This window comes from Homo sapiens, chromosome 7, assembly GCF_000001405.40.
Source record: "Homo sapiens chromosome 7, GRCh38.p14 Primary Assembly".
NCBI classification, from domain to species: domain Eukaryota; kingdom Metazoa; phylum Chordata; class Mammalia; order Primates; family Hominidae; genus Homo; species Homo sapiens.
The window spans coordinates 36,487,362-37,640,794 of NC_000007.14; the positions used below are offsets into that span (position 1 = coordinate 36,487,362).

The window sequence follows — 1,153,433 nt, forward strand, 5'->3', positions numbered from 1 at the left end:
GGGAAAACATAAAAAGAGATTGCCCATACAGCTCAAATATTCCTTTTTATTTATCACATGTATCATAAGAATAGGGCTTTTCTTTGAGCAGGAGTCTGTAGAATGAATTGTATTAGGTTGGTGCAAATGTAATTGTAGTTTTTGCCATTACTTTTAATAGTGGTTTTTGCAATTAAAAGTAATGGCAAAAACTGCAATTACGTTTGCACCAACCTAAATATACAACCTCTTCCTTATGTAAACAACCAATGTGCACTGTCCAGGTCTCAAAGAGAACTAAATTTAAACACACCTGTGAAAAAAAGATATGTATATTTGTGTATGTCTTTTATTTTAATTCTTATAAAAGAGTTCTTTAAAAAATATTTACATTTATGTTTTCTTTTAACAACTTGATTAATATCTCAGTCTACTAGTGTGACTATCAGTCTGTTAGTGTGAATTTGCCGGATTTATGATGAAAATTTTGGAAGGAGATCAGCACTTGAGGAAATAACACTGGCTTGTCAAAGTTTATAACTTCAGCTTTAAGTGGTACATGTACACTTGCAGTTTCCAATCTCACCCATCAGATGGTGCCAATACTTCACTAGTAGTTTTGCCACAATGCTTTGATATCCTCCGATGTGGCATTTGAAAAGCATTGAAAGATTGATTACTTATGCTCTTGATAAAGTTAAGGATTTTATTATTAATTCAGCTTTAGATGTAGTTAAAAATGAGTACAAGTGTATGACACCCTTCAGATAAACGTATGCTAAAGAATTAAGCAGCCTGAAATGAATGGAGAGCTATTTATTTTTTATAGTTGTATCTTACTGTATATTTAATTTATGCAATTCCCCAAAACCAGTGCTTCTTCTTCTTCCTTTTTTTTTTTTAAATTATACTTTAAGTTCTGGGATACATGTGCAGAATGAGCAGGTTTGTTACATAGGTATACACGTGCCATGGTGGTGTGCTGCACCCATCAACCCCTCATCTACATTAGGTATTTCTCCTAATGCTATCCTTCCACTAGCCCCCCACCCCCTGACAGGCCCCAGTTTGTGATGTTCCCCTCCCTGTGTCCGCATGTTCTCATTGTTCAACTCTCACTTATGAGTGAGAACGTGCAGTGTTTGGTTTTCTGTTCCTGTGTTAGTTTGCTGAGATTGATGGTTTCCAGCTTTATCCAGGTCTCTGCAAAGGACATGAACCCATCCTTTTTTATGGCTGCATAGTATTCCATGGTGTATATGTGCCACATTTTCTTTATTCAGTCTGTCATTGATGGGCATTTGGATTGGTTCCAAGTCTTTGCTATTGTGAATAGTGCTGCAATAAACATACGTGTTCATGTGTCTTTATAGTAGAATGATTTATAATCCTTTGGGTATATACCAGAGATTGCTGGGTCAAATGGTATTTCTGGTTCTAGATCCTTGAGGAATCGCCACACTGTCTTCTACAATGGCTGAACTAATTTACACTCCCACCAACAGTGTAAAAGCGCTCCTATTGCCCCACATCCTCTCCAGCACCTGTTGTTTCCCGACTTTTTAATGATCACCATTCTAACTGGCATGAGATGGTATCTCATTGTGGTTTTGATTTGCATTTCTCTAATGACCAATGATGATGAGCTTTTCTTTCATATGTTTTTTGGCCGCATAAATGTCTTCTTTTGAGAAGTGTCTGTTCATATCCTTTGCCCACTTTTGGATGGGGTTGTTTGTTTTTTTCTTGTAAATTTGTTTAAGTTTGTTTAAGTTCCTTGTAGATTCTGGATATTAGCCCTTTGTCACATGGATAGATTGCAAACATTTTCTCCCTATTCACTCTGATGATAGTTTCTTTTGCTGTGCAGAAACTCTTTAGTTTAATTAGATCCCATTTGTCAATTTTGGCTTTTGTTGCCATTGCTTTTGGTGTTTTAGTCATGAAGTCTTTGCCCAAAACCAGTTCCTACAAGTTAGATCTTTCCAAATTTCCATGTGCTTGCCATCTGCTGCATTGCAGACCAGCCATGTAGTATGAAAACTTGCTCTGAAGCTGCACTCCTAACTGCACTAATTGTTAAATCACAATTACTTTTGCACCAACTGAATAGCTCCTAGAGTGCTTCCTGGAGTCGGCAGTTTGCACCTACCCTGGGAGGGAGAAGGCAAATCACTCAGTGCTCCTCAGTGTCTTTTCCAGGCTCCTGATGGAGTTCAGCAGGCTTCTACGGTATGGCCATTCCTTGTTTCCTTTAACTTGACTCCATTCATTTGTTCAATGGTGTTTCCTGAACAAGAGAGGTTATAACTTTTCCTCCTTAAGCTTTGTGCCTTGAGACTCAAGTGCTGTCTAGAAGTAGCGGAATGCTTTGCCCAGAAACTCTGCTTCTCTTTTGGAAGATGACCCTGAACTCACTGATATCATAGAATTTACTCAAAACAGCCATAAACGCTCACATAAGCTCTTTTATCATAAATTGAAAGCATACATAGGAGGTCTTGGTACTCAATGAACTGGGCATAGGGGATTTATAAATTAATAATCAAATGAGGATGTCCTCTGGTTCACAGTTCCTTATCTGAAATTCTTTGGGCCAGATGTACTTTGGAATTCAGAACGTTTTGAATATGTAGAGCTAATATTATGCATATGCTATATATTACATAATGCTCTGGAAGGGTCTAGGACAACTCCCTATAATCAACCCATTAATTTTTCTGCAGGGAAACATAAATGTTCATATTAAGTGGGATAAATAAAGCCTAAATGTCCTCATGTCATGGCAGGTCAGGGTGTGCCTCCAAAGTGAGCTATGAAACAAATCTTTGGTTGTCAGAGCTTTTTGGATTTGGAGAATGTGAATAAGATAATGTGGACTTGTGTTAGGTGCTTTATGTGTTGTTTCATCTAGTCCTCATAGAAGTCCTGTGTTAAATATAAGGATATACGAATATGAGGAGCCTGAGGGTCAGAGTGGTTAAGTAGCTTTCCTAATGTTCCACGGCAGAGCCAACACTCAAACTGGCCTGGCTCTAAACAGGCTTAATGTTGCATCGGTTTCCACTTTATAAATTAGTAAAATGCTAAAACTTCAAGTTCCTTGCCTATGTTTGGCTTTTTGCCAATATTCTGCATTATTTTTTATTTTCTTTGGCATCCATGAGAAAGAATATGGTTGCATAGTGAACAATTTGCTCTCTGATGGATGGAGGGAAAGGCTCTTGCTGGCACCTTTGCAGAGCACCGTACTGGCTTGGGGAGGGAGCAGGGTTGCAGTGCTGGAGAACAAAACAGTCAGCTCTGCAAATGTCAGATTTTCCAGTGGTTGGAGACTCCTGCAGTGCACTTGGTCCACACAGCTAGTCAACCTTGATGTTGTCTGCAAAATGATCCAACATCTCATTAACGTCTCTCACTTCCTTTTGCGCATTGTGCACTAGCTTGGATTTCTGCTCCTTTGAATGGGGACATCAGAAGTCACTTGGCTTAATCAAGTTGTCAGCAGGCCAGGGAGGAACTGTTGGCTTTATTCTGTGCATTGTCTCAGGATGGGAATGAATTAAAGTAGTTATATTTTAAAATTATGCTTTCAAGGCAATTCATAAACCATGTTCCTTTTTTGCATCCTAATTATCCTTTTTCTCCTTTCCCTTATTTCTTTCCCTGTGCCAAACTATAACCCATTTATAGTCTAAAGTTTAGGGGTATACAATAGTTATATTTTAAAATTGTGCTTTCAAGGTAATTCATAAACCATGTTCCTTTTTTGCATCCTAATTATCCTTTTTCTCCTTTCCCTTATTTCTTTCCCTGTGCCAAATTATAACCCTATTTATAGTCTACAGTTTAGGGGTATACAATCTTTTTCTTCCCTGTTGTTTCTTTCTTGTAATGAAATTAGTAACTTAGCAAAAGCATGGACGAGAGCTCTTTTTATATACCTGTAAAAATATTGCAGGAAACAATAAACTTTGTAACATTTTAATGGACTAAATCTTTTATAGACTTTGAAGATTTGTTAGAAAAATTATTCATCTATAGGACTACATATACCAATATGTCATTCTTAAGGTGCTTTTAAAAGTCCTCCTTGGCTAATTTTTATGAAGGTAGATAGTAGATACACATATTCATGCGTTCACACACCCAGCCTTCCATCTGTCCATAATATTTATATGCAATGATATGCACAAACCATATGTGTTTCATTCCATGAGTTTCGGTAAGTGCATCTATTTATGTAACTGAAACCTTTATCAAAATAGATTATTCCAGAAAATTATTTCATATTGTTTCCCAGTCAATCTCCAGCTCTCCTATCCCCAAAACACTTTTCTGATTTTTTGCATCGTAGATTAGTTTTACCTCTTCCAGAATTTCATATATATATGCATATATATAGTCAACATATATATATTCAGCATAATTTTGAGACTCATTTATGTTGTGCATATCAGTAGTTGATTTTATATTGCTGAGTGGTATGTCATGTGTTTATATTGATGGACAACTGGACAGTTTCTAGGTTTTAGCTTTTATGAATGAAGCTGCTATGGGCATTGTTTTACAAGTCTTTCTGTAGACATGCGATAGTTGATATTTAGGGGAGAGCTTGCTGGGTCATAGGGTAGTGCATAATTAGTTTTATAAGAAGCTTTTCAAAAGTGCTTCTATATGAGAGCTTCAGTTGTTCTACATCCTTGCCAACACTTGCTGCTCTCAATCTTTTCATTTTTGGCCATACTGGTGGGTACGTAGGGGATCTCTGTGATTTTACATTGCATTTACCTGATGATCAAGAATGTTAAACACTGTTTTATGTGTTTTTTGGCCACTCCTGTATCTACCTTTGTAATGTGTATGTTCAAAACTTTACTCATTAAAAACATAGGTTGCCTCTTTATTATTGAGTTGTAGGAGTTCTTTAAATATTCTGGAGTCATTGTCAGACCTATGTTTTGTGAATATTTTCTCCCAGTCTGTGGTGTCTTTGAAGGAGCGAAAGTTTGAAATTTTGTCTAATTTGACAGAGTAATATTAATTCTTTCTAAAAATGAATTTATCAAGTTCTTTTTCATTTTTGGTTATTGTTTTTGTGTCTTGTCTAGGAAACTCCTGCCTACCCCTAAACTGGGAATATGTTTTCTTCTAGCAGCTTTTTAGTTTTGGCTTTTACATTTGATTCTATTATCTATCTTAGATTAATTTTTACATAGATATGATATAGAGGTAAATATTCATTAAAAACATCTGGTTGTTCCAATAGCATTTATTGAAAACACTTTTCTTTTCCCTTGCTTTCTTTGGCACCTTTGTAAAAGAATCAAAGAACCATATAAATGAGGTGTTTCTGGGCACCCTATTCTGCTTCCATTGAGTTAGTTGTGTGTCTCGATGTCAGTAACACTGTCTTGACTATTATAATTATATTACACATTTTAAGTCAGGTACTGAAACATCTCTACATTTTCTTTCTTTCTTTCCCCCAAAATTGCTTTGGCTAACTTAGGTTCTTTGTATTTCTCTGTATATTTTAGAATCAGCTTCAATTTAAAAAAAGCCTCTGGGATTATATTTAGGATTATATTTAATCTATAGATCAATTTTAGTAGAACTGACAACATTGAGCATTTAAATTTAGGAATACGGTATTAATGTAGATACATCCATTTATTTAGGTCTCTTAAACTTTCTTTCAGCAACATATGTTTTCTTTGTCTTTTTTTTTTTTTTTTTTTTTTTTTTGAGACAGAGTCTCCCTCTGTCATTCAGGCTGGAGTGGAGTGGCGCAACCTTAGCTCACTGCAACCTCTGCCTCCCTGGTTCAAGCAATTCTCTTGCCTCAGCCTCCCGAGTAGCTGGGATTACAAGTGCCCGCCACCATGCCCAGCTAATTTTTGTATTTTTAGTAGAGATGGGGTTTCACTATGTTGGCCAGGCTGGTCTCAAACTCCTGAACTCAGGTGATCCACTTGCCTTGGCCACCCAAAGTGCTGGGATTACAGGCGTAAGCCAGAGCACCTAGCCAGTTTTCAATATAGAGGTTTTACATGTCTTTTGTCAGTTTACTCCAAAGTATTTAGTGCCTTATGATATCATTTTAAGTGAAATTTTTAAGAAAATACACTTTCCAATTGTCTGGGCTGCAGTATGTAAAAATTACAGCTTTTAGCAGAATATAATTTTATTTTTATTAGAGAACTTCTTTTTTAGAAGCATAGACATTGCAGATTGTATAGGCAGCCATGGATAAAATTTAGTCCTTCAAATAAAATTCTAGCCTGAAGGTTAACAAGAATTGGATGACAGCTGCACATAGCCTGAATTCACATGGCTGGGCTTTTTTTTTTCTGCCTCTAATGCAGTGCACCATTGCAGCCTTTTTTTTTTCCCCCAGTGGACTCCTCCACTATCAACTTTCTTCCCCAGAGGAGTGGTACATTATTTGCTACAATCAATGAACCTACATTGACACATCATTATCACCCAAAGCCCAAATATTTTCTTTATGTTTCGTTTTCTTCAGTTTGAGTATGATATGCCTAAGTGTAGATTTTTTGACACGTTTATCCCTCCTTGGTGTTCTCTGAACTTCTTGGATCTGTGGTTTGGTGTCTGACATTAATTTGGGAATATTTGTCATTTTTGCATCAAATATTTCTTCTGTTCCTTACTCTTTTTCTTCTCTTTGTATTCCCACTGTAACTTATGTACAGTTCTTGGATATTCTGTTCCAGTTTCCACCCCCCACTTTCTCTTTTCAGTTTGGGAAGCTTCTGTTGACATATCCTCAAGCTCAGACGTTCTTTCCTCAGCTGTGTCTAGTCTACTAATGAGTCCATCAAAGGCATTCTTCCTGTTACATGTTTTTTATTTCTAGCATGTCTTTTTGATTCTTTCTTAGAATTTGTATCTCCTTGATTACATTGCCCATGTTTTTTTATTTAATTTTTAATTTTTAATGGGTATATAGTAGGTATATATATTTTTATATATATGCTTTCTATTACATGTTTTTTAATTCTAGCTTGTCTTTCTGATTCTTTCTTAGAATTTCTATCTCCTTAATTACATTGCCCATCTGTTTTTTTTTAAATTTTTAGTTTTTAGTGGGTACATGGTAGGTATATATATTTATGGGGCATATGAGAAATTTCGATACAGGCATACAAGGCATAATAATCACATCAAGGTAAATGGGTATCCATCGTCTCAAGCATTTATTATTTCTTTGCATTATAAACATTCCAATTATACTCTTCTAGTTATTTAAAAATATATAATAAATTATTATTGACTGTAGACACTCTGTTGTGCTACCAAATACTAGATTTTTTTTTTTTTTGAAATAGAGTCTTGCTCTGTCGCCCAGGCTGGAGTGCAGTGGTGTGATCTTGGCTCACTGCAACTTCTGCCTCACGGGTTCAAGTGATTCTCCTGCCTCAGCCTCCTGAGTAGCTGGGATTACAGGCATGCATCAACATGCTCAGGTAATTTTTGTATTTTTAGTAGAGATGGGGTTTTGCCATGTTGTCCAGGCTGGTCTCGAACTTCCAACCTCAAGGTATCCACCCACCTTGGCCTCTCAAACTGCTGGAATTATAGGTGTGAGCCACCACGCCTAGCCCCAAATACTAGATCTTATTTCTTCTATCTAACTTTTTTTTTGTACGCATTAGTCATCCCCACTTTCTTCCCCTCCACTGTGCCTAGGCTCTGGTAACCATCATTCTACTCTCTGTCTTCATGAGTTCAATTGTTTTAATTTTTAGCTTCTACAAATGAATGAGAACATGTGACATTTGTCTTTCTGTGCCTGGCTTATTTCACTTAACATAAAGACCTCCAGTTCCATCCATGTTGTGGCAAGTGGCAGCATCTTGTTCCTTTTTATGGCTGAATAGTGCTCCATTGTGTATATGTAACCACATTTTCTTTATCCATTCATCTGTTGATAGACACTTATGTTGCTTCCAAATCTTGGCTGTTATGAATAGTGCTGCAAAACATGGGAGTGCAGATATTGCTTTGATATATTGATTTCCTTTTTTGGGGTATATACTTAGCAGTGAATTGCTGGATTATATGATAGCCCTATTTTTAGCTTTATGAGGAACCTCCAAACTGTTCTCCATAGTGGTTGTACTAATTTACATTCCCCCAAACAGTGTACAAGGATTCCCTTTTTTCCACATCCTCGCCAACATTTGTTATTGCTTTTGGATATAAGCCATTTTAACTGAGGTGAGATGATACCTCTTTGTAGTTTTGATTTGCATTTCTTTGATGATCTGTGATGTTAAGCACCTTTTCAGATGCCTGTTTGCCATCTGTATGTCTTCTTTGGAGAAATGTCTGTTCAGATCCTTTGCCCATATTTAAGTTGGAGTATTAGAATATTTTCCTGTAGAATTGTTTGAGCTCCTTATATATTCTGGTTATTAATCTCTTGTCAGATGGATAATTTGCAAATATTTTCTCCCATACTGTGGGTTGTCTCTTTTCTTTGTTGATTGTTTCTTCTTCTTCTTCTTCTTTTTTTTTTTTTTTTTTTTTTGAGACAGAATCTTACTCCATTACCCAGGCTGGAGGGTAGTGGCATAATCTTGGCTTACTGCCACCTCCGCCTCCCGGATTCAAGCGATTCTCGGGCCTCAGCCACCTGAATAGCTGGAATTACAGGTGCACACCACCACACCTGGCTAATTTTTGTATTTTTAATAGAGACAGGGTTTCACCATATTGGCCAGGCTGGTCTTGAACTCCTGACCTCAGGTGATCTGCCCATTTCAGCCTCCTAAAGTGCTGGGATTACAGTTGCGAGGCACCATGCCTAGTCTGTTGTTTCCTTTGCTATGCAGAAACTTTTTAACTTGATGTGATCCCATTTGTCTGTTTTTGCTTTGGTCGCCTGTGCTTGTGGGGTATACTCAAGAAATCTTTGCCCAGATCAATGTCCTGGAGAGTTTCCTCATTGTTTTCTTTTAGTAGTTTCATAGATTGAGGTCTTCTGCATATGGATATCCACTTACCCATCTGTTCTTACATGTTGTCCATTAGAGCCCTTAGCATACTCTTCATAATTATTTTAAATTCCTAGTGTAATAGCTCCAACACCCCTGTCATATCTGAATGTGCTCTGATGCTTGCTCTGTCTTTTCAAACTGTTTTTGCCTGTTAGTGTGCCTTGCACTTTTCTGTTGAAAGCCAGTCATGACATATCTAGTACTACTTCCATTGGGCCAGGCATGGTGGCTCACACCTGTCATCCCAGCACGCCTGACATCCCAGCTGAGGAGGGAGGATCGCTTGAGGCTAGGAGTTCAAGACCAGCCTGGGCAACAGAGTGCGGCCCCGTCTCTACAAAAACAAAACAAAACGAAACACCCCCACCCCCCACTTACACTGGATGTTTCTGCTTCTGGGATTCCACTTCAGTGAGTTGGAATTCTCTGTACCTTCCTCTCTCTCCAGTGCTTGGGAAATGGTTTGCCCCGTGACTTCAAATCTCTGGCAGATCTAAGAAGGGTTGTTGATTTTTCAGCCTGTCCAGGCTTTTTCTTGTTAGGATGGAGTGACAACTTTCAAACTCACTACATGCTGGATCAGAAAACAGAAACCTCTCAGTGTAATTTCAAATTACATTTATCTAATTATAAGTGAAGTTAAACAGATTTTTATATTTTTTATGTGTAAGGTGCCTTTGATTCTATTTTCTCTTAACTTTAGCCATTCATATCTTCTGCCAATTTAAAAACTGAATTGTTAGCTTTTTCCTTCTTGCTTTTTAAGAACTCTTCATGTCCTGGGGAGATTAGCTCTTCGTCTGTGAAATGGGGTGTGTGTCCCCCCATTTTGCCACTTGTCTTTTGACTCTGCTTACAGTATGTTTTCAACGTACAAAAACTTTTACTTTTAAGAAGTCAATTTATCAACATTTACATGGTTTCTGGGCTGGGTGCAGTGACTCATGCTTATAATCCCAGCACTTTGGGAGGCTGAGGCGGGTGGATCACTTTTAGCTTAGGAATTTGAGACAAGCCTGGGCAACATGGTGAAACCCCATCTCTACAAAAAATACAAAAATTAGGTGGGCGTTGGTGGTTTGCACCTGTAGTCCCAGCTACTCAGGAGGCTGAGGCTGGAGAATCACTTGAGCCTGGGAAGCGGAAGTTGGAGCGAGCCAAGATCTCACCACTGCACTCCAGCCTGGGCGAAAGAGTGGGAACCCATCTTGAAACAAACAAACAAACAACAAACAAAAAATGGTTTCTGGGTCCTGAGTCAGGCATGAATTCTAAAAGAGTTTGGAAATGCATAATGATAAAGAGGAATTATTTTATTATTATTATTTAAAACACCGTTTGCCATAATTGCTCTGTCTCCCAAGGGAGTGGCATACTTTCCCTCCAGAGCAGAGTTTTTGGCAACCCCTCCTTGCCCCTACTAATGAATCATTTAATGTGAAAAGAGAGCCCTCAGAGGAACAACATAATGAGAAAAGACACAATTTACTCTGCACAATGATAAAGAATGTGTAAGTTTCAAGGAGTACCTCCCTTAGGGCTTCAAGGGAGGAGTGGAGGGAGAGGAGGAGCAATGAGCAGTGTCGTGGGGCCAGCTGCAGAGGAGGGGCCCCGTGGAAAATCCCGGGGTGGGGCACTAAAAGGCAGGGACGTGTGACTGACTTCCAGTTTTAGGTCATGTGCTACTCTGTGCTACAGGATAACTTTCTGCATTATTCCCAAACCATCATTAAATATGCACTGGCACAGCAAACAAGAAGAAAATGGGATGAGGTATGGTCAAGAAAGCAGAAGAGGACAAATGTGGTGGCTCACCCTGTATTCCCAGCATTTTGGGAGGCCGAGGCTGGAAGATCAATTGAACCCAGGAGTCAGACACCAGCCTGGGCAACATAAAGAGAACCGGTCTCTACAAAGCTATAAAGAAAAGTTAGCTGGAGGTGGTAGTGTATGACTGTAGTCCCCGTTACTCGGGAGGCTGAGGCAGGAGGATTCCTTGAGCCAGGGGATGGGGGATGGGGTTCGAGGCAGCAGTGTGCTGTGATTGTGCCACTTCACTCCAGAAAGAAATAAAGCAGAAGAAAGCTAAAGTGGATTTCTAGCAAGGAAGATAAGAAAGTGCAGTTTGGGTCTGACTCAGGAGTAATTGTGAGACAATTCCTTTCCCCCAAATAGCCCAGAGCAGTGGTTTGCCACCTTAGCTGCACAAGAGAATCACCCAGGGGAGCACTTTGGAACCACAGAAGCCTAGGATTTCACCAGGCCAATTAAATTCAATGCTCTTTGGGTGTGGCCCAGGCATCAGGAGAGTTTTGAAAGTTCCCGGGTTATTCCAATGTACAGCCACAATTGAAAACCACTGTCTAGATCAGTGCTTCTCCAACTTTAACGTGCAAACAAATCACTGAAGGATACTGTTTAAATGCAAATTATGATTTAGTAGTAGGCAGGCCCGATATTTTGCATTTTTAACAAACTTCCAGGTGATGCTGGTCTGATGACCACATTTTGAGTAGCAAGGGATAGAGGTAGCTGACATGTGGGTTCCACATATTGTCAAATTGGCGTCCAGAAGGTTCTAATTTACACTTGTAGAGATTGCTACTTGTCCTTCTGTATCTATCCTCCCTTCTCTCCTGGTAATAGAACTGCCTATTTTCAGTTACCCGCTTGGCTAGACAAACATTTTTAGCTTTCTTTAAAGCTGCATGGCCACGGGACTGAGCTGGGCCTCCTGGGGTGCAAGCGGAAGTTGCATCCTCAAGGAAGAAAGAGTGGCCTTTCCTCTCCCCTTCCCTCTTCCTGCTGGCTCAAATGCAGTCCTGGTGGTGTTGCTTGGGAGGCTGTCTTGAATCACAAAATAGAAGTTATATGCTGAAGGTGGCGGCAGCAGAGAGAAGTGTGTTCGGAATTGGTTCCTTCTGGTGGGTTCTTGGTCTCGTTGACTTCAGGAGTGAAGCCGCAGACCTCTGCGGTGAGTGTTACAGCTCATAAAGGTAGTGTGGACCCAAAGAGTGAGCAGCAGCAAGATTTATTGTGAAGAGCAAAAGAACAAAGCTTCCATAGCATGGAAGGGGACCCAAGTGGGTTGCTGCTGCTGGCTCGGGTGGCCAGCTTTTATTCCCTTATTTGGCCCCGCCCACATCCTGCTGATTGATCTATTTTACAGAGTGATTATTGATGCATTTACAGTGCTTTAGCTAGACACAGAATGCTGATTGGTGCGTTTTTACAGAGTGCTGATTGGTGTGTTTACAAACCTTTAGCTAGACAGAAAAGTTCTCCAAGTCCCCTGACCCAGAAGCCCTGCTGGCTTCACCTCTCAATCCCCCCTCTAAGCAGGACACCCCAACTGCTGTTGGGAATTGGGCAATGACCGTTCTAGCTACTTCCTGCTGGATAGGGGCAAAGAAGGGGCCCTGCAGCTGTAGTACCCTCCAGAGGGGAACTCTTTAGGCCAGTGAAAGGGCCAGTGGGTTGGTCCAGGGGTGCTTGGTAGAAGTTATTAGTTGAGCTCATTTGGGGTTCCATTTGTAAGACCATCTGTAGCTTGATGGCCTCAATCCTAGAGGAAATAAATTTGACAAGGAGGTTAAAAATACAGTGCCCAAAGGCAAGTAATAGCAGGATGGCTGTCACAGGACCTAGAAAGGGGAGAAGCCATGTTGCCCAACTCCAGAGGTTGGTATAAGAGTTTGAAAGGCATTGTCTGATTTCAGAAGCCTTTTCCTGTAAATGCCGGTTGGCATCTCATACTATCCCTGACTGGTTAGTGTAAAAACAACACTCTTCCCCTAAGAAGGTGCAGAGTCCTCCTTTCTCAGCAGTGAGGAGGTCTAGGCCTTGGCGGTTTTGGAGAGTCACTGCTGCCAAAGAGTCTATTTGGGATTGTGGAGTAAGGATAGACTTCGTTATTTCTTGCAAACTGTCTGAGAAATCCTTTAAGAGTGTTTGTTAGTAGGATAATACATGTTACACTGTTAACTTTTAGCAAACTTTACTTTAGTTGAAAACCTTGTAAGTTTGGGATTTTAATTTTTCTTTGCTATTAATAAAACCTCTTTCAGTCCATATTAACTTAGAATTGGTATAGATGGCTCCTTCCTGATTCTGTAAGTACTTTAAGGTTTGGCTGAGTGCAAACAACTCACACATTTGAGCAGACCAATTATTAGGCAATTTTCCTAACTCTGCTTTTATAAGTTTCTTTATCATTTACTGAATACCCATTGTGTCTTTTTTCCTCAATCACTTGGGAGGAACCATCTATTGTCCTGTCCTGAAGGGAGTTCCTCCTAGGTCTGGTCAGACCTTTGTATGGTTATTAGTTAAGATTTAGATCCCCTGTTAGGAAAGCTGCTGGGTTAAGGATTTTTGATAGGAAGGCTATGGGTTGTCAGTGGCCTCAGTGCTTTTGGGCTACACCCTTGTTTACACTGACAACAAGGTGGTATTGGAGTGTTATAGTGTCATGAAGAAGACCTTCAATGATCAATTAAAGGTTTTAAATTTACCCTGGCTTTTAAAGGAATAGGGTACACTGTTTTTTCCTTACTACTTCCATCTCTCTTTCTTTCTCTTTGACTTCTTGTCTGTCTCTTTCTCTCTTTCTCTCTGACTCCCTCTTTGTATCTTCCTCTCTTTCTTTGACTTTCTGTCTCTCTCTCTCTTTCTCTCTTTCTGACTTCCTCTTTGTCTCTGTCTCTTCCTCTCTCTCTCTTTCTGACTTTCTGTCTCTTTCTCTCTTTCCTTTCTGCTGGTCTTTCCCTGCCTCTGCCAGCCACTTATGCTGCTGTTCTTCCCTCTCCATCCCCTTTTGATGGCTTTGGCAGTGTAAGACTGCCACCTCTTTGAGTTTTGCACTGCATGCAATAACTCCATCGTTTCCTTGTGATATTTAATGGGGGTTCCCCCAGAAGTTAGGAACTCCCCTTTTTTCCATATTGCAGCATGGGCATGTAGGATTAGATAAGCATACTTATGATCTGTAGCAAAGTCTCCCAATTACAACTGAGGAGGTGGGAGAAATACCTGGTTACAGGCCATCCCAGGACTCCTCAGATGGTAACGGACCTTGAGGACAGCTGTCCAGGACAGGGGATTAACACTAAGAAAGCCACTCCAGTGTCCAGGAGGAAGTTAATTTTCTGGCCCTCAATGGTTAAATGTACCCGGGGCTCAGTGAGGGTGATGATATGAGCTGGTACTTGCCCCGGGCACCCTCAGTCCTATTGTTGGATCATCTGGTTGGGGGCTTCTGGCCCAGAGAACCATTGCACTCTGGGGCAGTGTGCCTTCCAGTGATTGCCTCGGCATAGTGGACATGGACGAGGGGGCAGCTTGTTTCTTGTTGGACAATCTTTTTTAAAGTGTCCTTGTAAACCACACTGATAACAAGCCCTACAGGGTGATTGGCCTGCTCCATTTTCTGTCCTCTGTGAACCACCAAGGTTTGTTTTTCTGAGGGCCATGACTACGGCTGCAGCCTTTCTCTGATCTCACTTTTCTTTTTGGGCATGTTCCTCTTGGACCCTATTATAGAACACCGAGGTTTCCAGGTTTAATAATGCCTCCAGATTTTGTTCAGGGCCCAGGGCTCGCTTTTGGAGCTTTCTCCTGATATCTGTGGCTAATTGGGTAATAAACTTATCTTTTAGAATCAACTGAGCCTTGAGTGAGTCAGGTGATAGGGGAGTATATTTTCTTAAGACCTCTCATAGCCTCTCGAGGAAGGCAGAAGGATTTTCTTCCTTTCCCTGAGTTATGGTAGACATCATTGAATAATTCATGGGCTTTTTCCTAATTCTCCTTAGTCCTTCTAGAACGCAGGTCAACAGATGTTTACAACTCCAGTCCCCATGATCTGAGTCGAGGTCCCAGTGGGGATCCATACTGGGGATGGCTTGCTGACTGGTAGGGAGTTTGTCCTTTTCTCTGGCTGTCATTCTATCATTTACTTGACTAAGATACTAGGTATCTCCAAACTCTCGGCTGCAGCTAAAGCCGCATTCTTTTCATTAAAGGCCAGGGTTTGATCTAACAATAGCATGACATCTCTCCAAGTGAGATAGAAAGTTTGCCCTAGACCCTGTAGGACATCTATGTACCTATCAGGATCATCTGAAAACTTCCCCAGGTCTGCCTTGATCTGCTTTAAATCAGAGAGGGAGAAGGGGACATGTACCTGGGTTGGGCCAAATTCCCCTCCCCCTATAGCTTGAAGGGGACATAACTGATAGCATGGGAGTTTTTGTGGCCCTTTGGAGATTTCTTTGCTTGTTTCCTTCTGGGTGGGGGAGATTAGAGTAGGCTTATCATTAATAGGAAGGAGAGATATAGGGAAGCTAGGATATGGGGGTAAGCTGAGAGGTCCTGTGGGATGTAAATTGCAAGCTTTGTATAGTTGTGTATTCTCCTTCAATGAAAAGAAAGCTTGGACATAAGGTATTTCATTCCATTTACCTTCTCTCTTACAGAAAAGGTCAAGCTGCAGGATAGTACTGTAATTTATACTTCCCTCAGGTAGCCATTTTTCCCCATCAGAGAGAGAATATTGGGGCCAAGCCATAGTGCAGAAAAAAAATGAGCCACCTCTTTTTCAGGGTTTGTGGGTCAAATTGGTCCCAGTGGCTTAGGATGCATTTCAAGGGTGAGCCTGTTGATGCCTGAGTGTTTCCCATCTGAAAGACAAAACCACCTGCCATTTTGGTTTGTTTCTCCCCCTGCCCAAGAACCCACAACAGTCCCTGGACCCTGCTGATCGGAATAGTTGTGCTCACTGACGCAGCAGCAGAAACACCCCTTGCCCAAGAACCCGCAGTGGTCCCTGGACCCTGCTGATGGGAATAGTTGTGCTTACCGATGCAGCAACAGAAACACTAGTTTTCCTCCTAGACCACAAGGAGGACCGAGGAAGGTTGGATTTAGTGGCCCTTACTGATGCATTCTTGAAAACCTGTTAGAGTCCTAAGCATTCTCCTGTTAGTACTGGGACCTTACCCCATCTTATAAAGATGTTACACCCCAAAAATGAAGTGGAGGGCCATACCCTGAGGAAGGGAAGGGATCTCCAGAGTTGGAAGAGTGATGCCTTTTGTCCTCACTTATATGAGTAGGAAGGATACCATTTCTGAAGCTCCCCATATCCTAGCTTCAGGAATCACTTTTTTTAGGCCTGCTAGTCTGAGGAAGGATTCTAAAATTCCAGACAATTCCACGCCCTGATGGGGCTTTGGGCAAAAATTCTATCTTTCTGATTGGTGAGTCTGGGTGCCTAAAGACGGTAATAGAATCCTGAAGTTTATACTAGAAATCATTCTTATAGAAGAAACTAGAAAAGCACCAGAGACAGGGAGTGGTTTTTAGAAGTGGGACTAACCTCGGAGAAGAGAGGCGAGAGGAAGTTTGTCTGACAGGCATTAGGACTCAGGAGGCAAGGGTCAGGATAGATAGGATAGATGGGTGAGTTTTGCTTGGGCGACATGACTTTGAGAGTTCCACTCATGGTTGCAGGGTCAACCAACTTGTTGTCAGGACCCTGGAGCTGAATGGCTTTCCTCTCTGTCGACCCTCAGCTCAGCCCAGAAGTACAGGAAAAGCAGAAGCTGGTTCCAGGCAAACCAAAGCTCCCAAATCTGAAGGGTTGGGGGTTGTTAGCCCTTTCCCAGAAAGCCTGACACCTGTGTCTTTAGTCGGCAGTCGTGCTAGTCACTTTTAACTGGCCAACAGGTGCCTGGTATTTAGCCCCCAAATTCTAAGGAAAAATAAGACAGAATAGCAAGTGAAAGGGGTCTGATGGTACACACTGCTTGGTGATAGTCCCATCTGGGTCACCAAAATATGTCTGGAATTGGTTCCTTCTGGTGGGTTCTTGGTCTCACTGAATTCAAGAATGAAGCCGCGGACCCTCGAGGTGTTACAGTTCTTAAAGATGGTATATCCGGACTTTGTTCCTTCAGATGTTCAGACGTGTCCAGAGTTTCTTCCTTCTGATGGGTTCGTCATCTCGCTGACTTCAGGAGTAAAGCCGCAGACCTTCGCAGTGAACATTACAGCTCTTAAAAGTGGCGTGTCCAGAGTTATTTGTTCCTCCTGGTGGGTTCGTGGTCTCGCTGACTTCAGGAGTGAAGCCACAGACCTCCGCGGTGAGTGTTACAGCTCATAAAGGTAGTGCGGACCCAAAGAGTGAGCAGCAGCAAGATTTAATGTGAAGAGCGAAAGAACAAAACTTCCACAGCGTGGAAGGGGACCCAAGTAGGTTGCTGCTGCTGGCTCGGTGGCCAGCTTTTATTACCTTATTTGGCCCTGCCCACATCCTGCTGATTGGTCCATTTTACAGAGTGCTGATTGGTCCATTTTACAGAGTGATTATTGGTGCGTTTACAATCCTTTAGCTAGACACAGAGTGCTGATTGGTGCATTTTTAGAGTGCTGATTGGTGTATTTACAATGCTTTAGCTAGACACAGAGTGCTGATTGGTGTGCTTTTACAGAGTGCTGATTGGTGCGCTTTTACAGAGTGCTGATTGGTGCATTTACAAACCTTTAGCTAGACACAGAGCATTGATTGGTGCGTTTTTACAGAGTGCTTATTGGTGCGTTTACAAACCTTTAGCTAGACAGAAAAGTTCTCCAAGGCCCCACCTGACTCAGAAGCCCAGCTGGCTTCACCTCTCAGAAGGAGTCCGTGGCAACATGGAGTCCTGTCTGAGCCCTGCACCACCCACCACTGGGTGTCCTTTATGTGAGAAAAATAGCCTTTCTTTTTTTTAAAGAAAAACCCATCATTACTCTGGATTGTACCCATAAGCAGTAGAACCTAACCCTAAAGACACTTATGTCCTCCAGTAGACTAGGAGTGTGTCGGTATGTTTCCCTCTATGACAACCATGCGGGAGCTGGATCTTGAAGAAGGAGTGTTCCAGTTTCCTGGAGGAAACAGCCTATGGAAAAGCATGGAGCTGTGAGAGGGAGGGCCTTTTATTCAGTTCACTGTTGCTGCATAAAACCCCCCTCGGAAACTTAGAGGCTTGAAACAGGAAGAGTGCATTATATCCCATGGTTCTGTGGGTTGGCTGGGCTCGAGCTGGACTGGAAGTCCAAATGCTCATTCATACTTTTGAGGCCTCAATGTGGGCAGAGGTACCTCAGTTTTTTTCCATGCAGCCTTTCTCCTTCACGTGGTGTGTCATCCCCCAGGGTTTCTCTTGCAGGAGTGCAGCCTGGACTTCCCCACATTGATAAAGGAATTAAGAAAAAAATCACTTAGGCAGATAGTAAGGGTATGGGAGTCCTCGGTAAGTCTTTTCTCTCTAATGAAAAGCAGCGCCAACTCATTTTATAACAGAGCAGCCTGTAAAGTCTAGCTGCAGACATAGACAAGCAAGCTGGGAGCTTGCATGGGTGAATGCTGGCAGGAACTGGGGACTAGACATGTTCAAGATGGCAGCTCCATCTTCCCTTCTTCGTCAGCCATGTGTACAGTAAAGAGCAGACAAGATGGCGCTGATCAACTAAAAAGTCCATCTGAATAATACGATTAGGGTGGGGTGACCAGCCTTCCACACTATGTAAGCATCATACCTGATAGAACCAATCTGTGAGCCCTAAGTAAATCAGACACAGCCTTCCCCAGCCTGCTTATAAAATCTGCTGCAGTCTGCTGCCTCCCTGCTTTTCAGATGCCTTTCTCTCTCTCTCTCTCTTTCTCACAGGGAGCTGCTTTCCTGTCTCCTTTCTTCTATTAAACTTTCCACTCCTTAACCCACCCACATGTGTTCATGTCCTGAATTCTTTCTCAGGGAGAAACAATGAATGCCAGGTATATACCCCAGACAATGTAGCCGTTTCAACATGGTGGCTGTGAGATCTAAAAGGGTGCAGAGGGCAGCTTCACCTCCTAAGGGCAAGGCCTGGGTGTGGCAGTCTCACTTGCATTTCCTTCTCTGGGCCAGCCCAGCTTCAAGGGGTGGGAAAGATGCCGCCTCTTGTTGGAGGAGAAGCAGGCACACGCAGGAGGGTGGCCATTTTTGGCAGCCAGCTTTGGAGACTTACCTACTGCCCATGTTTTGTAATGACAAGCTTCCTGTGACTGGGATGCAGGATCAAAGAAGAAATGGGCGGGAGAGAGAGCCTGGAGAGACATGGACTCTGCAGGTGACGAGTTTGGAGTTTACGCTACAGACAAAGCTGACTCTAGCACATGTGGTGGTCAGATCACATCCTGGTTATAATGATGCTAAGAGCCACTGTTGATTCACCACTCAGCATGTTTTACATACGTCATCTTCTTAATAAATGCAGGATAGCCTAGCAGCTAGGGGCAAGGACCCTGGAGCCAAATGGCTTGCCTTCAACATCATAACTCATCACATTATTGTTATTGAGACAGGGTCTCACCCTGTTGCCCAGGCTGGATTGCAGTGGTGCAATCATTGAAATGGGCTCAAGCGATCCTCCTGCCTCAGCCTCAGCCTCAGCCTCCTGGGTAGCTGAGAATATAGGTGTGCACAACCATGCCTGCCTGACTTTTTATTTTTGTGCAGGGCCCTCACCATGTTTTCCAGGCTGGTCTCAAACTCTTGGGCTCAAGCGATCCTCCTGCCTTGCCCTCCCAAATTGCTGGGATTGCAGGCATGAGTCACCATGCATGGCACCTGACTCATCACGTATTAGCTGTGCAGTCTCAGGCAAGTTACTTAATTGTTCTCGGCCTCCTATCTGTAAAAGTAGGGAATCATAGCAGACCTGCCACATGTGGTTGCTGTAAGGGTTAAGTGAGATCATATATGCACTCTACTTGTCACTTACCCCTCTGTAAGCATTAGCTCTTGTTAATGCTCACAACAGTGCTGGAAAATGGTACTATTGCTCCCTTTTTAAGGAGAAGGTAACTGAGGCACCAGGAGCTTAAGGCTTCCAAGGCCTGTTGCTTCATGAATTCCCACTGATTGTGTTTCCATGTGTCCCCAGCTCCAGGAGGCAGCTGAGCAGAATTGCATTCTTTCCATGAGACTTACACGAGCCTGGAGTCTCTACCTGTCCCTGAAGAGTCCTTTGCTCCCCTACAGCCTCACTCAACCTCCTGGCTCCAACTGATATTTGCAGAAAATCACTGTAATAATATTAACAGCTGGGGGCTTTTCTGAGCCTGTACAAAGTGTGCATCTTGGAGGGCAGAGTCCTTAGGTGAAACTGAAAGTCTTTGGGGTCTGAAGCTGCCTTGAGCCTGGACAGGTCATGGAAGCCCTTGGTGCATCCTCTCAGCCGTCTTTCTGCTGAGGTTTATTGACTGGAGCTTTGTGAACCTGTGAGTTACATTAGCGCTCTGAGGCTGGAAGTCTTCCTGTAAATGCTCCATGTAATTAATTATAAACAAAGCAGCAAGCCAGGAGCACAATACCCAAATAAATCCTTAGCGAGCCTCAACATGTGCTCTTTATTTCTCCTCTGCCTTTCCATCCATCCAAGAGCTTCAAAGTGTAATCCTCCTTAACGACAGGTTCATGATGATGAGGCCATTATTTTTGATACTGCAGTTTTAAGAAGTGACCCAGAAAACAGGCTTTACAAGCAACCTCTCCCCATTCCCCTTTACCCTAAGCAAAGGCCCAGATTAAAAGAGCCTTAGCTTGTACGAATATTTATGCTAGAGCCTCTGCCAAATCAGATTAGGGGAGTTCATCCCGCCAGGCAAACACGGGTTCTGTACTCAGATTTAATGAGAAACTGACATGTTAATAGCATATTGATGCATCCATCCATCAGGAAATCCATATAGCACAGTGAATGTGCGCCATGCATCTTGGGGCCCAGGAGAGATGCTGTCTTTGTCACTTTTGGTTCCACCAGGAAAGCTGTTGTTGCAATGAAAGGGATTCCAAAGACATTCTGCCTCACACCAAAGATGAGAGGTCGGGAATTCTGGTCTTAAAATACCTGGGAAATCCCTTTCTTGACACTGCCAGGGAGTGTGTGAGACAGAGGCTAATTCCTCTAAACAACATCTTCCAAGGTGCTTCTGAAAAAGCAGATGCCACAGAGTGTTAATAGGCATCATGAGAACAAAAAGCTTAGGTCAAAATCTTGGGTAAATGATGAGCGGAGCAGAGTTTTTTGGTTTTTTTTTTTTTTTTGAGACGGAGTCTCACTCTGTCACCCAGGCTGGAGTGTATTGGCGCGATCTCGGCTCACTGCAGCCTCCGCCACCCGGGTTCAAGCGATTCTCCTCCCTCAGCCTCCGGAGTAGCTGGGATTACAGGTGCGCACCACCACACCCAGCTAAATTTTGTATTTTGTATTTCACCATGTTGGCTAGGATGGTCTCAATCTCCTGACCTCGTGATCCGCCTGCCTTGGCCTCCCAAATGCTGAGACTACAGGGGTGAGCCACTGCACCCGGCCCAGACTTTTTTACTGTAGAATTTTCACCCTGTGACTTTCCAGGAAGCAAATAAATTATGCTGTGCATCCAAACTTTTCAGACTTTGGAGTTCTTCCTTCTCAAAGCACCCCCACCCCACCCACAGCGCATACATCCTTTTTGTGCCATGCAGCCCCTTGGCAGTTTGGGGAAGCCTGAGGATCCCTTCTCAGAATAACATTTTCATTTTATTTTATTTTAGACACGGTCTTGCTCTGTCAACAGGCTGCAGTGCAGTGGCAAGATCATGGCTCACTGCAGCCTTGAACTTCCAGGCTCAAGCCATCCTCCCGCCTTAGCCTCCTAAGTAGCTGAGACCACAGGCATGTGCCACTATGCCCAACTAATCATTTTGACTTTTGGTAAAGACGGGATCTCACTGTGATATTCAGGCTGGTCTGGAACTCCTGAGCTAAAGCAGTTTTTCCACCTTAGCCTCCCAAAGTGCTGGGATTATAGGCGTGAGCCACTATGCCCAGCCAGAATAACATTTTTAAATGCAAAAAAACAAAACATGTAGGATTACGAAGAAAACCAATTCTATTGAAATAGAATATCAAAGAATATTTTGAGATATTCACAAATGAGCATATATAAATATATGGGCTTCTTTTTGAACGTGTTAATAACCAGATCCAGAGTTGGTTCTAATAACTACAGTTGTTTTAAGGTATTGATGTTTTAAAGTATAAGATATAGTTGATCGGCATCGTTCACTGATCACATATTTGTGAATTCACCTCCTTGCTAAAATTTATTTGTAACATTAATGTATACTTGTGGCGCCTTTGCAGTCATCTGTGCCCATGCACAGACCAATGACAAATTTGAGTTGCCCAACTGGCATGTTCCCCAGATGAGATTGGTTGGCAAAGTGAAGTTTTGCCTTTTTTTTTTTTTTTGAGACAGAGTTTTGCTCTTGTTGCCCAGGCTGGCATGCAATGGCATGACCTCGGCTCGCTGCAACCTCTGCCTCCCAGGTTCAAGTGATTCTCCTGCCTCAGTCTCCAGAGTAGCTGGGATGCCAGGCACACACCACCACGCTCAGCTAATTTTTGTATTTTTAGTAGAGACGGTGTTTCCCCATGTTGGCCAGGCTGGTTTCGAACTCCTGACCTCCAGGTGATCCACCTGCCTCGGCCTCCCAAAGTGCTGGGATGACAGGTATGAGCCACTGCGACCGGTCAAGTTTTGCCTTCTTGTTTCAGCTCTCATACTGCAAACCTGTGTCCTCTTCGCAGTATACTTAGTGCCACATTTTTGGCATTTCATGCTTTTTCCCGGTGATGTTGCTGTTTAAAATGGCCATGAAGGGCAGTGCTGAAGTGCTAGCTAGTGCTGCTAAGTGATGTGCCACAGAAGACTGCAACGTGCCGCACCAAGAAAATCACCCCAGTGGTAGATGAGCTCTTTGCAGGCAGGAGTTACAGTGCTGTTGCCTGTGCGGTCAATGTTAATGAATCCACTGTATATTAAATACGGTGTCTTTTGAACAAAAGCCACACGGAAAACAGTTATATATTGATTGGTTGGTGAAAATGTTGAGACTGCAGGCTCACAGGAACCTAGCCTTGTACTTCCCCTAAGGACAATGGTTCAGCATGTGCTAATTCAGTGTTCATGGCAACTTTATAGAACATAACTGCTACAAAAAATAAGCAACAGTAACTGCAACAACTGCAATGTGATGTGAAAATATTTGTGACAAGGACTAATTCAGCTGTGTTTTGTTACCTACATTCATTATGAAAGGAAATGCTAAATTTTAGCATTAGCATTTAGAAGACAGTGAAGACTTATTTTTTTTCCCATTCAAGTTTACAGGCACTATTAATTCTGGGGATCCCTAAGGACCCTAGTTAAGAAAATTTTCTCAGTTGGATTAAATCAGTGACAGAGCAGGGAGGGATTGGGAAGCTGGTGCGGATTCTGGGGAGATTCAGGTCCGGTCACATTGTGTATCAATACAAGTCCCATATAGAGATTTTTAGCTGATCTGCTTTTTCTGGGGGGCTGACTTTATTTTTGTCACCAGGGCCTGAACCCAAAAGGCTCAGCATGAAATGAAAAATGCTCATGGTGGGTGGAAATAGAAATTTTGGTAATTACTCATGTGGCAAATAGTGAGCTCTATTTCAATAGTGTAGGGCAAGCCAGGTCTCTCCTCTGATAACAGGAGAGAGTATCTGTTTCTTTTTTTTTTTTTTTTTTTTTGAGACAAGGTCTCATTCTATCCCCCAGGCTGGAGTGCAGCGGTGCAGTCTGGGCTCACTCCCTCGACCTCCTGCTGGGCTCAAGTGATCTTCCCAAGCAGCTAGGACTGCAGGTGTGTGCCACCACACCCAGCTAATTTTTGTTTTTTTTTTTGTTTTTTTTTTTTTGTAGAGACAGGGTTTCACCATGTTGCCCAGGCTGGTCTTGAACTCCTGAGCTCAAGTGACCCTCCCACCTCCGTCTCCCAAAGTGCTGGAATTATAGGTGTGAGCCACAGTGCTCGGCTGGGAGACAGAAATTATAATAGAGTTTTGGGGTATTTAGATGAAGATCACATAAGAGCCCCAAGTCCCCTCACCAAGTGTGCCCAGGGAAGAAGGCGCCTCTGATGGCTTTTCTTTCTCACTCTTCTCACCGTGATGAGCGAGGAGCGTGATTCAATGGGTCTAATTCAAATGTGTCAAAAAAGAGGCTGCTGATTTTACTTTTAAATAGCAAGAAATAACAGTGTGACCTGGAGAGCAACACTAACTTCTCATTCACTCATTCATTCAGTGCTATTTCTTGTGCGTCTGCAGTGGTCAGGCATTGTGTTGGGGGTTGGACACAGGAGTACACATGACCGGCCAGGTACCCATCTCATGGAGCCTGCAGTTCAGGTTCCGGTGCTTTTTTCCACAGCCCCTCCAGGAATGGGGAGATGGGGAGGGCAGCATGCCAACCCAGGAAAGCCCTTCAGGTGCCTGTCAGTGGACAATCCTCAGACACCATCATTCTGGAAAACTCAAGGCTGAAGACAGTAGCTCAAGGGGCACCTGTGCAGCAATACGGGATAGGTGCTGTTATAAGAAGTACGCAAAGCACAGGGACGGCATTCTCAAGCCAGAGAGAAAGACTTGGTCAAATCTCAAAGAAGGAACGTGTCTGGAGCATAGAAAATGCAGGCAGAAGTGAATGAGCCTTGCCCGGGCACCTGATCCAGGGCAGAGGGCCTGACCTCAGACTCCAGTTTTGCAGGCAATAGTGGTATTTAGTAATGATTTCCATGTGGTATTTATTTGCAGTATTTGTGTTTTCTGAAAAAGTGAGATGGGGTCAACGTCCTCTTCCACCCCTCAGTTCCTTGGTGCTGTGCCTCAGAGTAAGGTCAAAGCTCAGGATTTGGGTACCTTTGTTTTCCCACCTGAGCCCATTCAAAAGATGGAACTGGTTAGATGTTAGGTGATTCCCCAAGGTTGTGAGTGGTCAGGCCTAAGAGAATTTAAACAGTCTTTTTTAGAGGGGTGGGAAGTGACAGGTTCAGAGAAGACATATAGGGTGGGAGAAGGGAGGTAGTCAGGCCGGGAGACCCTCCCTTTACTCTGGAGTCTTCCTGTACAGATTAAATAAGTGTACTTTGGGTATCTATCACCTTAAATATTTGTCTTTTCTGTATGCTAGAAACATTCAAATTATTTTCTTCTAGCGATTTGAAATGAAATGTACAATAGCATTTAGTAAACTATAGTCACCCTACTGATCTGTCAGACACTAGGCCTTATTTCTTTTATCTAACTGTACATTTATACCCACTAATCAACTAATAAAATACTTTAAAGGAAAAAAATTGTATTGTCATTTTTCTGGACTTTGTGAGGTTATATGGCACTTTGTCAACTTTTAAACATTTGTAATTTGTGGTGATTTCTTTCCTCATTCTAAATGTGTATTCAAGTTCATGTCTAATTTTGTATTTATAGTTTTGTGTTATGTTTTTCAAGGGGGCCTCATGAAGCCTGCTCTGCCCCCTTGTGTGAGTCCTTGGCAGCTGGCCAGCCGCCTGCATAGGAGGAAGCTCAGCTCGCCCGGCCATTTTAAAGAAGTCAGCAACACAGGGGGGATCAGTCCCCTGGCATGCCAAGACCCTGGGTAAATTGCTGAACATCGCTGGACTTAAGTGTTTTTAGAAACTCCTTTTAGAACAATTAGCTGTAAAGGGCACAGATACTCTCTTGTTTGGAATGGCACCCAAAGCACTTTATGAAAGGTTATTTCAGGAACAGCGGAAGGGTTACTGATCCCGGGAGCACACAGCATTGCACAGTCGTCCAGATATGCTCTTCATTGAGAGAAAGACATTTTGCAAAGATGCTGCTGAAGAAGAGTCCTTTGGGCCTGTGACGTGGCAGCCCCCATAGGGTTTGTGGAATGAGTTTACCCAAGCCTCTGCCTCCCTGTGCTCCCCAGGGGTGCATGCTCCTGAGAGGCTCAGTGCCCGCCTTGGTCTCCAAACACCTGTTTAATCTGGGGGTTGAACGGATTCTCCTTTCCCAGGATTTGGGGCCACTGGAGCTGCACCTTTTTCCAGAAATGATCCGCCAACAACAGCAAAGCCACCTGTGAGAGAGAACCCAAAGGACGAGGAAAAGGGAAATTAGGACAAATCACTTACCAACAAGATTTCCCACGTGCTTTCTGCCAGAGACAGCCTCTAGGATGGCCCCATGACTCCCACCCCCATGTCTCTGTATAACCTCCTTCCCTTGCTGGCGGTGGGACCTATCACTTGCTTCTAACAGAGGAAGTGTGGCCGTGGTGAGGAGACGCTGCTTCAGCGATGGTGTCACATTGCGTGAGGCTTGGCCTTGCTAGTGACTGGCTTCGGAGGCTCTCCTTTCTGGGCTGGAGCTGAGGGTGACCCGGTTGCCATCCAGCCTGAAGCTGGCTCCTCAGTCCTGCAGTCTCAACGGGAATGAATCTGCCAACAGCCTGAGTGAGTTTGAAAGCAGTTCTTCCCCAGATGAGTCCCCGGATGAGAACATGGCCTGGATGCCATGCCTTGATTTTGGTTTGTGAGACCCTAAGCAGAGGACCCAGTTAAGCTGTGACCCACAGAAACTGTGAGATCATAAGTGTGTATTGTGTTAAGCTGCTAAGTGTATGGAATTTGTTTTTTCAGTAATAGATTAAAAATTCACTTTCTCAGAAATCCACTTATTCATTTATCTGTGGACAGCTAGCATTTACTGCAGGCCTAAGGCTTGGGTTTTAGAGATGAACGTGGTGTGTTCTTCCTTCCAGAAAGTCTCAGCCTAGTAAGGTAACCAGACATGCCAAATGACACCACCAAGCCCACAGGGACTGGAAAGGGAAGAGGTGTCACTTCTGTCTGGTGGGGGAAGGGGTGGGATCTCTCTGAAGAAGGTGGCGGCTGAGATGAATTTTCTAGGAGTTCCCTAGATGGATGATGTGGGGAAACTGCAATGGTAGAGGACACGGCGTGTGCAAAGGCTCAGAGCTGTGGGAGAGAATGGCATGTTTGGGGAACTACAGGTGCCTGGGAGTGGAGGCTGGCTGGGTCCCTGACTGGGTGGGGGGTGGGATCCTGGCAGGCTGTGAGGGCAGGGAGTCTGGCTGAAGTGCCAGAGAGGAATCCTTAGCTTAATACACAGCAGGCTCGACTCTGGCTTTCCCAGCCTGAGGCTTACTCTCTGGTTCTGCTGTCGCATGTCAGGTTTCCCTTTATCCATGATGTTAGCTGGGTCCATTCTTGGTTGTCCAGTGTCTGGCTTGTCATTAATATGCCTTTGAGGAGGATGCTCTTTCTCTGCAAACAATGCCCTCATTTAGCAAATGGGACCTGGCCAGGCCTGCAGACTCCAGATGGCTCCATCTCAACAGTGGTTTTCAATGCTGAGCAATGAGAAATGTGATTGCTGAAGGCCTGCCAGAGGGGAATACATTGTTCGGGAAGGATGCTCAGGGATATCCCTGACTTTTCCCCACAGGGCAGCTCACAGTCCCCTTCCTAATAGGCAGCGTAGCCAACTCCCTCTCTGGGCCCAGCCCTCTCATCTGGACATTGAGTGGGCGACAGAAAGTGATCCAAAGTCCTTTCTGTGTCTGACTGTTTGTGAGATTTTAGTAGTTAGAGAAAACTAGGACTGATCCAGTCACTGCATAAAGTCCCCAGCATTTTAATGTGTTCTGAGCCTTCTAAGGTGGACACGAACTTCACTCATCCCGCTGCGTAATCTCGGTCATGTCCATGCAGTGTCTCCCCCACCGCATAACACACAGAGACCACACACACATACACCACACCCCTCACAATCCCACACCACACACACATAATCACACACCCCCACACACACACCACACCCCTCACAACCCCACACCACACACACAAACATCACACATACCCCCCACACACCACACACAAACACCACACACACACCACACACCACACCCCTTACAACCCCACACCACACACACATACATCACACACACCCCCACACTACACACACACCACACACACACTATACCCCACACCCCTCACAACCCCACACCACACACACATAATCACACACCCCCACACACACACCACACACACCACACCCCTCACAACCCCACACCACACACACAAACATCACACACACCCCCCACACACCACACACAAACACCACACACACCACACACCACACCCCTCACAACCCCACACCACACACATACATCACAAACACACCCCCAAACACCACACACACCACACCCTTCACAACCCCACGCCACACACACATAATCACACCCCCCCCACACACCACACACATACCACACCCCTCATAACCCCACACCACACACATAATCACACACACACTACACACCAACACCACACACACACCACACCCCTCACAACCCCACACCACACACACATAATCACACACCCCCCCACACACCACACACCAACACCACACACACACCACACACCACACCCTTCACAACCCCGCACCTCACACACATACATCACACACACACCCCCACACACCACACCCCTTACAACCCCACACCACACACACATACGTCACACACCCCCCACATACAGAAACACCACACACACCACACACCATGCACACCACACCCCTCACAACCCCACACCACACACATACATCACACACACCCCCACATCCCACACACAGCACACACAGAAACACTACACACACCACACATCACGCATACATACACCACACCCCTCACAACCCCACACAACACATAAATACGTCACACACACACACACCACACACTACACACACCACACGCCACATACACACCATACACACACCACACAGATACATCACACACACACCACACACAGATACACCACACACATCTCACACACACACACCACACACCCCATACCACACATACATACATCTCTCTTATATACACACACACATCCTACACACACCCCACACACACCTCACACAGATACCACCACATGCACACTCACCACATACACATATAACATACACACACCCCCCCACACAGATACCACACACACACACACAGAAAGCACACAGATACCACACACACCCCCACAGAAAGCACACAGATACCACACACACCCCCACAGAAAGCACACAGATACCACACACACCCCCACAGAAAGCACGCAGATACCCCCCCCACACACACAGAAAGTGCACGGATACCACACACACACACACACAGAAAGCGCACACAGCATTCACACCCCACATATACTTCTTTGCACTTAAAAGCAGGAGCATGTCAAAGGCTGCCTGCGAAGCTGGCCAGTGCTCCAGGGAGGGCCGGATCATCTCTCACACAAAGTGATCAGGACCTTTGAAGACAGAGGCCCGGGCTTGTGGCTGTTTTCCTGCCATTTCTCAACAAAGGAGGCTGCTGCCAGGTCTGTGGAAAATTACTGGTTCTTCTTTTTTGTGTTATTGGCTTTCAACTTGATACACCTAAGCTCTTTCTAACAATTATGTGGTACCAAGGCATTTATTTCCCTATCTATGTTAATAAGGGAGGAGACAGGGTGAGGGCAAGAAGAGGGAAACGAAAATGAAAGAGCTCAGATATGAGCATTTGGTAACTGGTTTGAACGCAATTAGTTGGTTGTCACTCTAATAAGGAATAAAATATTTATGAGCAGGCATTGAGAAAATATTGGGTCTGAAATGAGACTGGCATGCTTATCACCAAACTAGAGACTTGTGATAAAATGATCCACTGTAATCATTCATTCATTTGACAAATATTTACTGAGCATCTACTATGGGTTTCTCATACCGCAATTTCCTGTTTTAACTTCCACGAGGCGCTGCACAGGGCAGGGCACAGCTACCCTTTCCTCTCTTTATCCATGTTAGTCTTTCTTTCTTTCTTTCTTTCTTTCTTTCTTTCTTTCTTTCTTTCTTTCTTTCTTTCTCTTTCTTTCTGTCTCTCTCTCTCTCTCTCTTTCTTTCTGTGTCTCTCTCTTTCTTTCTTTCTTTCTTTCTTTCTTTCTTTCCTTTCTTCTTTTGAGACAGGATTTTGCTCTGCCACTCAGGCTGGAGTGCAGTGGCCAGATCTCGGCTCACCGGAAGCTCCGCCTCCCAGGTTCAAGCAATTCTCTTGCTTCAGCCTCTCCAACAGATATTCTTTTATGCTTCTCTATTCATAGTCTAAAATATTAAAGGAAAACCTGTTCATTCTAGAAGAACTGAAAACCCACTTAAGCAAAAAGAGAAAAACACAATTAAAGTCATCTGTAATTAAAATAGAGGCAGCCTCTGTTAACATGGGGTGTAGAGCCTTTCTGACTTTATATCTTTTTTTTTTTTTTTTTTTTTGAGATGGAATCTCAGTCTATTACCTAGGCTGGAGTGTAGTGGCGTGATCTCGGCTCACTGTAACCTCCACCTCCCAGGTTCAAGTGATTCTCCTGCCTCAGCCTCCTGAGTAGCTGGGATTACAGGCACATGCCACCATGCCTGGCTAATTTTTGTATTTTTAGTAGAGATGGGGTTTCACCATTATGGCCAGGCTGGTCTCGAACTCCTAGCCTCAGGTGATCTGCCTGCCTCGACCACCCAAAGTGCTAGGATTACAGATGTGATCCACTACGCCTGGCCCTGATTTTATATCTGAACACACACACACACCCACACACACACACCCACACACACACACACACACACACACGCACACACACACACTGGATTCCTCTTGAATATCATTTTGTAATCTGCTCTTATTGAAGTCGAATTTAGACACAGTAAAATGAACTCTCTTTGGTAAACAGTGCCATGAGTTTGACAAATGCATACAGTTGAATCATTGCTCCTATGGTCTGTAGTCTTATCCTATATACTTTGCTGTACATTATAAACATATTTCTGTGTCACTAAAGGTAGATCTCTTTTTTTTGTTTTGTTTTGTTTGTTGTTATTGTTGTTTTTGAGATGAAGTCTCGCTCTGTTGCCCAAGCTGGAATGCAGTGACGCAATCTTGGCTCACTGCAACCTCTGCCTCCCAAGTTCAAGCAATTCTCCTGTCAGCCTCCTGAGTAGCTGGGACTACAGGCATGCACCACCACGCCTGGCTAATTTTTGTATTTTTAGTAGATGGGGTAATTCAGTGCATGGTATGCCATCAGATGGATGCAAGCTAATTCATTTTACCAGCGGAAACTTTTATCATATACCCTCCACCCCAATATTTGTCCTCAGTACGGGAGGATGGAGACACCCTCCTCCTGCCAGTTCACACAACCTTGGCAGCTCAGGAGGTCATCGGCTGCCCTACTAAGCATGTGTGTGGAATAAAATCTATTCTAGATGAATGCTAGGGAATGGGTGCTCTGATTAAGTGGGATCTTCTGGTTAATAGAGGTTCTTTTCCAGGTATTTTCCTTTGTAGTTGAACATCTTTCAGAGCCCACTTTCTTGTTAAGTTGCATATAAATACATCCAATGTATTAAGACAGTAAAGCCAGAAGCGGTTTCAGAGTTCATCAAGTTAGCTTCTTGTAATACAGCATGATGCTTTATTCAATCACCCGATGATCTGGAATCATGCTGGGCCATCCTTACACTGGCCTGGGACCGCTGTGGAGAATGTGGGAAGAGAGTGGGCAGGATCTATACTGACTCCAGGATGCACTTGACTTTGATTCCTTGAATAAAATCTCTGATAAGAACTTGCCTTGCTGTCCTGTAACTCTGTGTTTGGTCATTTAAAAAATCTTTTTAAAATACAACTTTTCCTTTTGTTTTTCTCCGTCTCTCTGGACTGGTTCCCTACCAAATTACCCTCCACGCCGCTACTACAGGCATCTTTTTAGGACACACGTTGGGCTATTTCTTTCTTGCTTGAGAACATCCAGTGGCTCCCCATGTCCCTCAGGATCAAGGTCAAGCCCCAGACAGATGTTCCATGATCTGGTTCCTTAATACGCGGTAGATTTCTCCGTCTGTCAACTCCACGGTCATACTCTCTGGCCACACTGAGCGCTTTTATTTCCTCCAACATGCCACGCTTTCTTTCATATTCAGGTCTTTGCCCATGCAGTTGCCTCTGCTCAGAATACTTCCTGAAACCCCTCTTCGCTTCCCTTCACTCTACTAGCTCATGGTCTTTGTTCTGACATCACCTCCTCTGAAAACATTTTTGTTTTTTTGAGATGGAGTTTCGCTCTTGTTGCCCAGGCTGGAGTACAATGGCATGATCTCAGCTCATTGCAACCTCTGCTTCCTGGGTTCAAGCGATTCTCCTGCCTCAGCCTCCCAAGTAGCTGGGATTACAGGCATGTGCCACCACGCCCAGCTAATTTTGTATTTTTAGTAGAGACGGGGTTTCTGCATGTTGGTCAGGCTGGTCTAGAACTCCCGACCTCAGGTGATCCACTCACCTTGGCCTCCCAAAGTGCTGGGATTATAGGCGTGAGCCACCACACCTGGCCTGAAAACATTTTTGAACACCCCTCTCTCTCATCCCACCCCATAATGCTCTGTGGTGTTCTGTACTTGCACAGTTGGAGGCATTTACTGCTTTATATTTAATTGTCTGTTTACTCATCATTTTCCTACTCTATACTATAATTTTAAATGGCAGGGCATTTTCTTGTTCACTCTTGAATTCTCACTGCACTTGACACTGGGTAGTCACTCAATAAATAGTTTTGGATGGCACTTTGCCAATCTGGACTTTTCAGCTCAATATACATGATAAATAGGCAGGCTTTAGGCCTGGCTATCCATTTTTGGCCACTTTATCACTGGCTACCAGCATGTGAACAAGTCTTGCAGGAATAGCATAAGATTATGGCACACATTGATTTTCAGCTTTTGACTGTGTTTTCAATAATCAGATATAGGTGAAACTGTTTAAGTACAAGATAGAGGCCCAATTTGACAGACTTTGAACCCCAAGATCATTTTAAGAGTCAGGGACGGAATGGTCATTTGATAGATGGGATAAATATATCCTGGGGGATAAAACAAAGCTGTCTTTGATCCTCCTCTTTTTAGTTTGTTCCTGATACTTTACATGGCCATCTTTTCATATACCCATTGTTTACAGAATCAGAAGGGTAAGATGCTATTCTGTGCAGAGAATGATAAGAACTAGTACCTAATAACTGCTAGAAAGAAGGGGGCCGGGCGCAGTGGCTCACGCCTGTAATCCCAGCACTTTGGGAGGCTGAGGCGGGCAGCTCACCTGAGGGTGAGAGTTCGAGACCAGCCTGACCAACATGGAGAAGCCCCGTCTCTACTAAAAATACAAAATTAGCCAGGTGTGGTGGCGCATGCCTGTAATCCCAGCTACTCAGGAAGCTGAGGCAGGAGAATCACTTGAAACCAGGAAGCGGAGGTTGCGGTGAGCGGAGATCACACCATTGCACTCCAGCCGGGGCAACAAGAGTGAAACTCTGTCTCGAGAAAAAAAAAAAAAAAAAATAGAAAGTAGGGATATACACAAACTCTTCTAAAACCAAAGACATCATTTTTGGGGGATCAGACCCTGATATTTAACCAGAATCTAGCCAATAATTTTCTTTGATCAACTCATCCAACTGATACACAGGAAGGTTAGAAATTCTGAGGGCATTATTCTGATTTTTTGTGTGTGGCTATTTAAATCCGTGAGGTGGGCATTTAATACTTACTTTAAAATTTGCTCAGCATTTGTGGGACGCCACTTTTACTCATTTGTTGGGGAGTGAGCATCCTTCTATTCTTGTTCCTTTTGAGGTGATTCTTAGCCCTGCCTGTGAGCACTGGCTGAGCCTAGAGTTGGAGGAAGGTGGGCTGTGTTTACCGTCATTCAGGCTCTTGAGGGGACAATCAGCCCTCCTGTGGCCTAGGTCTTGGTGGCCAGCAAGCGAGCATCCCCCAGGCATGCTCCTCAGGTTTGTACCCTTTGGTAGCCACACCATGCTTCCCCCACGGCTGGAGCAGAAAGGCTCTAGTGATGTGGTATTGCCTGAGAGTAAATGGCCCATCCCTCCCCATAGAGGAGCAGCTTTCAACATTTTACAAGTGGCAGAACAACTCCCCCACTTCTTTTTCTTCTTCTTCTTAATAAAGAAATGTCGTGAGCAAGTCCAGGACATACAACAGATAAAAGTGGAGCTTCTCTGGTTGAAGCCAGGATAATGGGATGGGAGTGGAGCCGGGAGGGGACAGAGTCCCACCCTCTGGCTCCCCTTGCTTTGTGAAGAGACCAGAGGAGAGCTACTTTACAGAACTGTACTTTGGATCCTTGATGAGAAACAGCTCTTACTGCAGGATACTGCTAAGGACATTGTTCTCCTCCTATACAGCACCCTTTCTAGAAAGACCATAGAATAAATTTCTCATGGGTCTCACTTCCAAAAAATCCTCGTCATTTTCCTCCTTTTCTTTCTTCCTTTTTTTTTTTTTGGAGTGCTTGATTTATTTTTCTTGTATTATGGAAGCCATGGCTTACTGCCCCTTTTAGCATCGCACAGAGCTGCCCTTCTGGCAGTTTCTCAGGAATGCCCTGCACATATTTTATGAATTATAGAAATTAAATCAGGAATCCAGGTATAATTTCTACTTTATTTCCCTATTGTCCCAAATTTCACTTTGTTTTTATTAAATCTTCTATCCTATACATGTATGTACACTACCTCAAATCCTTTCTGGAACAAAACAGGATAAAAATAAACACATGAATGTGTAACCATAATTAAAAACCAACAAACCATCAAATAGCCTTCTGCAGCCACCATGTGACTGTGCTTACCTCGTTGGGGTGGAATCCATCCACGGGCTCGATGAGCTGCCAGGGCTGTCCGCCTCTCTTCTGCCACTCCTGTATGACTGCAGGGCACATAACGAGAGGGTTACAGACACACTTGCACAAGCAACGGCCAATATCCAAGGACAAGGACGTGAGAACTGCCCATGCCCTCCCGGGCCCATGTTGACCAAGCCACGGCTGCCTCTGAGCTGCTCTCTTGCACTGGGGGATTTCTGAACAGAAATGATCTTCCCGCTGTGTGTGTGCTTTTTCTAACTCAGGAAGGGAATACGTGAGAGCATTGGATGAATGTGGTTTGTGTAGCAGGGAGGGCAGTAGGAAAAGGTGAGCTCTAAAATAGTCAACATCTATTTCAGTACATGTCATTTTTTGGTGGTGCAGTAGGATGGTATTACAGTAGGGAAAAATCCAACATTTTGTTAACATCCCCTTTCATGGGTTGCCATTTGCAGACTCTGCCTGCATGTGTCAAGCACTTGCCTTTAAAAATCATACAGTATGTCAGGAATATAATTACATAAAATTATCTCATCGCCACATTTGGAGGGAGTATGGCTGCAGAAAAAATATTACGAGCCCCAGAATGATGAAAAGCAATGAAACTGTCCTTCAACAGGGATGAGAGACCAAGAATGTCAGTTGCTCCAAGGCAACAGCACAATTAACTCTACGTCATTCCATCATACAGTCAGTAAGAACTCCTCAAGGAAACTTCAAATCCCTAGGAAGCCTCCGGAGAGCAGCATCTGAGCCAGCTGCTCCCGGCAAAGCTACGCCCTCACTTGCCCAGCGTCCAGTGAGGGGGGCAGGCACAACTAAGATTCCTCCCGTTCTTTACTCTTCATTCCCCAGAAAACTCAAGAACATAGGTCTGTGACCTGTTTCTCCCCTTCTCATCCCAAAGGAAGGACGGAAATTCTGTCAGGGGCTTTGATTGGACAAGACGGGCTGGACTTCCCAGGGCTGGGTCAATACAAGGCTGCTTTTACAATTAGTCCTAATATCCCAGCATGGCATCCCCACTTACTACTCAACCTCCATTCCCCAGGGGCTGAGGATAATGCTGCCCTTCTCAAAGCTCAGGAAAAAAATTCATACTGATGGTTTGGAGTCCTACACACTGAATCGCCAGCCCCTGTTAGCTTATTCTCTGGCAGAAAGACTGCCCCTGAGACACAGCATCATATTATGCTTCTGGGTTTTACTAGAGGCTGTTGGAAGAAATAGCTATTGGTAAGTGGCCTCTGCATTTCTTGAAAACTCAAATTGAGGACACTGTTCACTGTGTTATATGGTGTCCGCCACACAGAGTCTCCAGGGAGAAGTTGTGGCGTGCTGGTAAATAGCACTTCTATCTGAAGGAATGGTAGGTACCTGCTCTTCTAATAGGAAGCTCAGAGCTGCATCGATGCTTAAACAGCACTCACTCTCATGAAAGTTTATTTGTTCTGCCAAGCCAGCATGCAGCTTTCAACAATTTCTTTCTTGCCCTTGGCCATAGTGTCTTGTAAAGGCACAGTTTTGGGGAAGCTTGCCTGGCTCAGTCTTCAGTTTGCCTGGCCTGTTTTGCCTGTTTTTTTTTTTTTTTTTTTTGGCATGTCCTTGGAATGCAACCTTCTTCTTGAGGTTCAATTCTAGCTGCCTCACATTTCCCTCTGGACTTGACACTCTGAAGCTCCTGTGGGTTCCAGACTGCCCTGCTGGCTGCGATGCTGGCCCTGCCTGCTCATGAATGCTATCCAGCCCATCCCCTGCCATTCCCAATCTGAACATCCAACAAATTGCCATCAATGGAGAACCAGCCATCTGGAAAGATTTCTTCAAATGCAGAGAGCCAGGATCACCACCACTGAGCCCTCTCAGTTCTCTTTGTCCTTTTATGGTCTTTGTCCCATCTCTCCTTGCAGTCCCACAGGAGTCTCTCAAACAAAAATCAGCAACGATGCAGAAAGGCCCGGGCCAGGTGAAATGTCAGCCTCCCCATCCCCTCCGTGACTTCAGAGATGACATCATCTCCATTCTACTTGTGCTCCTTTTTGCTTCACCAAAGTTCTTGATTAACGTTTTGTCCCTTTTCCCACTTTTCCCTTTATTTTTATTTGGGTTTCACCTTATGTTGTACAGATGCTAACAGAAGAAAGAAAAGAAAGAATGAAAGACAATCGCAACAGGGTGTTGCACGGACTGAATGTTTGTGTCCCTTTCAAATTCCTGTGTTGAAACCCTAATCCGCAGTATGATGGCATAGGTAATTATTCCGTGAAGATGGAGCCCCCATCATGGAATTCATGCCCATGAATTCACACCCAGCCAGGTGCGGTGGCTCACACCTGTAATCCCAGCACTTTGGGAGGCCTAGGAGGGTTGATCACAAGGTCAGGCATTCGAGACCAGCCTGGCCAACATAGTGAAACCCCGTCTCTACTAAAAATACAAAAGAAAACCTAAAAAAAAAAAAAACAAAAAAAAATTAGCCAGGTGTGGTGGTGGGCACCTGTAATCCCAGCTACTCGAGAGGCTGAGGCAGGAGAATCGCCTGAACATGGGAGGCAGAGATTGTAGTGAGCCAAGATTGCGCCACTGCACTTCAGCCCGGGAGACAGTGTGAGACTCTGTCTCGACAATAAGTAAATTAAAAGATAAATAAATCAAATAAAATGCACCCCAGAGGGCTCGCTCACTCTTTTTTTTTTTTAAACCATGTGAGGATATGATGAGAAGTTGGCAGTCGGCAACACGGAAGGGGACCCTCACCAGAACCTGACCATGCTGGCATCCTGATTTTAAACTTTTAGCCTCCGGAACTGTGAGAAATAAATTTTTGTTGTTTATAAGCCACCCAGTTCATGGTATTTTATTACAGCATTCTGAGATAAGACAGTTATTAAAAAATTCCCAGGTATGCTAATAACAGCAGGCCAATGGGAATTGAGCCTCATCAAGACTTCAGACAGAGCCTACTAAAAAGTTGTGAAGAGTTGGATGAATAAGACATGAGGCAGAGTCCTCTTGTAATAAATAGATGCACAGCAAACCATGGACCTGACCTGGACTCTCCTGGGGTCATCTGATGCAGTGGTGGTAGGAAGCCTCTTAAATACTTTCTGACTCTCCATGTTTGCAAAGAGAGTTGAATGACATGTTGAATCAAAGCCCATGCCTGAGATGGCTAATAAAAAGTCTAGAAAAGGATTATGGTGATCAGGAGCTCTGGAAAATCCACAGTAGAAAGCAAATTTGAACCTGTTAGGGAAACACAGTTTAAACAATATCATGTTCCTTGAGAAGAATGTTTACTAGGAGCCTGATATTACAAAGGTGAGATTTGCTTATACATGAGTTTCTTAGACTGTGATTCAATTTTGGCATCTAGGCTTAAAGTAATTCTAGGCTATTTTCATTTTGATTTGCATTTTTTGTGTGTTACTAATTACCAAACTGAAAACTATGGCCCTTAGAGAAAGAAAGAGAGGTGTTGATAGATGTCTTCATGGAACAAGATAATTCAGATATCAGAGTTAGTGATGCAGGTTGAGCATCCCACATCCAAAAAGCCAAAATCCAAAATGCTCTAAAATTCAAAACTTTTTGAGTGCCAACATGATGCTGAAAGGAAATGCTTACTGGAAAATTTTGGATTTTGTGTGTAGGATGATCAACTGGTAAGTATACATAATGCATATATTCCAAAATCCAAAAACATCCCCCAAAATCCAAAATCTGAAACACTTCTGGTCCCAAGCATTCAGGATAAGGATATTCAACCTATACTGTGTTTTCAAAATGAGAAGAGATGACCATTCCCTTCTCCTTCCCTTGGAGACTTGAGCAATCCCATAATTGTGGGGATCATAAAAGGAAAACTCAGGAGAAAAAGCACAAAGAAAGAGGAGGGATATTTACTTGCCAAGCTTTGCGGGGGAATAGGAGCGTACCCTAGGGTTGGGGGCAGTGGGAGAGGTCCACCTTTTGTCATCACCATAGTCCAGCAATTCTAAATAATGTCGATGATAACACATTCCTGCCTGCTAGGAAATTATTCCTGTCTCTCAACCCCCATCCCTTCTCTACATTAGGCAGCAACTACAAGGGAGTCCAGCCTTTGGAAGAACTTGCTTGCCATATAAAATAATACAATAGGTGTTAAAAGAAAATGCTCCAAGTTTATTAAGACTACAACCTGTTTATTTACAGAGGTAAACATCATTTTTTTCCCCCATATGATTATTATGTCTGTGAGGGATATGGGTCATCACATACATGTAGCCATCAGGACAGTAAAACTTAAGGGAGCTTCAGTAACTCACAGGCAAGTGTTTATTTAGGATTTTATCTGTATCGTGACCAATGTCAAAGGGAAGATCCTTTTTTTGTTTATCTCAGGATGAAATTCTGCTTTCTTGGGAGAAATGCAATACCAGACACTGGTCTTTACTTTTTCCTTGATTGATTTTAGAGTGGGAGGTCCATTCAAAGATAACATGGTAAGTTGGTCAGCTTCCTTTCTACTTTGGACCATAACTTAAAATAGACCAATGAATTCCTATTTGTTCTTCAGAATATCTGGATTAAGTTTCTTGAATGATCATGGATGATCTGTGGAGATTTGGAGCATAATGTATTTTGTTTTGTTTTCTTCTTCTTTAATGTAGTTTATTTGTAAAGTCAAAGAAGCTGCTAATGACCAGCTTTTCAAAGATGTAATAGAAACAAGGGAGGAAGACTCATAAAACACTTGTTCATCAAACACTGTTTGATGAACAGCAACACTAGCAGATATTTTAAAGAAAAGGCTGCTTTCTGGCCAGCCCCATAAAGTCATTGGCTGATTTTACAAATGTATTCATGGTGCGGGGAACCAAGAGCCAGGTTTATGCCAATTGAGCTGTCTGGGAAGTTGAGGGCAGCTGGAGGTATATTTAAACTGTCAGTGTAAAAATGGCTTTGTCAGCCAAGTGGCATTTTCTTTCCTCTGTTGGGGAGGTGTGGTGCAGACAAAGAAAAAGAATATCACCTGCTCAAGTTGGCATTTCCTGAAGGGAGGAAAAGTTGCTGCCTCTGTTTAGTTCATAACCAGTTGGAGAATGAGTCAGCAAGAGACAGAAAGTCTTTGGAGATGAGTAATCATCTTTCAGTGCTGGACTGAGGCTGTCAGGGTGGAAAATGAATGGGTCTTGTGCCTACCCTCAAGTGACAGGGACCCTTAACTGCAATTTGCTCTGTCACAAGGATGTGAAATTGTGAATTTTAGTATCATGAAAAATGAGAATATTTTTGACACAATTGTCAGATCACATACAGTACCAAAATGAGAGGAGAGATTTTCATGGGACTATCAGGACTGCAGACTTAATAAGTGACTCTGTAGGATTTTAATTTCTGATAAAAGATTACTTTTCTTCTTGGTAATGGATGCATTTCTACCATACCTTCCTCGAAGGAACTCAAAGTACTTCACAGGCGTGAATGGAGCTGGGGGGTGGGTTGGACATCAGGAGTGAAGGAGTTGCTTCATACACACGGATGATGGTGGTGGCGGGGGACGGCCACTAACAGTTACTGAGTCTTTGCAACTTTACAAGTTTTGTTTTACTTAATCTTTACGTGGGTTAGTTATTTCTATCCTACATACAAGGAAACAAAGGCTGGGTGGTTATTTAATTCACTTGAGGTCACCCAGCTATTCTGTGTCTGAGCTGGAATAGGAAGACAGTTGTAAATTCTGGGCTCTTTCTATAACCACACATCGTACCCACATGGGGTGGGTTTCTGGGAAGATGAGCTGCCCAGGCACGGGTGGTTACCCACAGAGATGGATCTGGGAGGGGATTATCCCTCCCACTGCTTTGGAAAATGCTAAAATTTCAAGTTAAAAATGTCTTTTGCAGTACCTGACTCTGAGCTTAAGTCAGGACACTACCACGGTTCCTGAAAACCAGATAGAAATGCTAGCTCTTTCAGAGGTGGACATGGCGGCACCTAGACATCAAATGCAGGTGCTGTATCAGATGTTCATGGAGGCAGGTCCCACAGTGGTCTCACTGTGCCCACATGCCTTCCCTAGTGGGGTGCCCACTAACTTCCTGAGGAGAAGATGAAGAAGGCCCTGCACCAAAACTAGATCTTCACATTTATTTTAAACAAATAGCAGGAGATTACAAAACAGGAAGTTCCTTGAACTGTTGATGGGAATCGCCAAGCATGGAGAAATGCCTAGGAGCTTTCTCCCACGTTGATGTAGAATGTTCAGTTCAGCTTAATTCAACTTTTTGCTTTTTCACTGTGTTTATTATTGCTGTGAGGACAAGAAAGGGCTGATGAGGCCCTGCTTCCAAGCATATCAGTTCACCAGTGGAATTCTGGACAGACAAGAATAAAGCTCTTCTCTCTATATCCTCCACAGAGATAAGGACTCTTCTGCTTTGTTGACGATTATGTTCCCAGCACCTTCATAGCTCCTGGCACATAGCAGGACTTATAAATCTGATGACTGACCCAGCTCTTAATCTTGAGGCATTATAGAGCTCCATTTATTAAACTTTATTTTTATTTTTATAGAGATGAGGTCTCTCTCTGTCAACCAGGCTGGAGTTGAGTGACGTGATCACAACTCACTGCAGCCTCAACCACCCAGGCTCAAGTGATCCCCCCATCTCAACCTCCAGAGTAGCTGGGACTACAAGCATGCACCACCATGCCTGGCTAATAAAAAAAGATGTTTTGTTTTTAGAGATGGGGTCTTGCAATGTTGCCCAGGCTGGTCTTGACCTCCTGGACTTGAGCGATCCTCCCATCTCAGCTTCACAAACCATTTACAAAATTTTAATGGGCATAGAGATGACCTGTGGGTTGTGTTTGAATGCAGGTTCTGATTAGGTAGGTCTGGAGTAGGGCCTGGAATTCTGCATTTATAACCAGCTCCTGGGTGGTGTTGATTTTGCTTATCCAAAAGCATACATTGAGTAGCAAGGGTGTAAGGAAATGGTACCTTTTCTGTGTACCAGGCATAACATTTAGGAGGATGACACATTATTTCATAGAATCATCACAGAGATTTGTTAGGAAGATATGGTATCCCCATTTCCAGGGCTGGAAAGGGAGTTTAAAAATATTCAGAGAATTGCCTGCAGTCCCAGAGATAATAAATGACAGAGCTAGTGATCACTCTGGAAAGTAAAAAAAAAAAGTCCCATGTGAGTGTTAGACATTATTATATTTTTAATAACTTTATCTATATTCAAGGTTGATGATGATCAAAGATCACTTGGTGGTGCATTTGTTTACACCAGGAATTCATTAATGGGTCTTTAACTCTGCATTTTAATGAGAAGTTATTTATCAAAATGTCTCTCCCCACGAGAGAAATGTGTATCACCTAGGCAGGAAATCTAGTTAAGGGAGACCAGTCTTGTTGAAAGGATGTTCAGAATTGAACTACTAGAGTCTGCAATGCAAAACATGTCAGTGAATGTAATATTTGATAATTCATGATGGCCATCTGCTCCAACCCAGATGCTGCGGATGGGGGCACTGGGGGTGGGGGACAGAGATGATAAACTCTGGATGAGGAATCTTCCATCTTTCGCCTACACTGTGAAACCCTTCATTAGCATTATCTCATCTGGCAGTCAACAGGGGGCTTTGCTCTTGTATAAAAATTGCTTAGCAATGAAAATGAATCAGGAAAGATTACAGTCAATAAGCAATAATTTTTCAGACTCAAGATGTAAAGAGTAAATCAGTAGCTATAGTAATCATGCCTGTTTTTGTGTGGCCACTCAGCAGTGACTCCGGTGTTTGGACAGAATGCTAAAAAAGCAACTTAGTAATATTCCTTCCAGAAAGTTGGGACATGGGTTGATCACTTTGCCATGGGCAAGTTCTTTGGTCCCTCCCTTAGAGGTTCTGATTAAGTTCATCCTGTATGGGGTGTGGGAATCTGCACTGCTCCTGAGTCCCTGGGTATTTCAGGGCCCACTGTGAGAGGTGCCACCATATCCCTCATTTCTGTCACATCCATCAGGTAACCAGGGCTTTTAACCCGACAAGAACAGGTTAGTGAGTGCATTAACCTGTAGGTTGCCAGCTCAAAGCTCTTTCTAACCAGTCACTGGCTCTATTGCATCAGGGATTCTAAAATGATGGTGAAGTACAGAGGTAATGCTGAACCCAACTTTTTCAGAAAAAGTCCCACATTTTATCTTTTTTTCAATACTGAGAGCTATTAGTGTGTCAGAATAGGCAGGAGTAACCCTGCCGAATCTGCTGCCTGGTGGCTTATAAAAGTATAAAACCAGTTGCCCAGGCCCTAAACTAGCTGCTGCTTTCATCTTCTGTCAATACCCAAACAAAGCTACTTACTTTCATGGAAGGCAAAATCCATGTAGAAAAGATTGAAGTTTGTAAATTTCTCACTGGCTGCAATTTTTTTCAGTGTGTTGGAGAGTTGCTCTGCTCTCTGAAGAGAGAGGAAACAGGGAGAATTTCATGAAATCTAGACTTTGGCTTTAGTGAGACAATTCAGGCAGAACAAAGAAATCGATCTTCCCCATCCTACTCTACTTTCATTTCTCCAAGCCATCAGCAGACAGCAGCTCTGCACATTAAATTCTAGTCACGTACAAATGGCCAGTGAACATGAGACAAATGTTAATGTTCATTAGGAATCAAATCAGTGTAAATTAGTGATACTAGTTTTAACACCCTTGGGACTGGCAAAGGTAAGATAACCATGATATTGAATGTTGTCATGGGTAGGTGAATGAGAATGTCATTAGCTTAACCTTTCTAGAGAGCAATTTGGCAATATGGATCAAATCCTTAAACATGGACATACCCTTTGGCCCAGTAATTCTTCTAGGAATTTGTCTCAAGGAAATTGAGATGTACACAGAGACTTACACCTTTAGATATACGATGGCTCATCACAATGCTATTTATCATAGTGTAAATTTGGAAACAATCTAAATGTCCAACAACAAAAGATGAAATAAATCATAATATAGTCACGTATAAACTTTAGAATGGTTACAACATTATGGTGTGGAGAAACAATCTATGAACATTGGAAAGCATAAAAGAGTATGTGCATTCTCATACTATGTAGGCAAAAACCAAATATATTGATCTCTAGAAGTGGTAATGGGAAGACATACACATATACTAACTTTGGGTGGTGGAATTTTGCGTGATATTTGTTATTGTTCTTTATGCTTTTTTGTGTTCTCCAAGTTCTAAAAAATTGAAATATGCTTTTTATGTAAAAAATGTTCAATAAGTCTTTTGTCTGTTTGTTCATTTTTGTTTTTGAGACAGGGTCTTGCTCTGTTGCCCAGGCTGGAATGCAATGGCGCGATCTTGGCTCACGGCAACCTCCGCCTCCTGGGTTCAAGTGATTCTCATGCCTCAGCCTCCTGAGCAGCTGGGACTACAGGTGCCCACCATGACACCTGGCTAATTTTTGTATTTTTTAGTAGAGATGGGGTTTCATCATGTTGATCAGGCTGGTCTCAAACTCCTGACCTCAAGTGATCCTCCCACCTCAGCCTCCCAAAGTGCTGAGATTACAGGTGTGAGCCACCGCGCCCAGCCTCAATAAGTCTTTTACAAAGAGATTATTCGCCATCTGTGAAAGAAGTGTAAACCATGTTCTTTGAGCAATGGATTCCCTGAGAGAAGGGAGGAAGGTTCTTATTTACCTTGGGAGAACTTCTGTCATGCATAGGGGCCAACCTCAATCAGCTCTCTCCAACTCCACAACTATGCTTAGGACCAGCTTTAAGAGGTTGTGTGTGTGTGTGTGTGTGTATGTGTGCGTGTGCACAGGGGAGGGTGTGTACACACATGTGTACACACGAGAGAGACAGTGGCTGAGAAACACAGTCAGCAGAGGACAGACCCAGAGCAAGACAGAGGGAGACAGGGTGCACCAGGTTCTCTCGGCTCCTCAAGCACCTGGAAGGTTTGATTTTGTTATTCACCAGCTTGGAGACCATCTGCCTGCCAGGATCCCATCCCCAGTGAAAACTCTGCAGCAAACACAGGGAAAGAATGATCAAAGATGGTATCAAAAGGCCTGTGACAGTCATACCTCTGAAGTGAGAGTCCGCAACGTCTTGTTGGAAGACATCCAGCCGTGGCAGGGGCTGACCTGAGAGCGGGAAAACACTTTTGATTACAGAGGATCAGGGTAGGTAAGCGGGCCTTGAAGCAAGCCAGTGAGTGCTCACCTGGAGGCAGTTCAGGAAGGAGTACAACTGCGCATAGGTCATGTCTTTATTTAGCTGGCCTGGAAAACAGAGAGGTCTGGTAGATTGCATCCACTCGGCAATAGCAGCATTTAGAGGCACCTGGGGGCTTCCCTGCCTCCCTTGCAGAAAGTCACTATTTCCAGGGTGTTCCCCTGATTTTTCATGCAGCATTGCTCTTGAAGAATGCCTGTGCTTTCCTCCTTTCTGAGCCTCTAGAAATTCAGACCCAGAGTTGAGGAGGAGCCCTGAGGAACTCACTGCCATATAGAGCTGTGGGCATGGGCCTGGATGGGGCTGGGGGAAGTGGCCTCATCTGGACTCAGGAAAAAGAAATGCAAGTATCCTACAGCTCAATGTGAACCAGGATGCCTTGGATAAAGCCCTTTAAGAGCAGTACTTTCTCCTGGCCCTGGTATGAAATGCTCCCTGCATGGGGCACAGGGAACATTCGAGGTGGCGGTTGACCTAATCCCCTTTTCTAGGTTTATGAAACGCTCAGGTCTGACCGAATTATCCCACACTGAGGGCCTGGCAGGACATTCTGAGTATCTGAAGCTCTGACCACGTAGTTCCCTGCAGTTGGTGAACTGAAAGCCATACGAAATACTTGGTTGGCCCATGGGATGGGGAGGCAGTACCTCATGTCTCTGTGGCACTGGATTATGGGCTGTCCAGTGGATATCTTATTTGACCCTAATTAGTAGACACCCTTATTTTTTAGTGCAAGTTACAGAGGTACATAATAAAGTGAAAAGTACCAGATGAGCGTTCATCCAGTTTTTCTGAACATCAGCTATAGTCCCAGAATCTGTGGGGGTGATTTCTTCTCTCTTCCAACACCGCTCCACCCCGCTTCCAGCATATCCACCCCGCTGAAGCAATTTGACTTTCATGCTGTGGCTGACACACAAAATCCAGGTCTCCCCAAATCTCGGGGGTGAATGACTGACACTGTATCCATTAACACTCCTCACACTCTTGAAAACATAAAGGAAGATAATAGGACCTATCTCAGAATGAAGAGAAAGATTGAAGGTGATAGAACACAGTCTTATTTTTCACTTATACCTCTGATTAGTTAGACTGGAAGATAGATTCAATTTTCTTGTCAGAGAGAAAAAATTTATTATCTCTCTGTGTAGGTGAGTGAGTCCCAAGACAGGAAAGCCACAGGCTCATTATGGCCACTAAAGTCACAGTGACCCGCCAGGTCTGTCTTCTGTACAGGCTTCTGTATCTTCACATTTTAAATGACTCCCAAATCCTTGGCTTTCGTCCTTGCTTTTATTTTATGGGTCCAACACTGAGCTTCCATTTTCCCCCAAGTTCCTACTTCTACCCACTGAGGATTTGTTCCCTCTATTTTGTGTGCGTGTGTGTGTGTGTGTGTGTGTTTGTGTGTGTGTACTTTTTGTCATTTGCTCCCTTTCTGAATGTGTCTCAGCTGCAGTGACTGACATCTTCCTTCTCCACTCCCCACCCTGGGTCCTCCACGTGCTCTCCTGGCTTCGCTCTTTCCCTCTGGGGGCTACCACTGAGTTGCGGCCTTCCGTCTCCCCACCTTCTGTGAGGGCCCAGTGTCTGGCTGCTTTTGCCTTGGTGCCTGGTGCCATCTTGTCGCTATGTTGGAACTGGGGCCTCATAGTGAAACTTAGGTAGCCTGGCTGGGGCCCTGCCGCCCCTCTGGGCCCTGGTGTGTCCCCTCCCCCTGAGGGGCGGCATCTCTCTGCAGCCTGACAGGAGGTGGCACCTCATGCCTGACCTTGCACTCTCCCCTCCCCACCTTCAGGCCTGGATTTCTTTGATATCCAGAGGGGCCGGAGTTTGTCCTGCTCCTGTGACACTGGGAACTTCATTGTTGGCTCCTCCTTGGGGATGAAGGCCCACCCTGGCCTTGCTCCACGCTGCCTGATGCCCTCTCCTGCTGTCCTTCTGCTGATGGCCAGCACAGCTCCCAATGAGACCCTGAGGGGCACCTCCCTTCTGCACCTCCTCAGTCCCTCTCCCTTTCCCTCTGTCGCCTGGCTCCACCTCCAGCTGGACCTGATTGAGAATGGGAACATCCTTAGTGTGGGTGGCTAGGTCTGCTGAACAGGATGAGGGCACATTAGGTGCATTTAGAAGAACCTGGGAAAGTTGCAATGAATCAGTGTCCCTCCTGTCTGGTGTTTCTGCCTGTTAGAGGGTAGGGACTCTGGGGCTGGTCATGTGGAAGATTGGCTAGGGGTGCTTGCGATGGGCTTATGGTTTCGAGGAAGGGAAGAGGGAAATGGTTCTTACACTTTCTGCTTTATTGGCAATATCAGTTGGTCCCCCACTCTTTCTTTTTAAGCATTACCTTTTATCTTTGTTTCTTTAATGTAATTTTGGCCTATTGATCCTACTTCTATGGGGTGCATGAAGAGAGGTTGTGTCTGTGACTCCCTGGTTAGAAAGTCCATCTGGATAGGAAAGCTGATCAAGAAAGCCCAGGGGCAGGCCAGGAGGACTGTCCCACAGTGGCCAGGAATCACCAGGGGCTGAGGAGCTCTGTCTATGTGTATCTGTGTGTCTTCATGTGTGTCTGTGTGTCTGTGTCTCTGTGTGTCTTCGTGTGTGTCTGTGTCTCTGTCTGTCTGTGTTTTTGTGTGTTTCTGTGTCTGTGTGTGTATCTGTGTCTGTGTCTCTGTGTGTGTGTTTGTGTGTGTCTGCTTGTGTGTATCTGTGTGTGTCTGTGTCTGTGTGTGTGTCTGTGTGTGTGTATGTGTCTGTGTGTGTGTATCCGTGTGTGTCTGTGTCTCTGTGTGTGTGTTTGTGTGTGTCTGTGTCTGTGTGTGTATGTGTCTGCTTGTGTGTACCTGTGTCCGTGTCTGTGTGTGTGTGTTTGTGTGTGTCTGTGTGCCTGTGTGTGTTGTGGGGAGCCAGCGGGCTGTCCCAGTGTTTGCCATAAGCTCCTCTGAAGATCAAAGGTGTGTTCTTCCCTAGCTGGCTTAGTGACGGTTTGCGTCTTCATAATCTGTAACTTCTTTAGGGCAGGGTCTCTGGTATCTATTTAATTCTGGAAACATAATTGAAATCTTAGGTACCGTAGAAACTTAGTACCAACAAAGATCAGGCACATCTCCATGAAATGCCATGTAAATGTGTTAAAATCACATTCATTCAGACGGAGGGAAAGTGCGTGATAAAATAGAAACACCAAGGTATTTTAAAAAGACATTTGGTTTCAAGTTTAAGAGTAATTGGGGCAAGATGAAGTTGCTGTTTTGTGGCAGAAGCCCTTCAAGCCTGGCCCACTAGCAGACGAATTTGCAGCCAGGAGTCCCTGGCTTCCTCTCCATAGTCTAACCCTTGGGATGGCCCCTGAATGCCTGTGACTTGCCCATCCTCATGGGCACTCGGCACGTTCGCTGTCAGGGTCCATGTGCTGAGTTCGCTAGCGGAGTTTTTTCCCTCTCATTTGAGGACACAGATGCATCTTATGTCATCTTTTCTCAAAAGCACAGAGTAGGAATCTCAGAGATATTTCTGGAATGATCCCCTTCCTCACAGATCATGGCTGAGAGGACTTGTGACTGGCCAAGCTTGACTTTTCTCAAAGGACCCACATCAGTAGAATCCCAATGTATGAGGCTTGCTGTCTGGTAATTCCTCACAAAGACAATAAACTCTCACCAGGAATTTTAGCTACTAGTAGAGGCTGTGGGGTGCCCCAGCCCTTGGCAGCCAGCGACGGACTGGGTAGTGAGTCACAAACCTGGCTGAGGAGGGATGCGAGGAGAGATTCGTCACCCCCTTGTCCCTGGCAGGAGTGAGACACCCACCTGCTCTTGTTCTGGGCCTCTGAGTGTCCTGCTGCGTGGGTGCTGTGGCATCTAACCCTGCCTTCACTGGTTGCTCAGGCTGAGTTCCTGCCTGTCCTTCTGAGGGAAAAGGAGGCAGCAGAGACTGTGTCACTGACCAGGGGGTCTCCTACCATGCCTCTGTTTCCTGAACGCTTTCTTAATTTTTAAGAAGTGGCCAAAGTCAAGTCTAAACACTATGATCACCACATTTCTAGGCCCAAATAAATGGACCTCACCCTCTTCCCCCTACTTTTTTTTTCTTTGCACAGCACTGTTAGCACAACCCTTAACACGGTGCCCAGGAATCAGACTTGAGTGTCCAGCTGCTGACTAAGATGAGATCTACAGTGGCCTGGGCAGAGCAACCAAACCCTGAGGCCGGCCCAGCATGAACCCTGCTTCACTGCTGGCTCAAGATCCAAAGATGGGGTTTGGAGTGAGAGCAGAAGAGAGACAGCATGAGAGCAATAAATGAAATTACTGTGCTTAATGAAAGCATCTATCTCCCAGGGTTGTTTTAAGAATCACGCCTTCTCAGCTGGGAACGGTGGCTCATGCCTGTAATCCCAGCACTTTGGGAGGCCGAGGCAGGTGGATCACCTGAGATCAGGAGATCGAGACCAGCCTGGCCAACATGGTGAAACCCCATTTCTACTAAAAATACAAAAATTAGCCCAGTGTGTTAGCAGGCGCCTGTAATCCCAGCTACTCGGGGGAGCTGAGGCAGGAGCATTGCTTGAAGCTGGGAGGCAGAGGTTGCAGTGAGCTATGATCGCACCACTGCATTCCAGCCTGGGTGACATAGTGAGACTTCATCTCAAAAAAAAAAAAAAAAAAAAAAAAAAAGAATCACACCTTCCTAATGCAGCCCCCTCTTGAAGTCTGTCATCTTGTGTGAGTGATGAGTCCTGTCAAAGGAGGCCTGGGGATGCCGGATAAATCCCACCTACTTCTCCAGCCTTTCTAGGAAAGACCCTGATGCTTCGTTGAGAAATGTATAATTTATTTCCCATGGCAACCAGGCAGCAGAGATAATTTAGGATGTGAATAGTTACTTATAAGCATCAAACAAATTTTAGATGGTTTCAGCTTTCTCCTTGATTGGATTTTTTTTTTTTTTTCCAAAACTACTGATGTTTCTGTAGAACAAACTTGTTCTATCTTTTTCTTCCTTCCATTTTGTGCTGTACATGCTAGGGTGTGATTAGCAGCCAGAGAGAGTCCACTTGAGAAGGACAAGGCAAAGGCAAAATCTAGAGCAGTCTCTCAACCTTGCATGACTGACAGTCTTGATTTTGGGGTGCCGTCTCGTGCATTGTAGATGTTTAGCAAACCCCCTGGCCTCTACTCACTAGATGCTAGTTGCACCCCTCTTGTTTTTTTTTTTTTTTTGTTTGTTTGTTTTGAGACTGAGTTTCACTCTTGTTGCCCAGGGTGGAGGGCAATGGTGTGATCTCAGCTCATTACAACCTCCGCCTCCCGGGTTCAAGCGATTCTCTTGCCTCAGCCTCCCAAGTAGCTACGATTACAGGCACCTGCCACCACGCCCAGCTAATTTTTTTTTGTATTTTTAGCAGAGGCAGGGTTTCACCATGTTGGCCAGGCTGGCCTTGAACTCCTGACCTCAGGTGATCCGCCCACCTTGGCCTCCCAAAGTGCTGAGATTACAGGCGTGAGCCACTGCACCCAGCCTAGTTGCACCCCTCTTCTATCTCCAGATGTGATAAAAGCAGGGTGGGGGTGAGTGGGTTGCCCCCAGTTGAGAACCACTGGCCTAGAGAATCCACAGAAGTGGACAAATCCCCCAATCATCCTTTTTTCTTCCCTCAGTCCTTTCCAAATTGCGTGGAGTCATGCTTACATACCATTCGTACATTCTTTTTTTTTTTTTTTTTGGACAGAGTTTTTGTTTGTTTGTTTGTTTTTCACTCTTGTCACCCAGGCTGGAGTGCAATGGTGCGATCTCGGCTCACTGCAACCTCTGCCTCCTGGGTTCAAGCGATTCTCCTGCTTCAGTCTCCTGAGTAGTTGGGATCACAGGTGTGTGCCACCACACCCTGCTAATTTTTGTATTTTTAGAAGAGACGAGGTTTCACTATGTTGGCCAGGCTTGACTTGAACTCTCGCCACAGTTGATCCACCCACCTCGGCCTCCCAAATTGCTAAGATTACAGGCATGAGCCACCGTGCCTGGCCTCATTCTTACATTCTTACATACATTTTTCCTTCCCCTAGTCCTTTCCAAATTGCATGGAGTCATTCTTACCTTTGGTCTCATATTTATGAAACCAAACATGTCTCATAAATCAAGTGAATTGCATGGCATATCGGAAAGAATTTATGGAGGTGGCGTAACCAGAGTTCATGGAAAGAAAATGGGATTAGAAATCAGAAAAATGGAAGTCAAGTCGCTATTACTGTGATGGAGTAAATTGGGAACAAACTTCCCTGCCCTCAGCTTCTCTTTCCAAAGCATTTCTTAGTGTAGGAGACACATTTGGAAATCTGAAAGAATCAGTTGAGGGCAGATGTACAATTTTCATATCCCGTGGTTCAAAGAGACATTCTTAGCCCAGGTTGGTGTCCTTTCTGCATGCAAAGCAGCCCAGAATGGAGTGAAGTTCCATGTGTGATCATGTTATTTCTAAGGCGGCGTGGTCAAAGTTGCATGAACAGGAAGAATATGCTCTACTTAGGTGAGGCTGTACAGTGTTTTGCTTGGATGATAATATTTGTGATACATGAGTAACTCAAGAGGAAAATGGTTTCATCCTTATTGGTGGAGAATAGGGAATGTGGGTGTCCACCATTGTCCCTCCAACTAAGAGACCAGAGCCTTTGAGAGCTAGCTAAAGGACCCTTACTCTTTTCCCAGGTGGGGAGAGGCGGAATTTCCTGAGGGAGAAGTGGGGTGTTTGTCTTAGACAGGGACTGCAGGAAGAGGACAAGAGAAGACTGGAAAGATTCACACAAAGTAGTATATGCAAGAAAAGGCTCTTGATGGCCTGAAATGGGAAATCTTGCTCCCCACCCACTCCCTCTAAGGAGGGCGTGAAAGAATGAGTTTCAGGTCTTCTTTGAATTTCTCGCCTGACTCCTAAGAAGGTGCTTGGACTGCCAGCACCTTTTAGTGGGTTGGGCTCAGGAGGTGAGTGGGGTAACACCAGGGAAGGGATAGTCCCTTCTTCATGATAGATTGGTGCAGGTGCTGTCAATATGGGGCTGAGAGGAAGGTACCCAGGCCTCTTCTTATAGATGCTCATCAGGGAAGACTGAGGCCAGCTCCCTGTTCCTCTTCCTTGCTCAGTTTTCTTCCTGTGGCACTTATCACCTTCTGATATACTTTTGGGTCATTTTCCCATTGTAATATAAGCTTTCTGTGGGCAGGAACTTAGGACTATTGTGTTTTCTGCTGGTTACCCTGTGCCTAGAATAGTGCCTGGCACATAGTTGGCACTTAATAAATACATTCTCCTCTGAAATACAGAAAGCAGAGCCCTGCTACAACATATTCAGTGAGCTCTGTGGCATTTGGCAAGCTATCTAACCTCTCTGAGCCTTGGTTTTTTTCATCTATAAAATGAAATTATTGTGGTTGATAAAAACATCTATCTCACAGGGTTAAGGATCACACCTTCCTAATGCAAATTACTAGCACTTTTATGTTATTTGTACAGTATCGAGAATATTTGAGTTGCCATTAGAAGGTTCCAGGGACATTTTAAAGCCTTTCGGAGCTAAGGACCCCAAGAGAGTGTAGAAGCAGGAAATGAGCAGGCTGGAGGACTGTGCTCTAGAGAATTCTAACAGGCCACCAGGAAGCACTTACCATTGAGGTTCAGAGAAATCCCTGTCTTTGACTCACGGGTCTGTCTCCTGTTTGGGCTTCCTCAGCTCATTTTACATTTCACCTTCTGTTAGAGGAATTTCCTGGTTTGAGCACTTACCTTTCAATGTGTCCCAATTCTTCATGAATTACTTCTGCCCTTTCTGCCTTTGGATCTGATTCGGCTCACCTCTGGATAATGACCTTTAGATACTGCACCTAGGGGCTCTTGCCTTTATCAACCCTGACCCATGTTCCATGATGGCATTTTAGGCACATTTCTATATGGTTTGAACCATATATACATTGAACTGTATATACATTGATGTTATTAAAGAGTAAAAGAATCTTCAAACTGATACCGAGAGGATGATATCTGTTGTGCAAATTATCCCAGAGAAAGGTTCCATCTGGTAAGCCATACAAAATAACATGGCTGCCATTGGGCAGGTGGGAATTTAGATGCTTCAGAGTCTGCATGACGTTGGAGTAGAGTTTCTCAGGAGTGGTCATGGCTGGGACTGGGTCACTCTTCCTGTTGGTGGAATAAACAGAAAATATCTTGGTTGATTGTAAGGATAGATGCATGCAAGTTGCACGCAAATACAAGATACATCACACACACATACGCACACACACACACACAGTGTGGTGGTCATTGGAGCTATTTGCAAAATATTCCTGGATTTCCACCTTTCTGACACATAGGCTGTACTTACTGACTCCCTTGCGGTTGAGTGGACTATGTGACTAGTTCTAACCAATGAGTGGTGAGCTGAAGTGACATGTGTCATATTTGGTGATGTGACACCTTCTAGAATGCTCCTTTTCTTTGCATGGGTATAGGCAATGTTCTAGATAGCTGCTTCACCAATCTGAGTCCTGGAACAGAGTCCCATGGTGATCTCTGATGGACAAGTAGTGTGAGAGAGACGTAAACATTTGTTGCTTTATGCTACTAAGATTTTAGGGGCTGTTTGTTCCTTTGTTCCTGTAGCATAAACTCGCTGGCCTGACTTACACACAGTTTTTGAAATGAAAGGGGTCTGGTATTACTTATGATTTATTTGACACTTCGAGGTCTATAACTTGGTCTTTAAAACTTTTCACATGTATAACAGTTAGAAAACAGAATCTTACTGATTAAGTTATATTATACGTCCACACTGTATCTTGCTCTTTATCCTTCCATTTCTACACTGGATTTGGACTTGCATGCATTTCCTGATGGATTTCTATTCCAGGCTATACCCTGCAACAGCATTTCACAACAATTCCAGCCCGCATTATTGTCTTTATATAGTAGTGCTTGTGCTCTATAGAGGGTATTTGAATTTTTAAATTATATTTTCTCTTCTTATTTCATAAAAGTTAGTAAAATAAAAAAAGAAAGTACTGAAAGTAGTTATGAGAGACACAGGCCTAAAATCAAAGCATGTCAGACAAAGGTGAAGCTCCTAAGTGAGCTGAAAGTGACGAATCTTTACCCTCAATCAGACATTTATTGAATTTAAGCTGATTGACTTATATTCATTTGGTTTGGAAAAGAAGTAAGGAATGTACAAAATACTACAAGACATCATTTGAAGTTATGTTAAAATTGCACTCATTGGTTGATTTAAAGTTATGTTTGGGTGCTATGCTCACCACCTGGGTGATGAGGTAATTTGTACTCCAAACCTCAGCGTCGTACAATAATATATCCATGCAATGAACTGGCACATGTACCCCCATATCTAAAATACAAGTTGAAATTATTTTAAAAAGCTATGTTTAAAAGGCAAGGGGTGCTAAAGTATTTTTGGCATTAATATAAGTTTATTATTGTTCATTTCTTTGTACAATTGACTTTTGCACACACCTTCAGGAACACAACAAATTTGGATTCGGATCCTAACCTGCATTAACTTGGGAGTAGAATACAGAATTTTCTAGAGTTTTCATCTACTCTTTACACTCTAACTGCCTGTCTTTACCCTAAATGGAATAATGCTACAGTGTTACTTTCTCTTTTGTGTACTTAAAATTCCAGTTTCCCTAATGATAGTGGGTTAAATAGTGTCCCTAAAAATGTGACATTACTTGAAAATAGGGTCTTCATGGTTGTCATTAGTTAAGATGAGGTCATGTTGGATTAGTGTGGGCCTTAAATTCAATGACTGAATCCTTATAAGAAGAGGAGAGGACACACAGACATACACCAGGAGGAAGGCCATGTGAAGACAGAAGCAGACACTGGGGTTATGGCTGCCACAAGCCAAAGAGTGCTGAGGATCGCTGGAAGCCACCAGAAGTGGGAAGACAAAAGGAAGGATTTTTCCCTGGAGCTTTCAGAGGGAGCATGGCCCCACGGACACCTTGATCTTGGACTTTAAGCATCCAGAACTGAGATGGAATACATGTCTGCGTTTTGAGTCATCCAGTTTTGGTACTTTGTTATGGCAGCTCCAGGGAACTTAATACAGATTGTGAACCAGATAAAATAAGTCCATCACTCAGAGGCTGGACCCAGGGCATAAGTGATATGGGAAGAGGGGGCAGAAAGGGGCCCCCAGGGATCCATAATTCTCATTTTTAAGGGAGCTCATAAATGAATATTGGCACTGCCTTTTCGGAGGGCAATTTTTCAAAATGTATCCAAATTTGAAGCTGGCTTAACTTTTGACCTTGGAATTTCACTTTCAAGAAGTTATCCTATAGTAACATTTCCACCAATGTGCAAAAATGTACATACGAATATTGTAATGTTGCTTGGTATAGTGTACCACTGGAAAAAGATAAAAGCCTAAATACATAAATTATGGTACACCCATGCAATAGAACTCTATATAGCCATTAGGAATATAATAACTAGATATCGTTGGTTGCACAACATTGTGAACTGGAAATGCCACTGAATTTTTGCTTTAGAATGGTTAGTCTTACATTATGTGAATTTCACCTGAATAAAAAAAAAGAAGTAATTTGTATGTATTAATATAGAAAGATGGCTAAAAAGTATTAAAGTATTGTTGACTACAACAATACTTTTGGTGCCATGGGGGTAGCCAGTAGGGTGGCAGTTATGGTTGGTGTATGTGCTTCTAAACTATGTCATGGATCGCTAGAGTCTCTTAAGGGGGGAGAGAAAAAGATGTCTAATTTTACAAACCCTCAGGGTATAGAACTGCATGCTAATTTCATGTTTTCCATTGTCATGAAAAAATTACACTATTTTAAAAATAAAAATCTTCCTACCTGATAAAAACCAGCTATGACGATTTGCGACTAGGTTGCCTACCTACTAGAGCAGAAGCGTGGGGAGGGGCTTTGACTTGATTCCCATATGCACAGAAGCAGCACTGAAGAACCTGCCCCAAGTATCTAGGTTCTATATTCACTGTGTGTTTGAAGTGTAACAGCAAGGGTGAAATGAAAGGCAAGTTGGGTGTCTATATCCTTTCTTCTGGCACTGGTAAAGCTGGCAAATACTGCCTATTCACTTTTGCCTTGCCACACTTTTTTTTTTCCTGCTGATACAGCCACGCTTTGGCACAAAGCAATTATGCTGAGCTAATGTTCTCCAACCACATAAGGGCAAGATGAGTTAAGATGGACAAAGTCTCCCCAAATCCACACTGAATAATTTTTTTTTTCGGTTAGAGGCACAGCCCTGATGCTAAACGAAGAATCTGAGCTAATTTGTATTTATGAAAGGGCACCCACAAATTAAGCAAGCATAATCAACATGGCTAATTGCTAAGTGAAATCAAAATATAAGCCTTGGTGTTGCTAATGGAACATTCTCCAGTTATCTTTGTTCCACCTTGTACAACTACATAATTTACTTTTAATTTGCATAGCAAAATCAACCAACTCTTAGCTCAGGTAAGGGCAAGGGAGTCTATGTGATTCATGGGACGATCACCCCTCCCAGATGCCATAGAAGGTGGCTTTTGACTTCTGTCCCTGAAAAGTTTTCTTTTCTTTTTCTTTTTTCTTTCTTTCTTTCTTTTTTTTTTTTTTTTTTGAGATGGAGTCTCACTCTGTTGCCCAGGCTGGAGTGCAGTGGTGCGATCTCGCTCACTGCAACCTCTGCCTCCCGGGTTCAAGTGATTCTCCTGCCCCAGCCTCCCAAGTAGCTAGGACTACAGATGAGCACCACCACACCCAGCTAATTTTTCTATTTTTGGTAGAGACAGGGTTTTACCATGTTGGCCAGGATGGTCTCAATCTCTTGACCTCGTGATCTGCCTGCCTCAGCCTCCCAAAATGCTGGGATTACAGGCATAAGCCACTGCGCCCGGCCCCCTGAAAATTTTTCAATGCCATTTTGATCTGTGTACTTTTTCCCCTCTGGTGATGTTTGGGGGAGACTTTGTGTTAGTATTCTGGAGACCAAAGAACCCTAGTGGTTGAGAACTATCTCCTAGGTCTCTCTGGTGTCTGCCAAAGGACGAATGGGCTGAGCTGAAGGTGTCTAACCCTTTTCAACCCAGGTGTCCCAGGCACCTGCCACCCCGGATTTGTCTGCCGACTCCAGGGTCCCAGCACCCCTTCTCACACACCAGCGAGCTCACCCCAGACACTCAGATGCATAGGTGAGAGATCGAGAGTGCTCAGCTAACAGAGAAGATGTGAAAACCAGCCTGTGGCACAGGGGCCACACTGGGGAAAATAATGAGAGAGAAACTGGTGCTCACTGACATGCTCTCACACATGTCAGAAACAAATGGCCGGGCTGGGAACAGATGAAGAGCCTCACTCCTGAAGGTGGCTCTGAAGCCTGTCCCGCCCTAATGAATTGTGTCTGATCAGGCAAAATAAGCCTGATCATTTCATTACCCTGGCAGGTAAGCCAGCCAGATTTCACCTGGCTGGTGCTAGAGAGAGGTGTCCCTTCCAAGGAAGAAACTGATCAGCCTGTGCAGAAAACCAGCTTCCTGGAACCATAGCTAAAGCCCAGATCACTGTAGTGATCAAGTGCTCACACCTCACTCACAGCTAGCATTTGTGTTTTTGAAACACCCAGGTAAGAGGGTTAGCCCTTTTCTTCATGCCAGCCAGTTGCAATCACATTGTTGGGCTCCCATCCAATCCCCTTGAAGAGAAATCTTTTTTTTTTTTTTAAATAGAGACAGGGTCTCGCTCTATCACCCAGGCTGGAGGGCAGTGGTATGATCACAGCTCACTGCAGGGTTGAACTCCTGGGCTCAAGCTATCCTCCCACTTTAGCCTCCTGAGTAGCTGGGGAGAAGAGGCATCTTGATACAGACTGGGAATGGGATGAGGACTTCCATATTACCCCATGCATAGAGATACATTAAACATCCCTTAAAAGTGGGTGTGGCCTGGAACATGCTGGCTGGTTGGAACTTCCTTATCATTCCCTTTGCTACCCATGTCTCTCACTGAAGAGTCTGGGAGAGAGAATTCCTCTGAGCAGCAGGAGCTCTTTCCATTCCCTTCCCTGCTGGCTTTTCTATCATCTGAATAAATAGCATGGATTGTTTCTCACTAGTCCAGGCTCATTGGGGCCTGCAACCTGTCAGTGCCTCGGCTGGCTTCCTCTTAATTCAGTGCTGGTCAACTGCCCAGGGTGTAACCTGAAGCGTTGGCATTGAAGAAAAACAATGGTTGGGGGCAGATGGGCACAGACACCCTGTGTGGGTGGTTCTGGCTCTCTCCATAAGATGAAAATGTATAATTTATACTTTCTGTGTATACTCCTAAGAATATGATGCTTGTATGAATGCCATCTGTCCCATAATTGTCCACTGTAACAAATGAAACCATATCCATTTATGGGGCTAGTGCTAGATGCTTGTATAATTCTATGGAATTTCCAGCAATTACCATGTTCGTTTCAGGGATGCTGCGCTGGGATGTTGGCAAAGGATTGTCACTGGCCTTTATGATTGGACGTTCTGAGGCCATTCCCATTTCCCACCACTGCCTCCGCCACCCCAAGGTTCTGCTGCTGTAGCTTCCCAACATTTGCCTTGTTTTCAGGAATGTTTCTCCTTCCATATCATTCACATTACATAGCCCTCAAGGGCAGTGATAGGAAAAGCGCAAAGGAAGCTGAGTTAGCCTAAATCAAATTGAGCAGGGTTACAATGAGAAAGCCAGGTTCTCTATGTGATCTTTCTTTTTGACTTCCTGATGCTAAAAGCTATCTTCCAATCGTGACCCTCACTCATTTAACCAGTATTTGTTGAGTAACTGGATGAGTTTAGAGAATTGAGAAGAAAGCACATAAATGTGTTACTTCAGTAAGAGCTAGCATTGTCATAGAAAAAGAAAAGAAAAACGTCAAGCAAATATCCTAAAACTTGTTCCAGGACAAACTTAATTATGTAACTCCTTGCTGCTTGAGCTTTTTATAAAATCCATTTGCTCATTTTGGGAAATCTACTCCACCTTGACGTTCTGGCAGATGGGGAGATATAGTTGCCATCTGTCTTTATTTTTTTAACCCCTCCACAGGACATCACAAAGTGGGCACCACAGGGACATCCCATACTGCCAACTCTGTTCTTTCACCCAAATGCTTGCTGCTTCTCTACCCAGATCTCCAGCAGGGGAGAGGCTGGCACAGGTCTCTGGCTGATGTCTGCCTGCCCTTTAGCTCTTTGGGAAAGGAAAAGTAGGACTGGGCTGGAGGGATCTGGGTAAGCAGGTTTTGCTGGAAAAGTACAGTTTCAGGGATTTTGGCTTTTGGAGCCAGAGTCTCTTTCTGCACATGTTCTTTATTCAGTATAGTCAGTTTGCTCTCTGTTCCTCTCTGGAGGACATGCTCTGGGGGCTGGGGGAGCAATGGCTGGTCTGACCATAGCTTTGTTCTGTTTCGTGATGGCAGCTAGAGCCTGAAGCATGGTGTTTCCTCTTCCATTAGCTCCTTGATGTCAGGGACTGTGGCTTCTTTGTCATTGTATCCATATCCTAGAGCCTGGCACAGTGCTTGGCACATCGTGGTGCTCACTGTATATTTTAAAAAGTGAATGAGTCAAAGAAAGGAAATAAGACAGTGTGGACTATAGACAGGGAATGGAATTTGGTTAGATAACCTGGTTTGGCTCCCAGCTTTGATGCTCAATACCAGAACAGGCAAGTTCCTTATCCTTGCCAAATCAGTTTTCCCATCTGTAAAATGGGACCATCATCCTTGCCTCTTAGGGCTGCTGGGAGGATGGAATGACATAGAGTGATGTACCTCTTGGTTCATGGCAGTCCTTAAAGGGTGTTTGCCATTTACTGGAAAGTCCCCGGTGTCTCTTCACAGACCTTGGTGCCCAGAATGTAGCCTTGGCCAACTTGGGGTTCTGGGGACAGCAGTAAACCAGCCTAAGGGCACCAAGGTGACATCTGGCGTATCAGAGTCTCTGGATCATTGTGGTATCTCCTGCCCTGAACACACTTCACTGATTATGTCTGCATCTCCTTTGCCATCTGAATTTTATCTGTGCGGGCAAACACACTTTAATACTATTGAGTTTTGTTTTCAGCACAGGCTTGGAAAGCATGGCGTATGAAATACAGGAAAGCAAACAGGCGGAGTGAGCAGGATGGCCCACTTCTAGCACAGTTGGGGTGGAGTCCAGCTCTGCCATTAATCAACCCTGTTGCCTCGGGCAAATCGTGAACCTCGTTTGGCCTTACTTTCCTGTTTCCTAAAATAGTGAGTGGGTGGCTATTGCTACTGGGGAGTTGCTCTAAATCCTGTCTCACCATTTTTTTTTTGGCCACAATCACAGGACAGATGGCATTCATACATGCATCATATTCTTAGGGGTGTACACAGATTTTGAGAAACCTCCCCAAATGTTATATAGGAACTAAGGAATTCACCATTTTGAAGTTACTACCAATACCAGCAGTTTAGCAAAATCACCTTCTTGCTATGGGCCATGGGCATAGATAGGATTGCCCATGAGTTATCCGCAGTTTCTTTGCAAATGCTGTAGGTCTGTGCGTCTAAGCTGTCTCTTCCACATGAGGAAGTAAAGTAGATCAGAATATGAGTGAGATCGATGTTCTTATGGGGTAACTGTGCTTCTGCCTTATTTTATTAAAAAAAATCACAATTCCCAATCTTGGGTTCTCAGTGAATAGTAGCACATTTCTTGTGATATAACTGATCAGGACACACCCATTTGTTGTTACATCAGAGTTGATCATTAATGGAGCAGATATTTTCAAAAGAGGCTTTCAGCGTGACAGATTGGTACTGTTGATTTCACACGTGTCTAGGACTTGCTTTTTTTTGAGATAGAGTCTTGCTCCGTCGCTCAGGCTGGAGTGCAGTGGCACGATCTCAGCTCATGGCAACCTCTGTCTCCTGGGTTCAAGTGATTCTGCTGCCTCAGCCTCTCATGTAGCTGAGATTACAGGCACACGCCACCATGCCCAGCTAATTGTTGTATTTTTAGTAGAGACGGGGTTTCACCATGTTGGCCAGGCTGGTCTCCAACTCCTGACCTCAGGTGATCTGCCCACCTCGGCCTCCCAAAGTGCTGGGATTATAGGTGTGAGCCCCTGTGCCCGGCCGTGCTTCTAAGATAGAGAAATTCAGCTGAACAGCAGGCTGCTATAATGGAGTGGAGTTGGTGAGGAGAGGGTGGGGAAGAGCCCAGAGCCAAAGAATCTTGAAAATACTTTTTCTCAATAACTCACCCACTGCAGACATCATTTCCAATCATGGCATATATAACGATGGCGGGATAGTCCAACACCTTGTTTCTAGACAAGCTGAGAAGGCATAGATGGAATCTGAATGTCAGATACTTGGAAACCTAGCTTTGTAGCCAGTGACACAGGCTGGGCCTTTGAAAACAATCTTGGTATGACCACCCTCTTGGCAACTTTTTGCTATTTTTCTTTCATTCTAGTACAGCCAACCACCATTCCCATCTCCCATTTATTCTCTATAATCATTATCCCACTTGCCTATTAGAGAAAGGCCACATAAATGCATAAAATTGAAAAGAATGGATTGAGGTCCTGGGTAAATAGACACAATGCTATCTTCTTGGCATCTTTCACAGCAATTGCATCAATAAGCACAGGCGAGTTATTGGGTTCCTTATGTCCATGTTCTTAGGATAACCTGGCAGCCGTGGACCCATAGTCAACTTTGAAAAGGCAAAGGCTTCTTGAGGCTTCCAGTCAGGACACCTCGAGCCTTGCTTCTGAATTTCAAGCCCCAAATAAGCATAAAAAATGTTTTCTCATTCATAAAGCAGGGATATGACATCATCCTTTTGTCTGTCAGAGCTAAGTTTTACCAACTCTCTATGCATTTTTATCACCCTTCTTTGAGGACATATGCAAATTAATCACTTTCTATGCTCACTGGCCCAAGGAGTGATATCCTTGAGTTTGGATAGTGACTAACAAGCTATTTATGCTCAGTAAAAATGATTATGGGGTAATAACAGAGTTTTCATTCCTTATTCAAAATGAGAAACCAAATTAAAAACAACTTCTTATCTTCTGCTTACCTTTCTATAAATTTCTTCAGGTTTCGGGAAGATGCACCTGAATAATTAAAATTAAGAAAACAATTAAAGTTAGTGAGTTCAATTTCACACTATCAATATGGGAGTCTGATTGACTGAACTCATGAAAGCGGCATTACTGTTCGGGCAAAGGTTGTTCTGACCAACACATTGATGGAAATAATTTTCTTCCAATCAGTTTCTGTAGTGTTTAATCCTGGAACTCTCCTTAAGGGCTTTTCTGTTTATTTAGCAGTATATTAACAAAACCAAAATTTATTTGGATTCATGGGTCTTCAGACATTTCCTAAGCATAAATGAGTAAATCTTCTAGTAGATGTGAGAAAAAAAGTATGTATCTACTACCAAAGAGACAAACTACCGAAAATATTCAAGAATGAGTTGAAGAATTAGAGGAAAACGAAAAGAATGTTACGAGAATTACCCACCTCCTTGGAGAGCCCCATTTAATCTCCTCCTATTATTCTTGCACACTCCCAAGGCTCCCGCAGGCTGTCTGGTCAACACAAGGTTCAGATTGTAGAGTTGATATATTTCAACTCTTGTAATGATATGCATGACCATCCTGCCCCAATCCCCGTTACCACCTGTAACATATCTCTTATATGAAAACCCAGACCGGGCGTGGTGGCTCACACCTGTAATCCCAGCACTTTGGGAAGCTGAGGCGGGCGGATCACTTGAGGTCAGGAGTTCGAGACCAGCCTGGCCAACATGGCGAAACCTTGTCTCTACTAAAAATACAAAAAAATTAGCCAGGCGTGGTGGCGTGCGCCTGTAATCCCAGCTACTCGGGAGGCTGACGCAGGAGAATTGCTTGAACCTGGGAGGCAGAGGTTGCAGTGAGCTGAGATCATGCTGCTGCACTCCAGCCTGGGTGACCAGAGAGAGACTTGTCTCAAAAAAAAAAAAAAGAAAATCATATTTGTTGAATACTTATTTTATTCTAGGTGCTGTTAAACTTTTACAGCTCATTTAAGCTGTGGTACAATTGTGTGAGGTAGCTACTGTTGTATTCCCACTTTTAAATTAGGAAACTGAGGCCCACCTAAGTGGCTTGCCCAAAGCCACACAGGTACTCATTCGAAGAACTGCAGTTCATACCAGTCCCTTCCGTCTGCCATCCTGAGCTCTGGCTTCCTGTGGACAGTGCTCCTCTAGGCTGTAGTTGAGAAAGAGTTAACCCAAACCAGTGTACTGTCTTTTTGTCCCCAAGAGACAGATCTGCTAGAAATAAGCAAGTGATTGTCAGGTGGGTGGTGCAACTCGGTGGACCGAGTTGGAGAAATACCATCCAGTTGCCCCTTTCCATAGGAAGATTCTTCTATAACTTCCAGCCTTGGAAGCTTGGGGATAAGTGCATTTTACCGGAGACCCAGGTATGTTCTTCCAGTTCCACGTGGGAAAAAGGGCAGCGTGTAGCCATGAAGGGTATGCTGGCCTGTGTCTCACTGAAGCTGTGTAGCTATGCAATGATTGCCTCTTTGTCACATGCAGCTAGTGGCAAGCTGTACAGGCAGCACTGATGTTCTCTTGGTTGATTCAGGAAATGTTAGCACATTAAATAAATATTGCTTTATTTCCATTTTATTATGGTAAAATGTACATCTCATTTCTTTCTTTTTTTTTTTTTTTTAGACAGAGTCTTGCTCTGTTGCCCAGGCTGGAGTGCAGTGGTGCGATCTTGGCTTACTGCAATCTCTGCCTCCTGGGTTCAAGTGATTCTCCTGCCTCAGCCTCCTGAGTAGCTGCGATTACAGGCATGTGCCACCATGCTTGGCTAGTTTTTGTATTTTTAGTAGAGATGGGGTTTCACCATGTTGGTCAGGCTGGTGTCGAACTCCTGACCTCATGATCTGCCTGCCTTGGCCTCCCAAAGTGCTGGGATTACAGGTGTGAGCCACCGCATCTGGCCTCATTTCATCTTTCCATCCCTTTTGAGTGTACAATTCAGTGGCATTCAGTTCATTTACATTGTTGTGCAACCATCATCACCACCCATCTCCAGAACTTTTCCATCATTCCAAACCGAAACTCAAAATGCATTAAAGAATAACTTTCCACTAACTCCTCCCTCCAGTCCCTGATAGCCACCCTCCTACTTTCTGCCCTTACGCATTTAACTATTCTAGGCACCTCATGTAGATGGCTCATGTCATACTTGTCCTTTTGGGTCTGGTTTATTTTACTCAGTATAATGTCCTCAAGCTTCATTCATAACACATTTTGTTTATCCATTCATTCTTTGATGGCCATTTGGGTTGTTTCCACCTTTTGGTTGTTGTGAATAACGCTGCTATGGATAGTCCCTGCTTTCAAGTGTTTTGGACGTATGGTATATCTAACTGAAAGTGCTGGGCTGTATTGTAATACTATGTTTAATTTTTTTTAGAAATGACTATATCATCTTCTTTCTTTTTTGTAGTGAGGCAAGGAATCATTATTATTATTTTAATTTCAACTTTTACTTTTGATTCAGGGGATACAGGTGCACTTCTGTTACCTGGGTATATTGTGTAATGCTGAGGTTTGGGGGACAATTGATCCCATCACCCAGGTACTGAGCATAGCAGACCCAATAGGTAATTTTCTTTATTTTTTATTTTAAGTTCCAGGATACATGTGTAGGTTTGTTACATAGGTAAATATGTGCCATGGTGGTTTGCTGCACCTATCAAGCCATCACCTAGGTATTAAGCCCAGCACTCCCACAACAGGCCTCAGCATGTGTTGTTCCCCTTCATGTGTCCAAGTGTTCTCATTGTTCAGCTACCAATCATAAGTGAGAACATATGATGTTTGGTTTTCTGTTCCTGTGTTAGTTTGCTGAGGATAAAGGTTTCCAGCTCCACCCATGTCCCTGCAAAGAACATGATCTCATTCCTTTTTATGGTTGCATAGTGTTCTGTGGTGTATGTGTACCACATTTTCTTTATCCAGTCTATCATCAATGGGTATTTGGGTTGATTTCATCTCTTTGCTATCATGAATAGTGCTGCAATGAACATACACATGCATGTATCTTTATAACAGAATGATTTATATCCCATTGGGTATATAACCATAATGGGATTGCTGGGTCAAATGGTATTTCTGGTTCTAAATCTTTGAGGAAGTGCCACACTGTCCTCCACAATGGTTGAACTAATTTACATTCCCACCAACAGCGTAAAAGCATTCCTATTTCTCCACAACCTCGCCAGCATCTGTTTCTTGACTTTTTAATAATCGCTGCTCTGACTGTCATTTTCAACCCTTGCTCCCCTCCATGCCTCCCCACCTCTAGTAGTCTTGTGCCTATTCTTGCCATCTTTATGTCCATGAGTATCCATTGTTTAGCTCCTACTTGTAAGTGAGAACATATGGTATTTGGTTTTCTGTTTCTACATTAATTCGCTTAGGATAATGGCCTTCAGCTGCCTCCATGTTACTAGCAACGACATGATTTAGTTCTTTTTATGGCTGCATAGAATTCCATGGTGTATATGCACCACATTTTCTTTTTTTTTTTCTTTTTTTATTATTATTATACTTTAAGTTTTAGGGTACATGTGCACAATGTGCAGGTTACTTACATATGTATACATCTGCCATGCTGGTGCGCTGCACCCACTAACTCGTTATCTAGCATTAGGTATATCTCCCAATGCTATCCCTCCCCCCTCCCCCCACCCCACAACTGTCCCCAGAGTGTGATGTTTCCCTTCCTGTGTCCATGTGTTCTCATTGTTCAATTTCCATCTATGAGTGAGAACATGCGGTGTTTGGTTTTTTGTCCTTGCAATAGTTTACTGAGAATGATGATTTCCAATTTCATCCATGTTCCTACAAAGGACATGAATGAATGTCCCTACAAAGGTCATCATTTTTTAGGGCTGCATAGTATTCCATGGTGTATATGTGCCACATTTTCTTAATCCAGTCTATCATTGTTGGACATTTGGGTTGGTTCCAAGTCTTTGCTATTGTGAATAGTGCCGCAATAAACATACGTGTGCATGTGTCTTTATAGCAGCATGATATATAATCCTTTGGATGTATACCCAGTAATGGGATGGCTGGGTCAAATGGTATTTCTAGTTCTAGATCCCTGAGGAATCGCCACGCTGATTTCCACAATGGTTAAACTAGTTTACAGTCCCACCAACAGTGTAAAAGTGTTCCTATTTCTCCACATCTTCTCCAGCACCTGTTGTTTCCTGACTTTTTAATGATCGCCATTCTAACTGGTGTGAGATGGTATCTCATTGTGGTTTTGATTTGCATTTCTCTGATGGTCAGTGATGAGCATTTTTTCATCTGTCTTTTGGCTGCATAAGTGTCTTCTTTTGAGAAGTGTCTGTTCATATCCTTTGCCCACTTTTTCATGGGGTTGTTTGTTTTTTCTTGTAAATTTGTTTGAGTTCATTGTAGATTCTGGATATTAGCCCTTTGTCAGATGAGTAGGTTGGGAAAATTTTCTCCCATTTTGTAGGTTGCCTGTTCACTCTGATGGTAGTTTCTTTTGCTGTGCAGAAGCTCTTTAGTTTAATTAGATCCCATTTGTCAATTTTGGCTTTTGTTGCCATTGCTTTTGGTGTTTTAGACATGAAGTCCTTGCCCATGCCTATGTCATGAATGGTAATGCCTAGGTTTTCATTTAGGGTTTTTATGGTTTTAGGTCTAATGTTTAAGTCTTTAATCCATCTTGAATTAATTTTTGTATAAGGTGTAAGGAAGGGATCCAGTTTCAGCTTTCTGCATATGGCTAGCCAGTTTTCCCAGCACCATTTATTAAATAGGGAGTCCTTTCCCCATTGCTTGTTTTTCTCAGGTTTGTCAAAGATCAGATAGTTGTAGATATGCGGTGTTATTTCTGAAGGCTCTGTTCTGTTCCATTGATCTATATCTCTGTTTTGGTACCAGTACCATGCTGTTTTGGTTACTGTAGCCTTGTAGTATAGTTTGAAGTCAGGTAGCATGATGCCTCCAGCTTTGTTCTTTTGGCTTAGGTTTGACTTGGTGATGTGGGCTCTTTTTTGGTTCCATATGAACTTTAAAGTAGTTTTTTCCAATTCTGTGAAGAAAGTCATTGGTAGCTTGATGGCGATGGCATTGAATCTACAAATTGCCTTGGGCAGTATGGCCATTTTCACAATATTGATTCTTCCTACCCATGAGCATGGAATGTTCTTCCATTTGTTTGTATCCTCTTTTATTTCATTGAGCAGTGGTTTGTAGTTCTCCTTGAAGAGGTCCTTCACGTCCCTTGTAAGTTGGATTCCTAAGTATTTTATTCTCTTTGAAGCAATTGTGAATGGGAGTTCACTCATGATTTGGCTCTCTGTTTGTCTGTTATTGGTGTATAAGAATGCTTGTGATTTTTGTACATTGATTTTGTATGCTGAAACTTTGCTGAAGTTGCTTATCAGCTTAAGGAGATTTTGGGCTGAGACAATGGGGTTTTCTAGATATACAATCATGTCGTCTGCAAACAGGGACAATTTGACTTCCTCTTTTCCTAATTGAATACCCTTTATTTCCTTCTCCTGCCTAATTGCCCTGGCCAGAACTTCCAACACTATGTTGAATAGGAGTGGTGAGAGAGGGCATCCCTGTCTTGTGCCAGTTTTCAAAGGGAATGCTTCCAGTTTTTGCCCATTCAGTATGATATTGGCTGTGGGTTTGTCATAGATAGCTCTTATTATTTTGAGATACATCCCATCAATACCTAATTTATTGAGAGTTTTTAGCATGAAGGGTTGTTGAATTTTGTCAAAGGCCTTTTCTGCATCTATTGAGATAATCATGTGGTTTTTGTCTTTGGTTCTGTTTATATGCTGGATTACATTTATTGACTTGCGCATACTGAACCAGCCTTGCATCCCAGGGATGAAGCCCACTTGATCATGGTGGATAAGCTTTTTGATGTGCTGCTGGATTCGGTCTGCCAGTATTTTATTGAGGATTTTTGCATCAATGTTCATCAAGGATATTGGTCTAAAATTCTCTTTTTTGGTTGTGTTTCTGCCTGGCTTTGGTAGCAGGATGATGCTGGCCTCATAAAATGAGTTAGGGAGGATTCCCTCTTTTTCTATTGATTGGAATAGTTTCAGAAGGAATGGTACCAGTTCCTCCTTGTACCTCTGGTAGAATTCGGCTGTGAATCCATCTGGTCCTGGACTCTTTTTGGTTGGTAAGCTATTGATTATTGCCACAATTTCAGCTCCTGTTATTGGTCTATTCAGAGATTCAACTTCTTCCTGGTTTAGTCTTGGGAGAGCGTATGTGTCAAGGAATTTATCCATTTCTTCTAGATTTTCTAGTTTATTTGCGTAGAGGTGTTTGTAGTAATCTCTGATGGTAGTTTGTATTTCTGTGGGATCGGTGGTGATATCCCCTTTATCGTTTTTTATTGCGTCTATTTGATTCTTCTCTCTTTTTTCCTTATTAGTCTTGCTAGCGGTCTATCAATTTTGTTGATCCTTTCAAAAACCAGCTCCTGGATTCATTGATTTTTTGAAGGGTTTTTTGTGTCTCTATTTCCTTCAGTTCTGCTCTGATTTTAGTTATTTCTTGCCTTCTGCTAGCTTTTGAATGTGTTTGCTCTTGTTTTTCTAGTTCTTTTAATTGTGATGTTAGGGTGTCAATTTTGGATCTTTCCTGCTTTCTCTTGTGGACATTTAGTGCTATAAATTTCCCTCTACACACTGCTTTTAATGTGTCCCAGAGATTCTGGTATGTTGTGTCTTTGTTCTCGTTGGTTTCAAAGAACATCTTTATTTCTGCCTTCATTTCGTTATGTACCCAGTAGTCATTCAGAAGCAGGTTGTTCAGTTTCCATGTAGTTGAGCGGTTTTGAGTGAGTTTCTTAATCCTGAGTTCTGGTTTGTTTGCACTGTGGTCTGAGAGACAGTTTGTTATAATTTCTGTTCTTTTCCATTTGCTGAGGAGAGCTTTACTTCCAACTATGTGGTCAATTTTGGAATAGGTGTGGTGTGGTGATGAAAAAAATGTATATTCTGCTGATTTGGGGTGGAGAGTTCTGTAGATGTTTATTAGGTCCACTTGGTGCAGAGCTGAGTTCAATTCCTGGGTATCCTTGTTAACTTTCTGTCTCATTGATCTGTCTAATGTTGACAGTGGGGTGTTAAAGTCTCCCATTATTATTGTGTGGGAGTCTAAGTCTCTTTGTAGGTCACTCAGGACTTGCTTTATGAATCTGGGTGCTCCTGTATTGGGTGCATATATATTTAGGATAGTTAGCTCTTCTTGTTGAATTGATCCCTTTACCATTATGTAATGGCCTTCTTTGTCTCTTTTGATCTTTGTTGGTTTAAAGTCTGTTTTATCAGAGACTAGGATTGCAACCCCTGCCTTTTTTTGTTTTCCATTTGCTTGGTAGATCTTCCTCCATCCTTTTATTTTGAGCCTATGTGTGTCTCTGCACGTGAGATGGGTTTCCTGAATACAGCACACTGATGGCTCTTGACTCTTTATCCAATTTGCCAGTCTGTGTCTTTTAATTGGAGCATTTAGTCCATTTACATTTAAAGTTAATATTGTTATGTGTGAATTTGATCCTGTCATTATGATATTAGCTGGTTATTTTGCTCGTTAGTTGATGCAGTTTCTTCCTAGTCTCAATGGTCTTTACATTTTGGCATGATTTTGCAGCAGCTGGTACCAGTTGTGCCTTTCCATGTTTAGTGCTTCTTTCAGGAGCTCTTTTAGGGCAGGCCTGGTGGTGACAAAATCTCTCAGCATTTGCTTATCTGTAAAGGATTTTATTTCTCCTTCACTTATGAAGCTTAGTTTGGCTGGATATGAAATTCTGGGTTGAAAATTCTTTTCTTTAAGAATGTTGAATATTGGCCCCCACTCTCCTCTGGCTTGTAGAGTTTCTGCTGAGAGATCAGCTGTTAGTCTGATGTGCTTCTCTTTGTGGGTAACCCGACCTTTCTCTCTGGCTGCCCTTAACATTTTTTCCTTCATTTCAACTTTGGTGAATCTGACAATTATGTGTCTTGGAGTTGCTCTTCTCGAGGAGTATCTTTGTGGTGTTCTCTGTATTTCCTGAATCTGAATGTTGGCCTGCCTTGCTAGATTGGGGAAGTTCTCCTGGATAATATCCTGTAGAGTGTTTTCCAACTTGGTTCCATTCTCCCTGTCACTTTCAGGTACACCAATCAGACGTAGATTTGGTCTTTTCACATAGTCCCATATTTCTTGGAGGCTTTGTTCGTTTCTTTTTATTCTTTTTTCTCTAAACTTCCCTTCTTGCTTCATTTCATTCATTTCATCTTCCATCGCTGATACCCTTTCTTCCAGTTGATTGCATCGGCTCCTGAGGCTTCTGCATTCTTCACGTAGTTCTCGAGCCTTGGCTTTCAGCTCCATCAGCTCCTTTAAGCACTTCTCTGTATTGGTTATTCTAGTTATACATTCGTCTAAATTTTTTTCAAAGTTTTCAACTTCTTTGCCTTTGGTTTGAATTTCCTCCTGTAGCTCGGAGTAGTTTGATCGTCTGAAGCCTTCTTCTCTCAACTCGTCAAAGTCATTCTCCGTCCAGCTTTGTTCCATTGCTGGTGAGGAGCTGTGTTCCTTTGGAGGAGGAGAGGCGCTCTGCTTTTTAGAGTTTCCAGTATTTCTGCTCTGTTTTTTCCCCATCTTTGTGGTTTTATCTACTTTTGGTCTTTGATGATGGTGATGTACAGATGGGTTTTTGGTGTGGATGTCCTTTCTGTTTGTTAGTTTTCCTTCTAACAGACAGGACCCTCAGCTGCAGGTCTGTTGGAGTTTGCTAGAAGTCCACTCCAGACCCTGTTTGCCTGGGTATCAGCAGCAGTGTCTGCAGAACAGTGGATTTTCGTGAATGGTGGATGCTGCTGTCTGATCGTTCCTCTGGAAGTTTTGTCTCAGAGGAGTACCCGGCCGTGTGAGGTGTCAGTTTGCCCCTACTGGGGGGTGCCTCCCAGTTAGGCTGCTCGGGGGTCAGGGGTCAGGGACCTACTTGAGGAGGCAGTCTGCCTGTTCTCAGATCTCCAGCTGTGTGCTGGGAGAACCACTGCTCTCTTCAAAGACATTTAAGTCTGCAGAGGTTACTGCTGTCTTTTTGTTTGTCTGTGCCCTGCCCCCAGAGGTGGAGCCTACAGAGGCCAGCAGGCCTCCTTGAGCTGTGGTGGGCTCCACCCAGTTCGAGCTTCCCAGCTGCTTTGTTTACCTAAGCAAGCCTGGGCAATGGCGGGAGCCCCTCCCCCAGCCTCGCTGCTGCCTTGCAGTTTGATCTCAGACTGCTGTGCTAGCAATCAGCGAGACTCCGTGGGCATAGGACCCTCTGAGCCATGTGCAGGATATAATCTCCTGGTGCGCTGTTTCCTAAGCCCGTTGGAAAAGCACAGTATTGGGGTGGGAGTGACCCGATTTTCCAGGTGCCGTCTGTCACCCACTTCCTTGACCAGGAAAGGGAACTCCTTGACCCCTTGCACTTCCCGAGTGAGGCAATGCCTCGCCCTGTTTTGGCTCGCACATGGTGCGCTGCACCCACTGTCCTGCACCCACTGTCTGGCACTCCCTAGTGAGATGAACCCGGTACCTCAGATGGAAATGCAGAAATCACCCATCTTCTGTGTCACTCACGCTGGCAGCTGTAGACCAGAGCTGTTCCTATTCAGCCATCTTGGCTCCTCCCACATTTTCTTTATTCAATCCACTGTTATGGGCATCTAGGTTGATTCCATGTCTTTGCTATTGTGAATAGTGTTGTGATGAATATATGGGTACATATGCCCTTTTGGTAGAATAATTGATTTTCTTTTGGGTATATACCCAGTAACAGGATTGCTGGGTCAAATGGTAGTTCTCAAAGTTCTTTGAGAAATCTCCAAACTGCTTTCCACAGTGGCTGAACTAATTTACATTCCCACCAGTAGCGTATAACCATTCCTTTTTCTCTGCAGCCATGTCAGCATCTGTTGTTTTCTGACTTTGTAATAATAGCCATTCTGACTGGTGTGAGATGGTATTTCATTGTGGTTTTGATTTGCATTTCTCTGATGATTAGTGATGTTGTGTCTTTTTTCATATGCTTGTTGGCTGCTTATATGTCTTCTTTTGAGAAGTATCTGTTCATGTCTTTTGCCCATTTTTTTAATGGGGTTATTTGGTTTTTGCTTGTTCAATTGTTTAAATTCCTTACAGATTCTGGATATTCGACCTTGATTGGATGCATCATTTGTGAATATTTTGTAGGTTGTCTGTTTACTCTGTTGATGGTTTCTTTTGCTGTCCAGAAGCTCTTTAATTAGGTCCCACTTGTCAATTTTTGTTTTTGTTGCAATTGCTTTTGAAGACTTAGTCATAATTTTTTTCCCAAGACCAATGTCTAGAATGGTGTTTCCTAGGTTTTCTTCTAGGATTCTTATACTTAAGGTCTTACATTTAATTCTTTAATCCATTTGAGTCAATTTTTGTATATGGTGAAAGATAGGGGTCCAATTTTATTCTTCTGCCTATGGCTTGTCAGCTATCCCCACATCATTTATTGAACAGGGAGTCCTTTCCCTATTGCCAATTTTTGTTGACTTTGTTGATGGTCAGATGGCTGTAGGTGTGCTATCTTATTTCTGGACTCTCTGTTCTGTACCATTGGTCTGTGTGTCTGTTTTTGAACCAGTACCATGCGTTTTGGTCACTGTAGCCTTATAGTATAGTTTGAAGTTGGGTAATGTGATGCCTCTAGCTTTATTCTTTTTGCTTAGGATTGCTTTGTCTATTCAGGCTTTTTTTTGGTTCCATATGAATTTTAGAATAGTTTTTTTATAATTCTGTGAAAAATGATATTGGTAGCTTGATAAAAATAGCACTGGATCTATAGATTGCTTTGGGCAGTATGGCCATTTTAACAATATTGATTCTTCCAATTCAGGAACATGGAATATTTTTCCATTTGTTTTGTGTCATCCATGATTTCTTCCAGCAACGTTTTTTAGTTCTCCTTGTAGAGGTCTTTGACCTCCTTGGTTAGATGTATTCCTAGGTATTTTATTTTCTTGGGATATTGTAAATGGGATTATGTTCCTGATTTGGCTCTCAGCTTGAATGTTATAGATATATAGACATTTTACTGATTTTTGTACATTGATTTTGTACCCTGAAACTTTGCTAAAGTTGTTTATCAGTTCCAGGAGCCTTTTAGTGTAGTCTTTAGGGTTTTCTAGGTGTAAGAATCATATTGTAGTGAAGAGAGACGGTTTGACTTCTTCTTTTCTTATTTGGATGCTTTTTATATCTTTCTTTTGCCTGATTGCTCTGGCAAGGACTTCCAGTACTATGCTGAACAGGAGTGATGAGAGTGGGCATCCTCTTCTTGCTTTACTTCTCAAGGGAAATGCTGCCTAGGAATTATTAAAATGCACATAGCCATATAAATTAGGAGTAATCAGTCCATTTCTGTGTGCATTTTGTTCCTTTACCTACTCCATCCATTTCTTGAGCACTGGCATGTGCCTGCCATAAAGCAGGGATTAACAGATGAGGTGGACACAGCCTCAATACTTTCTGAATAGTATCTATGGGGGTAGACACATAATTGAGCACTGGGAACTTTTTTTTTTTTTTTTTTTTGAGACGGAGTCTCACTCTATCCCCCAGGCTGGAGTGCAGTGGCGGATCTTGGCTCACTGCAACCTCCACCTCCCAGGTTCAAGGGATTCTCCTGCCTCAGCCTCCCATGTAGCTGGGATTACCAGCACCCACCAGCATGCCCAGCTAATTTTTGTATTTTTAGTAGAGATGGGGTTTCATCATGTTTCCCAGGCTGGTCTTGAGCTCCTAACCTCAGGTAATCCACCTGCCTTCGCCTCCCAAAGTGCTGGGATTACAGGCATGAGCCACCATGCCCAGATGACAATTTTAAGAGATTAGTGAAAATCCAACCCCAATGCTCGAAAACAGGAAAAGCCAATTGATTTGAGGCCTATTATCTCTATTCAGGGAAGGTGCCAGATTTCATAACACTGAGTCCTCAGTACAAGGGCTCCAGTCTTTCTGGGAGTGAGTGCTCCCTGTTGTCCTCCAGAGGACAGAAGAGAAGGAGCACAGCCCCCATGCGCTGTGTTGATCTTGCGGTGGCACACGCATCGGCTGGGCCCTTCATTCAGTTCCAGTCCGGTGACTCCTGGCTTCTTATTTTCAGTGAGATAATAGATCAGGAGATGTTTAATTCTCATTCTTTTATTTTTCTCTTAATGAGAAATGAAAACTAATGAAAGCTCAAGCCATAAGTGGGGAAAAAATAATTAAAGGACCAGGTCAGAGCAACACTTGTCTTCATTATCTAGGGTACAGCTGGGAATCTGAGGTGCAGAACACCCACAGAGCTTGAGGAAAATGAAAATGAAAGCCTGTTGTGACATGCCACATGAGCATCCCTTCCTGCGCTCACACCCCTGGGTCCCTTTGCCACTCAGGACAAGGATGCGAGACCAACGGCAATTGGCTGTGAAAAATTTTTGAAAAGCAATCACAAACAGCTACCCAAGGAGTGAGGACTTGTCTGTTCTTCTTTACCCAAATGTCTATTTTTTATAGTAGGTGTCCATACTATGAGCCTAGAATTCTCTTTGCTCCAAAGTTCTTGCGCCTTCCACTATTTCTATTTCCCTTCAGAAACCTGTTTTTTGAGATTATGTAATTAGTTTATGCAATTCTCATGTCACTGTTTCTTGTTAATTTCCTTTTGCTGTTGTTTTGTTATCCTTTTGCCAGACTCATCAACATTTTGTGTCTCTCTCCTTCCCCATCTCTATTGTCTTTCTTCCCCTGTACATAGACTTCTCCCCAGCTGCTTGCTGTTGCTGCTGCTGTTATCATTAGAGAAAATACGGACTGCAGCAAGAAAAGATAGATAGCTCCTAGCCTGTGGGATGTGGCAAAGTAAGGCAAACATTTCAAGAACTGGCACTTTACCCTTAAGAAGTCTATATTCTGATCCCTGCGATCATAGTTTGGAGAAATGAAAGAGGTTTGACCTTGGAATAGGAACATTTTATTTATTTGTCAAGATGGTCCAAATGGAGAGCCCACCTGTCTCCAATGACGAGAAGAAAAGGGTCCACACAGGCCTTTAAGTCTGATTCATCCAGTTTCTTTTAAATAAGGTGCAGGGCATTGAAAGAAGAGAAAGGTTTCACATAATCCCAGCATTGGTTATCCCTCCATAAATGCATATTCAGAAACACCTTTACGGAGTTGGTTTCCAAAGATCCTCCCTTCCCATGATCTCTCTAGTACTTTTTGGTTCCCTGGACTCCGCAATTTGGTCCTGTAGCCAGAAAGTCGGGGCTTTAGTGCTCCACTCTGCTGTGCTCTTCCTAAAAATTCACTCATGGTAACCCCAAGTGATGGGAGAACAGAATAAGAAAAAAGGCAGGCCAGACGCGGTGGCTCACACCTGTAATCCCAGCACTTTGGGAGGCCAAGGCAGGCAGATCATGAAGTCAGGAGTTCGAGACCAACCTGGCCAACATGGTGAAACCCCATCTCTACTAAAAATACAAAAATTAGCCAGGCGTGGTGGCAGGCGCCTGTAATCCCAGCTACTCAGGAGGCTGAGGCAGGAGAATCACTTGAAACCAGAAGGCGGAGGTTGCAGTGAGCCGAGATCGTGCCACTGCACTCCAGCCTGTGCAACAAGAATGAAACTCCGTCTCAAAAAAAAAAAAAAAAAAAAAAAAAAAAAAAAAAAAAGGCAATGGGAGTTTGCCCCACCTTCCTGGGACCACAACTATTCCAGTGAAGAGGCAGTCTCCCTCAAACCTCTTTGGAATTCTAGGCACCTGTATGTCCCCACTATTTCTGCTGTCACTGCCAGGAGACCACTTTCCCAGATCTAGAGTGAGAACTAGAGGGTTTCTTCTTGAAGTGACCTGTCTGTGCTGCTTCTGGGTTTTGGGCTGCCTTGAGTCCAGGTTGGAAGATACCAGAGGATAGCATAATGCTAACCTCACTGCTCATTTGGTGGTGGCCCTAATTCTGATTTTCTTCTTCACTTGGCCTGCTATTTAATTTCCAGAGTGCTCCAGCTATTCCATACACTCTGTCCAGGTTTTACAGCTATTTTCAGTGGGAGAGACAGGGTGGGGTATGTTTACTCCATTGTACTTGAAACCAGAAACTGGAATCTGTTAAAAAGAGTATGAAAAGTTCTTGGAAAATACTGTATCATACACTGTCCTAAAATACATCTATTAACATTTTTGAACACGAGTTAGAATTTTAAATATTGCAGATTTTGCTTTTATTTTTATGATTTAGAGGTAGTTTCAGGAGAATGATTTGTACAATCCATTAAAAAAATCCATCATGAGAAATTTAAATTCTTTTTCTTCTCTAAAAATATTTGCTTGCAATAGGCAGAAACATTGAGACTACTCTATTGACCTTGAGCTCAAAATAGTAGGCACTTAACAATTGTTTGTTGTGGCAGTTTCTACTACTGTAAATGCTTTCAGATTCACAAGTGTGGCTCTGAATTTCAGCTAAATGATTCTCTAAAACATAGATTTTTAAAAGGATGCATAATAATAGCCTTCCCACAGTAGCTGTGATCTGCCTCCAGTTTCAAAGCCTGACATAGCCCCACAAATATCTTTCAGCCATGTCCAACTTCTCTCTCCCTCTTCCTCAAAGATGTTTACCCCTCAGAGCCTCCCAGCTCTGAGTCACCATCTCCCTGTCCTTTTTGAATTCCTATTTATTTCTTCAGGGCTCTCAGCTCAAATTTTAACTCGTATGTAAAGTCTTCCCCTACTTCTACAGACAGAGTTAAGTGCTTCTTATGTCCAGAGGCCTCAACTTGCCTTTATTTCACTGCCCTTTCACCAGAAACACAATGATTCCCTTTTTGTCTTTGTTTCCCATTTGATGATGATCTCCTTGAAGGTGGGGGCTTTGTCTTTCTCATCTTTCTATTTCTAGCACCTATTGCAATATTGGAGAGAAAGGAGAGGAGGGGAGTGGTGGGGCAAAGTCAAGTGGAAAATGAGCAGAAGGAAAGTGAAAGAGAAGACCAGAGGTAAAAGCCTCATCCCAGGATGCTTTGGAACTGATAGAAATGACAGCTCACTCAAGCTATCAGTACAAGCAGCAGATAACTTTCCCTGATGTCCTTTATCTCAAGCCCTAAACAAAAGACATCTGTTTAAAGGACATCCCGCTAGGACTTCAGGAGCCCTGGCCATTGCCAATGACATTAAAAACATGTAAGGCATTTGCTTCTGAATTTTCCCTCTGTAGTTGTGCTGTTTCAAGCAGTGCAGGATAAAAATCTTGACAAAACAGATGCATCAAAAGCGCACACTCTTCACATTACAATCACTGTCATGCCTTGCTCCTATCTAGATGGTTTGCATGAAACAGTAAGCCAGGAAGAGTTGCATGAGTAAGTCCTAAGAAATAGTCCCATTTGAATCAGAATGTCTCCATTATTTAACGAACCTTTAAATTTCAAAACCTTGAAAGTATTAAAAATGGGAATAATAAATAATAAATACATGAGTAATAACAGAGTGATTTCTAAATGAGATATGTCATATTGAATTCTTTCTCTTTTAAAAGTTTCTAGTGATTAAACACTGTATCTTGGAGATGCATTTTGTCCTTAGGAGAAACAGCAGGTTTTGATGCTCTAGGCATTGAGTATATCTATAAGCATTTGCCTTTTTATATGAAGCATCTCAAAAATTGGTACCAGAATCTGTCTCTGTCACCTCTGTCATCTGTTGCTGTCACCACTCTGTATCAAGGCTCTGCAAACAGAAATGTCCTCATTGTTTGTTATACATAATTTTTGTCATTATCCTCTCAAGGTTTGGGTTGAAACCAAATACTCAACCCAGTAGTTGGGCTCACCAGATATTTACTGAGTGCCTGCTTGAGCTTGACAAAGGTGACTTCTTTGCTTCTTTCCAATACTCTTTTCTGCGGCTTTTAAAAAATTACTTCAAAATTTTCATTTTGAAATGATTTCCAAAAAGTTGCAAAAGTAGAACAAAGGATTTATACATGCCTTCACCCAGATTATCTATATGTAAACATCTCTTTTTTTTTTTTTTGAGACAGGGTCTCACTTTGTGGCTCAGGTTGGGGTGCAGTGGCGCAAACACGGCTCACTGTAGGCTCTACCTCTGGGGCTCAAGTGATCCTTCCACCTTAGCCTCCTGAGTAGCTGGGACTATAGGTGTGTGCCACCACAACTGGCTGATTTTTTTTTTTTATTTAAATTTTTAGTAGAGAGGGATCTCGCTATGCGCAGACTTGTCTTGAACTCCTGAGAACATGCAATCCTACCTGCTTCGGCTTCCCAATGTGTTGAGATTACAGGCATGAGACACCGTGCCTGGCCAAATGTGAACATCTTCAATAATTATAGAACAATGAGGACAATCATGAAATCCACAATAACACTATTGCCTGATCTATAGACCTTATTTAAATTTCACTAACTGTTCCACTAATGACCGTGTTCTGGGCTAGGATCTAATTTAGGATCACAAACTGTATTCAGCTATCACATCTCCTTAGTATCCTTTTAATCTAAACTGATTGCTTAGTCTTTCTTTGTCTTTCATGACCTTGACGCTTTTAAGTAATACTGGCTTTTTTTTTTTTTTTTGGTAAAATGTTCCTCAATTTTTGTTTGTATTATGTTTCCTCATGATTACATTCAGGTTATGCAATTTTTGGCAAGAATACAATAGCAGAAGCTCAGTTAGCTAGTTAAAGGTACAAAACCTATTTTGTTCCATAATAGAGATCATGGTGGGGTGGGGACTGTGTTATAAAAATAAGTCCTTCTACGTGTAACTGAATTCAGCTAAGCCTGGATTAATACTCATTTATAGTTTGTCTCTTCATCCTTAACTTTTTTTTTTTTTTTTTTGCCTCTATCTCTTTTCAAGAAGGCCACTTTTGATAATGAGGACTGGCAGAGGGCTGGATTCCGTGGGTTCAGGTATTTAATTCTGACATTCATCATACTCCAGAACAGGTGTTTGCTGTCTTGTCAGAGTAGGTAGCTAGTCAGACATGAGTGGGGCAGGTGAGGCCTCCTGCCCCCAGGAATGTCAGGTGACCATCTCTCTAAAATAATAATTGGTCACAGCCAGCACCAGGGAAAAGCCAGCTCCCAATAGATAGAAAACACCTGAAGCTGGTGATTAGCAGCTTCCCCACAGGATCTCAGGAGTCGGGTGAGTGGACTCAAGCATGCACACTGAGAGGCAACATGGTGGCATGTAACTGATATATGACCTTCCTCCAGGACCACTTGACTAGTAAGGGAAAAATGCCTCACGTAAGCATGCGTGTAACTTCAGTGAACACACTGCGCAGAGCCCCCTCTCAAGGGCTGGCAGACCACTGTGCATACGTGCAGTGATCTCGGCTCACTGCAACTTCTGCCTCCCGGGTTCCAGCGATTCTCCTGCTAAGTCTCTGAATAGCTGGGATTACAGGCAAGCACCACCAAGCCTGTCTAATTTTTTGTATTTTTTTAGTACAGACGGGGCTTCACCATGTTGGCCAGGGTGGTCTTGAACTCCTGATCTCAAGTGATGCACCCACCTCGGCCTCTCAAAGTGCTGGAATTACAGGCGTGAGCCACCGTGCCTGGCCACTGCTCTAAAACTTAAATAAATTTTCACTCCTGCTCTAAAACGTGTCTCTTTCTCTCCATCTGCCCAATGCCCCCAATCGAATTCTTTCTTCTGAGGAGGCAAGAATTGAGGTTGCTGCAGGCTCATATGGATTCCCTGCTGCTAACAGTCTGAGGCAGCAGAATAGTGATTTTAGAAGCCAGAACCCAAATAGCGGACAGTATGGCATGGGTGAGAGCAAGGCCTTTAGTATGAGACAGACAGGGCTTAAGGTATACCCCTGACAAGCTAAAGGACCTTGGGCAAGTTACTTAACCTTTGTGAGCCTCAGTTTCCTCAACTGTAAAATGGAGTTGCTCTGTGAATTAAATGAAGATGGAGTATATAAAGTACTTAACGGAGTGTCTGGCTTAGAGAAGATACTTAGTATTAGCTAAAAATCTATAAAAGTAATAATAGCAACCTGAAACAACTCTCCAGCTAAATTCACACATTCTGCTAACGGATAGCCCTGGAGAATTGGGCCCTTAACAATGGTTCCTGGCAATACTGGTGGGTAAAACATATGATTAACCGTCTAGGGCCTGTGAGGACATCAACCTGTTCTCTCTGGCTTGGAGTAAGGCCCGAATAGTGGTGTTTTTGTGCCCAGGGCAAGTTCCTTTGACAATTCTCTTGCCTACTGAGGAAGCAATTTTTTTCCGTCAGGTTTCTTTAGGTCAGCAGCAGGATGGACTGCTCCCTCACGTCTACTCTTGTTAGGATATCTCCCAGAGGCGGCATCTCTCCTTCTGCTAGACACTGTAGGGGAGGAAAAAGAATCCTTTCCTTTACCCAGCTTAGGCTTTGCAGCTGGGGCCCTGTACATTAGAGTGGCTAAAGGCAGATTCACAAGAGAAAAGAAATAGAAGTTTATTAATATGTGCATTGCACGTGTACACATGAGACCATCCTACGATGTGTAACCCAAAGGGGCAGTTAGAACTTGGGTTTATATAAATCATCTTAGGCTAAAGAAAAAGGGATTTGGGCTTCTGAGTGGGGGAGGCAAGTTATGGGAAGGTAAGGAGGAAAAATATGGTAAATAGGGGTTGTTTAATGAGGTTTGTTATGCAGATTTAAGTTTAAGAGTAAGGTGCCTTCCCCACTGATAACAGGTGTTAAGAGTCCTTCTCTTCCTGGTACAGGGAGCGGGAGATACCTTTTACAAATGTAAATTTCCTTTATAAAAGAAGAACTGTCCTTGCCTCTGCTGGTTCTCAATGGCCTTTAGCTCAAAATAATCCTTATGCCAAAAAGGCACATTTTGCAGGGAAATATTTTGGTGCCTCTCAACAGCCAGGGCCTGGTCAACTCTCTGGAGCTGTTCCTCACTCTTGCAAGCCTTTCTGACCCATTGGGCACCTAAGTCATTGTCCTGCTTTCTCCTGTGGTTCATTCTCAGAGCAGTGCTGTGTTGAGAAAACACAGTCCAACAATCATCCAGAGGGAGTACTGAGCTGTGCTCATAGCATAACTGCCATGCACACCCAGTTCCCCTCTCTTCTGGGGTTTCCCTTCACTCTGATTCTGCTCCAGGGCCTCCCTCCTCAATCCCCTTCAGAAACTCTTTCTTCACCCCTTCTCTGCCCACGTTTCTCTTCTCCCCTCCCCTTCTCTTTCTTCTCTCCTTAGCCTTCCTGACCTGAATATGAAATTGCATATGCTGGCCTGAATTGTGCCCCTTTTCTAATTTCTCTAGGTCTGCCAGATTCTCTCCCATTTTGCAGATGGTTTAACCAAAGTCCAAAGAAGAGAACAAGCAAGATGAGGTTTTTTCAGAGTGTGGGTTGGGGATGGGGGGCAGCCTATGAGGTTCCAGACCAAAGGTGGTCTGCACAAGGGGATGGGAGGAGGGGCAGGTGAGGCTGTAAACACAGACACTTCCATGAAGTGTTAAAATTCTCAATTATTTTTTTTCATATCCAGACACTTCATGTGAGTCCTCTGCTCTCTGCCCTCCCTGTAAGTGGGCGAACAGAGAGGGGAGGCCCCTCACTGTATGAACAGAAGACTGGTCCCAGGAAAACATGCCGTTAGGCACTTTTGAATTTCTGAAAACAAAACAACCCCAAAGAGGTGTGTATATAAAGGTTTTGCTAAGCTTGCTAAAACAAAATGAGGAAGGCTGCCAGTGAAAAAGACATTATATTCCAAGTGAGGAAAGTCTTGTCTGGAAACTGTAAAGAGGGCCTGTGTGCATCTCAGTGACTTCTCCTCTGCAGGCCATGGGTGGCCGCAATGCAAATTCAGACCTGGGATTGGTTTCTGTTCAAAAGCAGATGAGTCTTGTTTACTTTAGAGGTATGTGCCTTACAGATTTTTATTTACTTAAAAAAATCTATCTATCTATCTATCTATCTATCTATCTATCTATCTATCTGTCTATCTTTCTACCAGATTTACATATATATATATAAAACTACCAGATTTACATATCTATCTATCTATCTATCTATCTATCTATCTATCTATCTATCTATCTATCTATTTTTTAGATGGAGTTTCCACTCTTGCTGCCCAGGCCAGAGTGCAATGGCATAATCTCAGCTCACTGCAACCTCCGCCTCCCGGGTTTAAGTGATTCTCCTGCCTCAGCCTCCTGAGTAGCTGGGATTACAGGCACCTGCCACCATGCCTGGCTAATTTTTTTTATTTTTTAGTAGAGATGAGGTTTCACCATGCTGGCCAGGCTGGTCTCAAACTCCTGACCTCAAGTAATCCACCCACCTTGGCCTCCCAAAGTGCTGGGATTATAGGCGTGAACCACCGCGCCCAGCCCCTACTTAAAAATATATTTTATACCACTTTAATATTTGTTTTTCTTCTACTCTTGATTTTATTTTTTGTCTTTTATCTATTTTTTTGTTTTATTGTGGTAAGAACACTTAACATGGTAACTGTTCTCTTAATAGATTTTTAAGCGCACAATACAGTACTATCATCTCTAGGCACAACGTTACACAACAGATCCCTAGGATTTATTCATCTTGCATAATTTAAATTTTAAACCAGTTGAACATCAGCTCCCTATTTCCCTCCCCTTCTCCCAGTTACTGGCAACCACCATTCTACTCTCTGCTTCTGTGAGTTTGACTACTTAGATGGCTCATGTAAGTGGAATCCGGCAGTATTCGTCCTTCTGTGACTGGCTTATTTCACTTAGCATAATGTCCTCAAGATCCATCCATGTCATTGCATGTTCAGAGTGCCCTTTGTTTTAAAGGCTGAATAGTATTCCACTGTGTATGCAGAGACCACATTTTCTTGATCCATTAATCTGTTGATGAACGTTTCCACCTCTTGGCTGTTGCGAAGAATGCCTCCATGAACACAGGAGTGCACATATCTCTTTGAGATCCTCAATTCTTTTGGATAAATACCCAGAAGTGGGATTGCTGGATCATCTGGTAGTTTAATTTTTCATTTTTGGAGGAACCTCCATACTGTTTTCCGTAGCAGCTATACCACTTTGCCTTTCCACCAACAGTGCACAAAGGTTCCAGTTTCTCCACATCCTGTTTGTTGTCTTCTGCTTTTTCGATAGTGAGCATTCTAACTGGTGTGAGGTGATATCTCGTCGTGGTTCTTACACTTTATTTTAAATGAAACATAATCTTGCCAATTGTGGTTTTTGCCCACCACGGTGGTTTTTCAGTTGGCAAGCTGGATTCAGTTGGATTACAATTTGTGCTTTAGTTCTTCTCAAAGGTTTAATGGGACTCCTAACTTATTTAGGTTAAAAAAAAGTGTTTTAGATGTACAAGTCCCTGCTATGCGAAGCAGAGGCTGAGCTAATATCGGCCCCATGTGGCTTCTGTTCCCCATGGGACTGGACATCAGTCTTAAAGCAAATAACGAACCATACACCAAGGAAAGTGCAATAACAGAGGCGTGAGCAAAGGGCTCGCCTGCTGAGTCAGGTGGAGTGGCTAATCCATTCTGCTGGGCATAGGGGCATGAGATCACACAGGACAGGGAGGGATGAATAAAGTCTAGTATTTACTGAGTCCTCGCTGAGAATGAGGCCCCCAGGATTAATGCCCAGGTCTCAAAGAGTGAAATATACAGCACAGGGGTAGGAGACAGTTCAGGGTCCACTTTTGCCCCCCTGGGTCTCCCCAGCTGGGTGGGTGCTGCCAGAGCCGTTTGCTGATGGTCTATCCCCCAAAGGGAGGGCATTTTTTGCTAGAGAGAGGCTGAAACCCCTCATCTGCTTCTCCTCTACCTTAAGCCTCCACCCCCAGCACATCCAAGAGCTCCCAGCTCAATCAGCCAAGGCTGCTCTCCAGCCCCTTCCAATCCTTAGCCCCACCATCCTCAGGGCTTCTTTGGCTGCCTGGCCCTCAGCACTGTCTCCTCTCCTGGTTAATTCCTATCCTTATCCCCTGGTTCCTCCCCAAGTGGAGTCCTGAGCCCACTCCCCAGGCTACAGCCATCTCCTGCCTCTCAGGAGTCTGTCTGCTGCTGCTCACTTATGTCAATCTTAGCTTCCATCACTTCTCACTCCTGTCCCTAGCCCAGCTTTTTCCTTGCAGAGGGAGTCCCTTCTTTCTGCCTGATACTCCAGGCCAATTCAGCTGCCCCCAGCTACCCTCCTGCCTGCTGCTGTCTCTTAGGATCTGGGTATCCAACCCTAGAGCCCTTCTGCTGCCCTCTAAATCTAGGAGCCACAGGCCTTATTATTATTAACATATAGCTTTTGAATTTATTTTTATTTTTTTCAAATCGACTTCTTTCTCTTAAAAATTTTTGAAGTTGATTAATGGTACAAATATACAGATAGATAGAAGAAATATGACCTGGTGTTCTATAGACCAGTAGGGCAACTGTAGTTAACATTAATCTATTGCACATTTTAAAATAGCTACAAGAGAATAATCAGAATGTTCCTAGCATACAGAAAAGATAAATATTTAAGGTGATGGATATCCCAATTACCCTGATTTGATTATAAGAATGTATTAAATGATCACATGTACCCTGAAGATCTGTACATCTATTATGCAGCAATAAAAAATAAATAAAAAATGAAATTATTGCTAACAATAACAAAAAATCTTTTGACATTGAAAAAAATGATTGGGCCAGGCACAGTGGCTCATGCCTGTAATCCCAGCTTTTAGGGAGGCTGAGTCAAGAGGATTGCTTGAGCCCAAGAATTCAAGACCAGCTTTGACAACATAGCAAGGTCCCTGTTTCTACCAAAATAAATAAATAAATGAATAAAATAAAAAATAAAAATAGTCAGGTGTGGTGGTACATGCATGTGGTCCCAGGACTTGGGAGGCTAAGGTGGGAGGATCACTTGAGCCCAGTTGTTTGAGGTTATGGTGAGCTATGACCACGCCACTGTGCTCCAGCCTGAGTGACAGAGTGAGACCCTGTCACAAAAAGAAAAAAAAAAAGGAAAGAAAAGAAAGAAAAAACAAATGGTTTTCAAAACCACTGAGTAAATAATAATACAGTTGGTAGGTGGAATTAGCGACACTGTGTCAGTGGTACCCTGATGCTGGACATTTATGAAGCCCTGTGTTTCTCATTCAGTCTTCAGCAGCCCCATGAAGCTCAGGTATGTACCGTTCCCATCCCTGTGTGCAAGGTATGACATATCTGGTCAGTCACACACCAGGTTTTGTGATGAATTCCAAAATGTCACATGGCATAATTTAAATAACTGGCTTTAATGGAGAAAAGCTGGGTTTGCAAAAGATGAGAAGGTAGCTATCTCCAGCACTGCCTTATCCCACTGAGTTTGGGTGCAGCCTCTCCCCCAGGAGGATGGGGAAGATGGCCCATTCAAGGTGGTTTGTTGTCTGGGCAACCCTGAATGAGATCCAGGGTCACCTTTGGCAACTGTGCTCAATGAACCATGATCCCCATTTTACAGATGCAGAAACAGGCAAGAGACATTCAATGATTGGCCCAAGCCACACACTAATTCCAGGACCCAAATTCAAAACCAGTCTACTTTATACCCCAAGGAAAAGAGACAATTATATGAGGCAATCAGGAGAGGAAGGGCTCTGCTCTCTGTTTTCAGGGCCCTATTTTCCATCTTAGAGAAGGACCAGAGGAGCCAGCCAGCTCTGCAGTTCTTGGGTCCTTCCCTCTTCCATGTGCTGGCTGCCTCCCAACTCAGGCCATTTTGGTATCGAGGAAGTTCTGAGAGCCACTGCAAGCCCCTCCTCTGTTGATTGCAAAAAAGATTTGGCAGCACTCTTGCCATTCCTAACCCCTGCACCAGAGAATCATTCCCTGGATTAAAGATGACTTCTCCATTCTCCATTTTAAAATGCGTTATAGGGTCAGGCACAGTCACACGCCTGTAACCCCAGCGTTTTGGGAGGCCGAGGCTGGTGGATCACCAGAGGTCAGGAGTTTGAGACCAGTCTGGCCAACATGGTGAAACCCTGTCTCTACTAAAAATACAAAAAATAGCTGAGCGTGGTGGCATGTGCCTGTAATCCCAGCTACTTGGGAGGCTGAGGTAGGGGGATTGCTTGAACCCAGGAGGTGGAGGTTGCAGTGAGCTGAGATCGCACCACTGCACTCCAGCCTGGGCGACAGAGCGAGACTCTGTCTCAAAAAAATAAAAAAATGCGTTATAATCACTGACTGGGGTTCATGACAGAGTTATGTATAGACGTTTTTGAGATCTCTTACATAAGGATCAGGATGAAAATAGGAGCTGTTTCTTTAATTCTTACTACCCAATTTTTAAGAAACACTTTACTATTCTATTCAACTCTTCCCTTTTTCCCCTTTCTCTCTTGCTGGTTCTGAAAAATCAGTGTAGCCCCATAAATATGCAGAAAGTGAAAAGCTGACTTTTCCTATATCTAATAAAAACCTTGGAGAGTAATTGAAGTAATTTAGCATGGGTAGTCAGGTTACATTGCTGCGTAATATCAAAAGAAAGTCCATAGCAAGGAAATACAAGAGAAAATAGGAAGAGGGGCTGGAGAGTAAAACCAGAACATTAAATAATGAGTAACTGAGAAACTAAAAAAATATCTTTTTACTATTACAGTCTTAGAAAAATAGTCGAGGATAGTAATACTAGACAAAGTATACATTTTATGCATTTCTAAGGACTGCAAATTCAAAGAAAAGGAAGAAAATATCCCCTATTCCCCGGCATCTATTCATTAGACAAAAGTCTGACAAAAGCCACGGCCTTCGAGCACATTTTGACACGATTAGGCTCTCTTCCTGTCTCCTGTCTCCCCTTTTATCTTTGCAATCTGAATTTTAAAGGAGTGTTGTCAAGACAGGAGATCGCAAAAGGACAACCATTTACTATCAGGTGTCCTAGTTATACTTTTTGGATTATCTTACTCTGGTCTTTATGATTTTATGAAAGATCACTACATTTATTGTGGGTAGAAAAGTGATGTCGACTTTGCACACCTGGGTGTTGTGAAAGAGAAATGCTGGGTTAGAGTCACAAGTAACAAAGAGCAGCCTGCAGCCTGCATTTCTGGCAGAATCCTATCACTCAGTGTCTTACCCTAACCTCATACCTTTGGCTATGGAACCTTGGACAAGCCCTGTTCTACTCCTAGACTCAGTTTCTGTCGAGTTTTTTAAAGGTTATTTCTGTATACAAATAAAATCATCAGGAAACAGAAAAGCGGAAAAAAATGAAAGCGATCACTCGTAATTTATCAAACATAATGATTTTCTATATTTTCTACCAATCTTTCCTACGTATACCTTTTTTTTCCCTTTCTTTGAAAAATGTGGTAGAAACTAAACTGTATGATTGAATTTTATATCCTGATTTTTCTTTCGGCAGTGTTTTGTCTTTCCAAATAAAAATATATTTGACTTTTAGCCATCATTTTCTAGGGCTGCATGATATTCCTCACAGATGATTTTTTTTTTGTGCTTTGTTTTTTATAATCTTCATTGACAGAGGGTATTTGACAGTGTTGGGGGGCTGTTTCAGTATGTCACTAAAGGAAAAAGAAAGTGCAGCCACACACCTGATGTTCACTTTGTATCTGTGATGAGTCACATGGCCAGATTTGACTGTAACTGTCCATTAACTATTGATAGTGTTCAACTTGCAGAGGGATGAGGCCGATCTCTTTCTGCAGATCATCTGGGATCATAGCCCAATGACTGTATTATCTTTGTTGGTATCTGAGTGGAGTGAGACAACGTGGGTAGAAGTGTCTCCTCTGTAACTTACTATCTGTGTGGCTGAGGAAGAGAGTCTTGGTTTCTCCATGCCTCCATTTCCCCAGCTGCTACGGTGTGAATATTATTTTAATGCCCAATTCTGAGAAGTATATTTTAACGCATTTGGTATTGAGTTGAATGCTGCAATCAATGGGAACATTGTAATTTTTCCTTCCTTTTCCCTCCCTCAACACTCCCTAGAGCTATTACAATCAATAGTATTAGTACTGAAGAAATTTAATAATACTTGCCTTACAATGTCTGTTGTTGAAAGGATTAACAGAAATAAACATAAAGTGTTCTTAGCACTTGGTAAGAGCTCAGTTAATGGCAGCAATTATTTTATTAGTAAAAAAAATCTATATTGTTCTTAGAAGAGGAGAGCATTTATTCTGTATAGAATATTTATTATAAGAAATACATTATTTGTAGGTCACATACTTAGTTTAAACGCTTGTTGCTTGGAAAATTCCTCAACATCTTTTGTTAATTAGAGATAGCACAGGGATGGCAAATAGGTTTAACTTCATGTGCCAAGCCTAATTTGTTGATGATGATTGTCAGACGTGCTGTGTTTCGAGAACTGCTGAGGCAGAATCTGAGCATAGCAGACAAGAGTGCCAAGGCTGATTAGCAATATCTTTCCCAGGCTTAGGAAGACAGAGTGGCAACACATACACTGTTTACCATCTCTGCATTATGGTGTTACAAAACATTCCTTGGCAATTCATTAGGCATTAGCCAGGCCATGGCTTATCAATCAGAAGTTTCATCAGAATCTTGTGGCAATAGACCGCCTCCAGGTCCAAGGTGGAAGATTGAAACCCACACAGGTGAAACTGAAAACTCCAACCCCAGCAGAAACGTGGGAGACTTTGCACCATCAGAGAGGGCAGAGCTTTTGCGATGACCTTAATTTTTCTCAGCTCTTGTTCTGCTAATGCTCATTTAGGTCTTGCCTCCTGAGCCTCAAACATCCTGTGCCTTGGCCTTGCTAGAACTTTGCTGTTGGGTGAATGATCTGCTCTCTTGGTCAACCCCTTGACTGCAGCTTGTTTTTGTTCTCCTTTGCTGTGGGTAAATGGCTTTAAGCACAGGGCCCTTCTTTCAGAAAGGGCAATGGCATTGGAAGGGAGACCGTTCATTTTATTCTGTGATCCTTGTTATCTGAATCTCAGCTTTTGAGGTACTTATGAAATAAACTCAATCATTACAGGAACATTGATGAAGGCTTAAATGGAAAGTTACGTACCATTTCTTGAAATATTCTGGTAGTCCCTGTGATTACAGTGGTTTCTTTTCCATAAGCGAAGGTAAATAGATTTTTCTTTAATTCTGAAACAAATATATATGTATATATTTAAGGTCAGGATACTCACATAAAGAAGTTTAAACAAACCATGTTTACATCACGCTTTTAAAAAAATATGGTTAAAATGAACTCAAAAAATCAAATCTCTGCTGACAAGTTTTCTCTGAACTGTGAATGTAATATTGGCAGTTGTTATGAGAAGCAGTTCTATGAAATTGAGTTGTATGGGTGTCGTAAGAATACTGTTGAAGACATAAAACTTTTTCTTTTGTACAAAGACCTCCAGAGTCATCCCTTTCAAATGCTTTTTACCAAGAGCTGCTGTACATTTCTTGAGCAATTGCTCACCTTTACCGACTCTGTTATTTTGAACCTGATCATGTTGCCTTTCTTTTTTTTTTTTTTTTTGGTTGCTATGAAGCTGTGGTTGACACTATTATTGTCCTTCAGCTTTATTCTCCCTTCATGCACTACAATAGAATTTTTGCTACAATAGAATTTATAGAATTTTTAGCAAGACCCATGTCTGTCCAGAATGAGGATTGCGTTTTCCAGCTTCTCTTGCAGCTAGGAGTGGCACATCACTAAGTTCTGGGTGAGATGAGATGGGATCAGAACTATCCAGTGGCAATTTCTGGTAACGCTTCTTAGGAAATGATTGAATGGTGATTCTGGTTCCTTCTTTGTACCCTTTCTCCAGTCTCCTGCCCAGAATAGGAAAGCTGCCATCTTAAACTATGGGAATAAGGTTGACGTTGAGAAGGCAGAGGGGTGAGCTGGAAGGAGCCTGGATCCCTGAGAACTGGGTGGAGTTGAGCTCCCATATCAATTCCAGACTGCACATTTTCTAAACCTTTCTGTGTGAGAGAAATAAACTCATATATGTTGAATCTCTGTTCCTTGAATCTAATACTAATAAACACAGAGCTTACGGAAAAATTTGACACCAGTATCAGGCTATAATTATATATATTTTAACTCATTTTCTTGGCTCCTTTTTGTCTCATCTTTGATTTTTCATTTTCTTTCGCTTAATATAGATGTAAGTAGTTTAATTAATGCAACAAAATTTAGTTTAAATGTAATTAAATGTTATGTTCTCTAAACTTTCATAGGCTTCCTAAAATCTTTGAAATAAGACCAGATGTAAACTAAAAAATAATAACTTAGCTCAAAATATTTGAGTAATCTTCAAATGTATTGTATCTTCTTTTCATTATAATAAGTTCACATCTCACAACCTTACATACAATCACCAATTATTAAGTGTTATATGAAAGCTTACTAATTGTATTACAGTGCTTGGCAACTGTCTCAGTGCTTCAGAAAGGTAAGCATATATTATGTTTGGGCATTCAGGATGCATAGAAAATAGTATCCCTTTTTTGAAGTCTGAGAAAACCAATGATAGTGTTTTTTAATACAAGACCAAGATGCCTGAGCAATATTTTAAGTGTGAGATTTTTGCTTTGTAGTAGAATTTTGAGATGAATAATGTATTTATTTTTTAAAATCAAAGCTACCCATGCACATAGTTTAAAAAGTAATTTACTTAATAGATGCTTATTGAGCACCTGCTACATTCCAAGTATTATTCTAGGCACTGAGTTATATTGGAAAATTAAAATACATGATCCCTGCTTCTGTGTTGTTGATATTTCAACAGGAAAAGGCCAATAAAAGAACTAAACATTATAAAAAAGCAAATGATAGAGTATGCTAGAAAGTTCTAAATTCTATGAAGAAAGGAAATGAGAATTAGAGTAGCCAAAGGAAGTCTAATTGAGAAGCTAAAATCAACAAAGACTTGAGGTGGTGAGTCTCACAGAACCAAATAACTTACCTATGTGTGTATATAAGACTTGTGATGATAAATAGCAACCCCACACCTCCCTCCACTCTCCATTTTTCCATTTCCATAGGCAACTAATTCCAGCCTTAATTGACTAGGTCTTTTGATGTTTTTCTCCTCATCTCTAAGTAACATACTTTTAAGGCTACTTCTTGATTGTTAGTCTTTGACATTATCTGTTCACTTCCTACTCTAGAAGAGGATTTAGCTATTGACAACTAATCAATGATTGCTTTCTAATTTCTTTCTAACTTTTTTATTTCTGTAGAGTTAATAACTGCCTTTTGTTTCTTTCCTTAATTTTCTAAGTATTTATCATTGTATTAGTCTATTCTCATATTGCTATAAAGGAATACCTGAGACTGGGTAATTTATAAGAAAAGGGGTTTAATTGGCTTATGGTTCTGCAGGGTGTAAAGGAAGCATAGCAGCATCTGTTTCTGGGGAGGTCTCAGGAAGCTTCTAATCATGGCAGAAGGCAAAAGGGGAACAGGCATGTCACATGGAAAAAGCAGAGCAGGAGAACAAGCAAATGTGCTACACACATTTAAATGACAAGATTTCATGAGAACTCACTCCCTATCCTGAGGACAGTACCAACAGGGATGGTGCTTAACCATGTGTGAGAAATCCGCCTCCATGTTTCAATCACCTCAAATTTTTCATAAGCCTAAAACTGCTTAAAAAAAAAATGGCCCTATGTAGCTGAACTGAACTCAGCCTTGCCAGCTGTCCCTTCCCAGGCACATCATGTGAGTGAAGCCATCTTGGATTCTCCAGCCCAGCCCAGCCCAGCCCAGCCATTAGGTGATGTCACTGAGTAACCATAATTTCATATAGAGAGGAATAATTGGCCAGCCAAGCTCTGCTTGAATTCCTGAACCCCGCCCCCCCCAAATTGTGAGATATAATAAAACGACTATTGTTTTAAGCCATGAAAGTTTGGGGCAGTTTGTTATACAACAATAACATAAATCTGTATTAGGTATTAGTCAGGGTTCTCTAGAGGGACAGAACTAATGGAATGAATATATATATATATGGGGGGGTTTTTAGTATTAACTCACACTCTCACAAGGTCCCATAATAGGCTGTAGGCAGGCTGAGGAGCAAGGAGAACCAGTTCAAGTTCCAAAACTGAAGAACTTGGAGTCTGATATTCAAGGGCAGGAAGCATCCAGCATGGGAGAAAGATGTAGCCTGGGAGGCCAGGCCAGTCTCTCTTTGCACATTTTTTCTGCCTGGTTATATTCTAGCCATGCTGGCAGCTGATTAGATTGTGCCCACCCAGATTAAGGTTGGGTCTGCCTTTCCCAGACCACTGACTCAAATGTTAATCTCCTTTGGCAACACCCTCACAGACACACCCAGGATCGATACCTTGTATACTTCAATCCAATCAAGTTGACACTCAGTATTAACCATCACAGTTATGATATTTTTCCCTCACAAGTCTGAAGGAATTGATTGATTTTGGCTTTTAGCCTCCCCAGCATTGTTAAGTATGAAGCAACTCTGTGTCTTGATCTTTTGAAAGCCTATGGTAGCACCTCATTCCAAGTGTTCTGAAATGTTATGATGGCAGTCTTGGTGTGTGTCTGATTTTACTCATAGTGTTAGACCTTTGATAAACCCTTTCAACTTGGAAATTCATGATGTTCAGTTTTGAGAGATGTCCTTAAATTATTTCACTGATGATTTCTTCCTTTCTCTTTTTTCCCTACAACTATTGGGTCATCTGAACCGGTCTTGTAATTTTCCCTGTTTCTCTGTCCTATTTTCATGTCATGGACCTTTTTCTCCATTTTCTGGATAATATCCTCAACTTTATTTTTTAATCTTTCTATGAATGTCGTCTGCTATTACCAGAATAATTTCCAAATGACCTTATTGGTTCTCTGAATATCTTTTTAATTTTAATGTTCTTGTTTTATGAATGTAACATCTTCTTTTATCCTTTTTTGAAGCACTTGTCTGCTATAGAATTCTTTTATCTTTTTGAAGATATTAATTTCAGTTATTTTAATATGTAGGCTATTAAACTTTCTAAAAAGTTTTATCCCCCTTAGTACATAGTCTGTGTTTCTCTAAGTTGCTTTTTTTCCCCTTTGTTTCTGTATTTTCTTTCATGTTTGAGGTTTCCTTCAGATGTGTGATGATCCTGGGTTATAGGCTTATTTTTAAATGTTGAAACTAGTTGCCAGCTAAAAAGCTAATTGATTTTGATTGGAAGCTGGGCCCCTGGCTGTGCTTGTTGACTACAGCCCTCACTGCAAGATGAGCTGTCTGGGCCTTTCTTGGGGAACCCTGCTGTCAGCATCTGTGGGACTCTCCTCTTGGGCTGTTCAGATTCCCCAGGGAAGGATCTTCTAGTCTGCAGCCAGGAGAGTACAGGCTGGGTTGGCAACACTCTGGGGCATGTAGGGAAGGGTCCTCAACATTTAGCATTCATGTGTTTCCGTAGGATACTCCTCTCCTCATTTATGTTTGGTGTCTTCCAGTCCAGAGGCCCTTGACTTTAGTGTTTCCAGAGAATAAAGCTCTAGTCTTATTCCAGAGTATGGGAGGGGCAGTTGACCACCTGTGGAGAGTTGGAAGGGGTCTGAGGAGCTAACTGCTCTTCAGCAATCTTCCAACCAATACTTCTGGTTTAGCCTCACCTGCATTTCTACAGCTCCCACATGTAACCAATCCCCAAGTCTTCTGGGGCTTCTGCAGTGTGAACTGGGTTGCTTCTTGGCATTCCCTCCAACCAGCTTAGGATGCAGCTCTCCTGAATCTACTAAGTCAGTTACCATTCATCTGTCTGATTTCTAGCTTCCAACGTTTTGTGGCTGTTGGCTCTTCTTGTTCTCTTCGTCCTCTTGGACAAATTCATTTACTGTCGTTAGAGTAGGGCTTTTCAAGGGAGAGATGTAAGTGCTTGTGTTCAATCTGCTATCTTACTCAAAAGCCTGAAATGGATACCTTATACACTGCGTCACTTATGCCCTCTGCCTTGAGTATTTTATTATATTTTGGAAAAACAGATGGGAAATGGACACTGGATCTGAGTTTGATACTAAAATAATTTTATGGTCAATAAAGAGGGGTTATTTTTCTTTGGGAAAGTAATTCTTACCTATTTAGTCACAAATGTATTTTTGATCATTCTGAGAATGGAATTTATATACCAAAATATTGTTTTGCTCATGTCCTGCTCATGAAGAGTAAATAGTGTAGGTATTAATATTATAGATACAGTTAGTTGCACCTTTCATTATAAGAATATAGAAATCTTTACCAATAGGAGATAGTTCTAATAACATTTCTGACTAGAAATAGCATCTAGAATTTTGGGATGAAAGCCTTGTACCAAGCACTAGAAAGTATTTCACATAGTAAAAGATACTGCTTTCTTTCATCCCCATCCCGAATCTATAATCTCTCTTATATATTTTAGGAACTGCATTTCTCAAGGAGTGCTCAGAAATCCTGAGTATATAGTGGGATCAATATAATATTTTGATATGCCTGCAAATTGAGAAGATAGCTTAATAGAAAATTATATATATGCAGGGTCTTGAGCTTGTAGTCATAGGACAAGCTGAGGCTACTAGGATGCTATGCATAATGAGGCTAAACTATCATGATGATTCTGGCCTCAAATCCTCTTCCTCTTGCTCTCCTTTCTCCACAAAAATCCAGTGTTCCAGTGTGATCTTTTATTTTTCTCTTTCTGCTCTGTTGTATATATCAAAATCCGGTCCAATGTGCTAGGAGGAGGTGACTGCTTTTGGGCTTGTAAGTTGAGGGATGCACAAGACGGGTACTTAAAAGTTCTTTTCTCCACACTTTGCCCAATGCCTACAGAACTGAATCCTCAACTCCAGGCATAGGCATGGAAGTGAGTCACGTTAACTTTCCAGTTTCACCAGCTCCTTCTACTGGAGGGCCTGGCAGTACAGGCATTTCATGTGAAAACACACTGATTGGGTTTTGATTTCTAGCACCGTAATTCAAAATGAGTAAAACTCAAACAGAATGGCTGTTACTCTTCCCAACATTGGCTCAGGGAACACAAAAAAATCACTTTTTCTGAGAGCTTCCTAATGCCTTCCCCCACTGCATTTCGGTAGAACAAAACAGAGTAATATCAAGAATGGGCCTCAAGAGTAATGTAGACAAATTAAACAGGTTGATTTAAAATGAAATAAAAGATGGCCTCCCATGTTGACTCAAGGCAGAACCTATTTGGAGAGAGGCAAAAATGGAGTTCTTCCAAAGGCTTTGTAGCCTGCCAGAGATCTCTGAGGTAAACCAGATGTGATATGATTCAAGCAAGAGTGATGTAGCATATTCTGATGAAATTTCTTAGTCAGTGTCTTTTTTTTTTTTGAGACAGAGTCTCACTCTGTCACCCAGGCTGGAGTGCAGTGGCATGATCTCGGCTCACTGCAACCTCCACCTCCTGGGTTCAAGCAATTCTCCTGTCCCAGCCTCCTGAGTAGCTGGGATTATAAGCGCATGCCACCATGCCCAGCTAATTTTTGTAATTTTAGTAGAGACAGGGTTTCACCATGTTGGTCAGGCTGGTTTTGAACTCCTGACCTCAGGTGATCCTCTTGTTAGGCAATTTCTGACTCTGTCCAGAGGCACAGCTTGCTTGGGTATAAATTATGAGTCTCCATTAAGTTGAATCTTAGGGAATAAGTTACAAAAAACAGGCTCCAGCAGTAGGGTTGGTGAGAAATACCTGGGGATATTTGATGTGAAGAGTTAGGGAGGGGAGTAAATTAGGATAAACTTGGGTAACTTAGAGACTAGACAGGCTTTAAGGCTTTATCCAGGGACCTTTTCTGCTAGGAAAATTTAAGAAAAGGGTGGATAACTTTCTTTCTAATGTGGATGGAGGTCAGGCCAGCATAGGGCCAGGGAGATAGATTAAAGACCTTTTAAGATTCCTTTCAGTCCTTTGATATTAGCCACATCCCAGAGTTCTGTGTAACCCCTAACTCACTACATCATAGAACAACTAAGATGTAGCCTCAGAGAGTGATAAACATACAGAATATGACTCACCGTGGACTCAGAGAGACTGGCAATAAGCTAATTATGCAGAGGTGAGGATGGCTACAGAGGAGGTCCTAGGAGTTCACATACAAAAAGATTAGCAGGACAGCATGATAAATTTTGAATTTGGACCAGAAAAATAGTACAGGGAAAAAGACTTCATAGGCATTGTGTTCAATAATTCATGAGCTGCTGGGCTCAGACAAGGCTTCCTACCTGTTAGGTTAACCTCTCACTAAGATTTCCTCCCCTCCTGTTCTCTGAGCTTGAAGCAGGTGTAGCTCTCTCCATCCTGGCCTTTCCCAGCCCCAGATTTGATTCTAGGCCACTGTATTAGGGTGAACATTAAACTGTGATAAAGTGGAGACATTTAAGGCTGTGGAGGCTTATACATCTGAAAAGATTACTTGTGACATAGCAGATGGTTTTAATGACCTAAACGGCATTTCTCAAAGGATGTTCTGTGAAACACCAGTTTCTTTGAATTTTTCTCATAAAACACACACACAAATTCTACATAGTTCTGTGGTCAAATAAGTTTAGGAAATGTTTTATATATTTTTGAATGTTTTATATTTTTTGAGGATATACAATGCTTTTTCGCATAGTGAAGGCTATAATAAGCCTTATACCAAATAAGCTTGTTTCCCTTTATTTAAATTAACATTTCCAAAACTTATTTGACTTAACACGTCTTTTAAGAAATGTGTGTTAGTACCCTTTAACATTTTGTGGAACTCATATTTCGCAGAAGAGTTTATGAAGAATATTGATGAATTATCTCTGTGATCTGTATTTAAGCATTGAGGTGGCCTAAAATCTCAAGTTCAGTTGGTTACAACGATTCTACTAGAGAAATCTGTAGAGTGTTCATTTACTTTGATTAATCTGGGTTGCAAAATTACATCATTCTGGGCAAAAATTCACATCAAGGTTTGACTTATCATTAGCCAAATTCACTTCTTAGCAAATCTCTTTATTTCATTTTTTCCACTTGGCTACTGAATTGATGTTTCTTTTAAATTCATTTTCTCCTATTTGTTGATTACATATGGCTAATATTTTAATGTTAATTGTGTGATTTAATATTTTAATTAATTTTGCTAATTTCTTGCAGAATACTTATTATAGGACACACTTAGAATTCCAAGGGTTTAACTTACGCTGATTTATTTTTACATATTTTTACATATCACATCATGCAGTTGCTAATTCAGCTATACTCCTTTGCCTATTTCCCCCAAAATGTTAATCCCAACAAATCTTATTTGATTTAGATAATCTGACAAAATGCACATGAAGGAGGTTTGCAGATTGTAAAGCACTCTACATGGGCAAACTGATATCCTTATGAGCTGGTTCAGCAATTCTTTTATTGAGCACCTGCCATGTGTCATGTACTGTGCCAGGTAAGAGGGCTACAAAATGAAGTCACCTGATTCCCATACTCAGGATGCTCAGAGTCTGGGCATGGGAAGGTGGAGCATGAGACAAGTAGTAAACAGGTATTATAAGTGAGGTGACATTGGTATTGAAGGACATGATAGGATCTCAGAAAATAATCATCCAGTTAGATGGGGGGTCAGTATGAAGGGGCTGTCTGGAGGGGTATAAAAAAGAAATGTAGCTGAAGACAGAGAGGCTGGGGGATGATCCCTGAGGGGTAGGTGCTGCAGCATGGGCAGAGGGCGACTAGATAGGACAAAGACAACGGGCGATGCCTGTGAAAAGATGCTCAAACTCACTAGTAGTCAGGAGGTTACAAGTGAGAACAACAATACAATGTTGTTGTTATAGTGGAAAAAATTAAGAAGATGAACAATATCCAGTATTGGCAAGGGTGTGGGAAAACAAATATTCTCATATACTAATTGTGGGAATATAAATTGGTATAGCCCATTTGGAGGCCTTATTAAAATTAAAAATGTAAACATTTGGGTCCAATAATTTTTTCTTAAGAAATCCTCACACATATTCCAAAGAGTCAGTACAAAATGCTCATTGCAGCATTACGAAGAATAATGATACTCTGGATATAAGTTGGATGTCCACCTGTAGGAGAAAAAAATAACTATGCTATGAAACACTATGCAGTATTGGACAAGAAGGAAAAGAGCTCCAAGAAGTATGGCTAAGGTGAAGCACTGATTTACAGTAGGTTAAACACAATATGATAGCCTTTATGGGAAAATCCCAACAAAGTGTTCATTTCTTCATGTACAAATGAAAATACACAGAAAGGGCCTGGATGGAATCACACTAAACTGATCACAGGGCTTTCTTCTAAGAAAGGGAGTAAAACTGGGGACAAAAAGTGAGGACTTCAGCTTTTTACTTTATACACATTAATTTTTTTGTACAATGAAAATATATTCATATTTTGAGTAATTAAAAATGAAAAATTAAAAATAAATAGGGACAAGGGGAAGTCATTGCAGGTGAAGGGCTTTGTCAATATATGGCAGGGAGAGTCCCTCCACCAGGATCCATGGTGTCTACAGATGGTCCGTCTTGCCCAAGGATGGTGCCTCCTTATGCCTGGGTCCCATCCCTTCTTGCCTTCTCTAGGCTTCATTCTTTCCTTCATTCCCTTTCTCTGCCTTTTAGATCATCCTATCAATACAAGTATGCTGCAGGATTTTCCATTTTAACAAGTCTTCCTGATCTATTATTCCCTTGCTGCTATTGCCCCATTTCTCTGAAGCAAAACCCATTAAAAGTTGTACATGCTCACCCAAGCTGATGTCATCACCTCCTGAACCCATTCTTTCCAATCAGGCTTCCAGCTTCGCCCCACTGAAATGTTTCTGCTCCAGGTCTCTCCAGGTCCCTGTCTTGCACACCCAGTTGTCACTCTCAGCTCTCATCTTCCTCTGCCTCCCCCATCATTTGGCTGATGCTCTCTTCTTATTTGGAAACACTTTATTTCCTTGCCCTCCAGGACTGTAAGCCCTTCCAGTTTTCTTTCTACTTTCAGGGTTGTTCCTTTTCAATCTTCTCTGCCCAGATCTCTAAATGTCAGCATCTCCTAGCCTCTCTGTCTTCAGCTATGTTTCCTTTTTATACTTACTCCTTAGAACAAAAGTTCTCAAACTTTTGCTCTCAGGACCACTTCACACTCTTAAAATTATTGAAGAACTCAGAGAGCTTTTGCTTATGTGAGTTAAAGCTGTCAAAATTTATCACATTAGGTATTAAAATTGGGAAATTTAAATGTACATTTAATTATCAATTCATTTTAGATTATTATAATAAATCCATTACATGTTAACTTGTCACTTTTTTTCTAAAAACAAATATATGTTTTCCAAAACCCTCCAAGAATGGCATTGTTTTACATTTTTGCAAAGATCTTTAATGTCTGGCTTAATAGAAGACAGGTAGATTCATGTGCTTCTGCATTCAGTCTGTTACGATGTTTTGGTGAGGGTATATTAAGAAAATCTAGTTTTGGCTGGGGGCAGTGGTTCATTCCTATAATCCCAGCACGTTGGGAGGCTGAGGTGGGTGGATTGCCTGAGCTCAGGAGTTCGCGACCAGCCTGGGCAATATGGTGAAACCCTGTCTCTACTAAAATACAAAAAATTAGATGGGTGTGGCAGCGTGTGCCTGTAGTCCCAGCTACTCGGGAGGCTGAGACAGGAGAATCGCTTGAACCCAGGAGGCAGAGGTTGCAGTGAGCCAAGATCACGCCACTGCACTCCAGCCTGGGCAATAGAGAGAGACTCCGTCTCAAAAAAAAAAAAAAAAAAAAAGAAAGAAAGAAAAGAAAATCTGGTTTTATATACACATGTAGTTGGAAAAGGGAGGAGCACTTCAGTATCCTTTTTAGATAACTATGGATAGCTGTCTTTGATTCTACACAAGAATTCAACAAGTAGTAGTTTCTTAAAGATTGATTAGTTGCAAGGTGGAAGCTGAAATTATATCAATTATCTTTAATACCTTGTTACGTTAAAATGCATTGGCCTGTCTTGCACTTTTAATGAATCTTTTACCCATGCATCATCTTAATCATACACTAATATTTAGAAAATATTGGTTCCTGAGTTATGAAGATATTCCAAATGTTGATACATTTAATGCTATAATATAAAAAAATCATTTTTGTTAATATTGCTACATATCACATTAGAAGAGTCTTAGACTCTTAGGAAACTGTCAGGTTCATACTAGCAGATGCAAAGTTTTCAAAATTCAAATATTTTCTTTGAAAGCTCAAATTTTATGATTTTCAAACAATACTGTCAAACAATGTTTGAAACAAAACATTGAAAATATGATTTTCAAACAATTATTTTCCTTGAAACTACAAGCTCATTTCATTCATTTTAGATAAAGTATCTGCCATATATCCAAGTCTGAAAAACCATGATTTGTTATCAAGTAATTTTTCAATAAAAATGGTGTTCCATGAAAAGTTAACTCAGCTCTCATCTCGCCTACACAAGTGCTTTTCCCTAAGACAGCCATCATCCTTTGTTAATTTATTATGCAGTACAAATGCTTTATGCATATTTCACATTTCATCAGATTAAATTATTTAAAAATCAATTTAATAAAATTAATAATGTTTTTTCTGCTTTGTACTATGTGACATTTTTAAGGGAGGATGTCCCCCTCTTGTTTTAAACTGGGAGGTGAAGAACACAGTGACTACTAATAGAGTTTGGTGCCAGCACTTGATTCACGCTAACGTGTCAACAGTTCTACCCACCATTGCTTTTGTACCATCTGTACCAATGGCTACATAGTGGAAAGCCTTAGTATTGTTGTGAAAGTAGTTTTTCACTTGTGGACCCCCTGAGAGGGTCTTAGAGACCCCACAGGGGTTCATGGACCACACTTGGAGAACTGCTGCTATGGACACTATCCCACTCCAATCAGCCTCACCCAACTTCAGAGGACCACCTCTCTGGTTAATTATTTGTTTTGCAAAGTATAATTATAACAGGGCTAATCATTTGCAATTATATCACATGTAATTTGCGAATAATGGATTTAATAAGGTTATTAGGCCCATTAGTGTTTAGTACTTACATGTCCTTTTTTGAAACATGAAATTAGGTTAGCAAATTTTAGCTGCAATTCCCTACTCTCCAATTTTCTGGCTTTACTGCCCCAAGTGACTTGGTTCAGTGTTATACACTGATTTTCAAAATTATTCTCTCATATAACATCTATTGGGTAGGAGAGAATAGATAACCTTTAACGCTTCTATTCTAGGACACCTCTCACTAAAGGTGTGTTTAAATGCCCCTGAAGAGCATTATTGTACCACTTATAACAATGGCTTTGTCTGAGTATTTGCTACATCTTTGGTTCAATATGCCAAATTTAAGCTGGAGGCAGAGGGAGCAACATTTAATCTAGAAAATGTCATCTGGTTTGCACTCATTTATGCTGACTACAGATCTCAGTTTTATTTCTCCAGCTTGGTGTGACAATTTTGGTAGCTGCTTTTGGTTCTTTTGGCCTTCATTGCTTTTTATGATGAATTTTAGCTTTTTACTTTTTTTGAAAAAGCTCTGATTGCTGCCCTGTTTTTCATCCTTATCACTTATCCTTGTCTGCAGAACCCTACTGACTGGACTGACTCCTGGCCCCACCTTCAGAATAAGGGGATACGAACGGCCAGAAATGCTCAGTTTAGATGTGTTGGGTTCAGGTGGCTATTTTTGTTAAGGACTTAGATGCCTGTTTTCCTCTTTTGGGTTTGCTGGAGAGATATAGTAAACATAAAGGACAATAATGGAGTCCCATGTTTATTTAACAGCCTGTCAAGCACTCAATATCACACAACACAGGGCTTACTGTGCATGAGACTGCACTATACCATAGGCTCTATACCCTGGCCAAACACTGTTTCAAGAACTTCAGGCTCTGACCCATAAAGTTAGCCATGTCTTGTCTTGAGGTACAGGCTAGTTAAGGAGTAGGGGAAGACATAGTGGGTAGCAGAAGCAGGAGCATCTCTCTTGAACAATTTCCCTCAGTACTTCTAAACCAAGTAGCGTCATAAAGTAGGATCATGTTGCCCAATAACCATGCCCAATGAGCGTGGGAGAGAACGTCAGAGATCATCTAGTCCAACTTAACTTGAGCACATAAATGAGGTTGAGGAATGCTAAATGTTCCACCTGGAATAACACAGAATGAGCACCCTTATAACTGAAAATACAGACTTCCTTTCACTCTATCATGCCTACTCTGGGATTTTAAATGATGCTTTCAAATGAGAAGTCCTTCCTTCTTGTAAAAGTTTTGGTATTGTTTCCCATCTTTCTACATGTGGTATTAGATCTTTGGTTTCTTTAATGTAAGTAGGATTTTCCTGTTATATGAATTGCTTTGGAAAGTGATCTGAACATGAAGTACAATTTTTAATCTTAATTTTTTTTACTTTTTTATTTTTACTTTTTTAAAGACAGGGTCTTGTTCTGTTGCCCAGGCTGGAGTACAGTGGCGTGATCATAGCTCACAGCAATCTCAGCAATCTCAAACTCCTGGGCTCAAGCAATCTTCCCGTCTCAGCCTCCTGAGTAGCTAAGGACTACAAGTACATGCCACCATGCCAGGCTAATTAAAAAAAAATATTTTTTTAGAGATGAGGTCTTGCTATGTTGCTCAAGCTGATCTCAAACTCCTGGCCTCCAGTAATCTTTTCACCTCAGATGCCCAGTAGCTATTTTTAATCTTTTAAAAATACTTTTTTCTTCCTATTTACAGTTATACTGCTCTATTGCCAAGCTCTTAACCCCCACAGAGATTTTTTTTTTCTGCTTTTGACCTACTCAATCTCTTCCTGAATCACACTGAAGAAAAATCCCAGTATATTTTTTAAGGGATATCACTTATTGAATTTTCTGAAGCCCAAGAGTCAAGAAAACAGTTTTTGTTAACATCAACTCAACTAAAAGAACTAAAGGTTTGTAAAACTAAGGGGTTATGTTTGTCATTTAATGCATGCACATAATTTCAATTAAAGTTATCTATGAAGGGGATAATAAATTTTGAGAGGACAAAGAGCATAAACAAAGAATGAAAGGGAAGGAGCCATTTCCTCTCCTGATGCTTTCACAAGGCACATTTTCCAAAGGACGCTGTTGACACCCATAGCAGAAGGCTGATCATGATGGTAGGAAGCGCATTCTGGAGATCCAGTTGAATAGAGAAATCCGCCAATTCTGTGGATAAGCATTTGGATTCAAAGGGCATGTGCCCAAAATGCCCATGGGAGCTGTATACACCTCTCAGAAGTGCTGCTTCTGGGTCAACATTCTTTTCATTTTCCTGATTCCACAAATGAGGACCTCCATCATATGCTAATCTCTTTGATATTTTTATATACTTTATAACTTTCTATTCCTTTAATAAGGAGATTGGCCTAGCACAAATTATCTGTGAATATAATTTATACAATGGTATATGGATACTTTAGCTGTAACTACTGCTGGGAGGGACATAGCAAATTATGATCCCACAGATGCAGTGTCATGCTGCCTCTGTTTCTGCTTAATGGGGGAATCCATTGCAACTCAGATTCCAAACAGAGAATTTCCTTTTCCATTAAAAGGAGTTGGTATATTCTTCTCCACTCCAGCTGAGTGGCAGCAAACACAGGCACAGTACACAGAAACAGCTGGCAAAAAGAGCATTCTGAGAGGAACAGCTAGGGAGCTTGGGGTCCCACAAACACATAGAAAGAAAAGTTCCTGCAGGGGAGGTGAACAACCAGCTGTGGTGTGTGCCTCGTTAGAAATACAACAGGTAAGGACAGGACTTAGAGTCAACACTAAGGAAGTTGCTTAAGCAGACTATGCGTTTTTTGTAAGCAGTAATAGAGAACCGAATATAAAAAGGTACTAGGTCAATAAAGACTAGCTCAGGATAGAGATGGTTTTCATATAAGCCACACCTAGATGGTCACTTACTTTGTGAGATGGTGTCAGAATTTCTCTGCATAATGCTTATAAGAGTTAGAAACCATTCATGTCTGAAGGCTCTCAACTTTTCCTCTTCCCCTTACCCCATTGCCATGCTTTGATGGAAGATCCTGTCTGCCTGCTGGGCACTGATCAGGATGATGGGTAAAAACTGCTGCAGGATTGAAGAGCTAGTGGGATTTTACATTGATAAGGGAGTAAACCCCTGGTGGGAGGACAGAACAGATGCAGAAAGGAAAAGGGAGCTTTCCCTCTCATCCCCCAATAGAAACTCAAAATGACTGAACAGAGTCTGTTTGGGAGAAGGAGCTAAGTGTGGGTCAAGTTTTGGGGAAGTTTAGATTTAGGAAATACAGAGCAACTACTGGTGTGTGCGAGCTGTAAGCAGAAAGAGATGAGGAAACATGTTTTTATCTGTTTGCTGGGCATGGTGAATGGATTCCTCTTTCATTCCTTGAGTGACTCCAGTAAAGATTTAAACTACTTGGAAATTAATTTTAAATATCGGATCGGTATTTCTTTTATGGCAACTTCATGGGGCCAAAAGGTAGTTGGGATTTATAGAGTCAATATGTAAAAATTTAAGCTTTCATTAAAGGTACAGTAAACTGTGTTCATTGTTCATACCTAATTAATTCTTTTTGTTATTGTCATAAAAGCCTTGATTGAGAGAAAATTCCAGATACTTTTATTGAGAAATGACTAGACTGGGTGGAGGGCATTTAAACATATATATTTTTTTATTTTCTGATGTTGAAATTGGGGGGATGACCAAGGTTCTCTCTTCTATAAACCTGCTTTGGCTGGGTTATCTCTGGATGTGTTCCAGGTAAAGACAACAGAGGCTGTAGCAGAGGGAAGATGGGACTGAGGCTAGGACTCAGAAAGTCCCAGATGTCTGTGCTTATTGGGACCCTAAGGAGGCATATGATGGGTCACTGAAATAGTGCAGGCCACACCTCTACATGGGGAGGACTTCTCTTGGTTCTTAGTCATTTCTCCATCCCATAGCTATGCTCTCACACAGAGGGACAATGGTTAGAGTGAGCCATATTCCCACACAAAGAATAAAAACAACACAAAGTTTGAGAGGCAAGAACATATCTTTGTTATGATATGACACAAGGTTCCATGAAAACAGACCCTACCACTCTTGGCTGGGCAACCTTGGTCAAGATTCTTATTCTGTCTATTTGCCCTTGGATCTCTCAACTGCAAATGCAGAGAACAATACCCACTACCTCACAAGGAGGTTAAATGAGAGAATATCTATACAACACTCAGTAAATGCTTGGCATATAGTTACTTGTTACTTCTCAAAGGTTACTTCTTACTATCCCTATTAGTAAGTATTTTAGTATTTTTACACTAATGACAAGGACTAGCCTTTTTTAAAATAACATGATTAAGTTTGAAAAGGTATAACTACACTGGAAAACACATCTCCTTGGCTTTCCCTATATTGGCAGATTATTTCTATGTAAATATGAGTACGCTTCCCTGAAGGTTAGTTCCCTTCCTAGTTTCTTCTATGCCCCTTTTATGACCCCAGTCTCCCATGTGTTACCCACCCAAAGGAAGTGACTGTTGATCACTTCCATGAACTCTTTTTCCTCGGAGCCCCGTGGCTCTGTAGGAGACCTGTCATTAGTATATCTTCCTTGCATTACCATTATTTGTTCACTTGTCTCATCTGCCTTAATTGCAATTGACTACAAAGATGGGACAAGCCCTATCTACCTTTAAATGGACACCTGTAACATCTGTGCCTGATTAGGTGGTTAAGTATTTAAGAAATATTTTTAAAGCAGATGAATAAAAATCATCAAATAAATTATTCATGGCACACAATGTTCTTTGTTCATCAGAATAATTGCTTGTTAAAATGATTAATGTCTGTCCTTTGGGGGCATTCCTGTTCCTTACAGATTTGGGTAAATCACACCCCATGCACACTTGCCCTCCTCACAGTTCTCATGGCTTATCTCATGGTGCTTTCCAGCCTTCTGCCATTTTTGCCTGAGTCAGAGAGGGGCTTCCTAGCTGGTTCTGTCCTGTCTTTAGACCTAAAAGCAAAGCTCTACCCTTTCTTCTTTTTTACACATGGAAGCCATTCATTTGCCATCTTCCTTGTGCCTATTAACTGTCATAAATGTTTAGGAGATGTTGGGAGAGAAATTGCCTCTCATATCTGTGACATTCTCCCATCCAAGTACTAACCAGGCCCTGCTTACCTTCCAGAGATCAGACAAGATCTGGTGTGTTCAGGGTGGGATGGCCATAGACTCATATCTGTGGTTTACTACCATGTTAGGGACACTTGCCAAGTTTCACCAGCATCACAGGTGTCCCTGCCAAGTGTGGGCCCTGGGAAGCAGACCCCAGGCCTTAACACCCAGGCATATGTAGTGAATTGGGTTTGTGTGTCATTCAAACTCACCAGGCCTGGTCTCTACCTACAAATCTGGGGCATTAAAGCCAGGATGATTCTAGGACTTTGAGAAGTGCCAATCAGCTTTGGCCATTATCTTTACAAATTTATTTCTGAGAACAAATAAGTAAACTTTGTTTTTCCTTGAATCAGAAAATTTCAGTGATGTGTTTAGTATTTTCCATCAGAGGTAAACTATGGAACTCCACCCCCACCCTGCCCATAGCAGGAATATGCTTTTCTTGCCAGTGCTGCTAAAATACAATTTGCATTACATCCTACTGTATGGTGGATGAACTCAAATTCATGTTCTAGAAGCAGTTCCTAATAATTCGCATTTCAACATCTTGGTAGCAACCCCCATCTCTTGTTCTTTCCTTACACAGAGGTATTGAAATGTCTGAGGGTGCACAAAGACACTTACCCAACAGTGGAGTCCAGAAATCCTGTAGCACCAGAGAGTTGGGGCCAGTCAAGCTCGTTGGTAAGGGCTGTTGGTAGATTGATGAAAGAGTTCTAAGGAAAACAATAAAGTAGCAATTATCAAAATGGTCATTTATTTTCTAAAGGTAGTAAGAAAATTCATGGCCTGAGTGTTGCTCTCTGTGTGTCTGTTTCCCACTCTCAATCTCTCGCTTTAAGGGCTTTTGGTATTCAAGGCAGATGTCTCTAACCTTCAACTTCATCAGGGAAGTCACAATGATCAGCACCACCCTTGACCTGGCTTCCGCTCAGCTCTTGTGAAACATGCAGAACATTTGGCATCTCAAACACTTGGGAGGGATGCTTCAGCAGACTAAACTTCCCATTCTTACATTTTCTGAGATTTTCTCCATTTTGCAGTTTAGGCCATCAGAAAGTCAATCATCTGAAAAGTAATTAATCTGAAAAATAATGCCTAATCCCTCAGAAAAAAATGCCTTCCCTGGGTTCAAAGCTATGGCCTTAAGGCATTAAGGTGGTGCCCTCTGACCTTCTTGGGGGTCTCAGACATTTTTGAGAATCTAATTGTGGTTCCTTTCCCCACAAAAATGCACGTGTATTTAACCTGGCCTGTGATTTCAGGAGGCTCACGGACCCCCTGCAACTCCTGCACAATTTGTCAAGAACTCCTGATACAAAGTGTTGACAAAAATAGGATTCATTTGAACCACATTTCCATGGCTTGTGCAAAATCAGCAAAGAAAAATGTGATGAGTTACAACCTCATTTTACTCCTTTTATGAGTGACTTCTGGGACTAATCTCTCCTGTGGTCTAAATTTTAGAAAAAGCTTATCTAAATTGGTATGTTTGGAATAGGGCTGCCAGATTTAGCAAATAAAAATAAAGGGTACCAGCCAGGTGCTGTGGCTTGTGCCAGTAATCCCAGCACTTTGGGAGGCTGAAGCAGGAGGACTGCTTGAGCCTAGGAGTTTGAGACCAGCCTGGGCAACATAGTTAAAATTGGTTTCTACAAAAAATAACAAATTTGCTAGGTATGATGGCATGTGCCTGTGGTCCCAGCTACATGGGAGGCTGAGACAGGAGGATTGCTTGAGCCCAGGACGTCAAGGCTGCAGTGAGCCATGATCACACCCCACTGTACTCCATCCTGGGCAACAGAGCAAGACTCTGTCTCAAAAATAAATAAATACATACATAAATAATAAAGGATGCCTAGTTAGGTTTGAATTTCAGGCAAACAAGGAATAATTTTTTGGATTAGTATGTCTCATGCATGCAATGGTTGGAACATACTTATACTTGAAAAATTTGTTATTTATCCTAAGCTCAAATTTGACTGAGTATCTTGTATTTTATCTGGGCATCTTTCTTTGGATGAAAGCTTTAAAAGCCAATATTCCCTTTTTGCCTTCGCTGACTGGAAGCCTCCATGAGTGGCTGCAAGAAGCCTTTGTATTTCTCAATATTGAAAATCCGTGCTCCCTTCGGGTAAATGTGAAAACCTTGAGTCCTCCTTTAATGCTATTTTAAAATTTAAAATAAAGTAATGTCTAAAGACAAGCATGTCAAAACAATTGTAGCTTTAGCATAATTTTCCAAATGGCACATGCCCCTGGCCTCCTGCTTTTTTCCTCATCCATGAAGATCCCTCTCCTAAGGAGACTCTGATGCTAGAGGCTGCGAGGGAAAGAAAAGCCATTAACTCCTTGAAAGTATGTCATTGTTCTTTCTTATTGCAAGGTAGTACATGGGTTTGTTTTAGAAATGCAAACATTATAGTCATTTACAATGCAGAAATGAAAGCCCCCCCACCCCCCGTCACCTTCCCCTAAGAGATAACTCTTGTGAGATAACCACGGTTAACAGTTTGTGTCATATATAAAACAGTTTATACGTGAAATCTACCATAAATCTTTAAACTGGGAAAAACTCAATCCTCCTATTTTCAGAGAGATAGAGAATGAGCACTCAAAATAAATAAAATGCAAATTTATATTTCTTAATTGTGGACTGTTATGGGTTGAATTATGTTTCTCGAAAAGATGTGTTGAAGTCTTAACCCCACCTCAGAATGTGACCTTGTTTGGAAATAGAGTCGTTGCAGATGTAACTAGTTAAGAAGAGGTCATACTGGAATAAGATGGGCCCCCAGTCCAGTATGACTGGTCCTTATAAGAAGAGGAGGAGGAAGAGACAGAAATGAAGACACAGGGGGAAGGCCGTGCAATGGTGGAGGCAGAGATTTGAATGATGCTTCTGCAATCCAGTTAATGGCAAAGATTGCCAGCTGTCTCCAGAAGCTGGAAGAGAGGCATGGAATAAATGTTTTCACAGACCCCCAAGAAGGAACTAACCCTGCTGACATCTTGATCTCAGACTTCCAGCCTCCAGAATTCTGGGGCAATCAATTTACGTTGTTTTCAGCCACCCAGCTTGTGGTACTTTGATATGGCAGCCAAGGAAACTAATACATGGCTTGAATCGGACAATATGCTTGTTGCTTTTATTATTCAAAGGGCTAAGACATGAACCCCTTTACTATGTTTACTTTCAAAATAATTCCTAGAACAAACAAATGTGTTCAAACGCAGCAGCAGTCATCCCATGATATCCTGTATATTTTCTGTGGGTCTCTGAGCTTCCTCTGCTCCTCCTTCTTCAATTGCCTCCTCCTTCCACACATGCCACGAAACCTCCATCCTTATTCTTATCCTAAGTGTGATTTCCAGCACGGTAGGGGCTGGAAGAGGGAGGAGTTGGTCAGGAAGTATGGCGTCCTGGGATGCACCTGTATTAATGATGATTTATCCTCTTTAAAAACCAGAAACAACCCCATAGAAAGAAAGCTCCCAGTAAATCTCAGAGGACCATGCAGTCTCAGTGACAGGTACTTTGTCACCCCTTAGCATTCAGCACCCACCACTTTCTGCTCGAGACTCCACCATTACTGTGACTCAGCTATTATCTGTTTGAGTTTCTATTTCTCCTGCCACTACAAAGCAAAACTTTTCTCTGTGTTTTATCTTATTTTTCCCTACATCTTTCTGCTTACAATGTGTGTTTACTGTAGGATGAGAATATTCATTCTGCCAGACAAGACAAGAAAAACAAATAGAATGGATGAAACTCACAAGATATGTTTAGCAGAGATAGTGAGTAAGCAAGTGGCTTGCGAGATGCAGGCAGAATTTATGAGCTGTGTTGAGTCAGTAACCTGCAAAACACGTTGAAACTTACAAGAATGATATGGTTCTTTTCCACCCCACTCCCTCACCTTTTTCTCTGTCATCCGTGCAATGGCAACTCCAGACTTGGGAAACTGGATGAGGAACTAGGTTTCTGATTCTGTCTGGGACTGCTCTCCCTTTCACAGGAAGGAGTTAGACAAGAACTACGCAGGCATAGGCATACCCTCTGTAGCCTGGCACACTAAGGGAGGGGTAAATAATTCTGAAGTGTGCCAGCAAAGTAGAGAAAGGGCTTTGCTCTAGAAATCGGATGATCTGTCTTCTGCGTCTGGCTCTACAAATACAAAGAAGAAACACAAATCAAGAAAACTCCATGATTGGATCTGACACCACTGGAAATAAGTTCCATACCCCCGGCAACCCTCATTCTCGGTCAGGGGTGGGTGATGAACTTCTTGTCTTCAGTGGCGGAAGAGGGGATGTCGAGAGGAGGGGTAGGGTAGGTGGGAAAACGGCAGGCAATCCTGTCTTGGGAAGTGGGATCTCCATGTTGCTAACACTCTCCAAGCTCAGTTCTCTGTGGATTAATCTGAAGAAATGGGACTCAGCTACCTGGGAGATTCCTGGAATCCTTGCTGATATCTCAGAAACTAGTTAGTCTTGGAATCATCCCCATTAGGATTTCAGCTGGAGTGGACAGTGGCTGGTGCTGAATCACAACTGGGGCCAGGGTGAGTTTGTATTCCTCAGCGGGAGCCCTGGAAGGCCCAGGCAGACCAGGTCACTCGATGAACTTCAAAATATAGCAAACCTGTGCTTTCCTGGTTGAATGTTTTAGACTTCACTTCTGGTGTTAAGCCAAGGCTTTACTGTTATTAGTGTGCAAACTTGGGGAAGATGTATTTCAGTTTCAGTATCTCCAATGACTATAGAAATATCACCTTATTTACTTCAGCAAAACTGTGAGGAAGACCAAAAGACACAGTCAGAAGCAGGTTGACAAGTCAGAGCCCTACTATGTGAAGCATCATGTTTAGGGCAGACCACCTAGTGTCCCTTTCCAAGTGAACTGTCCCAGGTTTAAGAGGAGTGACATTTATTTGCCAGATAATAGAAAAGGTTTGAGCACACTAATAGAAGCCTTGGCATATTTTTTTTCCTTAGTAAATTTGGTAGATAAAAATGAAAAGTAGTGGCTATTAATAGCAAATGTTTTATAGACCCTAGCAAAAAGAGAATGTTTAAGTCCTATCACATTAAACACTAAAAGCCTTATTCACGCAACATTATATCCAAGATACTTCAGGCATTTGAGGCAGGAGGAATGCAAATTAAGATTTTCCTCATCAACTCCTGCTTATTCCTCTTGAGCATTTATGTTCTTAGGAAACTCGTTTTAAATGTACCTTAAATGTACATATGTGAAAAAGACTGAATATTTACCAAGAAAAATTTTCCAAACTTAAAGAGCGTGAGCAACCTAGTGAGTGTTAGATCACTACCGCATTGCTTCAAAATTTCTTCTGACCTTTATCAATGATAGATATTTATTTTTACAGCATAGTTGGCACATGTTTACTATTTTGTGTAATAGTTTCATTTAACGTTTCCCTGTGTGTGGGTATGTGTGTGTGTATTTCCATGCATCGAGAAAGCCCACTGGTTCCCATTTTTGATGGATATTTAGTAAATACAATAATTCGAATTTGGTAATATTTTAAGCCCTAATGTCAGCAAGCAATTGATGTTCTTAAAGCTTTGTTGTGTGGGAGAAAGAGAGTAATGACACCAATCCCTCATTCATCTGATTCTGCCAGTCTTCCAGCAAAGCAGGGAGTATCCTCAGTGCCTTTCCTTCACTGTTTACATTTGGGCTCTCTCCATCCTGCACTGCTGTGGACAATCTACACAGTATATTCCCTTTTCTATTACATGTACCTGCATTAGACCTGAATGGATTATTTTCAAACAGTACAAAGTCACTTGGAGGAATCTAAGTAACTGCTGTTGGAAAAAGATAAAAAATGTCATCACCAGTTAAATAAGCATTGTTTTATCCATTCCCCAGAATTAAAGTCTCAAAGCAGATGGGGGATTGTTACTTTACCAAAAAAAGAAAATAGCTCTTGGGTTGGTATTTTTAATAACGCTGGAGAGTTTCAAGGCCCGGGAATCAAAGACAAGGGCTACCTGCTTAGCGTTGGAACCATGGGTCTCCCAGTTCCGCTAGTTGGCTCCTCCTCCGTCTGTCCTGCAGTGGCGCTTGCAGAAGGTAAGCAGGGTTCCTCCTGCTTTCTGCCTCTCAGTCCCACCGTGCCACCACACTGCCTCCCATCTGCTCAGGTCCCCACCGCTCCCATTACCTTAGTGCCTTTCTTGTGGGAGCACCACATTATGCAACTTTCAGAGCCTTCCTTGGCTTTCACACACACTTTCCTGCCAGACTCCCATTTCTGTAGCCTCTGCTGCATGAATCTGTCCTACAAATAAATGTCTAACCTACTCATGATGCTTGGATGTGCTGTTTCCCAGATAACTTGCATTAAGCGAGAGTGGGGAAGAGAACTAATGCGGGGTTCCCCTTATGTGCCAGGCACTGAGACAGGAAAAACTTGCACAAATTGTTCAATTCAATTACACAACTCTGTGAGGCAGCCTTCCTCCCTCCTCTCCTCCCTCTCTCCCTTCTACAAACACTTTAGAGCAACTACCATGTATCAGATTGGATATTCCCTCTAATAAAGAACAAGTATTCACACCTCAGACAAACAGCAGCAAATTAAATGACCAACCCTTAACCCAGTGAGAGGCTCTGGGAGGGCCCCTCTTATGATGAGCACCTTCCCTTGTTGATTCAGGCCCCTGGAGGACTTCTGTGTTTTCTGTTGTTGAAAGAATCCCTTATGCAAGGCAGCGCAGGGCCCAGGACTGCTCTGGTCTGAACTCAGATATGTCTGGCCTGACATATCCCGGGGAAAGGCCCCCGGGAGACGGCGCACACCACTGCTTGGGATGACTTGCCAAGGTCATAGATCTGGTAAATAGTAGGGCTGGGATTTGAGCCCAGGTTCTGGTGGAACAAGAAAGGGAGAGGTGTAGAGCAGGCCGGGTCAGCACCATCCTCAGCTTCCCATAGCCCACTTGTATCTGGTCCTTGCTTTGCCCCCAAGCTGCCAAATCCCATAAAATCACAAAATGGGCCAAGCTGGGCTAGATAGTCCTTGAACGTGAGGCTTCCTGGTTGCCTGTTTAGGGGGCAGTCTCCCAGATACTGCTTTGGGTGAAAAGTTCTGAAGTCCACAGATGATTTGAGAGCTGCCGCCATCTTTTCCTTCTCTCTTTCTCTTGTATGGAGACCGTGTCTAATTTATGAAGAGTGCAGAATGAATATTTTGGGGAAAAATACTGAAACCATATGTGACCCTACACAGAAACCCCCACACACCCTACTCTTCTGCACCCAGGGCCTGTCTGGCCTGACATACCCAGGGGAAAGGCCCCCGGGAGATGGCGCACACCACTGCTCTGGAGGTCTGCCTTCCAGTGGGGTCTGGCAGAGGAAGTTCTGGGAGAATAGAGAGAGGATATATCATCTGGTTTCTGCCTCTGTCATCTCAGGCTTAACTAGATTAGGTAGCACAGTTCTCATAAACTAAGGCTTTAATATAGACAACTTCAAGAAAGTAATTTAACTCTGTGCATTTGATTTGTAAACCTTATAATCTCCCGTGTGTGAGATGAGTCTCATATTGAGGGAAAGTCCCTGTGGCCCTATGATTCATTATACACACAGAGGCACACAGAGGAAAAGAGGGAGGGAGAGGGGGGAAGGGGAGGGAGAGAGAGAGAAACATCAGGCACCAGACTGTGCTGGGCACTCTGTTGGACTCCATACCAGGCAGCTGTGGGCTCCTTCTTCATGGGACTCACCGTCTAGAGGAGCACAGACAATAAACACTTCCCATCTGGGTAACCTGGAAGTCTTTCCTTAATCCTTCTGTGCTTCAGTTTCATTACCAATAAAAATAGCTTAATAATAGTACCTATCTCATTGGGTGGTTGAGAGAATTAAAAAAGATAATCTATGCATGACGTTTAGACTTGTAAGAGCTCAATAAATGTTAGTAGCATTAAGGGCAGTCCAGAGTACTGTGTCAGCACATAGAAGGGACATCTGCCCCACATGTGGGGCTTTCAAGAAAGGAGTCTTGAAGGAAGTCTTATCTAACGTGTGAGTCCTGGAAGGCTAGGAAGAGAGAACCAAGCACAGAGGGGCCAGGGGGAAATAGTTCCAGTATTGCTAACACCGCATGCAAAACCTCAGGGCTAAATTCATCATATCATATCCAAAGGAGACCAACAAACACCAAGTATTACAGTTACACATTTTCATGTAACAGGTAATCCCCAAATTTAGTGACTTAAAATGTACTACACACCAGCAGATCAGTAGCAATAACTACTCAGCACCTGGTACGATGCTTATTCGATGCACATTCAACTTCAGCGAAATAAGTCACTTTCAGGGAAAAAGTAGAGCCTTTCCTCTTTGACCCTCTGCCAGTACAAAAGCTTATGGGGGCAGTGAATAAACAATCAAATAAAAAATTCTAGCAAAATATGACAAGTAAATACAAAGAGGACAAAATGGCAAATAACACTCCATGTTTCATCATTTTGCTTGAATGCAGCTCTTTTTATTTATTTATTTTTACCTTGTCAGCTCCTCTTAGTTTCTTTCTTTTCCTTTTCTATTATTTATTACTTAAGCTCTAACCCTATGATTTATTTATTCAATGAATGAGTCGAGGGATGCATTTCTCTCACTGCCGCATACCAAATGAGAACGCATTGTACAGTTAAACTCTTTCTACTGAATTCCCTTCCTTCCATTGTTTTTTTTTTTTTTCATCCCCTAGGGTGATTGAACTTTTTTTTAGATACATAAAAGCAAGAAAACAAGAGTATAAAATATCCTCCTCATATGCAGAGATAACCACAAATCAATTCTTTTCTAAGGCCATTGAAACAAATTCTTCCACAAACAGAAAAAAAAAAATTCCTCCAAGGGCCTGAAATGAGCACGAAGAGGTACACGTCCTCAAAGCTGACTCTTCTGATACCTTTGATTCTGTAAAAGTTTAGTCATTTCTACAACAGCCAGACTGCAATTTGTCTGGGATGTGGGTAGTTTTTCTTTTTTGGGGGTAATAACTGGAATTTGATACCAGAAGAAGTCCAAGGTCAAGTTACAGAGGGGAAAGTGGAGAAGACCTCACTGGGGCCACCTGCTCACCAGGACTGACCTGGGCTCTTGTTCCCCATGACCGTGATCATAAATGATGATCTCATTTTCTTTCTCTCCGCTCTTTCACTTTATACCAAGAGGCTGTCCCAAAACCTTGCCATTCCACCCCTCTGGGCATACACATCTGCTGGCCCTGGGTGACTGCAGCAACCTCTGGCCAGGGGCCCTGCTTCCTCACTCTCTTCCTACATCTTCAGTAGTGTTTCCCAGAATCTCACAGGGAGCTTCTTTAAAGTACAGATCCTGATTGGGTAGGTTTGTGGTGGGGCCCTAGTATCTCATTTTGAATAAGTGCCCTACCTGACTGCAATGACTGGCCATGTAGGGAAACCCTAATCTGCAGGCTACTGTAGCTATTCAATGTCATCCTCCACCACAAGGAACCTCCATGTCCCCAACCTCTCCTGACAGCCCTCCTCTCCCACCCCCGTCAACAATCTGGGTCCCCTGAACCTACCCCTATCCCCGCAGACCTCCAGGTCTCACCACAAGCTCTTCCTCCAGCTCCACTGTCTTGACTGCTCAGTTGCTAATCAACAGACAAGGGTTGGTTACATCTGGACTTCCTCTCAGAGCCTTCCTCGCCTGCCCCGGCCTTTCTCTCTTAGGTGTCCTCTTCTAGGTCTCATGGTAGCTTGTGCATGCCTAGCTGACTGCACCTAACCCTCTAGCACTAGGGCAGAGGCTGGCAAACTTTTTCTGTAAAGGAATAGACAGTAAATATTTCAGGTTTGCAGGCCGTTTGGTCTCTGTTGTGACTGCTCAGTTCTGCTGTTGTCATAGACAATATGTAAGTGAACGGGCATCGCTGTGTTCCAATGAAACTTAGTTTACAAAAGCAGGGAGGGCAGTGTCTGACCCAAGGGCCATAGTTTTCTGACCTCTACTCTAGGATCCAACAGACTTAGTTTGTATCTGGGCTCCATGTTTAACCTTTTGTCAGTTAGCTAAACTTGCTAAGTCTCAGTTTCTTTATCTATAAAATACATATAATAGCAGAGTCATTTCAGTATTGTCTTAGTCCATTTCCTGCTATAGTCCATATTCTGCTATATTTTCTCTGTCTATATTCTGCTATAGCAAGATACCTTATAGTGTAATTTATAAACAACAGAAATTTATTGTTCACTGTTCATGGAGACTGGGAAGTTCAAGATCAAGGTGCTGGCAAATTTGGGTCTGGTGAAGGCCTCTGCTTCGTAAATGGTGCCTTGTTGCTGGATTCTCACATGGGGGCAAGGGAGCTCTTTTATAAGAGTACCAATCCCAGCCATGAGGATGGAGCCCTGATGACTTAATCCCTTCTCATCGGCCCCACCTCTTCATATTAACAGTGGGTATTAGTTCCAACATATGAATTTTGGGGGGACACCAACATTCAGACCATTGCAAGTATTAAATAAGATAATGTTAAATAGGATACTTGGTGTTTGGTAAGCACATGGTAATATTTGCTTTCTATTATTATTATTAATTATCGTGAGCTTATTTGTTTATCTTCCCAGCTAGACTTTACATTTTTTGAGGCTGAGCCGGTGCTTTTCACCTCCAGAGCCCCAGTTATCCACCTTTATCTATTTCTCTGTCTTTAATAATAGAACAGTGATAGTTGGGCATAGGGCTGCCCAGCCAGGGACTGCACTTCTTAGTCTCTGTTGCAGCCTGGTATGGCCATATGACTAAGCTCTGGACAATGGGGTGTGAGAAAGAAGTGATATTTGCCACCATCGTGCCAACTTCTCCCAAGGGATATGTGTGCCTTCACTTGGTCTTTTTTCTTCCCTCCAGGTGACAGGTGGCAGGATTACGGGCAGCTACCTCAGACCCCAGGATGGAAGCTGCATGTTGAGAATGACCTAACTTTCCCCCAGCCCTGGACTGCTTCCCTCTGGATTACTACATAAAAGGGAAACACTTCCATCTTAAGTCACCAAATTTGGGACTCTGTGACCACAGCTGAGCCCATATCCTGCTCTGTTAAGAAGAGCTGATGCATCCACTCATTCTTGTTGGCTCTGAAATATATGTTACCAACATGAGACCATGACCTCTTTGCTGCTTTCTGCTCCGCTTTCCTTTGAGCTCTTTAGCGGTCAGGCTTAGTGATGCTATCCTCAATTTCTGCCTCTGGAATCTTTGGACTTTGTACTTCATGCATGCTCTTCCTTATATTCCTGCAGGAATTAGGTCATCACTAATGACCTAATTTAGTGGTTTAGCTCATCACTGTGCCCTAACTCCCAACCATTTCCTTGAGTGGAAATTCTGTATGATTTCCCTAGGAAATCATATAGAAGCCAGTCTTGCCTCCTAGACGTTTGACTAGAGCTGGGCTGGATAATCTCTGCCTACTCCCACTCCTCCTAAGGAATTGCATGGAAGGAATTAGTTGAAAAAACAATGAATGAACAGTGTATGACAATTAATTCCAACCACCTAACATTATTTTTAAATGATGGAATTTTCTCTTTCCACATGCCAATGAACTTGAGATTCTAGGCGTTTCCCCTGTGATGAGTAATTTCATGAGCTCCATTTGATGGCTAAGGAATGTGGGGGAGAGTGAAGCAGGTGACAGACATAATTAACCAGGGGACAAGAGATTGTCCTCTAGTTGCAGCAGCAGGCTGGATAGCACAGGCATTGACTGACTCACACTGCCTCCTGATACAGAAGTCTTTATTTCATGTTCTGGCAGAGCAGGTATGTGGGCTGAGTAATTATAAATGCTTTTCAGAAGTATGGAGTTTAAAATAATTTCCTCTTGTAGTTTTCATAACAACTGGTGTTTGGCTTTTTACTTCTCTCAGTAGGCAGCAGGGCCAAGATGATGGATGTTCCCATGAGCCTGGGAGTGCACCCTACATGGCTGGCAGGTGAGAGACGCAGATTCTCACCTTGAGTAGGGAGAGAAGGGCATCGAGTTGATCAGAATTCAAGAACGGCCTGTCTGGCCTGTTCATGAACAGGGAAAGGAAACGGAAGAACATTCTGTCTCTTGTGGCCTCACTGCTGCTGGAGAGCAGAATTCACCACGGTGAACACAACTCTCTTTTTCTGACAGAATCAGTGAGAAGTAACTAGGATTGAGGTTTCTCTCCTCATCACCTAGCATCTTTAATCCGCTAGCCTGCAAGATGGCTGAGGAGCAGAAGATGTGATTTTGTCCAGTTTTACTAAACAATAGCTTTTCTTCATCTTAAAATATAATAAGAAAGCACTATAATGCTTAGATATTTCTGGAGTCGACATGAAGGTAACTCAGATAGAATTCCCATATTTTGTATGCATCATGAAAATCTTCCTCTGTGCTTAAGGGAGGCTTTATGTGCAGTGATAAATCCAGACAGCGGGAAGCAGGGCGGGTGAGTGAGCGTAGGGTGACAGCTTCGATACTGCCTGTGCTGTTTGTGGGTTAATAAAGAGTAGCCAAATCTGATATACAAAATCATCTCAAAGGGAGAAATGAAGTGCATATAAGCTTGAGAGATGGGAGCCGCTTTGCTCTCTAGTGAATATGCATTTTCAGCAGCTAGATTAAGGATTCATTTTGTCCTTGACACAGCACGAAATTCAATCTGCGCCTACTTACCCTACAGACAACAGCCTGCCAGGGGTCGTGCAAAGATTTTATAATGGGATAGGCAACAGCCTTAGCTAGCAAAATAAACATTTGGGAAATTGTATTTCAGAATTGCTTCTCTCTCCTCACCCCCTCCCCCAACCTGTCATGCAATTCTGATTCAGTGAAATGCAGCATTTAATATGTTGGAAATAATTTTTGAACAGATGGGGGAAGAAGCAGGAGGGCAGCATCCCTTGCTGGCCTCAATGATCTTTCCACCTCCTCTTCTTTTTCAACAAACAACTCAAGCAGAGATTGTTTTTTCCCTTGAAAGAAAAGAAGAAAAAAAACAAAACCAGCATGAAAGTGTTTTTGGATTTGCTCTTCATCTTCCTTTGACATCTTTCTAAGTTGAGGTCTTTCTTGTGGCGTGAGAAGGTCGATTTGAACCTAACTACTGAGGTTTAGATATTTCGGAGAGAAGCTCAGGTTGTTTAAGAAGAAAGGGAGCAGACAGGTCGGAATGAGACTCAGAACCCTTTGTGTCTCTGGAACCATGAGAGAGAGTCTTCATACTCTCTTTATTGAACTACAAATATCTTTCCAGATGAATACACTCCTAATCTAATTAGCTGTAAACAGGACTCCCGGGTGCCCCACTACTTAAGCAGAGGATGGCAAGAGCAGGAGAGGAGAGGGGCTGCTGCAGGGAGAATGCCTGACAGTGGATTCCTTTTCAGCGAATACAGCTGGGATGGGGTCATGTACGCACAGATGTGTTTTCTGCCTTATAGGGAGACAAAGGCAAAGAAGTATCAACTAGCCTCATAGAAGGCAGAAGGGCCCATTATGAAACAATGCCCACTTGTTTTTCTACAGCATTTACTGTGCTTGCCAGACAATACGATCAGGTCCTTGGTGCAGCAAAGGAATGGAACGAAACATGTCTGGGCTTCCTGAAGGGTCTTGATTTGTAAATGCATTCCTACCATCAGACCCCAAGGGAGACTCCTGCTGGTGTTTGAGGTCTTTAACTGGCACATGAGGCAGGCAGTACTCATAGGGTGCAATGAGACAACTCCTTCCTTTTTCCCACTGCACACTCATCTGTGGTGCTAATTCATCCCTTGCCCTGGAAGAAAATCCAGACCAGCCCAATTATGCACATGCTCATTCTCAGAAACATACACTCTTCCGGTTATATTCAATTCCATTTCAGAAAAGAAAAATGTTCAGTCTTCACAATTTTAAGTAAAACTTCTTGCTCCCTGTCCATCCTGGGCTTGAGGCTGATTATCTGCACCCAGGGATGGGAATGTGGTCCACTTTCTTTGTCTACTTGGCCAGCTTTTCCTTCCTCTTGCTGGCTGAGACTTGCGGTGGAGGGAGAAGAGGTACAGTCGGGTGTGATTGCCTCTAGCCGGGCAGATATCCAAAGCTGACTTTCTATAATGAGGGCTGTTGTGGGGCTCTTGAGAGGCACTGTGGGGAACAGGTGACTGAACTTGCCATGGTGGAGTGTGTGCATTCTCTGCACTCCACTAGTCACTTAAGTTTGCTGCTTCAGCCCTGCTCAGCTGGAGGTTAAGCCCTGTGAAGTCACCTTGCCCCTGCAGGCCATCCTCTGCAGGATGTCCAGTGGCCCAGGCTGGCTCTCCCTTCCTGGGGCTCATGTCCTTGTCCAGGGCCCACGCTCTTTCTGTCCTGCTGCCTCGGTCACTGCTCTTACATTCCCCATGGGGGTGTCCAACACCAGTCCTCTTGGGCTCAGTCTCTGCAGACCCCTATCCAGTTATCTTAGTGGCGTCTTTACAGTGAGGGGGAAGCACACTTACCTTCCCCGACAGGGAAAGCTGAGCCCCACTGTCCCTCTGACACTGGCCATTCCCAGCCTCAACTCTTCTGGACCTTTGATTCTGGAGATAAGTGACAGGTTGCAGAATTGGCTTCACTCCCTTCCTTTGCAGGCTCTGTGGACATGGTCTCATCTTTCACTTGGAAGAAATATTGGTGGTGGGAAGGTGGGAATAATTTGTCCACATTGTCTCAGGCCTTAGCTAAAATGTAGATAGAAATAAATAGTCCAATTTTTAACATTTATAAAAATGATTCCCGATTTCTGACAAGGTAGCCATCATTATTTATACTTTTTAGATGAGGAAACTAAAGCTCAGAGTAAAGAAGTGAGTGTAGGTGGCTCAGCCAGGATTTGAACACTGGTCTGTTTGAGTCAATGTCCGAGACTATTCTACATGTAAGTTAGGGGCTTGAGATTCTCCACTGGGCACTGTCATGACTGTGGAGTGAGCTTGGCATGTGGCTATCAGTAGGGTGGCCAGACATCCAGACTTGTCTGAGCCAGTCCAGGTTAATGCCTGTTGTCATGGCATAATTATGGGAGCAATCCCTCTTCTCTCAAAGTGTCCAGTTTGGACAATAAATTATATGCTCACCATAACTATTAATATTAGGAGCTGTTGCGGCGGGGAGGGGGGGGGGTCTGGTACAAAGAGACAAAAAGCACCAGAAGTTTCCTAACAGGGATGGCTCTTTAGTAGTCTCCAAAGGCTGGCTGAGACCCTGTGGGAAGACCTGCAATTGGCAATGAGCTCTAGGCAGTCTCCCCCAGAGGAAGGATGCTGGGGGACAGCCCAAGGTCAACCCCAACCCGGTGAGTCATCTGGCTGGGGTAGGGTGGCATCTTGAGGAACCCTCATAAAGTATACGGGATGGGAAGGGTGCATCGTCCACTCTTGATTCCAGACTTCTGAGTTTGTTCATCTTGTTTCTTCCCCACTGTACTTTTCTAGCTTAGCACACTTTTACTGGAATTACAACTAGAATTTTCCTAGCTGGTCTTGCTGCCTGATCCCCGCTCTCCCCCTAAACCAAATAAATTCATCCTGCCCACTGAAATCAGAGTAAATGTTCTAGAATTCAAATCTGCCCCTTTCTCAGTTTAAAACCCTTCAATGGCTCCTGCTTGCCTTCAGGATAAACTCCAGCCCTTTGAGATCTGCCTCCCATGCACCTCTCTAGGCTCTTGTCTCACTGTCCCACCTGGTGCTGGATGAGCTTTAGTTCAGCTGCACTGAGCTCCTCCTCAGAAGGCTGGACCCTCTTGCTTTCAAGCCTTTGCACGTACTCTTTCCTCTGCTAGGGCACGCCTTCCTAGGTTGACTGGGACCTGACTACCTCCAGCTCTGTTCCCCTGCTTTGAACACAGTGTCTCTCCCTTCAGGCAGCCTTTCCTCCAGTTTGCGGGGGAGCGTGTGCACATTACAGCACTAATGGCTCTAGAACTGCTACTTCTTCGTCCGCATTGCCCCATGGGGTTTTAAGCTCTATGGGCACCAGGGATCTTTCCATCCTTTTCCCCATTGTCATCCGATCACAGGGCTTGGCACATAGTAGACCTGGCTAGCATTTGTTGAATTAATTGTTGCATGAACAGTGCTGTGCTGCTGGGCCTGCAGAGATGTGACTCTAGAATTTTTGCCTAAGTTAGAACTGACATTTTGTTTACACTTGCCACAAGCACGAAAAACCAGACAATGGAAACACGAGGTGTCTGAGCTCAACACACCTCATGGCTATTGGCTAAGCCTGGTATTCTTACCTAGGCTGACTCCTTGCACAAATGAAGAGATTCTGTAGATAATAGTTTTTAAAAATTGGAAGGTTTTTTTCTTTTTTTCTTTTTTCTTTTTTTTTTTAAGGAGAATGCTCCATAATAGCAAAAAAAAAAAAAAAAAAAAAGAATCGGTTTAACATCCTGCTGTAGGTGGGTGGTTTAGTAGATTATTGCATGGCCCCTGAAAAGGTCATTACAGAGCAGCAATAAATATAATGAGTATAAAAACAAAGTCGTAATGAGGAAAATACTTATGAATTGAATAAAAGAACTGCCAATTGCAAACTTGCTCTTCTTGTAACAGCATGACGTGTGTATATATAATATACATATATGCATACAAGGGGGAGTGCTGGAAAGAGTGCAAAAATACTGTGAAAAATTTAAGATGGTGGGGTTATTTTTTACTTCTTAAAATTAGCTCTATCATTGGCTTTATAACTTTTTTTTTTTTTTAAAAAAAAAGAATATTAAAGAATATTTCAAAACAAGCCTGATACTCCAAAATGTTAAGGTGACTCTCTCTGGGTGGTAGTATTAAGGAGGAATTTTAATAATTTCCAAATAATTTCTTTATTTTCACATTTTCTCAATCATATATTTAACATATATAATTAGATAAAAACAATAAAGCGTATGCACTCTCTTCCTTCTCCCACTCTGGGCAGTCATGCCTCCTTCCCCAATATCTTGATTGTGGTCACATGACTGGCTTTGGCTGTTGGGTTGATGGTGGACAGGGCACAGATTGCCTTGTTGCGCTTTGACATCACCATGACAAGAAGACGCTCTGGATAGATTGCCCAGCCAAGAAAAATGAGAGACACATGGCACACACCTGGGCCCAGCCTGAAGCTTGGCGCCAAGACCAACATAGCTCAATTGAAAACAGCTGATCCCAGACCACCCCGGACGCACGGGTGAGAAGAAATGATGGTTGTTTTAAGTCACTGGAGATTTGGAGTGGTTGGTGGTTATTATTTTGACAATAACTTGGTGATAAAGCTTCATTTTCAGTATCAACATCCTGAGCAAAATGGATCTCTTATTCTTGTCCCGTCTCCTATTCTTACCAAGTGGCCAGGCTGAGAGTGGCTGGGCCAATTTTTAGCTTGGAGAGGAATGTTAATCTAGAGAGATTTTAATAACCCCGGAACACTAGAGGCTTAAAACAGGTGACAAAATGATGCTGAAACTGTAGTGTTGTTCCTCCTACCCGTAGTGTTATTACCATCTTGATAAGACTCGTGAATTCCAATGAACTGTTATGCCTGATTTGGGTTTCTCATCAGCCCATTCTCACAGGCATTTCTCAAAACAATTTACTGCCAAAACGTAGGAGTGGGGAGTAACCCAAACCAATACCAACAAATGCTGTTCGACAGCACTTGAATCAATTCATTGCTGCAAACAGCAGATGAAAACGATTACAATCTAAATTTTACTTGTTAAGTCTCTAGGATGGGGCCGGCTGCTGGGCTTGCTGGAGTGATTTTCTTAAAATGTCTACTGGGTGGGCCCCTCTTTTTCCTGGAGAATTAGCACACTGCAGAGTGAGCCACTGTCCTCCTGGAGAAAGTGTGGGCCCCAGGTTACGAAGACACTCCTTTCCTCAGCCTCTGAGGCCAGAAGCAGGAACAGGGAGGACAAGTACAAGGATTTCAGGCAACCTCATTAACGATCACCACTGCACTGCCAGAGCCGTGTGTCAGTCTACTTTGTCTGGTTGGAATTCAACATACTGGTCCGCAACATTTTCATAGACCTTAGCTCATTGAAGCACACGGCCCTTCCTGACACTGTTACTATCATCATTTACAGAGTCTCTGGTTAAGCGGCTTGTTCAGGATTACGCTGACAGGCAGTCATTCCACCACCTGTTAGTTGTATGACCTTGGGCAGTCCACACAACCTCTCTGAGAATCTGTAAAGTGAGGCAGTGTTGTAATAACACTTACCTTAGAGGGCTTTTGCAAAGATTGAATTAAAAAATGCATTGGTTTTCCTTAACTGGTTTCCTTAGCTATTTGCTTAAAACAAATAGAACAAACAAATCTCCAAGATCTTGAGCCACAATATTTGGTACACACATAATACAAATTCAGTGAAGAAAAGTGAGAAAAAAAAAGTTACCTATAATTCTACCATCCAAAGATAGCCAGTGGTAGGTAACATGCTGACCTACAACTTTCCAATTATTTTTTTGTTTGCACACAGACACACATATATTCACAAAATTGGCTCATACATACTATTTTGTAACCTGCTTTTGTTGCTTAACCGATTATCATAAACATATTTCTTGCCCATAAATATGTCTATTAATATGTGTATTAACTGGTTGCACAAAATTTCATTGTACAAATATAGTATATTTTTACATCCCCTATTTTTTGATTTTTAGTTTCTTTCCTCATTTTTGCTCTTATAAATAAATACCTCTGTGATGAATATTCCTGTACATATATTCTTGAGCAGATAATTGATCATTTTAAAAGGCAAATTTGCAGATGTGAAATTACAGATGTGAAATTTGCAGATGTGAAATTTTTAGTTAAAAATCACAAATATTTTAATGTTGCCTTATACATGTTGCCAGATTGCCTTTCAGAGAAGTTCTAGTAACTTCATCTCTTGTTGGTGAATTAACATGCCTATTTCACCATATTTTTGCTAAAACTGGGTCTTTATCACTTTTAACCTTTGTTTGTTTGACAACGATAAATGAATTGCATTGTTATCTTAATTTGTTTCTTACTGCTGAAAATGAAACTTTTATATTTACTGGTTATGTTCTTCATCATTAAAAATTAGATTTTTTTCTTATTGCTACGTAGAAACTCTGTTAATTAGAGGATTTAAATCTTGCCTTATATTTTGTAAGTATTGTTCTACTTTTACATTTCTCTTTTAATTTTGTGAATTTTTTTGACATTGTACACATTTGAAAATTGTATGTAATTATATCTAGTTTTTTTTGTGTGCTTCCTTTTACAATATTATGCTTAGAGAGACTGGAGTATTTCTTAAAATAATTTTTTTTCTGGGAAGGCATATGTCTGGTATATTTTCTGACTCTTTGAATGACTGAGAATAAGCTTCTGTAGTCCTCATGTGAGAACAATAGCTTGCCATACAGCACTTTCAACACAATTTTTCCTTCTTAAAATTCTGTAGAGAGGCTGTTCCGCTTTTTCCTGAAATTTAGTGTTTAGTGATAAGTCTGATGCCAGATGGATTTTCCCTCCTAGTATCTTCCCTCGTTGTTGGTTTGTTGGGCAGGATGATTCCAAGATTTTTCTTTATCCTTGGAATAAATAAGGAAAAGCAGGAAACACAGAGAGTCTATTTTATACCCTGGCCTGGCACGTAGTGGGGGTTGTGGGCTGAAGACGGATTTCCCCAACTCAAGAAAATTATCTTGTATTACTTATTTAGCCACAGCTTCCTCTCTGCCTGATGTCTTTTCTTTTTCTGCAGTTTCTATTCAATTGCCAGGACCTTTCCTGCATGCCTCTCTCCTCTCTTCCCTCTTGATTTTCACAACTAGCCTTTCTCCTGAGTTCCAGAATTTCCCCAGCTGCCTGACCACTTTGCTCTCCTGTTTTCTGCACCATCCAACTTGCAAGTCAGTATTGCCACTGTATTTTTAGATCAGGTAGTTGTTTCACCTTAAGGCAGTCTTCCCTGATTTCTGAGTTCTTCTTTTTCATGTGTGCAATTTCCTCTCAATTATTGTTGAGAACCTGAAGTTAACATTTTGCAAAATGTCACTCTCTTTCTTCCCATAAGCGTTTTTCAAAACAGCGCTCTTCATTTGTATTCTTGAGCAGTTTTCATATGTATCCGGATGTGTTTCCCCACTTGCTCATCTTTACAGAGGGAGAGCTATGCTTGCCCAGTGTGGGGGCTTGGGAGAGGTTCAACCAGAGACTGTTTGAGTTCATGTTCAATTTATTTAATCTAGGAAGAGGAGGTCAAGGAAAAAATGATAATTTCTGCGGGTTAATTTCTCTGGATCAGTTTCAGTTTTCTGGGAGAGGGAAGAGGGAAGCACATCCATAGGTGGCTGTATGACAGGGCTTCCCCACCGTGCCCATGTCCCTTTCTCGAGGGCAGGGGCACCACCCCCTTCTCTAATGGACACGGTGGCTCTTGGGACGAGTCTGTTGTGGCACTGCCCCACATTTTTTATTGTGTTGTTTGATAGGTCCATCCAGAAGTAATGGCTGTGAGCTGCTATTCCCTGTGCAGTGCATCAGACCCGGGCAGGGCTTTATGTGTGTGCAACCAGTGGGTCCCATGAGGTCCTTCGCTTAGAAAGGGCCCTGCACTGGGTTTAATGCTCTGCTGCCCCACCTTGAACTTCTTAACAATCTTATTTTTGAATTTGTGTTTGTTATGTGAGTGAAGTCCAGTGGGCCAACTGAGCATGTGTGAGCGAGGGGACTGGAAACGGGGTCGACTCTGGATCCTGTCTCCTGCCACCTCTCAAGATGGGTTCCTGGCCACTCACTCCCCAGCCTGTCTTCTCCTTCTTGCCCTGCGACTGCTGCACCCTCCAACAAAGTGGCAATTAAATGGTGTCAATGGGGGAGGCCTGTGTTCCAATGTTAACCTTTGGTCCTTTTGGGAATCTGGGCACAGGCAAGAGGAAGATTGGGGTTGGGCATGGTGGCAGCTGTCACCTGCCCCAGCCGGCAGTGCTGGCATCTGGTGGGCAGAGGAGACAAACTCATTACCCATCCAAATAATTAGCATGTTCCAGCACAGAGGTTTGAAGACTTTTGGGGGTCACCTGACTGCTGTGGACTGGGGAGACAGGCCCTGGGAAGGAGAGATTCCTGGCTTACCTGGGGACCCATGGAACACTGGCAGGAGGAGGAACCCAGCAGCTCTCAGGCCTGAGTGTTTCAGGTTGGGAGCCTCAGTGCCTGGGAGGGTCTGTAATTGCCCTAAGCATCTCCTGGCCTGAGGAAGTGTTCAGTCTGGTGGACTTGTGCTCCTGGGAAGCCTCTATTCCTCCTTCCAAACTTCCCGAGTCTGGCTTGCCTTTTCTGTCTTCTGGGCAGCTGAAAGCACCCTCCAGGGACAAGCTACTACATAAGAATTGTGTAATTTCAGTGATTCCATCTGCATAGGAGTTCAGTGCTGTTACAGTGGCATGTAAAACTGGCATTGCATAATGTGACGATGAACATAACATTTGTGTCAATAATTTAAAAATTTATTTTTTTAGAATGACATTAAATAGCAAATAAGAAAATACCATGACATATTGAGGGAGACTGCCAAAGAAAAGTGCTTTATATTTTAGCACCTTTAACGGAACTTTCGAACAAGGTTTGCTGAGGGCACCTGTACTTTTATTTTGCACTGAGCCCTGCCAAGTATGTAGCTATCCCTAGGCACAGGTTTTGTTACATTTCCTCACGATAACTTATGGCCACAGGAAGCCCCAACTGCAGGTGACCCATCTGATACCACTGAACCCCCTGCTTGTGTGTGTGGCATTCAGACTGCCCTTCCCTGCACCCTCCAGCTCCCACCCTTTGCCACACAATCTCCCCAGGTGTTTGCACAATTTGAGAGGAAGATAATGGCCCTCCTGATAATGCAGCAGGTGTGTGCTCAGGTGATGAACTGGTAATATACAGGGTTGCCATTATATGTCTACCCCATATTTAGGTGTCATTCATCTGAGTAATGCATACAAATCTCTCTTATAGTGCCTGACACCTGATATAGAGTCAATAAATGTTGGTTTCCCTCCCCTTTCTTTGCCTTCTCTGTCATTGTTTGCAATTTTGCCTTGTGGCCCTCTTCTTTTTTTTTTTTATTAAAAAACCCTCCCAGACAGTCTCATCACTCTTTGGGAATGGATGGCGGGCTTGTCTGTCCCCTGATGCCTTCCGTGGAGCACAGCAGAGGCCATCAGGAGCCGAGCAGCCTGCTCTGCCCAGAGCTTCTTGCTTGCTCAGACGAAAAACAAGCTGGACAGGCCCCGGAGTGCCTCATCCTGACCTCCACGGGGAAGCCGGCCCGGTGGGCTTTGTCCTTTCTGTGCATTCTCCACCTTCTTGACTCCCCACTGCTGCCTTCAGGGTTCCTGGCAGCAGCTGGGCTGAGGCTGGGGAGGTGAGTAGAAGGAACCTTTTGCCATTTGTCTAGGACTGAAATGACTGTGGATATGCCTTTCATGGCAGATTTTGCTAAAGAGGGAAATTTGCACCTGTGTGGAGTTGGCATCCCATTTAGAGAGAGCAAGAGGAAACAAAAACAAAGGCCAGCACATCTGGAATGATTACTGCCAAAATTACTTACCAAAGACATCTGCGACGCTGTGATCCATTCAGGAGAGATGTGAAAATGAGCCCCAGCTGAGTCTCCCAGCAAAATGATTCCCCTGGGCTGTGAACCTAGGCAGCACAATTTATTCACATTATTTATGCACTCAAGTAGTTTGGAACCTCCAGACTGGGTAGATATAAGAGCGGATACCCTAGTGTGTATTCCAGGCACCGAGCATTTTCACAGTAATGCATTACCACTTTTCGCATGTTTGAGAGTGAGGGGCATAGCATTTCGGAGCTGAATGAGATTTCCAGGCCATTGGAGCTGCTAGCTAAGATGTAGAGATGCAGGTGTGTTTCCCAGCTCAGCATAAAACATCTTGAGTGAATGATGGATGAATAAGTGAATCAAAGCTTTATCTGAAATCCGAAATATACCCAAATTTTGGTTCTGGAAATTGCTTTCTTGAAAACACACCAACGTCCATTACAATTCACTTTAAGGGTTAATGATCTTATGGAGCAATTTTGATTTTTCAAGGATGTTATGGTCTTTTAAAGCCTTTAATCCATACAGGCAAAAACACTGGATAGATGATTCTGACTGATGGAGACACGGAGATAGAAAGGTCTGTATGCAGCCCTGTTTGTTTGGAGGTTCACAATCACTTCATCTGACTCTGAGGCCCATCCACACGAATCAGTCACCTGTGAACTCATTCTTCCAAATTCCTTAAGATCCTGAAAGACTGAATTGATGCCTCCCAGAGGCAGAGAGAGGCACCTCCTTTTTCCACTTCCAAACTCCTCAAGTCATGCAAGAGGGTGGCCTAGTCTCACTGCAGTGGCTCCCCAGGCTGGGCTTCATGGAAACCACTATTTGGCCACAGAAATGGGGACTGAGAAGGCCCAGGACATCCTGGAGGGCACAGGGAGAGTGGGATGTGGGGAATCTAAGAGGCTTTGCACCAGGGTTTCACCTAGATCTGCATATATTTCATTCATTGGTTTAGTTGTTCATTCATTCTTTATTCATCCAACAAATATTCCTAAACTGCATAAATATGTAATGAGCCTTTACATTTTCTATTCCTCTTCCTGCCCTCTGAGGGCTTAAAGACAATTAGGCTTTAAGTTGATACACAGCAAAGACTATATACTTTTTGTCCAAGAAAACTCAGAGCCAAGTATAACCGTTGGTTAGAATTGGACTTGTTGTTCAGAAAATACCTGTTGAATGAGTGAATGAATGAATGAATGAATGAGGTGATTGTGGAAGTGGGGAGAGAAGCATTGCCTAAATATAAAACAGTGATGTTACCATCAAGTGTTGGCATCACCAGGAGCATATTTTCAGTAATGTGTGGGGTGGTGAGGTTTCCCCAATGGAACTGGTGGCCCAGATGTTTGTGCCATCTGGGCACTTAGAGCACAGAGCTTTTGCCCAGCTATTTTTGGGAAGCCCTCACAAGTTATAGTCTGGCAGTCTCTCTGAAGTCATTCAGACATTCAGATATGCATCTTTAGCCTAGTGGACACAGAGACTCATCCCACCAGTAGAAGTCCGGGTGTCTGACCTTGTAGTGTAATTAGAGGAAAATGCAAAAGATTAAAAACTTCAGTTATGATTGCTGCCTATTTTCTTATTTGGAAAAGTGCTGGATTCCCATTGCTCTTTTATCCATTTTGCAACCTAATCGTCAAGTAAAAGAGTCAATTAAACAAATTGTTTTGCTTTTTTAAGATTCTGCCCTCTTTCCTCCTTTTCTGAACCTTTTAGATACTTTATTTTTTCTGATCTGTCATGAAAATAAATGTAAGTTGGTCAGCATAGAGTAAATCCTAGCATCAAGCACGTTCTGACTTAGGTGGTCTGCTCACTTCAATTTGACTCAAACTAGAAAAGAATATCTATCATTATAACCACAATGACATCCACAATTCATACCTTCACAGAATTTCTTCTCATATGGAACTCCATCTTTTGGATCGACACCCTTTAAAAAAGAAACGATGTGATTAGCAGTTTGGTTTTAAATTTATGAGATACATATACTAAAGCTCTCCTAAATGGCTTTAAAAGCACAAAGGCAAATGAGTAGATAAAACCCTTTAAAGTTTCTTAAGCCCCTAATTCAACATAGCAACGCCCTGTGCGAGCGAGTCGGGTTTGGGAGGAACTGAGGGTGGGAGTAAAGAGAGCCAGACACTGAACCATTTCATTCAGGGAGATGCTGGGTAGGGTTCTGGGAGAGGTGCCTGGACCAGGGGTCTCACCCCTCAGAGCATGGAGGGTCCACTGAGTGACTGGACACAGGGTCTGGGCGGATTCTGCAGTCTCTGAGCTGGAGGTCTAAGTGTCCTGACATCTTCAGTACCTAAGATTGATGCTTCTAAAGAAGCAATTCTCAAGGGGTCCATTTTGCACATTCCTTTAGCCCCTGAGGACATTGGCAATGTCTGGAGACATTTTTTGCTGGGGGAGCTACTGGCATCTAGTGGATAGAGGTCAGGGATACTGCTAAATATCCTCCAGTTTGCAAGACAGCTCCAACAACAAAGAATTATCCAACCCAAACATCAATAGTGCCCAGATTAAGAAACCTGGAAGTAACATTGGGCCTGTGAATGGGACTGAATTGGCACAGCTGGGACATCCTAAAACCTAAACTTAAAGCTACCCCTTAGTGGAGCTGCTAGTCCTTGGAAGGATTATTCATAGTATTCCAAGATGAAAGCACTTGCTGATCAGAGATGTGTTAACAAGAGTGTGCTCACTCTCCAGTCTTGAGAGCTCCCCATGCCCATTAAAACATGAAAGAACCTATTAACATCACACTCAACCCTGGGGTCCCTGGGACACAGTATGGGCAAGATTGGACTTCATGGTAAGACTCCCTCTGAGTTTATGATGTTGTGGTTCTGTGAGTGGTGTTTCCTCTGTGGAAGGGGATAGGTATGAAAGTGATATGTCCTTCTCCCATCACTGATGATGAGCTCTGCATCTTGCCTCCCTGAGCTCATGGTGGATTTCCATTGATCTAGTACAGTCTCTCACTTGGCCTTCCTCCTTATATGGGTGACACACCATATCTGAGGCCTGGGTGGGACCATGGAACGAAGACAGGGCATCACACATTGATTAGTCTCCTTTGTCCTCCAACATGACAACTAAACCTGGGTTTTTCAGAACAAGAGCTGACTTGGGGATCTTGTCACCTTAAGCTCTAGGGGAGATGTCTTCTTGTTCTCCATGAAAAGTCAGAGTGACTAGCGGATAGGGTAGGTGGTGTGGGCTGGGGCACAGCTGTCTCTCATGCTTTCCATATCCTAGAGGCCATGGGACTGGAAAGCATGCAGTAGGTGACTGTTGGTGCAAGCCTGGACTATGAGTGTCCTGAAGAGAGGAAAATATTTACAGAAACTTTTTCTTCTTCATTGAAGCAGATAAATTAAGCAACTCTTTAGAGGCAATTTAGACAATTTATTTAGGTAGGTGTGAAAATAATTGCAGTTTTTGCCGTTAATTACAAAAACTGCAATTACTTTTGCACCAACATAATATCTTGAAGTTAGGGAATCTTAAGCTTCAGGGCCCATCACAGCCCCTGCCCATGTGAGTACTGGGAGTGACTGGGAGCAATAGAGTATTCTAGGTGGAGAGGGGAGGCCAGAACATGTTTCCATGTAAACAGTTCTGGTAAACCAGAAATGAGATCTCAAAAGAAAGGGAACTGAATTTCTGAGACTCCAGGAATTTGTTAAGATTTCTGTGATTGTTTTAAAAATTATTCATTTTCCTATTTGATTTTGTATTTTTAAGTAGATATTCTTTTTTTCATGAGGAACCCTCAAATCTTGTAAGCTTAACACCCCACAAACTTAAGCCTGTTGCTGTGTTAGTTTGGCTTTCCTCTTTTCTTCCCTTTTCTTTCCCCGGGAGCTGCAAATCCATTATTCATAGGAAACTAGGACACCAGCATTAAACGCCTCAAGGTGTGAGTGGTCGGGTAAATACTGAGTAATTTCTGCTCTGCCCGGCTAGGCTTATGAAACAGAAAAAAAAAAATGGCTGCAACAAAATAAGGACAGCATGTGGTTTGCTCCAACAGCTGTGTGGGTTGCTGTAAAACTTTGTTAACACCACTCTTCATTTAATTTCACACTGTTCAAAACAGTATAAAGGGATTAGATGTGGGTGACCTTAAGCAAGGCTTAAAGGGGCCATGACTGAGAAAGCCTCAACTCTCATGACATCATTGACACTCTTCATGCATCATCAGGATTCTATACCCCTCTTCTAAGCAGCAGGAAAAGAGTTGCTTTAGGCTGTCATAGTCTTCCCTGGATCTAACTAAAGCAAATATGTGATGAGCTTTAGGGGAGGGAGGAACAAAGGAGAATGGGGTTCAAGCTGAATTTAGTTGCTTACCCAAATGCCATTACAGTTTGAATCCTGATGGACATCCCAGTTGTTCGGCCTAAGAAAAAAACATTAACATTGGTCTTTGACATATGCTTGTCTCTCAGTGGATGTCAGTTTCATGCATGAATGAATGAATGAATGAATGAATGCTACACGAAGTGCCATGGAGAGACAACAGCATTCTTCATGGAATAGCATCACATCCCATTGTGTGTTGTGACATCAGAAGCCTCCATTCAGCTTCCTTGCTTTAACCTTGGTTTGGGATATTTGCCGGAAGCTCCGGACCAAATCCTGTCTTTTTCATCATTGACTATATTCATGGACCGCATTGTTGTGGAATGGTGCCGATGAACATAATGAACAAATCTGCATCCCATTGTGCCCCTAAATGCCCAAATAACTGGTTTATTTAATGCTTTGACACTATAGTCACAACAAAGGCGAGGGCTAGCATATCTGTTTTTTGATACCAGAGATGCAATTGAACCTCAGCCCAGGGCTAATATATGACATGTTTTCCATTCATTAGAGGCTTCTCCTTACTCCCGGAGGGAGAGGCCACTATTTCTGGGCCCAATTCTGCACGGAGAACTGATACAGAAGGCTGGATAAGTGTCTACAATAAGATAATCTGTTCACTTGATTGTTTTTCCCACTTGACTGTAAGCTCCAGAAGAGGAGGCATATTTCTGTTTTGTTTACCACCCAGCACGATGCAAAGTACTTGGCAAATTGTAGGTCCCTGATAAGCATTTCTCGGACAAACGAACGAATGAATGCCGTTCTTTTTTCACTGAGCTTTACTTCAATCGGAACATGAAAATCTCTTCTCTCTGTAAGTGGGAATCCCCTAGGCTGGGGGAAGGAAATGTGCCTCCTGCTTCCTTTTCTGAAGATAATTTTAAAAATCAGCAACCAGCAGAAATAGTTACCTTCTACCTGGGTACACTGACTCGTCGCTGTCATTACAGTCTCTCCCCCGCCAGTGATAGCCCCGCAGTGTCTGAAATTGAAGAGCACACACAGGAGGGGTTCAGCCTGCTTTGATGTTATCCACGAGGAAGGCTAATCAGAGTTGTCTGAATGGCATTGACATCCACAGTTTTTAATTCAGATTCAATCTAGGATCACTAAAGAGCACTAAGAAAATTAAGATTAATATGATAAGACATGCTGCGTGAGTGACATGTAATATAACACTAGGGCCAATATCAGGTGGTAGGGTGTGTGCATGTGTGTGCATATGTGAATGTATGTGTGTGTGTGTGACATTAAGTGCGTGCTTGTATGTGCATGTGTGGGGGTGCATTGTGTGAATGTGAATGTGTATGTATGGGGGCACGTGTATATGCATGTGTGTGTTTATGTGTATTCATATTGTAGATGTGTGTGCATGTACACACGTGTGTTTGTGTGAATATGTGTTTGCTCATGTATGTGTGTCTACAAGCACCTCCAGAAACAGCAGACCCATCCAACTTCCCAAAAACCCTCTACTAACCATCAGTCCTCTCTGGCTGTAAAACAATTGGCTTATTTGGCCAAATGATTAATTTCATTGGATAATTTAAAAGTCTCTAGCCAAATGGTTAATTATGCAGGTTTAAATATTTGACCTGAATGATGTGAATCAAGAGTTATAATAATGCCAGATAATATTTTTATTTCCTCCATCCCCAAGTAGAATATCTGAGATTTCCCAAACTTTTGGGACTTTGTGACATGTTACTTGCTTGTTGGTTTTCACAGGGAATACCCTGACATTTTAACTGTTCTGAATCAAACGCACACACACACACACGTTAAAAAGTAAGTTAACGTAGATTTAAGAAGTTCCAAAATAATTCACAAAACCTTTCAAGGCAACCATAGCCCCCATGGAGACTTCCAGCTGGGAATGGCAACAAAACCAGTCTGGGCCTAAGATTTACTTCAATGCCTTGTGTATCATCACAATGCTACAAAATCCTTAAAAAATATGAAATGGGCTGGCTGTGGTGGCTCATGCCTGTAATCCCAGCACTTTGGGAGGCCGAGGTGGACAGATCACTTGAAGTCAGGAGTTTGAGACCAGCCTGGCCAACATGGTGAAATTCTGACTTTACTAAAAATACAAACACTACCAAGGTGTGGTGGTGCATGCCTGTAATCCCAGCTACTTGGGAGGCACGAGAAGTACTTGAAACCAGGAGGCAGAGGTTGCAGTGAGTGGAGACCATGCCACTGCACTCCAGTCTGGGGGAACAGAGTGAGACTTGGTCTCAAAAAAGAAAAGAAATTGTGAAATGATGTGTTGTTCATCAAATTAATAATGCATTCAAATGAAATTCAGTCTTGTCTTATTAAAGGAAAGAAATGTGTAGGAAGCAATGTGATGTTAGTGAACATCTGGTTATTCCTAACAATACTTACTGGGAAAACGCTGTATTTGTCTGAATCCACATCTTTGAATGGCACAGACTGTTCCATAGCTCTAGGAAAAAGAAAACAAAACAATCGGTGAGCTAACAAAAAAAGTAACAGTGTTGGTGAAAACAAATAGAGAGACATTTTCTGATACAGCTCTGTTGAGTTTATGCCACAGAGGGCCATTCTAAACAGAAAATTAAGATCCTGTGTGGTGTCAGACAGAGCCAGCAAAACTTTGCCAATCTCTGCTCTTTACCCAACAGAACTGTTTTCTGTCTGATATTAACTTGGCCTGTATGAGGAAGTGAAATAATTGAAGTGAAATTTTAAAGGGCAAGGGGTATTGATGTTGAGATTCCCAGGAAATATGAGACTGCACTTTGAGTTCAGTCAATGAACTCAGCACTACAAATTGAATTTTTGCCATTTTGCACATTGTTATAGAAATCTTTTCTTAAAATTTTACTCTTTTCAATCACTTATCCTGAGAATCTTGACCATTTAGCTGATATTAGCTGGCAACTTTCACTCCCATTCATGAGTCTTGGAAGCCAAGGACCCTGATGTGATGACGAAATAAATTGATGCCAAAGCCATGGACATCCCATGAGGGAGGATTTCCCCTGTGGAATCCTCACCACCAGACTTTTCCCAGCTTCTCAATGTCAAAGACTGCCTTGGGTTTAGAAAATCACTTACACAGTAGCAGAATAATGCAGTCATATGGCAATGAGGCAGGAAAATAGGGTCTGGAGGCAGGAAACATAAGGCCGATTCACACTTCAGCTATAACAGGAAATATCCTCTCCATAGGGCATACGCTGTAAATGACTTTGTAACTTTACTTCATCTTCATCCTCTTCATTTACATAGGGCATACCCCAAGTAGAGGATATTTAAACTCACAAAAACTCTGTAATAGGGCCTTTGAGCCCCTATTCTCAGGCCTGCTTCTACACTGTAGAGTGCACTTTCATTTTCTATAAATCCCTTCATTCCTTCCTTGCTTTGTGCATTTCATCCAATTCTTTGTTCAAGATGCCAAGAACCTGGACACCCTCCACCATTAATGGCAAGATGAGGCTTTCTTTGGAGCCGAGAATTTACAGTGAGTAACACAACCTTTTATAGGAATCACTAAATGGTCTTTTGAATAAAGAGCATCTCAACAGTTCTGAGAACCTCAAGGCAAATAAATGCAACCCAAGACCATGCAGAGCCTAAATGGCAGCCTGGAGCCTGTCTTATGAACTCTGGGATGGGACAGAAGTTCAGCTTACAGGCCTCTTTGGTCAAACACTGGAGGGCACTGTGCTGGTTATATTAGCTTCTATGGCTCTACAGCCTGTATTCTACTCTATACTTTTGGGGCTGGGAATTTTGCAAAATATACTTACCAGGTTCCCTTGGGAACTGGAGCTGGCACTGGTGGCAAGAGAGAGCAGGAGGAGGAGCGGAGAAGTTGGTTTCCCGCTCTGTCTTTCTCTCTCTGGATGTTCCCTTCAGTGACTCTACCTCTAGCCACAGTGGGCCCTCCTGAGGGTCCCAGCACCCGTGGGTGACCCCTTATCCATGGCTCCAGGACTGGCCAACATGGCCTCTTGTTTTGCCCCCAGCAACCCCGCAGCAAGTGGCCTCCCAAGCCTGAGAACACCAACTCCTCCCTTTTGCTTCTTCTGTCCCCCTAGGGATGCTGGTTGCCTCCTGCAGTCCTCATAACCGGGGGGCCTTGCCTTCCTCTTTTTACTGTTTCAGCCTTTTTAGCACTTTTTAAACTGGTACCTTATATTAAATCCTCCTTGCACAGCTCTGTTTCCTGACTGGACCACTGAGAGGAGGACCCTGGGATGAGTGAGTGCTGGTTAGGGTAGGGAAAAGTAGGGAGTGTGGGGAGTCAATAGCCACTTAGTGGACCTAATGAAGAGGGAGCTGCAAGCTGATGTCTCATCACTAGTCCTTCCTACATTCCTGCCCTGGGGGACAGGGGAGGCTGGATCCCTGAAAGGACAAGGCAGCAGGCTCCCTCTTAGTGTCTCCAAGAAGAATTATCCTTTTGAATTCAAGTGCTCTTGCCAGATACTGAGTTGAGCATGGTGGTTCAGTAAAGACTCTGGAGTCAGTTGGAGTCACTGCTCCATCCACCGCTTCCTCACCAGCTCGGCAATTCTCAGAAGTTTATTTAACCTCCCTGAGCCTCATTTTTAAATCTGTAAAATGTGATTCCTGCCAGCTCCCTCACAGGGTTTATTGGGAGGATTAAGGGAAACCACATGAAAAGCCCCCAGTATTGGTCCTCACAAAGTGCTTGCAGCTGTGATTATGAGTGCCTGCTGTCCGAAAGAGGAAATTCACCTCCCCCTTCCATTTGGGGTGGGGTGGGTTGAACAAGGCCAGAGAGAGAGCCACCAGCAGGAAATTAGAAACGTTCTACTTGCTGACTCCACACATCCACACTTACAGGAAAAGTGAGAACCAGCCTTGGGGAAGGTGGAAGATTGTCCAGGAACAGTTCAGGTGTGGGCTGTAGCCAAATTCCACCCCCATGATCACCCACACCTTGATTTTCCCATGGTGGGAGCGGAGGGGAATGAAGCTTCCCGAGTGGGCTCAGAGGCTGTGACGCTGCTCTCCCTTATGCAGGAGAGAAGCTAGGGCAAGATCATCCTTGGGATCCTTCCTGCTCTGATGCTCCAGGGTTTCTAGATCCACCCCATCCCTTGTCTACTCTGAACTACAAATGGTTTTCTCTCACTTTAATCATCTGTCAAGAAATGCGGAAAAAGCTTGGACCAAATGACTTGCAGTCATCCAACATCAGCTGTGACTCTTAAGAAAAGTTTTGGAAAAGGCTTTGAAGGTCACATTTTCTGTGAGACTAGGCAGTTTTCCCCATGTATGTATTTGGCCTCTTGGACAGCGTGTATTTTTCTAGTTGAGAAAAGGAAGATAAAGAAAGAGAGCAAGAGCAAGAGACAAAGACAGACAGATCAACAGAGAGAGAGAGAGAGAAAGAGACAGAAATGACGTAGACCCAAACAGCCATATTTTCAGCCTGAGAAAGAAAAAGGAGCTGCAGGAAAGGTCCCGTTTGGGCATGTGCCAAAGCTATCCCCTCCCACCTTTGTTATCTTGGGGGTGAGAGTTTGTCCTTGAAAGAAGGAACAAAGAGTGGTCTTTAAGATTGGAAAGCTGATTTATTAACCTTTGTCTGCTTACTTTAAAGGCCCCAAGTGACTGGCCAAAGCCATGCATTCTAGACATGAGTGGGTAGACTGGGTACTCAGAGTAGCATAAATTGCAACTTGTGTAATCTCCACAATCCCTTCTTCACAGCCCACTAATCAAAATTTTTTTCAACTTAGCAACAACTTCATTTGGTAGCAAAACTTGACCTGAACTGATATAGGGCAATTCGTAAGCTTTATCATACTTAGTGTGAAAATTCATATATTTCACTCTGAAATATAAATGTGATTGATCAAGAGGTGCCAGGGATAGCAGGTGGGTTATGGTATATGCATTATTGATTATTTTACTAGAATATAAAAAACCTGAATTTCAAATCATATCTGGCTCCAAGGCTTCTTGTTTGTTTGTTTTTGTGTTTGTTTTTATAGAGACGGGGTCTTGCTCTGTTGCCCAGGCTGGTCTTTAGCTCCTGACCTTAAGTGGTTGTTCCACTCTGGTCTCCCAAAATGGTGAGATTACAGGCATGAGGCAATGTGCCCGGCAACTCCAAGGTTTTGAATAAGACATTGTTGACTTTACTAAAAATTATTTCTGCAGAATTGCATCTGAACTTGATACCTTATGTATCCTTAGAAATATCTAGCTGTATGTTGAAATGTTCATTCATTCATTCCTTCATTCCACAGGCATTTTGGGAGTCCCTGCTGTGTGCTGGGAATCATATTAGATACCAGAGATGAGTACAAGATACAGTTCCTACAGTTCCTGCAATTTAGGAGCTTGACATGGGTAAGGAAATTAATGCATCAAAAGATAACTATAGTCCTGGGTGAAAAATGCTGTAAGCGGGTTGTGCATGTAGAGAGGAAAAAAACGTTTCTAACTCTGTATAGCAGAAGAAGTGATCTTAAGGTGAAAGCTAAAGGATGAGACAGCATTTTCAAGGCAAGCAATTGGACTGAGGACAGCGTAGTGGGAAGGAAAAGCCACGGGAATTCTTTCAACGTAGCTCCGGGTTCTGAAATTAGATTCTCTGGGTTTGAATCCCAGTTCTGCTGTCTCCTTGTCAGGTGACCTTATGCAAATTATTTAATCTTTTTGTGCCTCAGTTTTCTCATTGGTAAAGTAGAATCAATATCATTAACTATTTCTTAGACATGGAAAGCACTCAAAAAAAAAACAAAACAAAACACATGAGCTCTTACTTCATGTGCAATGGGAACCCTGATTGCAAGGATGGCTCCTCGGGAGGGGCAGCAGGAGTCAGGTGTCTGCTCTCATCATGATTTGGTTTCTAGAGACATCCCCATCCCAATCCATGGCCCCTCTTCAGATGTTCAGATTTCTGGCCACACGACATTCTATTCAATGACCATGCAGCCTGGTGTCACTCGCTGCCCCTGCTCTGCACCCGCCTGCCACCAGATATCAGGTGAGTCGGCTTGATCCAGGGAGCAATTGTAACTGTGGCTGATTGTTATTAATGACACAGTATTGAGCTATTCAAGTTCAAACTCCCTAAAATTATTTCATGAAACTGGGGCATTATGACAAAAGAAAAATGGTGAGAATGAATCTCCATGTGTGCCTGCCTCACATGTGAGACTCAGGTAGCTCTCGAGGGCCGGGCGTGGGTTGGTTGCGTATGTGGGTGGATGTGTTATCCAATGAAATGAGAACAGAGAAGCCATGGAAGGGCACACCTGCCTATAGACGTGGCTCAGCTTGGAGGTGGGGGCAGGACCGATGTGGGTGGAAGTAGCAGGGTATGGGGAAGGAGGAGGCTAAAAAGGAAAAAACATAGCATTGAATTAACACAATCAACAAGAGATAGGATGGTTTGCACATATTTATGTGAAATAATATGGGGGTTTCTGCATATAGACATTAAATAAAAAGAATAGATTTTTAAAAAGAGGGGATCCTCCTGACTTACCACTGTTGAAGTAAAATACAGACAGTGTGTAGGCACTAGGTATCCTGATTAAAACAGAACACCAAAAAACTTGATCACTCCATGGTCATAGCCTGATAGCTACACATTTGTTTTCCTGGTAAAGTGGTGCTTTTCCTTCATGTGTTCCCTCATTTATTCATTGAGCTCCTCCTGCTAAGAAATGGGATCCCTGCTCTCCAGGAGCTTATGGGTGATGTGGGAGACCAGCAAGGAAGCAGGGATTGAAGAATGGGATAAGGCGGAGCAGGCACTAGGGAGCTGGGGGCACTGAAGAGGAGCCAGGAGCACCCAGGAGGGCTGTGCAAGCGACTGAAAGTAACCTGGGAGCTGGAACGCGTCCCTGGGGTGGAGACACCTCAAATGAATTTTGAAAGCATTAGACCGAATGGGACGGAGGGCAGGGAGAGGCACTGGGCAGGTAAGGCATTCCTCCTGGGGGAATTTTATCGAAGGAATATGCCACAGAAGACACGCAGGTCTTGTCTCTACCACGTGAGGACTCCGTGCTAGTGGGTCAGGCATTTAAAACCTACTTGTTCCTCTAAAGCGTAGGGCTAAGAGTTGAGGGGTCAATGGAAAGCAAACTGTTGGATTCAAAGGTCAGATTCATCCATTACCGGATCTGTGACCTTGCACAAATGATTTTACCTCTTTAGAAAGGAGAAAATAATGGTGCTGACCTTAAATGGTTGGATTTACAACAGTTTTTGGTGCATAGACAGCACCAGATAACTTTTACTTATCAATATTTTTACTGAACCACAGATGGCTTTGAAGAATACATGAGACTGCATTTATATGTATACGTGCTTTTTAAGTTGTAAAGCACTGAACCAGTTGTGACCTGCTGCATATGACACTTGAAACACAGTGATTTTTTAGAAAGAAGGAAAACACAGTTTTTGCTTTTTCATAAAAGAATAATTTTCCCTTTCAAATTGGACCAAGAAAATCCCTGGCCACTGATGCTCTTGAATTCAATTTTTCAAAGGTGGTTCAATTGAAGAGTTGTCACTTTGACCCTGTTGTGTCCTGCTGGCCCACATCTAACACAGAAAATACAATAATGCATTCAACAGGGAGGGGGCAGGGGGCTCGATTTAATGGGAGCTAGGCATGATGACATGATTGGGGGCCTGGGGAGCTGGCTGCATCTCAGTCTTCCAGCATCTTCTTTCATGTCTGATATCTGCCCCCTACTCCCCATGTCCTGATGCTCTCTGGATTCATCCCCAGTCATGAAAAGGGGTGTTGCTAGCACTTCTGGGACCTGCAATGGCACTTTACATAGCTGGCTTGCAGGGGCTTATGCCAGAAGATTGGCTAGGAAGAGTTTTTAACTGTTTAACTCTTGGATCTCTCTAAGAGGCTCCAAATGTGGGTCTGAATCATAGCCTCCTCCTGTCCCTGGATATTATTACAACAGATGAGAGATGTTCAGTGGACTTAGTACTCATGAAGCTCGTGAGATGAAGGATGGCAGAACAAGGAAAAGTGTCTTTGTTAGGGGTTGAATTGTGTTCATGAAAAAAATATGATGAAGTCCTAACCCCTGGTATCTGCGAATGTGACCTTATTTGGAAACAGGGTCTTTACAAGTGTAATCAAATCAAGTTAAGATGAGGGCATTAGGGCAGACCCTCATCCAATATGAGTGGTGTCCTTGTAAAAGGAAATGACAGGCACCCAGGGAAGATGGCCAAATATGAAGATGAAGCAGAGACTGGAGCGATGCAGCTGCAAGGCAAGGTATGCCAACGCCTCACGGCCACCATTGGAAGCTAGGGAGAGACAGAAGGGATCCAACTAGAATCTTAGAAGGAGCGTGGCCCTGCTGCCATTTTGGCTCTGGACTTCTGACCTCCAGAACTGAGAGAGAATTAATTTCTGTTGTTCTAAGCCACCCAGTTTGTGGTGTTTTGTAACCGCAGACATAGGAAGCTATAGCTTCTCAGTCCAGGTGTGCAGCCTAACTCTCACCTCTGTGTGTTCTCAGCCATCCACAAGGCTGAGCTAGCACAGGCTAAAGTAATAGGAGCTCCTGCGGGAGAGGAAGAGTAAAAGAAGCAGGGGCTGGGGCAGATGGTGTGGTTAAATAAATATCTCACGGCTAAAGAACATTATTCTGAGTCATTAAAGCATCACTTGTATGTGTAGCATTCGCAGTCTTGCACCTGTACTAGAAGGCGAGCAATGGGGTGGACATGGACACCCAGGAGTCTAAGTGTGGGGTCTAAGGGCCTAAGAATTCCCTGGAAAATTTCCAGGAAAACACAGCACTCCCCCACCAGGTTTGGGGCCAAGGAATCTGGATTTTAAAACGTTTCAAGATGATTCTGAGACATAGGCATAATTTAGTTTATACTTAAATTTTAGATATGGGGAAGCTGAGGCTCAGAGGCTCAGAGACATTAAGTGGCCCAAGTTCTCAAAGTCAGCTCAAGAAGCAGCATTGCAAAGAAGTCAAGAATATGTATATTCCCAAAGAACACATGAGATCAAATGCACCTGGGGGTGTATCTTGGGTCCTCAGTGGCCCAGCAGAAGTTACTTCTTTAAGGCTCAGTTGCTTTCTCTGTGAAATGGGAATAATAATAACCCTTACCTCATTTTATTGTTGTGAGAACTAAGTGAGGAAACATATCGAAAGTTCAGCATCTGGCACCTGGAACAGCGCCCATAAACCTGATAGCAGCAAAGCAGCAGTGGTCATATTAGAAGTAGCTTAATGGGATGGGCTTGGTGGCTCACGCCTGTAATCCCAGCACTTTGGGAGGCTGAGGTGGGTGGATCACTTGAGGTCAGGAGTTCAAGACCAGCCTGGCCAAAGTGGTGAAACCCCGTCTCTACTAAAAATACAAAAAATTAGCTGGGTGTGGTGGTGTGCGCCTGTAATCCCAGCTACTAGGGTGGCTGAGGCAGGAGAATTGCTTGACCACGGGAGGCAGAGGTTGCAGTGAGCCATGATCACGCCATTGCACTCCAGCCTGGGCAACAAGAGCGACACTCCATCATCTCAAAAAAAAAAAAAAAGAAGTAGCTTAGTGGAGGGTAGACCCCATGCTATTTTGCCTCTGAGTCCTGTGCCCTCTCAAGACATGGCTTCACCCTTTAATGTTTTGAACAGCAGTTACCACGATGTCTAGCATAACCCCAGACTCAAAGTGGAGCTGGAATATGGACAGGAGGGTGTGGGAATTCTGGACAGTGTCTCTGCATTCACAACCCTATTCCTATGTATCTGAGCCAGATTTTTCATGTAATAGTTTGGGCGCTGTGAAAACACAGTCCCTGTCCAACCTTGTGAGTGTCTTGCACTAAAGATGCTCAGAGTCTTCTCCATGCCCAGTTGCCCACCCTGGTCCATAGTTCACATGCAGAGAGGGGCTGTTTCCAGGTGTAGTGCAGTGGGCACCTCGCTGGCAGGCACTTGCCGGCAGTGAGCCTCACTGCGGGCTGCATTCTAGCCTGGGGAACAGATCAGCTTTGAGATGCAAAGATGCTGGCATTCAGTATATTTCCCAAACGATTTTCTTCAGAGCTCATTTGTCTTTTGGTTTCTGTGCAATGTTTTGAGAAAGAAACACTCTCACCTTCAGGGATGCCTTTTAAGTGTGAAGATCATTTTGGTCATTAGAAAAGGGGGACAAGCAAAGACGTTATTACATGCTAGTGCTCAGGAAGGTAGAAATTGTATACATACAATTTAATTTTCTGGCAGATCTTGGCCAAAACCGGGAGTGAACAAATGTCAGAACCACTTCTAGAATATTTCTGGGGAGAAAAAAAAAAACAAAAAGAGAGTTGTTTAGTTTAAGGAGTGGTTCCCCACCTTCTAAAGGCCCCTCTGAACTTGAGGTTTCTGGATCCTCCTTCCTCTAGAATCCAGCCCATTTCACCTCTCTAAATTTACCTCTTGTTCCTGTCCCCACCATCCATATCCATGCCACTGCCTGTGCCTTTGCCCATCGGGCTCCTCAGCCCGAAGCCTTCCCTCCTTCTCTTCCAGCCAGCTCTTCCCAGCTTCCCAGCCACCCTCACTCTCCACCTTGTTCCAGGAGGGTCCGGCAACAGCATTCCTCTACCCAAGTGCTTTAAAAATAAAGAAGATTTTCAAACAAAATAATTCCATCTCATTATGGAAATAAAAACTAAAGGGAGAGACCAATCTGGGGTCTGGGAGGAAGGAAGGTCCCTTCCCCCACAGAGGAGAGAGGTGCACAGACCAAGCCCCTTGTGCTTCTTGAGCTGTGGGTTTCTAGACAGCGATTTCTATGAGGCTCCAGATGTGGGCTACACTAAAAGCCCTGACGTTTTACCAAGCAGTGCTTTTAGAAACATTGCAGTTTCCACAATGCTTTCCTCAACTTAAAGAAAGAGAAGAAGACAATAGGGTAGAAAAGTGAGGCACCAGCATTTATCAATGAAGGGAGAGAGACACTGGATTCCTGCCAGCCCTGAGTCCTTCGAATGGCTATGAGGAGTGTTATGGGCATTGGCGATATTTGACCCTGGCAAGAGAGAATCAGCAACCGTTTCAGAATATAAATGAGGTACTTAAGGATTTTTGAGATGCCTGCCCAGCTTTCTAGGAGGAGAAATAATCCTGACTGGTGGCCCAGCTCCATGTAAGATGTGGAGACAAAGAGGCTGTCCTTGTCCTCAGCTCTCCGTGGAGTGGAGGGCAAGGGTGGAGGCCCCAGCTCCGGGCACACCCTGTGGGGTCTGCAGAGGCCAAGGCACTAGCACGTGTCTCTAGGAACCTGGAGGAGAATGCAGATGACCCTGCAGTGAGGTGGGATAGAGGCAGGTGGGGAGGAAGAGAGACGGCCTGAGGCTTTGTGACTCAGTGCGGGCCACAGCCTTGCTAGAGATGCACATCCTTGCCTTCCACATCCCCACCTCAGGGCTGCTGAATTGAAAACCCTGGGGTGGGTCGTGGCAGCCTATGTCTTCGTAGCCCTCCAAGTCATTCTGGTGCCCACTAAGGCTTGACAACCACTGCTCTAGGTCTGTGTCACTCAACGTGTGATCACAGATGAGGAGTATTGATGCCACCTGGGAGCTTTCAGAGATGCAGAGTCTTGGGCCCTGCTGCAGACCTACAAAATCAGAATCTGCATTTTAACAACGTCCCCAGGATGCACACTAAAGCTGAAGTAGCCTGGCTCCCGGAAGAGGGAGTGCCCGAGCAGTGCTGTGGAGGTATGAGAAAGCTTGGTGTCTTAGAGGAATGCCAAACATTCCCACCTGGAGGGAGAATCGGAATGGCAGAATGCAGTGAACCATGGAAGGAAGGAGACAGGACGGGGAGCAGGGGCCTGGAGTGCAGCACTACATGTTACCCTGAGGACTGTGGGGAAGCCGTGGAGGTGTCAGGCAGAGGAATCACATTTGCGTTTCGGAAAGATGTCTCTAGGCGTGGGAAGATGGCCTGGAGAAGGATCATTTGAGATAAGAGACCCCAAGGCCCTATCTCAGGGTTTCAAACCTCGGTGCTATTGCCATGTTGAGCCGATAATAATTCAGTCTTTGCTGTGCGGGCTGCCCTGTGCACTGTGAGATGCTGGGCAGCATCTCTGGCCTGTGACCCCCAGATGCCCGCCGCACAAATCTGCCTCCAGACATTGCCAAATCTGCCTCCAGACACTGCCAAATGTCCCCAGGGTGGGAGCAAGGGGCAATATTGCCACGAGTTGGGAAGCACTGATGGGAAACAGGGCGGAGGAGGGTGATGGTGTGAAGAAGGGGTGGTTAGAAGGGTGACTCCAGAGACTTAGTAGCTGACTAAGATCAGGATTGTGGACACACTGCAAAACAAGCATCAGCATAAGCTTCTACTAAGGTAGGAGACCACTCCTCATATTGTCTTATGTCCAATTTCTGCCTCCAAAGAAAGAAACAGTAAAACCTCGAAGGCAGAAATGAAATCCACAAGCAGACAGCTCGGCGCCACACCCTGGGCCTGGTAGTTAAAGATTGACCCCTGACCTAATCGGTTATGTTATCTATAGATTACAGACATTATATAGAAAAACACTGTGAAAATCCCTATCCTGTTTTGTTCCAATCTAATTACCGGTGCATGCAGCCCCCAGTCACGTACCCCCTGCTTGCTCAATCAATCACGACCCTCTCACGCGCATCACTTTAGAGTTGTGAGCCCTTAAAAGGGACAGGAATTGCTCACTCGGGGAGCTCGGCTCTTGAGACAGGAGTCTTGCCGATGCCCCTGGCCGAATAAATCCCTTCCTTCTTTAACTCGGTGTCTGAGGAGTTTTGTTTGCGGCTTGTCCTGCTACACTACAACATTGACAGCACTTCGGAAATACAGACACTATCTGAGATCCAGAGTCCAAAGTCAGGTTGCATTTGAATGTTTGAGGTACTTTTAATATTCAGTTTAGTCTGAAGGCCTTGGTCTAATTCTCCTAACAACAGTCTAGATTTTAACACTGGTAATAGCAAACTATTAAAAATTGATATGAACAGTTTTATAATTACTAGACAAAAGGTGCAATAGAATACTATTATATAATTGCACAGCTGTTTGCTGTCAAAATTCAGCCTGATGGCTGCAGCTGTCTTTGCCATTCATTGTGTAGAAATTGGGGTTAAGTGGGTGGCAGATGATATAGGGGCCCCTAGAATTCCTCCTGGTTAGACTGAGGTTTTGATTATCTGGTCTTTTCATTACATAGTATGGGAAAGACCACCCTTCTCTTACAAAGAGAACTGAGATGGGCCCCGAGCAACATTGTATGAGTCTTGCTTGCCTATTTGCCAGCCTCCTCCTTTCAATTTGAACTTTGCTAGATAGAGACAAAATGTGGGCTGTTATTAACTCAGCAATACATTTAAAATATTGCAACTGGCTGCATCTAATCCCATCTAAAATGAGAGTCTCAAATCAGGGCTGTCCCTGGGGACAGGAGTCATGCAGCATCTTTGCTTTGCAATCTATTTAACCGGCTTCCTGAGCTTCCCCATGCACCAGGATGTCAAATGAATGCAGAACAACAAACGGGTTGAATAAAGAAAAATGGGCTGAATGGGGTAAATGGAAGGTCAAAGTGGGACAGTCATCACTCTTCTGTACACAGCCAGGCTGAAACTGAATTTCTGTGTGGCAAAGTGCTTTTCAACCCTTGTCGTGTATTATATTACCTGGGTTTAATTGGTCTAGGGTGGGGTTTGGATCTCGGCAATTTTTATAGGCTTCCCAGATGATTCTATTGAGCGGGTGGGTTTGTGATCAGGGCTGTCATTTGTAACTGCACAGGTTGTCCACTGTACGATCCCAATATCCGCATAGCCTGTGACGTAAATGGTGCTCCCCAAAGTTTAGTACTAAGGAGGCCTTGTTGAAAGCTACTGGCCTAGTAGAAAGGGTACTGAACGTGGAGATAGCTAGCTCTGGATTTAAACGTGGGGTTTCTCACCTACTAGCTATGTGGGGTGAGCACATAACTTAACCTACCCGAGACTCAGTCCTCTCATCTATAAAATGGGGCTGATGACAAAAATACTCTATCTATTTGAGAATGAAATGATTCCATAACTCAGGTGCTCTTAGATGCTCGATGCTCTGCCAAATCCATGAAATGTTCCCTCTAGGATCCTCTCATGGCCTCATTGAGATCCAGGCTTTATCTGGAATGTTTGATCTCCTTCAATAATGCATAACTGTTTTCAAGTCTGAATTCTCACCAACCGATAGGCTGTGCTGAAATGATATGGAACCTACTGAGTGCAGCTTTCTGTACCCTGGCCAGGTCTGAAGTTATATCAGCCATCACAGTGGAATTATTAATTACTCTCCGAGCAGTTTTTTCAGACACACTTATTTGCATTTTCTGTTTATTTTTGCCTTGATAGCTGTAATCTGGAGAGCAAATAAATTGGTGGAGGTTTCAGAAGAGTATTTTTATTGTTGAATTGTTCAGTAGAATTTTTTTTTTCACTTCTCGCGAGTAATTGTTGGAATCCTGCCCCGTGAATTATGCTTGCAATTCTGGTGACAGAAGTAAAAAATTGTAAAATCCTAATTAGGAGTTAATGCCAAGGCAGTTTTTGCTACTGAAGTAAACAATGCCTGGAGAATACGTTTTTAGGGGTGTGTGGAGAAGAATAAAATACCAATTGTATTGTTCTCCATTTCTGCTCAGAGTTCTGAAGGGGGTGGTCAAGAGTTTCCTGTGGTCTTTTAATATCTTATTCAACAACTTAAGCAAATTAGCTCAACGGGCTACTGTTGGCCCTTAATTATTCACTGAATTAAATAATGATTGTCAATGCAGACATTGTGATTGATTAATCAGTTATGTAGAAATGCCTACATATTGCCTGTCACTTAACATGTATTTATTGGCCTTGTTCATAAAAACCCATAGGCCCTCCATGAGCAGAGTTGCCAGATAAAATATTACACTAGATATACTAAAACACTATTCGTTGTTTATCTGAAATTCAAATTTAACTGGGCATCCCATATTTTTACTTGCGAAATCTGGCAAGCCTAGCCATGAGGGATTTTCCTCCCTTTTATTTCTATGTTGCCAAATGAATAATACCTCAAATGTAGTGTATCAAGGTGAATGATGAGCTAGCCAGCAGGGAGAAGCCAAGGACGAGGTCTTTGCCCTCCCATTGCCCATTGCTGATGGATGCTTCCTTACTGCCAGTATCTTTGGCATTGAGGATAATGTCGTGCTTTAAAGATCTACTTTTCTGCTTCCTTTTCAAATGGGCTGATTTGCAACCAGGGCCTAAGTCAAATACGTAAGCCTGCGAGAACTGATCTGAAATAAATATTCTATCTGTTGAACGAGAGTGTTATTACACAGAGGACAAATTAAGGAAACATGAATAAAAATTATGATAACTAACTCACATTTATCGAGGACTTGGTAAGTCCTAGCCAAGATCCCAGATGCTCTCTGCACTCTCAACTCTATCAGTACTGACACTGGAGGACGCTATTATCATCCTTGTCTTACAGACAAGAAAACTGGGGCTCAGTGAAGTTGAGCACCGTGCTTAAGGTCACATTTTTAGAAAGTGGAGAAGCAGGAGGATACAGCCTCCTCCAAGACGGTCTACTGGAAAGCAGCAGTTCTCAACTGGGGGTGATTTTGCCTTCCAGGGGACATTTGGCAATGCTGGGAGGCATTGTTGGTTGTTGTGACTGGGGAGGGGTGGATGGTGGTGCTGCTGGCATCTAGTAGGTAGAAGCCAGGGTTGCTGCTGAACACCCTACAAAGCCCAGGACAGCCTGCACAACAAAGGATTATTCTGCCCCAGGTGTCAGCAGTGCTGAGGCTGAAAAACCACACTGTAGTGAGAAGGCAGGAAACACAAGTGGAAGCAGTTCACATTCCTACTTCCATCCCCACGTAGCTATGGCATGTTGCAGGCTTATATCCGGAGTAGTCCTTGCCTTTGGGATGTGAAAGCCGGGGCCAGTGAGAGAGGACATGCCAAGGAAAAGGCTGGCGTTCTACGTGCTTAGTGCTTACCAGAATCGGGGACTTCTTGACAATTTGTCTTGCCTTCTGTAGTGTAAATTTCCATGTCTCCTATAAAAACAAAGTTAGAGAACATTACAACTCATGTTTTATCTTTTCTTCCTACATCTTTTCTAAAATTAGGATATTTAAAGTCCATAAGTTTTCAATAAATGAACCACTCCATAAATTTGTAATAAAATAATTCACAAGAAGGCAATTTCACATTAATAGCTCTTTTTATTTTGGGCTTTGCTTTGTGTCAGATGCAGTGCTAAGCACTTTGGAAACATTATCTTATTTACTCTTCAAACAGCCCTGTGAGATACGACCATTTCATAGACGAGGAAACCGAGATGCAGAAAAGCTAAGAGATCTCATAGGGTCTGGCAGAGAGGCAATCTGAACCTCTGCTTCCTGACCCTTCTGCTACGCTGATCTCCATAAGCAACTTATCCTGGTGTCTAAAACCCCCCAGCAGGAGGCTGTCAACAGCCTACTTGAGTGCCTTGTGCTTTGGCAGTGAAGAATGGCTGATTGTTGCTGTGCAAGCTAACACCTCATCTCTCAGTCACCTCCTCTTCCCCTGGTTGGAGATCTCCTGTCCTCTTTCAACCATTTTGAGAGCATCTAAGTGCATCTTCCAAGGGTACACACATTGCGAATATAAAGAGTTAGCTCATTACTACCAGTAATGATTGCTGTGAAACTCCAAAGAACACTGTGTTTGTCTATTTGTGGAGGGGTGGGAGAAGAGTAACCCTGGGCTGGGTGGGGAGGAGGAGGGTTTTCTCTCATCACTACTTCCCAGAGCTTTCAAACCCAACTGAATGTGCATGTCCTGGCCCTGCCAAATCCCTCCTGGGCCTGCTACCTGTACAGCCCTGAAGTAATCTGCTCAACAATTGGAAAGCTCTGTCTGCTGGCTGCTAAGAGTGCGTGTTGATGACTCAAGAGGAAAAGATGCTCTTCAGGTGGGTTTGGTTGCCAGGATGCCCTGCTACGGTGTATGTTTCTTAAAATATTGAAAGACTACTGTGCCAGTTGGTGAACAGCTGTGTCCCTAAGCCCCTGAGAGTCCTCCACTCTTGCTCTGACCACCCAGCCTCTTCCTTGGACTCTCCCAGGCCTCCTTGTGATCCGTCAACTATGGGGCCACTGTGATAGTCCCACCCAGTGGGCATCTGCAGGCTGTGCTCCAACTGCACCCAGTATCCATTCTGATTAGTTGGCAGTAGGCCAAAAGAGCTGATCCCAATCTTCACTTTTAAAACATGACATCTTTAATACAAAAGCTGCTTAGAGAATGACCCCATTCAAAAACTGACCTCATTAAATGCACTTTTGGCCTTTTCTGGAAATTCTAGCAAACCCTAAAATTCTCCTATTGTATAAATTAAGATTCTCTGGCATAGTCAGTGTAACAGACACCAGATTTTCATGCAAACTATTCTTATGGTGACTTTGTGGCTACTTTTATCAGCAAAGAGCTCATTCCCCACATTTTAAAATGTGAAGGTGGTAGTCCTCTGCCTCAATCATGTGCCCCTGCTTCTCTGTCTCAGAAATAGTCCTTTGCATTCTCAGGCCCAGTTTAAAATCTTCAGAGCCTCGCACAGTCCTTGAGGCATAGTAGGTGCTCAGTAAACATGGAAATAAAAGCAAAAGAAAATAGTTACGATATTATGTTAAACGAGGAAAATAGGCTACCAGATTTTATGCACATAGGAAAAAACCTTGCAAAGGAATATGTTATAATAATGATGGGTGATAACTTTTTCCTTTTTGCCTTTTTCTGGTTTTCTAAATTTTAAACAATGAATACCAATTCAGTAATAAATGCTTTCAAAAAAGAGCTCAATCCATGTTGTCTTGTTTCTTGTTGAAGAAAATGATGTGCTCCGTGCACTGATATGCAAGTGAAGGCCCTGGGGATCTGGTGGTGAACCCCACGGTGAATGACATAGACATCCCTTCCCTCCCAGAGCTTTCTCCCTGGCAAGGGGACTGACCTCGAGCAAGTACAGTAAACAGAAATAAGATGAAGCAGAGAGAGGGCTGAATCCCTTTGAGAGAACCAATCTCATTTTAACCAAGCTCGGTTCTCTGGGGCTCAATGTTTGTTGGGAGGTAATGACAAGCTATGAAAACAGGATGTGGCAAGTGCTGCAGCAGAGGCTGTGCTGAGGCGGGATGGGTGGCTTGTGTGTCCTCCCGGGAGGTCTAGGGTGGGTTCATCTGGATGTGGCTGGGTTTCCGATATTGGTGCACATGGGGGTGGCAGCAGGAAGCCAGGGCCGGGGCTGCAGGGAAATGCACCAGCTTTTGCCAAGGAGGGGGAGTCGAAGCGTCCAAGAGTGGGAACAGAGTCCTGATCCCAGATGGACATCCAGACTCACCCATTTACTCAGCACCCACTTCCAAATTCCAGTCACAATAACTGCTAGGAAAATCTGGGTTTCTGCTGGAAATTGGGGATGGGTAGGACCCACAAACTAGAAAATTAGAAGCATTTCTGCAAGATGCAGTTTGGGTAACATCAAATTGAAGCAAAGAGGGAGCAGTCAGGCCTTTAGCACTCTCAAAGGTGAAGGCTACATGGGGAGTGAGGGAAGGGACCCTAGGGTAGAATCCCACCAGCACCCTTGAGGCCGGGGCAACAGGGGCTTAGCCAGCACAGACAGAGTGGCTGTGTGTAGGGTGCAAGTTTAGGTGTAACAAAGATGTGGAGGCGTGCCCTTGGACCCAGGGTTGTCTGCAGCCTTTGTCTCGGCGGCACTCACCACTGCCCCTTGGCAGAGGCTGTCCCCATGTTTAGGGATGGCAATCTGGTGGTGATGGTGACAGAGTTGTCCTGCAGCTGCCTTTGCAGGTACTCTACCTAAGATTCAGAAAATGGCAATTGACTCTACCCAACAATAAAGTGAATAGTGGAGGGAAGCTCCAGAAGCCACCACTGGCTCCAACCCTGGGCATCACCCAAGGCTAGAGAAGGACCCCAGCCTGGCCGACTTGAAGCCGCTGCAATGAGGTAGAAAAGAGCCTGCAGGAAGCTCATGGCCTTGAGTAGGTGGGGAAAGGTGAGTAAGTCAGAGATTCCAGGCTCGGAATAGCTGTGCACAGGAGCCGAGGGGGCACAGGTGCAAAGGACAATGGTTTACATCACCCTCAGGGGTTGAGAAAGCTTCTTAGGGGACCTGCAGCTTGAGCTAAGCTCCTACTCAAATCCCTCTTCACCCCTAGAAAGTATACATCCTCCCTACTTTACAGCGCAGTCCACCCAGAGGTCAAGCACCTCACGTGATCACAAAGGTAGGGGCAGACTAGAGGGAGGTCTGCTCAGGAATCAGGCCCAGAGCTTTCAGTCTTCAAGACTCATGCATGGCTTTCTTGTTTACAGTGTGCCAGATCATAATAAAAATGGAGTTTCTGGCCTTCAAAACTGGCATCACAGGGATTCACCCGGGAACTGCCATTCTAGAAGCCCCCCCTCCTCAGCCCCCTTTGGATAATTTTCCAGTTGCAGCGCTGAAGTCTTGTTCCCCCAATGACTCTCAGAGCTCCTGGGCAGGGGCTTCGGGCTCTGGGCTGTAATTTTTGATTTCCCTTAACATCTTCAATAACATTGAGCCCAGGGCATGTAGGCAACAAGTGCCTGTTGACTTAAATTCACAAAATTATGAAAATGAGAAAGACTAAATAGAGACTAAGAAAGGGCTGTAATTTTCAGATATTTCCTTTGAAAGCTCGCTACAAGGGTTGCTTCCTCCTGAAGCCTTCTCAGCTTTCCTAGCTTTCGGGCCGAGCTTTCCTTTTCTGTTTCCTTTGCATTCTACATTATAACACACTCCCATGCATACATTTCGCATTCCCCCACTAAACCTCAAGCTCTAGGTAGGTGAGGACGGTAACAGTTGCCTTTATGCAACTCCCTGACCCCCTTCACTCCCTACGTTTGCACCTGCCATGCTACCTTAGAAGAAATAACATTGACTGAACAGAGGAATGAGAAAATGTCTGAAAAATACAGCCCTTTCCCAGTCTCTGTTTAGTCCTTGATCATCAGAGCACACAGTAGTATATAGCCACGGTGGCTCACTAAAACACTTCTGTCTAGAATGATTTAAGCGTCTACCCAAATCAAAGCCAGCCCAAAGTCTTCAGACAAGAGGAGAGGCTTGGGGACTACTGACTGCTATTATGGGTTGAATTTTGAATTGTCTCACCTAAATTCATATCTGAGATCATAACCCTGCAGAAGCTCAGAATGTGACCTTATTTGGAAAAAGAGTCATTGCAGGTGTAATTATTAGGTTGATGCAAAAGTAATTGCGGTTTTGCCATTAAAAGCAATAGCAAAAACCGCAATTACTTTTGCACCAACCTAATAGTTAAGCTGAGATAAGGTCATATTGGAGTAGGGTGGGCTGCTAATCCAGTATTATTAGTATCCTTATAAACAGAACACTGTGCAAAGGAAGAGAAAAAGACACATAGAGGGAAGATGATGTGAAGATACAGGGAGAATGCTATCTACGAGAAATGTCAAAAATTCCCAGCAAACCACCAGAGCTAAGAGAAAAAGGCATAGAACAGATTTTCTCTCACAGCCATCAGAAGCTAACCCTACTGATTTCTTGACCTTGAACTTCAGCCTCCATAACTGTCAGACAATTGCTTTCTGTTGCTTAAGCAACCCAGTTGGTGGTCACAGCCCCCACAGACTCATACAACTCTCGCTCTCCAGGGTGATTTTTGTTCTCGACCTTGAGCTAAGAGTAATTTGGATGATGAAAGAGCAAGGGCCAAGTGCTCATCACCATCAGTATTTTGGGCAAAGTGGTACTGTTAGTATCTGTACTCTGCCAGGCGTAAGCCACATGGGAGCCCAAGGAAAAGAAAGAAAGTACTGTGGTCAGATTAAACCATTTGGATGTGAGCAAAACATCCGTCTTCAATAGAAACTCTTTAAATATTGGTCTCTATTGCTATTTCCTATTTAAAATGATTTTGGACCATAGAGTGTTTGTGGTTTCAAACCCTGGCTTCATTAGTTACTAGTTGTAGGACCTTGGGCAAGTTACTTAAGCACTCTGAGCCTAGTTTCTTCATCTGTAAAGTGGAGATAATAGCGTTGTGAGGATTGACAAAGATTGTACTTAAAATAGTGTCTTGCATATTAGTAAGCATGACATTAGTATTAACAATAATTGGTGTTTTTATTTTGGTTTGTAATGTCACCAGTAAACAACTGGAAAGAGTATAATAATTGCAACATCAGCCTACAGAAATGTATGCTTTTTTTGAGGATCCTGAAAATCACCCTGAGAAGAAAGTATTACTGTTCCTGTTTTACAGATGAGAAAACTGAGGCTCAGAGAGATGACACAATTTAACCCAGGCCAGTCTGCAAGCACAGCTGAGATTAGCACTCTAGTTTCTAGACTCTAGTGCCTTTCCCACCACTGAAACACTGTTTTCCAAGAATGAAGTAAGCCTGAAATTTTAACATAAGCAAGAAAATATGATTGATGAGGTTTCACCAGGCCTTGGGGAATGGCAAGTGTGGCTCCCATGGAGCGAGGATGGTTTAATGCAAAAGGTCAGATACCAAGGGGAGAGGACTGGCTCTAGGTGTCAAAAAGCCACGCACCTGGGTGGAAATTCATGCAACCCAGGCACAAGCATGGTGGCAGCTATATGAGTGGTAAGAAAGGAGAAAGAAGTATTCTTCCATTCAATCATTTTTTTGTGCAGTTGTTCATTCTATTCATTTATTTTACAAATACTTACTTAGTGTTTATGTTTGATATGGTTTGGGTTTGTGTCTCTGCCCGAATCTCATGTCGAATTGTAACCCACAATATTGGAGGACTGGCCTGGTGGGAGGTGATTGGATCATGGGGGTGGATTTCCCCCTTGCCCTTCTCATGATAGTGGGTGAGTTCTCATGAGATCTGGTTGTTTAAAAGGGTGTAGGACTCCCTTTGCTCTCTCTTCCTCCTGCTCTTGCCATATAAGAGGTTCCTGCCTCCCCTTTGCCTTCTGCCATGATTGTAAGTTTCCTGAGGCCTCCCCAGCCATGCTTCCTGGTACCGGCCTGCAGAATTATGAGCCAATTAAACTTCTTTTCTCTATAAATTACCTATTTCAAGTATCTCTTTATAGCAGTGCAAGAATGGACTAATACAATGTTGTGCCATGAATTACATGCTGGGGAAATAGTAGGGAATGAGACATCAAGGCTGTTACAATGTAGGAGAGAAGATTGACAGTAAACACTGTAATTAGAAAACAGTTTAGAAAGTGTTAAGTAGTAGTTGCTATTCTCCCTCTTTTACAGATGTGGTAAACTGAGGCTTAGAGTAGGTAAATAACTCCCCCAAAGTCACAGAGCCAATGAGTGGCACAGTCCAGATCCAATTCAGACCCACTTGGCACAAAGTCCATGATTTTTCACTCTGCGCTGGGAGATAGATGTTAAACGGTGTGCTTTTTTTTTTTAAGTTTAAAAAAGTTTGGGAAAACTGAGAATGAATTCCTACCTTAAGAAAGCCACACCATGCATTCGTGTATTCAAGGCTTTGGGCCGCTTTGTGGGAATAAATATTATTTAGATTGTGCATTTCCTAAACATTCAATGGTTTCAGCCTAAGTCCATTCAGCTATATTGACTACAGTGGTAAACATACGAAGACCGTAGCGAACAGAGGATCCTCAGGGACACAACAGAATGTCCTGAGACATTTTTAAGGTATGGTGAATTGCACAGGACACATTCAGTAACTGGGCTTTCTAAGGTTCTGTGATGTTAAAGAATTGAATTCTGGTACACTTAGAAAGGAAAGAAAAATAGTGCTTTTAGGCATGAGTTTCTACAGTGAACAATTTTGAGTGATCAAGTTCTCTGTTATCAATTATAGCATCAGTAGATTTGAAAAGTACAAAATGTGCCTTTGTTCACTTCACACATTTGACAGCAGTGACAGATTCTCACAAAGGAGAAAGCCCCTGGGAAGTAAAATGATGATTCCAAATGGGCGTTTTTTATTGTCAAAGAGCATGCATGAATGAGGGGGGAGGTGGGGGTGGGGGAGACTGCTCATCTACCCCAGATCTTTTCTAAAAGTTTATTAGGACAGGTTGTTCCTCACACCCAAATTCACTGGTATAAACTGATTTTTAAAATGGAGCAAGATTTGAAAGATGAGATCCTCCAGGGATTTTATTGCCCACTGGAGGAGGGAAGTGCATAAATAACTACAGCATGAGGCAGTGTCTGTGCCCCCCACCCCAACCAAATTCTTGGATTGAAACCTGAATCTCCCTATGATGGTTTTCAGAGGTGGGGCCTTTGGGTAGTGATTAGGTCATGAGGCTGGAGCCCTCACAATGGGAGGAGTGCCCTTATGAGAAGAGGCTAGAGAGAGCCAGCTCTCTTTTCTCCACATGAGAACAAAGCGGTCTGCAGCCAAGAAGAGGTCCCTCGCCAGAACCTGACCCTGTTGGCACCGTGATATTGGACTTCCAACCTCCAGAACTGTGAAAATACATTTCTGTGGTTTGTAAGGCACACAGTCTAGGGTACTTTGTTAGAGCAGCCCTAACTAAGACAGGCAGATCAGAAAGAGCCAACAGAGAGGTACAGAAAAGGGCTTCAAGGCAATTTCTATTCAGTAGGAAGACAAAGGCAAGAAGTTTTACTGCTTACGGGTTTTTATCAAATAGTGGCATGTCTAGCCTTTGAGTGAAATTTGCAGGTCTGTTATTAAATCTGCATTCTGCTGTATCCTACAGTGGCAATTTTCCAATACTCAAGATGTAGCTCTATCAAAGCCTAATTTGGTTTTTAGGTTCTGACACTTTCCAGCTCCAATGGGCATTTATGACTTTAAATTATATGCAAAAAATGAAGTCTGTTCACTTCATTTTCTTCTTCCAGGGATGAAAAAAAAAAGGGTAAAAGTAAAAGAAAAAAGCCATTACTTTTAAATGCATCCCCTTTTATCACTGAATGCCTCTTCTTCATACATATTTTACCCTTAGCTAAATTTTCTTCTTTCCTGCTTCTAGGCTAATTTTGCATTGTATAGCTATTAGTATCATCAGAGTATTTAATCACACTCTTGCTATCGCTTCCTATTCTCCAGGCAATACCTTTCTTAAAAAAAGCGTTATTTTAAACAGCATTATTCCCACCAACTCCTTTTCCTGACATTATTATTCATTGATTTTACCACCACCATCACATACCACTCTGCTATAGAGTTCTTAAAGTTCACACCATAGAGGTTCTTCTATGCTTCAAGTTCTATACCAAACATCGTATAGAGTTTATCTCTAAATTTTGTACTAACTTTGCAAAATAGGAAATAACAGTTCTTAACTCTACTTTGTAAATGAGAAATCCAAGACCCGGTGCTGAGTGAATTTTTCTAGGCTTCACAACTAATACCATTGTTCCATTTTGACTGTTTCTTCCCTAGTATCTGGGCTCATAAACAAGCTCTCCAGTACTAGGCTCTGTGGTCTATTCTTATTTATAGTATGTTGTCTTATTCTTTACACAAATAATTTCTGGCAAATTTTGGGTTAATCAGATGGTGGGTATGGTTCAGTCATAAGGGTCTTTTGTTACATAGTCTTTTACTTTTTTTCTATTTGCTTTCAGGTTGTGTGATCAGTCTTACTCTATGTTACACAACAAATCAATTATTTGTATTAGTTTCCTATTGCTGCTGTAACTAATGACCGTAAACGTAGTGGCTGAAAACAACACGAATATTCTTTCACAGTTCTGGAAGTCAGAAATTCAGGGCTAAAATCAAGGTGTCTGCAGGGTTGGTTCCTTTTGTAGGTTCCCAGGGAGAACCCATTCCTTGCCTCTTCTAGTTTTTAGTGGTGATGGCCTCATGGCTCTGAACACTGCCTCTGTTGTCACATTTTTTTTCTCTCGCTCTGATCCTAATGCTTGCCTCTTGTAAGGATTCTTGTGATCACATCAGGCTTACCCAGATAATCCAGGACAATCTCCCCATCTAAAATCCTTAACTACATTACACCCTCAAAATTCCTTTTGCTGTCCAAGGTAACAGACACAGTTACGAGGGACTTGGATATGAACTTGGAGGGTGGAGGGAGATTATTCTGTCTATCATATTTCTCATTCAACAAATAGTTGTTGAGTAATTAATGCATGTAGTGAACTATGTTCAGCTCTGAGGAAATTTCAGGGACTAGCACTATGTTTGAGGAATAAAACAGCCAGACTGTCTCTGCTTTCATGGAGGTTACACCCTAACAGAAGATGCAGACATTAAATATTAATTTTACAATTATCGAATTACAATTGTAATAAGTGCTGGAAAAATGGAGTGTGAAGAACGGAGATGAATCATGGAAGAACTGGCTTAACTTGGGGCATCAGGGAAAACTTCTTAGAGGGAATGACTTTGAGCTGAGCTCTAATGGGGGTGATTAATTAAGTGAAGATGAGGGCCAAGAGTGGATGCTGGGAGAGCAGTGATTAAAGCCTTAAAACTCAAAGGATCTTTTAGAACCATTCCCAGTCATTAGCGTCATTAGCGATTCTTGAGCTGAGGGAATTAATAAGCATGTTCTCAAGAGAGATAGTTGTTGTTTTCTGAATTTCTCAAAAGCAGACAAGAAAAATGTTCATATCTCAAATATCATAGAAATACCTTCCTTGGAATAATTTGATTTCTTCCACTTATCGGAAGTCAATAGTAACTTAACATTTGCATTATTTTTGCTGTTCTTTGAAGAGTTTTAACACCTCTATGAGTTTAATAGCCCCCAAATCAGTCTTAATACAAGTTTAAGTAGACAAATTATACAAGATTCCAAATATGGGTGTTAACAAAAATACAGCTTTGAATCTCTGGCAAGATCATGTGAAATGCTTGGAGAAAAGATGGAACAATAGAGCATAAATCCAGACATAGCATTCCAATGCCATCTTCAGTTCCCTTAGAGTTCTTTTTTTTTTTTTGGTGGAGTATCGCTCTGTCACCCAGGCTGGAGTGCAGTGGCGTTATCTTGGCTCACAGCAACCTCCGCCTCCTGGGTTCAAACTATTCTCCTGTCTCAGCCTCCCGAGCAGCTGGGACTACAGGTTCACGCCATCATGCCGGGCTAATTTTTGTACTTTTAGTAGAGATGGGGGTTTCACCATGTTGGCCAGGCTGGTCTCGAACTCCTGACCTCAGGTGATCCTCCCGCCTCGACCTCCCAAAGTGCTGGGATTACAGGTGATCCTCCTGCCTCAACCTCCCAAGTGCTGGGATTACGCCCGGCCCTCTTAGAGTTTTAAGCCTTCAAATATGCAGAGAGCAACTTAATTTTGTAGTCTCTGATACTGAAAGCCTTTTCTGTTTCTGTGATAATTTCTTGCCTAATCACCATCAGAACTTTGTGAAGTCCAAATACATAGGAGGTGGATAAAATCTCATTTTAATTTTTCACTTTTTAAATTATAAGAAAGGATGAGCATTTTCTCCTAAATTTTCAGTCCTTTGATATTTTTCCCTAAACCATTTGTTTGTGGCCTTTGCTGACTTTTTTTTTCTTTTTGATTTTTTTAGGAGCTCTTTGATTCAAACAGAAAATAATTCATTGTGTGGCATATTACAAAACATTTACCCAGTATGCCATTTGTCTTTTGACTTTGTGAAGGGGGCAAGTTTTTACTAGTCAGATGTATTAGTATTTCCCTTTGTGACTTTTCAATCACAAATTACAAATACAATTGCTCAGGTTTTTTATGGTTCCTTTTTTTTTTTTTTAAGTGATTCAGTCTTTAATCATTTGGGATTTATTTTGCTATAAGGTATAGATAAACATCTAGCTTAAATTTTTTTCAAATGTCTAGTCTTTAGTCCACTGTATTTATTGAGTAATCCAGTGTTTTACCACTGATTTGAAATGCTATTTTAATCAAAAACAAGAATCTCAAATGCATTGGGATATATTTTGCTCCATTTTAAGCTGACTTTCTGTGTCTAGAAGGCCTTGTCATTTATCTCATTGTTCATAATTTCCTCAGATGTTTAAAGGGGAACTTTTAAAAACATTGTCAATTATACAACGTTACAACCAACAATTTGAATTTTGATTTTTTCTCTGTAAAGTTAAGATAATGGAATAACTTTATAATTGTGTGGGAGGATTTTAGATGCTGTGTATATGCTAAGCACTTAGTCCAATTTCAAATCAGTTGTCGTTGCCTTTTATTCTATAGCCCCTAATGTGTACGTATACAATAGAAGCTTAGTAAAGCTTTGAGCTTCAAGTTCAGGTGGGCTGGCACCAGGATCTGTGCTCTTCGACATCGTGTTGAATTGCCTCTCACAGGTAGGACAGAAATTTGATTGCTCTGGAAAGCTGGAGGGGAATGAGTGTTCTGTGAGGTTTGTTTCTATATTTATTTTATTAGAATGGGAGAGACTTGAGCGGGTTACTAGGCCTTCTCATTTTCTTCTTTGGGTGTAGATAACTTCATTGCACCTTTGTAATTAGTCAGCATGAGAGACAGGACTAGCTGGATTTCCTAGGCCAACTAAGAATCCCTAAGCCTAGCTGGGAAGGTGACTGCATCCGCTTTTAAACATGGCGCTTGCAACTTAGCTCACACCCGACCAATCAGGTAGGAAAGAGAGCTTACTAAAATGCTAACTAGGCAAAAACAGGAGGTAAAGAAATAGCCAATCATCTATCGCCTGAGAGCACAGCAGGAGGGATAATGATCGGGATGTAAACCCAGGCATTCTAGCCGGCAATGGATACCCTCTTTGGGTCCCCTCCCATTGTTTGGGAGCTCTGTTTTCACTCTATTAAATCTTGCAATTGCACTCTCTTCTGGTCTGTGTTTGTTACGACTTGAGCTGAGCTTTCACTTGCTGTCCACCACTGCTGTTTGCCGCCGTGGCAGACCTACCGCTAACTTCCATCTCTTCAGATCTGGCAGGGTGTCCGCTGTGCTCCTGATCCAGTGAGGCGCCCATTGCCGCTCTCCATTGGGCTAAAGACTCACCATTGTTCCTGCATGGCTAAATGCCTGGATTCATCCTAATCGAGCTGAACACTAGTCACTGGGTTCCACGGTTCTCTTCTGTGACCCATGGTTTCTAATAGAGCTATAACACTCACTGCATGGCCCAAGATTCCATTCCTTGGAATCCGTGAGGCCAAGAACCCCAGGTCAGAGAACATGAGGCTTGCCACCATCTTGGAAGTGGCTTCTGCCATCTTGGAAGCGGCCCACCACCGTCTTGGAAGCGGCCCACCACCGTCTTGGAAGTGGCCCACCACCGTCTTGGGAGCTCTGGGAGCAAGGACCCCTTGGTAACAAGAACACTGTTTTGAGAAAATCCGTAGAAAAAGAATGAATTCCAAATAGTTTGGGTCTAAAACTTCTAGTTCTCTCTGTCTTTCTAAGAGGCCTTATTCCTAGGGGGCTGGGGACTGGAAACCCAATAGCTGAGGTTAAGTTGATAAATCAATCAGAAAAGGGGTAGAAATCAAGGAATGGTTGGGGAAAAGGATGCAGTTAGAGGGCAAGTGGGGATGCATGGTTTTGGATGTGTGGGAGGTGAGAAGCAAGAGAAGGGACAGTGCTTTCAGACTTGTCAATGACAGCTTTCAGGCTTAGGCCAGCCTCCAGCACAACAGTTCTCACCCTTCAGTGCTCGTCAAAAGCGTTATGCAAATGCAGATGCTCAAACCCTACCCAGGAATACCAGAGCAGGCGCCCTGGGATGAACCCTATGTTTATTTCTGAAAACTGCTTCACATTCTCAAAGAAGCCGAATGCTTTGAACTCTCATATAGTCCACTGAGACCAGATACATCCTCACAAGGGAGAAGGTAAGGTATGTTCAGGACTGCCGTTCTCATCCTATTTTTTACTAAACAAATCTTACAGAGCACCTACTATGTGCCAGGTACTATGCCAGTCCAGGAATAAGATGGTGAGCAAGAAAGACACGGTCCTTGTGTTCAGACGGTATCAAAGAAATAAAGTGGTGTGAGAGAGCAGGAAAGGGGACCTTCTTCAGAGAGGTTGGTCAGGGAGGGTCTTCCTGGAGAGGGGGTACTTAAACCAGCAGGGGAACAAGGCGCTGGCCATGCAGGGAACTGGGAGTTCTAGGGAAAGGGCCCAGCACAAGGGGCTGACGCAGGCGAGGTGGAGTGTGCTGGGTGAACTCTACTCTACCCTGAAGGAGTCACCTCCACTCCTGTTCCCTCCAGGACCAGCTCAGCCCTCGTCTGCTGGGGTTTCTGTTCCTCCTTGCACCCTGTGTGACAGCACTTCTCTCTTCCTCACTGTTTGTCTATAGCCTCCTGCTAGAATATCCATTTACATTGCTATCGCATGCCATATGTGCTGGAATACTGTTCTACTTAATTTATTCTACATAAATATTTGTTGGCTGATAAAAAGAAAAACAATTATTCTGTAGAAAGTATGGGACTTCAGGAAAGTCTCTCAGTTCTCTAGGTATCAGTAGACTTATTTATAAAATGACAGAATCATATTTGTCCTACAGACTTGGGATAGTTAAAAAAAGATAACTTATTAGGGTACCCGGCTGTGGGGATGGTACATGGTAAGTGTTCAAGAAATGTTTGTTGAGGTATGACTAAGTAAGCGAACATGTCAGTGGTTTCATTGTTACTGAGAAAGTTGGGATATTGTGCAAGATTCTTGAAAATTAAGCTGTTTATGATATTTTATGAAAACTAAAACTAAAGCTGCCTTTAATTCCCTCTGGCTCTGAGAAGTGACTATTCTGAATGTGCTCCAGAATCTATGCTAAACACAGGCAGTGCTGATGTGAAGAGCTGGAGGTCTAAAGTCCAGGGCCCTGGGTTGAGTTCAGATTCCACTCACTACTTATGAGCTTTGAGTAAAGGCTTTAAGCCTCAACTGCAAAATATGTTTGATAATTTTACCTATAAAATAGAGTTTGACCTGTGATACTGGGTTAAAATTAGAGATATCAGTATGAGCTCACATCCACATACACACACACAGAGACACACATACAGACACAGTAACAATTGTAGGTATTTGTGTATACATGGGTTGTATACACATATACTTTACTTAGCACTCCACAAAGAAGACCAGGACCTAAGAAGGCCAATAAGCAATGACATCCCAGTAGCAATGGGCATACCTAGCACCCAGATCTTGGTTTCCAAATACCATTTTCCAGTAAAAGGAACCAGGTCTCCTTCGGGACATGCTGATTCAAGGACAGGGGCAGAAGAATATAAGATAACAAGATGAGCCTGGATCATCTGGTAGTACCAGAACATAAAGTAGTATGGAACAAAAAAAAAATAGGACAGAGGCATGTCAAAAGGACACAGGAGCCACCCTAAGCTTCCAATGGTAGCAAAACTGGAAAACTGGAAAAATTTGTGCAATAAAATAGTGTATATTTGAATTATAACTCAAAGTATAAAATACGTATACATGAATCTGTGCTAATATAAATAAATGATTGGCTAATTCAATAAATTAGGGAGGAGAGAGATGTTTTTTACATAGAAGAATTTCAAAAGATATGTGTAGATATTCCATGTTCTGGGAGCAGGGGCTTGGTCCTCCCTGGCCTCACTGAGTGCAGGCTGGACTTAAAGACTCACTTCTAAAGAACTGAGTAAAGGAAAAGGGGGAAAATAGTGACTTTGCAGTTGGGAAACCTGGCAAATGACCCTTTCACCGAGTGATGAAGGGTGATCTCACCAGCAATGCCATGTGGCATCATTTAACCCTGATAGGATGTGATGAAAAGGGTGCTTCACCTCTGTGGTGTTCTTTCCAAAAACCCCTAACACTGTCGAACCAAGATGAAGACATCAAACAAATCCCAATTCGAGGAACATTTTACCGACGTACTTAACCTGTATCCTTGAAAACTGCCAAGGTCATGAAAAACAAGGAAAGATGAAGACTCTGTCACAGACCAGAGGACACTAAAGAGACATGAAAAAGAAATGCAATGCGTGTCCTCGACTAGATCCTGGAACAGAAGAGGACATTAGAGGAGAAGCATGTGTAATCCAAATAAAGTCTGGACTTGATTTGCTACTAAGGTATATACAGTAGTAATACTGACTTCTTTAGTTTTGACTAAGTAATAGTAATGTGTTCACATTGTGGGGAATTAAACTTGGGTGAACAGTATACTCTCTTGCAGTATCCTCACAACTTTTTATAAATCTGAAATTATTACCAAAAAACGTTTATTTGAAATAACAGAGTTTGGGGGAGACTAGACAATAACACATGTGACAGTGTGCTGTGAGCTCATAGGGCTAAAAACAGCATTATGAGCATCAGGTTCTTTGGATTGTGCAGAATGAAATTTAGTGATTACAGAATCTCAGGAAGTGTCCAATTTCCTGTCTATCTGTGATTCTTTTTCTAAACACTACCACCTGAGACAGTCTACTAAAAGAGATGCCAGGTATTTTATTTGACACCTAGTGTTTAAAAAATAAAAGTGAATTCCTGAGGTCAGCTTGTTTATTGCTTAGGCGAAACATAATTTGTCATGCGTCACTTTCTCATATAAAGAGTGAAAATTTACTTCTTGCCAAACCCATTTATGTCACTTTCCTGGTAGTTTGGATTCCAGGGAAATATGATTCCCTGTGCATACACACCCTCCCCCACACTCAGCATCAGAGAGCTTTTGGTTCTTGTAGAAATGCAACTCACTGTGGGAAAAGCTGTTTCAAAGTCTGGGTTGCTTTCCTAAGGCAGCAGGTCTCCCTGCCACCCAGCAGTTCAGGAGGCCCCAGGGAAATAAGGAGAACCTCTCTCCACACAGGGCTTACATTCTGAATATGATTCTCTTTTAATGTAGATCAAAGTGGCTGAAGTAAGTCTTGAGTGTGCCTTGGAGATGTTGGTAAATGCAGCATGTTCCTCCAGCACTGCTGTGGTTAGGAAAGGAGTCAGTTCAAAGCTACGAGGTCTGCCTGGAGATCTCAAGTTCAGGGACCCAAACGGGAGTGGCTTAAAGCTAAGGAGGCTCCAGGATGCTTCTGGCTCAAGCAGGGGCTCATGCAATGTAACATTCTGATCCAAAAAATAGAGCTTTAAAGAACCACTGGATACACACGAATAAGTTGCATTCGGTTTTCAATTTGTGAGCTGTGGTGTTAGAATCATGGTTTTGGACATGGTGGGAGGGTTGGGGAGGGCTCAAGGGAGAGCCAGTCACGTGCATGCATCCCTGTGCGTGTGTGCGTACACACACACACACACAGCAGCAGCAATCAATGCGCTGTTTCATGTGCAAATGAGAGGAGCGGTAAAAATAAACTCCCAAGATACGTAACACAAAACCACCTGGGTGGTCTTTGCAGTGAGGCCTGCAGCTATTTTTCCTTCCCTTTCCTTCCTGTCCCTCTTCTCTTCCTCCTTTTCTCCTCTCTCCTTTTTCTTCTTCTTCTTGTACCAGTGGGACATCGTAGATTTTTCTTGCTTTAATTAGTTATGGATGAAGTTTGTCCTTTTTGAGCACACAGTAGATAGTGGTAGGGAGACACGTCCACAGGACCGGCAAGAAGTGGGCCTGGAATTTCAGGTGGGCTGTAGATGATGAATAGGGGTTCACTGTGAGCCCCAAATGCAGTTCCACCTTTAACTTTTGGCCTCACTGAAGCCAGATCTCTGTTGCTCTGCTCTGCTTGCTTCTGCGCTATGAGCTCCCTGCTACAGAGGGGCCCATCCATCCTCTCCATCCCTGCAGCATGTATATCACAGGGGAGACTGCTTGCGTCACATTATTTATATTGTACTAGAGTCTGAAATGTGTGAAAAGCCAGACATAGAGCGTGCAGAGTCCTGCTTATGAGGAATTAGCTGGCCCAGGAGCAGTGGTTCCATTCAATGTGACAACACCTACGGAGTCTCAGTGAGGCAGAGAGCACGGTGAATGAGAATTTGGACTTTTAAGAAAAACAGACCCTAGATAAATCCTCTTGTATTCCTCACTAGCTGTATAGCCTGGGAAAATCCCTTAACTTCTCCAAGTCTCAAAATTCCTCAACTGTAAAATAAATATGGACCTAACAGCACAGTTAAATGAGATCACGCACGTTAAGTGCAGCGGCTGGCAGGCCATCAATAAATACCAACTTCTGCTATTTTCATTTTTATCCATATACCAAGTAAGTATGTGCCTGGCATGGTGGAGAGAACAAAGACAGACAGGCAAGGTACAGGCCTGCCCACCCCCATGTGCTTGCATCTTAGTGAGGAAATCTACGAAACTAGAAACTAGTATCTTGATGTCTCTCTGCCACACCTTCGTCATCTATAAAGGGTGGACAACAATACCTATTCCATAAGATTAAATGCATGAATACACATAAAGCATTTAGAACAATGTTAGCACATTATAAGTGCTCAAACAGTTATTTTACAATGATTATTCAAAGGAGAGTTAACATTTTGTTGGGATAGTTAGGAATTACTTTACAGAGAAGGTGACCATTGACATGAGCTTGAGGGATGGCATGGAGTTGATAAAGGTGATCTGGGTAGAGGGAATGATGAAGATCCAAGGTGTAGGGTGGGAGGGTTGGGGATGGCTCAAGGCAGAGCCAGTCACTTGCTGCTCTCTGCAGCACAGGATTCACAAACCTAAGAGGGAAAGGCAAGTCTGGAAAGGCTTTTGGAAGGTCCTGAAAAGCTAAGTGAAAATTTGTACTTAGTTGTGTAGGCAACGTGGAGATCCCAAACTATGTTCAGGATCATAAGTATGCCCTGGGAAAATCAGTGAGGCCTTCACATGAGGAAAGTCAGAATTTCCATCAGGGATGCAAATGAGAAGCTAGTGGCACTTTACCCGTTCATTGCGTCAATACACATTTCCTTGGTATGTGTGAGGCACCGTCCTAGACACTGGGTATAGAGTGGTGAACAAGACAGAATTTGCCTTCCTGGAGTTCAGAGGATAGTGGTAGAGACAGGCAGGCAGTCACACAGGAATATATCTTGTAAAGTGGCAAGTTCAAGAAAGGAATATACAGGAGCTATGATAAGAGGGCTATCTAATAGGGCCCGCCTCCCTGAAGAAGTGACATGTAAGCTGAGCCATGAACGATGGGGAGGAATAATCCACCAAGTGGAAGGACAGAGTGAGAAATTGCTTTCCAGGCAAAGGGTTGGGCTGGGGTGGAAGGTCATATTTTTCCTACAGCAAGGCATCTGTGGCATCAATGTGGAAAAAAATGTATTAGAAAGAAGGAAAGAGCAGATTTGGTTGGACTCACTGGGACAGTAGTGCAGGAGCTACATCAAAAGATGATTGGGGGAATTCTACATGAAATGATGCTGTTCACCCAACACGGGATGAAACTCACAGGTGGAAGAAGCCAGACACAAAGGAGCATATACCGCGCGAGGCCTTTGATACGACATTCAAGGATAGAGTTTCCTAAAAATGAACTAGCCGGTGGCGATAGACTTCAGAATAGTGGCTACTCTGGGGACTATTGACTAGGAGAGTCATGAGAATTCCTTCTGGAGGGCTGAACATTATCTACGTCTGCATTTGTGTCTTCACCCGCCCTTAGTAGGTAATGTTAGGTCAGCTGAGAGAAAGGACGAGAGAGAGAGACCCAAGTTTAGGCAAGCCTTTATTTAACTTGCCGGCTGCTCTACTACAGACAGAGGAGGCAGTCTTGAGCTTACAAAATGAGGGGTTTATATGGGGGAGAGAGACCCTGGGGTTGTATGTTGGTTAACTCTGCCACATATCACCTTGTGACGTTTATGTACCGAAGGATGTAAGTAAAGTTTGTTTACGTTTTTTATGACTTTTTTTTGTGCGACCTTCCCCTGTGCCATCTGGATGGTTTGTAATTGGGGTTTGCTTTATTGCTGCAAGGCCTGATAGGTAAAGTCTGCTGACTTCACCACGGCACCTAGATAAGGGCTTCGAAATGTAAAAAGGCTTGGGGGAAGGGGAGGGGTGGCACAAAGAGGTTTGGTGGGGGGTGTTGGCAGTACCAAGAAGCTTTTTTGGGGCAGTTTGTCCCTAACAGGTAGGTAATTCCACCTGAGCATTCATACGTGCTACGTAGGAGTGATTTGCAGAATGATAAAAAGGTCTGCTATATACCACTGAAAACTAGATGCTCAAAATGTAATGTTAAGGGAACAAAGTAGGGTATAAAATTGTATATGCATTATCATAACTCTCAAATAAATTCTCAATACAATATAATTTATTTGAAAAGTTAAAAGGAAACACACATTTCGACATCAGTTGTTTCTGGTGGTAGGATTTCAGCTGACTGTTGTAAGAAGACACCCCAGGGGAGTTTCTGAAACATTGACACCACGTTAGAGCTCAACCAATCTCTGAGTAGAACAACCGGGGTGTGAACCCAGTTCTGTTCTTTCCTCGGGAAGTGACTTTCAGGAAGTCACATAACTTCTCTAACCCTCAGTTTCCTCCACTGTAAAAAGGAGTCGAAATGACACCTCCAACCTAGGCCTGCTTGGGAACAAAACAAGATCAAGTGTGAGCCTCTACACCAGCACTGGGCCCAAAGTGAGTGCCCAGTCAATGTCAGTTACTACTATTCAGGGGAAGCTCAGAGGCAGAGGAGGGTGAAGCTGTCCATGTGTATACCCATTGTCCCTCTTTTCTGGGTCATCTGCAGAGATAGAGGCTGGAGAGGGGGACCCGAGGCAGAGGGTGAAGGCCTAGAACAGCCGTCAGAGGAAAGTGAAGGGGGCTGTCCAGGGAATCGTCACAGGCTGCCCAGCAGCACTGAATGCTAGCTGGGGTAGAAGGTGGCGGTTCCCACATGAAATCCTCCAATTCCCTTGCAGCCAGAGGCAGTCGAAATTTTACAGAGTTAGGAATTGAGAAGGGGGTCAGGGTAGGAAGACAAGGACATGAAATTTCAGAAGTAAACTCTAGAGAGTATAAAAATAAAGAATGCCATTTTAAATGGGACAATTTAAAGTTGAACTTTTTGCGACTATGTGTAGCTGTGGGTGTAATGTATACATGACATTATTATTTAAGGAAATCACAAAACCTGTGTCACTTGCATTTCTACACAGAGACCCATTTCTTCCTTGCAATATCAAACAGAAAATATTATGATATTATGATACAATAGTCACACGCTATTTGAACACATGAAAAGTTTTTTTTTTAATTAAAGTTAACTAACTCTTCTAGGTACCAGTGGAGCCTGCAGCTTCTCAGGTGGAATTAGGGGAAATTTAATTCGCACTTAGTCAGTGACAGAGGAAGCTTGAAATATACACGTTCCTCAGGTAGTTGCATCTCTTACTTCCTGCTCAAGGAGACAGGCTGATGTATTTAATACTGTCCATCAGCAAAATCATGGTCATTGGTTAGGCCACAAAGCACTAAAATGAACTTCATTTTAACATGAATAAAAAGGAAATTACAATTAAAATAGAAACCTATTGTGTTATATCCAGAAAAACTACAATTCAAGAAAGAAGGCAAAGAATTTTTTTTCACGGGCAGCTCCTGAAAATTAATATTCTGTGGCCTAACTGGATTCAATATTATCCTCTCATCCAGAGTGTGCGGAGGGAATTGTGTCAACATTTGCAGCCTCCTCTCCGCAATCTAATTAAAAGCTACACAAAATGATATAATGCACACAGGGTCCTCTGAACAGCTATCACTGAATAATAATGTTATCAATAATGATCATTTAGCAGTCATTTCTCTTAACACTTTAAAAACTGTATCAGTTATTGTGCTAAGCATTTTTTACATATTAGCTCACCGACTTCCCACAATAAACCACTGTGGGAGGTAGTTTATCATAACCCATTTTATGAGTAAGAGCAATAAGGCTCAGCGTAGGGTGACCAACTGCCCAGGATTTCCCAAGATGTGGGGCTTTCAGTGCTCATGGCAGGAAAGTCCTGGGCAAACTGGCATGAGTTGCTCACTCTGTGAGAGTGACTTGCTTGATTTTTAAGTGATAGGGATTTAAACCTCTGCGTCTCTTTGATCAGATTTCCTACCTACTGGCAGGCCAGCTCAAAATTACAGTCCACAATGGCTGAACAGCAAAGACATTCTTTCTAGCATGGTAGTATGGATCTAGGCCAAAATGCAGGAATATTATTTCTTGCGGGGTAATTGAAAATGTCATCTTGCCTCTCCCTGTCCCCAAAACACTGAGCGAGTAAAAGCTAAGCCTCCCTTTCTAACATTTCCAAAAGCCTTGCATGTCCCTGGAAACAGATGTTCAGAGTGATTACACACTCACCTTGGGAAGAGGGTAGAGATGACACAATGGTTGGCCAGTGTTCTGTTTACAAAACTCCAGAGTGTGACATACCACATCAGCATTCATATCTGCGCTAAGCCTGGAGGGAAACGGTGCAAAACAAAGGCTATTCAGATCTCTTAGGCATTAGGAAACAGAAGCTACTGCAAAGAAAGGTAAATCCCCAGAATGGATTCTAATACCCTCAACTCCTTGCAGAGTGGCCTTTGACCCCAATCCCGGGGAGCTGCTGGATGGTAATGATTTCCTGCCACTGTTGCTCTCTCCTGCATTTAGAATGAGGTCCTAAAGGCGAGGATGGGGCATGCACAGCACTGAGCTGCCAGTCAGCCTCTCACGCGAGTGCTGGGATTCTTTTCAGGCAAAGCCACACATAAAATTGGGAAAGAAAAAGTGGGCAGGGACGTAACTTGATGGAAACAATATTTTGAAGTTTGGGCCTTTGAAACATGGTAACCTTATAGTGAAAAATCATTTACGATATAGCCTTAAACACCTAACCTTACTTTCTTAGGCACAATCCAAACAATCTATTCTATTCCCTTATAAACATATTTCTTTTTTCTTTCTTTTTTTTTTTTTTTTTTCCTGCGAGAGGTCAGAGTTTTGTCAGGCCTCTGAGCCGAAGCTCGGCCATTATAACCCCTGTGACCTGCACATATCCGTCTAGATGGCCTGCAGGAGCCAAGAAGTCTGGAGCAGCCAAAGAAAAACTACAAAGAAGTAAAACAGCCAGTCCCTGCCTTAACTGAGTAAAATTACAATATTTTACTATCGTGACTTGTCCCTGCCCTATCTTAGTTGATCATTTGACTTTGTGACATTCTTCTTCTGGACAATAAGTCTTATGATCTCTCCACCATGTACCTTGCAACCCTCTCCTCTGCTAACAGTAAATAACTACCTTTTATTGTAATTTTCCATTACCTACCCAACTCCTATAAAGCAACCGCTTCCCCATCTCCCTTCGCTGACTGTCTTTTCGGACTCAGCCCACTTGCACCCAAGTGAATAAACAGCTTTATTGCTCACGCAAAGCCTGTTTGGTGGTCTCTTCACACGGACGTGCTTGACATTATTATTACTCAAATCAGTCTCCCCAATTATTTGGGAACAGAGTCTTTTGTTTGTTTGTTTTTGTTTTTTTGACGCAGAGTCTTGCTCTGTCGCCCAGGCTGGAGTGCAGTGGAATAATCTCTGCTAACTGCAACCTCCGCCCCCTGGGTTCAAGTGATTCTTCTGCCTCAGCCTCCCCAGCAGCTGGGATTATAGGCACCCACCACCATGCTTGGCTAAGTTTTATATTGTTTAGTAGAGATAGGGTTTCACTGTGTCGGTCAGGCTGGTCTCGAACTCTTGACCTCAGATGATACACCCACCTCGGCCTCCCAAAGTGCTGGGATTATAGGCATGAGCCACTGCACCAGGCTGGGCATATTTCTTATTCTTATGGAAGAAAGTACAATGTAACTGACTTGTTTGTTTCCCTGGGGATGGTATAAGGACAGTTCTTTTAAAACATTTAGTTTACATCTAGATTCAACGTATCTGATTCCATGTTCATTTTTTCTTTCCCACTCCCAAAACTCTTCTTACCAAGAAAAGTGAGTATAATTTTTCGAATGACATGAACAAGTATAAACTCTTATTACATTTTGAAGCAAATGTATAAACTCTTCTATAAGTAAAAACTCTACTTATATACTTCTTTAAGTATAAACTCTACTTATATACTTCTATAAGTATAAACTCTTATTACATTTTGAAGCAAATTATTGATTCAAACCACAAGTCAAACCAAGACAACAAAAACAAACAAATCCAGCAACACAGGTTGGTAATACCCAGAGACCAACCTTTGTATTCTGCGGAGGGACAGTGATGGAGTCTAGAAGAGACTTTCTTTGGGTTTCTTCCCAGCTCACATGACCACTTCACTGTTTTCCTTTGCCCGTTGGCGCAGGCTTCTGGTAACTGTGTTTATATGCCGTAGCTCCCAGCCAGTTGATTAGATCTCATTAAACTACTGTTTCAAGAAGGACCAATCTGATTCTTTCAAACATTTGGAATTGGTGTTAAAAATGTTCGGCTTCACCCTGGGCTACTCTCAGAATAAGAGAAGCTCGAGTGAGCTGGGATAGTGCTGTCGTAATTTCCTGCCAGGTGGACTGAGTATCTGGAAAGCCAGTCTGCAGGATGGGTTCTGAGGGCAGAACCCAGAGGACGTGCAGTGAGGAAGCTGGAAGAGAGCACACTCCCTGGGTTCCTTTGGTTTACTGTCCTATTTTCAGTCTCTTTCAGAGGCCTGGGTATTTTCCTGACCTTTAGTCCCCTGATCTGTGTGCCCTAGGTTCTTATAATAAATCCACTCCAACCTCTCCCCACCCAACTATTATAACAACTACCTCTACAATCACTGCAATGACTAACACCTCTCTTCTCTCCCTGAGCCTCCTCCACCTCCTCCTCTTTCCTTTTATCTTGTGATTGAAAGCAGTTAACAGCTCACACATGGGCCAACCCTTGAGCACTCCTGGGTTAGAATTGGAGTGCATGGCCCCTTTTAATCCCTGGCCTGAATGTGAGTCACTGAATTGGCTTGCTCCCTTCACTCTCCTCTCTGCTTTCTTTCCCTGATGCCCATTTCACAGACTCAATTGGGTTTGGTCTGCTCCACCAAAGGAATTTTACACCTGGGCATGCAGAATAACAAATGGAATTTAGAATGATAAAAAGCAAAGAAAACAAAACAGAAAAACACTCTTGATTTTCACTTTGTGAGTAAGCAGCAGTTGTAACGGTTGCTAAACATCAAAATATCCTTAAAAATCTCTAAAAATATTATCTTGTGACCGCTACACCTCCAAACACTGGGAGGAGCCTTGAGCATTTATTTCTACTGCGCACCTTCCAGTAGAAAGAACTACCCTGTGTTAATGAAAATGTATCTTAATGAAGCCCATCACAGAAAGGGGGGCCACCTTGGAAATCTCCAAATATTTTGAGGATAACCAATATGTGAAAACAGGCTGGAACCATGGCCACCCAAATTTAATTCCAGCTGAATGCAGCTAAAGGTGTGGCTGGCAAGATGGTTTATCACCCTTTTGTGAGCACCTGAGTTAAGAGGGAAATGCAGCGTTCATCGTGAAAGTCACCTGCTTAGCCCCAGGTCCCTTCAAGGGAAGTCAGGGGGTAAGACTGCAACTAAAAGTATCAAAGACGCCATCCCTTTTAAGCAGTGAAGCAGGCTGCTTGTTGCAGATAAAGTCCATTACCAAACTAATGTCTACCAGGGGTCAGTAAATCGAGAGGGTGGCTGTTTTCACACATCTGTTCTCAACTTAATTGTTCATTTATTTAGCTGATGACTGCTGTCTTTATGGGGGTCTGGTAGTTAGTGGACTCGAGAGTGATAAATAGGGCTCTGGTTAATCTTTGTTTTTAACCTAAGGCTAGTATCCCATCTGTGGCAATCCAGGACAAGCAGAGCCAACTCATCATGTGATATACAAGACCCATTCTCTTTTTCCTCCCTAATAGGGCACAACTTCAAGTAAGGCAACTTGAATGTGAGAGTGGAGATGTGGACCACTCAGAGAGTGAGGCTGGCCATCTCTGAGCTGGAGAGTAGAAGAGGGGAACTGGACATGTGGTGTCCCTCTAGGTCCTCTAAGATGATTTATCATCAAAAAGACATAAAGTGACAAGTAGTCCTTTGGATAAAGAGAGAAAATGCTGAACCCCATAAATCCACACAAATTTAAAACCACTAGAATGTGCAAGATGCATAAGAAGTGGCAGTATGGCATGTGTACTCTTGCTCAGCCTTGGGACAGAAGGCCTAAACTACGCCTCATTTGCTGAATCTTTAAGCAGTCTGCAAACTCATAGGAACAATTCCCACCTTTTCTCTTTCCTAGAGCAGCAAATAAAGCCAAGAGAGTCACATTTTTCATTTTTAAAAAGACTTTTTCTTTTGAGCAGTTTTAGGTTTACAGTGAAATTGAGAGGAAAATACAGAGATGTCCCATTGACCTCCTGCCCCGACACATGCACAGGCTCCCCTATTATCATTATCTGCCACCAGTAATTTCTTAAAATTGATAAACCCGCATTGACACATTATCATCGTCCAAAGTGTTTAGTTCACCTTAAGGTTCACTCTTGGTGTTGTATACTCTATGGGTTTGGACAAATGCATAATGACTTGTATTCACCATTACAGTATCATACAGATTAGATTACCACTGCCCTAAAAATGCTCTGTGTTATGCCTATTTGTCTCTCTCTCCATCCTAACCCCTGGTAACCACGGATATCTTTGTAGTCTCCATAGTTTTGCCTTTTCCAGGATGTCATATAGTTGGAATCATACTGCATGTAGCCTTTTCAGATTGTTTTTTCTCACTTAGTAACACGCATTTAAGTTTACTCCATGTCTTTTTATGACTTGAGAGCTCATTTCCTTTTATTGCTGAACAATATTTCATTGCGTGGCTGTACCACAATTTGTTTATATGATTGGACATTGTGGCTGCTTCCAGTCTTTGATGATTATGAATAATGCTACTATCCTTGTGCAAGTTTTTGTGGGGACATAAGTTTTCAGTTCAATTGGGTAAATACCCAGCGGTATGAATCCTGGCTTGTATGGTGAGACTATATTTTGTTTCATAAGAAACTATACTTTTTTTTCAGTTTTTTTAAATTTTAGCCATTCTATGAACAGTGGTATCTCATTGTTTTAATTTGCAGTCCTCTAACAACATATAATGTTGAGCTTCTTTTCATAAGTTTATTTGTTATCTGTATGTCTTTTTAAGTGAGGTGTCATTTAAGATCGTTAATTTTAGGTTCATTTTTTTTTTAAACTGGGTTGTTTGTCGTTGAGTTTTAAGAGTTTTTTTATGTGTCTATTTTGGATAACAGATCTTTATTAAATATATACTTTGCAAATAGTTTCTCTGAGTCTATTTATTTGTACTATGTAAAAAGTTATCACAAAACCCAAGGTCAACTAGATTTTCTCCTACACTTTTAGGAGTTCTGTAGTTTTGTTTTTTAAATTTATGTCTGTGATCCATTTTGAGTTCATTTTTGTGAAGGATGTAAGGTCTGTGTCTGGATTCATTTTTTTGCATGTAGATGTCCATTTGTTCCAACACCATCTGTTGAAATGACCATCTTTTTTTAAATCATATTACCTTTGCTCCTTTGTCAAAGGTCAGTTTACTGTATTTATGTGGGTCTATTTCTGGGCTCTCTATTCCATTCCATTGATTATTTGTCTGTCCTTTCACCAATACCCTGCTGTCTTGATTACTGTAGCTTTGTAGTAAGCCTGATTTCAAGTAGTATCAGTCCTCCAGCTTTGTTCTTCTCCTTCAATATTGTGTCGACCATTCTTGATCTTTTGCCTCTCCATATAAACTTTAGAATCAATGTGTCAATATCTATAAAATAATTTGCTGGGATTCAGATTGATATTGCATTGAATCTACATGTGTTAGGCTGTTTTGCATTGCCATAAAAAAATACTTGAGGCTGGGCAATTTATAAAGAAAAGAGGTTTACTTGGCTCACTGTTCTGCAGGCTGTACAAGCATGGCTCCAGCATCTCCTTTGAGTGAGGCCTCAGGAAGCTTTCAATCATGGTGGAAGGAAAAGGGTGAGTGGGAAGTATCACATGAAGAATGAAGAGAGCAGGAGTGAGAGAGTGAGGGGGAAAGTACCACACTCTTTTCAACAAACAAATCTCATGTGAACTCAGAGCACGAAGTCGCTCATTACCAAGGGGATGACACTAAACCCTTCATGAGGAATCTGCCCCCATTATCTAATACCTCCTACTAGGCCCTACCTCCAGCATGAGAAGTCACATTTCAACATGAGATATGGAGGGGACAAACATCCAAACAATATCACTACAGATCCAATTGGGAAGAAGTGACATCTTGACAGTATTGATTCCCTCTATTCATGAACATGGAACACCTTTTCATTTATCTAGTTATTTAATTTATTTCAATAAAGTGTTGTAGTTTTCCTCATATAGATCTTGCACATATTTTGTTAGATTTACACATAAGTATTTTATTTCTAGAGGTGATAATGTAAATGGTATCCTGTGTTTGATTTCAAATTCCACTTGTTCATTGTTGATATATAGGAAAGTGGTTCACTTTGTATATTAACTTTGTGTCCTGCAACCTTGCTATAATTGCTTATTAGTTCTAGAATTTTTTTTTTTTTTTGCCGATTCTTTTGGATTTTCCACATAGACAATCATGTCACCTGAGAACAAAGTTAGTTTTATTTCTTTCTTCTCAACCAGTAGACTTTTTATTTCCTCTCCCTCTTATTGCATTAGCTAGGACTTTCAGTACAATGTTGAAAAGAGTGGTGAGAGAAGCATCCTTGCCTTGTTCCTCATACTAGTGGGAAAGCTTCTAGTTCTCAGCATGAAGTATGATGTTCATTGTAGTCTTTTTGTAGATATTCTTTATCCAGTTGAGAAAGTTTCTCTCTAGTTATTTCTAGTTTACTGAGAGTTTTTTTTAAATCACAAATGAATATTGGATTTTGTTAAATGCTTTTTCTGTGTCTATTAATATAATCATGAGATTTTTCTTTTTGAGCCTGTTGATACGATGGATTACAATATTTGATTTTTGAATGTTGAACCAGTCTTGTATATTTAGGATAAATCTCACTAGTTGTAGCGTATAATTCTTTTTAAACATTTTTTATTTGATTTGCTAATATTTTGCCGAGGATTTTCCAATCTATATTCATGAGAGATATTGGTCTGTAGTTTTCTTTTCTTGTAATGTCTTTGTCTGGTTTTGGTATTAGGATGATGCTGACCTCATAGAATGAGTTAGGAAGTATTCTCTTAGCTTCTATCTTCTGAAATAGATTATAGAGACTTGGTATACCTTCTTTCCCAAATATTTGGTAGAATCTACCAGTGAATCTATCAGGGCTTCGTGTTTTTTGTTTTGGTAGATTATTAAATATTGATCCAATTTCTTTAATAGATATAGGCCTATTCAGATTGTCTATTTCTTCTTGTGTGTTTTGGCAGTTTGCGTCTTTCAAGGAATTGGCCCATTTCCTCTAGACTATCAAATTTGTGGGCATAGAATTATTCATAATATTTCTTGATTATCTTTTTAATATCTGTGGGATTTGTAGTGATGTCTTCTCTTTCAGTTCTGATATCAGTAGTTTGTGTTATCCCTCTTTTCCTTAGTTAGGCTGGCTAGAGGCTTATCAATTTTACTGATATTTTCAAAAAATCTAGCTTTTGGTTTAATTTTCTATTAATTTTCTATTTCTATATTAAATTTCTATTGATTTCCTATGGTCAATTTCCTTGTTTTCTGCTCAGATTTTTATTATTTATCTTGTGTTTACTTTGGATTTACTTTGCTCTTCATTTTCTAGTTTCTTAAGGTAGAAGCTTAGATGACTCATTTTAGGTTTTTATGTTTTTCTAATATAGTCATTCAATGCTACAAATTTCTGTTTAAGCACTGCTTTCACTTCATCACACGAATTTTGATAAGTTTTATTTTCAATTTTATTTAGTTCAAAATACCTTAAAATTTCTTTTGAGATTTCTTCTTAGGTTCATATGTTATTTAGAAGTGTTTAATCTCCATGTATTTTGTGATTTCTAGTTCTCTTTCTTTTACTGATTTCTAGTTTAATACCAATGTTATCTGACAGCAGACATTATATAATTTCTATTCTTTTAAATTAAAATGTGTTTTATGTCTCAGAATGTAATGTATCTTGGTGAATGTTTCATGTGAACTTGAGAAGAATGTGTATTCTGCTGTTGTTGGATAAAACAGTCCTTAAATGTCAATTATATCTGGTTGATTGATAGTGTTGTTGAGTTCAACTACAGTAGTCCCCCCTTATCTGAAGTTTTAATCTCCATGGTTTCAGTTATTTGTGGTCAACTGTAGTCCAAAAGTATTAAATAAAAAACTCCAGAAAGAAACAACTCATAAATTTTAAATTGCATGCTGTTTTCAGTAGTGTGATGAAATCTTGCACCATCCCACTCCATCTCACCTGGGATGTGAATTGTTCCTTTGTTCAGCATACCCATGCTGTATACACTATCTACTTGTCAGTCACTCAGTAGCCTTCTCAGTTACCGGATTGATTGTCACCATCTCACAGTGCTTATGTTCAAGTAACCCTTATTTTACTTGATAACAGCCCCAAGGCACAAGGGTACTGTGCCTAATTTATAAATTAAACTTTGTCATAGATATGGGTGTATAGGAAAAAACATAGTATATATAGGATTTGGTAACTTTTATCCATGGTTTCAGGCATCCACTGGTGGTCTTGGAACATATTTCTCACAGATAAGGGAAGATTACCATATGTCTTTACTGATTTTCTGTTGGCTGGATCTGTCCGTTTCTGATAGAGGGATGTTGAAGTCTCCAACTACAATAATAGATTCATCTATTTATCCTTGCAGTTCCATCAGTTTTTGCCTCCCATATTTTGATGCTCTGTTTTTGGTGCATACATATTAAGAATTTTTGTCTTATTGGAGAACTGACCACTTTATCATTATGTAACTCTTATCCCTTTATCCCTGATAACTTTCCTCACTTTGAAGTATGTTCTGTTTCAAATTAACATGGCTGCTCTTTCTTTTGATTAATGCTAGCATGGTATAGCTTTCTCTATCTCCTTTTAATCTATATTTATCTTTATATTTAAAGTGAGTTTCTTGCTAGACAGCATATAATTGAGTCTAATTTTTTGATCCACTCTGACAATTTCTGTTTCTTAGTTGGTGCATTTAAACCATTGACAGTCAAAATGATTATTGATATAGTTAATACCTACCATATTTGTTACTGTTTTTTATTTGTTACCGTTGTTCTTTGTTTTTATTTTTGTTTTCTACTCTTTTTCATTTCTCCCCTGCTCCCTCACTCCTACCATCAGAAACATGAGAGGTTTTTGTGTGTGTGTGTGTGTCTCTAATAACTACTATGAGAAATCAGTTGAACTCTTGGAGGTAAAACTCACAAAAGAGTGGGTGGGCACACCCCTATGACTTGGTTCCCCTGGAATTTTTAACACAGTCTTGTCTACGTCTAGCTCCAGCAATTTGTCTATTACAGTACAGATTATCTTTCTTTAATGCTGGCTCCTGTGGCAATTTTTGCCCTGGAAAGTTGTGATTCTCTGTATCCACCTGTTTCTCCCCACTTTCGGAGGCAGCTGCTTGCCCAATAATCTTACTTCTTTTGTTGTTTGTTTGATTTCTTGGAGGCAGAGTCTCCCCCTGTCACCCAGGCTGTAGTGCAATGGCGCTATCTCAGCTCACTGCAACCTTCGCCTCCTGGGTTCAAGTGATTCTAATGCCTCAGGTTCTAGAGTAGCTGGGATTAGAGAGGTGCACCGCCACCCCCGGCTAATTTTTGTATTTCTAGTAGAGACGGGGTTTCACTATGTTGGCCAAAGTGGTCTTAAACTCCTGGACTCAAGTGATCCACCTGCCTTGGCCTCCCAAAGTGTTGGGATTACAGGCGTGAGCCATCACACCCAGCCCTGATCTTACTTCTCTTAAAGATCTATGAAGTATTGTTGGTTTTTCAGTTTGTTCAGCTTTTTAACCTGCTGTTAGAACAGAGTGGTGACTTTCAAACTTCATAATGTTGAACCTATCACATTTTCATTTACTTCCTTTTACTACCTTTACAGCTATAGAAGTGTACAGAGTGCAGCATGCAGGAAGGGCAGGGCTTCAACACTTTGGCATAGCCAGCTAATTGATTGCTTGAATTAGAATCATGGTAGAATTACAGTCGATGATGATGACCATCGTTATCATCATAAATCTAAAGAGGAGCAAGGATGACCACATGGCAGAGTAACAGAGCCTGTGGCAGGGTTAGGGGAATAGAGCCTTTTTCACTTGAAAGTGCTCATATTTAGACCTGTGACATTACTTTCAAAGGAGGTTTTATATACAAATTGTAGTCACAGAGATCCCCCAGCAGAACTGGAAGATCTTCTTCATATAACTTAATACTTTTATCTTGTTTCTAGGTCACATCCTTTATAGTGTACTAGAATTTAATTATTTCTATAAATCTTGTAATTATCTTGGGAATAACAGAATTATATTCCCCCCCCACCTTTTTTTTTTTTTTTTTTTAATTTAAATGGAGTCTTTCTCTGTTGCCCAGGCTGGAGTGCAGTGGCATGATTTTGGCTCATTGCAACCTCCACCTCCTGGGTTCAAGTGATTCTTCTGCCTCAGCCTCCTGAGTAGCTGAGATTACAGGCACTCACCACCATGCCTGGCTAATTTTTATAGTTTTAGTAAAGATGGGGTTTCACCATGTTGGTTAGGTTGATCTCAAACTCCTGACCTCAAGTGATCCACCCGCCTCAGCCTCCCAAAGTGCTGGGATTACAGGCATGAGTCACAGAGTGCAGTGGCTCTGCCCTGTATTTTTAATGCCTCTCCCAAAGCCATTAATTACATCTAAGGTATACCATAATTGTTATCAATTCTGTTTTGCATTTTTTTCTTAAAACTGTTAGTAGTTTATGCCTGTCCTGATCTCAGAGAGCTCCTGGGCTTAGGACATAAGAATTTGTGATTTAGAGAGAAGCATAAATAGATACCAGAAAGCAACACAGCCAGACAGAGACCAGAGTCAGGCTTGCTACAGGAATGGAGAGAGCAATGGCGGTCTGAGACACACAGAGGGGACCCAGCTGTGTCACTGGCTGGGATTGAGCTGCCCCCTGAAGTAGCTCCTCCCTGCATGACTCAGGTTCTTAGGGGAACCCCTGAGTTCTCAGGTATCCTTTTTTTGTTTTTTTTTTTTAACATCTTGTGGCTCTGCCTGTAGGAAGGAAATGTAATTGCTGCACAATTAGTCCATGAATTATTGAGAACTGAGTGGTGTGAAATAATAAGGAAGGATGCCCTTTGGGTTAGAAAATACATTTAATATTGGAAGACTGATATTCAAGTAAAACTAAATCATGAGGTTGTCATTTTCAGGCTCTCCATCAATCTCGAGCTGTGTCTGATGGCTTAAAACAAGCTGTATGAAGAACATGCCCAATGAGGAAACATTTCTATCAGCTCACAACTAATACACATAGGAAATTATGGACAAACAAAACACATGGTGGACAGAACCACGAAGGTGGGATCAGACATCTGTTATTTATTCATTTATTACATCTGTGGTTCTTCAAAAGTGGCCCACCTCATGCTAGCGAGAATTAGTCTCTTTATTAGAAAGAAAAATGTGATTCGGGCTGGAGTGCAGTGGCGTCATCTCAGCTCACTGCAACCTCGGTCTCCAGGGCTCAAGCGATTCCCCTGCCTCAAGCTCCCGAGTAGCTGGGACTACAGGCGCGCGCCACCACACCCGGCTAATTTTTTTTGTATTTTAGTAGAGACAGGGTTTCACCATGTTGGCCAGGATGCTCTCGATCTCCTGACCTCGTGATCCGCCCGCCTTGGCCTCCCAAAGTGCTGAGATTACAGGCGTGAGCCACCGCGCCCGGCCCGCTGGTCCCATTCTTTCTCCATACCTATGCCCGCTTGTCTCTTGTACAGTTCACATGCTGTACAGTTTGCATCTGCAGTGATGAGTATTGTGTCTGTCCTTTCTCTGATCCTTGTGCTTCACTGGTTCTCACACTCACCACTCTATAGCCAGGTACAGAAGAGCAAGTTGTGTCTGAATTACCCAGGCCACTTCTCGGTAACTCCCAGCACACTGCTGTTGGGAGCTGCTCTCTGGCACCCCCTTTTGGACATTTGCATGTATTGCCCCCTTTGAGTTCTGGGACTTTTCAGCTTGCTGATCTGGTTCCCTGATCTAGGCTCCTACTAGGTGTATAAATAGATTCATCAAATAGACGAAAAGGGTTTCTTTTTTTTACTGTTTTCATACTTTTAAAAGGCTTTCTTCACAGCAATCTAGTCATGGCTCATCTGTAATCATACTTTTTTTAAAAAAATTTATTAATTCAACAAACACTTATTGAAGACTTTCCATGCTTAAGTATTACACCTGGGCCTGGAGATACAAAGCTCTCTCCTTTTCCCCCCAACTCTTCCTACCTCTTTTTCTTACTTTCTTTTTTACTTTCATAAACATATAGTCAGTATTTTGCTAAGTACCTGCAGATAGATGCAAAGATGAATAAAATGTAGTCCTAGCCCTCAAACTGTTTTCCATCTAGATAGCAGCTTAGAAAAGTAAATGGATAATTCAGTTACAAACAGCTGTGGTAAATGCCATGCTACGGGCTTGCACAGGGTATTAGGAAAATGCGTGCATGCTCATGAATGTACATGTCTGTATGAGTGTGCATGTGCTCATGCGTGTGTGTGTATGTGTGTGTGCGTGTGTGCATCTGTGTGTGTGCACGTGTTTGTGTGTGTGTGTGTGTGTGCCTGTTTGCCTGTGTGTATAGGAGTGGGTTCATAAGATTTGTTTGGGGTAGAGGTAGGGGGTAGAGGTTTTGGATGTGCCAAGCTGAGTGAACATCTCGTACAAAGATCCTGAGGCAGAAACCTCCTGGTGTGTGGGGAGACTACAAGTGGTTTGAAGTGTAGTGTGCTATGGAGTGGCAAGGGGTGAGTCTGGAAATGCCCTCAGAAACCAGTTCCTGATGAGCCTTGTGTATGGGGCTAGGAGTCCTCCAGAGGATGTGAAGACTTCGAATAATTTTACGTTAAGGGAGTACCATAGTTAGGTTTGCATTAAAACATACTAGTCTAGCTATAATGTAGATTATGAAATTGCAGGGCAATGGGCAAGTTTGTAGGCCTGGAGTCCTGTTAGGAGGCAGTGGCAATAATAGTGGCACTAGCTAAGAATAAAGGGTCCCTGCCTTCCAAACACAGCCCAGGGGTTATGAAAAATTGTTTGCCACAACAGAGCGAGATCGCTATTAAGAGAGGCAGATGCACAGTATGACAGATTACTGATGACCTCCCTGCCTGTATGATTTTAAGTTCCTTCTGTCTTTAAAATGTTGTAGACTCTAGGCTACCCTGTTGTAGAGGGGGGATGCTGTCTTGTGAACATCTCTGCTGTAAGGCTAATGGCCCCTTGAAGAGGAATCATGTAAGGATGTTCCTAGGAACCAACCCAAATGCCCATCAATGATAGACTGCATAAAGAAAATGTGGCACATATACACCATGGAATACTATGAAGCCATAAAAAGGATGAGTGCTCGTCCTTTGCAGGACACGGATGAAGCTGGAAACCATCATTCTCAGTAAACTATCACAAGATCAGAAAACCAAACACCACATGTTCTCACTCATAAGTGGGAGTTGAACAATGCGAACACATGGACACAGGGAGGGGAACATCACACACCAGAGCCTGTCAGAAGGTGGGGGAAAGGGGAGGGAGAGCATTAGGACAAATACCTAATGAATGTGGGGCTTAAAACCCAGATGACGGGTTGATAGGTGCAGCAAACCACCATGGCACATGTAAACCTATGTAACAAACCTGCATGTTCAGCACATGTATCCCAGAACTTAAAGTTAAAAAAAAATAGAATGTTCCTAGGAGTACTGTTCACAAGAGTTAAAACCAGAAAGCAATTAAACATATAATTTATGTGTAATAAATTATAAAATGTTTATAATAACATGTATTATATGATAATGAATGATTTATATTTGTATATTTTATACATAATAAAACTATAGAAAAACCTCCATAATTTTTTTTATAGAAAGCAGAAGAAGGATGAACACGGAATTTAGGATGATGCTCACTTGGGTGGGAAAAGCCTGAGAATAAAGGGGAGGGACCATAGGAGCAGAGAAAGTTATGGTCAAGGTCCTAGACTGTTTTGGGTGGTGGGTTCAGGAGCTTATTTCAGTATTCAAAGTAACTAAATAAGAATATAAAAAGTGTAAGACAGCCATGTATGGATCATTGATGAGAGACTGCCATGAACTGAGAAACAGGGCTTATTTGATTCAGTGCCCTGAGCTCAAAAAAAGAAAAATAGTAGCTGGGCCTGGTGGCTCATATCTGTAATTCCAGCACTTTGAGAGGCCAAGGTGGGTGGATCATGAGGTCAAGAGTTTGAGACTATCCTGGCCAACATGGTGAAACCCCATCTCTACTAAGAATACAAAAATTAGCCGGTGTGGTGGCACATGCCCGCCGTAATCCCAGCCTCTTAGGCTAAGGCAGGAGAATTGCTTGAACCTGGGAGGTGGAGGTTGCAGTGAGCCGAGATCACACCACTGCCCTCCAGCCTGGGCTACAGAGCAAGACTCTGTCTCAGGAAAAGAAAAAAGGAAAAAAAGAAAAACAGTAAAAGAAAAAGCAGACTGTGATAATGCGAGGAGCAAGGGCTGGGAGTAGGGAGGCGGAGAGAAGCCAGGAAACCAGCTAAGTGGGGAGAGAAGATGTGGCCTGGGAATCCAGGGAGGCGGAGAGGGCTCAGGAGAAAGGTTCAATCACCCAAGTACAGGTTACCACACTGTAATTCAAGGGGAGCCTTTGCGTAGAGTGACGAAGGATCCAAATTAGGTTCCAATTTTCCACTATTACTAAGAGCTGGAATAACACCTCGAGCCCTGTCCAGAAAGCGCATCATGCTGAACACAGAGCCTCCCACCTCCCAGTTTTCTTGTTCCTCCCATGTCCCAGCAATGGAATCAGAGTTATGTGTCATGGCATACTCACAGTTTTATGATGTCTGATCCAAACTTGTCAATGACTAAATAGCAGGTGGTTTTCAAGAACAGTTTTTCTAAAAAATATAAAGAGGGAAATTGAATATATTTTTATTGCGACGAATTTAACACACCTTAATAATGATTATCTTTGCTAGGAACTGAAGCTGAGTGATTAATTTATGATTAATTTAATTTTAAGGATTTGAAGGAAATGTTTCAGCTAATGTATGCATTAAATATCACTTCTATCTCAGGTTTATGTGAATGCCACCTAACCGTCCAGGTTAAAGATAACCAATTTATTCTAAAAACACAGTTTAATGCTGGGTTTTCCTTTTCGTTCATTCTTTCTTTCTTTTTTTTCTACAGGGAATACCTGAATGTTGGCTATGACCTCATTTGTTGAAGTTGAAAGAAATGAGACTTGCATTAGTCAATCATCTGAAATGTAGCTCTGTTAGAAATGGTCTTTTCTGGTGTTTATTCAAAGGAAAATACTTCACTTGGGGTCCTTAGTTTTTGCTGTTGTTATCCCAGAGGTAAAAGGAGATGACAGTTACAGGTGATCCTGCACTGCCACCTTCATCACAGGACATAGATACACTCCACACAAATACTCCTACTAACAACATAATCTCCCCTGACCTATGAGAGCACATGAATGTTTTGTGAGTTCCTCTATCCACCCAATGAAACTTGTTAGCTCTTTGGTCCTGTTTCTCCAGTTTGTGAGTCTATTGTGGAGCCCTGGTAATTCAACTCAGGATCTTAGCAGAGTTAGGGACAGATCAGCTGTCCTGGAAAGAGCTAGAAAACCCTGATTAAGGAGAATCTATCTTGTCATGATGTGTCTCACATAGGGGGGCCCGGGCCTTGCTGGATGATGGAGTGGTGAAACAAGATAAATATGGGAATGCTCCCTGGTACTTCAATTTTGCTTAATGTTAAATAATGTGAAATATTATTTTTGTATTAAAATAGATCTATTCTATGACTTTTTAGACAAAAAAGTACGAGACTTTAAATACACTGTGCTCGGCTGGGTGCAGCGGCTCACGCCTGTAATCCCAGCACTTTGGGAGGGCAAGGCGGGTAGATCGCCTGCGGTCAGGAGTTTGAGACCAGCCTGGCCAACATAGTGAAACCCCGTCTCTCCTAAAAACACAAAAAATTAGCTGGGTGTAGTGGCAGGTGCTTGTAATCCCAGTTACTAGGGAGGCTGGGGCAGGAGAATCGCTTGAACCCGGGAGGTGGAGGTTGCAGTGAGCCGAGATCGTGCCATTGCACTCCAGCCTGGGCAACAAGAGTGAAACTCCGTCTCAAATAAATAAATAAATAAATTGTGCCTTTGAAGTAGGCAATTAAAACTGTGTCCTCACATTATGAGTGACCTTAAAGAAATAAAAAGGATTATAATGGAATGTTATGAACAGGTGCATGGCAATAAATTAGGTAACTTAGATAAAATAAAAAATTCTTAGAAAGACACATAATGCCCAAATGGACTCAAGAATAGACAATTTTAAGAAACATATAACAAGTAAAGAGATTGAATTAGTAATTAAAAACTTCCCACAAAGGAAAGCCTAAGACCAGCTAGCTGCACCAGATAGGATTCATTGGCAAATCTACAAAAAAGTTAAAGAATTACTAACAATTTATCAAGAATTCTTCCAAAAAATGGAAGCAGAGTGACCATTTCTTAACTTATTTATGAGGTTAATATTACCCTGATACTAAAACCAGAAACCTTCCTCCGAAAGAATGTAGACCCAAATCTCTCATGAATATAACCACAAAGATCCTCAACAAAATACTAGCAAATAAGATCCAGCAATACAGAAATTATACACCATGATCAGGTGGGATTTATCCCAGGAATGCAAAATTGGGTTAACATCTGAAAATCAGTTAATGTATTACTCCCATATCAACAACATAAAAAAAACCATATGATTATCCAATATAGGCAGAAGATATTTGACAAAATATAACACTGCTTCATGATTTTATTAGGAATAAAAGGGAATGTCCTCAACCTAATAAAGGTTATCTACAAAAAACCTGACAACTTACATGATATTTAGTGGTGAAAAATTAAATACTGTCCCCTCACTATCAGGAAAATATAAGAATATCTGCAGTCACTACTTTTATTCAACGTTATAAGTTCTAGCCAGGAGAATGAGGCAAGAAAAAGAAATAAAAAGCATTCAGATTGGAAAGTAAAGATGTAAGACTATCTTGTGGCTGATATGATCTTCCATGTAGAAAATCCTAAGGAATCTATTAAAAACTATAAGAACAAATAAATAAGTTCAGTAAAGCTGCAGGATACAAGATCAATATGCAAAACCAATTGTATTTCTATGTAGCAGAAGTGAGCAAATAAAAACTGAAATTAAGGAAAACAATTCCATTTACAGTAGCATCAAAAAGAACTAAATTCTTAGGAACAAACTTAACCAAAAAAAGTGCAAAATATATACTCTGAAAACTACATTGTTAAAAGAAGTTAAAGTAGACCTAAATAAATGGAAAGACATTCCATATTCATGAATTGGCAGACTTAATATTGTTAAGAGGGCAATTCTTCCCAAACTGATCCACAGATTCAATGCCATCTCTACCAAAAACCTAGCTAACTTCTTTGCAGAAACTGAGCAGCAGATCCTAACATTCATACGAAAAGTCAAGCGACTCAGAACACCAAAACAATATTGAAAGAGAAGAACAAGTTGGAGGACTGACATTGGGAAACAATTTCAAAGCTAGACAGCTACTGTAATCAAGATAGCATGGTATTAACATAAAGACAGACATATGGATCAATGAAATAGAATCAATAGTTCAGAAACAAACCCTAACATTTAGTCAAAAGTGCAAAGACCATTTCATTGGAGGAATTTAACAAATGGTGCTGGGACAACTGGACAGCCACAGGCAAAAGAATGAATTTGGACACTTACTTCACACTATATACAAAAATTAACCCAAAACGGGTCAAAGACCTAAATGTAAGAGTGAAAACCGTAAAATTCATACAAGGAAACACTGGCATAAATCTTACTGACTTTGGGTTAGGCAACGTTTTCTTAGATATGACACCAAAAGCACAAGCAAAAGAAGAAAAAAAAAACAGAGAAACTTGACTTCATTAAAATAACAATAAGTTTTGCACTTCATAGAACACCAACAGAAAGTAAAAAGACAGCCCACAGAATGGGAGAAAATTTTTGCCAATCATATATCAAATGACCTATCACAGTGCTAGAATATATAAAGGACTATTACAACTCAATAATAAAAAGACAAATAGTCCAATTAAAATATGTACAAAGAATCTGAATAGACAGTTTTCCAAAGAAGATATACCAATGTCCAAAAGCCACATGAAAAGATACTCAACATCATTAGCTACCAAGGAAATGCAATTCAAAGCCAAAATGAGATACAACTTCATGTCCACTATAATGTGCTATAATAAAAGAGAGAATAATATGTGTTGGTGAGGATGTGGAGAAATCAAAAGCTTGTACAATGCTGATGGCAATGTAAACTCGTGCAGCCAGTTTGTAACCAGCCTACCAGCTCCTCAGACTGTTTAACATAGAGTTACTATGTGATCCAGCAATATGATCCAGTTTATATATGATCCAGCAATGTGATCCAGTTTATATATATATATAAACATATGTCCACACAGAAATGTGTACACAAATATTTATAGCAGCATTTTGCATAATAGCCAAGAAATGTAAACTCCTCAAATACCTATCAGCTAATAGATCAACAAACGTGGTATACCTATACGATGCAATATTATTCAGCCGTAAAAAGTAATAAAGTTATAATACATGCTACAACATAGTGAATCTCTAAAACACTATGCTAAGGGAAAGAAATCAGTCACACAAGACCAGATATTGTATGATTCCATTTATATGAAATGCCCAAAACAGGCAAAGTCATAGACACAGAAAGTAGATTAGTGGTTTCTTAGGGCTGGAAAGAGTGGGTGTTTGGGGGCGGATGCTAAAAGGCATGTAGTTTCTTTCTGGTGTAATGAAAATGTTCTAAAATTGATTGTGGTGACTGATGAACACGCAACTCTATGACTGTACTGAAAGTCACTAAATTGTACACTTTAAATGAGTGAACTGTACAGTATGTGAATTGTAGCTTAATAAAAGTGTTTAAATACAGATTCCCTCTCCCTTGGGATCCTTTTTAGGGGTGCTACTGTGGAGAGGGTCAAGAAGCTCTGATGTCACAGTATACTCAGAGACCTGCATTTCATTCAGTACCAGCCCACTGGCTTCTGGCCTTGGAGAAATTGCCTCCCCTTTCTGGACTTCCATTTCCTCATCTGAAAAATGTGGGTGTAGGATTTGGTCTCTATCACTATAATGTCTGCTAAGTTTGGGGACTTTTGTAAGAGATATTCCAAATTAAATGAAGGAGCTTTGGAAAAAAGTTAAAAGTACTGCTAATGCAGAACTGGCTTAGCCTAGAGCAGAGCAATTTAAAAATGGACATTAGGGTGTTCTTTGATAAAGTTCTAATACTGGCTGAAAGGCAGAGAAAATTCATCTTCTTTCTGGTAAGATAAGCAGTGTGTGTGTGTGTGTGTGTGTGTGTGTGTGTGTGTGTGTGTGTGTGTGTGCGCGCGCGCGCGCGTTAGAATTCTGTTTAGCTCAAGTCAAAGAGGATGGCTGCAGGTTCCTTCCTCCCTGAGCAGAACCATTTGAATAGTTTCCGGTAGTCTTCTGTGATTGTTAGCTTGAGAGGCCCCTGGAGCAATGGCTGATATGGGACAGGAAATGCTCTCTGAGAGCTAAATTCTGAGAGCAATCCGTAAGGGTACAAAGCAGAAATATGCAAAATCTCCAGAAAGAGCCAGCTATCCCCAGTCAGCCATGATCAGATGGTAACCTGATTGTTACTGATACACCTGAAGAAAAATTTGGCATTTACATATTGACAGTAGCTTAGCTAAAGTAAAAATTATACTGTTAAACTCTGCCTGTGACAAGGATCATACAAGAGTATTTAATTTCTACAGATTAAAAGAGACTTGGAACAGCATAGGAAAAAAGAAAATGTGGCTATTCCAAAGGACAAAATAAAGTTAAAATAAGACCAATTAAGTAGTTATCATACATTGGGTGTATACAGATGTATGTGTAAATAAAACATAGGACATTCCAATTTGTAAGTTACCTTCATGTTTACCATCACTTCCTTTCTCATAAGAATCTTTTCTAGTTCTAGATCCCTGAGGAATCACCACACTGTCTTCCACAATGGTTGAACTAGTTTACATGTACCTTAGAACTTAAAGTACAATAAATATATATATAAAAAATAAAAATAAAAAAAAGTATTGAGGCCTCAAAAAAAAAAGAATCTTTTGAGGGGGTAATTATTTTTATCCTCATTCTATAGACAAGAACATTAAGACTTAGAGAGCTTAAGATCACAACATAGCAAGTGGTTCAGCTGAGATTAAAATACTCCAAAAGGTCTTGTTATTTGTAGTATACATTTCAATGTGCTTAGGACATTTTATTTGATGCCTTATCTACCTCAAGTATAGCAGATATTGTTATACATTATTATATGTATAATATGTATACATTATTATATGTATAATATGTATACATTATTACATATGTATAATTATTATATACAAACTTGAAGCACAGTGCCACCAAGGGACCACATAATTATTTTTTTTTGAGACGGAGTCTTGCTCTGTCCCTAGGCTGGAGTGCAGTGGTGCAATCTCAGCTCACTGCAACCTCCACCTCCAGTGTTCAAGCAATTCTTCTGCGTCAGCCTCCTGAGTAGCTAGGACTACAGGCACATGTTACCACGCCCAGTTAATTTTTGTATTTTTAGTAGAGATGGGGTTTCACCACGTTGGCCAGGATGGTCGTGATCTCTTGATCTTGTGATCCGCCCGCCTTGGCCTCCTAAAAGTGCTGGGATTACAGGCATGAGCCACCACAACCGGCCAACCACACAATTTTATAAGTACATATTCTGGGATGCATTCAGACTTTCAGAACCTCCAGAGTAGGCATGAAGTGCCTTCTTTCTTTTAAGACTACATGAGTTTTTAACAATTATATTCCACAGAGATAAAATTTCTGCATAGGTGACCCAGGAAAGTGAACTTGTAGCAAGACTCTCAGGGCATATGATTCTGTTGACCCCTGACTAGTGAGAATGATTCCATTAATCATTTTCCATTAACAATTCCGAGATTCTTCCAAGGTGCTTCCTAATGAGAGCCAGAGGCAAAAGCAGTGGATGAAACTGAGGGTCAGAAATGCTTTGCACGATTAGAAAAAAACTGTCTTATAGGGCACAGGGAAAGGCAACATGATTTACTAAGAGATTATTCTCAAGAATGGTGCTTACGCGATTTCCCTGCTAAAACTTTGTTTTTTGTACTTTTTTAGCTTTGGAGGTGAAAGTAATACTTCACTGAAAAATAATTTAAAAATAATTGTGTGTTTATGTGCTTAATTTCATATCCTTCTGTCCCCCATTCACCTGGCCTACCAGACAGAAGGCAATGCAATATTGGATCCCAGTAGGCACTGTGGGTCAGGCCTATTATGTCTTCCAGGAGAAATCCTTAGCTAGGAGAACGTCTATCTTTGCCACCCCATACAACTGACATAACCATTCTGTTTCTGTGTCTTGTTTTTCTCATCCATAAAATGGAAGCAATACTGCCCATGGTGTCCTTTAACCTGAACTGAGTGTTCTATTTTCAGCTGGAGGTAAAACAAGAATTGATAAAATGAAAATAACTCCCAATAACCTTCTTAATCCTTTAAAATTGCTCCAGTTGAAAAGGCAACCCATCACTGAAAACCAAAATATTTATCCTGTTTCCCTTGGTGAGATACCGGTTTCCACTTCACCAGAATCTGACTTTCAGCCTCTCACTTGATCTTACCAGGCTCTGACATTTCCTGTTCGAAGTCAGAAGAAGCTAAGATGGTACCTTGAACCAGCAATCTTGTTTTGGGTTGTTTTATATTTTGCTAGTATATTAAGAAGAGGGAATAATCTAGGAAATAGGATTTTTAGTCGGTCGTTCACCTTCGGACGACGCAACTTTGCCAAAAAAGAGAACATCTAACTTGAGGTTATACCTGCCAATGCTGTCTATCACACAGAAAGGCAACCAGTTAAAACAAAGCTTAATGATAACTGTGACTGTTCTTCACTGTTTTCCTTCTGTAAAATAGTAATAATATTTTTCTTCTTCTTCTGTAACTCGGAGATGTGAAAATACAAAGTAAAGCTTATAACAAATTGTGAATGTTCAATAGAGGAATAAACAAATAAAATATAGAACTTATATGGTAAAGAAGTATAGAGTAATTAAGAGACTTGACCTAGGCCTATATGCCTTAACATGTATAGATCTTAAAATCATGTTGCGTGAAAAAAAAACTTGCTGAGCAACGCATACAGTAGACCATTGATGTCAAATTAAAGCCTTCGCAAGGGAGGAGTATGGAAAGATGGTGGTGGAGGCAGCAGAATTTTGAAATCTCTTTGAATCTCTACAAAAGAAAAAGGAGTGTAATCCCAGCACTTTGGGAGGCCGAGGCGGGCAGATCACCTGAGGTCAGGAGTTAAAGACCAGCCTGACCAACATGGTGAAACCCCGTGTCTACTAAAAATGCAAAAATTAGCCAGGCATCCTGATGGGTATAATCCCAGCTACTCGGGAGGCTGAGGCAGGAGAATCGCTTGAACCCAGGAGGCAGAGGTTGCAGTGAGCCGAGATTGCGCCACTGCACCTCAGCCTGGGTGACAGAGCAAGACTCTGTCTCCAGAAATAAATAAATAAATAAATAAGAGTACCTGAATAGCAAGACCGAAAACCCTCAGAAAGCAGTTACCACAAAGCTAGGTATATCCATGAACCCCAATGTGCAATTAGGTGAGAATAAACCACTTCGCAACTGCAAGACCTATGGGCCATCAACTTCTGTGAGGGAGAAAGTAGAGGGAAGCAATGGATGACAGATAAAACTGAGAACAGGAGAATCCCCAGATAGCTGACAGGTGTTGAGCAGAAAGCATGGCAGGCCAATTAGAGAACAGCCACTGGACGGGGAGGGGTTTTGCCCAATCAATAGCTGGTGAATGCAAAGAGTTCAAGACTAGAAGGAATTAGTGGCTAGAGTCATCTGGCACCCACAAGGGACCCACTGGAGCTCCCTTCCAGGGCAAGGCCCACACTGAGGAGTAACTTTTGGGGATAGAGAAAGTCCAGATGAAAGTAAATAGGGAAACAGTCAGAAAAATCTCAGAAAGCAAGCTGCCACAATTTTTTTTTAACACTACCCCAAAACAACAGAAGAAGGAGCTCTGTGCATTTAGAAAAACTACCCCGAACCGCCTCTCTTTCTAAGAGTTTTTGAAAACTAATTTCACATAAAAATGAGCAACAGAAATGTATCTAGGTCAACTCCCATACAAAGTTATTATAAGAAGAAAAAGATTAAGGAACAGAATAACATCCCTACAGATAGTAAAAGCATGCCAGAAAGTCATGCCAAAAAAGGATTAAAACATAAGATATTATTTCTAAACATATTATTTTAAAATGAGCTAAGAGGCATTAATAAAATGATATAAGACATGAAAAAATAGCAAGAATAAGAATTAGAAAAACTCAGATATGGAATAAAAGAACTCAGGAAAAAATAAAACATGAAATAAAGAATAAAGAAGTGAAGTCTAAACTAGAATGAATACAAGAACAAGTGAAAACAGTAGATGAGGTCTTAAGTGAAATAGAAGGTAGAGAGGAGGAAAAATTTTAAGATAAAAATAAATAAAGAGATTAAAATAAATTCAAGAGATAGGCAAAATAGCAAAGACAGGCAATGAAGATTCAAAATGTGGATAATAGAAATCCCAGAAGAAAAAAACAAAATCAAGGAAACCGAACAAACACTAAAACATTCCTAAAATTAGAAAATATATATTTGAAATCACATTGAGAGAGCACACTGCATGCCTGAGAACATCAATACACAACAGCTGGCACCAAATTATCTTCTAGTTAGATGACTAAGTTTTATAGAAAAAAAATCTTCTGAACTTCAAAGTATAAACAGCAAATAACTTGTAAGGACAAGGTAAATTAGATTATCAATAGGCTTTTGAATACTATATTTAAGATGCTCAGGGAAAGACATCATGTGCCAAGGAGTTTTATATACAGAAAAGCATTGACTTTCAAGTATAAAGGGCGCAGACAGCCTGTTATCAACATGCAAGAATTCAAGGAATATTTGTAGCTATGAGCCCTTCTGGAGGAATGAACTTTAGACAACAATTCAACTAGAGAGAGAATTCATAGAAGGGCTGGTGGTGAACATTAATCATACAGTTGCTGATGCAGCTAAGACTAAATGAGGGTGAAAAGGGAATAGGTGTTATATGTAGTGGCTATATGCTCAGATAAGGTAGGACAATGATTCAAAAGGGTGGAGAAATGGGAAAGGCATATGCAAAAAAACAATTTTAACTGCTCATAAGAATTAGAAAATATATTAATGATGGTATCATTAGAATTGATATTCTGAGACTGTTTTATGTGCAAGGAAGGATAGGTAAATGAGTAATGATTGGAGATTTTAATTCTATCAATCCCTTTGTGCTTGACAATTGGGAGTTTGTGTGGAAAGGAGATACAGATATAATACAGAAGACATTAAGAAAAAAATATTGTGGTTCTGAACTTGAATTTGAAGTGTCAGTATGAACTCAGATATTTTATCTTAAAGCTGACATGTGTAAATGTATATACATGTTTCCTATTTCTGTCCACTGAAAAGGCCTAGAAAGAATGGGCAACTCAAATTAGCCGGGTGCGGTGGTGGGCTCCAGTAATCCCAGCTACTCAGGAGGCTGAGGCAGGAGAATCACTTGAACAAGGGTGGGAGAGGTTGCAGTGAGCCAAGATGGAGCCACTGCACTCCAGCCTGAGCAACAGAGCAAGACTCTGTCTCAAAAAGAAAAAAAAAAAGAGTGGCCAACTCAGTAACAATGAACATTCCTAAGCATCTGGTTTGTGGTGTTGAAACATTATTTCTCACTAAAAGAAACCAGGGCTTTTAAGAGAAATGACTGATTTCAAGCCTCAGGCTTGATATGTACCAGATAGGGCTGGAACACTTTGTCATACCAGTTAGTGAGGAAACTATCGAAGGTTACTGAGGCTCATGTGCAAAGGACTTGAGTCAGCTTGAAGGAGGTGCCACTGGTCAAAGCTCGATGGGATCATCTGAGCTTCAAAAGGATAATAATTGCACTTGACTGAAACCCATCAGGTGTGTTTAAGTTCATAAGTTTATCATGATATTTTAAGGAAAAACTAACTGCTTGCTGTGAGATGATAACAGAAAACCAATGCACTACCTTGAAAACTGATACAAGAAAAGAATCAAGCATTTATCCTGCCTTTCCTAGATGCCTTTCCACTAAGTACTGTGGGAAAAATGTTTCTAAAATATGATGTGAGAAGTGTCCATTATATGTCAATTAATAAATAAGAAATAATAGATAAGAATATCACAGTTTTAAAACCCAAATAAATTAATAGATCTCATCATTGAACATCGACAGCTGCGACCATCACCAAAAGAAAGTCCTGGCACAGTGGCTCACAACACACCTGTCATCTCAGCGCTTTGGGAGGCCAAGATGGACAGATTACTTGAGGCTAGGAGTTAGAGACCAGCCTTGGCAACACAGAGAGACCCTGTCTCAGCAAAAAAATTTAAAATTAGCTGGTGCTGGTGTGATGCTGTGAGCCTGTAGTCTTAGATCCTTGGGAGGCTGAAGCAGGAGGATCTCATGAGCCCGGGAGGTCAAGGCTGCAGTGAGCAGTTCACCCTGGGCGACAGACTGAGACCTTGTCTCAAAAAAAAAAAAAAAAAAAAAAAAAAAAAAAAAGAAGAAGAAGAAGAAGAAGAAGAAGAGAGAAAAGAAAACATGAAAGATAAAAGCACCTATGGCGGCCTCCTGATGAAGGAAAACAATATCATTTATAGGCTTGTCAAAGAAATCAGATTGGAATAGGATCAAACCTCTGATCAAGCTGCCAATTTTCAGGAAATACAGAGCACAGAGAAACATACTCAATTATACTAAAGGAATGCAATCAACACCATCCAGACTGTGGGAAACTCTACAGGTCAAATTCCACAACTAAGTGATAAGAAAAAGGAAGGGGTGGAAAGGAAACTTATAGATTAAAATAGACTCAAAAGACACATCAAACATTTAAATACCGGGCAAGGTTACGATATCTAGGGATGCTCACTGAGTGATAAAGCTATAAATAAAATAATTTTACCATAAAAATCAGCACATTGAGCTTTTTGCAGGGGGAGGATGGGATGGAGCATGTGGATGGGACTTCAGGGGAGGCCACTGATCTGTTCTTTCTTGACCCAGGCTATGTTTCCTAGGGCATTCATCTTTCAGTAACGGATGAAGCTATACATTTGCTTTGCGTGGTTTTCTACAGTTGTCTTGTTTTTACAAAGAAAAACCAAAAACATTACTGGCAAAACAATATTACACATTATTCATGAATCCATACAAGTGAATGTGTAAATATAAAATCTGATGAGAATGATACCCATTAAGTTCATGTGAAGGGTTCCTTCTAGGGAGGTGGGGCAGGGGAGAATGGAACTGGAAGAAGGGAAAGCTGAAGTTTAGCTGCCATGTTTTAACTTCACAAAAGAAAGATGTAATTATGATGTGAATATTTTAAAATCTTAATGGTCCATTTGGGACATTCTAAACACTTGTGTTTGTGTATTATCCTCTCCCAGTCTTTGTTTTTGAATTCTAAACATTTTAGCCTGTGAATGCATATTATGACTAAACGGAACAACTTCTCTGAAAAGACTTTGATGCTATTGGCACAGCATACTGTGTCAATCAAAGATACAATTGCCATTATTCCAACTACCTTACTTAACAGAAAAAATAATGTAGGCACCCTAGATGAATTAGTTCCCATTAAGTGAATAAAAATTTGACTGTCAAAGAAGTTTATTCATTACGACTGTTCAAGTAACAGTATTCTATAATGGAAATATGATTAATATTTTATTTCTACTAATATTGAAAAAGAAATATGCAACTTGCTTGAACCACCAATCAGTTTCTACCTTTGGTGGATGTATAAGGTATTTTATTGAGATCTAGTTTAAATTAATGAAATGTTCTAGATTATTTTCCCATTTGAAATTTTGAGATCAGTTGTCCTCTCAACCCAAAGTTCTGTGTTGGTAGGGCTAGGTGTACATCTTGGTATGTGAATGTTGGTCAAGTTAACACAAAATTATTGGAAGTTATTCATTATTTTGACTTCTTAGTACTTAAGGCAATGATCAGTAAGTAGGCAAATTATTATTAATGTAACACATCAAACAACAATTGGCCATTCAACATTTTATTCCCTAAGGGTCCACAGCAATTTCATTGTGCCATGATGGAAAATGAATGTCAGGGAGAAGTTGCCCAGAGCATTTTTTTTTGGTTTTAATTTCTATAAGCCCCACAAGAATATCAACCCACAGAAATAGCATAATCAGATTCTTCTCTGTAAGTGTGGGCAGGAAGTAAAGGCAGTCATCATGACTCATGAGTGAGAGGACAAGCAGACCCTCAGCAGTATGACTCGTCCCATATTTACCAGGCAGGTAGCTGCACAGTCTCTCCATCGAGGCCTGGACCGTCGAGTTGTGAACTTGAGCAAGCTGTTCTATTACAGACACCACCAGCACACACCCTGCCAGGGAGGAGAAGAACATGTAATCTGTGTCACACAGAAAACTGAACTGGAGGGACAGGAGAAAGAAAGGATGCGTGTGTGTGTGTGTGTGTGTGTGTGTCCTTAAGAAGGCCAACCTTTCCAAAACAGAGAAAGTGATGATGTTTAAATGAGATAGTGCAAGGAAAACAGCCCACATGGAGCAGAAGCTCAATAGATATTAGCTTCTCTCCTCCCCCACTTTCTCTCCTTTCTGCAGTAGATGGCTGCAGAATAGGATTGTTCCCATCCTACACATTCGCTTGGTAGAAGGAGAATCCAGGATAAAATTTTTAATTTTGGAAAAGCGGTGGAAATTGCCTGGCATTTGAAGTCGAAAGATCTAGGATTAACTCCTGACTTAGTAATCTTGAACTCACCATGTGGCCTTTCTGAACCTGGTTTCCTCCTTGAGAGGCAGGTAATATGTTTCCCATAGGGCTGCTGTGATGGTTAAATGAGATAAAAGTGAGACTGAGTGTGTCTTTGAAATCATAACACACTGTAAAATATTATTTTGCCTCACAGCTATAAAGCATACTACTTGAAAGCATGCAGGAACATGATAAGTGTCTAGGTGGACACTTGTATTAAGTTAGGAATATATTCCTTCTGTTACTTTGATATGTGGTAAGTGTGAATGCCTAGAGCTCCTAGGCTGACATTCCTAGAAGATTCTATCGCTTGCCTTAACTCACTGAGCAGCAGGGGAAAACCAAACCTTTTTTTTTTTTTCCAAAGAAAAGGGACTCTTTTTTTCGTATAAACAAGTGGTTGGTCAAAGATCAGTAAGTATGTGAGAAGAAATTTTTAGATCTCATTGCAGTAAGAAGAGTGGACACTTGCTGGCAGAGGTTCATTTCTAAGGGGGCAAAGGAAGGTTTATGTCCTACAAAATGTTCCAAGGAGCCTGGGCCAGCAGTAGGCTCTTGATTGTCCATCAATGCAAGGAGCTAGAGACCCACATTTACATACGTGGTGTCATTTAAACCAAATTCCCAGCAGGATTCCTTGAGGGAAGGTGGCTGATAACGGATATGAACAATAAAATTGGACATTCCTATACATAAAGATGTAAAATCTTCTATAAAATGAGAGATTGCCAGTGAAGAAACGAGAGTCTTCTACTTTCTAGATGCTGCAATATCTGATGGTGTTTTGGCCTCGATGTTCTGTCCCCTCTCTCTGGACAAAGAGAAAGGTTCACCACATCTCTGACAGTGAAATCTGGATTACCACGGTCTTCCTGGGCTCTGAGAGTACCTACTTAAGGATGCATTGATCACCATTAATTATCAAGGTTGATTGGCTGTGTTTCTAACCTAATGCATGGCACTCGAGGATTTCATTACATTGCAATTAATTTAGTAGCTGACGCTTATCAGCACTTTATGGTCTTGCATTTTCATATATATTTGTTTTATTTAAAAAATAACTTTTCAAAAAATATAAACACAATGCAACCTTATTTTTTAAATTTTACAAAATACAGAACAGTATAAGAAAAGATAATAAACATCACTCAACCCACCCAGACAGAGATAACCAATTTCACTTTTATTATGAATATATCCAATACATTTAATACAAGTAAATATTTTTGGCATTAATAATGTACTTTTACACCCTAGTTTATGTCTCTGATAATAAATAAATTATTAGAGAGCTAAATAAATTTTAATAACTACAACTAAAAAATAATGATAAGTAATTATATTGCTGTGATAAGAGGGTGCAGTATGGTGTAGTTGAAGAGAGAGAGGCTTTGACATAAACTTGAGTTCAAGTACTGGACCAGCCACTTACAAATGGTGTGACTTTGAACAAGGTACCTACCTTTCTGAAAATTTATTTCTAAGAGTTTAGAGTTAGACCATATGTTCCTTAAGGGCAGGAATGGGGTCTTACCATCTCTAACTCTGAATTCCTGGCACAGTGCCTGGGTTGGAGAATAAAGGCAAGAGACTTTGAGTATATATATATACACACACACACACATATATTTATGTGTATATATACATATATATATGTGTATATGTATATGTGTATCTATACACATGTATATGGGTATACTTGTGTGTATATACACATGTATATGTGTATGTACATATAGATGTATATATACATACACACACATATGTATGTGTATATAGATATATATGAGATGAGGTCTTGCTATGTTGGCCAGGTTGGTCTCGAACTCCTGGCCTCAAGTGAAGAGCCACATAAGTTGCACTGCAGTGGTTGGTTGCTGGGGGCTCCCTAGCAAAGGGCTAATGGATGCACCTTTAGTTGCTTCCCAGCTCAGTCATCTCACCCAAGTTGCTTCCTCTCTGTTCCAGTCTCCACTTGTGGACATGGCTCCACTCCTTATTCTGGCATGAAACAACCAGTGTCCTCTCTAGAGCCAAACAGCAGCTTCTATAGCAAGTGGTCATGATGTGCTGCTGCTCACAATCAAGGAAGAATATGGTGGAGACTGGGTTGTATGTTAGTCTGTTCATGCAGCTATAACAAAATACCTGAGACTGTGTAATTTCTAATAATAGAAATTCATTTCTCATAGTTTTGGAGGCTGGGAAATTTAAAATCAAGGCGCCAGCTGATTTGGTGTCTGGTGAGGGCTTGCTCTCTCCTTCATAGATGGCACCTTCTGCTGCATCCTCAAGTGGCTGAAGGGGCAGAAGTGCTGGAGCATTGTGTCCTCCCACGGCTTTGATGGGCCCCTGGTGAATAGAATATGATCTTTGTTCACAGGAAGCTCACAATGAACTTCCAAAAATCACATGAACTGGATGGTAAATACCAGTCAAAAGCTAGGGAAGATGTGATTTTGGAGAGACCATAACAGGCAGGAGAAGAGCTGGTGAGAGAAGAGGCACTCCCAAGAGAGAAAAAAGACTCGGTGGCCTGAAACAGCCTGGTATATTTCTCCATATGTTTCTCACTTTAATTAGCAGCAACTTTTCTCACTAATACCTAAAATAATATTCTTGCAATCAATGGCATAATAGACTTGATGAGATGCAAGAATTGAAAACCAACAATAGTTTGGTGCAGCAGGAATAGTGGGTGATCGTAGGGCATAAGGTGACCTTTCCTTGGAATTCGTCCTTGAGGAGTCTCCATTCCTATGACCCCAGTGATCATAAACCTTGGATGCTGTTTCCTTTCCCTGAAAATTCAACTCCATCATTAGCATTTGTTTTAATCCGTGGCTTAGAAGGATAAATGCAAAGCGAATGGGGCAGCTTGAAACCAGCCTGCTTCTTTGTACTTACACATATGGGCTTTTCTTCTGAATTTCACTCAGAGAAATCCCATCAAGGACTCTTATGACAGTTGTGGCTTCTCAGCACTGCTGGCTAAAATTGGAAAATCATTAGCTAGATAAAAAGAAGCAAAAAAAATTATCTGTCTCTGAACACTGGGTGAGTCTTACCGCTATCGTCACTTTGCCCAGTGAAGAGTTATGATGATCAAAAGGACCCTGCAGGAAAGGCCATAATGGGGTTTGAAATCATGAACACCCAGGTTGGGCTCAGCTCTGATCTGGAGTCCTGCTCATTCAGCCATCTCCGCCTGTCTCCAGTGGGCTCACCTCCCCTTCCAGTTGAATTGTTAATTTCAGGTGTGCAGTGAGATGTGTTCTGAATCCTTTAGCAGCAAAAATGGAGAAACTGACTTTTCTACAGTTTCTAATAAGAGGTTTCGCTTCCTTGACAGGCTAACGAATGTTTTTCCTGGGAGAGATGCACGGGCAGAGTAATTCCTCCCATTACAGACTATTCTCTGGCTGCTAATAAAAGACCTGGCTCTGTTAAAGTGAATTTGTCAGAGTTGCTGTTCATTTAGGAAGTGAGAAGAGGGGGCGAGAGCTATGCATTTTGCTCAGTGGTCACCATCTGAAATCTCACATATGGAAAATCTCTTCTCACCTGGTATCTGAAAATAATGAGTACAATAGAAACAGACACTCCTGGTAGCACAGGAAAAGAAGCAAATGGGCCCGAATAAAAACAGCTGCCAGAGGGATCACATCTGGCCACATACCTCAGGTAGACTGCAGACTGGGCCAAGGAATCCTTTTGATGTGAAACAGGCTCTTGAAACTCTAATTATAATCATATCTGTGCTGGCTGGAAATACAGCCAACTGCAGAGAGTGGTCTATTAGATTTCCCATTTGTCTGAAACCCACACTTTGCTGAAAAGCCTTGAAAGCACCTGGCAGTTGTCAGAGCCACAGTCAGCATGACTATACTTCCTTTTTGACCCTGAGTAGAAGCATGAATAATTCATCACATTGCTAGAGTGTACCTTACGGTTTTCAAAATGTTTTTTGCATATATTATTATCTCATTCAAACTTCACAACAACTCATAGATCTACGAATTATTACTCTCATTTTACAGATGAGCACATGGAGGCTGAGTGGATAAGTACCTTGCCAAGTATACAGCTAGTAACAGGGGAAATTGAGACTTGAACACAATATTTGGTGAAAAGAAAAGAAGAAAGAAAGGTGTAAAAATAATCACCTAAAATGTATCTTACTGCTGGCCTTGTTTCCCTAAGATGCTAGTTACTCAGAGAGCATGGCACACAACGCCGGTGTGAATCTCATTGCACCTTACCCTTTCTTTCTTCTGCTTCCTCATCTTAGAGTCTGGACATGGATAGAGAGAGACAAAGGAGGAGAAAGAGAATGGAAAGGAGGAAAAGGAAGGCTACCTAAGGTGCTCTGGTATAGTAGAGAGTAGAAGAATTGGGAGGTCAGAGAGACCTGGACTCAAATACCCCTTCTATTACTTATGAATTGGTGCATTTGGTAGGATTTTGGCACCCATGGAATGGAATAACAATGCCCCTTGTTTGGTATATTGGAAACAGCCACATAGTTTTTGCACTTCCTCCCATGAAGTGATGGTGTCTATATCCCAGCCCTTTGAATCTGGCCTTGTGACTTGCTTTGACCAGTATGTGAAGGAAGGGACAGTGTGTCAGATTGTAACTGAGTCCTCCAACAGCTTTTCAGCTTCCACTTTTGCCCTCTTTGACACTGCAGCTGTGAGCCTGAGCCAACCTGCTGGAAAGGCCCCATGACGGAAAACCGAGGTGCTTCAGCCAGCAGATCACCTAGATCATTCCAGATCACCCTGTCCCTGCCATTTCATCATCTACCAGCTGAGCGCAGCTGCAGGAGTGAGCCCCAGGAGACCAACTGAAGAATTATCCAACTGTGCCCAGCTCACAGAATATCTTGGGCTCATAAATGATGGTTGTGTAAGTGTGGGGTGGTTTGTAATACAGCAAAGGCTATCTGTACATCTGGCAAAAGTGTCATGAGGCTTACGTGATACCACACATAAAATGCACATGGTGCCTGGCATGGAGCAGGCATTTAGCAAACATTAGTTCCTCTCCCGTCTACTAAGGCCACCACAGGGAAGACACATCTTCTCCACGAACTCTTTGAAAAATAAAGGCACAGAAGCTCATCTTTGAAAAATATGTTGCATTATCAACAACATTTTTACTTTCATAGGGCTGAATCTTCTTTTATTGCAGACAACTAGTGTTTTCATTACATTTGAGTAGATTAGACTCTGTGGCCTAACCTAACTACTACTTGAAACATTTTTTTTTTATGAGAAAATGCTCAGTGGGTTCAAAATTGCCAACGTTGCCAAGAACATTGTCAACCAGAGAGGCACTGTTTTGGGCAATTAGTGGTGAAAACAAAGGCTTAGGGCATTGATAAGTGAGCAAAGCCCAAGCAAGGCGTGAGAAGAAATGAGCAGGCTGTGTTAAGAGACATAAGGTGACTGGTTTAGCTGATTTAGAAATATACTAAAAATGAAAGTGAAGATGTCAGGACACATTCATCCTGTCATTTATTCAACGTGTACTTTTCAGCACGTACTATGTGCCCAGAAGCTTGAAGAGACACATATGAATAAAAGAAGTCACAGACAGGTGGGGCAAACTGATATCTAAATAAACAATCCCAGAAACCCGTAAGTATTGTGATAGAGGAACCTGGTAGTGCTTTGGGGACACACTGGTGTAATCTCTCAGTGATAGCCTCTCAGAGGAGCTGAGTCTTAAGGGATAGGAGGAACTCATTCATCAGAAAAAGGAGAAAAAGCTTTCCTACTCTTAAAAAAGTGTAGGATTTTTTAAGAATTGGAGGTAAGAAATAGAAGAGTTGGCCAAGGCTAAAATTCAGAGTCAGTGGGAATGGAAGAGTGAGAGAGGTAGGAAGGGGCTAGATTGTGAAGCACCTTGAAGGCCATACTACAGACTATAGGCTTCAAGAAGTAGTCTAGAGTGCAGACTGTGAACTAATGGTTTTCAATGTTTTGCTCTGTATCTTCTAAAATAAATTTGAAAAACTACAAACTTACACATTTTAATGGATATCAAGAAATTATTAATGGATATCTATCTAGTTACAAAAGATATAAATTTGGACAGACTGTAAATATTACAGTGGAACTGTTACAGTAACCTTCTATGTGTATCCAAAGGTATCTAAATACTATAGTGACTTCTACCTAGTCTCATCCACTTAAAAATGAGACTTTAATCTTATTTCACACTGATTAATTTTGCATTGATAATTCCTCTTCTTGAATTGAAAAGCCCACCTCCTTGAATTCTTCTTCAACCACAGAATTTTATCCAAATTTAATGTATTTTTATAGTTGAAATTATTTTTTTGATCACACTATTGATCAATAAAGTATTAGTATTGATCTCAATACTAAAAACGTGTATAAAACTTAAAAATTTTAATTTCCTGTGATACTTCAAGTTTGGAGTCTGGATTGAGCTTTCTTTGTTAGTAAAATTAGCTTATCTAAGCAACAGATTGCCAATTTGATAAACTATTATTAGGCGATAAAGGTAAAATGTTATTGGAATTGCACCTCTTAATGACATTTTTGAGACTTTTTAATTGGTACCTATGTCTGTTGAGAAATACCACTTATTCATGTAAAGTGACAAAGTTCAGCATCACTTTTGTTCCTCTTTTTCATTGTTAAACACGTAAGTACTGAGAAACATGTTTACTTGAATAAATAGATCAGAATTGAAGGACCTTTGATATAGCAATGTCACAGAATTCTTTGAACTTCTTCTGAGGTAAATGCCAAACATGTTGGAGTGAACTATCATTGAACATTATTTTAAATGGTCTATAAACTGACAATTTCATTAAGTTCCCCTTCCATTTTACTGGAAGCAAAGAACTAGATACTACCTGACTTATAAAAATACGTTAAATCAATCATCTTTTACTTTCTCATTTTTTTGTGGGGGGAGTATGCAAAAAAATTTATCGCAGTTACTATTTTACTTAGCAAGACCCTGTGAAAGCCTAATGCACTCAGGGCCAGGTGTGGTGGCTCACGACTGTAATCCCAGTGCTTTGGGAGGCTGAGGCGGGCGGATCACCTGAGGTCAGGAGTCTGAGACCAGCCTGCCCAACATGGCAAAATCCTGTCCCTGTTAAAAATACAAAAAATTAGCCAGGTGTGGTGGCATGCACCTGTAATCCCAGCTACTTGGGAGGCTGAGGCAGAAGAATAGCTTGAACCTGGGAGGTGGAGGTTGCAGTGAGCCGAGATTGCACTCCAGTCTGGGTGACAAGAGCAAAACTCCATCTCAAAACAGAACAAAAAACCACTCAGAAATAACTGGATAATGAAAATATTGTCCTTTTCAATACACTTTTGTCTATACTATATTTTAAAAAAAATCCTTTATCTTAAGGTGTGCTTTATATACATTTTTGTCTAATGTTGGAGCTGAGATTTACTTCATTCAAGTTATAAAAAATGTCCTCTGTATAAACCAAAATGACAAATCCATATTTTATTATTAAAGAAATTAATCAATCGATTTTTTCTTTCAGAAGAATGTAACTTCATTTTTCAACTCACTTCAATATTTGCATTCTAAGGCCAATAGTTAGACATAAAAAGATATAGAGAATGGGATAGATGATAGAAAAATGAATGGATGAGTGGATGGATAGATTGATGGATGAATGGTTTCAAAGAGGATAGACAGATGATGGATGGAATGGATATATAGGTAAATAGATAGGGAGAGAGGGAGAGAAAGAGAGAGAGAAATAATTTTACACTCTGCCCAATATTATTCTGTCTTTATACACAAACCTACTTGCTAAGGTGGAAAGTTTTCAACTGACAACAAATGCTTACTACTGCCAAAATTTTCGCAATTGTTTCATTGACTGTCTATTTAACTGTTCAAATTTAGAAATATAACAAAAGAATAGAAGAAGATCCAAAGCCCACAAATGTATACCTAGACAATTTTGAAAGAAAATATACCAAAATACCAAAATATCAATAGTGATCATCAGGATTTGGGAATTGCAATTGATTATATTTTTTAAAAGTACTCTTCTATATCCAAATCTCTGTGAAAACCATGCATTCTTTTATAATTAGAAAAAAGCAAATTCTACTTTATCAAACATAACTTATTAAATATGTTTCTTAATAGCTGCCTTCTACCTTAATACTTTTTGGAACAACATGAAATATGAAAATTTCTAGAATACCATTTTGTGTTTCAGGATGTCTGCTAGGCGTTTTTTACAAATTCTATCTCATTTAATCTTCACAATGTTCTCATAAGATTGCTTCTTTCCACATTTCCTTAGAAATCTGAGGCCCAGAAAGGTTAAACAATGTACTTTAATCCTTTCAGATCAGCAGTGGCTAACCAGTGATTCAAATTCTGAACTATTTTACTTTAAAATTTATATTCTCCTAAGTGCCACACTACATATATTAAAACAGCATCCTTCCAAATTGAAAATTATCAATCATGTTAATTAAAACAATCATTGCTATACTAACATCTATGGGATTTGCAAGTATTGCTTCCAAATCTGTGGCTAATCTTTTGGTTTTGTAATGATGCTTTCCGGAGAGCAAAGTGGTTAAATTGGATAAAGTACAACTTATCAACATTTCCTTTTGGACAGTGCTAAGAATCTTTGCCTCATTCAATGTCACGGAGATTTCCTTTTAGAAGTTTTATAGTTTTAGCTCTTACCTTTAGGTCTATATTCTATTTTGAGTTCACAATTGTGTGAGGTTTGAAATAAGTATCTAAGTTCTCCCTCATCCTTTTTTTACATATAGAATCCCATTATTCCATAACCATTTGTTAAAAGACTACCCTCTTGCCATTGAATTATCTGGGAAACTTGGTTGAAAATCAGTTGCCTATAAATGTACCAGTTTATTTCTGGGCTTCCTATTTTGTATCACTTGTCTGTGTCTGTCCCCACACCAATACCACACTGTATCAGTTACTGTAGTACTTACAGTAAGTTTTGAAACCAGGTAGTGTAAATTCTCCAATACCGTTCTTCAAAATTGTGGCTGTTCTGGCTTCTTTTAATTTCTACATAAATTTTAGAATCAGTTTTCCAATTTCTACAAAAACTCCTATTAGGATTTTGATTAGAATTGTGTTTAATCTATAGATCAATTTGGAGAGTGCAGCCATCTTAACACTATTGAATCATGACACATTTCTTCATTTCCATAAAGCCTTCTTTAATTTCTCTTCGCAATATTTTGTAATTTTCAGTGTAGAGTAATAGCGTTTCTGCTGTTAAACTTATTCCTAAGTATTTTTATTAATTATGAGTAAGATTGTTTTCTTAATTTTAATTCTTAAACGTTTGGTGCTAATATAAATAAAAAATCAAGCCAGGCGCATTGGCTCACGCCTGCAATCCCAGCACTTTGGGAGGCTGAGGCGGGTGGATCATGAGGTCAGGAGTTCAAGACCAGCCTGGCTAACATGGTGAAACCCCGTCTCTACTAAAAAAACAAAAATTAACTGGGCATGGTGGTGCATGCCTGTAATCCCAGCTACTCGGGAGGCTGAGGCAGGAGAATTGCTTGAGCCGAGACCGGGAGGCGGAGGTTGCAGTGAGCCGAGATCATGCCACTGTACTCCAGCCTGGACTACAGAGCGAGGCTACGTCTCCAGAAACAAAAAAATCAATTTTTGTATATCAATTTTGAATCCTGCTAAACTCGCTTATCAGTTCTAGTAGTTTTTTTTGTAGATACCTTAGGATTTTTCTATATTTAGGATTATGTTGTCTGACAATACAGTTTTACTTACTCCTTTCCAATCTGCATGCCTTTATTATTTTTCTTTTTTTATTAAACTGAATAGAATCTTGAGTACAATGTTGACTAGAAGTGGTGAGAATGGACATTTCTACCTTCCTCCTGATCTTAGGAGGTAAGCATTCAGTCTGCTATCATTAAATACAAAAAGTCACAAGTAGGGTTTTCATAGATGTCCTTTATCAGGTTGAGGAAGTCACCTTTTCTTTCATAATTTGTTGAGAGACTTTAACATAAATGGGTGACAAATTTTTTCAAATAATTTTCCTACTTCTATTGGGCTGACAATGTAATTGTGGCCTCTATTATACTAATTTGGTGCATTCCATTAATTGCTTTTCAGATGTTAAATAAGCATGCATTTTTAGGATAGACTCTACTTGGTCATGGTATATTATTCATGTTACATGTTGCTGGATTCAGTTTGTCAATATTTTGTTAAGGGTTTTTGCATCTGTTTATAAAAGTCTGTTATTTTCTTTCCTTGTGATGTCTCTGTCTGGATTTACATGACAGAAAAACATAAAATAAAGTGAAATGTGTTTCTTCCTCCTCTATTTTATGAAAGAAATTGTGTTGGATTGGCATTATTTCTACTTTAAGTACCTTACAGAGTTTACTAGTGAAGCCATCTAGGCTTGGGATTTTCTGTACCTGGTTGAACAGTGCCCTAAAATTCATGCCCTTCCTGGGACTTCAGAATGTGCTTTATATAAAATAGGGTTCTTGTAGATGTATTAGTTAAGGTGAAGTAATACTAGGATAGAGTGGTCCTTAATCCAAAATGACCAGTGTTCTTCTAAGAAGAGAGAACCACACTCAGAGAAGAGAATGCCACGTGAAGACAAACACACAGAGGGAAAATGGCCAGGGGATGATGTGGGTAGGACTGGAGTTACACAGCTGTAAGACAAGGAATGTGAAGGATTGCTGGCAACCACCAGAGGCTAGGAGAAAGAGGTGGACACCTAAGTGCAGACTTCCAGCTTTCAGAATTGTAAGAGGATAAGGTCTTGTAATTTTCAGCCACCTAATTTATGGTAATGTTTTTATAGCATCCCTAGGAAACGAATACAATTTCTAATTATGAATTCCATTTCTTTACTTGGTATAGGTCTATTCACATTTTCTATTTTTTCTTAAATCATGTCTCCTTTCAGAATTTGTGTATTTTATCTAAACTCTCCCTCTACCTTCTTGGCACAAAATTGTTTACGATCTTTCCTTATGATCCTTTTAATTTCCTTTGGGTCTACAGTGATGTCCCGTCTTGTTTTATTCTTGATTTTGATGGTAGCTTTATGTCTTCTTTTTAAATGATCTAGCTAAAGGTTTATCAATTTTATTGATCATTTCAAAAGGACTATATTTTGGTTTCATCGATTCTCTCTATTGCATTCCTGTTTTTTATTTTACCATTTTCTGCTCTGATCTTTATTATTTCCTTTCTTCTACTCATTTTGGCTTTGGATTCTTCATTTTCTGGCTTCTTGAGGTGGAAACATATTATTAATTTTAGATTTTTCTTTTTAATATGTGTTTAAAGTTATAAATTTTTCCATAAGCACTGCTTTAGCTGCATTCAATAGATTTTAATATATTATGTTTTCATTTTCACTTAGACCAAACTATTTTCTAATTTTCAAATAATTTTACTATTTTTTATTGATACATAATAGATATACATATTTTCAGGGCACCTGTGATTATTAATACAATCATATAATGTTTAAAGATAAATCAGTGTAATTGGGATATCTATCATCTTAAAAATTTGTCATTTATTTGTGCTAGAAACATTTGAATCATTCTCTTCTAACTATTTTGAAATGCACAATAGGTTATTGTAAACTCTAGTCACTCTACTAATCTATTGAACAGTGGGTATTATTTCTTCTATCTAGGTATGCATTTGTACCCATTAATCAACCTCTCCTCATTCTCCCCTCCCCCTATTCTTCCTGGCCTCTGCTAACCACTACTACTCTATCTTTATGAGATCCATTTTTTTTTATCCCACATGTATGAGTGAGAATATGCAATAATTGTCTTTTTGTGCTTGGCTTATTTTACTTAATATAGGAACCTCCAGTTACATCCTTGTTGCTGCAAATGACAGGCTTTCATTCTTTATTGCGGTGGAATAATATTCCATTGTGTATCGTACCATATTTTCTTTATGTGTTCATCCATTGATGGGCACTGAGGTTGAGTTCATATTTTGGCTATTGTAAATGGTGCTGCAGTAAACATGGGAGTTCAGATACTGCTTCAATATATTGATTTTCTTTCTTTCCAATATAAATACAGCAGTGGAATTGATGGATCGTATGGTAGTTCTATTTTCAGTTTTTTGAGGAACTTCCCTACTGTTTTCCACAGTGGCTGAACTAATTTACATTCCCACCAACAAGGATTCCCCTTTCTCCACATCCTTGCTAGCATGCATTCCTCCCTGTCTTTTTAACTGGGGGTGAGATCATGTCTCATTGTAGTTTTGATTTGCATTTCTCTAATGATTAGTGATGTTGAGAATGTTTTTCATCTACTTGTTGTCCATGTATATGTCTTTTTTGAGAAATATCTAGTCAAACCATTTGCCCATTTTTAAATTGGATTATTTGTTTTTTTTTTTTTTTTGCTATTGAGCTATTTGAGCTTCTTATATATTCTTGTTATTAATCTCTTGTTAGATGGATAATTTGCAAATATTTTCTCCCATTCTGTGGGTTATGGCCTCACTTTGTTTATTGTTTCTTTGCTGTGCAGAAAGCTTTTAGCTTGATGTAATCTCATTTGTCTAATTTTCTTTTTGTTGCCTGTGCTTTTGAAGTCTTACACACAAAAATTCTTTGCTCAGACTAATGTCCTGGAGTTCTCCCCCAATGTTTTCTTCTAGTAGTTTTGTAGTTTCATGTCTTAGATTTAAGTTTTTAATCCATTTTGATTTGATTTTTGTGTATGGTAAGAGACAAGGGTCTAGTCTCATTCTTATGCACGTGGCTATCCAGTTTTCTCGTAACACATATTGAAGAGACTGTTCTTTCCCGGTTGTATGTTCCCGGTGTCTTTGTCAAAAAATGGAATTGGCTGTAAATGCATGGATTTATATTTATTTTGTAATTTTCCTTTGATTTCTTCTTTTTCTCATTTTTATCTTTCTTTTAAAAAACATTTGTATACATATAAGGGGTATAAGTGCAGTTTTATTACATGGATATATTGTGTAGTGGTAAAGTCTGGGCTTTTCGTGTAACCATCACCCAAATATTGTACATTGTACCCATTAAGTAATTTCTCTTTCCTCACTCCTTTCCCTTCCTTCACTTCATCAGTCATAATTATTCCACACTCTATGTTCATGTGTATACAGTATTTAGCTCCTGCTTATATGTGAGAATGTCTAATATCTGACTTTGTGTTTCTGAGTTGTTTCACTTAAGATAATGGCCTCCAGTTCCATCCATGTTGTTGCAAAAGACATGATTTCATTCTTTTTTATGGCTGAATAGTATTTTGTTGTATATTTATACACATATATACACACCATACTTTATCCAATGATCCATTGATGGACACTTAATTAATTCCATATATTTGCTATTGTGAATAGTGCTGCAATAAACAGAAACATATGAGCAGGTGTATTCTGATACAATGATTTCTTTTCCTTTGGGTAGATGCCCAGTAGTGGGATTGATGGTTTGAAAAGTAGTTCTATTTTTAGTTTTTTGAGAAATCTTCACTGTGTTTTCCACAGAGGTTGTACTAATTTGCATTCCCACCAACAGTGTATAAGCCTTCCCTTTTTTCTACATCCTTTCAACATCTGTTATGTTTTGACTTTTTAACAATAGCCATTCTAACTAGCATAAGATGATATCTCATTGTGGTTTTAATTTGCATTTCTCTGAAGATTAGTGATGTTGAACATTGTTTAATATGCTTGTTGGCCATTTGTATGTCTTATTTTGAAAAATGTCTATTCATGTCCTTTGCCCACTTTTTAATGGAGTTATTTAGGGCTATTTTGTTGAATTGTCAGAGTCTTTTTAAAAATTTTTTTAAGGAGGTGTGTTGTATTACTTCCACCTATTGTGGTATTTCCAAACTTTTTTCTATTGTTGATTTCTAATTTAATTTGAGAAATATTTATGTGATTTCAATTTTTAAAAATGAATTGATAATTACTTTATTGCATAACACATGGTCAATCCTGGAGAATGGTCCATGAATACTTTGTTGTCATTGAATGGAGTGTTCTGTAGATGTTAGGTGGTCAAGTTAGTTGGGTTATTCAGGTCTTCTGTATCTTTACATACTTTTTGTTTAATTCTATCGATTAAGAAGAGAGGAGTGTTGAAATTTTCAACTCTACTGTTGCATTGCCTGGTTTTCTTTTCAACTCTTTCAGTATTTGGGGGCTTTTAAATTAAGTTCATATACATAATTAATATTGACAATTATATTATATATAAATATAATAATTATTATTTCTTACCTGATATAATAGCCCCTTTTTCATTATGAAATATACCTTTTTGTTTTGGGGATTATTCTACATCTTAAAGTGTATTTTTCTGGTACTAATATATTTATCCCTATTCTCTTACAGTTACTATTTTTATGATATATGTTTTTCCATCCTTTTATTTTCAACCTATTGTGTGTTTGAGTCTAAAAGTTATCTCTAGCAGACAGAGTATACTTAGATGTTGCCTTTTAAAATCTAGTATAATCATGTTGTCGTTGATTGAAGTGTGCAGTTCATTCACATATAATGTCATTTTCATATGGCAGCTATTTTTGGACATCTTGGGTTGCTTTTTTGCTCTTCTTGTTTACTATCTGTTTTGTGGGAAACAAGTATTTTTTGCACTATTTTACTTCCTCTCATAACATTTTTTAGTAATTTCTTATTTAGATGTTCATATTTCCAGTGGTTACTGAGATTACAATGTGCATCTTTACCTTATCATAATGTATTTTAAGTTAGTACTGATTTAATTGTGGTAAGACTTCACAACTTTGCTCTAATATTGCTCCATCCTCACCTTGTATTTGGGCTATTTTTGTCATACATTTTATATCTATAAGTGTTATAAATACAACAATACAGTTTTATAATTATTGCTTTAAACAAATTTTTATTTTGAAGTAAAGTAAGAGAAGTGTTTGTGTGTATGTGCATATACATATATACTGTTATTTTATATTTATCTACATATTTACATTCCTAGTGCTTTTCATTCCTTCCTATGGATGCAAGTTACCATGTGGTGTTATTTTCCTTCTGTCTGAAGGACTTCTTTTTTACCATTTCTTGTGTGGCATGTCTGCCAGCACTGAGTCTTCTCAGTTTGGTTTATCTGGGAATGTGTTTATTTCACTTTCATTTCTGAATAATGTTTTAACTGATTCAGAACTCTTGGTTGATAACTTCTTCTTCCTCTGAGCATTTTAAGTATGGGTATATCTTGGAGATATTCAGTTCCAGACCACCACAATAAAGCAAATAACTCAATAGTCACATGAAATTTTGGTTTCCTAGTGCATATAAGAGTTTTATTTATACCATACTGGAGTCTTTTAAATGTGCACTGGCATTATGTTTAAAAACAATGTACATATCTTAATTTTAAAAAGACTTTACAAGTAAAACTTGCTAGAGATCATCTGAGCCTTCAGCAAGTCATAATCTTTTTGCAGATGGAGGGTCTTGCCTCGATGTTGTTGGTTGTTGACTGATCAGGGTGGTGGTTGCTGAAGGTAGGGGTGGCTGTGGCAATTTCTTAAAATAAGACAACGAAGTTTGCCACATTGACTCTCCCTTTCATGGAAGATTTCTCTGTAGGAGGCAATACTGTTTGATAGCATTTACCCACAGTAGAACTTTTCAAAATTGGAGTCAGTCCTCTAAAACCCTGCTGCTGCTTTATCAACTAAGTTTATGAAACATTCTAAATCCTTTGTCATCATTTCAGCAATGTTCACAGCTTCTTCAGAGTAGATTTCACTTCAAAAAACATCTTTATTTGCTTAGCCATAAGAAGCAATTCCTCATCCATTTAGATTTTATCATGAGATTGCAGCAATTCAGTCACATTTTCAGATTTCACTTCTAATTCAAGTTCTCTTGCCATTTATATCACATCTGCAGTTTCACCACTGAAGTCTTAAACCCCTCAAAATCATTCTTGAGGGCTGGAATCAACGTTTGCCAAACTCCTCTTAATGCTGATATTTTGACCTCCTCCCAGGAATGTTCTTCATGGCATCTAAAATGGTAAATCCTTTCCAGAAGGTTTTCAATTTACTTTTCCGAGATTCATCAGAGGAATAAGTGCCTATGGCAGCTATAACTTTATGTAATGTATTTTATTTCTCTTTTTAAATTATACTTTAAGTTCTGGGATACATGTGCAGAACGCTCAGGTTTGTTACATGGGTATACACGTGCCATGGTGATTTGCTGCACCCATCAACCCGTCATCTACATTCGGTATTTCTCCTAATGCTATCCCTCCCCTTGCCTCCCACCCACCTACAGGCCCTGGTGTGTGATGTTCCCCTCCCTGTGCCCATGTGTTCTCATTGTTCAACTCTCACTTATGAGTGAGAACATGTGGTGTTTGGTTTTCTGTTCCTGTGTTAGTTTGCTGAGAATGAGGGTTTCCAGCTTCATCCATGTCCCTGCAAAGGACACGAAGTCATTGGTTCCAAGTCTGCTATTGTGAACAGTGCTGCAATAAACGTATGTGTGCATGTATCTTTATAGTAGAATGACTTATAATCTTTTGGGTATATACCCACTAATGGGATTGCTGGGTTGAATGTTATTTATAGTTTTAGATCCTTGAGGAATCGCCACACTGTCTCCCACAATGGTTGTACTAATTTACACTCCCACCAACAGTGTAAAAGCGTTCCTATTTCTCCACATCTTCTCCAGCATCGGTTGTTTCCTGACTTTTTAATGATCACCATTCTAACTGGATGCAAGTTACCATGTGGTGTTATTTTCTTTCTGTCTGAAGGTGTGAGATGGTATCTCATTGTGGTTTTGATTTGCATTTCTCTAATGACCAGTGATGATGAGGTTTTTTTTTCATGTTTGTTGGCCGCATAAATGTCTTCTTTTGAAAAGTGTCTGTTCACATCCTTCGCCCACTTTTTGATGGGGTTGTTTGTTTTTTTCTTGTACATTTGTTTAAGTTCCTTGTAGATTCTGGATGTTAGCCTTTTGTCAGATGGATAGATTGCAAAAATTTTCTCCCATTCTGTAGGTTGCCTGTTCACTCTGATGACAGTTTCTCTTGCTGTGCAGAAGCTCTTTAGTTTATAAACACCTCTATGCAAATAAACTAGAAAATCTAGAAGAAATGGATAAATTCCTTGACACATACACCCTCCCAAAACTAAACCAGGAAGAAGTCAAATCCTTGAATAGACCAATAACAAGTTCTGAAACTGAGGCAGTAATTAATAGCCTAGCAACCCAAAAAAGCCCAGGACCAGATGGATTCATAGCAAATTCTACCAGAGGTACAAAGAGGAGGAGCTGGTACCATTCCTTCTGAAACTATTCCAAACAATAGAAAAAGAGGGACTCCTCCCTAACTCATTTTATGAGGCCAGCATCATCCTGATACCAAAACCTGGCAGTGACACAACAAAAAAAGAAAATTTCAGGCCAATATCCTTGATGAACATCAATGCAAAAATCCTCAATAAAATACTGGCACACTGAATCCAGTAGCACATTAAAAAGCTTATCCACTATGAGCAAGTCAGCTTCATCCCTGGGATGCAAGGCTGGTTCAACATATGCAAATCACTAAATGTAATCCATCACATAAACAGAACCAATGACAAAAACCACGTGATTATCTCAAAAGATACAGAAAAGGCCTTCAATAAAATTCAACACCCCTTCATGCTAAAAACACTCAATAAACTAGGTATTGATGGAGCATATATCAAAATAATAAGAGCTATTTATGACAAACCCACAGCCAATATCATACTGAATGGGCAAAAGCTAGAAGCATTCCCTTTGAAAACTGGCACAAGACAAGGATGTGCTCTCTCACCACTCCTATTCAACATAGTATTGGAAGTTCTGGCCAATGCAATCAGGCAAGAGAAATAGATACTCAAACAGAAAGAGAGAAAGTCAAATTATCTCTGTTTGCAGATGACATGATTGTATATTTAGAAAACCCCATCGTCTCAGCCCAAAAACTCCTTAAGCTGATAAGCAACTTCAGCAAAGTCTCAGGATACAAAATCAATGTGCAAAAATCACAAGCATTCCAATACATCAATAATAGACAAACAGCCAAATCATGAGCAAACTTCCATTCACAATTGCTACAAAGAGAATAAAATACCTAGGAATACAACTTACAAGGGATGTGAAGAGCCTCTTCAAGGAGAAATACAAACCATTGCTCAAGGAAATAAGAGAGGACACAAACAAATGGAAAAACATTCCATGCTCATGGATAGGAAGAGTCAATATCGTGAAAATGGCCATACTGCCCAAAGCAATTTACAGATTCAATGCTATTCCCCTCAAGCTACCATTGACTTTCTTCACAGAATTAGAAAAAAACTACTTTAAATTTCATACGGAACCAAAAAAGAGCCCGTATATCCAAGACAATCCTAAGCAAAAAGAACAAAGCTTGAGGCATCACGTTACCTGACTTCAAACTATACTACAAGGCTATAGGGCTACAGTAACCAAAAGGCTGCAGTAACCAAAACAGCATGGTACTGGTACCAAAACAGATATATAGACCAATGAACAGAACAGAGGCCTCAGAAATAACACCACACATCTACAACCATCTGATCTTCAACAAGCCTGACAAGAACAAGCAATGAGGAAAGGATTCCCTATTTAATAAATAGTGTTGGGAAAACTGGCTAGCCATATGTAGAAAACTGAAAATGAACCCCTTCCTTACACCTTATACAAAAATTAACTCAAGATGGATTAAACATAAGACCTAAAACCATAAAAACCCTAGAAGAAAACCTAGGCAAGACCATTCAAGACATAGGCATGTGCAAAGACTTCATTACTAAAACACCAAAAGCAATGGCAACAAAAGCCAAAACTGACACTTGGGAGCTAATTAAATAATGTATTTCTTACATAATAAGACTTTAAAGTCAAAATGACTTCTTGATTCATGAGCTACAGAATAGATGTTGTGTTAGAGACATGAAAATAAAATTAATCTCCCTGTACCTCTTCATCAGCGCTCTTGGATGACCAGGTGCATTGTCAATGAGCAGTAATATTTTGAAATAAATCTTTTTTCTGAGCAGTAGGTCTCCACAGTGAGCTCAAAATATACAGTAAACCATACACAAACAAATTTGCCGTTATCCAAGTTTTATTGTTCCATTTCTAGAGTACAAGCAGAGTAGATTTAGAAAAATTCCTAAGGGCCCTAGGATTTTCATTATGGTAAACAAGCATTTGCTTTGACTTAAAGTCACCAGCTGCATTAGTCCCTAACAAGAGTCAGCTTGTCCTTTGGAGTTTTGCAGCTGGGTATTGACTTCTCCTCTCTAGCTATGAAAGTCATATAGATGACATCTTCTAATAGAAGGCTATTTTGTCTACATCAACAATCATTTGCTTAGAACAGCCACCTTCATCAATGATCTTAGCTAGATTTTCTGGATAACTTGCTGTAGCTTCTACATCAGCATGTGTTCCTTCACCTTGCACTTTTATGTTATGGAGATAGCTTCTTTCCTTAAACCTCATAAACCAACCTCTGATAGTTTTATACTTTTTTTCCAGCTTCCTCACCTCTCCTAGCCTTCATAGAATTGAAGAGAGCTAGGATTAGGCTTTGGCTTAGGGGAATAGCATGGGTGGTTTGATATTCTATCTAGACCATGAAAAGTTTTCTCCACATCAATGATAAGGCTGTTTCACTTTCTTATTATTGGTGTGTTTAGTGGAATAGTGCTTTAATTTTTTTTCAATAACTTTCTCTTTTCTTTTTTTTTTTTGGCATTCACCACTTGGCTAACTGTTTGGCATATCTTGGCTTTAGACATGCCTCCTCACTAAGCATAATAATTTCTGGCTTTTGATTTAAAGTGAGTTTTGTGTGACTCTTTCTTTCACTTGGGCAGTTAGAGGCCATTGTAGGGTTGCTAATTGGCCTAATGTTAATATTGTTTTGTCTCAGGGAATAGGGAGGGCAATGGAGAGGGGGAGAGATGGGGAAATAGCTAGTTGGTGGAACAGTCAGAACACACACATTTATCAATTAAGGTTGCTGTCTTATATGGGTGTGGTTCATGGCACCCCGAAACAATTACAATAGTAACATCAAAGATCACTGAACACAGAGCCACACTACAGATATAATAATGAAAAAGTTTGAAATATCCTGAGAATTACCAAAATGTGACACAGAGACATGAAGTGAGCACATGCTGTTGGAAAAACGGTGCCAATAGACTTGTTTGGCATAGGGTTGCCATAAACCTCCAATTTGTAAAAAATGCAATATCTGCAAAGTGCAATAAAATGAAGCACAATAAAAAGAAGTGCTGCGTGTCATTTTACTACCTTCTGGCCTAAAAAGTTCTGATGAAAGTTCAGCGATTAGTCATATTACTGTTTTCCAGTAAGTGATAAGTCATTTTTCTGTTTGTGCTTTCAAGATTTTTATGTTGTATTTGGTTTTCAGAAGTTTGAGTTTGACTATAAGGTATCAAGATTTACTTCTCTTTGTTTATTTGGAGTTTCTTGAGATTCTTGGATCTGTAGGCTAATGTTTTTCTTTTCTTTTCTTTTCTTTTCTTTTTCTTTTAAACAGACAGGGTCTTTTTCTGTTTCCCAGGCTCAAGAGATCCTCCCACCTCAGCCTCTGGAGTAGCTGGTTACATATCACCACGCTGGGCTAATTTTTTATTTTTTGTAAAGATGGAGTCTTGTTACGTTGCCCAGGCTTGTCTTGAACTCTGGGACTCAAGTGATCCTTCCACCTTGGCCTCTCAAAATGTTGGGATTACAGGTGTGAGCCACTGCACCTGGCCTTTTCTTCATTTTTAAAAAGCTGTTAATCATTACATTTTCAAAGACTTTTTGCTCCTCCTCTCCCGGAACTCCCGTTTTATAAATGTTGAGATACTGGATAGTATACTACATGTTTCTGAGGCTCTGCTCATTTTTCTTCAAGCTTTATTTTCTCTATTCTTTGGTTGGGATAATATGTATTGATGTGTTTTTAGGTTCACTGATTCTTTCTTCTTTGAACTGAAATCTTCTGTTGAGCTCATCTATTACAATTTAAATTTCAATTATTGATTTTTAAGTCTAGTATTTCCATTTGGATCTTTATTATAATTTTATATCTCTATTGAAATTTTTTCTATTTGCTGAACATTGAACACTGTCACAATATTTTCCTTTAATTCTTTCGCTATGGTGGTCTTTAATTCTGTGGATATCCCCATAACAGCACTTTGAAGTCTTTAATTCACTCAGAGTCCCTTTCTATTGACTGCTTTTTTCATAAGTATGGATCTCGATTTTCTGTTTCTTTACATGTCTACTAATTTTTTTTGTTGTTGAAAACTGGAAGTTATAAATAATGCATTTAGCAACTTTGGATTTTGTCTTATTTTTCTAAGAGTTGTTGTCTCTTCTTTTCTAGTAACTTTCTGGGCTTCAACTGTGGATCTGTTTACCCCGGAATGTAGAGTTTTTTACATCTCTGCTCATTTATTAGCCTGGCTTTCTAAGGATCACTCCTGTGTCTACATAGCTTAGAGTCATCGAGCAACTTTTGCTGAAACACTTCAAGCTTGTAAGGTGTGGTAACCCTACAATGGCCTCTAACTGTTCAAGTGAAAGAGTCACCATCTGTTGATCGATCCACGTGTGAGCTAGGGAATATATTCTAAGTGGCAGCCAGTTCTCAAGTTCCCCTGGGCTTTCTTTCACTTTCTGCTGAGCTCTTTTAGGTCTCCCCCGACACATGCATGGTTTCCCAATCAACTAGGGATATGTAGAGAGCTTATCTCAGCCCTTCCATGATGCTCTTCTCCAGATTATTTCCAGGATCTCCCTGCTAAACTTATGGCTGATCACCGTTGCTTCATCAGGGATCAAACCTTGAGCTAGCAAAGCTGTAGGTTCTGCTTGTTAATTCCCAACGGCCTCCATCACTTTTGGCCAGGAGAGCCATGGATCTTTACACCTCGGTGAAATCATCTGTCCCAATAGCAGTAAACCAGCTGGTTTTTGCAGCCAGTTCCACAGTGATAAAACTACTGTTCTCACTAACCAAGCTGAGGGCAGTGTAGACAGAGCAGCCTCAGGCAAGGAGGCCACAGTATAGTTGCTTTTACTGAAGTTCATGCAGTTTTTCAAAAATAAATATTTCTCAATTCATTGTATGCCACTGATGATTTCCTGCGCCCTGAAATGCTTGTGATAATTTTTCCAGTTTTATACTTAGTCTTTTGCACAGAGGAATTTCTAACACCTTCATGCGATCATCATCAGAATTCTCTTTTGTACTTATTTTTATCTGAAGGAGCCTAGGGGTTTTAGGTTCCAAAGGGCAAGTTAGCCTTCTCTAATTACATCTGCATTTTGTTAAATTGCAAGGGTCATTTTAAAAGACAGATTTTTTTTTTCCAAAGCAACATTCAGGCAAGGATTTTCCTAACATTGAAAAACAACTGTTTTATATGCAAAAAGGTATGACATTGGAGTGATTATGTTTTCTTTCCAAATTTCCAGAGTGTGAAATCCATGAGAAAAAGCTTGCATATAAAAAACGAAAAACCATAAACAAACCCAAACCACCAAAAACCCCCAAAGCCCAAAAAACTTGTTCAGTCTGCAACTTAATCTTCATCTATTGATTTCTATTATGTATTCATGTCTATTTGGTGAATCACTTTGGAACTAAGTCACATAAATTCTCTCTTGTGATATTATCTGGGTGTTAAGTTTGAAGGCTCTTTTTGGTCTTTTAAAAGCATTTCTATGTGTGGTAGGTAGAATTATAATATTTCTGCCTCCTGATGAACACATCTTACTTAATTCCCTATTCTGAATAAGGGCAGAACCTGTGAAAATGACTGGATATCACTTCCACGGTTATATTCTGTTACATGGCAATGACAAAAGGATTCTGCATATGTAATTAAGGACTCCAATCAGTTTATTTTGGGGTAATCAAGATTTTCCTAGATGGGCCAGGCATATTCAGGGAACCCTTTAAATGTAGAGTTTTCTCTAGCTTGTTTTGAAAGAAAGAAATAGCTATGCTACTCACTCCCTAGGAAGAGGGGCAGACTCTAGTAATTGAGAGTGATCCCTAACTGATGGCTGGGAAGCAAATGGGAGTTCAGTCCGGCAACTGCAAGGAACCGTATTCTGCCAACAACCAGTGAACTTGCAAGAGGACCACAGTCTCAAATCAGACTGAAGCCCTGGCCAACATTTTGACTTCAGCCTTGTAAAACTCTGAGCAGGGAACTCAATTATGTTATGTCCAGGCTTCTGATGTGCAGAAACTGTGAGGTAATAAATTTGTGTTGATTTAAGCTGATAAGTGTGTGGCAATTTATCACGGAGCAATAGAAAGCTAATACACTGTGCAATCTTCCTTTATAAATTAATCTTCCTTTGAAACACCCAAGATTTGAGAATTTCTATTTACTTAAGATACAGGTTGCCATGAAATTATTCAGTTACTCAGGACTTTTTGCCTTACAATAGGTTTAATTTCACAACTTCTGGAGCACAGTTTCTATGCATTTCTTTCTTGATTTCCAAAAGAATAGATAATCACAACCCTTTTGTGTCCTTGCTATGTACCAAGCACAGTTCTAAGTGACAGGCTGTTCGCATCACCCTGTGTAATTCTCATTTTGCAGATGAGGGGAGTGAAGTGGTGCCGAGGGTGAAGCTATGCCCCCAAAGTCACATTTGTACAGAGTGGCAGAACCAGGATTCAAATCTGAGAGCCCCACACTCTGCAGGTCTTAACCCCATGCCTTACTATTGCTTCCACAAGCACATTATAGAAAGTGTGGAAAATTCAGAAAATTACTGAGAAGGAAATATAAATCACTAGTAATGTCTTCATTTAGAGACAGCCATGTAATCACTATGACTATTTTGGCATTCATTCTGTCTAGGAAAATAGCTCTGTCAATAGAGAGGTGGGCACATTATAACTTAATGGGGATTTTACTCTGCTTAATGCTTTACAACTTCTTCTTTTTTCCCTTTTCCATAACAAATTTTAAAATATTCTGTATTCTTACCTCCAGTATTAATATATTTACAAAAAAAAATTACTTCCTTTGTTCCTGAAGCACAGCATGCTGTCATCATGGATTCTTTCGGTATTGCTCACTGTGTGACCTTTCCCCAAAGTCACAGGCCCTTCTCAGAGTGTCCCTGTGGTCTTTCTCTTCAGGTTTCCACCTCAGAGCAATCCAGGAAAGAGAGAGGCAGACAGGTGGTGAAAAATTCAGATGATCAGAAACCTACCATTTGTGCTAAAGTTGGGGTTAAATGCAATGATAATTTAAAAATAAAGGTAGGAGATTATGGAGAAGAGAGAGTGTATGGGAACTGCCACGGTAAAGGGCACGTGCAGAGGGCAGTAGCTGTGTCCAGAGAATGAGGGTGGTCCAGCTAGACCGCGAAGATCTGCCTGGCCCATGAGGGTGGAATGTGTGGTGGGTCAGATGCAGGGCCAATGTCCAGACTGCATGGCTAAGCCAAGACCATGAACCCCACCAACCCTGAAACTTCACTTGCTGGCGCTCTTAGGGCTGAGGACAGAGACCACCTCCAAAGGCTGAGAACCATGAACATCAGAGTGACGGGTAAGTCCTCCTGGAGAACTAAGATCAACCCTCACAGAGGAGGGAAGGAAGAGGAAAAGCTAGTTACCAAAGGAGACTCAATTTAACCACATAAATGGCAAGATGAAATGTTTTCTGCTATCAGCAGAAACAGTGTCTTATGAACAAGCGTTTAGTTATAGAGAAATAGAAAGAGTGAAATTTCTGTGTGTCTAAGTCGTGATAATAAATTTTCAACCTTCTGTTGGCTCTGTCTAAATCCTTCCTATTCTTGTCAGTGACACTGTTATTTTATTGCTCACATTGGCTTGAAATTATGTGGCCACCTCTGTGTTCATCAATCAAACTATGAAGTCATCGTGAACCACTCTGTGTGTGGTATGCGGGTGTGGAGAGGGGATTATAACCTGACACTGAAGGCATTTTATATTTAACCAAATGTGAGTAAGGGAAAAATTCAGGTTTTTTCTTAACCTTTTAAAAAGCTTCCTGAGTACCAAATAGTGCTTTTAAAAAAACGAACATTCAGTGAATTAATTTAAATGTCAATGACTTAGAAACACAAGGATTATTTTCCCCCTAAATCACCCATGTAAAGAAATGTTTTGCAAAAATTAACATGTCTTATCATTTATTCTGCAACATTTGAAAAGTGGCAGAAAGAGGCACAGCCTGTTCAAGCATAGTCGACCCCTGGGTTACCCAAAAAGGGAAGCCCATCAGACTAACAGCGGATCTCTCAGCAGAAACTCTACAAGCCAGAAGAGAGTGGGGGCCAATATTCAACATTCTCAAAGAAAAGAATTTTCAGCCCAGAATTTCATATCCAGACAAACTAAGCTTCAGAAGTGAAGGAGAAATAAAATACTGTACAGATAAGCAAATGCTGACAGATTTCGTCACCACCAGGCCTGCCCTAAAAGAGCTCCTGAAGGAAGCACTAAACATGGAAAGGAACAACCGGTACCAGCCACTGCAAAAACATGACAAATTTTAAAGAGCATCGAGGCTAGGAAGAAACTGCATCAACTAATGAGCAAAATAACCAGCTAATATCATAATGACAGGATCAAATTCACACATAACAATATTAACCTTAAATGTAAATGGGCTAAATGATCCAATTAAAAGACACAGACTGGCAAATTGGATAAACAGTCAAGACCCATCAGTGTGCTGTATTCAGGAAACCCATCTCACATGCAGAAACACATAGGCTCAAAATAAAGGGATGGAGGAAGATCTACCAAGCAAATGGAAAACAAAAAAAGGCAGGGGTTGCAATCCTAGTCGCTGATAAAACAGACTTTAAACCAACATAGATTAAGAGACAAAGAAGGCCATTACTTAATGGTAAAGGGATCAATTCAACAAGAAGAGCTAACTATCCTAAATATATATGCACCCAATACAGGAGCACCCAGATTCATAAAGCAAGTCCTTAGAGACCTACAAAGAGACTTAGACTCCCACACAATAATAATGGGAGACTTTAACACCCCACTGTCAACATTAGACAGATCAACGAGACAGAAAGTTAACAAGGATATCCAGGAATTGAACTCAGCTCTGCACCAAGCAGACCTAATTGACATCTACAGAACTCTCCACCCCAAATCAACAGAATATACTTTCTTTTCAGCACCACACCACACCTATTCCAAAATTGACCACATAGTTGGAAGTAAAGCTCTCCTCAGCAAATGGAAAAGAACAGAAATTATAACAAACTGTCTCTCAGACCACAGTGCAATCAAACTAGAACTCAGGATTAAGAAACTCACTCAAAACTGCTCAAACATGGAAACTGAACAACCTGCTCCTGAATGACTACTGGGTACATAACATAATGAAGGCAGAAATAAAGATGTTCTTTGAAACCAATGAGAACAAAGACACAACATACCAGAATCTCTGGGACACATTCAAAGCAGCGTGTAGAGGGAAATTTATAGCACTAAATGCCCACAAGAGAAAGCAGGAAAGATCTAAAATTGACACCCTAACATCACAATTAAAAGAACTAGAGAAGCAAGAGCAAACACATTCAAAAGCTAGCAGAAGGCAAGAACTAACTAAGATCGGAGCAGAACTGAAGGAAATAGAGACACAAAAAACCCTTCAAAAAATCAATGAATCCTGGAGCTGGTTTTTTGAAAAGATCAACAAAATTGATAGACCGCTAGCAAGACTAATAAAGAGGAAAAGAGAGAAGAATCTAATAGATGCAATAAAAAATGATAAAGGGGATATCACCACCGATCCCACAGAAATACAAACTACCATCAGAGAATGCTATAAACACCTCTACGCAAATAAACTAGAAAAGCTAGAAGAAATGGATAAATTCCTCAACACATACACTCTCCCAAGACTAAACCAGGAAGAAGTTGAATCTCTTAATAGACCAATAACAGGAGCTGAAATTGAGGCAATAATTAATAGCTTACCAACCAAAAAAAGTCCAGGACCAGATGGATTCACAGCCGAATTCTACCAGAGGTACGAGGAGGAACTAGTACCATTCCTTCTGAAACTATTCCAATCAATAGAAAAAGAGGGAATCCTCCCTAACTCATTTTATGAGGCCAGCATCATCCTGATACCAAAGCCTGGCAGAGACACAACCAAAAAAGAGAATTTTAGACCAATATCCCTGATGAACATCGATGCAAAAATCCTCAATAAAATACTGGCAAACCAAATCCAGCCTCACATCAAAAAGCTTATCCACCATGATCAAGTGGGCTTCATCCCTGGGATGCAAGGCTGGTTCAACATATGTAAATCAATAAATGTAATCCAGCATATAAACAGAACTAATGACAAAAACCACATGATTATCTCAATAGATGCAGAAAAGGCCTTTGACAAAATTCAACAACGCTTCATGCTAAAATCTCTCAATAAATTAGGTATTGATGGGACGTATCTCAAAATAATAAGAGCTATCTATGACAAACCCACAGCCAATATCATACTGAATGGGCAAAAACTGGAAGCATTCCCTTTGAAAACGGGCATAAGACAGGGATGCCCTCTCTCACCACACCTATTCAACATAGTGTTGGAAGTTCTGGCCAGCGCAATCAGGCAGGAGAAGGAAATAAAGGGCATTCAATTAGGAAAAGAGGAAGTCAAATTGTCCCTGTTTGCAGATGACATGATTGTATATCTAGAAAACCCCATCATCTCTGCCCAAAATCTCCTTAAGCTGATAGGCAACTTCAGCAAAGTCTCAGGATACAAAATCAATGTGCAAAAATCACAAGCATTCTTATACACCAATAACAGACAGAGAGCCAAATCATGAGTGAACTCCCATTCACAATTGCTTCAAAGAGCATAAAATACCTAGGAATACAACTTACAAGGGACATGAAGGACCTCTTCAGGGAGAACTACAAACCACTGCTCAATGAAATAAAAGAGGATACAAACAAATGGAAGAACATTCCATGCTCATGGGTAGGAAGAATCAGTATCATGAAAATGACCATACTGCCCAAGGTAATTTATAGATTCAATGTCATCCCCATCAAGCTACCAATGACTTTCTTCACAGAATTGGAAAAAACTACTTTAAAGTTCATATGGAACCAAAAAAGAGCCTGCATTGCCAAGTCAATCCTAAGCCAAAAGAACAAAGCTGGAGGCATCACGCTGCCTGACTTCAAACTATACTACAAGGCTACAGTAACCAAAACAGCATGGTACTGGTACCAAAACAGAGATATAGACCAACGGAACGGAACAGAGCCCTCAGAAATAATGCCACATATCTACAACTATCTGATCTTTGACAAACCTGAGAAAAACAGGCAATGGGGAAAGGATTCCCTATTTAATAAATGGTGCTGGGAAAACTGGCTAGCCATATGTAGAAAGCTGAAACTAGATCCCTTCCTTACACCTTATACAAAAATTAATTCAAGATGGATTAAAGACTTAAATGTTAGACCTAAAACCATAAAAACCCTAGAAGAAAACCTAGGCAATACCATTCAGGACATAGGTGTGGGCAAGGACTTCATGTCTAAAACACCAAAAGCAATGGCAACAAAAGCCAGAATTGACAAATGGGATCTAATTAAACTAAAGAGCTTCTGCACAGCAAAAGAAACTACCATCAGAGTGAACAGGCAACCTACAGAATGGGAGAAAATTTTTGCAACCTACTCATCTGACAAAGGGCTAATATCCAGAATCTACAATGCACTCAAAACAAATTTACAAGAAAAAACAAACAACCCCATCAAAAAGTGGGCAAAGGATATGAACAGACACTTCTCAAAAGAAGACATTTATGCAGCCAAAAGACAGATGAAAAAATGCTCATCACTGACCATCAGAGAAATGCAAATCAAAACCACAATGAGATACCATCTCACACCAGTTAGAATGGCGATCATTAAAAAGTCAGGAAACAACAGGTGCTGGAGAGGATGTGGAGAAATAGGAACACTTTTACACTGTTGGTGGGACTGTAAACTAGTTTAACCATTGTGGAAATCAGCGTGGCGATTCCTCAGGGATCTAGAACTAGAAATACCATTTGACCCAGCCATCCCATTACTGGGTATACATCCAAAGGATTATATATCATGCTGCTATAAAGACACATGCACACGTATGTTTATTGCGGCACTATTCACAATAGCAAAGACTTGGAACCAACCCAAATGTCCAACAATGATAGACTGGATTAAGAAAATGTGGCACATACACACCATGGAATACTATGCAGCCATAAACAATGATGAGTTCATGTGCTTTGCAGGGACATGGATGAAGCTGGAAACCATCATCCTCAGCAAACTATCAGAAGGACAACAAACAAAACACGGCATGTTCTCAATCATAGGTGGGAATTGAACAATGAGAACACATGGACACAGGAAGGGGAACATCACACACCGGGGCCTGTTGTGGGGTGGAGGGAGCGGGGAGGGATAGCATTAGGAGATATACCTAATGTTAAATGATGAGTTAATGGGTGCGGCACACCAACATGGCACATGTATACATATGTAACAAACCTGCACGTTGTGCACATGTACCCTAAAACTTAAAGTATAATAAATAAATAAATAAATAAATAAATAAATAAATAAATAAATAAATAAAAAAGCATAGTCGACCCTGCATTTGCTTAGTGTTCAAATGGGACATACTGTTCAGTGCTAACAAATATGGTAAACTGGGGAAGGGGATCTTGGGGCTTTCCACAGCTTCAATCTGCTTTGGGAATACATTTATGGCCACGTCCTCAGGTCTTCTGGTTAGTTCCCCACTGCGGGGTTACGCTTTGGGATTGGAGCTGGGGTTGTTTGTGATGGGTCTGTAGGCTCAATAGCTCAGTAACTTCAGTGAGGGCTCCTTTTAGAGTATCCCTCCAGTCACAACAATACCCTGCTTCAGTGAGAGCTATCCCCTCACGCCATGAGCCTGGCAGCCATCTCTGTATTTTGAGCTCTCCCCACTCCCACCCACCCCTTAGTCAGTGAACTAAAGACTTAGCCCAAATTCTCTCTGCTGGGAAGCTGGAATTGGTAACCAGAAGGTGAACACACTTCTGCGGGCTGAACTACCACATATGAACTCAGAGCTTTTGGGAGCCAGTAGTCAACCAAAGGGTGGAGGGCATTAAACCAGCTGGTCTGTAGGGATAGAGATGGAGGCAGTGGCGAGGCACCGGGAGAGAGAACTCTCTGGGTTCCTGGCGGCCAACATTTTTTGTTTCCTAGCTTGATTTGTAGGCCTGTTTTCTCCTTTTGATTCTAAAATTCACTCTTGTAATTCTCACAAGCAAATTTCCTCTTTTTCTCTTCTTATTTTTTTTTTTTTTTGCTTAGCCTAGTTTAAGTTAATTCCTGTTACTTGCAACCCCAGGAGTTTCGCTCCTGGTTGCTATATTTGTGGTGAGGAACTTGGTGTCTGGGAAATAAGACAAAGGAACAGGCACATGACAAAAGAAAACTAATAACTACAACAACAATTTTAAAATATAGGTCTTAGATATGACACCAAAAATACAAGAGACAAAAGAAAAAAATAGATACACTGGACTCCATCAAAATTACTAAATTTTGTTCGTGAAAGGACACCATTATGAAAGTGGGGGAAGGAAACACAGAATGGGAGAAAATATTTGTGAATCATATATTTGAAAAAAGACGTCTATCTAGAATATATGGAGAATTTTTGCAATTCAACAATAAAAAGACAAACCCAATTTAAAGAGGGGCAAAATATTTGAATAGAAATTTTTTTTCAAAGAAGATATACAAATGGCCAATAAGCACATGAAAAGATGCTAACATCATTATCATTTGGGAAATACAAATTAAAACCAAAAATGAGATCTCACTCCACAGCTACTATGATGGCGATAGCAAAATGATGAATAACTAAGTGTTGGCAAGAAGGTGGAGAAGTTACAACTTTCATACACCGCTGGTAGAAATGTAAAATGGTGCAGCTGCTTGGAAAATAGTTTGGCAGTTCCTCAAAATGTTAAAGATGGTATTACCGCATGCCCTAGAAATTCCACTCCTAGGTATATACCCAAAAGAAATAAAAACACATGTCTACACAAAATCTTGTACATGAATATTCATAGCAGAATTATTCATAATTACCAAGAAGTGAAAACAACTCAAATGTTCATCAACAATGAATAAATAACAAAACCAAGTATGTCCATACAATGGAATATTATTCAGCTGTAAGAAGAAACAGGGTTGATACATGCCACAACATGAATGAACCTTGAAAACATTATGCTAAGTCAAAGAGGCCTGTAGCAAAAGGCCATGTTTTATATTATCGTATTTATGTGAAATGCCCATAGAGACAGGAAGTAGAGTGGTGATTTCCAAGGGCTATAGAGAGAAGGAAATGGGGAGTAAATGCTAAGAGAATTGGATTTTTGGGGGGAGCAGTGAAATGTTCTGGAATTAGATATTGGTGATCAATGCACAACTCATGAATATACTAAATGCCACTTTTACACTTTAAAAGAGTGAAGTTTATGATACATGAATTATATTTCTCAATAAAGCTGTTATTTAAAACAATATGGGAAAAATATTTTACCCTGATTTAATCACATCAACAATAACATAATCATAATTAAAGCGAGGAATAAGCCAAGTTTTAACTAACTATGTAACCTTGAACAAGTTACTTATTTCTGTCTTTATTTTTTCGCCTACCAAACAAGGATAATGATAATACAGACTTCATAAGGTCATTGTAATGATTAAATGGGTTAGTACACATAAATCTTTTGGAAGATGGCTTATCATACAGTCAGTGTCCAATAAATGTTGGCAATTATTATAATTATTAACTCGCAAATGTAATTTGTGTGGCTGAAGAGCACTTGGCTGTAGTGACTTTCTCCAGGCATCACTCCAATTAGTCCACATTCAAGTCAGAGAAAAGATGGAAGGTACAACCCCCACGGAGAAGTGTTGGGGAGACCAGTAGCAAAACAAACTTTATGAGTAAGAAGCAAATTTGATTACTCAACAATAATCTTCATAAAAATGGATGAAACCCAACTAGTTCAGTTGATCTTGAAGAAAAATAGGAAGGAAGAACTTCTTCCATGTGTTGGGAAGGTGATATAAATATTTTAGGTTATTATGATCTTACAAATCAAGGCAAGGATATCCTTTTATGATCAAGGTAAGAATTTATGTTGGAATGGCAATTAAAAGACAGCTGACAACTAACAAAAATGAAGAGGGCTGGACACGGTGGCTCATGCTTATAATCCCAGCACTTTGGGAGGCTGAGGCAGACAGATTGCTTGGGCCCAGAAGTTTGAGACCAGCCTGGACAACATAATGAGACCCTGTCTCCACGAAAATAAAAATAAAACAATTAGGCAGGCATGGTGGTGTGCACCTGTAGTCCCAGTTACACAGGAGGCTGAGGTGGGAGGATCACTAGAGCCTGGGCTGTTGAGGCTTCAGTGTGCTATAATTGTACCACTGCACTGTAGCCTGGGTGATAGAGTAGGACTTTGTCTTTATTAAAAAAAAAAAAAAGATGAATCATTCTTGCTCAGATGGGATGATCAGAAATCCAGCTGCCTAATCACCTTTTGCTCAGAAAAGTTTCTGTGGCCTGGGTTCTTTCAGCAAGCAGGTGAATGCAACAGAATCTTTGAGATAACTGAAGCTTCCTTCTTTGACTAGCAATATTCAGGTAGAAATGTTTCTAGAATTCTAAAGTTTTTTTTTTTGTTTTGTTTTGTTTTTTGAGATGGAGTCTCGCTCTGTCGCCCAGGCTGGAGCGTGGTGATGTGATCTCGGCTCACTGCAACCTCTGCCTCCTGGGTTCAAGCGATTCTTCTGCCTCAGCTCCCTGAGTAGCTGGGACTACAGGCATGCCCCACCGTGTCCTGCTAATTTTTGTATATCTATATTTACATTTTTTTTTTTTTTAGTAGAGACAGGGTTTCACCATATTGACCAGGCAGGTCTCAATCTGCTGACCTCGTGATCTGCCCACCTCAGCATCCCAAAGTGCTGGGATTACAGGCGTAAGCCACCACACACGACCTAAAATCTTAAAGTTTTAAACACTCTTTTTGAGGCTATTACTTCACCTTCCCCAGGTGGCTTTATGAGCGGAGTCTGCAGTGCCTGCTTCCAAGCTATGAGCCTCTGCCCTGCACTTCATGGTGCTCTGCTGGCTCTGGCATTGGCAGTTTAAAGAGTTTTAGAGAAAGGGTATTATCAAGGGCACTAAGGGCCCAGTTCAACATTCATTTTAAAGGACTGTAATCTTTACAAGGCTCCAGGTTTTCGTTTTCCTCTAAACTGGACAGTGAATTTCCTGAAGACAGACATTCTAAAAATCCTTCCTCTCCTTCATCTGTGTATCCCTGCTCTCGCATATTCAGTGGCCATGTGAGAACTGAGTGCGCGGAAATGTTTGGGGACCACCTTTCTGCTGGAGGGTTTGAAGTCATGTAACCCTGCTTTTTGTCAGAAAGTTGTTAGGGTGTTGGCAACAAATGTAGAGTTAGAAGAACTCCAATCAACAATTCCTTCTCTTTTCTCCTCTCTTCCACACACTTCTTCCTCTTCCCACCAGCTGCGAGAGAGCGGACCTCACTGCTTCCTGAGATGCTTCCCACATACAACCCTTCCAGCAGGTACACCCCAGGATCCCGTATCAGGAGACACTCGCTCCCCAGCTTCTGGAGCCATTGGTCTGAAGGATTATGCCAGCATCAGAGTCCCTTGCCAGAACTGTCTCCACCAACGGGAGATGTCTCAAAATTACAGCCCTCCCCTGTGGTCAGGTCACATCGAGGGACTGTTTGATGTGGGAATTCCAAGACCTGCACCTACTTCAGGACAACTCTGAAGAGCTATTTTAGTCCCAGAGCTCTCAGTGGGACTTCTTTTATGGCTGCAGCACAGCCCGGCTTCTCTCTGCCAACCCCACTGCCTTCCTCTCTTGCTCGTCTTTTTGCCAAGAGCACTTCTCAATAAACTCCCCTGCACACACATTTCTAATCCTGTCTCCCCCAAAAGCCAACTTCAATCAGTGAAGCACCAAGTTGGACCACCTTCAGCCCCTGTCTCAGCACATAGGCAGTGCTCAGTAAGTGTTCATCACAAGACTGGACTCCTCTTGCACCCACCTTTCTTGCTATTATGACAACAGGTGAATAAGTCACCCAGGCAGAGTTAACCAGAAGAAGTTGGGAGTTGCTGGGAAAATGGATGCTAAATCATCCTCAAACCTAATCAGCAACAGAGTCTCCAAGCCCTTGGGGCCATGAGAATTTGTATGGGCAACCAAAGTGAACCTCTGTGAATGATAGAGATGACCACACATTTCTTGACCCTCTCCATCAAAATGAAGGGTCTCTGCCCCCTCCCTTTGAGTCTGGGTGGAGGAACTTGTGAATGCTTTGAGCAATGGAAGATGGCAAGTAATGCTGTGCCTGTTTCCAGACCCAAAACTTGAAAGATTGGCAGCTTCTAATTCCTGTCTTTTGGAATTCTCTCTGGGATTCCTAAGCTGCCAGGTAAGAAAGCCTACTACCCAAGATAGCCATGTGTGGGCACTCTGATGGCACTCCCAGATGAGCCAACCCTCTAGCCATTCCCTCACCCCTAAGGTGCCAAATATGTGAGTGAAGCTGTTTTTGTCAGTCCCAGATCCATCAATCCACCATCCGAATACCACCTCCTAACCTCGGTCACTCCTACATGGAGAAGAAGAATCACCAGCCAGTGTTCGAACAAATTTTTCACCCATAAAATCATAATACAACAAATGGTTATTATTGTAATTTTTGATGCAGCAATAATAGAAAAACCAGAGCAACCCCATCCTGAAATCTCCCCAACACCTCCTTCTTACCCTCTATGACCTCACTGGGAACAGGGCAGAGAAAGGAATGTGTACCTCCTGTCCATTTTACTGAAGTGAAGGTCCAAGGATCTCAGCCCTGACAACTTGCCCAAACTCAAACATTTAGTTTGCAATGAGCCCAGAAGTAAAACTGATTTCATCTGAGCTTTTCTCAAGTGTATTTCCATTTGATGGGCAGTAGGGTTTTGTTTTGAGAAAAATGAAAAGGTGGCAAATAGTTATTTAAGGAAACCAAATACTGGGGGAGGATGATCTCCCAGGCATGGTTCAAAGGACCACACACCTCTGCCTTCAGGTCTCTGGAAAATAGTCTTGGGGAATCTGGGTCTTAATTAAAACAAGACTTTGGAGGCTGGGCGCGGTGGCTCATGCCTGTAATCCCAGCACTTTGGGAGCCAAGGGGGGCGGATCACGAGGTCAGGAGTTCGAGACCAGTGTGGCCAACATAGGGAAACCCCATCTCTACTAAAAATACAAAAAATTAGCTGGGTGTGGTGGTGTGCATCTGTAATCCCAGCTACTCCGAAGGCTGAGGCAGGAGAATTGTGTGAACCAGGGAGGCAGAGGTTGCAGTGAGCTGAGACTGCACCATTGTACTCCAGCCCAGGTGACAGTGCGATAATCCATCTCAGAAAAAAAAAAAAAAAAAAAAAAAAAAGGACTTTGGAAGTAGAGATGCATCTCCTAACATGTACAATGACCTGAGGCCATGATTTTGAGGAAGTAGGACAAATTCAGATATATTTCCATATTGTCTCCAGAAACAATTCCTAAGTGTCAGAATCTGTGTCCAGATTTTCCATTTGCAGCATGTAGCCATCAGACTTATCCTAGAGTTATTTTCCTGGCTTCTCAAGCTAGGATTGTATTTTGAGGTCTGCTCATTGAACAATTACTTACTACTCAGAGTTCTGAGTCTATGTGGCTCCATGGACTGTACCATCTAAATGCCACCACTATTATGAGAATTCCCATGTTATGAGAGCTACAATGTGAATATCAAAGATCTTACCTTACTTCCTGCTCTCATCCAAAAAAAACAAACAAAAAAAACCTCTTGGAAATAAAACACTTCATTAACAGATGAGCCAAGAAGCCATATCAACGCTCAGCGTCTCCAGGTGATCGCCAAATCTGGATTCTCTGAGAGACGGAAGGAAGCTAAGATGGTTGAGTCCTTACTGTGTGCACATGCCACAGATTTACATGCATGGTCACAATTTCCATGGTATCCCTATGAGATGGGTCTCACTCACTTCAGTTCACCAATAAGGACACAGAAGCATGGAGAGGGTTAAGTACATTGCTCCAGGTTTCCACAGCCAGTAGGAAATGGGAGAGAAGGGTAGGAGGAGGGCAGTGATTCAAACTCAGATGTGTTTATATGAGGTCAAAGCCCATGAAAAGCAGTAAAAATTTCAGACTAAAATAGCCTGAAATAATAGTTACCTATACAAGAAGAAAAAATTCCAATCGCCAATGAGGTGGAAGAGTTTTATGCCCAATTTAAACTAGTATGCTTTTTATTCACATAGATGTATGTAGTGTCAATGTCTACTCTTAGACTCCACATTTCTCTGTGTCAGTGAGGTTACTGGTGCCTTACCTGGAATCTTACAATTCTTGATTTAATAAAATATGTGATTTATTACGCAAGCAAAGTACTGGATCCCATTGTTATGTCTACATAGAAAATACAAAAATATTTATTTGCATACCTACACAGGTGTGCCCATTCGAGAGGCTGGGCCTGGACTGGTCATCGTTGGCTGGAGAGGCCGAGGACTGAAGAGACAGGAGCAAGAATAGAGGCGCCACCGTAAGGATTTTCCAGGGGGACTGCATCTCCGAGCTATGCACCCCAAGTGATCACCCGGCTTTGGAAGCTCCCAACTGAGGGATGCTGGAGCTGAGGCTGCAGAATCAATTGATCTCTCTCTCCTTCTCTTCCTCACTCTCTTTGACACACACACCCCACCCTCTCACATACACACTTTTCAATAAGTGTGAAGTGAATAAAAGCACACATAAACACTCACAGACCCACAGCTTGCTCTTGTTGGACCCTGAGAGAGCCACACACAAAGAGCTGGAGGGAGTCTGTGGTGTGCGGTTCTGCTGAGGTAAAGACTGCAGGATAAAGAAAACCCAAGTTGCACAGTGGCACAACTTCCGTGCTCCCTGGCTCAGTGAAGTTAGTGTGCATAAACCCCGTGAGCCTCGAGGCTTGCCGGAACTGATCTGTTGGGTTGGTTAGGAGGCCCTTCCCCTTTCATTCTTGCAAAACAAAACAAAACGATACTAAAGCCAAAACTGAGAAGAAAAAAGAAAAAAAAAACTAATCCACAAGCACACAACCCTTTAACAATTTGATCAGCAGCACCCACATATTGTAGAAATTCTAATTGGTTACATTCAGAACTTACTTAGTCTTGTTTTCAACAGCTTTATATGGTAAGGTTGTGATCCTTATTTTGTTGTAAAAGGATATTCTGGTCAAATAATATCTTTCCTCTGGAGAAATTGGGTTATTCCTTGAAGGGTCAAGGCCTTTTATTTGGTGTGCAGAAAATAAACAGTACAGAAAATAATGGGCAGTTAGCATGGTGGGATTTTAGACCTAATGAGAAAAAACATGGGTTAGAATTAATCAATTCACAGTTGCTAGGCTGTGCACAATGCATCTTTTTTTTCTCCAGAATTTCGAAGTGCATTTTGTGGATGATTTGTTAAGAGACTGATTTTCTGCTCTGAAGAATAGAACTGAACACTGTCTTTCTGAGGGAAAAAAAAAATCGGAACCAGATCATAGATAAAAGACATATAATCTAAATGTTTCTCTCTAAAATAAGATAAAACAAAATCATATGCCATTCTCAGTCAAGATAAGAGGACAGGGCCAAAGTACCACAGTCTAGGTAAGTGTAGGAGGTCATGAGATTCTGTTTCTCTCTGCTTAGGCTCTGAGGGAGCTTATTACAAATTTTGAAATATTATAGAAGCTATCTAAATTGTTAGCAATTAAAAAAAATAGCATTTGGAGTAGCAGGCAAAGTTTTAGAGTAGCATCCTTTCCAGGATGTAGGAAATACCAGTTTTTATGGTTGGAAGATTTCTTGTGCAGTCATTAGTCTTACAAGCACCGATGGGGCTACAATTCCCAAACCTGCTGCAGAGATAGCACAAGTCAGAGTGTTTCCCTAATTACACTTCCAGCCCAATACTGAGGATATCGTTAGGCGTCCATGGGCCTGTGACTTCCTCTGACTCTAAGGTGCTGCTGCTTCAGTTCTTCACTCTGTGACTAAGGGGAGCTCTGGGGTCACTAGGACCACCACAGGGGTGAGGCCTAGAGAAGTTCCAGAGACTTCCAAGGGAGGCTAAATAAAGGACTGATTGATTAGGAACTCAGATTGTGAAGACAGAAAGGCTCATGCTTACGTCTCATGTCTACTGTTTATTCTGAGTAATATATTAGACCAGTGATGTAACTTTCCCCCCTTCAGTGTCTTGTTTTTGTTGTTGTTGTTGTTGTTTGTTTGTTTTTTGAGACAGGGCCTTGCTTTTTCATCCAGGCTGGAGTGCAGTGGTGTGATCACAGCTCACTGCAGTGTTGACCTCCTGGGTTCAAGTGATCTTCCCACCTCAGCCTCCCAAGTAGCTCATTTCTATTGGGATAATGGTAATATCCGCTCCAATGCGCTGCTGGAAGCACTCGAATACATGATGTATCCAAACAACAAAGCAGCATGGCTGGCAAGAAGTAAGTGCTTAGTGCATCTGTCTATGACTCTAGCAGGAGTGTGATGAAACCTGCACCCCAGACCAGCTTCAAGAGAATTCCAAGACGCCCATGGTAGTTGTAGGCCATCATGTCATACATGGGAAATGGTGAGGACAGGAAAAGGGAGGATTTATTGAATACCTTCCAGCTGTGCTACAGCACTCCAGGAGTGTGTGGTCTAGTTTGTCTAATCCATAAATGGGTGAGGACTCTCCTGAGGGCTTCTGGAAGAGCATTTGACACAGGCTTTGGGCCTCTTGAGGCTCTCCTGGTCTCAATGTATAGCTGCGAGCAGGTCTGGAAACTCTTAGAGTGAGAGGGATTTCTTGGTATGCCGGAAATGCAAGTTTTGTGCCCTTCATCGCATGTATGTGGGCCAGGCAGTGCCATTCACAACCATCCCAGGGATGGTCGGCTCTGAAACTCTCTAGTGTGCTCAGGCTTCGGGGCTGGTCACAGTGGGAGTCGCTGACTTAGCTGTGCAGTATTGAGCAAGCCCCTTCCTGTTTCCAGAGGTGACAGTCCTCAGCTAGAAAAGGGAGGTGAGACTATCTACTTCGTAGGAATATATCATGGTAAAACCTGACACATAGGTTTTCAGTAATGGAAGGATTTTTCATGCTTGGAGGGTGAGTTCTTACTGGGCATGATCAAAGGAAGAATGCAGAAATCAGAAAGTGATTTCGCCAGCAGAAGCTGGAACAAAGTGCACGTGTGCACAGACCACTGAACAAAACATCCCTCTCCGTCACCAGGATGGAGTGGACCCTCCCATTTGCACAGTTGTCCTTCACACTGGCTGGTATCATTGCCCCTGACAGGGCTGCCTTTGCTCATCAAGTACTGAGTGCAAATGACTTGGGATCTTTGCACAGCTTGCCAAAAGGCCCTGGACCTACCTGTGGTTTAGAACAACTAGTCAGGCCCTGGAGAATGTTCCTGCAGGACCCCACTGTCAGATGTTCCAATTTTGAATCATCTCGAAATCTGCTCTTGAAAATGAGATTTCTTCCCTGAAGCACTTTGTTACTGATTTCACTCAAACAGCTCTGATTCAAACCACTGCTTTCCCCTGTGCCATGGAAGGCTAAGGCTTTGTGATCCCCAAGTGTTGCACCTGTGGTCTGCTTGTTCAGTATGAATATGCTTCCTGAATATTTTTTGACCACATTGGCCTCAACCACCTCATCCACAGCAAGTTCCTTAATCAGAAAAAAAAAAAAAAAAAAAAGAGGTGGGTGATGGGAGATCCTGTAAAAGCTGGCACTGTCACCAACACGTGTCTCGTCTTAGACTTTCTCCTCTCTCTAAGGCCCAGGTCCATGCTGCCCTGTTACTCCTGGCTGCCCAGGACTGTGTACAGCAGTCCTCAGTTCCCATCTACCAAAACCAGGCCCTCTGCTGCTCCCCTCCTCCTCAGTCAGAGCTTATTAACGCTAGCCTCATTCTATTCTGTTCTGCTGTCTGCTAAGGACAGGGTAAATTAACCCATGCTGAGGATGCATGGGGGCTCATTAAAAGAGCTCTGGGCTAGGATGGGGGGCCTGTGTCATGGGCTCCCCTCCTAGTAGCTGTGTGCCCTGGGTAAGCTGCTCCACCTTTCAGAATACCAGTTTATTTTACTATAGAATAGGGCATATAATGTCAATATTTAAGAAAATTGTGAGAATTAGAGAGACAACATGAATTTAAAAACATAATATTAACTGTTAGATGAATGTGAAGCTGACAATGAATTCACATTATTCTTCTCAAGTAGCATTGAAATTTTGGGGGAAGTTTTTTAAATCAAGATTTTAAAAATTGCTACATAATAACTGTACATATTTCTGGTGTACATGTGACATTTCAATACGTGCATGCAATGTGTAATGATCAAATTAGGGTAATTAGGATATCCGTCATCTCAAATATGTATCATTTCTTTGTCTTGGAAACATTTAAAATTCTCTTTTCCAGCTATTTTGAAATATACAATGAATTGTTGTTAACCAAAGTCACCCTACTGTGCTATTCAACACCAGGACTTATTCCATCTAACTGTATTTCTGTAGCCATTAATCAATCTCTCTTTATTCACCCTTTCCCACCCTTCCAAGTCTCTGGTATCTATCGTTCTATTCTCTACCTCCTTGAGATCACCTTCTTTAGTTTCCACAAGTGAGTGAGAACATGCAGTATTTGTCTTGCTGTGCCTGGCTTATTTCACTTAACATAATAACCTCCAGTTTCATCCATGTCGATGCAAATGACAGGATTTCATTCTTCTTAATGGCCAGATGGTATTCCATTGTGTACATGTACCACATTTTCTTTATCCATTTATCTGTTGATGGACACTTAAGTTGATTTCATACCTTGACTGCTGTGGCTAGTGCTGCAATAAACATGGGTTTATACTACAAAGTATGTCAGTATACCTTTCCAACATACTGATTTTCTTTTGAATACATAACCAGCAGTGGGATTGATAGATTATATATTAGATCTATTTTTAGTTGTTTGAGGAAGCTCCATACTGTTTTCTATAGTGGGCTGTACCATTTATAATCCCACCAACAGTGTGCTAGTAGTGCCCTTTCAAAGCATCCTTACCAGCATCAGTTATTTTTGTCTTTTTGATGATAGCCATTTTAATTGGGGTGAGATGATATTTCAGGGTGACTTTGATTTGCATTTCCCTCATGATTCATGATGCTGAGCATTTTTAAATATACCTGTTGGCCATTTGAATGTCTTCTTTTGAGAAATATCTATTCAGATCCTTTGCCCATTTTCTAATCAGGTTTTTTGCTGTTGTTTGAGCTCCTTGTATATTCTGGCTATTAATTCCTTGTCAGGTAGGTAGTTTACAAATATTTTCTCCCATTCTGCAGATTGTCTCTTCACTCTGTTGATTGTTTCCTTTGCTATGCAAAAAGTTTTTAGCTTGATGTAGTCTCATTTGTCTATTTTTGCTTTTATTGCCTATGCTTTTGAGTTCTTACCCAAAGAGTCTTTGCCCAAACCAATGTCCTGAAGCATTTTCCCACCTTTTCCTTCTACTAGTTTTATAGTTTTTCAGGTCTTGCACTTAAGTCTTTCATCTGTTTTGAGTTGATTTTTGTATATGGTGAGACATTGGGGTCTAGTTCTACTTTTGAGCATATGGATATCCAGTTTTCCCAGCACTGTTTATAGATGACATTATCCTTTAGCCAATGCATGTTCTCTGAGCCTTTGTCAAAAATGAGTTGGTTGCAAATATGTATATTTATTTCTGGGTTCTCTATTCTGTTCCACTGGTCTATTTGTCTGTTTTTATACCAGTACCATGCTGCTTTGGTTACTATAGCTTTGTAGTATATTTTGAAGTCAGGTAGTGTGATGCCTCCAGCTTTGTTCTTCTTCTTTTTTTTTTTTTTTTTTTTTGAGATGGAATTTGACTCTTGTTGCCCAGGCTGGAGTGCAATGGCATGATCTCAGCTCACTGCAGCCTCCACCTCCTGGTTGAATGTCTCCTGCCTCAGCCTCCCAAGTAGCTTGGATTAGAGGTGTGCACCATCATGACCAGCAAATTTTGTATTTTTAGTAGAGATGGGGTTTCACCATGTTGGCCGTGCTGGTCTCAAACTCCTGACCTCAAGTGATCCACCTGCCCTGGCCTCCCAAAGTGCTGGGATTACAGGCATGAGCCACCATGCCCAGCTGCTCTGTTGCTTTTTCTTTGGTTATTTAGGCTATTTTTAGGTTCCACACAAATTTTACAGTTGTTTTTTCTATTTCTGTGAAGAATGCCATTGGTACTTTGATAGAGATTGCATTGAATCTGTAGATCACATTGGGTGATGAACATCTTAACAATATGAATTCTTTTAATCCATGAACATGAGATATCTTTTCATTTTTGTTGTTTCCTCTTCAATGTCTTTCACCAGTGTTTTATAGTTTTTATTGCAGAGATCTTTTTAAATCTTTAGTTAAATTTATTCCTAGGTATTTTATTTCTTTGTAGTTATTATACATGGGATTGTTTTGCTGATTTCTTTTCAAGACTGTTCAGTTTCGGTGTATAGAAGTGCTACTGATTTTTATGTATTGATTTTGTATCCTGCAACTTTTACTGAATTCATTTATTGGTTCTAATAGTTTTTTGATGGGGTCTTTGGATTTTTCTAAATATGAGATTACGTCATCTGTGAACAAAGCTAATTTGACTTTTTCCTTTCCAGTCTGGATGCCTTTTATTTCTTTCTCCTACCTAATTGTTCTATGTAATTTCTTCATTGACCCATTTGTTGTTCAGGACTTCCAGTACTATGTTGAATAAAAGTGGTAAAAGTTGCAACTTTGTCTTGTTCCAAATTTTAGAGGAAAGGCTTTCAGTCTTTGCCCATTCAGTGTGACATTAGCTGTGGGTCTGTCATATATGCCCTTTACTATTTTGAGGTATGTCCTCAAAGCACTTTGTTGAGAGTTTTTAATCATGAAGGGATGTTAAATTTTATCACATGCTTTTTTTTTTAGCATCAGTTGAAATGGTCAAATAATTTTTGTTCTTGATTTTGTTAATGTGATAGAGATCATGTTTGTTGTTTTGCATATGTTAACCATCCTTGCATCCATGTGATGAATCCCACTTGATTATGGTGAATGATCTTTTTAATGTGTTGTTGAATTTGGTTTGCTTGTATTTTGTTGAGGATTGTTGCATTTATTCTCATATGAGATATTGGCCTATAGTTTTCTTTTTTTGGTTATGTCCTTGGCTGATTTTAGAATTAGTATAATGCTGGTCTCACAGAATGAGTTTGGAAGTGTGTCTTCCTCTTCAACTTTTTGTAATAGTTTGAGTGGGGTTGGTATTATTTCTTTTTTAAATGATTGGTAGAATTCAGCATAAAAGCCAGGTTCTGGGCTGCTCTTTGATGGGAGACTTTTCATTACTGCTTTAATCTTGTTACCCATTATAGGTCTGTTCAGATTTTCTATTTTTTTCATGATTCAATTTGGGAGGTTGTAAGTGCCCAAGAATATATCCATTTCTTCTAGGTTTTCCAATTGATTTGCATATAGTTGTTCAAAATAGTCTGTAATAATCCTTTGTATTTCTGTGATATCAGTTGTAGTGTCTCATTTTTCATCTTTAATTTTATTTATCTGGGTCTTTTTTTTTCTTAGTCTAGCTAAAGGTTTGTCAATTCTGCTTATTTTTTTAAAAAACTAACTTTCTGTTTTATTGATCTTTTGTATTTTTTCGTTTCAGTTTTGTTTATTTCTGCTCTAATCTTTATTATTATTTTTTCTAAAAATTCGGGGTTTGGTTTGCTCTTGCTTTTCTAGTTCCTTGAGATCTATTGTTAGGTTTTTAATTCGAAATCTTTATGCTTTTTTGATGTAGGCATTGCTGTAACTTCTGTCTTAGAACTGATTTTGCTGTGTCCCATAGGTTTTGGTATGGTGTGTTTTTATTTTGTCTCAAGGAATTTTTTAATGTTTATTTTAATTTCTTCATTGACCCAATTGTTGTTTAGGAACATGTTGGTTACTTTCCATGGATTTGTACACTTTCCAATGCTCTTTGGTTATTGATTTTTAGAAAACTAAAAATTCCATTGTGGTCAGAAAAGATACGGTGTTCTTTGTTGGCAGGTGGTTTCTTTCAGCACTTTGAATATAGCATCCCATTTTCTCCTGGCCTGCATGGTTTCTGCTGAGAAATCTGCTGAAAGCCATATTGGAGCTCTGTTGAATGTGATATGTTTCTTTTATCTTGCTACTTTGAGTATTCTTTCTATGTCTTTGATTTTTGTTAATTTGATTATAATGTGCCTTTGTGAATTCCTCTTTGGAATGAATTTAATTGGTGACCTCTGAGCTTCCTGAAATGCTGTCATTTCTCTCCACATTTGGGAAAATTTCAGCCTTATTTCTTTAAATATGCATTCCATGCCTTTCTGTCTCTCATCTGCCTCAGGAATAACTTAAATCTACTTAAAGAAATTACTTCACATGATTACTTCACATGATGGTGACACATAATTATCGTCGGCTTCTTCACTCTTCTTTCTTTTTTCCTTCTCTGATTGGGTTATTTCGTAGGTTGTCTTCAAGCTTTCTAATTTCTTTCCTCTGTTTGATCAAGCCTACTGTTGAAGCTTTCTAATGAGTTTTTTTGGTTCAGTTTTTTTTAATTAGAATTTCTATTTAGTTTTTTAAACTTGTTTCTATTTCTTTGTCAAATGTCTCACTTTGTTCCTGAATTGTTTTCCAAATTTTATTTAGTTTCTACCTGTTTCTTTTTATGATTGTCTGAACTTCTTTAAGAGCATTATTCTGACCTATCTGTCAGACTTTTTCTAGGTCTTCAATGCTTCTCGGTTCATTGCTGGAGTTTTCTTGGTTACTTTTATCGGTGTCCTATTTCCCTGAGTTTTCACAATCCGTGCATCTTTGCATTGACGCCAGCACATTTGAGGATACAGTCATATCTTTCCATTTTTGCAGGTATTCTTTGGTGGGGTTGACCTTCACTTCTTAGTATTGGTACTTAAACACAGGTCTGTTGTTGCTTCCTGCTCTGGGGAGGACTTATAATGAGCTCTGAAACTAAAACACTGCACTAGAACTAACTAATTGCTTCGTCATTGTTTTTTGGTTTGGGGAAGACTTACAACAAATGCAAAAACTTAAATGCTGCTCCAGAAGTAAACTGTTGCCGTGTTGTTGTTTCCAAGTCTGGTGAAAACTTCTAGTGGGTACTGGATATTAAATGCTGCCCTGGAACTATATTACTGTTTTGCTGTTGTTTCCTAGTCTGGGGAAGACTTAAGTGAGCACCAGAACTTAATCCTGACCTTTCAGTTGTTCCTAGGCCAGGGAGGCTCCAGTAAGCACTGGAACTTTGTGGAAAATCCTGCCAGGGATTCAGGCCTTCCTGTGAATCATGCCCCCTGTGGTGCCATGGTGTTGGCCAGTCTCTTCAACATGGTGTCACTGATCAGGGTGCTGATTAGCTGCCATGATTCCTGTGCCAGTCGCTGTGATCAGCCCTTCACTCTTTGTCCTCAATTCACCCCAGGTGGCTCAGCTCTCCTGGACTCCTAGTGTTTCCCATAGGAGAGGACCAGAATGGGCTTCCCGTGAAGATTCCCACACTGCTGGGGAGCTCATACATTCATCTTCAATTCCCTCCTCTCGTCTTCGAAACTGTGAGTCTAGGGAACTTCTCCGTGAGTGCATTGTGCCAGCTTGGGGAAGGGGTTTGCAGTTTGAAATGACAATTTATTTCACCAGTTTCAGCTACTCATGATTCTGTGGGTCCAAAAGATTTCTCTGCTTCTCCCGCTGAATCCTTGTATATTCAGAATGATGTTCTTGTCTTCAAATCATTTCTGGTAATATTTTTGTAGGAGGAGTGATGCTGGGGGATCTTCTGTTATGTCATCTTCCTGATGTCACAACCTGGGGATCTTCTGTTATGTCATCTTCCTGATGTCACAACCTAAATCGGTATTGGAATTTTAATATGGTTTCCTTTGTATGTTATCTCAGAAGACTTAAATGAATTTGTTTTAGCAACACATGCACAAAGGTACAAAGTAGGACTTCAGAAAAGCCCGGAGGATTGACCAACCATGGATACTCTCACTGGTGGGAGGAACATCTGATGTAATCACATAGTGGGAGAGAACCTATCTCCTAAGAGGTACATTGATAGCAACCAGCAGGAAGAGCTGCAGGAAATACATCAGTAATCTTTGAGGCATTCATAATGTAGTGATGGTTGTCCCAGTACTGCAAACTGGCCCAGCCAACAATAGGATCTGTTCTTCAACACTCCTTTCCTACCCTCTCCTCATTCATTCCCCATCCATTCATTCATATGCTTTGAGATTCTTGAGATTTTTAGAGATATATACATACCCACTAAGAATGGGGGTTTTGAGATACTTTTATTCAATTTCCAGAAATATTACATACATTGGAAAAAGTATGCCATTTATAATCACAATTTTCTTCTAAAGATGATGAATTACATTAAATAGTTCTTTTGTCTGCTGGGCACGTGGTAGAAAGTTTGGGGCTTGGGGAAAGGAATCATGGCAAGTGAATTGCTTTTTATATGTAAGGTGGAAGAATTTGGACGCATGGAAGGGGATAAGAATGGAGAACAGATAGAGAGAAGGGAGAAGCAGGGACAGATGAGACACCAGATTCTTCTTGGCTAAAGAGAATGAGAAATGTTGAGAGAAGTGTTGGGAGGTGGGGTGGCAACAAGACCAGAGCTAATAGGAAGATCTTATATGAATTTGTAAGTTTGTTGTGCTATGCATGGGAGAAATGATACTTTGCCCAGATTGTGAATGGCATTTTTGTGGAAACCAATGAGGAAACTTGAGATGTTTGGATTGGAGAATGACAGGGCTAAGGAGACACAAGTAAAACAAGTGCATAAGTGCAGTGGCCATGCAAATATGTACCTCAGGGATTAGCAAGTATAATATCTTGGGGAGGGCTTTAGACATACATATGCTATAAATTGGGGGCAGGGTGGGATTAAACTACTTTTACCTAGACCTCCAAAATGTAGAGTTAATTTTGAATGCACATAACAGAATAAAACAAAATAAATATAGCATAAACAAGCTTGAAGTTTATTTATTCATTCATTTTTAGATTTAAAAAGTCCAGAGCTGGACACTTCAGAGCTGGTATGGCAGTCCCATGATGTCTTCAGGGACCTAAACTCCTAATTTCTTGTCCCACTCTTAGAGCTGACTTGCATCCTTAAGATGAGCTAAAGGTCTAAAATGACTGCTAGAGCTTGAGTCATCATGTCTATGTTCCAGGAACTCACACCTTCACATATAGGATCTTCCCCCAAAAGTCTCCCCTGACACTTTGCTTACATTTCATTGGCCATGCCTAGTTGCAAGGGACGCTGACAAATAGCACCATATGACCACTCTTAATTACAAGGGAAGATGTCGGCAAAGTGTTTAGCAAAAAATCAGGGTTATAAAAAAGGGAAACGGGATACTGGGAATTAATTGTTCACCATATATATCATGTATAAAGTATGTAAATGTTTTGTCTAAATTAAATATATTTGATCACTGTGTATTATAAGTTTTTGGAAGGTGAAAAGAAGCACACAGTTCTGCCTGTTTTCCCCAGTGGGGTTTTCTTTGAGTGCTGAGCAGATAGATGTTCCCACTTTTGCCTCCAATCTGTCCTTGGGAGCTCATGAAAATAAGAGCTGACAAAAATCCTCATGAAAATAGCTGAGACTCAGATGAGTCATGCTAACCTGTGGTTGGAGGGCTATCGTGAATAATAGACAGGCTCCTGCCTTACCAGGGGTTTGCCACTACATTAAAAAAAAATTAGTTAAATCTCCTCTGGGGATACGTTCATAGATGAAGCCCAAGTAAAATCCAGTAAGCTTCAAATTAAACATGAACAAAGTGCCAAAAACAGCTTTATGTTTCAGTTGTAGGATGTAGAACACTGCAATTGTATGGGATTCTTAAATGATATGGCCAAACTAGGGTGGTCGTGGTTGAATGATCTGAGAGATGAAGTGGCTAAACACATGGCAACGCTGAGAACTGACCTGTACTGCAGAGGACAGTGACTATTTTCCTGCATGGGCAGGAGGGATCAAGCCCTCAGCTGCCCCAAATGCACAATGTAAGCTCAGATCAGTTTATTACTGGATTCTTTGAAGTTCCTGCATGAGGGCTAAAGGTCTCTCTTTCTGATATTCCATGTTATTGTACCAGGAGTTAGGGAACAAACAGAATAGGGGGACAAGGGAGAAGATCATAAAATTGCTTTACGTGGTGCTCAGCCCAGAGCAAGAGCTCAAAATGTTGAATCCAAATCCACATCCAAACAGCTGCCAAATGCTTTCCATGGAAGGGTTGGGTGATGGGAGGAAGTTGGAGTGGGGATGAATATCCTTTTATAGATTTGGGAAAATAGCCACCATAAATATATGCCTAAATGACCTTTTGTTAAGATAATATAGACTTTTAGAGAAAAAGAAAGGTCCAGGAGCACAATTAAAAAATAAAATTAAAGAAAAATACTAATCCGAATCTAAAACATGATAGGTCATATCATCCTATTGCTTATGACCTGTCAAAGCTCCCCCTTGCCCTCCAGATACAGAGCAAATTACTCAGAAGGATTCACAGAGCTGTTCAACATCTGGAACCTGCTCTTCTCTCTGGGCATGTTTCTAGTCATTCACATGTGCCCTATGTACGGTCACACTGAGTTACCTGGGATGCTCCCAGACAGGCCCAAATGTTCATGCCTCAGTGCCTTTGCATGAGTTTTCACCTGGATGGGACTTCCTTCTCCTTATCTTCCAGGACAATGCCTCCTTTTCCTTAAGGCTTCCTCTTCTTAGAAGCCTTCCCTGTCCCTTGCCAAGCACAAGTGTTTGCTCTGTCTGTACCACTCCCCAGGCACTTCATCATTAGGGTGGTCATCTGATTACTCTATTGGCTGTGGGTTCCTGGAAAGCAGGTTATCGAGCACCATCACTGTAGAATATGTAGCTGATTCATGGCAGATACTCAAATGTTCATGGGGGGATAAGTGAGCAAAACAGAGAAAAATGAGGCAATGTTAGATATTATGCCAGTACAGTTAAATAGATGGGGATTTTTTTAATGTTCTCAGGAGGATTATGTAAAGGAAGTGCATTAAAGACAGCAAATTTGGGTCTCAGAACTAAAACCTGATGCAAATGCCGAGGAATCAGGTCAGCAAAGGATGCACTGAGGGCAGAGCATCAAGTTAGGATTTGAGATGCAGTCCCGAAACTGGGCAGAGAGAAAACAGGAAATGAGAGTGTTATGTTGTCAGGCTGTAAAGTCTGAAGTCTTGCAATTTCCTCCTCTTCTGCTACAATTTTTATAATAAGATGACAAAGTTCATTTCCCTAAAGACTGCAGGCCTGACCCAGGCCAGAGGAGTGGAGAAGCGCAGCACTGCTGTCACCTAACTGAGCTCAGACCCTCAAGCCAGAGCTGCTCTGAAGAGCAGCGGGGAAGGGGGCAGCCAGACGGATGTTCGCCTGCCAGAGAGAGAAGACACAGAGGGTCCTTGGTCTCTGCGCCTGCAGCAGCAGGTCCTCCTTCAACAGCTCAGAGATGCCCAAACTGCTCTTAGCTGGAACGAATTACTTCTTGCCAGGCTTGAAATTCGTTTCAGGTGGGAGGAGAACATTGCCGTAAGTGGAGATTGCAGAGTTGGCAAAATGAAGTGAGGCTGTAGGACTGGGACCTGGTACCTGGTACGTTAAGGGACTGAAGCCTAGAGGGTCAGTCTGAATTGGCCTTCATTTTTATTTTCCACCCATGCCCCAAAGAGTGCTTTTAAAAGTGACTCTACCATGGCACACGTTTACCTATGTAACAAACCTTCATGTCCTGCACGTGTATCCCGGAACTTAAAATAAAATAAAATAAAATTTTAATTAAAAAATTAGGAAATATCATTATTTTAAAGAGATGTTACCGGTCCAAATAAATAGAAATGTAAATATGAAGTCAATTGCTAATTGTGCAGATACAATGTTGTTTTCTTTTCCTTTTTTTTTTTTTCTTTGAGACGGAGTTCTGCTTTTGTCGCCCAGGCTAGAGTGCAATGGCGCAATCTTGGCTCACTGCAACCTCTGCCTCTCGGGTTCAAGCAATTCTCCTGCCTCAGCCTCCCGAGTAGCTGGGATTACAGGCACCCGCCCCCATGCCTGGCTAATTTTTGTATTTTTAGTAGAGACGGGGTTTCACCACATTGGCCAAGGCTGGTCTCGAACTCCTGACCTCAGGTGATCCACCCACTTCGGCCTCCCAAAGTGCTGGGATTACAGATGTGAGCCACTGTGCCTGGCCCCAAACTTGTTTTCATTATTTGTCTGTAGTCTCTGGGAAAGGATTGAAGTAAGGCAGTTTTCCATGGAAGGTGTGTAAGTTGGTCACCAGTCAATATTTCTAAAATGTATAGTTTTTAAAAGTAACTACATTTGTGAATTTCATGGGACCAAAAGTTCTGTCTTGTTTGTAACATTCAAGACAAGAAATGAACTCAATATCTTTAATGGAAGCAAAAATAAATAAATCTCTGTTCCCTTAAAAAAAGAAAATAAAAGTGACTCTACCATTTTGCATTCCCTTTTATTATATAAAGTTTCGAGTACTTTTTTGTGTCCAGGTCTCCCAGTTGACACTACTTGAAGCAGAAGAATTGCTCAGTTGAGACAATCAACAAAAAAGAGAATAAAATGGTCATTGTTCTAAGCCTGTAACTGTTGGGGTCATTTGTATGTAACAGTAGATAATCAGAACAGGGTGTGAGATTGGAGGTTGGTGTATTGTCAGCCAGTTGAGTTGGCCTCATGCAGATTGTTAAGGGCTTTGGCAGACCTGCGTTATTTCTTCGGTGCTTGTGCTTTGGGGAGTACTAGGGTTCTTCAATTTGGATCACATCAGTCCAAAAGCAGTAGACTTTTCTAGTGATCAGAATAATTGCTGCATGTCACAAAAGAACATGAACCCAGACTCAGAAAAGAAACACAGGAAACCTTCAACAACAAGGATCTTCACATTGGGGCAAAGGTTACATTTTTTGGCTCGCACTTTCTAAGTCTCCTAATAATACTGATATCACTTGTTTTGGGGTGTGTGTTGTTACTGTGATGGGGCAGGGAAAGGAAAGTGAGGGCAGGTAGGTGAAGTTATCTATCTGGGGCTTCTTGAACATATCACAACTGGGGTGGGGACTGAGGTTGTAGAATCTTGTCAACATTTACTCTTTGGATCGGGGTTTGGGATAACCTATTAACTACCCTCAACCATGAGGCTGATAGAATCTTCCCAGAGCTGGCAAGTGAGACATCTATGTTGATTCCACCCGTACCGCCAGGAGTCAAGGAAGGGGCCAGGACTCCTGAATCAGGTTAGAAGCAGGTAACACAGTCAGAACAGTACAGAAAATGAGGACAAGGGGCTTGAAATGACTTGGCCAGGGTCAAAGCCCAGAATGAAAGCCCGGTTACTAATTTCAAAGCCAGAATCCTTTCTGTTGTTTCTTTCCACATTCCTTCAAATGCCCTGATTTCCCATATCCTGCTTTCAAGAGACCATTATGATGTTAGTCATTCACATTTTAATTGAATAAATGTTTTGCAGGAGGATGTAAATTTTTTTAAAAAGATTGTTGTTGAATAGGACACATAGGCCAAAATACAATCCAGATAAAATAACTTTGCTCTAATATATCTACATAATTATTTAATTCCATAATAAAAATCATTTATGTTATCTGTTTGGCTAAAACATGTCTCCTCTCTTCAACTTCCATATATGTAGGCAGCAATTCACAGGGCAAGGATGTTGCCACGGGGCAAAGATCCAGGTGAAGGTGGTTTCAGCTTCCACATTCCTTAGACAGGTCCGAATTTGGCTGAGACTTTGAGGCCAACTCAGACATTCCCAGGTGAGTTGCTCCAGGTTGATGGGAATGTGAGCTCCCTTTAAGTATATCAAATCTTGTATTCCAGGGCTTCTCCCAGAAAATGCGGTCCTCCCAGGTCCTCATCTAATTTATCCCAGAGAAAGAAAATATGTCAGCTATCCACAGCTAGAGAGGTCTGAAATTAGGGACTAATCCATCTCAGGCCTTTGTGCTTGGGGTAAGCCCTGGTGCCATGAGCCCTCTGCACTGCCTGCTGGCTCAGTGTCTAGGCCTGACCCTTCAGCCCCCTGCCAATCTCTCCTGGTCCTTGCCTGATCTGATTCCCACCCAGTACTCTTACACACCAGGTCCCTGCCTCCAATGACCTCTTGCCCCTTCCTAAGGAGCTAGAATGGCCTCAGTCCCCCATCCCACAGATGGCTGTGGAAATCTCACTGGGGAGGGGCACTAATCTCTCAAACCACATCCCACTGTGCACCTGACTTTGCATGTTACCCGTTGCCTGCATCTCAGGTATGCCCTACCAGCTGGACTGGGCCTTCGGGGTTATTGATATCTGCCTGAAATAAATTCTCACTCTGTGCCTTTAGACTCTGAACGCTAGACCAAATATCCTCCCCTGTAAGGGCCAATCTCAATAGCAGGGTTGAGTCCATCTCAACATCGTCCATCTTGGTTTTGCAATCATTTCCATCCTCACTGGTCTGCAAGGCTGGAGTCCAGTTGGCTTTGCAGCTGAGGCCATCTAAGTTAGAATGTACCCAGCTCGAAGTCACTCTAGGATAGAACCAGAGTTTTGAATCATTCCAATGCCTTTTCCTGTCTCCTGGAAAAAAATGCAAATGCTTGTGATGCCTGTATTAATACCTAAAAAATTAGCTGGTGCCTTGGGTATGACCTAGAGTCACTAGTACCTGTTCCACCTGCCCAGTTTGCTCTGACCCAGAGCGACTCTGCCTTCAGACCTCATCCCTGGGTCTTCTCCTGGAACCAGACTCTTGCAGGCCATTTGCTAGACCATCCGCTCCCCTGGCATTCACTGCTTTGCTGGAATACACTCAGAAGTGGTTTAGCTCCTCCAGAACGACCACCTTCTCACTGCCCTGTCCAGTGCCTCTGCTCTCGCAGAGTTCAAGCCAAAAGACAATGGGATCATCTAGCCAGGTGTTTCCTGTAACATGGCTCATATGAAGTTGTCTCTCCGCAAACCTAGCAGGTAAAGCAACCAGCCAGCACCTTGCTTCAAAAACCCTGATGAGCGTTCCCCCTTGGAGGGGTCAGAAAACCTCATGGCTACAGGTCATGATATAAAAAGTCTTAATTTCAGATTCAGAAGCTTTCCTTCCACTCTTTGATTGAGAAATTGCTCAGACTCTAAAACAGACCTATTTAAAGGCTATTGTTTGGTGGGCTGCCTCAAGGTGCGCATGTAGAACTGATTCAGGGGCTTACACAGGCCACACCAAGAACAAGACAGTAAGTGCATGGCACCCACGAATAATGTGCTTGAATTCCACCATGCAGGAAAATAGTTCATTCTCAATCAACAGAAACAGAAACCTTTCATCCTGTCACTGTCAGCTCTGAAACTTAGGTCTTTTATGTCCATGGAGTCATAGGTCTTAAATTATATGATATGGATGGAAATAATCTGGTAGTGGCCTTTCCTCTCCATTTTCTCTCATACGTGAATTTTTAACATAAATATAAGGAAATAGTGCATTGATAAAAGTAAAAATGTTTCAGTGACCTGTTACAACAATTATAAATGAAATTGTTAGAATTTTCTGTTCAATGCCAATATGTGGCTTTTACACAAAATCATACATATTTCTTTTTTTCTTTTTTCTTTTCTTTTTTTTTTTTTTTTTGAGACAGAGTCTTGCCCTGTCACCCAGGCTGGAGTACAGTGGCACGATCTTGGCTCACTGCAACCTCTGCCTCTTGGTTCAAGCAATTCTCCTGCCTCAGCCTCCCTAGTAGCTGGGATTACAGGCATGAGCCACCATGCCTGGCGAATTTTTATATTTTTAGTAGACATGAGGTTTCGCCATATTGGCCAGACTGGTCTCGAACTCCTGACCTCAGATGATCCACCAGCCTTAGCCTCCCAAAGTGCTGGAATTACAGGCATGGGCCACTGCGCTCAGCCATATTTCTTATTAATGGTAAAAGAAATTATAAAGTCAGCCTATATTAAGCGGATCCACAGTCTTCATAGGGTTCTAGAAAACTCTTCATTAATTAATTCATTCAATACTTGTCTATTAATCAGCTACTATTGATCACCTACAGTCAAGCACTGTTGTAGACATGGAGATTAAGAAAATTTGTAAAGATTTCTGCCCTCACTGTTGACTTGTGCCATATGGCAAATTAGTTTATTTCAATATGGTTAAATTGCTTTGCTTTTTGTTATTATTCACCCACACGATCAGAGCTGGCACCGATATGCAAAGCCCTTTGTTGGGAAACTCACAAACCTACTATTCCTGTAAAGTAGGAAGCTGCTTTTCTTTGTGTTACAGTGCCCTTTGAGGAGTAGCTGAGGCTGGGCTCTCACGCTTGTACATGTGCTGGTCCCTATACTGACTTTAAGCATATTCCATAGATAAAAGGAAACAACTTCTTGCATCAGGAAATTAATGACATGAGGCTTTTTTTATCTGTTCCTAATTGACCACCTTATGTAAAGAATCTTAGGCTGGTTGTAGTGGTTCACACCCGTAATCCCAGCACTTTGGGAGGCAGAGGTGGGAGGATCGCTTGAGCCCAGGAGTTTGAAACCAGTCTGAGCAGCACAGGGAGACCCTGTCTCTACAACAAATTTAAAAATTAGCCAGGTGTGGTGGCATGTGCCTGTAAGTCCCAGTTACTCAGGAGGCTGAGGTGGAAGGATGGCTTGAGCCTGGGAGGTCAAGGCTGCAAGGAGCCGTAATCACACCATTGCACTCCAGCGTGGGTGACAGTGGGACCCTGTCTCAAAATAATCCAAAAAAGAATCTTATATTTTATGGTGTCACAGACCCCTTTGAGAATCTGATGAAAGCTATGGATCCTCTTTCCAGAAAAAAAAGCAGCTAATGCAAGCACACTAACATTTACACATGAATTTACAAAAATCACAGACCCCTGAAACTAACTTGTTTATTTTCATGGATCCCAGGCCCAAGGACCCCTGGTCTGGAAGCTCTTACTTTTCTCAACTTCTTACTCTGAATTCCACATATGTGAAATTTCTGTGAAATGAAGTTTTCCTCTTTAATTTTAGCCCCTTAGATTGAGATATTGCGTGAAAACCTTGGGGACACCTGTTTTTTTATTATCATCATGATACAAGCTCTTCCCCTTGAGCAAGGTCATTGGAGTGAACATCAGTCCTTGCGCTGGGCTGCTGGCACAAGATGATGTGTGGGAAACCCCAGCCCAGGCCTGGTTTCCTCTCTTCAAGCCAGATACCATGTACTGGCTTTCATTTCTTCTTTCCAGTTGTGGGAATAAAGCCAAAGTTCCCTTGTACATTCACTTTACATGTTTGAATATGCCCTTTTGTATAAGTTTGTGTTCCTCTTTTTGCCTTTTGCAAAATCTGCTGACTACCACATCTTGGCCATTCAGAGAAGAACAGGTGGATGCTCACCAGTGTGGGCTGCCTCCATTTCCCCTGCTGAGGAGCAGTGATTCTAGACAGTAAAGTGGTGACATTAGTTATGAAATTCTTTGTTTGTGAAATTCACTTGCTAATGTGGTAGCCTGTATAATCACCCCCAAGAGAAGTTTATGTCCTAATCCTGGAATCTGTGAATATATTACTTTACATAACAAGAGATTGTGCAGCTGTTTAGAATAGTACGGATATTGAAATAAGGAGATTATCCTGTACTGTCTGGATAGGCCCTATATAATCATAAGGATCTACATAATCATAAGGCAGAAAGTTCAAAGTAAGAGTAGGCGACCTGATCATGAAAACAGGGGTTGGAGCAATAAGGGGAAGTGAGTATGTGCCGGGAACAAAGGCAGCCTCTGAAAGCTGGAAAGGCAAGGAGACGGATTCTCTCCCAGAGCCTGCAAAAGGAGTACAGCTCTGCCCACGCTTTGATTTTAGCCTGCAAGTCCCATTTTGTGTTTCTAACCTCCAGAACTATAAGATAGTAAGTTTGTATTTCTTGAAGTTACTAAGTTTGTTGTGATTTGTTACAGCAGCAATTGGAAACTGATACACTTATTAACCATTCCATTCAAAAAGAACAAAGGGTTAAAGTAGAAGCAAGATCAAATTTCCCAATCTACTTTTGCTCTGTCCTCTGCAATATCTGCAAGGAAGGATAGGCTGGAGATCATTTAGATGTAAGTGGTTGTTTCTCTTCACTCACTGGCTCTAGATTGTTATGCTTTCATAGTTCTTGTGTGTGCTTTTTATATTCTGCCTGTCTCCTCCCTCACTGTCCTCTTGTAGACAACATGCATGCCTCCCTGCTCCCATTTGCTATCTTTAATCTGCTAAAGGCTAAAAACCAAAGAAATTATAATTGACTTTTTAAAAAAGAGAAAATGGGCTTTGAATGAAAGCTCAAGGGACTCTCCTATTAAGGAACCCCATAACCTCTCGGGGTTTTACTGTGGCATCTATTTTGACCCTAAAGACGCTTTATTTATTTATTTCACCTACATTTCCTTTTTCATCTGTGTTCAGCATTGTTGGGCATTCTGGGTAAGCATTCCCCACATAAATGGGATTGTCACTGTGTTATTAGATCTAAATCTTACAAGTTTTTTTGTATCAATCAATAATTCAATAATGAGTAAAGTGCCATGTCATACGTAGGTGGAGAGAGAAGTAATTAGAAGATTGCTCCCCAGTCGTATTGCTGTGTGCATCTTGATGCATTCTGAACCTCAGTTTCTCCCATTGTAAAATGGGCTTTATAACATCTGCCCTCTCCTCTGCCTCACTTGATCCTTACAATGGCCAGATGAGATATTACACAAAAGTGCTTTGTTAGCGGCAAAGCATAATAGAATAACACTTATTGTAAAAAAAAAAACACAGTGAAATTTTTATTTATCTCTACCGTCCTTTGGATATACCAAGAAGTCTTTGGGTTTTTTGGTGGAAATTCCTTCACTCATTCTTTCCTCATCTGATTGTTCAGTTAACACCAGGAGAGCATGTTCCATATGGCAACTAGGGCTGGATGAGGGTACCAGATGCCCAGAAGATGGTGTGCTGTGATGAACAAAACTTGGGAATTATGCATATCTAGGTCTGAATCCTGCCTCCATGCACTTGCAGTTTAACCTGTCTGGTCTTAGTTTCCTTATCTACAAATGATGCTAATGATACCTGCTAGGTGGGCCAGCTATAAAATATAACATATAAAATATATAATATGATATAAAATATAATATTCATTAACTATAAAATATATAGAGCTCCAGAGACATACTAGGCATTCAATATATGTTTAATAGGTATAATATTCGGGGGCTGTTAAATCAATATATTTTCACTTTTGGTGGTCCCTACTCTTTTGTTTGTTTGTTTTTGTTTTTTTCGAGATGGAGTTTCGCTCTTGTTGCCCAGGCTGGAGTGCAATGGCACAATCTTGGCTCACTGCAACCTCTGCCTCCTGGGTTCAAGCAATTCTCCTGCCTCAGCCTCCTGAGTAGCTGGGATTACACACGCGCGCCACCATGCCTGGCTAATTTTTGTATTTTCAACAGAGACGGGGTTTCATCATATTGGCCAGGCTGGTCTCTAACTCCTGACCTCAGGTGATCCACCTGCCTTGGTCTCCCAAAGTGCTGGGATTACAGACATGAGCCATGGCACCTGGCCGGTCCCTACTCTTAATTGTTCTGCAGCTTTCACGTTGATTGAAACTGGATTCAGCACATAATTCCTTCCATAGAGGCTTTGCCTTGGGCACCTAGGCCTGAAGATGCACTGGCCTAGGTAAGGGGAAGGGAATGACCTAAGAGGGTTTCAGGTCAAACAAAATGGGAGAGGGAAGCTTGTCCATTTAGAGGCAGCAAAGTGGGGGAAGAGAAGAGGATCAGAGACAGGTGAACACACAGTCAGAAATATATGACTCCACCTTTCAGCCCCAAACCAAAGCTCCCAGGTGTTAGAAGGATTGAGAGGGTAGCCAGGAGCAGAGGGATTTCCTGTTTGGGATCCTGAGAGTGGTGCCTGCAGCAGAGTGAAAAGTGTGGTGTTTGGGACCCAGGGTGGGGTGCCCTAGGTGACAGAGCGAGACTCCATCTCAAAAAAAAAAAAAAAACTGTGGAGTTTGGGACCCTGGGAGGGGTGTCTGCAGCAGAGTAGACAGTGTGGTACAGCAGATGTAGCAGGGAGCCTGGGTTAGCATTCCCAAGCCTTATACGCAGCCTGTAGAAGAAGCAGAAGTTATTGAGGATGTGGCTGATGAGGTCTGCTATTCCAGGGGCAAAGAGATCCCATACCTATGGGGGGAGGGCACAGTACCCTGGTCAGGGCTGCAGCAAGGACCTGGTTGGGGCCAAAACTTTGGGGAGGGTTACGGGGCTGAGATGGAGCCCAGAGATCAACTGCAAATGCGCCAGCTACAGATTTCAGCTCCAGAGGTCAGCATGGTATAGGGGCCATCCACATGTAGTCCTTTCCAGGACACCAAAGGACTACGGAATCAAATACGTAGAGTTAGAGTCCATTCCTCCTCACTTCCCTGGACTCCCCGATTTCCCCACACCCAGAGGTCATCTTGAAAAGGAAGGGGTAGGGAGATCTGGAAGATCAAGCATTGATGCACAAGCAGCCTGGCCACCCCCAAAAGCAGACTCCAACCCACAGAAACAGAGGTATTACTAACTGGTGAGTTTGAAGTGTAACTGCCCTGCACATCATGCACAGGAAGAACAGAAAATTCCTAATAAGGAAGCAACCTCTTATGAAACTGAGCAAGCAAGCTGGCAGCGTGTGCAGCCCAGTACACGTGGCAACAATGATAAGGATGGAGCGGTCCGGAGTGGGGGTGACCCAGCCCTTGCCTGCCAGTGGGATCTCTTAGTCAGGCTTGTGAGTGACCTCAGGCTGAAGGGCTAAGGGCCATGGCAGAAGCCTGACAGGAGAGGCAGGGAGCACAGAGCCAAGAGAGGCTAGTTTAGGGAGTAGGGACGGCTTCCCAAGGGGGTTGGTGCAGTTAGTGGGACCAGGGAACACGCTCACCTTTTATAGGGAGTGAGGCTCTCCTGGGTCATGAAACTGAGCTACAGAAGCCTGGCGCCTTTCTCAGGCTCTTCTGGTTGTAAGTTACAGAAAGCCATGGGAGCCAACTTGAGCAAATGCAATGGATGGGGCACTGCAGAGGCTCATGGAATCAGAGAACAGAGACTGCAGGACCTAGGGAAGGCACAGGACTGGACCGGGGGACACAGTAAAGAGCCCAGGAAGGGTGTCATTTCTACTTTCCTCTGAGCCTCTACTTCATCCTCCCTTTGGCTTTGGACTGTCTTGCCTCGTTTTTTGTTGGGAAGGCCAACAGCTCCTGAGCTTACGTGTTGCAGGGCCAAGTTTCTCTCTGTCTCAGTTGAAATTTGCCATGAAGGGACTGGTTTGCCTCCTGTACACCCATCAATTCCACCAGGAGCAAGGGAGGACAAGGGAACAAAACAGCTTTCAAAACAACATTGTGGATGGGAGAGAAGCGGGGAGGTACGAATAAGGGGTCTAGGCTTCACCCTAGGCTGCCAGGAAGGATCAGTCACTCTCCCCAGTAAATTAAGGAAAGTCCAGAAAGAAGAGAGAGTGATTTCGGGAAGCAGTAGGGGTGGACAGAAGAGGTACCCTCCTCCCCCTTGGACTTGGAAAAACAGAGCCAGCACTCTCCTGGCCATGAGTCAGAAAGTGGAGCTGTAGGGGGTGGCTGCAGAACCACAGGGTACATTTTTTCACTCTTTCATTATGTCACCTTAAAGAAATTAAGTAAAACTGCCAGTAAGGAAAAAAGAAAGCTAATAGTGGGGATATTGCTCAAAGGCAGAAAATTAGTTAAACATTACATTGGGGTTTCACAACAGGTTGGTGTACTGATTTTCTCACAGCTCCTTAATGAGTCTTGGAAAAAAAGATATAATTTTAATGTGGTCTTGATTGCTTTATTCTCAGGTCAGCCTGAGAATTTTCTCATGACGTTAATTATTCATTTTTGTAAGAAGCCTGCATAAATAAAAGTACAAGTACCGGGTGTCCAGTGTGGCATTTCAGGAGCTTGGAGAAAGAGGATAGAGAAGGTGAGAGCTGGGGGAAAATTGAGAGGTGGCCAGAAAGAGAGGCTTTGGTCATTTCCAGAGTCATGGAGTTGCAGAGAACTAGCTTTAGGCATTGCATGTAATTTAATGTTCTTCAATGTCCTGTAGCCTAAGACCACCTGGAACACACCTGTAGTCAACAAAGTTAGGCTGATTAACGCCACAGCAAGGGAAACTGCACGCTGTGGGGAAGCTTGAGGCATCTCAAAAGGGTGGATTAAGACAAGGGCACCCAATAAAGCTTTGGGGGCTGGAGTTAGTCACAGGATGGTGTTGGCAGGATTTCATCAGATTCTGTAAACTGGGGAGTTTCTGGAAAAGTAAGTGGTCTTATCTTTGGGATTCACAAGTCTGTGTGGAGTTACTGACAGGTCAATTTCTCTATGGTCTTATCTGGGAACAAATGGGCCTGAAAGAGCTGGTGTTTCAAGGTTTGAACTTAGATCGTCTGTGATGCCCACCACGGTGTGGTCGGGAGAAATTGGCCTGCTTCGAAACTGAGGCTTATGTTTTGAAAATTGTGGTTTCTGTTTTCATTCTCGGTCCCTGTCATCTCTCTGCCAACATGAACCCCAGTCTGCCAGTCTACCTTTTTCATTTACTCACTATTTTTCTATCCCATCGTTATGGTTATTCTACTGACATGCTACATGTAACATAAAGAGCCCTACAGCTGCATAACCTCCTGAGAGAGGGCTTCTTTAGTTTGCAATGGAGAACTGGAGATGGTGCTCATTCACAGATATCTAACACTCGGTAAGTCATCTTGTTTGACCACTCCCTCCTCACAGGTCTGTGCCTTAACTGTGCATGTGAAATATTATATATCTTAGATTTAAGAAACAATTTGGCTCAACAAATGACAGTATCAGGGAGCTATTATGAGTTCTAAGAACTACTGTCCTCCTGCTATAGGTCCAGACAAGACTTTAGCATGGCAGGCTGCCTCCTAGGGCTGGGTAGTCAAGAAGGGCTGATAGTGGGTGAGCTAGTCAAGAAGCGCAGCAAAATGATGGTGAAATACCACTTCATACTTACTAGGATGGCTACTATTAAAAAAGAACACACACACAGAAAATAACAGATGTGGGCAAGCATGTGGAGAGATTGGAACCCTTGGACACTGTTGGTGGGAATGTAAAATGGTGCAGCTATAATGGAAAACAATACGGTGGAACTTCTAAAAAATAAAAATAGAATTACCATATGATCCAGTAATTCCACTCTGGGATATACCAGAATTGAAAGAATTGAAAGGAAGATCTTGAAGAGATATTTATATAACGATGTTCATTGCAGCATTATTTACCTTAGCCAAAAGGTACAAGCAAATCAAGTGTTCATTGATGCACGAATAAAAAAGCAAAATGTGGCATATCCATACAATGGAATATAATTCAGCTATAAGAAGGAATAAAATGCTGACATCTGTTATAACATGGCTGGACCTTGATGACATTATGCCAAGTGAAAGTAGCCAGACATAAAAGACTACATCGTGTATGATTCCACTAACATGAAGTACTTACAGCATTCAAATTCATAAGGACACAAAGTAGAATGGTGGTTTCCAGGGGCTTGGGGGCAAAGGGGAACAGAGAGTTATTGCTTAATGGTTATACAGAGTTTGGGGAAGATGAAAATGTTTTAGAGATATGTTGGTTATGGTTGCACAACAATGTGAGTGTACTTAATGCCACTAAACTCTACATTTAAAATGGCTGAAATGTTACATTTTCTGTTACATATATTTCATCATAATTGGAACAATGTTTTTAAAGCTAAAAAAAAAAAAAGTCTAGCAGGAGAAGAACCCACAGGTAGCACAAACCCAAGTCCTTGGAGGAGGCTAGACACTGTGACTAAGCAAATCACATTCATATACCAGATCAAGGGGCAGGGAATGGGGCCCAACACTGAGGTCAGGAGCTGGTTGGTGTTAGAACAGATGATTCAAGGGATTCGCTAAAGGATTCTCTTTGTTGCCTGACTTTAGTGCATTGCAGGGGTGAGTCAGACTCCAGGATGCAAAATCAGAGCAGATAAGGGTTTTCCTTCTTCTTTTTCTCCCTCTCTTCAAGAATATTCAGTGGAGATTTTAAACAGCCTAGAATTCTCTAGTAAAGTGGTTTGGGGAATAGAATTATAGACTTCATCCTCTAAGCCCATTGAATTCTTCCCCATCATAAGCAGAGCCAGATACAAGTGAGCACATAACTTCTCATGTTAGTGAGAAGCTATTGATTATGGCTGGGACATACGGCAAAACCAACATTTCTCTCTCTAATGCTAGTGTTGGGAGCTTTCAAATCTAGAAGGACCAGCTGTGGTATATAGACATCAGAAGAGGGGTGGTTAAGGTAGGGAGCCCCTAGAGCAAGTAAAAGTTATAAATCTAGGCAGGCAGTCAGAGTCAGGGGTGTTCCCAGGAGAGTTATTAGATCTCCAGCAAGGAAACACAGATCATGGGTCCAAGGAAGAGCCAGAGGGAGTGGAGTTTTAAAGAAGCCAGACTTTCGGTGCTGGTGTGTTTCATGCTCTGTATCTTTTCTCTCCTGTACCTCATCTTGGTTCTTTGAAGGCTTTCTGGGTTTAAGGGAATGTCTCCAGTTTGGGGAAATGCTGGGTCCACTTTCTGCACTCTTTCTTGGGAGAGAAGAAAGAAAAACAACCCAATAAAGAGAGAATGACCTAAGAGATATCTCAAAAGACCAGGGACCAAAAGCGGAGATTCCCAAAAAAACATTCTGAGAAAGCAGAAATAGTCAACGCTTTGCCCTTCCATGGGAAGTTCCACTCTCTGAACGTGTTGGTCACTGGTTTGCTTTCTTCTCAGGGGTGACACAAGGCATGCAGAAACCCTCGAGGTCCCCTGGAGGGCAGAGTAAACCATCAACAACAGGTAGTCAGAGCCCAGCCTTATGGTCTGGAATTAAGCATCTAGAAGGATAGGGATGACAGGGGGAGGGCAAGAACAGTTAGGACCTCGCTTCTGGAGTAGCTAGAAAAACATGGAGAGATGGAAACAAACCAAGGACTGGGACATGAGGGAAGACAAGCTAGAAGCCCACTTGCCGGGACCAATTTATCACATTAATATGGACTAGCCAAGAGGCTGACAATGCTGTGTCCTTTTGGAGCAATTAAAGAAATTCCTGACTGACTCTAACTCAGGAGCATCTGAAAATGACCTGGTAAGGACATTATTAACAACTGAAAAATATCTACTGTAGATTGAATGCCATTCATGAGTTAGGCAGTTTTCATTTACTCTCCCATTTACTCTGGATGGTAAGGAAGGTGTGACTAGTCCATCTTACAGATGAGGAGAGTGAGGCTCAGAGAAATAAAATTGCTCATTAGCAAACAGTGGAAGCAGAGTGTAAGGGAATTGCATCATGATTGTACATGCTTTCCCTTATGCTTGTGAATGTTTATGATCTGAACTTCATTGTCTCAAGTAAGGTTTCTTCTCTTCGTCAACACCAGCTATCCACGGGAAAAGTTAAAATCCTACATTGCACCTCTGCCTTGGGAGCCAAATAAATGGGTCCATGTTCTTATTGACAGCTGCCTTTCCCTCCTCTTCTCTGTGAGACTGTGGAGGTGTTTATGAATGATAGATCCCATGCTCTGCACTGTCAAGTTGACTCTGGATATCTTTTAATTCTCCTCTCTGGAAGAAAAAAAAGTTTTTTTCCTAATAGAGCAACCACTTAACACTTGGAGTCTTTGAGAAGCAAAATGGTGGTCTTCAGATGGATCCACAAATTCCATTCACCCCCAAAAGGACCTATAAACGTGGCCGTCCACAAGAGATTAGTCAAAAATGCATTTTTTTTTCCTGACAAAATGAGTGGCAACAGTCTTTTGTTAGAATGATATCATAAAAAATTGAGTTTAAAAGTCTGATTCTTGTGTCTTAATACTGGGTGTGAGAGGCATATACATTCCTAAATTTGTTGAGACAATATTTGACAAAGGTTTACAATAATATTCAAGGAGTGACCTCCATGGGCAGGGAAAGGGGCCTAGAAGTCCCCTCTCTGGAAACAGTCATGAGTGGGCTGGACAATCATTGGATGGAGACTGGGAGAGGTGGGCTGGACCTGGAGTCAACACCTACCTGCACACAACAATCACCTGTGGTAATTTACAAACTGAGACACTCAGAGTGAAGCTCAAGAACCTCTATTTTTTAACAAGCACCTCAAGTTATATTCATGTTGCTATGCAAGCTCCAGTTCTCTGAGAATCATTGCCCTAGATCACTGTACTCCAAACTTCCCTGAAAGTAAGAATCATCTGGCAGCACTTGTTAAATGTTCACTACACCAGGCCTCTCTCATGGACTTGGTGATGACTTGTGTAGAGTCCATGAATCAGTGGGGTTTGGGAATAACTGAACTAAAAGATTAACAGAATCCTTTATACCACTAAGATTTTGTAGCTTAGATGAAAGTTTCCATTTAATTTTAGTTCTGCTCACATACAGTGAGAGTAAAGACAGATAACTTTGAAACAACATGGGTGTCATAGTCTGTTTTCTGTTGCTATAGCAGAATACCTCAGACTGGGTAATGTATAAAGAAAAGAGATCTATTTGTCTCACTGTTCTGGAGGCTAGGAAGTCCAAAAGCACAGTGCTGGCAACCAGCGAGGATCTCTGTGTGTTATCCCATGGTGGAAGGGTGAAAGGGCAAGCAAGCACATGATACAGAGAAGAAAAAGGGGCCGAACTCCTGATAACTCACCCACTTCTACAATAATGACATTAGGCATTAATCCATTCACAAGGGAGGAGCCTCATGACCTAATCACCTCTTTTTTTTTTTTTTTTTTTTTTGAGACAGTCTTGTTCTGTCTCCCAGGCTGGAGTGCAGTGGCAAGATGACAGCTCACTGCAACCTCCGCCTCCCAGGTTCAAGCGATTCTCCTGCCTCAGCCTCCCGAGTAGCTGGGATTACACGCACACACCACCACACCTGGCTAATTTTTGTATTTTTAGTAGAGATGGGGTTTCATCATATTGGCCAGGCTGGTCTCTAACTCCTGACCTCAGGTGATCCGCCCGCCTCGGTCTCCCAAAGTGCTGGGATTACAGGCGTGAGCCACCACGCCCGGGCCCCTAATCACCTCTTAAAGGTCCCACCTCTTACTACTGTCACAATGGCAATTAAATTTCAACATGAGTTTTGGAGGGAACATTCAAACCATAACAATGAGGGATTCTATGAAGCAGGGTAATAATGCTATGCTTCTCCTTTGCATGTCCTCAACTCATTTATTTTTCTCTGTAGCACTTCACAAAATCAGAATTTCTACTTAGATTCTACCTTCTCAGCAGCTGCTTTCTTCTTTCTCTCTCATTATGTAGTCCCATGCCAGCACAACTTAGGGGCAGAAAATGCATTGAGAGACATTTGAACACAGAATGCCTGGCTCACCTTGATGTGTTTTTCTTTTTTACAGGATCTTCACTTTGTCTTTTGAAACTCCAGGCTCTTGGGGAAACTTAGCTTCCTTGGTATCTTGCTGATGCCTTCAAATGGTTGTACTTATTCTTGTTGTGTTTTTATACCCATCTTTTATAGTTATTTTCAGTGGAAGGTCTGTCTGAAACCAACGACTCCATCATGGTCAGAAGTGGAAGTCTGCCTGTTTTGGTTTTTAGTTGATTTAATATAGCAGCCTTAGAGATTCATTAAAAATTTAAGATTAAAAGTAAGATTTTTTAATGTTTTTGTCTGCCTTCACATTTTTGAGATATGATTACATACAGCAAAATGCACAGATCTTAAATGTGCAGTTAGATGAGTTTTGACAGATGGGTATACTCCTGTAAATGTGTCATTTTATTCTTAATTATATTTTATTTATATTACCTAACAACCAACACCAAAATAGCTTCGGCATAATAGTCAAAATTCATAGATCAAGCCACATTTTCATAAATTGAAATTTCACAAGATTTACTTAAGCAACCGTGTGAATTACCATTGAAGTACAGCTCACCTCAGCACACAACCATGCCTGGCTCTTAGAGAATGAATGAATATCTTCTGGACTAAATTGTTGACTTTATTTTAAAAATTAAATTGCTCAAGTCTTTGCATTGAATAATAGCTCTAAGTTTGGCAATCTTGTTTGAGTCATTTTTTAAACCAATTTTCATCAAAAACAGAAATCGTTTTATTGTTCAAAGGTAGAAAAATGTAGATAGGATTCCCCAAAATTTCCTCACCTGTAAGTTTATTCTAGATATAACCATTATATACAGTTTGACATTTTATGCACAAAAAAATTATTTAAATAAAATATTGTACATAAATTTGTATAAAGTGTTTTCTCTTAAAACTTACCAATAATCACTTGTCTCATGTCAACAATTATGCTTTCACACTTCCCTTTTAAATAGCTGCAGAGTTTATTGTATAGAATTTACTTAACAAACACTCTGTTGGAACTCTGGATTATTTCCATTAATTTACCATTAAAAACTACATTGTGTTATACATCTCCAAGTTGAAAATTTTTCCCAATTCACCCCTTATTTTCTTAGGATAAGTTTATATCAGTGGAACTACTTAGTCAATGATATGCAGATTTTCTAAAGACTTTTTTTTCATACAGCAGTTTCTCATGAGAAATTCTTTGCCAATTTGTACTTCATAGCTCATAGGAGAGATCTTAATTTCCCCCTTATTTCACTAACACCAGCAGAAAATGTCATGCCCTTGTTTTGATTTGTATTTCTTTTGTTACTATTGAGGTTGAGCCCTTTTTCTTCTATTTATTTCCCTCCCATGTCTTATATTTTTCTTTTTTAAATGCCTATTTATAGCTTTCATCCTTTTTGGACTGCTTATGTTTTTCTTATTGATCTGTAGTAGCTTGTTATATGTTAACTGTTGGAATTTCATATGTGTTAGAGATATTGTCCCCAGCTTGTCATTTGCCTCCTGGTTATGTTTGCTGATCCAGTGCAGAACCCCATGGGGTGCAGAGTAGGAGGACATGAGAGAGCCAAGGCTGGAGAGTTAGGCACAGGCTAGGTCACCTAAGGGCTAGCTGCTCATGCAAAGGAGCAAGGAGGTGCTATTGACGAGGGTAGGACTTTAAAATATCTAGGGAGTGAAGTCTTCAGGTTTTGCTGACTGGATAAGGGATGTGGGATCCAAGAAGGTGATGCAGGCAACACCAACTCTGGCGTTGGCCTTGAGGTGGACAGTAGTGTACTGAATTATTAATAAATGGTCATCAGGTAGAAGCATGTTTTGGAAGGAAAATGATAAGCATTAGAGTTACGGTCTTTGCTCCTGCAACAACCAGTATTTAGCTGTCAGAGCCTCATAGCTTAGTACAGCTCCTGGCACAGTGGATTGCTTAGTAAAATTGAAATGAATCCATTGTCGGCTTCCATCGAGAAAGATGATGATCTTCTCTTTGGTGCCTTTTTGATCTCTGTGCCTAGTACTGGCAGCCTCACAATTAATTTAATTTAATTTAATTTAATTTAATTTAATTTAATTTTTTGAGATGGAGTCTCACTCTGTCACCCAGGCCAGAGTGCAGTGGCGCGATCTCGGCTCACTGCAACCTCCGCCTCCCGAATTCAAGCGATTCTCCTGCCTCAGCCTCCCTGAGTAGATGGGACAACAGGCACCCACCACCATGCCCAGCTCATTTCTGTATTTTTAGTAGAGACGGGGTTTCGCCACATTGGCCTGGCTGGTCTTGAACTCCTGACCTCAGGTGATCCATCTGCCTTGGCCTCCCAAAGTGCCGGGATTATAGACGTGAGCCACCACACCCGGCCCACAATTAATTTTAATAATCTCACTTCTGCTTCCTAGGAACCGGAAGACAGTAAAGGTCATAAATGATGTACCTTTTACATCTGGCAGAGGGCCAGGACAGTTCTGGGGTTCATATTTCTCTCCTTCTCTACTCTGAGGTTTATACGGCCCCCCCACCGCCCCCAAGGTAAGTGTTTCTAAAGTTCTCATGGATTTCCTGTTAGAATCCAACAAGTTGCATTTACTGCTTTTCAATCTTCAGCATCTTCTTTGTGGCTGGGGTAAAGAAGCTCACTGTGGACTCTCATTCAGTCTTGGGTGCATTGGGCAACCTCTGGGAAAAGCACTGCTCTGATGAACAGGGGAATGAATGACCACTGCCACACAGGCAGGTTTGGGGAGCTGCAGGCCATCCTGTTCGGTGCTGGTGTGCTAGCTATGGGGGTAAACAAAGGCAAAGAGGTTCTCAGGTCGGGGTGGTGGGTGGATAGAGAGAGGAATGTGAAAGAGAGAGATCTAAACAGAAAAGCTTGCCAGAAATTCAGAAAAAAAAAACCCACCTTTTAATTCTGTAGTTCCCAATATTCACAGCTGTTATAAAGCTCACATTTGGGCTAATTCCACAAGTTATTAATCATCCACTGCTCGCTATATTGGACTTGTGGATCACATCAGAGCTCCACAAGCAATTAAAAGTCCTCCTTTGCTTGTGAAATGGCCTAACTATAAATCTCAGGAGGGTCAGCCCTGTTCTTCACCTGAGATACCTGGAAGTCATGCTGACCTCCACTCATCCATCCCATGAACAGGTCGAAGGATTTGGCAACATGCTGAACAAGCTTTGTCCTGGGTCCTTGGGAGGGGTTGGAGGTGGGGCGAGGCAGTACTATGGTCTCTTTCATAAGTAAACCTTTGCAGTCTCTAATATTTTATACTATCTCTTTCATTCACACTTAAAATAGTATGAGGAACCTACTTCGTGTCCTGCCATGCCAGGCATGGATGATTCTGAGATGAATAAAACACAGTCCTTGCCCTGGGGAAGCTAATGGTCGGGGTAAGAAACAGGCACGTCAAAGCTTACAATTTAGTGTCATCGTTGCTGTACAGATGGAGGCACTAAGTCCTGTGCGGTCATGACAAAGGATGCAAGTAACTCTACGTGTTGGGCCATAAGAAAAGGCTTTGTAGAGAGAAGGTCTATGCAACTCAGGCTTTTACCAGTACAAGGGATTTCAGCAGGAGAAAAGTCTGGAGGGAGAAGCTATGAAGCAGAGGGAACCACAGTGCACACAGAGGCATGGAAGATTCCCGAAGACAGTGGCTGCAGCAGAGGGTGTCTGGCAAGAGAGGATGGAGTTGAGGCTGGAAAGCTGCAGTGTAGGAAGAGGTTGTTGCCATGTGTGTATATTTTCTGCAGAAGAAAAGAAAAGCACTACTTCTAGGGTGATATTATGTTGTATGTAGAGAAAACTCTGGGACACCATGCAGAAGTGGGATGTGGGATAGAAAACTTAGGCTGGAGAACTGATGCTATTAACTGTAAATTCCATTTCATTATCAGCAACAAATATTTATGCAGCCTCTGGAGGGAAGGAAGTCCCACAGTCAGTGATGAGTGGAAGATACAGAGGCCAAACAAAAGGCACAGTCCTTGAGTCATTGTGTTTGCAATTTAAGATGCACACACTGGGATGAAACACAAGAGAATGAATAGTGAGACAGATGTAACGCTTTTGCTAAACAACTCTTATCTACAAAGCTTTGCTATGCTTTTGTATTTTGTTGGCATCTTAGCACATTGGCTTTCAAATGTTTTTGACCATAACCAAAAGTTAGAAATATATTTTCATGCCATGATCCAGAATCCATAAAAAAATTTCACCGAGTACTATTGAGATACACTCTGATATTTTACAGGCTATTACGTTTTAATTTTTTTTTAATGCTGGTTTCTGACCCTCTAAATTGATTCTGTGACCCACTGTTGGGTTATAACTGTTGGCTTGAAAATTCCGGCTTTCCCATGTCTTGGAGGGGGAAATGTTGGAGGAAATGGAACAGATGGGGGAGTGAAAGAGTGAGCGTGACTGCAGTGAGGGAAGGGACCGCATGAGCAATTGCCACATCAAATTCCCATGACCAAAGAGGGCACTAAATGAACAGGGCCCAGCCTGGGCCACATAGTGAGACTCTGCCTCTACAAAAAAAAAATATCTATCTATCTATCTATCTATCTATATATATATAGATAGATAGATATATAGATATCTATATATATATAGATATATAGATATATAGATATCTATATATATAGATATATAGATATCTATATATATAGATATATAGATATATATAGATATATAGATATCTATATATCTATCTATATATATATATATATATATATATATAGATATATAGATATCTATATATATATAGATATATAGATATCTATATATAGAGAGAGAGAGAGAGAGAGAGCTGGGTATGGTGGCACACACCTGTAGTCCCAGCTACTCGGGAGGCTGAGTCAGGAGGATCCCTCAACTCCAGGCTTTTGAGGCTGCAGTAAGCCATGATGGTGCCAATGCACTCCAACTTGGGCAATGGACTGAGCCAAGGGTGCTTCACTAAGAAGGAGGATTTATTTTTCCCCACATTAGGAGACAATTTCCTGATATCTGGTAAAACTCTAGAGTAGCATTTATAAAGCTCTGTTGCGGCCAGGTGTGGTCACTCACATCTGTAATCCTAGCACTTTGGGGGGTGCCAAAGTGGGTAGATCACGAGGTCAGGAGTTTGAGACCAGACTGGCCAACATGGTGAAACCCTGTCTCTTACTAAAAAAAATAATAATAATACAAAATTAGCCGGGCTGGTGGTGCGCACCTGTAATCCCAGCTACTTAGGAAGTTGAGGCAGGAGAATCACTTGAAATCAGGAGGTGGAGGTTGCAGTGAGCCGAGACTGCGCCATTCCACTCCAGCCTGGGCAAAAAGAGCAAAACTCCGTCAAAAAAACAAAAACAAAACAAAACAAAACAAAACAGTGTTGCATGGCAGATTTTGAGATAATAATAAATATTTCTTTAAAAATTTGTTGAGTGGTCAAATAAGTTTGGCAGATGCCAAAATATATATCCCCAATGTGGATGGTCACATTGCATAAAGAGCTGAAAATATCTGCAGTAATAAAATCATTTTATCCTTTAAAAAAAAACAACAGGACTTAATTTATTTACTATAGAGACTTTTCTGTTCTCTTTTCTAATCCCATGTGTTGGAGCACAGGTTGGGAAATGCAGGTGTAGATGGCACCATTGCAGAAGATAGGCTGAGGGTGAGGCTTACTGGCAGAGGGTTAGCATCCCTGGGGACCTCCCCGCTGTGCAGGGTTTAACCAGGCCAACTTTTTTCCACAAGGGGCCAGATAGTAAGTATTTTAGGCTTTTCTGTTGCAACTGCTCAACTCTGCCATTGTAGTGTGTAAGCAGCCACAGACAATACATAAAGGAGTGAGCAGGCTGTGTTCCAATTCAAGTTTACATAGGGACACTGGAATTTGAATTTCATATGATTTTCCTGTGACAAAAAATCTATTCTTCTTTTGATTTTTTTCAACCATATAAAAATGTAAAAACCATTCTTAGCTCCTAGGCTGTACAAAAACAGGCAGTGGGCTGGATTTGGCCCGTGGGCCATAGTTTGCCAACTGCTGGTCTAAATATTGAGATACTTGCCTCTTTGAAACGCAAAGGAGAGTGCAAGATAGGTAGAATGTCCCTTTTCCCTCCACAGCTACAAGACACTTTGGAAATAGCCCTGATCCTGGGGGAAAAATTTCACACAGGCCTGCTTTGTGCCCTAAGATTTCTGCTGTCCTTTTTTTTTTTTTTTTTTTGTTTTGTTGAGACGGAGTCTTGCTCTGTCGCCCAGGCTGGAGTGGAGTGCAGTGGTGCCATCTTGGCTCACTGCAAGCTCCGCCTCCTGGTTCATGCCGTTCTCCTGCCTCAGCCTCCCAAGTAGCTGGGACCACAGGTGCCTGCCACCAGGCCCGGCTAATTTTTTGTATTTTTAGTAGAGACAGCGTTTCACTGTGTTAGCCAGGATGGTCTCAATCTCTTGACCTCATGATCCGCATGCCTCGGCCTCCCAAAGTGCTGGGATTACAGGCGTGAGCCACCACGCCCGGTCTCTGCTGTCCATTTTAAACTTGCCACTCCTCATACTGGTAAGGGACCACTTGGCTTAGCCCAGGAACCCTTTGGAAGCCTTCCTTGACCCCACAGGTGGCTGAGAGCTCATGTGTCCCCCTTCCGTCCTATGTCTCTGGCTGCCCTTGCCCTGCACCCCATATATGACAGCTGTTCTGGCCAGCAGCTGCTCAGGGGTCTTCCTGCTCAAAAATTTCCACCACAGCCAGAGAGAAAATCATTTGAAGTCTCAAATTTTATCTTAGGAGAAATAAATTTTAATTCTGCATTCTACTCTATGATACTTACTCTAATATAAAAAATTAATATGTTTTCCTCAGAAAAGTATTCTAGTAAAATCCATGCTCCGTGAAGAGCTGTTCTTACTTGGTTCAAATATCAACCACTGGCACAATGCCACTTAGCCTATTTCTGGAAGCACAGGCCTATGTGATAAATTTGAAAATCCTGGCACTTAGCGCCCAGCAAATCCAGTCCCAGCCTCTCTTTCCAGACTCTCTTCCAACAATTTTTCTTCTGCCTATAGATACCAGGCCAGGTGGCCACCACTCCTGAAAGCCTCCATGATCTTTTAAGCTGATGTGATTTTTGTTGCCCATGGGATAATAATGTTTCTTTTCTTTCTTTTCTCTTTCTTTCTTTCTTTCTTTCTTTCTTTTTTTTTTTTTTTTTTTTTTTTTGGACAGGTTGTTACTCTGTAGCCCAGGCTGGAGTGCAGTGGCAGCAGCCTCAACCTCCTGGGCTTAGGTGATTCTCCCACCTCTGCTTCCTGAGTAGCTGGGACTACAGGTGCATGCCACCACACCCAGCTAATTTTTGTATTTTTTTTTTTTTTTGTAGCGATTGGGTTTTGCCATGTTGCCCAGTATTCTCCATGATATTTGACTCCTGTTGTATACTCCTTGGTGTAATCCCTTCACCTCAAGGGTGGACAGGACTTGGCACTTCCTTCTATCCCACAGAATATGGCAAAGGTGGCAGACGTCACTTTTAAGTTTAAGACTCCTTCACACTGTTAAACCCATCCTAGAGGTGCTTCTGGCTGGCTCAATGAAGTAAGCAGCCACACTGGGGGGTCCATGTGGGAAAGACTGTGAGTGGCCCCTAGTTGCTAAGGGCAGCCTGTGGCTGACAGCACAAAGCCCAGAACTCAGTCCCGCATCTCCTTGGCTATGAACTCTGTGGATAACCTGAGTGAACTTAGAAGGGGATCTCCCCCAGAGCCTCCAGGAAGAAACGTAGCCCAGCTGACACCTCCATCCCAGCCTTGTGAGACCTGAGGCAGGAAATCCTGCTAAGAGGTGCTTGGATTCCAGACTTGTGGAAACTGTGAGACAATAAATGTATGTTGTAAACTGCTACATTTCTGGTAATTTGTTATGCTGTAGTAGAAAACTAAGGCCCTCCCTTCCCCCAGTGGACTGTGCCCTGACAACTGTGCTCTGTGTGAAGGGCATGCTCGTTAAATACTCATCCCAGGAATTCTTAATGAATGAATGAAGCTTATAACACTCCACACCACATCACATACAATTCATGAAAACGTTGGAGGCAGAACTTCAGCATGAGCGAAGTATCTGTTTTTTAGTTTGTTTCTTTTCCCACTTCTCCATCCTCATCCCCATGTTAATATAAACAACAAGGTTACAGAAATAAAAATAGAAAACCAAAACAGTAGAAAAAAAATGGAACACCTATTTGCTAACCCCCATAGCTAGCCTAGTTGTTAATGATTAACCAAGTCACTTAAACCTGAGCTTCCTGGCAGCCTGGTGAGGAAGGAGAAAGTTTATGAATTCCATGGTTCTCGACTGTGGGATTAGGAAGTCCAGATCAGGTCTTTAGGGGGGCACAATATTTTGCACTGGATCCGTTTTTTTCTTCTTTTTTTTTTACTACTGCCCTTTGGAGCTTAGAACATGGTCTGTAAAAGTGAGCTTTCTCTAGGCAGGGCTGGCTTATGCTGTGGTATGAGAATCTCTGGAAGTTGATTGAAAAAGATTATGTATATGTTGAGAACTGCAGAACTCTGGGCACCTAATGACTCAGTACAAACCTCTGTACTAAGAGATGACCCAACTCTAGCCTGGCTTCTAGCGTCCCTGTCCATAGGATGCCCCAGCCCCTACTTAAATGCCTGCCTGAGGAAGCTAAAACCTGCCAGGAGAATTTACTATTTGTTCAAGCCAACACCTTATGTTAGGTTCCTGACTCTTTCCTTAGAGCATTTACAAGGAAGGGCTTAGACTTGCTCATTCTACATGTGCAATATGAAAAATATAGTTAATAACTGTGTATTGTATTCAGAATTTTTGCTGAATGAGTAGATTATAACTGCTCTGGGGTGGGGACTGATGAGCAACTGCGTGAGATGATCAAACGTTATTTTGTTTCACTGTAGTAACCATGTTACTATATAGTATCTCATAACATCATGTTGTGTACCTTAAATATACACAATAACATTTATTTAAAAATAAAAACAAAAAGGGCTTACATTTGTGAATATGCATCTCCTGTAACTCTGAAGTATCCTTCTCAAGGACCCGAAAGCCATTACTGTGAAAAGTCATCATCAGGAAGGCTAGGGCCCCTGTCCCCCATCTCAGTAGGTGGGTAGAATCCTAACTTGTCAACTCACAAACACAGCTGGCCCAAAGGCATTAATGCTGGCCAACCCTTCGCAGTTCTTTGCCTCTCTGAATCTGCTGAGCCCCTGCTTACCCCCTCCCTACTCCCTCACTCCCTTTGCAATCCCAGTCACCTCTATGCAAATCACAATGGAGTTCAGTTCTTTCTCCTCCCATCAGTAATTACTGAATAAAATCTGTTTTCACTGCTTTAACTAACATCTAGCTGGGTCTGTCTTTGACAATGTGTATATGTCTATGCATTTGTATGTGAGATACACATGTGATTTTAAAGGAGACCCAAGGAAGAGCTCCCAAACCCACCTGGGAGCCTGGAAAGGCTTTCTGAGGGTCCTAAGCCATGTCATGGAGGTTTGCTACCAGAGAATCCAGGAGAAAAAAACACATAAATGCTGGTAGTCAAATTCCGTAAGGAAATAAACCCAGCTTTTTGTTTGTGTATTTGTTTTGTTTTTGTTTTGTTAAGCAGATCACCTTGATGGGACAATTTGGCCTATCCAGGCAGGATCAACAAGAGGAATTCAAGGAGAAAGCAAATTGTTTTGCAAATAGAGTAAGATATGTTTTGCATTTCCAAAGGCAATGCAAGAAGGAAGGACAAACGGAGGTGGGAACAGGCTCAATCCAAGACGAGGTGAGAAGAGCTAGGGAAGACAGAGAATCCAAAGAGGGCAAGAGGCAGTGTGTATCCTGTACGCCAGTGCCCCAGCTTCTAGCTATATTTTTGTCCCCACCAGGCCTGAAGCATGACTCAGCACTTAATTACATTCCCAGAGGAAAATCCACCTCACAAGCATGACTGGTGATTTCAGTGGAAGAGTCAGAAGAAGCTTTTACATCTCGCACAGTCCTCATCAATTCCTTCCTGATCTGTCCTTTCATCTCAGTCCCCACTCAGAGGCTCTGCCTGCTGGAGAGAGGAGTGGGAGAAATGTCCTTCTTCAAAGCCAGCTTCACAGGCCCATAGCCGTTGAGGTTGCATAGGGCCCCAAGCTGAAAGAGCCCCATTTAAGATTTAATGCTGTGCTCATGCCCTCTTAAAATTATTGCTGAACTCTGCTCTGTAAGTGAAGTCCATGGGGCAGCAGCACATGCGCAGGAGCATGGAGGAGGCGTAATATGCATGTCAGCTGCTCTTTGCTGCCCATTCCCATAGAACATTTGCAATGCCCCAGCAGCAGAGGATGGATGCTGGCGGTGAGAGGTGAAGCCGGCTGGGCTTCTGGGTGGGGTGGGGACTTGGAGAACTTTTCTGTCTAGCTAAACGATTGTAAACGCACCAATCAGCACTCTGTGTCTAGCTAAAGGTTTGTTACAGACCAATCGGTCTGTAAAACAGACCAATCAGCTCTCTGTAAAATGGACCAATCAGCAGGATGTGGGTGGGTCCAGATAAGGGAATAAAAGCAGGCCACCCAAGCCAGCAGCGGCAACCCGCTTGGGTCCCCTTCCACGCCGTGGAAGCTTTGTTCTTTTGCTCTTTGCAATAAATCATGCTGCTGCTCACTCTTTGGGTCCACAACACCTTTATGAGCTGTAACACTCACCACAAAGGTCTGCAGCTTCACTCCTGAAGCCATAGAGACCATGAACCCACCGGGGAGGACCAGACAACTCCAGACGCACTGCCTTTAAGAGCTGTAACACTCACGGCGAAGGTCTGCAGCTTCACTCCTGAAGTCAGTGAGACCAGGAACCCACCCAGAGGAACGAACAACTCCAGACGCGCCGCCTTTATGAACTGTAACACTCACTGCGAAGGTCTGCAGCTTCACTCCTGAAGTCCGCAAGACCACGAACCCACCAAAAGGAAAAAACTCTGGACATGTTCGAACATCAGAAGGAACAAACTCCGGACACACCATCTTTAAGAACTGTAACACTCACCACCAGGGTCCGCGGCTTCATTCTTGAAGTCAGCAAGACCAAGAACCCACCAATTCCGGACCCAGTGGTTCCATGGAGTGTGGAGGTTCAGCAAGACTCAAAGTGAGAACGTCACCAACAAACTGAGTATGTCACCAACAAACTAAATTCTTTCCCAAGTTGATGTCGGTCTCAAAGAAAGAATATCCAATTGGAAAAGGCCGTCAGGTTTCATTCACTGGCCAGAGAATGAAGAACGTGATCTCTTGCTCTAAATGCACCTTCTCCCTAAACAATAGAAGGCGTGGGGTTGTGAAGGACTGGGTACAGGGAGGGAGAGGCATTGTTAGCATGTGGAGGGTGGGACTCCAGACACCCAAGCTCAAATTTATAAAAATTTCTTCATATATCACATGTACACAAAATGGTAGAGATTTTCTTTTAGGGGAGGGAATTTTAACATTATTATGATATGTTGATGACCCAAAGGCAACTAGGGGTCGTCTATTCCTGTTTGTGCCAGTTTGGGAGTGTTAGCTCCCTCTGGTATCTAGTCAGGGGTCAAGAAGCTCTGGCGCCATCTCAGGCCATTCGGTTTCTTTAAGCAGCTGCGCTTGTAAATTAAGGGACTAAGGAAAAACAGTAAGAAAAAAAAAAAAACTTTCCCAGTTATTTCATCAGAGCTGCCCTGGTAACAAGTACAAAGAGAATGCATTGGGTCTGCCAGTGAAGAAGCAAGCCACTGACAGCCCCAAGAAACCACACTTTCCCTTCAAACCAGTACTTGCTTGCAACACAGAAAAAAGGCAATGTTACTCTAAGAAACAACCAAGAACCCTATCATATCCTTTCTAACTCGTGTGATATCAGAGCAAGATAAGACTAGGAGAAATGTCTTTCAGAAACCCCAGGGGATATTAGTGGGGACGGAGGTGGGAGAGGGAGAGCTCTGAAACGTCCCCTGAGTATAAGGGAATTTCAGCCTTTAAAATTAAATATCAAGGAACAGGGAGCCTCCAGCTGGCTAGAGGACTCTCAGCAGTAAACACCTGGGTTACAATTGTGTCATGATCCCTAGAAAGAGGGGCAATATTATCAAAAGTCAGTTCTGCTAGTTATAGGAACACTGGCTGCTGAAACAGATAACTCCTACACATAATAAAAGTTTATTTTTCACTGGGGTAGAGTCCCAAATAGATGGTCCTGGTCATCAGCAGGTGTTGCTCTCCCAAGTGGTGATTAAAGAACCTGGACCGCTGCCTTCCTATGGCCCCACCACCCTTATTCCGTGGCTCTCCAAGTTGCTGTGGTCCTCTGCTGTAGTCTGTAGAAGGTGAAGAGCTTGGAAGATCTTGTGTAGGAGGTTCTTATAGGTCAGGCCTGGGAGTGGCCCGCATCACTTCTGCTCACATGCTATGGGCTAGAACTCAGTCACATGACTACACCAATAGCAAAGAAGGCTGGGAAATGTAGTCTTTCTGGTGTAGCCCAGAGGAAGAGGAAATGGGATCAATGAATACTAGCCAGTGAAGAAGTAGGGAAGGCATCCCAACAGAGGGAACGGCATCAATAAAGGCATGAAGGGAAGAATGCTATGGTGTCAGCAGGGAATTAAAAGCTACTTTAGGGTTGTCAGAGTGTTCCGAAAACAGAGAAGTTACCAATGGAATGCCTTTCGTCTAGCACTCGGGCCATCTCTCTTGTATACGACTAGCCATGGTTGGAGCATTTTAATGTGAAGAGTGTAATGAATATTTGTATACTGGCCAGGGGAGTGGTGTGGGGCAACTGCCTTTCCTCTTCTCTTCCCTGCCTTCAAAGTATTAAGATAAGCCATAGAGTGGGTGCAGGGAAGAAGAGGCGTGGAGTAGGGTGATCAGGCTGTAGCCTGGTTAAGTTCTTAAGCTACAATGCTTAAGAACATCATCTTGTGCTTCTGGATAGCTTGCCATCACTGTCAATCAGACAGAAACTTGGAGCTGACACTTCAGGTATCAAGAATTAGCATTTGGTTGGCAAGTTCTTTGTCTTCCTTTCCCCCAGGAGCTTCATGTGCACTATTGGTGACTGGACACAGAAAATGGAGGCAGGACTGGTTTTAACATGACTACCAGCAGCCATGTTACTAATCTAACTGTTCTCTCAGGTACACCCACCTCCTGCTAATGGCTTCCTCAGGCTCTTGCTGTGCTGTTTTATTTCTTCTTTCAAAATGCCTAGAGAAAGAGCCTAGAGCTTTCCAGGGAAATAGTGACATCCTCTGGGAACACGATCCATGGCCAGTGTGAGGTGTATTATAAGGTAAAGGAAGCAGCCATCTGCATTAACTAAGTCTAGCCAAGGAAATTGTTTCTGTCTGCCTGTGCTTGACAAATCAATTGATCTGTTACACTGTTCCCTGGATTTTCTGAGAGCAAGCTCTCAGCTTTTCTGCACAAATATATCCCAGTATTGAACTCAAGTAATAGACAGAAGGTTATCAGTGATTATAAGAGAAAAGAGCCTTTCTATGACATCACTTCTCAGCTCGAAATTGCTCTTATCTGAGCAGTTTCCTGCGTCTTTACACAAAGCATCCCTTGTTTAGGGATGCTGTCTCTCTTGTTCCTTACAGGTTGCACAAAGTGAGCTGCTAAAGAACACTAGCTACAGCCACCACCTTCCTTCCAGACTGTTTTTTATTGCCCTGTGGCTCACTTCATGATGTTCATACAAATCCTTCTCAATGTCCACTTCTGCCCCCGTCATACTGCAACCAAAATGTCCCAAAGCGACATGAACTGATGCTTCATGCACTTGTGGGAAGGGCTGGCTTCATAATTTGCAGGGCTCAGTGCCAGATGAAAATGTGGGAGCCCTTGTTCAAATAACAGGAAAAAGTCCCATCCAGGGTACTAACTAAAATACAGATCTCATTTCTCTTTCTTCTGCAGTTTCTCTCTGGCCTTGCCGTGATGTTTGTTATCTCTTTGTTTAATATTATTCTAAGGAAAGAAAAATTAAACCCTTAAATTATTAGCTTGAATTTTCTCATTCATATTAGTATTGTGCAATATAATTTAAAATGCAATTATGAGGTTTAAATGCAAATATAAGGGCACTTAACTCTTATATGGAATCACCAAAGCCACACAATTCCTATTTCCTATTTCATACATTCATATATGTTTATTCTCTCCAAAAGAGTGAAAACGCTGCACAAAAACAAAACCCTCATTCTTTTTGTTTCACTTCTTCATGTGCACACCTGCTACCAATACACTCTGCCTTTGGCTTACTGATGAGGAAGGAAGGACAGAAAGGAAAGATAGGAAATGGCCTGTCTTTCCCTTTCCTTCTATGCCATCATTTTCAGTACATGGTTGGCGACTACAGGGAGCTAACAAAAATAAGAGAGGCCATGGCAGGATTCCTTGGTCATTCATGTTTTTCAGGATACCACTGCCTCCTTTCTGCATGTGAAGAAAGCTCTGGCTGGAACAGAAAGCACAGCCTTCAGGACTCCTCAGGCCCCCCACTCACTCAATTGTACACATAACACACTGACCTTGAACTCCCTTTGAGTCCTGCTGAACTCCAATGCATATGGGCCAACCAGGATTCTATACTCATGGTGCATCTCAAAGGCACATGGGGTGGTGAGGACCAGGACCATGCACATGATAAAAAGTCTGTTCTGCTCATTGCCCATGCTCTATTGCCCCATTGGACTTCATTTACAAAACGCAAGCTCAAAGAAAAAAAAAAATTAGAAATTTCAGGATGGCTATGGCACAGCACTAGACAAAGTGTGGGGCCCTTCTGAGGCTGGCCCTGGGTGACTGCATAGGTCACTTGCCTGTGAAGCCAGTCCCGATGGTGGACCACTCCGAGACAGAAATAAACTACATTTGGATAGCTAATCCTGCGGGCCTGATTTTCTCCACCAGAATTTTGACAACGGTAGTCAGATAGGACACATATAGATCTTACATTATCTGGGAGGATTTTGAATTATTGGATCATAACCGGGAATGAAAATCATAACCAGTTATGATACTGCTAACTTAGGTGCCATTGTATTCAAAATTCCCTAAAGACCATCCATGGGGTGTTGATACTAAGTCTATCAAAGAACTGGTGAAAGCCTTAGTCTGTATTACGTGGAATATGGTCTGGTCTGTCCCAAACTATATTTTGGTCTCTAAAGCCCTACTCCTGTCTTGTTCCACAGCAGTTACTGGCAGCTTAACCAGAAGGTTAATTCAGATCGATGTGTTTCCCTTCTGTATTCCTTTTTGCATACTGGCTCATCTTCCAAGATCCATCACTCAAACTATGCTCTATCTATGGAAACTGAGTTTGAATGAAAGTATAAAATGGAATTAATTCCTAGAGAGAAGTTAGATTCTGGCAGGAATGCTTTTCCATTTTTAGGCTGCTTGAGAATCACGTGTAAATTATTATTGGTATTCTAAATGACTCTGAATCACTTAAACAAAAGAAAAAAGGAAGAAAGACAACATTACCACAGGAGTCAGGTAGCTCACTGAGTTGGAGAAAAAGCTACCAACCAGAATTTTTAAAGTGCAGGAGCAGAACAGCTCCTGTGGATTTAAGAGGAAGAACTTGAGGATGGTCAGTTTTGACAGTGCCATTGCAATACCTGCTACACCATCTCTCCTTCTGGAATTAAAATTCCCTGGACAGAGAGAGAAAGAGAATTGATCTAGCTGGGTAGAGTGGTGGGCTTGGCTTGCAGATGTCTCAGCTGGAGAGTGGCATATTTGATTTTCTCATGCTATGATTAATGGCGAAAGTTTAATCTCCCTGTTTTAGTCTGCTAGGACTGCTATCACAAAATGCACTGATAGCACATAGTCTACGTGGCCTAAACAACAGACATTTGTTTTATTAATGGGTATTTATTTTCTCAATAGGCATGTGTTTTCTCAACAGACATTTACTTTCTCACAGTTCTAGAGGCTGAAAGTCCAAGATCAAAGTGTTGGGAGGTTGGTTTTCTCGAGGTCTCTCTTTTTGATTTGCAGACAGCCACCTTCTTGCTGGCCTCACATGGTCTTTCCTTGCTCTGTGCACATCCTTAGGGTCTCTTCTTATTCGTACATGGACACTCATCATGTTGGATTAGGGGTCCAGCCTTATGACCTCATTTTACCCTAATTACTTCTTTAAAGGCTCTATCTCCAAATACAGCCCCGTTGAGGATTAGGGCTTCAGTATACACATTGTATGTACAATTCAGTGCAAAACACCTCCCAGATAAAATGTAATGTTGTCACCGAATGAAGGAGAAAGGCCTGCCAGGCAGGCAAGAGCAGCAGGTGCCCTCAACCTTGCTCCAAGATGCTTGCCCCACCTGGGCTATTTTTTTTTAACTGATGTTATTTTTCTTAATGGCATAAATGTATTAGGGAAGGGGGAGGAGATCTAGGAAACTAAAGGAGTGAAGGTTCTTTCCAGTTAACCTCAGATCCATTCATTTCCCCAAGCTTCTGCTGCAATACTATGAGCTAAATGAAGGGGAAGGAGGTACTGAGCAAAGTGGGTAGGGAAAGGATGTGGGGGTGAGAGTATTCAGGATAACTTGGCTAGACTGTGAGCCACTTCAAGTGTTGGTCAGATTTCCGTAGAGAATCCTCAGGTTAAATAATACAGCAATACTTTTTTGAGATTCACTAGACATAAAAACCAAACAAAGTCTTCACTGTCTCTCTCTCCTTTGCTGACATAAATGAAACCTCTCCTGATGCCTCCCTCTTCCTCTCCTCATTCTATACCTGGGCTTTTTCTAACTCTTAAGGCATCTAGAAAATTAGAGACTCATCACTAGCATATCAGCAATTAGGTTTTCATTATTCTGTATGTCTCTCCTATTATCCACAATTCATTATTTTCATCTATAAATGTATATTTATTGAACACCTCCTTTGTACCAGGCACTGTTCTAGGTAATTTGGATATGTCTGAGAATAAAACAAACAGGTGAAGATGCCTGTGCCAGGAGGGTTTACTCTCTAGCAGAAAGACATAGAATATATCACAACATAAATATAGGTAAATTACATATGGCCGGTGATGAGTGCCATGGTGGAAAAGTAGAACAGGATAAGGGGGATGGGGAGTGCTGGGGCCTGGCAATGTGTTGATTATATTAGAATGCTCAGGGTGGGTGGACCTCTTGGTGGGGATGATGTACTGGAGCACCTCCACTAGCCCTTCCAGGTCCATTCTCCTGGGATGATGGTCTATACCGGCTGCACCATGAGCCCTCTTGTTCTGGGCCTCTGGCTTCCCATTCGGTTGAGCCAATGGATGACACTGGTAGAACTCTGAGTAGCACACTGAGGTCAGAGTATTAATTCTAGCAAAAGAGAGCTTCTGCCCTCAAGCTCCTTTCTTCCTAGGCCACAGGTTAGCAGTGGTTATAATCCTCACTGAAGGTTACAGCTCTTTCTGGGTTACAATAGCTGTTCCCTCCCCCTGGGTTCAAATTAATGCTCCCCACTATTGCTAATACCATGTGATTCCCTACCTCTTCTTGGTTTCCATTAAGTCTTCCCATACCTTTGTAAAAAGTCCCTTTATTGCACTCTCCAATTACCTCATTTGAATGTACTATCTGTTTTCTGCTGGAATCTTGACTTACATAGTAATTAATATGGAGAGGAGTGGCCCCAGGGTACAGCCTCTCAAAATGAGATTCTGTGATTGGGTTGCCCATATTTGAGGAATGCACAGATAACCTTGGGAGGAGAGGGAAAGGGATAAGACACTGGTAATCCATTGCATGCAAAAGCATATCTTTTTACCTAGTTCTTATTCTTTTTTTTCTCCCCCAAACTATAGTGAGAATCAATATGCTCAAGTGGCAGACTCACATTAGCTCCCTACCCTGCAGAATGAGGATTATATCCATAAGAGGAACCAAGTGGAAACCCCAAAGTAATAAACCCAAAGCAAGATGGCATCTCTAGAGGAACTGCAAATATAAAGGTCACCATCAGAGTCTTGGGAGACGCGGATTATTCCTATCACACCTCCATTTAACTAGTCTCTTTGGCCAGTACAAAAGCCAGATGGGTCTTAGAGAATAATTACAGATTGTCCCAGACTTAATCAGGTGGGCATGGCAATCACAGCTGAGGTTTGGGATGTGGTTTCTTTATGGGAGCAAATTAATAACCGTTCTTGGCACCTGGTTCTCAGCTATTGATTGGCAAAAGTTCTCAATAAACAGGTGGGAAAGGTGGCTGTCAGCCAGCCTCCTTCCTTGGCCACACTGGTGCTTGTTCAATAAGCCAACATACAGAGTGGCCACAGGGACAAATCAGTGGACTGATTTGGCTACAGCCACTACTGACTGCCCAGGGTTCCAACAGCAGAGGCCAACTTTGAGTCCCTAACAAAGCCCCATTCCATGAAATGGGCAGCGATTCATCCTCACAGGAATAGATGCATATCCTAGATACACATTTGCCTTTCTTTCTCAGAATTCTTCTGCCAGCATTCTCATCTGTGGACCTACAAATACTTTGTCCATTTGATATTGTATCTCACAAAATGTTACCACCATCTAAGGTTCTTATTTGCTGGCAAAGATGTGGTAATGGGCTCTTGCCTTTGACATTTGCTACTCTCTCCAGTCACCCAGAAGCAGATGGCTTGGCAGATCAATGGAATGGCCTGATGACAATCCCTTACAAGAAAGTGTCTTAAACCAGCAGCCAATATCTGGTGCCATCTTCTCTGTAACCAGAATGCATGGGCCTAGGAGCCAAGGAAAATGAGAGTGGCTTCGGTAATGTTTGATCTTATCCCAAGAATCTCAAGATTTCTGCCATAGGAAGGAATGTTCTACCAGTAGACAAAGTCAGTGTTCAATTAAACTGGGAGCTGAGCCTACTTCCCTGCCACTATGGGGCTCTTCTTGGCATCAAACTAACAAAGAAGGGAGTGGTGGTTACTCTACTGGCTGGGGTAATTGATGCAGTGAACTTGTCAAACCAACTTTATAATAAGTTCATAACCAACTAAATAAATGTTTAAGCAAACTGAAGCCATCAATGTAACATAAAGGAGATGATTAAATGTAAATTTATCAACAAGAATTTCTTCAGGAAGCAGAGGACAAAAGTCTCAATAGTTAGCAGGTAATTACCCTATTCCTACTCTTCCAAGAGAAGAGTCAGCCAAGATGTTCTCCCATCATGGCACACTTCTTTTGGAATCACGGCTTTTATAGCCATATCTGTAATTTGTTCTTTATTTCTATATAATTTTTATTCACAGCCACATCAGGGTTTGATGATTGGCCCATAAAATAAACACCATGCCAAGAACCTACAGGCTTTAGCCAAGACAAAACAGTTGCCAAATTTCTTGTTTGGGAAGAAGGCAATTTTTTCCCCTCTATTTGTAACAATATTTTACTGCTCTCTATTGCAGGATGTTTTAAGCACCATGATTCTGCAATAACACTGCACTGACTTGACATTAGCAGAAACGATCACCAAATCCCCTGGCCTATTGGATGTGTCAGATATGGTGCCTACCAGACATAGAGTGATTGAGCTTCAATAGTGTCAAGGTCATGGGGTCAGGAGCGGTGAAACAGTGTCAGCAAAGCAACAGTATGATTTGGTAGCAGGGCTGTTGCTCATCATTGGAGGCAATCAGCTTAGCAAGGCAAAGACTGGCTGTCCTTTGTCTGAGGGTACAGAAAGGTATCCAGAAACTCTGCAAAGTTTCATTAGGAACCAAGGGCAAGGGAAACTTGTGATCATACCAGCTAGGATAGACCTATGGCTGCAGTGGTTTCAATAGTCACCTGAAGGCTACTGTTAACTTTTAAGCTGCAGCTACCTGTTCAGCTCTGCCTTGCTTGGTTAGATCCTGTGAATTTAAATGGTCTTCACTGATTGTGTTCTTACTGCTCATGTCTTTTGGCAAAAGCAGTATAGCCAGTTGGGTGGAGCTTGGGTTAAGCGTATACATCCTAACTTTGGCATCTACTACATGTGGGACCTAAGGCAAGTTAGATAGTCGTTCCACAATTCTCAGTTTTCTCATAAGAAAAACGGGAATCATACTGTCTACCTCATAAGGATGTTGTAAGGTTTAAAGGAGACAATGTTCATAAAACACCTTAAATAGTATGTAGTGCCTATCAAGGCTCAATTAATGGTGATGATGATGATAATGAAGGCAGTTTCGCCAGGGTACAGAGGAACATAAGATTCAAGCAGCCTTGGGCCTTGTATCCATTTTGAGGCATTTTTAATTAACTGGGCTGGGAAAAAACTACACTAAGAGACTCTAAGATGGTAAAAATGAGAAGTATGCACTAGGAGGATAACAAAGCATTCGTATGAGAGGAGAAAGACATATAATACATGGCAAGAATCCTCTTGGGGAAATAACCAAAATTAAAGAAACAGGCCGGGCGCGGTGGCTCATGCCTGTAATCCCAGCACTTCGGGAGCCTGAGGTGGGCAGATCATGAGGTCAGGAGATCGAGACCATCCTGGCCAACATGGTGAAACCCCTTCTCTACTAAAAATACAAAAATTAGCAGGGCGTGGTGGCACGCACCTGTAGCCCCAGCTACTCAGGAGGCTGAGGCAGGAGAATTGCTTGAACAAAAGAGATGGAGGCTGCAGTGAGCCAAGATCGTGCCACTGCACTCCAGCTTGGGCGACACAGTGAGACTCTGTCTCAAAAAAAAAAAAAAAATTAAAGAAATAGAAGAGGAAGCATAAAAGGAGAGAGAGACAGAGAGGGAGGGAGGAGTGGCTAGGAAGATAGTCTGAAGGGTACTTCCAGTTCCAAGGGAAAAGTGATTTAAAGAGAAGATGTTAATAGAGAGGTCATGCAGAATAAAGACTGAGAATATTGTTGGATTGGCAGGAAGGTCTCAGTCTCATCAAATGCACAGTTTCCATTAAGTCTCAGCATGAATTGGTCAGGATTCAGTCAGAGAAGCAAATCCAATAGGGTATGTATTTTGATTATACATGTTCATTATAAACATTAAATTGGCTTGCATGTTGTAGGAATGGGTTTGGCAAGCCCAGAGTCCATAGGGCAGGTAGACGGGAAGGATGAACCACCAGCAGGCTGGAATCCCATACGCACAGGGTGGAACTGCTATCCCCAGGCAGTCAGTCAAAAAGGAAGATCCAAGGGGAATGGAGGGCACCTGCAGGGTCAGCAACTGGGTGCAGCCTCTAGCCCAGGAAAGCCCTAAGCCCTTTTTTAAAGGGCTTCCAACTCACTGAGACAGGTCTGCTTTGAATAATCTCCCTTCTGATGAACTTAAAGTCAACTGATTAGGTACTTTCTATCCGTAAAATCCCTTCACAGTAGCATCTAGATTAGTGTTAGATTGCAGAACTGGGACAACATGGAAAAGCAACTGCTTCCTCCCTTCTGTCCTCCTACTCCATGAAAGAATATGCCCTGTAGCCTGCCCTGACTGCAAACATACTAGAAAGGGAATTCTGGGGCTGTAGTCCAGCCCAGCCAAGTTAATACATCACAAAGGTATCACGCTGGTGCTGAGGGGGAGGCATGAAGAAAGCGTTTCTAAGAACTTTGGGAATAAAGTGAGAGATATCTGAAAATATAAAGAGAAACAGCTATAAGAAATCTGTGCAAGGATGGTTCCAGTAGAGAGCGAAGGAATGAAATTGTAGTTGAAGAGGACAAGAAGGCATCAGGAGCTCAGTGTTGCCAAAGGAAGGACTCGGTGCTGGGAGAGGCAATCCACCATGGCCCCAAGCCTCCCTATGCACTCCTACTGGGCATGCCAACAATGCAAGGGCCTGACCACTCATTATCTGGGCCATTTCTCAGAGCTGTGTTTACAACAGGAAATCTTGAGAAATGAGACAGCATCTGCTATAGTTTGGATGTTTACCCCTTCAAACTTCATGTTGAAATTTGATCCCCAATACTGGAGGTGGGTCCTAGTGGGAGGTATTTGGGTCATGAGGGCAGATCTCTCATAAATGGCTTGGGGGCATTCTCATAGTAATGAGTGAGTTCTTGCTCTTGTTCCTGTGGAACTTCCCCCAAGAGCTGGTTGTTAAAAAGAGCACAGCACCCACCTCCCTACTTGCTTCCTCTCTGGCCATGTGATCTCTGTACATGCTGGCTCCCCTTCACCTTCCACCATGAATGGAAGCTTCCTGAGGCCTCCCCAAAAGCAGATGCTGGTGCCAGCCTTCTTGTACAGCCTGAAGAACTGTGAGCCAGATAAACCTATTTTTTTAAAATAAATTACCTAGCCTCAGGTATTTCTTTATAGTAACACAAATGGACTAAGACAACATCTTACCCCAGACAAAGAACAGGCTTGCTTCCACTCACAGTAAAAGCAATGAATCCTCTAATTTCAGTGTTTCCCTACTGTAATGCAACCCATGGCATATTCAGGCACCCCAAGGGGTTTCTCTGTCACTCTCACGGGACTTTGGAGAGTGGGTATGGGGAAGCAACAGATACAAACCAACATGAAATTGTGGTTCCCTTTTTGCCATGAGTAATAAGTCCTTTGTCTCTGGCTGAGGAGTCTTATGTCTTCTACTAACATTGATAAAATAGTAACAGGCTAGCTTATTAGCTTCTAAGTAGGGTAAATTCCCAGACCCTTCACAATTCTTGACACTGAGGTAAAGATAAACACATTTTTAGGGGCTAATAAAAGCACTAGACTTTCAATCCAGCAGAAAACCATTCACAACTAAATGTTTTTATTTAAGTAAACTCTAGCCTTCTTTAAAATATTGATTGATTGGTTCTTATAATCTGGAAAGCAAACTAAGCATATCTCCATCTAACCCCCAAACTCTAGTTTCAAATGTATTATCTGGGTATTGGTGTAGTCTAGTGATTCGGTTATAGAATCATAAGACCTGAGCTTGAATGTAAGCTCTGAGACTTATTTTCCTCAAATATATGATAAGGACAGTAATACCTGATTCTTGTAGTGTTGCTTCATGGATGAAGTGAGATAGTATATATGATACCTAGGGTTTCAGATATAGCAGACACCTTGCAAATGCTGGTTTCCCTCTCTTTTTCTCTCTTCCCATTCCTATCACATACACAGCCTTAGAATTGTTTTCTAGTTTTTCCATGTTTTATTTTGCATGTATTTTTACTCAAGCCACTGACATTCAGCAGAAAGTCTGCCCTTTAGATACTTTAAAGGAGATCTAATCATTAACTGATTTCCATATTCCTCTCTTAAGATTTCAGCTACTTAAATCCTACCTTTTCATTTCTAGTCTGTTTCCATCATAGTCTTTTAAAATGTGCTGCTTTCCGTGTAATAAGTGCCATCTGTAAGCATTTAACATTTTTAATGCAAAGAGTGCTCACATTTACTATCCCAGGTGAGCCTCCCACAGCTCTCCATGTTCTGTATGGCGGCAGAAGCCCAGTCTTCCCCTCTGAAGACCATCAAACTAAAATGCTGCAGCATCACTAATGGTCCTGCTGTTGGTAAGGGCAGAGCTGGAACATTAACCCTGGGGTCCTGACTCTGAGCCTCATTCTCCTCCCACTTTATCTTACTGCCTGCTCTGTCCACTCTTCCCTCTTCCTGTGCCTGTTTTCCTCACCTCTGGGCTTGTTTCTTCCAAGGTCTCCTTTTGACAATATTTTTGCAATGACTCTGTATTTGCCAGGGCTCTTTCCATTTTTCCATTTCAAGTGACAGAAATCCTACTCAAAAAAGATTTATCAGCTCGTGTGCGGAGCAGTATGAGGCAGTGAGTGACGCCAGGTGAAGCTGGGGTTGAGGGCTCAAAGGTGTCATTAGGGTTTTTTTTTCTCCTGTACATTTCTCAGCCCTACTTCCTTCTGGTTTTTGGCTTCCTTCACTTCCTGCAGATGCATTTCCTTTTTGTGGTAGCAAGCGTGGCAGGCAACAGGTTCTATGTACATCTGCACTACTTGCTATTCAAGAGGAGAGAAAGTCATGTTCTTCATCTGTCTGTAGGGAATTCGCGCCATTTGGATTGTGTGCCATTCATGGGACCAATCACTGGCCGAGCTCAGCATCACATACCTGTTTCTTTAATGGGAAGGTGGGGTTCTGATTTGAATGGAAAAAGCATGCCTCAGAGAAAAAGAGTTGAAGAAGGGGCCACCTGACCAGAGAAACGCAAAGCAAAGCAAAAACCCAGCATTGTGTCAATCAAACCTTGCATTCTAGACAGTAGCAAGTAATTCAAATTTAAATACTATAAAAACTGATATATATTTTTTTCTGAATTTTTGCATGAATTTTGTCTTCACATTAAAGCTTATTCACTGAATTTCATGTGATTTAATTTAATGTCTGTGACAGCCTTTTCAGACAAACAAATTAAAATGCAGGAGAAAAAATGTTTGTCAGACCACACATCCTCATTTGGAGCTCAGAAAATGTAATCCTCGTAGGTAAGGACAGCAGAGCCTACGGGCAGGTGTGCTGTCTGTCGTGTCTCACCTGCCCACCTCCAGTGCTCCATTTCTTGGCGAGGAAGCCAGCCTGCTTGAGCACTCATTGAATATATATTTAATGGTGCGACATTTATGCGATGCCAAGGAGACTTTGAAATGACTAAATTTAAAATAGATCTTTCTACCTCAACCAAGAGAGAGAAAGCAAAAGGAAATGAAAGACACTCTGTGAGTTGAGAAGACACATTGCAAAAGAGCTAAAACCAAATATGCCTGCAGGTTTCCAAAGCAGGCTTTTGTTATTTTACTTTCTATCTCTTTTTCTCTGTCTCTTTCTTCCTTTCTACCCCAGATGTACCAGGCAAATTAGTAAACAATAATAGTAATGATGATTCTAATGATGATATTACTAAGGATAACAACCCTTTATGGAACACTCATTACATGTCAAACACTTTGCCAACCTTTTTATATCAATGATCTAATTCAATACTCACCACCAGGGAGTGAATTTTATTTGTATATTATAGGAGGAGGCTGAGGTTTAGGGACGTTCACTAACTTATCCAAGTTTATTCAGTTGATAATACTTCTAGTGGCTTCCTATTGCTCCTGCACCACATTATCATGAATCTCATGGCTTAGAAAACACACATTTATTATCTTATGTTCAGAGGCCAGAAGTCCAAAATGGGTTTCACTGGGCTAACATTAAGAGGTTAGCTATGTCCGTTTCTGGAGGTGCTGGGAAGAATCCATTTCCTTACCTTTTCTAGCTTCAAGAAGATGCCCACATTCTTTGGCTTGTGACCTTGTCAGAGATAAAAGATAGCTCTTGCCATCAAGATGCTCACAAAGGGAAGACACATAGGTAAACCAGTGATCACAGGACTTTGTGAGGATGCTGTGGGAGCAAAGAGGAGTGTATGTGTACAGTGTTGGTGTAGGGGTATGTTAGAAAAGGATTCAAATGGAAGTTGATGCCTCAGCAGAGTCCTAAGGCATGAATAGGAGTTATTCAGGCAGAGAAAAATGGGAACACACTCTAGGCAGAGGGAACAGCATGTGCATAAACATGAAGGGCAAGAGGGTACACAGCATTTGGAGAATGCAACTTGTCTGGTATGGATGGGACATAGAATCCAACTGGAGAAGAGAAAAACAAAGACATAATGAAAAAGCAGGTTTACTATTTAGGGCAAAGACTGGAGCAGAGTATTAAAAGACCCCAAAATACAGTGGCCCAAATGAGATAGCTTTTTATTTCCCTCTCATGCAACCATCCAGCAGGCCAAGGTTGGCAGGTAGCTTTGCTGTATGATGATGTTTGGGAGCCATGTTGTTCCTCTACCTTTGCAGGTAGGGATGGGCCATGGCCATTTGTGTTCCAGCTTAAGGACATAGAAAGTGAAGAAGTCTGGGGCAAGCAATTTTCTTTTAAGCAAGTAAGGTGCAAACTTCATCACATAAGGCCACACTTTACCTTATGGGAAATGCAGCTGTTAGCTGGACAATGCCAAGAGAGAATCAAGAGTGGACTAGATATGGGGCCAACAAAGAGTCTGCCCCAGCATGAAAGGAAGGCAGGGCTGGATTAGGAGGACAATTAGTGGCCATGTAACAGAATCTAACTTTTTCCTGAATCTGTCTCTTAATGGGACAGCATCATTAATTGGTGACAGACTTAATTTCAAACATGCATATTCTAGCAAACAAGCAGGGACAGTATACGGGACAAAGGGCAAGACTAAGAAGCAGGCAATCCACCTAAGAAACATTTTGCAGTCATTCAGCCTCTGGAAAAAAAATGATAGAAAGGAGTAATAAGATTGAGAACTCTTTTGGGAATCTACAGGACTTGATGATTGGCTTACTGTGGGGATTAGGGCAGACAGAAGAAATGTGGGTGATTCTAAAATGTCTGAGGAAAAGAGTGAATGGAGGTGGCATTCACCAAGATATCAAATATAAGTGGAGAAATAAGTTTGGGCAGAGGAGAAACATAATGAGGCAATTAGATTTACTCTTCGGAGCTCAAGAGAATCTTCTGCCCTGAGGATACAGATGTGACAGTGCCCGGCATGTGAGTTATCATTGGAAAGCTAAGAGCGAATGAGATTTCCTAAAGAGAGAGGACCAAGTGATCAAAGGCCCAGAGACGGAACTCTGTGGAACAGACATATGGAAGGCAGCGATATGGAGGAAAAGCACTCCATGCAAAAAACTAAGAATGTGCCTTACAGCAATAGGAGGAAAACCAGGAGATGGCATTTTGTGGAAGCAAATGTAAGACAGAGTTTTAAAAATGAAGATGTGCTCAATTGTTAAATGCCAAATAAGTCAAGCAAAATAAGAACTGAAAACCCATCCACGATTTGGCAATAGGAGCTCATTGGTCAGCTTGGTGTGAGGAGTGTTGGGCAGAATGGGGAGAATTGAATATTAGAATGGGAGAAATGTGGAGGGAAGGGTTGGAGAAAAATGAGAGCAGGGAGTAATTACTGAAGTAAAGTACTTTGGAAGAGGGAGAGAATGAAAGTCTAAGCCCAAGGGAGGAAATCAATTCAATGACAGGACACAGATCCAGAGCCATAAACAGAGCAGCACTTCTGCCTTCAGTTGAGAGACTTAGAGAAAATGCCAAGAAGGGGTCAAACACCAGCATAAAGGTGGAAGACACTAAACCAAGGGCAGTGATGCCCATCAATTATCTAAGGGTTTACTTTGGTTGGAGAAGTCAGGACTAGATGCAGGACGTAAACCAACCTAAAGGGTTAGCACATTTCCTGGGATTAACAAATGTAAGCACAAGCAAAGATTACAATATGAGTTGAGTCGGAGTATTAATTAATGTAATGAATTCCCTGCAGGTACAACCAGAATTATCTTAATAGCCATAAAAAGATACATTGGAATGATGTCAGTTGGCTTCCTTTCATTCCTCCTTTTATCCCCCAAGTGTTTTCCCCAAAAGTGGATTCTGCACTAAATCATTTTAATGATGAGCCCTCTCTGACTTGCATTTGTTCCTCTACTGGTGGCCCTCTTATCTGATTTTTTAACTCACGGAGTTCCATGTAGTTGTTTACAGCATTTCCCTGGAGAGCTTGTAGGCATCTACATTCTAATTTCACCTTAGCAACTTCACTGTGTCTTTTTATTACATCAATAGTCTGTTCATTTCAGACTTTGTCTTTTGGTATCAAGTTGGTTAATATATGATTTTGAAAATGTAAATATGCATACCTGCAACAAAGTGCATCAGAGTTGAAAGAAGAAAGAAGCAGGTTGTGTTTGCCTAAAAGCTGCAAAACCAGGCAATATACCAAGCATTGAATCTCACTTGGTTCCTGCGCAAATCAGACTCATTTCCTGCACACCCAAATGACGTACAGTATGAGAATTTGCTGGTGCAGTGCTTGCTTCCTCACAGATACTCAAATGCTGGTTTTCTTTCTTCCTTCACACTCCCTCACAGAGTTCACTGTCAAGTAAGGGAGACAGGCATAATTAAATATGTATGCAAGAAAAGGAAGGGGACTTTAGAGATAATGGGACTTCATTTGTGGAGGAAGAGAGACACGAGAAAGCAAATAGCCTTGAGGAAGAATGGATAGAAACAAGTTCACACTACAATATTTGCCAGGATCTTAGTAATAACTACATTTAGATTTTGGTAAATCACTTTTACAAAAGTTGCTTTGTCTTGAGAGAGAACTGAGGCTGACAGATTTCACAACATGGGCTACATTCTTTTCTGCACACTTGCTCTAACCTTTGTACTCTTCATTTTGCTGTTAATTCATCCAGTGACGTTTTTATTTCAGACATCATATTTTTCAGTTCTAGAATTTTTATTTGATTCTTTTGACCGTTTCTATTCCTCTGCCTAGATTTTCTATCTTGTTATTCATTGTTAACATATTTTTTTCACTACTGAGCATAATTATAAATAGCTGCTTCATAACATTTGTCTGCTAATTACAATATATAAATAATTTCAGGGTTGGTCTCAGTTGATATTCCTTCTCTCCTGAAAATGTGTTCCATCTTTTTGTTTGCTTGTAACTTGGGTAATTTTGCATTGTATCCTGGACATTATGAATATAAAGTTATGAAGATTCTATGTTCCATTATTTAGCCTCAATGAGGAAAAAAATTAACTGCAAACTGTTTATTTTGGGTGGTTGCTTTTGACTCGACTAAAATATTTTGTTATCATTTCAGCTTTTAGTCTACACTCTGCATGTGTGGCTTAGGGGTCAGCCAGAGCTGAGAGCAGACAGAAGTTGGAAATCCTCCCTCGGACTCTTTCCCTTCCTGCATTCCCTTTCTCTTCCCAGCAGCCATGGTGGCCCTGGATTCAGCTTTCCCTTCCACAGGCCAGAGAGATTGTGATTTTTTTTCCACCAATGCCCTGCCACCCTGCAGGCTGCTCTCACTACACTTGGGTGTAAGTGAAAAGCTGTCCCTATAACTTCCCTCCTCTGAGCACGGACCACCCCACTCCTGGGTCTGCCTGCTCTTCTCACTCTCATATGTCTTCAAGAAGCTGCTTGTATTACGTCCAAAGCTTACAATTGGTATGTCCAGGAGGCTCAGTCTGGTAGGATCTTACTCTGTCCTTACCAGCAGCAGAAGTAATCTGTCTTTGCGGATCAAAGATGGATTTGAGCTCTGGATCTGAACCAACGAACACACAATGACCTATGAATTTTTTGGACAGGAACATTGAAGATGGCATGAGCTATCCAGTGGAGACACACATCCATATGCATGTGCATTTTTATATATTTTTATGAAATGCATGACATGTCTTAAAAAGCCATTTATGTAGTGTGTAGGTGTGAGTCTATGAAAGAATTGGAAATGAATGTATGCCTCCTTTCACTTTGTTGTTTAGTATTCCTTAGGAAGAAGCAATATTGAATAAAATTTTAACTAATTATCCAAGATTATGAGTCTGATATTGCAGTATGTGGGGAAAGGGTTTGGGTAGAAGGAGAACTTGGGCTCCAGCAGGGGCTCTGGATTGAATATGCAGGTCCTATCCCTTAAGACTCAGTAGATACTATGACCATTGTATTTTTCTATAATCACAGCCATACCCTCAGATGTAAGCAGAATGAGCAAAGCTCTTTGCCATTGCACTAAAAATATCTAGGTAATTACAATAACCCTGCCATTGAAAAAGCAAGCAATTATGAAGATATCTTTTACTGCAACATTTACATTGCAGAATATTGGACAGAATCTAAATTTCCAACAACACAACAATAGGGAATTGGGTAAATGAATGATAACAAAGTCATACAATAAAATATTTTTCAGTTATAAAAATGATGCTGTAGAAGGGCAGGCAATAACCCGGAGAGGGATTAAAGCATATTAAGTGAAACAGCAAGTTATAAAACATGTACACTTGATTAAGTTCTTGCTGGGAAATATCCACTTATCATCTCTTCCCCTAGTCTGCCATTAATCATTTGCCTGTTCAAGGAGAGACACCAAACTGCTAGAACTGGTTATCTCAATATAGAAAGATGATGGGTCGTTTTAAGTTTTATTTTTCTTTTGCTTATTTTTAACTCTGTAGTATTTTTCTATGTTGGATATCTCTTACTTTTAAAATAAGAAAGATGTTATGTACTATCATGAGAGAAAGCGAGGGTAAAAACTAGCATGTGCTGGCATGCTAGGGAGAGGGTGTCTGTGAGATGGCAGAGAGAGCATTCATTCAGCACCAGGCTAGTGGCTTAGGCCTCTGTCACCCAAACTCTGGTGAGAACTCTAGCTTTTTTTCTTTTTTTTTTTTTTAATGGAGTCTTGCACTGTCACCTGGGCTGGAGCGCAATGGCACTATCATGGCTCACTGCAACCTCCGACTCCCGGGTTCAAGTGATCCTCCTGCCTCGGCCTCTTGAGTAGCTGGGATTACAGGTGCCTGCCACCACGCCTGGGTAATTTTTTGTATTTTTAGTAGAGACAAGGTTTCACTATGTTGGCTAGGCTGGTCTCAAACTCCTGACCTCGTGATCCACCCACCTTGGCCTCCCAAAGTGCTGGGATTACAAGCGTGAGCCACCGTGCCCGGCTCGAACTCTAGTTTTCAACACTTCTAAACTCCAGTAATTCAAGTCTTGGTTCTGGATTGAGGACCGGTTCTTTTGATTATGAGGTGTCTGCAAATGGCTTCTACCTGTAACTTGAAAGCAGAACATACCTATGTTGACCCCCCACCTTGGGGCCCACCTTCCTAAAACCACGTAGTTATGGTGTAAAAAGGTTTTTGCTTTTTGTGAGAAGTTGGACCCCAGATGATATACCAGGCAACATCTATCACTTTTATGACTGATGAAGACTATTTTGCAAAATATATACATGTATGCGTGTAGCAAACTTCTACTCTAGAATGCATATACGAGCTAATTGCCAGACATCATTTATTAGTGTGCTTAGTAGTGGTTTTTTTCTTGACACTTAGTAGTGGCTTTTTTCTTAACACTTGGAAAAGTTTTCCCAATTACATTACCTGCCCCTGGCCCCTGGCATATGTAATATAAAAATAAATGTATACTTGAGCATACTATAACTTACATTTAGGTAAAACTAATAATTGAGATTTTATTATTTTGAGAAATAATTTTTTATGTTTATGGCTTTATTCCTTCATGTTAAAAACAATATATTCAAAATTACTTTAAAGTCGGTTTTCAAGTCTTTTCATTTATATATCTATTTCATTTATTCACTGTATCGGTCAGGATACTGGAAAAAACCAAAACTTAACTAATCTAGTTCAGTGAAAGAGTTTAATGAATGGATGATTTATTGAGATGCAGGTGGGGTTGAAGGAACCAAAAGGATGTGAAGACATCCAGGAACTAGCAATGTAGGAAGCTGTTAACAGGCTTAGACCCCGTAGGGGAGCCATATATGGCTTTCCTCTACCTTCCTAGGTTCTTTGGCTAGGCTATGAATTAAATTGATATAAGGCCAATTAACAGGAGAAAAAAACATTTTAATTATGTACATATGCCTGGAGTTTCACAAAATATGAGACTGAAAGATGGGTCAGATGATTGAAGCTTCTGTAGCATCCTAAGCTACAGAAGGAATAGGGACATGGGGCTTCTGGGGCTTGGCAGCACACAGGGCAGGGGAGGGTGGAGAAGGAAATGTGTGGTGCGTAGAGGGTGTCTTGTTCTGCAGACGAAACCTCTCTCGGGTAATAACAGCCGTCTCTGAGCAGCCCTCAGAGGAAGCGATGACAGTCTGTCTGGGCATGGTGTCAACCTCAAGTCTCTCCTGTGTTCCCCAGGGAGGGAGGTCATGACAACTGAACTCCTTCTGAAGGAAGTTCAGAGAAAGCCCTTCCCTGTACTTGCTGTTCCTCAAGTGCCCCCAGTGGGAACTAACCAGCATACCAAGCAGCACATTTCAGGGTGATATTTCCTGAACTCCTTCAACCTAAAGGGAAAAAAGGAGGAAATAATATTCCTGGAACTCAGTGAGAGGTGGGGCCATGGAGGCGGGGCCACCATAGAAGCTGTAGCTGTGGAGGGCACAGCCATGTCAGAGCAACATGGAGGAGAGGAAATGGGAAGAGAAACCTCATGTGTCTCTCCTTCCACCTTCCAACCTCCAATGGCCTGTAGACAGTGGAAAGCCACTCAGCAGTAGAGCTAAATAAGGAGCCCCGGGGGTCAGGACAGAGGTGGGCAAAGGAAGGTGGAGAGCAGAGAATGAATGGTGAGGGGAAAAATGAAAATAATCAGTTAATTCATTCAACAAATATTTTAAAAAGGATTGCTATGTTCCAGACACTGGGCTAAGTATACTTGACTCGACAGGCTTTGTTTGGGGTTTGTAAGTAGATCTATTGGGCACAGCCCTAGAGGCAAATTCTTTCTTCTTGAATATTATTTCTATTTACAGCATTTCAATAGCAATAGCTCTGTGCGGATTAGACTGCCAATGAAGTTCACTACCTTTTGCTTCTGCTTGCTGTTCTACATAATGGCACATTGTGAAAAGCCGCAAGTATAGAGCGGGCACGACTTCTTATAATTAAGTATACGGGTAAAAGCACAGCTGAATTTGGAATTTTGCATAAGGGAGTTTTCTAGGCTTTTTTTTGGCTTTAAAGAAAAAGCACAAATAAGGAGGCAGAATACAGGAGAGGAGACAGGAGTCCGGAACAAAAGCAAATAACCTAATGAGCTATTCAAAGGCAAATTCACAAACTGCGCTTCTCGAAGCCTTAATAAGAAGGATGGAGGCCATCAAATCAGGTGAGGAGTTCATATTATTACTGAGAATGTGCTGTCTGGAGAAAGGCAATGGAGTATCACCAAAGAAGCAGCATTCTGGTAAAAAAAAAAAAAAAATTCTAGATCAGAAATCATAGAACATGTTTCTTTGTTCAGAGCTTCATAACTCAGTCTGCGGAGTGGATAATGAGTGTGTAGTTCCCTATTCTACCCTCTGGCAACTTTGAAGGCTGTTCCTTTTCTTTTTAAGTACTGCCCCATCCTCTCCCATCATAGAAGGCAAGCAGAAGAACTTCAAACAGTACAAGTGTATCTTATAGCACACGCTAGATTAGTTCCTTTACTACTTTATATAAACTGATATTTCTTAATGAATGGATAAGGCTTGAGAATTGGAATATCCGCCTCTGCTTGAGGTCCTGCTGCTGTGTAAACTGTGGACAAGTCACTTAACTCCTCATTTCCCTTGATTCATTCAGTCATTCAATTACCTCATCTGTGAAGTGAGGGTAGTGTGTAGGGATCAACTGGAACACAGAGGGGGCTTTAGGAAGCCAAGAATCACATCAACTTGTATAGAAAATAGTCTGTGTAGTCCAGACGCAGTAGCTCAAGCCTGTAATCCTAGCACTCTGGGAGGCTGAGGTGGGTGGATCACCTGACGTCAGGAATTTGAGACCAGGCTGGCCAACATGGTGAAATCGCATCTCTACTAAAAATACAAAAATTAGCCAGGCGTGGTGGCAGGTGCCTATAATCCCAGCTACTGGGGAGGCTGAGGCAGGAGAATCGCTTGAACCCAGGAGGCGGTGGTTGCAGTGAGCTGAGATTGTGCCACTTTACTCCAGCCTGGGTGACAGAGTGAAATTCCGTCTCCTCTCAACAACAACAACAACAATAAAAAAAAAAAAAAAAAAAAAAAAAAGAAAAGAAAAGAAAATGGTCTCTGTGTGTATCTGCTTGTTGATGTGGATCAGCACATTTTACCAGATTCTCCAAGACTTTTGTGGCCCCTAAAAAGAATTATACAACTCAGAACCAAAATAGATTACTCAAATCCTATTTTAAACTAAAAAATTCTACAACTTTTGGTTTAGATTACAATTTTAGAACTGCCTCCCTCAAGTCCTTTTCTTGAACATCGATTGATAGTGCCTTTGCCAACTCTGGGTTTAGGTTCCTATCCTCTTCCCAGTTTTAATGATCTATAAACAAATAAAGCAGTGTCTTAACGAGGAGATGTCATCAACTATATTCAAAGCATTCTAATTTAGAAGGCCATTTTTTATGGTTTCATGAATATGCCCTATTTTATCTGTTTTAAAAATCATGGTTTAATATTTGTTTTTTTATAACGTGCAAGGAACTACATACAGCTTGAGATAGTTAATACGGTTTCAGACCAGGAGAAGATCTTGCAGTAGTATTGGCCAAAAGACCTTTCTGAGATGGTGGAAATGTTCCATGACTCTCTGCTGTCCAATATGGTGGCCATTAGCCACAGCTGGCCATTGTGCACTTAAAATGTGGCTAGTGCAACTAAGGAATTAAATTTCTAATTTTATTTACTATTAATTTATTTAAAATTAAATAGTCGCAGGTGGCAAATGACTATCACATTGGACAACACAGCCTTAGAGAATGTCCCACATGATCCATATTAGGCACAGGAAATCCCATAACACCTTCTAAAGCAGGCTTTCTCAACAATGATGCTATTGACATTTTAGGCCAGATAATTCTTTGTTGAGCGGGGAGGATAGTCCTGTGTATTGTAAGCTATTTAGGGGCATTCAAACCTTTACCTACTAGATTTCAGTAGCACCTTGGCCCCCTATGCCCGCCCCACCAGTTGTGACAATGTTTGCAGACATTTCCAAATGTCTCCTGCAGGGCATAGATGCCCCAAGTTGAGAGTAAGTTGTCCTTGAAATTACTCAGGGATTAGGCACCCTGCCAGATAGACCACTTTTATGCTAGGTTCTTGAAATTATTAGGAGGTTATTTCATACATCTTGCTGCTCATAATTTCTTCTCCTTGCTAGTCTTTATACTTGGTAATTGTGGTAAGCTGCTGAGGAGGAAGGTGAAAATAAACAAGCTAGTTGAAATGTGTCAGTGTCAACAGGAAACACATCAATAGTGGTTAAGAGTGTGAGCACTGAAACTACAGAGAATGGGTTCAGTTTCTGGCTCTGTCAAGAACTAGCTGTGTGATCATTTGCAAGTTAATTCAGTTCTCTGTTTCTCAGTTTTCCTGTTTGTAAAATAGAAATGGTATAACCAGAGTTGTTTTAGGATTAAATGCAATAATGCCTATAAAATGCTTGGCTATTATTATTAGCAAAAATAATAACAGCAGCACCCTACTTTCTTGTTGTCCTAATTGTTGTTAAATATAGTATCTCATGTGACCTTCCCAGTTATTTTTTTGTTTTTATTTTTTTGAGACAAGGTCTCACTCTGTTCCCAGGGCTGGAGTGCAGTGGCTTGATCACAACTCACAGTAGCCTTGACCTGCCGGGCTCAGGCGATTTTCCCACTTCAGCCTCCCGAGTAGTTGAGACTACCAGTGCATGTCTTCGTGCCCAGCTAATTTTTTGTATTCTTTTTTGTAGAGATGGGATTTCACCATGTTGCCCAGGCCGATCTCAAGCTCCTGGGCTTGAGCGATCTGCCTGCCTTGTTGTTCCAAAGTGCTGGGATTTACAGGAGTGAGCCACTGTGCCCGGCCCTCATAATTTTGTAGATATTGTTATTCGCATTTGATGAGTGAAAAATGTTGATGCTCATACCGCTTAAGTGATGTGGTCAAGGGCCAGCTTGGTTGGTAAGAATGTCAGTTCACCCAGTTCCAATTTGAATGTTCTTTCTGCCAGAGAGAAAGACCTCCGCACTATCACGTGATCTTACCTTCTGTGTCTGTGATGTTCAGTCTGAGTGGTCCAGGTAGGGGGAGCCTACGTATTATAGGAAGATCCGAGGGTGCAAAGGGCTGAGAAGCCACCTACCAAGATTTCAGCCTGAAACACTAAAGCCAGGGGTTCTCAGAAGCCTGTGGAAAGCTGCTGTGAAGCTCCCTCTGCACTGGGGGCTGGATAAAGCCACCAATGCAGGATAAAGGCCTCTGCTAGGTTCCTCACTGGGGTTGGCATGTGGGTCCTCCTGGGAATGGCATTCTGGGAAATGTAGTTCCTGCTTTGCTTCTGAGGTGCAGAGGAGACCTAGACAGGGCTGGTGGTGATGCTGAGTTGGCACCTGAAAACCCAGCACACGTCCAAGAGAGTCATTCCATCACCAGGAGATTAGAGGAGGCAGGGTGGTGTGTGGGAAAGGCCTTGGGTCCAAGTGCCTCCTGTGGCACCTACGCGCCAATTGGGCAAGTCACTCCACCCCTCAGGCACTTTGCCTATCAGGATCAAATAATATAAGACACTGGCTGATTCTCACATCGTCTGTAACACAGTGGGCACTCAGTTAAGGTTGTTCTTGCACCTCCAGCTACAAACAGACAAGTGTATTCTGAGGGCTATTTGTCCGGAGAGCTCTTGAATATTTTGACACCAATGCTCTTAGAGCAGAGATTGCCAGTTGCCCCCATCCCACTCTTCTTTCCGCCATAGCAATAGAGGCCCCATGGCAGTTCTGAGGAAGTCACATTCTGGCCTCTTTTGAAGCTTGGTGCAGCCACATCCTCACCTGTGTCTGTAGCCAGAAGTGATGCATGCAATGTCCAGGCTTGCCTTTGAAAGGAAATGGATTTGTGCTGCCTCCCTGCTCCCTCTTTCTGCTTGTTGTGATGGGCCGTACTGATGCGAGCAGGGCAGCCAAGCATCAAGCCAGGAGGAATTGGGCTCCTTGTCCCTCTGGGATTGCCGCACCAGCCAGGACAGCTTGAGCTCAGACTATCAGGTAAGTGAAAAACAAACTTATCTTGTCGCAGCCCCTGAGGTCTCTTTGTGATAACAGCTTGGCCTGTATTCTAACCATATATCATCAGATTCAAAAACTCCTACATAATTGCTCAATTATGATATTAAGGCAGCTTTCTGTAGGGGTGTGAAAGCTTGCTTGAGACAGATTTCAAGCCAGAATGGCCAATATCTCACTTAGCCAGCTAACTTTATTTTGAGAGACAGAGCCTGAAAATATTGGGTGAGCAAAACCAGTGTCGAAGTTAGGGAGAAGCATAAACGTCAGGCATGGACTCTGAAGGGAGCTGAGATGCCCCCCCAGGGGAAGCAGGCAGCCCTCTAACGCTGCAAGGTACACTGCTCACGGTGACAGGAAGGGTGATGAGAAATGCTTCAGATGTTTAAGTGACATCTGAATCCAGTGACATTTCCTGGCTTCCATGAGCACTGCTACTATTAAAAACAAACATATTTGACGGATGGAGCAATGCTTCCCGCAGCTGATGCCTGGGCGATCTGTGTTTATCAGAGCTGCATGCATGCTTCTACCAATAATCATAATTTAAAGATTCAAAGTGATAAAAGCATCACAATGAAATATCTGCCTGCCTTCACTGCAGGGCTGGCTTCACAGACACAAAGAAATGGAAGGTATCGCCACAGTTGTGGGGATCTCGGCATACATGTTTATGGTGCCATTTACTACGTCGTAACCTCCTCAGTAGTATTGATGTCCTTTCTCTAGACCGTGAGTCCTCTGTGAATTACTTGCCTTTGCACCTTCTGCTCCTAGAATGATCAATAAATATCTAAATGAATGAGTCTAGTTCAGCCTTCTCACTTGGCAGTGATTTGTTCAAAGTCAAAATTAATTAACTGCAGAAAAAAATCTGACTCCTTTTTCTCTGGTAAGCTGAGAATGACGGTTTTCTCCAGGCCTAGATGACTTGGGCAAATCTCTTATTAGGATTCCTATAACCCAGATCCACATAAGCACACAAACACAGAAAACCACACACCTATATACACAAACATGCACGTAGATACACACAAACACCCAAGCACATGAGCAAAAACAAAACCACACAGGCTTTTACACAAAACACGCACGCATAATCACATGGGTTATACATGTGAATTTCAGATACAAAATGAGCAATTTTTTAGTACAGATAAGCCCTAAATAGGCATGCGTAAATACACACGGACATACTTATACTAAAAGAATGATTTGCTGAAATAATTTACCTGCAATTCGAATTAAATTGTGCACCCTGTATTTTTATTTGCCAAATCTGGCAACTGTAACACAAACACACATTTAGATTCACATGCACAGACCCATGCAGAAACACACAAGCACAGACACCCAACGATACACACAAACACATACACACCCAAGACCTAGTTTCTTTTAACAGATCCTGCCAAGACCAAACTGGCCATTAGAATCGTAGTTCTAGCTTTCCCCTGGAGAGCTGGGGAGATGCCAAGGTGAGAGGGAGTGATGAAAGGACTGGTGTGGCTTGGGAAGGAGGCAGGAGGATGAATCTCTGCTCACAGTGGTCCTGTGTGGTGGGGCAAAGGGGAGCCCCCTTCTGCAGGCAGGGATGTGAGGAGTTGCTTTAGAGAAAGGATACCTCCCCCAAGACACACACAGACACATATACACACACATGCACAATCTTACTTCAGCATTTGGAATCACATCAGTCACCGTGAGCAATTTCTTCTGCATGATTTTGTAAACAGGTTCAAGCTCCAGAGAGAAGCTTTTCCCTCTAGAAATCTGTGATGCTGAGTTTACAAGTATCCTTGGCAATGAATGATGGGGTGGGCTTGGATGAAATTCTACCTCAGTTTAGGGAGCTACCGTGTAGCCCCGAGTTACAGAGCTGGTGGGGAATTCCTGACTCTACTTTCCTTGCTGCCCCTCACCCCATGACCCTTTTCCAAGACACAGCCACAAATATTGACTAAGTTCACCTCAGAACAGTCTCAATCTGCCTTTTGCTCTTCATTCCCATGGTCATGGCGCTCCTTAGACCCCTGTGATCTTTCACCTGGATGTTGACCTCAGCCTCTTCCCCCTCACTTCCAACCTGCCAACAAATTTATCTTCTGAGATGTTACCAGAATGAGGCGTCCAGTGTACAGGTTTGATCATGGTTCTCTCTCTCTTAAAATCCTTTGATGGAGGTCAGTTTTCTCCACAATGAACATGAGCATGGCCTCTAAGACCCTTCAATATCAGAACCCATTCCAACCTCAGTTCCCATCTTTTCACCTCAGACATTCTGTCTGGCCACAACAAAATGAATTCATTTTCCCACAAACATCCAGCCAATTACATGGCTTAGCCTCTCTCAGCATTCTCTAGGCATGGAGCATCCTTCACCGCCTCCCTTGCCTAGTGAATTAATTATCCTTCAGATCTACTTCAAATATCCTCTCCAACCCCATCCCACACTGCCTCCCAGTCCTGTGGAATTAGACACTCACTCCTCTGTGCACCCACAGCGTTTGCATACACTTCTTTCTCACTTACCATTATAGTTATTTATTGACATTTGCAAGTGCCTCTCCCCCACAAGCTTGTGAGCTCGTCTGGGGCTGTGGTTAATTCTTATTCATATATGAACCACCAGTGTCCAAGATCGTGCCTGCCACAGAAGACGGTCTTAGGAAGGGATGTTGTTGGTAGAATTTTACTGGTAGCAATGTGCATTGGAGTTCATGGAAGAGGATTTGGAATCAAAGAGACCAAGATTCAAATCCAGCAAACTCCATTTATTAGCTCCAAATTGCATAATATCTCTATAGCAAGGCAGAATAATGCCCCGTCCCATCAAAGATGTCCATGTTCTAATTCTTGGAACCTGTGAATATGTTGCATACATATCAGAGAGAAATTTTGATTGCAGATCAAATTAAGGTTGCTAATCGGCTGACCTTAAGGTAGGGGGCATATCCCAGGTTATCTAGGTGGGCCCAAAGTCATCTCAAATTTCCTTATAAGTGAGAGATGGAGACAGAATTGAGGATTAGAGTGATGCGATGTGAGGACTCAACCCACCATTTCTGGTTTGAAGATGGAACGGGTCACAGGCCAAGCAATGTGGGCCGCCTCTAGAAAGCTGGAAATGATACAGACACAGAGTCTCCCCAGAGAGCCTCCAGAAAGGGATGCAGCCCTGTCAACATCTTGATTTTAGTCTGGTAAATTCCATTGCAGACTTTTGACCTCCAGAATTATAAATGAATGAATTTGTGTCTTAAGACATTATGTCAGAGGTAATTTGTTACAACAGTGATAGGAAATGTATACCAGCACTAAACCTGTCCCTTCTTTGGCAAGGAAGCCAGTAATGGTCCCAGTTACCCAGGATGGTGGTGAGAACCATGTAAACTAAGCATGTGGTGCCTTGGCACAGTGCTTTGCACAGGATAAAGGCAGTGGTCAAAGCAGCAGCTACAGTAGTAGTAGTTCTAGGAATAATAATATTATTGCCATTTAAGGTAGTTGGGGAGGTCAGTTGGGAGTTCAAAGAAATACCCTATAAGAAGCAATCTGAGTCTCGCAGGAGAGGGCAGTGGGTCCCAGGGAAGACATGAAGGTGGCCATACTGACTAGGGGGATTCAGGAAAAGGAGGTGGGTGTCAACTGTTGAAGATACCCCCGCTCTGTCACAGAGAAGCTGCACAAGCCTAGGTGAGTTAGGGAGCTTGGTCCCATCCCTTCCCTCCCCTTTGAAACATCCTGGCCAATCCTATACTGTTTTTTGTGTGTTTGTTTTGTTTTATTTTTATTTTTTATTTTTATTTGAGATGGAATCTTGCTCTGTTGCCCTGGCTGGAGTACAATGGCATGATCTCAGCTCACTGCAACCTCTGCTTCCCGGATTCAAGTGATTCTCCTGCCTCAGCCTCCCAAGTGGCTGGTATTACAGATGCCCACCACCATGCCCAGCTAATTTTTGTATTTTTAGTAGAGACAGGGTTTCACCATGTTGGCCAGGCTGGTCTCGAACTCCCGACCTCAGGTGATCCACCAGCCTGGTCTCCCAATGTGCTGGGATTACAGACGTCAGCCACCAAGCCCGGCCTCCTGTACCCTGTACCACTTTATAATGTTGGCTGGGACAAGTGGCCAGGGACAGAGTGGGGACAGGTCAGCATTCTGAGAGTCCTGAGGACAAGGCCTCTAGGCCCTTTTCCTTCCATTCTGGATGTCTCCTGGAGACTCCAGAGAAGCCCATCTTCACCAGTGTAGCTGAGACCTTTGGCTAAGCAAGAACTGCTTTTGAGGCTGGGAACCTGGGTTTAGATCAGGTGAATCTGTTTACTAGCAGATGCCCCTGGACAAGGCAGCTTCTCAGAGCCTGGAAGACGATGGGACCAGATCTATGGTTTTCAGTCTATGTTTCTCAGGGGATTCCTCAGGGGCTGTCATTGTGGGGCCAGGTCCAAAGAGAGTCCTTGGGCTCCTGCTTGCCAATGTCACCCCAGCACCTCTGCGTTTGCCTTTTATGGAGATCAGAATTTCACACAGGCTTTGGTTTGGGCATTGGGGGAGTTGTGGGAAAACAAAAAACAAACAAACAAACAAACAAACAAACAGCTTTGAAAACCACCAGAGAGATCATCATTTCCAGCTTAAAGTTGAATGATATTTGGCCCAAGCACACAATGAACATAGGTTTTATGATGGGAGAGGCAGGAAGAATCTTTTGAGGGGTTGATTAACACTGCCTCATGTCAGAGAACAGAAGGTCTATTATTAGGAGAAAACAGACTTTCTTTTCAACTGGCTTCTGTCTGGAGGTCCCGCCATCTGGTGGAGAATCCTCCCTAGAATGTGGACAGCTGTGTGTAGACCCACCTGCCGTGGGAGTAACAATGGCTCAGGCCAGTCCTCCTTCCCCACCATGTGGGAGAGCTGGCAGGTTACCAATGCCTGGCCTCCCACATCCGGCAGCTCCAGGCCTGTGTCCTGCCCAGGTGTGTTTCCCATTTAGAAAGTGAGATCTGGAGCTCTGATTCTCAGCCCTGACTGTACATCTGATCACCCAGAGAGTTTAAAAAGTTTGATGCTCAGGTCTTCAAGTTTCAGACTTATAAAATCATTATCTCTGGGTATGGGACAGGAGGGTGGGCTATCCAGCAAGAGACTGCTGACTCCCCGAGGGGCCAAGCCTGCAGCCCCGGAGATGCCCTGGAACCCTCTCTGCAATGGCAAAACATGAACTATATCACCACTCCCCTTCTCACTCCAAATTCTAAAATGACTATGGCTGTGATTTTGCAGGGTGTCATCGGCTACGCAACTCATCATAGCAGCCTGTAGCTCAACAGGTGAAAAGTCTCCCTTCATTTCTCAATGATTTTTCTCCTATGATCATTTTACTGGAGAAGTTGTTCAGCTTGGTCTTTTGAGACAGCTCAGGATCTTACATATGATATGTTTCATGGTTGTCATAAAGATGAATGCCCTTGAAGCCTGCCTTTATTTGAGTGAGAGGTGCTGAGTACGTTGAATAACAATAAACCACATTACATATTGTTATTATTGCTCAGCAGGAAAAGAACTATCTGTACAGGGAAATAAGCCAAGTTTCATTAGTCAGCTCACCTATCATGCATTTGAAATAAACCTGGTGTGTATTCTTCTTAATATGACATCTGAGATTAGAAGTCGGTGTCAAAGTCAAACACCAGGAGAAAACAAAGACAAACACAGCTCTCTGGAAGGCTCCATTCTCATTAGAGTTTGCCCAAACATTTGGATGACTTGGTTATTTTTTAGCTCGTGGCTTTACAGATAAGCTAACTTTTAACCAGACAAAAACACATCATGTGTCAACCTTTGGACGTGACTTTACAGATGGGCAGGGGTGTTTAAGTCCAGGTAGACTCTGCAGATACTCCTTAGCTGAGTTTTTAGTAGACTGTTCAGCTCCCAGTGTCACAGTACTTTTGTCTTCTTAGCCATAGAAAGCTTTGTTAATTTGGTCTTGCTGTCTTTTCCCATCTTCTGTCTTGGCTCATTTGGAGGAGTTACTGAGCAATAGAGTGGATGAAAAGAGCAAGGAAAGGAGGCAATGAGGGAGGTGGAGGTGGAGGTTGAAGAGAAAGAACAATTGACAAGCCCCTGCTGTAGTTCACATTCATGCTTTGCAGAAGTTAATCCCATTTGAAATCTCATAATAGCCCTGCAAGGTATCCCCATTCTCACAAGCGGGATCTTGCTGAACCCTAAGCTCCAGGAGCAAATCTGGTTTTGCTCCTCAGTGTACAAGAGGTCCTCAAATAAAATTGTTTTGTTCAATGTTATTTTGTTATAACATTGATGAGAACAAAATCTGATTCTTGGCCAGGGCCACTGTATATGTGGAGTTGGCACATTCTCCCCATGCCTGCGTGGATTTTCTCCAGGGCCTCAGGTTTCCTCCCGCATCCCAAAGATGTGCACGTCAAGTACTTTGACGTGTCTCTTTTGTCCCAGTCTGATGGAGTGTGGATGCGTGTGAGTGCACCCTGCAATGGGGATGGCGCCCTGTCCGGGGCGGGTTCCTGTCTGGTGCCCTGAGCTGCCAGGAGAGGCTCCAGCCACCTGAGACCCGGAACTGGAATATGTGGGTAAATAATTATCTACTTGTTTTTATGAACCTTTCTTAGATGTACATTTCACTCACATTCATTTCAGTGTTTAATATTAGAAGTGTTATTAATATCCCTTAATAAGAAGTTTGGGGATATTTTTGTGACCAGAAATATGCCATAGGAACTTCACTCCTGTTTATCTAACTTAGGCTGTGCTAAAATTGATTTTGTTGTATGTTGTTTCACTTAAAATCACAGTTTCCAAGAACCTATTGATGACATTAAGTGAGGACCTAGCCCATCAGGGGAGGTTGAATGACTTGCTGAGGGCAGTAGAGCCAGCGATAGAGCCAGGCTTTGACCCCTGGCCTGTCTGATGCTCAAAGCACTTTGCACATTGGTCCACAGTGACTGTGATCCAAACATCTGTGCTTCCCAGCCAGGACTTTGCACTGGACAGTCATGGGCATCTGTTTTGAGCTGTGGAGAATTAGGCCACAGGTGCTCCTTCTGAGCTGCAAGGCTTTACTCAGCCGAGTGTGTCTGTGTGCATTTTCAAGAGCCTGTCTTACTGTGGATGAGAATGGAAACTATGGCAGTGGAATGCCCTCCTTCTGCTTGCCTGCCCCCTTCACCAAGCACACATCTGTACTATAGTGGTATTTCCGCCTCTGTAAGAGCATGTGACATCTCAGTACAAGTTGAACTGAGTCTTGACTCCCAGTGTTTTGAGGCATTCCCAGCTGCTACCAAGTGGTGCAAGATGAAGGTGGGGCAGGCTCAGCAGATGGGAAGATACTGCCAGAGAGGCTACCCTATTGCTTCGCATATGTTTGTGTGTTTTATTACCTTTATTATCTCACAAGTAACCAGTGCAGATTGAGAGAAAGTTAGGCAATATAACTGAATTCAGAAATCATGAACAAATAGACAATTATGCAATATGTAGCCAAAGAAAGATTAAAAATATAGAAAGGAAGTCAATGCCGGCTCTTTGCATGGAGCTCTAGGCTACATTGAGTTAATTTTTAATGAAAAGAGAAAATCTAGAATAACTCAATAATTCTCAGCTTTTTCCTCCATGATGTATGTATCTTTTTTTCATTAGTAAACTATGGTCCTGTCCTGAAACCCTAAAATAAAAATATAGTGAGTAATTTTTTAAATAAATAGATACATTGCCAACAATGCCACAATTTAGAGTAATCACACTAGAGATTTGGAGGAATATAATTTCAGGTGTGTGTGTGTATGTGTGTGTGCAGGTGCATGTGTGTGCATCTACTCTTACAAGTATGGCATAAAAGTATATACTGCATATTTTTAACTGAAATATTACTTTGTTGTAGAAATACAATTATGCAATCTTTACAAGTTTTTCTCTTTAAGAACATGACATGGGCAGCCTTGCCATTTATTTTTCTTCTTTTATGCCTCTCAGGAAAAAAATTTAGTTTCTTTAGAAAAGTCTAACACATTTCTGATTAAATTTAATCTTCAGAATTCTGTTTGTGTGGTTATTGTGTAGCTTTTCTGTTTTATTGTCTAACAGGTTAATGATGGTGTAGTTGATTTGTAGGGAGGCTATGTAACTTTTTTATTATTTATAACTATCTTACTGAACTCTCCTATGAATTCTAATATTTTTTTCAGGCAATTCTCATATGTTTATATTTTCTGAAAATAGTGGTAAATTGTCTCTAATAGTTATAGTTCTTATTAAATTTTCTATTCAATTGCATATCTTAGCACTCTCAGAACAAGATTGCCCGATAGATGCAGGTGATGGTGGGCACGTGTATTTCATGCTTGATTACGTGTCTCTACTGTTTTAGTGTTAAGCATAATGCCAAGTATTTGATCTAGAAATAAATCTTCATGATCTTTGACAAGATTTTTTTATTTTAAAACTCAAGAATGAAAACTGAATTTTATCAAATGTCTTTGGGCATCTAATAGGGTGATTTTATGTTTTTGCCCCCTCCTTTATTCTGTTAATGTGATAGTTACATTAATGATTTCTGACGAGAACATATTTTTCAGATAAATTCCAGAGTGGTATGGGGGATGAGTAGGTGAGAAGGAATCAGAGGGGAAGTGGGAGCTGGAATAAGGACTACATTTTTCCAGACGAAGGAAGGGTCATCTCCGGAGAGTACTGGCCTTAGAAGGTAATGAAGTTGGAGGAAGAATATCACCATGGTGTCAGAAACCCCTCAACGGGATTCCTCATGTGTGATATGTTTATATTTTTAGTAAAGTAACCAGGTAAAACAAATTTCAGAACATTCTAAAAATAAATAAGGAAAATGATTTTTTTGTGGAAAAACGAGAAGAGGAAAAGGCTTACAGTTTGTTGTGACCGGCCCTAGATGGCTGGTGAGAGGCAGTGAGGAGGCAGAAGCCCAAATAAATAAGGCCTGGGATTTACAAGAACTGCTTCGTGTTGCTCCATATTCAGGACTGGAGTCCAGATTCCTGAGAAACAGGGAAGCCCTAACTGATGTGTGGGTTACAGAGAGATTTTCTAATGTTAAGCCATCCTTGCATTTCACAGCTAATTTTGCTTGCTCATGGTATATTATTCTATTGTGACCCTGCTAGGTTCAGTTTGCTAATATTGTATTAACAGTATTTATGCCTATAATCCTAAGATTGATCTTAAGTTTTTATTTTTTGGTATTATTTTTTCCTCAGGTTTTGGTATAGAGATTATATTTTCCTTATAAAAAGAATTTAGAGCGTTTAATTCTTTCTACTTTTTGAAATGATTTAAATAAAACTAGACTATTTGTATTTGAAGATTTGATAGAAATTTCCTATAAAATTGCCGGGCACGGTGGCTCACGCCTGTAATCCCAGCACTTTGGGAGGCCGAGGCGGACAGATCACCTGAGGTCAAGACCAGCCTGGCCAACATAATGAAACCCCGTTTCTACTAAAAATACAAAAAAATTAGCTGGGCGTGGTGGCTCATGCCTGTAATTCCAGCTATTTGAGAGGCTGAGGCAGGAGAATTGCTTGAACCCAGGAGGCGGAAGTTGCAGTGAGCAGAGATCACACCACTGCACTCCAGTGTGGGCAACAAGAGCAAGACTCGGTCTCAAAAAAAAAAGAAAAAAAAATTCCTATAAAATAAAATTATCTGGACTTTGGGATAGACGTAGTTCAATTACCTTTTTGTTTGTTTTTTCAGTTTCTCTACTGGTTACTGTTCTATGCAAGTTTTCTGCCTTTTCTTGGAATCTATATTTTTCTAGAAAACAATTTAATTCATATTTTGAAATTCACTGGCATATCACTTTATCTAAATTCTTTTGCCGTGTTTTCAATCACATGCCGTGTCTGCAGTTAATGGTTTGTTTCTCATTCCTAATGTATTTGTTTATTTCTTTCTTTGAGGGAATGGAGATAGGAGGTAAAATTTCCAGATTTGTCCCCTTTAGAATCAGGGTATGGGAGTGGGAGGGATTAAGAGAAATGAGTAGTGGTTTTATCAATACAGTAGAAGCTCTCTTAATCCAATATCCACTGACTCACTGCATTTATCAAATTTTTTCACTCACTGTAAAATGTACCAACTGACCTGATGTATCTAAAATGTTCACAATCATGACGTAAGTTTTTCATAGGTACCTCTCCCTCTCTCCCCAGCTGAGTGGTAGGATTATAAAACGGTTTATGCCAGTTGTGGAGGTTATTGCAACTATATAATCTACTTACATATTATATTAACCAATGAATATGAATTTAGAAAAAGTTGTTTCCTAGAAAACTAGGTTGAATATTTTGGAAAGTCTTCATATTTTTTTAAATTGCTTAAATATTGCTGTTAAGTTAGATGTGGAAGAGACAACTGTCAAAATCAGGAAAGCAGCCAGATGCATACCTGTAATCCCAGCTACTCAGGATGCTAAGGATGGAAGATCACTTGAACTCAGGAGCTTGAGACCATACTGGGCAATACAGTGAGACCCCATCTCAAAATAAATGAGTGAATGAATGAATAAAATCTGGGGAAAAGCTTCAAGACACTAGGATTTAGTTTTCATATTACTTCTCAAGGGGTTGTTTATTTCTCTTCTCATTTTAAAGAAATTGAAAATAACAGTTATAGAAGATGCACTATGGGAATGGTTTATGTGAAAAAGATGATGGCACATTCCAATCGGTGGGCCCCATGCAAAGAAGAGACTGCCACAAAAAGTGAAGAATGACTGCACGTTTATGTTTTTGGTTTAAATAAAGTACATGTTAATTTGTATGATTCCTGGCTTTCTTTGAATTTTTCAGTTAACTTCTCCTAACTGTGGTAGAAAGAGTTTCTACTGGACATTAACTACTTTTGTTTGTTAATTCTTTGTGTTTACCGTCCTATGGTTTAATTTGTCCTGTTTTTCTAGCGTCTGGAATTGAATGATTAGTGCCATGGACATTTCTCATTTTTTTTCTGTCCAGTGTCCTCTTCTTTAGAAAACTGTTCTTTCGGGGCATAGTGGCTCACAGCTATAATCCCAGCACTTTGGGAGGCCGAGGCGGGTAGATCACGAGGTCAGGAGATCGAGACCATCCTGGCTAACACGGTGAAAACACGTCTCTACTAAAAAATACAAAAAATTAGCCGGGCGTGTTGGTGGGTGCCTGTAGTCCCAGCTGCTCGGGAGGCTGAGGCAGGAGAGTGGTGTGAACCCGGGAGGCTGAGGTTGCAGTGAGCCAAGATCGTGCCACTGCACTCCAGCCTGGGCGACAGAGCGAGACTCCGTCTCAAAAAAAAAAAGGAAAACTGTTCTTTCCTCTTCCACCTGTGATTCCACTGGGCCCCCAGTAATGGGATCCTGGCTCACCTTGGATAGATCACCTAAGATAACTCATTCAGACATTCTCTCCTGGGAAGCTGAATCTGGTGTGGAGACATTCAGGGATGGATGGCAGTTGTAACTGCGTCATCCTAATTTCAGCATCTTAAAGGGAAGGTCCATGAGTTCCTAATATTTAGTTCTGACTTCCCTTTCTTTCCTCCTTTGATTCTGTGGCATATTCCAATGGAAAAATTGGAGTCTCCCAATGGACAGCTCATGGAGGGCTGGAGAATCCTTTGAATACATTCCAGGATCAGCTTTTTAGTTTTTGGGGTTTTTTTTTTTTTTTTTTTTGGCAGCTAAAGAAACTTAACAGAAGCACTACATTTATTTATTCTAAATCTTGCTTCTTTAATAATGTAAGTATTAAATGCTATGAATTTCCCCCAAGTACAATTTTCACTAGAATGTGGCATAATTATCATTAATATTGTCTAAGTAGCTTATAATTGCACTTTTGATTTATTCTTTGATTCCAGAGTTATTTAGGGAGAAATAGTTTTTGAGTTCCTTCCAAACTCAAAAACATGAGGGTTTTTTTCTGTTTACTATATTTTTTTTATTTTCCTATATTCTGACTCTATCACCAGCACCTAGCGTATTGCTTGGCAAATAATAGGTTCTCATTAAATATTGAATGAATGAATGAATGAATGAAGGAATGAAGGAATCAGAGAATGAGACTATAGAATTTCTACCCTTGAATTTGTTTATGTCTTTTTAGTCAATTTTGACAAAGTTTTGTAAATATCTCGGGGAAATTTTTAAAAATGTATTTTTTGTGGGGTAAACAGCTGTATATCTATTTGTTAAAACAAACATATGTTTCAGAGCCTCTAAATCTTTCTGTATTTTTGTTTCAATTCCTGGTTCATAAGAAAACTGCATAAGACCTTCCATCAGGTTTTAAACATTGCCAAAAGTAGAGATGATTATTTCTCTGAGCTAGACTTTGAATCTTCTAAAAGCCATGAGATGGAGGCTTGATGGCTTGAAAGACATAGCCCAACCAACACAAAACAAGGATAAACAACCTTTAGATGTTACCCAGATTGGTTTTGTTCCTCTGCTAAAGAAGAACAATAACATTTTTGTTTCTGTTCCTCCAATCTCAAACTCCCATGTCAGTCTAATTTCCTCCAATAAAAAGGGAAGCACAAGAAGTTTGCCTTGTCACAAAGGGTCAAGGTTGATGGGTTTTACTAGGTGGCTGGTCCCCAGTGGGTGGTGGTACCTCCTCTCTTATTACTTCTGCTGGAGTGTAATTAGGGTGCCCAAGGATTACATCAAGTCACAATGCTATTAGATTTGAAATGCTAAGGGACCATCTTTATTTGTTTGTTTTTCTTTTTCCCTAATAGAAACATTAAACAGCAAGCAAGCATCATTTCCAGACAGAGAGAGTGCTCAGAGAAATCTTGCAAACATTACATGGTCTCCCTGGGAAGGAATATGGAGCTTGGGAAAACTGCCAGTTTATTATATTAATTCCATTTGTTTCCAATAAGAATGATGGTGTTTCACATGGCAATACTAAAGAGCCCCAGCCCATTAAAAGAGGTTTTCCAGGGGTTTTTCTACCGCATATCACAGCTGTGGTCTTTGCTTTTCTTGTCTTTCTGTTTTTGTTTATTTCTGGGCTAAGGCTGGAAGATCACTTGAGCCCAGGGCTATGTTATTTGACATGTAAAGGTGTATGACTGCTATATTTTCACTGTGAATTATATTCCTATCCACTAAAAATAAGCCTCTTTGTTCTTTTTAATGCTCTTGCCTTAAATTCTACCTTGTCAGACAATTTTGCCACCCTAAACTTTTTGTGTATTTATGTTCACTTGGTAGACTTCTCCCTTCCTTTTTCTCTTAAAACTTTCTGATTGTTTGCTATTAGATGCATCTCTTGTTTAAAAAAATCTTCTTTTATTTGAGGATCTTTTACTTACAAGAATGTAGCTACTTATATTCATTTTTATCTCATTCATGTCCTCCCTAATAATGTAATATTTTTCTTTTTCTGCAGTAATATATGCTTTTCTACTCTTAACGTTGTATATTTGTGTTCTATCTCCTTTGTTTTATTAGTTAGCTTTGTCAAAATTGAATCTCCTTATTTTGGTTATTAACTGTTCTGTTTCTAATTTATGAATTTTAGTTTACTGTATACACATTCATTTTCTTGGGTCCATCAATATTGGTAAAATCATGGGTCATGTGTTTTTATTCTTTTTGAAATGTCTTTGATACAGTTTTGGGCATAGCCCATTAAAATGTGGATTCATTCTAGTCTTTATAATCACTTTCTGAATCATCCTTAATTGCAGTTTTAATTTCTTCTTTGATTTCAGTGTTACTTAGCTGCGTGTTTTTCAGTTTCTAAGTAGATTTAAAAAAAAAAAAGAATTGGCAATTAGTTTGCAGTTTTATTGCATTTTGGTGAAAAATCTGGTTAATATAATGTCTCTTTTGGAATTATTGAGATACGCTTTTTAGTTTAAGATAATGATTTTTTGTCAATATACAGTGGATGGTTGTAATAAATGTAATCAACAATAGCTAGCTACCTAGCTAGAGATACAATTATACCTAGCTAGAGATACAAATTAATTATGCTAATTTTTACATTCTTAGTGAATTTCTCTGCTACTCTTTTGGGACAAGTATACTAAAGTTGACTATTGGATACTTTTTTTTGTCAATGTCTCCTCCTATTTTGAATATATTTTTCAATATTTTGATGCTATGTGATTAGGTGAATAGACTCAATCATCATTCATGGCTGTTGTATCTTTACTGTAGAGATTGTTCAAAATTTAAAGCAGCCCTCTGTCCCATTTAGTGACTCTCTTTATTTCAACTTTATTTGATATTACTATTGCCATCCCTACATTCTTTTTTTTGCCCAGTGTGCCTGTATTCACCTCATTATTTTAAACCTTCTTACTTAATTTTAGTCAAGTCTCTGGAAAACCACATTTAATTAATTTTTTTATTCAACTAAAGCTGAATGTTTCTTGTTTCTAATTCTTCTACTTAATACATTCATATCCACTTTAATAACTTTTTTCACCCTGTTTTTATCATCTTATTTTGTACTTTTAAACTTTTTTCACCTTTTTCTTACATTTTATTACATTGACCAGATTTTCCTATTTTTTTCTATTTCTTTAGAAATTAAATTTTTGTCTACCAATGATAATCTTCAGCTGACAATATATTTCTTTTGAATACCTCCATAAACTATGGGAGAGTCAGCAGACTCATGCTTTCTCCTTTCTTCTTCTCTTCCTGCCTACCATCTCCCCTTGGGTTTTACCAATAGACACTGGACTTTCCATCCAGATTAATAATAGTAATGGCTATTTGGTTAATTTAATGTCATGAACATTAAAGGACTATTTTTGACATTCGCATTGTTTCACTCAATTATTTAGAGTAATCCAAACCTTTGAATTTTTGTTTTATTGTTCATCACCATCAATTTCCTATCCAATCTCCGGACTCAACTTCTTGGTTTGGAGCAACTGTCCATCAATACTTCCACAAGTAATTTCTACTAAGGATAAGTGTCCCAACACGCTGCTTTTTGTCCTAGCATGTACAAGACACCCTTCTGATGTTCTTGTGCATGTTAAATATGACTTTATTGGATACGGAAGCCCCAGGCCATGCTATTTCCCCATCAAGTGCCATGGTTCTTCTCTGTTGACTTTTCATATTTGGTATTTTTCAAGAAGTCTGGTGCCTACTAAATTGTTTCTATATTTGGAAGACTTGTTTTTAATCCCTGAATGCCTGTAAAATTTTTCTCCATGTCTCTTGAGTTTATTCCATCCACCACATAGGTTTGCATTTCTTTCTGGATATTTTGCCTGGTTCTGAAGATTGCTTGAAACAAAGCAATTTTTCATCTCTGATTTGTTTAATCATTGCTGCTTCTCCTTTGCTCTCTCCTGCTTCTGAAACTTCTCTTTCATGTGAAACACACACATATATAATTCTCTGGATCTACTTTTCATCTTTTTTTTTTTTTTTGAGACAGGTCTTGCTCTGTCACCTAGGCTGTAGTGCAGTGGCATAATCTTGGCTCACTGCAACCACCGCTTCCCAGGCTCAAGTGATCCTCCCACCTCGGCCTCCCAAGTAGCTGGGACTACAGGCATGTGCCACCACACCCGGCTAATTTTTTTTTTTCTGTGGAAATGGGCTTTGGCCATGTTGCCCAGTCTGGTCTCAAACTCCTGGACTCAAGCAATCCACCAGCTTCGGCCTCCCAGAGTGCTGGGATTACAGGCGTGAGTCTTTGCGCCCGGCCGTTACTTTTCATCTTTTTAAATGTATTCACATGTATTTCTTTCTTTAGCCTTTTCTGTCTGAGTTTTGGTAGACATAATATCATCTTCTTATCAACTCACATAAGTGTCTGCTGAATGTTGCTTTCATTGCATGTCTAAAAAGAAAAAAATTGACTTACTTTGAAAAATATAAATAACAGATTAATTCATGTTTTTGGTAAAAGTTGAAGCAATTAAAATACAACGAAAACTGCCCTTAACATCTTCCCAACTCATTTCCCTTTCTCAAAGTAAAAAGATGTATATCTCCATCTTTTTTCCTCCATCATTTTATACCCATATAGAAATGTATGCTTTTTTTTTCCATTATTTATGTGGAAACGTTCTATTCATACTGTTTTGCAACCTGCTTTTTTCATTCAACATTAGGTAGTGGAGGCCTTTCCACACTAGCTTAGGTTAGGGTTTCCTGGGAAACAGAAGCTGAGATAGAGATTTGTGTGTAGGATGTTTATTGGTCACTGCTGTAAAGAGTAACGCCCCTGGGGGAGTAATGGGAGCAGGCTTGATCAGAAAGACAAGTTCAATGGCAAAGCAACGACAACAAAGACCTCAGCCATCTTATGGGAGGATTTGGAGCCCTTCAGGGCTGTTCCATATTGAGGCAAGGGGGCCTTTATTCCTATACAGCTTTGAAAATGGATGTGAACTGCCCCTGGGGAGGGGCAGCTCCCCTTGGCCAAGGACGGTTCCTGGGAAGGGATTCAGCTTTGAGACATCAGTAGGCAACCCTCTGGGATGCTGGGGAAATAGTTTCTCCATCCTGAAGAGGGGATATAGACAGGGCATCCCGGCACCCACCACATGCTCCAATGCCTGTAGATCTGAAGGTGCAAAGTCCATGTGTGATGATTTTTAGACTGAGTGGAAGATTCCAAAAAAGAAAATTCTGTTCCAATAGCTGCCTGTTGTGAGCAATGAATCAGATAAACATGATGTCCATTTGACTGTAAGTTATGTAATTTTAAAAAATGAACATTTTAACAAAACATCAAAAGATAGAAGAGCACAATAAACCCCCTGAAGTGAATTCCCATAATTTTATGTTGCCTTAGCATCCATGTTTGAAAATAAGTTGGACTTTATCATACCAGAAGCAGGGCTTAGTCACCCTCAACACACTGTCCAGTTCTGCACCTCTTCCCAGTTTTTCAATCTGGTTGATCTAGATATCTGCCTTATACAACTGCCTCCTGGTGACCACTTCCCCGTGGGACATATAGATGCCTGCTTGACTCACCCAACTGACTCCCACACCCCACAGGGACTGCACAGATGTGCCACAGTGACACCTCTGTTACAGTGTGCCTCCACAGAGCTGGGGCCAGCTAGTTATAACCCCATCACCACTAACAATAGTAATCACTTCAATCTGAGCTCTGCCTTTACAAAGCACTGGGGTGCCTTTGACCATCGTCTGAATCAGCTCATGCATTTAATAATCCACAAACCACGTTTTTCATATTCAAGTCATCTTTTCTCTCATCATTTTGATTGCCTTTCAAAGGTATAATGTTCTCTCAAATTCTGTTATGTAGAAAACATATTTTTCAGAAATGTTGTTTGCATTTGGCTGTTGATGGTCTGTTGTGTAGGGAGATGTTTTCTTTGATTCCTTGTGTAAAGTTCTGTCTTTTGAAGTACTGAATCTTGTCAAATGTCTAGTGATTTTCCTTCATTTGCTTCCTCTTAGAGAGAGAAGCCTTTCTTTCTCAAGTATGAGTAGCAATGGTGATTTCAGTCCAACATAGGGGACATACATTCCAAAGACAGCAGGTGTTACCGAACTGAACTGGGGTCTGCTTGCCTGGCGCAGCAAAGCCAAATACTGACATCAGGATTGCAGCTTGAGAAAGTGAGGCGTTAATTGCAGGGCAGCTCATGCTTAAGACCCAACCTCTTCAATGGCTGACAAGGAAGGGTTTTTGAAGGTAGGGAGACAGAGGTTACAGGCAAAGCCATAAATCAATACACAAAGGCTATGTGTTGGTTTGAACTGAAAAAGCAGGACATCTTGAGGTGGGTAGGGGTACAGGTCACAGGTGGATTCAAAGAGTTTCTGATTTGGTTTAGGAGGTGAAGCTTTGTCTGAAAATTTGGGATCAGCAGAAAAGAATATTAGCTTTGGCTCGTGGGCTTGACCTCCTGCAGGCCCCTCAGGAAGAAATTTTGAAGGGCGAACAGCAGTCAGAGTTCAGTCCCAGTTCCCCCTTATCGGAGGTCTGTGTGCCAGCAGATTCATTTGGTGGGGGTCTGGGTTTCTGAAAAACAACCCAGGGACGTATGTTAAGATCCTATTCTTAGTTTTTATAGGGAGCAAAACATCTCCTGACTCTAACTTCCTTGGCTATTTTTGTTTGCTTTTTTGTTTGAGACAGAGTCCCACCCTGTCACCCAGGCTGGTGTGCAGTGGTGCAATCTCGGCTCACTGGAACACTGAACCAAGGTTCAGGTGATTCTCCTGCCTCAGCCTCCCAAGTAGCTGGGATTACAGGTGTGAGCCACATGCCTGGCTAATTTTTTATATTTTTAGTAGAGGCAGGGTTTCACCATGTTAGCCAGGCTACTCTCGAACTCCTGACCTCAAGATATCCACCCACCTCGGTCTCCCAAAATGCTGGGATTACAGGTGTGAGGCACTGTGCTATTGTTTAAAACTATTGTTACCTTCTTGCTTATCAAGTTGCTCATTTACATCTCAGGGTTAGGTAGGTGCCTAGAATTTCCCCTGAAGGAACTCAAGATTTTCCTTTATTTCCATACTTGGCAGTGCCCACAGGCCCCTAAGAAGGGTTCCTGCTCCAACTCACGGGGATGAGAGCTATAGTCAGGAGGTGAACAAACTGCATTCTTTATACTTCCAAGTGTTCATAGGCTGAGAGTTGCCTCTTTCTCTGTGCCCCCATGACTGCTCTCACTTTTGGCTCCTCTCGGCTAAGATAATGGGTGCAGGGAGCTAGGGAATGGGGCATAGACGGGCTTGTCCTGTCCACCTTCTGGACTGTTTCTTAATTGTTTTATATCTTTGTCTTGGAAATTAGAGAGGGAAAGGAGTTAAATACTGAACAATATTGCCTAGGATAGGCCATAGGAGGTCTCAACTATATATCTGCCCCAATTCCCACACCACAGTAGTTCTTAAACTTTCTCATATGCAAATCATGTGTTGGAGCCTGCCTTTCTACTGTGAAACTGATTTTTAAATATTATAACTGTGTTTGTGAGCATTTAATGTGTCAAATTCTGTTTTAAGCACTTCACCTGCTTCACTAACTACATCGTGACAACCCTGCGAGGTTGGTACTGTTATTATCCCTGTGGAAATAAACTAAGACAGTTCAAAGGAGAACAAACAGAGGCTTTTTGGGGCTTACTTACAGGAGGGAGTCAGCCCCCACCTCTTGTGTTTGGCAGTGACTCAAAGGCAGGCAAGGAAGTGGGAAAGCTTTAGAAAGGGAGGCTTCAGATATGCTCTGTTGGCATGGCAAAGCAGAGGTTGCTAACTAGAAGTGGGGCATCTTATGGGATTTGTTAAGGGAGCATATGTGGCTTTGGCTTTTTCTGGTTGGTTCTGGGTTGGAAGGAAGGGCAAAAAAGTAGGGAAGCTGGCAGTCATTGCCCACGTCCTGACTGTTCTGGGACTACTGCTGTAGAGATTGAGGATAGGAGCTCCACTGTCATATATGGTCTGGCCATTGTCCGTTTGTATAACATCCCTAAATTATAGCTAGGAAACTGAGGCACAAAGAGTTTAAGTAACTCGCCCAAGGCATTGTAGCCAGTAAGGGCGGAGCTGGCATTTAGACCCAGGCAAGTCATGCTCCAAACCACCAGGCAAAACACCATAGCTTCTCCTGTTTGATCTGGTCCACACCAAGTGACACCCTGGCCAGGTGTGGGACCTAGAGCAACTGGCTTCACTCTCTGTGTCTCTGTTTCTTCATCAAGAAGAATGTAATTAGAAAAAAAAAAAACCCAATTCCCTCACTGGGTTTTTATAAGAATTCAATGAGATTACAGTTGTAAAGTGTCTGGCATAGGCTAGACCTGCTGAATATGTGATCTTGCTTTTGAGAGAACAGGATTGCACTTTGTAAATATAGGTTGCTTTTGAAAGTCCAGTTGATAATGGTTTACATCCCTAAATCTTTTTTTTGTTTGATTGCTTTTGATAAGGAGACTGGGAAATTTTATTGGAAACATATTTTAGGCAGCTTTTCTCTGAAAAGAATAAGGTGTTTTGGCTATACACGCCTCCTACTAATTATAATAAGATGTTTAAAAACTTGCACATCATTTCTTCAAATCTTTTTCATTAAACTTGTTACAGATTGAAGCCATTTCTGCTATTTTTCTTATTTGGGCAGCCTCCATGGTGGCATCTGCTTTCTATTTACAGAGCCAAACCCACAGACTCTGCTCTGGTCTGATTAATTAGAAATCACCATAGCAGGATGGACTCTCTTCCTACCCTCCCCAAACAGTGAATCTTTTTTTTATTTAGCTCATCTTCCAAAATTAAAGCATTTGGCCCTTACAGTCAGCTTATTTCAGGCCCAATCAGAGGCTGATATTTCCCTGACATATTCCTGGTTACTAAAGGGGCTGCCTGAGCTACTTTGGGGAGTGAGGGACCCAAACAAAATATAGCAGAACCATGTGCCAGTGGGAGAGTTGAAGTGCAGGCAACCTTGATTGACATTTACAAGGGACTAGCATTGAGCTCATAGAGATAGAAAGCATAGGAGAATGAAGGTTGGATGTTTGCACTTAATTGTTGCTCTCCTAGGGAGTTATTTGAGCAGAGACCTAGTTCTGGCTCTGCACACACCTGCTGTGTAACCTATGGGTGGGTCACACCTCATAGAAACCAGTACACACCTTCCAGGTTGCTATGAGGTTTAAATGGAATATGAAGCACCTTGATAAGCTCCACCCATCCCAAGAATGGCACGCTATTTTCCCAACAACCATCTTAGCAAATGGTACAAAGATTCTACAATTGTAATTCACCAGTATAGAACACAGGCGAAGGCATAGATTTAGCTAAAGTTATTATCAAATGACTGATTTTATAAGAAAAAAAAGAAAAATGATATCAGGGTTGATGTTCAGCTGCTTTCCACCAAGCCTCATCATCTCCATCAGTGAGCTGGACAGACCAGATCCCAGCGGAGACAGGGAGTAGGATAAGATGAAGGGATCTTGAATTTGTGCCTGACTATATTCCTGACTTTAGACCACTTTCTGACACTGTCTCAGTGTCTCAGTTTTAAGTGAGCCCAATGAGTTTTAAAACCTTTACATTACAGAAGAACAAACAGAGGTTTGTAAGTGAATTGCATTAAGTTTCAACTTCAACTCACAGCTAATTCCTCAAGCCCATGGGCTGTGACACACTGGCTTAGAGGGAAATGATCTGACAGACTAGCCCAAGCATCAGGATTGATAAAAGCAATCTTTTTATGTTTTATCATCTGTGGTCCCAGGCTCTTCTATACCTTTTCTCTAATCCTCACCAAACCCTACAAGAAAAGTGGTTTTCATTCTGGTTTTACAGGAGCAAGAACTGCAGCCAAGAGGGGTTAATTGACTTTCCAAATGTCACGCAACAATTAAATGCAAGAAGCAGAATTAGGAGACAAGTCTTGCTTCCAAAGTAACTGCATCTTCTTTCTACATCACATGAAACAGGAATGTCTGGAAAGTGAGATTCACTCTGTTCGAAGCCAAAGGAATTGAACTATTGGCTATAGCAGCTCTTTGTCCCAAGGAGAGGTGTGGGCAAAGGAGAGGGGCTGGCAGAAAGTTTTGTCTATATACCTTCATTTGGCCCTTGGATATATTACCATGTGCTATTTCTGCTTTGTCATTCTCTCTTGTTACTAACTTTTCATGTATTATTGCCCCTGGTGAACCTGTGAACACTTGAGCCCAGGAATGTTCTTTTACTTCCCTATAAACCCTAAATTCATGACAAAGTGTCTGCACATAAAAAGTTCTCGGGATAGCAATTCAGACGGCGATGAAGAGGGCTACTCCTGGGGGCAGTCCAGAAGGCTGTCTCCCCACAGGGGGAATATCAGGGAGTAGGGGCTTTTTTCCAGCTCTCAGCATTAAGGACCCAGAAACTTGATCTAATCAACACAGACAGTGAGTGTGGCTTCATTTCTCAGAAGCTGAGTCACATTAACCATATTCATAAGGCTAAGGCATTGATCCAAAAACATCAATTTATGGACTTAAATGAGAACTCATTGTTAATGATATAAGAATACTTGATGCTTACTAAGACTTCTGTTCCCCACATAGAACTGACATTAACTGGAGAAGTCCTTTCTATACTTCCTTGTCAACTCATTCTCATCCTAGTAGACTCAGTCTTACCTTGGATCTCTTGATACTTTCTGACAAGTTATTTTCAAGCCTTGTTGACCAGGGAGTCATCTTTTTTTTTCTCACCTTAGCTCTGTATATCTCCCATGGATCAATTAGGTGTTGATTTTATAGCTTAAATCTAAGTGGCATCTTTTTCATTTACAAGTCATAGAAAGGAAGGGCATCAAACTGTAGGTTTTAGGTACTTGTAACACTAAGTACTTGTCATGTGAATAAATGAATCGAGTTCTGCATAGGTGTTCACCCCACCATTCCAATGCAACCCTTCTTGTCAAGACAGCCAGTGACCACCATACTGCTAAAACTATTGATTAGCTATGAGTCATAATCTTACTTAACAGCATTTGACAGGTGATTTCTCTTTCTTGTCCTTAACATGGTTTCTTTATTTGGTTTCTGTTTCCATTGTTAAGCCTCTTTGGCCTTTCTGCTGGTTCCTCCTCTTCTTTCCAACAACTTAACACTGATTACCCCATAGCTAAGTCTTTGGTTGTGTTCTCTTCTCCATCTAGTAGGATCTCATAGTCTTCATGGCTTTAAATCTATATGCTGATGCTTCCACATTTGTATCTCCAACCTCAGCCTTTCTCTATACAATAGGTGTATATTTCCGTCTAATTATTTGTTATTTCTACTTGGATGTCTGATGGACTGCTCAAACCTAGCATATTCACAACTAAACTCATTATCTTGCCTTGCTCCAACCTATTCCTTTCACATTTTTAATAATCTCAATTGATGACAACTCTCTTCTGCTTGTGTTGCCCACAAATTTTGGAGCCATCTTTGACTACTGTCTTCTCTCATACTTCTCATTCAGTGTATCAGAAATTTTCTTGACTATACCTGCAAAATATATCCAGATTCTACTGGTACCACTTTGATCTAAGCCATTATCATCTCTCACCTAGATTATTCCCAAAGCCTCCTAACTCTTCTCTTACTTCTGATCTTGCCATCTTCTCTTATTATTCTGTTTGTAACATTGCACAAATATCACTTAAAAGCAATAGCCAAATGGTGTCATCCCTCTGGTCAAGACCCCAATATATCTCCATCCCACTCAGAGTAAAAGCGAAAGTTCTAACAATGGTCCTGTATAACCTGCCCACAACCCCTATTCCCATTACCTTTTTGGAGTCATTTCCTACTACCCTCCTCTCACCCTGCTCCAAACACATTGATTTCCTTGCTTGACCCTGAACATGCCAGGGAATACTATCAAAGGGATTTTGCTGGCTCATTTCCTCAACCTGGAATACTCTTCCTCCACAGATCTGCATGGCTGTTTTACCTCCTTCAAGTTTTTGCTTAAAGGTCACCTTCTCAAAGAGGTCTCCCATGACCCCATTATTCTAAATTGCACCTCTTCTACTCTACACTCTTGATTGCTCATAGGTTGCTCTATTGTTTTCTACAGCTCATATCACCTTGTAATGTACAGAATAAGTACTTATTTATTATGTTTATAGTTCATTATATCTCTGTTCCATTAACTAGAAACCCAAAATGAGTACCTTGCCTATATGATTCCTCTCAAGTGATAACATCTCTATTCTAACATAACATATAGAGCAATAGATAGGAGACAATAGATAAGGAGAGATCATGTTCATGTACATATAGAGGGTGGGTAATTAAAAAATCTGAAAGGCAATGTTTGAATTTAGTTCAGTTTTTAAAATGCATCTTCTTATCTCAAAAAGCTTAGAAAATGTATCCTTGGGAGCCAGTATGAAATGACGGAAAGAATAAGACTTTGAATCAAACCTGGATTTGAGGTCCAGCGCTGCCATTTACTAGCTGCATGTTATGATGCCAGTTGCTAAACCTCAATCGTTCCATGTAAAACTGGCTGTCTCTATCTTGGCAGTTCCCAAACTATGTTCAATGAAAACTGCACTTTGATAGGCAGTCCTTGGAAAATAGAGTCCATAGATACCCATATTTAGGAAACGCTGGATTAAACAAAATTAAACAGGTTTCTTTTCTGCAGGATTTCTCAGAGCCTTTAATATGTTAATGTACATTATGAATATTAAATTTGGTAATAGTGTGCAGTATTCCCAGTACTTATATAACCATTAAATATTTCTTTTCGTGGAATACTTTTAACATTTCTTGGGGCACCAATTGAAAAACGCTTATCTCACAAGATAGTTATAAAAATTAAATGCGTTAATATATGTGTAGTTAAGCATTGACTTAGTTGACCTAGGTTGTTTACATCCTGCACATTCCAAAGCTCTTCAGGACTGGTGTTTGACCAGCTGTTGGGAGATAATTTCTCAGCCCTTGGAATATACTGCCTGATAAGCGTGTCTTTGTACATCTAGGGCCTTGGGCCATGTTGTATCAATTTGAGCTGTGGAAAGGCTGGAGACTGAGAAGTAAGTTAGGGTCAGCTACATGGGTACTGCTTGCCTATGTGACTGACTTCTAACTAAAAGCATTTGATATCAAGGCTCAGGTGAATTTTGATGGCAGGCCATACTTTATATTCAGCAAAATTATCCTTTAGAAATAGGAAAAACTCAGACATTTCTAGATAAACAAAAATTGAGAGAGTTTGTTGCCAGTAGACCTTCCTTACAAGAAATGCTAAATGTAGTCCTTCAGGTTGAAATGAAAGAACTCTAGATAGTAAGAGTAGACAATAACTTGAATCAGATGAAGAAATAATAAACACTGGTAAGATAGCTGCATAGGTAAATATATAAGTAAGTATTAATGAATTTTATATTTCTTAGCTCCTCTTTTTTCCTATCTCATTTAAAACACAATAATTATGGGTCTATATTTACTAGAGTACATGTTTTTCTTCCTCCAAAATTTTTATGTTAAAGTCCTAATCTCCAATATGATGGTGATTGAAAGTGGGGCCTTTAGGAGGTAATTGGGTTTTGATGATGTCAGGAGCGTGAGCCCTCAGGATGGCATTAGTGTTCTCATAAGAAGGTCTCTTTCTTTCTAACATGTGAGGATACGGGGAGAAGGCAGCTGTCTGCAAACCAGGAAGAGGCCCTCACCAGGAACCAAATCAGCTGGCAATTTAATCTGGGCCTCCCAAATTCCGGAATAGGATGAATTTTTGTTGTTTAAGGCACTTAGTCTATGCCATTCTATTATAGCAGCCTGAGTTGACTGAGACACTATTTATGGGCACTCAACAGATGAGGATATAATTTGTGACAATAAAAACACAAAGGGAGAGGAGCTATATAGAAGTAAACTTACCAAAATTAACAAAATAGATTGTTACAGTTTATAACAATATATAATGTTAATTATATAATTATATAATTAACATTATATATTGTTATTATACATAATTAATATTATATATTGTTAATTATATAATTATAATCACTAGGGCAACCATTAAGAAAATAACTAAAACATATATAGTAAAATAAATAACAAGAGAATTAAAACAGTACACTAATATAAAACTAAAACAGTACACTAATATAAACAGTACACTTAATATAAAACTAAAACAGTACACTAAAATATCTATTTGATACACAGTGGATGTAATGGAAGCAGTAATGGAGGAATGAAAGAATGGAAAGACAAGATATATAGAAAACAAATAGCAAAATGGCGGATGTAAGTCCTTTCTTATCAGAAACTACATTAAATATAAATGAGTTCAACTTTTCGATCAAAACACAGAGATTAGGAGAATTGATTTAAAAAAAAAACAACATGACCCAACTATATTAGGCCTATAAGAGACTCACTTTAGATTCAAAGATACAAATAGGTTGCAAGCAAAAAGATGAAAAAAGATATTTCATGCAAACAGTATCCCAAAATGAACTGAAGTGGCTAATCTACCACCAGACTCAACAGACATTAGGACAAATTGTTATGAAAGACAAATAAGGACATTATATGATAATGAAAGAACAACCCATCAAGAAAATATAACAATTATAAATGTGTATACACCTAACAACAGAGCTTCAAAATACATGAAACAAAACTAACAGAATTGAAGGAAGAAATAATTCAGAAATAATAGTTAGAAAACTTTATACCCCACTTTCAATAGTGTATAGAACAACTAGATAGAAGATCAGCAAGAAAATAGAAAACCTAAACAACACTGTAAACCAGCTAGGCCTAGCAGACATCATAGAAAACTTTACATAACAACAGCAAAATACACATTCTTCTCAAGTGCGTATGGAATATTTTTCCAGGATAGACCATATGTTAGGCCACAAAGCAAGATTCAATAAATTTTAAAAGATTGAAGTATGTTCTCTGACCACAATGGAGTGAAATTAAAAATCAGTAACAAAAGAAAATTTGGAAAACTCACAAAGATGTAGAAAATGTAAAAGCACACACTCAAATAAATAGTAGGTCAAATAAGAACTCAGAATTTAGGAAATACTCTGAGATAAAAAACAAAAATAAAACAAATCATAACTTACGAGATGCAGCAAAAGCAGTGCTCAGATGGAAATTCTATGAACAACTTTCTTAAGAAAGATCTCAAATCAATAACATAACTTTATCACTCCTTAAAGAAGAGAAAAAGAAAAGCAAGCAGAAGGAATAATAAAGATTTGAGTGCAAATTAATGAAATCAGAAATAGAAGAACAATAGATAAAAATCATTGAAATAAAAAAATTGCTTCTTTGGAAAGAGCAACAAAATTGACAAAATTTTATCTAGATTTACCAAGAAAAAAAGAGAGAAGACTGAAATTACTAAAATCAGGAGAGAAATTAGATACTTTCTAGATAGTACTACCAACCTTACAGTACTAAAAAAGATTTTAAGAGAATACTATGAAAAATTGCATGCCAACAAATTAGATAACATAGATGAAATGGACAAATTCTTAGAGGCACATAAACTACCAAAGCTGACTCAAGAAGAAATATAAAATCTGAACAGACTTATAATAAGCAAAGCAATTGAATCAGCAATTAGGAAAAAAAACTTTCAACAAAAAAAGTTCAAGATTAGATGACCTCATTGGTGAAATCTACCGAATATTTAAAGAATTAACACCAAAAATAGAAGAGAGGGGAACATTTCCTTGCTCATTCTATGGGGCCAGTATTACACTCATACCAAAAGACAAAGGCATTACAAGAAAAAGTAAAATTAGAGACCAATATTCTTTATGAATATAAGTGCAAAATCCCTAACAAAATACTAGAGACAAAATCTGGAATTGTATAAAAAGAATTATAAACCATGACCAAGTGGGAATTGTCCCAGAAATGCAAGGGTGGTTGAGCACAGGAAAATCAATCAATGTAGTACACCATATTAATAGAATGAAGGGGGGAAAAAACCGCCATGATCATTCTAATACATGCAGAAAAAGCATTTGAGAAAACCCAAAATTCTTGCATAATAAAAACACCCAACAAACCAAAAAATAGAAAACTACTCAACCTGATGAAGGTCATCTGTGAAGAACCCACAGATAACATTATTCAGCATGACGCAAAAGTGAAAACTTTCCTCTAAGATCAGAAACAAGACAAGGATGTCCACTTTAGCCACATTTATTCAATATTATGTTAGAAGTTCTAGTCAGGGCAATTAGCAAGTAAAAGAAATAAAAGGCATCTGGACTGGAAAGAAAGAAGTAAAATTATTTCTGTTCACAGATGACATGGTCTTATATATAAAAAACCCCAAAGAATCCATTTAAAAACCCCAAAACACTGGTGCTCATAAAGAGTTCATCAAGGCTACAGGATATGGCCAGGTGCAGTGGCTCACGCCTGTAACCTCAGCACTTTGGGAGGCTGAGGTGGGCGGATCACATGAGGTCAGGAGTTCAAGACCAGCCTCGCCAACATAATGAAACCCCATCTCTACTAAAAATACAAAAATTAGTTGGGCATGGTGGTGGGCGCCTATAATCCCAGCTACTCACTGGGCTAAGGCAGGAGAATCACTCGAACCTGGGAAGCGGAGGCTGGAGTAAGCTGAGATCGTGCCATTGCACTCCAGCCTGGGTGACAAGAGTAAGGCTCCGTCTCAAAAAAAAAAAAAAAAAAAAAAAGAAAGAAAGGAAATAGTTTACAGGATACAAAATCAATACATAAAAATCAATTATGCTTCTATTATACAGTAGCAATGAACAATCTAAAGATGACATTAAGAGAAGAATTCCATGTACAATAGCATCAGAAAGAATGCCTAGGAATAAATTTAACCAAAGAAGTACAAGACTTGTACACTAAAACTGCAAAACATTGTTGAAAGAAATGAAAAAAAAAAGGCCTAAATATATTGGAAAAACATCCATATTCATGGATTGGAAGACTTAATATTGTTAAGAGGGCAACCATCCCAAGCAATTTACAAATTCATGCATCCTGACTTCAAAACTTACTAGAAAGCAACAGTTATCTAAAGAGTGTGTTATTGGCATTATAGACATGTAGAGTAATTGTGTATAATTGAGAGTCTAGAAATCAACTCACAGATCTGAGGTCTATTGATTTCCAACTAGGTGCCAAGATCACTCCATGGAGAAGGAATAGTATTTTCAACAAATAGTGTGGGGACAATTGTATATCCACGTGCAAAAGAATGAAGTTGGACCCCTGCCTCACAAGACATTAAAAATTAACTTGAGCCCTGGTGTGATTCCGTCCTGCATGGCTGTTCTCTTGAGCAGTAGTTGTTTATCTCCGTCTGCCTTCTCTCCCACCTGAGTGCGTTCCACTACTCAATGGAAGACTCAATGGACATGGACATGAGTCCCCTGAGACCCCAGAACAATCTTTTCCGTTGTGAACTAAAGGCTGACAATCACTTTCAAGTGGATAATGATGAAAATGAGCATCAGTTATCTTCAAGAACGGTCAGCTCAGGGGCTGGTGCAAAGGATGAATTGCACATTGTTGAAGCAGAGGCAATGAATTACGAAGGCAGTCCAATTAAAGTCACACTGGCAACTTTGAAAATGTCTGTACAGCCAACGGTTTCCCTTGGGGGCTTTGAAATAACACCACCAGTAGTCTTACGGTTGAAGTGTGGTTCAGGGCCAGTGCATATTAGTGGACAGCACTTAGTCACTGTGGAGGAAGATTCAGAGGCAGAAGATGAAGAACAGGAGGATGTGAAACTCTTAAGTATATATGGAAAGTGATTTGCCCCTGGAGGTGGTAGCAAGGTGCCACAGAAAAAAGTAAAACTTGCTGCTGATGAAGAAGATGATGATGATGATTTTGATGATGAGGAAACTGAAGAAAAAGCACCCGTGAAGAAATCTATACAAGATACTCGAGCCAAAAATGCACAAAAGTCAAATCAGAATGGAAAAGACTCAAAACCATCAACACCAAGATCAAAAGGACAAGAATCCTTCAAAAAACAGGAAAAAATTCCTAAAACACCTAAAGGACCTAGTTCTGTAGAAGACATTAAAGCAAAAATGCAAGCAAGTATACAAAAAGCATATTGAACAGTCCAGGGGACTACTAGTAAATTAAGCCCAAAGGTGGGGAGAGAGAAAAAGGAGAGACAAATATAGTCCACACTGAGTGTCATCAACAATCCAGACTAAAGTTTTCTATTTTAATCTCAATTCCCTATTCTGATTTGCCACCCATGCCTCTTCAGGCTGGAAACCATGTCACTCTTGGTTCCCCAAAGCACTTTTCTTCTGACTGCTGTGATTCAATGAACCTTGCCCTTTGCTTTCTATTACTTGTGCATTTGCCTCACCTCTGACCATGTTTTAAATCACGTTTGTATCTCCTTAGCTGCTCAATAAATATTTGAATGAAAAAAATTAACTTGAAATTGAATAAAGACTTAATATAAAAGCTAAAACTATAAAACTCTTAGAAGGAAATGTAGATGTAATTCTTTGTGATCTTGGATAGGTAACTTTTTAAAATATAACATCAAAAGCACAAAAAAACAGGTAAATTGGACGTCGTCAAAATTTTAAAAATTGCATCACCAAAGAATACTATCAATAAAGTTAAAAGACAATTCACAGATTAGAAAAAATATTTGCAAGTCATATATTTGACAAAGGGTCTAATAATAGACTATTTAAATCAACTTTGCAACTCAAAAACAAAAGACAGCAACCCAATTAAAAGTGGGCAAAGAACTTGAACAGATGTTTCTCCAAAGAAGATATACAAATGGCAAATGAGCACATGAAAAGATGCCCAGCATCATTAATCATTAGGGAAATGAAAATCAAAATTACAATGAGTTACCACTTCACTTCCACTGGGATGGCTATAATAAAGAAAAAAAAGGAAAATAAATTTTTGTGAGGATGTATACATTTGAACCTTTGTGTATTGCTGGTAGGAATGCAAAATGCTGCAGCTGCTATGGAAGTCTGGCAGTTCCTCAAAAGGGTAAATGTAGAGTTACCATATGACCTAGCAATTCAATTCCACTCCTAGGTACTATCAAGAGAACTAAAAACAGATGTACACTAACACTACCTTTATAGTAGCATTACTCATCATAGCCAAAAGTAGAAACAACCCAATCCCCATCAACTGATGAATGGATAAAAAAAAAGTTAGTGCATTCATACAATGGAATATGAGTCAGTCATAAAAAGAATGAAGTAATGATAAATGCTACAACATGCATGAAGCTTGAAAATATTATGTTAAAAAAGCCAGTCATAAAGGACACATATTGTATGATTCCATTTGTATGAAATGTCCTAAATAGGCAAATCCATAGTAACAGAAATTAGATAGTGATTGCCCAAGGCTAGGGAAAGAGTGGAATGTGGAGTGATTGCTTAATTAGTAAGGAGTTTCTTTTTGGGAGTGATGAAACATTCTGGAATTAGATAGTGGTGGTATTGGTTGCACAACATTGTGAATATACTAAAAACCACTTGTACAGTTTACAATTGTTAAAGTGGTAAGTTTTATGTTTTGTGATCTTTATCTCAATTTAAAAAATCCAAAATGAGGGTAAAAACCAAGAAAGCAGAAGCCATGGGATCCAAGAAACAGGAGATACATTGGAAAGGGTTAGGATGATAGTGAAGGAAGTTCCTAGACGCCCACTGTGCATGGAAGATAGAGCACAACCAGTTCAGTGGCTTCTGGGAGAATATCTGTGAGAAGAGGATATTTTGCTCCTGATGTGTTCAAAAGTATTGAGAGGAGATATTGAAGATTGTGGAAGAATCTGAGCAAATATAAATGAAACTAAGTGTATTCATTTGGGTTTTCCAGAAAAACAGAACCAATAAGAGAGATGATGGATAGAAAGATACTCAAACAGACGATAGATAGATATAGATAGATGATTAGATAGATAGATAGATAGATAGATAGATAGATAGATAGATGGACGATAGATGAGAGAGAAGAAGGAAAGAAGGAAGGAGGGAGGAAGAAAAGGAAAAAAGAAAGGGAGAAAAGGAGAAAGATGAAAAGATAAAGAGATTTATTATAAGGAATTGACTCACACAGTTACAAAGGCTGAGAAGTCCCAAGATCTGTATTCAGCAAGAGACCCAGGAGAGCTGATGGTAGAGTTCCAGACTGAGTCCAAAGGCCTGAGAATCAGGAGAGCTGATGGTAGAGTTCCAGACTGAGTCCAAAGGCCTGAGAATCAGGAGAGCTGATGGTGTAAGTTCCAGTCCAAGTTCAAGTCTGAGGGCAAAAGAAGACCAGTGGTCCAGCTCCAAGATAGAGAGAGCAAATTTTCCCTTTCTCAGCCTCTTTATTTTATTCACTTCCTCAATGGATTGGATGAGGCCCACCCCATCAGCAAGGGCACTCTGCTTTACTCAGTCCACAGGTTCAAATGTTAATCTCATTCAGAAAACCCCTCACAGAAATGGCTAGAATAATGTTTAACCACATAACTGGGTACCCATGGCCTTGTCAACATGACACATAAAATCAACCATCAAACTAAGTCAGTTAAAAAAAAAATCCAGTTATTAATTTCGCAGAAAACAAATAGTTGTGCATATCCTATGTGGCTCAACTGAGAATAGCATTTATATTTGTACAGTTATAATATTAATATTAAATATTGAATTTATCAAAAACTTGACATAAGTATAACTGGAGTTTGAGGGGAAGAGAAATGTTTGTGTGTGTGTGTGTGAGAGAGAGAGAGAGAGAGAGAGAGAGAGGAGATGTGATAATGGTGGGGCAAAGAGTAAAAAAGAGCTAAATCCTTATCTTCCATAGTGGGAAGTCATTTTATGCTGCCTAATGCTGAAAATCACAAGTAGTGCTAAAAATCATATGTTATTTATTGATACGCAGGTGAAAAACAAGAGCAATAGTTTAAAAAGCTGCAAAGGTAGCCTTTTAGGAATGGAAACTTGAGGTTGTAGGTGGGGAGCAGGTTATTGTTTTGGTTCAGCTTGATTTTGGTAATAATTCTGGTAAAACAATTTGACTGTATAAGTATGCATGTATAACTTTGATTAAAAACTAAATTTTAAAAATGTATGGTATATGGAGTTGGAGAAGATCAAATAACAATAGCCTACTTTTCCCTGCTAATTTATTGTACTGTACGGACTCCAAGTTTGATTAGGGGAGACAAATTCTTTCTGCATGTGATCACATAAGTACGTCATGTGTGTCTGAGTACATGTGTCTGCACGCATGTGTATGTGTGTTCATGGGCATAATAAGATATGCTTATTCTTACATGTGCCAAAATGAAGAGAGAGATATTCATACATATTGATGTAGACTGGCTTGTAAGCAGCAAGAGAGTAAATAATGTGATGCTTACAAGAAAAGATAAGAGACAACCGAAAGTAATGGAATTCGTTAAGGAAACCATAAGCAGACATTAAGTTTTTAAAAATCTAACTAAACAGCTCTTCTTTGGAATGTGAAGGCATTGTTAGATGAAATAATTGAGGATATGGAAATGACTGCTTTTTTTTTCTTTGCACTCGCTTTCTATAAATAGAGAAATATAATTATCATTGTCAAAAACAATGTATTATTCATTATGAAACTCATAAACACAATTAACAACAAGTTCTTGTCAGTTTCTGAAACAAATCAATGAAAGAAACACTGAAGGAAATAAATATTTAAATGCCATCTGATATTTTTAAAAAGAAAATTTGTATTCAAAATATATAAATTTGGTTGATTAAAAATTAGCAACTGTTTTAGAAGGATTTGTGTGGTAGCATAGCATTGGAGTTGGTTGCATCCTCCTAGGAAGAAATGAGCTTTGTTGAGATAGAATTCTGGAAGGGAAAGTATACAGCTGATTTTAACCCTGGAATCTTAACTCTCCATGTCTGCTAAGAACCACCTGGCACAATTCTCAGAGGAATAGTTTGGCTCAGACTGGATAGAGATAACCAAAGGACTCATTGAGAAAATCTAGACCCAAACAATTAACGAAAACATACGCGGTGGCTCACGCCTGTAATCGTAGCACTTTGGGAGGCCGAGGCGGGCTGATCACCTGAGGTCGGGAGTTCGAGACCAGCCTGACCAACATGGAGAAACCCTTCTCTACTAAAAATACAGAATTAGCCGGGCATGGTGGCACACACCTGTAATCCCAGCTACTCGGGAGATTGAGGAAGGAGAATCACTTGAACCTGGAGGCAGAGTTTGCAGGGAGCTGAGATCGTGCCACTGCTCTCCAGCCTGGGCAACAATAGCAAAACTCTATCTCAAAAAAAAAAAAAGAAAACATATACGTATACAATAAATAAGAAACAAATAGATATAAACTCTGGTGTTAATCCCTGGCTTATTCTGTCTGAAATTGTGTTAAAGCAGCAGTCCCCGACCTTTTTGGCATGAGGGACCCGTTTCGTGGAAGACAACTTTTTTCCACGGATGTGGGTGAGGGCATGAAACTGTTCCACCTCAGATCATCAGGCATTAGTTAGATTCTCATAAAGAGCACACAACCTAGATCCTTGCATGCACAGTTCACAATAGGGTTCATGCTCTTAAGAGAATTTATCTAATGTCTCTGCTGATCTGACAGAAGGCGGAGCTCAGGCTCTAATGCTCGCTCCCGTCACTCACCTCCTGCTGTGTGGCCAGGGTCCTAACAGGCTGTGGGCCAGTACCAGTCCGCAGCCCAGGGACTGGGGACTCCTGTATCATACCCATCCTTGGCCTGTTCTTTTCCCAGGTGTTACAAATTTCTCTTGACTTATAAAGGAGATGACCAATTGTTCACCCTTGTTAAAACTTGGTTAAGGCTGGGCACGGTGGCTCATGTCTGTAATCCCAGCACTTTGGGAGGCTGAGGCAGGTAGATCACGAGGTCAGGAAATCGAGACCATCCTGGCTAACATGGTGAAACCCTGTCTCTACTAAAAATACAAAAAATTAGCCAGGCATGGTGGCGGGTGCTTGTAGTCCCAGCTACTCAGGAGGCTGAGGCAGGAGAATGGTGTGAACTCAGGAGGCAGAGCTTGCAGTGAGCAGAGATCGCACCACTGCACTCCAGCCTGGGTGACAGAGCAAGACTCCATCTCAAAAAAAAAACAAACAAAAAAAACCTTCATTAAAAAGTCTTAGTACTTGTTTGTGTTTTCTACAAATACCGTGTTATTCTGAGTGTTTATCACTGATTTCTAGAATAGGCATTGTTTGCCTCCACTGTACTTGGCCAGCACTGGCCGTGGGTGTAGGTTCTGTGAGTCTCTGTTCTGGCCGTTCTGCCCTGTACTCTAAGCTCTGATGACTGCGTGCTTAGCATACTGTAGGCAAGTTTAAAATTTTTTTGGAGGGAAAAATCATTTCTGACTTAAAGACAGAGCTGAAATCATTCCTCACTGTACTTAAACACAGGCACCAACATGTTTTCTCTGCAGCACCATTAGACATCCCTCCAGGAGCAGAAATTGTGTGTGATACTATTCAATATTTTCAAGTTTGGCATCATCTACCTCTCAGAAGAGGCTTGAAGAGGTAGTTTAACCTGTTGTCTTTTCCTCTTTCTAAGCTGGACTGCACTACTAAAAGCCACAAACTAAACAGGTGAATGAATATATAATGCCAGCAACTGGCAATTTCTCCACGGTGGCATGCTCAGGTGTCCATCTGCATTTGTTTATCCTGTTCTCTCTTCCCATTTCTTCTGGTAACCAAACTCCCTTTATAGTTGAAGAACCCATTCCGTGAGATTTGGAAGGGTCAGATTTTCCCATCTCCCTACCCACTGAGAAAGAGAAAACCTGTACATTAGGAGTTTGGGGGCTAAAAAAGTGGGGAAAGCCAGTATGGTCGGGGAATTCATTCTCAGGACTTTGCCCAAGCAAGTTACAGAAATAGACAGCATCTCATTTGCTTTCAGGACATGTGTTAGCACATATGAAATGTTGATATGTCTTCATTTTAATGCCTCTTTACTACTTCCTATGTTTATGTTAGCCTACCCCAAGTGTTTCCAAACTTCTCTGATCATCAAAATCTCCAAAGGAGCTTGAAAGTGAAGATTGACAAAATGAACCCAAATATTTTGTAATCATATCTAGGAAATGGACTTTTTTCAGAAGCTGCCCAGGGAGTTCTTCAGATGAACCAACTTTGGAATTTACTCTTCTGCATACGATGTGGTGTCCATCCGTGAAATCATTAGCTAAATGATTATATCTCTGGCTGCTGCAGAAAGGCAAACGCTTAACTGGCCACATATGATATTTCACAGCGCCACGTGTTTCTGCTGAGAGGTCTGCCACTTTCAGCCCAGACAAAAGAGAGTAGAAGGAGCTCCACTCCCTACTCCACAGAGCAGGCTGAACCCAGGACCAACACTGACGTTACAGCATAAAGAGGCTCCAATTAGAGCACAGAGGCAACATGCTGCCAAAAATAAATTTAAAAAATTAATTAATAAATTAATAAATAAAACCCACTTGAGGATAAAAGTAATCAGTGGCCAGTGTTCTGCAGGCTATATTTGAGGGAAGTAAAATCTCTGTATCACTGAAAATGTGTATAATTAAAGTGAATAGTGAGTTAATTCATAAGCTGAGAATGAGGGACTCTGCTTCAAAACAGACATCTCAACACAAATGAACCTGGAGCAAGAATAGAACAGGATGTACCCTAATGATCAGCAGATCTTAGACTAGCCAGAGAGATGAGGCAGCCAGCCTAGACCAGAATGGAGAGCCCTCTTGGCCACATGGGGTGGCCAGCCTCCCAGATGGTACCCAATGATCTTGCCACCTGTAATTTGCACCCTGGTATAGCCCCCTTCAATGTTGTGCCTGGTTGCTTTGTGTGACCAATAGCAGATGGCCTAAGTAATGACACATCGCTTCGGAGATTAGGTTGTAGAAGGGTGCAACCTCTGTCTGGGGGCACTCTCTCATTTGCCTGTGTTCTCTCTGTCTCGGATCACCTGGCTCAGGGGAAGCCATTCTGTGAACTGTCCTATGGAGAGGCCAGCTTGGGGAGGAATTGATGTCTTCTATCAGGAACCATGAGAGTGAGCTTAGAAGTGGATCCTGCCCCCTCAGTGAATCCTGCGGCTCCAAGTGACAGCTTGACTGCAACATCATCTGAGACCCTAAGCAGGAGCCACCTTGCTTGGCCAGTCCTGGATCCCTGAACCCTCGGAAACTGTGAGATAATAAATGATTATCATTTTCATCTGCTAAGTTTTACTGTCATTTACCACAAAGCAATAGATAACTAATACACCACACCAACTTCACCGTGAGAAAGTCTATACATTTATTATCAGAAATGACTATCTTCAGAACTTGTAATATATTGATGCTTTAGTCAATTGAAGTATGTCATTTATATTCTGGGATGTTGGTCGGTAATTCTTAACCCATTTTTTGTCATCGTCAATTTTTTATTCCGCAAACATTTGATCATCTGCAGTACCAGCTCCTGGTTTAGGCTTTATGAATACAGCAGTGAGCAACAGTGGCAAAGTCCCTATCGCATACAAGCTTCATACAAAGTAAATGAATACTTTAAAAGGCAATTGCATATTATGATAACACGCACAGAAAAAATAAACAGGTGACCTGAATGAGGGCAACTAGCTATAGGGCTGGAGTGAGAGGCGACTTCTCTTGATAGGGTGGTGGAGAATGTCTCTCTGCAGAGTGGCATTTGCTGAGATTGAAGGGTGAAAAGAGCAGGCCATGGGAAGGGGCTAGGAAGGGAAGCCAAGGCAGAAAAAGTCAAGAACAAGGCCCTAAGCTGGCAAAGGGGACCAGAGAGGACCTCCTTCCTTAAAAAGCCCATCCGAATCCCGTGGCTCCCACCTAAGGGGTTCCCAAGACGTTGGTGCCCAGGTAAGTGCCCTTCCCTTTAGCAGGTGGCTAATTCTAGTTTCCTCTTCCCCCCAACACCCCTGGCCCTTTCTGAAGAGCAATAGGAAACATTCTCATAGATTATTTTATTGAAATATTGTTTTATGAGCTAGAAGAGAAATATGATTACTACTGGATAGTATTTGGGAATCCTTGACTTTCACGCCTGGCAGTTTTTAACAAGTAACTCATACTTTTAGCTTTCTCTTTACGGGTTTCTCTCAAACTTTGAGAGAACTGGATATTTTGGAGACAAGATCAAATGTATTTTGTCATATTTCCTCAATCCACACTCTTGCCCAGCCTCTGAGGAAGCAATCCCACGGTTTTCAGTCCTAGTCAATATCCCACATCTGCTGTGTGAATGAATTAAAGAGTTCACCACGGTGGATACATGCCATTTTGGCTGTGTCTCTCATTCCCTCGCTGTCCTAATTCTCCCAGCAGCCCCATTTTGTGAGGCTTGTTATGCTTCTTAAGGCAGCTTGCTTAAACAGAGCCTCCCATCCCTACAAAATGCAGGTGCTGAGCTCTGAAGGGCACGAGACACCCTCTGATGCACTGGCTAGCTGTTCTGAGCACCCAGTGAATCATTCCTTCTTACACAATCTGATTGTGTGACTCTGCTTAAGTTTAGCATCAGTTAATTTGGAGGAACATAATATTTTGCATTTTGCAGTGTGACACTGTGTCAGAATCAGTCATCACTGTTAGCTTGATACCAATACTGTGCATATCGGGTGAGCTGGAGAAGGCATTGTGACCCTTGGAGAGAAGCTGGCCTGTGTACAGTTCTTCTGTTTCATGTGACAGTGCAATGTCACTGAAAATCTGGTTAATTTCTCTTCCCTGCCCCCTAGACTCTCTCCAACATAAATTATAATGATGCTCAAAGTGTCACCAGATTGGTAATTGAAGGAACACTTGGCATCTTCAAGAAGGGTTCAGATGGGGAGATAAATCTATCAGAACATTGCCGAGCAGCTCTTACCAGAAAGTTCCTTACTCCTGTCTGGACCAGTTACAAACTGACTTAATAGGTCATGATGTATGGTTTATACTCAGATGAAAAGACAGAGATTAATGAGTCAAACTAATTGCTGCCACAAATGAGGATGATATACAAGTTGGAAAGGCATTAGAGATACAGCAACGAACACCAGTTGAGATAACCCTGGATTGGATTCCTTTAAAGGCTAATAGAGGACTGCAGCTTTCTGCTAGGTGTTGATAAATTGTATGCTATGATTTTTTCCTTTGTTCTTATTTCCATTCAGAACATCTCTAATACATTGAGTATCCCTCTTGATGAGGCCATAAGAGAAATACATTTACCATTTAGTATGAATTTGAGAAGTAATAAGCATTTTAACGTCAAAACACAATCTCAAGACCTCGGGAAGAAAAAGGTTTCTTAAACACAATGTAATTTTTAAAATTAGCCAAGTATGGTGGCATGTGCCTGTAATCCCAGCACTTTGGGAGGCTGAGGCTGGAGGTTCAACAAGCCCAGGCCTTTAAATCCAGCCTGGGCAACACAGCAAGACTCTATCTCTTAAAAAAGTCACTAGCCATAAAGAAAACTGGACTGCATTAAAATTAATAACTATTTCATAAGACATCATTAAGAGTGGAAAAGGTAGGTCACAGCATAAAACATATTTATAAGACCTATATCAAACAAAATATTCACATTCAGAATATAAAGAATTTCTACAATTTAATTAGAAACGGGTAAATAATACAATAGAAATATGGGGGAACCACTGAATGGGCCCTCAAAAAACTGGTCTTCCAAATGGTCACTAGCTATATGAAAAGCTTCTGAAATTCAATAGTCAACAGAGAAATAATTTCAAACTACAATGGTGATACCAGTATACATTCACCAGAATGGCGAAAATGACGAAGACAGACAAGACTCTGTGTTGGCAAGGACAGGAAGCAATTGGAACACACATTGCTGGTGGGAGTGTAAGCTGACATAATTATTTTAGAAAACTATTCTGCAGTACCTGTTAACACTGAATATTGACACACACTAGGAGCCAGCAATTGCACTCCTAGATATATAGTGAACAAAAATGTGTACCCATATTCACCGAGAACGTGTGCAAGAATTCAGAGCAGCAGAATTAGCAATAACCAAAAATAAAAACCCAAATATCCATGAACAGTAGGATGGATGATTAAATTGTGGTATGTGTTCACACAATGGAAACCCACCCAGCACTGAGAAAGAATCAACTACAACTATATGCAGCAACATGAATAAGTCTCAAAAATAAAAAGTTGAGTGAAAGAAACCAAAGACAGAAGAATACATACTGCATGATTTCATTTGTAAAAATTTCAAAAATGCACAAAACTAACCTAAGGCGTTAGTTAGAACAGGCAAGGCTAATTTATAGAGTTAAAAGGTTATGCTTGGAGGGTGATTAGGGGCTGGAAAAGGACACCAGGGGCTCTTGGGGTGCTGGTAATGCTTTGTTTCTGGATCTGTGTACTGGTTACTCACTTGGTGAGAATTTCTCAAGTATACAATTATGATTAGCATTCTTTTCTTGGTGAATTTTATACCTAAAAGTTTACATGAAAAGCTCTCCACTGATGAATGAATGGCCAAAATGTGGCATACCTATACAATTAAATGTTACCCAGTGTTAAAAAGGAGTGAAATACTGATATCTACTGCCACGTGGATGAACCTTAAAAGCACTGTGCTAAGTGAAAAAAGCCAGTCACAAAAGGCCACATATTGTGTGGTTCCATTTATATGAAATGTCCAGAATAGGCAAAATAATTCAGAAAGCAGACGTGGTTGCCAGGGGCTGGAGGGAGGGAGAAATGGAAAGTGACCACTATGAATATAGGGTTTCTTTTTGGAGTGATGAAAATATTCTAGAATTAGACGGTGGTGTTGGTTGCATAACACGTGAATATGCTAAAAACCACTGAAATGCACTTTCAAAGGGTCAATCTTATGGTGTGGGAATTAAAGTTCAACAAAAAAAATAAAACCTTCCTTAGTGTTAGTATGTTGTATGCAGAGGCCTACACTTCTACAACCATCAAGATGCATGGACTTTTTCATTTGTTTATCAGCTGACAGGGGCTGGATCATCTGAACTATACATTCCACATTGGTTTGGGTACCCTGGATCAGGAATCCTCAAATTTTATATACAGCACGACATTCTCCTTGAAAGCCTTGGGGACTACCAGTGAGCAAACAGTTTTAAACATTTCAACCAATACCAGTGGATTGGAGGAAGTAAAATTTCATGTACATTAATGGGCTTAAAGCCCTGGTATTTCTAATAATTTGTTATTCATATGCCAATAAATACATGTCTGTTACAGAACACTTGCTTATAATTCAATTAGGAAAAACTAACACTTGCCTCATGAATGGGCATGAATCAAGGGTCTCAAAATTGTTCATACTCTTTGATTTAGTAATTCAACTTCTAGGACTCTATCCTAAAGAGATAATTAGCAATGCCATCTGGATTAATTTAAAAGAGTGTTAACCACAGGGTTGTCCTAGTGAAACAAAAGTGCCCAAATGATAAACACAAAGAGGGATGGAGGCAGAGACTCGCAGCACACAGAGTGATTCTGGGCACGGAGGCCCTGCCCCCACACTTTCTGAAGAACTGAGAAGTGTCTATAATGGATATTAGAATACCAAGCCAGATAGACCCAAGGCCCTAATCCAAGTGCCCCACCAGATATGTGAATTGCAAATTTCCTCTGTCTCATTCCTTTCCTCCTCTCCCCTCCATTCTTCTTTCTATACTTACCCCAGTTGCTCAGGGCCTGACCTTGGCTAAAATCCCTGGAGAGAAGACTGATTAGCTTTTAGTCTTGACCAATTAAAATCAGCTGGGGAGCTTTGCTCTGGAAACATCTCTAGAAGGGGCATGGGGCTGAGTAATAAATGTTAAAAGTAGGACAATGAAAACAGTTGGAGTGTTAAAACAAGGACATCCTCATTCACTCGCACCAATGAACTCTTTGCCAAAATGTTTATCTCTGCCAAAATGTTTGATCTCTATCCTGTAGACGTGTATAGAAGCTAAGTGAGAGGCAGGGAAAGGCAGAGAAACTGGGCCACCTTGGCTCTCCTTGATTAGCTTCCAATTTGTTGAAGAGGAACAGGGCAGGGCCAGAACAGGTGAGTTTCCTTTAGTGGTACTCCACGGAATTCTAACTTCTGTCTTAATGTAGGGGAAGATAGTCTCAGTATTTAGAGGCTATGTTCTTGTAACTTGTTCTACTTTCCAACTTAAAGTCAAAGAGACTCAGTCATCACGAGAAAATAATCCAAAGGGATTGTGTAATAACATTTTTAAAATCACTTAATTAAAACTCTTGTTATAAAAGTAGCACATACTTATTATTTTAAAAGTGACATTTACCCTGACACCCTAACTCAGTCTCCAAAACAAATAGTCATAACTTCAGTGTTTTTGTATGTATGTGAAAGTATATATGTAGATATATCTAAGTACAATAAAGCAATTTTTCTCATACTTTAGTGTAGATCATGCAGTTATTCAACAGCCTTGCTAAAAATGCTGATGGGGCCAGGAATTTATGTTTTTAACAAAGATAATGATGAAGGGGGTCTGCACCAAGATAAGCCCCAATAATCACCATCTCCTAGGATTCATTCCCTGTGCTTCTCTTCCTGTATCAAACACGGTTGACTTTAGTAACCAACAGAATACTGCAGACACAATTAAGTACCACTTCTGTGGCTAGATCATCAATGTCGTTGAAGCTTTCACCTTGGATTCTCTTGGGTTATCCCCTCTGGAGGAAGCCAGCTGCTGTGTCCTGAGGACACTCAAGGACTCCTACAGAGAGGTCATCATGACAAGGAACTGGGGTCTCCCACCAAGAACCAGTGTCAGCATGCCAGCCATGTGATGAGTCACATGGGAAGCAGGTCCTCCATCCCCAGTCCAGCCTTCAGATGACTGCAGCTGACACCTTGAACGAGATCTCATGAGGGATCCTCAGACTGAATTACCTAGCTCAGCCTCTCCTGATTTCCTGGTTCACAGAAACTGTGTGAAATGATAAATGTTTATTATTTTAGGCCACTAATTTTGTGGTAATTTGTGGCAGAACAATAGGTAACTAATGAGGAACAATGCTGTAAAGTATATTATTGATCCCATTAGCTGCCTTTAAAAATAGTTACATATTTTACATAATATGTTTTATGTCACAGGTGAGGTTTGGTGACAAGTTAATGCCTAACATAATCAAAGGCTAAAATTGCTATAGATGTAACTTACTTCAATTCCAAATGTTAACAGTACTAAACAGTAACATCTTAAGAAGGGACTCATTCCTGTTTTTATTTAACAATACTGTAGTCCTCTGGCTTAAATTAGATGTAAATCTCCTCATAACCCCTCAGAGGTTTTTCCTTTTTTTTTTAATATCAGTGATAGGGCCAGTACTATACATAAATAATTCAGTATTTATTGCCAACCACCATGCTACAAAATTTACTTATCCACAATCTTTACTGTTCCTTCACTAGGTAAGAATTATCACTCCCATCTTACAGATGAGAGGACTGAGGTTCAGGAAGAAGGATTAAACTTCTATACACCTTTCAGCTGGCAAGAGGAGGAGCCAGAGCTTATTATTTTCAAAATATCAGACCAAGTTTTAGTTATTGGCATTGGATTTGCTACTGTGGCGACAGGCCTGAGTGGGAGTTGGGGTAGGTTATCCTGCTTTGGAATGTTCCTTATACAAACACCAATCAGACGGTGAACAGCTAATTGTGAGTGCTCCTTGTGTGCCAGACACTATGCCATGTTCTAAGAAGATAGTGGTTAAAAAAAAAGAACATGGGTTCTACCTCTACCCAGTGTATAAATTGGTAGGCTGCTTACCCAGCATTTATTCTTATTTTTTGGTGGAGGTCACTGAGGTTAAGAAGCCATTTAATAGCAGATGCCCAATATTTCCAAATAATGAATGTGATAAAGTGATATAAAGTGTTTTTTAATAGCACCAATGATACTCAGATCACATCCAGTCCAACTGTTTCATTTTATAGAAGAATCTGAGGTTCAGAAAGGGTAAATGACTAATGAAAAGGGTGTTGAACCTAAACCTGTGTGTAAGACCAAGTCCAGAGCTCCTCACACTCTAATCCAATAGCTTCCTGAATTTAAGGGGCTATGAGATAAAACCACCCCAACTATCTGACTCACCATGAACTGGAGCCTGGCTGACTTCTCAACTCCACCAGCTTCCATGCAGTGCTTCTCAATCCTGGCTACACATTTGCATCACCTAAGAAGCTTTAGAAAACTCCAAAGCCTGGCTGCACTGCCACCAATTAAATTAGAATCTCTAGAGGTGGGCTCAGGCAGCAGGATTGGTTAAAGCAGTCCAGGCAATTCCATAGTGCAGCCAAGCTTGAGAACTCCAGGTTGAGTTTCTGGTGATAGAGTCTTTCAGGCTCTTCCAGGTTTTGCTACTTCACTTTTTACCATGCACTGGGTTGGCTAGTGCTCCCCAAAATTCATGTTCTTCCTGAAACTCAGAATGTGACTTTATTTGGAAATAAGGTTGTTGTCAATGTAATTCGTTAATTTAAGAGGAGATAATGGAGTAGGGTATGCCATTAATCCGACTGGTGTCCTTATAAGAAGAGGAGAAGAGACACAGAAAGACACAGCAGAGAGGTGGATGCCATGTGAAGTCACACACAGAGGGAGGGTGGCCACGTGACGATGGAGGCAGAGATGGAGTCATGCAGCTTGCAAGCTGCAGAACACCAAGGAATGCCTGTAATGACCAAGGGCTGGGAAGCAGATCATGGCCCTGCTGACACCTTGATTTTGGACTTCTCAGCTCCGCAACTGTCAGAGAATATTGAGTTGAGCCATACAGCTTGTGGTAGTTTGTTATGACAGCCCTAGGAAACTACACCCCTCTCCACCAGCCGGGGGCTCCCCTGTGCACTACTTCCAACTTGAATGGCATGAGTCCAGCAGATGAGGTTCAATACTCCTTCTAGTCCTACTGTGATCCCCTTCTCTCCTTTGTGTGCCTTATCTCTGGTCAATGGTGAGTGTCCTGGTCTTCTTCCTCCCATTCATCTCCAGATTTCCCAGGCAGCAAACACAGCTAGTAGAGCTCCTCTTTACCTCAGAGTTCCTAAATTCCCTGGTTATGTATTTGGAGAACATTTTCCACGTTCTGCTGTTTGCTTTCCAGTCTTTTCCTCTTTCATCTTGATCCAGGGAGGAAGGGGAGCATAGCATCTAGAGCACAGACTTTAGAACCAGAGAGCATTAGCTCATCCCCTGGTTCTAACAGTTAGTGCCTATGTGGTCATGAACAAATTTTTAACCTCTCTAAGCCTCAGTTTTCTAATCTGTAAAATGGGGGTAAAACCTTCCACACAGAGTTGTCATTATAACGATGAAAGGAAGCCATGTCTGTATTTAGGATGGTGCCTTCAGCACACGGTAGAGATCAAGAACTCTAACTCTCAAACTGCTCTTTCCTATGAAGCCTAACTTCACATTCAGATTAGCACTTTAAATGGTCTAATTTTCTATTCCATTGCTCCCATGACATCCATTTTTCCCTGGACAATACTGTAGCCCATTGGAATCTCTCGTCTATTGTTCTTTGACTTATTTGGAAGCAGAGATAAACCCATCCTTCCTTCTTTATAATGTCATGCAGTGATACATCATTATTCCAGCCCTCCAAATATGCCATTTGCAGAGGCAGAATTATTGACTAGGAAGAAATTTTGTTTCATGAGGTAAGAGGAGTGAATGTGTGTATGTGTGTATACTTTGTTTTAGAATTCATTTCTAAAAATCTATATGAAAAAAATCTATTAGGTCTATCCAGAGAGAAAATGTACAGCTAGAAGAGAAACTAAATCTAATCTCTGGTTAGCGTGGGAATTGGGGGAATTATATCCAGAACCTTCATGAAAAAGCCTAGCTTTTTATATAACATGAACAACAACAACAACAAATAAATGGGAAAAAATAACAGACTTAAAATGAGAATGAATTTATTAAAGAGAAATTAAAAAGAAAATTATTAAGACAATGATTGGGAGAGACAGGATAAAATTTTAAGGATAGAAATTTTTAAAACTTAGAATAAAATGTTCTTTTAACCCTAGAAGAAAACCTAGGCAATACTATTCGGGACATAGGCATGGGCAAAGACTTCATGACTAAAATACCAACAAAATTGACAAATGGGATCTAATCCAACTAAAGAGCTTCTGCACAGCAAAAGAAACTATCATCAGAGTGAACAGACAACCTAAAGAATGGGAGAAAATTTTTGCAATCTACCCATCTGACACAGGTGTAATATCCAGAATCTAAAAGGAACATAAACAAATTTACAAACAAACAAACAAACAATCCCATCAAAAAGTGGGTGAAGTACATTAACAGACACTTCTCAAAAGAAGACATTTATGTGGCCAACAAACATGAAAAAAAGCTCATCATCACTGGTCATTAGAAAAATGCAAATCAAAACCACCATGCCAAATACCATCTCACGCCAGTTAAAATGGCGATCATTAAAAAGTCAGGAAACAACAGATGCTGGAGAGCATGTGGAGAAATGGGAACGCTTTTACACTATTGATGGGAGTGTAAATTAGTTCAACCATTGTGGAAGACAGTGTAGCAATTCCTCAAGGATCTAGAACTGGAAATACCATTTGACCCAGCAATCCCATTACTGGGTGTATACCCAAAGGATTATAAATCATTCTCCTATAAAGACAGATGCACAAGTATGTTTATTGCAGCAGTATTTACAATAGCAAAGACTTGGAACTAACCCAAATGCCCATCCATGATAGACTGGATAAAGAAAATGTGGCACATATACACTATGGAATACTATGCAGCCATAAAAAAGAATGTGTTTGTGTCCTTTGCAGGGACATGGATGAAGCTGGAAGCCATCATTCTCAGCAAACACACACAGGAACAGAAAACCAAACACCGCATGTTCTCACTCATAAGTGAGAGATGAACAATGAGAACACATGGACACAGGGAGGGGAACATCACACACCAGGTCCTATCGGAGGATGGGGGGGCAAGAGGAGGGAGAGTATTAGGACAAATACCTAACGCATGTGGGGCTTAAAACCTAGATGAGGGTTGATGGGTGCAGCAAACCACCATGGCACGCACATACCTATATAACAAACCTATACATTCTATATATGTATCCCAGAACTTACAGTAAAAAAAAAAAAAAGTTATTTTGAATAATCAGTAAAATGATTAAAATAAAAATTCAAATAGATAAAAGGAAAGATTTAAATAAAAATTTAAACAATTAAAAATAAAACCTGAACCTCAAAAGCTAAAATGAAAACCAAAACAAACCTAAATTGATATACTGTGATGTAAGATAGAATGTTAAAGATGAAGGCATGAAAAAATAATTAAAAAGGAAGCTCTGGCTGTAAAACCCAGAAGGTTAATGATTGAATGAGCAAGCAGTTAAATAGTCTCTAAAGTTTCTAGACACTTTAGAAAGGCAAAAAAAGACTGCAAGAAACAAAAATCAAAAGGATAAGGGACACTAAAATGACCTAACAAAAAAGCATGTTAAAGTTGAGATGTTGTCTTAGTCTGTTTGTGATGCTATAACAAAATACCTTAGACTGAGTAATTTATAAAGACCAGAAATTTATTGCTTACAGTTTTGAAGACTGGTAAGTCCAAGGCAAGATCAAGGCACCAGCATTAGGTGTCTTATAAGCGCCTCTTGCTGCATTCTCACGTGGCCAAATGTTCCCTGAAGCCTGTTTTATAAAGGCCTTAATCCCACTCATGAAGGAGGAGTCTTTATGGCCTCATCACCTCCTAAAGACCCCACCTCTTAATAGTATTACATTGGAGATTAAGTTTCAACATGAATTTTGGAGGGACACAAACACTCAAACCATAACAGTTATTAAAAACAATAATGTCAAGAAAGAAAAGCACACGAAAATAAGTAAGTTGCTGTTTGTGGAGCAATGGACACTTCCATACTCAGGGGTCCTTCAGGGGCAAGAACTGAGGTCCTTGTCACTGAGCTTGGAGGTGAAAGCTGCAGCCTAGCTTCTTTTCCAGAATTTGAAGGGTTGGTCTCAAATGCAAAGAAACCAGGAGCTTCCTTCTTCTCCCTTCATTTCCCACCCCCCAAATATCTTCTTGTAAGACCCTGCCTTGCCATTTCCCTATAGGTCCCCCTTTCAATTAGAAGTCTGAGTAGATAAGGGAGCAGGGACCTGCTGGGTTCAAGTGAATGGGGAGAATGACATGTCAGTGTGGGGTTGTGGCAGAGAAAGCTCGCCTCCTCCCATGGCATATTTCCTGGAATGTCCCACAGGTGCTCACACTCCCATGTCCTACATAAATGCAACCATCTTCCTCCAGATCTGTTCCTTCCACCCCATCTCTGCCCACCCTGTGCTCATTTAGCCCTTTAATGTCTCCACCATCAACTTAATCAAGCAGGCAACCTCAGAGTCACTTGGGACTGTTGAGTCAGAAAAAGGATGGTTAGTAGTGGGTCCAGGTCGATGTCCAGAAGTAATTCTAGAATTAATTCCATACCACTGGTCCTGCCCCATGCTGCCTCACTTGGTATCACTCAGCAGACTTTTCTGGGCATGGTGTCATTTTAAGCAATGGAAATGGACTGGCTGGCTCCTCAGTTGGTTGAAGTAAGTCTGGAGAGATCAGCTTTTACAGTTCCTGTCTTGCTTAGCATATGTTTTATTTATTTATTTATTTTGAGATGGAGTCTCACTCTGTCACCCAGATTGGAATGCAGTGGCATGATCTCAGCTCACTGCAACCTCCACATCCCAGGTTCAAGTGATTCAGCCTCCCGAGTAGCTGGGACTACAGGCATGCACCACCAAGCCTGGCTAATTTTTTGTATTTTTAGTAGAGATGGGGCTTCACCACACTGGCCAGGCTGGTCCCGAACTCCTGGCCTCAAATGATCTGTCTGTCTTGGCCTCCCAAACTGCTGGGATTACAGGCATGAGCTACCGTGCCCGGTGCATATGTTTTATTCAAAGGAAGACCAGAAGAGATCTGAGCGACCATATGGAAGGCTTTGGGGCCAAGAGGCTTTTTAATAATCTCTGTCAATCTCTCTCTGCCTTTATCCCTCCACAATGAAGCAGGGACTGCAAAAGCCACCTATGGCTTCTATTAATACAGGAGAATTCAACTCAAGGGACTGCAGGCCATGGCCCAAGAGCCTTTCCTCTCACTAATCTGATTAGACACTCAATCTTCTGTAGCTATGTGATTCAGGCCAACACTTAGACACATGGCATGTCTGGGCTCTTCAGAGATGCACTGGGGTTTTCTCTGTGTGAAGGCACTTTGAGCTTAACATGCTGTGAACAGACAGTGTCTGGAGAGGATGACAGGAGTGGGAGAGGAAGATGCCGCTGCAGAGACTTCTAGCAACGAACTCCGACACTGACATCCCTGGGCAAATCACTGCCACTTGTTTGAAAAACAGCCTCAAGTGGATGTCATGCTGACGGTAATAAGATTTAAAATTAGTCTTAACGTGCCTTTATCAAAGGAGGCTTAATTGCAGGGTCTAATCAGTACATAAAATACTCTAACGACAGTTTTGCTGACAAAGTAATTCTAAACAAACCAGAGGATTTAGAAATGGGTAACATCTTTGTGGAATTACTCAGTTTTGGTGTCACTAAAGTCGGCCTCCATTCAAGCCCGTCTCCTCATGCTCTAGGTCTTCTGATTTAGAATTTATACATTTAGAATTTCTAAGATATCCTTGCCTGTGATCCAGGAATACTATCGTGTCTTAGTGTATCTTGTCTGGCCAGATACACTATTGCAGAGGAAGGAGCTCTGCTGTGTACCTGCTACGTGATCTTGGGCAAGTTACTTATCTTCTCTGAGACTCAGTTTTCTCACCTGTTAAATGAAGGAAATAATGCCTGCTTTGAAAGGTTGTTGAGGGGATTTAAATAAATGAGCTATGTGGATCCATTTTTATGTTGTTTCTCTCTCCAATCCCAGAAAGCTATGATGCTCTCAGCCCTAGTGACCCTAGGGATGCTGTTACTAAGTGTTTTTTGTGATTTGCAAATAGGATTATTTGTATTATTTGTATTTGTATTATTATATTTGTATTGTATTGTATTATATATATTTGTATTGATTATATTGTATTATTTGTATTTGTATTATTATATGTAGCTCAGTGGTTCTCAACTTGGGGTGATTTTGCCCCCAAGGGACATCTGGCAACGTCTAGAGCCATTTTTGGTTGTCACAACTAGGGGGAGAGGGGCAGGTTCTACTGGTGTCTAGTGGGGAGAGGTCAGGGATGCTCCTAAACATCTCACAACACACAGGACAGCCCCATGACAAAGACTTATCTGGCCCTAAATGTCAATAATGCCCTGGCCCTAGAGGATGATATATATTAGCATTCATGGGTTCCCCTAAGGAGTATGCCTTGTAGATCTCCCTTTTGTTTAAAGAGGCTTTAAAGAGGGCTGAGGGAAAGTACTCCAATGGAATCGCAGTGAGTTCCAATTACTGAGCATAAGGGAAGCAGATCTAAATCCAGCCTGACTTGGCCAGTATTTCTCTGTTCTTTGTTCTTCAAGTGGAGGTCTGTGAATGGTCTGCTAGCATCCTGCATCTTCTCATTTCCGTCTGACTCGAAGTATTTCCTGCAACTTTCCTCCATGTGATATATGGGATTGACTTAATTTTGCTGTCCTTCTCACCCATGAATGCTGAACATTGAGAAATATACAGAAATATCTTGTGTGTGAAGTCAAGAGCAGCTAGACCTGCCAGGAGGCTTTTCCAGAGGTCATGGGGAATGGTCACAGGAAACAAGATACTGAGCTTAGGAGAAGATGAATGGGATCACTGGAGGAGGCCCCAATGAAACCTGGCTACTTGGAGGGCAGGTGTATGATAGATTCATTCTCCCCAGCTGATTCCATCAATTGGTGATACAAGTACATATAAATATACAGTATATTATCAGTTTTATTTGCCTGGAAGGAAAATATATTAAATATTAATGATAGTTATTTTCTTGATAGATATAACTTTTTCCCCCGGGTAGCTGTTTTTGAACTTTCTAAATTTTCTCTGAGTATTTTACATATTAAAAAAATGGATTTTTTTAAAGAAGAATTAAAGAGTCGTTTCTGAAATGTCTGCCTGAACTTTATATTCTGAGGATTTCTTCTCCTCTGTAAATCGCAGGTTAGATGTTGGCAAGCTGCTGCTAAGAGATAAATTGCTCTCCCACCTCCCCAGCTGAGAGTCATGTCTGGGTAACAGCTGCTTCAATAATGACTTTATTTGGTGATGGATGTATTCTTGCTTTACAGATGCTGAGATGACTTGAGCCAAATGAAATTGCATGTATGACTGTTCATTTCTCCTCACTCCACTCACGGTAGGTGCCAGAGACAGAGGGCCTCAAGCCAGGGAAGGAGGATGTGACATTGCTTTCCTCTTCGTAGAGGCGATGTCACCCTTGGGCACTTGCTCCTAGAGAGCTGCATGCAGCTGGCAACTGCACCAGCACAGCAATATCGCCCACAGCAGGCTCCGCTGAGGCCAAGCCCCACCCCGCCCAGGTTCCTACTCTCCCTTCTGCTTTGCATTTTGTGATGATGGCAAATCACTCTTTTCCAAACGAAAAAAGAAAAATGCAAGATCCAGTCTTGAGAAGGAATGTTCTCACTTCTCAAAGAGCTACTGGTCTATAATGCGAGAAAGCTGGAAAGCTGTTTATTGGAAGAACTGTGGATGTTTCTTGTCACGAAGGCATGACCCTATGGCGCTGAAAGGCATATATTTCGGAATAACAACTTCTAGCATATATTTTGGAATGTAACCCTCTCAAAGAACTACCTTGCAGCTCTCAAGGACCACCGTGATCTCAAGGAGAAGTTATCTACGAGCAAATATAGAAGGGAGAGAAGGACCAGGAAGAGGCAAGTTGGCAGAACCCAGGATAAATCCACATTTGGGGGTTATACTGAGAACAGCGAGGAAGTTCTCTTACAACTTATGACCAGAATATCCACTAGCAAAATGTAGTGGCCTGTTTCCTCCATCCAAAAGAGAAATGGAAAGCCCCAAACTTGGGATCAAGAAAGTGAATAACATAATTATAAAAGGGTGAAAGTCTAACACAAACTGTCCTTTTGAGGACAGCAGAGCCCATGGGTCAGAAAAAGCCTAACAGCCCCTGACTTAACCCCTTTCTTACTGTGTGACCTTGGGAAGTGACCTAAGTGCTCTGAGCTTTTGACTTTTATAGGTAAAGTAGGTAATAATACCAACCTCCTGGGGGTATTCAGAGAGAGAAGTGATAAAATGCAAGGAAAGTATTTAGCACAATGCCTTGCACCAGGTTGTCAGTCAACAGTAGCTAACTCAGTATCGATGGCAGCCAAAACCACACAAGCACCACATGCCCGATGTCCGATAAAGGCACGTTGCAGGGATTTTGCCATTATTTCTGGTGCCATATAGAATACCCCTTAGCTCCTGACCCTGGTACCATTTTTTGCTGGTTCTGCCTGACTCCTGCATGTTGACTCAGTTTCCATTTTTAGCTCTATTCCTGCAGGTTGGACCACAGATGTTGGTTTTCTAGGTAATCTCTATCCGGAATTGGGCCTATTTGCTTAACACCTAGCACTACCACACAGGAAGGTGAGGATGAGATTTGGATAGTAGGATTTGAAAAATGAGACACTGTTAATTCATGAGAAAGAAGTATGAGGGTTTTAGTTAATTGTAAAATCCACACGGTCAGCAACAAATTTGGGAGGAGGGGTGAGTGTAATCTGATTCCAAAACTCAAGGGGGGGCCTCCAAGTGGGCATGTGCTTGATTTTGGGCAGTAGAAAGATCTAGCAATAAGTATTTAGTAGGCACTATTTATCAAGTATTCACTATATACTAGACACTATTCGTTGAAATTTATAAACATGATTTAATATAATCCTTCAACCACTGTTAGAAAAGATTGTACAAAGTTTTACCAACCAGGAAATAACTTACTTGAAGTCAAACAGCAAGCAAGTATTGAATCTGGAATTTGACACAGGCCTTCAAAGCTAATATATATTTTTTTAACAACTGAATAACTCTAACATTGGCCCCAAATTGGGCCTTTCCTCAACAATTAGTAATTATCACACACACATATTTTGTCTCTCCCTTCCTCTCAAACACTCAGAAGAGTTAGCTAGAAAAGCACTCATAGATTATTAATTTTTAGTGTCTCATTTTTTATGCCTCTCTTCTTAAAAACTATGTTTTGTATCAACAGATCTTGCTCAATCTCTTAGAGTTTTGGAGCAACATTGTTACCTGATTCCAAAGACAAAATGAAATGGCATAATAAAATGAAAATGGTTGTGTTCTTCAGCTTTAAATGTGCAAAACTACTCTGCAAGTTAAGTAAGGCCTTTTGTTTGCTGGACTGTCAAAACACATTTAGAAAACATGGTTTTCAAGTGATCTATTTTAACTGGAACATGATAGAACTAAAATTTATCTATTGAAGCTAAGCTGCAAACCATGTCACATAGGAAGGGTTGAAAAGAAATGGGAAAACAGAAAACTAAAAGGGACATAATAGTTGTTTTCAAATATTGAAAGGTTGTTGTGAAGAAGTCAAATTGAATGTATCCATGTGGTCTTAAGGAGTGCATAGGGGGCTGTTAGATGGAAGTCACTAAATGTAATGAATGTTCTTATGTTCTTGTGTATATTCAGATTATTCTGTGTTCAAAGGGGGCATTTTGGTGGCTAGTTGGGTTTTTGGCTCTATAGTTGTCCAGCAGAGGCTGGCTTGAGGATGGACTTCTTATACTTGGACAGTGGGTCAGATTAATGACTACTAAGAGTCTGTAATTTTACCCATCAAATTGCATCATCCAAATAGGCAGGTATACTCATTGCTGTCGGAGGCTTTTGCAAGAATCTGAGACAGACAGACTAGGAGTGAGGGTAGGGGTACCACTGCCCATGAGACTACAGGAAGGCCTGGTGAGAGAAGGAGTGAGATGAGAGAAGAAATGGGAGAGCTGAGGTCAGAGGTCAAGGGAAGCGAATTGAGTGTCAACCATAGGTGGTAGATAAATAGAAGCATGGTGCATTGGTAGAGGTTGGAATGAAGCAGGAAGTTAGAGTGCAGTGGGCAAGAAGGCAATGTAGGGGATCCAGTGGATAAAGTTAGTCCAGGTCCTTAATCTGCTGACACTGGATTTAAAAATGCAAAATAAATTTTTCTTATTTCAAATGCAAGACATGCTCATTACAAAAATCTGAAATATAGATTTTCATTACACAAACAAGAAAATATAAATTCCCAGAGTTCTAGTCAATCAGAGAAAACTATTAAAAACACGTTAGTAGAGCCGAGCGCGATGGCTCATGCCTGTAATCCCAGTACTTTGAGAGGCTGAGACAGGAGGATCACCTGAGGTCAGGAGTTGGAGACCAGCCTGGCCAACATGGTGAAACCCTGTCTCTACTAAAAATACAAAAATTAGCTGGACATGGTGGTGGGCGCCTGTAATCCCAGCTACTCAGGAGACTGAGGCAGGAGAATCACTTGAACCCTGGAGGCAGAGGTTGCGGTGAGCTGAGATCGCCCCACTGCACTCCAGCCTGCATGACAGAGTGAGACTCTGTTTCAAACAAAACAAAACAAAAACAAAAACTAAAACTAAAAAACACATTGGTGTATATCCTTCTGAATGCTTTTCTAGGCATATATACAACACACACACTGACATTCTAAAATAAAATCCATATACATTTTCATACAGTTTTATGAGCTATTTTTTTCAGTTAACATCTTATTAACATCTTTCCTTTCAACGGGCCACTTCACATGATTATGAATGTTAGTCATGTGTGTCAAGGTATAAATGGATGTCTCATAGTTTATTTTAGCCTGAGGTTTTACAATTTTATTTTAAACACTGGAATCCTTTCATGAAACAAAATCATACATGGGGCGTAGCAAATAAACAGATAAACAAAACAAACAGAGCAGCTCCATTTGATGAGTAAAATTGCAAAGTCAAGAGTCAGTCATATTTTGAAAACTTTGGCTGTATATTACCAAATTTTTTTCCAGAGAGATTGTGAGAGCCTGTTTTATTACCCTTTCACCATCATGGAATATTTTAAAAATGTTCTCAAATTTTGTCTTATGATGTTAATGTGCCTTTTAATATTATCTGTGATCTTAAACATTTCCTTTGTTTATTGATTTCTTTGCTTATTCATACAGAATTTACTTACTATTTTAAATCCACATTTATTTTGGATTATACTATGCTGAATTATTGTGTTTTTTGATTTTTAAATACCACTTATACATTAAGAGAAATAATCTTTAATCATACAAAAATTTGCCAAGTTGAAAGGCCAAAAACATGTATCATTTTAATGTGTATTTCTTCAAGTTTTTTTGATGGTATTTTTTTTCAATTATTCCCCTGGTCATTTATACTGATATTTTGTTAATTGCCTGTTTATTTCCTTTTCACATTTTTCACTAAAGCATTCATTTTTTCTTATTTATTTATTATTGAATTAATTTAATTTTCTTTATCTTTTTCCTCTTCTGTTGATAGAGAAGTCACACATTTTGTTTCTAATATTTTCAATAGTTATTCCCCAATTTTTAACATGTAGAGTTGATTTAAAGTCTAAAGATTATCAGTATCTCTAAGCTTCTGAAAAGTAAAAGGAGGTTAAAGTACTTTAGGTTACGTTATATGTTTTTGTTGTACGTTACATTCTTCTGTATTTTAATTCCACATAGTTTTAAGACACCTTAAATTAGTTATTATTAGTTATAAGGTGTGTTAAAACTTAACACACTTTAAATTAGTTATTATTATTGTGTCTTTTACACAGCTATTTCTGGTTTAGAATTACTTTCAAAATTATCCTTCTTTCCCTTACTCTTAGAGATCATCTGTGAGTGACAAATTCCCTTTAACCTTGTTGGAAATGTCTTTATTTTGTTTCCATTCTTGAGTGACAGTTTAACTGGGAATACAATTCTACTTAAAATTATCTTCTCTCAATGCTATGAAAACATATGATCAGACCTCCATTCCAGAGCCTCTCCACGGGTGCTGCGGTGCATACCTCTCTCCTCATTGCAGTGCACTGTGGACTGGTCACTGGTATGCAGAAGAATTGATGGCCTGGTTGTCAGGGTGTCAGGGCAGGGCTTGGGCTGTGGCCCTTCCTGGTGAGCAGCCTTATCTGCCTACCCTCGTGTGTTGTACAGGCATCATAACTTTCAACGTATGCTGTGACATAAAAATACTCAGACAAACATAGAGTCAAATGATGAGTGAACTCCCATTCACAATTGCTACAAAGAGAATAAAATACCTAGGAATACAACTTACAAGGGATATGAAGGACCTCTTCAAGGAGAACTACAAACCACTGCTCAAGGAAATACGAGAGGACACAAACAAATGGAAAAACATTCCATACTCATGGATAGGAAGAATCAATATCATGAAAATGGCCAAACTGCCCAAAGTAATTTATAGATTCAATGCCATCCCCATCAAGCTACCATTGACTTTCTTCACAGAATTAGAAAAAACTACTTTAAATTTCATATGAAACCAAAAAAGAGCCCAAATAACCAAGACAATCCTATGCGAAAAGAGCAAAACTGGAGGCATCATGCTACCTGACTTCAAACTATGCTACAAGGCTACAGTAACCAAAAGAGCATGGTACTGGTACCAAAACAGATATATAGACCAATGGAACAGAACAGAGGCCTCAGAAATAATGCCACACATCTACAACCATCTGATCTTTGACAAACATCACAAAAACGAGCAATGGAGAAAGGATTCCCTATTTAATAAATAATGTTGGGAAAACTGGCTAGCCATATAAAGAAAACCAAAACTGGACCCCTTCCTTACACCTTATATGAAAATTAACTCAAGATGGATTAAATAAGTGTAAGATCTAAAACCATAAAAACCCTAGAAAAAACCTAGGCAATACCATTCAGGACATAGGCATGGGCAAAGACTTCATGACTAAAACACCAAAAGCAATTGCAACAAAAGCCAAAATTGACAAATGGGATCTAATTAAACTAAAGAGCTTCTGCACAGCAAAAGAAACTATCATCAGAGTGAACAGGCAACCTACATAATGGGAGAAAATTTTTGCAGTCTATGCATGAGACAAAGGGCTAATATCCAGAATCTACAAAGAACTTAAACAAATTTACAAGAAAAAACAAACTACTCCATCAAAAAGTGGGAGAAGGATATGAACAGACACTTCTCAAAAGAAGACATTTATGTGGCCAACAAACATGAAAAAAAGCTCCTCATCACTGGTCATTAGAGAAATGCAAATCAAAACCACCATACCAAATACCATCTCACGCCAGTTAAAATGGCGATCATTAAAAAGTCAGGAAACAACAGATGCTGGAGAGCGTGTGGAGAAATGGGAATGCTTTTACACTGTTGGTGGGAGTGTAAATTAGTTCAACCATTGTGGAAGACAGTGTAGCAACTCCTCAAGGATCTAGAACCAGAAATACCATTTGACCCAGCAATCCCATTACTGGGTATATACCCAAAGGATTATAAATCATTCTACTATAAAGACAGATGCACACATATGTTTATTGCAGCACTATTCACAATAGCAAAGGCTTGGAATCAACCCAAATGCCCATCAGTGATAGACTCGATTAAAAAAATGTGGCACATATACACCATGGAATACTATGCAGCCATAAGAAAGAATGCGTTTGTGTCCTTTGCAGAGACGTGGATGAAGCTGGAAAGCATCATTCTCAGCAAACTAACACAGGAACAGAAAATCAAACACCACATATTCTCAATAATAAGTGGGAGTTGAACTATGAGAACGCATGGACACAGGGAGGGTAACATTACACACCAGGGCCTGTAGTGGGGGGTGGGGGACTAGGGGAGGGATAGCATTAGGAGAAATACCTAATGTATGTGATGGGTTGATGGGTGCAGCAAACCACCATGGCACGTGTATACCTATGTCACAAACCGCACGTTCTCCACATGTATCCCAGAACTTAAAGTATATTAAAAAAAAATTACTCAGCGTCCTCTTCCATTGTTGCTACTGAAGTAGCAACCTCTGTTAGTGTAACACTTCCTGTGAAGGTGATCGTCTTTCTCTCTAGGTATTTCACATTTTCTCTGTCTTTGGTGTTTTTCAGTGTCACTGTGATTTTTATCAATGCATATTTACTTATCTTGCTTGGGACTTTTTACATTTCCAAATCTAAGGATTTGTTTTACTGGAAAATCTTCAGCCATTATTCCTTGAAATACTGCATTTCCACCATTTGCTCTTCTTTCGTTTTGGAACTTCTATTAGAGTTCTCACCTTCAAGCTGCCTAACAGTCAATTTTTTTTCTCAATTCTTTGCATGGCCTTTTGGGTAATTTTTCTCAGATCAGTCTTTCAGCTCATTAATTCTCTCTTCAGTTGTGTCTAACCTATATTTAACGTGATACGGAGTTCATTTTTCCAATGACTGTATTTTTCATGTTTTACTGCTTTTGTCATCTCTTTATTGTTCTGGGGATTTCAATTCTATTTAAAATATGTTTACCTCAGGCCAGACGTGGTGGCTCACACCTGTAATCCCAGCACTCTGGGAGGCCAAGGCAGGCACTTTATTTTATTTTCATGTTTTTATTCCATTATGTCAAGTTTTGGGGTATCTAATCTTACTCTTACTCATTATAGATTGTGAGTCTTTTTTCTCCCACAGCCTAGTCAGAGAAGATTTCATGTTAGCTTCTTGTGACAATGGTTAGGTTTCTTTTTCCCCCCGCATCTAACTTGCAAATGAGGGTGTAGCCGTCTTAAGATCCTGGCTTTTATGGGAAGACATCAGTTCTCTTCCTAATTAATATGCAAATGAGGTCTGGTCTCTAAATTCCCCACCTGGACACTAGAACTTACACCTCTCTCAAGACAACTAACACCCTGGGGAGGCCACAGCCTCAGCCACAAGTTTAGTGCTTTGGATTTCAGTTCTTTCCTCATCACTGACACGTGTGGATTTCCCTTTTTGTAATAGAAGATCAGGGAAATCATTTAAAATGATTTTTATTGTTTTAAATTTTTAGCCACATTTGAAATAATTGTTTTGGGGAGGATGTTTTGGGTATTGCTATGAAACCAGAAGTTCTTTATACTTAAATTCTGTCTTATGGTGTAAAGATTTTCTTTGTGGCCATCTATATGAGGAACGTTTTCCAAAGATATATTATGTATATTTTTTGTAGACTATGTATATCCAAACATCTTTATTTTTTATTTCTCTCTCTCTCTTTTTTTTTTTTTTTTTTTTGGATACAGGGTCTCAATCTGTTGCCCAGGCTGGAGTGCAGTCACTCGGTCACGGTTCACTGCAGGCTTAAACTCCTAGGCTCGAGCAATCCTCCTGCCTCAGCTAAGTAGCTAAGAGTAGCTAAGACTACAGGCATGCACCACCATGTCTGGCTTTTTAAATTTTTTGTAGAGAAGGGATCCAAAACATCTTTCAAATTCAGTTAATCATATATATGCCATTATTTGAAGTCTCTACCTAAGGAATGGTGCTCATCACTTCTCTTCTATATATAATAGTTTTGGTTTATATATTTCAAGGTGATTTTATTTAGCATGTAGATATTATTGATGAATAAAATATTCTATTTTATTTAGCACACAGACAGAGACATGAAAAAAAGTATCAACGTGAAAGAGTACAGAGGGTCTGCAACTTACAATGGTTCACCTAGATTTTTTGACTTTGTGATGGTGTGAAACTGTTGCAATTTGAATGTACTTCAAATTTTGAATTTTGATCTTCTCCTGGGCTTGCAATATGCAGTATATGAGATATCCAACACTTTCTTATAAAACAGGTTTTGTGTTAGCTGATTTTGCCCAGTAGGCTAATGTGTTTTCAGCACATTTAAGGTAGGCTAGGCTAAGCTCAGATGTTCAGTAGGTAGGTATATTAAATGCATTTTTGACTGAAGATATTTTCAACTTACAAAAGGTTTATTGGGATGCAACTCTGTTGCGAGTTGAGGACCATCTGTATTATAAAATAACTTTCTTTTTCCTATCTTTGTATTTTCAATTTTATTTTGCCTGCTGTTTATTTGCTCCTTCCCCACCACCTCCTCTCTCCACTCATTGCAGTGGGACTTTGCATTTGCTGGTATTTCTTGCTCAACTCTGTATTTGCAATTATTGTGTGTCATTTTGTCTTAGGCACATATCTTGTAACCAGCATTTGTCCAGATTTTGCTTTTTCAGCCAGTCTGAGAAAGATTTGGTCTTACTTCTATTTTTGTATTTATATATTGAACTTTGAAAATACAGTTGACCCTTGATCAACACAGGTTTGAACTGTGCAAGTCCATTTTTATGTGGATTTCCTTCTGCCTCTATCACCCCGAGACAGCAAGACCAACCCCTCCTCTTCAGCCTACTCAATGTGAAGATGATGAGGATGAAGACCTTATTAGTGATCCACTTCAACTTAATATTAATAAATAGCAAATATATTTTCTCTTATGATTTTAATAGCATTCTTTTCTCTAGCTTTAAGAATACTGTATATGATACAAATAATATACAAAATATGTATTAATTGATTGTTTATATTATCAGTAAAGCTTCTGATCAAAGGTAGGCTATTAGTAGTTACGGTTTTGGGAAGTCAAAAGTTATACTTGGATTATTTGACTGTGCTGGCAGTTGATACCCCTAACTCCCATATTGTTCAAGGGCTAACTATATAGACTTCTATTTTGCTGTCTTTTGCAATGGTGATCAAGTTTCGTCTCTTCTACAGCACCCTGTATATAATCTCTGTTGGATTCCATTTGCTTCCAATAATTTGATTGACTGAATGATTGATATTCAGCCTTCTTTAAAAGTGAAGCATTTTTGACACATACTCAGCCTCCAGTCCCACCCTTCCACGACTCTTCTTTTGTGCTGCTGCCTGTGTGACAGTCGTGATCTTAAAATGCAAATCTGGTCATGCCATTTACCCAGGTAAAATATGTCAGTGGCTCTTGATCACATAAAGAATATATTTCCAACTTCTTGGCAAGACAGTCAAGATTCTTTACCTTTTTTCCCATCTTATCTTCTATTCTCTCTCCCATATTCCTCTCTGTTCTCCAGCCATGAAAGTTTCCTCTTTCTAATGCCTTAAGTGATTAGGGTATAATTATATTTTTATATGGGTTTATAGCATACACGCTACCTCCCCACTGGAATTTATCTTAAATTGTGGTTTTATTGCATTACCTCCAATCCTTAATTCAAGAAGTATATCAAAATTCTTAAATTTTCCACTCTTCCTTTCTCTTTCTCATTTTTCTTTACCGTAAAACAGACTGAATTGGTTGAAAAATGGTCCTTCATATCTACAGGTTCTGCATCCTCAGATTTAACCAACTGAGACTGAAAATATTTGGGGAAATAAACAATAAAAAACACAATACAAACTCTAAACTTTGAAAATGATAGAGTCTAAACCATTTGTATAGCACTGACATTGTATTAGGTATTATAAACAGTCTAGAGATGATATAAAATATACAGGAGGATGTGCATAGGTTATATGCAAATATGATGCCATTTTATATAAGGGACTTGAGCATCCTGGGTTTCGGTATCCAAAGGCTCCTGGAACCAATCCCCCATGGATCTGGAGGGATTGATCGCATATCTTCTAGTTTAAGCTATGCTAAAGATCCCACCCTCAAACCACCGTGGATGACAGAGGAAAGGAAGGAAAGGGAAGGGACGGGGAGGGCAGGGGATTTCCTTTTTGAGCACTGACAGTTTTCAGTCACCTCATGTATAATCCTCACAAGTAATAACATTTCCATTATATAAATGAGTAACAGGCACACAGTAAATGACTTGCCTCAAATTATCTTTCTGTTTGGAGAAGTCCACCAAATGCACACTATCTCATTATTTCATCTCATTATCATTTCCTAAACTCTTCTGTTCCTCCTCTCTTCCTGATTTTTGCTCACAGCCCTCTCTCTTACCTCTTCTAGGAGCTCAGGAGTCCTCTGCACTCTCTCTCTCTTACCCCCATGCTAATGAGGTCTCCGCTTCCAGCTCATTCTGCCTCTTTAATAACTTTACCCTCCTCCCCATTTCTATTACTACTACCAAAGTCTAAGCTCAAATAATGCTGGTTGGGATTATTTCAAAAATCTCCTTGCTAATATTTCTGCTTCCAGTTTTCTCCCACTTCAAGCTTGCCCCCACAAGGCTGTTTTGTATCTGTGATACTTCTGAATGGCAAATCTGACATCACACCTCTTAATGCACTCTCTTTTGCCCGCAAGTAAACGTCCTTGCCAACTCTGTCAGGATTTTCATGATCTGTGCTTTTCTTCCTCTGCAGTGTTATCACCCTTTGCTCTCTCATATGCATCCGGCACAGCAGCCACACTGAATGACCTACAGATTCCTGAGTCGTTCCAGATCAGCCGCCTCCATGCTTTGTTCACACTCTCTACTCTACTTAGGTTTCTCTCTTACATGGTGAACATCCCTTTTTCAAGATCTTACTCAAGTTTCTACTCCTCTCTTGCTTTCCCTTATACCATTTTGGAAAGTGTTGGTCACAACCTCCTTTCTACTATTCTACCTTGTACATATTTATATAATGCTATTTACCACACTGTGCTGCAACTTTTCGGTTTTATATTTGACTAAGTTGCTTGTCATTTCCCTGATTTGATGAATTTTGTTCTCATTTTTACAAATCTCAATTTTACAAATTTTGTTCTTGTTGAGTTCCTAGGGCCTATCTCTAAGCACACTTTTGATTATTGAATGGATATTTCATTTCCCCTTAAAATGAAAGGATTGTGTTAATTGTATTTTCATAACTAAAACAAAATGGATGACTGGTATGCATGTCATTGGGGACACCCATTGCTTTGTTCATTGTAAAAGCAGGTGGACAGGACATGCTGTAGGTGATAACTGAAGGATGGCTTAGAACGGACTTGCAAATAGACTCAAGAAACATTCAGCCTTGCACTTTTTCTTTTGCAATTACTATTAGCTTTCCCTGCCCTTAAATGTTGTCACAGAGGTTTCAGAGGCCAGTTAATTCTCCTTCCTCTTATGTGTTCTGAACAAGAATAAGAGAGGAATTTAAACATCAGCAGATTCAAATTAAGTAATCAGTTTTATTTTGAGTAATATGAATAGCAGAATGCAACTTGGACTTCACGACAACATCAGTCTTCCTACTTTACTTCTGCCTTGGATTTGGCTGAGTTGCCCAGGCTTAGGAAACTGCAGGCAACAGGAGATGAGTTGGAGGTGGTAGGCTCATTGCATGGGAAAAAAAGCCTTGGGCAGCCTGGAGAGAGAAGGTGAGGTGGCCAAATATGGGCAACAATCCTTCCCCACATGGTCACAAAATGAATGGAAACAGATGGCATACTCTTCAGATCTCACAGGTCCAAAGGAGGGTCTAGGGAGGAGCTGGAGAATGCTGCCTTTCATAGTCCTGAAAAGGTTTCTTTCTATTAAATGCACCAAAGCTGGAGTGCCAGAAGAGAGAGGGGCTGGATCTCCCCAACCAAGGTCACAGGACAGATACATTTCTTAAACCCAGTGTCTCAGGACCTCAGAGATCCTGGTCCAGAAAGTTCCCTTTTTCATGGATTGGATCTTGTAACCCATAAGAAAAAAATAATATGACTTTGTTTGCTGCCTTTGACCTAACACTTACTGTTTTATCATGATGATGGGTAGATTAATAACTGCTCCTGATAGCAAGTACATGTTAATAACATCGAAGCTTAATGATCAAGGAATTAACAGCTTGACACAGGTGTGAGTGCTCTGATGGGAAGAAGGAACCCCTGTGAATGCAAAGGACTTTTTTCCTGCAATGCATGCAGTGCTCTGGACCATATCATCTCAACCCAGGTCAATCTGTAATTGCACATCCTGATGACGGTAAAGAGAAATGACCTGGATGCTTCCACAGCTTGTGCTGTGAGGCCAGAGTGGCTGGTGCTGTGCCACGCTTAATACTGCATGCTTGGACCCTTCTGACATCCCTCCCAGTGCTGGGAGTTTACAATCCTGATAATGCCTCCAGTGCAAATGACTTAAGAAACATCCTTCGCTGGGCTCTGACCTATAATTTATTAACCCACGGTTAGATTTATTTAGTTCTGGCTTATTTCAGGTCTGTGGGTATGCATTCTTTTCATTGCTAAATGTGCTCCCTCAAAGTTGTGATGTCTTTAATTAGACCCATTCTATAAATTATATCATGGTAAGAAAGAAAAAAGAGAAAGTCATGGTCAAGAGACAGCAATGTAAAAGGAATAGATATTTTCATACAGTGGGTCTGATTTTCTCAGTGAGTCGAGATGGTCTTCTTAGAAGTAACATTCTCCACTGATGCTCAGAGCCTATGGTGACCTAGCAATGGTGGAGGGTTTCCCACAGCAGTGTTTTTCAAACCAATGTACATAAACATCACCCAATTCAGCAGGTCTAGGGTGGAGCTGAAGAGCTGGCATCTCCAACAAGCTCCCAGGTGATGCTGATGACTGAGTAGCAAGAACCTAAGTTACTAAATCAAAACACCAGCTCCCCAAATCATCACAATCCATTTTATTCCACAGCATGTTTAAGGGAATGTTATTTTCAGGAAGATGTTTGGGATTAAAATAATTAAAAAAAAACTGGAAATTCACACATTTATGTATCTCTTCTTTTCATTAAATATATATCTGTTTGGCAAAAAATGTTAGACTCTTTTGTACAAAAACAAAGCAAAAAAAAAAAAAAAAACTAACCCAAAACTCTTGCAAATTGTAAATACCAGTAATAATTACAATGATGTAAACTTGGATGTCTGACAGCTTGACCATCCTGTGGAACTTGAGTTGCAGCAGGACCTCCCAGGAGAAGGTAACACCAAACGCTTGGATAGCAACAGTCCGTCCTAGAGGCATTTAGGTTTAGTCTATTAGAGATGGAGCGAGACTACTGATTTCACCATTTGTGCTTTCAGCTAAGAGGCTGGGAGCGTGGGTGGAAATGAAGAAGGCAGTTCTGGCCTGGGGCAGGGAGAGGAAACCCCAGACTAGCTGGTGAGGAGGGAAGATTTGTCACGATCACAGTGCAGACGCAAAGTGGGCATGGGACCTGTGGACTGTTTGGGAAATTTATGCTAGGGAGGATCACGAGGAGGCTGCGGCTGCTGCTCTTGGGACCAAAGAGGAACAGAGCAAGGCAAAAGCAGGGAGAGAGGTGGGAGGAGATTTGAGCGCAGATCTTAATTCAAGTGTAACTGGTGGTGCGAGATGATTCTAGAGAGAGGGGAAAGGAGGATGTGGGGTTTGGTCTTCTCATCAAATAGCTAGGCCATTTCCTCCAGACAGGGGCCTTGGGGCACTGCCCTTGGTCTGGTGGGCAAGTTTTTGGGCAGTCTGGGGCTGCTGGCTTTCCTGCCCAAGGGAAGGAAGGGCATGCCTGCAGAGGGCTAGGATGGAAGGGCCCTTTGGCCTTCTTACTGGCAGTGGGCTTTGCTCTTGTCCCACCAGTGGACTGCAGCCATGGGAAGTGACCTGAAGCAGTGGAGCCGAGGAACAGAATCAGGGCGGTGAGCAAGATGCCAGCTAGGGGCTGAAAGTTGCCAGGGCTAGAGGTGATGCTGAAGGGAATGTGGACCCACAGCTTCCCTTTACCAAAGGACGGTTCCAAGGCGTGGGTGTGTTTTCATTCCTCTCTCCTGTTAGCTAGGTGTTCCAGTTTTGGAAGGGGCATGTCTGGGCCCGGCCACTTCAGTTACAGTCATAGACGAAGTCATAGTTGCTGGGCTCCTTGGGAATCGGCGGAGGTGCGTCAGGGATCTGGATGTTTTCCAGGTCCAGGAGGCGGAGCTTGATTTCCATGCTGAGCAGGGTGTCCAGGTCATTCCGCGTCAGGTCGCTCATCATGTCCTTCCCGAGTAGCGCATTCAGTCCATCCGTCCAGATACAGTACTGGCAGGAAGGGAGGCAACAGCGATCATTACTGGTGGCAATTACAGAAGTATTAATAGTAAAAATAGCTAACAGTGAATACTCATCCCTCAGTAGGCTGTGCGCTAAGGGCTCTGCCTACTTCGTCATTTCATATTTGGCGACATCTCAATATAAAGTCGATACTTCTGTTATCTCTGTTTTATAGGTGAAGGAACTGAGGTACAGAGAAGTGACTCAGTATTATGTAGACCGGGTGGGATTTGAACCCAGGCAATCTGACTCCAGTGCCTGTGCTCTTCTTTGCAAAGAATGCTTCTCTGTAACAGCTGAGGATTGGAGTTCTCCATGACTTGCAATGTAACACCTAGGTGGGAGTCTATGACTTTTAGGTACTGGTGGAATCTACCGAACAGCCCTGGACTCAACATCAGGTGAAGCAGGTTTCTTTGCTGACTCCAGTCATGGCTCCTAGTCTAGTAGCTCATCTCGGCCTGTCCTGTCTGATCCTAGCATTCACAATGACAGCCCTGTCCCACCCTGGAGCCAATGGCCAATGGCAGTCCCACCTTGGTGTTTCTCAGCTAAAGGGCTAGGAAATAGGCTTATGCTGCCCAGTGTCTGGCAGCCAAAATGGTTAAAATTATTGGGCAATCTTAATGGGAGGAGGGTTGGCTGCCTGTCTGGGGACCTCTTTAGCCTTTGTCTCTAGTTCCTAAGGTTTCTTTTCACCAGGTCTCTGGGGCCTCATACTTGGGGATATTATCTGTTTTGGAAAGCCCTTCACAGTACCCAACTAAGAGTCTGATTCTTCTCCTTTCATAGCCTTTTGTCTCTCCAGGAGACTATGATCTCTGTGAGGGAGAAGGAAGAACTGTGCCTTGTCTGAGGACCTGCTTTTCTCTTCTTAGCTTCCCCTCCCAGAGGCTGGAGTTCTGTACTGACATGGACAGAGAACCATGACACCTGGTGAAAGAGGCACCCCTGATGCCAGCATCTCAGAAAGCTGCTTGGCATTCTGGATGCTGGGCTCCACTCATGCACTGGAGTTTAGGTTTCTAGTAGTCCTATATAGGATTCTATAACAGCAATTGTTCTCCTCTTCTGTTGAAGTGGTCTTCCTTCTACCATGCACTCCAGATTCCCAACTTTTCTGCCTCACTAGTTCAAGCGGCAATTCCAGACCCTCTTTAACCTACTTTGGCACTGTGGTTATCTGGACTGTATTCCATGGTAGCAGATCTCAACGTAAAAGTAACCAAAGTATACTGCAAGCACTATATAAATCTCCAGTCACCATGATGTGATGGAAATCTTCCGTGATGCACATCAGCGGTCCTCCTTTTTAAGCTGAGGAGATGCACAATGGGTGTATTATGAGATCTGTGTTTCAGGAGGGCAGCATTGATTTGGAGGGCTTTGGTTCTACCTTGGCTATGTGATCTCAGCCAAAGCATTTAACCCATCGAAACATCAATTTAGTGTTAAGGGATTTCCGGAAGAATTAGTGTCCTCATGATCTGATTCTGAACATGTCTAACCATCAATTTCTTCATAAATAACCTTGACAGAAGTAGACACCTAGCTCCTACCTTGGAGATCCTGATCATGTAGATCTAGGGTGAGGAGACTTTGCTTCCTAGAAAACTCTAACGAACACGCAGGTACGGGTGCCACTGAACTCTACATTCTCAAAGGCCCCTTCCAGCTTTCATGCTGTTTCATGGTAAATCCCCAAGTCCTGGGGATTACTGTTCTTTTCACACAGCCTTCCCAGGCCTGGCTAGCTTCCTAGTATAGATTAGTTTAACCCACAGGAACACTTCTGCAGCACGTTTCTTTTTAGAAACAACAGGCACAGAAAATTTTATGTGAAAGTACATCGACCAATAAATAAAAACCCTGTAGTACTGATACTGAATTTGAGTTGGAACTATCAGTATCAATTCATTAGTTTATCTTAAAAGAAAACCACCTAGCTCTGTCCCCAAAAAGGGCTAAAAAATAATGACCAACCAAGAACCACTGCATCGTGGTGTGCAATGACCATAAACACAACTCATGCTTAGATTCTGGTCACTAAATATCATTTCCCACTACAAGTAATCAAGGCTTCACAGAGAAAAGGCAGGAAACATAAAGATAAACCTGGAACACTCCATCATACCAGAATGCCAGAAAGTTATCAAAGACGTAAGGGGTCCTCCCAATAGGACTCAGATGCCAACCCAATGGTGTTCCTACTTGTTCCAGACAGGATAACTTAGAAACTAATAACGACAGTAACTGCAACATATTGAGACACAATTCTGTTTAAAAGCATGATTTCCTACTCAACCCCTGCCCCCAAATGCCTCATTGTTCTTCTTTGAAAGATGCTTACTATTTTGAAAACTGGTAAAGAGAATCAAGTATTTATCCTGCCTACCATATGTAAATTGTATAACTTTAGGATAACCAAATAGTTGATGAGGCCAGTTTCTCTTTATATATCCCTTTAATAAAGAAGGAATAATAAAATTAGGATATCAACCTTTTGCAACCTCTAATGGTTCCAAGGATCCAGACAACGATCATTGTTGGCTGCTAATATCCAAGAAAGGGGAGCAAGAAGTCACCATGAAAGTACAAACACCACTGCTGCTGCTTAGAAAGGGAGCCTGAATTTGATTAATCCTTTAACTACAATTCACAAGACATACAGGGGACCGATGAATATATGAATTATATTGCAGATTGCGGTGGGAAAAATAATACCCGCCTTCCAAAGACACCCACATCCTACTCCCTGGATCCTGTGAATATGTCAGGTTCCATGGAAAAGGGACTTAAGGTTGCTATCCGCTGACCTTAAAACAGAGATTATCTTGGATTATCCAGGCAGGCCCAATGTAATCCCAAAGGTCCTTAAAAGTGAGAGAAGGAAACAGAAGAAGAGTCAGAGTCAGAGTCAGAGAAGTGAGAGGTAGAGGGAGATCTGAGTACGAAAGAGGAGGCTGAAGTGAGGTGATGAAAAGGTTCAACCAGCCATTGCAATGGATGGAGGCCAAGGAGTGCAGGTGGACTCTTGAGTGAAAAAGACAAGGGAAAATTCTTCCCTAGAGCCTCCAGAAAGGAACACAGCCCTGCTGATACCTTGATTTTAGCCCAGGATACTCACATTTGACTTCTGAAGTCCAGAATTCGAAGATAATAAATTTGTGTTCTTTAACACTAAGTTTGTGGCAGTTTGTTACAATAGCAACAGTAAGCTAATACATAAAGTTATAACCAGCACAGTCTAGACTATTAACATTACAGGTCTAATGACCTGTTTTTCCCAATAAATAAATTTCAAGGAAAAAAGGCACATGCTCATGATTGTGAGAGACAGAGAGAGAGAAAGAGAAACCTGTAGATTCAGAGAAACCTAGGAAACATGTCAACCAACTGCAATGCATGGATCTTATTTGCATTCTGACTTGAACAAAGTATGAAAGAAAAAAACACAAATGAGACAATTAGAGACATCTGAAAACTGACTGCACATGGTTTAATAAATAAATACCACATTATTAATTTATTTAAGTGTGATCAGGGTATTGCAGTTATGGTTTTAAATTGAGTCTTTATTGTTGGGAAATGCATACAGGAACATTTATACATAAAATGATATCCAGATTTGCTTCAAAATAATCAGGGGTGGCAGCTGGGTGATGGTGGAAGAGTGGATGGGAGCACAGGTGAACCAGATTGGCCATGAGTTGGTGATTGTAGAAACTGAGTGATGGGCCTGCCAGGAATGTGCGAGCTCAGTGTCTGCTCTTTCTCTTCCTAGCTCCACAGTGCAGGGGTTAAGTGTAGGGCTTCTGGAGCAAGACTGCCAGTGTTTAAATTCCAGCTCTGTCCTCTTACTACTTGTGTGACCCTGGACACGTTTCTTAAGCTCTCTTGCCTCATTTCCCTCTTTTAAATGGGGATTCTTTTAGAGTTATATGAGGGTTAACTGGGGTGAAATATACATATAAAGCATTAATGGTGCCTGGCAGAGAGTAAGCCAGGGTCGTTATACTTACAGTTGACCCTTGAACAACATGGGTTTTAACTGTGTGGGTCACTTATACATGGATTTTTTTCTTCAATAAAACTTATACCAAGTGTGCCTGTCTCTCCTGCTTCCCCTTCCACCTCTTCCACCTCTCTAGCCTCTGCCACCCCTGAGACCTCAAGACCAACCCGTCCTCTTCCTTCTCCCTCATCCTACTCAATGTGAAGACAATGAGGATGAAGACTTTTATGATGATCCTCTTCCACTTAATGAATAGTAAACATATTTTCTCTTCCTTATGACTTTCTTAACATTTTCTTTTCCCTAGCTTACCTTATTGGAAGAATACAGTATAAAATCCACATAACATACAAAATGTGTGTGAATCAACTGCTTATGCTATGGGGAAGGCTTCTTTCTGGTCAACAGTAGGCTACTGACAGTTAAGTTTTTGGGGAGTCAAAAGTTATGGGCAGATTTTCAACTGTGTGGGGGGTTTGGTGCCCATAACCCCCATGCTATTCAAGGGCCAACTGTGTTAACCTTTCTATTGTTGAGGTATTCAGTTCTGGGAGGTCTCTCCGTGCTCATTTGATAAATGAGAATGTCTGTAATAGAACTTTCTATTGTATGGAATAATTATGGAAATAAAATGAGGTAATAGAAGGAAAGTGGTCTGAAGTAATTAAAAGTGTTCACAAGCATATGGCATTTTTCTCTTCATTGTATCTATAAGAAGTGGCAGATATGAATAAAAATCTGGCAGTCCCAGAGCATTTATCCTGATCTGGAATTAATGTACACTGGGGAAAACAGCCTTGCAGAGATTTAAATAACATCCAAAGTTCTACTATTTTAAGTAGTTTTGTACACAGCTCTATACATCTTGAATATGGTGGCCTGTGTAGAACCACAATTTTATTTAAAAACAGAAACAGTAGAACACAGTATCTATTTTCAGAAAGATGAAGACAAAGTCTTACCCTTCAGCAAACTAAATGTCAAGTGACACAGAATTATATTTAAGCACCGTTCTAAATGCAGGATTTGTGTCTAATCTTTCCTCTCTCTTTGGGATATACAATTTTATTCAAAAGCTTCAAACCAGTGAAAACTAGATACTGAATAACTTCTAAATGAGCTAAATGTCCTAGGGGAAATGGGGAACAAAAGTCAGATTCTATTAAAATGTTCTCTTCCTTTCTAAAGCTGTTTATGCAACCACACGCAAAACAAAAATTTGAATGGTATCATCTAAAAATAAAAGTTTCAAGCATGATGTTGGGTTCCAGTTTATAAAAGAAAGTTAAATCAGCCATAACTGCTACTTTATCTTACAAATGCATTTTCCTAGATTTATGCTAAATATTTTAAATATAGCTGACAGCGTGCTACAAGAAGAGAAACAAATTATACATATAACAAGATGTCAGAAAGGAATAAAAGCATCTCGAAAATAAAATCCCAACAGCAGAGACAGCCCTAAACCTCTTAAAATAGCTTAAAGAAATTTGGTAGAAAACCTACTTCCTCAGATGTTTTAAAGAAGAGAGACCAGTTTATCTTGGGAAAATCCAGACCAAAAACGAAAAATTCAATGAAAACCAAAGCTGTAACCAGGGCCGCTTCTTTCTCTGGATTAACAAGTATACCTTTGCTGCATTTGAGGCCTTTTACATCCTTTTTCTTTACCATGAACTATCAATCAAGCTACTAAGAAGTTGAATCTGTTGCAACGGGCAGTTTGTCAAGAGGTTTCTATTCTCCTCCAAGTCAGCAAGATGCCCCTTGGTTCATCATTTTTTCAGGCAGGTCTATTTTTCTTAAGTAAAATTTCTTTCTATATTTTTCTTGAGAAAAGATAACATTATCTCATAAATTATCACCCCCGAGACCCTTACCTCATGCTTGTCAGGAGCGATGAAGTTCAGTTGGCAGTTTGAGTCATACAAGATGGAGAAAGCGAGTTCAAGCACCTCCTACAAGAGATGAGAGAAAACAGCACCTTAAGGAAAATCGGCACATTTCATTTTGCAGTTGCAAATGGCTGCACATTGACCATGGCATAGGGCCAGCTTGTCTAGCCAAGCGGAGCTGCAATGAGGCTGATGGAAGGAGGAACCATGCTCTTCAAGGTTCACGGCATGATTCCTTCTCTCCATTCACGGCGGTCTGTGAACTATCTCATTTAATTCGCATGCAGCCCATGTAGCAAGTGTTTTCATCTCCTTTATGAGGTGGGGCTTAGAGAGGCTCAATGAGTGTCCAAGGTGACAGCACCGCCTGCCTCCTCGCCCGCCACCAAAACTGTGTTATTCTCCTTTCTTCAGCATCTCCCTTCCAGAGAGGCCACAAAAACAAACAAACAAACAAACAAACAAAAACCCAGTAAACTCCCAATCAACAGGATTAAGGACTGCCCTTCCTTCTATCATCCTAAGAAAGACAGAGAGGCCCACAGAGGTATGAATTCCCTAAAATGTGGACGCTATGCCAGCTTTAAGGAGGCTGCTAGGTGAACCCATTATCTTTATATCTGTCCTTTGACCTTTAAGCTACTGTACAGCAAAGGCTACACAAAGCTTAGGTCTTACCCAGCAGAGACTGCAAGGTATAATCGAGAAGCACGGGCTTACTCATTGGTGAAAACCTACGGAGTGCACGCAATGAGCCAGGCCCAGAAGTCTAGGAACCAAGTGACATTTTTCATTTCATTGCAGGTGAATGACCAATGACCAAGGCACTCAGTGCCATGTCTAATATGTACATTAAGCCACACTTCTCAAACTGTACATGCTGTACCAATACTGGGTAAGACGATCATTCTAGTGGTCTGAGCGGTCAGCAGAAGATGAGAGTCATCAGCTCTTCTCAGCATCCTGAGGACTCCTAGTCTGGAAGAGAAGAGCCAAGTGTATCCAAACCAACGCTCTACACTGTTCCAGCATGGAGGTTCCAGTGTGCCTTCCTTCTCTGTGCTTCTATTAGGCACCAGTGATGACCATCCCTCTCCCCTCCTGTGATCTGTGAGCCACACTGCTCAGTAATTGCCCACAAAACATTCTTTCTTAGGGAGCCAATCTCTTCACATCATTCTCTACCTTAATATCTGTTAGAGGGTTTGTCTTTGGCCTGTGACTCACAGCAAAAATGCCCCAGAAAGATAAAAGGCAAAAAGATGAGGTCAGTGCCTACAGATTTCAGAATTTCAGACGGATTAAAGAATTATTCCAAAGTGGCTGCATCCCTGTCCTGACACAGTCCATCATCTAACTATTTCTGGCTCTCATGGAGTTCTCAGTGTCTGGTTCACCTCCAGCTGTCCCTCATTGAGAGGGGGCAGGTCTTGTTCTGAGGATAGATCTACCAGCGTCTCACACTCAAAAGGTCTCCTCACCTTGACAGAAATAGAAACAAGCGAAGGAAAGAATGCTGAGTCGTGGAATGGGAGCTATTCTGCAAAAATGCTCTCCTCATTTTCTATTCTTCTTTAGGCCCTGACTCAGGCCTACCCAGTAAAGACAATAATGTAAAAAGGAAGGGCGCCGAAACAAGCAAACAAACAAAAACAATTTGCCATTAAGTATAGCATCTGTTCCCATAACCATCTCTCTTGGGCCTTTTAATTTACAATTAAAATAGTCACAGACTTACTATTAGTACTATAAATTCATATCATTCTTTTTAAAAAAAAATCAATATGAAAATACATATCAAGAACCAGAGATGCTATGCCTGAGATAATTTCAAAAGAAAAATTCAAAAGAAAGCAAAAGCCAAATATTATTATCTGAAAGAACATTATGAGAAACTAACCTCTCCCTCTTTTGGGTAATAAAGAAATCATAAATTAGCCACCAAGGGAAATGTATTTGGCCATTCAGTAAGATAATTATAGGGAGCCAAAGTTAAGTGGAGAAAAGCACGAGACATGAACACCATGTACACACTGATCACAATTATGAACAATTCCTACTTGTGGACAGAGACTGGAAAGAAATATGGGAAATGAAAATAATTATGGTAAGGTGATAGGTCATAGGTCATTATCTCTTCTTACAACTTTTTTTTCAACAAAATGCTAAGCTATAATTTCAAAAATTCATACAAATTGTACTCAGATTTGGCATGTTCATTAAAATGATGATTTCTTTACTAATCTTAGAGTCATTTATTAGGAAAACTCTCTGACTCATGCTTGAGAGATTGAAGAAAGAAAAAGGAGGGAGTGAGCTTTGCTTCTGAACAACCAGTCAGGATATTACAGTGGCGTGAGGGGGCCCTTGGAGGTAAACAGGAAAAGGTAAAGTTCATCCAGGCCCCTTTGGGCTGACCCTGGGTGACAAGTGCCTGACTGCTCAGGGAAATCACGTGGCTGATCACCCCTTGCTGACAAGAGCCGGTGTGAACAGCACTGCAGCCCAGATGTGCTCCGGACAGGGTGCTGAAGTCACTTGAGACCACAGTGTCAGCGTGGTTATTGCTGTGATACTTTCTCTTCTGCAGGGGGATGGAGAAGGAAGGAAAAGGAGCAGGCAAACTTTCAGCTTTGCCCTTCTATGACATATACCACTCACGACATGAATGATCAGAACTGTCATGACCTAGATTCCTGATAAACACAGGCAGGAAATGGGAAATTCGTGAGAATGTCAATTCCCACTTTAATTTCACCAAAGCTGCCTGGGAGGGGGTGGGAGGAATTAATTCTCTGAGCTGCATGTCTGTGTTAAAGGGTGTTATCGCTTGTAATGGGTTTTATTGATGTCTCTGGCTTGCTGTTGTTGAGTCATTGGTGAAGGTCAGCTCTTCAGCACTTGGAGCGGGGAGGCTGCAGAGCCAGGAGCAATAGCACCTCTCAGGCTAATACTCCAGAAACTGCCACCTGTCCACACTGTCCATGAGGGAGAAGGCGCCAGGTGGTGGTGGAGTAGACTGTCACTGATCTGTGCCCCCCTCAGGGCCTACTTGCCTCCACACACCACAACACTCACTTAGACATCGAATGTTCAGGGGCTTTGTTGCTCATGACCGAAGCTCTTTTATTCCTCTGGATTTAGTGCAGTGAAAAATTACATCTAGAAGCAGCTTCTCTCCATTCTCTGCTGCACTGATGCCTGCTTGCCACCTTGTCATGTGGAGGAAGCCTGAGTCCTAGGGAGAGTGGAGGCAGAGGAAAGTGAACATCCTTCCATGCCCTGAGGCCCCTGACCTTTGTATTCAACACTCTGGCCCTGGGACAGAAGACAAGGCACGCTGTGTCAGCAGATGCTCAGGAAAATGGTTCCTGGGTTTGGGGACTGCCATCTTCCATGGGTCAAATGAGGAACCGACTGATAACAAGAGTAGAGTTGTATGCAACATATTTTCAGTGTGCAGTGTTGGCTGCCAATCCTTACATTGTTTGACGGTAACTCACCACATATGGCCATTTTGCTAGCATTCACTTAACTATGTTGGTTCTCTATCTATCCAGGTCATCATGAGGGTAAAACCTTTTGATAAAAGACACAGGATATAACTCGGCATGTGTGTGGGTGTTAAATTATGGTCACAGAAATAGCAGTAGATTTCAGAACTATAGCTTATTGCTGTCCAGATATCTAAGAATTTGAGTTTCTATTTTAGAAGGCAAAAAACACTCATTCATGTAGTACATAACAGAGATTACCTTCTTCAGGCAGTTACAACTCTCCAGCCCCAATCTATCTTAGCAGCGTAACCGGCCAATAGTTCTCCAATCCATATTCTTCTCCCCATCCCCATCCATCCTATACTCTGAATTCAACATTCCCAATTAGAGGATGCTTTTCACATGAGCAAAGGCCCTTGTGCCTTTTCAGACTTTTTCCTCCTTTTGGAAAGTCTTCTCCTCATTCTCTGCCTGGCCAATTCCTTTTCAAAAGCTAGATCAGATGCCATGTCCTGCATCACCTTTCTCAACTCTCCCAGGCTCCATGTTTAATTTTTTTTGGCATAGACATATTGAATTGTAATTGCATATTTAAATATAAATGTTATCTACTGGACACCTAGGGCCAGGGGCCAGGTCATATTTATCTTTGGATTCCTGGCACCTAGGACAAAGGAGATGCTCAATACATTGCTGAATGAATGAATGAATGGATGATGAATGAAGTAAATGTGAATAAAGGACTTTTTGGCTAAGACCAGGGTTTTCAAACTGATGCTAGAACATCAGCTTCAGTAGAATATGCTTCCTATTTCAGGTTTAAGCATCACACTGGAAAAACAAATGCTTAATTCTGGCAAATGGGAAGATGGAAGCTTCTCATACACCAAATATACTCCTATCTGAATCAATGGATCTTCACTCTGGTGATTTCATGTTGACTGTTGACCTAAAAGCCCCAAATTCAGTGAGACAAGCACCAAGAATGCCCACCTTAAAGCACACAGCCACAAATCAGCTTATTTTTATAAATTATAGAGTTTGAATTTAGAATCCTTAATCCTTGCAAATCAAAACCTTCCAACTGAATTTCCATCTACTCATGGCAATTCTTTTCAAGTCTCAATGAGAAACTTTCTGATCCCTGTGTGAAGAACCCACCATTTCTTGTCTCCGTAAAAATGTGCCTGCTGCACTGAACTCTGTTAAACATAACAGACTCTAAGCTCCAGAAAGACAGGACCCCAGCTACCCCATTTAGTCCTGTGCTATTTCAGGCACTCCCATGCTGACTGAGTGGATGACTGACTACATGAACAAATGCCTCTGCAATAGACACCTCAAGGGAAAGGACCAATTTTCTTCTTTCTGTTCTCAGGGCCCTGCTGGGAACATCAGCAGAGACCGAATGGGTGAGAGGATGATCAGTTATCAACACTCTGCCATTAACAAAGTATCTCTTTTACAGATGCCAATGTCTCAGTTTGCCTTGCTCGGTGATTAAGTTAACCATGGGTCTCATGGCACAAAATGTCAAAAGCTGTTCCACAGCTGGAAAAACTGTCCAAAGAGCCAGCAATTTGCCTTGGTTGTCATCCATCCACTGTGTACTGACAGACCTCTTATGAACACATTCTGGTCAATTCTCCTTTTAGGCTGCAGGTCCCCTTTTCCTACCCAGAAGTCCCAGAGGTAGACAGGAGGGCACCTCTGGAGTACGGGGAAAGGGGTGTGGGTTGGGGGGTTCAGCAGGTAAAATCGTGGCTTTCCTTCTGCCTTTTGATGTTTTGCTTGATGACATGGTATATATGAACACTAGTAACATTGCAAGACAAGTAAATTCCATGTATATGCTAATTAAAGGGCCAGGCTGCTTGAAATTCTGCTAGTCTTATCCCTCATGGCAGACTGGAAGAGCCCAGGGTAGCTAGAAATACGGGCCAGTGAGTCCCAGGAAGTAGCCTCTATTTGCAGTCTTATCTGTTTACAGTGGCGTACTCCATCCATCCATCATTCTCCAGCTGTCCATCCATCATCCATCTATCCATCATCATCCATCCTATGTTTTATGAGTGTCATGACAATATGTGAAAAATAAAGGTTGCAAAACATCATTTACTCGGTTTTACTTTTTTAGTCTCCTTTAAGGAGAGAGGAGTCTGATACAAGGCCAAATATACTACCTCACATGTTCAAATGAAATCATCTCCACATCTGTTATATGGGTGACTCTCATTTTTTTCTTGGTTAGCCAGGCTAGAAGTTTATCAATTTTATTCATCTTTTCAAAGTACCAGCTTTTGGTTTTGTTGATTTTCTCTACTGATTTCAGTTTCATTGATTTCTACTCTAAATTTTATATTTCTTTTCTTCTGCTTGCTTTAAGCTTAAATTGCTCTCCTTCCTTAGTGTCCTGAGGTGGAAGCTTTATTGATTTTCGTTCTTTCTTCTTTTCTAATGTAGTCATTCAATGCTATAAATTTCCCTCTAAGCACTGCCTTCACTGCATCCCACACATTTTGGTAAGCTGGATTTTCATTTTATTTAGTTTGAAACATTTTGTAATTTCTCTTGGGAATTCTTCCTGGAACTGTGGGTTATTTACAAGTGTGTTGTTAAATTTCCAAACATTTGGGGGATTTTCCAGCTGTCTTTCTGCTGCTGATTTCTAGTTTAATTCCATTGTGATTTGAGAACATACTTTGTCTAACTGCTATTCTTTAAATTTTTTAAGACATGCTTTACGGTCCAAAATGTGGTCTATCTTGGTGAATGTTTCCTTTGAGCTTGTGAAGGATGTGTATTCTGCCGTTGCTGAGTGGATTAGTCTATTAATGTCAATTAGATCAAGCTGATTTATGGTGCTGTTCAGGTCATCAATATTCTTGATCTTCTGCCTGCTTGGTCTACTGATTACTGACCAAGGGAAGTTGAAGTCTCCAATATATTAATAATAATGAATTTGTTTATTTCTCCTTTCTGTTCTATCAGTTTCATAACTCATGGATTTTGATATCTTCATGTTAAGTTCAGACATGTTAAGGATTATTATGTCTTCTTGGACATCTGACTTTCCACATTCCACGGTGATGGTTTGCCTGCAACCTCAGTTCTAGGATAGGTCCAAGAAAACTTGTTGATTTCCGCTTTGTTCTGCTTCTTCTTCTTCTTCTTCTTCTTTTTTTTTTTTTTGAGACAGAGTTTCACTCTTGTTGCTCAGGCTGGAGTGCAGTGACATGATCTCGGCTCATCGCAACCTCCACCTCCTGGGTTCAAGTGATTCTCCTGCCTCAGCCTCCCAAGCAGCTGGGACTACAGGTGCCTGCCACCAGGCCTGGCTAATTTTTTGTATTTTTAGTACAGACGAGGTTTCACTATGTTGGCCAGGCTGCTGGTCTCGAACTCCTGACCTTGTGATCCGCCCGCCTTGGCCTTCCAAAGTGCTGGGATTACAGGCGCGAGCCACCACACCCTGCCCGCTTCTCCTTATTCTGAGGATGGGAGCACAACTCTCAAGCTCTTTATATGTTGGGGCTGAAACAGGAAGTCCCTCCACACCTATTTTACATAATTCCCTCTATCTTTATTTAGCACACTTGAATTCTGGCAGGTTGCTATTTTTCCAGGTACACCCTTCCTGGTCTTCTCTGGGTTGCAGACTCCCAGACCCCTATTATTGCCAATTTCTCCACACTGTTTCCAGCTCAGCCCCAAGTGTTACGTAACTGTGGGGACCTCCTCGGCTGAAGCTGAGCAGAGCCCGTGCTCTCCGAGATTGTGGAGAGAATACCTGACATGTGCAGCATATGGTAATCCCGGCTAGTGTTGAAGAAAGTCTGCTCCACAGGAGGCAAACCATGAAAACTGGAGATTTGCTGCTATAGCTAAGGATGCTTCTCTAATCTGCTGAGCTATAGAATCTCTGTCTCCCCATAGCATGGAGAAGAGATAAACGGAAACCCCCGTTGGTGCTGTGTAACAGATAGACCACAGATCCTGGCCTCTTGGGCATGCCCTGCCATCAGTATGCTTGCCAATCAAATGCATTACATGACAATGCTGTGATGGGCTCAACAAAGGAGTTCCCATGGAGCTGAGGTGAGTTATAGAACTTAAGAAGGAAAGATCTTACAATCAGCCTCTTCAGCTGCATCCCCTGCCCTCTGCCTTCCTGAACAGTATTTTCATAGTACTTTTGTTTTTCCTTAACTATAGATAGGGCCATCCTGCAAAGAACTGGATTCCCTGTCTTATAACAATAGAAATTACACAGTGGAAACTATTTATTTTAACGCTGATTGGTAAATAGATTGTGTATCATTTTGGTGTCCCTCTTAGATACTGACACTGGAAATAAAGATGCAACCTATTGATCTATGTGACATTTTTGGTACCAGATTTTCTGGGTGCTCCAGATAATCTGGATACTTTTGTTCATGAATGGTATAGATCACAAGATTCTAAGAGGCATAAACAAAGCACTGGCTCCCTGACGGCCTCTCCAAGGGCAAATACTTCCAGCGGGCAAAAGAAATTCTTCTGTCTTTTCAAATAATATTCCCTCCTGTGCCCTCTGTAATGGAATGATAATGGAATGGTTGGTAAACTAGGAGGGGATGGTGAAAGGTATTGCAGGGCTTAAGTAATACACACTTCTGGGAAAATTTTCTCCTTTAGTCTGAGTTGGAGATATTTCACAGCCTACTTTCCACAATGCTGAAGGGTATCAGGCCTTTAAAGTTTTCTAAGATTCTTTGAGTCAGCTGCTCTCTGCCTGTCCCAGGCTTCGCTGAGATCCCGGGGAGGATATTAAGAGCATGATTACAGCAGAAGACAATGAAAGATATTGGGGTGGAAGTTGGAGAAGGGAGAAATAAACATAAATGGGGGAGGTTAGGAGAGGCCCAGGGAATGGACGGATGAGCAGAGCGGGCTCAAGAGAGGACAAAGTGACAATAGTGAGGGCAATTCTTAGGGTTGGAAGTAGGCAGGAAGTGAGAGAATGGAAAAGATGGTGAGCATCAGAAAAGGGGTCAGAAAGAGAAAGAATAAGGGTAAGAGACGTAAAAGGAATCGGGACAGGAAACAGGAGAGCTGAATAAGAGATGTGTGTCTGAACACACGCACACACACGAACACTGCTATAAAGGAGGGCTAGGCTGGCTGCAGTTGCCGACCGCACTGGGCAAATAGAGCTATTTGCAATAATTTGGAAATCATACCTTGTTTTGTTTAAGGGCACCTTTCTCTTTCATATGAGGGCAGTCCTTTCCCGTCACCACGGCTTTGATATCTGCCACCGGCACTGCAATTCATAAAAGAAAATGCAAGTAACTACACCATGTGAAAACTTTGATGTCAATAAAGAAACAGGACTAAGCACTGGGTCCGCTACTGTGGTTACCATTCCCAGAAACTACTGCAAAAAGAAGAGTGTTGAAAAGAGGAAGAGAAGCCAGGTAGTGTCCCAGGATTAGAAACTAAAATATATCTTATATTCTGGGAAAAAGCATCCCTGGAGAGAAAGAGCTTGCTTGTAAGCAGAATTTGGTTCAGTGAAACAAAGACCTAAAAAAACACCCATCATAGTACTGTTTGAAGTCATGGCATTAGAAGCAGCAGTAGAAATAACAGTGATTGTAATAACAACAGTGATACTCATACTGATATTACAGAGGGCTCCTGTGTGACAAGAGCAATGCCAAGTGCTTTACATATATCAGTGTCTCTTGTTACAGCATTTGCATCTATTTAGTTTCTGAGTTTTTGGATGAGAGAAAGCAGCCCTATCTCAAAAAATTTATCCAACTCTAAACAGTTCTGAACTCTCACTCTCCAAAATCTCTTTCTCTGCCATCTCATTAATTCTATAAAGCAGGTTTTATTATCCCTGTTTTACAGACAACAAAACTAAACTCAATTAAATAAAGGGAGAATTCCTTTCTGATACAGGATTCTGGAAATAATGCAGTTAGACAAAATGATGTTATCTCATGTCTTACTCTGGAGTTGGCGGAAGATAAGAAAAGATATGGAAGGGTTTGTGCACTTAAAACTTTTGATAAGATCAGGTGAAAGAGGCTGGGAACAGTGAGTGGCTCATGCCTGTAATTCTAGCACTTTGAGGGGCTGAGGCAGGAGGACTGCTTAAGGCCAGGCCTTTGAAACCAGCCTGGGCAACATAGGGAGACCCTGTCTCTACAAACAATGAAATGAAAATAAAAAATTAAAAACAAAAAGATCAACTGAAAGAAAGAAGGCAATAGGATGGTTTGGAACCTTAATTTAAAATAATGCAAAGTCATCTGCCCCTCTCCAATCCCTAACCCTCCAGCCCCATATGGGTTTATGAATCAAGGTATGCACGCTGGCTAGTGTGGCTTTACCAAGAATTTGGGATGTGTGAGAATGCCAAGTAATCAATTCCTTAGACTCTCTTAATGATGAAGATGATGAGAGATTTCACAGTTAAAGCTCACATCCTTTCATTGGGAAATTGGGTTGTGAAGGTGACAGATAAGGATAAAATTACAGAATACCTAGAATACTAAAACAATAGACAGGAAGGCCTCAAAAGCTAACATTTTCCAGGTACCCTAAAATTACTAAGAACTTGGTCCATATCTGTTGACACTCCTAGAATATTAAAACAATACACAAGAAGGCCTCAAATGCTAACATTTTCCAGGTACCCTAAAATTACTAACAACTTTGTCCATATCTGTTGACACTCTTAGGCCTCTCTGTAACCCTAAGAGTGGGGTTGTGATGAGTCTTCCAGGAATCTCTGTAGGTTCCCCTGCCATATCTCACCACATCTTGCAACCTGATTCTGGACCCTTCTGGTAGACATTACTTGTAGTTATGAATAGCTGTCTCTCCTTCCTTCTGGCCACAGAAAACTACACTTCCCAGCAACCTTTGCAGTCAGGTCATGTGATTAATTTTAGCCAATGAAATGTGAAAGAAAATGCTTCTTTTCTAGGTGGAGGCCCTCCATTCTGTCTTCCCCTGCTGCAGAAACTGAAGGAGTGACCTGTTCCATCCAGATGTCACAGGAGAGGCCCAGGGAATGGATGGATGGGCAGAGGAGGCTCAGGGAGGACAAGGTGACGATAGTCAGAGGGCAATTCCTAGGGTTGGAAATAAACAGAAAGTGAGAGGATGGAAGACATGGTGCACACTGGTCTGTGTTCCTGAATGACTATATGGAGCAGCCCTTTGCCAACCTGTGTATGTTGTATAACGTGAGTGAGAAATAACCTTTTGTTATGCAAGCCATGGAGATTTTGGGGTTGTTTATCCCTGCAGCACAAGGTAGCATTACAGCCCCTCCTGACTGATCTCAGACCCCTTTTCTGCCTCTTTGCCTGACCCCCTTGGGGTTGGCATCTTCCTGTGGGTGGTCCCTATGATTCCTGAACCTACCTTTGACCATGAACACTGACTTCAGTTCTCCTCAAATCCCTTTTCATAACCAAGAACTGGCCTCCTTTCCCTCAGTAGCTGATCTGGCTGCCTAATCCCTACCGTAGGAAGGGACATTTGGATACTCTGGGAAGTTGGCTGACTTTCCAATGGAAAACCCACCATTGAAGTGAATGTGATATAGTCAACAAACTCATTCTAAAAAACGTTCTCAAGATTCAAATAGAGTTTGAGTCACAAGTGTCTTGTAGAAAGTTTTTTTGTTATAATATATAGCATGGTCCATGAACTAGAGACAGTGTCCACAAGCTACAATTGGTAAGTTAGCCCTTAGCTTTGAAAACCCATTGTATGGAATGGGACAAGAGTAATACCATAGTCTGTCCTGGGGGGTGGTCTTCAGAATCTCTAATAGAAAGGCTTCCAAGGAGAAGCGTCACTTTTTCACTAGGTTTTGTGGAAGTACATATATATTTTTTTATATGCATTGTCCCTTGTCCTAGAGACCAGCTGCTACATCATTCATAGGATTATGACTAAAAGGAAAACACAAAGTTCTAAAAATACAGTGTAGCTTTTAAAGGTTGCTTTTTGCATAGTTTGTCTTCTAGATGCACCAGAAGATTAGGCATTAGAAAGGCTCAAATGATGGCCTCTCTATTCTCATGAGCAGAAACAGAGGGGTCAGACTCATATCTCCAGAATCTACACTCTAAGGAGGCTGCAGGGGGCTCTTGATGACTTCAAAGCCAGGCTAGCATTTTGATGAGGCCTTTTGTGTGGAAGCAAGATAAAGAAGTGGGCTCCAGATCTGTGAGAATCAGGGTCACCAGTGAAGAACGCACCCTCCCACCACATTTACCCCCTGGGGCATGGCCTCATTTCTTTCAATGCTTTTTACAGTTTGAGCTGGGTTGAGACCATCTTAATTCAACACTCCTATTTTACAGATGGGAAGACTGATCCTAAAGGGAGGAAATCAATTATGCAATGATACACAGCTAGGTTAGTAGGTGAAAAGAGCTGGGTTTAGTGCTTCTTCTTCCACTGCATGTTCCCCTGCTAGGCCATGATTTCTCCCTTTGTAAGGGGCCAGCCCCCCAAATCATGCTGAGCACAGCCCCAAATGTGGTTATCACTTCGGACATTCAGGAAACTCTTTGAATGCTAATACCTGTGGAAGGAAGTTTAATTGTGATTTAAAACAAAAATACTACTGAAAAAGCAAATGTGGCCACCCATGATTAAAATAGTTTCAGCTTTCATCAGTGAGATCCAAGTTCAGGCAGAAACCATTCAAAGGAAGTAGCTAGTAAGCCTTGAGCTCTTGCTGTGTGCACAGCTCCATAGTAGAAGCTCCTGTGGGCAGAAATATGAGGAGGTACAGGCTCATCCCAGGATAGCTGCATGAAGAACCTGGTCTCTGTGGCCTAGCAGATCAGCCACATGGCATGGAATGGTGGGGAAAAGATGCGCCTTTGGAATCAGAGTGCCAGGGTTTGAATTCTACATCCACCAACCGCCTCTACTACTTTGGGCTTAAGTTTTGAGAGCCTCAACTTCCTTGTCTGCAATTTGTAACTCTAACATTATCTATCCCATATGGTTGCTCTGAGAGTTAAATCCTGATGCTGGAGCTGAGATCATTGTTGGCTTTTAATCTAGGCAGTACACAGTAGTGGGTGAAAATCTAGGCCATGGAGTTAGACAGTTACATTCAGATCTTTCTCTACTATTTACTAATCTTATGACTTTGAATAAGTTACTTAATCTTTCTGTATCTCAGTTTCCTTTCTGTAAAATAAGGACAATATTATCTACCTCTTTAGGTTGTTGAGAATAATTTATGTAAAGCCCTTAGCACAGGGCCTAGCATATAGTAAGCACTCAATAAATGCCATTTGCAATTATTCCCATTATCAATAATCAGAGTTAATTCTGTAGATGGAGAGACCTGAATTATTCGCTGTGCTTTGGTGACCCAAATTGCCCACAGTGCCTCCCTGTGTCGCCGCTCTTCGCATCCACTGGAGCAGGCTTCATCTCCACATGGGCAGGGTGAGCCAGAACTTTCCTCCCTGCCCCCTCTGATGTGGGAGTGAGGAATGCTGGCCTAGATTCTTTCAAAGGGAGGCAGTGAGGAACCCAGGGCATGGCTGGAAAGCAGTGGGGTCCTATGTTTATTGGGGGCTATGACAACCTGTAAGTCAGCTTGGGAGGGATATGGGGAGAGGGGGGATGTAAGAAGATGTCGATTTTCAAAGGCCAAATTTCCTGACAAAGAAAAGGAATACAAAAAGAAAGATTTCCTAAAGCTTTGGAGAAGACAGCCAAGGAGGCACCCTCAATCCTCATGTGCACTATCTGTATTAAGAAAACTCCATTATACTATTTGATTTATCAATAGCTCAGTATTCAGCACGGATTAACTCAAGGGGCACAAGACACTCTCTGCCTTGGTCTCAAGAGAGGGCAATGTTATGTGGCAAGAGCAATGACACTGAACATTAATTAAAAGCACGTCTCATTTTTCCAGTGGAATGAGGTTTCTGACTTTTAAGAGTTCCAAAAGGTGGCTATTTTGCTCCAGGCAGAATGCAGAATTGGAATTAAATGCAAACCAAGGTGGCAGGCCTGCAGCAAGAAACTTCAGCTTATTAGGCCGGGCTTTTTTTTTGTCTCAGGCACAGTATTGCTTCATTTCAATTCATTACATGAGTATACCCATTTCTCTAGCACATATGTGCAGAAGGATACAGTCTTACTAGTACACACACACTCTCTTTCTCTCTCTCTCACACACACACTCTCCCACAAGGTGTGGATAAATACTTGTGCAGATAAATAGATCCACACAAGTATGCATTGTTAGTTCATCTTGCAATGGATATACTGTTTTTGGAGCAGCTCTTTGGAACTTCATTTCAGAGGAAAGCAGTTGCTAAGAGTTTTGGAGGCATGGTCAGGAGGGGCTGTCACAATCCCTTCAAGAACCAGCCTTGCTCAGTGGCCACTGCGAAAAGCTGTGTGGAGATTTGCAGCTCTGGCCTTGCTCTCCTGCACTCACCCTGGCAAGCTGGCTCTCCCTGGCATCAGCACCTCTAGTTCCAGGTTAGTTATTTTCACCCTGGAGTCTTGGGGGTGAGGGTCTTAGCAGAGCTGGGGGGCATTAGCTTGTGGGCAAGACCAGGAACTGCCCCTACACAAGGCTTTGTTGCTGTGGCTGCCAATATCCTAGGTAGCTGGCCAATTAGCATGGGGGTGCTGTGCTAACACCTGGCAAACCTGTCGGTCAAGTGCCTATCTTTGGGTTGAGAAGTGATTACATCCCTATAAACATGGGGCTAAACACTATGTCCTGTTAGTGGGAGAGCAGATTCACTGGACCATATGGGGAGTCAAGCTGTGTTTGTTCTGTCCTGACCACTTTTCCCCTTGTGACAGGTTAAGAATGGGGCTGTGGGGGACCTCCTAGGGAGCTGCTATTTGCTTCAACCAACAATAACCTCAACTCTTTCTGTTTAACCACTGCAGAGCAGTGATTCCACATCGCTGGGCTCTGGTCAGTTCCTAGTTCACAAGGGAGTTTACACCAGTGAGCTTTTCACCAGTTAATAGCAAATGCAGAAAAACGAGAATGCTGGTGTGAGTTTTTCAGAGGGCTAATTTAGTTTAGCAGAAGGGACTGTCTTTTATCTAAGATTAGGTCCTTCTTACTTTTTTTTTTCTTGTAATCGAGGGTCCTTTCTTTTATGAAAGGGTTGTGATATTAAACTTTAGATTTTATTTTTTAATATCCTTTTTTTTTTTTGGCCCAAGTTAAAAGTTAGCAACATGCTATTAATTTACTTAAACTTTTTGTTTTTTTAAAATTATTAGTGAAAGCCACATTTGGGGAATCACAGTTCTGAAACTTGTGCATGTCAGAACTGGCGGGAACATCTGTTAAAACAGAGATGGCTGGTCCCCACCCACTGAGTTTCTGATTTAGCAGGGCTGGGAATGGGGTCTGAGAATGTGCATTGCTAAGAAGTTCCTAGGTGATACTGCTGCTGATGTTCCAGGGACCACGTTTAGAGAACCGCTGGTCTAGCTTGGCCAAGGTGGGGTGGGGAAGGCTGGAACTGTGAAAGGAGGATCCTCATTTACAGGTAGAGGCCCAGGACACCCCTAACTCCTGCCCCAAAGCAGGGAGGCATAGACAATGTCCCAGGCTCTCTGCAGCAGTGGATTTCAGATTTCTTTCTATAACCCCTGACTTAGGGAGCCAATAATGTGGGCTGGGAAGAAAGTTTTCCTATGAAAGAAAACAAGATCGTTTTCTGAACTAAGTGACATCACAAAGACCAGACTGTCCCATTTTTAAGCTGGAGGAAGAGTGAATGTTCTAGGCTATCTGCCTGAGATGTCAGCGCAGAGTCTGAATGTGTCAGGAAATTTCCCACTCATGGGTTATTTTCACCTTCAATGGCCGTGAGCTGTGAGGAAGGTAATCCAGATTTGACTTCCATGGGCCCCAGGGTAACAGGACAGAAGGTGTGAGACTCTGGGTAAGGACACTGTCTGGGACACGCTTATCTGAACACTGCAAGGTCAAGGTGACTTTTAAAGGTTATTTAAAAGTGCTCTGAATGTTTTCTCCCTCTCGGATTTTTCTACTTGGGATATCCTCTGAGGCTACGTTCATTTTATCTCATTTCTCCTCCAAATTAATTTATCACCCTTGTGTATTTCAGTGTTTCTATAATACTTGTTTAATTTGTATTGTTAACACTGTCAACCTGGCACCTGGTTCCCTGTGGGGCTAAAAGAATCCTGCACATTACTGTCTCTTCAAAAGCATGTATGTTAAAACAGACAACATATAGAAAAAGCCAAAAAATATACAAGAGAAATATTTAGCAAACAGTAGAGGTAACGGATCATCATTTTCAAAGTGTCTTTGAGGTAAACTAGCTATATTTGGCTCTGCCATTAACTCTGTGTCATAACTATGGGATACACTAAATTGTAAGGAATAAATGTTGTAGGGGTCAGGCATATAAGTTACGAAAATAAGAAATTATTTTGGGTTTTCAGAAAAAGACAGCTGACAGAATCAGGTTTGTATTGTTTTTGCTCCTTGACACAGCACCTGGATAAATAATGTAAAAAGTGGACATTTGAACCCCCAGTTTACGTCTTTCAATTAAGATACCTTTGCATCCATTTTACATTCTCCCCTATTCAGTTCCAAACCCCAAGTCCATCCAGGTCTTGTACTTGATGAGATGGCTCAGGCGACGACTTACAACTAGATGAGATGTGTTCAAAGGGCTTACTTAGGCTGATAGTTCTGTTGCGTGATATATTGTGACTAGGAAACAACCAACCGACCACCACTCAGGCCTCTGCCAAGGAGAGCTACTTACGTTTGTCCTGCAAGGAATCGTGGGGCACTTCTCCCTGAGGACTCTCTTCTAAGTCTCCGTAATGCAGGACTTTGTGATTTGGCGAAAGCCGACAATACCAAAACTTGTCTGAGAGAAAAAACACAAGTTTACAAGGTAAGTGATTGTGGTTTATCAAAATACTAGCCTGGTTATTTCTTAATACTCTTGCCTGGAGGAAACAAGCAGTTCATTTGATTTTAAGTCTTGAGGAAGAATGAATTCTAGGGCCCTGGGCAATAAATTCCCTTTTGACTTTAATATTTAGTTATCACCTGTCCTGCTTGGTATACATTTGGTAACCATTAGTAAAGTCATTGAACTCTTCAAGCTCAATAGCAATAGATTTTATGAGGTGGTGGCTTCCAGAGGTTATGTTATCACTAATGATAACCACCATGGGAACTGCTCCTTATTCATTTACTGACAAAAGAGGGAGGGAGATATAGAAAAAAAAACAGATTTCTCAGAATGTTTCTGCTTCCACTTTCCTCTCTGAGAATTTCAGACTGTTGAGACAGTTGTGTCCAAGGCCAGATTTTAGCTGATACAACAAACCCCTACCCTAGGCTACCACACGCACATTAATCATGAACGAATTGTTAGGACACTGGTAATACACATGGTGGGTGGGATTCATGAGGAAATCATCTAAATAATTCACGGATTTAGCCAAAGAATGGGGACATGCACAATCATTCTCCTCTCCAATTCCCAGAATTTACTTCTCTGGATAGGTATGACCAGGAGATTAGGGTCATCCTTATAAACAACTTCCTCAACTTTACTGCCTCAGTCTCTCAAAAGTGAGAAGAAATTTTGAGTAAGTCTATGAGGCAGGAAGAAAGAGGCAAAGAGCACTTTTTATAGGTTAGGGACTTGAACTGTGACAGCAATGCTTGTGCAGCTGTCTCCTCCAGGAAGCCCTCTTTATCCCTGCAGCCGAAGGGCCTCTCCCCATCCTCTGAGATGTTCTACAGTCTTCTTTGCACCACCAGTTTGGCTTGGACTGGCAATATTGGAGCCTAATGTTAACACCTTAGTATTTCCCATTATCTGCTACAGACCCTAGGTAAGTAACTTGCCCTTGAGGGTGTATTGTGAACAATTAATATTGATAGGAGAAGAGGACTCCAGCCCTGACAGTGTGGAAGAGTCACAGTCTCTCCGATGACAGTCACTGTCTTCATAATTGCAACATCCCAATCTCTTGGCACAGTGTCTGACACATAAAAGTTGCACAGTTGGCGTTGGCTAAGCTGATAAATGAAGACCCAAAGCGACCTGATCAAAATGCCTAAGGCATGAGGTGTCAGTCACCTACAAGCCCCTTTGCACCACTGTGCGGTTGGTACCCTTTGAGGCCTTGGCCAAGTTACCTCATTATTGCACCTGAAATATAATTTGTTTTCAAGCCACTCTAACTAAAAAGCTCTTCATTATATTTTAAGAAAAGTGGTTTTCTCTCTAAAATTGCTGTCACTGCAAACCCATGGTTTAATTATGATTCTTTTAATAGAAATAGAAGTTTTAAGAATGGAAGTAAAAGCCACACAATGAACAAAGAAAATGCCCAAATTTGATCCACAAAAGGAGAGTGTCTCTGTGATTCTTATCTTCCTCATCTTTAAATAGAGTTTGAGAATTCTGAAGCATAGTCAGAGTACGGCAATCCATAGATTTAAAGGAATCTGAACTCTAGTGGAAAAAATTGAGTGGGAAAAGGGTCATTTAACAGCTAGGAAAATATTTGAAATTGCTAAATTTCAAAATTATGCTATGTATATACCAAACATGGGTCATTTTTCTGGGAGAGCATTTCAAAGGGAGAAAACAGTTATTCTCTGAGTAATTCACAGACATTTAAATTAGGCAAATGTGTACTTATGGGTTTTTCATGAGGAGAGCAACCTTGGGGATTTGACTTGTAACTTACAATAGGAACTGTGAATTCCAGAGCAGGAGGCAATGGCTTTCTGAACATCAACAGTGCTCTTGGGGGCCTGTGGGGGCTGCCTCTCCCCACGGATACTTTCCCCTGCCCTACGTGGCTGTGATGACCAGAAAGCCAACTGGAGAAATCTGCTATAAAGTTTTCCTTTCCTTGCTGCATCTAGGTGATACGTTTGGCTGTGTGAGCGACTAAAGGGTGATAGAGGCTGGGAAGGAAGACAGTGAGAAGTGGTACTTGGACATGCTGGGCTTATTGTGAGTTAGGTCTTGGCCTGTGCTTTATAGGAATCCCTTGCTTCTCAAGCTGGGGTAAGTAAACTCTAGGGGTCAGCAGTGGGACTTGAAGCCAAGCCAATGTGTCACAATCAAACAAGATCAATGACACTCAATTGATTTTGAGGGAATTAAGAAATTTAACTGGTGCACAGTATAATACAAACACATATTATTGTAGAGTAAATTGCACAACTTAATATTCATGTGTAAGATATATTGATTTGTAAGACTTCGAAAATTTTGCTGCTCTACTTTCAGGATAAATTTGTTTATCCAATGAATATTTGCTGAGTGGCTGTCTACAATGCACACAGCACTCTACTATGTGTAGCGAAACATCATTAGAACGGAAGGTAGACATGAAAGACAAGGCCAAGGAGTTCAAGGAAAAGGAGCTCCCTCAGTTCTTCAAGGCAGCTAAGAGAAAGATGTTGTTTCCCAGGTCTGGGAAGTAGGAACTGGGACAAATCAGCAACTCTGGCAATACTATGGAGAAAAATAGGAATGCAGAAATCTCTTGTGCAACATATTCTTACATACAGTAATGATCAGAGAACAGTGGCTATCTGTCAGAGTTTCAAGAGGCAAAACAGCCATCTTCCTTGCAAAGTTGGAGTTGATGTTTGTTTAAAGAAAACCCAAAGGGTCTGCAGCGGACAGATTTTCCTCCTTTCCAAAGCTGAAATTCCCTTGACTTGTATGACACCATCTTGCCTTGGTTTTCCTCCTACCTCTGGCTAATTCTCTTATCCTATACAAGTTTCTCTTCTTCTGTCTACTACTAAAACGATAAAAAGCAAAAAGATTGGTACATCACAGATATAAGTGATGTGTTCCACTCCTCATCAATTAGGAAGTCTTGGATGGATGGCAAAATATTGGAAAAAGGGGCTGAAAACGCTGAGAAACTTGTCTTGACTCATAATCAAATGGGAGGCTACTCAGCCAGTATCTTCCTCACAGTAAAACTGGAGTCCTTAGCTTTGGAAGGCTTAGACGTTGTGTATTTCTGTCTTGAAGGGAGAGCCACTACAAGGATAGCATCAGCACAGTGCGTCGACATGTTGGGTGAGACAGTTTCAGTGTCAGCCACCAGCAGCAGCTTGATTTGCAGTTTCTTTTACGGCAAGACAAATGTGTATTTTCCTTTCAAACCCCAGCATGATGTTACTTGTTCCTTTATCCCTCTGGGCGATGAAAGAGTGAATTGCGTCACTAAAAGCAATTAGCAGGAAGCAGTGAGAACATTATCAAAGATTGTTTACTAGCATTTTGGAGAAAACAATAGTTAATGTGGAGGTCTTCCAGTCAATTACTAATGAGAGTACGTTAATAGCCAGGCTTCATCTCCAAACCCAAAACAAAATACAGGGAGAATTTCGTGTTTCAATCTTTTTCTTGCGTGCGTGTGCGTGTGTGAAGGATAAGAGGGAAGAGCTGCTTTCAGAGTTCACAAGCCTGGTAAGAAGGGCTGATTAAAGCTATTCCCAATGTCACATAGATTGTTATGGAGCTAATAACCACTGTCAACTGTAATTTTTGCAGTGCCCTCCTACAGAACTTCCTACAATGATGGAAATTCTCTGTATCTGTTTTATCCAATACTAAGAAAACAAATTATAAATTTTCTTTCATTTTAAATAACTTAAACAGCCGTAGGTAGTTCTATCAGACAGTGTAGCCCACCGTCTGTCTTCAATCATCCAGGCCCAAGACAAGCTTGGGGCTGGTCCCTGGGTCTCCAGGAGAGCCCAGCAAGCTGAACAATGGCAACCACTGGTAGGTGTGAAATGCCAGCCAGTTCAGTGAGACACAGGGCACAGCAAGAACCAAACCCCGAGACTGCCATGGAATCAGGACACATCTTTGTTTTGAGTGCAGAGCCCGCTGTCAGCAGCTGGGGGCTGACCCCGGGGGCCCTAAGAGTCCTGTATTAGGGAGGAGAACAGGTTTTTCTAAAAGATGTCTTTAGAACACTTCCATTAGGATTCTGAATTTTCCCAAGGATAACCTAAAATGTGCCAAGTCTTCTGTGTGTTCAGAACAAGGTCGGCTTTCTGCCTAAGGTCCAAACTTTCCAAGTCACAAAACAAGAGGGACCCAGCAATGTGTTTAAAGGGAAATGTCATCTTTCAGGTGATGAGATCTAAGATTTTTTTGTTGGTACAAAAAAGGGAAACAACTATTGATACAGAGACGAAGGGCATCAAATCTTCCTCACTTCACTGAGCTTTCTTTAAAAGGACAGATTTGTGTTTTGATTCTGAATTCTGCCTCCCTGGACACAGCTGCTCAGAGCAAATGACACCGGAGTCCCTAGGTACTTTCCAAGATGATTTGGTCTAACAGGTGCCTTGAAGTCACACATAGCTGGATGACACACCTGGCCCTGATGCTTATTAGCTGCGGGGCCTTGGCCTAATTGTAAAAACTTCAGAAATCCCTGTTCTTCATATGTACAATGGTCATAATTATATGAGTAAAACACACATAAAGTATGGATCCTACATCTTCCAGAATTGGTTCTCAGAACATATTTGTAGTTTCCTGCTCTTCTAGTCAATGGCAGTCCCTCTCGTCCACACTACTGTCCCTCCATCTTTTGGAAACAATGATTATGTATTATTCTGACCTATTGGGAAGTGCCTTTTTTTCATGAAAATGAACTGGCTTTTCATAATTTGAAAATATGTATTTATTTATACCTGCCTTTTTGTAACAAAATATTAAAATAAAATTTCAACCAGGGATGGAGAAAGGAATGACCTGCTCCCCACAACAGGGCAATATGGTTACCATGCCTGAACGCACCACTTGGCTCTAGGTCTTCTGAGGGGGCCTCCAGAGCAACGTAAGATATACCAGCCTTGTTGGCAGGAGTGGTAGGTACGCATTTTGCCCAACATTGAGTTCCAACATAAGCCTGTCATGTCAGCACTTAGGGAATGCTGGTCAATGAAACAGACACTGTCCTCTGCAGGAGGTTTCATGTTATCACTTCTTGAAATGATTTCCAATGTTAGCCCTGGACTCTTACCAAGGCCATTCAATGCAAGTGATTCTGAAAGACCTTCATCTCTAAAATACAAGAGAAGTAGGGGGCAGTTCTTGAGCCTACAGATTCTCATGAAGCAAATAGTGGCTGGTATCATTTCGATCTGTGTCCTCACCAAATCTCATGTGGAATTGTAGTCCCCAGTGTTGGAGGTGGGTCCTGGTGGGAGGTGACTGGATCATGGGGGTGGAATGCTCATGAATGTTTTAGCGCCATCCTCCCCTTGGTACTGTATAGTGATAAAGTCCTCTTGAGATCTGGTTGTTTAAGTGTGTGGCACCTCCTCCTCCCTCTTTTCCTCCTGCTGTGGCCATGTGAAGCTCCTCGCTGACCCTGCCCCACCTTCTACCATGATTGGATCATGATTGGGAGTTTCCTGTGGCCTCCCCAGAAGCAGAAGCTGTGATGCTTCCTGTACAGCCTACAGAACCGTGAACCAATTAAACCTCTTTTCTTTATAAATTAGTCAGTCTTAGGCATTTCTTTATAGTAATGCGAGAATGGACTAATACAGTGTCCCTAACACAGACATCTTCTGGGGTTTCATCTGAAATCTCTCCTGCAGGAGTCCAGGGAACACAGAAGCCAGGCAATTTCCATGCCAAGGATTCTGCGACCAGAGCTTATACTTCGTGGTCAACATGTATAAGCTTGGGGAGAGAGTGGAGTGATGCAGGTGTGTGGGCTCCCATGCTACTCCACCTCCTGTGCTTAGAAATATACATTCTGGCCAAGTGCAGTGGCTCACGCCTGTAATCCCAGCACTTTGGGAGGCAAGGCAAGTGGATCATCTGAGGTCAGGAGTTCGAGACCAGCCTGGCCAACATGGTGAAATCCCATCTCTGCTAAAAATACAAAAAAATTACCCGGGCATGGTGGCGGGTGCCTGTAATCCCAGTGGAGGCTGACGCAGGAGAACTGCTTGAACCCAGGAGGCAGAGGTTGCACTGAGCCGAGATCATGCCATTGCACTCCAGCCTGGGTGACAGAGCGAGACTGTCTCAAAAAAAAAAAAAAAATCTATATTCTGAGGCGCTACGAGCTAAAATTAATAGCAAACATCATTAATGAATGTTTGATAATCTGCCAAGCATCAAAGTGCTATAGATGTATAATTTTACTTACCCCTTATGGCTATTTGATAGAGGAACTAACATTATCCCCATTTGAAAGACGAAGAAAGAGGAGCACAAAGACATTGAGCAGATTGCCCGAGGCTACCCAGCTAGTGAGTAGGAACAGGGACTTCAACCCAGCTTATTGTGTCTTTTGAGATATATTACCTCCCAGTCCTAATGTGGTTAGAATTCCCAGAAACCCAGATCTGTAAATGTCTGCATGTGACTATTCCAGTAGCAGAGCTGCACATGAGACAGGCAGAAGGATCAGCAAGTATCAACTCGGGGACCTGCTAGCCAAACGTGGCACAGTCGAGCACTCTCTATTTGTTCCTTCACTTTCCAGTTCTGTGGAGCTGTAAGTTCTTTCATATTTTCCCTTATAAAGTTAACTACTGAAATTCACTCATCTGTGTCCTACTCATTGTCAGACAAGTTTAGAGGGAGTATGGTGCTGGCTCCTGCACTGGGAGTGTCTGCTCTTTAACCTGTGGTGGCACCAGGCAGGCGGTTGTCCATCCCAGTCTGAGATCTCATGTAGAAGTGCGTCTTTCTCGAAGGGATTAAAAATGTCATGTTCTTATTAATCTGTGTAAATCTAAATGGAATGTTTTGATGGGGTGATAGGAAACCAATTTCAGCACAGTCTGCTTTGAATCCCTATTTTTAAGCACAGAGCCAGTCACCAGATTTCAAATCCATTTACCAAATACCAAAAAGCCTTCCTTTCTGCACTCGGAAGGATGATTTTGTATTAAACACAGATGGTCATGCTCCCTAGGGAGCTCAACTCATAAATTTATAATCTAGATGCTAATATTTTTTTGTTCAGGGGTAGTTCATTTTTAGAAAATTGGAAAAATTTATAGATACGGGACTAACATTTTTTAAACAACAACAACAACAACAACAACAACAACAACAACAACAAACCCTGTAGTTAATACATCTAGAAACAGGATTATTCTGATACAACCTACCCACTTCAACCTAGTCAGGGAAGTCTCATGACGCAGTAGACTAGAAGGTTAAATTGGTGCTAGGAGCTAGGTTGTGAGGGACTCTAGCTGGGCAGCAGCGGAGGCAATGGGTGTCTATTTGCCATTTCCCATCCCCAAAACTTCTGTGCCCTTTGCCCAATGTCAAGTAAGTAAAAATCTTATAAATCATCTTTATGGGGGCAATATATCCCAAACATTGATTTTTCCAAAGGCAATAAAGACATCAGGGCATACAACCGACTCTCTGACTAAATGAGCTCCTGGATCCCCTAATCCTGTCCTCCCACTTTACAGATGAGAACTTGGGGCCTTGAGAGGTCATGTGTCCTTCCTAAAGACACCTAGGTGGTTATTTAAAGAACTGAGAAGCCTGGCACCAAGTCCACTCACTCTGGCTCACTGCTTTTTTCCTACACAATCTTAAAGAACAGCAGTAGCTCCCTTGTTTTGCTGTTTCTTGTTGCTACATTCATAATCACCTCTCTTCCTCATGATAGCCTTGGGAGACAGGCATTGCTATCCCCATTTCGGATGGGGAAATTGCCCAAGGTCACACAGCTGGACAGGTGTAGAGGCAAGATCGCACCCACATTGCCTGGTTCCAGGGCTATGTCCTTGCCACTGAGCCCTGTGGTCTTCTTGGAACACCATTTACTCTGACATGATGCCCGATGCAAGGAACGCGATGAGAGGAGGGCATGAACTCATTCTTCAGTGGCTGAATGGGAGGGAGGAGTTCCCTCTTCCACTGGTCTCACTAATAGGAGGCTTTCTCTGTAACTCAGCCCTTATTACTCTGCCCATTGTCCTCTCCTGAGGCTCAGCTTGAAATTCACTCTAAGAGCTTCTCATTCTCTGTGAAGAAACTGCATTTTCATTCCTCCAGGAAGTTCTGCCTTTGGAAGTTCCTCAATGTGATGTTTAATGGTGACATGAGAAATACTTCCAATTTACTGAATATGCAGCACAGGACAGTTACAGTAAATGGCCGGGGGATGAGTTCAGCTGACAAACACAAAATGATTTTTGTCATTAGTGGGTGAGCTCTGTGGCTTAGCAGGGCATCCAGCAGGTTTCAAAATATCTGCCAAAGTTTCTCCTGGGCCATAACTGGTGTTCTTAGTATAGCTGCTAATGCCTGTGCTTGCTCCTGCCTCTTCTTCAATCTCTTTGCCTCTTCCCAAATCTTACTTTTCAGTTTTATGCTCTGGCTGTTTGCTTCTAGGAGAGTGTGGTATGAAGACTCTAGCTGTGCAATCAGCAGCATGTCAAGAGAGCAAGAAAACAGTCAAGGGTGCTTTACTTGTCCAGGAAAGAAACAGCTAGACATGTTTCCCACCTGTTGGGTCTACTCTTTTGACATCCATTTGAATTTGACATTTTGAGGTTAGAATTTATAGAGACAATTCAGAAATCTGCCTTGAGAAATTATGTAAGTGATGCTACCCTATCTTAGTTCACTGTTACTTATATCCACATATAAAATAACTCTGTCCTAGAAGAGAAGCAGTGTGGGAGATTTGACAATAAGGGCCATCCATGCTGGAAGCTCCAAGATCAAACCAAACAGTGAGTGCCAGCTCTCCTACAGCAAGGGGAGTCATTAAAAGGAAGGGTCCTGGAGCTGTGGAGTTTGAATCCTTGCTCTTCTGTGACTTTGGGCCAGTTTCTTAGCCCTTTAGTGCCTCTATTTCCTAATCTGTACACTGGGCACAATCCTAGTAGTTACTTCTTAGGGTTATGGTGAGGATAAAATGCTTTATAAAGTAATGCATTGTAACAGGTATTGGCCAGAACATAGATCCGGAAGTCAGAAGACTAGAGTTTCAGAAGCACCTGGCACATGGTAGGCTCATATACGTGTCAGCTATTGTTGACACCACCACTAGCAGTTTTTGTGGCACTAAATAGCAAAGAATGGCTCTTCATTTCTGTGGCTCTTCTGGTAATTGTGGACTTTGATTCTCTCTGGGTGTGCATGGGAACCAGAAACGACCTGGACTGCTATTCCTGTCCTGAGTACAATGCTGCATGGCCTACCCGTAAACCAACACCATGCCCTTGTGATTCTCCAGGGAGCGGGCCACTGTTTACCCTATCCAAGTTTGGAGTGTCCCCAGAAACAATACCTTGCCTCCGCCGGGCATTGAGTTTCCTAAAGCAGGTCCCTTCCACAAGGCGGTTCAGGCGTTGCTGTTTGATCAGCTCTAAGATTTCTGGCTGAATCTTCTCCTTTAGTTCCCTGTTAGAGGAAAAACACATATTCCACAGCATGCCTTGAGAAACAGAGTGTGGCTTGGTGGGCATCATGGGCATACGGGCAGGGGAGAACAAGTGCATCTTTTCATGAGCATCTAATACCTCCAACTTGGTGCTTTAGAGAAGTGTTTATTAAGAGTCAGTGGCCAGGGGCATAAGTACAACACCACAATAGATTCTGTGACATTTACAGAATTCCACAAAAGAACCAGCTACTTCAGTGATGTTTTTCCAGAGCAAAGTGTCCTGAAAATTTTCTTCTTTTATTTTACAAAGCCACGGATACAAAGTTATGCAAAAATCCATTCAGCACTGCTAAGACAATCAATCCTTGGTCAACTTTTTTCCCCTGTACCAGCTAAACTCTGGGACTGTGTTTGTGATCTGATTAAACAGGCATATTAGGCAACCACACGATTACTATTCCACAGCAAACACTGTGTAGTGAGCAAACCACAGGACCACTTTTGCTTCCAATTCCATCATTCACAAATGGGGACAACAACACTGTCCCAGATTCTAGCCCACAGAGACTGAGATAATGATGGGAAAAATGAAAGATTATTTGTATCTTGTCTCAGGCTAATGCAATATAATTTAGTTTGAGATCCATTATGCTGCAAAGATATCATGATAGAGTGAAATGGTTTTCAAATTTTTTTTTTTAGAGCAGAAATTTTTATCATAGGAAATTTTATGTAGTGCCCTAGCATTTGAGTCTAGTAAAGCCAAAACTATTCTAGTTGAAGCTGGACAGGGAGACCCAGAGCCCATTCCTCATAGCAGTGTAAGAAGTACTGGTTAGAACATAGATCTACAAGTCAGAAGACTAGAGTTTCAGTCTAGGCTCTGCTCACGACTAGCATTTCCTGTAACTCATCTAAGTCTCAGTTTCTTCATCTATAAAATGGGAATAAGAATCTTTCCTGCTGTGACTCCCAAATGAGACAGAATACAAGTCTTTATTAAGCACTGAGCAGGAATGTAAGGCACAACTGAATTTGCTTTGGTGACATTCTCTCCTTTCCTCAAGCCAAACAGTCCATAGGCCCATATTACCCTGTAGTCAAGGCTCACACATTCATCAGCTTCCACCTTAACTCTGGACTTGCCTTGACACTGAACTGCAGGCAACCTGTTCTCACACAGTGCTCCATTCTGAGGTGAGAAAGGTACTCATGCTTGTTGGGCACCTGCTATGAGCCAGGTAGTGCAATATGCAATTTTAGCTCATTTAACCTTCCTTCCTTCCTTCCTGAAAATAACAGCTTTTGGGGAAAGTATTAATGTCATCATTCCCATCATTCCCATCTTACAGAAGGGGAAACAACTCGTGGAGGTTACGTGTGGAATATGGGCACAGACTCAGGTTTTCCTTGTGCAAACTGCTTTGATTTACTCATGAGAAAAAAGAAAAAAGTTACATAAAAGGATAAGGCCATCTAACAGGGTATTCTAGTACTCCATTAATACATTTTTTGAGGCTTAAGTGCCCTCAAACATTCTCTCATTTGATACTGTTCCAACTGAACATCTATAAAGCATAATATGGAAATTCAGTCCTAATAATAGTTTGGGACATTTGTAAAGCCTTCCCTGTACAGGTCTCTTAGGGTCTCATTTCAGGCTTTCAGATCACTAAACTATTTATTATCAGCACTTAGCTCTACCTAAAATGGACTCAGTAAATTGCAGCTTTGAAGAACCCTGCACTGAGTGGAAAAGAAAGTGGGTAACTGCCAGGGAGCTGCACACAGCAATAAATCACTGCTCCCAACTTCCAAGTCCAGGTGACAGGGTGCAGACAAAGGCACGGTACCAGAGGATGGAGAAAATCTGGGAGAAAGAGTTTTGGAATTTCATCAATTCTTAGGTTATAGATATATGTATTTAAATAACAGTTTCACTAGGCCAGGGTTGAGTTATTAAAATGGAGTGGAGAATGCAGTGATGAAGACCAAGAGAAGGAAACAACTGAAGGAATTCTGAGTAATCTTAACTGATGCTTTATGACTTTTTTGTGTAAGACCCAGAGGTGCCTGTCACAACGCATTTCATCATGGAACCATATTCTGAGGATGCACTATCAGAATAAGAGAATCTGCTGCTACAAGAGTTACTCCCCGCTTTTTTTTTGTTATAAGCCTCAAAGGACTACAAAACATGACCAGGCAATGAAGGAAATGAGACAGCTCTTTCTTTCTTTCTATTGCACTACCCGGCTCATGGCAGGTGCCCACCAGCTCTTTCTTTTTCAAAGCAATTTCTTCTTTCCTGGCGAATGGACTCAGTAGCCGTAAAATTCATACACATTAAGAAAACATAAGTAAGCCCTACAGTATGTTTCTGTGGCCGATATCTGCCCTCTGGGGTAAGCCAGGTAATAACCCCATGGGCTATAACTGGGTTTTGAAATTCTGAGCTTGGGGTCAATCAGGCCAGGGTCATGGGTTTACTAGCTTTGCTTTGCTAAATATCTTTCTCATTCTATCCAAAGGTCTTGCCAATAAATAAAAGGAGGAAGATTAAAGGAGAGAAGATTTAAAGAGTGTGTGAAGAGCAATTCAAAGTCTAGCACTGTTTCTGGAAAACAATTTCAAGTTCAAGCCCAGTGAGGCCACTGCCATGCACAGAAGACAGACAGCACCATCAGACTGGTGAGATTCCTTCTTTGACTTGGGGTCTGCCCTACTGAGCAACTACCCACTGTCCATCTCTCTGCTGAACTCCAAGCTCATCTGTCTGACTGTCTAATTGGACGTCTCGTAGCTTCACATATCCAAAGCCGAACTTCTGATCCCCTGCTCCACTTGCTCTGTCCTTTAGTTGTTAAGGCCCCAAACCGTGAGTTCATCCTTGACTTCTCTCTTTCTCTTACACCCCTTAGGTATTTCCTAATCAATCAGGAAATACCTTTGTCCCTTCTCTTCAAAATGGATCTCATTTTCAGTACACTATAATCATTTCTCATCACCTCTTGCTTGGGTTATTAAAATAGCTTTCCCATTTGATTTCCCTGCTTCCAAAAACTTGCTTTCTTAGTGTCTATTTCCAATACAGCATCAGAGGGATTATTTAAACACCTAAGTCACATCACATCATTCCTTTGCTCAAAACCCTCCAATGGCTCCCCAACAAGGCCTTGTGTAATGGGGCTCCCTGCACTTTTCTGGCCTCACCTTCCGTTGCTCTCTCCCCCTCAGTTATTCTGCTCCAGCACACTGGCCTCCTCTTTATTCACTAAACACCCAGACCTGCTCCAACCTCAGGGCCTTTGCCCTGGTGGTTCTCCCTGTCTGGAGTACCCTTCTCCCAAATACCCACATGGCCTGCTCCCTTAGTCCCTTACAAGTCTGTACTCAATTGGCACCATCCTAATTAGAGACAGCTACTCTAACCAACCTATTTAAAACTGCACTCTATTTCCCTTATCTTGCTTTGTGTCTCCACTGCATGTATCTCCTCTTAACTTGCTGTCATCTTATTCACCATGTGTATTGTCTTTTTTCTCCCTACTAAAATATAATCACTGTAGGGGTAAGAAATATGTCTGTTCTCTTCACTGCTGAATTGCCAACACATAGAATAGTGTCTGGCACGTGGCAGGCACTCATTAGATATTTGTCAGCTGTCTGAACACTGAACATTGTCTAACTGACCAGACTGTCCCCCTTGCATTGGTTATGAGAAAGCTTTCAGTGAAGCATGCGGCTGATCTTTAGCGAGGATGCAGATTTGCAGGGTAGGTATCAGCTTTATTCCTGGCTTTGTTTTTGCTTTTCTTTCCCATGGATTTCTATTGTCCTTTCTAAGACAAGGGAGAGGCATATATTAATACAAATATATGCACAGTGTCAGTTTTATCATTTACATATCAACAGTATCACAACTTGTTAAATTCTGGTTACGGGCTAATAAGACAGAACATTTCTTCAAGTGGATATTAGGTCCCAGGCATATGAAAAGTGCTTTTCATGCATGACTCTGTCAAATCCTTATGACAATCCAATGATGTAGACATTTTTGATATCTTCATTTTTAGAGATGAGAAAAGCAGGCTTAGAACGGATTACATAACTTGCTTACAGAGCCACATTTGTAAATGACTCCAGGTCAGTCTGATAGCAAATTGGGTCCAAGTTTTACACATTTTGCTTCCCTGCTTTCACTGATGTTTGTCTTTACATCTCCCCTTCCTCTCCAGCATAGTGTTAAATGATCGATTTTTGGACTATTCAAGCTTTTTATATCCATTAACTCCAATTAATTGGATGGACTTATCTTCCTTGGTAAGTTGCACTAAATAGGACATAACAAATACCTCCTCTTTGAAACAATTAGTCAAGAGCTAAGAAATAAAACAGAGCTTCTTTGACCCACTGAATATATATTCCCCCAAAATATTTATTCACATGGAGTTTACATTTTTCTTCTCAGAAAACGACCATTTTATAACAACAGGGTGTATTGCTCAAGTGGTCTGCATGGAGCTGAGGTCTGCCACCATGCTGTGTGTGGCACACACAGAGGGAGGAGGGCAGCCTGATGGCTAGTGGGATTCCCCACTGGTGGTCAGGCCCCAGCCAAGTTGCTGTCCCTGTCTGCAAAATGAAAAGCTTGAACTGGATGGCCTTAAGGGTGATTTTCAGCTCGAAAATCCCAATATCCTAACCCTCAAGCTTGGGTTAGATCCAACTCCTCTGTGCTCTTCCTGTAACTAAGCAATGAGCCCAGTCTATGGTAAATCCCCCACCCCTAATCCTAGCCTGTGACAGAGGGAGACCAAGTGTCTCTGGGTCTCTGTCTGCCCCCAGCACCTTGAGCAGGGCCTGGCATGTAGGAGTTGTTCAGTAGATGTTTGTGAAATGAAAAAATGAATGAAAACAAGCATACATGGTCTACTCCTCTATTTCTTTCTCTTAGGTGACTTGGTTTATCGTGTGAGCCATTCTGGCAGAAGTTAGACTTCATGTAACCCCATAATGAATTCCTGTCTAGTAGATCACTCTAATAGGCAAAACATATCGCAGCTACCCTCTGCCGGCTTCAGAGACTGGGGTCACTATCAAACTGGTCCCTGGCCCACCTGCTTAAATGCTGTGGCTCCTAACCACTCTTTGTGACTTTGCTGCAGCTACAGATATCAAGAACTCCAGTGGGCCATGGTACTTCTTGGTCCATGGCCGAGGGATTATGCAAAAGCTACATCCATGCAGGAGATTTCCTTCATATTTGGATAGTTTCAAAGATAAGAGCATCTTATAATAAAGGGGAAAGAAACTTCAGAATGTCACAGGCAAAGTCTTAGGAAGTGAAGATATAAAGCCAAAATAGGAGTAAAATGTTCGTACTTGCCATGAAGTTAATTAACATTCTTACTTGGAAAAAGTCAAGGTCAAACATAATTCATCAAACATAATTCAGAGTTACTTGGCTTTAACGGAAGTGATTCCTCAAGTCTCCCTTCAGGTTTTAAGACTTATTATGGAAAGCATAATAAAGTGTCCTACGTTTATACATCTGCTGAACCATGTTATGAAATCCAGTACACTGTAGGCCCTGGGATGGGGCAAGGAGCCATTGTCCCTCTTTGCAGGTGAGAAACTGCATCTCTGAGGAGCCAGTCACTTATCCAAAGTGCATCCTGCTTGGTGTTTCTAGCTGTTACCGTCTTCTGGCTGAGGACCAATGCAAAACCCCAGTGGTGCCTCTTGTCAAGGCTAGCTGGTGCTCATGCAGGTATGACTTAGGTTTTGCAATGATGAAGCCAAAGCGCCTTGGAAGCATTTTCCCTGCCCCGCTAACTAACTTCATGCCAACTAGTCTGAAGGGTTCTACTCCACAGTTTCCAACAGTGCTTCTTAAGATTGGAAAACAAATGTACGGTAGATGTTACTGCTTAGCTATTGTCCTTTTAGACCTGTGCACTTTTTAAACCTCATTTCAGTCTCTCACATTGCAAAGAAGCTAGGGCAGGGCAAACACAATATTAGCTGAGGGGTCAGTAGACTCGAGGCTCAGTCCCGGCTCTTCCACTTGTTGGCATGGTCTTCACCCCTCCAGACTAGCCTTTGCATAGGAGTAAGACCTGCCTATCCTAGCCTTTGCATGGGAGTAAGGCCTGCCCATCTCACAGGGACGTAAAGAAATGAAATAGCAAGAAGGGTGCATTACAAATTGCCAAGCATTAGAAGTGTCAAATACTGGAGAGCAACAAACAAAAAGGGAAAGAATCAGAAACAGAAAGAGAGCAGGTGTGTGTGGTGGGGGAGCACTGCCTTCAGAATTAAAACTATGTTACAAGTTGGCTTCATGCAAAAGCTCAGAAGAAGCTGTGTCCAGTCTTCTGAGGACAAAATGAGAATAAATATCAAACACATATGCCTTTCCCTGTGTTTTTCCTCTTTAAAATATACGGGTAACAAAATTGACCCAGCTCTTAGAACAGGAGAAAGGAAGAGAAACAGAGCAGTTCTAAGAAAAGATGAAGCAAGCAAAATACCCCTCATGTGTGAGTTCAGAACACTTCAAAGATTGGAATACATGACATTTTGCAATGGTTGCAAGTGGCATTCCTTGCAAAGTCCTGTGAAGTGGGGCTTGCTGCCTCCCCACTGTAGGAATGTAGGTTCACAGTCATGAGGGCCATATAGCATGCTCCGATGCCAACCAGTGCCAACAGGGCAAAGAGGAGGTAGTTCACTCTCTTCCTCTCAAGCTCTCACTCCCACTCATTTAGATTCATGCTACTTTCATTTTCATAGTGCTTTAATGAATGGGCCTCACTCTGGCTGGCTCACAAGGTCTTGCTATTCAAAGGGCACCCACATGAAATATAGTTTTACTGGTCAAAGAGAAAAAAAATTGTTCCAAGTGTTGGAAAAGGTCCAAACTTTTAATCTACAAATCCCTGGAGGACTTGTCACTAACAGGGCCAGCTCCTGGTTTAGATCCATTCTTCCAGCAACTGGCCCACTCCACTCAGCCCAGCCCTTCCTCAAGGAGCTGCTGAGACTCCCCTAACTAAATGGAGATACTTGGAATGTCTTCTGCTGGCCTTCCCTGAGGAGCTCACAACACAGCCCAGCTTCATGACAGGCGGTCATTCTAGAAATAGTGGGTTAGAGTCTTTTGGGAGATAGAAGTCAATACTAGGTAACTTACAAAATCGGGCGGGACTGGAAATCTTCCTGGTTCATCCTCTCGGACTGGCGGATTTTCAGGATCTCAGTGTAGCTCAGGTTCTGCAGTTTGCTCTTGAACTGGTCCAGGGAGCTAGGCTTGGTTGTAAGTGCTCTCATAACCTGCTCCTTCACCACCTGCATTACCTGAAGATGAAAGGAAGACCATCATTTTCCTGGGGGCTGACCTTTCCCATTCAGAAAAGTCTTTCCGAGTTAAGGGCTCCCTGCTTCCCTGGTGCCCTCTGCACGCATGCTCAGCATTAACCTTGAGCATGCTTTTCCAAAACAGTCAACTTCCATTATGCCCATCTTCCATTTTCTCTTGCATTGCTGGAACACAAGGAAGGAAATGGATTGATAACAGGGAACTGGTGGGGTGGGGAAGCTCAGGGTGGGAGGTGTACTCCACTTGCTTGACACATTATGTGACTGCTGCTGACTCAACACTGTAAACAATGCTAACTCAAGAGTCAGGAATGAACGAAGGCCAAGCAGCAGCTAAAGCCCTGCATAGTAATTATTTTTTTCCAGGAGAAAATCGCTGAGATACAATTAACTGTGGAAGTTTGGCTGGAGCTGGTTCAAATGAATGTGAACAGATACTCACACTCCCCTCTCCCAGACTGCTTTCGCCATGTAGTTAGGGCTTGAGTGTTCATACTAATTACGCATTTGGAAATGTACATGTGATATTGCCTCTTTGAGCCTGGCACTAAAAAAAGAGGTTTATTAAATTAGAACAGACATATCCCACTGGAAGCTTCAAGAAAAAAGAAGAATACTGTAATTTTCTGCCTCAGGACAGTGCTAGCCCACAAGGAGGCAATTAACCACTGCCTCTATTAATGTGGGTTCATCTTCATCAGGACGCATACAGCACGAAAAGACCAGAAAAAACACAGAAGCATCTCAGAGCTTGCTGCTTCTTTTTTCACTCTCCATTACAGGTGATAGCAACAAGTGATACCATTTATAGGTATCTATGTGCCAGATGCTGTGGTAGGTGCTTTATCTATGTTTTCTTTCTTTATCCACTCAAACCTATGAGGTAGATATTACCATCAAGTCCACTTTACATATGAAGAAACTGAGGCTTTGAAACTTTAAGAAACTTCAAAATCATACCATTGGTCATTAAGTGGCTGAACTGGGACTGGATATCAGGATTGTAAACACCCGACTATGCTGCCACCCATGCCACCATTCTTCGTGTCATTTGGGAACTTAAAAATAAGACAAACCACAGATGCACCCTGCTATATGTTGAATTCTGTGCTAGGCAGTTTGCTGTTTATCACCTTATTTAATCCTCCCTCCAATACAGTGGAGGAGGTGCTAGTATCACTATGTAAAAGATAAGGAAACCGACTGAGAAAGGATTGATGACTTGCCCCAAGTCACATATATGTAGTTGAATCCTAGGATCCCAAGCAACCCACGAAGATGGATTTGGCATAGATTTGATGTTGAACGAATATGCATATGATATATTTCTTGCCTTCCGTGAACTAATGGTCTCATAAGAAAGGTGGACATGGCCAAGGATCATTATAATAGAAGTGCAGAAATGATAGAGATGACAGACTGATGGACTCTGTTGGCAGGTAGATAGGCTTTTCATTGAAGACATTTCATGGGAATGGAAATAGACAGATAATCTGGAACACCACTGTGTATTAGCTGCTTTGAACCTGGGTTGCATCTGAATTGGAACGAACTGCATAAGCATTGTTTCATGCCCCCAGCATAATGTCATACAGGCAAATTTCCAGTTGATCTTTCACCAGATCTGCTGGTTTTTTGTTTGTTTTTTTTTTTTAACTTAGGCAAAATGCCAAATTTGGGATGCTTGACAAATTTGGAAATTGTGATCATCTTACATCATGTGGCATAAATGATTAAATTTGGTCAAGGTTGAACTATAATGCTTTGCTGTATCATATGACGGGCACCATAGGGGTGCTGCTTTGCCCACTTAGAGAGACTTAGAATTGAGCCAAGGAGATCATTACTGTTTCCCAATGATATCTGGCTTTCTTGTGGGAGGCTGGACATGGTGAGAGACAAAGATATAGTGAAAAGAATACCAAAAATGAAGATATGATTTTTAAATAGAATCAGGTTAAAGCTAAGAGTTATAGAGTGACCTCCACTCCCCTCATTTTACAGATGAAGAAGATGATTCCCTCATGTCATGTGTTTCTTAAGGGGCTGTCACAGAGATGATGGTGTTTACACCACATCTGCCTAGACACAGCACTGGGCCTAAGTGGGCACGTGACCTGAACTGACCAATCAAAATCCTTCCCCAGACTTTTCTGCCACGTCTTGAGGCAGACCTGAAGCATGCTCTCTTTCCCTCAAATTGAGAGCTGTGAGACTATGTCCCTTCACATATAGGAAAGGGGAAGATAATGAGACCAATGTCAGTAGTAGGACAAAGAAAACAGACGTGTGTGTGTGTGTGTGTGTGTGTGAAAGAGTGTTAATGGTTAAGCCTTGTTCAACTGTAAAGGTGACTCAAGCCCTGCATTTCATTGTTTGGTTACAAGAGCCTTTTCTTTTTTTTTTGTAAGATGGCTTGGATGATAGTTTGTTCCTGTCACGTGCAACCAAAGAATCCCAACAAATACATATGGTGAAGTCCAAGAGGAGGACCAGCTGTGGGGCTGAGATTGTCCAGGGAAAGGGAGGAGTAGGAGAAGGAAGCTGGATGGAAATAGCAAAGTTAATTCAACAAGTGACTTTTAAAAATCGCCTGCATTTACAGGCTCATGGGTGCACCTCTGCAAGGAAATCATGATGATCCCTTATGGAATGTGGGGAACTCTTTAACTCCTATTTATAGATTAGGCTTAAAATCCACTCCTAGAGCCCCATTCCTCTAGCTTAAGACTTTGAACCTTGCTAGATGCAAGAATACATAAGTAGAGCAATCCTTTGAATTTTCCCCAAATCACTTATAGTTCAGTTTGAAGAAAGTATAGAACTTTTCCTAAGACTAGGTTGATAGGCAGAAGGAAAAAGCAGGCACCTGGCCCCAGAGGAAGGGATATAAGCAGTGGGTATAAAGCACAGGACAGAGGTTGGTGGAGTCAAAGACTAGCTTCACCTACTTCACTTCACAGTTTTGTTGCCAACAGCCCTGAGAAGTTCTATGGTCACTCTGCATGTCAAGGAAAATAACCTCTGTGAAAGGTATCATTAAATTTTTTAAGAAGACAAAAGAGTTACATAAGTCAAACATTCCTCTGTGCCTTTGCAATTTAGCTACAAGGTTTACAACTGATAGCTTTATGTCTCTGTTAATGTTTCACATGTGCAAGACATTCACAAATCAAGACATTCACAACCACCATCCTTAACTCTATCTTCTTTAGAAAACATCACACCCTTTACCATTTGTTTGAAAAACCCACAGACGGTGTTGCGGAGACATCAGAAAATCAATGGAATTAAACACAGACATCAAAGAAAGCACGCTCTTAGAATCTGCATTTGTTGTTGGTATTGCCCCATCATTCAATCGATGTCTGGACCATGTCAGTGGTGTGTTTCTGAAGTCTTCTTAGCCCATATTTTCTGTAATAATGTTACACATTACAAAAAAAGTGAGAGTCCCACAAGACATTTGTACTTCAAATGGAGAAATCCTTTTGGCTCCTTGGAAGACCGGGTTAAAGGTACAAGCACAGGAGGTTCCTAAATGGAATCAAGCATTCTGGCAAAGTCCACCTATGTCCCCTGCTCTCACTGTTGGTCATGTAAATGCGCTCCTGTGTTTTATTGCAAGACGTACTGAGGCTCCACGTGCTCCTTGTCTAATCACTTCTCCCATCCTGCCTTTAACCCACAACCTTCATCCAGCATCATTTATCCATTTCTTCAACAAATGTTTTGTGAGCACCTACTCAGTGCAAGGAATGACGCGACACTGGAGGCCCTGTGCCGGATGAGCTCTCAGCCTGGGACAGTGGAAAGACACATACTTGCCTCACCCAAGGGAAGACGCGATGTCACAGGGGAGCAAGGGGTCAGGTGTTCACTCCATGAACACTCATGGAGGCCCTCCCAAAGGGCTGAGGGCATAGCACCAGGGCTTTAGCTGGGGCTGGTGGAAAGGCCACATGCAGACAGGCTGAGGTGCAGGGGAGGGGCCATTCTTGGTGACAGCAGCAGCCTGAGTGAAGGCTTGGAGGGGGAAGGAGAACATAGCCATGGGTGGGGAAGTGTTCAGCGGTCTTGTTTAGTTGGAGAAATGAGGGAGCTGCAAGGTGTGGTTGAAAGGCAAGTTGAGTCAGATGGGGGATGGCTTTGATGGCTAAAATGAAAAATTTGGATTTTTTTGTTTCTGTAACCAAGGATATGTCACTAGAGGACTTTGGGGTCTGTGAAGGAATTTGATAATATAAAGTATGTTGGGACGCTTACAAAGTAGTCCTTATTCCTGCTCTAGTTGAGGCAAGGAGGGGATGTTACAGAAGTCTGCATGGCTGAGACAACATTTTGCTTGGAGGATGAATGGGAGTTACTCAGGTGAAGAAGAGGGAGAAGGGAATTCTAAGCAGAAGGAGCAGCATGAGCAAAGGCAAGGAGGTAGGAAGTACATGCTTCAAGCATGAAAGAAAACATGCTTTTGGAATCTACATTAGTAGCTTTTGGCAAACAGACAGGTACTAGCTGCAGTATGGCTTCTCAGCCTTTAGAACCCAACACGTGATTTTGAATCCAGCATGCATGTTTCCTGGGGCTTTGACCTTCCTTAAGATACTTAATCTCTCTCAGACTCATTTTTACTATCTTTACTCATCTTTTTTTTTTTTTTTTACCACTCCTAAACTAGGAGTACTAATCATTTAGAATTCAAAAAGTTTTAAATTGGATAATGCCCCACATCCTTTATGGTACATACTGGATATCTGGCAAATGTAAGTTCCTCCTTCTAAGCCTTAGTTTGCTCATTGTAGAGTGCTAGTAATAATACGAAATTCACAGGGTTGTAAAATCTAAAGAAAATATTATAGCCAAAGTACCTAATATACTGAATAGAACATATTAGACACTCAACAAATGTCAGTTCTGTTACAATCCCAGAAGGAAATTACATATGTAAGAAGCTTCTCCTATAAAAATATTTTGGACAGGGTATTCCTGGGCCACACTTGCATCAGCTGGCCACTTGGTAGGAATGCAACTTTGTGGGCCCACCCTAGATCTACTGAATCAGAAATGCTAAGAGTGGCACCCAGCAATCTGTGTTAACAGCTCTCTAGGTGATTTTAATGCATGCTCAAGTATGAGAACCACCGATTTCAGCAAATATCCAGCACCCCTTCTGAGTCTTCCATATGGCATCTACAACTTCCAGCAAGTCTTGTCATATCACCAGCAAGCAGTGAAGCTAGTTATTGGTGTACATTTCATGCTGTCTAGATTGTAAGTCCCTGGAGGGCAGGAACTATTTCTTACTTGTATGATGGCCCATAGTACTTAATACAATGTATCCCAGAGTGTAATATGGTTGGTATGAGCAATGTCAAAGGCTTTTAGGCTCCCACCTTTGATCTGTAGATTGACACAACAAATAAGTCCTTAGCAGAATTATGAGTCTGCCAACAAGGTTTATAAAGCACACTTTCACAAAGCCAAAGAACAAAGCCCGTGGCCGTGGGATGGCATCTTAGGGCTCCAGAGGTCATTTTGGGCTTGCTTCCAGGGCAGAGTTGGAAGGGGATAGATCTACAGCCAAGTGGAGGGTTTCTGGAGAAGGTACAATGGTGTATGCTGCTGGGCACTGCCACTAATGGGTGGTCAATACTTACAAAAAAAGTACAATCTACCCCCAACCAGTGGTGTCCATTAAATTGATTTATCTTCACAGTGACGAGAAAAGGCTGTCTTAGGAAAAACAGATGCCAACCCAGTCTAGCTAAAAATGACTCATGTGGGGGAGACTTTATTGCTGGACCATTTTTCTTCCCAGGAATGTTCCTTACGCACAACAAAAGGACTGAAGGCTCACAACAACCAAAGAATTGGAAAGATTCTGCCTGCAGAGGGGTCTGGGGGAAGAAGACCCTAAGTGCTCATGTGTGGGAAGGATAATTTCCCAGAGGCCAGGGATCGCTTTGGGGCTACACTCTAAGGGTACAATGTGGAGAAATGGCCTTGCCCAGAAAAAGTGTCAGAAGTGAGGGTACAAACTGATGGCTTACCTGGTAGGGACAATTATTGATCCCTCCCTGGCCTACCTCCATATAGAGGTCTTTAAAATTGGGTCAGCTTCCGGAAACTCAAAATAGTTTCACTTTATAGTTTTGCCAGATCAGGGAGTGGAGTACCTAGGCCAGGCCATGCATGCAGGACATTTTGCTGAGTGGTGTCGTGCATATTAAAATGAAGGAGAGAGAAAATAAAGGTGCTGTCTGGGCTGAAGGAGTAGCAGTTGAGGTTTCTGAATTTATTTTAGGACAATGAGGCTTAGACAGGGGTTAGCAAACTTCTGTTAAGGGCAGATAGCAGTATTTTAGTCTTTGTGAGCCATACAGTGTCTGCTGCAATTACTCAAGCCTACCATGGCAACTTATATAATGACAGACAATATATAAGTGAATGGGCATGGCTGTGTTCTAATAAAACTTTATTTACAAAACACAGGTGGTGGGCTGGATTTGGCCTGCAGCAGTAGCTTGCCAATGCCTAGTGTAAAATGAAAACAACACCTGGCTTTATAGTTAGGCAGAAGTCATTTCAAAGTCTGGTTCTGTCACTTACAAGCTGGGAAAATCACTCAACTTCTCTGAACCTTGGTTTTCTTATCTATAAAGTAGCGGTAATAATCTTTAATTAGGATTAAGAGATGTAGAGCATTGCACCCAATATGTTATAAGGTTCCCTCTGAATCACAGTCCTAGACATCTTATCCAAAAAAAAAATAATCCCCTCGCAGCTTGCAAACAACTTACGTATCTTCACAAGATGACTCTGGGTGTTTTATAATACATGCAGGGTGGTTCAAGATTATATTCAGGACAAATCGAACAGAATCGGTTCCGACAGATTAAAGAGAGGTGTTTTCATCAAATGGTATTCTCGACTCTGCCTGAATGGTTTCAGGGCTTGGAAGATGCTCTGGCCTGTCCTTGCTCTTTTCTGCCTCACCTCTCACTGTGGTTCCACCACTGCAGTCCCCTGGTGAAGGGCCTCCTTGTCTAGGGTCCTGTGGGGTCAGCCTTAATGTAAATGGAGAGAAACTGCTTTGAAATCACAGCTCAGCCAGTGTGCAACCTCTGGCTCCTCTCAATTTCATCATGTGTCCTCAATTATACCAGATGAATTTGAAACACTTTATTCATTAATAAAAGCAAAAAAGCTTCTCTGCATTTCACAAAGGATGTGTGGTCTAATCGTGGCATCCAGTAACAAGAGAACTCAGCAAGTCATTAACTTCTCCTGCCTCTGTTTCTTCAGTGTGTCCCTAATGGCCCTCTGAGCTCTAAGCTCCTGTGAGCATCTGTCTGAAGGGGTGATGAGACCTAATTTAGAGCCAAAGCCAGTGCTGTGCTTAATGTGGGCAGTGAGGTCCTTGTAAGTCCTCCTCTGTAGGATGGCATTTCACAACCCAACCAATGCGAAGCTTACGGGGCATCACATCAAAAACGAAGTTAAGTGCCATGAGAAAAATAATGGTCCACAGCAGACTGAAACTTTCTCTATTGGTTTTCTTCTTCCTGAGTTATTCTTGAATGCAAACCACTGACAACCCAAGTCTTGTTCTCTGGGTGCCATATACCTGGATTTGTGACCATCCGTAACTCTGAGGGTGTCTTTGGTAAGTGATGGCAAGTGATGTAGCAATGATCAAAATAATGAAACTTCTTGAGCTTGGGAACCTGCATGTTGACGAAAGTCAGGAATTCTGCTCTGAGGATCAGAGTTTTCAGGAGTGGTGGGATGTTGACTTTGCCTCTTGAATATCTGTTCCTTCTACTTCATGTCATTCTCATTGACCTCTCCCTGGACCCTTGCCCTATTGCCTTTCCTGGTTTACCCAACAACCTTCTGACTTCAACTGTGCCCCTTCCAGCTCCTCCTCACTCCAGCCAGCTTATTTCCAAAATGCAAAGCTGATCATATCATTCACCTGCTTAAACCCTGCAGGGGCCCAGCATTGCCTCTTGGGTGAAGGCCAGCCTCTCCAATGCATTGCCGTCTACCTGCCCATCTCACAGAGACGTCCTTACCTGGCCAAGCCCTTGCACCCCACAATCTTGTCTCACTAGGATTCTCTCAGTGCTTGAACTTCACTCCTGTGCCTTCATTCCTGCCCTTCCTCCTATCCATGACTATTACCTTCCTTCTAGCCCCTGCTCATTTGTCAAGCCTAGGCCTAGATGTTACCACCCTTTATCATTCTTCCTGACCTGCTGCACTTCAGCCAAAGTCAGGGTTCCTGTCCCCATTCTCCCATCACAGTCCCATCATAGCACTGACTGTACCATAATGTAATGACCTGTGCCCTCCTTTATTACTATCTCATCTCCAGAGCCTGCACAGTCCAGTCACAGAGTAATGATTGAGAAATTATCTGTTTAATTTATGAATAATGGGCTCATCAAATGACTACCAGAAAGAAATAGCCTCTAAAATCAGTAGTTCTCAACATTCACTGTATAATACAATTCACAGGATGTCTTTGCCTGGCCTCATCCCTTGAGATTCTGACCCTGGAATGGGTTCTGGACATGGGTCATGTTTTGCAAAGCTCTCCAGGGGAGGTGCATGCACAGCTAGGGTGGAGGAACACTGGTCCGAATTAGGCAGCACAAGAAGGTAGGAAGGAGGAATGACTGCAGTTCCAGCGAAAAGGGAGAAAGGGCCTGCACCCTTCCCTCTGTGCTGCCCAATGTGACTTACAGATGCCAACCAAAGAGCTGAGTCCTCCGCTTGTTACTGCCCACAGTTTTCCTAAAGCTTGATCTTCAACTGCTCCCGACAGCACGGATAGGATTGGTACTCTCACTGGGGACAGTCAGATTGGCGGACAGGGGACTGTGCCTGCTCTCAGCCTGCTTGGGCGGGTCCCTCAGACACCACCTGCTACTTGAGGCCAGACCACTCCCCCTGGGCTGCCTCAGTGAGAAGCATGTGGAGGGCATCAGGCTACCTGGATCAGGCACTGTGTAGGGACCTGCTTTAGCAAGGGCAGCCAACATCTTCCAAAGTAGCCCATACCTCCTTGGGCAGCAGTGATGGTCAGTGTTCCCAGAATCTCCATCAGAGCTGGGCAGCAATGAGTGCCCACCCTGAGCAGGCAGGCTTGTGGCTGGCAGTGTCCAGGCAGCGCCTGGAGAACCTAAGGACAGGCTGTGATGAAAGTATAAAAGGTGACTTTTCAAATGTGCCTCGAGAGCCAAACAGATGGCACTGAAGCAGTTGGGAAGGGAGCTGCTCCCAGTGCTGCCACTGCCTTGCTTGGATTTGCAGCTTCTAATGAAACAGGAATGGATGGCAGGGGATAGCGGTGCTCAGGCAGCTTCAAGCATCCTGAGAATCTGATCATAATCCAAAACAGGAGTGTTGAGGGCCTTGGTGTTAGCCCCCTAAATAACTAGTTATGCAATGTCTTACCCTGCAGTTCAGCACAGGTGCTCACTGGGTGTTGTCCCACTCCTAAGACTCAGACACAGGCCATGAATAACTGCCCTGCACCTCATGAGAAAGCACTTTAATTTAAGGCTCAAGGCATCTTTATAATGGGTAAAAATAAATAAGCAAAAACGTTAACCAGCAATTCATCTTAAACTCAATTAGTGCTCAGTTGAAGAACAATGTTTATGCAAGCAACATCCTTCTCACTTTCTTTAGCATCTGCAGGGAGCTGATCCAAAAGAGGAGACAGAAAAGGTGAGGTTTGGGGTCGTCGCTTTCTCTTTGCAGTCTGCTCTTGAGATGAGAGATCAAGAGGCAAACAGCCATGTGACAAAGCTGCTTTTCTCCATTTAAATAGAGAGTCAAATTGAAATACAGCAATTGGGCTAAATTTGCTGGTTAGCTAATCGAAGGACTTGGCTGGACAACAGGAAGCTATTTTCACCAGTGTCTAATGGAGCCTGCCTCAGGCAAAGCCCAAGCAAATCACATTAGTGGGTGGCATTTAATCCACAGCTTTAAATAAACATGTCAAGCAAGTCAGTTCCAAACATGTGACCTTGAGGAGACACGGTGGGGGAAAAGCAGAAAGAAATAGAGTTTCTTTTCTGGAAAACTCTTTCACCAACAGGATTGGGAGAAAATGGCTACAAATTTTTAATAATCATGCTACTGTTGGTTTTTCTAATGCCTGTTCAAATTTATCCATACTTTGCCAAACATGGGGTGAAAACAAAGCCTTTTACAAATCCTTCTGTAGTTACAAGGAATGACCCTCCCATATGGAAGGTCTCCTAAACTACATGGAGTAACTCCTGGGGTGCTGCTTTCTTGCACCTAAGTTCTGCCTGTCCTTGGTGGGGAGGGGATGGTGAATTCACTTCCCTAGGAGCTCCCCAAAATCAGGGGAGGAATTCCATTGAAGAAGTACCTGAGACTGGATGGATTTTTCTTTTCCAAGTTACACAATCATGATGCCAAAAAACAAGATGCTAGGAATGGTTAGCAAATCCTTATCGTCTTTGTTAATGAATAAATGATATCCACAGGCATCCCTTTCAACATTCAGGGTGTTTACCAACAGATCTGATACTCAATCACTGCCCCTTCTTCACTCAACTCATTGGTATGGCCTGAAAAGAAGGAGTCAGTGGTCACTGTGGTGATCTCTCCTCAATGGCTATGAATATTGGGTTTTACCCAATTCATCTCTATGTTTCTGGTATTTAATACCAGTTTTATAAGCATCTGTGGAGTGAATGAATGAATGAGCTAAACAGAAGATGGAGAAGAGGAATATCAGTGGATACAGATAAATTAGCCTTGAACTCCTCTAAGATTAGTTACTACAAAGAAATAAATGAAAAGTCCATTGTCTCATATCAAGGGTAGAACCCGAAGCCCCACAAACTTAGAACTGCCAGCCTGTTTTGCATAAGCTGTTAAATAGTGACAAATGAAATGGGAAAACCTGCCCCTCTGGAAAGGAGATTTGATAAACTTTTCCTAAGCAGACTGCTCAAGCAAGACCACAGGGGAAATGAGGTAGGAAAAGCAGGTCTGGTTCCCATAAACCAGCTCTGCCATCAGGCAAGGCTGCTGAACTCAGAGGAAATCGAAGACCACTCCAGCAAATCACCCTGGGAGGAGAGTACAATCAACCAAAATGAAACTGTTCATGAACTTGCCTCAACAGACAGACCAGGCAGTGGAAGTGGCCACAAAGTTGAACTTCAGAGCCTACTCGTCAAGATTCTGTGATATATACAAGAAAATATTATGTTTTCACCCTTTTAGCACAGATCAAACTGTGTCATATTTTAAGTGGCCCATTCTTTGTTGAGAAATTGAAAACACCATTTTAGTTTTCAAATACATTCAGCTGAATTATTAATGAAATATTGAAACAATACATATGTCTTGATTGTCTACATTTTTTCTAATAAGTTGTTGATGCCTGGTATTATGTTAGAAGCATTAGAAGTATACTCAGGCCTATATTCGCTCAGCTAACATTTACCAAGACTAATATGTGCTAATCACTGGGTGAGGAGGTGCTGGGAGCAGAGAGAATAACCAGACCAGTGTCCACCGCTGAGAAACTCAAGCACTTAGGTGAGGCCAGGTGCAGTGACTCATGTCTGTAATCCTTGCTACTCAGGAGGCTGGGGTGGGAGGATCGCTTGAGCCCAGGCTGCAAGTGAACTATGATGATACCACTGCACTCCAGCCTGGGTGACAGTGCAAGACCTCCCAAAAAAAAAAGGCGCTTAGAAAGTTGCTGTGTAAACAAATTATAAGAGTAGATCTCAGTAAGTGCTATTATCAATACAATTTAGGGGCAGGAAAACAAAGTGATTTATTATGCACACCGTTTCTTTGCTTTTAGAAATATATGTCCATTCTTACCCTATTGCTTTAACAACAATATATCTCAGAGTGCAGTGAAATTATTTATTCACTACTCGTCTCCCCAGCAGGACCTTGAGCCCTTTAAAGGAAGAGACCATGCTTCATTTGTCTTTTTATGACTACTGAATTTTAAAATCCCTCATACCTGGAAAATGTCCCCTTTGGTCCAGAAACTGAAGGTCAACTAGATTGTATTTCTAGAGTTATGTGCAAACAAAAAAAAAAATTCTGGCAAGTCTTCATGAAGGCCAGGGACGAATCCCTGTGATAGTTTTAAGCAGAGGGAAAGAGAGGGTTGAGAGAGGAGCAGTGATAGATTAACTCTTACTAACACACTGCTGTACCAATGTTCTGCTGTATTTCTCCCAAATGGTTGAAAATTGGGACACCCTCATAAATCCCTAGGCCTTTTCTCTTCTATGGCTGGTTATTACAGTGTCCCAGGGCAGAAGAGTGCTTTCCAAAGTAAAGTAATTGCAAGCCATTTATTATGTTTAAAGGGGAACCTGTCACCCACCACAGCTACAAAACTCAGACAATTAAAACAGCCCAGAGTGCCCTGACTCTGCAAAACCTGGACAGTTCCTCAGTCGTGTGAAGTCAGTGACCCCAAGCAAGATCTGAAAAGGTTCTTGTGTTTCTCCACTCCATCCCTCTTCCTTTCTGCTCCTCTGTTCTACCTCTCACAGCTGTGAAGCCAGTTATTGCAATGGTTTCCAGAAATCTGCTGGGTCTCCCATTCTCTCACCCGAATGCAGTCCCTTTCCTTACTGATGAGTCCTTTGGAGGACACAGAATAAACAACAATTATGTGGCACATATCCCACCACTCCTCTCTCCCATGCCAATGGCAGACATCACTAATCTATCACGGCACTTCTTTTTTCTGCTGAACCTGGACTCTGTCTGCAAGTAGCCACCACCAATCCGCTAAATTTGGCATTCACAATGGCACTATCCTCCATCTCCTATGTTGGTGGGCACTTAGTTAATCTTACCTAACACACAGGACGGGTCAATAACTTTGGATCAGGTTTTCTTAGAAGTCCCAATAAGCACTAACTAGACTTCCTTGAGGACTAATCCAAGTGTTTTTCCGGGCCTGAACTTGTGTTCAGTTTTATGTCCTTGTGAAAATTATTTGACCCAACAGCTAAACAGAATTTCTATATCACTTCCCATCTTGGCTGCTGAAGTCAATACTAACACCTCTGACAATGATGTGCTGGTTGTTGTAAGGACATAGTTATGGGTCCTAGAACAGTGCCAAGCACTCAGCTCAGAAGGAGCTTGTTGAATGTTTGTTGAATAAACTGAAATAGTGAACAAATTCTAGACCTACTGATGTTTAGCACAACCACCATTTTCCTTCTTTTCAAATTTCAATGATTTTGTAACTAGAAAAAAAATCTCTGACTATAATCAATGTCTAAGGAACTTTCTTAGAATTATAATTTGGGTGAAATTACTAAGGATTTTTTAGAAGTAATGTTTATTTATAAATCAAAAATGTTCTTGCTACTTGTTTATTAAAAACAAAATGATTTCCAAAAGGATATAATTTGTATTAGAGTTTTGTTATATAGCAAAGCCAATGCCATGTTAAGATTTGTTATTTTTTTTTTTAAGATAGTGTGAAAGAAGGGAAAAAACGGCATACATCTTGTAAAGTGACAATCAAAGCCGGCTTCAAAAATAAATAAATTTTAAACTACATAGTGTAATGGCAGTTCTCAACTTCTTATTTAAGAAGAGCGTACATCTTATGTTGGACCTTACCATGTATCTCATCTTGAATTAGAAAACGTATGTTTAAAAACTGAAAACAAATTCAATACCCACCCTTTTTCCCACCTAATTAGGTACAGTATCAAGTGAGTTGGGTGCATATAAAGCACCTCCTATCTGCTAGAGGCAACAGAATGCTGACTATTAGCATTTCCTGGGTGTTTACTAAGCATGGGCACAGTGCTCTAAGCTTGGAATCTTTAAACTCATTACATTGTCACAAGAATCCTACCAAATAGGGACTATCCTTTTTTTTCAGTTGCAGAAAACAAGTCTCAGGGCATTTATACTGGTAAATGACAGAAGAGAGACTTGAATCCAAGTTCTGTAATTAGAAAGCATATGCTTTAAACTATTACAATGGAAACATGGAGCTGAAGTTGACTTCAGAATGTGAGAGTTGAATGAAAGATGTTTTTAACTTTAACCTACGATTAATGAATGCTATTGCACTAAGTTGGTAAAAAGATTAGTGAGTAATGCATAGCTCCTATTGAGTAGTAAGTAAGCACTCAAGTAGTAAGTAAATAAGAAAGGTGTTTATTATAAATGAAATCCATCCACCAAGAGAATTTTACTTCTGTTATTATTGTGATAAAGGAGTCTTGGAATTAGCATGGACATCTGACAGGTGAAAACTGGGAGCCAGGGAATTTGCTGGGGGTAGAAGGGACAAAGATGGTTTCTGCTTTGCAAAATGGTGTCTGCTGATGGGGCAGGCAGAACTGCCATCTCCTACAATGAATGCCCAAGGAACTGTAGAAGCTAAAAAGCGATCAAAGATTTTAGGAGCAAAAGGGGACATGCGCCATTGAACATGGCATGAACTTGATCATTTAAATTAATTGGTTCTTTTTTCGTGTGTGTGGGTTGGTAACTATGGGCTTGTACGTACAGGTACACAAAGACTGATTAAATGCTGAAAAAACTGTAATGCTGAAAATGTTACAAAGTATTTTTGGTTTATTTGCCTAAGTTTTGTTTTCTGATATCTCACATTGTAAGAGTGACTTTTCCTTATTTGCTTTGGTTATATTTAAAAAATGGAAAGTCTTTTTCTTCAAGGATTTAATTCCAAACCTATGACCATATTGTCCCAAAGTACTGGTGAGGCCTCCAGAAGATCTCAGAAACAATCTTGGGAAGTAATAGAAAAATTCAATGCCAGCAATAAATAAATGAATGAATGACCAAATGAATAAACAGACAAATAAATGGGAGTGAGTTACAACTGAAGATCAAAAAGTGTCTCTTATCAATACTCCATTGCCCCTTCTTCTGCGTAAGGCATTGCATAGACAGCAGGAAACTAGGGGTGAGGTGGGCATAGATAACAGGAAAGTAGGGGTGAGGGAGGCACAGATTAGTATAGAACTCAACTCACACTCACAATATTATTAGCAATAATATAATAATAACTTTTGAATCCTGGAATTTTTGGCTAAGCTGGACTTTAGAGGTCCGGTTGATGGATCTGCCAAGATAGAATTAAGTGGCTTACTCAAAATCATACGCCATATAGTGGCAGAGCAGGGATTTGAACCTAGAGCTCCCTATTCCTACCTGCTCCAGGCTGTCTGCTTTGCAGGCACTGGTGCCAAATGAACAGGCTCTAGTGCCATGTGATTCAAAGGAGGAAAGACCACTTCCATTTCAAGGTGGCTGGGAAACACTAAATGAACAAAGCAGGCTCTGATGGGTCCTGCAGGATGGGTATAATCTCAATCTAAAAAGTGGAGTAAGGGGAGTGGTTAGAACTTTGCAGGTCAATGGAAAGACAACTGCTCAAGATCAGTTTGGCTCTAGTGAAAGATGGAAGGAAAACAACAGGCACTGGAATCAGGCAGAACTGATTCCAAATCCTTGGCTTGCTCACTTGCCATCTGTGTGTCCTTGGGCAAATTCCTAAACCTCTCTAGGTCTCAGATTCCCAATAAATGAGAGTGTACAGTGCAGACCTTGCACTGTAGGGGAAGGGTTAAAAGAGAGAATGTTGGTCAACGAGCTTTGATAGGACCAGATATAAACGATGGCTGGAAATGCAAGATCTTAGAGCAGACGAATGAAGCTATACAGTCAAAGATGAACAGTTAAGGAGGACACGTGGTGCCTCCCTGGCTTTGTGTCTGTCTTTTCCTACTGCTCCTGTGTAACCTTCAGCACATCCTTTCACCTCTCTGTATTTTTCCCCCAAAATGAGCTTGGACATCCTTATAACTTCTGACTTGAGTATTCTGAATAAGCTTGTGAGAAAATGCCTTCTAAACGAGGGGATATCTATCTTTAGGAAATCGATGTTGCTACTGTCCCTGGTCAGGAGTTGCCAACGGAACTTACAGTATGAGAGAGAAAGGTGTTCTCTGCCAGGAACAACCACCCACATGGTGCTGTGGAGAAAGGGATCTATTCTGGAAAGGACAATAAAAAATATTTTGTGCTTGGTTTTGCCATGCCACTAAAAGGATGGCACCCCAAGCAGGGTGCTGAGACATTATCTCTACAACTTCAAGATCAATGCGTCCTTTCCTCGCTGCCCCACCTAAAGAATAAAAAATACAAAAGATACAATTTTAGAAAAGAAGTGGATGCCAAACCAACATGACACAGTAGGTGAATGAAATAAGAAAGAAAAACGAGACATAGGAAGGACATAAGGCAAAATAAATACTATATGGGGCCATATTGAAACCTTTTCCAGTGTAAAATACACTTGGTAAATAAAAAGCAAGGCTGTAAATGCTTGCTCTTTTGGCATAACGGCTTCCAAACGAACATCTCATGATACTTTACTGGTATAAAGTGCATTTTGTCTCAAGGTATGATTAGGAAGAAGATAAGCTCTTTAAGCAGGTTTATAAATGGTGAAACTCAAAGCACAGAGAAATGATGCTGTTATGGGAATACATGGGTAACATACCTTAGACCTGATCCTGGGGTGTCTACCAAGAAGCCAGACCCAAAAGCATTGTCTACTGCAGAATCTGTCCCTTCCTCTAGTTAAGATCACCAAAAGTCATGCTGATATCTCTCAAAATGACTCTCCTTTCTCAAGAGCCCACCTCCCTTGCTCCCATCGGCCAACTCTCAGCTATTTGTCTTTAGCTAACTGGGTTTCTAAGGTGGCTCTGCAAACAGCCTGCTCCCCACATGTCATTAATCAGTCCCCACATATCATTAATCAGTGCCAAACTAAGCAGGCTCCAGGCCCAGCTGAGAATACAGCAGCTCGGCTCATCACCCCAACACCTCATGAGCAAACATGAGTGATGACTGTTGGGTAAACACCATGCAGAGAATGTACGTCAGCTAAATGAGTATTGCTTTAGATGTTACACCGAGGAAGGCTGCATGACAAATATTGATATCCAAGTTGTTCAGACATATAGTAATCTTCTAATGCGGTGAAGCTTGCTGGCATTTATTTAAAGTGTTAAATTGTGAGAAAGATGAAATCTGGGTCATTTAGTGAGTACATCCAGCAACTTCTGAGATACTGCATAGATGTACTGGAGCTGTAATAATTCCCACCCAAGAAAGGATACTATAGAGGGTTTGTCAGTGGTTATGTTAAAAAGGGTATGAGAGGCCCTGATTACAAGCAAAGGTGCTGCCACGCCCAACTCTCCTTAAGGAATGCCCATGCTTAGGATGGCACACCTATGGAAAGACACCTTAGAAAGGCAGCACAGTTAATTATCTCCAACATGAGTACTGACGGAGACTGTGTAAATCATAGGAGAAAGACAGGAGGGAGTTGCTGGGCCAAATCCAAACGGATTTATTTTTGAAATTACTAAAATATCCATAATAGTTAAAGCTCCTAAGGGCCAACCCCTTAGGATGTTTCAGGTATCTACTTACCTGTAGTAGAAAGGAGGAAAGAGATCAATGAAGTCGAGAGAAAACTGAAACTAAATGGGTCATATTCTTTCTCACTTTATTATTTTGATATCTTTTGTAAGGCATTTTAGTGATATAGAGTGGAAATAGCATGAGTATTGGAACAAAGATTTCTTCAGCAGGTTATTTATCACCTCTGAGCCTTAATTTCCTTCTCTGTAAACTGAAGATAATATCTGCCTCAAGCATAGTTACGAATATTAAATTAGATAACATAAGTGAAAGTGTTGAAAAGAATTTTTGGTGCACAGTATATGCTCAATAAATATTAGTTTCCTCTGTTTTTCTGTATATGTATGGCACGTATCACTTCTACCTCCCACTATAAAGCTTATTTTGTGTATCTTTGTGAAGCTGTGAAAGGATCTCAAAGTCAAGATTTATCTGAGGATCCATCTCCAAAGCACTTATTAGCACACTGCTCGGGAGGGGTACTGCTCTAAGTGAACGACTCACCCCATCAGACAAGGAACGGTGGAGCATGCACAACATGAAATTCTGGGTCTGCTGCTATGTTAATTACACTGTGTGTAATTTATAAATTCACATTGGCCACATTCATTAGACTGGGTTCCTCAAGGGAAACCTAGTATGTGGCAAGTACCCAGCAAATACTAAATAACAGAAAACTTTAATACATCTCTGTATCTGTTTGGGGACCCTGTTGATCTGAAAGGCTATTGTATTAGAGGAGAGGAATGTCAACAAGGTTAGATGGGGGAATAGAATGTATTTAATAAGTTTGTTTCACAGGAAATTACATAGAGCTTGTAAAAAGAGGCAAAATTTGGAGGTGAAAATTGCAGAATGTTTATATTTCTGTGATAGCAAAAGTGAGTTGAGTTCTGCACACAGAGTTTGACCAACTGAAGCCGAGGATACAGTGGAAGATCAAGTGTGTGTTCAACATTCTTACTGTCCTTACAGTAGAATCTTTGCCTTATGTAATGAATTGGGACAAGAAACGCCACATACGAGTCAACAAATAATAACAAAGCCTGAACATGTGTTCTACTAGCCCCACCTTGGAGGACAGTTTGGAGAGGAGTTTGTGAAACAGGCAAACCAGAAGGTCATGAGGAAAAGGTTTTGAGTGATGTATACAAGAGTTAAAATGAGTCCCTATGCTATAGTTTCTGGGTACTGCAGTTGTTTGCTGATCTACTGACTTGTGCTGATAACAAAGCATGTGGTCCTAGCTAGAATCCTCCAATCATACAGCAGTGGGGTAGGATCTTTGACAGTCTCTCAATATAGGACTTGGTAGTTCAGAGATTTGTTTGGAGTTTTAAAACTCCATGTCCCATTTAAAGCAAGGATTATTACCTGAAAGTTCTACAAACAAACTGAAATTGTGCCATATTTTGTGAACATGCACATGCACGTTTTTCTACCTTTGGAAAGTTGCTGGGGCTTTGACTGAAACTGGCCAGTGGCAGCTAGGTACAGGAAGCTATCTTGAAAGGAGAGCGTAAGGAAAGGGTAAGGAAAGCAGTTCACAAATAAGAGCCCTGGCTTCACACGGATGATATGAAACCCTGCTTACTTCCATGAATCCTGCCTCCTTGATACTGACCTGAGTGTCAGCTGAATGACAATTCTTATGAATCAGCTCTCCCAAAGTATAATATTATTTCTTCATCAACTTAGTATTGTTTGTAGCTAAAGAAATAAATTACTTGTATGTGTTAGGGCTAGGTGACTGCAAACTAAACGTCCTTTGCTTTTTAAACTAGTACTATATTAGAAAGTTTAAGGCTTTTCGCATCTTAATTTGCTTATATGAAATAGAGATGATAAAATTTACCCTATAGAGTAATTACGTAAAATAGATCATGCATATGAAAGCACTTTGTACAACGTAAGGTACTATATGAAATGAATGTACATTCTTTTTTTTTTTTTTTTGAGACGGAGTCTCACTCTGTCGCCAGGCTGGACTGCAGTGGCCTGATCTCGGCTCACTGCAACCTCCGCCTCCCGTGTTCAAGTGATTCTTCTGCCTCAGCCTCCTGAGCAGCTGGGACTACAGGTGTGGGCCACCACGCCTAGCTAATTTTTGTATTTTTAGTAGAGACGGGGTTTCACCATATTGGCCAGGATGGTCTCGATCTTTTGACCTCGTGATCTGCCCGCCTCGGCCTCCCAAAGTGCTGGGATTACAGGTATGAGCCACCGCACCCAGCCGAAATGAAATGTACATTCTTAACTCTCCATTGGTTTAGAATGATCAGACACATGAGTAAACTGCCTTCTGGTATAAAATGCAAGATTTCAGAAATTCAGAAATTCAAATTGTGAAATCCATACAGCTTTCATTTAGCAAAGCAGTTTTTTGTTTGTTTAAGAGATGGAGTCTTGCTCTGTTGCCCAGACTGGAGTGCAGTGGTACGATCATAGCTGACTGCAGCCTTGAATTCCTGGGTTGAAGCAATCCAGGTGTGCACCACCACATCCTGCTAATTAAAAAATATATATACTTTAAGAGATGGGGGTCTTGTTATGTTGCCCAGGCTGGTCTTGAACTCGTGGCTTCAAGTGAGCCAATCTTTCTGCCCAGCCCCCTGAGGAGCTGGGATTACAGGCTCAAGTCACTGTGCCTGGTGCTAACAAAGTGGTTTCTTAAACAATCAGCCCTACTAATAAAAGGCTAAGCTTACATGCATTTATTTTTGGTAATTTTTCTGTCTTGCTCAGAACACTACTCATAATATATGCATATTTGAAACAAAATTTCTCAGCCACATTTTTCAATATGTTTATTCTTTTATCTAAGATAGGAGGGGGAAAGAGTGATTTCATACTGTAAAGGATTCTAGTCAGAAGAGAGAAAGCAAAGATCTCCAAAGCTGTGATCACATTCAGCCCCCATTCAGGCCTTAGAGATGGATCCACCACAAAGGGCTTTCCAGCCACACACATCTTTTCGGCTTGAAGTACAGAAAGAATTCATGAATGAATGGAGAAAGCCAAGAAGAATCAACAACTTGGTAAACCAGAAGGCTGGACTGCTGTCTTCCAATCTTCCTTTCTGAGGCAAAGTAAAAATAGCATGGGTTTGTGTTGGCAATCCAAGATATCAAAGCAGGAGAGATGCTAACAGCTGAGTCACAGCGAGTGACCTGATCAATAAGGAGGATGAATGCAGCCAGAAACCAGAGATGATGTGGCTTGACCCCCAGGCAGGAGGTGAGCATTGGAAAAGATGTAAGCATCAACGTGATGCCCAGTGTGAGACAGAAGTACTTATAAAGAACTTCCTTCCCCAAACAGCCACTGCCTAGATAAGGTTCTGGGCGGCTAACTGATGTGGTGTTTATTTGGGGTCATCCTTGTGAGTGGAAAGAACAGACAGTGGTATGGGAGCTGGCGAGCTCAGGGAGGAAATCTAAGCTTTTCCCGTTAGTTTTATAAAGTTCAGTTTTGTCACCTTTAAAATGGATACAGCAATACCTCTCTCCTAGGGTTGCTGTAAGGATTCAGTGGAAGGCGGCACCTGGATGACCAGACCAGAACAGGTGTTCCATAAACATGGGAATTTCATCATCCCTACCTCCAATAGGCAGGAGGTTTAATTTAGGTAATTCTTTTGGTGTTAACTTTCCTCTCTCGTCATTTCCAGTCATAGCATCTTTGCACGAGCAGGGAGATTAGGGATCATCTAGGTCCAGCTTCTACCCAAGCCGGTGATAATCCCTGCCACACTCCTGAGATGCAGCCTTTCAGTCACCTGCTGGGACAGATTCTGTGATATGGAGCTTTAATTGTGAAAAATTGTGCCATAGTGGTTGAGATATGCCTACCTTATCAGGTTTTATAAACTCAAATAATGTAACAGTGTTTTCCAAAATGTAAAACACTATACAAATGTAACATGAGCAGAGAGATGAAAATAAATCAGTTTATATTAAGTAGTCTAGTTTTTTAAGACAGTGCTTCCAAGCTCCCCCATTCCTTTTAGCAGTAGAATCCCTTTTCCAATAGATTTTACTTACATAGTGCCTAAAGTACAAAACCAAGAAGGCAACACTTGTGTGGGCTAAATTGAGGAGGGGGCCTGTGCCCAGCCTTCCCTCTGGTTCCCCAGTTTCCACCCTCATTCCTCTTACACTGCCTATCAAACACTTGAGCTGCATCCCAGAGCTCCTTAGAGAAATAGCTGGAAACCTCCTGCTCTAAGGAGACAGAAAATTCTGACATCAGCCTCACATTTTCCTAGGCAAGGCAGAGACATCACAGAGGAAGGACTGGTTTACAGTGTTATTGGAGTGAAATGGCTCAATTTGGGTACAAGTGGTAATTAGCTTAATGAGGGCCAAAGCTGTAATTTCAACCAGCCTGGCTGTAATGTGATTTGAGATACTTTGCAAGAATTTAGGGGCAGAAAGGAAAATTCAGTGAAATCTGACTGATAGAAGCTGCAGGGTGCAATTTTTTGAGATCTCTGATTAAAACTCAGAAAATGTTTTAGTGCAAATAATACTTGGTTGCTTTTAAAATATGAATAACATGATTTAATTTATTAACAGGTAATTATTAATAGTTTCAAATCCTGCTGCTAGGTAGTAGTGTGACCTTGGGCAGTAGTACTGAATAAGAAATAACTACCTTATTCACAAAAACAGGAATAATATCCTTTTGAGTAGAAAATTATTTCATAAAAAAGATACTTAAATCACTAACCACAGATGAAAGTTGCTGGATTTATCTACATTAAATTGTAAGGATTTTTATTCAAAAAAGAAATTATTGATAAATAGTCAAATTATAAACGAAGTAAATTATTATAACCTCTGAAACTGACAAGGGCTTAACACCTAGAATATTAGAAAAATAGAGAATTGGATAAAGGATATAAAAATGCAATTTGCAGAAGGAAAAATCCAAATGGGTAAAAAGTATGTGAAAAGATGCTCAAACTGACTAGTAATCCAGGAGATAAGAATTGAAACAATTAAATGTCACTCTCAGACATCAGAATGATGAAAATTCAAAAGGTGGTTCATACCAAATGGGGATGTAAGGAGATGGGAACTCTGATTTGTTTCTATTAAGTAAAACAATCTGAAATTAAAGAGGCATACATCACATCTGGACCCCAGGATCCAACTCCTGGACACGTATCCCAGATATAACTCTCACAAAGGTCCCCAAGGGTCACAAATAAGGATGTTAGCTGCAGAATTCTCTGTGGTAGCAGGGAGCTGAGTGTCTATCAACTGGGGAAGATATAAACAAAATGGAATAAATGCAGACAATGAAATATTATGCAAATGTGGGAAGTTTATACAACATAGATATATCTGAAAACATAATACTGAGTGAAAAAATAAGCATTCTTACTTTCTATATAGTCTATATTACAGAGATTTATCATTTATGTAAATTAAAACAAACACACACAAAAATAATATATAATTTTGTAAAGACATTCATTTTAGTTCTAGCATATTAGGTGGTTCTCTGAGGAGGGAAGGAAATGGGTGTAGGGAATGGGGGGTGAAGAGGAACAATAACAAAATAAGAGGAGGGTCTTGCATGGCCTTAGGGTGACAATAAGCTATGAACTGAGCAGTATGCATAACTCAACTCCATATCTGAGGGCCAATTAATTCTTTAAACATTGTTGAGTTCTTGTACAGATTAAACCAGATCTATAAGTCAAACTTCTGGCAATGTAGGAGGTGCTCAACACCTATTTGCTCCCCCTGTGGCTCTCAGAAAATGTAAAAGGGATGGGGTTTTCTTTTGCTTCTCTAATAATTTTATAAGTGAAAATATGAGTCTCAAGAGAATGAGGTAAGAAGAGTAGCACTCAGATATGAGTGTAGAAGGCTAGTTCTCCACCCTGGGTGCATATCACAGTCACCCAGGGGATTCACAGAAAATTCAGATAATCAGGCCCAATCCACTCGTTCCCTCCCCCAGTGACAATGTGTATCATCATCTCTAAGGGCAGGAGGAATAGGGGCCAGGGCCAGGGTCCACAGTACATTTTGAAAAGCATTAGCCTTGTGCTGGAGGGTCTGTCTGTCCGCTGTGCTCTCAGCCACTCATGTTCTTTGGATTGTTGCTTTTGAAACTTTCAAGGGCTTTTGCTAAATAAAGCGTCACCAAACTGCTCAAAAAGAAATACATTTCAAAATATATGATTAGTGTATACAGTATGGTACCCCATCTGCTCTTCCAAAATACTTGAGTTTTAGAAAATAATGTGTAGACAGGTCTATAAATTGCTACCTCCCACAAAACAAAGTAGACTCACTTTAAGGGGTAAGGAAAAATATTTTTTTTCTTTTGGTTTACCCATAGCAAGAGAGTTAATCTATAAGAGCAAGCAAGCATGCCTTCATTCATTCATTCATTCATTCAGTCAGTCAGTCAGTCAGTTGGCACTTGGGCTAAAATAAAGTACTTTATTCTAGGGATGGTTCAGCTAACTTATAGGAATTTAGCATCCATAATAAATAGAACTTGCACAAACGTAGCAACTTTTCTTCTCACAGCTCAATATTCAAGCAAGTAAATATGCACCTTGGGTTGCAAGATCCTAGAAGGCAGAGAATGTAACTCTGTTGAATGTCACTATGTGCTCCATGTTATCCAGCATTTGGTTAATAGTGACTAGGATAATCGTTCATGTCTATTACATTTCCCACAGCATATAGCATCGTGTGAGTCTCAGCCTTTTCTAACACTGCTCAGATGCTGGCTGAAGACTTTGGGACTTCAGGCTATCCCTGACAAATTCCTGAACCAATCTCTCTGGCAAGTGATTGAGGCTCAGAATGGCTCAGGAGAAGTAGCATAGTAAACTAGGAAGAATGTGGGCTTTGGGGTCACAGAACTCTGGATTTGAAACCTGGTTCTCTCACTTATGGGCTAAGTCTCTTCATCTGTAAAATGGGATAATGGCATCAACCTTGCTGGGTTGCTATGATAATTAGATAATGTACACTCAGTGCCTAGAACAGAGTAGGCCTGGCAACTGTGGAAGGGAGGCTGCTGCCAATCAAAGTGTGTTGCTGCACACTCAGTATCAAGTATCCTAAAAGAAGCTCTGATTCCCCATTGCTCATGAAACTCTAGTTTGTATTTCCAAGCTCTGTGATCGATGCTGGGCTCACGGGGAAGAGTTTCTGCAATCCAAAGCTCCCATCAGAATGGGAGCCCTTCCTGAACCCTATTGCTAATGTGACTGCAAATAAAACAACCTGTCTAATCATTTCCATCTCCCTTCCTCTGATTCATTTAAGGAACGAATCAATGCCTTAATTATGTGAACCATTCAGAACTATAATGTGTCACGACTGGGAACGCCCTATGAGATGCCAAAAGCCCCACCCCTTTTGACATCAACAGTGGCCTGGATCAGGGATGCTTTGGTTCTTTCCTTTGGGCACTCTACTCTGGAATGATGTCCAATCACTTTCTTCTGCAAGGGCCAACCTCACACTTTATCCCTTCAGCCTGGCCACTAAGACCCAGCTCTTGCCTCTTCTACTCTGGCTAATATGCCCCTTGGCCAGGCCACCACACAGTCAACTACAGGGCTTATGAACTACCTGAAAAATATTTGCTGAATAGAAGTCAATGAGTATGTGAAAATGAATGAATGAGTGAATGAAATAAGTTGCTTCTCATCTCTGAATGAGATTTGGATTAATTGTTTCATTGGACTGTTGCCCCATGCAAGCAACTATCATCTGGCAGTGCCTCTGGAGGAAGAGGCTGACCTCATATAGCTCTAAATATGAAGTCCAAACATATAGTTTATGTTTCCTAATTCAGCTGATTTGTGGATATTAAAAACAACTGCCACAATGTCCAAAACTAGATGGTTCTTTAAAGTTAATCACAACATGGTTTTTGGTTTATATTCTAAAACATAATCTCTCACCCAATACATTAATTTACATATCCACATAATGAAATTCATGCATATATATGTGCACATATTTTAATGAATCTAAATAGATCACTATAGTTTTATGCATGAAAGGCTTTTAAAAAAATCTGGCATAAAACATAGCCATATTAAATCCCTCTCCAACATGGTAATTTAAGAACAGAATTTTCCATGTTGTTTTCTACTGCTGATTTCATTTTCTACTGTTAGACTGACCACCTTGTGTCTCCTGAAATGCCGTCTTGCTTGAAAAGTCCTTCTTAACTCTCCCACAAGTCACTCTCTTCTCTATGAACCCCAAATCCTTTTTATAGGTCTCCATGAGCAGTGTCAAGGTCTTCATCTATGGTCTGAATGTTTGTGTCTCCCCACCAAATTCATATGCTGAAATATAGTCCCCAGTGCAATAAAATATTAAGAGGTGGAGCCTTTGAAGGGAGAGGATTAGGTCATGAAGATTCTGCTGTAATGAATAGGGTTACTGAAGTTATAAAAGAGGTCCAAGGGAGCTTATTAGTCCCTTCCACCATGTGAGGACGCAAGAAGGCATCATCTATGGAGCAGGAAGTGAGCCTTTGCCAGGCACCACATTTGCTGGTGCCTTGATTTTGGACTTCCCAGCCTCCAGAACTGTGAGCAACAAATTTTTGTTATTTACAAATTACCCCGTCTAAGGTACGCTGTGACAGTAGCCTGAATGGACCAACACAATGTCTTTGAGAAGCAGTGTGGCCCTGTGATCAAGAGCGGGCAGGCCCACTGGACCAAATCTTCTGCCTTTGGAACCTGGCTCTGCCACTTACTAGCTAGCTGATACAGGCAAGTTATTAAACCTCTCTTGGCCTTAGTTGCTTCAACTGTAAGATGAGGACAAAAACAGTATCTAAAGTCTTGTGAAAATTATGACACCCATGAGCAGACATTTATGTCCTGGCACCAGAAACACAGCAGCAAACACAATGACAACTCTTATTATGTTGATGTTATTATTATTGCTATTATTATGACTACTACTCCTTTCTCACCTAGTTTGTGATTTCCTTGACAGGTGGAAGAGGTTCTCTTTCTTGCACCTGGCTCAAGAGTCAAGTAAAATTGTGGTTATACTTGTAGGCATTCAATAACTATAATGCATTCTCTAGAACTCCTCGTTTTCCGCACAGAAAAGCTCCCAAAATGCTCTTCAGTGAAGAAAGTGCTAGGATAGGATTCCTTGCACAAACCTCTCAATTATGGCAGTCTTTTATTTTTCAAGGCTGTATATCTCCTGTGAAAGTTCTCTGAGGAAGGATCTCACCTGGGGCATTTGCTGGGCTTTAGAGATTGGACAGGGCCCAGGTAAAGTCAAATAATACCTAAGAGTGGTAAGACCCCGCTGCGTATGCCTGTGTGGCATTGTCAGATCTCTTTTATTTTCTTGTGGAGTTTTCCCTATTCCCCATCAAACTCTTGAAATTCTAAATATTTGCTCCTTGCTAATTTTGTTTTTTTCTAGTCCCTTATGGAAATGAGGCAAATTTGGGGGAAACAAAGTATGGTATCTGTTTGCAGTAAACCAGTTTAAAGTTCTAATAAAATCAATAGGTGGTCAGGTGTCTAGTTGTGCAACTGAAGTAATTTAACATAAAGGAGAGGAAGCGGATTGAATGACGCTATTTTTGAAAGCAAACCCACAGATTCATTAGCTCTTTTACTAAGACTATATTTTCTCTCAACCTCAAAATTCACAAAAGCTCATGAACTTCTATTTTATTTTATACTCTTAAACACTTTATCACTTTTTTCCCTTTTAAAGGCAGATATCACAGACTTGCAAAAAAAAAAAAAAAAAAAAACCAACAGATAATTGAGTTCTTTTATCAGCCTCCTCCACCAGACACTTTAAAAGACATTTTATTTATTCTTGGCTTTTGGGAAAATTTCAGCCCACAGATTATTTGTCATTTTTTTATTTTGGCCAGTTTGTCATTATAATTAGTTTTATTCTTGGATTGCGGGATCTTTTCTTTCTGAAAATTAAGAAACCTTCCCAAAGATGACTTGACAGAGAAGGGAAAGGAAGGAAAACAAGTAAGACAAAGAAAAAAAATGAGAAGCTCCATCTTATAAATGAATATGACTTAACAATTAACTTGCTGCTGCCGGGAGGGCATCAAAGGGGCATGGTGGCTGAGTTCCAGGCAATAGTAAGTGTTCCCATGTGGATGCTACACTCAGCTGCCAGCATCGATCAAGGCCTAAGAACCCCCCTTTCATATTCGTCTTTCATGACAGCTTTTTAAATAATGGCTGAGTGTTAGCCTAAAACTTCATTCTAATGGCATGCTTCCTATGGAAAGTGTTCAGAGTCTCCCAATGCACCTCCTGTCTTTCTTAAAGGTGACGATGAGTAGAAATGACCACCAGCAAAGTGGTCATGGAGGATGGGCACACCACTGGTCTCTAGGGATCTCACTGTCACAGCCCAGTCCCTCGTCTGGAAGGCTGTGTCTAGACTTTCCCACAAGCTGTCACTCCCTCCAGTAGGCTCTCTCAAGTTCCAGTACCTGTCTCCATGGAAGCTCCTTCTGTGGGCAGTGGAACTATTAGATGGGTTAGCTATCTCACTGGACTGTGAGGTCCTCGGTATTTTTTCTTTTCTAGCATCCCTCAGATGCCAATTAATTAATTAAAGGAAAGGAGGAAAAAGACCAAATTCACAGGACAGAACACAACCTTATAGAACTAATGGGTTTGTTAGCATAACAATGAGTGAAATTTATCCTGAAATTGGACTCACATCTTGAAGCCAAACAGTGTGTGTCAATGTTATATCTCAGGTAGGAGAGTAAAGGTCAAGAGGAAATTCAATTTCAGTTTAAGAAAACAGTTCCAAGGAAGCTATGACCATTGAAAGCCTACAAGGAAGAAAATAATGATAAAAACCCTTGTATTGGTTGGATCCACAGGATCAGAGGGCTTAGTATGTGGGCTTAAGATTATCTAGGCCTTCCCCAGAGGAAGAGGCTGGGTGAAGACTATAGAATTTTCTAGGCACTTTCTGGAATTTAGAACTTAGTAACTGATTTTAAAAAATCTTCTCAAGAATGGCACATCCTGAATTACCTCTTTGGGATAAGGATCATGCCTTAATCCATTCAATTTCATTCAGGGAACTTCTACTTTGTACCATGTATTGGAAATTCAGAAAGGAACATAAATAATTCCAATAAATTATGAGAACTATAATATACTACAGGTATTGGGCAGAAAAGTAGCACCAAAGAGATGTTTGAGATAGGTCACGAATGATAAGTAGGAATTTTCCAGGCAGAAGGGAAGAAGAGAGGGACATTCCAGGCAAAGCTGTGGAATAGCCTGGCACATCTAGAAAACTGAAAGTGGTTCTATACGTGTGGAACACAAACAGTGAGGAAGCTTGGCTGGAGGAAAAGACGTGATGAGGCAATTATGGGCAATTACAGGAGCCTTGCACTCCAGGCCAAGGAGGCTGAACTCATTCTGCAGGAGCCACTAAAGGGTTGTGAACAAGGAGTGCTGAGGTCATGAGAACTGTGTATTAGAACAACTGCTCTTCTAAATACCACTTGTTTCAACCACACTCCACTTCCAAAGTCTAAATTTAGAACTTATAAAACATTTAGATTTTAGACTGTTGCCCAACTGCTTTGGCCTTGACTTTATGGTTTAGCTCATCTTTCCTAGGAGAAATGCCTCTTGTTCCTCTTTGGGGGTGCACTGAAACTGGGTGCGAGAGGTTTGCAAGTCCATGGGTGGGAGGCTGTGTCCACTCAGTATGCATCACCACCAGCCTACATGATATGTAGGTGCTTCCCAGCGAGGGCCCTCCTGCTGGCAGAGCATATCACCTTGCTCTCATTCTGGAACCCCAAATACTGAAACAGTGTAAAAGAAAACCAATGCTGTACAAAAAAATAGAATCCCAGAGACCTCAGGAGGAGTACGTCCTCTTAGCACTGCCTTTAAAAAACACACATAAACAAAGCTAAGTGGAAACACTGAGTAAAAATGTGTTTTCTCCTGCTGAAGCAGCACATTTGGCAAACTTTTACTTAAAGGAAATATATTTGGTAAATATAATGCAAATATTTCATGACAAGTACAGTGTGCACTAAACTTATTACGTTATAGGGGGGAGGAAGAGTGTAGAATCATTTCATCTGATGGAGGCCATCAGAGAACGGAGGGGAACAGCACCCCCATGGTGGGGGGTGGCACTGGCCAACTGGAAGGCAGGTGGGCACAAGAGAGCTTGGTGGTCTGGGGGAATAATTGAAAACTGAAGAAAAACTATGCAACAGCTTTGGGAAAGGTTGTGTTTTCTGCCCTCACTTTGCATTCTGTGGAGGAAAAAAAGCTGATGACTTTGAGGATACAGAAGTGATTTCAATTCAGAACAGTTTTACCCACTGTGGGAACACAGGGCAAAGTCTGATCATCTCCAGTGGTGGTGGGAGTGCTACTGGCATCTAGTGCGCAGAGGCCAGGGATGCTGCTACACGTTGTACAATGCACAGGACAGACCGCCAACCAGGAATTATCCAGCCCAGAATGCCCACAGTGCTGTGGCTGAGAAACCTTTGACTCCTTGTAAAGTTTCTGCCTGCATCCACCCTTGCATGCACCATTCCACTTCCCAAGGCTGCATCTGAAGACAACTGCCAGTAGATTTTTAAAAACACTATAATGTCTAAAAATAAAACCATTTTTATACTTCAAGGAACAAACAAAGCGATCATTTTTTCGTGACTCTCTGAGTGCTTGAACGCTTCCAGAGTCTGGGAAGAGCAGCCCTGCAATCTATACATAGCTCCCAGCCCCTCAGATCCTCCCTGTGCCGTGTCTGGCCTTGGCCTCTCTGGGCTGGCTGCTGCACAGAAGATAAGACCTTAATTTATGAAAGGATGCTATTCCTGGCAGGTAATGACCAGGTACTTCCAGGAAGGCCTCTCTTCCTTATGAGCAGAGTCTCTTCTGTCCCATTACTCCTTGGGTCCCTATATTGCCCCCAACCCGTTTCAATTTTCCTGGGGCCCCAGTGCAGGGCCTGAAAGCCCAGCAACTGTTTGGTCCTTTTCTTTTCACTTTGCCCCGACCCCTCCAATTCTAATTACAAAGACAGGCTGGAAAATGAATTTTTTAACAAGCAATTTTTAAAAAGGCAAAAGGTCCAAATGCCATTAAGGATCCAGAGCTCAGCCTGGCTATTACCTCTGACAAATCACCTACTCGTAATTTTCTTCCAACAAATGTCTGTGAGGGCTGCCAGGCTGCAGCAGAAATTTGTTTAATGACAATCTCTGGAAGTTTAAACACTCTGAGCAATGGTGATGGATGTTTCTATCCCCCAGCACCACCCCCTTGGCCTCTTTTTCAGTGCAGACCCAGCAGCGACACCCAGGACTGACTACAGATGACTGCCCAGGTCCAGAAGAATCAATCTCGATTTTACATGGGCTCTGTTCCTTCCCATTTCCCTCCAAGTCCCCTTCATCTTCATTCTTCCATCCCCAGAACCCAGCTTGGCTACAACTGCAGGGTAATATTTTTACCTTCCTGCCCTCCTTTTCCTGAACGTGTTACATAAGGAAGATCCCAGCTGCCCAAGGCAAAGAGGTGGAGGAAGGGAAGAACCCCAAATTCCAGACTGAGAGTCCATCCTCATCTCTACTCTGCTTCATAAGTCTCAGGACAATCGCAGATAGTCCCTTTGTTTTGCAGGTGAAGAACCAGGCTTGGGCCTGGAGTGACTCACTCAAGATCACACATATAGTTAGTGACAAGGGTAGGACCCAGGCCTCACTCAACTCCCATCCCTCTGAAGAATTTGGCTTTGAATTTTTAAACCTAGGTGGGCATTTTTTTCTTTGTTCTTCAGTATTGCAGCGTTAGGGCAAATTAGTTCTTTGTGCGACCCCCCTAGAGTCCCATGGGAGAAGTGACCCCCCCAACTGAGGTTGGAGTCTCAGGTTTTACCTTTTCCAGCTTTGGGATCCACTCAGAATTGTACTTAAACCCATATGACTGAAGTTTCCCCTCCCCTCCTTTTCCCCTTAGTGTGAGGAGGAAGAGGATAGAAAGAAAATCCAGCTACTTAGTGTCTTACACTAACCCTAAGGGACAATTCATTCACGTGTGCTCTTAATATACGGAGATGCAAATAACATAAGATCTGATACTCTGATGTTTCCATTTAGTAACTCATTGCTGAAGCTCAGAGGCCTCTTTCAATTCCTATATTGATACTCATGATTTATATTTTTCTATATTCCTAATGCAACAGAATCCCATAATTTAGTATGTGTTCTGCTTTTTGCATTAATTTTTTTCCTAATTCCATATGTGTTAGAGAAAAATTAAAATCCCCGTAACTTATTTTTAAAGCAAACAATAATTAGCCTGATAAGATTAGTTCCTATGGGAATTGTCTCTTGGTGATTAGCACCATTTAAAAAGATACCCAGCCTTTTAGTTTCAAAAAATATAACAAGACTAACACTTCTAGAGAAATTGCCATGCATTAGGAACATTTTAAAATGCTTTATATGGTTTCATTCATTGAATTGTCTCAACAACCCTAGGAGTAGATAACTATTATTCCCATTTTACAGACAAGAAAACCGAGGCAACTTGCCTGGGGCCACACCAAGAACCTAGATTATCTGGCTCCAGATTCCTTAATCACTATGCTATCCCTGCCTCAAGAGACACTCCTTAGCAAATGAGTTTAATGAACAAGGAAGAATGCAAAAGATATATAGTACTGGAGATTTAGAAACAACTAGCGAAATCAAGATTGTTTCTTTAACCTAATGCTTCTCGAACTTGTTGGGCGACAGAACACTTTTACGTGTTATGCCTGTTAACAATACCTTGAACACTTATTCCATGGAATATAATTTACAATCTGCTGCTCAACAGCAAAACCACATATAGAAATCCTTGTTTAAATTAGTGCTAGTACAGTTCTAGAGTTTACCTAGGCTGATTCTCACACTAACACCAAGAAGTAAGCTATAATTTTCCCTTGTGAAGAGTCAGAGTAGCAGAATTGAAAGCTTACAGTACACAAGGCAGCCCAGAACTGGGGACCACACAGTGGTTCCATACTCAGCCTTACTTTTGTGAGACAGTCCCAGACTATTTTGTTTTTGGTAAAACACATAGCCTTCCCTATACATTTAGCATCACTCTAGAGATCAAACTTGAAGGAACTAGTTCATACCAGAGTATGAATGAGTGACAGGGGCCCAAGGGCTATTTACATATTTAAATAAATTGGTTAATTCCAAGGACTGTCATTTTAACTACAGTAATGGGCTCAAGGGGAAGAGATTTGGGAGTTCAAATATCAGTAAATAGGTGATTGATCTCACAACAGTTCTGGGAAGCCAGCCTTGGATTTAATCTTAATAACTCATGCCAGTCAATCTCTGATTGTTCAGAAATCCAAAATTTATCGCTTTGTGCTTTAGCATTGTCTTTGGGTGATAGTAAATCTCTGAAAATCCTAAAAGGCAAATGAGAGAAAAAGAAGATTCAAAAGTTTTATTTATTTATTTATTTGCCACTTGTTAACCAAGAAGATAAACTCCTTTGATTCAAGTGAGGCTTCAGGATTAACGCCCGGATTCGTAAGTGCATCTTCCCTCTTCATGAGAAAACAGAAAGCTGGCTGTCTCCTGCCACCTGTACTTCTATCCAAGAATAGGATTATTTTAAAACATTCTAAATCTCCTTCTGCCTCCTTTCCCACCGACTCAACAGGGCCTTGACGGCAATGCTTACCCTTCCCCATCCAATCAATAAGACTTTAAGCAAATCATTTAGTGTAACCAGTCAAGAAGAACCAACTGTAAATCAGGTGCAGAAGGCAATTACAACAGCCTCAGTGACACACAAATGGCATTCTGTATTTGAAAAGTGAAGTCTCTGATAAGAACAGTATATTACACCATCGTTTTTTTTCCTTCTATCCAAGAAGCACTGACAAGAAATGCATCAGGGGCAGCGACACCCTGCAACAGAGAGATAACACCAACCCCTATTTCAGGCTCTGTTTGGTTCCCACTGCCTGGTTAACAATGCTCATCTTGAAGGAGCAGGCCGAGTAAACTCTCAGCCCCATTCCCAGGCCAGACTGTAACTATTACCTATGGTCTAAAGTGCAGTCAGTCATCCCACCCACCAGGGCTGTGGGAGAGGCCTCAGGGAATCAGACAGTCCTGCTGAGGAACTAGGGGTCTTCTTCCACTAGATTAAATGTGAAAGGGAGCTTTTCTGAAAGGTGAGAATGTACTAAAGTGTGGCATATGACACACAAAGAGCTGCACAGCACGTGCACCCACAACAAGGGACCAGAAAGACAGGAGGGACTGGTAGCAGCATGACCTCACTAGTCATGGGCAACCATCACCTATGGAAGTTTTATCTGGCCAGCCACTGAGCTACATGCTGCATCTGCCCTAATAGTGGAGATTACTAAGAAAGGGCAGTTGAGAGAGGTTAAGAGTTTTACTCGGGGCACCTGGCTAGCAAGTAGCAGACTCTGCTAGAACCAAAGCCCCATACTCTCTAGTACTGCCTCTAATGGGGTAAGCTTGGTCTAGGCAGCTACAGATTGGGGTATGGATTCCTGCCAGGCTTACTTCCTGATGTCCAGGGGCTGGCCGCACCACCAGCACTGCACTGACTCTTTCATCCACATAGAAGTGGGGTCAAGCTCCACATGAAAGTGCAAGTGCTGCCACCTCCTCTTAGTTCCCTAGGGTCACTCCCCCGTTAAGTCTCCTGCCTCTCAAATCTGAGTTTTCTGATGGAGTGCACACCAAAGCATTGGTAAATACACATCAAGGCATTAGATATGATGGAATGCACATCAAGACACAGGTAAATACACATCAAGGCATCAGATTGAAAATTTCTCTAAGCTGAGATTAAAATGATCACATAAATATTTCTTAATGGGGCAACATGCCACCCTCCAAACCTTTATTAAGCATGCTTTATGGTCTTCCAGCTCAGTGTTTAGTGTGGCCCAGCCCAGAATGGTCAGCACTCATATAATACTTGTTGAAAAAATAAACAATGAATGGGTCAAGCAGCTGATGACTTTTATAGAGAGTATGTCTTAGACTCACTGTAACACCACAATGTGAAAATAGCTGGCGATGTATACTGAAATATTATATATTCAAGTCTATGATGGTCAAATCTATTGTACTGGCTTTCAAATGCACTTGAAAACCATTACTCCCAAGTGAGTCCCCTGGAAACAAGCCAGAGCTTGTCCGGTCCATGAGTTACTCCCAAAGTATAAGTAAAGAGGTTCATCAGCTCTGCATATCCCTTCGGGAGCAATTGAGAAAATGAATAGTCTGCTGCTCCATGAGATCCAAGTGGCCTAATGAAATAGTGCATCTCCACAAGGCCCTAAATTATGTTGAGAGATTATGTTGGTCATTAGGTAGCACCCCTACTGTGAGGAGCACTGGTCAACGCAAATCAAAGAGAGTTGGGAAACACATCCAGTCACTGAGGAGTCATGAGCTCATTGCCTATATAAAATGCAACTGAACTGACTACCCTGGTGTACGGGTCTCCCCAGCCCATGGGCAAGCTACTATTTGCCAGGGAATACTTATGCCCTCTGGATGTGTCTAGAAATGGTTAGGTGGCTTTTTGGGCCCAATGTAGTTATGTTAACAAAATCAATAGCAAGCCAGTGTTAGGCTAATTCAAAAGCTGTATCTTGCTTTCAAATGGCAGATTCAGTGAATTTTAGTCCATGTTCATATACTGTAATATTTTTGGATGTGCCTTTTTAAGATAAAAAGAGTAGAAAGTCTAGCTCCATGCAATTCCCTCAAATGAAAACTACAATTTCCTAACCTTTGAAGGTTCATTTCTCTTAGGCTGTCATTAAAATTACATATGCTTTTAATTTGCTGAGTTGCATTTAGTGGGAAGCCTCCCAAGCCACATGCTGTGCTCTGTTACTCACTCCTGTATTCCAGGGGCATTGCTCCTCAAAAGAGTAGTCATAATTGAAATACCCTCTAAGATAGGATAAAATCATCTTCTACAGAACATGCTCAGGCACATCATTTTTTAATGCTGTGTTTTTAGAAACACCTCACTGATTTTTTAAAATAAGCTTGACTCTGCTTTCCTCCCTTAGTGAGAAAGTCTATCATTCCAAACATGTCATACTCACAATTTCAGCTGTTTTCCAATAAGGCAAGGGCAAAAACGGTCAAAGCATGTTTTCTAGGGTGAGAAAGACATGCTTCCTCTCTTTCTGCACAAAGGGGACACGCAGAAAAATTCAGTGAACCTTTTCAGACTCAACTTTGAGGTGAGAACATGCGCACCTTCAGTCTCCTATCTCTTCCTCCATCAGTCCTCAAAAGCGGTCAGAATGGATAAGAGTTTCTTTCTTTCCTATTACACTTCATTCATTTTTGTCAATTTGATAGTTAAGAAATGTAGTCTAAAATAATACAGAATTTAATAAGATGAAAGCTTTGGTCACTATCATGCTTATTGGGCACCATGCTAGAATGAAAAGGATGGATACAAATGTGGAATAAAATGTGCTTCCTTTAGAACATTTAAGGCAGCTTTTCGGGATTTATCCCAGAGAGTCAATCTCCCAGGACCAGTACTAGCTGCTTAAGACGTAATGGATGCTACTGGAATAGGGTCCTGTGGTGTAAGAACTTGTGGCCTTAAATAAAACTCTTCTTAAGACCTCAGTTTCAGGCCAGGCATGGTGGCTCACGCCTGTAATCCCAGCACTTTGGGAAGCTGAGGCGGGTGGATCACCTGAGGTCAAGAGTTCAAGACCAGCCTGGCCAACATGGTGAAACCCTGTCTCTACTAAAAGTACAAAAAATTAGCTGGGGGTGGTGGTGTGTGCCTGTAATCCCAGCTACTGGGGAGGTTGAGGCGTGAGAATCTCTTGAACCCGGGAGGCGGAGGTTGCAGTGAGCCGAGATTGCATCACTGCACTCCAGCTTGGCAACACAGCGAGACTCCGTCTCAAAAAAACAGACCTCAGTTTCATCATCTCCCCAATCACCACACTAATATAGACTCTGCAGAGTTGCTGTAGGATTAAATTATAAGCACGTGGCCAGCTCCCAGTGGCACACCCAGCACATGGTGGAGTGCATGTCCTGAATACATGCAACCTGAACACAAATCCAATGCTTGAGCTGCGTAACCTTGGGCACACGTGGAGGGAGATACATCCTCCACGAAAGGGAGAATGGTATTCCCTAGCTACAGACTTCTCTTAATAACCATCTGTGTGTGTTAAACACTAATTGAGCAAATTTTATGTTCTAGGAACTTTTGTGTATATCTTTCTCTCTTTAAGGATATGTAAGAAAATCAGAAAGCTCTGCATAATACATTGTTTCAGGTAACCAGATACTATACACAAGACTAAAGATTCAATATACTAAAACACATGCTGAGGTGTAAGATGATCTGCTCTTTGGAGAGTTAACTTCATTCATTCATTCATTCATTCATTCATGCACAGAACACTTAGTATAGCTGTGGAAAGAGGCAACCAAGGCACTACTAGACACCGTTCAATAAGACATGGATCCTGTCCACACATAGGGAAGGGTTCCCTCATGGTACATGGCTCAGTTTCCTTCATAAGAAGTATTAGTTTTCTGTGTTTTCTCTCTCTCAAGGAGTTCCCTGATTAACTGGGAGACAAATGAAAATCAATTCAGGACTGGGCGATACGTGATAAAAGAAAACAATGTGCTGAATACCCTTCTGTCACTTCCAGTTTCATGAATGGAGAAAAAAAGTGTGTTAGATTTAGGAGTCCATCTACTTCTAATTAAGAATCTTGAAATGCATGGATGAAAAAATCTCCTGAATTCAGACCCTGCTAAATGCAAGTCTTTGTACTTCAGAAAAGGATTGACTGTGGCTTACTCTTGTGGGGGCAAGGGCAACAGTGAGAATACAGTGCAAAGTAAGTGAAACAAACTAAGTGAACGAAGTGAAACAAAGCTGGAAGGTTCTATGGAGTCTTATGCTTCTGTAACTGAAGAAAAAGCAGGCTGAGAGGATCAGAGAGGAGACAGACACAGAGCAAAGATGAGATCTGATTTCATTCTTCTCTCTGTGCCTCTAATATCCATTAGACTCTTGGATGTTTCCAAGATGCGGGCTCCTTGTACCTCTTCAGCCTGCTCTGTCAGGCTGGCAATACCCTCTGTGTGCTCCATTCATCACTGAGTGTCCAAGCTCAGTGCCCGGGACAGCAAGAGCTCCCTAGATGTTTGTTCAGGCAACAGATGAGTGGGAAATGCTTGCTCTCCATGTCTGAGATCCTCTGGGGTGCTGCAGAGACAGTGGGCGGATGCCTTCCCAGGGCTGGTGCTGCAGCCAGGGCTCAGAGATCGTGTAGAGACTGACTCTGAAAAGTTGTGAAGCTATCACTTCTGTCCCATTCTCAATCACAATCCCGCACTGCCATGATAGAGGGACAACGAGGTGTCCTTTTGGCCCAGTTAACTTCTGCTCAAAGCAGCTCAGAGCACGTGGGGCTAGACAGTATCTTTATGTCACTCACCCGTGCTTTGAGAAGACTATGAGACTCCAGGCTGCAGGCGAGGAATCACTGTATCCCAAGCTTGCTTAGATAGGACTCTTCACAATGTAGCTAAAACAATACAGGAACAGAGTGTATAATGGCATTTTTAAGGATATTAATCCATTTGGTCCAAGGTGCCCCAGACAGGAAGAACTAGTCGCTTTATCTAAAAAGTCCAGGTCATTTTCTAGTTGAAGATCCTCAAGGGCTTACATCTGCACTCTTATCTTGGAACTTGGTATGGGAAGACGAATAGTAGTTCCTGCTAAGCCTCTAAGGTGAGAAGTGAGCTGTGAAATCACAATTGCATAAGAAGCACTTTAAATGCTCTGTGTGAAATACTCTCTGCACTTGGATGCCCTAGAGTGACAGGTGTGGGGTGCTGGGAGGACAGAAGTCTAGGACCAGGGCAATAGGATGTGTGCAACGCTTTCCTGCTAAGAGGCTCCGTCTCTGTGGGATGAAGGGCAACCCAGTGGGATTCTTCCAGACACATGACAACTCAGGGAGTTTTGGGGAATCTGGCAGAGCAGGCAGAAGTTGGAGAGGAGAATGCAGAGGCAGGTAGCACTGAGGCACCTGCCAGAAAGGCAGCGGGCCTGAGGCTTCATGGCTGCAGGCTTGTGACTTCAGGTCTGTGATCTTCAATGTTCAAAAGAGGCAGGGCTCACCTCGGAGTATCAAGGGGCAGGACTTCAAGTTGCCCGTCCCATCTGAATGACAACAGCTCTGCTGTACAGCAATTATTTACTGAGTTTCCGCTAAGCCTTTTTTGTTTTGTTTTGAAAAAGGGTTTGGTATGGAAAGGTCTGAAATGTGCTGATACAGGCTCTCCCAGCAGGATCCCAGCAGCTTTGGGTGGCTTCTGGGGTTGGAGAGACCCCTCTGGGAATGAAGCCAAGAGGGCTGGGTTGAGGGTAAGTCACAGGTTTGGAGGGAATTTGCAAGGGAGAGTAAGTTCTTGCAGAGATTGGGCCATGATAGCAAGAAACGGACTGTGGCGAACTAGGGCAACGCGGATGACAAGTCACATGCCTGGCCAATTTAACTCAGCCCTTCCCACAACCAAGACAATGAGAGAGGCTGCTGCAACGCTTTCTTAAAAGGCTCAGGCAAGACAGCAGCCTGGGTAGTGGATCTGGGAAAGTGAGGCAAGGGCTGACAACATCTGCCTTTGCTTTGGCAGCTCTGCACGGAGGGAAGAGCGCTGGGCTTCGCAGCATCCACACTCTAGTCCCCTCTCCCGGCACATAGCTCGGAGACCAAACCTGCTGAGAGTGCCTTCCCAGGGAAATGGGAACCCTCAGGCATGGCTAGGTAAGGGCTCACAGCTGTGTACTTTTGGGCATTATAAAAGTTAATAACATTGGGACTGTTTCTGCTTTGGATGCAAATAATTGAAATGGAAATGCAAACATGCGCTTTTGATGATTAGGAGATGAAAAAAGAAACAATTAGCATGAAGGTTAATAATGGGCAAAATAGTTTTTTTCTCCTTGACAAGAAGTCAGATGCTCACTAAACAAAATGTCCTTGAAAAACTCTTGGATTTTGTAATCCTCCTCTGGTGACACTAGAGAAAGCTTTAAATAGCTAAGGGCCAGAGAAATTCTAAAGAAAAATGCACAGAAGGAGTTCAACTCCAGGTTACAGCCAATGACCCAGGTTGTCCCCAAGGTCTAAGCCGAGGAAGCTTGTTCTTCATTTCTCATCACTTGAGTGAGATGCCAGGGACACAGGAAAATTTTTCTTCCATCTGGGAGATTTGCTATTACTGTGAACAATATTATCAGGACCACCGTGGTCTCCACCACTGCAAGTTTTTCCTGAGAGGCTGTTTGGGTATTGCCTTTGATATGGTTTGGCTGTGTCCTCACCCAAACCCCATCTCGAATTGTAGCTCCCATAATTCCCTCGTGCTGTGGAAGGGACCCAGTGGGAGATAATTGAATCATGGGGGCGGTTCCCCACATACTGTTCTCGCGCCAGTGAATAAGTCTCACGAGATCAGATGGTTTTATAAGGGGAAACCCCTTTTGCTTGGCTCTTACTCTTCTCATCTGCTGCTGTGTGAGATGTGCCTTTCACCTTCTGCCATGATGGTGAGGCCTCCCCAGCCATGTGGAACTGTGAGTCCATTAAACCTCTTTCTTTTGTAAATTGCCCAGTCTTGCATATATCTTTATCAGCCACACGTAAAGGACTAAAACAGCCTTGTCCCTTCTAAAAAAAAATACTAGTACTCTACTGGCCTAATTGCAAAGTTGAGGAGAGCAGCTCTGTTTTTTGTTGCCATCCTTATCTGATGATGCAACCTATCTGATATCTTGATCAAAGTGCATTAAGGCACAAAAGGAGGCAAACCATTTAGTGAGTGGTTCTACTGAGGCTGTCTATTCAGGTGGGGCATTCTCCCAGCACAGGCACCCCCAGAATTCTCTCTCAACACTCAATGACACCACAACAGCGTTTTTCATTCAAAGGGGCACACACATTTTGAGGCTCTTAATGCTCTTACTATAAGGTGCACAGCTGAGGGTTTTGAAGGCCATTTCTAATAAGCTAAGACTACACTACTACTCCAAAAAGCCTAGGAAAATGGCTGGCCCCTCCAGTAAGAGAATAGGTGGTGGTATGCTAGACAAGAAAAAGTCAAAGCCATTTGGTCTTGAATGTTCATCTAACACTTACAAGCTGTGTGATTTTGGAAAGAAGTGAGCGACTCCCTAAATCTGAGTGATTTCATCTGTACCCTGGGCCTGCTGCAGTGCATACTGTTGGTTGCTTACCTAAGATTGCCCCCTCCTCCTTCCTAAGAGGACCCTGTTTTATTCAGGTGTCCACTCACCCTCCAGGCAGCCCTAGCACCTGAGTGAATGCTGACCACCCCACCCACCTCCAGAGGTAGCCCTGATTGGTCTGAGTGCAACTCCTTTTACTGTGACAGTATTTGGTTCAGAAATAGAAGTGGGCACAAATTCAAGCCAAGGACCAAGCAGAGGGTGGATTCAGTGTTTCTGTAATTATTTTCCATCCTTCTGGGATCACATTCTGAAGAGACCCCTGTCTCTTCCATGGGATGATGTGGTGTGCAAATGTCCCTCACTACTGCCACCCCCTTACTAGCCACTGAGCAATAAAGCTGCCACACAGAGGAGGGAAGAGCCCAGGGAATCATGGGGAAATGGGCTACCACCCCTGGATTACGCTGGCCCTGAATTCTACCTTAGTCTGGCTTCTAGTTAAAGAGCCAACACATTTTCTTCTCTCGATTTTTTAGTTTTATTTTTTAGAGATGGGGGTCTCGCTCTGTTGCCCAGACTGGAGTGCCATGGTGCAATCATGGCTCACTGCAGCCTCCACCTCCCAGTCTGAAGTGATCCTCCTGCCTCAGTCTTCCAAGGAGCTGGGACTACAGGTGTGCACCATCATGCCTGGCTAATTTTTGTATTTTTTGTAGAGATGGGGTCTATGTTACCTGGGATGGTCTCAAACTCCTGGCCTCAAGCCATTTTTCCTTCTTGGCTTCCGAAAGTGTTGAGATTATAGGTGTAAGCCACCGAATCTGGCCCATTTTCTTCTTAAAGACCATTAATGTTTGGTTTTCTGTTGCTTACAAATGAAAGCATATGAAAAGCTAAAGATATCTGTTAGGATTTTGGGGAAGATACATTAAAAAAAGAATGTGCTTAACACAGGATTAAGTATAGAGTAAGCACTGAAAATATGGTATTTCCTTTTATTGTAGTTTCTTTTTTGGGCCACACTGCTTCACCTCAATTAGGGGGTTCTCCCAGGGATCTACTTCAGTTTTATTCGGGCACAGGGACATCACTGGCATTTTAAATGTTGGGAGGCTTTGTTTTATTTTTGGCAGTCTCTAGGGGCAGGGGAAAGAACTATATTCAACAAATCTTTAGCACCGGTTATGGTTTTAATTTTGCTCCCCCCAAAAGATATGCTGAAGTCCTCACACCAGTACCTCAGAATGTGACACTATTTGGAAACAGTGCCATTGCAGATGTAATTAGTTACGATGCAGTCATACTGGAGCAGAGTTGGCCCCTAGTCCAGTATAACTGGCGTCCTTATAAGAAGATGGCAATATGAAGACAGTCACACAGGGAGAACGCCACGTGACAACAAAGGCAGAGACTGAAGTGATGCAGCTGCAAGCGAGGAAATGCCAAGGATGGCCAGCAATTCAACAGAAACCTGTGAAAGGCAAGGAGAGATTCCCCTGCAGATTTCAGACAGAGCAAGGCCCTGTGAGCCATGCTCCAAAACTAGGAGACCATAACTTTCTCATAGCCTCCAAAACTATGAGACCATAATTTCCTGTTGTCTGAAGGCTCCTCATTGGTAGTACTTTGTTACAGCAGCCCTAAGCAATGAACACAGTGCTTATTCAGAAACATGTAATGGAAGAAAATCAAGTGTAAACCAGACATTTAAAATCCCTTGTCTCTTTAAAGGATTTCAGACTGTTATCAGATGTCCTCTATTGACAATAGTGTATGCTACTGCTAATAGTCTAAGATTTCCTCCCTAAAAGCACCACAATACCCGTTGTTTAAAAATAATAATGGTTTGCTCAGTCTTTTTATTTGAATAAAATTAAATGCAACAGTGAGAGGTATAAAACAAAAGTGGAGCTCCTACAGCTGAAGGAAGCTGGAGGGATTCAGACTTGCTGCTAACACTCTCTAGTGGCCCCTGAGGCCACTCATGGAACTGCCAGGTGCCACAGAACTCAGGCTGAGAAACACTATTCTAGAAGCTGCAAATAATGTCTGCTTATGGTCGCATCCAGGAGTACAGTAGGAGTCCTCTTAAAAGACGGCCACCATAACAGACTTGCCAGTTTATGAAACATCCTCCATCCTTTTTCTAAAATATACTGACTGCTGCCCAGGCTGACACTCCAAGCTCACAGTCAAGATGCTGGAATGCCCCTGGGTTTCTGCTCCCACCAGCTGAGATGTGAGATTTAGGGATCTTTGTCTCCAAATGTGTTTCTTCCAGTTATAGTTGTCATTGTAATTATGTAATTTGATTGCATATTATATACACTGATGAAATATGAGTAGAAAAAGCTCCAAGTTGAATGCTTTGAAAGACTGGATAAAAACAAGTTGCTGAAACCAAGCCAAACCTGCTGTTGAACCACATGTGGGTGGGTCAACCACAGAAAACTGGAAGAGATTGTACTTAGATAACTTCAAAAGTGTCTTCAGAGCTTGTTCCACTTTAAGAAAACTGAAACTGGAAATCACAGATGATGTCTTTTTGGCATGGTTTATCTAAGAATGGTAATTAGAAACTCCAATCTGCAAATTTAAGAAAAAGCTTGAGTCTCACATTAAAAAGTTGGTGATTTAACATGCATTTGTATGTTTTAAGTTAAAATAAAATATTTAAGGTATGCATATATCATATTATGATTAACCATAACCACTGTCATCAACTTTTTAATTAACTAATCAGCTGCCAACTCCTGATGCATGAGCTAAGAGGGCCTTTATTACAGTTTCTTCATTTTGGATACTGTGTTCTTGGATGGGAAAATCCTATTTCTCTATTTTAGTTGTCATCAATGGCTACCTAGAATGTAAGGTCCATGAGAGAGATTTTTTTGTCTATTTTGTTCAGTGACGTCAATTTTCAAAAAATTCAATTGATTTAAACATCAAAGATTAGCTGGGCATGGTGGTGCATGCCTGTAGTCCTAAGTACTCGGGAGGCTGAGGTGGGAGGATTGTTTGAGCCAGGGAGTTCCAGGCTGCAGTGAGCTATAATCGTACAACTGCACTCCAGCCTGGGTGACAGAGCAAGACCTTGTCTCTTAAAAACAAAGCTATAGACATTGCTAATTAAAAAAAAAATGAACATGTATTTACCTGCAAAATTGTTTAAGCTAATACAAATAGAGACTAACCCCTAAAGTACTATGGACATAACTGTATTTTAACACATTTAAGAAATGAGTTTTTTTTTTTTTATCTCCTAGCCACAGCATACAAAGGCCAAAGACTTGGCCACTTACCGAAGACAGAGTCTAAGATCTGCTCCAAGACTTAACCTAGTCAGGCTGGGGGCTCAAGTACTCATAGAAGACTTAACCTAGTCAGGCTGGGGGCTCAAGTACTCATAGAAGACTTAACCTAGTCAGGCTAGGGGTTCATGTACTCATAGAAGACTTAACCTAGTCAGGCTAGGGGTTCATGTACTCATAGAAGACTTAACCTAGTCAGGCTGGGGGCTCAAGTACTCATAGAACAACTCTTCCCGCAGGCTCTGTGTGTTTCACTTCCAGCAAGTCTACACAGAGTAGATCCTATTCCAACTTGGATATGTTTTGATTCAGCTCACTTAACCAAGAACTACATTTTTAAAATATTCTCAGAGATGAAGTGGTGAACAGAATACATGGGAAGCATTGCTGTGGCTCTGGACCATGCCACATATAGACAAGGGTTCCCATGTTCAAAGTGCAGATCAACCCTTTCCCTGGGATGGCGGGGGGTGCCCCACTCTCAGAAAGCCAGGCCGACAAGGAGAGAGCAGGAATTGCAAAAGCCCACCCTCCTGCTTTCACTGCTCAGGGATCTGGGAGGCAGAGGGGCCAAGTGGCTGGCCGGAGGCATGCGTGGAGTGGCATCTGACCCACAATAAGAAAACAAATTTCCTGTTTTATTCTTCACAACACTGTATGCTCCTGGCAAAAGCAAACCAGTATGAATGAATTCATAACACACACCTTATCCTTACATGTGACGTGTGCTCAATAAATACTGGTTGGTTTTATTGCCTGACTCCACAGGTGGCAATTGACAGGATTTTGGGTGTGGAAATGATCAAGACTTTGTAAACGGGAAGAATCTGGAGTGGCATATGTTGTTGCCATTCCCCTAACCCCATTAGCAGCTGGGTGAGTGAAGAGTAAATAGACAACCATCTCCTAGTTCTGAGGCTGCTTTCCCTGAAGGGACTTTCTAAATGAGAACCTTGCCTAAATTGGCAATTAACCCAAGCTTAACAAGGGCTTACAGTCACACTGGGGCAAATCTGGTGAAAGCAACCTTAGATAGAATAGGCCAAGGAGAGCCTTCTACACTCACACTGTATGTGAGAAAGCAAGTGAGTAGTAGTATTCAAGTCTTTCATTCCTAGGGGTGATTATTTCTACAGTGGGACTTAAGGAGAATAGGGAACTACCAAAGCTCCTCTGAGGCTGCCCTTTTGGGTTGCAGGTATTTGTATATTCTTTAGCCCTTAAGAGGGTAATTTAGTGATTTAAAGCACAGGCTTGGGCAAGATACAATTGTAGTTTAGAATATTAGTTCTGATACTGGGCAAGATACTTATAAATTCTTAAAGCCTCAGTTTCTTTTTGGAGGGGACATGTATCTACTTCAGAGTTCTGTTGTGAATATTGAGTATAGTAATCAATGCAAATTGCCTAGCACATAGATGTTCATGAAATATTAGTTAATTGACAACTATTAGTAACAATAATAATGACAAATTAACAATCTTAGGGAAATAAAAGAAACTCTCACCAAGTCAAACATTTGAGTGTCTAGCATGTGCAGGCTCTCTGCTAGGCACTGGGGGACTCTACAACAAGAGTTTCTTCATCAGCAGGGGAGACAAGCCATGCACACAATTAGCTCTTGCATTAACAGCGACAGTTATAAAGGAAGATTTATATAGTTAGGAAAGTTATAAATGCACAAGAGAGGCACAGATAGTGTGATAACTGGTCTGGAGAAGGAAAAGATAACTTATAGCTGGGAAATCTAGAGAAGGTTCATGAAGGAGATAGCATCGGCTCTCAGCTCTGCATTTTATGAAATATGCCTAAATAATGTAAATGAAATTCCAAGTTTGTTTCCAATTATGTATTACATTCTTTGGATAAATTCCATCACTTCTTATCCAGATTGGCTCTAAAAGAATAAATTGATTTCTGAAATTTCAGCTAAATAAAAAACATGTAGAATAAAAGCCTAGTGCTCGAATCAATCACCTTCACTTACTATAAGGTATATTCAGAAGTCACAGATTTGCTTTTTATATAGTGTTTGGTATTTGCATTATCTACGACAATGTGCCTTTCTGCTAGCACAGGTGTCAAGAGCTGAGAACACTAACTTTGGAATTCCTTAGATCAGTGTTTTTCAGAGTAAGCTCTGGGTTACACAGGTTCCACGATGTGTTGGGTGGGGCAGAAGAAAGAAAGGGAGTATGAGATAAAGGAAAGGATTCTATGATGTAATGTTTTGAGAAACTCCATCTCTTATCTACAAACATATTAACATCTACAAGTTAAATCTGTTCACCTTCTTAAACCTAGCATTTCACAAACATTTGGTCATGTGAGGCCTTTTATCTCCTAGCATAACACCTATGAATTTCTCAGTTCCCTTTAGAAATTGTCACTTTGAGCATTTGACATGGCATTGCTAAAGGGCCATTAGAATAGAATGCCAAACCTAATAATTTGGATCTCTAGGAAGAAGTTCCATGGCTTCAGTCTTGTGACCAGTCCTGGGCAAATGGCCAAACATGTACTTTCAAAGGATTGAACTCATCTTCTCCATTTGGAAGATACTGCATTCACTCTACAAAACATCCTGAGAGGGGGGCCTCATTCCTCTGGTTTCACAGATGAGCAAACTGATGCTCAGAGATGTAAATCAATTTGCCTCAGATCACACACCTGGGAAGTGGCAGGACTTGAATTCTGCTTCCTAAGCCTTTCTGCTTACTCCACCCCAGGTGCCTTGGATTTGAAATCGTGTTAGTAAGCTAGCATCACCTTAGCTTCGTGCTGAATGATTTCCAGGGAGCAAGAGTTTTAGAGGTAGAGGTTAACATTAATTTGTAATTTACATAAAACCAATGGACTATACAATCATCATTTCACCAATGGCTATACACAGACAATTTTTTTCAAGGTACAATAGTCCAAAGCACTCCCCTGTCAGTCCAGACCTCCAGGTAGCTGCTTCACAACCTGGCGGATGTGGATCAAAGAATAGTAAAGGCCACTGGGAGGCACCCAACCCTGACTCACTAAGGAGGCATCCCCCTCTCTGCCATATCTAGAACGTCTTTCCTCTTCTATCAGGAAGCGCAGCTGCACATTACTTACTTCTAAGATCCCTCAGCTATATCTAGAAAAACAAAATGATTTACCAGAGCATGTCAACAATGCTTAAAATAGAAATATAAAGTAATTACAAGTGACAACCCTCAAATTGTAGTGAGGCTTAAAAGCAACATTTTCTCTGTCTCAGGAGACAGGTGGGTGCTGCCACCCTCTGAGGAGGCTTATGACATGGATGGGGATTTCAGGAGGGAAATGAAGAGGACGTTTTCTTTGGCGTAGACAACAGATTATCTTTAGTCACATAAAAACCATAGATTTGCATGGAGAGGGAATAAATCTGGACAAATGGCATAGTTTACCTTTAAGAAAGCACTTGCTTTGATGGTGGGTTCACTGTGTTCTGGCTTGAAGGAATGATAACATGAGATCATACACAGCTTTGCATGCTAATTAGATTTAGTGCCCTAGCCAGGAAATTTTTTAGGCTCTGTAAAAAATCTACACTTATAATGAACACTTCCCAAGAAAATGAATACACAGTACAGAAAGGCCTTTCTCAGTAACTGATAAGATGCTCGCAGGAAAGAGAAGAAAAGATGTCCAAGGATCTGGAAGGAAAAAGGCAGTCCTGACAGCACGCCACTGACAGCTTCCAGAATTCTCATGCAGCAAAAATCACCATGACCAGCCACCTTCAGATCATGGTCACGGCAGGCTGGCATGTGGGACAGTTCAGTGTGACACAGACTACCTGCGGAACCTGGGTCCTACCTCAGAGGTGCTCATGGTGAGGGCTACTGCCTCATTCCCTTTGAGCTCCAGTTCCCACATCTGTACACTGGGGACAACGCTGGCCACTGCAGCGGGTCGAGGTGGGTGAACATGCAAATGAGCAGGCGACACATTCATTAAAGTCCTTCCACTGTGTACGTTCAGTATCCCTTATCTACTATGGTTATGCAGTTCTGTGACTGTCAACAATACCTTTTCTTTTATGCGTAAAAAATTCAGAGTAACACGGTGTTTATATAAATCCAGTCTTCCCTTTCCCCTACCTTTTGTAAGCTCTGCCTCAGCTAAGCTGCCACACTCATCCTAACAAAAGGGCCACTGGCCTCTCCTTGTCTCTGTGCTCTCTGTTGGCATTTTAGATCTTCAGTCATGAGAGGCTCTTTGTTCAACTGCTTGATCACCAATTTCATTCATAGACAATTTGATTGGAGTTTTGGGGGATAAGGACTGTCCTGTTCCTATTTCTATCCCCAGAATCTGGCATAGAACCATGTACAACTGCTACGTAAGAAAGTTTGAATGAATGAGTAACTGGAATATTTAATGCTTCGAATAAGTGAAGTGTATTATATGCCTCTAAATAGTTCATTCACTCCTTACTCAAGAAACATGTATATTACTTTTAGTTTTCAGAACGCTTTGCACTTTTGTTTTCAATTGCAGAACATATTTTCATAACAAAAAGGAAATGAAACCTTAACCCCAGTTCTGAATAACAACACTCATCTTTTTCCTCGAGAGCTCCCTTCCTGGCTTTCCATGAAAGTCATGCTAACTTCTGCTCTGAGGGTGGATATACACTAGACAGGGTCTGCACAATCCTTTAGGAAAATCACAACAATAGGGCTGGTTTCACATTTAAAAAATGATCAGGAAACATAAAAATGATCAAGAAAAGAACAGGGAGAGTAAGAGAGCAAGATGGAGGTGGGGAGTACCACAGGTGGGGCATCTCTGCTCAATGCCACCTGGTATTGCCACAAGAACACATGCAGCTCTTATGTGCTTCACAGTGATCTTAGAACGTTACATAGATTAACTATTCCTCATGGCAACTTTCCCTATTTTAAACATAAGGACATGAACATAGAAAGGCTAAGTAATTTGCTGCAGATGACTCAGCTAGTAAATGTCAGAGCAGGAATCTGAACTTGGCAATGTGGCTCCAGAATCCCTGCTTGCCACCTGACACTAGGCTGCTTCTTGGGCACGACAATCCTGAGAATCCAATTATCACCATCTGTATTTTTAAAATGGAGAAGTTGAGATTCAAAGAGACTCAAACTTGACCAAAGTCCACCAGCTCACACGAAGGAGTGCACGATTCAAACTAAAGTCTGCTTGATTTCAAAGCCCACATGATTTTCACTCTACTCCTGGGACCTCCCGTATAATATTTTCTATCCTTCTCACAGGCTTAGCAAAAGATGATTCATTATTTTCTCTGCTGAGCATCTTGCTAAGTTCTACTGGTGAATATCAAGCTGTAATTTTACTCATGAAGCATGTCACTGGTCTCTTCCCCAATGAGGAGATCAGTTTCTCTGATGACCGGAGCTCCTTGAAGTCAACGGGACTTCACAGACATTGATTTGTTGCCTGCTGGAAGCCAGTTGTATAGAAAGTAATTGGGAAGCACAATGGAGTGGATGTAGCCCAGCCTAGGAAGTGTTCCCAGCCCTTAGTGAAAACATAGGCCCTCATACATGGAGACAAGATTTGGGAGAAAAGGCCCAAAGCTCTAAAACACTAGTACACCTTCTTAATGTAGAATTAGAGCTAGAAGGGGCTGCCCCACCAGAAAAGCAAAGGAGCCTATGCTAGCAGTGACTGGTTGCCTTGAAGTGGGAATAAAGGGTCCTGAATTCACTCTGCGAACCCAGGGCAATAGCAAGTGTATTTGCTGTCCTTTCCAACGCCTGCTGACTCACGGCAGCTTTGCTCTACTCTCCGGGGATAAGGCTAAAGAAAACGCCACAAGTTTGCTCTGGGTGTGGTACCATCATTACTTCATTATTCACAGGTGATTTCCTATTCCAGTTCTCAACATTGTTTTCTTCCTAATTTTCAATTATGATTGTTTAATTGCACAAGGTCCATTATTGTCATACATTTTCTCAAAGCCTTTGTAGGATATAAAATAAGTTTTTAAGTTACTATTGCTATCTTAGGTACCTTCTAGAATCCTCTGACTCACTTTTATATGGTTTCTTCCTTTTCTACTTTCACAAGGGTTTTGAAAGGGCTTACAATACAAATGCACTAAGTCAATGAGCCTAAGGAAAGAAGTTGGAGCAGAAAATAAACATTAGGGAGGGAAGGAGGGAGGTACAGGCATACCCCAAACCGGAGCCCAGCCTCAGTGACGGGCATTTAACTTAGCACGAAGCTTTCCGGGAATCCCTAGAACGATCATTTAGAATGTCATTACCTCAATCAGCTTTATTAGAGTTATGGGCTCTTAGTTGCATAGTTGAAAAATAAGAATGCCTCTGTTTTTCCAATAGTGGCTCACTGTGTTTCCCTTAGCTCCCTGGATGGGGTTAAATCGGGCAAATTTCCCCAGTGAGATGACTTGCTGTGGCTCCATACCCCTCACATTCCCCTTAAGTCAGAGTCCATGCCTGCTAACATAATAGCCTGACATACTGCCCAGAGTCCTTGACGGTACTATTTTTAGCAACAGGGCCATGTGGCACACAGTCTAGAGTGACTGTATCTCACTCCATCCAATTTTCTTTTCAACTGGACCAACTTTAATTAAAAGGGGCGAACACATCCCCAGATCAGACAGATTCCCACTTTGGACTGTAGAACCCAAGGAAGTGACATTTTTAAGAAACTCCTTTGGAATCCTGGAATGAAAGGCATCGGAGGTAGGTTATTGAAATGACTGATCTCCACCTGTCCCTGCCTCTCCTGCCAAAGGAGGATGGGACGTGGACAGTCTGCAGGCACAGCAGAGGTAGCCTGAGCTGGGAACAGGAACAGCAAAGCTGACAGCTGTGCTTTTCTGCACCAAGCACCCTGGGAAAAATCAACACTTGGGCAGCCCTGCTGCCATCTGTGGCGTTTCTGCAGCAGACAGGTTATTTATAGAAACTTGTTTGTGCAAAGCCAATATTTACCTGTCGGGGCTGTCAAAATTTACATTTCATCTGTGCCATTAGCCTGCTGTTTCCCTGTCAATAAAGGAAATTTCCATCACTAGAAAGGGAGACTGGGGGCAGCTATGAGGACTACAGTCCCCTCCCAGTAAGTGAGAGAATGAGTGGTATTCATGGTTACAGGGTAAGTGCATCTGTTGCCCAAGTGGCCACTGGACCCTCATGCTATGCTATGAAGACAAAGAGTTGTCAAGACCCAAAACTGGAATTCTCCCAACTGCTTCTTTGTAATTTAATCTTCAAAGCCACCCTTAGTTAAAATGAGAATGGCATGTTCCGCAACCACCTCTGTGTTTGTGTTGCTCCGTGCCTTCCAAAGGACTATTGTTATCTGTGGTAAGGATGAGGGGTTGGGGGCTCTCCCTAAAAACCCACTTTCTTCTAAAACCATCAAGATCCTCCATTTTTCACTGAAAATAGTCATCTCTTCTACTTCTCTGATTATCCTCTTCAGTCTTTTGGGAGTTCATCTTCTCCTGCCTGTCTCTTAAATGCAGATGCACAGTCCTGGTCCCTTCTTCTCTTCTCACTCCCCACCTTCTTCCTCGGTGAGATCATCTATTCAAATGACTTAACAGTTTTATCTAATTCTTGTGACTCCAATTTCTCCAGCCCATCTCACTCACCTTTCCTCTATAGGCTCTTCAGCAAAATTTAAAAATAATCACAATGAATTAATTTATTTTTTAATTGTCAATTTATCTTTTTGTTATTTTTTAAAAATTATTTTAGATTTGGGGGTACACGTGCAGGTTTGCTACATGGATATACTGCACAATGCTGAGGTTTGGACTTCTATTGAACCCGTCACCCAAATAGTGAGCACAGTACCCAATAGGTAGTTTTTCCAACCTTGCCCTGCTCCCTCTCTGCTTTGGGAGTCCCCAGTGTCTACTGTTTCCACTCTTATGTCCCTGTGTACCCAATGTTTAGCTCTCACTTATAAGGGTGAACATGCGGTATTTGATTTTGTTTCTGTATTAATTCACTTTCTAGCTTTGAGCAGGACAGTATCTCCATTTGGATGTGCCCAAAGCACTTCACATCTAGTTCATCCACTGAGCTCATCTCTCCCATATTCCTGGTGTGCTCTTATTCTCACATTCTCTATCTCAATTGCAGGTACTATTGCCCACCAATAAATCATCCCCAGTTTCTCATTTTCCAACTCACTCTCCATCACAACCTATCAACCACCCAAACCTGTTGATCCCACATCTTAAACACGTACTGACCACATTCCCAATCTGGGCCATGACGTTGATCAGGTGTTTATCTCCTGCTTGGATCAGGCGTTGGCCTCCTAATCTTTTCAGTCCAAAGAGTTTTCTTTCCAAAGCACAGATCTGATCATGTCTTTCCTTAGCCTAAAATATTTCTGTGGTCTTCAATAACCTTGGGTCAAAGTCTGAACTCCACAGCAATTTATACGAGGCCCTTCCTAAGCTGACCTGGCTCACCTCACCTGCTGCATTTCTTGCTCCTTTCCTCCTCAAACTCTGACCAGTGACCTAGAAGCATCCTTCTCTCTTCTGGCCTCCACCCAAGAGGCCACTCCCTCTGCCTGGAATGTCCCATCACCTCCCCACAACCACCTAGGCCCTGAGGATTCTTTTCCTGGCTGACTCTCTTTCCTCCTTCAGGATGTAGCCCAGGTTTATTTAACTGAATAATATGGCAAAATTAATGAAGGTCGAGTTCAAGTGACATAAGCTAGGCAAACACTTGTCTATCATAGACACAGTCAAGTGAGTTATTGTGCGTTCTTTGACTTATTATCCCCAACTCCTATGTCGGTTCCTAGCATGCAGAAGATGCTCAATAAGTGTAGTTTGAATAGATAAGTGGTGAAAAACATAACTAGGATCAAGAGGTACTTGATTTTATATAAAATATTTATCTTAGAGAAGTTTATAAGTACTTAAGAGGACAAACACTTGGTTCTTAAAATCATTTAGAGGGGTAGACAATGGGCGGGGTGGGGAGGACCACTATGTCCTGCACTGGTGGGTTGGGTGAAGGACGCTAAGGCAATGTGAGGGACCCAAGTTGACATCATCATGTGCAAAAGACACCAGACTCCTTCAACCAAAGTCCGGAGTAAGGAGAAGATTTCACATTGAGTTAGAATGTCATCTATGCACCAGGCACTTGGCATACATTGTCCTTTTATCCTTACAAAGGTTCTACAGAGCACATCATTTCATCTCTCTTTTACAGATTAGGAAACTGAGGTTCAGAAAAATTAAATCAACTGTATAAAATCACACAGCTACTACCCCTCCACAGAGCAGTAACTTCCTCCATACCACAACAGTCTCTACCATTTATTGACCTCTTGACTGTGTGCCAGGTGCTATTTGAACCATTTTAGATTATCTCATTTTTTTCTTCACTATAACCCTACAACTATCTCCTTCCTATGAAGAAGGAAACTGAGGGCTAGGATACAAACCCAGTTCTCACTGTTCCTAAATCCATGCTCTTAACCACCTTCCTATATACATCAAGACGCAAAAGGGATTTGAACATTTTCCCACCATACGGCAGAGCCTCTAGGATATGCTCCCTATAGAAGGTACTGCTCACTCACTCTTTTTGTTTGTTTGTTTTTGAAATGGAGTCTCGCTCTGTCACTCAGGCTGGAGTGCAATGGTACGATCTTGGCTCACTGCAACCTCTGTCTCCCAGGTTCAAGCGATTCTCCTGCCTCAGCTTCCCGAGTAGCTGGGATTATAGGTGCCTGCCACTACGCCCAGCTAATTTTTGTATTTTTAGTAGAGAAGGGGTTTCACCATGTTGGTCAGGCTGGTCTTGAACTCCTGACCTCAGGTGATCCACCCGCCTTGGCCTCCCAAACTGCTGGCATTACAAGCGTGAGCCACCATGCCTGGCCTGCTCACTCACTCTTCAAAGATCTCATAACACTTTTTTACCCTATGGTAGAGGTACTTACTTCCATCTGCCTTGCATGATGAGAGACCCTATCACTGAACTGGAAACGGCACCACTTCTTATTCCACTGTGTTTCCCCCACATTCCCTTGCCTTGTGCCTTGGCCACAAATGGAGGATATAAATATCTGCTGATTTTCACGGAGACTCACACAAGAGCTGAAAAGACAGGTGGGACTTCACGGAATTTTCTCATCTGGTTCCTTTGATGACAGACCAGCTGAAGAGCCCCCTTCTCAATGTGCATGGCCACACCCTCTCTCGGTGGCAGACATCAGACCAGGTTCTCTTGCTCTGTCCTCTTCACTCGGTCTAGGCCAGGGTTCTTCAACCTTGGCACTACTGACATTTGGGCCAGATAATTCTATGTTGTGGAAGCCTGTCCTGTGCATTACAGAATGTTTAGCAGCATCTCTGGCCTCTATTCACTAGGTGTCAGTGGCCCCCCACCCCCAACCAAATGTGACAAAACTATCTCCAGACATTGCCAACTCCCCTCATCCCCATGGCAAATCCTTCCTGTTCACTGTAGAATGTTTAGCAGCATATCTCTGGCCTCTGCTCACTAGATACCAGTGCCCTCCTCCACCACCCCACCCAGATGTGACAAACAAAACTATCTCCAGACATTGCGAAATCCCTCCTCCCATTTGAGAACTACTGTGTGGCCTCATGCCAATGACACAGACAATGCAAACATCTTTCCAAAGCAAATCCCCAAAGTCCCGTGGCTAAGCTGGTTCTGCAAAATTAGCTTCTCAGATTTAGGTTATGGCTCTTTCGGTTGGAGTTCCCTCGTGCTGTGTTCGCCCCATGCTCCTATACATCTCATTTCCATTCTCCCCTTCTCACTCACCACTTTTTTTCAGCATTTAAATCTAGAAGATACAGCTCCCTGTATATCCTAAACAGACACAGAAAACAAGAAACAATGTACTATGCAAGACCCACCATCAACAAGGTGCCCGGGACAGCTGGAGATGAGCGACTCCTGACTGGGTGGATTGACTGGCATGCTCATTATTAACATCTGTGAGAGACAGAGGGAATGTTTCCTTCAGCCCTGTGAGCAAGACTCAGGAACTGAGCAGCCCACAGTAGCTTTTTATGTAACCAGCCCACCTTCTCTGCAGGAGATGAGCAGAGTCAAAAGATCTGTTTTCCTTCCCATTTCCTCCTGCAGTTCACTCTTCACAGTGGGTGACTGGGCAAAGGGTCACTCACCACCAAGCCACAGGTTTCTCCTATTTTCTCCTGGGCCCCTGGCCACTCCTATCTTCTGCTTCTGTCTTTGGTTCAACCCCTTGGGCTGTCTGTGTTTCATGGCGCCAGGCAATTTATCTCTTTTGTCCTTCCTAAGGTGAAGGTAACAATTATACATCTTTAATCAAGGCTGGGGACTGACTCAATATTTTTCTGACAGGAATACTGCTCTTCCAGCAGACCGAGTCATTTAGGTATTTCTCAAATGTTCACTGCACACAAGACATTGCGCTAGAGGGACAGAGCCCTTATGGAGATCGAAGCAATGGCTCCTTCATCTCCATGAGGGCTCAGGGGTCTGGGCTGAACTGAGGACTGGCCCATGAAGACAAGCTGAGGATGCACTCCATGAAGCTGTTTACAGTGGGATTTCAGACCCACCATGTTACGGAGTGTCTGAGAGGAAGGCCGAGAGGGCGTGTCTGCTTCTTGCCTCTCTGGAGCAGTAAATGACCCATCCATCTACCCAGTTACTGAAGCCAGACACCAGGAAGTCAATCATGATTCCCCCTCTCCACCACTACCCCTGTCCACACCTAATCAGTCCACAAGTCTTTTTGAGCTTATTTCTAAAACATATCTCACAAGTACCTTCTTACCTTATTCCTACTGTTGCCACCTTGGTCCAGGCCACCTCCATTTACTGCTTGGACCTGTGTATCAGCCTCCTTCCTGGTCTCCCACTTCCATTCTTAAGCCACTCCAATCTATTCTGGACTCAGCAATAGAGATCATCTTAAAAGGGAGTCCAGATCAGTGCAAGGCATTGCTTAAGATGCTTCAAGGGCTTCTTAACTAGGTTAAAATCCTATCCCTTCACTTTGGTCTGCAAGAGCCTATCTGATTTAATCCCTGCCCACATCACCAACACTTGGCTCCGGCCAAAATGGTCTTGGTTTCAGTTCCTCAAAAAAGCCAAGCTCTCTCCTGTTTTTGCTCATCTGGACCCTCAGCCTGGAAGGTGCTTTCCTCCACACTTCACATACCTACCTCCTTCCCATCACGTAGCCTTAATCAGTGGTTCTCAATCTAGGGTGGCCACTGGAACCACCTGGAGGGCTCATTAAACACAGACTGCTGGGGGAGTCTCTGATGAATCAGACTGAAGTGGGTCTGGGATAGGGTCTGAGAATCTGCATTTCTAGCAGGTTCTCAGGCAATGCTGTTGGTGTTGGTCCAAGGACCACAGTCTTCTCTGGCCACGCCATTCAAAATATGGTGCCCACTCCTAGTAGATTCTGTCTCTGTTTCTTTTTGTTGACTTCACAGCACTTCTTACGCTTGAGACCACGTTGCTTTGTTTACTCTTCTGTTTTGCTTTTACATGTCTTCTCTGCTAGAAACTTCCATGAGGTCAGAACCATGTTTCTCTGGCACAGAATTACGTCCCCAGTGACTGCTGCAGAGCCTGGCATACAGCAGGCACTCAATAGATGTTTACTGAAGAATGATTAAATGAAGGGGGGTTTAAAGGCCAAAGCAAGGGACTCTGAAGTCAAAGACCTCTATGTGGAAGTCAGGAAGTGGATTAGAGAAGGATCTGGCAAGGAAGCAGGAAGCAGGGAGGATGGTCTGGGCACCAGCAGGATGTCCCCAGACGGAGGGGGCATGACTGATGAACAGGTGCATCCCACGCAAACCCATGCCAGGGAGGTGTTCAGCATCTCTGAGGCCTGCATCTACTCCTGAGGGCAGCCACTGGGCTCAGTGTGGAACATGCATCCTGAGAAGAGGCTTCCAGAGGATCCAGGCAGATTTGAAAGGAATCAGTCAAAGAAGCCATCAGAGGCCCTTTAATGTTCTGTTTGGTAACCTCTTAGTGATCTTTCTCTGTACCCAGGGGCCAAACACAGCACGTGGCCACGGGAGGTGGGAGAGAGATGGAGCTGGTGATGGAAGCACTGGTGGCATTTTAGTAAATGCCTCCAAGAGCAAGCGGGGCGGGGAGACGAGCACAGTGAAAGAAGACACTAATGAATCTTATCCAGCTGTGCAGCTTTAAGTGATTAATGCCCAGCACAGAGCAAACGTTTGATTAATAAGGCAGCACCTCCATATCATCACTCTAACCTTCTGAGGCTCCCAGGTAAAAGTGGCTCTTATGAAAGGGACGGGATACATTCAAGTAAAGTTCAAAGAAAAAAGAAATCACTCTAGACTCAGTTATGAAAATGAATGGATGGGAAGCGGGAATTGTAATGATGCTTTTTCAAAAAAGGGGGAAAAAACTGAATACATTCTTTTCCATCACAGAGTCTCAAGAGAGGTCCACTTACATAAGAGAAATTCTACTGGTGTGTGAATAGCTGGGAAGGAAAAAAAAATACACAGAGAGCAGAGGAGGAAGAGAGCAGTATCATCTCCTGGAGGAGACAGACCTCTTTGTTATTCCCAAAGCATTTCTTAGGTGACCCACTGGAGAGTGAAAGACTCTCAAGACATTTCAATATAATGAGGTCAATGTGCCAAATAATGGAAGTCACTACTCTTTTTTTTTTTTTTTTTTTTTTTTTGAGATGGAGTCTCGCTCTGTCGCCCCAGCTAAAGTACAGTGGCGCGATCTCGGCTCAGGGCAAGCTCCCGGGTTCACGCCATTCTCCTGCCTCAGCCTCCCGAGTAGCTGGGACTACAGGCACCCGCCACCACGCCCGGCTAATTTTTTTGTATTTTCAGTAGAGATGGGGTTTCACCATGTTAGCCAGGATGATATCGATCTCCTGACATCGTGGATCCACCCACCTCAGTCTCCCAAAATGCTGGGATTACAGGTATGAGCCACCGTGCCTCTCTTGACATACTACTCTTGAACGTACTACTCTCTTGACATAAAGATGGACATCACACAAGAGCCCCTAATTAGCTATGCAAATATTTTAGGTCTGCAGCTGAAGTCTAAAAGCCCCAATTTTTACAACCTGTCAGACATATGTGTTTATTACGCAAGTATGTTAAATTCAAAGTAATTAAACTAGACAGAATAGATAAGCAATATTTTAAAAGGTGAACTATCCCTATCATTTACAGAAAATGACTGTCAAAAATTTTGGTGCATATCCTTTTAAAGGTTTTTCTAAGCATGGTTGTAATATAATATTGTATATATTGTTTTTTAATCTTCTTAGTGTAACAATACTTTTTATATGTAAATAATGATGCTTATACACCATCATCTTTAAGGACAACTCGGTTTTTTATTTATTTAGCTGTTCCCCTACTGTTGAACATGTAACAGTCTTAGCCATATAAAATGAATCCATTGAGAATCTGGCAACTTAAAGGTGTATGTGTTTTGCATGTTGCTGAATGAATGAGTAGATTTCACTCTTCCCTGCTCCAGTTCTGGTACAGTGTATGGGTATGTTTTGTGTGTGTGTGTGTGTGTGTGTGTGTGTGTGTGTGTGTGTGTGTGTGTGTGTGTGTATTAGTCATTTCAGTAGGAACTTTGGAAGAAGGGGAATTAAATGTTTCAATACAAAATTACTATCTTTATTCAGAAGCTAATTATCTTGTAGTAAAAATTAAAATGCTGGTTTTTACTTTCAACTCCATGCCTACAACTTGGACCCTTGCTCTGATTCCTAGGCAGGATTTCCAAATTCACTGTTGTTGCTCAGAAGAGCATCTACATACAAGTTCCTGAGGGGCAAGAGTTCTTCATGATCTGGACAGCAGACCCCACACAGCAGGATCTCACAGAGCCTCAAGCACTTGCTTCATCTTCACAGCAATGCTGCAGCCCAGGTGCACCTTCCTCATTCACAGGTGAGGAATTGGAGGTTTGGAAAGTAAGGGAATTAATGGGGGTCACAGAACCAGAAGTATCAGAATTAGGGTTCTGGCCAAATGTTTAGGTCACCTTCCAGTGCATCACAGATGTCCCTTGAGGCAGGGGTGTGGGGGAAGCAGGGACAGGAGGGGAGGTTTTGGAAGGCTGTCAGCCTGATTCCCACCCAGGGGCACTGCTGACAAATGAATGGTCAATGTGATGGGAGACTGCAGTGGGTTTGGGTTTCTGCTAGCAGCAAGCAGGGTAATCTGTTCTTGGATCCTCCCCCACAAGCACAACATAGGAGTTCAAAAATGCTAGCAACTCCTTTATTTGGTGCAGGAGAACAAGGCCAATCTCAGCTGGGGTGCCTGTCAAAGAGGACCTTCAGAAGCCTAGCAAAGGGTGCCTGCATTTTTTCTCAGAAGGTGAGTCCAAGGTTTTATTAATAGGCTGGGCAACTTCTGGCCTGATTTTACTGGATGCACATAACTTTTAAGATCTTTTAGGACAGTTTCTACAAGAAAATGGTCTCCTCGGTCCACTGTCTTCGCAACTCATGAGATGTCTGCTCAAAATGCAGATTCTTAAATTCTGTCCTAATCACATTAAATTAGGAATTCTGGAGATGGTTCCCAATATTTGATGTTTTTACAAGCGTACCAGGTGAGACATGTTCCTGTATCCCAAAAGCTTGAGAAGCATTCAGTGAGCCATTCATCCCACAACCCGTGACCCTGAAGTTGTAACAAAGCTAAATTCTCAAAGTATACCAAGATATCAGGACTATCAGCTCCCATTTCTACAGAGTTTTATGGCACACAAAAGGGGCTCTCTCATGCCTCACACGTTGTATCTTATGAGCCTCAGAATAGCTCATCACCTCCCTCTACATGGCGGAAGGCATCAGACTCCAGGAGGTCAAGGGACTTTAGTCTAAGGTCGAGTAGCTCCTAACTGGTCACACCAGGAAATAAACCCTCCTCTCAGCTCAAATCTTTTTTTCCTATACTATCTGCTTCTACACTACATTTTCTCTACAGCTGCTTCTTTTTCTACCCTATCTCATCTCCCTTCATACTCACCACTATAACCCTTGGCTCCCATTCGCCAAAAGATACAGAATCTATTTTCAAGCACAAATTCCGAAGTAAAGGTATTTGGATAAACCACACACTGAACAGGTGTAAAACCTTCCTTTATGAAAACATCCACCAGATAAATTATTTAGACTTGTCATAGAAAAATGGTCCAATTCTGCATTATTTCAGTACAATAATCTGATTTCTGAATATCTTGGAGTATGTAAGTATCAAATAAATATGAGTGTTCTCTGTAACATCTTGGAAACACATGTACATCTTTTTATTCATCCTAAATCTGTCAAAGGTAGGGTGCCAGGAAACTCAGAGTCTTTTCCATATGTAAGGATCCAAATCACTTCTTGCTGTCCCTTGCTACTTCCCCAGGGTCCCAAAGTCTACCCTATTCGTGACCTTAATCCTTTATTCAGGCTGTTGCCTCATCTTTAAATTCCTTCCCTGACACCCTCTAGCCCATTCCTATCCAAAATGGGTGGTAAATTCTTGATATCTTTCAAAGTCCAGTTCAGATATCTCCATTCTTGTTCTTTGTAGGATCCCAGCTCCCTACTCACCCAAGAGGATAAACTGTTCTCACTTCTCTTTTTCAGTATAATGCTAACTCAACAGGGCTACTGGATTCCATGTCTCTCTCCTCTGCTAGACCACTCGATGCTTTAGAAGATCCCTTTTTCATGTTTAGATCTCTAGGTCTTAACACAGTGTCGTGATGCAAAGTAGGTGTCCACCTCAAATTTATTTATCTCAATACCTGTTCCCTTTCTGAGAGCCTTTTCTTGTCTAGGGTGTCCTGAAGGCTACATATATTTCTTGGAGGCTGAATAGGTGTACTTCTTGCTTCTGCTTTCTGCTTCCAGACCACTATCCTTTCCACTTGCTAACCTCCTGCCCAGTTCCTTTGAGGTGCCTGCCATGGGACTACAGCCTTCCTTATGTTATTTATTCTGCTTTTGGTCATGCCACAATCCATTGATGATTTTCTTATCCTTCTCTTGGTCAGGGCAGAATCTATAATTCCCTTCAAATTCTGCATATGCCTTCTTGTCTTTTTTGAAATAAAATAATTAAGTCAGAAACTTTCAAAACAAGGCCTTGTTCTCTTCTACATCCAAGAAGTAATTTCAGACCCAAATGCCATCTGATCAATCATCATGTTATATGTTTGTAAAGGACAATTCCAAAATAGGCTAGACTGCATATAAAAAAAAGGTCACTTTATTCAACAAGTTTTATTTTATAGCTCAAAAATGCACCCAGGCGTACAAGAAAACTAATTAGACTTGAAGACTACCAAGTGATGCCATCTTGTGACAGCTTATAGTGACAAAGCTTCTTAGCAGTTGTGAAAAAGACTTTCATAAAAAATATGTTGTTCCTATATAAAAATCATCGATCGGGCAATTTTTTAAATGACTACTTTGAAATGGGAAGAGTGAGAAAGTGGAACTTAATGAGTAAATAATCAGTAGCCTACAGGTTTGATTACAACGCCGGAAAAAATGGCAAGAAATCATGAGCCAAGGAAAGCACGTGTTGATTGCCCTTTCCCAATAACTACTCTTCTGGTAGCCTGTTTCCCAAGTCCAAAATGCTCAGTGGCGAGCAAAGAAAAATATCATTTCCAAGTTATGTTCCATGGTAATGTTGTCGATTTCCCACAAACTGTGATCTCCCCAAGAGATAGCCAAAGCTATTTAAGGGCTGTCAGCCTTGTTTCTGTGGAGAGGATGGCACCAGCTCTTTTCCAATGTAAATATGAAGTGCTCTCCATGAAAACAGTATTTGTGGAAGCATTCAACCAACTTAGTAATTCTGAAATACATTCAGGCAAAGACCCCAGTCGCTGAGTGGTGATTTCCTAATCTAGAAAGTAATGAACAAATGAAGGAGTATGGCTCCTGGAAAGCTTGAAGTTGCCTTTGACAGGATTGAGGCAAAGCCTTGCAGCTCTGCAGCCCCTACTGGACCACTGCTCCTCCTTTCTGCTTCCAGACCACCGCCCTTTTTACTCCCTAACTCCCTGCCCAGTTCCTTTGAGGTGCCTGACATTATACTATCCACTATCCCTCTTTATGACACTTACTCTCCACCTGGTCATGCCACAATTCATTGACGATTTTCTTACCCTTCCCTCTCTTTATCATCATTCTTAGTAACTTCAATATCCTCACAGATGATCTACCCAATACCTAGCTTCTCAGTTCCACAACCCTCCTCAACCCAAAGGTCTTGTCCTTTATAATCTCCTAAAGCAGCTTTTGCTGTGACTGTAGCCTAAGCTTTGTCATTGAAAATACAGAACCATTGCTGAAGTCGTAAGTTTACAAGCACCATCTTGTGTCTTTCCAATTCACTCTCTCTAGTATGCCCATTCTGTGGAGTCCTGACAAGATAAGTAAACAACAAGGAAGATGCCCCAAGTGTGGAGAGAACAATTGTTCTGAGAGAAGGCTAACCACCAACAACCTGCTGACACAACATCCTGTTCCCAAATACCTCGCTTTGCATGTAGCCCCAGCAGCACAAGCTTATCTGTAGGTAGCCCCTCCGGCACCACCCTGTAAAACTTCCCTCCAGATCCTGTCTCTTTGCAGACAGCTCCTTCTCTGCTGTGCTGCCCATTGCTTTCTTTAACTTACTACTGTCTTTGTAAATTATTTTACCACCCACAATGCTGGCTCCAATCAGTTGCAACCTGCAACACATTCCAAAAGTTCTCTGATCCTGCTGTGACTCTTAACATTGCCACCTTTTCCTTGTCCATCACCCCATTCATGGCTTCACTTTCCTCATTACCTAACTTCTATTCCATTATAATTATAATCTCTCCTTTTGTATTCATGAATACATCCCCAGTACCTCTTCTCTCTATCATATTTGCTTAGCAAAACCAACCTAGCTTAAATCCTATTCTCTGCCTCCTCCACCCACCTGAACAGCCGAACAGGCTGGAGAAAAGCATACAATGGTGCTGTCTGGTCTCATTTAAATTTATGACCTTAACTAACAAGAGAGTTCTTAGTTCTGTTTGAAATCTGACTGTATTTTTCTAGCTGATTCACTCCTCAGACAACTATGTACAGCTTCTCCTCTATTCACAAACCTCCAGAGTCCTTCCCTCCCTCCTCATTTTTCATCAGATAACTTAGATCCTCATTTCACTAAGAAACTAAAAGCAATCATAAGATAACTTCTGTAATCAGACGGTGAATCATAGCTGAATCTGCTCTCACTGGGGACACCAGTGACCTCCATGAGGTCAAATCTGATCACTTGCCATCTTCATTTTACAATAGAACTTGAAACAGCTGATAATGGCCTCTTCCTAAGGAGCATTTCTTCTCGTGGCACTACAAAACGCCACACTTGTTGTTTGCATACTTCTTGCCTCCTAGCATCACCTCCTCAGTCTCCCTTGCTAGGTTTTTTTCATCTTCTTGACTAGATTGGAATGCCTTGAGTTTGGCCCTTGGACCCCTTCCCTGTCTCCACTCACTCCCTAGGTGATCTGATCTAGTATCAATTATGTGTGAACAACTACAAATTATGTCTCTAGTCCCAACCTCTGCCTTGAACTCAGATGCATCTATTCCACTGCTTTCTCTATATCTGCACTTGGGTGTCTATCCGGGCATCTCACAGCCAACAGTTCCAAGCTCAACTCTTTCTTCCACTTGCTTGCCTGAATCTACGTTCCCCATCTCTATGAGTGGTGCCATCAAAACCTAAAGTCATACTTGACTTCATCAGTCTCTCCCACCACACTGCCCATCTGTCATATCCAGTTAGTGCATCCTGTCAGCTCTACCTTTCAAATAAATTCAGAGCATGCCCACTCCTTGTCATCTCTAACCCCTCCACCTTAGTCTACGCCACATCTGCCCTTGCCAGATCTGCAGCAGGGGCCTCCTCATCTGCCTCATGTCCCCTCATTCCCCTACAGTCTCAGTGGTCTTTTAAAATCTGGCAGATCATGTCACTCCGGTGCTCAAAACTCTCCAGTGGTTCCCTGCCTCACTCAAAATAAAAGCCAAAGTCCTGACCACAGTTTTCAAGCCCCTGAAAAATCTGGCCCCTGGCTAATGTTGAGGCTCATAAAATAATACCCCAAAGTATGGCTCTTTGACATCTGCGTACTTTGAACTAAAGAAGCAGCCTCAGAAACCAGGTCTCTTTTGCCCTCTCCTGTCTCCATTTCTCACCCCTCTGCCTCTTCCTAAGTGAGGGGAGGGGCTTTCCCTGAAGTTCCCTTGTCTGACTGAGGGAATTTCCTCCAGAAGCAATGCAATTGTCTTGAGCTCCCTCTCTATAATCTCTTTTCAAAAAGTTTCTCTAATTTTTTATTTTTTGAGACGGAGTCTCACTCACTCTGTCACCCAGGCTGGAGTGCAGTGGCGTGATCTCGGCTCACTGCAACCTCTGCCTCCCAGGTTCAAGTGATTCTCCTGCCTCAGCCTCCCGAGTAGCTGGGATTACAGGCACGTGTGACCATGCCTGCCTAATTTTTGCATTTTCAGTAGAGATAGGGTTTCACCATTTTGGCCAGGCTGGTCTTGAACTCCTGACCTCAAATGATCTGTCCACCTTGGCCTCCCAAAGCATATAATCTCATCAAACAAGGAAGATTAACTCCCAGGAAAGACCAGAGTTGACATTCACACCCGGCCTACAGGAACTTTGTCTCAGTCTATTGTCTGTTCCTCCTGTCCATTGGTCTCCCCTAAAAACCATTTACTTTTCCTCTAAATGTGCCTACAGCCCCCAGTTCCCTCTTTCAAATGAAGAAGGGTACATGCATTTCTAAATCTCATTGAGTTATTGGGTACTCACTTTCCTGTGAGTACTGTGTGCCCCCACACAGGTAATAACTTTATTTGCCTTTTCTCCAGTTAATTGGTCTACTGTCAGTTGATGACAGCAGACTCAGTTATGGAAACTTCAGAGGGCGGAGAGGAAATTCCCTTTGCTCTAAGACTAGCTCTCTGAGACCACTCACAGGCCTCTCCTTGTTCACTGCCCTCCAGGCACAATGACCAACTGGCTTCTTAAAATTTTATTTTATTTTATTTTTTGCCTTGCTTTTTAAATAAACACACCAAGCTTGCTGTCCACCTCAAGCCCTTTAAAGCCTGTTCTCTGTTTCTGAAATGCTCTTCCCCCAGCTGTAGTTCTGTAGCTCTCTCTTCACAGCTCAAGGGTTACCTCCTTGGAGAAACAACCTTCAGCAAGCATGACTGAAGAAGCAGCCCCCCATCCCCCCCACTCACTCACCCCTTAAACCTTCTTTATTTTTTTTCTATGACACTTCTATGACCAGACAACATTATCCACCCATCTATCTATACTGTTAATACTTACATCTTATATTTTAAGAAATAACCATTCAACAAACTGAAAATAGTACTGTAAAAAGGCAGCTTGGAGATCCCTTGAATTAGATAAGACTTTGATGAAGATCAGTGTTACGTAAATGACACACCTAGTCAAACCAAACCAATCCACTGGGCCCTATGCAAACCAGACACCGCCTCCTCCAGCATCCCAACATAAGCAACCACTTTTCTGCCGCACTTGGGGTTTCTCTTTGTTCAAATCCCCCTTCCCTCTGTCTCTGTACGGGGGAGCTATTTTCTTCTTCCTTCTTTCTTGCCTAACAAACTCTCGGCTCCTTAAAACCATCCCACGTGTGTCTGTGTAGTTTTATCTAAACTGGCGCAAGACCAAGCACCCTGCAGTTCCTCCAGTCATTGATGCCATATCAATAGCACAATACTTTGAAAACTCAGACAGGCTAGGAAAAAGTATTTTCCACTACTATAAGCTTCCTCTAGGTCAAGGATCAAATTTCTCCTTCCCATATACCTTCTCAGAGAGGCCTGTTATACAAAATTCCATTCTTCATCATGCAGGCATTAGCTCAGAAGATGTGTACCCTGGGCCTGCCATCACCCACGCACGGGGACACAGTATGAATAAGACAGAGACAGTCTTTGTGGTAATTACAAACTAGAGGAAAAAAGAGAAAGAAAAGCAACCAAAGCTGTTTTAAAAGCTAATCTCTCTATTTTTCAGAAGTGATATTAACAATATTAGTAGCCATACTAGGAGCTCACATTACATGGTATGAAAATTACAGAGTTTTAATCCATCAAACTACTTTAAGATGAGTGAAAGATAAAATAGAAAATAAAATGCTATTATTGCAATATCCTTTTCAGTTTCACAAAAGTACTTTTTCTGAAAACCTCACCATTAATTGAATGGAAACATCTAACTGCTCAAAAATCTTTTTCTTTTTCTTAATGGTTTGATATTTATGAATACCTTGCCTATAAGAAACACAAATCATTAAATAGCTTTTAAGCATTTTTTCATAAAGAACCTAAAATTTAAACATTCTACTTGAAAAAAACAGTTTAACATAGTGCTCTAATAAGATTGAAACAAAATACCCTCTTGCCCCTCTGTCCCACAGAACAGTACTTTCTACCCTGACCTTTAATGTGGCCAGGCATGTAAATAGTATTGTCCCAGAGCAAATCTTCAGTTTCAACTACCTGCTTTGCATTAGCAGAGAAGCAAAAAATCCTGACTCAGCAAGAAAAGCCTTCATACCTCAAAAATTGTGTGACTTAATTAAATTAGGCTTCCTAAATGGAAATGATCTTTTAATCTATACTTGCAAAAATGCTGCTCTTTGGTGAAATGCTCTTTAAATTATTCCTAAAATAACCACACTGTACTAGAAAATTTTTGGCTGTAGCTTAGGGAAGTTTCCAGCTCTAACTGGCCTGGTGACCTAGTGTTGGTTCCAAGCAGACCAGTATTTCCACAGTGCCCATTTTGGGGGCCCCTGAAGAGCCAAGCTGCTTGAACTGAAATCACAGGGGAAGTTTAAAGAATACTGATTCTCAGGCCTCAGCCTAGGTGACTTGATCCAGAAACAAAGGCCAGTATGTCCAGCTGAGGAGTTTGAAGTGTATCTAGAAAACAATTTGGACCGATTAAAAACTTTGAGGCAGGGGAATGCATCATGAGATTGACATGAAAATGAAGTATGGAAGATGGGTTAGCGTGGGAGCCAAACCCAAGAAGCGGAGAGCACTGAAGAAGTTCCTGTAGTGACCCTGGGTCACTACAGAAAAATACCAGGGAAAGATGAATGATGTGGGAAGAAGGTAAGCATGAGAGTCAGGGCATTTTTCAGGAGGAAGAATGTAGAGTTTGGTGACTAATTGGATGTGGTAGGTGTTGAGTAAACAGAAGGAGGTGAAAGCTCCTTCCAAGCTCTGGCTTGAGTTATGCATCTAAGGGAATTAACGGGGGTGGGGTGGGGGTGGGAAGAAAAGCACAACAAAGGAAATCTAAAATTCATGAGCTCCTTAGGTGCTTTGAAGTCCTCCTTCCTTCTGCAAAAAGGAAAGCTTAGCATTGTCTGCAGTTAGCATCAATAAACAAAGATCTTAAATAAAAGCTTTGGGTATGTGTGTGACTCAGTGAGACATAGAATCACAAATCACTGTTCTCCCCACTATTAGAAAAGTATTAAAGAAAATTGGAAAAGTATTACGGAAAATTGGAAAAGTGAGAAAATTGGAAAAGTGAGAAAAGATGTATTTTAAAGAATGTTCACGCAGTATTATTTCTAATAGCGTACAACTGAGAACAACCTATGTGTCAACTCTAGAAGACTGGTTAAATAAATCCTGATAGAGTTACACTTGAGTGTCATGTAGTAATTAGTAATGGCATCTTTGAGCTGGGCGTGGTGGCTCACGCCTGTAATCCCAGCACTTTGGGAGGCCGAGGTGGGCAGATCACGAGGTCATCGAGACCATCCTGGCCAACACAGTGAAACCCTGTCTCTACTAAAAATACAAAAATTAGCTGGGCGTGGTGCCGTGCGCCTGTACTCCTAGCTATTCAGGAGACTGAGGCAGGAGAATCACTTGAACCTGGGAGGAAGAGGTTGCAGTGAGCCGAGATTGCGCCACTGCACTCCAGCCTGGTGACAGTGCAAGACTCCATCTCAAATAAATAAATAAATAAATAAATAAAAAAATAAATAAATAAAGGCATCTTTGAACTGCATGTCTTGATGTGAAAAGAAGTGAGGAAAAGGGACCACAGAAAAGTTGGGATAGTGTGATACTCCCCTCACACAAACACAGAAAAATGTCTAAGAGATAAATACCAAAATACCTGCAGTTTTTCTTCGGGTGGATGGATTAGAGGCATTTTTCCTTTTAGGATGCCTAGTTTCTCTGATTTTCACCTGTAAGATTGAATTAGTTCTATATAAAACATATGTCTTAATAGGAACAAAAAGCACCACTGAAATTTCGTAACAGTGTTGATTTGTCACCTATATGTCTATACCCAATGTGTCTTCAGTTAGTTATGCAGAACACCTGTGTCCCAGACTCCTGAGAGAGTCAACTTTGAAGGACATCTTAAATAACCTGCCCTTCTGCCCTGCCCCTGGGTACTGTGTGTTAAGTCCTTGATTACAGAAAAGCTATAAACCTGACTGGTTACTTTAACTCTTTCCCCTCACCTGGAACTGTCCCAGAGTCATGCTTTAATGTGATATCTGAAATTGACAGAAAGCAATTAGATAACCTACCTTTAGATCCCATGAAAACTAATATTTGTATCTGCTGTCTTGTAGTACAGTTATTTGTGTAGGTTCTTTATATATCCTATTAAATTGAAAGATCCAGGAAGGCAGAATTTATGTCTGATTAAGGCTTGCACTCCCTAGAGTGCCAATAGTTTTTGTATATTTGGCATTTAATATTCATAAAGAGAATTGTTGATGAATTATTGTATATGACTCAGTGAAATACAAATATTCCTTGACTTATAATGAGATTATGTCCCAATAATCCCATCGTAAGTGGAAAATATTTTAAGTTGAAAATTCACGTAATGCTGAACATCATAGCTTAGCATAGCCTACCTTAAACATGCTCAGAACACCTACATTAGCCTACAGGTAAGCAAAATCATCTAACGTAAAGTATATTTTATAATAAAGGGTTAAGTATTTCATGTAATTTATTAAATACTATACTGAAAGTAAAAACCAGAATGGTTGTATGAGTACTCAAAGTATGGTTTCCACTGAATGTGTGTCGCTCTCACATCATCATAAAGTTGAAAATCTTAAGTGGAACCATTGTAATTTGGAAACTTAAGTCTGTACATTAGGTTTAGAATTTAGTAGTAGATGTTTCTTTCCTTAAGAATGAAGGGCCTTCCTTTTTTTAACTAATTAGAATTATGTAAGGCATTCTTTTCTTTTTTTGTTTTTTCTACTCTGGCTTTTAAAATTCTCAATCCCACTACAATACCCTACAGTTAACCTACTTCCTTCCTCCTCCACATGGTCTAGAGCTTTTATGAACCAAATGAACCTGCGCATACACAACGCATACGTGAGTTACCACAAAGCCATTTTGGAAGTCGAAGGAATACAAATATAAACAGCTTAGTCATAAGATGTTTAATAATAAACAATTAAACCAAGGTTAAAAGCAAACTTAAAATGAAAAATACTGAGTTTCCATCACAGCCTAGTACAAGTTCTCCAACTGGCCTTGCTTCCCTCTGACCTCTTGGCCACTATCACCCCCCGCATCCCCCATCCAGGATGGGCTCTGGCCATCTTCCCATTCCTTGAATACCTCTGTCTCTGGGATTTCAGGAGCTTTCCTGGCCTGAAACACTTTTTCCCAAGCACTTGATGTGGCCACTCTTCCTCAGCATCCTGGTTTCTTCCACAGGCCTTACCCAACCATCCTTTCCCCATGAGTTCTCTCCCTAAGATCCGTTTCTCCCCATTCTTAATGTATTCATGGCATCATGGCTGGGGTGGCCTGGCTGCCTCCCCCGCTGCCTCCCTGAGGACAGTCCCCTTGTCTTTCCTCCTCACTACTGCAGCCCAGTGTCTAGAAGAGGGAGGGCCTGGCTTATCATAGGCACCGAATAAATATTTGTTCCAGCAGAGAATGAATGAATAATTAAAGGCACTTTTCCCCTAGGTTATACAGAAGAAACCTTATCCTTTCTCCCAGAAGATTGTTTTCGGACTCAGCTATGGGAGAAGAGAGGGAGGCACTGGAGAAAATGGCTCAGTAAGGGGAATTGCCGAGATGCTCAACCTGGTTTCCCTCAGAGTTGCCCTTTTGTGGGTTTTATATGTAGGGTTCTACTCTGTTTATAATAAGGATTTGGCAGCTACAATAAAATGTGAAAAGCAATGATCAACATAACTGATATGCCTGCAAAAGAATCCTGTCTCTAATCAGTACTGAAAATTGAAATCAAGTTTCTATAAAAAACCTAATCCCAATCATTACATGTTGCAGTCCATAAAGAAGTGGAAAGGTACAAATGGGAAAAAAAAACCCATTCCAAACACATCATTTCCTCTGCATTACCTAGCAGATCATTAACACTGCTTGGAAGCATCACATCCGCCTGTATGATGTCATCTTAATTGGAAGCAAGCATACCTCCTCACATAAGGATATATATGTTGGATATAATGCTAACATTTTGATGTCTTGATCCCCCATCCTGCCTGTGTTCATATTTCATTTTGTCCCCTTACCAAATGCCTTCAAAGAAAAACTCTGAAGGAAAAATGAATATACTTCATTTATTTTTAAACTCTGCCAAATCATCTCAGACAGGCAATGGAAAGGAAAAGAGGAAAATGCTTGGTGTAATAGAGCCATATTTTTACTGCAGGTCCTCCATTTAATTCTGAGGACCTCTGGCTGCCTTCCTTTCAGAATGCAACCCCATTCAAGTCTTACATTATCTTGCCTACTTTCAGCCATTCATTATTGCAGAAGTCACACCACAATGGAATTCTGCCAATATGAGTTTAATGTCACTTTTATATGACCTAACTGTATACCTTGGCCGTATTCCCATTTGTGAAATGGGAATCAGACCTGAATCTATGGGTCAGCGTGAAGGTTATTTATATTTGGAATCCTTTGTGTAACACTGAATATTAAGACCACGGGTTTTTAACTGAGACTCCTAAAAACTTGGCCTGTATCTACTGCTCCCCAAATAATGCTGTTTCACGTGACAAGGTTATACTCCTTCTCGAAGCAGAAGCAGCAATGAAGAGAAAACACCAATCTACGGTTCCACAACAAAGGGCTCTTTCCTTTCTCAATCAATAATTCTGACAAATCTGTTCTCTACAACTTTACGTGTAAGTGATAAATGATTTGAGGAATGTGTTGATATTAATATGAACTGTCTTCTTTTTCCTCCATGTATGATTAGCATCAATGAATTGAATGAATGTGCCACTTGGCAGTTTTAAACAAAGAAGTGGTAAAAAGACATCACCAGAGCCTACAGAGAAATAATGAAAAAGAAACTTTGACCATAAGACAAATTGTTCTTCAGAAAGGACCAGAATAGAAACACCAGTTCAAATTAGGGCCAGTTTTATTTAAGAGATGCATTAACCATCTGGAAAACATGATAAGCAGCATGTTGATTAAATCAGCAGGCTGCTCCAAAGAGGCTGGCTCGCTGGCCACTGGAGAACAAATTTCACGTATAGGGGATGTTTAGAAATAGACATGGAGAATAAGAAAGCAACAGTGCCAAGGTATAACGTGCTTGGTTGTAATTTATACACTGACATAGCTGCAGGTAGAATAAAGTAGCAGCTAGTCTTTTCACAAGTGTTCACTGGAGGACATTATAACAAACGCCTCTGGTCTCTATTCTTTTTAGAAATGTATATTTAGTTTACAAGAGCTTCTCTCTTATCCTATTGCCTCTTCTCTAAAATATAAGAAATACATGCTCTAGGCCAATCGATTTGAAGCTTGAATGTTTTTTTTCACATTCAGTACTAAAAATTGGAATCAAGTTTCTATAAAAAACTGAATCCCAATCACTATGTATTCCATAAAAATGACAAAGGAAGGGTACAAATGGGACAAAAACCCATGCTTGAGATGCTTGTTAAAAAAGAATACCTATTTCTGGGCCACACTCCTGAGGTAGGGCCCAGTGATATGTCTTTAATTAACAAGTGCCCCAGCTAACCCAGCGTGGCATCAGTGCTCGTCCTTGGCTTTTGGGTTGGTCAGTTCAGGAGTCTGTTAAATTGCCACTAGGGGGAGTGTTGGCCAAACTTTGCACTTCTGGCAAAGGGAGGGTGCTGCTGACCACTTCCAGAAAGCAGCTCAGATTCAGGGAGAGAAAGGACAGAGAAAGGAAAGAGCAAGAGAAATCCGTGTCCCTGGATAGGTAACACCAATAGGAGTTTCTGGTAGGGATTCAGGCACCTGGTGATGAACAGCTGACATCTTAGAGATTAATGATAAAAGACCCAGTGATGGAAACACGAAATAAAAAAGAATTCAGGCTTTGGAAAGAGAATGCAACCTAGCTAATATCTTCTCCCTCCACCTCTCATTCATGCCCCTTTCAGGGAAATGGAAAGTAAACAAACTAACCAGGGAACATCAGGATTTGGTGGCATCCTCAGTCTCAATATATTATGCAGGCATGATTTTTGTATGTGCTTTGCCTGTTATTATAACCCTTCCATTATGTTTATATTAAATTTTTGTTTTAGTAAGTTTATTATCTAATTATAGAAATATTACCTTCCAATTGAGTAATATTAGAAAGAAATATAAAAATAAAAGGAAGAAGTTAAAAATCACTTGTAATCCTTACACTGCAATAATGAGTGTTAACATTGTGGTGCAGAGTCTTCCAGAATTATTTTTAAGTTTATAATTCCATGCTTTTTTTTCTAGATGAAATCATTCTATTGGTTTTATTTCTCCCCACAACCATTAATATCATCAGCTCACTCCAATGACATGAGTCTTCCTAAAGTCTCTCTTAAAATATCAAAGAATATTTATTCTGCACTTCTGATTTTCTTAGGATAAAGTCTTTGACTTGGAATAGAAGGATAAATATCACAGAAAATTTTAAGTTCTTAATATATATTGCCATTTTCAGAAAGACTGTACTAATCTATACTTCAACTGGCAAAGTATGACACTTTGCTTTATGAGCAATGTATATATTTTATCCCAAATATATTATTCACAGATAGCCCATAGTTATTTTGTTTGTGCAGGCATGCGTGTCTGGGTGTACTAATTGAGCTTTGTAAAGCACACTGGCATATTGCCACCCATTAAATTCATTAATAATATTTTAATCAGCTCTATGTCTCTATGTCATTTTCAATTAAATTTTGTTAATTCTTACATTTTCTCTACATTTTATTTGATAGATTGTCAATGTCAATTGTCAATTATTTCTATTAAATAATTGCCTTAACAGAAATAGTTCTTAGATTCATTTATTGATTCTATTATTTCTTTTATTTTCTAGTTTATTGCCTTGCATTATCTTTCCTTTTGTATTCTTTGGGTGCTTTTGTTGTTATTTTCTAAAATGAGTTATATCCTGAGTTCACTTGTTTTCATTCTTTCTATATAAATAATTAAAAAAAATAATTTTGGGGCTACAAATATACTATTTGAGGGCAGCTTTGGCTATATCCCATAAGTTTTGGCATGTGATGTTCTCACTGTCATCATTTTTGTAATCTTTAGTAGTAGTTTAGATTTCCTCTTTGGTTCAGTGGTTATTTAAAAGCCTTTGAGAATTTATTGAGGATCTTTAGCCATGTAAGTGATGCATTTTTGAAAAAGTTGCATGGATACTGAAAAATAAGGCATACTCTCAGTGGAGGGTATCAATTCAGTATGTACCTACCTAGTAGTTGACATGTTAATTATATTATTAAAGTATTCTATATATTATATTTTAACATAATACAGTTACCATGTAAAGACATGCCATCACAGCTATATTTAAAGGTATCAATTCAATATGTACCTATTAGTTGACACATTAATTATATTATTGAAGTATTCTATAGATTATATTTTAACATACTAGAGTAATAGTGTAATGAATGTCAGTCCAGCTATATTTTTATTCATTTCTTCTTGCATTTCTAGCTTTTTCTCATATTTGGGTGATAATGATATGTGGTGAATTCAATATTCATGATATTGTATATTGTTTTTCAACCCAATTTAAGATCTGTGTCATTTCACAGGAAGTTTAACTCAGTATGTTTACAGCCACAATTGCTTCCCCCCACTTGCATCACTTCCCTAGTTTTATGCCTTAAGTTGGTGCACATCAGAATTGATTGAGGAAGCTGCTGGTGGTGGTATATGTGTGTAGTATGTGGTGGGGGTGTGGGGTAGGAGGTGTGTGTGCTGTTTAAAAACACACTTGCTTAAGCCTCACTTGAAATTCTGGCTTAGAAAGTCTGGGATGATCCTGGGGCTGGGTCTTAATTTTTAAAAGACTCAAAAGGTGGCTACATCTAGTAAAGGATGAAAATCACTGCTTTAAATATTTCCAAAACAAACTCTAAATAAATCATATTTCTTTAATAATTAAAGTCAAGAGTAAAACATTCCCTTTATGAACCCCTTTAGTCGCTTCCCTGTTGTTCATATTATTGTAAGGGGTTTTATTTTTATTAATATTTTAACAAGATTTCTATTTTTCAAGAATTTACTTTGATGGTTAAATAAAATTATTATAAAAGTCAAACTATACCGATAGTAAAAATATGTACTAAAGAATACTATACTAAAAATAAAACTCTTCTTCTGGATTCTCCAGTCTCATTCTCCATCATTATCCACTCTTGATAGCATTGTATTCATTTTTCAGGCTCTCCTTATATATGTAAACACACACACAAACACACACACAAATACATTCATACACTTAACACACACACACACACACACACACACACACACACACACACGCACACCAAGGATCATATGCTGAATGCTGTCCTAATACCTTCTTTGTTCCATGAATTATTTCTTGGTAATCTTCCTCTGTCCAATACACACACATGCACGGCATTCTATACAATAAAATCATATTACACAATTTATCCAGATGCAGCTGAGCAGCAGACATGATAACCTGGTTGGGAAAACCATGCCAGTGTGGAGTGTGCTTTTTCTAAATGTGGTAGCCACAAAACAGTGGACTGCAACTTAGTCCACTGGAGGCTTCCCACTCTGTGGTTAACTAGCTAATGTTGCTTACAATCTTATAAGCTTTTCACTGTTTTCTAAGATCCCTGAGAGCAAAAGCTGGATTGTATTCTTTTTGAATTCCTTCCATGTCCCTGGCACATTACTAGGCATGTAGTATACACTTGATAAAGGTTTTGTTGAATCACTGAATACTGGTGACAAGTGACAAAATGACCACACTTTTACCACTCTTCTGAAATAAGAGCACAATAGCTTCCTGTCTTCTCTTTTCCTCAATGCAAGAACAAAACACAAAACCTGAGTTACTTAGGTATGTGGTTGTGCAATGTCAGAGCTGGCCACTCAGTCTGAAACTCCTGATTCTCCAGAGTGGGATTAGGAAAAAACATGGCATTCAGAAGAACATCGACGCACAGGATAAGGCTGCTCACATGAGGGAGACATGAGGGGAGAGGCCAGGAGCCTTGCCATTCCAGCTACCTGGTACCTGACAGAGCTGGACATCAGAATGACACACCATCCTCACTGCCATTGCCAAGGAGATGGGCCCACCCTTGGGAGATGTTCTCCCTGCAACTGTGGAAACCCAGGTATGGAGGCCTCACTGGTGAAGTTGTGTGTATGAATCATTACAACTTGAAGGGAGCTTGGAAAGGACTACCTGGAGAAGTCTTCTTTAGCAAAGAACGAAAGGTCTAGAAACACTGAGTTTCACCAAACATTAAGAGGATAATTATCTACAAGTACTTAACAGGCCTTACCACCAAGGTGAGGCATGAACTGTTCAAGGTGCTTTGTGGAGGCGAGAGAAAGTTTTGGCAGGTGGTGATAATTAAATTAAATTGAGAAAAATTATGTTTCAGCTGGGCATACAGGGAAGCCTCCCTTTGAAAGAGGTCTATTAAACAACCATCCCAAAGGATACACTTAAGTCATTTAAAGTCAAACTGAGCTTGTTATTTGAAGACATAAGAAAAGAAATCATTTTAAATGGGGGAACAGGAGGAGTCAAGGGAGGAAGTAGCTGACTTAATTCGTTACATTTTTTTCTGTTGGTTTGAAGGGTTGTAAACATTACACTTCCATCTCTCCCTGGGAAGGAAAGATCATCCAGATTCCACTGATTCAGAAAAGCAGTATTACCAAGAGATCTAAGCCTGGCGTTATTTACTCACTAAATTTACTCTTTGAAATGTGTTTGGTCAGCTGTGCTTGGCCTCTGTGACTAGCGGTATTTGTCCAGAGGCTAATTAGCTCAAAGGGTAAAAAGATCAGTGAGTTAATCCATAATCTCGAGTGACTGATGAAACCTAACTGCCAACTGGTGTCGGAGCGGGTCCTTTTCTAAAAAAGGGATTAATAGGACATGCTAGCTATTCTCAAATATTAACTTTTCCAAGAATAAGACAGGATAAAACAAGAGAAAAGACAAGCAGAGATTTTTTTTAAACCTCTCTAACATTTGTAAGGTAATTTCACAAATAAAACTTCTAGAATTCCAGGGGACCATGCGGGCTTTCTTTCTTGCTGTGTGATTCATGGGTCTGGGGTGCTCTCAGGCAGTGGTTGCTTTCTGGCCCCCCAACAATGGCAATGAACGTTTCATTGTCGAGCACTTATTATGTGCCGAGCACCAAGAGTTTTACATGTTATTAATTCACTTGGTCCTCCAAGTAATCTAAGAAGCAGGTATTATTATTCTATTTTACAAGAGACACCATTAGGGCCAGAGGTCACACAGCTAATGGGACTTAAACCCAAGAGCTCTGGCTTCAGTCTTTGACCTTAATTGCTCTTACGGGAAGGAGATAACAACTCGTATCCTGATGACCCATGCCATGTCGCAATTTCAAAACACAGCTAGAAGAAACAGAAGTCCCTGGGCTTTGGAAAGTCCATGAAAAGAATCTGTGCTTTTGAGTGCACTCTATCAGTTTGCTAGGACTGCCATGACGAAGTATGGCACACTGGGTGGTTTAAACAACAGAAATTCATTGTCTCACAGTTCTGGAGGCTGGAAGTCTGCATCAGCAGGGTCGGTTCCTCTTGAAGGCTGTAAGGGGCTCTGTTCCAGGCCTTTCTCCTTGGCCTGTAGATGACTGTCTCCTCCCTGTGTCTCTTTACATCATCTTCCTTCTATGCATGTCTGTCTCTGCATCCAGTGTTCCCTTTTTATAAGGACACTAGTCACACTGGATTAGGGTCCATCTGATGTCCTCATTTTAACTTGATTACCTCTGTAAGACCCTATCTCCAAATAAGGGAACTTTCGGAGGTTAGGACTTCAATCTATATATCTATATAACTATATCTATATCTATAGTTTTTTGAAACAGAGTTTCATTCTTGTTGCCTAGGCTGGATGGAGTACAATGGCGCGATCTCGGCTCACTGCAACTTCTACCTCCCAGTTTCAAGCGATTCTCCTGCCTCAGCCTCCTGAGCAGCTGGGATTACAGGCGCCCACCACCACACCCAGCTAATTTTTGTATTTTTAGTGGAGACGAGGTTTTGCCATGTTGACCAGGCTGGTCTCGAACTACTGACCTCAGGTGATCTACCTACCTCGGCCTCCCAAAGTGCTGGGATTACAGGCGTAAGCCACCCATGCCAGGCCAGGACTCTGGTATATATTTTTGAGGAGGACATATTTCAAACTATAACATGCATCAAGGTTTCTAAGCAGGCTTAAATGTCCACTTGAGTGGTACAACCCAATCCGTGAAGCCAGAGCATGGTGCAGGCTCCCATCCATCCTACAGGTACATCAGGATAAAGGCCAGCCTTCTGCCTCCTGGAGCGAGACTGCTGTTCTTTTTCTCCCCTAGCTGGCTAATCAGTAGTGCCAGTACAGGGAAAATTTTTCTGATCTATATAACTGAGGCCTGACATTTAGGAGACTGTGTTTTAACAATGTCCCATTAGGGCCCTATGTCTCTATCAGCTACCATCTAAGTTGCAGAGCAATAGACTGAGTGAGGGCTGAGATGCCCACATAGGCCTCAATTTGCTCCATGAGAAGGAAACAAGTTCCAGTCCATCATTAGGATGGTCTTGAACTATGGAAGCCACATTCATGATCCTGTCTTCTAAGGCAGTGAGAGGTGACAGCGTGCTGGCAGTCCTCACAGCCCTCGCTCGCTCTCGGTGACTCCTCTGCCTGGGCTCCCACTTTGGCGGCACTTGAGAAGCCCTTCAGCCCACCGCTGCAGTGTGGGAGCCCGTTTCTGGGCTGGCCAAGGCCGGAGACAGCTCCCTCGGCTTGCAGGGAGGTGTGGAGGGAGAGGCGCGAGCGGGAACCGGGGCTGCGCGCGGCGCTTGCGAGCCAGCTGGAGTTCCAGATGGGCGTGGTCTTGGCGGCCCGCACTCGGAGCAGCCGGCCCTGCCGTTGCCGAGCAATGAGGGGCTTAGCACCCGGGCCAGCGGCTGCAGAGGGTGTACTGGGTCCCCCAGCAGTGCCAGCCCACCGGCGCTGAGCTCAATTTCTCACTGGGCCTTAGCTGCCTTCCCGCGGGGCAGGGCTCGGGACCTGCAGCCCGCCATGCCTGAGCCTCCCCCCCACTCCGTGGGCTCCTGTGCGTCTGGAGCCTCCCTGATGAGCGCCGCCCCCTGTTCCACTGCGCCCAGTCCCATCGACCACCCAAGGGCTGAGGAGTGTGGGCGCACAGCGCAGGACTGGCAGGCAGCTCCACCTGCAGCCCCGGTGTGGTATCCACTGGGTGAAGCCAGCTGGGCTCCTGAGTCTGGTGGGGATGTGGAGAACCTTTATGTCTAGCTCAGGGATGGTAAATACACCAATCAGCACCCTGTGTTTAGCTCAAGGTTTGTGAGTGCACCAATCGACACTCTGTATCTAGCTGCTGTGGTGGGGATGTGGAGAACCTTTATGTCTAGCTCAGGGATTGTAAATACACCAATCGGCACTCTGTATCTAGCTCAAGGTTTGTAAGCACACCAATCAGCACCCTGTGTCTAGCTCAGGGTTTGTGAATGCACCAATCGACACTCTGTATCTAGCTACTCTGGTGGGGCCTTGGAGAACCTTTGTGTCCACACTCTGTATCTAGCTAATCTGGTGGGGAGGTGGAGGACCTTTGTATCTAGCTCAGGGATTGTAAACGCACCAATCAGCGCCCTGTCAAAACAGACCACTCGGCTCTACCAATCAGCAGGACATGGGTGGGGCCAGATAAGAGAATAAAAGCAGGCTGCCCGAGCCAGCAGTGGCAACCCGCTCGGGTCCCCTTCCACACTGGGGAAGCTTTGTTCTTTCGCTCTTTGCAATAAGTCTTGCTACTGCTCACTCTTTAGGTCCACACTGCTTTTATGAGCTGTAACACTCACCGCGAAGGTCTGCAGCTTCACTCCTGAAGCCAGCGAGACCATGAGCCCACCGGGAAGAATGAACAACTCCAGAAGCGCCACCTTAAGAGCTGTAACACTCACTGCGAACGTCTGCAACTTCACTCCTGAGCCAGCGAGACCATGAACCCACCAGAAGGAAGAAACTCTGAACACATCTGAACATCAGAAGGAACAAACTCCAGACGCGCCACCTTAAGAGATGTGACACTCACTGCGAAGGTCCACGGCTTCATTCTTGAAGTCAGTAAGACCAAGAACCCACCAATTCCGGACACAGCAGTGATTTCCCCACTCCCTATTTTAAAAACTATATGTATCGCTCAGACATTTTTAAGTCAACAGATGAAATTTTTCATCAGGCCAGGCATGGTGGCTAACACCTGTAATCCCAGCACTTTGGGAGGCCAAGGTAGGCAGATCACTTGACGTCAGGAGTTCGAGGCCAGCCTGGGCAACATGGTGAAACCCTGTCTCTATTAAAAAAATACAAATATTAGCCAGGCATGGTGACACATGCCTGTAATCCCAGCTACTTGGGTGGTTGAGACAGGAGAATTGCTTGAACCTGGGAGGCGGAGGTTGCAGTGAGCTGAGATCGCACCACTGCACTGCAGCCTGGGTGACAGAGCAAGTCTCAAAAATAAAACAAAACAGAAAATTTTCATCAAAGTTGAAATAGTTTCAAAGAATATAATTTTCAGTGTACTACAATATTGACATTTAAAAGATAAAACTGGCTGGGAGCCATGGCTCATGTCTATAATCCCAGCACTTTGGGAGGCCGAGGCGGGTGGATCACCTGAGGTTAGGAGTTCAAGAGCAACCTGACCAACATGGTGAAACCGCGTCTCTACTAAAAATAGAAAAATTAGCCGGGCGTGGTGGTGCATGCCTGTAATCCCAGCTACTTGGGAGGCTAAGGCAGGAGAATTGCTTGAACCCAGGAGGCAGAGGTTGCAGTGAGCCGAGATCGTACCCCTGCACTCCAGCCTGGGCAACAGAGTGACACTTGCCTGAAAAAAAAAAAAAAAAAAGATAAAATTGTATGTCATCTTTTCAATATATAGTTGAATGTACATACAATAGTGATTTGAGATCCATATGACTCAAAAATACACGAATAATCTCTTCTCGAATAGTTGGAAATTGTTATCAATATTTTCCTCCTTGAATAGGGGTCAATAGGATTTATGTAAAAGCCGAAATACTAAATATTTTAGGCTTTCTAGGTAGTCTCTGTCACAGCTACTTAACTGTGCCACTGTAGTATGAAGGAAGCCACAGACACTACACAGAAAAATGGGCACAGATGTGTCCCAATAAAATGTATTTACAAGTCCAGGGAGTGGGCCATATTTGGCCCACAGGCCATCATCCACTAATGCCTGACCTAGAACCAAAACTCCCATTTTACTTCCCATTTTCCCCACTCTACCTCAATTCTACTCATACAGAATTTTATCATAATGGAATTTTATGCTTAAAAGTCTTTTATTATCATCCTATCATACTTCTCTGAAACAAAAACACGTACATACACACTGAAATCTAACTTAAAAAATACTTCCTGTGAACAGAAGGTGCTAATAAAACTTTTCTTCTCGATTGAGCTTAACAGCATAATTATTATTAGTATAAACTAATTAAAACGAGACTTTATTACAAATTTTGATACATAATTTCCAAACCCAAGAGAAGTATCCCATTGGGAACGCATCTCTTAACGTGACAGGGACCCACTTATGGTTCCTTATTTAAAAGATAAGTCACAAGTCCTTTTGTTTGGCTCTCAGAGAAGGTTTATATACTTTGAGCAACACATCATAGTAAGACCTGATGGAGGTGAGCAGGGGCCTTTCTTTTATCAAGAGGGAGAACAGTGGTTGGGAAAAGTTGGTGTGAAAGCCACAGGTGCAGTTGCAAGATGATCAGTTTTAATGTACGTGTGGAAGCTGAGAATCTGAAAATGGATTATTGTAAGGCTAATTATCCATGCCTTCCTTTCCCTTGAAAAGTCTTCACACCATTCAGGAGAATGAGCACCCAGGTTGAAGATTACTTTTCCAGTGTATTAGCTATAGATCTACCTACAGTTGGTGTTGAAATGGAGGCACCTGACCTCAGTAAAAACGTGGGCTTGGGAATCAAGACACACTTGGATTTGAACTTCACTCTGCCACTTACTAACCGGATAATAAGCTAACTCTCTTTGTGTCTGTTTCCTTATCTATAAAAGGGGATAAAATGCCTTTTAACACTGCTTTTAGCACGCTACTGAAACTGTTAGGAAAAGGACAGAGACTGAGAATTGGAGTCTCCCTGAGTCTGGCCCTCTATCCTTTGAGCATAGGAGGATGTACTCTTCCATAAAACTTGTTGCTTGACAGAGCATGCCATGTGGTAATTTTAAAATGATCACTACACTGAAAATTTTTAAAAAGGTTTAAGAAATCCCATTAAAGGAATATGCAAAATGCCTGGCACACAGAGAGTACAGCTCTTAAAACCATCAGTGCAAGTGTTTCTGACATTGGTCTGGCCTTGAAGCAAGTAATGGGGAGTCAGAGTTGTAGACAGAGACAGATCACCACACACAGTGGATAGGATTATTGTATATTTACCTACAGTGTTCAAATTTGGGGATAAGAGACTTTCATATCCATTGCCATTTATACTTCTACCCAAGTCACATGGAATTGCAACAGTTCTAGATCACTTTAGTTGCAAATTCTTTCTCCTTAACGGTTCTAACAGTTCAGAAACTTTTGATAAAGTAGAAAAAATTTGGTCCGCCCAGGTTTCTCCTTGGAGGTTGCTTTGTGAAACTAGGATAGCTACACCTCTTGAATTTGTTTTTACAGTTCAGTTTCTCTTAGGTGTTTAGAGGGGAAGGAGGGCGGAAGGCAAAGATAGCTGTTGGACAATTTGTTTTCACCGATTACTTTCAAGTAGTTTTCAAACAACTCTTACAAGGGCCCAGTTTTTGAAAGTGGATAAATTTTCGTCAGGTAAACAGGCATGGAAATGAATGCATAGGTGAATACACAGATGACTTAGTGAATACATAAATAAATGTGGTTTGTTGAATTTTTTTCTTATTGTAGCTTCCATATTCTGGGGAATTCCAACTCTGAGGCTAATGATTGCCTGAAAAATAAATCTCCATGCAGGTTAATCCATATATACTCACAGCTGGGAATCCCAAGGCCTAGAACAGTACCTGATACAGGGTTGGCATTCAGCAAACATTGATTGTTGAATAAATTGAGCAAGAAAATGTGAACTTTGTCTCTTGTTAACAGTGGATATTAGCAAGTCAATGAATGTTTCTGAACCTCACTTTCTTTACCTGTAATAAGGTAACTGCATGCTACTACCCTCCCCTCACTCCCTGTTGGCTCATGGAGCCCAGAGGTAGAGCCCCAGGAAGCCACACCAGGGGACCTAAGTTGTCACCAGATGAAATCTATCTGACATCCTAGGACTCAGGTTACTTCAAGATCTAGGATGCTATAAGTTCACAGTAAATAGATGTCCAGATGTGACAGAGAAAGAAATCACCCCTTCTCCTCTCTTGACAGAATACATCATGGGTATGAAGTGCATGGCCGGCGGGAGTGCAGGGGGTGTGGAGAAGAAAGTCATCAAGAAGTGGCTGGGAACCTGCATGTGAAAGAACCAAAAATGTACATGTTTCTCAAAGCTTTCATTATGCCTTCAAGAAGAAGAAAGAGTTGGGGTAGGATGGCTAAAGCTCAGCTATCCAGAAAGATTTATGGGCCATCTGCTGAGACCAAGAACATCTTGACTTACAAATGTAAAAGCCACCGATTATTTATGGCAGGTCACAGCCTTCTTGAATGCCGCCAGGCATCTCCCTAGAAGCACAATATCATTTGATGTTGACTGGCTTCCAAAACCAGGAAACTACATACACATCACTGTAGCTCCACATTCTGGAGCTTTTGCTACCCTAGAAATAGGTTTCCAATTATTCCTCCTCAATAAACAAGGATGAGTTGTTAGGAGATATTAGATTTGAAGCATAATAGTAAGCCCTTATTTTACAATCCACAGAGTACATGGGATATATTAATAAATGTGCTCTCTAAACATTTCTATGTACCAGGTAGAGTCAATAAGATCTATATTTTTATCCAGGAGAAAAAATACTAAAGATTGAAGGGGCAACATGGCGAAACCTAAATCTTACTTGGTGGCTATGCTGAAACTTGACCCAGGCCCTGGCTTGTAAGTGTAGTGCCTTTCTCTCTGGGTGGCCTTTAATGCTAGAGGGTTGGGGTAGTGCCTGAGGATTATTTAGGAGAATAATCTGAAAGTAGAGAGAAACTTCCATGGCAAAAGAGCAGAACTAGACATTCTGTGAGACATGAAAAATAAATGGCTTCTACCCAAGGGATGGAATCAGACTATTTTCCCCTCCCATACATATTATAATTTACTAATCACTCACACATACATCATTTATATTTTCATTTGTTAACAGCCTCATGGGAAATGTACCTTCTTCCCTTTCTACAGATGAGGAAGCTAAGGTTCACAGAGATTAAGGAGTCCCTCTACCCAGTTCTCAGAAAATTTTAGAGGGGACAGAAGCATGGCTCATAAGGTGGTCTTTGCAAAGCTTCTTACGCCTACTTTGCCCAGATATTTGACGCTGGCTCAGGGAATCTAGGACGCGGCTGTCATCCCTTGTCCCCCATCAATCTCTAAAGCTAAAAGGTGTGGCTCTGCTACTACCCTCATGGTACTAGAAAGAGTGCCCTGGAACCTTTAGCATTAAGTAGTCTAGGTCTAGGGACAGTGCCAATGTTGGTGGTTTTCAAACCAGCTCCTGCTTTGATATCCCTCTTTGTATATGACAAAGTTTCTGAAATGCGGACTTCAAATTGCTGGCTCATTAGGCAAGGAGGGGGCTCCATCTCACCTGCTGGGACCTGTGGCCTAGATGACTCTAGTTAGAACTGAGTTGCCCAGAGCAGCCCTGACTTGGGCTACCAGTGTGAAGGCCTGAGTTCCATTAGCTCATGGGTGTTTCTTTCCAACCAGGCAAGTGGACGTCAGAACTGCCCCAGATGCTATCTTAAATATTCAGCTGCAAGAATTCCAACCAAGTTGGAAAGAAACTTTATTTCATTATACTTCCAGGTCTGGGAATGATGCCAGTGAACAGCTCTCCTTGACAGGTCTCTCATCACTTACAGCTCAAAGGAAAAGAGAAGTTAGCTCCCAAAGCGCAAGGCTGCAGCCCTCCTTGTCAGATGGCAACACCTCCACGGAACAGCTGAGCAAGAGGATGAGTAAAGAGCTGTCTGCCTTATCACCAAAACCCTGCATACTGATGATAATTCCCTGTATGCTTCTTTTCAAAGTCTTGCACAAGGCACTGAGCTGAGGCAAGGACATAAGAGAGGGATGAAAAATCAGTTTCAGCTGTAAGACAATTCTGATATCTCACTAGCGGTTGACTTAGTGCTGTGTTAAGAAGGATTCTGAAGCTCGATCTGGATACACCTGGAAAGACCGTTATTTTCAATGGAACATGGGCGCCAGAAGACAGACGGATAGATAGTTCAGAAGTTTGACGCATATATGACATAGGAAGTCACCAAGTCTAAACTTCAGTTTACCCATGTAAAGTTGCTGAGAAGCACAAAGGTTAAATAACTTGCAAAACTTAGATGCTAAGCTAGAAACCACACTTTAAAGCATTGGATTCTAGATTACTGCTCATCATCATATGAATAATTTTCTAGTCCTGTATTTCTAGAATATCATAGATTGCTTGAAATGAGCTAGCAAATTAGTAGACTTCCAAATCCTGTGGTAATCCAAAGATACTTATTGTAATGATAATTTTACGTATGTGATGTTCAGCTATTTCCCAGCATCTCTGCACTCACTGAAATCCCAAATCACTAATTTCCATTCATGACTGAGAGTATTAGGCCTTGGCTTGGCTGAAAATCAGCAGATACACAAAGCAATTCATCTTGCTCTGAGATCCAACCCTGCCTATGGTTTAATCTATTTGTTCCACCAGTGTTGCTTCACTACAAAATGTTAAGTAATATTATCAAAAGAAAGAAGTTGTAAAGGACCCACACAATTTACTCCAACCAACATTCACAAGGCATTCTTGGGAATTCTGTCCAAAATGCAGGAAATGGGGACCACTGGGTCAGAAGGCATTCCTGATAGGAAAGATGGTATTTAATCACATGGATTTTTTTTTTCTTACTGTTTTGCAGAATTCTTAATAGAGCTAAGGGAAAGTTTAAGAGGACTGAGCTTAGAGTGAGCTTTGGCAAATGGAGGCCAAAGCTCACTCTAAGCTCAGTCCTCTTAAACTTTTCCAAAGCTCACTCATTTCACCCGTTTGATTTGGGTGAAATCATCAACTGGGGACATCATTAGGAGACTAAGACTAGATGCCTCTAGGAAGGCTTTGCAGGATGGTTTTGATCTAGTTATTGAAGAGACTGATTACTTTTTCATGGTGAGTTTTACATTAAAATAAATCTTTTGGGGAGTGAAGATATAGGATAATATCTGGTATTGAAGGCACGGATTTGAAGACCAAATTAACTGAAAGAACTATTTAGTCAATATTTTCTCGCTAAACAAAATTTGTAGAATTGAATAAGATGATAGCAATTAAATCACTCCTTAGCCTGAATTTATACTTGTCTTCATGAAGAATTATCTGCTTGTAACAGAGTTACCTTCTCAGTTATGGTTTGTTTATAATTAAAATTAAACCCACGTTCCATACTGAGTTGAGAGAGGGGCCAGAGAGCACAGTAAATAGCAGGGCCAAGATAAGTAAGGATGAAGAAAGAAATGCCACAGATGGATGAGTGCCGACTTTCTGCAAGAGGAAACAGCATACTGTTTTAATTCCCCCTTGCCAAACAGTGTAATGGAGAAACTAAGATTTAGCTGTCCATCTTGAGTTCACCATGAGCAACGGTGAAAGTAAAAGTTAACATGTTTGTGAATACTAACATTCTGTTTCTCTGTTACCAGAGCAGGTGGTCCAGGTACCTTGTGGAGGTAAAAGAGATAAAGGTGCTGTGGTATGATGATGGAGTGAGAGAAGTTACTGGCCTAGTGTGCAAGGAATGTTCTGAGATCCTAGTGCCACACCATCCAGTAGAGTAGCCACTAAACACGGTGGCTAGGGAAGCCTTGGTGAGTGAGTGTGGTGAGTGTGACTGTGCAGCTGAATTGTAAATTTTATTTAATTTTAGCTCATTTAAATTTAAAAACCAATACTCAATTCAGTTATTTATTGGAAAACTTTGATGTATGTTTGGAACAACTTGTGCACATGAATCTACTTTTTTAACTATGAATTTTATGAGATCTAAATACAGATTTCCTGTGAAAATCCAGTATCCAAATTGAGTTGTGTTGTAAATGTAAAACACATGTCATATTTCAAAGACTTAACATGAAAAATTCAATGTAAATATTTTGTTAATAGTTTTGTAGATACATGTTGAAATAATAACTTAGACATAGCAGGTAAAATAATACATATCATTAAAATTAACTGGCCTGTTTCTTTTTACTTTTTTCAGGTGAACTACTAGAAAAATTAAAATCACATACTTAACTTGCATCATATTTCCATTGGACAGCATCAATGTAAAATGAGATCTGCTATATTGTCCCTGTAGTACATTTTTTGTAGTCTTGTTAAAATGTCTTCTACACATTTACATACCTCGTATAATACTAGAAAGTGCATAATACTAGGCAAGCATAGCCAAGAACCCATGTTTAAAAACCTGTTACCATGACCCCTACAGATTCCTTTCCACTTAGCATTGCAATCTTGCTTATTTTTTTATGTCAGATAAGACATCTAGATAAGATGAATAGCTTTTATTCTTCCTTCTAGCAGCCTAACCCCTTCTTTCTCTTTTTTATTGTTACATCTTCATTGTGAATCCATTTATAAAACAGATAGAAGGGGAGATGCAGTGGCTGAACCAGGAGTGGAGGATTCACACACCCATCCAGCTCCACATTGCCCTAGCAGCCATCAATCCTCCCTCAAACTCTGACGAACACAGTTTCTATTTCTGAGCTGGGCCCGCCTCCCCTGCTCACAAGGTCTTGAGAAAGCATGGTAGTCCTGGTGATTCCTACAGCCATTGCAGTTCATGGGAACCCCCAAACTGGCTGCCTGGTTGTTCCTAGTTGTTCATCACCCTCGCCATTGCTTTGGCCACTGCAAATCATTCCTGGCAAATGTAAGCAAAGGGCAGCCATGGGACACTGGTGACCTGTCACCTCTCCCAGATGGCCCAGAAGGAACTGGTCTCCTAGGTAAATTGACCCAAATCATACCAGGCAAATAAATGCTACAGGAATGAGATGGTGCATCACACAGTAACATAAAGGGGCAACCAATGGGGCATTTTGTGATGGGCTTTTTACTTAGCTCAAACTTCCCAAATGGCGTTATTAATAATTCACCCAACCACCCCAAAATGCCTTTTCAATTTGACTTTAATTATTGTGGTGATTGTTTAATTCAACTACCTGTGGTCTGACTCCACTTGACAGACTGACAGGCTGATGAAACCATCTTCCCCTATATACTCACTCTCCTTCCACATATGAATGCAGCAACAAGTACATCGACATGCATGAAACACCAAACACTTGTCAGTTCCTAGCTGGATAAACACCGGCAAGGTCCTTAATATTTTGGCGACTAAATTTCCTCATCTAAAACAGGCAAAAAAACTTAGTCCCATTAGGGCTGCTGGAAGATTCAATGAATTATTATATCTACATATAAAATGTATTGAGCAGTGCCTGGCACACAGTAAATGCTCAGGACAGATTGAGATGGGGCTGCAGCATTTAGCGGACCCATCTGAAAAGAAGGAGACAATGAACTTCAGGGTATGATACGTTCTTGGCTATTCCCCCAGGACAGGGATCTTGCTTTACCCTAAAATGCCTGATTATCAAAGTGTTATGTGTTTGTGCATGAATGCGTTTTTAGGTGGGGGGAGCAGAGAGGAGGTTCATAGCTTTCACATTCTTAAAGAGTTCCATGATCCAATAATAGCTTAAGAACTACTGTTTTAGATTTTTTTTTTTTTTTTGTAAACATTTTTTACTGCTTCCATAAAAAGCTGGTTTCTTCTCTCATTCTTACCAACAGGTGCCAGCACTTCGCTCATGTAAAGTGACACTAGTGGGGGAGAGAAGAGGCCAAGGCGAAATGGACATTGACTCTAACGAGCTGACTGTCACTTAATGCACATCCTCTAGAAACCAGACTTCCTCAAAATCGAGCATCGAGGTGTACTGAGGAGTGTGGTGCAGCAGGCAGAGTTAACATGCACACAAGCTCTTCCAGTCAGGCAGAATTCTCAATGTATCCAGCCATCTGGAGCCTCATGGGATCAGAGAGCAGCCTACATCTCCAGAAAGGCATTCAGCTAACAAACAGGTCACTGACCTTGTCAAGTGACCAGGTGTCCCTGATGCATTGTCACCCGCAGTTAGGAAATTCTCCCTCTCCTGCAACGTCAGCCCTACTTCTTTAATAGACAGAGTAGAAGGTCTCTCCCAGACACCCAGTCGCCCTCACCCTGCCTTGAGTCTTCTATAGGCGAAAGCTTTCTAGCTCTTCTGTTTCTGTAACCATTCATCACAGGTCCCATTTAGGATAAAGTAAATTCTATTCTAGAGCCACGTGAAGACCCACAGCATTCTCCTGTGCAAAAGGACATTTTTTAAAAAGGACAACCAATAAGATTTCTCTTGTTTGACTATTTCATGTGCATTTCTTCATAAACCAGATGCTTCATTCTCTTTTCCTCTCTCCATTATTTGAAGTCAAGTGGACTGTAAATAGAAGACATCAAGTGTGCTATGACACTTTCAGGCACATAAGACAGGAAATCACATTTTAAAAAAAGTAACATGATGAATCCTCAAAATCAGGAGACAATCAGGGGAAAAGATCTTAGGCAGAGATAGAAGCCCCAACTTCAGCCCCCACTCTCTGCAACCCAAGCCAATGGCATTACCTTTCCTCTCCCCGTTCAGAATGATTATAACTCGTCTGGAATCCTGCTCGGTGCTTGGGTTGCATCTTGCCACATACATTTTTAAGTTTGCAGCTAGAAGGGTCCCTACAGGCAAAGAGTTTCTCGTTCCCCACGCTGCCCCTCCATTGCCTGTTTATAGTACTGCTTTCTTGTTCTTCCTGTTTCTACCCAACGAAATTGAAAATTTCATCACCAGTGTCAGAAAATTAAACCCCAGGGAGCAGAGCAATAGCTCAGAGCATCCCTTTCCTGGCAGAGAGCCAATCCTTGAATATAACTTTGCAAACCCTCTCTGGTTTTTCAGGGGTTTGAAAGGATGCAAAATAGAGTCATTTTGAAGCATGCTTTTTGACTGCTAAAATCTTTCCAATTGCACTTCACTTTATCTTTGCAATTAATTAAAAAACATATTTCAATTTGGAGACAGGTTTCATAAAAGGAAAGGACATGACCTAGCTCAGTTACACATTTTCCAAGCAGAGAACAGTGGCACACGGAGAAGAGATGCTTCATTCCGTGGCTGGGGGTCTGAAGAAGTGTTTGACAGACCATTGTAATAACATCTCTCTTCACAATGCAAACACCAGCAACACAATCAAGCGGCTCCGGGCTCCGTGCCTGCACCTTTTTCTCTCTTCCTAGCAATACACAGGGTTGACTCTTATTATTAATGTAGCTTTAAAAGCATTTTCTCTTGAAATGCATCAACACCCAGGGAAATAAAGCAGAACTCTGCTCCTTACACTAATCCTAACAAGACAACCAATGTCCAAGTATAATGTACAGTCAGCTACAAATCGGATCAGACCCAAGCAAAGCATGCAGTCTTTTGAATTCAGAGTCTCCTACATCATGGGAACCCTTGAATGCCCGCTCCTCCATGTGCTTGTTCCAATTCAGTTTTCTCGGCAGACAATAGGACAAAGCTACATTTAGCTCAGGCTGATAATACCGGTGGACACATGTGTGAGACGGAGGTTTACTCACCAAGCTCCCGTAAGTCCATCTTTCCCAACCACAAATACTGATTCTAAGCTGCTGCCACCACAAAGCGACTTAGAGTCGTCCCCCTGAAGAACAATGTGCTGGAATACCACCAGATGGTTCCTGAGTAAGCTTGTTCATGAAACAGGTTTCCAGTTGAGCCATGTGAACAGAGACCCGCCGCACACCTTTAAATGGTATACACTCCAAGTCCAGAAGAATAAGCATGTAGCTTTGCTTATGTTTATGGAGCTGGAGCCCAGGGATGCTCCGATTGGCAGGAGTCGGGGAAAGATCAGCCAATCAAAGGGCGCCTCCATTTCAGGGAAACTCCTGCTCATTTATTTAGCATCTTCAGAGATCATCGGCTTTTCCAGGAAGAGCTTTTCTCTTAGAGTATCACAAGAGAAAAATAATAACTTCGTTTCTATTTTAGTGTCCTATGCTCTTTTGTCAATAAACCCATAGCTCCCCGTCTTGGTACTTCTCAATATATCCCCCACTTTTTCTTATAAAGAACTAAAAAACAAATAAGGACAAGAAGAAAAAGAAAAAGCTGGTGATGGGCTGGAGATAGTTCATATTCATCAGCCTCCACCTTGTTGGGAGAAGTGGGGGAGTGCCTGGGCTCAATAATTACCGATTCTGTTGCCATAGAAACAGACTGGCTGCAGCGAGTTGGATTCGTGCAGAACATCTGCTGCCAGACCCATAATCAACTGCAATCTCATCTCTTCCCCTCTCTCTACTTTTATTTGATTGTGAGTTTGCTTTCTCCTACCTTCTCTTCACACACAGTTTTTGTCCAGAAATGTCATAGAACCACCTCGCGATACCTTGCCATGTACACACAAGGCATGCACACCAGGGGTGCTCACATACTCAGGAATGCAAGCATTCCAGAGCATCCCAGCAGGGGTCCCACTGGGAGGATTTATACTCTAATTCCTACCCAGGATGTAAACAAACATAAACAGCCTCTACCCCTAATTAAAATTACTGCAACTTTTAACCTAGAGAATTAGAGGGGTATCTTTAAAAATATTTGTTGCCTAACAGCCCTGAGAGCTCCGCAAATAAAAGTTAAAGTTTGCAATGGTATTCCTCAGAGGGCACTGCGGTGGTTCCTAGCCAACCTTTGGAATGAAGCGATTACACTGGCGGCTTGTGGAAGATTTTGTAAGTACGGAGTGTTCAGGCCCAGCTCTTTTCTGCATTAGCACCTCATCAAGGCGCCCTGAACACTAGGGATCTCCCTGGATTTCCTCAGCCCATTTTCATCCCCTCAGACTCCTCCCCTGCTTGCTCCAAATTCCCCGGGTTGCATGACTAGAATTAATGTCACCAACTCTGAATGTGCTGCCATCTCTCTCCTTAGCAGCAGGGGTCGCCACTGAGCAGTGAATGGCTGCACATCCTGGTCAGACTCGAGGGGGCTCATAAGGTGGCAATCTCACTCAGGGGTCTGCGGAAGCCCTCAGTTCCACAGAGATTGATGGAAAATGGTAAGTGTCACAGAAGGCACCGATTTGGGCTTATGTTAGAGAGAAAAGAATTACTCTCTGCCCTATCGTCATCTGCCTTGGCATCATAACAACCTCAAGGAGAACCTTCTCTTCCTTAAAGGTCTCTGCAAGCCTGGGACCCTCAGCCCGTAATGACCCAGATGAGGCTTCTGAGGAGACTGGGACCTGCTCTTTGTGTGTTTCTGATTCTTGAAGCCAAGCTGAACTATCCATCTACAACACATCCACTGTCTAAACAGCAACAGTCGCCCTCAGCCTCCTTTCTTCCTAAATGAAGCTCAGTATAAACCCCATATCCATCCAACTCCAAATGCTCAGCTATAGCCCACTGGTGTTTTGTTTTGTTTTGACAGTCTTGCTGGAGTGCAATGGTGTGATCTCGGCTCACTGCAACCTCTTCCTCCCAGGTTCAAGCGATTCTCCTGCCTCAGCCTCCTGAGTAGCTGAGATTACAGGCATGTGCCATCATGCCTGGCTAATTTTTGTATATTTATTAAAGATGGGGTTTCACCATGTTGGACAGGCTGGTCTCAAACTCCTGACCTCAGGTGATCCATCCACCTTGGCCTCCCAAAGTGCTGGGATTACAGGCGGGAGCCACGACGCCTGGCCGCCCATTGGTCTTGATGTTGGATTTGTACCTTCAAGAATATGAATCCTGGCTTTCCATTTTGTCTCTTTATGCCACTAAGTGTAGGAAGAAAGTCTCACCCAGGTACAGCACCCAAAGCCAACACTGTCAATCTTTCTCAGCTCTGCCCAGACAACATTCACCCTCAGGGTGGTGGATGGCTCAGGTTTTCTCTACCATCTTTCTGGAACATCTCCTCTTAACTGTCCTGCCTAGTCTCCTCTGCCATGGGGACACCCACCCTTTGCCTTCCCATCCTCTTGAAGGCTGTCCAAATCCTCAGTTTATGCCAAAACCATCATTCCATCCAAGTCTTCCTCAATCAAAATTTAATAATTTTCTCAACAAATATTTAGCAAGTATCTATGCCAGGCACTTGTGCTAGTGATACAACAAACTGACAAGGTTTCTGCCTTACAACCTGCAGACTCTAATAGAGGAGGCAAAAATATTAAGCATAACTGTGATATGGAGTATAAAAACAGAGCTATGAACTCTGTGTTCTCTTAGCACAAATAATCACTTAGTGAGATCAGGAAAAGCATTTCAGAGAAAGTGACATCAAGCCATGATCTAAAGGAAGAGTAAAAGTTAATAAATTGAGAGTGAGGGGAAGAGTGACCCAAACAAAACACATGTGTGCTAGGAGGCAACATGGCATCTTTGAAAATCTGAAAGAAGCCAAATGTGAATGGATCACAGTGAGAATGACTGGGAGGATGGTGTAAGACCAGACCAGCAGATGCTTAGAGACCAAGTTAAGGAGTCTGGTTCTTATCCTACAAGCAATGACAATGCATTGCAGTGCTCCAGTTAAATGACTCCTTGCCCATCCTAACACACCAACATAACCCAAGATATATATTCCTCAGCTGATATGAATGACAGATTAACAGAATACAAACCTGATTGAAACAATCTATTTCAAGACATCTGTGATTTGTTGGGTTGATCTAGCTAACATTTATTGAGCAATTAATAATCCAGGAATTAATCCAGCAATTAAGAATTAATTCAGCAATTAATAATTCAGGAATTAACCTAGCAGTTCATAATCCAGTGCATTCTAAGCACTTTGTCTAGATTAACCAATTTAATTCTCCCAAAAGCTCTGTGAGATGTTATTACACTATTTACACAAATGAGGAAATTGAGGCATAAGGAGGTTAAGCAACTTGACTGAAATAACAACAACAACAAAAAAGTAGCAGAGCCAGGATTTGAATCAAGGGATTCAAGCTCTAGATTCTTTAAGTGTGATCCACAAGGATCACCTACATTAGAAATTCTCATTAAATGCAGATTCCTGGGGTCCAAGTGCATCTCTCCCCAATCAGAATTTCAGGGGGCAGAATCACGAATATTTTCCCAAGCACTCCAGGAATTCTTACGCACACCACAGTTTAGGAACCACTGCTAAGAGATGTTTTTGTAAAGGAGGAGAAGACTACCTCAAAATTAATCTCCCACATATAAAATGGAAAAAGGCAGTTTTTGGAGAATGGGACAGAGGGTCTCACTATTTCAAGCCATTACAAAAGACCATCTATATGAGAGTAAGATCATCTTTCTTTTGAATGACTGCAAATCCTGGTTGTATCATATAATCCAAAGTTAAAGTGGAGGGTGGGTAGACAGCACAGTCTGGTGCTTGGTAGTTATCCTACTAGGGAGGTTTATGAAGAGAGAGCATGCAAGTTCACAAAGAACACATTCACTAGGGTAATACAGATGTTATTAGAACCATCAGCAATAAGGTAGGAAGACTATGTATTATTATTGTTGACACTATGTGAAACGTCATAAGTTTTTTAAGGTAATTTTTATCCTGAAAAACTCATTTTTAAGACAAAATTGCAAGGTAAACAGATAATTTTATATTAGCCTTCAATCCTTCTCCCCTTCATCTATTTGAAAGCTAGCAAATAAGCTCTTTCGTCCACCTAGCTAGTCATGGTTTTAGTTCTAGAAAATAAGTGACTTGATCGATATTTTCAGAGGGTCCACTTCAAGAAAAAAATAGCTATAGCATCTTCGAGGAAACTTCCAAAGAATTTTTGCATGGGATCTTGTCCAGCGGTTTTGTTATGGAGATCCCAGACTGGGTGCTCTATTTAGTTAACCTGGACTTTCTGGCGATTTTTTCGCCTTCTAGACTGTGATGAAAAAAGTACATAAAGCTTACAGAGCTGCTGGTGAGCCTCAAAAAGAGGGAAACCTAGATTTTGTTAGCATCATATTTGGATGACTGCTTGTCAAGTTCCCAAGAACTGGCATGAAGTTGTTCTGCATACACCTAATGGACTTGTACTCCACAGGCTCCACATGGATGATAGGTAGCCTATCATCCAGCTTCTGAACACATTCAGATTTACTATGTGCTGTCCACAAAAGGAGAAGGGAATCACAGTATCAAATACTCAGAAAATTCAGGGGGTGGGGTGGGAATCACTGCTGGGCATCTGAATAAAGGTCATAAGAAATCCCTTTCTATTTCGCTCACACGTTCAACCTGTACTCTTTGTTCTGCTTGGAGCAGGCACTGTCAGTACCATTTATCCCATATTGTCTTGGGGCAGATTCAATCTCATGAAATTTTATTCCTTTCCATAAGCATGATTTATTAAATGTATTATTACTAAATCTGATGTAATTCTTATACCTTTGTAATACTTTTTAAATAAATCCACAAATCAAAAAAGAATGTTAGGCGGTATACATGTATTTTTGAATAAAAAATATGGTGACTATTATAGAATAATTTCTAAACTGGCTGTCCAAATTCTCCTTAGTTCACCTATAGGTCTTAACTGAAATGAGCACCATTTATATTGAGCCTTTAAAAGGCAGATGAAGGGATTCCATTTACCGGGCACTAAGAGAGGTGGCACTTATACCCATTCCTTTCATTTTCCAGCTCCTGGTCCCAAACTGGATGCTTCCACTGAGTATCCATTTCATTAGGATTCATGTTCTTTGCTGGCAATGAAGGTGATGGTAATGGTCTCTACAGTTTACGACATGGCTACGCTGCAACCAGTTTTGTTTGATTAATTCATTCTTATGAGGGAGGTCATCAGGGTACTTAGCCTCATGAAAATTCCAAACAGTTAGGGTGTATATGCAGTAGGCTCTTCTCCACCTACATCTCAGCCCTCTTATGGAATGCCCTCATACACACACGTGCACATGCATGAGCCCACACACATAAAACACACTGATATCGTTTCCATAACAGCAACAGGCCCAGTGCAGACTGAATCAGACCATATCTCCCAAGGATGTGAGATCAGAAGTGGGGACTCTTCCCCAATGGGTCAGAGGTGTAGCCACTACTGGCTCAGTGAAACTACTTTATTTCATTCAAGAGACTTTGGAGAGATATTTCTCTAGTATTTGGGCTGACCAGTATACAGTTATCTCTAATCATTTTACATGGTGCATTTTTAAGACCAAAACATATGCAAAACCTGAACTGAACATAGTCAGAAGACCTTTTTACAGCTCTTTTTATCCTCAAAGGGAGATATCAATAATATTCCATGGAAACATTCCCATACGTAGGCACCTGCATCTCTTTTCCTCATTTTCATGGAGAGATGATCCTGAGCAGAATGTGCAAACCCTGTCACACTGTCACTTTATCTTTTGATCCCAGGATGCTGAGCTCTCTGTGATAAGCCTGGACATCTGTGGAAGCTTAGGAGAGTAACAAAAAATGCAGATGCAGTGCTTACCATGGGCCTATGCTATAAAAGGCCCCATTTCCAAATGGAGAAACGAAGGCTCAAGACATTCAGATAACATGTCTCCAGTTGCCATCTAGTAAAGTGGGACACTCAGGATTCAAACTCAGGTGTCCATCTGTGGAGCACCCTGAGCAGCACGCCCCACTGTGGCCTCACAGCTCCCCAAGCAAGCAGCTGGAGCAGGTGGGATTATTCCCAAGCATCCTAAGGCTGAGTTATAAAATATGAGTCATTAATATGAATTTTATTTCCCTGGGCTTTGCTATTTTTTATTACCCACAAAATGCCTAACATGTAAGTGATACCTACGAACAGTAAGAAATAACACCAGGATCCACAAAATGCATACCCATCTATAAACAGATCCCCAACCCATGCATTTCTTCCTGCCTCTTCCAGAGCACCAGGCTTGGAGAAGTGACCATGATTTGCATTCACAGGACTGGAGAGTCAAGGTCTGGAAGTTCTTGGGGCATCACAGACCTAATAAGTGAATGGGCTGACCCAGAAGAGCATGGGCCTGAAGAACAAGGGCCAACATGATGCATCTCTGATCATGCTGAAAGCCTTCAAAGGGATAGTTGGTGAAATTCTGTGTTTATCACTTGCCAATTTGAATTTTCCAAATATACCATGGAAATGAACTCCAGAATTGCAGGCTGATGAAAAATCAAGCCAGAAGGAAAAATGAAAATGCCAAAATTCTCAGCTGAGTCTTGCCAAGCGCATCCACTGGCAATATGGTGACAAAAAGCGACTGGGCCAATGGTAGGATATCCTTTAGATGGTGCAAAATGAGAAACAGCTTCTTCACCATCGGAAAAGGAAAGCTTCATCACATCCTCCTTGGTTTTCAGATCTAATGAATAAGTAAACCTCTTCCAATTCCAAAACACACCCATTTCACATGCAAATAATTCTACCTTTTGAGAAAAAAACTAGTTTCTGATATTCTCATTAGAGGACAAATTTCATTGCAGTGTGTAGAGATTAAACCCACGGCTCACCATGTTTTTTCAAATGGTTAGACATTTCATGCCCTTACTTTTTCTGCTTTTTCTTCTCACACATTCACAGGTATTTTATCAAATGAAAAGGCTCACAGATAACCTATGCATTCCGGTCTCCTGTGACAACAGGGATTACACTACATCAGAAAAGAGTGCATCAGGGATGCGGGGAAGAATATAGGGTCTGATGAGCAAGACAGAAACCAACAAGGTCAAGAACACAAGCAGACTCAGCTTACCCTGGCAAGCAAGGAAGAAGAAGAAGAAACTAGAGATGAAGGCAGTCAATTCCAGGGAGGTCATGTTCTGAAGGGGGTGGACAAAGCAGAGAAGCTTAAAGGGGGATCCAAGAGGTCTGTACAGAGCCAGATATGGAACCACAGGGGGAGGGTACCCATAGGCCCAATGAGTCACCATATGAAATTCTAGGGTGAGTCCTGTTTAAACCCAGTTGTTTTAACTTTGGATCTTGGTAGTAAGTTGGCTTTATCAGAAACCAGTCACACAATGAATATCAGCAACAACACATAACCTCTCTAAACAAACCAACTAAGTGTGTGCCTAGTCTTAGTGAACCAGCACTGCCATCACAAAAACAGGATTGCTGTTCTTAAACCCATCTTTCAATAGCAACAGCATGTAAGAGCCAGATCGCTTCAAACTGTTCTCTATCTATGAATACTTCCAATCAAAGGAAGCTTTGAAATGTGAACCATGACCCCTAAGCAAATGATATTTGACAGGCTATTCTCAATCTTCATCAAGAATAAGCTCTATAACATAATTTGTGGAGAAATTAAATTTAGAAAAAAATATAATTTTATTTTATTGTCCAGTACTTGCCTGCAACTTGAAGCTACTAATTGCAGAAAAGAGTTAATTTGATATTAAAAATAAAAATTGGCCCTGAAGGGCAATAACCAATCCATGTATATACAATGGAAAAATGTATCCCTACCCCCACCAAGTCATCTCAAGCTAAATTTAGAACATGGTTTCCAAAATGCATTGCCTACAATTCTCTCCACACAATGAAAAGCATGAGAACGACGAAGCAAATCTTTGAAACAATCACATACACTGAACCTTGAATAAGTGCTCTTGCTTATGTTTTGTGAGAGTCTATTGTGTTGGACCTCTCAGCTATTCTGAACATACACTGAGAAAACATATTTCACACACAAAAAAATCCCAGTGGGAAGTGAGGAGTTGGTGCATTTATTCAAGTAATATTTAGGAAGTGCCTGAGATAATGCAATTTAACATGTCGCCCTGTGTTTCCTTCAAGTCTTGGGAACCCAAGAATACAGCCTTAATGTCTTGAAAACAATAAAGTTCCATTTATTACATTTTCTGTTCATGAATTTCATTATATTTAATATCTTTTCCAAGCAGACTCTATTCTGCTCACCTGGAGAGCTTCTATTCATATGATGCTCCCTTAAATAAAGTTCTTCCTCTATGTAATTTTTCCTTTGCATTCTTTCCATACAATATATGTGCTATGGCTATTGCACACTTAGCTCTTTTCACAGCTCTCACCAATACTGGGAACCCTCTAGGGCTGGTTTTACTAATACAACACCAGGAATACCATCTCTAGATGTATCTGTTAACTTAGCCAAGAAGACAAAATCCTACTGCAAACCTTAAACTTAGAGAGGTTATACAAGCCTTCTTCTGAGTACTTCTGTCATTCTATCCAGCATCGTAGGTACAGCCATGGGGATGAGGATATCTGAAAACATCTCAATGACTCATCCCCTGTTGTCTCCCATTCCTTCCTCCTCCCACTCCTGCAATCTCAGTCTGAGAGGGACTAGGGTGCTCTGTGTAGAAGCACTCCTGAACACTACCCCTTTCAGAAATCCATTTTACAAGCATTCTAGGTGCTGGGTCCAGCTCTGTCTGCAATGTGGCTTACTTTCTTAAGTGTATCACATCTGCTTAGAACTTCCTTCCAGTTAATGAGTCTTTCTTGAATCAAGCCTGAAGGGCTTTTGATCTCAGTACCAATCAACTTCAGGCTAAGATGCTGGGCACTAGCTGGGCTGGCAAAGCTGGCCCAAACCCAGGCTCTATTTCAAGGAAGAATAAACAAACTTAGCCTGAAGTTATAACATGGAATGTCAAGATAAAGAAATTCCTCCTAGACTGACACCACTGCTCAGACCACACCTGGAGCTTGGTGCCAGTTCCACACCCACAAAATTTAAAGTGTTTCTTTAAAAAAATGATTGTAAGATAATACATGTTAGGTAGCAAAGATGGGGAACATTAAAGACATAGTAAAAAAGAAAAATATAATTAATCACACTATGCAGAAGAAACCATTTTTCTTTCAAACCCACAACCCAACATCATAGAAGCCATTGTTAAAATCATTCAACCTGGCTGGGTGCCGTGGCTCACGCTTGCAATCCCAGCACTTTGGGAGACCGCAGTGAGCAGATCATGAGGTCAGGAGATCAAGACCATCCTGGCCAACATTGTGAAACCCCGTTTCTACTAGAAGTACAAAAATTAGCTGGGCATGGTGGTGCACACCTTTAGTCCCAGCTACTTGGGAGGCTGAGGCAGGAGAATCGCTTGAACCCAGGATGTGGAGGTTGCAGTGAGCCAAGATCACGCCACTGCACTCTACCCTGGTGACAGAGTGAGACTCTGTCTCAAAAAAAAAAAAAATCATTCAATCCTTTTTAGTTTGTAGTTTTATTTAGTTGAGATATAATTTTGCAGGCTGCTCTACTCACATTTAATATACTACAAAACATGTTTCTGATATTTAGATACTATTCATGAATATCATTCTGAATGAGTAAAAAAAATTTTAACAGATAAATAAATGTATCCATAAATTAATTTATCAATCCCCACTGTTGAATAGTTGGGCTATTTTCAATTTCTCACTCGTAAGTAACAATGAAATGAACATCTATATGCACATCTTTGTTTTCCCCCCTTGAATGACTATGATTCTAAATGGCTGTATTATACAAATGAGATAATCTACAAATGAGATAATCAATGTTGGTGAATTTCCAACATTGAGCCAAAGGATGATGAGCCAAAGGAACCTTGTCTCCTCCCCATGCAGAGGGGTGTAATTGACCTCACAAACAGCTGGAAGCCAGGGATCTCCAGACTCAGCCCAGCGTGGTTTGGGAAGGGAAGTCTTTGCCATCATCTCAGCCCTGTCTGTGTGGGAGCACATTCCAGCATGAAAAATCAATTGGCTTTTGTCAGACAATAAATATCACCAAAAGAAAATCCAAAGACGTTTTTAAGACAGAAAAAAATATTCCCTTTCCTTTTCTTTTGGAAATAGCTTAATTTTTTTCATCTTGGTCTTAAAAGAAATCGCCACTAGAAGAATCACTCTTTTTCCTGTCATAGCCACACAATGCCCTTCAATGCCAAACTGAGTCCATAAGACTGTTTGTTCTGTAGATTGCAAAGTTTGTCCTAGAGTGTGCTTTTTCCTTTTAAGACCTTATCAGCTGATTTAAAAATAAACATTATTAGCTATTTTTTTCAACAATAGGATAAAAATTCAATTTAAGTAACATTTGTTAAGCTCATATATATTTCTTTCTTTTTGGTAGGCACTCTGGGGTAGAAAGGTGAGTGAGAATCAGTCCTGGTTCTTAGGGGTAGAGTCAAGAAACAGAGAGAGTAGATATGATTTTCAAGCCTTTGGAATTCTGCAGCATTGCCTCAAGGTAGCCATGAGGTGGGACAGAGAATGAATGGGAACCCATTTAAATCAAAGATAATTGGCTAAAATAAGTTTCCGAACTTAGCATATAGCTGAGTAAGTTAAGTGCTACAAGAGAGGGGAAGAAAAGTGAACATAAGAGGGAAAATTCCTCCTGTCCCCATGGAGGGACTTTGCAGGGCCCATGAGTTGGGCCTTGAAGGACAGGCAGATTTTTCACCGGAAAGAGTGAAGGTTCCTCCTTGCTGAGGGAACACAATCAGGGACAGATACTGGGAAGTGCAAGGCATGCTGGGCACTCAGTATGACTAACGATAGGTTAGTAGGAGGTGTGCTGCTAGACGTAATAGACATGTTGTTTGGAAGAGTGGTTTAGGACAGAATGTGGAGTTTTTCTATCCTGCTGGAAGAAGAGAGAGCCAGAGGTTTTTGAAGACAGATGTCTCATGAGAAGAGCTGTGTCCTAGAAAGGTGTTTCTGGCAGCTAGGGGAGAGAGAACTTAGGCTTGGGTCAAGTCCAGATTTAGGAAGACCAATTAAAAAACAAACACATCGTCTACACAAGAGATGATGGTGGCGGGAAGGCAGGATACAGAACAAACTGAGTCCATAAGTGAAAGGCACAGGGTGGCTAAGCTATGACAGGAGAAAGTGATTCTTGAGAGGAATGATTTCTTTTAAGACCAGAAAAAAAATTTAAGCTATTTCCAGGAGAGAAGGAAAATGATTTTGTTTTTTTCTGTCTTAACAACACCTTTAGATTTTCTTTTGGTGGTATTTATGGCCTGACAAAAGCCAATTGATTTTTCATGCTGGCATGTGTTCCTGCACAGAGACTGGGGCTGAGATAATGGTGCAGGAAAGTGGAGTCACAGCATTAAAAGGCAGGTGGCCCTTCTCATAGAGTGGTGAATCAGTAGGACTTGGGGACCTACTAGAGAGAAAAGGTAGGGAAGCCAGAGATCTCTCCTGGATTTCAAGTCCAAGATATGGGGTGATTGTGGTGTCACTCCTGGAGTTAGAGCCCACAGAAGCAGCAGCAGGAACGGAGCCATGAGAATGGAGAGTTTAGCTTTGGACATCCCGAGTTTGAGGAGTCTGCAGACCATCCACAGGGGTGGAGCTCAGAAGACGATGAGGGTGGAATTCTGTCTGCCTCAGGTGCTGGTTGAAGGTGGGGAGGAGGCAGTGGTAGGAGAGGAAAAGAGGAGGGCCTCAGGGAATGCCTGTGCTAAAGGGGTCAGTGCCATGGGAATGAGGAATGGAGAGGATCCCAGGAAGCACAGGAGGCAACACAAGTCAATGCCTCAGAGCCAGGGAACAGGATGAACAAGAACAATCAGAAGATGACCTTGAGCTAAATGAAGCAATTGCAGCAGGTGGGTGTGGGTGAACATCAGACCACGTCGAGGTGAGGAGGTGGGAAAGTGGAGATGTCATTCTCTCCCGGAAAATTTGGCAGTGCAGAGACGGACAGAGATTGGATAAGAACTTGAAAGAGGAACAGGGTTGGAAAATATTGTTTAAGGAAAGGAATGATTTTGGTATATTTTTAGGCTGAAGAGAAGAGATGGGGGTGGGGGAGGATGCGAATAGCATGAAGGTGTAAGGGATAAAAGATGTATTTTTATAAATTTTTTGATGTCTCTCTTCTTCATCAGAGCAGGGATTCAGAACAATGTGACTTCTTTCCAGTCTTAAATTTAGAACAACTCAACGACTCCTCTCAATTCCCACTTGCCTCTTAGAAATCATGTCTTTTGTGGCTACAGAGGTTTTCAAGTATTCAAAATATATATTAATGCACTTTGGAGTCGTATTTCTTCTCTTGAGCTCAGTTATATTTTTAGTTATCCTTTAATTTTTTTTCTAAAAATGTTGCTAGTAACTGGAACAATAATAGTTATTTTATTTCTTCCACGTATATTCAATGTGCCATTTGTACATATATCTTAGGTGCATTGTATACATATATAAATATATATATGTCTGTATCTATATCTGTATATCTATATCTATCTTGCATGTATGTTCATTTCCAAAGTCACAGTAAAAAAAATTTTTAAGGAGAGAGTGGTTCACAGGGTCAAGGGCTACAAAGGTGGCAAACAAGATTGAGATTTAAAACTGTCCACCGGAGGCCATTCTTTGTCAAAATCAGTGACTTTTGTGGCTAAAGAGGTTTTCAAGGACTGACACTATATTTTAGTGCTTTTTAGAGTCCTATTTCTCTTCTTTTGCTCAGTTATATTCTCGGTGTGGGCAGAAGGCAGGCTGCAGTGGATTAATACATGAAAAGGCGAGCTGGGAAACTGAGGCAATGACTTCAGAAACCGAGCTGCAGGGGCACAGGTGAATAGGGGGTTGAGAAAATCATTTATTTATTATTAAGAATGTGGGAGATTTGTGTGTGTTTATATTCTGGTGAGAAGACAGCATGTGAGAGGAAGAGACTAATGATGCAAAGATTAGAAATGATAACGGACAGAGCCCCAGAGCAGGTGAGAGGGGATGAAATTCAAAGCACAGAAGGAGGCCATCCCCGGGGCCACAGCATTGTCTAGGAGGGAGGGTGGTGAGTGCAGGATAGGAGAAAAGCCCCGGGTCACGCAGGAGGTCACAGGCAGAGCTGGACTAGAATCCATGCCTCTCCATGCCTCATCTGGAGCGCCATGTGTGCTGTGTGATCTTCGTGTCATTTCCCTCATGGGAATGGCCCCAAATGCTTTTCATTGATTAAGATGAGCAGAACAGAACTACAAATTTTGCCATTCAGACGTGGTCCAATATTGGCCATTTCATGTGGTTCCACCTAATCTTGGTTCATTTCATCCTCAAAACAACTCCATGACGATCAGTCTCTAGACGAAGAGACCGGGATACAGGGCAGGGCAATTAACCTGCTCAAGCTCACCCAGCAAGGAAACGAAGGAGCTAGGGTGTGAATCCCACTCCTTGGGTCCAGGGCCAATGCTCCTGACTTAGACTTTACTACAACTTATTATGGTGAGTTAAATGATCACAGAATAAAGAAAGAGAAATAGGTACTGTGAATAATAGAAGAAGACTGTGTCAGAAACCAACAGTAAATGCTTATGGGTAAATACAACTGATTCCACGAATGTACAATAATTTTTGGTTGAGCCATTTGAAATTGCTGTATTTGTCAGACAAAAACAGTCCAATACTGGCAGTTGCATATGGCTCCATGTCATCTTTGTGTGTGTGTGTGTGTTTGAATCTGCAAATCTCTCTCTTGATTTCTCAGCCATGCAGGGGAGCAAAGGCTGAGGCTGCATCTGTGGCAGCTTCAGGTCTCCATTATCAGCCTAAAAGCTTTTATAACTTGAAAATTTAATGAATAAAAAATTCTGGTAAACTGCATCCAAAAAACATTGATTATCTTTTACTCACAGCCTTTTTTTTCTGGTACATGCACAAGCAAATTTTTATTCATCTGATTCCCTGACCGACCAGCATCTGCTCAGCTGAGGCTTGGAAGCAAATGTCCAGGCTTGCCCAGTGCCAAAACCACAATAAAACAAGCCAAGAACCTTTTTCAAACACACGTTGGGGCAAAAGTATGTCCATTTTATATATACTTGTTGTGGCAATAAATACATTTTAATAGGAAAAGCATCTCTGTGTGATGCGTGGGTCTTTTCCTTTTCTACTTCTGCTTTAAGAACACATAGTGGCCAGGGAGCTTTCGGACAGAATCCCGTGCTCTGTGATTCACAAAATGGAAATCTGGCATTATATGCCAATGACATTTACTTCTGTGGCAGCTCAAGCGGCAAAAAGCCATATGCCATACACCTCGGATCCAGCCAAGCCACGCAAACAAATATGTGAAAGAGAAAGAAGGAAAATAGGACCAGAAGAGTTCTGGGGAGCTGATTGCCTCCAGCACTTAAAACTCTCACTGTGGCAAGAACTGGGTCTTCCCACTCTTATGACATTCTAAGGGGGATGCATTTTTTCCCCCCAATTTAAGATAACTTCGGGAGGTAAAGGTAAAATACAAAAGATAATTTTTGTGAACGGCATGATGTGTTCACACATGTGATTCAACATTCCTGCTGCACAAGCACGTATTTCCTAGGCATGCTTGGCTAAGTACCAGTCCCCTACATGGGATGGAAGGTTGACAGTCACATTTGTCCTTTGCACTGGAAGGTCTCTCGGCAGCCATCCTGGGAAAGAACAAGCGCCATTACTGATGTTATTTTTCCCACTGGCCTGGAAACAAGGCTAGTGGGAAAAACAGTGCTCCTGGAATGGCCAGGGTATGTGGGTTAAGCAGGCTTAAGGGCAATATAATAAATGAGTGAAGGTGAAAATGAAACAGAGGGATATATACATATATATATGTATATGTGTATACACACACACACACACACACACACACGTTTTTTAACAAGGAGTTCCAACCAATCTTCTTGGAAAAAGAACAATTCAGTTTCTTTTGCAAAAGTTCAATGTCTTTGAAGCTTTCTATTCACCTTATATAAAGCTACATAGGCAGAAAAATAATGACAACTGCCATTTTTATTAAGAAACAGATGGCAAAATCATTTCATAACTTCCTCAGAGTATTAGCATCTGAAGAGATTCTGATGGAGGGGTCTAGAAGTGTTTCTCAATAAGGCCTGTTGGCATTTGGGGCAAGAAAATTCTTTATTGTGTGGAATTTCAAAATACCCATGGCCTTCAGGAATTGAACAACGGTGGCCACCCCATATTAAGACGGTGTATATGAATTCAGCTTACTGGTCAGGTGGACCATTTTTAATGATCATTGAATTAAACATTTCTGGCCATTAATTAATTCAACACTCAACACAAAGTATTTGAGCAGATACTACTTAAAAGCACCTGGAGGATATTAAGACATAAAATCTAGCTCTTGCTTCCAATGATATATTGAAATATATGATTTATTTGGGAAGACAGACTTAAAAATAAACAACTGCTATAGAACTAGAAGATATTTTCCAAAAAATTTTGAATTCCATGCTGTGGGAGTAGACATACAAAATTTCATTCTGAATAAATAAAAGGGAGATGGTAACTATCTTGCTAAGGTGGCACTTGTGCAAAATCCTAAAGGATAAGTGAAATTTCAACAGGTAAATGGGGGAAGACGTTTCTGGTAGAGGGAATGAGACATGAAAATGCAATTGCACGTACAAGAGCAGTTCAGGTAGAGCCTAGGGTAGGTGCAGGGTGAAGATATGGAGATAAAGCAGAAAAATTACTTTAGGTGAATTAAAGATAAATCTGAACATCTTGCTGAGGCCACAAAATTTAATGAGTCAGGCAATGAACAGCCACAGAAGTTTTAAAAGCAAGAATGATATGGTCAGATCTGTGTTGGAGGAGATTCGGAAAATGGAAAGGTTTCCAAGCTGGGAGATAAGTTGGTGTAACAGTTGCTGTCTTAGTCAGCTATTGTCATGTTAATGCTGTGTAACAAACAACTCCAACAGGTAAGAAGTTATTCTCACATTCACAGATCTACAGGTCAGCTGAGGTGGCTCTTTCAAGCTCTGTGGGCTGACTGGAAAAACTGCGCTCCATATATCTCATTTTGGGACCTACACTGAAGGAGCAGTGGCTACCAAGGTATGTAGTTCTCATGATGATGGTAAAAGTGCAAAAGCCCAGCTCAATCACTTGAGCAACAGTCAAGCTTCTGCTCGTTTCACATCCATGCACATCTCAACTGGCCCAAGCAAGTTCACTTGGCCAAGACAAAAGTCAAAGGGTGAAGGAAATTCACTTCACCCATCATGAGGTCATGGCAAGGATTTGGAAGTATGCTACTACCACGAAGCAGTGCAGAACTGTGACCAGCCATTCAATCTATCACATTGGGGTGAGAGAAGAGGAAGACAGAAACTGAGGCAATGATGAAAAGGTAAAGGACCATGTGGTGATTGTACCGACTTTGGCCACTAATCAGTTTCACAAAGAGGGACTAGCCCATAAATTTCTAAGTAGAAACTTACTAGACTGCCAGCTCTATGACAGCAGGAACCATCCTGTCTTGCTCACCTCTGTACTCCCAGTGTCTACCACAAGCACTGTGTTGTAGACACAAATAAATATCTGTTGAAAGAATGAATAGCATTTGAAGAGTAAGTTGGATATTGACCCTATTAACCAAGATGTGGAATGCTGATGTGGCTGTGCTGTATGTATGATGGTGGTGAGATAGTAACTTTGAGTACCTTCTAGATCCTAGGCATGGTGCTAGATACTTAGAATACAGAAAGAGCAAGGCTCTGCTCTTAGGAAGCCAGATAGGCAATTGCAGTTCACTGACATAAGTTCTAGGGTATAGGTATTCCTAGGGACAAAGCAAGAGGGACAACTCAGGGGCATCTGAGTGAGTTGTTGCCAAAAGTGATAGCTGCAGGCTTGAGCACTTTCCTGAGGAAGGTGGTGGTCCGATTGATATCTGAGCTGATTACCTGCCTAAATGACTTCCTCCTACACAGTTGGCCTGATCATCTATTATTTTAACTTTACTAGAATAGGAAGAAAACACATAGAAACCAGAAAATAAAGGGAAGAAGGAGGCGGGCAGAAGAAGAAATTCGGTTTGGAATTATCATCTCTCAAATTCAAGTTCTAATGTTCATTTTTCTCCCTGTAATAATTGCCAAAAAGGGGCTGGAATGCTGGGAGTGGTAGCTCACACCTTTAATCCCGGGTACTCGGGAGGCTGGGGTGGGAGGATTGTGTGAGGCCAGGAGTTTGAGATGAGCATGGGCAACATAATGAGACAACGTCTCAAATACAAGAAAGAAAAGAAAAGAAAAGAGAAAAGAAGGAGGGAACCACTGCCAAATGTAGCCTTACTTTGATATCTTCTTCTGGCCTCTCAACCTCTGTCCTTGCTTCGGACCTGTCTGACTTAATGACTTGGCTCTATGCTGGTGACAGAGCAGGAGGGTCAGTGTGTGGGTTGAACAAGGAAGATCAGTGTTCAGCTCCTACTTGGAAAAATGAAGGCAGATAATCTTGACCCATAAGTCACTGTTGCTCAGATAAAAGAGCACAGTTCTGAAAAATTTGCAGACATACAACCAATGTAAATTAGAGGTTGAATATGCATATGAAGTTGAATATGCATGTTTTATGATTTAGTCATTAAATATATATTTTAACTACCAAGCACCTGGATCTGGTATTCCGCAGAAAACATTTGGAAATCTCACTTAGGATCTCCTAACTTCTTCTAGCTCTTGTTTTGGCGTCTTTGCAAATAGCTTCTGATCCCACTCTCTCACTCTGACTGCTTGGTTTATCTTGTCTAGGGCCCCTTGTTGCCCTCAACCCTCCATTCATCACAACATCTGGTACCCTCAGTTGGCAATAGGGGGCACCTATATGACAGCACCTATGTGCTCTTCTGTTCTGCCTTAGGAGACTCATCTCTTTTTGGAAATGTGTTCTTAACCTCCCATGTAACATCATTTACTTTGCAATTACAAGATAAATATTTTTTTTAAATCAATGAGGCCTTGTATTTCATGAGAGATTCCCACCTAATGGTACCCTTCTTAGCTATCCAACTCTGGTTCCTATCTGCCCTTTAATTTAAAATGCCTAAATCTCATCATGCCTTACTTAAAATGTAGGTAATTTCCTTTTAATGGGACATATACTAATAAAATGGTTTCTGTGACATTATCAAACCTTTCATATAATCCACAACGGAATCTGGAATTCAGGTCATAGAAACCAGTTAACAACTGGTTTCTACACAGCCCCAATGTATAGTTAATAAAATGAAAGAAGTTTCAGAAGTTACTGAACAGAGTTATGGAAAGCAGTTAACCTAAAGTCATCATTATTCTCATGCTCAGGGATGGTCAGAAATTGAACCAAGGGACTGATATATCTCACTGCTGTCCAGCAGAAGAACAAATCAATTATTTTCTCCTCCTAATTGGCAAATCTCAAGTTAGCACGTGCTACACATGCAAAGAAACATAGACACTGGCTCTAGAAAGACTTCAGAAATGAGAAGCACCTCATGCAAAATCTTGAACACAAAGGAATACCCAAGAAGTATATTTACTACTGTCAGGCTTATTCAAAATGGTAAGATTCACTCTTGGTCAAGACCATTTTTATAAATGCTCCTGTTATAGAAAATGTCCAGAAAGCAAAACATATTAAAAATGCCTTCAGCTAAAGATAGCAGTCAACCTTTAAACAGGTTTTTAAATAGTTTAACCATTTTTATGAAAATTACATGGGCCGGGCGCGGTGGCTCATGCCTATAATCCCAGCACTTTGGGAGGCTGAGACGGGTGGATCATGAGGTCAGGATAGCGAGACCATTCTGGCCAACAAGGTGAAACCTCGTCTCTACTAAAAATACAAAAATTAGCTGGGCATGGTGGTGCGTGCCTGTAATCCCAGCTACTCAGGAGACCAAGGCAGGAGAATCGCTTGAACCAGCGAGTTGGAGGTTGCGGTGAGCCGAGATCACGCCACCGCACTCCAGCCTGGCAACAGAGCAAGGCTCTGTCTCAAAAAAAAAAAAAAAAAAAAAAAAAGAAAAAAAGAAAATTACATGAACAGGGTCAACAAAATCCAACTCTTTCTGGATGACTCAGATTCCTCGCATGCTCCTTCCTTATAAAGAGATGCTGCCAGGGCTGTAAATTCAGCGGGTAGAGGGTTGGGAGATGCAGGGTACAGTGCACAACCCCAGGACAGTCCCTGAAAATTGGTCACCCTCTAAGGTCTTCTCTATGTTCTTCATAAAAGCTGCCATGGACCCCATGCAGCTGAGACCACCACGGCAGCACACTTAGAAGTTAAGCCACTACTGGCTGGGCATGGTGGCTCACAACTGTAATCCCAGCACTTCGGGAGGCCAAGGCAGGTGAATCACCTGAGGTCAGGAGTTCAAGACCAGCCTGGCCAACATGGTGAAACCCCATCTGTACTAAAATTACAAAAATTAACCAGGCCTCGTGGCGGGCGCCTGTAATCTCAGCTATTTGGGAGGCTGAGGCAGGAGAATCACTTGAATTCAGGATGCAGAGGTTGCAGTGAGCCGAGACTGTGCCATGGCACTCCAGCCTGGGTGACAAGAGCGAGACTCTGTCTCAAAAAAAAAAAAAAAAAAAAAAAAAAGAGTCACTACTAAGTTAATCACTAAACTTGAGGGAGCAGCTTGTCCACCTTTCCTGAAGATGTTTGCTCTCAGTGTTGCCATGAGCATCCTTTTCCTTTTCAGAGGCATTTGGAATCCCGTGTCACCTGGTCTTCTCCCTGCTCTCCATTACTGTGGACTGGTGTTGGCTCCAGGCCAGTGCTGAGCCTGCCAGTTTATCTGCCTGATGTCATCAGGGCGCACAGCCATCCTAGCTGTGGGTAATTACCTATTCCCATCTCACAGATGAGGAATCTGAAGCCAGCAGAACCAAGTCCCTTGCACAAGGTTACCCAGCTGGAAGGGAGGCCCTTGGCATTTTTATGTACTGTCCCCAGCCCCCTGCCTCACCTGCAGTACATCTGTTTGTGGGTGGGCTGGGGAGGAGTGACCACAGTGGTCAAAATCCCCTCTGTGGCCAAACTAAAGTTCAACGCACCCCCATACAGAGGTATAAAACAATCTGTATTTATGGATATTTGAACAAACTATCTGGGGAAATCAAGGCAGCTCAATTACACTGCATGATAAAGTGCAAATTACTGACACTTTAGGTTTTGCCTGTTGAGATTAGGACCTCCTATTTGTATAGGACAATTTGCAAAGCAAACCTAATGAGAGCTTAATCCCCACAGTGACTCTGGGAAGTATTATTTATTACTATTGCCACTACCGGTTTACAGGTGAGAAAGGACTTGGTGGTTAAAGAACAAGCTCAAGGTCACACTGCTGTGAGGGGCCAACTGGGACTGCCACCAGATCCTCCTGCTAATTCAGCCTTGGTTCTTGCCTTTGCACCATGCATTCTTGATGAGGGAGTGGGGACATCATCCTTAGGGAGGGCACAAAAATGGTTCTTGGAGGAGTAAATATTACTCTTTTTACACAGCAGGCACAGGTATACATACACAAAGACATATACAATATATCTGTAATTACAATTTCAGGGGGAGGGTGATTGGGGAAAAATACCTATAAAACTCTCTAGCGGGGTGATAATGCAAAAGAGAAGGAGAAATATTGCTCTGTACCACAGTGCTTCCCTGACTTGGCCAGGGTTATGTTACCTGTTATTAACACATATCTGTTTATGTATGACATTGGGGTCTATTTGAACATACACTTATTGAAAAAGATAAGTTACCAAAGTCACTTTCCCGGTCTTTCTGCTGTCTCTGGATAGTATAATTGACACTGGTAAGGATTGGAGAGGACATATCTTGATTGCTGTCCAACAGAAAGCGGCAAACTCCATGGAAATAGGTAACACTATCTTACATGAACAGCTTAAACACAGACACACATATGAAACTCTTTGCTACCTATTCAACAGGGAATATCAAAGAAATAATAATTAAATCTATTCATATAATGCATTTGCTTCTAGAGGAGGTTCCACTGCCTGTGTGGCAAACCTAAGACCTTTGTGAAACATCAGAAGCCTTTTGAAAAAAAATGCTTGTTAATCGCCTAGACAGTTGAAAAATGGAAAAGCTCAGTGTAGGACATTAGGGCTCTTTAAAAGACTTCTCCTCTACTCAAATATTCATGTTTCAATTAAAACATACACCTACTTTATTAGCCACACCAGGCCCAGTTCAGATCAATAACAGCAGCACTAGATGGAATTCTAATGAAGATAAACAACGCTGAGTCCTCCCAGCTTCCCCTGGGCATGGATGCACAAAGCTTCCTTTCACAGCTTGCTCCAAGATATTTTACAGTCACCTGCCTCACGCAAATGAGGAGACTCATGTTTATTCATGATGAGACTTACAGACCACCTTTCATTCCCTAGGCCAGCTCAGCTAACCAACAGAGCGCCGTCTGCACCACTATGAAGTTGAACTGCCCTAGTAAGGAGACTCCTGAATATATAATTGTCCCCTGAAAAGCATGCACAGAAAGTCAGTAAGCTGCAAACAGTTTGAGAAGCAAACACATTTCCCTTTTTTATTCATGTGTTAGCTGCCTTTAAGGTTTTAAACACAATCCCTTTTCTATCCCACACTATAATCCACTAGATGTGACTAGCTGGTGGTTATTTCCTATGAATAATCTTCATAGGAGATTTCTCAGGATGTTTCCTTCTGTCCTGCTCTCCCGTTCTTCCTAATTGAGATTTTCTCCCATTGACTCGGTTGAAGCTCACAGCCTGGCCAGGGGCAGCTGCAGCTTTGTTTAATGGGCCTGGGTTCTCCCTGTGCACAGTCTCTGCTATTTTAAGGGATGGTTTTTCATTTGCAAGCCTGAGATTCTAAGCTCTATTGTGTGCGCTTAGTTTATTATGCTGCTAGATAAAGTTTCAAGATAGTGCTTTTACTCTAGAGTGACTTCATTTTTCAAATTAGTTTCTTCCATTTTGGTAATCTGAAAGTATGGCACAATCATCTGATCTTGGCTTATAATGTCAATTTTGATAGCGTCTAAAGTAACGCCAATGCTAGGAACAAATATTTTGATGGTTTATAAAAGCGTCAATCATCAGCGAAGAGATCTGGGCAACTAGTAATTGTTGGGGAGGACTTAATTCTCACCAGCCATTAAATATGTGAAAATCATGGGACCTGCTGTTTTTTAGGTTGCTACCGTGTGTTTCACACGGGAAACTAAGGTACCTAATAAAGTTGTTTGGAGGAAGACACTTCCAAAATCCATGAAAATTTCAGCTTAAAGCCTATTTTTGTCAAAGTTACATGGGTTACTAATTCAGTTCAGAATTTACTGTGAAATTCATAGCTTCACTTTTTTTTTTTAACATAGCCAAAAAATGTCTGTTTGTGAAAAGGGCAATTTACTCATTTTTCATAGACAGGCTTTATCTTATTCAGTACAAAAGAACACTCCACAACTACATATACCATTTTTACTTCCTCAGAGCATTTTTACAGTAATTACTTCAATTTATTATCACCCCACCAAAAGACAGGGTGATGTATCCTTTTAAAAACTATTATTATTTTTAGATTCTCAGACATAGAGCTCTGGAATAGCAGATCCAGGATGAAAACCTGGGTCACACAGGTCAACAAGCATCCTACTCCATCAATGCACGAAATTTACAGTAGCTTGTGATAAGTATCACATGTGTTAATGATGGCGATTCTATTAACATAAATCACCTTTAATGATCAAATCTACCTTAATGAAAATACTCATTCATAGCTTCCCCCGCCACCCCCGATGATTTAATTAATCTGTGGTGCGGTTGGCCGGTGGGATAACAGGGTTTTCAAAAGCCCCCAGGTGATTCTGACGTACAGCTAAAGCTGAGAAACACTGCTACACACAGACATATACTCTAAAGTGTATACTCTCATTACATTTTTTTTTTACAGTGGAGTAGTTAGCCACACATGCTTTAAATGAGATTCCCATACCTAAAATATCCAAGTTACTTGTGTCCCCTTTCTTATCCCGCTCAAAAATGAGGATTTCAATGAAATGATTATGGGGCTACTTGTGTGCTGAGGTATCCAGCTGCAGTTTAGCTCTTCTCTAATGCCCATAAAAATGAATAATGCATGCTCTAAAATATTGGTAATGATAGAACACACACTCAATGGCCTGAATCAATGGATTATTCTGCAGAGTGCTATATTGAGAAACTGAAAGAAAGTACTTTTCAAAGCATAAATATTTTAATCACTCTTCAATTCTACTTCTCTTATATAAATAAAAAACATTCCATCTGCTGCTTCCCAAGCCCGGAAGAGCAGACGACAGCTGCTTTTCCAAACACCCTCTTCCAGCAGTGGCATTAACTACCAAGCACTAGATATCTATAAACTGGTGTCCCAAGGAAGGCGGGCTGCAGAAGCTATTCCTGCCTCTGATAGAATCCAGCATAGTTTGTTGGGCAAATCAAAATTTTAAATTGAGGGGCACTCCTTCTCCAGTGAGGAGCTAAAGAAGACAGATAGCTAAGCCCTGCTCACAGAGCCCTGGGTCTCAGGGTTGACAAATAAACCCACCTTCCATGCTCTGTTTACAGTGGCAAGAACCTGAGATAGTGTCCAAGAAAGTTGAAAAGAAATTATGTTTCATGTTGGGCTTTTTTAAAGACATTTCTGAATTTGAATTTGGACAGTCAGAGAATAAGAAAAAAACATTAAATCTATCAGTAACTCACAACTCACATTTGTTCCTAAATTCAATCTCCTCTGCTACCAAGTTAATAACAAGAAGAAAAGTGAACTGATTTAACTTTCAGCTCTTCTCTCTTCTCCAACTTATTATCAAGTAAAGCAGAACAGTGGCTGATAGATGGGCAGCAGAAAAAAATCAGAAAGGCAGTCTTCAAAATGAACCAGAAGCTGTCACAAAGAGGCTTCCTTTTTAAAAAGGCTAGTGGAGGCGGAACAGGGCCATAAAAGAAAAGGGACATAATTATATCTGCATCTGAGCTGTCACTAGCAGAACTCTGTGACAGGTATCATGTCTACCAGCAAAAAGAAAAGCAAACAAAAGGCTCCTCTGTCCGTGTTTCATTAATTTAAACTGATCTACACATCTAAAAACCTAATATAGCTGCAAATCAAATACACACTGGAAATAGGCAGAATAACAGCTTCCCATTGGTGCCTGCATTCCAATCCTCAGAACCTGAGAATACGTTACCTTCTGCAGCACAGGGGAATTGGGGTTGCAGACAGAATTAAGGTTATTATCAGCCAACTTTAAGATGGGAAGATGATGCTGGATTATCCAGGTCACCCAATGTAATCACAAGGTCCTTAAAGGTGGAAGACCAAGGCAGAAGAGGGATCAGGGTGATGGGATGGCATCTGAGAAGGACTCAAGCTGTCTTTGCTGGCTTTGAAGATGGACAAGAAGGACATAAGCCAAGGAATGCAGGTGACCACCAGAAAGTGAAAAAGGCAAGGAAACAAATTCTCTCCTAGAGCCTCTGGAAAGAAACACAGCTCTGCTGCCGCCTTGATTTTGTCCTAGTGAAATCCATTGCTGGCTTCTGAACTATGAACTGTAAGATAAATTTGCATTGTCTAAGCTACTAAATTTGTGGTAATTTGTTGTATCAGCAACAGAAAAGTTATATACGCATGACAAAAATGTAAATACCTGATATATTTTTCTGGTTACATAAGTAAGGCATGCATAGTACTGAAAAAAAGAGAAAAAAAGCAAACACGATGAAAGTATTTAATGTAGAAAATTAAAATTCCTTGTCCTTCCCATCCTGGATTTTCCTCTGATATCTGCTCTTGCCTGATGGCTATTTGGATGTGAGGCAGGAACCTCTGGCCCTCAGGCCTGGAGCTGCCTGTCCTGAGCCATAAACTGTCATCCCTACTTGGCAATAGAGGTGTGACCCCCAGCATTAGTCTATGATCTGTAAACAATGCAAAAAATGGCATTAGAGCTACGGTAAGAAACTGCACCCAAAACCTGGCTCTTAGGTCTTGCTGAAGAGATTTCACAGCCATATAGGCTAATTATGATAAAAGTTTCACAGTGACACTCTGGGGGGCTTGCTGTCACCTGGCAGGGCCCTGAACAGGCAGGATGTCTGCCACCAATCTGAGCACATGGCCATGATAAGCCACAGGGACCCTAGAGCTATGGTCACCTCCCTCCACCAGCTGTGCCCACCTCCTCCATCCTGGGGCCTCCGGCTTCCTTTGCTAACAAGGAACTCTTGGTGCTTCATGTTACAAAATGTAACTTCTATAGGATTTAAGTGTCTGAATGCTCATCCCCAGAGTCAGTCCTCTGCAGAACTTTCATAATATTTTCTACACAGCTTATCTGTGCCTAGATCAACAACAATAATATCTGAAACATTATTATTTGCAGATATTATTCTGCAAAATGCAGAATTTATAATTTAGGAAAAGCAGGATAAATGAGATCTCTCAGAAAGCAGACATCTGATGCCCAAATCCGTAACAACTGGTGAGGTCTCCTTCTCCTGGAGGAACAGGTGTCCCCAGCTCGCAAAGCTGAGGACTGGATGGCTTTCACACAGCAGCACATGAAAGAGCTGAAATGATCCAGGGCAAAGTGGCCTTAGTCCCTTAGCCAATTTCAAAGACTACTGATTTAATTCTCTTTTTTGGTTTGATTGAACAAAGGCCTCCCTGCTCCTCCTTCCCTCTTTCCCAGGGATGATTTGCACCTGAAATGCAAAGTCTCTCACAATCAAGCGAAGTACACTTAGGAGGCTGCAGTTATAATCCTAAGGAAATTAATGGGCTTCTTTTCTCCACTTCCCTTCTTGAATCAAGCCTGTCCTCCGGCATAGCTGCTCAGACACATGACAGCTCTGGATTGCAGCTTCCAGACCAGTGCTCTCCACAGAAGGGCATTACTGGGGTCTATTTCAAGGAATTCAATCGATGACCAAGATGCAAAGGACAGATCGTTGGGATGACAGAGATGATATGGCAAGTGAGATCACTGTGCTGAGGAAGAAACTCAGGTTAGGACCTGACTGAAGCTTAGGTCCTTTTCCTGATTTTCTTTCTTTTCAATTGGTGTTGGTTCAAGATGCCACAAATGAGAAATATAGTGGGAAACAAGGATGAGATGTATATCCAGGGAGAAGGTGACAGGGAGGCAATGACCAACAAGTATATTAAGTGCAGGTGAAATTCAGAGATTATGTTATGCACCAAGCACGCCCATGAAAGCCCCACAGTATGACTGAGGGCCAGACCCTTCGACTCTTACAGTCACAGCCCTTAGTGCTGGGTGAGAGTGGTCATGGGTGATGGGCCTGACCACAGTCACAGCTGTATATAGCAGCAAATTAAAAGTACTAAAGGCTGCAATAGTTATTATTGCTAATCAGGCCTTTATCTAAGGACAAAGATTTTGCTTCTCTATGAAAGCATGGATAGTGCTTCTGCTCTAAGTTGGCCAATGCTCTTCCCTCTGCTGGTTATTCACACACAAATGGAAATGTGAAAGTCACACTCTTGTGAGACATTATGATATAGAAAACTAAAGGACATCTCAGTTCAAAGGATCAAATGCTTACTGTAAACCAAGAAATGTTGCATATAACCTTAATGACTCAGTTCTTGGAAAGGGATCTTTCATTTTAATAAAAATTCTTCTTGACGTAGCTCGGGGCAGATGATCACAACACATCCATAATCCACAAAGAAACCACCGGACTAGGTGGAGCAGTATTCCTGATCTCATTTGCTCTGTACCAATCTCCTGGACAGGTGGAGGGAAGGCCCCTTCCCCGACAGATCTTGCAATATTGACAAGGCATCCCAAACTAATGCTATGAAAGAAAACATTCGCCTTGATAACGTGTCCCAAGAAAAACTCTCTGCTGGTGGCTCCAACTTAGACAAAGGAACAAAGCTGCTCCAAGCGTACCCCCAGAGGGATGAGGTCATCCCCAGCACACAGATTCATGTCTACACAGGGATGTTTGTCTTTCTCCATTCTTGAAGCAACTATCATTGCAATCTTCCTCATTTCCCCACCTTGCCAATTGCCTTCTGCACACAGCCAAGGGACCATGCAGCAGGCCCCTTTAGCGCTGCGGGAATCCCCTGCCTCTATCCGAGATCCACATTACCTTGTTGAAGTCTTCAGAAGTTGCCCTCATTTCCTTCCATGTCTTGTTCAGGAGCTGGATACAGATGCAGAAAAACTCCTCAAAGGATCTGTCGTGGGTGAAGAACATCGGGTGGAAGTCGTTGCAGGTCTCACTAGCTGGAGGAAAGAGATGGAAAATAAGAGAAAAAGTTTTAAAACAGTGAAACACGAGAACATAACCACAGGTATGTGCCCCAAAGGGAGACAAGCGGAGGTATCTTTGGTTCAGGCAATAATGGTGAAAAAGTATTTTTGAAAAAAGCAACCAAAGGATGGCCCCCATACAACTCGGAAGTTTAAGGCCAGATAGTCAGACCTAGCCTTAGACACATATTTTTGGACTCATAAAAGTCAGTCCCTAACCCATGCCAGGACAAGACCCTCTTGGCTTTGTTCCAAAACTGCTGTGTTGATTATGAGCCCTATATCTGCCTTCTTGACCTTATACAGATTATTCAAACTGCCCTCTCAGGCACAGCTCCTCCGTCACCCTCAATTTCCTCTTTCTTATCAGAATAACTGGCAGAAGATGGGTTTTCCTGAATACACGATTAATTGCAACTTTGGAAACAGCATCCATGATTATTTCTCCAGGAGGCTCTTTTCTCTCTCATGGCAGTAAGCAGGGAACATTTGAGATCATTAACCATCTGATGCCATTAACCATTTGTTTTACATTTCCAGGCACAGATGGCTGGAAGTCAAAGCAACCTGAATAGCTTTGAAGGCGGCAACTGGTCCAGTCCTGGGCAAAATCATAAAATCAGCCAAAACTGCCTTCAAGCCCCCATTGTAGAGCTTCCTTGGGTCACACCTAGTGCTCGGAACTTTAGGTCTGGTCCCTACTCTCCTCCTCCTCCTCCTCCTCCTCAGCCCCTCCCATCATCCCATCTGTCAAGCTTACATTTTTATAGCCCTTTTGTAAGTTATACCTCATTTGATCTTTACAGTTCCTCTTACCACTCGTATCTTATGGATGAGGATACTGTGGAGCCCAAGGAACTAAGGTTTGTGACCCCCAGAACCAATACCCTAAGGTTTTTAAAAAATAAATATATATGCTGTTACATACAGTGAAAGTCTTTCTATTTTATTTGGAATCTCTTTTTTTAAAAAAAATATCACTTTAATTTCTGGGATACAAGTGCAGAACGTGCAGGTTTGTTACATAGGTATATATGTAACATGGTGGTTTGCATGAGAGCTGGATGACTTTCAGGCTTTTAAACAGCAGCACATCAACCCATCACCTACGTTTTAAGCCCCACATGCATTAGCTATTTGTCCTAATGCTCTCTATCCCCCAGTCCCCCCACTCCCCAACTGGCCCCGGTGTGTGTTGTTCCCCTCCCTGTGTCCCTGTGTTCTCATTGTTTAACTCCCACTTCTGAGTGAGAACACAAGGTGTTTCATTTGCTGTTGGAATCTCTTTTAAGGTCAATTCATCCTCAAGGCTCAGAATGGAAGGGTTTCAGGCCCTGGAAGTCCAGGACAGGATGGAGGGAGGGGTGGGAGCAGGCTTATAGCAGAGAGCTTCTGTTCTCGGGGAGAGCCCTGGTGCCTGCCATGTGGATGAGCAGCGAATCTACTTAGAATCCTATAGAGCAGGCCCCCAGTGAACAAACCCTGATCAAGCCTCATGGAAACACACTCAAGGATACACGGCTACCAAGCTATTACACACCAACCTCTTCTCTCCTCAACCTTCATGAATACAGTGAATTTCAGACTTCTTAACAGTTTAAAACAACAGCAAAGTGGTGTTTATTTGCACAGCTCACCATTTCTAAAGGGCACAACCCGATTTGAAGATATGGTAATGCTGTTTTCCTCCAGATAAAGTAAGGGCATGGGCCTGGAGCAATGCACAGTCCTGTAGGAAGAGTCCGGGGGTGGGGTGGGGGGACAGAAGATTTGGGTTCAAGTGCAGCCCAGGCCAATCCAGAGCAAGTCATTTTACCTTTCTGAGCTTCAATTTTCTTAACTAAAAAAATGGAGGGCTGGGCACAGTGGCTCACACTTGTAATCCCAGCACTTTGGGAGGCCGAGGCGGGTGGATCATCTGAGGTCAGAAGTTTGAAAGACCAGCCTGGCCAACATGCTGAAATCCTGTCTCTACTAAAAACACAAAAATTAGCTGGGCATGGTGGCATGCCGCTGTAGTCCCAGCTACTCTGGAGGCTGAGACAGGAGAATCGCTTGAATCCAGGAGCTGGAGGTTGCAGTGAACCGAGATCACACCACCGCACTCCAGCCTGGGCGACAAGAGCGAAACTCCGTCTCCCAAAAAACAGAAAAAAAGAAAAAATAGGAAATGAAGTCCCCTCTGCCTTCTCCCTTGGCTTCAAAGCAGATCAAATAAGCCAACTGAGGGCAAAGTGCTTTGGACAGGATACAAGTTAACACCGATATGGAGGGAAGTGGTGGTGATGACAATAAATATTGCACCTGCCTACTGTTTCCAGGAATGTGAGTTTTTCTGTGATTTTTCCACACTAATTCCTAGTCCAGCCTGTTCACATTTCAACAGTTAGAAGCAAAAACATATAAGTGATCCCACCCCAGCCTGTGTTACTAGCAGAGAGATGGCAAATGTGAAGTTTTGACTTGCGATACAAAGCTATTTAAGAAACTCAGAAGATCAACACTGGCAGACTGTGTGGTTTGCTGCCCTGGGCAATGAGCGGTTGGTCTCCCTTTTATAAGCACCAAAGCCAATGAAATTTACAAATCTTCAGCTGTACCTTAAAACACTATTGCCATCTAAGAATTTGTTATTAATCACATTATCACAGTATCATTTTTGGATCTAGTGTGATTATTTGTGTACTTTATGCCCTAAAGTTTTTATGTGATGAGTGGAGCTAAGAAAGCCAGAAAAAGCTGAGACTTGCAAGTCCTACTCTTGCTTGGGTAAAGAGGGAAGTGACATCATTAATAATTAACTAGATAATTCGTTGGGTACATATGGCATGCCAACAGCTCTACAAGCACTATTCTTGTAACAACCCTGGAAGGTAGGCCTTATGGACATCCTCATTTTATATATGAGAAAGGTAAAACTTGGATAAATAACACCTTCCATCATGAGCTTTTTTTAGTTGGCCCCAAATGAGCGTCTGAAACCCACAGTCAGCTGACCCAGCAGCAGGCTTCCTCCTTTAGTTGACATCAAGAGCTCATTGCATTTCTCTGTGGTTGCTGCTTTGAAAATTAATTCCTCCACCCATTCTCTTAGGTCTCCCGTACTCCTCCTTCAACATAAACCCAGATCATGACCTGCAGTCCAATGTGGATCACAGCAAGTGCGTAGCCAGTGCCTGCTGACTGAGAACACTCGGCCATGAGATAGCAGTACCAAGGCCTGCACCGCCAGCAGCCACGCACCGGGCACTGAATGATGGACTTCATAGTCACTTATTATGTCAGGCACAAAAGGAAGATATTACTAACTTCTTTTTAAGATTATAAATAGGAGATTGAGAAAGGCTCGGTGACTTCTCCAAGGTCACATGGTTTGCAAGTGGTGGTGCTAGAATTCAAGGTCGAGTTGGCTCCAAAGCGCATCATTATTCTGCTTCACTTGCTTTCCTCATTCTGTTTCTCAATTAACCCTGCCTCCAATGCACCTCCACCAACACAAATCTGAAACAATTGTTTTTCTATCCACAGAAAATATTTATGAAGTAAAACCTTACAAGAGGCACAGCTTCACCTATTAATGCTGATGTATATTTACTGTGTAAGATTCCTCTGCTTTCCTCCTACTACTTGTGGCTTACATGGAGTTAGACTGGAATACCAGGGTTACGCTCCCCTTCTGGACCTTACTCCTCCTTTCCTGGGTCTGGGCAAAGCTGCACTCTCAACCTTGCTGAGCAGCCAAGAAATCATCTACCTGGTTCCTAGCTTCTGCTGAACCAACCCTTTTTTCTTCCTCAAGATATTTTATCTTTCTCAGCTTCTCTAACGTATCAAGGTTTCCCCAGGTACTCAGGCACTAGGGAAAGGTCACATTGAATGAGTGTATTTGATTTATTTCAAAAAGCTCACCAGCTGGGTTTCATGTTAATAGAACCTGAGTTTTGTTCATGACAACAATGTGCCCAGCTAAAAAAGTACAATTTGCGCCTCCCTTGTGATTAAGAGTCGTCATATGACCCAATCCCAAATAATAGATAAGTGAAAACTGCTGGGCACTGTTCCCAGGAAAGACCTTTAAAAGGGGAAAGACTTGGTTGACTTGTGGCCTTTTGTCTCTGCCTCCCCACTTCAACTTCTTCATGTCTGGAACACAGGACTGATGACTGGAGCTCCTGCAGCCATTTTGTCAGCATAAAAATGAGGGCTATACCCTAGACAGTTAGTAGGAGCTCCTGATGACACTGTGGAGACACCACAGCAAATGGAATTGGAATTCTTTTGAATGTAATTCTTTGTACACAATTTGTTGGTATGTAATTTGTTTAAGCCATGTGAAATTACTAATATATTAAAAAAAACCCAAGCAAGCACATTGACAATAGCATAAGAAAACATGTGCTCAAGATCACTGGAGGTCAGAGAAAACACAGGAATGAGGAGGCAGGATAGAGAGTGAGACAGACTTGCATTCGAATAATTAAATGTGATGCCCCCTAGCGTGCCATAGAACTTTAGACAAATAAACCCCCCTGAACCTGTTTCCTCATCTGTGAAATATATAACTACATAAAGTCCGTAAGCATCAAGTTAGATTATGTATATAAAGTGTGCAGTAAAGTGCCTAGCACATGGCATAGAATTAGTAAACAGTGGCTATTAGTTACTATTTTTTTTTTTTTTTGAGACAGAGTTTTGCTCCTGTTGCCCAGGCTGGAGAGCAATGGCGTGATCTCAGCTCACCACAACCTCCGCCTCCTGGGTTCAAGAGATTCTCCTGCCTCAGCCTCCCAAGTAGCTGGGATTATAGGCCTGTGCCACCACACCTGGCTAATTGTGTATTTTTAGTAGAGACAGGGTTTCTCCATGCTGGTCAGGCTGGTCTTGAACTCCTGACCTCAGGTGATCTGCCCGCCTCACCCTCCCAAAGTGCTGGGATTACAGGTGTGAAACACTGTGCCTGGCCTACTTACTATTTTTAATCAAGCACATGGCATAGGCTTAGTAAATGGTAGCTATTAGTTACTATTTTTTTTTTATGAAGTCTTGTTTTGTCGCCCAGGCTGGGGTGCAAAGGTGCAATCGTGGCTCACTGCAACCTCTTCCTCCTGGGTTCCAGCGATTCTCCTGCCTCAGCCTCCCAAATAGCTGGGACTACAGGTGCACGACACCACGCCTGGCTAATTTTTGTGTTTTTAGTAGAGATGGGGTTTTGCCATGTTGGCCAGGCTGGTCTCAAACTCCTGACCGCAGGTGATCTGCCCGCCTTGATCTCGCAAAGTGCTGCGATTACAGGCATAAGCCATCAGGCACAGCTAGTTACTATTTGTAATCAAGTACATGGCATAGGCTTAGTAAACGGTGGCTATTAGTTACTATTTTTAATCATCATTCTCAGCACATTATATAGCCTCTTAAAGACTCCAACAATTCTAGGAGATGAGGAAGGAAAGAGGAATCTGGTGAATGGCCTTTAGGGTCCCATAGATAAGCGGGGGGCGGGGGTGCTTAGAGTCAACCAATCATTCTTGATGATATGTCAAAAACCTACTGAACTATTCAGACTTCAAAGCTGAAATTTCACATGAGGAGGTAACTGTGTAGGGTAATATTCTAAGAGCTTTTCCTGTCTGAACTCTCTGAATGTGTAACAACGACAAAGGTCCTATTATTATCATCCCTGTTTCACAGATGAGAAAATTGAGGAACTGTGAAGATGAGTAACTAGCAGCAACAGTGCCAGAAATCAAACCCAGCATTGTATCTCCAGCACTGGTGTTTCTGACCTCCACATGAAGGGGTTGGCCTGCCATCATTCTAAGATTCTTGAAGACTCCTCCTTTGCAGGGAGATACAGGCAAATAACAAAGTAAGAATAACTTGGTTCTTGACAGGTAACAAAAGAAACAGTGAAAAGGCTTTTGTGTATTTGGATACAAACTTCATCATTTCGCTGTGAGGATCAAATGGGAACAGTGACTAAGACAGCAAGCTCAATCCAAGTGTGGGCCAACACGGTGGCCATGTTCACCATTTATCAAGTGGAGCCTCTCCCAGGCTACACGTTTATACACGAGAGCTTGTCACCTTGCAGAGATAGCCTAAGTCTAAGAATAGAGTTCTTAGGTTTAAATAAACAAAGAAAACCAGGAAGGGTGAGGTTTATTATTGTTTTTAAAGGAAAACAATACTTACTGAGAAAAAAGAATTAGCAGACAATATTTTATAAATGAAATTTAGAGAGACACTTTCAATGGGACAAAAATAGTAAGACGTTTAAAAACGAAATTGTTTTAATCACACTATTTTTAACACAATGAGATTTTACTTTATTTTAAAAACCCAACACAATGGTTTTTTAAGTCTGGAATATTAAGATATTTTCAGGACTGAGGGTACAATTTGCTGATATCTCATTCACTTATAAGCAAGCCAGCTTTGAAAGCAGCTATAACCTGAACATACATATTTTTAAAAATAAAAATAAAATGCTGTACACTTATGTACCACTTTGCCTGTCAAAGTAGATATGTTCCTATTTTTCACTGGGTAATGTGTAGTGGGGCAGGTATTGTCACTGGCTCTCAGAAAACAAGGGTTACTGCACTGTAGCAAACAAGCAATGAAAAATGAGCGTAGGGAATGGGTCTAGAGCTGACCATAACCTTACAAAGGTCATTGCAGCTCCCTGGGCTCCAGATTTCCTACCTGCAAATGAGTTGGGCTAATGGATTTGTAAGACCCCTGCCAAGTCCAAAATTCCAGCAGTCTCCATATACATAGATGCCAGATAATACATCTTCAACTCCCCAAAGCCCATCCAAAATTGTAGAACTTAGAGAGTCTGCCTGCACTGAACTTTAGTTCCCAAACTACTATTTCCTTTATTGACAGGATGACTACACATTTAATTTAGAGTGTGAAGACATTAGAGTGGTATTTGATAGGTTTAGCAAATGTTTGATGAGCAAGGATTTATTCTTTCTTTCGTAAGAAAATCGCCAATTGTTTTTACACTTTCTCAACTTGTTAATCCTACCTAATGCAGACCATTTCATAAGGAAATTACTTGACTAATGATAGAATGATAAGACGACGGGAAAATGCATACCATTTTCGCTCTCACAGGAATTTTCTAAAGACAAATACACATTTTGAGATGCTGAAAAGCTCTGTTCCATCCTTTCTATGACCTTGGTGATGCTAAGAGAGACTCTGAACCCATTTACAAATAACAGAGATTTGGGAGCACTGGGCAAATATGAATATTTTTTACCATGACTTCATGAGCTATTGCAACTGCCTTTGGAAATGGTGCACTTTGAAAAACACACGCACTGGCCTAACACAATGGATGTTTTGTTGTAAAATTATGAATTACAGGAAAAATGGAATATATCATACACACACAAAGGCATTTAACACAGAAAACCTGTTAGAGCAGTCATTAAAATCTGCCTGGTGATCCACAGCACAGAAACTTACATTAGAACTATTTGTGGTTCTAGGGTCAGTCTGGATAATATATTTATGAATTCTCTGATGCAGATGTATATTTATTCCTTTGTATAAAAATAATCTTACCGTACTTAGAAAACTTTGAGTTTTCTATTTTTAAACCTGGTATTCCTTAACAGTTTGATTTTGGAAGGTGGTACTGCGTGGGGAGATGCTAAAAGTTCAGAACCTTTTGTAGGTGGGAGAGGTGAAAAGAGGAGAGTGGGGTCAAGAACTTGAAGTTCCTTCACTGCCTATGAGTTCAGCCTAGATAGAAGCTACCACCCCTGCTATTTCAGGACAGGGGATCAGAGGCTTTAAACCTTCGCAGCTCTTCTCAGCTCCTGAAGTCTGGTTTAATAGAACTCTGGATAGTCTTTTGTATCCTAAAAATAGTATAAAATTTATACTGAAAAATAGCATGAAATTTATTCAATGCTTCATTGTTCACCTTCCCTTGGGCCTTTTTTGAGGACATGGAGAGAGGAAAAAAAATACCGACTAGTGTTAAGGCTGAAAATCAGCCTCATAGCACCAAAAGACAGCCAATTCAGCAAAAGTAATCAGAGGCCACATCCCAGGCACACAGTTAATAAAAGAGCAGAGCTTCTGCAGTCAGGTTGGCCTGCATGCAAATGTTGACGTCACTATTTAATAGCAATGTGACCTTGATCACCTTAAAATTCCTCCAGGCCTCTATATCCCCATTAAAAAAAAAGAAAAGAAAAGAAAAAAAGAAAAACCAATGGTTTCTATCTTATCAGATTGCTGTTAAGATTAAATGTAGAGTGATTCATATGTTAACCGAGATAAAGAACTCAATACATGTCAGTCGTTACTAGTTTTAATAACAAAGTAATTATTATTGTACCTAGCTAAAATGCCAAATTTGGAAAACTTTTGGGACCAAATATAAAGACTTGTAAAATGACAGCAATGAAGACAGTGTGGTATTGGTGTATGGATGGAAAAACAGAACAATAGAACAGAATAGGGAGTCCAGAGACCCATATATACAGTCACTGGATTTATGACAAAAATGACACTGCAGTGGAAAGGAATTTCAATTGGTTGAATTGGGCCAGTTGTATATGCATCTGGAAGAAATGAATTATGACTCCCTACCTCATACCATCTGCAAAGATCAGTTCTGCGTGGATTATAGATCTCAGTGCAAAAGGAAAAACAATAAAGTTGTTTTCATGTAAGAATATATTCATGACTTTAAGGTGGGCGAAAGTTTCTTAAACAAAACAGAAATATCATTAATCATAAGAAAACTGTTTGATTCTATTATATTAAACTCAAGAACTTGTTTGTCAAAATATACAATAAAAATGGCAACTTTGGAATAGAGAAAAAACTTCAACATTATCTAATAAAGAACTGGTATCTATGATATATAACCACTCCTATAAGTCACTAAGAAAAAGACAGACAACCCAGTAGAAGAATGGGCAAAACGTAAATAGGCACTTCACAAAATAGGACATATAAGTGGCCAATGAACACATGAAAAGGAGCTAAGCTTTTTAAGTCACAGAAAAAAATATGCAGCTTTAAACAACAATGAGCTACTTTTAAACATCCACCAGAAGGGCTAAAATAAAAGATGGAAAACATGAAGTGTTGATAAGAATGTGGAACAAATGGAATCATCATCCACTGTTGATGGGAGTGTAAAATTGTTCAACCACTTTGTAAAACAGTTTAGCAGTATTTACTAAAGCTAAAATATTCTTACTTTATAATACAGCAATTCTAGCCAAAGATATAAACCCAACAGAAATGCATACATACGCATTCCAAGAGAAATGTATATGAATGTTCACAGCAGCACTATTTGTTACAGCCAAAAACTTGAAACAATCTAAATGTCCATCCAGCAGATTGGATAAATAAATTATGGTTTATTCATACAGCAGCATACTTACTACAAAGAAATTATTTTTAAAAATGCTACATACAATATGAGTGTATTCAAATAACTTTCACAATAGCATGAATGAACTGAAACAAATATAATGTGGAGCAAAAACAGCCCCACATAAAAGAGACCATAGGATATGATCCTATTTATTTAAAGCTCAAAACAGGCAAAATTCACAGATGATAATGCAAACAGGGTATTGGTTCTTTTGGAAGAGAGAAGAAACTGAGAGTGGGAAGATGGCCCAAGAGGGGGCCTCTGAGGGTTGTTTAATATCTTTTCTTAATCTAGATAGCAGTTACATGGGCAGTTGGCGGTTTGGAAATTCATTGAGTTGTGTGTGTTCTTTGGATTTGAACACCTCTATGTAAGTTACACTTTTTATGAAAAGTTAACTTAAAAAGGTAGAATATGAGCTTTCCAGGAGCAGATATCCTGTCTATCCAGTAGACAAGATAAAACTATAACATTTCATACATATGATTTCAGTGGGCTTTTCAGAATGAGTGTGTATATCCTGCCCATCACCTCTAGAAATAGGGATTGACATTTTATGTAACTAAGTTTACTGGCTGGGTAAAAAAACTACATAACTGGTTTATGCAGGCATCCTGGACCAATCACCTAACTGCTATCAGCTTCTGAAGTTGGGCAGGGGGTACCTCTCCATACCTAAACTTTAGTTTAATTTCATCTGTTGGATGGATAAACGAGTATATGCATGCATTTTGTTTTTTTTGAGATGGAGTCTTGCTCTGTCACCCAGGCTGGAGTACAGTGGCACTATCTCGGCTCACTGCAACCCCCGCATCCTGGATTCAAGTGCTGGGATTACATGTGCGTGCCACCAAGCCTGGCTAATTTTTGTATTTTTTTTAGTAGAGACAGGGTTTCACCATGTTGGCCAGGCTGGTCTTGAACTCCTGACCTCAAGTGATCTGCCCACCTCAGCCTCTCAAAGTTCTGGGATTACAGGCATGAGCCACCGGCCTATGAATGCATTTTCTTTCGTGAATGGAGATCCCAGTCTTATTGAAGGGTACTGCAGATGTCAATGCAAAAACTGTAATAGACTTGACTAGTTGTGTATGAACTCTAAGAAGTGTTGCACGTTTCTTTCAAATCATCTCCCTCTCTTTTTCCTTCCCTCCCTTCCTTCATCCATTTATGGGTGCTTCCTTTCTCCCTCCTTCCCTCCTTTTCTCCTTCCTTCTGTCCATCCATTCATGTGCACATTATTCCATCTGTCGGTCGGTCCATCCATCCATCTAACTAGCAAGACGGTCACGAGCATGGCCCTGGAGCCAGTCTGTCTGAGTTTGGATCCTGGCACTGCCACTTATTATCTGTGTGACCTTGAGCTCATGAGCAAGGACAGATTGGTAAAAGGCAAGGCTGAAGAAACTGGCAGGCATCAGTTCGCACAACGCTTTGTAGACTGCATTAGGGAGGTGAACTTCAATGGGAAGCCATTAAAGGGGTTAAAATAGGAGTGTGATAAAGTGACAACTTTCCATCTCTTTTCTTACTTTTATTTTGGTCTCTGTTTAATGAAATTAAAATTCAGGTGATCTGAGGATTCTTGTTATTCTGGAATCCAGTGAACTGATATTTCAGCGTATTATGGATGAGTGATGAACCAGGTAAATACCTTAGCACAAAGTGGATAGGAGTGTCATTCTAGAGTTAGGACTGCAGCTAGAATTCTCCCTCTGCCACTTAACTGTGTGATCCCAACCAAGTCTGTTCATGTCCCTGAGACTCTTCTACTATGATGGGAATAACAAAAACTCATATCTTGTAGAATTGACTGAAGATATAGTGGAAAGATTCCCATAAAATGCTTAGTCCAGCACCTGACATTTGGTAAGCACTTCATAAATATTAGTCATAAAATGTTACACAGAATACAAATATGATTTTTTTTTCAAAAAAGTCCTTGATTTAAGGTTTAACTTGTGGTGAAATCTTATTTACTTAGCTTCGCGTTAGAAAGGTACCCTGATCTCCTAGAAAGTTATAGAGCAGCATTCCCAAGGTCATCTTGTGAGATGTTGAACTGAAAGGCAAAATATGCAGAAATTCCAGCAAATTAAGATTTCTGGTAAGTGCATGCTAAGTAACCCCTGGGAATTTGCTTATAATTGAAAAATGGTCTTGCCAATAGGCTCTGTGTTTGCTCTTTTCCTTTGTCCTCCAGTTGAAAACAATCAAGATGTGCACAGAAACAGAAGCTGGATCATTTACCCTTCATCCGTTGGCAAAATAATCATTTACTGGAGCTGCTTTTAGGTCTAGGAAATGCTGTTCTTGGCCCAAAGAGAAAAAATAACAATAAAAAACAACAACAATGAAAAAATTTTTTGGAGAGGAGTATCAAGTTTGTGATGTGAATTAGCAATGCAAAACTGAGTATGAAACACTTATCTTGCTAAATAGATTTTACTTATCTTCTGGGAGTGGTATTGATGAGGCATAGGGAGATGTAGCTAATTCTATGCATCAACCTGACTGGGCCAATGGGTGCCCAGATTAAACATTATTTCTGAGTGTGTTTGTGAGGGTATTCCCAGTTGAGATTAACATCTGAATAAGTGGACTCAATGAAGTAGATAGCTCTTCCCAAGGTGTGTGGGTAACGCCCAACCCTTGAGGGTCTGAATAGAACAAAAAGGTGGAGGAAAGAGGAACTTAGCCCTTTTTCTTGCCTCACTGCTTGAGCTGGGACATCTCGTCTCATTTTCCCCTGCCTGTGGACTGGGAGTTACATGATCAGTTCCCCTGGTTCTCAAGTCCTTGGACTTGGACTGAATTACACCACCAGCTCTTCTGGGTCTCCAGCTTTCAGATGGCAGTTTGTAGAACTTCTCAGCCTTCATAACTACATGAGATTATTCCTAATGATAAATCTCATATATATATACTTACATACATATATATCATATATATTCTATATATACATGAGATTTATAAGGATTCTCTGTCTCTCCAAATATATATATTATATATTCTATCTATCTATCTATCTATCTATCTATCTATCTATCTATTTTTTTCTATTGATTCTGTTTCTCTGGATAACCCTAATACAAGAAGGAGGAGCAGAAGATGAAAAGGAAAATTCTAGTTGTGTGGTAAACAGTTCAAGGCAGGGCAAAGGAAAATATATGCAAGAAGTGATTTCTGCATACCCTTGTTAAAACTTTCTTTACGAGGAAAATTATTCAGAGAAGTGGCGCATTAAGAGACTGTCATATGGCAAATTTACTGTGGATATAAGTAATTGCCTGTCCAACCATGTGAGATGGGCACCCAAGGATTATGTTGGGATACAGGCAGATTAATGAGCAGCTGGGATGTCCCTCACTGAAGACCCAGTAAGAACTGTGTCTGTCTTGCAGAGCCATGGTGTGACTTTAGATTACACCTTAACCTGGGGCTCAGAGCATTAGCCACGTCTAGGGAGCTGGCAAAATGGGCTAAAAATAAGCAATTCTGTATTGGATAAATGTGAATTTAAGGATAAATGCCAAGGATTGCTCATTGAACAGGTTCTTTCTTATCTTTGGTGCTCTGTAACTGACTCCCCTTCAAAAGTCATTACCTTGTAGTGATCACCTGTAGCTGTTAGAAAAAAATGCAAATACCTTAGCAAGGCATTCAACACTCATCTAAACTTGAGCCCACTCCACTACTTCTTGCTTTTCTCTGTGAATGCACCCTAAATTCAACCATAATTTATACCTCTGTGTCAAACAAACCACCCCTGATTGCATTTCCACATGCTTAGCTCTTGGTTTTCCCTCTACTTGGACCCCACTGAGTCAACCTCCAAAGCCCAGACCTCTGCTAATGGCACTTCACTTCTAAAGCTCTGTCCCACTTCTTTATGCTTCCATAGGTCTTTCATTTCCTCCTTCTATTTGGATTCCCACGCCTGATTAGAAACCTAGGGAAAGTGGAGAGGCTGGCTTTGTCATGTCTGCATCCTTCACGGCTCTCACATGGCCAGCCTTCCAGAAACACATGACTGCACTCCCTTCCTTGGTTTCCTGCCTCCTCATGCCTCCAGCTACATGCTTTTCTTCTATGTGGCTTTCATTATGTTCCACTTCAGGCACAGATCGTGGAGTATCCCTGAACATACACCACAGTCCTCCTGCAGCTGGGCCAGCACAGACACACAGCACTCTGGAAGGCTCCCCACAAGCTTCACCCACTGCCTTAAAATAGTTCATCCTTCAAAATGACCCATTCTTCCTCCCTCTCTCCCCCAACTTTCTGAAACTGAGTGTAGGTGTTCTCTTAAAAGAGAACAATGAATAACATCACAAAGAAGCAAATTCATTGCACAAATTCAACAGAAAACAAAAGCAAATCTGATTACGTTTTTAAAATACAGAGACATAGCCCTCCTCTGTACAACTGCCAACACCTAGTCCCCAGCAAGGGGATTCCCTTTACCATGCACCACCTGCCCCATTTACAGGAACCTACTTTGAGCAGGGGTACTGGGCTTAGTGCTCATCTCAGCCTCTGTCATGATAAACATATCACCTCAAGGACTGCATAACATTGTCAACTATGTGTTAATCCTGGACAAAGGCATTTAAGGGAGACGCAGGGGATATTAAGGGAATGATCCATTGATAGTCATGCTTTTGCTAATGTGAGATTCGAAAGGATAGAGATGTATACTAGTAAACAAAAATAGAGTTAAATATTTTAATATTTTTGCCTATTTACTGTTTGGTTCAGTCCCTTAAACAAGTGAGGGTGGCAAGGACCATAGCTCTTTGCTACCCAAGCTCGTGTGGGAAAGGTTGTGAGTGGAACACAGAGAGGCGCTCTTAGCACATGAACACAACCCCAGACCCCAAGAAGCATATCCTCCAGCACTGTGATAACAATTTAGGAAAAGGTCAAGCTCCACACAGGCACTTAACTGAGATTTACCAAAAAAAAAAAGGAATGCTAAAGGATAAGGCATTAAATATCAAACCAGTAACAGCTGGCTGGAAAACTTGAAAAGGACATAATCTGAGTAACATGACACTTGGGGGAATCTGCTTCAGCAAATTAAGAGAGCAGCCTAGAAAGGTGAGTTGTTTATCTTAGAATATTGCAATGACCATACTACGAGAACTGTCTTTTTTTTTTTTAACAAGTATTTTCTCATTTAATCTTCATAACAGTTCCACAAAGTTAGTGCAGCTATTATCATCCCCATTGTACAGATGAGAAAACAGAGGCACAGAGGAGTAAAGGATCTTGCCCAGACTCACAGAACTAACAAGAGGGAGAGCCAGGGTTTAACACCAGTTTGGGTACAGAATTCCCGGTATTTTGCTGCTCACTGGAGAAGTATTTCCTTTCATGGACAATTTTTAAGGCAGAAAGTTAATACTTTCTAGAAAGCTTATTTGCCGTGATTTTTAAAAACAGTTGATTCCACTTCTTTTTTCCTCCGACCTACCATTTTTATGGAGACTTGATCTTGCCAACTATCATAATTTTTTGGACATGCAATCCTTACAGTTGATAAAACAGCACAGAATTTTCCAATTTATCCATGGCAGACATGTATTCCCATAGAAATTTTATTGTTTTAATATTACTGGGGAGAAAAGTAGACAATTCACAGACTTTTCATTTCAAGGACTACTTATTTGTTTATTGGTTTTATAAATCCTGCTCTTTAAAAAAAAATTATTTGAGAGAAAGTCTTATGGTCTTGCTAGGATGGACAGCAGTGGCATGATCACAGCTCACTGCATCCTTTAACTCCTGGGCTCAAGCGACCGTCCCGCCTCAGCCTCCCAAGTACCTAGGACTATAAGCATGTGCCACTACACCTAGCCGATTCTTTATTTTTTGTACAGAAAAGGTCTTGCTGTGTTGCCCAGGCTGTACATTCTGATTTTAGTAAACAAGACACCAAATCCATTTCCTTTAATAAAAGGCTAATATCCTGAAAGATTAAGAAAATCAAGCTAATCAGACCAATTTATTTCTTGCCATGCATTTATATAGTGCTTAATATATAACAGCCACTGTTCTCAGTGTTTTACAATTATCAAATTATGTAGTTCTCCTATGAACTCCCCATAAGACAGGTTTGGGTCTTATTTCCATTTCATAGGTGAGAAAAATGAGTCACAGAGAGGCTAAGTGACTTGCCCGAGTCACACAGCCAGAGAGAGGCAGAGCCAGACGTACGTGCAGGAGGCAAGCAGCTTTCAGAGGTTGTGATCTTAACCAGATCTGTGCACAACCAGTGTACTCAGAGGTCTCCTTGGCCCAGAAGCTAAATAAATACATAATTGCTGCCATTATGCAGTAGGAGATGTGAATTTGCCCACAGTTCACATAAAAAGACCACAGGCCTCTTTGATCCTGACTGATCACATACATATCAAAGATTACCCCAGGTGTCTCAGGTTTTAGAATCTCTCATCAGTAAGTAGCCAAATTATATCAGTTTGAATCATTACAAACAATTCCATGCACACTGATTTCTTTAAAAAAAAAAAATCACGGCGATTATGAAGATTATGTAAGTACTGGATTTCTTTATTTCACAGAAAGAGCCTCAAAACCAAACCAAAACAACCAAACACAACAGATGTTAGTGTTTTGGTGGTATTTTGGGAAATAAATTTGAGTATAACACAGCATACTCACTAGGGTGTGCTCTCAGAATGTATTGAACATACAGACATCCTGGAAGGGAATCTGGTTTTGCAGTTAATAAAAATTATTTGCACCATAAAAATGCCCTAATAAAATTAGGCTTAAACTCTTGTTATTGGTATAAGGAGTCTACTTTTTCATTCTCCACAGCATCGTAAGCTAATTGGTATTCCTACGAATAAAACATTCTTTTTTTATTCCTGGGCCACTGGGATGGAGGCATGTATAGATTCTGCCTTAGAAATGTATGTTTGTGAAGAATTAGAGTCTTAAATTAATGGGTGAAGATCTTTTTTAAAACCTTAGTTTCCTCCTAAGTTATTCGTAATACTCGATGTCTGCTACTTTTTTTCTTCAGTCTTACTGACTTATAATGATAATCAACCCCCGAAGGTTCTATAAGATCCCTGCAAGTCTTTTCAGGTGGCTATAATCCAATCACAGACATTGCCTCCAGGAGAATTTGCCCTAAACCAAATTCAGTGAGGGCTACTTTCCTCTCCAGCTTCTTGGCGGCCATCTTTCTCTCTCTCTCTTTTTAAAAATCTTCACTAAGGAGAGACCATTTTAGATAAGAAAACAACTTAATGAAAACCTAAGGATGAGACTAAACATAAGATGCTTTTAAAGGAAGAAAAATACTGATGAAATTGTTCAGAACTTCCTCCTATGTGAAATGCAAGTTGATACTCTCAGGCATTTTTGTTCCTATTCCTCACAGATATTTTATTTCATTTCTTAGTCATTCAATTTTGTTACTAATACTTGAAACTGTTTTTTTTTCCTCTCCCCTGACAAATGCATTCTGAAACTTTCATTTTATAAACACTTGCCAATTCTCTAAAACAAGAGAGCATTTTTACTATTCTACAACACATAGCAGTGACCCAGGATATCTTATATGGTTAATATAACGTACAATAAGATACCCAATATGACAACATGGTTCTTAGTAAGAAAGACATTCTATCGAGTGTGTATATACTCTTGTGGATTCCTTATGAATGGCTTCAAAATTATTTGATAGTCATTACTACCTCACAGGGGAAAAAAGCATCAGCTCACTAATACTGGAGAAGAGATACCTGGATAATTGTTCTTCTTCCCAATCTCCTTGCTCTTTCTCGTCTCCTTCATAGATTTGTTTTTTGTTTTTGTTCGTTTTCCTTCTGCCCAAAGTTCTTTTCTCACCATTCTTTTCTTCTCACTCTTCACTCCTGCACTAGGAGGACTAATCTGGTCCTGTAGCTTCTACATTCATAGATGCCAAATCTCTATTTTGAACCAAGATAGTTTCCTGAGCTCCAGACAACTCCTTATTGGACACGCCCATCTTAGCCACATCTCTTAGCCACCTCAAAGTCAAAATTGACAAAACATAACTCCTATTCTTTATGGCTTATCCAAACTTACTAGGTTCTCCATCTCAGCTATTTTTGCTCAGTTGACTCTTCTCTCAATCACCATCTCACAAATATATTATATTTACTCCTTTCCTTTCCCACTGCCACTGACCTTGGTTCAGGTGCTCATCACTGCTCTTCCGGATTAAGACAAAAGGCTACAATGGTCTCCCAGTCTCGGGACAGATCCATTTCCCTCACTGTCTTCCATGAGGAGCTCATCAAAACCTAACTATAGCCACATGTATAGCCTCTGCTTAAAATCCTTCAGATAAAGTAACGCCTCTTCACAACACGGACCCTGACTCGCCCTGAATGAGATGGTTTCTGGGTCAGCTTGAAAAAATGTTTCCAGAATGCATTTGCCAAGGGAAAAGAAGAAAATTTTGCATTTGCAAAATTTTGAGAAAATAAGACAATAATGAAAAACATAAACTGTTTGGAAGACTTTTAGACTTAATACATGCTTTTCCCTCTGCCTTAATCACCCTTCCTCATCTCAATTCGCTCCTCAGTGGTAACTCCTGCAGGTCTTTCAGAATCCAGAGCAGTTGTTCCCACTTCCAGGGGATTCTTTTACGCCCATTCTCTATAGGCTGAGCCTTCTAAGTGTCTCCATCTGACCCTCTGCCACTTTTCCAATGCTCTGTTTGCTTTTTTGTCTCCTTGTGGAAATTCTAATACCCTTGAGGCTTAGGACTACGCCTTCTCTGTCTTTATATATTCAGTACTTAGGGCCTCAAAAAATGTTTGTGGAATGCATGTTTACACGTGAAGCAGGCCTTACCCAATGGAGCCGAGTTCTTGAAGTCACCACATTCAAAAATTATTCTTCTCCTCACATTGAAATATTGCACTGAAATATTATATTCTTGATAGTGACAGTTAATCATTAAACATCCTTCCCCACTGGCAAAACAAAACATGACCACAGGAGAAGGCTCCGTGGAGACCATGCCCACACATTTCAGTGCCTGGGCTAAAATAAGCATGTAAGTGTGTAGGACTGATCATCATATTGCACCAGGAAGCGCGCCCTTCCAGATTTAAAAATATACTTGTTTGGCTTGATTCAGGCTGCTCCTCATTCCAGGCCTGCGTGAGTCATTGGAGAAACATCCTATTAGAGTGCACCCCTACTGATTGGCTTCCTTTGTATGTTCACGGTGACTCAGAAGAGATGACTCACAGTTCACGCTTATGACAAAAAGAACTTGCTCTCCCTTCCTTTTCATTACCCATGTTTTGCAGGCTTTATTGGCACCTTTGAAAAACATCTAAGGGAGCAAGGGAAAGGAAAACACAGGGGGCAGCCTGAGAATTGGCACTACTTATTTTTAACAAGCAACCCTACTTAAAGCACCTTTCATCAGAGCAGCACAGATATACTTTGGAGGCCTAATACATCCAATGCTCACATTATTCCTGGAAGGTCAGTAACTGGATGCTATTGCTCCACCCTGCCAGTTGATGGAAAGGAGGGATGCTCGAAGGACATAAAGATACTTCGCAATGTCCCTCTGCAGGGCTGGCACCCAACGCTGGGCTCTCAGAGCCGCTGTTGATAAAATGGCTGGTTAGATCATCCTCTCTTGGTTATAATACCCAAAGCCTTGGCCAAGGAGAGAGACATTCTCCAAAATAATCAGTGGTCAAGCAGTGAGCATGAAGCAAAGTGAGAGGACAATCCAACCACGACAATCTTCTGGATGCCTCAAGATGCTCATGACCTGTCACTGGCAGAAACTGTTGGGTTCTGTGCCAGTTACAAACAACAGAGGTTAGTTCCTTTCATTCCACTTCAGAAAACATTTCTGAGTACTTATCCACAGAGATGGATCAGGCATAGACTCTGACCAGGAGAGCAACAAGATAAAGTGCAGTGAGTTATACACCACAAAGTAAGGACAGGTCAAGTGTCTGGAGAGTCCAGGGGAAGAGTTGGCTTTATTTTTTAGAGAAACTGGCATTTGAATTGCACCTAAGGATGGGTGGAATCTAAATCATACTTCTACACTTCATCTTAGCCAAAACGCCGAGAAGCGATAAAATCATATTTCTGAATGTGTTTTTCCTTCAGAATAATTTACTAGTCAGGCTCATCTCAAATTCCATTTACATTCAGACTCCACATTCCATAATCGCTGTCTCCTGGAAGCCATTGAAATGCATGCATATACGTCTGCCTGCAAAGGAGACACTTCTGTGTGCAGTTCTGGGTGGGTTTATGGTACCCAAATAAACGGAGCAGGAGGAGCGCAGACGGGCTAAGTCCAAATTGTTCCCCCTTCCAGGGGATCCTTGTGCAGTGAGCTCTGCCTATGCTTTAATAAAAGGGGATAAAAATACTTGCCACCTACTTACCTCCGAGACACACTGCAAGGCTGGATCGTGTTCACGGCAGTGTGAATTTTTCAGGAGATAAGTGATCTATGAAAACAAAGCTTTATTATCATAAATGTTGAGCGAAAATGAAGCAAAACCAATGTCTAGGCCATGTGTTTAGTGTTAAAAAAAAAAAAAATACACCAAACAGACACTGGATTATAACTTTCCAGCAAGCCAGCATTCCAATGTCAAGGCCTGAATGTCCCTTCCCAGGGAGTAGGGCTACAAGGGTCCCGGTACACTGAATATCTGATGAAATGAGGCAAATGCAGTGTTTTGATGACAGATGTTTCTGATAAGAATACAGAATTTGGAAAAGAAATTGCAAGGCAAATCTGTCCCATGATGTGAGATCAGGGACATGAATACTGGAGACTAAGATCATCAGAATTGATCCCTAAAGAACTGCGAAGAGATGTGGAGGAAACTAAGAGAAAGACTATTCATTGCCCGAGGCAGAAGGGAGTGGGTGGTTCAGAATCTTCAGGGGTGCGGAATAAAGACAACAGAAGATAAAGGGAGGAAGCGAACAGTTAGCTAGTAACTCTCTCAATTAGGTTTAAGATAAGAGAGACAGTGCTGTGCCAAAAAAAAATTAGAGCATTAGTGGACTTACTTACATTGTATTCCCATGTACAAATCAGATATACGTTTAGGAGATGAATTACTTCTAATTCCTCACAACTTCACACAGTTGAGAGATCAGAGGGAAAAAAATGTGTAATAACATGAGTTAAATTGTGACCTTCCACCCTCAAATTCCTATGTTGAAGTCCTAACCCCAGTACCTCAGAATGTGACTGTGTCTGGAGAAATGGTCTCTAAAGAGTGAAGTTAAAATGACAACAGGGTGGGCTCTAATCCAATAGGACTGGTGCCCTTATAAGAAGAGGATATTACAATACAGACATGAACAGAGGGAGGCCCATTTGAAGACACACGAGAATATGGTCATCTACAAGCCAAGGAGACAGGCCCCAGGAACAAACCAATGCCTTGATCTCAGACTCTGGCCTCTGTAATCATGATTTTTTTAAAAAATTATGTTGTTTAAACCACTCAGTCTGTGGTACAGTTGACCTATGAACAACATGGAAGTTAGGGGAACCAACCCTTTGCACAGTCAAAAATCTATGTGTAACTTTTGACTCCCCCAAAACTTTACTAATATCCTACTGTTGGCTAGATGCCTATCAGATAGCAAAAACAGTTGATTAATACATATTTTGCATGTTATATGTATTATATATTGTATTATTACAATAAAGTAAACCAGATAAAAGCCTTACTGGTCCTTATGACTCCCTGATCTAGAAGCTGAATTAGGGATGTTGTTTGGGGGCAAGTAGACTGTTTCAGTTTCTTTGATTTTGAACTTATGGGGTTCTGGGTGGCAGGGGCATTGTCCAATATGGAAAGAACTTTAAAAGGCAGTCCCTTACTGGCAAGGTACTTCCTGACTTCAGGGACAAATATCCATGGGACCAATCCAGAAAAAGTGTTCTTTTTGTCCAGAGCTCCTTCTTGTACAACAAGAAGACTGGAAGCTGGTGTTTATCTCCTTCCTTCAGGGGTTGGAAGTGAGCAGCTTTATAGATAAAGGCAGCCCTGATCATAAACCCAAATGCATTTGCCCAGAACCAGTAGAGTTAACCTAGTCCTTCCAGCCTTAAATCCTGGTGCTTGCTTCTCTTCCTTTCCAATAGATTCCTTGGTGGCATTTTCCATTCCCCCATGATAGGGCACTTTTGTCTTCATTAAAAACCTGTTCAGGCAGATATCCTTTCCCATTAATGATTTTCTTAATGGCGGTTTGGAACTCATCTGCTTCCTCTTGTTGGCAGAAGCTATTTCTCCTATTAGCTAGACAATTTTAAAGATAAATCTCTTTCTAAAATTATCCAACCATCCTTTGCTGGCATTAAATTCTCCAGATTTTGATCTTTCACCTTCCTTTTGCTTTAAGTTGTCACAGAATGACTTCTTTTTTGGTTGGATCATATTCAAGTCTATAGCTATGCTTTTCTAATAGCAATTCTGCACCCACACAAAAGCTGCATTTTCAGTATGAGATTAAAACGTATTTCATAAAAAGTGAAAGATTTTTGTACCTGCTGCATAACTGCAGAAACAGCTTCCTGAATTTCCTTTTCTTTTTTACAATGGTCCTTATGCTGGATTAATCTAGCTTGAAATGTCAGGCAACTGCAGCTGCAGACCTCAATATTTGGTACATATCAAGCAATTCAACTTTTTCTTATAATATCATGACTTTGCTTCTTGGAAGCACTTCCAGCATGATTAGTGGTACTTCCTATGGGTCCATGATGTTATTCAAGGCTTAAAGGATTACACTAAACTTGATGAGAAATAAAAGAGAACTATGAGAGATCATTTTTCACTGTAATACACAATTTACCAGAGAGAAAACTTTATCTGGAGATGATTACCATCACATGGTGTGTTAAGCAGATACTTGCAACATTTGAGCTCACTGCAACACCAAAAGGAGATGGCTATGAAACCATTAGTCATACAGTATGTACTACAGTTAATTTTATGCAGTTATGATTTAACACTGCACCTTTGCATTTGTTGACATTTCTCTTGACTGTGAATGATGCCATGTATGGTCTGTAAATGTTTAAGTTTTGATACATTTAAACTTTCTGTAATGGATTTGTGTATATTTTATGGTAGTGAATGATAAAATAGAGTAGTATCTACATATGTTTCATGCATCATGGCATACCTAATTTTTTGGATATTTCTAGGCTACACAGTTTGTTGGAGTATTTTCAAATTGTCGCAAATCTCTAAAAAATTTTCCAACCTATTTATTGAAAAAAAAAACCATGCATAAGTGGACCCATGCAATTCAAACCCATGTTGCTCAAGGGTCAACTGTACTTTGTCATGGCAGCCCTAGCAAACTCATGTGTATACAAAGTACCTTTGAAGATGCTTAATATCATACAAATGTCAGGATTGTTACTAATTTATTTATTTATTTGTTTTAAGACAGGGTCTTACTCTGTCACCCAGGTTGGAGTGCAATAGTGCAATCTTGGCTTACTGCAGCCTTGAACTCCTGGCTCAAGCAATCCTCCCACCTCTGGCTACTGAGTAGTTGGGATTGCAGGTAAGTGCCACCACATCATCTAGTCAATTTTTAAAATTTTTTATTTTGTAGAGGTGGGGTCTTACTATGTTGCCCAAGGTGGTCTCAAACTCCTAACCTCAAGTAATCCTCCCAACTCAGATTCCCAAAGTGCTGGGATTACAGGCATGAGCCACCATGCCCGGCCTAGGATTGTTATAGGAGGTTACTTCCAGGAAATGATGGGAAATCAGGAGGAAGTCCACCAATGGGGGCCACACATGTAGGTGCCGGAATTTCATCTTCTTTTTAAAATGGATGCAAGATATTGGAGTTGGAGGAAAGCTATGTTAAGGATCCAATGACCCAAAAGTGATAGCACCAGGATTTGGCTCCCAAGGCAAGAAAATATTCAAAAGAACTTCTCAGCAAATTTTATGTGGAAGAGAAGATAAAAGAAACAAAGGTCACTCTGAAGCTTGAGTTCATAGAAATCACAGGAGAATGAAGTGGCCAGTGTAAATGAGGAGCCAGGCACAGGAAAGAAGTGGAGAAATAATGAGAAGGAAAGAGAAATACCATGGGGTTACTACAGAATAAAAGATATTCTTCTAATGAAATAATAAATGAGGAGTTGAAAGTTAATTTGTGGAATTTTCCAGATCCACTAGTTAAACTCACAGCCAATCAAATGGTGACTTTCCTATATAAAAGACTAGAATATGCCCTTTAATGTTTTAATGAAAGAAAATCTGAGATGAAGAAGTTCCTCAAGTGAGTATGTTCAATGCCAACAGTTCCTGTGCATTATGTGGAAGAGCCACACGTTGTTCTGTGATTTTCAATAACCTTTCATTTATTACAGGCTGACACTGATGCTTGCATTTCCCTCCCCAGGTCAAGCCAAAAAGTGATCGGCCATTCTTTTACTGGGTTCCAGCCAACTCTGTCCGCTAACCCCTATGACAGAGGAGATGGGAAAATAATTGAGCTGCTACCTAGGAAGGCACAAACATTTCCTGTGGTGAGGACTTAGGAAGCAGTGCCAGGAATCGGGCCATCGGAAGGCCTGAGCACACTGGGCACAGGTTTTCTGCCCCTAGCAAGGGACTGACAATAAAGTCAAGTGAAGCAAACTCTGTTCTAAATAAAATTCAGACAGAGTAGAAGAGAGGAAGGGGCTAGTATCAAGTGAGCTGGGGTCAACAGAAGTTTTGTATCAGAACTCACAGAATTGCTCACTAGTCCGACTCCCTCACCAACCCAAAACATAAGCTTTGTGTTTTGTTTCATGACATCACTTCATTTTGTCTGAATGAATGATACTGAGATGCACACACAGACACGTGAATGTATATGGCTTCAAGATATTGTTAATCTGGGCAGCTGACACCCTTAAAATTTTAGTACTAAATAAAAGAACTATGGAAGTTATGGAAAAGGTAGCACATTGGAAAGACAGCCTGAAGACTGCAATCAAGAGTGAAACAAATGTTTTCAGGGATCACGGTGCCAACTTAACACAGATACCATGTTTGAGTGGATGCACCTGCCTTGCCCATCATCCCCTATATCTTAAAAAGATATATTCCTTAGCTGTCTCTGTGGCTCTGTGCTTTTCAATCAGGAAACCATGTACAGATCCTGTCACTGAAAGCTAAACAAAACAAGCATTGGTCCCGATCCCCTTGACAACAACTTCCCAGAGCCTCCAGCTCCACCTTCATCCTCACCCTCCCCATCCCATTGGTTCCCATGTCTCCCTTGCTCAAGGTGTTCCTGACTTTTCTCCTGCCCACTTGGCTCCCACCTAAGGGGGAACAACCTGAACTCAGCCCCACCTTCATCCTGTCCCTGGATGCTTTAGGTTGCTGGCCTGCCTGTGCAAGCTCATGACCCCTGGAGCTTCACCCAGGGGGCACCCTAGTTTCCCAGAACTGTTTCTCTTATTTTAATAGAAGCCTTGTGGAGGCAAGAAATTAACTCCACACCAGTGACCCAAAGGATGCTCAAGGTATTTTGGGACAGATTTTTTGATCTTCCTTCTTACCATAAAAGTCATTGCTTTTTTTGAATTTTCTAATCATCACCTACATCTTGGATTCTCAGTAGCAGAGCCTGGAAATGAAAAGGTATGACAAGCTTCCTTCTTGCTTAGAGATTTTTCTTCCAATATTACTCTTCCAAACTTAGTGTATTAGTTTGTTCAGGCTTCAATAAAACAATACCATAGACTAAGTGACTTAAAAAACAGGAATTTCTTTGTTTTTACAGTTCTGGAGGCTGAAAGTTCTTGATCAGGGTGCAAGCATGGTTGGGTTCTGGTGAGGGCCTTCTTCCTGGCTTGCAGATGGAAGCCTTCTTGCTGTTTCCTCACATGGTAGAAAGAGAGAGATGGCAAGCTCCCTGGTGTCTCTTCTGATAAGGGCACTAATCCCATTATGAGGGCCCCACCCTTGTGAACTCATCTAAACCTAATTACCTCCTAATGGCCCAATCTCCAAATACCTTCACATTGCCAGTTAGAACTTCAAAATATACATTTGGAGGGAGGACACACTTAAGTTAGTAGCACTTGGAAACTCTGAGATTCATGCTTTTTCTTGAAAGAATTAGAAAAAGTTTTATGAAGTTTAGAAAATGAGTCACTGCTCCAATTTTTAAAAAAAAAAGATTTAGTTTGCAAGGACAACCACATGGATGCAAACAGGCTCACAAAATGAATGGTCCTTTACATTATATACTTATCAAGGGGCAGAATGTACAGATTATGACATGCCATGGTTTGAGGTCAACTGGTTTTCTCTGTTTCAAAATGCTGACATTCTTTCCATAATAATAAGAGCTGCTTTGACGCCTAGAAGCCTCCTGGGCACTCTGACTGCAGGCCATGAGGAGGGGGAGATACAAGGGCAGGTTCTCTTCTAGCAGGCTCCTGCTCGTGGGCAGGGCACACAGCAAACTGTGTCTTTGTTCCTTTCCCCACAAAACTGGAGAACAGATCTATCATTCCAGTTTGTCTTAATACTGACTCAACAATAAGTGGTACTGAAATGCTGAGAGGGCAGTTTGGACTTTTCTAGTTACAGCATCAGAAGGAAGCACTATATGAGCACACAAACCCTTCAACATTGTCCTTATGGAAACAGGGAAGCAGAAGCTGTTTCAGTCTGCACCTTCTCCTCAGGGGAAAATTTTCTTTTTTAGCCTGAGGCCAGTTGACTCTATTTCAGCCTGTGTCTAATTCCTCTTCCTAGCTATCGACAATAAATACTTAAAATTCACACGGTTTATTTAGATAAATAAAATTGTTGGTTTTATTTGTTGACATGAATTAATCTCTCTCTACATGAGCAACATCATGCTGATTGAAGATAAATTACAGGTGCTGATCCAGAATAATTAAAAAGTGCAAAGATGTAAACTTCTTAAATTTTACTCAGATTTTTAAAATGTTATCACAGAAAATTCTACTGGACAGTACTGTAATGTAACATTACATTGTATTACAGTATATTACAATGTTGTCCAGTAGGCTTTCCTGTGATAATGTAAATGTTTGTGTTTGTGTGTATGTGTGTGTGTGTATGTGTGCGGACTGAGCACTTGAAATGGGGCTAGTGTGACTAAGGAATTAAATTGAATTTTAAAATTTTACTTATTTCTACTTAATTCAAATTTAAATAGCTACCTGTGGCTAGTGGCTAATATACTGGACAGTAGTTTTAGAGAGACAGGTGTTCAACTTAGACACCTACCACTAGACAAAAACCATCCTCAAAGCACAAAACTAAATAAAGCCAAACAAATAGTTTGGGATCATTTTCCTGATTACCCCCAGGGGTAATGATTATATGGTGACTTTGTTAAGGACAAAAGTAGCTGTGATATTGTACAAACAGTTCTTGCATAATAGGTCTTCCAATGCAAGACCAACAGAAGAGAACTCCCATGTAAAGGACTTAGCATCATTATGACAAAAACATTAACTGATACAGGAATGGCAAAAATGTAAACATAGGAGCACCCAGCTGCCATCAGCATGTGCATGATGTGACACGCAGAACTCTGTGGATGCCAAATCCCCACTCCTCCCCAGTGTACGGCTTTGTTTATAGTGGAACAAAAACAGCCGGTCACAAACCTAAAGTAGTATATGTTTCACGCACAATGTTACTGCCTGTTAGTGTATTTCTCCATCAGTGAAGGAGGAACAGGGCATTATGTAGCTGCCTCATCAGCTATATCCTGGTGGGTATAAGCAGCAAATGTGCCTCCCTTATTCCTGTATTATTAGCGTTCTAGCACTCTAAAAGTCATATGGGGCTGGGCGTGGCAGCTCACTCCTCTAATCCCAGCACTTTGGGAGGCCGAGGTGGGCAGGTCACCTGAGGTCAGGAGTTTAGACCAGCCTATCCAACAAAGGCAAAACCCCGTCTCTACTAAAAATACAAAAAAAATCAGCTGGGCGTGGTGGCACATGCCTGTAATTCCAGCTGCTCAGGAGGCAGAGGCAGAAGGATCGCTTGAACCCAGGAGGCAGAGGTTGCGGTGAGCCGAGATCATGCCACTGCACTCCAGCCTGGGCAACAGAGTGAGATTCCGTCTCAAAAAATATATAATAATAAAATAAAATAAATAAAAGCTATATGGGAGTAGGAAGTTGAGATCAGAGAAAAGAGGGGCATATGCAATAGGTAATGTCAATACTCTCTATAGGAAAGAGGGAAAAACGACTCTCGTGCTACATTGTTGCACTGACCTTGGCTGTCCCTATAATGTCCTTAGGGGAAAGGAATAACACAAAGATTAATGTGATCATTTGTCATTTTATAGCCATAACCTGAACAACATAAAGCCTTATTCATCATGGACAGACTAGAGGACCCTGAAATATACAAGGTCTATTTCAAACTGGAAGGTCTTGGCCCACCTCACTGATCTACTGTGGCCCCGAGTTGGGATTGCAGCAGTGGTCTATGTGTGCCAAAGGAAAGACACACACGTTTATCAGGAGTGAGTGTTTTTGTATTTTTTTTCACTAGTCCAACATCTCCCAGAAATTCACAGACAGAGTGAGGAAGTGGGGAGCAAGGAAGCGGGGAGACACTGTTTGAAAAGTATCACCAGAGACAAAAAGGATGAGTTTATCACATACGTGTAAAATAAATGCATAAATTTAAATTGAAGTCACAGCCCCTGAAATACTGGCAGAAGAAAGGAGAATGAAGATATGAGGATCAAGCTGTGCTCGGTGGTGACCTTGCCAACAAGAACACATGAGTTAACGTGGCAGAAAAGCAACCCCCACCCCAGGAACACTGGCTGTGAGCCCTGCGACGGCACCCTTTCTCATTCACTGAGTTGCACCAAAGTGGACACGGGTTTTCTTGACCTTATTTTCTATGTTGATGAAACACTTGTCGCTAATTACACTTTCAAAAGTAGAGAGATTCATCATTTACATTTCACGATATATGTAATTGTTTTAGTGTATTCTTGACAGCCCTATTTTGTTAAAGAGAGTTACATGGCCGGGCATGGTGGCTCACACCTGTAATCCCAGCACTTTGGGAGGCTGTGGCAGGTGGATCACTTGAGCTCAGGAGTTTGAGACCAACCTGGGCACATGGAAAAACCCCGTCTCTACGAAAAAAAAAAAAAATACAAAAACCATCCCACCACTGCACTCCAACTCCAACTTTGGCTGTTTGAGTGAGACTCTGTTTTTCTGACTTTTGAAAAAAAAAAAAAAAAGAAGAGAGAGAAAGAAAGAGTGAGTGTTACATATGCACTGGGAATTTGAGTTTCATAATTTTACATTTCACTGTAAAGGAATATTCAGAGCCATGGTTTTTTTTTAAACCCAGTTTGTATGGGGCACATTGTAGTGATGAATTAAATATTTCCATATTAACCCTACTGCTGCTGGTAGGCACTGATTTCTCTTAGTTGAATTCTGATTTCTTTCTTTCCTGTGCTAATCTGCAGGAGCCCATCAGCCCAAAACAGAGTTGCTCAACTGCCCTGTGAGTGATGCCACAGTTACAGCTGAATGTCTTTGGGCCCGGTCAGCTGTAATTCCAGGTAGGGACTGGGAATATGTATGGAAAAGATGCAGGCTCTATCAGAAGACAGTAGAAATGGGTCATTAGTGACCAGACGTTCACTTCCAAAATCTGAGACATCCTGAACATCCTGAGAACATCGTTCTTTATGTTCTAATGCCCATGAGCCTCATTTCCAACTGTAAAGCCTTTACACTGGCTGTTCCCTTGGCCTGGAATATTCACTAACTCCTCATGGCTGCTTTCTTTGTAACATTCAAGTCTCAGCGTCAATGTAACCTCTTCAGAGAAGCTCTCCTGGGCCACTCACAATCTAAACTAGCCCCCACACTCTGGAATATCACTTGGATTCAGTTCTGCGCATCACATTTTCTGATACATGATATTTTCTTCTTTGCATGTATGTTTATTTGTTCATTGCCTATCTCCATGCACTTGAAGCAAGCCCCATTTGAGCTGTATATGTAGTTCATTATCGTGTCCACATTGCTGGGAACAGTGCCAGTCACCTAAAAAATGGCTGCATACATATCTGGTGCCCTCACAGTGTTCACTGTGGCAGGTTCAGGAGGCCTGCTCTCCGCAGACAATGCCGGGAGCCTCCTCTCACTCCAGTCCCTTCTCCCTTCCAATTACCACTAAATAAAGAAACAACAGCAGCAAGAGTGGGCAATAGAACTGTCTTGTCTCAGCTAAAAGCCATAAGAAAGCCTAAGTCTAAGATCATCTGATGGATGATCCTGTACTGTGTTAACTGAGTCCAGCAGTTCTCGTCCCTGTGCCCCAAGCATCTTATTAAAGGCTGCCAGGCAGCTGTACTCAGTTGCATATTAAAAATCACCTGCATTTAAGAATTAGTGGTGCCCCAGAAAGCAGAGGAGTGGCTGCCAGGGCCAGGTGTTGGGGGAAAGGATGGCAAAGCGGCCACACAGGAGGTTTTGGAGTGATGCAAATGGTCAGATCTTGACTGTGGAGTCGGCCGTATGAATGGATGCCTACGCGCATGTCAAAATGCAGAGAACTGTACTCAAAAGGGGAAATTCTACTATGTGTAAATTATATCTCAATAAACTTCATTACAATGATATACTAATGTCTGGGCCTATCCCAGACGAATTAAATCAGAAAATCAGAGTGTGAGCCAGAACATGAACATTATCCGAAAGGTTCCCGGTGAATCTAATGTGCAGGCAGGATGGAGACCAACGAGAGTTTGGAACTTGTGGCAGCAAGACAGTCACACAGAGCAGGGAGCCCAGCACACAAGGAACTGGGGCCAAAGGCTAGCTTTGCTGCCTGCTTTAGATCAAGAACTCAGGCGTCCTTTGCTGCCTGCTTTAGATCAAGAACTCGGGGGTCCTCAGGTTCATGAGCCAAGTTCCTCTGTCTCTTTATAATGGTGATGCCATCTCCATTCCCCAAGACTTGAAATAATGAAGTAGTCTTTTTTATACATGTCAGACAGACTCAACGAGGAGGAGGGTGAAGCATGAGATGTTTATTTATAAGGGAAAAGCTCTAGAGCCCACTCATTTTAAAAAACTATTACAACAAACAGGTTTGTTTTTATTTTTGTACAAAACAAAATACAGCAAAAAGGCTATGCTCCGGCTAGGTGTGAAAATGCTCAATGAGGGATGGATTGACAACTCTGTCACAGCCAGAGGGTGAGGGTCCTTACTAGTCAGCAGGGACTATGATTGTAATGGCCACTCCTCTCTTTCAGATCACATGGAAGACTCAGAGCAGCCAACCCACATGAAAGTCATCTGTAAACTGTATCCCATTAAAAAAGCTAATGTGAGTGTACACTTCCTGCACTAAGTACTTCACATGTGTTATATACTAATACTCACAACATTCTAGGTCTGCACTATTATTGTCTTCAGTTAAAAATGAGGCAGCTGTAGCTTTCCCACCATCTCCACATTACCAAATCCAGGGGTGCCTGGTAAGTCACCATCTCACTCGCCCAACACGGTGTTTGAGGTGGTGACCAGCCCTCCCCATGTGGACGGCACTCTCTCTCAGCTCTCCCTATGATGGGTGCCTGCTTCACTGTCTCCCCCTCCTATTCTTAATGTCCAAACCTGGAGGTCAGTCTGCTGGTCTTTGCTCCAACACCTGTTCTCACTCTCTGGGTGATGAACTCTTACCCAGTCTCCTGGCTCCTCCCTCTTTCTGCAGCGAGATGCATGGTTCCAACTATCTGCATTCTCATGTCTCACAGAAATCTCAAATGTAACATCCAAGCCTGGATGTTTGTTTGGCTTCCATCCTCAAGTCCTCCCCTTCCCTAGTCTTCCCTTCTTTAATAAAGTATGAATTAGAGAAGTAATGTTAGCAGCTATGTGCTGTCACTTGCTGTGGCTGCTGTGGGCTATTTATTTTTTAATTTCCACGCTAGGTGTTGCCTATGTTTTGCTTAGATAAAGTGGCTATACAGCTAAGCTCTGGGATGGAGGTTAATATTACTACGCCGGTATGAAGCTATGAATGCTTTACTAGCATCGTCAATAGAGACCCTTAGAAAGAGTAACTACTTTTACACACAGACGCATACTACCAGTAAAGACTGAATCCAGACCACCTGGAATAGAAATCAATGACCAAATGCAATGTGGTATTGTGGGTGGAATCCTGGAATACAAAAAGGACATCAGATAAAAACTAAGGATATCTGAATAATGTATGGACTTCAGCTACTATTACTATTACTAATGGTAATGAATATAATACACTGCTGTAAGATGTTAATAACAGGAGAAATGATGCAGGGGACATGGGAACTCAGTGTGCTCTCTTTGTGTTTTTCTTGAACTGGACTGAAAAACAAACTTTCACTAAAAAACCTTTTAGTGGTATAAGATTCTGAGGATTTGCATTATCTGCCTGTTGCCCAGAACTTATATGGCATGTTATTATTATTTTAAAAAACTTCTCTTTTTCTCCCAAATCACAATAGTTCAAAAACTTTCTAAAAATGTTTCTCCTTTGCTCACTTCTTTTGCTCAGCAGCAACTTCTCTTTCCTCTTTTCTCTACTAAATTTTAGTAGAGAGGAAGTAAAAATACCACTTATTTGAACTTGGGAGGAAGAAGAGGTTTTTTAAAAAAATATATATTTATGCAGTGCCTCATTCCACAAAGGAATTAAGAGAAAAGGAAAATAGTTAAATACATCTTCCTTTTCCCAGATTCCCTAAAATAGTCTAGGATTATGAAACAGTCTATATTTCTATGATGGAAAGTATCTTTCATGCAATGCTTCAGAGTTAACAAAGCATTTCCCCACAGCTTACCACACATTATCTAGATAACAACCACTATGAGGTTTAGAATTATCCCTATCTCATAGGCTCTGAGAGGCGAAGGATAGCCTTCCTAGGTAGGCAGAGCTGTCTGCTTCCTGCAAATCCCGTGATTGCTCCTCCACCCAGCTGGCCCTTGAGCCCAGGCTGTCTCATGGGAGGCAGGCTTGAATGGATTAAGCCCACAGAAGCAACTTGCCAAAATCTAAATCAATCCTAAGTTTATAATCACCATATCCACCTTTACCTACACACAATCTTCCTGCTTCCTGAATATAAATAAGCCAAGAAAGAGTCAGTTGATCTTTCACTGTTGCCTATAACAAATTTTTTCTTGACTCCTTTTAAAATTATAGAGAATATGTATAACTATCCAGTAATTATTATGCACAATTTCAATAGACTAACTCAGGGCTGGCCTCTGAAAGAGAGAAACTGCTTTTCTACACATATAAGTAAGTCAGAACATCTCAGATGACACTGCCAGAAACATCAAGCATCATTTTGCTCATAAGGAATCCCAAGATACTAGTCCTCAGTAATGAGAAAAAAAGCCCAGGCCTCTGCCCAGTGGTCTTCCTGTAAAAGAACGACAGTGTGGAACTGACCCACTTGGAGCTACTTTTCAGGCTTTGAGTTGGCCAAAGAAAGAACCCCAGTATGCTTTCTTTCTTTAGACCAGCAGTTTACATTTTATATTTTGATATTTTGCAATCATTGGTGAATCAAACACGGGAATGAGAATGATGAAAACAAAACAAAACAAAAAGAAATCAAAGTATGAGACAAATCAAAGAATGAAGGAAATGTCTGCCGTTAATCTTAATTCTCTGAAACTCATGGAGGGATCAAGGGGAAGGCCACAATGTGTATCTTGCATCAGATTTTCTTAGGTCAAGAAGGGGCATCTTTGAAAGATCAAGGGAGTTTCTGGAGCAAAATAACAGCTAACACAAATTCACCTTCTGATTTTTTCTTAAGGGAACCTGGGAATGCTAAGTGATTCCAGTACAAAGAACAAAGGGGTTTTCAAATCCTTTTCAAGCTTGTGAAAGGCACTGGGAGACACTGGAACAACTCACTATGTGCTTGCTAATGAAATAGAAATTTTCCCTCTATGTTTACAAGCCAGATTCACTGATAAGAAAATTATGATTTAGGATCACAATTTTCCAAATATTATACTTTTTAGAAAGATGTCATAGTTGGTCTTAGGTAGTCACTGTTGTTGCTTATTTAACTTGTAAAGGAGAAAGAGAAAGAGCTGAACCAAAATGAATGTCTACAGGCATAGAGCTATGGCTGGCTCACCTTTCTGTCCCCACCCTATAGCACTTTGTCTGTAATACAAGTTTGTTGAATACAAATGACCTGGCATTTCATTTTATAGGCCAATTTAACAGAATAGCTTGTTAAATCAGAAATAGCTCATTAATCGGTGTTCCTTCCTGTCTCTGCCTTTCCTTCTCTCTCTATAGCTGGTGTTTGCTTTAAAACACCTAAGCAAGACAGCTGGGCTGACCACAACAGTGGATTCAGGTTCAAAACTGGACTGACATGACACCTTGGCCCCAGTTAAGGCTGGGCTCATTTCGGCTTACAAGCACGAGAGATATGTAAGGGAGGACTAATGCCCAGCAGGGCAGGTTCAGCTACTCCAGCGTCACCTGTTCCCCATAGAATCAATACATTAACATTCCAGATCTTTTTGAGTAAGGAAATTCTGGCTGCAACACAGTTGCCACCTCTTTTCCTGACTGGGTCGTTGGGCTTATTCTAGTTAAATGCCATAAAGCGTAACCATGGCTTGTCACTACAAACGTGTCTGAATTGTGGCTAAACAGACTGTGTATGCATTGGAAAGGCTTTTCCCTAAATAAAGTATATAATTTTTAGTACATAAATTATCTCTTTGTCAGCAAGAGATCTTTGTGCATTCAGTTGAGCCTATCAGATAAGTATCTCCAGGAAAGAATTCATACAGTACAGACTAGTTTTCTCTTTCCCAATTTTCCTAGTAAAAAAAATTGTGACAGTTTTTTTTTTGAAAAAACGTATTTTAAAATTAAAAAAACCCTGCTTTCTTTGATTAGAATATGTCAGTACCTTAAATATTTACAATCATGGTTTATCTGAAAAATCATTCCACTCTTATCATAAATCATTGGTTTGCCTTGTAGAACTAAATCTTCACATCTTGAAATTTACAACAAAACAGTATTGATTTAAGCTAGGGTTTCTCAACATCAGTACTATTAGTGTCTGGAGCTGGTTAATTCTTTGTTGAGAGGGAGGCTTGTCCTGTGCATTGAAGGGTGTTTAGCAGCATTCCTGGCCTCTCCCCACTGAATGCCAGTAGCACCCCCACAAGTTGGGACAACCAAAAGTGTCTCCAGACACTGCCAAATGTGCCCTGGGGCACAAAACCAACACTCACTGAGAGTCACTAATTTACACAGTAAAATCTAGCATAAAAATCTATTTTACCAATTACGCACTTATAAAATAAATTCCCTTAAATTATAAAAAATAAGGCAACCAGTTACATTATATAACTGATTCCAATTCTTTCATAAGACAGCAAATGAAAGAGGATTCCTGTGCATTTGCATAATCATTATGACTATTCTGTGACTTTAAATGCTGAACAAGACTCTGACTCCTTGGTACCAGAGAGTAGAAGCCTCTGTTTTGAGATCTGTTCCCCCACCTAACCCACAGGCAACTCTAAAGCGAAAACATGGATCGTTTATTTTATTCAGGGCAAATAAACCAAACAAGTAAACAATGTATATTTGAGCGTTCTCATGGAAAGACTTAGCCTAAACACTTGTTTAAACACGTTTCATGAGACAATCTTCAGAGTGATTCCTTTAACATTTTCAAGATGTTTTCTTATGTATTACCTTAGCTCAAAATCACAAAGCCAATGTCCTTTAAAAGACTTAAAAACAGGGCCTAGGTACCTGCAGTAACCTATTTGGATAGTTAAAGTTCAGTTGACTCAGAATATCCTGTATTTGCTGAAAGGGGTTGAATTACATTTCTTGATGTGGGCAGCTTTTTATCTCTTTCACAGACATGAAAACAGAATGGAAATGGCGATTCCCAATGAGTTTAGGGGAAGTGACGTGGTGAGGGAGACCCACTGGGAAAGCAAGCCCTTGCTTTCTTTTTGATTCATAACTTGGTAGAATTTATAATTATTTAATTTCTTTTTAACTTGTTTTCTCTGTCTTCCCACTGGAATGGGAAGGCCATGTTTTAAGAGCGACCACCCTGTTAATGTTTGTCTTGTTAAGGGATAAACATTAAGCACCTAATGTACCACCTTGGACTCAGGACACAGCTGGCACTGAGTCGGGTGTGGGGAGAGGGTCACTGCCTGCAACCGAGCAGGGACAGTGCCGCTTTGGGACTCCCCAGGCCCTTTCCCCAAAGGGCCCCTGGTTCAGCTCTTGGGCCGGGATTCTTCTCTGACCATACCAGCTCCCAAGGAAAAGCTATTCTGCTACAGAAAGGATTCTGCTTGGTGACCCTTCGAAACCAATTAAAACTATGTGATGCGTCCAGCTCTCTTCTCCTTTTGCATTTCAGCTTTTCCCTTCCAAAGGAAACCATGGGCAAAAATGTGAAAGGTGCAGAGCTGCTCTGCCCCAAATGTGGCTTCTTCTTGGGAGCCTGCTGTATCCTTCTCTCTAGGACAACTAGATAAACCAGAGGCTCAGGTCAGAGCCTTTTTTTGTCATATTCGTTCATGGGATTCAAAGAAAGCTGCCCTCTGTAGGCTTTCTTCAGGAGGAGAGGGGTCCATCACAGATTTCCTATGAAGGTGGAAGACTTCCAGAGGCAAATGATATCCAGGTGTTTGAGAGCTGTAAAACTGATTGGCAGAAATAAAAATTTACTCCCCAGTTTTGTTTTGTTTCTTTTTTTTTTTTTTTTTGAGATGGAGTTTTGCTCTTGTTGCCCAGACTGGAGTGCAATGGCATGATCTCGGCTCACCACAACCTCCGACTCCCAGGTTCAAGCGATTATTCTGCCTCAGCCTCCTGAGTAGCTGGGATTACAGGCATGCGCCATCATGCCTGGCTAATTTTTTTGTATTTTTAGTAGAGACAGGGTTTCTCCATGTTGGTCAGGCTGGTCTCGAACTCCCGACCTCAGGTGATCTGCCCACTTCAGCCTCTGAAAGTGCTGGGATTACAGGTGTGAGCCTCCGCGCCCAGCCTTTTTTGTTTGTTTTCTGAGACAGAGTCTTGCCCTGTTGCCCAGGTTAGAGTGCAGTGGTGCAACCTTGGCTCACTGCAAACTCCGCCTCCCAGGCTCAAGCAATTCTGGTGCCCCAACCTCCCAAGTAGCTGGGACAACACACCACCACACACAGCTAATTTTTCATATTTCTAGTAGAGATGGGGTTTTGCCATGTTTTCCAGGCTGATCTTGAACTCCTGAGCTCAGGTAATCCGCCCACCTTGGCCTCCCCAAGTACTGGGATTCCTTGGCCTCCCAAAGTGCTGGGATTATAGGCGTGAGCCACCATGCCTGGCCCCCAGTTCTATTTCTTAATAGTGCAAATCATAGCCTTGAAAGAAAACCAAGAATTAGCCATTCCCCTGCTATGGTGCACAAGCCTTACAACAACTCTGCAAGGGAGTGCACGCAAATCTGGGGACCTAAAAAACAGCATGGAGACTACTGTCAATAGTATTGTATTGTATGCTGGAAATTTGCTAAGAGAGTAGATTTTAGGTGCTCTGAACACACACACACACACACACACACACACACACACACACACACACACACACAAAAGGTAACTATGTGAAATAAGCCAAACTGGCTTGACTGTAGAAATCATTTCACTATGTATATGTATTTCAAAACATCATGTGGTACACCTTAAATACATACAATTACCAAAAAAAAAAACCCTATTTGATAGATGTAGAAGCCAAGTTCAAAGGTTTTTTTTTTTTTAATCACAACCTTATCTGCACTTCAGTGAAAGACATGTCAAACATTTGTTCCTAATATTTAGTCTGCTCCAACCAAGGCTAATGACCATCCAAGGAGACAATTTAACCACAGAAGATAACAAATATGGAAGGCATCATGGTTTATTCTAAGGGCTTCAGACAGGATGCCCTGTCATAAACTATGGTATTTCCCATAAGAATTCTTTCTTTGACGTGTTCAGCTTCCTTCCTTTTTGGGTAAATGCATAGTAATTGATCTGAGCCATTCTGTGAAACAAATGACTGGATATTGTTTTTGTTCAGAATAGATATAAGTAGCATCAAAACTTTGGAAAGAACTGCAGTGCTAGAAGAAATGAGAAGTGATAAAAAATGAACCGTGTCTACTTGGCCTCTTATGCATGTTGGGTGAGATGATAATAAGAGCTTTGCAAATGTACACTGGGTCACTTTAGCTCTGAAGAATATTTTACTCAGGATAAAAAGGTTTTAAACTATTCAATAAATGGGCTGCTTCTTTAGTGACTCTTCCTAATTTGGATAATTTTTGTAAGACTAATAAATCTTAACCTGAGTTTGACCAGATATTAAAAGACTGGCTTAAATTATGAGACAGTATGAATTATTTCACTTTCCAAGTTCTTTCTGTGAAATATTAATCACAGAATCTCACCTGATGAATTCTGAGGATTAAATGTTTCACTTGCTATGTTTCCTGAAACTTTGTTTTTATTTACCCTTATACTTAAAGGTGTTTTTTTTTTTGTCTCTCTTTCTACCAAACTCACATGAACTGTGGAAAGCATTTACTAACTACATAATTGGGTGTAACACTGTTCTATAAATTACAACTAGTTAGCTACTTTAAATGAATCCTTTCCTCAAGGAATTTTGCTATTAAAATCTGGCTATATAATTTATGAAACTTAAATGGTTTGTCTTCTGTGCAGGTTTTTATAAAAGCTAATCTGCAAATATGTGAAAGGTGCAGAGCTGCTCTGCCCCAAATGTGGCTTCTTCTTGGGAGCCTGCTGTATCCTTCTCTCTAGGACAATTAGATAAACCAGAGGCTCAGGTCAGAAGACTTTTTTTGTCATATTTGTTCATGGGATTCAAAGAAAGCTGCCCTCTGTAGGGCAGAGGTCATTAAACAGCAGAGGTTCTCAGACCTTTCATTCCCTTATGATCCATGTTTTTCATTTCCTTTAGCATCTCTTTTTCTTCCTTTTAATTCTGAGATCTCCAAGATGCTTTCACTTCGCTCAATCCCAGTTGCCTGGGCTCTTGGGAAGCAATGCTCACACCAGTGAATTTCTGTCTGTTGAAACCCCACAGAAGGGCAGAAGCACCTTTCCCTGCTAGCCCAGCAGTGTTCTCCTCTTATCAGGAGAATATGACTGCCTACTCCAGACAGGCCAAGTTCATCCGATCTCTGCTTTTGTTGTCAAGTTATTCCTGTTGTCATTTGGTGACATTTACTCAAAGCTATTTCATTTCATGCAAAGCCATGTTAGTTTAAAGAACTGCTATCTCCAGCCATCAAGAACAGTGCTTTGTATGTATTAGAGAAATAAAAAACATTTAAAAATTCCAATTTTTGTATTTATTCTATCAGAGCTCTCATCGAACCCTTAAGGCCCTCTTTCTCAGGCTGCAACCCACCATATCCAATATTTGCCTTCATATCTAAGTCTACTAAGATTCAATGAATGTATACCATGGGACGACTCTGGAAGTTATAGAAGACGCAACTGTTTAATAAGTCAATATAGACCTATGAATGTGATGTTTCACCTGCCACACAGCTCCTTATCCAAATCTCAAACCTCTTGCATAACTCATCTTTCTTGAGAGAGAGGTCACTGAATGGGGAATCAAAGTAGTCACGGTACCAGCTGGAATTAGCAAAGGCAGCAGAATTATCAGATAAACAGGCAAGAGGTGCAACCTGAATTGCTGCAGGGTAGGGATAAGGTTAGGGCCAACCTTAGCCTGGGAGGAAGCCCAAAGGCCCAGCCTCCGTTCAGCACCAAGGAGAGCACCAACCCCCCAGGTCGTGTTTGTCTGAGGCTCCCTAATGATGCAATCTGTCTCTTCCATAAAGAAAGCCTGATAGCAGTGTCTGTGATTTACAGAATGTTCAGCAGATGTCTTGGGGTTGGGTGGGTGTCAGGCAGAAAGAATCCAGTTCTCTGCTTTTATATCCCTGAAAGTACTTTTGTCAGATTATTCCTCTAAGAACCTGCATTCATTTCCAGACATGGACAAAACACATTTAAAAAAGTCTTTAGGTTATTTATTTTGTGAGAAGTTAGTACATATGCACATGGCCAAAAATCAAAAGACAAAAAGGAAACTCTAACTTGAATCATAGCAATGTCCATGAAAGACTGCCATGTAATTTTGGTTACACAAGAGAAGTGCCCCACAACTTTGCAGGGCATTTTCATTTGTTAAAACACACACACACACACACACACACACACACACACACACACACACACAGAAAACAACAACAACAAAAGACTATTGTCTGGTTTCCTAACAATTCCAAACATTGGTCCTGATTTATCTTCTAGAGTTATATGCAGTAAGTCAAATATCTTTTCACTTGATGATTATTGAAATACTTGAAGAGAGTTCATGTGTTTCCTCTTAAACTTCCCTACTCAAGGCTAATCATACCCCATTTCATCGACTGTTGCTTCCAGACATCATTACCTTCTTCTGGATGTGTTCTTGTGCCCCAGAATGATTCCTAATATTCCAGATATTATCTGAGGCAAGTATATTTATCACGGGACTATTAACTCCCTCCTTGGATCTGGAAACTATATTTTTGTGAGTGTAGCCGGATACTGCACTGGTTTTACTTAGCAGTCATTTACCATGGCTTAGATTGACAGGGTTGTCAACAAAAATGCTTAAGTCCTTTCTCCTCGGGTTATTGATCAAAGTCTCCTCAGTTCTACATGTATGCAATGTGCAATTGATTAAGTCTATAGAATTTGATATGTTTTATTTGATATAAGTCTACAGAATTATATCAAATTAAACAAATCTTGATATTTGTCCCATGGTTTCAGTCTACTAGAACATTAAAAAATCTTTAATTATGAAATAAATACTCCTCTTGGTTTGGGGTATCCTAAAAAGTCTGAATGTATAGTTTGCATTCCTTTATTCAGATTATGGATTCAAATCTTTAAAAAATACGCAGCTAAGGGTAGACTCATGCTTCCTCCAGGGAAATGATTCTCAGAAATCTGTAAACATGTCCTTAAGCTAAATCCAAGATACACTATATTTAGGATACCTGTGTAATTTAATATTTATGACATAAAAAATTTATTTTTGGTAGAAATTAAATTTAGTATACCTAAAATGGCTCCCAGTATTTGTTACTTTCTCTTTTAATCATCAAAACCTAGTCTTTTCCAAAATCCATTTAAAAATGTCAGTGGCAAGTTTCAGAATCTACTTTTAAAGACTGTGATAATGATGACATTCACCCTCAGCCCCTTAGCATACACTAACTAACAGCCTACCAAGAAGATGCATAAGACATGGCCTGTATTTTCAAAGATCTTGGAAGAATGGGAGATTGGTTATGAGCATAAGAACGGCACTGCAAGGAAGAAGGTAGTGTGTGTTATCTATCATAAAGAAATACAGTTTCAAGGGGCCATTTTGCTTTGGGGTTAGTAATAATAGGTGAAATGTACTAATGTTTCATTAAATATTTTAAGGAAATCTTGAGAAAAATGTGAAAATTTTTATCATTTTGTATAATCACAATTCAAGGTAAATTTAAAAACTTCTGTTTATTCATACTACACTCAATGTATATGAGAGATCTGTCTATTTCATGTAGTATTTTAGAGAATCTTTGGGTTTCAAAAAAGCTGGCAGCCATTTTATCCAACCCCTTGTAGATAGCATGCATGCCTACAGTAATTCAGAGGAAGGCACTACTATGTAGCAATCTCCAGTTTCTGGCACCTCTCCCAACTTCATTGAAAACCTGTTATAAAAATTTCATTTTCCATTGGCTGTAAATGTGAAACAGACAAGCTTCTTTGATTCAAACATCTTTCCAACCATTCATGAACATATTAGCATATGTATTGCATTTCTTGTCCTAGCAGGAATGCTACTGCTTAAAAACAATAGCACTGAGCATATTCCATCACCCAGGGAACACATTTCTAAAAAGCTTATCATTTAGCTTTCCCACTACATCCACGTCTCCCTTCAGCCATGTCAAAAAGCGGTTGTGACTCATCCTGCAACATAAACACTGGACATTAAAATGAATGTGTGCACATGGCTTCTGTGACCAGTGGATGCAGATACAGAAATGACAACAAGAAACAAAGAGCTGAGGCATCTATAGAAAAGACACTGTCCAGACTAGAAGCAACAGAATATACAGTGAAGAACATACGCTTTAAAGATTTGGGTGAATGCCATCTCTAACAACTTAGGAGTCCTGTGGATTTGGGCAGGCTGATTTCCCTTTGTGAACCTCAAATGCTTCATCTTTTGGCAATTAAGACTACAGCAGGAGACAAACAAAGACTCCTGGGTCCATAATTATGCAAACTTCAGACTTTCAAGTATGTGTGTAAATCTAGAATCAAAGTTGTAGCAGTCAAGCTACCTAACCCCTTCCACATTCACCTGCCCAAATATCCTCCCAAGAGCCAATGAAATGTGGTCACTTTTTGCAGGATCTGCCCCAATCAGCTTGTGAGTCAATGTTCAAGAGGATGTTAGCTCCAGCCCTCCTGCGGGTGGAAATCTCTCATTCGTTTTATTTTGTCTCCCTGAATTCTGAGGGTAAAAGGCTTCTAGGCAACACACATGCTCACCACATCTGTGTTAAGCCTTGGGTCCTGCAGTACCCACAACTGGACCACTGCATCCAGTTGAGTGGTGCCAATTCTAGTGGGCACCATCATCCTCACTGTCCCTGTCAGCCACGCACCCTGGAGTTACACCATCCAGGTACAGTGGGCAGCCACAATCTTTCTAAGGGAGATTGTCCTATCTGTAGTCTCGGCTGTAAGGGCAGCCCTAAATTTTCATGTTTTATTCCATATAATTCATTAAGATTTAGCATTCAACTTAACTTTAATTAGGAACCAATTAATCACAAGACATTCAGAAACATTTGGTGCTTTAAGAAGAACAAGAGAAATGTAAAGGCAGAATCCTACCCAGAAAGAATTTACAATTTACAGTGGTCCAGCTTTCCTCAATAATATTTCAAGAAGATTTTAGTTCTAGTAAAATTTGTTGAGTCGTTCTCACACTTTGGGGAAAAGGTGATTTATAAACACAAGCTATTTTTATTGACTATAGATCCCTAGCCAGTTCTTTACAAGGTTGTGTACCCAAGAGGGAAGAAATGCAGTGATTAAAAAGCAACAACAGTTGCAGTTTCTTTTAAGTGACTTTCTTGACAGGGGCACCAGGCAGGGTCAGCTTTTCACATGTCAGTTCACAACGAGATAAATAATTCTTGGAGCACCATCCTTTAGAATTCCTACTGCAACCTCTTGGCTTAGACAAAGCAGAGCTCCCAGGAACAAGCTTAAACCAGATCATGCTCCATTAGGATGCAGTGTCGGTGACTGTCAGAAAAGAGGACAGGATATCCCTACCACAAACTGAGTTTATTTAATCCATCAGTTTTTGAAGAGGAAAAGGATGACATGGAAAATTAAAGAAGCATAGTCTTCCTCTGGTTGTTTCCAAGCAAACAGATTTGACTTGAAAAGCAGGCTGAAAGGCACCAAGGGCAGGATCCCTTTGAACGCTTAGAGGAAAGGTGCCCTGGCACCAACAGATGGAAACGTCTATCATCCAAACAGCCTATTTCATCCTTGTGTGAGTGTGCATGTGATGGTGGGGAGGGCAGGGGGAGAAATACAATGACATACTCAGGGCAAGAACAGGGGAGCCCACTGGGGGATTTGGTGGTCAGAGTCCTGAGTTCCAGCTCTGATTTGGTCCACTTTCAGCTGGGGCATCTTGGGCCAGTTACTGCACCTCTGAATAGGTTCTCTCATCTGTCAAATGGAAATGAAGATAGTATCTATTTCATAGGATGGCTTCAGTATTAAATAATTAATGTAAAAATTCTTATCAAAAATGTCCAACACAAGATAAGTACTCAAAAATATCTGTATTATATTTTTAGTAGGTTAGGTATAATATAGAAAAGATGAGGAAGAGGGGGCTTAACACATAATTGTTAAATAAATGAAAACAAACATGTAACCAGACAGAAATAAATTCTAATCATTTTGTGGGAAATTATATTACCAATCGCAGGTTTTACATTATTTTTTCCTTTAATACATTTGTGGCGGGCTTTACACCCTGACTCTGATATAAGATGTTAAAATCAATGATATTGTGGTACACAGTTGTCATGTGTTTTGAAAAAAAAAACTAAGAACCATTTAGGAATATGTCTAACTTTATAGGATTAAAGAGAATGAAGTGTTAGAAGACTGACTCCCTTAGTGATCACCAGAAGGCACAGCCTGCCCTTTGTGGGGTAGATGTGTCCTACCACCTCTCACTCCAGGTAGAAAATGGGAAAATGATTTTGAAGTGACATCAAGTTCTCCTTAAGCCATCAGGTTCTCATGAAATAATCTACACAAGAGCTTCTTTCATGCTTTCATGAGCTTTGTTCTTTACAAGGCCTTCATTACTCCTTCATTCAGATGTCCCCAAGATACAGAAGCTTTATCCACTTCAGTAACACCACCTTAGCCCAGCAAATTCAGAGCATCATTAGTAGAGGAGAAGCTAGTTTGTCCTTTTCAACGCAGATGTGTGCATGTGCACACACACACACGCACATGCCCACCATGAATTGACCTCTGGGTTGATTAGTGAGAACACTTCTCTTCACATTTCCAAGCTTCATCTAAAAATTGGGTTTAGAGGAGGGGAGTACTGGCAGTTCACTGAGTTAATGATCTCTATTTTCAGACCAGAAAACATTTTCTGTTACATTTGTGTATTGCCATAATATTACCAACTTCCTATTGTGTCAGCTAACACCATTTGAAAATTCTTATACCATTACCACCATTTAATAAAGAGCAAGATGTTATTAACCCTAAAGAACTTGGCAGGACTTGGTTACAGAAAAAGGTTATTCCTTCAGTGCTACGAAGAAAAGACAAAGGGCAACTTTACACAGGCACACACATGTGTGCACAGAGGTAAGTGCATGCATGTACACTCACACACAGTGTACATATGACTGGCTACTGAACAGTGAAACTCCACTCCAGGCTAGCAAGGTCTTCAGTCTAGAGTTCCTTCGACTCTATCAATGCTAAGGTCCCTTCTCCTTCTCACTGTTTTTGATTCTGTGGGCTGGTTTCATATAAATGTAAAGTCATCTTCTCTGGGATGTTTCACTCAAGTCACAGCAACAGAGGTGCAAAATTTAAAAAATCCCACCCTCGTAGGAGAGATTTTTTAGCTAGCTTATGATATTTTCATTGTAGATTTTTAAATTCACTTAAAAAACCTAAAAGGCAAGAGGCCATGCACCAACCTCTCTCTCTCTTGCTCTCTTCACCTAACCTGTCCCTTCACTTTCCTGCTGCACTGGGGTGGGGGACATGCCAACCAGAAGTGGGCAGAGAAGAGAGTGAGGAAAAGGAGGGAATCTGTCCAGGCTTTCATCAGACTGACTGGAGGTACTGACGCGAAATGATTCTGTGTCTGCATGAGAGTAAATGCACACCTTTTGAAGGTTCTATGAGGGCTCCATTCCTTCTGTGGGAGTGTGATATGACCTTTCCTCCGGAGAATCTCAATGCAGGAAGCCCTGGGGATACTCTAGGACCAAGGAAGCCTAGAAGACACTTCTAGGAAACCAACTGGCCCTGATTCCACATGGCCCATATCCTCATCTGAGAGTACTTGGTTAAAGGACTCCTCAAAGATTGTGAAATGTTCCGAAAATCTTTAGTTAGCAGTGTGATATCATCCATACCCAAAAAGGATTTCTCAGAGATTTCTGGAACCCATTGTGGGTTTCTTCCTTTCATGGGGACACCCAAGAAATGACCAAGGGGGATGCTGGGGAAGGGTCTATACCCATTAGGCACAGTATCGCCACACACGAGGCATCCCATTGGCTCAGGATGTCCCACTCGGGCCACCTGAGGCAAGGAAAGGTCTCCCTGTGGTTAGAGTCTCAGATGAGAGTTTCATGCTGGAATATTTTCCAAAGCTCAGTGAACTACCCTGAGATGGCTCCTTTATATTCACTCCAATATATTTCCCATATTGATGAGTATTTTAAATAAACCCAAGGGAGCCAATTCTGATCCACCAGGGAAAATATCACTCCAGTGGGGGCTTTTACAGACAGATGCTCTGTGGAACAGGGTTCCAGCAAGTCACAGCCCTTTGCAGTGCTTGTCAAGAGTGGAAGATTAAAATTATTTCAAGGCAGGAATGCAAGCTTAGGGCCAATGTGTCAGCTTTTTATGGGAACATCATAAAAATCAGATAACTTATCCTTGCTGAAAACTAATATTATGTGCGTCAATCTTCTAGTATAGCATAGTAGAAACTATTTTATGGACTATTGTTATATTTTTCCTCTTTCATTGTGTGACAGAAGCCATTTCTGTGTTTCACTGCTTTTCAGTATGAACTGCCATCAATAATATCTCACAGAGCCAAAAATCATTCACTGTTATGTTAATCATTTGAAATTATTTTTAGCTGGGAAGGAGATTCAGACTTTAATGGCCACTTAAGGAAATGTGGCTTTGAAGTCATGTGCAGGAGGCCCCAGACAGTACAGCTGAATTCTAGGGAGGTTTCTTTTTTCTTTATTATTGTCTTCCTCTCTCAAATGTTCCCACCAGAGACCTCATGGCACCAGAGCAATAATGGTAACAATGCCTTTCATTTTCTCATTAGATCCCAATGGCTCCAAATTACCACTCAGAGCTGGAAATGTGAAAAGCGAAAGGGATGATAAATAAATGACTTGCCCAGGGGCAGGCACAGAACTACACATGGGCCACCTGTTGGCGTTTATTTCTGACAATATCACTTTTAGAGTTTTCTGTGATACCACCTCAGGAAGAGGATGGAAACAAGATACCTACAAGGAAATATGTGGATTGGGCACCTACTATGGATTAGGCCCTTTGTTAGGGACTTTCATATCTGTGATCACACTGACCTTCATAACAGTCCCATGAGGTAAGAATTATTACCCATGCTTTCATAAAGAGAACCTAAATTAAGTAACTTGTCAGGTGTCACAGAACCAGCAAGAGGCAAAGTGAAAGTTTAATCATGTAATTCCAGCCTTGGCCCTGAGAAAGTGAAGACTTGTCTTTTAATGAGGCACAGTTCTTTTCTTTTCAGTTGGAAATGGGTGTACGGAATTTTAAACGATAGACCAAACATATACACCATGGAATACTACACAGCCATATAAAAGAATGAAATCATGTCCTTTGCAGCAACATGGATGCAGCTGGAGGCCGGTATCCTGAGTGAATTAACCCAGGAAGACAAAACTAAATACTGCATATTCTCACTTATAAGTGGGAGCTAAACGCTGGGTACACAAGGACACAAAGAGGAGAATAACAGACACTGAGAACTACTAGGAGGGAAGAGAGGGTGGCAAGGGTTGAAATCTAACTATCGGATACTATGCCAACTGGGTGACACTGGTACACCAAGTCCCAGTAAAATGCAATTTACCCATGTAACAAATCTGCACATGTACCCTCTGAACCTAAAAGTCCAAAAATAAATAAATAAAAAATAACAAAAAACCCAAGTGACCAAAACATTAAAACTTCAGTCAATAATTCCTTTGAGTTTTACTGCCCATAAAATATTAGGTCATTGGCTTTTTCAAAATTTCATTTATACTATAAACTAAGTAAATAAATTAATTTGTCAAAAATTTGGGGTAATGTCCCAAGTCACTGGATTCTGGCCCAATTTGGTGATGGGCTAGGGAGGAGGGAGGCACAGAGGGGAGAGGGGAGGACAGAGACACAGAAGGTTTCTGTCCACAGAGGCTCCTACACTAAGATTCCGATTTCCAAGTACACATCTGAATGACTATTTCTGTCAATGACTACTCTCGATTTCCCAAATTTGGTTATCATTTATATTTTGGTTTTGCAAAGATGATACCTGTCACAACCTTAGGTTTGCTTTGGCATAAACTGTTTTACCTTCATTTGTCACTGATAGAACAGAGTGCTCAGAGAACCAGAAACAGATTAATGGGGATGGGGGGCGTCATTTTACATGGACATCTAGCAGAATAGAAAAGGTAGTTTTCCTTCGTGTTGAAGATACAAGGGATTTGAAAGGAACAGACATAACTGGTCCTAGAGACCAGTTGGTCTGTCACCTACTGTATAAAACTAAGGGTTTCTACATAGAGTTAGCCTTCCTTCAAAGCACTGGATACAGCCACAAAGTAGAGATCTCCTTAATGCAAAAGGCACGTTCTAGAGAGAAGCTTTATTGAAACAAAGAATACAGCAGGCCTAACGAATAGTGGAACAAAGTGACTAGAGTTGCCCCCAGAATTCAATCCCATGGTGGTAGCACTTACTGACCCAATCTCTTTCCTCCCTCACTCCCACCCGTCCTTTTTTCCGTCCACAATGCTTTTGTGGCCACCATATACAAAACAGACATTGAGGTGGACTAGTGGAGAAGAGTGATAAATCAACCAGTGGTCTTCAAGGAGGGGACACGTAAGCAGCCAATAAAAGAATCAAGTCATTTAGCAATGGGGTACCCTAAGGAGACTATGCTGTCTGCTGCCTTTTATAACGAGCATGGATTATTTAAAAATAAAAAAGAACAATAAACAAATTATACTGAAATAAATACACCGAATGGCATCAATACTCATGGGGTTTTCTCTATGACTCCGATATTTAGATTAATTGCCAACCTAAAAGGTTTCCACATTTTAATATTTTTCATTCAGGATTTTATCCTTTTCATTCCTAATATTCTGTGACCCCAAATGTGCTTCATTTAACAAAAATGGAGGGTCACACTGAAAGGCAACTCGTGACTTTGGACACAGATAAACCCTGGCTGGGTTATATTTCATCCTATGAGAAGTGTTCAGCATTCAACCTGCAGCATCCTAGTTGACATAGCAGCATCCTGTAATTACCCCTAAAGGCCATTTGATTTGATAATATATTCACCACCATGTATAATTTACATAATGTTTTACAATTATGCATTAATATGCAAATGTTAGGCTAAAGATTATGTGGCCTAGAAATGCAGTGCAAGTATTTCTCTGACAATCACGCTCTGTGTGTATATAGATATCTAACCTGATAGGCCTTTCAATGTTAGTGAAGGAATGACTCATGGTGATTAAGAAGAAATGAGAATGAGCCCAGCATTCTAAATTTGCAATTCACTTACCAGAGTACATAAAGCCATGTTAAGTTCAATAAATGCTATGAGGATGAACATTTTTCTCTCTAAATTTCTTACGTGGATCTCTGGGATGTCAGAAAGCCTGTCAAAACCAGCACCAAAGGTGGGAAGTGGTTTAGACACGTGCATCCTTTAGACATGTAACTACCATGAAAATAGCTCACCGAGTGTATATTATGACACACTAATCAGATAAACTGGGCTGTGAAATTAAATCCTCTTTCTCCTTTCCCCAACAATAATCCATCTACAAAGGGAAAAGGAAATGAAAGTGGGGAAAGGGATAAATACTTATGTCACTTTAGCGTCACTGTTGATGTGTTAAATGTACAAAAGCCAGGAAATTCAGTTACCGTTCCCATAGCAACTGCAGCTTGCCTCCTGGACCTGGTAAATTAAGTTATGAAAATTAATCCCACTTAGAACATGAGGAAACACTGCCCCTAAGCAAGGGAAACCACAGTTAGGTCGAACTTTGTATTAACTGAGTAGCAAGTTCTCCTCAAGATGAGGTCCAGAGGAAAAGACAGTTGCATGAGCAGCTCACTGCAGGCTACTTTCCAGGAAAAGAAAGGTTTCCTTCAACTGGTATGACCTGACCAGCTGACAGCCCAATAAGTGGGAGCCTAGACATTCCAGAGGCATCAGAGAGGGAATAACAGACACAGCTCCCCTACACATGCAGGCCCAGGATGAGAATTTATTTAATCCTCCCGGTAAGAAAATAAGCTACCATACCTGTGGTGTACCTTACTACTACTTCTGAATGCCAGTTCTCTTAGGATTCAATGAAAAGACCAGCAGAGAAAAGGGGACAGAAATCTGAAACTTATGTGAAAGTCCAAGCTTCAAGTCTTATGTGATTGTCATTCAAATGGATGCTCACACCTGGACCAAGTCTACACCTGGACCAAGTATGACTGTATTACCTGAGGAGGGCTGTAGGTTGTATTTTAAATCAATAAGCAGCTTTTGGTGACTAGCTAAATCCTGGTGAAAATTCACCCAATTAAGATTTCTTTACTATGCTGCTACTTATTTTCAGGTTCAGTAAGGAATCTAAATCTTCAAAATAAAAACTAATAAAAGGTCCTACAGTCAGTACTAAACAAAGTTAAAAAAAATTATAAGATAGGCATATGCTTTCCTTCCCTAAGGAATACAACAAATTAGTTTTGGAACTAAACTATAAACATTACCTATAGTATCAGCAATAGATATGGAAGTCAAATGACATATTATTTAATAGTAAGTGTTTTCAAGCCATGATCACAGTCTTTCTCTTCATCACAGCTTCTACCATCATCCTGGGTTGCTTTTAAATCCACTTGTATGACCCTTGGCCTCATCTCCAATGACCCTTCACTCGATTCCCCTCCGCTATCTCCCTCCGCAGTCACCCTTGAGCTGAGAGTATTGAGAAAACGCACGTTCACCAGAATCAGCACATTGCAACACTCAAGTTTTTGAAGACTGCCTCCTCTCCTACCTCCTTAAGTAGTAAGTACCACTGCTGTAGTTCTTCAACCGGGGCAAAACCGCAAGTTCAACCAGCCCCCTCCTGCCACCACAACCACTTTCTCCCATGCAGATTCCACGGTCCATTATTACAATCATGCTCTTTCTGCCAAATTGCCTAAATTCCTAAATTTTTTCATCCTTGGGTCGTCTGCCGTATCCACTTGTCATAGTCCTAACTATAGAGGAGCTCCATGGGCTTCTTTCTCTGGGCCTACATGGAGCAGCTGAAGTGTCTGCAAGAACACAGTCCCACCAGATGGCCTCACTACAGTCAGGATCCAAACCATCACCTGGGCCCTTGACACTGCCTGGGCATTTTCTCGTGTTCCTCTAGACATCCTGCTCTCACATGCTGCACAACATCATTTCATAAATTTTCTACTGTCTTTAAACCTTGCTCATTGACTCCCCTCATGCTAGGAGGGTGATGCTGCATCCTTCATAGAGAAAATTGAACCATTGGTATGGAGCTTGGGTCCCAGGGAGCTCCTGCCCTGGGATCTGCATATCCTCTGCGATGCAGTAGAAACTGCAGGGACTATGTATGAGGGCTGGAGCATCAGATCATCAGGTTCCAATCCTGGGTCCAAGGTTTGACAGCCAGTGGGCCTTGGGCTAACTACTTCACCCTCTGTGCCTCGGATTCCTCATCTATGAAGACACAAGGACACTACCTGCCTCAGTGGTGTAGCTGTTACAGGAAATAATACGGGCAAAGCCTGCAGAACAGTGTTTGGCACACAATACGCACTCAGAAATGTTAGCCTTGATAATTATCACTGTTATTATGAATCTTGGTTCTCTCCTCTCTTATCCTTCTTACTTACCCTATTAAAACCCTTCCTGCTTTTAAAAGCCAATCTCCCCGTAAGTACTCAGATCCTATCTCCTTCCCCATCTGCAGAGACTAGGCTCCATCAGTGTCTCCTCTCTCTCCTGCACGTCTCTCCTGCCTACAGTGGATCCTGTCTATCTGTATTCAGATATGCTCAGCAGTATGCAGTACCTGTTTAACAGCTAGCTTTTGGTGGGGATGGTAAGGTCTTAGTTGTGTTTGCCAGTTTCTGTAGTGTAAATATTCCCACCATAGCCAATTCTGAGCTGCCCACTGTTTAACGACTGGCTACCAAACTTGCTGAAAATAATTGGTTCTAGTCCATTGGTGATTTATGTTGGAGTGTCTCTCATCTTTACAAAAACTCACTCCCAAACACCACCATGAACAAAAACAAAATGAAAACCCAGCCAGGGTTCTAACACACACCTCCACCTCCCACCCCAAACAGCTATTGCCCTATCTCTTCACTCCCCTTCATGGCTACCCCCACCCTTTTTTTTTTTGAGGTGGACTCCTTCTATGTTGCCCAGGCTGGTCTTGAACTTCTGGGCTCAAGGGATCCTCGCACCTCAGCCTCTCAAGTAGCTGGGATTATAGGCATGCATCCACCTGTGGCTACCATCTTGAAAAGAGGTGTCTCCATCACCCCCGGCCTGACATCTACTCTGCCTTCCATCTCCTTCCATCCCTCCATGAGAACTGCGCTAGCTAAGGACTCCAGTGTCCTCCAGGAAACAATTCAGTCCTCTTCTAACTTGACTCTTAGCAGCATTCACTGGTACCTCCATGTCTTCTGGTTCTGCCCTTCCCCCTCAAGTCACTCCTTCATGTGGTCACCCTCCTCTTCCTCTAGAAGCCCTTAAATGAAGGTCTTCCATGGGTTTGCATGCTGGACCTCTGTTCTTCCCACTCCAAATTCTCTTGAGACAATCTTAACTCATCTCATAACTTTAGTACCAACCCACATGGAAAAAAGTGCCAGTTTATTTTCTCTGCATAGGTTTTCTTTTAGGGTTCTCTGTCTGAATGTATCTATTTTGAAAATGAAAACGCTCGTGCTAGTGGACTGGAGGAACAAAACAAGCATAGAGACACTGCCTGCCCTAACAACATTCACGCAATCTGGGAAAAAGAAACAATCTGAAAAGTTATGTCTGTGACTCACTGATATGGTTTGGCTGTGTCCCCACCCAGATCTCACTCTGAGCTGTAATAATCCCCACATGTCAAAGGCAGGGCCAGGTGGAGATAACTGAATCATGGGGCAGCTGCCCTCATACTGTTCTCATGGTAGTGAACACGTCTCACAAGATCTGATGGTTTTATAAATGGGAGTTCCCTTGCACAAGCTCTCTTGCCTGCTGCCACGTAAGACATGACTTTGTTCCTCATTCACCTTCAGCCATGACTGTGAGACCTCCCCAGCCATGTGGAACTGTGAGTCAATTAGACCTCTTTCCTTTATAAATTACCCAGTCTCGGGCATGTCTCTATTAGCAGCGTGAGAACAGATGAATAAACTTGCCAGCCAGGTAAGTCACAACCACATGAGGAAGAGATGGAATCAAAACTGTAGGGCACTGAGTGTGGCATGTCCATTAATGCAAGCACTTATGCCTGGGTGTACAGCCTTACTTCTCTGAATCTAGTATTTAGCCATTTGAGGGCAATGGCAAGAATGAGGCAAAACTGAATCTCTCTCAGCACGAAGTGATTCTCCAAGCACAGATGCAGGCCCTTTCCTGGCTGTGGCCACTGGGTTGTCCCTTGGTACCCAGTACCCAGGCCTTCTGGGGTCATTCTCCAAAGAAGGCACTGTGGCTACAGGCCAGTAGGCCTCTGTGCCTCAAAGAGCCTCAAAGAGTTCTAGTGTTCTATACCACCGTAGGATGACTATAGTTAATAATAATATATAGTTACAAAAAGTTGGAAGGAGGATATCGAATGTTCCCAACACAAAGAAATGATAAATGACTGAGATGATGGATATGCTAATTATCCTGATTTGACCACTATACCTAGTATATATCAAAACATCACTGTGTTCCCCATGAATATGTACAATTATTATTTGCCAATTAAAAAATAAAAGAGCTATTGATAAAGAGAACATTGGACTCAAGAGCTTGCATGATTTTTAGGGTAGAACAAAATTAATTTTAAAAATCCAGAAACTGAGGGCACTATGTTTTCATCTGCTCTGATACTTGGAAATCCACTTGCATTACCCAGCTAAGCAAAACTAGTGGGTCACAATAACCTACAAGATTTTTGACTGATTAGACAGCAATACCCATCAAAAGGACTTAGGAGTAAATTCTCTATCTGGGAAACTTTTGGGGCAGGAAATATTTTTTACAGACTGAATTTATGAGACAAACTTTGTCAGAATTTAAAGAAGATCTCATAAAAATCAGAATCCATGTATTCTCCAGAAACTCATCCATTCATTTTTAGGTAAAGGTTTAAATTTATAGATGCCACTGATTACTGAGGGTGGCACGCAACCCAAGCATTCATCTACAGACATGATGCTTTGAGAGTAAACATTCTGATCACATGGTGCTAAGGTGCCCCATCAATTGAAAAGAAAGTAAGAAATCAACATGGAAAAAAGTATCCAGTCCACACATATGTGCTGAGCATCTCACTACTTTTCAGGTCTGTTGGTCAGCAGGGTACAGCGATGAACAAAATATCTAAACGTATGTGCAACAAAGAGCGACAGAAATGCAAAGTATTTTCTTCTTATACTTCATATTCTAATTATTGTATTATGTACAGATATTTATTTTCTTCCCATACTTCCTTTTCTAATTATTCTACTATGTACAGTCATCTGTTTCATCATCAGGAAAAGAAGCGGAGCCTTGTTTAAGGAAAAGATGTCGAGAGAGATAATTTCAGAAATGATTTCAGACATTTAAAACATTAAAACAACCTTGTTTCTAAGTTATCTCTATTAACTTTAGAATTATAAAATTAACAAACTAGAAATAGAAATTGTTAGTCTGCAACAGCTTGAAACTCACATAATCTTTCTTTTTTTTTTGAAAAGACAGAATTTTCCTGTTATTAACACCATAAAGGTTTAAAAAAAAAGCTTCTTTGAAAGAACTCATGTGGCTAATAAATGTGTTCTTGAAGGCTCTTCTCGGACTGGAGTCACTGACAAATCTCAGAAGGATGAGTTGAAATATAAACTCTAGGCGAGCTATTCTCACTCATAAATAAAACAGTTCGAACTCTGCTTGGGGTTATGAGAATCCAAAATTCAGTATTATGGAGGTACTCAGAACATTTGCATTTGAACATTAGAGACCAAATACTGGGCTAAGAGAATGGAGAAGACCAACAGGTAATAGGCACAGATGGCCTGGGCACAGGTCTACTGCTCTCAAGTGGAACTGACTGTGGGTCACGTGTTCCACTTTGACACATGGGAAAGTTCACATGCCTCATCCCTTCCCCAGGCAGGCCCTAAATGAAGGCTGTGGTAACATGAGATGGGTTGTGCAGTAAAGCAGTTCCCAGCTGTCCGGGTGAAACTCTATCCCAGTCTCCCTGTCTCAGGAAAGTACAGTAAGTTAGCAAGTGAGAGTGACGTTAAAGAGATATTCTTGAACCCGCTCTAGGAAACCACCTGTACCCTTTGGCACTTTACCTATTCTTAGTAATAGAATATTTGTGACCATTAAGATGTGATGAGGTCACAGTTGACAGTGGCCAATGTATATGACACTTATTGTCAACATTAATTCCCAGGACATAACCCCATCTCTTCTTATTGCACTTGCTAGTATAACTATGAGGCCCACTCTGTTAAGGCAGATGAATTTTAGCATATGCCTCAGTAAAACACAAATAAGAAAATCAATTTCATAAAAGAACAAAACATTTAGGATACAGGTAACTCAGAAATTAACATGCAATGTCTCAGACTTATATAACTGAGAGAGTAGAGAGAACTACAGTTGGTTCATTACCCAATATAATGATATAATGAAACTAAGGAGTGTTCATGCTGGTTTACAAAAGGGGAGATAGTGGTGCTCACTAAAGCACAGACAGCTTGAGGGATTCCTACAGAAATCCCCTTTAGGAGGTCTGGGCCCCACAAGCAAACATTACATAGTAATGAGCCCGACTCCTAGGTCATGAGATGGTCCCCCAAATTATTGAAGGCTATAAATCTTAAATATAAAGGTGGCTAATACAAAATAATTATAAAACAGCAGTTTGAATTTAAGTGACAATTCTACATGTGAAATATAAAAGTGTTAATGACCTCATTTTGAAATGATGGTCACATGTCTCCAAATGCCTCATCTCTCCGTGTAAGAGTCAGGGTTCTATCCTGACAGTAGGACACTCCTTCATTCCTCTAAGATTGCAGCTGCTGCTCCCTGGGAGCCTCCCAGTGGTGGGAACAGCTCCAATCCCATTCTAAACCACTAAGAGCTCCAATAAATGGTTACCATTTACTCCCAGGGTTGGCCAGTAAGCCCCTCCCCACTTCCCCAGTAAGTCTAACTAGAGACAAAAGGAATACATTAAAAAAATGTGCTTTATCTACACCTTACAAGTCTGGTCCTAAGACCTCTCTAAATAGATCTAAGCGATCTATTTAGAAGGAAAAGAATATGTTTCTTGATGAAAACCACTCAAATTAGTAAATTAATTCTTGATCTGATAAAGTCAAAACAAATCCACTCCATCACTTCCCAACCACTTCATGTATGAGGCAGGGGAAAAATCCAGAACCAGAGTTACTAAAATCAGAAAAGTTCTAGCAGCTGCAAACATGAAATTAAGAAATTCCCTAGAAGAGAAATTCTCAAATTGTGCCTCACTGTAGCAAAGAAAAGTGAATGACTAATAGGTGCTAAAATTTCTAAAGTCTCACATCTCATAACATGCCCCAAACTTATAATTTATTTCATAACAAGCACTTTTAGCTCAATCTTTGGAAGAAATGTTTCAAATGGAACCGATCTCCGATTTCATACTAAAAGTTGATGAGAAAATGGGTCTCAGAATTAGTAATAAACTTTGCTAGAATGTTCTACTGACTTAAAAATTAAGAATTGGAAGAATTTTATAACTAAAATATTGTTATATTCTATTTCGATCCATCTTACCAGCATAAGTTGAAATTTTTCTTATGTGAAGTTACTCCAATTTCACCCTTTTTAACTTTGAGAACATGAGCTAATTTCTGTGCTCTCTCTGCATATTTATATCTAAATCCTAGATTTGCTTGAAAATGAGAATTTTATCAGTTGTCAGAGGCAACTCAACATAGGAGGGTGACGAGGGGAGAAAACAAAATTATATTCAAATGAAACTTAAGCTGGCTCCCATCTGGCTAAACTTTAAGCTTCAAATAAATGCAATTTTCTTTTCTTCACCTCATCCAATCAGACACAGAAGATATTTCTCTAGGGGGTAAGGAGATAGCAATCAAAGGAGGCAAAAGAGGGAAAACTGCCACTGCATCCTCTTACATCCTCATCACCCTACGTTCCTGGCACCATTGGATGGCAGAGGAGCCCATGCTGCTTAAGTCTCTTCATTCTGTGGCTCTTCACAAGCCTTCCACATCTTGGGGAGTGTGATTAAACAGACGAGAAGAGGATATGAGAATATGAGAGGCTGGGAAAAATTCATATGAAGATGCAATCCTCTTGTATTCTTTCTTTCTTTTTCATCTATAGTAGAGGGCTAAGACCATAAAAATTTATCAATTTAGTTCACTGAAAATATTGCACCCTTTCTTGATTTCCGTTGGAATTTGTGAACTGTGTGTGTGTGTGTTATACTTAAAACACATATTTAAGTATCAGTCTGGGATAACAGCTGTAAATTGGAAACCAAGATCAGCAAATACACGGGTTTCCAGCCTCCTGTTCTCATCTGTGGTCCCACGTGTCTTGAGCAAGGCTTTCTTGTTTGGTCTGGCCATTCCTGGCTTCTAGTGAAAGATGACATGATGGATTTCAGAATGATGGGTACCAGCTTTACTCTGTTGTCAGGCAGGGCTCCTGGCTCACCCTGTGGAACTAACCACACCTGGATTAATAAACTAAGTAGGGTAATCCAGTTAAGGGGAGCATCTGTGATGTATTTTCTCTTCTGGGACATTCCTTTATATACAATTCACAAAGGGGAGGCATACTCTCATCAAGGAATCAGTGCATCATCCTAACAGTTAACTCAATGAGATTAGTGGAGATTTATGTCAATGAGCCTAGATTTACTTTCACCACATTCCCCCACCGATTATCCTCCACCAACTGAGAACTACTAGTCAAAGAGGCAAAACTCATTGTCCAGAGAAAACTTTTAGGAGAACTGAAAATAGCCTGTATCCTGATTTTGATGGTGGTTACATGATGGTATACAATTACCAAAACTAAAGAACTGTACATCAAAAAAGGGTAAGTTTTACTGTATAAATTATCCCTCGATGACTCTGACTTAAAAAGAGAACAAAAGAAACAAAGAAAACTGAATCTCAACTGGCATTAAACCAGTATATTGAGTGGAAGAAGAGAGACACAAAAAGCTACACATTGTAGGGTTCCATTTACATGAATAGTAGGTAGAAAAGAAAGAGAATAAATTATTCATCCCTTCCACCTCCACCCCTACACATTCAAACCTCATATTCTTCACCATGCCCACAATCTTAGGAAAAAAAATGTATTTTTCCCAAAGCTGGCCTCACGCTCTCAAAAAGAAACTAGCAAGAGATTTCATAACTGTGTTTCAGAGTCTTGAGTGGGACTATAGTTCAAGAACAGAATCAATTTTGGGTGTTTTGATTCAAATCTCCTAAGGAGAATTCAACTCCAGAGAGAGCTCAATGGTGGTGTACACATAGTCTCTACCTTCCCCACTCCCCAGGTTTAATTAAGCTAAAAAATTTAAGTACATTCAACAAGTAAGGAAGACAATACAATTTGATAACATCTTCCTTTATTTGGTGTAACTTGAAAAAAACAAAACTCATGCTACCATATTTTATTTACTAACAATAGCTAAAAATATCATCCCCCAGGCTCTTTAATTTTGCTAGTAGATTAAAATAAGAAAAATTCCCTTCAGGCAAAACTAACTTTGTTAATGCTCCCATTTCAAACATTATCTTAGGTCAGACATTTCTTTGGAATATTATCTAGCTTTTAAATACACACACACGCACACGTGCACACACGCACACAATATATATAATATTAGTATACTCAATTAAAAAGGTTCAGGAGAGCTCTTCAGCTGGGAGCTGAAGCTCAAGAGTAAACAAGTTCTTCTTGAGAATGAGGAGGAGCATTCTTTATTTTAAATCTAAAAGTATTAACTCAAAAATAATCTAAAACTTACAAAAATTAGCTACTAATCCAACTACTCTATAGGCTTTCGGCAATTCAAAAAACAAAGAGTGTTAAAGTACATGAAGCACCAAAAAAGGGTCTCCTCTGAAAATTGGGCTTGGGCCCTGATATGGTTTGGCTGTATTCTCACCAAAATCTCATCTTGATTTGTAACCCCCACAATTCCCGCGTGTTGTAGGAGGAGCCTGGTGGGAAGTAATTGAATCATGGGGGTGGGTCTTTCCTGTGCTGTTCTCATTATAGTAAATAAGTCTCATAAGATCGGCTGGTTTTAAAAATGGGAGTTCCCTGCACAAGCTCTCTTTGCCTGCTGCCATCCACGTACGATGTGACTGCCATGTGGAACTGTAAGTTCATTAAACCTCTTTCTTTTGTAAATTGCCCAGTCTTGGGGATGTCTTTATCAGCAGCATGAAAACACAATATAGGTCCCTCAATACTTAACTTCTTATGAACTCGGAATGCAAATCAATATAGCTCCTCTATTTTAATATCTTTAAAGCAGTAAACTACGTAAGTAAAACCACCACTCCATACACATCCCAAATGAGGAATCATCCATTCCCCTTATTACTTAAAGAGTCAACCTTCAGTTCCTACATCAATAACATGCGTCACCATTAACTAGGAGGAGCCTGCAGTGAGGGGGTGCCACTGGTTTCTCTTCTTCATAAAACATAAGGCGAGTACCACTCACATGCAATTACAACAGAACCAACCATTTGGACACACAAAATACACATGGACAATACATATGTCAAAAAATGTTTAACCTTTCTCATAAAAGAGCCAAGAATGAGACAATACCTTGAACTCTCAAGTTGACAAAGAGGTTTCTTGGTTTTCTTTTATTGTTGCTATAATTTTATCATATCCCTGCTAAGGGGCCAGAAACATCAAAGGAAACTTTTCAGAGGGCAGTTAGGCAACATCTATCTAAGTAACTATACATACATGCCCACTGACTAGCAATTTCACTTCTAGGAATTTCTTCTAAGTAAAACATTAAAAATGAATCCTTTGCGTTAATTCTGGTGGTAGATATAGCCAGAGGTGTTTTTTACAGTAAAAATTTGGAAACAATCTCAATATATAGAAATAGACATCTTTTGAACATAATGCTATCTAGTCATTAAAGAATATGCCCTTGAAGGATATTTTAAGATATAGAAAGAAGTTACTGATGATAATTTTGAGGGAAGGAAAAAAGAAACCAGGATTCTGAACTTCAGAGGCAGTATGATCCCACATTTTTTATATATACATGTATATGCAAACACATGTATTTATGCAGATAATGTGAGGATACAAATATAGATACAGTAGAGGCTAAAAGGGAACACATCACTATGCCTACACTGTTATCTCATGGTGGCAGAATAGTAAGGGGCTTTAATTTTCTCCTTTAAATATCATTCCCATTTTCTAAAACTTCTACATTTTCAACAGCGGACAAGCATCTGGTTTTTATTGTTGTTTTTGTATGTGTGTGTGTGTGTGTGTGTGCATGTTTTTTTTTTTCCTTAGAGACAGGGTCTTGCTCTGTCGTCCAGGCTAGAGTACGGTGGCACTGTATCCTTCACGAACATATCATAGTTCACTGTGATGCTTGAACTCCTGGGTCTGTGCTAGGACTACAGACACATACCACCATGTCCAGGTAATTTTATTTTATTTTTTGTAGAGACAGGGTTTTGCTGTGTTGCCCAGACTTGTCTTCTGGCCTCAAGAGACCCTCCGGCTTTGGCCTCCCAAAGTATTGGGATTACAGGAAAGAGCCACTCTGCACCTGACCACTAAAATTTTTAATGTATTGATTTTATAATATTAAAATATATTTCTATGTATCTTATACAGTCCAGATTTTGTGTGATATTTTAGGAGAAGTAGGGAAATGGCAGAAAAGAATTCAAGAACAATTATGTGACTATTTTAAAAAATGAAAATACTGATCTTCTCAAAAGTTATAATACAGTATAATTAAATATATAGTATAAATATATAGTATGCAAAAATATATATTTAAGTATATAAATATATTTATATATCAATATAATACTATATATTTATGTATATATGTAAATACATTTATATATTTTATATATGCATAAATTCATATATAGGGTATAAATATATAGTATAATTTAAATATAATAGAAAATATTTGGAAATAAAATCTATGCTATGTCACTTGTCTAAACAGTGGTAGAAATCAAAGGATTACTGTGGGTAAAACAGCTTTATTAATATTCTGTTTTGCTTCTAGAGAACTACTCTTTGCTCAGTAGCTTAAAATGGTGTTAGAATATAAACAAATAAGAAATAACTCATGATTCACTTTTCGGTTATCTTCACCAGATCAATAAACTCCCAGTGCCTGGAATGAGATCTGAGACATAGCTGATGTCCAGTAGGTATTTGCCTAATAACTCTGTGGCCTGGGTTCCCAGGAGGGCGAGGGGATGAAGACAAGAATCCTTTTGTCTTTGCTGTCCTATCTGAGTATCATGCTTGCAACACAGTAGGTGCCCCACAGAAGTGCACTGAATTATACTTAGCCTGGATCCAGGGCCCCCAGAGTTTTGTGTGGTGGTGGCAATAACCCGGCTATGAATGTGGGGTTAATATTAGACCAGAAGCAGCTAGGGAGAGAACGTACCAAAGAGCAGAGTCAGAAGTGAGGAGGTTTAGCTTGTTTAGGGAGTTGCAAATGGGCAAAATGCAAGCTGATTTTGGTTGTTAGTTTTCTTTTGAATTGCATTAGAAATTTAAGGCAAAAAACAGGCAGAAGCCAGATTACAGAGACTTTCAAGGCCCAAAGCAGTAAGGGTTTTTCCACAGACCTTGGCTTGAATGGGGGTGAATGACTACTCAATCATTTTCTTATTAGTCGGAACCCTGAAATTGCTTTCTCATGCCGCACTTATTCCCATTCCCTGGATTGTGTGTGAAGATGTCCACGAGCAATAAAAGGTGTGTAACACTTAGCCAGCCATTTCTGCCTGGGTTTTAGATACATGGCTTTTACGTAGATAGTAGTTGATGGCTTTCATTTGGAATTTTTTTTTTTTTTTTTGAGATGGAGTCTCGCTCTGTTGCCCAGGCTGGAGTGCAGTGGCACGATCTCTGCTCACTGCAAGCTCTGCCTCCCGGGTTCATGCCATTCTCCTGCCTCAGCCTCCCAAGTAGCTGGGACTACAGGCGCCCGCCACCACACCCGGCTAATTTTTTTTTTTTTTTGTATTTTTAGTAGAGACGGGGTTTCACCATGTTAGCCAGGATGGTCTCGATCTCCTGACCTCGTGATCCACCCGCCTCAGCCTCCCAAAGTGCTAGGGTTACAGGCGTGAGCCACCACGCCCGGCCTCATTAGGAAATATTTTAAACGGAACATTATCTTTCCGATAAAACCCTGGCAAAACACTGAGACAAATGAGAAACACAGAAGCTGTTTTAAGGCCTAGCTCCAGGAGGATGAGACCAAGGTTCTATTCGGCAGCTAAAAGGATGGACACTGTCCTTTTATTTAAAAGACATGTCTTGTGGCTCCTTCTTATATGCACATAGGAAATGTCACTCATTCTTATTTTCTAATCTATCAAGAAGCCCTTCTAGGAGGGGGAGAAGCCTAGGGATATGGGGACATCACAAAGAGCCAGAAGTGGCACCAACAGAAAGGCTGTGAGCAGGAATTGCATGGTGACAGATGATGATCACCCTTCCTTGTATCACTGTGTGCCAGGCAACTCATCCCTTAAGATAAACCCTGACACAAAATAATGAATTTGAATAAAAAAATGTGTAATGCATTCATTAATGTGAAAACAGACAATGCTCTGTTGAGTAAGTAATTTCAAGGTGAATTGCCTTATAATGGGGTGGGGGTTGAGGGGAACTTTTTAAACTCTTTCAGCTGTGACCTACAGTATGAAACACATTTGTACTACATCCCAGTACACAGGCAGATGAATGTAAAACTGATTTAATGAAACACTTCCCTTTGCTACTTGTGAGGCACTCTAAAAATTATTTTATTCCATTTTGAAACCACTATCCAAAATTCACTAAAGTCATTTCGTTACCCCCTGATGAGTCACTATTCTCAATTACTTCCAGAGAGTAATCCATTTGACTGCCTCCTTCCAGTTATTTTTTTTCCTATTTCTTGAGATAAAAAGCCTCCACAACCACATCTCATGAACTACTCAAAGCTAGAAATCAAAGGACTCAAGGTCATGACTAAAGAGGAATACTCAAAAATGACAGAAATTATAGTATTATCTTAAGCATAAATACAGACAACCATGTGGCATGGGATCCGATGAAGTAAGAATAAAGGTTCAGGAAACGGTCTCTTTTGCCCATCTCACCAGCCACGATGACCAGTGTTTTAAGGGAAAAACAACACAGTCAACAACCAGAAGGTTAGATTGATCTTGTTTGGCTGTTTAAATTTGTTTCCTTATCACCTGAAAACCCAAACCTCTAGTTAGCCAAAATAGTTCAGTAAGTGTTATTGGCTATGATTCTAACTTTTCCTCAAGGTCAGGGGCAGCAAAGAATCTGGGGCTCCATCCCACATAAAGAGAACAAAGATCTTGAGTTCCATTGGTGAGTATCTAGCAGCAGCAGGACCCATCTGCTGGTTTCTCACCTCCTTCCGACTGCCAGTGATGGTATCATCCTGAGGGTGCACAACGCTCCACCACAGACAGCCCCCACTTCTGGCCAGCCAGGTTCCCAATGCTGCCTCCATCAGGATGATAGTGACAGGCAATATCTGCTGAGCACAGGCTGTGTATCTGGCACTGCGGCTAAGAGCCTTCCCATTGCCTTCTACTATCTCATGTAACTGCCTGTGCTGACTGGGAGATTTTACGGATTATTTACTGTCCCAATTATGCCCCCGACAACAAAGAATTTAACTTTCTAACAAAACTGTCTTCTGTCCAGTTCAGTATGGTAGCCACTAGCTGCCCCGCTCCAACCCGTGCAGCCTCTCCAAGCTTTACATACATGTTGGATTAAAGGACAATCTTATACTAGAATTGGGATGGAACTGATACTAATTATGGGGCAGATGGAGCTGGCGGGAGAAAAGCTGCAAAGAAAGATATGCAAATATGCAATTCAATACAGTGTGAGATGTGCCTCAACAGGGCGAAGGGCAGGATTAAGCCCAGGTCTCAGGGAGCTGTGCCCTCAGGGAGAGAGGCTGAGAAGTGGGTCTGAATTGTACAAGCACAGGGATGGAAAGGACATTCTGGAATGAGGACCCAGTGTGGGCCATGGCCCAGGGTGAAGAGGAAGCACGTCACACTGAGATTTCTGGGGCGTGGTGGTGTTGCAAAGAAGTTTGGGCTTCAGCCTAAGAGGAATCATGGCCCAATGGGAGTTTTAGACAGGTCTGACAATGCTGTAGGAAAAAATACACAGTTGCAGGATGAAGCAGGGGCGGATTGGAGGAGGCAAGTATGCAGGCCATACAATGGTGATCTGAATTAGAGTGATGGGAGTACATATGCAGAAAAATCAGGAGATTTAAGAAATATGGGTACTGAATTAACAGGACGTGGCCGCTGGCTGACTGTGGATGTGAGGCAGTGACTGAAGATGGCAGCAAGTTTCAGGCGCCAACAACGGGGTAAATGGTGACCCCAGGGGTCAGGAGGAGCCACAGGTGGAGAGAGGAGCTAGTGCATTTTCACTTTTTCTTGATTGCAGGAGCCAGGCCTTCCAGTCTAACCCACTGTTAGGGAGAAATGATCCAGAGCATACGAGCAAAGGGGAATGTACCTCCTGCCTTCGTGAGTAAAGGGAAAGAAACCTACATAGGAAGCATGAATATTTATACATTTAGTTTGATATTTTCCTCTTTTATTTTTTATGTCATAAGTAATGTCTATTCATTATCAAAAATATAAAGAGTACAGAGAAGCAGAATCAGGATGACCTAGTCAGGAGGCCCAGCAGCCACAGTGCTGCAGGCCCATGATGCTTTCAGAGGCCCCTGAAAATATTTTAAGTTCAATTTAAATCAGAAGGAAAACGTAAATAGAATAATGAATATATAATAATGAATCCGGGCACGATTATATTCATCTTTATAATAATGCAGTCATAAAATGTTAAGTTTTAATACTGTTTTATGAAGGAAGGGACCCACAAAGGCAAAAGTACCTAGGGCACATGAAAGTAATAATATGGCTATAGTGTAGATGAAGAAAGAGCATCCATAAATCCCTATCTATAAATCTCTACCTATAAATCTCTATCATAAATATGCATAAATCTACCATGCCTACATCTGTAAGTCTCTCTCATGTCTATATCTATTAATGATCCATCTATCTTAATATCTCCCTATATATGATCACCCCAAATCCCACCATCTCAGTTAGGTTTCTTCCTCTACCTCCAATTTTTTAATTAGTTTGAAAACTGCCTTTTATCTGAATCTACATGACTGCTCTGTGAAGTGCAAATGCTTCAGCCTTTCTAGGGGTTAATTTGGTAAATAAATAAAAAGCTTTAAGATTTCAAACCATTTGACATAGAACTTCTTCTAAGAATTAATTTACAGGAAATAATCACATGGAATTACAAGGATGTTCATCACAGTGCTATTTCTCATGAAAAAAGGAAATATCCTTAAATATCCTGCAATGAGTCTAGTCAAATTAATTATAGTAGATACACACAATGAAACACTAAGCAGACATTAAATAATGATACAATTATATTTTTGTTATCGTGGATAGTTACAATATATTAAATAATAGAATATTTAAAAATACACGCTTTAATCCTGTATTAATGCCCAAAAAGCGTACAAAGGTATATATGAATCCCTCTTGGTGGCAGAATAATAGATAATTATTGGTTCTGCTTCTCTACATGTTTAAATTTTTTAGCATTGAGCATATATTACCTGTGAATTTAAAAATACTAAAAGTGTGCACTATCTAATTCAGAATCTGTTGGTAGACACTTGGCTAAGGAAATTATTAAGATGTGTGTAAAGACAGAGATATAGGTCTCCGTCTTCATCAAATTTTCCCTCTCTACCAAATCTTCCCCAGGAGCATATAAACATGCTGTTATTTCTCCCACCAATAAAAAAATCTCACTTGACTATAACTTCCCTTTCAGCTTCTACCTTATTTTCTGTATCACTGTGAAGCAAAGCCCCTTTAAATGGTCATCTGTATCAGTACCTCTCAAACTATCTGCAGTGAAAACCAGTTTGTTTTCAATGTCTAACTTGTTGATTAGAAACAGACACTCTTGAAAAAGTATAATGAAAATTAACCACTAGAAAAAGGATCATGGGCTTGAAGGCTGTGGTGATGTCAAATGGTGTAAATGTTTCTAAAAGCCTCCTCTTCACTATCTCCTCACAGCCATCAGTGGCCCACACTGAGCAGCATGCATCTCTACTAATAGTCCCATTGCCTCTGCCCCTACTTGCTCTTAACCCATCTAGTTGGGCTCTCTCCTCCCCCACTCCGGTGAAATCACTCTTGTTCAGGTCACCCTGACCTCCACCTTACTAAAAATCAATGGTCAGTTCTCAGTCCTCATTTAACCCCATCACCTGCAGCATATGACACTGCAATCTCTCCTTCACCTTGAATTGAACTTTCTCTTGAGTTTCTTCCTATGCCCCTGGGAGCCCCACTCAACTCCTTCCCCAGCCTCCTCTTCTCCCCAGCCTCTAAATCTTGGGGTGCTCTAGGCATCAATTCTAGGGCCTCTTCAATGCTTTCATTCAGTCTCATAGCTTTAACTATTATCTATATACTGTTGATGCTCAAAGTTACATCTCCAATTCAAAATCATCCCCTAAACTCCAGACACATATATCCAACTATGAAATCAACATCTCCAATTAGATGTCTAAACAGCATCTCAAAATTAACACAAACAAAACAGAACTCCTAATCTTCTATGCCCCTCCATCAATTTCAGTGATGACTCCCTGCTTCTAGTCATCCATCCTTCACTCCTCTTATTCCCCACTCCACATCCAATCATCCAGGAAAATCCTGTTGGCTCTACCTTTAACATAAATCCTGAATCCAACCTTTTTACAGTACTGCCACTGCTAACACTCTGGTTCAGGACACCATCATCTCTCAACTTGCTTATTGTAGTGGGGTATATTAACTTGCTCTCCCACAGTCTAATCTCAATACATGAGCCACACAATTCTTTGAAATTATAAATCACATAATGTCACATGTATGCTCAATCTGCCCAACGGCTTCTCTTTCTACGTAGAGTAAAAGCCAAATTGGTTACAAGGGCCTACAAGCACCTGAAGAATCTCTCACCCACCATCCCACTTTTTTTTTTTTTTTTTTTGAGACAGAGTCTTGCTGTGTCACCCAGGCTGGAGTGCAGCGGCGTGATCTCAGTTCACTGCCATCTCTGCCTCCCGAATTCAAGCGATTCTCCCACCTCAGCATCCCAAGTAGCTGGGACTACAGGCGCCTGCCACCACGCCTAATTTTTTTTTTTTTTTTTTTTTTTTGTATTTTTAGTAGAGACAGGATTTCACTATGTTGGCCAGGCTGGTCTTGAACTTCTGACCTCGTGATCCACCTTCCTCACCTTCTCAAAGTGCTGGAATTGCAGGTGTGAGTCACTGTGCCCGGCCACCCTCTAGCCTACTCTTATACTATCTTTCCCTGGTTCTCTCTGCTTCAGCCCCACTGGCCTCTGTGTTCTTACTTTCTCATGGCAAACACTCCTGCCTCAGGGTCTTCACATTGGCTGTTCCCTCTTTCTGGAAAACTCTTTTCCAGACACTATCTTGGCCCACTTCCTCACTTCATTCATAATTGTGATCAATGTCACCATCTCAATGAGGCAATCTCATGAGTCCTCCCTTTTCTGCTGCATTTTTCTCCATTTTTCACCATATGACATACTTCTTTATCTGTTTATTACCTTTCTCCAACTAAAATATATGCTCTTTAAGGGAATGGATAGTAGTCAGATTATTTCACTGCTATAGCCCCAGTGCTAACATGTTAAGTGTATTTACTGAGCAAATGTTCATCCCGGTGCTCTTTATAAGAAAAAAAATTGCAAACAATATAAATACCTGTCAATGGGAGACATACTTTCATAAAATGAAATACTATTTATATCCATATCCACAAAATGACCCTATCTATAAAATGGAATACTATGCAATTATTAAAAGTTTGAATGAACTTTTGAATGAACATATTTTCTGAAAGATGTCTCTAACACATTAAGTGAAAAGAATCAGGATATAAAGTAATATGCGTATTAGTTCATTTTTATAATAAAATCACCTAGGAGAATTTGGTACAGTATATGTGATATGGTTTGGCTGTGTCCCCACCCAAATCTCATCTTGAATTTTAGCTTCCATCATTCCCATGTGTTGTGGGAGGGACCCAGTGGGAGATAACTGAAACACGGGAGCAATTTCCTCCTTACTGTTTTCATGGTAGTGAATAAGCAAGTCTCACGAGACAAGGGGAAACCCCTTTCACTTGGCTCTCATTCCCTCTTGGCCTGCTGCCAGGTAAGACGTGCCTTTTGCCTTGGGCCATGATTATGAGGTCTCCCCAGACAGGTGGAACTGTGAGTCCATTAAACCTCTTTTTCTTTATAAATTACCCAGTCACAGGTATCAGCAGCATGAAAATGGACTAATACGATGTGCATTAAGGTAAACTCTTGATCTAAAACAAAAACAAAAAAAATAATGAAAACAATGAACCCTGCGAGGCCTTACATTTGAAGTTTCTTCTGATGATGGTAATGACACAGAAAAGCAGCAAGCTGAGTTCTCACCCGGGCAAGTCGATGGGAAAATAAGTCAGTGCATTTTGGTAGGATTCTTACGGACTCTGGTAAAAAGCAATTTCTCAAACAATTAAATTGCCAATAAAAGACTAAGAAACATGAGAGCTATGCTTCTTGGGGATAGGTATGACTTGCAGAAATGTTAATAGCATTTGCATTTAGGTTCATTTCTTCCTCCATGTGTCAGGTTTATTTAGATACCGCTGTTTCCACGTAAAGATGGGCCAGGCACCTGCCACAGTCCCCAAAAGCTGCACTGGCATTATAATGGAGTGGCCACCAAACCTAGCCCAGAGGATGCTTGCATGGGAAAATAGAGGGGGAGAAATCAGTTGGGCAGAAAATGATGAAAACAGAGGGATTTTTTTTTTTACCACTTCCTATATCTGTTCTGGCAAAATTAATGTTTAACTCCTCTCAAAAGATTCTGATGGTTGATATTTCAAAGGAGAAAAACATGCAGAATGAGAAAAGCATATTTCACAGCCAGGTACGGTGGCTCATGTCTGTAATCCCAGCACTTTGGGAGGCCAGAGCAGTCAGCTTGCTCGAGTCCAGGAGTTCCAGACCAGCCTGGGTAACATGGTGAAACCCTGTCTCTACCAAAAAAAAATTGGTATAGTGTAGAGTAGTGTGTCTGTGTAAAAATTGTGTGTAGTGGCATGTGTCTGTGGTTCCAGCTACTTGGGAGGCTGATATGGGAGGATCACTTGAACCTGGGAAGCAGAGGTTGCAGTGAGCTGTGACTGCGTTACTGCACTCCAGCCCGGGTGACCCTGTCTCAAACAAACAAACAAACAAACAAACAAACAGAAAAGCCCATTTTGCTTAATTCTCTGTCCAAAAGCTGAGAGTCGTCACACCTGCATGGGAGAGGTAAGTCCTTTGGTCCGTGCTTTGAGGTTGCCTATTCCCCAGGAGCCCTTTATAACAAGGCCTGTGGGCATTTCCATAATTCTCTTGTACAAAATGGAATAGTCAGTTCAGGTTATACATATGTCACTCAAGAACAGGTGACAACAAAGTTCAAGTATAACTAATGTAGTGGTTACAGTCAGCATATTGGTTACATAACAAGGAGTACCACAGTAGCTTTAGAGCTGGGGGCCACCTGGACAATCCCAGCATTTCCCCGCCTAGGAACATGAGGACCATACAGGAGACACTTGTCTAGAGCTGCTTGGTAGTGGAGCCAGAACTAGAATCCAGGTCTTCTAATGCTTAATCTCTCTTAGGCACTGTGAGTGGCTCTTGCCACCCCAGAGTAATATCCACTTAGCCATGATCTGAATTCCCAGGGAAGGGTAGGTCCAAACTTGGGAGGGGGCCATCGGGCTGCCTAGGAATCAACTGCAGAGTCTATTAAGCTTGCTGATTTCTGGATTCCCCTGCAGGAATTTGCATTTCACAGAAGCTCCCCAAAGTGAATCTGATACACAGCCAAGTCAGGAATCACTGGACTAAGTTATACAAGACAGAAGAGCAAAGAAACCAGCAGATTTCCATTTAAAAAAATGCAAGTCATTCTCCTTACTCACTCTATAAAAAAAAACATGGAAATATGTAATTATAAAGCTCAAAATAGCTTCTTCAGGGAAAAAAAATGTGATTCACACTTCTAAAGATGCTCAGGCCACAGCTGCAATCTGTTCTTGCGGCCAAAACCCTTGGGAAGCCAAATTAAGGGAAGCCACATTGGGTTTGTTTGCTGGGATCTAAAACTGTGTCCTGCTCCCTGCAGACAGGCCAGAAAGCCCTCTCTGGGAGGAAGAAAGCGAGCTCACTCCAGAGAGACAGGCAGCCAGAAGACCTGCCAGCTGGAGCTGCCCCTGATAGCCTGGCTTCCTACAGCCACCATCTGAAGGGACCTGGCTCCCATCAAGTCCTGGTGGATAGGAGCACCTGCTGAGGAGGAGGCATCTTTGGAAAAGTGCTGTTTACTGGCCTCTCGGAGTCCTCACTGGAGTCCTGCCTAGAACAGAGATTGAACTCTGTGCTGGTTAAAGTCGAACCCATTTCCCATAGAGCGGGAGTGGGTAGAAAAAAAGCAGCAAGCTGAGAGCTGTCTGGAGGCAGTTGGGGATATAATAAATTAGGAAGTCACACAGCTGTGTGTTCTGAAACACAAGATTGAAAATAGATCATTTTTTTCCTCTTGGGGGAACATACTGTAGTGTTGATATTTTCTAATTCAAATTTGGACTCAGTGGGCCTTCTCAACCAAATTACCCTGAGGAGGAGCGGGAGGGAGAGGGATGAAGAGGAGCCCTTTAGTATAACTCATTCTCACTTATTTTAGAAGAAAACAAGAATGTTGTTTGAGAGGTTTCAGGGTAAAATGCAAAGTTTATTAAAAATTTAGCAATGTCTGAAGAATATTTTTGGAACTGACCCTGAAGCAAACAGAAAGCTACTCTATTCATGCAACAAACGCTTATTAAATGCAGACTACATGTAAAACACTGTGCTAGAAGTTAAGATGGAAGCTGAATTCACTAAGAGTCTAGTCCTCAAAGGGCTTACAGTCTGTAAGGAAGACAGGATATTTACAAAGAAAGTGAAAGCAGTGGGTGATAGCATTGCACCATAGTTAAGGGCAAACAGCACAGGAGAATCTCACAATAATTCACTCCATCTAATACCTGCATCACCTCAGTCTACTTAACCTCTCCCTTCATCTCAGGTTCCTTATTTGTAAATGAAGATGTTGCAGGGGTTAACAGAGGTAACGTGTGCTTATTATTGACTCTGGGAATTCTCTGTTACATAGAAAGCATCCAATAAATGGCAGTGGTCTCCCTCTTTTTAAAAAAGCAAATTCCTTTTTTTTTTTTTTTGAGATGGAATCTCACTCTGTTGCCCAGGCTGGGATGCAGTGGCATGATGTTGGCTCACTCCAACCTCTGCCTCCCGAGTTCAGGCGATTCTCCAGCCTCAGCCTCCCATGTAGTTGGGATTACAGGCTCCCACCAGCATACCTGGCTAATTTTTGTATTTTAGTAGAGACGAGGGTTTCACTATGTTGGCCAGGCTGGTTTCAAACTCCTGACCTCATGTAATCTGCCCGCCTCAGCCTCCCAAAGTGGTTGGATTACAGGTGTAAGCCATCCTGCCCAGCCAAAATCAGCAAGTGGTTTTTGATTGAAGTTCAAGTGCCCAAGGCTGGGAGACCTGATTGGCATCCACCTTCTAATCTATTCCAACCACCAGGTAAATCTTTACAACCAAAGGCTCCAGGTTAAGGATGAGAAATAAAAGCATTCTAGAGCTTTCTGTCCTCAAGCTGCTCCCCTAACTACTGCAGACTCCCTGAGGGAAAAACTGACACTGTAGGAAGCCACAGTGTCTGCAAAAAGTGTTTTAAAGACTTTAGCTGTGGGTATGCTTCTGTTTTGTTTTTTTATTTTTTTTCCATTTGTTTGTTTCACTCATGTATATTTTGGTTTTGAAAACTTTACAGTTAGCATTTCATCATCTTTTCAGTGCAGTTTGACATCCTGATTTCTGTTGTTTTACTTTATTTTAGTGAGGTTAGTTTATTTTACTATCTATTAGAATCTTCTAGCATTCTGCTTATACTTTCCCTCCAATTTCATGCTGCCTTCCATACTAATATTCTACTTTTACAACTTATGAGGACTTTGAAGGGTATGGCCTGGTACATCACGATCCTACAAGAAATGCTGAGAACAGTGATTACTGCTTTGGAAAAAAAAAATAACCCGTGGGTCCAAGCTTGAGATTTAGAAGAGACTGGCATCTCTGGAACTAGGGAAAGATGGTTTTTGCACTTTACACCTTTGGAATGAGACTAGTCACTTTAATACTCATTTTACTGATGAGACGTGATGATGTCATCCTGCAAATGGCCTCCGTCATTGATTGGAATCCTGTTATATTTGTGATTTTGTTTTATGATGTTTCTCCTGCTATAAGATGCTTGTATCCTGAATTTAAACTTCCTCATGTATATAACCACTGGGATTTTAGGAAAACGACATCCACTAGCATTGGAAAAGACCAGAAGGGAAGGTGGATGTAAGTTTCATCCAAGGAAGGTCCCTGACAGCAACACCGTTGACCTGCTTTGGGAAGAATTAGGCGGCAGTGCGTCTCTCTCAGATCTCTAAGGGCAAGCAGAGGTGCTCAGCCAGGCTCTGGACACCACTTCCAGATGGAGCCTCACTCTGTGGCAGCAGAGTCCCTTCCTCCTCCACAGCCCTCCCGGGCAAGCCTCCTGCCAGGCAGGGCTCCAGCACCTTTTGCTCTTTCAGACACAAGAGGCCGGAGTTAGAACTGATTTTAAATACTTCTATTTTGAATTTTTCTTCAAGTTATATTTTTTAAAACAATTTTTTTGGCTAAAAGAAACATTTTTGTAACAATACATGACTGTGTGTGTGTGTGTGTGTGTGTGTGTGTGTGTGTGTGAAGAGAAGGAGAGAAAAAGAGGGTGAATGATAAAACATATGTGGCAAAATGTTGGCATAACTATAGATGAACCTGGGTGAATGAGTTATTTTGGCCAGGCGCAGTGGCTCACACCTGTAATCCCAGCACTTTGGGAGGCTGAGTCAGGCGGGTCACTTGAGGTCAGGAGTTCGAGACCAGCCTGGCCAGCATGGTGAAAACCCATCTCTACTAAAAATACAAAAATTAGCCCAGTGTGGTGGTGCATTCCTGTAATCCCAGGTACTCGGGAGGCTGAGGCAAGAGAATCGCTTGAACCCAGGAGGCGGAGGTTGCAGTGAGCCGAGATCACACCACTGCACTCCAGCCTGGGCAACAGAGTGAGATCCTGTCTCCAAAAAAAAAAAAAAAAAAAAAAGAAATCTTTGAACTTTCTTGCCAAAAAAAAATATCAATTCTCCCTTACCAATTCTCATGCCCTTATTCTTTCAAATGAAGTCTAGAGTCATCCCGTGAAGTTTCCATCCTAATTCCCAGTGATACTTTGGAATGTGATATGAGCCTGTCCACTAATGTAGAGGAACTTGCAACCTTTGCATATTGTTTTCTAACCAGGAAGAAAACATTTTGCTTCTCTATTTATTTGAAATGTCTATTGTATATTTTGGCAAAGTCTTACAGTTTTCTTCACCTAAGTTTCCAAGATGTTTTCCATTGGGATTATTCCAAAGTAGTTTACATTTTCATTGCTACTGTTATAATCTTTTTTTTCCATTTTATAATTATTGCTGACATATGGAACATCTACTAAGTTTCGTTTATTCACTATCTAGCTACTCTTCTAAACCACATTAGCTTATCCTTTGCTTCTTCAGGGATAGAAAGTCTTATTACCTACAGTTTAAAATATTTGTTTCTATCGATGAACTCTACCTCTAATGTGTTTGTAAGTTTTCCAGATCAAGGAGAAATAGTAATGGTGAATAATAATCAGCATCATATAGCATCCCAGTTTAGTCTCAGTTTTTGATGGGAAAGCTGTTTTGGTATCTTTATTTTAAGAATGATGCTAGCTTGTCACTTTCTGGCAGATTTTTTTTTTTAATGATAAGAGTGTGTCCTAGTCCATCATCTTTAATGAATATATTAAATATTATGAAACACTATTTTAACATTATTGGGTTTAAATTGAAATTAGCATCTGGGTTTTCACATTGAGCTTATTCATGTGAGATGGAGCACTGACCTGTTTCATATTTTCAAGCTCCTCTTGCTTCCCTGAGACAAATGAATATTTGAGCCAAATTCAGTGTCCACTGCTAGCAAATGCAAAGGCTTTTGTAACATGTACTTTTCATCATCCATTTTTTCATTTTACTTTTTATTTGCCGTGGTTTTTACCATTTATCATTATTTTTTATTATCTTCAAGGTTTCCTATAAACCACCCCAATTTTTAGGGGAAGTGAGGCCAGGAATGAAAGAAAAAGAAAAGGGTATGTATTAATAAACAGTAGAAAGCATAACAAAGAGACACAGATAAAGTGCTACAGGAGTTCTGAGGGAGCTGTAATGCCCTCCCACAGTGAAGATGAGGCGAGGAATCAGAACAGTCACCCAAACGATGCTTGAGATGAACCAGAAGTGTTTCTATAAGGCGTTAAGAAGACAATGGGAGCCTGTGCCTTTCAACAGGTCTGTATCTCTCATTACCAGCTTGGGCAAATCTACCAGGCTCACCTCTTAGCCATGACCTCTAAGAGACAACAGGAATGGATGCTGATTGGGGCCAGCTATATCTTTTCAGAAATAATGTAAAAAGGAATAAGTCCTTAAAAAGTCTATGATAAATATTATTTTCATCCATTTATAATTGAGATGTGCTTAGTATAGTCTCCTTTTAAACTGCCAAGTTTAGTTGCTCTCTGTAACCACTTCCTATGGGGATGAACATTTTCCTGCAATTTCAGAAGTATCTCCAAGTACTGCTTTCTGAAACACAAACAAAGCACCACAGAACTTCAGATTCTTAGGATATCCACAAAATGCACAGAAACAGTTGGCTTTGCTGCAAGATGCATCTTGGTATCTCTAAGCTTGTGCATATTCAAGTTAATTTATTTCTTCCACAAATAGTGCATTTTACAGTTAACAAAGCACTTTAACTAACATTTCCTCACCTGATTCTCAGATGAGAATGATGACGATCATGACTGATGATGACTGATGATGATATCCCTATGTTACAGATGGGGACAGTAAGGGGCAAGATGAAGGTTAACCATCATGGCAAAAGTCCTCGTATCAACTATGCCTATCACAAGGGCTTCTGATCCTGAATGCAAGAATTTTACATGAAGTTCTCTCCTGCCTTGGAGAATACCATTATAAATCCCACTATTAGTTTTTTAATTATTTAAAACAATCACCTTCAAATGACTTTTATGCTCTCTCCTATGATGATTTTAATTTAGACCAAAAGTGTCTGCAACTTCCTAATGTCAAAGTTAGGCTTTAGAACATTTGTTTTTGTTTTACTTTAAACTTAAGGTTGAAATAGAATGTAAGAGTAGAACGTGAAAATTCAGGGCAGAATCAAGATCTGAGAGCATTCCACTTTGCATAAGCAAGAGTACAAGCTCGTATTTGGAGAAAAAAAAAGGTCCTTAAGAGATTTAACTGTTAAAAGCTAATTTTCTTGAGTTTTCTTTAGCCAGAATGTATTCCCCAAGAATGAAAGTGACGGATGGTACTTCTCAAGGTACAAAAACACCAATGTCCCAGAGTTAAGTGTCTATTCTAATTGCTGCTGCACTCCAAACAGTCCTTCAGGTTGCTCATCTGTGTTATTTTTACTTGCTAAAGCAGAGGTGTCTGGGTGATGAATTATACAAGGTGCTCCACTCGGCACCACTGGTGTATTATAATAAATATTGCCATGGAAAGACAAAGTAAGGAAATGGTGAACATTTTCATAATGTGTAATGTAGGTTTCTTTCTTGCTTTTTTTTAAAAAAAAACCCAGAGCAGTAGTATTAAATTGTAATCTAATTATAAACGGTCAAACAGGTGAATTTGGCAAAACTGTTTCAAGGCTTCAATCACAAATGTATGTCCATTCTGCTCTTCAAAATACACCTGAGAATAACCCCCACACAAAAGCATAATTGAAGAAGTGGAAATATCCATTTGCTAAAAGGACAGTAATGCAGTGGAGCCCTAGCATCTTAGTGATGAAAGAAGAAATGCATTATAATCAAACCTCAATTTCCATTTTTCTGCAATCTTTGATATTGCTGCATTTAAAAAGATACTAGTGCATTTCCCCAATTCTCAATGAAGACAAAATGACAGAGGACTGTAATCTGGCTTCAATTTGTTATGGTTTTCTGCATCAGTAAGGACACTGCAGAAAAGACTGTAAAGAGACAGAATTAAGGGTTTCAAGTAATTATTTATCCCATCTTAACATAACTCCAGTTTTCTTTAGATATCTAACATCCTGTGGTCATATAACATACTCAGGAGAGGTATGTTATACTAATGGGTAATGGGTAATGGCTAATCCAACCTCTGGACAGTCCCATTCCCTGTCCATGGCTGGGCTAGGCACAGTCACACGCCAAAGTGTCAGCCAAGAAAACACGAGAGAAAGTGTGCTGAAAGTCTTCCAAAAACACTTCTACACACCTAAAAGAGATCCACCGGAAGAGATGGCCTCTTGTTCCTCTGACTATGTGAAGGTAGCCATCATCTTGCTACCAGACACAGAACAGAAAGATGAAAATAACTTGGGTCCCTAATGACATCACCGGACAGGTATGCTAACCAGCTCTAGGATCTACACAACTCTGGACTTATGCAATACATGTCCTTGGCAGGACATTTTGAGTTGAGATTTCTACTACTTGTAGCTGAAATTGTCCTAACTGCTGCATTATTAGGCCAGGACTGGGGTGAGCCTGTACACCATCATGCTCACAAGTCTGTCACACCCAGAAAATATAATCTAATTCTAGCGTGTTATTCCCATAACTGGGACATTTCTTTTCATTATTAAAATCCTTCTATTGGTTTCCACTGCCTGTAAGGTAAAGTCAAAACTCTCTGCATGGCAAATACTTGTGATCTGACAACTGCTTCTGCTAGCACCTCTGCCCTTTGCTTCCTCCCTCAAACCCTCTGCATTAACTACATGGAACTAGAATCCCTTGAACCTCCAGGTCTTCTAGCCTACCATTTCTCACTGCCTGGAATTTTCAACAGCCGCCTCCCACCATCCACACAGCCATGACTGCCTGATATCTCTTTGTCTTTGTGAACCCCACGTGCAGGTATCTCTTCTTCTCTATCACACCTTGCAAGACTCTCCTTTCCCCAGCCCTGCCCAGTTCTTCACAAACAGAAGGAATGAAGTATTGCCTCCCAGAGATATGAATGTGACTCAAATGTAATGTTACAAATGGAAAAATGTTTTATAATCATTTATTTATGTGAAGGACCCTCCAGTTAGTGTGAGCTGCCTGAGGATGGAGAATGGGTTCTAAATCCATGTCCACAGTGACCCTGATCCTGACTCATAGAGGTGCCCTACAGTTATTAAGTGAATAAATGAATGAGTGAGGAAAATAAAATATCTTAGCTGTACCTGACATCGGAATATAATTGGGTAAGGTTCTACCTATTCAAAAGAGAGTAATTGATCCATTTGTACCAGAAATCAAGTATTCCTGGCACTCATCAACAATGTATTTATTTACTTATGTTTTTAGTTTTTTGAGGCAGAGTTTCATTCTTGTCACCCAGGCTGGAGTACAATGGGGCAATATCGACTCACTGCAACCTCTGCCTCCTGGGTTCCAGTGATTCTCCTGTCTCAGCTTCCTGAGTAACTGGGAATACAGGCATGCACCACCATGCCCGGCTAATTTTGTATTTTTAGTAGAGATGGGGTTTCACCATGTTGGCCAGGCTGGTCTCGAACTCCTGACCTCAGGTGATCCACCCGCCTCGGCCGCTGAAAGTGCTGGGATTACAGGCGTGAGCTACCATGCCCAGCCAATAATTTATTATTTCTTTCAGGACAAGTGCTTTAATAACAACAATAAAAAATAGCTACCATTTCTTTTTCCCCAGCTAGGAGCTGGGCATCTTCTTAATGACTTCACATTGACAGTAAGCACATGTGTATTCATCTGTGCTATGCCTCCTGTTTTCTGTAAGGGCACCACTCCCTGCCCCCTCCACTCTCACTGACCCTGCACACACAGGGTCAGTGTGCAGGGAATATAACTCTTCTTTTGAAGACTTGCTCCTTTCTTGAAATAGTCTGTTTTCACGCTGCTGCTAAAGACATACCCAAGACTGGGTAATTTATAAAGAAAAAGAGGTTTAATGGACTCACAGCACCACGTGGCTGGGGAGGCCTCACAATCATGGTGGAAGGCAAAAGGCAAGTCTTACATGGCGGCAGGCAAGACAGAATGAGAACGGAGCAAAAGGGGTTTCCCCTTATAAAACCATCAGATCTCGTGAGACTTTTTCAGTACCATGAGAACAGTACAGGGGAAACCACACTTACGATTTGATTATCTCCCACTGGGTCCCTCCTATAACACGTGGGAATTATGGGAGCTACAATTCAAGATGAGATTTGGGTGGGGACACAGCCAAACCATATCATCCCTCAATCTTCAATCTTGTTCTTCTGACTGGGGCTGCCAATTATCCAATTCAGGCTATGGGGATATGTGACCACATCCAGGTCCCTAAGTATTCTTCTTTGTAATTTTTGAAACTGAAACTAAGAGAAAATATGTCTTGCTCACAAAAGAGCCTCATGAATAAAGCAGGTTAAAAAGAAAACTTTTAACCAATATATAGAAGATAAAGAAACAAGGGACATTGTTCCAGGCCCTAGATCCAGCTGTCATTTATGCCACAGCACCCTCCTCACCTAACTTTCAGTTTGCTCATGGAAAGTGAGGTTCTATCACTTGCAAAAAAAATTACCCATATTCTTTTTTTTTTTTTTTTTTTTTTTTTTTTTGGAGACAGAGTCTCGCTCTGTCGCCCAGGCTGGAGGGCAGTGGTGCAATCTCAGCTCACTGCAAGCTCCGCCTCCCAGGTTCACACCATTCTCCTGCCTCAGCCTCCTAAGTAGCTGGGACTACAGGCACCCGCCACCATGCCCGGCTAATTTTGTATTTTTTGTAGAGATGGGTTTCACCGTGTTAGACAGGACGGTCTTGATCTCCTGACCTTGTGATCAGCCCACCTTGGCCTCCCAAACTGCTGGGATTACAGGCGTGAGCCAACACATCCGGCCCTAAAATTACTCATCTTCTAACTAGGACAACATCCATTATCTCATTTCAGGCTCCAACCAACTGCGTGCAGCACAGTTCCTCATTTATCTCATAAATAAGGAACCAGCGGCTCAGAACAGAGAAGAAACATTCTCAAGGCATACAGCCAGTGACTGAGCTGTGATTCCAAGATGGGTCATTCAGATGCCCAAATGCAATCACTCTACTTTCTTGCCTCTGTCTACACTGTCTTTCTTTTTCTTTTTTTTTTTTTTTGGCTTCCTAAATTCCAGTTTGAGCTCAGTAAACTCAGATACGCAGTAGGTGCAAGTAAGTCTTCCCTTCACTAATAAACATAGATGCCATTGCTCTTGATTAACTCCTGAGAGTGTTACAGCCTTCAACTGAATAACCTTGACAAAGTGCTCTGAGAATGTAAATAGACATTATTTTGGACCACGCTATTAGAGGTAACATTTGCTTCTTGCAATGTCAATAATTGGGAAGCAGGAAAATAGTGCTGTTTTTTTTTTTAAAGCAACCTTAGAAAACTGAACATAAATATTTGGTATCAGTAATTAATTGAACATTAATATGTTTGCTTTAGACACCAAAATATAATTGGTATTTCAGAGGTGGGTTTCCTCAACAGACCAAAAATTAAAATCAAAAGAGAAATGCTTTCTAGAAAATTGGATCTTTCTACTTTTGTAAACATCCTTTCTCCCCAGCAGTTAGATTTTTAATTGAGTACTTCTTTGGTCTTAGCACTTGCTTATAGAACTAAAGTGACCATGGTCTTCAAGGTTAATTATTAACACAAATCTGAGAAGTGTTCAGAACTATGAACTTAGGAATGGAGAAAAATAATCACATACAAACCAAGTGAAGATAGATTTGTGTGTAAATCTAATTTTCCTCAGAAGAAAAATAGGCATTTCTTTCAACATAAGGGTGTATTCAGATTAGCTTTGCATATTAGTAACTTATTTAATATGGCAATGGGCAAAAAGCAATCCATTAAAAAGCAATTTTGCTCTTACCACAGGGTGTTTTATCATTTGGTGTCTAGCATTCAATCAGAAAGTAACAATCCTTAATATTTTATGAGCAGAAAACAACTCATCTGGGCATGTAGGCTTCAGAAACATGAATGTGTTTTGTAAGCCTTGACAAATTTCCAGAATGGGCTTTGCAGATGATGGCAAGCAATAAGTCAAACTAAAAACTTAAACTTATGACTATCACAACATTGGGGAAATTATTCTTCAGGACAGATGATGGGCATGCGTTAAAAAACATAATGACAAAACTCATAGGAAAAAGTATCAGTCCCAGCTCATTCTTCCACTTTCTGAAGTGTATAGGAAATTTTCTGAACTCCTTCGGGGACAAGGACCATATCTGGTTCCTTTGTACCTGCAGTGTCCCTCATAGTCTGTGGCATGTTGTAAGTACTGGATAGATTTTCATTGAACAAATTAATAAATGTGTTTGTCGTCTTAGGTGAAGAGAGACTGCTTTGACAATGCCAGGCCTCAGCTGTCCAAGCCCAGTCTCAATGCAGAAACCAGGCCTGAGTGAGTTGTGGCAGAATGTTGGGAGTCTTCTCTCCATCAGAAGGTGGGAGATGGAACAGTCTTCAGTGCATGAAGAGCATCTGTGGCATCTCCAGGGACCTGCGAGGTGTTTGCCTTCATCTCCACTCTGTTACTTCAGCCCACAAATGGAGTTCTGCCCTGATTCCTGGATTGACCACCAGGTCCTGGAAAGGCCAGGAGGGCTACTCTACACCTGCCAGAGGTCAAGCTCTATCCCCTATTCTGTCCCCACCCCATCCCCAAGCACAAAATGAACATTCACCTGAGGAGGACTACCTGCCCAGATTCTTGCCAGCTGAGGTCCCCTCCACCCACTGGATGGGGATCCACTGACCCAGAGGCCAGCCCACATCAGGGTCATGTTTACCCTGCCTGCACCTGCTCTGGAATTCAACCATCTCTTCCAAACTATTCCCCCCAGGTTGAATAAGACTGTTCCCATAGAGCTCCTCTCACTGAGATCACTGCAATTTCAGCCAGAAAATGAACACAACTACTCAAATCACCACCCAAAATACTTCCAATCCATTTCTAGACATTCTGCTCTGGAGAGAACCTGGAGGTGTAGGAGCACAGTGCGGTTTGTGAGTAATTCACTCAGGGACACAAGGCCCTAAGTAGCAGAGCTGAACTCAGTTCCCCTCTATTCCCAGCAATCTCTACCTCCTACACCAGATCACTCTTATGTGTTTACTTTTAGCAGGACAGACATATGTCCCTTGGGCAAAGGAGAAGAGCAGATAGCTGGGCACGGCATGTCATAGAACATGAGTGAAGGTACACATGGAGAGTGGGCCTTCTGCTGCCATCAAGATGAGCATAAACAGCCAAAGGTTGTCATCAGAAAGGAGGAGACAACCAAGGGCAGTGCAGAGCAGTACCTTGGACACAGAAACACCTGCCTGGTAGAACACCACTACTCACTCCAGTTACTGAAAATTAACTCCCAGATGGTCCAGACATGTTTTCCAGCCAGCAACTTTCACCAATTTCCCCCATGAAATTGAGATAAACATGAAACAGTCACAGTTATCAGACAGAGGAATTCAGCAGGATTTGTTTGATTTAGGACTTACATCCTTAAGCTGAGTAAACAGTAAGCAATACTGCACACTGAAATCTCAGCGAGTTAGTGTAATTAGGGAGTAAGAAGGATAACTCAAGTCAAGGATCCATGTAAACAGAAATCTTCACATTTGGTGAGCTGTAAACCAGAGTAGGTGAATGCAGAGATCTCTCAGGTTACACTGCTACTGTTCTAATGCAAAAATGCTCATGTTCCATGTCATCATTGGCTGCTTCCTCCCATGAGCCCACACTGGAAGATGATAAAGTTTTCCACTTGGCCAACCAGGCTCAATTTCTTAGTATTTTTCCTTACTAAGTATTAAATTTTCTAGTTTATTTCAGCAGTACCTGTAGTCAGTTCTACACTGTAAATAAAACATAACTCTCTTTCCAATGTAATCATCAGATTCCTCCCATTAATCATTTCAGGCCATTATTTTAAGCTCTCGAGCAGGCAACTGAATATTTATGTTTTCACAGTAATACCAAACACCCCAACATTTTTCTGGTATAAACAGTCTTTTCTGGTGCTCATGTTATTAAGCCTGTGCGGAAAGATTTATATGTGTGCTGGCTTCTAGATGTTGGATGGAATGGAAGTAAACCACTTTAAGAAGGTTCAACATCGACAATGATAATAGGGACAGGTTAAATCATATCCACCTTGGTAGATTAAAGCTAAATTATGCCAATGAACAAAAGGCAAGAAAATTATCATCCTTTCTTTTTCTGTATGTACTCTCATAAATTTTGTGATATAAGAAAAAGAGCAATAAAAATATTGCTGACCACATTTTTCATTTTCAGCTACCCATTTTCTTTAATAATTTCTTCTTTCTTAGAGAAAGTATTCCAAACAACAGAAACACTGAGAGCAAGAGAATTTCATTAAGGTATTCAATTTTTCTTTATAGAGAAAAATTGCTTAGAAAGAAAAGAAAATGATCTACTGGTAGGTTATAAACTGGAATTTTAAAAAAGAAATCCATAGATTTTTTTTTCCTGAACAGAAGCAAGCCTGTTTTAATATGTACTCATTTTCATGATATTTGAAACTCAGCCACAATGATCTGCAAATTTCTCCATTCCCATAGGTTTTAATCACATTTACTTCCAGACCAGACATGCAAAAGTATGTATGCTGTAAACCTGAGCCAAATAATAATCAACCTATCCACAGTGATGACCGTAAGAAGCTGTCGGCATCTTGGGATTTCTTCACACAGGTAGGGGCACAACCCTGGAAGCTGGGACTCTGCCAGCTTCACACCCATGTGGGAAATAAGTATACTTACGCAACTCGCCCACTTTCAAGATCTCACATAGCATCTTGGTCAGCTCTATACTACTGCGGCCAAAGGGACATTCATGCTTGTCTTCTCGACTACTGTTCTCAAGCACAATCTGTAATGGGAAAGGGAACAGATTAGAAAGGAAATTCAATTGTGGAAAACATCAAGAATATCACCTTCATTCCAATAGATGAATACATAGATCCACTTCAGATCCCCAAACGAAGACTCTTGGGGCCAGGACAAAATAGTACTCCAAGTATACAGGACCGAAAAGTCTCATTTATCCCCCCCAAATCTTTGACAACCCTCTTCAACCCTGTAAAAGAGGATATTTTGCTTGTTCGTTCCCATTTACACAGAGAAGCCTGGAGAGTGTTTTGGAATAGTACAATAAAGACTTTTTCACTTCAGTGACCAAACAACTCTCTTGTCCTCCCATTTCTGTCCTCTTTTCTTGGGAATAGTAACTCCTTCTGTGACTTCAGTCTCAAACTTCAATAGGATATTTTCCAAGGAAGTCCATATTCTTACAAGATCTTACCCTCTGGCATCAGTTGAATAAATCATGCCTGGAAAATGTGACATGATGGACCAATCACAGTCCTTCCCTGAGACTTCATACTAAGAGAAAAACTGGGGCCGGGTATGGTGATTCACGTCTGTAATCCCAGCACTGCGGGAGGCCGAGGCGGGCGGATCATTGGAGGTCAGGAGTTGGAGACCAGCCTGGCCAACATGGCGAATAAAATACTAAAAATAAAATAAAAACTATCTCTACTAAAATTACTACTCTCTCTACTAAAAATAAAAACAAAATTATCTGGGTGCGGTGGCAGGTGCCTTTAATCACAGCTAGGGGGCAGGCTGAGGCAGGAGAATCACTTGAACCCGGGAAGCGGAGGTTGCAGTGAGCCAAGATAGTGCCACTGCACTCCAGCCTGAGTGACAGAGTGAGAATCCACCTCAAAAGAGAAAGAAAGAGAGAAAGAGAAAAAAAAAGAAAGAAAGAAAGAAAGAAAAAATGAATGAATGAAAGAATGAATGAATACTGGCTCAACTATGCTGACGGTGCCCCTGGAGTGTGGACTTAGGAGTTACCTGGATGTTGGCCCTCAGAAAAAAGAAAATAAAACTAAAATGCAAAGTAAAACAGAGACAAGAGACAGCAAGAGACCTAGAAGTGTTTGAGACTGGTTCCACCTATTCCTACTGGTCCCCCTGTTCCTATAGCACAACTACTTCCCTGTCTTTCCCCTTTCGTTGCTCAATCCCTCCTCTGAAAATCCTTTTGTCCATCTAATAAATTATCCTCTTTTCTTAAGCTAATTTGAGATGTTCCTAACACTCTCAACTAAGGGAATTACTCTACACATAGATTAAACAAAAGCAAAACAAAATAACAAAACTCTCAAGTTATGGAACTTTATCCATGTCTAAAGCTTCTTCTCCAAAACTCATCCCCAGTAAGAGTTGTCTGGGACTTCCTTAATAGCTACACCACTTTGAATGATCATCTCTCAGTAGCATCTACAATGATGCTGTGCAGTGACTCACTGTTTTGTCACCTCCACAGAATATGAACTCTTCAGTGGCAGGGACAGGTGTTTTATTCACTTAGTCAACAGTATTAATTGAGCACCTGTTATCCACCAGGAAGATGGCTGAGCCCCATAAAATAGACAAGGGCCCTGACCTCATTAAGCATTCATTCTAATTGAAGGACACAAAAACAAAAGAGGTAGTTACAGTTTATCGCAAGTGCTATGAAAATAAAAAATAACTTGTTGAGTGACAGAGAGTAACAGGGAATGCTTGGGGAGGGGAGTTTAGATAACCAGGTGATCAAGGAAGGTTCTCGGACTATTGAGAATCAAACGATGAGAAAGACCTTGCTATGTCAAGGTATGTGAGAAAGAACATTCCAGATAGAGATGAAGGTCAGAGCCCACTGAGGTGAGCTGGGCAGTGGGCTGGCCTCCCCAAAACATATGCACTCAGTCTGCCCAAGCATAGACAATTTCATTTCACTCAGCCTGAATCACCCTTTTCCTTTTCAGGGAAACCATTCTGATTCTAACCAGAAATTCCCATTCCAGAAAGCAGGAGGGGAGAATAAGTTCCATTAATCAGTGAATTTTATCTCCCCTCTAAATATTTTGTATCTGAGACAGCCAGATCAGAGAGCAAATCTGAAGCTCCTAATGATGGGAGAAATGAACTGAAAAAAAGAAACAGAGCCAGAAGACAGAACATAAAGAGAAGACAGAAGACAGGTAGTTTTCCTCGGCTCCCAGCTTCCAGCGAGCACATTCCCTTGTATTTCACATTAACATTCTATTAACATTTCATGAGCACATTAATATTTAATGAGGCTGTGATCTGCATACACTGTAGGTAGAATTACTGCAGCCAATAAATGCTTGGGAAACATTTCCAAGGCACAGTTTATTAGCAGGCACTAAATTAAGTAGTAATTTAAGTAATCAATATGTAAATCAGCTTGGAGAAGTCCTGCTCTTTATTTTTTAATGCACCATCCATCTTATCATACTTACCCACCTAAAGAAAAATAAACCCGCCGCCTTCTTGACTGATTTCTGTTGTCAAGGCAGACACAAATATTTAAAGCTACTTGTGTAACTTTTAAGATCAACCTTCTTACAAAAATATTGTAGAAAAGATTACAATTATGAATGCTACTAGTTAGATATTACTATAGTGAGAGATAATTCTTAAGCTGGACAATAGCTTTTATTTAACACATTGATACATCTACATTCAATTTCAACATTCTGATATTAACCATGTCCATCGGAGACATTTTGAAAAGCTCCATTTGGAAATATCAAAGCATATTTTTCATCTTTATTTTCCCCTTACTCTTCAGTTTTAAGAGCAAATATGCTAGAACAGAAATCAAAATGAAGTACTAAAAGGTGCTATTACCACTCATCTTAGAATATATCAAACACCAAAATAAACTCTTTCTGCATATTTTATTTAAAAAAACTGGATATCCGTGCAATGTGAAGTTATATTTTTATAAAATGCTTCATCGTTTACAGAGTATATTTATACATTCTCTATCAATTGATTTCCAACAAGTCCATCCATTAATAAAGTAGGTATTATTAGTCTCTTAAGAATGCTGAAACAAAAGGCAGAGGTGACTTTCTAGCATCCCAGAGCTAGCCTGTGTCAGTCCTGGAGTTCAATTTTTTTTTTTTTTTTGAGATGTAGTTTCACTCTTGTTGCCCAGGCTGGAGTGCAGTGGCATAATCTCGGCTCGCTGCAACCTCCGCCCCGCCAAGCTCAAGCGATTCTCCTGCCTCAGCCTCCTGAGTAGCTGGAATTACAAGAGCCCACCACCACACCCAACTAATTTTTGTATTTTTAGTAGAGACGGGGTTTCACCATGTTGGCCGAGCTGGGTCTCGAACTCCAGACCTCAGGTGATCCCTCTCCAATGACCAAATCTCTTCCTGTCTCCTTATAGTTTACAAATTGGCTTCACATACATATTACCATGAAAATCAGTAGGTTTCATGTCTAAAGAAGCTAAGGGGACTTTGGTCAATTTCTTCTGTCTCCTTGAAGTTGTCTATAAGCCCTGTTCCTCCTAGACAAAGCTATAAGGTTCTATGTCATCTAATTTATCCCCTGAAGATGACAATTCCTCATGGTGAGTGACCAAAGCTGCTGCAGTGTCCCCACAGACTTTACTTCCATAAATTCCAGGCTCTCCTCTGAATGCTCTGTGTTTCTTGTCGCTCTTCTCCAATTGTGTAGATCAGGAACATTTATGGCTTGGGCATGACCATGAAGTGTTGAGTCCAAGGCCACCCTCACTCAAATATGAATCCCTTCTCTGGCTCTCTTGCCCTCCTTGCCTCAGCATCACATGGCTGATTTATATTCACTTGCTTGTCTCTGACACACTCTCTCTTCCACTCTCTGTTGAAGCTCTCTCTTTTGGGGGAGAGCCCAATTCATTCTGTGCCTCCTGCAGCCAGCCCTTGAGGGCTTGAGGGCTTCTTCCATGCCCTGTCACCTGTGGAGGCTTCTCTTCCACTGTGAACCTTTTTCCATTTCACTTTGACTTAACCTAGGGTCAGGTGAGGCATAGTGGCCTCCCCACAGGCCACACGAAGGACAGTGTGTGTGAGGTGGTACTGTCTGCAAAGAGAGGGGACACAAAGCAGCTATGAGAAGCACTGATAATGTGGTGACCTTGGACAAAGGTGCCGCCAACTAGGATGAACTTGCATGAGGCACTGCATGTCTTTGTGAGATACGAAGACCTTACATAAAACCCAATTCATGGGACTGTCGTGCATATCAACTCACACAACAAAGGCAAAGTCCCTAAAACTGCCTTCAGAGAGTTCGTGTTTTTATCTCTTTATTGTGCTCTCTCTTCCTGTTTCTGCATGGCCCATGGCCAACATTTCACACAACACTTTTACCAGCAGCTAAACCAAAATCATGACTGCAGTGAGACTGGCTCTCTGATGACAGGCTTCTAGGGACTCATGAAAGTAAACCAGAGGCCTTCTGGTTGTTTTAGCATGACAGGCAGAGAGAGAGATAAAAGTAGGTCCTCACCTGCTTACACCAAGAATGCAAGATAAAAAGTCCCATGTGCTGCTGTTTAAGCAGGGCTCTCCCGCAGGAATGCAGGGTGACAATAGTGTGAAGAACGAACAAGGACCCTGTTGTAACTAAGTGAGTTACAGAGAAACGCCACACTTTGAGACAAATCATGGAGTCTTTTATTAGCCGGTGACCGAGAGACAGCTAGCGCTCAAAATTCTCTTGGCCCCGAAGAAGGGGCTACATTCTCTTTTATACTATGGTCTAAATAGGGGAGGGGGAGTTTAACTGAAGCAGTTTTACAGAAGCAGAACAGGCAAAAAGTTAAAAAATTAATTGGTTATAGAAGCAGTTACAAAAAATAAACAGTTCCAGGTGCAGGGGCTTAAACTATCACTAAGAGATAAATGCAGGGGCTCTTAGGTACCTTCCACCGAGCACATTCCCAGGAGCTGCTGGTATAGCCTGCCTCAGTATCTTATCAGCAGGTGCATTCCTGGATGTGCTTGGAGTCAGCTTGCACTGGTTATTCTCTTAAGGGGGATAAAGGGGGCTGCGAGTGAAGACACTAAAACGGAGTCTGTCTGGCTCTCTCTCCTAGGAGAGAGTCACTCAGGTTAAAACAAGGTAGGTTATCACAACCGCAGAAAACAAGTCAATGCATGACATGGTGTTTCTGGCAATAAAGTCCTCAAACTAAAGCGTTCCAGCCACCATAGGGCAATTGTCCTCAGAATCCTTGTCAATGTCACAAATCTGTTTCCTGACCCATTGGAGATCTTCTCCCATACTAAATCAACAAATAAATAAGAAGCCTTATCAGTATCAATGAGATCTCCCCACATTCCAACACAGGGTCAATGTCCCCTTAGGAATAGTATCAGGCAACTCCCCAGAATGAAGTGTTAGTCCTTAGATCATATCCCAAGACCCAGACCTACCCCAGGGTCAAAGAATAAGCCCAGTTTTGATTCCTCTTATGGAGACTCGGGAGTCACTTCTCCTTCATTCTCCCTTGGTGCCAATGCTAATGATGATTGGTCCCAAGAAAACTGAAGACCATCATGAGAAAGAACCCTGAGCTGCCTCAAGGGGGCTGCACAAGAAGTTAATTGTGATCATGAATTTCAATCAAGTCCAGAGAATTAAACAAACATGTCCAAGCCCTAATAGGATGGTTTTAAATGAGCAGAGAAAGAAGAACATTAAAATTATAGAAAGTGTGCCAAGCACACAAACAAAATGGAACAGATCAGAACCACAGGCTGCTAGTTCACCAGATCTACCTAGAAAGGAAGTGAGACCTGGAAGTAAATAAACCCAAAAGAAAAAAGCTTTAGGGATGCCATCAAGATGGCAGCAAAAGGCAACAAACAGCTAACAGCTAACATTTATAGAAAGCATTTCTCTCCCAGGCCTTCTTTGAAGGGCTTTGTACAGATTGTCTCATTCCACACACGTGTACCAGCACATGCCAAAATACTAAGCCATCTCACTGTACAGATGAAGAAACAGAGACAAAGAGATGTGTCACTGGTCCAAGGTCACACAGCACAGAAATAAACAGACCCAGCATGGAAGCTTAGATGGCCTAACCCCAAAGCACATATTCTTGGTTACCAATTCCTATTGAAAACAGAAAGGGTGAAATATTACAGTAATAAAGCTTTGAGCAGGAAAGGCCTTCACATGGTCACAAAGGAGTGATCAGCACTGTGGCTCTGGACAGAAACAAACTTCCTGGATCTATTTCTAACAGACAAAGTCTACTTCTTGGTGACTTTGTACATATCCCTTAACCTCAGTTTTCTCCATGAAAATGAGTGAAGGAATACTTATCCATAAAGGGTCGTAAAGATTAAATGGGAAAGCAAAATGGAAGTAAAGATTTCCTTAGTGCCTGAAACACCTCAAACACTTGATGGAGACAACTGATACTACTATCACCATAATAATTACATAAACGCTTGTTCCAAGGTATTACTATTTGCATTTCTGAAATATTCTTATCGCTCTTGGGAAAAGCTGTTGAAAAAGCACGACAGAAAACAAAACATGGTTGCTGTAGCAGTTATTAATCTTGCTTTTTTTGGTAAAGTAAGGACTTGGATGAAATCATATTTCTGACTTACATGGGTTTCCTCAAGTTCTTTTAGCATCTCTTTAGAAAAGTGGTTCTACATCATTCTCAGCAAACTATCGCAAGGACAAAAAACCAAACACTGCATGTTCTCACTCATAGGTGGAAATTGAACAATAAGAACATATGGACATAAGAAGGGGAACAGCACACACCCAGGCCTGTTGTGGGGTGGGGGGAGGGGGGAGGGATAGCATTATGATACCTAACATTAGGTTATCTAATGTTAAATGACGAGTTAATGGGTGCAGCACAACGTGGCACATGTATACATATGTAACTAACCTGCACGTTGTGCACATGTACCCTAAGACTTAAAGTATAATAAAAAATATTAAATAAAAAAAATAAAAGAGCAGAGAAGGCTGGGAGCAGTGGTTCATGCCTGTAATCCCAGCACTTTGGGAGGCCGAGGCAGGCGGATCATGAGGTCAGGAGATCAAAACCATCCTGGCTAACACAGTGAAATCCCATCTCTACTAAGAATACAAAATATATATATATTAGCCGGGCATGGTGGCGGGCACCTGTAGTCCCAGCTACTTGGGAGGCTGAGGCAGGAGAATGGCATATGGCATGAACCCGCGAGGCGGAGCTTGCAGTGAACCGAGATTGCGCCACTGCACTCCAGCCTGGGTGAGAGAGTGAGACTCCATCTCAAAAAAAAAAAAAAAAAAAAAAAAAAAAAAAAAGAACAGAGAAAGGACCAAACTAATGTTCGATAATTTTCTTCCAGTCAAGACGTTCCTAATAATGCTGGACAACTTCCAGTTTGGAAATGACCACCTCCCCGGGTGTTGTCTAATCACATTGTCCAAATGCTACGACAACAACCTGTTGAGAAACATCCACAAACTCAGGTGATCTTATGCCTGAGTGAAGAATATAATTGTTACTGTAAAATATATTTGGTGTGTTAAAATTATATGGTACTGCAAAATAAAGCATTCTCAGAATGAAAAAAAAAAAAGAAAAGTGGTTCTAACTTTAATGTGTGTCAGAATCACCTGGAGAACATACTGAACGCAGGCTGCTGGGAGGCTCCCCTAGGGTTTGATTGAGAAGGTCTGAGGTGGAACCCACAAAAATAAGTCAGTAAACCAAGTCCTGAAGTTTTCTGAGACAATGAGGGGATTGAGGGAGAGAGAGTTAGAAAAGGATTTAAGAGAATATTTAAAAGTTACTTTCACCAGCATGCCCTTAAGTAAAAACTCCATCCCTTCACCTTCCCTGAGCTTTAATTGGTCACCTAGAGAGAGGCGGCCATCCATGGTATGTCCAGGCTGCGGAGGCCTCAGGCCTTTGGACAGGGCCAGTGCTGCCAGGCAGCTGAGATGGGCTTTCAGAAGGTTGGAAATGACCAAGTTAAGAATGTGAGTATAACTGACGACCAGGGAAAAGGACAAAAAACTTAAAGCGATATTTCCAAGAGCCAAATAACAATGCATCCCAGGAAAAGGAGAAAAAGAATGTATTAATATAATGAGTCAGACTGGTGGAAAAAAAAAAAGAAAAGAAAACGCACACAGGGAACCAAGATAAATAACAATCTGGACAAATGAGAGGAATGGTATAAAACCCAGCTAATGAGGTGAAATGCTTCCAGAATAAAATTAGGCAATTGCACATACAGAGGCATAATAAAGGCCATAAATATAAAATGGCAAGGAATTGACTGGGTAATGGTATAGTAATTAAAGCCTGGAGCTTCATAATAGACCTCAAATTGAACATTAATCAACCAAAAAGAAATGCTCCCTGCACTTTGATATAGTGCAACAAAAGCAGGACGCGCAAAACACACAGAGCAATCAAAGCCACGTTTTGCCGAAAGGCCCTCCCTTTGAGCATCACCTCAGGTAGCACAAAGAGGGCAAAGGATTAAATAACAGCAGGATGACTTCTGTTTGTGCCTACACAGTAATCACAACATTACTGAGGGAAGCCAAGCTCTGCTGACTATTCAAAGGCCAGGAGGTATCAGGGGCAATCCCCCAGCTGACTTCCCCACCAAAGAAGGTAGGCTAAAATCTCCCCTTTTATGCCAGTACGTGTGTTCCTGGCCCCAAGGATGGGTACAGGTGTAGGGGGCACCTGTAGGCTTTACTCCAGGTTTATTTAAAGCAATAGTTCTCTAACTTGAGCTTCTATTAGAATCCTCTAAAAGCTTATTAAAATGCAGATTGCTGGACTCCACCCCCAGAATTATGATCAGACATTCTGGGGTGTACTCACGAATCTGCCTTTCTAACAAGTTCCCAGTTAACACAGATCTGCCAGTTTTGGACCACACTGTGGGAACCACTGACTTACAGGTCTGTCACATCTACATTCCCAATTTCCATCATTAGCAAACCTTTTGTTTTTAAAGACATGCAAAGCAATGAAAGTAGACAAAAAAGAAATAAATCTGATTGGTTTTGGTTTGTTTTGTTTTTCCTGTGACTAATAAAAAAATCATTAATAAGAGTCAAAATCCATAGAGAGAGAAGGCAGAATGGTGGTTGCCGGGGGCTGAGAAGTGAGAATGGGGAGCCACTGCTTAGCGGGTATGGGGTTATTTCTGGGATGATGATCATGTCTTTGGATCTACATAGAGGTAGTGATTGCACAACACTGTGAATGTACTAAATGCCACTGAACAGTTTACTTTAAAATGGTTAATTTTATGGTATATGCACTTCATCTCGATTAACAAAAAAGAGTTAATACATATTAGATGATTATCATGTGCAAACTCTCAAGCGTTTAGCTCATTTGGTCCTCACAAGCCATTGAAGCAGGACTGCATTTTACAGATGAGGAAGCCATGCCTTAGAGCTTAAACAAGTTGCGTGCTGTTTAGAAGGAACACTGCTATGGTTTGAATGATGGTGCCCCTTCCGAAGTTCATGTTGAAACTTAATCCCCAATGCAACAGTATTAAGGGTGTGGCCTCTGGGAGGTGATTAAGTCATGAGGGCTTCTCTCTCGTGACTGGGATTAGCACCCTTATAAAAGGGCCTGTGATTGAAAGGAGGCTCTCACTTGCCCTCTGTCCCTTCTACCATGAAAGGACATCATGCTCCTCTCCTCCAGAGGATGCAGCGCCAAGGTACCATCTTGGAAATAGAGAGCACAGCCCTTACCAGACACCAAGCCCGCTGATGCCTTAATCTTGGACTTCCTAGTCCCCAGAACCATAAGAAATACATTTCTATTGTTTATAACTTACCCAGTCTAGGGTATTTTGTTAAAGCAGCAAAAATAGACGAAGACACTACAGGTGTTGAAATGGCTCAGGATGACAGTCCTACAGGACAGCCAAGGACAGGGCATTGGGTGTGCCCTGTCATACAGAGGGGAACAAAGTGTGGCATTGGTACAAAGTCCTGTGGTATCATTAAGGCAGAACTCCTCTACTGCATACTCTTTAATGCAAACCACACACACTTCATTGTAATTTTTTTTAAAGTTCACATTGTAAATTACTTTGCAGACATATACAATCCCAGTACTTCTCAAACTTTAAAGTACTCACAGATCACCTGGAGACCTTGTTAAAATGAAGATTCTGACTCAGTAGGTGTGGGTTGGGACCTGAGGTCCCACATTTCTAAGCTCCCAGATGATGCTGACGCTGCAAGTCCAGGGTCCATATTTTGAAAATCAAGGCACTGCTTCCCCAAACTATCAGCTGAATTCTAGCCCTAGTCCTTCCCAACATCCCTACAGTGTATTACCCTTTGACCAATTCATTCATTCCATGAATATTTTTAAGCAATTATTGCTGAGCAACTTGCTAGATATTAAAAATACATGTATGAACAAAAGTCCATTTTGAGGGTCTTGCAATCTACTTGGAAGATACAAGGACATGGGATTTGTAAGATGGGCCAACTTTCACTTCCTTTTATGTACCTCTATATTGTTTGCATTTTTCACAAGGAAGTATCACTTTGTGCAGTGAAGGTGCACATGAGATGCAATGGGCAGACGGGGCTTCATGGAGAGGGTGAGCCTTGAGTTCAACCTTGAAGAAGAAACTGATGTCAAACTCTCTCCTAAGGCATCTTTTTAACATTCCACACCAGAAGTGAGCTGTGGAATGCAAGAAAGACTAATTACAATGGGAAAATGGATGCTGAATAAAAGCAGAGAAGCCCCTATGCATCTTGGGCAGTATTAAGCAACAAATCTCAAGATCACATGGCAGGGTTTTGACTCGCTCAACATTACATTACTGAATACAAATGCCTCACATCTCCTTCACCGGAGTGCAAAGATACCAAGAGGTTTGGCTTTTGTCTGACCGTCACTGTTGGATGAAAAATTAAGCTTGACATTTCTCAACCCTGACTTCTTACTGAGAAATTGTCACCATTGTCTGAACAGTTACTGCTGTCTTAAAGCAAAGTTAACCACCACATATATTGTCTGAAACATATTTGAATATAATTCATTTTACAAAACAAACACATTCCAGGAAAGCTAGTGATAAAATGAATCTGTCTAAGTCAGCTCCCACTCACCTCACTTTCTCACTTAGCACATTGATTTAGAAATTCACTCTGGTTTGGGAGAACGGACTTGAGAAGATGGAAAGGTGAGGAGAGAGAACTATTTCTTACTATCCTCTTCTGGACAAATAATAAATTGGCCATTTCAGGAACATATTATCAAACAGAAAATGTTAATTTTCTGATTATGCACATGACAAGTTAGCTGCAATGAAAAAATTGACTGAAACCTAATTAAGAAATTAGGCCATAAGTTGTTTTACTTGAGGTTAAAAAAGCATGTGAAAAGGAAATATTTTCTTCCTATTACATCTAGCTTTTTAAATGGAGTTCATCTCATCACATCTCATTCTGTGTATGAATCATAAATCTTGCCTACTCCTGCTAGAGGAAGGATCTCCCTCTGGTACAGCTCTCCTACCAGGCTAGGCCCAGACATGGCTCCCTCCTAGGGAAACTGCCTCCCCGACACCCCTCCCTGACACACTGCCCCTCCCACACCTGTCTCAATTTTCCCTCTCCTTCAGACCCAATCCAGATGTCACTTTCTCCATAAAACCTTATGCAATAAAACCTTATGTATGGTTTTCCTAAACAAGCCTTTGAAGTGTGGGCTTTGGCCCAGGGAGACTTGCTTCTGAGTTTTTTCATTCACATGGCCACATCGTCCCTGGGGGCACACCGGGTACAGGCTTCATTGCAGAGACTTTCCAAGTGAGTTTTCTCCCAAGTGAGATAACCTTTTATCTGTATCTTTCTTAAAACAATTCCCATTTTATGCCCCCAAATTATGGTAAAGTATAGGTGTCTTACCTTCCCTGATAGAGTCAACCCCTTGAGGTTGGGAACCACTTCCTCACTTGTGAATCTCTGACATTGCAGCAGAGTTGCACATACAGTAGGTGCTCAGTAATGAAGCAGTTATTGAACAAGTGCATGGACAGTACGAGTCATGACTCTGGCCTCTGGTGAGGCTGGCAGTGCCCACAGAAGGTTCAGTCACCTTCTCCATCCCTTACATGAATACCAACTTGCCTGGCTTTAGCATGAGTGTTTCCATAACTTATTACAACTATATGTTCAAATGCATCTTAAGTGAGTCATCCCTGTCCTCCATATTCCCTATTCTATGTCATTTGTGGATTTAATCAGAAGCAAGGGTTTATGTGATGCACTGAGAACCTCTAACTTCCTTCTTCATCAGGAGGAGGCTCAGAACCCAGAGGCTACTCAGCATTCAGGGCACGTATTCCCACAGAGAATACAAGCTGGGGGGAAAACTCACTTGGAGACTCTCTGCATTGAAGCATGTGCCTGGTGTGCCCCCAGGGACAATGCGGCCACGTGGATGAAAACACTCAGAAGCAAATCTCCCTGGGCCAAAGCCCACACTTCAAAGGCTTGTTTAGGAAAACCATACACTCAACCTTCTTTGTGTATTGTGAAAATAAACATTTACAGAACATTGGAATGTGTGAAAAATGTCCTTCGTTGTGTGTTTATGGAAAACATTTGGCAAGTATTTGCTATAAATGCTTCCTGTAAATGCTGTGAGTGAGAATCAGCAGGAAAATGTATGAGATGAGAGGGAGCCAACTCCCACAGCAAAAGAATGTCCCCTTCCCTTCCACACACCCCACGCGCTGCCTCCACTCTGCACTCCTCCGCCGCCCCCCTCCCCAGATAAGGCCCAGGGGATCCGGGAGTGTGAGGGTGGGGAACAGAGAAGGGACAATCTGTGAAGGGGCCTCCAGGCTCAGCATTCCATGTTGGAGTGCAGAAAAGGAAACTGACTCGTGTTTCCTAGGTGATGACGCCCCCTAATAGGATTTCCTTCCCCTTCATTCTTATTGGTTAACAGTTCTGATTCCAAGTCCCCCATTCCAGCTGGAAACATTGCCTCAACACCCACCCGGTCTTCCCCACCTGAAGACTGGCCTGCCTCTCAGTTAACTCTTGGACGCTTTCAGGTGAAAAGTAAAAAGTGGAAAGCAAGAGACTCAAATATATTTCTTCAGAACAAGATGCATGGGACATTTCTCTTAATTCCTCAACAATGGACAAAGACCTCTGATGATATGAACTGAAAAGGGAAGAGAGTGTTGCAGGCCACAGCAATGAACGCTCGTGGTTTTTACCAGGAAGCAACCTTGACCGCCTCCAGATTGCCCTCTGGGATGAACCAGGTCCTCCCCTGCCACATGAGGTATGTAGTGGGTACTGCAGAGAGGCTGGCTGCTCTTGGTTCCCAAGCAGCCTCCGTGATAAACAGCCTCAGTGTTGAAATATCAGGGAGATTAATTATCTCGCAGATGTTACATGCCAAAAAGGCTACTTTTTTTCTTCATTTCAGAATTCTTTCCTTTTTTAAGAAATACAAGGACACAAATCCAATGTGCTTAATTAAGCCTGCCAAGGCGAAGAGGCCCAGCTGCCTGGCTGTATTTGTATCTGCACAGGTGCCCAGGGAACACCAGCCTCACTCTCAGCTTCATCTCCAGGTCCCCTACCTCTGCCCAGAGGTCCTCACATCTGCACCTGACTGGAGCTAATGACAAACATCCTTACACAGCAACTTTTACGCTGATTTGCAAAATGATTTATTTTAAGTACGTTTCTAAAAACATAAACGTTAAGTCAAAAGGTCTCAGCATTTCTGCCACTTAAAGTATACCTATGTAACAAACCTGCATGTTCTGCACATGTATCCCAGAACTTAAAGTATAATTTAAATATATATATATAAGTATTGATAAACCATAATCTAAAAATGATGTCATTTCACACTTCCCAAAGCAATGGAGGAGTTCCCTTTAAAATCATTTCACCGGCTCACCTAGATTTATCATGGGAAAGAAAAATCCACAGTCTCCTCTGATGGAAGAAGAAAGGGGCTATGGGGCCCCCCAGACTTTCCCAATCAGCCCCATGCTGTGGCTCTCCCCAGCCATGGACCATGACAGCCACTCCCTAATCCTGAAAGAATCCAGGATTTCCTCTCCTCCAAGCAGCTGCACCCTTGCATGGCTGGGTATGGTGGTGAGCGTAGGGGATTTTTTGGTAAGCTCTTTGGGGAAGAATTCCTACATCAAATACATATTTATGAATTCAGAGAATTAAGAAAATTCTGAATTCAGAAAAGACTCTCAGTTACTTCATTCTCCTACCCCGTTTACCACCACATTCTACCAGCATCAGCTGCCCCAGGACCATGTGGGCCTCTCTCTTCCTGTCCAGATCCTCTTTTGTTTGTACCTCAGCCATTCTGACAGTAGGTTCCTTGGGGCTCTTGGTCCAGCTCTGCGTTCTCTGCAGGCTCCTGCCCTGAGAGAGTCAGTAAGAGAGTGTTTCTCACCTCAGGCCATGACTTGGCATTATGGACTGGACACATGACTCACCCATTGAAAAGATCAGCACACGTAAGTTAACCTCACCCATTCCACAGTCCCTCATATTGCTAAGAAGAGCAAATGGGATAATGCATGAGAAGGCAAAAGCACCATCAAGATCCAGTGGCTGGTGCTAGAGCAGGCTAACCAGCTGCTGCATCACTTTCAAAAGGCTTACAGGCCATAGACTGTTGGGAGCTTGAAATCGGCCACAGCAGGAGTATTGATACCACAGAAACCAGCAAATGCTGCAATACTAATCAGATTTTCTTTTAAGAAAAACTTTTGTACTAGCATACTACCAAATTCAATGTAAAGTATTAAAAAGTCACCACCAGAGCTGTCTGGGTCCAAAGTCCCCATTTGCAACTTACTATCTATTGTAGCAATGGGCAATTTACTTGACCTTTCTGAGCCTCAGCGCTCTCATCTGCAAAATGGGTACAATGATAGTGAGAATTCAATAAGGTAATGCATATAAAATGTTCATAACCATAGCCTGGAAACATTCACTACTCAATATAGTTTAGCTTTCTTTTTGTTCCTACCATATGCAGAGTAGAGCCCCAAGCTGCCAAGCTATCAGCAGAACTGACCCTTCTGTTGAAAACTAACTAAATGTTGGTCTTCTTCATCATTGGCTTATAGAGAACTCATGTCTGCTCATGGAACATATGCACATCTTCATGGCTTTCATAACTGAGATTTGTTGTAAGGCTTTATCCTGTGTAGCTCAAACTCTGCCCAATTTGATGGTCCCACCAGGTCAAGGAAAAAGAGATTCCTTCCAAGTTATGCTTCAGTTTTGATCTTCTGAAAAATATCACTTAAGGCCATAAAGGACTTCAGAGGGGGAAAAAAGAGGAACACAACCCTGTTCAGAGATTCAACACATCCTATCTTTCATCATTCATTTAATTTAGATGGTCCAGTGACAGAAAGTAAGGGCATAGGGCAAAAGAGATGGTTCCTGCTCAAAAATTTCATGTTAAGAGAGATAATAATCAAATAGTAAAACATACGATTATATAATTCCAAACTAAGTGCTATAAAGGGAGTGACATGGAAGCAAAACTAATGAAAGAGGAGCCTAAAGGGTGAGGTTCTGCAGGATTAATCCAGGGATAAGTGGGCAAGCAGGGAAGGGATGGAGAAAGCAGGAGCTGAGTCAGCAGAATAAGCACATGCAAGAGCCCTGTGGCATAGGAGCATCACCAGTCAAGTACTGAAAGATTGGCTAGGCTGGCCTTCCTGATCTTGGCAAATGCAAGTTTGCAGACAGGTGTGAATGACATTAACCGGAGTCTTAGATTTGAAAAGTCTCCAGGTATCAGGACCAGTGTTACAGAGCAGCATTTGATAAACCAACCAAAGAGAAGTTAGTTGTTAGGGTTGTTATATCTGTTATTAAAATTGTTTCAGTTGCTTTATAAAATACAAGAAAAATATTGTCTATTATTTATGATGTATGCCAAATTTTGGAACCTTGGGTTTTACCAGTGCAGGGAAAAAGTTGATAAAATTAAGGTCAATGAAAAAATAAAATTATCTGACAATGTCAACCACTACTGGGTGCACCAGGTGTACAGCATAGTTCCTAAGGGGGAAGCTATTTTTAACTAATACAAAGGGACATTTGGGAACATTACCACCTAAATTTTATTATACCAATACAAAATCCCTTCTGATTTGGTAGGCAGGTTGCTAATACTGGCTGGGCTCTGGTCACATGAATCCTATTCAAAAAGGGAAGACAGCAGTGACTCACCCAAGCCCAAGCATCAGCATATCTGGGGCAAGGCCATTTTGGGGCATACCGATATAGTTTCTAATTTGGTTTTCACTCCAGGACGGACAAAGGCCAGAAAGGCAGCTGCATCCAGAGAGGTTAGAGCGTGTTCCAGATAGAGATCTACTTCTGTGGTTTCCATCCATGGGGTGAATCCTGCCAAAAGGTGGAACACCAGAACTCTCTGGGCAGAGTCCTGCCACTCACTCAATCCAGGCATGCATTTAACAAATATGTGCTGACTGTCTTCTGTGTGCCTGGCACTGCCCCGGGCACTGGGGTACCGCAGTGACACCATGGATACTCTGTGGTTTTATGAGGTTTGCTGGCTAGTAAGGGTGAACAGGAAATAAAGAAAACAGTGAATATCGAGCATGTAAGAAACATTAAATTTTGAGAGAAATAAAGGAGGTAAGGTAGACAGGGAGCAAGAGGATGAAATCAGTACTTTATATCTGGAGGTGACAGAAAGCTGCTCAGAGACTAATGGAAGTGAGGCAATGAGCCATGTGGCTACCCAGGAACAGATTCCTAGGAGAGAAAGCAAAAAGTAAAAGGCCCAGAGACCAGAGGTACCTGGTATGTTCACGGCCAACAAGGGTGCTATGGACGGAATTGCACCCTTCCAAAATTCACATGTTGAAGCTCCAACCCGCTGTATAGCATGTGACTGTATTTGAAGATAGGGCCTTTAAAGAGGTAATTAAAATCAAATGAGGCCATTAGGGTAGGGTCCGAATCCAGTATGATTGGTGTTCTCATAAGAAGCAGTGCCAACAGGGTGTGAGTGCACAGAAGGATGGCCATGTGGAGAGGCAGCAAGAGGGCAGCCGTTTACAAGCCAAAAAGGGAGGCCTCAGAGACACCAACCCTGCCAGTAGCTAGATTTTAGATTTCCAGCCTTCAGAGCTGTGAGAAAATAGAGTTCTGTAGTTTAAGCCACCCAGTATGTGATATTTTGTTATGGCAGCCCTAGCTGATCTCTGTGGGTGGAGTTGAGGGAGGAAGGAGTAGGATAGAAGGACGTAAGGCTGGAAAGCCAGAACACTGCAGAGCCTTGAGAGCTGTGGCAAAAGTGCTGAACGTTTTTACTCTGAGTTACTGGAGGTTGTAGGCAGATGAGTGATGTGATCTGACCAATACTGGAAGAATCACTATGGCATCTTTCCTAACGTTCTGGCTACTGTGTTGAAGACAGAAAAGATGAGCAAGTGTGGGAGCAGGCAATATCAATCAGAGGCTGTTACACTATTACAGGAGATACAGGAGAGAGGTTTGATGTACTGGATTACTGTAATGGTGGTAGAAGTGGGGAAAGGAGGTAGGTTTCTGGAAAGCAGAGTCAATAGGATTTTGAAAGTAGAGTCAATAGGATTGAAAGTAGAGTAAATAGAATTTGCTGGGGTTAGTTTGTTGGTAACTGGGTCTTAATGGAATAAAGAGTAACTCATTGAGCCAGAGACTTTAGTCACTGGGTTGCCTTATCAAGGCAACCCATATTTAGCGCCATGAAACAGTTAAATAGCAAAGTTCTGAGTAGGTTTAGCCATGCTGAACCCCTATGGAAGGCAGAGCCATTGCTAGAAGGATATTTGTAGCAAAATATCAATGAGGAATTCAAGCAATGGAGAAAAATATACAAAATCAAGCATCTAAGCTTCCATTTTAGAAAACTAAAAAAATACAAATTAAATCTAAAGTAAGCTGAAGAAAAGAAGTAAAAAAAAATAATGGAGTGGAAATCAGTGAAATTGAAAACTGGAAAGCAATATAGAAAAATCAGTAAAATCAAAAGCTAGTTTTTTGAAAAGATCAATAAAAACAACAAATCTCTAGCCAGGCTCAACAAGATGAAAGGAAAATGATAAATTATTAGCATCAAAAATGAAAGAAGAGTCAACTTTATGGATCTCATGTATATAATAAAGGAATATTATGAACAAGTCTATGCTCAAAAATCTGATAATGTAAATGAAATGGACCAATTCCTTGAAAGACACAATCTACAAGAACCCACACAAGAAGAAATAGACAATCTGAAGAGACCTATATCTATTAAAGGAATTGAATAAATAATTAATGACCTTCCAAAATGGAAAGTATCAGGCCTGGATGGTTTCATTGGTGAATTCTATAACATATTTAAACAAGAAAATGATACCAATTCTCTACAATCTGTTCCAGAAGGTAGAAGCAGAAGGAGTAGTTCTTAACTAATTCTATAAAACCAGTATTACCCTAATACCAAAACCAAAGGCATAAGAAAGAAAAAAAATGCGGATCTATATAGCTCTCATGAACATAAATGTAAATATCCTTCACAAAATTATCAAATAGAATCCAACAATCTATAAATAGAATTATGCACCACAACCGAGTAGGATTTGTTTCAGGTATGCAAGGCTCATTCAACATTCAAAAATCAGTTAATGTAAACCATTGTATCAACAGGCTAAAGAAGAAAAGTTGTATAATGGTATCAATAGATACAGAAAAGCCATTTGATAAAATCTAACACTCATTCATGATAAAAAAAAACTCTCAGCAAACTAAGAATAGAGCAGTTCCTCAGCTACATAAAGAACATCTACATAAAACTTATGGCTAACATCATACTTAATGATGAGAAACTTGACTCTGCCCTAGGATCAGGATCAAGGCTAAGATGGTCGCTCCTATCACCCCTATGTAACATCTTACTGGTAGTCCTAGCTAGTGCAATAAGAAAAAAAAAAAAAGGGTGTACAGACTGGGAAGGAGGAAACAAAACTGTCTTTGTTCACAGGGGACATGATTGTCTATGTAGAAAATTCCAAGGAATTAATACATAAAATCTTGGAACTAATAAACAATTACAGCAAGACTGCAAGATATTGGCTTATCAATTGTAACAAATGAGCCATTCTAATGTGAGATGTTAATAACAGAGAAAGCTGTGTGTGGGAGAAATGAGAGATGGGATATATACGAACCCTCTGTACTTTTGCTCAACTTTTCTGTAAACCTAAAACTGTTCTAAAACACAATGTCTATTAATTAAAAAATTAAAAAGGCAGAGAGGTCTGCATTCTCTTGAGAAAAACAGAAGAGAGAGGAGTCCCAGAAACCTTTCCCCTTCAAAGAAATAAGAAGTGAGCTGCAGTTCTTTGAACTCCTGCATTACAACAATTAAAGCAGAAAAGGGAGAAGAAATAGCGAAACCCCAGCACAGCAGCTGCTGAGCTCTGCACAGCTAAGGTAGAAAAATGCACATTTAAAGGTGGAAGCTTGGTCAATTACAGCAGAAAGAAAGAGGGCTTGTCACAGAGCAGGTACTGTACTCAATAAATATTTAACTAGCTAAACAAGACATAAAAATGGACAATATGGGCTGAATTTGGAGAACTGGGTTGGAGAAATAATGGAAAGATACTAACTGGATCTAAGATAGAGAAACCACAACAGTTACTGTGAGCTAAGTCTTGGCTGGTACCTCAGTGAGGGAGTCAGGAACATGTGATCCTTCTGAAGTTTTTAACCTTTCAATTCACATTAGACTTGTGTTTACAATATGTCAACTACATATAGTTCACTATACAGCTTAGCTTCACTTTTTTCTCAACAAATCCATCACTGTTTTAAAGTCCCACTGTGTTTTAAAATTAAAAAAAAAAAAAGAAAAGAGAAAAACCACCACCACCACCAACAAAAAACCTTTGGAGAATGCTAAGTAAGAAAGTCTGAAACCTCTTTCACCAAGGACTCTCCAAGATGGGCTGCTTTTGCATCAAAACCATGGAAAGGCAGCCTGGGTCATCCTAGAAAAGTACTACATGTGCCTCGGCAATGACTTCCACAGGAACGAGTGTGTGGGCAAGGAGATCACCATTATCTCTGGCAAGAAGCTCCGCAACAAGAGGGCAGGCTACATCCTGCATCTGATGGAGGATATTTGGAGAGGCCCAGTGAGAGGCATCTCCATCAAGTTGTGGGAGGAAGAGAGAGAAAAAAGGAGAGATAATTATGTTCCTGAGATCTTAGCCCTGGACCTGGAGATCACTAAAGTAGGTCCTGACACTGAGGAAACACTGAGACTTTGGGGCTTTCACAGACTGTCCAACCTGCGGGTCACTCAGCCTACAGTTGGGATAAATTTCAAAACACCACGTGGAGCTGTTTGGATTTTTCTGCAATGCTGTAGTATTTTCAGTTAACCTGAGACAACGGCAAACAAACAAGCAAGCATTCTGAACCTAATGCTCAGCTTGGGGTGGTACCAAGAGAGACAAGGAGATAACTACCAGCTTTCAGGTCTGCTTCAGATTTCAGACACCTCATCCAGCACCACAAGAACACAGGTGAGCATCCGAGGTGGTGTGAGCACACCACGCAGGCACTGCTACAGTCAGCTAATAGAGGTTTGTGGAATCTGCCCTCCCTCCCTGGGACAAGGGGTCTTCTGAGATAAAACCAAGCCCACATTTAACAATGATCTCATCCTCATGCTTGAAGCATTCCATTCAAATCACTGGCTTTGGAAGTCAGAAATTCTTCCTTCCAGCTCAATTAGTAAATCTAATCACATATTCACACTCTCAAGGGGTCCCGATTGTTTGGCAGTAACAGCTTGGTTATTCACAATCAACGAAATTAATGCCACTATTTTTAAAACATGAAAAAATCCTGTATATACAAACAAGCCTCCAAGCTGTGGACCTTGGTTAAAGAAAGAACAAAAATTAAAGCCAGGAAAAAAGTAAATGAATTATGAGACAAAGAATCATTTCAAACTCAAACGTCCCAACAAGGCTGTGCCTTTGGGGTCCTTGTTATTCTAAACTGAATCCTTTCTCCACATCACCTAGAAGAAAAATGTCACTCAGATAAAAAAAGGTTCCTTTACATGGAATTGTGTGTTTAACTGGCAACATATAATTTTATTTTTAAAAAAATGAAGAGCAATTGCTGTTGAAGCCATTTCAGGGACGAGAGAAGGGGAGGCTCTGTCAGCACAATGGGAACAAAAAACTGTTGTGCACTAAGCATTATTCCAATCATTTGCTTCATAGTTAAGTTTAATTGCACATTACACACTGTCCTGTAATTATGTCGCTTGGGGAACCGCCAAATTCCCCCTTGAAATGTTAGAAGTCCCTTAGTTTATTTTAAAGTCTTGGCGTCGCCTCCACCAGCACCCTGCCTTAATGCACAGAGGCTACTTGGTTCCTGTTCCCTTCAATGCATACTGTTGTCCTGCGAGGGATCCACTCTATGGTCTGACTCCTGGTACAGAGGGCTGATGATGCTCAGAGCTCCCAGAGCACTGGTCCAGTGCAGTCTGTTTATAATATACTCGTGTGACTTTTTTCTTTAAAACTCACAACAGGAGAAACTGGGAAACATGCCTTTTCCTTTTCTTCAGTCTCAGGAGGTTGGGATTAAAGTCCTTCATTCTCAGCCAGGGAATAAACACCCAACCAAAGATGAAATGCCTGCTTTCTGGGAGTTTACAAGGATGAAAAGATAAACACCGAGCAAATACATATGAAACTCTCAGAAGGCTGTACATCAATCAAGTACTACTTTAAGGAGTGGGAACGGGAACAATCAACTCAAATGGTTGAAGCACCTTCTATGTGCTGGCGGTGTGCTCAGAACTTCACAAATGTTATTACAGACTATCATCATCAACGGGCACTAACTCGAGTGCCTTCAAGTACCAGGCAGATAACCAGAAAGCATGAAGCAGTCAGCCATAATACAAGAAGGTGTCTGGGGCTCTAAGTTAATTGGGGAGGGAGTGTAAGCCCTGAAAAAAGGCAATCAAATTCTCTTCTTTTTAATAACACTGGGTCAGTGAAGCAAAACACATCTGTAGGACTCATTTGAACTGTGGCTACCACCTCCATATGAATCTATAAGCCTCTCAAAAGCACACAGTATGGACAATGGACACATATTATCTGGATTTAAAATTCAGCTCTGGTACTACCTTAGCTGTGTGACTTTGGACAAACCACTTAACCTCTCCATGTGTCAGTTTCCTCGTCTGTAAAATGCAAACAGTAACAGTGGCAACCTCAGAGGGGTGGTGCAAGAAATAAATGAAAATACTCAGCTTAGTTGTTCTAGTGAGCTCCAAACATGTGATTGCTGTGATCATTGATGTTTAGCTCCCTGACTGGAAAGGCTGAAAAGAGATTCCCCAAAATGACTCTGAACTTGAGGTGGGCCTTGAGGAGAAGAACAGAGAGATCTACAGACTGGAAGGAAAGGGCATAAGGTTTCTTTATCTTCCCATGTCTGGGAACATTGAAGGGAAATTACAAATAATGTATGTTAAGTACTCAGAACATAGTAAAGGCTCAAAAGATAGTAGCTTTTCTCACGCTAGGTAATTTCAGAGCATTTTCTTTAGGTTGCTGCCTCAAAAAATCCAGGCCTCCCTGTCCCAACCATTAGTTAGGATCTAAATCATTATTTCTCCCAACTATTTTTTGTAAGTATGATGTAATATGCATTGCATCATGAGGAGGAAAAACCCACTTAAAGGTTTTAAAATAGTGTAAACTAAACATACTTTAAATTCTTCATCTGTTTAAAAAAGTGGCTATAATGAAACAATCTTGAGAAAACAATTCTTCAGTAGAAATAGCCATCTTTACTCATAGACTTATTTACTTGACATATTACAAATATTTGTCTTCTGATTTGGCATAATATTAGAAACATATATATGCTCTGTCTCACAACTGCACGAAAACATTGTGATTAATCTTATTTTTAAAGGCATTTCTATTCTCCCCCCTCAGGAAATTCATTATCTTCTATAACAGTCAGCCAGTATGCAAAGATTTTCCAACTAGATGAAATGTTAATCATAAATTATGAGGGACGCTGAAGCAAGGTTCTGTCTCCAGATTGTATACATTAATTATGTGATTTTTTGGGTAAGCAATTATATCTCGATAAAACTAGAAAACAAAAAAGAATTGCCAGATATGTAAGGAACAAACAGTTTCCAAGATTTACTTTTAAATTTTTTCCTGGAAACCTCAAGATTATACAAATTCCGTTGGGTAACAGCTTTGTTGAGTAGGATTTTATCAACTGGTTGTGTAGCAGTTTAATTAAGAAAATATTTGGGGTCCAGGTTCCAAGATGGCCAAATAGGAACAGCTCCAGTCTACAGCTCCCAGCGTGAGCAACTCAGAAAACGGGTGATTTCTGCATTTCAAACTGAGATACTGGGTTCATCTCACTGGGGATTGTCGGACAGTGGGTGCAGCGCACCAAGCGTGACCCGAAGCAGGGAGAGGCGTTGCCTCACCCGACAAGCGCAAGGGGTCAGGGAATTCCCTTTCCTAGCCAAGGGAAGGGGTAACAAACAGCACCTGGGAAATTGGGTCACTCCCACCCTAATACTGCGCTTTTCTGACGGTTTTAGCAAACGGCACACCAGGAAATCATATCCCACGTCTGGCTCAGAGGGTCCCACGCCCACAGAGCCTTGCTTGTTGCTAGCATAGCAGTCTGAGATCAAACTTCAACGCGGCAGCGAGTCTAGGGGAGGGGCACCCGCCATTGCTGAGGCTTGAGTAGGTAAACAAAGTGGCCGGGAAGCTCAAACTGGGTGGAGCCCACCTCAGCTCAAGGAGGCCTGCCTGCCTCTGTAGACTCCACCTCTGAGGGCAAGGCATAGCCGAACAAAAGGCAGCAGAAATCTCCGCAGACTTAAATGTGCCTGTCTGACAGCTTAGAAGAGAGTAGTGGTTCTCCCAGCATGCAGCTTGAGATCTGAGAATGGACAGACTGCCTCCTCAAGTGGGTCCCTGACCCCTAAGTAGCCTAACTGGGAGGCACCCCCCAGTAGGGGCAGACTGACACCTCACACAGCCGGGTACCCCTCTGAGACGAAACTTCTAGAGGAACATTCAGGCAGCAACATCTGCTGTTTACCAATATTCGCTGTTCTGCAGCCTCCGCTGCTGATACCCAGGCAAACAGAGTCTGGAGTGGACCTCCAGCAAACTCCAACAGACCTGCAGCTGAAGGTCCTGACTGTTAGAAGGAAAACTAACAAACAGAAAGGACATCCACACCAAAACCCCATCTGCACGTCACCATCATCAAAGACCAAAGGTAGATAAAACCACAAAGATGGGGAAAAAACAGAGCAGAAAAACTGAAAATTCTAAAAATCAGAGCGCCTCTCCTCCTCCAAAGGAACGCAGCTCCTCACCAGCAACGGAACAAAGCTGGACGGAGAATGACTTTGACAAGTTCAGAGAAGAAGGCTTCAGACGATCAAACTTCTCTGAGCTAAAGGATGAAGGTCGAACCCATCGCAAAGAAGTTAAAAACCTCAAAAAAAGATTAGACAAATGGCTAACCAGAATAACCAATGCAGAGAAGTCCTTAAAGGACCTGATGGAGCTGAAAACCATGGCATGAGAACCACATGATAAATGCACAAGCTTCAGTAGCCAATTCGATCAGCTGGAAGAAAGGGTATCAGCGATGGAAGATCAAATGAATGAAATGAAGTGAGAAGAGAAGTTTAGAGAAAAAAAGAATAAAAAGAAATGAACAAAGCCTCCAAGAAATATGGGACTATGTGAAAAGACCAAATCTACGTCTGATTGGTGTACCTGAAAGTGACGGGGAGAATGGAACCAAGTTGGAAAACACTCTACAGGATATCATCCAGGAGAATTTCCCCAACCTAGCAAGGCAGGCCAACATTCAAATTCAGGAAATACAGAGAACGCCACAAAGATACTCCTCGAGAAGAGCAACTCCAAGACACATAATACACATAATTGTCAGATTCACCAAAGTTGAAATGAAGGAAAAAATGTTAAGGGCAGCCAGAGAGAAAGGACGGGTTACCCACAAAGGGAAGCCCATCAGACTAACAGCTGATCTCTCGGCAGAAACTCTACAAGCCAGAAGAGAGTGGGAGCCAATATTCAACATTCTTAAAGAAAAGAATTTTCAACCCAGAATTTCATATCCAGCCAAACTAAGCTTCATAAGTGAAGAAGAAATAAAATCCTTTAGAGACAAACAAATGCTGAGAGATTTTTGTCACCACAAGGCCTGCCCTAAAAGAGCTCCTGAAGGAAGCACTAAACATGGAAAGGAACAACCGGTACCAGCCACTGCAAAATCATGCCAAATTGTAAAGACCATTGAGACTAGGAAGAAACTGCATCAACTAACGAGCAAAATAACCAGCCAACATCATAATGACAGGATCAAATTCAAACATAACAATATTAACCTTAAATGCAAATGGGCTAAATACTCCGATTAAAAGACACAGACTGGCAAATTGGATAATGAGTCAAGACCCATCAGTGTGCTGTATTCAGGAAACCCATCTCACATGCAGAGACACACACACACTCAAAATAAAGGGATGGAGGAAGATCTACCAAGCAAATGGAAAACAAAAAAAGGCAGGGGTTGGAATCCTAGTCTCTGATAAAACAGACTTTAAAGCAACAAAGATCAAAAGAGACGAAGAAGGCCATTACACAATGGTAAAGGGATCAATTCAACAAGAAGAGTTAACGATCCTAAATATATATGCACCCAATACAGGAGCACCAGATTCATAAAGCAAGTCCTTAGAGACTACAAAGAGACTTAGACTCCCACACAATAATAATGGGAGACTTTAACACCCCACTGTCAACATTAGACAGATCAATGAGACAGAAAGTTAATAAGGATATCCAGGAATTGAACTCAGCTCTCCACCAAGCGGACCTAATAGACATCTACAGAACTCTCCACCCCAAATCAACAGAATATACATTCTTCTCAGCACCACACCACACCTAGTCCAAAATTGACCACATAGTTAGAAGTAAAGCACTCCTCAGCAAATGTAAAAGAACATAAATTATAACAAACTGTCTCTCAGACCACAGTGCAACCAAACTGGAACTCAGGATTAAGAAACCCACTCAAAACTGCTCAACTACATGGAAACTGAACAACCTGCTCCTGAATGACTACTAGGTACATAACAAAATGAAAGTAGAAATAAAGATGTTCTTTGAAACCAGTGAGAACAAAGACACAACATACCAGAATCTCTGGGACACATTTAAAGCAGTGTGTAGAGGGAAATTTATAGCAATAAATGCCCACAAGAGAAAGCAGGAAAGATCCAAAATTGACACCCTAACTTCACAATTTAAAGAACTAGAGAAGCAAGAGCAAACACATTCAAAAGCTAGCAGAAGGCAAGAAGTAACTAAGATCAGAGCAGAACTGAAGGAGATAGAGACATAAAAAACCCTTCAAAAAAATCAATGAATCCAGGAGCTGCTTTTTTGAAAAGATCAACAAAACTGATAGACCACTAGCAAGACTAATAAAGAAGAAAAGAGAGAAGAATCAAATAGACGCAATAAAAAATGATAAAGGGGGTATCACCACCAATCCCACAGAAATACAAACTACCATCGGAGAATACTATAAACACCTCTACATAAATAAACTAGAAAATCTAGAAGAAATGGATAAATTCCTCGACACATACACCCTCCCAAGACTAAACCAGGAAGACGTTGAATCTCTGAATAGACCAATAACAGGCTCTGAAATTGAGGCAATAATTAATAGCTTACCAACCAAAAAAAGTCCAGAACCAGACAGATTCACAGCTGAATTCTACCAGAGGTACAAAGAGGAGCTGGTACCATTCCTTCTGAAACTATTCCTATCAACAGAAAAAGAGGGAATCCTCCCTATCTCATTTCATGAGGCCAGCATCATCCTGATACCAAAGCCTGGCAGAGACACAACAAAAAAAGAGAATTTTAGACCAATATCCTTGATGAACATTGATGCAAAAATCCTCAGTAAAATACTGGCAAACCGAATCCAGCAGCACATCAAAAAACTTAGCCACCATGATCAAGTGGGCTTCATCCCTGGGATGCAAGGCTGGTTCAACATATGCAAATCCATAAACATAATCCAGCATACAAACAGAACCAACGACAAAAACCACATGATTACCTCAACAGATGCAGAAAAGTTTGACAAAATTCAATAGCCCTTCATGCTAAAAACTCTCAATAAATTAGGTATTGATGGGACGTATCTTAAAATAATAAGAGCTATCTATGACAAACCCACAGCCAATATCATACTGAATGGGCAAAAACTGGAAGCATTCCCTTTGAAAAGTTGCACAAGACAGGGATGCACTCTCTCACCACTCCTATTCAACATAGTGTTGGAAGTTCTGCCTAGCGCAATCAGGCAGGAGAAAGAAATAAAGGGTATTCAATTAGGAAAAGAGGAAGTCCAATTGTCCCTGTTTGCAGATGACATGACTCTTTTTCTAGAAAACCCCATCATCTCAGCCCAAAATCTCCTTAAGCTGATAGGCAACTTCAGCAAAGTCTCAGGATACAAAATCAATGTGCAAAAATCACAAGCACTCTTATACACCAATAACAGACAAACAGAGAGCTAAATCATGAATGAACTCCCATTCACAATTGCTTCAAAGAGAATAAAATACCTAAGAATCCAACTTACAAGGGACGTGAAGGACCTCTTCGAGGAGAACAACAAACCACTGCTCAACAAAATAAAAGAGGATACAAACAAATGGAAGAACATTCCATGCTCATGGGTAGGAAGAATCAATATCATGAAAATGGCCATACTGCTCAAGGTAATTTATAGATTCAATGCCATCCCCATCAAGCTACCAATGACTTTCTTCACAGAATTGGAAAAAACTACTTTAAAGTTCATATGGAACCAAAAAAGAGCCCACATTGCCAAGTCAATCCTGAGCCAAAAGAACAAAGCTGGAGGCATCACACTACCTGACTTCAAACTATACTATAAGGCTACAGTAACCAAAACAGCATGGTACTGGTACCAAAACAGAGATATAGATCAATGGAACAGAACAGAGCCCTCAGAAATAATACCACACTTCTACAACTATCTGATCTTTGACAAACCTGACAAAAACAAGAAATGGGGAAAGGATTCCCTATTTAACAAATGGTGCTGGGAAAACTGGCTAGCCATATGTAGAAAGCTGAAACTGGATCCCTTCCTTACACCTTATACAAAAATTAATTCAAGATGGATTAAAGACTTAAATGTTAGACCTAAAACCATAAAAACCCTAAAAGAAAACCTAGGCATTACCATTCAGGACATAGGCACGGGCAAGGACTTCATGTCTAAAACACCAAAAGCAATGGCAACAAAAGCCAAAATTGACAAATGGGATGTAATTAAACTAAAGAGCTTCTGCACAGCAAAAGAAACTACCATCAGAGTGAACAGGCAACCTACAGAATGGGAGAAAATTTTTGCAATCTACTCATCTGACAAAGGGCTAATATCCAGAATCTACAAAGAACTCAAACAAATTTACAAGAAAAAATCAAACAACCCCATAAACAAGTGGGCTAAGGATATGAACAGACACTTCTCAAAAGAAGACATTTATGCAGCCAACAGACACATGAAGAAATGCTCATCATCACTGGCCATCAGAGAAATGCAAAGCAAAAGCACAAAGAGATACAAAGAGATACCATCTCACACCAGTTAGAATGGCAATCATTAAAAAGTCAGGAAACAACAAGTGCTGGAGAGGATGTGGAGAAACAGGAACACTTTTACACCGTTGGTGGGACTATAAACTGGTTCAACCATTGTGGAAGACAGTGTGGTGATTCCTCAAGAATCGAGAACTAGAAATACCATTTGACCCAGCCATCCCATTACTGGGTATATACCCAAAGGATTATAAATCATGCTGCTATAAAGACACATGCAGACGTATGTTTATTGTGGCACTATTCACAATAGGAAAGACTTGGAACCAAGCCAAATGTCCAACAATGATAGATTGGATTAAGAAAATGTGGCACATATACACCATGGAATACTATGCAGCCATAAAAAATGATGAGGTCATGTCCTTTGTAAGGACATGGATGAAGCTGGAAACCATCATTCTCAGCAAACTATTGCAAGGACAAAAAACCAAACATCGCATGTTCTCACTTATAGGTGGGAACTGAACAATGAGAACACTTGGACACAGGAAGGGGGACATCACACACTGGGGCCTGATGTGGGGTGGGAGGAGTGGGGAGGGATAGCATTAGGAGATATACCTAATGTAAATGACTAGTTAATGGGTGCGGCACACCAACATGGCACATGTATACATATGTAACAAACCTGCATGTTGTGCACATGTACCCTAGAACTTAAAGTATAATTTAAATATATATATATATATATATATATATATAAAAGAAAAGAAAATATTTTATTTATCACATAGCACCATGCCGAATCAAACAGAGAAAAGGGGTCAGGCTTGTTCTATTCCATACTGACTGCCCAACAGAATACTTCTCTAAGAAGCAGTGCCGTTGTTTAAAATTAGGTCACTGGGAAAGGGGGCAAGCCTAAGTGATTCTGATATAAACAGTATAATAACTTACAAAATAATGAAATATTTACCTGCTCAATATATTGTGAAAAACTGCAAAGAAGTATCAAGCAACGTTTTTATAACTTGATAGTTGTGCCCAGCATAAGTCACATCTAAAAATCCCAAAGGAAACAAGGAAACTCTCAAGTAAAAAACAAATAAACAAATACTGCCTTCACTTGATTGCTTTTCCATGTCAGGTATTTCAGAATCAGATCCTGCCTTTCTTCACCACCACAGCCACTGCGCATGGCTCCACGCAGGCACGTGGTAGGTGTTTGATAATATTTCATGAAAAAGTCAATGAATGAATGAATGAATATGAATGTTAAAAGGATTTTTCTTCTTTTAGTTGGATACTTTTTAGCGCCTAAGAAGATGGACTGTTTCTGTTTTCTATGTGTATTTTTTCCCTCTGAAAAAGATGTAATCAATAATAGAAACATCTCATTTGCATGCATTCGGATTTTATTGTTGGGCGTTAAATGTTTATCTAACTTTTTTAGAGCCTGGGATTAATGCACAGTTTGCTTCTGTCTCACTGTAATGCCAAGAGGGGTCAGATGACTGACAATAGGTTCTGAACATCTGAATACTTCTGCATGTTACTTCTCCTATCACTACTCTGAAACTAAAGACTATCTCTGACACATGAAAAGCTTTGCAATGATACCTTCCCTGGGCCCACTTATTCCTTAAAATAGCATCTTTTGGGTGTCAATCAAGTATCTTTAGAAATGGCTTCCTGACCATGCTAGACTTCAGAAGATCTTTAACTGAATATGACGACTTGTTTGATAGTCCTGTGGACTTTCCATGTTTTCTAATTATTCTCTCTTTGACTCTGTCCCCTTTCCCTCCATTCCAAGAATGACAACACTGTTTCCCTCATCATACTCCAAGCCCAGAGACGAGGCTACAGAACTGGAAGAAGCCTGAGATTTGGAGGCTTGTCTACTGGCTGTTTGACAGACCAAACTCTCTGTACCTCTCTAAGTCCCAGCTCCTGAATTTATAAAATGGTGATAACAATGCTTGTTCCTAGGGATTACTTGAAGACTGAGCTCAACTATGCAGCCTGTCTTGCATGTTACCAAACCCACACTAGGTATTCATTTGCTCTGGCCAAACGGGAAGGTGAATATTACCATGAAGAATTACATTATCCTGAGATCACCCTATCTGCTAGTCATAGCCTTTTTCTTAAGTATTTCTTATTATTCCAGTTCCACCTTTGAGAGAGCCCTAGGTTTCCTTGCCATTGCTTCCTGCTTTGTGGTTGAATCTTGGCTCCCACATTGGCCAGCATAGGTCTTCAGCCAAGCTAAAACCAGGTAATTTGGGTTTTTCAGTAGTTCCCAGTGAATAAAATTAAATACATCAAGAACATAAATTTGGCTGGGCTCGGTGACTCACACCTGTAATCCCAACAATTTGGGAGGCCAAGGCGGGCAGATCATCTGAGGTCAGGAGTTCAAGACCAGCCTGGCCAACACGGCGAAACCCCATCTCTACTAAAAATACAAAAATTAGCTGGGCATGGTGGTGCGTGCCTGTAGCCCCAGCTACTTGGGAGGCTGAAGCATGAGAATCACTTGAACCCAGGACACGGAGACTGTGGTGAGCTGAAAATGCACCACTGCACTGCAGCCTGGGCAAAAGAGTGAGACTGTATCTTAAACAAACAAACAAACAAACAAAAAACATAAACATAAAAAAAGAAAAACAAAACATCTACAACACGCTCAACTCTGTACCATTATCTTGTCTCTGAAAATAATGACAGCAGGCTCATGGGCATGAGCCAAGAACCCTCCCTCCACTTGTCTCCTTATTGAGACAGCCTTGTACCATTCCTCTGGTCTGGAAAGCTGGGGAGTGAAACATTTCTAGAAAAAGTAAAAGCAATTATACCCAGAGTAAGTAAGACTCGGAAGTCTGAAATCATGCTATGCCTCCAGATTTTACTCCATGCACAGTAGGATACTCAGATTTGCAATTCCTCCTCATGTTCTGTGCCCGTCCAAGTTTTGGGGTAATTCAGTTACACCCACTGCTTTCATCAGTACACAGTTACAAAACTTTATTCAAATATAACATGAGAAACCAGGCTGTCCATCACAAAATTCACATATCAAAAATATACCTTTATAACTGTTAGGAGGAACAAAAGCCATGATTCTCCAATGGTAAAAAAAGCATTTATCATGGTCAAGAGACTATTTAAACCAGAACTAAAAAAAGCTCTTTACTCATGTGAATTACAAGAAATGATTAAAAGCCACTATGTGCTAGGCTCTGTGCCAGGGGCTAGAATATAAATGAACCTTGGTGCCTGCTCACAAGACATTTACAATCAATTAGGGGAAATAGAAAGTAAATACATTTAAGGCTGTACAATGTTCTAGGATTTAAATTGTGTGTCCACGGTGCAAAGAGAGTGGATGGAGTCATCCGGGTAGAGGGTCAGGAAGTCTTCTTCAGACAGAACATGGCCTTTGCCATGAGGGCTGTCCAACAGGCACATGATGTGGGACAGGCACTCAAGCAGAAACAAGAACGGGAGCAAAGACACAGTGGTAGAGACTTGCCTGGCTAGTTTGGCCTACCATCATTTATATAGACAAAGGCTACTATGGTGGTGGGGGGATGGAAAGAGGGAAAGGGAAGTTGGTAGCAAGAGATAAAGCCACAGAGATAGGCTGTGGGCCAGGCATGGTCCCTTGAAGCACTCGGAACTCTTTAGGAAGATCATCCTAGCAACTGGCACGGAAGATGGGTTTGAAGGTTCCAGACATTAGCAAGGAGGCCACTAAGATAATATTGTGACAATACAGAAGAATGAATTGGAGGGAATAAGAATGCTTAAGGAGTTAGAATATAGATTGTGATGTCTACGTGGGTCTCAGCTCAGCCACCCAGATCTCACTGCCTACGGCATATGTCCTCCTAGACAGATGTCCCACATGCATGTAAGAGTCTGGATGGTCCAAATGCCTGCCCCTTCACAGACCTGCATTATCTGTTTCCTTAATGGCACCACTGTCTACCTCCCACTCAAGGCAGAAACCTCCCTCTTCCTCGGAGAAGGTCAAGTTGATTTTAGTTCCAAAGTAACTCATTCAAACTGCTCCATTTCATTGCCACTCCCACTACCCTAGTTCAAGTTATCTCCATTTCTCTATAATTTCCCACATTTTATTTTTGCCTCTGGTCTTGATTTCTCACATTGGTTTTCTAGCGGGACAGTGATTTGTCTAAACTTAATTCTCATCTTCATTTAAAACACTTCAGAAATTCTTCACTGCCTTTAGGTCCAACAGACCTCTTCAGATGGCTTAAGACATCCCCACTGAAGTAGCACATTTGCCTCACAAGCCATGCCCCGTTTGCCAGTCCCTGCCCTGGCCATCCTATACTACTGTGGCTCCCTGAACAAAGCAGGCACCATTGTACCTTTGCTCTCATGGTTCCATCCACATGAGGTAGTACTCTCCATCTCTTCCCTTCACCTAGTTAACTAGTACTATTCAACAGTTCTGAGCCTAGATGTCACTTCCTCCAGGAAGCTTTCCTGACCTGACCCCCACATCTGTGTTGGTGACTTTCCTCTGTGTTCCCAGCATACTCAATCAAGACACATGACAAGTGACTTGGAAACTGCCTGGTATTTGTCTCTTCACCCCCCACCCCACCACCACCACCTCTACTTTTGATCTCTAGACAGTGAACTCCTCAATGTCAGGACCCATGAGCAACTTGTTTTCTTGAGGAATCCCCATCCTTTGGCTCATGGCTGGGCATTTGATGGTTACTTAGGAAATGTGCAGCCTGAGGGACTGAGACAAGCAAAGGTCCAGAGACAGAGTCCTGGGGGCCTGTGCATTTCATGGGCAGGTGGAGGAGAAACCTGCCAGAGAGACTAAGAGCAACGGTCAGCAACAGAGCCAAGACAGATCACTGGCTGCTGGGCAAGAGAGGACTGGTCACTAGAGAGTGTCAGGTGTCAAGGGCAAGGCCAACGAGACAAAGGATGAGGAAAGTGCTCTGCATTTGGCAATACAGCTTCCAGAAAGCAATGGAGAGAAGTCTTGGAGCAGGATGCTGAAAAGTGAGTGGCAGGCAAGTTGAACACAGGGCAAAAAACAACTTGGGAACATATGGCTAGAAAGTGGGTGAGGGACCATGATACCTGGGAGTGACAAGGGCAACGAGGGAATATTTGTGCATATATACATGTGTTTGTGTGTGTGTGTGTGTGTTACAATTTTTTTTTAATCTCAACTATAAATCTGACTGGCAAAGAGAGTGAATAGTGAGGCTATATTCAGGTACAGAATAAGCATTTATCAAATGAAAGATATAAATAATAAATGAAAAACTGCATTCATAGAGAAGATATACATCCTCAAAAAGGCGGATTTTTATCAAAATGCAAATTGAAAAGATTGAGCCCATCTTTATGTTTCAGAAAAGACCATTGAGCTCATGAATCAAAATTTAATTAGCTGCCCAGATCACTATTTTCACTACCTACAGCACTACTGCCATATCATGGAGATATCTATTGTCAAAGTCACCCTAAAATTTCCTTGCAGAGATCTTCAGAATTTATATATGCTCTACTAACCCCATGCATTCACATAAATAGCCTTAGCTTTCTATCTAGTAAATGCCCCAAAGTCAAATGGGACACAGAAAAAATTAGGGAAAGGACACTTCTGAGAAATCAACAAAGTCATCTGAGATACAGGAAAGTCTAACCAATAAAGAAAAGTGCATGTGGACCAAAAGCCACACTTCTCTTTACAAATAGGTTTTTTCTTTTAAGTCCTGATCAAATATAAAGTTTTGTCAGGCTGCCATGGTATTCATTTCACTTACAATGTTTAAAGAACACATTGAGGAAAACAGGCTTAAAACATTAAATTACTTTTCATGAGACATATGCTTCTTATGCAATTAACAATACATTCAGCATCAATAAGCTCCAATTTTAGAAACACTCATCCATGAACATTAATCAGTTAGTGGTAAATTCAATTTCTACTTAGCTTCTACTTTTCACGCTCAACTCTCCAAGGCTATACTACATGGTATCTCAAAAATATTAATTTACTTACTACAAAAGCAGATTACATTATTAGAAATCATCTGTGCAAAAAATATATTCGCATATAAGTCAAACCAAAGTTTTATGGAAAAACAATTTTCTTATGTGGGACTGTATTTCTGACCAAACACCTGATCCCAAACCTTTCAGAGAAATGACAATAAAATTCTCTATATATTCAGATTACAAATAATATTTCAGAATAGGTCAAAGCTTCCCAAACTCCATATATATAGAACAACACACAGATTTAAAATATATTTCCTAAAGAGAACTCAGTGATCTGGCATGGCCTTATTCAAGGAGGTCACTGCTGGGTGGTACAGTTTTTCACTGTGCCGACGGTCCCATAGATTACAGATTTTGGCCAGTAGCACACCACTAGGCATGGTGACAACTGAAGAAACACGCCCACACATTGCCAAATGCTCTCTAGGGGAATAAATACTGTCCCAGCTAAGAACCATCAAGTCTCTCTGGTTTACAGAGGAAACATGAGGCCAGACCAAAGGAAATGCCCACACTGACATCACTAGATGATGATAGTGCCAGGCTCGAACCCAGGTCTCCAGGGAGCCAGTGCTACAGAGAATCCAACAGAGAATATGAGATTAATGGACATGCTCTTACCATATTTTAAGTTCAGCCTTACTCTTCCTGATTTAGGCAACTTGTTCATCAAATACTTTCTAAGCTTACATCTAGTCATCATTTTAACCACTCACCAATTCCCCTGCCCCATTTATTCATATCCTTCCCTGATCTCAATCTTGGATCTACCTCATCCTGACTGAATCTGGGTTCTTCACCCTGAGGACAGGGGAGAGGTGTCAGCACAAATCCAGGGCTCCAACCGAGCAGCCCTGATAGATGAGAGCCTTCTCCACCACTGTCGCCTTAGGCTTCCATTCATTTATTCTCCATGCCAGCAATGCCCAGTCAGCGGATGGCATCTTCAGCAGGTGGCATCTTCCATTTCACAGAGAAAATAGAGTCCCCCACTTCCTTCTGCTCCACCCACAAATTAATCTACCTTCGTGACTAGAATTTGACGAGTCTGACGTGAAATGTAAGAAGGCATTTCTCTGCCTTCCCCATCTCTCCCATTTTTCTCTTTGTTTCTGTTTATCTTATTGTTCCTCCAGTGTCAGACTCAACAGCCTCTGAATTTGGAGTCATGCAAGTTTTTGGTAGGTAGTTCATTTTTGTTCCTTGTTATTTAAGAGTTTTTGTCATAATTCAATATTGGACTATATGAAATGTTTTCCTAGTATCTACCGTATTTTTTAATGTCATCGAAATAAAAAAATTAAAAGTTAAAATCCTCATTTCAGTCCCCTGATTGATCTCACTTAATTCTGATTTTTTTTTTTTTTTTAGTTTACTAAGAAAGACAGAAAATATGGGGTCACTCATCTAAAGGTAATCCCTCCGTATTTGTGAGTTTGAAATTAACATTGAGTAGGAAACACACAATATCTGAAAAGGGGCTTCTTGCTTACCCGGATGTAGGCATCTTGGTGGTGCTTGGCAAAGTACAGCATGTTGTCCAGAGCCAACATCCCAGGTGGAGTCTGCGTGAAGTCCATGGCAGGGTTGACATGATTCTGTGAGTAAAACAAAATCATGATAAGGTGAATTCTTCAGCAGATTTTACCAACCACCAGAGATCTGATTTCCCTCCTCAAGAGTGAAGTGCTACAAGGTAAGGTCCAAATAATCAAACATGATGACATTTTCTATCTCCATGTAAACCTACTGAGGTGGATGCAGGGACTTCTTTCTACTGCTCCTCAGGACAGCAAAACCAGATTTTATACCTGGGATTAGGAAACCAAGCTAAATATTCAAACATAGGATTATTCTTAGACATGTGACATTGTGAGAAAAAGAAAATGATGCAAAAATTATTTCTGGTGGCTGCACTAAAATGAAACCAACAGCATTTGGGTAGAAAAAAACTGGGATAAAGCCACACCTCTGGTATTTAATTTGGAAGCTGACTCCAAGGAAACCACGACCTACCCACACCTTGACTCCGCATCCTTACGTGGGAGGTTAAATACAGCCCCATACATTGATGGGCTTTGTGAACTGTCCAGGGCTACACAGTCCACAGGCCTCTGAGCACAGACACTGGATAAAGTTCAGATATCCACAGGGTCCTGACATCTGCCTGCTCTCAGGAAGTCTGAGAACCTTCCTGTCTGGTCTTTAGGGTCACCACACACAACACACAGAACCCCAAAGATTAAATAATAGCTACAGATATGCAGAACTCAAACACCTCAGCAACACAAAAAACAATCCAATTTAAAAGTGGGCAAAGGACATGAATAGACATTTTTCAAAAGAAGACATACAAATGGACAACAAGCATATGGAAGAATGCTCAACGTCAGTAATCATCAGAGAAATGCAAATGAAAACTACAATGAGATACCATCTCACACCAGTCAGAATGGTTACTAGTACAAAGACAAAGAATAACAGATGGCAAGAAAAGGGAAAAAAGAAAATGCTTATATACTGTTGATGGGAATGTAAATTAGTACAACCTCTATGGAAAACACTATGGAGATTTCTCAAGAACTAAAAATAGAACTACCATTAAATCTAGCAATTCCATTACTGGCTATCTACACAAAGGAAAAGAAATAATTGGCTGGGCATGGTAGCTCATGCCTGTAGTCCATTTTGGGAGGCTGAGGCAGGTGGATTATGAGGTCAGGAGTTTGAGACCAACATAGTAAAACCCTGTCTCTACTAAAGATACAAAAAATTAGCTGGGTGTGGTGGCGCGCGCCTGTAATCCCAGCTACTCGAGAGGTGGAGGCAGGAGATTAGCTTGAACCTGGGAGGCGGAGGTTGCAGTGAGTCGAGATCACGCCATTGCACTCCAGCCTGGGCAACAGGGCAAGACTCCATCTCAAAAAAAAAAAAAAAAAGAAGAAATCATTATACCAAAAAGTCATCTGCACTCGTATGTTTATTGCAGTACTATTCACAATAGCAAAGATATAGAATCCACCTATGTGTCCACCAATGGATGACTGGATAAAGAAAATGTAGTACATACACATAATGGGATACTATTTGGTCATAAAAAAAGAATGAAATCATATCTTTTGTAGCAACATGGATGGAACTGGAAGCCATTATTTTAAGTGACATAACTCAGAAACAGAAAGTCAAATGTCACATATTCTCACATAGAAGTGGGAGCTAAATGATTTGCACACATGGGCATGGAGTGTGGAATGATAGACAATGCAAACTCAGAAGGCTGGGAATTGGTGGGATGATGAGAAATTGTTTACTGAGTACAATGCACTATGTAGGTGATGGATACACTAAAATCCCTGACCTCACCACTATTCAGTGTATCCATGCAACAAAAATTATACTTGTACCCCATAAATTTACCCAAATAAAAAATAGTTACAAATATGCCTAAGAGGAGAAGGCCGGGCTGATCTGAACTCTCCATCTACTTGAGATCACCCAGCAAAAACATCACTAGATTCTTACTAAGATTAGCAATCTACTCTTCACCATTAATTACTGAAAACAATGACCAGGAACTATCCTGAAAATGCACATCTGCCAGTTTTTCCAAGATGGTGGATAGGAGGAAGGACTAGTTGCAGCTTCCATTTGGAAGGATAGAGTAGCATGTGGAGACTTACATCATGAACTTTTGTTCCAAGAACAACCGCAGGAACATACCAGGAAAGCTGAGATAATTCACAGACCCTTTGAAGGAACTGGATCACCACCGCAGGCTCCCTGGGAGGCAACCAGCACACTAAACAAAAACACAACCAAGGACCCGCACAGAGTCCACTTCACTCCCCTGCTAACTCCACTGAAGCAGGTGCAGGTATCAATGGCTGCAAGACCTGAAGACCGATCATATCACAGGACTCTGCAGACACTTGCCAGTACCAGCATGGAGCTGGGTAGCTCTGCTGGGTGGCTAGACCCAGAAGAGCAAAAACAATCACTACAGCTTGGCTCTTAGGAAGCCACATTCCTAGGAGAAGGGGGAGAACACCACATCAAGGGAGCACCCTGTAAGACAAAAGAATCTGAACAGTAGTCCTTGAGTCTCAGATCTTCCCTCTGACTTAGTCTACCCAAATGAGAGGGAACCAGAAAAACAATTCTGGTAATATGACAAAACAAGGTTCTTTAATATCTCAAAAGATCATACTAGCTAACCAGCAATGGATCCAAACCAAGATTAAATATCTGAATTGCCAGAGTAAGAATTCTGAAAGTGGATTATTAAGTTACTCAAGGAGGCGGCAGAGAAAGTTGAGGTCCAATTTAAAGAAATAAAAAACAGGATACAGTATATGAAAGAAAAATTCTTCAGTGAAACAGCATAAATAAAAACAATCAGAACTTCTGGAAACCAAGGACACACTTAGAGAAATGCAAAATTCACTGGAAAGTAACAGCAGTAGAATTAGCAAGCAAAATAAAGAACCTCAAAGCTCAAAGACAAGGCTTTCGAATTAACCCAATCCGTCAAAGACAAAGAAAAAAGAATTTAAAAAATGAAAAAAGCCTCCAAGAAGTATGGGACTATGTTAAACGTCCAAACCTAAGAATAATTGGTGTTCCTAAGGAAAAAGAGATATCCAAAAGTTTGGAAAACATATTTCTGGGAGTAATTGAGGAAAACTCCCTCAATTACCTTGCTAGAAATCTAGACAACCAAATACAAGAAGCCCAAAGAACACCTGGTAAATTCATCACAAAAACATCATCACCTAGGCACATAGTCAACAGGTAATCTAAAGTTAAGACAAAAGAAAATCTGAAGAGCAGTGAGGCAAAAGTATCAGGTAACCTATAACGGAAAACCTATCAAATTAACAGCAGATTTCTCAGCAGAAAACTTACAAGCTAGAAGGGACTGAGGTCCTATTTTTAGCCTCCTTCAACAAAACAATTATCGGCCAAGAATCTTGTATCCAGTGAAACTAAGCTTCATAAGTGAAGGAAAGATACAGTCTTTTCCAAACAAACAAATGCTGAGAGAATTCCCCACTACCAAACCAGCACTACAAGAACTGCTAAAAGGAGCTCTAAATCTTGAAACAAATCCTCAAAAAAAAAAAGAAAAAAATAGAACCTCCTTAAAGCATATATCTCAGAGGACCTTAAAGCATAAATCTCACAATACATACATGTTGTGTATATAACAATAATACAATGAAGAAAACACAAAGTATTCAGGCAACAAATAGCACAATGAATAGAACAGTACCTCACATCTCAATACTAGCATTGAATGTAAATGGCCTCAATGCTTCACTTAAAAGGTACAGAACGGCAGAAAGGATAAGAATTCACCAACCAAGTTTCTGCTGCCTTCAAGAGACTCACCTAACACATAAGGACTCACATAAATTTCAGGTAAAGGGTAAAGGTTAAAAGATATTCCATGCAAATGGACAACAAAAGCAAGCAGGAGTAGCTATTCTTATATCAGACAAAACTAACTTTAAAGCAACAGCAGTTAAAAAAGACAAAGAAGGACATTATATAATGGTAAAAGGACTAGCCCAACAGGGAAATATCACAATACTAAATATATATGCATCTAACACTGGATCTCCCAAATTTATAAAACAATTACTACTAGACCTAAGAAATGATATAGACGGCACCACAATAATAGTGGGGGACTTTAATACTCCACTGACAGCACTAGAAAGGTCATCAAGACAGAAAGTCAACAAAGAAACAATGGACTTAAACTATACCCTACAACAAATGGACTTAATGGATATTTACAGAACATTCTACCCAACAACTGCAGAATACACATTCTATTCATCAGCACATGGAATGCTCTCCAAGACAGATCATATGATAGACCACAAAAGAAGTCTCAGTAATTTTTTTTTTTTTGGAGGCAGAGTCTCACTCTGTCACCAGGCTGGAATACAGTGGTGCAATCTCGCTCACTGCAACCTCCACCTCCCAGGTTCAAGCAATTCTCCTGCCTCAGCCTCCCGAGTAGCTGGGAATACAGCCACGTGCCACCATGCCTGGCTACTTTTTGTATTTTTAGTAGAGACAGGGTTTTGCCACGTTGACCAGGCTGGTTTTGAACTCCTGACCTCAGGTGATCCACCCACCTCGGCCTTCCAAAGTGCTGGGATTACAGGCGTGAGCCACTGTGCCTGGCCCAAGTCTCAGTAAATTTAAGATAACTGAAATTATATCAAGTACTCTCTCAGACCACAGTGGAATAAAATTGGAAATCAACTCCAACAGGAATCCACAAAACCATGCAAACACATGGAAATTAAATAACCTGCTCCTGAATGATCACTGGGTCAACAGAGAAATCAAGATGGAAATTAAAAAAATATTTGAACTGAATGATAATAGTGACACAACCTATCAAAACCTCTGGGATATAGCAATGGTTGTGCTAAGAGGAAAGTTCATAGGATTAAATGCCTACATCGGAAGTCTGAAAGAGCACAAACATGGACCTGGAGAAACAAGAACAATCCAAACCCAAACCCAGCAGAAGAAAAGAAATAATGAAGATCAGAGCAGAACTAAATGAAATTGAAACAAACAACAACAACAACAAAAATACAAAAGATAAATGAAACGATATGCTGGTTCTTTGAAAAGATAAAAAAAAAAAGAAGATAGACCATTAGTGAGATTAACCAAAAAAAGAAGAGAGAAGATCCAAATAAGCTCAATTGGAAACAAAATGGGAGATATTACAACTGATACTAGAGAAATATAAAAGATTATTCAAGGCTTCTATGAACACCTTTATGCATATAAACTAGAAAGCCTAGAAGAGATGGATAAATTCCTGGAAATATGCAACTTTTCTAGATTAAACCAGGAAGATATAGAATCTCTGAGCAGACCAATAACAGGCAGTGAGATTGAAATGGTAATAAAGAAAATTTCCAACCAAAAAAAGTCCAGGACCAGATGGATTCACAGCTGAATTCTATCAGACATTCAAGTAAGAATTAGTACCAATCTATTGACACTATTCCAAAAGATAGAGAGAGAGGGAATCCTCCCTTAATCGTTCTATGAAGCCAGTATCATCTTAATACCAAAAACCAGGGAAGGACATCATAAAAAAAGAAAACTACAGACCAGTATCACTGATGAACACAGATGCAAAAATCCTCAATAAAATACTAGTGAACCAAATCCAACAGCGTATCAAAAAGATAATCCACCATGATCAAGTGGGTTTCATACCAGGGATGCTGGGATGGTTTAACACATATAAGTCAATAAATGTGATACACCACATAAACAGAATCAAAAACGAAAATCATATGATCATCTCAACAGATGCAGAAAATGCATTTGACAGAATCCAACATCGCTTTATGATTAAAACCCTCAGCAAAATCTGCATAGAAGGGATATACCTTAAGGTAATAAAAGCCATTTACAACAAACTCACCATCAACATTCTACTGAATAGGCAAAAGGTGGAAGCATTCCCCCTGAGAACTAGAACAGACAAGGATGCCCACTTTCACCACTATTCAACATAGTACTGGAAGTCCTAGCCAGAGCAATCAGACAAGAGAAATAAATAAAGGGTATCCAAATCAATAAAGAGGAAGTCAAATTGTCACTGTTTGCTGATGATATGATTGTATACCTAGAAAACCCTAAAGACTTATCCAATAAGCTCCTAAAACTGGCAAATAAATTCAGTAAAGTTTTAGGATACAAAATTAATGTATGCCAATCAGTAGCTCTGCTATATACCAACAGTGATCAAGCTGAAAATCAAATCACTCAACCTCTTTCACAATAGCTGCAAAAAAATAAAATACTTAAAAATATACCTAACCAGGGAGGTGAAAGACCTCTACAAGGAAAACTACAAAACACTGCTGAAAGACATCATAGACAACACAAACAAATGGAAACACATCCCATGCTCATGGATGGGTAGAATCAATATTGTGAAAACGACCATACTGTCAAAAGCAGTTTACAAATTCAATGCAATTCCTATCCAAATACCACCACTGCTCTTCAGAAAACTAGAAAAAATAATCCTAAAATTCATATGGAACCAAAAAAGAGCCCACAGAGCCAATGCAAGACTAAACAAAAAGAACAAATCTGGAGGTATCACATTACTCAACATCCAACTATACTATAAGGCGACAGTCATCAAAACAGCATGGAACTGGTTTAAAAATAGGCACATAGACCAATAGAATAGAATAGAGAACCCAGAAATAGAGCCAAATACTTACAGCCAACTGATCTTTGACAAAGAAAATAAAAAAATAAAGTGGGAAAAGGACACCCTATTCAACAAATGGTGTTGGGATAATTGGCAAGCCACATGTAGAAGAATGAAACTGGATCCTCATCTCTCAACTTACACGAAAATCAACTCAAGATGGATCAAATACTTAAATCTAAGGCCGGGCATGGTGGTTCACGCCTGTAATCCCAGCACTTTGGGAGGCCATGGTGGGCAGATCACGAGGTCAGGAGAGCGAGACCATCCTGGCTAACATGATGAAACCCCACCTCTACTAAAAAAAAAAAAAAAATACAAAAAATTAGCTGGGCGTGGTGGCAGGCGCCTATAGTCCCAACTACTCCGGAGGCTGAGGCAGGAGAATGGCGTGAACCTGGGAGGCAGAGCTTGTAGTGAGCCGAGATGGCGCCAGTGCACTCCAGCCTGGGCGACAGAGTGAGACTCCGTCTCAAAAAAAAAAAAGACTTACATCTAAGACCTGAAACCATAAAGATTACAGAAGATGACACTGGAAAACCCCTCTAGCCATTGGCTTAGGCAAAGACTTAATGACCAAGAACCCAAAAGCAAATGCAACAAAAACAAACATAAATAGAAGGGACTTAATTTAACTAAAAAGCTTCTGCACAGAAAAGGAAATAATCAGCAGAGTTAACAGACAACACACAGAATGGGAGAAAATATTCACAATCTATACATCTGACCAAAAGACTAATATCCAGAATTTACAAAGAACTCAAACAAATCAGTAAGAAAAAAACAATCCCACCAAAAAGTGGGCTAAGAACATGAATAGACAATTCTCAACAAAAGATACACAAATGGACAACAAGCATACGGAAAAAATGCTCAACATCAGTAATAATCAGGGAAATGCAAATCGAAACCACAATGCAATACCACCTGACTCCTATAAGAATGGCTATAATCAAGAAATCAAAAAACAATAGATGCTGGCATAGACGCAGTGAAAAGGGAACACTTTTACACTGTTGGTGGAAGGTAAACTAGTACAACCACTATAGAAAACAGTGTGGAGGTTCCTTAAAGAACTAAAAGTAGATCTACCATTTGATCCAGCAATCCCACTACTAGGTATTTACCCAGAGGAAAAGAAGTCATTATATGAAAAAGATACTTGCAAACACATGTATACAGCAGTACAATTTGCAACTGCAAAAATATGGAACCAGCCCAAATGCCCATCAATCAATGAGTGGATAAAGAAAACGTGGCATATTTATATACACCATGGAATATGACTCAGCCATAAAAGAGAATGAAATAGTGGCATTCACAGCAACCTGGAGGGAATTGGAGACTGTTAATCTAAGTGAAGTAACTCAGGAATGGAAAACCAAACATCGTATGTTCTCACTCATGTGGGAGCTAAGGCATAAGAATGACGCACTGGACTTTGGGGACTTAGGGGAAAGAATGGGGGTTGGTGAGGGATAAAAGACTACACATTGGGTACAGTGTACACTGCTCGGGTGACAGGTGCACCAAAATCTTAGAAATCATCACTAAAGAACTTATTCATGTAACCAAACATCACCTGTTCTCCAAAACCCTACTGAAATAAACCAAAAAAAACTGAAAATAAGAAAATTTAAAAATTCAGATCTAAATGGTGAATAATTTAAGACAAGTTGTTTTTCCCACAGGTTAAACAGATGAAAAAGAAAAGTTAAAGAGGTATGAAAGAAAACTGCTTTTGCCTCATGATCCAGATAATTTGTATGAAATAACATACTTTCATTTTGTCCCTGGATAAACAGCATGAATCTCTGTTTCTCCAGGGCAATTTTGGTTAAAGGCAATTTTTTTTCTAACTTTGGTGCTGGAAGGCCTTTCTGTTCACTTGTTTGAGGATCAAACAACCCACACTTTTCTACATTATTCAAGAATACATCTAAACTGTCTTACCCATGCTGATCTGAAATTTTGTTTATAAGCTAATAGGCAATATCTGAAACTATGAGAGAGTAGTGCTGCCTACTGGCCACAGTCCACAGTTTAAAGAGCATCGCTGTCCACAACTAGAGGTTGAATAAGTGCAATGATTTGAGTATTTTATTTTAGCATTTTATCCTGATTCATTTATTCCAATGTTGGAAAGTTTTTAAAATACTAGAGAACTGCTACTAATGATAAGAAGGATACATCTCAAAATAAATATGATCGTAACAAAAATAAAAACCATTCCGCATGTCAAATACAGTGGGGTCCAGTCTTAATTGGAAATAAATGACCAGAGATTAAGTCTAAAAAGTAACTTGCCATTAAATATTTTGTAATGTTTTTAGTTATTTAGTAAAGAATAGTAAAACTTCCTCCCCATTACACACAAATTGATTATTTTCACTTTGATACATTGGATTCTCATGAACACAAGTAACATTTAAGAAGTTAACATTTGCTAAGTACATTCTGGGTGTTAGCACTATTTTGTACTTTACATGTATTAAATCTCACACCTGGTAGGTGCTATTCTTATCCCGGTTCTACTGATGAGGAAACTGCCGCTCAGATGAGTTTGGAAGCTTGCCCCAGACCTCACACCTGGCTGTGGCATCACAGGCAATGATTTCATTGGACAATATGTCTCAACTATGTTTTGTTCCTACTTTTTTCCTTACCACCAGTTTAGAAGTTGAATGCGTTTATTTTGGTACTGCTAGCATTTAGACTTTACATAGACTGAGAAAACTGTATTTAAGAAAAATGTAGGCTAATCAATATTAGCCACTGTGCATCATAGGCCAGCTGACACAGGAGGGGAGCCAAATGTAAAAGAGAAACACATGATACTTAGTTCAGACCTATTTCTAGTGTTGCTATATGAGTTTCAAAAATAAATACGTAAGAAAGGAAATCTAGTGGGAAAAAATTAGTATCTCTGAACCTAATTCTAACAATTCCCCAAAGCTATATGTTAGTGAAGCTGATGGAGGAGAAGATCCCATGGCTCAAGAGTTATCAATCTTCTTTGAATTTTGCACCCAATATGTCCTTCAAGCCTCCTTTTATCAATCACACCCCTCCACAGGCATTCATTTGCTATTTTCAAAAAATCCTTACAGTTAAAAAACAAAGTAATTGAGTTTTAGGGTTCCTTTAAAGAACTACGTGACTAATTAGCAAATAGTCTCAATAAAAGAATGCCTGCTATGCACCAGGCATTGCGCAAAGTGTCTTGCATATGGAGCTCTTAATCCTCACAAAACTCCCACCGGGTAGATGCTGTCATTATCCCCCAAAGGAAACTAAAGCACTGACAATTGGGTAGCTTGCCCAAAGTTTCAGAGCCAGTTATGTGGCAAAGCCAGACTGTGAACTCAGAGCATGGGCTTTTAACCAGGTTGATCAACAACCCAACATTGCTGGGAATTTCACAAAGATGTTCAATGCAGGTTCTCCTCAATCAACGTTATTCCCTCTGGCAGAGTGGGCCTGAGATCCATCTTTTTATTTATTTATTTTTTTGCGACCGAGTCTCGCTCTGTCACCCAGGCTGGAGTGCAGTGGTGCAATCTCGGCTCACTGCAACCTCCGCCTCCCAGGTTCAAGCGATTCTCTTGCCTCAGCCTCCTGAGTAGCTGGGACTACAGATGCCTGCCACCATGCCTGTCTAATTTTTGTATTTTTGGTAGAGATGAGGTTTCACCATGCTGGCCAGGCTGATTTCGAACTCCTGACCTCAAGTGATTTGCCAGCCTTGGCCTCCTAATGTGCTAGGATTACAGCAGGTGTGAGCCACTGCAGCCGGTCGATTTTTTTTTTTTTTTTTGAGATGGAGTCTCATTCTGTCACCCAGGCTGGAGTGCAGTGGCATGATCTCGGCTCACTGCAGCCTCTGCCCCCTGGGTTCTAGCAATTCTCCTGTCTCAGCCTCCCAAGTAGCTGGGATTACAGGCATGCGTCACCATGCCTGGCTAAGTTTTGTATTTTTAGTAGAGACAGGGTTTCCTCATGTTGGCCAGGCTGGTCTCAAACTCCTGACCTCAGGTAATCCACCCGCCTTGGCCTCCCAAAGTGCTGGGATTACAAGTGTGAGCCACCGCGACTGGCCTATCTTTTTAGTAAAAGTTATAATTTCTCCACCCCCTCAGACATTATAACAGACCCATGTCTCTCTCATGTTCAATAAACCACATCCTAATTTTCTGCAGCAAATAGGCTCTTACTGAACAAAAGCCAATTAGAAAATTGCCTTTGATTTTCAATGACGTGCCTAAATTATGGAGCATCACTACATTTCAGATAAAAATAAAAAATATTTTGGGGTACAGAATGAACTATGTTCTCATTCTCTCTCTCTCTCTCTCACTCCACGTATCATTTTCTCAGCTTTCCTTTTTTGGTTTTAATAGCCAGTGAAATAATTTTACAACCACAAATTTTAATAACAAGAAAAGGAAAAGAATTTCACGCCAAAACATTTAAAAGCTTTCTGTACTGTGACAAAAATACTCTGAGAGCCCAGCAAGCCCAGCAACTCCCCCACTCCTTTCTTATTTATGAGATGCTTTGGATACAGATTTATTTTCTTTTCTTGTTCCATGTTATTTTTTTCCACCTGTCTTGAAATGGAAGCTGCAGGGGCTTTGATAAATGGCTTGAAATTTTCCCTTGTTTTACTGCAAAGCCTGTGTACCTCTGTACATCCTTCTGAAATGCCATTTGTTAGTTTCTGTTGAAATGCTGCTCTGTGAATCACAGCAGACAGCTCTCAGCCCCTAGAGAAAGGGGAGATGGCTACTTCCCTTTCCAAAACACCAGAGTTTTTTCACTTTGGGAAAGTAGTACCAACCAGCTGAAAATATTATGAGTTATTTTGTAGTGAGCACCCAAGGCGCTGTTTGGGTATCTAGTCTGAGTATCTAGTTCCTGGAAATCAGTTTCTTTTCTGTTACCTGCCTGTCAGTTTTTCAGCGGAATGATTTCAATCACACATCCAAGGGAAAATATAAGCTCTAAGACAGAAAATCTCTAAACTTATTCTGTGCCCATACACCATGGCCACTGGAGAGCTAGAGTAAACCTTAAATATAATCTAGGCTGGTCTTCTTATTTTATAGACAAAAAAACTGAGCCCCTGGTGGAGAGTAGCAGTGCTCAAACTTGAGCAGGCATCTGAATTTCTTGGAGGACTTGTTAAAGCACTGATTGCTGGCCCCACCCCAAGTCTCATCCAGTAGGCCTGGGGTGAGGCCAAAGAATCTGCATCTCTAATAAATCCCCAGGTGATACAGATGTTGCTAGTTGAGGACTCTTTGAGACCCACTGGTAGAGAGGATAGCTCATCTCAAATGACACAGGTAATGTCAGGAGATCTAGAATCCAGATCTACCATTCCTCAAATCCCCATGCAGCTTCTATATTATATCACGCTTTAATCCACTGGTTCCCAGGTGCACATGCATTTTAAATATACTTGCTGTTCCTTGTCTCTGTGCTCAGGACTCTTGTCAATAAAACAAACCCCTTTATTCAGAAACAGGAATTATAATTTAGAAGCTTCTCACTCCAATGACTCAAATTTCTCACTAAAATAATATGTATTAGCACCTCCGCAGGGAAGTAGCAAACTGTAATCAGGCAATATTTCTACTCTTGAATGCTTCCTGGTTGGGAAAACAGTACTGGCACTAGCCTGAATGATTTTTAAATGATACGTGTTTTTCAATTACCAGTGCCATGCTAGTCCTTTATTAGCGTGGATAATAAAGAGATGATGATAACAATGCTTGCCAGATGGCATAGCGTGGGGAAAGCCTTTGAGGATTCAGGAGTTAATATTTGTGTTATAATAGCGTCTACATTTGCTGAACAAATACAGCATTAAAAGCAACCTTTAAAACAAATCACATTGAGTGAATATTCACTTAATCTATGAAAAGCCCTATTCAAGGCTATTTCTTGAGGCTGGTGGTTCAAGGTCATGTTCTGTAAGGGGAAAAGAGGTCATCTAGGAACTCTGTCAAATGATACATGCCTCCCTCTCCTCACCTCTTCACCCAGGAGAAATGAATATGTGGGTGTTTCAATAAGCTCCTGAGAACAGCAGTTCTCTGTCTTAGATGCACCTGAAAATCCCCTGGGGAGCTTTAAAAAAAATCCTGGTGTCCAGGTTCTAGCCCAAATCAGTTCAATGAGAAGCTCTGTGGTTGGGAGCCAGGCGGTTGGATTTTTAAAGCTCCCCAGAACATTGATTCCAGTGTCCTTCCAAGGTTGAGAACCACTTTCCAAATCATTCTCAAGAATATCAGAATCTCCTAGAGGGCCTGTTAAACCCCAGGTTGCTGGGCCCCACCTCAAGAGCTTCAGATTCAGTAGGTCTGGAATGGAGCCAAGAATGTGCATTCATACAAGTTCTTAGGTGCTGCCGATGGCTTCTGGACCATACTATAAGAACCACTGCTCCAAAGCCACATTAACCAAATGCAAGCGCATGTTAGGGAGCTATTCACAGCAGCCCATGGAGCTGGTGCCCTTGACTCCCCCTGTACTAGGTGTTGGATTGGGCAGTGACTCTTAGTGAAATGACTGCTTTAGATAGGACATACATTCTTTGAGTTGACATGGGCCCCACCACTCTCTCCTCACCTGGTTGCTTACACATTTGAATAATGAGGCTGTTGAAGGCCTCTGACTTTGTAACCCCCAACATGGACCAGTGTCCCAAAGATCCTTACAAGTAGCCTCTAGGAATCTTCAGATTCTGCTGTTGGTCCCTCTCCATATGTAACAGGAATTTATTAATAAGAATCAATAGATTGGATGAAAACAGAGAAGACAGTCTATCAAACCTGACCTAAGAGAGAGACATGGTGAATATCCTGAGAGCAGAAAAATAACTGTGACAAGGTGTTGGCACTGATACTGATGGGCTTCACACCAGGCACTCCAAATGCAAAATTCCAATTATCTTCCCAACCACCCAACAAAACAAGTGACGAGGTACCTGTTATGGTTCTCATCCTATGGATGAGGTCAGAACTTGCAACTTGGGCAAGACAATGGCTAGTAAGTGGCAGAGTCACCACTTCAATTCTGCAGCTTTTTTCCCCTTTAGGTTCAAAAGGTCTTTGGTGACTAGGAATATGGGGTCCATTAGCAAGAAGAAATTTAATCAGAGAAATGTGAAGTCCCATAAAAAAGAGTTTTAGAAATTCAAGCACATGTCTAGAGATTAAGGGAAATCTGGCTCATGAATAATTCATGATATCCCAGCTCCTCATCATTAAAATTTGATTCTTTAAGGTGAGGCACAAAGGTGCCTCATGAAAGAAACACCCAGGAAGATGCTAGGGATCTAGGCCAATAGATTCTAAGCCCCCTGGATTCCCCAGTGTACCTCCCTCTCTGATGGACATCCTCTTCTCTTTGCCTGGCCTCCTTAACACTTCCGCTCATCTCTCTCATTCCATTCACCCACCTGCTACCTCCTGGTCCCAGCCTTGGCTCTGTTTCTCTGGGCTGGACAACTCCACAACTTTACCCCTGGTGTGATACCCCAGGTTCAATGAAGCTCTAAGACCACCTCCAAGTGTCACTAAGGGAATATCCTCCCTGAAAATGTTCTGAAACCAAGCAGAGTCCATGACCGTTCAATTTATCAACTAAGAGTTGGAGCTGCCAACAAGTCCAAGAGGAGTCAACTTCATGTGGCAGCCAGAAGGCTATGCCATGTTGGGTTTTATTAATATTAGCACAACAAGAACAGAAGAGGTTCCACTGGACTGGGCCCTGCCCAGGTCACATGTGGACACGATGCACAGTCTGCAGGCCACAATGCAACCCAGTTCCTGATACACAAGAAATCGTGCACACAAGAGTGGCCAGAAAGAAGCAGATATATCAGAGGAGAGAGGCATGTCAGAAAAGTTGGAAAAAAAAAAAAAAGCCAGTTATTTAGCCCAGGAAATAAAAAGAAAGGTGTGTGAGGTGCAGTGATTAACTGAGATGGAAGTTGTACTAACTTCCGTTGTTAGTTGGACTAACAACGTCTTCAGGCATCTGAAAGGGTATTGACAGTATTCTGTGCCACTACAGAAACAGGAATAGCAGAGAAGATTTTGTCCTGAGCAATACTGTAGTCAGGGCTGGCTGTATACAGCAGAGACACTGTCTAGGGAAGGGAAAGGCAAATAACCACTAGATGCCTTGCAACCCCTAGAGTTCCTTCTTCTCATCACACAATTTTGGACGTCCACTACTACGCAAGGCACTGTGCAAGACAGAAATGATACATTTCATCCAAAGATGTGTTTAAAACAAAAATAGTACCTGCCTTCAAGTAACTTCTATTTCAGAAGTGAGTTATTAAAAGTCTTAACAATACAGAAAGACACACACACACTCATAAATTACACAGGAAAACACAATGAAAGATCATACACCAACGATTCTGAATTTAAGGCAAACTTTCCTAGTTAAAAAATAATACTCTTTTAAATTTACTCTTAGAAAAGGCCGTGTACTGCCAGGTATGTAATTCATGAAAATCTGAATTGACTCTCGCCACTTCATTATTTTGAAGAAGCAGAATTAAGACTTCCTGAATAAAAGAAAACACTGGAACATATTTTATTTGGTATGTTGATTCAACAGTCAATACAAAGAATTACCATAAAAACTCAATTAAAAAATGCTTTGGGAATAAATTTCCTTTAAAATTGAAGCTGGTTATGATTTTTAAAAAAGTCTTTATGAATAATGAAATAGTATTGTCAAGGTTTATAAAGATATTTGCAATTTTTCTACTCAGCTGAGTGCATGGGGGATTTGGAACAATCCAGATATCATGGCTCATTCTAGCAACAATGTCCTATTCTTTCTTCCCTTACTTCCCAGCTCCTCCTTGTACCACTCCTTTTATGACCCCCTTTCTCCCACCTCTCGTCACTTTAAAACAAGGGATAAATACATGTCATGTACAGTAGGCATCTCTGTCTCCCTTTTTCATTCATCCCCAGGGAGAGCACAGGCTATGATGTCCAACAAAGAACACAGCACATGTGCAAACATCACTCCAAGGTGGGTCTTGATAATCCATCATGAAGCCCATTCTCCTGGAGCCCAGCACAGCTTTCCAGGCAGCCTCTGGTGAGGAACGACCATCAGCATGGGAGGGGAAACCTCTCTGCCATGGTGAAGTGAGGAGCTGATCAAGCTGCAGCTGTTACACATGGACTCCCAGGAAGTCAAAGGCATGCAGAGATTTCTCCAGAACCTAGCACCATCTGGCCCTAGCATAGGGCTGCAGCACAGTTAGTAACTGCAAAAGCAGGGGAGGGACAAAAACCTTTCTCCCTGAAGATGTTCTTCAGTGCTTTATTTATAATAGCAGAAGGATGTAGATGGTGACGATGGTGATAACAACAGCTGCAATTGTGGGGGTAGGAGCCAACACATACATAGCAGTCACTAGTGCCAAGTACTGCTCTAAGCCAGGGGTTAGCCAACTACAGCCCAGGAGCCAAATGCTTTTTGTACAGTTGAGAGTCTAAAATGTTTTTTCTTTTACATTTTTAAATAGTTTTTTAATCAAAAGAAAAAAATCTGTGATGTGAAAATGACATGAAATTCAAATTTCAGCATCCATAACAAAAGTCATATTGGAACTCAGTCATACTTATTGATTTGCATACTGTCTGTGGCTGCTTTCACATCAGGGAGCAGAATCCAGAAGCTGTGACACAGCCTTGCATATGGCTCACAAAACTTAAAAATATTTACTACCTGGCCCTTTATGGGAAACATTTGCAGACTCTTGTTCTAAGTGTTTGATCCTCCCAGCGACCCATGAATTAATCAGAAAATCAGTCCTTGTACAAAGTTAAAAACTCCTTAATCAAAAGTTCAAAATCTTAATTAACAAAGAAATGCTAATATTTTGCTCCCTGAACAACACAGTGGCCCCTTTGTAAATGTTTAATGTTTTGTTCCCCTGGATACTGTAATGATTTTATAGACTCCCAAATGTCTCACTCAACAAATTATCTGTCCTGCAAATGTTATGTTGAAAGGAATGTTTTCAGTAACCTTAGCTCATGGCTAGAAGGTCCCCATTCCCCTGCCAGCTAGTATCACAGTGACTCAATGCCCAAATTTTGTGTCTTAGGCACAAAATTTCTTCTCCTCTTTTTTTTAAAGGCAAACCTCAGATGGGGCCTTTGATATATTCAGACATAAAAGACAACATCTAATTTTGACATGCTAGGGATCTGAGCCATGGCTGGTAAACATAGCTTACCTCCCTTCAATATACTTCTTATAAATGGCAACATCTGAAGACTTTGGTCTCTTTTTTACAACAGGCTATGCGGAATTCTTTTTTTTTTTTTCTTTAACAGGCTACATATAACTCTTAGACCTATTTTAAAGATTAACAGACTGAGACAAACAGAGATTAAACATCTTGCCCACATTCACACAATCAGTGTGTTGACATTTGAACCCAACCGTCCAGAGTCCACGTACTTAACTACTACACTAAAAAAAAAAAAATTGTTAACTACATGATGGAAAATCGACTGTAGGGAACACTATGCAACATTTATGTGCATAGAGTATTTACTTATGATGAATGAAAAGGGTAGAAATATAAAATGCATGCTAGTTGTATTTTGTATACAATCTCTATAGTAGTATATAGTCCTTGTCAATATATGTTTTATATAGAATATTTTCTATGTATTATTATATAAAGTATACATGGATTAGCAGTATCAAGACAAAGACTTAGCATAATTATGTATTTTTTGAATGCATTAAAATCTGGAAGGAAATTTGCCAAAGTAGTAGTAATAATGATTTGTAGTGGTGGGAAGACAGGTAATTTTTTTCTATCTGTCCATATCTTTCTAACTTTTTGTAAATAAAGATGCATCGATTTTCACTTATATTTGACTAGGGGTATGCCCACTGTTCTCTAACAAGGAAATAAATTCATTTTGCAGGAGAACATGAGAAACAGTTTGGCTTCTCATCCTCGACCCTGCTCAAGTACTCGCTGAAGCGCCTCCCTGCAGGTCAGCATCCAGCTGTGCCAGAGGGACTCACGCTGGGCAGAAAGGCTCATGCCCACCTGCCCAAGTCAGCCCTCTGCAGTCAGTGTGAGTGGCCTGCATTCTGCCCACATCATTTCAAACAGTGTGGGGAGACTAGGGTGTGGATAGAAGAGGCCAGGAAGAGGATCTGTCTGATTTGAATCCTCAGAGTCAGGGGCAATCTCAGGTCCTGAGGTCTCTTGGGTTTGGGCCCCTCCAGGGTGTTTGCCCAACTTTCCTTTCCTGCCAGGGAATAGCCCTCTGGGCTTTAAAAAACCCCCATCCTTTATTGTAATCCTTGAAGCCTACACCTCCTGGAGCCTGACCGTTCACACTACACTTCACAGTTCGTCAGGGGGACTGTATGAGGACGGCTTCAGCACAGGTGAATCAATTCATCACCAACTGGGCAATTAGGCCGGCTCCCGGTGGTCCCCTGTAAATATTGAGAACTGGGTAACAAAATCCTAATGGGGCCTTCTAGCTCCCAAGCCTTCCGACCTGTAAATATTCAGGGTAAACATATTGGGTTGAACCACTTAAGTGACACTATCTGGCCATTTTTGACGTACAAAAATGTAATGTTATCATATGATTCAACCTAATAGCTAAACAGACGCATTCGGCCCCTGTGATCCTGAAAGTTTCTGACAGGAGATGGTTTTCTGGAGAACATATTGGAAATAATTCCAGCGGGAATCAGCCAGAGCTGAGGATAAAAAGACAAGAGAGATGGACATAGTTCTGGTTTAAAAATCAGTGTTGAAATTAAAATTTCAAATTAACTTTTTTCAAATGCATCGTGTGACACCCCACGATAAAGCTAACAAATACCGAGGAGAAATTTTCCACTCTCTTTCTCTGTCAAGGGTCAGGAGCAACAGAAATACGGTGACTTCTGCTTCAGTTTTGTTTTAGCCCATGGAAATCTGCCCACCTGCCAACAGAGCAACTGTGCCTTTCCCAGCCCTGAGAACAAGCTTTTGGGAATGAGGATTTGAGTCCATTGCCAACCAGAAAAGTAATAACCTTGATGAAGGATGAAAGTATTGGAAATGTTAGGTAAATAGCATGTGAATGCCACATTGCCCCTAACCTTAGCAAACAGATTAGATGGAGTCAAAAACTACTATGTTAAAAAATAAAAAATAAAGCTTTGGTGTCCTTGTGAACCTCATGCAGTCATGGTTCCAGGTACAGTCTAACATGACCTTGGATATCAGAGGAAGCGGTGCCTGAAATCTGGATGATAGGAGGTGGCTGTTCTCCTGCAAACCCAAAGCAGAGGTTGGGAAGGCCTGGCCCACGAACGCTGCCCTGAGCTGCCAGGGCTGTGTGGGACTGGTCTTCATTTGAAGCTGGGTGCAGAGAAAGTGACTGCCTGAGAAAACCTGGGTGAGAGGTCTGGATCTCCCAGGTATGTTCTGGCACCTTGAGCAATGTTGGGGCTTTTTTTTTTTTTTTTATGTTTTTCAAACCTCAACAGTAACAGCCACTTAGTTTATAGAATGTAGCAAGTGTGATCCCGTTTTTGTACAGCAATGATCAAATATACCTATGTGTGCATGTGTGTGGATGAGTGTGTACGTGCATGTGCACATGTATACACACGATCGTAAAAGCATTTAGAAATGGTGGGAAGCATACACTCAGATGGCTAACACTCAGCACCGGAAAGAAGGGAGGCTGAAAAAGAGAGGGGTAGCTTCATTTAGTGAAGTTAAGGAGAAAAGGCTCTGGTTTAAAAAAGAAGAAAATGAAAGGAACAGAATTTGCGATATAAACTTCTATGTAAATATATTAGAAAGCACCAGATTATCAATCTACTTAGATGTGAGCATGTTCATGATGAACTGAGAAATGAAAAAAGCAAGTTTTTGTATAATGTGTATAAGCTGGTTGTGTTGGAGCAAAATCCAAACAAATGGTAGTTATCTCTGCATATGTCTCCAAGGGGTATCTGCCGGAGCGGACACCTATAAGGGACACACGTGGGGAAGGATCCATCAAGCTGCTCAGAGAAGGAGTGAGGGGCAGGAAAAGCTGGAACCAATTTCTGAAAGTGTATTTTTTGATAGTAATTATACTAACCTCAACCTCCTCCAACAAGTAGGCACTTCGGGAATTATATCTCACAGAAAAATGACTTTAAGAATAGACTTACGGGTCACTTCCAAGATGGCCAAATAGAAACAGCTCCGGTCTACAGCTCCCAGTGATATTGACGCAGCAGACGGGTGATTTCTACATTTCCAACTGAGGTACCTGGTTCATCTCACTGGGACTGGTTGAATAGTGGATGCAGCCTATGGAGGGCGAGCCAAAGCAGGGTGGGGCATCACCTCACCCGGGAAGCACAAGGGGTCCAGGGATTTCCCTTTCCTAGCCAAGGGAAGCTATGAGTGACTCTACCTGGAGGAACGGTACACTCCTGCCAAAATACCGTGCTTTTCCCACAGTCTTCACAATCGGCAGACCAGGAGATTCCCTCCTGTGCCTGGCTTGGCTGGTCCCACGCCCACAGATCCTTGGGATGCTAGCACAGCAATCTAAGATCAACCTGGGATGCTGGAGCCTGGCAGGGGGAGGGGTGTCTGCCACTGCTGAGGCTTGAGTAGGCGGTTCTATGTTCACAGTGTAAACAAAGCAGCAGGGAAGCTCAAACTGGGCAGAGCCCACCACAGCTCAGCAAGGCCTACTGCCTCTCTAGATTCCACCTCTGGAGGCAGGGCGTATCTGAACAAAAGGCAGCAGACATCTTCTGCAGACTTAAACATCTCTACCAGACAGCTCTGAAGAGAGCAGTGGTTCTCCCAGCACAGGGTTCAAGATCCGATAATGAACAGACTGCCTCCTCAAGCAGGTCCCTGACCCCCGAGTAGCCTGACTAGAAGACACCTCCCAGTAGGAGCAGACAGACACCTCATACAGGTGGGTGCCCCTCTGGGACAAAGCTTCCAGAGGAAGGATCAGGCAGCAATATTTGCTGTTCTACAGCCTCCAGGGGTGTTACCCAGGCAAAAAGGGTCTGGAGTGGACCTCCAGCAAACCGCAACAGACCTGAAGCTGAGGGGCCTGTCTGTTAGAAGGAAAACTAACAAACAGAAAGGAATAGCATCAACATCAACAAAAAAGGACATCCACACCAAAACCTCATCTGTAGGTCACCAACGTCAAAGACCAAAGTTAGATAAAACCACAAAGATGGGGAGAAACCAGAACAGAAAGGCTGAAAATTCCAAAAACCAGAGCACCTCTTCTCCTCCAAAGGATCGCAGCTCCTCTCCAGCAAGGGAACAAAACTGCATGGAGAATGAGCTTGACGAGCTGACAGAAGTAGGCTTCAGAAGGTCGGTAATAACAAACTTCTCCGAGCTAAAGGAGCATGTTCTAATCCACCACAAGGAAGCTAAAAACCCTGAAAAAAGGTTAGATGAATAGCTAACTAGAACAACCAGTGTAGAGAAGAGCTTAAATGACCTGATGGAGCTGAAAACCACAGTACGAGAACTGCGTGAAGCATACACAAGCTTCAATAGCCGATTTGATCAAGCGCAAGAAAGGATATCAGTGATTGAAGATCAAATTAATGAAAAAGAGCGAGAAGACAAGATCAGAGAAAAGAGTGAAAAGAAACTAACAAAGCCTCTAAGAAATACGGGACTATGTGAAAGACCAAATCTACATTTGACTAGTGCACCTGCAAATGACGGGGAGAATGGAACCAAGTTGGAAAACACTCTGCAGGATATTACCCAGGAGGGCTTCCCCAATCTAGCAAGGCAGGCCAACATTCAAATTCAGGAAATACACAGAATACCACAAAGATACTCCTTGAGAAGAGCAACCCCAAGACACATAATTGTCAGATTTACCAAGGTTGAAAGGAAGGAAAAAATGTTAAGGGCAGCCAGAGAGAAAGGTCAAGTTACCCACAAAGGGAAGCCCATCAGACTAACAGCGGATCTTTCTGCAGAAACCCTACAAGCCAGAAGAGAGTAGGGGCCAATATTCAACATTCTTAAAGAATTTTCAACCCAGAATTTCATATCCAGACAAACTAAGCTTCATAAGTGAAGGAGAAATAAAATCCTTTACAGACAAGCAAATGCTGAGAGATTTTGTCACCACCAGGCCTGCCTTACAAGAGCTCCTAAAGGAAGCACTAAACATGGATAGGAACAACTGATATGAGCCACTGCTAAAACATGCCAAATTGTAAAGACCACTGATGCTAGGAAGAAACTGCATCAATTAATGGGCGAAATAACCAGCTAGCATCATAATGACAGTATCAAATTCACACATAAGTAACACCAATTACTTAAATGTAAGTGGGCTAAACGCCCTAATTAAAAGACACAGACTGGCAAACTGGATAAAGAGTCAAGACCTATTGGTATGCTGTATTCAGGAGACCCATCTCATGTGCAAAGACAAAGACACATATAGGCTCAAAATAAAGGGATGGAGGAAGAAGCAAACGGAAAGCAAAAAAAAAAAAAAAAAAAAAGCAGGTGTTGCAATCCTGGTCTCTGATAAAACAGACTTTAAACCAACAAAGATCAAAAGAGACAAAGAATGCCATTACATAATGGTAAAGGGATCAATTCAACAGGAAGAGCTAACTATCCTAAATATATATGCACCCAATACAGGAGCATCCAGATTCATAAAGCAAGTTCTTAGAGACCTACAAAGAGACTCAGACTCCCACTAAATAATAATGGGAGACTTTAACACCTCACTGTCAATATTAGACAGATCAACGAGACAGAAAATTAACACGGATATCCAGGAATTGAACTCAGCTATGGACCAAGCAGACCTAATAGACATTTACAGAACTCTCCGCCCCAAATTAAAAGAATATACATTCTTCTCAGCACGACATCGCACTTATTCCACAATTGACCACATAATTGGAAGTAAAACACTCCCCAGCAAATGTAAAAGAACAGAAATTACAACAGACTGTCTCTCACACCACAGTGCCATCAAATTAGAACTCAGGATTAAGAACCTCACTCAAAACTGCACAACTACGTGGAAACTGAACAACCTGCTCCTGAATGACTACTAGGTACATAACAAAATGAAAGTAGAAATAAAGATGTTCTTTGAAACCAGTGAGAACAAAGACACAACGTACCAGAATCTCTGGGACACATTTAAAGCAGTGTGTAGAAGGAAATTTATAGCACTAAATGCCCACAAGAGAAAGCAGGAAAGATCCAAAATTGACACCGTAACAACACAATTAAAAGAACTAGAGAAAAGTAAAAACTTCAAAAGCTAGCAGAAGACAACAAATAACTAAGGTCAGAGCAGAACTGAAGGAGACAGAGATACAAAAAAACCCTTCAAAAAAATCAATGAATCCAGGAGCTGGTTTTTTGAAAAGATCAACAAAATAGATGGACCACTAGCAAGACTAATAAAGAAGAAAAGAGTGAAAAATCAAGTAGATGCAATAAAAAATGATAAAGGGATATCACCACCAATCTCACAGAAATACAAACTACCATCAGAGAATATTATAAACACCTCTACACAAATAAACTAGAAAATCTAGAAGAAATGGATAAATTCGTGGACACATACACCCTCCCAAGACTAAACCAGGAAGTAGTTGAATCTCTGAATAGAACAATAACAGGTTCTGAAATTTAGGCAGTAATAGCCTACCAACCAAAAAAAGTCCAGGACCAGAAAGATTTACAGCCGAATTCTACCACAGGTACAAAGAGGAGCTGGTACCATTTTTTCTGAAATTATTCCAATCAATAGAAAAACAGGGAATCCTCCCTAACTCATTTTATGAGGCCAGCATCATCCTGACACCAAAGCCTGGTGGAGACAAAACAAAAAAAGAGAATTTTAGGCCAATATCCCTGATAAACATCAATGTGAAAATCCTCATTAAAATACTGGCAAACCAAATCGAGCAGCACATCAAAAAGCTTATCCACCACGAGCAAGTCTTCTTCATCCCTGGGATGCAAGGCTGGTTCAACATATGCAAATCAATAAACATAATCCATCACATAAACAGAACCAATGACAAAAACCACGATTATCTCAATAGATGCAGAAAAGGCCTTTGACAAAATTCAACAGCCTTTCATGCTAAAAACTCTCAATAAAATAGGTATTGATGGAATGTATCTCAAAATAATAAGAGCCATTTATGACAAATCCACAGCCAATATCATACTGAATGGGGAAAAACTGGAAGCATTCCCTTTGAAAACTGGCACAAGAAAAGGATGCCCTCTCTCACCATTCCTATTCAACATAGTGTTGGAAGTTCTGGCCAGGGCAATCAGGCAGGAGAAAGAAATAAAGGCTATTCAATTAGGAAAAGAGGAAGTCAAATTGTCTCTGCTTGCAGATGACATGATTGTATATCTAGAAAACCCCATCGTATCAGCCCAAAAATCTCCTTAAGCTGATAAGCAACTTCAGCAAAGTCTCAGGATACAAAATCAATGTGCAAAAATCACAAGCATTCCTATGTACCAAGAATAGAGAGCCAAATCATGAGTGAACTCCCATTCAAATTACTATAAGGAGAATAAAATACCTAGGAATCCAACTTACAAGGGATGTGAAGGAACTCTTCAAGGAGAACTACAAACTACTGCTCAACAAAATAAAAGAGGACAGAAATGGAAGAACATTCCATGCTCATGGATAGGAAGAATCAATATCGTGAAAATGGCCATACTGCCCAAGGTAATTTATAGATTCAATGCCATCCCCATTAAGCTACCAATGACTTTCTTCACAGAATTGGAAAAAACTACTTTAAAGTTCATATGGAACCAAAAAAGAGCCTGCATGGCCAAGTCAATCCTAAGCCAAAAGAACAAAGCTGGAGGCATCACACTACCAGACTTCAAACTATACTATAAGGCTACAGTAACCAAAACAGCATGGTACTGGTACCAAAACAGAGATATAGACCAATGGAACAGAACAGAGCCCTCAGAAATAACACCACACATCTACAACCATCTGATCTTTGACAAACCTGACAAAAACAAGAAATAGGGAAAGGATTCCCTATTTAATAAATGGTGCTGGGAAAACTGGCTAGCCATATGTAGAAAGCTGAAACTGGATTCCCTTCCTTACACCTTATACAAAAATTAACTCAAGATGGATTAAAGACTTAAATGTAAGACCTAACACCATACAAACCCTACAAGAAAACTTAGGCAATACCATTCAGGACATAGGCATTGGCAAAGACTTCATGACTAAAAACACCAAAAGCAATGGCAACAAAAGCCGAAATAGACAAATGGGATCTAATTAAACTAAAGAGCTTCTGCACAGCCAAAGTAACTATCATCAGAGTGAACAGGCAATCTACAGAATGGGAGAAAAATTTTGCAATCTATCCATCTGACAAAGGACTAATATCCAGAATTGACAAAGTACTTAAACAAATTTATAAGAAAAAAACAACCCCATCAAAAAATGGGCAAAGGATATAAATGGACACTTCTCAAAAGAAGACATTTATGCAGCCAACAGCCATATGAAAATATGCTCATCATCACTGACCATCAGAGAAATGCAAATCAAAACCACAATGAGATACCATCTCACACCAGTTAGAATGGCGATCATTAAAAAGTCAGGAAACAACAGGTGCTGGAGAGGATGTGGAGAAATAGGAACACTTTTACACTGTTGGTGAGACTGTAAACTGGTTCAACCATTGTGGAAGACAGTGTGGCGATTCCTCAAGAATCTAGAACTAGAAATACCATTTGACCCAGCCATCCCATTACTGGGTATATACCCAAAGGATTATAAATCATGCTGCTATAAAGACCCATGCACATGTATGTTTATTGTGGCACTATTCGCAATAGCAAGACTTGGAACCAACCCAAATATCCATCAATAATAGACTGGATAATGAAAATGTGGCACGTATACACCAAGGAATATTATGCAGCCATAAAAAAGGATGAGTTCATGTGCTTTGCAGGGACATGGATGAAGCTGGAAACCATCATTCTCAGCAAAATTATCACAAGGACAGAAAACCTAACACCACATGTTCCCACGCATAAGTGGGAGTTGAACAATGAGAACACATGCACACAGGGAGGGGAACATCACACACTGGGGCTGTCGTGGGTAGGGGGGCTGGCGGAGGATAGCATTAGGAGAAATACCTAATGTAAATGACAAGTTGATGGGTGCAGCAAACAAACATGGTACATGTATACCTATGTAGCAAACCTGCACATTGTGCACATGTACCCTACAACTTAAAGTATAATAATAAAAGAATAGGCTTATGGCTCTAAATTGATAATGTTACTTCAAAATACAGCTCTAAAGAAAATTTCACTTAGTATTTTCACAACCATGTTGTCAAAGCATAAAAACTTTCAGGGGGCTGGGCACGGTGGCTCATGCCTGTAATTCCAGCACTTTGGGAGGCCGAGGTGGGTGGATCACCTGAGGTCAGGAGTTCAAGACCAGCCTGGCCAACATGGCAAAACTCCGTCTCTACTAAAATACAAAAATTAGCCAGGCGTGGTGGTGTGCACCTATAGTCCCAGCTACTGGGGAGGCTGAGGCAAGAGAATCACTTGAACCAGGAGGCAGAGGTTGCTGTGAGCCAAGATCATGGCACTGCACTCCGGCCAGGGTGACACAGCGAGACTCTGTCTCAAAAAATAATAATAATAATAATAATTCAGGGGACTAATATACATCAGCCTCATGAAAGGAGAAAGGGAGGAAGAGAGGACGTGAACGGGGCTGTACAACAACTACACCTGTAATGTGCTATTTTATTAATAGTCACAACATAAAGTCACGTTTGAAGAAAATACAGCACAAAGTTAGTATCTGTAAAATCTGAGTGGTAGGCACATACATGAATACCATTTAATTCTGTTTTTTCCCTTATGGCCAAAATATTTCATAATGAAAATTTTAATTTAGACAATCCACATTTTATTAATTAAAAGCACAATGAAACTAGTATCTGACTATCGCAAACTCAAGTAGGTTTGATAATTTCAGGACTTTGTGCTTTAAATATTATGGAACAATACAATGTAAAATCAAAAGTGGTTGTTTGCCAAAAATGCAAATGCGTGCTTGCATTTGATAATACTTTCACAGTGATTATGCTATCTTCTCCCTGTGCTGTATGCTGGTATGTAAAAGAGAGCTGAAATATATTTTCAACAATGAAGAAGGAAGTAAAATATTAAAGCTGACCCTTGGAGATCAGTTTTCATATTACATTTTGTGAAATTCAGTAGATGCCTCTGTTTCTCTAAGAAATATTAATAGGAACATTTCAATCCTCCACAAATGAATCTTTCCTGAACAGACCTGGAGCATATATGCACAGTCTTTGTAAAACCATTCTGAACACATTGGTATGAAATCCTCCCCTGTGTAGAAAATAGCATGCTTTTCCTTCTTATTCCCCCTTTTCCTTCCTGTTTCCCCACTGGCACCCTGATGTGAAGAAGCTTTTGCTGGCTTCTCATGCTGTCAGACAGAACAGCAGAGGAGCAGGGCGGTTTAAAGCTGCCATAGGTACTGCTTCTCTGAGTGGCCCTTTATGTTGGAGGTTGGAAGGAATAAGTCAAAGGACAGCTCAAAAGAATCATAAGTAGCCCCCAAATGTCCCCAGAAGAGCCCACCCTTGAGAGAACAGGTGCCTGGGAGTCCTGTGCCCACCAGTCACGTGGCTTCTGCATGACCAGATGTCCCACCCCAATTGGGCTTTCTGCAGGAGCCAAAGAGCCTGGACCTTCAGGCCTGATGGTCTTCATCAGGTAAGAGGCTGGCTACTTGCAACAGGTGGGAGGAGCAGACATAGGGGGCAGCACAGGGTCACGACTGGCAGCACAGAGGTGGAGAGAGACCAACCTGGGTTCCAATGCAAGCTTCAATATCAGTTGATACTCTTAGAAGGAAAGTTCACCTCTCTAAGGCCACTTCTTCCCCTACAACACTGGAAAGTAATAGTATTACTCTCTCACTGGCCTGCTGTGAGGGTTAAATGACATGATGCCCAGAAAATGCTGTGAACAGGACCCAGAACCAGGTGGGCTCTTGTGAGGAGGCAGCTGTCGACTATGAGCTTTCAGTCTGGAGTGGCGTCAGCATTCTCCACTACATTCTTCTAAAGTTCCCTCTTGAAGAAATCCTGGTTCTTACACCATGCCTGGCTCCCCTCAAGACATCAACTGACCTTGAGCTCTTACTAGACTTCAGATGTCATTCATGTGAAGTCTGGCTTTCTCACTGGCTCCAGGGTTCTGATTCCTGACACCATTCTGAGCCCACACTTATCTTGAATCCCCTAAACATTGTACTTAAGGGGCCTCCTTCCTGAGACTGTTGAACTGTACATATCTCCATCCCCGGGGTTTTATCAACATAATCAGACAATGAATTAAAGAAGCAAAAGTCCCCCAAAATATTGTGGGGATATTCTACCTCTCTATCTCAGTGAATTCAGGAACAGACATTTTCAGTCTCCCACCCGGATGGTCACTTGTTCTATTTATGAAGATTTCTCTGGCAAAGAATTTAACAGCCTTTCTTGTTTTCCACTCATTTATACTTTCAGCAACATCTTACCTGACTTTTGAGTGCTGACCTACATGAGCTACATAAGAAAATACAGCACTGTACTTTGAGTATTCTGTCAATTCAAAACTCATGACCCTAAACCACTTCAAGTATGAAACACTTTAATTACTACCTTAAGAAAATGGCTAGGTACACTAGATAAGGTGATCAATGCAACATTCAAATACACAGGAAACTTCTACTCCCTGTGTTTCATTGATTGGCATTTACCATAAAGGCTTCCACTAAGGCATTATAGAAAGCCTTCAGGTAATCAAATATATATATATATATATATATATATATATGTTAAGCGTGATGTAATCTTCCACATCATCTCAAGTGAGGTGAGTTTGTAAATAGGTCAACACAAAAAAAAAGGGGAGGAGGGAAGGAAAGGAGGGAGAAAAATGGGATTAATGGAAGAGGGAGAGAGATAAGAAAAAGTGCACGGTGGGGGTAAACTGGAACTAAGTAAATTTAATGTCTGATACACTCAATTCCTTCCTAGAGATCATTCTGAAGACCCAACCTTGCGTTTCTGGAGCCTCTGCAAAAAGAGGCTCAAATCCTCAAATCCCCTGAAGGACAAGGATGGTAACTCCAGGAAACTACCACACACATGGTTGAGAGCTTAAAAAACCCCACACCAGGTGCTGGAGGGGCAAAGATGAACAGCTGCCTCGTGGGGCACCACTGCATCCCTAGGCTCTTCTGAAATGTTCTGGCTAGATTCCTTGCACAAGGCCAGCTCTGGCCCCTGAAACTCTTCCATCCACACAAGTAGAATCATTTGCTAATCACATCCGAGTCACTTGATGAAGTCTAAGTCATGCACAGGCTCAGCAATCTACTTTTAAACGTCGTAAACATGCATTTTCATCTCTGCAGATCACTATGAACTACCACCAGGAGCACTTGTCAACCTACAAATATATACCATAATGACAAGTAGTAACTATTTCACTTGAGACGTTTGAATCTTGACAAAGTGAAAAAATTTTTTAAAGTTGAAAACAGGACTTGTAAAAATACAGAATAAATATATGTCAAGATTTACTCAACTCAATAATGAAGAAACCGGCAAAAAAATAAGGCTGATCCAAAGAGAGCTGATGGAGAAGGTGTTTCTAGCCTTTGAAAATTTTAGTATAAAATTGCTAGGTTACATGCAAAGCTGGTTAATGTCCTAAAATGTGTAACACATAGGGTTCTTTTTTCCACTAGACATCTACTGCCAAAAATCTAAACACTAACACACAACTTCCCAGTGTCTAGACTCTAATTAAGAGTAAAAAACAAAAGTTAAAGAAGTTCTCCTGAATAAATAATCCTTGTTCAGGTTTATTTATTTTAAAAATGTTCCAATATGACATTGAAAGGATATGCTGCTCTACTTGGTTGCCTTATTTTCAAGTTTTAAATAATTTTTCTTAACCCATTGGCTATAATTCTACACATTTCAAAGAAAGGAGAATACAGCTATGATTTGAGCCAGTTTCAGTTACAAATACAGATATCTTTCCATTGCTTTTCCTCTTTTCAATTAGAAGGTCATCCTTAAATCAGACCTCTGAATTTCTTACAGTAAAACAAATGTTTGAGTTATTATGGGAAAATTTTTGTGTGTGTTTGTGTGTAGAGACTTTTCTCTCCTGTAATTCTTTTTATTATTAAATATCAGGTATTATAGGGTATAAGCCAGTGTTCTTTTTTTTTTTTTTTATTATTATACTTTAAGTTTTAGGGTACATGTGCACAATGTGCAGGTTAGTTACATATGTATACATGTGCCATGCTGGTGTGCTGCACCCACTAACTCGTCATCTAGCATTAGGTATATCTCCCAATGCTATCCCTCCCCCATCCCCCAACCCCACAACAGTCCCCAGAGCGTGATGTTCCCCTTCCTGTGTCCATTGATCTCATTGTTCAATTCCCACCTATGAGTGAGAATATGCGGTGTTTGGTTTTTTGTTCTTGCGATAGTTTACTGAGAATGATGATTTCCAATTTCATCCATGTCCCTACAAAGGACATGAACTCATTTTATGGCTGCATAGTATTCCATGGTGTATATGTGCCACGTTTTCTTAATCCAGTCTATCATTGTTGGACATTTGGGTTGGTTCCAAGTCTTTGCTATTGTGAATAGTGCCGCAATAAACATACGTGTGCATGTGTCTTTATAGCAGCATGACTTATAGTCCTTTGGGTATATACCCAGTAATGGGATGGCTGGGTTAAATGGTATTTCTAGTTCTAGATCCCTGAAGAATCGCCACACTGACTTCCACATTGGTTGAACTAGTTTACAGTCCCACCAACAGTGTAATAGTGTTCCTATTTCTCCACATACTCTCCAGCACTTGTTGTTTCCTGACTTTTTAATGATTGCCATTCTAACTGGTGTGAGATAATATCCCATTGCGGTTTTGATTTGCATTTCTCTGATGGCCAGTGATGATGAGCATTTTTTCATCAGTCTTTTGGCTGCATAAATGTCTTCTTTTGAGAAGTGTCTGTTCATATCCTTTGCCCACTTTTTCATGGGGTTGTTTGTTATTTCTTGTAAATTTGTTTGAGTTCATTGTAGATTCTGGATATTAGCCCTTTGTCAGATAAGTAGGTTGTGAAAATTTTCTCCCATTTTGTGGGTTGCCTGTTCACTCTGATGGTAGTTTCTTTTGCTGTGCAGAAGCTCTTTAGTTTAATTAGATCCCATTTGTCAATTTTGGCTTTTGTTGCCATTGCTTTTGGTGTTTTAGACATGAAGTCCTTGCCCATGCCTATGTCCTGAATAGTAATGCCTAGGTTTTCTTCTAGGGTTTTTATGGTTTTAGGTCTAACATTTAAATCTTTAATCCATCTTGAATTGATTTTTGTACAAGGTGTAAGGAAGGGATCCAGTTTCAGCTTTCTACATATGGCTAGCCAGTTTTCCCAGCACCATTTGTTAAATAGGGAATCCTTTCCCTATTTCTTGTTTTTCTCAGGTTTGTCAAAGATCAGATAGTTGTAGATATGTGGCATTATTTCTGAGGGCTCTGTTCTGTTCCATTGATCTATATCTCTGTTTTGGTACCAGTACCATGCTGTTTTGGTTACTGTAGCCTTGTAGTATAGTTTGAAGTCAGGTAGTGTGATGCCTCCAGCTTTGTTCTTTTGGCTCAGGATTGACTTGGCAATGCGGGCTCTTTTTTGGTTCCATATGAACTTTAAAGTAGTTTTTTCCAATTCTGTGAAGAAAGTCATTGGTAGCTTGATGGGGATGGCATTGAATCTATAAATTACCTTGGGCAGTATGGCCATTTTCACAATATTGATTCTTCCTACCCATGAGCATGGAATGTTCTTCCATTTGTTTGTATCCTTTTATTTCATTGAGCAGTGCTTTGTAGTTCTCCTTGAAGAGGTCCTTCACATCCCTTGTAAGGTGGATTCTTAGGTATTTTATTCTCTTTGAAGCAATTGTGAATAGGAGTTCACTCATGATTTGGCTCTCTGTTCGTCTGTTATTGGTATACAAGAATGCTTGTGATTTTTGCACATTGATTTTGTATCGTGAGACTCTGCTGAAGTTGCTTATCAGCTTAAGGAGATTTTGGGCTGAAACAATGGGGTTTTCTAGATATTCAATCATGTCATCTGCAAACAGGGACAATTTGACTTCCTCTTTTCCTAATTGAATAACCTTTATTTCCTTCTCCTGCCTGATTGCCCTGGCCAGAACTTCCAACACTATGTTGAATAGCAGTGGTGAGAGAGGGCATCCCTGTCTTGTGCCAGTTTTCAAAGGGAATGCTTCCAGTTTTTGCCCATTCAGTATGATATTGGCTGTGGGTTTGTCATAAATAGCTCTTATTATTTTGAGATATGTCCCATCAATACCTAATTTATTGAGAGTTCTTAGCATGAAGGGCTGTTGAATTTTGTCAAAGGCCTTTTCTGCATCTATTGAGATAATCATGTGGTTTTTGTCTTTGGTTCTGTTTATATGCTGGATTACATTTATTGATTTGCGTATATTGAACCAGCCTCACATCCCAGGGATGAAGCCCACTTGATCTTGGTGGATAAGCTTTTTGATGTGCTGCTGGATTCGGTTTACCAGTATTTTATTGAGGATTTTTGCATCAATGTTCATCAAGGATATTGGTTTAAAATTCTCTTTTTTGGTTCTGTCTCTGCCCGGCTTTGGTATCAGGATGATGCTGGCCTCATAAAATGAGTTAGGGAGGATTCCCTCTTTTTATATTGATTGGAATAGTTTCAGAAGGAATGGTACCAGTTCCTCCTTGTACCTCTGGGAGAATTCGGCTGTGAATCCATCTGGTCCTGGACTCTTTTTGGTTGGCCAAGCTATTAATTATTGCCACAATTTCAGCTCCTGTTATTGGTCTATTCAGAGATTCAACTTCTTCCTGGTTTAGTCTTGGGAGAGTGTATGTGTCGAGGAATTTATCCATTTCTTCTAGATTTTCTAGATTATCTGCATAGAGGTGTTTGTAGTAATCTCTGATGGTAGTTTGTATTTCTGTGGGATTGGTGGTGATATCCCCTTTATCATTTTTTATTGCGTCTATTTGATTCTTCTCTCTTTTTTTCTTTATTAGTCTTGCTAGCGGTCAATCAACTTTGTTGATCCTTTCAAAAAAGCAGCTCCTGGATTCATTAATTTTTGAAGCGTTTTTTGTGTCTCTATTTCCTTCAGTTCTGCTCTGATTTTAGTTATTTCTTGCCTTCTGCTAGCTTTTGAATGTGTTTGCTCTTGCTTTTCTAGTTCTTTTAATTGTGATGTTAGGGTGTCAATTTTGGATCTTTCCTGCTTTCTCTTGTGGACATTTAGTGCTATAAATTTCCCTCTAAACACTGCTTTGAATGTGTCCCAGAGATTCTGGTATGTTGTGTCTTTGTTCTGGTTGGTTTCAAAGAACATCTTTATTTTTGCCTTCATTTCGTTATGTACCCAGTAGTCATTCAGGAGCAGGTTGTTCAGTTTCCATGTAGTTGAGCGTTTTTGAGTGAGTTTCTTAATCCTGAGTTCTAGTTTGATTGCACTGTGGTCTGAGAGATAGTTTCTTATAATTTCTGCTCTTTTACATTTGATGAGGAGAGCTTTACTTCCAACTATGTGGTCAATTTTGGAATAGGTGTGGTGTGGTGCTGAAAAAAATGTATATTCTATTGATTTGGGGAGGAGAGTTCTGTAGATGTCTATTAGGTCTGCTTGGTGGAGAGCTGAGTTCAATTCCTGGATATCCTTGTTAACTTTCTATCTCGTCGATCTGTCTAATGTTGACAGTGGGGTGTTAAAGTCTCCCATTATTAATGTGTGGGAGTCTAAGTCTCTTTGTAGGTCACTCAGGAGTTGCTTTATGAATCTGGGTGCTCCTGTATTGGGTGCATATATATTTAGGATAGTTAGCTCTTCTTGTTGAATTGATCCCTTTATCATTATGTAATGGCCTTCTTTTTCTCTTTTGATCTTTGTTGCTTTAAAGTCTGTTTTATCAGAGACTAGGATTCCAACCCCTGCCTTTTTTTGTTTTCCATTTGCTTGGTAGATCTTCCTCCATCCCTTTATTTTGAGCCTATGTGTGTCTCTGCATGTGAGATGGGTTTCCTGAATACAGCACACTGATGGGTCTTGACTCTTTATCCAATTTGCCAATCTGTGTCATTTAATTGAAGCATTTCGTCCATTTACATTTAAAGTTAATAGTGTTATGTGTGAATTTGATCCTGTCATTATGATGTTAGCTGGTTATTTTGCTCGTTAGTTGATGCAGTTTCTTCCTAGTCTCAATGGTCTTTACATTTTGGCATGATTTTGCAGCGGCTGGTACCGGTTGTTCCTTTCCATGTTTAGTGCTTCCTTCAGGAGCTCTTTTAGGGCAGGCCTGGTGGTGACAAAATCTCTCAGCATTTGCTTGTCTGTAAAGTATTTTATTTCTCCTTCACTTATGAAGCTTAGTTTGGCTGGATATGAAATTCTGGGTTGAAAATTCTTTTCTTTAAGAATGTTGAATATTGGCTCCCACTCTCTTCTGGCTTGTAGAGTTTCTGCCGAGAGATCAGCTGTTAGTCTGATGGGCTTCCCTTTGTGGGTAACCCGACGTTTCTCTCTGGCTGCCCTTAACATTTTTTCCTTCATTTCAACTTTGGTGAATCTGACAATTATGTGTCTTGGAGTTGCTCTTCTCGAGGAGTATCTTTGTGGCGTTCTCTGTATTTCCTGAATCTGAATGTTGGCCTGCCTTGCTAGATTGGGGAAGTTCTCCTGGATAATATCCTGTAGAGTGTTTTCCAACTTGGTTCCATTCTCCCCGTCACTTTCAGGTACACCAATCAGACGTAGATTTGGTCTTTTCACATAGTCCCATATTTCTTGGAGGCTTTGTTCATTTCTTTTTATTCTTTTTTCTCTAAACTTCCCTTCTCGCTTCATTTCATTCATTTCATCTTCCATCACTGATATCCTTTCTTCCAGTTGATCGCATTGGCTCCTGAGGCTTCTGCATTCTTCACGTAGTTCTCAAACCTTGGCTTTCAGCTCCATCAGCTCCTTTAAGTACTTCTCTGTATTGGTTATTCTAGTTATACATTCGTCTAAATTTTTTTCAAAGTTTTTAACTTCTTTGCCTTTGGTTTGAATTTCCTCCTGTAGCTCATAGTTTGATCGTCTGAAGCCTTCTTCTCTGAACTTGTCAAAGTCATTCTCCGTCCAGCTTTGTTCCATTGCTGGTGAGGAACTGTGTTCCTTTGGAGGAGACAGAGGTGCTCTGCTTTTTAGAGTTTCCAGTTTTTCTGCTCTGTTTTTTCCCCATCTTTGTGGTTTTATCTACTTTTGGTCTTTGATGATGGTGATGTACAGATGGGTTTTTGGTGTGGATGTCCTTTCTGTTTGTTAGTTTTCCTTCTAACAGACAGGACCCTCAGTTGCAGGTCTGTTGGAGTTTGCTAGAGGTCCACTTCAGACCCTGTTTGCCTGGGTATCAGCAGCGGTGTTTGCAGAACAGCGGTTTTTCGTGAACCGTGAATGCTGCTGTCTAATCGTTCCTCTGGAAGTTTTGTCTCAGAGGAGTACCCTGCCGTGTGAAGTGTCAGTCTGCCCCTACTGGGGGGTGCCTCCCAGTTAGGCTGCTCAGGGTTCAGGGGTCAGGGACCCACTTGAGGAGGCAGTCTGCCCATTCTCAGATCTCCAGCTGCGTGCTGGGAGAACCACTGCTCTCTTGAAAGCTGTCACGCAGGGACATTTAAGTCTGCAGAGGTTACCGCTGTCTTTTTGTTTGTCTGTGCCCTGTCCCCAGAGGTGGAGCCTACAGAGGCAGGCAGGCCTCCTGGAGCTGTGGTGGGCTCCAACCAGTTCGAGCTTCCCGGCTGCTTTGTTTACCTAAGCAAGCCTGGGCAATGGCGGGCACCCCTCCCCCAGCCTCGCTGCCGACTTGCAGTTTGATCTCAGACTGCTGTGCTAGCAATCAGCGAGACTCCGTGGGTGTAGGACCCTCCGAGCCAGGTGCGGGATATAATCTCCTGGTGCGCCGTTTTTTAAGCCTGTTGGAAAAGCGCAGTATTCGGGTGGGAATGACCCGATTTTCCAGGTGCCGTCTGTCACCCCTTTCTTTGACTAGGAAAGGGAACTCCCTGACCCCTTGCACTTCCCGAGTGAGGCAATGCCTCGCCCTGCTTCGGCTCGTGCATCGTGCACTGCACCCAATGACCTGCGCCCACTGTCTGGCACTCCCTAGTGAGATGAACCCGGTACCTCAGATGGAAATGCAGAAATCACCCGTCTTCTGCGTCGCTCACGCTGGGAGCTGTAGACCAGAGCTGTTCCTATTCGGCCATCTTGGCTCCTCCCTGGGAAAAAATTTTTTTAACCTGCCACTTCAAATGTTCAAATTGAGTCACTTTAGATGTCCTGAAAAAAATGTATTGTTAAGATTTGCGAGCATTCTAACGAAGGGGATAATCACGCTAAGAAATTAAGACATTTCAAAATTTCAAGCTTTTGCTTTTTCTTTTTACATTTTCACTTTTTTTCCCACGTCAGATGGGTCACGTGCCGACATCATCACAAGATTTGAGGGAGGCACATGTCACACATGAATGTGAAAACCCAATCATCACACTTAGGAACCAACAGGAAGAGCTTTTGCTTTTGACTTGGCATTTTGGCTTACGAGCACAGTGAACGTCCACAATTCTCATCTGAAACACTAAAAATTCTAGAAATTATATTTAATCATTATCTTTCATTAACTCTAAAATGCACATTTCTTTTTTTTTTGAGACAGTCTCACTCTTGTCACCCAGGCTGGAGTGCAATGGCAGGATCTCTGCTCACTGCAACCTCCACCTCCTGGGTTCAAGCGATTCTCCCGCCTCAGCCTCCCGAGTAGCTGCGATTATAAGCACACGCCACCATGCCCAGCTAATTTTTTTTGTATTTTTAGTAAAGACAGGGTTTCACCATGTTGGCCAGGCTGGTCTCAAACTCCTGACCTCAGGTGATCCACTCACCTCGGCCTCCCAAAGTGCTGGGATTACAGGCGTGAGCCACCGCGCCTGGCGCAGATGCACATTTCTTTTCGTCTATTTCCAATTCTAAATTTGGGTAGAATTTCACAATGAATGGCATCTTTCAATTGCAGTCAGATGGACAGCAGTCGCAAAGCAATTTTCATGTGTGAATATTTAAAAATTCAGCATTGAATTGAATTAGCAGAATGGGTCTCAGCAACTGTAATGAAAACCCTGAGATATACCAGAGCAGTTACTAACCCTAGGCACCAAATGGTGGTTGGAAGTGCTGGGATCTGTTCCTCTACATTTCCAGCCCAGCAACAGTCAGAATTGTGTTAACATGACAAAATTGCAGTGGTAAACAGCTTAAGAACTCAGCATTAGTGAACTAACTTACTCTTTTATTTCCTTCTTTGTTTTTCTTTTTCTTTCTCTCTCTCTTTCTCCTTCCTTGCTTGCTTTTTTTTTTTTTTGTCAGAGTCTCACTCTGTCACCCAGGCAGGAGTACAGCAGCGCTGTCTCAGCTCACTGTCTCTGCCTCCCAGGTTCAAGCGATTCTTGTGCCTCAGCCTCGCAAGTAGCTGGGATTACAGGCATGTGCCACCTTGCTGGGCTAATTTTTATATTTTTAGTAGAGACGGGGTTTCAACATGTTGGACAGACTAGTCTCAAACTCATGGCCTCAAGTGATCTACCCACCTTGGCCTGCCAAAGTGCTGGGATTACAGGTGTGGGCACCATGCCTGGCTGAACTTTCATTTTATAAATTTATTTTTCCCAGAAACTTTGTAGAAGATGTTAATGCAAAATAAACAAAAAAATTCTTTTAAAACTATTTCACCAATATTCTTTATAGCACAAAGGGCAAATTGCGTGGCAAAATAGAGACACTGAAGTCTTGAGTTGAAAGTGATTCAGAAGACTTAAACTTTCTTGTACAGAAGTTTCAGGAGTAAAACTTACCTGATGTATTTTTCTTGTATTTTTTATATGTTTATAAGACTGTTAAATGATAAATGCCTATATATCGTTAAGTCCAGAAGAGTTCTTTCAATAAATATATTTTAAAAATATATTAGATACACTCAATTCCTTCCTAAGAGATCATTTAAATAACAGGAGGTGCTGGGAAATAGTTTAACTGGCTAGGTTTCTTTTTCTCAGTTGTACATAAAATGTGTATCTACCAATCAGTGGCGTCATGGGCAATAAAATATGGACATAAAAATATAGATACAGCAGCAGTATTTAAATATCTGATTTCTAGGTAAACTTGCTATTAGCTAAAAATTATCCATTAGTTTATTCTTGTAACCAGGCCTTTCTATTTTTTTTTTTTTTTTTTTTTTTTTTTGAGACAGAGTCTCGCTCTGTCACCCAGGCTGGAGTGCAGTGGCACAATCTCGGCTCACTGCAAGCTGAGCCTCCCAGATTCATGCCATTCTCCTGCCTCAGCATCCCGAGTAGCTGGGTCTACAGGCGCCCACCACCATGCCCAGCTAATTTTTTGTATTTTTAGTGGAGACGGGGTTTCACCATGTTAGCCAGGATGGTCTCGATCTCCTGACCTCGTGATCTGCCCACCTCGGCCTCCCAAAGTGCTGGGATTACAGGCGTGAGCCACCACGCCTGGCCGCCTTTCTCTTCTAATACATTTTAGACTGATGGGAAGCAATAAAGGATCTAGCTTAGAGAGCTACTTATACCCCATCAACTTCTAAACACCATCAGATTCAATCCAAAGACTAAAAATCAACAAAATTCACCAAGTTGGGTCTTTTGTTTTTGAATTTTGTACTATTATCTGTTCAACATACAAGTAAAGTTAGTAAAAATATTTTAAAAATAAAAATTTGTCATTTGGAAGAACATAGTTTTGACATTTAAAAGATACAAGCTGGACAATAATAGAAGCTAGGAGTTATCAGAGCCTCCAATGACTATCCTGTAAGAAAATGTTCAAAGACAGAGCTGACTTAGAGTGAGTACACTCTCTGGAGGAAAAGAAAAAGCAATTCCATATGGAGAGTTTTAATTTTAGATGGCTTCTCTTGTCAACTTCATTTCTGTTCCTCCCCTTCGTTGAAAATCGCTGTTCTCAGAAATTGTGTAAAGGGTTGAGGGTGGAGAGAGAATTGTCTGTGCTTACATTAAAAAAAAAAAAAAGTCATCTCAAACTGAAGTCCTCTTCTGAGGCACTTAAGATAGTTCAAGAAGAGAAATTTACCCTCAATATCTAGGAAATGTTCTCTCTGTATTTCTCTGAACATAAGAAAGTCTAAGTGAGACATTTCAAGACATCCTTCATTTCATTTCCTCCCTGCATTCCTATCCAAAAGGCCAAAACACCAAAACTAGCTTATTATTCCTGCTATTCTTTCATAGACTTCATCAGCTGAATGCAGAAAAAGTAAGATTTGCTGTAAATGGAGGAGCTAAGCTACTATCAGAAGGTACTAATAACCTTGATTAGGATATTAGAGTCTATAGATAGTGGTCAAAGGGCTTGTCTTAGGCGAGTACATTGCCGACAATACCAGAACTAGAACTCAAGCCAACTACTCGATTTCCAAGTAGTACATTTATATGTTACGCTGAGAAGGAAAATTGCTATCTTCCTTACAACATTGAAGCTAAAAAAAAATTTGTTCCATGTACGGGTATAAGTACTGCATGCTTGATACAGCAAACAGAGGTTTCCATTGACTATTTTCATTGAGTCCAAATTTCCCTTAACTAGCAGACGGCTCTTACTCATCTCAGCAAGCTCCTAGCAGATTGACTTTTTACTGTGCAAGGAGTAGAAGTCAGCAGGGAACTCGGATCCTGAAACAATAAGAAAATTGAGTTGAGATGGATATGTAAGAACCTTCTGTTATAGTAAACAACGTTCACAAGACTTGACTTTCCTCTTCAACGAAATGTGAAATAGCATTTCCTGTATCTTAATTTAATCTGCCTAATAAAATGTTTATAAATGGATTACATCATCTGCAACTGCACAGAATTTAAGGCAAACTCACTTAACTCTAGAGATGCACTCTTTGAAATTGTATTTAGAGACTATGTGATATCCTGTATTCTCTGTCCTGGCCAGTATGGACCAGCACCTAGGACTGCAGGCCACCTCTTCTTATTCATGCTATACCATCTTCTGGCCCAAAGTGACCATGTGAGGTTCCAAGAAAAAGGACCATTGAGGGAGTACAAGCCACGTCACAGAGATCCCCACTGATGGAAGGAAGCAATGGAGTAGATGGCCAAAAACTCTTTGAATGTTATTTCAAATCTGCCTCGGATTATACATTGGACCTATTATAAGGGAATTTATTTCAAATTAAGTAGTGAAGCTACATTGCAAAAGCACAGATAGCTCCTAGTCCATGCTGCTGTTTCTGAGTGAATAACTAAATAAGTGAGCCTAAAGGGGTTTCAGCACAGTCCAAGTTTTCCCTCTCTCTGACCTTCTCCTCCAGCCCCATGGCAGCGTCTTGAGGAGATGTAACTCAAAACAGAAACCCAAGGTGAAATTCTTCTTGATCAAAGCCTGTTAAGCTCAAAACTTATATAGAGAAGAGAAAAGAAATATTTTCTTTTTAAAAGGTCTCTCTTTCCTCTTCAGCCTCTACTGAGAACCACCACCCCAAACCTGAAAGCCCCAAACAGACAGTGTCTGCTCGGCTGGCTTTAGTGAGGTTAGACAAAGATAAACCACATGGTGGTGGCTGCCCCAAGCCCCAGCAATTCCAAGAATTACTAACTGAATCCATGGCCACATCAGCCCATCTTCTGGTGAAGCTAACGTCATCTGGCTTGTGTCCTGAATAATACCTTAGTGATTATCTGAAGATCACTGATACTCAGCCCTGCTCTCTCTTTGCCTTGAATCTGCCCAATTACCTCATCAAATTCCTTAACGTATTAAATGAAACCATGACTGGGGGGCTTAAATCTTTAGTCTTCTGCCCTTCCCCATTCTACCCCAACTTATTTTACACATCTCAAGCAAATGAGAGCATCCATTCTATGCTTAATACCCTCCCACTTCCTTTTTCCTATAAAGATGCCCAGCGGTCATCTCACGTTTTTGTTAATCACTACACAACACCAAAGCCAAGAAAAGGACGAGATTCACTGCAACACTCATTCACGGAGGCAAACCTACTTCACTATGAATCTCTGTTCATTGTGTTTGGGGTTTAGAGAACTCTATTTAGGGGTCTAGTTTAATCACCAAAAATCGAGCCCCCTAAGATTAAAATGTTTTCTGATGATTTCTAAACAGCCGACGCAGGCATTGTGCCTAAAGAGGAAAGGGTCAGTTTGCCCCTGGGCTCCTGGACACATCAGCATGAAGCTTCAGAACTCATCAGCCATCTGTATCGAGCGGGCTATCTGAGGATGCATGTCAGAGCTCTTGTAATCCAGCATCCAGCAATTGAGCTTAAGTGTCACTCCTGGCTAGATATCCAGGCATGCCCCATGCCCACTAGGTCCCATGGGTACAACAAACTCCAGGCACCAGTACATGATGTTATTCATTGAACGGCACTCACTTTATGATCTGTGGCTGGCACACTGTTAATTACATGGCAAGGAGAGGTCAATATCAAGCTAAAATGGAACCCAGCTGTCCCACAATATAATCACGTCCACCTGAGACACTGAGCCGTCACCTTTAAATCACTTGTAAGCACTAGCTTTCATAGCCTCTCTTCTATCAATAAGCCACACCACAAATGCAGTCCCTGAATCCTGCAGTTTTTCAGCATAAAGCGACATTTTCTTAGCACACTCCAAATTTAAAGCCTATTTTCTCAATAAAAGAGGAAAGGGGTTAAGAATGGTAAAAAATCAATGGCGAAGTGGGACCCGAGATAAAGTGGAGGGGGCAGAGAGAAAGGTGATATAGAAAAAAGGAGTGGAAGGGAAAAAAGGAAGGCGGGAAAAGAAAAGAGAAACAGCATTTGAAACACTGCAAAGAGAAAATGATCAGCAGAATAATAAGGAGACAAAGAAAAGGAGTGAAAGAAAAATAGGTTGGGTAGTTTGGTGAGATGAGCATATCCATAGTGTTTGTTCCTTCCAAATTTTGAATACGGGCTTCATAGCAAGCTGTTCACTACTACCAACACCTTGTGCAATGCAAATTAGTCACTACCAAATCTCTACATTTGTCTGCAAATTTTCAATGTCCAGTTGGAACGGCATGCCAATAGTAACACATCACAGAAAGTATTGTCAGGCTGCAGAGTCAGTCCTCCCCTTAGGACAGCTGAAACCAAACAGCAGTTGAGACGGGCGGCCCACCATGGAGTTACACCCAGGGTCACCTTCCAACAGGTTTCTTAACCCTCTGGGGACACTTGGCTTTCACTCTTCCCCATGCCCAACTCAAAACCCAACAGGCTGGGCACTGTGGCTCATGCCTGTAATCCTAGCACTTTGGGAGGCCAAGGCAGGCAGATTGCCTGAGCTCAGGAGTTCGAGACCAGCCTGGGAAACATGGTGAAACCTTGTCTCTACTAAACATACAAAAAATTAGCTGGGCGTGGTGGTGCACGCCTGTAATCCCAGCTACTCGGGAGGCTGAGGCACCAGAATCACTTGAACCCAGGAGGCGGAGGTTGCAGTGAGCCGAGATTGTACCACTGCACTCCAGCCTGGGCGACAGAGTGAGATTCTGTCTCAAAGAAAAAACAAAACAAAACAAAACCAACAAACGACTCATGATCACTTTAGAATGGACAGTGTCTCTGTTCTCAGTGTATAAGAACATAGTTACTTTTAGTTCCAAGTTGAACTGCAATACCTGAAAATGATTTTCACAGCAGCATAGGATTCAGATTAGACACAAGAAAGAACTTTCAAGTGATGTTTGGAATGATATACAGGAGATCGTGGCTGGTTCTACAACAGTCTTTGGATATAGCTGAGAATATGCTGTCATTTACTAGAGATAATAATTTCAGTATAGCCTACAATGGGCTAGGCAAATTAATTTCAGAATGACCTTTAACATCTCAACAATTTCCCAAGCTCCCCAAAGACTCATCGACTGTTATACTTTCACTGTCATTTCCTAGAAAAGCTTCCTCAGAATCCTAACAATACTTTCAAAGAAAAGGACTGCTTCCTTATTGTCACCTCCTCCCTATGCATTGACAAAGTACTTTCTTATAAATGACAATGTGCTAAAAATAGTCACAAATAAAACAAAACAAAAAGCAACATATAGCCTAACGACCATGAAAGTCTCCAAATATTTTGGTCTATCGCAGTGAGATAACTGAAAAGGAAACAGAAAGCTGTAAGAATAAAAATGTACAATATAATATTGCTTACAAAAATACTAGAACATTGAATGTCCAGTACTTAAAAATATCAAAATATATACAATGCATCAACCCAATGGAATGAACAGCCATAAAAGTAATTGTGGTATAACAATATGAAAAAGTGCTTGTGAGATAATGCTTCAAGTAAAACATAGAATAATCTTTTCCCTCCTATTACAATTATTTGACCATTTACAAAATGACCAAAAACTGGAAGCAAACAGGAAACAAAAATAACTAACGGATGCACTGTCATGGAAACATGGAACACATTTTCTTTTATTTCTCTATTACTTTTATGCTGATATTGGTTGCAGTAAACAAAAGTTAGAAGACAAAGTAAAGAAGGGAAAAGGAAAACACAGTTATAGCTTTTAGACGACTATATAATCAACGTCAGACAATACTGGCATAGACCAATATGGAAGACACAGCTCAATGCCTAAGTACGGATATGGTGTAGCCATTAAAAATGCTTAGGAAGGACTGTAGATGTATCTTCCAGTGGGAAAAGTGACCCAGCAGAAATGGACATTGTATGTTACAAACTAGATAAAAGGTGGGAAGAAGAGTTTCCAGTGGAACTGAAATTAAGAGCTTCAAGGAATTAAAGAAGACCACCTTTCCAATTAGACACTCTCAGAATGAGAACTCTAAACATAGCATGTTCTAGCAGAAGATTGTCAGATAAAGCAAATCTGAGATTTCATTTTCTGTGCCCTGTCAAGAAAACTTTCTGCTATGAGTGGCTTGTAAAACTCATGATACTCCACTCTGTGTCAATGGTTGCCAAACACATTCACACATAAAGCAAAATATACTAGCAATTAAAAACATCATGAGCACAAGAAAGTACAAAGAAGTGGCATGGGAATAGTGCTTCTTTCAATAGTTCTCAAACTTCAGAGCTAATTAAATTTCTTTGTTTTCCCCAATTGGAAGCATAGTAATTAGTAATATTCAAGTTACAGCACAATAATTTAAAATGTATTCTGAGAATAATTTGAATTAAATCTTAGGAAATAAACAAAAGTGACCTTCCTTCTAAAGACTGACTTTATTTTGAAAACTATTTGTATTTGTTTTCCTCTGTTATGTGTCGCATTTCATTCCTGTCACTCTGTGTTCAAGAGGACACTACTTAAAGATTTCTAATTTAGTGTGTACCTAATGAGAGAAAGCTAGAGAGTGATTGCTCCAGCTGCTGGGTGGTCATGGATTGATTAAGGTTTGTGGATTACTCTGGCCCTTCTTTTCCTTGACTCACTGCTTACTATGTGGTATATACTGGGACCTAGAGAGGTCATCAGTGAAGGGAAATTAGATAAAATCTGTATCTATGTTACTCTTTGTATTTGAAGGGGAGGTTTACTTTATAGATTGAAATCAGCTTTCTAAAATATCCACAGATCCATCAAACCAAATAAATGCCCCTCCCCCAAACTCAAGACAGCCAATGCATGATTCAGGAGGGAGTTAGGCACTGGGGAACTTCCTGTGATGGTTAATTGTACATGTCAACTTGCCTGGGCCAAGGAACACCCAGATAGCTGGTGAAGCATTATCTCGGTGTGTCTGTGAGTGTGTTTCTGGGAGGGATTAGCAGTATGTTAGTCCGTTTTCATGCTGCTGATAAAGACATACCCGAGACTGGGTAATTCATAAAGAAAAAGAGGTTTAATGGACTCACAGTGCCACGTGGCTGGGGAGGCCTCACAATCATGGCGGAAGGTCAAAGGCATGTCTTACACTACAACAGGCAAGGAGAGAATAAGAACCAAGCAAAGGGGAAACGTCTTACAAAACCATCAGATCTTGTAAGACTTATTCACTACCACGAGAATAGCATGGGAGAAACTGCCCCCATGATTCAATTATCTCCCACTGAGTTGTTCCCACAACACACGGGAGTCATGGGAGCTACAATTCCCCATCTCTTCAAAAAAAAAAAAAAAGAAAAAATTAGCCAGGCATGGTGGCGCCTGTAGTCCCAGCTACTCAGGAGGCTGAGGTGGGAGGATCGCCTGAGCCCAGGAGGCAGAGGTTGCAGTAAGCTGAGATCACACCACTGCACTCCAGCCTGGGCAACAAAGCCAGACCCTGTCTCAAAAAAATTTTTTTAATTAGAAAAAAAACAGTATTAGCACCATAGAAAGATATTTAAAACCACACAATAGTAGAGAATAAAAATTGTAAAAGTCAGGAGAGACGTACCTCCTCATACGAGGTGGCAAGGCACCTTGCCTCTGTAAGTTTCTCTCCAAAAACCTATAACCCCAGTCTAATCATGAGAAATATGAGACAAACCCAAACTGAAGAACAGTCTACAAAACACATGACCAGACTTGCTAGGAAATATCAAGGCCATTAAAAATAAGGAAAGACTGAGAAGCTGTCGCAGGTTGAATGAGACTATAACTAAATGCTACCTGGGATCTGAGGAAAGAAAAGGACATCAGGGAAAAACCTGGTGAAATCCTAAAACACTCTGCTGTTTGGTTAACAGGATCACACACTGTTAATATTTGGTTTTGATAAATATACTTTGTGTAAGACATAATGTGTATGATATTAGCATTGCCGGAAGCTAGGTAAAGGGAACAGGGTAACACTCTGTACTATGGCTGCGACAGTTCAGTCAACCCCAAATTATTTCCAAATAGATAGCTTAAGAAAAAAAGGCAACAGATAATTTTTTTCTTAGAGGGAACAGACTGGCGAGGGGAATTTTGTTCATGTGGCTTAAAAGTAATCCAAATTTAATCTGAATGTTTGCATATAGCTCTTTTTTTTTTTTTTTTGAGACGGAGTCTCACACTGTCACCCAGGCTGGAGTGCACTGGCGCGATCTTGGCTCACTGCAACCTCCGCCTCCAGGGTTCAAGTGATTCTCCCACCTCAGCCTCCCGAGTATCTGTGATTACAGGGGCCCGCCACCACGACCGGCTAATTTTTTGTATTTTTAGTAGAGACAGGATTTCACTATGTTGCCCAGGCTGGTCTCGACCTCCTGACCTTGTGATCCGCCTGCCTCGGCCTCCCAAAGTGCTGGGATTACAGGCGTGAGCCACCGAGCCCGGCCTTGCATATAGCTCTTTCAACTTTAAAAACAAAAGGCAAAATATTTTAGGAAAAGCTGAATTATCAAATACATGTGAATGGGGAAAGAGGAACAAAGACTTGGGCAAGGCTGGCTACATGGAAACAGTAGAAAGAAAGAATCACTTCCTTGGATCTGCTGCTAAGATAAGCTGTACATTAATAATCATGTACACAAAAGAAATCAGCAACATATCAAAATTGAGATTGTCAATTTATTCTCAAGGTAGCGAGGTGCTTTTGCTTGGCAGAGGGAAGTTACACAGCGAGGTAAAGAGAAGAATTCATCCTTCTAGGCAAAGTGTGCAGGAGCCCAGTAGGCAGCCTGGGGAATTTTTCACCATGCCATAGAAGACTGACTTAATTATCTTAAGAATTTACATTGTAAATTGTCATTTTCTCACTCAGCATCTGACAAGTGAATGAACATAAAGCAAATTCCATTTTGCCACACAATATGAAAGAATGATTTTTAACCCAAAGGGCTGCACAATGTGCTTCTGCATCACCATCTTCCAGTCTTGAAGCCATAAACCTCCCATTCTATGATGCCCGAAACTAAAGGAATAGCAGCAGATTTTCCATGGTCTTCAGGAAACTGACCCTCATATCACTATAGCCCACAGAATTGGGACAGCTTTACAATGTAAGGCTGAAAAATGCCGTCTCCGTGCCATCACTGGTTTTTGTAGGGGTAATAGGATAATCAATGCTCCTAAGTTTAGCATGTGGAAATCAGGACCCATTTTCCCTTGGGAGGGAGATGATATATAAGAACTTGAATCTAATCATGAAAAGCATTAGCCAAATCCAAATTGAGAGAGATGATGCACAAAACCATGGTCTGTATTCTCCTAGAAATGTCAAGGTCAAAGAACACACAGAAAGGCAAAGCACTATTCCAGATCAAAGGAGAGCAAAAAGAAAGACAGCTAAATCCGCACAGGATGGAGGACTGCATCCTCGTCTAGGAAAGAATAAGTGTAAAGGAAATTTGATGAATTTTGAGTCATGACTGTGGATTAGACAATAGAATTGTATGAATGTTACATTTTCAGGTTTTTATAATTGTACAATAGGGCCATATTAGCAAATACGTACCTACTAAGTATTTAGTGCTAAAGGGACACAATGTCTCCAGCATGCTCTAAAGTGTTTTTTTGGGGAAAAATATGTATATATACACACACACATATGCACATATGCACACACATATGCGCACACACACACACACACACATGCACACGCAAACAGAGAAAGAGAGAAAGCAAACACCAGGGAGGAAATGAGGCAAAACATCAACAGTGAATATATCTGGTGGAAGGTTATGCAGAGTTCCTTGTACAATTCTTGTAATTTTTTTCCTAGGTTAAAATCATATCAAAATAGAAACTCAAAAAAATGATTTTTGGAACTAGATAGTGGGTGATTGTGCAATATTATAAATGTACTAAATGAAATGTCTACTTTAACATGCTTAATTTTATGTTATGTGAATTTTACCTCAGTAAGAATAAAAATAATAACGACAGTCCCAAGAGACTCTCCATAATTCCAGGGGTCACAGTTGCCTGGACTCAAAATGGGGACAAGTGAGAGGCATAAAGTGTTAGATGGCAAACCATCAGCATGCCCAGTGGCCACAAGGCAGCCTCCCTAAAACAGGGGTCAACTTTTTGTCCTGAGAACCGTCTCTGAAACTACTCCAAGGTAGTACTCCAGGCTAAGTCACCGAGAAGGAGGATGCCCGCCTCATCCCTGCAGGGTGGGGTTACACCACACCTGCCCTCTCTGTGGGCTACTCTTCACATTTTAATTAAATCATCGGGCATTTCCTGAGGCAGCTCTGTCTTGTATTTGCAGATTGGATGGCCTTTGAGCGTCCTTGTATAAGCCAAGACTTTTGACAGAAATGCAATCCTAGTTACAGAAACAAGAGGCCAATTTATATGAAACTGAACTGGGAGATACATATAAAGACCATTAAACACAGGACATAATACCACATTCCACAAGTAAAGAAATTCTCAATAAATATTTGTCAAAAAAAGAAAGCAGGAATGTATTGCAGTCCTCATATCACAGATGAGTATGTGATGCTCAGAGAGGTTAAGTATTTTGCCCAGGGTCACACAGCTAGTAAGTGCCTAAACTGAGGTTTGATTGCAGGTCAGCTGACTAAAGTCAGTACTTTGAACAATGGCCTCTGATTACTACCATGTTTCTTTGAGAAAATATGGTGTAACTTATGGTTGCAACAGGCATTGCTGATTACTGCATCCCTAGCAAAGGAAATAGTTATTTTCTCAGTAGAGAAAAGAACACAGAATACACATAAAACTCCTGCTTAGAAAGTACCAAATATTTCAAATGTGTATGCCAACATATAAGCTGTATTTCCTCCCTCCAATTGCCCCCCTCTCAAATAAGAAAAAAAAAATTAAAAACACATTTACATCCGTTTTGCCCAAACTTGGATCAGGCTTGGAAGGTAAGAGGTGACCAGCTAAGGCATGGGGTTTGGTGTGGGCTTCCCACCGCCCCGAGGCTCCTAAGTCCAAAGGCATGGGAAGGTGCTGCCCCCTGGTGACGACATGAGGTAATCAGCTCAGCACAGTGAAAACTAGAGCTTCACATCCTCTCAGAGTTTGGTAACATCGGTAGAGTTTTATACACCGGCAGATACGGTAGGGCAGATTCTAAGCAATCACTCAGTGTAACAATCACAATCCCACCCCATTCACTTGCACTTAAATGTGCTCTTGAGGCAGGGAGAGAAAATGGCAGCAGAACAGCTCTCAGCACATATAAGGTGGAAAAAGGCTAAAAATGACAACATAGGAAGATCATGAGTGCTCTTGTGCTCTACTTTTTTTTTTTTTTTTTTTTTTTTTTGAGACGGAGTCTCGCTTGGTTGCCCACGCTGGAGTGCAATGGCACGATCGGTCTCGCTCTCCTTCTTTCTCTCTTTCTCTCTCTCTCTCCCTCCCCCTCCTCTCTCTCTTCTCTCTCCCTTGACAAGCGCTTTTTCATTTGCATTCCTGAGTTCTCTTAACCTTTTACTTAGAGAGGTGCAGTATGGTTTAGAGTAAATAAATTTAAAAAGCCAAGAGGCTTGGGAATGATACAATTATCACTGAATTCTGGTGTCCCTTCTTACCCCGTGTGAGACTCTGGGCAGGTTACTTAACCTCAGTATAGTATTTTTAGATATAAAACCAGGGACAAAACATCTATTTCACCAGTTAGCTGCAAGAAGAGTGTGTCAAACATGGTGGAGGGGCCCTCATAGGTGGTAAGTATACAAACAATGTTTAGTTCCTCTTTCCCTCTAGGCTGGCACTCCATAAGGATGGCTCATACCTTTGCTATGCTCTTCTTTTTTTTCCTGGAGAAACCCTATAAAAATGTCAAAAAGGACTAACACACGGAAGCTAGGTTTGAAATGCAGAGACCAGCTTGCATGGAGTCAAAGTGATTGGTGTGTTGATACACTAGAACAATTTTAAATGGAAATAGTTTAGGAGCAGACATCCTAAAAACTGCCCAGAAGGCCTAATGAAGGAAGAGAAGCTGCTGAAGAGGAGGACGATCTGGCACAGAAGGAGAAGGAGGAAGGAGGAGGAAGAACAGGTCTATCGAGAGTGAGCAACACGTTCATTTTCACAGCAACTAAATACATCAAACAAAAATAAACCCCGGCTGTAAAGAAACATAGTAAACATTCTGCCAGTGTATGTGGTAAATAACATTGTTTCAGTAATTAGTGCCATTTTTTATACACTGCCCCTAAAGTATTTACAATAAGGATGTGACAATGAGGAGGAAGAGGCAGGGGGAGAAGAGGAGGGAACCAGAGCCCCAAAGCTTTATTTGTTCGTGCACTACACATGAATCCAACTTTTATCAGGGGAAGAGATAAGAAAGGCCTAGAAAAGCTGACCTCCTGTTACTCAGGACCCAGAAGAGAGAGAGAGAAATAGGGAGGTAAACTGGAATTTTCTCTATAAAGCACAACAGCACAGATGTGCTCACAGCAGGACAGAAGTAGCAGGAAAGAGGGAAGGGCCATAGTCTATGTCCCCCACCTCCCTCAACTTTCTCACTTCACTAAGTATATTCCAGACTTTTTTTTTCTCAAGGCCAAAGAGAATAAGGTTTAGAAGATGAAAAGGTGGATAGAATTGTCCTATCTGCTTCGATTTCACTGGTAAACGTATAATAAAATAAAGGCAAAATACCTTATCTTTACCCTTATATAATAATAATAGCTTACATTTATAAAAGATCTATTATATATTGTTACATACAACTTCAGAAATTTTATTTTTTGTTTCTAGAATTTCCATTTGGTTGCTTCCTACTGTTTTCCATTTCTCTACCAACACCTCTAATTTCTCTGCTAAGATTCTCATTCATTGAAAACATGGTTTGTTTTTCTCATTGGGGATAGTTATCACAGTCGTTTTGAACCTTTTGTCTGTTAGTTTCAACATCTGGTTCATCTGAGAGCTGGAGTTGATTTTCTTTTGTCCTCATTCTCCATGATCTGGGAATTTTGGATTCTTTTCCAGATATTATGAATGTTAGGTGGTGAAGATTCTGGATTCTGTTTTTTCTCCAATGAGTGTTGCTTCCTTTGTTTTAGCAGATAGTTCTCTTGTCTGTGCACAAACTGCAAACTGTTTCCAGGGCTACAAGTCTGGTCTTAGTGAGATCTTCTGTCCATAGCTAGGTTGCTTTGAGTAGGCTCCATGCATGTGTGGTTCAGAGTCAGAGATGTGGGGAGACACGGTTTAGGGGCACCCTCTCTGGCTACCTTTGTGTTCTGGCTCCAGGCACTAATGCAACAACTGAAGACACTTGTTGATATGGGCTCCTGTAATTGCTCTACACGGTCAAGGCCAAAAGTGAATACGTTGACTGAAAAGCCATACTTTCCAGAGGATAAAATTATTGCAAGCCAAGGATTAAAACATCCATTTAAATCAAACTGCTTTGGCTGAAACCTTTTACTATGTTTATGAAGTCCGTCATGGCATGATGGCTCACACCTATAATCCTAGCACTTTGGAAGGCAGAGGTGGGCAGATCACTTGAGCCTGGGAGTTTGAGATTGGCCTGGGTAATATAGCAAAACCCCATCTCTACCCCCCAAAAAAGACAAAAATTAGCCCTGGTGTGGTGGCATGTTACTCAGGAGGCTGAGGTGGGAGGATCACTTGACCCCAGGAAGGTGAGTCTGCAGTAAGCCATGATCATGCCACTGCACGCCAGCTGGGACAAAAAGTGAGACCCCGTCTCAAAAGAAAAAAAAAAGTCCATCACGAATTACTTCATTGCTATCCTTTTTTCTCTTGTTCTACATATTTGACTAATCTTCATATCTATGAAATAGGAAGTCATAATTTATAATGAGTCTGTCTATTATAACTAGACGGACAAATAGAGTATAGGCTAATGTAAAATATTTTGCATTTCCTCTCTCATCACGTCATTAAAAACTGTCTTAAAGAGCGGAGTTATTCTGAATCAAATATGATAGCCTAAATGCAAAGGATCGACAGATTAAGTTGAATTTGTGGTCAATCTTTATTCTTAGCAGAGCAGCAGCTAGCTAGAGTTTTAAATTAGAAACTGCTTCTATGCTTTTCAAAGATATTACAATAGAATTTGATACTGAGCCCAGAATATTTAATAGGGAGGTCTAAGTAGTATCATTTATAGAAATGAAAGCTTTAATATTACTCATTCTTTCCATTTACTACTTGTTAAAAATAACATTGTATTTTAATTTTCATAAAGTAAATGAATAGTCCTGAAAAAATAATAAATGAGTATTTATGTGATAACTGAGTTCCAAACAAAGGTCCACTTTCTGGGCAGGGGCTTGTAGTGGGCATGGTAAACCCACTCAGATCACCCTAGATTCAAGCTTTTGTTGGAGAAACAGCACTGTATATATATACATACCATATATATAACGTGGAAGGACCACATAACCCTAGATGTGACTGATTGTGCCAACATGGTTACATGGCTCAAGCCAGACAAGATTTTTGATCCAGAAAATTTGAAGTACTCTTCTTAGGGATCATTTATATAGGTCTACTTATAATAGCATACAAAAGAATGAAATAGGAATAAATTTAAAAGATAAAGTACAAAATTTATATTCTGAAAACTGCTACACAACACTGTAGAAAGAAATTAAAGATGACCTAAATAAATCAATGGGTATCCCATGTTCATGAATTAGAAGGCTTTATCTTGTTAAGCTGGGATGGCAATGCTCCTCCTAAATTGATCTACAGATTCAATACAATCCCTATCAGTAACTCCGCTGACTTCTGCGTAGAAATCAACAAGACAATCCTGAAATTCATGTGGAAATTCAAGACACCCTCCATAGCCAAAATAATCTTGAAAACTAACAAATTTGGAGGACACACACTTTCTGATTTCAAAACTTACTACAAAGTTTCCATAATCAAGACAGCGTGGACTTGACATAAGAATAAACATATAGCAATGGAACAGGATTAAGAATCCAGAAATAAGCCTTCACATTTATAGTCAATTGATTTTTGACAAAAGTGTCAAGAAAATTCAATGAAGAGAGAACAGTTTTCAGCAAATAATGCTAGGAAAACTAGATATCCACATGCAAAAATGAAGTTGGACCCCTTCCTTATGCCATACACAATTAACTCAAAATGGATCAAAGAACTAAATATAAGGGTGAAAATTATAAAACTATTAGAAGAAAATGTAGGTATACATCTTCATGACCTGGAATTGAACAATGATTTCTTAGTTATGACACCAAAGGCATAAGCAATAAAAATAAAAAACAAACTAGATATATATCAAAATAAAAATCAAATTTAAAAACTTTCACGCTTCAAAAGACACTCTCAAGAAAGTGGGAAGGCAATCCACAGAATGTGAGAAGTTGCAAATCATGTCTGATAAGGACTTGTATCTAGAACATACAGAACTATTACAACTCAATGATTAAAAGATGAACAGCCCAATTAACAAACAAGCAAAGGATCTGAACAGACATTTCCCCAAAGAAGTTATAAAAATGACCAATAAGCACAAGAAAAGATGCTCAAATATTATTAGCCATCTGGTAAATGCAACTCAATACCACAATGAGATACCACTTCCCTCCCATTCCCTCCCATCAGCAAAAAGTCAGATAATAACAAGTGTTGATGAGGACCTGAAAACACTGAAATCTTCATAAGCTACTGGTGAGCATATACATTGGTGCAAGCACTTTGGAAAAGTCTGGCATTTCCTCAAATGGTTAAACATAGAGTCAGTATGTGATACAATCAGTGTGCTTTTAAGTACAGAACAAAGAGAAATGCAAACATACACCCACACAAAAACTTATACAGAAGTGTTCATAGCAGCTTTAGTCATCATAACTAAAACTAGAAACAACCCAAATGCTCATCAACTGATAAACAGATAAATAAAATGTGGGATGTGTGTGTATGAGAGAATAAAATCAGACAATAAGAAGAAACAAAGAACGGATACATGAGACTACATAGATGAAACTTGAAAACACCATGCTAAGTGAAAGAAGCCAGTAACAAAAGACTATGTATTGTATGATTTCATTTATATGAAACATCCAGGATAGACAAATCTATAGACAACGTAGACTAATTGGTTGCCTGGGGCTGGGGAGGACGAACAGATTGGGGTGACAGCTAATGGGTCTTGTTGGGATAATGAAAATGCTCTAAAATTGACTTTGGTGATGGCTTTACAACCCTGTAAACATACTAAAAGCACCCAAACTGTACATTTTAGATGAGTGAATTATATGGTCTATAAATTATACATCAATAAAACTGTTAAAATATGAGTTATGTTCTCAGTTTTACAAATTTTGTAAAAGTGATTAAATAAAACTTCCCAATTCACCCCATTCTTCTAATAACATATTATGCTTTTAGTGTACAGCATTTAATAACTTTGTTTACTATAGATATTACTATAACCAGTTTTTTATTATCAGTCATCTACTCCAAATGAATTCTGATAGTAAAGAAAAATGACCATGCAGGTAAACTGTAGTAAACTGTATTACTGTATATACAAGGCCGCAGGTGCACTGAAATGTGATAATTTGACTATTTCAATTAAAGAATTGCCTTAGCTAATTTTTGTGTAGACTAAAAACTGTTAAGCACTTGAATTCACAGTGACTGAGACAGCACAGTTTTTAAAAAAATAACGACACAAGGCCATTCTTCAAGGGAACTCCCTGAATATCCCATTTCTAGAAATTTCTATCCCAGCCCAAACTGGGGCATCTAAAGGACTCCAGTTAGTCAATGCCAGTAGGTTTCCTTTGTCTAATCATTTCTATTACCTTGTGACAAGAATCTTCATTCACAGAGTTTAAAAAAAAGCAGGGGGGTGGGGGTGCATTAAAATCTTGTCTTCAATGGCAATCATAATCACTTTTACCGCGGTTCAGAAATTACAAACTTCACACACTACATCTTCTTGATCTCTAATAACTTTTTAAAGAGAGGAGTTTAAAAGCACCATCACCACTCTGCAAATAAATTAGCTGAGGTTCAAAAAATAATGATTTGACCAAAACCAATCAAGAAGAGCTGCAGAAAACAGAGCCCCAGTCCTTAGGTTCCAAATGACACTTACTGATGAGATGTTTTTGCAGAACTGGATTACTCCACTATCCTTCATTACATGAAGTTGTACCTTACAGTGTTTATTCAAAGTGGGGGCTAGTGCTTAACATACAGACTGTGCTTCTTGTTACACACACACACACACACACACACACACACACACACACACACGCAAACACACACACACACAGGCCACTGGAGAAAGGTAAAAAAAAAAAAAAAATAATAATAATAATAATAATAATAACTAAGAGCAAGAGAAGACTATAATAGGGAGATAGGAAATGTGGCTGTGGGTATTTAGAGAAAAGGCATCTTAAGAGTTTTTTTTAAAACCATAAAATTAGTAAAGATAAAAGAAAATCTTTAGAGTTATGAAACGGCCTAGGCGTTAGAAACAGCCACTTTCTAAGACTAATGGTAATGGTATAAATTGTCACTGGTTCTGGAATATTTTGTAATATGCATGGAAATCTTTAAAAACACAACCCAACGACCACTAAATCTTGCTGGGGTTTAGGGTATGAAATGCCTGGATGTGTCCCCCACAGTCAACCCCATGACTGAGCCTTCCATGAGGAGCTTCTATGAGAATATGCAGTAAAGACAAGTTTCATCATTGCTGCAGCTCAGTTCATGTGTTTCTGAGATTTTCATTAACTTTTTGACAATAACTGTTTTAGTCCTCCTGCTGAATTATATTTATGTTATAAAATATGCCCAATCCTGAACCAAGGAACTGTGCTTCTAGTGATTAAGCTGTAGGTGTATTTGCTGTGGCACTGTATATAATAATTTTTAAACTGGTAACAACATATACATTCAAAAATAAGAAATTGTTTAAAAGAATTCGGTAATTGTGTATGGAACACCATACTTTTAATCATGATGTTTGAATGTTTATGTACATGAAAGATTCAAACTGCATTGCCATGGGACAAAAGGAATTAAAAAACTGTATATGATGGACAGACAGTGCAGGCATAACATACATCCTTAGAAGAATCAGACTTTCAGCCTCCATCAACAGATGGAGATTCTAATGTGAACATGAGCAGGGAAGAAATGAATCCTTTTGAGAAACACTGGTTTCTGTAAGGCATTCCGAAGGATATCCCAGTGAATTATGCAAAGAAGACATTTGCTTGAACTCTGAAGCTAATGAAAAATGAGTGTATATAACATATGCTATATAACTGAAGAAAGACACAGGGAAGTTTATGGCAACCCAAGGGCAGAGATAATGAACATCAAGACCTCTGGGAAGGAGAGAAGCCCACTCTCTTGCGGCTACATGGGTATGTAACCGTGGTTATTCAAAGACATGAGTTCTAACTCTCTCCGTGAAATCAGATTGTTACCTAGCTTAAGCAATGATCTCCCAAAAGAATGAGAGACACATTTCCAGGGAAGAATTCAGGGAATCTTGCATAATAAGTTGTTGCCAAAACTTGAAAAACAAAAAAACAAAATAAATGGCAGCAGATTTTTGTGGAACAAATCAAGTACCTATTCACCACATCATACGATAATTTATAAAGCCTATGTCAGTCCCAAGCCACAATGCTGAATAAAATACTATCATACTACATTTTTATCTAAAAAATGACATTATCAGTTGGTTTTTATGGATGCATCAGAATGTAAACCTCTAGAAAACCCTGAAGACTCTGTGTGGTTAAACAATCCTGGACTATGAATCTCTCTACAAACCATGCCAAATCAGATTTCTAGAGACATTTTATCGTTTTGTCCCTACCAAAAAAAAAAAAAAAGGAAGAAGAAATGATATTTAGCAGAAATTCTTATACTGAACGAAAGAACAGCAGCAAAGGCTCTTTATCAGTAGGTCAATATTTATAAACCACAATGCAAGTGATAAAAAGTTTAGGAAGACATAAAATGAACATTATGCTGATAGGCTACTAATTATTAAAAAATTACTTTGCTTCAGAGCAACACGTTTCATTTGTTCTGCAGGTTGCATGTATGTTCATCTCCATGGTATTAATAGTAATAATTATTTAATAATCCCAGACTAATGTGGAGAGAAGTCTCAACATGCTTTCTACAGGGATATGTTTTTTAATCTAAGTTTTGTACCTAAAACATGAAGAAAGAAAATCTTTCATTACGGTCTATCAGATGAAGCTAAGCATATACTAAGATGACATCATAAACTATCCTATTCTAGGTTTTCACATGGAAATGTTATCTTTTTTATTTATTTATTTAGAGACAAAGTCTCACTCTGTCACCCAGGCTAGAGTGCCATAGCGTGATCTTGGCTCACTGCAACCTCTGCCTCCAGGGTTCAAGTGATTCTCCTGCCTTAGCCTCTCGAGTAGCTGGGATTACGGGCACCCTGCCAATCACGCCCGGCTAACTTTTGTATTTTTAGTAGAGATGAAGTTTCACCATGTTGGCCAGGCTGGTGTCAAACTCCTGACCTCAGGTGATCTGCCCACATCAGCCTCCCAAAGTGCTGGGTTTACAGGCGTGAGCCACTGCACCCAACCAGAAATTTTCTTTTAAAAATTCATTTTGAAAAAAATTTCAAAAACCTATATGATCACATTTTCATGAAAGCATACTTACTTATACAAGCATAGAAAATATCTGGAAAGGCCAGGCACGGTGGCTCAAGCCTGTAATCCCAGCACTTTGGGAGGCAGAGGCGGGTGGATCATGAGGTCAAGGAGATAGAGACCATCCCGGCTAACACGGTGAAACCCCATCTCTACTAAAAATACAAAAAATTAGCCGGGTGTGGTGGTGGGCGCCTGTGGTCCCAGCTACTCAGGAGGCTGAGGCAGGAGAATGGCATGAACTCGGGAGGTGGAGCTTGCAGTGAGCCGAGACCGCGCCACTGCACTCCAGCCTGGGTAACAGAGCAAGACTCTGTCTCAAAAAAAAAAAAAAAAAAGAAAGAAAATATCTGGAAAGATATACATCAAAACTACAAAACTATAACAATGTTTTATTTACATATATAGAAATATGGCTGATTTTTATGTAAATGATTCTGATTACCTACATTTCTGAATTCTCTGTGGTAAGCCCAACTAAATCAAAGTAGTTAGAAAAAACAAACAAAAATCTACCTCATGGAAACAAGGAAGTACTTAAAAATAGAAGGTACAAATAAATATCAAAAATAATTGTGTCAAAAATGTTCTTATATTTTGACCGACCCAAGAATCTAACAATCTGTTCTAAGGAAATAATCCTCAATGTGGACAAACAGTTACTCACATATGTTCATGGAACCCCTTCTTGTAAAAAAAATCATAAATATATAGGAGAATGTTTAGATAAATTTTGGTTCAACCACTTAATAAAATGTTATCTGGCATCGGCCGGGCACGGTGGCTCAAGCCTGTAATCCCAGCACTTTGGGAGGCCAGGGCAAGTGGATCATGAGGTCAGGAGATCAAGACCATCCTGGCCAACATGGTCAAAACCCGTCTCTGCTAAAAATACAAAAATTAGCTGGGCATGGTGGCACGAACCTGTAATCCCAGCTACTCAGGAGGCTGAGCCAGGAGAATTCCATGAACCCGGGAGAAGGAGGTTGCAGTGAGCCAAGATCGCACCAGTGACTACCGCCTGGGCGAAAGAGGAAGACTCCATCACACACACACACACAAAATGTTATCTGGCTTCTGCACGTGATGTTTATCCAGGTGTACTGAGGACACATGGAAATGTTAGGAAATCAAACATAGAGGTCAGTCTCCACTGTGTAAAGGACAGAGTTCACAGAAGAAGAAGAAAGATGCTAACAGTAGCAGTGTTTGCCTGTGGAAGGTGGGACTATGAGTGATTTCTCGTGTGTGTGTTTTCCACAATTTCCTCTCCCAAGTTTTCACCATAGGGATGTGTCACATTGATTAGCAGAAATAAATACTGGTAAAAAGTGGGCCAGAGCCAGGGCCAGGTGTGGTTGCTCATGGCTGTAATCCCAGCACTTTGGGAGGCCAAGGCAGGTGGATCATGAAGTCAAGAGATCGAGACCATCTTGGTCAACATGGTGAAATCCCGTCTCTGCTAAAAATACAAAAATTCGCTGGATGTGGTGGTGCATGCCTGTAGTCCCAGCTACTCGGGAGGCTGAGGCAGTAGAATCGCTTGAACCCGGGAGGAGGAGGTTGCAGTGAGCCAAGACCGTGCCACTGAACTCCATCCAGCCTGGCAACAGAGCAAGACTCCATCTCAAAAAAAAAAAAAAAAACTGGGCCGGGCGCAGTGGTTCACACCTATAATCCAGCAATTTGGGAGGCCAAGGCAGGCAGCTCACTTAAGGTCAGGAGTTCGAGCCAGCCTGGGCAACATGGAGAAGCCCCATCTCCACAAAAACTACAAAAATTAGCCAGGCATGGTGGTGCATTCCTGTAATCCCAGCTACTCAGAAGGCTAAGGTGGGAGGATAGCTTGAGCCTGGGAGGCAGAGGTTGCAGTGAGCCAGGATTGCACCACCGCACTCCAGCCTGGGTGACAAAACGAGACTCTGTCTCAAAAAAAAAAAAAAAAATGTGTGTGTGTGTATATATGTATATATGACATATATATTTATATATAGATACATACATGTTTATATATGATATATATTTATCTATAGATACATATATTTTATATATTATATATAATTTATATATAGATACATATATATTTTTTATATATATAGGAGATATATATATATATATATATATATATATATATATATATACACACACACACATTTAAAGAGTGGAAAGAAAAAGTTCATGAAATCAAAATACAAAACAAAACATTGCAGATGTGTGCTCAGACCCAAAAATGGAATTTTTGTGAGGGATCTGAAGAATTCAACCTGATAATTACCCCTTCGCTGGGTTTGTATTACCTTGTAAAGTAAAAAATTCTGAGGACTTCCTGAGTACTTTGACCACTTCCCCCCTGGATTCTTGGTGAGGGGGGAGGCTCAAAGAGGCCAAGCTGACTCAAAACCCCTGTACCAGGTGGGGCTACGCAGCCCAACCCGCACAGTGATTGTATCCAACCAAGGCCCCCTGGCTCTCTATGATCTGCCTAACATTTTCCCAGAACTCTCCTTTAAGATGGAGGTAATTTTTTCTAACACGTAAACTGAATAAGAACAAAAAGCCGTTATATAAGCAGGGATGGAGGGAAGGCAGCCCAGAGCGGTCACCCCTCGGGTTAAGGAGGTGCTCTGCCAGGGGTTATCAGAGAGTGACACGGAGGCTGGAGTCACCACTCGGGGGGCTCCCTGCAGGAGCTTAGAGGCACAGCCTCCTTGGTAACCGGCAGCCTTCCGCAGCACACTCATACTCAGCACTAAAAATAAGGCAGCACTATCTATACAGTGTGAGTCACTAGGAAACGGCGAAAATAGGACTGCACCAATGGCCTGCTACGGGAAGAGTATCAATTGTGTTTCCCAGCTCTTACAAACAAATCAGAGTCCCTGCGTGGCGGGCCATCCTCTTTCCAGTTTTCTCTTATCACCATTTTCTCTCCTGCTGGCAGATGAGCACACACATGCACACACACTTGTGCACACACATGTAATACATGTACATACACATAAACATGTGACTCTAGTACACACTTAGAGAAGAACCCACTCTAGGCTTCAGCAAATGATCTCACCCGGTGCTGCCTCAGCAACTTGTCCCTCTAAATACATCTCACTGGCACTTCTCATCCAGAATGCTCTGGAAAGCCCTGGCTCTCCTGGAGAAATTCTCCAGAACAAGCACAGAACTTGACACATGAAGACTGGAGTCCCATGTGTCACACACTCGATGTATGTCCTGGCCAGTTTATTCTCTGCTCTATAGTTTCCCAGCTCCCCTTTCATTAAAATAGGCTAACAAAACACTTGCCAGGTTACTGTAAATCTCAAGCAAATGTTAACTTGTGCTAGGTATTTGTATTTCCATTGGCCTTCTGGCTATCTCCAGCTGAAAAGTCCTGACAGTAATTCAAATGTCCTTTATCCTAAATGGAACAAACCAGCCCCTTCCCAAAGCTGCATCTCCTATCTGCAGAAAGAGCAACCCAGCTTCCCGGCCACACAAGCTGTGCAACACTCCCCATATCCAATCTGTTACCAAGCCCTGTGCTCCACACCTTTTCTTTCACATTTGTTTTCTCCCTTTCTATTCCCCTTCTATTTCTAGTTTCGGCCAATATCACCTCCAGCCTCTTCCAACTTCCTGCCATCTTTTTACTACCACCGAAGTGAAATCCTCAGCTTTAACTGCATTATTTCTTAACTTACAAATTATCAAATATCATCCAAACACCGCAGCACATAATATTTTATGGCCCAGCCTCAAAGGAGCAGAAATTGAAGGAAACTTCACATTCTTCCACTTTCCACTCCTTGTTGGTCACCCACGCTCCTCCTCCTCCCCAGCTCACTCATGTCCAAATGCTCCCTATTCTTTAAGGTTCATCTTCAGCGTCCTCTCCACTGTAAAATCTCATGGAGTCCTCAAATAAATTCTCCTTATCCATTTTTGGAATTTCAGAAACACTTTATAGTCTATTTGTATGATTCTCATAGCATATATCAACTTCTACCTATAAGTAAAGGTGTCTCCTTTCTTGAACGGTAGAATCCTTAATTGATCTATTCATTCATTCATTCAACACACACTTACCATATGCCTATCCAGTGGCAGGAACTGTGCTGGGTGCAAGAGATGCAAAGGTGTGCTAAGTAGACAAGGACCTATCCCTCTGGTGGGACATCAGGCTAATAAGCAAGTACAAACTACGTGCTGAAACGGGGGTAGGACCTGGACTGGGAGAGCTCCCAGCAGGCTCCCTGTGTCTAGTCTAAGAATACAACACACTCAGTTCTGAACTGAGAATTGTAGAGGACAGGGGATGAGAGTGCCAGGAGAGAGAACAGCACACATGAGGTCCAGAGTGATAAGGAGTTCACTCAACAATCAATTCCATGAAGGCCTTGGCTTCTCCGATTCATCTTTGTGACTAGAGAGAGGCCTGTCCGCACACTGCCTTAAATATCATAAATGCTCATAAATGTTGGTTGCACGAACAAATGAATCAACACATTAGTCTCTTATTTTTAGTCTAGATTAAACTCCAACATGACCCTATTGCCTGGCATGATCCGTTACTATCAAAGTGCTCTACAGGTGACCGATGGGACGCCATTCTACAGTGAGCCACTCAGATAGATGGAAGAAATCCACAGGCCCCTGTCTCACACCTTGGATGCCTGTTTGGATGCCCAGCCATGCCCAGCTGGCTGGAGGCGGGGCTCCCTGCACTGAGCAGCAGTTGCAGGAATCTGTGATGCTTTCCCAAAGTGAGGAAGAACTGTACCTCCTCCCAGAGCTTTCCTCTCCGAAAAAGCTGGCGTGGCTCTTCTCCTAACAGACCTGGTCCCAGACGGACCACCTCCAGTAGATGCCCCTGAACTTTAAAAGCTGTACTGCAGAGGCCTCCCTCTTCCTGGTCTCCATTTTCCAGCCCTTTCCCTTTGCCCTAATGCTCATAAGTCACAGGGAAGGCTGCAGTGGGAATGAGGGAGAACCCTTCAAGAAACAAGGAAAAGCTTTAGTATATGACATCACAGATAAATATATTAAAGGGCTGGGGGGATGGAGAGAACCAAATTCAAATCTGCTAACTTCAGGCTCCATCTATGAACAATAGAAGGCAAAAAGTGAAGGCCGATTTCTGGGTTATCATGAAGCAGGAAGATGAGCACTCAGGACCTGTCATGAAAATACTTGCTTTCCCTCACTGCTTTGCCCTGGTTATGAAGCAAGGTCATCAACAAATGAACAACATCAAGAAGGCAGGCAGAGGCTCAATAAGCTGAGAATGGAGACAAGGCCTCTTGGATTTACCTGAATTGAATGTAAAGAGCGACTGAGACCTTGTAGACAGCATGTTCCCTTTTCCTTAAATAGCAAGACAGCACAGCCTCGAGGCTGAGGTGGGGGAGGACTGGCGTCAGGGTGAAAGGGGCCAAACACTGGCCCTGCCACTTGCTTGCTGTGAGCATTTGCGAAGGATTTATAGCATCCCTGGAAAACTGGAAGCACAATTTTGCTTTCTACCCCCAGATAGAAACGTGGCCTTGCTCCTGCTGGGTTTAGCTTGAGATTCAGGAAGGACGATGCTCTGTGCATGTTCCCTTAAGAAGCAGCAAGTGGATAGTTGGTGTGTGGTCTTCATTAGTGGGAATACCATCCTGAGTGTGGAAAGGCCACAGTGAGACAAGCATTTGGTGGCTTTCTCAAGGACTCCAAGGGAGTGGGGGGTGTCCTTGGCATGGGAGGCTAGAAATAAAGCTTCACTAAGATCTGCTACTTTCATCTATTTCACTGCCTTGCTCCCATGAGTGTCTGAACCTGCGACTAAACAACTTGAAAACAAAAATTAAGTCTGCATATGTCTCCTTGTGCTGCTGAAACACTGCAGCTATTGTGGGCAGGTTTCAAATCTTCTGAAGCTGTAAGCCTCTTTTTATTCGTCTCTAAAATAGACATAATAATCCTTGTGTCTTGTGTCTTGTGGAGACAGAATGAGATACTGCATATGGGAACTTTCTGGCTCAGGTCCCAAAGAGTCCCCTAGACACTACTGCTGCTGGGTGTGGCCACTGCAGCTATTTTCTGCAGCTATTTACTGGGATAAGACCAGTAGAAACCCTAGCAGGCAACCTAAAAATGATAGATTCTCAGCAGTCTAGCCAGTTTGGTAATGTAAACATTTAAAGAGGAGGGACAGGAATAACAAGAAAGCAAAGGGTTAATAAATACCCCTTACCCTTTTAACCATGTTGTCCCAAGCACCATCTCGGGAGTGTGCACCACTTCTCATTGGAAAGTTTGTAGGTTTGCAGAGTTCATGGAAGATTCTTCCTGCTCCTCTTTCTCTCGTCTTCAGAATGAACAAGTGCAGGAAGTATGCAGAGATGCCCGCACAGGGCCAGTTCTTATGTAACCATGTGATTCTCAAATTGGTTCTTGTCCCTTCCCATTGGAAAGGTTTTGACAGTCTTCCTACACATACAAAATGCCATCCCCAGAATTAGAATCCCACGCCATGAAGCCAGCTCCCAGCATAAAAATTACTTCCCGGCAGACGTGAAACAGACATGTCCGAGTCTGGACGTCGTGCTCACACCTCCTCTCCCGAGGTCACATCACACTGAATTCAGAGGTAGGAAGGGCACTGTGACAAATAGTCACCACTTGAAAAAATGGAAAACAAAATAAAAAGTACCACAACAGCACACTGTCTCAGGAGAAAGGATAAAGATAGAAGGCATGCTAGCTTTGCGTGGAGCTGATTGATGGCCATCAAAAGCAGGTCAATGGGAAGCAGGTAACTGGATCACAGGACTCTTAACTGGTCATTCCTTCCCTCTCTTGCCTGCACCCCAGAATAACCAGCATGATTCTCAGGGGTGCTTTGATATGATCCTACTAGAGGCAAAATCACGAGTACAAGCACCTACAGAAAATCATCAGAGGAAGAGGTGCTGGATGCCTATAACTACCTTTCCCAGGTACCAGGACCCCATCACCACTCAGCCCTGCCAGACTCTGGTGGTCCTCTGTCCTAGCACTGTCCAGCCTAGGTCCAAGGCACTCTCCAAAGGGTATCGTGGATGGAGTCATCCAATTGAAAAATGCTTCCTGTCATGGACAGTAATATTGATTTAATATATGTTGTGGTTTTGAGTCTTATCTGCTTTTGAAAATCTGCACAAGAGCAGGCAGCATAAGGACATCCTCGGCCATGTGCCTACATGCTAATTCCTGAGTAGCAAAAATACAGAGCAAAAAATCCACCGCTTCCTTCACTAAAGAGGCTCTTTGAGGGGTATAAAAGTCCTGCACTGCTAAGCACTCTTACGAAATTCTCTAGAATTCATGGACTTTGGGATATGCCACTCCTGACAATTAACTGTTTTTGAAGCCATGTATTTCTACTCTCAGACCCAGCTGGTTATAGTCAAATGAAGAATGTCCCCAGTCATCTGGGTTACTGTAAATGCATTCTGCAGACTCATTTCCACCATCAGATCCAAATGACAATCATCAATTGTAAAAACTTACTAAAACTGGCTCCATGCCAAGGCTTCTCAGAACTTAACATCAATTAACTCATTAATGTCCATAACAAGCCTGGGTGGGAGATACGACTATATCCAACTCACTAATGAGGCAAGAAACACTTAGGTAAATTGTTCAAGATCACACAGCTAATGAGCAATGAAGCTGGGATGCAAAACCAGGCAGTCTGGCACCAAAGGCTGCACTCGTAAAAGCTATGTTTTATTAGCCTCAAACACAATTGACTTGCTTATACATTACGAGACCCTGACGTTTCTTTGCCCTTGGTTCCCTATGTGTCACCCTTGCACCTGCTGGATGGTGCCCTTTTGCTCCAAAGCGCCATGTGCAAAGAAAGGATGCCAAGGAAGTTTGCACAATACACTCAGGGACGAAGGATTGACACTGTTTAATATGTTGCCTCTCCTTCCGCCACAGCCAGGGGACAGAGTTATTGGAGATTTTGAGCTAAAAGGGGGAAGGAGGAAGATTCTGGCTGGAAAAGCATTTTTCTGAACCTGCTAAACTTACCCACTTAGAAGAGTCCCCACTAAGTCCTCCACTTCATGAACACATCAGAGCTGCTCTTTATTGAAGTGCCATCAGCCTGCAGAGTTTCTCACACACATGCCTTTGATAGGCGCGCCCCCTAGTGGACCAGAGAACAGATTCAACCCTAACTGCCCACAAATGTCCCTCCTAAGGCACCACAATGCGTGCTAAATAGGAAAGGAGTTTGGAAAAACAGGACTGGAAGAAACCTGTCTCTTCACCTGGTGTTCAATAACCATTCCTGAGAAATTGTGTCTGGAGTTAAAGTTAATTACCGTAAAAAGTAAGAAGAACGAAGGTCAAGTATTATCATGGTAATGAATCATAGGTCATTTGTTTTTAAAATTTTTCCCTTAAAATAGTTCCTCTAAAAATATGAAAACGGGCTGAACATGGTGGCCCACATCTGTAATCCCAGCATTTTGGGAGGCTGAGGTGGGAGGTGGAGGTTGCAGTGAGCCATGATGATGCCACTGCACTCCAGCCTGGGCAAAAGAACAAGACCCTGTCTCAAAACAAAACAAAGTTTTAAAAGTACAATTATTCATGCATCCCCTTTTCAGAAGGAGTCCACAGGTCATGGGTGCTTCTGAAATTAGATTACTCCCAGCAATAAGTACTCCTCCTTGCTCCCTCCCCATGCCGGAGTAGGAAGAAGGGAGTAACATATCCCATACGAAAGTCACCAAACAGATGGAAATGGTGGCAACAGCACATGCCTTGCAGCAAGAGCAAAACATGGGCCAACTCTTCACCTGAGACAGTGACAGAGAGCTTGTGTTAGGACTGTCCTTAGGGGCCCCACTGCACCAGTTTGGATGTCCTTTCTCAATGCAGCTGACAGCAAAGGTGGATCACAGAAGAAAGATCTGCAAGTATTCTAAGTGGGAGTTCTTGATCTCTCTGCACCCCTAGGAAGTATGATGATGCTACACTGAAGTGGAAATGGCCCCACGAGACCTTGAGTTATCTGAGAAGAGCCCACTGTGCAGAGGCCCTGCCCCATGACTTAATGTGCTTGGTTCACTTGGTTCAATGACAGGAAATAAACCTGATCTTCTTCAGTTTTTCAAGAGAGCTTTCCAAAGCTAACCTTTTCTTTCCTACATGTGCAGCTACAACTTGTTTTTTATCCCCCCACAGACAGATAGGGTTTCGCTCTGTTGCCCAGGCTGGAATTCAGTGATGTAATCATAGCTTGCTGCAGCCTTGACCTTCTGGGCTCAAGAGATCCTCCTGCCTCAGCCTCCCAAGCAGCTGGGACTACAGACGCATGCCACCAGGCCAAGCTAATTAATTTTTTTTTTTTTTTTGTAGAGACAAGAGTGTGACTTTATTGCCCAGGCTAGTCTTGAACTCCTGGCCTCAAGTGATCCTCTCTCCTCTGCCTCCCAAACTGCTGAAATTATAGGAGAGAGCCACTGTGCCCAACTAGCAGCTACAACTTTAAGACAACTCTGCATATAAAATTAAACATGAAGACAGTGCATGCCATTCTCTCTGTCATTTGACCAAAAGCATCCAAGAAAGACAGCACAGAGGCAACCCTGAACATGTACAGGCAGGGTGCTGGCAATCCTCTCTTCACCTGTGACGAATGGGCCACCTGAAAAGGATGCCCACCTGCCAATCAGTGAAGTGTGCAACCAAACTCCCTGACAGTTTTTGCTTGACCCATCAGCAGCTTCATAGGCCACCCACTTTCGCTTCTCTTCCCTTTTAAAATTCCCCTTTATGGCCAGGCGCCATGGCTCACACCTGTAATCCAAGCACCTTGGGAGGCCAAGGCGGGTGGGTCGCTTGAGCTCAAGAGTTTGAGACCAGCCTGGGCAACATGGTGAAATGCTGTCTCTACCACAAATACAAAAAAATAGCTGGGCCTGGTGGTGAGCGCCTGTGGTCCTGAGGTGGTAGGATAGCTGGAGCCCAGGAGGCAGTTGAGCCGAGATCGCACCACTGCACTCCAGCCTGGGTGACAAAGTGAGACTCTGTCTCAATAAAAAAAAAAAAAATACAAATAAAAATAAATTCCCCTTAATATTTTTAGGAGTGAGGAAAGAAAAGTTAGAGATAAAAAGAAAAGAATGCTCAAGAGGCTCGAATGCTCCCTACCATTAAAACAGAAATCTCAACAGTACCTCTGAACATACAGCTCCAGAAATGGCTACTGTTTAAAAAATTGAAAAATGATTCTAAAAGATTCTATTTACCTGAGAACCACATGTCAAGAGTCAGATCAAACTTCCCCATACAGCTTTGCATAACTCCCCACCAATGCTGGTTCACTTTAACTCCCTTTACTACCCTGCCCTCCTCACGTTATTACTGTCACATATTTTAATAATGGGACAGTACTTTCAACCCCCAAATACATTATTATTGTTTTTACAGCCAACATTCATAGACTTTCCATTTCCAGTGCATTCTTTCCTATATTTCCATGTTAAAGCAGAAAGCAAAAATTGCTTGCCCTACTTAAAATACTTTCATGACAGAGTAAGGAAAAATAACTGGGAATGAGAGTTGGGAGACTCAGGTCCTGGGAAAAAGCCCATCTGCCATGAACATCAGGCAAATCCCATTTAATAGGGGGGCCAGTTGCACATCCAACAATGCTTCTAGTTCCTACCGGGTCCTGATGAAAGCTTTAGAGCCCTCTAAGGAGACCCCAAGAACCCCTGTCTTGGCCTTTAAACTTTAAACAACTTCAAACGTTTCAGGCTTATAAGCAGGGTTGCAACGTAACAGAATGTCCCAGCAGCTGGTCAGCCAGAGTTCAGGGGACTGGCTGAGAGCCAATGGCTGTGTGTTTGCGCCATCTGGTGGCTATTTCTGCTCTGGTTCACTAAGGAATTTCCTGGCTTGTTGGGGCCAGGGATGCCTCAGAAGTTATTAGAACTGAGGTCTGCAGCATTTCAGATAGGAAAAGAGAGAGTCCGGTCTGATCAAAGTGTCAAGGAGGCTGACAGTGTAAGATCTGGTCCCTGAGGAACAGGCACATCTCTGTGAGTTCATGCAGCCTGAACCATCCCAGGTAATCCCTTTACCCATGTCCCCCAAGGATCCTTCAGGTGAAAGGGGCTGACTGGGTCTGGTGGACTGGCTAGGACTGGCAGAGCTTCCCTGCAGAGCACCCCGGGACCTCCTGCATTCTATATAGCTATAACTGTATAAGATTTCAGTAAATGTGTGTTTTTAAATATACTGTTATTTTACTTTTAGGTTTATGGGTTAAATCTAAAATGTATTTGAAAGCAAAGTACTTGTTTCAGAATACTATCCCAGTTATTAATAAGGGATATAGGGAAAAGTGATTCGATTGACAAAAACCTGCATTATCTTGTGCTTTCCAGAGATGCTCTGTGGCAAAAAGAGAATACCACAAAAATTAAGTGAATGTCAAAATTTAATTTCTCCAATTCCCATAAATGTATTCTAGATTCTTACTAATGCTGTCCTTGTACTCCAAGAGACTGCACCACATTCTTAGTGATGAAAGCCTATGATAAAATCACACTGGGATCGGTGCTGAAATATAAGGCAAGTCCACCATAGACTGGCTTCTCTTCACCTAGAATGATTTTTCTGAGAATTCACCAGGTTTTGGGGATGCGGTATTTTGGTATAGCAGCCATTTCAAGGCAGTTTCTGGCTTTAAAATAAATGAATTGAAACACAGTAAGTTATAATACTTCCCCTGTGAATTCCAACATGGTACTACTGAGCAGTACTGAATGATCTGTAGAAATTATTTAGCTTTTCCTTCTTACTGTAATTTATACTTCCCTCAGGTGGCCATTTTTCCCCATCAGAGAGAGAATATGGGGCCAGGCCATAGTGCAGGAAAAAAATGAGCCACCTCTTTTTCAGGGTTTGTGGGTCAAATTGGTCCCAATGGCTTAGGATGTATTTCAAGGGTGAGCCTGTTGATGTCTCAGTGTTTTCCATCTGAAAGACAAAACCGCCCATGGTTTTGGTTTGTTTCTCCCCCTCCCCAAGAACCCACAACTGTCCCTGGACCCTGCTGATCGGAATAGTTGTGCTCACTAATGCAGTAGCAGAAACAACCCCTCCCCAAGAACCCACAACGGTCCCTGGACCCTGCTGATCAGAATAGTTGCACTCACTGATGCAGCAGCAGAAACACTAGTTTTCCTCCCAGACCACAAGGAGGACCAAGAAGGTCAGATTTAGTGGCCTTTATTGACACATTCTCGAAAACCTGGACCCTTGCCTGTCCTCCTAGACCACAAAGAGGACTGAGCAAAATTGTATTTAATGGCCCTTACTGACACATTCTCGAAAACCTGTTAGAGTCTTAAGCATTCTCCCGTTAGTATTGGGACCTTACCCATGTCCTATAAAGATGTTATGCCCGAAAAATGAAGTGGAGGGTCGTACCCTGAGGGAGGGAAGGGATCTCCAGAGTTGGAAGAGTGATGTCTTTTGTCCTCACTTATATGAATAGGAAGGATACAATTTCTGAGGCTCACCATATCCTAGCTTCAGGAATAGCTTTTGTTAGGCCTGATTGTCTGAGGAGGGATCCTAAAATTCCAGATAGTCCCCCTACAATGGGGCTTTGGGCAAAAATTACATCTTTCTGATTGGTGAGCCCGGGCACCTAAAGAAGGTAACAGAGTCCTGGAGTTTATACTAGAAATAATTCTTATAGGAGAAACTAGAAAAGCACCAGAGACAGGGAGTGGTTTTTTAGAAGTGGGACTAGCCTCAGAGAAGAGAGGCGAGAGGAAGTTTGTCTGGCAGGCATTAGGACCCAGGCGGCAAGGGTCAGAATAGATAGGATAGATGGGCGAGTCTGCTTGGACGACATGCCTTTGAGAGTTCTGCTCATGGCTGCAGGGTCAACCAACTTGTTGTTGGGATCCCAGAGCTGAATGGCTTTCCTCTCTGTCGACCCTCGGCTCAGCCCAGAAGTACAGGAAAAGCAGAAGCTGGTTCCAGGCAAACCAACGCTCCCAACTCCGAAGAGTCAGGGATTGTTAGAGAGCCCTTTCCCAGAAAGCCTGACACGTGTGTCTTTAGTCTGGCAGCCACGCTAGTCGCTTTTAACTGGCCAACAGGTGCCCAGTATTTAGCCCCCGAATTCTAAGGAAAAATAGGACAGAATAGCAAGCAAAAGGGGTCCGACGGTACTCACCATTTGGCAATAGGCATTAGTCTCACCGCCTGGCGATGGGCGATGGTCCCATCTGGGTGGCCAAAATGTGTCTGGAATTGGTGGGTTCTTGGTCTTGCTGACTTCAAGAATGAAGCCATGGACCCTCACAGTGAGTGTTACAGTTCTTAAAGATGGTGTGTCCAGAGTTTGTTCCTTCTGATGTTCGGACATGTCCAGAGTTTCTTCCTTCTGGTGGGTTCGTGGTCTCGCTGACTTCAAGAGTGAAGCTGCAGACCTTCGCGGTGAGTGTTACAGTTCATAAAGGCGGCATGTCTGGAGTTGTTCATTCCTCCTGGTGGGTTCCTGGTCTCGGTGACTTCAGGAATGAAGCTGCAGACCTTCGCGGTGAGTGTTACACCTCATAAAGGCGGCACAGACCCAAAGAGTGAGCAGCAGCAAGATTTATTGCAAAGAGCAAAAGAACAAAGCTTCCACAGCATGGAAGGCGACCCAAAGGGGTTGCCGCTGCTGGCGCAGGTGGCCTGCTTTTTTTTCCCTTCTTTGGCCCCGCCCATATCCTGCCGATTGGTCCATTTTAAAGAGAGCGCATTGGTCCATTTTACAGAGTGCTGATTGGTCTGTTCTGACAGCATGCTGACTGGTGCATTTACAAACCTTTAGCTAGACACAGAGCACTGATTGGTGCATTTACAATCCTTTAGCTAGAAAGAAAAGTTCTCCAAGTCCCCCACCCGATTAGCTAGACACAGAGTGCTGACTGGTGTGTTTACAAACCTTTAGCTAGACACAGAGTGCTGATTGGTGCGTTTACAATCCTATAGCTAGGCAGAAAAGTTCTCCAAGTCCCCTACCTGATTAGCTAGACACAGACAGCTGATTGGTGCATTTACAAACCTTTAGCTAGACACAGAGTACTGATTGGTGCGTTTACAATCCTTTAGCTAGACACACAATTCTCCAAGTCCCCACCCAACCCAGAAGCCCAGCCGGCTTCACCTCTCATTACCATTTAAGAGCAGACTTTCTCTTCCCCACTTATCACAGACGGGACCCTCTGGGATTCTCCTCTCCATAGTTTACTGCTGCCCAAAAGCTCCCTGGGGACTTCCAAGTATAGTAGACTCTTCTTATTTGCAGTAGTTATGTCCTAGAAAGTTGCTGCAAATAAGTTAACAACTACTGAACCATTGCTCCTAGGAACAATATTAAATTGTTTCTGCGAGCCTCTGACCATAACGCTTTTGCCAACCAGTGAATATATAACCTTCTTTTATGTGTGTTTCTGTTTAAAGACACCCTATTTAGTATATGTTGTTGATTTGTTAACAATGAATGCTCAGCCAACAGTGCTGTAACTACTGCCACAACAAAGCTTAACAAACCCATATATTTTCGTATTTTTTCTGCGTGGCATGTCACAGCCTTCTTACACTTCGGAACATAAAAACAGCACTTCAGCACTACATTTAAGGGCCATTTGAAACTGAAATTACCATCAGAAAGCAGGAAGCACAAAAATGAGAAAAACGTGGCCTAGACAGACTGGGAAAGGGACACCTGTTTGAAGCATGAGAGCTGAAACAGGAAGGCAGGGTGGTGGCTTGGTGTCTTGTTCGACTTCAGCTGGAACATCTGAGTTGGGCAACTCAGATTTTTTGCCACTGTGCATTTTCCAAGAATGATCTAAAAAAGCATGTTGAATATTGATTTGGGCATTACAAATAAATTTTAGCAAAAAGGCAAATTTGCAAATACGGAATCCATGAATAATGAGGACTGACTGTATATTGCAAAGCCCTTTGAATTTAAAATTCTTCTATAACCTTTCCCTCACTCCAAAAGGCAACTCTACTTCCCTCTCTGCAACATAAACATTGGCCATGATAAATGACCTGCAGTTTCCCAAGCACCCAGTGTTCTTTCACCTTTAACTGTTACTTTCACCACGGATTTTCACACTACCCTCCTAGGGACAACCTACAACTCTCACGTTCTGCTATCACCATCTCTCACGGTGTCACAGAGCACTGGACGCCATTCCAATAATATTAATATCAATCATAAGATCGTAATAATAGCATCTAGATTCACAGACTATGTAGCAAGCACTGCTCTGAACAACTTCCAAGTATCTACTAATTTAATCTACACAACACACATATTGATAGAGAAAATTATTATCCCTCATTTTAAAGAATAAAAAACAGAAACATGAAAATGTCAAGTACCTTGCCCAAGTCACTCAGCCTGTGATTGGTAGAGTCAGAAATCGATGTCAGCAACCCAAATCTACAGCCCAAGCTTAATCACAATGTTACTCTCACAATGACTGTTGAAGCCTAGTAGCATTTAGACAAAGACGCTTCCTTCCGTAGTATTAGGATGGGGACAGAGATAGAGAAGGAAAAATATAAATATGCAGTTCATTTCATTCCCTGCCATCTCTATTTGCTGAAAAAATATTATTAAGATGACACCAACCCCTGCATATGTAATTTTGTGTAATTATACTTGTGTAACTACAGATAATTATCTTCCATCACCCAAGAAGGTAGAAAATCCTCTTAAAAATTTGAACATGAATCTTAATTCTGAAATGTTTTCACCATTACCCATAACCTCTTCCACCTTCACATTTTAGTCATTTTTCCCTCCAGGATGATCCTGAAATATGATGAAATTTTTTTGTAAAATATTTCATGTTAAAACACATTATATTGTTGAGAAACAATTTCTTTTTTTAAAAAAAAAAAGCTTATTTTCTCTGCAGTCAAGATAAAGGAAAGGAAAACAAAGCAGCTAGAAAAAAAAAAGCCTTGTCTGATTTTAATATCTGCTTTGATTCAGAAGGGATCAGAAAGATGAACTACAGACATCTCCTTTTTCATGCTTGTCCGGTAGACTGAACAAGGAAAAATTCACAAATAGAGAGACTACAAATTGGAAATAAACCAGAGACAAATTCTGAAAGGGCTCTAGCCAGGAACACAACACTTTGCAGAGTGTGAAAGCCATGGTGCACAGGTCTTGGCGGCTACAATCAAGAGGGACAACTTTGTATACAGCATTTCCCCTGTTCTCAAAATAAAGTCATCCTAGAGGTGAGAGTCTGCCTTCCATTACTCTCAGGAATCCATATGCCCTTCCTTAGAAGCTCCACTAAAAATAGCATTATCCCGGCAGGGCACGGTGGCTCACGCCTGTAATCCCAGCACTTTGGGAGGCCAAAGTGGGTGGTTCACCTGAGATCAGAAGTTCGAGAGCAGCCTGGCCAACATGGCGAAACCCTGTCTCTACTAAAAATACAAAAAATTAGCTGGGTGTGGTGGCGCACTCCTGTAGTCCCAGCTATTCAGGATGCTGAGGCAGGAGAATCCTTGAACCTGGGAGATGGAGGTTACAGTGAGCAAAGATTGCACCACTGCACTCCAGCCTGGGTGACAGAGCGAGACTCTGTCTCAAAAAAAAGAATAGCATTATCCCAGACAACTCTGTCTCTTCCCACCAGGGGACCTACAAAGGCCTGTCCATTTTGAAACCACAGAATCAATAACAAGAGATCTTAGAAGATGGCTGGTGTAGTGCCTCATGCTTGTAATCCCAGCACTTTGAGAGGCCGAGGTGGGTGGATCACCTGAGGTCAGGAGTTTGAGACCAGCCTGGCCAACATGGTGAAACCCGTCTCTACTAAAAATACAAACATTAGCTGGGTGTGGTGGTGGGCACCCGACAAGAGCAAAACTCTACCAAAAACAAACAAACAAACAAACAAAAAACGAGATCTCAGAAGATGAAGCAGCTTTTCTGTGTTATGACTAAACTTACAAGCCACTCAGCCACCTAGATTGTGACTTTAGAATTATTTTATCAGAAAAATTTGCTCCATTGGGATGTTGTGCTGAGAAGGAATGTGATGCCCATCTGCCTCCTCAAAGGTGTTGTGGTTTATTACCTTTTAATAAACTGTTCTTCTTGCCTTGTTGGCGCAATGGCCACTTTTACCTTGGAAAACTTAAAAGGCTGCAGATGATTTCTATGATGTGTTCTCTCCAAAAGGAAGAAAGGGAAGTAGCACTGGCTGAGTGCACCTTGGTTCCAGCTGCTGTGCTAGTCGCTGGTAGACGGTCCTGTGGGGCCCTCCCATAATCTCAAAACAGAAAAGATGCTGCCCAGTTTCACAGCTGAGAAAACCCATGCCCAAACAGGTTAAATGACTGAACCACTGGCCCATGGCTCAAAAGGAGGAAAGCTAAAATTAAATCTAGGCCCAGTGAACTCCAAAGCCTTGTCATGTAATGCTTGCTGGGCATTGCCTACTTGGGAGCAGAAACATGAGAAATAGCAGTCTTAATCTTATGAACTGAACTTTTCTTCAAAGTGATCCAAAAGATGATCCAAACCTCAAATTAATCCTTAAAGTTCAGTAAGGAGTTTAACAGGCAAGATGATTCCTCTTTGGGAAGTACAGAGAGAATTCTGCACGAGACTGCTTACAGCATCTAGAGATTTTGCAGCCAGACCCTGATATCATCAGCCAGCTTTCAGCGTTTTTGCAAGACCGTCTCTAGGTGGTGCAATGACCATGCGGTTCTGTTTACTGAGGCCTGTCTATTTCTGGCTGGCTGGGTATTCAAAAGTGAAAATATCTGCTTGTCAAAAGTTACTGGATCATTTCCAGCACTCAAAATCATTACTAAATAGTCGTTCCAACTTCTCAACTCTCTGATGCAAGACTGGCCTGGGAGAAGTTGCAGGGGAATAACTAAAATCAAAAACTAAAAAAGAACCATGGAAAAATAAAGAAAACCAACACTCTCTTATGATTATTCTCTGTTCAGAGTCTTTGCTTTTTCTAGGATGACTTTTCAAGTCCTCATAAGCGCTAAAGGCCTTAAAACCACCTCCAATTAACTTTCAGTTAAAAAAAAAAAACTATTATTCTGTACTCATGAAGCAGAACACTCCCCAGACAGGGAAAACTAAGACAGAGATACACCAAGACTAAACTGTACAAGGAATTAACAAGAATGTTAAGACAGATGGAGCTACATTGAGAAAATGTACTCTGATTTTGGAATACCCTGGTCATCTCACATAAGAACAGGGTCTGAAAATAAAAAGGAGATGCTTCATAGCACACACCCCCATTACAGATAGCTCTCACAGGGACCCAGATTCTATAGTAATCCTATCTCCTCCATGTGGTTGGCCCCCAACCTCTCTCTCTCCACAGTCCCTCCATACTGTGCATTCTGGGATCCAACTGCCCCCGAGGAAAATCACTACTGGGACAGAGACACATGCATCCCGGAGGCAGCACATGGAAAGAATTCAGGTTTTGGATTTTCTACATAGCTCAGAAGAAATCCAGGCACTGGCAGGAGGAGGACGATAAAATTGCAGTCACAGGAGCACCCTAGAACCAGGCTCTCCCTCAGAAGAGGAATCAATTAAGAGTATTTTCCAAATGTACATGCCCTGATTCTTCCTTGGTAATTTTGATATGACTTGAGGGTAAGAGAGATTGGGTGATTTCGCAAAGCCTCCCAAGTGACCTCGATATGTCTTGCTTACCACATAAAAGTAAAACTTGGAATTGAGGGTGAGGTAGAAAGTGAGTCCCATCCGCCTTCCCTGGACCATCGCTCTGGCAGAGGGGCTCTGCCAGCAAGGTCACTGCCACCCTGGAGCTTTGGTCATCGACACACAAGTACAGGAAACTCACCCGCTCCACCAGTCATGACATTTTTTGCTAAAATTTTAAAAAATTGATTCAACTAAAAGATAAAATGGAATGCCAAGGTCGAAACATAAAATATAATGATACAAAAATAATTTCAGAATACCTCTGTAAAGCAAGCTGCAAAGCTGAATATGCAGTAAGTATTCTTATTTAAAACGTCATATTAAAACTAACACTATAAAAACAATAACTGGACAGAGTGTTAGTTTTTTAGGTTTTTAGGTTTTTTTAGTTTAAGAAACACTACTGGAGAGAGTTAAAAAAAAAATGAACACTGCTGGTTAAAATGGACATGACTTTCTGTGTGTGGAAAGCAATTAGACAGTATCAAAAGCCTTGAAAACATATCTCATACAAAGTACAGTTCCACAAATTTATCCTAATAATGTGATCATGGGTGTGCATACATTCTGGGCTGTAAGATATTAATTATAGACTTATGGTAATTTCAAAGCATTGAATCATTTAGTAAAAGGGCTTGGTTAAATAAATTGTATTACATCTAAATAATGAAAAACAAATCAGTAATGAAACACAGTAATATGAAAACATTTTCAAAGAATATTCCCATGAAAGACAAGCCTTCTCAAATAACACATAAAGCATGATACCATTTGTCAAACTATGTATAAATATTATTATTAGTATATATACAGATATATACATTGTGTGTATATATATATATTTGGGTGTGTCTGTATATATGTATATGCATGAATATGTATATATATAAAATATATACACCTTATATATATACACACACAGACACACACATACAGATATATAGCTTATATATTTTTTTCCAAGGAAAGAGTATTTGGAACTATAAAATAATGCCTGGTGATTTCTAATCACCGAAGCCAAAATCTCAGTAATGCCATTTATGATGGGGATTAAAATTGAAATCCAATTTTACAACTGCAGAATTTGATATTAGCCGAAGGTCACTCAGAGACTTCATGGGGAGAAAATCGAGAATATAGTGCAAACAGAAATGAAAACAATGGATTATATTCAGGACAAGCTGTGTTCTGATTTGCAAACTAAAAAAAAAATCTAGGAGACAACCTATTAGCATTCATAGCAAGAGAGACCTTTTAAGAAAACATAAATTGTGTTAATGTCATCAGGATTAAATTTCAGGAGACTTTCAATTTGACTTTGATATAAAATTGATGTATGTAAGTAATCAACTCAATAACCCAATAATAAGATCCATCACTCATTTAAGGCAAACACAAATCTTAAGCATCTTGTGAAATAGATTTAATGAAGTCGAGATACATTCCGGGCTAACTACTCTCGGTTACACTTAATCAGAACTGAATAAACAAATGCAGTATTAGTCACACTTGTGCAAGTTATTCCATTTCACTGAAGCCAGAAGAGATTTTCATGTGATCCTGTTTAAACCAGCTAAACATCTGGAAATGTGGAAACTATTCCGTAAAGCGCAAGAGGACCACACGCTCGGAAGAGACATCAGTTATGTGGCTGAGGTCAGGCCCGGGGAGGCTGGAGGGAGAGCGCATACTGGAGATAGCTTACTTACAATGAACCCAAGCTTCTTATAATCTCGCGTGTACATGGACTTGCGTTTCTCCATGCTGCCACTGCTGTTGTTAGGTTCAGACTCAGCATCAAAAGCAATTCTTCGAAGTTCAAATATGATGTCCCTCTGAGCCTGAAGGAATCAGGGAGTAAAAAGAAAAGGGAGGGGAAAAAGCTGCTTTCATTGTGTGACATTACATATACTCCCTCTTTCCCTGGGGTCTAAATGAATCACTGCATTCAGGCAAAAGAAAAACAGATAAAAGAGAACCAATGTTCTAAGTTAGGGCTTTGCAGACCACTCTTCCCCCGTCAGTCTCCCTGCTGGTCAGGCCTGGCTGTATTCCACAGTGGTCCTCTTAGCCAAGTAGTTATCTGGAGCACGAATATTGATAGTCCAGTGCAGTCTTAACTGAGAGGCCCAGATATGATGGAAGGGTCGTGATTGGAGAAAGCTAAGCTAGAGAAACTGGGGATACTGTACAGTTGGGAACAAAGTAAGAAGCACCCAAAGTGCCTCACCCCACTAAGTTACTTCATGGAAACCAACACAGGACAAAAAAGAAAGAAAGGGTCAAAGGTGCAAACAACCCAAGTGTCCATCCAAGGGTAAATGGATGAACAAAATGTGGTGTGGACATACAATGGGATACTATCCAGGCTTTGAAAGAGGGCAATCCCAGTAGATGCTACAATCTGGATGAGCTTTGAAGATATTATGCTGAGTGAAATAAACCAGACACAGAAATATGCATATTGTCCAATTTCAATTATATGAGGTCCCTGGAGTAGTCAAATTCATAGACAGAAACTAGAATGGTGGTTACCAGGGACTAAGAGGACAGGGGAATGGGGAGTTAGTGTTTAATGGGTACAGAGTTTCAGTTCTGCAAGATAAAAAGAGTTCTGGAGATAGATGGTGGTGACAGTTTCCTAACAATGTGAATGTACTTAATGCCACTAGACTGTACACTTAAGAATGGTTAAAATAGTAAACTTTCTGTTATACATATCCCACCACAATAAAATACATAAATAAATTTTTAAAAGGGTTTCCAAGCAAAGAGCGTCATGTCATTCAATATTAAGAGGCATTGCTCTCTGCCACTAGAAGTGGTAAGATGACAGTCTCCTCTCCCTGGGATGACCACACCTTGCCAAAAACGTGGGGCACATTCACCGCCTCTCAAAGCCTCTCCATCATTCTTAACCGTATGGCCTTGCTCCATGAATGAAGTGCCACGGCAGCTACACACTTCACATATGCAGTTCACATCTGCAACAGATCAGGCCCTCACGTGCCAATAATGAGTGTTTTCCTTTCCAAAGCTGCAGCGCTGTTTAAGTTGAAAATGTGCTACGGCAGGGCTCCCAGCTGTTTCCTCTCACTCTACCCTCACACAGCAAAGGTCCCCAAAGCCTTCTGAATGGAGCTATAACCTTTCATGCACAACAAGAGACCCAGCAGAGAGTTACAGCCAACAGCCAACCGACAGAAATGCTGGCCCAGAAATCAGGTTTAATCTGGGACCCTGCTCTTGGCACTGATCCCTGGAGAACGAAAATTGCTAACTCAACCCCACAGAATCAATGCCACATAGAGTCACCAAGAGGCCCTAGTTGTCTGGGAACTTGACTCCAAAGCTACTACTATTAAATGTTACTTGGGGCCAGGAGCTAAAGTCTGTGGTCATGTGACATCAAACTTTCTTATTCAATAAATGCAGAAAGAACATGCATGTTTGGAGCCTAATGGAAGAATGCATTTGGTATATTTTCTGATCCTAGATTCACCTAATTTTGAAGCCATGCCCCTAAGTTCTGAGATGATAATAAAATGACATCATATCAAACTCTGAAACTCCCTAGTTTCAGGGTACCTCAAGAAAAGACTTTTAATGACACTTTCTGTCCTTCCTGTGCTTTGACTGCTGTCCAATGAGCACTCACCTGGTCCTGGGGGTCCATTTTGGTCATCATCCTGTCTTCCAGGAGGTTAAAGGTGAGCACTTGTAGAACATACAGCTGGTGCGCCATCTCATTGTTGATGGCCCGCTGGGCTCGGATGACATGCTAGGGAGATGGTTCACAAATGAAATTTTTTAAAAAAGAAAGAAAAGGAAACAACTAGAATTAACACTCAAGAAGGCTCTCACAGTCTTCACTGGGAGGTATAAGGAATGGAGAAGGAAGGTGAGGGCACAGGGAATTTCAGAGCTTTCCTTTGAATTTCAGAGCCCAGTAAGGTTCCTGATCTTCAGGTCACAGGCCATGAAAAAACCTACTGTGGGCAGGAGGGAGTGGAAGGGGAAAAGCGCTGGAAAGGGACTGATGATGGCAGCCATATAAGTCAAGAGAAGATGTGCTTGAAATGGGGGTGTCTCCAAGACAACTGTGGATTTCTACAATGGAAGCATCTGTCACACGCAGCAGAAAAACCAATGATGCATACCCATAGGAAGCAATTTTGCCATTATCTTACCCTGGGACTGTCTCTGACAGGTGAGCCCACTTCAAAATGGGGAAAAGTTTTAGAAGGAACACACAAAAGCAAAATACCCATCAAATCTTAATCCACTGTGGGAGCTACACAAGGATGTCTACCATCAAAAGCAGAGAGCAAATGCTCGTGAATTACTTTACTCACTGTTAACAATTAAATGAAAGATAAAATGACTTTTCCCCATAGAAACAGAACTGAAAAGAGAACATACAAGGAGTGGCAGGACAGGAAGACTGGATAGGTCCACCCCCAATCCCCTCACCCCTGCCCAGAAATGGGACAGCTGCCACCAACTCAACATTCAGCATTTGGGACTAACATACAGCCTTTTCAACAGAGATTCTGACTGTACATTAAAAATGCCAAACAATGGATCAATGTGGTGGAACAACCCATCAAATCAGTTATTTCAACTGTGCTAGCCCCACTCATGCCATGTTATCTGAAAGACCAATTCTCTTGGCAATCTGTAGTTGCTCCTGGGTAGACAGACTGCTGCAAACCAACTTCTAAGTGGCCGTTCAGTAAATGACAAAGCTCCCCATTGTAGAGAAAAATGATCTTCCTCCAGGATTGGAGGAAGTCTAGGTCCTTAGAGTGCTGCCTGGGTGACTCTCAACCTGACATCCACCTGCAATCCACACCATAGCTGTCAGTGCCATGCTGAAATAGCTAATTCAAGGAGGAGGGGTGGGAGAAGATTGAGGAATAGAAGAAAGAGGACAGGGAGGAATGAGAGAATACAGTCACCAAACCAAAATTATGGGAAGCAGGGAAGCTAGATAACGGATGGTTAGGAGCAAATCAAACCCCTTATCCTCCAATCCTCAGAAAAGCATGTTAACTCATGGCACACACTTAGTATCCAAAGCGTATGGGAATCTCTTTTCTTAGCAACTCGAAAGTACTGCACTCCAAGTTCTTGCAGGAGAGTACCAACCTCGAACTTCAGCCATCAACAACATCTCATACAAGAAGTCCCACTGAAGCAAACTGATTTTTGAGACAGGGTGAACACAGTCATTAATGCCACTCATATCTCAGGGCATTCTAACCCTGACTCCCACATCAAGGTAATATGAAGACACTGAGCTACCCATTGATGCTGCTGCTTCTACATTTACTGAGAGCCAATATAAAGAAGGACAGTAATTATGAATACTTCTGCACTTCCAAAACCACAATTGGACCTAGAATGTATTAAGATGCTCTCCCAAGATTCATTTCAGATTTCAGTTCCAGAGGGAAAAGGTTTATCTTTCCCGAAGAACTGGGGGACCTCTTTTTATCAAACAATGAAAGTTACACTCATACATTTCTTGTCATCTTTGACAGCCAGGAAGTTTAAAATTGAACTAACTTGGTCACAAATTGCTGGCATTACCACTGGCTTTGGGATCTAGAACATTTATTTTCAACATTAATTTTTGATGGCTTACTTGTATTGGTGGGAGAGGGAGGGGGGATAGTGTGTGTGTGTATTAGACATTTGTTTCTGCTGTTGGGACATCTGGGACCTTGTTGACCCTGAAGAGACTGCTCCTCCCAGGTCTAGCCAATTCCTAGAGATAATAAATGACTCCTTTCATATGCAAATGAATCAGTCCAGAGCCTTGGCACCCACCCCCCACTCCTCTACAAGCTCTGGCTCCTACTCTTAGGACCACTGTTCTCCTGCCCTAACCACCCAGGGCCAGGTACCAGACAACTGGAGACAGCCCATAAACTCCAAAGCCCACTGAAATTATTCAAACTAGCCAATCCTAAACCTGCTCAGCCAGCTTACCTGGCCTCACATATCCCTTCCCTCAAAAACCACAGTAAGGGCTCTCGCCCAGGTCTCCTTGGGCTTCCCCTGCCTCCTGACTCAGGAGCTTCCCCTGCCCCGACAATCCCCCAGTGGCACGGCATGCCCCCTCCTTTGGGGAACTATAATTAACAAACTTTTCAATGCCAGCCACCTCCTGATCTGTTGGCCTCACCATACTTGAATAATAATAAAACCTGCATTTGAGGACCAAGTGTTTTTAACTGTAAGCTTGCTGAACTGCTCTTTGGAATCACGCAAACAGAGATTTTTCTTTTTCTTTCTTTTCCTCTTTTCCTTTTTTTTTTTTTCTTTTTTGTAAGCAGGGCAATCAATCAACCTGCTTCTTTCAAGTAGCTGGTAAGTCAAATAGCGGGTAAGGCCTCAGGAAATCTTGTTATTTGGTTTATTTCTAAACATTTGCAAGGTGACACTTAGGGCTTTTTTTTTTTTCCACCAAGGTTTAAGGTCATCTTGCATCGCAGCGAATGAGTGGCTCCTATCTATATCTTTCCTTCCTCTCTCTTGCATGCGGGCCCCCAAAACTGATGTTCAACATCTCAGGACTTCTCTTGGTACCTGATATGTTTACAGCTAGCTTCCTCATTGAAAGAGCAAAACCTCATCAGGGTGAATCTTTTAAGCCCTGATCTCCCTAACCTGCCCCACTGAGAGAGCTATCCAACCCTTCCGGCCAGAATGCGTTCCCCCTTTCTCTCTCCAGAGCAGTTCCAGAAACCCCTCCCTCCAATCCAATGAGGCAATTCCTGTGGGAAAGCCTTTATTTATTCCAATTCCAAAAACTCACTTTTTCCTTCATTAGAGTTCCTACTGCTTCACCACAGAAGGAAGTCACAGAACAAACCACAGACTGAAGCCAAAAGAAGAGATTAACAAATGCACCAGGCCACTCCTCCCCCACAAAGAGGTCACAGCGCATAGGTACTCACTGTTAAAATGATGGAACGCAGTTGCTTCTGAGCCAAAATATTCGCCATCTCCTGTGGAAGAAAAACACACCCACACAAAGGCTTAGGTTAGAAAGCTACATTTCGACATGGCCAAAAATGACCTTATCCTGGGGTGTGCTTCGTAACTGTATATCAGCAGTATTTCTTATGAAATAATGAACTCAAACAGGCAGTAGTATTCAAATTATTTTTTTGACTGTTTTATTTAGAATGTAAAAGCAATGTCCAAAAGCAAAGGAAAGATATCTGGCACCTGCAAACTTCTTTTCTTTAGGAATTTCTTCCTTCCAGAAAAAGGTGGGTGCTAAATAAAAATCAGGCACTCCAAACAAAGCAATGGCTATTAGAAAGCCTCATCATCTTTTATTAGACTACGTACGTGCAGAAAGCTTTTATTAGGCAACACATGCCTGTAGCAAGGAGATTCCAGTATCTTCTAAAAGTCATTTCATCTTAATCTGTGCAAAACCAAAGAGTGAGTAATACATATACCAGGCTACATAAGTGATCTGAGTGGAGTTTAAGTGAAGGGCAAATATCTGGGTGATGCAAAGCTCTAGAGTCTACACTCACTGAGCTCTGCAAGGCCTGATTTCTGCAGGTTGTTTTGTGCCTTGGCATCTCCTGACTGGTATGGAGGATTCAAGGGTGATTTTATTAAAGGAAATGATGCACAGAGTCCCTTTATAAATATTGACAAGTGGAGACTAAGGGAAAATAGTATATCAAGCATAGTCTTGGAGCACTTGGAGCCTTTTAAAGTAAAAATACTGCTCATATTCAGGAAGACACTTGACCGTTGTTTTGTGGTAGGGGGTGTTTTTGGTGTTGCTACTCTTACTGAGTAGAGAAGAAACTAAGCCACGGTTTAAAAACTCAACCATGATTTCTACTAAGGTTAAAACAAATTTGCAGAAAGCAAAGAAAACCAAGAACATGGGGGGTGGGGGAGATTTCTGAGGAGGGCATACAAGCAGGGGTGGACAGGAGCAGCACAGGAGAGCAGGGCCCACTTTACGCTAACAAAGGGAACGTGGGTGACTTACAGTCAGAGGACAATCAAGGATGTCAACATTGCTCTCTACATCAACCTAACGGCGTCATCGCCACCACAGAAAGGAAAGCAAGCAGGAGAGAAGAAGGGATGGAAATTCAGAGGACTCTGTTAGAGGTTGACCACTGTATTTGAACGCCCCTGCTGACCCACTGCATTGAAAAGTGCTTAAATACTGTAAGGTGACTCAAAAAAGCTAGATGGCACTCAAGTCAACATCCAATACTAGGTCTTATACTCTTGAAAACAAGAAAGCAGGAGCAATGACGCATTGAGAAACAACTCAAATGGTAACCCAGAAGGAACCTTCCCTTCCACGAGGCATAGAAAGCAGGGCTTTCTTGCTGATCTTCATAGAAAGGCCCACTGGTGGTGGTTTTTTTGTTTCTCCTAGACCAGATGACAAATAAAAGCCTCAAAGGATCCTATAGCTGTTTTAATTTCTTTCCTTTAAAAAGATGAAATTATTGCTCATAAATAAAGACGGAAAAAAATATTTCTGTTCCTATGTTTGTCTATCAGTCTATAAAATTTAAAGTTAGAAGGGACAATGTATGTCCAACTTCTACTAAAGAAATCATTGTAATTGTCTGTTTACAATATTTATTGTCTGCATAAGACTGTGAGTCCCTCATGAGCAGAAACTGTCTTTTTCTTTTTTGTATTCCAAGCCCAAAGTACAATGTCTGACACCGAGAAGACAATAAATGTTTGATAAAATAACAAATAAATATTTTATACTACCCTCCTAAGGAACAGCAGCTTGGTCAAAGAGAAAATAGAAATATCCATGCCTCCATTTTTTGGTCTAATAGTAAGGAATTATTGGAGTAAATGTGAGAATCCATGGGGAATATTTTATAGCATTAAAATTATGTAAAAGTATAGATAGCTACAAATATGAATCCAGATATACTGACATGGAAAGATGTCCACAAAATATTGTTTAGTTTTAAAAGAAGTTTAGAAAAACTACAATGCATGTAGTATGCTCACATTTGGTGAAAAAAAATGATGTATTAGGAGAATATTTGCACAGAACAAACAGGGAAGTAGCACCATGAAAGTCACAAGAGTTGTAAATAATTGCCGTGGTTCTGCCTCTGGGAATATAATTACAGGAATCTTTCAAACTTCTTCCTTTTGAGTCAGTATTTTCTGATTTTTCTACCAAATCTTTTAACTAACAAGTTTTTTAAATAGTGCTTATCAAAAGTATAAGTATTTGTAGAGAAATTTGGAAGGGATCTCACCAACATATTTGCCATTGAAATAGTGAACTGAATAATGGTAAAAGTTGTAAGCAAAAGGATCCATTTGCCCGCCTAACAGCAACCTCCTCCCCGACAAAACTAGCCCAGCCCTTCCCTCCGTTTGTGCCAGGAAACTGAGAATCTCCTACATCCCAGAGGCATGGGAAAGCAAGGCCTCCACCCCTGGGGGAACCCTAGAAGGGAAGGGAGTTCCCAGAGGAGGAAGCTTTACCCTAGGCCCCAGCACAGGCCTCTCTCAGTAAGGCCTACCTCACAGATGCAAAGGAAAAAACAGCACAGGTCCTTCTGACCATGGTGGCATTTTTTTCAGTAACAGCAGAAATAAGGTATAAGTGTTTAAAAGCATTCCAAATTCAAAGAAACCCCAGATAATGGAGTCCTGTGAATGTGTCTGGCCCCAAGTCAAAAAAAGATGAAATTTTAAAAAAGTATTTGACTGAAGTGGAATCAGGCTACTCCAAACAAAGCAATGGTTCTAAGGCTTTAAACAGATACAACAAAAAACAAACAAAAAATAGTGTTCCTGCAAATCCAGTAAATACATGTTTAGATTATATTTCAATCTAATTGGAGTGAGAAAATGGGCTTGGTGCTATCCAGGCTTCGGGGAGTTGTTTACTTGGCAAATACAGGAGAATTCTATGAGTGACATCTCTGACAGGCGTTGGATGGGATGCTTTGCAGGTAAAAGCAGGGATAAGGTTGAGACTCGAACTCTGATTCTTACCCGCTCAGTAACCTGGTCAAGTTCTTTACTCCCTTTGAGGCTCAATTTCCTTACTTATAAAACAGAAATAATGTGGCTTTCTCTGAATATGAGAATAAAATGAAATAATGTAATATAAAACACTGAACACTGCTTGGCACATGCCAGACTCTCAATAATATTATCATTGATGGCTGACTTTGGTCAATTTTCCTATTTGCCAAAAATTCAGAACTTTTAATTTTTCAGAACATACGCCAATAACAATGCCAACGTCAAATTCAGACCAGCTGAAACTTTATTTTACTTAGAACATAGAGCCCAGACTAAGGCATACAAGCTCAGCTGTTAATATAAATCCACAGCAACCCACATGATGTCACCAGTTAGCTCAGTCTTCTGCTTTACAGGCCTCTACTGACCTTCAGAAAATAATATCCAACAAACTTTTCTTCATTATGAATCTGAAATCCCTTTTTAGAGCTATCTCGCTACTCACTGAAATTTTTTTAAATTTAAAAATCATGATACTCCCTTTATTTTGATGAACAACATTCTTAATTTCAAGAGTTTATAGTTTATGAAGTCCACATCACTTTTCCATGGGCAAGTAAATTAAATACCTTGTAGGTATTTTTTAGAGCTTGAATGAATGAGTCATATAATACTTCATAAATTTCTGCTGAATTATATACAGTCTTTCTTAGTTGGAATCTTTTCTTAAATGGTTTAAGGTTATTAGACTACTCTTTGTCATGGTTTATTACTCTTTGTGGTGGTTTATTAGAATAATATATAGCCAAACTGTCTCCTGTCAGTCTTATGTTGCATAGTTTTCAAAGAAAGACTTGATTCACAAAATCCAAACCTAATCTTATATCGACATTCCATTATATTACCATTATTATCAATGTCCTGAAGTTAGTACAGATTGACACCTGATTCCCTATTTGTCCATGGTCATGAGAGTCCAATTTAACAAATGAACAGTAGTGTTTGGTATAAAATAAGATGCAGTAAGCATTTTACTCATGTCTAGATTCAGAGATCCAAGTGAAATGGCCTTTAGAGTGGGCATGAACTTTCACCTCCTCTAATCCATCCTCTTCTTTCACAGATGGGGAAAGGAAACTTCCAAGAGTTGAGATCAGAATGCAACCTTCCTGACCCCACACGCTACACTCAGCTACCATGTGGCTGGGCCAGAAGTCCCCAGTCTGGCCAGCAGAAGGACCCCGTTGCTCCAATGCCCAAGTCAAGCTTGGGTATGTACACGGTGAGAGCTTCCAGACAACTTCCGGGCTGCTTGGGAGTTATGAGTTCGGTATTTAGACTAAAATATCACAGAAGCAGCCCTATCGATGATTTCACCTCAGATCTGCAAAGCCACTCCTAAAAATCCAGCCACGGTAAGACTGCCCCTAGCACAGGCTTGTGGAGGGCAGGCACCTCCACCTGGCTCCAGCGAACACCAAATCAAACGTCCAGGAAACTATAAAGTGACACCACTACTTGTGCAAACACAGCCCCCCAGGGATGAATAAGAAATTCTAAATGGAAAACAAACCAGAACCCCTCATGTTTAGTCACTGAGGTTTAAAATCCTTGGCAATGAAAAAGCAAAATAAAATCCAAAAATTCTTGTCATAGCATTCAGTAGCAGGTTCGCTTTCTAATTTCTTCTAAACGAACTCACTGGCAACTGCCATCAAGCTCCCCAGCATAGTTTCTAGGTGAGTGAAAGAGCTCATATTCCCACCCACTTTTTTAAGGAAGGAAATTGTGACCAGGGTAACATATTACATGACATGTTGATTGAAAAAAACATGAATGGATTTTGAGGTGTGACCTAAATTCCAAGACAAGGCAAAATTCCACTTCTTCACATCCCCTCTGTAATGCTCCTTTCCTTCGTGAAGAAAGAAATAAAGGATCTACAGACAAAGGACACCATCAGAGGAAAGGTTCCATGTATGTATATTAAGGGGTTCCTTCCTTTTTTTTTCTTTTTTTTAAGATAGTCTTGCTCTGTCGCCCAAGCTGGAGTACAGCAGTGTGATGTCAGCTCACTGCAACCTCTGCCTCCCGGCTTGGTTCAAGTGATTCTCCTGCCTCAGCCTCCTGAGTAGCTGGGATTACAGGCGTGCACTATCATGCCCAGCTAATTTTTGTATATTTAGTAGAGATGGGGCTTTGCCATATTGACAAGGCTAGTCTCAGCTTCCTGACCTCAAGTGATCTGCCTACCTTGGCTTCCCAAAGGGCTGGGACTACAGGTGTGAGCCACCGCACCCGGCTCTTTTTATACAGGAGAGGAAACAGATGGCTCCAATTTCCCAGCCACATCCACACACAGAAGTAAGTAATCTCACCAAGCAAGGAGCCCCTCTGACATACGAATGCAGTTATCTCCACAAGGAGCAGCCATCTGCATATTATCCCTCCTGTCCTCTTACCTTCCATCACCTCCTTCCTTGGGAAAAACATGGCACCCCTCAGGGTCTGTTTCCTGATACAGAAAATGAGAACAGCACTTCCCTCAACCTAGTGAGCATCCCATGAAATGACAGAAGGTCGCAGGGGCTCCTAACTCTGCTTCCACCACAGCAGCGTTTTCATCTTTTTACATCTGGGCTTCCAGGTTGCATTTCATTTCATGAAAAGGCTCTACTGCTGGAACACTCCTAGCATCCCTCATCAGTCAAGGGCTTATCCATCTCTACCCACTTGCCCCTGGATTTGGGAAGGACCCCAGCGGGCCAGCCGTGCAGCGGAACATAGCTGCTCTGGAGAGTCCATCTGTGGCCAGGATAGCAGAGAGGCCCAATGAGTCCCCGAATAGAAGGAGAGGGCGTTCTCTGCACACAAAGTTCCTAGCCTTGACATAGCCATAAGACTAAAGAAATGCAACTTACCTGCCTCCTCTCATCAGGAGCCTTCAGGAAAAGCGCATTAATCACTGCAATAGTATAGGTTTGGATTTCTTGATCTGACCTGTAAAGATAGAGAACAATTCAGAAAATCAGAACACGAAGTCAGAAGAGGCTAGCCCTGGGTCAAACCATGAAAAGGCTCAAAATCAGCCCCCTCCCCCCAAAAAAAGTGAGAGAGAAAGGCAGGGCCTAGAAAATGCATTTTGCACTGAGAATGCATTTCAAACATCACAAGGTGGTAAATATACAACTACTATTACTAGCTGACAGTACACTGGTCAGTGCAGAATGCCCAGAAATATAGGCAGCCTTCTCTCTTATTCAGATTAAAGGCATAAACCTAGGGGATGTTGTAATTGATGTACTACTAGTAATAGATGTATGTATGTCTGTATGTATGTATGTGTATGTGTATGTATGTGTAATTTTCTGTCTGATACATGAAATATATCAGGGAGTAGTTTCAGATGTCTCCACATTCTTGGGCTAATTGGATGGCTCTATTATATATTCTAAAAATCTATTTCCAAATATAAACATTTCAATAACAAAAAGAACAGGTGTTTGTTTATAAATCTGATTTTCACTGGAAAGGAACCAGAAATAATAAAATGAAACAAAGCTCTAATGTAAGGCAAGTGGTAAACAGTAAATAAGGAGGACTCAAGGCATAAACAAAGAGTGACTTATGAGCTACATTTAGGAATAACTTATCAGGCCAGTGAGAGAGAGGTGGAGCTTAGAACTAGGCCAGGATAGGGTGCAAAGCCCAGTTCATCACAGGCTGGCTGAGACCTTGGACAAGTTCATGAGTATCCCCCAAGGCACAGTTACCTCATCTACAACATGGGGTTAGACACACTTATTTCATGGGATTGCTGTGAAGATAAAATGAGATTATGCATGTAAAATCCTTAGCACAGTACTTGGAGAATAATAAACTCTCCACTTTGGTAACGTGCTTTGGGATGAAGATGTGTGCCTTTGAGATTCCCACAAAAGACACAGTATATAAATTAATACAGTTCACATTCAAAGGAAATGTGAAACTGGTCTTATTTCTAGAGAAGCTACCTTACATTATCATCATTTTGAAGAATTATGATTCTGAGGCCACAATCACGGAGGCCACCACAATCCTCAGCTTCTGTGACTTAAATTTTAAATGTTGGTAATCCTCCCACCTCCAAATGAAAATAATATCTAATATAATCTGCTTTGGTAGTTTATATTATCAACACAACAGTTAACATTTCAGAGAACCATTCCCACCCTGCACCACCAACCCAAATGGGCCAATTGGGTTTCCTCTTGAGAATTTGTAATTGTGACCTAATGGACCAGGGGCAACAGTTAGGGGGAGTTGGGTCACTGTAGTGCCAACCAAAATGCTAGAGAAAAGGCCATCTGCTGAGGACTCCGGGGAAGCTATGGTTTCTCTCCTTCTCAAGGCTTAGCTACTTATGTCATTTCTGGATTCTACAAAGTACCCCAGTATTGTTCCAATAACCTCCTTTCCTGTGTAAGCAAGCTCATAATGTTTATTATCACTGCAATCCAAAATACTTGAATTTCTAAGGTAGCACTGTACAATAGAGTCCTTCTCAGGTTGGTATTGTCAGAGACAACCTTCCTAGTTACCTCAGGGAGGAAAGAAGGGGAAAAATGCCTCAAAGACTGCAGGCTGCAGGGGCAGCTATCTTATGTCCATTTTATAGCTCAAGCCACTAGAAAAAATCCTACATTTTATTATAAAATACAAAAGAAGAAGCTCACTAGAATCACCTTGAGCATAACTAAGAAAGAAGCCTGCCTTTAAAAATTCCTAGTAAAAATGCATAACATTACATTTCTAATTAACTATGAAAATACTCATTATATCACAGAAAACATTAACTTACATGGTTTAAGAAAGAGAACTTAAGAGAACAAATCATCCTGTTTTATCTTCTTAAAAGTAAAACTCTGCCAATATCTACCAATATCCATTAAAACTGAGAGCTTACCAAGGGCCAGGCGTGGGGACAGGCAATGCCAAGAACCAGCTTGGAGTTCAGTGAGGGACAGAGGCCAAGGGAAAGTAACCATGCCATTCCAGTGTGACACGTGGTTTGGTTATATGCCAAATTGAGATTCTTTTTCTGTACATTTAACCAAACTATAACAACATAAAACGTTTCCCAGTGCATTACCGTGGCCATCTTCCTGAAGCATTTCTCCTCCCCAGAGCATCTTGGCATGCTTACCCTTGCAGGTGTGGAATGAGCTGGCCGATGGTGATCTCCTGCGCCACTTTCTGGTAGAGGTCATGGCTATTGAGCACCATCGACTCCAAAATGGCCAAGGACCGCTGCAGGATCGAGATGTCTATGGCTGACTTGTTCACAAAACTTGCTATCTGAAAATCCAAGTGGGACACAATTGACTGCTCGTGGTAAGTAGAGCAGAGACGTGGAGAAGGGAACAAATGAATCAAATCGGGAACTCATTTAAGAAACACCAGGCACTGAGGATGACCTGGAATTACAGCAAAATAGCAAGAAACCCATTGAACTAGGGATTGTTCATGATATCATTACAAAGCATGATTTATCTCATCTCTATAATTCACTGATAAGCAAATGTTTTAAAAAAGACACACCTCCAAGGATTATTCTTTCTGTATTTCCTAGGATTATTCTCCTGAGTTTCATCTTTTAGGGGCAGACAATTTCAACACATATATTGTAAGGATACCTGTGTTTCTCTGGGATGGTAATGTCAACATATGTTAATTGCCATTCCTCTTGCATTCCCAGGCTACTCCTTCATCCACACAATCCATGGCTTTTATATGCTTATTATGTTCTTGTTGCATTCTTAAGGGACTCGCACAAATCTCACTTGTCAACACAATTCAACTGGCAACTTCTCAGTCACCGGCCACTCTCTTAAACGAAAAACTCGTTACCCCTTTCTTCCAATTTCTGATGGTTAAAACAAGTTCTTTTCATCTCTCCCAAATTTAGCAAACAGGAAATCATTTAAGTGAGCAGTACTAAAAGTTAAAATACTACTTTAAGCTCCAAAATAGATTCTCTAAGGAATTAATCACTAAATCCCCAAACATAATAAATCACAATGTGAGCGGAAAATAAAATAGAGGTTAGAATAATGGATCGCAGTAATCCAAACACATGGGTACCATAAAGGTTTTATTTTAGAGGCCTCATTAAAAGTTATTACTGTCTGTTGACAGCTCACAATAAAAAGCCATTATTATATCAGCATAATGACTGTTCTTAAAAGCTAAATAACTTGGTTCCACGACAAGTAAACTCTTGCTGCTTCCCCCCTGTCAACACTAATTTCTCCCTTTTTTGCTGCCCCAGAGACCACTTGCCTCATCTCCTCTCCATCTTTGCACATGATAAATGCACAGCACACCATGGCAGTTCCCAGGTACCATCGGAATTGTCCCTAGTCCGCTGATTTCCAGGTGAAAGGAGGGGTGGGAGACGCAGATACCAACACTCTGCCTACCCCAGCTACATCTGGATCTCAGGGGTGGGAAATAATGTGAAGAAGTGCAGTGACATTATGATTTTACATTCCGAAAAGCTATTATTTTAAAATACAAACTTCAGGAAGAGTATGGAAATTTTCAGGTTCTCAAAAGACTGCTTCAGCTCTTCTCATGGCTAATAACCTTCTCCGACATGTTTACTATCCTTGGCAAGCCCTTGACTTATTCCTCGCAGTCTGCTCCAATCCACCAAATCTACCATGCTAAGGCCACCCTTCTTTCCCTAGGTCCATCTTTCTCTGACAAAAATCCAATTATTGTCACACTGTGTTCAGGGTTTAATACTTAACTTAGACATCTTCTAAACAGAGGATAAATTATCTGACTCCTCCCCCACCCCACCAAACCATTTTTCACGCTCTCGGCATAATTCTTGGCACTGGTATTAGGAAACTGAAGAACTCATAAAGAAATTCATTGACAATACTTCAGATTTTCTTGCAACTAATTTTCTCCTCATTCCCGGCTCCCCTGCTTGTCTCTATTTATTAAATTTGGATGTGCCTTAAGGATGCATGGAGGCTTCTGCCTGAGAAGCTGTTGCTGATATTGTCAAGCACCCTCCGCCTCCATCTTTATCCACTCTTTTCATTCAGCCAATATTTACTCATCATTAAGTGATCCATTTCAGTAACATGCATTGCGTGTGTACTATGTAACAGGCTTGCCCTGTCCCACAGAGCTGGAAATACAAAGATGAAAATAACAAACTTCAAGGACCTTACAGTCTAGTATGGACAGATAAAAAGGCATTTACTATGAAGTACACTGCGGGCCTATTCTTGGCATCCAAAAGGATGCCACCATTTGGATATTCCAAAAAAGCCAAAAATTAAAAAGGGGGATTATCAATCTCATTGTCTTCCTACTCCTCTCTTCCCAATTATCACTCTTTTCTAAGAATCCATAATCACTGGTGATTCATATTTCCAGCTGCCTATTTTATATCCCTGTGATACATCTGACATGTCTCCGTTTTGATACAGAGTATATACAAATAACACTGGCCCAGTGGTCTAACTCATTGCTGGGTTACTGAAACATAATCTTCTGCAGTTTATTTTATGTTCAAGTTTTCCATCAAATGGAAATTTACCCCCTGAATTAGTTGCCTACTTCCATAAATATCCTTTTTACAATATTTCCTTTCTTGAAATATTCAATCAGAACTCTCAGTGTTTTCTTCTTTTTTATTTTTTATTTTTTGAGACGGAATCTTGCTCTGTTGCCCAGGCTGGAGTGCAATGGTATGATCTCAGTTCACTGCAACCTCCACCTCTCCAGTTCAAGCAATTCTCCTGCCTCAGCCTCTTAAGTAGCTGGGATTACAGGCATGCACCACCACGCCAAGCTAATTTTTCTATTTTTAGTAGAGATGGCATTTCACCAGATTGGCCAGGCTGATATCGAACTCCTGACCTCAAGTAATCCACCCGCCTCGGCCTCCCAAAGTGCTGGGATTACAGGCATGAGCCACGGTACCCAGCCTACACTCAGTGTTTTCTGATATGAAGTATACCTTCTCATAATGGGTTTTAAAGTTCTCTATAAATCATTAACTCTTCTCTGCTGCCAGTGGGCTTGCTCAATGGTGGTAAAAATAATTTGCTGTCTTTGCTTTAATTCAGGCATATTTATATCCCACATACATATTCCATTTCCATTCATTATTTTTCTCCTAAGAAATGAATCCCTTACTTTCATGAAAGTATTCTTTAAAATTCATGTTCCTAGTAATTCACCTCTTCCTTGACATAAATAAACTAATCATTTCAGCAATCCTAAAGCATGTTACATAATGAGCATTTTGTGTAACACACCTGGGGCACTCAATGCATTACAGTCCTATGTACAAGTCTGAAGTAGATGCTAATGGTTTTCTGAAACTTAACTTCTTTCTTTTGTTTTATTTGTCACTGGTTTTAGCCAGATATTCAAATGACCTAATACTTCCACTTAATGAGTATTAATAACCAACGCATCAGGGCTGATCCAAGTGAATGTAATAACTGTCGTCCTCCAGGGAGCTTGAGACCAACTCCTTATAACTGAATGTATAAATTAGTTAATGGACACATGTCTCTACGTCCAGTTTGAAAACTATAGATCTTCATATAGCTAGAGAAGGTTATTCATGCCTATTTAAATTTTCATTTCCTTTATCCCCCAAAAGAGTAATAATGATTCCCTCTGCCTTTCAATTTATCCCAGCTCCATTACTGTACTTTTGGGTGACACAAGTGAGCCAACCCAAGCCAGCCACAGTACAGCTTCTCGAAAGTAGGCCTGTAACATAAGGAAGAAGCAAGAGGAGTTAGCAGTAATTAATTATACACACTAGCTCCTTGTACTGCTCATTCATTTAAAAATCTTGGCTAAATAAGAGAAATACTTATGTAACTTTTAAGAAGCTAAGGGGCATTACAGTGCATGAATCAACGATCCAATAAATACTTCTTAGAATCACTTAGAATGAGATCTTAAAATTCTCCTATGTTATCAAAACCTAAAAGAATCATGGAGGGCCGGGCACAGTGGCTCACACCTGTAATCCCAGAACTTTGGGAGGCCGAGGCGGGTGGATCACGAGGTCAGGAGATCGGCTAACATGGTGAAACCCCCATCTCTACTAAAAATACAAAAAATTAGCCAGGCGTGGTGGTGGGCTCCTGTAGTCCCAGCTACTTGGGAGGCTGAAGCAGGAGAATCGCGTGAACCCAGGAGGCAGAGGTTGCAGTGAGCCAAGATCACACCACTGCACTCCAGCCTGGGTGACGGAGCGAGACTCTGTCTCAAAAACAAAACAAAACAAAAAACCAGCCATGGAGAACATGAAGCTCCACTCCTGTATTTAAAATTATCTAGGTAGATGCCTGTAAATCTCTCAAATTTTTAAGAGGCAAAAATTACCAGGTCTCTAAAGCAAAATGGTGGGATGTTTGTCCAGGCACTGAAAACATTTGCGGGGTAAGCCAGGTTCTCCTGCACAGCTAGGGTTTCAAGAGCATTTATATGAAACTTTCCTTCCAAAAGAAGGCACTGATGTTATACTTGGCTAGGGAAAAACCAACTCATAACACCTAAAGTTTTTTTTTCTTTTCTTTCTACTCCATATTTTCTTACTCTCTCCCTAAGTAGCCGAGTCTTTAAAATGCAACATTATATATTGGTATCAAGGAATTCCAAGTTTCAGAGCTGTTTATGAAATGATGCTATTTATTGCAGCCAAAATTTGTAAACCAGAATCTAGATTCACACATAACAAAACAGATAAAGTAATAGAGAAGGAGACAGAGGCTGGCAGGGAAAAAAAATATTTCTCCAAAGTGGTATGAATTTGGCATTAATAGGAAGCCAACTCTAGACCACAGAGATAGGCATCTTTTGTCAGCCCATTTCCTAGTCGATTTTTGTTGAGATAAAGCTCCATTTAAAAGACAGTTGCCTGCATACAATTCCTGGGTTGTCAAAGTGCTGAATTTGGTCCAGCTAATGAATAAAAAAGTTAACCTTACAGAAAAGTAAGTAATTTTCTGATGACTATTTTTTCAAATTCATGTAACAGATCTCTAAGTAGCAATGCAAAGAAAATGAGACTGGGAATGAGGACATGAAATAGATTAAATGTGCTGCTTTTTAAAAAATACTTAATTTTTTATTTAAACCACCAAGACTGTCAGTCTTTACTTTCTTACATTTAATATGATTTTTGAATTAATTTCAATGAATGAAAAACATTTTCTTAAGTTGTTAGAAAATTAAATGACTGTCATTCTCTTTGGCCATTGCTCACATCATTTAAAGAAACACAGCTTTCTAATTCCTTTCCACTCATCACCGAAATTTTACTTAAAATATATTTAAATACAGTACTTTTTTTTCCTTCTCTTCTTCAAATTCTGTGGGTATTTTTAATGCTTCCAAGCAAATTTTATTCATTCATTTCACAGAAATGTATTAAGACCTTACTCTGTGCCAGGCCCCGAGGATAAAGACATGAAGAAAGCCACGTTTCTGCCTTCCTGAGGTAATACTCTATTGGGAAATACTGTTAAATGAATAAAAAATTCACCGAAATGTGACAAGTGCTGGAACAGGGGCATTCAGGAGATCCCAGGGGAACAGAGAGCAGAAGAAATTGCTTAACTCTAAGCAGTAAGGTCAGGGAGGAATATGTAAGAGACAGGCTGGTTAAGCAAGGCTCCGGGAACTATGCCTTCCACCACTTGGAAAGCACAGGTGCATGATGAGGAGGAGAAGCACCCTGACCATGTGACCAAGGACGCCCACTCACTATGTGACCTCATTCAACCTCGGCAAGCCACTGCATCCCTGCCTCCTAACCAGAAATAACAAGACTATCTGTTCTGTTCTGGAAAGGATTGCTGTGGGGAATCAAAAGAGCTAATGTTGGTGAAAGTAGAACATAATTTCAAGGAATTCACATTCAGTACAACATTGTTGTTACATTCTATAGCAAAAGAGGCTCTCATAACAGACAAGCCGGGCACTCTGGAGGTAGAAAAGAAAGCCTGCTGTAAATTCAAAAAGTTAAAATGTTTGTTAAGTATTAAAAAATCAATGATACTCACTATCTTCAGATTTGGAATTGCTTCTCTGGAACTGATCTTAGAGAGGCAAAATAGTGCCATTTATTTTTTCCTCTCATAATCTAATGCTTACATTCCCTGCCACCACCAAAGGTGGCAGGAAAGTACTTTATAACACATCGGGATGTCTTTGGCTTCTTTAGCAATTAGGTTGGTGCAAACGTAATTGCGGTTTTTGCATTACTCTTAATGGCAATTCCAACAGTTTCTTTCCTTTATGGCAATTCATACCACTGATAAATACAGGCAAAAAGGGGCCTCTTCCTTTTCTGTGTGTTTTCTACAGGGTTCCTTTTGCTCATCCCCTTTGGCTTTATGGATTTACATAAGGAAAGAGAGTTGATTCTGAGATGTGTTGAGAAGGCCCTGGGTTTCCAATCAGCTCTTGTCTTAAATGAACATAAAACATAGTGCGGACATGACACCTGTGGGGCCTCTGATCCTACCCCCCTCATTCAACCGATTAGGGCCATCTCATGTCCTTCGATTCAAGGCAACATCTCCCCTAAGATAATGATTAATTTCAAAAAAAAAAAAAGCAGCACGTTTACAGTGGGGAGATCCTACAGATGCCACCTAATCATGTAATCCAGGGTAACATCACCAGTCAGAGGACAGTGACATCATATGCCCATGAAAGGATGCACTGAGGATGTGCCATAACTTCTGTAGCATTCTTGCCAAAAATGCATAACCTTCTTTAATTGAACCATGAGGGAAATATCAGACAAATCCAAATTGAGGAACATTATACAAAATAACTGACTGTTAACTTTCAAAAGTGTCAAAATCATAAATGACAAACAAAAAACCTGAGGGACTGTCACAGACTTGGGGACACTAAGGAGGCATGACAACCAAATTCAGTGTGGGATCCTGGATCAGATCCTTAACCAGAGAAAGGCATTCATAGAAAAACAGGTGAAATCAAATGCCGGCATTGCACCACAGCTTATTTATCAATTTTGATAACCGTACTGTCATTTTGCAAAATGTTAACTTTAGGGGAGGCTGGATGAAGGGCTTATAGGAACAGTCTGTACTAATTTTTTTTTACTTTTTTGAGACAGGGTCTCACTCCGTCACCCAGACTGGAGTGTAGTGGTGCAATGTCGGCTCACTGCAACCTCTGCCTCCCAGGCTCAAGTGATTCTCCTACCTCAACCTCCCAAGTAGGCGGGATTACAGGCTCCCACCACTGCGCCCGGCTAATTTTTGTAGTTTTCATAGAGACGAGGTTTCACCATGTTGGTCAAGCTGGTCTTGAACTCCTGACCTCAAATAATCCACCTGCGCTGGCCTCCCAAAGTCCAATTTGCTGCAACTTTTCTTTAAGTCTACCATTAGTTTAAAATAAAAGGCTTAAAAACTTCAAGTGACTCTTAATGGATTTTGCTCTGATTTTCTGGCTTGCACAGATTCACTGAAATTCTCTTTCCAGTAACCGATACTTATAAAATAAAGTTATGAATTCCAAACATCTCTTTATTCCTAATACAGTAGTAGGGAGGAGAAATGCCAATGAATTTATAAACCATTTCGCAAATACAAAGAAAGGAAAAAATAAATCAATAAATGATAATTGTCCATGATTTAATCTACATTTAAGAGTGACAAGATCAAGACTGTTTATTTTTAGTCAGAAGAATGGAAACAGAGTTGCAAATTTGTTACACTTCAATTGCAAGGAATGGTAGGGCTCTTCTGCCCCATCTTCCTGCACCAGGTCCATCTTCATTTGCTTCCTCCCAAATGAAGAACTGGTAGAACTGGGTGATGTCTGAGATATTCCTTGCACCCTGATTACAAGTAAGCAGGCTCACTCTGCTTAAGACACATGGACTCAGGCATCCCTCCTTTTCATATAACCCTGCTTCAAACCTAGGTGTGCAGGTCATCAGTATACTTTGCCTCTTTCCTTTTCCCTGGACACCAGGTTGGGGATTAAAGGCTCAAGAAGGATGACAGTAGGAACTCTGTTTAGGTCTTGAAACCAACAGAGTCACACATGGGGAATTAACACACTTGTGCAGTTATTAACAGTGTGACACACTTATCTGGTCTGAGCTATGGGTGCGCACATGCAATCCCTTATAATCTCTTACAATCATTTTTATACAGAATTTGGGTTTCCTGACCCCCACATACATAATATTATAAAAAATCATACCCATCTTTTAATATAAAGAACTAAAGGAAAGACAATTATGAAACATCCTCAAAGCAGAGAAAAATAGCTATGACAGAAGACAGTAAGGAAAGCCTAAAGAGGCAGAGTCCACCTTACCTTCTTAATGAACGCCACCGAAAATGTATCCCAGGACACTATGCCATGGTCCATCAGCTCAACGAAGGCCGTCAGGGTGAAGGACAGCATGTCTCCAAAGCTGAAAAAGACAGAGAGGCACAAGAGTCAAGAGCCCCAAAGCTGAGCAAAGACACAGAAGCAAGAAAGTTCTGGGAAAGTGAATACAAGCAGAATTTTAAAAGATCAAGAGACAAATAGCAGGACCACAGGTGACTTCTTCACTAACATGAGTGACATGAAGGGGCAGGACGGCCTTGATGAGGTTGGGCAGGACGGCCTTGATGAGGTCAACCAGGGCTTCAGCATCCAACAGACCCGGGCTCACACCAACTCTCGTTCTGGTGAGCTGTGTTGTTCTGGGCAATTCACTGACCCTGCCTGAGCCTCTATTTTTTCAGCTGAAAAACTAGATGGTGATATCTATCTAGCCACAGAGCTACTTACTTAATAAAGTATGTAGCATATAGACACTCAGTAAATGGTGGCTTAAAGAAAAGCTTCTTGGCTAATGAAATTTGGAGCTGCTTAGGCAGGGCAATGTGCTTCCTTTATTACCCATACACATCCAAAGAGAAAATTAAAAATACTTCTATTAAGAGAATTAGTACTTTTTTTAAGTGGTCTATACATCCCTCTGTGTGGACACACAGATACAAACATGTATGCAAGTAAACATACTCATTTTGATTTTGGCCAGCATTTCGTCTTTAGTTAGTAACTTTTCTGGCATATCGATGGAGATAATCACTCCACATAATGGGTTTGCTGACCAAAAGACTTGCTGAGATTCAGTAGGCTATAAGGTGGGTCTAATATGTGGTTTGAAAATCCAAACAGAGATTAGGCTTGGGCAAATGCAGTTCCACCTAGGACCCTTATTAGACAATATCCTGGTGTCTACAGCTTTCAAAACAACACTTTAGCAGAGACTTAGATACACAGAATCTTTCATAGATATTCACCTTTATTGTAAATTATCATCATTATAAGTATTAACACCTTTATGATAAATACTCTTTCTTTGAGTACATTGAATTATGCCAGTCAGGATCTGTACACTGTATTATGTAACAGCACTGATTCCTAGGTTCAATTTTTAAAAAAATAAAGTTGGTTATATAGATTTTTCATTTGTAGGCTCATGCATACCATTATTGATATCCTACAAAGTCTCCTAACATATTTAGATTGAACCTTCCAACTAGTTTTATTTCCAACTAGTAGAATAGAAAACAGGTAACATTTCTTTTAAAACAGCTTCTCAATTTCCCTTCTTCCTACTGTTCTACTCAGCCCAGCCTCAAAAATGACCTTTGAAATTCTGCATCACCACAGAAGATGTAATGCTAAATGGAACCTATAGAAGGGGAAGTGGTTCTCAGGGAAAGACAATGATCCAAAGCTGCCGGAGACCAGGGGCAACAGAGGGGATGCAACCAGCTAAACGAAAACGGCTAAGTAGGTAGTTTGTGGAGTCAGACAGCAGGGGTTCTCCCTTCAGCCCTAAGTGGGCAAGTTATGCACCATCCTATGCTTCTCTTTCCTCATTTATTAAAAATGGGGATGATGATGATGATGATGATGGTAGTGGTAGTCACAACTAGCTCAGAGATTTTTGGAGAAATGAAAACAAGCAAACATGCTTAAAGCCCTCCAAATGCTGTGCAGTGAATTGTAAGTAGCGTGTGAGTGTTACTACATTCTCACTATGCAAAAGTGAGATTTTTAAAACGTGAATGAAGGACAAGATTTTCAAATGTTTCACCTTGTGTTAAGGATTCTCTGTTCTTAGAACTAGAAAATGAAAACAAAAACAGCAATGCAAGGAAAGCCAAACCATTCAGACCAGATAGAAAAGCAGCTAATATCTCTGGCTTTTCAGAGCTGCAAAGGGCAACCTCGATCTTACAGGTGCCCCCTAGGTGGCATCAAAGGATCATGCCTCAAAAAGAAATTCCAAACCAGACAACACAAACTTATTTGAAGAAAAGAACAGAACATTAGAAAGACAGGTGGAATAATGGGTTGAAGAGAGTATTGAGTAAGGTTAAAGAAAAATTCCAGAATGACTCTTTCTACAGACAATGGATCACAAGAAAATCCAAATATCAGATTGCAAAATAAAAAAAAGAAGAAGAAAAGAAAGTAAAAAGACTGCCTCAGGAAAATAAGAGCCAGGAAATAAAAGCAATTAGTAAGATTTATTAATAGACTGGGTAGGCATTAGTATTACTGTGAAAACATCATTACATAATAACATACAGCATGAGCAGTAAGCAAAATTAGCTCATTTATTTTATTTACTTAAAAAGAGGAAAAACAAGAACCAAATGATAACTAATAGTGGATATTTGGTCATACCCAGCATATTAAAAGACCTCAAATGTCAAAAAAATTCCCATATACACGCCATGGGAGGACAGCATTCACAGCATCTGTACAAGGCAAAAAACCTGCCTCAGTAACATCAACAGCAGCACAGGCAATGGAACAGGCAGTGGCAGAGAAACACACACACTACTGAATCAAACTATTAGCCTAGTGCCGTGGTTCATGCCTGCAATCCCAGCACTCTGGGAGGCTGAGGCAGGCGCATCACCTGAGGTCAGGAGTTCGAGAGCAGCCTGGCCAACGTGGTGAAACCCCGTCTCTCCTAAAAATACAAAAATTAGCCAGTCATGGTGGCGGGCGCCTGTAGTTCCAGCTACTCTACTCAGAAGGCTGAACCCAGGAGGTGGAGGCTGCAGTGAGCCAAGATCGTGCCATTGCACTCCAGCCTGGGCGACAGAGTGACTCTGTCTCGAAGAAAGATAAAACAAATAAACCAATAAACAACAAAAAATACTCTTCTCTGCATTCCCATTAGCTAGACAGCACTCAGATAAGATCAGGAAACCAGATGACATTAGTCTTCAGTAGCTCCTTTAAAAGCAAAAGATAAAGTATATTTATGTTCTCTAATATATGAAAGCAATATGACTCTGCTCCCTAGCTACCTGCTCAATAGAGCCCTAATCCAAATGATCTTAGTAACATCTGGTACAGTCAATCGTCCCAAAACTACACTCCAGAGCTCTGTCTACAGACTCCTCAGACAGAACAGGCTGCAAGGACTTTGGGAAAAAAAAGCTGGAGAGAAGGAGAAAAAGTATCATTTGGTTTCCAAATCCCCATGCTTGTTTGGGAGTCAAGATTTCAATCTCTATGGCTGTTAAGGAGGTGCAGCACCATTTCTGAGACTGCAAATAGAGCTATATGTGCTTCTCAAGTATCCATTAGTGGGAATGATTGGTAAGTGAGAGTAAAGCTTTTTCACAGCATACACCAGTCAAGGTACTCAGAGGAAGGATAGCTCTCTTGATCTATCTAATGACATGACAGATAGGCAGAGACAGATAGGAATATATAATAGGACCTATTTTATATATTACTAGCATATAATATTTATGTAAAATACACATAGGTATATAATATATACATATTACATAATATTCTGTATTACACACATATTCTGTATATAACATATTCATTAGGACCGGTTGCTGGGTGACATAGTAAGTTCCCATATGGAAGAACTTTTTCCAAATTCAACTTCAAACTCTCAGTTGCAAAGAAAGGATGGCCATGCTAAAATTTTATTACATTCCAAATCAAGGGATTCAATCACCTCTTTCAAGTGAGATGGCTATAAAAGCTCTTACTGAACCTTGACATAGGTGTTTATTTCCACTCCTAGAGGAGTAATTCAGGCTCCAAACCGGGAAAGCAGAAGGCAAGTTCTACCTCTGAAATCAATGCTGGGTATAGAGAGTCAAGGCTAAAAGAATTACAAATATAAAGCAACCACATGGCACATCCAGGAACATTTTTATTTGTTTGGATTATTTGTATTTTGTAAACTGTTAGGCTAAAGATTGTGCAGTACTGACAGCCACAAATTAAGCCAACTGCAAACTTTACATGCTGGTGGAAAGCCACTGTCACAGCCAACACACCATGTGTGCTGGAATGATTCAAATAAATGTTTCTCATCAACTTAGTAGACACCATCTTCATTCCAACAAAATTCAGCCAATCTCAAAACAAGCATGTAAATTTATGCTACTAATTTTATAAAAGAATAGTGCTTCCAAATGTTTCCATGGAGTGGCAAGCCCGTTAATACAGAATTTTATTTATTTATTTATTTTTTTAGACAGAGTCTCACTCTTTTGCCCAGGCTGGAGTGCAGTAGCGCGATCTCAGCTCATTGCAACCTCCACCTCCCAGGTTGAAGCGATTCTCCTGCCTCAGCCTCCCAAGTAGCTGGGATTACAGGTGCACACCACCATGCCCAGCTAATTTTTGTATTTTTAGTAGAGAAGGGGTTTCGCCATGTTAGCCAGGCTGGCCTCAAACTCCTGACCTCAGGTGATCCGCCCGCCTCAGCCTCCCAAAGTGCTGGGATTACAGGCGTGAACCACCATGCCCGGCCCCAATACAGAATTTGAAAAAAGATGAAAATAAAGGCCACTTTTAAAGCTATGATAAATTGTACTCAATAGATCCTTAATTGTCAAGGTTAATGGCCACAGTTCTGCCCTGCCCTTTGAGTTTTTCCATCTGTTTTCCTCCTTGAGGAAGTAAAATGTATATACATTGAAAGGTATGGATTTATAAGTCATCCTATAGACACACCCCTTACCTTCAAAAAGCATGACTTATGTCAGCAAACATTCTTCTAGCTCCTTTGTTAAAAATTTCAGTGCAGGTTGATTCTGGACTCTATTCTACTACATTGATCTGTTTATCTACCCCCTTATACCAATATCAGACCATCTTGATAGCTAACCTTATAGGAAGTATTGAAATCAGTCAACGAAACTCTTCAACTTTATTGTTGATCATTTTGGCTATTCTAGGTCCCACACATTACCAGTGGTTTTAGGATTGATTTGTAATTCTTTTAAAAAATAACTGATATTGCACTGAACCTATAGTATAAAGATGATATGCTTTGGCTCTGTGTCCCTGCCAAAGGATGTCAGAAGAGAACTGCTATCTAATTAAAATTGTGTCCTCCACCACATGAAATGGTCTATCCCTCCACTTGTTTAGGTCTTTATTTCCCCTCATTTATTTATTTTTAGCAAATAAATAGATATTGCATGTCTATCGATGAATTTATCCCTAAAAATAAAGATTTATTTCTACAAATTATGATTTTGATACTTTATAAGTGGAAATTTTAAAATGTCATTTTCCAATGGTTGCTGTTAAAATATAAAAATTCATTTTTATTTTATTGACATTGTATCCTGAAACCTTGCTAAATTCAATTATATCTAGCAGTTTCTTTGTAGATTCCTAAGAATTTTCTAAATAGATAATCATGTTTTCTATGAATAGAGGTAGTTTTACATCTTCCTTTCTTATATTATGCTTTTAGTTTCTTTATTGACTTACTGCAATAGCTAAGAAATCCTATACAATGTTGAACAGAACTGCAGAAAGCAAACATATTTGCCTTATTCTCAGTCTGTAGGGTAGAAAACATTCAGTCTTTCAACATTAAGTATGATGGAGTTTTTGTAGATTACTTTATCAAGATGAGGAAGTTCCCTCTATTCCTAGCTTGCTGAGAATTTTTATTATTAATATACATTAGATTTTATGAAATGCTTTCTCTCCATTAAGATGATTTTTCTCTTTAGGTTTTCTCCTTTATTTCATAAAACACTGAGCTGCTTGATTGATTTTCAAATGTTAAACTATTTCTGAGATAAGCTCTTATTGATCACAAGGTATTATCCCTTTAACATATTGCTTGATTGTATTTATTAACATGCCTCTGTGGATTTTTGCATCTGGTCTATAATTTTTATTTCCTGTATTGTCTTTGCCAGGTTTTGGTATCAGAGTGATACTGGTATCATAAAATAATGAGAACTGGTCCCTCTCCTCTATTTTCCAAAAGCATGTGTTTAGATTTGGTATTTCTTCTATAATATATAATATAGAATTCACCAGTGTAACCTGTTATTGTTGTATGAAGGTTTTCGAGAAATGATTTCAATTTTTTTTTTTCTGAGATGGAGTCTCGCTCTGTCGCCCAGGCTGGAATGCAGTGGCACGACGTCGGCTCACTGAAACCTCCACCTCCTGGGTTCAAGCAATTCTCTGCCTCAGTCTCTCAAGTAGCTGGGATTACGGGTGCCTGTCACCATGCATGGATAATTTTTTTGTATTTTTAGTAGAGACAGGGTTTCACCATCTTGGCCAGGCTGGTCTTGAATTCCTGACCTCGTGATCCACCTGCCTTGGCCTCCCAAAGTGCTGGGATTACAGGCGTGAGCCACCGCGCCCAGCCAATTTCAATTTTTTTAATAACTATGGGCGTCCAAATTTTCTATTTCATCATGAGTCAGTTTTGATGTGTCAGTTTTAGTCCTCTGTGAAGCAGATGCTGAGACTAAGTTATGAGAACAGAGATTGAGTACGAGTTTGGGCAATGCCTGTGGAAGATAAAGCAGGCAGAAAGCAGGATTGAGTATGGAAAGCCTTGGGACCATGAAACAGATCTGATGCCTGCGAAGGGAAGGGGAAGAAGCAAATGCAGATCTGAAAATGTCTCAGCCAACTCAGTGGAACGCTGCAGAATAAACAGTGCCTCTTAGAGGAATCCCATAATGGGTAGAAATGACCAGGCTCTGGTATCCCCACCATGTTCAATAACTAAATGCTGCCTTTGGAGAGTACTGAAAGCTGCTATGAATCTGGAACATGTGATAACTGAAAACTATCAGGTAACTGCACTCTTCTTGGCTGACTAGCAAGTTCTTCCTGAAAGGAGATCAAAGCCATGCATTTCCATGACTAACACATTTGGTAAATCTGTTTTCCATGGCATTTGTCTATTTCATCCTTAATTTTCTTTCTTTTTTTTTTTCTTTTTTTTTTTTGAGACAGAGTCTCACTCTGTTGCCCAGGCTGAAGTGCAGTGGCATGATCTTGGCTCACTGCAACCTCCACCTCCCTAGCTCAAGCAATCCCCTAACTCAGCCTACCAAGTAGCTGGGACTACAGCCACAAGGCGTCACACCCAGCTAATTTTTGAATTTTGTTGTAGAGATAGGTTTTTGCCATGTTACCCAGGCTGGTCTTGAACTGCTGGGCTCAAGTGATCCACCTGCCTTGGCCTCCCCAAGTGCTAAAACATTAAATTTATTAATGTAAAATTATTTGCAATATTCTTTTATTTTATTTCTAATGTCAGTATGATTTGTAGTGATATTCCCTCTTTTATCCCTGGTGTTGATATTTGGATTTCTCTTTTCTTTTTTTTCCTAATAAATATTTGGCTTTAATTTTCTGTATTATTTGCCTGTTTCCTATTTCATTGGTTAGTATTCTTATTATTCTTTTTTTCTACTTAATTCACATTTTTTAAAGCTTCTTAAGTAAAAACTTAGACCATTTTTTTTTAAACCATCCTTCCTTTTCAACATAGATATTTAATGCTACAAATTTCCCCCTAAGCACAGCTTCAGCTGCATTCACAAATTTGGGTATGTTGTATTTTCATTACCATTCAGTTAAAATATTTCATAATTTCAACTGAGTTATTCCTTGACTCTTTGATAGTATGAAAGAGTGTTTTCTAATTTCCAAACATCCGAGGCTATTCGGCTATTTTATTGTTACCGACTTCTAATTTAATTTCCTTGTGATCAAAGAACATAATCTGTGTAATTTTAATCATTTGAAAATTCTTGAGCCTTACTATGGACTATTTTGATGAACATTCCATGTGCATTTGAAAATAATGTATATTTTGCTGTTATTGAGTCTGATGCTTTATAAATGACAATTAAGGCAAGACCTTTGATAGTGTTGATCAAATCATCTATATCCTTAACATTTTGCCTAGTTTTCATACCAGTTAGGAAAGACTGGTCTTAAAATCATCAACTATGCTGATGGGTTTGCCTCTTTTTCTCCTTAGTAGTCAGTGTTTGCTTCACGTATTTTAAAACTTTATTATACACATGTATAATAATTTTAAATGTGCATACACATTTAAAATTTTTAGGTGCATACACATTTAAAATAAAAAGGAGGATTAAATCTTCTTAATGAGGCGACCATTTTTATTACTAATTATCCCTCTTTAACTCTGATAACATATTGCTTTCAAGTCTTATCTTTCCTGATAATAAAACCATTCAGTTTTATTATTATTAGCATTTGCATGGTATATGTTTTTCCATCCTTTTATTTTCAACGTACATGTGCCCTTGTCTTTATAGTACATCTCTTATAAACAGCATAGAGCTGGGCCATGCTTTTTAAAAAATTTCATCTGACAATCTAAACCTTTTCATTGAGCTGCTTAGTCTATTTACATTTAATGTATTGATATGATTAGATTGAAGTCAACCAACTTGTTTTCTGTTTGTCTTAACTATATTTTATTCTACTTCTCTTTCCTTACCTTCTTTTGAATTAATCAAATTTTTTTAGTAGTCTGATTTAATCCCTCCTTTGTGTTTTGGCCTATGCTTCCTTGCACTGTTTTTAGTTGTGACTCTGTGTATTACAATGTGCACCATTAGTATATTAATGTCTACTTAAACGGAAGATTATACACTAGGAAGCTTGCTGTAGTGTAGTTGCTCTTATACCTCCATCCTTTGTGCTCTCATTGTCATACATATTGCATCAACATATGTCATAAACCCTACCAAACAGTATTATAATTTTTGCTTTATATAGTTACAGCCTTTTAAAGAAATTTAAAGGAAAGTAAAACTACATTTTGTCTTTTTATATTACCCACATATTTAGTTTCTGTTGTTCTTCATATTTTCCTACAGATCTGAGTATCTATCTACTATCATGTCTCTCCAGTGTGAAGAACTTGCTTCATATATCTCCATCATTATTTTCTTCTGTAATTATTTCCTCAAATATTTGCCTTCCCCATTCTTTTTCCTCTCCTTTTGGGACTCCAATTAAATGTATTTCAGATAACTTATTATCTCACAGGTCAAGTACTCATTATTCATTTTATCAACTTTTCAGATTAGGTAACTTACACTGATACATCTTCAAGGCTACTATCTCTTCTTCTGACATCTTCAACCTCATACAGTAAAATTTTCACTTTATTGTGCTTTTCAATTTTATAACTGACATCTGGTTATTTTTATGGTTTCAATTTCTCTATTAAGACTCCCCATCTGTGCATTCATTACACTCATACTTTTCTTTAGTTTTTAACATATTTATAAAAGTTTTTAAAAAACCTTCATCTGCTAATTCCAACATCTGGGTCATCTCAGGGCCAGTTTTTACTACCTACATTTTTTCTTAACTATAGGTCGTCTTTTCCTATTTCCTTACATACCTAGCACATTTTTATTATATACTGGATATTGTGAACAAAACACTGTCAATATTCAGATATCAGTTTTGTTCCTCTGAAGAGTGATAATTTTTGTTCTAGCAGGAAGTAAAAATCTAAATTCTGAAGTGAGTGACAGCTGACATCTTTGCTCAGATCTTTAAGTTGCTGTTTTTACCATTAAAGTGTGCATTTGCACTTCAGTGATCAGCAGTGGACTGCGACAGGGTTTACATGTGGATGTGGAGTCTCCTACTCTCTGAGCTTCTCGTCTTTCATAGATTCCCTCTAATTAGCTAGCTGCTCTGCAGTCCCAAACTACATCTTCTTAGTAACTTACTAAGACTGAGGCTCTCTGCCACCCCATGCTGCCTGGATGAGTAGGTGTTCTCAGAGAAAAAGCTTCAAACATACAAATCCCATCAAAGACCCATCTGGTCTCTCAAGGGTTAACTTCCCTCTACCTTCTGCCTGTTTTGGGTTGCTATCCAGTGCCTTCATATAGTTGGTTTAAGATGTTTTGTTTATAATATTTTGTCCGGATTTCATAATTGTTATCTGTGTTAGTCTGATTGTGCTACTGTGCCATTACCAGAACCAGGGCCTTGACTATTCATTTCTGTCTATGATTTATCAATAAAAATCATGAACTACACTACAAACTGTCCAGCATATCTACATACCAAAAGATTAAAACTACTGTCTAATAAATTTTAAATAAATTATTTTGGCTTCAGGGCCCCAAATTCCTCTATATTTGCAAATTCTGTTAAGTAGATGGGGAGAAAGTAAGTTTGAATCCCAGCTCCTCCATCTGATTTTAACTTCTGCACCAAGGAAATACCGAGCTTGTATGTTGAATGTAAGTGTGGATTTGGAGTAATGAGTGTAAACATTGAGACAATGCCCAGGATAAAGTCTCATAAAAAGTGGCTTCTACTGTCATTACCATTAAGTGCTTCTACTGTATTAAATACATCAAAATGAAATTTAAGAAGCTTTACCCTAGAAGCTCAATATTGCTTTCTACTTTATTAGAATTTAATAAACAGAAGAATTCCTGCAACTCATACTTTTCTGTGTGTGAATGATTTGAGACCAGCATAATACTATAGTACATTGAAGGTGATGAGGATTTTCTCTGAGAGCTTACAAAATAAGGTTCACACTTTGAGACGCTGGTCAGTGTTCCTTCTCAAACTGAAATTATCTGCTTAATGGCTTGGCACCATGAAAATCTGTTCGGCCTACTTCAAACAGTTTGTTAGAACCATATTTGGACTCACCCTGTTTAATGGTTAAGAAAGAAACTTAGAAGGGAAAACTCTAAGAAAGAAGGTTTCTATCTTCAGACACAATCATACAATTCACTTCATAGATAGGTGATCGAGCACTTTCTCAGACTCAAAGTAAATAATTTTCATTGCATCCTTCAATCCTGGATACTTTTAAAAATGTGAATCCGTTTTCTTTCTAAGCCACTGAAGAAAATCAAAGACTTTTGACTTTGAACATCACACAGGCCACATAAAAGTTAGTTTTGTTTAAAATAATACATAAAATTATGCTTAGCACTGCTCCAGAAGTAGGGTAGCAATCTTTCTGTGGTTACAGCATCACTTAGTGGTTACATACATAAAATATTCTTTCTACTCCAAAGCAAAAAAAGGGGGGAAAATACATTTTTGAAGAAGTTGTTTATAAAAGAACATCAAATAGAAAACAAAAATAACAAAAAATCACTTATTCAAAATACTAGATGCATAGTTATACAATCAGTCAGATGACAGGGCTCAATTATGCAGGAAAGTAGGAAGGGTTAAATCATCAATATCAATCGATCAAATATTCTTACCAAGGCTTCATGATCTTCTGCAATTTCTGGTATCGCCTGCAAAATTTAAAAACAACCATGTGAGGAGCATACTTAAAAGCAACAATTTTTACACAAAGAACATATCTTGAAGAAAACTCAGGATTAGATTTAGGACAGATTTAACTGCCATGAAGTAAAAGAATTTTATCCATTTCAAGACATCATTCAAAGTAATAAACTGGTGTTCTTTAATGATCAGAAACAAACAATCAAAAGATCAGCATTAAACTACTGTCATTAACCAGTTGCATTTGCTTATGAGTAAAGGCATCCAAAACCGTCCATTTAGATCAGAATGGGTCTGTGTTCAATGGAGCGGGGTGGGGTACCCATAGGGATAGGAATTGATACATTTTAAATGAAAAAACATTGAGACAAAAACCACTAGACTATAAAGAAATATTTTATTATCTTTCTTTGGTAGAATGTCCACTAATTTTACTTTCTCTTTTCTCTCTCAGGTGGCTTCTTCTGTGGGAAGATGCTGCAATCAATCTCTTTGCAATAAGACATTGCACTAGTGTTAAATCCCAAAACTGAACTCTGGGCTGGTGGCTTAGAATAGGCAAATCTGGCTATAATAAAGGATACTTATGCTTTTTTAAAAAAACTAGGCTCAAGAATATGAAGAAACAAGTGTTTCAAAACTGGCCAAACCATCTCTCATTCCTCAAGTCTGCCAAATCTCTCTGGCTTTAAGTATGATCTTCCCTCTTTATGAAACATCCATCCCCTCTTTGCCCAACTCGCTAAGTCCTACCCCCAAACTCATCTCATTCTAGGCTCATTCTGGGGTCCTCTAGGAAGTCTCTCTGACTTCTGATTTCTCTTCCTCAGACAGCATAGATGGTGCCTGCATCGCAGGCCACAGGCCCTGAGGACACATCAGCTATAAGCCTCAGGACATCTCACTGTCCTTCTAGCTGCTTGAGGGCTAGGACTCTGCACTGTGACAATAGCGTAATGTGAGGCACATCCAGAGTAGGGACTGAATACACGGTTGACAAACGATTTTGCTCTTCAGAAATTTTCACATTCTCAACCACATAAAATGTAACCATTTCAGAAATCCAAATCACCAGGCAAAGACTAAATTTAGTCTCTGGTAAAATTTGTGGGAGGGGGATTAAAAATGCATATAAAGAGATATTTTTATTCCTCTTCTGCTCCCCCTCCTTTACCTGCCTTTCTTTTAAAAAATATTTACTATTTCCCATCCTTCCTTCATCAAAAAGGCATTGGGCAGGGTGAAAGGGTGAGACGGGGAGGCAGGCCTGAGCATAAATTGGCAGCACGCAAGGGCCAGAGGCTACTCTCCACTAAAAGGAACCAGGGCTCCTTGGGGAAGTGGCTCGTATTAGGGGTGGGGCAAGGAGATCTAGATAGTTCTGGAACATCTTGTTGAGCCAGAAAGTAAAGAAATGCTCAAAACATAACGCAATACAGGTCAAAAGGACACAGAAGTCAGCTTGAAAGAGCTCCCACAGGCCACATCAGGGACACGCTGAGCATCAAAATCAATAATAATAGTGATAGATTAAACCCACTGAATAAAACAGGAATGAATTAGTCCACATTGTTATAGAGTGATGTGCTGATGTTGAAACACCAGATCTCTGGGGAAAAACACACGAATCTGCTTGATATTATTTTCCGATTTCCACAGTGTAACGACTCTCACTATGGCCAACTTAAAGAACCAACATGAGGTCAATGAACGCAGAGCAGAACAGAGTTGTACAAAAGTGGCTCTCAGGAGCTGGTATGAGCTCCCCACTGGAGATAAACATGTAGGTGAATAAATACGTAGGGAAAAAACAGAGCTCTTACTACCAAAGAAAACCAACTAATACATGTAGAAGAAATCATAGTATTAGAAAATTTTCCTTTGGAAATCATCAGAGCAATAATTAATTCAGATAAGAAATGTCAATGCCAAAACTGATGGGTGAAATTGGGGTAATGAGGCTTTACATAGTTTCACTGTGTCTCCCTACAAACTTTTCATGAATTAGCTGCTAAGGTAGGGAGAAAGTATTATAGTGGAGACATCTGGAAGATGCTATCTTAATGAAGTGGTCAAAGTTATAACCAGTAATAAAACAAAGAGATACCATGTGCCATCAACAGGACGAAATGGGGGAAAAAAAATCACAACCATCTGTTATATTCCAGCCAAAGACATACAATATGGGTCTTCATAAAGAGAAATTTTTGTTGTAATGTTTGTTGTGATGAGAGAACACTGGATAAATCTGTAAAAAACAAAATCTTGTGTTTCAGTAGAAAACTAAGCAGCGCCTACAACATATCCTTTTGGGCTATCAGATTCTAGTCCTGTTGGCTTTGAGTTATTTTACAACGCTTTGTTAAGATGTAGGTAACTGATGGAGAGACAGATAGATAGATAGATAAACAGACAGATAGATAGATAGATATCTATCTATATATATATCTGTATATATCTGTCTATATCTATCTATATATATCTCTATCTATCTATCTATCTATCTATCTATATCTCCTGTCTGGCAGTGATTTAATTGACTTCCTTTCCACTGGTGGAAAACTAGTTGTGTCTTCATTTGCAATTCATCTCAACATTCCTTTGCTTCATATAAATTTGTGCTCTTTTGACTTTTTCTTTAAAGTTATAACATCTGCCTAGTTTCATCATATCATATGAGTAAAATAAATTATTTTAACACATATTTGTATATCTGAAGTCAAAATGTAATATAGAGGGAAACCTCTAAATTAAACATTTTATTGGAGAATCATAGAATTGCAATTTGAAGCATACACATAGACTGGTAGACTTTGGTATGTCTGAGGAACAAAGGAAAGGTTGGGAGTTTTATTAGAAATAGGAATGTTACCTACGGTTTTGAAAGAAAGCTTATAGGCACTAGAATTTTTGAGAGCTGCTAAGCTCTGATTGGTGAGTGACAGTGGTAGGTAAAACCAGTCCTAAAGTCACAGCAGGTCATTTCAGCAGCTACTAGATTAAACTGGTCTTAGGGTTACACCAGGCCATCTTAGCAGCTGGACTTGCAGACAATTCGATTCTTGGAGCAGGTGCCATGTGCCCATGTGCTTTCTGCCTCAGCTCCTCAACTGTGACTTAGTTGAGTGTGACAAGAATTACCCAATTTGTATAATCAATTTTCACATCTGTATGAGAGTTATGATTTTACTTTTCCATGAAAATTACCTTTAACAAATTACCCTTTAACAAACCCAAATTACAGGGTATTCTATAAAATGGCTGACCTATAATTTAAAAACACCAAAGTCATGAAAGAAAAGGAGCGAGTGAAGAACAATTCCAGATCAGAGGGGACTAGGAGGAGACGGGCCACCTGGGTGCAAGGTGCCACCTGGAGCTAGATTCTTTCCATTAAAGGACAGAGCTGGGACAACAGGTGAAACTTAAATGGGGTCTCTGGGAAAAGAGCAAGAGGGGATTTTCTGCTCTGTTCTTGCAAGTTTTAAGTTTAAAATGGTTTTGAAATAAAATGTGTGTGTGTGTGTGTGTGTGTGTGTGTGTAATACATAAAGTAGTTGCTGTAAACTTTTAAAATAACTTTCTGGCCTGGGGCCTGAGCATGCTTATGGTTTTTATATGAGTTCCGCCTCCTCCAGCATCCCTGACCTTGGAGAGCTCTCCCTGACCAGAGCACAGACATAACTCAGTGCTGAGTCACAGTGCTTCTTACTCCTCAAATTTGCATCCTCACTTTGGCTTCAGATTATGCATAAGGAGAAGAGAAATTTTTGTTGCAACATCTGTCTATTGCCCTAAGTGGGATTTTATATGTGTGTGTGTGTGTGTGTGTGTCTCAATATACCTATTTTTTTAGAGAAACGTGACTAGAAGAGAAATTACTCTGGAAAGGTTGATGTTTCACAGTGGCCAGAAACCTCTCACCTCAGCCCAAGGAACGGCATTTTTTTTTTCGCCAACAGAAGATAATCTCTTCTTCAAATGGGCTGTGTGACCCTTTCTCATTTCCATTACCAGAGTGAAGGACAAAGACGCACAGAGAAAGCAAAAGGAGTGAGGAGGGGGCAGATCCTGTTTAGGGAATTTTCTGCCACACAATCTCTGACAAAGCCCAAGAAGGTTGGCCTCTTTGGCCTTTGTGATGCAAATTTCTGGGAGAGCCCTCAAGAGCTGTTCCAGCTGGAGCTCCCTGAGCAATGCAGAGTGCACTGCAGGCTCCAAGAAAACAGCAGAAAGCCTTGGGAAGATGTGGCAGCCATCACAGCTGGGGTTGACTGCAGAGACCACAGGAGCAGCTTCTTTCTGTCTGGGTCTGTGGCCTCTGAGGAGGTAAAGTGCAAAACGTGCATGGTGTCAGCTGGCCTTGGCTGCAAGGCAGCAAGTAGATGAATCGCTTTGGCCTGCACTGGACCTCCCAGAACAGCCAAGACTTCTAAGAGACACCAAGTTCTCAGAGGCAATAGCATAAGTTAGAGCTGATCATCTGTGTCCTTGGAGGTTAACAAAGTTTCAAAACAGAAATTCATCTTTTGTGTGAAGGCAAAATTCCGGAAAAGGTCACACATAATGGAAAACTGTCATATACATCTTTGTGTTATCCTCCATGCACCTCCTCTTACGTCTCACATGCCTAACCCAGTGTGAGGAGTATGGTTCAGCCCTCAGTAACGTACATTTCGCTGAATCAATAAAACATACAAATCCATCTCAAGTGTGGGTGCTAGGGAACATCAAAACAAAGTGTATAATTCAAGCTATACCTCAGTTTTCACAACATTCAGAAAATGAAAACACCTCTGGTTCAGGCAAGATGAAAAGAATTTGAATAACGAAAGGTTAATATGAGATGGAGGGAACCTGTTTCAAGACTGTTCTTGTATTAATGCAAAAATGATGACAATTTTTATATACATGTAATATACATACACACAGCACTAGACTTTTCCATCTGTGTCATATGTATGACAGAGTGGGGAGGAACTAATAATTTATACACTTAATGTTTCTTTTTAAGACAATTACCTAAGAACTTTACATATCACTAAAATAACTATGGGACTCCTTCCAATGTTCCTAATACAGCCAGATTTTGGAGAAATGACCTCAATGAAACAAATAAAACAGCACTTATAAATTCCCCAGATTAGTGAGAACTCCACAAATACCACTGCTATCTTTCTGAGGAAAACCAGAAAACCAGCCGAGTATTGACCAAGGTATTGGAAATAGACATACTCCTACAAGAATGGTAAAGTATAAATTAGAACATTTCTGCAAGCTATTGGGCTATTCTTATTTTAAAACAGCTTTAAAATGTATACATACTCTGAGTCAGGAATTTTATTCCAACAAAATAAATTAAATATCCACAAAAATTTTGCTAAAAGAAAAGCTGATTTAAAAATATTCAGAAAGCCAGGCCCGGTAGCTCACACCTATAATCCCAGCACTTTGGGAGGCCAAGGCAGGAGGATTACTTGAGACCAGGAGTTCAACACCAGCCTGGGAAACACAGAGAGACCTTCGTCTCTATAAAAAATATTTAAAAATTAGCCAGGTGTGGTGGCACCTGTAGTCCCTACCTACTCAGGAGGCTGAGGCAGGAGGACTGCTTAAGCCCTGGAGGTCAAGGCTGCAGTGAGCTATGATTGTGCCACTGCACTCCAGCCTAGGCAACAGAGCAAGACTCTGACTCAAAAAAAAGTAAGATAAAATAAAATAAAAGTTCAGAGAAAAACCCTAAAAACAATATAAATGTCCTACAATAGGGAAATAGTTCACTGTACTATGCACATTCTTCAAATTATTGTATATTAATTGTACATAATAAGCTATAAAGCTGCAAAAATGAAACAGTACGCATGCAACAAAAATGACAGGGGAGAATAATATTTAATCACATGGAAATATTGTTAGGTACAAAAAGCAGGTTATAAAAACATGAGTATTATAATTCTACTTTTATAAAGCCTGTGCATATGTGTGTATCTAAAAGAATATATAAAAAACGATATTCATCAAGATATTAAAAATAGTCGTCTGTGGAAAGGCACACTACAAATTATTCTTATTTTTTCCTTCTGCTTTTTTATATACTTTTCAAACGACAGATAATTTTTCATAAGAAAAGAAAGTTAATTTAAAAAAACTTTCCATCCAAGCACTTTGGGAGGCCGAGGCGGGTGGATCACGAGGTCAGGAGATCAAGACCATCCTGGCTAACATGGTGAAACCCTGTCTCTACTAAAAACACAAAAAATTAGCCGGGTGTGGTGGCAGGTGCCTGTAGTCCCAGCTACTCTGGAGGCTGAGGCAGGAGAATGGCATGAACCGGGGAGGCGGAGCTTGCAATGAGCCAAGATTGCGCCATTGCACTCCAGCCTGGGTGACAAAGCAAGACTCCGTCTCAAAAAAAAAAAAAAAAAAAACCAGAAACTTTCCAAGTTCATCATAAATACATGAATTTAACTTTTGTTCGCAGTTGACTTTCCTGCCCAGGGTGGTGTTACAGCTTACTCATATTCCAGCAGCGTAATTTTCCCATCACATTGCCAAGCGGGAAGGAAACTATAAGTACCCTGCCCTTTCATTCTTGGAAATGTTTCCCCTGTTTTTCTGCCCCTAGTGATGACTGACTAACAGTGGAAGGACACAGAAGTAGGCTTTCTCATTGTCTGTGTGCTTAGAGGCATGGACAAAGACTGTGGTGTTTTATTAAAACCCAAAGAAGAGCAGTATTTTTTATGACATTGGACTTAAGAGTTGTGGACACAATTTTCCTTCTTTCAAATAAAATAAAATATATCATTTCTGAGAAATGTTTTGATATCCATCTTTTTGATATTTGTTTCTGGAAACACTGTCCATTCCTCAATATTCCTTTTGTTGCTCAGGCTGGGGCAACATGTTTCCCCACAGCTGTATTTGCTTTCACTCCTATGTTTCAAGCAGAAATTAGGAATGAAATTTCAAAACTCCATTAAGGATAGAACAATTAAACTCAGGTTTTAAACACTGTGCTCATGCTCTGTCAAGATGACACTTCCTCACTGTTCCTCTGTTACTGACTTTGCTCCATGGCCCCACCCAGTACCAGCTGGAGAGAGACCTTTTAAAAGCCCAGCCTTGTTGTGACAAAATCTCTCACCATTTGCTTGCCTGCAAAGGATTTTATTTCTCCTTCACTTATGAAGATCTCAAAATAATAAGAGCTATTTATGACAAACCCACAGCCAATATCATACTGAATGAGCAAAAGCTGGAAGCATTCCCTTTGAAAACGGGCACAAGACAAGGATGCCCTCTCTCAGCACTCCTATTCAACATAGTATTGGAAGTTCAGGCCAGGGCAATCAGGCAAGAAAAAGAAATAAAGGGTATTCAAATAGGAAGACAGTAAGTCAAATTGTCTCTGTTTGCAGATGACATGATTGTATAATTAGAAAACCCCATCATCTCAGCCCAAAATCTCCCTAAGCTGATAAGCAACTTCAGCAAAGTCTCAGGATACAAAATCAATGTGCAAAAATCACAGGCATTCCTATACACCAATAATAGGCAAACAGAGAGCCAAATCATAAGTGAACTCCTATTCACAATTGCTACAAAGAGAATATAATACCTAGGAATAGAACTTAAAAGGGATGTGAAGGACCTCTTCAAGGAGAACTACAAACTACTGCTCAAGGAAATAAGAGAGGACACAAACAAATGAAAAAACATTCCATGCTCATGGATAGAAAGAATCAATATCATGAAAATGGCCATACTGCCCAAAGTAATTTATAGATTCTATTCTATCCCCATCAAGCTACCATTGACTTTCTTCACAGAATTAGAAAAAACTACTTCGAATTTCATATGGAACTAAAAAAGAGCCCATATAATCTAGACATTCCTAAGCAAAAAGAACAAAGCTGGAGGCATCACGCTACCTGACTTCAAACTATACTACAAGGCTACAGTAACCAGAACACCATAGTACTGGTACCAAAACAGATATATAGACCAATGGAACAGAACAAGACCTCAGAAATAATGCCACACATCTACAACCATCTGATCTTTGACAAACCTGATAAAAACAAGCAATGGGGAAAGGATTCCCTATTTAATAAATGGTGCTGGGAAAACTGGCTAGCCATATGCAGAAAACTAAAACTGTGCCACTTCCTTACACCTTATACACAAATTAACTCAAGATGGATTAAAGACTTAAACGTAAGACCTAAAACCATAAAAACCCTAGAAGAATACCTAGGAATACCATTCAGGACGCAGGTGTGGGCAAAGGCTTCATGACTAAAACCCCAAAAGCAACTGCAACAAAAGCCAAAATAGACAAATGGGGTCTAATTAAACTAAAGAGCTTCTGCACAGCAAAGGAAACTATCATCAGAGTGAACAGGCAACCTACAGAATGGGAGAAAAATTTTGCAATATAGCCATCTGACAAAGGGTTAATATCCAAAATCTACAAGGAACTTAAACAAATTTACAAGAAAAAAACAACCCTACCAAAAAGTGGGTGAAGCATATGAACAGACACTTCTCAAAAGAAGACATTTATGCGGCCAACAAACACATGAAAAAAAGCTCATCATCACTGGTCATTAGAGAAATGCAAATCAAAACCACAATGAGATACCATCTCATGCCAGTTAGAATGGTGATCATTAAAAAGTCAAGAAACAACAGATGCTGAAGAGGATGTGGAGAAATGGGAACGCTTTTACACTGTTGGTGAGAGTGTAAATTAATTCAACCATTGTGGAAGACAGTCTGGTGATTCCTCAAGGATCTAGAATCAGAAATAACATTTGACCCAGCAATCCCATTACTGGGTATATACACAAAGGATTATAAGTCATTCTACTGTAAAGACACATGCACACGTATGTTTATTGCAGCACTGTGCACAATAGCAAAGACTTGCAACCAACCCAAATGTCCATCAATGATAGACTGGATAAAGAAAATGTGGCACATATACACCATGGAATACTATGCAGCCATAAAAAAGGATGAGTTCATGTCCTTTGCAGGGACATGGATGAAGCTGGAAACCATCATTCTCAGCAAACTAACACAAGAGCGGAAAACCAAACACCGCATGTTCTCACTTGTAAGCGGGAGTTGAACAATGAGAACACATAGACACAGGGCGGGGAACATCACACACCAGGGCCTGTCAGAGGGTGAGAGGCTAGGGTAGGGATAACATTAGGAGAAATACCTAATGCAGATGACGGGTTTTGGGTTCAGCAAACCACCATGGCATGTGTATACCTATGTAGCAAACCTGCACGTTCTGCACATGTATCCAAGAACTTAAAGTAAAAAAAAAAAAAAAACAAAAAGCCCAGCCTTGGGTAATGAGGGGCGGGCAAGTCATCTCTGAATCTCATTATTCCTAAAAGTAAGGAGAAAAATTCCAGCAACATTTCTTCAATGTTTACGAAAATTTCCACAGGTCCTGCTTAGGAAACGACCACCTTCTCCAGCTGGAACATTGCCCAGGAGTCATGACTAAATGCCTTCCAAATTACAGGATCTATTTAATTTATGTGGTTTCTATCCCAAAGGTTTCCTGTTAATTAATTGAAGTCTTGCTCTAAGTTTAACAGAGAAGCCAGGATTTCTTATAGAAAAATGGCTTTCTCTTTCCTTTTTAATCTTAGCGAAAGATCTGAAAAATTTGCTGTTTATTAAATAAGCCACCTCTGAGCATGAGATGCAGGACCAGCAGAAGGAAGGCAGGAGGCCTTGCAACTCCAGTCCCTCCTTCCTCCATCCCCGAAAATAGCGTAACTTTGAATTTACATAAAACAGGAAGGGGGACACCAAAGATGACCCTGAGAGACATCATTCCTTCCCACGAACATAGTGTGATGGGAAAGTATAAGAGACAAATGCAAAAGAGAATTCACCCAACACCTGGCCTTAAGCTCTGTTTATCTGTCTGAAACCTGGCTGTATGTATCAAACTGGGACGGCTTACTGATTATTATAAATACAGTCATGTGTTGCTTAACAATGCGATACATGCTAAGAAATGCATCATTAGGTGATTCTGTTGTGTGAACATCGTAGAGTGTACTTACACAAACATACATGGTATAGCCTACAACACACCTAGGCTATGTGGCACAGCTTATTGCTTCTAGGCTACAAACCTGTACAGCATGTTACTAGGCTGAGTAGTGTACGCAATGGTAACACAATAGCAAATATTTGTGTATCTAAACAGAGAAGAGGTATAGTAAAACCATGGTATAAAATATAAAAAATGGCACAACTGTATAGGGCAGCTCCATCATAATCTCATGAGACCACCATTATATTTGTGGTCCATCACTGATCGAAATGTTCTTATGCAGTGCGTGACTGTAGTTAAGATATTAATGAGTGTGATACTCCTTTTTTTAAGAAAGGCATTCAGTTGCTTTAGCTCACATAAAGTACATTCAATATTGACATTCTCTCACATTGTATAATACGTGTGCAACATGGAGACAGAATTCAGACCTGCTGTCCCCCATCCTGGGTCTGAGGAATAGTGAATCTTTTGGACTGTTCTGCAGGTGGAGATGTGTCATAAAGTAAGGCCACAGCACTGAGAAAAAGTAAGAATGTTGACAAGGCACATACATAGCATCAGTTCTTACTCTTTTTCTTTTAAAGCAAAAATGATTGTGTCCCTTTTATAAGCATTACGGACTGAAGTGTGGCCCCTCATAATTCACATGTTTAAGCCCTAAACCCCAGTACCTCAGAATGGGACAGTATTTGGAGATAAGCCCTCTCAAGAGATGATTAATTTAAAATGAAGCCATTAGGTGTCCCTAATCCAATCTGACTCTTGTCCTTATAAGAAAAGGAGATTTGAAGACAAAAAGAAAAAACAGGGATGTGCACATGAGGACAGAGAGAGAAGGCAGCCATCCACTATCCAGAGCAACCTCAGCAGAAACCAACCCTGCCAACACCTTGATCATGGACTTGCAGCTTCCAGAACTCTGAGGAAAAATAAAGTTTCTGTTGTTTATGCCACTCAGTCTGTGGTATTTTGTTATGGCAGCCCTAGCAAAGTAAAGCAATGAGAAACTGAAAACAAAAGCTCCTAGCAGGCAGTTTCATTGTCGAAGTCTGTAACTGCCGGCCTCTGGAGGTGAGGGGCTCCACCACAGGCCCCTGTTCAGAATGCAGATCACATGCGCCCCTGCTTTGCTGTCTTTACCACGGTAAAGTAACCGTAATTACAATTGCAATTCTAATAATTTCAGAAGTATTTGCAAATATCATTCTGAATGTGCCAGAGCTCAAGCCCTGGATACCTAGGTACTTGTGGCAGAACCAACTCATATCAGCAGGTGACATTACAACTGGCTCTGATGCATTGTCCTTGACTTAGCTTAATCAATAAACAGGGGTAAACATTTTTACATTTTTATTTAACATGTTAGTGTTGCCGAGGCAGCCTCCCCCAGGCCCCACTCTCTCACCAGAAGCCGTGGGGGGTATGTAGTATAGGCTACCATGTCTGGCAGGTACATGAAGTAATCCAGTGATGAGTGAAGGTGTTTATAACAACTCGTCCTCCTCCTCTGCTCCCCAGAAACAGGCAATAGGATCCTGACACATTCCAGACCAGCTTCCAGCCTGGAGCTCCCCTCACAGACAGGACCCTCTGTATCCATTCCTTTGTCAAGCTCCTTGGATCCCTAAACTTTTTCAACTTCCCTCTCGCTGATTCAAGCTCCAGCTCCAGCTTACAGTAACCACACTGGATTCTGACAACATCCAGGGTTTACATTTCCCTGTACCACTCCACGTTGAGGTATGCCCAAACTTTCATAAGCAGAGGTTTCGTCATCCTTGAAAAAAATAAATGATACCTGTCTACAGTTGACCCTTTCCCGATCACCCAGGCCTGTTTGTCGGTCTTCTCTGACATGATGTTCTTCACATTCAGTTCTAGGGATTTTCTCTACTTGACTGCGAGTTAAGATCCCCAACTCCAAACTCTAAAGAATATCTTGTCTTTGAATGAGAAAAAAAATGTTTTCACTAGTACCAACTGCAGAGGCCAGATGATGCCAAGTGTAGGAGGGAGGGAGGATGGAGGGAGGAGAAGGAGGAAGGAAGGAAGGAAGGAAAGAAGGAAGAAAGGAAGGAAGGAAGGAAGGAAGGAAAGGAGGGAGGGAGGGAAAAGGGGAGGGAAAAGGGGAGGGGAGGGCAGAGGGGAAGGGAGGGGAGGGGAGAGGAGGACAAAGGGAAGGGAGGGAGAGAAGGGAGAAGGAGGGAAGGAAGAAAGGAAGGAAGAAAGGGAGAGGGGCAGGGGGAAGGGAAGGGAAGGGAAGGGAAGGGAAGGGAAGGGAGAAGGGAGGAGGAAGGGAAGGGAGAAGGGAGGGAGGGAAAGGAGAGGAAGGGGACAGAAGGGGAGGGGCCCAGAAAGATCTCTAACTTGCAGAGTTATCAATTCATTCTTTGTATTACTAGGTACCCTTTAAACAACCCAGTTTTAAACCTCCATTCTCAATGATACTTACTCTTTCATAATAAATGCCTATCCTGACACTGTACTTTATTAGCTTAGCATATTCATATGCAATTAATTGATTCAGCAATTTCACATGCTTTAAATTGTATGCTCTACTAGTCTCTGCCAATAGCACCTGACCACATGGCAGGGGCAGCCTCCTGCTCATCCTAGCAGGCATTCAGCATTCAGTGGTTAAAGGAGTTGTCTCTCCACCAACATAAGAGCTGGCCCCGCCTGGCTCCTGACGCTCCACAGTCACACCAGAGAGCAAGCTCCCCGGCAGGAAGGGACATTCCTTCCTCCCTCATGATGGAACTCCAACTCCCTCAAGGACAGTTCACACTCATCTCCTCTGTGAGGCTGAGATTTAATGGGTTCCAGCCAGGCATGGTGGCTCATGCCTGTAATCCCAGCACTTTGGGAGGCAGAGGCAGGTGGATCACTTGAGGTCAGGAGTTTGAGACTGGCCTGGCCAACGTGGTGAAACCCCGTCTCTACTAAAAATACAAAAATTAGGCCAGGCACGGTGGCTCACGCCTGTAATCCCAACACTTTGGGAAGCCGAAATGGGCAGATCACGAGGTCAAGAGATCGAGACCATCCTGGCTGACATGGTGAAACCCTGTCTCTACTAAAAATACAAAAATTAGCTGGGTGTGGTGTCACACGCCTGTAGTCCCAAGTCCCAGCACTTCTGGGAGGCAGAGGCAGGTGGACCACTTCAGGTCAGGAGTTCAAGACCAGCCTGGCCAACGTGGTGAAACCCCATCTCTACTAAAAATACAAAAATCAGGCTGGACACGGTGGCTCACACCTGTAATCCCAATATCTTGGGAGACCGAGGTGGGCGGATCACGAGGTCAAGAGATCGAGACCATCTGGCTGACATGGTGAAACCCTGTCTCTACTAAAAACACAAAAATTAGCTGCATGTGGTGTCACACGCCTGTAGTCCCAGCACTTTGGGAGGCAGAGGCAGGCAGATCATTTGAGGTTAGGAGTTCGAGACCAGCCTGGCCAACGTGGTAAAACCCCATCTCTACTAAAAATACAAAAATTAGGCCGGGCGTGGTGACTCACGCCTGTAATCCCAACACCTTGGGAGGCCAAGGCAGGCAGATCACGAGGTCAAGAGATCGAGACCATCCTGGCTGACATGGTGAAACCCCATCTCTACTAAAAATACAAAAATTAGCTAGGTGTGGTGGCATACGCTTGTAGTCCTAGCTACTCGGGAGCCTGAGGAAGGAGAATTGCTTGAACCCAGGAGGCAGAGCTTGCAGTGAACCGAGATCGTCCCACTACACTCCAGCCTGGCGACAGAGTGAGACTCCATCTACCAAAAACAAAAAACAAAAAAAAAACTAGCTGGGTGTGGTGGCACATGCCTGAAATCCCAGCTACTCAGGAGGCTGAGGTGGGAGGATCACTTGAACCCAGGAGGTGGAGGTTGCAGTGAACAGCGATTGCACCACTGCACTCCAGCCTAAGCAACAAAGACTCCATCTCAAATAAAAAAAAATAAGAGAGAGAGAGAGAGATAATGGGTCCGCCCTCTAGATTCCTGGCTCTCAGGAGGAATTACACGCAATAGAATTCTGCCCATATGATAGTCTCCATCAATTTCTGGAAGGCAAGCTCGTAAGAAAAAATTTTCCTTTGTTCAACTCTTTTGCATGCACTGAGTAGGTAGTTAATACATGTTGACTGCATTTAATTTCAAGTAATTAATGACAAGTATTTAATCATTCAAGTGTTAAGTTTTAAAATTACTTCAGGGATTATATCTTGACCTGGTTTTATACTTTGAAACATAACTTGAACTAGCTTGAGCTGTCAATGAAAAAAGAAACATAATTAGGTAATCTAATTTTTTAATGGATTAAGGGAGGGAAAATTTTTCTTAGGGATAGGCAACGAATATGAGGGACTATTGTTTTGTCGAGTTATACTTTCATTGTTGCCAAGGCCCTCTGAGATAATGGCATGATATTTTCCCACATAAACCTGAAATTTCTAGCACTTGATGGATTTCTATTTTGTCTCAGATACTAGATGGTGGTGGGCAAAGGATGGAGAACTCTTGAAATTACAAACCCACTGCCTCGCCACTATCTTAAAAACTATTTTTTTCCTGAGTCTAACCAAGGCTCTGGTCTTTAAAACAGAGTTTGCAAGTGTAAGGCATGTAACAATATTCAAAACGCGGAGACACGCAGGACAGCTGTGGAAGTTAGGAAAAAAGACGCTTACTCAGTGCCGCTCTCCACCATCTGCGTGAGGAGAGAGATACCGTCCAGGTTTATAAACTCCTGGGCAAACGTGACATCCCGGGAGAGGCTGGCCAAGTCCTTCAGGGCTTCCAGCTTGGCATCCATACTCGAGGACTGGATTCGTTCATGGAGCTGCTGGGCGTTCTGAGCCTTATGGGGCAAAAGCAAAGGGAAGAGTGTTGACAAACGAAACCACAACAGCAAAACAGATTTATGTTTCAATGAGGAACAGAGATACAAAAGCCAAAAGCGCAAGACTATCTGCATATTACAGAGTGGGCATCTCAACGACAGGCTTCAAGGCTTCCAACCCAAACACTCCACCTTCAGAGCGAGGTCTGCTCATGTCACAACAGGAAGCAGTTGCATTCTTCTCAAAGGAGTTGGATTTCCATTTCGAGGAAAAGCAAGAGCAAGAGTACAAGAATATTAAAGCCCTAGAAACTGAACAGGATGCGGCAGAAAGGAGGGAGGAAAGGGGAAGTATTTACCCTTTAAGTAAAATTATTATGTAAAAGCAACTGAAAGCTATTTGCTTAGTTAAGCAATTACACAAATTTATACAGCACGCTCACCCGTTCAGTCAATACTCTGAGTAATAACTGCCTACACATGTTCGGGAGCTTCATTAGCCACCCAAATGATCTTTCTAGGTTACTGCAAATCTTCCAGCACTCCACAACGATGCTTGTAAATTTCAATTTTCAACAACATGTTGTTTCACATGCATTGGCTACTTGTGTGAATGTAAAACTAAATAATTAGGAAACCAAATTAACAGCTATGCCTAGAATTACTTTTAAGGCATTTGCACTTGGCTTCTACATGCAGGACAGAGAGGAATCGAAATATATTAGAGAAGCTGAACTTCTGGGTAATAATTTGTAGTCCAGATGTTTTATTCATCAAGTCAAGGTTTTCATATCTACCTTTCACTTGAGGCAGGCAGTAAGAAAAACAAAGGAATAAAATGTTCTGCCTGTGTTTTTGCTTAATACAGATAACCAAGTTAACTCAAAATCACTGTGGTTGAAGCACTCTGCTATCATCATATTCTCCTTCTCGGGTACTTGCTTTCTCTTTTGAAACCGTGTTATATTTTAGAGAGGGAGAAGATAGGGTGTCGACCCCATTAATGAGGTATCTCTCCTCAACAGACAACTGGTTACAACTCTCTCAGGAACCCCCTGTGAACTATCACAGGGTTAAGGTTGCAGAGTGGAGGCAGGAGAACCACCTAGGTATCGAAGGCAAAACCAGTGCTGGCCACAGACTCTGCCTGGAATAGGGGAGGGAATCCATGCAGGTCCTAAGAGCAGAAAGACTCCACCCCAGCAGGTCCACAGCCACAGAGCCCTCCCTCCCTGCCCAGTTCTCCCTCCACTGTCACCTGGAAGCAGCCCTCAAGAAGAGAAAAGGATTCAACAGGGGAACTGATGCAATTCTTTAGGACCCGAGACAGGGATAGAACCCATGCCCCGATCACTTGGTCACAGATGTGGCAGGTCTCCCATTTAATTAAAACCAAAAACAGACACGTTGCATCAGAAATTAGAAAAGAAGGAAAAGAGCAGGGAGGAAAACGAGAGCCCTCCCTACTTATCTATTCACTGATCTACAGATAACCCACACATCACTCAAATATTAAAAGGGAGAGTGGAGAGCTGGGTGAGAATTATTTATCTCTTAAAATTGTTCAGGGATATAGTACTTTCCAAAATTTTCAAATGGATATACAGCATTCACATGAACATTTAATAGTTAACCCAAGCAAATCATTTCAAATTCCTTGAAAAGTGTATTTTTTCTCCAAGAAGGATGTTTGCATTTACTATATAGGTTATGACAATAATGAGTACCCAAAAATTATTTCATTGTCATTATTAATGCTAATAGTGTTTGATGCAGTTGATACCAATATAAAAAATAGCCAAGTTTCCTAGCACTTTTTATAAGCCACTATTCTAAATACCTCATAAAGTAATTCATTTAATCTCCACAATAGTCCCAACAGGTAGGTCCTATCATAGGCTTTATTTGACAAAGGAAATTGAAGTTCAGGGAAGTTAGGTAACTTGCCCAAGGTCACACAGCTTATCAGTGCTGAGGCTAAAATAGAAACTGGGCAGCTGGACTCCAGAAAACACATTGTAAACAGTGGATCTCAAATTGTTGCCTGTGTAAGAATCACCTGGATGACTTCTTAATACACAGACCAAGGGCCACCCCTAGAGTTTCTGGTTCTAAAGGTCTGGGGTGGGGTCCCAAAAGTTTTGTGTTTAACAAGCCCCTAAGTGTTGCTGCTGCTGGCCTGGGAATCACACGCTGAGGACCACCACTCTAAATCACTCAGGATGCTGCATCTCTCCGTGATGATAGAATGAGCAGCTCTGATTGTGTTTTTCTTTCTTTCTTTTTTTTTTAGGGAGTCTTGCTCTGTCACCCAGGCTGGAGTGCAGTGGCACAATCTCGACTCACTGCAACCTCCGCCTCCCAGATTCAAGCGATTCTCCTGTCTCAGCGTCCCAAGTAGCTGGAATTACAAGTTCTTGCACCATGCCTGGCTAATTTTTCAATTTTTAGTAGACACAGGGTTTCACCATGTTGGCCAGGCTGGTCTTGAATTCCTGACCTCAGGTGATCAGCCTGCCTCGGCCTCCCAAAGTGCTGGGATTACAGGCGTGAGCCACCACGCCCAGCTGATTGTGTTTTTCAACTACCACCTGATCTTCCCCAGCTGTAACACAAGGAGGCCCTCCTGGTTTACAGTACCTAAAGAAAATGTGCTTGCCCTTTTAAAAGCTGTGCACCTTTAAGGAAGAACCTTTGCTAAGAAAACAAAGAAAAAGTCAATAATGTGGAAGCTAAGTAGATGGAATTTATTATACCTACTCTTATTAATATATACTTTATTATATCTATTCTTCCTAATTCATTTACATGCCTTCATACTTACCTACTTAAAAGTAAATAAATAAATTTTAAAATAAAAGAAGTGAGGAGAGAAACAACAGAAACCTGAAAAGGACAAATGTCCCAAGCAGAGGAATCAAGACTGTGGAGTCCTCCCAAATCCCACAACTGCTCATGGGTTGCTGCTATAGAAATTGAAAATATTTTACCAAGATGGTCACATGTAAGAATAGCAAAGCAATATCCTAACTTGCTGGGATCTTAGCCAAGGAGTCACTCCCAGTAATAGCAGTAAAGCCTTCTCCAAATTGTCAAACTACAAAAAAGCTCATAGACTCAATGGCCTGGAAAGTTCCTACAGAACTATTCACCCCTCTCCTTCACTCACCCCAGCGCCTGAGAATGATGTGTTCTGTTGGCATGAGGCTGTTCTTAACTATCCCCACAGGCCTTGCTCCTTCCCTTGGTACCCGTATCTAAGGAGACAACTTTTCTTTAAAAAGTGCAGTTCCCACAGTGTTTGCTTTAGGGTAAATTTCCCTCTTCATCCTAGGACATAGGTGAACAACTGGAGGAGACACATCACTAAAGAGGAGGGGAGGACTGTGGCAAGCCAGGTGGCGAGGGGACCATGATGGAAACCTCCATGACCCAGGAGTCCAAGGCAGGGCTACTTACATCTCTGCCATTGGCTACCTCCAGGGCTGCAGTGAACTTCTCTCTTCACCTCTCTTGGCCTCATTTTCCCCATCAGTAGGTACACCAAGGAACTGTGATGAGATCATGTTTAAGGTTCCCTTCCACCCACAGTGTGACAGAGTGCATCTCAGCTGGGCAGTAACCCTCATCATGGAGTCCGCCAGGAAAAGGTGCTCCACAGAGGTGAGTCCCAGAAGTGACCTCCAATCAAAATATTATGTCAAACTGGTGGGACCCTTTTAATGCAATATTTTTCCAATTGGATCCAGAACAGGCAGGGATATACCTTCTTTTTATCTTCTCTAATTTCTAAATAATCTGGAAATACAACATTTATTATATAAAAAAAGTGGGAATCAAAGTTTTTATTCTGAAAAGATTGGAGTTTTGTAAGGAAATTTTGTTCTCAGATATCAGTTATTGCAGATCACTCTTTATATAATTTTATATATTTTATATATATAAATATATGTATTCTCAGACAAGTCTTTCCAGTTATCCAGTGGAAAGGAATGTTCCTTCAAAATCCTCAGCATCCTCATTCACTGATTCAACAAATACTTCTGAAAAGCTTGACATTTGTTCCGCACATTTGGGATACAGCAACAAATAAGACAGCTACGGTTCTCAACCTCCTGGGGCTCACCCACCTTGGTGTGGCAGGTGGACAACTTTTAAAATTAGCAATAAAAAATCAAATATTGATGTTTCATAGCAAAACCTAAAGTGGAGGGTTTGTGTTAGAGAGTGACTGATGGCTTCTTTAGATGGAGTGGTTTTCAGGGACAAGCAACCTAAGGAAGTGACATTCAAGGAGAGATCTGACTGACAAGAAGGACCCCACCACATTGGGGAGTGGAATATTCTGGGCAGCATCAATGGTTAGTGCCAAAGCCCTGATTCAGGTGGAACAAGCCTGGCCTGTCTGGAGGGAGAGAAAGGAGAGGACTGATGTGTCTGGGGTCTGCAGGCCAGGGGGTGTGGAGGGAAGTGAGGATGTGGAAGCAGTAGACAAGGTAGCCTAGGGTGTTCATGAGCATGCAGAGCTGAAGGAGTCCCTGGTGGTGATGTGCTTCCCTGAATGGATGCATGTAAATATCGGAGATGGATGTGTGGTACATTTGGAGCCCTTAAAACAGCATTCATAGCCAAACATTGAGCAACCATCGTGTTTACCAATAGGACAATGGTGAAATAGTCATGACATAGTCATAGGATGAAATATCATATAGAACTACATATGGAACTTTTAGAGAATGTAAAATAGTGTGAGAACATCCTCACGAGGCAATATTAAGAGAAACAGCCAAGACGCAAACATATTTTATTGTTTATGGGAGGTGGGAATATGCGCAGTGGAGTGTGTGTATCTGCCAGAATGTAATGTCACCCAGCACACAGAAGTGTGTCTGGCATTTACCATGAGTTCAAAACACATTTCACTAAATGAATGTACAAATGAATACACATATATATATGAATGCATAAATGAATATATATATGAACCTATAAATGAATATATATACATTCATGTATGCACACATATGTATTCACACATTTGCATACAAATGGTCAAAGAAGGCAAGTAGATGTGACCTGTGGTTATTTATGAATTGTAATATTCTAAACAATTTTCTTTGCAGGAAGCCTTATTTTTTGCATTTTCCATAATGAATTTGCACCATTTTTATATTTGGGAGGAAAGAGTCAACATTATTAAAAAAATAAGATAGCCTTGGTTCTGATTTTTCAAGCAACCAGCACACATGAAAAGAATCTAATAGTCATGTAGGTCTCTGTATCAGACAGCAAGTTATATTTTCTGGTATTGCTCTAAGGATAGAAAAAAGTTTTACTTTGGGCCATTGAAACAGCTTGATGTGGCTACCTCATGTCCCAGATAGGAAAGGGTTCTGGACCCAGACTCCAGACTCCAAGGGAGGAAACAGCTCATAAAGGATTAGCCGTGGGCACAGGAAAGGGTACTGGTAGTGTGTGTGTGTCAAGCATTTAACATTTCTCTCTCTTGAAGATACAAGTTAAAATCATCCCCAAGAAACTTCTAGCATAACTCTGGATCCATGATGCCAATTAAAAAGTAGTCTAAAAACATCCTTAGTTTCAACAGTTTAATAGATATCTTCAAATGTACGCTCAATGTTGCCCAGCAATCCAATATTTTCCTGGAATGTTTGCTGTGTCCCTTCAGAATGACTCCTCCATACCTTTTCTACTCTCCTTAAACCCCCTCTATGCCTTTCTGCTGCCTCCCCTCCACTGGTGATCATTTAATTGAGGAAATCAAAGCAATCAGCCAGGAGTTCCTTCATCTTCCTACTTCTAACAGCACCAGCTGCTGGCATCTCTACCCTCAAGCTCTGCTTCCTCCTGATAGATGCTGTGTGGCGGGGACCCTGTTTCCTATCAGAAGTCAGCTCTTCCCCTCAGCTCTGGATCTCCTCTCCCCTGGCCTTCTCAAGTATTTTACTTCAAATTTATCTCCCTTTCTTCTGTATCATCAATTCTCTCTCTGTAGTAGAACATTTCCAGCTGCAAAAATCTCTAATATCTCCCATCTTTAAAAAAAATAAACAGAAAGGTAAAAACATCCATTGACCCAGTTTCCCTACAGCTACTTCCTCATTTCTCTGCTTGCATTTTCAGCAAAAGTTTTGGAAGAGAGAGTAGCTCGAAAGTGTTGCCTCCGTTCTACCTCCTATTCTCCCCGCTCTCATGAGGCGTCCCTGTCCAGCCCTGCATGGAGAGTGTCTCCACCATGCTATTAATACCTCCAGGTGGCAGCCCAGGGACCACCCTCATCGCATCATCTTTATTACCTGGACAGCCTCCAACACACCTAAGTACTACTCCCTCCTCCTTGAAACACTTTGCTCACCTGGCTTCTTGCTAGGCTCCTCCTCTAAACCTTAAGAGTGTCCCCAGGGGTCTGTGCTGAGCCCTCTCCTCTACTTTCCCCATGGTGACCTCTTCCAGCCCACAGCTTTAAATGCCATTTCCATGGGGGTGGCTGGCACACCTGCATCTGTCCAGGCTTCCTAGTTAACAGCACGCAGTTAATTTTGCCAGAGCACCGGGAGGAACAGGACATCCTTCCTCAAAGAGCACCACATGCTGAAGTTCTGGGGCTTGCCCTCCACGACACTCCTTCCAACTCTCCAATTCCCTACAAGGCAGGTAGCCCAAGCCCCCTGCATCTCCTGAACCTGCAAGAAACTCTGACCCGGTGCCCTGGCCGCCCCTGCAATCTGTCCTTGGGCAGCAGCCTGGGGATCCTGTGTCGCCTCTGCCTGCCAGCCTCCACTGGCTTCTTCTCCCATAAGCTAGGCCGCTGAGAGTGATGCCAATAAATAGAATTTAAGGCATGTTACAACCCTTTATTAGTTTCTCAAACCAGGAGAGAAAAATTGAAAACCTGAATTGAAAAATGGAATTAAAAAAAAAAATTAATGGGCTTATTGTTAAGAATCTCCGATAACCTGAATCCACACAATGACTGAGATAATACTATTTTTCTTATTGCCAGAGGGAATAAGACCCAAAAATCATGATGACAGGCCCTCTGACCTAAATAATGCTGATACCGGCTCCCTAAACCAGAAAGAGTAGAAAGCAAGGATTATGCTTACAGCTGACAAAGCAACAGTAGGGACTTGATGAGCAGTTCTGCTTTCTATAATACATCCACACAGGCCAAAAGAAGGCATAATGGTCAATAATTCAGTTCGCTTATAATAGGGTTCACAAAAAAATCTCATAGTTTGCAATCTTGACATGTTTTTAGCATAGGGCATTATGATTCACCTCTTTTGTACTATAATGGCTTTGTAATATATATTTGTGTATTTCTTTAATTAAAAATAATACCAGCACATGAGATAGGTAGAAATACATGAGTACAGCCAGGCATGGTGGCTCACACCTGTAATCCCAGCACTTTGGGAGGTTGAGGCGAGCAGATAACTTGAGGTCAAGAATTCGAGACCAGCCTTGCCAACATGGGGAAACCCCATCTCTACTAAAAATACAAAAATTAGCCGGGCATGATGGCGTACGCCTGTAGTCCCAGCTACTCGGGAGGCTGAGGCAGGAGAATCACTTGAACCCAGGAGGCGGAGATTTTAGTGAGCTGAAATTGTGCCACTATACTCCAGCCTGGGCGACAGAGCAAGACTCCATCTAAAAAAAAAAAAAAAATATGTATATATACACACACACACACACACACACACACACACACACACACACACACACACACGAGTACTACTGGAAGTTACCAAATAAAAAAATAAAGTTAGCCCAAAGGTAACAGTTTCTTGTGGGTATCCCTTGAGAAACATTTTATCCTTTTATCTGAATATACATACACTTCCCTTCCACATACATAACAGGCATCCCTCTATACAGGATGTTCTGCAACCTGCTTTTGTGTTAATGGCATACTTTAGGGATACCTCCTCGGCAGCACGTATCACATTCTTACTAACAACTGCACAGTATTCTACAACATAAAAATTACCTACTGCACTTACCTAGTCCAACTGATAGATACATAACAGGTTCCTAGTTTTTGATCACTAAAAACAATGATGCATATAGCCATGCTTGGGCGCGCGCACGCGTGTGTGTGTGTGTTCATCCTGCAGTGCTTTTGTGAGTCTATTTATTATATAAATTCCCAGCAGCAGTACTGTTAAGACAAAGGTATATGTATTTTAAACTTAGGTGAATACCACTAGATTGCCCCCGAAGAGGGCATACAAATAGATTCTACTTCAAATTTTCAAAATCCTGACCCCACAGCATCTTTTCCTCACACTTAGATTATCTAGGACTGTAGATTTTCATCTCTAAGAGAGATTGAACTTCTTCTCAGATAGATACATACACACATACATGCACAGACATTATTTTGTTTATTTTTCCCTTGTTCATAGCTTTTGGCAGCCTGTCTTTTGGGACGGTTTCTTGATCCACTCATAAAAAATCTTGCAAATGAATGAACCGGACCTCCATTATGCAGCTGTCAATTATTTTTTCCAATGTTGTTTTTGACTTTGTTTCTGGAATTCTTTCCAAACACAAAGTTTTTGTGGGGTTGTTTTAATTTTTTGGTAGTCAAATTTATTGATCTTTTTCTTTATGGTTTCTGCATTTTGTGTTCTACTTAGAAGTTTCTCTCTACTTCAAGACTACAAATATAGTCACCATAAGCACTTCTTAAAACAAAAATTTCAGAAAAGTAACAATGGTCTGGCAAGCCAAGCTGTTTCTGATACGAACAATAGCCAAAGCTGATTTTAAAATATGCTGCATGCAACAGAGGACCTCAGACTCTATGCCCACAGCTATTATGATCATGGCAGGTAGGAGACACTACAAGACACTACTCAGCTCTGCATATAGAAGCTCCCCAAATCCTGACTGCTCCAAAGGTCACACACATTTGCACACATTCTCTGGGTGTGTTCCTGGCTATATTTTTTTGTGAGACAGGCTCTCGCTCTGTCGCCCAGGCTGGAGTGCAGTGGCATGATCTCAGCTCACTGTAACCTCCGCCTCCTGGGTTCAAGCAATTCTCTGCCTCAGCCTGCCGAGAAGCTGGGATTACAGGTGCCCACCACCATTCTCGGCTAATTTTTGTATTTTTAGTAGTGATGGGGTTTTTGTCATCTTGGCCAGGCTGGTCTTGAACTCCTGACCTCGTGATCTACCCGCCTTGGCCTCCCAAAGTGCTGGGTTTACAGGTGTGAGCCACCACACCCAGCCTATATTTTTTATGGTAGCAGGAGATAGATAAAGATACCACACTAGAAAGATACGCTTGTTTAACACGGCCACTAGAGAGACTGTCTAAAGATGTACCATGCAGTGGAGAAGCAGCAGCCATGTACAAGGCCTATTACAAATGAATTAAACAGTGCAGGTTGTTTGTTTAGATCTTCTAGTATTAGTGACCATTTCTCTAGGATCAATCCAGAAGGGACTGTTCTGTGATAAAGGGAGACAGAAAACAAATTCATCAATCAACAAAAAGACCACCTTTGACAGAGTGGAGGTAAAACTCAGCATAGCTACACGTTACATAAAAACAGCAGTGTGTGTGTGTGCACGCGCAGGCGTGTGTGTGCCCATGTGGATGTTGAGATGTCCTTATTTGGCTTCAGGGAGAGTTCAGCTGAGGCAGACGAAGGAACTTCGAAAGCTAGTATAACACCATCTGCTGGCTTCTTTATGGTACTCTAATAGGTGTTGTTGTTTTTAACATATTTTTATTGTGTATGTAAAAATGAACAAGCATATGCAAGTATATTTTTCAGCTACATGCAAAACTATAAAAAATAACCTATTTAAAGTTCACAGATCCCAAATTTCTGGCTTATAGAGTAACTTCTCAATTCTAGACCCTGTGGCTACAGCCAAACCACAAGGTGATTGCTTAAAATGCAGATTCCTGGGGCCTATTCCCAAATATTGTAATCCAGCCTCTCTATTAAGGCCCCAGACATCAGCATTTTCAAACTTCCACAGCTGATCCAGGTTTGGGGATCACTGCTTTTTGGAAAATGTAAGCCAGTCTTTTGTAGCTGGGCTCCTATCTTTTTTTTTTTTTTTTTTTTTTTGAGACAGAGACATAGTCTCACTCTGTTGCCCAGGCTGGAGTGCAGTGGCGTCATCTCTGCTCACTGTAAGCTCCACCTCCTGGGTTCACGCCATTCTCCTGCGTCAGCCTCCCGAGTAGCTGGGACTACAGGCGCCTGCCACCACGCCTGGCTAATTTTTTTTGTATTTTTAGTAGAGACGGGGTTTACACCGTGTTAGCCAGGATGGTCTTGATCTCCTGACCTGGTGATCCGCCTGCCTCGGCCTCCCAAAGTGCTGGGATTACAGGCGTGAGCCACTGCACCCGGCTGCTCCCATCTTTTAATAGTGCCTCTTACACTGGCTTTCACATCTTTCCATTCACTGAGCTGGGAATGTGAGGATCATTATCTCAAGAACACAAATTCCATTCTTCCTGATGACAAGTCACGCTAAGTTTCTTTTGGGATGCTGAAAAACTTCACTCTGCCTAACATCTAAGCCTTCTCTCAAGGAGTGACTTAGATTGCGGAATTTTTGTTCATAAATCCACAGCAGTAAAAAAATGAAACTAACTCCTTCTTTGGCTTAGAGAAGGCTTTGATTAAAAAGCTGTCTTTTAGACTCTAAAATGAAATAAAAGGCAAGGTCTACTTTTTCTGTCCAGCAAGCAGATGATGACTTTTAGCAGGATAATCAGAAACTACAAAAAACACATAAAACAATGGTGTAAAGGTCAAATTAACATTCATTCATGCTGACTTGAGTAAGAAGACCAATGCAAAGTCAGACGAAAACGCCTCAGCTCATCATGTAGCCACTGAAAAATGAGTAGATTATAATCTCCATTAAGTAGCAAAGCAGGCATCAAAGACAGTTCAGCCAACTGTAGCAACTCACTCCATTGAGCTCATCACTGTTTTTAGGTTCAGGATGTTATTGGGCAAAATGTTTAGGAGTTTCTAAGCCACACTAATGTAATTTTCAACAATAAGGATTTATGGTAGTTACAGTACCCACAGCTTAATTTTAGCCAGATGCTTTTCCCAATTTTTAAATTTATTTTTAGTCTACCACATGGCTTCAGTGGAAACTGAAAATGATAGTTAGACACAGTTTTCATCACATATGCAGAGTGAAAATAGTAACACTTGGTGTATTTGGGGCAGATAATTTTTTAGGAAAGCAATGAAATGCACTGTAAAATAATATAGTTAAATATGCTAATGTTACTACCTAAAGTATCTCCAAGCAAGTAGGAAAGACCAAGAAGAGAGACATCATCAGCTACAATAGTCTAAATATACTGTAGCGTCTTGTTTAGCAGCTTTAATTCAGAAGACTCTAAAGTTCTTATGTAGAATCAGCTGTCAATGGATCAGTGAAGTGGTCAATATTTCTAAATTATTTTTATGAATTGTCATAATAACCCATTAAAGCTACAAAATACTTAAACTCTCTCTCTCTCTCACACACACACACACACACACAGACACACACACACACACACACACTGACTTTTTCTTTTTTTTCTTTTTTTTTTTGAGATGGAGTCTCACTCTCTCACCCAGGCTGGAGTGCAGTGGCACTACCTCTGCTCACTGCAAGCTCCACCTATTAGGTTTCACGCCATTCTCCTGCCTTAGCCTCCCGAGTAGCTGGGACTACAGGCGTCCACCACCACGCCCGGCTAATTTTTTGTATTTTTAGTAGAGACAGGGTTTCACTGTGTTAGCCAAGATGGTCTTGATCTCCTGACCTCCTGATCCACCTGCCTCGGCCTCCCAAAGTGCTGGGATTACAGGCATGAGCCACCGCGCCCAGCCACACTGACTTTAAAGGAAAGTAACCGACTTTAAAGGAAAGTAACTGACTTTGGTTTTGTTTGCTTTGTTTGTTGTCTGAATTTGCTCAGATGGCATTAGGTGGATGTGTGAGTAGGTGGGTAAAACCAATTGGTACAGGTGAGTGATCCCAGCTGTAACACAGAAGTTGTTAAGATGACCTCCAAACTCAAATCTTAAAGCAGAAGTGTCCAATCTTTTGGCTTCCCTGGGCCACAGGAAGAAGAAGAATGTCTTGGGCCACACATAAAATACGCTAACGATAGCTGATGAACTAAATAAAATACAGAACAACTCATAATGTTTTGAGAAAGTTTACGAATTTGTGAATTCAAAGCTATCCTGGGCCGCAGGTTAGACAAGCTTGCCCTTCGCCTGGAATAAGGTCTTCCTCCTCTGCAGTGGGAAATCTACGGAGGGGCATTCCTGCTAATCCAGAATCTGCATGTCAGGACATTCTGGAAGCCTTTTGCTTTGCACTAAAGTCAACCTCAAAAATTAATATCCCACAATCACATATAGCAGAAACGCAGAGCAAAGAGTTTGCTGGAAGTCAGAAGCTAAGATCAACTTACTGGAGATGTGGTTAATCGAAGGATAGTGCCATTTTTTATCTCATTGCGGTTCTGGAAAAGAAGAAAAAATCTTTGTAAATTTTCAAGTAGAAGCTTGGTAAAGAAGAGAACAAAGGCAAATATAATCTAGCAGATATAACAGGCATTCAGTTTATTCTCACTTGAATAATTTTTAATTATTTCTATAAAGGCTGTTAACTTTCTATCTGACAATATTCAGTACAAAGGAAGTGAATACAAACCCAAAGAAAAGGAATATGGGTCCCAAGTATAGCAAACAAAAAAAGTAATTTTAAAAGGTTATTAAGGGCATATGACCTGACTCCTACATTTCTACAATTCCTGACTCCTACGATTGCACTCCTACATATTTACTCAAGGGAAGTGAAAGCATATGTCCACACAAAAATTTGTGCACTAATGTTCACAGAAACATTATCTATAATAGCCAAAACGTAGAAACAATACATATGTCCATTACTTGATAAATGGATAAGCAAAATGTGGTCTATCCGTTCCACAGAAAATTAGTAAGTCATAAAAAAGGAATGAAGGGCCAGGCGTGGTGGCTCACACCTGTAATCCCAGCACTTTGGAAGGCCGAAGCAGGTGGATCACCTGAGGTCAGGAGTTTGAGACCAGCTTGGCCAGTATGGCGAAACCCCGTCTCTAATAAAAATACAAAAAGAAAAAATTAGCCAGGCATAGTGGCAGGCGCCTGTAATCCCAGCTACTCAGAAGGCTGAGACAGGAGAATTGCTTGAATCCAGGAGGCAGAGGTTGCAGTGAGCTGAGATAGCACCACTACATTCCAGCCTAGGCAACAAGAGTGAAACTCCGTCTTAAAGGAAAAAAAAAAAAAAAGGAATTAAGTACCAATACATGCTATAACATGGATGAACCTTGAAAACATTACACTAAGTGAAAGATGCCAGACACAAAGGCTTCATGTTATATGACTGCATTTGCATGAAATGTCCAGGATAGGCAAATAAATAGAATCAGCCATTAGGATAAATGGTTGCCTAAGGCTGGGGGAGGGAGGGAATGGGAATGACTGCTCCATGGGTCCAGTGTTTTCTTTTGGGGTGATGTAAATGTTTTGGAACTAGATTGGTGATGGCTGCACAACATTGTGAATGCACTAAATACCCCCAAATTGGACACCTTTAAAAGGTGAATCATTGTGACGTCTGTCTCAGTAAAGCTGTTTCTTTAAAAGGGTTATTAAGGAGTTTGGTTTCTTAACATTTGCTGATTCCTTTTGCATGTTGCCTTGAAGTTAAGCACAAACAGCATAAATAAGCAGCTCTCCAATCAGTCTGCCTCCATTTGGCAAGTATATTTGAAGTAAGTGTTATGAAGCTATCACTTAGCATCTGGTGTGGTTTGGCTTTGTGTCCCCACCAAACTCTCATCTTCAATTGTAATCCCCATGTGTTAACAGAGGGACCTTGGGGAAGGCAACTGGATAATAGGGGCAGTTTCCCCCATGCCATTCTCGTGAGAGTGAGTGAGTTCTCACGAGATCTGATGGTTTTATAAGGGGCTCTTTCCCCTTTGCTTCTTTCACACCCTCTCTCACCTGCTGCCATGTAAGACATGCCTGCTTACCTTTCTGCCATGATTGTTAAGTTTTTTGAGGCCTCTCCAGCCATGCGGAACTGTGAGTCAATTAAACCCTCTTTTCTTTATAAATTACCTAGTCTCAGGTAGTTGTTTATAGCAGTGTAAGAACAGACTAATACAGCATCTTTGACATTGAAGATAGAATTTCATTGGTGGTTTTATTTTCTTCCAGCAGAGTACACACCACACCCAATTTCCAGGAGGAGGCCTTCCAGGACTCACCGTGGTCGCATGCCCTACCTGGTATGCTGAAGTTGGGGGTTAATAAATCTGCCTTCAGGATCACTACCCTGCATAATTTAAGACGAGCCACAAGCTGGAGTTTGCTCAGGACTCAGCAGACACACTGAGGTGGTGGGAAATTTCTTGATGAAATGCCAAAGACATATAAGATTGCTTGCTTCCTCAGCCAATTCTGACGATTTTTTGGACAATGAATTTTCTAAAAGAACCACCCAAAAAGGGGCAGCCTTCAGGCCAGTATTTCTTCCCAAAGAAAAGCAGATCTGAACATTTCACACCAAGTGCAGGCAGGCCCGAAAACCCAACACCACCAGATCCAGGCCCTATGTGTGCAATTCAGCCCAGTGTAGAGCATCCCCTGATGCACTGGGTCACCTCCGGAGAGAGCTAGCTCATTGTTACTAGAAGCATGCAAACATGGTACTGAATGCCTCTTGGCAGGCAGGCTGAGATAGGAGCTGGGGAAATGAATTCAAGTCATTTTTAAAATCTCTTTTCAACTCTAAAATTCTATGACTCTGTGAGAAATGAAAGGAAGATGGCAAATACTAACAACAGAGTTCTAAGGAAGCCAAATACATAACATACCCTTTCTTTGCTCAAGCTCTAAACAACTTGAGAAAATAAGATGGAGAACTAAAAATCCTTTATATTAGTGATTATGGAGAACAACGCTCAGAGTGAGCCAGCAGACGTGCTGACTGAACCCTTGGGCCAGGCACACCTGTTCATGTAAGACTTAAGGCAGGTCCCTTCCCAAGAGGAAAGAGGTCTAGTTTATTCTTCCCAAATTTTCCAAACAGGAAGGGAAGAAGGCCCCAAGGGTATGAAGCGGCCAGGAGGGTTTAGAAACAATTTTTTTTTTCCCAGAAGGAGTCTCGTTCTGTCACCTAGGCTGGAGTGCAGTGGCACGATCTGGGCTCACTGTAACCTCCACCTCCCAGGTTCAAGCGATTCTCCTGCCTCAGCCTTCCGAGTAGCTGGGATTACAGGAGCCTGTCACCAAGCCCGGCTAATTTTTGTATTTTTAGTAGAGGCGAGGTTTCACCATATTGGCCAGGCTGGTCTCAAACTCCTGACCTTGTGATCTGCCCATCTCAGCCTCCCAAAGTGTTGGGATTATAGGCATAAGCCACCACACCTGGCCCAGAAATAATCTTTCTAATAATCATGGAAATTTGGAGCTGCAATGAGACATTCCTAACAAAAGCAATAAACTAACATTTATTGAAAGGAACTGGGCTCGGAGTTTTTGTTTCTCATGCTTATGTAACCAACATTATAACTCTATGCCCACGTTAAAGATAAGAAAGCAAAGCTGCTGAGAGGATAAGTTATTTGCCCAACATCATGGAGGAGGATGAGAGGACTCAAACCCAGGTAGTCTGACAACAAATGCTGTGCTCTGTCTGCCTGACAAAGGTAAGAGCCAGGCCTTGCATTTACCCTCAGAGGAAGAGTTCATCAGTCGCTCAACATACATGACAGCAAATAATCAAGACTGGATTCCTAACTGCTAAGGAATGCTCCTCGGAGTCCCAGGGCTTCCCTGCCACACCCAAGGTGATGTACTGGGTGCTGGGTGGGAGGAGGGCTGGAAAAGTTCCGCATTGGCCTCTAGGCTCCCTCAGGCACTCCTTCAAGGTTCACTCCTTCTTTTTTGGAACCCAAGCAAGATTGCTTTCAAGAAAGGGTCTTGATGATTGTTTGTTTCAAAGCAAAGCATGATTAAATTCTCTGATAAAGCTGGGCTCAATTCCTGCTCTGCTTCTCACCAGCTGAGTGGACTCAGTAAAAGCTACTTAATTCCTCAGACCTAAACTCTCTTCCCAAAAGTGGGAAGAACAATGCACTGTTAGAGGTGAATAAGAACAAGAGGAAACGGACGCAGGCACTGCATCTAGACTCCAACTGGCTCAAGAATGAGAGCAATTACTGCTGTCCCAGAGACAACAGCACCTTCTGCCTGTGCCTTCTCAATCAACAATTACATTTATCTTCTCTCCCTTCCTTCCCCCATGCTTTTAAATCAGTGTCTTGTACTTTAAATGAAAAGGAGATATGTAGAACTACTAAAATATGCATTAAAAATGTTAAGGTCCTGACAGAAAGGCAGAGCAAACTCAGAAACAAAGGCAATGGTAGACCACTGTTTCTGAGACTATATTCTATCCAGAAAGTCAACTGGATTACAGCTTTTTCACCATATGCTGATGACACCTTTGGCTCTGAAAGGCCTAACTTGGGATGTAAACTTCATTAAGAAAGAAAGAGGCTTGTCATTGTTCTGATTTCATAAATCCCACACAGGAGGCATAGTGCATAGCTTAAAAGTGATGGGGCCACCCAGACTGGACACACATTTCACTTCCGAGCGGGAAAACCTGGTGCAAGTGGCATGGCTGTCCTCATGTTCCCAGCTTTCTCATGTCCCCGGCTTCCTCCCATGGAAAATGAGGATACTGCCTATTTCCTAGGTTGTTCTGAGGACCAAGTGAGATAATCCATTTAAAGTCCTTAAAACAGCCTGGCAAATTGCAAATGCTAAAAAGAAATGAGATAGGAAGAGAGAGAAAGAGAGAGAGAGTTCGCTGTTTATTATTAAGCACAAAAATAACACGTAGGCCGGGCACGGTGGCTCAAGCCTGTAATCCCAGCACTTTGGGAGGCCCAGGCAGGCAGATCACGAGGTCAGGAGATCGAGACCATCCTGGCTAACACGGTGAAACCCCATCTCTACCAAAAATACAAAAAAAAATTAGCCGGGCGTGGTGGCAGGCGCCTGTAGTCCCAGCTACTCGGGAGGCTGAGGCAGGAGAATGGCGTGAACCCGGGAGGCGGAGCTTGCAGTGAGCCGAGATTACGCCACTGCACTCCAGCCTGGGTGACGGAGCGAGACTCCGTCTCAAAAAATAAAATAAAATAAAACACATAAAAAGCACACTGCTAGACCCTTATTTGTTTTTAGCTAGACCCTATACATAAATAATAAATAAAAATAATAGTACAATCTATGTTACACCAAGGACAGAAACGTCTACCCAGCAGGATAACAAATATTAGCAAATGCATACCTCTTCTGTAAGTTGACCGGCATGTCTAAGGAGGAATTCTGTCTCACAAGCATGCTTTGTATTGGAGGCAGGGAATCTCTCACCCACTTTTTTTATCCTATTCAGTCCTCAGTCTGTTTCAGAGGGAGCAGCCCTCGGAGCATCAATAAGTGCTGTCTATGTGCTTTTACTTATGCATCTTTTTTGTTCATTGGCTGTCTTCCTCACCCCTAGGATGTCACCTCCATGAGAGCAGATAGTTTATTATGTCTATATCACTCCCATCCAGAAGAGTGGACACCTATGACCTGGCACATGCCGGCACTCAAAAACTATCTGTTGAATAAATAGCTAAACTACTGTATGCCAGCCACAGATGAGGCACCAAGGCAGATACAAAGTTAAACAGGACTAATTCCTGTCCGCTGGGAATTGGTCAGTGACAGAAACTGACATATAATAACTGCATCTGTACCATGGCAGAGACCTGGGGGTGACCAGCACTGCATCAGCACATAGGTGTGATGCAGAGAGAGGGGAAGAACAGGGTGTGCAGCACAGGCTTTTAGAGGAGATGACATTCAAGATGGCCCTCTGGGCATAGGCAGGATTTCCCAGGGGAGAAGAGGAAACAGCACATCTCAAAGCTCTGAGGCATGAAAGGACAAGACATCTTCATGGAACAGAGAAAAGTCCTATGTGGTCGCTTAGAGCTGGAGATGCAGGAAGAAAAGGAAGACGGGACTCTTGAAAGGTAGACTGATCTTCCACCATTTAAGAAGAGGGAAGAGCAGGAGTAAGGGGTGGCACTCCAGCTCTGATTTGCTGTTAGCAAACATGTCATCTCTCTCTTGAGCCAGCTGGGCAATATGGCCGGCATATCTGTCCACAGATATTCTCCTAAGGAGAAATGCAAGGCTCAGGCTTTGGGAACAAGGGTCATGTGGCCCGCTTCATGAGAAAGGAATCCAGAGCCTCTGGGCTGAGAATAGAAACCATCTCCCTCACCCCCACACTCAGCTGGTTACTGAGAACGCACACCTTCCAATGTCTGCAATAACAGCACTTTGTATGCTTCCTCTGTCTTTACTGGCATAACTTTATTCTTCCAGAAGTCTCCTGCCTAGGCAGATGGCATGACTGCTCATTACAGGAACTTTCTGAAAGACCCAGAAACTCAAATGAAAAACATCAACTGTTTGTACCCTAAGGTTCTTTGAATCCCTTGCCTCAAAGCCTGCAGTTTCCACCAATCCAAACTGTTGTATCATGACCCATGCATGCTTTGAAAGACCCAACTAAACCAAACTTCCAATTCTCAATAAATTCTGACTTTACTTTCTGTGATAGCTTTTCCTTTTTTTTTTTTTTTTTTTTTTTGGCGGGGCTGGGGGTGGTGTGGTACTGGGTGGCCCTTTTTGATGTGTTAACTTCACTAGGCTACAGTTTCCAGTTATGCGAATACTAATCTAGATGTTGCTGTAAGGTATTTTGTATATGTGATGAAAGTCTATAATCACTTGACTTTAAGTAAGAGAGATTATCCTAGATAATCTCAATGGGCTTGTTTCAATAAATTGAAAGGCCTTAAAAACAGAGTTGTTTAGCTGGGCATAGTGGCTTATGCCTGTGGTCCCAGCTACTTGGGAGGCTGAGGTGGGATGATTGCTTGAGCCCAGAAAGTTAAGGCTGCAGTGATCTATGATCCCACTACTGCACTCCAGCCTAGGCAACAGAGCAAGACCCTGTCTCTTCAAAACAAAACAAAACACTAACAATAAAACAGAGCCGAGGGTACCTTGAAGGAACAAATTCTACCTGTGGACAGTAGATAGCAGATTCAGTCTGTGTCTCAGAGTTCCAGCCCACCCTGTGGATTTAGGGTTTTCCTAACCAGCTCCCATAATCCCATGAGGTAATTCCTTGCAGTCAGTTCCTATACATCTCCTACTGGTACTGCATCTCTAGTGGAGTCCTGATGAATTCACCTCTGCCTGAGACACTGACAAAGTGTTTCATGCTGATATTCTCCCTCAACAAGGTGAGCAACAAGGTCATCTCTGTCTTATCAGGGTCAATCCAACCAGCATTTAACTGAGGCAAGGTCACTTTTCTCAGGCCAGAGAAGAAACTGCATCAAATGACGTATGAGAGTGTGTGAGGGGCCAGGCGCGGTGGCTCACGCCTGTAATCCGAGCACTTTGGGAGGCCCAGGCCGGTGGGTCACGAGGTCAGGAGTTCGAGAGCAGCCTGGGCAACATGGTGAAACCCGGTCTCTAATAAAAACACAAAAAAATTAGCCAGGCGTGGTGGCGGGCGCCTGTAATCCCAGCTACTCAGGAGGCTGAGGCAGGAGAATCGCTTGAAACTGGAAGGTGGAGGTTGCAGTGAGCCGAGATCACGCCACTGCACTCCAGCCTGGGCAACAACAGCGAAACTCCGTTTCAAAAACAAACAAACAAACAAACAAACAAAAAGTGTGTGAGGGCTACTACCTCACCAGGGCATTTCAACTCAATGGGGAGACGTGGCTCTAAGGCTTTAAAATGGCAAATGGGAAGGGGATCATCATGGCGGACGGGAGGCAGGACTAGATTGCAGCTCCGGACAGAGTAGCGTGCGGAAGCTCGCTTTGTGGATTTTAGCTCCAGATAGACTGCAAGGACAAACCAGTAATCCCGAGAGGACCCACAGACCCTCTGAAGGAAGCAGACTGGCTCCTGCAATACCCGGGAGACACCCCAAATACTGTGAGTGCCCCAACTGTGGAAGTAGGAAAGGGAGACCCTCTTCTCCGAAAACACACCCCCACTAAAGAAGCTGAAGGTCTCTTTGCGGGAGAAGTTTCCGACCTTACCTGGAGCTGAGCCAATTTAGAGACGGGAGAGAAATACAGGGTAGAGGAAGCAGCAGAAAGGTCCTGGGAGCTCGCTGCGTCCCCTAGCAGGCCATTACCACCTGGCACCACAGGGATCCAACGGGAGGGTGGCCAGTGGAGCAGGGGGTATAACTCCACAGGGAGAAGGAAATCTGTAGCCGAACTTTGTATGGTGGGAGTGAGACTGGCCCTTCAGTTTGCATGGGAGCTGGGTGAAGCCTGTCACGGCCGGCCTTCCCCCACTTCCCTGACAACCTGCATGACTCAACAGAGGCAGCCATAATCCTGGAGGCATCACACTACCTGATTTCAAACTATACTATAAGGCCATAGTCACCAAAACAGCATGGTAGTGGTATAAAAACAGGCACATAGACCAATGGAACAGAATAGAGAACACAGAAATAAACCCAAATACTTATAACCAACTGATCTTCGACAAAGCAAACAAAAACATAAAGTGGGGAGAGAACACCCTTTTCAACAAATGATGCTAGGATAATTGGCAAGCCATATGTCGGAGAATGAAACTGGATCCTCATTTCTCACCTTTTACAAAAATCAACTCAAGATGGATTGAGGACTTAAACGTAAGACCTGAAACTATAAAAATTCTAGCAGATAACATCGGAAGAACCCTTCTAGACATTGGCTTAGACAAGGATTTCATGACCAAGAAGCCAAAAGCAAATGCAATGAAAACAAAGATAAATAGCTGGGACCTAATTAAACTAAAGAGCTTTTGCACAGCAAAGGGAACAGTCAGCAGAGTAAACAGACAACCCACAGAGTGGGAGAAAATCTTCACAATCTATACATATGAAAAAGGATTGATATCCAGAATCTACAACGAATTCAAACAAATCAGTAAGAAAAAAAAAATCCCATCAAAAAGTGGGCTAAGAACATGAATAGACAATTCTCAAAAAAGGATATAAAAATGGCCAAGAAACATATGAAAAAATGCTCAACATCCCTAATGATCAGGGAAATGCAAATCAAAACCACAATGCGATATCACTTTACTCTTGCAAGAATGGCCATAATCAAAAAAATAAAAAAAACAGTAGATATTGGCATGGATGTGGTAAACAGAGAACACTTCTACACTTCCGGTGGGAACGTAAACTACTATAGCCACTGTGGAAACAGTGTGGAGATTCCTTAAAGAACCAGAAGTAGAACTACCATTTGATCCAGCAGTCCCACTACTGGGTATCTAGCCAGAGGAAAAGAAGTCATTATTCAAAAAAAGATACTTGCACATGCACGTTTATAGCAGCACAATTCACAATAGCAAAATCATGGAACCAACCCAAATGCCCATCATCAACGAATGGATAAAGAAACTGTGGTATATATAAAAATATATATATAAATATATATATATACACACACATATGATGGAATACTACACAGCCATAAAAAGGAGTGAGTTAACAGCATTTTCAGCGACCAGATGAGATTGGAGACTATTATTCTAAGTAAATTAGGAATGCAAAAACAAACATCGTATGTCCTCACTGATATGTGGCAGCTAAGCTATGAGGACACAAAGGCATAAGAATGATACAATGGACTGTGGGGACTTGGGGGGAAGAGCGGGAGGGGGGTGAGGGATAAAAAAACTACAAATATGGTGCAGTGTATACTGCTTGGGTGATGTGTACACCAAAATCTCACAAATCACCACTAAAGAACTTACTCATGTAACCAAATACCACCTGTTACCCCAATAACTTATGGGAAATAAAGTGTGTGAGGAAGAAAAAAACAATGAGGCAATACCCCCCACAAACAGGGAAAGGGATTCCATGAAAGCAAAGAATGTATCTATCAACTCACAGTGCCAAGAAATTGCCACATGCCCTCTCTGGAAAATGAGTCTTTAATCTTTCATTTATCCTATGATCTTCAGCCCATCTGCTTTAGAATCACCATGGGTGAGTGTTAGAATGCAGATTTCTGGGGATTTCCCTCCATAGCTCGTGAATCAGGGGCCTGGTTTGCTGCATTTTTACTATGATCCCAAGTAATTCTGATGCAAAATGAAGTTCAGAATCGTCACAGTCTAAACTTTTCTAAGACTACACATGACATTTGGAATAAATATTCTGAATTTCAAGGTAATAAATAAAGTCTGAAGCAAACAAAACTCATGCCAGCTTCTCAAAAATGATGAGAAAAGCAGCAGAAAGAACATTTCTGCAGGGAAATGTCCTGACTGCACACAATGTACGAGGAGAATGACAAGTGGCCCAGTGAAAGCCAGCCAAAGCCCTGCTGTCATATTTACTCATAGCCAGCAGTTCCAGACTGTACCAGCCCCTGCCATTCACAGGCATCTCGATAGGATGTCTTTGTGTCTTTACTAGCTCATCGATTCAGCCTCCATGTGGATGGGTAATAAGATGGCACAGAAAAATGTCATTGTCATATGTTTCCCTCTGAAATCTGTTTTTCTCGTTATGCCAACTTTTCTACTTAGTCAGATAAATGAAGAATTATGCCTACTCAAAAATCCCAATTCTATTCTCCTTCCTGTTTTTTAGCAAGGACAACAGGAGGTCCACAGGGAGGAAGGCTTCCGATCCTCTGCGTTCAGGCCCTGTGGAGGGCAGGCAGCTCCAGCATCTTCCCTGGCTCTGTCTCTTCTCACTCCCTCTCCATCCTTGTCTGTGTCTGTCTCTTTCTCCAGATATGAGGACACCCTTACTTTGGATATGTTACTGTAAAATAATGCTGTTCTTCAGGTCCATTTCTTAATCATCACAGAAACTGTTTTTGCATGCAAGCCTGATCGCTTTTGTCCAACTGTGTGTCCATTTTTTTGATGTTCACATCTTCAGGCTAATGAAACAACTGAGGGCAATATATGATACGCTGGTTGCTAAGTTACACAGCAATGTCTCCAGACAGGACTACGGATCGACCGTTAAGGAAGCATATTAGAAATACCCTAAAATAAAATCCAGACACCACCCCCCAAAAAAAGAAACAGGGGAAAAAAGGCAGGTGGGAATGAGGAAGAAGGATAAGGAAGAAAAAGTGGTCAGCTGCTGTAAATGCCCATTCCCCATAACTGAGGCTCTAGCCTTGCAGGGGCTGCTCACCATCAGAAACAGCAGCCCCGCCACCCCATTAGAGTGGCAGCACTTCATTCCCACCCATTAATTTGAAGAATTTGTGGTTTGACTTCTTTTCTACTTTTTTCATGCTCCTAAGTGAGGATTCCATTTTCAGCTGTTGTCTTTTTCTCGCATCATTTCACTTTCCACAGGACCCAGATATCCTGTACCAAATTCCCAAAGCCAAAAAAAGAAAGAACAAGTATTAAGAGATATCTATTAACTACCTATTTGTGGTCTATAAACACAGAACATGAAGGTGAAGGGCCTGTTCTGCAATAAATGGTTTGCTCTCTCTGTATCTGTAATAAGATCTGGGTCAAAAGGAGCAGACAGAGATGGGTAGACAGTTCCCAGGAGCCCAGGGAATCTGCCAGGACATGGCAAGCCTGAGGGAAAGGACAGAAGGAGCCTGTCTGTCTCCTTCAGTGTTTTAATCAAGGACTTGTGGAAGATAGAGAGAAAGAACAACATGCTTTTCTGGAGACGACAAACTCGCCTTAAAGGGACATGCACAACCAGATGTCCACGACTGCTCAAAAAAAAGATTAAATTTAATTTAAAAAAAGCAGCCCCCTGTCCAAAGACACCAAGTTGCTTGCTTCCTTAGCCAATTTCACATGATAGGAGCCAGCACATACCTACTTTTTGCCTGGTGTCTAGGCTGGGGACTAAAAGCTCAGGGTAGAACCCAGTTCATGTCCACATCTCTAATACCCCAGGATAAGAATTACTGACTCTAATCTGTTAAACAGTAATGGAATGTAATTATGTAGATGTGAATCTTGGACTTGGCCTTGAAGTTAGGTGTAGGCAGTCCCCTTAAGCACAGCAGCTGAGGGGGGCCATCTTTGCATTTCAGACAGTGGGGCAGCCCCAGCAAGGGCATTCCCTTTGGGATCCACCATTATGATTCCATGGGGAAGGCCTCAAGCCTCCTGCGTCCGGCCTCTGCTCTCCCTACCAGGGACTGCTTCAAAGCAGCTCTGCCTATCCAAGCTTCTGGCAACAGAGACACGTCTATAGTGCTGCACAGCCAGCGGCCAGCTGCTTTCCTCTGACAAGTTTATGCACCATCCGTAGGTTGTGATGTCCCTGTGGTGGCCATGCCCTCTTTGAAGAACCCTGGGGGACAAGCAATGCCTGCTCTTGGTCTTTAGTTCCTCAACTGCCCACTCTTCCTCAAACTGGAGGCCACAGCTTCTTTTCTGCAACTGCTTCTTCTGGACCCATAAGAGTTCAGAGATAGTGTGAGCACTAGGGGAGTATGATACACATTAATAAAACCTCTCGTGGGACAGGTGCTGTGCTGGGAGGACAATGAGGAGTTAGGGAGATGGAGCAACAATGGTCTGGTATCTGGGAGAAGCAGAGGACTGGGAGGAAGGAAGCCCTGGTTGGCCCTGACCAACTTACTTCCCACGTGACCCTGGGCATGTCAATTTGCTTCAGACCCTCAACAACTGAATGGAGGCAACGGACCCAGGGCCATAGGTCAGTTCTCTCCCCTCCTCTTTCATTTGCATTGCCATAAACAAAGAGGAAACATTTACAGCTTTTGAGCAAGATTACTGATGTGATGAAGGGGATGTTTTAGGGAATGAATTTGTTGAAGCAGTGAATGAGATGGGAAGGGAATGCGTTCAGAAGACTGAGCGAGGTGAGGGAGGACTTCAGCAACACACTACTCCCTCCCTCCACGGCAGAGCTTGGCCCTTATTACATCAGACTGCAGGCTCCAACCTTGACATCGCTGGCTCTGAGCATCTCCCAGCCTCAGAGTTAACAACCCAGCAAACAAGGCCAAGATTCAAAAGGTTAAGGAGTAACAAGTTCTATAACAAGGCTATATGCCTTTGCTCCCATATACAACAACTAGGAGAGTCAATAGGATGGTTTTGTAACATATGACTAAGGCCTTTGAAATGTTCAAATTCTATGAATTTATCCTACCAACATATCAGAGATGCAATCAACATTTTATGAAAGATGTTTACTGCAAAACGGTTTAAAGAAAAAAAAAAGCTAAAAGCAAGCCCAAATATTCCAGTTATTCATTTATTGTCTCTCAACTCAAAACCATTCTTGGCCCTGCTTTCTGACAGGTTGCCAGCTGCGGCAATGTGACACTTCACCAATAGAGGGCACTGGAGTGATTCTGCCTGGGGAAAGGACATTCCCTTTGGGATCCACCATTACTATTCCATGGGGAAGGCCTCAGGCCTCCTGCACCCGGGCTCTGCTCTCCCTACCAGGGACTGCTTCAAAGCAGTTCTGCCTACCCAAGCTTCTGGCAACAGAGACACGTCTATAGTGCTGCACAGCCAGCTGGCCAGCTGCTTTCCTCTGACAAGTTTCTGCATCACCCGTGGGTGGTGATGTCCCTGTGGTGGCCATGCCCTCTCTGAAGAACTCTGGGGGACGAGCAATGCCCGCTCTTGGTCTTTAGTTCCTCAACTGCCCACTCTTCCTCAAACTGGAGGCCATAGCTTCTTTTCTGCAACAGCTTCTTCTGGACCCATAAGAGTTCTCTTTTACTCACAACTAACCAGCTTCTACTAGTTGTCAATCATTTACATTGGAATATACCCTGTTTAAATAACAGTATGGTTTCTGTATCCTGACTAGATGCTGGCTGATATACAAAGTCTTGCAAATGTCCCCTAACACAAAGGAAAACTGAAGCAAATTATGGTAAGGCAGGCCAAAGATACACCATGTAGCCATCGAAGTGCTGCTATGAAAGAATGTTCAGTAATATGGGACCCTGGGACACTGTATTGTGGTGACAAAAGCAGAATGCAAAATAGCAAAATTGCACCAAACATATAGAATATAATGTGTGTTCATGCACTAAGTACTGGTGACCAGTTTGAGAATCCCATGTACATTGCCATCACTTGCAACCTGCAAAAGAAGGGGAAAAAAGCAGGAAAAATGCCTAATATTATGGGTATTTGCCCAACCCAGCCAATGAGGAGTGCCTGTGTTTCCAGGGGAGAAGCAATCTCCCTGGTTTTGCACAGAAGGGACCTGTACGAGTTGAGCGAACCACGTTGAACAGCCTTATTTTTCCATCCACTTGAGATAAGAGACCTGATTGCCAGCCCTTCCCACTGCCAGCAGTTTTAACTTACCCCTCAATCAAACGACATGTGCAAATGCTTAAACATGGGGTGCAATGGGCAAGTTAGAGCCTGTGGTCTCAGAAAGCCACAAAGTGCTACAGAGACAAGAAAAAAGAGCTGCACTTATAGGAAAGAAACTCATGCTTGTAAAAAGAAAAAAAAAAACATTTTTAAAGGGCCATTCCAGTGGCATGAGCAGGGATCACTGAAGATGCTACTACAGCTGGGAAAATACTAACTCCATGGCCCATTCTAGGCAAAACAATGCAAATAGTGGTCTGTGGAGAGAGGATGAGATAAAAACATTTACAGCTCACAGCCAAGGAACAATGCGGCTGGAAACACTAGGGATGGAGGAGTGGCCAAGCTTGAGGCAGCAGGGTGTCACATGACATCCTGAACATAACCTGCTGTGGCATTAGCCACCCAGACACTAGTGTCAGATGGGCCTGATCCAAAACTTGGCTTCACCAGTAACAGCTTTGTCACCTGGGAATTTGGCACAGCCCCTGGCAAGCAATAGGTGCTCAGTGAATACAGGGTAAATGAATGATGGGCAAGACAACGTCTTGGGGCCTCCCTTTCTGCAGTGCCACATGAAGACAGTCAGACCCACACCACACAGTGTTATTATGGGCATTACACTGGACACTGCTAATAAAGCCTCTGCTTGGCTCATTCAGTAAATGTGTAGGATCCAATATATTATTCATAAAAAGGAGGCAGCTTCAGTACCACACTCCAAAAGAAATGGAAAATCTGCCAAAGAAGGAGGGAGAGAAGGGAGAGAATCTCAGGCAGAGGAAATAAATACAAGTCCGCCCATTTGGATCCCCAGCCTTAGATAATGAAATATAGGGATTCTTTTTCTTTCTCTTTTTTTCCTAGTCATGGATGTCTTAGAGAACTCTGGTGAAGTCTATGGATCTTCTTTTCAGAATGTTTTTAAATGCATAAAATAAAATAAATAAGCTTGCAAAGAAACCAAACAGTTATCCAAATATTTTAAAAATTGTATCATAGGCTGGGCACAGTGGCTCATGCCTCTAATCCCAGCACTTTGGGAGGTGGAGGCGGGCAGATCACGAGGTCAGGAGTTTGACAGCAGCCTGGCCAATACGGTGAAACCCTGTCTCTACTAAAAATACAAAAATTAGCCAGGCGTGGTGGCATATGCCTATAGTTCCAGCTATTTGAGAGGCTGAGACAGAAGGATCGCTTGAACCCGGGAGGTGGAGGTTGCAATGAGCCGAGATCACGCCACTGCACTCCAGTCTGGGCAACAGAGCAAGAGACTCCTTCTCAAAAAAAAAAAAAAAAATTGTATCATAGTAATATATATGCTGCTTTATCAATGCACGTGTCAGCAATCTTTTTCCAGCCAGACAGTAAGCATTTTAAGCACTGCAGGCTAGAATACCTCTGTTGCAACTGTGATATGTAAATAAATGGGTTTGGCTGTGTTCCAGTAAGTTTTATGTACAAAAACAGGTGGCAGCTTGGACATAGTCCACAGGCTATAGTTGCTGACCCCTGTATTAAAGCATTAAATAACAAGATCTGTTGTAAGGTCTAATAACTACCATAATTTCTAATTAGGCATAAGATGATAAATGATATTTAGAGATAACTGTGATAAACAGTAATAAATGGATGTACTTTAATTTCTGTTCATAATAAAGGCACAGATACTGCTTATCCTATCATGGCTTGTTGCTGACATTTGTGATTCAAGCAATGAAAAGTTTACGTTTTTATATGGCTGTAGTGTTCCTCCTACATAAGTTCATGAACCCCAGGATAAAATAGTAGCTTTTCATTGTACTTGGAAGGAGATCCAAATTCCCACTATAGTTTAGAAGACACTGTGATGCAGCCCTAGTCAACATCGACAATTTCTCTGGTACCTCCTCTCACTTCCAGCTCACTATCCTGTTCCCTTTTGTTCTCTAACACACCAAGCTCTTTCATGCTGCAGGACTTTTCTGCTGGCTGTTTCTTTTCCTACAATGCTAGGGTCTGGCTCCCTGTTATCCTCCAGTCTTGGCTCAAATGTCACCTTTTTTTTGTTTATTTGTTTGTTTGTTTGAGACAGAGTCTCACTCTGTTGCCCAGGCTGGAGTGCAGTGGTGCGATCTCAGCTCACTGAAACCTCTGCCTCCCAGGTCAAGCAATTCTTCTGCCTCAGTCTCCCAAGTAGTTTGGATTACAGGTGTGCACCACCACACCCAGCTAATTTTTGTATTTTTGGTAGAGACAGGGTTTCACCATGTTGGCCAGGTGGGTCTCAAACTCCTGACCTCAGGTGATCTGCCAGCCTTGGCCTCCCAAAGTGTCACTTTTTTTTTTTTGAGATGGAGTTTCACTCTTGTTCCCCAGGCTGGAGTGCAATGGCACGATCTCGGCTCACTGCAATCTCTGCCTCCTGGGTTCAAGCGATTCTCCTGCCTCAGCCTCCCAAGTAGCTGGAATTACAGGCATGCGCCACCATGCCCGGCTCATTTTTGTATTATTAGTAGAGATGGGGTTTCTCCATGTTGGTCAGGCTGGTCTTGAACTCTCCACCTCAGGTGATCCGCCCACCTCATCCTCCCAAAGTGCTGGGATTACAGGCATGAGGATTACATGCCCCACCTTGTGTCACCTCTTTAAAGAGACCTTCCCTGATACCTTAAAGCAATCTTGGCCAAGGCCTACAGATGGACAACCAGGGCCTTGCAGAGTGAGGCTGATTGCCCCAAGCTGGCACAACCACATTGCGAAGATGGAGAACCCAGACATTAACCTTGGTTAGCACAAATCTTGATGGCGGAATGACTGCCTTAGTGTATAAGTTTTGACACTCATATGGTTGGAGGATGAAAGGCCTTAAGCCCTCAATTCTGGAAACCATGTACACCCACATGTAGTCTTATTTTTTGAAATCTGGTTGTTTATAAACATGAACCTAGGCAAGTCATATTTCTGGGTCATACTTGAACCTATATTCTATGGCCAAGCACTTAGCAGGGTAAACCAAAGCAGCAACACCTACCACACTCTGCCCCCATGTCTTTTTTGGGGGCTGTCCTACTCCATTTTCCTCATAGCTCTTACCTCGATCTAAAATTAATTGCCTTGTTCGTTTTCTAAGTCTTTCCTGTCAGTTTCCACACCCAAAAGAACAGATGCCCAAGAAGAATGGGCATCTCCATGTTTAGTTCATCACCAGTGCCTTGAATGGTGCCTGGTATATCAAATGTGTTCATCAAATGCTTTTTGAGTGAATAGAATGAATATTATAATCATAACAGAGTCTGGAACAATAGTGAAAATATCTATAAACTAAAGCTCACTGGTAACAACCCCTTCCCCTCTCTCACAATCCAAATAAATTTCAAACCATCTTTCCTTTCTTTCCCTATGCTATAACCTTCAGTCAACGAGTGGATATTTATTTCATACCTACTATGGGCACACTTATTATTAAGCATTTTTTAAAAGAGAGAGTTGAGATATATTTGCTCAGGTTCCACTACCAATCCACATGTCTGCAACACATCCTGCACAGAAATGAACCATCTGTCATCAGCTGTTCACTAACGCCACAGCACCAGGCAGCCTCAACACTGAAGCAAAGTTACAAACAGCCCCAGGCATCTATAACTACTGTGCTCTGAGGCTCAAAAAGCTGTCCAGAACCATTCCCAGAAATGCACCTGCTCCAGCCCTAAGAGGAAGGGCCTAGTATGAGACGAAGAGAGGATGCCAGAAAGAAACCCCAGACAAATGGGATCTGGACTGACAGCTGGAAGCAAACAACCCAGCAGCACACACCAGAGAAAGAATGGGCTTTCACTTGCATTGCATTCGAGATTTTTTTCCCTCTATCTTCTCTATTTTCTCTTTTTTTTGCCAGGAGTGAAATTAAAATCTGAGGCTTTTCTGGAGGAGTTAGTAGGGATACTAGGTGTCAGAGGAGAGAGTTAAACAGTTCAACATTACAAGCATTAAAAACTTGTCTTCATCTTACCTTACCACATTAGCTTTTCTCCTTTGGCCCTGGACCACCCACACTATGCTCTAGGCCTTGCCTCCAGATCTGTTGGGAGGGACTAATGCAACATAGGCCTAAGCATAAGTAAGACAGTGAGCAATTGGGAAAGCCACGCTAATTCAATTAGGATGGGTGTTTTCCTTAAGAGCTGATCCAAAGATAATGACCAGAAAAAGCATTTATTTTATAGACTTACTCTCTGCCATGAATGTGGCTATCCAGATGAATTAATTAACTGATATTAAGAGACATATACTGGGTGAATTAAGTGCCTCTTTCACATACAGGCTCTATAATGAGATTTTAGTTTTTTAGTATTAAAAAAAATCCTGCTAAACAAGATAACATACGTCAGAGAAACATTAGCTGATGTAAAAGGAAAGGCTCTCAGAAAAAGGTAAAGATTTAGCTAAAACTAAGTTCAAATCCAGGGTGTACACTAGTCATATATAATCATATTAAAATTATGTAATCTCTGATACTTATTTTGTTAATCTTTAAAAGATGATAAATACATCTCAGTGTATTTGCAGAAATTAATTAAGCTCAACAGAATTTGCTATACACAGAAACTATTCAATAAGAGCTATATAAACAGCTATAAACAATGGAAGTGCTTAAAACACGTACAATTTATGATGGATACAAAATTCTGAGGTACCTAGGCATATATCTTACTAAATATACGTATAAAAACTTTAAGGGCAAAAATGGTTAAGCTTTATTGAAAATGTTAAAGAATATTCTAATAAATAGAACAATATATTGTTTTCATAGATGGGATAGGCAATATCTTAGAGAATGCAAATTTTTCCCAAAATTAGTCCATAAATTCAATTCAATTTTAATCAAAATTCTAATGGGATTTGACAAGCATATGCTAAAATTCATATGGAGGAGTAAAAGGCAGAAGCAGGGTGATTTTGATGATGATGATGATGATGACAGAGAAGAAGAGGAAGAACAGAGGAAGAGAAAAAGAAGAACAAGAAGATGATGACACTGAAGAAGAGAAGAGAAAGAGGAAGAAAAAGGCACAGACATTCACTCTACTAGAAATCTAGTCTTGTTAGTTGGAAGCTATCAAAGCTGTATGATAATGGTACAAAATAGAGAGCCACAGAAACCCCTATATTCACAAAACCTTGACATATGAAAGAAGTGACAATGCAAGTCATGGAAGTGGCAGATAGGTAATGAATAATGCAATAAACAGTGGTAAGACAACTGGCTGTCTCCATCAAAAGATAAAATTAGATCGCCATATAATACCCCCTACACACACTTTCAAAATAGATTGATGACCTATATGAAAATCAAAACTTTCTAACTTTTGAAATAAAACACAAGAGAATCTCTTTAAAATATATAGCTAGAGAAAGTGCTTTTAAATAAAATGCAAAAAGCCCAAGTAACAAAAGGGAAAAAAGGACAAATCTGATTGATTAAAATGGTCTTATAAACCTCTGTTTGACAAAAGACACAATAGAAAAAACAACTATGGACTGGGTAGAAATTTAGGAAAAAGAATTTGTGTCCACAACATATAAACAACTCCTGTAAATCCATGACAATGAAACACTCCAAACCCACTATTGGACAAAGAATGTATAGGCAGTTTATAGAAGGGAAAACTGACTAGATAATAAACACAGAAAAATATGCTCAGCCTCAGCAGTTGGAGAAATGCAAATTAAAGACACGTAGGCCAGGCGTGGTGGCCCATGCTTATAATCCCAGCACTGTGGAAGGCCGAGGTGGGTGGATCACCTGAGGTCAGGAGTTTGAGACCAGCCTGGCCAACATGGTGAAACTCCGTCTCTACTAAAAATACAAAAATTAGCCAGGTGTGGGGGTGGGTGCCTGTAGTCCCAGCTACTCAGGAGGCTGAGGCAGAAGAATAGCTTGAACCCGGGAAGTGGAGGTTGCAGTGAGCCGAGATCACACCACTGCACCGCAGCCTGGGCTACAAGAGTGAAACTCTGCTCCCTCTCCCTCCCCCTCCCCCTCCCTCTCCCTCTGCCCACGGTCTCCCTCTCCCTCTCTTTCCACGGTCTCCCTCTGATGCCGAGCCGAAGCTGGACGGTACTGCTGCCATCTCGGCTCACTGCAACCTCCCTGCCTGATTCTCCTGCCTCAGCTTGCCCAGTACCTGCGATTGCAGGCGCGCACCGCCACGCCTGACTGGTTTTCGTATTTTTTTGGTGGAGATGGGGATTCGCTGTGTTGGCCGGGCTGGTCTCCAGCTCCTAACCGCGAGTGATCCGCCAGCCTCGGCCTCCCGAGGTGCCGGGATTGCAGACGGAGTCTCGTTCACTCAGTGCTCAATGGTGCCCAGGCTGGAGTGCAGTGGCGTGATCTCGGCTCGCTACAACCTCCACCTCCCAGCCTCCTGCCTTGGCCTCCCAAAGTGCCGAGATTGCAGCCTCTGCCCGGCCGCCACCCCGTCTGGGAAGTGAGGAGCGTCTCCGCCTGGCCGCCCATCATCTGCGATGTGAGGAGCCCCTCTGCCTGGCTGCCCAGTCTGGAAAGTGAGGAGCGTCTCTGCCTGGCCGCCATCCCATCTAGGAAGTGAGGAGCGCCTCTTCCCGGCCGCCATCACATCTGGGAAGTGAGGAGCGTCTCTGCCCGGCCGCCCATCGTCTGAGATGTGGGGAGCACCTCTGCCCTGCTGCCCCGTCCGGGATGTGAGGAGCGTCTCTGCCTGGACGCCCCGTCTGAGAAGTGAGGAGCCCCTCCGCCCAGCAGCCACCCCGTCTGGGAAGTGAGGAGCGTCTCCGCCCGGCAGCCGCCCCGTCCGGGAGGGAGGTGGGGGGGTCAGCCCCCCGCCCGGCCAGCCACCCCGTCTGGGAGGGAGGGAGGTGGGGGGGTCAGCCCCCCGCCCGGCCAGCCGCCCTGTCCGGGAGGTGAGGGGCGCCTCTGCCCGGCCACCCCTACTGGGAAGTGAGGAGCCCCTCTGCCCGGCCAGCCGCCCCGTCCGGGAGGGAGGTGGCGGGGTCAGTCCCCCGCCTGGCCAGCCGCCCCGTCCGGGAAGTGAGGGGCGCCTCTGCCCGGCCGCCCCTACTGGGAAGTGAGGAGCCACTCTGCCCAGCCAGCCGCCCCGTCCGGGAGGGAGGTGGGGGGGTCAGCCCCCTGCCCGGCCAGCCGCCCCGTCCGGGAGGGAGGTGGGGGGGGGTCAGCCCCCCGTCCGGCCAGCCACCCCGTCTGGGAGGTGAGGGGCGCCTCTGCCTGGCCGCGCCTACTGGGAAGTGAGGAGCCCCTCTGCCCGGCCACCACCCCGTCTGGGAGGTGTACCCAACAGCTCATTGAGAATGGGCCATGATGACAATGGCGGTTTTGTAGAATAGAAAGGGGGGAAAGGTGGGGAAAAGATTGAGAAATCGGGTGGTTGCCGTGTCTGTGTAGAAAGAGGTAGACATGGGAGACTTTTCATTTTGTTCTGTACTAAGAAAAATTCTTCTGCCTTGGGATCCTGTTGATCGGTGACCTTACCCCCAACCCTGTGCTCTCTGACACATGTGCTGTATCCACTCAGGGTTGAATGGATTAAGGGCGGTGCAAGTTGTGCTTTGTTAAACAGATGCTTGAAGGCAGCATGCTCCTTAAGAGTCATCACCACTCCCTAATCTCAAGTACCCAGGGACACAAACACTGCGGAAGGCCGCAGGGTCCTCTGCCTAGGAAAACCAGAGACCTTTGTTCACTTGTTTATCTGCTGACCTTCCCTCCACTATTGTCCTGTGACCCTGCCAAATCCCCCTCTGTAAGAAACACCCAAGAATGATCAATAAAAAAAAAAATAATAATAATAATAAAAAAAAAGAGTGAAACTCTATATCCAAAAAAAAAAAAAAAAAAGGAACTGTTAAATTTAAAAACTTTTTTCTATCATAATCAATTTCATTCCTGGGTTTCACAATATAATTTTAAGTTTTCCACTAAGATTTTAATTAAATAACTTCTGTAGTCTATATCTTCTTTCATATATATAAAATTGAGATTTGCTTTTGGTGTCATTGAGTAAATTTTATACAGTTATTTGAACTAAGAGTTATCAGTTGTTACTGCCCTTTTGACACCATAAAACTTACACTCTTGAATTTGTTATCTGATGTTTTCTCTCATTCAGATGGCATATACTTTTTAAAATACAGGTAAAAGATTAATATATTTTCAGAATCAATACAAATCTGGAACTATGTTTACGTTGACTTCACACTGCAAGAAGATCTTGATCTGCCTGTTTAATTCTTTGCACATAACCCACTTTTCTACTCATAGGCTTGGGTATTCTCTCCTTTGCACCTATAATCCCAGCTACTTGGGAGGCTGAGACAGGAGAATCCCTTGAACCCGGGAGGCGGAGGTTGCAGTGAGCCGAGATCCTGCCACTGCACTCCAGCCTAGGTGACTGAGCGAGAAGCCATTTAAAAAAAAAAAAAAAAGGACAGGAGAAGTCCCATGGTGTCCTAGCCATGGCTAACATTAGCCAGGCTATGCAAACAAGCACTGGTCAGGGTGACGGGAATAGAAAAGCTGATAATTGCGGGTGGGACTGCAAGCTAGTAGAACCACTTTGAAAAGCAGTAAAGTTGAGAATGACCTTCCCTCTAATCCAAAAGCTTTCTACATTCTATTCTAGAGAAACTTTTAAACAGCCCCACACAAATACATGCATAGTACAGTATTCTTTGTGATACCAAAATTGAGGAAACAAGTGATTATTGGTTAAAAAAATGGATAAATCAACTGTGTTTTATTTATGTCATGGGATATCATAAATTCATCTCAGGCCAGGCGCGGGGGCTCACGCCTGTAATCCCAACACTTTGGGAGGCAGAGGCAGGTGGATCGCCTGAGGTCAGAAGTTCGAGACCAGCCTGGCCAACACAGTGAAACCCCTTCTCTACTACAAATACAAAAATTAGCTGGGTGTGGTGGCAGGCGCCTGTAACCCCAGCTACTTGGGAGGCTGAGGCAGGAGAATCACTTGAACCCAAGAGGCGGAGGTTGCAATGAGCCACAATCCGCCATCGCACTCCAGCCTGGGCAACAACAACAAAACTCCGCCTCAAAAAAAAAAAAAAATTCATCTCAAAAATATTACTGAGTGAAAAAATTAAATGCAAAAGTTACCTAGAGTAGGATATCAATGCTTTAAATTTTAACACATAAAACAATTCTTGATATTATTCATAAGCACATACCTATGTAGAAAACCTATAAAACATTCATGAGAATGATATACTTCAATTTCAGGCTACTACTTACCTCTGGGGAGAGAGGAATAGAAGGAGAGATAGAAAATTTGATAGAGTAAGGTTTTAGCTATGCTTGGAAGGTTTTTTAAAGGTGATGCAAAACAGTAGGCAAAATGTTAACATCTATCAACATCCAGACAGTGGGCTGTACAAGTGTCAGTTATATCATTTTTTGTAGTTTTTTGATATGTTTGAAATATTGTATGATTTAAAAGTTTTTAAATTACTACTTAAATGAATTCTGACTTTAAAAAACAGTATCACTAGCACAAAACTCATCTGTCTGAAACGATGGCTGGATTTCTTACATCTATGCTTTACTTTGTAATGAGAGAACAATTAAAGATAAACATACACTTTGAAACAATGTACTGACTATAAATTAGCCTTGCACAATCTTGCTTTTCCTTTCCCTGCCAACAGTTACATTCTTACAACAACCAAAATGCAGTCTTTTTAAAAAGCACCTATTAGTCAAGACAGTTGTTTTCAAATAATGGAAACTTTTTGTTCTAGAAGGAGGAAAAAAAGCTCAGATAATGCCTCAGAGCCCAAATAGAGAAAGAAGTATTGTATCAACATTAATATGTTTTTTGAGCTTAGGTTTGTCAATGTATATTTTATTAAGGTAATAGGCAGGAATAATAAGACTTTTATTAACATAAAAACTCAATCTCTGATATTATAGGTGATCATTATAATAATATAGCAAGCTTCCACATTCAATACGCTTTTGTGTGTTGTTGCCTTACTTAATGTGGAGGAAACGTGAATACATTCCCACCGTGTATTTACCAGTTTTCCATTGCTGTATAACAAATTACCAGAAATCTAAGAGTTTAAAACAGCACAGATATATTTATCTCCACAGTTTCTATGGATCAGGAGTCTAGCACCTTTTAGCTGTCTCCACAGTTTCTATGGATCAGGAGTCTAGCACCTTTTAGCTGGGTGTCTGTGAGGGGTGAAATCAAGGTGTCAGTCAGCTGGGTCCTCATTTGAAATTCAGAGCCCTCTTCCACATTCACTCAGGTTGTTGTAGAATTCATTTCTTGTGATTACACAACCAAGATCCCTCTTCCCTCTATTTCCCACTGGCTGTTGGCCAGGGACCCCTCTCAGCTCTGAGAGGTTGATCTTAGGGCCTTTCTCTGTAGCCCTCTCCACAACATGGCAGTTCGCTATTTCTCGGGGCCAACAGGAAGACATCTCGTTAATGCTTCACCTTCTTTTAAAAGTCTATCTGATTAGGTCAGGCCTACCAAGATATTCTCCCTTTTGATTACTCCCAAATCGACTGATTGAAGACCTTAATGACACCTACAAAATCCTCGTTGCCATACGCTGTGACACAATCACAGAAGTGATAGCCCCTCTTATTCACAGACCCAGATCACATTCAAGAGACAGGGATTAGATGGGTGTGTAACACTAGGGGTGTGGGAATCTTGGGGCCATCTCAGAATTCCACTTACCATATCATACACAAGGCATTATCTGTCAACACAGAGCATTAGCTGGAAATTGCTTTTAAAAGTTTACCTTGAAATCTCAGGAATCTTTCCAGATACTTGGATATTTATTTCATCATGTAAATTTGTATAAATAACATCTAATCTCAACTCCTTTCTTATAATAAATACTGGAAATCGGGGAAAAGTACTCAAAACTTACAGAAAAGAGGAAAATTAGGTTTTCTCTTTCATTAGACACCTGACATGCTCTCAAGCCAATACGCCTGAACTATCCCTGACCTTCCATGAGCCAAGGACACAGGTGCAGCAGCAGCGAACTTGCTGAGATGATTTTTCTTGAGTGGGTGGATTCATGCCTGATTTAAGATAAAAGCAATCTTCCCAGTCAATGACATATTTTATAAGAAGTGTAAATATATGCATGGGGGAGGAGGAAATGAAATGCTTTATATTGAGGCTCTCTCAAAATCAACTTAGCCTGGCATCTTAATAATAATAATAAAGCTTGCCTTCACTGTGCTCCTATCCATTATCAGAGTTTACGCTGATTGTTTTATTCATGTTTAAATCATTCAAAACAATATTTTTAAAGGTTGTATAAGTCAACTCCTTCTGCAATTCCTGAAGCACCTGTGAAAAGTTGCTGAAATGGAACTTTCTTCACAATAATATAAAAGATCTTATTTCAGTTCCAATTCCGGCATTCAGAAGCTATGTGACCTAAAACTCCCAAATGTCTAAGACTACTGTGAATCCTAAAAGCTTAAATGAAATAACTCATGAAAGTGCCTGGCACCTAGGGGGTCCTCCATAAATGATGGCCACATATACCTAGATGACACAATTTCTTTGACTCATCATTCAACTTTTATCAATAGTTTATAATGAAATAGTTAAGGAACTACATAAAGACTTACTTTGAAGAATGGCCCCTTTAGCACTGCTTGAAAAAAAAAAAAGACAGAGAGAGGAAGATAAACAATTTAAAAGTCCAAATACAAAGAACTGACTTCAAGAATTGAGTTGAATTCTTTTCAGCCATTAGGAAAGTTTGACAAATAAATAGGAAATATGACTCACTGAGGAATGACTATGGGCCAAGTGCCTTGCAAACTGTGTTGTTGGCATTACCTTGTTTAATCCTCATTATATAATAAAGTAGGCTGAGTATACTAACTACTGTGTTATGATGGCTGCTATATATTAAGTCTAGAGCTGTGAAACAATGTGTATATTTTACACACTTGTAAAACACAAATATACTTCTAGACTTAAATATGTTTGAAGTAGATACAGTAGAATGCCATTGGTTTTCTCTAAGTAATAGGATTTTGATCTTTTTTTAATTTACTTTTTTCTAATATGTCTCAATATGCCTAATCTGTGTAAATGTTTTTTGAAGATACTTGAGATTTTGTATCTGCTTGCTTCAGAGCAGCAGACACTGAAAAAAGAATGCTTTATACTAGTTGTATTAAATCAGTAAAGTGGTACCTCATTTTTTAGCATCTAAAAATCTAAACCTAACTACAGTGCTGACAAGTCTAGAGCTACAAGAGAGGGGGGACCTGAACATCAAAAAGGTAGAATAAAAGTAGGTGGACAAGACTAGGAAGTTTTTTTTGTTTTTTTTTTTTAAGAGTTTTTTTTTTTATTATACTTTAAGTTTTAGGGTACATGTGCACATTGTGCAGGTTAGTTACATATGTATACATGTGCCATGCTGGTGTGCTGCACCCACTAACTCGTCATCTAGCATTAGGTATATCTCCCAATGCTATCCCTCCTCCCTCCCCCGACCCCACCACAGTCCCCAGAGTGTGATATTCCCCTTCCTGTGTCCATGTGTTCTCATTGTTCAATTCCCACCTATGAGTGAGAATATGCGGTGTTTGGTTTTTTGTTCTTGCGATAGTTTACAGAGAATGATGATTTCCAATTTCATCCATGTCCCTACAAAGGACATGAACTCATCATTTTTTATGGCTGCATAGTATTCCATGGTGTATATGTGCCACATTTTCTTAATCCAGTCTATCATTGTTGGACATTTGGGTTGCTTCCAAGTCTTTGCTATTGTGAATAATGCCGCAATAAACATACGTGTACATGTGTCTTTATAGCAGCATGATTTATAGTCATTTGGGTATATACCCAGTAATGGGATGGCTGGGTCAAATGGTATTTCTAGTTCTAGATCCCTGAGGAATCGCCACACTCACTTCCACAATGGTTGAACTAGTTTACAGTCCCACCAACAGTGTAAAAGTGTTCCTATTTCTCCACATCCTCTCCAGCACCTGTTGTTTCCTGACTTTTTAATGATTGCCATTCTAACTGGTGTGAGATGGTATCTCATTGTGGTTTTGATTTGCATTTCTCTGATGGCCAGTGATGATGAACATTTTTTCATGTGTTTTTTGGCTGCATAAATGTCTTCTTTTGAGAAGTGTCTGTTCATGTCCTTCGCCCACTTTTTGATGGGGTTGTTTGTTTTTTTCTTGTAAATTTGTTTGAGTTCATTGTAGATTCTGGGTATTAGCCCTTTGTCAGATGAGTAGGTTGTGAAAATTTTCTCCCATTTTTGTAGGTTGCCTGTTCACTCTGATGGTAGTTTCTTTTGCTGTGCAGAAGCTCTTTAGTTGCCATTGCTTTTGGTGTTTTGGACATGAAGTCCTTGCCCATGCCTATGTCCTGAATGGTAATGCCTAGGTTTTCTTCTAGGGTTTTTATGGTTTTAGGTCTAACGTTTAAGTCTTTAATCCATCTTGAATTGATTTTTGTATAAGGTGTAAGGAAGGGATCCAGTTTCAGCTTTCTACATATGGCTAGCCAGTTTTCCCAGCACCATTTATTAAATAGGGAATCCTTTCCCCCATTTCTTTTCTCAGGTTTGTCAAAGATCAGACAGTTGTAGGTATGCGGCGTTATTTCTGAGGGCTCTGTTCTGTTCCATTGATCTATATCTCTGTTTTGGTACCAGTACCATGCTGTTTTGGTTACTGTAGCCTTGTAGTAAAGTTTGAAGTCAGGTAGTGTGATGCCTCCAGCTTTGTTCTTTTGGCTTAGGATTGACTTGGCGATGCGGCCTCTTTTTTGGTTCCATATGAACTTTAAAGTAGTTTTTTCCAATTCTGTGAAGAAAGTCACTGGTAGCTTGATGGGGATGGCATTGAATCTGTAAATTACCTTGGGCAGTATGGCCATTTTCACAATATTGATTCTTCCTACCCATGAGCATGGAATGTTCTTCCATTTGTTTGTATCCTCTTTTATTTCCTTGAGCAGTGGTTTGTAGTTCTCCTTGAAGAGGTCCTTCACATCCCTTGTAAGTTGGATTCCTAGGTATTTTATTCTCTTTGAAGCAATTGTGAATGGGAGTTCACTCATGATTTGGCTCTCTGTTTGTCTGTTGTTGGTGTATAAGAATGCTTGTGATTTTTGTACATTGATTTTGTATCCTGAGACTTTGCTGAAGTTGCTTATCAGCTTAAGGAGATTTTGGGCTGAGACAATGGGGTTTTCTAGATATACAATCATGTCATCTGCAAACAGGGACAATTTGACTTCCTCTTTTCCTAATTGAATACCCTTTATTTCCTTCTCCTGCCTAATTGCCCTGGCCAGAACTTCCAACACTATGTTGAATAGGAGTGGTGAGAGAGGGCATCCCTGTCTTGTGCCAGTTTTCAAAGGGAATGCTTCCAGTTTTTGCCCATTCAGTATGATATTGGCTGTGGGTTTGTCATAGATAGCTCTTATTATTTTGAAATACGTCCCATCAATACCTAATTTATTGAGAGTTTTTAGCATGAAGGGTTGTTGAATTTTGTCAAAGGCTTTTTCTGCATCTATTGAGATAATCATGTGGTTTTTGTCTTTGGCTCTGTTTATATGCTGGATTATGTTTATTGATTTGTGTATATTGAACCAGCCTTGCATCCCAGGGATGAAGCCCACTTGATCATGGTGGATAAGCTTTTTGATGTGCTGCTGGATTCGGTTTGCCAGTATTTTATTGAGGATTTTTGCATCAATGTTCATCAAGGATATTGGTCTAAAATTCTCTTTTTTGGTTGTGTCTCTGCCCGGCTTTGGTATCAGAATGATGCTGGCCTCATAAATGAGTTAGGGAGGATTCCCTCTTTTTCTATTGATTGGAATAGTTTCAGAAGGAATGGTACCAGTTCCTCCTTGTACCTCTGGTAGAATTCAGCTGTGAAGCCATCTGGTCCTGGACTCTTTTTGGTTGGTAAGCTATTGATTATTGCCACAATTTCAGCTCCTGTTATTGGTCTATTAAGAGATTCAACTTCTTCCTGGTTTAGTCTTGGGAGAGTGTATGTGTCGAGGAATTTATCCATTTCTTCTAGATTTTCTAGTTTATTTGCGTAGAGGTGTTTGTAGTATTCTCTGATGGTAGTTTGTATTTCTGTGGGATCGGTGGTGATATCCCCTTTATCATTTTTTGTTGTAAGACTAGGAAGTTTTTAAAAAGATGGCTAATAACTCAATAAAGGAGATGGTAGTGAGGAAGAGATGGAGCAAAATAAGAATGAAGTCATGGAGAGAAGGAAAGGAAGGAAAAACAATCAGAAGGAAAAGGGCCAGAGGAGAAAGAAAAATAAGCATTAGGGAGCAGAGAAAAAATGAGAAATGAGAATATATCAGAAAAAAAAAAAACTATTGGAAGAGGAAGTTATTCTCTCCTCTTTATCTCCTAATGAAATGAAAAATCTCAGATAAGATCACAATGAATCACTTTTAAAGTTTGTGTTTTGTAGTATTTCTCCCCCATAGGAGTTCAAAAGCAAATGAAGCTTGTGCTTGATGACCAAGGTTGCCTTGACTTACGCCATTCCCAGAGACAGTAAAGAGCTGCAGTTCACCCACCCACCCACCCCTCTCCAGCCCTTTCTCTCAGTCAAAGCACCAAGAACAAGGCTGCCTTGGAAAAATAAAGAATCGTTACTGCTTTACAAGTGCAGTTGATGGCAACAAAGCAGTCACTTTTATTTTTTGACTTTAATCTTCAGACATGGTAAAGGCGGTGAATCCCAATTTCTCCCAAAATTGTGCTCAAAAGAAGGTGTAAATATCAAAGTGCCAAATAAACTCCCTCTAAATTTCTTGGTTTACACGATTATTGTTCCCCCACCCCACGTTTAAAAGAAGCAATAGATCTCTATCATTTATCAATGGAGAAAATTACCTCACTGTTGCTGCTCTATGTTTGTATGATGCACACTTTCTTCTATTTTTCTTACTTTATCTCTTTGTCCTTCCTCTTGGTTTAAAAAGTTAAATAATTGCAAAAGTAAAAGACACAGTTTAACCTTCGGATAACTTCTGGAAAATAGTATACCTATCTGACAACTTTTCCCTGAAAGAGAAATGTAAAGAAATGATGGGTGGTTTAATTAAAAAGCCCCCAGATTCTTTGCCACTCCTTCCATGGGGAGGAGGAGTCTATGTCCCACCTCCATTCCCCTTTTTTTAAAGACAAGAGTCTAGCAATATTGCCCAGGCTGAAGTGCAGTGGCTATTCACAGGTACAATCACAGTTCAACACAGCCTGCAGACACCTCAGTCCCCATAGCTGGGACAACAGGTGTGTGCCATGCACCAGGCTATGTCTCATCCCCTCTAATCAGGGCAGGCTTGTGACTACTTGGAGAGATAAAGTACAGCAGAAATGATCCTGTAAACCTCTAAGGCTAGGTCATAACGAGCCATGCAGCTTCTGCTTGGTTCTCTTCAAACACTCCCTCTCTGGAAGTGCCCTCTTGTTGGAACTCCTTCTCAGAACATTGCCACCATGCTGTGGGGAAGCCCAAGCCACATGGAAAGGACATATGTAGGGCACTCAAGTTTACCATCCCAACTGAGCCCAGTCTTTGAGGCATCCAAGCCCAGAAGCCAGACATGAGTGAAGAAGAGGCTTCCAAATGATTCTAGCCCCCAGCTATTCATGTCTTCCCAGTTGTGACTCCAGACATCAAGAAGAGACAAGCCATCATGGATGGGAAGATGTCATGTCCAAATCCTGGCCTGGAGAAACAGTGAGTATAAGTAATCATCTCTACTGATAATGAATTTTTGCTTTAGGTTACTAAATTTGGGGTGTTTTTTAATGCCCCAATAGATAACCAGAACAATGGGGATCAGAAAGAAACAATCAGACAATAAATTATTGTAACTTGATTCTGATCACAGTGGAAAGAATGGGCAACCTAGGGCCCTAATGTTACTGAGTGTCACCTCCAGAAAAGAGTTGCAGGCACACTACCTTTCCTGGGTAGAGATAAGTTCATCTTCCTCTTATCTCTCCCCAGACTTTCCGCCTAACTTTCTACCTTTCTTCTATTTCTCCTTTTCTTTTTGGTCTTTTTCATGCCTGCCCCCTATGCCTGCCCTTGGGTCACCAGTTTATGCTCATAGTAGATGTTCGTTATTCCATTAAACAAATGTTTATAGAGCACTGTGCTAGACACTGGGATAACCGAAGTAAAGGAATCTAGCTTTGTTTCTGACCTTGTAGAGCAAAGAGTGTAATGAAATGTTTTTCCATCTGTGGAGCACAACCATCAGTAGTCATAAAATCATCCTGATGGGTTCTAACAAATATTTTAAAAATAGAAAACAGACTAAAAACAACAAAAAGGCATTCCAAGTAGTAAAGTCACTATTTTTTCATCGATATTTCATTTACCCATGACACACAAACACACAAAAATATACACAGTGTATATTTCAAAACTTTGCCCAACATAATCTGATTGCTGTTCAACAATAAATCTCATTTTAGAAGTATAAAAACATGAACAGGAGTATGCTTAGAAGATCTGCAATTAAGTTTCTGGCCTTGAAACAAATTATAAGAATCACAGAGCCATTCTTAGAAGTAATCTTCTTTACTAATAATGGTTTTTGCTTTTCACTGTAGTTAGTTTTGTTTGGAAAAAGTGTTCTGGTGTTTTTAGGGTCATTTTTGGTAAAGAAGTGCCTGTTTGGAGGAAACCCACGTGTCACTCATTCTGTATCTGAGCATTACACAGTTAAATGTTTCAGTACTTCAGTCAATCTATTCATTAGTTTCATAGCTGAACTGGAGAACATGGAATGATCATGACCTCTGGCATTTGTCCTTGCCTGCAATTCTAGAGGCAGTTGCATCTTACCAAGCATAAGCTAGGGAGCCTAAGCTACAAAGTTAGCTGCCTGTGTAATCATCTTGTTATAGCCTCTATCCAACCGTCAGTGTAAACATTAAATAACATGTCATAAAACCCACCGACATCTGAGTAATGCTGGTGGCGGTCGCTGCCCTGCTCTTCCGAGCTCCCTCTCATTTAGGTGACTCAACTTAGGCTGTTTTTTTTTCTTCATCCTGAAATAAGTATATATGCTTCCAAGTCCTCTCTAGAGGAAACATAGCAAATGATTTAAAATGATAGCTCCCATCCAGTTCCCAAACTCTAATTAGAAAAGTCTAAAACCACCCAAAAATGTTTTTAGAGACAGCTTCAGAAAGTCTACTGCCAATTTAGTTTGAGTCACTATGAGCAAAGACACCAGGGCAAAAGAGGGGTGACGATGATGGAAAGAGGAATGGCTGGCTGAAGCCCAATGCCAGGGCTGGATAGCTCCTAGGGGAAGTCAGGACAATCTGAGGAGGGTGTGTGAGGGTGTGTGTGTGTGCGTGTGTGTGTGTACATATGCACTTCAATTTTCACAAGTTGTGCTTGATGGATTGAGAAAGGGCAGAGGCGTCTGGGCACGGCGGCTCACGCCTGTAATCCCAGCACTTTGGGAGGCTGAGGCAGGTGGATAACCTGAGGTCAGGAGTTCAAGACCAGCCTGACCAACATGGTGAAACTCTGTCTCTACTAAAAATACAAAAATTAGCTGGGTGTGGTGGCGTGCGCCTGTAATCCCAGCTACTCAGGAAGCTGAGGCAGGAGAATCGCTTGAACCCGGGAGGTGGAGGTTGCAGTGAGCCGAGATTGCGCCACTGCGCTTCAGCCTGGGCGACAGAGCGAGACTCTGTCTCCAAAAAAATAGAAAGAAAAGAAAGTAAAACACTCTTGGTTCACGATTTCTGTGTTGCAAGCAAACTAGATGGCATATTTCAGAGTTTTTCCTGTTTTCCAAAATTGCTGCTCCAAGTTTTGTTTTAAGTGGCTTGTTTTCACATACGTACAGAGAATTCTAACTGCAAATAGTTGCATTCAGTTGTTCCTCGGTTATTGGAAAATGTGTCACCACAGTGGAGTGTGACTGTGCAAAGTTTTTCCTTTATTTAATGAAAAAGCGTGTGGGGGGTAGGGGAGAAAATATCGGCAAGGTTTCTAAGTCAGTGCCCATGTTTTCCTTCACAGAAGCTCTAAAGTTTTGTATGTATGTAAGCCAACAATTCTCTCTACTCTTCTGTGATGCTGCTCCCACAGAGCCAACTGCCTGAAATAAAGAACTGAAGATGGTGAGTCATGTGATTATTAATGGATCTTAGCCTAGGGTGAAATAAAGTAAAACTCACTTTCTCAAAATTGAGCAGTAACATAATTTTGAGTACATTATCTCTCACAAACACCATTTGGTTCTTAGAGGACGTTATTTGCTATAATGAGAACAAAAGTGATAATACTTTGAAACTGTATTACTGTTTGATGATCTGCATCGTGATGGTTATTTGTATATTATAAGGGACCAGACGGTCTCTGTTCCTTATTTCCCTTGTATCTTTTAAGAATTTTTGGTCAATATCCAGCACAGTACAGATAGTGTGTGTGTGTGTGTGTGTGTGTATGTGCATATTTCTTTTCAAAAGGTAATTAATCAGTTGTTGCAGACTGAAAGCCAAACTAAACTTTTTAACACCATTTTAAGACTCTAAGAGGAACATTAAGATTCATTTATTCACTCTACAATTTCTCCACTGTGAATAATCTTAATGTGTATGTGCGTCTTCTGGTAATTGAATTAACCAACATCATACATAATTTATTAAGCAACTAATTGTATTCTTATCTTACAAAGAAAACTATGTAACATAAAACCCACAATCTTCCAACACCTACATATTATATTCACAGAACCACGTGAGACACAGAGCTGGAATATACAGTTTTTGATTGTAAAGTACTTGGAACCTTGCTGAGAGGAAAACATAAATCAGCACAGAAATAGTTAAACAACAGTTCAAGACAACGATAAAGCGATGTAGGTCCTGATCAGCTAACAGATACCTGAGAGAAAAAGAACTAGTAGACAATAATACCTGTAGCAGCAGAGAGGAGGGGTAGAGATTTATAAGAGGACTGAATTAAGAGACGAATCTCCAAAAGTGGGGCTACAGTTATGTTAGGCAAGAAGCCAGGGTTTCTTCCAGCTCAAACAATTTAGGATTGGTAAGAAGAGGATGAACTGTTGTCCTGAAATGGCAGTCATTTAAATGATATTGCTCCTAGGTGTGTGTTTGTTTCTAAGATTCAGCTTTCGAAGCAAGGAGTATGTCATTTCATCTCTTTATCCTTAGCACCTAATCTAGTACCTGAAATAATAGGAGGGAGATAAAGAGAACTGAATTCCAGGTTAGTAAAGCTACACCAAGGAGACAAATCAACATATATTTAGAGAACACTACAGCAGTTTGGCTAAAATTGAAGGAATAAGAGAAAGAATAAAATTGAAAATGTTGACTTGTGATGCACCTTGAACACTGGCTTAAGAAAGGAGGTTGGACTTCATTCTCTGTTGGCAACAGTGGAAACCAATCAGAATGACACCCTCAGCTCAGGGAGTGCATGGGGAGTCCATGCCTACAAGCCAGTATGAATTCAAAATATGGTTTTTCATCTCATGCAGGAATAGTGGAAAGATCCAAAGGCTGCTCACTGTTCCACTGGAAAGTGTTTGAGCTTGGTACTAGGACCAGCTGTACTTGTTAAAGATGCCTGAACCTTAGCCTTGAACTACAGAATCCAAATCTCTAAATTTGGAGCCAAAATCTACATTTAAGGCTAAGAGCTTTGGAAGATGAAAATACTGGAGGTGGAAATATCACAGCTTTGCTATCAAAAAAATAAAGCACTGCAGAACTCTATGAATATAATAAAAACCATTGCATTGTACACTTTACATGGGCAAATTCTAGGGTGTATAAATCTTACCTCAATTATGATGTTAAAAAAAAAGAAGAGTTCATATCCTAGTCAAAAGGTTTTTTAAGGTACACAGAATCATATGGTCAAATTATAAACCTAGTGACTCAAAAATCATATTCCTAATAATCTCTTCACACAGGACCCCTTCTAATTACCCCAATGACTGGAATTGTTATCAACCCAATCTTCCTCTAGATTGAAAACTCTATGGAGACAAGGACTGTACCTTAATTATCTTTCTCATTGCAGCACATTAACTGTCAAATCTGGGCAAATCCATTTCTCCTTCTTAAAGTCCTATGCTAGGAGTGTCTGAATCCTAAAATTAGGTATGTCCAAAGGGGAAGTTAAAATTTGATATAAATTAGTCAGGTGACATGTTTTGGCTGTGTCTCCACCCAAATCTCATCTTGAACTGTAGTTCCCATAATTCCCACGTGCCGATGGGAGGTAACTGAATCATGGGGGTGGTTACCTCCATTCTGTTCTCACAGACCTGATGGCTTTATAAGGGGCTTTATAAGGGGCTCTCCCCACTTCACTCTGCACTTCTCCTTGCTGCCTCCATGTGAAGAAGGACATGTTTGCTTTCCCTTCCACCGTGATTGTCAGTTTCCTGAGGCCTACCCAGCCCTGCGGAACTGTGAGTCAATTAAACCTCTTTCCTTTATAAATTACCCAGTCTCAGGTATGTCCTTATAGCAGCATGAGAAAGGACAGGAATGAATACATCAGGTAACCGAATATTAACATTTTATCAGGCTGTGTAAACAGGCAAATTTATCAAGAAGATATCACTTTGGAAATAAATAAAATGAGCTGTTTTATTCAACTGCAGTGTATCATTACTACCCTCAGCCAAGCTGTCAAGGAGATAATAGATAGTAAGCTCTTCGAAGGCAGACATTTAAGACTATCATCTCGTTCTATGTTTTCCTTGGACTCAAAGTGCTACCCAGCATTTGTTGTCAATCTCTATGCGAATTTTAAAACAACCATGCAGCTGGGTGTGGTGGCTCACGTCTGTAATCCCAGCACTGTGGGAGGCCGAGGCGGGCAGATTACCTGAGGTCAGGAATTAAAAGACCAGCCTGGCCAACATGGTGAAACCCCATCTCTACTAAAAATACAAAAATTAGCCGCGCATGGTGGCACATGCCTGTAATCCCAGCTACTTGGCAGGATGAGGCAGGAGAATTGCTTGAGCCTGGGAGATGGAGGTTGCAGTGAGCCAAGATTGCGCCACTGCACTCCAGCCTGCCCGACAGAGCAAGACTCTGTCTCAAATAAATAAATAATTAATTAATTAAAAAATAAAACACCCATGCATTCTTTTCCTCTCCATTCAACAGTTTTCTCACTGTTTCTGCCATAGGCTGACAATTCTTCCAACAGAGTGTATTCAGAGTAATCACAAGGAAGTCTGCAATCCAATCGTTTGTCATCAAGTCCAGCTTAAAACCATCTCAAGGCTTCCCTATGATCTTAGGATGAAGTTCAAGATCTTTAAGATGACCTTAAAAAGCCTTGACAATCAGGGCATATGCAAAACTTTCCAGCCACATCTGGATGGTCCTACGCTGGCTTTATCACTATTTCTCTGCACACCATCAATCTAGCCCACTTTAAGAGGTTCCCATCTATCCTCCCTCCTTTCTTTCTAGATCTCTGCCTAAATGTCACTTCCTCAAGGCTTAATTAGGCCCAGACACTCACATTTCTCCTTTGTGGCACTCATTGTCACTGTAACTGGTTAATTTCAGGTAAAGATTTATTTTGTCTGTGATTATCAGGAAGGTTAGAGATATCCCCAGGGTTTAGCACAGTACCTGGCACACACTGGGGAGTCACTTCTAGTCTCCTCTATTGGATGTGTTCACATGTGGCTTTTTTCCTCCCAGCATGTCCATTTCTCTCTGGCTGCCCAGATGATGAGTGGCAGAGCCCAGATAAGCAGCCTGTCTAGGAGAGTCCAGTGCTTGCCAAAGGCTGGGGACAGGAATACAAGCAGCCTTTGGGCATCCACGCAACATCCATAGCAGAAATCAGGTTTGGTCATCAGGCAAAAAGGAAATAATTGGGTAGCAAGACATGGGTTTAACAGAGGAGACCCATGTTAGGCATGTTAGGCATGTTAGGCAGCAGGGTCTCAGAACAGGAAGAAGAGGCAGCACAGGAGAAATGCTTGGAGTCAGGAAACCCTGAAGAGATAAAGGGACAGGCCAAAGGGAAAAGCAGTGTATTAGTCCGTTCTCATGCTGCTAATAAAGACATACCTGAGACTGGGTAATTTATAAAGAAAAAGAGGTTTAATGGACTCACAGTTCCATGTGGCTGGGGAGGCCTCACAATCATGGTGGAAGGCGAAAGGCACATCTTACATGGCAGCAGACAAGAGAGGGAATGAAAATCAAGAGAAAGGGGTTTCCCCTTATAGAACCATCAGCTCTCAAGAGACTTATTCACTACCACGAGAACAGTACGGAGGAAACCTCCCCCTTGATTCAATTATCTCCCACCAGGTCCCAACCACAACACGTGGGAATTATGAGAGCTACAATTCAAGATGAGATTTGGGTGGGGACACAGCCAAACCATATCAGGCAGGAACATTTTTCTCCACCCATTATTGCCTGTGGACTGGCCCAACAGGAGCTAGCCCAGGGCTGCTGGTGTGTCTTGCTGAGGCAGCCACAGTGACTTCAGTTGATCAAATCCAGAGTCCTTCACCAAAGGCAGCACGAAAGGGAATGTTGTATAGGGTATTTGGCTGGTTTAGGAAATTTACAGCTTTCCTGGGCGTGAGTTTGCTCACATTAAAATGCCTGCCCTAGAGAAAGCTCTTTGATTGAGGGTAACAAAGACAAGCATAAAGTGATTTAAGCAAAGGGGCGGGGACTGAAAAGTCACAGCAGGTCTCTCACAAGGATGCAAAGACAGGAAGCACAGAAACCAGAGCTGGAAAATAGGACTGCAGGCTTCTCTCTGTCCATCTCCTTTGATTCCCTCCCAGGCCTTCATCCTTGCTTACCTCTAAGCTTCAATCCTTTCTGGAGACTGGGATTACCCTGCTTACTTACAGCTGGATCTACCAAAGCATGATAGTTGAACTGAATTCTGCAAAATAGTGGAATCATCTCCTGACCAGAATGAAATGTACAAATCCAAGGGAGTGCACAATTCTGGCTGCCAGGGATTCTGGGAGGTTCAGGGGCTGTCTGAGAACCCAGGGCACTTAGGAAGTGGGAAAGACAAAAAAGGGGGTGCCCCCCAAACAACCCTACTTCCTTACCAAAGGTGCCTGGGGCCAGCTTTGCAGAGAGGGCCTGAATGAGGCTTAGCGTATTTCTGTGATTACAAGATATGGAATTTATCTAAATAAGACATTAGCGATACATCACTATACTTCATACATGCTAGAGTAGGTCTCAGTATGGAGGAAGTGAGTATCATCCTGCAATCATAATAAAATCTCAATTATCCACAAGCACACAACCTAACCTCCTCATGGCTTTCCTCTACTGTGCCCTGTGTTTTCTGGGGACTCATCTCCATACATGCTTAGGATTAGGGATGACAAGGCAATTTTCCTGTTTGTCTAAAAAGAATGGTATTCGTGCAATCATACTGCCTTAGGCAGTTATACGATCCATACCAAAGGCAAATATAAATGCACTTTGTGAAGCTCTAGTAAGTGGAAGGTTACCTGTTACAACTTCCTCCAAGTTACCCTCAGAAGGAATAAGGAAGCCACAGACTGAAGCTGGTAACCAGTGTTCATAGTCTGTAACTTCCTGTATTTATTGTTTTTGAGGCAGTTACCATTAGGATCACTGGCTTGATGACAGTGATGCCCAAAGAAAGGGCATCATAAACAAATTGGGGCTGAGGCAATGGTACAGAGGGTTTCTCAGAGATGGCATAGAGAGCTCTGGGTTCAGACCCACCTGGGTCCAAGTCTCAGCTTGTCCACTTCTGACCTGTACAACCCCCACAAGTTGTTGAGTAACCTCTCTCAGTCTCACTTTTCTCGTAAAATGAAGACACCAATACCTGCATCATTGGACTGTGATGAGGGTCATAAACTAACAATGCTTAGTGCTGTCTCAGTAGAATTCTTATTCAAAAGACAAATTCCACCTAAACATACCCTTCACTTATCATTTTTTATTCTCTCCCTCTCTCTCTCTCCTGGACATCACCCTGAAATAGTTAAGTTTCTAGAGCAGAATTTGAACTTGTGAATCATTGAATCTTAACTTTCTCTGAGGCATTTCCAAGCAATGCTTCTGCTGAATGCTACTTAACATGACATTTTCCCCCACTGCACCAAAAAAAAACCTCAGTTAATGGCCTAATAAGCAAAGGAAGACTATTTCAAAAAATGGGCTTGGAGAACATTAGAAAAGCAGGGAAAGTGCCTTCCGGAGGATCTTAGAAGAGAATCACAAGCATCCATCAACCACTATTTCTATTGGATTGTTTGGCCAGCTAGAGAATTTTTTTTTTTTCTGAAAAAAATTTTCTGAAGGTGATATTCATCTTCAGCGAAAAGACAGAGACAGTCTCATATATAAGGGAAAATCAGTAACTAACAGCATGCACAAGTTTCAAAAATGAGTCACTGGTTACCATGGTGATGAAAATATAACCTAACAAATCACTGGGCTGTAAGTAACCAAGATGATGCTAAGTACATTATTTTTAAAATGGGAAAAAATGTCTGTATTTTTAGGAATACTTGCAAGGAACTAGATGGACAAAGCAGCAAACTGAAGGCAGCCCAGGATCGACCCTGTGGAGCCAGGAGTCACCGTCATCTCCTGCTCTGTGCGTGCTGAGCTCCGTGACACATGCACACCCACAGCTGTGCCCAGTGACAGCTGCATGAGGAAGAGCAATGACACCGTATTTACAAACAAAGAACTACGATAGGGAAGATGAGTCTTCTCACTCCTTAAACTCTTCATAAAAGAATAATCTCTGCTACAGCCCACTGAAGATGAAAAACTCCATGACAGACTTTGTGGCCAGTCCTTTATAAACTCAACTTCAAGAATGTCCTCAGGCAAAACAAGATTCCCAGAAAATAACTAAGATACACCATAAAATAATAATTTCCTCCATTCTCAATAGTTTGAATGTTCTGAGTATATATGAATTTTAATCAGGAAAAAAGCATAACCATTATATGATGTTAATAATTTTCAAATTATGCCAAGAAATGGCAGCACACAAACACATTCCTACATACTTTGTTTTTTGTTGTTGTTTTTGTTTTTGAGATGGAGGCTTGCTCTGTCACTTAGGCTGGAGTGCAGTGGTACAGTCTTGGCTCACTGCAACCTCCACATCCCAGGTTCAAGTGATACTCCTGCCTCAGCCTCCTGAGTGGGACTACAGGCATGTGCCACCACACCCAACTAATTTTTGTATTTTTAGTAGAGACGTGGTTTTGCCATGTTGGCCAGGCTGGTCTCGAACTCCTGACCTCAGGTGACCCACCCGCCTTGGCCTCCCAAAGTGCTGGGATTACAGATGTGAACCACGTGCCCAGCCCACATTCCTAAATTGAACTTTGTGCACAACTTCTGGACAGAAGGCATAATGTCCTGTACACATGGGTTCCAACTCTTTAGAAAATAGGCCCCAGGGCTGTTTCTCCCAGTGGTTCCAGGTATCCAGCATGAGACTGCCCAGAGGGTGCCTTAAAAATGAAAACTCCTAGGCTATATCCAAGTCCCACTCACTCTGAGTCTCTGGGGTTGGGATCTAAAGCCCTACATATTTTTTTAAGGGTTCACTGTACCATGCTTATGTTCTCTATGAAGTCTGAGAACCCCATCTTTAGTAATCTTCACTACACTGAGGTCTCCAGACAATGGTGACAGAAGACAGGACACCACCAGGGGCCATCTACTAGCACAGATTATTCACAGCCAGAACTATTCACGACTCAACAGCTTTTTTACCACAACCCAGGGTAAATCACCAGTGTAATCTACATGTATTATACATGTGGGTAGGTGGAACAAATATTTCACAAGCAACACAGGAGATATACTCTGACCTAATCTACTCTACTATGTTCCAGTGTTTAATGCTCTGACAACTAACTGAATTGATTTCACTACTCACTAACTGGTATGAATGAAATGATGGCAATACCTTTAACTGCTATCATTTAACTTGGATTTCTATATAACCTCTTTAATCTCACAAAGAATAGCATGCAAATTATATAGATGCAGTATAAAATAAATGAAAAACATTAAGAAACTGAAGCAAAGGGAAAATAGAGACAGGAAACTAAACGTTTAAGTCAAAGGAATCAAAGGTAAACTTAATATACAAGGCATGCCAGGAAATCAAGTTCACTTGTTAACTCCCAGCTTTGTTTTTTCTTTTTCTCTCGAGATGGAGTCTCGCTCTGTCGCTCAGGCTGGAGTGCAGTGGCACGATCTCTGCTCACTGCAACCTCCGCCTCCCAGGTCCAAGTGATCCTCCCACCTCAGCTTCCCGAACAGCTTGGATTACAGGCGCCCATCACCATACCCAGCTAATTTATGTATTTTTAGTAGAGACGGGGTTTCACCATGTTGGCCAGGCTGATCTCGAACTCCTGACCTCAAGTGATCTGCCGCCCTTGGCCTCCCAAAGTGCTGGAATTACAGACGTGAGCCACCGCACCTGGCCCAGTTCCCAGCTTTGTAACAATCAATGTTACAAAGAAACATTTGACGTGAAGAAGAAAACAGCATCAGTTACAAAATTCCCAGTGTTCATCTGGGAAGAACGAAGCAATTTCTGAGAAGCATTCAGGCCTTTGAGGCCTCTCTCCTGCTGAACTGAATGCCCTCCCTCCTTCTTTGGGGTAGAGCAAGGGAGTCCTAAGGGGAAGTAGAACCCTTGTTACTGCCTCCACCTTCTACCACCACCTGATTCATGGATAAAATTACAGTCACTCTAGGGACTACTGACTGGGACAAAGCCTGCAAGACACTGAAGCCTGAGGCCACCCGATTCTCCCTCCTTCAAGAGTACTTTGTACTCACTTCTGTTTCAGCACTGGCCACCTTGTTATAATGACAGCTGTTACCAGGGCTGTTCCTTCCCTCCCTGCTGGCCCCCAAGATTATCAGTTTAGAAGACAAAACTGGCTCATATGCATTTCAGTGAGCTCAACCTAAAGTTGTGTCGGATGCGAAACTATTGTGGAAATTCCAAAAGACAAAAATCAAAGAAGCACAAAAGTCTAAACTTGCTTCTTGTAGAATCAAGTATGAAGCATTAGTCTAACCATTTGTCCTCAATGACTCAGTGTCGTACCTGTTAACCAAAGCCAGTATTTTTATAGCCCAGGTTAGTCTTAAGGAAGAAATCCTAAACAGATGTAATGTGCATGGCTCAGTTCCTGGCATGCAGTATGCACTCAATAAATTCCAGTGTGCCCTTCCTCTATCAGGGATCTTGTACATATTAATTTTACTTGCTCCCAGGGCCATTGCTGTCTTCACAAATCCCTCCTTCTCCTTTAATCTTGCTAAAAAAGATTTAAAATCACCCAAGGAGAGAGCTGGGTTCCCAAGATTCATAGAACACTCTTAGTGCCTACATACATAATTCCACATTTGAAAAGGTTTCTTGTCATTATTTCACGTACTTTAAGCAAGGGTTAGAGGCTACTTTGAAAAAAACAAAATCTGAGAAAGGAAAACCCAACTAAGTCATTAAGTATCAAATAAATTCTTTAACCAAGCAGTAAGAGAGACATATTCACTGTTAGAAGGCAACTGCAGTTGCTAAACAAGACACGAAACATATTTGGTCTTTACTCTTGAGCTGGCAAATATCATCTTGTGGATTCTAAAGTAGCAGTTGTTTGCTTTACAGACTCTATTTTCGTGGATAGTAGAGACCTAAAATTTAGACCTGCATGTCTAGGCCCGAACAAAGAAAACATCATCATGATTTACTTTCCTTCAATATGTATCCCATATTAAATAATGTAGTTGACCTACCTTTTCTGTGATATAGAAGTTTGAACTATCGGCATGCTGGAGTGCAAAATATTCATGGTTGGCAAGAGACCACCTTAAAAATACAAGCGTATACTGATTAGAAAAATGAAAGTGGCCATTTTCATTTTTACAATTTTTTAGTGTTGGATGAACTAAGCACCCTGTGATTGGAATTGGACCAATCCCAACATATACCACAATGCAGTTCCTAAAGCAAAATGACTTTAGCCTACCTTCCATTACCCTGAGACCAATCATTTCATGTGTAGACTGTCTAGACCTGATGCTAGGCCTACTGCTCACCTTTAAGCAGTTCATCCTCAAGGCTTGGTGTGGGAGATTTAAATACAAATCTTTACAATTCTACTTATTTTAAGGGATTGAAGCAAAGAAAGAAAAACAAAGAAAATAAATGCAATTTAAGTTTTTGAAAGTTGGCACATTTTAATTGTCTCTGTATTCTACAATCCCCTATCAGTATAGTTGATGCAGATTGAAACACTCCAATTAAGTACTCTAGACCTTATATAAATTTCAGTTAACACAACTATTTTCACAGTTCTGGTTTAAAAAAAAACAAAGTCATGCAGCTACCATATATACATTTCCTTTGTATTCTTTAGAGCAGCCACAAAGAAGTAGGAAAGTCATATCAGTGTGAGATCCCACGGAGCAGCACAATTACCCACTGCCTTGTCTGTTCAATTCTTTCATCCTCTATGGGGACCTGAGTGGTCCTCTCAGTTTATACCAGATCAAGTGTATACTGTGTCCTCAAAAACCTTTAGAGTACTCCCTGCTAGGTAGGACAAAAGGAACACAACTTCCTAAAATAAATAAAGCCAACCCCACTGTGCACATAACAGCCATTTCACACTTTCTGCTCTTTGAGGACTAATGGTGAATTCTGTTGGAAAAGGGTGTGATATTCCTACACAGTAATTCTTATTGACTTTGAGCAAGTCAGTGGGTGACTTATGAATAATATTTTACTATCCTACTGGAAATATATTATTTGCTTGTCAATTTATCAACTAGAATGCCTTAGATAAATCCTGAGTAACACTTACCCATCACAGACTTCCTTTATTATTGCAGACAGTGGTTTTTTCTGCAAAATAACAAAAAAGGAAATACTTGTTAGTTTCGTTTCATCATTTTAAATTAAAAAAAAGAAGAAGCTTCATAAAAAGATTATCTAAGCAAAGAGAATTTACATTTGCTATTCTTAGTTGTTGTCAATGAGTCTCTTATTTTTCTCAAGGTAACAATCTACCAGCTGTCACCACCAAATTTATTAATGATTTATTACCCCTGTGGTCCTTTTTTCTATACTTAGCATATTAGTTGAACAAAATATGCATCATATTTAATTTAGCCACACTGAAATTAGGGTGAAAATATAACTTTGTTCAAAGATCTCACAGAAAATGGAAGCCCATGAGGCCAAGTCAAAACCAGAATCCCTCAGGAGTAGTACATGAATCAGGCAAGCTGCAGTTTGGCTTCATGCAAAAAGCCTGGATTCATGATATTTTTATAAGAACATGTGGCAAATGGAAAATGAGGTGTTACGAAATGGTTCTTACAAAGTACATAGAATTCTTCCCCTGATGATGGCCCCAATAAATGCCAATCATGCAGCAGCTTGAGCCAGACACACTCCAGTAATGCGACCATGACACCATGTGCCCTGGTGTCAACTGGCGGGTGACTACAGCTGTTCTGTTGTGCCTAACAGCCACACTTGTGCTCCGCCTGCCCCCAAGATAGAAGGAATGCAGCAGAGAGACACACCAGCTCTCCCAGAGATGTGGAAACTCTTCCTGTTTTGGATGCAAACAAGACCCTGTCTGTCTCTAGGATGGGGAGTATCATGTCAACCCAAAGAACAAATCACAGACAAGAAATGAATGAGGAAGAGAAGATGAGAAATCAGAGATGGACAATACATGGTCCTGGATTTTCAGATACAAAACCATAAAAAAGCTGTCTACATATAAGCAGGTTTTACTCCTGTCTATATGAAGGGCAATGTGGTATCTGCGAAGAGATTCTGAATCCAATAGATCAGTTCAAATCCAGCTCTATCAGCTTGTTTGCAGCGTAAGTAACCGCAATTTTCTTCATTTGCTGAACCCCAGTTAGTTTATCTGTAAAATGGCAATAGGTTCTACCTACCCCTCAGGCTGTTATAAAAATTAAATTATATTAATTATATTAAATTAATACAAAGGGCAAAAGACTTCAAAAAAGGATTAGGACTCCTGAAAGGGCTCCATTTCCTCCTTGCATCCTCACCCTTGGACGTGATGCTATCTACGCCTGCTCCATTGGTGAATTCTGAACACCGTTTGTATAGTCCTCTCCAAGGGCCTCCCTAACCCCTGCTAAAGGCCCAGTTCAGTGTACGGTGTCCCTCCAGTGAACTCTCTCCCACTGGAGCTCAATCCTCTATGAGCACATTCACTACCACGTGTGCAGAAGAATGTCTGTCTTCGCCTACAACTATAAACACACTTGGAGGTGTTTGTTGCAGCACTATTCACAATATCCAAGATTTGAAAGCAATCTAAGAGTCCATCAACAGATGAATGGATAAAGAAAATGTGGAACATATACACAATGAAGTATTCAGCCATAAAAAGAATGAGATCCTGTCATTTGCAATAACATGGATGGAACTGGAAGCCATTATGTTAAGTGAAATAAGCCAGGCACAGAAAGACAAACATCACATGTTCTCATTTATTTGTGGGATCGAAAAATCAAAACAATTGAACTCATGGAGATAGAGAGTAGAAGAATGGTTACCAGAAGCTGTGAAGGGTAGTGGCAGGGTTTGTGGGAGAGGTGGGGATGGTTAATGAGTTCCAAAAAAAAATAAAGAATGATAAGACCTAGTATTTGGTAGCACAACAGGGTGACTATAGTCAATAATTTAATTGCACATTTTAAAATAACTAAAACGGTATAACTGGATTGTTTGTAACACAAAGGATAAATGCTTGACGGGATAGATACATCATTTTCCACAATAAAATTATTATATATTCCATGCCTGTGTCAAAACATTTCATGTAACCCACAAATACATATACCTACTAAGTACGCACAAAAGTTAAAAAAATAAATGAATGCGGTTGGAGAGAAAAGGAAACCTAGAATTACTGAGGAGCAGAAAGATGGTGGGGGTATTCCTTATATCCTGAATCTGTCCTCTAGAATAAGATGACAATGGCAATTGGGTTCTACTGTAGTTACATGTTACATAAGTCCTAGGCCTTTGCAAGAAGCTGTCCACTGTTTATGGCTCTTGCTGTGAGCTGAGGAACAAATGTGTTCGCTCAACCAAATGACAAAGGAACTTCAGAAACAAAACTTATTTCCATAAGACAAGAATTTTGCCCTTCCAGCTGCCAGAGATCCCTGTAGGCCATCGATCTGTGATTACTTATCAGAGAATCTCCCCAAATTTCACTTCATGCACCCTCAAAAATGAAACATAAATAACGGAGCCAGGTTTTAGTCTTAAATTACATTGAAACAAAAAGTCAGGCCAAGAAGGTATTGTTGAGGTAGGAGAAGGCATCAAAAGCAACTGCTCCCAGATTTAGACTTAGAGACTGAAGTCTCAGAGGAATTACTTGGATTTTAATTCAGGTCTGATTCATAGATAGAGAATCAAGTTTTAAAAGACAGAGGTCTCTAGGGTACTATTATACCTAGAACATAATGAAGTTGGATATATGAAAGGAATAAAGACCACAGATGCACAAAGCTTAGAGACTTAACAGACAAAGATGAAAGAAAAACTAAACCACAGAGGAAAAAGAATTATAGTTGAGTGAACACCCATAGGTTAGCCTAGCCAATCAAAATGAGTGTTACATAATGGTGGGCCCCTCCATTCTTCCATCTACCCCAATCAAACATTAGCCCTCACCACCCAAAAACTAATTCCAATAACCTTTTCACCGGTCTTACTTTCCTTTTCCTGTCTGCCTTATTTGACACTGTTACTACTTCCTTCTTTTTGAAACCCCCTTTCCAGAGCTTCTATGATATAGCGCAATATTTTCTTCATTCTCCTACACATATAACTAATCCTTCAATGAAGTCCAACAAATCCTTCATAGTTGCTCTTTTACCTGTAGCTCTCTAATTCCAGATTTCTTTTCTCCTCTTTTCTGCTTTTATTTAATCAGTCAGTTCCTCATGGATCTCATTCTCTTCAACTGTCCTAAGTCTACAGCTGTAGCCCCACTCTCTTGCAAATCTCTAACAGTCTGTTAGACAGAACATTTTAACTCTCCTGCAGGTATCTTATTAAAAGTGGAAACAAAAATCATCACTTTCACATTCCCTACCCCTCAATCTACCCAACGGTAGCACACATCCCTCAGATCCCACACCTGATTCTGCCACGACTTCTCTGCCCTCATTATGGCACCACTACTGCCCAGGAGTCTCGTTAACCTTTATGTCTTCACTCTTCAGATATAAGGTGCTAACAGGTTATGTAGCTGTTTCCTCTGTGATGTCCACAGCATTGCTTCTCACCGCCTAACTCTTCTTCTGAACTCCTGACTCTCCTCATTCCAACTCCTGCCATCAAATAGATCTTTGAGCGTACACCCCAATCTCATCACCCTTAATTCTGCTTCCTCTGACCCAGCACCCTTTCCTGAGTACCAGCCCATCATTAATAACTATTTGCCATGAATTTCCAATCAACTGCTTCCCTAGCGAATCAACCCAAAATCGTACCTTCCATCAGTTCCTACACTCAACTTGCCTACTTTCAGCAGATCTTTGAGGCACATTTCTAGCGAACTTGTCCTTGTCTTCTCTTTCTTCCTTAATACATTCTGTGACATACACATTTACAAGACACTAAGTCTCATCACTACTTCTTCCACAACCTCTCTCCCTTTTTATCTTTCCAGACCTTTCCTACCACCTTTGTTCTAAAGATCCCATCACCAGGTCCCTGCAGATAAGTCTCCACATCTCCAATTTTTTTTTCTCCAATCCCCATGTCAACTATAAATACACAAAATTAGACTTTCCCCACAAACTTTGCTCATATTACTCGTTTGCTCCAATAAAAGTGTAAGTCCCAGCTGAGCATGGTGGCTCACGCCTGTAATCCCAGCACTTTGGGAGGCGGAGGTGGGCGGATCATGAGGTCAGGAGATTGAGACCATTCTGGCCAGAAATGGTGAAACCCTGTCTCTACTAAAATACAAAAAAAATAAATAAATAAATAAAACAATTAGCTGGGCGTGGTGGCCCATGCCTGTAGTTCCAGCTACTCGGGAGCCTGAGGCAGGAGAATTACTTGAATCCAGGAGGTGGAGGTTGCAGTGAGCTGAGATCAAGCGCCACTGCAGTCCAGCCTGGCGACAGAGCAAGACTCTGTCTCAAAAGAAAAAAAAAAAAAAGTGTCAGTCACTTAGCTTGTCAGCCAAAGCCATCCACAATCTGGTCTCTGTAATTCTACTATTCTGTACACGTTCCCCATGCTTCTGGATCTTTATGGTGAGTCACCAAAAACAAACAAACAAAAAAAAATCCCATCTCCACACTTTCGCTCATGCCATTTGCTTTGTTGAAATGGCCCTCTCCTTCTTTCTGTTCCAACTCTAACAAGGGACTCTTACTTACCATTTAATATCCATGTCAAAGCCACCTCCTCTAATCAGATGCCCCCTTATCTCCCTAAATAGATGTAATTACTCCCTCTGTGTACTTAGCACATTAAATTAATAACTTCTGAGGACTCTACATATCTATCTTATCTCTCTGTCCCTTGAGAACAAGGCATCTTAGTTCATTTCTGTAGCCTTCCCCACCCCTCAGTACTAGTTACCACAGTATGTAGGTGTGAATAGGATCTAATAGGAGACTCAATACACCTCTGCTAAATGAAAAAAATCTATACATTCACGAACTTTCCTTTAAAAAACAACAACAACAAAAAAAGCCAACTATTTTTAATGATAGCCTGGATTAACCAGCACGTTTCCCATTTCCTACCACTGCTGGGTGACTGTGAGCAGCCGCTGGCCATAAGCTGTTAGACACTGAAAGCTGTCACTACTCCCTATGCAGAATGATTCATGTAGGAATTAGGCAATTCATGGCTTGGAAGAGCACTGAACACCAGCTGGTAAAGAATGTAATTCAACAGATGATAAATCAGATACCAATCAAACAAGTATCACCATCAGTAAGCATGACCAAAGAGGTGAGCCTTCTACTCTCATAAGCAGACAAGACTGACCAAGATACCCCAATTATCTTGAAAACACTAGCCTGGTATCCTTGTTTGTTCTCATTTCCTATAGAAAGCCCTCTGTCTGACATGAGCTCATTGCCTGACCAGTAAATTCCAAGCCAAACGCCAGCTCTGCCTTATGGACTTTTTAGTTAACATTTGCCCAAAAGGTTACGTAAGGTACGTCTATCTGTCCAATTCTCCAAGACCTGAGAGTAGAGTGATATGAATAATATATTAATACCTTTCTGTAGACCCGCTGAATAATTTGCTTTTCATTTCATTGAAAGAAAAGCCCTAGGAGGCCGGGCGCGGTGGTTCACGCTTGTAATCCCAGCACTTTGGGAGGCCAAGGCAGGCAGATCATGAGGTCAGGAGATCGAGAGCATCCTGGCTAACACGTTGAAACCCCGTCTCTACTAAAAATACAAAAAATTAGCCGGGCGTGGTGGCGGGCGCCTGTAGTCCCAGCTACTCGGGAGGCTGAGGCAGGAGAATGGCGTGAACTCGGGAGGCGGAGCTTGCAGTGAGCCGAGATCGCGCCACTGCACTCTAGCCTGGGCAACAGAGCGAGACTCCGTCTCAAAAAAAAAAAAAAAAAAAAAACACAGAAAAGAAAAAAGAAAAGCCCCAGGAGAAAAATTAATTTAGTTCAAAATGATGAAACTGCTTGATTCTTCTCCCTATAACTCCATAAACCCAAAAGGAACTAAAAAGTAACTCCCTTTTTTTTTTTTTTTTTGTAAACGGAGTCTCCCGTTGTCGCCCAGGTTGGTGTACAGTGGCATGATCTCAGCTCACTGCAACCTCCCCACCTCCCGAGTTCAAGTGATTCTCCTGCCTCAGCCTCCCCAGTAGCTGGGACTACAGGCACGCACCACCACAGTCGGCTAATTTTTGTATTTTTAGTAGAGACGGGGTTTCACTATGTTGGCCAGACTGGTCTCGAACTCCTGACCTCATGATCCGCCCGCCTTGGCCTTCCAAAGTGCTGAGATTACAGGCATGAGCCACCACACCTGGCCCTAAGAATTAACTTCTGTACTCTATTGGAAAATATTTGGGCTGGACGTGGTGGCCCATGCCTGTTATCCCAGCACTTTGGGAGGCCAAGGCAGGTGGATAGTTTGAGCTCAGAAGTTTGAGACCAGCCTAGGCAACATGGCAAAACCTCATCTCTACAAAAAATATAAAAATTAAAGGCTGGATGTGGTGGCTCACGCCTGTAATCCCAGCACATTGGGAGGCCAAGGCAGATGGATCACCTGAGGTCAGGAGTTCGAGACCAGCCTGGCCAACATGGTGAAACCCCATCTCTATTAAAAATACAAAAAATTAGCCAGGCATGGTGGTGGGGACCTATACTCCTATTGACTTGGGAAGCTGAGGCAGGCAGAAAAATCGCTTGAATCTGGGAGGCAGAGGTTGCAGTGAGCTGAGACCGCGCTACTGCACTCCAGCCTGGGCGACAACAGTAAAACTCTCTCTCCAAAAAAAAAAAAAAATACAAAAATACAAAAATTAGCCAGGCACGGTGGCGTGTGCCTATAGTAACAGCTACTTGGGAGGCTGAGGTGGGAGGACTGCTTGAGCCCAGGAAGCAGAGGTCGCAGTGAGCCGAGATAGTACCACCGTGCCAAGATAGTACCACTACACTCCAGCCTGGGTGACAGAGCCAGGCTCTGTCTCGAAAAAAAATTGGTATTGAGACCAAATTATTTTAACTGCTTCAGTATGTTTCCATAATTTATACAAATCATCACTAAATATCTTAAGCTTTTTGTTTGGATGATCAAAACTGCCTTCTCAGACTCAACAGTGAGCTGAAAAACAAAAGCAGGAATTTTTTCAGAATAACTTAGAGGATTAGGCAGTTACCACATTTCTATGTGCGGGGATCAAGGCCCATAAGCACGGAGGCCATGACCCCACATTCTTTTCCCCATTCCCCTTCCCAACAATGAGGTCATCTTGCAGCATATCAAAGTCTTTCTTCACTTTATAGTATATTCCGGGGAAATTTTAACATTTGCAAAAATATCGTTATTTGTTAAATGAAGTATGCCTTTCCATATGAATCTGACTGGCAAAGTACCAGGTGTCAATAGCTACATTCAAGGAGTAGCTTTTCTTATTAAGGATGTATTCCTCTTTTTATCTTAACTCTTTTTCTCTAAAAGAGTTCCTTTGTTACTTTACTAAAGACAGTAAGTCCACAAAGTAAATTTCCTACACAAGAAGATTTATTGCCAATTTTTGTAACGTAAGTTAGATTTAAGGATGGACGCGATGGCTCATGCCTGTAATCCTAGCACTTTAGGAGGCCAAGCCAGGTGGATCACTTGAGGTCAAGAGTTTTGAGACCAGGCTGAGCAACATGGTGAAACTCTGTCTCTACTAAATTACAAAAATTAGCTGGGTGTGGCAGGCGCCTGTAATCCCAGCTACTAGGGAGGCTGAGGCAGGAGAATTGCTTGGAGCCAGGAGGCAGAGGAAAAAAACAAAAGCTAGATTATTGAAAATGGCCAAATTCTCTACCAGCTGATTTTCAATCTATCTCTCTCTCTATTCCTTAAAGTGAGTATTGGTCTTTTGCTTTCCTTTCTATATTCTTTTTCCTTTGCCCATAATACAATGCTGGTACCACTAATTTCTAAATCCATGTCTCCCCTCTGAGCCGTCTTCTAGGTTTAGTCCTGCATAACCCATTATGCGGATCCATGGATCACAAGGATGCCCTGCCACCCTTTTAAATTTAACACTTCTTTCTTTCTTACTAAACAATTCTCTTTTGCCTCTTCTTGATCTCTTAAAAAAAATATGATCACTCTCTCACTCAGAGTATATGTTCCTTTAAGGCACTGGAGACCCAGCCACCAGGGGAGTCCTTGGCTGTTTATTTAGGAGATGGCCAGTCCAGCCTTCCTGGAAGCACCTTCCCAGGAGACCCCCCAGCTGTCAGCCCTCATCAGAGCCCCTCCCTGCCCCGCCTCTGATGAGCACTGGCAGGCCCTGGCTGCGCAGCCACCTGTTCCTGTCTGTTGGCCAAGGCACCTGGCTTGGGGACTTTACTAAGCCCAAATGCTCACCTTGGAGAGCTCAAGTCTGTTGCTGCCCACATTTCTGCCTTGACACTGGCCTGCTGAGACTGGCAGCGCCCCCAGCCAATGTGCCCACACACCTGTTTTAGCCACTATGGAGCATGGGCTGCCGTTCTCAGCTCTGACATCCACTTCTCCGGCCTCTGCCTGCCTCAAAATGGGCATCACCCAGAAAAAAAAGGCTGCTTCCATCAAGTTTATTCATTTCAAATGTTTCTAATGACATGGGGAAAATGTTCATGAGGTGGTATCAAGTGAACAGACACGAGAAAAGGTTTTAGAATGATGAATTTTTATTGACTACGTGTTTTTCTCTATCTTCCCCCCAACTATGAGCTCTTGGATGACTCTATTATTTATTTATTTGAGACAGGGTCTCACTCCGTCACAAAGGCTGGAGTGCAGTGTTATGATCTTGACTCACTGCAGCCTCAACCTCCTGGGTTTAAGGGATTCTCCTGTCTTAGCCTCCTGAGTAGCTGAGACTAGAGGTGTGTACCACCACACCTGGCTGGTTTACTTTTTGTAGAGACAGGGTCTTGCTATAGTACCCAGGCTGTTCTTGAACTCCTAGCCTCAAGCAATTCTCCCACATTGGCCTTCCAAAGTGCTGGGATTACAGGCGTAAGCACCGCACCTGGCCATCAATGACTTTAGAGGACTTCCAGGGACGGCTTCTGCAGTCCCTGGCTTTGGAACCTGGGCTTCTTACTTCTCTCAGTGCTTCTGTTTTCTCTTCCCGTTATGAAGATTAATTGAGATAATGGTGTAAAATCCTTGAAACAGCACCTGGTACATAGTAGGGCATTACATAACGTTATCTACAGATAGCTTCTTTTATTAACTTACATCCCTTGGACACTTCACACACTTTAAAAAAAAATGCTGGTTAAAGAAATTGAGTGAATAAATGAATGAAAATCCAATTCCTCCTTCTTCCTTAAAGTGACTCCAGCCCCCGATGCTGCCTTTGGCACTTGCCGCATCCTGCTGTTTATTCTTAAATTCATCTTCTTGTGTTTTGCCACCTGTATGGCACTTACTTTGGTGGCAGAGACTGCCTGTGGGACACTGTCCCCTCCCAGGCGCGTGGCTGCTGGGCCTGGAAAGGCATGCAGTTAATGAACATTGATTAAAAACCTATCTTCTGTTTCCAGACTTTTAGATTCTCTTTTTTTTCTGGTCTCTTCCTGACTGCCATGGAGGCTCAGGGGAGCAGCTAAAGACGGATCACAGCAAGCAGAGGACAGAAGCGGTCCCCGGTCCTCACTGCTCCTCCACCCTTCTGTCCAGCGATAGCCTCATGGCCCTCTAACTGCAAAATGCTTTTCCACAAAGACTTAAAGTTTTTGGTCCTAGACTATTAAAAAGCATTTCTCCAGTGCTTAAAAAAAAACCTACCTGACAGATGCTTTATTCTAACACTTTGAGGTGGTACAGCACAGCACTTGGGATTTTACTTTGGAATTTTACTTTGCTTTTATAGATAGAAATTCATTGAACATATTCTGCTCTGCAGTTATTAGTAACGTTGGCCCAGGAAGAAAAGAAATCTAGCTTTCAAATGTCAGGACACCACTGAGAGAGGATAGCATGTTGACTACAACGTGTACAATGTGACTTGAAGGAACTTTAATGTACAATAAGCCATCTAGCTCCCAGAGGCGCCTCGTGACATTGTGTCAATGACACCAATCACTTTATAACAGTTCTACTCTTCTTCCAATGATCCTACCACCACTCTCCATGCTTCTGAGCCATCTACTTTTGTATGGAGGAATCAGATGTGTTCTGAAAAGGCTGTGTCTATACCCTATCTTCCTAATAACAGCCTGATGAATCTGAAAGGTAACGACAAAGCCCCACTTTCCTGAGGCAAATTCAGCTGGTTCTTGGAAAGCAAGTATTCTGACAACAGTTGCTGTGTGAATAACAGACCCAAGATTCAAGCAATTATCAAAAATGACAAAGGGGGCTTACAGCAACCTCTCCACAGTAGTAAAACCATGGATCACATTAATTTTAAAAACTGAAAGATGGGCCAGGCACGGTGGCTCACACCTGTAATCCCAGCACTTTGGAAGGCCAAGGCAGGCAGATCACCTGAGGTCAGGAGTTCGAGACCAGCCTGGCCCACACGGTGAAACTCCGTCTTTACTAAAAATACAAAAATTAGCCGGGCGTGGTGGGGTGCGCCTGTAATCCCAGCTACCCAGAGGGCTGAGGCAGGAGAATCACTGGAACCTGGGAGGCAGAGGCTGCAGTGAGCCGAGATCGCACCACTGCATTCCAGCCTGGGCAACAGAGCAAGACTCCATCTCAAAAAAAAAAAAAAAAAAATGAAAGATGATACTCTGCCACCTTTTTCTTGACAAATGATGATTCATTTCAAAAAAACAGTTAAATGGTTTACCAAAAGTGTCTTGTTTCAAGCTTCATGAAACAAATTAGGTATTAGATTTTACCAGGATAAAGTACAGTCTTTCTGTCATAAAAATCACTAAACTATGAAGATAAGCAAAGATAGAAATAATTATGTTGAATGTATTAACGGGTTAAAGACAAGCAGACCTACCTTCTCCTTTAGATATTCTAACATGCTTCTGCTCAGCAGACATTGTATTTCCCTTCAATTGGAAGGGAAACTGCAACTTTAGATAATGACAGAACTATAGAGATGAACAATGCAAAAATAAAGGACTACTTAGATCAATTATAATCTTTTGTGATTCTCCTAGTTCCTGATTATTTTAGTGAATATTGTTACATATCAATGTTGCTATGGATATCAAGAACAACGTTTTTCCCCAATTTCCTTATATCTGACAGCAACAACAACCACTTTCCTAATTCCCATATTGTCTTCAAACTTCCTTGATATCAGTCTTTTCCAAGTACTTCCAGATGACTCTAGACGCACAGAAGGCCACTGCACTCCACCATGCCTTTGTAATCAAGTGTTTCCTTTCATGTGGAAATGAATGATTCACAGGGAGAATCAATTCAGGCCTTATGGTCTGCTTACCTTCACCCATGTGAAATAATTCATTTATGTGTGTCAAGTTCACCTTTGTAAAATTAACTGTATTTATGTGCATAGCTTAAAAATAAAAATTCAGACAGATTCAATAGGATAAACAGAAATGACTGTCAGCTCCAATGGATAGGATGTTATCAGGCTAGGAGAGTAGATATGAGAAAGCCAATAAGCCCTGAAGGCAAAGTAGGGTTCAGGCTCAATTTCCACACAGGACTATGAAGGTTTATCAATGGCAAGGAACCTGAGATTGAAAGTAAGACAGCAGTCAAAAGAACACTGAAAGGAACAAGTGACCAAAAAAGTATGAAATTAGTTCATGTTTCTCATTTAGTTTTTTTATTTTTTTCTTGTACTTCTTGTCTCTCTTTGCTACTAGTTGGTCTGCGTGCTTTTGAGTGGATGTACTAATGGCAATTCATCCTCCTTTCTTGAGTGGCAATGGACATGATGAGACATCTGCCAGCAGGTAGTGGAGGGACGTGGCTTCTGAGTCTCAAAAAATGTCCCATTAAGTTAATGGTGGCAACCTCAGGCAGAACCTACAGCCCTGAAGAATAGTAACACAGGATTTTCAGGAAGGGTCTAAACTATGCAAACAATAATGACAATCTCACATTCTTCACCCCTACCTTCAATATATCATCAACCCAGACTTTACTGTCTTCTTTTACTGTCATCACTTGGCCAGCCTTTCTAATTATGATACAGTGTAGCAACAGCTACTGTTTTTTGAGTGACTACCATATACTCCCTACCAGATGATATTACTAAGTGTATTTCACTAATGAGCAAACCATATGAGGGATTCTTAAAACGTTACGTAATTTGGCCAGGCACAGTGGCTCATGCCTGTAATCCCAACACTTTGGGAGGCCTAGGTGCGCAGATCACTTGAGCTCAAGAGTTCGAGACCAGCCTGGCCACATGGCAAAACCTCATCACTACAAAAAATACAAAAAGTTAGCCGAGTATAGTGGTGCATGCCTGTGGTCCCAGCTACTTGGGAGGCTGAAGTGAGAGGATCACTTGAACCCAGAAGGTCAAGGCTGTAGTGAGCCAGGATCATGCCACTGCACTCCAGCTCTGGGCAACATAGGGAGACCCTGCCACAAAAAAAAAAAAAAAAAAAAAAAAAGATGCTGTGTAACTTGCTCAAAGCCTCACAGCACATGGAAGAGAGTCAGAATTTGAACACAGACCTGTACAATTCCACAATCCTTACCCTTTAACTCCATCTCAAATCTACCAAGTCCTCAAAACCATGAACGACAAGCCCAGGTGCTCAGCGCTAACACCTGTGGAGTGGGTTCTGGAGCTGGGTGCCTTGGTTCCTGGCACATAGGAAGTTCAGGAGAAATCTTATTTGAAGTGCAATGTTTTAGCATCACCATATGAATAGTAGATGATCCTTCCTCATGCATAAATTATAAAATCCTAAATTAACACTGGAACGTTTGATACCAACCAGGAGAGCCTCTCTGCTCAAGCTCACTCTGGATGCCCAAATCACCATCTCCAACCCCAACTTCTCTGTAGTCCTTTCTGTCTCAGACCATTTCAACCTGAATGCATATCCTTTCATAACCTCAAACTCAAATCTTACCCCAAAACTCTCTTTCCCAGTTTTCAACTTTTATTCATCTTCTTCTAGTTTGTCAGAATATAAACTTGGAATCAACACTACATCTTCCCTCTCTCCTTCATATTGTTGTTTGTTTCCTGTCCTGCCAATGCAGTCCGGAGTGACTCTCAAAGCTGTCCTCTTTATTCTGCCTGTGGGTACAGGGGAGCAAGCACAAGTCAGTGCTATCTGGATTTCCGAAGGCATTTTGGGTTGAAGATACAGCAAATGCAAAGGCAGAGCAAAATGGATGACCCTCTTTGCATATGGAGGAGCTGATAATGTCACACAAATGAAAGATGAGACAGTGGCTCAAAAGGCAAGATAGAGGAAAAAATGCCTAATTCCTATAGACAACTCTTTTAGTTTTATTTTAGTTATAATTGACAAACAATAACTGCATATTTATGGGGTATAAAGTGATATTTTGATACATGTGTACATTGTGGAATGATCAAATCAGAGTAATTAGCATACCCATCATCTCAAATATTTATCATTTCTTTGTGGTGAGAATATTTACAATTCTCTCTTTTAGTGAGTCTGAACTATGACAACTCTTAAAGGTTTGGACCCATGTGGGTTTTTAGACAGGGGAGCAGCATAATCAGGTGTGCAATCTCAAATGACAGGGGATTGCACTGGGGTTGAGAGAAGTTAAATGGGAAAACTGGCCAGTGTATCAAAACCCGAAGGAAATATGAAAGGAGATATGCTGACACCTGAACAATTGCCTGTACCCCTCTGTAAGGTGTCCATGAGGAATGCAAGTCCACCTAAACAGTCCTCTACAGATGTTTTCTATCTTGGCAGGTGTCACCAAGATCCTTCCAGTTGTTCATACCAGAAATCTCAGAACTACCCTTAGCACTTTACTCTGCCTTACCCCACACACATAATCAATCATCAATTTTCTGTCAAATTAGTCTTCCCATATGTCACAACGGGGACACATACCTAACTTCTTTGTGTCTCCCTATCACTGTCCCAGTTCATGGCATAGTTGTTTCTTGATTGGGCTACTGCAAGAGCAATCTAGCCTCTCATTTTCCATTTTGCCCTCAAAAAACAATTCTCCAATTGGCACCTTCTAAAAGTACAACTAACCACGTCACTCCCCTGCTTAGAAATCTTCCATTTTCTACTCCCTTGGACACGGTATTAAAGTCCACATGGCTTCTGATGGGAGAGCCTCACAGATCCAAGTGGCCAAATCCAGAGCCCCTGTTCTTTCTCACTGTCAGATTTCCCTTTAATTCCAGAGAAGCATGACATTAGCCAGAAGCTCTTTACATATTTTGTCTCCAACATTCATTTCCTTATTAGTGGAACTGCCAATTAGACATAGATTATAGCTTCTTAATTTATCCTTTTCAACACAGCTTAGCATTTGTATTAATATTTTTCATTCCCTTCTCTTTTGAGCCATGTTCTGAATGAATTCCTTGTTTTCAACCTTCAATTAACCAATTCTCTCTTTAGCCAAATCCACTCTAGAGTTACTCTGTGTTTTATTGTTTTATCTTTCTGCTGTTGGTTTTTGTTTTGTTTCTTTTTTTTCATTTTATTAACATATACAGTAGTCCCTCCTTTATTTGAGGGGCATATGTTCCAAGACCTCCAGTGGATGTCTGAAACCTCAGATAGTACTGAACCTGACTGCCATCAATCAGAATATGTTTCTCTTCATATCTTCCACCCCCAAATTTTATGCCTCTTTGGTCTTAACTAAGCATTTCTCATACACTGTGGCCCTAACTTTTGCACTTTGAGGTTTGAGAGCAAAACGAGCATGAATTATTTTTCTTCCTCACAATTTCACAGAAAGAAGATTCATTCTTACCATAGATCTTAGCAACTATTTTTTTTCCTTCCCTAGTAAATCTAGACCCTTCACCTTTTCACTTAAAGGAAGCTTCTCTTGGGTATATCTGAAATGCCAGCATCACTAGTCTTACATTTTGAAGCCATTATTAAGTAAAATAAGGGCCATATGGACACAAGTGCTGCCATACCATGATAGTTGATCTGATAACGGAAATGGCTACTAAGTGACTAACAAATGGGAAGTGTCTATAGCGTGCATATGCTGGACAAAGGGGTGCTGCAAGTCCTGGAGGGACAAAGCAGGATAATGCAAGATTTTATCACAGTACACTGAACAGTGCACAATTTAAAACTTATGAGTGTTTACTTCTGGAATTTTCCATTTAACATTTTCAGACTGTAGTTGGTTGGGGAAAGCAAACCCACAGATAAGGGAAAAACTACTGCATTTTTCTTTTTTTTTTTGGAGACACAGTCTCGCTCTGTCGCCCAAGTTGGAGTGCAGTGGTGCAATCTCGGCTCACTGCAAGCTCTGCCTCCCGGGTTCACACCATTCTCCTGCCTCAGCCTCCCGAGTAGCTGGGACTACAGGCGCCAGCCGCCACGCCTGGCTTTTTTTTTTTTTTTTTTTTTTGGAATTTTAGTAGAGACAGGGTTTCACTGTGTTAGCCAGGATGGTCTCGATCTCCTGACCTCATGATCCGCCCGCCTCAGCCTCCCAAAGGGCTGAAATTACAGGTGTGAGCCACCACGCCCAGTGACTACTGCATTTTTCACTTATAAGATGTCTAATTGGCTCTTTCTCACATACACCTGTTCACAATTTATACCCATTTGCTTTGTCCTCATAATCTCCTGTTTGTGTAGATATTATGCTCTCTCTTTTGAAGTGCTTTGAGGATACTCAACACACACCGATGTTTAAGCTCTCTCCTGCTCTGTGTACTCCTCCACACTGACCAGAAGGAAGAGGTCCAGAGAGGGTGGCAGCAGCAGATGTGACCGAGACCAGATGCAGACAGTTTTCTGTGATGACTGATTGGATAAAAAGATGAGGGAGAAAAAAAGAGTCTAAAAGACACAACATGGTGTCAGCTTGAGCAAACTGGGTGTAGTTCACATCTGTCACCAAGAAAAGGAAAACGTGAAGAAAAGCAAAACTGTATGGGTTTGAGGTGGGAGGAACAACAAGGACCGTTTGAATATGCTGAGTTTGAGGTACAAGAGCCATGTAGATAAGCAAGGCAGACAGGCAGATGGATGGTTGTTTATACAGGTCAGGGTGGTCAACGAAGAAATGACAGCCGGAAATTATGAGCATCTCATGATGATGAGGCTGATCAATCCAAACAGATCGCCACGAGTTTGTCCCAGAGTAAGGATTCATCCATCATCATTTTGAGCTGGTTTGTCTCAAAGTCACTGATTGTCTTTTAACTACAGATGGCTTTGATGGAAAGACACACAAAGATTTTCCTAAAGCCAATTTATAAAATGTAATAATGTATTTAGAATACATGGTGCAAACAAGGCAAAGAATGCCTTCACCATAGTCATTCCTGTTCATGTATTATTGTCTGTATCAATAGACAGAAAAAGTATAAATATCACTTATTTCCTTTACTCAACACTCCTTATGAGTTTACCACGTGCAGGCCCTATGCTGGCGCTGGGGACATACTTGGCCCATGCAGAGCATCACGTAGTGATTACAATGCTGACAAGTGGAGCCCTGTGGGATGTTACAAGTTCTACACAGCAAGCACCCTCATCCGGTCTGAAGAGTCAGAAAAGGCCTTAGAGAAAGGTCTAAGGAACTTACACTTCATCTGGGATGGAAGAATAAACAGGTGTTAGACATGCAGAGAACTGAGGAGGATAATTTCTAGTTAAGAGAAAATCACATTTTTAAAGACTTGGAAGTAGGAAGAAATTTGTGTTTGTGAAAGGAGAAAATGTTTGCATATGATGAGAACTCAGATGGTGGCGTTGGGGAACTCCAGAGTGGCACTAAGCAAGGCAGTGCACTGGCAAGAGCTGGGGGCAGGGGGCCCTGCCAACACAGCAAGGACGTCTGGATTCTATTCTAGTGCAATGGAAGCCAGTGCAGAATGTTAGGCCTAGGGGAATGGATTGGAGGGGAAGGAAGAAGCGTGGCCTGGCAGCCAGCTGTTATGCTACTGAAGCCACCTAGGGGAAATAAGCTACAGCAGTGGCGGCTAGGACGGAAAAAGGGTGGATGGACTCAAGCCCACTTAGGAGGCTGATTTTACAGGACTTGCTATTTGAGGGGCTATGGAGATTGTGGGGATGGGGGTTAAGCATGATGGTGATGCCATTGACCCATGAATGCATTTGATGGAAAGCTAGGAACAAGAAACTAGAAAAGCACATATTTTATTTGCTAGAGGCTGCTCTCATTTCCTTGGAGTTCTGGACACACTGCACATTGGTCTATATACTCCTAAAGTACAAGCTGTTTGTTCCTGGGTACCCAGAGTTCCTTCTCAACACTGAAATCCACATATTTAGATATCCTGCCACAATTAACCTGTTGACCTAACAGGAAAATAAGCACAAAGTGTAACATTCACAAAAGGTTCTAGAAATGTCAGAGGTCTTAGTCATCAAGTCTTAAGAAAACATAGTTAATACAAGAGTGTCCTGAGTTGCCCGAACTTCTCAGAGTGGCAGTGTTGTGGAAGGAAGTAGAACAGAAGAGAATCCCACCAGCACCCACCTACAGAGCAAACTAAAAATCTGCATTTCATTTGCTGAAGGAAAAGGAGAATGCCAGAGTTCATTCTCGCTCAATTAAACTCAGCTCAGTTAAAGGGAGAGATATGTTTGCTGTGTTTTTCTTCAAAAACTTGGCAAATTTTTAAGATTTTATGAGGTTATATAGACTCTCTCACACAAGAAAAGAGAGCTAAAACCAGAAAAGTAAGTACCCCAGTCACTTCATTTTAAAGGAAGTTTAAGAAATATCTGTTACATTACCAAATCTAAAAGTTGCAAAAATCAGATGAAGGATGTCTATTCCTCTACCAATGTCATTTCACCTATTATGACGGTATGAAAGCAATGGTGCAGTATCACAGTCTTTATTACAGCTTTCTTAATTGGAGCAAAATGAGCTCTTAAAACTATGTTTGTACTCTCTGTAAAGGAGAGGCTAAGAATTTTTAGGACCATTTCCCTCATGGATAAATTGAGGCACTATCTTTAAAGGACTCACTAAAAGTTACCGTGGGAGCCAAAGGTAGCTCCTGCAGGGAGAGTGATAAATTTCAAGGGCTTCACAACAATGTTTTCAAATGTAGGTCCAACAGCATGAGCATCACCAGGGGAGCTTCATAAAAACAAGGATCCCTGAACCTTGAATCACTACACAATGATCCTCTGTGTATTTTCAACATGTTTCATGAGTGATTCTGATACAGAAGCAAGCTCAGGAGCCCCTGACCTAGTCCATTCTCAACAGGAGGAGACTCTGTCCACCGCCCAAGAGACATTTGGCAATGTCTAAGCCTGGCCAACATGATGAAACCCTGTCTCTACTAAAAATACAAAAATTAGCCAGGCATGGTGGCGGGCACCTGTAATCCCAGCTACTCGGGAAGCTGAGGCAGGAGAATCGCTTGAACCTGGGAGACGGAGGTTGCAGTGAGCCAGGATTGCACCATCGCACTCCAGCCGGGGCAACAAGAGCAAAACTCCATCTCAACAACAAGAAAAAAACCAAAAAACTGCCTGGGTTTTGGTGTTATACAGTGCTGGATTCAAATCAGTACCTTCCTAGCTGAGTAATCTTGGGCAAGTTAATGAACCTTTGAATAACTATGAAGTAGGGAGCCTAAGCCGATCTTGAAGGCTGTAGTAAGGTGATGAAATCCCACGTGCAAGGCCTTCTATTGCCTGCCACATAGTGTGTGGTGCTTGCTGTTATTATTACTGCTACTAACGAGCAAAATTCCATGTCAAGTACAAAAACTCAAATGGGTTTTACTCAATGAGCTTTTCAAAGGTCTTGTGTAAATCAAATTTATGCATATGGAATTATATCTTAAATATGCTATAGAAATATGGTAGTTGAAAAACTGCAGGCAATCACACTTACCTAAAACACATGCATCTGTGTTTCTTTTAGGGAATTAAACCCTTCCCAATATACTGGGGTAGGCGTGCTATTATAATTTTTCTGTTTGGAGAATGAAGACCACCAGTGTTTTATTCTTATCTTCACTGTTCAGAATTGAAACCTATTGTACACACACAGTAACGGAGATCAATGTGATGAACCAAAGGATACAAATGTATGTAAGCCACTGGCTGACCTCCAAGAGCTTATAATCTATTTCAAGAGAAGTGAGCATGAAAAAAGAAAAATGTAAATTACGTTACGTGTGAAATATATTAACTGCAAATAAAAGCTACAGGCAAAGAAAATGATATAAGAAATTAGAAAACTGGAGAAAAGACTGCATTATAATGCGATCAGAAAAGGTTTGAGTACAAAGGAGGCTCTCTGCAGTGCTTAGCAAAGCCAGGATTTAAAGCAGTAGAGAGCTGGGAGAAGGCAGGGGGCATTCAAGGTGGCATACTTTTAGAAGGAAACGGCAAGAGATGAAAAAAGACCATGAATGTGCGGGAACAAGCGTCTAAAGGAGCAGCTTCTATAAAACAGAGGGGTACCTGGGAATCACATACAGTGCCTGCAGACACTACCTTGGCCCAGGGACAATGCTTATGAAAAATATGGAAGGATGCAAAGCCACCCTAAAGAATCTGACTGAAGTCTCAGGAATACCAGAAAGCTCAAGAATCATCCATGTCTATTTTTTTAAACTGATAAACTTTTTTCAAACAAAATCTTTCCCCAAATCATACGCAAATGAAAATGGGACAATACAAAGGTGCTGCAGCAGGAGTGAGCGAGGGGTGCCCGGAAGCCCTCGGCAGCCACCCCTCTGCCCCAAGCCATTTGAGAAGCAGAACTAAGGTTGAAAACTATGTATCTCTTCCCATTGCCCTTTTTGGGCCTGAATATGCTCAGAACATCTTCTCCAAGCATTTGTCTGATGCACACTTGGTAGAGATGATGGATCCCCTCGCCTGATGAGATGGCCCGTGCTGGCTTTTCTTGGGTGAAGGTGAAATGTGTCTCCTAGCACAAATAGGATGGAGTTCCTACACTTGGGCCATAAAGAACGCATCTAGGCAGGGCACTGTGGTGGTTCATGGACTGTAATCCCAGCACTTTGGGAGGCTGAGGTGGGAGGATCGCTTAAGTCCAGGAGTTTGAGACCAGCCTGGGCAACATGGCAAAACCCCATCACTACTAAAAATACAAAGACTAGCTGGTCATGGTGGTGCACACCTGTAATCTCAGCTACTCGAGAGGCTGAGGCAGGAGGATATCTTGAGCCCAGAATTAGAGGTTGCAGTGAGCTTTGATTGAGCCTTTGTACTCCAGCCTGGGTGACACAGTGAGACCCTGCGTCAAGGAAAAAAAAAAAGAACATATCTAATGGTCCCCCCTCTACATGATATAACCTCAAAAAGTTGGTAATACCTGTGAGACTCCTTTCTTCAGGTTAACATATGGGCAGTTTCACTAACCATTTGTCTCGTCTGTAGACAACTGAAGTTAGAGAGGGGAACCATATATCCACCCAACAGAGAAATGAAACTAGTGGTTAGCTGGCAGGCTATGCCGGTGATGGGAACTGTTGTTATGTATGTAGGCAGAGGTGAAACTTTAACGTCATGAGCGAACATGGACTCTAAGACAAAGAGTGTCGACAGTGAACACACAGACCAGAGGGCTTAGCACTGAGGTTGGAACTGATCTAGAAAGAAGAGGAACCAGGAAGGAAACAATCCCAGATGAATCAAACAGGGAGGAAGAATCTCAGGCACTGAAGCTAGAGGAAGGAAGGGAGAGTTTCAAGAAGATGAGAATGGGCAGCTTTGCCGAGCGTAACCGAGAGGGTGAGGACAACCAAGGCAGAGGTGCCACCAAAAAGGGGAGCCCTGTAGAGAGGTAAATTGTTGTTCATGCAAATATTAAAATAAGCATGGAACAACATAGATGGCATATACTGGTAACATTTAAATAAGCCTGGAATGGAAAAACAGAATAAAATACTACCAAAAGAGAGTTACTAGGTCAAGGGGAGGATTTTCCAAGGTGAAAACAGAAGAGTTCACTGTTGAAGACAGAGAAGAAGAAAAGAATAAGAGAAGAGAACATGGCTGGGACAAAGCCCCAGGTAGGGTAGAAAGGATGGGCTAATATCATTTGACCCCGCAATCTCATTACTGGGTATATACCCAGAGGATTATAAATCATGCTGCTTTAAAGACACATGCACACGTATGTTTATTGCGGCACTATTCACAATAGCAAAGACTTGGAACCAAGCCAAATGTCCAACAATGATAGACTGGATTAAGAAAATGTGGCACATATACACCATGGAATACTATGCAGCCATAAAAAATGATGAGTTCATGTCCTTTGGATCCATTCTCAGCAAACTATCGCAGGGACAGAAAACCAAACACTGCATGTTCTCACTCATAGGTGGGAATTGAACAATGAGAACACATGGACACAGGAAGGGGAACATCACACACCGGGGCCTCTTGTGGGGTAAGGGAAGGGGGGAGGGATAGCATTAGGCGATATACCTAATGTTAAATGACGAGTTAATGGGTGCAGCACACTAACAAGGCACATGTATACATATGTAACTAACCCGCACGTTGTGCACATGTACCCTAAAACTTAAAGTATAAAAAAAAAAAAAAAAAAACACCTATGTGGAGCATTGGGGGTTGGGATAAGCTGAAAGCACTGGAAACAAATTGGGACCACCTCTTCCCTTCTCTGCTAGCAGTAGAAAAAGCAAAACAAAACAGGAAGGCAGGAGATAAAGGCATCAGGTAGTCTGTGATGCCATGCAAATATGTAGGCCGAGAAGTTCTAGGCAAAGACAGAAGTGGTAGCTTTCTGGTCTGTGTCTTCCTTGAAAAGCAAGGCCTGAGGGGGCAGGGCAGAGACAAGAAATACTGGAGGCTTGAAGAGTTTATGCAGGGAACAGAAAAGCTGCTGCTCAGAAATGGTGAGTGGCCAAGATGGAAAAAAAAAATCACAGAGTACTAGGGAGCCAGTGAATATTCCATAGCACAAATTGGCTATGTGTCCAATTAGGACACCTCTTTATTACCAGAGGATGCCTCCCACTTGTCTTTTAATTTTTTCTCCTTCCTAAACATTGAAAAAGTTAGGCAGAGAAAGAATGAGAACAGAGGGCAAATGTTCACAATGGAAGTGCAGGTGAAAAGGAAAACCAGAGTACCTAATTTTCTAATCTAGCTAATAATGGCTGCTTTTATTGAGGAATCACTCTAAGCTATGCAACATGCTACACTCTTTTCACATGATTTCTTTAATCTTCACAAGGACCATCAAAGTAGCAAATTATTATCCCAAAGAAACTGAGGCTCAAGGCTAACTGAGCCTTTCACAGAAAGCAGGGCTCCAGGACTGCTATGGTCTGAATGTTTGTGTCTCCCCAAAATTCATCTGTTTGAAACCTGGCCCCCATGGTGGTGGTATAAAAACATGCTTGACAGAGCCTGTTTGCCCCTTTTGCCTGTGGGGAAACATACAAGGCACCATTTATGAGGAACAAGCCCTCATCACACACCACATCCACTGGTGCCTTGATCTTGGACTTCCCAGCCTCCAGAACTGTGAACAATAAATTTCTGTTGTTCATAAATTTCCCAGTTTAAGGTACTTTGTTATAGCAGCTGAAGGAACTAAAACAAGTGCTCACATCCAGGTTTAAATGTCCTTGGAGCCCACTGCCTCTTACTAGATGCTGCTTATTGAAGTGTTTGGGATTCCAGACTCTTGACCGAGAAACAAATACATTATTCAGGACATAATAGGTTAACAAGAACAGTGCATGCAGGAGCCTTGATATATCCAGACAACAAGCATCCTCATCCTCAAGCGGCTCCCCGGGCTTGAAACTCAACAATACATTGTGAAGGCGAGAGCAGGAGTCAGGAACCAGTGAGTTGATAATTCTTTTGAGACCTTCCTGTGATACAGCAAAGTCCATGTCTAAGAAGCTCCTGGGGATTTTTCCTGCTGAGTGGAAACACAGAATTTTCTCCTAAATATTTAGAAAGAAGATAAACAAGTCCATCATGGGCAGACGTCCCTCTGAAAACTCCAGGCACTGATGGAGGGTGGCTGAGCAGAATTGAGCACCTGATAAGATAATCACTACTCAGGAAGCACCGCCTCCCAGTTATTCATTCATGAAATATCTTTTCATTTTAAGGACTGTTCACCAGGCAAGGAGAAACAACACTCAAAGACAGGCAGTTCCCAGTCTAATGACTGCTTCTCAAACTGTGGAAGCCCTTGGATTAGATTCATCTGGTGCTTATCACAGATGCAGATGAAAAGCCCTGCCCCTGGCCAGCAGAATCACAATCTCTGCAGCTGGGGCTGCATTTTGCACAAGCTGGTATATGCATTTTGTACAAGCTCCCTGGATGCTTCTTGTACACAGTCAAGGTTGAGGACCACTGGGTTCAGTTGATAGACAAGGACAATACAATGTGATAAGTGGAGGGGCACCCAAAATTTTGGGAGACAATAGAGCAGCAGTGCTTAACCCAACTTTTGGAAACGGCTTTTAGTGAAATAGCAGCTATCCAGGCTAAAAAGAAGCAAAGAGCTTTCTAAATGAAGCTAACATGCTATGGGAGAGAGGCAGGTTATGTGATCTTTACTGAACAAGGTAGAAGATTAGGAGAAAACCCAAGTAATAATCATTTCTTCTACTCTTCATTGCATGTGAAAACATACTTCTAATTCTTGTGCCAACTTCTGATTCAATCAAGAAACAACATCTGACAGCAACACTTCCATAAGTCTCATTGTAATTCCAGCAACTGCAGGGCAATTAGGAACTGGGTTCCTAATTGCCCGTCTAGGTTTCCATATGTGATTAATAGGAGGCCTATAATTTAACCAACTGTTTACACTTGTCATCTGTAAAACCAGAATAATTATCAAGAATTAGGCAATGCAACACCATGTACCTCTTGATATGATGAGCCAAAAAGGACACATCATTTCTCTACATTTCTGCCAAAAATACAAAACTCGAATCTGATCAGCAGGATATGTGAGAGAACCCCAAACTGAAGACTTTTCCTAAAATAGCTGTCCTGTACTCTACAAAAATGTCAAGGTCACAAAAGATAAAGACTGAGAAATTTCTAAAGATCAATGGAGATCAAAGAGACCTGACAATAAACATAGTACATGATCCTGGACAGGATATTACACCAGAGAGAAAATAGCTATAGAGGATCTTATTGGGACAACTGATGGAATTTGAATATGGATTACGAACTGTGAATTTGACGATAGCATTATACCAGTATTCAATTTATTTCTGGTTTTATAAATGTACTGTGATTATTATGTAAGAGAATGGCTACAATCTTAGGGACATACACACTGAGTGTTCAGGGGTGAAGGGGGATGGTGCTTCCAGGGCTCCATCAAATGGTTCAGAAAAAGTAGGTACAGAGTTCTTTGTACTATCCTGGCAATTTTTGTGTGTTTAAAATTGTATCAACATAAAATTACTTGTCAAAGCTATCAGGCCATGAAAAACAAGGAAAGACTGAGAAATTGTCCAAAACGGAAGGAGACTGAGGAAACGTGACAATTCGTATCCCTGGATTGGATCCTCGAACAGAATAAGGACATTAGTGGAAAATCCGGTGAAATCCAAATAAAGTTGGTAGTTATGTTAATGTGATGTACCAATGTCAATTTCTTAGTTTTGACTAATGTACCAAGATTAAGATATTAACATAAGGGGAAACTGGAAATAGGGTATAAATGTAAGCATATACAATCTTTGTAATTTTCTGTAAATCTAAAATTATTCCAAAATAAGCAGATAATTTAAAAATATATATATTAAAACACACACATAGCAAAGGCCATCTCCAAAGGCAGAGAACACTACACTAACCTCACAGGTAAGGAGGAGGACTGTCTATCAAGAGCTGCTGTCTTAAAGCAGAGGTTCCCAAACTGCACTGACCATGGCAGAATCAAAATTAAATAGTTTACCAGAACCACTAAATTAGAGTCTCTTGGGATGGGACCACTGAAAATAGTTATTTCGAATAAGTGCCTGGGTAATTCTGATTAGTACTCGGGCTTGGGCACCAGGTATCCAGCTCAGCACGTCTCAGATTGAACTACACACAGGGATACCCTGGAGATCTTGTTAAAATGCAGACTTGGGTCAGGAGGTCTGGAATAAGACCAGAGATTCTGCATTTCTAATGTGCTTTCGGGTGATGCCCAAGCATGTGGTCCAAAGCTCCACAGATTGAGAAGGGCAATGCAACAAGACAGAGGGCCCCAGTGCATGCCACTGCGGGGCATTCAGGACCTCTCTACACGTGTGTGAGACCAACTTCCATCTCACTGAAGCCACTGGTCTCTTAGGCTGTGGCCAAACCTAATCCAAACTACATTTAGTCTGCACCGAGTATCTCCAAACATTTTCTTAAGGTAAATTTTAACTAGCATCTCAAACCACATATGAAAGCAGATAAGCATCTGTTGCCTGACTCAAATATATCCGAAACTATTAGGCATCTCTACTTTTCTCTGTTTGTATAGGTTCCTTCTTGAGTCAGTAGAAAACTACCTCAGAGAGCAGTTAAAATGACAATGATGTGTGGTCTGATAACAGCTTTTTTGACAAAAATCCCAAAAATTTACCCTTTCTTACATTTGAGTTTAAGTTCAATTAATTCTGAGCTGACCCGTATAATTCATTTTAATGATTCCTTTGGATTCGCACAATTCCATATAACTCTCGCATTGATCTGCCACCAGATAATAAAATCTGACCAGGAAAAAAAATTGTAAATCATAATTGTAAAATAGTATGGAGAACATAAAGATTGGAGTTGCCATGGTTATTGTAATTTTGAAAATGTAGAAAGCCATCTAGAACCCTATACTATATACATTATGAAACCTGTAAGTATATAATAGGTCTCAACCTTTTATTCCTTAAATCATTTGCTCTAGAGTGACTACAGTAAAGTGAGGACAAAAGTAACCATTCTGAGATAACCTATAATCAAATAGTGCATGAGAATCACACCATACAATTCTCAAGATTCAAGTTAAAGGATGCCTTTATGGGTCAAGCCACTTTTATAAGTCTTCTTGATATTTTTTAATTCAATAAACATTTGTTGAGTATTTACTACATGGCAGACAATATGCTAGACACATTGTGAATTTTACACTAAAAATAAAAATTACAATTGGCTGAAATCCAAGACTGAACCCCTCTATACTAATTTCATTACAAAGCTATTAATATAACAAAGTACCAATGCATTTGGCTGCTTCTGCAAAAAATGAAAAAAAAGGGATTTTAAAAATTAAGTTTTGTCTTGCCTGTGTTCCAACAATCTGCACATATCCATGTGTCATGGCAAGGCAGGGATGGGGCAGCCTCCACTGTGTCAACTGCCCAGGGCCCGATCCACTTGTCCCTCCCACCTCCTTCCTAGCTTCAGACACAAATCCTGTATTGACACAATCCAAGTGGATGCTGGAAGAGTATAAAAACCCCATCCATCACTGTATGTGCTACAGAAATCAAGCACATTGCAACTATTATTGCACAGATTTTTCAACACAGCTAGAGAGAGAAAGGGAGAAGAGTGAGCTATCCAAAGTCTATGAAAATTCCAGTATAGAAAGGAAACTGAAAATAGACACCCAATGCTGTCACGTTACTAACCTGATCAATTTCCATGAGTTTGGGGTAGGCGCCCGGCCATTCTATGGCCACCTTGACGATGTCCGCGGGTGGCGGCATTGTAAGTCCCCAAAATGTTCAAAGCCAGTGGGAATGAGGATCCTACAGCGTAAACGGCCACACGTGTCTATACCTAATGAGGAATGACAGAAAAAGAAAGAGAAGTCACTCAGTGCAGATGCAGGGTGAATTTTGCTTCATCACTTCCTGTTTTCACTGGTGGTTTGGTATGAAAAACGGCTCCCCTTGGTGCCTGGGTGCTGAAGGTGCAGGGGCACAGCCAACGGTACAATGGGCTCCTGAGGAAAGAAGAAAGATGGGGGTGCCCGTGCCAACGCCCTTGAGTCAAAGCCGCCAGGAGACGCTGCCCTGTGGGGCACGGCTTGCGCGAATCTTCAGTGGAAAGAAAGCTGTTCCTTACCACTGAGTTCTGCTCTGAATGGTGCCCAGGGTCTGAATGAGCCAGGCTCACTCTCTGTCCAGACATGCATATAAACGTCTGGCACTCAACAGTCTGAGGAAGGACAGATTGCCCAGGAAGTCATGGTCAGGAAGCAGTGTTTCTTTAAAGTGTTTTCTGTGTGTCACAAACAGATCTCCACACTATAGCAACCAGGATATCATGAAGAAGGAGAAACACCCTGAGAGCTCACACACATGCACACCCATACTCCCTCCCCAAGGTCGGTTCACACAATGCACCTTCGGTGGGGGGTGGGGGTGGGGCAGAAAATGTACAGATGTGGACTGAATGGCATTCAGAACAGACTTTGAATTCTCACTTGAATGAATCGTGCTTCTTACACAAAGGAGGTAACCATTATCCTCTGCTGCCTCTTCCCAGGCTAGCCCATTTCTTTTTTTTTTTTTTTTTTTTTTTTGAGGCAGAGCCTGGTTCTGTTGCCCAGTGGCGCAATTTTGGCTCACTGCAACCTCCACCTCTTGAGTCCAAGCAATTCTCCTGCCTCAGCCTCCCAAGTAGCCAGGATAACAGGGGCCCACCACCACGCCTGGCTAATTTTTATATGTTTAGTAGAGACAAGGTTTCGCCATGTTGGCCAGGCTGGTCTTGAACTCTGGGTAATCTGCCCACCTCAGCCTCCCAAAGTGCTGCGATTACAGGCGTGAGCCACCTGGCCCAGCCCCATTTCTTTTTAAAATTAATTTTTTGTTAACAATCATGTGATACAAACTTGTGTGTGTATGTGTGTTTGTGTGTACAAAGACGGACAGTGTAGAGTCTCTTCTCCCAGTGTCACCCACCTGCCCAATATCTGCGTTCACTTCTTATACTTCCAGTTATCCAAAGTCATTAGGTATCCCTCCAAACTTTCTTCAAGTATAGAAGGCAAATACAAAAATACATTATTACATTTGCCACTTTCTTTATATAAAAGGCAGCATTTTTTTTTTTTTTTTGAGACAGAGTCTCCCTCTGTTGCCCAGGCTGGAGTGCAGGGGCATGATCTCAGCTCAAGGCAACCTCCACCTCCCGGGTTCAAGCGATTCTCCCGTCTCAGCTTCCCGAGTAGCTGGGATTACAGACGCACACCACCACATCCGGCTAACTTTTGTATTTTTAGTAGAGACAGGGTTTCGCCATGTTGGCCAGGCTGGTCTTGAACTCCTGACCTCAGGTGATCTGCCCTCCCCGGCCTCCTGAAGTGCTGGGATTGCAGGCGTGAGCCACCGTGACTGGCCAAAAGGGAGCATTCTTTTTGTTTCTTTTAGTATATTTTCTAAATCCTTCTATGTTAGTACAAAGAGAGCATCTTGATTCTTTTCACAGCTACATAGTAGTTCATTGTGTGGATGTGTCCTATTTGATGAACCAGTCCCCTGCTGTGGGCCATTTGGGTGATTTCTTAAGTTTAGCTATCATAAACCAAACTGTGATCCATAAACTTATATATAACTGATTTTGCACATATGCAAGTACATCCTTACAATAGATTCACAGAACTGAAACTGCTGGGTCAAAACATAGGTGCAGTTAATATTGATAGCCATTTCCAAATTTCTCTCCATTGGACTTGTATGAGGTTGTCTATTTACACCCAGCCTCACCAACAGAATGAATTTTTGCAAACCTGACAGGTTGAAAAATAAAATCTTAATGTATTTTAAAATTATATTTCTCTTATTGTGAGTGAGGCTGAACATAAAGAGGAAAAGACACACGCTCCCTTTTTGTGAACAGTCCAAACATTTGTCCCTTTTCTATTGGGTTCTCTTGTCTTTTTTGAGAAATTGATATCTGTAACGAAGATCTTAAACATGTGCATTTGGTCCTTTACCAGACCAGAGTAGGCCTTGTGAGTTACTATCCCAGATCTCAGCAGTAGCTGGACATTACTGAGACAATAGAGATAGCAGAGTTAATAATGGAAGCCTCAACAACACCAGCAGTTATATAAATAACTAACTTCAGCGCAGCTGACAAGTAAAGGAAATGAACCAAAACAAAACCGCTACTCCTTTGGCCAAAGATGATTAGGGAAGCCTGCTGAGAAGCTAATCAGTGGTAACTAGCAAGAGCAAATCTACAAAGCAGTGGTTTAGTCACTCATTCAACAAATAATTATTGAGCCTCTGCTCAGTGCCAGGTCTATTCCCCATGCTGAGGATATACAGCAGCAAATCTGGGATATAGCAACAAAGGATATGAAGAAAAATCAAGCAGCGAAGGAAACTGAAGCCTGTGCCTCTACCAGTGTGGGAGGGGCAGGAATACAATTTTAAACAGGAAACTCAGAGAAAGGTTCACCGAGAAGGCAGCACCTGAGTAAAGACATCTGAGGCCAGGTGCGGTGGCTCACGCCTGTAATCCCAACACTTTGAGACTGAGGCGGGTGGATCACTTGAGGCCAGGAGTTCAAGACCAGCCTGGCCAACATGGTGAAACCTCATCTCTACTAAAAAATACAAAAATTAGCCTGGCGTGGTGGTGCTTGTAATCGCAGCTACTCGGGAGGCTGTGACAAGAGAATCATTTGAACCCGGGAGGTGGAGGTTGCAGGGGACCAAGATCGCACCACTGCACACCAGCGTGGGCAACAGAGCGAGACTCTGTCTCAAGCCGGGTGTGGTGGCTCACACCTGTAATCCCAGCACTTTGGGAGGCCGAGGCAGGCAGATCACAAGGTCAGGAGATCGAGACCATCCTGGCTAACGCCGTGAAACCCCATCTCTACTAAAAATACAAAAAATTAGCCGGGCGTGGTGGTGGGTGCCTGTAGTCCCAGCTACTCGGGAGGCTGAGACAGGAAAATGGCGTGAACCCAGGAGGCAGAGCTTGCAGTGAGCCGAGATCATGCCACTGCACTCCAGCCTGGGCAACAGAGCAAGACTCCATCTAAAAAAAAAAAAAAAAAAAGACATCTGAGAGGTGAGGATGGGGCCCCTGTGGACGTCTGGAGAAATCAGGTTCTAGGCCAAAAAATCAGCAAGTGCGAAGGCCCCAAGGCAGGAGCATGCCTGTTATGTTCCTGAAACAGGTGACTTGCTGAAGCCAAGTAAGTGCAAGAACAGTAAGTGAATGTGTTCAGAGAACTCCTGACCCCCTGGACACTTCCACCACACCTCTTGGTTTGTGACTTCTAAAGAAGGAAGCTGTGTGTCCCTGCACACCTATTCAGAGTGTAAATCAGCACAGCTTTCCAGAGGGCCTTTGGCAAACTATACGAAAAGCCTTAAAATTTCGCATCCTCTTTGAGTAATTTTAATTTTCTAGGATGTTATCCTCAAGAAATAATTATTAACCATAGCAATGCCAATTTGTTTATAATTCTCAAAACTTGAAAACAATTGAATATCCAACAATAGGGACTTGTTAAGTAATTATAGTGTCTTCTTTGTGCAAATGCAAGCAAACAATCTGTACTTCGGACTTCCTCTCCATAGTCTGTATGCTCTTTGAATACTTGAGAGCTCTAAGAACAATGCGTTTTATCTGTGCTACATTACTTCAGTTCGACATCCAAGTTCAATTACATATCCTAGCATAAGAATTAAGAAAGCAGGCTCTAATGTGCAAACAGATTGTGTGAATTTTAGGTAACACTATTCAAAAGAAAGCATACACAATCGTGGGGGTTAAGACAGTAAATAATAAAAATTAAAATGCATTTTAAGTACCTTGCCCCCACCTCTACATAAAATTGTCTAGAATTACAGCAAAAAAGGTCATCTAACCTTCTAGGAATCAAAGGCCAAGCTTGTTTTTCTACCCCTTTAACTGGTATTTATTTCTCAGACCGTTCAGGGAAAACCTGTTGAACAGGTGAGAATACAATAACGTGGCTCCAGTGGAGAGTCAGAGGGGAGCTGTACACAAAGCAGCCATTGAGAGAGCAAAGGAGCAAGGAGGCTTCCCCTTGGGAATTCACTTAACCAAGCCCAATTAGACCTCATCAGTTTTCCCCAACATTAACAAACCACGAGAGAAAGGGAGGGGGGCATAGCAAGGCTCCTCTGGGATACAGCCAGGTGCACAATTGCAGAATGGATAATCTAGTTCATGTTTTATCCTCAGAAGTCCAGACTTTATCCTCTTAAATTTATGTTTTCACAAGAAAACAGCACTTAAGGCTTCTATATATAATCACTGTTACTTCTGATGAAATTTAGGGAAGAAAGGTTCTAGCCTGGGCTTTCTCATTCCTGGCACAATTAGCAGCTGGGGCCATACTTCTTTGCTGTAGGAGCTGCCCCGAGCATTGCAGGATGACTGGCAGCATACCTGGCCTCCACCCTCTAGAGGTCAACAGTCCCTTCCCCTCAGTCTCGACAAATTTTCACATGTTGTAGAAGGGACCCGGTGGGAGATAACTGAATTACAGGGGAAGTTTTCCCCCATACTATTCTTACGGTACTATTCTTATGGTATTCTTATTCTTATTCTTATTCTTATAATGAATAAGCCTCAAGAGATCTGATGGCTTTATAAGGGGAACACCCTCTCACTTGGTTCTCATTCTCTCCTGTCTGCCGCCATGTAAGAGCCTTCTGCCATGATGGTGAGGCCTCCCATCCACATGAAACTGAGTCCATGTAAACCCTTTTTTTCCTTTATAAATTACCCAATCTCCCGTATGTCTTTATTAGCAGCATGCAAACGGACTAATACAGGCGGTAAGCTAGCAAATCCTCTAGGCAGATTACCGATGATCAGGGCAACCTATCCCATCCTTGAACTGGACACAAGGCACATGGTCTCATCAGGCTCTCCAGGAAAGATCAGCACACAAGCCCAACTCCTCTTGGTGAGGCATAACTGAGAAGGAAATACATTCTAAAATCTTCAGCCAACAAAGTCAGCATCCTGGTGTCCTATGCTTCCCCCAGCATAACTCTGGGGTTACTAGACTCCCTTTGTCAACTTCTCCCCACTACATCTGGAGTACTCTAAGGGCAAGGTCCACATCGCATTCACAGTTACAGACTCAGGGCCGCGGCAGGCAGGCATTTTAATACATAGCTGTTGTATGAATGCATCCCCTCCTCAATGAACATCTCATTAGAGCTACCAGCAGTACTGAGCCTAGTGTTATCAAAATTACCAAAGTAGATAACCTAGTATTACTTAAATTGCCCAGTAAAATACCAGCTACAAGAAGTTGTGTAGACAGCCGGGTACAATAATTCTTATACAAACTAAAATTTAAGAACCATTAAAGGGAGAAACAAAAGGGAAGTCTAGGCAGGTGGCTAGACATTCTAATCATCATGCCTTCCAAAGTCACTATCAAATCCCAGGTGGTGGGTAAAGAATGGGCAGAGAATGCTATACCGTTCCTGCTTGCCTGCTGGCTTGACTTTATTCCATTCCAAAAATATGGGAATTGTTCCATGTTTAATATTAAGATTCTATCACCTCGATATGCATGTTAAGTGGTGTGTTTATAGTTGAGTGGATTAAATAAAGAGGAATCACTTCTTCTAGAGTTAGGTACTGAAGTCTGTATAGCAGTAACATCTGACTCTATAACCCGTGAACAAGCCCACTCTTCCACTAAATGTCTCCGTAGGTTGGGTGGCATTTTGAAGACGACAGACAGAAATCGCTTTGACTCCCACCTAGAAACTCATCTCTCTACACATTGTTCTATGCCCCAAGTTCAACATGCCTCTTGCTGTAGTCTCTTAAAGATCTGTTACATCTCTACAGGTTTTTCCATACAGCTTAATTAATTCTTTCGGTTCCACAAAGGTCCCAAATACCTGATCACTTTTTGTTGTTTTTTCTGAATTTCCCATATAGTTTTTTAGTTTTGGGTGACTGCAATGGCTTTGAACCTTTTAATGCTCTTTGTAGTCTTTCTGTTGCACAGTAAACCCTACTGAGAAAAAAATTAAGCCTGTATGGCCATTCCTGTAGAAGCTGTGTGTTGGGGAAACGAACACACTTGCCCTGGTGAACCGTGTGTCCCCTCCCCTACTGCACTCACAAGCCCAACAGATGGGCCAGTGGAGGCCAGGGCAGATCAATGGGAGAGAAACACCAAACAGCTGGAGAAACGATCTGCTTCCACTCCTCAGCCCCTTCCTTCCTCACCAGAAAAGCTGTCCTCTGTCCCGCTAAGTCATTATCTACTGATGATGGATAATGGGTTTATAATGATGATGGGGATAGTGGAAAGGGAGCTGTTCATCTCATATTTTTAATGTTGAGTTGTCTCTGATAGAAAAAGACATAGACCACATTTTCCCCTTGCATTAGGTTAGGCAGAAAGGGAAAGGGCTTCAGGAGGATCACCCACTGAAAGCAGCCCTTCCCTCTTGGCACTGCTGTCTTCCTGGAGCCCTCTAGTCTTCACTTTTTTTTTCTTTTTCTTTTTTTGAGATGAAGTCTCACTCTGTCACCCAGGCTGGAGTGCAGTGGCACAATCTCAGCTCACTGTAACCTCCGCCCCCCGGGTTCAAGTGATTCTCCTGCCTCAGCCTCCCGAGTAGTTGGGATTACAAGCAGGCACCACCTTGCGTGGCTAATTTTTGTATTTTTAGTAGAGATGGGGTTTCACCATGTTGGCCAGGCTGGTCTCGAACTCCTGACCTCAGGTGATCTGCCCACCTCGGCCTCCCCAAGTGCTGGGATTATAGGCGTGAGCCACCACACCTGGCCTAGTCTTCACTTTTGAGAACACCGCCCTGCATGGTACACTGAACCTCAGAAGGGGCCACCGAAATAGGCTTTGGGTAAAAGTTTTGCTCTTCTCTTCTTTGTGCTACCATCCTTCTTATGCCAAACAGACTGAAATTGTCTCAATACCTTTAGTGTCTAGGTCAAGGAATACATGAAGTCGGTGGTGTGGTCAGCTGACATTATTCAGGATGTATGAGTGTCCAGGTTTGCTGAAGCCAGTCTTTGTTTCCCATGGGAGCAGCAGTGGTGGGCACATGTCCCCCCACCTGCCCTACACTGGAGGGTCTGGATGGATGGGTATATGGTGGGGGTGTCATTTCAGGTTCCCGTATCAGGGACCTGATGGCCATTCTGAAGACAGCCCGGGGCCTAAGAGGAAGTTTGTGGCTTCAGAAATGAGGGAACACGGTGTGTTCAGAACAGAACATGCAAGCACTCAGCAGAAAGAGAATAAACAGAGAATGGAATCCAGTGTGGAGGCTCAGTATTTCATTTTCTGTACACGCTAGCCATGTATGCTAATCTCAGCAACAATTCAGCCCATTTACTTGACAGGTGGGGAAATGTGCTATTAGCTACGGTTGGCTTGCAATATAATGGAAACTTGCAGAGAAAAGTCTTTGCTTTCCCAGTGTCTGGCATTGACATCATGAAGGCTAGGGGACAGCTGCCAGAAGGAGTGGCAGACAGGCGCCTAGAGCAGGCATGGGGCTGGGCACCGTGGACACGCACTTTACTCACTCTTCTTCACAGCCCTGAGTGACAGGTGTTATTATTTGCAGTAAATTAATGAAGATACTAAATCTTAACTAGTTTAAATGACTTCCTTCAAATCCTTAAATCCTCTCAGGTTGATAGAGGCCTCTTTAGTATGAGAACTGTTACAGGTGAATTGTGTCCCCCTCAAAATTTGTATGTTCAAATCCTAACCCCCAGTAGCTCAGAATGTAGCTGTATTTGGAGACAGGACCTCGAAAGAAGTAAGTTAAAATTAGGTCTTCAGGCCGGGCCCTAATACAGCATGTTTGTCTATTATCCTTTTAAGAGGAGGAAATCTGAACACAGAAGGTACAGAGGGGAGACCACCTAAGAACACAGGGAGAAGACAGCCATCTGTAAGCCAAGGAGAAAGCCCTCAGAAGGAACCAACACTGATAACACCTTGATCTCTGACTTCTAGCCTCCGTAACAGTGAGAAAACCCATTTCTGTTAGTTAAGCACCCCAGTCTGTGGTACTTTTTTATGGCAGCCCTAGCAAACTAATAAAACACAAAAGGCAGAAAGCGTCAAAGAAGAGCCTGATGATTTGATACAAGCAAGCTTAAAAACTTCTGAATTCCAAAAACCTTTATAAAAATTTAGAGACAGTGCTCGCTTCAGCAGCATATATACTAAAACTGGAACAATACAGAGAAGATTAGCATGACCCATGTGTAATTTTTATATATTAAAGTATTTAAAAAATTTAAACACGAATAACAATCTGAAAAAAAATTTGCAATAAATGTGATCCAACCTAGTATAAATATCCTTAATAAGGATCTCATAAATTTGTCAGCTGGGCGCAGTGGCTTGCGCCTGTAATCCTAGCACTTTGCAGGGACCAGGCAGGTAGATCACCAGGAGTTCTTGCCTTCTGCTGGGGATGAAGCTGAAGCTGAAGCTGTCTGCAGCCATGCTCCCTCCATGGGGAAAGGTCATCCACAATAGGAAAGAATGAGGCAAGGAGAAGCAAAGACAAGTCAAGAGGAAAACATTCAAAAGGGAACAAGGACAGAAGGCCTAGCTATGTTCAGTTTCTGTTGAGTTTCCTAACACTTTTCCTTCAGTTCTCTGTACTACCCTAACATCCTTCCTAGATAGACAAACTAATAAATTCCTCATTACGCTAAATCAGCTTGAGTTGTTTCTGTCCCTTACAATTGAAAAACTCCTAATATATCAACCTAACCATATCTGTTTACTGCCCTGAGTTCCAAACTTGTCATTAAATGACTGGAAGGCAAAACAGACTGAAGTTACACACTCTAACCTTGCAGTCAAGAGGAAATGGTCTTTTGCTCCCCAATTCTAGAGCTTCATATAGCTGCAAGTCCACATCTGTGACGTAGCGCTCAGCACCTAGGGCCTGCCTTTCCTCTGTGGGACTGCTATCAGAAGTCACGCATGGATTGCAAGAGTTAGTCTCACTCCAGCATTTCCCACACAGCACCGCTTCTCTGAGTTATTTATAAATGCAATGCAAAAATAAAGAGTCAGGATTCTTGGAAAAAACTGAATAGAATAATATCCACTAATAACTTACTAGTTCACTTACTATATACTTTTAGAGACAATTTTATGAATAAGGTACCATTACTAGCCTATTTTATAAACAAGGAAACCAAGATGTAAAGACATTAAATATCTTGCCCAAAGTCTCACATCCACATACGGAACCCAGCCAGAATGAAATCTACATGTCTGATTTGATAGCTCATGTTCGTAACCACTATGCCATTTTTTTGTTTAATAGAGATGAGGTCTCATTATGTTACCTGGTCTCGAACTCCTGAGCTCAAAGGATACTTCTTGCTGCAGCCTCCCAAAGTACTGGGATTGCAGGCATGAGCCACTGTGCTGGGCTCTACGCCGTTCTTTTCAAAGTTTCCTTTACTGCAGGACTTCTCAGGGACTTTAACGTAACACGTGTTCTGTGAAATGTCCATATGCAATCTATAATATTTCCCAAATGTATCTGTCCAGAAAACTTTTTTTTTAACGAAACATCTTGCGGCACACGTTTCTCATAGGACATACTTTGAGACTATTTGCCTCCTCGGTTTCTCAGAAAGAATCGCTAAATAGTCTTGGCCAGAAATGCAATGGAAAGTGGCAGAGAAAACTTTCCGTTAGTCCCATATTGAATTATCACCACCTGCATCTATGGGCTTGTCTCCAGGAAAGTAGCCCAATTCTTTTGAGTAACTCTTTCCAATTCAGAGAACAGTAAAACTTCTATTAACTGCAACTTCTACTGTGCAAAGCAACGGAAGATAAAACAGTAAAAGAAACAGAATACTTGTATTTGTGATCATTTGAACATCTCACTTCCTGCTTTAAATCTGTGGTGACTTGGGACCTCTAGGATATAAACTTTTCACAGCCTGCATCCAGGTACCACCGGTGCATCCTCCCCCACCCAACGAGTCCCTGCTCCCCAAACCCCAGGCACATCCAATGGCTCTGTAAGTCTGACATGGAAAACTGGTTCTACCTTAAGACTGCCAATGGTCCATTTGCGGCACCTGCTGGTGGCAATGCGTAAAGGAACCCCCCAGACTAAATCAGGATCATCCCCCAGCCAGCTATGGTCTGGGTAAAGAACTAGAGAACTTGAGACCAACGTTTGCTATCTCTTCCCTCTTCATAAATGGCTTGCCATTTCCTGAGCCTGCTAAGGTCCTTTTGTGTCCAGAATTGGTGCGTTCTCGGTCTCACTGCCTTTAAGAATGAAGCAGCGAACTGTCGCGGTGTTTCAGTTCTTAAAGATGGTGTGTCCAGAGTTTGTTCCTTCAGATGTTCAGATGCGTCCGGAGTTTCTTCTGGGGGGTTCGTGGTCTCCCTGACTTCAGGAGTGATACCGCAGACTTTCACCGTTAGTGTTACAGCTCTTAAAGGTGGCGCGTCCGGAGTTGTTTCTTCCTCCCGGTGGGTTCGTGGTCTCGCTGGCTTCAAGAGTGAATAGCGAAGCTGCAAACCTTCGCGGTGAGTGCTACAGCTCATAAAGGTAACACGGACCCAAATAATAAGCAGCAGCAAGATTTATTGCGAGCAGTGAAAAAAAAACAAAGATTCCACAGCGTGGAAGGGGACCCAGGTTGCTGCTACTGGCTCAGGTGACCTGCGTTTATTCCCTTATCTGGCCCCACCCACACATCCTGCTGATTGGTTCATTTTACAGAGAGCTGATTGGGCCGTTTTACAGAGCGTTCATTTGTCTGTTTTGACATTGTGCTGACTGGCGTGTTTACAAACCTTTAGCTAGACACAGAGTGCTGATTGGTGTATTTACAATCCTTTAGCGAGACACAAAAGTTCTCCAAGTCCCCACCCAACCCAGAAGCCCAGTCGGCTCCACCTCTCGCTTTCACCCTGTCTTTGTTCAGAATGTTCTCTCTACCTCCAATGTCCTTTCCTTCCCTTGGGTCTGCTTCAAAAATTCCCATCTAGATTTCAGTGCCAATCTCATGCACCAGTTTCTCTTAAAGATCTCCCTGACCTCACGGCCTCCCGTGCTAGAAGTAACTGCCCTGAATCTGTCTTCTTAGGCGCTTACAGTGACCTACCAGAGCACTTTTCCACACCTTATCCTATTTGTTTATATGAGTTCTCTGAGGGTAGGACTCATATCTTACTCATCTCTGTTGTTCCAGACCTGATCAGACAGCATGGTAAAGAGCAACTCAATATTTTCCAGACAAGTGAATGAATAAATGAACCACTCTTTCCTTAAAACCAAATTCAAAGATTAAAATTACAAATGTGAAGGATTACTCAAGCCAGTGATGCATTTTTAAAATCCAGAATTCCTTGCACAGAAAACCTTCCGGCATTTCTTCAAGCAGCAGCTATTCATTTGTTCCCACTGGACAGAAATAGAAAGGGAGCTGCTGAGAGGTGAGAGGAGGGCCTATTCCAGATTCCTTTTCCTCCTGGAAAAATTCTTTCAAAAACAAGATGAGACCTGAGCTGAGCCACTCACTCTCTTCCCTTCACTCCAAGCTCTCTTGCGCTTTGGGAATCAGCATTTCAACTGGAAAGTTCATCATTTTGCAAACTAATGCACACACTTCCTCCCTTGTTCTGGTTTTCTGGATATTTGCTTTTCAAATTCCTTTTCAGCTGTTGTAATGCCAGTGGCTGCTCCCTTCCTCCCAGCAAGCCTGTCACTCGGTGATGTGTGCAGACAGTCCCCAGTGGAGGAGGCAAGGCTCGAGCCCAGTTCCCTATCGCAGAAACCAGACTCGAAGCCACAGGAAGTGCTGGAGCATTTCCACCATCCTGTGAGCCAAACATTCAAAGTTTCCAAACCTGCTGATCAAAAAACAATATGTGAAACTTCTTTCTTGGGCCTCTCTCCAGCAACAGCAGAGCTCTAACTACCACCCCTAGAACATTTGATTGCATCAGATTACCAGCGAAGGCCCCTGCAGAACTCTGGGCTGTGCCTCCACTGGGTTTCACCTGACAACCCTCGTACACAGAATTAGTCATTCTGATGCATAATGCAATGCCGCATAGCCGCCTCTCACGGAATACCATTAGGCTCTTTCTCCCGGCCTGACGTCCTTATTCCCAGAGGAGCACAGACTTTTATGAGGGCTCTGGGGTCAGTTGTTGGCCTGGGTGTTAATCCTGGTTCACCCACATTGAAAACGCTGTGACTCTGGACAAATTACACAACATGTGACCCTCAGTATCCTCATCTGTGAAACTGGAATGACAGAGGTACCTTTCTCATGGGATTATTATGAAGATAAAATATCTATAAAGCAATTAGAGTAGTGCCTGACCTGGGATTATCATTTGCCAGACATGGGGTAGCTGGATAAATGAAACTGAGGAAACACATCTGTAGTCCAGTCTCATGAAACACACAGAAGCCACACTGCATGAGAATTCCTTTTGCTGTAAGCATCATAACCGAATTGGACAAAGAGCTATGGCACTAGAAAGGAAATAATAACTTTGCTTTAAGTTCAGGGAGTTTTTAGATTTGAAGTTTTGAGGGCATAGAAAAGATTCTAGGTGAACGATTGTGTTGACAGAAATCGGAGGGGGGAAAGTTAGGGTAAGATTCTGGAAGGATTGACCTACATTTGCAAAGGCAGGAAGTCACAGAGAATTGCCTGAGCAGATGCCCTGATGGAAAATAAGAGAACCATTTTCCCTCCTGACCACAGGTCTAGTCCTCCAGGAAAGTTCTCTGAGAACACAAAGGTGACCAGGACTCAACTTGTTCTAAATCCTTTCTCCGCAAGGAGAAATGGATGTCATCTTGAGTTATGAGGTGGCTGAGTGCTTTAAGAAGGCTCACAGGGGAGCTTCTGCACAGAGGGGGATCTGCCCCACTATTACTGCACATCTTCACCAACTGTATGTTCTTCCAGCCTTGCAGAGTGACATCTGTCCTTTTCTGTCTGATCCTCCCAGCAACTAGACAGAGGGTAGTGTTAGGGCTTAGAAAACAATCAATACCCCAAAGTATGGAGCTTTGGCATGCTGAGTACTCTGAACTAAAGAAGACTGGAAGGTCTCAGAACCAAGGTCTCTCTGACCTCTACTGCTCTCCTTTCTCCCATCTCTCTTTCCCCACTGAAGCAACTCATAAAAAACAAAATTCCATGGTGTCTATGTGCCACATTTTCTTTATCTAGTCTATCATTGATGGGCATTTGGGTTGGTACCAAGTCTTTGTTATTGTGAACAGTGCTACAATAAACATACACGTGCATGTGTCTTTATAGTAGATTGATTTATAGTCCTTTGGGTATATACTCAGTAATGGGATCGCTGGGTCAAATGATATTTCTGGCTCCAGATCCTTGACGAATCACCATACTGTCTTCCACAGTGGTTGAACTAATTTACACTCCCACCAACAGTGTAAAAGCATTCCTATTTCTCCAAAGAATGAGTTCATGTCCTTTACAGGGACATGGATGAAGCTGGAAACCATTATTCTCAGCAAACTAACACAGGAACAGAAAACCAAACACCCCATGTTCTCACTCATAAGTGGGAGTTGAACAATGAGAACACATGGACACAGGGAGGGGAACATCACACACCGGGGCCCGTGTGATAGGGGAGGGATGGAATTACGAGAAATACCTAATATAGATGACAGGTTGATGGGAGCAGCAAACCACCATGGCATGTGTATACCTGTGTAACAAACCTGCACATTCTGCACATGTATCCCAGAACTTAAAGTATAATTAAAAAAAAAAAAGAAAAGAAAAATGATCAATGGATAGGAAGACAAATTCACAAAATCCTTTAAGCATTTCTTAATAAAAGCATAATAAATAAATAAAAAAATCCTCTTCCACAAAGTGGGTCATAGAAACTAGAACCTATCTCCACCAAAGTAAACCATGAAACCTAGGAAGGTCACTCTCTTCCTTCTTCCTTCTCCCCAAAGACCCTCTTTCCAGAGGAGTCCTGCCCTATATCCAGGAGGAAGACATGCTACACAGACAGACCAATAAGAATCTGAACCAACAGCCCTTGCTGAGGTTCCTCCTCAGTCATACTGCCATTAGGTCACACCCTTTGTCCAATCATAGTTCTATATGGCTGTCCATTCTTTATCAAGCCTAAACATAAGAATAGTTATGGGGCTTTGGGTCTTTGTTTCTGGGGCTTTGGGTCTTCATTTCTGGGGCTTTTGGTCTTCGTTTCTAAAGGCTCCCATGTTATATAAAACTTATATTAAATAAATGTGTTATGCTTTTCGCTTGCTAACCTGTCTTTGGTTTCAGGAGTGTCAACAGTGGCCCATATGATGGTTGAACACAGGTATCACACCCTTCCCTGCTATAGTAGGCATAATCCACCTGGGGCCTAATGAGCTTTGCTGGCGAGACCTCAGCCCAGCTGCCCCCCAGAAGCTGTGGTTTTAGTGGAGACTAAGACATAATGATTACTCAGCTTCATTCCTAGGGTTGTCTTATCATGGCTCTAAACAGCAGAACCTCAGAATGTTTCTCAGGAAAGATGCAGTTAAAAAACAAATTTCCCCCATTTTCAGTGCTGTAGATATTTTATCTCTCTAGTTATTAGCCACAAACCTACCCTCACTAGTAAGACAAACAAACCTATAGATTTTTTCCTTCTCATCTCTTTCACTTTAGGAGGCTCTGCCAAAACTCCCTGGATTTTATGATAAAATCTCTTCCTTCTAGTTTTTATCTGAGCTGCCTCACATGTTTGCTGCAGTTTGGTTTAAGATAAAACACAGTCAGGGTACATGCTATCAGCATGGCCATACGGCCATACTGTGAGAGCTTTTCACACAAACATCAAGATGACAGTGGAGCCAGTGGGCCATGCTTAAGAACAAAAAGACTTGTTCCTGCTCAAATGCATAGATAAATAAGATCTGAGGTGCTGAATGGCAGTCTGTGGTGCATATTTGGGGGGAAAGTGGTCTGTGGTTCTATTCTGAAAGCCAATATTATTGATTACATCCTAGGGTTGCTGATCTGCTCACTGGTATCCCAGGGCATTCTGAATGAATTGTTTTTTTAATGCTCATTTTCCCCTCAAGTTAGCATGGGCAGAGAGCTTCCCCACAGCCTGTCTGTACTCCCTGGGAAATTACCAGATTAAAAGCTGGTAAGAGGAAAATAGAGAAACTTCCAACCCTGTGTTGGCAGTTTGCTAATTTCATACTTCTGAAAATTTACTTTGATTTCTCCTCTAGCCTCCATTAACAGTATACTGATAATTTCAAATGCTTTGTATCTGCATTCAGTTCTAGCAAACTTGAAACTCAACCTGCTAATAATATCCACTTTGACAAGGACTCTATTGTGCCAAAACCAAACTAATGACAATAAAAACAAGTACACAAATACAGACACACAAATCCCTAGCTAGACTGATGAAGGCAATTGTGAAAAAAATTAGAGAAGGCCATCTTGCATCTTATTGCCCAGAAAAATACCAGATATTATAAACCCATCTGGAACACTTGAGTTCTGCTGACAGGTCTGGTAATGGGTACAGATTCTGGGGCCTAGTTATCTGAGGTGTGAATTTGATGAGAAAGGTCAAAGAAAACCAGATTCCACTGGACACCTAAAAAATCTTACTTTTCTCAGCCTTTCAAATCTTACTTTTCTCGGCCTTGATTTGAAACTCCTACAAACTTTATAGAGGAAATATGGGGAAAAAAAAGAGAACAGGCTTTGGAGGCAGACAGACCTGGACTGGAATGTAAAAGCAGGTAATGTGTTAAGCCCGGGCACAAGCTGACCAGATTTGCATTTTACCTTTGCCTACATGAAGAACAGACTGGCATGGGGCAAGGATGACGGGGTAGGTTGGTAAGAAAGTGACTGATGGCAGTGACTTGGGCTGGAGTGGTCGTGGAGACAGAAAAGGTGATGGATTTATAAGCTATTTAAAAAATCAAAACAATTGATAATAGACAAACAGGGAGAAGCTGGAGTCATTGACGAACCAGGATTATGGCTTCTATAACAGAATAGGTGGTGATGTCATTTACTGAGATAGGACTACTCCAAATAGAAGATGGACTCTCTGCCAATTTGTTGACCTGTATCAAGGCAATGGGTGTAGAGACTCATCTGGAGGAACCAGTGGTAAAGTCCAAGCCGTCAGTGCCAAATACAGCCTTCCTACTCCTTCCTTGCAGGACTATCTGCTTTACTGCAGATTACATCTAAAAATGCACAGCCATTTTCTCCTAATAAGCAGGAAGGCAGCAGAATACAGCAGTTAACAACCACTGATTGGACTCTGACTGTCTGTATTCTAATCCTAGTTTCACTACCTCCTAGCCTTGTGGCTTTGGGAAAATTCCTCTCTGTGCCTCAGTTTACTCATCTGTAAAATGGAGCAAACCACAGTACCTATGTCAACAATTTCTTAGGATGAGTACTAAAATGACAGTAATAGCCAACACACCTATATAACTTACCCTGTGCCAGGTACCCTATTAAAGAGTGTACATAGATTAACACATTCAGTCCTCACAACAGCCCCGTGACAAAGGCGCTATCATAATCCCCACCCTAAACATGGGTAGATGGAGTCACTGAGGAAACTGGTCACTTATTTGGCTAGTCAGCAATCTAGCCCATCCGAAGGCAGTGTTCTGAACCATTACCCTAAACTTCCTTGGACCTTAATATGCACAAGGCTTAGAACAGTGCCCGGCACCGAGTAAGAGCGTGGCACATTATCCCTGACTCTGAAAGCCAAATCCAGGCTGGTTCACAGGGAAGAAAAAGGCTTTATGCACTTTTCCATTATTGATCACGGTCACACCTTTTCACTTTGTACTTGTGTAATACTGACTGCGACACGGTGAACTTGCTTCTGACTTTGAGTCTGTGGACAGGAATCAGTTATGGCCTGAGATTTTCAAGCTCCACAGAGACTCCATTTTTGATGCTGTGATAGAAGCTGCAACTTGATACTACCTCTGAGAGTCAGCTCTGCGGAAAAATACCCCTGGCTCGGATCATAATTTCCGTTCTGGTAAAACGGGGATCTTTTCATGACCTCTAAGCTTTTACCTTTTCACTTCATGAATGGATAAACTTTGTGTGAGTTGAATATACTCTCCCTCCCCTTAGAGAAAGAACAGAGAGATTCTTTTATAAGCAGATAAGGTGATTTTATTTCCACTAACAAGGAATAATCTTAATTGACATCTTGCTCTGTCAGAGTACAGCCTCAGAACAAGTACTCAAAACTGAAAGAATCACTTTTTGGTAACAGGCCCCAGCATTTAATGAGCTTATTATGGCAAAGAACCTAAATAGCAAATCAATTCACTTAGGTGCAAGAGAGTTCACTGGGAAGTAACACGGCTTAAAATGAAAGTTTATGAAACTTAACTGAAATTTTAAAAAAAAAAAAAAACACCAAGGTCGACATTTCAAACATCTACATAAAGTTTTTCCAGGTAAAAATTAGCTCAGCCACACACTTAAAAGACAAAACTCTAGGGGTCCAACAGATGCATAACTTTTTAGAGAAAAATCCAGAATCTGCCTGTGGGTAGTCCTCGGTATACCCAGGAAGAGCTAAAGTGGCTGCCTATTCAGAGGTGAGATTAAATTAGGCTTCTCACATTTCAAAGATTTCAACCCAATACTCAGCCCAACTGAGTAGTAAGGCCTGTGTGGTTTTCAGTAACTGCAAAGTGTAAAGAGAAATTGCGCTCTGCCCCCTTATCAGTAAGTCTAACACTGAATTAACTGCCATCTACAAAGGTGGTGTCTACATTGTTCTCAGGAAAATTTTATAAAAACCTTAAGATTAAAGAATAGAAAATAGTTTAATAATATATGGCAAAACTATGAGAATAAGAGTCATGTAAAAAATTCACATTAAAATATGAGTGACACTGGACAATATTCACAACATTTTCAATGATTCATTTACATCCATTGACATTTGAATATTAATAAGTATTTACTTCAGTACACACTCATTATGATGATAAAAACTTAGAACAACTAGAATTCTCACACATTGCTGATAAATAGTAAGACTTTGAAAAACAGTTTGGTACATTTTTAAAAATATTAAGTACATATTTATCATATGACACAGCAATTCTACTCTTAGGGATTTACCTAAGAGAAATGAAAACAAAGATAGGTGTATGAATGTTCATAACAACTTTATTCATAAAAGCCAAAAGCTCAAAACAACTCAAATGTCCATCAATCGATGAATAAACAAAACGTCATCCATACAATGGAAGACTACTCAGCAATAAAAAAGAATAAACTGCTGATACATGTAACAATAGAAGTAAATCCGGAGTGAATTATGCTGCATCAGATATTGGCACACTCTAGCTTATGGGCCAAATCCGGCCCTCTCCCTATTTTTGTAGTCAAAGTTTTATTGGAACAAAGCTACACCCATTCAGTACACATTTCATACTACCAACAGCAGAGCTGAGTAGGTAGATCCTACAAAGACCATCCCGCCTGTAAGCCTAAAATATTTACCATCTGAGTCTTTACAGAAAATGTATACCAATCTCTACGCTAAATAAAAGAAGTCAGTTATAAAAGACAACATACTATATGATTCCATTTCTAGAAAATTCTAGAAAAGGCAAAATTACATTGATAGCATGTCATCCGGGCACAGTGGCTCAAGCCCGTAATCCCAGCACTTTGGGAGGCCAAGGCCGGCGGATGGCTTGAGCTCAGGAGTTCGAGACCAGCCTGGGCAACACAGGGAAACCCTGTTTCTATAAAAAAGACAAAAAAATTAACCAGGCGTGGTAGCACGCACCTGTAAGTCCCACCTACTTGGGAGGCTGAGGTGGAAGGATCTCTTGAGCCCAGGAGGTGGAGGTTGCAGTGAGCAGAGGTTGCACCACCACACTCCAGCCTGGGAGACAGAGACCCAGTCACACACACAAAAAGAAAGCCTATCAGGGGTTACCAGGGGTGAGGTGGAAGCAGAGTCTGCAAGGGGGCACAAGGGAACTTTTCAGGGTGATGAAACTGGTCTATTTCTCTTATACGAGGTAGCATGAAGAAAATAAAAAATAAAATAAAGCTGTAAAATGGTCTGTTTCTTGACTGTGTTGTGATGGTTACATGACTACATACATTGGTCAGTATCACTAAATGAAAATTGATTTTATTGTACCTCAATAGAAATGTATATGATATATATATATATATAATTTCTCCGTTACATCCTTGTGCCAGGTATTACCAGGTACTACCTCCCACCAGGTATGCTTCTAGGTATTGAGCACAAGACATTGAACACAAAACACAAAGTTTCTGCTCAGATGGTACAGTTATAATATGACAGGGCCACCCACTGTCCCCCAGTGGACATCTGGCATGGGTAAGCCTGTGATAAGCCACTAGCACTTTTAAGATTGCTTGGACCCACGACAGAGTTTAGCCTAGACTAACTAATACAGGGCTCATTTCTGAGTCCTTGTCTTTCTCCAGGCATCGCCTCTAGGTAGTCTCATCCAATCCCATAGATACATTTTAAATGTATATCCTGAACCCAAGCCAACCAACCTTCCTTCATTCCTTCCTTCCTTCTTCCCTCCCTCCCTCAAATAGCCAACTGCCTACTTGACATAGCTACTTAGGTATCTCACAAGCATCTCAAATTTAACATATCAAAAACTGAACTCTTTCCTCCAGAAGCTATTTTTCCTTCAGATTCCTCACATTAGAAAATGGCTTTGTGGTACACCTTTACACCAGATTTCCTGCTTCCCCTCTTCTGAGCACTCTAGGGGACTGCACTTCTAGCCCCCTTGCAGGATAAGGCCACAGCCATACATATGACTCTTGTGGCTAAAGACATGTGAGTGGAAGTGACAGAGGCACTGGAGAGCCAGGTTCTCTCTTCCCTTGCCACAGTGAATTTGGTAGAACGTGTACTGATATGGAAGGCAGACTAAACCATTGAGTTTGAGGACAGCTGCCCTGGAGGGTCACTTGGACTTAGAGCAGATTTTGCAAGACAGCAAACTCTGTTGCAGTAACCTGAAATGTTGAAGATGCTGTTGTCAGAGCATGAACTAGCCTCCTCTGATGACTTCGGGGCCCTCTGACAACTTCAGGGCCCTCTGATGACTTCAGGTGCTTGTGCCAGACCAAGGAGTCCTTCACAGTCCTTCTCCCTCCCCTCCATGTCCAGGCCACCACCAATCCAACTCAACCCTCACAAACATTCCCTAGGCCAAACCAACATTTCCCACCTGGGCTCTTGCAAGAGCCCTTAGATCTATTCTCTACATAGCCACCAAAGTCGAAACCACAAAGACTTTCAAACACCTCCTCTGTTTAAATCCCTTCAATGGCTCCCCACTGCTCTCAAGCTCAAATCCAAAGTCTTTAACATGGCCCGCAAAGGCCTGTGTGATCTAACCAGGGCCCAACTGTCCAGACCTCATCCCGCGCATCCATCCATCTCTCTCTCCCTCACCTCATTCCTCTCTCCTATCCCCATCCCACATCAGTGGCTCCAGCCCTCTCTCAGTTGCCCAAACATGCCAAGCTCCTACGATGAAATGTAGTCTCTCTTCCTCTCCATTTTCCCTTTCTACGCCCAGCTACTTGAAATCACTCTAAAGCACACCTACCTCCTTTCACTTCTCCCCTTTCATTTTTTGCTAGAAGGGGAAAAATAAATCTTGAATGTGCTTGCCTTTGAGTCAGAAGACAAGAGGATAAGCTATGAAGTTAAATTCTCAGAAATCACGTGACCATAAGATCTAAACATTGGTAGAAGTTGAAAGAGAAGGAAGACACCTCCAGGGCTTAGGAATCAGGGTAGAAAAATTAAACCAAGTGACTAGAAAACCAAAGAAGCCAGGGAAGAGTTCAGTAGAAAATCACACCCTAGGCCTAGAAGGACTCTAACCCCCCACAGGCAACACCACCCACTCTCACCCATGCTTCTTCATTTGACTAATGCAAATCCCTCAGGAATCCCTCTCTCAATTCATTTCTGACTAACACTCTGCCAGGGCCTTAGGCCTCTCTGACATAAAGGAGTCCTCTCCCCACAGAAGTCAGACAATACCCCCAACACCATACCCCATACCTGGGCCAATATACAGGCAAAGGCTGACCATGCTGTCAGCAGGCCAAACTTCAATCCTCAATCAGTGTTTACCTCAGAACCAAAGACTCTAAGCAGTTTTCATCTATGCCTTTATTAATATAAAATGAGACTCCAGAGAGACACAGGGGACCCTCCCATGGTTGAGTGTATTCTGCCAAATATGTATTCTGCCAAATATGATGTTAAATCTATGACTAAAATTGTTCCCAGTTTCAGACAACAAGCAAGAATATTGAAACATATTTATTCTTAAACTAGAGATCTCCTGAAGAGTTTTATTCACACTTGATCATTTTTGCTTTCACCTAAATACCTAAATGTTCATCCAATGGGAGAAAGAGACTTCTTCACTTGTTTTCAAAACCTTTAACACATAGGAAAATAACTTGTAGGTTCTAGAAGGCATGCTTTAATGCTTTAATGCTGGCTTAATTTTTTTTTTTTTCAGAATACTTACCTTCTGTAATTAAGATAGGGAAAATTCAACTCAAAACCAAATTTCTTCTTCTTCTCATTTCACCATTTTAAAATTTGGCAAGTTTTGCTTGAGGAAGGAGAGCAAACTCAAGTGCTTTTGTGGATATATCCTGTTTTTCAGGTACCAGACAACTAAGGATATCGGCTTTTCTATTACCATTGATAGAAAGATAACACAAAAAGTGAATCCTATTGAAGGTGGGTCAGAAGTGTCTTCTTAACAAAGCTCAGAATGTTTTTGTAAACTCTTTGTGCCAAGGCACTTGGAACCTGTTAACGATTCCTGGATGATGTCTAAAATGCCATTATATTTGACAGTCGTGAATGACTGTCATAACTTGAAAGGTTAGAAATGCGAGTGGGCTTTTTAGCTTTTATCAAACAGAAAGCTCCTCACCCCCACACGTTTCCATCTGAGCCTGCGGAGAATGGAAATGCAACAGCAGTTTTCCTGTCCATTCCCACCGAATGGAAAATACAGCCATTCCGCCTTACGGAAATAACTTCTAACACCAGGCCACATTTCCACTTTGTGTTTTAAATTCTATGATGTGGTCCTAAATTCTTGCAGCAATCAAAGGCTGTGAAACTTCACAGAGAGAAGGGTCTTTCAAAAGGACACTGGAAAATAAAAGAGGTTGTTTTGCTGAGCACCGATCAATTCCCAGGCTGGCTGCAGGGGATCCTACTGAAGTATGGGCAAGATAAGAGTGGACCCAGGAGCTTCCGAGCTCCACAGAGTCAACCCTGTACCCAAGCTCCCTCTAGTTGGTGTGGGCCAACACCAAAGTCACTGCAGAACAGAACGGGTAGCAGGACACCTGCTCAACAGTGGACCTGAAGAAGCTCTCCCGCTGGAAAAAGCAGAAGAGAAGCCTTCTTCTACCCATCATGGGCAAAGCACCAGCTCTCAAACACCAACTACTCATCTCAGTCATTCTTTCTTATGACCAAAACTTGATTTCAGCCATCATAGAAGTTCAAACCCAGGGTGAAGACAACACAGGAAAAAATGTGGCTTCTGAGGTAAAGTGGGGAGTTGAAGAACTAACCAATGCATTAATCAACGCAGACAATCTGAAAAGTCTTCTTTCCTGAATAGTAGGTTCCTTTCTTTCAGTCACTTAAACAATTATTCCAACTCACTATTTACTTTTTCGAGGCAGAGACATAGTAAAGTATTATCATAAGCGCCATTCTCCCTCTTGTACTGTCGTAGTATCAAATGTGTGCAGTGTTTTTAAGTTTCACAAGTAAGAAAATGTAAAATGGCTAATATGTATTGTAGAACCTACTAAAGAGTACAGCCACTACATTAATAAGAAAATATCTGATAGATGAATGCCCAAGATAAGATTTCACTTCCATTCACCACTTACAGGGACCTCTCCACCAAGGAGGTTCCCAAGTTTATTAAAATGACCTAGAAGTTGTTTCTAAATTCTAAGTTGTTTCTAAAATCACACCATATTCAAAGGGGCTAAAAGATGAGAAAGAAAATTCAGAAAGAATGCTCTGATTTTTGCTCCTCGATTTCTATAGCATGTATTCTTCTACAAGACAAAGGAAGAAACTATCGCCATATCCTTTCGGTGGTCTCAAAAGAATATCCAGCATTTTTTTCTTCAGAGTTAAATTACATTACATAAAGTAAAAATAAAAATTATTATTAATAATCGTTTTATATCAGACTTTAGCATTAACTATTTCTCATATATTAAGAAAACAAACCACCCTTTCAACATGTAAATCACTTCATCACACGTAGGGTCTCTGTGAGGAAGGTCAGCAAATATTGCTGTATAATCTCATTTTATCAACAGGGGATTGAAGCAAAGAAGTTAAGATCCAGTTCAAAATGAGATCCATTCCAATCTCCCAACACCTAGAGTTTAGAACAGGAGCACAAGCAAGACAAAGTTATGGAGTCACACATGAATCATTTACACTTGGTTAAGTTAGATGTTTCTACCTGGAGAAGGAAGTCAGACTGAGAATCTCCCGTCCTCACACAATGAGCCTCTACCACAAAGGAAACTCAATGCTGGCTTATTCCTCTGTAATCTCCCCCCTGTAGCATCACCTCCCAACATGGTGCAGTGAGCCAGGCCAACTTCAGCAATAGCATTCTCCGAACTCCTCTAACGGAGAAAGAGAGATTCTTTATTCATTTCAAAAATATTAACAAGAAGCTTCTTCCCATCAATCACTGAGTTTGGAGATTCTGAGACAAGAGCGAAGCCCAGGATGCGTTCTTATTCCCAGAAATCAGATAACAGACTGATGAATTCTTTGAGAAAGTAAACAAAGATATTATGTGCTACTAAAATATACTTACATAGTTTCATCACATCAATAAAAGCAAAATCTCTCTAATGAGAATGTTGCAAGCCCAGCATTTCCTGGCCTCTGTCTCTTTCTCTGTCCCCTACCAGTTTCTCCTGTCTTGCTCTCTGGTGACCACACCTGACTTCTTCAAGTTCCCCAGACACACCACACTGTCATTCATCTGCTGTTCCTGAACTTCCCGCAGCTGACTTTCTCACTGTATTTGGGACTCAGACCAAAGGTCATCTCCTCAGGGAAGCCTTTCCTAGGTAACCTAATGCCAGTAAAATTGGCACACACACATTCCCAGTAATCCCTCCCTCTCTTTCTCTCTCCCACTCACTCCTTTACTCACCGCATCACTACCTTGCAATGTTACACACCGGTCTATGTGTTTATTGTCCTAATTCCACTCTGGAGTGTAAACTCTATGAGGGCAGGGATGTTTTCTTCACCATTTTACCTGTGGTCACATAGTATGCTATCAATGAATATCTGGCAAGTGAATAAGTGAATGAAGGAAGAAAAGGATCAGAATGGAAGGGCACCATTGATTTCTTAGTTACTTTAAGAAAATTCTTCAGGAGTACAGTGAAAAATAACAGGCTACAGGTACAATTCACTAAGTGTGTGACATGGAAGACTAGAGAAGACTAAGGAAGAAAGAATAGGTTAATTAAGCATAGTGCAAATTGAATATCACCCGTGTGTGGTAGGAAAAACTGGTGGGCATAAGACCAGCCACAGTTATGGAATCAGAATCCTCTAAGTCCCTACCAGAAACAAACAAACAAACAAACAAACAAAAGACACTGGAAACAATAACCCAAATGAGGTAATTTGCATGAAATTATTTTATAGCATATAAAGCAATCAGAAAATAAGTATATAATAAGCATATATTACCTCCTCCTATCTTTCCCTCCCCACTAATATCCATGGCAGACATCGAAAACAATCACGGATAATAAATGTAACTCCTTTCTGCTATCGCCAAACAGGACCAATACACAAGTCAATCATAATTTTTTAAAGCATCTTAGGAACGTAGGCAAATTAGGAATGGCAGAAAGCTTCCTTCCTAAAGGATATCTACAGAAAGTCTATAGCAATCATCATGCTCAACTGTGAGCCATCAAACTTTTCCTTTAAAATCAAAAACAAGGCAAGGAAGTCAAATATCACTGCCTCTATTCAATATTGTACTGGAAATCTCATTCTAAACATTTTAAGAAGGGGGGTGGCAAATTTTTCATTATTCAGATGATATTATTGTCTATCAGAAACTATTAGGATTAATAAGGCTTTATCAAGGTTTCTGAGTATAAATCAATATATTAAAGTGATTAGCATTTCTATACACCAGGAACAAAGCATCAGAAAGAACTATGTCTTAAATATACATTTCATGATAATAATAAAACAAGAAGATAGTGTTGGAGTGCAGAAAATGATTCATCACAATACGGAGCTTTGGCATGCTAAGTGCTTTGAAAAGTGAAAAGCCTCAGAAATAAGCCTCAGAACCAAGGTTTCTCTCTGACCTGCTTCCACCTCCCTGTCTCTGATCTTCTTTCCCAAAGAACCGGGAGGGACTCTCTTTGGAATTTCTTAAGACCCCACTCCCTAGGAATCTCATCAAATAGCCCAAAAAGATCAACCACCCAGGAAAAGAAGATCACCACATCTGGACAGGCTTTTCATCTATTCTCCTAAGGGCAACTCTCATAGATTACCTGGGAGGCTTTATCTGCATAAGATGACCTTTGCTCACAGTGAAGTTCCATCCCTCACCTTCCTGACACCTCCCTCAGAGCTCAGGGGAACTTTGTTACTTATTTGCACATTCTCTGTCTCCTCTCTCCCACATATAGAAGGGTATATAAGCATCTGGACTACATTGGGCTATTGGTAAATCATTCTCATGTGATTCCCTGCATTGTGCACATTAAATACATTGTATGCCTTTCTCTCCTTTTCATTGGCCTTTTGTCAGTATATTTTCAGCAAACCTTCAGGAGATGAAGGGAGAAGCTTTCCCTCTCGGCATTTTACAAGATATTTCTGTATAAAGCAATAAAAGTTATTGAAAAACATTAAAGAACACCAAAATAAACGGATAAACATATAAAGTTTAAGATTAAGAGAGCCCAATATTATAAAGATGTCAACAAGGTTATGTAACATTTATAGTCTGGAGGACTTTCACTCATATGGAAGCTTGATATGTGCCAAAAGTGACAGTGCAGACCAGTGGCTGGGGGAGATGGAAGGGATGAAAATCCCTCATCTGAAATACTTGGGACCAGAAGTGTTTCAGATTTCAGATTCTTTCAGGTTTTGTAGTATTTGCATTATACCTACTGGCTGAGCATCCCTAATCCAAAAATCTGAAATCTGAAATGCTTCCATGAGCGTTTCCTTTGAGTGTCATGTCGGCACTCAAAAAGCTTTGCATCTTGAAGCATTTCAAATTTTGGATTTTCAGATTAGGGATACTCAACCTGTATTTAATAAGTGGCATGGGGACAATGTAGGGGGCAAAATGAAATCAGCCTCTACTTTACAATCCACATTAAACAAAACAATTCCAGAGATTAACTATTTGAATGAAAAAGAAAAACAGACATCTCAGAAAATCTTAGGATACAAGAATATCCTAATAACCAACGGGTAAGAAGGATTTCTTAAGCAAGCTATATATAGCCCAAAATGTAAAAAAAAAAAAAAAGAGACTGACCAATCCATCTACAATATAATTAAGAATTTCTGCTTATCCAAAGGTTTGATAAGAAAAAATATAACAAAAAAATTTTAATAAAAAAATAGAAACCACATATTGAGAGAAGATATCTTCAATGGTGGGGCTCAGAAAACGCCCTGAAATATGGTGCTTTGACATGCTGAACTAATGAAGCAGCCTCAAGGTCTCCCTCTGACGTCTCCCTACTCCTTCTGATCCTCCTTACTATTCGAAGCACCAGGACTGGCTCTCTCTTTAAGTTCCCTTATCTGATTGAGAAAACTTCTAAAAGAAATGCAATTGCCTCAAAACTCCTTCCCTAGGAATCTCATTAAATAACCAGGAAACATTAACCACCAGAGAAGAGACTAGAAGTCTCTATGCTCAGGACACCACGCCCAGTCAGCCTCCGCCTCTGCTCTCCTGAGGGCAATTCCAAGTGAAGACCTGGAAGACTGTTATCTGCATAATAAGACCTTTGTTCACAATGCGGCTCTGCCCTTACCTTCCTGTAACTTGTCTGCAGCTACTATTTATCCTTAGGTCCCATTCAGAGTCCAAAGAGAATCATTTACAAACCACTGGTGTGTTTTTTGGGGCCCATTCATTTACGGCTCTCCACCTCCTTCTCCCCAGTATATTTAAGCATCAACCATCTGGTTCCTTCTTGAGTTTTCATATGTTTTGTATGGCTCCCGTGTTTAAGTACATTAATGAACTTGTTACGTTTTTCTCTTGTTGATCTATATTTTGTTATAAAGGTGTGGGCTATGACTCTTATGATGGGGAGAAAAGGGATCACCCCATTTCTGCCTCTACAGTGACATCGATAATGAACAAAGATTTAGTACACAAAATATATAAAGAACTCCAATGAATCAATATGAAAAGGACAAGCAACCCAAAAGGCATATCCAGGCATTTCATGAAAAAACAAGAAGGTCAATAAACCTATAAAAAGAAGGTCAACCTCATTAGTAATCAGAGGAATGCAGAGACCCCCCGCCAAGCTGACACCATTTTACACCCAAAAGGCTAGAAAATGTATATAATCTGACAGCCCCCAAGTTTTGGCAAGTATGTGGAGCAACAGGAACTTTCATGTACTCCTGGTGAGAATTAAAGTTGGCACAACTACTTTGGAAACAAGTTGGCATTGCCCAGTAAAATTTTAGGTGTGTGTAGCCTTCAACACAGCATCTCCTCTCCTGGGGTATATATCCTGGAAAAACTCTTGCTCATCTACACTAAGAGAGATGGACAAAAATATTTACAACATCCTCCTAATAGCAAGAAAATGGAAACAAACAAATGTCTATCTCTCCTGAGAAAAAATTAACTGTCCCATATTCATAAAATGGAATATACTCTGAAGAATAAAAATGAACTACATCTACATGGGTGAACTACATTCTCATAGTTGAATCTCAGAAACAATGTTAATACTGAACAAGCCACTGAAAAACTTAGAATCATTCCGTTTTTATAAAGTTGCAAAAAAAAATCATTTGTATTTGTGTAACCCTAAAATAAAACAAAGAGATTACTAATAAAATATTCAGAGCAATCTTTACTTGAGTTAGGGAAGAGAATGGGATCCACGCTTGAAAAGTATTGCTAGCATTCTATTTCTTAGGCTGCATGATGGGTACATGGATCTTCATCTTATAATTCTTCACTAAACAATGCATAGATGTTCTAAAGCATCATTTGCTTGTATCATATACTTAATAAAGGTTTAACATTTCATTATAATCTATTTTGAACTATTTAGTTTTAGCTTTCATTTACTCGGAAAACTTATGTGAAACACCAAACTTAAGCACAGTAACAAAATGGGGGGGTTCCTTCAGTAATAAATATGAAAGTACATATATATATATTTCAATTGGCTATGTCTTAGGAATCTCCAAGCAATCTAGAGGAATCTAGGATCTGCTAACGAACGTTTCTTTTCTTTCCTAAAGAAGTCAGGCGCACATTTTCTACTAAGGTAGAGTTTAGTAACTTCCAGATTGAATAGCACAAGATAACAGCAGACTCTCCTGGTTCTCCTAATTAGTGGCCTGCTTCTTAATCGTTGCCTGAATTCCCTCTTCTCACTCATCCCCTGCATTTAGTCATCACTCCCCTGATGAGTTGCGAAGAGCAGCCGATTTCCGTTGCTTGAGGTGTGATTATTTGGCAGCTCCAGGGAGAGATGGGTTGGGGGAGGTTGGTTCAGAGAGAAATCAGGAAGCAACTGAGATGTAGACCAAGAAATACCTTCTCTCAGTGTCCCTGTTACTAAAACTAATAACTAATAACTGTCAAAGGTAAAATCCTGAAATGACTTAAATTGCTACAAATACTGCCGGTAATTACCATTTAGTCATTCTCTTGACCTTTTGCAGTGAGTATGTGATGAACATTGCCTCTGCTCAGTTTCAGTTAAAAAAAAAAAGATAGCACAGTTCCAAAACTCTAATTTATTATAAAGAATCTAGTCTTGCCCCCACATTTTAAAAATAAGGAAACTACCCCAAAAAAGTTAAGTGACTGAGGCATTTAAAATATGAAGAATGAAGACCATAACCTCTGAGGTCAGAAGGCCAGGGCTAGAACCCTGGATCTAGCACTAACTAGCCAGGTGATTCTGGGTAAATCGGTTAACCTTGACAGGCCTCAGTTTCCCCATTTGTAAAATGGGAATAATACTGCTATAACTCATAGGGTTGCTGTGATGATTAAATGATTACAATGAGTCCCTGGTATATACTACATGCTCAATAAATGATCATTATTATTTTCTAAGTTCACAAAGTCAAGCAGGTCAAAATAAAATTTTCCAGGCATTTATCTTTTTATCCCTCCTAACTTACGTATCTCATTTTTAAAGTTATAGCAATTTAATAATGAGTGCTTTTTATAACTTTGAATTACACTAATAAAATTTTCTCTCTTCCCCAGGGCTAACAGAAACATATGCAAGTGTATTTCAAACTAATAAAAATGCAATAATTTCATAAACAACTGTCACCCTACTTTCTGCCAGTCCCTTCAGTCTAGTTTACATATTTAAAGGAAATTTTCCACTATATTTCTAGATTAATACCTCACTCATTAGGGGATCTGGCAATTGGTGCTTCTCAACATACTTTTTCACCATTATCTATTTTTCCAACCTGGCAATGAGCAGAAGGGAACAATTATCATGAGATAACATCTCTTCCAGTCAGACAGGCTCTTAATGATGGTAAATGAAGCCAGAACCAGCCCTGTATCCTGAGGCTACTAAAGGGAAGAGCCAGACTTCCACAGCTGGTACGGAAGTGGCACCCGTGCTGTGTCACCTACAGGGAAACATCACACAGGCAGGTAAATGGTTCTGTCTGAAATCCTGTCCCATTGTCTGCCTTGAGAGTCAGCATTTCATGGTGCAGCAGGAGACGGAATCAGGTGTAACACTGAAGACGGCGCTAGCAGAGGTCGGTTCTGGGAAAGGCACACTTAACCTAAAGTGAAAAGCAAATCATTTCACCAATCCAATATGCAAAAGCGGTAGTTTAATCAATTTACACTTCTGTAGTAAATCCCTCTCTGTTGAGTATTTTGCTTTATTTTTCCATTAAAAGAATTACAAGGTGGCCAGGCATGGTGGCTCACACCGGTAATCCCAGCACTTTGGGAGCTTGAGGCGGGCAGATCACCTGAGGTCGGGAGTTTGAGACCAGCCTGGCCAATATGTTGAAACCCAGTCTCTATTAAAAATTAAAAAAAATTAGCTGGGTGTGGTGGCACATGCCTGTAATCCCAGCTACTCAGGAGGCTGAGGCAGGAGAAAAGGTTGAACCCAGGAGGTGGGGGTTGTGGTGAGCCGAGATCATCCCACTGCACTCCAGCCTGGATGATAGAGCAAGACTCCATCTCAAAAAAAAAAAAAATCCAAGCCTTATTTGTTTATGGTGCTATTTTAATTTTTTAATTTTAGCAGTGCTTTTATTTTAAACAACTCAATACATTATCATAAACGCTTAATGGCTGTGCAAACAATTTGCACTCACTTTAAACCAATACAACTACCAATGGAAGCTCAAAATATAAACAGAACAAATCCTTAATTCTCAGTTCTCTCCTTTGCCTGCTGCCTCAGGGAGGCCTACTCTGAGCTCAACAAAGGCTCATGTTTAAGGCACCAGCAAAGCAGGAGCACCCAATCAATGAGAAAATAAAACATAATTTGTTACTTAATATTTCTAAAGATATATTGAAGTCATCATTATGGGGAAAATGTACAGTGTTGGATTTCGTTACTTATTTTATTGTTGTTTCTCATTTTAACTAGAGGTAGGGTGTGGGCACCATGCATGAAGTTCCCAGAGAGCTAACGTGGCTGTGGCCCAGCTTTGGTCTGCTTTTCCCAAGAGCTCTAGTTTATTACACCCTGAGAGCATATTTAAAATATTTAACAACAATACAGGGTGCACAATGATCCATCGGAATGAATGCTGGCCCTAACACCAGTATGCCAGTGAGTCCTAGCTGAACATCAGCTCAGGGTCACCCAAGTACCCACAGGGAGAGAAGGAGAGGGGAGGCTGAGGTTTTGCTGTTGTTATGCAACCATCGTGTCTAACTATATTAGCATCCAGCTCTCATTTCTCCATGTTGTCCGAGAATTAATAATTTTTTTGAAATCTTGCTAAAACCTATATATGCTATAACCAATGCATCATTACTGGTTGCCAGATAAAAAAGAACATTAGTTAGTCGTTTAAAAAAATCCCTTGGCACCGGGAGTGGCGGCTCATGCCTGTAATCCCAGCACTTTGGGAGGCCGAGGCGGGTGGATCACAAGGTCAGGAGATCAAGACCATCCTGGCTACTATGGCGAAATTCCATCTGTACTAAAAATACAAAAAATTAGCCAGGTGTGGTGGCACGCACCTGTAGTCCCAGCTACTTGGGAGGCTGAGGCAGGAGAATCACTTGAACCCAGGAGCCGGAGGTTGCAGTGAGCCAAGATTGCATCACTGCACTCCAGCCTGGGCAACAGAGCGAGACTCCATCTCAAAATAAATAAATAAATAAATAAATATCTTGGCTGGGCGCAGTGGCTCACGCCTGTAATCTCAGCACTTTGGGAGGCTGAGGTGGGTGGATCATGAGGTCAGGAATTCAAGACAGTGCAGCCAAGATGGTGAAACTACGTCTCTACTAAAAATACAAAAATTAGCCGGGCGTGGTGATGCATGCCTGTAATCCCAGCTACTTGGGAGGCTGAGGCAGAGAATTGCTTGAACCCAGGAGGTGGAGGTTGCGGTGGGCTGAGATCACACCACTGCACTCCAGCCTGGGTGACAGAGCAAGAGTCTGTCAAAAAAAAGAAGAAAAGAAAGAAAAAATCTCTTAACTCCACAAAGTAATTTTTTGCTCTTTGTTCCCATCTTCCTGATTCCTCTAGTATTTCCTCTCCCTAGAAGCAACACAGTGTTCAAGAGAAGGCATAATCATATTGTAGCAGATTACATTTCCCTTGCTAAACACTTGGTAACTGAAAAAAGAAAAAGAAAATATTTCTGTTTTTGTAATCTAGTAAACAAATATTAAATGGTTCCTAACCAAAAACCTGATTCTGGCAACATGACTCCTGAGCAGTAAGCAAGCTAAGGAACAACAGCTGGTTATCACTTACCTATGCAGGTCTTAGCAGAATTCAGGCCCCTCCCATAGATAGCCTTGTTTATGCCCAGGAATAGCAAGGGCAGTCAGCCCGTGAGGTTCGAAGCAAGATGGAGTCAGGTATGATTCAAGCCCCGGCCCCGGACCCCAGAGCCACCAAGATGTTGATGCCTAAGAAGAACCAGATTGCCATTTATAAACTCCTTTTTAAGGAGGGAGTCATGGTGGCCAAGAAGGATGTCCCCCATGCCTAAGCACCAGGAGCTGGCAGACAAGAATGTGCCCAACCTTCAGGTCATGAAGGCCATGCAGTCTCTCAAGTCCCGAGGCTGTGTGAAGGAACAGTTTGCCTGGAGACACTTCTACTGGTACCTTACCAATGAGGGTATCCAGTATCTCAGTGATTACCTTCATCTGACCCTGGAGACTGTGCCTGCCACTGTACACTGCAGCCGTCCAGAGACTGGCAGGCCTCGGCCTAAAGGTCTGGAGACTGAGCAACCTGCAAGACTCACAAGAGGGGAAGCCAACAGAGATACGTGCAGACATAGTGCTGCTGTGCCTCCTGGTGCCAACAAGAAAGTAGAGGCTGGGGCTGGGTCAGCAACTGAATTCCAGTTTAGAGGAGGATTTGGTTGTGAACATGGTCAGCCACCTCAGTAAAACTGGAGAGGATTATTTCACATTGAATAAACTTACAGCCAAAAAAACTTTAAAAAAATGAACAAACAAACAAACAAAAAAAACACTGATTCTTACAGCTCTTGAAGGAAGTGATGAACCAATTCAGTTAGCAAGGTATAGAATTATACCTTTGATCACAGACCTGACCTAGTGCCCACTGTTTTTAAACATTTTTCTAAATTGTCTTTGCAAAAAACTATGACAGTGAAAGAAATCTGACATACCTGACTCCATCTTGCTTCGAACAGCCCTTCCTCATTCCTGGGCATAGACAAAGCTAACTATGGGAGGGGCCTGAGTACCTGCATAGGTAAGTGATAACCAGCTATTGTTCCCTAGCTTGCTTACTGCTCAGAAGTCATGTTGCCAGAAGTTAAAAGATTTATAACTTCGCTAATTGTTTTCATAGATAACATCACGATTGTAAAACCTAAGATTGGTCTTTGAGATACGTTTCAGATTTTTTGCATTCTGGTGAACCGACTACCACCTCAGGGACCTGACTCATCTCAAGGAACTGACTCAATTAGTACTGTAACCCCCACCCAGAAACTGACTCAGCGCATGAAGACAGTTTTCGACACTCCTGTGAGTTCATCTACAACCAATCAGCAGCACTCATTCCCTAGCCTCTTGACCACCAAATTGTCCTTTAAAAACGCTAGCCTCCAAGCTCTCAGAGAGGCAGATTTGAGAAATATCTCCTGTCCTCCTGCTCGGCTGCCTTGTGATAACTAAACTCATTCCCTATTTCAACACCACCGTCTCAGCGTTTTGGCTTTATCTGTGTAGCAGGCAAGAAGAACCCACTGGAGTGTAACATTTTCATTTATCAGAGATTAAAAAGTTGCAAGAAATCTGTGAACTGGTAACTCACAGCATCCCTTAATAATCCATTACCAATGCTCCTGGACTTTCAATGGAGTTATATCCTGTTAAGTTGAAAAGATCATAAGTGAAATATGCATGTAATATACCTAACCTACAGGACATTCATTATAGCTTAGCCTAGTCTACTTTAAAGGAGCTCAGAACACTTACATTAGCCTACAGGTGGGCAAAATCATGTGATCTCATGGCTGACTGCAAGTTTTGGAGAGTATTACGCCACATATTGCTAGCTTAGAAAAATATCAAAATTCAAAATTTGAAGTACAGTTTCTACCGAATGCTTATTGCTTTTGCACCACTGAACCCCCAAAAATCTTAAGTTGAATTCAGGGACCATCTGTAGTTAAAAATCTCTATAACCATAGGATGTGGTATGTCTCACAAGTTTCAGGAAAGTGAAGGTGCCAGGCCATGTGTCTCGGGGTAGCCAAAGTGAAAAGTCACTTGAGGCAGATCTTCTGGGTTCAGGGATGAGTCAACACAGTGGCCTCACACAGTTACGTAAATGGAATGCGCCAGTACCACCAACAAGGGTAGAATGGGGAATACCACCTTTCTGTGAACAGAGGACGGTCACCCCTCTCAACGCTCTCTGGTAGACAGAGCAGGTCACTGGGGAGAAGGTAGATATACTTGCATGTGGATAGGAGACACCTCCAGGAGCCCTTTTCTCCTGGCATTCAATTTAGACTCTCTGATGGGCCAGGATTCTTCAGAGAGGAAAGCAAATTTAGGGTCTGAAGGGATTAACAGCCCACCAAAGTAGTATTCTGAATTTAAGCAGAACCTCTGAGAAATTCAGCCACCATTGAACCCCCTCCTCCAAGGCTGTTTGCTATGTGGGAGAAGCCAGCGCCTTGGCACCAGGAAGTACAAAATCAGTTGCCATAAGCATCAAAAAGCACAACAGGGCCTGCTATACTTCCCCACTGAAGCTCTGCACTACTCTTATTTGTTAAATTGGTATATAAATTTACCTGTCTGTGTAGCACTCATCAAAGAGTACTTCAGCATATGGAAATCGACCTTGTCTTTTCTCCTTTTAGTCTGTCTATTGACAGTTAATGCACAGCCCCCATCCCTCAGACCATGCAACCCTAAGAAGAAAAGTTTTCTTCCCAAGGCAATTCCCAAAGATGGGAGGAGAAGTCAGAAGTACAACCCAAGTTCAGAAACAAAATCCGGAGGTCCCTATGGATGGGTTGGTCCAGCTGATGGCATGGCTGCCACTGAAGCTTCTATGGTCCCAGCCATGCTGGGATGGGGACTCTGCCCTGGGACAGCAGCTGAGCTTGGGAGTGAACTGAAGAGCTGTAGCCTCAGAAGGCCAGTGCTGGGGTACTGTGTGGCCTGTACAAGAATCTAGACCAGATAAAGCTCCCCGTTCTCTCTCTTCCTGGCATCCTGAAGCAGATCTGAAACCTGCACCAGGAAAACCACAGAAGTTTGTGGAGAGAGGTAGAACTGAGGAGATGAGTATTAACTCACTGTCCACCTAATGCATGCAAAAGAATGTCCAGAAAACTGATACGAAAATAGAAAGAGGGGTTACCAAATCTGGACTCTGATAAACACGAATCTACAAATCTCCCTCTAGAAAAAGAGGGAGATAAAAGGAACAAATGTCATTTTAAAAATTCCTACTGCCGTGGTATAAACGAAAAAAAAAACTAATATTTACAGATGGTCTTCTATGTAAATGAACTTTAATTTGCTATATTCTTGACTCTGTGCCCCAAGATCTACTTCTCCTTCAACATTTCCCCTTTCAGAAAATGGTACCTCTGTTCAAACAATTTGAAAATCATTCCTGATCTTTTTTTTTTATCTTAAACATTCATATTCAAAACTAACAGATCCGACCTTGTGAGTATCTCTTCCAAACCTATCTTCTCCTTTCACCGCTACTGCCACCATCACTTTTGCTTGGACTCCTGCAGTAGCCTCGTAACTGGTCCTTTGCATTCACTTGCTCTTCCTTCCACTTCCAATTCCATACACTCCAGAGAACTGTAAAATATCTTATTACTTCCCTGCTCAGAATCCTTCAGTGGATCCCCATTGCTCCTAGAATTCTTAACAGGACTTTATCTTGCATCACATTCTTCTTCTTTTTTTTTTTTAGACGGAGTCTAGCTCTGTCGCCCAGGCTGGAGTGCAGTGGCGTGACCTCAGCTCACTGCAAGCTCCGCCTCCCGGGTTCATGCCATTCTCTTGCCTCCGCCTCCCAAGTAGCTGGGACTACAGGCGCCTACCACCACTCCTGGCTAATTTTTTTGTATTTTCAGTAGAGACGGGGTTTCACCATGTTAGCCAGGATGGTCTCGATCTCCTGACCTCGTGATCCACCCACCTCGGCCTCCCAAAGTGCTGGGATTAACAGGTGTGAGCCACCGCGCCCGGCCTCATCACATTCTTCTTCTTCATTACTTTTCAGCCACTAAGATCTTCCTTGAAGGGGTCAGGCTCTAGACTACCTCATTCTCCACCTGGGAAGCTCTTCTCCTGGTAAAATGAAGCTCATCTACTGATCTTGCTTTAAATTTCATCTTCTCAAAGAGGCCTCCCATGCCTCACCATTCCACCTTCCCAATTCTATACTTCTTCTTGTCAATAAAAGCTTATTGTTTTTCTTCATAGAACTGGTCATAATTTATAACTTGTGATCTGAGAGATCAAAACAGATACCCCTTTATCAATTAAGATGGACTCTAAGGTTAAGAAAAGAAAGATTTTTATGTATTGAGGTGTCAGGACCCAGCTGGCATGGCAAACTTCCAAATTCCTGTGGCTCTAAACTTCTAAACAATAGGAGATATCAGACTTCTCCTAAATCTGATTTACAACCCAGGCCACCGCAACTCTGATTGGACAGAGGACGGGCCTCACAAACATTCTTTTTGGATAAGGTACTGCAGACCTTAGGCCAGTTTCAGCAGCTTATAGAGGATGCACACAAACTGTCTTTGTGTCCTATAGTTCACCTTTGGATGTAAAGAGCCTTTTCCACCTCGTTTTAATTCTAAAACTATGCCCCAAAGTGAATGTGGGATGTATGTTGCATATATGTTTACCCATTGTGCATGCACTTGGATCCTCTCATGAATATGCACAGGATTTCCCCCAAACCTGCTGAATATGCGTGACTCTTGTGTAGTATGAATTCTGTGAGGCATAAAATCCAAGCTGTCCTTCCCCTCTTCCAAGATAGAGTACCTTCAGTCCATGTACAGACTTCCTCTTCCTGGCTTGCAAACCCATATTACTAATAAAGCTCTCCTTTCTACTATTTAGCCATCCTGGTGGCTTTTTGAATGACAGACAATATGATAATTTGTATGCTTATTCATTTTGTGTCTTCCTATTCCAATACACTATACACACCATGCAGAAAGAGCACATGTTGGTTTTGTTTATCACTGACACCCATTTCCCAGTATAGTACCTGGCTACATAGGGGATGGACAATTATTTGCTGAATGCTACTGAAAGGAGGTATTTTAATATCCATTTTACCTGGGATAGGATGACCATATGACCCAGTTTGCTTGACATAGCCTTTGTTTACATGTGTTGCCCTGGCATAATGACTGATAATGTCTCAATGTTACTTTCCGAAGCTGATAGTCAGAAAGACTGAATACAATGCATTCTCACTATCAGAAGTAGTTGTGTTCTATAAAGTCACCACAAACACTGAATTTGCCAACACTAAATGATCGCTCCTGAAGGAAAATACAGAGTTAGGTCCCTCTGAGAGTAATGTCACAACATCGTTGTCAACATATCAATGTGCAACTTTATTTTATGTGTGTTTCTATTTAAAGACACTTTCTTTGATACATTTTATTGAGTTATTAACTTTGAACCCATGGACAACAGCACTGTAACTCATGCCTGAACGAAGCTCATCTAACACTCATATTTCCTCCATAAGGCACATACAGCCTTCTTGTGCTTAGGAACATTAGATAGCACGCCAGTACCACTCTTAGGGCCATTTTAAAAAGCTAAATCACCAACAGAAAGCACAAAAATGTGAAAAACGTGGCATTAAATAGACCACAAAAAGAGTACTTGTTTACAGTATGAGACATGAAACAAGAAGACAGGGCTAGAAACATGCCCGTCAGGCAACTCAAATTTTTCATTGCTCTGCTCATCCACAAATGACCACAAAAGTGCCTTAAGCACTGATTTGGGGGTTACAAATAGATACTAGCAAGTAACTGGATTCTCAAATACAGAATCTGCCAATAGCACAGATAGCTTGTCTAAGATTACCCAGCTGCTGTAGAGTGAGAACTGATCCCAGATAATGTCCAACTTCACAGTCCGTGTCATTCATAAGACAACTATTACTAAGAAAAGAACCAACCTTTCTCAGAGTACCATTTCTCTAATCTGGGTGACCATAATTATTTAAACCCCCTAGATTACTGGTTTACTAAAGTTCCAGTACCAAAGGCAGAGTTTGAGAAGCAGAACTTCATGAAGTGGACTTAATTCTGTACGAAAGTAGTCAGTAATATACAACCCTGCACTAATGAAGAGTGAAACCACTGGGAACTGGCTACTACCTCTTAAGTGACAATTCACAAGGCAATCCCAGAGTACTTACAATAACAATGGGTGGTTTCATGATGGAATGTAGACCATAAGATTAACATAAATGTAAACTTATGGAAAAATAAAAATTTTCAGAGTTAAAGCTTGAACCATCCACAAACCAATGTCGAGGGAAATTTATCTCTAGAACATGAGAAATCCAGTGTCCACACCTCTTCCCAGTCCATAGGGATGGAGAGAGTCTTCAACAGGGTTCCAGGATTGACCACTCCCACCATTCCAAAAATCCTTTCTATGGTGAATTTCTCACTTCTTAGTAAAATTTCATTTCCTCTTCTAAAACACATTCAATAACAAAGGTTAGGATCCCTCTGCAAGTTTATGAACAATGGGAATAAAATATTTTAAATTATATACTTTCAAGTTGACTCCTAAGGAGCCAAAAAGAAAAAGAAAAAAAATTATATAGTAGTTTTCTTTAAGAATTCAGCAATCTATACATTAGAAAAATACTTCCTACTGGTCCATTTCATTCTAACTCACTCTTCTGGTATGTCAAGACTCTCTGGATAAAAGATAATTTTGAAATATTTTAGCTATTTTATATACATTTAAGGCAATCTCAGAAACACTTGCCTTACCTTTAAAAAAGAAAAGTTTCCTTCCTACTACTTAGAAACCACTAGGATAGAGGGTGTTCTGCAATTTTGGAGAAAATAAAATGTTTTCTCCTAAGCCCAGTTTAGAGTCAATCATTCAAAATAATTTCAGACATACATAAATATTCCAAGATGAATGTAAAGTATACCCTTCACCCGTATTTCCCAAATAGTAACATTTTATCACAGTAACTTTATCTCGCTTTTTCTTGTATTATTTTTTTCTGAACTGTGAAGGGGTTCAGAGTATGCCATTCAAAAATACGCCACTTTGGCGTAAGAATTATTTTGAGCTGAAGGTAATTTTTTTAAAAGCAGAAACAGGACATGCTCTTGGCCCTCTCACTATCTGCCTGAAAGCAGAAGATAAATTCTTGTAAAGGTGTCCCCACCATCCCATACCAGGAAGGGGATAACAACCTTATCACCTGAGATGAGACTGCATCAGGATGGACCTGCACAAACAAACCTTACTAAATTAACCCTTATCTGCCATTAGTATTCCCCACGTATTTACTTTCCCACAGTCTGCCACCCTGGGAAGCCTAAAACCCTTTTCCTTTGTCTTATCACTTCTCTGCAAATTTATTTTTCTTTGTTAAGATACTAGATAAGCCCAAGTTCTAACCACTCCACAGAGATACTCATCACTGAGTTTCTCCCAGGTGTATGCATGCTGCATGTACTAATAAACTTCTGTTTGCTATCTCTTGTTAATCTGTCTTTTGTCAATCTAATTTGCAGGGCCCCAGGCCCAGAACCTAGGAGGGTAGAGACAACAGAATAGTTCTCCTTCCCCTTCAACTGTATTATGAGTAAGTTGCAGATGTGATGCCACTTTTCCCCTCCATACTTCAATGTATATTTCTAAAGAACAAGAACATTCTTTTAGATAATCACAGCACAATAATCAAAATCAGGAAATTAACATTGATACACACTATTATATAATCTACAGGCCCTCTTTAAATTTCACTAATTATCCCAATAATGTCCTTTATTATAAAAGAAAAATGAATTTGCTTCCCTGGACTAAAAGCCAATCCAAGATTGCTTAGGGCATTGAGTTTTTCTGTGTCTTTAATCTCCTTTAGTTTGGGATAGTTCTTCATTCTTTCTTTGCCTTTCATGACGCTGACATTTTTTAAGAGTACAGAAAAAATCACAAAAGTTTATCTAACATCTCGCCTCACAGTGAGAGTCAGGTTATGCATTTTTGGCAGACCTATCACGGGAGTGATGCTATATCAGAGGGCATATATAGTTGGTTTGTCCCATTAACAGAGACGTTAACTTTGACCACTTGGTTAAAATTGTTATCTTCCTGGTGAGTTAATGAAATTTTACTTGTCATTTATGTTACACGGCATTTGAGACAAAAATTTCAAAACATTTCATAAATGAGCACACTTATATAAGTGTCTACTGCTTACATATTTTGTTACATTTTTGGAAATTTTATTTGGGGATTCATCTTTAAGTTCTGCCCATTTAATTATTCCTTCTATTATTGGGTATAATATTTCTAGCACATTTCCTTTTAATGTCGTAACTATGTTACGGGAAAAGAGTCTAATCATAGATTATTTTAGGCAACATTTAAAAGGATACACGTTTTAGGTAAAGTTTGAAATATACAGGGCTTTTTGTTGTTGTTGTTGTTGTTGTTTGAGATGGAGTTTGGCTCTGTTGCCCAGGCTGGAGTGCAGTGGCGCGATCTCGGCTCACTGCAAGCTCCGCATCCCCGGTTCATGCCATTCTCCTGCCTCAGCCTCCTGAGTAGCTGGGACTACAAGCGCCCGCCACCGCGCCCGGCTAATTTTTTGTATTTTTAGTAGAGACGGGGTTTCACCGTGTTAGCCAGGATGGTCTCGATCTCCTGACCTCGTGATCCACCCACCTCGGCCTCCCAGAATGCTGGGATTACAGGCGTGAGCCACTGTGCCCGGCCGAAACATACAGGTTTTGATGGCTTCTATATTTTACTTATGGTATAGAATATGTTGCTTAGAGAGTCTATTGAATTCTATTTTAGTCATACCTATTTTGATAATACAGATTATTACCTCTTTTAGTAACACAGACTGAAAACAAATGACACGATTAAGATGATACTATGCACATGTAATTACCTGGACTCAAACAAGATTAATGAGGTGTTATAGATGCAATAAAAAGTGCAAACCATTAGAAAAGGCACAACATTTATAAACAGGAATGAGCAAAATAATTAGATTGAAGAAAAATTAGAAGTTTCCAGTTTGTTTATTTGTCAGGCCAGGCGCAGTGGCTCACGCCTGTAATCCCAGCACTTTGGGAGGCCGAGGTGGGCGGATCACGAGGTCAGGAGATCAAGACCATCCTGGCTAACAAGGTGAAACCCCGTCTCTACTAAAAATACAAAAAATTAGCCGGGCGCGGTGGTGGGCGCCTGTAGTCCCAGCCACTCGGGAGACTGAGGCAGGAGAGTGGCGTGAACCCGGGAGGCGGAGCTTGCAGTGAGCCGAGATAGAGCCACTGCAGTCCGGCCTGGGCGAAAGAGCAAGACTCCGTCTCAAAAAAAAAAAAAAGAACTTTCCAGTTTGTTTATTTGTCAAGAAAACAGTAAGTTCTAGATCTACTTGAGAGGTTGCCTCAGAAATCTGACCTCAACAAATTACTTCTTTCACTCTAATCTGCAATAAAACTAGCAACGGTTGTACACACAAAAAAAGACATGAGTAAAAATGCACACGAATTCGTTTGAGCTTGTGACCATGTTCAGGTAACACTGTAAATATCACATTTGAAAAGATGCAGAATTATTTGACAATATGCAAAAAGTATATATTCCATACTTTGCTTTGAAGTTCTAAGAATCGTAAACACTGTCTAGGAATTACTTTAAAGCCTCGCTGTAATATTTTACCTGCCACATATGCATAAACCTCTCCTAGCTGCTCCCTGGACAGTGCCGAAAAGTCCACCTCTAGCTGATCTCTCTGACTCTACTCTTGCCCACAGTAGTTGATGCTCTAGAATGATCCATTTGAGACCTAAGTCAGGTCATGTGGCTGCCCTACTCAAAACCTTCGAAGGCACCCTATCACGTTTAGAAAAGCATTCGAAGCCCCAGCTATGGTCCATCTGCCTCTATGGTCTGGCCTCTGGCCCCTTTTCTGTTCCTCATTCCATCTCCCCCTCCCCTCCAGCCACACTGGCCCTGCTATTCCCCAGCAGGCCAAGCACAGGGCTGTTCAGCTGCCCACAACATTTCCCGAACTGCCCTGTGGCTCACTCCCTTTCTTCACTCCGGTTTCCATTCAAATGTCACCTCCTTAGAGAAGAGTGATTTGGCTCCTATCTAAAATGGTGCTCTCTGTCCTTCCCACTCCACTCCCCTGTTTTATTTTCTTGATGGCACTTCTCAGGGTCTGAAATCATCTCAGACATTTGTTTACTTGTTTATTTTCTGGATCCCTGAATAGAAAAGAAGCTTCATGCAAGCATGAGTATTTGGTTTCCCACTGTATCCCGTGTCTAGGAGAGGGTCTGGTAGATATTGACACCTAATAAGCATTTGTTGAGTGAACAGCTGAGCGAGCGCTAGCTTCCCACATGGCAAAATGCATGCACACACACAAAATACGAAGGGGCGGCCAATCTGCCTTCACAGAGGCAGAACCGCCCCTAGAGCTTTTGAGGAACCACCTGGAGAACATGGGAAACTACCAGTGCCAGGCCCAGCTTCCGGAGATGCCAATTCCCCAGGAAGTCCTAGTGTTACGTGCTCCACAGCTGACTGTGATCCAGGCAGGAGCCAGAAATTTTACCAAGATCTAGGCCCCTCCTCAACCGGAGAGCTCCAGGGCTGTCTTTCAGATGCTGTGTTAGTTGCCTGCCTTTTACCCAGAATGACTTCACCTTTAAGGAAGTGCCTGCAACCCACAGTGGTGCAAGCCACAGTGATTTCATGCCCAGCCCTGGAGCTGGTTCCTTGAGGAATTAGCATACTTCCTCAACAAATGTGTTTTCTTTGTGAAGAAACGGTGTGCAGCCAGAAAGTCGCCTTGGATTTGGAAGCCTATCGGATGTTGCAATTGTTTTGAGCAGGTAGCTGGGGAGGGAGGGCTGGAGGGAGGAATCAAGGACTAGGTTTGGAAAATGGGCAGAAGGTGACAGAGATAGATGATTCCTGCCTAGGGAGACCACAGAGAAAAGGGGGCAGGGGCTGGAGGGGGGAGCCCAGGTCTCCAGTCTGTCTCCCCATAGTCCTTACAGCCCTGGACTCACTGCCCTTGTACAGAGCCTCCCACAGACCCTCACGACAGCCTTCCTAGGGAGTCGTTATTGTCCCTAAGTGTTAAATCAGGACGCCACAGGAGAGAGCAGCTAAACTACCTGCACCTGGTCCTGGTAAGGTAAGTAGAGATCCAGGGTCCACACTCAGGTCAGGTTTAGTAGAGATCCAGGGTCCACACTCAGTTCAGGTAAGTAAAGATTCAGGGTCCACACTCGTGTCAGGTAAGTAGAGATCCAGGGTCCACAGTCAGGTCGGGTAAGTAGAGATCCAGGGTCCAAACTCATGTCAGTCAGGCGTGCAGCCCGAGAGTTCTCGGTTTCAACAAAGATCCTCCCATCCCCTGCCGAATTTTGGTTGGAGCCTCCTCCCCAAGCCCTTCCCTGCACACGGCCTGGTGTCTGCTTCCTTCAGTGGTTATTAGCCTTGCATGCACATTGTAATTGACTCAGAGTTTTTAATAAAATATTTGATCTTCACTCCCAGAGAGTCTCAATTAATTGGCCTGGAGCAAGGCCCAGGCAGTAGTTTTGTTTTGTTTTGTTCCTGCTCCCCAGATGACTCTAATATATAGCAAGAGTAAGAAACCTCTGTTCCAGGTCAATGGGAAGTAAGGGCAGGCCCCAGTGAAAACATCACAAATAGCATAAAGAATAAACCCACAGAAAAGAAAGAACCAGAGATGCACTTGAGTATGCAGCTTCTAGCACAAAGGATATGGCCCTGGCCTATCCTGAAAAGAAGTCTGAGGTACTAAACTCAACCCAAGAGTGCCAATGGATTAGTTCCGAGTGCTGCCTTAACAAAGCATCACTAACTGTCTCACAGTCGTGGAGGCTAGAAGTTACAAGGCCAAGATGTCAACAGAGCCCTGCTCCCTCTGAAAGCACTAGGGAAGCGTCTGTTTCAGGCCTCCCTCCTAGCTTCTGGTAGTTCCTTGGCTTATAGCAGCAACACTCCAATCTTCATGCTGTGTTCTTCTTGTGTGTGCTTCTATCTCTAAATGTCCCCTTTTTATAAGGACCAGTCATATTGGATTAGGGGCCGACCCTACTCCAGTATGATCTCATCTTAGCTAATTGCATCTAAAACCATCCTATTTCCAAACAAGGAAACATTCTAAGGGCCTGGGGGGTTAGTACTCGAATATACCATTTTTGTAGGGGACACAATTCACTCCAGACAGGCATATAGAGCCAAACTTTGAGGCAGTGTTTCCCTAGCAGGCACTTAGGAACTTACTCCTGTGGGAAACCAGATGTCTGTTCCACTCGCTGTCCTGAAAAGTCATGATGTACTTTTGTATAGAAAAGGCTCAGAAAAATCCTTCAGGAAATCAATCTGTTTGCTTTATTTATCCTAGTGTCTCTCAAATTTATTCAACCATGGGACCCTTTATTTTACTTTGAGACAGGCCCTTACTCTGTTACCCAGGCTGAAGTGCAGTGGCACAATCACAGCACACTGCAGCCTTGACCCCCTGGGCTCAATAGTTCCTCCCGCCTCAGCCTCCCAAGTAGCTGGGACTACAGGTACATGCCACCACGCCTGGCCAATTTTTACATTTTTTTTGTAGAGATGGGATCTCCCTATGTTGCCTGCCCAAGCTGGTCTCTAACTCCTGGCCCCAAGCAATCCTCCAGCCTCAGCCTCCCAAAGTGCAAGGAACCCTTTAAACATCACCATCTAGTAACAATCTGTGGAATACACTTTGAGAAACAATGCCTTAAAAGTCAGAGTGTGAAATTAGCCATTATTATCCAGACAGATGAATGAAAGCCTCCTATGAGTGTGAAAGTGCCCACCACCAGAGGAGCAGACAACTCGATACAGAGACAACAGGTCTCCCCTTGAGTTAACATACACAAATACTAAGAACAAAACAAGACTTACCAAGACCAAAATACTGCATTTTTTTGTACAGTGTTGTAATAAGTAATCCTGACATTTATTACACAATTTATGTAACTAATTTTTTTTTTTGGTAATATTATAATCATGTACCACCACATTTCAAAGAATGACATTTCAGCTTTCTGGGAAGTTGTAATTGGGAAAAAGGAGTATTATAATTTGGAGCAGGGCACACTGGCTGGGAAAACCAAATGTCTTTCTGGATCCCCATACCATCTTGGAGAAAGATGCTGCAGTCACTCCATGATGCCAGGGCACATCATGTGCAAAAAAAAAAAAAACACACAAAAGACTGCCACCAGCTGGGCATGGCTCATGCCTATACTCCCAGTGCTTTGGGAGGCTGAGGTAGGAGGAGATCTCTTGAGCCCAGGAGATAGAGGTTACAGTGAACTATGATTGTGCCATTTCCCTCCAGCCTGGGCAATAGAGAGAGACCCTGTCTCTAAAAAAGTTTTTAAAATAAAAATACCGCCGTCACCTGACCCACACAAAAGACGTTCTGCATGTCAACAAGAGCTTTGGGAGGGATAGCTTTAAGTAGCACACAAAATAATCCAATACACATTTTAGAAGTGAGGCTTCTAAAAATAAAACCACATAATTTCCATGTTTTTGAAGCAGAACTTCCTCAGACAATTCCCTGAACATGGGAACCATGGGCTATTTCAATACTGAAGTGCTTACATTTTTCCGGTTTCCTCCTTTGAGCAAACTAGGCTTTCTTTTTTAAACTTTAATTCAAGGAAAGAAATAACAATGCAACACCAAAGCACTACTTTCCACAGCAGCAAATTAGAGAGGGCTAATTTGTGGGCATGGCTGTGCCCTGTTATCTGTACCTTGTCACTTTAATTCAGCACAACCCAAACCCGGCAATTCCTTTCATTTTGACTTTTCCACAGAGCAGAATTTTAGCCTTCACGCTGGGTTTCAAAGAGTCCAAAATAAAACCAGCCCACATTAAGCAAAACAGCCACATAAAACCTTTCCTTTATGTATGGAAGAAAGGACTTTCCAAGTTCAAAAGGATTTTTTGTTAAGCAGTCTTGGTAATGTTTTTAAAAGTCTATTTTAAAAAGTTGAGTGTTTTTCCCTCCATTGTGTTGATGCACATGTAGACCAGTATGTCTATTTCCTCTAGCGGAAGCAATGAAGTTGTCACCTGAAATGTGTACACTTCAGTCCACTGCTAAAACACCTCAGGCAAGCGAGAGTCTCGAATCGTCCAGGTAGAAGACAAACCTTCCATCCTGCCACACTGTGGAGCATGAAGAGGCAGGAATAATAGCTTGGTCACAGGTAGTAGGGAGACACAGGACTCTCCAGACCCTGATATTCAGCTTTTGCTGGGAAATCCAGTTCTCCTTTAACCATAGGAAATAGGCTGTCAGGAGTGTAGGGGAACCAAATACTTCCACCTCTACCTAGGGGTATGCGTAAAGAATGAAGCACGGGCATCCCCCGAGATTCTTACTAATTCTCCAGCATGTGCAACCCTCATTAGGGAGAGCTGCTCTTTGAAACAAAAATTAATCACCGTAAGCAGAAAGGCACGCTTCCCACAGTCTCTCCCATGTTGCCCAACTTCCAAAATCTCATAGCCTTCCCTATCCCACCTCTTGAAATTCAGATTCTCTAGCGCTTTCATCCCCTGAGAAGTCACCCATGCTCTGGTTCCAGAAATCATTTGGTTAAAAATCAAAAGAACAAGAAATGTCTGTGTATAGGCTATCACAGCAGCAAGTTGTAAAACTGCACCATGGACGTAAAAATGCAGACTTTTTAAAAACACAAACGGTAACTGGAATTTAGACCTGGTGCCTCCACCCTAAATCTGTATTTTGCAGCTGTCGCTATGAGCATAAAGTCAGCCCCTTAACTGAGCAGGAACCCAAGAAGCATTTCTTCACAGCTGTCAGGCTTGCGCCACTTGCATGGAGTATGAACGGTTTCACATGAAGCCCGCACTCACTGTGCAAGGGAAGGTCTCGCAGAGTGGAGGGTGGCAGAACTCCTCCCATCAAGTAGGAAATCTGACTGACAAAGACACAGGTCAGTAGGGTGCCCCAAGGAGCACATTTCTTATTACACTCTGCCTTTTTTTTTTCTTCTGACTCCCAGACGCACAGAGGCCCAGGGACAGAAAAAAAGCAAAAGCTACAGGTTCCTAAGCAGACTCAGGCCCTACCTGTTTTGAATAGCATGTGTTTCCAGTAATTCTATTTCTAATCCTTTTCATGGTCCCCTAGGTTAGGACTCATCACAGTCCCTGACCCAGTAAAAAAATCAAACAGATATCAAAGACTAATGTCAGAGTTCATATAGGGCTTATGGGTTTGTTTGCAAATGGAAACCAAGGCTCCGCTCTTTGAGACTTATAGGTGCTTACCACCCCCCAGCCCCCATGCTATTGCTTCTATCCACCAGGTGTTGAGGGCCATGAGCTTATCAGGAGTTTGCACTTTTAGATGAGAGGACAATCTGGTTATAGACAACTGCCAGGGCACACAGGTGGCTGGGGCAGGACACCAAATTGACCTGGTGACCCTGTAGACACTGTTTCCCATCCCCAACTGAATATGTGATAGAGGGAAGTGGTTCAATGTTCACATCAAGCCCAAATCAGGTATATTCTGGGAAAGTAGTCCCTTCCTTCCTTCCTTCCTTCCTTCCTTCCTTCCTTCCTTCCTTCCTTCCTTCCTCCCTCCCTCCCTCTCTCCCTCCCTCTTTCCCCCCACCGCTCTTTCTTTACTTCTTTCTTTCTTTTGTATTTTTGAGACAGAGTCTTGCTCTATTGTCCAGGCTGGAGCGTGGTGGCTCGATCTCAGCTCACTGCAACCTCCACCTCCCGGGCTCAAATGATTCTCCTGCCTCAGCCTCCTGAGTAGCTGGAATTACAGGTGCCCACCAACATGTCCGGCTAATTTTTGTATTTTTAGTAGAGATGGGGTTTCACCATGTTGCCCAGGCTGGTCTCGAACTCCTGACCTCAAGTGATCTGCCACCCCGGCCCCCCGAAGTGCTGGCATTACAGGCATGAGCCACCGCACCCAGCCCAGAAGTAGTTATTTATAAAGGCATTTGTGTGCAAGGCCTTATAATATTATGACAAAATATAAAATATAAAATTACACTAAGTTGAGGACTCTTATGTTCGACCAGTGTAAGCCAGTCTATATATGTACTTCCTCTCTAAAAATTCTTTGAAGAAAACAGAGTTTATACCAGGAGGTGCACACGGCCTTCGTTACTCATGGAAGGACCCACACCTTCATGGTGGGTCTCTAGCCACTGAGCCATCCAGAGACCCCAGTTGGGGGCCGACTTGCATGCCACATTCCTGATTTCAGGAACCTCTTCAGAAACAGCCTCTGCTACTCAAGAGCTTCAAGATTTGGGCAAGCCCCCATGTAACACTCACCAGGGAAGAGCTGGCTTTTATACAAGGAACGATTTGGGACCACAGGTTCCAGGGCTAAGTACCCAGAAGGCCTACAGGAGAAGTGGCCATCTGTGCAAGAAAGAGCAGCAAAGCCTGTAGGGAAGTGTGTGTACCCCCCTAAGAAAGCATTCAGTTGTAGAAAGAGAACTGTAATCTCCACACACATGCAATGGCCCTGCGTGGACTTTGCACCCAGAAATTGAAGAACTTGAGTTTCCAGCAGGGAGACACACTGTTCTCAAATGAGAAATATAGATATTCTGGCTAAATTTCGAAAGGAAGTCTGCAACCCGGGGAAGTTAAAGAACTCTAGAGATAATAAAATATTCCAGGATGGTAAACTTTTTTTTTTAAAGTCTTTCCTTCCTCTGATGTGGCTCCAGACTTCGAAACAAAACAAAACAGAAAGAGGGAAGTTGCTACTCTAGAGGTCAGCATATCTCTAACTCAAGTTCCCACATGGCCAGTGGTCTCTGAGGCAGTACAGGGTAGCAAGGAGAAGCTCTAAGGAACCTGAATAAAGTGGCATATGCCTCTGACAGTTAACGTATAAAACCAACCCAGAAAGAAGGAACACAAGATCCCAGATCTGCAAAGCCATTCGAGAGTCCATGGGGCTTTGCAGTTGGCAGAACTTGGTGACAACCTAGCTGAGGCCATTCGCATATCTAAAGCATGAGCACGTCAGTCAGAAGCAGAGGTGGCCAACCATGAAATCTGAGCAAATTGGCGCTGCTAGGCTACCCCAGCTCTATACAAGGGAGGGCAGCCCCACTCTAGCCTCTCTCTTCCACATCTGCTGCCAGGTGTGAGGCCTCCCTATAGAATGGAGAGATGGGGCTGTCCTGACTCTGGAGGCCTCTGGACTTTCTGATCACACTGGCTAGCTCTTCTCACTGTGATTCTATGTTTACCAAATGCTCTCCTGATTACAACTCCTTCCCTTGACGTCTGCCTACAGGGAGGAAATCTGCTAGTCTGAGTACCAGTGGTCTTGATGATATTTCCTACAGTAAATCATCAAATTGGCCTCTGGCTCCCCAGTCACTAAAAACCTGCTAATTGCATCTGCCCTGGGAGGTAACTGTGCTCCCCTGGAGCCTGCTGTCTTCTGAGCCTGTTTGCACTTAAGGCCACCTCCTGAGGGTTGCTGAGAAAGGATGCAGGTTTTCTCTTGGTTGTGCCCCTTGGCTTCACCACCTCCCCACCCCCAACTCATTCCAAGGTCTACCAAGACCACTTCTGCACACATTTCCATCAGGACATAATACAAAACATCTCTCCTGGGCAACTTGTCCATGAGGAAAAGTCTAAGCTTGTTCATTAATTTTTATTCTTTCTTAAAAATTTTTATTTTGAAGCAATCTCCAATTCACAAGAAATTGCAGATATAATATAAATAAATTTCATTCTTCCTGAACAACTTGAGAGTAACTTGCCAACCCAGTGGCTCACCACCCACTAATACCTTAGTGAAGATTGCCAACAAACAATGGCATTCTCCTATATAACCACCACACAAGCATTCAAATCAGAAAATTAACATTTAATACACATTCTATTTGCCCTTGTGACCTCGTTCAAATTTCACCAAATGTCCCGATAATGTACTTTATAGTAAATTATTTCACCAAATGTCCCAATAATAGTACTTTATAGTACATTATTTAAAAAAAATCCAATTCAGAATCACACATTGCTTTAAGCTGTTGTGTCTCTTCAGTCTCTTCATTCTAAAGTGCTTCCCTCAGTTTTCCTCTGCCCTTGACCCTTTTGAAGACTATAGACTGGTTATTTTGTTCCTCAATTTGGGTTTGTCTGGTGCTGCTGCTACTGATTAGATTCAGGTTATGCATTTTTGGTGGAAATATCACAGAAAAGTGAAGCTGCAGCCTTTCCCTTGCCTGCTATCAAGCGGTGCCTGGTTTTGGTTTATCCAAAAACCAAAATCACTGTTCATTTGTTCCTCAGCTTGCTTTTTTATGCTCAGATCCCCACAAGCCCATAAAGATTGGCCTACCTACTCCAAGGAGAGGCTGAACTAGAAGGGCCTTGGGCATATCTTGATCTGTATCTTCTCTGCCTTGTATGGTATAAGTGCTCCCTGCTCTGCCCCCTAGATGGGATAAATAGGTGGAAAGGAGAGATGATATGGTTTGTGGACAAATAGCAGAATACTTTAAGTCCTACTCACACAATTTTTCCATAGCTAAGTAGAGGTAAGCTGCCTTAACTTTTTGATGCAAGAAATAACCCCCTTTTTACTCATTCATTCATTCATTCATGCCACTTATATTTATGGGGAGCCTCTCCCTGTTAGGCCCAGGGACACTAATATAATGTTGGACAATACCCTGCCCCAAAGGAGAGAATGGTCTCTCACAGAATACTCTTACTAGAAAGCTACAGGACAGCAGTGAGAAGGAGATGCTTGACCAGGTGGAGGGGGAAGCAGTCCAGCACCAAGGAGCAGCTCAACATAGTCTGGCATGTTCAGAAACCTGAAAGAAGCTGTAAATAAGACCTCAGTCAGACTGTGAGCTAAGTTGAGTGACAGGTGGGAGGAGACTAGAGAACGAGGAGACAGGAGCTGGATCAGACAGGCCTCAGACGGTCAGCAAGAGCCTACACCTGGGCTGATAAGAAACAGGAATCTCTGAAGGGTTGGAAGCCAAGTGCCAAGATCATGAAGACATTCTTACAACAACCTAAGGAACCCATCTGCAGAAGGAGAATAATTGGGGAACAGAAGGGAAGCAAGGGGCATAAGCATATACATGAGGAGACAATGGAAGTGTCTTCCAGAGCAGAGAGGCTGATGAGGGTTCATCTAGGGCAGGAACAGTGTGGAGGAAACAGAGACCAGATTCCACAGAAACACCAGATCTGCAGAATTTTGCATCAATGTGAGAAGTGAAGGGCTGAGAGTTATCAGGAGGGCCTGGGGGGCTTCTGGGTTAAGTGCATGGCAGTGGGGGTGGCTTTGATCAGGATGTAGATGAGAAGAGCAGGTGTTGGTAACTCAGCACCTCCAGACACGAGAACAATTTCCCAATATCTTAAACTTGAGACCCCAGCAAATTTTCATTTATCCTGATTACCGGAATGTTTCAAGGTCAAAGTTTGCAGTCATGGATGAATATCATGGAAGGCTGAGTATTTTAATTACATTTTAGTTCCCAGTGTTACCTCCTGCAGTAATTATCATAAGCATAGCTGGGAGTAGTTTTGCAGTACTAGAAAGAGAGAGAGAGAGCTGTGTTTTAAGAGTTGCTCATCCCAGGCTGGGTGCGGTGGCTCATGCCTGTAATCCCAGCACTATGGGAGGCCGAGGCAGGCAGATCACCTGAGGTCGGGAGTTTGAGACCAGCCTGACCAACATGGAGAAACCCCGTCTCTACTAAAATAATACAAAATTAGCTGGGCGTAGTAGTGCATGCCTGTAATCCCGGCTACTCAGGAGGGTGAGGCAGGAGAATTGCTTGAACCCGGGAGGCGGAGGTTGCAATGAGCCGAGAACACACCATTGCACTACAGCCTGGGCAACAAGAGTGAAACTCCATCTCAAAAAAAAAAAAAAAAAAAAAAGAGTTGTTCATCCTGCCTCTCTCAATGCCACCTACCATGTATGTATGCTTCCCTAATCATTTCCAGTAATTCTAGAATTGGGGCAGCCCATCATTGACTTAATTTCATGGGACACACTTGATATATTTACTTTTAAGGAAAGTAAGTTATAACCAATTTTGTTTTCAGAACTTGATGAGATCCTTGAGAAAAAGTGAAAACACCCTGCAGTAATAAAAAGCTGAACTTAGGAACTGTACATTTACATGATGGAAGATGAAAACCCAGGGTTTGGTTAGAGTCTAGAAGCAATTATGGCTCTTCTTCTCTCTCAACATCTTGTTTGTTTTGCTTTGTTAATGTAAAGCAAGCACCTCTGTTACTTCTTATTTTAAACCACTTCTCTATATACTCACTGTAAGCAAACATTCAGGGCTGAGGTAGGAGATAGGGACTTTCCAAGTAAAACTGTGTAGTGCTACAAGGAATAAAAACAAGTGCACAGACATTTTGTACACTTTATTTTTGATTAACAGTGAGAAAAAATGCAATAGTGTCATAGTTTTTTGTAGGCAGTCTCAGCTTTTTCGCCTTTACTTATTTCTTCCTTTTATTAATCTACATTCTTTTGTGCACCTTATTGAGTCATCCTCAGCTGCACTTCATCATTGCACTCCTTGGTGAGAATAATGTGGGTTTTCATGGTAACATCACAAAGTGTAATCAACAGTGGACCTTGATTCAGATAAACCTTTGCTCTCTTGGTGGTTCTAAATTACTAGCCATCCATCTTGTATCAGGCCACTTGAACACCTTTGAGCCTCCTTTCTTCCTAAGCACAGTAGACATAATGATAAGCTCACCTAAGAGGATTTATATGAAGATTAAATTGCATAAAGCAGCCTGGCACAGTGGCTGACACCTGTAATCCCACTACTCTGGGAGGCCAAGATGGGAGGATTGCTTGAGTCCAGGAGTTCAAGACCCCTGGGCAACATAGCGAGACTCCGTCTCTACAAAACAAAACAAAAAAGGCAAAAAAAATGTATAATGCATGTCAGAGCCATTAATATAGTCCCTGAAAGAAAAGAATGATAAAATAAGATTGCTGAAGTAGATAAAAAACCTAGGTAATGCTTTATAGGGCATTAAAATGGCAATTTGGGGGCTATCTTTTCTAATGGACAAGAATCATTCACACTGCTATCACACAGGAATCCTTTGCATCACTGTCCATTTTCTATAGGTATTCATTTACCCTTATAGATTGTAAAATATCCCAACCAACAGCAAACAGTAAATTAAAGAATAGCAGAGAAAGGCACCTACCCCTAGAGAATTGGATAATCTTGAGTGGGGACAATAATTCACTATGACATTGAAGGGACATGCAGTTATACTTTTGCCTATTTGCCTATTTCCAAGTGTTAGATGCATATATTTTTCCTTTACACTGCATCACAGGAGTTCAATAAGTGTTAGCCAGAAATTAGTGATTCTGAAATTACTATACATGAAATTCCATAGGACATTGGCAAAGGAGTAATAAGAGGACAATTGGTAGCATCAAGTGCTTGCACTAAGAAAAAGAACATTAAATATGACTATATTATGTTATAAAGGACTACCTGTCTACCTGATAGCTGAACCCAAAGAGAGACTGAGGTAGACTGAAGATAGGAATTTTTCTCAGAAAGAAATAAACTGGCTGGAATATAGACAGCCACAGTCGTAAACTGTAATGAACAGGTTAGAATGTCTGCAAAATATATAGTCAACTGAACCTTATTTAATTTACTTATATATCAAAGCAAGGAACAACATAAGACCCACAAAAAACTTAAAAATACTTTTTTCATGACCTCTCAAATTAGACTTTGTTAATTTTATTTGTCATTTCCCTTTCTTCTCTTTTGAATAACAACACTTAAAATATCTCATGCTCAAAAGAGAAATATTTAGTTCTCAAAGGTTTGACAGAAAATTGATAGAAGGCTCAAGCCCATCTTTGGACCAACTCTATGAGGAATACATAGGGTAAAGGTATGGGTCATAAAAGGCATCTGTAAGACAGCCCCATTGGGCAGCATCCATGCACAAAAGGCGTTATGGACAGCATGCCTGTGAAGATGCAGCTGGACCCCTCAGATCTATTTGTCTGTGATTTCCCTTTGGGCAGCATCACCTCTGTGCACCTCAGTTTCCTCATCAAGATGGACAATACGATTCCTCAAAGATCTAGAACCAGAAATACCATTTGACCCAGCAACCCCATTACTGGGTATATACCCAAAGGAATATAAATCATTCTATTACAAAAATACATGCATGCATATGTTCACTGCAGCACTCTTCACAATAGCAAAGACATGGAACCAACCCAAATGCCCATCAACGATCGACTGGATAAAGAAAATGTAGTACATATACACCATGGAATACTATGCAGCCGTAAGAAGGAATGAGATTATGTCCTTTGCAGGAACATGGATGGAGCTGGAAGCCATTATCCTCAGCAAACTAACACAGGAACAGAAAACCAAATACTGCATATTCTCACTTATAAGTGGGAGCTGAACAATGAGAACACATGGACACAGGGAGAAGAAAAACACACACAACAACATACCTGTCAGCAGGTGGGATATGGGGAAGGAGAGCATTAGGAAAAATAGCTACTGCATGCTGGGCTCAATACCTAGGTGATGGGTTGATAGGTGCAGCAAACCACCATGGCACACGTTTACCTATATAACAAACGTGCACACCTGCACATGTATCCCAGAATTTAACATTTAAATTTAAATTTTAAAAAGGATGGCCAATAATACACATTTCATTATGACTGTTGTGAGAATTAAAAGAGCTCACAGAGCTCTAGCACAGAGCCTCCCTGACACATAACATGCTAGTAAAGATGTACTAACTTTTATTTTCCCTTCCTATCTTCAAAAACATCAAAGTTTCCTTCAAACAAAAACCCAATCTATATATTCATGGAAATGTAAACATTCAATTAATCACTGCATTGTCTTTCTTTTGAAGCCCTCTTCACTGCTCCATTCAAGAAAAAAGACAAGGCAACTCAGGGAGGAACCAGAAAGCGATGGATTCACTAACCTTGTTTATCTTTCTGCTTTGTTTCCAGGATTGTATTTACTTCCTGATGTTAGATTCCTGGACACTTGAAACAAAAGTCAACCTTTCTATGCAAGGAAACTAACGGGCTGAAGTTTCCTTCCCTAGGGAAATCACAAGAAAGAATGCGGGATGGGAGGACACCCCCTGCTCACGTGTACTGCTGCTATCGTCTCATCCTAAGTTTTCTGCTGCACCAACACCCATTAATTCCTCTCGGAAAATGGAGAGAAGGATAACTTCAGCTGGGGCAGCACTTTGACCCTTCTGCTAGACTCAGTCCCCTGCTGGACTCATGAGCCAGGTCTGCATCTACAATGTGGGGCCCTCCTTCGCCCCCAAGAAGCACAGGAAGGCTTCTTTCAAGGCACCCTGTTCCTGCAGGCCAAACCCAGCTCCATGAGCATTATTACAGCTTAGTGCGGCATGGAGCAGTATCCCATATGTACTTTTATGTACCTGTACCAGCCCAACGAGCCAATGCCTTCCTGGCACCTGTCACTGAGCCCTCTGGTCAGATTCCACATCCTGCCTCTTGGGTGAACGGCGATCCTCACTCTCCTGCTGAGTCTCTGCCTTCCCATCCAGGAGCCACCTGGATCCAGAGGTACAGGGGTTCCAGGTTCTGGCTCCTCCTTGATCTGCCCCCTGCTGTGATGTCATAGCCTGCCCAGGCTCTGCCAGGAAATGCCCATGAGGGCTGGGACCACGTCCTTCATTCAACAAACTCGTGCAGAAGGGAGACAGAGATGGGAGCAAATCTCTCCCGGGACTGGAGTGGAGGCAGTGGGTTCCTGGGCAATTTTGTTGCAGATCAATTTAAGTTTTAGGTTTTGTGTAAGGATTTTCTGCCAGTGAGTTCTTGCTGAAGGGACCACCAATTTTGCATTCTACCAGGGCCAGGGCATAAACCCACTCTCAGGAAGCCCTGGGCATAGCCACCTTGCACCAGGCACATGTTATTCCTCTACCTCAGCCCAACACGAGCCCAGCACACGCAGGGTGGGGAAGCCAAGCACTTGCCCACTAGCTGCTGTCAAGTACATGGAGAAGGAGGCAAATCAGAACCTTTCATCTTATTCTTCGGGTAGAACATTCAACATGCAACATGCTTTTGGATAATGCATGACATCGGCCTCCAGTATTCAGAATACGCTGAGTGACTCTGTTTTGGTAAAGAGGCCAGAAGTTCCACCACCTAAAGTCATCTGCAGCATCATTACTGCTATATCTTTAGGGGAGATTACATGATCTTCAAGGGACCATTTCCTGTATAATTTCAATCCTCAATTTCCCGTGACTTGAAGTGGGAGTAATACTATAGCTCCCGCTCCACACACGGCATAAACCTCCTTCTCCCAGGATTGTTGTGAGGATTAAACAACTTGAAATGTGCAAATTATCTGGCACAAAAATGCATTCCAAAATTTACTAGTTCCTTTCCCCCTGCATTTTTGTGAAGAATGCCAGTTAATTTTAGTGAGGCAGAGCTACTGATTTAGTGACAAATGTACAAGCTTCTGGGAGACTTTAGCTCCAGCTCTGACACTTCCTAGCTATTTAATATGGTACAAGTTTGATGTGTCACTGTCTTCACAGCAAAATGGGATAACACTTATTTTGGAGGGAGTTATACATTGTAAATGAGATGACACATGTAAATATAGAACATCAGATAGCATATGCTCAGTTAGTACAGAGGCCCTTTGTCTCGCACACAGCAGGGCTCATTTATTTAAATACTGCACCAACAAGCCTGGAAAGCCAGTGTGCCTTCCAGGATCAGGCAGGCAGAATCCGCATCGGTACACTGTCCATAGATCACAATGTGCTGTGTGGACCATGAAGCCACTGGAGTTATTTCAAAATTTAAAAAAAAAGTCAGCTTCACCCAACAGCAAATTCAGCACAGACCTAGTTTCTGTTTTTGTTTTCATGTATTTTTCTATTCCATAAAATTACTTCAGGGCATATATGCAAATTACAAAGCATTTTAACTAAGATATACTTTAAAAGCCCAGAACATTTTCCAACCCAAATTAATACTATATCGTATATTAAATGCCCATCTGAAAAGTCCACAAATTTCACATAAACATGTGAGAGCTTTAGGAAACGGTGGAAGAGAATACAGATCACCCCTTTCAGTTACTCCAGAATATTTGATAAATTCCATTTAGAGATACCAGGAAAGATCAAAACTTCTACTTTTTAGGAATAACACTTAGACTGATGGCCATCTTCTTATCTCCCCGCTCCAGACCATCAACTTGACAAGGAAGAGCTAGGATTTAAACTGCTTTTTAAATGGCAAAGAAATTCCTTTTTCTTTAGGACAGAAGAAAAAACAATTTTCTTCCAACCTGTGCACAATATGGGTATTTGGTACAGTTTTCAAGGCAAAAAATCCTAGGGATTTTGCAAAGGACTTAGGACAAGACTAATAGCCTTGTCTCATCTTGGTCCAAAAGTTTGACTCTTAGAATTGAAAGAGACATCCGCCTGACTGAATGCTTTCACCCTTAATTTTATCTGCAGAAGTTTAATTCAAAGGAAAACCCCTAGGAACCCTACACTGGGAGGAAGCTTAAGTAAGTGAAGGTAAGCTTGTCCAGGAAGAAGTGGGAAGCCAGAGCCCTGCCCTCTCAAATCCCATTCACTCTCCCTGCAGAGATGCCTACACTCATGTCAGAAATATGGGGCTCCATAAAACACAGTTTGAAAGTGATGGAATAATTCAGCCCTCATGCACAGATAAAATAAGGACATTGAAGGGATGGGTTCAGGACCTACCACCCCAAAACATGGCACCTTGGCATTTGAGAAAACAGCAGAAGCAGGAAGGTCACTCTTACCTTCCCCTCACCCCTTTTCTCCTAAAGCAGATCATAAAATCGAGGAAGGATTTTCTGACTTTTCTTTGAAGCACTTTGTAAGAGCCTCAGGAGACAGTGTATTAGTCTGTTCTCACACTGCTATAACGACATACCCAAGACTGGGTAATTTATAAAGGAAACAAGTTTAATTGACTTACAGTTCAGCATGGCTAAGGAGGCCTCAGGAAACTTATAATCATGGCAGAAGGGGAAGCAAACACATCCTTCTTCACAAGGCGGCATGAAGGAGAAGAATTCAGGCAAAAGCAGGGGAGAATCCCTTAAAAAACCATCAGATCTTGTGAGAATACACTCACTATCACGAGAACAGCATGAGGGTAACTGCCACCATGATTCAATTACCTCCTAGTAGGTCCCTCGCATGACATGTGGGGATTATAGGAACTACAATTCAAGATGAGATTTGGGTGGGCACACAGTCAAGCCATATGAGAGAGACTCCTTCCCTATACCCAAAGGAAAGGAGTTGAAGACATAGAAGTGAGAAGAAGAACCTGATCAAACAGGCCTTGCTAAATTTCTCACAGTTCATTACAATTAGATCACAGATAGCTCCTTTGTCCAATCATACATCTCTAAGACTGTCTACTCTTCACCAAACCTAAGCATAAAAATACACAGGTTTACCCGCTTCTTCAGGTCTTTCGTTCCCTATGAAGACTCCTGTGGCACGTAAAACTTACATCAAATACATGTGTATCCTTTTCTATTGTCAATCTGTCTTTTGTTATAGGGGCCTCAGTCATGAACCTGTTGATGAGTGGGAAGAAGCTATTTCCCCTCCCCTACAGCAACAAAAAGTTACAAGTGGCTCCAGCAATATTCTGCTTGATAAATGGATGAGGCCAGGTTGTGAGTGAGAATATCGTTACAGGAAGAAACCATGAGCAGAAATTAGAGAGACTCTAAATTACTGTTTCCTGGCCTCTATGCAGCTAGAGTGACGACAGAACCCATTTGGGGTCAGTAAAACATCAGAGAAAATCTGCTGGGTTTTTCGTGGGGTAAAGGGGTGTTCACTTTTCTGAAAAAAGGAACAAAATGGAAGGATAGCTCTTGGTGTTTCCCCTTCCTCTTTCTTCCTAAGTGTTTGGGAACTTGATGCCTGGTGCTACAGCCGCCATCTTAAGACCATGAAGTATGAGCAGAAGACAGAAAGCCAACATACTTATGGAAGAGTAGAGGGAGAGAGAGTCTGGATCCTTGAGGACAGTCTTGAGCTATTTAATGAATCTGAAGCCATCTGATCCCTGACTTCTGGTTAAGTAAACAATTAATATCCTTATACTAAAGGACACTGTTAGTCTGTATCTCACCCAGTAGAACACACTTCTCTGGATATTTCAGAATCAGGGTATTACACCTTAAAAGTAGTACCTGCATTTTTCCACATATTATCTTTAATTTCTGTTCCCAAACTACAGTCACATGGAAAATAAAAAAGCAAGGGGGAATGATGTAACCACCTTTGAAGATAGTTTGGTACCTTCTTACAGAGTTAAACGTAATCTTGTCATACAATCTGGCAATAATGCTTCTAGGTATTTACCCAAACAAGTTGAAAATGTATGTCCATACAAAAACCTGCACTCAAATGTTTAGAGCATTCTTCTTCCTATTTACCAAAACCTGCAAGCAACCGTGATGTCCTTCCATAGACGAATGAATAAACTGTAGTATAGATACACAATAGAATATTACTCAGCAATTTTTAAAATGAGCTATTAGGCCACAAAAAGACATGGATAAGTTTTAAATGCACATTTCTAAGTGAAGGAAGCCAGTCTGAAAAGCCTAAATACCTGTATGATTCCAATTATATAACATTCTAGAAAAGGCAAAACTATAAAGACAGTCAACAGTTCAGTGGTTTGCCTGGCACAGTGGCTCACACCTGTAATCCCAACACTTTGAGAGGGTGAGGTAGGAGGATCACTGGAAGCCAAGGTTTGAGACCAGCCTGGGCAACACAGTGAAATCCCCCCAACTCTGAAAAAAAATCACTGGTTTCCAGGGGTTTGGAGGCCAGGAGGACGGTAGGGGGGTGCATAGGTGAAGCATCGTGGATTTTTAAGGCAGTGAAATTATTCTGTATGATATTGTAACAGTAGCTACATGACACGGTGCAACTGTCTTTCTCATTTATTTATTTATCTTTAAGACAGGGGTCTCACTCTGTCACCCAGGCTGGAGTGCAGTGACATGATCACAGCTCACTGCAGCCTTGACCTCCTGGCCTCAAGCAATCCTCACACCTCAACCTCCAGAGTAGCTCGGACTACAGGCACACATCACCACACCCAACTATTTTTTTTATTCTTTGTAGAGATGGGGGTCTCACTATGTTTCCCAGGCTGGTCTCGAACTCCGGGCCTCAAGTGATCCTCTCACCTCAGCCTCCCAAAGTGCTGGGATTACGGGCATGAGCCACCATGCCCAGCCCATTATGCAATTGTCAAAACCCATAGAACATACGACACAAAAAGTGAATCTTAATGAACTGTTGTTGTTCATTCATAATAATGGATACTAGTTTAATTATAACAAATGTACCACACTAATGCAAGATGCTGATAATAGGGAAAACTGTGTGGATAGCAGGCATATATTGGAACTCACTGTGCTATCTAGTCAATTTTTCAGTAAATCTAATACTTCTAAAAAATAAAATATATTAATGGGGAAAAAAAGCAAGAGAAAATGAGGGGTGGGAAACAGAATCCCTAAAATTGTAATCATTTTTTCTCTCTAATCAGTCCAGAAAGAAATTCATTTTAAGGTATGCATGGGAAGGTTTGGGCCAGCACTTTCCATCCTCACTGGTCCACTCCCTCTCCCATACCACCAAGACCCATCTCTGAATGTCTAGGTGGCTCCCCCTTCCACCTTCACTCCGTGTGGCAGGCCTCTCCCATGCACACTGCATGCTGTCTCATACAGGTGACTGTGCGCCATGATTTCTATGGGTATCTTATGCTCTTTCTCATTTGGTCCTATCATGGCCACTCCCCGCCATTGGCACAGCTTTCTGGTGCATCCCTAGGTCCCACGCTATTTTTAACCTTTGATATTGACATATCTGACAAACAATGTATCCTTTAGATGCTTCTCCATGTTAACGGAAGTAACAACCTGGTATATAATAAATTCCCTGGGCCCTTCAGGTTGTTCCAATAAAGGTTCTCCTATAACCAAGACACTGTTTAAAGAAACACACCCCATCTGCGAGGCCCAGATGCCAATCAGTGTTGAGATGTTCCTCCTCTTTGTGGCAATGTAGCAAGGTTTGCAAACTTAGCATAAAAAGGAGATACTACACCCCAGTACCAAAAGTTTCCTGGATCTTTTTTTCCATAGTTTTCTTTGGGGCTTGGAAGGCTGGCTTAAATTTTTAGTTCTAAATAGATTGTGGTCGCAACTGGGTAATCGTTACTTGATGAAAAACAAAATATCCAGTTTTTAAAAAACATTCAGCTATTGCTTGGCTCACATCCTTTCCCCTCTTTGTTCCCCCCATTTTTAATTTTTTTCTGAATAAAATGCAAACAGCTCATGATCAGGAGTCCTCATTGTAACTATGGGCTCTGAAATTTGCCAGAATAAGGCGTTTGCTGAGCAATCATTTCCAGGAGAGAAGTCACTGTGGCCAGACCAATGAAGCAGTGGTAATGTGGGCCACCGGCACTGGGGGACTGAAATGGTCGTGTGAGAAAGCATAACTTTGAGTGACAATGGGATTTTATCTGAATGAATCTTTCCCAAGAATAAGGCATGGATGCTTTTTATACTTCAAGACCAAAACAACAACAATGGGGAAAAAAAACCCTAAGAATTCCTCCAAAAAGGTCAGGCTTTATTGCAGGTCCCAGCCCTTGCACATATTGTTCCCTCCTCCTGGAATGCCCAATGTTTCCGACCCCCTCCCCACGCCCCAGACTCCACCTTGTCTCACCTCTGCCCCCATGTCTGTCTGTCACACCCAGAGCTTGCTTATCTGCAGTTATTCTTCCAAATCACGGAGAAACACAAAATCCAGATAGGTCTTTTAAGTACAGCAAACACACTTCCGTGTGCTTTAACTGACACAAATATGTGTGATGAAATGAAATGCACAGAATCGCAAATGTTATCCTTATAGGCAATGTGTTCCTTCATTTCACATTTTAGGCAATCACAAAGCAATTAAACTTCTGTGTGCACGGGACACTGAAGTCATGTGTGGCATGCTTCCTGGGACTCAAGGCGTCGGGCTTGTTAATGGGAAGGAGGGAGTCAGAAAGATAGGCTTATTCATTCCCTGGCAGTTAAAATACAGACTGGCTGAATCAGCCCAGCCAATCCTCCTCCGATACTCCAAAGGCTTTCCAGGGGAAACCAGAGTGTCTTGAACTTGCTAGCCTCAGAGGACAGTGCATATGCTGTCCCGCCCCAGAGGTCAACTCCGCTGGTCCCAACAGCTAGCCTCTGGAAAGTTGGCCTCAAGAGAGCTGACCACGAGAGCATGGGTCAGAATTCACTGGAGAACCCATCCTAATATGGAAAATGTCAACACTTGCTTCCCTTATCAGTAATTCCCAGTCCACCGCAGCTACAGGCAGAATCAGAAGTCAAGCTCAAGCTGCAGAGCTGAGATACCACTGGGATCTAGGGGTATTTTCAAGCCGTTAAGCAGACCTCATCTCCCACTCCTTGCATCTTAGGGTTCATTCCATCATTCATGGGAATGCTTGAGTACTCACGCTGGTTCAGGCCCTGTGTATAATTAGTTTGGGAAACAGAAGCTTCTTGTTAGTGAAAATAAAGATGGTACAAGTGAAAAATCTGCAGTTGGTGCAAGGGAGAAATCTGCAATATTACTCTTTTGTTTTTTTTTTTTCTCTCTTTGTATATATTCCACCCTCATGGCAAATATGAAAGATTTCCATTGGATGAGACACTGAACTCAGTAGCCACAACAATGAGGGGCATAATGCAATGAAACTAAAAACATATTCTTAGGAAAGAAAAATGAAAGTGAGGAAGTAAGAAAATTTTTTTTTTTTATGAGACAGAGTCTTGCTCTGTCACCCAGGCTAGAGTGCAGTGGCGCGATCTCGGCTCACTGCAAGCTCCGCCTCCCGGGTTCACACCATTGTCCTGTCTCAGCCTCCCAAGCAGCTGGGACTACAGGCAGCTACCATCACGCCCGGATAATTTTTTTGTATTTTTTTTTTTAGTAGAGACGGGGGAGGGGTTTCACCGTGTTAGGCAGGATGGTCTCGAACTCCTGACCTTGTGATCTGCCCGCCTCGGCCTCCCAAAGTGCTGGGATTACAGGCGGGAGCCATCGCACCAGGCCAAGAAAATATTCTTAGTCTTGTTTTTTGCATCTTTAAAATATAGCATTAGCTAGAGGATCTCAAAGGTCCTTCCAAGATTAAAATGGTATGACTCACTAATAATCAGGAAATATAAATTAATATAACAGTAAGATAGATACCCACATTCACTCTTCAGATAGGCAAAGATGAAAGAATTCATCAGTATTAACTGTCAGTAAGAATTTGTAGTAAACAGAATCACATACACTGCTGAATTGGAGGGTAAATTAATATAGCCTGTGTGGAGAACACTTTGGTAATTTATAATAGCGTTGAAAAAACTTACAGCTATACAAAATCTGCACGCATGTTTACAGTAGCCTAACATATACTTGACAAAACTCAGAAGCAACTAAGATGTCCTTCAACAGGTGAGTGAATAAACAATGGTACATCCACACAATGACACAGTATTGGGAGATAAAAAGAAATGAACTATCATGCCATGAAAGAACATGGATGAGGGTCTGGCGCGGTGGCTCACGTCTGTAATCCTAGCACTTTGGGAGGCCGAGGTGGGCAGATCACGAGGTCAGGAGTTCAAGACCAGCCCGTCCAACATGCTGAAACCCCGTCTCTACTAAAAATACAAAAATTAGCCAGGCGTGATGGTGGGTGCCTGTAATCCCAGCTACACAGGAGGCTGAGGCAGGAGAATCACTTGAAACCAGAAGGCGGAGGTTGCAGTGAGCTGAGACTGCACCACTGCATTCCAGCCTGGGCGAAAGAGTGAAACTCCATCTCAAAAAAAAAAAAAAAAGAACATGGATGAATCTTAAGTGCTATTTCTAAGTGAAGGAAGCCAGCCTAAAAAGGCCACAGACTGATTCCAACTATATGTCATTCTGGAAAAGGCAAAACTATAGAGACAATAAAAACATCGGTAGTTGCCAGCAATATGCAGTGAGAGAGGGATGCATTTGTGGACTGCAGGGGATTTTTAGGACAGTAAAATTCTTTTGTATGACAGAATAATGGTGGATAAACGGCATTATGCATTCGTTCAATCTCATAGAACTGTAAAAAACAAAAAGTAAACCCTAAGGCAAACTATGAACTTCAATGAATAATAATGTATCAATATTGGCTCATTGCTTGTAACAAATGTTAATAAGAGGGAAGCCCTGCTGGGGAAAGAGAGGATATGGAAACTGTACTTTGTGCCCAATTTTTCTGTAAACCTAAAATTTCTCTTAGAAAAAAATTGATTAATTTTTAAAATATTTATTAATTTTAAAAATAGTAACTTCAAAAAATTGTGTCAAGTCTGTAAGTGAATTTTACATTGGTAAAGAACATTGAATACCACAATAAACATATACAGTAGCATTGGATTTTATATCCACACTATATTTGTAACCTTGTGTTCCCCATACTAAAGAAATAGCTATCATGCAGCAAGGGTTCAATAAAATAATGCTTGTGAAACTGCTCTGAAAGCAATAGAAAGCCTGGCAGAGGTTTAATTCTAATCACAACCGGTTACACAATAGATATACATAATGAAGTTGAAACCCCCAGGAAGAATCTGGGCAGTCTGGCTACCTGATTGTGCATCACTGTCTAAGACACATTGGAAAAAAGATGACAAAGAACTCAGATAAGCCCCTACGCTCTGTCTTTCCAATGCATTTCAACGAGATTCTGCTGTTGGTAGGAAGTGGAAAAAATAACCGCAGAGCAACATTGGCACTACTGTGTACACTGCAGCGTTAGTCACAATAGCCAGGAGGGAGAAGCAGTCTAAATATTCATTAATAGATGAAGGGATAAAGAAACGGTAGGAATATACATGCAATGGAATATTATTCAGCCTAAAGCAGAAGGAGATCTTGTCATGTGCTACAACTCAGATAAACTTTGAGGACATGATGCTAAGTGAGGTAAGCCGGCCACAAAAAGACCCATGCTGCATGGTTATACTTCTAGGGATTATTTAAAGTAGTCAACCTCTTAGAAACATAAAATACAGTGGTAGTTGCCAGGGGCTGGGGAGAAGGGAAAGGGGAAGTCGTTTTTCAGTGGGTATAGATTTCCAGTCACTCACAATGAAAAAGCTCTAGAGATCTGCTGCGTAAGAATGTGCATATAGTTTATGCTATTGTGCTGTATACTTCAAATGGTGAAGTTGTAAATTTTGTGTTGCTTTTTACCACATGCAAAAAAATTGTTTTAATAAAATAACAGCCCTGAGCATGACTTTCACAGAATAATCTGGAAGTTTAAACATTGTTTACACATCGGGCCATGGCACCGAAAGCCTAAGTGAAACTCTGAAACAACGGAAAGCACAGAGTTCAGAACAAACTCAGCACAATATCAGCAGAAAGGTGATCCGGAAGCTGACACACAGCAGAGTTTTGCAAGTGAAAAAAAAAAAAAAGTGAACAAAATTCCTAAAACCTACTGGATGCCAAAAGTTCGTGGGTAGCTTTTTAGGTTCTGACCTTACTTTGAACTAATGCTGACATCTATTAAATAACTTCCCTTAACTAGTGATAATAATGAAGAGAGCTATCATTAACGGGTCACTAGTTTTATGCTGATTTATATGTATCATTTCATCGACTCCTCTTAGCAACTTTATATGGCAAGTGTCCTGGCTGTGTACTGCTGTGTAACAAACTATCTCCAGACTTACTGGCTTCACACAACAACAATCACTTCATTTTTCTCATGAAACTACCATTTGGGCAGGGTTGGGTAAGTATGGTTTGTCTATGCTCCATGCACAGTCAGCCAGGGCAACTCAACTGGGGCTTGCTGGGGGATCCACTTGTAAGATGGTCACTCATATGGCTGGAAAGTTGAGGCTAATTGTTAGATGGGAACTCAGCCAGGCCCGTGGGCCAGAGGCCTCAATTCCTCCCACTTGGGACTCTCCACGGGCTGTTTGGGCTTCTTCACAGCATGGTGGCTGGGTTCCAAGAGCTACACTGCAGAGCAAGATGGAGGTGAATAACATTTTTATGATGTAGCCTTGCAAGCCATATAGTATCACTTCTGCTATGCTCTGTTGGTCAAAGCTGTCACAACATTCCACTCAAGATCAAATGGAAGGAACATAAACCCTATTGCTAGATGGCAGGAGTTTCACAGGGATATTGTAAGATCATGTATGATAAAAGATACTGGCATGACCATTTTGGACAATACAATCTACCACAGTAAATATTATCATTATAATCCCCATTTTGCAAGCAGGAAAACTGAATCTTGAAAAGGTAATTATCTCCCTCCTTCCCGCAAAGTCACATAGCTATTAAGCAACGAAGCCAGGATCCAAAACCAGATATATCTGACTCCCAAGTCAGAACCCTTAACTACTATGACTATTTTGCTTCCGACTTCCTTTACAATTCCTGCTGTAATTGCTCTAGCTCAGAGAGTCTCTAACTTCTTTGCATAGGCAGGATTATTTTATGTAATTGACATGAAAAAAAATGAACTCCCCAGTACTATTGCAGTTTGGTGACTGACACATAGAAAGCTCCCTAAAGTTTTGCTAAATTAGATGTGTCTTCTCTCCTCTACTAAAGTATAATCTCCTTGAAAGAAAAAAACAAGTTTAGTAAAACCTGGTATCCACATAAAATTTAATTCAGTTCCTTGATCACAGCAAGGGTTCAGTAAATGCTTATTTGAAATGTATCTACTTGTCTTCATGTCTTTCTCTCCAACCCTCCCCACAACCCCATACTGTGAGCCACTAAAAAGCAGGGACAGAGGGCCAGATGCCTCAGTTCCAGTAACCTTCTGCTCTAGCCCCTCCCACCCCTTAACACACACACAGCCCTACACAGTGGGTCTTCTACAAATGTTATAATGAACAAATGAATGAATAAATGACATACATGGATGAAAATGAAATGAACAGTAATCCAGATTTCTAATCACTTTCTCCATTCAAACAAGGGAAAACTAATACAATGAGAAAAACTAGGGCCCATCATAGAGCCTGCTGGCCTACCCCTAAAGGAAGGCAACCTGACACATTTTGGTAGAGAAACAAAAAACAGTGGGTTTCCTGTTGGAGAAAAAAACTGCAAAGGGAAGAAGACATGAGTGGAAAGAGTTTTTAGCTAACTAAAGAAAAGGATGCAATTCATGAGCTATATGCTGTGACACTTTTTGTCACCCTCCCTCTGTGGATCCTGGGGTCAGTGCAGAAGGCATCAGGATAGAGGAGGAAGAGAATTAATGTTTACTGCACACCAGGCACTCTGCTAAGTAAGAGTTTGGCTTTTACTCCCACTTACACATTTTCATAATAAAACCCGGAACAGCAAGAACAGGAAGTAGGAACAAGAAGTAGTATAACATTTTCCTGGTTCTCAGAAAACCATTTTAAGAAATAATTATGGAGATGTAGCAACTAATTCTACCTTACCAATATTCTAAATGGGAAGTCCCACAGATATTAATACTGGATTGTTAGTGGATAAATTCAAGGAGCAATATTATTCCCTGTCCACATCTTAGCAAACAAAGTTCCCTCTCTTTCATTTACCGCTAGCCGTTGGTTTCTTCTAGTTTTTCAACATCCTACAACACTTTATTTTAAAACGAAATCACTGTAACAAGCTATTATGCTCTTTCTTTTCCAGGAACAAGTGGGTACAATAAATTGTAGCAGTGATGAAAGTGGAAAGTGACAGTGGAGAAAAATTAATATCCTCGTGCTTTTCATCCTCAAAATTCTTTAAATAAAATTTAATTTTCTGGCTATTGCCCTTTAAGTGTGCTAAGTTAGAGAGAGAGAATGTATTCAGCTTTTCCAACTTCTCTATTGTATTAGAGGGTCCCTTTTCATACAGTCTACAGAAATGGCCATACAGTCCACAGAAATGGCATTTTTGTGTGTGTGCGGGGCCAAGGAAGAAGGGGGAGCCTCAGAAGTGTATTGTTATGTTGAGAAAACTAATATTCATATGACTAATGAGCATATTTTTTCCTGATCTGGTTCATAAACTTTTTCCGTTATTCTGGTAATTATCAAAGACACTTAATTCAGAAGCATCACATTCTCCACTTCTCAGAACTCTGCCTCCCACTCCAGCAGGAACGTCATGTCAGATCACATGGTCATGGAGGGCTTCAGCTTTGATACTGCTGAGAATGGTGGCTCATGTCTTTCACTGCTTTAAACACAGTGTTATGGTTCAGTACAAGTACATATTTAATTAATATGCTCCACAGAGGAGAAAATTCTGTTCAAATTAAAGTCCCTTCCTCACGCTCAACTACTTCCTACCTCTGCTCTCTCTCACACACACACAAAAACACACACACACAAAATGTTTTGGAAGAAATTATTCTAACCATCATTCAGTGCTACACATCATCATTCAAACTATGTGTTTATAATTCAGAAAATAATTCTTACAATTATATTTTGCAAAACAACATGAAATCCTTTTGTTCTTTCTTCAAAGGAACAACTGAACTCCAAAAGAAAAAAATCACAGGAAGGAATGGATGGGTCCATGAAATGGCTTCCAGAGAGTTCTATTCTCAGGAGCCAGGGCGTTTGTGGGGTCCTCCTGGACACTGAGGAAAGGCTGTGCCAGCCCCCTTCACCACCACCTCAGCCTGAGCCCCTGACTTCTACTTTATCTGTCTTCTATAGGAGGCTTCTGTGGTAAGATGTCTCTTGGATAAATTGCCAATTTCTACTTTAAATGACTAGTTTAACAGATGAAGACATCATATATACCATAGTTTACCAATCAAAAAACTACAGTGTGCCAACTACTGTAGTTAAACACTGTGCAGACACAACAACTAAAGAAAAACTAATGCAACCATCATTTTAGCTTGTCATTTTTTTTCAAGAATGTATTGGTTTTAAAACATGGGTGCATATCCTTGGATGCTCCTCCCCTTAAAAGGTGAACCCTCTTCCCCTAGACCCACCTTAGTGACTCCTCTCTAACATGCAGAGTGTGTGGGAAGCTATGCTATGTGATTTCAAAGGCTAGGTCAGAGAAAAAAGATGCCACATGATTGTCTCTCCCTGAAACTTTCACTCTGGGGGAGGCCAGACCCCATGTCATAAGGACACTCAAGCAGCCCTAAGAGACATCCACAGCCAGCAGCAGCTTGTCAGCCACAGGAGCACATCATCTTGGAACAAGTCCTCCAGCCCCAGTCCAGCCTTCAGATGACTGCAGCCCCAGCTGACATCTGACCACCACTTCACAAAGGACCCTTAGCCAGAACCACCTGGCTAAGCTGCTCCTGGGTTCCTCAACCACTAAAATTATGAAAGAGAATAAATTATTCTTGTTGGGTCAAGCCACTAAGTTTTGTGGTGATTTGTTAAACAATAATAAGTCACTAATAGGAGACATAACTTGACCAAATTTTTTTTTTGTTTTTTTTAATTTTAACTGCTTCACAACATTTAGGCTCAAGATTCTTAATACTTGCTCTGTCTGAAATCCTCCCTCTTCTCCCTTCCCCTTGCACACAAGACTTTCCTCATCTCTCCAGGAATCTTTCCTTGCCTCCTCCAAGCCCAACAGCCCTTTTTCCAAGCCTAGCTTTCCTCTTCGTCCTTTGTATTGTGGTTATTTGTGTGTCTGTCTCATCTCCCTGACCAGACTGAAAGACCAGGAAGGCTAAGGAAGTCTTGTTCAACTTTGAATCCACAGAAAATACCTTACACATAGTGGGCTTTTGGTTGATTTACTGAACAAAAGAAGAAAATACCAGTTGGTACAACCTGGCAAGCAGGACAATCACCAAATGAACCAAACTGTCTGAAGATATTTTTCACTTCTCAGAAGAAATCCCCTTGGCCAAAAATGAGCATCCAGGTAACATGCAAAGTATGCCCTTAGCTCTCTTTTTCTTGCCATCTAAAGTTCCAGCATGTCACTCAGGAAAACACCCTTCAGCACTTTCCTTTTTTGGGGGCAGTTGTGGGGGAGACAGAGTCTTGCTCTGTCACTCAGGCTACAGTGCAGTGGCGTGATCTCAGCTCACTGCAACCTCTGCCTCCTGGGTTCAAGCAATTCTTGTGCCTCCGCCGCCCAAATAGCGGGGATTACAGGCGCACACCACCACGTCTGGCTAATTTTTGTATTTTTAGTAGAGATGGGGTTTTGTCACGTTGCCTATTCTGGTCTGGAACTCCTGGTCTCAAGTGATCTGCCTGCCTCGCCCTCCCAGAGTGCTGGGATTAGGGATGTTAGCCACCACACCAGGCCACTTCAGCATGGCAAGAACAGAGGGAAACTGTGAAGTAGCAAAGTGAAAAGGTATATGACAGAAGTCAATTTACCTCCACTTTAATATCAAAATAATATTTTAATATAATTAATATCATTTAATATCAAAATAATATTGAGTGAATGATTCCATAATGAATCATGGAATTCATTTGAATGATTCATTCCATTCATTTTCCACTAAGAAAATTAGAAAACATTATTTGATATTAGCAGCCAACATCCATATCTTATCAGGTCTGTGGGATTGGTAATGGGAAATTGAAATATGCTAAACAGTACCTCTTAGTATCCTGCTGGAAAATCTTTCTATGTTTAGGGACAACTACAGAAATATTCACCAAAAATATCCGAGGGGGAAAACCCCTGTACATTACATGTAGAATATTAACACCTACAAGGTGGAGAAGAGAGAGGACGGATAAATTCATTAATCTAAATTAAGCATATCCAGGTCACTGGCTATGGTGGATACTTGTTGGGGCACACATACACCAAGTCACTCTTCTTAAAAATTATCTAATGTTTGTTCTGGCATTCTCTGATCGCCACCCTGCTGGTGTGTTGGGGGAATCTGCCCTGTGGCCAACTCCAAAGTCCAATCCTGTTTGGCAGAGACAGAAAAAAAGAAACCCTAAATGACCCAGAGAGTGGCTGAATCAATCTAATTCTGTAACTCACCATACCTCTAATCTTTTCAATGATATAAGCTTTTATTGTTTAAGCCAGTCGGCATTCAATTTTCTGTTTCTTACCATCAAAGTCATTCTACCTGCTGCATTGGAAAAATCTACCACACATCCCTGGGTATGTTACAATGAACCTTTCCCTGTGGGAATAAAACAAGAGCAAATAAAGAAGTAAACGCTGGGCAGGAACATTGCAAAAACACTAATAATCCTTTTTTTTCTTCCTGCAGACTGCAATGCACGTAGCTTGCAGTAAAAATCTTGAGAAATATCTAAAGCCAAAAAAGCTATTTAATGGTTTAAACCAGTTATCTAAGTTGATTTGACCTTGGTATTACCAATTACACAAAACCAAGTAATATCCTACCTTCTGACATACATACTTTGGGGCCTTGGTACTCATCTTCATGGCAAGTAAGCTGATTCTTAGTTATATGCATACAAAGCCTGTTAATTTTTAAATCCACACTCATTTCTCTTGCAATCTGGAGCCTTGTTGGAATATCTCTCACTGCTTTCAGCTACTGCCTGAGCAAATTAGCATGCATGTACTCCTGAACAAAATAGATTGAGCAAAGCGAATCTGTGGCTTCCAAAGTTATGTTACGTGAAAATACAGAGGTCTTTGGAATCACTGAAAAGTTCTGGGCTGTATGTGCATTTCTGTCTTCAAATGCAAAGATGTCCCTACATCTTCAACATCAAGAGTGTAGGGTTTAAGAGCATAGTTCCAGAGTCAGAGACTACGTGAGTTCAACTCTTGGCTCTACCACTTTTAAATTGTGTCGACTTGGCAAGTTTATTTCCCCAGTCTCAAGTCCTTATTATAAAATGTGAGTTATGATAGACAGTATGTAAAGTCTAGCGTGGATATAAAAATTTAATGATCGTAATAATAATTCATATAAAGCAGGCAGCACAGTACCTGGCACATAATAAAGGTACAACAGATGTTTCTTGCTGTGATTGTAATATCTGCAATTGATACTGGAAAAGAAAATAATTAATGCATGAAAAAATGTATCTTCCCAAAGATATATCAGGGCTTCAGGGAAAAGAAACGTGAATTAAAGTAATAATAACTCTCAATATAAAGTGAGTGGATCCAACTTAAAGTTAAACATTAATTCTTGATTATTTGCTTTGGGAAGAGGAAGGAACAGAGTACATTAAAAATAAATAATACCCCAACAACTCATAAACCCAATAACTACAGCACAGCTTCAACATGTCTTAGAACAAAATTCCCAAAACAACAAGAGACCCATGTACAAATTAAGTTAAAAACATATTCCATAATGAAATCTACAGTCCTAAAAACCAGCATTTCAGATTATCAGTAACATTAAATGAGCATACAAATTCAAACCTGTGTTTTCAGATTTGCGGCTGACCTACAACAGAAATAAATGAACTAACTAGAGATAACTCCTTTATTGGGCTTCCATCTAAAGCTAAGCTTTACTTAGGCTTTCAAATTGTTGCACTTACTTCCTAAATCAGATATGCCACCAAAACTGCCCACTTTTGTCAACTGTCAGGAAAACTGACAATACGAAGTTCACAAAGACGAAGCAGGGAAGAAAATAGCAATTTGACTTGCAGTCCACTCTCAGGTTTTAACCGTATGGAAAATTTTATATACACATATATTTTCCAAAGTTATGGAATATGGTTTAGAATCTCAGGAATCCCATTCTCACTGAATAATTAAACTGGGAGAATGAGAGGTTTCACACCATGACAATGCCACTATCAGAACTTACTGAACCCCAGAAAGGACCTATGGCCACCTCACCCAGAGGAGCAGGCTTGTCCATGCACACGCACAGACCACAGTATGAATGATGCCCCTGGAACTGGATAATGCATAATCTCCATTTCTTAGATTCCCGCCCTAAAAGGAGGGCCACATTTGCTTACAACAGCTCAAGGCCTAGATTCTCTGGAATTTTCCCAAGAGAGTTATTTTGCATTTGCTTACAATTTGAAAGCCTAAGTAAAGCTTAGCTCTAGATGGAAGCCCAACGAAGAAAGTATCTCTAGTTAGTTCATTTATTTCTGTTATAGGTCAGCTGCAAAGAGTAGCATAAGAGATTTTAATCAAGCAAATACTTGGAGCAAAATTAGTGCTGACAACAATCTTGTAAGCAAAATTTGTGTGCAGGTGAGTCAGAATGTGTTTTGTGGCACTGAAAGAGTTAACCACCTGTCCTATCAACAGTGTTTACTTTTGTGTTTGGCTCATTCACTTCCTCAGTTTCTCCACAAACCTAGCTTATGAAATCAAATGACTGCAAGCAACTAGCTGTAAAAGCTAAACCCCTACTGAGCACTTTCTATGAGCGTGATACTCTGCCAAGCATGATTTCATTTAATTCTCTCAACGATCCTAGAAGAGGGCACCGTTTTACAGCCAAGGAAACTGAGGCACAGAAGTTTTGCTGGTGGACACACCACTGAAGAGGGGATAGAAAGACTGGACCAGAGGCAGCTGTTATGCATGGAAAGGCGTCCCCTGAGAAAGACACGTTGAAGTCCTTTCCTGCTATCTGTGAATGTGACCTTATTTGGAAATAGGTCTCTGCAGACATAATCAAGTTAAAACGAGGTCATTTGGGCAGGTGCTAACCCACTAGGACTGTTATCTTTATAAAAAGAGGAAGATGTCTACTAAAAAAATGCAAAAATTGGCCAGGCGCGGTGTCTTACGCCTGTAATCCCAGCACTTTCGGAGGCCGAGGTGGGAGGATCACGAGGTCAGCAGATCGAGACCATCTGGCTAACATGGTGAAACCCTGCCTCTACTAAAAATACAAAAACAAAATTAGCTGGGCATGGTGGTGGGCGCTTGTAGTCCCAGCTACTCGGGAGGCTGAGGCAGGAGAATGGCATGAACCCAGGAGGCGGAGCTTGCAATGAGCCAAGATCACGCCACTGCACTCCAGCCTGGGAGACAGAGTAAGACTCCGTCACACACACACACACACACACACAAGCAAAAATTAGCTGGGTGTGGTGGCACACACCTGTAGTCCCAGCTACTCGGGAGGCTGAGGCAGGAGAATCGCTTGAACCTGTGAGGCAGAGGTTGCAGTGAGTCGAGACGGCACCATTGCACTCCAGCCTGGATGACAGAGCAAGACTCTGTCTCAAAAACAAAAGAGGAAAACGTCATGCAAAAACAGACACACAAGAAGGCAGCCATATGAAGATGGAGGCACAGCTTGGAGTGATACTGCACAAGCCAAGGACCACCTGGGGCCACCAGAAGCTGGAAGGGGCAAGGAAAGACCCTCCCCTGGAACCTTCAGGCCAACTCCTTGATTTTGGACTGCTAGTTTCTAGAGCTGTGAGAGAACAAATCTGCATGGTTTTAAGCCACCCAGTTCATCAAAAGATGTTAAGGGAGCCCCAGGAAACAAACTCAACATTGCAGGCTCTCCCCAGCTACTCTTTCCTGCCTCCATTTTCTTTCCACTTGACCTGACCTATCTGCTAAGAGACAGAAACCAAAATTTTCATTCCACCTTCTTTTTCTGGACTTGAGATTGCTACAGATAGAAAGTGCAGCACATTTTGAACTGTCTTTAACAGTGTGTTTTTTAAAATTAATTTTCACATTAGAGCATTCTACCCCTAAGTATTTTCTAGATCAGCTCAGGCATCTCTGCTCCCCATACCTCTACCCCTGACAGCAGCCTGCAGCACCACAGTACTCCAAGCAGTTAGCAACTTCAAAACAGATTTTCAAAGTGCAATATCTGGTGGCCTGGCCCAGTACATTGCAATAAGGTAAGGCCCGTAGGGAGATTCCAGAATCTGGAACTGGATCTGCCCAGGCCCCTGGGGTGAGCAAGACCTCTGGCAAGGAGAAAGAGCTTCAGTAGTGGGAAGGGACTGTGCTGTGCCAGTGCAACTCTGTATCTGGTGAATAGCAACACCATGGATGCGTCAGAGTCAGCTCAGATAACCTCGGTCAGATGCTGACCTGCAGAAGTCTCAGGCAGGGCCAAGCGTGGAGATGGAAAATCCAGAAACACACAGATGCGGGCAGGCAGAATCACAGAAGTCATCTCGCAGGTATTATAAGGAGGTGTCAGTCATCAGGTTAAGCGTGGGAGGCAAACTGCAGCTTCTGCAGTGAAGGGGCAGTGAGGCGAGATGGGGATGGTAAGAGTCAAGTGCCCAGCTCTCAGGGTGCTGCAGAGGCTAGGAGTCGGGTACTCGCAACAAGACTAAGCAGCTACGGAACATGAGTCGAGGGAAGAAGAGCACCCAGCGTGATTGAGATCTCTCCAGTGTTGGGTCCCAGGGTCCTAGAGACTCCCCCATAACCCCACTCCTACCCCCCAGGACTGAGCCCGCAGAGGAGGATGCTGGCAGGGAGAACAGAAACAGCCGCTCAGGATGCAGGCAGGCTCTGACCCAATGTGGACTTCTAAATGCCTTAGCTGAAATGCAGAAAGCATTTTCTGGTAGAACAAGGCTAGGTTTCCAAGCTCGGAGAAAACCCAAAATAATACTCTTAAAATATTTGTAATTAAAAATCTAAATAGAAGGCTATGATAATTGAGAAGAAAGTAGTATTTTTTACCTTTGTTAGAGTACTTGGTGAACAGCAGAATTAATTAGGAGAACAGGAGGAAGAAGATGGAGATGCTATCTGGAAATGTCAATATATTCATGGGCCGTTTGTGATTGGATGGGTTTGTTTTGTTTAATCTGTTTTCTACTAAAAATGTATGATTTTTTTCTTTGTTGTCCTCTCAGGGTTGTTGTAAAATTAGATATGATAATATGTGATAACACTTTGGAAACAGTAAAATGTTAGGGCAAATTAAGGCTGCAATATTGCCATTTACATAGAGGTGTCAGAACTATCACTATTTAAATAATTGTATACAATTTGCTAGATGCAGAAAACTATAAAGATGAGAGGCCTCCTGGTGCTTACCAAGGCTGTCTTCTTACACTGACTGAAGCAGAGAAAGAGGAAGCAGAGTAAACCTATACCATGTGCACCTCAGCCCAGGCCCTGTGTGTGTGCCTGGTCTGTATTGTAAATGCAGGGAAATGGAGTTGAAGAAAAAAGTACTATAAAGATGAATAAAGTTTGGTCATATGTGTATCATCCAGAGATGACCAGTGGCAACATTTTCATATCATTTATTTCAGTAATTTTTAGTTTACTTATTTTTACACAATTGAGTTCACACTATTTCACATCATGCTGTTTTCACTTATATGCATTTTCCCTTGCACAAAACATCCTATCATCATTTGTAATTGCTGCAATATTCCATTGCATGGTGATATAATTCAACCATTTACCGGTCTTTGGAGAAGGAGGATGTTTTCACGATTTACACATACCTAATACAAATCACTGGGGGCTTTCAGAGGCTGAGAGGTAAGGCCCCTGAGTCAAAGCACAGGACGAGTCTTGTGCTCTCAGTACCAATAGCCAAATGGCCTCCCAGCAAGGCTGCAGCACTGTTCACTCCAAGGGCAATGTGAAAATAAGCTGCCCTGGCACACTTCAACAGCACGAAGTGCTCCATGGGTCACCTAGCAAAGATGGTTTTATTAGGTAGTAAGAAGGGGAAAAACACATTTTATACTTGGACATTAGGAGCAGAGATATATTACCATGAAGCTAAGAAACCGTAATCTTCAGAGCCTTCCACTTGACTAAGCCCTGCCCATTCTCATTCTAAATAAACCATTCACTTTTGTACCTGATTTTGTGTTATTTTCATAAAGGGGGCTCCACAAAATGTGGATGGATCCATCACTGTCTAGGAAGAACATTTGAGGCTGTGCTCGATAAACCAGTGACACTTTCCACAAGCACAGAGCTAAACTACATTGCCTGGCCTTTCCTGCGTGTGCCACAGCTGGGATTAGGTTTTGGCTAAAGGAAGGTGGCATGCTGGCTAGACACTGATGCCCCGTGTAACTCCACTGACCACTTTGTTAGAAGACTTGGTGAACAGCAGAATTAATTAGGGGAATAGGAGAATGCATTTTAAAGTGATCAAATACTTCACTCTTATTGTATTGTCACTGATATTTTGGGGTCATTTATAACAGCTTTTAGCATTAACTACAGTGACTAAAGCAAAGCCTTCCAAAACTTAGCCACACGTGACCTGTCCATCTTGCTGGCTCTCTTCGGATGCCTGTATCACAACTGCCTTACTAATTTGGCATCTTTCATTCTTACTTCCAACCCAAGCAAGCAAACTGATTTACACCAAGTCTACACACTTGTATCTGATGGCCTCAGATTTCACTGCTGCAAACCTGCTTCTGCCATGCAGTATGTAAAAGTGAAGCCCAGAACCCTAAGCCACATCTTCCTCTTAAAAGCACACTCTGAGCAGTACAGACTAACCTCTTCCTAATGAGGAGATGGAGCAAGTGGCAGAGTTAAACAATTTCCACCAAACACTTTAGAATCCTGAGTTTTCTGCAAAGGAGCACAGATGTTCATATCTCTGACAGCAGCCAGAAGCCTCTGCCAACACAACAGCCCATTTCAAGAGAAAAACAGACACAAATACTAAGTATATGCCAAGTTTCCTCTCAAATAGCTTTCCCCCGTTTTCTTATTTCATCCAGTTTGACGTTCTTTCTACCTTGCCCACCACATATTTTCTGATCTCCCAGTGCTCACCCATTTTGCAATGATCAGCCAGAAGGGCTCAAAATTGCTTGCACCCTTCCGAAATACATTCTGCTCTATATCCAACAACTTCCTCAAGCCCCTTATCAAAATATCACAAGTTCCTTTGGGCCACGATTAAAGTTCTCACCCCAGATGCTATAAATCTTTCCCTGTGAGGATAGTCCTCATGATATCAAAGCTAAGAACAGTCAAGCCTGGAGATTCTCGAATATAATCACAACTCCTAAACGCCAGGCTGTTTTGAAGGCAGCACATCAATTCATTCCTGGGTTCTTAGGGGCTGAATATGCAGCACATGGATGAAGTTGCAAAAGGAAGGAGTGGAAAATTAAAGGCTTTATCAAAACTAGATTGCAATGGATTTCTGAATATTCTTCCAACAGACAGGGATAAAAACAGCCATGCATTATAGACTTCGGCAGAAGAGGGCTGGCCAAAAGGGTTAACCATTTTCATTGGTCAAAACTGGCCCCTCTGCTTGGAGTTTACAATGCAGTGGGACTGAACCACAAGAAGCTGGGGCCAAAAGTGATGGGCAGTGGTGTTTCTGACCTGAGTGGGACCAGGAAGCCAACCTATCCTCCCAAAATGTAGACAAGGGGTGCCTCTGTCCCCATACAAAGGATGACCTTTAAAGAATGCAGTTCTCAAGCCAATTGCATTGTGCAACTCAGATATTTGTGGTCTCATCTGACTGGTTAGCTCTCATGTTTAGAACATCTGGCTAACAAGATTAAAGCCTATCCCAGGATAAGAAAATTAGCTTTCCTCTATTTCAACACCACAGACTCATCCTCATCCCAATTTGAAACAGCTACAAAAAGCGGGCAAACAATATTTATTGACTACCCATTATATGCATAGCATCGAGGAATAAATTCAATGGGGAAATGAGCCTGCGTTATTCATCAAAGTCTTTTCCAGCCCTGGAAGAGTCTTATTTCTGTGAGTTTAGAAAAAGAATTTACATTTCTCTGGCCAAGAGGTCGGAGTTATTGGCTTAATTCATCAGCTTTTTTCCCCCAAAAAATCTGTGCTTCGCTTTGGCCTAAGGGACCTGGTACAAGTCACAACACATCAGCAACATTAATAGAGAAGCTCGTGTGGTTTTCCTGCTTCTCTTAGAGGATTCAGCTATTCGCAGGAATATACAAGACTTTTAAGGAATTTTGTTAAGTCATGAAGCAAATGGCTTTCATAATTTTAAATGTTTTGATGGATTTTAAAACACTTAAACAGGTCTACAAATAGATGAAGCAGGCAACACTTGCCTTCCTATTTAGAAAAAAAAGCGTTTTAAAACTCATTTACTGATTGTGTAAACTCCAAAATGTTTTCTAGTCATGATGCACTACAAGACTTCTTTGGAAATCTAAAAATCAGACAAGCATGATGCCACACTAAAAGAAGTCATGATGTCTGAAGATACCTCCAAAGGCCATTTCAGACTCTCTGGGCTTGGGGAAAACCATTTAGATACTTTTCTACCTAGAGTTCATAACAAAAGCTACCATTTATTGGCCGCAGCCCATGAGCCAAGCCTGTTAAGTCTGCACAGCAAACTCTAGAGGTCTGTATTGTTACCCTCATTTTACAGATGGGGAATTGAGATTCAGAAGCATTACATAACTTGTTTAAATTTTCCTATCTGGTAAACCAAGAAAATGGGACTCAGGTCCCACTCCTTCAGGCTCCTGGTGCCATGCTCTTAGTGAGGCACCAGTGTCTTCTGTGTTACAGGTTATCACCCTAAAATATATAGGGAAAAACATGGCACAATTTCCCTTCAGTAACATATGTCATAATTTCATCAGACATTCATCTTATAACCTGCAGTAAACTACAGACATGATTAAGTCTGTGTCTCTTTACCTAATGTCTAAAGATACTTCTGAGGCTAAATAAAACTCACAGTTGGCCGGGCGTGGTGGCTTACACCTGTAACCCCAGCAATTTGGGAGGCCAAGCTGGGAGGATCACCTGAGGTCAGGAGTTTGAGACCAGCCTGGCCAACATGGTGAAAGCCCATCTCTACTAAAAATACAAAAATTAGCCAGGCGCAGCGGTGGCTGCCTGTAATCCCAGCTATTCGGGAGGCTGAGGCAGGAGAATCGCTTGAACCCGGGAGGCGGAGGTTGCAGTGAGCTGAGATCTTGCCACTGCACTCCAGCCCGGGTGACAGAGCCAGACCCTGTCTCAAAGAAAACAAACAAACAAACAAACAAACAAACACCTCACAGTATTCTACTGTATTTCATTTTTGAAACATTGATTCTTATTTTTTTTATATATGTGTTTGTCTCTTTTCTGCCAATAGTTTATTTCACTGTACAAGGCTTTATGGATCATACCAAAATCAATTTCTTCTCAGGGAAATACGGACTTGGGAAAACTTAGGTTTCCACTCCTAGCAAAGAATTTGACAGATAGTGTCCGATTCATTACCCTTTCTCTTTTTTAAAAAATAAATGCCCTCTACCAGAGAAGTCGCATGTCTAATCACTAAAACACCCATCTCTGAAAGTGATGATGCCCTTCCCTTAAACTAAATGATCTGCTCTGGAGGAAGTGTGTGTGAGTACTTGCTGGGGGCTACGCTGGGTGGTCATCCTTGGACCTCATGGGTAGGGGTCCCTCTAAAGCAGGGAGTCCCCTGTGGAATGCAGATCAAGGTCCAGTGGGGCACTTGCCCACTTCCCAGGACAACAAAGCAAACTAAGAGGCCAGGTGCATGCCACCAACAGATCATCATTTCCTCCAGAGCAAAATGGTCTTCATCAGCCATAAATTCTTTCAAGAAAAAGATAGGCAAAGTAGAAAAGCCATATGCTTTGATCTTCTTTACCTTTTCCTGCCAGCACTGACCACCTGGGCAGCTCCGAATCTCCAGTCCAGTGGACTAAAAACTTCTCATACTGTACGAACATTAGCCAGTTTTCCTATGCTAGAAACAAATAATGCAAAGAAAGCTATCATCCTTCCATGAGTCCTTCTCAGTACTCATGGGCAGGGATTCAGTATCCCACAGTAGGCTACATAGTTTAGAAAATTGCTAGATGGATGGATTGCCCCATACCTACAGGTATGAGCTGATAAGATTCTGAGTCCTATCCGTTTTATTCCTGAACAAACCATATATACTCCTCAAGAATTTGTCAATATTAGCAATTGGGCTAGGCCTTAGAGATTCTGGCACATTAGCAAAATGGCCAAAAGCCTGGGAATCAAAATATGGTTGTGATCTGAAAATTCCAACCAATGACACAATTTAGCAATGCCGAAAAACCTACAGAGATGATTTTCAAACATTACTCATTTCACAAATAATCTGTCCTGTAATGAGTGTTCAAGGTCAATGCTGTTCAGAACTGGGTTTCTTAGCAAGGGTGACCAAGAGACCTATTTCAATCTGGGGACCTCTTGGAACATTTTGTTTTAAACTTCCCAAAGAGTAACCCACACCAAAACTAATAATTATTATATATTTTTAATAATAATAATAATAATAAACCATTTTGTTATAGAATGGGAAAGATTCCAATCCATCAACAGCTTATTCAACGAATATTTATTGAGGCTGTGTTATCACTGCCTCATACTAGAAACTGGGAAAACAAAGATGAAAGATGAAAAAGGCAAGCCCTCTGCCTTAAGAAGACCCAGGAAATGCTAGGGTTTCCAGTCTTCATAGATTTATGGTTTTCTTAGTCAATTCAGGATGCTCTAACAAAGTACCATAGACTAGGTGGCTTATTAACAACAGAAATTTACTTCTCATAGTTCTAGAGGCTGAAAATGTGAGATCAGGGTGCCAGCAGGGTTGGGTTCTGGTGAGGGTGCTCTTCTGGGCTGTGGACTGACAACTTCCCGTTATGTCTCACGTGGCAGAAAGAGCAGCAGAGAGCTCTCTTGGGTCCTTTTTATAAGGGCACTAATGCCAGAGGGCTCCACCCTCAGGACCTAAGGCCCTCCCAAAGACCCCACTTTCTAATACCATCATATTAGGTATGAGGATTTCAACATAAGAATTTGGAGGCGTGGGGGTGTGGGCACAAACATTCAGTGCATCATGATAGTTATCGAGAATTATTTACATGTGTCTCCTTATATCTGTGTCTTGTCCACTGGTTCAATGCTGTACCACTAATTCCCAGCATGCTTGGCACATGGGAGGCACTGGATGTCTATCCGTTGAATGAATAAATTAATTAATGACATAAGCTCTGCCAACAGCTAGTTTTGGCTTTGGCCAAGTAATCACAAACGTCAGATTTCCCATGTGTAAAATGAGTTTAAAACGTTAGGTTCCCCAAATAAGTGCTCCACAGAGTATTGGTTCTGCAAAATGTCATGGGTTTTATTGGAGAAAAAGGGAACCTGTGGCCGAGTTTGAAAACCATCAATATTACAAAAGAAAGCTGATTTCTACTTGAGTCTTCTCCAACTGTAATACGCTGATATACTGAGAACTTCTCAGGGGATGTCCTAGGCAGAGTCCCCCACTCCAATGAGGCTATAAAAATCATCATTTGCAAGTCTCCAGAACAAGACTCTGGACCCTCATGCCTAGCAGTTTAACACCAACAAAAGGATCCATTCTTCAACATCTTCTTTGATGTGAACTATTCTCAGGGAGCTAAGATGGACAGAGGTGTGCTCCTTCCTTCACCTCAGCTCTTTCTGGCTCTATGGCCCTGGGCAAGTTACCCAGCCTCTCTAAACTTAGAGTTCTCTCTCTCTCTCTCCCTCTTTTTTTCTTTCTTTTTTTTTTTTTTTTTTTTTTTTTTACTGAGATGGAGTCTCATTCTGTCACCCAGGCTGGAGTACAGTGGCACAATCTTGGGTCACTGCAACCTCTGCTTCCTGGGCTCAAGCGATTCTCCTGCCTCAGCCTCCAAAGTAGCTGGGATTATAGATGCCCGCCACCAAGCCCAGCTAATTTTTGTATTTTTAGTAGGAGACAGGGTTTCACCACGTTGGCCAGGCTGGTCTCGAACTCCTGACCTCAGGCGATCCGCCCTACTTGGCCTCTCAAAGTGCTGGGTTACAGGTGTGAGCCACCACACCCATCTTGTATTTGCTATAAAATAAAATACTAGTAGTAATTAATTCAAAAAAGGCCTGAAGTGAGAACTAAATGAGATAACATATATAAATCACTTGGTACCACTCACAAGAGACGCTCTGTAAAGGTCAGCTCTCCTTGTTATTATTCACAAACATACCAGCATCTCGTTTGGATTCCAGTCTCAAGGTCACCAACAGGTAAACTCTGGCAAGTCAGTCCTTGTCTCGCCTCAGAAGTGTCACAGACAAAATCCAGGTTTTTGGCTTACATCAGTGTTTCCCAAACTCTAGTTCTTCAAAGACCATTTCCCAGCCCTATTTTACTCAGTATTTCTCTTACAATTATTGCATGTTAGTCTCATCCTAAACAAGGAAATCTAGGAAATCACAGGTTGGATATCCTTGTTATTCTTTTTCCAAGACACATGAAAATGAATAAAAAACTATTTAAATATTCCCTAAAAGCCAGCATTATACCTAACTCATTTTCAATGCCATACACCGAGAAACATTTACTCAGGATTTTTATCCAAGATCCTTCTGCTAAAAAGATTCTACGTCTTTTTTCCCGAAAAAAAGAAAAAAATCACAAACTAACCTTTGCAAACACTAACCTGAGCCCCCTAAGACAATACAGTAGTTCAGACCACAAGGGGGTCTTCTTTAGAAACGAGATTCAAATCTAGTTTCTAGGCTAAACATCTGAACATCAGAGATCACAGAAGGTGCGGAGATGACTCTATGGCTTTCCAAAGAAAGAATGACATCAACTTCCAGAATACAGTGACATCTCTGTGATGTGCTACGTTAGCTGAGATATGAGGAGGCATTTTTAAAGATATGTTTCAGGCTAAGACTTTTTCAAATTCTAAAACTAAAATTCACAAAAAGCCATTGCTCTCCCTCCAGGAAAAACACTTGCTTTAGAACTCTTGCAGCTCTGCATGGAAGAATCCTGTCACCTCAGTCTGGGTCAGCAGTGACCAACACTGCAACGTGTCACAGATCACTCTGATAGGAATATCACCCTCCTTCAGATGCCACCAAAACCAACACCACTATGGGATGGCTGAAAACCTATAAAAATATTTTAGATTAGTCATAAATAAAATGACTCAGGATGATATTCTGCAAACATTTTATGGACTCCAAACATTGAGCCTTTTCAAAAGTAAAAGTGAGCCTAAGTGGCAGTGGATAATATCGCTATTTTTGCTTTTAACTGCAATTATTCCCAAGCCCTTTTAATAGCTGTCACTTTTCATTTCCAGGCTGTAGCAAATTATAGTAAGAGGAGAAGGGAGCTGACAGCTCATTTCTTCAGTGAATGGCATGCTCTTCCATTTCTGCAAGGCCTGTGGGCCCTACTTTATGGCACATTCACCATCCCCAGGAAAATCCTGCTAAAAGAAGCAATAAAGACAATAGTGCTCAAGTCTGCCAGCTTGGAGGCTTTGGGTACTCCAGCAGAGTTTCCCAGGCCTCCATGCATTCTGATCAATAGGGGAGAAAAATAAGTTATCCCCATAGATACCCCAAAGGCATTTTATCTTTTTATCTACATGAAGGATGTATGCTTGGGGTGTGTGTGTGTGTGTGTGTGTGTGTGTCTGTGTGTGCACACACACGTTGGAGGGGAACAGAGACAGCTGGTTTCATTTGAAAGGAATTAATAATGCAGGTATTATTAATATCATAAACCTCATCCTCTTAGGATACATATCCCAGTGAAAAGAGAACTAGGTCAAAGGCACAAAACAGTTCATAAAAAATAAAATATTTTTGAATCTAAAATAGCACCTAATAAAAAAAAAACTGAGTGATCACTTTTGCAACCTAGAAAATGGTGCAGCCTGTCCCTAAATATTAAAGTAGTATGAATACAAAAACAACTTTTAAGAGGAGCTTTCAGAACTCAAGCTAATGAATCCAGTTATGTTGCTGCTTGGCAGTCTTGACTAAATGGAACATTCAACTCCAGACAGGGATTGGGCAGAACCAGCTAACCAATGTGTATATGCCTGGAGCCAATCTCATCTGTGTCACCAGAGCGATAATCAGAATCCAGAACCTTGGAATGACATTTCTTTTTGTAATATTGGTTCCTTTTTAAGTCAACATGTAGCCTAAAGATCAAAACAATCAAATGAAAATGTGTATTAGAAAGACCCCTAGGAAATATTTTCCACCACGTCTTCAGAAATGCAAAGACCCAACAGATGAAAGAAGAGCAATCCTGAAATTAATTGCTGCTCAGAAGATCAGCTTTTTACTTTTTAATTAACATTCTGTCCTAATCCAAGAGCCAGAAGAAAAACATACGATGTATAGTGCTTACGCACCTCTTATGGGGAAGTGTTAACCTTTCTTCCTCAGCCTTTCTCTATTTTCATCAAAATGTGTTTAAATTTAAGAGGCAGTCTTGGCAGAGTGTGTAGCTCAGTGATGCAAATAGTGTGGGATGGTGCCACCCAGAACTCCATGTGTGGGAGAATAACTAGGAAATCAACTTTCCTTTTCTCTGTGCAACTCTATTTCATCCAGAGGAGGATGTGGGCACACGTACTGCAGGTTGTTGTTGTTGTTGTTGTTGTTGTTGTTGTTGTTATTTTTTCCAACTGGGCAAGGGAGGAGGTATGGAGAGGAAAAGCCAAGTGATATTTTGGAAGGATTTGCAAAACACCTGGGTTTAAACTGTCAGGATCCAACTTGTCTTCTTTCCAACCCACCTCCTTCAGTGATTCCACATCCATTCCGGGTGCTGCAGACTAAGGGATGGATTTGCAAAACACCTGGGTTTAAACTGTCAGGATCCAACTTGTCTTCTTCCCCACTCACCTCCTTCAGTGATTCCACATCCATTCCGGGTGCTGCAGACTAAGGGATGGAACAGTTACCCCTGTAACAGTCATAGATGTGGTAGGAAGAGGCTGGCACAGATCAGGCATCACAATGAGCAATCCCAAATACGTTGGAGTGATTTGTTTGCAACATCTCTTAAATCTTTTCCTAGAGGTGCTTACAGGCAGGGAAAAGGGCTGATCTTCAGTTTCACCACTCTCCCATCTGGTCAGCTCTGAAAATCCCCTGCTGGGCATATTCTACATGCCAGGCAGTGGGCAGAGCACAGAGGATGCACAGATGACTGGCTACAGTACCATCACTATGTTCAGGTGCTCTCAGGCCAGCAGGGGAGATGGGAGAGTGAATGAACTCATGCATTTTGTTTTTGTTTTTCTTTCTTGCACAGAGGCATGAACTAATAATCCTCTATGGAGGGCTGCTCAGTTAGAGGCCAAGAAGGTTTTCTGAAAGAGACATTTAAGATGGCATTAGGATGTGAAGGATGAGGAATGGAACTAGAGGGAAGAGGGACATAGAAGATATTCAGGGCATCCCTAAGGGGGCTTCAGACTACAATTACCTGGTGCAGAGTCTTTGTATAAATAGAGATTTTAGGAAATTACTCCAGAATCAGAATTTCTAGTGATGAGATCCCAGATTCTAGTTTTTGCAAGCTGCTGAGATGATTCTGAATGCAGCTGACTGACCTACAGATTTGTGTTTGGGATCCATCAATCACACCTAGCACCCTCCCTCCACATTTATAAATAGCTGAGAAAAATTTGGCATTGACGGAGAGCACAGACAACAGTTAGGTTCAGCCCCAAAAATAGGGCTCTGGCCTATTGATTCCAAATTCAATGTCTGGACCACCAGTTCCCGAAGAGCTCCACCAGGAACATCATTTTCCATGAAGCACATTTTTGGCCAACAGGACACAGGCCTCTTCTGCCATCCCCACCTGGGTTTCTGCCTGCATGAGAGTATCAGCCACGCGTTACAGCTGTGCCCACTGCGACCTCATCTTCCCCTGCAGAGGGCAAAGGCACTCCACATGTATCGTCATTTCCTGGCCTCAAGTGCCCAAAGAATGAGTTAATGAATGAAGTCCACAAATAGGGCTCACAAAAGGCACTCCTCAGAGGGTATGGGAAGTATAAAAATGGTCGCTTCTCCCAGACAGACCTTATTTTCTCTGAACCGACCAAAAACCAAAATCCAGAAATCAAACTGCGATACTGGAAAACACAGCAAACTTGAAATTTAAGTCTTAATGCAAACAACAGAAAATGCTGTGAAATTTCTTTGCATCTCTGAGCTCACCGGTGTCTCCTAATTCCATCCCTTTCAACCCGCGATGGCCTCTGGCCACAGAATTTTGGAGAAGAGGTTCAAAACTCATACATACTCTCACATCTACTGTATGCCGGCCGAGGCCAAAGAATTCTGCTGTTTGTTGATTACATTTTTTCATTTTATCTTGACAACCACACACTGGCATCATTTCCATCTATACAAGAGGAAACGGAAGCTATGAGAACTTAATAAATTTCCCCTAAGTCACAGAGCAAGTGGGTGGTGATTAATTTCAACATGGATCTGTGTAGGTCTGGATCCCACAAGGCAGCTCAGGGAAGTGTCTAAGGGAACAAATGGGACCAAGCCTCGCAACAGGCACAAAGCCTGATTGAGCACTTTCTAGTGTGGCATAGTTACCTTAATGGACAGCAAGGTCAACACAGCAATCAGAACAGTCTACCTTGGCCAGGTGCAGTGGCTCCTTCCAGTAATTCCAGTGCTTTGGGAGGCCAAAGCAGGAGGTTAACTTGAAGCCAGGAGTTTGAGACCAGCATGGGCAACATAGCAAAACCCCATCTCTACAGAAAATAAAAAGATTAGCCCGGCATGGTGGTGCATGTCTATAGTCCTAGTTACTTAGGAGGCTGAGGTGAGAGGATGGCCTGAGCCCAGGAGTTCAAGGCTGCAGTGAGTTATGACTATGCCACTGTACTCCAGCCTGGGTGACAGAGCAAGACCCTGTCTCTAAAATAAAAAAAAATTAATTAATTTAAAAAAGAATAACTTGCACACAGGGCTATACTATTGGCTAGATGATCATAGTGTTTCTAAAAGTGGGAATAGATGAGAAGCCTACTAAATTTCTACTTGATGTGTATAAGTGGAAAAGTTCTAGGTCAAGTGAACAAAAGTCTAATATGAATCATAAAAACAGTCATGGTCCCTCAACCAATCCTCAGACTTGAGAGTCAGTTTATAGTGAGTTTACACTGGCTCAACTAGAATGAAAGGAAGGCTGGGTCACTTTGAAATAGGACCCTGGTACACTGCCAGAAATGTATTCTGTTAATCTTTCTCCCAGCCTTCCCCAAGAAGACCTATGTACAACCTTTTACCAGGGTAACTGTGCACTGGGGAAAAAGGAATAATGAGATGTTTTGGGAACTAATGGACAATGGCTCTGAACTAACACTAATTTCAGAATACTCAAAACATCACTGTGGCCTCAGTTAGTAGGGACTTATGGAGGCCAGGTGATCTATGAAGTTTGTTTTTTGTTTGTTTGTTTGTTTGTTTGTTTGTTTTTTGACATGGAGTTTCGCTCTTGTTGCCCAGGCTGGAGTGCAATGGTGCGATCTCAGCTCACCACAGCCTCCGTCTCTCAGCCTCAAGCGATTCTCCTGCCTCAGCCTCCCGAGTATCTGGGATTACAGGCATATGCCACCACGCCTGGCTAATTTTGTATTTTTAGTAGAGAAGGGATTTCTCCATGTTGGTCAGGCTGGTCTCGAACTCTTGACCTCAGGTGATTCACCCACCTTGGCCTCCCAAAGTGTCGGGATTACAGGTGTGAGCCACCGCACCTGGCCTGATCTATGAAGTTTTAGTTCAGGTCCACCTCACAGTGGACCCAGTGGGTCCCACACCTCAGCCTATGGACATTTCTTAAGTTCTGGAATGAATAATTGGAATAGGTATGCTCAGCAACTGCCAAGTTCTCCACACTGGGGAAGCAAGGAGTTGTTTGGTTATTGTACTTGTATTGAGGGAGAAAGGGGATATGAAAGGTCTGAGAACGTGGTTCCAAAGGCCTGAATATGCTCCATTTCCAGAGTGAACTGAGAACACTTAAGTTGGGGTTTTACCATGTGTGTGCTACTTGGCTTATAAGAAATGGGCTCAGCTCTGCACTTGAACATCAGGATAAATTGTTCCAGAGATGAAGAGCCAAGACACTATCAAGTTTCAATTGCTAGCTGAAACCCCTGATAACTGCTAGAAAAATAATATGCAATTATAGTCTAGAAACGTATATTATCAAGGCCACGGTGCTCTCAGAATGTAATAAACGAAATGTGGGTAACCACACATGTGGTAAAAATCCCAACCCCCAATGTGTATCACAGATGCCTCGTCACCCACAGGCACTGGGGAGGGAGGGAGGAAAAAACAGACGCTTCAAATTCAACACTGGCTGAACCGTGGATGAAGGGACAAAAAGCCAAGAAACGTTTTCTATGTTCTTTCCAGTTATGGTCTTCAAATGTCTATGCCCTGTAGGCTCTTGGGTGACTAGTAGAGAATTATAAGTAGACAAGCAAGTAAGAATACTTCTGCAGAGAGTAATGCAATGACAAAATGTTGGTTTCTTCTTCTGTAATGTTCGTTATATCTAGAGTGGATTTTGGCACAGTGGAATGACACTAAGGCAGTAACTGTTGCCTCCTAGGGTTAGGGCATTGCATGGCCGTGTGCCTCTCCAACACCCAGAGGCTCCTCAACAAGTGACCTTGGGTCTTCAGCAAAATTGAGGACAGCGAGAGTTACATGCCAGGCATCCCTAAATACAATATCCCCAGGGCCCTTACTCAAAGACGAAGGAACCATTTTAAAGGACTGTTAAAAGGACACAGTGCTCACATACATGGAAAATAGTGCTTCTGTCTGCAGACATACACTGAGTACTTCTTATGGGCTCAGCCTGGGAACACCTGCCGTGAGCCCTCCAGGCTACTAAGAGAGAAGGACATGAAACAGAGTGTGAAAGCACAATCAATGCCAGCAGAGGGAAGCACTTCATGTGTCCAAGGAGCAAATGCTAGAAGTCACGGAAGGTTCTCAGAGGAGGTGACCATCCACACATATCATATGGTCCAGGCACTTCACTCACAAAGGAAGCCAGAGGCCTCTATCTCCCAGCCCACCAAACTGCCAGACACCTCTGGCATGACTTCTCTTTTGCTTGGTGTTTCCCCTTAATATTCACTTCAACCCGATTTCACCTGATTAGGAATTCTGGGGTCTTATGCTCACTTGTAAGGGAAGAAACATGAGCCCACCTTATCCCTCACTGCTGGCTTCTGAGCAGTACTTGAACACGGGCCCCAGGGAGCAGGGTGCCTCAAGGAAAGCCCCCCAAAAACGAATTCTCCTGGTGTCTCTGAGTCTTTATGTCCCTGAAAACAATTCCCTATTTTGGCAGTCATGAACTAGTTTCTCCCCTGTACATGCGCTGTCTCCTGCTGCAGGGGGCAAAATAAGTAAAATCTACAGAGGGGCTTCTCATCTCCCCTCCTCATCAGGCCAGGCTAACCCACCCACTCAGAACCCCTGCCTGTCCCCGAACCTCATCTGGGACTTATGGAACAAGATTTTTATTAAACGGTGACAAAGATGAAAAGTAAAATATCAGAGACACACAGAGAGTGAGCCACAGATCTGAGAAAACAGCTGCATATGAAAGGATTAGAAAATAAATGAAAAAAGTAACTCAAAGGATTTAGAATCCATTTTGGGTGCACTGAAAGAAAATCCCCCCAGTATTGGGAGAACAGATCCAGGTTCAAACCTGGGCGATAAGGAGGTTCCATCCTCTTCTGGTTGCCTCATTAGGTGGTACCTTGAGGTTTATAATTTTTTTTAGTCACCACTTTGTAGGATGATGCTTCTTGAAAGAAAAGAAAAGTGAAGTCTGGGACCACGTGCACTGGGATCACCTGAGAGGCTGCTAAAAATGCTGTTTCCTGGGTCCCCAGTGATTCTTAAGCATTCTGAAGTCTGAGAACCACAGAACTAGGTACTTCATCATTCCTAAGTGGTTGCATTACCCATGCTAAATCACTCCTTTAAATTGCTGTTTAAAATTTAAAGAAGACACTAGTGGCTAAATTGATTCTTTTAGAAATGGTTAGATTCTAACAGGAGTGATTGTACAGTCACATTGTGACCAATTTTAAATGATGTAAAATTTACAGGTTGAAGCCAGAAGGATCTTTTCAAAGCATAAATCAGATCACGTCACTCCCTTGGGTAAAACTCTTCAGTCACTTCCCTTTGCCCTTTTGATAAAAGCTCAGCCCCATGATCCCAATCAGGCCTCCTCTCCAGTCTAATCCACGCTGGAGTGCTCCCTGCCTCAGGCACTCTGCTCCCCAGTTCCTGCAACATCCAAGGTCAGCCTTTTACACAGCCTTCATGTGCTAGTTGTCTGTACCCAGTAAAATTCTTTCACCCTCCTCCCTGACCTCCCTGACTACATTAATCTCCCTGTTGTAGGCGCCCTGAGCATCAGTAACTCCCCCTTCAACAGCCCTTAGCAGAGTTTAAACATCACACTTATTTGTGTGATCCTTTGATCAATGCAAACTTCCTCCTCTAATGTATAAGCAGCCCAGCCCATGAAATCAACAGGCCTATTTTTCTCTTGGAAGGAGGCTCACCATTGTTTATGGATCACCTAGTACACCACATGGTACACAGCAGGCGCTCAATAAATATTTGTGAATTAACAAATGAATATTTCCGTTTGGTCCAAGTGCCGAGGTGTTTACAACTAATTGATCTTAACCATTTACAGATTTCTTTGTTCCTTCTCCACTCCCACTACTTCACTTGACTAGCCTTGAAAAAGAAAAAGAAGAAAAATAAAGAATATTTCCAAATCAAATGCTGGAACAAATCCAGGCACACAGTAGCAATTAAGAATTTAAAATACTCCTATCCCTTTCCTGAAAGTTAAAGGCAGCAGTCTCTTCCCAGCCAAGGACTAAAGTCCTAGGGTGGTTTCCACCCCCTGCATACGATCCAATACTCTTCAAAGCACTTATCACTTCTAATGGATGGACCAAACTATTCCTAATACAACTTCTGGATTTCGAAAGGGTGAAACTCAACATTAAAACTACTGTTATGCCATTTCTCTGTGCCTTGCTTTGATCTAGTCATAAAAAATTGTCTTAAAGATATATGTTGAGATAAAAACAAATCTGAGAATTTTCACAACTTCTTGTATTTTCAGACACCCTCATCTGCCTGTCTTATCATTCCCAGGTCCAGACGCCGAGTCTCAGACTGTTTCATTACACACTTGCACATGCTAGAATGGTTAGCAACACATTTGAAAAGATTCAACATGGCCCTAAACCAGTTGACAATAATTATATGACAACGCTTATGACTGGAAGGATGTCTCACTGGGTATTTAAAGGAATCTCTATTACACGCTCTTCTCTCTACCATCCTTAGCCACAGCTGGGATAATGGTTTGCTGCCCCGACGGTGCTCTTTTACACACTCCTGAGGCAGCAAATCATTCGCCATCCTTCACCAAGTAGCTCAACTCAACACAATGATCCAGTGTAGCAGGTTCAACTGAGGCAAAAGTGATGAAAACTTGGCAGCAGGGGTATGTACCATATGGTATGCTGCAGAAAAGAGGGTATGGTTTTGAGTCTATGTGAAGTTGGGCAGCCAGCTTCCCTGACACCTGAATTCCCTCATCTGTAAAATGGGTACATGTTTGAAATCACTTTTAAGCTGCTAGATATTTTGGTAAGAACATAACTCTCCAGTGAGTTACTGTAGATCTGTATTTCATTATCTAAGTCTTCTTATGGGTCTTTAAACATATATTTACCATTGGATTCTATTTCAAGGTACACACCAATCCTGATATATAGAAAAGAGGCGTTGCTACACAGCGGACACTGTAGTTGCTGAATAACCCATGTTTACCACTCTCCTAGGTAAAATAAAGTGACCAGAAATTTTTCACACTGAAGACTGTATATTTGTCAGGTCCAATGAAGATATGCATACAGCCATTAGACAAGTGATTTTCATGACTATAGTAATGGAAGTCAAGGTGGAGACCAAAAGTTATCACTTTCAAAGCACTAATTTGGAGAAGCAGTTTCTGTTTGGCACATGGCTCTCTGACACCCATACTTCTATCCAGGGCATTTTAGTGTCTAGATGAAGGTTTCTCTCTTTTCAACCCACTCCTTAAAAGCTGTTACTAAGTGACTGTTTAATGGGTACATGAGCTACTGCTTAATGAGCTGGTGTGCCTGTAAGCTAGTTGCTGCCTTTCTGAAGAAGCAATAAGTAGAAAAAGCACCCAAACAAACCGGCCACATCCAGAGAGAGCGATTGGAAATGGAAGCAGGTGGCTTCCACTTAGGTGGCCATAAAATGAATTGTCCAACCCACTGCACTTGGAAAGTGAAAGCTGGTGTAATTGAACGTGCTGGGACAATGGGGCCACACTGGGTCTGTACACTTGGGACTACAGACATTCTTCTTTTATTTTTCTATTTTTATTCCCAGGATAATTTCTAATCTGGTTGACAGCTTGATCATCTGGCTCAGATTAAAGAAGAAAATTTAACAATTTACAACCACCCACCTGCCAATGAACATTTCAACAGTCCCCTACTTGGTGGAAGGTTCCAAACGATTGAAAAAGGGACATTTCCAAAGCATGAATGGACCCATTGAACCTCCTTTATATGCAACATAATCATATGAAACCCAGTTCAACTGAATGAAATTCCTGACAATTGCTCCTTCACTGTTACTCCAATGACATGGGGTTTCTCCCAGGGCCCCTGTGCACCCTTGGACAAATGCAAACAACCTCAAAAGCTGGAATCAAGAAAAGGGAAAGAGCTCCAATGGAGCCATCTCCATTCTCTCCCCTCAAAGTAAAAAAAAATTAATAATACAATAAAACAGTAAAATCTCAGGTTAGTTCAAATGGAACTGGGGATACACATTAGAAGAGCTTTCATTTGAGGACCCTAAATTGCTAACTTCAGTCATTACATCAGTTATTTTAATTCACAGTCAATCATAACTCATCCCCGTCTGTATTTTAACAGTTGGTACTTCTCCTGTACTGGTTTAAGTTTCATTTTTAATTAACAAATAGTAATCATTCATATTTATGAGGTACAATTGGACGTATTGATACATGTATACCTAAGGAATGATCAAATCAGGCTAATGAACATATCTATCACTTCAAATATTTAGCATTCCTTTGTGGTGGGAACATTTAAAATCCCCTCTTTTAGCTGTTTTGAAATATACAATAGGCCGGGCGCGGTGGCTCACGCCTGTAATCCCAGCACTTTGGGAGGCCGAGGCGGGTGGATCATGAGGTCAGGAGATCGAGACCATCCTGGCTAACAAGGTGAAACCCCGTCTCTACTAAAAAAATACAAAAAAAATTAGCCGGGCGCGGTGGCGGGCGCCTGTAGTCCCAGCTACTCGGGAGGCTGAGGCAGGAGAATGGCGTGAACCCGGGAAGCGGAGCTTGCAGTGAGCCGAGATTGCGCCACTGCAGTCCGCAGTCCGGCCTGGGCGACAGAGCGAGACTCCGTCTCAAAAAAAAAAAAAAAAAAAAAAGAAATATACAATATATAATTATTAACTATTGCCACCATGCTGTGTAATAAAATCACCAGAACTTATTCCTCCTGTCTGACTGAAACTTTCTATCTGGGTTTGACCAACATCTCCTCTTTCCCTGCCAACCCCACCTTTCCTCTTGTTTTCTTGAAGAAAAGACATATAAAGCAAACTAATTCTAGTCAAGACTTTAGGAGCAGTTACCTAGGTCACTTGAAGAAAATTAAATACAAAATGCATCTCTTTTTATGATTTCAGCAAGATAGTTTAATAAAGAACCTGAATAGAAACTACTGAATCGGGCCGGGCGCGGTGGCTCATGCCTGTAATCCCAGCACTTTGGGAGGCCGAGGCAGGAGGATCACGAGGTCAGGAGATCGAGACCATCCTGGCTAACACAGTGAAATCCTGTCTCTACTAAAAATACAAAAAAAAAAAAAAAAAAATTAGCCGGGCGTGGTGGCGGGAGCCTGTAGTCCCAGCTACTTCGGAGGCTGGGGCAGGAGAATGGCGTGAACCCGGGAGGCGGAGATTGCAGTGAGCCGAGATCGCGCCACTGCACTCCAGCCTGAGCAACAGAATGAGACTCTGTCTCAAAAAAAAAAACACTACTGAATCAGTGATAATAACCTCAATAATAATAGCAAATCCAACCCAACGCTTTTAGGGTACTCTACTTTACAATCATGATTGCATTTAATCATCTCAGCTACTCGAAGAGGTGGGGACTTATATTACCTACACTTGAAAGATGTGAAAACTGAGGCTAAGGAAGATCACTAACTTACCTGAAGTCACCCATCTGCTGTACTCAACAGGAGATCTGAACCCTCCATTAACAAGTATGTGCTTATGGCGCTTTAAACCTCAAAGACTCCTTCTCCTTTTTCCCAAATCCAATCACTTAGCAAATCATTTAATTTTGTCATCAATATCTACAGGCAAACACGGTGAGTGCTGGCCTCCCCTCCTTTACCTCTGCTCAGACTCTGGCTGGCACCCGCTGGAAGGCGGGGGCTGGACAACCTGTCTCCTAGTTGCATTGGCACAGCAAGCACACTGCTTTGTTTATTTATTCATCTGACCAAGACCATGTATTTATTTGAGCAGGCCTAGCAGGAGCTCCCATCTTTCCTCTGCCCCTCCCTCCAGCTGTACCATCTAATCTATCCTCCAGGTTGCTCTCACTGGAATGCACTGCATCTTTTCCTTGCCTAAAAGCCTTTGGCTTTCCTTTCTGCTGAATCCAAATGCCCAGCTCCTGGGATTGCTGACATAAAGCCCCTTCCAGACTGTCCTCCATCACCCTGATTGCTATATTCCCTGGATGTATCATATTCTTTCTCTTAATACTCAGCTTTCCAGATCTTTCTCAAAAGTCACCTCATTTGTGAACACCTACCTCTGTGATCTGCAATCACGGTAAACATACCTTTAGCATACTGTTATGACTGTCTCTAAACAGATTTGCCTGTTACAGCCCTCCCTACCCCTTCTCCACATATGGAGTGCCCAGGCTACAGCATACAAATTACAAGCAAAGTGGCTGTTGACTGACTTGAATGACTGAATGAAGCATTATGATCAGGGCTATAAGCCCAGCAATAGTTTAGCTTGAAAATATTTATATACATTTTAAGGATAAGCTCAACATCTGTTTTTAAAATATACTACAATTAATAAATAAAGCTTTACTGTGCTTCTCTCATATAAACCCAAGCAAATGTTTCTCAAAAACCTTCAGTTGGAGAATGGACAGTAATTGAGAAAGTAGTTCTAATGAGTCAAAGTCGCTTCCTGGCAGTGGAGTAAGCCTAGAGATGATGGAAACATATTCATTCCTTGACAAAATGTTTAATTTCATGTGATTTGTGCTGACTTACTATAAAAGTGACAGCACTGGAGAAAACAGGATTTAGCAGCTGATATAATTGTTTCTTTGCTTCTAAAGGCCTTTCATTATTAGAGCTGCATGGGTGTGTGTGTGTGTGTGTGTCTTTCTCTCACACACACATATATGTACAAAGCACTTATTATTTAATATATCAAAGAATCGGTCCCACTCCCCCAAACCAAAATTTCTGAGTAGTGGTCACTTCCCAGAGTGGCCCACAATTGGAATAACTGAGGCACAAGTCCACTATAAAAAAATCTAGGGGCCAGGCACAGTGGCTCATGTCTGTAATCACAACACTTTGGGAGGCCAAGGCAGGCGGATCACAAGGTCAGGAGTTCGAGACCAGCCTGGTCAATATGGTGAAACCTTGTCTCCACTACAAATACAAAAATTAGCCAGGTGTGATGGCAGGCACCTGTAGTCCCAGTTACTGGGGAGGCTGAGGCAGAAGAATCACTTGAACCCAAGAGGCAGAGGTTACAGTGAGCCACGATCGTGCCACTGCACTCCAGCCTGGGCAACAGAGCAAGACTCTAGCTCAAAAAAAAAAAAAAGAAAAGAAAAGAAAAAGAAAGAAAAAACAAAGAGGCTGGGTGTGGTGGCTCACACCTGTAATCCCAGCATTTTGGGAGGCTGAGGCGGGTGGATCACGAGGTCAGGAGTTTGAGACAAGCCTGACCAACATGGTGAAACCCCATCTCTAATAAAAATACAAAAATTAGCCAGGCATGGTGGTGGGCATCTGTAATCTCAGTTACTCAGGAGGCTGAGGCAGGAGAATCGCTTGAACTCGGTTGGCAGAGCTTGCAGTGAGCCAAGATCGCGCCACTACACTCCAGCCTGGGTGACAGAGTGAGACTCCATCTCAAAAAAAAAAAAAAATCTAGGAAACTGTGGGGTGGGGAGAGTTGGAGGGGTGGACGGGAGTCAAATAAAAACCAGCCTTACTGAGTGTTATTGGAATTCACTCCTCACTTGACCAAAAATGAGCAATCTGACCAAACTCCTCCACTAGCTCTACCTCCCAAGCCACATGCTTTCTGAGGGCCAAGGGTAAAGCCAGCTGTGGTTACGCATTTGGGCTAAAGAGACCAAAAACAAAAAAAAAATTATTTTGAAATGGATTACTCTTCAAAATTAAGGGTAATTGTGTGTAGCAGCCTGGAAAATACAGCTCATCCAGCTCTGCCACTGAACCCCACAGCACAAAACTCTGGCGTTCTAAATGCAATTCTGAACTGAAAAAAAAAAAAAGACACAAAGGGCGGAAGGAAGGGTGGAGGGTTGCTATAGGGCTGGTGAACTGTAAGAAGGCGGCTGCCTAGGGGAGTCATAGCTAGTCTATAACCCAGCATATTTCTACGGCACTTAAGCCACTCGATGGTGTTCTGGACTACGACAGCAGCCAAGCAGAGAAGGTAAATAAAAGGCTGACAGATAATTACATAAGAAAGTTAACATGGCAAGATTAGGACAGAAATCTAATATACAAAGTGGGAAAGGACTTCGCATAAAGCAGTACCTTGAAGGCTTCTCCCTGACCTGCTACAATGTCCTGGTCGCACTAATGGAATATCAATAACCATTACTATCCAACTAGTCAAGGTGGATTTGACAAGCAAAGGAGGAGGCACTGAACTCACTTAACTCATTCCCACACAGACATTTCCTTTGTCTTGTGACAAAGGCCTCTGAACAAGCCAAGCTGAGCTTTGCTACCCACCTCCCTCATTTCATTTATCTTATTGCCATTATGTAAAGGTTACAGTTAAGGCAGTAACCAGTGGTCAGAATTCAAAACGTTGTTAAGAAACTGAGACAAAAACTCACTAGTTACAGTGTTTTTCAGCCACAGGTACTAGGAAGAAACATGCATGGAAAGGAAACTTGAAAAACATTTGGATTAGAGAAACAACTGCAGTATAAGAGAGAAGAGAGCTAGAAAGGAAACTTGGAGAGCTGGAGGAAAGAAATGAACATAAAGGGTGAGCCCTCTCATTTATTAATACACCACCTTAGACTCTAAGGAATAACCAGTAAGGAGAAAACTGGGGCACTTATAACTGCTGTTGAAAGTCTAGACTATCTGATAACACACAACTGGTCTCACTAACACAGGAAGACAAAGCAGCAGTTCTCAGCTTGGGGACAGGAAAATTGATAGGACAATCTGCAATACCTGGAGACATCTGGGGTTGTCACAAACGACTAATGTACTGGCATTAGTGAACAGAGGCCAGGGAAGGCAGTAAACATTCGACAGTACACAGGACAGCCCTTACAACAAAGGATTATCCAGCCCGAAATGTCAATAGCACTGAGGCTGACACTGCCTGAAATAATGGGTCAGTAAAATGGCCAACAGCCTACAAGTAGAAAAAGAACCGTACAAGTAGCCTCAGCATCGCCCAAAGGAGAAACCATCACGGTCAAAGGACTCCAGTCTCTGGTTTTCTTAGTTGGTATGAATCTATCAACAAGAGAATTAGCAAAAGTTATGAGGAGCTGGAAAACACTGTCAAGTATATTCCCCTTCCAACTGGTTCCTTCCCAGGTGGTTCCATGCTTTTGCCTTCACCATGACTCATCCACAGAGGAAAAATGTTGGCTAAAGAATAAACGCCCATTCTTCTTGGCAAATACTGTTCTCATTTTTTATTAATAAATTGCATTCTAGCTCATATGCTTCAATATCATGAGGTTGGCTGATGGACATACTGTCCCTGAGAGAAGAATCCATTGACTCTCAAAACTAAGGTCAACTTTAGAATGAGATACCCAAAGAGAGGGATTGACTCTGAAGAACTAGGACTCAGTGGCAGCATTGACATCCCTGGATACCATGGCAACCCAGGGCACATCCATCTGCAGGACATACAGGAGTGAAGAGCCTCTCTGGACACCACTGCAGCATAGCTCCACATGGCATCCTGGCCTCAGAGGCTGGCAAGTCCAGTGAACCAACAAAAGAAGGAACTAACCAGTGCAGACATCATGGTGCAGGAGAAAGAAACAACGCAGTAAAACGAGTCAGAAAAGTTGGGTTTAAGGCTCAGATGCACTCTCTAAGTATGCTTGTGACATTTCATTCCTCCAAGCCACATCTGTAAAATGGGATAACAATACTATTCTGACTGTTCTCCATCATTTCCAAAACAGCATCCCCAGAGGAAGGGTGTGTCAGGCCACAGAGAAAAATGTCGCATTGATCCTATGACTCCACCTCCACTGAGAGAATGCTTTATAGGGCTTACCTGATTTTCATTCCCTCAAACCACCATTCCCTATCCAGAGTACAACCCACTGAACACATCTCAGTCCTTAGTCCAGCAAGTTGTGCCTCTCCAGTGTTTTCTACTGAGGAAAGTTTTGTTTTCTACCTTAACTGTTAGAACTAAAACAGTCAAAACTGTAGCCTCAATTCCTAAAATTGAAGTTCCAATAATAATTCTGTTCAGATTCTGGAAATCAGTGTTTGTGGGGGCCCGGAACACTGAGAATCGTCTCCTTCTATTTATACATGTGACTAATTTCTCGACTCAGCACTATGCCAGTTTGTTACTGTAGTTAATTCTGTTTGATGAGCTAGCATTCCTTCTCCCACACGTATTCCTATCTGATACTTAACTGTTCACCCCACCTTAGGCCAATGACCAAATTCTGCTCGTACCGTACCTGCACTTATATTGTAACAGGTTAGAAAATACAGCACTAAGACACAAGTAGTTAATGTAATCAGGAATCATGATATGGCTTTGCAGGCTTTAGTTCTGGCTAATATAGATAAGTTCCAATTGTTAACACTCAAACAACCCAAATTATCCAGGGAAATAAGCATTGCAACCAGTGTGTGCATTGTACATGCAGGCTGGCTTTGCTGAACCTAAAAATGCTGTGCTGGCATACTGGAAGGCTTTCATGGCCACACACATGGTCCTGGGAGCCACACCCTGTGGAATGACTGGCCTTCATGATCCTTTTATTATGGACAGTGCAGAAGTTCTCAGACTCTTTTTTTAAAGAGATGGGGTCTTTTTCTGTCCCCCAACCTGGAGCACCGTGGTGAGATCACAGCTCACTGCAGCCTCAGACTCCTGGACTCAAGCCATTCTCTTGCCTCAGCCTACCAAGTAGCTGGGACTACAGGTGCATGCCATCATACCCAGCTAATTTTTTAACTTTTGAGAGATGTGGTCTCGCTATGTTGCCCAGGCTGAGTTGTCAGCCTTTGACTTTCTTCTTTGGATAGCCAATCCAAGCCCAGGTCAGCTAAAATGCTTCACCTAATCATGCATCCCAGCAGTGTGGCTGCCTCCAGAAGAGATTACAACTGTCTTTGTAATTAGAATCATTCATGTGGGGAACACTAGATGTAAAATATGAAAGGAGAAGTTGAGCAGAGTAAATTTCCAAAGACCTCAAAAGTTCTAAACTAAAACTTGGTGAGAAAAGGGGATAGTCTGTCGATTTTATTCTAAGTAAGGTTAAAGAGTTATTGCAAAGGGAGCTACTGCCTTTCTGCATCACTAAAGTGAAAAGCATGTCACTTGAGTTTCTAGTTCCTCCAAGATGGCAGCATGAGGGCCTAGCGCACTGGCAAGTTCTACAAATAGTGGCATTTTTTTTTTTGAGATGGAGTCTTGCTCTGTCGCCCAGGCTGGAGTGCAGTGGCGCAATCTCAGCTCACTGTAAGCTCTGCCTCCCGGGTTCACTCAATTCTCCTACCTCAGCCTCCAGAGCAGCTGGGACTACAGGCACCCACTACCACGCCCGGCTAATTTTTTTTGTATTTTCAATAGAGACGGGGTTTCACCGCCTTAGCCAGGATGGTCTGGATCTCCTGACCTCGCAATCCACCCGCCTCGGACTCCCAAAGTGCTGGGATTAGAGGCGTGAGCCACCGCGCCCGGCCAATAGTAGCATTTTGAAAAGTTAAGTCAATAGCCGACAGAACTGCATCTGGTTCAACATTTGGAAATAGCATCTCCTGCAGGGGGTTAAACCAACAGTATTTTGTTAAAAGGAGATAGCTAAGTATTTCTTGTAGCCCTCTAGAACGTCGTCATCAGAATCCCTGGCAAGTTGGTTAAAAATGTAGTTTTCCCCAGAATTATTGAAACAGGCTTTTTAAAATCGTTACCTACACTGAGCAATACTTTGACATTAAGACTGGGTGTCTGTTTTATGAAATGCTGTTTTCCACACCACTCTTCTCTTTCACATTTTAAACTGCTGGTCTTGGCCTACTAAAGTGATATCATGATCCGCTCATGGGTTACAGCCGTAAGCTTAAAAAGCACTTCTCTGGTTGACTAGAAGGAACCAGAACTAAAGTTGCACAATTAGTAGCAAACACTCCAGGCTTTGTGATGCAGAGAGGGTTTCTTAATCCACCACGTTTTCCAGATTCAACAGAATGTCTTATAAACCAAACTATCTACTTGGATGGTTTCAGGCACCAAAAAGTGGTTACAAGCTTGAGTTACAAACCTTAATTGTATCCACTGTCTTAGATCTGGAAGGGAAATGTTACCTCCATAGGAATGATCACCTTTAACCCTTGAGCATTAGGCAACCTGATGAAGTAAGCACAGTGTGTGATCAGGTGAGCTCCTTGCCTCACCCCCAGCCACATCCTTCAGCAAAGGCTTCAAAGCCCTTTCCCCACCCGCCCCACCCACTCACACCAAACACCCAAAGGGGTTAAATTACTTTGAAACACTCAAGAGTTAGCTTCTTTTCAATATAGTAATTTAGTAAATGTTCAAGACTTAGCTGCACCTGCAGAACACCTTAATGTTTTCTCACTTTTATTTTTCTTCTCCTAGGCATTTCTCATCTCCCCTGCATCTGCCACACAGCCTCCCTTACAGCCTCCTGTCTTCACTTCCATATTGTAGGAGAGCAGAATGGGACACAGTAGATGCCTCTGACTTCAATCCCCTTACAATCATGCCCTTCCTCCTAGGCTAAAGCAACACAGACTTCTTTAAAAGACCTTCTCCAAGGAGAGTGATGAAACACCAGATCTGGAATGGTTATGTGTCATTAAGTGTACTGGTTATCTAATCTCCCAAGGAATCACCTCTCTGTTCCTTTCTTCAGGCAGAAAAAGGGAGGAGTCTACTCAAGGCAGAACAGAGTCTAAAAGAAGAGTGGCCTGGCATGGGGGAAAGGACAGCGAAAAAAGCAAAAGCCCATTACCTGGGCTTCTCACTTGCACTAATGCTGCAACATTTTCCTGGTATATTTCCCTGGTGGATCTCTCCCAGTATAGCCACCTCTCATTTAGTCAGTCAACAAACACTTATTGAGCACCGACATCATGCTAAGAATCCATCCAGGTTCTGGAGCTGTAAACAAGACAAGGTAGTCACTACCCTCATGGAACTTCTGCTCTAACAGGGAGAGAGACAATACTCAAAATACACCAATGACTGTATAATGCCAGGGAGTAAAAGGTACTAAGACAAAAAACTGAGTAACATAAGAGGCCCAGGGAGTGTCTGGCTGCTATTTTATATGGGGTAGCCAGGGAAGGCCCCCTATAAGCTGACAACTGGACAGAGACCTGAAAGAAGCAGGGGAAGTGAGTCATCTGGACATGTGGGAGAAAAGCTCCTCCTGTAATATCATGGGCAAAGGCCCTAGGGAGAGAACTCAGTGAAAAAGAAGAATGTAAGACGGTGAGGGTGCCTGCAGTTACCAAGGACAGTAAGCATGACCATCACTAGAACTGCCCATCTTCTTGCCCAATGACTGCTCCAGGCCCTGAGTTTCCCCAGACTCCCATCCGGGTCTGCCTCCGAGCCTGCCCCTCCCTGATACCTACCATACTTCTTGTTCTCCAGTTCAGTACCCTCCTGACACAACCCCTCCCCAAGAGTCCCAGCAGTCCAGGTCATTTTCTCAAAATTTACCAACCTAATAAAAACAAACAAAACAGAGTAGAAACAAGGCAGCATGCACATTTAACCACAGCCTTCCAGAGATAGGAAATGTACAATAATAAAGAGTAAAGCTTCAAAAGGTCAGCTATAAGAAAAATTAAAAATATGTGATGTTTCTGCAGGGGATCTGGCCTCCTAACTTACCATTATTTTCCCCCAGATCTGTAAATTATGGGACATTAATGCTTGAAACAACCTTGGAAAGTAGGCATGGAGGTGAGATAATATGAGAACCCTGGCCAGAGGAGACCCCAATAATAGCTGCTGCCGGTTTTTGCAATCTCAAAGTGATTCTGAGAAGGATTATATCCCTCTATGTCCCAAAGTTGCTCGCAGGGTTTTGGTGTGTAAATACAGGTCATTAATTACTTTTATAGAAGCAAAAGAGAAACACTCAGATATTCTTCCATAGCTTCATCCCCAAGTCACTGGCAGCGCCCAACAGGAAGCCTCCGCTTCTGGAGGCCTCAACCCGTCTTAGATTATCTGAAATCTTAACCATAACGAATTAGGCCCGAATCATTCAAGGCCAGCGGTGTTGGGAAGCCCATGATCCAGCGCGGGGGGCATCCCAAATATATTCACTGAGTCTCGGGAGCCGTCCAGGGACTCTCAGAGCTGGGTCACTACCTGGGACCAAGCCTGAGGCTGGTCCTTTAGGTCAAGGCAGGTCCCGACCCGCCTCCAACTTCAAATGGCCCCCTAGGCGGGAGAGGGTCACTGGGCGGGGAGTTCCTGGCTGTGCGGTCACACACACACACACCGACTCACACACACACCCACAACACCCCCCCCACACACACACACTCACACACACACCGACGACACACCACACACACATACATACGCGCGCGCGCACACACCACACACACACACACACACACACACACACACACACGCCGCCTCGCGCGCGCTCGCGGCACAGCACCGACTTCCCAACCCCAAACACACGCGCGCACCCCCGGGACAGCTGAGTTCTGTATTTCCTCTTCCTCAAAGCGACTCCGGCGATCGCAGTCGCCACTCTCCGCTCCGATTCCCGGGCCCCCTGGCATGCCGCCGCCCCCTTCTCTGAAGGCGCGCCCGGTGCGTCCCCTCTCCGAAGCCGAGATTTCCACGAAGCTCCACAAAGCTCCCCGCCGCCTCTCTCGGTCTCGGCGGAGACCCCGGTGTGTCCCCGGGAGGAGAGTATTTACTAACCAGAACCTCAGGGGCTCCCGGCTGCCCAGACCGCCCTCTCCGGCCCTCCTGGCCCCCATTCCTCTGGCCCATCACCGCCCCCTCCCACGAGCGCGCTCGCCGGGGGATTCCCTCCCATCCCCGAGTGCAGGAGAAGACGCCGAGTCTGAGCCGCAGCCGCTTCTCTAGCTCTATAGGAATCTTGACTCCAAGATCCCAGCCCCACATCCCCCGTCCCCAGTAACCCCGCGCCAGCGTCGCAACCCTCCCGCGCCCCCCCTCCCGCAGACCCTGGTCGAAATGTCTCGGCGGGCTCCCGGGCCCCGGGCCCTGCGCTTCATCCGCGGGCGCCGCACCTCCAGCGCCCCCTCCCTCCGCTCCCACTCCCACTCCCGCCATCCCCGGAGCTCAGACTTCCCCAACTGCAGAGCGCCCCGACGCGCCCGCAGCCCTCACCCTGCCGAGCGCGGCGGCCACCCCCGCCCGAGCCGCGGCGCCCCCAGGGAGGAAACAAAAGTGTCTCCGCGGCGCCCGGAGTCCCCCGGAGCAGGACGCCTCCTCCCGGCCCCAGTCCCGGCCCCCTCCCCTGCCGCGCCGAGGTCAGCGAGTCGGGGCGCGGCGCCAGCCCAGGAAACTTTACGAACCTGCTTGGGGTCGCAGGACAGCAGCGGCAAGGGTTCCCGGCGATCAGAGCTCCGGCGACCCGCCACCATTGAAGGGGAACTGGAGGCTCTGTCGCCCAGCGTGGGGCCGCGGCGGCGTGGGTGGCTCTGCCTCTATCCTGTGCCCATCCTCGCCCGCTCCCGCTCGCCCCAGCACACGCACTTACACTCTGGGTCGGCCGGCTGCTGCACCGCCGGCTGCCGCTGCTCTCACTTCCTCTTCCTTCCTCCTGCTGGCCAGAGACACATTTTGCATCTGCAAGGCATCCGGAGATCAGCCGCGAACTCTCCTCCCGAGCGGACGCTGCGGAGTTGCAGCCGCCGCCCCCGGCACCTGCGCCAGGACACTCGTGGTCTGCGCGTTCGCCTTGCGCCCGCACCCTGCCTGGTCCCTGCCCACTGCACTTTGCCTAGGGGGATGCCCACGACTTTTTGAAGTCCCCCTACTTAAAAGACAGAAATGTCAAACACCATGCATGCCTCAGATCTGCTATAAATAATATGTGTGCAGAGCATGACTTCGATGAGCTCACACACGGCGTTTGGAGGCACTAATTAACTCCGTCACCCTCATAGCGCCATCTCCGGGAGGCCAAAAGCGAGTAGCATCTTTTCACATCCTTTTTTAATTTTTGGCAACCGGTTCCGGATATTAAGGGGAAACTTCGGTGGGCTGTTTGAACGCTACTTTAAGACGTGTTTGTTTTGACGCTGTGCCTCTACCCTTGGACAGAGTGGCAAAAAAAAAAAAAAAAAGTTTCCTCCCTCTCCGTCGACATCTATGTATTTACTAACCCTGCAATTGAAACTACAAGATGTATTTCTAACCAATTAAGCCAGGGACTTCCTAATTTTGCATAACTTTGCATAAGGCAAGACGTTCCACCCATAATTTGATATTTAGAATAAATTACTTAATTCATGCAACCTACTTAAATCATTTTCAAAGCAGAAATCAAAAACGTTAACTCCCAGCCTAGCTGGCAGGAGGGAAGAGGGTTGCAGGCGAACCACCTGTCCTCCCCCAGTTCAGAAATACCTACATTGGCTCTACCGGAAAAGTCAAAGGCAGTTCGGCATTTTCTTCTAATTGGCAAAGGAAATAAGTCGGGGGCAGGGAGGCATCAGAATCAAGGTGGAAAACTAAGCTCCCTTTTAAGATCTTCCCCCTCAAGAGCCACAGGCAGCTGTTGAGCACTTGAAATGTGGCTATCCCTGAGATGTTCTGTAAGTGTAAAACAGACATACAATTCAGTATTTTTAAAATGAATGTAAACTAACTTGTTAAGTATGTTTATGTTGATTACATTATTGCAATACATGAGAATAGTCTGATGTAGTAAGTCAGTTGGATTCGTCATGTGTTGGGTTAAGATATAAGCATATATAAGATTAATTTCACCAGTTTCTTTTTACATTTTCTGATGTAGCTACTAGAAAATGTAAGGCTACACATAGGCTCTCATTAGTGGCTCACCTTATACTTTTAATGAACAGCTCTGATCTAACTCCTTATTATACGCATGACTCTGGGAGGCAGTATTAGTATCAAGAGTGCCTGGGTCCAGATGGTTATAAGCCAGTAACTAAAGCAGGGTGACTGCAGGAAAGCAACTTAACTTCTGTATTTCCTCATCTATAAAACAGTAATGATATAATAACAAAAGTCAATAGCACCAACTATTAAATGAAGTAATTTAATAAGTAGTCAGTAAATGGAGCCTTTACTAACGATGCTCTGAGACACTTGTAGTGATAAGTATGAATTTGATCTACAACCTTGTAGCTAAGGCATATAAAGACCTTAACTTTAGTGCATGCGTGGTGAGCACTCAGTAAACATTAGCTGTCATAATTGTTCCCTCCTTGCACAGCAATTATGCAAATCCACTCCCCTGTAACCTTTGGTCCCGGGTCTTCACATCTTTCCTCCATGAAGTAGTCTTTCAGATCTTTGAAGTCAGCCCTCAAATTTTACCTAAACACTCTCTTTTGAGGATTAACCATCCTCAATTATTCTGACTCTTCTTCATGTGACATGGCTTCAAGTCTCTCTCATTTGAGCCATCTTCTCCCAGAAGAATATCTGTCTCTGCCCTTTAAAAAAAAAAAAGAAAAAAGAAAAAAAGAAAAAAAAGTAGTCTTATAGATTAATTACGTAATTAACCATTAGCAAACACAATACAGCCTGAGATCTTCTCTCTCTCTCTCTTTTTTTTTTTTTCTCAAATACATCTCAGTGTTGATAGGAGTGCAAGGGGAAGACTGGAAATTCTTTACAGTGTTACGGTTAGGCCATGTGCGGGAACATGGAGTTGATCTTTGGAACCAAAGTTCCTGATCCACTTTCTCTAAGTCCCTTAGGATTTAATTCAGGCATCCAGTGTCTCCCCATATCCATGGATTACATTAAAATATTAAGATGCCACATGACATCCCACTAAGGAGCTCCCTCTGCTAAGCTGGGAGAATAGCATTCTTTGGTTCACTGGTTATTAATAAACTGCTTAACAGTGCAATTGCCAAACTTCAATTTTCTCTTCTATTCATAAAGACATCTTAGAAGTATTGTCAAGTGTCTTAGAGGAACCCGCCTTCTCCCTCAGCTCTGCTGGTGGTCAGCAATGGATGCAATAAAGTGGAATATGTGGTGTTGTCATGTATGTGGGCTCCATCTTTGGACCTGGTTGTTGTGTATAAATCCCACCATTACCATTTACTGGCTGCATTACTCTTAACTCATGAGATTGAAACCATGTCTGCCAGATACGGTTAAGTGAAGATTAAATGAGTTAATTCATGAAAAATTCTTAACAGGGCCTAACACATAGAAACACTCATTGAATGTTAGCTATTATTATCTACAATAGTTCTTCAATGGACAAGTCATATTAACAGACTCAAAAAATAAAAGAGCAACATCCACTCCCTCTTTTCACATGTCAGTCTCCACCCATAATGGTGAGAAAGATCTGTTGCCACTGTCCCTTCTCAGCTCCTGGTCACAGCTTGGGCCATTCAATCATTAGGTCATGCTTTAGCAGTGAGGACGGCCATTTTATAGCAAGGAACAGAATCCAAGTGCATCCCTTCACTTGCACTTCTGGTAAGCCCACCTGGGCAGAACTTAGACCTTTGTGCAGACAGGCCAGCCTCATCCACATCTCAAGTGGTTAGGGAGACTGATTCAGGATCTCCTCTGTAGAACCATCTGTCTTAGTTTCAGGATAAGTAGAGGAAAAGAGAGCAGGGTAGGGACAGATGGCTGGAAAATCAAAATCACTTAAGCCTCAAGTCTAAGCTTCATTCCCCCACCGTGTTTCTATAAGAAAGCTTTGAATTGTTAATGGACAGAGAGGTATTTGGGGCAGTTTCTCATATTTAAATACTTTGATCTTGTGTTTCCCATGTCTTTATCTTTCCTTGTGTGTACAAAATTCCAAACTAGGAGGATTGAGATCCTATCAAAATGTCACCATGCAAAGTGTCACCATGAAACCCCAAACTGCAATAATGGCCTGTTGTATTTTTAATCAATGATGACTCACATTGATCAACTCCTTCCTAAGTGCTCATAAATATTAATTTCTAATTTAATTTTTAAACATTGGATTCTAAATGGATCCTGTGCATTTAATAATACATTCAGTAATTTGCTCCAAATTTCTGCTCCAAATCAGCACTAAATTCCTTGATCTACAGTTTGACAAATCTATTCCCTTTTCTTGTGTTAGAATCAGGCTCATGCTGGTTTGCCTCCAGTCTTCAAACAGCTCTGGGGACATAGAGAGTTGCCTCAGCTCCAGGAAGCCGCTACACCAGGGATAATGAGATCTGGGCAGCAGGCAGACACCTGCAATTTAGAGCCACTAGGGTCAGCCCTGGAACAAGCAGAATGACACGGAGGGCTGCTGTGAGAGGGCATTCCTTCACTTGATCGTTCATTAATTCAACGTGCACTGAATGCTTTAAATGTGAGTTTAAAAGGGAGGAAGGGAGAGTACAATCACGAACAAGACAAACATGGCTTGCCCCCTTTTGGCACTCCCATTCTAGCTCAGAAGACAGATTTTAAATGGCCATAAAAACAAGTGAGGAGTATAATATTAGGAGAAGGACAGAAGATTGCAGGACTATGCGGAGACAGGGATGCTAACATCATCTGTAAGTCAGGAAAAGCCTCCTGGGGAAGTTCTGTTGATTTGAGACCTGAAGGGTGAGTGAGGAGGTGTTATCCAGGACAAAAAGACAAAAGGAAGTAGGTTGGTAATGAGGAAGGATTCTAAGCAAAAACAGTTAACTTTGTATGAAGGTTCACATCAAGCTTGTCCAACCCACGGCCCACAGTCCGCATGTGGCCCAGGACGACTTTGAATGCAGTCCAACACAAAATTGTGAACCTTCTTAAAACATTATGAGTTTTTTTGTGATTTTTTTTTTAGCTCATCATTAGTGCTAGTGTATTTTATGTGTGGCCCAAGACAATTCTTCTTCTTCCAATGTGGCCCAGGGAAGCCAACATTGGACACCCCAGGAGAAATCATAGTGTGGGAGGAACCTTAAAAAGTCTATTTGGCCAAAGTCTGAGAGTATCAAAATTAAATCTAAAAGTAATGGGCAAAAGCCAAAATTGGGAAGCCCTTGAGAGTCATATCACAGAATTTGGATGTATTAAGGATGATGGAAAGGCCTAATAAGTTTTGGATTTGGTTTGTTTTCCACTGAAATGTTTTAAGCAACTGATGGTTGTGGTCAGTTGTTGTTTTAAAGGTCATCCTACTAAATAGTGAATGAATTAGTGGGGAGACAAAAATGCATGTGGGAAGAATAATGTCTTAGTCTGCTCATTCTGCCATAACAGAATTCCATGGACTGGGTGGCTTAAAGAACAGAAATTTATTTTCTCACACTTCTGAAGGCTGGAAGTCTGAGGTCAGAGTGCTGACATGGTTGGCTTCTGGTGAGGGCTCACTTCCTGGCCCACAGACTGCTGCCTCCTTACTATGTCCTTACATGGCAGAAAGAGCAAGAGAAAGCTCTCGGGTATCTCTTCTTACAAGGGCACTAACCCCAGCAGGAGGTCACCACCCTCAAGGCCTCATCTCAACCTAATTACTTCTCAAAGCCCCATCTCCATATACCATCACATTTGTGGTGAGGGCTTCAACATACGAATTTTGGGGGAGAACAAGCATTCAATTCATAACCAACAGATATGGAATTATTGCATTGAGGTCAGAGATGATGGGAGCCTAAGTCATGCATTAATGGAGAAGCTGAGGAGAACTAGAGAAATTCAAGTGTTAGTTACGTTTGCAGTAGAGGGCACGTAGAACTGATGTTCACTCTGGTTGGGGAAGCTCTCAAACTAGCAATTTGCTTTTGTCTTCCTGCATCGGCTCAACCAAACACTAAACTTGCTTGGCTTTCTTGTAGCCTAGTGTCCAACACAATATCACCTACAACATTTATTCCCAGGTCGAGGACAGACTGAAGATGTAAAAGGGATGACTCCCCTCTTGTTTGACTTTCTGTGACACCATTACTTTGCATTCATCTCCAATGTGTCCCCATTTCTTAATCATTATATTACTGTCCATTGGTGAAGAACATCCACCCAAAAATGCAAAATTTACTGTCTGCACCAGTACCCCTCTGCTCCAGCTGTTCCACCCTGCTTTTAAACAAAAAATATCTCCATGGACTTCTAAGTCACCTATTAATCAGATGTGTTCTCCTGTTTCGAGTTTTGCTGGGTAGGTTTATCAAGACTTCTTAGATCTATATCCATTGTCTACCACCCAGTGTCTGATGAACAACAGCCAAAGAAATAGTATTAATCAGTAACTCAAGGAATCCCTCCAATATTACAATAAATACTGACAACAGGATTGACTGAACAGTCTCATGAGAGCAAAATTTACAGAATATTTAAATGTCCATGCTTTGAAGTCTACAGATGTGAAAATCCTAGCTCTACTTCTTAATAGCCACGTAACTTATTTTTCTCTAAGCCTATAAAACATGGATGTTGGGATAATGATACTTCTTTCAGACAGTGCCTAGCACATACTGAATGCTCAAAAATGGAGCCAACATGAATGCTAACCACTATACACTTGTAATGGTTATTAATCGATTGCATGACAGTCAGGTGAAAGTACCAATATTCTTTACTTTGTCTTCAAAATGTTTTAAATAAATATATGTCCATTTACTATTATTAATAAATATTATTAGTAAGTAAATATTTACTAATTTATAGATATATAATGAATATATACATTCACAGTCCTAGTCCCTAGAGGTCAACACACTGAGTTTTTTCTTTTTTGAATTTTTTGGTAATTCATGCCATGCTTCCAACTGTACTATTTTGTTTGACCAACTTCAGACAGTATTTATTAACTCCCTCCTCTGAAAAGCTTTCATAACTTTTGTTTACTTACCTCTCTTTCCTAATCTTCTATTATTTCTTTGATTGTATAATAGCTTTTTTTATTGATAAATTTTCTATCTCATGGGCCTTCTGATATTCTCATTCACGTCACTTAACTTTTCTCTCATTGTTTCTATTCCTATGAGTCTTAGTAGTGCCCTCTGGGACAATCCTCTGGCTCTATCTTCCAATTCGTTAAGTCAGTCTTTAGCCTTGTCTATTCTTTCTATTTATGTAGTTAAGTGGTTTTCAAATTTTTAATGATCATAATTTAAATTTCTTAATTTTCTCATTGGCAGTTTTTTATAATTACCTCTAATGGGCGCTGTGGGCACACCCCCTCATCCCCTGGCTCAGGACCAAGGTGCTGCATCATCCAATCACACAACTGATGGCTGATGCCCGAATACAGCTCCAGAGCTCCCCATGAAGTTGGCTGGGTCCTCTGTTGTGACTACATTGCATCTCAACTTCTTCCTCTGCTCAGTCCTGCTTACCTCAGTTTTTCTCAAGTGTGGATCTCAAGGGTACTCCTAAGTCACCCTCCAGTATGCAAGCCTCAGTCTCAGAGTATGTGTCCTGGACAACCTGACCTAAGACATCAGCTGCTCTTGTTTTATGGATATAATAGCCTCTCTTATTGCTGTGAGGCTATTAGTATTTCTTCCAAATTCTTTTTTTTTTTTATTTACTCTATTACCTCTACTTTCCTAGGTTATAGTTACTCAGTTTAAGTTGGATGTCTCCTTGTTTGCATGCTGAACTTTACTAATGTGATTCTCTGTTCACCTGCCAGCTGTTTCTATTTTCTGCAGCTTGCAACTGGTGATCCCGGAGAAGAAGAAATGGATTGCCAGGTGGACATGCCGGTAGTTTATCTCCAGTGTGTGGTAGCACTCCCCCTCCAGGAGATGAGAGGATACCTGGAGCCCCTCCATTTCAACCCAGTTGCTCATATTCACTGCCCTGTGGGGAAGGAAGAGTAAGGCTGTGAGCTCCTCCGCAAAAAGTGATAGTTGGGGCAGAGAAGAGAGAGAGTAGTCCCACAATTAATCAGTACCCTTGGACACTTTCCTTTCTTTGTGTGTGTTTATGCCAGACTCAGAGCACCCTTGAACCAAATGGCTTCTACCTTTGTGGTAGTAATTTTCAGCTTAGATTTGGGGCTGTGGTGCCAGGCACGGTGGCTCACACCTGTAATCCCAGCACTTTGGGAGGCCGAGGCAGGTGGATCACCTAAGGTCAGGAGTTCAAGACCAGCCTGGCCAACATGGTGAAACCCTGTCTCTACTAAAAATACAAAAATTAGCCAGGTGTGGTGGCATGCACCTCTAATCCCAGCTACTCAGGAGACTGAGGCAGGAGAATTGCTTGAGCCTGGGAGACGGAGGTTGCAGTGAGGCAAGATGGTGCCACTGCACTCCAGCCTGGGCAACAGAGCAAGACTCCATCTCAAAAAAAAAAAAAAAGAAAGAAAAAGATTTGGGGCTGTGGTTTCCTTCCATTTTAATCTCCTCAGTCTCTGATCTAGTGCTACATCATTAAACCTGTCACCTTTGAGGAAGAATGTATCAAGGGTCAAGATCAAACAGATTCTCTCTTTTGACATTCTCTCAGTTGCCCCAAATTTTGATATAATTCAGTATACTTTATGGAGATACCATGCCTTTCTTTGTGTTTTGCTCTCATTGGAGTTTTAAATTGCTGAAACACATGGAAGTCTTCTATGTTGTAAAAAATGAAATCCACTTTCCCCTGGGTGTGGTGGCTCATGCCTGTAATCCCAGCACTTTGGGAGGCCGAGGAAGGTGGATCACCTGAGGTCAGGAGTTCGAGACCAGCCTGGCCAACATGATGAAACCCTGTCTCTACTAAAAATACAAAAAATTAGCTGGGCGTGGTGGCACGCACCTCTAATTCCAGCTACTGAGGAGGCGGATGCAGGAGAATTGCTTGAATCGGGGAGGCAGAGGTTGCAGTGAGCCAAAATCATGCACTCCAGCCTGGGCAACAAGAGGGAAACTCCATCTCAAAAAAAAAAAAAAAATGGAATGCACTTTCCTCTTGAAATCATCCTCCATGTCTAAGGATTATACCCCTTCTCTTCAGGTCCAGCCATGCTCTTAGGCTCTGCTATGAATAATATTGCATAATTACAATGCTGTAAATTCTGTTTTTCAATTTTTAGAATAAATCTATAGATAAACTTTAATTATAGTGTCAAGATAGAAGGTAGCAGAATGTAAGTGTAGTAAACATCCAAAATGTAAAAGTAATATTAAGTGTGGAAATCTAGTGTCCTCATGATGCATATCTACCCTTCTTCTAGCACCAAATCCCCCAAAAGAAAAGATATAAAAAGAAGACTCCATAGCCACTCTAGAAAAAGGAAGAAATAAAAAAAGGAAGGGGAAAAAGGAAGAAAGGGAGGAAGGAAAAAAGACACCAGAAGTTTTGGAAAACAGATTTTCTGTCCCAGTTTGGCCCACTTTCCTGCTGTTTGCCAAGGGTTTCGTCTCATTATTCTCTGTTCATTTCCATGGTTTCTTGAATACCTTGTCTGCTGCTTTCACAGACTTCTTTCTCCTCTGAAGTACATAGCACCTTATAATTTTTTTCCAGAAAGTATAAATGGAAGGTAAACTTTCCTGAGAAGCTGCATGTCAGAAAACATCTTTGTTTTGAAGTTACATTTGATTGTTTATTTAGTTATTGGATCATAAATATCAAAATGTTTTTCATCAGAATTATTAAAAGCGTTGTTCCTATCTTCAAGCTGATAAGAAATCTGAAGCCCAGGTGACCTTCTTTTGTGGTATGCCTCGTGTCTGTGTGTGTGTGTGCGCCTATGTTATATGTTCTCATTTCTAGAAGCATTTAGAATCTTCTCTTTATTCTTGCCATTCTGAACTGTTATCAGGATGGAGATGGGTGTGAATATTTTATCATTTTTCCCAATTGGCACTACTTAGGGAGTTTCAATCTAAAGACTTGTCTCTCTTCAGCCTGAGGAATTTTGTCCCCATTTTTTAAACATTTTCACTCTATTTTCTGTAATCTCCTTCCTAGAAGTTCTATGTAAGTCAGTGTTGGATCTTCTGTATTCTGTATCAACTCTTTTTATCTCCTACCTTACTTTTTTTTTTTTTTTTTTTTTTTTTTGAGACAGAGTCTTGCTCTGTCGCCCAGGCTGGAGTTCAGTGGTTTGATCTCAGCTCACTGCAACCTCTGCCTCCCATGTTTAAGTGATTCTCCTGCCTCAGCCTCCTGAGTAGCTGGGACTACAGGTGCATGCCACCACGCCCAGCTAATTTTTTGTATTTTTAGTAGTGATGGGGTTTCACCCATGTTAGCCAGGATGGTCTCAGATCTCTTGACCTCGTGATCCACCCCCCTCGGCCTCCCAAAGTGCTGGGATCACAGGCATGAGCCACCGCGCCCAGCCATGTCCTACCTTTCTTCCTTTGTTTGCTCAGTGCTGTTCTGGAAGTTGTCTTTGACTTTATCCTCTGACCCTTATATTGAATTATTTTAGTATCAGCCATCGTGTGTTTTAGTATTTCTAATTATTCCTTTTTTTATGGCAGCCCATTTTCTCTTTTAAGGACATAATATTTTCTCAAATCTCTGATGACATTTTGATTAAAAGTTATTGGGTCTTATTTTTAAAATTCTCTTTGTTTCCTGAGTTGTCTGTTAAGCTGGGGTCCATTTTTTCTGTTTCTTAGCCTTGATTCTTAACTCAGGCACTGATGTGTTTTTCTGATAGTTTAGTAATCATTAGTTTATATTCGCTAATATTTATGTCTGTGATGTGTGGCTGTTTTCAGCTGTTATGAAATTTCGTTTCCCCAGCAGGCTTCTCCCAGACTATGAGGACCACCTGTGAGCTCTGTGGATAGGGGATACTAGCAGTTCTGTCTTTAGGGTGTCCGTACACAGAACTGGCAGGCATGTTCTCATCCCCTCAGCTCACCGCTCCCAGTCTTGGGGATGTCAATTACAAACTTGCAGCCCCAGCCTTTTCTAGGCAAATCTTCCACCTCTGCAGACAGCAGCTCTCCATTTGTTAATCAGTGGTAAACAGAACAGCTTCTGGCCACTTTCTAAACATAGATGGAATCCACTGGCCCAGCTTTTCCATACCCTGTTCCTGTCACCACAGTCCTTGATGATTGCTCCACAGTCCATTCTTGTTCCCAATGCATGCAGGCTCTGAACTTGAAGCCAGCATGGAGTCTCCTGGACAGATTTGCTCCTAGACCTTTATAGCAGCCTTCTGTGTCTCTTCCAATAACAGCTCCCTCCACTTGGGTTGACACTCACTAAGATCCCATCTGCTCTTAAACTGCACAAATTCCTCAGAGCTCTGAACTGTGGTCCTCCCTTTCTGTTCTCCCTGTGGTTTCCTATTGATCCCCTCTGTCTGTCTGTTTTGTTACTTCAGTGGGATTTCTGGAAGCAAATGAGAAAACACAGATGCTCAGGCCACCATCTTCAATGCAAACCTCCCTTAATTTTCTAAATCACTTGAACCTAACTTGGCATCCACTGGCTGAGTTGACTGGAGATCCAATCTCCGTCTATTTTATGAGTTTATCACCCTCTCTATGATTATAGGAGTGAACTGGGCTGTTTATAGGTGACAGCAAAAGAAATCTCTTTGTTCTGGGTCTCATCATGATAGACCCTCCATGTTGGGGGTAGACACTGCTCACTCTCAGCCACAGGTGGCTATGGGGGCCTCACTTGCTGTGGTTACCAAAGCCCTGGTCCCTCCATGCAGCCAAGCCATCTCCTTATGGGCAGGGCAGCTTACCTGGATTTTTCAATATGTCAATTTCATGAAGACTTTTAAAAGAAAAGACAATAAGCCAAAATGAAAAGACAAATCCAGAGTAAAGAGATGAAAGACATCGACTCACATATAAAGAATGCATTGAGTAAGTCTTGATTAGAACCTGACTCTGGAGGGAAACCTATAAATATATTAGTTGTGTCAGTTGGAGAAACTTAAATATTCATTGGAGATTATATGATATTATAGAATTAGTCTTACTTTCTTAGATATAAAAATTATAGTATGCTTATGGAAGGGAATTTTCCAATATAACTATATAAATCAAATTTGGCAAAATGTTAATTCTTGAACCTAAGAGGAGGGTACACAGGCATTCTCTGAAGTATTCTTTTATTCTGTATCAGTATAAAATATTCTGTATATTTTAAAATTTTGTTAATAAAACATTGAAGTCAAAATTGTGCTCATTAGAGGGAGCAGTCCTGAGTTATTTCATCAAAAGACACCTGGGACTTGAGGTTTGCCTACAGTGGCTATCTGATGCAGAATATATGGGCCGATTACATTGAATTAACAGATTTTTCTGTAAGGTGCCCTCTCTGAGCCTCAGAATCTTGTTTACTGGAATGAGTTGTGATCTACCACGTGTTTTGAGGGGAGGGGTAAGCTACAAGAATATTTGAAGGGTTGTCTTTTATGTGAGATTTTTTAAGGACCACAAAAAGATGAGTTGAAAATGAATGAATTCTTATGTTGAATAAAAACTTATGTCTTTAATTGTTTAGTTAACTTATGCTTAATTCTATTTCATAAATGCCACATACTGTGGCTCCATTTTTTGTTTTTGTTTTGTTTTTGTTTTTGTTTGAGACAGAGTCTCGCTCTGTCACCCAGGCTGAAGTTCAGTGGCGCGATCACAGCTCGTTGCAGCCTTAACATCCCAGCCTCTAGCAATCCTCCCATCTCAGCCTCCTGAGTTGCTAGGACTAGAGGCGCATGCCACCATGTCCAGCCAGTTTCTGTATTTTTTTTTTTTTATAGAGACAGGGTTGGTCTCTAAATCCAGCTAGTCTCAAACTCCTGGGTTCAAGCAATCCTCCCACCTTGGCCTCCCAAAGTGCTGGAATTACAGGTATGAGCCCCACTGCCTGGCTGAGGCGCTAGTCTTAATCTCTGATTTTTTTCTCATTAAGCAATTGGGTAAGAGTCTGTCTGGAGTTTCTTCTTTAGTCATCCAGGTTCTAACTTGTTCATTAACTCTTTCTATGCCTTACAGTATTAAAAGGTAAAATACTTCCTTCTTTTTATCTATCAATGGATTACAATCACTATTACGATTTGTGAGGTCCAAGCGTATCCTCTTACAGAGTATCTTACACTTTAGATTTGTCAGTTTTTCCTATCGTGTCATTGTATTTATTCTGCTGTCCTTTGCGTTTCCACAAAAACTAGGTCTCATGAGATTTAGGCTGAACATTTTTGGCAAGAACACTTCATGGGTGATATGGAGACTTCACATTGCATCGCATCAATATCAGACGCATCACATCCTTGTCAATCTGTCCTACTATGATGGTGCTAACTTTAAACACTTGGTAATGTTGTCACCACTAACGAGGCTTTCCAGTGAAAAGGTACATTTTTCACTTACAAATAATAAGCAATCTATGGAGGGATACTTTACATTGTGCCTATATCCTATTCTAGAACCACATTTTACCCAATAATTTTAGCATCTACTGATAATTCTCCCCAATTGCAATTTTCTTCCAGCTTTCTTCCCAGTTACTTTAGTGTATTTCCCCACTTCTGACTTCCAGTAACCATATCTCATTTCACACCTACCTTCAGGTCCCCTGGAATTGGTGTTCAGTCCTACTCTCAGCTGGCTTTGAGCTTGCCTTCTTTTGTTCTTCTCAGACTCAACTAATGTTTCCAGTCCTATTGTCTTTCATTGTTTTTGCTCCAGTGTCTCTCTCTATATAACTCAGGTTAGTACTGTCTCCTTAGGCATGGCAGGGATGTGGGCATACATATTGTGCTATAAGAGCTTCTTTCTACCAGAGCATGCCATTTACTATATCAACACTAATACTTTCTGGAGGTATAGAGAGGGCTCCAAGCAGTGGAAAGCACAGTGGAAAATGTCACTTTGTGTTCTGTCATAGAAGTGTCCAAAGAAAAACAAGGTAATTATTCCTTTTTTGTTTTCTGCTAGTAGAAGTAATTTTGTGTCTTGCCAATTTGTGGAATCAGATAGTTAGAGAATTTTCCTGTCAAAGAACTCTCCTGCCATCTCAGTGCTCTTTCATTCTGTGTTTACTGGGCTAAGTTCTCCTGCAGGCTCAAAGAGGAACAGTGCACATGGCTGTGTAAAGATCACAAACCAGGAAGGAGGGGTTCACATATTACATACTTGACATCAGATAGGTCACGACCCTGGTGTTATATTGCTCCAATCAGCTTTCTGCTGTTTGAAGCTTTCATTGGTTTCTTCTAAGTTTCATCTATTTTCACTTTTGGGCTTCATTAGTCTTCCATGCCTTGGTTCCTTAAACCTCTATAGAGGTTTTCTATCCTCCATAAACAAATTTTTTTTCCACCAGTTCCTTGTTTTCTGAGAAATTAAGGCCCTTTTATTCTAAGCAACAGAATCTCCCCACATTTAGAGTTAAAAAATGTTTTCCTTCCTTCTTTCCTTCCTTCCTTCTTTTTTTTTAATACAAGCTCTCGCTTTGTCGCCCAGGCTGGAGTGCAATGGCGTGATCTCAGCTCACTGCAACCTCTGCCTCCCAGGTTCAAGCGATTCTCTTGCCTCAGCCTCCCAAGTAGCTGGGATTACAGGGCCTATCACCACGCCTGGCTAATTTTTGTAATGTTAGTACAGACGGGGTTTCACCATGTTGTCCAGGCTGGTCTTGAACTCCTGACTTTGGCCTCCCGAAAAGTGTTGGGATTACAGGCGTAAGCCACCGCACCCAGCCCAAAAATGTTTTCTTAAACTACAAAAAAACCTTGTGCCCCTTTGCAGCCAATACCCCCGCCCCTCATCTCACCCAGCCCTAGGCAATCACTGACGTGCTTTCTGACACTATAGGTCTGATCTTTTCCAGAAATCCACATGAATGGAAGCACAGAGCATATTGCTTTTTTATGTCTTGCTTTTTTTCACTGTGATGTTGTTGAGATTCATCCATGTTGTGTGCATCAGAAGGTCGTTGCTTTTTACTGCTGGTAGTATTGTATCATGTAGATATATCATGATTGATTTATGTATTTATTTACCTGTGGTTGGACATTTGGATTGTTTCTAATTTTTAGGTATTATGAATTAAACTGCTACAAGCACCTGCATCATTTGTAGGTGGACATATATTTTCATTTATCTCGGGTAAATGTCCTTTTCCTTGATTGTGGTGATGATTCCATGGGTGTATTAATTTGTCAAAACTCATCAAAAATGTAACCTTAAAATTCATACATTTTGTCTTTTAGTGGGTGATTGCTGAAGCAAACTGTGGTGCATTCCTACCATGAAAAACTACTCAGCAATAAAAAAGAATGAACTGTTGCTACAACTGCTTAGATTAATTTTCAGGGAATTATCCTAGATGAAAAGCTCTACCCTAAAATATCACATGCTATGTGATTCCATTTAAATAGCATTCCTGAAATGAAAAAAATTATGGAAATGGAGAACAGATTAGTGGTTGGCAGACATCAGAGAGAGTGAGAGTGAGGAAGTGGGGAGAGGAAGGGGGTGTGTGTCTATATAGAGGCTACATGAGGGACCCTTGTGCTGATAGAGCTGCTCTTTATCTTGACTGTGTCAATGTCAATATCATGGTTGTGATATTGCAATATTTTACTATTTTACCATTGGGAGAAATTGAGTAAATGGTACATAGAATCTTTCTGTTTTATTTCTTACAACTGCATGTGAATATACGATTATCTCAAAAAAAGTTTAATTTTTCAAAAGGTGCATTGTATTGTATGTAAATTATGCCACCTTAAACTTGTTTTTTTAAAAAATGTCTTTTTTCAGTCTGCGGAACACTCACTCATTTGCACCCTCCAGAGACCACTCAGAATTTTTTTGAAACACTGTTACCTCTTCTTCCAGGCATGTGGCACAATCATCAGGCACTGTGAGCCATTTTGCTCTTCCAGCTTTTCCCTTATTCATTACCTCTCCAAGAATCACAGCCACATTTTCCAACCGCCCGTCCTGGGTCACCATACACCTCAAGGAGTCAGCACAACTGAGTTCATCCACCAGCTTGACCCCTCTGAAGACATATACACCTAGAAAAATTTAGCTCATCTATAATTCTATGTGCACTATTTTTTAGATGTAGCTCTCAGATTGATGAAAGGTTATTTTCAACTCTCAAAGATCCACCATGACACCACTTTTATCTTAAGATCCATGTCCCAATTTTTGCAATTTATTGTCAACACCTTATGTTGTTTGCCCCCAAACATGACCTTATCTGTTTCTTTATCTTCAAAGGAAAATAAGTGAGAAAGAGAGAGAATTAAATGTGAAAGGAAAAGATGGAGTGTGTAGCAATTTTACTATTGCCAATTTTGAGTCTTTAGGCTTGTAATGGTCCTTAAATCTTATAGAAAAAAGAAAGAGTTTTGCTACATATTTGGATAACATTTGGAGGAATAACATTAAATCTCATGTTAATAAAATAGCATTTATGACCAAGCACAGTAGTTACTTGCTTCCAAGCATGTGAATTTGTTTCCCTAATGAGTCTAATATTTAGGGCATGAAGGAGGACAGTAAAGGGCAAATAGGATTCCCTATTTCTTTGCCTGAAGGTAAAAATGCTAAGTAGGATTTTGTTTCCATGAGCAAAATGTTTTAGATGAACCTAAAAAAGTTAGGCCTTCTTTTTTGGAAAATACACCATGGATTTGAATATAAGATCAAGGTAGGTCACATGAATAACATAATTATGTTATCTTAAGTACTCATAATTGAGGTGAGATCCTCTTTAATTTGTATATGCACTTATGAAAATTGGAAGGCTTTATAATATTGGGAAAAAATGATTCTATGGTTTATTCCAAAGAGACTAATTATAAAGAAAAAACATTTTAGCATCTTAGGCAGTAAATTGTGGGTATATTCCTATTTCATTAAGGCAAAAAATCTATTTTAAGTACTGATATTCCTTATCTGAAATTCCTAATCTGGTGAGGCAAAAATTAAGTAAAGAAAGGCCTTTTATTTTTGTTCAATTCCACAATAACCAAAGAAAAAATATCATATTATTCCTATTTTACATATCAAACAAATTTAAAGAGGTTAAGTGGTATATTAGTCTATTGTCATGCTGCTGATAAAGATATACCCAAGACTGGGCAATTTATAAAAGAAAGAGGTTTACTGGACTTACAGTTCCACATGGCTAGGGAGGCCTCACAATCATGGCAGAGGGTGAAAGGCATGTCTCACACGGTGGCAGACAAGAGAAGACAGAGAGCTTGTGCAGGGAGACTCCTGTTTTTAAAACCATTAGATCTCATGAGACTTGTTCACTATCACTATCACTAGAACAGCACGGGAAAGACCTGCCCCCGTGATTCAATTGCCTCCCACCAGGTCCCTCCCATGACACATGGAAATTCAAGATCAGATTTGTGTGGGGACACAGCCAAACCATATCAAGTGGCTTACCAAATTCAGACACCTATCAAGTGGCAGATTAGGACTGAAAGCAGATTTTTCACTCCAGAGCTCACAATTGTTCTGCTATGACAAAAATCCATACCACAACTCTACACTTGATTTTATGGGGACTATTGAGAACCTAAATTCAAAGACTGGCCAGGTGCAGTGGCTCACACCTGTAATCCCAGCACTTTGGAAGGCCAGGGTGGGTGGATCACAGGTCAGGAGATCGAGACCATCCTGGCTAACACGGTGAAACCCCGTCTCCACTGAAAATACAAAAAATTAGCCGGGTGTGGTGGTGGGTGCCTGTAGTCCCAGCTACTCGGGAGGCTGAGGCAGGAGAATGGCGTGAACCCAGGAGGCGGAGCTTGCAGTAAGCCGACATCACCCACTGCACTCCAGCCTGGGCGAAAGCAAGACTCTGTCTCAAAAAAAAAAAAAAAAAAAAAAAAAATCAAAGACTATCAGATGACTAATTGGATTTGGGGGAAATGCCTTTGCAGTCATAGAAGTGAGTGAATTATTGTTGGAGATTTGATATAAAAGTGTTTTCTCTATTTTAAATAAATATTTTAAATATTGTTATTTAAAATGAACACCCTTGCACATACATCTTTAAACACAATTCCTAAGAGTGAAAAAGTTGGGTCAAAAGATAAATCTGTTGTACATGTTGGTATATGTCACTGAATTGTCCTCTGGAAATGTGCCAAATCAATAAACTCATAAATGTCTTCTGCTTCTGTTCTCTTTCTCTTTTTAATCCTTACTGCACATTACCAGGCTAATATTCCCAATAAGCTATTTATTCATGACCAAAACTAAAGGTTAATACCCATTGTCTGCAAATGACTCCAAACTGTGTGTAACATTCAATGCCTTCCACTCTTAGGGCAGCCTATCTCTCACAATTTTCTCTCTCTTACTTTTTTATATGACCTCTATGACTCAGAGGCTGGACATGTCAGGAACCTAGGGTCTCTCTTCATCTCAGATGTTTTTCTGCCACTTCTTCTTAAGGCTGTAGCCAAAAGGGAAGGTGAAGATAGAAGAAAGTTATTCCTGGAAAAAAGAAAAGAAAAGAAAAGAAAAAGTCATTGTAATGAGCTGATTTTTATTTTTAAAAGTTACTATTTAGAAAAAAATGGTCTATATATAAGAATAATTTTTAATAACGTTAGAAATTACATAATGTGGTACAAAACACAACGTACCATTAAATGAAAAAAGAGAAATTTGTCTGTATATTATATCTCAACTGTATATACGTATACCCAGGAATACCAGTGCTCTCTGAGGGAATTATTTATTACCTTTCTACTTTAAACAGTGGGCACATACCTGCCTTAAAATTTCAAAGATTAAAAACCATTTATGCTATGCTGTTGATATGAAGTCTTGCACATTATGTCACTTCTCTCTTTTGAGTTCTCTCACCATCCTGTTTTAGTGTCTATCATTCCTATGGGACTTGGCGAATCAGCAAAGGAAACCATTTCTTTGTGAAGTCTGTAAACTCAAGAGCTAGGACTGCTTCTTTTGCAATGCTGTGCACTTTGCAAAAACTTGAAATCACTTTCAAGATGACTAAATGCATAGATGAGCGAATGGCTGGCTGCCTGAAACACTCCAGAGAGTTGAGTTGTGTCTCTTTGCTCTCAGAATGGGCAGAACAGCTATTGGTACAGAAAGCCAAGAGTGTTCTGTCTTGTGGTCCCTCCGTCCTGTGAGGACTTATGTTCCAGGTTTCTTTGTCTTTTCCTGATGTGTACACATTTAGTGATCTCTTAGGCAAAGGACAAGACTCAGTTTTTCTCCTAGAACCTTGCCTTCAACGCTGATGAAATGCAGGGCTCCGGTTAGTCTAGTGTTTAGAGAATCTACTTTTTAAAAAAATATGCCTAGAAACTATTGACATAAGCACATAGTCATAAATTCAGTAAACCTTAATTGACTACTTCCACTGAGACACTTCCCTTATGAATGTCTTGGGCGTATTTAGACACTCATATTTAGAACATTTCGTCTTAAATATTCCAGATTTAGTGGGAGGTGGATGGCATTTCCTAAGTTCCTTTCCCACTCGCATTAAGAAAAAAAAAAAGATCACACCTACTGCCTCCATTCATTTCTTCTCAACTACCAGAAGAATTATTTAAATTACTGCTGAAGATTATTCAACAAGGAGTTTCATCTTGTTACTAAAATTATTAATGAATTGGGAAAGACCACTTTTCTTTGATGGGGATGGCAAAAATTCTAGTGTTTATCTTATGTCATTCATACTTTCTTTCTTGTCTCCAACTCTTATTTCTCGGAGGTTAGGAATGGCGGACTCTGAAGTCAGAACTTGGGTCTCAGTGCTGCCTGTAACAAGTGGTACTTATTCCATTATCTGGTATAGTCTCTTAACTCTCTAAGACTTGGATCCTTGTATATAAAGTGGGATAGTCGGAGCACCTGCATCACAGGTAGTTTTGAGTATGGTATTAAAATAGTATATTTTGATTGGCAAATTTTAATTACAGAATGTCACCTATTATTAATTTAGCTATGTAGGAGAGTACAAAAACTAACAAAAAAGCAGTATAAGTAACGGAAGGTTTCTCCCACACTCAAACCATTTATTATAAGTATTGCTATTTGGTCAGTTGATTCCTCATAAATTTTAAGTGGACTGGAAAAAGAAATACTACAGTGTGTTCAAAACCTCTGTTTTGGCTGGGTACGGTGGCTCACGCCTGTAACCCCAGCACTTTGGAAGGCCGAGGCAGGTGAATCACCTAAGGTCCAGAGTTCAAGACCAGTCTGGCCTACATGATGAAACCCCATCTCTACTAAAAAACAAAATTAGCCAGGCGTGATGGTGTATGCCTGTAGTCCCAGCTACTTGGGAGGCTGAGGCATGAGAATCACTTGAATCTGGGGGGTGGAGGTTGCAGTGAGCCGAGATCGCACGACTGAACTCAAACCCGGGCGACAGAGAAAGACTCCATCTAAAAAACAAAACAAAACAAAACAAAAACAAAACCTGTTTTGTATGCCTTATGGATATGGAGAGGAAATTATTTCTCCAACCTCCTAGGCAGCAAAATTTCTCTCCAGGGCCAACTCTCTCTTCTTTCCTTCCTCACCTCCAGCCCCCTCTGCAATCCATTCACTCTGACTTTTGTTTCCATCATGCCATTGAAACTGCTTTGACAAAGCCACCAACAACCTCCCATTGACCAGCTCAGAAGAACCTCTTCCACCCTGATTTGCTCACTTTCCCAGCAGAATTCCACTCAGTGAGTTGTTTAGTCCTTCTGAAATATTCTACTTTTGTTTTCTTCCAAGTCACAGTTCCCCACCTTACTGGGCCCTCCTTCTTGGGCTCATTTGCCAGTTTTCCCTCCTCTATCAGACCTACAAATGTTTGAGTGCCCCAGGAAGTGGCCTGGGTCCCTATTCCATTCTTTTCTAAATGATCTGTTCTTCTCCCATAATCTTGAATACATATATATGCAAATATCACCCAAATTAAATCTCTGAGCTAGACATTTGCCATGAAACTTAAGCTCACTTACCCACCTGCCTACTTGAGACTTCCATGTTCAAACATATTATGTCCAAAACTCAGCTATCTCCAAAGCCCATTGATAGGGTTTGGCTGCATCCCCACCCAAATCTCATCTTGAATCATAGCTCCCATAATCTCCATGTGTCATAGGAGGGACCTGGTAAGAGGTAATTGAATCATAGGAGCGGGTTTTTCTCATGCTGTTCTCCTGATAGTGAGTAAGTCTCATGAGATCTGAAGGTTTTATAAAGGACAGTTCCCCTACACATGTTTTCTTGCCTGCTGCCATGTAAGACGTGCCTTTACTTCTCCTTCACCTTCTGCCATGATTGTGAGGCCTCCCCAGCCATGTGGAACTGTGAGTCCATTAAACCTCTTATTCTTTGTAAATTACCCAGTCTTGGGTATGTCTTTTTTTTTTTTTTTTTTTTTTTGAGACGGAGTCTCGCTCTGTCGCCCAGGCTGGAGTGCAGTGGCGCGATCTCGGCTCACTGCAAGCTCCGCCTCCCGGGTTCACGCCATTCTCCTGCCTCAGCCTCCCGAGTAGCTGGGACTACAGGCGCCCACTACCACGCCCGGCTAATTTTTTGTATTTTTAGTAGAGACGGGGTTTCACCGTGTTAGCCAGGATGGTCTCGATCTCCTGACCTCGTGATCCGCCCGCCTCGGCCTCCCAAAGTGCTGGGATTACAGGCGTGAGCCACCGCGCCCGGCCGGGTATGTCTTTATTAGCATCGTGAAAACAGACGAATACACACATGCTTCTCCTTCTTCCCCATTTTAGTAAATGGCACCACTGTCCAAGGAAAATACATCTCATGTCAATCCACTTCCACAGTGATCTTTTAAAAACGGAAATGAGGTCATGTCACTTTCGTATTTAAAAACCTTAAATTGGAACCTATGGCTAATGGCTTCCCTGCCTACTACAAAACTCCCCAATGACTGCTGGGCCGCATTATCTGGGTCCCCTGCATAACTGACTAGCTCATGCTACTCTTCTCCCTTGTTGAGGACTCTCACCCTCTGGTCCAGCCACACTGGCTCTGTTTATTGTCCTTGAACAGAGAAAGCCCATGCCATCCTCAGGGCCTTCACACACACTCTTCTGTCTGTCTGGGATGCAAACTTACCTAGCTTTCCACATGGCTGGTTCCTTCTTGTCTTCAGACCTTGGCCTAACTTCTCCTGAAGTAGCCCTACCTTGACCACTCTATCTGAAGTAGACCATCCTACATCTCATGGATACCACTCCGTTTATTTTGGCCACTGCTCTGTCGAAACTGTTACCTTAATGCTGGGTGTGGAGGTCATGTCTGTAATCCTAGCATTCTTGGAAGCCAAGGCAGGAGGATTGCTTGAAACAAGGAGTTTGTGACCAGTCTGGGCAACAAGGCGAGATCCTGTCTCTACAAAAAATTTAAGAAGTTCACCTGGCATGGTGGTGCATGCCTGCAGTAGCCCCAGCTACTCTGAAAGCTGAAGTGGGAGGATTGCTTGAGCCCGGGAGTTCAAGGCTGCAGGGATCTGTGATCGTGCCAACTGCACTCCAGCCTAGATGACAGAACGAGACCCTATCTCAAAAAAAAATTTTTTTTAAATACTGTGTGAGATAACAAATGTTTACATTTAAAAACCCAAACTGTTATCTTATTTATTAGTTAAGCTTGGGAGCTCCATGAGGATAGTACCATGTTTACCTGTTCATTGCTATATCCTGGAGGTCTGGCAGAGGGCCGCAACCAGCTCTCGGTAAATACTGGTTTACTGAATGCATGTGGGTCGTAGTGTTCTAAGCAAGGGGACTGGGGATGAAGGAGACACGGGTCCTGCCCTACCTGATAAGCGTTGTCATGACTGTGCAATGTGCAGTGGAAAGCCATAGGTGAAGGAGAAGCTACACTGAGGAGGCAGCAGCTGCATTCAGATGAGTACACACATACTGGGGAATGGATGCTTGGGCCAAGTGAACAGCAGGAGAAAAGGCCTGAAAGTGTGGGAAACGCAAGCCATGTTTAAACTGTTTGCTTAAGCAAGTTTTCCAAAGAAGTTAAAATTAATTCAGATCCATAGAACTTGAGGGGAAAATTCAGAAACTAAATACATACAGGTGATGGAGAAAGAGTTTTAAATTTGAGCAGAAAATGCAGCTTCACGACTATGGCTCATTTAAGCTATGGATGATTAAATGCATATATAGTAACAGACACCACCTGGGTTTTACAGGTGTGAATAAAGTCAAAAAAATATAGAGGGAAGAATTGTTTAAAATGGCTAAAGAGGCAACTAAAGAAACATGAGGCTGTGATGTTGATACTTTTTGACCAATAATGGAAATGAACATGCTGATGGCAACAACCATCTGGCAAAATAACTTTATAGCAATTCATTTCACTTAAATTCAACAAACATATACCTAGGCTCTGGACTAGGTAGTGGAAATTAAAAAATAATAATTTCTAGCCTCTAAGAGCCCATACCTAATAAAAACATGGGCACAGGAGCAATCGCCATTCTAGAATTCAAAAAAAGAAGAACCCTCTATATAACCTCAGTAAATGTGCAAATAGTTGTTTAAGGCCACACAGATTACATTTTTCAAAGACTCCAACTGGAAGTTTACACAAAGCCATTTTCTCACGGGTTGTTTGAGCCTGCGCAGAAGGACAGTTCTGATGGTGAGTTTCAGATAGCAAACAAATGTCAGTCACTGGCAATTGATTGGAAAACGTCAACGCAATTTTTTTCCATTTATGCATGAGCGACAACTCTTAAAATTTTTTTGTACTTAAAATTAATATACGCTTATTTTAACATTGAAATTTTTAAAAAATACATTTCACGTTACACATAGAATTTTAATAGGCATTTTAAAAACTAAAAGTAAGATCATATCATGATGTGTTTGCATTTATCTTCACTGATTTGAAGGTCATATATAGTGTATTTTATTTTGTTATTATCTTTAAATTTTTTTAAAATAAAAATTGTTATTATCTTACATCAAAATCAAGAATGAGAACAATTGTTTGAGTCCACCTTATAATAAGAACTGTGGGGCTGGGCGTGGTGGCTCACACCTGTAATCCCAGCACTTTGGGAGGCCGAGGTGGGTGAATGGCCTGAGGTCAGGAGTTCCAGACCAGCCAGGCCAACATGGTGAAATCCCGTCTCTACTAAAAATACAAAAATTAGCTCAGTGTGGTGGCATGGGCCCGTAGTCCTAGCTACTTGGGAGTCTGAGGCAAGAGAATTGCTTGAACCCGGGAAGTGGAGGTTGCAGTGAGCGGAGATTGTGCCATTGCACTCCAGCCTGTGCTATAAGAGTGAAACTCTGTCTCAAAAAAGAAAAACAAAAAACAAAAAAAAACTGTGAAACGTGAAAACCTTTTTTCTATCATAATCAATTTCATTCCTGGGTTTCATAATATAATTTTAAGTTTTTCACTAAGATTTTAATTAAATCACATTTGTAGTCTGTATCTTCTTTTTTATATATAAAATTGAGATTTGCTTTTGGTGTCATTAAGTAAATTTTAAACAGTTATTTAAACTAAGAGCTATCAGTTGTTACTGCCTGACTTTTTGATACCATAAAACTTACACTCTTGAGTTTTTTTGTTTAACTTTCTCATTTAGATGAAATATATACCTTTTAAAATAGATGTAAAGGATTAATATATTTTCAGAATCAATACAAATCTGGAACTATGTTTATATTGACTTCACACTGCAAGAGCTTCTTACATGTGATAAAATTCTTATGTTACAATTTCCCCCCAAAATTCTGCCAATATTTTGTTTTTACTATTTAATGTCACAGAGAAGTGACTGAGATCTGCCTGATTTTTTGTTCTTTGCATGTAACCCACTTTTCTACTCAGAGGCTTGGGTTTTCTCTTTCTTTGCAGTTCTTGTAAATTAAGCATTTGTCAGAATGTAATCTAATTTTTCCAGGAATGCAATGTAACTTATTGAGTTGGATTCCTCAGTATTTTTTTGGTCTAGAAAGTATTCTACATTCATGAATGATTCGTTATTGATCCGTTCTTCCATTTTCTTCCTTAGGAACACCAAATAATTACTCAGTGAACTCTCTAATCTCTGTCCTAAACACTCATCATCTTATTTCTTGTCATTTCTCATTTCTTCATTCTCTTTCTCTGTGTGTTCCTAAGAGCTTTTTTAATATTATCCTTCTGATCACAGATTTGATTTTCTGAATTTTTCATTTTTTCTCCTAATTGTTGTTATTTTGAGTTCTGCTGTTAGATTTTCAGTTTTCTTAAATGCCTTTCTCATCTCATTCATCTCCCCCTCATCTTAGAATCTTTTATTCTCTATTTTTCCTGCTTCTTCTATCCTGTTGAGGTTGACAGTTTGTAATAATTTTCTTTGCTTTCTGAAGGAAATCCATTTTGGAGGCTTGTTTTTCCTCCGTTTTCAGCATCATGTTTGGCATTCTTTACCCTCTGGTAGTAGTTTTTTTCATGGGCATATTTTGTTTCTGTTTTTGTTTTGTTTGCCTATTCATCCCAAAGGAAGATAAAGCTATATAATCCCAAATTTGGAGTTTTGGCAATCAGGCACATAAAAAGATCAAGAAGAAGGCAAGCTCTTCTCATTTTGTGGCAAATCAGCACCCCCAGATAAGACACAGATTGCATTTTCCAATCCAAACCTATCAACTTTAGAGTTAGAGAACATTCTTTCCAAACTCCAGTAATAGGGTGGTAGAAAATCTTAGTTTTCGATGTGGTTGAATATTCCCCCCTCTCACATTTTCATTTGTATTTTATTTTTGGAAGTCAGGAAAAGCCACTTTTGGGGACAATAACCTGCTGTCATTTTTTTCTCCTCCGTGAAAATGATGTTCAGAAAATTCATTTTTCCAATTCATTTTCCAACTTGTATTGAGGTATAAGAGCTTCTACCAAGACTTGGTAGGATTGTGGATTTGGTAGGGCTGGATTTTCACCATAGGATAGATAACTTCCCTGCTGCCATCGGTAGTCCAAGGCCACCCTTTTCTATCACATTGTGATGAGTTAACGCACAGCAATAAAGCTGAATGCTTCCTTCTCCACCTGTAATTTTCTTAGCACTCAGAGAGGGCAAACCCCCAAGACCAGGATGCAGATGGTTCTCAGGCCGTAGCGGCTGTTTCCTCACATTCACATGAGACCCTTTTTCTGGGTTTGGAATTTGTAGGTAGCCTCGTCTTCTGGTAACTGGAGGTCTGTGCTGGGACAGAAGTCACTGCATGAAATGATTGGTTTACTAATTTGGCAAGCTGGACCTAGGCAAGTGCCTTTAAGTAGAGGAATTAAACATGTTTTAGGCTACTTCTTTGTGGTTGTCTGAGAACTGAGAGAGTGAAGGAATAAAGCAATTTAGACATAAGAATCATGGGAGTTGGGTGCAGGGAGAAAAGAGAAAGGCTAGTCCCCAGAGCTACCTCTAACTCCATGTGCACTTATTTTTTATTTTTTTCTAGAGACAGGGTCTTGCTCTGTCACCCAGGCTAGAGTGCAGTGGCACAATCATAGCTCACAGAGGTCTCAACCTCCTGGGCTCAAGCGACCCTCCTATCTCAGCCTCCTGAGTAGCTGGGACTACAGGTGTGCGCCACCATGCTTGGCTAATTTTTAAATTTTTTGTAGAGTCAGGGTCTTGCTTTGTTGCCCAGGCTGGTCTCTAACTCCTGGCCTCAAGCTATCCTCCCTCCTTGGCCTCCTAAAGCACTGGGATTACAAGCATGAAGCATGATGCCAGGCCTCCATGTACATTTAAACCTCCAACCACCTTCCTAAAACAAGTAAGTTACTTCCTTTAGAATCAGCACCAGAAGGTTAGTGAGTGTTCTCCACCTTTTCTGGATAGAGGAAAACACGTGGTAATAGGTGTGTGAAGTGCAATAGCCCCTTTCCTAGGTAGAAAACCCAGTGTATGCTGGCCACACAGCACTGTACAGTTGGCATTTTTTCCAGGTTTTAACTCATTATCTTTCCATACACTGTTCTGTTTGCCAAATCTTCATCTCTATACTTTCTATCCTGATATTAAACACTATTTTGGGGGGTGTATTAGTCAGGGTTCTCTAGAGGGACAGAACTAATAGGATATATATAAAGGGGAGTTTATTAAGTATTAACTCACAGGATCACAAGGTCCCACAATAGGGTGTCTGCAAGCTGAGGAGCAAGGAGAGCCAGTCTGAGTCCCAAAACTGAAGAACCTGAAGTCTGATGTTCGAGGGCAGGAAGCATCCAGCACAGGAGACACATGTAGGCTGGGAAGCTAGGCCAGTCTAGTCTTTTCACGTTTTTCTGCCTGCTTTATATTCTAGCCGCACTAGCAGCTGATTAGATGGTGCCCAGTCAGATAGAGGGTGGGTCTGCCTTTCCCAGCTCACTGACTCAAATGTTAATTTCCTTTGGCAACACTCTCACAGACACACCCGGGATCAATACTTTGCATCCTTCAATCCAATCAAGTCGACACTCAGTGTTAACCATCACAGGGGGGTTCCCATTTCATTCTTTATTTTTTACAAATTGAATTTTCCCAAATGCTTGAATTAATGCATAGCTCTAAAAAGTAATTATTTATTCTTCCTCAAAGTGTCAGCAGCATTGATAGCGTGCAGCTCTGCCCTGGCAAATGACCCAGCTTGTTAGCACTTGTTTGGGTGAGGGGGGAGAGGACTGGGGGATGTATCCTAAAGGTTACCAACCGACAAAAGCTATTTTTGTTTGTTTCTTATTAAATGCATTATTCCCTCTCCCAACAAACTCTTGCTTTTATTATTCTAAGTTTTTGATGAATTTCATAACAAAATTTTTAATGAAATTATTTATGTGACAATTATTAAAGAATTCTGTGCCTAAATTTCCTTCAAAAATTATGGCGCAAATGTGACCAGAAGCCAAATGTAACCCTACTGATTTTTAAAAACTAATTATATACAACATCCAAACAATGAATATTAATTGTCTACTATGTGCCAGACACTATTCTAGGTACTGGGCATGCATCAGTGAACAAAATGGAATTCCTTCTGTTAAAATTTAAACTTAGGATAATTTTCACCATAATATTGGCCAAAAGCATATAGAAGCCATATGGCCAAACATACAAATATAGGGATAAAAATCTAAATATTCAATCTTTTCTACCTAGGTCCCTTCTGAAAAGGCTGGTTTACTCTAACATTTTGGTGCCCAGAATGGGCAAGGCAGAGGAATACCTGTTCAAGTTATGGCTGGAAGAGGCATAGGTCCATGAAGCAGGGTAGGAGGGTTGCAGCTTTTTCAATCACAAAATGTTGCCTTGGTACCACCAAATCTTGTTTCAGATCCACAAATATTGAACTTCTCTCATGAGTTAATGCAACTGCTGTACATGCTCTGGCATTAGATGGGCGGTCTGTCTGAGGGTTCATTGTTCTCTGAGTCTCCTTGGGTGTTTCAGGGGAAAGTTGGGAGAGACCAGTTTTCACTAGCATCTAAATTGCTAGTTAGATGCCATATGAAACCAGCAATAGCTCATTTTGAAAGCCAGATTTTTAAAGCCTGTTTCTTCTGCAAACAGGTGAAATGCCATTAATTTGAAATCCATAATCTAATGCTGCATGATGAAAAAAATCTAACTTTATCGCTGACCTAAGGCAATACAGATTACTTTTTCCCCAGGAGGCAGAAAATCTGTTATGTGTTAACATTGGAAAAATTAGGGAGAATCATATTTCCTCTAGCAAAGGGGTAAAGGCATTTTTAAAACAATCACTGGTCAAAAGTGACTGGAAAGATGCCCTCTCCCTCATGCTTGGAGGTGGAGATCTTGCTGACAAAACAGTGAAGGTCAAGGGTGAGGACGGAGCCGGACATCCTTACCGAAAGCCCAGCTGACCCTTGTGTTGTGCCACTCAGAGTCTATGCTTGCTGAATGAATAAATGGTGATTTATCCTTGAGCTTATGCAAAACACTTCCAGGAGACTTCCAGAAATATTGGGGTGGGGAGTCCTTTATAGGAAATAGGTCTTCTGTGAACTTGTGATGTTTCCTCTGTGGATAAAATTTGGCCTTTATTGCAACTCATTATTTAATTTTTTTTTGGCAGAAATTCTTGTGAGGCTGGAACAACTCAGGATGCTCTGCGAATTAAAATGGTCTAGTTGTACAGGTTTCAACATTCTTTTTTTTTTAAGCTACAGAATTCCTTCTGTAAGCAGAAACTGCATTTAAACCAAGTAGAAGTGGAGCTTCTCTGGTTGCAACAGAGGGGAGGAACTGGAACACGTTGAAATCTATAATCTAATGCTACATGATGAAAAAAATCTAACTTTATCTCTGACCTAAGGCAATAGATTTTTTTTCCCCAAGAGCCAGAAAATCTGTTGTGTGTTTACATTGGAGCTCCCCACAGGAGCCTGCAGGACAATCTGAGAACAACTGGTTTAGGATTCATTCTGGGCTAATTTTCTAAATACTGTGAGTATGTTAAAATAGATCTAGTCTTTGTCCTTGCTATGCTTGATTCCAATGTTAAAATGTGGTCATTTGATCTCATTCTCAAGATCTGCTGATTGCCCAATTAAATTTTGGAAGATCATTCTACCTGTGTTCTTGGCTTCGTGCAGAAGAGAAAATACTGTCAATTTAGACTCTGAAGAGATTGATTACTGTGACAAATGCTATTCCTTAGTTTGCCATTTGCCATCAACTTTACTGGGGGGCTTCTGGTTTTCAAAGCAAATGTACGGAGGATCAAATCTCTATCTGAGATGAGTAAGTCTCAGAGAGCTACTGTATAACATATCACTTATAGTTAACAGTATTGTGGCATTTAAAATTGGCTAAGAAGGTAGATCTTATGTTGTGTTCTTATCACAATCAACCAGTCAAAACATAAATAAATGAGCAGGAGGAAACTTTTGGAGGTGAGGGATATGATTATGGCATTAATTGTGTCAGTGGTTTCTTTGGTTTATACCTATCTTCAAACTTATCAAGGTGTACATATTAAATATATACAGCTTTTTGTGTATCAATAAAAGAAATGTCTGAAAAAGAAAATTTCACTTATGTAAAACTCACCACTAATATGTCACATCATGGTGAATGAGACTTATGCAATGTAAGCAGGAATGTTGAATCTTTTGGCTTCCCTGAGCCACATTGGAAGAATTGTCTTGGGCCACACATAAGAGATACTAATGCTAACAATAGCTGATAAGCTAAAAAAAATTGCAAAAAGATCTAATGTTTTAAGAAAGTTTACAAATTTGTGTGGCCCACAGGCTGTGGGTTGAACAAGCTTGGATTTGTGGTTGAGATAGGGGTTTCATTTGATCATTTTCAATTTATTCTTTCATAGCATTCATTTCATTGATGATTTCATTGATAGAATTTCAGTTGATAGTTTGTGTTTTCTAACAGAGTCCAAGAGCCTGGAGTTTGCTTTCTTCCTTTTTTTTTTTTTTCCTCTCTCCTAATTTCCTTTTTCATTTGCAACGGGCTCATTGAGATATAATACACATAACACGATTTGTCCATTTAAATTATAAAATTCAATGACTTTTGGTGTGTTCACAGAGTTATGCAACCACCACAGTCAATTTTAGTACATTTTTCATCACCTCAAAGGAAAATCTCATATGCTTTAGCTATGACAGTCTTGTAACCTCCATAGCCATAAGCAACCGCTAATCTACTTTCTATCTCTACAGAGTTGCCTATTCTGGACACTTCACATGAAAGAAATCATATGATGTGCGATCTTTGGTGACTGGCTTCTTTCACTTGGCATAATGTTTTTAAGATTTATCCATGTTTTAGCATATGTCAGTATTTCATTCTTTTTTATGTATTATAACATTCCATTGTATAGGTAGAAGGTGTTTTGTTTCTCCATTCATCAGTTGGTGAATATTAGGTTTCCACCTTTTAGCTATTATAAATAATGCTGCTATGAATACTTGGGTATAAGTTTTTGTGTGGTTATATGTTTTCACTTCTCTTGGGTATATACCTAGGAGTGGAATGGCTGAGTAAAATGTTAATTCTATTTTACCTATCTAAGGAACTGTTGGACTGTTTTCCAAAGTGGCTATACCATTTTACATTCCCACCAGTAGTGCACGAAGATTTCAATCTCTCTACATCCTCACCAACACTTGTTGTTATCTGACTTTTTGATTATGGTTATTTTGTGGGTATTAAGTGGTATCTCATTGTAGTTTTGATCTGCATTTTTGTGATGACTAATAATATTGAACATCTTTTCATGTGCTCACTGACTATTTGTATATCTTTTTCTGGAAATGTCTATATAGGTCCTTTGTGAATTTTTAAATTGGGTTACTTATCTCTTTTTATTACTGAGTTTTAAGGGTTCTTTATATATTCTAGATGCAAGGTCCTTATCAGATAAATTATTTGCAAATATTTTCTCCCATTCTCTGGGTTTTCATTTTCTTGGTAGTGTCCTTTGAAGCACAAAAGTTTTTAATTTTGATTAAGTCCAACTTATCTATATTTTTCTAATGTTGCTTATGCTTTTGGTGTCATTGATTATGAATCCATTGCGAAATCCAAGGTCGCAAAAATTTACCTTTGTGTTTTCTTGTAAAAGATTCATAGTTTTGTCTTTTACATTTAGGTCTTTGATTCATTTGAAGTTAATTTTTGTAAATGGCTTTTATTTTTGTCATTTCTTCTTTCATTTTTAGGTCTTGAGAGACTGAAAGAGCCAAATTTGTTAAGACAAATTGGCCAAATAACATGTGAAAATATTAATAAACTGGCTATTAGTGTGTTGAAGAAGGGAAAATGTTAGGCAGTAAACCTAGTTAATTTTGTGTTTGTGTGATAAATTTTGTGGTCTACGTATCTAATGCCTCCCGTATAATATTGTGGTTAAACAATATTCAGAATCCTATCTCCATTTCCTCCTTGCAAATGAACACTTCTTCCCTGTTAGTTATGAATATTCATACCTTGTTTCCATTCTTGCTACATATGCCACTTCAAACAGTGTTGCTTACATAACCCAGCTTTTGTTCCTCATTTAAAAAAATCTGCTTTCTCCACGGGCACACAGCATTCACACACACATACACACACAGTGCGACCTCTCCCCACATGCTCATGTGTTGGCTGGCATGGACGTCTCTGCAATTCCCCTCTTCTCATCATTCACCTTTCAAGTTATTTTTACAGGCCCATTTCAGCAGGGGTTAATCTGGATAAGAAGAAAAAATAATAATGGAGAGGAAGGGCAAGATAACACCCTGGAGTATTTAGTCATTTCTTTGTATTTTAGGATACAAATGTAAGATTTAGCTACAGAGTAAGCATAATGCATAATTACCACATTGGGATGCTAAACACAGGCACTGCATTCACTCCGTGCATAGAGTGAGATCTGGTTCATGGAAAAATGCAGGTTTTGCATTTTTCCAGCAAAATAAGTGAGTGGGGGTGGAAGGAGACTGGCATTCTGATGATTTTTTCAGAATACTAATGCCTGCCATAGGCGGTGGCGGTGTTGGGTTGGCCGGTCTCTTCTGTATTATGCCCACAGAAAAGGGAGGCTCCTCTCCTCTTTAGGCGTCTTTTATGGCAGCAGCCCAACAGGAAATCTGACTAACCAACAAGTAATTCTTTTGCACCTCTATGGAAGAAAACATTCTCCGAGTGTTCAGGGAGAATCCAGGCAGGAAAAGCAAAGCCATCCTCATGTGGTCATGGGAGAACAATTAAGTATCAGGTTGTGTGATCCTGAATGTGAGGGCTGAAGGGGGACAGAGAAGGGAGGTTAGTGAGCCTTGCTGGTGGGAGTGGAGGGCGTTGGGATGCCTTCATGGAAAATGTGGGCTGTGGAGAATGAAAACAGTTTCTAAAAGTAAAAGGGGAAAAAAAGGAGAGCACACCAAGTGAGAGGAAGGAAGGATGGAGGGTGAGCCTAACATAGCAGTTACGACGGACCTGGCCTTGGGCAGAGGCCTTGTTATGATCCCCTTTGAGTATTTAAACAACTCTGAAAGGTGGATTAATTATCCTTTGGTGGAGTGTAGTGACTTGCTCGTGGTCACTCAGCTTCTAAGCAGTGACATAGTATTTGGTTCAAAAGTTCTTTGCCCTGGCGATATGCCTTGTTGATGCCATCCTGCAGGCACAGAAACTGGAGTTATTATCAATTCTCTACACGTTAGCTCTAATTCCATTCTATTGCTCCCTCTCTGAATCTACCAGGCAATGCAGAGATTGAGGTTCACTGTTTCAGATCAGTAGACTCCAAACTTGTTGATCCTTAGGCTCATCTCAGGAGTTAAAAAAAAATGACCTGTTTCTACATCCCACTCTAGACCAAATGAAACTGCATGTCCAGAAATGAGATTTCTGATTGTTCTCCAGAACCTCACTTACTATTTTGAATAAAGTAGATATCAATAAATATATGTCATATGAATAATTAATGTACTATCTAAATCATTTTTTTAATCTACTGATTTGATGATTGTGAGTTCCTCGTTGCCTTGGTTTTTTCCTTCTATATTATACCACGACCATCCTTGTGTGGAAATATTGTTTCCAAGTGATGAAAATAAGGACTGATGGGCTTTTCTCAGCTAGGAGTTCACTGTGAACCCAAACAGCATTTGACTAGGACTTGCAGGAGGCAAATGCATGTTTTCTGGCACTGAGAAGAATGCACATACCAAGTTTTCTGTCCTTGCAAACCTGGCTCTCATTTCGTCCTAATCGAAACCATTGTGTTAAGAGAAGCCTTAGCAGTTTCCCTTTTTCCAGAGCTAAACACCAGTGCTTCTTACCCTCTCTACAATTGTTGTCCTCTGGAATAGAAGGGTGATTGACAGGCTCTTGCTGATTATGATCTGAAACTGGCCTAAATTACCTTTGGTTGCTGAGTGGAGGGGGTTGGAAGATGAAGGTAGGGAAGTAAACTGATTTGGTCTTTATTAATTCCATTGGTAATCTGATTTAATGTCAAGTTGTCGGTTGTTTGGGGTTGGGTTGTGTTCATCAGAATGATTTAACACATTGCTTGATTTGGTTCCAAATTGAAGTGCTTGATAAAGTGGTCCTGTGATTTTTCCACTACTTTCCTTCTGCATCTATCCACTTTAGCATGCTACCAAGGCATCGTCTGGATCTCATATAGATAAGTGATTGGAGATAGGTGACGACGTGATTAGGAATACTGGAGTTCTCTGAGTTTAAGAGTGCTTCAGTCACAGACATAATTATTAGTCTAATAAAAACAGGAAAAGTCTAGCTGAGATTCCTTCCCTTTAGTATCCACGGGATTTGAGATGATATTTCAGCCTTGGTTCATTTTTCCCTTCTGCATCTATTATTCCATTATTATAAAATGTCACTTTGCCTATAACATATTTTGCCTTGCTGTCAAATTTTATTTGGTTCAGCTTTTAAGTCAGAAGCATTTGTGGCTGAACACTCCTGTCTGTCTGTGCCAAAGGAATTTTCCAAGCTACAGTGCTTTTGTTAGCTTCATAAATAGTCACATTGTTTTTAAGGTGGAGAACAAACATTTACTAAAAACAAAAACAAAAACCATAATATGCAGAAGGCACACATTCAGAATTTAATTCAAGTCTTATGGGAAAATCCTTTACTGTAGAAACTAAAATTTTAAAATTGCCATTAGAATTGATTGGGATGGGAAAAAAAAAAGGCAAATCATCTATGCTTTCATGGGACAGTTCGTCACCAGAGAGAATAGCAAACTGTTTGATGCAAAAAGAAGTTTCTTAAAAGCTTTGATACAGATGAGATGATTCAGTTTTGCTACATTACCCTGGCCTGCTCCACACTCCCACCCACCATTTCAATTTTGCTGGCCTCTCCTTTATCTTCCATCTTTCAAAACTGTCATTCAGATTTCCAGATGCTTCTCTAGCACGTAAAACACCAGCCGGCCTGGTGGAAGCTCCAATTGTTGTCCTCTCCTCTTACAGCTTCTTTCTAAGTAGAAACTCTGCATTAAATTAATTCTCCCCATACAGTTTGATGAGAAGCAGTCAGTTACCCAGAGCATATCTTTCCTCTTAGCCTTTAAAAGGGGAACACAATAAAATACTGACTCTATTAAGATAAGAAGTAGTTTTGTAGGAAAAATCCAGTAGGATGCATTCAGAGTTCATGCTTACCAAAGATTTGTATTACTAGACAACATTGGTCTTCTTTCTATAATCTACCAGATTGCATTTGCCATAAAATAAGCCTTCTTCATTGCTAATGTTTGCAGTGCATCTCTTCTATGCATAAATATAGGCCATGAGGTATTTTTGAAGAAAGGCAAAGATTCTTACAGAAATGCAGTTTTCAAGTGTTTTGTCAATAGACAAGATAATTTACCATTGCCTCCAAGGACAAAAATACTTCTCATAAAAGTGTAATATATTAACAGATTTTACTTATTTTCAAGGAAGGGGCTTTACTTTGATGAGGTTGTGTCTTTGCAAAACCCACTGTGGATGGAATTCCTACCTTTATTGCAGTTCTGGACATGCCGCTTAGACCACCCTTTAGAATGGCTCACAATGCCCATTGTCAGCTTTCATAAAGACAACAGATGAGGGCCAATGATTTACGGCAAGTGCCAAACTAATGTGTATGTAGTTAATGGATTGCCTCCCTTTCAGATGTCCTGGTTGTCAACCAGCTTGCTCCATGTGGCATGAGACATTGTTCTTTATGTTTGTTCTGTATTTTAAGTTGCAACATCAATATATGAATGAAATGTAATGCAAAGAAAGGAACCACTGGAGAAAAAGAAAATACGAATCAGACATTTCTACAGTTTAGGTTAATTTACAATAAAATTGGAGGGCTTTGGATACAACATCAGTCAACTTCTCACAGAAAAGCACTAAGATGTGAGGATTTGAGCTGACAAAGCATTGCACTTGGCCATTGCCAATGCCCGGAGCCCAACCTTTGTTTTCTAGAGTGGAGACTGACAGATATCAGAAGAAAAAGTCAAGAAATGTGGTGACAGCTGGAGGAAGGGAGAGAAGCTGAAAGGACTTTCATGTCACACACACAAAAAACAGGTCATGAGCAAAATAACAGACCATGGGCCACTGCTCAATGAATCTGCTCCTGTACTTACATCATTCCCTAAGCTTGAGAACTTTAGGGCAAGAAGGGAAGGTGAGGAGAGGAGATTACACCTTTTTCAGGTATTAAAAGCCAGAAGAAAATACAGTAACTGTACCATTGAGTTCAAATGCCAACAAGCAGCAGACGTCCGTAGTTCAGTCACATAGATAGCCCCTTTAATGGCAATTTGCAAAGGTGGTTTTTGTACTGGGTCCAATTGTCTTGATAAATAGTGGAACTGGTGAAAACCTCCTGGCAAGAAACTTGCAGTAATTGAATAGATCCCCAGGCTGGCTGCCATCCGGGAATATAGTTCCAGATGCCTGCTTGGCAGGGCCACTGGCTGCTCACCCCTGCTCTCCGAACTAGAGGCTGCACCCTCACTTTGAAGGAGTCTGATTTCTCCATTTTAGAAGAACAATTGCATTCAGCCTTCAACGGGCCTGGGAATCCACTGAGCTGGCTCACTGCAATTCTCCCATGCATAGAATAGACTGTGATTTAATGTGGATTTTCATTTCTGTCTCAACAGAATAGGTTTCTTGCATGAATCACTTTGACTGTGGTGATTTTATCCTGGGCCACTTAGCCACATTATAAACGATCTGTAGAGGCATGAGATAAATCCTTTGCCTTTTTGACTCACCATTTTACAAATGAAAAAAATGTAGGCTTATTTAGCTATCTGTTTCCAGAGTGGCCAACAGGGCTTTGGGTTGGTTGATGTCAGACAACGAATGGGCACTTATAGGGCAGTGTATGAAATGGCTTGTGTGAGACTTCCTTTCATTCCCTGCCCTGTCCTTTTTTCTTCCTAAATTCTGTGAGTAGATCTTCTTCCACCTCAGAATTCACGCTATGCTCATGGCTCTATCTTTTCAAAGTTTCAACCTTTCTCCTAATATGAACTTTAACAGGTTCCTCTGAGTACTAACTGTGAACAAACATTTCTGGTCTGTATGGACTGGAGTGAGTTCCAAGAACTTCGACAATCAGCCTCATTAACCAGGCAAAGCTATGGAATCCTTTGAGTTCCCCTCCAGTCCCCTTGAAGGGGAAACAAAAAGTAAAGATTGCATTTTATATAGGTGCCTTCTGAACAAATTGTTAATGTTTTTCCTTTTTACCTTCCCCAGTGTTTTCAATCAGTGTCTTATTTCGGGGACTTTTTCCAGTTGCTCAAGGTGGAGATTTCCCGGAGCATTGTGCCTGAAAACAAGGCACCAGTGTGCTCTAGGGGCCATGCTCTGGGTGGGCCTTGCTCATCTGCGCAAGGTTGCTTTGCTTTTCTCTCTACTGCTGCTCCTTTCCTGGAACCCAGCACTGCTATCATCTGTCCCTGTCAGGATTTGGCACTGATACATATGGTATCAGTAACTATGCAGAGCCAGCGGCGTGATGGGGAGCACAGCTAAGTCCTTCCCGCTTGCTGAAAGTCTCATCCCGTCACCTGGCGAGTTCTTCTTGCTCAGGGGGAGTCGCGCCTCCAGACGCATGTGGGATTCTTCTTCAACAGGCTAACTTTGGTTTCTAATGAGGATTTCAGAGGCATTCTGGACTTTAGATAGACACCTGGAAGAAGGCAAGTGGTTGGCCCTCTGATGCAAGTCACAAATGTATGGATGTTGTTCTGTGTTTCCTGTACAATAACAAATAGTGCCCATCTCACGCATGAATGCTTTTTTTAAACTTTTATTTTAAATTCAGGGGTACATGTGCAGGTTTGTTACACAGGATAGTGCCTCTCTCATACGTGAGTGCTTCTTTTTTTTAGCTTTTAAGTTCAGGGCTGCATGTGTAGGTTAGTTACACAGGTAAACTTGTGTCATGTGGGTTTGTTGTATAGATTATTTCATCACCCAGGTATTAAGCCTAGTACCCATTAGCTGTTTTTCCTGATCCTCTCCTTCCTCCCATGCCCCACCCTCCAACAGGCTCCATTGTGTATGGTTCCCCTCTATGTGTCCATGTGGCCTCGTCATTTGGCTCCCACTTGTGAGAACCTGCAGTATTTGGTTTTCTTTTCCTGCATTAGTTCATTAGTTTGCTGAGGATAATGGCTTCCAGCTCCATCCCTACAAAGCACATGATCTCATTCCTTTTTATGGCTGCAGAGTATTTCATGGTGTGTATGTACCACATTTTCTTTATCCAATCTTTCACCAATGGGCATTTATGTTGACTCCATGTCTTTGCTATTGTGAATAGTGTTGCAATGAACATACACATGCATGCGTCTTTATAACAGAATGATTTCTATTCCTTAGGATATATGGCCAGTAATGGGTTTACTAGGTTGAATGGTATTTCTGTCTTTAGGTCTTTGAGGAATCACCATTCTTTTTTATTTTTATTTATTTATTTATTTTTGAGACAAGGTATCACTTTGTTGGCCAGGTTGGAGTGCAGTGGTGCCAACATGGCTCACTGCAGGCTCACTGCAGCCTCAACCTCTCAGGCTTAAGCAATCCTCCCATCTCATCCTTCTGAGTAGCTGAAACAAGAGCTGTGTGCCACTATGCCCAGCTAACTTAAAATTTTTATTTTTTATTTTTTTGTAGAGATGGGGTTTCACCATGTTGTCCAGTCTGGTGTCAAACTCCTGGCTCAAGTGATCCTCTTGACTCAGCTTCCCAAAGAGTTGGGATTACAGGCATGTGCCACCCACCATGTCCATCCCAGGTGTGCTTTTTCAAATTGATGGCAAATTCCCCAAGAAGAACCTTGATTAGTTGTAAATTACTAACTGCAAAAATCAGAAGTTCATTTCCTGGGCAAAATGAAATTTGATGGTAGTTTAAAACTTTTATTTTGAAATGATTGTAGCCTCATGAGAAATTTCAAAAGTAGTACAGAGAGGTTCCATGTTTCCATCACTCAGTGTTCCTCAATGATAACATCCTATATAATATAGTACATCAACACAATCAGGACATTGGCAACATTTTTATAGCCAGAGAGAATAGGTACCAGAAAGCCAGATGCACACCTAATATTCAGAGTTCTGGTCCACTATTTGCTTAAAGAATGGTTTTAAATGAGTCACACATGGACTCTTTGGGCATCACACACACACACACACACACACACACACACACACACACACACTCCCAGTTAAAGCCATTCCAGACCCTGCTGGAATCCATTCCTACCATGCAAAAGGTGGTGACTTATTCAGAAAGGGGAGCTTGCAAAAATAAGGGACCCACAAAGAATCTTAGTAACCTAAAATAGGTGTTCTGGCCAGGCACTGTGGCATGCCTGTAATCCCAGCACTTTGGGAGGGTGAGGCGGGCAGATCATGACGTTAAGAGATCAAGATCATCCTGGCCAACATGGTGAAACCCTGTCTCTACTAAAAATACAAAAAAATTTAGCTGGGCATGGTGGTGTGCGCCTGTAGTCCCAGCTACTCGGGAGGCTGAGGCAGGAGAATTGCTTGAACCCGGGAGGCAGAGGTTGCAGTGAGCCAAGATCGCACCACTGCACTCCAGCCTGGTGACAGAGTGAGACTCTGTCTCAAAAAAAAAAAAAAAAAAAAAAAAAAAAGAAGGTGTTCATGGTTCATCTGGTCACTCCTGGTATCTTCTTGTAAGACACAGTTCTCCAGATATTTTGAATACTATGTTGTATGAATGAACCTTAGGATGAAGGAAGAGCCAGCTTTATTAAAAGTTGTGTTCCTAGGTTTGTTAAAAAAAAAAAAAGTGTGGTCAACATTTATTATCATATAAGAGTTAAGAGCTTGGATCCTGAATTCAGACAGGTTAGGTTTAATCTCTAGCCTTGTCCCTGACCAGAATGTTGACCACAAGTTACTTTACTGCTCTAAGGCTCAATTTTCTTATCCATAATATAAGGAAAATTATAGCACCTGAGAAACTGTTAGAAACAGATAATCGGTGCCACAAAGAAATGTCAGCATGGAGACAAAGGATCTCTCAGCAAGGCAATCTTTACTTTCTGCTGAAAGGGTGCCCCCCGCAGATGGAATAATGGCAAGAGCATATCTGAACAAAGGAAAAGCAGACATATTTATCCCTTACGCATTTTGGTCATCCTTACTGCTGTGTCCTGCATCTATTGGCTGGAGCTGGACTTCAGAGTCTTAAACTGATACCTGATTTGCTAATAACCTAAAACTTTCCTAAATAGGTGAGTGCAAGGGAGAACAAAGAAGAAAAGGAAGTTGCTTACCAAAGGTTTAAGGAAGCAATAACATTTCCAAATAAGGAAGAGGCATAAGCTATGAGCTAAGACTGGCCTGGGCCTGTCCAGGCATGCCTGAGTAAGCCAAAGCAACTAACTGGGCTAAAATGTAAGAACTAATAATTGATAGGAGGCTTTAAAGTAAGGAGCTATTATTCCTAGTGTCTATTATTTTATTTTTAAACCAAGCAGAGCTTTGAAGAGGAACTTTTCTACTTTCTACAGAAATAAATGTTAATTGATTAGGAACTTTAATGCATATAATAAGCATCTGTAAATTTTCACTGTTGTTATGCATAATCATCTCTGATCAGAGTATTCTGTCAAGTAATTGTTATTCCATTCAGTTTCTTGGGTGTATTTTCAATGCTGATGCACATGATTTCAAAAACATCTTCTATCCTTGTGGTATGAAAAGTAGGTAGTGACTACTCATTATATTTGGAGAACCATTTCTATTGTTATCACAGTTATTATTTTTAAATAACAATTGCTCAATATCCTATATTATAAATTGTATAACTTGCAGATTACTAACTGTTTGCTGATAAGTTACTTGTATCATAAAAGAGTCTAAAATTGGATCAAAAACAAGTGCAAGATTTTAAGGTCTAAAATGAATATAATCTAGGCTCATATAACTAGTCTAAAGTTAATGCACCTAGATCCACAGTTACCTAGACATTAATTTCCTCAAAAATATAACAGAGGCCATTGGAATTGCTTGTAACAATCAGTCAAACATATGCTACATGTGAAGGAACATTAATTGTTTTTGAAAAATTTTTATTTGTTATAAAAGGTGGATCTGTTACCAGGGTTGCTTATGTCTTGTTTATAATTGTAGGTTTTCTTTTTCTAGCAGTTGAAGAGTAGTTTAGTAATAAGTAGCAAAAAAAAAAAAAAAAAAAAAAAAAATTCCAACATCAGCCCTACTTTAGTTAATAATTAATAAATCACTGAAAATTGCATGTAAATAATTTTAGGCTTAGATTTTAGAGTGGATTGAGAAGGTTTTCCTAAAACATGTTCATGCTTCTTTTTAAGCAGAATATTACATTCCCAATTATGATGGTGCAAATTCGAATTTTTAAAAAGTGGTTTATTGCAAAGCTTTTATAGGGAGAATTATCAGCAAATAGCCTTGATAAAATGAAAAGATCCCTAATTGTGGCAGTTGGAAGTTTTGTTGCCAGATAATAAGATAATGTGGAGCTTTGAAAACACAGACTACTCTGCTGTAATCTAGCACAGAAGGCAGATATCTCTGATTGGCAACATTTCCTTTTAGGGTTGAAATTTCAAAGGTAACACTTCATGAGTAACTCTTTTGGATTCTTATTCTGAGAACCAACCCAATGAATGACAGTGCTGGAAAGAAAGGACTTGTATTCGTGACACCAAATCAGATGCCCAGGACCAAAAACCCAGTCCTCTGGCTCCAATTGCCATTAGCAATGCATAACTATGCTTCCTTTGTTTTCCCTTTTTGTTACTAGCAATGGGGAGGACAAAGTTGCTGCTTTGAAATTTCTATGACTTGTGTTTTTAGAGTACCAGAAATATTAGAAAATATTTGTTTCCACTTTGATATCACTGCCATCTAAGACAAATTGAAGAAATCCATGGCTGTCAGCAAGACTTTCTGGGTAAAGTAGATTGATCAACACAGGGAAAGACAGTGTTTAGCAGAAAATTTAATATTGATCTGATCTCTAGATATGGGATGACTTTCAGAGGATGAAAACACTCAAAGAGAAATGTCAATATATTTGCATAGAAATGAAGAGATTTCACGTGTTCAAAACATAAATACAATTAAATGCCAAACAAGAACAATATTTAGCTACCAATAGGCACAAAGGATGAAAATTTTTAATGTTTGACAAGTTTATATAATAAGAGTTACTAAATGGCAAATGATGGAAACAGATGATTCACATTAGAAGAAACACAACTGGCTAATAACTATATCAGGAAAGCACATAAAGGAGCTAATATTAATGAACTTATAAAACAAAAATGAGAGTCTTTTTTTCTATCAAATTAGCAAAAATTTAAAATACTGGATATATACTGAACTTTTCAATGCTGACAGATTCTTTCAGCACAGTGAGGACTAGGGCTCTGGAGTTAAATCATGTGTCTACAACTTGATTGTACGACCTTGGGAGAAAATTACATAACCTGTCCCTGCCTCAGTTTCTTATCTGTAAAATGAATATAAAGAATGCCTATTTCATATTGTTATGAATAAAATTAAATGAGATAACACAAATAAAACATTTAGCATAGCTGCATAGTGCCTGGCCATAAGACATGAAAAAAAAAAAAAAGAAAAGAAAGAAAAGAAAAAAAGATAGTTGCTGTCGGCTACTCTTACAGTTATCAAACAATGCTGGTAGACCTTAATCCACAAACTGTAGCAACACTAGAAGGTGATGTGACAATACTTAATCAAAAGCCTTAAAAATATTCAAGTCTATTTCTAGGAAACTGTTAAGAAAGTTTCCTAGAAAATCACTAACATTATATGCTTAAATATTATATATAAAGATGGCCATAAAGATAAATTTCAAATAATGTAAATGTTCAACAATAGATAAATTGATTATTGGGCATATCTATAGCAGAACACAACATGGCTATTAAAATTATGTTTATTTGTTTTTGACATGGAGTTTCACTCTTGTCGCCCAGGCTGGAGTGCAATGGCGCTATCTTGGCATACTGCAACCTCCGCTTCCCAGGTTCATGCAGTTCTCCTGCCTCAGCCTCAGCCTCCTAAGTAGCTGGGATTACAGGTGCACGCCACCACGCCCAGCACAGTAGTAGATGTGGTTTCCCCATGTTGGCCAAGCTGGTCTTGAACTCCTGACCTAAGGTAATCTGCCCGCCTTGACCTCCTAAAGTGCTGGGATTACAGGCGTGATCCACCATGCCCGGCCTAAAATTATGTTTTTTTTTTTAAAGAAGTTTTAATTGACATGGTGTACGTTTAAGAAACATCATTAAATTTAAAAAGCAAAATATGAAATTATATGTATATCATTTCAATATGTGAACATAGATATAATTTAAAGCCAAAAAAATAGAAAAAACTGGAAAACCACAACATTTTAATAGCTGTTATTTCTGGGGAGTGAGATTATGAGGATTTTAAAAAATATACTTCCTTTGTCTATTTTTTTCTACAATGAACCTGTCTTACTTTTTCTACAATTAAGATGAAATATGAATTCAGAAAAGATTTGAGAAGGCATAGTGTAACTTGTCATTTGTTCCTCATACACTGTGACGTGTTTTCCAAGATGTAGGAGAGAAAACAAGAGTAAAGAAATCTGTAGGGGACACAAATAAAAACATCTTTATATCATGATTTTGAGAGGTGACAAAGTGCTAGCAGCCCTCGCTCGCTATCGGCGCCTCCTTGGCCTCAGCCTCAGCTCTGGCCACACTCAGCCCTGCAGCCCGCCACTGCGCTGTCGGGGGTCCCTCTCTGGGGCTGGCCAAGGCTCCCTCTGCTGGCCGGGAGGTGTGGAGGGAGAGGCGCGGGCCGGAGCCAGAGCCAGAGCTAGAGCCAGGGCTGCGCGCGGCGCTCGCCTGCTGGCGCGGGTTCCGGGGGGCGCCTGCTGGGCTTGATTGGAGACAATCCCGTGCGTGGACCGCCGTTCCCTCTTCGCGGGAATGTTGGCCAGGATAGCAGGTCTCCTTCTCTTTCTCGCTTCTCCTCTTTTCCTCTTGATTCTCTGGGACAAGCTCCGTCTGGGCTCCGGGAGTGCCCGGGCTAGGTGCTGCAAAGTCTCACAAGTAGTGCCAGTGAGAGGTGAAGCCAGCTGTGCTTCTGGGATGGGTGGGGACTTGGAGAACTTTTGTGTCTAGCTACAGGTTTGTAAATGCTCCCATCAGCACTCTGTGAAAATGGACCAATCAGCTCCCAGTAAGCCAATCAGCTCTCTGTAAAATGGACCAATCGGCAGAATGTGGGTGGGGCCAAATAAGGGAATAAAGTCAGGTCACGGAGCCAGCAGCGGCAACCCGCTGGGGTCTCCGTTTCAGGCTGTGGAAGCTTTGTTGTTTCAGTCTTTGCAATAAATCTTGCTGCTGTTCACCCTTTGGGTTTGTGCGGCTTTTATGAGCTGTAACACTCCCCGAGAAGGTCTGCAGTTCCACTCCTGAAGCCAGCGAGACTGGGAACCCACTGGGAGGGAGGAACAACTCCAGACGGGAGACACGAACAACTCTGGACGCGCCATCTTTATGAACCGTAAAAGTCACTGCGAGGGTCTGCGGCTTCATTCTTGAAGTCAGCGAGACCAAGAACCCACCAATTCCGGACACGATCTGACTTATCCTTGTATGTGCTAAACTCAGTCTCTACCCACAAGTGGATTTGTAACTGGTTAATCTGTCCATTGGGAATGTTTACTGTGGGCCTACCATGTACCAGGGACTACACCATGCTAGGAAGACCTGCATAGAGTTTACAGCTGGTGAGTATTTTGTAATTACAGATCAAAGTCTTGAGAAATGAGCTCATGCCTTCCTGGGTGTAACATTTGTAATCTACTGTAGCCAGTCTTCAATTAAAAATATTAAATGCTGTTTTTGTTCATTAGAAGGAATGTTTAAAACCAAAAGGAAAAAGCAATACTTTTCAATGTGTGTGAGATGTTGGCATGGTTAGACGTGGCTGGAGGAAATATTTAGCATAGGTCCTAAATGTTTGAGAACCCAGCGTTGCCAGCTGTGCTGCAGGTCACAGAGAATGCCATTGTTTGTTCTTGGAAACTGTTGCTTTTGTTCACCAACTCCCCCAACTTTGCCCAAGAGAACAGTCGAGCAGTTACAGCTCTCCTATACTGTTCCTTAGTAAAGTACCACTAGCCCTCTTTTGTTAGCATTTTTTCCATTTAATGACCTTGATAAAGATAATTAAGTGATAAAAATAACTCAAGGAAAACAGATTCAAGTAAAGCCTTTTCCCAAAGGAAAATAATGAGCGCCCCTTCGTCACCTTGCCTCATAATAAGCGCACACTCACATGTATATATGTTTATATGCGTATGTGTTTATATGTATCCATATATACACACGTGATAATGCAGGTATGCTTTTTGATAGATGAAAGCCCTGAAGCACATTTAGACATTTTTGTTAAAGAAAATATGCTAGTAGCACATGAAAAATAAAATACATAAGAGTTACATAAGTTGAGGGGCCACACAAAGCTTTTCCATAAATGTTGTGATTCTAGCCACAAGTAAAAATAGATTAGAAAGATTTGTTTGAAACAACAGCTCAACTACCCACGATTCGACCACCTGCAGTTTCACCTGTTGGGAGAACAACCAGGAGCAAGAAAATAAAACACAGAACCAGACTAGCCAGACTAGACACAGGGCAAGGTATGCACCGCTGTCGTCATGGAGCAGGCCCTTGCGTAACGGGCCCCGCTCTCCCACTTGGGCTACGCACGTTCCTAACTAACAAAACACGACGCTCATCCTTCCAAGGCCTCTGCAGATTAGAAACAGAAGGAGCCCTCCCTGCTGCCTTGGTGTGTTGGTAGCAACACAAAGTAACAATGGAAAGTAAGGGGGAAAAATAAGAAAACCGTAACACGTAGAGGCAATACTTCCCAGAGCAGAGTTGCCTGGGTTCATGTACTCTAGGTACAAACAGGCCTTTAGGACCTCAGCGGACCCTGAAGACACTGCCGCGTTCAAACACTGCCCACGAATCCATTTTCACACTGTTAGTGCTAAGTTGTAATGAAACGGTTACATTTTATTCTTTACTCAGTTGAAATTAGAGTAGTGGGAAATATATTTTAGAATATTGTCCATTTGAAATATTTTAAAACAAGTGAGTTTAAAGCAGCAAACTTGTGACTCTACAAAAAAAATCTGGTTTAAAACAACAAACATTCATTTCAGGGGGTCCTAGAGAGACAGAGCTTGCGCACGCGGGCGCGCGCACACACACACGCATACCTACAGTATACACATATGCGCACTCATACACACATTCCTATACAATAATTAGCTGAACTTCAGGAAGATGGGTTTCTTTTGTGTCTCAAACTAGGAAAAACAAAATAAACTGCTTTGCGTAAAAAAAAATTAAAGTTTGAAAATATCCACAGGGAGTAAGCAATACATTTCTTTAAACTCCAGAGATCAATGTAATTACTTTAAAAGACAGATCAATGTGATTCAACTTTTGAATATCTAATATAAATATCACCCATTCTTTCCAGAAGAGATTCATTTTCATTACATTCTATAAAATACATTTTTCCCCTTCTGCAAAGCTGAAAGTACTTTCCAAATATCCTATTACATAGAGTTGAATCTGCCACTCTGAATTTTCTTGGGGAGATAGTAAGCTAGCAAAATTTCATCTGGAGATTTTACAGTGAAACCTATAATCCCTGGCCTTCAAGATACAAGCTATATAGGAAGCAGAAAAAAAAAGGTTTCAGAACATCACAAACTTATGAACCAATTGTGGTTTCTGACTACTAGAAAGATTGAGAGCAATCTAAATTTAGTTATCAGAATTTTGCATAACAGTCAAGCCAAGCGCATGCTGGAAAAGCAAATTGAGTTCCCTACTTCATCCCCACCAGTCTGATGCAGTAACACTGGAGGCTGGTGGCCTTGCCTAATTTTAATTGTCATTCCTGGTGGTAGGTGACTCACTCTTTGAGGGGCCCTGGCTATTTGAGTAGGTCTTTCCTTCTCTCTCTTAACGTCTGTTTTTTTCATCAAACACTTTGGAATTCAGATGTAAGATAGTCGCCTCTTCAAGCTTAAAATTTATCCTCTCCATTGGAGGTTATTATTCTAAGTGAAGTAACTCAGGAATGGAAAACCAAACATCGTATATTCTCACTTATGAGTGGGAGCTAAGTTACGAGGACACAAAGGCATAAGAATGATACAATGGACTTTGGGGGCTCGGGGAAAGGGTGGGAGAGGAGGTGAGGGGTGAGGGAAAAAAGACTACACATTAGGTCCAGTGAAGACTGCTTAGGTGATGGGTGAACCAAAATCTCAGAAATCACCACTAAGGAACTTATGTAACCGAACACCACCTGTTCCCCTAACACCTATTGAAATGAAAAAGAAATTTAAAAAAATTACATTAAAAAAATTATCCTTTTTTTTTTTGACCTTGTTGAAAAAGAACATATTTATCCCTTTGGTAGCTTTCTTGGCCTTGAGTATACCACCTAGCGGAAAGAGGGGTAATTGCAGGTTCTTTTGAAAACAAAAATGCTTTGAATGTTTCCATGACTCTAGGGAGATTTGGCAATCAGACTTTTTTGTCCAACATTTCCAGGAGATGTGAATGAGCTCTGATTTCCACAAGGTATCATTAAATCTTAAGCACTTAGCAAAAATATATTTAATAACATACTTAAAATTATTAATTATTGCTGGAATAAGTATTTTGTTTAGGGTAAACTTTCGAAATGATTTAGGCTGGCATTTCATCATTTTTGATGTGATACACGTATGTTTTATAGTACATTGGGCACCCTTGTATAATTACTATGTTTAACTCATCTACAGTTTGTTTCTTCTATTATTATTATTATTATTATTTGAGAGGGAGTCTTGCTCTGTTACCCAGGCTGGAGTGCAGTGGCACAGTCTTGGCTAACTGCAACCTCCATCACCTGAGTTCAAGCGATTCTACTGCCTCGGCCTTTTGAGTAGCTGAGATTACAGGCACCTGCCACCATTCCCAGCTAATTTTTTTTTTTTTTTGTATTTTAGTAGAGATGGGGTTTCACCATGTAGTTCAGGCCAGTCTTGAACTCCTGACCTCAAATGATCTGCCCGCCTCAGCCTCCCAAAGTACTGGGATTACAGGCGTGAGCCACCGCGCCCAGCCTGTTTGTTTTGAGACAGGGTGTTGCTCTGTTGCTCAGGCTGGAGTGCAGTGGTGCGATCATAGATCACTGCAGCCTTGACCTCATGTCCTCAAATGATCCTCCTGCTTCAGCCTCCCAAGTAGCTGGGACTACGGGCACACACTACCACTCACAGCTAATTTTTTTTGTATTTTTTATAGAGATGGGGTTTCACCAGCCCAGGCTGGTCTCAAACTCCCGGACTCAAGTGATCTGTCTGCCTCAGCCTCTCAAAGTGGTGGGATTACAAGTGTGAGCTACCTTGCCCAGCCACATCTGCAGTTTGTGTATAATTTAGATATGCCTATTTTGTGGGATTTAGGGCAGAGTGTTAATCTTCTAAATTATTACCAGAGTTTACAGTTGAGTCTCTGATTTTGTAATAAGATGTTTGTTAGAGAGACGGTTTGTTCTGAAATTGGTCAGCTTTCTAACTCTCAACTTTCACATTGTTCCTTATCCTTAGATATAACTTGCTGGGTGATGTCCCACACTTGTTGGGTGATGTTGGTGGTTTTAAAGATGGGCTACCAGGCTGGGTGTGGTGGCTCACGCCTGTAATCCTAGCACTTTAGGAGACCAAGGCGGGCGGATCTCCTAAGGTCAGGAGCTCGAGACAAGCGTGGCCAACGTGGTGAAACCCTATCTCTGCTACAAATACAAAAATTAGCTGGGCATGGTGGTGCATGGCTGTAATCCCAGCTACCAGGGAGGTTGAGGCAGGAGAATCGCTGGAACCCGGGAGGCAGAGGCTGCAGTGAGCCGAGATCGCGCCACTGCACTCCAGCCTGGGTGACAGAGTGAAACTCCATCTCAAAAAAATAAATAAAATAAAATGAAGATGGGCTGCCTACATAAGGAACTCAGGGAAATCACTGCTTTAAAAGCTTTCTTGACAAATGATGCCAGAGAAAATTTAATTTTATGCTGAATGCAAAGCCACAAACATAAATGGATAGTGTAGGGTTTCCTGTTCTAAGATTTCAGGAATAAAATAGGAGAAGCCAAGTTCTGTCCTTGTCCCATGCAACATTATAAATTAGGAGTGCATTTTGATAGTCCCAAAACTATACCTTAATTTAAGAAAATGGAATACAAGCAATAAATATAATACTATAAATACATACAATAATTATGATATTATAAATATGACTCTATAAAAAAGACAGTCCCTGTTTCTTCCCTTCTTATTTGTAAGACATCGTCATCTTCCAAGCTGTCTTAATTAACTGCCACCCATAAGCATGACTGTTGTCACAGATGGGTGCTATTCAAAACGGTTAGCAATTCATTTACACACGCCCCCAAAGGAGAAAACACGATTCATTCAGCTGAAAGAACTGCCTGTGAAAGCAGAGTGGAATTCTCAGTGGTGGAAAATATAAAATAGATTGTCCCGAAATAGACTGCCACTTGGAAAGTGTCTTTTGCTTCTGGTGGTGGTAAGAGCATAGTAAGAGCGTGGCCTACTCCAATGGAAATTGTTCCACACCATGCCACGACAACTAAGCGTGACCACTCTGTCACTTCAGAAAAAGAACTGGTTAAGTACGTTATGCAGCATTTCTAAAAATGTGGGTCCGCAGAACTCTACTTTCTCTGAATGCTCATAGATGTATTTGAAATAGTGTTGTGGTCAAATAACATGACCAGAAATGCTCTTAGTGTAGGCTATCGTAGAGTGTTTAATTTCATTACCAATGAAATCCTTTCTTCTCACTGAGGAGCTCCTGACACTAGTGTTTCTAGAAACTGGCTTTAGGAAACATTGGCTTCAGAGGTTATTTTAACTCAGAAGTATTCCCATGCACATGCACAAATATCTGCATGCATATATTAAATATGAATTTGGAAAAACTGGGCCAGTGTTCTCTGTGCCCTGTAATTTACTACATAGTTTACTGTGAATTATACATATATAATTATAATTATATATGTATAAATACACATATATATACACTTAAGTATTTATTATAAAATTGAACTATTCATTTCATGGTGAAATCTTTAGTTAAGAATCGCTACACAGCACATTGTCTCTGCCCTCAAGACCTCAGTTGGGTGGGAGCAAAAACAGACATGGGAAAAAACAGTTTCAATGTATGTGGAGAAGATGTTTTTGAGCTACTGCTAAAGAATGTTCTGGGAGACCAAAAGAGAAGAAATTTACTTCATTTTCGGACAGACTAAGTATTTCATTTGTTGGACATACTTCATTTGATAACAGTGGATCTTGGAGGAGACAAATGCTTGAACTGAGTACTGAAGAATAAACAGGGGTTAGTAATTCAAAGAACAAAGTTAAACGGGGCTTGCGTTCTAGGCAAAGACACATCCTGAGGCATAGAAGAGCATGTCAAATAATAGGTGGGAAGCTTTTTTTTTTTTTTTTTGAGACGGAGTTTCACTCTTGTTGCCTAGGCTGGAGTGCAATGGCACAATCTCAGCTCACTGCAACCTCCGCCTCCTGGGTTCAAGTGATTCTCTTGCCTCAGCCTCCCAAGTAGCTGGGATTACAGGCCTGTGCCACCACGCCCGGCTAATTTTTGTATTTTTAGTAGAAACGGGGTTTCTCCATGTTGGTCAGGCTGGTCTTGAACTCCTGACCTCAGGTGATCTGCCCGCTTCAGGCTCCCAAAGTGCTGGGATTACAGGCGTGAGCCACCGCGCCTGGCTGGGAAGCTTTATTAGGAAGGAAGACGGGAAGATGAAACTGAAAGACACTGAGAGACCAGGTCATGGAAATAGTGTAGACTCTCTGGTTCTCAAACATCATGGCACATTAGAATCAACCAGAACTTGTGATTCAATAAGGCCAAATGAGGAGTAGGATGATCTGTATTTTGGATAAGTTCTTTAAGTGATTTTATGTGTCCAGCCAGCATGAAGGCCTTTGGGAACCACTGCTATAAGATCACTGAAGGGTTTTGAGTCATTGAATGGGTCACTTTGCATCTTAAAAAGAAAACCTCATTAATTCAAAATATTGTGACTACTAATACATGCTCATTACAGAGAGAAATGCACAGACAAAATAAAAAGAGGACAGGGCTCTGTCTTTTGCTTTTTTTTTTTAGATGGAGTTTTACTCTTGTTGCCCAGGCTGGATTGCAATGGCGTGATCTCAGCTCACTGCAACCTCCGCCTCCTGGGTTCAAGCAATTCTCCTGCCTTAGCCTCCTGAGTAGCTGGGATAACAGGTGCCTGCCACCGTGCCCGGCTAATTGTTTTGTATTTTTAGTAGAGACGGGGTTTCACCATGTTGGCCAGGCTGGTCTTGAACTCCTGTCCTCAAGTGATCCGCCCGCCTCGGCCTCCCAAAGTACTGGGACTACAGGCGTGAGCCACCACGCCCGGCTGACAGGGCCCTGTCTTTTATCCTTCAAATCCACTTCCCAAAGGCAACCAGTCTTAATAGTTTGATTTAAACAATTACGTATATAGTCTATACATAGGCATGCAAACAGAACTAAACCAAAATAAGTACATCATGTGCATTGTTCTAATTATACCACATATATTAATTCCCTTAATTTTTGTAACAACCTGGTGGGATAGGGGTTAGTATTACTGCCAATTGACAGATGGGAAAATGAGGACATAAGTTTTCTAAGGTGACAACAGCTAGTAAGTGATGAATCCTGGATTCGAACCCTTGCTTTGTGGCTCCATTACTCTCTATTGCCTCTCATATTATTATGCAATTATTTTCTTTACTTAAAAATATACTTTGCATCCTTAATAGATTAAACATAGAATTTCCATGTGACCCAGCAATTCCATGCCTATGTATATACCCCAAAGAATTGAAAACAGTTACTCAAACAAATACACGCACATGCATGGTTATAGAAGCTCTATTCACAACAGCCAGGAGGTAGAAATAACACAAACGTCCATGGACAGATGAAGAGATTAACAAAATGTGTATGTCCGTATGATGAAATATTATTTTAGCTATAAGAAAGAATAAAATACAGACACATGCTATAATACGGATGAATCTGAAGAAAATGATAGTAAATTTAAAAAGTCAGACATGAAAGGCCACATATTGTATAATTCAACTTACATGAAATGTCCAAAATAGAGAAACAGGGACAAAAAGCAGACTAGCAGTTACCAGAAGCTGAGGGAAACAGTAATGAGAAATGATGCTTAAAACAGGGCTACCTTCTGGGGCACTGCAAATGTTCTGGAACTAGACAGTGGTGAAGACTGCACAACAGTGTGAATGTGTTAGACGTCACTGAGTTCTCTATTTTAAAATGATTTAAGTGGTGAATTTCATGTAATGTGTGTGTATTTTACCAATATCGCTATTTTTAAGCAAAGAATCCAGTGGCATTTAGTATATTCATAATACTGTACAATGAAAGCCTAGAACATAGTAGGTGCTTAATAAAGATAAATATATATTTTTATAAATTTATGTTTTAATAGAATTATGTGCTCTTTAAAAAGATTCAGATAATACAAAAAGTTTTAATTATAATAACTATGTAAGTACAATAGCTAACACATTCATTGTTTATTTTTTTTTATTTTTATTTTTACTTTGAGACAGGTCTCACTCTGTTGCCCAGGCTGGAGAGCAGTGGCACAATCTCGGCCGAGTGCAGCCTCTAACTCCCGGGCTCAAGCAAGCGTTCCACCTTGGCTTCCCAAGTAGCTGGGACTACAAGCATAGGCCATGACACTCAGCTACTTTTGTTTATATTTTGTAGAGATGGAGTCTTACTATGTTGCCCAGGCTGGTTTCAAACTCTTGGGCTCAAGCAATCCACCTGCTTTGGCCTCCCAAAATGTTGAGATTACAGGTGTGAGCCACTGTGTCCAGCCTCATTCATTGTTTACAAGTTCTAGATACTGCTAAGGTTCTATGAATATTAATATGTTTTATCCTCATAACTGCTCTATGAAATGTGTTATTCTCATCCCTGATTTATAGATGATACAACAGAGGCTCAGAAAGGCTAGGTAACTTGACTAACGTCACATAGCTCATAAGTGGCAGAGCCAGAAATACAAACCATACAGCTTGTCTCAGCATTACTAATATCATCAAGTGTCACCTTCTCTCATGACATGAGACGTCCTTTCCTGCTCATATTTGGGGAGGGGTGGAGATTGTCTTCCATGCACCCCTGAGTCCTCCACTTGAGCCCTGCTCCTCTGTGGCATCTATTCCGTACCACAGTGGGTGACCTTTCATTGCATTCCCATTCTGGCCTGGAATGCACTGGTGTTGTGACCCTCACTTCACAGGTCCCTGATGGCAGACTGATGGGTCATGTTGGGAATTGGAGGTGGTGACCTGACACAAAGTTGGTTAAAGGGTCAGAGGAATTAAAGGGAACTGCAACATATGAGGGAAAGAATTGAAAACTTCGCCTTTAGTGTGAATTTCCCCTGAGTCCATGACATGAACACTCTTGTAGGTCTCTTATAGGAACCCTGAGTTCCTGACTTCCACATCCATAGGACTCTGCTCTTGCCTGAGAATACCTTCTTCTCTGAGCCTTTGTTCTGTGACTTTGCACTGTCCCTTAAGGAGATTCTATCTTGATGACAAGGTTTAGTCTCCCCCAGCCACATCCATTCCTCTCCTACAGTAATATTTTTCTCCCATTCTGACCCTGGAGCTCCCCCTGGTCAAGCTGTTGTGTCCCCCTGTGGAGTATTTTGAGGGGAGTTATTCTTCCACTTACAGCTCATTATTTTACTACTAAATATTCCACTAACATATATTCTATGTACTATGAATATATTTGGTGTATATCATTTCATATGTTGTCTTTGTATTCTTAAACACGAAACCACACTAAAGAAAACAAATGCAGTACAGTGTGTTTAATTGCTTTTAAGGTTAACTGTATCTCATGGACATTTATTAATGTCAAACACAGAGTTTCATAATTATTTTTTGCTATTTTAAACTAAATATTTTATTTTTATTATTTATTTTTTACATTGAGTTCCTGCCCTGGGACCTTTATAATTCTTAATGGTTGTGTAAAACTCCATTGTGTGGCTGAACCATCATACGTGTTGAATTCCAGCTTGATGGATGAAGAGGTTATTACCCCTTCCTGTCTGTGGCACACACTTCCCTGAATACACATTTTTTTTTCATGCATATTTGCCACATTCTAGATTTTCCTAAGATTTGCTAGTTTAGAAATAATATAATTTATTTAATCCACTCACAATAAGTACCTTTTTTCACTTTTAAACCACAGAAAAATGAATAAGTAGAAGTGTGAAAACACACATATGTATATTTGTGTGTGGGTGTGTATATATATGGTGTGTGTATATATGTGTGTGTGCATATACATATATATGGTACATTAAGCATTTCAAATTGGGATGGGGATGAAGAGAATGCATTGGTTAGTTCAATGGAGTTGAAAATTTGATGAATATTTGTCACAAAGTGGCACATACTTATTTAAAAATAAATTCCAGATGAAATATAAAAGGTAAAGGACATTAGATATCAAAAATGTTAAAACTTCTGTGCTTTTAAAGAACTATAAACAAAAAAGTAAGACAGATGATAAACTCAGGAAAATATTTTCAGTCTATTAAAAAGAAATGCTGGATTTAATATGTTAGAATGGTTATTAATGAAAAAAGAACAAAATCCCAATGAAAACATGGCTTAAGGATATGAAAAGGCATTTCATGGAGGAGAAAGTACAGTCAGTAAGCATGTACTGATTAAAGAGATGATGTAGATTAAAACAACAATGGGATTCTACTTTTGTCTATAAAACTTAAACACATTAAGTTTTTAAGTTTTATATGTATTTAAGTTTTATAGATAAAAGAATCCCATTGTTTAAGTATATTACATTAAGTAATGTACTTAATTACATTACTCTATATTTGTGAGGGCATTGGGTTATTGAAAAGCAGACTCACTCATTTTTGGTGGCAATAGAAATTGAAATTACTATTTCAGTTTCTGTTACCAAACTGGAGAGCAGTTTAGTAATCCATTCGATATCTGTTAACTCAGGTATATTCTTTAGCATAAGAATGTATATAAAGCTGGGTGTCTAGTTATCCACCCATGCCACTGCAAACATTGCCACCATCACCACCCCACCACTCCTGTTACTACCATTACTACCCTCTTCCCTTTTTTTTTTTTTAGATGGAATTTCACTCTTGTTGCCCAGGCTGGAGTGCAATGGCACGATCTCGGCTCACTGCAACCTCTGCCTCCCAGGTTCAAGTGATTCTCCTGCCTCAGCCTCCTGAGTAGCTGGGATTACAGGAGTACACCACCCTGGCCAGCTAATTTTGTATTTTTAGTAGAGACGGGTTTCTCTATGTTGGTCAGGCTGGTGTCAAACTCCTGACGTCAGGTGATCCACCCACCTTGGCCTCCCAAAGTGCTGGAATTACAGGCGTGAGCCACCACGCCCAGCTGATACCGTATAATTCTTAATACGACCTTGTAAGAGAATATATTTTTATCTGCGTTTTTCACTTGTAGAAGAAGGAAGATCTGTATGATTAAGTAATTTGCCTAAGGTCATACAGCAAGGAAGATTTGAACCCAAGTATTCTAGCGTTCTAGTGATGATGGCAGAGTAGTCAAAATGATTTTTATTAGTTTCTGCAGTAAATCATTTCAGAAATTTTTTACTTCTTCAAGTATTCAAGATATTTCCTTTCCGTTATGAGGATTTTTTTTTCATAAGCTACCCCAACCCTTTTTTTCTACGTAATCTTCAAATAAAAATTGGGCTAGGTGTGGTGGCTTATACCTATAATCTCAGCACTTTGGGAGGCCAAGGTGGGAGGATTGCTTGAGCCCAGGAGTTGGAGACCAGCCTGGGGGCAACACAGTGAGACCTCGTCTGTACAAAAAATAAAAATATTAGCTGCTTGCAGTGGCAAGTGCCAGTAGTCCCAGCTACTTGGGAGGCTGAGATGGGAGGATCGCTTGAGCCCAGGAAGGCAGTGAGCTGTGATCGCGCCACTGCACTCCAACCTCCTGGGTGACAGAGTAAGACCCTGTCTCAAAAAAAAAAAAAAAAAAAAAACAAAAGAGTGGCTTGCTGGGGTGGCTGTTAACACAGTAGTGTATGTGGAATGCCTGTGGCTCTATTTTGTATCTATGTCGTTCTTCCTCACATTTCATGCAGTTTTATGGCAGACTTCTTCGGCTTCAGTGGGCTTTCATCTAGGGCATTTCTGCTGGCTTGAGATTCCTGATACTCTGTGCAAATGGAGAAAATTAAAAACCTGCAGTCCCTAGGCTGTCCAGTTACCTATGTGGGTCCTCTGTTCTTGTCTTTAGCTCTTTGGTGGATGGTGGCTCCCAGAATGCAATAAACTCCCATTGTTCTGGATGTTGCAGTTTCTGACTAGTTGGGGAAAGGAGAGGCACCCTGGGAAAAGACTAACAGTGCATGGCTTGTCTTAAAAACCTCTACCCAAACATTAGAAAAATGGCTGAATGGAAGAGTCTGAATCAGGAGGTTGAAGCTGGGAAAGGAGGAAGCACATCTGTTAGTATTTTAGAATAGAAGCCTCTATTAATTTCAGAGGAAAGCACCAATTAGTCATCTATTGTTTTTGTCAATGGGTTGACTTTGGACTTAGAGTTACAGAAAAATGTCTCCCAGATTCTGGCAAGCATCTTTTTTTTTTTTCTTTTTTTAAGACAAATTGTATTATGACTGTCATTAAAAAAAAAACCTTTGTGTGTATTTTAATGGGAAATAGGAGGATGTGTCAGGGGCTGCTAGCCAGATGGGATTTTTAACCAATTCATTTGAAAATTTGTAACATAATGAAATCCTGTCGCTATTTATCTCTTCAGAAATGAGCACAGCTAGTTATTTGACAATTTCTACATGAAAAGCTTAATTTTTAGAAGCACATTATAAAAGAATCTCTGTGCATAGAATACTTTATTCTGCTGTTTATATTCACTTGGACCTTATTACAACAGTTTTGAAGTTAGTAGCTGCATTGATGGATTGCTTACCTTTTTTCCCTGGTAAGGCTGTAAGGTTGGGGAAAACTCTTCATAAAAGGTAGTTTTTTATGTGTGTGCATGTGCAACAAGGGGGGAAGGGAACTTTCTTAGGAAATGTTGGCTAAGTTAGCAGATAAATGTCATGTCTAAGTGAAGATTACCTGACCAAAAATGAACCCACTGTCAGCTAATTTCTGTCTACAAATATGCCAAAAACTCTAGGATAAATTGGCATTTCTGGTTTCAGCTGTGAAAATAAGAAGGCCAAAGTATTGAGAGCATAATGTTCTGTAATAATAATTGCATTTTGCAAGGTCATCGTGCTCAAGGACATCCTTAAGTAGCTATTGTTTTATTTCAGTAAGGTCTCTGGCTCCTACTTGACTCCAGTTTTAAAAGCAGGTTTGTCTCTAAAACAACAGCATTGACGTAAGCTGTAGCCACTAGAGTGAACAAGGGTGAATGTCAGCTTGGCCCTGGAGATGAGTACATATATATATTTTTCAAGTTTTCAAGTTTAATCACCAATGCTTTCCATTGATTTACGTGAATACAAAGTCACCATATTAGTAAGATCACGCTGTTTTAAAATGACTTAATCTAACATAAATGAGCCTTTATAAACCAAATGAATTTTCAACCTACATGGATCTTATCCAGTTCTTTGCAAGAAATCTGCTAGCTAGGCATTATTACCATCCTCATTTTACAGGTGAGAAAACTGAGGACCACCAGGTCCCAGTCCCTTGGGTGGCAGAACACAGCAGCCAAACGCTGCTCCCATGACATGACCAGAGGTCTTGGGGCTACGAGACCAGGGCTGTTTCCACCATTATAACAGTCTCTGAATCTAGACAATGCTAGAACTTCCTTCTCTTGGATTGAAAAAGTCTTTCTTTTGTCTCAGTTTACACAGCAACAGCTTAGAAAATATTACTTTATTTAAAAATTTTATAAAATCTGCCTAACAATATTACAGCAAGATTGTTTACTGTATAGGGAAAAAAAATTTTAGTGCTATTGCCCCAATCATATTCTTATTCTTTTTTGTTGTGGGAAGAAATACATAACATAAATTAGATTCTTTTCATTTTTGTATGTCTGAATCTATACTCTTTTGGTGACATATTCCCTGGTGACTGTAATATGTCTGTATCTTTTTCATAGATATTTATTGTATTTACTATAATTTATTGATCACTATCCGGTTTCAGTAACTGGGATAAGCTGTTTCATATTTTCTTACTCAATTTTCTACACTCATATTTTCTTCACTCAATTTTCTCAACTCTTTAAAGTAGATGTCAGTATTTTGCATTTTGCAAATGAAAAACTTGAAATTCAGAATGGTTAGCTAGCTTGCCAAATTTAATACAGTGAATTAGCAAAGAGAGGATGTGAGCTTGGCTTTTTATCAAAATTACCAGCATAATGACAATATAGGATTCAATCAAGGGGCCCTTCTAAAGTATAGCTAACACATTTGTTAGACCATTAATTTAAGTCCAGGTTTTTGCTATAATAAATATCAGAACTGGGAAGGGTTTTGAAGGCAGCGTTTCCCACTATTTAGGTTACTTCCTTAGGACAGATTCTCAGAATGTAGTTCTTAAAGTCAATTGTTATGGATAGTTTTACTATACTTGATATATACTTCCAAATTGCTTTGCAAAAGTGGCTCTTCAGTTTGTACTGCAGCCACTGTTGAATCTAAGTTTACTTACGTTCTGCCTTTCTGCTAAAGCCTTTTCAGAGAGTTATGGCTATAAAACAAAGTGTAAATATTCATGGGGAAGTTTAAGAAACCACTTTACAGATAGCTCCCTAAAGGCATAGGAGCAGTGGAGCGTGGAATGCGTTGTTGGTACTCAGGGAGGCAGCCATGCACCTGTGCATATTTGAAGACAGATAGGATGCCCAAATGCATGCAGCAAGATGTGCAATTCTCCCATTTTATCCCTCTCCAATCACGATTGTGCTGAGCTTTCCATGTCTGGGCAAAAATGTGAAAATGGTTCAGAAGAGAGTTGCCATTAAATAATCAGAAAGTAAAGCTCGTAAGTCAAGATAAAATGAGGTGAAATGATTTGGCTGGGAAAAGTCTTTGAAGTCTTCAGTGACATGAGGAAGAGGACCAGCTCTTCTGGATGTAAGATGCAGTGAAAAGGTCCCAGGTTTTGAATAAGAGAAAGCTGGCTGTGAACTTCGACTCTTTTACCTACTCTCTGTGTGATCTTGGGCAAATACTGACCTCCCTGCATATCAATTTCCTAATCTATAATATGGGCATAATATCCATTTCAAAGAGTTGTCAGAAGGACTAAATGAGATGACATGGTAAAGTGTCCACAACAGATGATACACACCAAATTCAGGATGGTAGCTTCTCTGCAGGAGGAAGGAAGGAGAATGGGACAGAGACAGGTAGCAAAGGGAGCTTTAATTTTAACTGAGATAGTTTGTGTCTTTTATTCAAATTTAAAGAGATCGGAAGCAAGCATAAAAATATGTTGACATGTGTGGATCTGGAGACAGTGCTTGTTACGTAATTTTCCATACTTTGTTTTCGTTTTCAATTAAACAGAGATAGTGCAAGGCACATAGGGAACGCTCCACACAGGTATAGATTCTTTTCCACACCCCTCATCAGAAGCTGAAGAGCATAGTCTCCATTATGATGAATTTAGGCAGGACCCATGGAAACAAATCCTGCGGAGAGCCTGAGCCAAGTGGAATTTGCCTCTGGAGAGCTGTGCCTGCCTTTCACAATGGAGTTCCACACAGGCAAGTTCTTTCTCCCTCTCCTCCATGTGGACCGGATAAACACAACATCCCTGCTCTGCCTTACTCAGCTCTATTGCTCAGTCCAGAGACATGTTGTTGTTATGAGATCTATAATCAACAGCCAGATTCGACTTTCTGTATGGGATTTTCTATCAAGGAAGGTTGTTTATGTCTTAATCAACTGTAGCATGCAACTCCTGCCAACATATGTGTCACTGTGATTTCCATATTGAAGACTTCCCTTCCTCAAAATGATGTTTATTTAGTCTGTACACTTTGTTTAGATTCTCCTCATGGAAATTCTGGTTTTAGGGTTATGAAAGTAACTCTTACAGAGCTCCTAAATGTGGTGAGCTCCACATGAAAGCTGGCTTTCTTGAAGCTTATTATCAATGGATTGCCATGCACAGAGGGTAATGGAGCTTAGAGAGGGCATCCACCTATCTTGCAACAGATAGTCACATAATGCACAACACAGGGTTCAACAACTCAGAGGATTTTCAGACACTGAAACAACATAGGGCTGTTCTGTTGTTTAGTTGTTCTTTTTTGACCTCCTATCTTTCTATCTCTATTTACCCCCACTCTCCTTACCTGGATTCTTAGGAAGGAAAAGGCTGTGTTTTTGGAGACAGAAATTAAATGAATGAAGCCTATCCTAGTGTGCATTCCTATGAGCTCCACCACCATTCCTGTAGGAAAGACTCATTGTTCACACATGCTGGGCTTAGAGAGCAGTATTCTTCCACTGCCCAGGAAAGAGAAATATAGTGTCTCCTTCCCCCTTATGTTTTGTAGTATTGATGCAGGGGGCACGTGCTGTCAACTCACTCGGAGCTATGCACACAGAAATTTCAGAACGTTTTAAATGTTATAAAATTGCAAGTTAATAGCAGAAAGGGGTATTTGAGGAAATTAGTCTTTCAAATAATTTATCAGAGTGCTTACAATTCCCATTTCAAGGCAGGTGAAGTAATAATGGATGGTTGGGACTTGAATCATATTCAATGCATGAAGTAGAAAGGCCATCTGCATCCAAATTGTTTGAGTAAATGGAAGAACCAGAACTGTCTGGGCAGATATTGCTGCTGCTGCTGCTGTCACCGTTTTAACTCGATGCCGAGTGGCAGCCCTGGGAGAAGGCAAAGAGAGCTAATGCTCATTGCCTTAAACAAAACCTTCCACGCGAATCCACATGCTACCCTTGTACCTCCCAGGCTATTTGAACCAGAAGTCAAAAAACAATCAGTGAAGAGTTTGGTTTCCTTCGAGAGAGAAGCCCAGCATTAAAATGCTGGTCTCTTCCTTGAATATGACTCCCTTGGTGTTCTAAAATAATAAAATGGCAATATCCTTTTAAACCAAAAAGCAATCTCCTCAAAATAATTATAGTGCATCAAGGATAACTTGCAAATATGCTCCAGGAAATCAAGGCAAAGAGCAAATCAAGGGAAAAATAGATATTTCCTCAGTTAAGGCTGATGCAAATGGCAGCACTTTTATAGCATTTGGTCCTGGCAACATGGCTCAGCTGGGAGAAAGAACACCTAAAACCTGAATCCCATTAATTTTACAATACTATTTCCGTAGGGTTTCCACTGAGACTTAGCAGGGTTTTTAGTATCCTTTTGTGGGAACATCAATACAATTATTTGTGGAGTACTTTGCAAAATGATCTGGGTCAATAATATACAGCCAGAATAAAGCGAAAAAGCCTAGTTTGGAGCTCTATTACCACTAACAAACCCAGCTCCACTGAGCAATTGTTTTTATGTGGTGATTTAAATTATGCAATAATTTAACCGACATGCTCTGTGAGAGAATCATTTATCCTCTGTTCTCTAACATGGCTGTCTTGGAAAGACTTACACCTTTAGAGAGAACATTAAACTAAGACAGCAAATAAGAGAGGAAGAAAAAATGATCACAAATACAAAATTTAGGGGAAAATGCCACCTTGACTCCCTCCTGCCCTCTGCTGGGTATTGTATGCATCCTCAGTCCACCTCAGTTCTTTCTACAGGACAGTGTTGAGGTGATCTGGGTGTGACAAATATTTCTATTCTGGTGAATCTTATAGGTAAATATAATGAAAGTGAGTCAAGGGTTTGCTTTGTAAGTTTTCTGTTTTTTAAAATTGGGATAAAATAGACCTAAAAGTCCTCATTTTAGCCATTTTGAACTATACAGTTCAGTGACATTAAGTATACTCACCTTATTGGGAAACCATCACCACCAACCATCTTCAGAATGTTTTTTCATCTTGCAAAAGTGAAACTCTATCCATTGAACACAAACTGCCCCTTCCCACCCTTCCCCTAGCCAGTTTGCTTTCTGTCTCTACGAATCTGAATGCTCCAGGTACCTCACGTAAGAGGAATCATACAGTATTTGTCATTTTGTGATCAAATGTTTATTTTTAAAACTCATAATGAAATACTATAAGAATATATAGGTAACAATGAGAGGAGATGAACGAAGGAGTATGTAAGAGTTTTGGGACAAACATATGAAGGAGGAGAGAGGGAGTTAGCAGGAACAAAGTGACAAAATGAGAGAGCAGCAGTGTAGCAAATCCTGGCAATGTGCTTCCCTGTTAAAATGCTGTGACTTGGCTGGGTTCGGTGGCTCACGCCTATAATCCCAGCACTTTGGGAGGCCGAGGTGGGTGGATCACTTGAGGCCAGGAGTTCGAGGACAGCCTGGCCAACATGGTGAAACCCCATCTCTACTAAAAATACAAAAAATTAGCCAAACGTGGTGGTGCATGCCTGTAATCCCAGCTACTTGGGACACTGAAGCAGGAGAATTGCTTGAACCCAGGAGGTGGAGATTGCAGTAAGCCCCCAAGATCCAGCCACTGCACTCCAGCCTGGGAGGCAGAGCATGACTCTGTAAAACAAAAACAAAAAGAAAAACAAAAAAACAAACCTGCTGTGACTCAAAATAAGCACCAAAGAAGTAAATTGCACAAGGATCTACAACTAGCATATGCTGGAGCCTGGTTTGACTCTATCCTTTTGGGCTCCAGAGGTTCACTGGATCCATGTCCTTATCTCATGAACCAGTTTCTTCCAGTGCAGTTTCTCATTTTGTAAAACGTTAAGAAATTTTCCAGGGGTTAAGAGTACGGCCCTTGCTCACTGTTCATCTCATGCATGCAGTGATCACCTATCAGTTAACTTTAGTATGCCTGACCCCCGAGACCTTGAGCCCCAAGTATCTGCCATTATCCCACCCTTTGCCTGAAACCTTATAACATAAAGGTAGCTGTTTACTACTTGCGACCCTGGGATTAGGACAATAATTGTCCCTCAGGTCTACTCCATTTAGGTAAGCTTCTTGAAAGGTGCTTGGGGGGCTTCTAAACTGTGTGATTTGTAGAATCAGCAAAAGGATTAGTTGAAACAAACCGAAACCACACTGTATTCCTTCTACTAAGCACAGGTATAGCCAACAACCAAGCAACAAAAAGAAAGCCAATTAATGTTGGTGTATTGCCAGGACAGTTGAGCAGCTACCTCCTCGCCAGCCTAGTGGAGTAGTGGGAAATGCTCATGGAACCTCCCGCTGCCACCTGGTTCATCTCTAGGTCCCACTCACAACAGGACCCTCCAGGGGGGTCTCCTGGCATCTGGACTGATGTACTTTGGTTGCCCTCCCTGAGGGGGTTATGAGTTGACACTTAAAGTCACAGAGTCCTTACTATCTGCTGCATTTCTAACGCTCTAGCTGCCGATGTTCCTGTTTGCTCTTGGCAAGTCTGTGCAATTCCTGGAGAGATGTTCTCATTCTGTAAATCTACTAGCTGTTTAAATACAACAGCAAACAGAGTGACCTTCTCACTGTCGGTTCCGGCAGTGCTGGGAGAGTTTGATAGTTTTAACAGACTTTGGTGGGAAGAGAAAAAGTTCCTGTCTGGAAGAGTCACTTCCCTGCCTTGGTCTCTGAAGGACCTGACTGGGGTTGCTTACCACACTAGACTGTCAAGCCATCCCTCCCACACAGCAACTAGGCTTAAGAGAGTCCATCTGCTGCTTCTACAAGATTTTATTTTGCTGTTTATTTAACAGTTTTATGCCCACTTAATATTATGCTTTCTTATGACATTTACGATTGAGTTGTAGTGACTTAATAAATGCTTAGTGGCTGAATAAACCATTAGAGCAAAAAACTTGTGTTAAAATATTCAAGGCATTATTTCTCGGAATACGGTAAACTCTTATCCGTTTATATGACAATAAACTGGCTCACAGGAATCAAAGTCAAGTTATAGAGAACATTTTTATTTAAAATTAGACTTATAGGCATAACTCATATTTCCACTCTGGTTTACTAAGACTAGGTAATTTATATAATTGTAGTGTGAACTACCTCGTTATATAAGCCAAGAGGTATCTTTAGTTGGTTTTGGTCAGATGTCCACCTGGAGTGGTCTTCGTCAGGATGGAGGTCTGTTTGCATGGGTCCTCATAAAGCTGGCAAAGTGATGCCCACCTATTTATGCTCTGCTAGTGAGTGGCCCACCTCCAGGCTGGAGCCTGTATCCTTTGTTCACTTAGCCTGATTCTGAGCTCCCAACCTTAGCTCCATCAGCATGGCCCCTGAACAGCTGCAAACAACTTTCTATCCTAAACTTCTGAAACACACAGCAAATGGCTCAGAACTCAAGATCTGGCCTCCTGCAGAAAAATTCTTAGAAGCCAGTTTGCCCTGTCACTGGCCTCTAGCAAGCTCCTCCTTCTCGGGGGTGTTGGAAGCCTCCATGGAGGAGATGGTCTGTAGACCTAGCTCAGTTCCCTGCAGTAGATGCTCACATCACACACAGTGGCTCTCATTATATTATATTGTCAAAGTGGGTCTGGACTTACATGTTGGGGCTCTGGCTTTCGGTTCCATCCCTAAGTCTTATTTTTACTTTTATTTTTAAGGGAGTGCTTGTTATGGGTGAGGACCTGTCACTATTTCCCTTCGCAATCCAATTCTAGGCTGAACAATGACTTGACTTTCTGGAGACATATTCGTTGATGGCCACATTTTCACCTGTGAACTTCTTAGATGCTTAGGCTTCTCTAGAATAAAATGATCTTTTAAAAATAACTGAAATAGTCTCTAAAGCAGCAGTATTCCACTGCTTGGGTTCCCACCCCAGCTCTCTCTTTCAGCATCGGCTTATCAAAGTCTCTTCCAAGCGTTTTAGTTTTCTCATCTGGAAGATATAATAACAGTGCTTCATGGGTATGTGTGGGGATTTGACAACCAAATCCATGAAAATCACCTGGATCAGTAATTTAACGCTACTATTATTGTTGACGTCTTTTCTTAATGCAAAGTTCCAATATTGGATTGACTTGTGGCGAGAGACACGGGGGATGGAGAAAGGAGTGAGGGCAGAGAACAGGGAAAGAGTAGAAGTCCCGGGGAGGGACCAAGCAGAGTCTGATGCACCAGGGGTGACTTGAGATGCTTTTGCCTTGGAATCCCCAGCCTGGGCCTGATACCCTCAGAAGTCACAGCCTGGTTCTCTTTCCCTCCAGAACCTGAATTGGCTGTCAGTGACCTTTCAGAGTAACCTGTTTAGGAACTTTTCATGCCCCTGATGTTGAGGGGAATTTAGGGATTGTATGACTGTTCAATGACTCAAGGGTTTGGGAACTTAGTCGAAGGGCCCCTATTAAACATTTGATGGCTTCCCAAAGGACACCTCTCCTTACTCATTCTTCTAACTCATTGAAGGGCATAGTTAAACCAAGAAAGAGTTACTTGACACAGCATTCCAAATACTCAACTCTAGCAAGCAATATACCTGACCTTCATCTAAAGCTGCTTATTTAAAGACAAAATCCCTAACATCCTCTCCTGTAAAATGGAGATGATAATAACTGCTCCATGGGGTTGTTTAAATGAGGTAGCATTAGATTTGAGAGTGCTAGGCGTAGAGATTGGCACAACATAAAGAGTTCAGCAAACATTTCATGCTGCTTCTGCTGCTGCTGGGAATGACAATAGTTAAAACTGAGGCCCACACCCAGCGAGGATGCTGAAACAGCAACACAGATGTCCTTGACTGGGGCTTCACACAACAATTGCTCACGGTGCTTTTCCAGTGATTTAGAGTTTACAAGGCACTTTCACACGCTTTATCTTATTGGAGCCTCACAAAGGCAAAATGAGGAAGATTTGGGACAGAGTAATATTCAACTAGCCCTCTATGGGAGCTCCAGAGGATGGGGTGAGGAGGGTGTAAGGAAATGTGAGGGGTGAAAATTGTCTTTCCTGCTCCTGGATTCTTCTGCCAGCTTAAAAAAGTCACGAGGAATCATGATTAAAAGCTCATTAGACATGAAGCTTTGGAGGGTGGGACCCAATCTCTTAGTTCTTGGACACGCCCCTTCTTGCTGCACTGCACGCTCCTTCTAGGGACTGAGGCTCACACGACAGGCACTCAGCACACACTGATGAGCTGCTCACCCTGGGACTGAGGCTCACATGGCAGGTACTCAGCACACACTGGTGACCTAATCACCCTGGTTTTGCCAAGGAACAAGTTCAATGGAAGGACTGTCCTATGGTTGTTTTTGCAAAAGCTGCAGAGTGATCTATTCCTTTCCGGTACTCAAGAAAGGACAAAGACTTCCTCTTTGACAGGCCATGGGAATTCAATTCAGAAGGATTCAAGCACGTCCCTGTTTTAGTTACATGGCCTTAAGCAACTTCTCTGAGCCTCGGTTTCCTCATCTGTAAAATGATGGTAGTATTAACTATTTTGTTCTTATAAAGATTAGGGAAAATGTCTTGGCATATATCAGGGGAGCATCAGATGGTAGTTACTATAATTACGACTGCACCTCCAAAGTCAAAGGGTGACAGGATAGAGAAAAAAGGAAAACAAACTTCGTTGCAAAAATATCATAGGCTAGGGAATGTTTACAATTATCTAGGGCCTATCTACTTTCCAAAAACCATTGCCTATCTTACAACTAAATCTAGGTTACGAAAGAAAAATAAAACAAAATAAAAATAAAACATCCCACCAAACACACACCCTCCCCAGGCCCAGCATTAAAGTAATGTGCATATTTATTGGTCAGGCAGGCTGAGCCTGCTCTGTTAAATGCCTGTCTGTGTTCCAAGGACACTACCACACCTTTGCAACATAGATCATTCCCTAGGAAACCTGGCTGAAATCTATAGGTTTCACAGTGCTTGGGTCCTCTCCATTTATAGCTGACCTAATTTTTTTCTTTCCTTTTCTTTCTTTCTTTTTTTTGAGATGGAGTCTCACTCTGTTGCCCAGGCTGGAGTGCAGTGGCATCAACTCGGCTCACTGTGATCTCTGCCTCCCTGGTTCAAGCGATTCTCCCTGCCTCAGCCTCCCGAGTAGCTGGGATTACAGGCCCCCACCAGGATGCCTGGCTAATTTTTGTATTTTTAGTGGAGATGTGGTTTTGCCATGTTGGCCAGGCTGGTCTTGAACTCCTGACCTCAGGTGATCTGCCCGCCTTGGCCTCCCAAAGTGCTGGGATTACAGGTATGAGCTACCGAGCTTGGCCACCTAATTTTTTCTTTAGAAGACATGTGCACACAGTTGTGCAGGTCTGTGTGCAAGCCGATCCTGAAGGTTGGGAGTTGATGTTCTTCCTGTCCAAGTCCTGTGGCCTCAGGGCTGTTACCCACGTACCTGCCCAGGCAGGAGTCATGACATAGAGAACGTTTTATTCTGTTAGCAGTTGTTCTAGAATCCTTCTTAGGGAGATCTACCTTTGAAGACTTCTACTTAAGGCAAAAATAGTTTCCAGGGTCAGAGAAAGGAAGGGCATGGGAATATGTAATGGAAGGAGAATTGTCATGGTGGGGTGCGGGGAAGAGGATGAGGAAGAGAGGAAGAGAAGGAGAGGAGGAGAAAGGGTGAGGGAGAAGGCAGAGTGATGTGGGCTGGATACCGTTCCTCTTTCCACACATACCTCCCAATCTTAATAAATACGATAATATGATAACTGTACACTGCTAGTTGTGGTTAGTTCCTTGTAGAAAGCTATGGTAGGTGGATTCTTGGCTGTCACCAGGTGACACCAATGCAGCAAAGGAGGACAAAGAGGCTGAAAGCCACAGGACACGGGGAATGCTAGATCCACAAGAATTTGCAAAACTTGGGGAGAGCTTTAAATTTTTCCAGGCTTGGATGCTATTGGGTTAAAAAAAAGTCTTCATTCAAGGGACAGGGATGGACATCATCTGCCACAGCTTTCCCCCAACTTACCCTGTGCCCAGATGCCAGCCTGCTTGCTGCTCCCGAGAGCCTTGCACAAGAGACCTTTGTCCTGGCTGTTCCCTCCGTTGAAATGCTTTGCCTCTCACTCCTGTCACTCTGGGAATGTGACCTTCCTGAGAAGCCTTCCCCACTGCCGAACCTAAGATGGCCCTCACACTGCTCTCTAGCAATGCAGCCCTGTTGTAATATTTTTACAGCTCTCATTACTCTCGGACATCTATACTACATAAGTGCGTTTATTGCCAGTTTCCCCCGACTTGTACATGTGCTCTCTGGGGGCAGGGCCTTTGCCTTTTGTGTTTACTTCCTTGTCTCCAGCTCAAAAGCACTCAATAAATACTGAGCAGTGACAGGCAGATGGCACAGTGCTGAACCCACACCCCTCCTCAGGACAGCTCAGGTCTAGCCTGTGTACAGCGGCACCAAGCACATTCCTCAAGGGCTGCTGCTGACCTTGATGATGTTGTGGTTATTTTATCTCTTCTCTCATTCTCTATCCTCCTTAATCTATTTTCTGCTGTTAGAGCCTTTGGGAATCTGCTAACCCTTCCCTTGCATCACCTCTCATTCCTGTCCTTGCAGTGTACAAAGCCCACTTTGTTGCTCATCCTCACACCACACTATTCTTCCACCCAATGTTCATTATCAGCTTGATGTTTTTTCTTATTTCAATTTTAGCAGAATGCATGTTGTTCCAGTGGGGCTCTTTTCAAACTGATGTCTTGCTCTTCTTAGTGCCTCAAACTAGATCCTGTTTAGACATCTTATAACAGGTTACTATGAGTTTATTTTGGTGCAAAAAATTTTGAAATCCATGAATAGTTTTTTCATAATATGTTTTTCCAATGAACTTTTGAAGACCCCCTGTACATCATGGTGTCTGCTACAGACGTCAACAGGATCCACATCACACAATTTTGAAGAGAGGGATAGAGGCGGTGAAAGTTGCAAGGACACAAAGCCAGGTCTTTGACCATAGCTAAGTGTTATTAATCTGGGCCATAGCCCAGGGCTTGTTCTTACTTAGGATGAGAAAATGAGCAAAGCCTCACTCTCCTTCTGACTTTAAAATATGACATACTCACCCTTCTAGGGCTCTCAAAACTATTTGGGTCCACCATTTAGTGTGATAACAGATCTGGTTTATCCTAATCCATTGTCTATGGTGACAGTAGTGACAATGGCAATAAAGATTTATAAACTCTTGACAGCCATTGGCAGAAGCCAGTCTCCCTAAATCTATTACAAGCTGCCTAGTTTTGGGGAAGCTTCTAATAAACATAGCTCTGGTGACTGTTAGGGAAGGCATTGAGTGAAGACATAGAGTAGACAGTGGGCATAACTGGCTAGGAGGTTCTCCTGATGAGACTGAAGACCTAAGCTGGAGAGCATAGGTCTTTCTGGCCCTGTGGAAAAGGATCTTAAAGTGACTAGCATGTTCATCAGTTGTGTAGAGGTTATAAAAACCCACATGTTCCTGAAATTCTTCCCCAGCTCCCCCTAAATCCAGACTGAATTAATAAAAGTTAGAGCTCATCTTTGAACATTTTTTTGTTGGCAAATGAAAAACTAATTTTGTCAATACAAACAGTTGCAATGACAATACAAGTATTTCTGGGGCCTTGGCCTCTAAGGATGCCCAGGTGCCTATAAGTCACTTTATTAGTGTTAGATATCTGTCTTACCCTCTCTCTGTCCAAGCACATTTGAAGTTTTTTTTTGTCACATTAATGGGTTTCTTGGCTACTTTTTCTTGAGTTCTGTGCTGCACAGGTTGCCATGATTCCTGAGCCTGAAAAAGCAGTTGACAAATCCACTAAGGTAAAGTACCACCTACACTGAAAACTATTTGTGAAGTGGAAACTCTCTCACAGCTTCTGATTCATTCAATGACGCTTTGACCAAAATGCCATGTCATAGGTGAGCAGAATATATGATGGGAAATATGGGCAGGAAACATGCTCTGTTTGACAATCGTGTTAGGGGAGGTAGGAGTAGGGGCATCCTAGGTGAAACTATAACTGTGTGTTAGTCTCAGCAGCTCAGGGTGGGCTTTATAAAATGATGAGAATTCAGTGGCTTTGAGTAAGGCCTTGGGGTGCCATGATTAAAATTCTTAGTTGTAAAGTGAGGGCAAAGATCAGGCCAACATCTGAGGAGAGAGGAGGAAAGAGGAGTGAATGATTTTATTACACTGGTGCTTTTAGTCTGGGGCCAAGCATGGTAGGGTATCCAATCACAGTTTGGGTCTTGGCTATTGTGTCCTCAGAGATATGAAAGTCACTTTTATAGTTTATCTTTATTTCAGTGGGAGCTTGGGTTCATTCTGGAAGTATAGGTTTGAAGTAGGCAAGGACAAAATGTTTGGCATATAATAGATATAAAAAAAGAGTTGATGCAAATCTTCCCCTGGCTCATCTTTCAGGCACTTTCTCCACAGTGTTTGGCAGAGAGGCTTCAAGGGAATGAAGCACCATGGAATCCCCATGAGAAGCCTTCTCTACTGTCATCAGAGCAGCATAGGTAATTTTGGAAGTGAAGGGGTAGGAATGGAAGGTGATAGCCAGGTGAAGCATTTTCTCTCTATCTTCCTGATTTCTTACACTCTTCATTATTCTCTCAGAACACTGTCACCTACTATGATGGTTAATTTTATTGTGTCAACTTGACTGGATCAAGGGGTCAACTTGAAAGGACCATTGGGGTGACCAGATGTTTGGCTAAATGTGATTTCTGGGTGTATCTGTGAGTGTGTTTCTGGCTGAGATTAGCATTTGAATTGCTGGACTAAGTAAAGCAGATGGCACATGTGGTGGGCATCATCCAATCTGTTGAGGGCCTGAATAGAACTAAAGGCCAAGGAAGAGAGATTTTGCCCCTGCTGTCTGACCACTTAAGCTGGGACGTCAGTCTTCTACTGCTCTGAGACTTAGACTTACACCATCAACTCTGTTGGTTCTCAACCTTTGCAGTCATACTCAACTACATTACTGGCTTTCTTGGGTCTCCAGCTTGCAGATGGCAGATGGTGGGAATTTTCAGTCTCCACAATTGTGTGAGCCAATTCTTCATTATATCTATCTATCTATCTATCTATCTATCTATCTATCTATCTATCTAATCTATCTATCATCTATCTATCATCCATCTATCTATCATCATCATCATCATCATCTCCTATTTGTTCCTTGACTAATACAGATTTAATGCTGTTGACTGAATATCTGTGTCCTCTTCCCACAATTCATATGTTGAAACCCTAATCCCCAATGTGACAGTATTTGGAAATAGGATGCTTTGGGAGGTAATTGGGTTATAAAGGTGGAGCTCTTGTAATGGGATTAGTGCCCTCATAAGAAAAGGCATAAGAAAACTTGCTTCCTTTCTCTCCTTTCTCTCTCTCTGTATCTCTCTCTCTCTCTTTGCTATATGAAGATACAGTAAGAAGGTAGTCATCTGCAAACCAGGAAGAAGACCCTCACCAGACACTGGATTTGCTGGCACCTTGAGCTTAGATTTCCCAGTCTTCAGAACTGTGAGAAATAAGTGTTTGTTATTGAAGTCACCTAGTCTATGATACTCTATTTTAGCTATCTGAAATGACTAAGACACCTCCATTCAAGTATTTTGACACTACTGGCAGGGCAGGGGTGGTGGTGTTCCCTACTACAGACATGGAAACAGACATGGAAAATGATTCCAACTACTTGCTTTGGGCAAAAAAGTTACAAATGTCAGAGCAGGGCATAGAACCATGTCTCAAAGCCTAATGTGTTGTGTTTTCTGCCAAGCAGCAATGACTTTTTGTCTTATGTGTTTCAGCTCTTCTTTTTGTTTCTGCACATCCAAATCTCCTTCTCTCTCTTTCTCTCCCCCTCCCTAACCTCTCTGTCTGTCTATCTATCTATCTATCTATCTATCTATCTATCTATCTATCTATCTATCTATTCATGTAGGAATGACCCACCAGGCAAGTTAGTGTTTTAATCAAGGAATAAATGGCTACTGGACAATAGCCAAGTAGCTATTACTGGTGAAATATTTCTTTAATTTCAGCTACATTAATTCAGGATTTGTTGATAATTCACCCAGAGCATATTATGAGCTATCTGTTGAGATGAAAATAATTAGTAAGAATTCAATAAAAAGAGAGGGTTTTAATTTATTAAGAGAACAAATCATTTAAGAACTTTAGAGTTTGATGAACTCAACACAATTAATGTTTGTCTCTGTGTATAAACAATTCATATACTAAATATTCTGTCCATTAAAGCCAGCTTAGCAGGGTCTCAATTTGGAAACACTTTGTTGGTTGTTTGAGTAACTCTATATCATACTTGAGTAGAGTATGACATTAAGTGAAAATGAACTTGAGAATATAGGCTATTATTAGAAATGAGAATTAAAGCAGGCTAGAGCCTTTATTATCAGAAAGTAGAGAAAGATAGCCATAGGAGACCAGGAAATAACACCATTTAGCCTCCAGGGAAGAAGCACAGGAAAAATAATGCCTCTTTGCATTAACCTACCGCATCCAGGTCAGAGGAAGCCTAATGTGAATGGATCTGAGTACACAGATATTTAATGAGTCCAGGCACTTGCAGGTGGAGAATTTTGAGAAACAAGGAAAGGAGGCTTAGATTCTAGGTCAGAATGGAAAGTTTTTCTTTTTGCTTTTCTCTCTCTGCAAATTTTCTTTCCTTTCTTCTAGAACTTCTTTCCTAAAAGGGGTGAGAAGCTGCCTCCCCTGCAAGCTTTCTATTTGCCCTCCTCCTACCTCCAGGGGCTTGTTGGTCAGAGTCAGATTCCCCTTCTCTTCCTTGCTTTTCCTTGGTCTGTTTTTCTTTAGTCTGGTCTAGCCTGGCCATTCGAAAGCCAGTAATTAGAAGGCTAGGGTATGAGTCTGTATGTAAAGGAAATGTGTAAGTAAGTGCCTCTGCTGGCTTTGCCTCTAACTCCCGTGGCTACTGAGTTTAAGCAAGACAGTTATAGAGACTCCATTATGGTTTCCACATTGGGATCTGGGCCCAAAGCCCCAGTTAGCAATAAGGTGATATTTACCTAGGCTTGTGCTGTATGTGTTCTGTTACATTGATTATCTATTGCTGCATAACAAATTACCCCAAAACCTAATGGCTTAAAACAATACATATTTATTATTTTACACAGTTTTTGTGTGTCAGAATCCAAGAGCAGCTTGGCTGGATGTTTCTGGCTTGGATCACTCATGAGGTTGCAGTCATGATGTTGACTGGGACTATGGTCATCTAAAGGTGCTGTGGTCATCTGAAGGTTCAACTGGGGCTGGAAGATACATTTTCAAGCTAGCCCTCTTACATGGCTGTTGGCAGGCAGTCTGTCTCAGTTTGTTGCTGACTATTGGCAGAGGTTTTTTTGTTTGTTTGTTTGTTTTTTTTTTGAGAAGGAGTCTCACTCTGTTGCCCAGGCTGGAGGGCAGTGATGCTATCTCCGCTCACTGCAACCTCTGCCTCCTGAGTTCAAGCAATTCCCCTGCCTCAGCCTCCCAAGTAGGTGGGATTATAGGTGTGTGCCACCACTCACGGCTAATTTCTGTATTTTTTTTTTTAGTAGAGATGGGGTTTCACCATGTGGTCAGGATGGTCTCGAACTCCTGACCTCGTGATCCACCCACCTCAGCCTCCCAAAGTGCTGGGATTACAGGCGTGAGCCACCATGCCTGGCCTGTAGAGATTTTAAATTCCACATCACACTCAACTTCCCTATAGGGCTGTTTGAGTATCTTCATGGCACAGCAGCTGGCATTCCTTTAGTGTTTCAAGAAAGAAGAGAGAGTGAGCAAAGAGGAAGGTGCAGTGCCTTTCCTGACCAGTTCTCAGAAGGCACACAGAGTCACTTTCACCATACTCTCTTCATTAGTACTGAGTCATGTTCGAATTTGAGCCCACTCTCAGGGGGAGGGGAATTAGATTCCACCAGAGATTTTGTGTACATATTTTAAAACTACCACACATCTCAAAGATTGCTAATGCTTACTAATACCTGTATGTTTCCTGTTATTTTGGGCACAAAGCTAAGTTTTATATCCTAATCCCTTTTCAATTATGTAGGACTCTGTGACTGATATAGAGTCAATGGAATATGAGCAAAAGTGATGCAATCTCTTGGAGGCCTGGCTTACAGAAGCACACGTTGACCTCTGTTCTTCCCTTTTCCAAACTTGGAAGACATGTTGAAGATATTGCCTCCGAATGCCTAGTATCACAACCTGGAAGGGGCTCTGGAGTGACAGGCAGACTCTTATTGATAATAACAATGGTCTGTGGTCTGAGAAAGTAATACACCTTTATCATTTTAGATGCTCTCTTAGAGAATCTAGATTTATTTATTCTCATAGAATACATGCAACAGGGATTTAAAGTGATGTGTAGGGTATGTGTATGAGTGTATGATTGATATGTAGTTTTTTATGTATTAGCATGGAAAGTTATTTCAAATATATAGATTAGAATGTCAGCAGTGATAATTTGGGGATACTTTTCTTCATCATTTTCATATTTGTTATAGAGTATTTTCCAAATTTTGTAATGTTTGTCATAGCATATGTATTTTTTAATCTTTAAACAAGAAAAATGAATATTTTATGAGGAAAATAAATTCTCGCCTATATTTTTATTTTTACTGTTTTTGTTATTTTCTAGTTTTCTTTTCTCTTATTTTGATGGCTTACTTTCTTTGGCTTTTGGGCATCCAGTCACCAAGATCCAACAAGTTACCTGCCTAAGAAAGATGATTACATGCCCTTCTTGTTGCCCACTCCCTCAGCTGAGAAACTTCTAGACTGTAGGGACTGGAAATTGTAGATGTCATACTAGGGAGAACTAAGTCAGGAGACCTGCTGGGACTCCTGTAGCAGAGATAGGGTAGGAAGAAGAAGCCAGGACCTGATGTGCTGGGTGGAAAGTGTGGCTGAATGATGAGAAATCACTTTTTATTGCCCTAATTCAGTCTTGGTTTTGCTTTTGCCTTTTGTAATTCTTTACCTTTTTTTCAGTTCCAGAAGTTCCTATTACATCTCTTCTTTTGTCTTGACCTCTTCTGTCTTTATGGTTCTCTGGTCCTGTTTTTTTAAGATCATACCCTCCGTGTCATTTTGAAGACACCAAGCCAATATATGCTAAATTTTTTCTTCCTTCCTTTTTGTCTTCCTTTCTTCCTCCTTCCCTGGCTTTTCATTCTCTCTCCTTCCCTCCTTCCTTATCTTCCCTCCTTCCTCTTTCCCCCTCCTTCCTTCCTTCCTTCCTCTTTTGTTGTTGAAAGCCATTTTTAGAAATATGATCTTCTAAGTTTTCAGAAAGCAGTACCTTTTCCATAAGCATCAGGATATTTTATGAATCACCTCATGTTTTTAATTTGTTTATTTGTTTCTCCATATTTTAATAGAGAAAGATCTTTCTAGACCAACAGATGATATGTTGGCTTAGAGGGTATCAAAGAGATTCAAAGAGAAATAAGAAAAGTACCTGCCTCCTGAGCCTACCATCCCAACATGACCCCAACATTCTAACAGCTCATCACAATACCAAATAACCTTGTGACAGAGGGATGCACAGAGTATTCTGGGTTGTAGACAAGGGAGAAAGGAATGCTGCCTAGAGGTATGAGGGAAGCACTGAGAAGAATAAATGTGGCCGGGATCTTGAAGAATGGCTCATAATTGACTCAGTAGAGGAGAAGAAAAACCAGCATGTGTAAGGTTGGGGGATGAAGAAAGCCTGAGAATGAGTAATGGAATAGGGAGAATGTGGGTGATGCCTGAGGACAGAGGGGCAGGCAGCAGGCAGTCATGCAGGGACTGGTAGGCCGTGCTGATGATTTTAGATTGTACTTCGAGGGCAAGAAAGGAGCCACTGTTATGTTTAAGTAAGGGGAGGACGTGAAAAGTCCTGTATTTTGAACAGCTTCTTTTGGCAAGGTGGCAGCTTAGAGGACATAACCAAAGAGTGGCACTGGGCCTGGGGTGATTTCCTCCCTGAAGGACCCCTGGAAACTGGTGGGTCCATGGGCAAGATGGTACCACTTACTGTGAAAATATGCTTTCCCGGTCCTTCATTCAAAAGACTCCAGTGAACCATTTTCCTTCCTCCTATTTAAAAACAAATATTTCCATTATATGAGGCATTTAAAATATCCCTGGATTGTTCTTTCTAGTTAAAAATGTATTTTATATAGTTGTACTTTGTTTATAAGGCTGCCTTTGCTTTTAAATAATCTGAAAATCTACTCAGTGGCTGAAGTAGTGACAAATGTTTTGCTTCACTTTGAAACTCTTCCATATTAATTTCTCCTTCTGTGTCTCCTGTGTTCTGTTCTCTGAACTTTGGAGACATTAACATGCAGCTCAGTTTGTGTCTGTCACCTTCTTTCTGCCTGCTGGGATGTGGGGAGGCATGTCAGCTTGCCAGTCCCCTTTCCAGGGCCTTGTACTCCGGGCCTGTCATGGCATCTGCCAGGCTGTGTTTGTTCACAGGGCCTTTTGGCAGCTCCAGTTTCTTGTGAAAATAAGATAATATGTGTAAGACAAACGATTGCTGCCAAGTGTTAGGATTTGGGCTGTGGGTGCTGTGGGTGGTGGTGGGTGATGTGCATTGAGCAGTAGCCACTGGGAAGTCATTTACAATGATGTTATGGCAATTTTGTTAGGTGGAGTTAAATCCTCTCTCCAACAGCCTCTTTTTGCATAGGAGCAGAGACATCAAGAAAATACAGTTCTCTGCCTGTGTTCCTTATCCCCTTGGGAGCCTTTCTGTGGTTGATGTTAGGCAGTGTCTCTCCTGTTGATAGTCATCATTCTACGAGATGCTCAAAGGCAGCTGGAAGAGAAGCTTCTCCTGGAAACGTAGAAGCCAGCGGAGTGAGGAACAACTGATGGGGCAAAAGGTGTCCCAGAAATATATTTCTTTAAGGAAGCTTATGGGGAATTTTACTGCATTAAGTTTTCTTTTAATTATCTAGTGTACCTGATTGGATCTTTATGGCTTTAGTCAATTCAGGCTGTCCTAACAGGCAGCCATGAAGGCTGATAGTTGGAATTTGAGCTTGAACATCAGGACTAATTGAACTCCTGTGTGGTCTGCTGCAGCAAACCCAAGGGCAGATTCTCTGCCACTCCTTCACAAGGTTTTGCCTAGGAGAGGATATGCTTCAGTCCTTGACAGATCCAAAAGGAAGCATGGCTGAGGACAGAGGTGTGTCTTGGAAGACCATGGGTAAAAAGGCCAGAGTAGAGAAATTAGGGATTTTGAAAACTGAGGCCACCCTGGATGAAACCCATCACCCTTACAGTTCAATGCAGCTCTTTTCACATCCCTTGCTTTCTGTTCTGGGTCTCTAACCTTTTTCATGAACTCCAAGAGGCCTTTTGGGAACCCATTGGCTCACTTATACTCATCTCTTTCTTTCCTTTCCTTATGGGGTGAAGAAGAGATTTTGCATTTTGTTACACAATAAAATTTTCAGGAAAATTGTTGAAGCACCTCAAATACCTGATAGAATTATTCTCAACTCTTGTTTAAATATTCTATTTCTGCTTCTTTTTTTTTTTTTTACAAAAACAATCATTTTAATAAGTAATATTTTAAACAAAGATTACAATTCATAGTGTTAACATTTCAAAAGTACAAATGCAGTAAATCTATAACATTGATAAGTTTGGAAATAATTTAGGCACAGGAGCAAAATGTTTTTCCTACAAATAATACCTATACATTGGGTTGAGGCCAGTGTTTTTCAAATGTATTTTGTGAAATTCCATCCTTCAAAATGCTGTTGGAAAAATAATGTTGTGGAAAATAGTTAAGGAAATAGAGAATGCTGTTTCTTTTTCATAGAAATTCAAATTGCTTAAAGGCAAAAACTTAAGGAATATTGCAGAAACAAACACAAAAAAACAAAACCTGTTTAATTGTGCTTAACTGAGAATTTCCTAAAGTTATGTGATCAAATAAGCTACCTACTCCTCATTTAAGAACAGAACCTTCTTGGGAAAATGTTTCTCCAGATTCCTTTTGGTCACACTGAGAATTGTAGATGACACACAAAAACCCCAAATCACGAGATTGTGGGGGAGCACCTGTAGTCATATCATTTATTTCCGTCTATGAAAGTCCTCAAGCAATTCCAGAGAGATTAAAATCTATCTTTATTTTAAACATGGCCTGAAACTTCCCTCAGTAATCTCATTCCATTGTGTCATCATAGCCTTCTTCCACATACCGACTCTAAGGCCTCAGGAATACAGTGTTTGAAAACATTTCTTCACATTTTGTCCTAAACATAGAAAAGGAACATCTGGTCTCAATCAAGCTACTGGGTAAGAGACTTTTGTGTAATTGAAATTGAGAACCATGATTTGAGCGGCTACTTAGGTTTCTCTACCTATACTAAACAAAGACAGAATCTGGCCTTTCTTTAGGTATCATGTTTTTTTATTTTTTTCCCCTGTATTTCCTAATGCCTGTCCATGTTTCTTCATCTACAAATCGGAGGCAGTTAGTGATAGCTTTGCCTATCTCCACAACTGGTGACAAACATTAATAAGATAAAGTACAAGGAGGCACTGTTTATTTGGAAGAGAACTATAAAAGTGCAAGGTGGTGTTATTACCCTAAGCAATTTACAGGGCACACCAAAATCCAGGAGGCTTCAAAGTCAAATTCAAACCTTGAGTCTGGTTCCTGAAGCACTGGGAGGACAGTGTATGCTGGAGAAGGTGGGGCCCTGGAGGATGGGGTTCAAGGTCCATACTGGGCACTGGTCAGCTGCCCAGTTGTTCGGTCTCTAGGTAGAAACAAAAGGAACTGGTTTTGCTACACCCTAAGGACACGGGGCAATCTAAAATGACTTTGGAGTTTAGCGTCCTAAGGGAACTGTAAAAGAAGACAAGCATTCTCTTGCCTTATAGTTGGACCGTCAGATGGTAAATTGGGGAAAATATAGCACTGCCACACCAGTGACAGCTGAGGCGGCCTTAGCAAGCCTTATCCAAGGTGCCAACCACACAGGCGAAGAGAAGCTCAATGCCACATGTTTGTTGCCAGCACAGTCTTATATCCATGATATCCCAAGGGATTCCATAAAATTAACAGACTCAGGGAGGCTTGGCAGGGAGTTGTAATTCCTGCAATAGTAAGTGGGAAAAAGAGCCAATGCAAGAGTAATTATTTCTGTTCATTTGACCCTGCTTTGAACTTTACCCTTTACTCTGTGCCTGGTGTAACATAGATTATAAATTTGAAACTGACACTCTCTATATCTCTATATGTATATCTATAGATAGATATATCGTCTATATCTATAGATAGATATATCGTCTATATCTATAGATAGATATATCGTCTATATCTATAGATAGATATATCGTCTATATCTATAGATAGATATATCGTCTATATCTATAGATAGATATATCGTCTATATCTATAGATAGATATATCGTCTATATCTATCCATATCTATATATCTATATACCTATCTCTGTATATATGTATTTGTATATATCGTGCTCCTATGGGAATAACCTCAAAAAGAGATTGGAGTAATCATGGAATAACCATGAGTTACGATTTGTGGCAATTACTCATCACTTTTCTTAATGCTTTGTGCTAATCTAGCATATCAGTACTTATTTTCAGAGTAATATTGAGATAACTGCAAAAGTAAGTTAACATCCCTTTTATTTGCACAATGTTCAAGAGCATTTGCTCTGCAGTTAGTCTAGGTTCAAATCCTGGTTCTTCTACTTGCTAGCTGTGTGATTTTGGGCAAATTACTTAATCTCTCTAATCCTCAGTTTCCTCAGCTATAAAATGGATAAATAATATTGCAGAGACAAAAATAGTGCAGTGTTCTGAGGAAATGCAGAGAAGGGGTAATTGTCTATGAGGGGGCATCTGGAAAGTGTTCATGGACTGCTCTGTTCTCAGGAGGTAGTGAAGGGACAGGAGAAACAAGACGGGGAGAAAGGCTGGTGCAAGATCAGAGAGGTCTTAGGATGCCATCCTAAAGGGTTTGCATAAACTTCAAACAACCCTAATATATACACACTCCTCAGATATGGAATTGAGGCTACCTAAATTCTAAGAACTTGTTTGTGTTTTCTGACTGTATATGTACCTAGGAGGAAAGGGTTTGTTATTCACAATGTAATGGAGTAATGCCCTGTTTACCCAGTAAGATGCAATTCAACTTACTGTGTTTTAGAAAATAGCTGCCCCAGGTCTCTAAATCTTTCCATGGCAGAATGGGCCAGGGAGCTACCCTAGGTGTTCATTCATCCACCCTTGCTCCCCAACACCTACCAATTCATCCACCCACCCATGCAACAAGTATTTACTATTGGCTCTTTGTCAGGCCCTGCCTGGGGTACTAAAGACATAGATATAAATAAAATCTGATACCTGCCCCCAAGAAGTGCACAGCATAGTTGGGAGATGCACATGCAAGACACGTTATGACCCGGTAAGGCAAGTACTTTAGGAGAAGTCAGGATAGAGTTATGGGGCCCCCAGGGAGAATGGGGAGACATCACTGCAGGGGGCATTTCAGCTGCGCCCTGCACGGTGAGTAGAAGATACACGTAACTGGCACCTTGAATGTGAATTACATGTAAAATAACACATCTTATTTAGTTGTATTGACTATTTGCTTTCATGGCAAAGGAGAGAAGGCAGCTAACATTTGCTTAAGGCCCATATGTGCCAGGTCTAGGTACTTTTACAGAAACTTTTCTCATTTTACTCTTAGCCAACTGTGAGGTAAGTACTATTTTTATCCTCTTTTTACTGATGAGGAAACTGAGGCTCAGAGATGGTGAATACATTTACTCAAGGTCTCATAGCTAAAAACAAATGAGTTAAGAAACAAATATGAGTGGTTCAAGGCCTCCTGTCTGGGTTTAGATAATCAGTATAATAACAAAAATATAATTATTTCTAATAAAAGATAATAATAGTGATAGAGTGATGATCTATTGAGCATTTGCCAATGCTACCAGCCTTGGTTCTAGGTACTACATATATATATATATATATATATATGTGTACATATATACATAAATTTATATGATTGTTAAGCTCACCTTGAGACACAGGTGCAATTAAGATCATTGTCATATATTACAAATAAGGAAACTGAGGAACAGAGAGTTGAAATAACTTGTACAGTGTCATTCAGTGACACAGGCAGAGCCAGGACTCGAACCCAGGCAGTCCAGCTTCATAACACGTGATACAATCTGTACAGGGGTCAGGGGAGCCCAAAGTAGATTTCATTGTTTGCCCCTCCCACTCTAGTCAATGCTCATTTTACTAACACAGGGAAAGTTGTAATTCAAGTGAAATTAATTCAGAATAAATACCAGGGGATGTTTAGAGGATAAAAAGTAACAAAAGTATAATCTGGGGGTTGTGCAGGACAAAGTTTGTGTGCATTCTTGTAATTGTGATTGTAATGATTTCCTGTAGCAACAGGGCTGATGAGATTTAGAGACATAAAAGTGTCTCAGGGCCAGGCATGGTGGTTCACACCTGTAATCCCAGCAATCTGGGAGGCCGGGGCAGGCAAATTACTTGAGGCCAGAAGTTCGGGACTAGCCTTGGCAACATAGTGAGACCCCCAACTCTACAAAAAATTAAAAAAATTAGCTGGGTGTGATGGTGTACACCTCTAGTTGTAGCTACTTGAAAGGCTGAGGTGGAAGGATCAGTTGAACCCAGGAGTTCGAGCCCATAGTCAGGTAAGATCTCACCATTGTACACTAACCTGGGTAGCACAGTGAGGCCCCATCTATAAAAAAAGAAAAACACCTGTGTCTCAGACTGTTTTTTGTCCTACCACTTTCTTTTTTCCTCACTGAGTTCCTGCCTCAATATCAGTTCAGAGTTACGGCAAGGGACAAGTATCCTAGCTCACCTTATGCTAGGAATTATTCTGTGCCAAAGAATGTTAATCCACATGCAGTGGGTCTGGGGATGGTCAAAGAGTCTACATTTCTTAAAGGTCCTAGGCGATGCTGATGCTGCAGGCCCAAGGATCACACCTGGAGAAGCATGGACACCTTGTTGTAAACAGAAGATCTACTGCTGACCACAAGCTAGCAGCCATGAGCTATGGCTGATGTAAGGAAGGACACAGAAGAACAGACCAGCCAGGGTGAGTGAAAGCCAAGGTTTCCTGCCCATTTTCCTAACCCGTGATAGTTTCCAGAGCTACTGGGTAGCATAAGATAATAATTGATATTCTTTTTTTTTGAGATGGAATCTCGCTCTGTTGACAGGCTGGGGTGCATTGGTGTGATCTCAACTCACTGCAACCTCCGCCTTCCGGGTTCAAGCAATTCTCCTGCCTCAGCCTCCTGAATAGCTGGGACTACAGGCCTGCGCCACCACATCCGGCTAATCAGCTAATTTTTTGTATTTTTAGTAGACACGGGGTTTCACCATGTTGGCCAGTATGGTCTTGAACTCTTGATCTCGTGATCCACCCACCTCAGCCTCCCAAAATGCTGGCATTACAGGTGTGAGCCACCCTGCCTGGCCAATAATTAATATTTTTAATGAGGTGACCTTCTTTTGCAAATACAGTCATTGTCTTCTGGATGATATATCGAATAAATTAGGAAAGTATATAATATGTGATAAAAATATTTCCATCAAGCATTGTTAAATTAAACAGCGTGGGAGTTGCAGGTAGTGAACATCTGTTATGGAGAAAAAAAAATATCTCTGCAGATTTCCCGAAGGATTAGGTAAATAAAGCATTATCTAAATTTGTAAAGCCGTTCTCTAAGCTCCTGTGGTGCCATGAATTCTGCTGTGGTGAGATAAAATTTCAAGGAAACAGCAGATGTTTCCTAACATATTGTTGCCTTGGCCTTCCTCTTATTGAGTTGCCCACTGCTGTGGGAGATGGCGGGCTCAGAATTAGTCAGTCCAGTGTCTGAATAGACGCCACTGTTATGAACACTTCTGGTAATAGAGCCGGAGCCAAGATTTTTGACAGAAAAAGAGTTTTCTTGGGTTTTTAAAGAGTGAGGAAAAATTCAAGATGATGGGAGAGCTTGATTTGCTTCTAGTACACGAAATCAAATCTGATTTGTTGGTAGGATACTCAAGGACGCAAAACCTTAGACCCCAGTGGATACCTGAGAAGTGAAGGGGTCTTCTTTATCCCTCAGCCGAGCCCTAGATCTGGGGAAGGGAACTCCAGATGAGTTGGGGACATGGCAGAGCATCTTTTTTCTGGGTGTAGCCTGAAGAGGCAGTGAATCCATGGGCCAATGTGGGTGAGGTACAGTGGAGATTGGATTGTGTGAGGGGCATTGCTAGAGTGGCTATATTTAGGGACTTTATTTTCTCCTGAAAATATCATCAATCCCCTCTTTTAAAAATGTGTCATTTGTTTTGCCTATTTTTTGAACTTTGTGTAGTTTTCTTTAGTGACTTGCTTTTTTTTTCCTTTGCCTAATACGAGCTTTTGAGATTCCTCCATGTTAACCTGTCCCTGTAGTTCACTGTTTCCCCTGCTGCATTCTACTCCATTGAATAAGCACACCACCGTTTATCCATTCCATTGTGATGAATTTGGGGGTGGTTTCTAGTGTATTTTGCTGTTACAAACAAGGCTTCTATAAATGTTTTTGCATGTGTTTCATGAAAAGTTTCTTTTTACGGCCATACTTCCTGACCCATCATGACAGACATAGAAAATGACAGCATTTGTTCAACACACAGGGGTAAACTGGAGGGTGTTTGGAGGCATCTCCATGGGTCTTGGTGAAAAAAGAATTTTTTTATATTACATAATTGTATTAAAAAATGAATTTGTATAAAATTTCCGCATGGAAGCTTTCAACATTTTTAAAAAGAGAAACTTAAGCTTTCCTCCTTGAACATAATTTTTTTTTTAAGTCAGGCTTTATGCATGAAATGGTTACATGCAATTTCTGGTCAAGATTTAAAATGATGATGTCTTTAAATTCTTGATAGTCACCACTGATGAAAACCATTGCTGTCAAGGTAGGTAATAAAAATTTTAAAATCATTTAATAACAATTCAAAAATGATAATGAGTCAAAAAGCTCTGTTTTTTCATTGACAAGCGTTACATTGAAAATACCTTGCTAACGCAACTCAATTTTAAATTCAATCAAACATTTTTATATCAACTGTTACAAAATAATGAGGAAGCTCTGATTTGCTGAGTAGGCTTGCATGGCTAGAGTAGTCACCCTGCTGCTAAATGGATGTCGTAAAAGAGACCTTCTGCTACAAACTGCTGGAACCATTCAATTTAGACCTCTGACTAATGCTACATCTTCCAGTATCCTGTCTGACCTCCCAGCAACCAGCCCTAGAACCCAAAAATGAGACTTCTCAGTTTGTACACTTTGAGAGGAGCTACCCCACTGGTATTTAGGGAGGAAAACCTAGCTGTGTCTTGGACCAAAGGGCTGCTGGAGGACTTCCTTGTTTGTGTGGCACAAGAGGTAAATATCCAAGTTGGAGAGGATGTCTTTCTTACTCGTAGGGTGTTGTGGATGGGAAGCATGAATGGGATTTTGTTCAAGGGGCTCCCAGCCTACTGGGTGTCTTGCTAATTCTGGGTCTCCTCCACTTCAGCCAGTACTGAAGAGCAGTCAAAAGCTACAGCCCAGAGGGTGCTGCTGGCTAGAAAGCTTGGCTCACCTTGGAATCATCTGGATGTTTTAAACAATACTGATGTATGGGTCTTATGCCAGAGATTCTTTTTTAATTGTATGGGTACAGCCTAGGGATCAGGATTTGTAAAAAACATACCAGGTAACTGTGATATACAGCAAAGTTTGAGATCCACTCTTAGAAATGGACTTTTTGGATTGTAAATTAGAGCATTTTGAATTCTACTCCGCAATCCCTAATTGTTTTACAAAGTGGTTGCACCTGTGTACCTGTAGTGCCTGAGTTCCTGATCATTGCTTTCTATCCTTATGCGATGCTTGTTATTTCATCAAGTTGGTGGTTGTGGGATGGTATTTCGCTGTGATTTTAACTTGCATTGCCTTGTCTATGACATTCAGCATATTTTCATATATTTGATGGCCTTTCCTGTCTCCTCTTCTGTGAAATACCTATTCAGGTGTTTTGCTCATTTTTTTTATTAGGTTGTTTGCTTTTTTCTTATCAATTCATAGACATTCTTTTACTCTGGATATTAATCTTTTGTCAGTTAAATGTTTTACAAATATATTCTCCCAGGTTGTGCCTATCTTTTCAACTTTTTATGATGTCTTGGTGAGCAGGTCTTAATTTTAATGTTTTTAAATATATTATAGCTTTTAAAAATAGTTCCCCCTGCCAGAGTGGTTTTTTTTGTTTTGTTTTGTTTTTTGTTTTTTTTTTTGGAGGCAGGGTCTCACTCTGTCACCCAGGCTGAAGTGCAGTGGTACAATTATGGCTCACTGCAGTCTTGACCTCCTGGGCTTGGGGGATCCTCCTGCCTTAGCCTCCTGGGTAACAAGGACTACAGGTGCATGTCACCACACCTGCCTAATTTTTCGTAGAGACAGGATTTCACCATGTTGCCCAGGCTGGTCTGAAACTCCTGGGATTAAGCAATCTGCCAGCTGTGGCCTCCCAAAGTGTTGGGATTACAGGTGTGAGCCACCATGCCCAGCCTTATTTTGTCTTTTTAAAGACATTCTTTCCTTTCCTGAAGCCATAATGGTATTCTTTTGTTTTCTTCCAAAAGATTTAAAGTTTTGTTCTTTGCATTTAAGTCTTTATTTATGTCTACAATAGATTTTTGTGTATGTCTCTAGATAGGAATCTATTTTTTTTTTCCTTTTCTCGTGAAGACCATCAACTATTCAGCAACATTATTAATTTATTCATCCTTCCCTTCCTAACCTGCAACAGACAGTTTCTCAAACCAGGTGATAGGCTATTTCATGCCATTCTCACGGAACACGTGATTCAAATTTATGCCTCAGAAAAATTATAAATACTATGAGCTATTAGCTGTACAGCACTGTTATAGTCTTTATAGCTCATGTGAGGAAATAAAAAGGTGTTTTTTAAAGGGCATTATTTGTAAATGATTTAAGGACATCATGTATGAATGATGATCGTGCCCATGTTACAGATGAGGAAACAGGCTCAGAGAGGTTAAATCACTTGTCCAAGGTCACACAGCCAGTGTTCAAATGCATTCTGGCTCCAGAGTCTGTGCGTTAAGCACTGTGCTGTGCTGCCTCTCTAAATGAACACATTCTAAACTTTATGGTTCCTTATTACTATCAATCATTAATGCCTGTACTACATTGATCAACTACATAGAAGTTTTAAATATGCAAATTAAGAAGCATAAGATAGCCAAATGGTTTATAAATGATACCCTTAAAAAAAAAAACTCTATTTTTAATTATTCAAAAAAACAAGAAATCCACAGAAAGACCTTCAATTCTTCAGAGTCTCCTAATGACTGTAAACAGTCACTCTAGCAAGCAGGTCATGGAGTCTACAAGTGCACTTCAGTCAGCCAAGTTCACCTTGAGAGTTAGTGCTGCAGCTCTTGGTTATTTTCAAACACTGTCATTTATTTGTTTTAAATAAAGAAAACAACTTAGAAGAGACTTAGTTCCCCGTAAGCACTGATTGGGTTCAAGAGGTTGGGAGTGCAGGAGGCCAGATCCCAGGGAGGTGGCAGTGCTTTGCTTCGTAGGTGCCCATTTGGCTTAAGATCCTAAGGTCTCTGTTGCCAGAAGGGTCGGGCGGAGGCCCGTTAAAATCAGAGCAGGAGGATCATCTGCTTTTTTCTTTTTTCTAAAAGCAGTCGGAGTAAACCAATCTGAGACAAGAGGCTTTTGTTTGTGATAATTGGTTTCTCCTGCAAACAAGTTGGCATGCAACATTAGCTGTTTGCAATTCTAATGACCTTTTGGTTGAGTACAGACAAAATTGCCAAATGGCTCTAAAATAACTATGTATTCTGACCTCTTCATCAATTCTCTCCTGGGCAATATTTCCATAAGAAAACGGGAAGAATGGTGCTCATGCCTAGGAGACCTTTTTATTTCTCCAAGTTATTTGCTCTCACTGTACCTTGCAAAGGCAAGGCCCTGTTTTACTGACTTCACCTTCCTGTCTTCAATTTTCACATCAGATCTAAGGGATACCTGGTTCACACATGTTAAAATCCCAGCTCATTTTTCACGTCAGTTTATTGACATCAGTTTCTGTCAGTATTGTTGGGAGCAGGCAAGAGTTAAATATTTAATACCTTTCTCTCTCTACTCTTACACTCACAAGCTAAAAAAAAAAACAAAAACAAAAACCCAAACAGCAATCAAACATAAACAAACCCATTCAGATGTTGAGCATGGAACCAAAAGGTAAAACTCCAGACCCTTTTGTGGAGCACCCTTGCTGAAGATAGGCTGAAAAGAACAAGCCTTTGCTCCAAGAGTGGAACATGTTTTTATATTGACATTCCAAAGGCTAGGACAAGATGTGTTCTCCCCTTTGTTTATTTTTTCACAAGGCTGAAGAGGAATGTCTTCCTTTATAGAGAGAGGGAAGGATTTTGGAAAAAAGAAATGGGGCTCATCTGTGGAAATAACAGTAGAGATGGTTTGGGTTAGGGAGGAGAGCATTCCTGTTGCTCACTAATCAGGGGGAAATGTGTAACCATATGCCCCATTATGGATTTTCTTAGGTAGATGAATCTAATGCAATTTTGTTCCCTTTTGATTAGGGCAATTAATTAGAGGCTTTGCTAAATGTGATTTGATTTTTATATTTTTTAGATTATTTTACTTTCAAAACTCACCAGTCTCTTGTGAAGCAAATCACGTGTTTTAGTTCAGAAGATACTGTATCTATTTAGGGCCCTTCTATCCAGAAGCCCAAGGATGGGCCTGTCCAAGACCTGCTGCCCTGTCAAGGTGTCAGGGTCAGTGCAACGCATCCAAGGTAGCCTTTGCTTCCCTGCTGGGGTTGGGGTGAACATACACTATAAAGCTGGGGTAGCTGAGCTGTGTGAGGCCTTTGAGGATGAGACAGCTGGCAAAACTGGTGGGAACAGCCCTACTTGCTCTTCTGGGCATGTGAGGCCTCAGCACTACTTGGGAAACTCAGGAAAACCATGGGTTTAGTGGGGAGGAGATGAGAAGACTTGTGACAGAGATCCTCATCACATCACCCATACTTCTCTCTGTGAGAGAATTGCTGAGCAATTCTCAATGGTGTGTTGCCTTTGGCATTCCATCAATTTAGCAAAAATGTACAAGCCATTTACTATGGAGGAGTAGGAACCCAGAGAAGTTAAACAAATTATTCCAGGAAGTATAACCGGTTGGTGGCAGAGCCAAGACTGAAAGCCAAGTCTCAGGACTTTTGGTTCACGGTCAACCACGACACCACATTGCTGAGTATTTACTGCCTCCCTCGTGTTGCCTTTAGGTCATTTTGCTTTAGGAACTGAGCTTTTGTATCAAGAGATGACAGGCCTATTTTGGTAGCCAGGAGAAGGGGAGGACAAAAGAACATGCAATAAAAGTAGTATTTCTTGTGTCAGCCTTCAGAGCTAGGTAGAGAGGGCCAGATAATAAACAACATAAAGACCAAGGATCAGAGAAATATCTAAAACCCATTTCTATCCTCATCTATACATGACTGGCCTCTGTAACCACACATGTAGCCGCCATCTGCGCCGCCTCGCTTCCTCTGGGTAGTTCTGCCTTGTGATTCTTCCTCCTGAAGGAAAAGTGCTAGTTACACAGCGCAGGGGCACTGAATGCAATTTTGAACGATATGAATTTGAAATAGTGGGACCTAAAAATATTAACGAAGTCTCGATTGGCTATGCACATTTGAAAAAAACTCAATAATTCTCCGAATTAGAAAAAGTGTAAATAATTTACACAATTTCAAAGCAGGGGACCCATCGGAATTGTCTGCTGTGTTCACACTGTAAATTTGAAAAAACCCCAGTAATTCTCCAGATTAAAAAAAGTGTAAATCATTTACGCAATTTCGAAGCAGGGCCTCCACTGGAATTGTCTGCTGTGTTCATGCCGTTGCCAGATGACAGTGCTGCTTCAGCTGGTTAATGGAAACATGTGGCTTCCATTGTTGGTGGCTGTGGATCACTCTCATGTTTATATGCACTAGAATTTCTGCAAGGGATTTTGGTTATTTTTGTACTGTTATTTTAATATTCATTGCTACTTAAAAATTAAAACTTTTTGAATCACATAATATCATCTAAGTTGTCATTAAGCCATATTGCCTGGACTTGTGCTGAAAAATCAGTCACTTTGTGGTAGAGGTTATGTAAATTTGAGTCCCCAAAGGGAAACTTTAGAGAAAATATTGAGAAAATAAAGAAATATTAAAAAGCAAACATGCTACATATTTGTGGATTAAATACATTTTGAGGCCGGGCATGGTGGCTTATGCCTGTAATCTCGGCACTTTGGGAGGCTGAGGTGGGCCGATCACTTGAGGTCAGGAGTTCCAGACCAGCCTGGGCAACGTGATGAAACTCTGTCTTTACTAAAAATTCAAAAATTAGCTGGATGTAGTGGCAGGCACCTGTAATCCCAGCTACTCGAGAGGCTGAGGCAGGAGAATCGCTTGAACCTGGGAGGTGGAGGTTGCAGTGAGCCAAGATCACGCCATTGCACTCCAGCCTAGGCGACAGAGCGAGACTCCGTCTCAAAAATAAATAAATAAGTAAATAAACTAATTAATTGATTAAATACATTTTGAGATTGTAGTCCCTCCACAATTGTTTTAACTTTAGAAAAATTAATTTTGTATTATGAAAATTTTAAATTCTGTGGGGGTCTTGAGGAATGCATCCTTGACCCAAATAAGAATATGCTATACCCAAGTATTAGGGGTGAATTTTGTCTCCCCAAACGATATTGGAGTCCTCACTCCTGGGACCTGTGAATGGGACCTTTTTGGAAATAAGGCCTTTGCTGATGATTAAATTAGAATGAGGCCATTACAGTGGCCCTCATCCAATATGACTGATATCCTTACCTAAAAGGAAAATTTGGACACAGAGACAGACATGCACAGAGGGAGACAATGTGAAGACAGTCTTCACATTGTAGACATCTACAAGTCAAGGAATGCCTGAGGCTACCAGAATCTCCGGGAGGGGGCATGGAACAGATTGTCCCTCAGAACCCTCAGAAAGAATCCACTCTGCTGAGACCTTGATTGCAGACTTCTAGCTTCCAGGGCCTGGGAGAAAATACATTCTTGTTGTTTGAGCCACCCAGTTTGTGATACTTCGTTATGGCAGCCCTAGCCAACAAATATACCAAGTGGCTGATCTGAGTTAAAATAATTCATTTTTAGGAGTGTACAAAGGTTGTGGTCCCAATGTTTTGGCCAACAGCAGATCCCAAGGAATGGCCCTTAGAAGGAGGGGAATGCCTACCCCAGTTGCTACCAGTCCCCAGGGGAAAACCTTGCTTTCTCAGCCACTTATGTGCATGTGTGATTAGTTCATCAGACGCATTTCTAAGAGATTGGCTGACATCAAGGTGATGAGTGACGACTTTGACTGGAGTGATGAAATTGCAGTGAAAGTGGAAGCATTGCCCAGCTGATCAGGCATACTACCCAGGATCTGGTTACCACTACCATAGCATGAAGGGAAATTGATGGACCAATCAGGAGGGTTGAAGTTTGTCTAAGGACGTCATACACAAGGTTAGCAACCTGCTTTTTTTTTTTTTTTTTTTTTTTTTGGTGCTGTGGGCTAGGTTCGTGCAGGTAACAGAAGGGTATGGCTGCATGGAGAGGTCAGGAGAGGAGTGGGGGAGCTGAAGGGAGGATCCAGGTGCTGAGATAAGGGGACAAAGCTTAGGGTTGAAGGGGGAACAGTGGGAGGCACCATGGTTTCCTTAATGCACTGCGCGGAGCCAGGACCCTAGGTAGGACAAGGCTTGGCTTTCGGTGGACAAACATCAAGGCTGGAGGGAACAGAAACGGAAACACTTCCTCTGTGCTTGGCCCAAGAAAACTGGCAGCACCTTCCCAGTTACAGGGAAGGGATTAGGGCAGCATGGGCTGTCTGGACGGTGTCATTCTGTAGTCATGTGTCCAATTATTCACAAAGCAAGATGGTTTCTTGGGGTGATGCATATTTTATATGTAGGCTGGTGGTTTTGGAGACAAAATCAAGTGCCATTTAGGCTGCTGTGCTTTCTGAAGCAGAAGTGTCTCATAATGACTCTGCGTGCAGAATATAGAACAGAGTTAAGCAAAGTGGTTGATAGACAAATGCACCTTTTAGTCTTTGAATGGCTAAGGCCCTTTCTCTGATCCAGCAGGAACCAAGTTTCTGCTTTCATTTCTTCTATCATCTTGATCCCTCCCTTCATCATTGGATGAACAAACGTGGAGGCAAGTGGGAATAGTGGAGGGCAGGTAGGAGATGGAGGGAAACAAACCATTACATATCTTTGCGGAGGGTGGTTTTAACAGCAATCCCAATAACAGCAACAGGAATGCCAGTGGCTGATATTCACTGAGGACTTGCTATGTGTGAGCCCTAGACTTGGTATGTTGAGTCCCACTCTAATTATGCAAGGAAGCTCTAATTATCTCTTTCTTATAACAAAAAACTGGTGTCTCCCAGATTTTAAGTATTGGTCTACATCACTACTCTTGACACACATGGCCAAGAGTAGACTCTAGTAATATACAGTATTGTTTCATAATACCTAGCAAGCAGAATTTTTGGCCTAGTTTTTTTCCCTCACATTTCTCATCATAACACAGGAGCCAGATGACATCTTAGTCCCTTGCCATGTTCTGTGACAGTGGGGGAAGACCCAGCTTACAAGACAGCTGGTTCTATTTTTCCAGGTGAGGTCTCAATGTAAAGAAATGGCTGTGGATGAAATGAGAAGTGGAGGTGGAATGTACCAGTTTCAAGGTAGGGGATATGGTTGGCTATATGATGAATTTTAGATTTCCTTGGTGTGTGCAAGCAGTATACATCATTAGAACAAGATAGGATAGGGGCAACAGCGTCTGAAGATGTGAATGGTTTCTACCACTTGTTGTTACTGTGAATGCTCTTCCTGTGGATTGAAATTCAGAGGCTATAAAGATGACATTTAAGAAATGACCCCTTTTGTGCATTATCTGTTGCAAGTTGGGAGAGGAAAGTTTCTTTTTTTATATGTTTAGTTGACACCTAATAATTATACATACTTATGGGGTACAGAGTATTTCCATACATGCATATGATGTTTAGTGATCAAATAGGTAATTAGCGTATCCATCAGCTCAAACATCGATCCTTTCTTTGTGTTGGGAACATTCAAAATCCTCTCTTCCAGCGTTGGACCACATACAATAAATGATTGTTAACCAAATTCCAAATTCACCCTGCGGTGTGAAGAGGAAAGGTTCTTTGTCGGACATTATTCCAGGGCACTTACTTGCTGGCGTGCTCCCTGCCTCTCCTGCTCCATTCCTCAGCTGCCAAGTGCTGGCAGGGTTGTGTGTGCAGTTGCAAGTTGTCACTTGGGTAATAAAGGAGAAGGAGCATAGCTTGGCAGACTCTCCGACATGGCCATGTGCATCCTGCGCAAATAGAATTATGATTAATGACTAGCCTGGCAGCTGAATTGGACTAGAGAACTTGGCCGAGGTCAAGGTAGGCCCAAGGAGCAGCCTGGGTGAGGCTGTCTGAGGGCGGAGATGGCGCAGATGAGGGGCAAGGCCCAAAGGAAGGCAGGCAGGGGGTGCTGATTACTTGGGGGATCCTGTGTAAGGAGGGGATCTGCAGAGCAGGGGAGTTGGGAAGGGTGGTAGGGATCTGAGCCCATGTCCTATGCACAAGGCCTGACTCCTCCTGTGGCCAAGCTTGAGCTGCTCTGCTGCCTTTGTAGGCTGCTGTGTTAGTTTCCTCCAGCAGCCATAAAAGTTACCTCCATCTTGATGGCTTAAAACAGTTATGAAGGCCAGAATTGAAAGATGAGATTATTGGCAGGGTCTCACTCCCTCCTAATGCTCTAGGGTAGAACCCTCCCTTGCCTCTGACAGCTTCTAGTGCATGTCAGCATGCCTCGGCTTCCCTGGATGCATGGCTCCAGTGTGCCTCAGTGGCCACAGTCCCTCCTCCTCCTCATGTGTCTTCTCCTCTTCTGTCTGTTACAAAGGTACTCGTCATTAAATTCAGTGCCCACCTGGGTAACCCAGAATGATCTGATCTCTTCATTACTTCTGCAAGGACCCTTTTTTTGAAAGAAGGTCACAGTCACAGGTTCCAGGGGTTAGGAAATGGACATAATGTTGGGGACCACCATTCAACCCATTACAGTTGCTGAGAGAATTGTGAGGGCCTAAATCTGTATTGGTTTTTAAAAAACTTTTTTTTTTGGTTTCAGTTGAGACCACACATATTCACTGGGCTTGAATTTGCATGTGGTGTTCAGTGGCAGGCAAGCCAGCTTTCAGGATGTCTGTTATCCAAAGCTACACTCTTAGGGCACCTCCAGATGACTCTCGGGCTTTCCAATCTGATCTTCTGCTTCTCCCCCTCCACGTGTGCCCTTCATCTTGTGGTAGGCAAATCAGACTCAATACCTACGGAGAAAGCAAAGGACATCAGTGACCATCTAATTCACATGTGTTACAAATGATTGACACAACTCTAACTGACTCTGCCCTAGACTCCTAACAGATACTAATTATCTACTGTGACACCAGTTCAGACAGAGCCTATCTATGATGGTTAATTTTGTGTCAACTTGATGGGGCCACAGGATGCCCAGATGTCTGATGAGCATTGGAATTGGTATGCTGGGGAAAGCAGACTTCCCAGTGTGGGTGGGCCTCATCCAGTTCATTGAGGGCATGGATAGAACAAGAGGGTGAAGGAAGGTTGGATTCACCCTCTCTCTGTCTGACTGCTTGAGTTGTACATCAGTCTACCGCCTGCTCCTAGTTCTCAGGCCTTCGAACTCAGACTGAAATCTACACTATTGGCTCTCCACCTCTCAGGCCTTCAAAACACAGTGCTGGAATTCCTGGGTTTCCAGAAAACACAGCACTGGAATTCCTGGGTTTCCAGAGTGCAAATAGCAGATCCTGGGACTTCTCAGACTCTGTAATCAATACGTTATAAGAAATCACACACACACACACACACACACACACACACACACACACACACACACACACACACACGTTCTATTGGTTCTGTTTCACTGGAGAACCGTGACTGATACAGAGCTTCAGACCTCTCAGTCCAGGCCTCAGTAGCTGCTGTCATGGGTTAGGGATAGCACACAAAATGAAATCTCTGCCACTTCTGACCCAAAACGAGCCTCATTTCATAGATAAGGAAACTGGGGCCCATGGAGGATGAGATAATTGAAAGGTGGTTGTCTATTCAAGTGGTATTTTAACATTTCATTTCCCATGTCAAAAAAAAAATAAGATGAACAGCCTGTAGATTTCCAAATCAGGATTTTTTTGACTTTAAAAACACCTAATATTGAACTGATTTTCTTCATATTTTTTAATAGCTTCCCAAGCCACATAGAAACCTGGAGCCTGTCACCCTACCAGTGTGACTTATGACATACTGTACAGCCACTCTGTTCCATAGCTTTCAGGATCCATCTGTTAGCTCATATAAAACAAAATTTCTATTAAATGGGATTTTAGAAATATTATCATGGCCCAAATTGAACATCATGTGATGGAAAACAAAACATATGTTGGCAATTTTGCTTTTGATTATTGGATTGGGGTGATTTGAGTTCCAAAGGGGAAAGAAAGAGCTCCTCTCCAGACCTCATTGTGATCCTGCCAGAGTATTGTTCCTAACACCTCCATTTATTTTTAACAATTATTGTAATTATTACTTTTATACATTATAAAAGTAATATATATAAATAAATTAAGAAATTCTTTTAATCATTTACATTTTATTTTTAATTATTATGGGCATATAATGGTTGTATATATTTATGGGGTACATGTGATGTTTTGATACAGTCATACAATGTGTAATGATCAAATCAGGGTAATTGAAATGTCCATCACTACAAGTGTTTACCATTTCTTTGTGTTAGGAAGATTCCAATTTCACTCTATTAGTCTGTTCTCATGCTGCTAATAAAGACATACCTGATACTGGGTAATTTATAAAAGAAAGAGGTTTAATTGATTCACAGTTCCACATGGCTGGCAAGGCCTCACAGTTGTGGCGGAAGGCGAAGGAAGAGCAAAGTCATGTATTACATGGTGGCAGGCAAGAGAATGTGTGCAGGGGAACTGTCCTTTTATAAAACCATCAGAACTTGTGAGAATTATTCACTGTCATGAGAAGAGCACAGGAAAAACCTGCCCTCGTGATTCAGTTACATCCCACCAGGTCCCTCCCATGAGGCATAGGGATTATGGGAGCTATAATTCAAGATGAGATTTGGGTGGGGACACAGCCAAACCATATTATCTACTTTTTTAGTTATTTTACAATATATAATAAGTTATTGTTAACTATAGTTGCCCTATTGTGCTACTGAATACCAGACCTTATTCATTCCGTCTTAACTGTATTTTTGTACCCATTAACATTCCCCACCTTGTCTTCCCCTCTCTGCTATCTTTCTCAGCCTCTGGTAACCATCATTCTACTCTTTATGAATTCAACTTATGTTTTTCTCTTAGCTCCTGCCCATGAGTGAGAACATGTGACATTTATCTTTCTGTGCTTAGCTTATTTCACTTAACATCATGTTCTCCAGTTCCATCTAAGTTGTCGTAAATGACAGGATCTCATTCTTTTTTATATGCCTCCATTTCTTGAGAGCCATTCCCATCCAACTCTGAGTGGCTAAAATGCTGACTTCCTTAGAAATTTGAAATTCTCCCATTTAGACCTGTTGTTAAAAAAGAACAGCTCAAAAACATTATATTTGATACAGCTTTTCCAATAACAGTTCTTTGGGCTGCTACAATTTGGAGAAAAGTTGAGAAAATAGGAGTGAGCATTTCAAGTTTGAAAAAGAAAAAGAAGAAATAAGGCTAGAATTCATTGTTAGCTTGGTCTGTTTACTCCCAAGGATAATGCCTATTTGATGCAATTGAGCAAAGGGACATTGATGGGGGGATTCTGAGGCAGAAGACTCCAATTTACAATATTCAAGGGGCCATATACAATATTCTGTCGAAGCCTCTACAATGACCCTATGAGATAGCTGCTGTTGTTTCCATTTTACAGAGGAAAAAAAAGTATGAGAAAATTATTTGTCCAAGGTCAGCTAGTAAAGGGCAAGGGAAGTAATGGATTTACAGTGGTGTCTTCTAATTAAGCAAGGTATCCCAGTAGGAATTCATGGTAACTCCTGATGCTTTTCTTATTCTTGAATAGGACATTTCCCTAGGGGAAAACGCTACAAGTAAATTAGAATCAAATGTTGAGGAAAGGAGCAGAGGAAAACTATCATGGGACCCAAGATACAAAAAGGCAAATAACAGAGAAGGGGTTGGAGGACTGTGTGATAAACTGTATTCCCTTCACCCCCACACTCCAGCTAATCTGATTTTGTAAGTTGTACAGGCGTTGTTAATTACATTTTGACTATATTTTGAGTAATGATTAGAACTACCATACTAGGTGCTTGGCAGTATCTAGGATTAAATGTCTCGTTTTTAATTCTCACCATAACTTGAGGTACAATGGGGTGTGTATTGTCCTCTCCATTTTACAGGTTAGGAAACAGATGTAAAATGCGACCTAATTTGCCTCCAATCCTGGGGCCGAAGTGGGATTTATTGCCAAGGCTATAGCTCTGCACGCATTCCCGGTGACGTCCTGTGGTTTGAAACTCCTCTGAGTGGCTTCATGTTTTGTTTCTCTTTCACTGGGGAGGATAAAGTCACCACTAGGTCCTTTCTGTGTTCTTTGCTGCCTTTTTCTCTTCAGCATCCACAGTCCTGACTTACTGCATTTTGGTCTGGATTTCAACTAGCTGAAACTTAATCCCTGATACCGTTAGCTGAGAGAGAGCATCAAGTATTAATCCTCCAGGGAGTATGTTTTTTTAAAGGAGACACTGGAAGGGCAAAAGGTCTTTAAGACTCAGATGATTCCGTGATAATGAAAATTGAAGCAGGGTGAGCGGGAGAGAGTTTTAAGAGGAACGATCGTCTCAGAGCTTCAGAACCAGTAGACACTGTATGGCCCTGGAACCAGCAACACTGGCATTACCTGGGAGTTCCTTAGACATGCAGAATCCGGGGCCATCCTCAGGCCTACCAGTGTGCATTTTAACAAGATCCCTAGGTAATTTGGGAGTACCTTATAGTTTGAGAAGCACTGGTGTAATCCATGCTCTGACATTTTTGTCTGATCTCTGGCAGTGGGCTGAGCTCAGCACTGGAACTGAAAGGCAAATTTAAACATCCTTTTTCAAGTGAGCAGGTAAGAGGTAACTTAAGGAAAGAGCAGCAGAAAATCAGTTCTGGGCATACAAGAGTTGGCAGTATGTTGGGAAACACAGTTGACTGATTCAAAACAGAATAAATGGGCCAGTTTCAATGTGTAGTTGCTGAGTTAGCAAAAATCTACCAGGTCAAATCAAATTCAAAGTGTTTTAGCTTTAGATAAGCAATATCTAGTCTCTCCCTTATGAGAGCAAATGTAAAATAGTCTAAAATTTTTATTAGCAGTGGGAGAGTTGGCAAGATCCTGTTTCCTCTGGGAGCCAATGCAATCATTTCTCTCATAGCTCAGTTCATGAACTGACTATTTTCCCAGGAACTGAAATTGTTAGTTTCCTTGAGCAAAAAGCAATTTTGTTTCCCTCTGATTTTTCTCTAAGTGCAGGTTAGCCTGAAGCTCGGCACTGCCCTGTTCTGCAGAGATGCTCCAAGCTGACCTGTTCTTCTTAACAATGTCATCATGCAGATAAATCGGACCCTAAGAATCAGGGAAAAAAGCAGCCCCAGAACTTGGCGTTTTCTCAGCTTATCACACTGAGTTTTTGGCAAATGTTTCGAACTTTAAGTGTTTCAAATTTTCTCTAATATAATTTACCTGGCAATCTCCTCCAGGAATGCTGAGTGAAGGTTAATGAGATGATGCAGCTGCTTTGATCTCCTAGGGAGAAAAAGAAGGTTATAAATATATCAAACCCAATGACTAGATACAAACAAGATTTTAAAAAGTAAAATGATACGTCATTAACACAATCACCTATCTGCGTTAACCATGCTGTTTCCATGCTGTTTTCTGCTTACAGGCTTGAGCCTAAGAGTCATTCTTAGTCATTCTCCAAGAGTGTGAGAGAAAGACGGTGAGTGGTCTGTCTACCCACATCTGGTCATTTTCATTCTCCTGCTGCAGACCTTCTAATGCCTCCTCACTGTCTTCAGAATTGCATCTCAAAACTTCAGTTTTTGTGTTTTGATCTTTACTCACCTCTCCAAGCTCAATTTATCACTTCCTGCCTCTCCTTTGCTGTAGGGACATTTTCTGTTTACCAATGCACCAGGCTCTCTCTCCCTTCAGGGCACTTTCTTCTGGCATTTACTGGCTGTTCTGTTTGCCCAGAACACTCTTCTTCTCCCGTCTTCCCAATATCCTCACCTGGCCATTCGGCATGACCTGGCAGGTCTCATCTGAGGTGTTCCTTCTCTGGGCTCCTGAGCCTCTCAGAGGATCCTGAGCCTGGGCTGTGAGGGCCCCACATGATTTCATTGCATCAGGTGCTTAGACCCTTTCTGGTGATTCTCTGCTTTTTCATCTTCCTCTTCGAGACCAGTGGCCTCAACCTGGGCCACACATTAGAGTTGCCTGGGGACATTTAAAATCTCCTGCTATCCAGATCAGATTTCAGACTAAATAAATTAGTCTCTGGGTGTGGGATCCAGGGATTAGTATTTCTAAAAGCTGTCTAGGTGATTCCAGGGCACAGGTCAATTCAAGAACCACTGTACTCAGTGGTAAAATCCTGATGAGAGTGGGTATAGTCATGAGCATTACCATAGTGCTTGGTATAAATTGGCATGCAATAGAGCTCGTGGATTGAATGAGTTGAATGAATGAGGCTTTGGCTTTGCAGACCCTGAACTTTGGTTGCCAGCTCACTCTTGGGGCTATTAACCAAAAAGTGACTGAGGCAGATCTCAATAGATAGAGGTTTATTTAGCCAAGGTTAAGGATGTGCCTGGGAAAAAATACAAGTCACAGGAGCATCTGTGACCTGTGCTTTTTCCAAAGGTGGTTTTGGGAACATCAGTAAAGGGGAAACAATAAGCAGGAAAGAAAAAAAAGGAAGAGGAGGCAGGTGGTTACATTCTTGGGAGGCTCTGATTAGGCTCAGTAAATCTACAGTTTACATGTGAAAAGAGGGGCTAGAGAAAAAGTCAATTATATATCGTCTTCCACTCAGTAAATCGTACACTTTACACAACATAAAGTGAATGTCCAGTGCAGTGGCTCACACCTGTGATCCCAGCACTTTAGGAGGCCCAGGTGGGAGAATCACTTAAGCCCAGGAGTTTGAGAGCAGTCTGGGCAACAAAGCAAGACCCTGAGTGTTAAAAAATAAAAAAAATTAGTCAGGCACAGTGGTACATGGCTGTAATCTCAGCTACTTGGGAGGCTGAGGCAGGAGGATCCCTTGAGCTCAGGAGATCAAGGCTGCGGTGAACTATGATTTTACCACTGTCCTCCAGCCTGGGTGACAGAGCAAGACCCTGTCTCAAAAACAAACAAACAAAAAGCTAAAGCAAACATGTGAAAAGAGGGAATAGAGGGAAAAGCCAGTTATACATTCATCTCAGGGTAGACAGAGGGATGATTTCTGGTCTTGTCCTTGTCCTGTGAAATTAAACAAGCAATTGACATTGTCAGAAAGTAATTCAACAGAATTTGGTTTTAGGGTTAGTTTATGGGGTGATATATATACTAAAGCAGGGGTTGGTCCCCAGCCACCAGTCCATGGACGGGTGCCATTCGGTGGCCTATTAGGAACCGGGCCACACAGCAGGAGGTGCGCTGTGGGCCAGGGAGCATTACCGCCTGAGCTTCACCTCCTGGCCGATCGGCAGTGGCATTAGATTCTCATAGGAGCACGGACCCTATTGTGAACTGCGCATGTGAGGGATCTAGGTTATGTACTCCTTATGAGAATCTAACTAATGACTGATGATCTGAGGCGAAGAGTTTCATCCCAAAACCATGCCTCCCCCTTGCCCCAATCCGTGGAAAAATTGTCTTCCAGGAAACTGGTCCCTGGTGCCAAAAAGGCTGGGGGACTGCTGTCCTAAAAGATTTAGGGGCTCACAGGGAATTTCCTTGTGAGCAATTTCTGCAGGAGGCCATTGGGGAGGTATGTGGCCTTCTATTGTCCAAGCTTAACTTTCCCTTTGGTGTAGTGAGTCTGGGATCACGAGATGGTATTTTCTTTCACAGAGGATCAGGCCTTTGGGTACCTGAGGCCCTGACATTTCTCTTCAGCAGAAACCAATTCATTTGATTTTCAGAAAATGTGACCAAGTTACCCAGGTACCTTTATCACCCTTCCTGCTCCCCAGCTCCCCACCATCAGCCCATTCTTTTCATAGGCAGGAAGCCTATTTAGAAAGCCAAATTAAGATTAGATAAGAAAAGGAAGGAAGTTGAATGTTGTTTTTATTTGGCTCTGATGCCCAGAAAACGTCAATTTTGTGCTATAAAGATCCCTGAAACTGCATATTCTTGACATTTGAGATGATTTATCTGAAAGCGCTTTGAAAACCATAAAGCAGCATTACTGTTATTACTGCATTTCACTTATTCCCATAACAAGGCTTCATAGGGTCTTTATGATTGCCATAGGTAATGGGAATTTAAGGGGCAAAAAGGGCAGCCACTGCCCCCGGGGGACAGAGTGGGGTGGAGTGTCCCGTGCACAACTCATTGGCATGCAAGGTGGGAAGTCCAGGAACTGGGAACTCAGGGAAAGGAGTGCTACTCCATGCCTCTTTCCTCTGGATTCTGAATGCCTTAAGGGCAGAGGCCAACCTATTTATCCACATTTCCTCAAGGTCTGATGTAATACTTGGCACATAGTAATTATTTGAATGATGAAGATAAATTATGGGCCATTTGTTAGTTAGGATTCTTTGAGTTCCAGGTAATAGAAAACCAGCTTGAGTCCGTCTAAACATGAAAAGATTTATTGGAATGATCAGGGTGGTTTAGAAAGTCAACACCACCATCAGAATAGAAAAACAGCACCTAAAAGCAGAACCTGGGGAAGGCTGTGCCCAGGGCTCTTCTGAGAACTTCTCATGCCGAAACCTCGGGCACCCGCAGGGTCACTCAACCTCCACTGCTCTTGTTTGTGTTGTGTTCATTCTCTCCTCCTGCAGGTAAACTGGGGATATGCAGTGGGCACAGGTGAGAGAGAGGAGTTTGGCGGCACTGGTTTCCCAAGACACAGGACACAAGACCCCTCCAATAAAACAGGATGCAGTAGAGAAGCTGAGCAAAACCTACCAAAACCAAGAAGGCAACAGAAGTGGCCTCTGGTTACCCTTGCTGCTCATTATATGCTAATTATAACACACTAGCAGGCAAAAAGGCACTCCCACCAGTGCCATGAGGGTTTACAAATGCCATGGCAACCTGGCACCCCAATCCCCACCCCCAATAAATTACCCGGAAAACTCATGAATAATCCACACTTTGTTTAGCGTATGATCAAGAAATAAATCATAAAAATAGCCAACCAGCAGCCCTCAAGGCTGCCTTGCCTATGGAGTAGGCACGTTTTTATTGCATTACTTTCTTAATAAATGTGTATTCACTTTACTCAGTTGGCTTGCTCTTGAATTCTTTCCTGCATATAGCTAAGGACCCACTTGGCTTCCTGGGCTGACCCCAATTTTGGGGTTTGCCCTGTGACACAGGGGAAGCTGGTGGTTCTGAACTCAAAGTTTTCGAATCTTATCTCAGGAGAGGGAAGAGCTGTCTCTTCTGAGCTTTATTTATACCACCCGGGGGGAAGGACTCTGGCCCAGGAGGAAGAGGTCACCAGTCACTGAGATAGACTACAGGGGTGTACATGTGAGAGCACGGTATGGGGGAAGAGGCTCCTCAAAGAAGGCAGATTTTCCTAGAACAGCACCTGCTGGCATGTAGTGGTTATAAGAGACCCCCTGACTCCAAGAAAGCAGATAGGATTAACAGGCTGTGACTCTTAGTTGCAGAATTTTTGGAAAGGTTCAATAAGGTCTAAATGTCCCTCTGTAGATAGACTAAATTATAAAAGTGAAGGAGAACTTTTGCAAATCCTAGGCTGAAAGCCCTTTGTTTATAAATCATGCTTACTTGCTTTTATGTTTCTACCAAAATTAGGATGACATTTGTTCCAGAGTGTCCCAAATCTGATAAGACAAGATTATGACTGTAACTTTTGGCCTGAATGAAATAATAAGAGTGCAGAGACGGGTGCCCTGCCCTGGTATGAGTTGTTCTGATGACTCACAGAGTTTTGGTGGCTCTAATCGGTGCTCTAGCATCTCTGGAGTTAGATGGCTCTGCAGCTGAAGAAGCCTCAATCCAGGGGTGCAGGTGCTATTTAAATATTTCCTGGTACTTCCTTTAATAGGGCATGGGAGAGTGAGAACCTTGAATAAGTCTCTATTTCTTATTATAGTTCTGAAGTTTGCAGTTTATTGCAAACAAAAGACTCCAAGGTTGTCTTGCTCAGAATCAGGAGGGCTCTGGTTGGTCTTAGACCAGTGGTGTTTCCACGGTTCTTTCTGATGATCCAAAGTTCTAGAAATTGTTATGCACATGTCTAATTGAAGAGACAACCTGAACAGGCTAAATGTGAGCAACAAGGCTGTTTATTCACTTGGGTGGAAGTGGGCTGAGTCCGAGAAAGGAGTCAGCGAAGGGTGGTGGGAGGGGAACTGGTTTTATAGGTTTGGGGTAAGTAGTGGAAAGTTATAGTTAGGGGCAGTTTTTTTGGGCAGGGGAAGAATGTCACAGGGTGCATAGTCACAAGGTGGGAGGAGGTCACAATGCACGATATCACGGGGTCAATTGATTATTTAGGGTAGGGCAGGAATATATCACATTGGTGGATTGTTGCAAGGTTGGTTAATCAGTTAAGGCAGGAACTAGCTGTTTCTTCTCCTTTAGTGCTTCTCTTGTTGCTCCAGGCTTTGTGACTGCAGGAGGCCTGTATGTGTGGGTCACAGGAGTCACAATGGCTCAACCATTGTGTAGCCTGTTCAGAGGACCTTACAGAAACAAGGCAGAGAGAGCACTGGCTTCCCCCAAAGTGAAGAATTGGAACTTGCCTCTCTGACAAGAAACTTCTGTGAGAGTTGGGACTGTGGAGGAAGTGACAGGGCAAGGATTCTGTTCCTGAAGGTTTTCACACTGGCTGTGCACGTTTGGGGTGGCAAAGTGATGCAAGGGACAGAGGTCATTGAGTCCTGTTCACAGGAGGCCAAACATTGCAGACAATGCATGGAAAGCAGAGATTCCAGGAACAGAGTAGATCCAGAACAGGTCCTCGACCCTGTAGTAGGAATGAACAAAGAAAGGCCCCAAAGGGGATTTGAGATCTGGGTCCAAGAGACTGAATAGAAGCTAAGGTGGCTGAATAGAGCTGTCAGCGGGAGGGCTGAGTCAAGAATACAAATGATAGTTGGGTAGATAACCAGGTTGGGAAAATGAGCTGGGGGTAGACTTCTTTACATTTTCTCAATTGTGGTCGCCTAGGCTAGTGACCCAGGAAAACACAAAGGCAGTAGCGTTCATATAGTTCTTTTTAAATAAGGCTGCTTTCCTGAGGCAGGCTTTGCAGCCAAAGTTCCCATGCAAATTTCCACTGAGTGTTGCCACATTTTAAATAGGGTTCTTTGGTGAAGCCACAGTTCAGAGTAGCAAGAATTTTAAAAATTGCTATTTAAAACAAACACTTCATCAATGCTTCTGCCCTCTGCCAGCATAATTGCTCTTAGGGCCAAATCGTTTTCTGCTTAACCAAATGAATTAATAGATATGTGGCTCTGTAGGGGGCAGCTCCCCTCCTACTGTACAAGCAGCCACACCATTTGGAAGCAGAGGGCACAATATAGAGAGAATTGAATGGCTCTGCATAAGAAATCAAGCTGAATTTAGAGTTTTTGTGGACAGAGGAGTGAGAGGGTGAAGGAGGAAAGGGAACCAGATGAGCGACATGACAGAGCTGGGTCTTGAGAAGAGATGACCCATAAAAATACCTGAATCTGGCCCTTCTTGTGTTAGGGCTGGCCAGGGGACCTCTAAAAACAGCAAGGCTGCCCTTCAGTTTTCTCACTGTATTAGAAATAATATTACAAGTATAAGATAGTAAAGTATATCATTCATTTTAAACTGTAAAGGCAAAATTAGTTAAATTTTGATTGCAAAATATTCCATTTTGTCTGTTGATGTTCTGTAATAGAAGCCCTGCCCCCAATCTTTGCCTCCAAATCCATAGTAAAGGTGATTGGTCACAACCTCTGTGGGGGTGGGGTTTGTGAGAATCCAGGAAGAAGGGGCAATGTTCCATCTTTGGGTCAATGTGGAGTAAAGAGAAGGGGGAACACCAGCAAATGTGAGAGGAGAATAATGTGGCAGACTCAGCAGGAGGATGAAAGTGATGCAGTGGATTCTACATAAGCAATGCCTGGAAGAAATAGGAGTGCACCCTGTATTTTCCATCATGTCTGGGAAAGAAGCTTGTATTAGTCTGTTTTCTGCTGATAAACATACCCGAGATTGGGCAATTTACAAAAGAAAGAGGTTTAATGGGACTTACAGTTCCACGTGGCTGGGGAAGCCTCACAATCATGGCAGAAGGCAAGGAGGAGCAAGTCACATCTTATGTGGATGGCAGCAGTCAAAGAGCAAGCTTGTGCAGAGAAACTCCCATTTTTAAAACCATCAGATCTCGTGAGACCCATTCACTATCAGGAGAACAGCATGGGAAAGACCCACCCCCATGATTCAGTCATCTCTCACCAAGTCCTTCCCACAACACGTGGGAATTATGGAAGCTGCAAGATGAGATTTAGGTGGGGACACAGAGCCAAACCGTATCAAAGCTGCACCCACTGTTTTGTCTTCTTATTTTATTTTTAAAACAATTCCAACCTATAATAAATGAGAAGTTTAAACATCCTGAAATGTTAAAAGGAAAGCCCTCTGACATCCTGTGTTTCCACAACATAGAGTCAAGAATTAACATTTGCCATATTTACTTTATTTATCTTTCTCTATATATGTTTTAACTTTTTATTTGTATATTTATTTATTTATTGAGCCATTTGCATATGAGTTGCAGAATATCATGATACTCGAGTACTATAGACTTATGTGTATATAAGCCACCATCACTCAAAGATCTCCAGATAGCTGGCACCAGAGTTACAAAGGTGTGCAGAGAAAGGCTCCCACTCCTCCTCCTGGGATGTCTGGACCCCAGTGCAGGTGAAGCCCTATACCCATCCCCACTCCCTCAAGTTGGCTTTGGAGGAGATAGCCCCTGTATTAATCTGTTCTCACACTGCTGTAAAGAACTACCAGAGACTGGGTAATTTATGAAGAAAAGAGGTTTAATTGACTCACAGTTCCATGGGCTAAAGAGGAAGCATGACCGGGAGGCCTCAGGAAACTTACAATTATGATGGAAGGTGAAGGGCAAGGACCTTCTTCACATGGTAGCAGAAGAAAGAGAGAGAGTGACGGGGGAAGTGCTAAACACTTTTAAACCATCAGATTTCGTGAGAACTCACTCATCATCACAAGAACAGCAAGGGGGAAACCCACCCCCATTATCCAATCACCTCCCACCAGGTCCCTCCCCCAACATTGAGAATTGAAATTTGACATGAGGTTTGGGTGAGGACACAGAGCCAAACCATATCATTTGGCACCTGGCTCTTCCAAAATCTCATGTCCTTCTCACATTTCAAAACACAGTCATGCTTTCCTAACATTCCCCCAAAGTCTTAATTCATTCCAGCATTAACCAAAAAGTCCAAGTCCAAAGTCTCATTTGAGACAAGGCAAGTCCTTTCCACCTGTGAGCCTGTAAAATAAAAAACAAGTTAGTTACCTCCAAGATACAATGGAGGTACAGGCATTGGGTAAATGCTCCCATTCCAAATGGGAGAAATTGGCCAAAACATAGGTGCTACAGGCCCCATGCAAGTCCAAAGCCCAGTAGGGCAGTCATTAAATCTTAAAGCTTCAAAATAATTTCCTTTGACTCAATGTCTCACATTACATTTTCTCAACTGTGGTCTCCTAGGCTAGTGACCCAGGAAAACACAAAGACAGTAGCATTCATATAGCAGTTTTTAAATAGGGCTGCTTTCCTGAGGCAGGCTTTGCAGCCAAAGTTCCCATGCAAATTTCCACTGAGTGTTGCCACATTTTAAATAGGGTTCTTTGGTGAAGCCACAGTTCAGAGTAGCAAGAATTTTAAAAATTGCTATTTAAAACAAACACTTCATCAATGCTTCTGCCCTCTGCCAGCATAATTTATGAAGATGCAAGGGGTAGGCTCCCATGGCTTTGGGCAGCTCTGCCACTGTGGCTCTGCAGGGTACAGCCCCCACAGCTGATAAACTCACAGTTGGGGTTAAGTGCCTGTGGCTTTTCCAGGTGCACAGTGCAAGATGTCAGTGAATCTACCATCCTGGCATCTAAAGGATGGTGGCCCTCTTCTCACTGCTCTACTAGGTAGTATCCAGGTGAGGACGCTGTATGGGGGCTCCAACCCCACATTTCTCCTCCACACTGCCCTAATAGAGGTTCTCCATGAGGGCTCTGCTCCTGCAGCAGATTTCTGCCTGGACATCCAGGAATTTCCATACATCCTGTGAATTCTGGGCAGGCGCTCCCAAGCTTCAACTCTTGCCTTCTGCACACCCACAGGCCCGACACCACATGGAAGCTGCCAAGGCTAGGGGCTTGCACCCTTTGAAGCCATGGCCCCAGCTGCACCTTGGCCCCTTTTAGCCATAGCTGGAGCTGGAGTGGCTGGAAGGCAGGGTGTCATGTCCTGAGGCTGACAGAGCAGCAGGGCCCTGGGCCTGGCCCATGAAATCACTTTTCTCTCCTAGGCCTCCAGGCCTGTGATGGGTGGGGCTGCCATGAAGTTATCTGAAAGCCCTGGAGACATTTTCCTTATTGTCCTGGCTATTAACATTCAGCTTCTCTTTACTTATGCACATTTCTGCAGCAGGCATGAATTTGTCCTCAGAAAATGGGTTTTTCTTTTCTACCACATGGCTGTGCTACAAATTTTCCAAACTTTTAAATGTAAGTTTCAGTTTCAGATAATCTTTTTGTTCATGCATATGAGTGTACACTTTTAGAAACAGCCAGGTCACTTCTTGAATGCTTTGCTGCTTAGAAATTTCTCCTGCCAGATACCCTAAATCATCTCTCTCAATTTCAAAGTTCCACAGATCTCTAGGGCAGGGGTAAAATGCCACCAATCACCTTGCTAAAGCATAGCAAGAGATGGCCAGGTGCAGTGGCTCAAGTCTGTAATCCCAGCTCTTTGGGAGGCTGAGGCAGGCAGATCACCTGAGGTTAGGAGTTCGAGACCAGCCTGACCAACATGGAGAAACCCTGTCTTTACTAAAAATACAAAATTAGCCGGGTGTGGTAGTGCATGGCTGTAATCCCAGCTACTCGGGAGGCGGAGGCAGGAGAATTGCATGAACCCAGGAGGTGGAGGTTGTGGTGAGCCAAGATCACACCATTGCACTCCAGCCTGGGCAACAAAAACAAAACTCTGTCTCAAAAAAAAAAAAAAAAAAAAAAAAAAAAAAAAAAAAAAAAAGCATAGCAAGAGAGAACTTTACTCCTGTTCTCAATCAATAAGTTTCTCATCTCCATCTGAGACTACCTCAGCCTGGACGTCATTGTCCATATCACTATCAGCATTTTGGTCAAAACCATTCAATAAGTCTCTAGGAAGTTCCAAACTTTCCCACATCTTCCTATCTTTTCTGAACCCTTCAAACTGTTCCAACTTTTGCCCATTACCCAGTTCCAAAGTTGCTTCCACATTTTCAGTTGTCTTTATAGCAGTGCCCCACTCTGGGTACCAGTTCTGGTACCAATTTTCTATATTTGTCCATTCTCACATTGCTATAAAGAATTATCTGAGACTGGGTAATTTATGAAGAAAAAGGTTTAATTGACTCACAGTTCCATAGGCTTAACAGGTAGCATGACTGGAAGGCCTGAAGAAACTTACAATCATGGTAGAAGGCAAAGGGGAAGCAAGGACCTTCTTCACATGACAGCAGGAGAGAGCAAGCAAGGGAGGGGGACATGTCACATACTTTTAAACCATCAGATCTTGTGAGAACTCACTCACTATCATGAGAACAGCATGGGGGAAATCCACCCCCAAGATCCAATCACCAGGTCCCTTCCCCAATATTAAGAATTACAATTCAACATGAGATTGGGGTGTGGACACAGAGCCATATCGTATCAGCCCACCTTGTCACAGCATCATCTTGTCTCCTCCTTCTCACTCTCTTTTCTTCTCCCCAGGACATTTTCCCCTTGTCTCTTTCCTTGAGTCTATTTCCTACTCAGTCTGTCTGTGAAGTATCTCCTTGTTGCTGTCATCCTAGGCTGGGTCTTTCTGCGTACCTGGAGTCATAGAGGACTGATGTGTTTTAGGAGAGGACAGAGTGGAGGAAGTGTATCGGGAGCAGAGGGAGTGGTATTTTGGGGAAAGTGGTCTTGGATGCCCTTTAGCCCAGAGTAGCCCTGGAAGTGGCTTGGGTGAAGGGTGTCTTGGAGCACCGTTGGTGGTCTGTCTGTCTGTCCATCAGCCTGCTCTGCCAGGCTCTGTATGTCTGTCTGTACATTCTTCTGTCTTTGTTTATGCCTCAGACTTTATTTCCTTCCCTTCCTGCCTCTGTCTTTCTCTTTTTTTCTGGCTCACTCTGTCTCCCTTTAACTCTCTCTGTCTGTCTAATACAGCTCTTTTCTTTACCATTTTTCCTCCCTCATATTCAAATGGTGCCAGCTGGAAGAAGCCAGCTGAAGCAGGGGCAGGCTATGCTGCTCAGCAGTGTCTGCTCTTCTGTTAGTGATGTTTGTGTCCAGACACCATCTGAGAGGGGTCTTTTAAAAAGGGCAGTATGTGGCTCTGAAGGATAATGTTGGCAAAGGCAAATAAGAAAAAGGACATAAACCATTTTGTAATGTTATGTTTATTTCCATTTGGGTGTAAGTTCTCATGGAATAAACGGGCAGCATTTCAATTTCAGGACACTTTGTTCACCACACTGCTTTTCTGTCTCATGTGGTCTTCTCGAGAGGATGGAATTTCTGTGCCAATTAGGGCATTAAAAAAGAGGCAGGCACTGCATTCCTGGAGTTCAGAAGATCAGATCTGCTGCCTTGACACAAGGGCCTCGCAGACAGTCCCCTGGTGTCCGCTGGAGTTGTGGTTCCTGCTGGTGCAATGAGGACCCAGGCCAAGAAATTAGAAACCCCAATGGCATCTTGGCATGCATATCTCCCAGAGCATCCAATAAGCCCCCTGTAATGTGCCCACCCAAGCCCATGACTCGCCTCAAAAACTTGGTGCTCTGGTTATTGTGACACTAGATCTGGCTGGCATATAGGCACAGATATGAGTGTAGGTGAATGAAACGAGATCAATGGGACTTTTTGTCTGTTGGGCACTATTTCATCCTCCTAATGGGATCTAACAGAAACACATATCTGGTTGGGCAGGCAACTTCTAAATCAGACACCAGCTGTCACAGGAGCAACCTGTAAGACAGCCATGCTAGGTTTGCTGCATCCAAATTCTGAGTTAGATCACTGCAATGTGATTTTCCTTATCTTCCTGGGGAAACCTCTAGAGGGAACACTTTGTTAAGCCAGATTACTTAGCTTCACTGCAAATATTGTTAGAGACACAACATCTTTAACTTCAAGGCAATCTACATTTATTGGGAACCAATTAGGTCCCCTCTCTGTGCTGAGTCTGTAAATGGATGCATAGGTGGCTTAAGATGATCTAGACAACAGACATACAGAGTGAGGAGATTGGGAAGGGAATTGCACCTATCTCCTGATAGGTGGGGAGGGCTGGCATAATGCAAGCAGGAACTTGAAGAATGCAAAAGACTTAGGTAGGTGAAGAAGGGAGACAACAGGGACGTCCAGAGGGAGACAGCATACAGCGTGAAATGCTGCAGACTATAGAGCTGCTGCTGGAAGTGGAACATAAGGTTAGACCAGTAGCCTGGAGCTGTTTGGTGGAAGGCTTGTGAAGCCCTTCTGACAGTTTGGGTGTTTTCACTGTGTCATGGGAACCATTCAAGCTTCCTCTGCTTTCTGAATTCAGCATGGACTGAGTTCATACAGTGGGCTGACTTTTTAGAAACGGGGATTTTGTTGTATGCTTACACTTTAGTAGAAAATGCAGGGCTTTGACACTTGATTTCAATTCTGGAGCTCTGCACATCGAAAGAGAATTCTGCACATTCAAAAACAACCTTGTGCTGCTTGCTTCCTTCCTCCCCTCCTCCTTCTCTTTCTTTTTTTTTCCTTCATCCTCTCTTTTTGTTTCTTCTTCTTCTCTTCCCCACTACTTCTATCAGAATCTTCACTCTAAGCACAGTGAATGGTATGCCCAACTGGGAGGCCTTGTCTGTGTCAGCTGTCCCATCTCCCCAGGCTCCTGCAGCCGTCTTTGCCTAGCACCAACCCAGATGCCCAGCTCAGCACTTGGTCGATTCTCTGCTAAGAATCCATTAATGGAAAACACTGGGGAACAATGCAGACTTTACTGAAGAGTCCTTTGTGGGCAGAGGAGGGTGTTTTCATCAGACATTCCACAGACAATAACTTTAAAATCTTCAATTGGGCATTTCTGTTCTTTAAAGTCACTTTCTGGCAGTATGGTCCCTAGACCATACTTTGTTTTTCTTTCCCCACAGAATCCACTGGCTCCTTTCTCCTCCTTTCACTTTCCATTAAAATAAATTCCTCTTCTATTAAGCAGAACACTCCAACCTTGCCCCAGCAACTAGCTGCAGTCTGTGTACCCAGTTTGTGTACCTGTCTTGGTGGTCATCTGTTGTCATGTTTGTTACTTCAGCACCCAGAGAGAGGTACAAAGCAACACCTTCATGGGTGCTTTAGTTTAGGACCTTATGAAGATGATAGGTTTGTATTAGGTTGGTGCAAAAGTAATTGCGGTTTTTGCCACTACTTTAATGGCAAAAACCGCAATTACTTTTGCACTAGCCCATATAGTCAGCCCTTACTCTTCTGTTGTCAGTAGAAGAACCATGTACACCTGATGAAATAACTCTGGTCATATTTGATGAGCTATAAAGAATATGCAAGAGGCTTTTACTGTTAATGTCCTGACTCTGCTCACTCTGTGACTGGTGTCCAAGATCTAGTCCTGGTGAGGTCTGACTCAACATCTTTCTGCAGCTCTCTGTTCTTGTCCTTTACACTATGAAGCAATATCTCCATCCTGCCTTTTCATCCTTCTCACAGTCCTTAGCTGCTGCTGGGTAGCCTCAGGAATGGCTTGTAATGCCACAGCCCCCAGCACCATCTCCCACTGTCTGCTGTTTGTGGTTGTTCAGGTGGCTGTGTTTGCCTGCAGGATCAGCGTTCTGCACCCTCTGGTGATAGCAGTGAGAAGATTAACTTCAAATCTAGAATTTATTCCCTAATTGTGTCATTTTGTGACACTGCTGAGGAACGTCATTAATTACCACCTTTCCCCCATTGTAGCAGACTTAGATATTACAGTGCAGTAACTTCATGGCAAATACCCTGTGGGTCACATGATCTTAGGACCTTGATTTTAAATCTCTGTTTATCTCTATGTAAAATGGTGTGAATAATATAGACTTGCAGTGTTGTGGTAAGAATGAATGCTTTTTTTTTTATTATTATGTAAGTATCTTGGAAACTAGTGACTATTTACATGTTTCTTTCCCACACATTCCCACGAATTTCCCTTCACAAATACAGAATGGATGTTATACTTTTATTGATCACAATAAACATCTAGGAAACAGAAGAATCAAGATAATAAACTAATATTTGTTAAACACGTAGCTCATATTATTACAGAAATTAGGGTAAAAATTAGACAAGGGATGGGAGAACAAAGGAGCAGATTGAGAAAAAAACATGAAAGTGTCACCCTTCCATCTGGATTCTTGAAGATTATCAACTGGAGAACTGAATAAATTAAAATATTATATAGGCCTTTTTTCTTTACTCTGGAAATAATTGGTTCTCTCCAAAGATGGATAATTTGTTCTGATTGATCTTGGTGTCTCTGCTATGAGCAGATCATAGAACCTTTCCTTCTCCACCCAGGGTCTTCTACACGAGCTTTCTAGCCATCACAGGATGAACTCTGGATTTTTTATTATGTTTTTAATTTTAACATTTTCTCCCCAAATAAGGATATGAAATGAACTCTGAATGAGTGAGTTTGAATTTAGGCTTTACCACTTAGAAGCCAGGTGACCTTGGACAAGTTCTGAGTTGTGTTTTTCTGTAATTCCATAAGATGATACTTACCTCATGTGAACCATGTGAAGTCATCAAGCACCAAATACAAACTCACCGAACCTTGGGTCCAGTCAGCCTTTCCCAAGTGTAAGGTCTGCCTTCACCATGTGCATTTGCCAAAAGGCCATTTCTTCCTTTTACTCACTCAGTTCCTTTTCTGGCTTTAAGGTTTTCTAGATGGACTCCAGCACTTTGCTTTGTCACTTGTTTTCTAATGTTTCTAACCAAGGATACACATCTTAGTGTGAAGTCTCAATCTCTCTCTCTCTCTCTCTCTCTGTGTGTGTGTGTGTGTGTGTGTGTGTATGTGTTGGGGGTGCAAAGGGAATTTATTTGTGAACAACGATGAAACAGGACTGAGTTGTCCAGGGAGCGCCTGTTCCTTGCTACTGAAGCCCCTGACTCCACAGGAGCCCCACACTCCACATTGTCCAGCCATTGTCCCACAGTCTCCCCTGGCTGTGGACAGCTGAAAACTATGGACTACACGTTTTAAATGAAGCTTAGTAGGTGGGCAGCTATGGCCAACAATAGAAGCAGAAGACTTTCTAACTGGACAGGCCACTGAATTTCAAAATTCAGGCCAGGTCAGGTCTAGCAAGTTTTTCAGCTCAAGCATTTAGTAGGGAAAATGTCTCCGTGTGATAGGGCAGGAATCCAACAGAATTTTCAGATACTGCGTTTAAAGGTTTAAGGGAGCATGTGCCTAATTGCAGGGAGTGAACCTCAGGGTGGAGGTGCAGAGGGCAAACCCTTGTTACCTCTGTTTCATCCTGAGGTCTCAGCTGGCTGGCCCAGCCTGGAGAAGCTTCTGGGCCTGTGCTCCATTTCTTTAGGGCACTCATGTCAGTGCCCTAAAGAAATTATATATTCGTTAGTGTGATTTCATTGTCTGTCTCCTAGACCACAAGCCACAAGCTCCATGTAAATTGAGACTGCATCTAGCACGGTGCCTGGCATGCAGAAGGCTTTCCATTGTAGAAAGAAAGAAAATGGACATGCATTTATGAGTATGCATTTACAAGTTATGCCAACTGAATACTAAATAGAAAATAAATAATTACCAAATGTAGCTGGGGAAGAACATTAATTATGTGTAATTTGGATTCATAAGTTTTGTATCAAATCCTAATTAATATTCCCCATCTAATTGGTATTCTAAATAAAATCCCTTTATTTGGATTTTGAGTTTGTTTGTCCTGGTACTCCAATAACAACCTTGCATGCAATTGGAATTTGCATGTATAATGAGAGAACAGGACTGTGGATTTTAATATTTTTCAAGACATTAGGAATAGGCAGCCCTTTAAAAAAACTAAATATCTAATTATTTGCAAACATATCTTTTTTTTAATGTAGCACAATTAAAGAGTTTTCTTATAGAAGAAGATAAAATAAATGGAATATGAAGGTAAGCATGAATTAACCAGAAATCACTTGGAAATCAAAGAAAACTGAAAATAGGGGAACAAAGGCATAATTGAGGAAAGAAAAATATCTTGACTCCATTGAGTCCATGCTGAATGAGAATTCAAATAATGATATGAATAAAACCTCATTGACAAAACATGAGAGCTATTGCAATAGATGGAAAAGGCAAAGCATGAAATCAAATACAATTCACTTGTGCTGAAAAACAACCTTTAGTGGCAATGTTTCATGGCATGATTAATATAAAATAAGTCATTATTTGAAAAGGAAAAAGAAAGCTTGCCTTATTACGTCACATCAATAATGCATTTTCGAGGAGCTCATCACGGCTCATTCTATAAAGGCCAAGTAACACAGAGGAATCATCTTTTAAGTCTGCTTTTGCCTTCCTGCCTAGAAGGGTTCACTTCATTATCCTGCTTTGGTTCAAACTATAAAAATTCTCAAGGGGTTTTAATGCAGATGAATTCAGTCACTCTATGTAGCTATCCAAAAGGATTCTGGACAAAAAAAGAAAAAGTAAAATAAACATCGTGTTCCTATTTCCACTCCCTATCTCATTTTCCTAGCAAGGTGCTTTTTGTTTTAATCATATAGATAATTAGATTGGTTCTTCATTTAATTTTGCCTTTAGAGAAATGACCACAGACTACACATGGTCTTTAGTTGTATAATTATTAGCACTGACTATGTGTTAGGGGCTGTTGAGGGTGATCCAGATTCTTAACTCTTTGGATTTTTGTCTCCTTATCTGGGAAAGAGGGGCAATAATACCTACTTCATGAGATCTTGGTTGGGATTCAATGAGATAAAGTAAATGAGATCCAAGGCACAGGGGAGACTGGTCCCATTCTTGCTCTTTCTCATTTATTGCCTCCATTGACAGCAAAACCTGTTGACCACCCACTAGGTGCTGTCCTGCAGGAGCTTAGAGTTGAGGGAATGAGAAAGGCAAGTAAACAGAAAATAGAATAGGCTGGGATTCACACAATGATGTGGGTATTCCTGGGGTACCTGGCCCACCTAGCTCTGTGGTGCAGGGTGAGGGGGTTTTCCAGCAGAAGGGGTTGTGAGAAATCAATGAAGGGCATGTCTTCAGGAGCTGGTACCCAGTGGGAGAGTAGGCTTTGCTGTTTTTGGAGACCTGAGAGTAGTTCATTCCAGTCTTGGACTATAGTAGAGAAGGTGTGGTGAGCAAAGGCCAGATAGTGAGTGAACTTACATACATTTGAATAAACTTTAGACCCTATTATGAGGGCAACAGAGAGCATCTTGGTGCTGTTTTTAAAAAATAGTATTTTAAAATTCAGATTACAAAAGTTTTACCTGTTCATGAAGGCAAATACAGAAAAGCCTAAAAAAAAAAAAAAATGAAAACCCCATAGTCCTTTTACCCAGAGGTAAATATTGTTATTTTGGTGTGATTTTATTCATGATTAGGATCATATATTTTGTTCCCTTTTGTTGTTATTACAAACATTGTATATTCATCGTATAAAGGTAAAGAAAATACATATAATTTAAGACACAAAATGAAACACACCAAAATTTTCTTTAAATGGCTACATTTTTTTTTGTTTGTTTGTTTTACTTTAAGTTCCGGGATACAAGTGCCGAACGTGCAGGTTTGTTACATAGATGTATGTGTGCCATGGTGGTTTGCTGCACCTATCAACCTGTCATCTAGGTTTTAAGTCCCGCATGCATTAGCTATTTGTCCTAATGCTCTCCCTCCCTTTGTTCCCCACCCTCCAACAGGCCCAAGTGTGTGCTGTTCCCCTCCCTGTGTTCATAACATAGCCACATTTATAAATGTTTATATATCCTTCTGAATATATATTCTTCTCAATCTTCTCTGTATGTCTCTCTGTGTCTTATTCTCAATCTCTGTTTGTCAATCGCTTTTTAATGTTTTTTTAACCTATACGTTCTATTAAATATACCAGGAGAATATTTCTATAACAATAAAATTTCAGCATAGGCTAATTAATAATGACCAAATAAAGTTATATTGTATAACAAAATTTATTTACCCAACCTCCTATGGTGAACATTTATGCTTCTCCAAATTTTCATTCCAAATACAATATGGTCATAAAAGTTTCATAGCTAAACTTTTCACAGATCTCTAAAGATTTTCATAGAATAAAACATTAGCAGTGGCATTTAAGGTATTTAAAGATTTTGATACATCTATTGTTATATTGCCCACCGACAAGCAGTTCCACCATTTCTCCTGGTCTGTATCCTGACCACCTTAACCACTGAGTATCATCAGAGTTTTATAGGTACAACATGGCAGTTCATTGTTGCCAATTTGCATTCCTTTACTAAATAATGAAATTAAACACATTTTCATGTATCTGTTGGTTAATTTTCTTTTCTCTTGCAAACTGTGTTGATGATCTTTGCCATTTGTTATATGAATTCTTTTCTTACCAAATCTTACATTAAGGATATTTTCCTTTTCATATATAATGAATGTATTTTTGTTAGTAAATAGCTTTTGGTTGGATTGTGTTCATTCATGGCTTTTTTTGTAAATAAAAATAAAATAATAAAATATAAAAGCTATTGCTAAAAAGTTTTCAACATTTTTACAATGGGATCTATTGATCCTTCCCTTCATGAATTCTGCTCATAGCATTTGGCATAGAAAGGCATCACCCGCTGTATAATAACGTGGATACTAACCTGTGATTTATCCTGGTAATTGTACCATTTCTGTTTTTAGTTGTAATATTTTTTGATCCACATGAAATTTAGATTCATATAATACATGAAGTAGAGTTCTAATAGTCTCCTCTCCCCCAGATGGCTAGCCAAGTGTCCCAACCCTTCGTGTTAAAGAATGCAGCCTTTCATCTTTTATTTGAAATGCATTCATGGCTGGTTCTATAATATTATCCAATAACCATTTCCCATTCTTTTTTACTCATGGAACCCAATTGTTGGGAGCAATGAGCCCATATTTCCTTGCAGCTGGCTGCATGACCCAGAAAGCAGAACTATCGAAGCTAATATTTCCTGAACTGGTGGATGCACTGCTAAGTATTACTTTCTCTTTTTCCTTCTTTGTTCCTGGAATATGAGGTGAATCTTGTAGGTTAGGTAACAATCTTTCCACCATAAGGGCACCCCACCTGCTAAAAATGGCGGGGCAGGAGGCTAGAGAGGTCCGACCCTAGATGGCTTTCTGGAGTAGCCACTGCAGGTCCCGACACTTATTTGTGAGAAACATAAACTCCTATTTGGTACATTTCTCATCCTTGGATTTCTGTTTCATGCTGCCAAATTTATCTTAAGAGATAAATCACTCTTTTCTCTCTTTAAACTATTTTTTATTTTAATTTCTGTGGATATACAGTAGGTGTATATATTTATGGGGTACATGAGATGTTTTGACACAGGCATGCAATGCATAAAAATCCATCATGTAAAATGGCATATCCATCCCCTCAAGCATTTATCTTTTGTGTTACAATCCAATTATACTCTTTTAGTTATTTTAAAATGTACAATTAAATTATTATTGACTATAGTCACCCTGTTGTGCTATCAAATACTAGGTCTCATTCATTCTTTTGAACTATTTTTTTGTATACCTATTAATGATCCCTACCTCCTCATACCCTTTCACTGCCCTTCCCAGCCTCTGGTAACCATTGTTCTCCTCTCTATCTCTATGAGTTCAATTGTTTTGATTTTTAGATCCCACAAATAAGTGGGAACATGTGATGTTTGTCTTTCTGTGTCTGGCTTACTTCACTTCATATCATGAGCTCCGGTTCCATTCATGTTGTTGCAAATGACAGGATCTCATTCATTTTGTATGGCTAAATAGTATTCCATTGTGTATATGTACCATATTTTCTTTATCCATTCATCTGTTGATGGACACTGAGGTTGATTCCAAATTTTGGCTGTTGTAAACAGGGCTGCAATAAACATGGGAGTATAGATAGTTCTTTGATACACTGATTTCCTTTCTTTTGGGTATACCCAGCTGTGGGATTGCTGGATCATGTGGTAGCTCTATTTTTAGTGTTTTGAGGAACCTCCAAACTGTTCTACATAGTGATTGTACTAATTTACATTCTCACCAATAGTGTTCAAGTGTTTCCTTTTCTACATATGCTTACCAGCATTTATTATTGCCTGGCTTTTTTTTTTTATCTAAGCCATTTTAACTGGAGTGAAATGATATCTCATTGTAGTTTTAATTTGCATCAGATAAATCACTTTTATAATGAATAAATTTTCTTGGATGCCAGAGGATGTTACAAAGCCTTCCAATATGTGTCGTTAATCTCTGTGTCCTGCATCATTCAGATACCACACTCTAGCTTTTAATCTCACGTAGCTTACATCTGGGATTCCACATCTCCCCCATGCCATGTCCCCTGATTGTTTTTTTTTTTTTTTCCAAAAAGTTACTTGCTTTTCTTGTATTACATGTCTTTAGATAACTTGGTATTCATTTTGTTGGATTCATATTGTTGCTCAGTTGTCCAAATCTTCACTTATGTCCTTCAATGGAGTTGTATCACTTTGTTCACGTAGGTCCAGGAAACTTCTTTTACCTTTTTCCTATGCAATGCCTATATTTTGTGCTTATTAAAAATAGTGATAACTTCTTCCAAATATTTCCTAGCAGTTATTTATTTATTAGAGACTAGATCTCGCTATGTTGCCCAGGCTGGAATGCAATGGCATGATCATAGCTCACTGTATCCTCAAACTGCTGGCCTCAAGTGATCCTCCTGCCTCAGCCTCCCAAGTACCTGGGACTGCAGTTATGTGCCACCATGCCCGTCTGTCTATTAGTTGATTTTTTGTTACTATACTTTTGATTCTTTCTTTGCTGATTAGCTTATTGAACTTTCTTATTATTTTAACATTTACTGATTGACTTTTTTTTGAGCTATTTTCTTGATAACTTGTCATTATAAACTTACATTGTCTTTTTTCCTTCCCATATTAGTGTGCAATTTCTTTTCTCACGTCAGTACCCCAGTGAGAATTTATGACCATTCTTAAATGAGCATGCTGACTTATTTTTCTCTTTTTTTGACTTTACCAAGAATGCCTAGTCCATCATTGTGAAATTTTATATTGGCTCTTAGTTAGCTCATTTCTGGTCTTCCAAAGTGTTTTAGCAAAAGGAACATTGAACAAATTATAGGTACTGAGGAGGCTTAGAGTCAAGACATTTCCTTGACCTTGTTCAACTCAGCTGTTTCCCTTTTACTTATTCTGTAACTGTAGATTCCATTGGATATTTGAGAAATGCTCAACTAATAATATTACTGGAAATTCTAACAATAATTGAATTTCTGAAATTTATGATTTTGAGTTAGAATTTCTATTTTATTTAGGATTTGTGTATTACTGTTTATAAATCAACATGCAATTTTTTTGTCCTCTGTGTGTTATTCTGTTAGAATTGTTATGAGGATTATGCTAGCTTTCTACTATAAACAAGGAAGCTTTATATTTGTTTATAAGCTCAAAAAGAATCTTAATACCTAAGCAATAATTGTAACCATCCAATGGGTTTTTCTTGCCCACTGTACAGGTAGAGCTGATTTATCAAGCCAGGGGAATTGCAATAAAGTTATCCACACCAAGAGCCCGCTGAATGAGAGACCAGAGTTTTATTATTGTTCAAATCAGCCTCCCTGAAAATTTGGAAGCTAGGATTTTCAAGGATAGTTTGGGGAGAGAGAGGACCTGGACAGATAATGGGTGCTTGCTGCTGATTGGTTGGGTGTATAATCACAGGAGTGTGGGAAATGGTCCTCCTGTGTGCTGAGTCACTTCTGGGTGGTGCCACAGGAGCCATGGGTGGGTCCAGGTGGAGCCACTGGTCATCAGACATACAAAAAACCTGAAAAGATACCTCAAAAGGCCAATCTTAGGTTCTGTAATAGTGATGTTATCTGCAGGAGTAATTGGGAAAGTTGTGTATCTTGTGACCTTCGGAATAATGGCTTGTAATTGTTTATGTCTACACTTTAGCAGAATTTGGGCTCCTCTTATCCTTCTAGCCTGGTGGCCTTTCCTTAGCTTTAAAAAGGCGGTTGAGCTTTGAGGAAGGGCTACTATGATTTAAACTATAAACTAAATGTCTCCCAAAGTTAGCTTGGCCCAAGCCTGGGAATACATCAGGTAAGTTTGAAGGCTAAAGGCAAATGGAGGTGGCCTTAGATCAGATCTCTTTTACTACCATAATTTTCTCACTGTTATAATTTTTGCAAAGGTGATTTCATTGTCTTTTCTTTAATATCTGAACAAACAGACTTGGGGAATGGCTTACTTGGGGCCAGCAGCTCTTGGGCTTGACAGCTTTATCTTTTTCTTCCATGATCACTGCTCAATTCAGATTTTTTTCCTCTTCTTGTTTTAATTTGGTTACTCATTTTTCCTAAAAGGTCATTACTATCAATGAAATTTTCAGAACTTTGGCTTATAATTACAGGTAACATTCCCCAGAGCTTAAAACAAACAAACAAAAAACCCTCTGGTATTTGTAGTTATATTCTTTCTCGTTCCAGATGTTTCCTATTCATGTTTTCTTTATTTTGATGTTGATCTGAATTTCAGAGATTTGCTTTGATGACTGACATTTTGAAAGAACCAGTATGTATTCATTGCTTGCAAGTTTTTCTTTTCTAATTAATTAAAATGTCCTACTTTTATCTTTATTAGTTCTCACCTGTTCTTCTTGTTTGTTTTTCTTGATTTTAAAACTTCTTCCTTATAATTTTAAGCTATATATTTTCATCCTTACTTTATAACTGCACACCAAAAGTGACCAAGGCAGCTCCCAATTGATAAGAGGTTTATTTTGCCAACGTTGAGGACACACCCAGGAAAACGAAACACAAATCACGGTAGAATCTGTGTCCTGTGCTTCTTCCAAAGAGCGTTTTGAGAACTTCAATATTTAAATAGCAACGGGTGAGCAGAGAAAGAAAGAAGAAAGAAAAAAAAATGGGGGTGAGTAGGCAAGGAGGCAAGTGGTCATATTCTTTTGAGGCTCGGATTAGCACTCAGTGAATCTACATTTTATATGTGAAAAGAAAGCAATGGGGAAATAGCCAATTATGCATTCATCTCCTGCTCAGTAGATCTACATTTTATGAGATAAAGAAAACATGTGAAGGTACTGCTGTCTGTTTGGGAACAAAAGGAAGGCAGTTTTTGCGTGACCCAGCTCCCAAGCTTAACTTACCCTTTAGCATAGTGAGTTTGGGGTCCTGTGATTTTATTTCCCTCTCACATAATTGTTAGCGCTTAGGGAACGTGTCTGAGCAGGCGGCACCAAAGTATGTGAGTGGTGGCGAATCTGTATGGGTCTGCACCAACCTCGATCAATTCTTGCCTCCTCAGAAGAAAGAATTCCACTGAGGGGCATAAGGCAGAGTGAGAGACCAAGGCAAGTTTTAGAGCAGGAGTGAAAGTTTATTAAAAAGTTCTAGAGCAGGAACGAAAGTAAAGTACACTTAGAAGAGGGCCAGGTTGGCGACATGAAAGATCAAGGGCACGGTTTGAGCTTTGACTTAGGGTTTTACATGTTGGCATACTTCTGGGGTCTAGTGTTGCTTCTCCCCTGGTTCTTCCCTTGGGGTGGGCTGTCCGCATGCGCAGTGGCTTGCCAGCACTTGGGAGGGGCCTCATGTGCAGTGTGTTTGCTGGAGTTGTACGCATGCTCCCTTGAGGCGTTTTTTAATAATGCCAGCATTTTGCCTCTTAGTGCGCATGCTTGAGCCCACTCACCCAGTTCCTGAGATCCTATGAGGAAGTTGCTGATCTTCAGTTTCAGGTTTTCTCCATCTATTGGGAGAATGCTGTTCCCTGGTGCTGGCTGCAACCAATTATTCTTTTAGAGAGACAGCTTAAGAATTGTCTGACCATCACCTGATGGTCGCCTGACATTCCTGGTGGGGGGTGGGGAGGAGGCTGGTCTTCTGCCCTGCTCATGTCAGCCTGACTACCTACAGTAACATAATGAATACATCTAAGGCTATGCATCTTTCTCTTGATACAGGCTTACCTGCACATTGCTGGATGGCAAAACGAAAGCCTCTCCAAAAGTCTGACTCTGCTTGGAGGCCCTTTAAGCTCAGGTGGGGAAACAATAGCATTAGTAGTTGGAAGAAGGCTCACTACACTTTGGAAATAGCAGTCATTCTCTCCAACCTGGATTCTGCCTGTGCACAGTTTGGTAGCTCCGTGTTCAGTTTCTGGATTTAGACTGCCCAGACTGGTGTCTTGGCTTTGGCACCTACTAACAGAATAAACTACTGGAGGCACAGGGGTACTGGAAGCAGTTCTGGATAAACTACTGGAGGGACAGGGGTACTGGAAACAGTTGTCCCTCCCTCCTGCAAACTGGCAGGGCTGCCCCCTTACTCGGATGAAGCCACCACTGTTCAGAGCAGGGCATCCTGTGAGGTGGACTTCTCCCAGAGCCCCCAGCAGGAAGTGAGGCTTCCCTCTGTACTAACCCGCTCTAGGACTTTAGACCAGAGAGAGGAGGTCAGGATCTGCATGTTTCACTGCTTTCCTTTCTTTCCTTCACTTTCTTCGTCCTTTTATTCCAGAGACCAGTGTGCATATTTTTTTTTTTTCATTTTACTGAGACTTACTTACATCGGGCCTTCTACCTTCTCAAACCAAGGCTTTTGTATTGGCCAAGATATGGGGAATCAAAATGATTCACAGCTAGGAAAAACAAATCAGGAAATATTTAAAAACCACTGTACTCATGAACACAGAAACATAGAGTACCATTTCTCTGAAAAATACTTATCATTTTTTGAATTCAGAGATATCATCAATTATGAAATGCATCACCAGCTTTATTTCAGCTTCTTAGGGAAAAAATTCTATTACATTAACTGAATAACTGATGAACTAATTAACAGTGACATAAATGTACAGTTATAAGCTGCTTTTGTTTCTCAATCAAGGTTTAAGTCTATGATTTTTAAATTTTCATTAATAGCCCAAAGTTTCTTTGGAAAAATTTTGGCCATAGCAATTAAGTATGTAGTATACTATAAAGATAATGTGTTTTTTACAATCCAGGTTCTTGAACTCAAAAAATTTAGCACATTTAGGCTTACCAGTAAAATGTAAGTTGTATCAAATAATATTAGGGTTACTATCTATATTTTTTCTTTGATTAAAAGGTTTCTTTGGCTTTCTTTGCTAAAGTGAAAGATCTCTAATGGTTAAATAGTTTCTATTGAAAATCAAGCAGTAACTTTTGACAAATTGAAGTTCATTTCCTAAGTGATTCATCTCCATGCATGACTAGGTCACTCTAACACTTGGGGGCACTGAAATGTGTCTGCTAAATTTGGAAATACCCAGCGATGACCAAAGTAAAGGTAAAAGCAGGAGGTGACCAGCTACTAGAAAGGCTGACGTGGGAGGATTGCATGAGCCGGGGGGGTTGAGGCTGCAGTGAGCTGAGATAGCACCTCTGCACTCCAGCCTGGACAACAGAGTGAGACCCTGTTTCAAAAAAAAAAAAAAAGTCATAATTCCAAAAGGTAGTTATTGAAAATTACTAATTATAAATTTTGGGCAAGACTGATAAAGACAATAAAGAGAGAAGTCACAGTTTACTGACATTGGGAAGGAAAGAGGAACATTAACACAGGATCCACAGGGATCAAAAAGGTGATAAGAAAACAATGAAATCCCAGCACTTTGGAAGGCCGAGATGGACGGATCACCTGAGGCCAGGAGTTCAAGACCAGCCTGGTCAACGTGGTGAAACCCCATCTTTACTAAAAATACAAAAATTAGCTGGGTGTGGTGGCATATGCCTGTAATCCCAGCTACTTGGGAGGCTGAGGCAGGAGAATCACTTGAACCTGGGAGGCGGAGCTTACACTAAGCCAAAATCATGCCACTGCACTCCAGCTTGGGTGACAGAGTGAGACTCTGTCTCAAAAAAAAAAAAAAAAAAAAAAAAAAAGTAAAAGACAGGAAAGTTACGGACTAGTAACTGTCATGAACATAGATGGAAAAATTCCTAACAAAAATATTACAAAATCAAACGCAGAAATATAAAAAAATGATAGTTCATTACAACCAAGTGATTTTTATCTCAGGAATGTGAAGTTGGTTTGACATTTGAAAATCAATCAATATAATTCATCATCTTAACAGAATAAAGGAGAAAAACCATATGACCATCTCGATACATACAGAAAAAGCATTAAGCATCTATTCATGACAATACCTCTCAACTAATCAGACCTAGAAGGAAGCTTTTTCAGTCCAATTATTGGAAACAAAAAACTGCAGCTAACATAATTAATGGTTCAAGATTGAATGTTTTTTCCCTAAATTCAGAAATAAGGCAAAGTTATCCATTCTCACTACTTCTATTTAATATGGTACTGGAAGTCCTAGCTAGTATAGTAAGGCATACAAATAAAACAAAAGTCATACAGAAGAAAGAAATAGTTAAACTAGTTTTATTCTTCGATGACATGATTGTCTATGTTGGCAATTCTAAATCAATCTATACGAATTCTGGAAGCTCACAGGATAAAAAGTCAATCTGCAGAATTAACTTATTTCTGTATACTAGCAACCAACAGTTGGAAAATCAAATGTAAAAACCAATACCATTTATAATACAGTAAACAATATACTTACAAATAACATGTAAAACCTCCACACCGAAAACAACAAAATATTGCAGAGAGAAACTAAAGAAGACCTAACCCATGAATCTTTCTGTCCTTATGCCATAGCACAGTCTATTAATAATTTTATAATTTTACAATAAAATTTAAAATCAGGTAGCTGGAGTCCTCTAACTTTCTTCTTCTTTTGCAAGATGGTTTTGGCTATTCCAGGTTTTTATATTTCCTTTAAATATTAAAATCAATTTGTTAATTTCTACCAAAATGCTGGAATTTTGAACAGGATAACATTGGTTCCATTAATCACTTTGGGAAGGATTCACATCTTAAAAATACTGAGTTTTTCAATATATTAACATTGTCTATTTTTGAAATAATTTAAGTCTTTAATTTCTGTCTGCAACATTTTATTGTTTTCAGTGTAGAGGGTCCATTTTTTTGTTCTTTTGTTCTATATTGTAATTCTTTCTCCAAAAAATCCTTCATATATTTACCCATTTGATCAATTCCTCTGAATATAACCAATCTCCCAGCACTGTTGCCATGCCTGCTCCCCTACACAGATAGCTTCATTATGCTATCTGGGCTCTGACAGGCATGCTAGGGTTTTCCCGCAGATGGATATCCTCTTTTCCTTGCTAGAGCTTTGACTTTACTCCAGGCCTACCTTCTGCATAGATGCCTCTCACTCTGCTTTGGCCCTTACATTTCATGCCTGGGTTTGCAAACATGTGAATGTCTACCTCCCTAACACTGGGTAGTCTTCAGTCAACACAGACACACACACACACACACACACATGCACACACACACACACACACACACGGATGCTAGATCCTCCCTGGACTCTGAGGATACTCCACTGAATGTGTTTAAGAGGGAATTGTTTTGGAAATGGAAAGGAAGGTAAGCGGAAGAGGATGAAAAGGATGAGTAAGATGGACTTTTAATTTTTTTAGGGCTGGACATGGTGGCTCACACCTGTAATCCCAGCAATTTAGGAGGCTGATGCAGGCAGATCGCTTGAACTCAGGAGTTTGGGACTAGCCTGGGTGACATGACAAAACCCCATCTCTACCAAAAATACAAAAAACCAGCCAGGCATGGTGGCATGCACCTGTGTTCCCAGCTACTCGGGAGGCTGAGGTGAGAGGATCTCTGGAGCTGGGCAGGTGGAGGTTGCAGTGAGCTGAGACCGCACCACTGTACTCCAGTCTGGGCAAGGAAGTGAGACTCCCATCTCAAAAAAAAATATATATATATATTTTTAGTATTACTGAAATTTTATTATTCTGTTATTTTTTCTTACTTTTTTTTTTAGCAAATACTTTATTTTTTAATCTTTGTGGGAGATGGACTTCTAAAAAAATGGTGTTAGGATAACTAAATAGCTATTTGGAAAGAGAAAAAAAATTGATCTCTCTGCCTACTGTGTACTAGCATTAAGTTCCAAATGAATTAGTAGTTTAAATTGGAAAAATAAAGTTATATAAATAGTAGAAGAAAATGTGAATGAATTTCTCTATACACCAGGAACGTGGAATAATTTCCTACTTATTACTCAAAATCCAAAAGCGACTTTTACATGGCAGGTAAACTAAAAAGACAAATGACCAATGGGAAAAAATACTGCCAGTTATATCACTTCATATATAAAGAGCTTCTAGAAATAGAAATAAAAAGTTTCAACAAACTTTTAAAAGAAAAAGAAAAACAGTGCAAATAACCCATAAGTGTGAGAAAAGATAATTAACTTCACTTAGAGTAAGAGACATACAATTTAAAATTTCACCAAGCTATTATTTCTCACATATCAGATTGGCAAAAATGCAAAAGTTTGAAAATAATATTGTTGGCCAGGCTGAGGGAAAGTAACATTTTCATTTCCTATTGGTGGTAGCTAGCAAAATTACACATGCATTTACTTTTAACTCAGCTGTCCCACTTTTAGTATTTAAAAAAACTAGCGAAAATATGAAAATACATATGCCTTAGATTATTAATTGCAACACAATTTGTAATAGCAAAAGATTAAACCAGCCAAATGTCTAATAGTAGAAGAATAAGCTGTAGAAGATCTGCACGACGGAGGACTATGCAGCATGAAGAAGATACTAAAGATCACCACAGGCACTAGAAAATGTGGCTAGGATAGTTTACTAGATGGAAAAGGCATACTGGAGAGAAGTGTGTAAACTATGCTGCCTTCTGAGATGGGAAGGTGCAAAATACTTACATCTGCATTTGTTTATATTCAAAAACCAATGGAAAAGGCCAGGTGCGATGGCTCACACCTTTAATTCCAGCACTCTGGGAGGCTGCAGCCGGTGGATCACTTGAGCCTAGGAGTTAGAGACCAGCCTGGGCAACATGGAGAAACCCTGTCTCTACAAAAAATAAAAAAATTAGCCAGGTATGGCGGCGAATGCCTGTATTCCCAGCTACCAGGGAGGCTGAGGTGGGAGGATCACCTGAGCCTGAGGGGTTAAGGCTGCAGTGAGCTGTGATAGCACCACTCCACTCCAGTCTGGGTGACAGAGTGAGACCCTGTCTCAAAATAAGAAAAACAACAACAACAACAATAGAATGATAAACCTAACATGAATGATTAGGGAGAAGGAGAACACAGAGTGGAAGTGATAAATGTGAAAGGTAGACTTCTTAGCATGTATCTTATGTAGTAGATTTGACACTGGAAAAATGTACATTCTTTACATAATTATAAACAAAATTAAATCTAGATAATGAAAGTCAAAATGACATGAAAGAACCTACCTCTGTATTGAGTTGGTTGTTTTACTAAAGAGAGAATAATTATTTCAAGTGATTTTAAAAAACAATTATTTGATAGTATACTCCTAGAATATATCCTAAGGACAAAAATAACAAAGTAATCTTAAACAGTTTTTAGTAATCATAGTGTTTATAATATTATTAAAATTGTTATTCTAAACCAACGTGGATAAGTAGGTGTGTGTATGCCTACACACACACGTATTAGAACATAGAAAACCAGTAATGATGTTAATTATATTAATGCTGTTAGGGTTCAATATTTTCAGTGTAAGGGAAGAGATACAAATATAAAATCAAAGACATTACATCAGAACCTGTTGTCTTAAATTTGAATGGTAAAATAGTGTAAATTTTATAAATATCAAATGCATTTTCTCTTTAAAAACTTAAATATTTTCGGCCAGGTGCGGTGGCTCACACCTGTAATCCCAGCACTTTGGGAGGCCAAGGCAGGTGGATCAGCTGAGGTTGGGAGTTCAAGACCAGCCTGACCAACATGGAGAAACCCTGTCTCTACTAAAAATACAAAATTAGCCGGGCGTGGTGGCGCATGCCTGTAATCCCAGCTACTTGGGAGACTGAGGCAGGAGAATCGCTTGAACCCGAGGGGGAAGGTTGCAGTGAGCCGAGATCAGGACGTTGCACTCCAGCCTGGGCAACAAGAGTGAAACTCTGTCTCATGAAGCAAAACCAAAACAAAACAAAATAAAAACTTACATTTTTCTAAGTTTTTCCACTGAAAAGTTCTAGAAAAACTACTGACTCAGAACAGATGACCATCCCAAGTGTCTGGACTATAGTCTCTAAATCCCAACTTTAATGAAAGGAACCAGGGATCTTTGGAGAAATGGCTGATTCCAGGTCTGTGGCAGCAAATGTACAGAAGAAGCCTGAAACCTCAATCTTGAAAGTAAGGAAATCATTGAAAATCATTGAAGTCATATCAAAAGGACTCAGGAACCAACTTAAATTGGCTCCCATTTGTCTCAAAAAATGGAATAACTGAACCATCAATAACAACTATAATGAATTGAAACATATCAAACATATTTAAATCAAGTTGAGATAAAGAAGGAGGGCAGAATAAAAAAAAATAAATCTCTAGGAAACCAGTATTTATACTGAGTGTTTGAATGAGTGAATGCCTGATTGGATGAATACTGTGCTAAGTGCTTTATATGTGTATATGTATTACATCTATATATACAGTACACATGCATATAGTACATATATTTATATATAACACAGACACAAGATTTAAAAAAAAATCTTCCCAACAGTCCTGTGAGGTCATCATTATCACTGGTATTAATTTTTTAAATCATCATCATATTGATCAAGAAAGGTAAGGAGTTCAGATTACCTAGTGAAGTTTGTTCTGTTTTTACTAAAGCACGTAGGAACAGGGATTATGTAACCGTCCTCAGCTGTTTTGTCCTCCTCATTCATATTGGCCATTACAGAGTTCAGTACAGGAGACTGGCCTTGCTTTGTCCCCCATGACAGCCCATGTTACCCACTGTCATGGTAATAAGAGTGAATCATGGTTCTCCTCTGCCAAGACCAGTCAGGGAGCAGGTCTTTGTGTTCCCACAGCATATGTAGGTTCAGAAGGAAGCTGAATTTTCTCTAGATTCTGCTTTGCAAAGCACTTCTGTTTTCTCCTTGGGGTCTCACATGGATGTGTAGCATAAATTCTGCTTATGTAAGTCTTTTATCATGGATTTTTATTAGATTTCCACATATTTGGAGAGTCTTTGACGTTAGAAGCTGAAAAACAAGCTTATTTTTAAACTGAAGTTAAACAGCACATTATCTCCACCAAAGTGTCTTTTATGAAAACAACACACACACACACCCTCAGAGAAAAAACAAACTGCCAACAGACCCATCATGATCTTATGATGTATTACAACAGAGGCACTATTTCCACCAAGCAACGGCTTCCTGGTCTCCCTAAAGACCACCAGAGGAGAAAAGCCACGGTTAGGTCACAAAAGCTTGATGGGCAGTGGAATAACAAACGCTATAGCTTCTTCAGGTAAGGAGCATTCCAGAGAAACAGCATGACTCAGACCCAGGAGCTATAATTTTGGCTTTACCCCTCACTGTCTACAGACCTTGCAGGCCACTGAATTGTTTGTAATTCAGTTGCCTCATCTAAAAGTTTTAAAACAGAAAAAGATATTTCTCGTTTTTCCTGTGCATTGATTATTATAATTCTACGAGTAAACACATTAATTTTCAAATGATTGCATTTGGAAGATCAATAAAAGACCCCAAGGATTTGGTGGTCATAAAACCATTTAGTATTTGACCTTTCTAAATCTTACATGTAAAATAATACCTAGCTCAAATGAGATCATGTATTTGAAACACATAACATGTAATCAAAGAGTAAACACATTGGCACTCAGTAAACATTTCCTTTATAACTGTTAATATTATAAGACAGAGCATGATGTAATAATTTTTTAACAGCACATGATTTAGAGACAGACAAGCCTGGGTTGAAATGCTTGCTGCCCACATTTGACCTTGGAACAATAATAAACCTCACTATTTAAACATTTTAAAAATGAGGAAAATAGTTCTATTGTAATGAGTAGATTACGCATAGCACCAGATACAATGGCTGACACATAGTAAGTACTCAAGAAATAGTGGCTTCTACCTAAATAAATATCCATTCACCTATGCATCCTGTGTTTATATCTTACATTGTAGCTTACATGTTTTGTAATACTTGCTGCTCTGGGACCAAATAACTGAAAATATTGACCCACTGTGTTCACGGAGCTTCATCCAATGTTTCTTTTCCAAAGAAACTTTGCTATTACCTTTTTCCAAAGTAACTTTGGTAGAGTGCTTGCTATTAGTAATATTTGTGGGTAATTATTAACATTTTCAACTTTGCCTTTTTGCACTACTGTATAACAGAGTTATATAGCTCTTTGCTATATAACTGTATGTTTAATTTTTTACTTGTGGTAATAATTTGGCTTGGCATCTTTGGAGTTAATTGTGTTGCTATTACTATTACTGATACTACCATTGAGAAAAAACACTTTGGAGTTTTTGGTGTCCTAACTGTCTGAAATCAATTTATAAAGCTAGGACCAAGCCCTATCATAAGCACAAAGTAACTGTTACTGTTCTCTTTCCCCTCTAACTTAATTTGGTTAAGGAAAGATACATAGTGTGACTTAAGCCTAAGGGTTATTATCAGAATATAGGAGGAATCTTACTCCAGTCAGTGTAACAGCCTGTCACAGTTGCTTGGTTATATCTGAAGTCTACTTAAATGGATACATATTGCTGTACTGCAATGTTCTTAATTCAAGCACATTTCCATAGAAGGCTTTCTGTATGGACCTATTCTTTTCTTTCCTTAACTTCATTAATCAACTCTTTCCCTGATTTTCCTTAGCTAGAATTTAATTTACTCTGTTATATTATATTTTTGTAAGCTATATTAAATTCTAGTTGGAACAAAAATCTTTCCCTAAAGATATCTGATTTTTGCATCCTGAAATTCCTATAAACACTTTGCAGAGCTTATCAGATGAAAAAATTCTCACATCCTAATGCTGTGGCATAAATGACAAATATAATAATACATTAATTTTGATATTAAGATGGAATTCAGCTTCTATTTAGCACGGCTGTGAATACAAAACAAAACAAAGCACTGCCCAACAATAACAAGACAATTAGAACATGGGCTTTGACTCTAGTGAATATGAAACCCAGGGACAACCACAGTCAACTAAGTTTTTTAATAATTCATATCAACTGCATCTGAAAGTGTAGCATTTTTTTTAAAATAATGTTTTTGTTGTTGGCTCAGCACAGCATGTTCCCTCTGGGCTATCTAATTCTGAACACACACACTAAATCAGATGTTAAAATGGTATTTGATAAAATGAGTTTCAAATTAGATAATCTCAGGAACAGAAATGAAGTTAATACATTGTGTAAAGAAATCAATAATTAAAAGGAAGGTAATAAATTTAAAAAGATGAATTTTGCTGATAGAACTAAAGCTCACACCTGAAGTATAAGATGTGAGGCTAAAAGTCAAATATATCATTACTTATTTAAATGATTGGATGAGCATCAGCAGATTTAATCCCTTTGATTTAGCATCCTGAGAAATAACTCATATTTACAAGACAATGAAGACTTACCCAATTTGTTTCTTTCTTGCTAACTATTGTAGACCCTGAAGATGTGAGGTAAAAAAACATGCTTAAAAATTTAGACCTCCATTTATTGAATCCTTTAAGTTAACAACATAATAGGCTTAAATATCTATACTGAAATAAATGGCTTTCTAGTTTTTTATTAAGAATCCTGAGTGCCTGTTCTGTTCTTCCCCGCTAAATCCTGCCAAAAACTTTAATTTAGGGTAGGAGGTGTTAGTAGATAGAGCAAGACTTCCAGCTTTACAATAAAACAATTAAATGAGAATTTCTGGGAAGTTGCCAAGTGCAATCAAGAAAGATGTTGCCTTTTATGCAGAACACTCACTGAAGAATAATTTTGCATCTTCGTCAGGGCGCAGATTCTCATTATTTATTTAGATTTATTTGGCAGTTATTCTCTGAAGAGCTCATTAGAGTAAATTATTCCAATACCATGTTAATTTCTGACTCATATTATTTATCCTCATGTTTCTTTTCACACTTTTGCAGATTTCTCCCACCACCTATCTCTTGAATCTAATCACATCTGTCCACCTCCACTGCAAGCCCAGTCCAGCCACTTAGCATCTTTCACTCACATGGGTGGGATTGCCTGGAAACTGGGCTCAGCACCTCCACTCTGGCCGCCTGCATCTGTTCTCTGCAACACAGTCCCCATAGTGCTTTTGGTTTTAACAGCTTTACTGAGATATAATTCATATACCATAAAATTCAATAGTTTTTAGTATATTTACAGAGGAATGCAGCCATCACCACAAGCTAATTTTAAAACATTTTTGTTATACCCCAAAAGAAGTTTTTGATGAACTCAAATGTATCTATTTTCATTGTCTCTTGTGCCTTTGATGTTATATCTGAAAAGGCTTTCCATAACCCAAGCTTCTGAAGAATTAAAAAAATTTTTTTCACATAATGTGATATTCATGATTTTAGATTTTTTACAAGTGGATTTTAGCATATTCACAATATTGTGCAGCTATTGTCCTTATCTAATTCCAGAATATTTCCATCACTCCAAAAAGAAGCCCCATATCGATTCACAGTCAGTCCTAATTACCCCTCCTTTCAACCACCAGCACTCATTAATCCACCAGGGTTTTGCTTATACTGGACATTTCATATAAATGGAATCATATCATATATGTGACCTTTTGTATCTAGTTCTTTTCATTTACCATAATGTTTAGAAGTCTCATCCATGTTGTAGAGTGTATCAGTACTTCACTCCTTTTTATGGCTATTGTATGGATAGATTACATTTTGTTTTATCCATTTATCAGTTGATGGATATGCGGGTTATTTCCAGTTTTTTGCTATTATGAATACTGCTGCTATATACATTCATGTACACATATTTGTGTGAAAATATGGTTTTTAGTTCTCTTGGATACATACCTAGGAGAGGCATTTCTGGATTGTATGGACACTCGATGTCTAAATTTTGAGGAGCTGCTAAAATAAAGAGTTTTCCATAGCGGCTGCAACATTTTACATTCCCATCATCAATGTATGAAGGTTCCAATTTCTCTACATCCTCGCTAGTACTTATTTCCTTCCTTCTTTTTATCTTCTTTCATTTTTTGATTATGGCCAATCTAGTGGGTGTGAGATAGCTCATTGTGGTTTTGATGTGTATTTCTTTAATTAATGATATTGAATATCTTTTCATGTGTTATTGGCCATTTTCTTTGGAGAAATTATATTCAAACTCTTTGTCTATTTTTAATTGGGTTGTCTATTATTGAGTCATAATAACTCTTTATATATTTTGGATAGCAAGCCCTTATCAGACCCAATTCTGTGGGTTGTCTTTTCACTTTCTTGATAGTGTCTTTTGACACACACAAGTTTTTGACTTTGATAAAGTCCAGTTTATGTCTTTTTTTGTGTGTGTTTTAGTGTCATATTTAAGAAACCGTTGCCTAATCTAAGGGCACAAAGATGTGTACTTATGCTTCCTTCTACAAGTTTAATAGTTTTAGCTCCTACATTTTCATCTTTGTTTCATTCTGAGTTGATTTTTTTGCATATGGTATGAGTAGGGGTCCAAATTCCTTCTGTTTCATGTGTATATCTAATTGTCTCGATAATGTATTTTGCAAAGACTGTTCTATTCCCACTGAATTGTCTTCACACACTTTCAAAAATCAATTGACAATAAGTGTAACAGTTTAATTCTGGATTCTCAGTTCTGAATTCATTGGTCTATATATCTGTCTTTATGCCAGTACCATATTGTCTAGCTTTATAGTGAGTTTTGAAATTAGAAAAATTGAGTCCTACAACTTTTTCCTTTTCAAGGTAGTTTTGGCTATTCTATGTCACTTGCATTTCCATATAAATTTTAGAATGAGCTTTTCAATTTCCATAATAAAGCCAGTTGGAATTTTGATAAAGGTTTTATTGAATTGGTGGGTCAGTTTGGGAGTATTGGCATCTTAAAAATATTAAGTTTTTGATCCACAAGCATTAAATGTTTTTCCATCTATTTAGGTTTTTCTACTTTATTTCAATGATGTTTTATAGTTTTCTAATTTTGTAATTTGCAGTGATGTTTTATACTGCAAAAACTTGCAGTGCAAGGTTTGCATTTCTTTTGTTGAAGTTATTGTTAAGTATTTTATTCTTTTTGATGCTATTATAAATGGAATTTTTTTCTTTGTTTCATATTTTTAATTACCATTATTGCACCAATACAGCATATACTTTATATAGATATATCTTAAACATTTCCCATTTTTCAGGAATTCAAATACATAATATATTATCATCTTAGAATACAAAGAACACAACGTGGAGGAAGATTGAGAAAATAGGTTGCCAGTATTTAGTCACTAATGCTTCTACAGACTTTCCTTTTAGTGTTTTCTATTGGAATTTTAATATGTCTTGCCATGGCTCTTCAAGAATAGAGCTTCCTGGAAAATGAGGCAATGAAAAGAAAATGGACCCAAAGTCAGAAAAAGTTAAGAAGGAAATCCAGGAAAGTAATATATTTTGAAACTAAACATAAGGACTCCCTTCTGCCAGAGTGTACGTTCCAAATAGGTACAAAAGGGAAGCAAGTATATCTTCCCATTTAATCCTCAACATTGCTCATTTAGAAACAAAATAGAAAGTACCCATTCATCTAAGAAGCAGAACTTTTTTCACAGCATTGTAAAAGGAATGGCAGGGCAGAGGGGAAAGAAAGTGATGGGAGAACAACTTGCTTTTAACCCTGGGTGACAGGTATCAAAGCCTTGGGCAAAACCTGTCACGGTAAAGCTGTGACTCTCCAACTTCCTTCACAAATGACAATACAAATAATAGCAGCTTTCTATTAAAGAACTACATGAACTGAAAAGAAATGTTTATGGAAAGGGGCCAGATACCCAGACAGCAAGACAATGTGGGTACTAAACAAGAGTTAAGTGCTTTCAGCCTCTCTGCTCTACAGATCAGGTTAAAAACTCTATACTCTTCAACTTCAGGTCAAATAACATGGCAAATACAAATTAATGCCATGCTTCAAATGCAGCAACTAGATGGAGCTGCAAGAAATTAAACACTCCTATAGAATATCACTTGGAAAGCACAGCCTCTTGAACCTCCTTCATCACAGAGACACCCATTGGTCAAAGATGTTTCACAATTCAAATTCAGCAAACAGAAAAGAAGAGTGGAGGTGCCACCAGCACAACCCTCTTGTCATAGAAAGATACATGTAAACACACAAGAGGGTGATGGAGCTGCACCCAGCACTGGATGTTCACTGAGTACGATAAGCCTGAAGAAGGCTATACAGCAGAGACCCAGGAAATAGGTCTTTCTCCATTATTGTGGGATCTGGCCAGCAGCTTGCAATGCAATGGGGCTCTTTCTTTGTTCCCAGGCAGATCGGCAGGTCAAGAAATAATAGACACACACAAGATAATGAAAGCTGGGTCCAGGGGGGTCATCGCCTTCTGGTACTGTGATGCCGCCAATGCACTGGATATACCAGCATTTATTATTAAGTTTAGTGAGGGCAGGGATAGGTTAGTGAGGGATTTAGGGTCATTTGATTATGAGGTGAGATGGTCACATGGGGATGAAGTAATTCTTTAATGTAACACCTGTATGCAGAAGTACAGTATACAGAGATAAGAATTTACAATATAGTGTGTGCATCAGTAATTTCTAACAGAGCCTTGAAACAGAAACACAGTCTTTCCATAACCTATGATTATGAAGATATTAATCAGCAGTAACAGTTGCAGCAAAAGCTGGTTACAAACAATCCATAGAAACAGGACGTGAAGCTAGACAACCTGTTAGACCAGAAATTCTCAGAAAGGAGTATGCCTTAACCCTAAAGAGGCCTAGAAGAGCCGTGGCAAGATGAGGGCCTTTATAGCCCTATCTTATCCATATGGACACGCGCCCCTCATGCGTCCATTTATAGGCTTTCCACAAGGGTTGCATTCCATTCCCAGAGCTATGAACATCTGCTTTTCTGGGATAGGAATCTTAGTGATGTGAAACCTCCCTGACTGCATGTCTGTTGATAGGCTCTCTGCAGGGGGAAGCACATCACGTGCTGTTGGCTCATTCTGGCAGTCCATCCTGGCATTGTCTTTACACAATGTGCATGCAACTTTGTATTTACAATAATTAGAAGCATTTCATCTTTTATTCCATAGCAATAGTTTCAGGGGGTCTCCCTACACTCCATATCTACCCCTATCAAAATTCTGAATTTGTAAACACTGAGGTCAGCCTGTCCATTTTTAGTCCTGGGTTAGTGGAGAAGGAAGTTGCAAGGTTTTTGACTTCCCTGGAATTGCTAAATAGGGCTTCACAAAGAGGCACACAAGGGTCATGAGATGATTTTGAAATAAGTTGAAGAATTTAAAAGATAAGACAAATTTTACAGATGTTAGATCATTCCTCCTCAAAGAGATACTGGCCTTTTGAGCCCTGCATAGTCAGCCAAAAGTATGATAAGATCCACTAGTCCTCTACCTTGGTACTAAGCAGGAGATAATAGATACTCTCTTGGCTGTACAAGTAACAACACAGGGGAGTGACATAAACCAGCTTGAATGTAATGGAGAAGCTATGAAAAAGATTGTCCAGTCATTTTGGTTCTGTAGAGGAAATGGGTTTCTGACTTCCCTCACAGATTGGTGCCCTCAAGGTCATTTTTATTCCACAAGTCTGCCTTAATGTCCTGCCAATGCCATTCAGAATTGGACCCAGTTGGATGGCTGTGGTGCCTGGTTTGGAACAGAGCTGGATGCAGTGCTGAAGTCTCCCCACAAGTCATTGCTTGCAGAAACTGGAGTTGGTGCTGGTGTTGTGACAGGAGCAGGAGAATCCAAATCTAAAAGGATATCTGCATCACTGCCTCCATGGTTAGATTTTGGAATGGCTGGTAGGGTGACATGATTGCTGATGCAACTGAGGAGGACAGTGGGGGAATACTGACTTGGCCTCCTGGTGGGGATGCGAGTAAGCTCAGGCCCCCACCCATTGCAGTCCTGGGCTTAGAAGCACATCCATTCTTGGTTGTAATGTTCCCCGTACTCAACTTGATGGTTTGTCTTTCTTTGAAGCCCAGATCCAAGTTAGGACAAGCGTCCATTTCTTGAGATTCCTTGGAAATCTCAGATTCCTGCTTTACCCATTTGAAGTGATCCTGCAAGGAGACATTAAATTCAAAGGCATCTCCCCGATCTGTGAAGCCAGCAGTGTCAATGACAGCACTCTGCCCAGGACCATCCTGAATCCAGATTAAAAAGTAGCAGCTGGAATCTGTCACTGTCTCCACAGCAATACCAGGATATTGTTCTACTGGTATCTGAGTGAAGAGCTCCCCTGAAACTTTATCCTCGAGTTTGATATAGGCAGTCTTCCCTTTTGAAATGATTCGGAGGTGAACAGTCCAATCAGGCTGGTCTAATTTCCAGTCAGATGCCCTGTAATCACAGTTGGAGGCCCAGGGAGGAATCCAGTAGACGCTGATGTTTGGCTTCACACACAGCACAGACTCATACTCCAACTTGGCCACCATCTTGGCTTCCATTTTCTTAATTTTATTTTCGGATTGCTCATACTGCTGTGTAGAATACAGTAGGTTTTTGTAGGTTAGTCTTATATCTTGCAACAATAACTCATTTATGAGTGGATTCCTCAGGTTGGCTATATAAAAGATCATGGCATTTGAAACTAAAGATATCTTTACTTCTTTCTTTATAACCTGGATATCTTTTATTTATTTTTCTTATCTAATTACGTGGCTAGAACCTGCGCTACAATGTTGAATGGAAGTGGTGAGATTGGTCATTGCTGTCTTGTTCCTGACTTTAGGGGGAAAGCTTCCAGCTTTTCATCATTAAGTATATTAGCTGTGGGATTTTTGTAGATGTCTTTTATCAGATAGAGGAAATTCTCTCCTATTTCTAGCTTGTTGAGTATTTATTTCTCATAAAAGTGTGTTGAATATTGTGAAACATATTTTAACTGTGTGTATGGAGATGATCATGTTGTTTTTTTTTTATTTTCTTCTCTGTTCTTCAGATTACAACACTTCTATTGATTTATCTTCATGTTTGTTGTTTCTTCCTTTCTTTTCTTTTTTTGTTTTTTCATTTCTTTCTTTTTTTTTTTTTTGAGACAGGGTCTTGCTTTGTCACCTGGGCTGAAGTGCAGTGGCATGATCATGGCTCACTGCAGCCTCAACCTCCTAGGCTCAAGTGATTCTCTCACCTCCTCCTCTTGAGTAGATGGGACTTACAGGCGCATGCCACCACATGCAGATAATTTTTGTATTTTTTGTAGAAACAGGGTTTTGCCATGTTACCCAAACTGGTCCCAAGCTCCTGGGCTCAAGAGATCTGCCTGCCCCAACCTCCCAAAGTGCTGGGAATTACAGGCATTGAGCCACCACACCCAGCCTGATTGTTTCTTCTCATAGCTCAACTCTACTGTTGATCCTCTTTAGTGAATTTTAGTTTCAGTCATTCTACTTTTCCACTCCAAAATTTTGATTTGGTTCTTTTAAATAAATTTTATTTATTGATATTCTTTATTTGGTGAGATGTTATCATATATTCCTTTAGTTCTTTTGGCGTGCTTTCTTTTAGCTCTTTGATATTTATAATAGCTGCTTTGAAGTCTTTTTCTGTTAAGTCCAACATCTGGGTCCCTCAAAGGCATTTTTTATTGTCTGCTCTTTTTTCCCCCTATTTATGGGTAATACTTCCCAGTTTATTTTCATGTCTCATCATGTTTCGTTAAAAACTGGACATTTTCAATAATATAGTATAGCAACTATAAATATTGATCTTCCTAACCTTCCAACCCTTTGAAGATTCTTGTTTGCTTTCTTGTTTATTTATTTAGTGACATGGTTTGACTACTTCAGTGCATGCTATTTCCCATGCAGTGTGCATGCTCTGATGTCACTCCTCAGAGGGCGCAGCCTTAGGCATGTACACAGTTTCTCTGACCTCCCTTCCCAGAGATGACTATACATAGTCCAGTTCTCTTGGACTATCTCTTTCCCTGAATACTCAGTTAAGCTTGAGGCTGATATCACATCTAACTTGTAGCCTCCTCCAATTGCTAGCTGATTACTACATTGTTTTTGACAACACTTTGGGCCATACATTGCTCCAGTCTGATCCAATTAAAGTTGGGTTCCTTTGCAAGAGTGGTCTTTACATCTGGCTTTACCCAGGGAGAACTCTTCTTGGCTATCTTGTTCCCCGATTCTCTCTATTTTTGTCAGGTTTGTCAAAGATCAGGTAGTTTTAGGTGTGCAGTTTTATTTCTAGGTACTCTTTTCTGGCAAGCTGAGAGGCAAATCATGAATGAACTCCCATTCACAATTGCCATAAAAGGAATAAAATGCCTAGGAATATAGCTAATAAGGGAAGTAAAGGACCTCTTCAAGAAGAACTACAAACCACTGCTCGAAGTCAGAGATGACATAACCAAATGGGAAAACATTCCTTGCTAACAGATAGGAAGAATCAATATCGTGAAAATGGCCTTACTGCCCAAAGCAAATTATAGATTCAATGCTACTCCCATTAAACTATCATTGAAGTTCTTCACAGAATTTTAAAAAGACCTATCTAAAATTCATATGGAGCCAAAATAGAGCCCAAATACCCAAGACAATCCTAAACAAAAAGAACAAAGCTGGAGGCATCACACTACTCAACTTCAAACTAACTACAAGGCTGCAGTAACCTAAACAGCATAGTACTGGCACAGTACCATGGACATATAGACCAATATGTGAACAGACACATAGACCAATGGAACAGAACAGAGAACCCAGAAATAAGACCCCACACACAACCATCTGATCTTCAACAAACCTGACATCAACAAGCAATGGGGAAAGGATTCCCTATTTAATAAATGGTGCTGGGAGAATTAGCTAGCCATATGCAGAAAGTTGAAACTAGACCCCTTCCTTACACGTATACAAAAATCAACTCAAGAGGGTTTAAAGATTTAAATGTAAATCCCCAAACTATAAAAACCCTAGAAGAAAATCTAGATGGTATCATTTAGGACATAGACATAGGCAAAGATTTCATGGCAAAAAAAGCCAAAAGTGATAGCAACAAAAGCAAAAATTGACAAGTGGGATCTAATTAAACAAAAGAGCTTCTGCACAGCAAAAGCAACTGTCATCAGAGTGAACAGGGAACCTACCGAATGGGAGAAAATTTTAGCAATCTATTCATCTGACAAAGATCTAGTATCCAGCAGCTATAAGGAACTTAAACAAATTTACAAGGAAAAACACCATTAAAAAGTGGGGAAAAGACATGAACAAACACTTCTTTAAATAAGACATACATATGGCCAACACACTATGAAAAAATCTCAACATCACTAATCATTAGAGAAATGTAAATCAAAACCACAATGAGATACCATCTCACACCAGTCAGAATGGCAATTATTAAAAAGTCAAAAAACAGCAGATGCTAGCCAGGTTTTGGAAAAAAAAGGAATGCTTTTACAGTGTGTGTGGGAGTGTAAATTAGTTCAACCATTGTGGAAGACCATGTGGCAATTCCTTAAAGACCTATAGGCAGAAATACCATTTGACCCACCAATCTCATTACTGGGTATACACCCAAAGGAATATATATCATTCTGTTATAAAGATACATGCACATATATGTTTATCATAGCACCGTTCACAATAGCAAAGACATGGAATCAACCTAAATGCCCATCAGTGATACATTGGGTAAAGAAAATGTGGTACATATTATACATCATGGAATACTATGCAGCCATGAGAAGGAATAAGATGAAGTCCTTTTCTGGGACATGGATGGAGCCAGAAGCCAGTATCAGCAAACTAATATAGGAACAGAAAATCAAATACTACATGTTCTTACTTATAAGTGGGAGCTGAATGATGAGAACACATGGACACATGATGGGGAACAACACACACTGGGGCCTGTAGGAGGGTGGGGGTTGGGAGGAAGGAGAGCATCAGGAAGAATAGCTAATGGATGTTGGGCTTAATGCCTAGGTGATGGGATGATCAGTGCAGCAAGCCACCGTGGCACTTGTTTACCTATGTCACTGACCTGTACATCCTGCACATGTACCCCTGAACTTAAAAGTTAGAAATAAATAAATAAATTCTCAAGTTTTAGGGGGCTGATTGCCTTATCTCATAGAACATGCAGTCCCATACGAAGTTCACTTTCTGCAGCCCCCTACAATAATCCTGAGAGAGCTCCACGAGGTATCCCATTTGTTTTCACAATCATTATCAGTCTGGGCCAGGTACTACTGCTCTCCTGTGCAAGTATCCACTGGGCTCCTACCCTCTCTTGCTGGACATCAAGGTCTCCATGGGTGTCCTGTAGCTGTTCTGTGGCCCTATCATCAAGGCACTAATTCACAGGGCTACAGCCATGATGATTAATTGGTTCTGAGCAGAAATGAAGACCATGCTCATGGCACACACTCTGTGTTAAACTTTACCTACCATCTGGAAGCCAGTGGTACGCACCTGTTGGGCACCAGTGACAGAAATCAATAAACCATTATCCTGACCAATAGAATTCAAAGTCTAGTTGGGGCAAATCACTTAAAAATAGATACAAATATATTTTAAAGTCTATTTCTATGACATTAGGTAAGGTGTAGTACAAAGTTTCCTACTTATTTCAAAGTAGATCAAGTTAACTAAGTTCTTAACCTTCAATTAAAGTTCTTCATCTATAAAAATTGATGATCATAATACTTTAAAATATTTTAAGGATTGAATAAATATAAAAATTATATATATGTGTTGTAAATGTGTAGAGAGAGAGAGGTAAAGAGAGATTGAGGAAGAGACACAGGAGAGAGAGAAAGAGTGATAAAGCAAACCCATATGTCTTTACCAAGAGTTGCCTTTTGATAATGTCAATAAAGAAAAATGATGAGACAAGTCTCAAATCATTTTAGGAGGTTTATTTGCCAAAATTAAGGACATGCCCAGGAGACAGGTCTATGCCTTTCTCCAAAGATGAATTTGAGGGCTCCAAATTCAAGGAGATAAGGGAAGGATATTAAGAAGTACACAATTTTCATGTAAGAGGGGGGTAGGAAAAACGGTTATTCATGCCTTTGTCTGGCTCAGTGAATCTGCATTTTTTTTTTTTTTTACGTAAAATGACATAGACAAATGTGGCAGAGGAAAGATGTAGGAAATCTGCATTTTACATAAGATAACATAGACAAAATTGGGCAGGGGAACAATCAGATATGCATTTGTGTGTGGTGGGCTGGGGTGACTGTGCCTATAAAGATAAGCTATCAATTTGCATTGCCATGGTGAAATTTTCACAGAAACATCTTAAAAGATCTTGCAGCTCACTAAGAATTTCCTTGTGGGCAAAATACGGGGGAGACGTGTAGCTTTTCATCTTGTAGCCATCTTGTTTAGGAACAAAAAGGGGGAGGCAGATTTGCTTGACCCAGTTCCCAGCTTGACTTTTCCCTTTGGCTTAATGAGTTTAGGGTTCCAAGATTTAATTTCCTTTTATAATAACAAGATTAAATAACCTTTTGAAACTTCTGCTTTAAGTTGGAGGAAGTGGCACTTTTGCCCCTAGCTTAAAGCAAGGGCATAAATTCCTCCAGAGAAAGTTCTGATAGAGACTCCTACAAAAACATTTGGTGGACAGGAAGATTGGAGAAAGAACCCTTCCCTCATCATGTGGCAGCCTGCACTCCACCCAGCCTCATCTCTGCCTGGCCCCTCCTCTCAGCAAACACCACAGTCCATAGTCAGGACTTCTAGTCACACACAGGTGAATAGGAATTCTCTTTGGATAATGAAAGTACATTTGTGGTCAACTAAACCATCAACTTAAAATAGCAGCATACAGTCCAAAATCTCCAAAAATTTTTAGAAAACTACTAATGTAAACAGAGTCACCAATATTATGAAAACACAAGAACTATGTGAGGAAGCAGAGTTAATGGGGGATGCAACAGAAAATATTTACAAAAGAGGGCTCATAACTTGTCAAGAATGAGACAGAATTCTGGTCAATTAAAAACAAACAATAGGTAGATTAGATAGGGTAGTTGCCTTGGGTAAAGATGAGTTAGTGGTCTAAGAGACAGAAAGAAAAAGTCTCCCAGAACTCACTGCAGAAGGAAAAGTAGGCCGATATGGTTTCAAGAGGTTGGCCCCTGACTGTGCAACAAATTATTATCTGGGGCTTTGATGTATCAGTAAAGCTGGTGTGCAGGAAACTCCAGTTGAGGTGGGTTTTATATATTAATAGGGTTGGCTTAACTTTTTGTAGGAATTCATTTGTTTCATGTCATTTCCTTTTCTATGCTAAGGTTTTATGGCTGACCAAGAAAGTAAGAACCTAGGTATGGTTGACAGTGTGAATGGACCATCAGCCTCCACCATCTCCTGCTCACCATGGTTGAGCAGGTCATTTCTAAATACCTTCTGGTGGATGGCCATATAATCTGGGGCTCAGAACTGCTTTACCTGGCACCTAGTGAGGAGGAGGAGGCAAACTCAAAATACCTGCTCTGCTGGGGCTGATGCAGATGTTGTGTTTTACTAGGGAAGCTGTTAATTTTATGATAGCAAATCTGGACTGTTTATAGACAAACTCGTACAGGAGTTTGCAACAATTTCACAGCTCAGTTTGATGTTTTGGCAGATGTTATGGGAGCATTCTGCAAGATCATTAAAGCAGAGCTGTGGCAGAGTAGACATCCCCAGGGAGCCACCTGACCAAAGCGACTGCATTGCAGCTTGTCTGGACATGTCCCCAAGATGGGTCTTGTCTGAAAAAACCTTCCTTCATGTGATAAATAGGTGCTTTTCCCCTAGAGTTAACTTATGTGAATAAAGATGCTTATTTTTATGACAAAGTTTTCTAACATAACTGTGGCACATGTTAAAAGGAAGTTACTATTAAAAGAAATTTATTATTTTGGGGGAGCCACTGGCAGCCAAAATGGAGGTCTCTTTTATTTTGGAACATTTTGGGGAAAGGGATGAGAAATTGAACAGAGAGTAGGTTTCAACATTTCAAAAAGTGTGAGTTTTAAAAAGCCTTTATATAATGAGTCCATTTTGTTCACAATGATTCAGTTAAGGTAGAGACTGTTGAATGATTTACCAAGACCCTGACACTTAAAATGGGTGAGTTTAAGTGTTGTATTAGTCTGTTTTCATACTGGTGATGAAGACATACCCGAGACTGGGTAATTTATAAAGAAAAAGCGGTTTAATGGACTCACAGTTCCAAGTGGCTGGGGAAGCCTTACAATCATGGCAGAAAGCAAAGCAAAAGGCATGTCTTACATGGTGCTGGGCAAGAGAGAATCAGAGCCAATCAAAAGGGGAAACCTCTTGTAAAATCAACAGATCTTGTGAGACTTGTTCACTACCATGAGAACAGTATGGGGAAAACCACCCCCATGATTCAATTATCTTCCACTGGGTTCTTCCTACAACATGTGGGAATTTGGGGAGCTACAATTTAAGATGAGATTTGGGTGGGGACATGGTCAAACCATATCAAGTGGCCTTCAAGATTTTATGATTGGCTACAAACACTCAGCCTCCTAGTCAACCCTCCCAGGTCCCTAGATGTTATTGAGGCAAATTCCAAAGAGGCTTGGAACATTTTTGTGCATGGCACCAGACATGAGAACAATTGGCAAGGCCCACTATGTAACAGTTGAAGAAATGAGAACCTTTAAGTTAAAGGCAAAATTTGAAAAGTGTTAGAGCAACATTTAGATGAGATGTTTATTCTGGCTAAATATACGTATTTTTAAGAGACAGGGTCTCACTCTGTTGCCCAGGCTGGAATGTGCAGTGGTGTGATCATGACTCACTTCAACCTCAAATTCCAGGGCTCAAGGAATCCTCCTACCTCAGCCTCCCAAGTAGCTAGGACTATAGGCTCACACCACCACTCCCAGTGATACAGTTTGAATGCTTGTCCCCTTCAAATCTTATGTTGAAATGTGATCCCCAGTGTTGGAGGGGGGCCTAGTGGGCAGGTTTGGGTCATGGGAGCAGATCCCTTACCAGTGGCATTGCGCTGTCCTCATGGTAATGAGTGAGTTCTCACTCTGTTAGTTCACATGAAAGCCGGTTGTTTAAAAGAGCCCACAACCTCCTCCTCTCTCTCTGCTCCCTCTGTCACCATGTGACACACCAGCTTCCCTTGCCTTTTTGCCATGAGTAAAAGCTCCTCAAGTCCTCACCAGAAGCTGAACCGATGCCAGCATCATGCTTCTTGTCCAACCAGCAGAACTGTGAGTCAAATAAACCTCTTTTCTTTATAAATTACCTAGACTCAGTTATTCCCGTATAGGAACACAAAACGGGCTAACAAAACTGGCTAACTAAAAAAATTGTTTTGTAGAGATGGAGTCTTAAATTCCTGGCCTCAAGTGATCCCCCCATCATGGTCTTCCAAAGCACTGGGATTACAGGCATGAGCCACTGCACCAGCCTGGCAAAAGATTTTAACATGGGCTCTGCCCAGTTTATATACTCAAAGAGTGCAGAGAGTTTTTTGTTTTTTAACCCAGATGAGCTTCAGAAGATCTGCACTCACGCTCCCAAAAGCCCCTGGTCAAGAAGTGTGGCAATGTGTTGGTGAAATTTCTGGAGTGGCCCCCAAAGTTGAACAATTAGATCAAGATCTAATTGTGGCTTTCCAAATAATGATTTGAAACCTTTAGCAGTCTAAAGATGAATAAAACTGGATTCTCTATTACAATCCCCAAAAATACTAATATGGCTTTCTAAATAATGATTTGAAATCTTTAGCAGTCTAAAGATGGATAAAACTGGATTCTCTATTACAATCCCCAAAAATACTTTAACATTTGTTTGCTTCAGAAGTCTGCATCTGACTATGTTTCACTAGATTGCAAGTTGGCAAGCTATAGCCCACAGGCAAAATTTGGCTTGCTGCCTGTTTTTATAAATAAAGTTTTATTGGAACACAGTCATACCCATTCATTGTGTATTGCCTATGGCTGTTTTGGCTTTACAATGGCAGAGTTCAATAGTCGTAACAGAGCTCATATGGCCCAGAAAGCCTAAAATACTCACTATCTTGCTATTTATAGAAAAAGTGTGCTGACTCCTACCTATAGCATCCCAGAACATGATACATGCTCCCTGAACATGTTAGTTCAAACTAGGGCACAAGAGTGGGGAACAACAATTTGGTACAAAATGTGAATGAGTGCATTGGTATAGATAAAACTAAGCTAAGCAACTAAACTATAAACTAAACTCATACTAAACTTTGTTCTGACCCCACCCTGTGGTGCCTCTAAAGCCTGCTGGGGTCACCGTTATGTTATCATCAGGGACACTCTGGTCCTGTTACAGAGAGTAACTATGGATGTGGAGTCTACCAGCATCCTAGCTGTATGAGATTTAATCCTCTGCATATCCACATATTTATGATGTAGCATCGGTTGGCTGGAAATCATCCTGTGCCACCGATGAGGTATGTCCTGGCTGAGGCACATCTCATCACCAACAACACATGAGCCAGGAGCTACGACATGGTGAGAGCCTCACTTTTCACACTTCTCACCATAGCTGGTAAGCAACCATCCTTTCAGCAGCAGCAGCATCACAATAAAGGCTGAGCAGGACCAACATATATTATTGAGAGTTGTACTTTGAAAAAGATGAACTATTTAATAGAAAGAAAAAAATGTGGCTTTCTAAATAGAGGAGAATTGTGGATTCACACATATTCATGGAACACTAAATATGTGTGGGGCTCATTTGGAGGCTTGTTTTGAAGGGCATGCAGGGTGACCAGCCATCCCTGCTTGCTGGCTAGCTAGGGGTGCCCTGGCATGTAGGGCTTTCTGTGCTAAAACTAGAAAAGTTCTAGGCAAACCAAGACAAATTGGTCACCTTAAGATCATTTCTTTTTATTTTTTATTTATTTGATTTATTTATTTTTTTAAATTTTAAATTTTTGTGGATACATGGTAGGTGTATATATTTTGTATATATTTATGGGGTACATGAGATACTTTGACACAGACATGCAACGCATAATAACCACATCAGGGTAAACAGAGTATCCATCACCTCAAGCATTTACCTTTTCTTTGTGTTACAAACAATCCAGTTATACAGTTTTAGTTTTTTTGAAATGTACAATAAATTATTGTTGCCTGTAGAAGGTAATGCCTTTTTAAAGAAAAAGTCTTGAGGTCACTAAAAAGCATTAAAAATAATCCTGGGGAGATGTGTTGGTGCATACTTAAAAAGCCACACACATTAAAAATATAGAAAAGAAAGAAATAGAAAATTAAGGGGTGGGTTTCAAGACTCCTGATGAAACTTAGGATATTTATGCCTCAGAAGAGCAAAAATCCCCAAGTGAACAAGTTAGCTTTTTCAGACTTCATAGGGGACACCAAGAGGAAGAGAGGAGACATCAAGATGAACAAATTATTCCTCCATAGATGTCTTACTCATCTCAGTCTGCCATAACAAAATATCATGGATGGAGTCTCTCTGGTGTCTCTTCTTATAAGGCCACTAATCCCATCATAAGAGCCCCACCCTCCTGACCTCACCTAAACCTAATTAGATCCCAAAGGCTCCAGTTACCATCCGTTTTTCTCCAAATACCATCACATTGCAGATTAGGGATTCAACTTATGAATTTTAGGATGGCACAATTCAGTCCATAGCAACAGGTTTTATTTAATTTTTTTTTAAATAGTAAATTTTAAAAAGATCTTATGCAAATGTCACTTGTACATTGAAGTTCAAAAATACCAAGTTAGATTTGGACCTTTAAAAGATACAACTCATATAGTTAGGATTGGAAAAATTTGAATTTTATGTTCTCCAAAATGACGATGACCTTGGGCTAAAAACTGCTCATTTTCCATTCATAGGAAAGTGTGACAAGCTGACATGTACAGGAAAGTTGTGTAGTCCTGACCTACACTCATGGCACTACCATCAGTAAGACCAACCAAATCATGAGGGTCTTCATTAAACCTGCACTCAAATCAACTGCAGTGAGCATTCACCCTCACACATCTTCCAGAGCAAGTAAATTGTTGCAGAAGTGGTACCCAATTTTGTAATGCCTCCTGCATCCTCACCCTCACGACTCTGACCTTTGCCATGGGACTTGTTTTGGCCAATAGGACATTAGCACTGGAAATCAAGAAAGCTTTGAAAAAAATGCTTGCACATTAGATTTGCCATCTCTGGCCACTGTGTGAACAGCCATGCCTGGGCCCCTAGAGGATGAAAGGCCATGTGGAGAAAGACTCCAATGGTCCCAGCCATTGTTCCAGTGAGGCCCCCTGGAGCAACCAGCCTGCCAGCCATCAGCGTATGAGCGTATGAGGACTTGACTATCCAGTCCTCACTGAGCCACTAGCTGACTGCAATAATGAGCCAAGCTAACCCAAGCCAGTTGAACCATTCAAAGGACTAACCCAATCATGACAAATAATCAATGTTGTTTAAAGCCACTAAGTTTTAGGAAGCTTGTTACGCAGTAAAGTCTAACTGATACACAAGAAGGTAAATTTTACAAAGATGCTGCCAGTAAGCAGAAATACATAGCAAAGCAAAGAGGAAATGAGGACATTAAGAAACATTCATATTTCACTGCTAGACGTAGATATTTCCACTTTTTGAATCTTCACCCTGACTACATATATATTTTCAAGAAAAAATACTGCTAAATAGTATAGATGTTACCCATAAACTCTATAAACTGTACATCCTTTCAGCTTCCCTGTTTGCTGAGAGACCCTGGTGGTGCTTGCTGTACGTTAGGGTCTTGCTGGAGTTTTGTCCCCAGCCAATGCTCTGTACCTGGTGGACTGGGAAAGTAGGAAGGTATTTAGCATACCTCAGGGAAGCCAAGAATGTAAACAGGAAAATCCATTCCAGAGGCAGTTGCTAACAGAACTCATGTTGGGTTCTGTCATCCATGGATAATGGCACCATTGGTGGGGATTATTATAAAAATCCTCTTGACTTTAAAGATTATGGTATTGACTTAGGGACTCTGGATGTGGGTGGGGAACCCAGGAACTTAATCAGGAGGTGACTCTCTTGCAGGCTAGGGAACAACACAGAAAGGAACAAGTGCTGTCTGAGAACCATGAAGAGTAAAGTCAAGATCACACATTTTGCCATTAGACCAGTCACTGAATGGTCCAGTCTCCTCTTCCCAGAACACTGCTCTCTGCCTAATATGAGCAACTGAGGGCAGATACTGGTTCACCAGAGCTTTTGCTGACGGTGTTAACATGGTCACCTATAGTGTTTTGGATGCTGTCATAGATGTCACTCAGAGATGGAATGCATTATTTCACTACATATAAACATGGAGAGTTACATTTTAGTGCCATGTAACTGAAACATCCAGATATGGGGCAACATTTTAAATATTTTCTCCATTCACTGCTTACCAAGAGATGGACCAGTGAAGTGTTTGGTCATCTGTGAATATGAACATTAAAAAATTGCTGTGATTGATAATATAGAATCTGTTTCTGATTTTTTTTTTACTCCATGAATGATTTGTATCATCCCTTCTCTACATGAATGTGGATGGGCCATATCTGGTTTTTGTAAATAAAGTTTTATTGGGACACTGCCACAGCCATGTGTTTATGTGTGATCGACAACTGCTTTCATCCTGCAATGTCAGAATTGAGTAGTGCAACAGAGACTATCTGGCCCTGTGAAACCTGAACTACTTACTATCTTATTTTTAGCAGAAAAAGTTTATGACCTCTGCTGTATGTCCATCATGAGCCCAGCCTCACAGCGCTTGCCATCATCAGCCCAATATCACCCATTTTACCACCTTGCCCTGAGGCTTGGGCTCTCCTTTTTCTCTCCCCTGCCCTTTGACACCTCTTATTTTTCCCTTTTAAGGAGGGCAAGCACAATGCTTATAAAACCCTTATTTTTAGGAAAACAAAACTCTATTTTTTAACAAACCAAGTCATTTTTTTTTTCTTCAAAATATTTAGTTCTGATATACCTATATCAGGATAATCTTTCACTTCCTCAGAGCCAATGTACTGGGCAATTTTGCTGAGAAGAACGTTGCCCAGTGATTTAAGTTTCATCTGCTCCAGCTGATATCTCTGAGCGTGTTTCCTCAAGATATTAAATAGAAAGTTTAGTTCTGATAAGAGTCTCATAAATATCTCCCACCCTTAAGGGTGTTGCTTAGCTGTGCTCAACTGTTTGGCAAACAGACCAAGTCCCTGTTGTCAGGGGTAGCAGCTTTGTGCTTCCTATTGCATTCTAATGGCCCTTCTGGCCATACATTAACCTCTATACCTGCTTCATCTTGTTCAGAAGCAGCTCAGTATTTTTTTTTTATATGGTTGATTTATGCTGGGTTAGGTAAAAGTTGATTGATGGATCTCTTAGTTCAAAAAAAGGTGTAGTCTCTTTTTCTTGTTTACTCTGGTGTGAAACATAGAGCTTTGTTGAAGTATGGGCTCATTATATCTTTTCTTAAAAGTATTTTTTCAGACATTCAGAGTATTTAAGGCTTTTTAATGCTCATATCCATATGATATGGGTAATGGTGGTGACCACGTTTTCCTCAGCAGGTATATTCTTTAGTTTTTTTGCTAAATACAGCTTCTCTGGACCCTTCATCACTGACTGCTCGGTGGTTGGAAGCAAAGGTGGGTTAAGCTTTGGGATACAAAAAACCTTCCTCTTGCCCCATGGACATTTTGTCATTTTAAGGGGGCTGTAGTACTACCCAAATCTTTGGTCATTCCTGCGTTATTTTCAAAATCTGAAAACAGTGTGCTATCGGGGGGATGTTTCCTTTTAGAGTATTGAGGGCAGTCTCAAGGACAGCAAAAACTAGATCATCAAATACACCTGAGAACATGCTTTTTCTCTGTCAGGATATTTGCAGAAGTAATTCCAAAAGTTTTGGGCTTCCCATCACATAGCAAGACATGACTCTGCCACATGGATTCAGGAAGATATGGTAGCAGTTCCCTGTGGGAATGTACTTATAACACCGTCTCAAAGAAAAGACAGTCATGACCCTCCAGGGAGGCATAAGCAAGTGTGCAGCTTGTGTTCATGCAGCTGTGTTTAGGTCTACTGCAGTGGGTTGAACTGTGGCCACCAAAAGATATGCTCACCCAGAACCTCAGAATGTGATCTTATTTGAAATTAGTCTTTTGCAAATGTAATTAAGGTAAAGATCTTGAGATGAGATCATCCTAGTTTGGGTTGGCTCTTCAATTCAGTGATGGTGTCCTTATAAGAGACAGAAGGAGAAGATACATAGAGAAGGTCGTTAAAAAAATGAAGATTAGAATTATGGATTATTCTATTATTAGGAAGATTAGGATTAGATTATGCTGCCACAAACCAAGGAATGCCTGGAGCAACCAAAAGCCGGAAGAGTCAAGGAAGGTTCTCCCTTAGAGGCTACGGAAGTCCTCTTGGCACCTTGATTTCAGACTAGGGACCTCCAGAAATGTAAGAGAATCAATTTCTGCTCTTTTGAGCCATCTACTTCATGGTAATTTACTATGGCAGCCCCAGGAAATGAACACAATCAGCACAGGTATCCTTGGAGACTATGGTAGCATCATGCAAGGTTACAGAAAAAAAGAGTGCTTGGTTCATGGACATCTGTGGGGCCAGTGTTACCTGTAATTAGTCCCAAGCATTTTGAAAAAGAACCATGACTTTTTCTTATGGTGGCACAGTTTCCCTTATCCTGCAAAATACATTTTGAACCATGTTAAAGAGGCTGAGATTCAGAGATGTCATACTTGGTGGGATTTTTTAAAAAATTTATTGTTGCCATGGGCCCTGTTGCTCTGAACATTACACTGCACACACTCACACAAGCAGCTCCATCCTTCCCAGCTTAGAGGGCTTGTTCGGTTTTTCGAAAAGCGGTGTTGTCACAGACTACTGAAATCTCAGCAGTAAGAAAGTGTCTTAAAGCCAACAAACTATGTTGTAGACAGATAACTGATGTTTTTTCACATGGTCTGTCTCAATTGGTCAAACAATGGCTGCTCTTTTAAAAATGTCTTCATATTTACCTGCCTTTTTGAGGAAGTAAACAAGCATGAGTTCCTTAAGACATCAACATTGACTTTGGTACTGTTCTAGCTTTCTGTGTAATGCTTCTGAGATGGGGCAGACCATTAGCCCTGATGGATCGAGGTCCCCAGAAGAAGTCTCTGCAATATACACCTGAGGAACAAATCCCCTACTCAATTCAGCCAGCTTATCAGCTCCAGGATGGTTCCAGTCTCTGTTCTGTGCTGCTAAAATAAAGGAATTCCTTGTTACTGATTAAACATATTAATTTAAGCAATCAAGTAGATTATACTTCCTTGTGAATGAATGCTAAATTAAAGTAGGCAATGACAGTTTTAGCCCTCTTCTCTATTAGGCAGGTGATTCTAAAATCACCCTTCCAACAAATCATAGAGGTATAGTCATTTATGAATTGGCACCAGAACATAGCATAAGAAAGAGACAACAGGAAATGGTCAAGCTCTACATGTATCTTCACTAAGGCAATGTTGGAAAGATTTAACTGTTGGGCAACCTTATAATCCCGTGAAATAAAAAATGGCTTGGCAATCTGTCTCCTGTGGGCTTCTTTTACAGCTGCTGGGGATTCAAGCAAATCCCCTACAGGGTGATAATCCTCGAGACATTTGTGTTTTCTGGCATAGAGTCTCATACATCTGGGAAAGCTGGACGCCTCTTGTTTATTTCTTAGGTGTGGGCACGAAGATCACTAAAGAGGTCCATGGAAGTTTCTTTTAAATGCCAAACTTCATAAATCTCAGTACCACATTCACTTCCACTCTGCGTCAGGTTCTCGCTGAGCAGTGCTCTTTATTCATGTGGTTGCCCTTGATATGCTGGGAAATTTCAGAATAGATTCGGTAAAGTAGAAGGCTCTCCACTGGCCCTGGAGTGCAGTATGGGAAAATTATAGCCTGGGTGAAATTTCACCTTCAGCAGCCCCAAGTGGGATTTCTGAAGATTTTTGAAATTATCAGGATTTGTTTGTGTGTGCCTTGCAAGTATTTCTTGGACTTATCTACAAAAAGATACAGGTTTGTGACAACATAATAATGTCTCTAGTAACCACATTTTAAAACATGGTGTAGATAGATGTTGTTTGTATGACCCCCAGAGAGACTCCAAAAGTGAACTCGAGAAGCAAAAGTGAGTCTTTCCACATAGACCCAACTGGAAGCTCTGAGAATAGTGTTGTTGAAGTGGGTAGGATGACAGCCTTTAACATTATATCCATGAAACTTAAAGAGCACCATAATCGTTATCAAAATATGGCCTGATGGACTGTGGCCACCTGGAAGCATGGCATGTGGATATCCCAATGCTTCATACAGATGCTATGGGTCAGTATTGCTTTTGGTGCTGATGGTAACTTTCAGAAATGAAAAGCACCAAGGCATCTGGCGATCTGCCTGTACATAGCTGTGCAGAATGGATGCTGGCCTCACATACTGAGAGTGTCCATGTGTCCTTTGCTACTGATTAAACATATTAATTTAAGCAGCAATGCCCTGATGTGCATGTTTGAAACTTTGCATAAGGCCATTAGGGTCATCTCTTCAAGGCCTTCTTCTAATCTCATCATCCGCTACAGAGTAAATGCTACTACTCTTTCCACTGCTTATTTTTGGTACCACTTCAGAAGCCCTTCTCTCTTCATGGCATAATATGCTGAGAGTTATGTTAGAATCAGCATAGGAGTCATATAATTTTGACTCTGAACCATGTTTACAAAATGGGGAAAGTGTCCTTACTTCCTAGAAATTTCACATCTTGTGAAAGCTTACTTAGCTTCAAAAGTAGAAATACAAATAATTGTATGAAATATAAAGAGTGATATTTAATTTTTTGATGTCTCTGAACATAACTTCTCATCTGTGTCATAAAATTTAGGAGCATTTAATCAAATTATCCAGCACCTGTCACTAAATAATAGGTGATAAATATATGCCCCAGAAAATCAGCAGTCATAGATTTCTTTATAAACAACCAAGCATAACATACAATCTAAAATTCCCACTCTCACTTTCTCTTAAACAGGTGTGTAGTATACATAGAATTTGGGTATTTATCTCAGTTTCTTACTTACAGTCGAAATCACATACACTCTAATCCTTGGAGAGTTTAGAGTTTCCAAACCCATAGCCCCAGAAAATAGATGTTTATCAATTTTAAAGCAGACTTTTTAGGGACACCATAATAAAAGGCTTCACTTTCATTTTCCTGGGGAGGGAAATCCCTGAAGCACTCTCCAAACAATATATTTTATGTCTCATTTCCCCGCCAGCAGCCTTCACTTTCTGCCATTTTAAGCAAAGTTTGGAGCAGCAGATGGCCTCAGACTGGGAGTATCCATATGGGTTCTCCACCCTTCTCCCCACAACACTGATTTATCACAATCCTTGGGTTTGTGTCAAAGAGCACTGTGACACTGATCACAGATGGAATCATCACCTGAAGATCCTACATGCACAGGCATAAAATCATCCTTGGGTCTAGCACAAAAACTGTTTGCATCACTACAAGCTGGGGACTGCAGGTAACAACAGGGTTGCTCTCGCCTATGCCTGTTATAGAATATGATAATAGTAAAGGCTAGGTAGCCCTTACACACAGACTGCACTCAGGTGGATAATTTTCTAAATGAAAAATCTCAATGTCTTTTGAAGCCTTTCTGTTTGGGACATCAGTTTGACTGCAGTCTACCCTTAAAAAGGGCTGCTGTGAAACCACTGAATTCCAGATAATCAATACTGGATATTAGTGATCCCAATAAAGTGAACTACTGAATTCCAGGTAATTCCAGTTGTCAACATGGCACTGGTTCTACAGATGAAACTTTCTGCCCTCACTCCCTGCAAAGTTCTTACTGTTGTTACTGTTAACATAAACAACTCAGCACAGATAAACTCTGTATTGTTCTGTACCACATTAGCAAAATTAGTTAGAAATTCCAAAGCATTTAGCTCGCCAGTCCTTGGTCTGTACAAGAGGAGGATTGTTTAAAACCTTAATTACATAACTTACTAAAATATTTCCTATGAAACTCATAAATGAATCTCTGCAAGTTCCAGTTAATCACTTCCATGTCTTCTAGAAATGATGGTATCTTGGATAAGTTTATTTAAAAACTCAATATTTATTGTAATATTCAACATTTTGGAAACATCTACCATAATTTGATGTTCTTTCAAGGCCCATCTTCCTAGTGTCTGTTGTCATTTTAATCACCCTTTTCTTCTCTCAGTGACTTCAGAACCTCCTTTTTTATTTTCTGAGGATTCTGAGGGACTGTGTGTTGGGATTGTGTGGAGTGAGTCCAAGGGATGCCAGGCTGCATCGTAGCTCTGGAATTTACTTGCAACCACAGGCTCTCCCAACCCTGTTATGGGGCTTCAGAGTTTGGAGGTGGTGAAGAGGTGGCCAAAAGCTCTTCAACCCCACAGGTGCTGCACATCCAATGTATATGAGGCTGACCACATCTTGGAGAAGGCTTGATATGCTGACCTCTCAATCTATGCTAACACTTTGTCATGAATATGGCTTACTATATCCTGACTAATATCATATTCTCATTTCCAACTATGAGTCGGTAAGTCTGCAAGTATTTTCTTTACAGTCTAGAGAAATCTGCAGTGTTATCATACCGTTTTTTTCTTTTCTGGTTTTCTATATCACACCACTTAGATTGCAATGTAATATTTTTATATCTAGATATTAAATTTAGCAAAATGTAAGTAACAATAACACACATTTTTATGACATTAGCACTTTTTTTAAACCTTCTTGTAGTGGTGGCTGGTTCTGGTGCTGCTTTTTCATTGTTGCTTTTCCCATATTCACATAATAGACAACTGAGACCATGACATTGTGAATGAGGCTATGTGAATATAAAGGAATAATATTGTTGCTGCTGTTTATTTCAACAATAAATTGAATCACAGAGCACTCACATTAAACCATATACACATATTTTCCATATAGTTCAAACCCACCTTTGAAAAAAAAAGTAATGATAATGAAAAAATATAATGTGATATAAAACAGCCATCACACTTGCTTGGCAGTGTGCATGTATCCCTTTGCCTCTAGGGTAATTTCCATACATGGATTTAGTAGAGCACAAAGAACCCTCAGAGAAGTCAGGTTATAATGTTTAAGCTGGTTGGTGGGTACAGGCTATTACTGTTTTTTCTTTAAATTCTACTTATATTGTATATATGATTGGCCCTTTAACAAAATGGGTTTGAACTGTACAGGTCCACTTATATGCAGATTTTTTCAATCAATATATTGGAAAACTTTTTGGAGATTTGCAACAATTTGAAAAAGACTTTCATATAAACATTGTAGTCTAGAAATATCAAAAAATTAAGAAAATGTTAGGTATGTCATGAATGTATAAAATACATGTAGACACTAGTCTATTTTATCATTTACTACCATAAAATATACACAAATCTGTTATAAGAAGTTTAAATTTATCAAAACAAACACACACAAACACTTACAGACCATGCATGGCGCATAGAAGTTGAGAGAAATGTAAAGACGCAGTAGTAAATTATAACTGCATAAAATTAACTGTACAGCATATTGTACTCCTATAGTAACTTTTTAGCTGCCTCTTGTTGCTGTTGTGGTGAGCTCCAGGGTTGTGAGTATCCACTTGCTGTGTGATGATAATCATCTCCGAGTGAGTAGTTTCTCTCTCAAGTAAATTGTGTATCACAGCAAAACGTGAGCTCTTGAGGTTTTTGCATATTTTGTTTTCATCGTGTTTAGTGCGATCCTGTAAACCTTGAATGACACCATGGCATCCATACTAAGTACCACTAGTGATGCTGGAAGTGCTACCAACAAGCAGAGAAAAGTCATGAGTTGAACCGCTTGGTGTGTACCAGAGACTGAGGTCTGCAGCTGCAGGTATTGCTATTTCAGACAGATGATTCATGTTGTAAGCAGAAGATGGAAACTTACAGGATCGATACACATAGTGCAGTGCTGTAAATGTATTTTCTCTTCCTAATGATTTTCTTTTCCTTAGGTTACTTTATTATAAGAATATATTATATAATGCATATAACTTACAAAATATGTGTTAATTGGCTGTTCATGTTACTGATAAGGCTTCTGGTCGATAGTAAGCTATTAGTAAAGTGTGGAGGGAGTCAGGGTTACCTGTGGATTTTCCACTGTGCAGGGAGTCGGTGCCTAGAACGCCTACATTGTCTGGGTCAACTGTATATTGATTTACTTTTGCCGATACAATACTGAAAAGAAACTAAGGCAAAAAAGTACATGAGAAAACCTGAAAAGTCTCCTTTCAGCTCCAAAATCTCCATTTCTTCTCCTCCAGCCTCCAATATTGTACTCTATATGACTGCAAACAATTTTCTGCAGATCAACATATAATTTGTACACAAACATATATATATACAGAGGTTTTAACATTTTACATAAATATGATCCAAGTCCTATGCAAATATTATTCTGTGATTTTGCTCTTCAATAATTTCTCTTTTGATCTTCAATAATATGTCTTTGGAATCTTTACCTATCAACATATCTTTAAAAAGAATATATTTTGTTTTTTTTTTTGAGACAGGGTTTTACTCCCATACCCCAGGCTGGAGTGCAATAGCATAATCTTGGCTCACTGCAGCCTCAAACTCCTGGGCTCAAGCAATTCTCCTGCCTCAGCCTCCCAAGTAGCTGAGACTATAGGCATGTACAGCCACACCTGGCTAATTTTTGTATTTTGTATTTTGTTTTATTTTTTCTGTAGAGACGGGGTTTTGCCATGTTGTCCAGGCTGATCTTGAACTCCTGGGCTCAAGTGATCCACCTGTCTCTGCCTCCCAAAGTGCTAAGATTATAGGCATGAGCCTCCATACCTGGCCTAAAATTAAAGTTTTATAATTTGGATGTTATTTATTTATTTATTTATTTTGAGATAAAGTCTTGCGCTTTTAGCCTAGGCTGGAGTGCAATGGCACTATCTTGGCTCACTGCAAAGTCCACCTTCTAGGTTCAAGTGATTTTCCTGCCTCAGCCTCCCGAGTAGCTGGGATTACAGGCATCTGCCACCACACCTGGCTAATTTTTATATTTTTAGTAGAGATGGGGTTTCACCATGTTGGCCAGGCTGGTTTTGAACTCCTGACCTCAGGTGATCCACCTGCTTCGGCCTCCCAAAGTGCTGAGATTACAGGCATGAGCCACCACGCCCGGCCAAGGTGTTCATAGTTTATTTAACCCTTCTCCAGCTGGTGGCCTTAACATGTTTCCAATAGTTGTTAAGGATGCAGCCTCTGTACATGCTTGGGATGAATTCAAACCTAAGCTGCATGTTTAAGCAAATGAGCTTGGACGAAGTATTTTGTCTTTCTGTGCTTCAGTTTCCTCACTTGTAAAATGAAGATAATAATAGTGCCTAACTCATTGAATTAATATAATTAAAATGTTCAGAATAGCACTTATACATTGTCAGTAATAACTTTCGTATGTGTTTTTTGGTGCACATTTGTAGAATAAATTTTTGAATTAGAACTGCTGTCTCAAATGGTATGCACATTTAAATTTTAATTGATATTGCCAAACTGTCCTTATGAAATTGCACCAATTGTATTTACACCAGCACTCTAAGAAAGAGCCAACTCACCTAGAGTCTAATACTGAATATTACCAGTCACTTAAAGATTTTCCATTGAGGGGAATAATCTTGACACTTAAAATTTCTATTTCCCCGATTGAGAAGCTTTTTCTGTTTGCTGGTCATTTGAATTTGTTCTGTTAATTTCCTGCGAATATTTTAAATTATTAATTAAGCAAAATATTGGATGATTTTTTTTAAATGTACTTTTAGCATCTTTGTTAATCTGTTATTTATGAATTTGGCAGTCTTTAACTTTCTAGTCTATATTTAACCATAATTTTTCTTTCTTTTTATAGATAGTTTTAAACAATTGTGAGCTCTAACAATTTATCAATCTTTAAAAAATAAATTCAGGGCTTGAAATCTTCTTTAGGAAGAGTTTCTCTATCCCAAGATTATAAAAATATTCTTGTATATTTTCTTTAAAATATTATTTCATCTGGAACTGATTTGGGATGTGATATGAGTTAGGAGTCTACCTATATTATTTACTCATAGATACCCAATTTTTTCAATATCATTTCCTTACTGATTTGAGATAAATGTAATTTCCTATTCAAGAAGTTGTATTGAGAACCTGTTGAACAGCATGCCCTGTTCCTAGGTGCTGGGCATCCAGTGATGAGCAGGACAGGCATGGCCTCCTCCGCTCTCATGGTGCTTGACTTCTAGTTGGTGAAAGAAGAAAATGAACAAGTAATCAAGTAAGAAAATTCCAAATACCAAGAAGTGCATAACAAAAACTGACAAGGTCATGTGATAAAGAAAGATTAAGTGATGGGAATTAATTTGAATGGTGTAGTATGGGAAGGGCTCTCCAAGGTGGTAGTTACTGAGATAAAGGACAAGAAGCAGCCAGGAAGCTCAGATCTGCAGAAAGAAGATTCCACAGAAGAGGGCTAGAAAGTGCAAGTTGCCTGAGGCAGGACTGAACTTGGCAAGTTCACATAGGAGATTGAAGGCCAAAGTGCTAGAGCCCAGTGAATCAGGAAATAGCGTCAGAACAGCAGGGCAGAGCCAGCCCAGATAGCATTTTAGAGGAATCTGGTTATTATTCTAAATTCAACTTGGATCCTTGGGAGTGTCTGGGGTATGGGTGAGTGTGATGCAACTATTCATAGGCTGCCACCGTGACATTGACCCATCTGCCTACATCGGAGCCCACACAGTCCCCCTTCTTTCCTATTATTAGAGATAAACTGTGCCTGGTCCTATTTAAACCAATTTCCCCATATATCCCAGATGCCATTCCCTTATGGTCACTAATGTCATTTTTCCAGCCATATTCCCTCTGTGCTTCTACGTAATTAAATTTCTCATCCCAATGGAGTCATTCCAACTATCATACAGACAAGTTGTTTTATTCTAAAACTTAAACTAAAACAAAACCAAAACAATTTGTGTCTAGGCACAACTCGTGTTATTGCACTTCACTTTATTACACTTCATAGATTTTTGCATCTTTTACAAATGGAAGGTTTGTGGCAATCCTGCATCGAGCAGGTCTGTCAGCACCATTTTCCCAACAGCATTGCTCACTTTGTGTCTCTGTGCCATATTTTGATAATTCTCACAATATTTTAACCGTTTCCATTATTACTATGTCTGTTATGATTATCTGTGATCAGTGATCTTTGATATAACTATTGTTACTGTTTTGGGATGCCACAAACCATGCTCATGTACAACAGCAAACTAAGTTGATAAATGGTATATGTGTTCTGACTGCTCCTCCTACCAGCGGTTTCCTTATGTCTCTCCCTCTCCTCAAGCCTTCCTATTGTCTGAGATACAATAAAAATAAAATGAGGACAATTAGGAAACCCTACAAAGGCCTCTAAGGGTTTAAGTGAAAGGAAGAGTCACATGTCTCTCACTTTAAATCAGATGCTAGAAATGATTAAGCATAGTGAGGAAGGCATGTTGAAAGCCAAGGTAAGCCAAAAGCTAGGCCTCTTACACCAAACAGCAAATGTATGAATGTAAAGAAGAAGTTTGGGAAGAAAATTAAAAGTGCTACTCCAGTGAACACATAAATGATAAGAAAGAGAAACAGCCTTATTGCTGCTACAGAGAAAGCTTAAGTGGTCAGTGTAGATCAAATCAGCCACAACATTCCCGTAAGTCAAAGCCTGATCTGGAGCAAGGACCTAACTCTCTTCAATTTTATGAAGGCTGAGAGAGGTGAGGAAGCTGCAGAAGAAAAGCGTGAAGCCAGTAGAGTTTGGTTCATGAAATCTAAGCAAAGACACCAACTCCATGACATAAAAGTGGAAGGTGAGTCCGGGTAGTGGCTCACGCCTGTAATCCCAGCACTTTGGGAGGCCCAGGCGGGTGGATCACGAGGTCAAGAGATCGAGACCATCCTGGCTAACATGGTGAAACCCCGTCTCTACTAAAAATACAAAAAATTAGCTGGGGGTGGTGGTGGGCGCCTGTAGTCCCAGCTATTCAGGAGGCTGAGGCAGGAGAATGGCGTGAACCCAGGAGGCAGAGCTTGCAGTGAGCTGAGATCACACCACTGCACTCCAGCCTGGGCAAAAGAGCGAGACTCCGTCTCAAAAAAAAAAAGTGGAAGGTGAAGCAGCAAGTGCTGATGTAGAAGCTGCAGCAAGTTATACAGAAGATCTAGCTAAGATCATTGATGAAAGGGCTTACACTAAACAACAGATTTTAAATGTGGATGAAACAGCTTTCTGTTGGAAGAAGATGCCATCTAGAGACATCAATGCCTGGATTCAAAGTTTCAAAGGACAAGCTGGCTCTCTTTTAAGGGCTGATGTGACTGGTGACTTTAAGTTGAAGCCAATGTTTGTTTACCATTTTTGAAACCCTAGGGCCCATAAAAATGACGCCAAATTTCCTCTGTCTGTGCTTCAGAAATGTAAAAGCAAAGCTTAGATGACAGTTTACAGCATGGTTTACTGAATATTTTAAGCCCACTGTTGAGACCTACTGTTCAGGAAAAAGATTCCTTTCAGAGGAGATTGAGTGCATTCAGGGTGGTATGGCTGTAGACAATTACTTTCAAATATTACTGCTCATCAACAATGTACCTGGTCACACAAAAGCTCTGGTGGAGATTTGCAAGGAGATTAATGTTGTTTTTATGCCTGGTAACACAATATTCACTCTGTGGCCATGGGTCAAGGAGTAATGTTGACTTTCAAGTTTTATTATTTAAGAAATACACTTTGTTAGGCTATAGCTAGCATAGATAGTAATTCCTCTGATGGATGTGGCAAAGTCAATTGAAAACCTCTGGAAAGCATTTACCATTTGTATTAGTCCATTTTCACACTGCTATGAAGAACTTCCCTGAGACTGGGTGATTTATAAAGGAAGAGGTTTATAAAAGAGGTTTGATTGACTTACAGTTCCACATGGCTGGGGAGGCCTCAGGAAACTTACAATCATGTTGGAAGGAAAAGCAGGCACATCCTACATGGCAGCAGGTGAGAGACAGACACAGAGAGAGAGGGAGGGAGAGAGAGAGAGAGAGAGAGAGAGAGAGAGAGAGAGAGGGAAGGAGGAAGAACCCCTTATAAAACCATCAGATCTCATGAAAACTCACTTAATATCACCAGAACAGCATGAGGGAAACTGCTCCCATGATCCAATTACCTCCCACTAGGTCCCTCCCTCAACACCTTACAATTCAAGATGAGATTTGGCTGGGAACACAAAGCCTAACATTATCATTATTCTAGATGCCATGAAGAACATTCATGATTCATGAGACGAGGTCAAAATATAAACATTAATGGGAATTTGGAAGAAGTTGATTCTAACCCTTGTTGATGACTGTGTGGCTCAGGACTTCAGTGGAGGAAATAAACTAAGGAAGTGAGGGAAATATCCAGATAACTAGAATTAGAAGTGGAGCCTGAAGATGGGACTGAATTTCTGCAGTCTCATAATAAAACTTTAGTGAATGAGGAGTTGCTTCTTGTGGATGAACAAAGAATAGGTTTCTTGAGATGGAAACTACTCTTGGTGAAGATGCTGTGAATATTGTTAAAATGACAACAAAGGATTTAGAATATTCTATAAACTCAATAAGGCAGCAGGAGGGCTAGAGAGGATTGACTCCAATGTTGAAAGAAATTCTGCACTAGGTAAAATGTGATCAAACAGCATCTCATCCTACAGATAAATCTTTTGTGAAAGGAAGAGGGATCAATGTGACAAATTCCATTGTTGTCTCTAAGAAACTGCCACAGGCATGCCAATCTTCAACAACTAACACCCAGATCAGTCAGCAGCCATCAGCATCAAGGTAAGCCCCTCCGCCAGCAAGCAGATTATGAATGCTCAGATGATTGTTAACATTTTTAGTGATAAAGTATTTTTTAAATTAAAGCATGTACATGGTTTTATCAGACATAATGCTATTGTACACTTAATACGCTACAGTATAGTGAAAACATAATTTTTTTTTTTTGCTTAAGTCTTGTTGCTGGGATTTATTTATTTATTTATTTTTATTATTATACTTTTAGTTTTAGGGTACATGTGCACATTGTGCAGGTTAGTTACATACGTATACATGTGCCATGCTGGTGTGCTGCACCCACTAACTCCTCATCTAGCATTAGGTATATCTCCCAATGCTATCCCTCCCCCCTCCCCCTACCCCACAACAGTCCCCAGAGCGTGATGTTCCCCTTCCTGTGTCCATGTGATCTCATTGTTCAATTCCCACCTATGAGTGAGAACATGCGGCGTTTGGTTTTTTGTTCTTGCGATAGTTTACTGAGAATGATGATTTCCAATTTCATCCATGTCCCTACAAAGGACATGAACTCATCATTTTTTATGGCTGCATAGTATTCCATGGTGTATATGTGCCACATTTTCTTAATCCAGTCTATCATTGTTGGACATTTGGGTTGCTTCCAAGTCTTTGCTATTGAGAATAATGCCGCAATAAACATACGTGTGCATGTGTCTTTATAGCAGCATGATTTATAGTCCTTTGGGTATATACCCAGTAATGGGATGGCTGGGTCAAATGGTATTTCCAGTTCTAGATCCCTGAGGAATTGCCACACTGACTTCCACAATGGTTGAACTAGTTTACAGTCCCACCAACAGTGTAAAAGTGTTCCTATTTCTCCACATCCTCTCCAGCACCTGTTGTTTCCTGACTTTTTAATGATTGCCATTCTAACTGGTGTGAGATGGTATCTCATTGTGGTTTTGATTTGCATTTCTCTGATGGCCAGTGATGGTGAGCATTTTTTCATGTGTTTTTTGGCTGCATAAATGTCTTCTTTTGAGAAGTGTCTGTTCATGTCCTTCGCCCACTTTTTGATGGGGTTGTTTGTTTTTTTCTTATAAATTTGTTTGAGTTCATTGTAGATTCTGGACATTAGCCCTTTGTCAGATGAGTAGGTTGCAAAAATTTTCTCCCATTTTGTAGGTTGCCTGTTCACTCTGATGGTAGTTTCTTTTGCTGTGCAGAAGCTCTTTAGTTTAATTAGATCCCATTTGTCAATTTTGTCTTTTGTTGCCATTGCTTTTGGTGTTTTAGACATGAAGTCCTTGCCCATGCCTATGTCCTGAATGGTAATGCCTAGGTTTTCTTCTAGGGTTTTTATGGTTTTAGGCCTAACGTTTAAGTCTTTAATCCATCTTGAATTGATTTTTGTATAAGGTGTAAGGAAGGGATTCAGTTTCAGCTTTCTACATATGGCTAGCCAGTTTTCCCAGCACCATTTATTAAATAGGGAATCCTTTCCCCATTGCTTGTTTTTCTCAGGTTTGTCAAAGATCAGATAGTTGTAGATATGCGGCATTATTTCTGAGGGCTCTGTTCTGTTCCATTGATCTATATCTCTGTTTTGGTACCAGTACCATGCTGTTTTGGTTACTGTAGCCTTGTAGTATAGTTTGAAGTCAGGTAGTGTGATGCCTCCAGCTTTGTTCTTTTGGCTTAGGATTGACTTGGTGATGCGGGCTCTTTTTTGGTTCCATATAAACTTTAAAGTAGTTTTTTCCAATTCTGTGAAGAAAGGCATTGGTAGCTTGATGAGGATGGCATTGAATCTGTAAATTACCTTGGGCAGTATGGCCATTTTCACGATATTGATTCTTCCTACCCATGAGCATGGAATGTTCTTCCATTTGTTTGTATCCTCTTTTATTTCCTTGAGCAGCGGTTTGTAGTTCTCCTTGAAGAGGTCCTTCACATCCCTTGTAAGTTGGATTCCTAGGTATTTTATTCTCTTTGAAGCAATTGTGAATGGGAGTTCACTCATGATTTGGCTCTCTGTTTGTCTGTTGTTGGTGTATAAGAATGCTTGTGATTTTTGCACATTGATTTTGTATCCTGAGACTTTGCTGAAGTTGCTTATCAGCTTAAGGAGATTTTGGGCTGAGACAATGGGGTTTTCTAGATATACAATCATGTCATCTGCAAACAGGGACAATTTGACTTCCTCTTTTTCTAATTGAATACCCTTTATTTCCTTCTCCTGCCTAATTGCCCTGGCCAGAACTTCCAACACTATGTTGAATAGGAGTGGTGAGAGAGGGCATCCCTGTCTTGTGCCAGTTTTCAAAGGGAATGCTTCCAGTTTTTGCCCATTCAGTATGATATTGGCTGTGGGTTTGTCATAGATAGCTCTTATTATTTTGAAATATGTCCCATCAATACCTAATTTATTGAGAGTTTTTAGCATGAAGTGTTGTTGAATTTTGTCAAAGGCCTTTTCTGCATCTATTGAGATATTCATGTGGTTTTTGTCTTTGGCTCTGTTTATATGCTGGATTACATTTATTGATTTGCGTATATTGAACAAGCCTTGCATCCCAGGGATGAAGCCCACTTGATCATGGTGGATAAGCTTTTTGATGTGCTGCTGGATTCGGTCTGCCAGTATTTTATTGAGGATTTTTGCATCAATGTTCATCAAGGATATTGGTCTAAAATTCTCTTTTTTGGTTGTGTCTCTGCCCGGCTTTGGTATCAGAATGATGCTGGCCTCATAAAATGAGTTAGGGAGGATTCCCTCTTTTTCTATTGATTGGAATAGTTTCAGAAGGAATGGTACCAGTTCCTCCTTGTACCTCTGGTAGAATTCGGCTGTGAATCCATCTGGTCCTGGACTCTTTTTGGTTGGTAAGCTATTGATTATTGCCACAATTTCAGCTCCTGTTATTGGTCTATTCAGACATTCAACTTCTTCCTGGTTTAGTCTTGGGAGAGTGTATGTGTCGAGGAATTTATCCATTTCTTCTAGATTTTCTACTTTATTTGCGTAGAGGTGTTTGCAGTATTCTCTGATGGTAGTTTGTATTTCTGTGGGATCGGTGGTGATATCCCCTTTATCATTTTTTATTGTGTCTATTTGATTCTTCTCTCTTTTTTTCTTTATTAGTCTTGCTAGCGGTCTATCAATTTTGTTGATCCTTTCAAAAAACCAGCTCCTGGATTCATTGATTTTTTGAAGGGTTTTTTGTGTCTCTATTTCCTTCAGTTCTGCTCTGATTTTAGTTATCTCTTGCCTTCTGCTAGCTTTTGAATGTGTTTGCTCTTGCTTTTCTAGTTCTTTTAATTGTGATGTTAGGGTGTCAGTTTTGGATCTTTCCTGCTTTCTCCTGTGGGCATTTAGTGCTATAAATTTCCCTCTACACACTGCTTTGAATGCGTCCCAGAGATTCTGGTATGTTGTGTCTTTGTTCTCATTGGTTTCAAAGAACATCTTTATTTCTGCCTTCATTTCGTTATGTACCCAGTAGTCATTCAGGAGCAGGTTGTTCAGTTTCCATGTAGTTGAGCGGTTTTGAGTGAGATTCTTAATCCTGAGTTCTAGTTTGATTGCACTGTGGTCTGAGAGATAGTTTGTTATAATTTCTGTTCTTTTACATTTGCTGAGGAGATCTTTACTTCCAAGTATGTGGTCAATTTTGGAATAGGTGTGGTGTGGTGCTGAAAAAAATGTATATTCTGTTGATTTGGGGTGGAGAGTTCTGTAGATGTCTATTAGGTCCACTTGGTGCAGAGCTGAGTTCAATTCCTGGGTATCCTTGTTGACTTTCTGTCTCGTTGATCTGTCTAATGTTGACAGTGGGGTGTTAAAATCTCCCATTATTAATGTGTGGGAGTCTAAGTCTGTTTGTAGGTCACTCAGGAGTTGCTTTATGAATCTGGGTGCTCCTGTATTGGGTGCATATGTATTTAGGATAGTTAGCTCTTCTTGTTGAATTGATCCCTTTACCATTATGTAATGGCCTTCTTTGTCTCTTTTGATCTTTGTTGGTGTAAAGTCTGTTTTATCAGAGACTAGGATTGCAACCCCTGCCTTTTTTTGTTTTCCATTTGCTTGGTAGATCTTCCTCCATCCCTTTATTTTGAGCCTATGTGTGTCTCTGCACGTGAGATGGGTTTCCTGAATACAGCACACTGATGGGTCTTGACTCTTTATCCAATTTGCCAGTCTGTGTCTTTTAATTGGAGCATTTAGTCCATTGACATTTAAAGTTAATAGTGTTATGTGTGAATTTGATCCGTCATTATGATGTTAGCTGGTTATTTTGCTCGTTAGTTGATGGAGTTTCTTCCTAGTCTCGATGGTCTTTACATTTTGGCATGATTTTGCAGCGGCTGGTACCAGTTGTTCCTTTCCATGTTTAGCACTTCCTTCAGGAGCTCTTTTAGGGCAGGCCTGGTGGTGACAAAATCTCTCAGCATTTGCTTGTCTGTAAAGTATTTTATTTCTCCTTCACTTATGAAGCTTAGTTTGGCTGGATATGAAATTCTGGGTTGAAAATTCTTTTCTTTAAGAATGTTGAATATTGGCCCCCACTCTCTTCTGGCTTGTAGGGTTTCTGCCGAGAGATCCGCTGTTAGTCTGATGGGCTTCCCTTTGAGGGTAACCCGACCTTTCTCTCTGGCTGCCCTTAACATTTTTTCCTTCATTTCAACTTTGGTGAATCTGACAATTATGTGTCTTGGAGTTGCTCTTCTCGAGGAGTATCTTTGTGGTGTTTTCTGTATTTCCTGAATCTGAACGTTGGCCTGCCTTGCTAGATTGGGGAAATTCTCATGGATAATACCCTGCAGAGTGTTTTCCAACTTGGTTCCATTCTCCCCATCACTTTCAGGTACACCAATCAGACGTAGATTTGGTCTTTTCACATAGTCCCATATTTCTTGGAGGCTTTGCTCATTTCTTTTTATTCTTTTTTCTCTAAACTTTCCTTCTCGCTTCATTTCATTCATTTCATCTTCCATCGCTGATACCCTTTCTTCCAGTTGATCGCATCGGCTCCGGAGGCTTCTGCATTCTTCACGTAGTTCTCGAGCCTTGGTTTTCAGCTCCATCAGCTCCTTTAAGCACTTCTCTGTATTGGTTATTCTAGTTATACATTCTTCTAAATTTTTTTCAAAGTTTTCAACTTCTTTGCCTTTGGTTTGAATGTCCTCCCGTAGCTCAGAGTAATTTGATCGTCTGAAGCCTTCTTCTCTCAGCTCGTCAAAGTCGTTCTCCATCCAGCTTTGTTCTGTTGCTGGTGAGGAGCTGCGTTCCTTTGGAGGAGGAGAGGCGCTCTGATTTTTAGAGTTTCCAGTTTTTCTGTTCTGTTTTTTCCCCATCTTTGTGGTTTTATCTACTTTTGGTCTTTGATGATGATGATGTACAGATGGGTTTTTGGTGTGGATGTCCTTTCTGTTTGTTCGTTTTCCTTCTAACAGACAGGACCCTCAGCTGCAGGTCTGTTGGAGTACCCTGCAGTGTGAGGTATCAGTGTGCCCCTGCTGGAGGGTGCCTCCCAGTTAGGCTGCTCGGGGGTCAGGGGTCAGGGACCCACTTGAGGAGGCAGTCTGCCCGTTCTCAGATCTCCAGCTGCGTACTGGGAGAACCACTGCTCTCTTCAAAGCTGTCAGACAGGGACATTTAAGTCTGCAGAGGTTACTGCTGTCTTTTTGTTTGTCTGTGCCCTGCCCCCAGAGGTGGAGCCTACAGAGGCAGGCAGGCCTCCTTGAGCTGTGGTGGGCTCCACCCAGTTCGAGCTGCTTTGTTTACCTAAGCAAACCTGGGCAATGGTGGGCGCCCCTCCCCCAGCCTCGCTGCCGCCTTGCAGTTTGATCTCAGACTGCTGTGCTAGCAATCAGCGAGACTCCGTGGGGTAGGACCCTCCGAGCCAGGTGCCGGATATAATCTCGTGGTGCGCCTTTTTTTAAGCCCGTCGGAAAAGCGCAGTATTCGGGTGGGAGTGACCTGATTTTCCAGGTGCCGTCTGTCACCCCTTTCTTTGATTAGGAAAGGGAACTCCCTGACCCCTTGCACTTCTCCAGTGAGGCAATGCCTCGCCCTGCTTCGGCTCGCGCACGGTGCGCGCACCCACTGACCTGCGCCCACTGTCTGGCACTCCCTAGTGAGATGAACCCGGTACCTCAGATGGAAATGCAGAAATCACCCCTCTTCTGCGTCGCTCAGGCTGGGAGCTGTAGACTGGAGCTGTTCCTATTCGGCCATCTTGGCTCCTCCGAAAGCATAACTTTTATATGCACTGAGAAACCAAAAAATTGTGTGACTTGCTTTATTGTGATATTCCCTTTATTTCAGTGGTCTGGAATGGAACCCCTCACAATATCTCTGAGATATGCCTGTATTTCTGAGTGTGTCTATGTGGGTATTTCCAGAAGAGATTAGCATTTGAATCACTAGACTGAGTAAAAAGGATCACTGCTGATGTAAGCAGGCATCCTCCAATTTGTTGAGAACCTGAACAGAGCAAAAAGTCCGAGTAAGGACAAATTCTCTCTTTCTTCTTGAGTGAGGACATTTATCTTTTCCTGGGAAATCAAAGCTCTTGGTTCTCAGGCCTTTGGACTTGAACCGAATTATGCCACTGGTTTTCCTGGTTCTTCAGCTTGCAGATGGCATATTGTGGGATTTCACCTCCATAATCAGGTAAGCCAATTTCCATAAGTCTGCTCTTATATTTATAAATCTATATATTGGTTCCGTTTGTCTGGAGAACTCTACTAATAAAGTATCAAAATTTTGTGTATGTGTGTGTATGAATATCCAATTGTTCTAGTACCATTTGTTGGAAGCCTCTGTCTTCTCTACTGCATTGCCTTTGTAACTTTGTTGAAATTCAGTAGTTCATATATGTGTGGATATGGTTCTGGACTCTATTCTGTTCCACTCATCCATTTGTTTATCTATGTGCCAATAGTATACTCTCTATTACTGTAGTTTGATATGCCTAGAAATCATACAGAGTTAGCTTTTCTACTTTGTTCTTTCTACAAGTTGTTTTGGCTATTATAGGTCCTTTGCATTTACACATGAGTTTTAGACTTACCTTGTCTGCTTTTCCAAAAAAGCCTGCAGAGATTTTGATTGAAATTGCATTGAAACAATACAGTAGTCCCCCATTATCCATGGGTTTCCTTTCCTCAGTTTCAGTTACCCACAGTCATCTGAAGTCTGAAAATAAATGAGTGCAGTACAATAAAATATTTAGAGAGAGAGAGAACATTCACATAACCTTTATTACAGTATATTGTTATAATTGTTCTATTTTATTATTTGTTGCTGTTGCTAATCTCTTACTGTGCCTAATTTATGAATTAAATGTTATTGTAAGTATGTATGTATAGGAAAAAACAGTGTATATTGGGTTCAGTACTATCTGAGGTTTCAGACATCCTCTGGGGTTCTTGGAACATATTCCTCACAAATAAGGGGGCACTAGTACAATTAAATTTGGGTATAATCAATGTCTTAACAACCTTGAACCTTCAGACACATGGACTAAGCATATATTTTCTGTTTTAAAATCTTGTTGAATCTTTCTCAGTAATATTTTATACTATTCAGGGTACAGTTCTTACACATCTTTTGTTAGATTTATCCCTACTATAAATGATATTTTAAAAATTCAATTTCTGATTGTTCATTGCTAGTACATGAACATAGTATAGATTTTAAGTATGTATCTTGATGCTGCAATCTTGCTAAACTCACTTAGATCTAATTGCCTTTTTGGTAGATTTTTCCAATCTGGATGCCTTTCATTTCTTTTTCTTGTCTACTGCAGTGGTTAGAACCTTTGGGATGATGTCGAATAAAAGTTGCAAGAGTGAACACTGTTGTCTTATTCCTGCTCTTATAGTAATTTTTTCAAAAGAAAGTACATGCCCTTAACCAGCTTGAAAACATTTTCATATATTCCTAATTGGCCAAGACATTTTCATACATACATATCATTAACAGATGTTGGATTTGTGACATGACTTTTCTGTGTCTATTGAGATAATCATATGGTTTTTCTTGTTCAGTTTTTTGACATGGTGAATGAATTTTTGCATGTTAAACCAATCTTATACGTTTTTGGATAAGCTCCATTTGGTCATAATGTTATCTTTGTTATACATTGTTATAACAATATATTATGACAAAATATATCACATAATCGTACTATGTAATATATTTCATATATTACTATTATAATATCTGTGATATATTATTCTCATTATATTTTCTGATTTTAAGAGTTTTTGCATCTATGGTCATAAGATGTATATCTATCTATATCTATATCTGTGTAGTTTTTTTCTTTTAATATCTTTGTCTTTTTCAATTTTTTAATATTTTAAATTGGGGCAACACCTGCTTAAATGTCTTAGTCCTCAGAGAATGAGAAGGAAGTATTGCCTCCTCTTTGGTTTTCTGGAATAGTTTGTGTAGAATTGTTATTATTTCCTCCTTAATATTTGGTGGAACTCATTAGTTAAGAAACTGTAGTTTATGGGAAGAAATTCAACTTTTACATTATAAAATAAATTTAACTTATTAGAACTACAAGTTAAAATTTTAAAACTAGAAATTAAATTTCCTCAATAAATATACGGCTACTCAACCTATCTATTTCATCTTGAATGAGCTTGGCAGTCTGTGTCTTTCAAAGAGTTTATCCATGTCATCTAAGTTTTCAAATTTATTGCTACAAAGTTTTTATCATCCTTTAAATATGTGTAAAATCTGTAGTGATGTCACCTCTTGTTTCTGATGTTGGTAAATTTGTACCTTCTCTCTTTTTTTCCTGGTCAATCTAGCTATAAGTTTTTCAATTTTATCTTTTCAAAGAATTAGCTTTTGGTTTCTTTAATGTTCTCTCTTTTTTTGTTTTCTATTTCATTGATTTCCACTTTGATATTTGCTATTTTCTTTCATCTGCTTACTTTCGATTTAATTTGCTCTTCTTTCCCTGGTTTCTTAAGATAGACACTAAGGTCATTGATTTGAGAACTTTCTTCTTTTCTAATGTAAGCATTTAATGGTATTTCATGAATTTATTTATTTTTCCACCGCTACTGAGGCAAGATCCTTCTGAGTACTGTATGCATTGTCCATTTTCCAGTCTGTGGATTTCCAGTCTTTGGCTGGCAGGTACAGTCACTATTATGGTCCTGTGTTATTACTGGGTTTCCTCTAATCTTTTCTGGTAATTTTTCCCACAGCCTCTGATAGTTTCCTCACATTCATGGACTGATTGCTACTCAGATGAAAACTCAACAAGGGTCCTCTGCAGCCCTCTCCTCTGCAGTACTCAATTCTGTGTGCTGTAGCCACCTTGTTCTCACTGGATTCTTATCTCCATCTCAAATCAAGGGATCTGCTGGGCTCCTCCGGGGCTCCCCCTTCCTTGGCTATAGCTTAGAAACTCCCAAGGCAGGACTTTGGGGCAATCATAGAGTTGACCTCATTTATTTCCTATCTCTCAGAGATTAGTATCCTTTGTTGTCTAACACTAAGTGTCTTGAATGTCATTGTTTCATATATTTTGTCTGTTTTGCTCTGGTTGTTGGTTTTTTTTTTTTTTCTCTTTCTCTCTGTATGTGTATGTGTGCTGGGGGTGGAGGGTGAGATTTAGTTGCTTCATTTTGATCCTCATTTTCTCCTGATCCCACTCAAGGAAGGATTTTATTTTATTATTTTACCCATAACTGCTCTCGTCGAAGTCAATGATGACATTCCATTGTTAACTCTAATATTCATGTACTAATCCTCATAATACCAGAGCTATTAGTAGAAGTTGGCCTATTTGATCAAGCTGTTTTGAAACATTTCCTTCACCTGGCTTTCAGGACACTACATTTTATTTTGTTTTTCTCTGTCTTTCTGACTCTACTTTCTCAATTTATTTTCTGAATCATCCATATCATTTCCTGACCTTTACATATTGTAGTTCCTTGGAGCTCAGTTCTTAGATATCTTATTTTTCTTCATTAACTTCCTCTCATCTAGTGTCATGACTTTAAATACCACCTCTGTACTTGTGGCTCCCAAATTTCTGTCTCTAGCCTGAACTCAAAACTTACATATCCATTTGTCTAACCAACATCTCCACCCGGATATTTAATTGGCATCTTACACTTAACATGTTTGAAATAAAATTCCCAAGATTCCTCCTCAAACCTGATCCTCCTGCAGTCTTTCTCATCTCAGTAAAAGCCATTTCTGGGCTGGGCACAGTGGCTCACGCCTGTAATCCCAGCAGTTTGGGAGGCTGAGGTGGGTGGGTCACAACGTCAAGAGATCGAGACCATCCTGGCCAACATGGCAAAACCCTATCTCTACTAAAAATACATAAAAAATAGCCAATGTGGTGGCGTGCACCTGTAGTCTCAGCTATTCGGGAGGGTGAAGCAGGAGAATCGCTTGAACCTAGGAGGCCAAGGTTGCAATGAGCCGAGATTGAGCCACAAAACTCCAGCCTGGTGACAGAGTGAGATTCCATCTAAAAAAAAAATTAATAAAAAAATAAAAAAATAAATTCTGTCCTTCTAATTGTTTAAGCCAAAAACCATGGTTCTGTCCTTATTGTCTCCCTTTCTCTCACATTCTACATCTGATCTGATAGTACATCATTCGGCTTCATATTTAAATCTCTCTCCTAAACCTATTACTTCTTATTTATCTCCACTGCCACCACCTGGGCTTAGCAATCATCATTTCCTGCCAGGATTGTTTCCATTATCTCCTTACTATTTCCCACTCTGCCTGTCTTCAGTCAGCAAAGCAGCCACAGTGATCCTGTCATCACAGTTTCCATGGTCAGATCGTGTCATTTTTCTGCTCAAAACCCTCCATGCTTCCCATCTTACTCAAAGTAAAAGAAGAGTTCTTATTATGACATACTCCCTACATGATCTGCTCTCTGCTGGTCTTAGTCTTCTCAGGTTACTATAACAGAATACCATAGACTGGGTAGCTTAAAAAACAGCATTTATTTCTCATAGTTCTGGAGGTTGGGAAGTCCAAGAACAAGAACAAATTGCCAACAGGTTTGACTCCTGGTGAGGGCTCCCTTCCTAGCTTCTTGCTGAGTCCTCACATGGAGGAGAGAGAGTTCTGGTCTCATTTTCTCTCCTTATAAGGACACTAGTTCCATCATGGGGTCTTACCTTCAAATATCATTACATTGGTGTTTAGAGCTTCAACAGATAAATTTTGGGGGACACAATCATTTAGTCCATAGCACTGGCCAACACCACACCTTCCCTCTTATCTCTCTGACATAATCTATACATGCTTTATCTTCCTCATTCTGTTTAAGCTTGTCTGGTATCCTCACTGTCCTTGAATATAATAGGCATGATCCTATATCAGGGCCTTTGGACTTCCTATTTTTGTTGATTGGACTGCCTCCTCCCTGCCCCCAAGGAATCAATATGGCTCACACATTCTTTTCTTCATCCTCCTTTTCCCTTTTTGTTCTTCTCCTCAAAAGTCTTCCTAGAAAGGACTTCTCTCGTTACTTTATTTAAATTTTCACCCAACCAAATACCTTATCTCTATTCCCTGCTTTATTTATTTTCTTTTTAGCGTTTATCACTCTCTAACTTATGATGTATTTCACTTTTTAATTTTTTTTGTCTGCACCAACCACTAGAATGTGGTTGGTGGGGCCAGGCACTCTTTTAGGTAGAAAGACTATAGCAAAGAATAAAATAGAAAAGTCTTTGCCTAGAAGAGTGCCTGACCCATAGTAGAAGCACAATGGATATTGATATCAAATGAATGGATTCTGTTTTTTCCTCAGAGAAGACCACTTTGATATGGGAGAATAGATTGTAGAGGGCTGTAGTGGAAGCAAGAGAAAAATTATTAACAGGAGTCCAGGTCAGAGGAGCAGTGGCTCAGGTTAGGCTTATAGCAATGGAGATAGTTGGATTCGAGGTTTATTTGGGAGGTAGAGTCAATCAGCCTTGCTTAAAGATGTTGAGAGGAAAGTGGTAATCATAGATGACACCTATATGTTCATCTTAAGCAATTGGCTAGAAAGTATTGCCATTTCTTAAGGTGAGGAAGATGGAGTCAGGAACTAATTTTCTGGGGCTGATAATTAAAAGTTCTATTTGATATTTTAAATTCGAGTTGCTGTTAAACATCATATAAAGCAACTGAAGAAAACAGTGTTCAAGATACAAATATGGGAATCATTGGTGTCTAGGTGAAAACTAAGGACAGATTGTAGGTAGATATGACTAGAGGGCTACCTACAGTACACACTAAATTGGCGTATATATTTGGGTACATGATTTGAGTCTATTTGAAGTCAATGATCTCTTTGTTTACCCACCAATACCACCTACAGTGGTTCATGTGACTCTATAGAATGTTTGATACCTGGTATGGCAAGCTCCTGTTTGTTTAAAAAAAGTTGTCTTGACTATTTTTGCACTTTTCTTTCAGATGGGATTCCTTATCTACTTGTCAAGTTCCAAGGGAAAAATATTGAGGGGTTAATTTGAATTGCTTTGAATTTATTAACTTATTTGATGAGAATTGATGTCGTTACATGCAAGATCCTGGTATGTCAGGTTTTCTCTTACCTGAAAATCACTTTTCAGCATATTTGTACAATTCTTTTCAAGTCTTAATATTTCTGGGTATTTTTTTGGATGTCTTAGTTTTATCTCCATTTTGAATGGGCACAGTTTTGATTCCACTTTAAAATTGGACAGTTGCATATACATTAAAAAGATACAATTTGGGGGTAACTCCCTTATTAGAATTATTGACTCTAATAGTTTTCCAGGTAATTTTCTTGAAACATTTATATAATGTGAAAATAATAACTTTTAAAAGTTTCTTTTTAATTTTTTATACATCATTTCTTTTTCTAAAATCTGTTTTCCCATTTCATTGGCTAGTAACAATAATAATAATAATAGGTTTCCTTGTATTTCCCGTCTTTGATGTGAATGCCTCCAACATTTCATCTTTGTGACTCTCTAAGTTAAGGATGTTTCCTTTTATTCCTACTTTACTGAGAGTTTTAAATTAGGAATATGTCAAATTTTTTTAAGGCTCTATCAGGACAATAATATTTTTCTTAATCTAGTAATTTATGAATGTAGTGACTACAGAAATAGAATTCTAAATGTTGAACCATCCTTATATTCCTTATATAAAACATTACTGATCATAATGCATTCTTCTCTTAATAAATTATGATATTTAACCTAAAAATATGACATTAAACCATCCTTATATTCCTTATATAAAACATTACTGATCATAACGCATTCTTCTCTTAATAAACTACAATGTTTAACCTAAAAATATGATGTTAAAACTTTTTAATAAGCTTGCTCTCTAGGTGTGTGTGTGCTGGATAGGGATGGTGTGATAACTGTGCTCTCCTTGGCTGATTTTGGCATCAGAATGAGATACAATAGCTTTTCTCTCTTCCTGTAAGTGAGGTGTTAACTTTCTGTGTTTTCCTTCTGGTTTTGGAACGGGTTAGGTAACAACAAATATGCCTTTCTTTAGGTTTAATAAAACATGCTGTAAACATATCTGGGTATGTTTTCATTTTGAGAGTGTAGCTTGCCTAACTTCTACATTTCTTTTATGATTACTGGTATATTCATGTTATTTATGTTTTCTCCTTAATCTTGAATTGATTTTGTTAAAATAACCCATCAATTTCAAATATATACTGTATTTTTGTTGGTATAAATTATCACATAATTAAATACATTGTAAATGTATTTAAAATTTTTTATTCTTTCAGATATTTTATAATGCAACTTTATGTATTATTTGAATTTCATCATTCTATATTGAAAAAGAAAATGTTAAAAAAACTTCAAAATGAATTATATGCAAATGCTTGGCACATTTACTATGTAAGTTAGCTTACTATTACTTATTATTAAAATGTTATTGGACTAACTGAAGTAAAATATATATAGAAATGCCATGCATTTAATTTAAATGGCATCTTTAGTATCTCCAGTTGCACAGTAGATTAGCACATGGTACTTATAAATGATATATTCATTTTATGCTATAAATTTAGAACTTCATTAGGGAGAGATCATGTCTTATTTGTTTTTACCAATCTAGCATGTAGCCCAAGTAAAATGCTCTTAGGTAATGTAGCTTAATGAAGGATTAAATGAAAAGTTTATTTCATGATTACTTATTAAAAGAAAAGCAAAGAAATACTTTTGTGTTTATTATAAAGTTTTAGGGTTTAAGTCTAACTACATTTCTTACATAAACCACAAAAATTTACATCATTAAAATAATTAACACTATCAAAACTATTAATACTTTGGTAAAGTATAAACATTCATGGAGTGTACTTTTTAAATATGGGAGAGCAGCTAGGGCATTTGGGGACAGTGCTGATACAATTTCAACTGAAAAAATAACAATGTGTGTTACAATGAATACATTTGTGACTTTTGAAGATTTGACGTTTAAAATATTTGAAAAATTACAGAAAAATACCTGGTGGTTGTTATTTTATCTCTGACATAATAATTTAAAATATATTTGAAAAATTTTGTGGGTTGCAATTTTTTTAGCAGTTATTTTTCTCAGTAAGTTATTTTCCAAAGTAACAAGTAGATGGCATTATATCACTATTCTTAACAGTATTATAATACAATTCTTAGCATAATGATAATGCTCTAGAAACAAATTTCATCAAGTTGTTTTTTATCTTGAATTAGTCAGCAAAATGAACGGGTTTATTCTAATTAAATAGAGCTTAAGATGACGATATTTTAAGAATATAATATGGCTTGTTGTTTCCTCAAAATAATTGTGTCACAAAATAATGGCTAAACATTAAATATTTATTAAGAAAAATAAAACAACACGGGAATAAAATTTCCTGAATCACTTTGCACTTAACAATATGGTAAAATCTTAAGTTGTTCCTGAGTCTTGAGAAGAGATAATAGATAGTTAATTATATTTCTTCAATAAATACAATGTCAAAATAGTGCATATGAATCTACATGTCAAAATAGTGATGACTGTAAGGATAATCATAATTGTTCCTTAAATTTTTATGTCATTTATAAAATTTTCAGCCCATTAGCAACATATTATCTCATTACAAAAATGTGCTTAATCATATTAAATGCACCGAAATCATTAGAAAAATGATTCTCTGATTCTGTGGGGCCTTAGAAAGAAAGGCTCTCAATAAAAGACTTTTCTGTGTAGTTGGTTTTCCACAATTTAGCTGTGCATAAGTGCATTTTGAAAAGATGTATATACTTTGTATGAAAATGACTCTATGTAAGTTCACTAGAATGAAAAGGAAACATGCCCTCATTACAGGGAAAGTGAATACACCTGAGATTTGTTTGATAGTGATATCCACTTCCTTCCTACCCTCACTCCCTCCTTAACCACTGACAACAATGAATCTGTTTTCCATTTCTACACTTTTGTCATTTCAAGGATATTATATAAATGAATTCATACACTATATAATCTTTTGGCATTGGCATTTTTCACTCAGCACAATTCTCTGGAGATTTATTCATACCATTGTGTGGATTAATAGTTTGTTCCTTTTTATTGTTGAGTAATATTCCATTGTACAAAGTACCACAATTTGCTTAACCGCACGTTTGTTGAAGGATATTGAGTTGTTTCTCATTTTGGGTTATTATGCATAAAGATGCTGTAAACTTTTGTCTACAAATTTCACCTGTATGTTAATTTAGGAAGAACTGACAGCTTTACTATATTGCATCTTCTGATCTATGAACATGTAAGGTCTCTCCATTATTTCAGTATTCTTTGATTTCCTTCATTAATATTTGTAGTTTTCAGCATATAAGATCTGTACATATTTTGTTAGATATACAAGTAGATGTTTTATTTTGAACAATTAGAAATTGTATTTAATTAGAAATTTTTAAAATTTTTCGTTGGTACATAGTAGATGTATATATTTATGGAGTACATGAGATATTTTGATATAGGCATACAGTGTGTGATAATCACATCAGGATAAATGGGATAGCCATCACCTCAAGCACTTAATCATTTCTTTCTGTTACAGACATTCCAATTATGCTCTTTTAGTTATTTAATAATGTACAATAAATTATTGTTGACTGTAGTCACTATGTTGTGTTATCAAATACTAGATCTTATTCATTCTAACTATACTTTTATAGCCACTAAACATCCTCACTTCTCTCCCTCTCCATCTGTTGATGGACACTTAGGTTGATTCCAAATCTTGGCTATTGTGAATTGTGCTGCAATAAACATGGGGGTGCAGATATCCCTTTGATATACTGATTTCCTTTCTTTGGGGTATATGTCTAGCAGTGAGATTGCTGGATCATGTGGTAATTCTATTTTTAGTTTTTTAGGAACTACCAAACTGTTTTCCATAGTGACTGTACTAATATACATTGCCACCAACAGTGTAATAGGATTCTCTTTTCTCCATATCCTCGCTGGCTTTTGTTATTGCTTGTCTTTTGGATAAAAGCCATTTTAACTGGGGTGAGATGAGATCTCATTGTAGTTTTGATTTGCATTTCTATAGTGATCAATGATGTGGAGCACCTTTTCATATACCTGTTTGCCATTTTTAAAAAATTTTTAATATTTGTGTATACACAGTAGGTGTATATATTTATGGAGTATTACATGAGTTGTTTTGATACGGGCATGCAATAATCACATCATATAACATGGAATATTCATGCCCTCAAGCATTTATCCTTTATGTTACAAGCAATCCAATTATACGCTTTAAGTTATTTTAAAATGTACAATTAAATTATTATTGACTGTAGTCACCCTGTCGTGCTATCAATTACTAGGTCTTACTCATTCTTTCTATTTTTTTTGTACCCATTAACTATCCTCACCTCTCCCCTACCTTCCCACCCCTTCCCAGTTTCTGGTAACCATCCTACTCTGTCTTTAAGAGTTCAATTATTTTGACTTTTAGATCCCACAAATAAGTGAGAACATGCGATGTTTGCATTTCTGTGCCTGTCTTATTTCACTTTACACCATGACCTCCAGTTCCATCCATGTTGTTACAAACAACAGGCTCTCATTCTTCTTTTATGACTGAATAGTACTCCATTGTTTGTGTGTATCACATTTTCTTTATCCATTCATCTGTTCATGGACATTTAGGCTGCTCCCAAATTTTTGTTGTTGTGAATTGTGCTGCAGCAAACACGGGAGTGCAGATATCTCTTTGATACACCGATTTTCTTTCTTTTGGGTATATATCCAGCAGTAAGATTGCGACTTTTCATGACAGCTCTATTTTTAGGTTTTTGGGGAACCTCCAAGCTAATCTCCTTAGTGATTATACTAAATTACATTCCCACCAACAGTGTACGAGGGTTCCCTTTCCTCCACATCCCTGCCAGCATTTGTTATTGCCTATCTTTTGGACATAAGCCATTTTAACTGGGGTGAGATGATATCTCATTGTAGTTTTGATTTGCATTTCTCTAGTGATCAGTGATATTGAGCACCTTTTTGTATGACTGTTAGTCATTTTTGTATGTCTTCTTTTGAGAAATGTCCATTCAGACCTTTTCGTCCATTTTTAAGTCAGATGATTAGATTTTTTCCCCTGTAGAGTTGCTCGAGCTCCTTGTATATTCTGGTTACTAATCCCTTCTCAGATGAGTAGTTTGCAAATATTTTCTCCCACTCCTTGGGTTGTCTCTTCACTCTGTTGATTGTTTCCTTTGCTGTGCAGAAGCTTTTTATCTTGATATGATCTCATTTGTCCATTTTTGCTTTAGTTGCTTGTGGTTGTGGAGTAATACTCAAGAATTTTTTGCCCAGCCTAATGTCCTGGAGAGTTTCCCTGATGTTTTCTTGTAGTGGTTTCATAGTTTGAGGTCTTAGACTTAAGTCTTTAATACATTTTGATTTGATTTTCGTAATATGGTGAGAGACAGGGGTCTCATTTTATTCTTCTGCATATGGATATCCAGTCTTCCCAGCACCGTTTATTGAAGAGACTTTTTTTCCCAGTGCATGTTCTTGGCACCTTTGTCGAAAATGAGTTCACTGTAGATGTATGGGTTTCCTTCTGTGTTTTCTATTCTGTTCTATTGGTCTATGTGTCTGTTTTCATGCCAGTACCATGCTGTTTTAGTTACTATAACTCTGTAGTATAATTTGAAGTCAGGTAGTATAATTTCTCCAGTTTTGTTCTTTTTGCTTAGTATAGCTGTGGCTATTCTGGGTCTTTTGTGGTTCCATATACATTTTAGATTTTTTTTTCTACTTTTGTGAAGAATGTCATTGGTATTTTGACAGAGATTGCATTGGCTCTGTAGATTTCTTTGGGTAGCATGAGCATTTTAACAATATTGAGTCTTCCAATCCATAAATGTGGAATATTTTTCCATTTTATTGTGTCTTCTCTAATTTCTTGCATCAATATTTTATAATTTTTATTGTAGAGATCTATCACTTCTTTGGTTAAATTTACTCTTAGGCATTTTATTTTATTTCTAGCAATTGTAAATGGGATTACATTCTTAAATTATTTTTCAGATAGTTCACTGTTGGAGTATAGAAATGCTACTGGTTTTTATACGTTGATTTTGTATCCTGCCACTTTACTGAACTTGTTTATCAGTTCTCCAGTTTTTTGGTCGATCTTAGAGGAAAAGCTTTCAGTTTCTTCCTATTCAGTGTAATACTAGCTATGGGTGTGTTGTATATTTGGTTTTTATTGTGTTAAGGTATGTTCCTTTTATACTCAGATTTTTTAGGATTTTTATCATGAAGGAAGGTTGAATTTTATCAAATGCTGTCTTGGCATCAATTGAAATTATATGGTTTTTATCCTTCAATCTGTTGATATGATATATCGCATTGATTGGTTTACATATGTTGAGCCACCCTTGCATCCCAGGGATGAATTCTAATTGGTCATGATGAACGATCTTTTTAATGTGTTGTTGAATTCAGGTTCCTAGTATTTTGTTGAGGATATTTGCATCTATGTTCATCAGAGACATTGGCCTTTAGTTTTCTTTCTTTTTTTTTTATGTGTCTTTGTCTAGTTTTGGTATCAGGGTAATACTGATCTCATAGAATGAGTTTGGAAGTATTTCCTCCCCCTCTACTTTTTGGAATAGTTTGAGTGAAATTCGTATTAGTTCTTTAAGTGTTTGGTACAATTCAGCAGTGAAGCCATCAAGTTCTGGGCTGCTTTGCTGGGATAATTTTTATTACAGCTTTGATCTTATTACTTATTGGTATATTCATGTTTTGGATTTCTTCATGGTTCAATCTTGGTAGGTTTTATGTGTCTAGGAATTTATCCATTTTTTTAGGTTTTCCAATTTATTAACATATAGTAGCTCATAGTAGTCTCTAAAGATCCTTTGAATTTCTGTATCATCAGTTTTAATGTCTCCTTTTTCATCTCTGATTTTATTTATTTGGGTCTTCATTATTTTTTTCTTAGTCTAGTTAAAAGGTTGTCAATTTTGCTTATCTTTTCAAAAGACCAACTTTTCATCTTGTTGATCATTTGTATTTTTTTGTTTCTATTTCATTTATTTCTCCTGTGATTTTAATTATTTCTTTTCTTGTGCTAGTTTTGAGTATGGTTGCTCTTGCTTTTCTAGTTCTTTAAGATGCATCCTTAGGTTGTTTATTTGAAGCTTTTCTACCTTCTTGATATAGGCACTTATTGCTGTAAATTTTCCTCTCAGTATGGCTTTTGCTGTCTCTCATAGGTTTTGGTATGTTGTGGTTCTGTTTTCATTTGCTTCAGGAAATTTTTCAGTTTTTTTCTTAATTTCTTCATTGACCCACTGGTCATTCAGGACCATATTGTATAATTTCCATGTGTTTGGGTAGTTTCCAAAGTCCCTCTTGTTATTGATTTCTAGTTTTATTCTATTGTGGTCAGAGATGATACTGGATGCGATTTCAATTTTTTTTAATGTTTTAAGACTTGTTTTGCATCCTAACATATGGTCTGTCTTTGAGTATGATCCATATGCTAAGAAGAAGAATGTGTATTCTGTAGCTGCTGCATGAAATGTTCTGTAAATATCTATTTGGTGTAGAGTGCTGATTTTTTTGCCTGGAAGATCTGTCCAATGCTGAGAGTGGCATCCTAAGTCTCCAGCTATTATTTTATTGGGATCTATCTCTCTCTAGCTCTAATAATATTTGCTTTATATATTTGGATGCTCCAATGTTGGGTGCTTATACATTTACAATTGTTACATCCTTTTGCTGCATTGACCCCTTTATCATTATATAATGACTTTCTTTGTCTCTTTTTATAGTTCTTTTGAAACTCCTGCTGTTTTTTGGTTGCCATTTGCATGGAATATCTTTTCTCATCCCTTTATTTTCATTCTGTGTGTGTTGTATTTATAGGTGAAGTTTTGTTTTGTTTTGTTTTGTTTTGAGACGGAGTCTCGCTCTGTCACCCAGGCTGGAGTGCAGTGGTGCGATCTCGGCTCACTGCAAGCTCTGCCTCCTGGGTTCACGCCATTCTCCTGCCTCAGCCTCCCGAGTAGCTGGGACTAAAGGCACCTGCCACCATACCCAGCTAATTTTTTGTATTTTCAGTAGAGACGGGGTTTCACCGTGTTAGCCAGGATGGTTTCGATCTCCTGACCTCATGATCCGCCTGCCTCAGCCTCCCAAAGTGCTGGGATTACAGGCGTGAGCCACCGTGCCTGGCCGGTGAAGTTTGTTTCTTATAGGCAACAGATTGTTGGATCTTGTTATTATTTTATTCTTTCAGCTACTCTATGTGTTTTGATTGGAGAGTTTAGTACATTTACATTCAATGTTATTAATAAGTAAGGACTTATCCCTACCATTTTGTTATTTGTTTTCTTTTTTTGTTGTTATTTGTTTTCTGGTTGTTTTGTGATCTTTTCTTCCTTCCATCTTTCCTTCCTTCATTTTTGTGAAGGTTATTTTCTTTGGTGGTATGTTTCTTGCTTTTTATTTTTTGTGTATATGTTGTAGGTTTTTAAATTTGAAGTTACCATGAGGCTTGCAAATAATATCTTATAACCCAATATTTCAAACTAATGACAACTTAATACTGATTGCAAAAGCAAAGTAAAAAACAAGCAAAGATGAAACTAATAAAAAAACTGCATTAGCTGTGTCTAACATTTTAATATGTTACATTTTTATTTTCTTTTTAATTTATTATAAAAAATTTCCCTTGAGACTTTCTCTTTGACCCATGAATTATTTGGACATGAATTGTTATTTTTGAAGTGTCTGTAGATTCGCCTGTTATCTTATCATTATTGGTTTCTAGTTTCATTTTATTGTGGTTGGATATTATATTTTGTGTGATTTCAACTCTTTTAAATTTGTTGGGGTTTGTTTTATGACCCAGGATGTGGTCTTTCTTGGTATGTGTTTTATTGGCACTTAAAAAGAGTGTTTATTCTGCTGTCTTTGGGTGGAGTATTCCAAAAGTGTTAATTAGATTTTGCTGGTTGATGGTGTTACTATTTGTATCCTTGCTAATATTCTGTCTAGTTGTTCAGTCAATTATTGATAGAGGAGTTTTGAGAGATCCAACTATTATTGTGGATTTGGCTATTTCTTTTTTCAGTTCAATTGATTGAACTGAAAAATTGCTTCACATATTTTGCATCTCTGTTGTTGGGTATGTATACATTTAGGATTGCTGTGTCTTTTGGATGGATTATGAAATCATCACTATATGATGTTACTCTCTGTCTCTGGAAGATTTTCTTTTTTTTATGCTCTGAAGTCTACTTTATCTGATATTAATGTAGCCACTCTTGCTTTTGTTTGATTAATGTTTGCATGCCATATCTTTTACTTTCAGCCTGCCTCTATTGTCATATTTGAAGTGAGTTTCTAATAGAGTTCATATTGTTGGGTCATGCTTTTTATCCACTCTGCCAACCTCTGTCTTTAATTGGAAGAGATTTGTAATTTTTTATTTTCTGCTTGTTTTTTCTGTTTTTCATTTCTTATTTGCTTTTTCTTACCTTCTTATGGGTTACTTATACCTTTTTAGAGTTCTCTTTTAATTTGTCAATAGTGTTTTTGAGTGTATCACTTTGTATAGCTTTGTTCAGTGGTTGTTCTATGTATTACACTACACATATGTAACTCTTTATAGTCTACTGTCATCATTTTTCCAGTTTGAATGAAATATGCTTACTTCTCTTTAAGCTGCTTTACTTTTCCCAATTTATAACATTATTTAAAAAAATTTTTTCTACATATATTTAGAACAACATCAGATGATGTTAAGATTTTTCTTTCTTCTGTCAAACATAATTTAGAAAACTCAAAAGGAGAAAAATGGTATTTACCCATCTTATTGTTTATCATATTATTTCTCTCTTCCTGATGTCCCAAGGCTGCTTCTTTTATTATTATTATTATTTTCTATTTAGGAAACTTCTGTTAGCTACTCTTTTATTCTTTTTATTTAAAAAAAATGATTTTTTTTTGTTTTCCCTTCATCTTATTAAAAAAAGTCTTTATTGCCCCTTCATTCCTGAAAGATATTATCACTGGGTATAGGATTCTGGATTGGCAGTTCTTTTCTTTTAGTGCTTTGAAAACAATATGGCTATTCTTTCTGGCCTCCATAGTTTCTGATGAGTAGTATGCTGCTATTCAAATTGTTTTTACTTTATAAGAAGTAGTTGTTTCTCTTTTGATTCTTTAAAAACATTTTCTTCATTTTAAGTTTTGAAAAATTTAACTGTGGGGGGTCTTGGTGTGTATTTCTTTCACTTATCTTGATTGGGAATCATTCAGCTTCATGAATCTGTAGATTTATGTATTTTGTGAAATTTGAGGAGTTTTCTTCCATTTTTTTGAGTACTTGTCTAGCCCTGTTCTCTTTCTCCTCTCCTTTTGGAACCCCAGTAATCTGAACTTCAGATTTTTGTTATCATTTAATAGTTCCTGAGGTTCTGTTTTTTCTATGTGTGTATGTATTTATTTATTTATTTTAGTATATTCCCTTTCCGTTGTTCAGATTGGGTAATTTCTATTACTTTATGTTCAAGTTCATGGATTTTTTAAAATTCTGTCTCACCATTTTGCTCTTGAGTCCATCCATTGAGTTGTTTATTTTGCTTATTGTATTTTTCAGCTCTAGAATTTCCCCTTGCTTATTTTTTATGTCATTTATTTTCTTGCTGAGACTTTTTTTCATTTGTTTCAAGTGTGTTCATAGTTGCTTATTAAAACATTTGTATGATGGTGGCTTTGAAATTGTCGTCGAATAATTGTAATATTTCTGTCATTTCTGTGTTGGCGTATGTCATACATTTTCATTCAGTTTGAGATCTTCCTGGTCGTGGTATAAGGAGTGATTTTTGACCAAAGCCTGGGCATTTGGGGTAGTATGTTATGAGACTGCATCTCAGTTAGCTTTCCACTTTAGCAGGCTCTTTGTGACACCATTCTGGAAGGACAAGGAAGGGGCATGTCCTCATTACAGCCAGATAGGGGAAAATCCAGGTTCCTCACTCAGCCTCCATTGACATCCAAAGCTGGGGCTTTGCATTATTACTGGGTGGAAGTGGAAGCTCAGTAGCTGAGTAGGCCTCCACTGGGAGTGGCTGGGAGTGGTAGGCATGCCTCATTCCTGATGCTCACATGGCACCCCTGACACAATAAGGTGGGTGGCATCATTACCACTGGGTGGTGTGGAAGGTCCTGATGCTTCCCCAGGCCTCCTTTGACACACTTCAGTTGCAGGAGGGAGCCTCATTTATGCCAGGCTGGAGTGGAAGTCCAAGCTGCCCATGTGCTCTCTGCTGATGCCATTGCAGCTCTCTAGTCTAGTCTGACACCATATCAGCAGTGGGTGGTGTTTCTTTATGGCCCGGCAATGGTGGGAGCCTAGGCTCATGCTCAGCTCTCGCTGGTGTGGCTGGGGATGGAGCCGGTTTTTTTTGTCCTGTGGTTTTATGGCTTCCATAAAGCAGTACTTTTCTAAAAATTTTCTGTCTTGCTAAAGAGCTCCCTCTTTATCTATTTGCTAGACAGAGTAAGTTACTTGGAACTTTCTTTGTCTGGGCACACTGAGTTTCCAGCTTCTCCAGAAATCTATCTGGGATGTATGAGGCAAAAAGAAAGCCCAGGAAACTCACTGCTTTGTCATTGCTTGGGTCCAGAGAACCCCAGCCACTCTGCCTTAGTCTTTCCACCTTTCAGTGTCTACTTATGTCTGCTTAATATAAAATGAGAAGGGTTTTTACTTTTACTTAGTGGAAAGAACAGATAAAAATATGTCTGTACCATCATCCCAGAAGCAAAAATTCCCTCCCTCCCCCTGTACTTATTTTTACGTTAGCCATTAATTAGTTATTTTCAGATTTTCACATTTTCAGATATGGTAATTCAAATCAGAAAGAAACATGACCTTGAAGATATGAAAGCAGACCCATAAAAAGACAAATTTGGTTTTCTTTTATTTTCTTCAACTATTATTTTAAGTTCTGGGGTACATGTGCAGGATGTGCAGGTTTTTTACATAGGTAAACCTGTGCCATGGTGGTTTGCTGCACACATCAACCCATCACCCAGGTATTAAGCCCAGCATCTATTAGCTATTCTTCCTGATGCTCTCTGTCCCCACTGTCCACTCAACAGGTCCCAGTGTGTGTTGTTCACCCCCACGTGTCCGTGTGTTCTCACCATTCAGCTTCCACTTATAAGTGAGAACTTGCAGTGTTTGGTTTTCTGTTCCTGCATTAGTTTGCTGAGGATAATAGGATTCCTTTTTATGGCTGCATAGTATTCCACGGTGTATATGTACCACATTTTCTTTATCCAGTCTATCATTGATGGGCATTTAGGTTGATTCCTTGTCTTTGCTATTGTGAATAGTGCTGTAATGAACATACACATGCACATATCTTTAGAAGAAAATGATTTATATTCCTTTGGGTATATACCCAGTAATGGGATTGCTGGATCAAATGGCATTTCTGCCTCTAGATCTTTGAGGAATTGCCCACTGTCTTCCATAATTACTGAACTAATTTACCTCCCATCAACAGTGTAAAAGTGTTCCCTTTTCTCTGCAACCTTACCAGCATCTTTTTTAATAATCACCATTCTGACTGGTGTGACCTGATATCTCATTGTGGTTTTGATTTGCATTTCTGTAATGATCAGGATGTTGAGCTATTTTTCATGTTTGTTGGCTGCATGTATGACTTCTTTTGAGAAGTGTCTGTTCATGTATTTTGCCCACTTTTTAATGTTTTTTTTTCTTGTAAATTTGTTCAAGTACCTTGTAGATCCTGGATATTAGACCTTTGACAGACTGATAGATTGCTAAACTTTTCTCCCATTCTGTAGGTTGTCTGTTCACTCTGATGGTAGTTTTTTGTTTTTTGTTTTTTGTTTTTTTTTTGCTGTGCAGAAACTCTTTAGTTAGGTTCCATTTTTCAATCTTTGCTTTTGTTGCTATTGCTTTTGGTATTTTTGTCATGAAATCTTTTCACATGCTTATGTCCTAAATGATACTGTCTAGATTTTCTTCTAGAGTTTTTATAGTTTTGGGTTTTACATTTAAGTCTTTAATCTATCTTGAGTTAATTTTTGTATGAGGTGTAAGGAAGGGGTCTAGTTTCAATTTTCTGCATATGGCTAGCCAATTCTCCCAGCATCATTCATTAAATAGGGAATCCTTTCCCCATTGCTTGTTTTTGTCAGGTTTGTTAAAGATCAGATGGTTGTAGGTGTGTGGTATACTTCTGGGTTCTCTATTCTGTTCTATTGGTGTGTGTGTCTGCTCTCGTACTAGTACCATGCTGTTTTGGTTACTGTAGTCTTGTAGTATAGTTTGAAGTCAGGTAGCATGATGCCTCCACCTTTGTTTTTTTTGCTTAAGACTGTTTTGGCTGTTTGGGCTTTTTTTGGTTCCATATAAATTTTAAAATAGGTTTTTCTAATTATGTGAAGAATGTCAATGGTAGTTTAATGGGAATTGCATTGAATCTATAAATTTCTTTGGCCAATATGGCTATTTTCACAATATTGATTCTTCCTGTGCATGAGCATGGAATGTTTTTCAATTTGTTTGTGTCTTCTCTGATTTCTTTGAGCAGTAGTTTGAAGTTCTCCTTGAAGAGGTCCTTCCCTTCTTTTGTTAGCTGCATTGTTCCTAGGTATCTTATTTTCTTTGTAGCAATTGTAAATGGGAGTTCATTCATAATTTGACTCTCTGCTTGCCTGTTGTTGGTGTATAGGAAGGCTAGTGATTTTTGCACATTGATTTTGTATCTTGAGACTTTGCTGAAGTTGCTTAAAAGCTTAAGAAGCTTTTGGGCTGAGTCCATGGGGTTTTCTAGATATAGGATCATGTCATCTGCAAACAAAGACAATTTGACTTCCTTTCTTCCAATTTGAATACCCTTTATTTTTCTCTCTTGGCTGATTGCCCTGGTCAGAACTTCCAACACTATGTTGAATAGGAGAGAGGCATCCTTGTTTTGTGCTGGTTTTCCAGGGGAATGCTTCCAGGTTTTGCTCATTCAGTATGATATTGGCTGTGGGCTTGTCATACATGGCTCTTATTATTTTGAGGTATGTTCCTTCAATATCTAGGTTATTGAGAGTTTTTAACAAAAAGATATGTTGAATTTTACCAAAGGCCTTTTCTATGTCTATTGAGATAGTCATGTGGGTTTTGTCTTTAGTTCTGTTTATGTGATAGATTATATTTACTGATTGGTGTATGTTGAACCAACTTTGTATCCTGGGGATAAAGCCAACTTGATCATGGTGGATAAGCTTTTTGATATGCTGTTGGATTCAGTTTGCCAGTATCTTATTGAGGATTTTTGCATTAATGTTCATTAGGGATACTGGCCTGACGTTTTCTTTCTTTTGTTGTATCTTGGCCAGGTTTTGGTATCAGGATAATGCTAGCCTCATAAAATGGGTTAGGGAGGAGTCCCTCCTTTTCAATTGTTTGGAATAGTTTCAGTAAACATGGTTCCAGCTCTTCATTGTACATCTTGTATAATTCAGCTATAAATCTGTCTGGTCCTAGAGGGTTTTTTTTTTTTTGGCTATTTATTACTGCCTCAATTTCAGAACTTGTTGTTGGTCTATTCTGGCATTTGATTTCTTCCTAGTTCAGTCTTGGGAGGGTGTATGTGTCCAGGAATCTATCCATTTCTTCTAGATTTTCTAGTTTATATGCATAGAGTTGTTTATAGTACTTGCTGATGGTTGTTTGTATTTATGTGGGTCAGTGGTGATATCCCCCTTGTCACTTCTATTTGTGTCTATTTGGTTCTTCTCTCTTTTCTTCTTTATTAGTCTAGCTAGCTAGTAGTTTATTTTATTAATGTTTTCAGAAAATTAGCTCTTGGATTCATTGATTTTTTTGAAGGGTTTTTTCGTGTTTCCATCTCCTTCAGTTCTGCTCTGATATTGGTTATTTCTTGTCTTCTGCTAGCTTTGAGGTTTGCTCATGGTCCGCTATTTCTTTTAGTTGTAATATTAGGTTGTTAACTTGAGATCTTTCTAGCTTTTTTATGTGGGCATTTAGTGCTGTAGATTTCCCTCTTAACACTGCTTTAGCTGTGTCCCAGTGATTCTGATACATTGTCTCTTTGTTCTCATTAATTTTAAAGAACTTCTTGATTTTTGCCTTAATGGCATTATTTACCCAGCAGTCATTCAGGAGCAGGTTGTTCAATTTCCATATAGTTGTGTGGTTTTTGAGTGAGTTTCTTAATCCTGAGTTCAAATTTGATTGTGCTGTGTTCTGAGACTGTCTGTTATGATTTCAGTTCTTTGCATTTGCTGAAAAGTGTTTTACTTCGAATTATGTGATCAATTTTAGAGTAAGTATCATGTGACGATGAGAAGAATGTATATTTTGTTGTTTTGGGGTCGAGAATTCTGTTGATATCTATCAGGTCCACTTGATTGAGAGCTGAAGTCAGGTCCTGAATATCTTTGTTAATTTTCTGTCTCAGTGGTTTGTCTAATATTGTCAGTGGGGTGTTAAAGTCTCCCACTATTATTCTGTGGGACTCTGAGTCTCTCTGATGGTATCTAAGAACTTGATTTATGAATCTCAGTGCTCCTGTATTGGGTGCCTATATGTTTAGGATAGTTAGCTTTTTTTGTTGAATTGAACCCTTTACCATTATGTAATGCCCTTCTTTGTCTTTTTTGATCTTCGTTGGTTTAAAATCTGTTTTGTCAGAGACTAGGATTGTGACCCCTGCTTTTTTCTGTTTTCCATTTACTTGGTAAATCTTTCTCTATCTCTGTATTTTGAGTCTATGTGTTTCTTTGCATGTGAGATGGATCCCTTGAAGACAGCATACTGCTGGGTCTTGACTGTTTATCCAGTTTGTCATTCTGTGTCTTTTAATTGTGGCATTTATTCCATTTACATTTAAGGTTAATATTGTTATGTGTGAATTTGATCCTGTCATGATGCTAGCTGGTTATTTTGCAGATTTGCTTATGTGGTTGCTCTATAGTGTCACTGGTCTGCGTGTTTCAGTGTGCTTTTGTAGTAGCTGGTAACAGTTTTTCCTTTCTGTCCTTTCCGTACTTCATGCTTCCTTCAGGAGCTCTTGCAAGGCAGGCCTGGTGGTGACGTATTCCCTCAGCATTTGCTTGTCTGAAATGGATCTCATTTCTCCTTTGCTTATGAAGCTTAGTTTGGCGATATTAAATTGTGTGTTAAAAATTCTTTTCTTTAAGAATGTTGAATATTGGCCCCCAATCTCTTCTGGCTTGTAGGGCTTCCACTGGGAGGCCCACTGTTAGTCTGTTGGGCTGACCTTTGTAGGTTACTTAGCCTTTCACTCTGGCTGCTCTTAACATTTTTTTCTTTCATTTTGTCCTTGGAGAAACTGATGATTATGTATCTTGGGACTGATCTTGTGG

At 41.2% G+C, this 1,153,433-nt stretch overlaps 2 protein-coding genes, 3 long non-coding RNA genes, 2 other non-coding genes and 6 pseudogenes across 39 annotated transcripts, besides 49 other annotated features; 7 read left to right on the forward strand and 6 right to left on the reverse strand.

The window, feature by feature from the left end:
• Window positions 17,998-19,197: an enhancer, noted in NCBI's record as "BRD4-independent group 4 enhancer chr7:36544967-36546166 (GRCh37/hg19 assembly coordinates)". NCBI's record gives its function as "activates an origin of replication core promoter dependent on BRD2, P300/CBP, MED14 and CDK7 cofactors, and independent of BRD4, by STARR-seq in HCT116 cells {active_cell/tissue: HCT116}" and the evidence as "EXISTENCE:reporter gene assay evidence [ECO:0000049][PMID:35650434]".
• On the reverse strand, window positions 25,580-237,133 carry AOAH (acyloxyacyl hydrolase). 16 transcript variants are annotated; one of them, XM_011515335.3, is made up of 23 exons: window positions 236,661-237,133; window positions 202,736-202,819; window positions 199,338-199,433; window positions 186,582-186,648; window positions 171,805-171,904; window positions 150,490-150,549; window positions 144,675-144,745; window positions 135,829-135,889; window positions 134,349-134,419; window positions 133,420-133,468; window positions 130,936-130,984; window positions 129,019-129,113; window positions 106,978-107,069; window positions 89,213-89,295; window positions 62,078-62,114; window positions 61,251-61,325; window positions 52,958-53,130; window positions 44,925-44,983; window positions 44,786-44,845; window positions 43,057-43,153; window positions 34,678-34,754; window positions 27,111-27,229; window positions 25,580-26,019 (listed from the first exon to the last, which is right to left on the reverse strand). In XM_011515335.3, the coding sequence occupies exons 2-23, from the start codon at window positions 202,737-202,739 to the stop codon at window positions 25,671-25,673; spliced, it is 1,944 nt and encodes a 647-aa protein (XP_011513637.1). In that variant the 5' UTR covers window positions 202,740-202,819; window positions 236,661-237,133; the 3' UTR covers window positions 25,580-25,670. The 16 variants fall into 16 exon arrangements, with proteins under 16 accessions (XP_011513637.1, NP_001170977.1, XP_011513638.1 ...); NM_001177506.2 differs by lacking the exon at window positions 202,736-202,819; XM_011515336.3 differs by lacking the exons at window positions 27,111-27,229; window positions 202,736-202,819 and adding an exon at window positions 33,575-33,695.
• Window positions 39,642-39,936: an enhancer, noted in NCBI's record as "tiled region #12778; HepG2 Activating non-DNase unmatched - State 22:ReprW, and K562 Activating DNase matched - State 8:EnhW". NCBI's record gives its function as "activates a minimal TATA promoter and a strong SV40 promoter by Sharpr-MPRA in HepG2 and K562 cells {active_cell/tissue: HepG2 | K562}" and the evidence as "EXISTENCE:reporter gene assay evidence [ECO:0000049][PMID:27701403]".
• Window positions 39,713-39,857: an enhancer, noted in NCBI's record as "145 bp enhancer 148 fragment used in the MPRA reporter construct; PK_construct_3562". NCBI's record gives its function as "activates an SV40 promoter by MPRA in HepG2 and K562 cells {active_cell/tissue: HepG2 | K562}" and the evidence as "EXISTENCE:reporter gene assay evidence [ECO:0000049][PMID:23512712]".
• Window positions 39,780-39,790: a transcriptional cis regulatory region, noted in NCBI's record as "NFE2L2 motif; MPRA enhancer 148 activity is reduced when this motif is scrambled". NCBI's record gives its function as "necessary for full MPRA enhancer 148 activity {active_cell/tissue: HepG2 | K562}" and the evidence as "EXISTENCE:site-directed mutagenesis evidence [ECO:0005528][PMID:23512712]".
• Window positions 61,621-61,790: an enhancer, noted in NCBI's record as "experimental_98398 CRE fragment used in MPRA reporter constructs". NCBI's record gives its function as "activates a minimal promoter by MPRAs in K562 erythroleukemia cells, with activity observed for both the introgressed and non-introgressed 7:36588673 variant alleles {active_cell/tissue: K562}" and the evidence as "EXISTENCE:reporter gene assay evidence [ECO:0000049][PMID:34662402]".
• AOAH-IT1 (AOAH intronic transcript 1) lies at window positions 110,473-112,759 on the reverse strand. The gene is made up of 3 exons (NR_046764.1): window positions 112,382-112,759; window positions 110,800-110,945; window positions 110,473-110,521 (listed from the first exon to the last, which is right to left on the reverse strand). It is a non-coding gene; the product is annotated as an AOAH intronic transcript 1 (long non-coding RNA).
• Window positions 128,138-128,639: an enhancer, noted in NCBI's record as "H3K27ac-H3K4me1 hESC enhancer chr7:36655105-36655606 (GRCh37/hg19 assembly coordinates)". NCBI's record gives its function as "activates a minimal SCP1, AML or CMV promoter by ChIP-STARR-seq in primed H9 embryonic stem cells {active_cell/tissue: H9 hESC(primed)}" and the evidence as "EXISTENCE:reporter gene assay evidence [ECO:0000049][PMID:30033119]".
• Window positions 166,539-167,083: an enhancer, noted in NCBI's record as "OCT4-NANOG hESC enhancer chr7:36693505-36694049 (GRCh37/hg19 assembly coordinates)". NCBI's record gives its function as "activates a minimal SCP1, AML or CMV promoter by ChIP-STARR-seq in primed H9 embryonic stem cells {active_cell/tissue: H9 hESC(primed)}" and the evidence as "EXISTENCE:reporter gene assay evidence [ECO:0000049][PMID:30033119]".
• Window positions 174,087-174,629: an enhancer, noted in NCBI's record as "OCT4-NANOG-H3K27ac hESC enhancer chr7:36701053-36701595 (GRCh37/hg19 assembly coordinates)". NCBI's record gives its function as "activates a minimal SCP1, AML or CMV promoter by ChIP-STARR-seq in naive H9 embryonic stem cells {active_cell/tissue: H9 hESC(naive)}" and the evidence as "EXISTENCE:reporter gene assay evidence [ECO:0000049][PMID:30033119]".
• Window positions 275,152-276,351: an enhancer, noted in NCBI's record as "MED14-independent group 3 enhancer chr7:36802118-36803317 (GRCh37/hg19 assembly coordinates)". NCBI's record gives its function as "activates an origin of replication core promoter dependent on BRD2, BRD4, P300/CBP and CDK7 cofactors, and independent of MED14, by STARR-seq in HCT116 cells {active_cell/tissue: HCT116}" and the evidence as "EXISTENCE:reporter gene assay evidence [ECO:0000049][PMID:35650434]".
• Window positions 300,611-300,760: an enhancer, noted in NCBI's record as "active region_25844". NCBI's record gives its function as "activates an Ori minimal core promoter by ATAC-STARR-seq in GM12878 lymphoblastoid cells {active_cell/tissue: GM12878}" and the evidence as "EXISTENCE:reporter gene assay evidence [ECO:0000049][PMID:35858748]".
• NPM1P18 (nucleophosmin 1 pseudogene 18) lies at window positions 331,502-332,657 on the forward strand (annotated as a pseudogene).
• ELMO1 (engulfment and cell motility 1) lies at window positions 365,545-961,965 on the reverse strand. 17 transcript variants are annotated; one of them, XM_047421087.1, is made up of 24 exons: window positions 961,314-961,503; window positions 943,340-943,441; window positions 941,430-942,395; window positions 855,252-855,402; window positions 828,559-828,599; window positions 827,489-827,561; window positions 784,471-784,521; window positions 771,820-771,989; window positions 756,995-757,030; window positions 745,734-745,833; window positions 737,518-737,669; window positions 735,254-735,332; window positions 729,284-729,334; window positions 725,974-726,096; window positions 724,025-724,156; window positions 645,769-645,873; window positions 609,258-609,366; window positions 525,938-526,074; window positions 407,493-407,656; window positions 400,199-400,311; window positions 390,649-390,756; window positions 383,032-383,114; window positions 374,298-374,375; window positions 365,545-368,390 (listed from the first exon to the last, which is right to left on the reverse strand). In XM_047421087.1, the coding sequence occupies exons 4-24, from the start codon at window positions 855,327-855,329 to the stop codon at window positions 368,190-368,192; spliced, it is 2,184 nt and encodes a 727-aa protein (XP_047277043.1). In that variant the 5' UTR covers window positions 855,330-855,402; window positions 941,430-942,395; window positions 943,340-943,441; window positions 961,314-961,503; the 3' UTR covers window positions 365,545-368,189. The 17 variants fall into 17 exon arrangements, 16 of the variants coding, with proteins under 16 accessions (XP_047277043.1, XP_011513956.1, XP_005249976.1 ...); XM_011515654.3 differs by lacking the exon at window positions 943,340-943,441 and having other exon boundaries at window positions 961,499-961,965; XM_005249919.4 differs by lacking the exons at window positions 941,430-942,395; window positions 943,340-943,441 and adding an exon at window positions 906,461-906,556.
• Window positions 367,327-367,828: an enhancer, noted in NCBI's record as "H3K27ac hESC enhancer chr7:36894293-36894794 (GRCh37/hg19 assembly coordinates)". NCBI's record gives its function as "activates a minimal SCP1, AML or CMV promoter by ChIP-STARR-seq in naive H9 embryonic stem cells {active_cell/tissue: H9 hESC(naive)}" and the evidence as "EXISTENCE:reporter gene assay evidence [ECO:0000049][PMID:30033119]".
• Window positions 381,607-382,161: an enhancer, noted in NCBI's record as "NANOG hESC enhancer chr7:36908573-36909127 (GRCh37/hg19 assembly coordinates)". NCBI's record gives its function as "activates a minimal SCP1, AML or CMV promoter by ChIP-STARR-seq in naive H9 embryonic stem cells {active_cell/tissue: H9 hESC(naive)}" and the evidence as "EXISTENCE:reporter gene assay evidence [ECO:0000049][PMID:30033119]".
• LOC105375235 (uncharacterized) lies at window positions 393,965-406,707 on the forward strand. 2 transcript variants are annotated; one of them, XR_002956504.2, is made up of 6 exons: window positions 393,965-396,626; window positions 397,304-397,426; window positions 402,826-402,985; window positions 404,371-404,440; window positions 404,533-404,617; window positions 405,252-405,378. It is a non-coding gene; the product is annotated as an uncharacterized LOC105375235 (long non-coding RNA). The 2 variants fall into 2 exon arrangements; XR_007060290.1 differs by lacking the exon at window positions 404,371-404,440 and having other exon boundaries at window positions 405,252-406,707.
• Window positions 431,996-432,071, reverse strand: MIR1200 (microRNA 1200). Its single transcript, NR_031604.1, has one exon. It is a non-coding gene; the product is annotated as a microRNA 1200 (primary transcript).
• Window positions 455,670-455,739: an enhancer, noted in NCBI's record as "active region_25845". NCBI's record gives its function as "activates an Ori minimal core promoter by ATAC-STARR-seq in GM12878 lymphoblastoid cells {active_cell/tissue: GM12878}" and the evidence as "EXISTENCE:reporter gene assay evidence [ECO:0000049][PMID:35858748]".
• Window positions 463,765-463,814: an enhancer, noted in NCBI's record as "active region_25846". NCBI's record gives its function as "activates an Ori minimal core promoter by ATAC-STARR-seq in GM12878 lymphoblastoid cells {active_cell/tissue: GM12878}" and the evidence as "EXISTENCE:reporter gene assay evidence [ECO:0000049][PMID:35858748]".
• Window positions 463,925-464,154: an enhancer, noted in NCBI's record as "active region_25847". NCBI's record gives its function as "activates an Ori minimal core promoter by ATAC-STARR-seq in GM12878 lymphoblastoid cells {active_cell/tissue: GM12878}" and the evidence as "EXISTENCE:reporter gene assay evidence [ECO:0000049][PMID:35858748]".
• Window positions 492,750-492,950: a silencer, noted in NCBI's record as "peak6484 fragment used in MPRA reporter construct". NCBI's record gives its function as "represses an SCP1 promoter by STARR-seq MPRAs in K562 erythroleukemia cells {active_cell/tissue: K562}" and the evidence as "EXISTENCE:reporter gene assay evidence [ECO:0000049][PMID:32103011]".
• Window positions 499,283-499,577: a silencer, noted in NCBI's record as "tiled region #8653; K562 Repressive non-DNase unmatched - State 22:ReprW". NCBI's record gives its function as "represses a minimal TATA promoter and a strong SV40 promoter by Sharpr-MPRA in K562 cells {active_cell/tissue: K562}" and the evidence as "EXISTENCE:reporter gene assay evidence [ECO:0000049][PMID:27701403]".
• On the forward strand, window positions 510,435-526,269 carry ELMO1-AS1 (ELMO1 antisense RNA 1). Its single transcript, NR_104120.1, has 3 exons — window positions 510,435-510,571; window positions 514,711-514,820; window positions 525,989-526,269. It is a non-coding gene; the product is annotated as an ELMO1 antisense RNA 1 (long non-coding RNA).
• Window positions 525,364-526,563: an enhancer, noted in NCBI's record as "BRD4-independent group 4 enhancer chr7:37052330-37053529 (GRCh37/hg19 assembly coordinates)". NCBI's record gives its function as "activates an origin of replication core promoter dependent on BRD2, P300/CBP, MED14 and CDK7 cofactors, and independent of BRD4, by STARR-seq in HCT116 cells {active_cell/tissue: HCT116}" and the evidence as "EXISTENCE:reporter gene assay evidence [ECO:0000049][PMID:35650434]".
• Window positions 539,679-539,728: an enhancer, noted in NCBI's record as "active region_25848". NCBI's record gives its function as "activates an Ori minimal core promoter by ATAC-STARR-seq in GM12878 lymphoblastoid cells {active_cell/tissue: GM12878}" and the evidence as "EXISTENCE:reporter gene assay evidence [ECO:0000049][PMID:35858748]".
• Window positions 539,799-540,058: an enhancer, noted in NCBI's record as "active region_25849". NCBI's record gives its function as "activates an Ori minimal core promoter by ATAC-STARR-seq in GM12878 lymphoblastoid cells {active_cell/tissue: GM12878}" and the evidence as "EXISTENCE:reporter gene assay evidence [ECO:0000049][PMID:35858748]".
• Window positions 544,333-545,532: an enhancer, noted in NCBI's record as "P300/CBP strongly-dependent group 1 enhancer chr7:37071299-37072498 (GRCh37/hg19 assembly coordinates)". NCBI's record gives its function as "activates an origin of replication core promoter dependent on BRD2, BRD4, P300/CBP, MED14 and CDK7 cofactors, with strong dependence on P300/CBP, by STARR-seq in HCT116 cells {active_cell/tissue: HCT116}" and the evidence as "EXISTENCE:reporter gene assay evidence [ECO:0000049][PMID:35650434]".
• Window positions 544,367-545,036: an enhancer, noted in NCBI's record as "NANOG-H3K27ac hESC enhancer chr7:37071333-37072002 (GRCh37/hg19 assembly coordinates)". NCBI's record gives its function as "activates a minimal SCP1, AML or CMV promoter by ChIP-STARR-seq in primed H9 embryonic stem cells {active_cell/tissue: H9 hESC(primed)}" and the evidence as "EXISTENCE:reporter gene assay evidence [ECO:0000049][PMID:30033119]".
• Window positions 578,248-578,357: an enhancer, noted in NCBI's record as "active region_25850". NCBI's record gives its function as "activates an Ori minimal core promoter by ATAC-STARR-seq in GM12878 lymphoblastoid cells {active_cell/tissue: GM12878}" and the evidence as "EXISTENCE:reporter gene assay evidence [ECO:0000049][PMID:35858748]".
• Window positions 578,718-579,037: an enhancer, noted in NCBI's record as "active region_25851". NCBI's record gives its function as "activates an Ori minimal core promoter by ATAC-STARR-seq in GM12878 lymphoblastoid cells {active_cell/tissue: GM12878}" and the evidence as "EXISTENCE:reporter gene assay evidence [ECO:0000049][PMID:35858748]".
• Window positions 590,887-591,211: an origin of replication, noted in NCBI's record as "hors8 amplicon; detected by quantitative PCR of lambda exonuclease-treated nascent strands; allows replication of a plasmid". NCBI's record gives the evidence for it as "EXISTENCE:genetic transformation evidence [ECO:0005027][PMID:16823771]" and "EXISTENCE:nuclease protection assay evidence [ECO:0001106][PMID:16823771]".
• Window positions 590,910-591,098: a protein binding site, noted in NCBI's record as "186 bp probe similar to core monkey ors8 sequence". NCBI's record gives its function as "recruits topoisomerase (DNA) II beta" and the evidence as "EXISTENCE:protein binding evidence [ECO:0000024][PMID:19638425]".
• Window positions 629,447-629,824, forward strand: RPS17P13 (ribosomal protein S17 pseudogene 13; annotated as a pseudogene).
• Window positions 629,953-630,454: an enhancer, noted in NCBI's record as "NANOG hESC enhancer chr7:37156919-37157420 (GRCh37/hg19 assembly coordinates)". NCBI's record gives its function as "activates a minimal SCP1, AML or CMV promoter by ChIP-STARR-seq in naive H9 embryonic stem cells {active_cell/tissue: H9 hESC(naive)}" and the evidence as "EXISTENCE:reporter gene assay evidence [ECO:0000049][PMID:30033119]".
• Window positions 666,317-666,936: an enhancer, noted in NCBI's record as "H3K27ac-H3K4me1 hESC enhancer chr7:37193283-37193902 (GRCh37/hg19 assembly coordinates)". NCBI's record gives its function as "activates a minimal SCP1, AML or CMV promoter by ChIP-STARR-seq in primed H9 embryonic stem cells {active_cell/tissue: H9 hESC(primed)}" and the evidence as "EXISTENCE:reporter gene assay evidence [ECO:0000049][PMID:30033119]".
• Window positions 682,317-682,418, reverse strand: LOC124901833 (small nucleolar RNA U13). Its single transcript, XR_007060669.1, has one exon. It is a non-coding gene; the product is annotated as a small nucleolar RNA U13 (small nucleolar RNA).
• Window positions 711,658-711,717: an enhancer, noted in NCBI's record as "active region_25852". NCBI's record gives its function as "activates an Ori minimal core promoter by ATAC-STARR-seq in GM12878 lymphoblastoid cells {active_cell/tissue: GM12878}" and the evidence as "EXISTENCE:reporter gene assay evidence [ECO:0000049][PMID:35858748]".
• Window positions 716,657-717,856: an enhancer, noted in NCBI's record as "BRD4-independent group 4 enhancer chr7:37243623-37244822 (GRCh37/hg19 assembly coordinates)". NCBI's record gives its function as "activates an origin of replication core promoter dependent on BRD2, P300/CBP, MED14 and CDK7 cofactors, and independent of BRD4, by STARR-seq in HCT116 cells {active_cell/tissue: HCT116}" and the evidence as "EXISTENCE:reporter gene assay evidence [ECO:0000049][PMID:35650434]".
• Window positions 760,786-761,406: an enhancer, noted in NCBI's record as "OCT4-NANOG-H3K27ac hESC enhancer chr7:37287752-37288372 (GRCh37/hg19 assembly coordinates)". NCBI's record gives its function as "activates a minimal SCP1, AML or CMV promoter by ChIP-STARR-seq in primed H9 embryonic stem cells {active_cell/tissue: H9 hESC(primed)}" and the evidence as "EXISTENCE:reporter gene assay evidence [ECO:0000049][PMID:30033119]".
• Window positions 761,407-762,026: an enhancer, noted in NCBI's record as "OCT4-NANOG-H3K27ac hESC enhancer chr7:37288373-37288992 (GRCh37/hg19 assembly coordinates)". NCBI's record gives its function as "activates a minimal SCP1, AML or CMV promoter by ChIP-STARR-seq in naive H9 embryonic stem cells {active_cell/tissue: H9 hESC(naive)}" and the evidence as "EXISTENCE:reporter gene assay evidence [ECO:0000049][PMID:30033119]".
• Window positions 791,439-791,941: an enhancer, noted in NCBI's record as "H3K27ac hESC enhancer chr7:37318405-37318906 (GRCh37/hg19 assembly coordinates)". NCBI's record gives its function as "activates a minimal SCP1, AML or CMV promoter by ChIP-STARR-seq in primed H9 embryonic stem cells {active_cell/tissue: H9 hESC(primed)}" and the evidence as "EXISTENCE:reporter gene assay evidence [ECO:0000049][PMID:30033119]".
• Window positions 791,942-792,441: an enhancer, noted in NCBI's record as "H3K27ac hESC enhancer chr7:37318907-37319406 (GRCh37/hg19 assembly coordinates)". NCBI's record gives its function as "activates a minimal SCP1, AML or CMV promoter by ChIP-STARR-seq in primed H9 embryonic stem cells {active_cell/tissue: H9 hESC(primed)}" and the evidence as "EXISTENCE:reporter gene assay evidence [ECO:0000049][PMID:30033119]".
• Window positions 798,684-798,978: a silencer, noted in NCBI's record as "tiled region #7000; HepG2 Repressive non-DNase unmatched - State 24:Quies". NCBI's record gives its function as "represses a minimal TATA promoter and a strong SV40 promoter by Sharpr-MPRA in HepG2 cells {active_cell/tissue: HepG2}" and the evidence as "EXISTENCE:reporter gene assay evidence [ECO:0000049][PMID:27701403]".
• Window positions 855,397-855,516: an enhancer, noted in NCBI's record as "active region_25853". NCBI's record gives its function as "activates an Ori minimal core promoter by ATAC-STARR-seq in GM12878 lymphoblastoid cells {active_cell/tissue: GM12878}" and the evidence as "EXISTENCE:reporter gene assay evidence [ECO:0000049][PMID:35858748]".
• Window positions 855,757-855,996: an enhancer, noted in NCBI's record as "active region_25854". NCBI's record gives its function as "activates an Ori minimal core promoter by ATAC-STARR-seq in GM12878 lymphoblastoid cells {active_cell/tissue: GM12878}" and the evidence as "EXISTENCE:reporter gene assay evidence [ECO:0000049][PMID:35858748]".
• RNU6-565P (RNA, U6 small nuclear 565, pseudogene) lies at window positions 863,782-863,881 on the forward strand (annotated as a pseudogene).
• Window positions 865,786-866,287: an enhancer, noted in NCBI's record as "H3K4me1 hESC enhancer chr7:37392751-37393252 (GRCh37/hg19 assembly coordinates)". NCBI's record gives its function as "activates a minimal SCP1, AML or CMV promoter by ChIP-STARR-seq in primed H9 embryonic stem cells {active_cell/tissue: H9 hESC(primed)}" and the evidence as "EXISTENCE:reporter gene assay evidence [ECO:0000049][PMID:30033119]".
• Window positions 865,818-865,877: an enhancer, noted in NCBI's record as "active region_25855". NCBI's record gives its function as "activates an Ori minimal core promoter by ATAC-STARR-seq in GM12878 lymphoblastoid cells {active_cell/tissue: GM12878}" and the evidence as "EXISTENCE:reporter gene assay evidence [ECO:0000049][PMID:35858748]".
• Window positions 865,928-865,977: an enhancer, noted in NCBI's record as "active region_25856". NCBI's record gives its function as "activates an Ori minimal core promoter by ATAC-STARR-seq in GM12878 lymphoblastoid cells {active_cell/tissue: GM12878}" and the evidence as "EXISTENCE:reporter gene assay evidence [ECO:0000049][PMID:35858748]".
• Window positions 867,014-868,213: an enhancer, noted in NCBI's record as "BRD4-independent group 4 enhancer chr7:37393979-37395178 (GRCh37/hg19 assembly coordinates)". NCBI's record gives its function as "activates an origin of replication core promoter dependent on BRD2, P300/CBP, MED14 and CDK7 cofactors, and independent of BRD4, by STARR-seq in HCT116 cells {active_cell/tissue: HCT116}" and the evidence as "EXISTENCE:reporter gene assay evidence [ECO:0000049][PMID:35650434]".
• Window positions 867,477-867,626: an enhancer, noted in NCBI's record as "active region_25857". NCBI's record gives its function as "activates an Ori minimal core promoter by ATAC-STARR-seq in GM12878 lymphoblastoid cells {active_cell/tissue: GM12878}" and the evidence as "EXISTENCE:reporter gene assay evidence [ECO:0000049][PMID:35858748]".
• On the forward strand, window positions 888,126-888,712 carry RPS10P14 (ribosomal protein S10 pseudogene 14; annotated as a pseudogene).
• Window positions 888,841-890,040: an enhancer, noted in NCBI's record as "P300/CBP strongly-dependent group 1 enhancer chr7:37415805-37417004 (GRCh37/hg19 assembly coordinates)". NCBI's record gives its function as "activates an origin of replication core promoter dependent on BRD2, BRD4, P300/CBP, MED14 and CDK7 cofactors, with strong dependence on P300/CBP, by STARR-seq in HCT116 cells {active_cell/tissue: HCT116}" and the evidence as "EXISTENCE:reporter gene assay evidence [ECO:0000049][PMID:35650434]".
• Window positions 889,092-889,292: a silencer, noted in NCBI's record as "peak6489 fragment used in MPRA reporter construct". NCBI's record gives its function as "represses an SCP1 promoter by STARR-seq MPRAs in K562 erythroleukemia cells {active_cell/tissue: K562}" and the evidence as "EXISTENCE:reporter gene assay evidence [ECO:0000049][PMID:32103011]".
• Window positions 905,148-905,257: an enhancer, noted in NCBI's record as "active region_25858". NCBI's record gives its function as "activates an Ori minimal core promoter by ATAC-STARR-seq in GM12878 lymphoblastoid cells {active_cell/tissue: GM12878}" and the evidence as "EXISTENCE:reporter gene assay evidence [ECO:0000049][PMID:35858748]".
• LOC124900242 (uncharacterized) lies at window positions 932,267-932,406 on the forward strand (annotated as a pseudogene).
• Window positions 961,143-961,192: a silencer, noted in NCBI's record as "silent region_18103". NCBI's record gives its function as "represses an Ori minimal core promoter by ATAC-STARR-seq in GM12878 lymphoblastoid cells {active_cell/tissue: GM12878}" and the evidence as "EXISTENCE:reporter gene assay evidence [ECO:0000049][PMID:35858748]".
• Window positions 961,203-961,252: a silencer, noted in NCBI's record as "silent region_18104". NCBI's record gives its function as "represses an Ori minimal core promoter by ATAC-STARR-seq in GM12878 lymphoblastoid cells {active_cell/tissue: GM12878}" and the evidence as "EXISTENCE:reporter gene assay evidence [ECO:0000049][PMID:35858748]".
• Window positions 1,042,910-1,043,410: an enhancer, noted in NCBI's record as "H3K27ac hESC enhancer chr7:37569874-37570374 (GRCh37/hg19 assembly coordinates)". NCBI's record gives its function as "activates a minimal SCP1, AML or CMV promoter by ChIP-STARR-seq in primed H9 embryonic stem cells {active_cell/tissue: H9 hESC(primed)}" and the evidence as "EXISTENCE:reporter gene assay evidence [ECO:0000049][PMID:30033119]".
• Window positions 1,043,925-1,044,219: a silencer, noted in NCBI's record as "tiled region #7218; HepG2 Repressive non-DNase unmatched - State 24:Quies, and K562 Repressive non-DNase unmatched - State 24:Quies". NCBI's record gives its function as "represses a minimal TATA promoter and a strong SV40 promoter by Sharpr-MPRA in HepG2 and K562 cells {active_cell/tissue: HepG2 | K562}" and the evidence as "EXISTENCE:reporter gene assay evidence [ECO:0000049][PMID:27701403]".
• NECAP1P1 (NECAP endocytosis associated 1 pseudogene 1) lies at window positions 1,095,494-1,099,073 on the reverse strand (annotated as a pseudogene).

What these genes read in the sequence shown, in the direction of transcription:
- AOAH (NM_001177506.2), bottom strand. Translation starts at nt 236,787, where the DNA reads ATGCAGTCCCCCTGGAAAATCCTTACGGTGGCGCCTCTATTCTTGCTC. An exon ending in GGATCAGACATCATAAAACT is followed by an intron (nt 171,905 to 186,581) that starts GTGAGTATGCCA and finishes GTTTCCCTCCAG; the next exon opens with GCTTAGCGCAGATATGAATG. An exon ending in CCAGAATATTTCAAGAAATG is followed by an intron (nt 62,115 to 89,212) that starts GTACGTAACTTT and finishes TTAATTATTCAG; the next exon opens with GTGCATCTTCCCGAAACCTG.
- ELMO1 (NM_001206480.2), bottom strand. Translation starts at nt 855,329, where the DNA reads ATGCCGCCACCCGCGGACATCGTCAAGGTGGCCATAGAATGGCCGGGC. An exon ending in ACTTCTATATCACAGAAAAG is followed by an intron (nt 784,522 to 827,488) that starts GTAGGTCAACTA and finishes CTTCTTTTCCAG; the next exon opens with AACCGCAATGAGATAAAAAA. An exon ending in TTCGATTAACCACATCTCCA is followed by an intron (nt 771,990 to 784,470) that starts GTAAGTTGATCT and finishes TTGCCCCATAAG; the next exon opens with GCTCAGAACGCCCAGCAGCT.